Source organism: Canis aureus, chromosome 12 (genome assembly GCF_053574225.1).
Source record: "Canis aureus isolate CA01 chromosome 12, VMU_Caureus_v.1.0, whole genome shotgun sequence".
In the NCBI taxonomy this organism is placed as follows: Eukaryota; Metazoa; Chordata; class Mammalia; order Carnivora; family Canidae; genus Canis; species Canis aureus.
Genome location: NC_135622.1, coordinates 17783275 through 18936707, shown reverse-complemented (window position 1 = coordinate 18936707; position 1153433 = coordinate 17783275). Strand labels below are relative to the sequence as shown.

Here is a 1153433-nt window from a genome sequence, read left to right as displayed (position 1 = left end):
TGCCTGCTAAGATAGGTCTTCAATAAACGTTTGTTGAAATAATGAATAAAATATGTTATTTTCAATTATGAAACCATTGGATTCTTTTTAGATATGTAGATAAGTGTAATGTTAATGAATAAATCCTTCTTGTCTATACTGATATGAGATACAAATCCTGGCTTTCATGTTCTGCTGTGTGGAAATCATAAATTGATAGATCTAAATAATTGAAAACAAGTTCAGTATACCTTTGAATAAACTTCTGATAAAATTAAAATTTAGGGCAGCCCCATGGCGCAGTGGTTTAGTGCCGCCTGCAGCCTAGGGCGTGATCCTGGAGACCCTGGATCCAGTCCCACTTCAGGCTCTCTGCATGGTGCCTGCTTCTCCCTCTGCCTGTGTCTCTGCCTCTCTCTCTCTGTGTCTCTATAAATAAATAAATAAATAAATAAATAAATAAATAAATAAATAAATAAATAATCTTAAAAAAAGACATTTATAGCAAATGTTACCATAGAATCTGGTATTTAGGCACTGGTATAAAAATGATTTACTCATATAAATACAAAAAAAGAGATGAGAGAAAAAGTTTCAAGAAAAATTCATTTAAAATACTTTTAAATAGGGATCTCTGGGTGGAAGAGTGGTTTGGCGCCTGCCTTTGGCCCAGGGCGCGATCCTGGAGATCCGGGATCGAATCCCACGTCGGGCTCCCGGTGCATGGAGCCTGCTTCTCCCTCTGCCTATGTCTCTGCCTCTCTCTCTCTCTCTCTGTGACTATCATAAATAAATAAAAATTAAAAAAAAATACTTTTAAATAGTTCCTAGCATCAAATAGTGACACTCCTTCATAATCCGGAAGGATGGAGGTGAAGGAAGTATTTTGTACTCCACATATGAGTATATGACTCAGTTCTTAATCCTGAAAGAGCATTTTTTCCCTACCACCCCCTTGCCACAGTGAGGATATTTTGTTAAACTAGGCAGAGCAGCAGCAATGTTGGTAAAGCAAGAAAATAAAGCAATATTATGTTTCTCTAAACAAAATAATTCCCAGTTGTGAAAATAAATGTTGGTTCATATGTTCAAAGATTTTAATGAATCTGAAATGAGAAAATGGGTAAAATGAGGAAGAGTAAATTTATAAAATCAGAATAAAAAGGAATCATGGATAGAAATGTAGTTGGGCTATATACAGACTTAATTAATCTCTATTTCTTAAATGCAGAAAGCAATGATGTTATTATTTTTAGTATTCTACCCAGAATCAAATGCACCATGGTATTTCCTATGTGCTCTATCTCACTAATTCATCAGGACTTTTTTTTTGGGGGGGAGGGTATAGACATGGTTCAAAATGTTTCACTCTTCTTCACCATTTCTGTTTCAATAACTATTGCCCTTCCACCTTTGGAAGACTTCAGAGGCCACATAGGAAGTGTAAATAGATATTTTAACATATTTTGATTGTATATATATTTCCTTGAAATGTTTCTATTTTGCTATTTCTATAATTTTACTATTTCTAATCAAGTGATTTGGAGAATTGACAATAAGTCAGTGGAAGAGTAATGTGGCATATGTTCTCATGGTGATTATATTTCAAATATAGGAAAACTTTGAACAATGGAAAATTAATAATTGTCAAGATATGTTTCCACTCTAGCCTGCACACCCCAGCTGTGGATGCTGCCCCCGTCTGTCTTTTCCTCTTTGGATAAGGCCTCTTCAGTTAAGACAAGGTCTAGGAGGCAGAATCACTGTAGCAACTTCCATAGATAACAGCAAAACAAAATACAAATAGACAAAACCCAGCTCCAGAATGCCAGAAGAATACATTACATCACCTCCTGGGAGAAGCTGCCCTACATGCCATGATGTAGTCTTATAAAACAGACAAGTGTCAGGTTGCCTGAGTGCCTCAGTTGGTTGAGCATCCCACTCAGGTTACGATCTCAGGGTAGTGAGATGGAGCCCTCCACCTGGCTCCATGCTGGGCAGGGAGTGTGCTTGAGATTCTCTTCCTCTGCTCCTACCCCTGTTCATGCTCTCCCTCTCTAAAATAAATAAATACACAAAATCTTAAAAAAAAAAAAACAGAAAATGTTTAAAAAAGACAAATGCCTTACCCAAATGTTCTCAATACATTCCCCCCAGCCCTTTTCTGAGATATTTTAGGTATTTTATGCATCTTCCAAATTCTTTCCCAGGATTTCCTTACATTTAAAGGTTTCAAAATTGTCTAAATAGTGCTCTCCTTTACCTAATTATCATGTCTGGGTCATCAATCATCTTCTGCTGAGAAAAGATCTTACTGATAATTAAATTTCAATAGAATATTTTTTATTCTTGCTTATATCTATAAAATTATCTGTTTATTACCCAACATAGTCAACTACTTTGTATTAGTGGTTGTCCTCATGATCAACATAGCCCACCAATGTACAGCCAGGAATTTTATAAATCATCTTTACACAAAGTAATGTCTCTCTCCATGTTGTCTCTATTGCCACTTGCTCCTGTTAAGATTTTTCCCTGACTCTGTTCCTTTTTAACAGTCTGCCATTTGCATTCAAATATGTTTTAATAAAATATGCTTTAATTAGTTACCAGGCATTAAATAACTGGTGATAACATTTGACTTTTCTATAAGCTTCCAATTGTAAAATCAAATATAGTGATAAAATCATAGTAGCTTAAGATCAAATCTTAGAGTTTTATAAAGTAGATATTTAAATTTATACTCACCTAAAAGTAATTTATTCCTATGTTAATTCATTAATGTATTATATAAAAGCATTCTTAGCATCAGAAATGATCTCCCACATACCACTAGTGAAGGAGAATAAACAACTTTGCATATACAGAGAATTTCTATAAAAAATGTCATTTCAAAATAAAGACATTAAACATGATATAAAACCTTTTTATCATTTAATAAGTATTCTTTAATTTTATTATTTAATCTCTCTCAAGCATTGCAACAAAAGTTAATGCACTTTTATTATTTTGCCATGACAATTATTTTTGTTCATTGCAACTGTAAAATTCTATAGTAGCTTATCAACACCTACCTTCTTCTTTTAGGAAAATGTACTCGTGTGATTCTTCAGTGTAATTATTGTGGTTCATAAAAACTGTGTTATTATGTTGGCTTAGTATAATATGCTTTTTACATAAAAATAACTTATAGTTATTCTCTTCTCTGTTGGTAATTATAACACAAGTCCATTGCAGTAATAAACTTGAGCTGAGTACTTGATGGACCACTTTATTTTATTCTAACTACCCTTTTTCTATTACGACTATTTATTATGTCTTCATAAATGTGATGCACAGCAATAGTAAAATGCAAGACACTGACACATCATACTCTTTTCCTGAGGTGTGCAGGTGTGCTTCTTTTCTTAGGCAAAGTCTTCAAGTTGTTATTTATTTGGAACATTGGAAAATATTCCAAAGCCACATTCTCCCAGGTGTTTTCACCGTGAAAAAGAGCTCTCTGAACACTCGTTATTGAACAGTACCAACATTCCCCATGAGACATAGTATTGTTGTCTATGGTGCCTTCACTCCTAACTTCACTGAAATGAAGCATAAAGAAGCAGGAGGAATGAACACAAAGAAATCATTGAGTAGGTGGAAATATACCTAGTGGTGTCTATTAATGAGGTTGCAAAAAGCTGGAAAATAATCTAATAAAGCTTCTTTTCTATATTGACCATAGAAAAGATGAAATCTATACATTATACTTTTATACTATACCATATATATATGATTATATATGATATATATACATGATTATATATATATATGATATATATATACCCTATATATATATATATATATATATATATATATATATATATATACTCCCTTATTACCATTTCAAGAAGCATGGTTTTTGTTGTGGGTTTCTTTTGGGATGTTTTATGATTATAGAAAATATGAAAATTTACCTGCAGAGATAAACCATTTCTTGAAACAGCTTACACAGAACATATCATGTGAATTATTAAAAAAGAACTGATAATCTTTCTGACATGACCTTAAACAATACTTCACATTTAAAAAAAGAAACATGAAAAATGCTATTTAACTATGTTGATGTCTCTAGTTTATAAGCTGATTGTGTGACATCTTAGTGGAAGAAATTCTGGATCCAATGCTACTGTTACTCAAATATTTTGCTTATTGTGATCCCCCTTAATTTGTTTTATACCCATTTTCAATTTTCCTCTCTTCAATAAAAACTATTAAATGTTTCAAAGTATTTACATTATCTTCTCTCTTTTGCCAAGGTTGAATTAAATATTATATTCCTGGGCAGCCCAGATGGCTCAGTGGTTTAGCGCCACCTTCCGCCCAGGGCCTGATCCTGGAGAACCTGGATCAAGTCCCATGTTGGGCTCCCTGCATGGAGCCTGCTTCTCCCTCTGCCTGTGTCTCTGCATCTCTCTCTCTCTCTGTCTGTCTCTCATGAATAAATAAATAAAATCTTTATTTTTTTTAATTTTTTTATTGGAGTTCAATTTACCAACATATAGCATAACACCCAGTGCTCATCCCATCAAGTGCCCCCATCAGTGCCCATCACCCAGTCACCCCCACCCGCTCTCCACTTCCCTTTCCACCACCCCTTGTTCATTTCCCAGAGTTAGGAGTCTCTCATGTTCGGTCTCCCTCTCTGATATTTCCCACTCATTTTCTCTCCTTTCCCCTTTATTCCCTTTCACTATTTTTTATATTCCCCAAATGAATGGACCAGATAATGTTTGTCCTTCTCCGATTGACTTATTTCACTCAGCATAATACCCTCCAGTTCCATCCACATCAAAGCAAATTGTGGGTATTTGTCATTTCTAATGGCTGAGTAATATTCCATGTATACATAGACCACAGCTTCTTTATCCATTCATCTTTCGATGGACACCGAGGCTCCTTCCACAGTTTGGCTATTTGTGGACATTGCTGCTATAAACATCGGGGTGCAGGTGTCCCGGCATTTCACTGCATCTGTATGTTTTGGGTAAACCCCCAGCAGGGCAATAGCTGGGTCATAGGGCAGTTCTATTTTTAACTCTTTGAGGAACCTCCACACAGTTTTCCAGAGTGGTTGTACCAGTTCACATTCCCACCAACAGTGCAAGAGGGTTCCCCTTTCCCCACATCCTCTCCAACATTTGTTGTTTCCTGCCTTGTTAATGTTCCCCATTCTCACTGGTGTTATGTGGTATCTCATTGTGGTTTTGATTTGTATTTCCCTGATGGCAAGTGATGCAGAGCATTTTCTCATGTGCGTGTTGGCCATGTCTATGTCTTCCTCTGTGAGATTTCTCTTCATGTCTTTTGCCCATTTCATGATTGGATTGTTTTTTCCTTTGCTGTTGAGCTTAATAAGTTCTTTATAGATCTTGGATACTAGCCCTCTATCTGATACGTCATTTGAAAATATCCTCTCCCATTCTGTAGGTTGTGTTTTAGTTTAGTCGTCTGTTCCTTTTGCTGTGCAAAAGCTTCTTATCTTGATGAAGTCCCAATAATTCATTTTTGCTTTTGTTTCTCTTGCCTTCATGGATGTATCTTGCAAGAAGTTACTGTGGCTGAGTTAAAAAAGGGTGTTGCCTGTGTTCTCCTCTAGGATTTCGATGGAATCTTGTCTCACATTTAGATCATTCATCCATTTTGAGTTTATCTTTATGTATGGTATAAGAGAATGTTCTAGTTTCATTCTTCTGTATGCGGATGCCCAATTTCCCCAGCACCACATATTGAAGAGACTGTTCTTTTTTTTTCCAATGGATAGTCTTTACTGCTTTGTCAAATATTAGTTGACCATAAAGTTGAGGGTCCACTTCTGGATTCTCTATTCTGTTCCACGGATCTGTGTGTCTGTTTTTGTGCCAGTACCACACTGTCTTGATGACCACAGCTTTGTAGTACAACCTGAAATCTGGCATTGTGATGCCCCCAGCTATGGTTTTCCTTTTTAATATTCCCCTGGCTATTCGGGGTCTTTTCTGATTCCACACAAATCTTAAGATGATTTGTTCCAACTCTCTGAAGAAAGTCCATGGTATTTTGATAGGGATTGCATTAAATGTGTAAATTGCCCTGGGTAGCATTGACATTTTCACAATATTAATTCTTCCAATCCATGAGCATGGCATATTTTTCCATCTCTTTGTGTCTTCCTCAATTTCTTTCAGAAGTGTTCTGTAGTTTTTAAGGTATAGATCCTTTACCTCTTTGGTTAGGTTTATTCCTAGGTATCTTATGCTTTTGGGTGCAATTGTAAATGGGATTGACTCCTTAATTTCTCTTTCTTCAGTTTCATTGTTAGTGTGTAGATAATGCCACTGACTTCTGGGCATTGATTTTGTATCCTGCCACACTGCTGAATTGCTGTGTGAGTTCTAGCAATCTTGGGGTGGAGTCTTTTGGGTTTTCTATATACAGTGTCATGTCATCTGCGAAGAGGGAGACTTTGACTTCTTCTTTGCCAATTGAATGCCTTTTATTTCTTTTTGTTGACTGATTGCTGAGGCTAGGACTTCTAGTACTATGTTGAATAGTGGTGGTGAGAGTGGACATCCCTGTTTTGTTCCTGATCTTAGGGGAAAGGCTCCCAGTGTTTCCCCATTGAGAATGATATTTGCTGTGGGCTTTTCATAGATGCCTTTTTTTTTTTTTTTCATAGATGCCTTTTAAGATGCTGAGGAATGTTCCCTCTATCCCTACATTCTGAAGAGTTTTGATCAGGAATGGATGCTGTATTTTGTCAAATGCTTTCTCTGCATCTATTGAGAGGATCATATGGTTCTTGTTTTTTCTCTTGCTGATATGATCATTCACATTGATTGCTTTCTGAGTGAACCAGCCTTGCATCCTGGGGATAAATCCCACTTGGTCATGGTGAATAATCTTCTTAACGTATTGTTGGATCCTATTGGCTAGTCTCTTGTTGAGAATTTTTGCATATATTTTCATCAGGGATATTGGTCTATAATTCTCCTTTTTGGTGGGGTCTTTGTCGGTTTTGGAATTAAGGTGATGCTGGCCTCATAGAACGAGTTTGGAAGTATTCCATCTCTTTCTATCTTCCCGAACAGCTTTAGGAGAATAGGTATTGTTTTTTCTTTAAACGTTTGATAGAATTCCCCTGGGAAGCCATCTGGCCCTGGACTTTTATGTCTTGGGAGGTTCTTGATGACTGCCTCAATTTCCTCCCTGGTTATTGGCCTGTTCATGTTTTTTATTTCCTCCTGTTCCAGTTTTGGTAGTTCATGGTTTTCCAGAAGTGGGTCCATTTCTTCTAGATTGCCTAATTTATTGGCATATAGCTGCTCATAATAAGTTTTTAAGATCGTTTGTTTTTCCTTGGTATTGGTAGTGATCTCTCCTTTCTCATTCATCATTTTATTAATTTGAGTCTTTTTCTCTCTTCTTTTTAATAAGGTTGGCTAATGGTTTATCTATCTTATTAATTCTTTCAAAGAACCAACTCCTGGTTTTGTTAATCTGTTCCACAGTTCTTCTGGTCTCTAGTTCATTGAATTCTGCTTGAATCTTTATTAACTCTCATCTTCTGCTGGGTATAGGATCTATTTGCTGTTTTTTCTCCAGCTCCTTTAGGTGCAAGTTTAGCTTTGTATATGAGTTCTTTCCAGTTTGGTTGGATGCTTGTATTGCAATGTATTTCCCCCTCAGGACTGCTTTTGCTGTTTCCCAAAGATTTTGAACAGTTGCATCTTCATTCTCATTATTTTCCATGAATCTTTTTAATTCTTCTCTAATTTCTTGGTTGACCCTTTCATCTTCTAGCAGGATGGTCCTAACCTCCATGTGTTTGAAATCCTTCCAGACTTCTTCTTGTGATTTAGTTCTAATTTCAAAACATTATTGTCTGAAAATATGCAGGGATGATCCCAATCTTTGGGTATTGGTTAAGACCTGATTTGTGACCCAGTATGTGGTCTATTCTGGAGAAAGTTCCATGTGAACTTGAGAAGAATGTGTATTCAGTTGCATTTGGATGTAAAGTTCTGTAAATATCTGTGAAATCCATCTGGTCCAGTGTATCATTTAAAGCTCTTGTTTCTTTGGAGATGTTTTGCTTAGAAGATCTGTCGATTGTAGAAAGTGCTATATTCAAGTCACCAAGATTGAGAGTATTATTATCAAGTATGTCTTAACTTTGGTTATTAATTGATTGATATACTTGGCAGCTCCGACATTCAGGGCATAAATAATGATAATTGTTAGGTCTTCTTGTTGGATAGATCCTTTAAGTATGATATAGTGTCCCTCTTCATCTCTTACTACAGTCTTTGGGATAAACCTTAATTTATCTGATGTAAGGATGGCTACCCCTGCTTTCTTTTGAGGACCATTTGAATGGTAAATGGTTCTCCAACCTTTTATTTGCAGGCTGTAGGTGTCCTTATGTCTAAAATTAGTCTCTTGTAGACAGCAAATACATGGGTCTTGCTTTTTTATCCAGTCTGAAACCCTGCGCCTTTTGATGGGGTCATTAAGCCCATTCACGTTCAGAGTTACTATTGAAAGATATGAATTTAGTGTCATCATGATACCTATTCAGTCCCTGTTTTTGTGGATTGTTCCCTTGGACTTCCTATTTCTAGTACAGAATCCCCCTTAGTATTTCTTGCAGAGCTGGCTTCGTGGTCACATATTCTTTCAGTTTCTGCCTATGTTGGAAGTTCTTTATCTCTCCTATTCTGAATGAGAGCCTTGCTGGATAAAGTGTTCTTGGCTGCAGGTTCTTCTCATTTAGGACCCTGAATATATCCTGCCAGTCTTTCTGGCCTGTCAGGTCTCTGTGGAGAGGTCTGCTGTTAATCTAATATTTCTCCCCATAAAAGTTAGAGATTTTTTGTCTCTTGCTGCTTTAAGGATCTTCTCTTTATCTTTGGAATTTGCAAGCTTCACCATTAAATGTCAAGGTGTTGAGCAGTTCTTATTGCTTTTAGGGGGAATCTCTCTATCTCCTGGATCTGAATGCCTATTTCCCTCCTCAAGATAGGAAAGTTTTCAGCTATGATTTGTTCAAATACATATTCTGGACCTCTGTCCCTTTCGGCACCCTTGGGAACCCCAATTAAAGGTAGATTTTTCCTTCTGAGGCTGTCATTTATTACCCTTAACTTATCCTCATGATCTTTTGTTTTTCTCTTTTTTCCTCAGTTTACCTTCTTGCCATCAACTTGTCTTCTGTCACTCACTCGTTCTTCTACCTCGTTAACCCTCATTGTTAGGACCTCTAGTTTGGATTGCATCTCATTCCATTGATTTTTAATTTCTGCCTGATAGATCTAAAAACTGCAGTCATGAAGTCTCTTGTATCCTTTATGCTTTTTTTCTAGAGCCACCAGTAGCTTTATAATTGTACTTCTGAATTGGCTTTCTGATATTGAACTATAATCCAAATTTTGTAACTCTGTGGGCCGGAGGACTGTTTCTGATTCTTTCTTTTGAGGTGAGTTTTTTCTTTTAGTCATTTTTTCTCAGTGCAGAGTGGCCAAAAACAAGTCGTAGTGGAAAAAGGAGAAAGGACAGAAGAGAAAAAAGAAAAAAGTAAAAAAAAAAAAAAAAGAGGAAGAAAAACTGAAAAAAAAAAGGGGGGGTGGTGGTGGTGGAAGCAAATAGAAAATAAAAAACAAGGGGGGAGTATCCTCTGATTCTATATACTGTAAATCCCTCGACTTCCCCTGAAACATTCTAGGGCTGCTTGGTCAATAGTTTGCTTTTCCCCTGTCCTTCCAGCTGGTCTTCTGGGGGAGGGGCCTGCTGTGCTGATTCTCAGGTGTGAGCACCTGGGGGAGCTGCTCAGCCCCCTGCCTGGTGCAGGGCTCAGTGGGAGTTGTTTATCCTGTTTATCTTGTGAGGCCCCTGTGAGGCTCAGTGGGGGTGTTTATCCTGTGAGGCCCCAGGAGGAACAACAACAGTGGCAGCAGCCAGCTCTCTAGCCCTGGAGTCAGCTCCCACAGTAACTACCACAGCTCCCAGTCTGCAGGGGCCTGGATGCTCCGGGGGGTGGAGGGCGCTAATCTGCACAGCTCAAGGGCGCTGATCTGCACAGCTCGGGGGCACCCGGAGGCAGGAGCTTCCAGGCTGTCCCGGGGGAGTGCCGGATCTTGGGCTGTGTCCCCTGGTGCCCTGGGCTCTCGGGCCTGCGCCTCTGAATTGGTCTCCCGGGGCTGTGCAGCCCCCTCTGCCAAGCCGCTGCCGGAGCCGCCGCCTGGGCTGCTCCCGGGTGGTGGGGCGGCACTGCAGCCCTTTAGGGAGCTCGGCCGCGGGGTGTGGCACGCTCTCCCCTGGGCATAGGTGTCTGTTAGTGCCCTTGGGAGCCTGAGGGCATCCCCGACCCTCCTGGGATCCTGCTCCAACTCCCAGCGAGGGCCTTTCTGTCTGGGAAGATTGGTGAAGCTCCTGCTCCTCCGGGATGGGGCTTTGCTGTCTTGGGGGGACTCCCCAGGCTCCTCAGTGGGCCCCTCTCCCTTGATGCTTTTTTATTTCTTTTTTTTTTTTTTTCCATCTTCCTACCTTGATAGAAGCACGAACTCTTCTCGCTGTAGCATTCCAGCTGTTCTGTCTTTAAATTTCAGACCAAATTTGTAGGTTTTCAGGATGATTTGAAAGTTATCTAGGTAATTTGCTGGAGACAGGTGACTTGGGGACCCTACTCTTCTGCCATCTTCTGCCAATAAAATCTTTAAAAATAAATAAATAAATGTTATATTCCATGTCTGAATGATTTGTTAGATGAGTGTATGCTATGCTATCAACACAGGTCCTATGCTTTCTGCCGTCCTAGATTCTAGGAGCTATTGCCTTACTTAGCTTAGAAAGACAAAATAAATAAATAAAAGGAAGAAAGGGAGGTAAGAAAGAAAGAGGGAGGGAGGGAGAAAGGAAGGGATGAAGGAGGGAAGGAAAAAAGGGGAAAAAAAGACAAAAAGAAATAAGAACCAGAAAAATGAAAACAAAAAAAATCTAATTTCATTTGTGTAAATTAATTCAGCTGGATTTATGATCTACCTGTTGACATTCTTAACAAAAGGCATATTGGCCTTTATTTCAATATTCTTAGTGATGAAATGCTCTCTTTGAGCTAAACCTTCCATTCTAGGGAAACTGAAATTAGGTAGAAAGATAGATGATAGATAGATAGATGATAGATAGATAGATAGATAGATAGATAGATAGATAGATAGATTCAATTCCTGTGTCTAGAAACCCACTATTTGTCTCTGTCTCTACTTCTCCTTCTATGTGATGAAGTTGTGGAACTCAAATTCCATGACATATATTTTGCTATCTTTTAAAATAATTTTATTACATAAATAATACTCATATATGACATTTTTACTTCTTTTACTTTTTTAACACAGTTGTGTATTCATTGTTAACAATATAAAATTGAGATAAGTCATAAGTAAAAAATAAGTTTATCAGAAAGTTTATATACTAGAGGTTATAATTATTATTTGGAATATATATTTCAAAATACAAATATATGCAAGAGTAGGCATCTTAAAATGATAGATCATTCCATATAAGACTATATGGAATAATAGGATTATAAGATTTTTTAACTTCTTTATATATTTAATCTTATTGTCTGCCTCTTTTTTCTAGAGTTATAATTAGACTCATGTCCCAGCAGGCCTCAAGGAATAAGCTACAAAGTGTGACTCATGAAAAGCTGAGATCAGCATCAAAAGAACTCTATGCTTTTTCAAATTTACATAGACATAAATCTGGAAGAAATGTGTATGGGAATATACTGATGTGGTTATAAAATGGAATACTTTGGTATTTAGTGATATGACACCATTAGGCAAAAGTTTTTGATTCAGTGATTTAGATGGAGAGATATTCTCACTGGGTATTGAATTCTAATATTTTCTAGTATTTCCTCCATTTTAAAGACACCATTCTATAATATTCTAATTTAAAGAATTTCTGATAAAAATAACCTGTCATTCTTTGAAATATTTATATATATATTTATTTATATAATTTATATTCATATATTTATTTATATATAATCTAAATAATTTTTAATATATAATCTAAATTATATATATATATATATATATATATATATATATATATATATATATATAAAATCTGGCTAAGTTTTTCTTTTTCAATACTTTTATTTAATGGACCCCATGGGGGGGTGGGTGTGTGCACACACACATATGTGTATGCTTATGTGTAGTTTATTCTGCTGGTCAGTTATATGACTTCTTTAAAAAAAAGATTTTATTTATTTATTCATGAGAGACACAGGAGAGAGGCAGAGACATAGGCAGAGGGAGAAGCAGGATCCCTGCAGGGCGCCCAATGTGGGACTCAATCCTGCAACTGCAGGATCATGCCCTGAGCCAAAGGCAGACACTCAACCACTGAGCCACCCAGGCATCCCCAGTTATATGACTTATTGAATTTTATTTGGAGTTTTTTCATCAGTCTCAGTAGATCTGCTTCCACTATCCCTTCAAATATTGTTTGTGATACTCTTTCCTATAACTATGTTTGGGAATTCAATCACCTGTATATTAGAACTTTTCATTCATTAATATTTATTTATTTATTTATTTATTTATTTATTTTTAAATTTTTATTTATTTATGATAGTCACAGAGAGAGAGAGAGAGAGGCAGAGACACAGGCAGAGGGAGAAGCAGGCTCCATGCACCGGGAGCCCGACGTGGGATTCGATCCTGGGTCTCCAGGATCGCGCCCTGGGCCAAAGGCAGGCGCCAAACCGCTGCGCCACCCAGGGATCCCTCATTCATTAATATTTAATATTAATAATATTAGTATTCAATATTCACTATATTGTTTTCTGTATTTTTCAACTTATTCTTCATCACTCTGGATATTTTCTATTGATTTAGAAATATTCTCATCTTCTGCTATGTCTGCTTTATAATACCTATATATTGAGGTTCCATTTTAGTTTTTATATTTTTATTTTAGAATTTCCATCTGATTATTTTTTATTGATTGGGATTTTCTGGTGAGACGCTCTTTCATCCACTTCTTAAACATATTAAGCACAGTTATCTAAAAGTCCATGTCTGCTAACTACAAAATCTGAATCTATTTCAGGTATCTATACATTGTCTTTTGTTTTCTATTGGTTTTTGGTCATTAGGTTTTGCTACATGGCATTCTTGTTATATTTTTATATTTAATTTTGTATACCATATAAGATAAATTGGATAGCCTCTGAATGATACCACATGTCTAGTGCTATTGGTATCATTCAGTGGCTCTTCTATGATACCACCAGCTAGTGCTTGGATGGGTGAAGAGAGTAGGGTGATAAACAAGTCATTTCATGACCAATTGCATTTGTTTAAAATGTTTTAGGTGGGAGTAGAGAGGTGAGGTAGCGTGTCTAATTCTAATTTGCTTATTCCCAGATCATAGCTCATCAGGGCTCTCAATAGAATTACCAGCATATTGACCAAGTATGCATTAATCCCATGTATTCCATTGTTTCACCTCCTTAGGTCTGTGAGTCAGCTTTATGGCTAGTGGCTATGTCTCTTGCTTCCTTAGAATTTGACAATAAATTGTGGTCTAACTTCATATAAAGGTCAGACTTATGTCTGTAAGTTTCTTTTTCTCTGGTCTTACTATTTGGTTCTCTAGTCTTTTCCCCAAATCTTATCTACTTTAGTTGCCCTGGAATCCAGTTTTCTTTTCATTGGACTTTTGATGCTTTTGAGAAACCTCTAGATTTCTGCTTTCTGCTAGGCAGCACAACTTTGCATCAGTACTCAACAAATGATGGAAATAACATGGGGCAGGTATAGGAAAGAAAGAAGCTTCTTTCTTTCCCTGTGGAATCTTGGATTTATTCCTCCTCTCTCATGCCTTCATATAGTTGGATTTTTTTTTTTATTGGTATATTTTCTAGTGTTAGTGTTCTCAGGAGAAAAATTGGTCTGATACAAGTGAAGTCCTCATAGCCATTAGAAGTCTGTTTCATCTAGTTTTAATTTTTTTATCAAGTCCTATAAAAGTTTGATATCATAAATTTACCTCATAGCTCTTTTATACTTAAATATCATAGGTTCTGATATATATTTTATCCTATATTATGAAATTTTAGTTTAACTCATTATTTTAAAGGGAGTTTACAATTTTCCAGTTACAAGCATTATTTGTTTTATATTTTGTTGTTCAGTTATAATTTTATTGGCTTTCCATGAGATAATGACTTATGCTATTTCTAGTTTTATAAAATATATCAGAGTTTTCTTTGTATCTAATAGGTTAACTATGAAAAGTTCTTATGCCATCTGAAATATTTTGAAACATGTTCTTATCTCTTACAAACTGAGATTCTTGGGGACAGATATTCATCTCTGTAGCTGTAATGCTTCACAAAGGAAAGCCACCCAATGAATCCTGCTTGAAATGAAATAAATATCTCCCATAATTGATTTACTAGAGAAATAGACCCTTTAGAGAAGATAAAGCTTTGTATTGAGATATGTTAATGCCTTCAAATAATTCATTCCCTCTCAGTTGAGGCAATATTCTTTTTATTATTATTTTTATAATTTCTTAATCATCTTGTTCCAAAAAATTAGACAATTCTTTTAAAATGATTTTGGTTTTGACCATAATATTGTGAATTCTTATTTTTTTTCTATTTTCTTGATTTTGAATATTTCCAAATCTCATGCACATAGTATTCAAGAAGTTTTTTTAAAACATAGTGTGTAGGCATTAAGTAGTACAAAAGATTTTTAAAATACAATTGGGAGTCTGCATCATATTGTTTCTTCTCAGAGAAAGGATTATAAATTCTATATATTGAAAAGCAAAGACCTGAGGATCTACAATAGGGAAAGCAGTAGCATTCCTAGTAAATACTCCCTATCATCTATCTATTGATCTATTTAGCTCTCTGCCTATCAACATACTATATGGATCTCTGCAAGTAAGTGCACATATGAGCGATTTTCACGTACAGATTTATTTATAGATACTCATTTAGTTTCCCTAGATGTGTTATTAATTAGTACATAAAAATTTCACACTGTTTTTGACGTTTCTTAAAACAGAAGTAGGGAAGAAGGATATTGAAAATTTTGTTCCAATGCCCATTGTTCCCTTAAAGAAGATTCTGTTTAGCATCTCATACACAATGGGAAATGTTCCCATTTTCATGTAAAGTTCAGAATTTTAAAATCTTATTATCTTTCAACATGATATCAGTAGTGAACAATAATAAGAATTCCTGTTGAATAGTAGATAATACTATGAAATGTCGGCTTTTATTATGTACATTTGAGTATTAAATGACAACTTCAAAATGAAATTGTGCTTTGACCCATAGAGCTCAAAAAATTTATTATAAATTTTACTGTTGCTTCTTATAAATGTACTTTATCAAGAGTGGTATAAATGTTTTTTTTTTTAATCTAATAGTAACAAAACAAAGAGCTGAAGCTATAGCAACAAGAGTACAGATGGAGAATATTCTGCTTTGATATTTAGGTATTTATTTAGTAGCACATAAGTAGCTGAGATAAAATGACAGGATAAAACAACAAAAATCATACATTGTATGATGAATGCACTACCATTGAAAAATTAACACATGAATATATGAATATTAATATAATATAGTAACTTAATACATCTTTTGGATACACTGCTTGTTCTTTCTGAAATACTCTAGGTCCCCACTTCCTGAGTTGGGAATAAACATACACACACACACACACACACACACCTTAATAGGAAATTTTTCACAACTGAAAGATGCATTCTTTTTGGAAGTTAATTAGCCTTAATCAAGCCCCTGCAATAGGGTAACTAATTTCAGAAAGGTTTAAAATTGTGATCACAAAAATTATAATGTATTTTATTCATTTAAAAATACAATTATGGGGAAATTATTCAAATGATTTCAAAATGACTTTTTCAATGTCACACAGCTGGCAAATGGTGAATTCTGAATTGTAACTCCAGTCTGTCAACCTTTGAATTGTATGCACTTCCATTATATGTCACTACTTTTCAGGCTTAGATCTAGTAAAAAGTATGATTGATAAATTGGGTTGGAGTGAACCCAATCATGGCCTTGAAGGCCAAGTAAGGAAGATTGTAGAATATTGGACAGGATGATAGATGGACATTATGCTTAGAAAATTTGATTCCATCATTTGTTCATAGGATACACAGAAGCTGGTAGACACAAAGTAAGGAGATACAAATATCTTTGACTCAATTCTAAGTAGGTAAGAATAAGCCAATGAATCTTGGAAAACAATGTCATTGGTCATTACTAGAAAAGTAAAAGAGAGAGAGAATGAAAAACTCTAGAAAGAAATGAATTAGGATAAATTGCACCTGGGGATGAAAAGATGGGAAATCTAGATTTTTTTTAATTTTAATTTTTTGGAAAATATAGATTGATGTAAAACTGCTTTACTAGGGAAGTTAGAGACAATGTGGATTTTATTGATTACTGATAAATGTATCTGATAAATGTTGAGGGGATGGCCTATTTAATCCTTCAAAGATGAACAGTATTTTTCTTTTACAAAAGCTATGTCTGTGGGTATTAGCATGTATTCCTTGAAGAAGACAAACAAAAAAAGAACATTTGTAGGATTTGTTGTCAGGCAACCCATGATTTAAAATATTTCCCTATTCTTTAATTTGTGATCGTTAGGAGAAAGCATTATTTTGGGGGGCATCTTTACTAACCTATAAAACCGATATAGAAATACATGTTTGATGATATCATTGTGAAATTTATATGAGATATACATAAGTTATGCCTGGACAGTTTAGACATTCAATAAAGAACTCTTGCACATTATTATTGTTTTATTATTTTGACAGTAAACATATTTTCTTTTAAAAGTACATTTAGAAAAATAAATAAATAAAAAATAAAAGTACATTTAGGGATACCTGGATGGCTTAGCGGTTAAGCATCGCCTTCAGCCCAGGGCATGATCCTAGAGTCCCAGGATCGAGTCCCACATGGGGCTCCCTGCATGGGCCTGCTTCTCTCTCTGCCTATGTCTCTGCCTCTCTTTCTCTCTCTGTGTCTCTCATGAATAAATAATTAAAATCTTAAAAAAAAATAAAAATACATTTAAGGGATGCCTGGGTGGTTCAGTGGTTGAGCATCTGCCTTTGATTCAGGGCTCAGGGAGTCCCACATTGAGCTCCCTGAGAAGAGCGTGCTTTTCCCTTTCCCTATGTCTCTGCCTTTTCTCTGTGTTTCTCATGAATAAATAAATAAAATCTTTTAAAAAAATAAAAGTACATTTAAACACTTGGTTTTATTTTATAACCAGATTCAAAGGAATTATTAAGACATCCATTCTCAGTATCTTTTAAGTATATACATCACTTTTATATTTTCCTACTATAGTTTAAGTGTTATAATTACATATCAAAGTAAAACATTTTGAATAGGTGTAAAGCATTTTTTTTTTTTCAAAATCCAACATCTATAGAAGTATCTTTGCAAATGAAAACAGGATGTTTGGGCAAATGTTTTGAAGATCACTCAAAACAATAATAGTGTTACATCAAGAAATCTAAGATCATTAGATTATCTTTCCCCCTCCCCTTATAATTTTAAAGCATTGCAAAAAATTAGCTTTTGTGTATTTTTTTAGTTGATTATACTCTGCCACAACTGACTCCTCATATCAATATTCACATAAAGACCTTCTCTAGTACAAGATTTATTTGTTCTATCATTCATTTTTTTTCACTTTTTTTGAACACTCAGGATCATAAATGATCTTTAAGTATTGATTCTTCAGTTTTCCTTTTATGTCTGTTATCATCACCATTTTCCATTTAAAAATTTAATACAGAAAAATATCTTTGAGTTTCTTTTCAATGTGACAACTTTTTTTTTTTTTCTTTTGCGGTATTATGTCAGTCTTTTACTTCTGTCTGTGTGGAGTCCATAGATTTGTTTGAGTTTCTTACATAATTTATTTCATGCATATTTACTTCATCTTTTCCCATCATCTATTTCTTTCTCATATTTTATCTTCTTTTGACTTTTTCCTACTATTTTATAGAGGCAATATATTCTAAAGGATATAAAATAGTTTATACTGGGGATCCCTGGGTGGCTCAGCGGTTTAGCGCCTGCCTTTGGCCCAGGGCGTGATCCTGGAGTCCTGGGATGTAGTCCCACATCGGGTTCCCTGCATGGAGCCTGCTTCTCCCTCTGACTGTGTCTCTGCCTCTCTCTGTCTCTCTCTGTGTTTCTCATGAATAAATAAATAAAATCTTAAAAAACATCGTTTATCCTGAATTTTTAAAAAGATTTTATTTATTGTCTCTGCCTCTCTCTATGTGTGTCTCTAGTGAATAAATAAAATCTTTAAAAAAATAGTTTATCCTGAATTTTTTTAAAAAGATTTTATTTATTTATTCACAAGAGACAGAGAGAGGAATAGGTCAGGTGTTCTGGGAAATAGGCTCTGAACTGGAGATTTACTTGAAGGTGGCTTGTTGAGGAGAGTTCTCAGGAAACTATGAAAAGGGAGCAGCAGTGCTTTCACAGAGGGAGAGATTGAACCTAGATATATTGCCTCAGAAGCTTTAGCAATTTCTATATGCAGCTGCAGCAGGGATGGCAGTTCAGACTTGGTCTGAACAGAGGTGAAAAGATGGTTCTCTTAACCCTCTATCAACCAGTTATTGAACATGGACCCTGTGATATTATGATTAAATATATATTGCATCTTTGTCCCTGTTTCTCACATAGACCTTCTAAAACTCTTGGAATTTCCTAAGTGACACAAGTGATGAAGGTGTTTTAATATTCCTAATGAAACCCATTGGAGGGTTCTAACCCATTGGAGGGTTAGAAATTTCAGTCCCACTTCCTGGCCCTGGGGAGGGAAGAAGGACTGGAGTTTGAATGTATCGCTAGTAGTCAATGATTCAATCAATCGTGCCCATGTAATGAAGGCTCCATAAAAAAACAAAAGAAGAGGGTTTGGAGAGCTTTGAGGTTGGATACCATTTGGAGTTATTGGGAACACAGTGAGCTGGAAGAGGGCATTGAAGTTCCATGTCCTTTCCCGCATATTTGTCTTGTGTATCTCTTCCATGGTGCTGTTTCTGAGTTATATCCTTCTATAATAAGCTGTCTTCTAGGAAGTAAAATGTTTTCCTGAGTTTGTGAGCCATATTAGTAAAATAATAGAACCCAAGGTGTGAGAGTCATTGAAATCACTGATCTACACAGATGTTGGTCAGAGCAGATAATAACCTGGACTTGCAACTAAACCTTTAATCTATGGGATCTCACATTATCTCCAGGTGGGTGGTGTCACTATTGGACTGTAGGACACTCAACTGGTGTCTGAGAATTGTTTGGGGGTATGGAAAAAGCCCCCATACTTTGAAAATTGGTATTAGAATTATTTTAAGCCGCCCTTAGGGCTGGTAACTTTGGATTAATCAGCTCCCTTCAGCCAAGGTCAATTGATGGATAGGGACAGCCCTACAACATTAACAGGCAATATTCCTGGCAGCTTGGGAGAATGAATATCCTTGTCTTGAAGGGCACCACTGTGTCTACTATAAGGATATAAAAATCCATTAAAATGTGTAATGGGAAGGCATATTTTTAAAATGTTTACTCATTTACTCTAGGATCTTGTATACCTTTATGTCTTATAACTCCATATGGACTGTATCCACAGATACATACAACCTAGAACTAAAATACAATTATTTACTTACAAGTCTCGAATAGTTTTTGTATAATAGCAATACTATTACTTTAAGAGTTATTTTTTATTAAGAGAAAAGAGACATTTCTAAATTATTTAACATGCTGGTAACTTATCAGGAGCCAGAACTTCAGAACTTCACCTCACTGTTTGATGAAATGAAAATCTTCTCAGAGAAAGGGAAAAATGGAGAAAGTATTTCCATGCCAGAGGGCTGCAGTTAAGGCAAGAGACAGACATACTCATGTCTGTGCTTTTTTTCCTCTCTCCATTTTTCTCTCTTGCCATGGAACTCCAAGGAGAGAGAAAATGTTAGAAAATCCTCAAAAATCAGACAGCCAGGGATGAATAATTGCACACTTGGGTTGGGAGGCATAGCTTGGGTGATTCCAACCTTTAAGCCATATCCAGTATGTCCTCGAAAAAAAGCATATCATTTGCTGTAAAATGTGGCATAATTGATAGCCTTACACAGCATTACTAGCTCAGTACATCCTATGCAGGGCATGCATACATTCCTAATATTCCAATGAGTCACAGGGAGGCGATGTGAAAGGGCTGACAGAGCTGGACAGCAAACAGGAAGCAGTCTAGGATAGAACAAACAGGTAGAGAGAGTGGATATTTTTGTTCTGGTACAAATTTCTGAATCTACAGACTATGGCAATGGGTAATGTCCCAATGCCCAAAAGACTAGATTGACAGACCAGAAAAAAAAAATCATCCTGCAGCCAGGATTCTGAAGCATACTCCCTTATCCCAAGCACTCAAAAAGTCATCCAGGAGATGCAGAATGTATAGGGAATCTGAACAATGATCTACAAAAAGCTGAGTCATCCAAAAAGAAAAGACTTTAAACTAGCTTAAAAAAGGACTATGAATCTGAATTGATTGATTGCAGATATTAATTAGCAACTTACTTTGCCCAGCTTCCCAGGTAGGATGGGACAGGGGAAGTAATTATCCAGTTACAGGACATAAAGTTGCCACATTTTGAATAGCATGAGTAGTTTGAGTGAATTTGTTGATATTCTAAATGTGCAGGTGAATTGACCTCACTTCAGAAACCTCATTTAAATGCTGCCTTTCTTTCATTTACTTGCTATGGTTAGCACATAAAGGCCACCAGAATTTAAAAATGATCTTATTGACTGAAGACTATGTTGATCAAAATCCACAAATATATATCAGTTTTAAAGTAAATGAGAGAGAAGGATCTTCTTGAATTCAATAAATCTAAGGCAAAATTGCAGAAAAGTAAAAAATGAATATAAAAGAAAGTCATGCAATGTTGCAAATACATTTGAAGAATTAATGTGTCAGAAAGATGAGTTGTCTGGAATCTTGAATAGAAGGGCTTAAAATCAAACTGATCTTGTTCATACTTCACTGTCTGGCAGATATGAGAATTCCTTTCATAAGAAAAGAGTAATCTACTTGGGGTCAAAGGTGTATTTATTCATTTATTCAATCAATAAGTACTCGAGTGCTTAAATAATTGAGGCCCCATGCTGTACGTGAGGCATTCAAAGATGAATAAGACGTGGGCCTTATCTCTAATCGCTTCACAATCTTCTAGGAGTGATAGACAAAAAAGAAAAGTATCTCATAAAGGGTATTAAATGCTATAATAGAGGTTGTGGGGAGCATAGGAAATATCTGGCTTGGAATGGTCATGGATGGTGCTCTGAGGAACTTGTACCTTCTACTATAGTTAGAAAGTGGGAAAAATCATAAGCAATTGAGCAAAGTTATTGGCAATAATATTCCTAGAATAAAGAATAACATGCTGTATCTGAAAGACATATGATTTAACATGGTGTAACATATTTTAAAAAGGACCTATATTGGGATGCCTGGGTGGCTCAGTGGTTGAGCTTCTGCCTTTGGCTCAGGGCATGATCCTGGGTCTGGGGATAGACTCCCACATCAGGCTCCCTGTGAGGAACCTACTTTTCCCTCTGTCTATGTCTCTGCCTACCTCTATATCTTTCATGAATAAATTAATAAAATCTTTAAAAAAATAAAAAGGACCTATATTTCACATGGGAAGAAAAGAGGATATATTATGGTGAAGATTAACATATTCTCCTGAATTGTAGATAAAGGCCAATTCATAAGGAACATTTAATATCATAATAAAACCTTTGAATTTTATCCTTAAGGTAACAATTTAAATCAGGAGTATGGTCTATTTATATATGCTCTTTAGTAAAAGCAATATTCTTGGATATAGTAGAGAATGATTTGAATGGAAACAAGAATAGACTGTGAGGAAGTACTAGAAATATATTCAAGTTTTGAAAATACAAGCATGGTGAACTAATCTGAAGCATTTAGACTAACAGTAAGGGAAAAAATGCAAGAGTTAATTAAGTTATTGAGCAAGCTGGATTTTCTGATTAGATGTAGGGAAATGAAGAGAAAGGACAAATCAAGGATGAACCTCAATTTCTGTTTTATTGACTAGATAGAAGTTAATGCCAGTCCCTGAATGTAGAATGCAGAAGAAGTAGCTCTTTGTCTGATTGTTTATTTGTTTGTTTTTTAGGGCAGTGATGGTGAGAAGGAGGTAAGTCCACTTTCTATTTGATCCACCCTGAATATGATATGCTTAGGAGTTACTCATTTTTATAAAAATGTGTAACAGGTAACCAGCTATATATGTCAAAGCTCAAGAGAACATGTGATGAAAATATTCATTGTGCTATTCTTCAGAAAGTCAGTGGCATGTGAAGCAATGTATGTGAGTTAGAACAACCTGAGGAAATTCTCAGAATTCAAACTGAAGAGAGGCAAGAAGGGCAAAGGCAAAGAGAACTGAACTTTTAAATGGTGAATAAAGGGTAACAGAAGCTATATGAGAAATAGATTAGAAGTACCGGAATTAAGGAAAGGCAATAGACTCTACTATTAGAGAAATGCATCGGAGAGCAAGAGGAGGCATAATTTTAAAATAAAAGTATTTATTAGTACCATTCTATACCTCAGAGATAGTAAGTCAGAATAGAATAGAATCCAATGAATGCATGAGCATCCCAGTATAGGTGAAGTGATTGAAAAACCAGGATAATATATAGTTTACTATTTTTTTAAGAGATTTATCTACAGATTACTTAATTGTACTTGAAGTTACATGGAAAATGCCAGATTACATTTTAATCTTTTTAAGACTGGAGATAAAAAGATTGAGGAGAAAAGGCTATCAATATGAAGCTGTGATATTAAAATAGGAGGTTACCATTGTTGACAATGATTTGTTAGAAGATCATGGTATTATGAACTTGTGCACAACAGTAGACCTTCTTTTCTGTGGTAAGGGTCTAGATTTAGATAAGGCTACAAATATTGGCAGGAGGTAGGTGAGGAGGGAAATTTGATCACCTTTCTACCCTGAAAGATAGTGTTCTCTGCTGAGATTATAGGGAGAGTATAATTCTGGGGCTGGAAGAGAGTGGAAAACATCCAGAAATGAGGTTTAGAAAATGGCGGTCAATGCACAGAAAGCTTGCTGGTCAGTAGGGAGGACCAAACTAATACTGTTGATCATGAATTTTTATTAGATCTAACTCACATTTTTCAGGAATTCCCTCATGCAGCGCTGGATAAATTAATTTCAAAGGCAAATCTTACAGTTTTGGGTTGATACAAGATCAAGTGTCATAAGAGGCTAAGATGGAGGACAAAGGCTTACTGAATTTCAGACCTACCGAAACATTTGAGTCCATAGAAAGAATGATGAGGTTTGGAATAAGTAGGAAATAATAAACCCAGCACAGAGATAATAGAAACAATGGAGATGTCAGGAGACAAGGTTTCTATCAAATTGGAGAAGAGGAGCAGTAGGAAGAAGAAGAGAGAGCTAGGCAGATTTAAAATGTCAGAAGTGGACTTTCCTAGAATACTATTTATTAAAATAATCTCATTGGCCTTATTATGATACAGTGAGTCAATCAACAGATTGAGACAATCAAGCCAAAGGGCTACCATATTGTAAAGCCCTGAATCCAGTCAACCTTCCTTATAAGCACTGTGCTCTGATATTAAAGAAATACCAGTTGTCAAAATTGACTATCCACGAATGTTCCTTGTCATAGTTACTTACTCATAGAATGTTGAATTCATATAATTCTTGAAAAAATGTAATAATTCAACTTTGCTGAATGTTAAATAAACATATATAAAACTTTAATCATCACTAGAGATCAGAAGATGAGTAAATGTTACCATTTTAGTTATTAAATATACAAAAATTAAATGAACCTAAATATTAACCTATTAGTAGTAAACATCAATAACCCATAATTCATTCAAATGATCATATTACCAGACCACGGAACCCTGTAGCTTGCAAATATACCCAGAAAGTCTGAGTCTGGTTCCCTATATGGCTTTAAGGTAAGCAGGGTCATTTAGGGGTACTGGAAACAAATGCTGGTAGTCTTTTAATGCTAATTTGAGAAAGAGTTGCCTACTTAAAAGGCATTTGTATGATAATGACCTCCCCTTATTCATTTGAAGTTTCATATAATTAGTTGTTGTTACTGTGGAAGTGAACAAAACATATAAGAAAAATTCACATGGGTATTCATGCCGAGGCTTTTGCGATGGATTAATTGGAATCTGAAAGGGTAATGTAAACCTAAGTACATTTCATTAAAAGGAAAGAAAAATAACAGAATATACGATTCACCTAATTTTTTAGTTCTTCATTGCTACCAGCATCGTAATGATACATTCAATTTTTAATCTTTATATGCCTTTTGTCTAATTCAATGGAATCTGTTTAGGTTTCAGGCACTAATCTCAAAACTTCATAAACTGCTTCCTTTCATCAATAAAACCATCTAGGAATAAATTTAGAGTGTTTATTAGGGAGATTTTAAAAAACACTAATGCAATGCCGTAATTAAAATCTTACAAATTTATAAGTAGTGAAAAGAATCTTATTAATTTAAACAATTAATCTTTTACAAATGTTCTGTCTAAAAATCTTTTGGATCAAACCAAAGTGAACAGTAAAGTATTTTTGTTCACCTATGTTTCAGAATTGAAATTATAACAGTAAATGATTGAAGCATATCTATAGGATTAAAACATGGGTAATGAATAGTGTTTTCATAGCATCTCCCAAGTACTACCTTTATGTTTTAACTTACTTTTTTTTTCCTATTACAGTAGTATTTCCAGAATAGTAAAGACAATTTGGAAAGTTAAAAAGGGAAACACAAATTATGCAGTTTCATCACCCAAACAGTGTAAATTTCAGTATTTGTATTTGACTGGAAAAGCTCCTTCAGTATTGCCCAAGAAATTCACTGAAGGAAGGATAATCTTTGCAAGAGCAATTGGTTATCTATAGACAAAACAAACAAATACCAAAAAAAAATTAAAAAGCCCCCAAACAAAAACACTTCAACTAAACTTCACACTTTATAAAAATTAACTAAACATGGATTATAGATTCAAATGCACAACTACAAAACTCGTAGAAGTCAATATATGAGCAAATGCTTGGGTTCTGGGGCTAGATGAAGACTTCTCAGACATGGTACAAGGAGCATAGACCATAAAAGAAAAAAAATGGATAAACTAGACTTGATCAAAATAAAACATTTTTGCATATGAAAAACACTCAAAAGTTAAAGGCAGTTAAAGAAAAAATATTTACAAACCACATATCTGAAAAGGACTTATACCTAGACAATATAAAAACTTAGAACACAACAACAACAACAAAAATGGACAGAAGACATGCACAGACCTTTCACTAAAGAGGAGATATGAATAGCAAATAAGCACATGAAAATATGTTCAACATCATTAACTGCTAGAGAATCACTGGTTAAAACTACAGGGATATATTCCTACATACCTATCAGAATGGCTAAAATTGTTTTTCTGCTTTTTTTTTCTTAAAAAAGCTAAACATTAGCAAAAATTTGGAGAAACTCATTTTCTTATACATTTCTGCTAAGAATGTAACATGGCATAACATTACACTCTAGAAATTATTTGGAAGTTTTTTTTATAAAATCAAACTACACATATAATATGACCCAGCTAATTGATTCTTAAACAGTTATCCCAGAGAAACAAAAACCTATGTTCACACCCAAACTTATACATGAATGTTCATAACAGCTTTATTTGTAGTAGCCAGAAATTGGAAACAGCCCTGTCCTGCAATAGGTAAATGGCCAAATAAACTGTGCTACACACATATACCATGCATTTTTTTGGGGGGGGGGAATTCAAAACAAAACAAAACAAAGCAAAACAAAACTACTGATACATGTAACAACTTGAATGAATCTCAAGGGCAATATCTGTAGTGAAAAAAGCCCATCTCAGAAGGTTATATGATACATGAATTCATTTGCATAACAGTCTGTAAATGAAGAAACTTCTGAGAACAAAAACAAGAAAATATCTTTGTGGTGAGGAAACAGGACTGCATCTTGATTGGGTAAGGATTACATAAACAAATCTTTAAACGTAGAATAAAACTGCAGCAAACCACACATACACATAGATACTTATAAAATTTGGTGAAATTGAGTAAGATCTATAGTCTTGTGTTCATGAACACACCAATGTCAATATTCTGGTTTTGATATTATACTTATATAAAGTGTTACCATTGGGGAAAATTTAGTCAGGCTGCACAATATTTGTACTATTTCCACAACATTCTCTAAGTTATCTCAAATAAGTTAAAAAATCAAAGTAGAATAAAAATTTAACAGTATAAACAGAAATTGATTGATTTGAAAATAGATGCATTAAAGAAGACAATATAAAATGCTATTTAATTAGAAGAAACAAGATAACCAAATGTCTGACAAATAATAAGTAAATAGATAATATGAAAATAAGGATGCAACTAAAGATGGGATTGTTTTTTAAGATTTTTATTTACCCATGAGAAACAAAGAAACAGGCAGAGACAAAGGCAGAGGGAGAAGCAGGCTCCCTTGGGGAGCCTAATGAGGGACTCATCCCAGGACCCCAGGATCAGGACCTGAGCCAAAGGCAGACACTCAACCCCTGAGCCACCCAGGAGTCCCAAGATGGGATATTTTCTAAGCTATAGGTAAAAAGAAACTTTGAAAAAAACATGTCCAGTGTATATGAAAAATTTAAAAGAGTTGATTATTTATAAATATAAAATATAAAAATGACAAAAACTTTAAAATAGTTTGAATTGGTTTGATCTTAAAATAGTTGAATCAGTTTTAAAAATCTACTTACATAACATCATCTGTGCCAGACAATTCAGAGATAAATTACACAAACTTCAAGGAATGGAAATAAGCTAATTTCCACTAATGTTACAGAGGTTAGTTCCAGAGGCAACGTGTCTAATTCTGTTATTGAGCTAAGGTGTTCCTCAGAAACCCAAATCAGTACATATGAAACAGATGGCTTACTGTAATCTCTATTATGAACAGAGAAACACAAATCATAAATATGGTCAGACAAAATAAATCACACGTATGCAAAACTGAAATTCAGGAGGAATATACACTCTTCTCAGGACACTAAGAATTATTTATACATTAGAATATCAATTAGTGCAATATGCTGCACTAAATAGAGTGAGAGAGACAAACATCATATCAAGAGATGTGAAAAGTAATTCCACTAATTTACTATCAGCAGATATTCATCATTTTAAAAATATTCTTAGCAATCAAAATATAGAAATAGAAAAAGGAACATCCTTAGTTAAATAGACAAGTATGTAAAATAAATATATTTATCATCTGTAAATGTTAAAATGAGATTATTTATAGGAGAATAATAGGGATATTTCTTTTACTGGTAATAATAATTGGTAGAATAGGAAAGAAAAAAATCTTAAAATATGAGTTAGAAAGGATGAAGCCAAATAGTGACTTTTTACAGATAATATAACTATGATCAAGGAAAATATTAAAGGAATCCATAATTTTATTAAAGTTAGAGTTTGGCAAGTTTGGAAGTGTAAGTCAATTTTGAGAACTCAATTATATTTCTATGTGTCAGCTATAAACAGTACAGAAATACTAAGCACCCAAAATTTATCTAATGTAATTTCAAACAAAATTTCAAAATTTCAACAAGATTCATAGAGCATATGATATTTTATTTCATTAAAAAGAAAAAATAGCATACTGTAATATATATTATTCATATAGGGAAATAAATCTATGTTTTATAGATAGCATAAAAGTGATAAAAATATATAAACATTGAATATTTGTAGGAAAAATATAGGAGACTATATTTTTGTAATCTATTTTATATATTTTATATAAGGAAAAGTTTCCTAAATAGAATGAAATTAAATAACTTGTAAAAAATTGAGTCAATAAAAATAATTCACATAATTTTGTTTATGAAAATCTATAAAAATGGGGAAAAAAGCTATAGACTCAGAAATGACATATCTAAGAAACGTAAGTGAAAAAGGATTAGTATCCATCTGGAATATTTCAAAGTTTTCATTTGCTTTGGGCATTTTTAAATGTCAAAGCTAGGTGAAAATGTTTAAAAAAACAAGTCATTCACATTAACATGGTATTCTCAAAAACTTTTATTTCTTTTTTTTGACCTGGGGAATTTTCTTCTTTGTTTCTTTCCTTATTGTTACTTTGTTGCTATTTTCTCTCTCCTTTACTTTTGCAATTCCTTGTAGATGTATTCATTCCATAGGTACTTGATATATATGTAAACTCTTTTGACATATAATCTGGAAATTTCATGAACTTCTTCAGTTCCTCAGCATATATATGTGAATGGGCATGCCACATAAGATCTCTCCTTCCTTATGTATTGAACAGGTCACCATGGTCACTTCTCCTTCGTTCAAGTAAAGCCTACTCATCTACGTGCCTCTTTCCTGTAGAGAGATTGAAGATGTTAAAACAGGCTGCTATGAAAAATGGGGATTAAAAAAAGGAAAGAGTTTCTGATAGATATTCATATCTATATGCAAATATATGAAACCATGAGGATCAAGAAAATAGGAAAGAATTGATTATATATGTATGTATGTGTATATCAGCCTGTTTTACTGTTTTAGCATTTTTGAAAGATTGGCTTGTAGGCTTTACTCTATTTGCATGAAAGAGGAGAGGAAGCCATGCTGACCTGTTCAATGTAAAATGAAGAAGAGCGAGCTCTCATTTGGTGTGTCAGTTCACATTCTGAGACCCTGTCCCTCCAAGCATATCTTTTAGTTTTTCTAAAGGGTTTATATGTACTTAAAGCTGAAGCTACAACAAATGCTGTGCAAGCAAGATTAAAGGTGAGGAATATTCTTTCCAAAGACAACTCTTAGCTCATTCCTTTGATCTTTGGCCCACTAAGGCTTCCACTAACTACATTTGTGCCCATATGAAGACTAACTCTAATATTGCTCTTTCCTTCTCTTGATAGGCTCTCTAAATTGTGTTACCTCTACGGACTCCTGGGTGATTCAGTCAGTTAAGTGTCCAAACTCTTTTTCAGCTTAGGTCATCATCTCAGGCTTGTGAGACTGAGATGTCAGGCTCCATGGCCAGCTTAAGATTTTCTTTCTTGGTCTGCCTCCAACTCCCTGTCACATGTTCTCTCTCTCAAAAACAGTGTTACCTTTAAACAAGTTTATCCATTTAAATGATAATTCACATTTTCAGTGCAGAAAGATATTCAAATGTTTGTAGTAATAATGTCTCTAATTCTAGTTATCTGAGGTTTTTAAAGTATTATTACTTTATTCCACTCTATGAAATTTTAAGTTCATAGTATTTAGATAGGGAGAAATATAAATACATTTGCCTAGATTTCCATTTTTAATCAAAACAGTTGTTGAGGTGCCCCAGTGACTCAGTCGGTCAAGCATCTGCCTTTGGCTCAGGTCATGATCCTAGGCCCTGGGATTGGGCCCTCTGCTTTCAGCTCCCCACTCAGCAGGGAGCCTGCTTCTCCCTCTCCCTCTGTCCCTCCCTCAGCTTGTGCTCTCTCTCTCTCTCTCTCTCAAAAAAAAAAATAGCTTAAACATTTTTTTAAAGTTTTATTTTTAAAGTGAAATCATTTTTTCTATTCGTATATATTCTATTTATATTCATTTATATAAATGGATATATCTTTAGTAGAAAGTTTGCCAGAATGGAAACAAAATAACTTGGCCTAGTAATCATGATAATAGTTAATATTTTTGAAGCACTTAATATTTATGTCAGGAAGATGTTAATATAAATGTGGTGTTTACTCACCACAACAGTCATATATGTATTATTTTGCTATTTTTTTCTGAAAAAGAAACTGGCTAAGGAAGTTTAAGTAATTTACTCATATCTCAAAGCTGATATATAATCAATGGGCAAAAGTAAGTCAGACTTTAAAAACTTTCTTCTCTGTGCAACAATTTATTTGGGGCTTTTTAAACTGACATGGATTTGGAACTTTTGTTCTTTTAGGGCATTTCCAGCAATAATCCTGCATGTATTTAAAGAGTAAACCAGACAAACCTATGTAAAACCAAAAAGGAAATGTCAGTGGAGAGAGAAAAGGGAAGGAGGAGGAGGGAGAGAAGGCAGCAAGCATTATGGTAAAAGAAGAGAAATCACCATGAACTTCTTTCCTAAGAAAGTTATACAGAAGCTCACTGCTAGAAAAATTGAAGACTCTATGTCGATAATAATTAAAATAAAATGAAACCATAAACACTTATAAGAATTCCCTGATCTCCTGAACTGTCTCTAACTGTGCCTGTTTCTACCACTGTTATTTTCTGCAAACTGGCTAAAAAGGTGACAGTCTTTAGAAAATTGGAATAACCAAAAGATGTCTGTAATCACAGGAGAAATTATATATCCAGCACTAGTCTGAGCTGCTTTACATGCACCACTGATGCTCAATGTAATTTTGTGATTAAATCCAGATGCTTCTTTCCACTTGTAAAATCATATTAAAGAAAGTATAATGTACAACATTAATCATGTCATTTTACTTGATAAATCATAAGGGGTTCTTCTAAGTAATCAAAGCCGCTAAATAATCTAAAAACATAAATGCCATTAAGAGAGAGTAAGTGAAATTCTCCCATGGGTTAACAGTTCAATTAAAATGGATATGCTTCATCAACACCTGCAATTTGCAAGACAGGTAGGTTAGGTAACACCATCCATAAGGTAATGGAGAAAAAACTCAAAGTAGCAGCATCAGCATAAAGGTTTTTAGAGATGGACTCTAAATTTTAAATATTCAAGCTTAATTTACAGCAAGCCCTCTTCATTAACAAACTTCAAGGTATAATTCCAGTGATGCAAAAAAATTTATTCAATGCCTAGCATACAGTGTTTCTTGAAAGAAGTCTTGTGTTACAAGTCCATATACATGAAATACCTTTCCATTCACAATCTAATTGGGAAAGTGTGTGTGTTTGTGTGTGTGTGTGTGTGTGTGTGTATACTTTATAGACACATAAAAAATTATACTTAAGCACAAAAGCTGAATAAGCTATTCTTGGGGAAATCTTAGGTGCTTTACAAAAGATTTTCTGGATTGTAAGGAAAGCATGGAATTTTGTGAAGTCTATTCATTTAAGTTTACAAACAATTACTACATAAGTGCCTATTATTTTCTGAGACACTACAAGAGAAAGGATAATGTTATCAGTCATTTGGGGGCATATACACTTTTGTGAGAGCCAGACAGAGAAATGATTTCAAATATAATGTGGTATTTTGAGATATTAATATAGAGCTAGTCACAAATGAGATTATGAGGGATAGCAAGAAAAGATGGAAATGAGTACTGGAGATTTAAGGAGCAGTGTTTGCAAAGTCATGTAGGTCTGAATGTGTAACTACTTTCATCCCCCCATTCCCAATCTGTCAATATGGTGAATGAGCCTAGAGTGGGCAACTTTATGAAGTTGACTGTATTCTGGGACAATTAGAGACAGTGGATTTTATTTATTTTATTTTATTTTATTTTATTTTTATTTATTTTTGTTTAAGATTTATTTATTTATTCATAATAGACAAGAGAGGGGCAGAGATACAGGCAGAGGGAGAAGCAGGCTCCATGCGGGGAGCCCGATGCGGGACTCGATCCCGGGACTCCAGGATTGCGCCCTGGGCCAAAGGCAGGTGCTAAACCGCTGAGCCACCCAGGGATCCCCGAGACAGTGGATTTTAAACAGAATAATGGTTAAGCTGACCTTATTTCTCAGGAGTTAATAAATATAGCATGGAGAAGAGGAGGCTGGAGAGTTAAAGCTGGCAAAGACCTGCACTCATTCTCAGACAGTCTAAAGAAAAAAGCCAGGGTTTTAGACATATTTTTGTAATACAATTGATGAAGCCCAGTGAATAAATGGATGTGGAGTAGAGAAGTTCAGAGAGAAAATATTAAAAACTCATTTTGATTTATAGCTTTGGTTTCAGTGTCATAGCTGGAAAGGATCACTCAAAATATGGTACTGCCACCTGATAACTGTAGTTAATAATACTGTATCGTAAACATGAAATTTGATAAGACAATAGATCTTGGACACCTGGGGAGCTCAGTAGTTGAGTATTTGGCTTTGGCTCAGGTCGTGATCCCGGGGTCCTGGGATCAAGTCCGTAATCAGGCTTCTCACAGGGAACCTACTTCTCCCTCTGTCTGTGTCTCTGCCTCTCTCTCTGTGTCTGCGTGAATAAATAAGTAAAATCTTTTTTAAAAAAGATATATAGAGAATAGATCTTAAATGTTCTCACCACACACACATGCAAATAGCAACCATATGAGGCACTGGATGTGTTGATTAATTTGATTGTGGTAATCATTTCATGATGTATATGCCTATTAAATCATCATCTGGTACATCTTTTTAAAAAGTACATTGTATAACTTAATATATACAATTCTTATTTTCTAGTCATACTTCAATAATGCAGGAAGAAAAAAATATATATGATATGATCTGAAAAGTACTGCAAAAATAATAGAAAGTCAGAGAAAATCATGAAACAAGACCAATCACTGTAACTATTCAAACAAGATATTTTTCCCGTGGAAGGAAAAATATATGGTACTATCAGGCACTGTACTTAGAAGGTGGGGCCTGGGGGCTATACTAGATCTGAGTTTTATGCCACTGTGGTTTTTTTTTAATGTTTTGGGTACTTGTAAAATATACAAGTGGAACTATCCTGCAGGCAACTGAAATTCTGCAAATAAATGAGAGAAAAATTCAGTCATTTAGATGCTAGTCAAAGCTACAGGAATAATTGCAACCAGTTAGGTAGAAATTATGGATCAAAAACAGGAGATCTCTTCTATTATATAAAGGCTTATCAGTATATACTCTTAAGATACCAGTTTAAATTTGTTGGAGAATTTGAATTCTCATGGCAATTTGAACTAAAGTGCAAGCATTTTTTTCTTCCTCATTTATAAAATGGAGAAGTGGTTTTCTGTATTAAAACATGTAGATAATACTCCACATTCAGTTTACCCAAAGTGTCTCCCTTCAGGACCTAATCCACCAGAGGTCAGGAAAATAAGGTAGCAAAATTGCTTCCCATTTACTCTATTGGGGCACCAACATTTATTCAGAAGCTAATTATGCAATTGTCATTGCTTGTTATTATCAGAGATGTGAAAAGTAGTAGCTGATCATTAAACTCAGGGTGAAGTAAAGACCCAATTCAGAAAAAGAAATGAGAAAAGAGGGTAATTTGTAGAGAAAACTTAAAAGTTTAACTTCCCAGATAGTAGTACTTTTGCTTTGACTCTCCTGGCTTCAGAAAAGATAGGTAAATACCTGAGGAGAGAGAAGTCTTCTAAGCGCATATCTGGCCTTTCATAGGGATGTATAAAAGGGAAAAAAACATTGATAGCATACAAAACGACATTTAATGATTTGCTTCTCTGAGATCTTAACTGTATCCGGCTTCTTTTTTACATTCTATATCCCTGACCTCTTCACCCAAATGCCTAGAGTTCTTCCAGCTTCTAAATAAACAGTATGCACTTGTTGCCATATTAAACCTTGATTCAGATCCTGCTTAATTTCCATAATATTTTTAGACCCCTACATCTCACTTAGATAACGACCCTTTAGCTTGAATTAAACTATGTACCATTGATCATTTACTTGTTTTCTCTTGGAGTTTAATTTAATCATTCTAGTTTAGTTCAAAAGGACAAATAGCTTTCCACACAATGTTTGGGTAAGGGATCTATTCAATTATGACCTTACTCATTATTATTGCCTCTGTAACTTCTGCTTTTCCTACTCCTCTCTCTAACATCATTCCAGAGAAATACATTAAGTCCAAATTTCCTCACATCACCCCTCCTTCACCCTCAGAGCACGCAGTTGCACAGGGTCATTACTCCTCCGTGTGCAAACGTTATTGAAGTACTCTCCATATTCAGAGATTCCTTTGGGTCACTAACGTGGTTAACATACATCCTACTGGACTGATACCTACCACAATCTTAACCCTTAATGATACACAGAGGTAAACGATCTATACATTGTAGTTACATTGCTGGATGTAAAATGCTGTTACCCTCAGCTATATTGATTTCGGTATTTTATTTCTGGACCCCTAATGCCACAAGCAATGTTGTTATGAAATCTTATAAATATGGGAATGGGAAAAAGGCAGCCCCTGAAATAGGGAAATAACCAGTCTTCCAAGGCAAGGAGAGCAAACAAGGGAACAAACATAAAGCACTGTAAAATTTTAAGGCTTCATTGCAGTTGTAGTTTTGAAGCTACACACTCATCCACGTATGCCCTTTGTCCAGGGACTCTGAGAACTTTTTCAAAGCCATTTTTGCATGGCTGATTTCAATATGTGAGAAAGTAACTGATACTGGTTTTCATGATCTCAGCACACAAGCCACTACATCTGCTGATCAGCAAAATAAACTTCTATTCCCACATTTATATCACATTTTCTACGGGTCTTATTTTCAATTCCAATCACCTTGCACATGAAATGACTTTGATTTGTAGTCAAGTTTGTTAATCAACAGTATTTAGTCACAAACCTTTGCAAGTATTAAGAATTGCTTAATATTTGAATTTACTTTTTCATATTGCCTCATATGTTAAGTATATAATTCAGCATTTATCAGTTCCTTTGAAAAGTGAAGAATGACTTTCTCCAAGGCTATTGCCAATGATTTATATCCTAATGCTGTCTGTTAACTCCCCATTCCCCAACCATTTATTTTATTGAGTTCTGTCTTCAATTCCCCATCACCTTATTTGTATATGCCAAAAGACCTGTGGTTCTTTTATTTTCAAATGATTGTTATTCAAATAATGTGCAGAATATTATTTTTCTAGAAATAATTATGTTGATATTTGTCTTAGCTTGGGATGACATATAAAATACCAGAGACTGGATCACTAGGCAATGGAAATTTATTATTTCACAGTTCTGGAGGCTAGAGGACCAAGACCAAGCTGCTGGCCAATTTGTTTCCTAGTGAGGATTTTCTTCCTGTCTTATATAGATGGTCATCTTCTCATGAGGTCCTCATGTGGCAGGGAGGGAGAGAGGGAGAGAGCTCTCTGATAGCTCTCCTTGGGAGAATATTAACCTTGAGGCCCCCCATCCTTGTCATTTCATCGAACCTTAATTAAATCCCAAAGGCTTCATCTCCAAATACCATAACATGGGAGTTAGAGCTACAACAAATAAATAATGGGATAATGAATATATACATTCAATCTCTAATAATATTGGTATTCAATTTGGTAGTAAGTTACATAAATTTAGTCTCATCACTATTTAAACCATTTCCAGAATTCTCTACCATGCTTATTTAGGGCATGATATAGCCAATATAAACAAATAAGCTTTACTTATTTTTTAGCTATTTCTTATATATCTTCCAGTGATTCTTTTCAATAAGGTTGAAAAGAAATGCTGTTTATGAGTCATTCCTTATTTGAGCATATTTTCTGGTCATCATCCACATGAACAACAATTTAGTTTGCTTTGGTGGAAGATTCTTCAAACACATGCTCTCTCCAAAGCTTTCTCCATTGTTTCTTAGCTTTTACCGTTGGGAAGAAGTCTTAATTTAGTCCGATTTATGTGTGGAATTTAACCTTTGTTTCTAAGTGTCTCCCTGCGTTTAGGATCTTAATTTGTCCCTCTAACACCGACAAAAATAACAACCACATGTTGGTTAGAATGTCTTTTCGACAATTTACCTGAAACACTGTAAGTATTCTCAGTGGGTATATAGACGTTCAACTGGGGAAATACTTTCTTATACTTAGCTCTTAAGTTTCTGCTGTTTGTTCTTCCATTCCTTAGAAAACCTGTCCCTGGGATCCCTGGGTGGTGCAGCGGTTTAGCCCCTGCCTTTGGCCTAGGGCGTGATCCTGGAGACCCGGGATCGAATCCCACGTCGGGCTCCCAGTGCATGGAGCCTGCTTCTCCCTCTGCCTATGTCTCTGCCTCTCTCTCACTCTCTGTGTGACTATCATAAATAAATAAAAATTAAAAAGATAAATAAATAAAAAAAAGAAAACCTGTCCCTGTTAGTGGTGGTTCTGAGCCCTTGCATCTCCACATGTATCAACTTTTTTTGTTGATGTCATACTTACTGTTTTATACTCTGTGGAGTTTTGTGTTTGTCTTCAACATTTAGTTTTGATTTTTGAGAGGAATTTTTCTTTAATTTACTGTTCCCAGGGTACATAATAATTTTACCATTGTGTTTTACTTTCATGAAAATCCTTCTTTATCTCACGAGTTGTACTTCTTATCTCATTCTGGGGTATTTTTATCTGCTGAATTCTGTTCATCTCTATCTTGCTTGTTCTCTGTTCATGCCTTTCTCCTTTTGATTTATTGAGGTCATTCTGTTGGAGTTTTACATTCTATTAGGGATGTTAAATCTTTTTCCTGAGTCTTTTTTTTTTTTCTGAATTTGCAGTAAATAATTTTTATAGTTCTGTAATACCTCTCAATCTTAAAAATAAATGTCTATTGCACCCCTCCCCACCAACCTCCATTGGCTACTTAAATCAGTGAAATATTTAAAAATTATGTTGGCAGCCAGACCAGGTATTCCTGTGGGTTGGGAAAAGGGAGAAGGCTAAATTGAATTCTAGAATCTAAGTTGATGTTCCTTTCTACTTACTAGTTTCTAGTATTATCCTACTATTGACTTGCTCTTCATTTCTGACTTTGTTTTCTTTCCTTTACTGAATATTACTTTCATCTAGTTAAATGAGTTACTATGAATTGTTACATTGACCTAGCATTTTCCTCTACCTATGTTATTTTAGTAATCTGAAATTCTCATCTTTACCTCTTCATGCTGAAAATTCTGCTTATTCTTGACTTTTTTTCTGACAATAGCACAATTTTTTCATGCTAACTGTATTTCCCAGGAGGTATTGTGTCATCCTGCTCTGTCTTCCTATTTGTTCTCCATTCGTGTTCAGTGGCATGGTTTGGTGTGGTGGAATGAGAGTGCCTCAGCTCTACCACTTGATAAACACATGTCTTAGGCAAGTTATTTCATCACTCACCTAACGTCTTTATGTCTTCTATCCCCTGCATGCAAAACTTAGGATTTTAATGCTGTTTCCCCACAGGTTTGCTTTTAAAAGCAAACCATGCAAAGCTGCTTCTATACAGCACCTGACATATAACATGAGCCAGCATGAGCTACCTAGTGTCATTCTTCTGAGCTTCTGGCTTTAGTGAACATAGGTAGACTTCAGTTAACTGGTCACAGGGACAGAGACAGTTTGGGGACAGAGCCTCACTTCCTGAGTTTAGATGTAGGCAAGAGAGTCAGAATCAGAGAGACAAGTCTTACTATTAAACAGTTGATCTTGTTCGTATGAGTTAAAGCTCAAAATACCAAAGTGTAGGTAGTTTGTCTAACTTGATCCGTAAATTCATGGTTAAGAGGAAGGTTCCCCAATTAAAATTGGGATTAGCAATTGGTCTTTTTTTTGGTACATGTTTTTATATAAATGATTTTAGAATTAGAAGATAGACTAAATGAGAAGTTCTTCTTCTGATATCAGTACTCAAAACCAGCCATTTGTGCTAGCTGACTTTCATCCTCTACTGGGCCATTAGGACTCATCTTTTTCTTTATATTTTATTTTTCCTTTCTTAATTTATCTCATGTAGTTAAGTAATCTTTACCCTATTACTCCCCTTCTTTAGACCTTAAGATTCACTTGTATAGACTGTGAAAGCTTATTTCTTTATGTTTAACATATAATAAAGCATACACAAATATGTGCATGCACAGATGTGCCACTCATATTTTGTTGAAAGAAAATGATTTATTTAGATAGATGCCTCATGCCATTCAGTAGTAAATAGGAAATATTTTAGATGATTGGCTTTTAGAGTAGAGAAGAAATCACTTCCTACTTTTTTATATGGCTTTTTATTTCTTTTTTTTTTTTTAATTTTTTATTTATTTATGATAGTCACACACAGAGAGAGAGAGAGGCAGAGACATAGGCAGAGGGAGAAGCAGGCTCCATGCACCGGGAGCCTGATGTGGGATTTGATCCCGGGTCTCCAGGATCGCGCCCTGGGCCAAAGGCAGGCGCCAAACCGCTGCGCCACCCAGGGATCCCTGGCTTTTTATTTCTTAAACTAGTCTAAAATTGTCCATGAGTTATCCTTTCAAATTGCTTTGTTTACACGCATGTCAATTTTTTTAAAGACTTTTAGTATTCTAATAAAAAAAAAACAACAGGGCTACAGGGCTTAATTGATTATAAATTCAAGAGTTAATACTCAAAACAAATGAAATATGTAATAGATATACTGAGATTGCACTCAAAAGTGAGTAATGTCTTGCTATTAATAGTTTTATTACTGAAAAAGTTCACCATAAAAATTTTTTAAAAATAAAAAATTTCATCATAGTTATACTTTAAACTGGGTGAGAGCAAGAGTCTCCATGTTAACTGCTCTTTTTTGGTGCTTAGCACAGTGCCTAGCACAGAGTGGGTACTCAGTTGATTGTTCTTGAATGATTAAAGTAATGGATAGGTATTATGATTACTAATAACCTGTCTAATCCTATTCAAGTGATTGCAAGATTAGAAAAAGTGAATTCTCTTTTATAATGACTTCAATTACTTGGTCTTAAGATGATTTTAAGCAGGGATGCCTGGGTGGCTCAGCGGTTGAGTGCCTTCGGTTCAGCAGATGACTCTGGAGTCCTGGGTTTGAGTCCCACGTCAGGCTCCCTGCATGGAGCCTGCTTCTCTCTCTACCTGTGTCTCTGCCTCTCTCTCTCTCTCTGTGTCTCTTATGAATGAATAAAGTCTTTTTTAAAAAAAATAATTTTAAGCAGTGTTTAGTATAGTGCTAATTGTAAATTATAAACTTATTGGGGATGATCTAGCAAGATAATATTGTTCTTTAGACACTTCTGGCAAAAAGTAGCACTGAACATACAAAGAAGATAGAGAAGCAAAAATATACAAACTATGTTTCCCTCAGATCAAATTAATAAACTCTTGTTTTGTAATATTACCCATGCTTCCACCATGAGGCCTAATTATCCACAAGCTCACCATGCAGAAATTGCATTGAGACTAAGTTTGTTTTGAAAAGTTCCCACTCATATTTCATGGGCCCTCTAAACTAGATTTTTCATTTTCTCCAGAAGCTATTTCAGTTCTACAATTCAATGCATTCTGTTCCATATATTATCTTTTCCTCTTGTCATGGCATAAGGGCAAGAACATAGTTCTTTTCGTGTGGATTTTTTTTTAAGATTTTATTTACTTATTAATGAGAGGCATACAGAAAGAGGCAGACATAGGCAGAGGGTGGTGGCTCAATGGCTCAACAGACGCTCAACGGCTGAGCCACCCAGGCATTCCTTTTAGTGTGTATTTTAAAAGAGCTAGGATAGAGGCACCTGGGTGGTGGCTCAGTGGTAGACACTCTGCCTTTGGCTCAGGTCGTGATCCCAGGATCCTGGGATTGAGTCCTGCATTGGGCTCTCCACAATGAGCCTGCTTCTCCCTCTGCCTATGTCTCTGCTTCTCTCTCTGCATCTCTTGTGGATAAATAAATAAAACCTTAAAAAAAAAAAAAGAGCTAGGATATAGTCTACAATTGTCTTTGCCAAAAACTAGCAAGTTTGACTCCATCCCTGCTCTGCGTTGATGAACATGTCTTTGAGGACCTCAGTGATCAGTGGTTCTCATTCTAATAAGTGCCAAATCTTAATAACCAACAGAGTTAGGAGACTTATTCAGGATGTTCTGTGTATTTCTGTTGTTTGCCCAAAATTACATTTTTTCTTTGTATAACTAATAATAAAAGGAAGTTCCTCTTAAAGCAAACTTGCCATAAGTAGAATAACTGATCCCTTTTTATAGAGAAAACCTTGCTCTCCAACCCTATCTTTGCTCCATAGTATGTAGGACCAGCTCTTGATCAAACTGAGCATAACATACCATGATACATTGAACGCATGAAATTTGTGGAAATAAAACTGTTAAAAAGTCAGCATACATGTAAGAGAAAGTATTTCCTAGAATAGTTCCTTTTTTCTAAAGATTTTTATTTATTTATATATTTGAGAGAGAGGGAGAGAGAGAGCACACAAGTGGAGGTAGGGGCAGAAGGAGAGGGAGAGGCAGACTCCCCCCTGAGCAGGGAACCCTACCCAGGGCTCAATCCCATGACCCTGAGATCATGACCTGAGCTCAAGACAGACATTTAAGCAACTGAGCCATTCCAGGTGCCCTTAGAATAGTTCTAAGGAGTTTTGAAGAATACCACTCTTGTAGTACTCGTGTTTAATTTCCATGTGTTTTAACAGGTTCTTTTGGAATCCTGCCCTAGTACAGTTTATCACAAAAGTTCCCATTAAAATTTTTCAAATCCCCCCAAATTTGGAAATCTGTAGTTAAAAGAAAGAGTGGATTTTCCAGCCATTGTCATTGTCATCTTCTGTATTGAATACTAGTATGTAAAATAAATCAAATAAAAATAGTCTTTAAGAATAGGATGTAATAATTATAGGCATTCAATTTAAAAATAAATTGAAAGATAAAAATCTATATTCAGCATATTCAGACAGATTCATTAGGATACATGTGACTTTATATATATATATATATATATATATATACACACACATCCTGAAAAATATCCATTTCTAAATATCAATTTCTAAATATCTAAATATTATATCTAATATAATATCTAATATGATATCTAATATCATATCTAAATATCGATTTCTAAAACAACAAAAATAAAATTAATCTTACATTCATTTATCCAACAAATATTTATTGTATACCTACTATGTGCCCGGTGCTTTTCTAGGTGCTAGGAACTTTCCAGTGTCTAGATTTGACAGAGTGAGCAAGGATAATAAACAAACTGTGATTTATATGATAAAGATATAAAGTGATGTACTAAAGTGTTTGCTTTACATTAAGCAGAATTTTCTGAGGAAGAGATAATTGACCTGTGGTCTGTCAGGTACTATGCTTAGAAAAATCCACATTTTATTAATAGAAAGAAAGTATCTATAGGGTATAAAGTATATATTAGTCTCTCTGGAATTACAAAATTACAAGAAACATAGTCCCTCCTCTTTAAGAATGTTTGATATGGTTGTAAAGACCTGGCACTTACCCTCAGGTCTAATATAAGGAAATGTGCTTAAATAAAGTTGCTTCAGTTTGTGTTTTCTATGTTCTGGTCCTGTTCTGAAATTTCTCCGTATTGCAACACGTTTAATTTTCCTATAACATTATAAGGTTGTCCTAATTATTATATATGAGGAAACTGAATAAAAGAGTAAGTTTTCCAATGTCACAAGTATGATAGTGTGCTGCCCTGGAATAAATGCAGACAGTCCAGCATACAGTTCAGACACTTAATTTCTAGAAAGAATGATTGTTATGACATAAAATGTAATACTATAAAATTATTTTAAAATAGATTTCTAGCTGGGGATCTCTGGGTGTCTCAGTGGTTTAGCGCCTGCCTTTGGCCCAGGGTGTGATCCTGGAGTCCCAGGATCGAGTCCCACATCAGGCTCCCTCCATGGAGCCTGCTTCTCCCTCTGCCTATGTCTCTGCCTTTCTCTCTCTCTCTCTCTCTATCTCTCTCTCTCTGTGTCTCTCATGAATAAATAAATAAATAAATCTTTAAAAAAATAGATTCTGGCTGAAGTCAAGTCATTGCCTTTTCAAGGAAATGTGAAAGAAAGAACCCTTTGGGGATGCTTTCAGTACAACAATGACAGCAGTCATATTGACATTACATTGGCAGCAGACATGAAAATTGTAGCTTAAGTTATAAAAGAACCTCTGGTTCCACCTGAAGATTTCTCTTTGCAATATATTATAAGGCATTAATACTATACTAATAAAATATATGAGTCATGATTAAAAAAGGAAGAGGCATAGTTATTAAGCAATAATAAAATATGAAACAAACGTCATGGAAATACTTCATTCTGAAAAGTAATCAAGGGGATGGCAATTTAAATGTAAATCATGTTCAAATAGCATTGACAAAGGAGAGAAAGGAAGAGAGAAATAAAGAGGAAAAGGGAAGGGAGGGAAGAATGGGGAGGAAGAAAAGAGAAAAACATTCAGCCCTCCAGCTATGGCAAGGACTCACAAAGCAGCAACTTTCATATATTGCAGAGGAAAGGACAGCTGAATGGTATCTTCAAAAGCCTGCTTAAAGTTCATATCCTTTACAAAACAGGTTCACTTCTATGACATAAAGACATGTGAATGTCTAACTTTAATGAAATAATTCTTAAATAATTTATATAATTTAAATTATTTCATGGACTATCATGAAAATATTTTTAAAAATAATAGAATACATTTATTGATACGTAACTTATTCAAAATAAAATGAGTTTAAGAATTATATATACAGATTTACCTTTATTCCCTGTAGAGGGAAATATATTGTTTTCATTTGTCAGAGTCAAGTTTATTCATGTTCATTCAAAAATGTAGTGAATGTATGCCAAATCAACCTTCTCTAAGTCTATTTAATTTATGACACAATAGCACTATTATTTTATATGAAATAGATCAGCTTTAAAATTGCTTTATTGCATATTTGAATGCAGTTGTTACAATGTTATCAGGTTCTTCGTCTGGTTTAAATGCAACCATTTTATCCATCACTTAAAATGCATTCTCTACAATTTAGGCATTGTTGACTTGCATATTTCAGTTATTAATTCAAATTCTTTTGTTCCTTTTAAAAATATTTGTTAGAGATAATCTGTCCAAACATATCGTTTGGCTCTCTCTTATACTTTTAATTAAACTTGTTTTCATACGGAGTTAATTGTAGAATCACACTGAGTTGTGAGAAATAACACAAAGGAATCTGCATGCTTTACTTATTTTCTCCCAATGAGAAATCTTGCAAAATTATAATACAATATCATGTAATACTGACATTTTTAAAAAAGATTTTATTTATTTATTCATGAGAGACACTGAGAGAGAGGCAGAGACACAGGCAGAGGGAGAAGCAGGCTCCATGCAGGGAGTCCGACACGGGACTGGATACCGGGTCTCCAGGATCACACCCTGGGCTGAAGGCAGGCGCTAAACCGCTGAGCCACCTGGGCTGCTCAGAATACTGACATTGATACAGTTCAAGATACAAAATATTTCCATCATCCCAAGGATCCCTCATGTTGACACATCCTTTCCCTTCCCTGTTCCTAAACCTTGGCAACCACTAATTTGCTCTTCACTTCCATAAACTTTCCAGTTCAATAATGTTATTACAATAGACTCCTATAGTAGGTAAATTTTGGGATTGGCTTTTTTTCATTCACTAAAATTCCATAATAATTCATCCAAGTTGCCATATATTTTGTTTCCTTGCCCTTATTGCCTAGTAATATTCCATAGTAGAAACATTTCACAACCTGTTTTACTATACACCTATCAAAGGGTGTCTGGTTTGTTTCCAATTTGTGGATATAATAAAAAGGGTTTTGTGGTTTGGAAGCTGTTAAAGAAATGGAATATATGGCTTTCTGAGATTGACTCTTTCCATGAAACATAGCGTCCTTGAGATCTATTTAAGTCGTTATATGTAACGCTGAGTAGCATTGCATGGTATGCCTGTGTCACCATTTATTTGACCAGTCACTCACTGAAGGATTGAGTCGTTTCCAATCTTTGGCTACTACAAATAAAGCTATGAAATTTTCATTTACATAAGGTTTTGATGTGAAGATAGGTTTTCTGTTCTCTGGAGTAAATGTCTAAAGTGTAATTTCTAGGTCAGATGGTAAGTACATGTTTAGGTTTATAGGTAACTGTCAAATAATTCCTAGAGTGGCTCTATCATTTAGTATTCTCACCAGCAATAAATGAGTGACCGGTTTCTTCACATTGCTGCCAGCGTCTGGTAAAATCACTTTTATATTTTTAATTTTAGCCCTTTTGATAGGCATGTAGTGATAGCTCATGATTTCAGCCTGAAGTTCTCTTAGTTGATATGTTGATATGTTTCAACATCTTTTCTTGGGCTTATTTGTTGTCTGTGTATTCTTTTCAGTGAATGTTCAAGTCTTTTTTCTCATTTTCTGATTGGACTGTCTTTTTAAACTGAGCATTGAGAATTCTCTACATATTTTCGAGATACAAATCCTTTGCTGTATGAGAGGTTTGCAAATACTTTTCTTCTATCCTGTAGCTTTTTTTAGCCTGCTTATTTATTTATTTATTTATTATTATTTATTATTTATTTATCTTTTTAGCCTCTTAGTAGTGTCTCTCACAGAGCACAGGTTTCCAATTTTGATGAAGTCCAATGTATTTTTTTTTTTCTTTTTATGTTTTGTGCTTTTGGTGTCAAGTCTACGAAGTCCTTGCCTGGCCTCAGTTCAAAAAATGTGTTATTTTTGTGGAAATTTTGATATTTTTCTTTTTATAAGCCAGAGATCCATTTTTGTTAACTTTCACATGTAGTATGTAGTAAGTAAATTTTTTCCTAATTTTCTTCCTTTTTGCTTACGCTTGTCTATTTCTTTAAAAGACTTTGCTTCCTATATTGAATATTTTTACTGACTTTGAAAAAAAATCAATTGGGCATATTTGTGGGAGTATATTACTTGAGTTCTCCATCTCATTTTCATCAATCTATCAGCTATCCTCCAACAATACCACAGTCTCACGCTTACTATAGCTATATAGTAAGCCTTTGTATTGGGTAAATATAGTCCTCTGAAGTTATTCTTTTCCAAAATTGTTTTAGATATTTTGGAGCCTGTACAGTTCCATATAAATTTTAGAATGGATTTGTATAAGTGTTAAAAAATGTTGAGATTCTGGTAGGAGTTTCATTGAACCTATAGGTAAGTTTGTATAAAAACAACATCTTTCTATCCATGAATGCAATATCCCTTTATATTTATTTAGGATATCTTTTATTTCTCTCATCAGCATTTTTGTAATTTTTTTAGTATATAGATACTACACATGTTTTAATAAGTTGATGGCAAGGTATTTAATTTCCTTGGAGTAGTTATAACATATATTGTCTTTAAATTTGATTTCCATAATTTCATTGCTAGTATATGGAAATGTAGTGTGTGTGTATGTGTGTGTTTGCATTCACACTATTTTATATGCTGTAACTTTGCTAAAATCTCTTATTAGCTCTTGAGAGGCTTCTTTTTTATAGATTCTTTGGGATTTTTTTGCATATATAATCTCATCTTCAAATAGGGACAGTTATGTTTCTTCCTTTTCAATTTGCAAGTCTTTTCTTTTTTCATTGCATTATTACAGTGGCTGAACTTTCAGTTTTACACTAAGAGTGGAGAGAGTGGGCACTTTTTGTTATATTCTGCTTTTAGAGTAAAAATATTAAATATTTCAACACCATATACTGTGATAGCTCAAACTTCCATCTGTATATCTTTATCATGTTGAGGTAGTTTCCTTGTATTCATAACTTACAAGTTTTTTTTATAACTTACAAGTTTTTATATTATGAATTGATGCTACATTTCATTGAATGCTTTTCCTGCATTCATATAATCATATAATTTGTCTTCTTAATCTGTTGATATGTTGGATTACATTTATTAATTTTTTAACATGAAACCCACCTTGTGTACCTGCAATAAATTTCCCTCAGGTATATTATGCATTGACACATTGTTAGATATAATCTGCTAAAATTTGTTGAGTAATTTTGTGTCAAGGTTCATGAGATATTGGTGTGTAGTTTTTCTGTTTTGTTTTTACTATCTGGTTTTGGGATTAAGGTAATAATGCCCTGATAAAATGAGTTGCTAAGTGTTATCCCCTTCCTTCCCCTGCTTAGTTGTCAAATTTAAGGGCAAATTTGTTTGTAGTATACTCATTATTCCTACAATGGCTGCAGGGTCTGCAATGATACTGTTTATTCCTAATACGGTGACTTGTGTCTTCTTGCTTGCTTTTGATCTCTGTCAGCCTTACTAGAGAGTTATCAATTAAAATCTTTTTCCATTTCTTTCCTTTTTTTTTAAGAACCAGCTTTATGTCATTGGTTTTCTCTATTTTTCCATTTCCTTTTTTTTTTTTTTTTTTTAAGAACTAGCTTTGTGTCATTAGTTTTCTCTACCAATTTACTGTTTTCAATTTATTTGACTTCTAGTCTTTACTATATCTTTGATTTTGCTTTATTTTGGTTAAACTAAAAACCAAATAAAGATAGCTCTTGTAACTTCAGGTAGGAACCTAGATGACCAATTTGACACCTTTCGTCTTCTTAATATAAGCATTTAATGTTAAAATTTTCCATCTCAGCACTGATTTATCTGCATCCTACATATTTTGATATGCTATATTGTCATTTTCATTCCATTCCTTCTATATATTTTTGGGGTAACTTTGAGAATTCCTTTTTAGCCATGGATTATTGTGAGGTATTTTAATTTTCAAGGATTTAAATATTTTTCTGTTTTCTTCTGTCATAATTCCTATTTTGATTTTTTTTTATGGTCAAAGAATATGTAGTATGTGACTCATTATTTTTATTTGTTGATGATTTGTTTAATGGCCCAGGATATAATCTTTTTTTGTGTGATCATTTCATAGTGCCTGAATGAAAATGTGCATCCTAATGCTGTTGGTTAGAGTGTTCTACAAATATCAATTAGAATGTTTTAGTTGATTGTGTTGTTCAAACCTTTGGACCTTTGTTAACTTCATTCATAGTTCTGTCAGTTACTAAGAAAGGAGTGTTAAGTCACAAACTTCTACTGTAGATTTGTCTATTTTTCCTTTTTGCTCTATCACTTTTTGCTTCATATATTTTGAGGCTCTGTTGTTCTGGACACACATACTTAGGATCTTTATATCTTCTTAGTGGATGGACTTTTTTTTGTTCTGTAATATTTCTCTTTATCACTAGTAATTTTTTTTATTCAGAAATATATTTTGTCTGGTATTAAAATGGCCACCATTGCTTTTTCTTTTATTTTTTTTTAAAGATCTTATTTATTTACTTAAGGGAGAGAATGAATGAGAGAAAAAGAGAGAGAAAGAAAGTGAGCATGGATGGGGGAGGAACAGAGAGAGAGGGAGAAGCAGGCTCCTTGCTGAGCAAGGAACTCAATGCTGGGCTCAGTCCTGGGACTCCAGGATAATGACCTGAACTGAAGGCAGATACTCAATCAACTGAATCACCCAGTTGCCCCTTTTTCAAAATATTTATTTATTTATTTGAGAGAAAGAATGAATGAGAGAAAGAGAATGAGCTGGAGGGGGGAGGTGGGAGGAGTAGAGAGAGAGAGAGGGAGAAGCAATTAATGTTTTCTTGGTATATCTTTTTCTAATCTTTACTTTCAGATTACCCATGTTGTTAAATTTAAAGTGGGCTTCTTGTAAACAACAAACAAAAATTGGATTGTGATCATTTTTTTCCAACTCTTAGTAATGTTTAACTTTAATTGCTCTTTTTTAGATCTTTTACATTTAAGGTCGCAATTGATACGTTATATCTTCACACTGCCATTTCATTATGTGTTTTCTATTTACTTCTTTCATGTATTATTCCTCTGTATCTCTTTTCATGACTTTAGAAGAAAGTGCTAACTCTTTAGTATCATTTTGGTTATTAGTCATTTGCATACTATCTTTCCTATCTTCTTTCTCAGTTATGCACATTCTGTTAAGAACATGAAATTACCTTCAGCTCCTTGTCTGTCCTATTACCCTATCTGATTTAGCAGATTTTGTTTTCTTTCCTAGAATATCCTTTCCCAAATTTTCCTCTTGGCCACATTCTAGCTGTTCTTCAAGGTTTAGCTCTACATTTTATTTTATGGGAAACCTGTTCTGCCCCAATCTCTCCAACCTCACAACCTTATGCTTAAACTCATACTGTGTAGGCTAAGAATCATTCATTTTATTTCTATTTCATTCCATCTTTTCTTCAATTTTGGCGCATGTTGTGTTTTATAATTATTGTATACTTATTCCCCTCCCCTACCAGATATTGGGCCATTAAGTCTTTGCCTACATCATACTTATTTCTGTATCTCTGTCACTTAGCACTGTGCCTGACATGTAGAATTCACTTGATAAGCACTGATTATTATAAACATATTAAAGTAACTCACCTATATCTGACAAATGAAAGTATGTAAACAAAGATTATTTTCATTGTTAATTTTTATCTGCCTATTTAGACAATAAAGTGGTAAATCAACAAGTAGTGAAGGATTTGCAGCTGTGTATCCAGTACTGAATTGGGAAGAGCTCAAAATAAATAAATCAGCTCCCTATCCTCAGGCTGGTAGTAATTTGTTTGATAAGGCATGCTTAAACTACAGAACAGTGTAGACTATCCAAAAACGAATTGGGGTTCAATGCATAACTAAGTCAATGAACTTGTGCACTAATCAGGAAAGAAAGGATAAAAAAATCTGAGTCTGGAAGCAGTGATTTTCAAAATGTAATTTGGAATCTATCACTAGGTTTACAAGTTTATTTTTTTCAAACCAATTTATTTATAGTTAGGACCAATGATAAAATAGAAGAGGTTTGTAATGCAAACTTGGGAAATATGGTAAAACTTTTGTGCTATTTTTTCTCCTTTACAAGAAGAGGATATTGGATAAAATTTCATCCCTGAATGTTCTTAATGAAATGGGATATAAAAGTCTATGTGTTATAAAGATTGGGGGCCTTTGAAATAGGAGCAGGACTGTTACCAATTTGCTTATAACAATGGAACAATATTCTTTGTTGATGGAAAATACTGTAATCTAACATTTTTCAATGCAAAATATTTATATGAACAAATATTTCTGAACAATGCCGTCCCCAAAACCCATGAACACCTCTGAAATATTCTTATATTAATGAGCTTTAATAATGCACTTGAATAATACCTAGATGACTATAGCACTACTTAGAAAAGAAACACACCTTTCAAACTAATTGGAGTTCTTGAATGACATTGAAAGAGGCAGCTGGTTAAATCATTTTCTCTAGTACTAGGCTTAATTGACATAGATATAATGCCAGTGATAATTTTATGCAATTGCAAGATCAGAAGTTTAATATATCTGGCAGTAAGGCAGGGATTTGCTTTCTCTGACAGTGTTGAATAAACCTCTCTAATCCTTTTCTGTTAGCTTTCCCTTATTTCTCAGCTTAAATTTAATAACAGGCAAAAAAAAAAAAAAAAAAAAAAAAAAAAAACCACCAAGATTCCACTAGGCTTATCAAAGCTCAACCATAGAGAGAGAGGGAAAAAAAAAAAAGATGTTATCTCAGAGAGGTTGTGGCTTAGAATTATTAAAAAGACTAATGGCAGGATCACAGGGCTAAGTTTATAATTCTCCTTGTATATCACAGAGGCACCACTTCTTGTAGTAAACACTTTATCTACTTTCATCTTGCTTCCAAATCACCAAAATGAAGGCAGCAATCCAAGAGGGATTGGATGATTATAGTTTTACAAGATGCTTCAAAATGTTTTGTTGGATGTTCAATTAGTCGAACATTTGATGCTTGTTTATTCATTCACAGGTCATTCTAATAATGCCTTGCAAAATAGACATAAGATATTTTGATATAGTGAATTTCTATAGCATGTTTCCTGTAACATTTATTGCTTTGCAGTTTAAAATTGTGGTGGTATGTTTGGTCCATTTGGCAGAGATTATAAAAAGCATAATTTTTATTAAAGCCTCTGAAATAGGCAAAATGATTTTCAATGAAATATTCTTTTTTACTTTGTTTCAATTATAAATTATAAACTACAAAGCTCAGACAGGTCTGAATCTTTATACCCTTGGGAAATTCCTATTTTCTGTGAGTTTGTTTTATGCTTTTCTTTTTGACTCATTGAAAAAATGCCTAGTTCACAATTTTCTTCCTTTCTTGACGATTGGTCTATATTACATAGGTGTTCATATACAACATTCTTATTTTTATTGTTTTGTAAGGCTTCTGTAACTATGGTTTTTATTAATACTAAACCTGAGCTATTTAATTGAGTATATTCTTTTTATTTTAATGTAGCTCTCCTTTGCCTTAACATTTTTTAGCCATATTTTAGGTTGAATGTAACCATGGAGTATAGCCTCTGAATTGTTTCCTTTTAAATTCAGTGAGGCTTTCTTTGTGGTCTGAAGTATAATTTTAAAAAATAATAATAAATAAATATTCCCTGGTAATAAAAAAGGCAAATTGTGGTGTACAATTCAGTACATACTTTTCAAGTCTTCTGAAATCAAAGAATATAATCTACAATATGCTTATTATTTTTTAAAACAGCATTTTAATAACAAAAATGGAACAAAACATATAACAGGAAATAGTTAAATAAATTTAATTGTGAACAATGGAATAATATGCAACTGTTAAAATTCATCATGTAGAAAACATTTCCATGATATATTATTAAGAAAAACAGGTTATGAGTATACAAATTATGTTTAAAAATATATCTTGTTTTTCTTTATAATTCAAGTGTTAATTTGAGAACAGTATATAAGAGCAATAATAAAGAATATAGTGCAATACAATCTAATGAAATGAGAAGTGATTCTATTTACTGCCTACTGCTGCATTGTTGTCTCCTCCTTCCAAGCCTTTTCTCCATCCCTCCCCCACCTCTCTTCTCTTATTTCTCCTCCTCCTTTTTCTCCTTCTCCGATTTCTTCCTCTGATACAGGAAGGGAGGATGGTTTGAATGTGGTAATGACAACCAAGGACAGTGGCACAAGGATCTTATTCTGGGTTTATTGAATGAGATCTATGGCAAGTAGAGTTAATAACCAAGATTCTTAGGAGGAGGTTCAGATTTCCATTAGAACAAAACTTGAAGGAAATATTTAGATACATGATGAAAGTATAAGGTATGTAGCTGATAATGGACATAAATTTCAGAAGACATATAGTTTAGGATTTGAGAAAGGATGGAAAAGAAGACAGAATGGTAGATATAAAAAAACGTGAGAATTATTGTGAAAGCTATGTTAGCTGGGTGTGGTAGAGCTTTCTTGAGACAAAACAGAATAAAATATATTTTGAAATTAATTTTGTTGGGGCACCAGGGTGGCTCAGTGGTTGAGCATCTGCCTTTGGCTCAGGGCCTGACCTTGGAGTTCCGAGATTGAGTCCCACATCAGGCTTCCTGCATGGTGCCTGCTTCTCCCTCTGCTTAGATCTCTGCCTGTGTGTGTGTGTGTGTGTGTGTGTGTGTGTGTGTGTGTGTGCCTAATGTGAGGCTGGATCCCATCACCTTGAGAAAAGGGCCTGAGCTTTAGTCAAGGGTCAGATGTTCAACAACTGAGCCACCCAGATTCCCCAACCACAGTATACTTTCAAAAAATGAATGTAGAAAAAAAAATGAATGTAGTAAGATGCCTGGGTGGCTCAGCGGTTGAGTGGCTGCCTTTGGCTGGGGGCGTGAGCCTGGAGTCCCGGGAACAAGTCCCACATAGGGCTTCCTGCATGGAACCTACTTCTCCCTCTGCCTGTGTCTCTGCCTCTCTCTCTGTCTCTCTGTGTGTGTCTCTCATGAATAAATAAAATATATTTTTTAAAAAATGAATGTATTTACTTAAAAAATAGCTTTGCTTACACCAAACATTACATTTTTGTCTTAAATAGTGTAATTTATTTATCAATTCATCAATTATATCTGTATTTATACTATGTGTTGAGCAGAATTTTCAGTGTCTAGACAGTAATAGTAAATACAACAAATTGTAATTCTTGCTAAATATTTACTTTACATTGAAATCAATGAACTAATGTAGAATAGGGAAGGACAGAAAATAAAATAATACAAACTAACATGAAACAATCAAATGTAATGGTGTGTTAAAATGTGATAAATGTTATAAAAGAAATAGAATAGGTTGAAAGGAATCAGGAGTGTAGGAGCAAAATTTTACTGGTGGCTGTTGACAGGTCTCACTAATCAGGTAATATAATGCAAATATTGGGGAGGGAGCAAAATAGACAAAGGGAACACAGGCATAGCACATGCCTAAGGGTGAATATGACTAGCATACTTGAGAAACAACAGGAAGGTCATTGTGGCAGAAACTTCATCAGCAGGATAGAAGGACATGAGATTAGAGAGGTATTAGGGTCAAGTAATTTAGGGCTTTAAGACTACTATAATGATTTTAATCACTGAATAAAAAGTGAGAGTAAATAGTGAATGATTTGAATAAAAAAGAATAAATAATAAAAATTAAAATTAAAACGAGAATAAAAAATGAATGATTGGAATAGGAAAGTAACATGATCTGACTTATATGTTAAAATGGATCACTCTGACTCAGTTCTTTTCTTTTTTAAGATTTTACTTATTTATTCATGAGAGACACAGAGATAGAGGCAGAGATGTAGGCATAAGGAGAAGCAGGCTCCCTGTGGGGAGCCCCATGTAGGACTCAATCCCAGGACTCTGTGATCACGAACTGAGCTGAAAGCAGATCCTCAACCGAGCCACCCAAGTGCCCCTGACTCTGTTCTGATAATAGAATGTTTGGTGCAAAAGGTGGAGTCAGGGAGCTGAATTCGGTAGCTACTATATAAATTTATACCAGACACAAGGATAGTTTTTTTTTTTTTAATTTTTATTTATTTATGATAGTCACAGAGAGAGAGAGAGGCAGAGACATAGGCAGAGGGAGAAGCAGGCTCCATGCACCGGGAGCCCGACGTGGGATTCGATCCCGGGTCTCCAGGATCGCGCCCTGGGCCAAAGGCAGGTGCCAAACCGCTGCGCCACCCAGGGATCCCACAAGGATAGTTTTGATTATGTTGTACTAGTATAGATAATGATTGTATCATAATGTATTTTAAAGTAAATCCAATAGGAATTCTTGACAGATTAGATATCATATAAGAGAAACAGAAAACTGAAAGATGGCACAAACATGTTGTCTTGAACTCCTAAAAAGGAGTTGTTATCACTTAAAATGGAGAAAACTGAAGTGTGTGTGTGTGTATGTGTGTGTGTGTGTGTGTTTGTGTTTGGGGGTATCAATTAGATATCTTAGTGGAGATGTAGGTAGACAGTTGGACATAGGATCTGGAGTTAAGGAGAGAGAGCTAGCCTAAATGCATTCTACTTTTAGAGTTGAAACAAGGGGAAATTTTTAAGCAAGCGATGCCGGAGTGGAGTGCTGAGGGCCCAGCAGGAGTGAAAGAAGACAGAGAGCAACTAATATAAAGCTAAGCATATGTTCTAAGTGTCTCAATTTAGCAGGAGCCTATAAGTTGCTGACCTTAGTGCTAATTTCTATCTCCTACAACTCAATTATTTAATTTATTTTTTTAATAAATTATTTATTTTAGAATAGTTTTAGATTAATAGAAATATTGCAAAGGTATTACAGAAATTCCTCCAATCTCCTCTATTATTAAAACTGTATTAGTTTCTTATTGGGATATTAACAGCAAATTCTGTGGCTTAAAACAACACAAATTTATTGTCTTACAGTTGTGTAGGTCAGACATTTTATAATCAAAGTGAAAAATCTACTTCAAATCATTGCCTCTCACCTCTATTTCTACCACATCTCTTTCTGTAAGTCTAACATCCAGCTTCACTACTACTCCATTTCACAGTACCACCCAACATCCTATAGAATATATTTTCCCCACTAACTTCTTCATGTTATTTGCTGCTAGAGACATCTCTGGTTTCTGTGGGAACCAGGAATAAGTCACCATTTGTAAGGTCTTTCTTTTTTTCTCCCATCACTGCAACTAACATGATTTCTACTGGATCAAGATGGCAGATTATCCTATAAAGGGGTTTATAACAAATTTTTAAAAAATCATTGCAATGATATGGATGCAGCTAGAGACTATTATGCTAAGAAAAATAAGTCAGTAAAAGACAAATATCATATGATTCCAGTCATTTGTGGAATTTAAGATGCAAAACAAACAATCATAGGGGAAAAAAAGAGAGAAAGAAAAAAAAAGAAACAGACTCTTAATCATAGAGGACAAACTGATGGTTACCAGCGAGGAGATAGGTGGGTGGATGGGTTAAATAGGTGATTGGGATTGAGGAGGGCACTTGTGATGAGCACAAAGTGTTGCGTGGAAATGCTGAATGACTAAATTCTATACCTGAAAATAATATTGTACTGTATGTTAACTGGAATTTAAATAGAAACCTGGAATGATATTCAATAAATAGCAGAAAAAAATCATTGGTGGATTTTTTTAAACAAATAAATTGTAATATTAACGCATATTCTGAAAAACATAAAAAGTTAGAGGTACTTTAGTACAAAACTAGAGGTAAAGAGAACCTGGAGGAGATCTTTCTCTCTTCTTTTTGTGACTCCCATCAAAGAGTTATCTAATACCCCAAGATTTCCTATCAACACCATATAAAATTTCTAGACTAGAACAGAGGAATCATGAAGATTAATCTACTGTATTAATGGACCTCATTACTTGATTATATATCCTATCAGTTAAAAAAAAAAAGACGTCAGAGGAAGAGTTAAGGTGGTGGAGGAGTAAAGAGACCCTAAGTTTGTCTGGTCCCTCAAATACAACTAGGTAGTTTTCAAATCATTCTGAACACCTGAGAAATATGAGACCTGAGAAAAGAAATGCTGCAAGTCTGCAAATAGAAAAGTGACCATTTGGAAAGTAAGAGGTGCAAAGACTTGAATCCAGTGTGATGTAACTGAATATATGGCAGATGGGAGGGAGTCTGCTTAAGGAGGCTACTGCAAAGTCTTATAAGCAGAGGAGTGCAAAATCAGGACTTTTAGAAGTCTGCTATAATGGGGGACATTCCTGGCTTAAAGTGCTGAGATGGTGAAACTGGGAATCCCAGGTGTGACAGTGTGGTCTCAGAATCCCCAGGGTCACAAGAAGAACAGGTGGTGACTGACTGCAGCAGAGTTCCCAGGCATGGGAGTGGGGAAGCCAGCTGAAAACAGCAGAGTTTAGGTGCTGGCTTTCTGATTGGTGTGGCCATAAATTGTGGAAATGCTGCACAGTTGCACAACAGCCTTCCTGGGAGGGTTCAGTAAAAGGCAGAAGTATGGCAAGATTCCCCCCACCCCACTCCAGGAGAAACAACACAGGTCTGTACCACAGGAGTCAGTAAAATTTGGAATTTTGGAACTCATTCTCATGCCTGAGATAAAAATTTTCAGTCAGGCTGAGTGAACACAGAGTTCTGATGAAAACCAGGGAGATAAGAGTGATTGATTATTTTCTTTGAGGGCTCACTAAAGACTGGGGGGCACAAATATGGGGCTACCAGCCATATTCACCTGCCCATTAGTGTCAAAAGCCTTCAGAGAGCCAAACAGCACCACTTAGACGTAGTGGATTTAGCAGCCACTTACACTGAGCCCTGCCTCTGTGGAGGCATATTTCTACTAAGTCCACCTGAATGAGCACAATAGGACCCTTCCCCCAGAACACCAGCACAAACAACTCACTCACACCAAATTAACTGATCTTAGAGAGTGGCAAAGCTTCATCTCTAGGGGAAAATAATATATACCATTCTTTGTTTTTTTATGCTTTACTCTTTTAGAGTTATTTTTTCAGTTATTTTTCTTATTTTTTTACATTTTTATTTATAGTATATATATTTATTTATTATTTCCTTTCATTATATCTTATTTTATTTTATCCTTATTTACCTATATCTATAAATTTTTCTTTCTTTCTTGTTTTGGGATCTAGTTTCTTTTAACAAGCGGAACAAAACAAACCCAGAATTTAGTTTCTTTGTTTGTCTTTTCCTTTTCTATTGTCACAGTTATTATTGTCTTTGAACCTTTTTCTTTTCTGGACAAAATTACAAGATGGAGAAATTCACCCCAAAAGAAAGAACAGGAAGTAGAACTAACTGCCAGGGATTTTATCAATATGGATATAAGTAAGATGTCTGAACTAGAATTTAAAAGAACAATTATAAAGATACTAGCTGGGCTTGGAAAAAGCATAAAAGACACTAAAGAATCCCTTACTGTAGAGATAAAAGAACTAAAATCCAGTCAGGCTGAAATTAGCCATGCTACTACTGAGATGCAGTCCCAAGTGGAGGCGACAAAAACAAGGATGAATGAAGCAGAAGAGTGAATCAGTGATGTAGAAAATAAAATGATGGAAAATAAGGAAGCTGAAAAGAAGAGAGAAAGAAAACTATTAAATCAGGAGAGGAGGGCAGCCCAGGTGGCTCAGCGATTTAGTGCTGCCTTTAGCACAGCACGTGATCCTGGAGTCCCGGGATTGAGTCCCACATCAGGCTCCCTGCATGGAGCCTGCTTCTCCCTCTGCCTGTGTCTGCCTCTCTCTCTCTCTGTATCTCTAATGAATAAATAAATAAAATCTTAAAAAAATAAATCAGGAGAGGAGACTTAGAGAACTCAGCAATTGCATAAAGCAAAATAATATCTGTATTATAGAGGTTCCAAAAGATGAGGAGTGGGAGAAAGGGGCAGAAGTATTATCTGAACAAATTATAGCTTAAGACTTTCCTAATCTGGGAAAAGAAACAGGTATTCAAGTCCAGGAGGCAGAGAGAACTCCCTAAAAGTCAAATAAATAAATAAATACATACATACATACATATATATATCAACACCTCAACATATTATAGTGAAGCTTGCAAATTTCAAAGATAAAGCGAAAACCCAGAAAGCAGCTCAGGATTAGAACTTCTTAACCTACAAAGGTAGACACATAAGGCTGGCAGTAGACCTGTCCACAGAGACCTGGCTAGAAAGGACTGTCATGATATATTCAATGTGCTACATGGGAAAAATATGCAGGCAAGAAAAATTATCCAGCAAGACTGTCATTTAGAATAGAATGAAAGAGAGTTTCCAAGACAAACTAAAATTAAAGGACTTATGAACACTAAATCAGCTCTGTAAGAATCATTAAAGGGGAACCTCTGAGTGAAGAGAGAGCCCAAAAGTAACAAAAACCAGAAAGGAACAAATCAGGTGTCAAGAAGTACAAAATGATTGAGATCATATCATGAATGTTTTCATACCACAGTGATATGAAACTTGAAGTCAACTACAAGAAAAAATTTGAAAGCCACGGAAGAGGTTAAACATCCTGCTAAAGAATGAATGGGTCAACCAGGCAATTAAAGAAGGATTAAAAAATACATGGAAGCAAATGAAAATGGAAACACAATAGTTCAAAACTTTTGGGATGCAGCAAAGTGGTCCTAAGAGGGAAATACATAGCAATACAGGTCTTCCTCAAGAAATAAGAAAAGTCTCAAATACACAACCTGACCTTATACCTAAACCAACTGGAGAAAGAATAGCAAATAAAGCCTAGATACAGCAGGAGAAGAGAAATAATAAAGACTAGAGTAGAAATCAGTGATATAGACATAAAAAAAACAGTAGAACAGATAAATGAAACTAGATATAGACATAAAAAAAAAAACAATAGAACAGATAAATGAAATAAGATTGATAAAACCCTAGCCAGGCTTCTCAAAAAGAAAAAAAAAGGACACGAATAAATATAATCATGAATAACAGAGGGGAAATCACAACGAACACCAAAGAAATACAATTATAAGAACATATTATGAGGATGCCTGAGTGGCTCAGTGGTTGAGTGTCTGCCTTCGGCCCAGGGTGTGATCCTGGAGTCCTGAGATCGAGTCCCACATTAGGTTCCCCGCATGAAGCCTGCTTCTCTGCTTCTTTTTCTGCCTCTCTCTGTATCTCTCATGAATAAATAAATAAAATATTTTTTTGAAAGAATATATTATGAGAAGGATATGCCAACAAATTAGGTTATCTGGAAGAAATGGGTACATTCCTAGAGACGTATAAATTACCGTAACTGAAACAGAAAGATATAGAAAACCTGAAGAGACTCATAACCAGCAAAAAAATGAATTTGTAATCAAAAACCTCCAAACAAACAGAATCCAGGCCATAAAACCTCCCAGGAGGAATTCTACCAAATATTTAGAGAAGAAGTAATACCTATTCTTCTGAACCTGTTTCAAAAGATAGAAATGGAAGAAATGGAAGGAAAACTTCCAAACTCCTTCTATGAGGCCAGCATTATCTTGACCCTAAAACCAGATAAAGACCCCACAAAAAAGGAGAATTATAGACCCATATTTTTGATTAACATGAATGCAAACCTTTTCACTAAGACACTAGTTAATAGGATCCAACAGTACCTTAAAAGAATTATTCACCATGACCAAGTGGCATTTATTTCTGAGCTTCAAGGGTGGTTCAACATCCACAAATGTCATATATCATATTAATAAAAGAAAGGATAAGAACCATATGATCCTCTCAATAGATGTAGAAAAAGAATTTGACAAAATAAAGCATCCGTTCTTGGTAAAACTTCTGCAGTGTAGGGATAGAGTCAACACACTTCAATATTATAAAAGCCATATAAGAAAGACCCACAGCGAGTGTCATCTTCAGTGGGAAAATGACAGAGATGTCTACGTTCAGCACTGTTGTTCAGCATAGTACTAGAAGTCCTAGATTCATCAATCAGACCCACAAAAAATTACTAGAAGTGATATAGGAATTCAGCAAAGCTACATGATGCAAAATCAATGCACATAAATTAGTTGCATTTCTATACACTAACAAGCAGAAGAAAGAGAAGTCAAGGAATTCATACCATTTACAATTGCACCCAAACCCATAAAATACATAGAAATAAACCTAAACAAAGAGATAAAGGATCTGTACTCTGAAAACCATAGAACACTTAGAGATTGAGGAAGAAAGAAAGAAATGGAAAAACATTTCCTGCTCATGGATTGGATAACAAATATTATTAAAATGTCTATACTACCCAAAACAATCTACATATTCAATTAAAGCCCTATCAAAGTACAATCAGTAGTTTTCACAGGGCTGGATCAAACAATTCTAAAATTTGTATGGAACCAGAAAAGATCCTGAGTAGCTAATAATAAAAAAACAAAAACAAAAACAAAAACAAAAAACAAAGCTGGAGCTGTCACAATTCCAGACTCAAGCTGTATTAGAAAGCAATAATCAGGGGGCACCTGAGTGGCTTAGTGGTTGAGCATCTACCTTCAGCCCTGGTCATGATCTTGGGGTCCTGGGATTGAGTTCTGCATCAGGCTCCACACAGGACCCTGATTCTCCCTCTGCCTGTGTCTCTGCCTCTCTCTCTGTGTCTGTCATGAATAAATAAATAGAATCTTTAAAAAAGTGCAATGACTAAGACAGTATGGTACTGGCACACACACACAAAAAAAACATATAGATCAATGGAACAGAATAGAGAATCCAAAAATGGACCAACTCTATGGTCAACTGATCTTCAACAAAACAGGAAAGAATCTCCAGTGGAAAAAAAGACAGTCTCCGATAAATGGTGTTGGGAAAATTGGACAGTAATATGTAGAAGAATGAAACTGGACCACTTTCTTATACCAAAAATAGACTCAAAATGGATCAAAAAGCTAAATGTGAAACAGAAATCCATCAAAATCCTAGAGAACACAGGCAGCAACCTCTTTGACCTCAACCCAGCAACTTCTTGCTAGACATCTCCAAAGGAAAAGGACACCAAAGCAAAATAATTGGGACTTATCAAGATCAAAAGTTATTGCACAGCAAAGGAAATAGTCAACAAAATTAAAAGCCAACCTACAGAATGGGAGAAGATATTTGCTAAAATCTTATCAGATAAAAAGCTAGGATCTAAAACCTATAAATAACTTATCAAACTCAACACCCAAAAAACAAAAAAATCCAGTCAAGAAATGAGCAGAAGACATGAACAGACATTTCTTCAAAGAAGTCATTCAAATGGCTAATAGGCACATGAACAAATGTTCATCACTGGGCATCAGGGAAATACAAATCAAAATGACAATGAGATACGACTCACACCAGTCACAATGGCTAAAGTAACAATTCAGGAAACAATAGATATTGGTGAGGATCCAGAGAGATGGGAACCCTCTTACACAGTTGGTAGGAGTGCAAACTGGTGCAGTCACTCTGAAAAACAGTATGTAAGTTCCTCAAAAAATTAAAAATAAAATTACCTTACAACCCAGCACTTGCACTACTAGGTATTTATCCAAAGGATACAAACATAGAGACTCATAGGGACACACGCACACCAATGTTTATAGCAGCATTGTCAACAGTAGCCAAAAGATGGAAAGAGCCCAAATGTCCATCAACAGATAAATGGATGAAGATGATGTTATGTGTGTGTATATATAAAAAAATGAATTCTCACCATTCACAATGACTTGGATAGAACTAGAAGGTATTATGCTAAGTGAAAATAAGTCAGTCAGAGAAAGACAAATACCAGATGATTTCACTCATATGTGGATCTTAAGAAACAAAACACATGAACATAGGTAAAGGGAAGGAAAAATAAGATAAAAACGAGAGAGAGAGAGAGAGAGAGAGAGAGAGAGAGGAAAGCCACGAGAGAATTAACTGAGAATTGCTGGAGGCGAGGTGGGTGGATGGAAGCATAACTGGATGATGAACATTAAGGACTTGATGTAATGAGCCCTGGGTGTTATATGCAACTGATGAATCACTAAATTATCCATCTGAAATTAATAACACAGTATTTGTCAACCAAAATGAATTTAGATGAAAAATTAAAAGAAGTCCTCATTCCTAATATATTTCTACTTATTTATATTAATACACTACTGTATTTGTATATTTTATATTGTACATGTTACATACAAAGATTTAAATAAAAACACTCAAAGTCTTAAATTTAAAAACCAAATATAAATTCAAGTTTTAATATTTTCTCCTGACACGCTGATGCATTTCCTTGCATACCATTTGCTTGGCTTACATGGAGTCTTCAGAGACCATTACTCTAGATCAGTGATACTTAACATCTTGTTCTGGAAATAGATGCTATCTGTCACAAAAATTCACAATAGTAAGTAGTGAAATAAGAAAAATAAGATGAATCTAATGTTTATAAAGTTAAACTAATTACATTTAGAGGACAATCCTTTAATCTGAAATTAATTCCTTTGGTTTAACATACTAGATGTCAGCGTTTTATTTTCTGAAGGCTACTGATTACGTAATGTGTATATATTCTAATTTTTAACTAATAAAGTCTGTTAACTCCCAAAGTCTGGAAACTGCACTTTTGCAAAAACTTATTATATATGTGCAAAATAAATAGAATGAAGGAGTCACACAGGTGAAGCTAATGAAGTTTGCATCCAGATAACAATTGCATTTACATTCTGAATAGATCTTCACCAAATGATAGAATAGTTTCACTGCTGTTCTACTTGGTAACCAATGAGAAAAACTGGAAATAAGCCCCAATTATGAGGGTTTCCCTGGGGTACTACTTACTGATGACATTTTATTGGTCCTATTCTACCTGAAGTGGAAAATGAGACTCCAAAAAAAAAAAAAAAATACCTTGTACTGGCAAAGATATATGTCTTTTGAGTACTTTTGCAAAGAGAAAATGCTATTACAGCAAATACCATCGAAGATGAGAATAGTTAATTGACTGTCATCTTAAGTCAGATGTAATATTAAATTAGAAATTTTAAACTCAGAAAATATATACTGATATGATGTTAACTAGGAATTAGAGATTAAAGATCTACTTTAGAAGAATCAGAAAAAATGGAGATCTAGATGTTATGGAAAACTCAACAAGAACAAAAAGAAAAGCTAACATGTTCTAATAGTCTGAAATTAAAAAAAAAATGTTGAATGTGTTTTAAAGCTGACCCAGAATTTTTTTCATTTATTTCATTATTCAACTTACTTTATGAAAGAATGTGAATAATCAGTGATATCTAAGTTTCATTGATGAAAGTGCTATTTTAAAAGATTATTTCATTAAAGACTATTATCTTCTTTCTACATGTTTCCATATTGCCTTTCACAATTTCAAATTATTTCTTGTTTATTTGGGGATAGTATCTGTTTAGGAATAGCAGTCCTACCGAAAAGATTGAAGCATAAACATCTCCCCATCTCCCCCATTCTGTGGGAAGGTAGGAGCCTAATTTTGCTCCAAGTTGTAGAACTATCTCCAGTCATAAAGAAGTTAGTTTTTTCTTGTTGTTTGTTTTGATTTTTTGTTTACCTTTTGAGTAAAGTCAATTAACTAATATACATGATCATCCCAATTACCAGATAAAGTTAGGATGAACTGTGTTTGACCAGGTGTGCTGTCAGTTCTTACTTGAGGACTAGTTATTGCTTATTTTGAAAAAAATATGGAACAGGTTATATCTTCTTGCCTACAGAAAAGGGCAAGATTATTTTCTGTTTTATTTGCAATCTCTTAGGGGATTGCCAATGATGTGCATCATATTCTGTCTCAATGCTTATTCTATGATAAATATATTCTCATTCTCTGCTAACTTTGTGAGGAGAATTTCTGGGTTAAGAGAATATTTTTCTTAATTATATTTCTCCTTCAGTATCCAAAAGATAAGAAAAAGCTGGATAATAGTACTCCCAGAAGTAGAGAAAGAATTTGACTTATTTGAAAGACAGTACAAGAAATCAGTGAAGTGATTGGTGTGAGTGAAAGAATGAGATGAAGCTGGAAAGAATTATATCAACCTATACATTGTAAGAATATTATGCTATAATCAGGAGTTTAGATTTTATTCTAGTTTTAATGAATGGATGTTGAAGTGCTTTAAGCTGTATCTATTTTGCATTTGTAAATGATCAAATCAGCTGTTGTGTTGAGAATTAATTTAAGAAGTAAGAAGGGAAAGAGAACAGTTGGTGTTCCAATATCCTCGGAAAGGACTGCAATGGCTTCAAGAATAAGAAATACTAATACTGAAAAAAAGTAGCCAAATATATTTTGTCATCAAAGTACAGAATAAAGTTTTGGGCAAGATATAGGGGGAAAAGGTGCAAAAATTATCTATCTATATATATATATATATATATATATATATATATATATATATATATATATATATTTGTTTTTTTACTTGAGGAACAAGGTGGATGTTGATGCATTTCACAGATAGGTAAAACTGGGAAGAGAGGGAACCCTGGGTGGCGCAGCGGTTTAGCGCCTGCCTTTGGCCTGGGGCGCGATCCTGGAGACTCGGGATCGAATCCCACGTCGGGCTCCCAGTGCATGGAGCCTGCTTCTCCCTCTGCCTGTGTCTCTGCCTCTCTCTCTCTCTCTGTGTGTGACTATCATAAATAAATAAAAATTTAAAAAAATTAAAAAAAAACTGGGAAGAGAAAGATTTGGGTAGAGTGGCAGAGAAGAATCGTATATTATCACTTTTTACTCCCTTTGAGCATAATACAATATATTTTTCAAATACTTGCTTCTTGATGATGCTATGGTATTGCACCCTGTGAACATATGCTAATTCAAATGAACATTCCTCTAATTGTTGAATATTTCTCCACTGTATATAGCATTGTAATTAATATTCTTTTAATTAAATATGCATATAGACTTGAAGTTTTTCTAAGGATAAATTTGTGGAAATAGAATCATCAGTTCTATGTAATATTTCAAAAGCTTTTTTTTTTTAATTTTTATTTATTTATGATAGTCACAGAGAGAGAGAGAGAGGCAGAGACACAGGCAGAGGGAGAAGCAGGAACCCAATGTGGGATTTGATCCCGGGTTTCCAGGATCGCGCCCTGGGCCAAAGGCAGGCGCCAAACCGCTGCGCCACCCAGGGATCCCTCAAAAGCTTTGATGCTGTTGACGTTTGTCCTTCCAAAGACCACAGAAAAAAAAAAAAAAGAAAGAAAACAACTGTTGATAAGCAAAGTTAAGTTTATTATTAGACTTCCTATGATAAGGGAGAACACCAATTTGACATAGTATCAATAGTGTTTCAGCAGGAGGAAGTAAGGAGAGCATATTTATAGAATTTGAGGCCAGAGTTGTGTGATACTAAGGTGAGGCTTGCAATGTATGAAATTGGTTGAGATTAGGCAGATGTTATGATAATCTTTTTTGGATTGCTGTACAAAATAAGGTAAGGGTTTTGAAGTGAGTCTTAAGTAAGCTATTAGTCTTGATTAAAAGCTATTTTAGCTAGCCTACTTGTCAGATCTCCCAGAAGCAGATATTTGCTTGTCCCTAGCATTTTAAGATAAGGGAAATGGTTAGTATTGTTCAATGCAGGCACAAGGAATTATGTTGATTTCAGCCCTCAATATATAGTGTCAAATTACTCTTAACAAAATTTGCATCAACTAACATTTGTCTATACTTACTGTTTGGAATTGTATTGTCACTTATTATATTTTTAATTGAATTTAGGTTATGCCTATTGTTAATCATATCATATGCTTCCATGCCACATTTGATTTGTGATATGTCTTATTCTTTATATAAATCTAGACCCTAGTAAAGCAAAAGATAAACCATAATTGATCATTAATTAGTTGATAAATAGAATTATTAAAAATATGCACATGCAAGCCAATCATTGGTCTTCTTAGAAGAGACTTAGAAGAGAAAAGGTATTGAATAATAAGTATTAAACTTCAGGGCAAACATGTGAATTTTCCTTAAAGGTGTCATTTCTGCAATATTTCCACTATAGCATTTCAGCTGCCAGCAGAGATTAGTGAGCAAAAATGGTTTTGGCATATTTACAAAATGAGCTCAGTATTAAATCCTTCATTTAAGTAAGTACTGCAATGTTAGACAGATGATGATGAAGTCTCTTCCCAGTGGGAAGACATGAGTTCCTCTCTCACTTATTATCCTTGTGCATAGTGACTATCAGTAATAGCTGTAGGAGATTAGCCAGTTTGGCCCACTTTATCCAGGCAAAGCTCTTGTGGCAGATATCAAAGGAAGGACACCTAGTACTCTTAATCTTTATGAAATATAACCTAAGAATATAGAAAATATAACCTAAGAAAATCCATCTTTGTATAGAAACCTTTGCAGGGAAATGCTTTACAAAGCAACTAACATTTAAACCTAATTATTTTTCTATTGACAAGACTGGCCTTTCTCACTACAAAAGTCACTTCCTTAGAACCTAAAATAGTCACTGAAAGAGTAAAAGTGTTCAATATTCATTATTTAAAATTGCAGATAAACAAATATATATATGAATTTTAAAACATACATATATGATCTTTTTGATTCAAAAAAGCAAACCATTAAGGTAACTAACATATTTGTATTTTTTGACATGTTGAGTCAAGGTAGCATAGAGTATTATTTAATGATTTCATGTTCTAATTGTAGTATCTTATTATAAATTGACATTATTTAATTAATATTTTACTTAAAGCTTTCCACATATGAATTTAATATATAAATATATTTTTCTTTTTTTTTAAATATATTTTTCTTATCAAGCAGCACAGAGTAATTTTAGATTCTTAGACAAAAATAGATAAACCCAAAGGAAAAAAATCATTTAAAATCACACCATCAGAAAGTATTTGTATTTTATACTACATTAATATAACATAAATATATATATAAACAATCAGAAATTTAGATCATGAAATAAATATTACTTTTCAATTTATTAGCAATTAAATATCGATGTATATGGGAAAAAATGAATTGTTCGATGGAAATGGAAGACAGGATGAAATTATAGAACTATAGGAAAGGAGAGTATATCCTCCATATATGCCCCTACATGTTTTCATTACCATTCTTTTTTTTTTTTTTAACGATTTTATTTATTTGAGAGGGAGAGAGAGACCAAGAGAGAGCACAGAAGGAGAGGGAGAAAGCAGGCTCCCTGCTTAGCAGAGAGCTTGGCTGGGGCTCGATCCCAGGACCCTGAAATAATGACCTGAGTGGAAGGCAGATGCCTAACCAACTGAGCCACTCAGGCACCCCTCATTACTATTCTATAAGGGAGTATGGTCTCTGTTTGTTCTTCACCAATGATTTTCAAAATGTGGACCCTGGGGCAGTAACAGCAGCATCACTTGGAATTGTAAATTCTGGAGCCTCATCCAGACATACCGAATCAGAATCAGAAACTCAGACTCAGCAATCTGTTTTTAATAAACCCTTTGGATGATTCTCCTTCATGCTCAAATCTGCAATTCAGTATCTTACACATAAGATACTTAGTAGTCATGGAATAAGGAAGACAAAGAGAATTTAGGAGCCTTTCTCAAGGAGTAATATCACTGGAAAACTAAATAGTATTTGAATAGTCAGATAGCTATTCATTTGCTTCTTAAAACTGGAATCAAGTTCTACACCTTTGTAGCAAAAGAAATTCATATGAAATACCTCATTCACCTTCCATTTTTATTCTCCCTCCTTTGGCTTTGTTTTTCAATTAATTATTAATTACATTAGTAGCAACCTTTAGGGAATTGTGCAGAAAGAACTTTACTAAAATAAAAAGTATGCCTTTACTGTTAATGTTGGGTTTGTAAAACAAAGACCATTCTCTCATAAGTGGAAAAGTTGTATCATATTCTGAAACACAGAATAACTTTGTTAATGGTTCAGCTATAAACCATTCAACATAGGGGTCCCTGATATGAAGGCCAACAGTTTGTAATGTAGGGTTTAATTAAATTTGGCCTTGCTATAATTAAAGGTTTTGAGTTATTAATGCATCACTCTGGCAAACATTTAATTTTTATCTTGCTGGTGAAACCCTTATTAAAACAGGATATTAGGACAGCTAAATAGAATTTGCTGCAGAAATGGTTTGGACTTTTAGATGTAATTCAGCACAATACACCGCAGTGATTGTTTTCTTTTTAAATAAAAAAGAGGACTTTTGGAAGCTAAGAAAATGAGCACAGTGTGAGATAAGAGAGCAATTCCATTTTTAAAAGTCATAAATCAGGTATAGTGGAACTAACTTGGAGGAGAATCTCTCTAAATGCTCAGTGTTGGCAATCTGCTGCTGCTCACCACAAACCACCCTGGCATTTTGGGTTCTCAAACTGAGTATGAGGTCTCAGGTTATTTAAGTATCACATGTACTATTTTAACAAATATGTTTGTATTTACGTCTATAGAAGGCAAAGGAGCAGATGCATCATTAACCTGTTGAACCTGTTTCTTCTTAGAGCTAATCCTAATTGAAAACATCATCTGTATTTATCCATTATGGGTCCAGAAGATCCTCTTAGGTAAAAGTATTTTTTTCTAGCCAGAATTCCAAAGCAAATTCAGTGCTATTGTCCCTTCCCGGGTACTTAGAAACTAAATATGGAGTGTAGAAAGGCAAAGTTCTGCATTGCTTGGAATTCGAAGGAATGCTACTAGTTTGTCTGCCACACAGCAAACTCAACATTAAATAAAGTTGCGTACAATGCATCTGATACCCTCCTTTACAAGATTTGAATTATGTGATAGTACATTACAAACTCTGAGGAGTCTTGTGGTTAAGAAATATAGGCAACTTTATTTCAACATCTGTCAAACCTAGTGGACCACAGGCCTCTCCTTTCCTGACCCATCATACTGTTCTACAGAGCATGCAGTGGAAAATACTCTTGTAATGAAAAGAGGGCTGGTTTAGGCAGTAAGAAACTCCAAATCAATCCTACTTTCATTATTTGCTAACTTGTGTGAGCTTAGAGAAATTAATTAAAGCCTGAAGGTACAGTTTCTCATCTCTAAAGTAAGGTTGGTAATTACAGTATAGGCACACTGTAAATTAAGTGAATAGATAGGTTCAGAAACTTGGTAAATTTTAAAGTGCAGTTGAAAAGTTCATTTTAATTTCTCCCTCCTACTTATTCAGAAATTTTGTCATTAAACTTGTGAGTTTCCCAGGTACTTTTTTCTCCTTCTGTCATCTTATGTATTCTTTTTGGCATCACTCAATAAGCAGCAGGTGATGGGTAGATAGGAGGAGCTCTTAGGAGTAATCTTTGAGCATCAGAGGGTGGAGTAGGTCCACTTTGCTAAATATTTATCTCCTGAATATGTTCAGACAGAACTTGTTAGACTATTGTACAGGAAATACTGTACAGGGTTAATTAATGTCAGGTTCCTTCTTATTCAAAGACACTTTGACTTGAGAAAATGTAGTAATCTTCATAATGCAAATAATCCATTGACTTGATCATACATGAATAAATATTGGCAGGATAGAGAGTATTCAGGTATAATAAAGGGGTACAAATTCATATGCATCTAAGTTTCTCCTAATGGGTAATAGTAGTTACTTTAAGGAAAAGTGTGTGTGTTTGCATATAATCGGGGGGATGTCTGTGCCAGACATGAAATATGAATATTTTCTGAGACTTGATTCAAAGAATAGGTATGGATTAGTATGAATATTTGAAGAGATAGAATAGCATAAAGATTTTTTTATGAAAATCAGAGGATCTTATGATCAGTTTAAGGACAGAAATGGGAAGAAAAGGTTTCACAGGAAGCCCATGAGTCTCTGACAAGATGGGATAGAAATGACTGACTTCCAACAGACTTTTTCATAAATATGCTTGTGACCTGGACCAGACCCCTTGTCAATATGCTAGTGGTAATGAATAGAGTTCTTATTTTTTTTAAAGTAAATGGTGTTAGCAGGATACATCTGTTCCCTGTAATTGCTTATAAACCTGGAATTAGAGGTTTAAAGAACACACATGACTAGAGAATGAGAAGTAGTCAAATAAACAATTTACATTAATGTAACTAATAGCATAAAACTGGGAAGCCCCAGAATTCAAATAGTTTTTTTTTAAAAAAACTAGGTTTTTTGCTTACATCATTCAGAATTTATCTATTAATTGAATCTGAAACATAGTCCTAATGTAAGAGAAGGGATTTTTTTTTGAAACTGTGATTGTTGCTTGCTCTACCAAGAAGAAATCCTCCATTTGGTCTTGGTCCATATTTGAATCTTATTAATCAAGTTGGGAGTCAAGATAAGAATTATCATTACATAGACAATTTAGCCTTCTGTGTCAACAAAGACAGTTATATCTTTGTTATTTTAGCATTATCCATTACCACCCACCACCCATGTTTCTGTGGACAATGTGCATCATTTACTAGGTTGCTCTTTCAATGTCCTACTTAACTCAGAATGGGAGTCTCTGGATTTAGATTTTGATGTTGTTATAAACTCTTATACAATTGTTAAGCTCCATAAAATTTTAGAATTACTGTCATAGGCTGCATTTTTTATTGACTTCAACTAGATAGTAATGGTTTCATCCAGGACATTGCTTGTATCAGAGACTTAATCTTTCAGATACTATAAAGTAAGAGTCCACTAAGAGAGAAATTCATATATTTTTATATCCCAAGAAGCGATTGACAGTAAATGATTTCGGTACAGGATAGTCACATCTAGGATGCAACTGATTTTACATAAAGAAGGATCTAACCATACCATCTAATGTATAAACACATTTAGTGTTTAATATTAATAATATTAATAAGTATTGATATTAAATATTAATTTAATATTTAATAATATTTAATATAGTAAAATTATTATTTATGGAGAACATAATACAGATAAAAATTCCTGAATAAGATTGATACATCCTTATGTTTGCTAGTTTGATAAATAGTCTTTCACTCCTTAACTTCTTTCCAAAAAAAAAAAAAAATATCTGTGATGGTGGCAGTCTTTATCAATCTTATAAAAGTCACATACTTTAAAAATCTAGTGCAGTATCTTACTTGAATAGTCCCTATTTCAATGCAAATTTTAGGTTCAACCTGTCATAAAATGAATTTTTGAATAAAAAAGAGGTGTGTATTTTTTAAATGTTAATGACCAGTTTATCCCACAGCATGACTTGGCATTAATATCCAAGCCCAGGAGGTCTATCTTTGCGAGAGGATAAAACAAGATAGATTCCAGGAAAAGTACCTAAATCATCTTTGGGTTTGGGGAGGTGGAGATTTATCAATGAAATATGAAAAAAGTTTTAAAGAATCATTTTGAAAATGGTCTCTCAGTATACCTAATTCTGTTTTATAACAAAATATAAAATTAAATAACCTTAGTGACTGTATATTTTTGCAGGGAAAACAATTTTCAGTTTTTTATAAACCTTATTACTGCATAAAGAGATATGGCTGGGTTTGTTGATTTGAAAATGTCAACTGTACATTCCTTTTATATTTCTTAATGGATTGTATTTTTGAAAGGAGTGTTTAGTGTTGAGCATGTATTAAAGACATATTTATTGAAGGTCCCTTGGCACCCTGCTAGTCAGCATGAGGGGATAGTTTGTACTCTGCTTTCTTAGTTTTATTCACCTCAGAAAAAATGTCTCACATTTTCAAACACTGAATTCCCACAGCTATTCTAACTGAGGAGGAAATTGGATAGATGCCATATATATGTAATTACCTCTACAACAAGGCAAAATGTTATAAAGACCTTAAAGCAAAAAAGAAACAACAACAACAAAACAAAAAGAAGCAAACAAACAAGGGGCAGGGGTAAGGGAGAGGAAATAAACTGTATGGCCTTCAGAAACTTGAATCATTTAAACCTCACGAGGAAGCATATGCATATATATATTTGTGAGAAATAGTGAAGAAAGTGAACTTTCCATGGGGAAATTAAATAGTTGAAAAGATACAATATTAAATTTTAAGAATTTTAAATTTTAAATTACTTTGGACGGTAATTTTAGAGCAACATAAGTTAAAGTATGAGATAAAGGCAATTTAGTTGGGATGAAATTGGGGAGGACTTTGAATGGCAAGGAACTTAATTGTAATTTGGGGAGTGATAAATAGAAAATAATGAAAGTCTTCTAAAGAGAAGATTCAGATGTCAGAACTATATCTCTTGCAAAAATTCATAACTTATTTCTGATTGGATTACTTAATGTATATTGATCCTGTTCTGTAATGTTGATGACATTCATATGTGTAACAGGAGAGGAAGGTTATCTTTGATTACTCTACCCCAAGGTAGAAGAATACCAGATTCAAGTCAAGGCTTTCACTTGAAAAATGACTTGTAAACTCAGAAAAACGACCTTGTAAACCAAAAAGTGGATTTCTCCAATGTTGCAGCTTTGTGTTCTTGTGATCCCTTATTTCCCAGTGACGTCAACTTGGCCGTCTCTCTCCTGTAGAATGTTTCCTTCAATTTGCCTGATGCAATAAAATGGGTTTGGCTATATTTTTAATTGCAAATTTCTAGGTATAAGTAGTTTATTTTAGTTCTGTTATGGACCTTAGGAACAGACCTCTTTTTCTTTTTTATCCCTCTCTCTCTTCTTGCATTAGATTCATAATTGTTTGCTTCTTCTCTACATCAGAATGGATAAGTAAATGATGTAATTCAAACGATTGACATAATTGTAGCCAATCTGATAAGGAATCTGAGAGGCCAATTAGACCCTCATACTTAAAATCTAACTTTATTTACAACAACACTTCTGTATGTAGACAAAAACCTTCACTTCTGTATTAAGAGAGAATTTAGAAAAAGAATCTGGATGGCAGGAATTATTTCTGGGGCTGGATGAGCTATACAGAACAACTTACATCTTAGAAGAAGATAGTAGTTTCTCAGGATTTTCCTGCATCCCTCATTCCTCCACTTTCCTATCTCTATCTAAGAAATGATCTGTTTTCTAGAGGCAGAACAAGGGCATCTGAAAACAGAAATTGTTTTATGGCAAAAACTTATGGGTCTTCTTCCACAAGTTTTACAATGAAGTTATTATTTCATGTGATGCAATTTCACAATTCAACAACACTTGTCTTGTCTGCAGTATGTCTAGTAGGCATATAAAATTTTTTTTAATGGATGTTACCTTTCTTTAGTTTCAGTTGTTCGGCAGATTTTTCTTTTCTAATATTTGTATATTACTGTGCTCTCTTCAGTGAGAAACTTATGGAAGCTTAAGGGAGGTGCCCATAGAAGCATGTACATAAACACTTCTCTGTGTCTAAGTAGAGAAGAGATCTTTCAATGGTGTTTGGAGAACACTTGAAGATGCTTCAAAGGTAGCAATATATCCGATTAACAAGAGAAGCAATACTGATTGGAAAAACTCATTCCTCAGGTCACTAATTTTTTTCTTAATATTAATAATGCTTTTAACACTAGAGCCAAAATCTTGAGGAAACATGAACAAAAATTCAGGAATATAAAAAGTCAAAGGGTTTTGAGGGGCTTTTTCTTACCACTTATTCTGACTCAAGAAGAAAGGCTTCTATGAGGAAGCAAAAATTGCATTTAACAGGATCCGTTTGAAGGCAGAAATAGGCAGAAAGGTGGTTGCTTACACTTACTATTAATAAATTGTCATTGGGGACCATTCTACACACATAATACAGAGATTGAAATATGAAGTGCAGCCTTCAGATCCTAAATTGATAATAGCAATTCTGGAAATTAAGAAAGAAGGAAAACAGGTGGAGTTATCTAAAGCAGAAATTGCTGCTGAAAATTCTACAATGTCTGCAGTGACCAGTAGAATTTAGGTTCTCATACAACATATCAATAATAAGAAATTTGAGACCCATCAGAGCTAAAGGACTTATGTCCAAGCTATATAAAGCTAATTTTTCTGGGATAAAGTGACGTGAACTCACTATCATTTACATTGTTGACAAAGACATATAAACTAAATTTAACAGCAAAGATAAGAATCTCTTATAATTCTGCTGCTATAAACTACATGAAGGAAATCTGGAAAGAGTAGGATGTCACTAAAAGGAAGCCAGTTATATCTTTAAACGATGGTTTCAGATTCTAAGCATTCTATTTCATTCTCTCTCTCTGATTGCGAAAGGAAGGGACTTAGGGAACTTAGATAATTCATTTCATTTATTTATTCATGAAAATTTATCCAGATATGAGTAATGAGTATTTACTACGCTCTTTGATTTTCCCCAAAGAATATTATATAGGTGTATAAACATAAAAGTAGTTCTAATAATTATTTTCATGACCATTATTTTTAAATATTTCATTCAGATTTCTTAAATTACTTAGCCTTAGATTTTTCTCTCATTTTTTCTATTCTTTAAAGTCTTCTGAACTTCAGTTGTTTCTTCTAAACCTACTGATCTCTATTGAACTGAGAATTATACCATGACTATTTCCATTGAAATTATATTTACCTTAAATGTTTGACTTTTATTTTTATTACATAAACCAAAGTATAAAAAATTTGCCACTACTTTCTTCACTTTTTGACAAAAAAAAAAAAAAAAAGCATCACTTTTTTTTTTTTTTTTTTTTTTATTCATGAATCAGTGCCACTTAGGGCCAGAATATATTTCAGTCTTAATATGGAGGGCTTTTTGAAAGATACACTTTTTAATCCCACAATATCTGGAGTACTGTATGAGGAGAATTATTGAGGATCAAATCAAAAAGATGGTCATAAAATCGATTTCCTTAAAATACTGCTCAACTTTAATACTCTGGTATGCAGGCAAAAAGGTCAGTCTATACAAGTCTGAAGATGACTATGATTAAAATAAAAAAAGAAAACAAAACCACTCCAAAATTATCATGTGCATCAAGTTAATGTGTATTCTATCCAAGAATACACAAAGCAAAATCGCTCAATGGCTCTATAAAGGGAAATAACAATCTGCTCAACATCTTGTTCTGGCTTTCAAAAGGAAATTATCATTAAAATAAAAGTGAAATTCTTCTTTCCCTACATGTTGAAATAAAATAATCAATATATTCTTTAAATTGTAATAAAAGATTTTTTAAAGCCTAATCTTGATCCATAAAAACAAAATAGCAATATTTTGTTATCTGTGTTTTCTAGTTAGTATACTGTAGGGAAAGAAAATGCAATTATTGTTTCATTGCATTTCCCCATGCCTGATTAAGAAAGAATTGCATTTTATACTTAACTGAGAAACAAAATCAACTACACATCACAAAGTCCAAAGCAATACAGTATCGAACCAGGAATATTATATATTTTAACTTTCATTAAGCCGTAGGTTAATATATACAAATTGGTGTATATAGATCTTATATTAGGCACTATAAACAGGGCTCCATTATGCATTATCACAGATGACCTCAGCCTCACCTATGCCCTGGATATATCCTACTTGCCTTTATTCTGGGCTACAATTGCCTTAGTGATAGGTCATTTCCCTGGTCATAAAACCCTGGCTTGTGTTGGCATGACTCAGCATAAGGCTGTCATTACTGAATGGGCCACACTATTGATCTGAAAAACGCAAAAGAAGCAGCAAGAAAAATAAGTTTTAAATTCAGGTCCAATTAAATTAGAACTATCAAGGTTCTGGCTTCTCACAGATTACCTGGAAGGGCAAGGTACATGAGCAGAAGTACCAATGAACAGCAGGAAACAGAGAGGAACCAACAAGTAAATAGCTTGCCCTTCTTGACTGTTAAGAGAAGCAAGGGCTTCATTGGAGGTGGTTTACATACCATCAGTCATCTGTTTTCCTAAGAACTGTACCTTATCTATAATGTATCTCCTTGGGTTTGTTTTCCTTCTTCACTCTCCTCAACCCTCCACCATTTACCTTTTCTCTTAGTCAGTCCTTGCTGGGATTCCACCTAACAGGATGTTAATTTGAAAAAGTATTTGGATCTGTTTCCTGGGAGACCTATTTTCTTCTCTTGAATATCCTCTTGATGAGAAGTTCAAGGTTTCTATGGAATGCTTTATCATTTTATGTTACTAAATTACAATGTTCTTAGTGATGCTGACACCTTTATTTATGCCACCTTTGAGGGATAAAAGAAGAGCAAATGTGAGCCTGTGAATGGGAGATTTTCTAACGAATACTACTAGGATTGCTTCTCCTTGAAAATATAAGTAAACAACATTTTGAAAAGATTTGCTTTTAATCTAAGATGAATCAGAGATAACCTTGTACTGCTCAGCATTAAAATTTATAGAAATATTTTAAAACCCAATAATTGTGATCTTTAAAAAAATTGAGGCAAGAGCAATTAAGCTTCTAATTATTTGAGCAATCTTATAAGAATACAAGCTCATAAAAGATAATGCCCAATTCTGATATAAAAACATGGTGGAGGATGGTCACTAAGAAACTGTCCTTTGTAGACAATGGAGACATTATAAAGTACCTTTCTAAATTTTCTCCCAAATGTTATGAAATGATCTTATGTTAGCAAAAATTCTGTGTAATACTGCATCTTCAGGATCACTTAAAGACAGAGAATGTCAAAACTACAAAAACTATGAGGAAAAAGAGAATTAAATAAATATCAGTACCAAGTTCTCATAGGCACTCCCACCCCGCCACAGAGCCTAGTAGCAGAACAAGGAAAACTATAAGAAATACAGTGCTGGGACACTAGGGAAAAAGCCCAAGGATAAGGTGAAACTAGGAAGATTAACGCCATTCTAAATATGAAAATACAAAAAAAAAAAAAAAAACAGAAAAGAAAACCCCCCACAAATATCAGATTATAAACTCTGTCAAAAGTATTCAAAGTTTCTAGCAGCAATGTCCACAATAGCCAAACTGTGGAAGGAGCCTCGGTGTCCATCGAAAGATGAATGGATAAAGAAGACGTGGTTTATGCATACAATGGAATATTACTCAGCCATTAGAAATGACAAAAACCCATCATTTGCTTCAATGTGGATGGAACTGGAGGGTATTATACTGAGTGAAATAAGTCAATTGGAGAAGGACAATCATTATATGGTCCCATTCATATGGGGGAATATAAATAATAGTGAAAGGGAATAGAGGGGAAGGGAGAAGAAATGGGTAGGAAATATCAGAAAGGGAGGCAGAACATGAGTACTACTAACTCTGGGAAACGAACTAGGGGTGGTGGAAGGGGAGGGGGGTGGAGGGTGGGGGTGAATGGGTGACGGGCACTTAGGAGGGGCACTTGATGGGATGAGCACTGGGTGTTATTCTGTATGTTGGCAAATTGAACACCAATAAAAAATAAATTTATTATTTAAAAAAAAGTATTCAAAGTATTCAATCCTTATAGGGAGGAATATCACAGAAAGTACCAGTGTGTGATTTAAAGTGACAAGCTGTATTTAACAAAGCAAGCTGACTTAAAAAGATAAGCACAACTTTAGCAGACAATCTTAACCCATAAATTCTGGTGGAGAGAAAAAAGCCAAAGGGAAGGATCGAAATGCCTGTTATTAATTAGACAGCAAAGAAAGAAGAATAAGGAGATTTAGGATACTACAGTTGAAATAAAACCACAACCCCTATTACCAGAACAAACAAACAAGCTCTACTAAGGTAACTGGAATTTGCTAGATGTACAGAAAAGAGTATGACTAAACTAAGAATCATGTAATATACCTCAATATAATAAAAATTAACCTAAGTAAAGACCATAGAGAACTACTACAGGGATCCCTGGGTGGTGCAGTGGTTTGGCACCTGCCTTTGGCTCAGGGCGCGATCCTGGAGACCCGGGATCGAATCCCACGTTCGGGCTCCCGGTGCATGGAGCCTGCTTCTCCCTCTGCCTATGCCTCTGCCTTTCTCTCTTTCTCTCTGTGACTATCATAAAAATAAAAATAAAAAAAAAAACCTCACATAGAGAACTACTACAGAAAAGCAGGGAAATTAAAACAAGGAAAAATAACTATGAAGCAAAAGAAAACTGTAATTTGTTTTTCAAACAAAATTAAATATATTCAAATAGATATTTTAGAATATGAAAAATGACCTTGAAGTAGAAATTCAGAAAAAAATAACAAAATAGACAAAACAAAAGTAGCAGAAATAGATAAAAGAGTTATTTGATCTCAGGAATGAAAAAAAGACAAAATTATTTCAGGATTGAAGAATAAATTACAAGGTTTCCAAGAGAATATGTACTCAAATTTTAATAATGGACACATAAGGCAGTATCAAAAAATAAAGAAGAAAATGGATCAACCAAGAAAAGCAATGAAAACAGAAAGCAAAAAATGTATATGTATTACTGGGATCTTTATGAAGAAAAAGAGAAAAATGGAACCCAGCAATTATTTAAACCATATCCCATGAAAACATACCAGAAACTGAAAGTGACCATATATTAAAACATATTATAAAGACTTTATAATTAAGAGTATGGTAATGAGGTAGACAAAGTGACATTAAGTAGAAAATAGTGTGGAAAGTCCAGATTTATACCCAAATAACTGTTAGAAAAGTAAGTTACAAAAGAGTTTTGTCTAAAATGAGCACAGTAGTATTGAATTGAAAGTCAATATATCAGTACAAATTCATGGTGTTTACAGATGATATAGTTAAAGAAATAATTAGATCTCATTGAAAAAATAAACCTTAAAATTATCCAAATGGCCAAACCAGAACAACTTGAGCAAGAAAATAAATTATGATAATATTAAATTATAACATACAATAAATATCAACAAACTTCTGCCAATATAATACATAATTGATTAAATAAACACATGGAGCAAAAGAGACTGATCTTCCTTGTAAAGTAATATGCAAGAAAGGAATAGGAAATACACCACACTGTAATAATTAATAGAAACAGATCCATTAATATATTTTAAAATAAGTCAATAAAATTTTGAGAATAAATGGAATTGCATAATCTCAAAGCATATATCCAAGATATTTATTAACCACAAAGGGAATGATAGTAACTTACAGTGGAGAAACTGGAGAAGCCACCTTGCACAAATAATCAAGATCAACATAACAGTAATAAGATATGTCAACATCACGATTCCTGGTATATAATGCATGAGAAGGTCATACTATCATTTCTATGCTATTCTTAGTGAGAAAGCATAACTTCATTCTAGTTATGAGAAAACATCAGACAAATTCAAACTAACAGACAGTTGGCAGAAGAAAAAGGAAAAACTGATCAATGCTCTTCAAACGTGTCAAAGGCTTGAAAGACAAGGACAGAAAGAGGAAATGTTATAGACTTAGACTAAGGAGAATGAAGAAGCATCTATAATGTGGGGTGCTAAATGGGATTTGGAGAAATAAAAATAATACTAGTAAAAAAACAATTAATTTGAATAAGCTCTGTAGTTTTGTTAATAGTATTATACAAATGTTAATTTCCTGATTTTGTTAATTGTAAAATGGTTATATAAGGTATTATATATAAGATATTTTTTAAGATATTATATACGAGATACTAACGTTGAATGAAGCTATCGGAGAGATATATGGAAACTCTATTGTTTATATTGTAAAACTCTATTGTATATATTGTAAAATATTGCATATTTTATGTAAATCTAGAATTACTTCCCAAACTTTTTTAAAAAATCAAAAAAGAAGATGGCTTCCTGTGATGCACTGGAAAGGGATGGTTTGCAGCTATGCTATACTTCTCTTTCACTCTGAGATGCAACTTTATGATCATAGTTCTCCTAGAAGAGGAAAATAGAAGATGGTCTCAGATGAAACAGTCAAGATTACATCATAAATATGACACCAATAGTTAACTGTATGTGTGTGGAGAAGAAAAATGTCCAGGCAAAAGGGCAAGGCTCCACTGGGACTAGATATGAGAAAAAGTCACAAAATATGGTTCTGATATGCCCTGGTCTAAAATGTCTATTAATTATGACTTTTCTCAACATCTTTTTATTCTTTTTATACTACTAGTCTCAATTTAGATTAATTATACATCAAGAATTTAAAGATACTATTCCAGTAGTTCTTTTACTTAGATTACTCACTTTCTACATCTAAATTTACAGTACAATTTTAGATTCCCATGGGTTTAAATAAATATTCCTTTTTAATAGCTTTATTTCTCTGTCTTTAAAATTTTAGGAAATGGCACCATCAGGATGAACAGGAGGAAGTTTGGATATCCTAGATAAATTACATTAAAGTCCCTCCTGCATTGAAAAAGTGCAAATGTACCTGTTCAACCTAGGAGTTTACAAGATGAAAGTCATGTGCCTCTCCAAGTAAGTGAAAAATGTATCAAAAAGCATATTAACTTGTTGACAAAGAAGCGATTGTTTAAATTCATCCTCCGGGAAAGATAGCTAAAAACCAGTGAATATTACATGGAAACAGGTGGGAAGAAAAGTTGTAATCAATGTATCACTTTTGCAACTGTGTGATGAAAAATGCATGTCAAAAGTCTGGGGTTAATTTAGAAAATATTAAATGAGTCAAGGGCACGAGAAAGCAAACTCTTTTCAGAATTTGAAATATGTGAAGAGTAAAATCACCAGATCTAAGACTAATTATTATAATGAAAAGAAACATTAAAAATAAGTTAAACTTTTCTCTAGATTTCATCTGGGTTCTATTCAACCATCTATGATAACACTAATTTCGTTGTACTGTTATTGTACTTATTCTCCTCTTTGTTCACTTAGTCATTAATTCCTAACTTAGCACAATGCCTGGCACAAAGCAGATGTTTTACATGTGCTTTAAAGCACTAAGTAAAAATAGTCTATTAGTCATTTCAAGAAAAATTTCACAACAGAGCTGGTATTTCTTAATTTTATTATTTTCAGAGGTACTGTTATTCTTAATGTAAGAGTTGTGTATATTCTTTGGAAAATTTTGGAAAATTAGAACAAAAACCACTAGGGATAACCACCATTAATGTTTTGAATATTATACTTTCAGCATTTTTTTTCTTATGGAGAACTATACTTAATATGTATATACATATATGTATATACATATGCATATACAATATGCTTATCTCTTCATCTCTTTACAGACATTAGGTACTTGAAAATTGTTTTTTAATTTATATGCATATCGTGAATATTTATCTTGTCACTAAATATTTTTCTATGATATTAGTCGTAATTATTTAACATCATTCAGTGTCAAGGAGGTACCGTATTCAAGAACATGTTTCTGATTATTTTACATCATTATATCATTAAAAGTATTTGGTTATTATATACAATCATGCAATAAATATTCTTGAGGTTAAATTTGAGCACAACTGTAATTATATGGTTTGTATTCCTCAAGGAAGAATCCCTCCATTTAATTGTGTGCACGTTTAAAAAAAAATTATTTATTTATTTGAGAGAGAGAGAGAGAGCATGAGCACAAGCAGTGGGAGAGGCAGAGGGAGAATGAGAGGGAGAAGTAGACTTTCCACTGATCAAGGAGCCTGATGCTGAGCTTGATTCCGGGCTCCTGGGATCATGACCAGAGCTGAAGGCAGATGCTTAACTGACTGAACCACATAGGTGCCCCTAATTATGTGCACATTTTAAGTTTTTCCATTTATCACCAAATTGTCCTCCAGAAATGTTGTACATTCTCACCAGTGTGGATAAAAATATGTTTCCTAACAAAATAGAGATTTATTTAAGAGAAAATATGAAGAAATGAAAGGAGATATCTGGTCTATAAAGCTCACTTGCATTACACAAACCAAGATTCATAGTCACTTGCAAATTATTAGTAAGATGAATCTACACTCTCTTTTGTCTTCTTGTGGCAAAAACCAAGAGTTCAATATCTACACAAATGCCATTTTATAAAAAATAACCATTAGAGCACCAAGAACAAAAAACAACAAAAGAGACTGACACCTCAAGGAAACTTAAAAGTGTTTCCTCAAAATAGTTATTACTCAATATGATCATTTTCTCAAGTTGTATATCTAAGGATACAGAAACTCAGCTGAAGAGGGGGGGCTATGGGAAACAGAAACAATTGCAGTTTTTAACATACAATTGCAAAATTAAGTTGCACCTGGAGCACAAATCTGTTGGTGCGACTGTCAATGCAAGGAAGAGACTTGTTGAAACCAAAGCAAATAACCATACATTTCACATTTTGTAACATGCACATATGCATATATTATAAAAGATATCTATATATATTATAAAACATGTCTATGTATGTATTATGAAAGGCATATAGATGAAGCAAAAGATAGGTCTTTCTTTCTTTCTTTCTTTCTTTCTTTCTTTCTTTCTTTCTTTCTTTCTTTTTCTTTCTTCTTTCTTCTTTCTTTCTTTTTCTTTTCTTTCTCTATCATAAAAATTACACACACACACACACACACACACACACTTCAGGAACTGCTTTGCTACAATAAATATCCCTAGAAGAAAATATACACTTTCTGAAACATCTTTCTTTCCTTTTTTTTTTTTTTTAAGCATTTTTCTTAACTTTCCAACCTCCACCTCATTTGACCCTCTACCAGGTCACATTATATATTGATAGGAACATCCCTGACATTACCAGGTTGATAGGGGGCGGGGTGGTTCTGAGCAATTTACTTGCCTCTAGCATTCAGGGTGAAAGAAGCTCACTTCATCACAATATTTAATCTGCTTTGAACATCTTTCATTTTTGGACATGGATTAAAATTTTGAAAGAGAAATGAATACAATGATGTAGATATAAATCATTTTTCTAGATATCATCTATAGGACAAATATTTTTGAAAATTTTTAGAATTTCAAAACATCACTTATCTATGTATCTATATCTATATCTATATATTATAGCAGTTCATTTCTTAGAGCAGGTACTATGTGCTTGCTAACTCATATGAAGTATTTTAATAGCCAAAAAGGTACAAGCTTTGTTATCAAGAAGATTCAAATATATTAGGGGTATCTAAAATATGAACAATTAACTATAAAAAAGGCAACATCTGAGAAGTACCATATAACAAGTATACAGTGCTATCAGTGCTATCCTGGACTACTCAGAAGAACTTTAGGAAGAAGATGGAATATTATGTGGATTTTAAGTAGATATATTTCTTTCTTATAAGGTATATGTTGCATCTATTAACAGAAATTCAATAGTAAAATATTATGGTACTGTTTCCCAAGCCGCCAAAGTTTTGTATGTTTATGGTTGACTTCAAGTCTATGACCAAATTTGTTAGTTTTGTATGATGTTTAGGTCAAGGTTATTATTTATTTATTTATTTATTTATTTATTTATTTATTTATTTCTATAGATGTCCAATTGCTTCAGAGCCATTTGTGGATAAAGGCTATTTTTCCTACATCTAATTGCTTTTGTGACTTTGTAAAAGAAATGTTTGGCATATTTGTGTCTATTCTGATTCATTGATGTATGTGTCTATATCTCTTCCAATATATTACCTTGCTTAATACAGCTACATATATAATAAACTTTATTATAGAGTAAAGAGATTTCTCCTCCTTTAATATTATTAAGATTATTGTAGGTATTCTGGGGTCAGGATATTTTCATGTAATTTATATAATAAGCTGTGTGTGTGAACTAAAACTTGGCTGATATTTTGATAGGAATTACATTAAACCTATTGGAAATTTTGGAGAGAAATAACATCTTTACTATGTTGAGTCATCCAATCTATGAACATTTCCTTCATTTCATAAATGAAATCTATGTTTTTTCATTTATTTACCAGTCTGCCTTCTTCTGTCCACTTTTCAAAGTTCTCTTTTGGTTGCCTTTTGCACTGTTAGAGTTGATGGCTGTACTTATCAGGAAGGACCTGGGAGAAACAGTTTGTGCCATCTTATCTGAATGGGAAGGCTGTTCTTCCCTTCCATTAGCCTCATGATATTGCTATAAACAGCCATATGTGTTTTAACAAAATAAGGGGAAAGCTTTGTCTTTTACATTTATCTATATAAATATCATTTATTCTTTCCTGAAAAACGTGACTTCCATTTGGCATCTTTTCATTCAGAGAAATAGTGTTTAGCATTTATTTAGTACAGATTGCTATTATCAAACTCTCTTTTTTAATATCAGAAAATATAATTATTCAGTATTCTTAAAAATTATTTTCACTGGGGTGCCTGCGTGGCTTAGTTGGTTAAGCGTCTCCCTTCAGCTTAGGTCATGATCCCAGAATCCTGGGGTCAAGTCCCACATCAGGCTTCATGCTCAGTGGGAAGTCTGCTTCTCCCTCTACCCATCCCACTGTTCATGTCCTCTCTCTCTCTCTCTCTCTCTCAAATAAATGAATAAAATCTTTTAAAAAATTAAATTATTTTCATTGATATAGAATTCTGGGTTGATTTTTTTGAGCATTTAAAAAATGTTAGACCCCCAATTCTGGCCATCTAATAAGAAAAAAAATACAGTATGTGAATATTAACATAGAACAAACATCCATTCATAACCATTTATATATTATATACAAATATCTAACTGCACTGCTGATAAGTAGGATCACAATTGCATTTCAATATCTTCTCACTTTGTATGTATTGCCTTATAATTAGAAAAATACAGAATGTAATTTATTTTAAAAATTTGGAAAGGTAGTGTCTGTAGTATACTGATTTTGAAACATTTAATATTCTTTCACTCCTCTACATTATATTTCTTATGGCTTGCAGCCCTATTAAAAATAAACTAACAAGCAAAAAATAAACAAAAATATTTTGATGTGTTTCCAGAAGTATAAATAGCTAATTATGGCTTAATGTGTCATGTTGCTGGAGAGTTTATTTAGCTTCCTTCTGGAATCATAGTGTAGTGGCATAGAATGAATGAAGTACCTAGATTGGAAAAGGAATTGGAATGCTTTTGTCTTTGGAGTACTGCCATTTGTTGCCCCTCTGCTTTTGAGCATTTCATTTAAATACTTTGAAGCTTAGTTTCCCTGCCTATAAAATAGAAGTATAAGTAATAATTATATAGTGTCTGAAATGTAGTAGATTTCCCTAAAATATCACTTAAAATATTTCTTACTATCTACCTATAGATATAAAATGATGCTGTATATGCTAAACTATTTTGAAAACTGTTCAAAGCTATATAGTAATCAATTATGCACTTGTTATTTCAGTGTAATGTTTTTTAATGGCCTAAAAACTTAGAAAATTTTGAGGGGGTCATTGGGAAATGGCCAAAATGAGGAAATATCTTATTACATTGACTCATCCATCAAGTCCTGTCAATACAATTTAAAATATATATTGATTTTGTACCATTTGCCAAATATTGTTTTGAGATTCCTAGGAAAAGTAAGCACGGTTCCTGTCTTGGAAAGGCTCACATGTGGTGTGGTAGATGAAAACAGAAATAAGAAAATGTTTTAATATGGTCAAAGAGATGTGAAAATCAGGAGGAGATTGCTAACCAAGCAGCTAGAAGAGTGGCATAATTAGCCTAAATATGGGACCTCATTGAAAACTCAGAGGGGGCTCAAATCTGCCCTCTCAGTTGAGATTATTCTCATGCTGAGCACCCTGCTCCTAAAAGGAACTTTCCAATGTGCTATACAACTTAATCCTCACATTTCACTTGAAAACTTGAGAGTGTTAGTCCCAGAGTTTGGCCAGTCTTAATATTCTTCTTTTTCATGACTTGTCAGTTTGAGGAAATTTTGACTAAAGAATGTGCATTTATTGCCGAAAATGCTACAGCATTCACTTTTCACATGGTACTTTTGTATATACTTTTTAAAATATTTTATTTATTTATTTGAAAGAGATACAAAGAGACCATGAGCTGGAGAGGGAGAGCAAGCAGACTCTCCCACTAAGCAAGGAGCCAGACTGAGGGAGGGGAGGCTCCATCCCATGTCATGACCCTGAGATCATGACCTGAACCAAAGTCAGACGTGGGCCACCTGGGGGACCCCTTATTTTTATCTAATATATAAATAAGTCATATAAAGGAAACTTTTTTCAAAGCTTATATAAATAAATCATATAAAGGAAACTTTTTTCAAAGTTTAAAATTTCATTAATAAATTTATATGATGGCATAAGTAAAGCACCTGTATTTAGCATTTTGCTAACTTGATCCATTTGTATTCTTGTTTTACTTGCTGATTCACTAAACAGTAAACCAGGAAAAAGGGAAGAGTAGCTTGGGGGTCTATGGCCAACTCTTATTGTGATGATGGACAAAACAGGTCTGATATTTTGTATCCTATCCCATTTTCCTCCTTACAGAGCATATTCTCTTGATGGTAGTCATGAAGATTTTTGAGAAGATCCACCTAAATTATCTGCCATCTGTAAACACATCAATAGGTATGACAAAGTAACAGCTACTCCAGTCTACTAACTCAGCATCTCCAACAAGTGGTGTCAGTCACTTTCAAGCAATAAAAACTGTAGGAAACACACTTTTTGCTTCAATGTTCATTGTTCTTGTATTCAGGAATGTACTATACTTATTATCTACCAGTCATAAACCTGCATAATCAAGGAAATCTTTAGTTTTTAAATTACAATGCTCAATACCACATTAAATACGATGCTTATGATATTTTGGAGAGGCAGAGAAGAAAAAGAATTCTTTAATATTTTAAATGAAATACTGAATTAATTAAGCTTCTAGATTGAAATTTCCCCTTAGTTAAAAACCCAGGATCAGGAAACTAGACCTTTGGAGCAGATTTCATAACTGAAAATGTAAAAATATTTATTCTCCATTTTGTATATGTTAAAATTTATATCTTGGTACAGAAAGAAATTATGAATGTGAAAAAGAAGATATTGATTATAACTTGAGATAATTAAAGAAAAGTAGAGTTGAGTTTTGGCAATAATTTAAGCTCCTAATAAATTAATAAATATGATAATAAATTATCAGCGTAAGTTATTAAGGGAAACATCCAATAGTTTTTTCTCTCAGTTCTTAGTAATTTTCATAAAATAGCACCTTTTGTTGTTTAAATGTTCCTTTGCTCCTTAAGAAATACCCAACAGAAGTCAAAATTTCTACCTCTGACAATGAGCATGGTTGCTATGGAAATAATTATGACTTTTGGTATGAAAGGATAAAAAAGCTGGGGAATTTGAAATGTTAAGAAATAAATACACTATTATCATGCAAAACTGCCTGGTAGAAAGAGACATTTAAAAAGTATATATTGAATTAATCAGAACTTTTCTAAATAGAGCATTTTCCAAAATCTTTAAAATTTTGGCAGCTTCAAAACTTCAAAAAAGTGCAGCAAGCAAATGGGAGCTATAAATATGAACAGATCTTCATCAGATTACAATGGGGTTATGACCCAATGAGGCCATCATAAATTGAAAATATTAGAAGTCAAAGATGTATTCAGTACACCTAACCTACCATATATCATATTTAGACTAGCCAGCCTACAGTTCAGCAAAATCATCTAACACAAAGCCTATTTTATAGTAAAATTTTGCATATATCATGGAATTTATTGAATACTGAACGCGAAAAAGGGAATGGTTATATGTGTTTTGGTCATTAACCCTCTTGATCACGTGTCTGACTAGGAGCTGTGGCTTGCTGCTGCTGCCCAGCATCATGACAGAGTATTGCACTTAAATCCCTAGCACAGGAAAAGATCCAAATTCAAAACCCTAAGTATGGTTTCTACTATATTCATATCACTTTTGCACTATAATAAAATTGAAAGATCATAAGTCAAATCATTGTAAGTCAGGGACCATCTGTAATTAGAAGCAAGGCATTTTAAAAACTGAATTTTTCCAATAAGAAGCTGAAAACTGAGACTACCTGGCACTATTAACACATGGTTATCTAAAAAGTATATATGTAAATTTGCTTCCTCTGCCACTTCAACATTGTCATACTTTCCCTTATAATATCTTACCCACGATATAATGCCAACATAATATCTTTTTAAAATCGCATGCATACAAACAAAAAAAGTAAATGAAACCCATTTCCATACCCTCCCAACAGGCAATTTGTATTGAATATATTTTTGAAAATTATCTGTATGTAAAGAGAGGATATTCATCGGTGAATACATACAAATTTTCAGTCTTTATTTTACAGGGAATGCTTATACTATTTTTTCTTGACTTATATATCATACATCTTTCTATGTTAGTACATAAGTATTTACCGCAGTCTTTTAAATGGCTATATAGTATTGAAACTATGGCATGTTATAGTAAATTAATCAATACATGTTTGATATATAATGAGAATTTAAAAATAGAAATTATATATATATTAATGCAAATATAACACAAGTAAGTACACACACACACACACACACACACACACACATATATATATATGCTGTAACAAATTTTATCCAAACCAATTTTGTGAAATCTGTGTTTATTCCATATTTTGGACACATGGAAGATATTTTCAGGCTAAATTCCTAGATATTACATCATATTGAAAAACCAAACATATTTTTGAAATTTTGATGAAATTTGCAAAACTGGCCTTCTGAGAGACTGAAGCATTTAAACATTATTTACTGCTAGTAGTAGGAAATTTCAATATTTTGTTACTTGAATTAATTTAGTCTATAAATATTTATAGATTGATTACCTTGTGAGGCATTTTGTCAGTTCCAAGGCATGAAGTAGTTAATATAATAGGCACAAAATGTACAAATTATTGGGAAGGTAGCTTTTTAAAAATCTCAGAAATTTCCATGAAAGTTACAATGTAAAGATATTAATTGCTATTGATAGGAGGTGGGAGTTCTGTGGGAAAAAAAAAAAACTTTGAAATGGATCCAAGGGAATCCAATTTAAGTACTGCACTAATATACTATGTTTTTGTTTATCATATATATATATAACAGGACGTCTTTCTGCAGTTATACTTAATTTGCTGGAATAATTTGAGGCAATTTTTCTGAGGATGTGGGTTAGCAGTAAAATTCTAAAACTTTTTTCTCTCTTTTTTAATTCGTTTTTATTGAAATACGATTTGCCAACATATAATATAACACCCAGTGCTCATGCCATCAAGTGCCCTTCTCAGTGCCCATCACCCAGTTACCCCAACCACCACCCACTTCCTCTTCTGTAACCCTTTGTTCATTTCCCAGAGTTAGGAGTCTCTCATGGTTTATCTCCCTCTCTAATTTTTCCTACTCAGTTCCACACCTTTCCCTTATAATCTCTTTCACTATTTCTTATATTCCCTATATGAGTGAAACCATATGATGATTGTCCTTATCCGACTGACTTACTTCACTCAGCATAACATCCTCCAGTTCCATCCACGTTGAAGCAAATGGTAGGTATTCGTCCTCTCTGATGGCTGAGTAATCTTTGATACTAGCCCTTTATCAGATATGTCATTTGTGAATATCTTCTCCCATTCTGTAGGTTGTCTTTTAGTTTTGTTGACTTGTTCTTTTGCTGTGCAGAAGCGTTTTATTCTGATTAAGTCCCAATAGTTCATTTTCGCTTTTGTTTCCCTTGCCTTCATAGATGTATCTTGTAAGAAATTACTGTGGCCAAGTTTGAGAAGGTTGCTGTTGCCTGTGTTCTCCTCTAGGATTTTGATGGATTCTTGTCTAACATTTAGATCTTTAAAACATTTTGAGTTTACCTTTGTGTATGGTGTAAGAGAATGGTCTAGTTTCATTCTTCTGCACTTGGCTATACAATTTTCTCAACACCATTTATTAAATAGACTGTCCTTTTCCAGTGGATATTCTTTCCTACTTTGTTGAATATTAGTTGACCATAGAGTTGAGGGCCCATTTCTGGGGTCTCTATTCTGTTCCATTAATCTATGGTCTGATTTTGTGCCAGTACCACACTGTCTTGATTATCATAAGTTTGTAATACATCTTGAAATCTGTAATTGTGATGTCTCTGGCATTGGTTTTCTTTTTCAATATTCCCCTGGTTATTCACGGTCTTTTCTGGTTCCATACAATTCTTCAGATTATTTGTTCCAACTCTCTGAAGAAAGTCCATGGTGTTTTGATAGGGATTGCATTAAATGTGTAAATTGCCCTGAGTATCATTGACATTTTCACAAAATTTATACTTTCAATGCATGAGCATGGAATATTTTTCCATCTCTTTGTGTCTTCCTCAATTTCTTTCATAAGTGTTCTGTAGTTTTTAGGGTATAGATCCTTTACCTCTTTGGTTAGGTTTATTCCTAGGTATCTTATGCTTTTGGGTGCAATTGTAAATGGGATTGACTCCTTAATTTCTCTTTCTTCAGTTTCATTGTTAGTGTGTAGAAATGCCACTGACTTCTGGGCATTGATTTTGTATCCTGCCACATTGCCGAATTGCTGTATGAGTTCTAGCAATCTTGGGATGGAGTCTTTGGGGTTTTCTATGTACAGTATCATGTCATTTGTAAAGAGGGAGAGTTTGACTTCCTTTTTGCTAATTTGAATGCCTTTTATTTCTTTTTGTTGCCTGATTGCTGAGGCTAGGACTTCTAGCACTATGTTAAAGAACAGTGGTTAGAGTGGACATCCCTGATGTTTTTCTGATCTTAGGGAAAAAGCTCTCAGTTTTCTCCATTGAGAATGATATTCACTGTGGGCTTTTATAAATGGCTTTTATGATATTGAGGAATGTTCCCTCTATCCCTACACTTTGAAGAGTTTTAATCAGGAAGGGATGCTATATTTTGACAAATGCCTTCTCTGTATGTACTGAGAGGATGATATGGTTCTTGTTTTTTCTCTTGTTGATATGATCTATCATGTTGGCTGATTTACAAGTTTTGAACCAGCTTTGCATCCTGGTGATAAATCCCACTTGGTCATGGCGAATAATCTTAATGTACTGTTGGATCCTATTGGCTAGTATCTTGTTGAGAATTTTTGCATCCGTGTTCATCAGGGATATTGGTCTACAATACAATTGGTGGGGTCTTTGGTTTTGGAATTAAGTTGATGCTGGCCTCATAAAACAGGTTTGGAAGTACTCTATCCCTTTCTATCTTTTGGAACAGCTTTAGTAGAATAGGCATTGTTTCTTCTTTAAAAATTTGATAGAATTCCCCTGGAAAGCCATCTGGCCCTGGACTTTTGTGTCTTGGGAGTTTTTTTTTATGACTGCTTCAATCCCCCCCCCTCCCCCCCCCGCTGTGGTTATTGGCCTGTTCAGGTTTTCTATTTCTTCCTGATCCTGTTTTGGTAGTCTGTGGTTTTCCAGAAATGCATCCATTTCTTCTAGATTACATAACTTATTAGTGTATAGCTACTCATAATATGTTTTTAAAATCGTTTGTCTTTCCTTGGTATTGGTTGTGATCTCTCCTTTTTCATTCATGATTTTATTAATTGAGTCTTCTCTTTTGTTTTTAATAAAGCTGGCTAACAGTTTATCTATCTTATTAATTCTTTCAAAGAACCAAATCCTAGTTTTGTTGATCTGTTCTACAGTTCTGGTCTTTGTTTCATTGAGTTCTGCTCAAATCTTTTTTTATCTCTCTTCTGCCTGATGTAGGTTTTACTTGCTGTTCTTATTCCAGTTGCTTTAGGTGAAAGGCTAACTTGTGTATTTGAGGTTTTTTTCCAATTTTTTGAGGGAGGCTTGTATTGCAATGTATTTCCTTCTTAGGATCACTTTTGCTGTATCCCAAAGATATTGAATGGTTGTATCTTCATTTTCATTAGTTTTCATGAATCTTTTTAATTCTTCTCTAATTTCCTGGTTGTCCCATTCATCCTTTAATTGGATGCTCTATAACCTCCATGTGTTTGAGTTTCTTCCAAATTTCTTCTGTGATTGAATTCTGGTTTCAAAGCGTTGTGGTCTGAAAATATGCAGAGGACAATCCCAATCTTTTGGTATCAGTTGAGACCTGATTTGTGACCCAGTATATGTGGTCTCTTCTGGAGAAAGTTCCATGTACACTTGAGAAGACTGTGTATTCAGTTGCATTTGGATGGAATGTTCTGTATATATCTGTGAAATCTCTTTGGTCCTGTGTCATTTATGGCCCCTGTTTCTTTGTTGATGTTGTGCTTAGAAGACCTGTCATTTGCAGAAAGTGCCCTGTTGAAGTCTCCTAGTATTAGTGTATTATTATCTAAGTATCTCTTTACTTTAGTTATTAATTGATTGATGTACTTGGCAGCTCCCACATTAGGGGCATAAATATTCATGATTGTTAGGTCTTCTTGTTGGATAGACCCTTTAGGTATGATATAGTGTCCCTCTTCATCTCTTACTACAGTCTTTGGGATAAAATTTAATTTATCTTAGATGAGGATTGCTACCTCAGCTTTCTTTTGAGGACCATTTGACAAGTAGAGATTTCTCCAGGCTGGAGGTGTCCTTAGGTCTAAAATGAGTCTCTCATAGACAGCATATAGATGGGTCTTGCTTTTTTTTATACAGTATGATACTCTGCATCTTTTGATGGAATCATTTAGCCCATTCATATTCAGAGTAACTGTTGAATTTAGTGTCCTCATATTACCTATTCAGTCCATTTTTGTGGATTATTTCTTTGGGCTTCCTCTTTCTTTTACAGGGTCTCCCTTAATATTTCTTGCAGACCTGGTTTGGCTATCACATATTCTTTCATTTTCTGATTATCCTGGAAGCTCTTTATCTCTCCTATTCTGAATGAGAGGCTTGCTGGATAAAGTATTTTTGGCTGCATGTTCTTCTCATTTAGTACCCTGTATATATCCTCCCAGCCCTTTCTGGCCTGCAGGGATCTCTGTGGAGAGATCTACTGCTAATCTGATCTCCACATATGAGTTAGGAATCTCTTGTCTCACACTGCTTTAAGGATTTTCTCTTTATCTTTAAAATTTGTAAGTTTCACTATTAAATATCGAGGTATTGAATGTTTTTTATTGATTTTTGGGGGGTCCTCTCTATCTCTTGGACCTGAATGCCTGTTTCCTTCCCCAGATTAGGGAAGTTATCAGCAATGATTTGTTCAGATATACTTGGTGGTCCTCTCTTTCTCAGTCTCTTTGGAACCCCAATTATACATACATTCTTCCTTCTCAAGCTATCATTTATTTCTCTAAGCTTTTCTTCATGGGATCTTAATTGCTTTTTTCCAGAGCTACCAGGAGCTTTATAATTGTTTTTCTGGATTGACTTTCTAACATCATATTGAAATCCATATTCTGTAACTCTGTGGCAGAGAGTCCTGTTTTTTGTTCTTTCTTTGGTGGTGAATTCTTCCTTCTAGTCATTTAGTCCAGTGCAGTGTGGCTGTATGAGCAGGCTGAGTCAAAAATATCAACCAAAACCTAAGTAAAAGACACCTAGATGATTCTGAAGGTGTCAGAGACCAGAAAATAAAAGAAATGAAGAACAGAACAAAATAAAAGGACTACTGAAGTGAAAAACAAATTTTAAAACAAAGTAGTAAAAATAAAAGCCCAAAACTGCAGAGAAGAAGAAAAAAAGTAGAAGAAAAAAAAAGTAAAGAAAAGAGGAAAGAGAGAGAGAGAAAAAAGGAGGGGGCTGGTGTCTGGTGGCGGTGAATAACTGGTAGTGGAGAGAGAATTTAGTCTACCTAAGGGGTCCTAGAGGGTGATCCTCCTGGTTGTGAGTATATTTTGTTCTTTATGTTAGAAGATGCTCAATTCCAAATTTATATAAACCAGCAATACTTATAGAAAGCCCCAACATTGACCACCAGAACATAAATGAAATAAAATAGGGGGCAGAATGGGAATGAAGAGAGAACATAATCTCACAGAATGAACAAGCACAGTATACCGCTTGGTTCTGGGTGTATGCTGGTCATGTTTAGAAGGTATTAACTTCCACCATTGTAGAATAAAACGAGGCAGAAACAACAAAAAACAGAAAACAAACACCTGTATCTCCTATATCTCCCAAAATGAAATTGAGTACATTGAAGGGAATCCAGAAGTGAAAAACACACCTAAGACATATAATTGTAGAAGTATGAAAGTCAAAAAGGAAAAAACTTAAAAATGAAGAGCTGGTAAAATGTAGTTAAGGTGGGAAAAGAGAAAAAATATTGGAACTTTTTAGTCTTTTATAAAAATGAGCCATAATGGGGAAAGAAAAAAAAAGAAAAAAAAAAAAGGAGGAGACCCTCTAGTTCTATATACTATATTCCTTCGATTTACCTTTGGTCCTAGAGCTTTCCAGCGCTGCTTGGTCAAGAACTTGCTCTTCCCCTGTCCTTCCACTTGGTCTTCTGGGGGAGAGGCACCTGCTGTGGTGATTCTCAGGTGTGAACATCTGGGGGAGCTGCCCCCACCCCCACTGGGTGCCGAGCTCAATGGAAGCTGTTTAGCAGGTGAGGCCTCTGTTCCCTGGAGGCCCTGCCCTTCTCAGGCACAGGGTGACACAAGGAGGAACAACAACACTGGTGGCGGCTAGGGTCTCCAGCTCTAGAGTCCGCTCCCTGCAGTCTCCCAGTCCGCACTGGCCTAGGTGCTCCCAGGCTGGGGCAGAGGGGCACTGATCTGCACAGCTTGGGGGCACCGGGCGGCAGAGGAGTCCTGTGCCCTCCCTGCCTCCGCCTGTCCCAGGGGGAGTGCAGGATCGTGGGTTGTGTCAGCTTGGCACCCTGGGATCCGAGGCCTGTGCTGCAGGATCGCTCTTGAGGGCCACCTCTCCCAAAGGTAACAGGGCCCAGCCACTTCCATTCAGAGCCACCCGCCTAGCCTAACCAACTGGCTTCTTCCAAATGACCCGGGGCTGCAGTGCTCCAGCCCTTTACCTATATCGGACCGAGGTTTGCAGTGAGCTTCCCCCAGGCGCCTCTCCTCTTATAGTGACTCCGGGAATCTGGAGGCTTCACTGCCCCTCCAGCAATTCTGCCAATTTCCCTGCTAAGCGCCTCTCCATCAGGGAAAACTCTGGCTCAGATTTTTAAAGTCCCTGCTTCTCCAGGTCTCGGTTTTCTGTCCCGGAGGCTCTGGCCACTGGCCTTAGCCCAGCTCCTCGCGGCTCCTCTCCCACATGATTCTTTTTTTATTTATTTGTTTGTTTGCCTTCCTACCTTGTTAGAAGCAAAAACCCTTCTCTCTGTAGGGTTCCAGCTGTTCTCTCTTTAAATCTCAGGTTGAATTAGTAGCTGTTCAGGATGATTTGAAAGTTATCTAGGTAAGTTGGTGGGGCCAGGTGAGTTGAGGACCCCTGCTCTTCCACCATTCTAAAACTCTTTATTTTGAGATCCACAAACCTTAGTAGTAATGACCTATGATAAAGTAGTGGAATATCATTTTAGAGGCAAAGATTAAGTTGTCCTGTGCTTCTACCACACTTAGAGGGGTGAAATTTTTATGTTCTTTCTTTACTAGTCAAGTGTTTTGTTGTTTTGTTTTGTTTTGTTTTTTCTCATTGCAGTAAGGTTTACATTTATCCTGCTCATAACCATAAAAACCCATTCCAATGATAAGTATATGGTCACCATCAGGAGCAATGGCAGATACAAGTCTGAACTGCAATCTTTACTAGTACAAAGGGACTGGAAATTAATTATCATTAATATGAGTTGTCAGCATAAAAATTGTGTGTAGAGTATACAGAATAAATCTGGCTCAACCAGTTATTTCAGATGAAAATGAAATGATAACACAAATGTATTTGTCAGAAATTTGATGTAAAATCAGATACATTATTCATGGAAAAATCAGTCACTATTTTGATTATTTTTTTGTAAGATATAAATAAACAAGTTTTAAATCAAGATAAAAGATGAACACCAAAATTTATAATGATAGCACTTAGCAAGATGTACTGCTTAAGGTCCATAGCATCTGTGATTCAGCAGTCATCTTAGTTTCTGTATGTTACCAATAAGTTAACTGATTAATACTTGAAACTACTTTTTGGGCCAAAAATCTTTCAAAATCCTAGTGATGGAAATCGATCAAAATTTCTGACCATCCTCTCAATATTTAATATTAAAAATATGATTGTGTGGCCCTGGTTTAGACATTTTTGAGAAAGGTAAATAATCTTTGTTCTTATTCACTCAGCCCCTAGTTTACAAGAGGACAGCAAAATGAGATTGCAGAATGTCCGTGTTCTGTCAATGACAATGCTGATAACATTAGTAAAGATAATGACTGATATCCATTCATTGCTTAAATGCTCCAGAGCTTATAGGAAATGCTAAATCAGGATAGAATAAGCTTATATTGCGTTAGGTAAACACACATAACACAACACACACAGAGTTTAATTCTTGCTTACACCAAATCTTCTGTAGGACTAATAAATCTACAAAGCAGTTGACCTTCATAGAGCTGTTCAGTGGTGAGCTACTGTGGTTCTGTGGTGTTGGCATCTCAACACATGGCCTCTGAGAGGGATGAGAGAAGGAGGAAAAGATACTTCTTCTCAGCCCATTGGACAGATGGCTTTTCCATGTTTACATGGAAACTGAAGAGAAGAAAGGAAGATCTGATGAGCAAGATGATCTCAACCACAAGTTATAGTATGTGAATTATTACATTTAACATTTATAACAGTTCCATATAAGAAAGGAAAGTCATCCAAAATGATTTTAAGGAAACATAAGGAAATCTTATGTTTAGAGATACCTAATTTCATTTTTATATTCTCTGTTAATGTCTTCAATTTTTTAAAAAATGCTCAAAGTACACAATTAAATATTATAAAGTAAGACTACTCATTTGGACTTATGAATATATTGAACACATTTTTATGCCTTACTCTGAACTTTTTAAAACAGTTATAATGTAAAAACATTTAGTATATCAATAGTAAATGACAGCTTAGAATAAATAATACTCAGTATATGCATACATAATGAAATAAAACAATATTATAAATAATCAGTAACATCTAACAGTTGAATACTAGTCTTTAAAGTACCTTCACACTATGCTTTCACTTTGGATGAAAAGCAGCTTAGCCCAATGGTTAACAGTACAGGCCATGCAATCTTATTGCCTGAAGTACATTTGGCAAATACTTAACTCTGTGTTTCTTTATCCTGTCTATAAAACAACAGTGATAGGACCTAGTTCATGAGACCATGTACCATCAGATCGCTCTCTAACCATCAGATAGCTCTCTATAATTAAGAGTCCTTGTCTTTCTTTCTCTCTCTCTTATTTTTCCCTTCGCTTGTTTTGTGTTTTATTTTTTTTTAATTTTTAATAAGTATTTTTTTAAATTTATTTATTCAGAGAGAGAGAGAGAGAGAGAGAGAGACTGAGAGGCAGAGACACAGGCAGAGGGAGAAGCGGGCTCCATGCAGGGAGCCTGACGTGGGACTCGATCTTGGGTCTCCAGAATCAGATCCCGGGCTGCAGGTGGCGCTAAACCGCTGAGCCACCGGGGGTGCCCGCTTGTTTTGTTTTTTAAATTCAACCCGTGGGGCAGCCCGGGTTGCTCAGCAGTTTAGCGCAGCCTTCAGCCCAGGGCTTGATCCTGGAGACCCGGGATCGAGTCCCACGACAGGCTCCCCGCATGGAGCCTGCTTCTCCCTCTGCCTGTGTCTCTGCCTCTCTCTCTCTCTATGTCTCTCATGAATAGATAAATAAAATCTTTTTTAAAAATTCAACCTGTGTTTTAATATAAAAGGTATACAAATGAATGGAAACTAGCTGTCCATTTTTCCTAATGCCTTGTAGGAACTCATCCACAGAACTTATTTTTATTTTATAAGTTATGCACTGACAAACATGATGTGTCTCAGTGTAAGATCTTCAACACAGTTTTTTTCCTTCCTGTTATGTTCATCCTCTGGGTTCAAGTACAAGGTCAGGGAGCAGCGTGGAGAGACCCAATGATGTGTTTTATTAAAAATAGAATATTTTCTTAATCACACAGACTAGATGCAAAATATACTTCTGTTATTAGCCAGCTAAACAACAGTAGAAATGTCTTTTTAAATTTGAACATCCTCTGTAGAAAAAGAATTAGAATAGCTTCTCTGTATGCTATTGTAGATATAAAAAGGTAGTTTAATTTTCCCTTGGCAAATTAAAAATGATTCAATGTATGTATTTTCTGTTGCAACACAGATTTTCATGAATTCATAAAGTGGACAAGTAAGAGTCAAACCATAATTACTAATTAAAGGAAATCTACTACTACTGCTAAAATGATGGCATTCTAGAAGTTATTCAGAGTTTTGGCATAGTTTGCCCTTTGAATAAATTTATCTAAGGTCAGATAAAGGAAAAATAATAGTTGGCTTTCTTTGCTTTTTTATTTAATGAACACAGAGAGTTTTTAAAACATTAGAGGAAATTCCAGCCAAAAAAGAGCAACTGGCAATTATCTGATGCAATCTGTCCCAATTGCAAGCTAAAATGTCTACAGAGAAGCAGAAATTATGAAAAGACAAAAAGACCCTGAAAAGTAAGCCTAAAGCAAGACTAAGGGAGAACTTAATCTACAGTTTTGGAGCATACAGCTTTTAGCATACAGCACTGAAATGAAAAAAATATATATATATATATGAAGAATCAACAGAGATCATTAGGAGCAGAGAAGTGGGTAGGAGGGAAGTAAGAAAATATTCTGTACTTCTATCCCTTTTCTAACTCTGGCTAGGAGACCAAGGGACTATGCTTTTTATCCCCCCACTAATTGGTGAGATAGACTTCCCTTTCAGATGCCACCTTCTTACACATCTTACACATCTCAGAAAACAACAGGGCAAGAATGTAATAGTTGATGGTGCACTGCAAAATAAAAGTTATGACATACTGATTAAAAATATTGTTTCTAAAATGAGATTTTGAACAAGATGTTATATTCGATCTATAAAATATAATACCATACTTACCTGGTGGAATTGATGTGAAAATTAAACGAGGAGAAAAACTTAAATGAGGTAGGTAATACATTTAAATTTGTCAAGCACATAGTAAGTATCCAATTAATATTAGCTAAAAAGCTAATATTAGTATTAGTTGATGCAAATTCTGTTAGGCAGAATTGGAGATAAAATTATTGTACCATTTCAGCTTAGGTGTCTTTCTCCCATGCTCTTTAGGAGGCTATCCAAGGACTAGGCTGCCCAGCCAGCTCTCACCTCAGCAGGGCAGAAACAGGGAAAAAGCTGATAGAAATGACAGGTATGTGCTACTTTGCTTTTGCTGGCTTTAGCACATGTAAGTGTACCTAACCACATACCAACTCCTGTGTGTTTATACCTGACATTCTTTCCTAATAAAAAGGATATATTCCTATGCTTCTTGTAGCTGTAGGTCACCCTTATCTTTGTGTTCTGGGTTTCTGTTCCTGTTTCCTAGTTACGGAAACCACTCTAGCCGCTTTCCACTGTGCCCACCCCTGCTTTGCAATTTTTTCAGTTTCTGTGAGATCTTTCCTGCCTTCATCTATTAGCTTCTGGGTTTTTTTTTTTAATTCACCCGGTTCCTCCTCTACTTTACTAGCCACTCAGTCTTCATCTACTTTGCTGTTAATTTCTCTTTAGCGTGGCTTGTGAGGCTCTAGATCTCTGGAACCTCTGGGTTTATTTCCAATACTCTTTTCCTTACTCATACTGATCAGCTTACTCTAGCTTTCTTTCTGTTCCCAGAACATGCCGGGTATTCTTTTGCTTCAGAACCTTCATGTATATTACCTTTTCCTGGAATGTTTTTCACAGAGATACATGCATGACTCTGCCGTTGCCTGTTAAATGTCTCTGATATCATCATTAAGCATTTGGCCGCAATATTTAAGATTGCAAATACACATGCAGAGACATCCTTTTCTTTCTATTCTTTACTCCTTAGACCATATTATTATCTAACATACTATGTATTTCTTATTCTATTTATGATTGTCACTGCCACGTGAATGTCACTTTTTGACAGACATGACAACAGTTTTGTTTACTGTTGCAACTATAGTGCATAGAGGACTGTCAGGAAGATAGAGGTCAATGTATATCTGTGAAATTAATTAAAAGTTAACAGTGAGGTAAAATACTCAGAAAAAAATGTGAAACAGAGGTAGGCATTTAGAGGCAACATGCAGCAAACAGTGCTGTAAAAATCAGATCAATGAGGTAGAAAGCAAATGTTAATGGGCTTTCAAAACTAATACAACTTTCCATTGAGGGCTTACTATATCAGGCACTTAACTGAAAATTTTATGTTGTAATATTTCCTTTGAGGCACATGTGTTATCATCCCCACTTTTCAAGTGAACAAACTGAGGCTCTGAGCATTTAATACTTGAATAAAGTCACACTCCTAGTAAATGGTAGAGCTAACAAAGAAATGCCTGGTAGTCTAGCTTCAGAGCCTGAGCTTGGTAAACACACGTAAGTTATAGGTTAGATGGGAAGATTAGATGAGTTAGTACGTGTAAAACTCCAAGGCAATTCTTATGCATAATTAGTGCTCAATACAACTTATATTTTGGTTCATAAATTATTTTTTTATGTTTGTGCTTCTTTGTGATTTGTTTGCTATATTTTATTTTTATTTTATTTATTTTATGTTTTTTTGTTTATTTACTATATTTTAATACATGACATAGAATTTTCTTTTTTGTTTTATGGGTGGATATGTGTGTTTGTTTCCTTCTAGTAAATTAGGAAATATATAATCTGTCATCTAGGGTCATTTTTTTAGTGCTCAAGTTTATAAAGCATATTTTTCTCTACTAATCAACTTTAAGGATACAGCAGTGTTTATGAAGTTCCCCTACATAATCACAAGTAATACACGTTTTTACTTTCCCCATTTCATTTTGCCTATTAGATTCATTAAAATGGCCCAGAATATTTTATTTTGTAAAACCTTATTAAATAATGATCTCTTATTTAAAAGCTAAAGAAAACAAACATTGAAAACTAGGTACAATGATTGTATATGTTCTGAACTCCTGGAAATGTGAGAATGACAGTCTACACAGATCAAAGTTACTTTTGCTGGATATAGAATTCACAGGTGACAAAGTTTGGTTTAGAATTATGTTCTTATTCAGTTTTCTCACAATGCAGTTTTGTGCAAGAGTCTAAGAAAGATCGATTTTGATATTCAACATTAAAAGTTATTCTGAAATTAAAGTATCTAAACCCTTGATTTTTTTTTTTTTTTTTTTGTGGGTTGGAAACTCATTAGGTAATAGGATAGAAATGATTTGCTACTAAAACTTCACACATTGTATCTAAATAAATAAGTTGTTGCAAGCAGCTGAAGGAGGTTGTTAATGTGGAACAAAGTCCCCAAAACTTTCCTTATCCTAAAGGATTCAGTGATTCCAGAGCTGTCATTTATTATTAGAGATGTATTAAGGAAAATGAACAAATATATAAGGGAGAGGATGCCTTTTATACTAGTAAAAAATCTAGAAATACGTTTCAATAATGAAGAATAAATACAGCTATCTAATAGAATAATGTTCTGTTGTTCAAAATAATGACACAGAGAACAAATAGTTATACAGAAAACAATGCTTAGTACATTAAACAACACACCTCTTACAATAAACATTGTTATTTTACATATATTATTTTCTTTAAAAAAATTCTATTAAAAAATAAAAAATAAAAAAAATCTAAAATGATGTACAAAATGTTAATGTAATTTTCTAGGTATTGATTCATAGTTTATCTACTTTTTAATATTTTATTCCTTCAATTTAATTATTTTTGAGATTGAACACAATTAATAAAATAATTCAGGAAAAATAAAAACAGATTTAAAATCTAACAGGACATTTTGTATATTTTGTGTTGTTTGTGGTATTTTTAGGACAAAATGATATTTTCCCTGAGCAAAAAATAATTATTTTTATTTGTTTGCTTCTCTTTCTTTCCAGCACCCTTTCCCTCAATCCAATTCCTTTGTCTAAATTATGGACAATGATACCTATTTGCTGTAAGACTTGTTGAGTTTCAAGAACATATCATTTGAGAACAGTTAAATTACCAGCCAAATAATATGTTTTGAATAAATGATAGCCATTATCAGATATACAATAATATCTCATATCTTACTTAGAATATCAATTATAAGGCCATTTTCATGTGTGTGGTTTTTCATTTTCTAATCTGCTTTTAGGAGAATATTGGCTCTGTTTTTCCAGAATTCCTTAATACACCTACATCTCCGCATAATTTCGTATACATATCCAGGGATTATTCTTTATTTACGCATTCTTATAGAAGGAGACATATCTTTTCCCACTAGGGTGATTTAATATGAGTCCTATAAGAGGCTGTTTCTGTGCAAATCTTTAGTCATAAAAGGGTTAAGGCCTACATTTATATTTTCTCTGATACTGTTCAAAAATTGTAGTTCTGTTTGACCTTGACATATAGGGAGGAAGTTAATACAGAGGTATTCTAGAAGCAGAGAAATCCCCTTCTGTGCTTAGATGTTTATTTTTCTTGTGTTTAGGGACAACCTTTGTAAGTGACTTACTGCAATTATGCCCTTGCTTTACTTGGCATGTGTTCCAATGACATCTGCAAAGGCAAAGGAAGGTTGGTTAGTTGTTGTATCAGTCATTTAGTTTTCTGTGAAAGGTCTTTACCATATGGCCTATCTTTGGTCACCTTTGCATTTAGTCTCTGCTACTTTAGCATCAGGATATTAGTTACAGATACAACTCCATTGGTAAGTATGTTGCTAGTGCCCCATATCTCTTCCTTCAGAGTGCTTCTGAGAACTTGTGTACTTGTTGGTATTTTCCCACGGAAATAAGCCAATTACATTTGAGATATTCCTGTTGTTCACATGTTTTCAATCAAGAGTTGTAAGCCCTTCCTTCCTTTTTTAAAGTTTTTATTTCAGTTCCAGTTAACATTAATAGTGTAATATTAGTTTCAGGTGTAGAATTTAGTGATTCATCATTTACATACAAACTTGGTGCTCATCACAAGTGTCCTTCTTAATCCTCATCATCCATTTAACCCATCTCCCAACTCATCTTCCCTCTGGTAACCCTCAGTTAGTTCTTTATAGTTTAGAGTCTGTTTCTTGGTTTGCTGCCCTCTCTTTTTCCCCTTCATCTGTCTGGTTTGTTTGTTTGTTTGTTTGTTTGTTTGTTTGTTTATTCATTTATGAGAGAGAGAGGAGCAAAAGAGCATGAGCAGAGTGGGGAGGGGCAGAGGGAAAGAGAGAGAATCTTAAGCGGGCTCCATGCTCACTGTGGAGCCCAGTAGGGGGCTTGATTTCACAACCCTGACAGCATGATCTGAGCCAAAATTAAGAATCAGTCACTTAACCAACTGAGACACCCTGGTACCTCCATTTGTTTTGTTTCTTAAATTCCACATATGAGTGAAATCATATGTTATTTGTCTTTCTCTGACTTATTTTTCTTAATATAATATTCTTTATTTAACATAATGCTCTTTAGTTCCATCCATGTCACTGCAAATGGCAAGATTCCATTCTTTTTTATGGATGAGTAACATTCCATTATATATATGTATACACACACACACACACACACACACACACACATACATACTGCCTCTTTATCCATTTGTCAGTCAATGGACATTTGGGCTCTTTCCATAATTTGGCCATTGTTGATAATGCTGCTTTCAATATTGGGGTTGATGTATCCTTTTGAATTTGAATTAGTATTTTTGTATCCTTTGGGTAAATATCTAGTATTGCAATTGAGTAGTTTTATTTTTAACTTTTTGAGGAACTTCTGTACTATTTCTAGAGTGGCTGCACCAGTTTGCATTACCACCAAGAGTGCAAGAGGATTCCTCTTTCTCCACATCCTTGCTGACACCTGTTCTTTCTTGTGTTGTTGATTTTAGCTATCATGACTGGTGTGAGGTGATATTTTATTGTAGTTTTGATTTGTATTTCTTAGATAATGAGTGACTTTTACATTTACCTTTTCGTGTAAGCACTTCCTTTCTAAGGTACAAAATTTCTGTAGTGTATAATTTTGAAATCCACTATTATTTCCCTTTTGATAACACACTCTAGCAATGATTTTAAAAGATTTTTATTTCCTTGTTTTGGTCACTTCAATGAAAATTTGAAAATATATATAATAATATTTGTATTTATTTATTTATTTATTTTTTAAATATTTTATTTATTTATTCATAGAGACACGGAGAGAGAATGAGAGGCAGAGACACAGGCAGAGGGAGAAAACAGGCTCCATGCAGAGAGCCTGACGCGGGACTGGATCCACGGTCTCCAGGATCACGCCCTGGGCTGCAGGCAGCACCAAACTGCTGCGCCATCGGGGCTGCCCTAATATTTGTATTTAAACGAACATCATGGAAACAAAGCATTAGGTTTCTACTTTTTTATTTTGAAATAAACATATATTTCTTTTATCATAAACAAAACACAGTTCTTTTTAAATTAAATCAGTGTTTTCTTTGCCTAACACTATTCTCCCAACATAGTTTGTATATCAGCTAGAAAACTTGAAAGTATAGAAAATATTTTGTGGTTTCGCAGTGTTTGTCCTTTGAAGGAAATATTGTTATCTTTTTCAGATGAACATAAATCTATAATTTTCAGGAAGCATAATCACATTTTTAAGTTAAAGGCATGCCTTTTTAAAACTTTGACCTTTCTAATAGTCCAGGCAAGATATGTAATTGATGCTTATTCTTTAATGGCTCTAAAGGAATGAGTAAAAGTGACCTTTTGATAGAGGCTCTACTTAGTGATTGTGCCAAGCCTGCATAATAGAATTTACAAAGTTGGGCCTAGGTGTGTGAGTGTGTGTGAGTGTATGTGATCTTTAAATATCCATAATGAAACTGAAACACTAACTCAACATAGGCTATCTGCCAGCTGGCCCTGGACAAGTAACATTCAGCTCCTTTACAATTCACCTTCAGGTGATAGACATTTATATTGCAAGGTTTTTTTCATTCTGTTTTTGATTCAGCTCTCCATCCATTCTAGCAGTATAAATTAAGTAAGATGATCAATTATATGACATTTTTCTGTTTATGAAAACACTTTGTCATTCATTATCCCATCCCCCTTTTTCAGCATGGAAGATAGATACTAATATAGTATCATTTTTCATATACGGAAGAAAAAAGAGGGGCTAACTCAATACAGAGATAATTTTCAAGCCCAAATCTTAAGATTACACACTTTGTGTTTGTTGTATCACAACATATATAGTTATAAAGACATGAATACTATAGAATTCTGTATAGAGCAACAATTACACAATATATTTGAGATACATACATTCTCAAATGTGTATGAGTAAACTTTCAGGATGTTAACATATTTTGTTTGGATTGCAAAATTACATTTATTTCATCACACTTACCAGCAAGGATGAAAATCCATCAGAAACATAATCAGTGCACAATTTAGCACATTAGAGTGTCAAACAAAATCATACCCTCTTCAGTTTATTCTAACTCCATCATTGCTTTATAATAAAGGAGACATATTTTCTTAAAAAAAAAGGAAATAAGGGTAGATAAAAGGAAAGGCCTGCAATTTTCTCATTTCTTAGAGCTGCACATTGAGGAACAAGAAGAGGTGAAATCATAATTATTGTCCTACTTTTGCAGAAAACAACTGATAGTCTTTAAGAGAAAGTACAAGGACAAATATATTGAGTCTTTCAGAAGTCAATAATGTTCCTTTATTTCTTAAAGAAGCATAGTTTCTATTTAAATCTAAAAATAATTTATAACTATTGAGATTAGAAGTTAGAAATGGCTTAGGAAAGTTTAAAATTACCTATAGAGAGTTATTTCTGGTTATGATATAAAAGGATTTGTAAGGTATTTACTTCCATGAAAACACTTTTAAAATCTGGATAAAAGACTTTAATAAAATAGCATTGTTTATAAGGAAGCACAGAAGATGAACAAAATTCAGAATATCATGAATGAACAGAGAGTGGTAATAGTTTCATGGGGGCAGATACATGGTGTCAGTATGAACAGGCAGATGATATTGGCCTGTTGAAAAGCTATCTAAGTGAGGGAAATCCAGCTGAGTTATTAGTAAAGGTGGGGGAGGCAAGTGGAGTGTAATAGAGTTGAGAAATCTCCAAAATGCAACAGTAATTTATTCACCCAGTAAAAATTATTCAGTAATTTTTCTTGCTCCAGCAAGACTTGAGAAAATCACCTAAAAAAGAAAGAAAGAAAAGAAAATTACCTAAAGTTAAATGTTAGTTATCTGAATAATTAAGAAAATTGATAAATCCCTAACAATAATTTTTAAAGAAGAAGAGGAAGAAGAAGAAGAAGAAGAAGAAGAAGAAGAAGAAGAAGAAGAAGAAGAAGAAGAAGAAGAAAGGAAGGAAGGAAGGAAGGAAGGAAGGAAGGAAGGAAGGAAGGAAGGAAGGAAGGAAGGAAAGAAGGAAGGAAGGAAGAAGGAAGGAAGGAAGAAGGAGTAGGAGAAGGAGTAGGAGAAGGAGAAGAAGAAGAGAGGAGAAGGGCCCTAGGAGGACCAGTCAGTTAAGGGTTAGACTCTTGATTTCAGCTCAAGTTGTGATCTCAGGGACATGGGATCAAGCCCTGTGTCAGGCTTCATGCTCAATGCAGTGTGCTTCAGATTCTCTCTTTCCCTTTGCCCTTCCCCATCCCTCTCTGTCTCTCGCTCTCTCCTTCTCTCTGTCTCTCTCACTTTCATTCTCCCTCTCAGATAAAAAAAAATCATGAAAAGAAAGAAAACATTATGAATATTGGAATTCACAGAGAGCTATTACCACCTGTCCATAGACTTTAAAATATATTAAGAGAATAATATGAACAACTTTATGCTGAGCAGATTAACAACAAATGAAAGGGACACATACTTAAAAAAAATTTAACTTACAAAACTGATACAGGATGAAGTAGACAACCTCACAAGCCCTATCTGTTTTAAATAAATTCATAGTAAGTTTCCTAAAAAAGATACAGAACATTCTGGCCCCAAGCTTCTATGGTAAATGTTCTCAAACATTTAATGAAAAAAATGAAATCAGTTTATTCACAACTATGTTGTAAAGATGGTAGGTGAGAAAACATCCCAACAGGTTTCATGACCTACTGTAACCCTAATCATATTCTGTTAAGGACGTTATAAAAAAATAAAGATTTAACAAAGAATATCACAAACATAGGTGCCAGAATCCTTAGGAAAATTATTAAATTAATTTCTGCAATACTAAAAAAAGAAAAATATGATCAAAGGGATTTATGTTTGCAGAAATGCAAAAGTGATTCAATATTTCAAAATCAAACCATGTATTTCTTTACACTAACAGAACATATTGAAGGAAATCTTTTTATCTCAATGATTCAGAAAAATTATTTTACAAATAATTATCTTTTCATAATAAATCTTTTGAGCTAATTAGGAACAAAGGAGAAAATTCTTAAACCAGAAAGGGCATCTAGAGTAAACTTTAGTTATCAGGTTTGGGGAAATATGAATTGATTTCCTCCTAAGGTTAGGAACACACTGGATGCCTGGGTGGCTCAGCAGTTTAGCACCTGCCTTCAACTCAGAGAGTGATTCTGGAGACCCCGCATCAAGTCCCACATATCAGGCTCTCTGCATGGAGCCTGCTTCTCTCTCTCTGCCTGTGTCTCTGCCTCTCTCTCTCTGTGTCTCTCATGAATAAATAAATAGAATCTTTAAAAATAAAAAAGGGACACATCAAAGATAATTTTCTCCTACAATCTCTTCATTATTGTCTAGCAGTCCTAATGAGTGTAATAAGTCAAGAAAAATGAATAGCATAAATAACATAAAGGGAAAAGTACTTTGTTTTTTATTAATAGAAGACATAATTGTTTAAGTAAAAATACAAAAGAATTTACCTCAAACCTATTAGATCTTAATTAGTGAAATTAGCATTGACACACAAAAAATATTACCATGTGAAAATCAGATGCATTTCTAATTATAAGTGAAAAGTATATAAAATGAAGAAAAACTTCTGGCCATAATAGTAAGAAAATACATAACATAATGAGAAATATAACAAAAGATAAACAAAATCTGCTTACTTCAAACCAGAAATTATTAATAAGAAAAATGAACAATGATCTAAATAGGCAATAAAGGTAAATAATGATCATAGTTGTTATATACAGTATTGAAATTTTTTCACGAATTTTTCTATGAACCAATGCAATTCAAATGAAAATCTCGGATGGGTTTTTAAAAGAAATCATAAATTAAGAATGAGATTCATACAGTGATCAGAATCAATGAGTTTGTCAAAATAATTTTGATAAGGAAGAATAAACAAGAGGCTCACAAAACCATATTGAAAGTCTTACTTTATAACTACAATAATTAAAATAATGTGTTTGTGCAAGATTAAACAGAGTTGTTGGAAGAAAGGGCAGAATTAAGTACACATTTATTCAATAAAATGATTTTTGACAATGGTGCAAATGAAAGCAAAGAACATAGATGTTCAAAAAGATTGGTAGAACAAGATAAATCCAAGTAAGAAAAAAAAAAAGAAAAAGAAACCCTCGAGCTATACTCACACCATATGCAAGTTAACAACATGGATTGTAGATCTAAATGTGAAAATAAAAGCTATAAGGTATCTAGAAATAAAAATAGAAGATATTAATAACTTGGAGTAAGAAAATATTTTTTGACAAAACTCACAAACACTAAGCATAAAAGGAAACTGATTGAGGTCATCAAAATTAAAAGTTTCTGCTTATCAAAACAATAAGCCAGCCTCATATTTGGAGGAAATATTAATGATACATGTATCTGACAAGGGCCTTATAACTAGAATAGATAACTCCTACATCTATTTTTTAATGGACAAAAAGTGTGGAGACATTTCACCAAAGAATTATATGATTGACCCTAAGATTGTGAAAAAATGCCCAACATCACTAGTCATTAGTGAATTACAATTAAACCAAAATTAAACATTACTGGAAACCTACTAGAATGACTAAAATTTAAAGGAGTAAACCAAATGTTAAAAGATATTTGACAATTGGAACTCTTATACATTACTGGTGCAAAATTCATGGGCGGTTTCACAAAAGTTCAACATGTGGCCAGCATATGACCCAGTAATTTCATGTCTTTTGGAATATCTATAGGACTATCAATCAAATATTGATTTCACCATGAGGAAGATGGTGAATCAATATAAAGGCATGTAAAGGGTGGATCATTGGAGTTTTGTTACACAAGTGTATATATATTTGTCAATAATCAACATTCATCCGTTTCAATTAATTTTAATTAATTGTTTAAATGCAGCTTGCATTTTCTTAAAAAAAATCACCTCTAATGCTTAGATTACTGTTAAAAATTCTTACCATTTTATATAACTCTTTCCTGTAGTTTTTCTATGCATATTTTTATTTTTTTATTTATTTTTATTTTTTTTTCTATGCATATTTTTAGAGTTGAGCTTATATTAAGTAAAAAATATAGTTTCTGGCCTTTTTCACTTAACATTCAACCAATACTTTTTCCATGGTACTTTAATTTTGTTAGCTGCTTTTTACCCTTTTCCCCCAAATAGGAATACATACTTATTTTAATAATATAAATATATATGATAAAAAATATAGTGTCCATAGAATTCTACTCCTATTAACTATAATTTCATGGAAGTGAAATTAATAAGTCAGAGTTATGAATACTTTAAAATCTACTTGTAAATGTCTGCAAATATCTTGAAATAGAAGAGAAAAGGTGATCAGCAAGCAACTTTAATCTTAAGATTTTATGGAGCTCTTGCTAAGCATACAGACATATATATGCATATAATTTCATCTTATATGTGTTGCTTTTTCAAACATATTTGAGACAGTACACCAATACATATGTAATGTGAAGCTGATTTTCACAAGGAGGTCTGAAACAGAATGTAATCCGCCATTTGCTCCAAATACTAAAGGATAATTTTGTCATTTAGATATGTTCTTTGTTCTGTAGGACGAAAGTCAAATCAAGATGTATACGTGAATCCAGAATCAGATTTAGTATGGAAAATGTTGACTTAAAATGTATAAAAGTGTTAAAATCATATATAAAAATGAATTCAAAATTGGAAATGTTGAAGACATTTATATTTGCTGTACTCACTCTGTATAATTTTTTTTTTCCTAAATGTCCACAAGGCAAGCTTCCTCATTAGCTTCACTCATCCTCCTTCTCCTGCTTTATTTTTCTTTATAGCACTGCCTGTGTATGTCTTTATGCACTTATGTGCGAGAGAGAGACAGAGGCAGAGAGACAACAGAAAGAGAAAGAGGGATATATAATTTTCCACTGCTAAAATATAAGTTCTTGGGATCCCTGGGTGGCGCAGCGGTTTGGCGCCTGCCTTTGGCCCAGGGCGCGATCCTGGAAACCCGGGATCGAATCCCACATCGGGCTCCCGGTGCACGGCGTCTGCTTCTCCCTCTGCCTGTGCCTCTGCCTCTCTCTCTCACTGTGTGACTATCATAAAAAATAAAAAAAAATAAAAATAAAAAATAAAATATAAGTTCTTTGAGATAAGGGATTTTGTTTCATGGATATCTCTTACTTCTGGGAAAATAAGCAACATATAATCAGTGAATAAATGAAGGAATTGTTAGTAAGTCCATATAGGTTCATGATTTTTATAGCTTCTTAGGATTAGCTGTCTTTTTTTGTATGTGCTCCTAGGTTTGTGTCTTTTGGTATGAGAAACAAATAACTGGGTATTTTTCTTAGCTAATATATTAATTCTATTTGTAAATGTTAAATTTTATTCACACACAAGTATTATAATTACTGATACTCACATTTGCATTAATTTCTGACATATTGGTTTGTATTTTGTTTACTCTTCAGTTTTCTTGTTTTTCTCCCCTTTCTGTGGCTTTTGTTTGAATAAATCAAGTTTCCCAAATCACTTTTCCACTCTGATTAAAATATTTAGATTACATTTCCATCTCTTTGGTGTTTATATGTAGATTTTAGGAGCTGGATATAATTATAGTCCTTTTATAACAAATCCTACAGTTATTGAGTTATTTTTTCTATTTCTGATAATGATTAACCTACTTCCATATCTAGTTAAAAGGCATTAGATATTTATCATTATATTTTAATCACAAAATATTTTGTTGTATGTATTTTTGTATATGTTTTCATTTATAAACTTTTATTTTTTAATTTCTGATTTAATTTTTTTTAATTTTTATTTATTTGTGATAGTCACAGAGAGAGAGAGAGAATGAGGCAGAGACACAGGCAGAGGGAGAAGCAGGCTCCATGCACCGGGAGCCCGACGTGGGATTCAATCCCGGGTCTCCAGGATCGCGCCCTGGGCCAAAGGCAGGCGCCAAACCGCTGCGCCGCCCAGGGATAATTTCTGATTTAAATAGTTTCTCCCACATACCTCTTTCTGGATTCAATTTTCTTCTTGATGAAACACATCTTTCAACTGAGCAACTGTGTGTAAATCTCTGAGCTTAAGGAACGTTTTATTTCATTTATTTTATTTTATTTATTTTATTTTATTTTATTTTATATAATAGCATTTTTTGTATGATTTTATTTATTTATTCATGAGAGACACAGAGACAAAGAGAGAAGCAGAGACACAGGCAGAGGGAGAAGCAGGCTCCATGCTGGGAGCCTGACGTGGGACTTGATCCCGGGTCTCCAGAATCACACCCTGGGCTGAAGGTGGCGCCAAACGGCTGAGCCACCTGGGCTGCCCTTTAAGGAACATTTTATTATTTATTTATTTTTTTTTAATTTATTTATTTATAGAGACACAGCTAGAGAGAGATGCAGAGACACAGGCAGAGGGAGAAGCAGGCTCCATGCAGGGAGCCCGACCCGGGACTCGATCCTGTGACTCCAGGATCACGCCCTTGGCTGCAGGCGGCGCTAAACCACTGCGCCACCGGGGCTGCCCTTTAAGGAACATTTTAAAGAATTGCTCCTCAAATGATACTTCTCCATTCCTTCCAGTTAGGCACCTTCCTATTAGAATTATAACTTCTTCTGCTGGCTTCCATCATTTTTAATATCCTTAATTCTTTAACCTCATATTTAAACTGTGTTTTGCATGAATGTTTCAGTATTGTCTTCCAATCCACTAATTAATTCTATTGTTAAATTTGTCCTGCTTAGAGATCATTTAATTTATAGCATTTTAAATTATAATCACAATATTTTAATATCTAATATTTCCTACCTTTGCTTTTATAGTTTTCCAAATTTTAGTTCTCATTTTTGTGTGCTCTAATTTATTATTTAAGTAAAATTATTCCTTTTATTTTTATGCTCCTGAGAATATTTAAAACCTTCTTTTATAAAATGTACTTCATCTGAAACAAATTTTTTTTTTTTTTTTTTTAAGAGAGACACAGAGACAGAGAGGCACAGACACAGGCAGAGGGGGAAGCAGGCTCCATGCAGGGAGCCCAACGGTGGACTTGATCCCGGGTCTCCAGGATCACACCCTGGGCTGAAGGTGGAGCTAAACCGCAGGTTCACACGGGCGGCTCATGGGCTGCCTGTGAAACAAACTCTTGATTTTGTTGTTTGTTTTGTGGTTGTGTTTTTTGGAATTGGAATGTCTTGTGCTTTTTGGAAGTTTTGTATGCCATTCTCTTTGTTATTTGTTGACAATGGTGATGGCAACAATTTCTTTTTTCTTCTCTCCCTCTGCTTTCATGTTCTGTCTACCAGTTTTACTGCTCTTTTACCTAGTGCTCTGGGCTTGTGATCCAAACCATGGATCATTTAGGGTTTGGAGTACTGTGCCCATAGAAACATTGGGGATATCACATATTCCATATAGAATAGTGGGGGATAAGACTCATTTCTGTTAATAAGATATGTTTGTCCCTGCAACTACAATTCCCAACCAATTAAGTCAAAAGTCTACATAAAGTTAAATCCCAGTCTTTAAGATTGACGAAACTTTAATGCAGCTACTCTTCTCAGATGGGAGCCCCTCAAAATAGCTACTGGGTTTTATCAGTGACTCTACCTCTGATATCCTATTTCATAAGAAACAGCTTTAATATATCCTCTTTCACCTTCCTTTTCCTCTCCTCATCCCCCTCCCTCATCTCTATCTCTTCCTTCTCCTTTTGTTACTCCTCCTTCTTCTTCCCCAAGGAATAATGGTCCTACGGTTGGATATTAGCCTTTTCACGATAGATTTAACTTACCACACTACCTGGATTATGCTCTTCCAATAACTCAGTCTTTATTTTCCATCCTGGGGATGACCGGCACCAGTTTCACTTTAATTTTATTCCAAACCCTAGGTATAATTAGTCACAAACAGAATTTTGAGAAATATTTATTATTATGAAAAATATTTCGTAGAACATTTTCAAGTAGATCTATATTCCTGCTCTACTATTTTCCTTAAGATAGATTTGTAGATGAGGATTTGTGCTCTCAAAATATATACAAATAGAAAAAAATTACAGTTCCTTGCTTCAATCTGATATTTGTTAAGTGTACATTAAATGTGATTTTACAGGGATAGAAACATCCAGTTTTTATTAATTAAAATTTGCAAATTAAAATCAACATACACACTAATTCATTTCCTCAGGTCAAATTTCTAAAGAAAAACCTATGAAACATTTCCTATGTAATCATACATAATCTACTTTAAAATTCCTTTGCCATTTTCCAAACAAGAACATTCTAGGGGCATATTAAAGATTTTATCAATTAGGTAATAAAAGACATCATTGATTTCTACTAAACGACACACGAAAACGGATTTTGTTATAGAATTCCTTTGCCTGATATTATCAATTTTCTGCTAGCTTATGACTTTATGTGCTTATAATATGTTATAGGGAAATATAGATCTATAACTGGATATAAGTTTTATGTTTGTTAGTTTTGTTATTTATTTAAAAGAGAGAGTGTATGTGTTTGACTTCTATCACATAATATGCTAAATGAAAGCAGAAGCAATTCATATTATTCCAAATCATTCCATTTTGGAAATACTATGTTTGGACATCTTTTATATTTAAAAGTCCTAGCCAACTGAGCAGCTAACCAGTTTACATTCAGTTCTGGCTATGTGTAATGAGATGACTTCATGTCACAGAATATGGTAGATTACTTTCCTCTGTTATATTCCTTTCCCTTTTCTCCATCATATCTTTCTCCTTCAGGGCAGGGCTTTTTGTGTTCTTTAGTTTGGGCAATTATCATACTAATGGTATTTTCATGTGTGGATACTTTCCAGAAACAAAGAAAATATATGTCTTCAGACTTAATTTTAACTTCCCATCTTAAATGCATCAGCTCTTCATTTTTACTCATTTTTGAATGAGTGACATTTTTGTTACATAATTTACTGAATTTTCTTCTTTTTAAATATGCTGAATTTTCAATGTCACTAAAACTTTGTATTTTTGTTAGATGCTGGTAAATGTTTTACTGAATGGTTGCAAGTTTAATGGTGTTGCTGTTTTATATCACATGGCAAATATATGTCATTATATCAGTTATCAGATTAATAGTTAATAGATTTGTCTCAGCCCCATTTCATGTCTTTACAATATTTACATTGTTATATTTTCGTTTTTCTATTTGCTACAAATTTAAATCCATCTCAGTCAATATTATAGAAGGATTATTGTGAATTTTGAAAAATGTTTTTCCAGGTCATGTCAATTACTTGTAAATCATTTTAATTGAAGCCTACTAACATATTAAGTCTCATACATCATACCTTTCTGATCTAAATAAGGGTATAATTGAGTAGTGGAACTACACTGATATATCTTTGCAACAAACAAGAGAAAATAGCATTAATATTTGTAAGCAAGATGCATAATTTGGCACTTTTCAAGATTTCATGAAAGCATGCTATACACATAAACACATTAACATGTTTTGTTTTCCTCTAAAATCAATCTGTTACTTTCAATCTGAAAATCAGCTGTTGAGTGAAAATCTTTTAATATGAGGAGGTTGCTCTTGCATCTGATTCTGGAGGTTGTGTAGAAGAGTGCTCTAAATCAAAAGTTCACAAACATTTTCTATATAGTAAATAGGTTTTACTGATCACACAATCTCTCTTGCAACTGCTCACCTCTTCTGTTATAACCAAAGGTAGCTGTAAAGAACATGTAAACAAACAAGTAAACCTGTGTTTGAATAAAACTTTATTCACAAAAGTGGGGAGGACCTAGATTTTGCCTATGAGCTATGTTTTACTGACTCCTACTTTAGATCAAGCATTGAGAAAAAAGAAACAAATTATAGTGGGCTTTTGAACTATGCAAAGAATATTAATTTGTTAAAGTATTAAAATACTGATAATTTGTAATACATATCAAATATATGCACAAATGGATATTTTTATTTATGCATTGTAGCTATCAATATAATAGTTATGTTAATAAAACAGGACTCAAGGACTATAATCAGGAGTTTTATATTTTAATATCACTATCTCTTTACATTTGTTCTGTGTGAATTCTGTTTTACGGCTTATGAATGAAAATTAAGGTGAGCTCCATGATTTTTTGTGTCACTGCCAGGAAAAATAACAATGTTGATTAATAAATAATATATCTAATTCAGTCTAGCAGAGTCATAAAACATTTAGACTTCATTCATAGTTGTAGCTGCTTGTACTGAAAGCAGGTTGGTCTTTGGCATGACAGAGGGATGCATGATTATCACATACATTTCCCACTCTGTTTTACTCATCATGATTTCTAAGCCATTCTAGTATGTTCAATGAAGAGAGAGGTTAGAAGTCCCTTTTGACCAATATGCTTATGAAGTAACTTTATGTTTTTTAGATTAGAAGTAATCAGTATTAATTCCTTTCATATGGGGCCCTTTGTGGGAACTTAAAAGAATCCTAATCCCTTAACTGGAGCTCTCAATTCTGAAGTTCCCGTGAAATGGAGCGAAGAATACCATTCAGTAGTTCATTATACCTGTTTTCTTAGCTCCCAGGCATCAGAGTTACCTTCTCTCATTCTGCTAAGATATTTCCCCATTTCTGGTAAAAACCACATCCTGCACCTCTTGCCACTGCGGCCCACATCTTGCCCAGGGGAATCACTCCCTTTGTTTTTTGTTTTTAGATTTTATTTATTTATGAGAGAGGGAGAGAGAGAGAGAGAGAGAGAGAGAGAGAGAGAGAGAGAGGCAGAGACACAGGCAGAGGGAGAAGCAGGCTCCATGCAGGGAACCCGACCCGGGACTCGATCCCGAGGCCTCCAGGAGCACGACCTGGGCTGAAGGCGGCACTAAACCGCTGAGCCACCCGGTCTGCCCTCCCTTTGGTTTTAAAATACTTTGGCCAATCCTAATATAGACACTTCTCTTTCGACCCACTGTACCATTCAGGCTGACCAACTGTCATCTTTTATATTCTCTAGACAGAAGTCAAACACACAGTCCATTATTCCCCCCAAATTGTAGATATCATTTATGAAGTTCTACAAGAGAGAGAGATCTCCTTACAACTCTTTCTTCACTTAGGGTAAAAAGGAAACATCAACAACTTTGAAAATAGTAACATATGCTGTTCGCTCTCCAACAGCTTCCAATACATTACAGTCTTCTTGTGAGTCAAGATTTCAGAGTTTTGTAACTTGCTCAATTACAATCTTTGTAAAACCTACATCATGTCTTCTCTACTCACCTTGGAGTGTGACATCTGTTGTTTTAGAAAGCCAGGCAAAGAGCTGAGCCTCAGAAAGGCAATGCAGTTTGTACACAGCTTTAGAGTCTGTGTGAATGGAACTTCCTGAGTCTGCCGTATGTGGCAACAGCAAGAACTAATCAAAACAATAAAAACAATCTGATTTAAAAATCGGCAGGAGGACTTAATAGACTTTTTTTTTCCCCAAAGAAGACATCCAAATCCCTAACAGGTACGTGAAAAGATGCTCCATGACACTAAACATCAGTTAAATGCAAATCAAAAACACAAAGAGATATCACCTCATAACTGTTACAATGGTTATCATCAAGACAAAATGATAAATGTTGGCAAATTGGTGGAAAAAAGAGAACACTTGTGTGCTGTTGGTGGAAATTTAATCTGATGCATTCAGTATGGAAAATGATATGCAGTTTCCTCAAAAAATTAAAAATAGAACTATCATATGATCCAGCAATCTTACTTCTGTGTAGATATGTGAAGGAAATGAAAACAGGGTATTGAAAAGATATCTGCACTTCTGTGTTCATTGTAGCATTATTCACAATAGCTAAGTTATTGAAACAACAAATTTCTGTCAATGGATAAAATATGATTATATATACACTGGAATATTATTCAGCCATGAGAAAGAAGGAAATCTTGTCATTTGCAACAACATGGATGGAATTTGAAAACTATGCTTAGCAAGATAAGACAGGCAGAAGAAGATGGATATTGTATGAATATGACTTTTATGTGGAATCTAAAAAAAGCTGAACTTCTAGAAACAAAGTCAATTTCTGGTAACCAAGGGTTGGGTGATGGTGGGACAACTGGGGACATGTTAAAAGTGTACAAACTTGCAATTAGAAGATGAATAAGTGGGACGCCTGGGTGGCTCAGCAGTTGAGCATCTGCCTTCGGCTCAGGGTGTGATCCTGGAGACCCGGGATCAAGTCCCACATCGGGCTCCCTGCATGGAGCCTGCTTCTGCCTGTATCTGTGCGTCTCTCTCTCCGTGTCTCTCATGAATAAATAAATAAAATCTTTTTTTTTTTTTTTTAAAGAAGATGAATAAGTTCTGTAGATCTACATAGCAGAGGGAGCACACTCAATAGTACTATATTATATGCCTCAAGATGCTAAGAGATTGTATCTTAAATGTTCTTAGCATAAAAAAATAATAATTACATGACCAGATAGAGGTGTTAGAGCTACAGTGGTAATCATATTGCAATATATAAATGTATCAAATGATCATATGGTGCACCTTAAACTTACCCAGTATTATAGGTCGATTTTATCTCAATATAAAAGAAGGGAATTAATTACTAATTAATTAGGTATTTAAATATTTGGTACAATTCACCAATGAATCCATGTTGGCCCGCCTTTCTTTGTGGAAAGTGATTTTAATGAATAATTTTATTATCATTCATTCTAAATATTCTTCAGTAAGTGTGTTTCTTTGGTAGAAATATTAAAGAGCCACTAGTAATAAAGTTTTTTTTTTTAACTAGTAATAAAGTTCAATTGATAAACTAGGGGTAATATTTATAACAAGTATAAGGTACATAAAATTTATAAATAGAATTCTCTATTACTTCATAAAGAATCTACACATAGCAATGAGAAAAAGATAAGTACTACAAGAGAAATAACTGAGACTGGGCTAAGTTAAGGAGAGTAAAGACTAATAACATAACATTGTAATTCCAGGTAGGATTATTACATGCTACAACATTTCTTGAGGACTTTTTTAGAAAAAAACACATCATGTTTAATCAAGAAATCACCCTTCTAGTGATTTCTCTTAAAGATTTATTGGATTATTTTTGGCAACTTGACAATTCTTTTTCCTCCTTTCCAGTGTTCTTATGTGCTCTCTTGTTGATGTCCGCTCTAGAGGGTCAGTGGCCTATTTGGACATTATTATCTTACCTTATGCCTCATCTTACCTATTTTATATAGGCAAGTATTAGTTAGGATTTATTAGTTTTTATAACACACAGGTCAAAAACTATATAAAGGCTCTTATGTGATAGAAGTTTATTTTTTGTTCATGTAAAGTCCAAAAGATATTTCTGATGGATGTTTCTCAAAATGGTAATAGATATACCCAAGCCTCTTCCATCTTGAGGCTCTGCCATCTTCGACAGGGCGCTTTCAGGTGAGTGAGTAAAATTGGAAAAAGTGAGTGAAACTGGAAAGAGTTTGAAGGAAAGTATATGGATGGTTTTATGGACAGATAAAAGCTTTTGTTGTTCATTTCACCCCCCCTCTGACACCTATATGGTAGGCTGGCTCATGTAGTCTGGGTCTCTGTGAGAAAGAAGATACAATCTTGGTGAAAACCCTGCCCATCTCTGCCACAACGGAAAAGAGAAATTATGCTCCCAGGTAAATGTTTTCAATAACACATACTAGTTTTCTCTTTTGAGTGTTATGAATTTAAATTTATGCTACTTAGCACCCATCACACATTCTAATTCATTTCAAAATCTAAAAGTTCAAATTATTCATACTTGATTTAAAGTTTCCATTTCTCACCAATAAAAAATAAATTTAATATAAAAAAGTTTCCATTTCTTTGCTCTGCTTTATTCTGCTTCTGCTATGTAACAAACATCCACCTTTAAAATGCAACCTTATTTTACTTATTCCCTCTTACTTTTTTCCCACTTCCAGACATCTTGCAGTTTTTTTCTATTATTCAAAAATCCTTTTATGTAAGCTCTACAAGAAGGTTAATATTTATCCAGGAATATATGTCTTATCCAAATAATAGAGTCCCTAATATAGGTATGTGTATTCTGAATATGCATAGTTTTATGGGAAATTGATAAACACCATCTGAATGAAGGGAACGACTGGGAAATTACCTAATATTTGTCTTTTTTGCTCTACAATACATTTCTGAATCCCTAGATGTTATTTATTTTCAAATTAACTTTGTTGTTTATCAAGGTAGTACAAACCCATGGTGTGAAAAAAATAATAATAAGGCCTAAAAACACTTACAATGAAAGACAACATGCCCATCTCCTATTTCTACCTTAATACCCAATTCTCATAGTGAACCCCTCCCTATTGTTTAGTCATCTCTTCTTGCAGTTACTTGTTATTGTCTTTTTAAACAATATTTCTGCTGTTATTTTATTCCAAATGCTCAAAAAGATCTGTCATATACCTATCAACATTTTTGCCAAAGTTAAACCCACAAAGCATTTAGCTATTTGATCTTCCCCATTATTCTCCCCACTTATCTGTGGAGCTCTCCTTATGGTGCTCAATCCTCAAGCATCAGATTAAACTTGGCACTGTTGGATTTGTGCCCAGTTAAGAACTGGGAATTCCTTTTGCCTCCTTTTTGTTTATAGGGTATAAATCTACCCACTTGCTTTGCAGAAGCTGGACACAAGAAAGGGTGGATGTGCCAGTTAACATGTAAGTTTTTAATTAATTCTCCAGTTTGCAAAAGGTAATTTACTCCAGCCTTCTGAAGTGGCTTATGCTCCTGCATCTGGAGTATCTCACATTCAATTTACCCACAGGATAAATCTTATGTGCCCTGTGAGTATAGACAAGGATTGTTGCTGGATGGCGCTCAATGGGAGAGAGGACCTGGAGCTTCCATCTGCTCTATACTTAGATTTTGAAAAGTCTTTTTTACAGTCCCAGACGTCTAGAGTACTAAGTTGGTTCCTCCACATAATGAAGCTTTAAGGGTTCTGTGGAGCATTAAGGATTCTGTGGCTTTTAGCTCATTGCTATTCCACATTACCTGTCACCTAATAACTTTGCTTCCAAATCAGTACCACATCTCCATTTTCATTTTGTCTTCAAATTTTGTTGAAATATCAAATATGTTGCCTTTTTTCTTGGTTGTCTTTGTCCTTGGGAATATAGCCTCTTTTATTTTTATTACTGGACTGAGAAAATATGTGGATAGTCAACCTCTAACAATTCATAGAAATCCTTTCTAATTAAGTTTTAGGGTGAGGATGCCTGGGTGGCTCAGTGGTTAAACACCTGCCTTTGGCTCAGGGCATGATCCCAGAGCCAGGATCAAGTCCCACATCAGGCTCCCTGCGAGGAGCCTGCTTCTCCCCCTGCCTATGTCTATGTCTCTCATGAATAAATAAATAAATAAATAAATAAATAAATAAATAAATAATCTTTTTTTAAAAAAGTGTAGGGTGATAGCACTATGGTACCATATGCCTGAGCTGTTGAATTTTTTTGCCATGTTTAATTGAAATCTATGTTTTAATTCTCTAGAGAGCTAATCAGTCCAGAAATATGAAAAATTACTTTCCACTATTAATCCTCAATCCAAGCTGCACATATATAATATTCCATGCATTCTTGCCCTAGGAACCACCTTGTCCTCCCCTTACTGCTGAGAATCATGGGAGTGACATATCCCAATAAAGAAAGCAAATTCAGTTCCCTTTTATCAGCTCAGAAACACAAAGAGAGACAAGAAAGGTTATAAGGAAGAAGAGGAAGTTAAGAAGTTTTCAAAAGAAAAAGATCTTTGTACTTTGCCCAACTTTAACCCTAAAAAATTATACTGCACTTTTCTCAATATTTTTCATCTTTATTTTAAATATATGGCATTAGAAATCCTCAGTTTTGCACACAAAACTATAAATCTCACTTAAGCCTCATAATATAGAGATACTTTCATGTGGTCTGGAATATTAATTGAATTATTTAGCTCCTGTAATAAATTAGACAAAATACATGCTGACATAAAAAATTTAGATATTTTCTTAAGGCAAACAGTACATTGCTGTACAGTATTTATATAATGACTTTATTTCTGAAGAGTAAATTATATAAATTCAATAGGTAATAGCATACCAACAAAAAACTAGAAACTAATATTCAACCATTCAGAGATTATTACTTTGAAAAAATGGAAATACAGTAGGCTTTCTGAATTTTGTGCTTCTATAATGTTCCCATTTTCTTATAATATATGCACATAAGTAGTATAATAATGAAAAATTAATTATGTCATATTTATTGGATATATGCCATTTGCTTAGCATGATGCCAGGAATCAAGGGGTTATAAAGAAGTGAGGTGGTGACTCTAACTTCACGTAACTTGTATTATCAAGATAAGAAGCATAGATATAAATCACATAATTATAAGAAAATATGTGAATAATTGTCAAAATTAGTGGTTTGTTTTAGTTCATTGAGCCAAAAGTTCAGAGTAGAATAGAAAAGGAAAATAATTGAACTTGAGATGCATATTAACAGAAGAATTCTATTTGTGTAAGCCAACTAGAATTGTAGAGTGTATTAAATCAGGGGTTGTTCAGGCAACAAGGACCCAAGAGATAAATTAATATCAGCAAGTCATTTTAATATTGTGTATTCTTAATCTGAAAATATTCAAATTCCTGAATAAGGTAGTGTTAGCATAATGCCAAATGATGATTTATACAGAAAAGAAGCATATAAGTAAAGGAAAATAGTGCTTTCCTAAGAAAATATGAAGAGTATATGAGACCAGAAAATTGTTATTTGTCTTTTAATTCCTCCACTGTTGGTTGGCAGAGCACTTTTTATCTTTTAGGTACTTACCTTATTTGGGATATTGTTAAAGCAGCTGTAAAATGAAACCAAAAACTATGGGTTTTATAAGTTACAAACGTATAAACTGACTGAGCCACCTAGGTAAACTTCTTATAAACTGACTGAGCCATCTAGGCACCCTAGAAGTTTATTTTTATTGAAAGTCCATTTTTGGGATGCCTGAGTGGCTCAGCGGTTGAGTGTCTGCCTTCGGCTCAGGGCGTCATCCTGGAGTCCCAGGATCTAGTCCCACATCGGGCTCTTTGTGTGGAGTCTGCTTCTCCCAATGCCTGTGACTCTGCCTCTCTCTGTCTCTGTCTGTCATGAACAAATAAACAAAATCTTAAAAAAAAAAGTCCATTTCTTCAGGTATATGACCCAGGAATAATAATGTTTTGGGGTGTTAGCTGTTTTCATTTGTGGCTCTGTGGTTTCTCAAAGTGAATCTTCTAACATTTGATCCAATATTCCTGCTGTATTTTCCACCCTCATAATTGTTTTTCAACTAGCAGATAGTGGGGAGAAGAGTACACCAAACCATAATAAATCAAAAGCAACCAAGTTGAGTAGTAGAATTCAACCTTGACTGCCCATTAAAATCACCTGGGACCGCCTTAAGGCAATTCAGTGGGAACTTCTGGGGAACCAGCAAATAGCAGTTTCAAGAGCTTCATTGGTCACTGCAAAGTGCAGTTAAGGTTGAGTACTGCTGAACTTAGGTGGACTCCCATCACTGAGCAGAAAGTGAGTCTGAATATAAAGAATAGATAGTGTCCATTGAAGTAGAACTTAAACAAAAAAATCCACTTGGGGAATTTAAATACAAGGAAAAATGTAAGAGTTTCTAAGGGGGAAAAAATAAGAAAGGATTTATAAACATTCTGATCAAGGATATTGAATTTGGAAATTCAATAGACAGTAGATGTGAGGTGGCCACCATTAAAAAACAGCTAAATGTTCTGGGATTTCAAGTAGAATAAATATCTTAACATTCACAGAAAATATAAGGGATGAAAAACATGAGTCTAAAGATAAATGACTGTGTACATATACATCAGCTATAACATGGGACATGTAAGTCTTCCACAAAAAGAACAATATAGAGAGATATATAATTAGACTCAATTAGTAGAGAAAAATGTTCATTATGAAATAAGGAATTGACTGCAGACTGGAAGGCTTACACAAGGCCTAGGAAAAATAAATGAAAAAGAATTGAAAATTAAAAGAACTATCAATAGTAATAATTACTCATTAGGGAAATTTTGGGATTCAAGTTTAAAATGATCTTATAAATTAAGGACAAATATATTAAAGAAATAAAATCCTGTTACCAATTAAAATACTATTTACCTGTCAGGGAAAAAAATATAATTATGAAAAGACTCAAAAAGGATAGCATTCACTCATTAATATGAGGGAAGTACTTGATAAATGTTCTAACCAACTGAAAAATATTTTTTAAAAAAGTAACATTATGAGAAGAGTGCTTGGGTGGCTCGGTTGGTTAAGTGCCTGCCTACCTTCAGCTCAGGTCATGATCCCAGGGTCCTGAGATTGAGTCCTGCGTGGAGCTCCCTGCTCAGTTGGGGAGTCTGCTACTGCCTCTATCCCCTCCCCCTTGCTCATGGTCTCTCTCTCACACTTGCTTAATCTCGTATAAATAAATAAATAAATAAATAAATACTTTTTGAAAAAGTAGCATTATGGGGAAAGCAAATAGGAAAAAATATTTTTAAATATTAAATGTAACAAAGAAATTTCTAGTACATGTATGGAAGTAAAAGTTTAAAAGTATATCAGCTATGTCCAGTAGGTAAACAAAAAAAATTTTTTTTGAGTGAATAAGGGAGAAGAATGCATTAAAACAGAGTTGGTAAATGTTTTTCTCTAAAAAGCAGGATAGCAGATTTGGTCATTGGGCCACACAGTCATTATTGCAACTGCTCATACCTGCCATAGTAACACAAAGGCAGCAAAGGTGGACACAGACAATACATAAACAAATAAAAATGGTTATGTTCCAATAAAACTCCACTTACAAAATCAGATAGTGGGACAGATTTGGTGTAGGGGCTATAGTGTGATGACCCGTCTTCAAAAGAATATTTTTGGGAGGGAGGAGCAGATGCACCAATGAAAATATAACAGTATAAATGAGATTAAAGTAAAAAATAGAGCAGCAACTTAATAAATGGTAGTGTGAGGAGCTCAGTGGATATGCTCCCCAGTGAAACAACCATAACTGCTAAAAGTTATATATAAAGCAAAATTTTTGGAAATTATCCAAAAGGTATACACCAAATGAAGAAATATTTAGTAAAAAATTTCTATTTAGTAAAAAAAAATATTTAGTAAAAAAAAAAAATTGATAAGAAAAGTAAGAGTCCGTTGTACTTGAACCATAATCCATTTCCAGCTTCCTACCCTCTGGTCAATGTGACCAAAGCTCCATTCTGGTGTGTAGGCTAAAATTAGGTTACCACACCTCTTAGCTCTCAGTCATGAACTCTGGTTTATTCTTGAAGGGGACAGACCACTAATATTTCTCATTTCCACAAGCTCCACATTGAGAGTCTGAATTCCAGGTGACTTTGCCCAGGATGCTGGGATCTCCTCCTTCTACACAAGAATTCAAAGTCAATTATCCTCCTCACCCCAACTTACTCACAAGGATGATTTTCATGCCAGGAAAGACAAATCAAAAAAGACTGGTATTGCTGTTGCTGCCCAGCACTAAGGAAAAAAAAAAAAGCTATTACCACTGAATTTTATGTGATAATTAAGGATTCTGAAAAGCTACAAAGATTACCATTGCAGTATTACTTCTAGTTTAAAAATAAATTGGAAATAAAAATGTGTCAAAATTAAAGAAGTTGCAATTTTATTAAGAGTTCAAGATTAAAGAAAATATATGTCATATTCTTGCAACATAAATAGAATAACCAAGAAAAGTCCTCAAATTCTGAAGAAAGAAAAAAAATAGTGGGAGATGTCATTTATGAGCTATAAACAAAAGCACAACAGAGAGGATCAACAAAGTTAAAATTACTTCCAAAAGATCCACAAATTAATAAAATAAGTAGCCACAATGATCACAAAAAGAAAAAAACACACAAATAATCCACAAAGAAATTGAAATACAGGATATTTACTCAGTTCTTACATATTTAAAGGCATGAAAACCATATCATGAAAATATTTTATGCAGATATAATTGAATATGGAAATGGGATGGCAATATTCTAGACAAATGAAACTCACTATTACTGGCACAATAAAGAATAAGAAACTGCATAGTTCTAGACCTAAAAAAGAAATATTAAATCTACCTAAAGACCCAAAGATCTTCCTACAAAGATTATCTCGGCCCTCACCGTAAACTTTACCCAATAGAAAGGAAGATAGCTATTAATAGAACATGAAAACTTCTCGAGGTATAAAAGAAATAGAAATTCCCCCAGCTTATTTTATAAGGCCATCTTATATCCATGTATAAGAGGAATAGTATGAAAAGGGAAATTATAGTTTAAAACTATGAACCTCAAAAAATTATTTTAAAAAATTTTGTCAAAATTTACCCATATGCTTATATAATGAATGAATCAGGTTATTATGTATATTAAAGTTGATCTAATATTTAAAAAATCACCATGTAAATTAGCAAATTAAAGAATAATTGGAAAAATATAATAGATGCAAAAAGGATTTGATAAAATTTAAAATCTATTAATAAAAAAACCTTTGCAAAATTGGAAAAGAAAGGGACTTAAAATGATAGGAACCTTACAAATTCAGAGGAAAACATCATACTTAAGGATCTGTTGAATGGTTTCCATTTGAAACTAGTAACTAAACAAGCATATCCACTATCACTATCTTTATTTTCCTGTTTACTGAAGTTCCTAACGAGTCTAGTAAGGCAATAAAATTGAATGGTACAGGATTGGGACTAAATAAAGCAGTATTATTCCCACAAAATACGACTGATTCACAGTATTTTTTAGAAAAAAAATTAATCATGGTGAATAATCTTAATGTATTGTTGGATCCTATTGGCTAGTCTCTTGTTGAGAATTTTTGGATCCATATTCATCAAGGATAATGGTCTATAATTCTCCTTTTTGGTGAAGTCTTTGTCTGGTTTTGGAATTAAGGTGATGCTGGTCTTGTAGAACAAGTTTGGAAGCATTCCATCTCTTTCTATCTTGCCGAACAGCTTTAGTAAATAGGTATGGTTTCTTCTTTAAACGTTTGATAGAATTCCCCTGGGAAGCTATCTGGCCCTGGACTTTTGTGTCTTGGGAGGTTTTTGATGACTGCTTCAATTTCCTCCCTGGTTATTGGCTTGTTCAGGTTTTCGTTTTCTTCCTCTTCCAGTTTTGGTAGTTTGTGGTTTTCCAGAAATGCATCCATTTCTTCTAGATTGCCTAATTTATTGGCATATAGCTATATCACCATGACCAAGTGGGATTCACCCCCTGGATGCAAGGCTGGTTCAACACTCGTAAAGCAATCAATGTGATAGATCATATCAGCAAGAGTAAAAACAAGAACCATATGATCCTCTCAATAGATGCAGAGAAAGCATTTGACAAAATACAGCATCCATTCCTGATCAAAGCTCTTCAGAGTGTAGGGATAGAGGGAACATTCCTCAGCATCTTAAAAGGCATCTATGAAAAGCCCACAGCAAATATCATTCTTAATGGGGAAACACTGGGAGCCTTTCCCTTAAGATCAGGAACATGACAGGGATGTCCACTCTCACCACTGCTATTCAACATAGTACTAGAAGCCCTAGCCTCAGAAATCAGGCAACAAAAAGAAATAAAAGGCATTCAAATTGGCAAAGAAGTCAAACTCTCCCTCTTCGCAGATGACATGATACTGTACATAGAAAACCCAAAAGACTCCACCCCAAGATTGCTAGAACTCATACAGCAATTAGGCAGTGTGGCAGGATACAAAATCAATGCCCAGAAATCAGTGGCATTTCTACACGCTAACAATGAGACTGAAGACAGAGAAATTAAGGAATCCACCCCATTTACAATTGCACCCAAAAGCATAAGATGCCTAGGAATAAATCTAACCAAAGAGGTAAAGGATCTATACCCCCCAAACTACAGAACACTTCTGAAAGAAATTGAGGAAGACATAAATAAATGGAAAAACATTCCATGCTCATGGATTGGAAGAATTAATATTGTGAAAATGTCAATGCTACCCAGGGCAATTTACACATTTAATGCAATCCCTATCAAAATATCATGGACTTTCTTCAGAGAGTTGGAACAAATCATTTTAAGATTTGTGTGGAATCAGAAAAGACCCCAAATAGCCAGGGGAATATTAAAAAAGAAAACCAGAGCTGAGGGCATCACAATGCCAGATTTCAGGTTGTACTACAAAGCTGTGGTCATCAAGACAATGTGGTACTGGCACAAAAACAGACACATAGATCAATGGAATAGAATAGAGAATCCAGAGGTGGACCCTCAACTTTATGAGGTCAACTAATGTTCGACAAAGGAGGAAAGACTATCCACTGGAAAAAAGACAGTCTCTTCAATAAATGATGTGATACCATTTAAGGTAGTATGGAAAACACTAAAAACTCGGGAATAAATCTGACAGGCAATGTATAAGACTTTCATAAGACAATCCAATAGATTGCTGTGGATTTACATAGTCAATGGATTGAAAGACTTGATATAAGAAGATATCGTCGGAGAATAATTGGTCAATGGAATTAATAAAATCTCAATCTTCCAAAAAAATTTTCCTTTGCAAAGTTATATGCTGATTCTTCTGTATGTGAATTCAAAGGGCACAGAATAGCTAAGACACTATTACAGAAGAAAAATAAAGTGGGCAGTCTTACTATTAAGGAAAAAAGACATTGGAATGCTATATTAGTTACAGGAGTATGTCTGATGCAAGGGTGTACAAATAGAACAAAAGAATAAAATAGAGAACATAAAAACAGAGTGACCAACACCTATATGGACACTTAATTCATGAATTTATTAATCTCTTAGAAAGACGTCACTTCAGAGCAAATAGGAAACTGGTTTTTTTAACAAAGTGTATTGAGATAATGACTATCAAGGTGTAAAAAAAAAAAAAAGAAAGAAAGAAAAGTATTGACCCCCACCCCAACACAAAAATCAAGTTCAAATACATTGGAATCTGAATTTAAAAGTCCAGACAGTATAGCAGTTAAGGGTAATACAAGAGAAAACATGAGTAACTCCGAAGTTGAAAAGTTCTTATTCTATAAAATACTAAAGCACTAATTATACAGGGGCAAACTGCAAAAGTGAATCATATTAATATTTGGAACTATTCCTTATTAAAATACTACTCACCAAGAAAGGTGATAAAAAGCCACAATGTAGAAGATATTCCAACAACTAAAATGGCTAAAGTTTCATACTTTTTTACTAGAAAAATAATCACAAAGTTTGACTCTTCTTGTATCCATGCCTTAGGAACATGGATTTTCAATTATTTCCACCAAGAGAAACAGACATCCTCTACCTCTATAGCAAAGGTTGTCCCAAATCAAACACAGCTGAAGTAATGTTGTAGCACACATAAGAGTAGGCTCCAAGAAGTCTTTCATGTGTCTTGCTCTTGCAAGTCCTGCCCAGACAGTGAGGTTAATGAGCTCAGGCTAGCCTGTTGGATGATTAAGGGCATGTGGTTTAGTCATTCCTATCATCCAACCTAAGCCAGCCAATCCCAGAAATAAAGCGGCACTGTTAAGCAGAATGAGATTGCAGTTGCATGAGTAAGCCTACCTGAAATCAATACTAATTATTCATCCACTGACCGAACAAAATATTGTTTTAATCTACTAAATTTTAGGTAGTTTATTATGCAATAAAAGCTAATAGTGACTCAAATAGGCATATAACTTAAGAAGATACTCAAATGAATATCTATAATAATATGAGTTAACAATCACTGAGTGACTAGAAACAATGACAGTATCAAATATTGGCAGGACATGTTACAACTAAAACTTTTAAACACTGCTGATAGGAATATTAATTTGTACAATAACTTTTCAAATGGCAATATATAATCAAATCGAATATTTCTGTACCTTAAGACCCAGTAGTTCGGGGCACCTGGATGACTCTGGTTGAGGATTTGCCTTTGGCTCAGGTCATGATCCCAGGGTCCTGGGATGGAATTCTGCATCAGGCTCCCCTCAGGGAGCCTGCTTCTCTCTCTGCCTATGTTTCCACCTCTCTGTGTGCATCTCTCATGAATAAATAAATAATTTTTTTAAAAAGACCCAGAAGTTTTACCACCAGGTAAAATTCAACAGAAATATATGTATGGTTTATTAAAAAAAAACATGCATTTGCATGTTCATTGCAGCAATACCTTAATACTTGAAAAAACGAAAATCCAATAAGCAAAAAAGATACTGCTAAGTCTCCACTCCACCTCATATTTTCCCTACCATATCGCTAGGAAACAACACCTAATGTGAGAGTGAATCATTCTAATGCAAGTTTTGGGTTTTCACTTTATATAAATTTGTAAATAAATAAATATGCTGGTAATTTTTAAAATTGCCCCCATTTTCATTTGAGTTTGATACTTTGGCAACCAGCTTTTTAAACTTGAGAATCTATATCTTTGACACTTATCCAGAGATACATGGAGATAGAGTTCATTTTCATTACTATGTACTCTTCCAGTGTTAGAGTAAACTAAAATATAGTTGACTTATTCACCTTTGAGGGACTAAGATCTCCACATTTTCAGTCCTTATGAATAGAGATATAATGAACTTTCTTATATGTCTTTTTTGAAATCATAAGGGATTATCTGGGGTTGATGCTTCAAAGCAGAATTGATGGGTTGTAAGCTACATGTCTTTTCTTCTTTGCCTGGAAATCTTTGGCATGTAATTACAAATTGTGCTATCCCTAAAATATATTAACTTTTCTTTCCCCATGTTTTCCAAACCTTAGACATTTGTTTTCTTGTTAATTTACTCAGCAAGTAATACTAATTTACTCTTATAGTACACTTAATAATGATTCATAGTAAGGTTGAGAATTTATTTATTTGATCATTGATCATTTGGGGTTCTTTCTTTGTGAACTGCAGGTTCTTATATATTTTACCCATTGTGAGGTTTCTTTCTGAGTTGGAGGTGATTTGAGATATGAACAATAGCAGATCCTGGGTGCAGGTATATGTAAAGAAACCCTCAGCAATATCTAGAGACTCTTCTGTAAATCTAAAACTTGTAAAAGTAGAGAAAGTTTATTAAATGTTAGGTTTGCTTCTCTTTCTCCATCTTGCCAAAGAGCTTCAGCTAAGTTTTGATATGCTTTGCTGTTTAAATTAGGAACTTAAATTAGTCTTGCCAAATATATCTGTGGTCTCTTTCTACCAATCTGAAGATCTGCTATGATGTTCCAAAAATCTTAAAATAAAGAAACAAGAGTATAACATAAGAATGTTGGTGTTTATTTAAAGAAAATGATTATCATTTTACTCTTTTATTACTTTCTAAAAACTTTTTAAGGCACTATTCCAATTAAAAAAATGTATGCCTCAGAAACAATCTGTCCCCTGTACAATAGAAAGAAGCAACACTGTCAAAAAGACAACCACTTTAAACCTACACTACCCTCAGTTAAATGGGAGGCCTAACCTCAGTAGGTGTTTGAATTCTATTCCTGTTTTTGTGGTTAAGAACTACACTGCAGAGGATGTTTATAAGCCTGGAAGACTCTTTAAGCAAAATAACAAGGGACGCCAGGGTGGCTCAGTAGTTGAGCATCTACCTTTTGCTTAGGTCATGATCCTGGTATTCTACGATTGAGTCCCGCATTGGACTCCCAATAGGGAGCCTGCTTCTCCCTCCGTCAATGTCTCTGCCTCTCTCTCTATGTCTGTCATGAATAAATAATTAAAATATTTTTTTAAAAAATAACAAAAATAATAGCAATAAAAATGATAACCCACAACAAAGCTTGCTTTCCAAAGAGGATTTTTGTCTACTCTGACTTATCTACAAAAAAATCAAAATATGGAAATGCATTTTTCCATTGATAAAAACTAAATTTTTTGTCTATGAAGTATTCAGTTCAATCAGTGAAGCATGAACCTCAATCAAGTACAGTGAGTTGGGAAAAATGCACAATTAAACTGCATCAGTAAAGTTTGTTTCTTGAGTTGTACAGCAATCTAAAATTTTTAGTAAATTGGGCATCTGTGAAATTATGCAACATTTTAATCAATTATACCCTGAAATGCCTTGACAAGAGGGCAGTAAAATCTGCAACTTATTCATAGAATAATGCATATTGATCATTGCATTTTGGTACTCTCACCTTGGGGAATGCACATTGAAATTCATCATGTTTATTTCCAACTTTGTGCTTGCTTAAAAAGCCAACCTAATAATCATACGTATAAAATGATTGTATATCATATATGCTTTCCATGCCAACACAAACATGATACATCCCAGAGTTCATTATTAACTACCTCTGGAGCTCAGATAACTCGAGAACTGATATTCAAGTAAAAACTAAGTGTGAATATAGCCTTGAATTCTGCAAACACTCTCTAAGTCAAAAGAAAAGTAAACTCATTCTGAACTTGGTAGCTGTATCAACCACACACAATTTCCAGAGTCTGTTCTTTAGCTAGTTCTACAAATGACTCCACCATGACCCCACCAATTTGCACAGAAGAGGCTTAAGTTTGTCGTGAGATTTTCTTGGTAAGGGGAAATAAAAGATTCTTTTTTAATGTTTCAAATGAAGCATTTAGGGCACAACACTAACTTTCTTCCTTTTATAATGTAAAGTTAATCATTTCATCTAATTGGAATCTTTATAATAGAAAAATTATAAATGTAGTTGGGGCACTATTCTCCTTCACTCTCTCTGGTTATTTTTTGTTTCTCCACTGTGGCTAACTTTTTAAACCACTGATCTTTTATTTTCAATTTTCCATATTTCTAATTTAGATGATAATTACAGATTACTCTTCTTAACTGGTGATTCATCATACAAGTACATAATTCACAAATATATACACCCACAGGCATGAACACACACTTTTCGTGGTGGATCAACTTCCAAAAATGTCAACAATATGATTGGGGTTATGAATCACAATGTATGTAAAAGGGCCTTTAATATTAATATAACATGCACTGTAGGTTGTGGTTAGGTGCCAAGCCACCAACAGCCTCTCATTCAAAAAGTGTAATAACAAAGATAGAAGTATAAAGAAGTAAATGCACTAAGGCATGGTAGGAGCAAAGTATGGGGGTGTAATAGAAAGGACTAAACAAAAATGTGTAAAATTATATCTATATCTACATGTAGGCAACATGTAGACCCAAACCATTATAGACCTTTTAATATTTCCTGAAGTCTTGTCCTCATAAATGTTATAGTAATGAACCTATCCAGTTAATTGTCTTTTTTTAAATTTTTTTTAAATTTATTTATAATAGTCACAGAGAGAGAGAGAGAGAGAGAGAGAGAGAGAGGCAGAGACATAGGCAGAGGGAGAAGCAGGCTCCATGCACCGAGAGCCCGATGTGGGATTTGATCCCGGGTCTGCCAGGATCGCACCCTGGGCCAAAGGCAGGCGCTAAACCGCTGCGCCACCCAGGGTTCCCTTAATTGTCAAATTAAATTGAGCTTTATAGGATAATTTAAAGCTCAATTTAAAGCCCTGCAACAGGTTATAATTCTGGAAATATAACAAAATGAAGCATCTTGCATTTGTAACTATTGAATGGGATGGCATAGATGGTGAAAGGCAATGATATGTCCCACCTGGCTTTCCTGGATGTGAATAACTACTCTTCTAATATTCAGTTATGAAATTTAAGGTGTCTTAAAACAGGGATGGTATAAGAAACAGAAAGGGTGCCTACAACTATTCACTGTGTGTCAGTGATTTAAGATGTATGATCCAAATAGTATAGTCAATAAAAAAGTCTATCTGTAAGTAAAGAATGATATACAAGGTACAAAATATGATTGGATACTTGGAAGCAACTTTTCATGAGCAGAAGGATTTGAAAGAAATTTAATGTAAATTATGAAACATTCCTTGAACACACTATTGAAGTATCTAATTGAGTTTAAACAAAGAGAATAACAGTTTTGAGGATGCAAATTATGAAGTTGTGTAGTATGTTAAAAGAAGAGAGACTTGATTAGTATGGTCATTGACTATAACTAAAAATGCTGTAGGGAAACTTACTATGAAAATCTCTGTATGTCATATTTGAAGGCCCTAAAAATTGGGAGAAAATCATGTATTCTAAACTTCTAGAAAAAAAAAAAAGAGTAGAATACCTAGGTTACAGTGCCTTCAAGCATAAGTATTCATCTGTAAGTATATGCCCTAGTATATAAGCTCATTTCCTCTATCAGTTTAAGGAAATTTCTTTTTATTGTTAACTGTAGGTAGGTTTTATCATAAATACATATCAGCAGTCACCAAACTTCTGTTTTCTTTTAATATCATTTCTTTTTTCTCCTTTAATGGTTTAATATAATGAATTATATTGATACATTTCCTGAAGTTAAATTATCCTTCCATTTTGGGAGAAACCTTTATTGGTCACCATGTTTTCTTCTTCTATTTACCTAGACTAAATATGAAAATTCTTTATTTTTGATGTTTAAATCTATTGGGTGACAGAAAGTGCTATTTTTTCACCCAAAATTGATGTTCTCATTATTTTGTTTAGTAATCACCAAACATTTTAGCTGAGAACATGGCACATGACTGAAGACTACATTTCTTAGCCTTCTATGTAAGTAATAGAGATATGCGACTATATTTTACTCAATGATAGATGAGAAGAGGTGTGTGCAACTTGTAAATATGTTATTTAAAGGAAACTGCTAACCCTCCATGATTTTATTGTAAATTCTCCTGGTCTAGAACTTGGGTATGGTGCTTGTAGTGACTCATTATTGACCATGGATTCAAGGAACTTATTGAATGGAAGAGTAAGGGGGGGAAAATAAACCCTGAATCCCTGGGTGACCCAGTAAATCTAACTGCTCTGTTCCCTTTCACAGCCTATATCCTAAACCTTACATGTAAGATGGAAGGAAAAATTAAAACAACTATTTCCCCCTCTCTTCAGTTGCTAGTAATTTATATGCCTCACAGATTATCTGTCCCTTAAAAGTTTGATAAAATCCAGCTATAAAATCAACTAGAATTGACTTAGAATAAGGTTTCCATTTACTTTTCTTTAAAAATAGTTTTATTAGAGGTTGAATTGCTAAAAAGAATTTTATAACACATGAGAATTTCATAGGAAACAAATAATTACAAATCTAAGGCTTAATGCTAGAAGTCCATTGCTCCATCTCCTCTTCATTCATATCACCATTTGACATCCCTCATACTCATATCAATAATACTCCTGCCTGAAATGTTTATATCACTCTTCTCTTTTCCCTTGAGTGGCCAAATAAAATATGTATATCTTTCAACAATATATACCATTTAATTTTGCATGCTTTGGAAATTCATATAATTGAAATCTGGCTGAATTCTATTCTATAACTTAGTATCTTTTCATAGCTTATTTATAGTTATACTTTTATTAGACATACATATGACCATGTTTTAAAATTTATTGTTTTATTATTATTTATTAGTGAAACTCATGACAGATTATGTGTATAGTTCTTCATTTTTAGTGCTATTTTGTGTAAAATTTCATAATTTAGTATTTTTTCCATGCATTTGTTTTTATATTATTGTTATGAAAACTTTGTATATACATAACCAAAAGTTTCCAAGGAGTATATTAGTAAAAGTGATATTCCTCAGTCATAAAATATGTGAATATTTGATTTTATAAAATAATGCCAAATTATTTTCCAAACTGTTACAGAGCAGTTAATAGTTACAACAGTCATAGTATAGACATAAGCACCAGTTCTTAATATTCATTGCCAAACTTTATAATATTTTCAGTCTGGTAACTGCAAGTAGTATCCTTTTATTTATCTGTTTATTTATTATTTATATTTTCCTAAATGCTAATGAAGGTTAATTCCTTTTATATATATTTATATACATATATTATATTTTTTATTGAAATTCGATTTGCCAACATATAGTATAACACCCAGTGCTCATCCCATCAAGTGCCCTCTTCAATGACTGTCACCCAATCCCCCCGCCCGCCTCCCCTTCCACTACCCCTTGTTCCTTTCCCAGAGTTAGGAGTTTCTCATGTTTTGTCACCCTAATTTTTCCCATTCATTTTCCCTCCTTTCCCCTTCAATCCCTTTCACTACTTCTTGTAAATTTGTTACTTTATGCATCTTTCTGTAGATCACATCTTCAAGTCTTTTGCCCTCTTTTCAAGCATTTAAAATATATCCTGAACATAAATCCTTTGCCAGTTTATGCATTGTTAAGCTCTGTGTTTGTGACTTCTTTTCACCTTCTCTAATATCAAAAACCTTAATTTTAATGTAGTTTTATTTACTATTCATTTTCTTTATGATGTGGACTTACAGCTTATATAGGAAAATTCAGACCATTTTCCTTTTCCTAGACAGATGTATTTTTCCTCCAGCTTCTGAAAATATTAACAGGTGAAATGTGACACAGCTGACTCTCACTGGATGTCTCACACACATGCACAGACATACACACAGTGCCTGGAGTTGGCTGTTGGCTGAAGAATGCCACCTCCACCAAGATTTCTATACTTAGCCAGAGTCATATTGTATACAATGATTTGTCAGTGTGGAGTTGGAATTGCATGGCCTCTTGTCCCCCACATTAGGAAAATATGGTAGAGCCATCCTGTTCCCAAACTCCCTGCGTAACTAGCTGAGGCCTATGTTGTAACTGCATCACAATCCAACTTTCTCCTTTGACCAATCATGCTTTCTTGATGGGTAATCAACAAGAGTGTTCATCAGTCTACAAAATTAAAAAGTAAGGATGAATGATCCAGAGGCTGAGAACTATCAGTCACAAAAGCTAAAAATAAATTAATATCTCCAGCTTTGAGCTAAATCTCAAACCTCAAAATCAGTGACTGAAGTAAAGGCCATGACCCTAAGAAAAAGTGGAATGCAGTTCCCCTACTATCACATGACTATATAGTAATGTGTCCCTGAGTCCTTCTTCAAAGTCTTATCCAGCTAGCTATATACGAGGGAAAGGGGAGTAGTTAGATTTTGATAACTTTTCCTTATTTATTTATTTATTTGTTTGTTTGTTTGTTTGTTTATTTATTTATTTTTAAAATTACTTATTTATTTATTCATGAGAAACACAGATTAAGAGGCAGAGACATAGGCAGAGGGAGAAGCAGTCTCCTTGCAGGGAGCCTGTTGTGGTACTGGATCTCAGGACCTTGGGATCACAACCTGAGCCAAAGACAGATGCTCAACCAATGAGCCACCCAGGCATCTCTGAGAACTTTTAAATACAGGATATATGTTGATATTGATATTTGAGCACCTTAATTACCATTATAGTTACTAATAGAGTAGGAGTACAGGAGCCAGATAAGAAATGGAGGTCTGGCCAAGGTATAATTAACATTGGGTTCATTGGGTTCACAGACACACTAGGAATCATTTCCCTATTCTCGAATTTTGTGGTTAGAATTGATATGCTTAGTGACTGACTCAATAACCACATTAAGTTCTTGACCTATGTGACCTATCACAGGGGAGAAGGCCAAATAGAATCTTTTAGCATGATTATGCTATCATTCCCAGCCAAGATAGTAAATCAGAATCTATGGTACATATGGGAGGAATGATAGAAAATAGTGACATTCTTTTTTTTTTTTTTAAATAGTGACATTCTTAAAGATCTAAAAGAATATAGGAACCATAGTCCCTACCACGTCTCCATTTAATTCTGTGACTCTTGTAGATAACAGATTTTTGGAAGAAATAGTGGATTACCTCAAACTCAGCCAAGATGTAACTCCAATTAAGTCCATTGTGGTAGATATGATACCTTTATTGGATGAGATTTAAAATAATGAGATTAAATAAATTATTGTTTAATACCACACAGCCAGAAATTTGAGGAACTGGCTTTTGAATAAAAATCTTGCTGACACAGAAGTTCATGTTTTTAATAAGATTGAAGTACAACCCATACACCATGAATTTCTTTCTTTTTCTACCATCAGCCAATTTCACTGGCCTATCACTATCTATGCCATGTAGCTACCTTATTGGCAAGAGCCAATTTAGGTGATATTTGGTGAAAAGTGGCAGTCTAATTACTAAATATCTTAGAAATATATTAAACATTAAGTATACATTTGCCATTTTTGGTTTTCCAAATGCTTTCTATTGGAGGAAAAAATTTACCAAAAAAGGCAGGTGTTAGAGTCTAGCCTCTAAAAGTCAAAATCATTGTAAGATTCTATATAATTTCCTTTCCTGTGAATGCTAGTCAGAAATCATTTGTTACATATGTGACAGACTGGAGGGCCAATAGCAGGACAGTAAATGGGTGCTAGCAGCTTGAACAGTAGACAAAAACTAAGCAGTTCTTCCTATGATGAAATTGTTGGTTTGCCTTTGCTGCCCTTCATGTCCACCTTCACCAGATTCCAAATGTTTTTCTAATTTGAGCTATTCATTGTGTTCACATTGTGTATATTATATACCTACACATACAAAAACTATCTAGGAAAAAATAGATGATAGATAGATGATAGACGATAGACAGGTAGATAGATAGATAGATAGATAGATAGATAGATAGATAGATAGATGATAGATTTTTTAACTTAAATTTACCTGAACTATATCTTGTTTTTTTGCACATAAGAAAGAACAATTACTTGGCCATCACCTAGAATAAAGTCCACATTGAAGTCAAGACTTTTGGAGCTATGAGCAATTGAACTGGAGAATATAAAAAACACAATTATACATTGGACTAGAATAATTTTGTTACCACTGACACAGGTATCAATTTCCAATTAAATATTTTAGTGGCTACTCTCATCAAAACTAATAATTATGTTAAAAATTAAGGAAAAAAAGCCAAAACTTAATGCTGTAAGTAATTTATCACATTAGAACCACCCAGTAGTGTTACCCAAAAGGATACAGCAGATACTTTCAGTACTTTCCTGAGAAACACATTGTGGGAGTGAGGTCCAAACCACTGAATGGCATTTCAATGACTAGTTGGCAATAAAAATAGTCTCCTTGATTTCAAAGAGGATAGAAGAGTTCAAGGAGAACAATGAGTGGAATTTGTATGATATAGACTACATTAGGCAGGTATAATCATTGAAATGGTCTGGTCTATAGCAATATTTAGTAATTACTAATTATAAAATGAAAATATCAGGGCAGTTTATGGAACTAAATTTTTAAAAGTTTTTATTTAAATTCCAGTTAGTTCATATACAGTGTAATATCAGTATCAGATGTACAATATAGTGATTCAATACTTCCATATAATACCTGATGCTCATCACAAGTGCACACTTTAATCCCCATCACCTATTTCACCCATCCTCTCACTCACTTGTCCTCTGGTAACCATCAGATTGATGAAGCTAATTTTTATGAAAGAAAGAAAAAACATTGTATCAGTTAAACAGTTCTTTGACTTGATCCCCAAATGTAAGACTTGGCTTCCAGATGCCAGTGGTATTTCAAATGTAAGGTAACCTTGAGCCTCTATAAGGACGATCTAAAGGATCCCTATCTCTTTTATTCTCCATAGGCCTCTCTAAATAACTGTACAACATTCTGATACCACCAGTGCAGTCATACCAAATGTAGGATCAGTCAAAAGTCTGCTATAATATTATTCTTCCACATAGGGGAACATTGGGGTGGCAGATAGTATGAATGAATACTATTATTAAATGTTTAGTTGGTTTCTACCACTTCCAGTTTGCTAAATTGCTTTGCACTTGTCACATGCTCTGGATGACCCTACACGACAGATCTCTCACTTGCTACACAAGGGAAATTAAGAGTGTGGTCACAGGGTGCTTTTTCTTCATTACAAATGCTTGCATTGATTCGATTTTTACTGATTTCTATTTTCTGTTTCTGTTCACATTACACTGTGTTAATCCTCACTGTTTAACTCTATCTGATGTTCTTCAAGTAAACTACTTTCCTAACTCAAACTGAAATAAGATTTACTTCTTTCTAACAAATAATCTTGTTCTTGATTCTTTTTTGTTGTTGTCGTTCTTGAATCTTTATATCTCTAAGTTTCCACAGAATTTCTTTTTACCATAGCAACCCAGAATGGTCATCAACTGCTAGTGACAAACAGTACTTTTGTCTTATTACTCATCCTGCTGTAGGAGTTAGCTGATATTATCCCTCTGACAACCACCCAACCCAAATTCTGATGCTTGGTTTCCTCATCTGTAACATAATTATGTATCCTCTTTCTACCTCCAGGTATAGTTGTGAACTAAATATGTATGTGTCTGTAAAAGTGCTTGGGATTCTTTAAAGCAACAACAAAAAAATAGAAGTAGTTTACGTCATGAAATATGATGCCCTTTTTTATAGTGATGTGATGTTTTTGGTAAGGACAGATACTTCTTGAATATTTCTTTATTATTTCATTCCTGGATGACACTCTGTCATTGACTTAGTTTTTTTTTTTCTATAAATCTATAAGGAAATAAAAGAAAAACTTGGCCCTGAGCCCAAAGTCATGATTAAATGGGTATGAAAGCAGGCCCCAGGTTCAAAAACAGTTGAGCAAATAATTCTCCAGTTTTGGACACTTTCATCAGACTGCCTTCTTACATTATTTCTACCGTATTCATTTTCACACATCATAGGAGTCAGTTGGCTTCAGTCAAAGTGAAGTGTGTTCATATGCTGCAAATATAGCGTATACTTCATTATCTAAGGAAATATGCTCAAGGTAACTTTCATCATGTTAACATCATGCTGTTGTCAATATCCATCTCCACTGTCATGTTTGTCCTGATCCACTTTGGCGAGTATGATCTCCTTCTTTCCATCTCCTTAGGTTTGCATTTTTCTTAAAGCATTACTCACACTCTTACATTAGGACTCCAGTTTTATCTATCTTCCTTTTCTTGACATTCTGTTAAGTTCTCTGAAGACAAGTTCATATATATAAGCTATAATTATATATTTCTACATCCTCGTCAAAGTTTACCATGCCCACAGCAGGAACAATTAACATTTTGAACTGAATAAAATTGAGAAATTATTTAGAGTAATATACTATAATGAACCTTTTAGAAAGGCTATTAAGAAGTTTATAACTCAGCCAAGAAAACTCTTAAGACTAAATTATCCACATGAGATTGATTGCATTAGACCTAGAGCAAAAATTTCTGACTGAGAGGGAAAGATATTAAGTGTTTTCTAGATACTATCAGAGTCAGAAGATTTTGCCACAAAAATATGGCAGTTCTGAAATTTAGATGGCAAAAATACCATTTTCATTATAGTTTTATTTCCTTCTACTCTGCGTGACCATGTGTTCACCATAGTGCCCCCTTCCTTCCAGACACTCATGATTTAACCAACTCTAAATCTATAAATTCAAAGTTGTTGGGTTTTTTGTTTGTATGTTTGTTTTTACCTTCTAACATTTTTTATTTTCTTTGGCAGTTAAAAACAATATAGTAAGTGTTATAATTGTTCCTTCCATTGGACTTTGTGGAAGGTATTTCCCTTATACTGATGAGGCAGTGAAATACAATGTCACCCTCTAACGGAAAGTTCCCAGTAAACTTCCAGAACATTCTCAATATTTTTTTTTCTTTATTAGTGATACTTAATGCTATCCCTCTGATTTAATCACATCTTTGTATTTGCTGTCTAATTTTATTATTGTTGACAATACTCTAATTAGTTTATATATCTTAAAAAATTAGCAAGTCTTGAATACTACTTCATGGAAATACATACAAATAGAACCTACCTTAAACTACCAGTACCCAGTAATCACCATTTCTTTAGGTCCCTTGAAACATAGGAGATTTGGCTATGCTTGTTCATGTGGAAAGCATAGATGCTATCCCCTCACTTTCTTCCTTTCCTATCTACATACAGGATGGGATGGGGATGACAAGTAAAACCATAAAAACAAGTAAAACCATACAAAACCTCATAACTAATATGTAGCCATTTTATAGCTTTTGTAGAGATTGCTGAGCTAAAATGAATATTATATGAGTTTTAAATATTTCTGGTAGCTGTATAAATCCTTGAGAACACTAAATTTATCATTTTTGTAATAGCTGAGCATTATGAATTTTAAATCTTAGGCCTCTGAGAATCTAGAGTTACAGAGATAGATTGTTTTGTAGTTATGTTTATGATGGTCCCCTAATATCTCTTGGTTGGTAGTTTGTTACCTTATTAAAAACCCACATTCAAAAACTGTTGTGTGGGATGTATATTAGCATAAACTTTTTGGTAAGCAATTTGATCATGGTTGTGATGATAATAATTAAAAGGAAGTAGAGAGGCAGTCCAGGAGGCTCAGTGATTTAGTGCCACCTTCAGCCCAGGGCCTGATCCTGGAGACCCAGGATAAAGTCCCACATCGGGCTCCCTACTGAACCTGCTTCTCCCTCTGCCTGTGTCTCTGCCTCTCTCTCTCTCATGAATAAATAAATAAAATTTTAAAAACATAAAATAAAATAAAAAATAAAAGGAATTAGAGTACAGGACCCTATAAGAGCATATCACAGAGCTTAGAGAAGAGAAGGAGTGAAAGTACTATAGGATGGGGATTCTCAAAACATGAATATGATATCTTTCCTGGACATTAACATAATGTTAACTAAAAATAAAAAAGGATAACAGGCTGAATATATGCACAATCAACGTATGATTTTTCTAATAAAATTTTATTAGAGTTATAACCATTAGAGGTATAGTCGTTTATATACTTTCTTATTGTCTATGGTTGCTTTCATACTATAACAGCAAATTTGAGTAGTTATTTAAAAGATCATACAGCTGGCAAATTTTTAAAATATTTATTGTCTGGGTCTTTATAGAAAGTTTCCCTACCCCTGCTGTGTATCATGAATTCTTTCTCAATTCACCCTGTGTAGGATAGCCCAGATGACAGTTAATAGGCCAACACTTTCTTAAAAGTATAATTTTACTTTTTACAAGGAAAAAGAATATTTCCAAGGATTAAGTTGTTATATAGCCAGTTTAAATTCTCAGGTAGAAGAATATGTCAACAGATGCAAAATTTTGAATCCTGCTATATTTTAGTAAGCTATTTCAACAGTAATTTGTATTTAGTTAAAAATATTTTTATTACAATTCAAGCTTAAATAAGCTCTGTGTCTGTCTGTTATGATACTTTCATTTTCTGGCCTTTTTCTGAAGACTTTTCTGAATAAAAAACAGATGGGATTCCAGAACTAGAGAAGCTGTATGCATATTTGAGTTACTTGTTTTTTTTTTTTTTTTTGAAGTACAAAAATAGAAAAGTCTATAGATAACATAAAATTAAATGAATAACCCAGAAGCTTAATATCTTGTATGCACACATCATTACGATGAAAAGTTCTTGAACTATTATTTAGTTTGTATATAATTTGATTGCGCAGTTACAAAATATGTGAGTAAGCAGTGCAAACACATTCTTTCAAGAAGAGAACTATAAAGATATGTAACACAGAGAAATATACCAAAGATAGATCAAACTAACAAAAGTAGAGAGATGAAATAGAATCAGGAAAAATGTTCAATATTTTATTTATGGTCTACAAAATTTTTATAGTTGATTAAGGTGTCTTATGGACAACGTGGGAAGGAAAGTTTGCTCAGTTGAACAGTTCATTGCTTACAAGTTAAACACAGATCCATTACCCAAAAGAGGCACAAGTATCCTGCTGTACTTCAAAGCCAGGCAAGAATTTCTTCAGGAAGCCTCATAGAGAGGACATTGCATTAGCAAGAGCCTCCTCCATCCCATTCATGCAATAGCTAGGAAAAGAAACTTTATAGCACCTCATTATAAGCTGATGATATCACACAACAGAGGACAATTCCTTTATTTGCTTCTTTGTTTGTTTGTTTGTCTGTTAATAATAAAAATAAGTTCTGAATGGAAGCCCACTTCTCTGCTGCTCAGCTTTGAGGAATGGGTAAATGTTAGACTATATATAATAGATTAATATGTTTTTTATTCTACTGGTCAAAGAAACTCCCATATATAGTATTATGCATAAAACATTATATATATCATAAATATATGTTGTGTGTGTTTTTAATGTATATAGATTTACATACAGTTTTATCTAAACTTTCTATATAAAGAGTGGAAATAACCTCACAAGGCTGAAATGACAATGTTTGCAATGAGTTTCTTTTATTTAGAAGAGAATTATGGCTGACTTGGTTCATTTCTCTGTTTTCTCTAAAGAGTTTTAAATAGTCAAGTGTTGCTTCTGTAATAAGAAATATAATTTTAAACTGCCATTTATCTAAATCTGTTCATTATAATACTACCTCAAATTGTTGCCTTTTCTTTCCTTAATTAAATGTATTATATTTTATGAGGTTTTATTCTTCAAACATCCATTTATAATTTAGAGCAGAGCTGATCAGAGGTTGGAAGCACCCTTGCTGCTGCAATGTAGTAGTGTGCTAAAATCACATGGGCAGACTTAAGAGATATAATTAACTGCAATATGAGAGAAAGTGTTCATGATATGATTATGCTACATATTTCCACCTTTAATTTAGGGTTAATATATTAGTTGGGATTTCTTTTAAACTTTACATTATCTACTAAACATATCAGAAGTTTTTGCAATTTCTACAGTAATCAAAGAAATAGAAATTAAGAAAACAATGAAATAACATGTTGAACTATTAAATTACAATGCTGTGTTTATTTTTTTAATGTGACACTGGTAGAAGTGTGTAGGAATTCTTAACACATACTCTTTAAGCTATTATTGAATCCAAAACTTATGGATAATATTTTGAGAATATGTATCAAAAGTACAACCTCTAATTAAGCGATTAACTTAAAAGCCTTTATTCACAAAATAATATCAAGATATGCCAAGATTTATACCCAAGGATGTTCTTAATTATCAGTCAATCCCAATAAGCAAAATAGTGGGAATTTAACATAAAGAACTGGCTACATGGGTAATGGAAGAGCTGAGATGTCAACAGGGGATTACAATGTTGGAAAAGCAGGAAGTCCTGACCACTTTAAGCTGGAAGGACAAAGCAAGAATGTTACTAGAACCCAGAGATCCAGGTCTCTTCGTTACTTAGTAAGACCTAAAACCATGGTGAGTGTTCCCAGTGGGTGCTGGAGCCTCCTAGATGATGAAGCTGATGCCAGAGGTTTCACCCAAAAGAGAAAAAGTACACTCTCTCTTCCTTCCAAAGTCTATTGGTCAAACTGGCCAGAAGGCAGCTGAGCTAGGAGTCCCTCCAACACAAGCTGCAGAAGTCTGTCTCCTGAGACACAGAGGAGGACATCAGAGTCAAAGTGGCTCAGAGAAGAAACAGGACAAGAACCATCAAGTTAGCAAAAACTATTAATAATCTATGTCAACAATTATTACACAGCCATATGATGAAACAGGTCATATGCAGTCATGAAATATTATACATAAAAGAGCTTATAAAAATATTCAATATGTATTGAAAAACCTATACGGAAAAATACTTTTAATTTAATTTGACTATTGTTATTTTTAAAAAGCCATATTACCTCCTCCGTTCACTTTTTCCTTCTCTCTCTCTCTCCCTCTTCGTCTCTCTCTAACAAAACAGAGAAATAAATGGTTGATGCATATGATTGTTTTATTGTGTGTTGATGATTGTGAGGATTGTTTGAATGGAGTTAGATGCAAACTCTGTGCCTTGAACACACACAATATAATTACCTTACTTACATTTGAATCTTTTAGCAACTAACAGGAAGAAAATTAACAAATATTACTTTAACATGCTCAAACCAATAGACATTAGATGTCACATACATTTCAATTTGAATTCGGCAGTTTTGTTCATGCAGAACTTAGAAGACTATGTAATTTGGGTTTTATCCTTTCATAGATTAAGATGGCCATATGATTTGTACAAAGGGACTTAGCAGAACAAAATGATGCTATTAATAGTTTAATATTATAAAATTATAATGGTTGAACAGAAAACAGAGAAACAAGGACGAGAATGAACACATTTTTGATGGTATATGGTGTGACTAAGGACAAAACTAGGAGTTTGGTTATGAAAAGTGTAAAAGAAGGGAGAGGTCAGATGGAAGTGACTTTCATAATGGCTACAGGAGTTCACACTCAGCTTCTGATGCAAGGCAGCAGTGTTGAAGAAATCAACCATTTTATCAGAAGAAATGTTTTCTGAAAGTTTTATTAAATAGTAACACTGCTGCCCTTTCCAAGTATTCATTATCAGCACGCTTTTCAAATAGCTTTTTTGAAGTTTTTTTAGTTTACTACTAAAATGTCATCTTCTCTCTAGAGTGTCACACTCATCTCCCCTGCTTGAGTGCCAGCGAATCCCCTCTTACCTCCTGCACAATCCTGAGTATCCTTGATACTTACAGTGCTTTCCCAGAAAAGGTCTTAGGTGGTGCTCTGGACATAACACACCCATAATTTTGATGTGTTATGGGATGTGGTGACCCCAGCCCCTGACTTGTAAGCATTTTTTTCCTTCCTCCTTGCAATTCAGATTTTTTTTTTTTAATCTGTAGAAGATTTTGAATTCTCAGTCTGTTGTCTTATCTTCCATAGTAGTGAGAATAAGCAAGCTTGGAGAAGGAGAAATAAGGTAATATGTTCATGTTTTGACATGTCAGGTTTTATTAATTCAATGAGCTATCCAAGTGGCAATATCTTGTTTGAAAATGGAGCTATAGAACTAGATTAGTTTTTAAATCTATAACAATGAAGGTTGATTCAAAAATGTCATAGGGACTGTGAAATAATTCAGGATTTCTGATTGTTGTTAAAAATAAATTAGATTATCATTTATCTCAGGACATTTGAGCATTGTTCATTTTTAAAAAGGAGTTAATGGATAAGTTTGCATCATCACATTTTAGTTAAAAGAAATGTAAAGAAAGGAACAATACATATACACTTGAACTTTGCTACTTAGTATATACTATAAGATATTGCAACTTTTATCCAATGTGTTTTCTTATAAAGACAAAAATTTGTTTTTTCATACTTGTTTTTGCTAGATAAAGGGGCAGTACCTTTTTTGAAGTTCTGAGTTACATGAAATGGAATAAATATCAGTTGCCCTCAAGAAGAATTTTTAATTGATATAATATTAAAAGAGGCAAGGCCACAGATTTTTGTTGAAGCAGAAAGGAATATTTTCAAAACCAATAAAACTGTATCTGGACAAACAGATGGTTCATTTGGAAAACATTAAAACTGACATTATTTTGATTTTTTTAGAGAATGTATCTTCTTGAAGGTATTCAGTTTAAAATAAAAACTTTTAAAAATAACAGATTATTTTATAATTCTTTCTTTTGTTTGACTCCGTGTTAGTCTAGATATTTGGCAGAAAGAAATTGAATTAAGCTTTAGCTTCCTGGTATTATAAATCTCTGCCTTTATCATGCCAGAAGTGAGAAATAAGTTTTTCTGCATGCTGTAAAAATATAAAAACATGAAAATATATATATATTTTTTACTTTGTACTTTCACCCAGGGAAAATTGATGTTCAGTGGCATATATTTGAACTCAATTTCTTAATTAATTAAAACTTTCTAGAGCAATACATTATTTGACACAAAATAATGAATACTTTACCAGTGGTATGTAATTGTTCTTCCAGAATCATAGATGTGTCTACATTTCCTTTTTTTTTCCCTTTGCCCCATTTTTTCTAAGCTTTTTTCTTCAGCAATGCAAATTTTGAAATGGACTAAGCAACACAAAACATGTAACACTACAAAATCTCAGTGGTTTACTGTAAGGAAAATTGAGACAAAGAATAGCTATAATTCCTACATTACCTTGTGTTTAGTTGCTGACATCTTATATAAAATTGTAAAATCTATAGAATTTTCAGAATGTAAACTAACTTTGAGCCATCTTCCAATAAAAACAACTCCTTTTCTTAAAATGGCTGCCTCTTTTGGTTTGGGCCAAGTAAGCCTACTACTTGAATAAAAAACAAATTGCAGAAAATTCTTTTGTTTTGCTTTGATGTAAGAGATATATTCCAAGTCAATATATTATGTAATTTTAATGAGTACTTTACTCACCTAAGAAATTTTAAGGTAAAACTAACAATGTCTATGTCTTTCAAACAATAAGTATTGCTTTACAGTTCTTCTGTGTGTTAATTATATGAAAAATGGGGTTTGTAATTGAAATGTTAAATAGCATTTAGAAAAACCTCAGAAGGCTTTCCCATGGTCTAGAAGGCACAGTATGATCTGGTTCCAAACTACGTCTAAAACCTTAAGTAACCCTTGCATTAACTCACTTTGCACCACACTCACTGGCTTTCTACATATTCTTTCAACATGCCAGGCTCATTCCCATCACCAGGCTTAAATTCATTACTTGTGATATAGCAGATGCCTTTGTGCTTTGCCTTTTAATCTAATCTCAATGCTAGAATAAAAGGAATTATAAAAATGTCCTCATGGTTTTCAAGTATAACTACATATGTTGACATACACACACAAATAAATATACACACTTTAGATTTAATGACTTCTTAATTTTTCATGCATTTCTTTGTAATAAAATCATCTGTCTAGTTTTTTCTTTATTAAAAATGTTATTAAGAAGTTCACAGAAAAATAATTTGGAAAATAGAAAATAGTATTATATATGTAATCGCACTTTATTACTTGATCTTTTAAAAATAGTGTTTGTTAAGATAGAAATATTTGAACTTTATATTCAGATAACCAGCTGAATCCAATTTGATAATTAAGTTAACATCATATTATACCAGTGAAGGTAATATTTCCTCGGTTTCATGTTGCAAGGCCATTGACAAATTTATTAGTACTAAGATGTTAGTGATAACATATCCTAAGTTAAAGTTATAAAACCTCTAAGGATTGTATTTATAGAAACAGGTTTCCAGGCTTAAAAATGAAGCAGAAGCAAAGCATAGGTAATAAATTTTTTCTAATGCTAATATTGATGATACAAAAACTTTTTAATGACAGAGCATTAAAGAACACCATAGACCAATAATTTATTGAATATGGATTTTAAAATATTAATATGTTTAAGTAAACTGTTTAGCAGTGTAGTAACAGAATAATATGCTCCAAGAATGAAGTATCGTAGAAGTTTAAGATTGGTTCAACAATAGAAAATATAATAATTCATTTATTTGGTATATTCTTTTTTTTTTTTTAGAGAGAGAGAGGGTAGTGTATGCTTGCATGTGGGAGAGGTAGAGGAACAGAGGGAGAGAGAGAGAGGGAATCTCAAGCTGACCCCCCACTGGGCAGGAAGCCTGACAAAGGATTTGATCTCACCATCCTGAGATCATGACCTGAGCTGAAATCAAGAGTCAGAGACCTAACTGACTGAGCTCCCAAGGTGTCCTCCACAAATTCTCATTGAGCATCTATGTCCCAAGCACAATTCAATGACCATGCAATACAACAAGTACAAAGCTATCTCCCCTCATGGAATCTGTATTTTAGAGTAGGAGGAAGAAAATAATATAAAGCACAATAAACAATGTATACCTAGGTAAAAGGTGATAAGTGCTTTTAAAAGATAGAGGAGAACCTGGGTGGTTCAGTCGGTTAAGCTTCTGACTCTTGCTGTTGGCTCTGGTCATGATCTTATGAGTCCTTGGAATGAGCTTTGCAACAAGCTGCCTCCTCAGCAGGGAGTCTGCTTCAAGGTTCTCTCCCTCTGCCCCTCCCCCTACTCCTGCTCCTGCTCCAGCTCTCTCTCTCTCTCTCTAAAATAAATGAATAAATATTTAAAAATTAAATAAAGATAGAATGGAACGGATTGGTATTATTCATAATAATAGCTTTGATGAGAAAAAACTATTAATATTGATAGTTCAAATTTTAGAAAATATGATAGATACTGAAAGCACTTAAAAAGTAAAACATCGAGCAGCCCAAAGGGCTCAGTGGTTTAGCGTCGCCTTCAGCCCAGGGTGTGATCCTGGAGACCTGGGATCAAGTCCAGTGTCCAGCTCCCTGCATGGAGCCTGCTTCTCCCTCTGCCTGTGTCTCTGCCTTTCTCTCTGTGTGTCTCTCATGAATAAATAAATAAAATCTTAAAAAAAAAAGTAAAATATCTACTTCCTAATCAGAACTTTGGTAAAATAGGAAGAGAAGAGTTATTTTGTACAAGAAAATATCTACATCTCAAATTAATAGTAATTAGAATTATATTACGTTAATATGCATGATTTATATTCTTGAGTTCTATTTTTTATGTTGCTGATATATAATCTTCTTTATCTTTTGTGATAATCTTGGACTGAACTGCTCTCATGGCTGATAGAACTTTCTCCATCCTAATTTTCAATCTTATATTCTCTCATTTAACAAATATTTGTTAAGAGTCTACCAAATTTCAGGCATACTTCTTTTGTTTGGGATATGTGAGTGAAAGAAAGAGATACAAGCAATAATCATCATTAATAATTAAATCATAAAATGTTAGGAAGTGATGAGTTTTGGAAAAAAAAAGGAGTATAGAGTTCAAGAATTACTATGTTAAACAGGTTGGTCAGTTACAAGGTGGAATTTTAACAAAGATTTGAAGCAGATAAAGGAATTTTCAATGAAGATATTGAAGTGAAATTGTACCAGACAGTGGAATAATCCCGTATGAAAGTATAAAAGCAGCAAGAGAGTGCCTAGCGTGTATGAGGAGAAGCAAAGAGGAAAGAGTAATGGTGGCAGACTGCATAAAGGGCAGAGTAGTAAATGAGACCTCAAAGAGACATAGGGACATTTTTTTAAGGTTTTATTTATTTATTTGGGAGAGAAAAAGAGAGCATGCTGAAAGCTGTGGGAAGATTAGAGGGAGAGGGGAAAAAAGAGAATCTCAGGCAGATTCCATGCTAAGTATGGAGCTACACATGAAGCTCGATCATGACCCTGATGTCATGACCTGAGCCAAAAGTTGGATGCTTACCTGACTGAACTATCCGGGCATCCCAAGGAACTTTTTGTACAAGTCTCTGTGTGTTATGATATGGATTTTAGCTTTTACCTTGAGTGAGAGGCAGAACAATGAAATTGATTTAAAGGCAGGAAAATTAAAAGTGTTATATGTTGAAAGGATCACTCTGTTCATTGAGATACAAACCAAACAAAACAATTGCAAACAGGATTTTAAGCAAAAAGTACCTTAGAGATGATGATGGCTAGAAAGTACCAAAATATTAATTATGAGTTTCTAACAAGTAATATAGTTCTAAATATATTGTAATAGTAGATCAACAGGATTTCTTAGAATATAGTATTGATGTTTTAGGGACAAATGATGAGATTAAACTTTAATAATTCAATTATGAATCATCATTAACTCTAAGGAGTAAATTATGTATGGGATGCATCGAGAGGCAAAAACAGAAGTTCAGTTTGGATGTGAAATATTGATATTTATTTGACCTCAAAGTGGAGATTCCAAAGAAAGTCAGCTATAGGTCTGGATTTAAGGAGATACACGTAAGCTATTAATATAAAGTTGTGAGACAGTAGAATTTGGCCAGTTTTAAAAAATATTACAAAGGAAGTTTCATTAAAGCAGGGAGAAGAACCAAGAATTGAATCATGGGACACTTCAATTTTAAGGGTTTTGAGAGACAAGTTGACTGAGAAGGAATAATCAATAAGTGAAGTAAGAAACACAACCAAATGAGTATGGTATATTAGAAATTAAGTGGAGAAAGAGGGGCATGATGAACTCTGCCCAGTGCTTCAAATAAAATGGTAGTTAAAATTAACCATGCTATACTGACATAACAGTTATGACCTTATGGATGACCTAGACAGGAACAATGGGAAAGTGGAAACAAAAGACTGATTTGAAAGAATTTAGGAGAGAATTAGTATAGGGAAATTAAAGACAGAGACAATGAATAAATATGTATATTTTAATATTTGTTATATATTTATATTACATGTAGTTGTTAATATTTACCATTTATATATTTTATTACATATTTTAACATATATCTTGAGGAATTTTGCTGTAGAAGATAACAAAAAAAGTGGAACATAACCTGGGAGAAAAGTGGGAAAATGATGGCAAATGATTTTTATACAATATTGGAAAGATAATATGTTTCTATGTTGAAAGAAATGATGAAGAGGGAAGATTAACAAAGCGGGAGAGGGAAAAATCCTTGAAGCCACTTCCTTAAGTAACTGAGAAGGGCTGAGATCTAGTGTGCAAGTGGAAAGATTGGCTTTGTATAGAGCACAGATGGTTCACTATAGTAACAGGTGGGAAGGTAGATAATACGGGTACAGATGGTGGAGGGTTGGGAAAAGAAGTTGTGGGAGTTTGTGGAAGTTTGCATTTGATTGCTTAATTTTTTTTCCAGTGAAATAGGAAAAGTTCATCATTTGAGAGTAAGCATAGGGGAAGATATGACATAGGCTTCAGGTTAGAGATAGTTATCTAGGGAAATGGTGGAATATATGCTTCAAAAAGTGCAGTATAATCATTACACAGCATTTAAAGACAACTTTATGGTATCGGTCATGATTTAAAGTAGAGCTTGTCAATATAGCTCTTTTTTTCTTTCTACAGCCACATTAAGCTGCATGGGTGTGGGTGTGGAGTAGGCTGAATTATATTTAATCAGGGGTGATTTTAGCAAGTGAGCATACCATGATGATGCAAGAGTCAATCTGAGGGTGGGGAAACTGAGGATATTTGCAAGGAAGTGATTTGATAATCATGGAATTTTAGATGGGTAAGAAGGCAAGAGACAAGATCGTGAAAGAGTAAACCGATTCAATATGTTAGTGCACAAACAAGGTGGAGTCAGGTCGTTGAGGGAGTGAGAAGGTGATATATGGGTTTGTGGTCATGAGAAAATGCAGCAAATAAAATTTACAGAAAGATTGCAGTTACTGGCAAAGAAAAATTGTGCAGCGTGGCCATGGAAGGTACAGTTGAGACTGGGGGATGGACAAGACCACAGAAGGAGAGCTCAAGAAAATGAGATACCAGAATATTGGGAAAATCATCCTTGTATATATCAAGTCATGGAGAATAAACATAGGAGTCATATCAGAAAGATTTGAAATGATCTAGAAAGTGAAGTAACTGAGAAATTAAGGAGAAAGACTCAGTGATAACTGTCAGCAACAATGAAGGGTAGATTATCCCTAGACTTGTAGGTGATAGGATTTTTCCAATAGCTTACAATTAGATCACAATTGTTCAACGCTATTCCATACCTCCCCTGAATTCCCATGTTGAAAGTTTAAACAATTGCATAATATCCCTGCCTCCATATCCATTCTGTGTGACTGAGGGCCTACAGAGGCCTTGAGTTGATGTTAGCCCCTCTCATCAATCCATACCCAAGATAGCAGTCAGCAGCGACCTAAGTTCCTGATATGATGTGCCCTCTGCCCCTGACGACAAGCAGAATGGAGCTTATCAAAACCTCAGCGTTTTTTTTTTTTTTTTTTTTTTTTTAATTGACCAATCTGACCTTAACTCTGGAACCCCAGAAGCACTCTACCCACGGACCCTACCCTGGTCTCTGCCTGCATCCTTCCCTAATCTCCCTATGTGACCCCTTGAGGCTTACCTTACACTTCCTCTATGACTTGTGAGTAATAAACTTTAGTTTTATTTTCTCTTGTGAGTAATAAACTTTAATTTTATTTTCCCTTGGATCTTTGTTGAACCATGGCTTGACATCTGACACTCCACCTAGGGCTCTACTTAACAAATGTTAATTTACACAGATTTTTTTTTTTCCTAAGATTTCTTTATTTTAGAGAGAGAGGGTAGGGGCAGAGGGAAAGAGAAATCTAGGCAGACTCCAAGCTAATCACAGAGCCTGATGTTGAGCTTGACCTCATGACTCTGAGATCACGACCTGAGCAGAAACCAAGAGTTGGGTATTCAATTGACTGTGCCACCCAGGATCCCCTTTAACAAATGTCAATTTAACAAAATCACAGCATCCCATTATTTTATTACTTTCTAAATTTCAATTTTAGATTTTATGAATTTACATTCCCCTTCTTTTTCTTTTTAAACTAGGATTTCTTTGTGTATTTTTATTTTTTCCTTTTTTTATCTTTTGACAAAAATAAAGTTACCAAGTATTTGTTCAGCTTTATAGCTCAGATCTTTTAGAGTCTACCAATTATTCTTTATTTTTAATGGTTGAATAAGTTATAATATATTTTTACTTAGGCCTTTGTTTGGTAAAGATTCTGAAGTTGTAATACTTATGGACATTTTAGGTAGACCATCATATTTGAATGGTTATTTGACTAAATACAGAACTACATACTTTATTTTTTCCTTGTATAATTATAAGATATTTCATTATTTTCTTATATCTAATATAGTGTTCAAAACTCTAATATAAACTGGATTTTATTCTTCTGTAGTTAATCTGTATTCTTTTCTTTAAATTTAAATTAATCATAATCTCTAAGGACATTATAACATGTCTAGGTTGGTTTTATTGTGTCCTTCCTATTTATGATTCTATAAGCACATTCAATCTGAAGCTTTCTATCTACTTTAATTCTGAGAAATTTATCACCATTATGTCTTCTGATATTACAAATTTTAATTTCCATTTCTTTACTTCTGAGGGACCTATTACCCAGATGGTGGCACCACTACCTCTCTTCTCCATATTCTGATGTATTTTTTTAATATTTTAATTTCTTCATTATTTCATGTTACCTCTTATTTTGTCTCTATTTGTATGTACAGGCAATAAATATATAACATAAACAAGACACCATTTCCTTTTAAATCCTTGCATATAATACTTACTCTTCATATCTTAATTCACTGGGTAGTAACTCCAATAAACTACTATTTAGTAAAGATAAGAATTTAGTAAAGGCAGGATATACAATCAATGCACAGGAGTCAGTTGCATTTTTATACACTAACAATGAAGCAGAAGAAGGAGAAATTAAGGAATCAATCCCATTTATATCCACACAAAGACTCTAAGATACCCAGGAATAAACATAAACAAACAGGTAAAGCATCTGCACTCTGAAAACTATAGAACACTTATGAAAGAAATTAGGGAAGACACAAATAAATGCAAAAACATTCTATGCTTATGGATTGGAAGAAAAATATTGTTAAAATGTCTAGGCTATCTAAAACAAGCTACACATTCAATTCAATCCTTATCAAAATACCATCAGCTTTTATCACAGAGCTGGAGTAAACAATCATAAAATTTGTATGGAATCACAAAAGACCCTGAATACCCAAGATAATGTTGAAAAAGAAAACTAAAGCTGGAGGCATCACAGTTCTGGACTTCAAGCTGTATTACAAAGCTGTAATCATTAAGACAGTATGGTACTGGTACAAAAACAAACACATGGATAAATGGAACTGAATAGAGAATCCATAAATGGACCTTCCACTCTATGGTCAACTGATCTTCAACAAAGCAGGAAGGATTATCCAATGGAAAAAGACAGTTTCTTTATAAGTGGTATTGAGAAAATTGTACAGCCATATGCAGAAGAATGAAACTGGACCACTTTCTTATACCATATACAAAAATAAACTCACAATGGATGAAATACCCAAATGTGAGACAGAAATCCATCAAAGTTCTAGAGAAGAACACAGGCAGTAACCTCTTTGACCTCAGCCATAGCAACTTCTTGCTGGACATCTCCAAAGGCATAGGGAACAAAAGCAAAATAAACTATTGGTACTTTATCAAGATAAAAAGCTTTTGCACAGCAAAGGAAACAGCCAACAAAACTAAAAGGCAACCTATGGAATCAGAGAAGATATTTGCAAATGTCTTATCAGATAAAGAACCACTACCCAAAATCTATAAATAACTTCTCAAACTCAACCCCGAAAAACAAAAAATCCAGTCAAGAAGTGAGCAGAAGATATGAACAGACAATTCTCCAAAGAAGATATTCAAATAGCTAATAGACACGTGAAAAAATGTTCAGCATCGCTAGGCATCAGGGAAATGCGAGTCAAAACCACCTCACACCTCACACACGGTCACAATGGCTAAAATGAATAACTCAGGAAACAACAAATGTTGGCAAGGATGCAGAAAAAGGGGAACTCCCTTGCACCGTTGGTGGGAGGGCAAACTGGTGCAGCCACTCTGGAGAAGAGTATGGAAGTTCCTCAAAAAGTTAAAAATAAAATTATTCTACAACCCAGCAATTGCACTACTAGGTATTTATCCAAAAGATACAAACATAGTGATTCAAAAGGGCACATGCACCCCAATGTTTATAGCACAATGTCCACAGTAGCTATATATGGAAAGAGCCCAGACATCCACTGACAGATGAATGTATATAGAAAATATGGTGTGTATATATATATATATATAACTATTCCATTACAAAGAGTGAAATCTTGCCATTTGTAATGATGTGGCTGGAAGTAGAGGGTATTATGCTAAGTGAAATAAGTCAGTCAGAGAAAGACAAATACCATATGATTTCACTCATGTGGGATTTAAGAAAAAAATAGATGAACATAGGATAAAAGAAGGAAAAATAAAATAAGATGAGAACAGAGGAGACAAACCATAAGGGACTCTTAACAAACTGAGGGTTGCAAGAGAAATGGGTGAGGGGATGGGTTAACTGGGTGATGGGCATTAAGGAAGGCATTTGAAGTAATGAACACTGGGTATTATATATAATCGATAAATCACTAATTCTACCTCTGAAACTAATAATACAGTATGTGTAAATTAAATTGAATTTAAATTATTTTTTTAAAATAATAACTGAGCGAATAATGTTATCAAGAAGCTATAGTTTAGTCCTGAAATTTGAAGGTGTTACTCTGATGTTTCAACAATAGTAAGTTTTTTTTTCTTTAAAGTTGTTGGTAGCTATACTAATTAAGATAGTTAACTTCTATTTCTGGCTAGCTAAGAATTTTTATTAAAAATGAAATTTGCAGTGGTCAGCATAGCATAGCATATACTTGTACATTCACTATGTTGTTCACCTGAAACTAATGTAACACAGTATGTCAAGTATACTTTAATTACAGAAAAAAATATGTACTATAGTTTAATCTCTGATTAAAGTGTACTAATAGTTAAAGGATTGACTTTTAGCCCATATATTCTTTTTATGTATTACATAAATGTTTTCATAGTCTAATATTTTTAACAAAGGAACACTAATGTTTAAGCAGCTTTATTTATTTTTTAAGCAGCTTTATTTTGTAATAAGTGTGAAAGATTTGCCACACTCAAGCTGACAACTTCCTTTTTTTTTTTTTTTTTTAAGATTTTGCTTATTTATTCATGACAGGCACACAGAGAGAGGCAGAGACACAGACCGAAAGAGAAGCAGGCCCCATGCAGGGACCCCGATGTGGGAATCAATTCTGGGACTCCAGGATCACGCCCTGGGCAGAAGGCAGGCGCTCAACCTCTGAGCCACCCAGGCGTTCCTAGCTGACAACTTCCAATGCAAACACAGTTTTGATATGTAGTCTTTTATTCATTGGAAAAGATAGATACTAAAAAAGAATGGAATTTGCATTTTTATCAAAAGCTTTTTCTGCATCTATTGCAATGATTTTATATATAAATAATATATATATATATTTTTGTTTCTTGAACAAAAATATCAAGAATCACAATAACATTGTTTTTAATACTCTTTTTTAGACATCTGAGGTAAATGCAATCTAATGATGCAATTTTAAACATGTTTTTGGATCAAATTTTCAAAAATTGCATGTAGAATTGTATCTTCCTTGTAGTGAATGCTGTGGTGCATTTTCCAGGACTAAGGCACTCGGTACTCTAGCTACTAAGAATGTTGGCTATGGAGACCTTAGAGCTGAATCTTCTATGGGAATTGCATACTGACTATGTAAACTGTCTTCAGGTTTTGTACTTTGAAGATAACTTGTAGCCAATGACCAGCCAATGTGGTGATACAAAATTACAGCTCCCTTGTCTCTGTTTGAGGTTACTCTAAAGGACATTCTCAGCTCTAGAGTAACCCAGAAGAACAGCTAATGATTCTAGGTTGCAGAGGAACCATAGGTGAACTTTTCCCAATTCCATCTAACTATCATTACTATTTGAAGAAATTATTCCTGGAACTATATATCATACATGGAAATCTCTACCTCAGAGGCTGTTTTGTAGAGACTCGAAAAGCCAATTTACACCAAAAGCTAGTCCTAGTCCTAGCAGTAAAAATTGTAAAAAAGAAGAATTGATATGATAAGAGAGAAAGAAAATAAAATATATAAAATGCTCAAATAAAACAAACAGGAGAAGAAGAAAACAGAAAAAAAAGGTAAGATAAAGAAGCAAAAGAAAAAATGCAAAAGTAGAAAATGTTTAGAAATTTGGTAGTTATTGAAATATTTCAGTAATCATTTTAAATGTCTATGAATGGTATAACTATACCAATTACAAACAGATTTTTCAGAGTAGTTAAATTACAAACTGTTATCTGAAAAAAAAAACCTCGCTAAAGATATGACACAGATGGAGTAAAAGTAAAGAAATAAAAAATATATATTATAGATATACTGTGCTAAAACTAAAAAAAAAAGTGATATTAGCTGTATTACTTGCAGAAAAAGCAGAACTTCAGAACAAGAGAAATCGTCATTGAGAAAGTAGGGCATTACATAAATAAAGGAATGGATATTCTCAAATATTACTTAATGAAAATGCAATACAACTTACCAAAACATGTGGAATGTGGCAAAGTGGTGCTTAAGGGGAAATTTACAACATTGAATGCATATATTAAAAAAGATCTGTAAGCAAGAATCTACATTCAACTTTAGGAAGTTGGAGAAAGAAGAACATTTAAAATGTAATTTAAGCAGAAAAAAAGATATAATAAAAAAGAACAAAAATTAATGAAATTGTTAATGGGAAATAAACAGAAATATCAAAACTAAAGTTGGTTATTTGAAAAAAATGAATAAAATTCATAAAACTAACAAGAAGCAAGAAAATAGAGTGCAGACAAAAATTACTAATATAAAAAGTGAAAGCATAGTCAGGACTACCACCAACATTAAATGGTTAATAAAATAATATTACAGATGAGATGCCTGGGTGACTTAGTATGTTAAGCATTTGCCTTGGCTCTTGTCTGATCCCTAGGTCCTGGGATCAAGCTGCATTTCCCTCTCCCTCTGGCTCGCTCCCCTGCTCATGCTTTCTCTCTCCCTCTTCTCTCTCTCTCAGATAAGTAAAAAAATATATATTGTAAACAACTATACACTCTTAAACTTAATAATTTACATAATATGGACCAAATCCGTGAAAGACACCATGTACAAAAACACGCACTAGTAGAAATGGATGGTATGAATTAAACTACACTATTAAATAATTTGAACGCATGATTTTTTTAAGATTTTATTTATTTATTCATGAGAGACGCAGAGAGAGAGAGGCAGAGACATAGGCAGAGAGAAAAGCAGGCTCCATTCAGGGATCCAGATATGGGACTCGATTCCAGGACCCCAGGATCATGCCCTGAGCCAAAGGAAGTCGCTCAACCACTAAGCTACCCAGGCGTCCCTAAGTGCATATATTTAAACATATTTTCTAAATATTAAATAATAAAATCCAGCTGAAGTATACAACGCAACCAAGTGGGATTTATTTACTCTAGATATGGAATGGTCATTCAACATTTGGTGATTAATTCATGTAATCCACTATATCAACATGCCATTAAAAAAATATGACATCAATTGATGCAGAAAGACCATTTAACAAAATCCAAGAAGTCATTCATAATAATATAAAAAAAAACCTCAGCAAACTAGAGATAGAAGGGAACTTGTTTGCCTGTATTAATAATACCTGTGAAAAAATATATACCATTATCATCATACTTAAGATGGTGAGAAACTGGATTTTTTTCCCCTAAAATCAGGAAGAAGACAGAATGTGCCCTATCAAGTCTTATTCTCACCATTGTAGACACAACCAGTACAATAAGATTAATAAAGGAAATAAATTATAGAGATTGGGAATAAAAAGTAAAACTATCTTAGTCCACGGATAATATGATGATAGTCTATGTAGAAAATGCTAAAGAATGGACAGAAATCCCCCAGATCTAAAAAGTAACTAAAGCAAGTTATAAGATTTAAGATGACTATACAAAAGTTAACTGCTGTCAAATTGAAACTAGTACTGCTATTCCAATAGGAATTTGAAATTAAAAACAAATACCATTTATAATATATGGTTCCCTAAATTAAAATACTTAGATGTAAATACAACAAATATGCATAAGACATATATGTAAGAAACTATAAAACTCTGATGAAAGAAACCAAAGATCTAAATGAATGAAGAGATGGTCCATGTTCCTAGATCAGGATAATCGATATCTTTAGTATGTCAGTTCTTCCCCCACTTAATTTATAGATTCAACACAATGCTGATTATAATCCCAGTAAACTATTTAGTGGATATCAGCAAATTGATGCTAACTAAAATTTATATGAAAATGAGAAAGATTCAAAATAGTCAACACAATGCTGAAAAAGAACAAAGAAGATGGAAATAACTGACTAAATTAAAGTACAGAAATGGAAAGAGTGCAGCTTTAGAAAAAATAGACACATTAACAAATGGATATGATAGATATCATAGAATATATTATTATAAATATAGTCATATGATATTTCACAAAAAAGTAAAGGCAATTCAATGGAAAAAAAGAATGGGCTTTTCAGCAAACTGCTCTGGAACTATTTGATGCCCATATGCAAAAAAACCAATCCAGATTGACTATTCTTCCACATAAACTAACCAAAAATGAACAATTGACCTAAATGTGAAACTCAAAACTATAGAACTGTAAAATAAAAGTTAGCAGTAAATGTTAGTGATTTAGGTTTGGCAACGAGTCATCAAAAACAACATCAAAAACAAGATCTAAGAGAGAAAAAAAATGGCAATTTTGACTTCATTAAAATGAAATGACTTGTGGGAGATACTGTTAAGAGAATGAAAAGATAAGCCACAAACAAACTGGGAAGAAACACTTGCAAAATACTTATGTGATAAAGGGCTTGTATCCAAAATATACAAAGAAAAAGCATAACTCAATAAAAAAGTCAATTAAGAGTAAGCCAAAGATCTGAAAAAAAATATCATACCAAAATAAAATAAGATAAAAGATGAAAATATGTTCAATATAACTTGTCATTAGATAATTGTAAGTTTAACAATGAGATATTACTATATTCCAATTAAAATGACTAAATAAGAACAAAATTTAGTAATATTAAATGCTGACAAGGGTACAGAGCCATAGGAATACCCCCACTCATTGCTGATGGGAATGCAAAAAGGCACACAATTACACTGGAAGACTGGTAATCTCTTACAAAGTAATCCAGCAATTCCATACCTAGGTATTAACCAAATTATTATGAAAACTTATATGTAAATAAATACCTGCATGTGAATGTTTATAGAAGAAGCTTTATTCATAATCTCCCAAAACTGGAACCAATCAAGATGCACCTGAAGAGGTGAATGGATTAAAAGACAATTGAATATTATTTAATGATTGAAAGAAAGAAGCTGTGAGGCCCTGAAAGACACAAACAATCTTAAAATATATATTGCTAAGTGAAAGAAGCCAGTCCAAACAGATTACATACTATGTGATCCCTACTAAGACATTCTGGACAAGGTACCACTATAAAAGGATTAAAAAGATCAATCGTTGCCAAATTAGGGGAAAAAAAGAAGACGGGAATGAATAGGTGAAGCTGGGGATATTTAGGGGAGTGAAACTGTTCGTATGCTACTCTAATAGTGGATACATGACATAAGCATTTGTCAAAACCCATAAAAATTTACAGCACATAGAAATGAACCTTAATATATGATACTTTAATAATATCATTTAAGAGATAGGGAGGTCTCAGGAAGAAATGTAGTTTCAAGCTACTCCAACTCTATTATAAACATATGAAACAATCTCACTGAAAGAGATGGAGGAAAGAATGCTGACAAGTTTGCAAATGAGTAAAATTCTTTAACGACTAAAGGCATAAGGAACTGCATATATGTGTGTGTGCATATGTATGTCCTATATTAGAGTTGATAAAGTTTTTTTTCCCCACAAAGTAAGAAGTTCTTATATTGCTATATATACACTAGAAAGAAACAACCAAATAATTGCAGATGAAGGAAGCAAGATTTGTCATTGTTATAGTTGAGAATTTACAGATAAACAAGGTAAGGAAGCTAAATAATCCATATGATAATGGATTAGAATTGGAGATATCAGCATGAAATCATGTTTAGCTTAATATAACACAGAAAGTTAGAATTAAAGATAATTATAGGTATGGGTATATATACATATAGATAAGGGTTAAAACACACATGTATATTTCTTTGTTCTATTAGCTTAAAAAAATTGCATCCCAGTATCAATGAGCTTACCTAGCCCTCAGTTATAGGATTCTAACACTATTCTTCAATAAATAGAACCAGAATTCTTGGGAGAAAAGGCTTATTCCTTGCTTATTCTTGGACTTATTCTTGAATTTCCTATTTAGGAATTTTACAGTATAATCCTAGGCCTTCTTGTAGTGACCAAAAGAAAGACATACTGAAAACAAATTAATGAGGGCATGATCTAGGAAGCAACTAAGAAATTTGCAAGTGGCCAGAGCTGGAGAAATTTGAGAAAAAAATGGTGTAAAGTTCAAAGTATAAGAGAAATATTCATATGTCCTTACTAATATAAATGAATGCTTGAGTAGATTAATAGATGGGAGAAGAGACAAATCTCTCCTATACAGAATAATTCCAAATAATTTATCTATATAGTCTGCCTTAAAGAAGAAAGTACAATTGGACAATTGTTATGTGTGGACTTGTCATAGTAATTTCCTTCGACAGAGTACAGTAGGAAGAAGAGAGAGTTGAAAGAACCTTCAGGCTTCAGCAAAGAAACTGACAACCACACTTCAGCCAGATGATCAAGACCATCACCTATCATGATAAATCATGTAGATATCATATACCCCTTATAAGATGTGATGAAAATGGCACTTTACCACAGTGAGTGTCCTCCCCCACACCCGTAACCTATATGTAATCATAAGAAGGACATGAGACAAATTCCAATGGAGGGACATCCTACAATATACCTGACCAGAGCTCCTCTAAATTGGCATAAAAAATAAAGTCTGGGGGATCTCCGGGTGGCTCCGGGGTTTAGTGCCTGCCTTTGGCCCAGGGCACGATCCTGGAGTCCCGGGATCAAGTCCCATGTCGGCCTCCTGGCATGGAGCCTGCCTCTCCCTCCTCCTGTGTCTCTGCCTCTCTCTCTCTCTCATGAATAAATAAATAGATAAATAAATAAATAAATAAGTCTTTAAAAAGATTTAAAAAATAAAGTCTGAAGAATTAACACAGTCAAGGAGAGCCTAAGGAGACACAACAGTGAACTATACAATGTGGTATTCTGGATGGAATCCTGGCTCAGAAAAATAACATTAGGTAAAAACTAAGGAAATCTGAATAAACTATAGGCTTTAGGTTATAATAATGTATTAATATAGGTCTATTACTTATAAGAAGTGTATAATACTAATACAAAGTGTTATTGATAGGGGAAATTGGATATTGGGGTATATGGGAATTTTGTGTGTTCACATTTTTTCTATAAACCTAACACTATTCTAAATAATAAAGTTTATTTTTCAAAAGAGGTCCTACAAGTCACATTTTCCCATTGGCTGGTTGACAATGATTATAGCCATCAATGGTAGCAGGTAAAGAATTGATAACCTCTGTTCCAGGGATTTCAGTAAAAATACTGAATCTTTTCCAAGGGTAAACACTAATGAATTACTTATACAGGAGTGTGATGGTGCCTCCAATATCTCAGGTATCTGATGACTTGGGGAAAAATGTATATTTTAAAAAGGATTATGGAATTAGACAACTCTTGTTGGGTGGATAGATACATTGAATGAGTAACTGAAGATGATGAAGCACCAATTGAAGATGACATATTATGAAAGCCAGTTTGTCTGTGAACTAAGGCAGAAAAAGCTAAGGATAAATCCCAGGGATTAAATGTAAGAATAGCACAGTTCCTGAGAAGGTTGAATTCTCAATCCTGGTTTATCTGCCGCACCACAGTAAAATCCTTAGGAAGGAATAGAACACAGAGAGGTGGTTTGATTCTCTCAAATAACAGTAAGCTCCAGATTCCTTTCAGTCATATATGTATCAGATGAGGCCCATACGTCTCTGTTAAAAGCTAGTGCTCACTTGTTGCTTGAACATGATGCAGAAACCGTAACATAGATTTTCTAATCCCTTATCCACCCTCACCACAATATCTCTTATATTTAAATGGGTAATTTCTTCAGGCCTATTTTCTAATTTGCTAATTCTATATTCAGTTATTTCTAACCTTGCCTTTAATTAACCTATTAATCTTTAATTTAAAAATATTTTAGAATCTATACCTATTTTTTCATATTTATCTTGCCATTTTTATAGTTTCTAATTATTTGCTCATGTTTTTAGACCCCTTTCATTTCATTAACTTTCATATACACTTATTTTTTATTCCTTTCTGACAATATCTTTATGTAGATATTTACATCTGAAATACTTATGAGTCTAATTCAAATATTTATTTGCATTTATTTGCTGGTTAATGCACATTTCTTTATATTCAGGGACCTGTTTTCATATTTAGGTGACTTCCAAAGTTCTGGTTTTAAGCTCTGTTTCTCCAGAGAGAATTTTTAATTGCTTTTGCCTGGTAGACTGGATTGCTAAGGAGGGAACACTTTAAATGACTTCTGATCTCATGATTTTCACATTATAGAGATAACATATCTTCAAATCCTAAATATGCACAGAGAAAGGCTATGGGTACAAATTCTTATGGGAGACCATTTTTTTTCCCACACAAATGCATAGCCAAGAAAAATGATTTTGCAAGAGAGAAAGTGAAAATACTTTCACTTTAACTAACCTTTTCATGGTCAACTCAAAGTATTACAATTTCCTCAAAAATGTCAGTTCCATCTACCTGGTTTTTGTTGGCTCAAGGATTTTTGTTAGCAAGTATCTTCTGAGCAACTCATAGTTCATGCTAAGGTTGCACTGGCTGGTTTTCCCCTACTTTCTTAATATTCAAAACTGTGTGCTTGTATTTTTGTGGAAAGAGAATGATTGCAGTACTTTATCCAGCATTTTTAGGTGTTCTGTAGCTGGAAAAGTTTTCAGAATATATAGTCTGCTATTTTTCTGAGGTCTGTAAATTCCACTGATGTCTAGTTTTTCGTAGTGTGGATGAAAAGTTGACTCTTATGCTGATATTTTTTTTCTTTTACACATCAACTCTTCTCTCTGTACAGATTATATATTTTTCTCTTTATCATATGAGTTCATAAATTTCATCAAGATACAGGTGGATTTTTTTTAAGTTAGTTTATCTGACACTCAAACTTTTTCATCTAAAAACCTAAGTTTGTCATCCTGGGGACCTTCTTCTCTAATTTATTTCTTGTTCTATTTCTCATTTCTTCTTTAATGAGTTATTTCCTTTAAGAACTACTTTTTAAATTTTTTTTTCTATTCAAAAAGTTATTTCTGTAATTTGGATTACTCTGGTTTTATATCCTCTAGATTAATCCCCCTTTTTTGAAGTATGTGTCCTTTACTATAAGAGGTACTCTCTGGTTAACCATTATTTTGACTTTTTGCTATGTCCTTCTATTATTTTGTTGTCTCTGTTTGCAAAATTTACATGGTATCTTCCAGTAGATAATTTTCTGAGACATACTATCTTGAATCTTCACAGAGAGTTTTCCTGATTCTGCAGTGTTTATTTCCAGGGCTCCAGGTTCAAACTTATGGTTATTATTTTAATTCTTTAAATTAATCTTCAATTGTTACCTTGGTCTCATATTACAAAGCAGCATATTGATGATTACAACCTTCAAGTTAGTTTCTGGGTTTTAAATGGTTTTCTCCTTGTGAGCTCTATTCTCTGGAAATGGAAATCTCTCTCAACTCCATGTCCTGATTTTATTGTTATTGTTCTTATTTTTGTTTTAATATAAAAATATTAAAAATCATCAAAACCATCTCCTTTTTGCTCTTCCCAAAGAGTTTCCAAAACTACTTTAGAGTCCTTTATATTGCTAGGTTTGAGGGCAGCACCATTTTTTAAAACAAGAGATCATATTATAGTAGAAATAAGGGGGGTTGAGCAAGGAACACCAGAAGGGAACCATATTCTGACTCCTTATTCAAGAGACACAGAAATTCAGTTTCCTTAGTAGTGCCATAACAGGTTCCCTGGAATCTTCAACATGTTTACAGGCAACATAGGAGCACAAGTTACCCTTCCTACTTTTGTAAGTGATCTGATTAATGGGATGGGAACTGAATGAGATTTTCTCAATTACCATATTGTGAGTGTGGAGTTTCTTCAAGATCTTGCTGTCAAATTTGTCATTTGGTGGATAAGTTGTATTTAATGAGGTGTAGGGATTATATTTCTAATATCTTCATAGATATTTTCATTGTAATTTTAGAAAGACTTGACCAAGGACAACTATTCAAGTTCCCCTTTTAGAAAAGTCAAGATTTTATGTTTTTGTGGAGATATACCCGATATTTGCATTAGACTCCAATTGCTTCATCCAGAGATTGGAGTCTATAAACTTCTTTTTATTTCAACTCGTACCTTTTAAAAGTCAATCTATTATAATAGTATTTTCAATGTCTGTATTTTAAAAGCTCATAAATTCTCATGCTGAGAAGCCAAACAGATTGATTATGAAAAAAAAAACAACATAAAAGAACTAAACACATTTTAGTGGAGCATGTAGATGTCAGAGATGTTTGCTAATTTCACAAATATTTGGTCAGAAATTCTTTTAAAAAAAAAGGATTTTATTTATTTATTCATGAGATGCACACAGAGAGGCTGAGATATAGGCAGAGGGAGAGGCAGGGTCCCTGATGGAAGCCTGATGCAGAACCTGATCCTGGAATTCCAGGATCATGCCCTGAGCTGAAGGAAGATGCTCAACCACTGAGCCACTCAGGCGTCCCTGGTCAGAAATTCTGAAATGCTGATAGTAAGATAATATAATGCTTCATATTTTGCTTTTTTTCATTTTTCTATAGAGCAAAAGGAAAATATCTAAAATAAGTACCACAGTGTTCATCTGCAAAACATGGTTTGTTTAATTTGTGGTTTATTATTTTCAAGAGTATAGGTGGTAAAGCTGGTTAAAAGGTAAAGACATATATGATAAATGAAAAAGCAATGTGCTTCTTTGTTAAGTTGCTGGAAGCCCCACTTACAATTCCATTTTGATTTCTATAAAACACATTTAGCATAAATAAGCTTTCTTATCTTTCTTTTCCTGATTCTATGAAAGTTCTAACTATGAATTAAGCATTTCTTAGCAGTAGTCTACCATGACAGCCCTATGTTTCTGTGGGTGTATATGTCTTCAAAACAAAACAAAAACAAAAAGAAGCATCAGTGATGTCCTCAGGATGTGAAAGGGTTGCCTAGGCACTGACGGCTATTCTGTTATCTTTTGTACTGCTTAACAGAGACTCACAGATTATGCTAGTTGATGCTGTTGAACTGGCAGATGCAGACATGAAAATTGAAAATGAAATAATATGAAAAACTTTATATTTCCAGGGAACCTAAAATCTAGTGAAATTGAGATTGTGTTTTGGCCTTAAATTAGCACTCTAATCCAGAAAATCAATCAATAAATGTAGACCTAGATTAAATATACACACACACAAACACACACACACACACAAACACACACACACACATACAAACACACTCAGACACCACATTTCTTCCTCGGGGAGATTTTGAATGGAAGTTGGAGTTTTTGAATAGAGTTATTTTCACTGTAAACATAGTTGTTCCTTATTCCTAATCTACTACTTGTTGATTTCCAAATAGACTCTTAAATTCTTGATAATTATAAAACAGAATGACATTAACATAAGGTGCCTTATAACTTAAATGTTTAGTAATTTGGATCCTTCAAGATAATTTGTTCCAGATTCCAAAATATTTTGAATTATTAAATACCAAATATAACCTGAATCATGGTTGTAGGTAATAAGTGGTCTCACAGCAATCTTGTTATTGTCATTGGTCATCTGACCAATGAACTCAGCAAATACATTTGACATTGAATTGTAATCCAGTTATCTATGGCTGCATAACAAGCTATCTTCAAAACTAATGACCTAAAACAATCATGTAATATATCTTATTATGTTGTGACTTTGTAATAACAAGGAACATTCTGCAGGGAGATCTTTTCCCTCCAGCATAGTATTGACAGGAGTCACTCAGTGGTATTTAGCTTGTGGTGTGGATGATCTAAGATGGCTTCATTCATATGTCTGGCATTTTAGCAGCGATGACTTGAAGACCAGAACAGTTTTTTGTTTTTTTTTTTATTCTTCACGCAATATCAGGGCCTGCCATTTGGTCTCTACCACAAGGTAGCTAGACTTCTTACATGGTGGCTGAGGGTTCCAAGAATAAGTGTTCCCAGAAACCTAGGGAGAATCTGTAAGCCTTTTTATGATTCAGCCATAAAAATTTCAGAGTAACATTCCTGCTATAGTATATGGTCAAGGAAGTTTCTAATATCAACCCAGATTCAGATAAGGAAATTAGACCCTCAAGTGGAGGAATGGCAATGAATTTGAAGCCATCTTTAATCCACCACAGCTGTGTTTGATCCCTTACCTTAGTTCCTCTCTAAGGCATTTTAGAGATGGGAACACACATATTTTTGTTTCTAACATTCAGGAACTAAAATAAAAATCATTGACATTTTCTGGAAAATGAAGTCCTGGTGGCACTTCTAAGAATCAAAGGGATATATGAGGTTAAATACATAACTTTTCCTCTGAGGATGAGAACATGATTAGGCAAAGCAAACGGGATTCTAAATTATGAGATAAAAGAGACTGTATAAGAAGTGACTAGAAAAGCAGTTGTCATGGTGAATCTGAAAGACACAATGGAAGGAGAGAGTGAAGAAGTAAATTAGGACATCGTGAGATTAGACTCAGCAGTAGCAGAAAATTAGATCCAAACCTACTCATCTGCTGCTTGGAAACGGTAGCCAATTTAATTTTTTAAAGAATTGTTTTCAAAGCAAGATCAACATTTGTAGATGTTGGTTACAGTTGGGCTCTGTATTTCATCTATTTGGTAATAATAATGTAAATTTTAGTTTGCCTGATTTTACTTAATAAGTTTTAAATAAAGGTTTACATTTCACTTAAAGGCTTAGCATATTTCATTTATAATTTATATTGTCTTAATGATAGCAAAACTAGACTATGGCTGGAAAAGCTTACAGAACACAGTGCAGATTGTTGCTTACAGGAAAAAGTGGATTGCATAGGATGGCACTGTAATATGGCATCATGGTTTACAAGCATCAGAACAGAGGGATATATAAAAGTCAAAAGATAAGGGCCACTAGAAGCTAATGGACTCTATAAAATGGGGTGTTAGCAAGCATAAGAAACCTTGCATGCATTTCTTTAGCAATTTGGCAATGTGGGATATTAAAGTTAAAAGCAGGAATTAAAATTAAGGTTCTTAAAAAAAATTAAGGTTCTTGTAAGCCTCAAAAAGCCACTGATGAGTGTCCTTGGAAGACTGGAGACTCAACCTGTGGTTGATCAGGACTGCTGCAACTCACAGCAGACAAGGATGGTCCTGCCCAGGAAAACAAAACAAAACAAACAAACAAAAAAAAACAAACCAAAAAACTTCATTAGTGTCCTTTATTAAACTTTCTACTTTCCAACCCTAAACTGCCGTCTCTCTGTTTACCAATATATAGAGCACTAACATGAACTAAAATCAGTCCAGAAATGCCAACTTGGCCCAGAGATAAGCACATGATCAAGGTTTTCCCACATCAGGGGCAGGCTGACTTCAGCTGAATTTCACTGTAATACATTTGAATTGACCAGACATACTTAAGAGCACCTTTGTAGAAGCTGATGTAATTGGGGACAGTTAAAGGGTCTACATTCTTTAATATATGTGCCTAACTCGGCTGGTATAAGGATTAGGACATTGCATCAGAGGTTTACATGAGTATCTTCCAAATTATTAATTTGGGTAAATGTTTCTATATACCTACCGACTAGCAAGTACCATGCTAAGTAAAACATATGAGATTTACTTCACATATTTAAATTCTGACGAAAACTTTTGGTGCACCAGTTGATTGAATTATTTCTAGGGAAAAACTGAATTTCCCTCATTGGATCTATATATTTTAAGCCTCTTTGGTCCAAAAGGCAGAACTTTCAGTTTTTAATTAAATTCACTTAAAAAAATAATTAATGATTCTCTTGAATTTTGATGGAACTTGAAAAGTAGCATCGAATAATACAGACATAAAGTTTAAGAAGTTTAAAAATCATCATGCAGAAAGACAGACTACAAAATTATACTTGCTAAGAATATCTTTTTTAATAATATTGTGTGAAAAAAAATTATATAGACTATAAGTTTGCTTTTTTTCTATAGAAGGACTAATCAGAATAGAAATAGTTTTCAGCTCAAGATTTTTTTTTTTTTTAGAACTTTCTGTTCTTTTGGACATCTGATCATATATCTGTCTTAAACTTTTTAACACTTTATTATTTTTCAAAGTGCCTATATACCTTAATTAGTTGCATTCAAAAATCTTTTAATAGACATCTTCCTGATGTTAGGCAGTGAGGACAAACTCTTTCCTTACTATCACAATGCTAGGCTACAGATATACCAGTCATAAAGTCAGACCTATTTTAGTCAAGCATAGGACCCAATGAACTCAACCTCTGATTGTTAAGACTTTGCATTTAACTGTTAACATAATAGATTTTTGCATAAGGTCTGTGGTAAACTGTAATAGGCTTATTTAGATAAATGGAAATGTGTATACTTTACAACTAGGAGAATGAAAATAAAGCAGAGAGAGATCTTTCTTCTTATTCCAAAATGCTTTACCGAGAAATTTAGATGCCTGAAATTGAAACCCAGCAGCTCACATAGGTTCCCTTAGGTATACAGATCTCCTTTGAAATATATTAGTCTAGGTCAGGTCAGGAAAATGATTTCATTCCAATTAGTTCAATATGTGAAATAAATGAAACTAGTAACTACAAATCTCTTGATATCAGTATCCCCCCAAAATGGGAAAGTGATTCAAGATTAACAATACTATCTCTTACCTTTCCAGAGGTGGAATATCAAGACAAAAAGGTATTACTAGAATCCAAAGTCTTCACTTGGAGTTGAAACAACAATTTCAATGGGATTTCCAGTGGGCGCTGCATCCATGAAAGGACACATAGGCTCATGAGGGATTTAAACCACAGTGAAAATGTAGACAATGTGAGAGATTTAGCACAAAACAGAGAGAGTGAGGGCATGAAATTCTTGTCTTCAAGTCTCTTACTAGTGCCTCTCATTTATCAAATCTAATTAAAAATGGTATACACAAAGGTACCGGGCAAATGTAGGTGCAGGGCAGAATATATGGGGCAGAGTAGGGGATGTACATTAAATGGATAGGAGATCTATCCCAATAGATTCGTTTTGATCAAACTCTTTTTATTTATTTATTTTTAAAGATTTTATTTATTTATTTATTCATGAGAGACACAGGGACAAGCTGAGACACAGGCAGAGGGAGAAGCAGGGACTCATGTGGACTTGATCCCAGGACCCCAGGATCATGCCCTGAGCCAAAGGCAGACACTCAACCACTGAGCCACTCAGGTGTCCCAGTCAAACTCTTTTTAATCCAAAACTAGAGTCATTAAGTAGATGAAGGTTTCAGAATTTTTTTTTTTAAGGAGAAAAGAAAATTGGAGGTCACTAGCCTAGATTTTCAGCTACAACAAAAAGTTCAATTAACAGAAAATGATTTACTAGTTTTAGCTTTCAATCTAAATATATATATATATATATATATATATATATATATATATATATATACCAAAAACTACCTAAGCAGGTCTGTAATAGATCCTTTTGAGTCATGTGTTTTGGAGAAAGATTGGATGTTGGCTGACATGATCTAACAACTGTGAGCTAGGGATTTTTTTTGCATGCAGTATTTGAAAATAGCTTCGAAGATAATTCTAAATTCATAGTTGAAGTCTGCATTTTATGTCCCATAATAAATTTTTCACACGTAAAAAAGGAAGTAGATGAAGAGGATATGAAAGGAATATATGAATAAATGTTTTGGATCTTAGGAGAGTTAAAGGGAGTTAGTGAGAGACAACCCTTCAGGATCATGCTCAGTTCTGTGCAAAGTGCTTTAACCAGTACATAAATGAAATAGGATGAACTCCAGGATGAGTGACCAGGAGACTGCAGTTACTCAAGACTATGTCATATGCAGGATATTAAATGACTGGGTGTTTATGTTCTTGAAGAAATAAATAAGGTGATACAGGAAAGACTTTTTAAATATTTAAGATATCCTGCAGTAAAGGAAAAGAAGAGTTGTATGGACCTCAGAGTCCAGATCACAAATGGGAGAGTGAAAGTTTCAGAGTAACATTTCTGCCCAATAAAATGAGGAAAGCATATAAATAAAGCTAATTAGAATGGATTTAGTTATTGCTTAGGAGGAATATAAACAAACAATACTATATTTCAATGTGAATGAAGAAACAGAACTGTTACTAGGTAATTTGTAAAACTTCTTCATCTCCTTTTCTGTGATTTGGTGAAAATGACATAAGATTAAAAGATAGGGTAGAAAAATTTTGCTGAAGCTAAGAAGTGTTATATACCTTACATAAATGATTTTCAAACTGTGAATTGTAATCAATTAGTAGATATGAAGCCAGTTTAGTGAGTCAAAACAGTATTGTCAAATGAATTAAATAGAATATATAGAATACAGGAAGTTTTACCTAACAAGAGTAAGCATTGCTTTGTAACACTTTGGTTGGTTGGTTGGTTTTTGTGTGTTTTTACATACTCTGTCATGGCATAAGGTTGTTTGATTTTTTTTTTTTTACCCTCTCTGAACCATGTTCTAAAACTTTTGAAAAAATAAAATAAAACTTTTGAAAATATAGTCTAAGATGATGTCTTTATATCTAATTTGCACCATTTTGATTGAATTAGATAATGGAAAAATGCAAATATTCTTATCAACAAGTGTCAAATTGCTTGATTTTTTGGTCCATGAATGAATTTTAATGATTTTATTTACCATTAGGATAATTTTATATCATTTAGTCTTTTTTCATGGTGTTTCTCCCTTGAAAGCTAACTGAAGCTTCTTTGTTAGAGAATTAATTGCGACTCTTTGAAATAAAAGAGTATTTAGAAACTAATATTTCAAGCAAGCACAGTTAAAACCCTCAATGCTCATTTAATTTTGAGATTCAATACAGAACAAACTTAAGAGGAGTTGATGGAAGGATGAACTTTAGAGCCAGGCATCCCTGGGTTCAAACATTGGCATTTATTATATTTTATTTAATATTTATTTAATATATTTCATATATATATATATATGAAAAAACGTAAAAGTTTTATTTTTATGCCACATTCCTTCTTTAAATTTAACTTCATAAGTGGCATTCAGGTCACAGACAACACTAGCACCATTGTACTTTCTTATGGATACTTCATTTAAAAAAAAAAAAAAGAAAAAGAAAATGGAAAATGTCTTCCTTTTGCTTACTACGTAATGTTATCCCATCTCTTACTGAGGAAAGTATGCCATCTTTTTAGGAAATCCTCTTCTTCCCATGGGCATTTCAAGGCAGAAGAAGGCCAAGTGGAAAAGGAACAAACAAGGAGGATTTTGTTTCATAGGGAGAAAATGATTGGGTTAAAAGGACACTTGCCAAGAGTTTTGCAACAGCACACCAGGATAGAACCCCAGCTGTGAATTTGGGACAGAAGGATCATCTAAGAATTAAGAGTATTATTTATGTCATGTATACTCAGGTATCCTAAATTTAGTTTCAGATGGCAATAAGCACTGGAGATTTGGAAATTAGTTCTCTGTATCTTGGTAAATGCCTTAAGGACAATCTCCTCAGCTCTCCAAAAAGAAAATACTATTTTTAATGATCCAGGTTTTTTTGTTGTTTGTTGTTGTTGTTGTTGTTGTTTTATCTTGGTCACCAGATTATCCCTAAAGTAGTTGACATTATAGACTTTAGATATAGGACTAACTACTACAATTTGTCTATAATAAATCTATAATAGAGAAGCTTGAATTAGACATATGAATATGTGTGTGTGTGTGTGTGTGTGTGTGTGTGTACATATATATAAGAGTATGGCTGTATTTAATAGTCTTCTGGAGCCAATCTGTACTGGTGCTTAGAAGAACCAAATTTTTAATTTTAGGAATTTTCAAACTGATAGTTAAAAATTAAATTGCATTAATGCACATTTTAATTATTTTTAAAGAGGCAAATCCTTAAAAAACTCAAACTTAACACTGTTATCTATACTCTTGAGGTTATGAATTCTATTGTTTCAGTATGTTATAAATAAAATACAATAGTATACTACTGCACAGTTTCTCCCAGTATTCAGGTACTGTTAGTTTGGAATCAATATTGTTGGGAATATTAAACCACAGAAAATTGCAAACACCACAAAGCAGGGCTTTCTTTTTCTTTAAGACCCTGTTGTTATATAATTGCCATTGTACTAATGAACTTTGTCAGTAGATTTAAAAAATATTGGTGGTCCACATTTGTCTAGGAGGCTCCAGACTAAAAATTTCTAACGACTTCAATTGCATTATTATGCTACCCTACCCATCCTCTGTTAGATCAGGGGACTTCAGCCCCTGAGGAGGAAAAATCAGAAGACTAGCATTCTAGGACAGCAGAAGGTCCCACAGTATATGTACCCATTCCATCCCACTGTCTGAAAACCACCGAAAGAAATGCTATATTTCTTTTACATAAGACAAGAATAACTCAACAGACAAGAGACATCATAAATAATTCTTGAGGTAATTAATATAAAACATTTTTTTTATTTTGAGGCAATTAGAAGAAAATATTTTTCCACATATAGTAATCTAAAAACTTATTTCCTCTCCATTTTACTTGTTTTTCTCAAGTTGAATAATTTACGCCTGCACAATTTCATCCGAGACTCAAATCAACATGTTGTGGGAGGGAGATTTCCATAAGATTGCCCCTGGATCATTGTTGATTTATGAAAATGCCTTTCCTCTCACTCCTCCACTCTTCACTACAAACTTTCACTACAAACAATAACTTTGTCCTAATGCTGAATTTTAATAAAAAGACCAATGTATAATGAAGTAAAAAAAAAAAAAACATGAATCAACAAGGGATTCTATTGACAGCTTCATAACCAAGTTCAGAACACATTGATTTTTATGCTAGCTAGAATTCTACTCCAGAATTATAAGGGAGTTCATATATGGGCGTTTCCTGTCTACTGAGATGGTGCAAAAACTGTATTACAGAGATACAGTAAAATTTTTCTTTCTTTTTTCTTTCTTTCTTTCTTTCTTTCTTTCTTTCTTTCTTTCTTTCTTTCTTTCTTCTCTTTCTTTCTTTCTTTCTTTCTTTCTTTCTTTCTTTCTTTCTTTCTTTCTTCTTTCTTTTCTTTTCTTTCTTTTTTTCCCAAACTAAAGGGTCAAGAAAGAGAATGACTGTTAGGCTGTGGAAGTCAGAGCCTGTGGCAAACTACCTACTATGTCCTCTGCAGGTACATGTTAATGTTAATGTAGTTCATTAACTTTGAATGTAGTTCATTCTGCTATAATTTCTGTGAAAAAAATACATATATAAAATCTTGAGGTAAAAGAGATTTGGGAATCCAGCTGGTTCCATCTTGTTTTGTTCAACTGTATGCTGGTAGCCCTTTTTTTTTTTTTTTTTCTAGTAGGGTGCATCATCTATTCTCCTTTTGTAGATGCTATCATGACACTTCTGCTATAAAGACAGGCATTAAGAACTTCATAAATGTACCCAATGTAATTGTTCATTTAAATGAATGTTCATGTTCATTTAAAACTTCCCCATGGAGGGGATCCCTGGGTGGCTCAGCAGTTTAGTGCCTGCCTTTGGCCCAGGGTATAATCCTGGAGTCCTGGGATCGAGTCCCACATCAGGCTCCCTGCATAGAGCCTGCTTCTCCCTCTGTCTGTGTCTCTGCCTCTCTCTCTCTCTCTCTCATGAATAAATAAATAAAATCTTTAAAAATAATAATAATAAAACTTCCCCATGGAAATGGAGAATAATTGATAATCACCGCCTAATAAACTCTCTACTTAATAGGGAAAAGTAGCCAATTCACACTGGAGTTTCCTTTCTCTAAAAAACCAGCGAAATTAAACTTATGTCAACCCATCCACTTCAGCTTTTGTCATTTTTCTTGACACTTCCAAATCCATATCCCAATTTCTTTTTTTTTTTTTTTTAATTTATTTATGATAGTCACAGAGAGAGAGAGAGAGGCAGAGACACAGGCAGAGAGAGAAGCAGGCTCCACGCACCGGGAGCCCGACGCGGGATTCGATCCCGGGTCTCCAGGATCGCGCCCTGGGCCAAAGGCCCGCGCCAAACCGCTGCGCCACCCAGGGATCCCCTCCCAATTTCTTTTTAATCTAGGAGGTAAAGTGTATACTCCCTCCTTATTTAGTTTAATACAGGGTTGTTTTGTTTTGTTTTATTTTCTATTAGAAAGTTAAAACTGGTACATATGTATTTCTGACCCTCAGGTTAAATATTTTGTTTTAAATGCTTCAGTTAAGTATCTGACTCTACTTTTGACAAAATCAAATCAACAATAAGCCCAATTAATATAAAGTTAACTTGCAAAATATATGAATATGGAGAGAGATTCTACACTGCTATTCCATTTTGTGTTATTCAATATTTTAAAAGCATAATTCCACTTTTTTATTCTAGGAAATTAGATCTTTAGCATGAATTAATTTTTTATGAATGGTGTACCATGTTAGCATGATGTTTACCAAAATCATGCTTATTAACTCCAAAGTATTCTGTATGAAGTAACATTTCACTATGTTTGAAAAGAGGTGGCATCAAATTTCATGTGGTATAGGTTTTTTTTTTTTTTTTCTGTTTCAGTAAGGAAGTATTTGTGGAAAACAAATTAAGTACAATGAAATATTAAAAATTACAAGCATTAGTGTTTTCCTTTTACAATAGTCCACCACAGAGTTGTCCTAGTATATAGATAAGTAACAAATTAGAAATTCCTTCTAAAGACAGTAAACATCAAATGCTTTTAGACTCTGTCTCTCTAAGGCAAGATTATTTCGGTCACATTCTACTGTGGGATACTCAGTAGGAGAGAATTTAAAATTTCAGGAAGTACACTAAGAAATCAATTTACCACCTAGTCTTGTCTATGTACATTATAGCAATAAAACATTATTATTTTTTAATAAAACATTATTTAAAATGTGACAGGCACTCTAGTACTTGCTTTAAGAAGTAAGAATTGTCAGTATAATATTTATGTTTATTAAGAATTAATGTAAAAAAAAGAATTAATGTAGTTTTAAACACTCTGGATGGAAATACAAGTGGACTAGAAGTCTTTGTTTATCAGTTATGAGATTATTGTCTTTATGAGCATAATTTCCTCCAAACATTTTTTTCTTCTCCTTAATACTTATATTCAATTTGATTCCTCCACAATTTCTCTTAGGATTGTTGATGTGTTTTATGATTATTCCATGTTGTGAACAAGTAATTAAAACACAGAATTTTTGTAAGAATCTCAATTTGAAGATAAGACCAAGATAACATTTTACAATCCCATGATTTATTTTCGACGTAAGAAGTGAAGGTGGAATTATCCCTCTAGTTTTAGTGTAACCTATTATGATTAACTTCTTTTTACCTCTAAAGTTTGTTTTTTACCGACTATGCAGATAATTTGTTTTACCTTTGTTTGTTTTAATTTTAGAGATATTTTATTTACATGCTTAGTCTCCATCATAGGAAGAAAGTATGTTCTCTGAGGAAAATACAATGTTGTCTTCAGTTAGATAAATTACAAAAGCCTGAGATGTGGATTCTGTTCAAGTTGCCAAAGAGGTGTTGCTCAGAAAAAAAAGAGTAATGGGATCAGTGTAAAGTGGTAAAAAGCTGAGCAAGTATGTAGTTCTTAGTTGGAGACTTGCTTCATCTTGATCATGTGGGGAAGCTCTGGCACATGACTTATGCTTTTAGAGTTAGTCCTCTCTTCAAGCCAAAAAAGAGCCAGCCATTGGCTCTGCACTCTAACTCCTGTTTGCCTGAGGACATTTCTTTGGAATAGGAAGCTAGTATAAGCCAACTGTAGCTTACACTAACAAGGTCTGTTATGTTAAATTAATGGTATCAATATAAAGGAGGGCTGAATGGGTCACCAAAAGAATTCATTACAGAGATTTACAAGGAAATTAACTGATAAATAATAGATAAACAGATTTATACCAAAATAAAAACTTGATTCTTTGGTATGCAGATTTATTTTTACCTCATTACTTTATAGATATAAATTTATCTGAATAAGAATGCTTGTCAGACTTTGTACGATGAGATGTTATTTCCTAAATCCCTATAGTCCTATATGCATTCACCTCACAAATTTTTATTATCTCCTTGGATCCTGAAGGCACTTGAAGCTGGCAAACATAGTAAATCCGTAAAGAAAGGACTTCACTGTGACAACTGAATAAGGGTCAGGCTAGAATGCTTGTCTCAAAATGGATAAATGCCCAAAGTTACCCCTTGATACCATCACTTTTCAAATATCTAGTTCTACTTCATAAAATCAGAATTAATCAGAGTTGTAAAGGTCTAAAAATTGCCTAACTTTTTAAACTTTGTAAATAAAACAAAATATGAATAGTGCTTAGCACATAGTGAATATATATCTTTAGATATTATCATTTTTGTTAGTTTTGCTAATCTTGTTCCTGTCATCCAGGCAACCTAAAACGAAACTAAAATGCAGAAAGAAGTGATTTGCCTAAGATTATTCAGCTAATGAGAAGAGAATCAGGATATGATGAACAAGTTTGGGATCAACAAGTCTAAATGGATCAATAAGTTAAACTTGATCACAAAAATCTATTTTCTCTTCTACAATTTCTCTAAATCCTTAAAATCTATACCTAATATATAGTGATATATATATATCACTATATATATATATCCCCATGTGATATATATATATATATATCTCCCCATGGAAATATATATCAGGCAGTTTCCCAAAACCTGACCTGAAAGCAATATCCATCTTCATTACTGTCCTTTGCTTCAAACCTAAGCCGTGAGCTTAATTAATTCCTTGTGGCTCTTGATGTCATTCTGCCATAGAACTGGTCCTGCTACTGGCATTTACCTATTAACCCACTGTTAAAAATGCCTTTTTCTTCCCTTTACATTTCTATTAATAAAGGCTCTGCTCAGTGTCCCTAATTCCTGAGCAGGGTGACTCCATCCTAGGAAATGAGTTAACTGACATGCTAGGGAAATTTTGTTTTTCTTTTTAATATGAAGAATTCAGATTTATGACGATTTTGATGGAAAAGTATTAAGATCTGTTAAGGACCAACAAACTAATGGTTTAAATCTGGGGGGGGGGGGAAGGCCTATATTTTTCTGCTTTACCTTTATTCAAATTTAGTCATTTCTTTGAATTCATACATTAATCTTCCTTATGCCATGCTTAGATCTGACTTGAGACAACATCATCATGTACTGTCTTCCAATTTCCTGAGCTTCTATTCTCTATTTCTTCATTTTCTTAGCTTATCATTCAGTATATCATCCTCTACGATCCTTCGCCAAATTTTTTTTTCTAATTAATTGACTTCCTTAGAGTAAAAATACGTGCACAGGGGATCATAATGAAAAATAGTAGTTCCATGATCCAAGTTTTGCCATGTCAGTGGTCTTCTATAGAGACATACATTCACAAATATTTGTAACTGTATTGCTACATATGTCTCTAAATAATAGTTTTTTTGTTTTTTTTTTTTAAGATATATATATGTAGAGAGAGAGGCAGAGACACAGGAGGAGGGAGAAGCAGGCTCCATGCCAGGAGCCCGACATGGGACTCGATTCCGGGGCTCCAGGATCCCGCCCTGGGCCAAAGGCAGGCACCAAACTGCTGAGCCACCCAGGGATCCCCTCTAAATAATAGTTTTTAATGATACTTGTTAAAATGCCATCTTTATTCATACCTATGATTTATATAATGTGAGGATTTATATAATTTACTCTATCAAATGGAAAATGTCCTTCTTTGTGCCTTGGATCGTCCCTACTAGGGACCTCTATGGTCTATAGAGTAACTGTAACCATTGAACTCATGTTCACTTATCTGGAGCTAGATTTGCTACTTACTGATATCCACGACCTTCCTTTTATTTTTACATTTTCACATACAATATCATGAATGAATCTCAAAAACATCCTGCTAAGTGAATGAGCAAAAGACTAAATATTTCATAACTCCATTATATGATATTTCAGGAAATGCAAAACTATACAAAGACCAGAAAATAGATTGATTTTGACACTGGCAGAGAGTGGGCAGGTAATTAACTGCAAAGAGCCATGGCAGAAATATTTTGGGTGTTTAGAATGTGTGTTTTGATTTTTGTGACTGTTATACAGCTTTACATATATGTCAATATTCATTGAATGGCATCATTAAAAAAATTACCTGTATTATATGTCAATTATATTTCACTTCAAAGTAAATGGTGTTTTTAATGTTTATAGTATTTATTGTGTCTGTTTAGATACTGTAAGGAAGATTTCCAAGTATTTAATATCTTAAACAAAATAGAAGTTTATTTTGTTTCCTATAAAGTCTAAGTTAGTATAATGATTACACTCCAAAAAGGCATCAAAGGCAGTCCCACCTGCCACTTCAACATATTGTGGTTGAATAAGTCTCCTCTAGCTACTGCAATCGCGCTATATCATGCTTCAGTTCAGCAAGGGAGAAAGAATAAGAAAGAAAACAAACCCAACATAATTCTTTTGAGGAACTAATCGTAATTGTACTTGACATTTCCCAATGACCAGAATGTGAAAATAAACACAGATAACCTAAATGAGAAAAAAATAGAAGCTATTCATTCTTACAAGGGAGTCAGCCATCAACACTTACATTTGGGAGACACTCAAAGGCAGGAAGAAGATGAGAAAGCTTTATCGTGAAAGGAAGGAAAGATTTTGGTATGACTGGATCTTTTGGCCTGGATAAGTTGAGGCAGACTAGCTAGCAGTGATCATTGTATGTGATTGTTTGGAGTACATTTTAGTTTTGTGTGGTTGGTCCTGAGCTACATGTTAGGAAAGCAAGGCAGATAACCCAGCAATTGTTGATTGACCATGTCCTGATGATTTGGGACCAATTACCAAGGACTTCATGGTTTGGCTGCAGATTTTGAGTCTGAGTTGGATTGCCATATTGATCTGTCATTGTCTGTTTGTATATTGTCTCTTAATAATTTGGTCACATGGCAACAATGTTAAAAAAGAATGTTAGGAAATATAGCTTTTTTTTCTCAGTGGCTATTACCCAACTAAATTTCTATTTCTATATAAAACAATACCTCCCACAGTGAGCACATCTGTACAGTGAAGTATTTTTGCACATATTTGTTACCTTGCATAGGATACATTTAACCCTACCCTAAAGTAGATAATCTCAAAGTACCAAAAACTTATTACTTATAATACAAGATCTTGGATCTCTGACTTATATAGATCTCAGATCCATATATGATTCCCCTTTGATGGGAGTGTGTATAAATTAAAAGCACACCCAACATACAATGGGTGAGTAGAAATAGAATATTTGTAATTCAAATTCCCACTAAAAGAATGAGAAACACATAAATATCACCATTGAATGAAATGATCAATTCCTGTAATGGACAAATAGCTAAGACTTCCCCTACTCTAGAAGTAAAATAAATTTCTTGGTTTGCCCATCTGGCTACCACCAATTATGCTCTCTGAGCAGTAAGTCCTGAACCATTTTCCTGTGGTTTCTAAGTTAACTCAACATGAGATTGTTCTTTGTTCATTCTCCTCTCTGGTTACTCTGAAATAGATATTAAAGAGTATGACCTACTTTGGGTCAGTTTTCTTTTTTTTTTTTTTTTTTTTTTTTTAAATGTTTATTTATTTATGATAGTCACAGAGAGAGAAAGAGAGAGAGGCAGAGACACAGGCAGAGGGAGAAGCAGGCTCCATGCACCGGGAGCCCGACGTGGGATTCGATCCCGGGTCTCCAGGATCGCGCCCTAGGCCAAAGGCAGGCGCCAAACCCCTGTGCCACCCAGGGATCCCCTGGGTCAGTTTTCTTAACTTATTTTCTACGAGTCTGTTTTGGGGTTCTCTTTGAGGGTCCGAGCTGTCACAAGCTTTCTCCAGCAAAACAAGTGGTATTTTTGGTAATATAATTTCTTCAAAACTTTTCTAGCTTCCTGTCTGTTGGAATCTGGGAAATTCTGGGGCAATCATATTTAGAAATGATCCAAGTCTAGAATCTCTGGTCTTTCATTTACTAGACTCTTGTTCTGCCCATCAGATCATTCTCAACTTAATCACATATAACTTGGGGCCATCTGAAACAATAGGTTTGAGTAGAAAGAAAAAGAGCTGTATTTCAGGTATGCTGCTGGGCTGGTTCCCATTACCTGATAGAAAACAATTATTGGAAGGAAGATGCTTCAGAAAGCCTTAAGGGCACACTCTTATTTCTTGAGAACCACCTCTTATATTATTTTCAATTGGGGCTAATTTTTTTTCCCATCCTTATAGACTTGGTCAAAGTGAAGTTTAAACTATAGACAAAAGAGCATCCTTGCCAAAGTTCATTAAATAATTCCTTGCATAATGCCTAGATTTAGATAAAAGTCATCCTTGTTTTATAATATTTTTATTAAAGCAGGAAAAAAGCAGCCACATGCATAAACATTCTTAATTTTTTACCTATCATTTTCCCTAGAATTATAGGCTCTATTAGCACCTGTTTTCCTTTACTAGGTATTACAGGCTCCTCAGCGATCACATTCCAGACTGTGTCCTTGATGCCCAGTGTTCACCTGCTAAGCTCTGTTACATATTTTAGGTTTAGCATTCCATTTCTAGGTACTGTATTCTATACTGGTTAGGATATCATTTCACTTGGTAAAGCAAAGAGTCAAAATTAAAAGTGATATAAATAAATTAGACATTTATATCATTTTCATATAAATGTTGAAGTTTTATGTTGATTTTCTATGTTAGAACTCAACATGATCCTAGGCTCCCTCTAACTTATAACTTTTATAAGCTCAGCACACAGCTTCCATAACATGGAATGTGACACTCCATTCACTCCAGCCTTTGCTACCGTTAGAATCAGTTAGGAAGAGATAAAAAAAAAAAAAAGGGCTGGTCATGGCACATCAAATTAAAGGCATAATCAGAAATTGCATATTGGTTAGATCTTGCTTATATGTCCACACTTGGAAGAAAGGTAATCTAGGAGATATAACTTTTATTCTGTCAGAAGAATTTACTTCACATAATCCAGAACTGTACAAAGAAGTTCATCAAGCAAAAAGAAAATGATACTACATGGAGACCAAGATGTACATGAAAGAATTGACAACACTAGAAATGACAAATATGTGTGCAATAATAGTTTTAGTTATATTGATAATAATAGTAACTAATTTCTTCAAAGGATAACTGAGTGTTTAGAACAAGGCAACAACAATACATTGTGAGATATAAAATGCTTATGTAAATAAAATCTATGACAATAATATCTAAGAATATGGGAATGGGTTAAAAGAAGTATATGTCTGTAAGGCCCTTACATTAAGTGTGAAATGATATGATATTATTTTATAAGTTAAGTATGTATATAAAAGCCTAAGAGCAACCAAAAATAGTAGAATATGTAAAAAAGGAAAATAAGATAAAATGGATAACATAATCAGCTACTAAAGGAATAATAAACTAATACAAAAACAGGAAAATAAAGAAACATTGGTTAACTTTTCCATTTATATGAATTTTGGACTAAGGAAAGATAACAGCTAGTTTCAGAAGAGGTGGCTAAATCTCATAGACATTCATTGTTGAACTGATTTGAATAACCAGTGTATGTAAGGCAGGAAGACCATGAATGATGGAAAGTGAGGAGGGAAACTTCTTGAAGAAGAGAGCAATAGAAGACTATTGTTTCTTACCTATGAACTTGGGCTAAATTTTTGTCTAGTCTATGAAATGCACATGACCAAAGAAAACTCCAAATAGCACACTTAAGTTTATGAAAACTGAAAAAAAATATTTCTGCTGCTTCCCACCACAAGAGAGAGACATATTTTATTTCAAGTCTAGACAGTTATATGGCCATTTAAAAAGAACACAAACAAAAACAAGATGCAGTAAAATAGCACAACAGAACCCAGAATCACCACAATGAATCAGTCACAAAATCCAAGATACAATCTCATGTTATTAGACATATGGGAGGGGGGAGAAAATATATGACCCATACAGAAAAAAAGGGCAGTCAAGTTCACTTATTTTTGTAAAAAAAAAAAAAATTACTTTGATCGAACTTGAAATGAATTAAATTTTGGATTAACAGAAATAATTATAAAGTAACTATTAGGTATGATAAATGATATAAATGTTTATATTAAATGAACAAATGGAATATCTTGGTAGAAAATAGAAAATTTTAAAAAGAATCAAGAAGAAATTGTACAAAGAAAATGCTTGAAATTAAAAACAAATACTAGACGAACTTAGCAGCAGATTAGAGATGACAGAGAGAAAAAAGTCAACAACTCAGAGAGAGGATTATAGATATTATCAACTTGAAAAACATGGAACAGATTGAAGAAAAATAAAACAGAAACTTTGGTACCTGTGGAATAGTATCAAAGGTCTACTACAAGGTAATTAAAACCCTAGAGGGATAGGAGAGACATTTTGGGGATGACAAGGTATTTGAAGAATTAATAAGAAAAAGTTCTCAAATGTGCTGAAAGACATAAATTTACACATTCAATTCACACTGGAAAAAAGAACAGTAATATGAATTATTACTGGCTTCATGTTAGAAACAATATAGATCATAAAGGAGTGGAAAGCAAGTAGCTAGATGATATAGGTATAATCCTAAACATATAAAAAATTACACCAAACAAATGGAACAGTCTAAATAAAGTGAAAAATTATCAGATTGTATGAAAAAGCAAAACTCGATTATATTCTTGTCATGAGAGATGAACTTCAAATATTATTAAAAGTAAAATGATGGGACCACTTATGAAAACCTAATGTGTCTAAATTAATACCAAGCAAAATAGAATTTAAAACGAGTATTACCAAAGATAGAATGTTGTGCTCCATTTAGTAAATTCATTAAAAAGGAATAACAAGGCCAATGTGGTTGAAACTAATAATCATATTCAGAATATACGATGCAGAAACTGACAAATTCACAAACATATTTAGAGGTTTTAACATCCATTTCTCAGACATAACAGACATTATAAGCCAATATAACCTAGCAGATATTTGTGAAACACTATACTCAAAAAGGATGATGTAAACATTTTAAAGCATACATAGATTATTCAATAAGATAGACCATATGAAGTGATTTATAAAAAGTATCAGTAAATTTCAAAGATTTGAAATTATGCAAAGTATTATCTCTGATTACAAGAAATTTAATTTGAAATTAGTAAGTTAGAGAAAGACAAATACCATGTGATTTCCCTCACATGTGTAATTTAAGAAATAAAACGTATGTTAAAGCATAGGTTAGAGAGAGAGAGAGAGAGGGGCAAACCAACAAACAGACTCTTAACTATAAAGAACAAACTAAGAGTTACCAAGGGGAAGTATGTGAGTGAAACACATGATGGGGATTACAGGGGGCACTTGTGAAGAGCAACGGGTCTTGTATGGAATTGTTGAATCACTAAATAGTACACCGAAACTAATTTTACACTATATATTAATTAAAAAAATAAAAATGAATTTAAAAAATCAAAATCATTAAACAAACTATAAAAATTCTAAACAATTTGGAAATTAAGCAATTCATTTTTAAACAACTCATTAATCAAAGAAAATCACAAGAATATTTAGAAAATTCTTCAAACTGAATGAAATTTTAAAACATCATATCATATTAAAATACACATGGTATATATTCCTTCCATGTATTTATCACCATTTGACATATCATCAATTTTATTTATTGTGTTTATTTTTCAATTGGCTGGCTCTTTTCCGTAAAAGTAATTTTCTTAAATGCAGGTTATTTTTTCCCCTCTTTTGTTCACTGAAGAGCCTAGGGTGCAAAATTGGCACTTAGCAAATATTTCCTGAATTAATGAAAGAATACTGAGACCCAAATTTATTATGTCACATGCTCAGTTTCACAGATTTAGTTGGAAGTATTTTATTTCCTTTATATCATTGTTCAAATGAATGATCACTAGCATTTATTGTCTACTATTGATGAAGCATTGCTCTAAACTCTTAGTATACAGATTTCAATTTTTTTTTACTGAAAACAACTGATGCAAGAGGTACTATTATTATTATCTTTATTTCAAAAACAAGAACGCTGATAGAGTTTATAAGTTGCCCAAGGTAAAGAAATCAAGAATTATGGAACCAGGATCCATCACAAGTCCTCTGACTTCAGAGTTCATGTACTTACCTTTGTTATCTATCTATTGTTGTGTAACATATTAAACTAAAACTTAGCAGCATATTATTTCAGTTTCTCTGAGTCAGGAATCCAGACACCACATACAGATGTCTATGATTCAGGATCTCTCATGAGGCTACAATCAAGGTCTGCACCAGTATCGTGATTATCTCAGGGCTCCAATGGGGGAGGATTTACTTCCAAGGTTATTCAGTCAGCTGTTAGCTACTTTTAGACCGTCACTGGCATTTGGCCAGAAACATCAGCTCCTTGGCACATAAGCCTACCATAGGGCTATTTATAGCATGCTACCCTGTTTTTCCCAGAGTAAGGGGCTTCAAGAGAAATAGAAAGAGTGAGACAGAGTCTTTTGGAAAGGGTCACAATCATTTTCCAATTAACCTCCAAAGTGACATCACTTTTGCTATATTTTATTCATTAGAAGTGAGTCATTTGATCTAGGCCATACTCCAGGAGGATATCCCACAAGAGCATGAAATCTAAAATGTGAGGCTTATTTGGGGATCATTTAGAGGCTATTTACTTGAATTACCATTCTGGGTGGATAGATATATTATTGAGTCAATGAGTGAGTGGATGAATGAATAATATAAAAAATATTGCAAAATCAGTGGAACACATCACGTGTATCAAGAGTACATTCCTAAAATAATGTGTAAAATTTACTTATGAGTGCATATGGAGCTTGAGTCCTCAATTCCTTATGAGAGTTGCAAGAGTGTGTTTTCTGTTGGCCTGTAGATAAAACAAAGCTCATCACATTATTGGTCACTTAGTTCTTAAGGCCTGTGGATATCTAGATATCTTCTTATGAATACATTGTAGGTGATTGAAAGTCAACCAACTTAAAATAGTTCATGTATGGGATTATCATGGCTACAGATTCTAAGAGTTGTTTCTTGTTTTTGTTTTTCTTTAGTTTTTAGAGAAAGAGAATCTTTAAGTGTCCTCCACAGTGAGCATGGAGCCTATGGGGGCCTCCATCTCACAACCCTAAAATCATGACCTGAGCTGAAATCAGAACTCTGCTGCTTAACCAACAGAGCCATCAAGGCACCCCTAAGAGTTTTTTATTTTCAATGTTTTATTGGCTCTAAATTATTTGCCATTAATTTAATCAAATAACCTCTGGTTTTCAAATGATGAAGCAATGTTTTTGTTCTTGTTTTTTTTTTTTTTTTTTTTAAACTACATTTAGGTTAATTACAAGGTAGATGCAGAAATGAAAATCTACTATAGAGAGATTTAATCTTAGTGGGAGGAATATTTTTACTGTTACTCCCAGGCAATAGTCTCCACCCTTACCTCTATATCCAAGCTTCAAGTTCTTTAGCCACCTCGTGATTATGTATTTTTTGAACGAAAAACTTTCCCACTGGTTATTTGAATGACTCGAATTCAATTGTTATCATTGAAGGAACTTAAAATTTCTCCACTATTATCTTAATAAATACCTGTTTCTAAAATTTAATTATATTGCTGGTATGAAGGAGAAAGAATGGAAGAAGTCTGCAGTGTATGCATGCAGTGGACTGAATGTTCATGTCTCTTGCAAATTCATATGCTGAAACCTAATCCTCAATGTAATGGTGTGGATTTTACTAGGCGATTAGATCATGAGAATGGGGTTCCCATGAATGAGATTAGTGCCCTTATAAAAGAGACTGTGAACAGTTCCCTCATTCCTTCTAGCATGTGAGAACAGAGTAAGAAGATAGCTATCTATGAACCAGGAAGAAGGCTCTTACCAGACACTAAATTCCTAGTCATTTGTTATAGCAGCCTGAATGGACAAAGACAATGTGTCATTAATAAAAACTTGCAAAAATATTATTTATCCTTACCCTTCTGAAGAGTAATTAGCATAAATCAAGGCCTGCAGGACCAGAATGAAACAGAAAATACAGATTATATTGTAATTCATCTTTCTGAGACCACAGAAGAGACTAATTAGAAGTGTGTAGAAAACACAATAGTGTTAGCCTGAGAGAAAGGAACTGACTATAAAATATATAAAAATTAGCTCACTTTTACACAGATGGCTTTTTGACTGACGTATGAAGACAACCATGGTGAAGGTTTTGTATGTATAATGGAAAGACTAAGCTACAAGGCCATTACTAAGCCCAGTGGAAAGAATTTTGAAGATACCAAGTTGACTGAAATATGTTTTTTCTTTGAGGTCCTAGTGATAAGTTTATGTATAAAAGAAAATATGAGTCTCCTCAAATACCACTTTTAAAATATTAAATGCTATAAGACAATGGAGTTTTACAGAGAAAGATACATTTGATCATAAGAACAAAGTATTTGATATTTGTTGCATTGTAATTCAAGTGTAAAGATTATAAAAAGTTTTCTCAGAAATGCCAAGGCACAGAAAAAGTTTGATCTCTTTCTGAATTATAAAATAAAACTGTATAATAAGTATGTACAAACAATGCCAAAGAAAGATACATTCCACTTGGAGATGGATCACAATGAATAACTCATTAAGGGGAAGTCACAACTGGAGCATTTTAATAACAAATTATTAAGTACAATCTAACTCTGAGACATCTTTGAGTAGAAATGAAAAGCCATTTGCTGGAGAGAAGTTGGGATTATAGAATTTCAGTGAGTTTGGCATAAGAAAAATAGCCCTGAGGCAAAAGTGAAATTATTAATTTGAGTGTGTGTGTGTAATTTCCCTTTCAACCAATATAAAACTGAAAGGCAGAATCTGTGACACTTTTCCTCCTTTATATGTTTAATTTAAAATGAGTATCTACTGTATAAAACAATAATAATCATGATATTTTGGGCAGTCAGAGTATATATTAAATTTATTAGAAAAATAGAAGTTGGAAGGTAGGATAAATAGATTACGATTTTTGAAAGTCCTTCCTTTATTATAACATAGGGGAAAATATCAATATTGTAGTTTAAGAAGTAAAGAATGCATTATTTTAATTTTAGAGTGACTATTAAAAAAATGGGAAGAGAGAAACTTCCTGCCAGCCGAGGAAAAATGAAATAATAAAATTAAATCTGGGAAAATAATAGAAAATGTGTAGTATAACAGTAAATTTAAATTAAATGTAAATCAAAAATACTTGAAAATTGTGGATGTTTTCTTGCATAATGTTACATGCTGTGATTTTGTTTTGTTTTTTATTCTTCTGATTTATTTTATATTCCTCAAAAGGATTTATAACAGTTAACAGTTTTTAATCAAAATGAATTTTTATTACAGGGAGAAAGAACTGGAAATGGATAGGAGAAGCACTTTGTAACTTTGATATAATGGTTATAATTATGCACAGTATACCATATAGCATTATCATTAACAAGAGTTTAAAATTTATACATGTTAATGTCAATAAAATCATATACAAAATTATGAAGAGGAATTATAAAGTAAGAGCTAAATGGGACAGATATGAAAAAAATGGTTAATGTGATTACTAAATAATATTATTTAAAGTAGTACCAAAAAAAAGCTGGTTATCTATGTTAATAGGCAATTCAAAAATGAAAACTGAAAATGGCCAATAAAAGTTTTATAAATTGAATGAAATATTGTATGGTTTAATTAAACTTCAGAAATATTTGTTGTTTTTTCTCTTTTTTTGAATAAAGTTGTGTAAGTCTGATGAAAGAGGGCATCCCAGACACCCTTACCAGAAGTTTAAACATTTAGCAATACATATCTGAAATCTTAAAAATAATCACATATTTATTCTCAATAATTTCCCTTTTAGGAATTTACCCTGAGGAAAGAGTTAATGAACACAAGGATTTCTGTATGAGAATGTTCATTAACCTATTATATTGTAATTTTGAAACCCTCTAAATATAGATATTACTCAACTGTAGAGAAAATATTTAATTTACTTTAGTATATCGATAGAATATTGCTTCATTTAGGCAGCATATATTTTTAAGGAATAAATAATTATTGTAAGTTCTATTACCTATTGAATGGGTAGAGCACAAAAAATGAAATAATTTTCAGAGCACCTGGGTTGATCATCTGCCTTTGGCTTAGGTTGTGATCCCAGGGTCCTGGGATCAAGTCCCACACCAGGCTCCCAGCAAGAAGTCTGCTTCTCCTTCTGCCTATGTCTTTGCCTCTCTGTCTCTCCTAGAAAAATAAATAAAATCTTAAAAAAAGAAATAATTTTCAATTTTATAACAAATATATAGAGGGATATTTTAATAAAAATTCTCAAAAAATAAAATGATCAAAAATTCTCAAAGTTATATACAAATATAATGATCATTCCTTGAATGATAGATTTATAATGAATTTTATCTTCATCTTTTTTGCATTTTCCACATTTTAAAACTGAAAACTTATGGTAGATTGTACAATGAATGTTCATGGACAGTCATGATACAACATTGTTAAAACAGATGATGCTCAAGCTTACTGAGTCAGTGGTGTGTTGGAAATGACTTCTACTGAGGAAAAAAAAAAAGGAAATGACTTCTACTGGCCTGCAAAACTTCATTTGTGCACCTTTTCAAACTCTATGCTCATGAATGTCATGTTTGTTGCTTAACATTGACCGTAGTGACTGTTTACACTTTGTTATCTGAAAATGCTGCAAACCAAGCTTTTTTATTATGGAAAGCTAGTTGTTAAACATTTACCATCACACCACAGTGCTAAGGAAAACAAAATAAAGATATTTCAGACAATATATTTAGTGAACAATTCAAAATCTCCTGAAACAGATAGTTAGATGTCTATATATTTATTTCTTAAAAAATAACATTCATAATTATTATCAGCTAGCAAAGATATCCTTTCCATGACTTTTATTTTATTATTCTAGTCAGTTTCCTTGTCATTTAAGACAAGTTATTATTTTCATTTATTCTTAAGTCATTTTGTTTAATGTTTATTCTCACAAAGTTATGAAAAAGATTCTGCAAGATTCACACCTTTGACCGTCAATACTTACAAAGTAAACAGGTACTAGAGCAATAACTATACATTTGGTTGCACATAATAACATCATAAAATGAGAGATATATAAATATAACACATATTAATAAAACTACATCTTGCTGGGAGAAACTCAGGCTTTTTAAATCACAGGTGCTAATAAGACCTTACCTGCTGAGAATGAGAGAAGCTGAACATTTTAGGTAGATATATGGATACAAGAGACACTGTGGACTTTGTGCCAATGTTAGTCAATCTAATAAATGAAGATTAAAAAATCACACAGAAAAAAACATTACAGTACTTGGCATTTTAATATGGTTTTAAAACATTTGTGTAGATTCCTCTGCATTTTGATAGCACCGCATAAAAAGTAAGCTTAGTTTTTTGAATTGTAAATAATTAGTCCTACAATCCATTGTTACTCATAATGTAGTCCATGGATGTGTACCATCAATATCACTTACAATTGTTAGAAATGTAGCTCCTTAGGCTCCACTCCTGACCTAATAAAACAAAATCTGCATTTTAACACGATGATCATTAAATATGTATACAAATTTTTTTTAAGATTTTATTTATTTATTTGAGAGAGACAGAAGGAGTGAGAGAGAACAAAAACAGGAGGAGAGGCAGTGGGAGCCCCACTGAGCAGGGAGTCTGACATGGGGCTTGATCCCAGGATCCTGAGATCATTACCTGAGCTGAAGGCAGATGCTCTACCAACTGAGCCACCCAGGTGCCCCTATAGAGGAAGTTTGAGAAGCAGTATTCTAATCCATTCTCATAGACATCCTAGGATAAGTCCTTTTTAATTGTTTTAACATCAAATATGACAAGTTAGTTTATAAATCAACTATTTTAGATGAATATGTTTTATGTTACATTATGCAGTTCTTTCTTTTTTTTTAGATTTTTAATTATTTGTTGGAGAGAGAGAGTGTACAAGTTGGGGGAGGGGCAGAGGGACAAGCAGAATCCCCAATGAGTAGGAAGGCCCCAACATGGGGCTCCATCCTAGGACCCTGAGATCATGACTTGAACTGAAATCAGACACTTAACCAACTGAGCCACCCAGGGGCCCTTCAATTCTTTCTTTTTTAAAATTTATTTTTATTTTATTTTATTTTATTTTTGTATATTTTTTATTGGAGTTCATTTGCCAATATATATCATAACACCCAGTGCTCATCCCACCAAGTGCCCCCCTCAGTGCCCGTCACCCAGTCACCCCATTCCCCCACCCACCTCCCCTTTGACTACCCTTTTCTTTTCCCTGAGTCAGGTGTCTATCATGTTCTGTCTCCTGCACTGATATTTCCCACTCATTTTCTTTCCTTTCCCCTTTATTCCATTTCACTATTTTTTATATTCCCCAAATGAATGAGACCATATAATGTTTGTCCTTCTCTGACTGACTTACTTCACTCAGCATAATGCCCTCCATTTCTATCCACATCGGAGCAAATGGTGGGTATTTGTCATTTCTAATGGCTGAGTAATATTCCATGTATACATAGACCACATCTTCTTTATCCATTCATCTTTCGTTGGACACCGAGGCTCCTTCCACAGTTTGGCTATTGTGGCCATTGCTGCTATAAACATTGGAGTGCAGGAGTACTGCTGTTTCACTGCATCTGTATTTTTGAGGTAAATCCCCAGCAGTACAATTGCTGAGTTGCACAGTAGTCCTATTTTTAACTCTTTGAAGAACCTCCACACAGTTTTCCAAAGTGGCTGTACCAGTTCACATTCCCACCAACAGTGCAAGAGGGTTCCCCTTTCTCCACATCTTCTCCAACGTTTGTGGTTTCCTGCCTTGTTAATTTTCCCCATTCTCACTGGTGGGAGGTGGTATCTCATTGTGGTTTTGATTTGTATTTCCCTGATGGCCAGTGATGCAGAGCATTTTCTCATGTGCTTGTTGGCCATGTCTATGTCTTCCGCTGTGAGATTTCTCTTCATGTCTTTTGCCCATTTCATGATTGGATTGTTTGTTTCTGTGCTGTTGAGTTTAATAAGTTCTTTATAGATCTTGGATACTAGCCCTTTATCTGATACGTCATTTGCAAGTATCTTCTCCCATTCTGTAGGTTGTCTCTTAGTTTCGTTGGCTGTTTCTTTTGCTGTGCAGAAGCTTTTTATCTTGATTAAGGCCCAATAATTCATTTTTGCTTTTGTTTCCCTTGTCTTCATAGTATCTTGCAAGAATTTGCTGTGGCCAAGTTCAAAAAGGGTGTTGCCTATATTCTCCTCTAGGATTCTGATGGAGGCTTGTTTCACATTTAGATCTTTCATCCATTTTGAGTTTATTTTTGTGTATGGTAAGAGAATGGTCTAGTTTCAGATTCCTGCATGTGGATGTTCAATTTTCCCAGCAGCATTTATTGAAGAGACTGTCTTTTTTCCAGTGGATAGTCTTTCCTGCTTTGTCAAATATTAGTTGACCATAGAGTTGAGGGTCCATTTCTGGGTTCTCTATTCTGTTCCATTGATCTATGTGTCTGGGTTTTGTTTTGTTTTTTTTATTTATTTATTTATTTATTTATTTATTTATTTATTTATTTTTTTGCCAGTACCACGCTGTCTTGATGACCACAGCTTTGTAGTACGATCTGAAATCTGGCATTGTGATGCCCCCAGCTTTGGTTTTCTTTTTTCAATATTCCCCTGGCAATTTGAGGTCTTTTCTGATTCCACACAAATCTTAAGATGATTTGTTCCAACTCTCTGAAGAAAGTCCATGTGATTTTGATGGGAATTGCATTAAATGTGTAAATTTCCTTGGGTAGCATTGATATTTTCACAATATTAATTCTTCCAATCCATGAGCATGGAATAGTATTCCAAGTCTCTTTGTGTCTTCCTCAATTTCTTTCAGAAGTGTTCTGTAGTTTTTGAAGGATAGATCCTTTACCTCTTTGGTTAGGTTTATTCCTAGGAATCTTATGTTTTTGGGTGCAATTGCAAATGGGATTGACTCCTTAATTTCTCTTTCTTCAGTCTCATTGTTAGCGTATAGAAATGCCACTGATTTCTGGGCATTGACTTTGTATCCTGCCACACTGCCGAATTACTGTATGAGTTCCAGCAATCTTGGGATACAGTCTTTTGGGTTTTCTATGTACAGTATCATGTCATCTGCAAAGAGGAAGAGTTTGACTACTTCTTTGCCAATTTGAATGCCTCTTATTTCTTTTTGTTTCTGATTGCTGAGGCTAGGACTTCTAGTACTATGTTGAAGAGCAGTGGTGAGAGTGGACATCCCTGAACACATCAGGACATTGTGTTCCTGATCTTAGGGGAAAGGCTCCCAGTGTTTCCCCATTGAGAATGATAATGGCTGTGGGCTTTTTGTAGATGGCTTTTAAGATGCTGAGGAATGTTCCCTTTATCCCTACACTCTTCAGAGTTTTGATCAGGAATGGATGCTGTATTTTTTCAAATGCTTTCTGTTTGGGTGTATTGAGAGGATCATATGGTTCTTGTTTTTTTCTCTTGTTGATATGATCTATCATATTGATTGCTTTACGAATGTTGAGCCAATCTTGCATCCCGGTGATAAATCCCACTTGGTCATGGTGAATAATCTTCTTGATGTATTGTTGGATCCTATTGACTAGTATCTTGTTGAAAATTTTTGCATCTGTGTTCATCAGGGATATTGGTCTATAGTTCTCCTTTTTGGTGGGGTCTTTGTCTGGTTTTGGATTCAAGGTGATACTGGCCTCAGAGAACGAGTTTGGAAGTATTCCATCTCTTTCTATCTTTCGGAACAGCTTTAGTAAAATAGGTATTGTTTCTTCTTTAAAGATTTGATAGAATTCCCCTGGGAAGCCATCTGGCCCTGGACTTTTGTCTCTTGGGAGGTTTTTGATGACTGCTTCAATTTCCTCCCTGGTTATTGGCCTGTTCAGGTTTTCTATTTCTTCCTGTTCCAGTTTTGGTAGTTTGTGTTTTTCCAGAATAGCATCCATTTCTTCTAGATTGCCTAATTTATTGGCGTATAGATGCTCATAATATGTTTTAAAATTGTTTGTATTTCCTTGGTATTGGTGGTGATCTCTCCTTTTTCATTCATGATTTTATTAATTTGAGTCTTTTTTCTTTTTAGTAAGGCTGGCCTCAGTTTACCTATCTTATTAATTCTTTCAAAGAACCAACTCCTGGTTTTGTTAATCTGTTCCACAGTTCTTCTGGTCTCTATTTCATTGAGTTTTGCTTGAATCTTTATTGACTCTTTTGCTGGGTGTAGGTTTTATTTGCTTTTCTTTCTCCAGTTCCTTTAGGTGCAAGATTAGCTTTTGTATTTGAAATTTTTCCAGTTTTTTGAGGGATGCTTGTATTGCGATGTATTTCCCTCCCAGGATTGCTTTTGCTATATCCCAAAGACTTTGAATGATTGTATCTTCATTCTCATTAGTTTCCATGAGTCTTTTTAATCTTTCTAATTTCCTGGTTGACCCTTTCATCTTTTAGCAGGATCGTCTTTTAACATCCATTTTTCAATTTCTTCCAAATTTCTTCTTGTGATTTAGTTCTAGTTTCAAAGCATCATGGTCTGAAAATATGCAGGGGACAATCCCAACCTTTTGGTATCAGTTGATACCTGATTTGTGACCCAGTATGTGGTCTATTCTGGAGAAAGTTCCATGTGCACTTGAGAAGAATGTGTATTCAGTTGCATTTGGATGTAAAGTTCTGTAAATATCTGTGAAATCCATCTGGTCCAGTGTATCATTTAAAGATCTTGTTTCTTTGTTGATGTTGTGCTTATAATATCTGTCATTTACAGAAAGTGCCATGTTAAAGTCTCCCAGTATTAATGTATTATTATCTAATTATGTCTTAACTTTGGTTATTAATTGATATACTTGGCAGCTCCCACATTTGGGGCATAAATATTCATGATTATTAGGTCCTCTTGTTGGATAGATCCTTTAAGTATGATATAGTGCCTCTCTTCATCTCTTACTACACTCTTTAACTGATATTAGGATAAACTTTAATTTATCTGACATGTGGATTACTAACCCTGCTTTCTTTTGAGGACCATTACAATGGTTAATGGTTCTCCAACCTTTATTTTCAGGATGTAGGTGTCCTTAGGTCTAAAATGAGTCTCTAGTAGACAGCAAATAGATGGGTCTTGCTTTTTTGTCCAGTCTGAAACCCTGTGTCTTTTGATGGGATCATTAAGCCCATTCATGTTCAGAGTTACTATTGAAAGATATGAATTTAATGTCATCACGATACCTATTCAGTCCCTGTTTTTGTGGATTATTTCTTTGGACTTCCTCTTTGTTTCACAGAGTCCCCCTTAATAGTTCTTGCAGAGCTGGTTTGGTGGTCACATATTCTTTCAGTTTCTGCCTATCTTGGAAGCTCTTTATCTCTCCTTCTATTCTGAATGAGAGCCTTGCTGGATAGAGTATTCTTGGCTGCATGTTCTTCTCATTTAGGACCCTGAATATATCCTGCTAGCACTTTCTGGCTTGCCAGGTCTGAGTGGTCTGCTGTTAACCTAATACTTCTCCCAATAAAGTTTAGGGATTTCTTGTCTCTTGCTGCTTTAAGGATCTTTATCTTTAGAATTTGCAAGTTTCACTACTAAATGTTGGGGTTTTTAATGATTTTTATTGATTTTAGGGGGGGCGGGGCTTCTCTATCTCCTGGATCTGAATGCCTGTTTCCCTCTCCAAGTTAGGGAAGTTCTCAGCTATGATTTGTTCAAATACACTTTCTGGTCCTCTGTCCCTTTCAGCGCCCTCTGGAACAATTAAACGTAGACTTTTCCTTCTGAGGCTGTCATTTATTTCCCTTAACCTTTCCTCATGATCTTAATTGTTTTTCTCTCTTTTTCCTCAGCTTCCTTCCTTGCCATCAACTTGTCTTCTATGTCACTCCTTCATTCTTCTACCTCATTAATCCTCATCATTAGGACTTCCAGTTTGGATTGCATCTCATTCAATTGATTTTTAATTTCTGCCTGATTAGATCTAAATTCTGCTTTCATGAAATATCTTGAATGCGTTATTCTTTTTTCCAGAGCCACCAGTAGCTTTAAAATTGTGCTTCTGAATTGGCTTTCTGACATCGAATTGTAATGCAAATTTTGTAACTCTGTGTCAGAGAGTATGGTTTCTGAGTTTTCTTTTGTGGTGAGTTCTTCCTTCTAGTCATTTTGCTCAGTGCAAAGTGGCTAAAAACAAGTTGTACTAGAAAAAGGAATGAAAAGAGAAAAACATAACTAAAAACAAAAACAAAGAAAAAACAACAAGAACAACAAACAAACAAACAAAACAGCTGGTCTTCCAGCTGGTCTTCTGGGAGCGGGGCTGCTGTGCTGATCCTCAGGTGTGTGCAACTGGGGGAGCTTCCGCCCCCTGCCAGGTGCCAGGCTCAGTGGGAGCTGTTTATCCTGTGAGGCCCCTCTTCCCTGGTGGCCCTGCTCCATCCCAGGCACAGGGTGACACCAGGAGGAACCACAAGACTGGCGGCGGCCAGCTGTCCAGCCCTGGAGTCAGCTCCCGCAGTAACTACCGCAGTTTCCTAGTCCGCAGGGGCCTGGATCGTCTGGGATCGGGCGCCCCAGAGGCAGGAGCATCCTCGCTGTCCTGTGTCCTCCGGGCCTCCGCGTGTCCCCGGGGGAGCGCAGGATCCTGGGCTGTGGCCCAGGCGCCCTGGGCTCCGGGGTCTGTGCTGCTGGAATCAGCTCTGGGCCTCGCAGCCCCTTCCACGGTGAGCCACCGTCTGAGCTGCTCCCGAGGTGCCCGCTCCAGCCCTTTACCGAGCTCGCCGGAGGTGTGTGGCGGGCTCTCCCCCCGGATCCTGGGGGCTCCACTGCCCTTCCTGGGATCCTGCCCAAGTTCCCCCTCTAAGCGCCTTTCTGTCCAGGAAGAATCTGGTGCAGATTTTTAGTTACTGCTTCTCCGGGGCTGGGCTTTCCTGTCCTGGGGGCTGTCAACGCCTGGCCTTAGACCCGCTCCTCGCAGGGCCCCTCCTCCACTGGATTCTTTTTTATTTTTTTCCACCTTCTTACCTTGTTAGAAGTGAAAACCCTCTCACTATAACGTTCCAGCTCTTCTCTCTTTAAATCTCAGGTTGAATTCGTAGGTTTTCAGGATGATTTGAAAGTTATCTAGGTAAGTTGGTGGGGGCGGGTGAGTTGGGGACCCTACTCCTCTGCCATCTTGCCCCGCCCCCCTCATTTCTCGATATTTTCTTAAATGACTATAAACTTGTAAGGAACTATACATGTAGTATATGTTTTATATAATGCTATCTATTTAAATGTCATTTTATAGAGGCATCATTACCCAAATATTTATTATAGAGCTGTTTGCAAAAATAGACAAGATCCTGTCTTTGAGGGTCAGATTTTATTTGCAATATAGTTCTCTGCTACCTAGGCTTCTCTCTCTCTCTTGCAGTTTTCTGGTTTATAAGTTATAAGGACTGTTTCATATATCTTGGGGAAACTATATGAATTTATAGGTAAAAACAGCTGGTATACATTAGTTACTAAAAATGTGTTCATTCAACATGAATTTTCCCCATTACATCTATGACCTTAAAAATGCCAACATCAGGAATTATAGGATCTGGTATGTAAATAGTCTTGCAAACAGGAAGATTTCCTAAATTCCTTCAGTGTTCCTAAATAATCTGTCAGTAGGCCCTTGATAGTGGCATAAATTCCCTAGGTCTTCTGAGTCTCATATACTCTAAATTAGAAAATATTTCCTTTTAGTCGTTACTAACTTAAAGGCATCTTTAACAATGTCCACCACCATTTTTTTACAATAAGAAAAATTCTATGTTTATCTCCAGATATCTCAGATCCTATAAATCAAATATGGTGCATTCATTGGTAGAGATAACTGTGAAAGTGTAGATTACCATTTGTTGACATAACATATATTTTATATGTTCCATCTGGAAGAACATAAATCAAATTAAGGAAAGTGACAATCATAGATGTGAAAATGTAGATGATTATTTTTCACTTTTTACTTTATTTTCCAATAAATAATTTATTTATTTATTTATTTTTATTTTTTTTTTAATTTTTATTTATTTGTGATAGTCACACAGAGAGCGAGGCAGAGACACAGGCAGAGGGAGAAGCAGGCTCCATGCACCGGGAGCCCGATGTGGGATTCGATCCCGGGGCTCCAGGATCGTGCCCTGGGCCAAAGGCAGGCGCCAAACCGCTGCGCCACCCAGGGATCCCAATAAATAATTTATAGGATAGATCCAATAAAAGTTTATTTTTTAAATAAATCTCAAATTTAAGTTTAGAATTCCTTGAAAGTTTTGTGTAAGGTATCATTATAATTTTAATATGTTTACATATTTTTTCTTGCTGAGCATAGAAAATGGTATTTGTTCACTGATTAATAAAAGATAATACAGTTACTGCAAAGGATTATAAGTTAATTCAGCCTTCCGTTTTAATATGAATAAAAACTCAATCTATCAATATTTCTGTAAAGGAAATGGCATTCATTGTAATCTCTAAGAGAAAAAAAAAACATGCTCCTTTTTTTGTTAGAGTTCATCTCTTTGAACGTCAATAACTTAATTATGTTTGCCAAAAAATAAATCAAGATGATGCTTAATGCACTGAATAAATGTTGGTTTAGGTTTTCACAAATGTAGTTTTCTTAAACATAAGACTTCCAGAAGTTGACAAAATACATAATTGAATAGAAAATAAAAGTAACAATAGTACTTAGTAAATAGTAAAATTTAGTTATTACTATGCTCAATATATTTTATAAGTGACATTTCGAGGGATATTTTCCCCTGATTTGCACAGGTTACATGACAATAATTGATTTAAGCATTTAAAAAGGGTTTATCATTATAAATAACTGCCACAGGGCAAACCACATTACTTGAATAGAAGTACCAAATCACTAGAAGTATATTTATATAGCCACAAGCTTCCACAATTTCATATAAGTTATACAAAAGGTATATAGTTCAAGATTTATTCTTATTTTACAGTTATATAATTTTCTAATTCTTATAGGGTCATACACTTAATATCTCTGATAAATCTCAAATCCAGACCTCTTCTGTCAAATACCATGTGTGCTCCTATATAGCATCATTTCTTTCTTAGTCTCTTAATCTTCTTTCCATGAACTTTTAGATTATTCTGACATAATTCACCATTTAATGACATAATTAGTCATTTTAATGAATTGATTCCCCGTGTGATTCCCAAAGGACATACAGTGGCAAAAAACCAATTGGCATGATTATGATTTTCTGTATGAGAAAAAAAATAATAACAATTAGAGGTAGTATTAAACACAAAAGGAATAATATATTATTAGTTCTCTTTCTTTATAAAAAAGTTGAGATCATACTTTAATACTCATGGACATTTTATTAACACTACAAAGAATAAATGCTACAATAAGAATAGTACAAGATAATTCAACATGCATTTTCCATTCTTTTCTTTAAATATGTGGCTTGAGTACTAACCATGTGCAAAGCATTGTGATTCTTAATATGTGAACTATCAGGAATAATATTGTTACATCTCATAGAATATTCACAGAGAAGATAAGACCAAAAGCAATTATAATGACCAAGATTTTAAAATTTTAGTATAATAAAAAAGACATAAAATTAGCATGATGGGCATTTGGAAGGAAAGGAAATTTTTTCCCCTATGGAGAAAGGATAAAAATTATAATAACATAACATCTCTTAAATGTGCAGGAAGCCTTTCCAGAAGAAGAGGAAATGAAATTTGGTTTTAAAGAAAGATAAGATAGCAGAAATCTCACTGTTATATAATGAATCCAGTGACTTTTGCATTAGTTGTCAGGAACCACTGCAGCTTTTTAAACCAAAGGATAGAATTATGTGCTACATGGCTTGATTTTTACATTCTGTGTTCTAGGTCTTATACACCTCACATTAGATGCTTTGTCATTTAAGTGCTTACAGTATCTCCATGTTGTGTAATTAATTAGAAATTCTAATGCAAAAGGAATAGAAGTATGGCTTGTTCAGAAATGAAATGCACGTCTGACATGATGAAAAACAGTTCAGTACATGAGGTTAAGGCTGATGTTAACATTTTCACACAGCAGGTTAAGTGGGTTAATTGTCAAGACTGTGAGTGACACTTTCATTTAAAGTGAATTGTAATAGCACTTTTTGAGTCAATAGAAATCTCAAGTGATTCAAATCTACAATCAAGCAAAGTCATAAAAATAAGTGATTTTAAAAATAGTGATTCATAAGAGTACAGTTTGAGTTCATAAATATTACCTATTTTAAACTTTATTTGCTAACTGAGGGATGGTCAAGAAATGCCAGTTAAATTTAGCTAAGTTTCTTTAGAGTCAGGAAAATCCAAAGACGTACATTTATGCAACCAGTGGAAAGTCACAAACATAATTACAAGAAATAACACATTTGTGGAACATAAAGGAAATAATATGCTGATTACAGAATTAAATATTAATTTTTAAATACATTTCATATTTGCTGCTTGCTACTTTGCCTTTTTCCCCAGACAATGCCAGGATACTTTCACATTCATTTGACTTTAGAAATTATTCAATGAAAACTCTTGAAGAATTTTAAGCCAATACTGTCATCAACAATTTAAAAAAATCACAAATAATTATAGTTAAGTTATTGTTATCAATCATGAGAGAGTGTATTAGAAAAGAGATTTGGCATGCATTTGTGTAGCCACACAAAAATAAATGATGGTCGAGGACTAATGTAATGTTTGCATATTAAAATTACTTAGTTAAGTTATTGCAAATAATTAGGTTCTTAGCAACTTCTCAAAGTGAATGAAGATGATTCAGATAATAAGTACTAAAATGAGAATGTAGCTAGGGTAACATAAACTTATACTCTTTATTCACCTGTAAACTCACTGAGGGGAGGAATTGTATTTTAGACAATTTTATACATTATTGTGACCTTAGAAAATTATTCTGTAATTATTGTCATGGGTTATATATTTAATAGTTGGTGGATAGCATTAATTACATAATTAACAAAGAGAAAGAAAAGTCTAATATTAATCTAGGTACTAGGGATAGCAGGAACAAATGAGACAGATAAAGGAAAAAGGAGCCCTTATCTTTACCCAAGTTAATCCAACAAAATTAAAGGCTTGTATTTCAAAACACATACACACACGCACACACACACAAAGTCAGGGTGAGAAATTGGTCAAAAGAAAAATATTTTTCAATTTTTGTGACAATGGATATTGTTACTAGTATTCTTTATAGCGATCAGGATTTCATTCTTATAATTTTCTTTAATCCATGTTTCTTGTACTTTGTAGATTTTTAGTTTTAATATGGTTAGAGTGTTTTTTTCTTTCTTACTATACTAGGTCCATTGTAACAAACACAAGAAGAAGAAAATAAAAACAAACTCAATGCCATCAATCAGATAAAGCCCCAGTTAATGTTTTGTCACACAAACCTGTACACACACACACACACACACACACACACACACAATGGGATAACACTATTCTGATTTGCTGCCTATTTTTACATTTCAATGTATACTAGTGAATGTGACATTTTCCATCACATTTTAAAGGTCTCATAGTTCTTCACTGTATTGAAGTAATGTAACTTCAATTTAAAAAAATATATAATTTAGCAGAGAAAGAGAGAGAGAGAGAGAGAGAGTGAGAGAAGAAAGGGGGCAGAGAATCTTTAAGCTGACTTCACCCTCTAAGCCAGAACCTACTGGGGTTTGGACAAGGGGTTCCATCACAGGTACTGGAGATCATGACCTGAGCCAAAATCAAGAGTCAGATACTTAACAGACTGAGCCACCCAAGTGCCTGGAAGCAATATGACTTTAAATATAGGTTAACATCTAACATGGTTTCAAATTTTGTTTCTGTGAACATAGGTTCTATGAACACTTTTATAGCCATCTGTCACATTTTTATTATTTATTTAGAATAAATTCATTGAAAAGGAATGGTTTAGTCTAGAAATACTTTTAAATAGTCTTTTTTTTTTTTTTTTTTTTACGTAAGCTCTGTGCCCAATGTGGGGCTTGAACTCACGACTCCAAGATCAAGAGCGGCATGCTTTACCGACTAAGTCAGCCAGGCACCCTTTCAAGAAGTATACTTTTGTATATTAAGTTAGACTATTTCCCTAGACAGTTGCCGAATTCAGTGTTCTCAGTTTAAGTTGAAAAAAAAAGTCTTTGATTTTAAAATAAATTAATTATTCTAGCATATATCTTTTCTGAATGTTTATGCTATGCGTATTCCATTTTTATTAGACATTTAAAGAGTTGTAGATTATGAGTATTTTTTTTTTTTAAGATTTTATTTATTTATTCATGAGAGACACAGAGAGAGAGAGACAGAGACAGAGACACAGGCAGAGGGAGAAGCAGGCTCCATGCAGGGAGCCCGATGTAGGACTCAATCCTGGGACTCCAGGATCACGCCCTGGGCCAAGGCAGGCATCAACCCACTGAGCTATCCAAGGAACCTTGCTTGTGAGTATTTTAAAAGAAATATCTCTAAAAACAACTTCATTTTTTAAAGATTTTTATTTATTTATTCATAAGAGACACAGGAAGAGAGAGGCAGAGACACAGGCCGAGGGAGAAGCAGGCCCCATGCAGGAAGTCCAGTGTGGAACTCAATGGCAGGACCCTGGGATCACACTCTGAGCCAAAGGGTAAGCTCAACTGCTTAGCCATCCAGGCATCCCTAAAAAGAACTTTAAAAGATAATATAAATATCATAAAATTCACCATTATAAGTATTGAACTAAATGGTTTTCAGTCACTTTATGGAATTGTACAACAATAACCACAATCTAGTTTTAGAACATTTCCATCATCCAAAAATATTCCCTCATGCCTCATGGTAATCATCCTTTCCACTATCTCCAACATCAGGCAACCACTGGTCTATTTTCTATATATACTTGCCTTTTCTGGAAATTTCATATAAATGGTATCTTCCAGTGTTTAATCTGTTGCATATGATTTCACATACTATTGATGAAATGAATCACATAAATTAAATTCATTTCAACATTTATGTATTCTTAAATCTCTGTATTCTTCCTATATTTTATAGTAACCTTATGTCCTTATTGGAAAAATCCTCACTGCCTACAAACTATCAGATGAGATAACAAATCATGGAATTTTATTTTATTTATTTATTTTTTAAAGATTTATTTATTTATTTATTCGTGATAGAAGCAAGCTCCATGCAGGGAGCCCAAGGCAGGACCTGATTGCGCCCTGGGGCAAAGGCAGGCGCTAAACTGCTGAGCCACCTAGGCTCAAATTCTTGAATATTTTTTTTTTTCTGCAACCATTTCTTGTATCAAATACTTTTAAAAAATATTTTATGTTTTTATTCATGAGAGACAGAGAGAGAGAGGCAGAGACACAGGCAGAGGGATAAGCAGGCTTCATGCAGGGAGCCCGATGTGGGACTCGATCCCGGGTCTCCAGGATCACTCCCTGAGCCAAAGGCAGATGCTCAACTGCTGAGCCACCCAGGCATCCCTCAAATACTTTTTAAGTCAGGATTAACTTGGACAAAGCAGAAACAATTTTTGTGGTTTTAAGTCAGGAAATGATTAATACAGAACATAAGTGTTTACACTATCTTTGAAAGATTTGGAGAAATAGTCTAAATGGAATTGCTGGGAACAACTTTTAGATTAACATTGCCAATCTGGGCTAATAAAGATGGTATTACCTCCGTACAATTATAAAGATGAGAAATAAGGAAGCTATTTCCAGAAATATTGGCTGCAGACCACACATTTTTATCTGTGATCTAGACATCAGAAATCTACTATCGTTAAGTGGATGAACCACCATTTAGATACAAGGAGGGTATTTGTGTCTCACTTTTGTCACTCTGGAATTCCTCAACTATCCTGGAGAAAAGAAATATCAGAAGCAGACAAAGCAAAGCCTCCTCTTTAAATCACATTCAAAATCTTAGCTGTAAGACTGTCGAGAAAAACTGGTTCTTTAGCTGGGTTGCCTCTATCATACAGATGGACACTGGGAGGAGGATGGAACAGATGCTGACCTATTCAACTATATAACTCATTCTGGATATTTCTGGCTGGGCCTATGATAGCATTAATTTTTACCTCAACTCAGAGGTAAAAAGAGCCCTATAGATCTGAGCATATAGTTTATTTAGTAGCTCTAGAAGATTTCTATTGCTGTGGCTGCTGCTATTACTGCTTTCCATCCCTTGCCTCTCCACTCACGCTAAATACCTTAATTCTGCTTCAGAATAACTGAGTCAATTTATTTACCTCTTCTATTGCCTAATAAATGATTACTGAGACACAAATAAACCCAAAGCATCACTGAAGCACTTGGAAGGATGCTATTGAAGAATAAGGACATTTGAGAAATTTCTTGACATAAAAGAAATGCCATTAAGTTAACAGCTGATAAAACTGCAATCCCATACATGCATACACATTACAGTGAGTTTTCCCAACATAATAGCCAATTTCAGTTTATCTGCTTCAGAAGAAGCAGAGAGTGAGGGAAGGCCATGGAGCCACCAGCAGGGTAATTAATTACACAGTTTGGGAAAATTGCCTCTTCCTTTTAAGCTTGTGACTTTTGACCTCAGATAAAATCCAGGAAATTTTCTGTTTGTATAATCAGGATAAAACATCACAAACTTCCACTCTTGGCTGTACAGATGAGAGAAAAACACATGAAAACCTATAGGTGATTTCCGGCTTCTTGAATGGATGCAAATTACAGTTTTCCCTGGAGACATATGCAGTAGGGTTTAATCAGCACAGTTCATTACTGCTCCAAACTGGAAATAAACTAAATGCCCATAAACAGTGGCATTAATGGATAAATACATGGTGCTATACTCATAAAATGGATTATTATGCAGCAAAGTAAATAAACTAAATGCAACATGGAATAACATGAACATCGGAAACATTCAGTGAAAGATGGCAGACATACAGTCATGCACACTACATGATTTCATTTCCACTAATTTCAAAGAAGAAACCCAAAAGGTGGTGTTTAGATGGTTAGGGATGCCCTTTAAAAAATGGGAGATGAAAAACCTCCTGGGTGCCAATAGACCTGCCTCCAGGATTCCTTAGTAAGGAACTCTGTTCATACCATCTGTAATGTAATCCTCAATGTTCCTGGAGTCCTCAACCCCCTCTTTCCCAACTTGAACCCTAGTACAGAAAGTGTCTCTCCCAAGACGACCTAGGAGGTGCTTGAAAGTGTTCTGGCCCAAACGCGTTGCATGCGTGGGACCTCAGGAAGCCAGAGTGAGGCCATGAACTGCACATGCGCGACCCCAAATGTATGGCCTTCCAGGAGGCTGATGAATCAGGTAGGCTTTGCAGGCTTCTCAGGGGGACCCCAGGGCCACGTTCCTACCTCTGCCAAGGTCCAGAGTCCAAGGCAGTACCCAAACATGCCATTCGTTTGTGGGCTCCCCATCCTGGATGCTGCTATTATTCTTTGGGCCATCATTAAGGTATATTCTTTAAAATGAATATAAATTCATATATATATAATATGTCGAGCTAGTAATTACTTTGGATTGGATAGAGTGGAGTGAGTTTTAGAGAAAGGCTGAGAGGCACTTGTGAATTTTCTTTCTTAACCTGCACAATGACTAATAAACATTCACATTGTAGTAATTCATAGAGTTATGTTGTTTGGTTTGTGCATTTTTTGTTTGAGTGTCTTTATGTTAGATACACAAAGACTTTTAAATATTGACATGAGCTTCTTTAAAAAAGAAGGCAGGCTTTTTTATGTTTTTTTTTTTTTTTTTCTCCACACAGGTTTAAAATGGCCTGACTTCACATCCTTACTTGCTGTGATAGCCAGGGCTTCCATAATTAGCAACAGCAGTCTGTGACTTTCATTTTTACTCATGGAAAATCATAACCCAGTTACATGTCTATGTGTATATGTATATTTAAGAAATAAGCATTACAACATTTTAATGATCACCAATAGAATTTGGACTGCTAACTGAAAATGAACTATCCTCAAGGCAAAAAAGCAAGAGGAAAAATATTTTTCAAAGGAGAAGAAAATCAGCTTTGACATATTAGCCTTAGGAAGAAGAAACAAAGGATTCCGTGTTTTTGAAACAAAAGAACCAATAGTGAGACAGAGACAGAGAAGGGAGAACTTTTTTTGAAACAGCAAGCTCATTAGGTAAATGTGAAGTTGTATTTAGGATAGGGATGACGAATACAAGAACAAAAAAAATAGTTACCATGTCAATCATATGAAAAAGCTGATGGGTTCTCCCATAATATGGTCCAATACAATAAAAAGATAAAAGTTACAAAAGAAAATTTGAAGCCAACAATTGACTCAATGTTTTTAATATCCGTATCCATTTATTAGCTATTAGTAAATCCAAATGGAGAGAGAAGAGGAAACACATGCACAGACACAGAAGCATAATTGAAGAAAATATGCCAAAACTTAAGAAAAAATTATAGAGACTAAAGTGTCTTTCAAAATTATCATTAATGTGAGACAAGCACATTATTAATATGTGTAAATAAATATTGAACTCAAAGATAAATGGAAGTATTAACTGTCCTACAACTTGACAAAAGGTGAATATATTTCAATCGAATTAGGTTGTGGTTGGTTTTAGGCTACTTATTTGAGATACATGGTACTGACAGTGTATCACTACCTTCAAATTCCAAGAATAAATATTTTACTTAGCATCCTATAGTTGGGCAAACTTTGGTCAAAAGTTAGGCAAAATTGGGACCGTGGGTAGCTCAGTCGGTTGAACATCTGCCTTGTGCTGAGGTCATGATCCTGGGGCCCTGAGATTGAGCCCGGCGTCAGGCTCCCTCCTCATCATGAGTCTGCTTCTCCCCCTGTTTCATCTCTCCCCTTCTCATACTCTCTCTCTTTTTCTCAAATAGATAAAATCTTTAAAAAAGAAAGTTAGGCAAAATAAATATAGTCTTGACAAGTGGAGATTCATGGAATACATATACCATATATCCTCTCTGAGAAAAAAACTTAAATATAAGAGAGGGGAAGACATGAGCAAAAGAACATGAAAATCCAAGTAAGTACAAAAACATATAATTATGTCTACATACTAAATAATTGCACATGATTTAGTTGGAAATTTTAAACCAAAAGTTAAGTAAGAATTCCAAAAACAGAAGAATCATAAGGTTTGAGTTAAATGAATTTTCTGTTTTTTCCCCCTAAAATATATAAACAGGAGGAAGAAAAAGAGTTAAGGAAATTTTAATAAAAGCAGTGAACAAAGTTATTTTAGGGAAAAGCAGGATCTATGATGTTAATATTTAAAAAAATTGCACAGAATAATATCAAACTAAAATTATTACGGTATTTTAATAAGATTGAAGATAGAACCTGATCAGATTAACTATAGAAACCTCTAAGCACCCTAACGTATAATGATAAAACTATTCGATATAAAAGGACAATGGATAATTTCAGTGGGCATATTTAACAAATTCCTTTCTTTTTAAAAAAAAAAAAGATTTTATTTATTTGTTCATGAGAGACACAGAGAGACAGAGACATAGGTGGAAGGAGAAGCAGGCTCTCTGTGGGAAGCTTGATGCGGGACTGGATCCCAGGAACACGACCTGAGCCAAAGGTCTACACTCAACTACTGAGCCCCCCAGGCGTCCCAACAAACCTTTTTCTGAAACAGGTAGATCAAGTCAACAAAGTGAAGTCAGAATGCCTATGGAAGTTAAGAAAGATGTTAAGCATATCTGGACTTATTTAGATGAATTTAGAGTTTTGTGATTGAATCTGCCAATGAAATCACATATTTAACATATGTTACTGTGCTTGATTGTTTCTTGTTTCATATTATTTCAATATTGATCTGATCCATTTCTGAGACAGTATCAAGCTGATTTAAATATTATAACTTTGGAGTGGTTTAATATTAGCCAATGCAAATTCACCATTATTATTTTTCTCAATAAAAAATGTTATAGTTAGCCTTGCATGGTTCTCATATAGTCAAACTCCAAAGGTGATCAAATTTGGGATAATGAATAGGATATTTTTACTTTGTAAATGAAAATAAGGAAATGTTTGTAAAGATAATGAGTTTTCCCATCCATCTATATAACTTGTTTGCTACCTCTCACTAAACTTTGTAACTTTGTACTTTGCTTCTAGTTTCTTCCTATATTATGGAGGAGTTTCCATCTCAGCTGCAGCTTGGAGCTTCCTCTACCCTGTGCCATTAATTAACATCCTTTCATCCCCCTCTTCTTTCCTAAAAAATGCACTGTCCATTATTGCTCACCTCCACTGCTGCTTGTTGCTGTTTTCAGTGATTTCCCTTTGTATTTCTTTACAGAAAATTACATGAGTTCATCAAAATGAGTCAAGACATGAGCTTAGTTCCCCATCTTGAATTAAAAGCAACTGAGTGTGTTTAATTTGTAATTTGATTTAGGAATCCAGCCCCAGGAATCTTTTTGGTAGGAAAGTAAGGCCAGCAAACTCCAGTCAATTTTTGTTTCGGTATTAAGTGTTCGGAGTGGCAAGCAGGATCACGATTAGTTACTATACAAAGAATATTTTGCATAGTGTTTCTTTTACTTGTTTTGATTCAAATCATGTGATTTTGAGATGCATACAAAAAGCCAACAAAGAATCTGATTTGAAATTATTCTTTTTAGTGAATATTAACAAGAATGATGATAAAAATCTGAGAATATATTTTTTTGATAAAGGTAAAAATTTACCTGGAAAATTACCTATTACCAATAACCTAGTAATTGACCAAATGATCACAAATATTTTTTAATTCTATAATTGTAGATCACTTTAACTTATTAAAGTTTCTTAAGAAGCATTTATTATTTACTTAAGAGGAAAAATAATAGTTTCACTTAAGCAGATGTCTCAGCTTCTTCTACTTGTTTCATTTAAACAGTTTTGAAAAAGGAGAGCCTAAAGGAGAGCTTAAAAATAATTAGCTGGTCAATGCTTGCATAGGATGCAAAAAACAGATTGCTTTCATTAAAAGCCTCCAGACAATTTGTCATTATTCTATTTTACAAGCCCATGAGAAGAAAAACTCTAGACGTTACTAAACAATGCAATTGGTCAAAGTTGGGATTCTAGTGTAGAAATGATTTGAATCTTCCTGTTAGAAATGACAATTCATTTTCATGTACATGAAAATTGACCTAGATTAAATGATGTGTTATAGAATTTATTTATTTATGGACATAATACTCAACTACTTATTTTAATGCAATAGTATAAAGATTTTGAAAAATTGTATCAATGAATCTTCTTGTACTGATCAATTTATTTAAAAAAAGACATTATTTTAGCTGACTCCCTTGACTCTGTGGCTATTACTAATTAATAATGACAAATATGATGTATGGTGGAATAACTTGATTGGTTCAGTTTATTGGGGGATGCACAGTGTTCTTTCTGCTGAGAAAAATCAGAAAGCTTTTGAGTGGCTACTCCATGAAATCATCACCACACAGACTGTGCTTCCTTTTTCTGCCTAATCTATGTCATGTGTACCTGTGTTCTTTTCTGATCTAAAAATATTCCATCTTCTGCAGAATATTTACAAGCCTTGATAGACTACATGTTTCCCATACTTGTTTGTGTTACAAACATACATTCATTCTACATTACATAATACATTCTTCTCACTCCCCAGTTCCAGCCGGATTCATCTCTCTCTGAAGGCTTCCCTGTTCATTGCAGGTCTTTCTTTCAGCGCTTGGTTGCATTTATCTTCTGGAACCCTTATTAGATGCAATTCATGCTACTCTATATCTTGTATTTTCATCAAATCATGACTTCCCAGGCAAATATAAAAAAAAACAAAAAAAAAACTGATTTGTACTTTCAAACCATCATGACACCTAGCACAGTTATACATATACATATATATATGATATATATATGATATATATATGGCTCATAAAATAAAAAAACAAAATACCAAAACATATGTTAGTAGTATTTAGAAATAGTATTTCATATTTATTATGTCATCCTTGAGTTTTGCTTACTTTGTAACTTATGATATATTTATAGTGGTAAACAAACCACATTTACAAATGTCATTTATAAGTACATATGTACATCTATCTGCAAAACTATAATAGAAATATAATATAGAATATATTATAATCATAAAGTATTTTTATTGAATATATAGTATTTTATATATAGTAGTAACTAAATTTGATAGATTCTTCTATTTATCCATATACCCATTTGTTCATTGATCTATTCAATTGATGTCTATTGATTTTATATTTTATGCTAAAGCTTTTACTAATTTGTGGGAATATAATATATATGGTGCCTACATTCACAAACCACACAGCCTTATGGAGAGACAAACATAATTATAGTAGAGTTTCTGAGTTCTACAGTAGAAGATACATCAGATGTTTAATAACTTAGAGTTCACATCATATATCTGAGGGGAGTTACCTCTTCAAGTACGTCATTTAAGCTAAGATATAAAGGCTTTTGTCATAGGAAAAGAGAAGCAGCTATGTAAAGACTCAGAATCAACCAAGACTCTTAGAACCTTCATGAAAATAAAAATATTTCAGTATGTCTGCAATGTGGCATGTAAAGGATACCAAGATACTGGAGAAGCATCTTTTTGTAAGACATGTTAAGGTGCTTGGATATTATTCAGGAAGAGATTGGGCATCATTGAATGGCCCAAATCAGAGGTATTTTTATGATTATATTGAAAGCATGGCATTTTGATTCTATCTGGATTCCAATATCAGCTCTGTCACTAGGATTTATTAATTTATGGTAAGGAACTTCTGTATGTTTCTGTTTGCTCATTTTAAAATTAGAGTAGTATTAATACATGTATTACATAATCATTTGAAGGCTAACATTAGCTCATATTTATTTCTTAGAAAAGTCCCTAGCACATAGTCAGTGCTAATAAGTGTTAAATATTTTTATTCTTATTTGAAATATTTATTTTTACAGAGAATGGAGAGTAGTAGAACATAGGAAACCCAGAGAAAAAAAAAAGATCAACGAAAATCATGTTAATGAAAAATAAAATAAAATCATGTTAATGTAAATGAAACAAAAAAAAAATGTTAGTAGATCCTGATTCTACCATGAATATCACATCACTTCCACTAAATTGGAAGTTGAATCTTTCCCTGGTCACTTTAGTCTCCTCATGCAATTGTTAGAACAGGCAACAAGAGGGAGCCCTGTACTGCCTAGGGTATTTGATTCTCATATTAAAGACAAAAAGTATCACTCTTTCACCAAGAGGGAAGAAGGACTACTATTAGTGAGATCCTGTGAATCCCCGAGGAGGATATGAAGCCTCCTAACATCATATCTAGTAGTAAAAGTTATTGGAAATCTATAGTAAAATACCATCACCAAGTATTCAGATATCTTAAGAAGGTTTGACTGTCTTCATTATATAAAGAATCCCAGTGAAAGAATTCCCTGAATGAATGAGAAGAAAATATAAAGTGGGTAGTAGAGGAAGGAAAATCATAAAGCCCAATGACTCCATGAATAATTCCAGAAATGAGGACTGAAGAATTTACTTCCATGATTTTCCTTTTTCCATCATGTGTATAATGATTAAATAATTGTATGTGTGTATCTACAGATACACTGTAATTTATATACATATACATATTAAACATGGTTTCATACTTATATTATAAATGTGTATTATAAATATGCATTTAAATTTTTGTCCTCTTATTTTCCTGTAATTTTATTTAAGCATTATAGGTCATAGTTAAAATGACAATTTACTTCTTAAATTAAAAAAATATCAAGTAAATATAGTCATCCTATAAAGGAGTGAGCAACACTCAAATGCTTCAGGACTTTGAGATGGATGCAGTAAATGTTGAGACCTCCTGCTGCTCCATTTTCCAAAGGCAGTGAGAGAATTTTCTGGAAGGGATGTCATTGATGTTGGTGGAAGTGGTGGTGTTTGGAGGTTTATTATTAGAAAATGAGGTATTCTGTGTGGGATAAACAAGTTGTGGACTCCAGGAAAGACGTGACTTGAGTTCATTTTGAACAATTGCTTTCTATTTTTAAAATTTCTGTCAATATGAGTCCATCTTACCTAGAAAGAGCCAAGTAAATGTTCATCCTCACTCAGATTCTCTAGCAACACTGGTTCATACCTGTACATTAATTAGTTCTGTCAATCTGACATGCATTTTTAAGGTTTGAATTCAGAGCGATGTGAGTGATAAATGAGAATTGATCTTTTGACAAGTGTAGCCACCATGCTTGGCAGTCCTTTAAGTGTAATATACATAAAAGAAAAGAATGATGTCAGATTTGCATTTTGTAAATGTTTAGGCTGCAATTTGAAGGAAAGATGGGAGGAGAGGTGGAGAAGAGTATATAAAGATGAGGCATTTAAAAAAATTATTGTAGTAACCTAGTCAAGAGATGGCAGTGATTTGCACTTGGGTTGGGATAATAACTTTGCAGAGAAGCATGCTGACTGGAAAGGTACTTGCAGATTAAGTTGGAAAAGCTTCTTTATGAATTTATGGGACTGATGAAGGAGAGGGACTTAGAACTACTGAATCCAAAGGATAGGATTAACTAGGTGCAAGTCACATAGAGTGATCATATGCTGTGAGCACATTTTACAATGCATTTTTTAAAAGTAGTATGTTGGCATGATTATTGTCAGCTATGAATAAAAAATATATGAGAAAGCCTTATAAAAATAATCCACTGAAAAAAGTAGAGAAAAGATAGTAAAAATACGCTGAGCTTCCCCCCAAAAAAAACCCGACAATGTAGTTCTGTTTACAAACTCTTCATATTGATAGATTTCTTTGAACCAATATTTCCTTAAGAATTGCTTTTATAGGGACCCCTGAGTGACTCAGTGGTTAAGTGTCTGCCTTCAGGTCAGGGTGTGATCCTGGGATCCTGGGACTGAGTCCCACATCGGGCTCCCTGCAGGGAGCCTGCCTCTTCTTCTGCACGTGTCTTTGCCTCTCTTCTCTCTCTGTGTCTCTCATGGATAAATAAATAAAATCTTAAAAAAAAATGCTTTTATACATGGAGGCATGTGCAAATAGAAATATAATACCATATATCACTTGTTCCTCTGAGCTTTTCCATGGGTAATTTTTGTCCTTGAATGAATTACTTTACTTTGAAATGAATTATTTTCATCAGGTAATATGTTAATTTTACAATTAAGAAATTAGCTAATTAACTATATTTTTCAATGTCAGTAAGAATGCAGGTTTCTCTTCTCAACCTGATAAACATAACTAATTATAGAGATTATTAGAGTAGGTTCTGGCTCAGGAAGTTAACTCATCTACTCTTTTAATGAATTTAAAAAAATAGTCATGCTTATTTCTCTTCTTTTTGACAATTTTTTCATGCTTCCGTATAAGGAAATATTATTTTTGTTTGTAAAGAAGATGAATTGTGGCTTTAACAGAGTACTTTCATTTGTATAGTACTTTGCTTTTACATGATCTCCCTGTGAAGTGGTTTTAGCTGTGTACTAAAACAAAGTAAATGTAAGAGAAAATTCATGATGTAAAATAGACTTCACAAAAAAGAGTTAGCAATTCACACAAAATATATGTATCCATATTTAAATCCAGAGATTGGTTTTGATTAGCAAACACAAATATCATCGTCATCATCAACACCAACAATATCAGTGAGAAAATTATAAATATTTATTAAAAGATTACATTGGTATGTTCTTGTGCATCTGCTTAAATATTAAAAACCTCATTCTATTATGCAATGGTTAAGCTTTAACATAATTAACTATGAACATGTATTATAAATTAATTAAAATTTTATTTAAAATTTAAATTGTTTATAATATAGGCTTTGGTTTTGGTTTTCCCAAATGACAATTTTTATGCCTTACTTTTGGATAACTGTCTAATTTTAATTTAGAGCCTCCTTGCCTCATTGTGAAAGCTCATTTCTGTAATCTTCATATTAAAATCTATAGAGGAGATTTGCATACCCCCTTGATATGGTTTATAATTCATCAAGCATCCACATTTAATGATAATTTTATAGATATTAGCAATAAAATAATTTATTAAATTATTAATGAAAAAAGATATAAAACTAGAATTATGTGAATAGTGAGTTCAAGAGAAGATATACATTAATGACATAGACCCTTAGGCAAGTTTTTATCAGTTGTGAAAAAGTAGTATTACAAGTAGTATTACATACATATTTTTTTTTATCATTTCCATATGTCTACATACCTGCTGGCCAATCTATTTCAAGTTGAATACTATTAGCAATGAAATCAACCTAAATATAAACTTGCTAAAATGTTTTATACTTTAAATATTTTATTGACTTTTCTTGCAAATTATTATCACTATAGCTTTATGTAGTTATTTCCTGCCTTGCCTTGAAGCAGAACACATTTATTACGGGTGACTAGCTGTCACATCTACAAGACTTCAAGTCAGTAAGGACAACAGGCTATGTTGGCTTTTGCTCTAACTCATGCTATTTAATGGAGAAATGATATGGTGTTTTATAATACCAGACATTGGTCTGGGCTGAAGTGAGCTTTCCAAATTCACAATATATTTTTCCACTATATATTTTAGTAGTTAATTTGGGATCATGATAGCTTTAACCCAGCTAATCCTGGCTTTGCTGTCCCAAGGATGCTACAGTAATGTTTTCTGTCTTTAGCCATCTGAGTGTTTGAGACAGAAACAAAACAAAACAAAAAAACAATAACAATAACAACAAAAAGGTTTCGAGGAATCATGTATTAACTTACCTAGACAAGAAAAATTTTAAGTATCAGGATTCAACATTTAAGAATAGTGTAAAGTTGGATTCTAGAGTAGGGAGAAATGAGGAAAGAAAGGAAGCAAGGAAATCATTAAGTCTAAGTAAAATGGAGCTTGGAAGATACCCAAGTATTGGCTCAGACAATTTGAAAGAGGTCAGGAAAAAAGTATGCCTAGTACAGTAAGTGTGTTAACCTCCTCAGGAGCAAAAGCCCAATCGTAGTCTGACTCTAGGAGCCAGCCTGCCTGACCCTGTCAGATAATTGCTGGGGTTTTTTTGAGTAGTTTACATGAGTCCTCTATCCTTTATTCTTATTTATCCATATGATAGAGGAAAATATACCAAACTTTTATAAAGAAGAAATGAGTTAAGACCTTTGAAGTGCTTAAAAATATGACTAGCACTAATGATGATGATGATGATGATTTCTATGAGTTTAGATAAATATCCAGAACTCCAAGGTCTACCATATAATTAGATTATTCTCACTCAAGTGATCTAAAAATCCAGGTGCAACACAGGCACACCAAACTTTGTTGTAATGGAAGTGAGTGAGCATGGGGAGATAGAGTGTACGGGAAGAGATAGGAATTCAAAACTAGATGGATCACTCAGTATTACTTCTGATGGCTTTATTCATCTGGCTGAAATATAATAAATCTCCTTGATACTTCACAGTGCTGCTGAAGCCATTTTATCTCAGACTTGGTTTGTACTTATCTGGAGTGATCTAATAACCTTCTGAACTATTCTATGGTTTTCTATTCTTCCCCACCTAATTCATTAATATTCCAATGCAACTAATGACTAACATTTGTACAGAGTTTTATAGTATTTGAAATGCTTACACATTAATTATTTCACTACATTTAATTTATTTTATTTGGATGGACAACTTGATTGTGCTTAAGTGCAGCTCCAACAGAATCAACACCAAACTTTTCCATTATTCCTATATTTGTGAAGTTTATTACTATTAAAATTTGTTTTGGTTGTCAAATCCTTTTTTTAAGATTATTTATTTATTTATGAGAGAGAGAGAGAGAGAGAGAGAGAGAGAGGCAGAGACCCAGGCAGAGGGAAAAGCAGGCTCCATGCAGGGAACCCTATGTGGGACTTGATTCTCAGTCTCCAGGATCACCCAGGGCCAAAGGCGGCAAACCGCTGAGCAACCCGGGCCACACCAAATTCTTTATTGAAGTATTTTCCTTTGTAGTTCTAAATGAGCTGGGTATTCCACTGCACCACTATAGATGTCATCAATGATGTCATGAGGGTGACTGCTCTCAGTGTTACAGTCCTACAGGTAGGGCCGTCCTCAGAATCCCTTTAAATGTTCTAGAGAGTTTTCTGGCTAAAAATGACTAATGATTGGGGCTGATTTTGACAATCTCATCAAAAGTGGCATTTCCCCTGTGCTTAATATTTTTTTGCTTCTTTCTGTCTCTTGTGGTTCATTGAGGGTTTTGATGACCAGGGCAGAGGCATAAGGTAGCACTTCAATCAGGCTTCTATTTTGTTATTGGTCAGTTTCACTGTCATCCTCAGACCCTTCCAATTACTGTTGCCTTAATGATATCATCAACAGTCTTTTTTGGAGATAGACCCAGTGGGTCAATCTTTGAGACCATGGCAGAGGAGACATTGACTTCCCCACTGTTGGGGAAGGTTTTCAAGTTTGATCTACTTGGTGTTGAATTTAGATGGCCGTGGAGGTGGCTGATGTTGCATGAACTTGTATTTGGATAACTGAAAACAGTTGCACCTTCACTTCCTCTAAGCTGAAAGCCAAAAGCTACTATTATATTTTTAAAAAATCATTTGACAGTAACTTAAGTTTTCATCGCATATTTAGGAAATAAAAATATAACCTAATACCCATACAGGTATCATTAAGCAATTAGTTTTTTATTTTCCACCTTCACATTTCATCCATATTGAAATTATGTTGTTGCACAATGTGAAGCAACCATTTTTGTTAATGGTTAGACAGTTGAAGCAACACCACTTACTGAATAATCTAACATTTACCAACTATTTTAAAACTTTAATATTACCATAGTCTGCATTTGGATGATTTCCTGACTTCCTATTTCTGAATCTTTTCTCTTTCATAAAATTCACCTTTAGTCTGAGTACCAGAAAGTCCTAATTATTAAAGCTTAATAACATATTTAAGCAACTTAAAGGACAGTTATTCTCCCATGACTTATCTACTTCACAATCTTCCTGGCTGTTCCCCACATAAATATATTTTCATTGTTAAGGAGGGAGTTAATGATTAGATATGTGTATGTATGTATGTATATATGTGTGTGTTAACCTTGATAAAAGGTTAGATCCACATTTCAATTAGTATTTACATATTAGGAAATAAATGTTTTCTAAGTGATTAAGTTTTTCTTATGTAAATATTTAATCATTTTTTAAGGCTTCTTGTTTTTTTTATTTTTTTATTTTTTTATTTTTTTATTTTTTTTAAGGCTTCTTTGTTTTTTAAAGATTTTATTTATTCATCCATGACAGACACACAGAGAAAGAGGCAGAGACAGGCAGAGGGAGAAACAGGCTCCATGCAGGGAGCCTGAATGCAGAAGCTCAACTACTGAGCCCCCTAGTTTCCCTTTAATTCCTTCTAAAATCAAATTTATATAACAAGATCTGTTCCCCTCTAAAATCTAAAGTGTATACTAACAGATTCTCTACTTTTTGTCTATCCAACCATCTTCCCATCTAGTATTGTATATGTGCAAGATTATCAACTACAGCATTACTTGGAAAAGATTGTAGCCCTAAGAGGTGTCCCTTATGAACACAGCTACAGAGGAGAATAGCATCTATGCAGGAACAGGAAATTCCACCTGGATCTTTCTCTCCTATATCTCCTACAGGACATGTAGGAGAGCAAATTTGCCACTGTAAAATGTGTCTCTTTGGCAGGTGGATTATATTAGATTGATTACTTTTAAGCTTACAGAAGCTCAGGAGGAACCTTTGACATTCTCTCTAACTGACCCACAGTATTTAGATAGAAGACTTGTTCCAGGAAGGGAGTTGTCACTATAACCAGCTATAGTATAATATGACTAGATATAGTACACAGGGAAGAACTTAAGGCCTATTTGATCAAAGTCCTCTCTGTCTCCCATTGTTTCTGGATGGCTCATCAAATGTTGCTTTACCAAACATTTACCCTATCATTATCTTGTGAATTGTCTTCCTTCCCTTTGTTGACCTACAACCCCACCCCACCCCCTTCTCCTTAGCTCAGAATGACATATATGCCTGATTTTGCTTTGGAACTTCTCATGTTTATGTGGATTCCCTGTACATACTTAAATTAAATTTTATTTTCTCCTGTTAATCTGTGTCATGTCAATTTGATTCTCAGACCAGCCAGAAGAACCTTGAAGGGTAGAGGTTTATCCTCCCCAACAAACAAAAGTTTAATCTGTGGTGGGAAAGGCAACAATCACTGCTTTTCTCTCTATCTCTTCCCCTTTTATAAGGATACAAAACTTTTGCTCTACATTACATTTTAGAAGTGGGTAAGGAGATAGAGTGCAAATGTGCTTAATTAATTCATGTCCAGCTGGGCAGGTGGGAAAGAAATGGACCAAAGGAACTGCTGGAATGTATTAGGAAACATATGGAAGCTCGGAGAAAAGAACAGGGAGGGGAAAATGGGCAGGAATAATTGCTGAATCCAGAGCTGTAAAGACAGGTAATCTAACATTTACCACCTAATAATATAACATCTATCACCTAATCAGAATAGCAAAAACCACACTCCACCACAAAGTTAAGAAACCACAAATAACATGGGACACCTAGGTGGCTCAATGGTTGAGCCTCTGCCTTTGGCTCAAGGCATGATCCTGGGGTCCTGGGATGGAGTCTCACATCGGGCTCCCTGTGGGAGCCTGCTTCTCCCTCTGCCTGTGTCTCTGTCTGTCTTTCTCTCATGAATAAAGAAATGAAGTCTTAAAAAAAAAAAAAAGAAAGAAAAGAAACCACAAATAACAACAGCACAATACAGCCAAGAGACAGGAGAACTGAGCAAGCATATAGTGGCACTATTTGTTCACACTGTGCATCAGTCATCAAATTCCTGTAGTGATACATTTTATGTGGGAGAAGGCTGGTTTAACAGAACGATACCTGTTCTTTTCTGAGTTTTAACTCTTTTCTTTGTACTGACTCAGAGGAGTCTCTTTGCATAAGCTTCTTATGAAAATGGGATTTTTTCCATAATATTTATTTATGGAATTACTATGACATATAGAAAACTCATTTTTTAAAAAGATTCTTTTTATTTATTCATGAGAGACACAGAAACAGAGGCAGAGACACAGGCAGAGGGAGAAGCAGGCTCCCTGCAGGGAACCCTATGCGGGACTCAATCCCAGGACCCTGGGATCACAATCTGAGCTGAAGGCAGATGCTCCTCCACTGAAACCACCCAGGTGTCCCGAAAACTCAAATTATATTGTTTGTTAACAATTATGTAACTGTACTATCTTGATAGTTTATAAGTTCATTTTCCATTATTTTCTTCAGGATTATTATCAGAGTTCATATTCTGAAATGCCAATTGGATAAAACGAGCCTTAACAGTTCATAAAAACTCATAATAAAAGTAGAGCTTAGAATTATAATATCTTAATTTGGAAGACAGTTTGCATATATTTATTTTTCTAGTTCTCTTACTGAAATGGCCAAAGAACATAAGGACAGACATCTACTAATCCACACTAACCAGAGGTAGCACTAGAGTGCTCTGCCAACTACAAAGCACATAAATAATGCTTGCCTTGCTCCCCTACATTGTCACTTAGATTTAAAAAATGAAGAGTGTGTACTCAATCACATGACTATTTTAGGGTTAAAGCTTTGAGCCAGTGTCCTTTGTGTTAATAAGAGAATGAATTCAGCTTTGCTAAATGCTGCCAGATGGATGGCCAGTTAGTTGCTGATTTAAGGATTTTTTTTTTTTTTAAGTTTCTATGTTTCAACCTGAGGAAAAAAATCTGCTAGCACAAAATCTCCACAAAGCCACCTCTTTCTGTCATATATTCCATTTGGTGATACCCTCTGGATACATTAAGATGCATCATTACAGTGTTACCTCCTGAGTTTATCATATGTATCAGTTGCAGCAGAGGGATGTATTCAGTTTTTCACACTATTTGAACAAGTTTTGAATATTAAAGACCAGACACAAAGAAGGACCAGGCTACCGGAACTGCTGACAGGGTTTTGGGTCCAGTTAATTGCTGTAAACAGAACGGTTTCTAATGCTCTTTTTAGTTATGTGTTTGTGGCTGCCAGTGGAGCTCAGTGGGGCCTTTATAAATTCCCTCTTTATCTCTGACTCCAGTTGATTGACATGTGAACCATGCTAGTGCTGTTTGAAGAAGTGCACTGGATTTCTATAAAGCTATGAATATTTCCTGAACCTTACACAACCAGATCTAAATACTACAATTTCAGCTATAATTCTTTCATGCCTGAAAATCACTGGGCTGGAAACCCAGTCAAATATTTTAGTATTGAGTTTGTTGCTTAATTCATTGAAAATGCATTCAGGGAGTAGAAGTTTGATGGTAGGGTATGCTTATTGCAACATTTGTGAACACACCTTTTAACTACTTCTTTACACTTTTGTTTGTTAAAACATAATGATTCGCATTCTGATTTTTAGTCAGTAATATTAAGCAAAATATCCACACAATGTATTTTCAGTTTGTTTTGTAATTGATTATGGTATTAAAACTATAAGTCAGTCAGGTACTACTGACTTTGAGGAGATACTGTAATTGTGATTTTCCATTGAGAGGACATAAAACACATTTGAAAATAGTAAATGGGAGCACCTGAGTGGCTCGGTTGATTAAGCTGGGATCCAGCCCAGGTGGGGCTCCCTGCTCTGTGGATTGCCTGCTTCTCCCTCTACTCCTCCCTCTGCTTGTGGACTAAACACACACTCTCTCTCTCAAATAAATAAAATCATTAAAAAGAAAAGATAGTAGTAAATGATCTCCTGTTGTTCTCTTGGTTTTGCTCCCTCTTTCTATTTTTTTTTCTCTTTTATCCTTTACCTCTGTGGTAGCTGACTCTAATTTTAAAAGGTAGAAATTTTATCCATGGATAATTCTATGAAATATTGGAATGATACTATTTATAGGAATAGAACTAAAACAAGCCATATTATGCATTTTGACCCAAAATTATCTGTTTGAACAGAATAGAAATCTCTCATGTGAGAGATAGTAATTAAAACCTTTTTTCCCCTGTTATACAAATCCTTTTTAAATCTTTCAAAAGAACACTGTGACAGGGTGTAATCCAATGTGGATTGCAAAGGAAAAAAATAAGTTAGATGTGTGATACCAAAGACTTTATGCTGCAGATTGCACAATTCTGTGGCTAATCTTCTTTTTGAAAAGCTACTTCAAAATACTTCTCAAATGCAGCTGTACCTTTATTTTTTTTCCCATTCCTTTGCAAAAAAACTTTTTGTTTTTCTTTGTGGTATTTAATCTTTTTATAAACTGATTTAACATGAAGTGGTTTTAGGAGTTGGAGTAGATGTAGACAACAAAATTGATGAGTAGTTCTGTCCAATGAAAAATTAACATTTTATCTTTTGAAAAGAGCATAGCTGGCTCAGAGATCTCACTTTTTGGTATGGGAATAATTTGCTTCCTTATAAATAGCACTGTATATTTTGTACATATTATTTGGGGATCTGGGGTTCATTTTGGGTTTTGCTTCTGTCATTGGGCTGAACAGAAAATATCAATTCTCAGAACTCAAACTATCTGTCCATATGAAATTAATTTGAAAGTGTAAGGCAGAAAACATAATGTGAAGCATCACCTTCCTTAAGGGTACAAAGACATGGTATTAGATCAGTTATGCCATGATTACTACATGAATTTAAGATTTACTAACATCTCAAGTTCTCTCTTTTTTTTAAAGATTTTATTTATTTATTCATGAGAGACAGAGAGAGAGAGAGAGGGAGAGAGAGTGAGAGGCAGAGACAAAGGCAGAGGAAGAAGCAGGCTCCACGCAGGGAGCCTGATGTGGGACTCGATCCCGGGACTCCAGGATCACATCCTGGGCCAAAGGCAGGTGCTAAACCACTGAGCCACCCAGGGATCCCCACATCTCAAGTTCTCAGATCCATCTATGTGAAATAAGAGACAATGTATTAAGGGGCTTGTTAGTTTAAAACTGCCTAGTTTTGTTATCCAGTAAAGATGTGACATGTTATCTTTCTAACTGATAACAATTATTTCCATGCATACATAGCTATGTTGGATAATAATGTATGTTTGTTTACCCTCCTGTTCTAGTAAAATCATGAGTGTGTATTTATAGTGTTCTTTTATAAAATTATTAATTTTAAAAGCATTCACAACACAGTGAGTATCCAGTTAACTTTAAGGCAGTGATAGAAAAAAGTAATGAATGCTAAAACATAAAGACTTTAGTTATGCTTTGGTAAAATCTACAACTATAAAAGCTTGTAGTTTCAGTGTGCTAAAGCAGAGAAAGAGGAAAAGGCCAAGAATAGGGCTTTTTAATTAAGGAGAATCAGATTTAAATATTATAATGAGATATTTTAAGTCACTGGAACTACCTGAAAGCAAATCAATTGGATGCCTTCCAAGTAGTAGCAGAAAATTTACTACTACAGAATCTATAATTCTGGCCTAAGAATAGTTGTGATAATGCAACCTATACTCTGACCCCCCCTGAAGTTTAAGCCAGTAGGAAGCTTTAGGGTGGAAGCTTTTATTATAGCATATTGCTTTCAGTTCTTGTCATGAAATAAGCCAAGAGGTAAATTAAGTAGAAATTCCATGTATATACAATGATTGGTAAATATTATGGATAATTATGGAACAATATTTGAAATGATTTAGAAATGATGACCATTGATTTGGGGGAAAAATCAAGTTATTTATTTTCTCATACCCACAAAAATATCTTGGGTGAATGAAAGATCTTGACAAAAGAGTACAACACACACACAAAAACATGTATATATAATAAATCTATAGACATATATATGTATTGGTAATGATAAAATATAGATATCTGAATAGTATTTTTAGCTTTGATAGGCAAAAAGACAAGTCATCAAGAACCATAAAAGAAAAGATTGAGGGCTTTGGCCATATGAAAATTAAATCAATTTTTAGATGGCAAAGACAATATGGACATTCTGAAAAATATATCATTCTGAAAAGTAAGAAAGAGGACTGGACACATTTATTTGCAATATATATTACAGTTTATAGGTTAGAACATATTTATATAAATAGTTTTTTCAAAGCAATAATTAAGGAATCAGCTCCATAGCAAGAAAGGGGCAGTTTCTGAACTGTCATTAACTATAAACATGAGTTGGTTAACATACGTAAAACAAATGACTGATAAAATAATAAACACATTAAAAGTATTAAATATCTTAAATAATCTGTACAATTAAAATTATAGTTTTTGTGGAATACCATTAAAATAAGTTAAATTAAAAAATACGTAATTGATAATTGGTATGATTTTGGGAAAGCACTCATTCCATACCCAACTATTGGAATTTTAAACTGGAATAGCTCTTTTGGATGATTTAATGAACAAATAAAAAAATGCATATCATTTGATCTGCCAATTACTTTTTTTTCTATTTATCATAAATACTGGCAGCCTAATACAAAATTATGTGTTCAAGTGCATCCATTGCTATATTTTATACAATAGAGAAAATTTGGAACAGAGTAATATCCATCATTAGGGAACATTTTAGACAATATTCTGCTGTACTTAAAAGGAAAATGATAGGTCTATTTTTCAAACATGGAAAGATTTCCAAAACATAATTTAATTTATGTAAAATCAAAATGCAAGATTATATAAGTATGTGGTTGACAGAATATCTAGGAAGCTACCTTGCAAAACTGGATAGTGCTCTCTGAAATGGGTCATGCTATTGCTTGGGGAGCTTGTGGGTGCAGCTCAACTTTGGAGTCTGTAAAGGTTGATTCTATTTGAACATTTTAACAATTGTAATATTTTCATAAATAAAAAAAACTTCCTTTTGTGGATTATGCTATCACTAGACTATTACATACTTTATTTTGAGTTTAATATGCACTGATGGGGATTATGAGGAATATTTATTTAATGTTTCTATAAATAACTCTAAAACAGTGAATTCACATATAGTCTGTTTAGATGCCTGAGGCAAAGTCTTTATCTCTTCCTCATGTTCTTTACAATAGAATGATTTGGCATGCATGTATTTTTAGGGCTAAAATTTTGAGAGAACCAAAGATTTCTTAAACTGTGGTATAGACTGAGTGATTATATTCTGTGAATAACATAACATCTACAGAATAAAATGAATAATGTCTGCAGAATAATACAAATAATGTCTACAGAATAATGCAAATAACAAAATGTCTGTGGGATAGAAAGCTCCATTACTGGAATAGCCAACAGAATAAGATACTCTACTCCTATATCCATAAAATTGGCTGTATGATTAGGAATAAATATTTAACCTTGCCAGATCTCAATTTAAAATCCTCAAGTAAAAGGGTAGAGTAGACAACACATATATTTAATTTTATCTCGTATTTTCTATTTAATTTTGTTTTCTAAAAGCCCAATTAGAAATCTAGCAGTTTCACAAAAATCGCAGTTACATTTCTTTCATGTGTAGTGCGAAAATGAAAGATAATTCTAGCAAGAGATTAATGAGATAAATACCTAGAAGTGCAAAGGTTTAATCAAAGGGTGAGCGTAAATTAAAATTTTAGTGCCAAATTGTCCTCAAAAAGGATGTGTCAAACTGTAGTAGCTTCAATATTATATGATAATAACCTTCCCATATTCTATATTACTGAACAGTATAAGATTTTTTAAAGAAATTTAATAAAAAAATAAAATTAAAATAATAAAAATAAACAAATTTAATAAGAATCAGAAAATATTACCTGTTTTTTGTTGTAGTTCTGAAGACAAATTAAATTGGTTTAAATCCTGACTCTGCCACTTACTAAAACTGTAGTATTTGGCAATTTGAATATTAGTCAAAACCACTCTTGGCTAGGTTAATTAATATGTAAAGAGAGAGAAATAATAGAAACTGGTCTTTCAGTGATTGTGGGGACTGACAATTTAAATAAAGAATATAGATAGTGTTTGACAAAGAGTAACTGCTCAGTATTTGTGGCATTTATTATGATAATCATTTTTGGCTTCTTGGCTTCTGAGTTTCTTAATACGGCCTTCCACATATTTAAGGTTATATATAAATTCACACACACAAAAAGAATTCCGTTGGTGCTACAAAATACTTCTTTAAGCCATTTAGAATATATACTTTAAAGTAGTATAAGGTAAAGTTCCTTCTTTTTTCCCCAAGTGAATAACTTGTAATACATGTAGTGTGTAGGTTATTCTATCTTTTCCTCATTTATGTCAAATACCACTTTTAATATTCCATACTAATTGTTGGAGCTAAGTAGATCTATTTTCAGTTTCTAGAAATGAAAAAAAATGCATCATTGTCTTGGGAAAAAATAAGTATTTGTAATTTGAGTCGGTTTATACTTTTAGTCTCAGGTGTTAATCTGTGTAATCACACTGAAATATGAACTGTTGGCTTTATTTCACTGAAAATTTTACTGCCAGACTTTTCACAGGAGGAAAGTTATTATATGTATAACTACCTCAATTTCAGCATATGCATTTTCAAGGGCAGCAAAAATTTAACAGTAATCAAAAATATGTACTAAGAAAATTTAAATTAAGTTTAGGAAATACTTGATACTTTGCTCCCATTGTCATTAGGTTAAATATTAGGGGGAAAATGAGTCACTTATTCAACCTTGCCTAGAAGGAGTTTTTCCAAGTAGATTCCACTAACCATCTTTAAAAATAGGCTTTAATATCTCATAGGATACTGTTTTCTATGTAGTGTAGTTTACAATTAAGAAATAAATATCTTTATCATCTGTTTTGGTTTGTTTGTTATATTTGATTTTGTTTTTAAATACCAACTCAAGGAGCCTATCTTGAAAACAAAAAGTGTTAACAGGTTTCTTCTCCTTATAAAGTGCAGAAACCTTATATAACCTTCATGGCAAATAATCACTTCAACCATATCATTCAGTTTATAACCTGATGGGAACAAGAGGGCATTCACCTTTACCTGTTAGGGTGAAAGAAATAAATCTTTCTGAATGGTTTCCAATATTACCTTGCTTAGAAAAAGAAATGTTTTGACATGCGGTTTTCACTCTATTGTTTGTTCAGATTTAATAACCTAGTTCAGAAAGTTATCATCAGGAAGATTCAATTGCTAACAATATGAATAGTAGTATAGAGAGAGTATTAATAACTCAAGAGCTGTAAAACCTAGATTTAAATCTGGAATCTACTGATTTTGAGGTATATGACATTAGGAAAATTGCTTAAATTTTATGGGCCTCAATGACCTGATCTAAATCATCAGGAAACAATATAAGTACCCTTATAGGTTTTTGTGTGTAGATTGAATGAGTTAATATATGTAAATTTCTTTGAAGAGTTTCTGACGCATAATAAATGTTCAACAGCAAAAGCTACTTCTTGTCTTTTTCTACTAACAGTTTTTATTTCTTTCTTTTAAAGCCAATTGAATTATTTTATTCTGGCTTTACATAATATTTGTTAAAGGACAGCATTTCCTTATTCTACCTAACTACTTGGGGTTTCATTTGTTTGTATTTAATTGGCTTTATTTTTTAGAATAGTTTTTTTTGTTTGTTTATAGCAAAATTATGTGGAAGACACAAAGATTCTATATACCCCCTCCCTCAACTCATGCATATAGGCTCCCCTATTATCTATATACCTCACCAGAGTGTGCATTTGTTAAAACTGATGAACCTATACTGACACATCATAATCACCCAAAGTCCCTAAGTTTACATTAGGGTTCACTCTTGGTGGTGTAATCTGTGGGTTTAGACTAATGTATAATGGTGTGCATCCAATTTTTAGAATTATACAGGGTAGTTTCACTGCCCTAAAAATTCTCTGTGCTTTACCTATTTATCCCTCTCTCTCCCTTAACATCTTAGCAACCATAATCTTTTTACTATCCTGTAGCTTTGTTTTTTATTTCAGAATGTCATATAGTTAGAATCATACAGTATGTAGCTTTTTCAAGTTGGTTTCTTTCATTTAATAATATCCATTTAAGTTTTCTCTATGTCTTTTAATGGCTTTATAGCACATATATTTTTTTTAAGATTTTTGTGTATTTATTTGAGAGAGAGAGAGCAAGACAGAGCACACAAGCACAAGCCGAGGGTGCAGAGGGACAGGGAGAGGCAGACTCCCCACTGAGCAGAGAGCCCAACACAATGCCAAAGGCAAATGGTTAACCGAACTGAGCCACCCAGCACCCCGAAGTGTATTTCCTTTTAGTACTAGATAATATTCCATCATCTGGATATACTACAGTTTAACCATTCATATACCAAAGGTTGTTTCTGAAGTTGGGCAATTATGAATAAAGCTGCTATAAACGTACATGTGCAGATTTCTGTGGACATAAGTTTTCAACTCCTTTGGATGAACACCAAGGAATGCAATTGCTGGATCATATGGTAAGAGTATATTTAGTTTTCTAAGACAGTACCAGACTTTATTCCACGGTGGCTGTGCCATTTAGTATTGTCACCAACAATGAGTGAGAATCCCTATTGCTCCACACGTCCACCAGCAGTTGATGTTGTCAGTGTTCTGGACTTTAGTCATTCTAATAGATTCCATTTCCTTTTTGACTTTGGGTTTTTTTATCCCCAAGAGATAGATTCAGTTTAAATATTAGATCATGCATTTTTTAAAATTTTTATTTATTTATGATAGTCACACAGAGAGAGAGAGAGAGAGAGAGGCAGAGACACAGGCAGAGGGAGAAGCAGGCTCCATGCACCAGGAGCCCGACGTGGGATTCGATCCCAGGTCTCCAGGATCGCGCCCTGGGCCAAAGGCAGGCGCCAAACCGCTGCGCCACCCAGGGATCCCTAGATCGTGCATTTTATGTCTTATTTTGACTAATATGGGTAAGGAACAGAAAACATAATCCTGGCTAGTATCCATATGGGAATCCTAGAATTATGAAATTGGGGAAAACAGAATCCTGGCAAGTATCCATATGGGAATCCTAGAATTATGAAATTGGGGATTTTCTCTTGTATCCATTGTATTTGAGGGGGAAAAGTCTTCTATTTGCTTATCCAAACCATTACTCCTAGAAAAAAATAAGTGTATATATCTAATTTATTACTTATATTTATTTTAATGTGTAAATATATTTATGCACTTCTGCAAATGTACACATGTATGGGCAATGAAGTAATACAGATTTACGTATATGTATGTATATGTATATCTTGTGTGTGTATACCTTTGTTGCATATACTATGACCTATACTACTTTGACTCTTTGCAGTTTGTTTTTCAAACTGGCTCTTTCCTGCTCTTTCGTTTAATATTTTACCCCTGTCTAAACCTATTGCTAAAAGTATTTTTCTTGGTGATTCTAATATGTTAAATCATACGGTCATACATATGGCCACTTATTTTTTGTCATTTCTAAGAAATATATTTTTTCTCCAATTCAGCAACCCATTCTCAAATGACTATGTACTTTTTTATTAATAAAAATGATGATTTCAATCCCAATCATTAGTCTTCAATTCTTATCCCTCCAGTTTTAATACTTTACTGTCATAATTTCTTTACTTATTCATGTAGTAATAAATTATCATAATCTTCACACTCTTTGACTCATATTTGATTAAAACTGTAGCTGAAATCAGAAGCTGTATATTTCATCAGAATTTAATGAAAAATGATAAAAAAAGAAGCTGATTATTTATTTTTATTTGAACTCCCCTGTATGTATACATTTTTCTCCCCCACTAGATAATGAACTCCTGGGCAACAGGTACCTTATCCTATTTACTGTTATGCTTTTTATATAGTAGGTGCTCTATAAGTGCTTTTGTATTGAAATTGAATACATAGTTTCTTTAAGAACAAAATACAGTGGATTTCAAACATAATGCAATTTTTAAATGATCTGTCTCCTTAAAGATGATTCATGTAGTAGACTGCCTGCCTATTCAGTATCACCACTTAGAATTTTGATATTTTTTAAAGATTTTATTATTCATGAGAGACACAGAGAGAAAGGCAGAGACATAGGCAGAGGGAGAAGCAGGCTCCCCACAGGGAGCCCGATTCAGGACTTGATCCCAGGACTCTAGGATCTTGCCCTGAGCTGAAGGCAGATGTGTAACCGCTGAGCCACCCAGGTGTCCCATAATTTTGATATCTTAAAATTAATTTGTCTGGAACTAAATTGTATTTGCTAAACCCCATCTCCAAAATATTTTTTCATTCTCATTTTTGCAAATGAGAACTTTATACTTTAAATAATCTGTGCTCAAAATAGTAAAGTTATCCTTAACCTTTATCTTTCATATACTACATCTAACACATCAGTAAACGCTTTCAACACTTCCTTTCGATATATCCACAATCAGATTATCTCAGACCACTCTCCATTATACCACTACCATTCTAACCACACAATCATTATCTTTCTCCTGAACTACTATGGAACCTTATATTTGGTCTCTAGTTTTCAACAACATTCCTCTACAAACTATACAAATTATCTAGCACCCAACAGAGAACTGAGATCCTAGGGCAACTAGTAGTCTAATATTTAAGGACTGATGAGGAGGCACAAGAGATGAAGATAGGGACAACACAAGAAGAAAAAGTGGCTACTAAAATACGGGGAAAAATTAAATTGGTTTAATGGATTACTGAAGAACTCTTTCAACTGTAGACACAAGAAGGGCTCTCACTTAATCATGGAGAATTTTTTTGTGGATAGAGGATGAGGAGAGAGAGCATTTCTCAGTAGTATAAGAATGGTAGGCATCAGATACCACTGCAGAAAAGCAGAAATTCCTGCCCCTTTGTGCATTTCTTTTGGACAGAGAAAATCCTTTAATCTCTGGAAGAAGAGCTGCAAATCCTGCCAACCAGCAGAGGATTGGGACAGGCTATTTGTTTCTGAGGAAAGGATAGAGTAAAAAAAATGAAAAAATAAAAAAAAATAAAACACATTTCATTCCTATAAGATAATCAGAAAACAGTTCTGGGGCTAAAGCATCAGAACATTCTACTTCTAGTCAGGAGCATGAACCTCTTTCCCATGCAGAACCTGCCTGTATACAAGGTAGAATTTGTCTACTACAGAGAGTGGGAGCAGGAATAATAACAAAGTTCCATACCTGAGGCCCAGGAGCTCATGACTTACTTAGAGCTGAGGCTGGTCTAGAGTAAAGAGATCACCTCCTGCCCTCTACCTGCATATAAGCAAACACCAGGTAGCAAACAACAGCACTTATTCAGTGAAGTCAAGAGCATGGAGAGTGACCTTCTCTGAGTCTCAGGCCCTGAGAGAGGACTAAGAGCTGAGAGGTTAGCTAGAGAAAAATTCTGCAATATCTCAGATCTCACCCCAAGAACAAGGTATCATTAGACAAATTTGAATATTGTAGTAATATTAGGTTGACTATAGTAAAAACAAAATTTGTACCCAATTCATTTCCTGATTATTGTAGCTCATTTGCTATACTAAAGATGACAGGAGAGGCATGCCCATTTCCAGATGTAATTACTATTTTCCTCAGTCTCTGTTGTTCCATACATGATGTCCAGCATTCCTTCAAAAATTATGAGATACACACAATAGCAAGAAAAAAGATGCTATAGATAATAAAACAACCAAAATACACAAACTCAAATGTCTCATGTTGGAACCACCACAGTAGGACTTTTACTATGACTTCCATCAAATAATAAAAGCCTCAGAACATATATTCAAGAATCTCAGCTCACTTCAAGCATAATAAGTGTCAAATACAGCATATGTAGACACATATTTAAACTATTATGATTGAAAAATAAAAGAAATTCCTGAAGGAGGTCAGAGAAAAAGATATTATCTGTAGAGGGACAATAATAGTGATTATAGCACACTACTTATCAGAAGCTCTGAAAAACATAAACAATGGTGTAATATCTAAAGTACTGGGAATAAAAAGCAAACAAAAAATCCTATCAACACAGACTTTAATGCACAGTAAAAGTATTGATCGGAAATGAATACGGACATCTTTAAACAAAATTTTAGGGAATTTACTTCCAGCAGACTTGTGCTATAAGAAATGATAAAGAATCTCTTAAGGCAAGGAATGTGATAACAGAGAGGAACTTGGATCTATACAAAGAAAAGAAGAATTATGAAAATGGTAAAAAAAAAAAGGTGTAAATATATGAAATGTATTTTATCCATTTAAATATTTCTAAAGGGTAATTTTCTTGAACTCTCGGGATCCAATAGGAAAACAGCAGTTTTAAAATATTTTGATTTTAATTAAAACTGAAAAATAACAGATAGAGATGTATGGGCTGTGGATAAAGCAGTATTTAGAGGGAAATTAATAGCATCTGAAGTTTACACTAGCAAATAAAGAAGTATCAAACCAAAGAAACCTCTGTTCTTCATTCTCTTTTCTATTTCCCTTCAATCTCATGCTGAGGCCTCTCTGTGACCAAATCCAACTAAAGTCAGAGGATGAGAGAGCCTGACTTACAGTCTGTAGAGATCATATGTATGTTTAGAGAATGTGAACCTCTAGGTAAGCAGTGTTGTGGCTTACATTAGGGAAGTCAAAGTAGAAGTTGTAATATGTGGTCAGATTCTCAACATATTTGGGAGATCCAGTTGATATGATTAAGGATTGAATGTGGATAAAGGAGGAATACAGAAATAAATGATAACTGTATGGTTTTATGCATTGGCAAGTTAATGAACACTGGTACCGATTATAGAAATGGGGAAGCCTGGGGAAGGAATTTGTGGTTAAAGAGGTACATGTGGAAATCAATAATTTTGTTTTGAACCTGTTAAGTTTACAAAACCTATTATACATCCAAATCAGAATGACTAGTTCGGCAGTCAGAAATACTAAGTGATATATATACAATGTCGAATTCAGCCTCTTGGTAAGATTTGCTCATGTCAATAAATTGAGCAATATATAACAACTTTAATATAACTTTTGTCATGCCCATTCTCTTTCCATTCCCATAAATGACTCCAGATTTTTATCTAACATATTTTTTTCTTAATTTATTTGAGAAACTTTAGGATGTAATATTTACTTTGGCTAGTCTCTGAATTTTACCACTAGTGCATGTTGAGTTCAAAATCACTTTTTAAATAAGAAAACAGTGAGAGTACATGAAAAAATTACTCTTTTTCTAGTTTTTAGTTGTAGTTTTGGGGTGTTTTTTTTTTTTTTTGGTTTGTTTGTTTTTGTTTTTTTGGAAAGCTTCCTCAGGCAAAGGAGATTTAGTGAGGAGAATTTTTTTTATAAGTTTTGGGGTTTAAGATTATTTGGAATCTCTGAGTTCTCAGGAATACCACTATTATTGTTAAGATCCTGATCTTTCACTGTAAATATCCTAGGTTTCAAAAAAAACACCTTGAAATGTTCTGTTTTAACTGTTGTTGTATTTTCTCACTTGTGTGAAATCAGTTGTTGAGTTCAATATTTAGTAAAATGCTCTATACAAGTTTAAGCACTAAACCTTAGTGCTTAAAATCCTTGTGTTTTATTCAATACCTTGAGGCAAGAATTTCAAGTCTGTGCTTGTCACTTTCTCACTTTCCATGTTGCTATGAACAACTTCCATTCGTGTAATAGGAAGGATAATGATCAAGTTTCATAACAAAAGCCAAAATAGCAGTTCCTGAACAAGATAGAATTATAATGTTCTCTCACAGTACAGTCCAAATATAAGTAGCCCAGGTTGCTATGAATATTTCTCAGTGCAGCTCTGACATCTAAACCCATAGATTCCATATTGTGGCCTAAAATCATTGCTCCATTCACCAGGCCTATTTTCTAGTCAGTGGAAAGGTTGGCAGAAGAACTTGCCTCTTTGCTTTAATGGCATGATCCAGAAATTTCACAAATGCGTTTGCTTAAATCCCATTGGCTAGACCTCAGGAACATGTTCATACCTAGCTAAGCAGGCATATATAGTCTTTGGTGGCCATTTATCAGAAAAATACCGCAGTTCTTATTCTAAAGGAATAAACGTAAAATGGAAAAGGGGAAGCAAAAAGTAATATTTCATAATTGGCATTATTAATCATCTTTAAATTGACCTATCCCCTTATTTTTTTTTTTTGACATATCCCCTTATTGACCCATTACCCCTGGTCTTCATTCCCAGTGACTATGTTGGTAATTCCTTGAATATCTGTTTTCTAATACATCCCACATGATGCTGCCCCACAGAGTATACATGTATACACAAATTTCACCCAATTTTTTTTCTAGAAGTTCATTGCAATTCTCCCACAATTACCTCCGTTCCTTTGCTTGAATCCCTCTTTCTTTATCAGTTTCCTTATCAAATAGATTTCTTCATTTGTAAGCAACAAAAACCAAACCTAGTTAACTGAAGAAAAATAAAGTATGCTACTGAAAGTACACTGACTGTCTCACTGTCATCAAACGACAAGTTAAAATTTCGCACTGTGTTCAAACCCATCTGGAGATTTCGGAAGCATGAATTCATGAAACTTTATCAGAGCTGCCAACAGAGGACTCAGTTCCAACAGCCTCCCAGTGCCTGAGCCCTGCCTCAAGACTCAGATGGTTTCAGATGTGCAGATAAGGGGATCTAATTGACCTACCTTTGGTCACAGTTTCAGCCCTTGTTTCATAGGGTAAGCGTCCAAGGAAAGAGAAGAGGAGAAGTGGGATTGCATAAACACAGTTCCTTGAAGGAAAGGTTGATGAGCAACCAACACTAGAGATGTTAACCCCTCTTCCTTGGATGGTACTCATCATTCTTATTTTTCTATTTATTTGAATATTTTTATGGGCCTTTATATGGAGATGAGTCACAAATTGTCCAAATCACCATTTTATCCCTTAGCTTCTTGGCTAAATATTTTATGCTCTTTGAGCATTAATTTTATTATTCTTAAAATTAGAGTATTATTTTTGGTAAGTTCCTATGTGTATTTGCAGCAAATAATTCCAATAATTCCTAAGGCCAGTTATATTTTATGACTTAAAAATATTAGTTTCCATACTTATTAAATTGATTAGTATTACAGAATTATTCATTTTCTAATCCTTGCATTTATGTTTATTTTTCCATTTCAGCTTATGTATAAAATTGTAAATTCATTAAGAGTCACTAAGTTTTTATCTTCTAAAAGGCTTAATTTAGAGCTAATCTTTTATTTAGAATTACATAAATACTCCTTCATTAATTGACATTTGCCTCTAAATTTTTCAACTGCCATAGTTTTACTAATTCCTCCAATTGAAAGGATAAAACCAACTTTGTTAAATTAACCTTTACAAATCTGTAATTCTCCATATGTCAACTTTTATTAATCAATCATAGCTAGGTGGAGTTGGACAGTTAAAGGGTTTTGAGTTTTGACTGAATGAGATTCAGTGGAAAGGTTACTTTGATTAATTAATGAGTCCTGCCTTAGTGCAGGTGAGAGTATGGCAATATTTAGGATTCCTTAACAAAAGATTGGGTGTTTCAAACTGTCAGGTGCAATATGAAGCGCCTAGGCAATTTGATGAAATGCGGATTCTACTAAGAAAGTAGAAAGATCAGGGGTGAGATACAGGATAATGCATTATTAACAACTTATGAACTGATGTGGATGCTATTAGTCCACAGGCTGCATTTTGGATATGAAGGCCATAAATGTTTATTTATCAATTAAACCATTTCTCACTGAATTTTTTGGCTTATATAAATAAAAATTCATGTGTTCATGCATACACATGTGTAACAAATATTTATTGACTGTTCACTATGTTTCAGGCAATTTTTAAAAAGATTTTATTTATTTATTCATGCAGACACAGAGAGAGAGACAGAGACACAGGCAGAGGGAGAAGCAGGCTCCCCATGGGAGCCTGATGCAGGACTCAATCCCAGGACCCCAGGATGATGACCTGAGCCAAGGGCAGATGCTCAACTACTGAGCCACCTTGGCACTCCTGTATTGGGCAAATTTCTAAGTGTAAAAATATAGCTGTGAATAAAATAAGTCCCTGCTATCACAGGTGTGTGTGTGTGTGTGTGTGTGTGTGTGTGTGTGTTTAAGGGAAGGAGGGAATGGATCTGGAAAGAAGCAGAATGACAGAAGTTAAACAAATACAAAAATAAATACGTACCCAAACAAAGGATATCTTGCTATGGGAATATTTACCCCAAGCCCCTTTTTCAGTTTAGCAGCTAATATACCCAGTTGTTCTTAAGCAAATAAACAAGCTTAAGCCATTCTGTAGCAAATAAAACAGACCGGATTGAGTAGAAAAATAATAGACATTGTTGGGCTATTTCTATCCCACTTAGGTCTGGTTGTTGGGCCTTCCGTAAGTCACAATATGACAGAATAAATTCCAGTGTCCAGTTCCAGAAGTTTATGCTCAAAGGCCAGATGAATCAGCTGCACTAAAATCCTCACCAGTCCAAGAAACGATCTGCTCCACACTGAAGAGACCAGCAGGCTGGCATATGCAGGTAATATTCAGTCCCAGCATACTATCATCACTTTTTACCATTATAATGAAAAAACAAAAAGACACTCACCCACAGAGCCACCATTCAAAATAGGAGAATCCTGGAGAGGTTGGTGGTCAGTTGGAGGGGAGAACTTAACTCTGAAAAACATCTAGATCAAAGTCATCAAAAGGAGTGTTTAACAGTCATGAGGAGATGGACTTGGATGGAAAAAACATTTAAGATGAAATAAGACTCATTAGAAGTAAATGAGATACCGTTCATTGGCAAGTCTAGGTATGTTTGTTACTGAACAGGGTGGAGGCTCAGGAGAATGACAGAGAAATGACAAAAAAAGTTTTCAATATTCTTTTGTACATTTGACTGTTGTGAGGGCAAATTAATCACCAGATTATATATGCTACAGAACTGATTCTTTAGACGTTTCTTTTTTTACCTTTTTGTTCAGCCTCTGCTAAGAGGACCTTGCTGCTATGCCACTCGACTGGGCACTGATGCTGTGGTCTGGTGACAAAAAACAGTGAAAACAAAAATACCAGGCAGCCCCAGTGGCACAGCGGTTTAGTGCTGCCTGCAGCCCGGGGTGTGATCCTGGGGACCCGGGATTGAGTCTCACATCGGGCTCCCTGCATGGAGCCTGCTTCTCCCTCAGCCTGTGTCTCTGCCTCTCTCTCTCTCTCGCTCTGTGTCTCTCGTGAATAAATAAAAAATAAAATCTTAAAAAAGAAAAAACTAAAAAAAAAGAAAACAAAAATACCATAATCCAACTAAGTTTTTAAGTCTTACTGAAGTCACTGCATAAAAAGGAATTCAATACAGAGCCCAAGTGGCCACAGTCACTGAATGCAGTTTCTGCAGAAGCCAGCTCTAGCCTGAGCCCATCATCCCTTCTTGAGCCACTTTCAAGCCTTACATCTCATGTATGGGGCAATGTAGCATAAAAGAAACGATAATTTTTATTCATGTGACCAATTGATGAGGAAAAATACATTTTCAGGGGGCACAGGACTCTACCTAATTATAAATTGTTCTTATTAGAAAAAAAGGTAGCATTGTAATCTGAAATACTTGGTTTACCTCACTATTCACAGCTGCAACAAGGACAAAGATGAGTAGGCCTCGTTATAAGTCCTAATGCTTTAAAGATATGTCCTACCATTGTCTGTCCCAGAACAAAGTAAAAATATTTCCCCAAAGTGTGTTTCAGTTTCCAAATTAGAAACTAGAAACTCTTTCAAAATTAATGTAATTAGGGATCCCTGGGTGGCGCAGCGGTTTGGTGCCTGCCTTTGGCCCAGGGCGCGATCCTGGAGACCTGGGATCGGGTCCCACGTTGGGCTCCTTGCATGGAGCCTGCTTCTCCCTCTGCCTTTGTCTCTGCCTCTCTCTCTTTCTGTGACTATCATAAATAAATAAAAATTAAAAAAAAATTAAAAAAATCAAAATTAATGTAATTAATTTTACAGCTGAAAATGCAGTTGTTTGGTCCTTGCTAGGTACTACTTCGATCCAGGGCCTAATTTCCCCTCCTCCCTCCCTTTCTCCTTTCCTTCCTAAGTGCCTCCTGTTCCCCTTCCTCCTCTTCCTCATCTCCTTGACCAAATTCTTTCTTCCTTCCTTCCTTCCTTCATTTCTCTTTCTTCTTTCTTTCTTTCTTTCTTTCTTTCTTTCTTTCTTTCTTTCTTTTCCTTCTTTCTTTCTTTCTTCTTTCTTTTCTTCTCTTTCTTTCTTTCTTTCTTTCTTTCTTTCTTTCTTTCTTTTCTTTCTTTCTTCTTTCTTTCTTTCTTTCTTTCTTTCTTTCTTCCTTTCTTTCTTCTTTCTTTCTTTCTTTCTTTCTTTCTTTCTTTCTTTCTTTCTTTCTTTTCTTTCTTCTTTCTTTCTTTCTTTCTTTCTTTCTTTCTTTCTTTCTTTCTTTTTCTTCTTTCTCTTCCTTTTTCTATAAATTTATGTTTTATTGGTGTTCAATTTGCCAACATATAGAATAACACCCAGTGCTCATCCCATCAAGTGCCCCCTGCAGTGACCATCACCCAGTCACCCTCCACCCACCTTCCTTTCTGCCCCCCTAGTTTGTTTCCCAGAGTTAGGAGTCTTTCATGTTCTGTCTCCCTTTCTGATATTTCCCACCCATTTTTTCTCCTTTCCCCTTTATTCCTTTTCACTATTTTTTATATTCCCCAAATGAATGAGACCATATAATGTTTGTCCTTCTCCAATTGACTCACTTCACTCAGCATAATACCCTCCAGTTCCAACAATGTCGAAGCAAATGGTGGGTATTTGTTGTTTCTAATGGCTGAGTAATATTCCATTGTATACATAGACCACAGCTGCTTTATCCATTCATCTTTCAATGGACACTGAGGCTCCTTCCACAGTTTGGCTATTGTGGACATTGCTGCTATAAACATCAGGGTGCAGGTGTCCTGGCGTTTCACTGCATCTGTATCTTTGGGGTAAATCCCCAGCCGTGCAATTGCTGGGTCATAGGGCAGATCTATTTTTATCTCTTTGAGGAAGCTCCACACAGTTTTCCAGAGTGGCTGCACCAGTTCACATTCCCACCAACAGTGCAAGAGGGTTCCCCTTCTCCACATCCTCTCCAACATTTGTTGTTTCCTGTCTTGTTAATTTTCCCCTTTCTCACTGTGAGGTGGTATCTCATTGTGGTTTTGATTTGTATTTCCCTGATGGCCAGTGATGCAGAGCATTTTCTCATGTGCTTGTTGACCTTGTCTATGTCTTCCTCTGTGAGATCTCTGTTCATGTCTTTTGCCCATTTCATGATTGGATTGTTTGTTTCTGTGCTGTTGAGTTTAATAAGTTCTTTATAGATCTTGGATACTAGCCCTTTATCTGATATGTCATTTGCAAATATCTTCTCCCATTCTGTAGCTTGTCTTTGAGTTTTGTTGACAAAGGGAGGAAAGACTGTCCACTGGAAAAAAAAGACAGTCTCTTCAATAAATTGGGCTGGGAAAATTGGACATCCACATGCAGAAGAATGAAACTAGACCACTCTCTCCACCATACACAAAGATAAACTCAAAATGGATGAAAGGTCTAAATGTGAGACAAGATTCCATCAAAATCCTAGAGGAGAACACAGGCAACACCCTTTTTGAACATGGCCACAGTAACTTTTTGCAAGTTACATCCACGAAGACAAAAGAAACAAAAGCAAAAATGAACTATTGGGACTTCATCAAGATAAGAAGCCTTTTGGGATCCCTGGGTGGTGCAGCAGTTTAGCACTTGCTTTTGGCCCAGGGCGCGATCCTGGAGACCCAGGATCGAATCCCACGTCTGGCTCCCTGCATGGAGCCTGCTTCTCGCTCTGCCTATGTCTCTGCCTCTCTCTCTGTGATGACTATCATAAATAAATAAAAAAAATTTAAAAAAAAAGATAAGTCTTTCTTTCTTTCTTTCTTTCTTTCTTTCTTTCTTCTTTCTTCTTTCTTTCTTCTTTCTCTCTCTCTCTTTCTTTCTTCTTTCCTTCCTTCCTTCCTTTTCTTCTTTTTCTTTCTTTTCTTTCTTTCTTTCTTTTTTCTTTCTTTCTTTCTTTCTTTCTTTCTTTCTTTCTTTCTTTCTTTCTTCTTTCTTTCTTTCTTTCTTTCTTTCTTTCTTTCTTTCTTTCTTTCTTCTTTCTTTCTTTTTCTTTTTTTTTTCCTTCCTTCCTTCCTTCCTTCCTTCCTTCCTTCCTTCCTTCCTTCCTTCCTTCTTCTTTCTTTTTCTTTCTTTAATTTTTTAAAGTTTATTTTTTAAAGATTAAGATTATTTAATTATGAGAGAGAAGAGCACAGAAGCAGGGGAGAGGAAGAAGTAGGCTCCCTGCTGAGCTCCTGCTCTGGGCTTGATCCCTGCAGGAAGCTGACTAGTGGCAGGAGGCCTGGCAACAGAAGGGTTTTCTATTGTCTGCTTTTTCTTTCTTAAAGCATGAGATCACAGGGATCCTTGGGTGGCTCAGCAGTTTAGCTCCTGCCTTCAGCCCAGGGCATGATCCTGGAGTCCCGGGATCGAGTCCCACATCAGGCTCTCTGCATGGAGCCTGCTTCTCCTTCTGTCTGTGTCTCTGCCCCTCTCTCTCTTTCTCTCTCTTTCTCTGTCTCTCATGAATAAATAAATAAATAAAATCTTTAAAAAACAAAAACAAAACAAAACAAAAAACATGGGATCATAACCCAAGCTGAAGGAAGATGCTTAACTGACTGAGCCACCCAGGCCCCCTCCCCTCTTTATTCCTCCCTCTTTTCTTTCCTTCTTTCTCTCTCTCTTTCCTTCCTTATCTCTTTCTTTTCTCTTCTTTTCTTTTCTTTCTTTCTTTCTTTCTTTCTTTCTTTCTTTCTCTTTCTTTCTTTCTTTCTTTCTTTCTTTCTTTCTTTCTTTCTTTCTTTCTTTCTTTCTTTCTTTCTTTCTTTCTTTCTTTCTTTCTTTCTTTCTTCTTTCGCTTAGTTTGAAAAATAATCATTCTAAAGACTTTGGAAATAAATAATATAAAATTAATATTTTAAAGGATTATATATATACTGGCAATAAGAAAAAGGATAAATGTCCCTCTTATTTCTCCCTTTCTGCCCTATCTTCTCTTTTCTTGTACAGCTTTGAAAGAAACTGTATTCTATACATTATTTATTTTGCTGGGAGGAATAGCATTTAAGAGTCCCTTTGGCACAGACTGTTTAGGAAAGGTGGTCAAGGCTAAATACTGTTCAACATAAGGTAGAATTCTTGAAAAGTTAAAAAATAAGAAAATATATATTCTATTATTTATGTAAAATATTTTTTTTTTTATTTGAAGAAAAAAGGAAATTGGTCCTCAGGGCTTAAAAGAAGTGTTAAACTCACAAAAGTCAAATGAATGTTTCTTCTAAAGTTTAAATAATTATCACTCATAAAAACAATCATAAAATGCTCTACATTTTATATCCTGTTATACTTTCTAAATGCTTTCCCATATGTTTTGATATAATTTTGTTCTCATAAATATCCTTGTGAAGGAGGGTGGGGAGTTATTAATTTTCTCTCTTATTCTCAGAGGCAGCCCCAAATCCTCACTGAGTAGATTAAATATGCATAACTTCATTTTTCATTCCCTGACTGATTCCAGAGTCAATATCTTAATATTGCTAAAAGAAGTTGCCTTCCTTAAACTAAGGCCTCTGTGATACAGAGAGAATATTTATAAGGTAATAACTAAAACATTTTTATGAAGGGCACTCAGGTATTATGAAGAAAACATATTTCACATTTATTATATAATTTTAATTATTGGAGAGGAAATGTTTCATCCAGGTACCCAGGAATTTTGTCTATAAAATAGTGATATATGCTGTTATTAAAATGCATTTTCTTTGAAAGTAAATTTTTGTGTATTCTAAGATTTAACTCTTACTCATGAGTTAGGATTCTGAGTCTCTCACATATTCAGTTTTCCTCACAATTTAAGAACCTGTAAAAGAGAACACCAAAGGTGGTATCAGAAGTTAAGATTTCATGTTGTGCAGCAAGGCCTGGAATAAATGGAAGTCAGGGTATCTGGGAAAACATAAGAAACTTCACAAATCTAAGCTCAGAATAAGGAGAATGGTATTAGTTCTACTGAAGTCTAAGTCAGAGGATGTTAAAATATACTGTGGCAAAATGAATATATTGACAACTGTACATAAGTATATATTTTGCTATCTATATGTATAAATCTCTAAATATCTATCATACACATAATCTGGGACAGAGATATCCATTAGAAATATACTGCGAGCCACAAGTTGAAGGCACATATGCAGCTTAAATTTCATTAGTGATCACATTCAGAACTAAAAGAACAGATAATTTTAATAATACATTTATTCAATGCAATGATTTCAAAATATTATTTCAATATATGTAATCAAGATGTAATGTGTGCAATACAAAACCTTAAGATAATTTTACCTTACATTCTTGAAGGTGAAGAATGAGGAAAAATGGGGTGATTTGTGGCATTATTTATCTCTATGTCTATGACAATAAAAATGTATATGCCTTTTGAACCTGAGAATAAAGATATGTTAATTGCATCAGCCTTACACACATATCAGAAAAAATGTGAAAAGCAGTTTCCTTCATTTTTATTCCTCTGTGTAACCAAGTAACACTTGAAACATGTCAAGAAATAAAAATCAGTTTCAATAGCCACACAGTATTCTTCTGCAAATTTTTACAAATACCAGGTTAAATTGGTTACTTGATAAAAGTTCTTGATTTACAATATTTAATAATCATCTTTGTACACTTATGTTTGCCTGAATATATATCAAAATCTTTGGAAATGCAAGCCGTATAAAAAGAAGGACTTATATAGAAATAATAATAAAGCTTGGACTAAGATATCTTGACATATTTTTATGTTCTCATTCAGCTCCCTTTCCCCTTTGGATATCTGAGGAAAAGACACACACAGGAGACTGTAATACACAATAGAATATGTAACCAAGCAACTTTGAGCTTTAGGCCTAATGAAGTTCTCTAGTGAGAAAGACTTGACCATGTGGAAATACAGTTTACATATGCTAAAGAAAGGAATAAAAATGAGTCAGAGAGTCTCTTCCTAGAGGCTAAGTAGCCCTTATTAGGGCCAGAGATGTATGTAACCTTACTTCTTTGTAGCCTGTGATAGATAAGCAGTTTTTATGTGCATGCATTGGTATATACCAAGGGAATGAAACTTAGCCCCAACAGGATCCCCAGTGCTCTGCCAAAGCCTCACTACTGACCCCTGGAGAAACCAAATTTTTGGTTTAGCAGAACTGTGAAAGGAGGAACTATCTGGATTATAAAACATGGAGGAAATCTAGTAAAAACATTTCATTTTGCCAAAGATAAAATTTTATTAATTCCACAAGAGGTAATAGAAGCAAGTTGTTAATAAAGCAGTGATTTGGTCAGTTTGTCATTCTGCAAAATCGGGGATTTGATTTTTATAAATTGCTTCATTTTCACAATAGAAAATATCTGTGACTATAGCAAGGCTGTTATATGGACAGAGGGAAGTCAAAGTTTAAGTCGTGTACCTTTTTTTGGCAGTGCTTCACCTACATTTATTTTGCCTTGTTCAAATATGAGAAAACACAGACATTAAATGGTGGTGTATTAAAGTACTATAGAAATTGAGAAGGTGAAGAGATCGGTATCAAAAAGACTTAGAACAAAGAGTTTTAAATGATCCATTTCGATTTCCAGAAGAAAACTCTGGTATAATTGATAGTCTCTCTCACTGCAAAGTGAAACCAGCTCCATAAAAGTTGTTTGGAAAGCCAGCCAGGGGAAAGGGTGAAATGGAAAGCAAGAAAGATAAACTACAAAGACAAAGGGATGTTGAACAAATGGAGAATGATGAGACACGGGAGGTTTTATAGACACCAAAATGTTCACAGTTGCTATTTGTTCTTTGTGCGTTATAGTGATTTTTTAAAAGTTTATTTGCTTTTATATATTTTTTCAAAACCTCTGCAATATATTGCAAAAACTTTATGAACTAGAATATAAATAAATCTTATGAAATAGAAAATTTTAAATAAGGACGGAAGGAATTGGAAGCAGTTAAAAAGATATTATCCATTAATGAAACTCCAGAATTAGATGGTTTCACTTATTTCATGCAAAGTTTTAGAAAACAGGCTATTACAAAATGCACAAACTATTTAAAATTTATATAGCACAACCTAGGGCATATTTTATACCATAATTACTCATGTAATAAAAAGATAGCTACAATAAAATCTAGTGAAGAACAATTCTCATAAATCAATATGCAAAAAAATATTAGGTACAAGAGAATTGAACAACATTTCAGAAAATTAGTTATGTAAAACTAAGTAGAATCTAATACATGGGGTAAAAGTTTGTCTTAATATGGGAGACTGTGTCTGTGTTACTGTAGATCCAAAATAGAAGCATAGCAAAAACAAATGAAAAGTAAGTAACAGTTTGCTTTATTAAAACTTTTTAAATTTATTAAAATTTCTGCATAACTATGACTTTCTAAGGTAATATATATATATATATTTCTAAGGTATTATATATATATATATAATCTGAATATCCTTGTAGGCTCTTTGACCTATCAATTTTAATAATTCTATTTTTTTCTCTTATTGGATAGCCTAGACATTCTAGAATAAACCAATAATATAAACATTTTTTTAATAGATGCAAAACTTCTAGTGTTTTTTCCTAAGATGTTAGTGACCATTTTAAAAACAGATATCATTATGATGAAGTGTTCTGTGACACTTTTCCACAAAAATACTAGTACTTGATTTTTATTGAATTAAATACCTATTTTAAGATGATTATAAGCATTTTCAGGTTTTTTATGTATTTATATAATGAACTATGTTTATAGATTTATCAACAATAATAGGAGCAACCACAATGGTAAGTGAAGACTATTTGTATTGGTTTAAACAACATACAATGTATTGTCCTTGAATATACTGCTTTATTCCTTTCAGAAATATAGTTAGAATTATTGTAACATTTACTGTCTTTGTTAAAGTATCTTTAAGAGGAGATAGACTTCCCCTTTGTGACAGTTTAGTTGGGTAATTTGTCTTTATATCTTTGCGTTGGCATATGGAGCTTTTTCTCTTGGGCATTTCTGCAGCCATGGTTGCCCATCCATTCTGCTACTTTCCATCTAGGAAACTGCAGGTCCTTCCTTCTTTGGAGCTCAATATGCTAGTCTGTGTTAGAAGGTAAAACATAAGGAGTCAATCCAAGCATGCCTTTATCACTCAAGCAATGTAACTACTAGAGAATTTCTGTTGGTAGGCAAATCTTTCTTTATAGTGCTCTTGGCAATTTCTATTTGTTTTCCCTTAAGCATGCCTATGAATATTTTTTTAACAAAGATTCATTGTTAAGACCATAACTCTGTAGCACTGTTAGTATCTTTTTGTCTGTTTTTACTCCAATTTTCATACTTCCTGAATTTTTTGCTTTGTATTTAAATAACTAATTTTTAGAACAAAGATGCCTTCCAAATAATTTATATAATTACTACTTTAATTATAAAAGCATATAAATTAGCTGACTACAAAACAAATAAATATAAAATGTATGCCTTAGATGAAGGGAATAAATTGTTAATGCTGGAGGAAAGCTGTGGCACTATAATAGAAAAGGTGGAGAATAATTTTAAATTGTCTCTTCATTCTATTCTACCCATCCTCCTCATGAAAAACATACCCACACCCACACCTACATGCACTGTTTTTCTGACTGTAAATAATTTAATACTCTGCTGCTGAAATGACTGAGAGAAAACTCACAATGATTAAACTGTACTTAAGTTTATAATCATGAACTGAGTTCCCTTAATGCCTCCAGGCAGCTTCATTGTAAATCCCTAGGCCATTCACACTTATATGCTCTGTTTCTCTTTAGCCAACTGTTTCTCACCATTTTTATCTGTCTTTCAAATCTAATATCTCTTCTTCCAACTTCATCCTGTTGATGTCCCTCACTTTCTATTTCATTTGAAACATAATTGAAGCCAGGAAAAGAGAAATCAAATTCTTCTCTTGACATTGATCCATCCATCCCATGGACTCCTGTAAAGGTCTTGCTACCCCTGATTCCTCTTCCTTAGGCTTTAAAGTTGGTATATGGATTACATGTAAGACATGCCTTATTTCAAGTATGCTGGATTTTTTGTTAGGGGACTAATTTGGTACTATCTCAGGGGGAAGGCATAGCTCATTTCTAGTTTCAGTAGTGTGAGTAAAGCATGGTAAGAGCTACCAGGTTTGTGGTTCAGAGGGGGTCCAGGAAGGATTGAATAGTCACCGCAAATGGGAAGAGAATAGCAAATGCCTCTAGGGTGAAATGGAAGAAGCAAACATGCACACAGACTATAACTTTAAGACTTTTGTCCTTGGGAGTCTCACTTGGATTTTTATCTTCTCAGTGAGGTTTTGACAGTTTTTAATCAATGGCTATGGAATGTAAAATTGTGGATGTCCAGGCTCCTAATATTTTGACACTTGAGTGGTGCCAGACCTATATGTGTCTCCCCATGCTATCTAGAAGCTATAAATCAAAATTCTAAATGTATACATGCTTACATGTTGTGTAGCATATAGATAAAATATACTCCCATTTTTATATATCCAAATTACCAAGCCAGTCTTCTCTTAAGATAAGGAAGTGAGTACACTGTAGAAAAAAATAGATTTTATCATAGTTGGCTTTACCTAAAAAGATAAAGACTTGATTTCTTCCACTGGTAACTCATACTAATTTTGTTTTTATATAGCTTTCTATAAAAGTACAAAAGCTTTTTAAGCCTACTGATTATAGTTGCTTTGCTTTAAGCTAAAACTACTAATAGACAGACTGTCATGTATTTCAAATATGATTAATATTGCCTTCATAAAATTGTATCAATGTAATTTACCACATGGTATATTTAAACTCTTGTGATTCAAATTGCTTTTTTATATGACATTATCAAGATGAAGCAGACTTTGAGAAAAATAATAACTTAATTCTTCTTAGCCACAGTTTATGACAGAAAAGAAAGGAAATAGAGGCATTGATCATGTTTTAATTGGTTGGCACATTTCCTTTGATCACCATTTCTCAAGGTGATGAAAATGCCCTTTCATTTTTGCTGATCTGTCAATATACTTTTTGAATGTTCCAAACTGCTCAAAGGAATTTGACATCTAAGAAGATGATGAAAAATTATCTTTCATCCAGCTGTAATGTTCTTACAATTCTGAAGAACCAAGCATTTAAAAAGTGTGTTTAAATGCTTAAGCCTGGAATCTACATCATAGCCATCTTTGACACAGAAATGCTCTGTTCTGGGCAAGAGGGCTGGGGAAATTCTCATCTTTTTTCCTTCTGCTTTCCCTCCTGCCCTCTCCCTCTTCCCCCTTCCTTCCTTCCTTCCTTCCCACCCTCCTTCCTTCCTTCCTTTCTTCTTCCCTCCCTTCTTTCTTTCTCCATTATTCCCTCTCTCTCTTCTTCTATTTATCTGTCTCTTTCTATCATGTTTTGTTGTTTTTCTTCACTTATCACAGCTAAAGGCTTAGATCCCTGTGGTAACTTTAAAAAAATTCTCCATATACATTCTACCGGGAGGAACTCTATGAAATGTACCTGCTGCATTCTGTTGGCTTAGAAACTTCTCTTGACTCTCTGTTTCATAATGTCTCTTCTGGACCCTCTTGCTAGGGCTGCACCTCAACCATGAGATTTGTCTCTTCATCTTTATGGCTTGAATGTATACTCCTTGTGAACTTGGTTTTCCTTTCAATCCTGCATTTTGTTTCATGGGCTTATTTTGGCACCATGATCTGAAGTTTGTCTTTTCCTAGCATCACTTCTCCTATCTCTTTGTCTATGCCTTTAAAGAAGGGAGTGTAAAGTAAAACAAAACAAAACAACAACAACAACAAAATAAAATGAAGCATACTATAGTTTCTTTCTTGATAGATAGCTTTTTTTCTTGATATATTGGTAAAGAAAGGAAGGCACAGGCATGATTGTAGAAGACGTTGATTACCAAGATATGTGTAACCAAAAGAGCTTATTGAGGCTTTTATGGTTAGGGTGGTAAAATGTTCAAAGTGATGTTTCCTACAGTTTAATTTGACAGACATGTAAAAGAGGGATTAAGGAAAGAATGCTGAAAACACAGAGCTCAGGTAGGAGGTAGTCTGATGGGGAAGGTGCTCCATAGCCAAATGGAACTAAGATGGAATTTCCCTTGTCTTTTTTGAGAAAACATGCTCAAAACCTCAAATCCAGTGCATTAAAAAAAGAAAAGCTCTGCTCTTTATTTGAAAGTAATATTGGATGCCCCTCTAGTTCATTTGTTTCTACTTATAGCTCTGTATTTGTAAGACAGTGCTTATTTTTTGAAAATTGTTTCTAAGGATTCAATTTGCACATGTGTGTCTACAGCTGCTTGAATTTTCCAGCTTTTCAGTTCTATGACCATGATTATATGTTTTGATAAAGCAAATATGAGCAAATATTTTCTGTTCCCACTTTGAAATTACTTTATGAAACTAAAATACATAGATAATAATTTTTATTGGAGATTATATCTATGTTCCTTCCTTTGCTCTGAATTATATATCTGCCTTAGCTTTAGAAAGTTTAAAAACCATTACAGATCAAACAAAGCAATAAAGTTGGTGGCAGAGTCTGCATGTGAAACATAATCCTGTGTTCTACATTTTTCCTTAAAGTGAGAAAATAGGAAAAAATTGAACCAAGGGAAAAAGCCAATATTTTGGTTTTTGTTATAATCGCTAAATTCATTATGTTTCAGAAATGATATAAAAGCCTTGCCAATCAAAAACATAGTTTACATACATGTTATCTTATAATAGAAAATAAGAAGGCAAACATCAAAGAGCCATTTCCACTAGTGAAAATATTTTAAAATTATAATAGCTCAACCTGGAAGTATTACATAGTCTTACCACTTTAGCTGTAGTTATGGACATGTAGCTTGTTATATTGAACTATTTTACAATGAAAGGTGTAATTCCCAAAAAGGAATGAAATGAGAAGGAAGCTTAGAAACTATTCATAGGAACATCTTATTTTGTAAGAGAGACAAATAAAAGAGAAACTAAGTTATTCACCCAATGCTTCTTGGGCTTGTCATTGACTGAACCAGGGTCAGAATCTAGGTTTCCCAACTCAGTCTCCTTTAAATTTCACTCAGCTGGTCTTCCTCTATTTCTAGATGTCTTTCCTGCAAAATAGCAAGCAAAAAATCAAATATATCTTTTACTGTTTAATCATATCACCAGCATATAAATTTGACAGTCCCTATGCCCAAATATTGTCTTAAAAGTAATACACAAATATTTTCTTCTCCCAGACTGCTGACTTGTTCTCTTTGGATGCTCTCTATCGTGTATGAGCATGTATGCATAGATCCATATTTCAAGTAGTATTTTTAAGTGCATAATTACATAGCATATACAATTTATCCTCCACATTAAACTCTAAATTTTAAAAATTTTGTCTTTTTTCACAAAGTAAGGGAAATTAGAAAAAAAATATTTAAATTTTAAAAGAACAAAATAATGTTTAACAGCATCACTATTTTTAAAAATGAGTTAATGGAGTTTTATCTTATTAATTTTTTGAATGAGAGATATTACCATGCTTTTGGTTTTCATATGACGAACATTCACTCTGCAAAAATGCTAACAAATATTTTGTAACCTAGAAAACTGTTTTCTACAAGAAATAAATTTATAGGCCTAATAGGTAGGACTCCTTACTTAGTCTTTGTGTGTCTAGACATATGAAAAGAAGAAACGAGGTTGTAGGTAAGTTTAATAAAATAAAAATATGAATTTAATTTTTTTAGTTGTCCATAATTTTTAGCTTATAGGCTAATCCAGTTCTTTCCAATAGAAATGTAATGTGAATCCCAGAGTTATTTAAAAATTCTAGTTAACTCATTTTAATATTTATATAATGAATATATCCAAAATATCATTTAAAATTAGAGCCAATATAAAATTATTAATGATATATTTTTAATATTATATTTTCATAATCCATTGTGTATTTTTCACTACTATTATCTACATTTTGAGTGCTCAGTAGCCAAATGAGGTTTATGGCTGTTGTATTGGACAACAGATCTAATTATGTGAAACACAGAAACAACAGAGGTCTTGATTTTTCCCTATATATTTGATTTTATCACTTCCTCCTGACTATAGAATGCAGTGATTCTCTCATTTGCTTAAGCCTCAACACTAAGATTTTTTCTCTTCCCTTTCATATTAATCCATCATCAAGTCCTATTATAATAGAAATTTAGACTTGTTCTATCTCTCTGCATTTCACTAGACTCTATTCCAGTCCACTGCTACCATTTACTGAGACTATTATAATGCCCATATTTCTAATTGTTAGCTCTAATCTTTTCCCAGTGTCATACTATTCTTTAAATGTACATCACATCTTGTCACTCTTCTACTTTAAAGTTTAAGTAGCTTCTATTGCTCTTAAAATTCAATCTTTTGTCATGGCATATAGGTGATATATAATATGAACACTTTGTCTCTCAAGTTCTGCCATAAATTAATAAAAATATCAAAGTATTATTGTGAAGCTCAATTGATTTAGTGAATATTTGCAAACCTTAAAAAACTTGATAATGTGTATTAATATAAGTTCTTATTTATCCAAAAATGAGGAGACTTTCTTGCTTCTGGAATGTGCTGAGGGCAAAATCTAGTGTATATGTGTTTAACAGAATCACAAAAGCTGATCTAAAAAATGGAAAACCAACAAGAACATGGAATAATAATGACCAATCTATATTTTCTGAGAGTGGAAACAATTGAGGAAAGTTCTGTCAAGATATTATTTAATGATGTAGGCTAAGTAAATTCCTCAATGCCCAAAAATTGCTGATAGAGAATATCTGATTATCAACAGCACTAATTTTTTTTTCTTTTTTCTTTTTTCTTTTTTTTTTTTTTTTTTTAGATTTTGATTCTATTTCAGTCTTAAAGACAATGTGAGAGTAGAGGGGACTCAAATACGTTTTTCTTATAAATTTTAGAAAAGCATTTTTGACAGAAAAGAAGAATTAAGTGCAATTACTTGAAATTTTTATTCTGCTTTACTGGATAACTTTGAGCAGTTTTTTACATATATTTAGGGTATTTATCACAAAAGTTAATATGTGTATGAATATCTATATATACTCAGCATCAGCTTACATAAACAAAAACTCAGTGCAATTTCTATGTACCTCAAAAGTATAAAGGAAATAACTTGAAATATTATATTTCTTTAAGCTTTTTAAACAAAATCTATTACTATGTTATTTTCTAATTTGTGTAGCGTTGTTAAAGTTTTCTGAGTCTCAGTCGCAAAGCTGGAAAAGCCAATTATTTGGGGAACCTGGGTGACTCAGTTAAGTGTCTGCCTTCTGCTCAGGTCACGATCACAGCATAAAATTCTTTGAAAAAATGGGCAGTCCAGGTGGCTCAGTGGTTTAGCGCCACCTTCAGCCCAGGGCGTGATCCCGGAGACCCGGAATTGAGTCCCACATTGGGCTCCCTGCATGGAGCCTGCTTCTCCTTCTGCCTATGTCTCTGCCTCTCTCTGTGTGTCTCTCATGAATAAATTAAAAAATATTTTAAAAATTAATGAAAAAGCCACTAATAACAAGTCTGTTCAAGATCTTTGTTCCACAAACAATGTGTGCACTGCAAAGAATACATGGGCTTTGGTTAAATTTTGTCTAAATTTTTGGAAATTGTGCAAAATATTTTGGAATGACTTAATTTTCTAATAGCATCAAAATAGATTTAAAATTTTAATTTGTAATAACTTAATTTTCTAATAGCATCAAAATAGATTTAAAATTTTAATTTGTAATAAGACTTTGAAAGTGAAACAAATTTTTAAGATATAGGGAATACATTTTGGCATTTTTGGACTGCTTTTATATCCTGGAAAAATTAATTATAATAGAAAAATAACTATTTTCATTTGAGTGTTTTAATTATAATAACAAAATTTCATTATTGTTAGTCTAGCTTGGCAATGGTCTTATTCTTGTAATAGCATCTCTGAGGGGCTCCACTATAGTATGCACATGCTCCAATTAATTACCATGTAATCCTAGGTGCTCTGGTCAATCTTTCTAATTATTTCAAAGTATTTCATTCTTTGATGATTATTTTACATGTTTAATTACTATCACAATTTTGAAAGTAACAGGAAGAAGACGTTAATCCTATGCAGTAAAAATGTTGATACCCAGGAAGTTATGAAGGTAAAAGTTCACCTATGTTGATAAGTGAGTATAAATGGAACAATAACAATGAAATTCAGTTTGCTGTTCTGTTTGAAATTAAGGCATGCCACAAGTTAATGCTACCATAGTTGCATATTTCCCCGCTAAGGAAAAGAAATAAAAGGAGATTGTGTGAATGAAATTGGCTCTGCAGACCACTATTGGCATGGTTACCAAAAATTTTAAAGATGAAGCAATCCTGTGGAGAGGTTTAGAAAAGATCAGTGAAGTTAGTAATTCTACAGGATGAATATTTGTTGAAATATGTTCATGACATTAGAAGTCAACTCTATTCTATACATTTAATGCATCTTTCACATTTCTATTTAGTGTATTGCAGTTTAAATTTTTTCAACTTTTGAAGATGTCTGAGTGCCGCAGTGGTTGAGGTCTGCCTCTAGCTCTAGTCGTGATTCTGAGGTCATGGGGGAGCCTGCTTCTCCCTATACCTATGTCTCTGCCTCTATCTTTGTATCTCTTATGAATAAATAAATAAAATCTTTAAAAAATTGTCAAATTTTACAGAATAGGAATTGTGGCTTAAAAAAGTACCTTGAACAAGATCACCTTGGCTTTAAGAGGGGGAGAACCTAAAACAATTTATTTCTTCTGACCCTAGATATCCTTTTTACTACACAGTATAACTCTGAACAATCATTCCACTTAAAATCTTTGGTCACTTTTTTGGTGGTGAGTTCTGATGCTACTTAGTTTTGAGTGCTGCTGTCTCCATGTGCTAGTGGTAATTCCCATGCAATGGTTTAGTTTACTGATTCTACTAGAATTTATGTCTTTCTAGTTCTCCTACCAAACTTAGATACAAGTATACATTTTCAAATTGCAAACGTGTGCTGTTATTTTTTCTTCGTTTGTTCATTTTTTAAACTGCTGTATCTGGAAATAATTCATATATCACACAAATGACCCACTTAAAGTATACAATTCAGTGTACTTTAGTGTACTCAAGTATATTTGACGCCATCACCACAATCCAATTTAGAACACTTTCATCACTTCAGAAAGAAATCCTGTGTCCATTATGTCCATAAGCCATCCATCCACTATCTCCCATCCTTCTTGCGGCTCAAAGTAACCACTATCTTTTCTGCCTCTATATACTTAAATGTCTAATCTAGACATTTTATATAAAGGGAATAATATAGTATGTGGTCTTCCGTGACTGTTTTCTGTTTGGTTTCTTTCACGTAGAACTCTTTTTCATGATTTATTGTGTTGCATGCATTAGTATTTCATTTCTTTTTATGGTTGAATAACATTCCATAGTAATAGTATTCCATTATATTCAATATTCCATTCCAATAATATCCTATTATATATATATGTATATGTATATATATATATATATATACACACACACACACACACACACATACATAGATATTGCATTTGGACCATCCTTTTTATCAGTTGATCGATATTTGGGTTGTTTACACCTTATAGCACAATTAATAATACATGAACAATGCTATTATAAATATTTGTGTGCAAGTTTTTGCATAGATATGTTTTTATCTCTTTGGGCTAAGTCTCTAGAAGTAGAATTGGTAGATCATATGGTAAGTCTATGTTTATTTATTTGTGAAACTTCCTGTTTTCAAAGCAGTTGCACCATTTATACTCCCACTACAGTGTGTGAGAGTAGCCGTTTCTCCATATCCTTATCAACGCATGTTATTCACTGACTTTGAGATCTAGCCATCCTAGTGGGTATGATAGTGGTATATCATTATGACTTTGATTTGCATTTTTCTTTTATATTAATATTAAGCATGTCTTCATGCATTTATTGGACATTTCTATATAGGCCTGAAGAGATGTCTATTCATATCTTTTGACCATTAAAAAAAATGAGTTGCAATAATTCTTGGTACAAGTCACTTTATCAACCATATAATTTGCAAATATCTTCTTCCATTCTATGAGTTTTATTTGCATTTTCTGAACTATCCTGCTAAAAGATGAAAGGGTCAACCAGGAAATTAAAGAAGAATTAAAAAGATTCATGGAAACTAATGAGAATGAAGATACAACCATTCAAACTCTTTGGGATGCAGCAAAAGCAGTCCTGAGGAGGAAATACATCACAATACAAGCATCCATTCAAAAATTGGAAAGAACTCAAATACTAAAGCTAACCTTACACATAAAGGAACTAGAGAAAAAACAGCAAATAGATCCTACACCCAGCAGAAGAAGAGAGTTAATAAAGATTCGAGCAGAACTCAATGAAATCGAGACCAGAAGAACTGTGGAACAGATCAACAAAACCAGCAGTTTTTTCTTTGAAAGAATTAATAAGATAGATAAACCATTAGCCAGCCTTATTAAAAAGAAGAGAGAGAAGACTCAAATTAATAAAATCATGAACGAGAAAGGAGAGATCACTACCAACACCAATGAAATACAAACGATTTTAAAAACATATTATGAACAGCTATACGCCAATAAATTAGGCAATCTAGAAGAAATGGACGCATTTCTGGAAAGCCACAAACTACCAAAACTGAACAGTATTCTTTGAAGAGCAAAAATTTTTATTTGATGAAGTCCAGTGTATTTTTGGGAGGGGGAGTGGGGGCTATGCTTTTGGTGTCTAAGAATCTATTGCCAAATCCAAGATCATGAAGATATGTTTCTATGTTTTCTTCTAAGGGTTTTGCCACTTTATCACTTAACAGTTAACTTGTTGGTCCATTTTTTACTTAATTTTTACATGTTGTGTGAGACAAGGATCAAACTTCATTTTTATATATGTGACTCTCCAATTATCTCAGAATTATTATTGAAAGACTATATTTTTTCCTATTGAATGATGTTGACACACTTGTTTTTTTTTATTTTATTTATTATTATTTTTTTATTTGTGTTCAATTTACCAACATACAGAATAACCCCCAGTGCCCGTCACCCAATCACACTTGTTGATAGTTGGTTGACTATAGACAAATGGTTTTATTTCTTGAATTTACTATTTATTTATTTATTTATTTATTTATTTATTTATTTATTTATGAATTTCCCAAATATAAGTTTTTTTCCTAATTTTATTTCATCTGGGTCAGAACTGTCTGTATTATTTCATCTTTTAAATTTGTTGATGTCTGCTTTTATGGCCTAGTATAGAATCTACCCTGGAGAATGTTCCATGTGCACTTAGGATATATATATATTCACCTATTGTTGATGTGGTGTTCTATAGATAATAAGTCTAGTTGGTTTATAGTTTTGTCTTCTGTTTCCTTGTTGATCTTCTACTTAGTTCTTCTATTTATTATTTATTATTGAAAGTAGTGTATGGAGGTCTCTGCTAGAATTGCTGAATTTTTTATTTCACCCTCTATTTATGGGTTTTTTTTCTGCATGTATTTTGGTGTTCTGTTATTAGGCATATATACGTTTATAATTATTATATCTTCCTGATGAACTGACATTCTCACTTTAGAAAATATCTCTTTTCACGCACAGTACAGTTTATTGTCTTAACATCTATTTTGTCTGGTATTAGTGTAGCTGCTCTAGCTTTCTTGTAATTGTTGCTTGTGCGATAAAATCTTTTCATATTCTTTTAGTTTTAATGTACTTGTATGTATACATGGAAATTTGTAAACAATGTATAGTCACATCCATTTTTAGAGAAAAATATGAGTCTCTGTACTTTCATCAAATTTTTTAAATCACTTATACTTAATGACGGATTTATGTCTGTCATTTTACTTTTTGCTTACTATGTGTTTGAAGTCTTTTTTCCCCTGTATTTCCTCTCTACTGCTTTCTCTTGCATTAAGGTAATATTTAATAAAGCGTTTTAATTTCTTTAATGGTTTCACACTACATATTTTGAGTTATTTCTTAATGGCTGCTCCAGAGTTTACCATGTATGTCATGACTTAGCAGGATCAGCTTCAGATTTATACTAACTGAATTCCAATGAGATACAGAAATGTTACTCCTATAAAGTTCTATTCCTTTTAATCTTTTTTATTCATTCATTGTTACACATATTATATTTATAATTGTAAAAACTTAAAAGTACATTTTGTATATCTAATATACTGAATAGTAGTTGAGAGAATAAAAGAAAGAAGTTTATAGTTATTTAATTTTCTCTTTTAAATTGTATTTATCATTTTTGTTTCTCTTTATTTGTCCTTATGGATCCAAGTAACTGTCTGTAGTTATTTCCTTAGCCTAGCTTTGCTCCACTAACATATTTTTCCTTCCTTAGTAGCAAATATTTCATTTGTGTATGCTCTAGGCACAGTATTTATATTGTTTTATATAATTGGTCTTTATATAATGTTGTTATATATAATTGTTTTTAAATCAATTGAAGGAAAAAGATGAAAAATATGCGTTTATACTATCCTTTATAATCACATCATTACCATTATAATAGTCTATTATTTATGCTAATTTTAATTATTATCTGGTCAATTGCTTTCAGCCTAAAGAATTTTCTTTAATATTTATCATAAGACAGATCTCTTAGTGACAGATTATCTCAGGTTTTTTATTTTTTTAGCCCTTTCATAAAGATGGCTTTATTGGATATAGAATACTTTGTTATCAGATTTTTTTTCCCCTTGAACACTTTTATATATTATTCCACCCCCTATGGATTCCATTGTTTTCACTAGGTCAGCTTTTTACTTTATTGTGGTTCCCTTATAAATGATGAGTCCTTTTTACCTTTCTGCTTCCAAGATTTTTCTTGTTTTTTGTTTCAGTATTTTTAGTATGATGTGTCTACTTATGGATCTTTTTGCATTTACTCTATTTGTTGAGCTTCCTGGAGATATGAAGCTACTTTTTCGAAAATATGGATAGTTTTCAGTAATATTTTCTTTGAATATTTTTTGCTCCTTTCTTTCTTCCTCTGCTGTATTCACATTATGCATACATTAGTGGACTTAATAGTGTCCCAATTTTTGTGATGGGCTCTGTTCATTTTTTTCACCTTTTTCTTCGTCTTTTCTTTGGATTATATCATCTGTATTGATCTGTCTCCCAAGTTCATTGATTCTTTCTTGTGCCAATTCAAATCTACATTGAGCCTGTCTAATGAATTACCATTTCAGTTATTACGCTTTTTATCTCTGGGATTTTTATTTGCTTCTCTTTCATAATTTCTCTTTACTGATATTCTCTATTTGAGGCAATTTTGTCATCAAAACTTGATTATCTATTTAATCATGGTTTACTTTGTTCTTTGACTACAACGAGTGCTTCAAGGTTTTCTTCTTTTAAATCCAACATCTGGTTGCTCTCATAGGAAGTTCTATTGCCTGCTTTGTTTCTACTGCCTTGATCATACTCTCCTGCTTCTTTGCATGTTTGGTAATTTCATTTTATTTTTTGAAAAATGAATGTTTTGATCTTATAGCAATTAGTTATTTTTATTTACTTGTATGTTTAGTGACTGCTTGGATAATTTTAGTAGAGTTTATTGTATCTATTCTACACAGTACTAAGCCTCAGATGTTGCTTCTCAGGGGGTGCAGTCTAGGGCATTCCTGTAGTCAGTCTATTTTTGGTAGGGCTCTCTTGGACTCTCTCTGTTCATGAACACAACTAACATTTAAGCTCTGCTCATTGTGGGCTGATCTATTGATTTCAACAAAGCCCTGCAGCATAAATTGTTACGTAGACTTTAAGTAATGGAATTTAGACTCCTTTGAAGTGATAGCTCTGCAGTTAGTTTTTGAGAGTTATTTTGACCACAACCAGGTTTTTTTTCCCCCTTCTCTGAGTGTCTACAGGAAACCAACTAGCCTGCAATTTAGCCTTTATGTCCAAGAAACCCACCAATCATTTCCCAATTATTTTTACTACAACTTATATTGTTTTTGAAAGTGGCCTTTGACTTGAATTTCTCCATACTTTGGAGTAAAGTCAGTTCCTTTGGGAGACATTTGGAGCTATTTGTTTAACACTAATTTCTCTCAGAAGGTAAAAATTTATGAACCACTGCTCTGGAGGTGGCATGGAGATAATGACATGCTTGTCTCTAACACCTCTACTTTAGAACCTATGCTTTGGTAGGGTGGGATTGTAGGTTCAAGTCTCTTAATTTGCCTCTACTTATAATGGAATCATTGACTCATGAGCTTGGGCAAGGGTGGTTGGTGCTACATTATTCTCAGCACTTAGCAACAGATAGTTTGGGAGATGAGCAATATTAACATGCTACCCTTCTTTTTTTATTTTTAAGATTTTATTTATTTATTCATGAGAGACACACAGAAAGATGCAGAGACATAGAGGGGGAAGCATGCTACTCGCAGGAAGTCCAATGCAGGACTCCATTCCCAGACCTGGGATCACACCCTGAGCTGAAGGCAGTCACTCAACCACTGAGTCACCCAGGTGCCCCAACACACTACCTTTCTTGAGAAGATAGTGTTCTAACTGGGATCTGGGGGCAGATGGAGACCTGTGTTTTTGGCTAAACTAGTTTGGAGAGTAATTTCCATCTCACTAAGTTGGAGAGGATATGAAGAAAGCAGATCTCAGTCAAAAACTGTAATATTTTTAGGGTTCTTAATAAATTGTAGTAGATTATCTTGAATAAATGCTTTTTATTTATATTTTATTTTGGGGATATTTCCAGATTTTAAATGTTTTTAAAATAACTTTTACTAGGCTTGTTGAAGATAAGACCCCAGCTACCATATGATCCAGCAGTCTCCCTTCTGGATATATATCCAAAGGAAATGAAAATGTATCGAAGAGATAACTATACTCTCCTATTCATTGCAGGCTCATTCACAATAATTAATATATGGAAATAAACTAAGTGTACATCAGTGACTGAATGGAAGAAGAAGATACAGGGTGTGTGTGTGGGGGGGCATTATTCAGCCTTGAGAAAGAAAGAAATCCTTTTTACTACAACATGGGTAGACCTTAAATGCATTATGCTAAGTATAATAAGCCAGACAAAGAAAGGCAAATATTACGTGGTGTCACTTATATGTGGAATTAAAAAAAAAAAAAAGAAGAAGAAGAAACGAAACTTCAAACAGACACAGAGCATAGAAGAGTGGTTGCAAGGGGCTGGGAGTGGAGGGAATAGGGAAATATTTGTAAAGGTTACAAACTTTTTAGCTATAATAAAGTCTGAGGATCTGATGTATAATATGGAGACTATAATTGATAGCATTGTATTGTATAACTGAAATTTTCATAACAAGTAGAATTTATTTTTTTATTTATTTTTATTTTTTTTATTTATTTATGATAGTCACACAGAGAGAGAGAGAGAGAGAGAGGCAGAGACACAGGCAGAGGGAGAAGCAGGCTCCATGCCCCAGGAGCCCGACGTGGGATTCGATCCCGGGTCTCCAGGATCGCGCCCTGGGCTGAAGGCAGGTGCTAAACCACTGCGCCACCCAGGGATCCCAACAAGTAGAATTTAAATGTCATAAAAATTTAAATCTGAAGTGATGAATGTGTAAATTTAACAGATAGGAAGCATCATTTCAAGTATATATGTATATCAAATCATTATGATGTGCAATTTAAATATCTTACTATTTAATGTCAATTAAACCTCAATAAAACTGTAAAAAGTTCTTAGGAACAATTATCCAAGGAACTGAAAGATCTGTATGCTAAATCTATAAGACATTGATGAAAGTAATTGAAGAAGTCACAATTAAATGAGAAGATATTGCATGTTCACAGATTGGAAAAATTACTGTTTTTAAAATGTCCATACTTCCTAAAGTGATCTACAGATCGATACAATCCCTATCAAAATTCCACTGGTACTTTTCACAGAAATAGAAAAAAAAAAATCCTAAAATTTGTGTGGAACTATGAAAATCCTGAATAGCCAAAATGATCTTTAAAAAGAAGAATGAAGACAGAGGAATTACATTTCCTGATTTCTACTATATTACAAAGCTATTATAATCAAAACAGTGTGATAATGGCATTAAGACAGACACATAGGACAGTGGAACAGAATAGAGAGCGCATATGTAATCCTATACATATGTAATCACCTAATTTTTTAAAAGAATGCCATGAATACACAATTGAGAAACGAGAGCCTTTTAATAAACGGGTGGGGAAACTAGACAGCCACATGCAAAACAATGAAGTTAGACTCTTATCTTACGTCATACACAAAAAATAACCTGAAATGGATTAAAGATTTAAATGTAAGGGCTGAAACCATATAACTCCAAGAAGAAAACATAGAGGAATACTTGATATTGGTCTTAGCAATGATTTTTTTTTTTGGGGGGGGCATAACATAAAAGAAAAGGCGAAGAAAGCAAAAAACAAACATGTGAAGCTACATCAAACTAAAATCTCTGCACAGGAGAGGGAATAATCAATAAAATGAAAAGACAACCTATAGAATGGGTAGAAATAATTACAAGGCATATACTCATAAGATTAATATCCAAAATATGTGAGAAAATTGTATGACTGAATAGCAAAAACCAAACAACCAGATTAAAAAATGGAAAAGGACCTTAATGGACATTTTTCCAAAGAAGACATGAAGATGACAAGTAGATACATAAGAAGATGCTCAACATCACTAATCATTAGGGAAATGCAAATCAAAACCATGATGTTTGTTAGTGAATGAGTGGATCAAAAAAATGTTATACATACATTCTCTCTCCTCTCTCTCTCTCTCTCTCTCACACACACACACACACACACAGGAATATTTGGGGTAGGGTTTACTTAATTTAAAAAAATGAGAAAATTCTATCATCTGTGAGAGCATGGATGAACTTAGAGGATATTATTCTAGTAAATTAAACTAGACACAGAGAGACAAATTGTGTGTGATCTTCTTATGTAGAATCTTTTAAAAAAAGTTGAATTCACAAAAGCAGAGAATATAATGGTGGTTTCTCCAGACTATGGGGTAGGAAAGATAGGGAGATATTGGTCAAAGCCTTTAAATTATAAGATGCATAAGGTTATAAACTAAACTCAAAATATTGTATACTTCAAATGTGTTCATAGAGTAAATCTTACATGTTCTCACCACATATACATACAAAGTGATAGTTAAGTGAGGTGATAGTTGTGTTAAATAGCTTGATTATGGCATCATTTTGCAATGTATGCATCTATCAAACCATCAAGCACCTTAGATATGTACAATTTTTATTTATCAATTATACCTCACTAAATATGGGGAAAACATAATGAGGAAAACAATTAGATCACAGCCTTCAAAAGTTGGTCCATAAGTGTCTTTAAATTTTAATATTACTCATTAATTTCACATTCAGAAATCTAATGTGTATATTCTGCTTCACCACTACTAAGAAAAATTTTGTGCATATACATCTAAAAAATTTTTTAATGACATGGAGGAACTTTTAAGTGCAATTGATAAATTAAAGAAGCCAGTCTGAAAAGTCTACATACTGTATGATCCCAAGCATGTGACATACTGAAAAAGGACAAATTATAGGACAGTAAAAATATCATTGATTGCCTGTCATATATTTGTAGAGATTGTGGAACAGAGAAATGGCCATGTGGAGCATAGGAGATATTCAGGGTAGTTAAATTGTTCACTACTTATTATAATGGTGGTTACATGACATTATGCATTTGTCATAATTCATAGAACTGCAGAACCTAAAGATTGAACTCTAATGTATAAACAGTGGACTTCAGTTAATAATAATGCATCAATATTGTTTCATCAATTGTAAAAAATGTACCACATAAATACAAGATGTAAATAATAAGGGAAACTGAGTCGGGTATGAAGTAGAAGGAGTATGTGGGAACTTGTATTTTTTTAACAATTTTTTTCTGAACCTAAGATTTTTTCTACAAATGAATCTGTTAAAATTTGAAAAAAATACATACTTAAGACTATCCGAGAGATGAGAAAGTAACGAAGTACTTCCAAAGAGCCTTATGGCCCTAAGGCAAAGTCTCCTTACCTGATCTTTTTGTTTACATTTGTAACTTCATCTTTGTCTTGAAAGTAATGAGAAAATGTAATTTTATAAAAATATATAAAGAGAGTAGCTCAGTACCTTTTCCAACACTATGAAAGCCTTATCATTGGCTTTTCTACCATTCTCTACAACAGAAGTCATTGCTACTAAGAAGAGATGATTCTAACAAAGATATTTATATGACTATCATTTTAGTGAGTGGAGGTGGGGGTGTAAAGAAGAAAACTGTAGGATTAACATTTTGCTTAATTTTCTGTATAATGACTAAATTTTAAAAAACAGCACATAGACAAGGGTACGCAATAGAAAAATATTTATACACACTTGGATAGTGTTTGCTGACAAAACAAAGTAGTTAACTTAATATGTAACTTTTCAAGAGCCTCCTATGTTATGATATAAACAGCTTTAATGCATGCTTTCCTTTTATGGCCTGTAAATTTGCTAAATGTAATGCCATATATTCTCTTCTTAGTATCTAATAATCTGTCAATTAAAGGTATGAACATTTCATTCAGATCAACAGTTTCAATGTAATTGGCATGCATTGTGGACAATTTTGTTTTTCTCACAGAAGTACTCTTAAACACAATTACTCTGTTTGTAAAAGACATGTTATAGTAGCATTTTGTAATATAGGAGTTTAAAAACCACCATATAGCAAGTAATGATTTTTTCTAAGTAACATAGATACGCTTATTGAAGTAATGAAATCAGAATTCCACTAAGTTGCTATCTACTCCTTGGAGAAAATTCTTGAAGGAATTTTTTTTCTCTCCCCCTTGAATTCATCTGATGACCCTGAAAATGAATAGTCCCATCCAAATACCTTATCATTCTCAGAATGACATGGTAACTATAATTGTCCATCCTCATATTTTTCTTTTTTTTTTTTAGATTTTATTTATTTATTCATGAGAGACACACAGAGAGAGGCAAAGACATAGGCAGCAGGAGAGAGGCTCTCCATGGGGAGCCTGATGCAGGATTCGATCCCAGGACCCAGGATCATGACTGGAGCCAAAGGCAGATGCTCAACCACTAAGCCACCCAGGTGTCCCCATCCTCATCTTTTTCTTTTATCTTCCTACCAAAAGCATTACTTCTCCCATATGGTCTCCTTTTCATTTCCTAATAAATTTGGGATCCTAGTTAACAACTAACCCATTAGTTAAACTGTGATTGTTTTGTAAAGTCCACATATGCTTTTTGGGAGACACAGTTTATCACTATGATAAACTATAAGATTTTTTTTTTATTCCCAAACTAGCCATTCAATTCCTCTATTCTGTTCATAAATTAAGTGATCACAATAAAAGTGTGGCCAGCCATAGCTGTAGGAAACATTATCAGCAAAATGATGCTGGGAATTGAATGCTTCATGGGAGCATGTTTGAATGCATCTTATAGTCAGTGTAATTGAATTTTACTGCCTGCAGTTTACTGCCTATCTTTAAATTATGTAGGTCCATTACCCCCAAAAGTATTTCCAACTTTAGCTGTAGCATATCCTTATTAAAACTCATAATTGTGTACTTATTTTACTATATTCCTGAATGTTTATTATTGTAGTCCGTGTAATATCTGGGTCTGCAGCATGTCACATCCTATTTGCTGTTGGCAGGACCACATAGCATACAACTTAAGTGCTTATTTCCATTGTATAGTTCTTAGTCTTACATGTGAGTGTCATTGATTATGTATTGATTTTGTATTCCTTTTTTTTAAAGATTTTATTTATTTATTTGAGAGTGGGAGCCAGAGAGATCACAGAGGGAGAAGGAGACTTCATACTGAGCAGAGAGCCTGATGCAGGGCTCAATCCCAGGACCCTGAGATCACGAACTGAGCCAAAGGTAGATGCTCTACTGATCAAGCCACCCAGTGCCCCTGAATTCCCTTTTAAACAAGTTTTCTGGGAAAATTTTTGGTTTTAGAATGGGAAAACCTAATCTATAGATATTAATTTTGATCTCTGAAAAATTACTCAAATAATAAGGTAAAATATGAACCATATCTTGAGTAGGAAAAACAAATGTAAGTAAAAGAATCTCTGTGTAGAAAGAAAAGTGAAGCATTATGGTAGAAATTAATGTTTAAAAAATAAGCTGATAAATAATATGCTGAGTTATTAAGAAAATTTTCTTATGAGTTTCCTAATATCTATAATACTTTTGATTTCATTTAATGTCTCATATCTCAGGTAGTATGTGAATTTATAAGTGATTGCTAGAACAGGTTTCAAAAAATATAGATCTACAGGGGTCCCTAGGTGGCACAGTTTGTTGAGTGTTCCACTCTTGGTTTCAGCTCAGGTCATGATCTCATGGTCTTGAGATTGAGCCCTGAGTCAGGCTCCAACCTCAGTAAGCAGTCTGCTGAAGTTTCTCTCTCTCTCTCTCTCTCCCTCTGCCTGTCCCCTCACTTGCTTGCACTCTTTTTCTCTTTCTCTCTAAAATAAATTAATAAATCTTTAAAATATAGATATATGATAGATAGATAGATGATAGATGATAGATAGATAGATAGATAGATAGATAGATAGATAGATAGATAGATAGAGGATAGATCTACAAATACATTGCTAACTTGAAAACCTGAGTCAATTTAATTTATGGTGGTAAGAATTCTGGCTCTACAGCCAGACTGGTAAGTCTTGTATCCAAACTGTAATTTTCCAACCTGTGTGTCCTTGGGTAAATCACATGATTTTTCTGGCCTTTGTGTCCTAAGTTCTAAAATGAAGGAAATGGTAGCTCTATTGATTCAGATGCCCATGATATGCCTAGTTCTGCTGGAGTGCATTTATCAGATTGTGAGTATAACTATCTCCCACTCTGTGGTGCTCGGGTACTTTCCTAAGTAGTATACACTTGAACACTAAGGAACATTAGAGAATTTAGGAATATCCTCAGGAAATTGATGCTACCTCACTTGACACGCCTAGCCTCCTCTTCTTTTCCTCCTACCTGGAAACTCCCTTCCCCGGGGTCATAGGCAATTACTAGATGGAAACCAAAGCTCTACTTCTTTGACCCAAAACAGAATAGAGTTTTTGGAGCAGTTAACCCTCCAGAGTTCCCAAGAGTTGAGGTTGTTAGACCTCTACTAAATCCACCTTGTTGCTTATGAATAATTCTTTTCTGTTCTCTATCCTGCTTTCTCCTGCCTTTACAAGTTACTCAGAGAGCACTGCCTCAATAAATCAGACATATAAATCTACTCCTCATGCCCTGCTTCTGGGGAAACCGCCTAACTTACCTCTCTTCTTGAGTTATTATGAACATTAACTTAATTCATTTAAAACTTAGAACCATGTGACACATTGTAAACAGTCAATAAATGTTAACAATAATTGTAATTATTGATATTGCTTAAAGAGGGGGAAAAATCACATGTGATCGAAAGGTTAGTTAATTTGGTCTGTAGGAGATTGTGAAGATAAAAATTATATACAGGCAACTCAGGTAAATGATTAATCTGTCAATGAATTATTAATCACCACTTTATTAAATGGCCAATATAAAATGTTCCTTGGTCTAAAATAGACAAATATTACTTTTCTTTAAGTTTAGAATAAGCTGATGCAGAAAAAAAATAAAAAAGTCCTAATGACAAGAAAACTCAGTAGATCATTGTCTGCAAATAGTGAAATGAGACTTAGGCTTAGGAAATAATTGTTTTAATAATGCATTGGGCTTTTCTGTTTGTCTCATTTTTTCTTTGTTAATTTATTTCTTAAGTTCCACATATGAATAAAATCATATGGTATTTGTCTTTCTCTGACTTATTTAGACTCTTAAATATAGAGCACAATTGCTTGTCACAGGGGAGGTGGAATGGCTGATGGGTAAATAGGTGAGGAGGATTAATTAGAGTATACTTATCATGAGATGCATTGGTGATATATAGAATTGTTGAATCACTGTATTGTACACCTGAAACTAATATAACACTGTATGTTTATTATACTAGAATTTAAAAAATAAATTAAAATTCTAAAAATAAATAAATGATATAAAAGTTCTACAAAAAAGAATGTATTGGTGAGTGGATTGTCTTGCTGTATTAATTATGTAATTCTTAACTATGTCTTGCATTACCTCTGCCACCATACTAAGTATGGACAAACAAAATTAAGAATCTCTTCATAGCCATATAATAGATAATGGAGAGAAAAATGGACTGAAAAGCACAAGCTGAAAACTTGTCTTTTTTATGTTTCTTACTCTTTTTTATGTTTCTTACACTAAGATAAACTAAGTAGGAAGGTGTGGAAGATGAGCAGTTAGTAACCTAATACTTAAAAAAACTCATCCATAGAAGTATCAAGCATGGGTTCCTGGGTGGCTCAGTCTGTTAAGCATCTCGTTCTTGGTTTTGGCTCAGGTCGGGATCTCGGGGGTGGTGGGATCCAGCCTGTGTGGGACTCCACACTCAGCGTGGAGTCTGCTTGAGATTCTTTCTCTCTCTCCCTCTGACCCTCCCACTTGTGTGCTTGCTTTTTCTCTCTCTAAAATAAATAAATGAATAAATATTTAAAACAGTTTCAAGCACTATTAATACAATGCTATTAGAATACAATCAATATTTTGTCAACATGTAAGAAGTTGTAATGTCAGAACTGAGTCAATGTGTTCATTCCATTCTCTATAAAAGACCACGTGAACATGAGAAATGAGTCTATGTTTTAGCATTGCCGAACTTCATAATTAAATAAATGAATTTACTTTAACATCTGTTAAATGACAAAGTCATATGCTCAGTTTGAAAATAATCATTAGTAAGTCAATATTCACCCATCGGTGGTGATTGTTGCACCCATTTCAGCATTTCTGAGCACAATACCATAAGCAAGTCTTAAAACAGAGGAACAGAAGTTTGGTCTAAACAGTAACAAAAGGGGATTAGGGACAGCATAATCGTTGTGCAGTAACAGAAGCTGCCCAGATATTCTTGGTAGACAATTCATAGAAGAGTCAGAATTATGGAACACTGGAACTCCTGACTACCCTTTCCCATTCCTGTTTCCTAGATAATTTGATTTATAATCTCATATTTTAAGGACAAAATTTGAAGAAATTGTTTATATTTTATTTCATAGCATTCATAATTCATGAAATAAACATTATTTAACTGCATATTAATACATATTCACTTCCTAAAGGCAGTTGTCACACATAAAAAAGTTGATAATCATACAGTATTCCACTATAAATAAATATCAGTATCTTTTTGTTAGATACTCTTCTAGAGGTTCCATATATACATATATATATATAAATTTTTAAAAGTGGTATCATACATATATACTACTTGCAAAATAGTATTGATATTTATTTGTATAAATATTATAAACAATGTTATATGTCATTATATATTATCTATGCAGTTAATAAAAAGATTAAAAATTATTATATTGTGTAAATTCCTGGATTATCTGATTTTTTTAAGTTTGTAAGGAATCTCAATTCTCCTAATAATAAACATACTGGAAGATCAGATTATCATGCCAACATCTTTGTTATCAGTTATCTCAACATGAATTCCTCCTGAGAGTTTTTGGGTTTTCTTTATTTTTTATTTCTTTTTTTTTTCTTAATCCTGGATACATAGAAAGTACTTCCAGTATTGCTAACTTATGGGTCAGTGAAAAAGAAGCTTACTAACTAGAGTTTAATATTTGATATTTATTTACAGTTCTTTTTGTCTATCCTGGAGGCAGGTAGTCAAAATAGAGAGTTCAAAAGTTGCTTAGGTGTTTCTCCCCCTTCATTGTGGGTATGTAATTCATGTGAAATATAGTTCTGTTCCTTTATTCCATTTCATGTTTTATTTTCCGATCCTTGTTTATTTTTGTTTGTATGATGTATGAACATGATTCCCCAAATAAGAACTTTACAAAGGGTGACAATGTACAGTTCCAGATATATTTGAGAATGCCCATTTCACTAGCTTCACTCTTATTTGGTTGCTTTTAAATCATTGACAAATTCACAACCCTAAGGGTTTTTTTTTTTTAAGATTTTATTTATTTAATCATGAAAGACACACTGAAAGAGGCAGAGACACAGGCAGAGGGAGAAGCAGGCTCCATGCAGGAACCCCGATGTGGGACTCAATCCTGGATCCTGGGATCACGACCTGAGCCAAAGGCAGATGCTCAACTGCTGATCCACCCAGACATCCCACAACCAAAAGTTTTGATTGTAAGTAAAACTGAATATGTTCTCATTCATTTATTAATACTTAAATGTATCATATTCATTTTTATATACTCTCCTCTAGGACTCTTCTTAATTTCCTTATTATTTGGTGAGATCTCTTATATTTTTATATACCTTTCAGTTTTTAATTTTACTTTCAATAATGGTATTTCTGGTCATCATAAAAATATATTTTAAAAGCCACCACTCTTGGGATCCCTGGGTGGCGCAGCGGTTTGGAGCCTGCCTTTGGCCCAGGGCGCGATCCTGGAGACCCTGGATCGAATCCCACGTCGGGCTCCCAGTGCATGGAGCCTGCTTCTCCCTCTGCCTATGTCTCTGCCTCTCTCTCTCTCTCTCTCTCTGTGTGACTATCATAAGTAAAAAATTTAAAAAAAATAAAAAATAAAAAAAAATAAAAGCCACCACTCTTAATAATTCATTCCATGTTTTCAGTGACATTTCTATGAAATGTTTATAGGACTTATTGACAATGGCTTTAAAATGGATGTATGGGGGCAGGGGTAGGGAAAGGGGCAGAGAAAGAAGAGACCACACAGAATCAACTATGAAAAGAATAGACACTGTGTTTGGGCTGGACACTCTCCGGAACGGCCCCTAGTACTTGGGCTTGAACTGTAGTTGTTGAGTAGAACTGCTTCCATGACAATCATCTTCCTAAGTATTGGCCACATTTTCCAGCTTCAAAAGAGTCTCTTTGATATTTACCTTCATTGTTTGGTAGTAAACAAGATGAGATGTTTTCAAATATCAGCTGAGGGGAACTTTTGGAAAGAGTTCTGAATTTATGGATCAGATGGCCATGTGGGATATTGAATGCTCTTTTTGTGACAAATTGAAGGACAGTACTTCCTAGTAAAAACAAAAGCAAAAATGCACTATTAATCTTATTTAACTTTGCGTATTATGATAGCACAGTTGGGCACTGGCTGTATTTTTGCTTGAATATGACTGCTGTTTCTTTCCTAATGTATTATTTATTTTTTTTATTGCTTCTGAGTTGTTTTTATTTTTTTAGATATGGGTAGCCAAATCTTAGAGTCTCTATGTTTTTATTTTGACAATTAATTGCATTTATAGTCACAAATGTTTTATCTTATTATCTACCTGCCCCCTTTTTTTCTAAATACCAAACTATTTTTAGATGATCAATTCTTTTTTTTTTAAGATTTTATTTTATTATTTATTTATTTATTTATTTATTTAATAAATTTATTTTTTATTGGTGTTCAATTTGCCAACATACAGAATAACACCCAGTGCTCATCCTGTCAAGTGCCCCCCTCAGTGCCCGTCACCCATTCACCCCCACCCCCCCACCCTCCTCCCCTTCCATCACCCCTAGTTCGTTTCCCAGGGTTAGGAGTCTTTTTTATTTTTTTTTAAATTAATTTATTTATTTATGATAGTCACAAAGAGAGAGAGAGAGAGGCAGAGACATAGGCAGAGGGAGAAGCAGGCTCCATGCACCGGGAGCCTGACGTGGGATTCGATCCCGGGTCTCCAGGATCGCGCCCCGGACCAAAGGCAGGTGCTAAACTGCTGCGCCACCCAGGGATCCCGAGTTAGGAGTCTTTATGTTCTGTCTCCCTTTCTGATATTTCCCACACATTTCTTTTCCCTTCCCTTATATTCCCTTTCACTATTATTTATATTCCCCAAATGAATGAGAACATACAATATTTGTCCTTCTCCAAATGACTTACTTCACTCAGCATAATATCCTCCAGTTCCATCCACGTTGAAGCAAATGGTGGGTATTTGTCATTTCTAATGGCTGAGTAATATTCCATTGTATACATAAACCACATCTTCTTTATCCATTCATCTTTTGATGGACACGGAGGCTCCTTCCACAGTTTGGCTATTGTGGACATTGCTGCTAGAAACATTGGGGTGCAGGTGTCCTGGCGTTTCATTGCATCTGAATCTTTGGGGTAAATCCCCAGCAGTGCAATTGCTGGGTCGTAGGGCAGGTCTATTTTTAACTCTTTGAGGAACCTCCACACAGTTTTCCAGAGTGGCTGCACCAGTTCACATTCCCACCAACAGGGTAAGAGGGTTCCCTTTTCTCCGCATCCTCTCCAACATTTGTGGTTTCCTGCCTTGTTAATTTTCCCCATTCTCACTGGTGTGAGGTGGTATCTCATTGTGGTTTTGATTTGTATTTCCCTGATGGCAAGTGATGCTGAGCATTTTCTCATGTGCATGTTGGCCATGTCTATGTCTTCCTCTGTGAGATTTCTCTTCATGTCTTTTGCCCATTTTATGATTGGATTGTTTGTTTCTTTGGTGTTGAGTTTAAGAAACTAGCCCTTTATCTGATACGTCATTTGCAAATATCTTCTCCCATTCTGTAGGTTGTCTTTGAGTTTTGTTGACTGTATCCTTTGCTGTGCAAAAGCTTCTTATCTTGATGAAGTCCCAATAGTTCATTTTTGCTTTTGTTTCTTTTGCCTTCGTGGATGTATCTTGCAAGAAGTTACTATGGCCGAGTTCAAAAAGGGTGTTGCCTGTGTTCTCCTCTAGGATTTTGATGGAATCTTGTCTCACATTTAGATCTTTCATCCATTTTGAGTTTATCTTTGTGTATGGTGAAAGAGAGTGGTCTAGTTTCATTCTTCTGCATGTGGATGTCCAATTTTCCCAGCACCGTCTATTGAAGAGACTGTCTTTCTTCCAATGGATAGTCTTTCCTCCTTTATCAAATATTAGTTGACCATAAAGTTCAGGGTCCACTTCTGGGTTCTCTATTCTGTTCCACTGATCTATGTGTCTGTTTTTGTGCCAGTACCACACTGTCTTGATGACCACAGCTTTGTAGTACAACCTGAAATCTGGCATTGTGATGCCCCCAGATATGGTTTTCTTTTTTAAAATTCCCCTGGCTATTCGGGGTCTTTTCTGATTCTACACAAATCTTAAAATTATTTGCTCTAACTCTCTGAAGAAAGTCCATGGTATTTTGATAGGGATTGCATTAAACATGTACATTGCCCTGGGTAACATTGACATTTTCACAATATTAATTCTGCCAATCCATGAGCATGGAATATTTTTCCATCACTTTGTGTCTTCCTCAATTTCTTTCAGAAGCGTTCTATAGTTTTTAGGGTATAGATCCTTTACCTCTTTGGTTAGGTTTATTCCTAGGTATCTTATGCTTTTGGGTGCAATTGTAAATGGGATTGACTCCTTAATTTCTCTGTCTTCAGTCTCATTGTTAGTGTATAGAAATGCCATTGATTTCTGGGCATTGATTTTGTATCCTGCCACGCTACCAAATTGCTGTATGAGTTCTAGCAATCTTGGGGTGGAATCTTTTGGGTTTTCTATGTAGAGTATCACGTCATCCGCGAAGAGGGAGAGTTTGACTTCTTTGCCAATTTGAATGCTTTTTCTTTTTGTTGTCTGATTGCTGAGGCTAGGACTTCCAGTACTATGTTGAGTAGCAGTGGTTAAGATTTTATTTATTCATTCATAGACACAGAGAGAGAGGCAGAGACAGGCAGAGGGAGAAGCAGGCTCCATGCAGGGAGCCTGACATGGGACTCGATCCGATCACACCCCAGGCTGCAGGTGGCTCCAAACCGCTGAGCCACCAGGGCTGCCCTTTAGGTGATCATTTCTAGGTGATATTACCTCACATGACTAAAAGGAGTTTTAAAAATAAGCTTTTAATTTTAGAGAAGTTATTGATTTACAGGATAGTTGTGAAGGTAATCCAAACATCCCACACCCAGTTTCTCCTATTATTAACATCTTCTGCTAATATGGTAGGTTTGTCATAATTAATGAATCAGTATTAGTGTTGTTATAAACTAAAATTCATACATTATTCAGATTTCCTTACTTTTTGTTGTTTTTTTATTGTTTTTTTTTTCTAGGACAAGCTGTGTTTACCAGTTACGTCTCCTTAGGATCATCTTAACTGTGAGTTCTTCATACTTTCCTTGTTTTTGATGATCTTGATTGTTTTGAGAAATATTAGATATTTTGTAGGATATACTATAATTGAGATTTTTCTATTTTTTTATGATTTAATAGAGTTATTTGTTCTGAAGAGGAAACAAGAGAAGTTAAGTGCCTTTTTCATTACATAATATCAGGAATACAGAGTAGCATTATAACTAATTACTGCTAATACTGACCTTGATCATCTGACAGGTAGTGTTTATGCAGTAGATCTGCTGTAGAATTATTATTATTCCCCCGTTCCATATTGCACTTTTATGAAGGAAGTTACTACATGCAGCCTGTACTTTAAAAAGTGGAGAGTTGTGCGATCCCCTTTTTGGGCATAGTGTATATGTGTGTATAAATATAAATATAAATATAAATATATAAATATATATAAAATTTGGAGTTGTTCTGCATGGGAAGTTTGTCTTTTCCCCCCATGGTTTCAGTATGGACTCATTGATATTTATCTTATACTCTGGGTTATATATATTGCTTATTCCATTGCTCAAATTATTTAGCTTTAGCTGTTAGGAGCTCTTTCATTGGATCCTGTGTCACTTTCACATATCCCCATCATTATGCTGTTGTTAGTATTTTTAAGTACTTCCTTACTTTCTAGCATGAAAAATGTTCAAGGTTTTCTGTATATTTTCTGCCCTAGCCCTAGAATCATCTGTTATTCCAATAAGCCATGTTTGTTTTTGTTTTTGTTTTTCTGGAAAACGGTATCAACAACCAACATTTGAATGTCAGATTTCTTTGTTACTTCTAGGGTATCAACATTCAGCATCCTCTTTGGTGACAGAGCAAGGGAATTGTGTATACTAACCTGCATATATACAGATATATGTATACTTAACAATATTTATCAAGATTAAGTTAATGAGTCCATCCTGATGTCTCCAACTCTAATCAATTACCACATTTATCATTCTAGCTTTCTCCTCTTGCTTGCCTGTTACCTCCAATAGTGAGAGACTTGGTTCTTACCAACCATCATCCATTTACTTAGTTTTTAAAATTCTAGTATAAATGTATAATGGTTTTGAAACTGTTAACCTGTATCCTCATGGGGGAAGAAAAATCTTTCTTAACTAGAGTATAATGCCTCTGTGTTTAGAATTATAGTCTTCTCCCATTTCCAACGTAATTTAGGTCAGTAACTTTTCTCTCATCTCCCACAGTGAGGCTGTTTCATACATTTGTAATACAAGGAGATTCTTTTTTCACAAGCTCTATTCCATTCTGGAATCTCATGATATTATAAGTGACTTTTTTTAAATTTGCATACATTGAAGATCACTCTGTGTTTTATATGTTTGGGTAAACCATTAAAATGTTATACAAAATAGTTTCATGACCCTAAAAATCTGTGTTTTACCTATTCATCAGTTTCCCATCACAAAAATCTCTGGCAACTACTGATTTGTTTATCATGTCTATAGTTTTACCTTGTCAGAATGTTGTATAAATGAAATCATAAATTATATAGTTTTCTAGACTGCTACTTACTTTTCATGGTTTCTTCATTTTTTTCTAGTTTCAGTTATTATTTTGTAATGTTTATTTTTTTCTTTTACAAAATTTTGCTAGCAATTTGGGAAAAAAATAAAACAAAACAAAAAGACAAATGAAGTTTAGGTTAGCTATTGGTTAGCTATTGGTTACTTTACATTTTTCAAAACTCACTTAAATTTGTTCTATTTGGAAATCAATTTTATATGTTAATAAATTATTTTTAAGTTGGCTCCAAGACCAATTTGGAGCCCAGGATGGGGCTTGAACTCACAACCCTGAGATCAAGACCTTACTGAGATCCGGAGTCGGAAGCTCACTTGACTGAACCACCGAGACACCCGTAAAGGTAAATAATTTTTTTAATTAAATGAAGCAGATTCTTTTAACAACACCAGAATAAAATAAAACAATCTCTGCTCTTCTTTATGGAATATAAGACAACTCATTTTAGCTCTTCAATTTTATCTTCCTTTCTTTTTCTTTTTTTTTTAAGACTATTTATTCATGAGAGACACAGAGAGACACAGAGACACAGGCAGAGGGAGAAGCAGGCTCCATGCAAGGAACCCGATATGGTACTTGATCCGTGGACTCTGGAATGACACCCTGAGCTGAAGGCAGATGCTCAACCACTGAGCCACCCAGGCATCTCTTTTCCCTTATTTTTCTGTTTTAGTTGGTATAATATGGCATTTTAGACCATATGCATATTTTTTAAATACTTTCTTAGGTGAAGATATTAGTAATATTAATAATCATTGTGTATACACATATATGCACATTTTCCAAAATATATTTATAGTCTTAAATACATTAAATTGTTATTTTTTGGATAATCTTTTCAGGCAATGCTCAAAATAATTTTTAAGATATTTTTACAATCAAGTCTGGGTTTTTTTGTTTTTGGTTTTTTGGTTTTTTGCAACCCAAAACATTTTACAAGTTTCTTCACAGCTTTGATTAAATTTGCTCTATTTGCCGATTTGTTAGTTAATCTCTTTGTTGTTTCAAAAGATATAAATCTAGTCTCTATCAGTATATGTCAAAAGAGATTCAATTGCCAAGGATCAGTATCTGCCCCCCAACAACTGTGTCCTACCTATATTGAGGTCTAATTGCTGCAAATTCTGCACTTTAGTGGTAAGCATTTATTTCCACATCCCTTATCACCAGAAACAAGAATGGAATGGTCATTCACACATAATCAGGTTGGCCAGACATTCTCTCATTTCTCATTTCTCTTGAAAAATAATTCCGAGTTTCTGAGATGTGAAGCATAGTTTATCCTGGCTTTTAGCATGAAAGCATATGTTTTATTATTCTTGAATTTCTTTGCTCATTTCTTTGAAAATTTAGGAGACTGTGGTTCTTCAATCTGTGGAATTATATCTCCGCGTATTCTGGAAACTAAAACCTGGTTTAGTTTTCTCTTCTGAAAAATAATCGCTTTTTCTGTCATTTGAGATGATTCTAAATTATTTCTTAAAGAATAAATGGTTTATGATAAACAGTTTTTGATTTAAAAGTTGTCAGGAGTATTATACAGGAAATTTAATTTATATATCTATTTTTACCCCCTTCCCTACCAAAAAGCAAAGTTGGGATCTGTAATGAAGACTAATATTGTGGGATGAACCACACAATAGTTGTTGAGCACCTGCCTTCAGCTCAGGTCATGATTCCAGGGTCCTGGGATCAAGTCCTGCATCAGGCTCCCCATAGGGAGCCTGTCTCTCCCTCTTCCTGTGTCTCCGCGTCTCTCTTTCTTTCTCTCATGAATAGATAAATAAAATCTTTAAAAAAAAGACTAATATTTTATCTGATACAATTTGTCTATGATACTTTATAGAATCTACATTTATTTTTATTTTTAAAATATAGCACTGAATCCCATACAATATATTATTTTTATTTGCTTATGATTGAAATAATAGAATAAATTGTGAAATTAAGGGGAATTTAAGCAATAAGAACCTGAAAAAATTTTAAAAAGCTCCTCCGAGGAAAGAAAGGATATGACATAGTCATAATGTTTAATAATGTTGCATGATCATTTTTAGCATTTCCACTTGAGGCTAAGAGACATTTGTATCAATAATATTTTACAAATATGTTTCTTTAAGGGATAATATTCCCCAATCCCAAAACAGAAACTAGGATAAGAATTCACTAAGAAGCAGTAATTGGACTCTTGAGTATACAAATTCCATCTGTTTTTAAAGGACATTTGTGTGTTAGCAGCAAAGTACTTCTACTATAAAAATATCTTAATTCTAAGAAAGATATATAGAGCAAAATCCTAAATAGCCATTGTTTAATTACCCAGAATTCTCTCTGAACTGATGCTTTTAAAAGCCTATCTTATAAAGAGCTAATGGTTGAAATTATAGTCCTTAAATGCACATATTTTAACTTACTGTGAAAATAAAAAGCATTAAAATATATTTAGCACAATTTAAATTACTAACTATATCTAGTTATAAATATTCAAACAAAAATATACCAAATATGTTCCATATCATGCATATCAAAACTATTTCCTTAAAGAGGAGACCTAGCTCCATAAATTTGAGTACTTGAGATATTAGTACATTGACTAGATACACACACACACACACACACACATTTTTCTTTTAGAAAATTAGTTGCAGGATGTTATTTCTGCTTATATTTAAAGCATCTGCTATTTTTCTAGATCTTTAATAATTTCCTTTCTCTGTGCTACCTTTTAATAAATATACTTAACATCCAACAAAATTATATACATACACACATATATATTTAACACATACAATTTATTACTACTTCATGTAATACAAAAAATACAAAGAAATTCAACTTTCTTGTTGTTTTCAATTTTTTTTCATTAATTATTGCCTGATTCTTCTTTCCAAGGTCTATTATCTTTGATTTTAAAATGACTTGTCATATTCATAAATGCCAAGCAAGTTTGAAATGTCCACGACTTTAATAAGTAAAACATCAACATCACTTTCATCATCAACGAGTTCTCATCAGCAGGGCAATCAGATTTGTTTTCAAATACCACATTCATTTCTACTTCTTTCTGCAAATGAAGTAGGGTAAACAAGTTTTCCAAATGAACCACACTTTACCTTGGTAACCACCTCCATAGCCTAATTTTTTTAATTTCACATGATAAAAAGAATATAAAGTTGAGGAAAGATAACTGTATCAGTACAAGGATTAGTACCGAGAAGGTTTTATAACATGATCCCCCATTTCTTTGACATATCCCCTTCCTTTTGGCAATCAAGTTGAAATCTGGTCAGGCTTGTACCTACTTGGATTTTAATCAGTTATGTGACTCCTGAGGCAGCGTCATAAAAGGTGATGTAGTTTCTGTCTTGATTGGTTCTAACACTCATGATTAAAGCCCTGAATCATTAAGTAAGACTAACCTGAGTCTGCCATGCTTCAAGGAAGCATAGAGAAGTCACACATCACTCTAAGCCCTAGTATTTGCATCATTCCAGCTCACATGGGAGTGAACAAGCATTCAAGGATATTACCATCCTTTGAATCTTCCTAGCTGAAGCCACCCAGACAATGTGAAGTAGAAAAAAGCCACCCCAGCTATATCCTATCCAAACCCCTGTCCCCAGAAACAGTGAGTTTAACAAATTAGGTGTTTTAAGTTACCAAATTTTGATTAATTTGTTACACAGCAGGGCTAACTGTAAACAAATGCCATCTGCTTGAAGAATGTTTTGAGAAATTTTAACATAACGCTGTAGGCTGGATGAAGGAAGGTCAAATTAATCCAAGGATTTACTTATAGAGAAAAGGGCCCCGGAGAAGAATGGTCCTGATGCAGATTGCATTAGAGTAAGCAGACAGAAGTTATAAATGAGGGGACAAGGGGATGGAATGCTTGTGCTGGAGTTTGAGAGAAGCACATTTTAATCTTACTGGCTATTCCTTGAGTATATGTTCAGTGTTAGCACAAGGCACAAAGCAATTTCCAACTTGCTTTATTTTGGTCTACATTCTTAGTAACATAATACACCCCTTCTACAAGTGTCTAAGAAGTTAAGGTATATTCCTTTGAAAAGCAGCCAAGTGTCCCAGCTCGCTACACATTTGCAGATGCCTAAGAAGTAGAAACCTGTGAGCATATTGATTAGGGTCCTTCTTGCATCTGCCATAGTTATACCTTGTCTGCCCTTTGTAGAAGCAGCAACCTAAGAAGAGCATTGAGCACAGGAATGGCATGGTCTGTTTATGTTTTTAAATATAATCTTGGGTGTTCAGGTTAGGACAGATTTGAGAAAAGCAAGAGTAGAATTACAGTTTTCTTGCAATAGTACAAGTGAGTAAAGACAGCGCCTTAGACCATCACGGTCCCAAGGGACAGAGTCTCACTTTATCTTGAAAGTAACTATAAGAATTATTGATGGATTGGACCTGTGGTAGAGGTAGAAGAGGGTTACCTTTTTATATTTAATTTTCATTTATTTTATCATTTATCATAGTTAACTTTTTTTTTACATTTGTTATTTGAATGTCTGTGTGTACCTGTGTTTATATATTTACCTTTCTTCCTGCTAAGGTGGTTTTCTTTTTTTATGATACCTTTTAACATATGTCTTCTAAGGAAATTAGCTCTCCACTTTAGTATATTTTGCCAACACTGTCCCATCTTGTCATGCCCCTTTTACTTTTGTTTATGTTGTAATTAAATTGCCATTTCAAAGCATAACAGTTTTATTTGCAAGTATTTGGTTTTAGAAAATGTACAACTCTAAACATGTTTTTAAGTCTCTCATCTAAAGCTGAATAAACAAACACCAGTATATAAGCACTGAAATAATTATATTTTCCACCCTCCCTAAATTTTAATATTTTAAAGCAAATAAACATAAAATAATGTCTCTAGGGAATAATGCATACCATAGGCCTTACTCAAATTGATTTCTGATTTCCCAAGAAATGTTTATACTAACAAAAGTTTGAATTGCATAGAAACTCTTACCCCTCTTTTTAAATTTTGCTTCCTTTCTTCCAAAACAAGTTTGTATGATCAACATCTGTTAAGCTGGGTCAGATTCTTTCCTTATTCTGTGTATCCACGTGGTTAAAGGATAAGGCAATAAATATAAATTATTCCTATTTCAATTTCACCTGAATTTAAAAGATACAGGGAAGGAGCAACTCATGTCTAATAGCAGAGCCTTCATCAGCTCCAAATTCTGAACCAACAAAGACCTCCATCCATACACAGGGCAGAATAGTTTTCTGCATTTGCTTACATATGTCTGAGTGACTTTTGCCTTCCTAAACTGTGTTCTATCTCAGTGACTGGCACTTGGGACTGTCAAAGATGCATCTTGAGAGAATAAGTGAATCTCATCTTATGCTAATAAGTTTTTAATTGATAGTTATTTAAATGTTTGATCATTCAAAAGTATACTAATTATTAGTAAAAGTCATTTGGTTATTCAAAATTTTTGATCAATTCAGAAATTATAGGGACCACAGATAGCAAAAGCTTAATCTATGGGATATGATTTATTTTATGGCATAGATTCCTGCAATCTCTGGTGAACCATGCAGGCACTAGAGAGAATGACATAATTTTTAAAGGTATTATGAACAGAATTTCAAAATACATTAAATTAATGTAAAATGAATTTACATTAAAGCGCAAAGGGAAAAATGGAGAGTACAGTTTTGTGTTTATATGGAAGATAACATGCATATTTCAGATTCCAACATACATTTGTTTAAAAAAAGGAACAGAAAAGAAAAAAATTAAAAACTGAGCACCACTTATCCTACAGAGAGAGGTGTCAGAGTAAAAGGAGATGTCATTTTTTTTTAATTTTATAATTATTGTACTCCTAAATTCTTTTCTTTCTTTATGTACTACTTAATATTTTGTTGTACCAAAGACAGTTTCCATACAAAAATGCCATATTTGAGTTGTATACCTCTTTTCACATATCATAAGTAATAATGGCAGTAGAAAACCACTTGTTGCTTTCAGCACAGCATTGCATAAAGTAGCTGCAAATTTAAAAGAAATCAAAATGTTTTCTTCAAGATGGCCTTCCAGATTCAGCACCCTCATCTCTTTCTTTGTGTTTAGGTGGAGCCACTTCATTGTACTTTCCCTTAGACTTTCAGCACATCCTACTGTTGAGTGTGAGTAGATTCATACCAAGGCAGTGAATCATGACAGGGCCTATGTTGGTCTCCCCAGATAGGGAAGCCCTCTTAGTGTTTGTTTACACACCTAGAAAGGCCATAGTCAAGTCAAGTTGACCCTAAGTATCTTGGTTTAAAATGTACAGGACACTGTTTTTAGCAATTTAATAATTTGCTATTATGGAGGGAAGGGAACACAGTGGCATTTCATATTTCTAATTATGCCATCAAAAAGTAAAGATGGGGGAGCCCGGGTGGCTCAGGGGTTTAGCACTGCCTTCAGCCCAGGGCATGATCCTGGAGACCCAGGTACTAGTCCCATGTCAGGCTCCCTGTATGGAGCCTACTTCTCCCTCTGCTTCTCCCTCTGCCTGTGTCTCTGCCTCTCTCTTTCTGTGTCCCTCATGAATAATTAAATAAATTCTTAAAAAAAAAGGTAAAGATGTAATAGGAGATATGGGTTTTTTAAGCAGGGGAAGATTTAAGGATCTTTCTATAGTACAAAAAAACTAAAATACATAAGTGAAAATATTTACCATGTTGGCTGATCCTCTCATTGAATTTTTCTTTTTTGTTTTATTATTTCCCAAATTATAGAGTTATTCAGTACTTTGGTTTTCTCTATTATACTAAAAAATAACAGTGAGGGAAACTATTATTCAAAATCTAAAAACCTTTCTTAGCTCACAGGTATGCAAAAATAAGCAGCTGGCTAGATTTGGCCCAAAGGCCAGATTTTGCCAAACAAAGTAGAGAAATAGCCCTCTTTGGGTGAAGGAAGGAGCGAAAGCCTCATTGTTCTTCCTCCGATAAACAGAAGGGAGGTGTGCATGTCTTGTTTAATAGTAAAATGTTTATACGCAATTTAAAAAATAATGAGAAAGATATTTATAGTCTTTATCCTTCTTAAGTGACTAATTATCTTTTCTTCCATCCTCTGTAGATATAATTTTATATAGTTATTAGCACATAATGGATGTACATACAGATTTGGCTTGTTCTTTACTTACCTAAAATTATGTTTCCCTTATTGCTGCAGAATATCATTAAATGCCAGTTAAATGTCATATATAATGTATTATTAAATTGATAGATGCAATTTACTTAACTTAAGCACAGATGCAACAAAAATTAAATGATTAGTTCCAATTTTAAAATATATATACTATCATGAATATCTTCAATCTTTTGAAGTTTTTGCCTTAGGATCACTTTTGACAAGAAAAGGTGCTAAGTCAAAAGATAATCACACACACACACACAGACACACACACACACACACAGTTATTGATAAATTTTCTAAAGTTATTATGCTAGTTTATATATATCCCAGCAGAAACAATGATTCCACATAGACATGTTAAAATTTATTATGTTTTCAGTACTTCTTAAACGCACTGTTGTCTCCTTTTTGTTTTAATTTGCATTTATTTTACCACAAAATGGTACATTACTATTTTCAGAATTCCTGATTTAATTTAACACATATGAATTGCATTTTCACATCCATTGCTTTTATATCTACTTGATTATTGGTGTATTTTATTAATATTTACAAGCTTTTTCTCATAAAGCCTATTTATAAGTGGTCTCTCAGATTGCTTTCAGTCTTTGCCGGGACTTCTGTTCTTTTATATTTTTGTTATAGAGAAATCACTTTTAATCTCATGTAGTCAATTGAGCCATTTTTTAAAATTTTTCCTTTTATCTTCACACCTAATAATTTATTTCTCTAGCAATCAGTTAAACTTTTTTAAAAGATTGTTTTTTAATTTATTTGAGCAAGAGAGATAGCATGAACAGGGAGAGAGGTATAGGGACAGGGACAGGGAGACTCCCCACTGAGCAGGGAGCCTGATGCAGGGCTTTATCCCAGGACCCAGAGATCATGACCTGAGCAGAAGGCAGACACTTAACTGACTGAGCCATCCAGATGCCCCTGATAAACTTTCCATTGGACAACTTTTCTATACTTTGAATATTTATCTTTGCTTTTATGTCCATCTGAGATTTTATGTTGATGATATGAAATATGCATATACAAAATTTTTTTGGAATTCATCTAACCAATGAAAAACTATATATAATTTTATACCATGGAAATGACAAAGCCAAGGAGAAAAATTTATAATCCTCTTTTGAAAAAAATAACTTGCAGCAGCTTACGCTGACCCATTTCATCACACAGGAGGATCACATTTCATGGCTGTCACTGAAGCAGGCTATCATAAGTATGGTATCCAAGAGGCTGCTGCATTGGTATTGGGTCAGCAGATGCAGCAGAGTTTGAATTAGGCCTTTTCCTTCTGAAAGTAAAAGTGGAGAGAGCATGCATTGTGAAGTTAGTATACATTGGTGGTTTCCCAGTATGGAGTCAGGACCAGCAGCATTGGCATTGAATGGGGACTGTTAGAAATACAAGTTCTTGTGGCCATTGCTGCTAGAAACATTGGGGTGCAGGTGTCCCGGCGTTTCATTGCATCTGTATCTTTGGGGTAAATCCCCAACAGAGCCAAACTGTGGAAGGAGCCTTGGTGTCCATTGAAAGATGAGTGGATAAAGAAGATGTGGTCTATGTATACAATGGAATATTACTCAGCCATTAGAAATGACAAATACCCACCATTTGCTTCAACGTGGATGGAACTGGAGGGTATTATGCTGAGTGAAGTAAGTCAATCGGAGAAGGACAAACAGTGTATGTTCTCATTCATTGGGGAATATAAATAATAGTGAAAGGGAATATAAGGGAAGGGAGAAGAAATGTGTGGGAAATATCAGAAAGGGAGACAGAACATAAAGACTGCTAACTCTGGGAAACGAACTAGGGGTGGTAGAAGGGGAGGAGGGCGGGGGGTGGGAGTGATTGGGTGACGGGCACTGGGGGTTATTCTGTATGTTGGTAAATTGAACACCAATAAAAAATAAAAATAAAAAAATAAATTGTGAATACAAAAAAAAAAAAAAAAAAAAAAAAGACATACAAGTTCTTCAGTGCCACCCTAAACCTACTGAAATTTGAAACTCTGGCCCTGGACCTAGTAATCTGTGTTCCACAAGCACTTGAGAGAATTCTGATATACACTCAAGTTTGAGAGCCAGAGAACTACTGGTATAAAAATCAGGACCTGTATTTAGTTTATTAGGTAAGCAAATATTTCTTTTGTCATTTTCAGCTTTTATGTGTGCATAGGTAATCTGATTGTCTATTAATTACAAGTTCTATTTTAAATTTTTGTGGAACCGCAATCTTGTTTTCTATAATGGCTGTATCAATTTGCATTCTCACCAACATTTGTTTTTTTTTTTAAATGTATATCTTCACCAACACTTATCTCTGCTTTCTTGATAGTGGCCATCTTAATAGATATGAGATGATATTTTATTGTGGTTTTGATTTGCATTTCCCTGATGATTAGTGATGTTGAGTACTTTTCATGTATCTGTTGGCTACTTGCATATTGTCTTTGGAAAAACTTCTGTTTAAGTCTTTTGCCCATTTTCAATTGGATTATTTGTTTTTTTTGTTGAACTGTATGAGTTTTTTTATATATTTTGTATATCATTCCCATTATCAGATATATGGTTTGCGAATATTTTCTCCCATTCTGTAAGTTGCCTCCAATTTATTATACCCTTTGCTGTGCAAATCTCTCCACTTTGATGTTAGTCATGTGTTTGGCTTTTGTTTCCTGTTGTTTTGATGTCTTATCTAAGAAATCATTGCCAAGAATAATGTCAAGGAGCTTTTCCTTTATGCTTTCTTCTAGTTTTATGTTTTCAGGTTTTATGTTCAAGGTTTTCATCCATTTTGAGTTAATTTTTGAGTAAGATAGAGGTCAAATTTCATTATTTGCAAACAGATATCCAGTTTTCCCAACTCAGTTTATTGAAGAGACTTTTCTTTCCTATTGTGTATTTCTGGTGGCCTTTGTCAAAAATCAGTTAACCTTAGATGCTTGGTTTTATTTCTGGGATCTTTATTCTGTTCCCCCTTTTTTGTGTGCCTGTTTTTATGCCAGTAGTATACTCTATACTGTTTTGAATAATACAGCTTTGTAATATAGTTTGAAATCAGGATGTGTGATGCCTCTGCTATGTTCTTTTTCAAGATTGCTTTGGTTATTTAGGATCTTTGGTAGTTCCCTATAAATTTTTGGGTTCTTTTGTTCTATTTCTAGTCTTTGCCAAATCCAATATCAAACTATTCCCCTATGTTTCCTTTTAAAGGTTTTATTAGTTTAGGTCTTATATTCACGCATTTCATCCATTTTGAGCTATTTTTGGCATATGATGTAGATAAGTTCTAAATTCATTCTTTGGGATGTGGATACTCAGTTCCTCAACACAATCTGTTGAAAATTGTACTATCTTTTCCTCAGGGAGTAATCTTGGTACCTCTGTTGAAAATCATTTGACCAATATGTGTAGCTTTATTTTTGTACTATTTTATTCCATTGGTCTATATAGCATAATTTCTATAGGTATATAAGATATAATTTCTTGATAATTATAATTAAAACTTTAAGAACTATAGTCTATGTAACTTCATTGGATTTGTTCAACTATTTCCTTGCAATAAATACCTAAAAATGGAATTTCTGGGTGAAAAAAAATGCATGTTTATATGTGTTTCCAGATATTCTGAAATAATTATACTGTTAAGATATAAGGTTTTCTTTTATAAACTCATCACTAGATGCATATTAACTATAAAACTTTTTAAACTTTATACTGCCTTTATTTTTTTTCTTTTTTTCTGTTGGTATGTGTATAGCTATAAATATTATGTATTACTTTTATTATATTACAAGTGTTTCTGTATGTTCAGGATATGGACTATGTGCTTAAAATGTTTCTTTTGAGGCATAATCATGAACACTAATGATGGGGGAAAAATCACACAACTACCCATGCTGAAAAGATATATTATCTCTTAAGGTTGGAAAAAAAATCTAGTTGGACTCAAATTTTCTCCATGCAGGAAGACAGTAAAAAATGAATGCAGAATTTGAGGTTAAAAGAATGCGACTGGAGATATTTAAATCAGCCAAACCATCATTTTTCTATAAGCACATCAAGGGTTATCTGACAGGCAAAATAATCATTCAGTATGCCACCCACACACCAATTCTGGAAATATTGCATATGAATGTGAAATCAAATAATAATAAAAAGGATAACAGTGATAAAAAAGGACAATAAGCAGTGGTGCTATTAAAGCATGGTATTGTCTAATAACAAATTAGGGTGCAGCAAAAATTGAAATTACAAGAGATGAGATATTTTGTAGAACCTGAAATAAATCGTATCATTATGAAACATATTTAGGAATATCTATTTAGTCTAAGTTACACAAGTTACCTCATGTCTTCAAGACTGGCAGGCTGAAAATAGAATGTATAACTTCTAAATCATTTGGGCCCAAGTGAAGAAGATTTGAAATGTGTGCTTGAGAGAAAAAAAAACCAACAATAAAAAGATAAGTGTGAAAGGCATAAAGGAAGATAGTCAAAACCTCATAATCAGAACAATTAGGAGTTGCTTTTCTTCATCTCAAATTTTATGTAATGCTGTATAATTTAAGATAAACATGCAAGTATTATTAGCATAATTATTTTGTGAAAAAACAAAAAATTACAAATACTAGGATGAGTTAAAATAATTATTATGAGAGACTATTAAAATATCACTATCATTTTTGACAGCTGAAATAAAAAATTACTAAGTGGTTAATAATATTGAGGTTGCTATATTTGTATATGGATAATAAAAAGCAAAGTATGGTAAAATGTTAATGTGTTACATATATGCAGTGTTATATTTTATATATAAACTCTTAAAAAACCTTTTAACATCTTTCCTAAAGTTAAATGTGTGGACAATTTTTTATTATAATTTATGAAAATTATGAAATAATAAAAAATGTTTTATCTCTTGGGAATATTTAAATTCCACAGATAATATCTTAGCAAGGAAATAATTAAAACTTTGATATAACTGAAAGTTAAACACAAAAATTACTTTTTTATTTAAATATTTAGGATATTTTAAGGCTATGTTATGAGAAAAAATGGTTCTTAATTTAAAGCATTCTCTGTTTAGAGTTTAGAAGATGATGGAATGATTTCCTATTAAATAAACAGGAATAACATAGATAAAAAAGCCTAACAAAGTACAAAAGAGGAAATTACAGGTAAGAAATTATAATCTATGCCAAAAATGATTTCATTAATATATTAAGAGCACAAGACAACATTCAACATTAAAATGTAGGGTTCATTCCAGTGGTGCACATATGGTTTAATATTTGATGCCTATAAATATAATTTACCCAGGGATGCCTGGGTGGCTCAGTGGTTGGGTGCTTGCTTTTGGCTCAGGTTGTGATCCAAGGACCTGGGATCGAGTCCCACATCTCTCTACCTCAGTCGGTGTCTCTCATGGATAAATAAATACATCTTTATATATATATATATAAATAAATCTTTATATATATATATATAAATAAATCTTTATATATCTATACCTATATCTATATCTATATCTATATCTATATCTATATCTATATCTATATCTATCTATATATAATTACCCCATCAATAGTTCATGTAGGAAAGAAAATTGACTATCTCAATTGAAGTAAAAGATAATTTTAAAAAATTTCACACTAATATTTAGAAATTTCTTAGCAATTTATAAATAGTATAATTACTAAACATTATATATTAAAGCTATTTAATTCTACTGACCAACATTGAACTTAATGCAGAGGCATAAAGGCAGTTTTTGAATGCTCACTCATAGTTGTTAATGTTTTTTCTATAATTTTTGATTATTAAATTGAAAAAAATTAGAAGTAGAATAGAACTATTGGAAAGCAGGTTGTTTTCCTGAAGAATCACCTAAAAATTTAAAAACAGACAATCATTTAAATAAATTTGGGTTTATTTTATTAAAGAAACATTACAGGAATATATCAGTTTACATAAATATATATGTAATTTTTAGTAAAAATATGCCATTCATAAAGACTCACAGCTTAGTATTTCTGTAAATTATACAGGCATGTGTTTGCTTATATTGAAGTTTCTACTGAAGACATTAGGGGAGAGTATTATAAAAAATACATATTTTTAAAAATTTAAGGTTACACTTGTTATTACTTGAAATGAAAAGCTAAATGTATAAAAATTTAAAATGTAGTGCTGTTATAGGAAAGAAAGGGAATTGATAATCAATGTGGAGAAAGATGCACAATTTTATATATGATCTGACAAAACTTGGTACATAAGGTTTTAAAATACAAGATTATGTCTTATTTAGTAGGAACTTTGCCTCAGTAGCTCTGGTTAAAAGGAAAGGTGTATCATAGAACATTTAATTCTATGAGTTCCTTTTGCTTATGGAATCCTGGTAGTTTATGACAGGATTTGCTGTTTTCCTCAAATTTATAATCCTTTGATAATCTCTCTGAATTTTGCAAATTTCAGGTCTTTCTACTTGCTCACTCTCTCTCCTTCTCTCTGTATTTGTCATTATCTTACTTTGTTTTTTTGTCAAACCAATTTCTCCTCTTCAAGTATTATTTAAAAATTTCGGGGGTGCCTGGTTGGCTTAGTCAGTGGAGCATGCAATCTCATGGTTGTGAGTTTGAGCCCTGCATTGGGTATAGAGATTACTTAAATAAAATTTAAAATTTTTTAGCAGTAACTAATCTTTACCTTAGGCAGATTATACTAAGGTACTATAAAAAACAAACAGTAATTGTACCCAGATGTGACTACATATATGGCTACTGCTCTCTTCTTATTCCACAGAGGCACCATCATTTCAGAGACAAGTTCACCTCAGCCACTGAGAATGACTTCCACCACTATCAGTTGTCCACTCTCTGAGTCCAGCCATCTGCTCCCTAGAATTTTCTTGTTTTTGTTCTAATCTCTGCACTAGATGGGATTTTGATGGCCTCAGGCCTGAGACCTTCAGCATAACATGTCAGAATATAACAATCCCAACCAGTTTAAGTCCATACACTCAGTTACTCAGTCTGAAATTTCCTGTCATCAAAATGATCCCAGTTGGTCTTTGCCTCTCTTAGCCTCTTCCCCTTTAGGGTTTTCTGTCAGTGTGAAATCAAGATACTATTTCTCATCTCCCTTAGGTTTTGGATCAGATACCCCCTGGTTAACTACCTGGACACAAATCTTTCCAAATCAAAGAACAACTTTCAGAAGTAATGAAGCAAAATCCAATATTGGTGAAAGAAACATTATATGCACACTTTAGACCCATGGCTTTAGCCATAATTTCATGAAGTATGTGATATAGCTTCAATAAGAGTATCAGTAAAGCAAATGGGAGTTTCCCATTTTTTAAAAACACTTGGTATCTAACTTACTTTTACTTTTACATAAAAGCTGAGAACAAAGATTTCAAGAACTTAAGAGCCATTGAAAATAAATTTATTTTATGAAATATGTTTTCCTGTAGAAATCAGCCCACTTAATATATTTATTATTTCCCTTCTTGCCAATTTCAACTTGAATATTTGTATATAGGCAGCCTTGGGTTAGCTTCACATGGTGAATGAATGATGCCATAAGACATTTGTCAGTTCCCCACAGGCAGAAAACTCACTGGCAGTGTATGGATATTTTATCTGTGAAATTCCTTGAATTTCTTGATGTGGTTGTAATATTGTTGTTTTTCAAATCATTTCTATTTATAGAAATAAGGCACCATGGGAGAACTGTGTGAAAGTTGTAAGAGGGTCTGTGATACATTACAGACATGTTTAGTAAATCTTGTCTTAAGAATTGATACATCTTGGCTTGCAGAAATGCCAGAAGTTTAATTTTCTACTCCAAAGTATAAATGAGCACATGTTAATGTAGTAATTGAATATTGCATATCTCATACATTTCCTTCTTAATAACATTAAGAATAAGAACAAGTGACTTCTTAGTCTGTTGAATTGTTCTGAGGGTGACACAAATTGTAGAGTTTAAATTTATTAAGAATTGCCAAGTTTGAATTATTTTTATTGCACTCTAGCCACAATTAACTAACTCTAGGCTGATCTTTAATATAAATGATAATTTTTACAGTCTAAGGAAAGAAGTGGAGCTGATACTAGTAAATGCAGGTCTTTTTTCATATGATTATTATTTAAGGATAATGTTAATTAAAAGTTATATTAATAGGGGATCCCTGGGTGGCTCAGCGGTTTAGCGCCTGCCTTCGGCCCAGGGCATGATCCTAGAGTCCAGGGATTGAGTCCCACATCAGGCTCCCTGCATGGAGCCTGCTTCTCCCTCTGCCTATGTCTCTGCCTTTCTCTCTCTGCGTCTCTCATGAATAAATAAATAAAAAATCTTTAAAAAATGTTATATTAATAAAGCTGTGTTTTTAATTTCTTTGTCATATTGTTTTCTGAGTTTCAAAAAAAGTGATTATTCTAACAACTAATTTAGTGTCCACCTATCTTTTAAATAATATTCGTATGTGTTTGAGAACCAATTAATATCTTTTATTTAAGATACTTTTTTTTCTCAATTACCCTTAAATTTAAAATGATTAGTAATTGAAGTGTGCCATTATTGGTAGATGATGTGAGAAGTACTTCATTCTGAAAATGTCAGTCATTTGCAGAAATAAAATTATTCCACTCTTCCATTTTGAAAATTCTAGAACACAGACTTTTAGGGCCTAATATTTTTAGACCAAAAAAAAAAAAAAAAAAAAAAAGTCAAGAATAGCAGTACCTTCAATATTACATTTTCTTAATTTGGAAATTCAGATTATCTTCAATTGTATGGATACTAAATTATTTTAGTCTTAAAGTTTATCAGCTTTTAAAAATCTGTATATTAAGAATCATTTCATCTTTAATAATTTAACATAATGAAACCTATTGACTTTAATTCTTCTTTTTTTTTTTAAGATTTTATTTATTTATTCATGAGAGACACAGAAAAAGAGAGAAAGAGAGGCAGAGACACAGGCAGAGGGAGAAGCAGGCCCCATGCAGGGAGCCTGATGAGGGACTCAGTCTCGGGTCTCCAGGATCAGGCCCTGGGCTGAAGGCAGTGCTAAACCACTGAGTTACCCAGGCTGCCCAGACTTTAATTATTCTATTTAGTTTATACTAAGTGTTGTTTTCTGTGCCTGAAGACTTTTCTAGAAAAATTCCTGTGCTCGAATTCTCTTAATTTGTAATCTCTGAATTTCCTTTATCCTCCTCTTGTACTGAGAAATGGTTCTTAGTGGAGGAGGGAGTGTATTTTGTTAATATCTGATGACATATTCGATCATCACAACTTAGATAAGAAGTTGTTAATGGTATCTAATGGATAGAAACCAGTGATGCTGCTGAATATTCTGCAATGAATAGAACAGCTCTCAGAAAAAAGAATTATCCAGTCCAAAATGCCAGAAGTGCTGACATTGAGAAACCTGCACTAAAGTATTAGTCTCCACATGAAAAACAAACCCTTACACACTGAGCCCAGCATTTGCTTTGAAAGTCGTTCCAGCAGCTTTGACATCATTAGTGAACTCTATTTCAAGAAAGAGTGTTTAAGTGTTGCATTTAGTCAAGTCACTTATTAAGTTAACAAGTCAATCAACCACGAGTCACAAATCAATAATAAAATAAGCTTCATTAGCTTTAACATTTTCTCCAAGGAACAGTTTGCTAGATAGATCATGCAAGTAGAAATAATGCCATGTATGTTCAGGTACTAAAAAGTAAAAACTGATACTGATAATATGCAATTTTATTACATAATAGAAATATTGAACATAATGTTTCTTTGTTATTGAAGAACTCTACTCTGAAATTTATGCATAGGTTTTACACATTTGTATTGTCCACTAAAAAGAGTTATATTATTAAGGCACTAATTCAGTAACCTTCTCATTACTATGGAATTTTGAAAATAGCATTCAATGCATAATCTGAGTTATTTAAGTAATATCCACTTTTTTGTAGTTATAATAACATGTATCTCCATATACATCGTGCAATTTCTTTGTGAGGTTTTTTTAAAGACTTTAGTTATTCATGAGAGACCCAGAGAGAGAGGTAGAGACATAGGCAGAGGGAGAAGCAGGCTCCCTATAGGGAGTCCAGTGTGGGACCCAATTTTAGGACTTTGGAATCATGACCTGAGCCAAAGGCAAACACTCAACCACTGAGCCACCCAGTTGTCCCGATAGTGCAATATCCAGTCACATAATTATATGTCTATATTGATATGTAAATAATATTATGAAAAAACCTCATTTCTTCAATGTTTATATTAGGTAAGAATTTAACAAATTAGAGCTCAGATATATTCTCTGTACCATGATTAACTCACAATTTTACCTAAAATGATGATATAATTGAATTGTTATATAGCTTAATAACAATTGAATTACAAGAATTTTGCTGACATTTCTGTTAACAGACAAACGGTTTCCAAACTTACAAATTTGTTCTCTCTCAAAAGCTGCATGGGCCATAGGAGTAATCCACTAAATTCATATTCTACACTTATAGTAGTTTTATGATACTCCTTTATCCTGCATTGTGTTAAAAAATAAACTGAGGCATATTAAAATTTTTAAGAGCTTTTTGAGCATACGTCAATTCAAATCAATTAGCTTCAAACCAAAATTGATTAGTTAGGAACATTCCATGGACAAGAGCTAGGGGAGAGGTTTTATAAAGATAGTGAAAGCAAAACAAGGGAATTGTTTGATGGACTATAGCTTAAGGATGCCTTATTTGGGAAAGCCTGGCTGACTATTTGTGATTGGTTGCTCTTAAGTTTCATATTTATGGATTAGAATGCATTGATTCTGGCTTGAATTTTGGGTTGCCTACATAGGCTACTAAGGCATTAGTACCATCTCAGTGTAATGGCCTCTTTGTTTAATTCCTTTAACTATTGTAACTTGTTAAATATAATTTTAATCTGTCTTTTAAAATATGTGCCTTATTTCCTTTAGAAAGAGAAAATACTTTGAAATTGAATATGTATCATATTTGTACTCCCATTTCTAACATTATGCTAAGTAAGTAATAGTAAACAGTATATCATAGAATAACATAGTCTTACGTTTCCTAATCCAATTTTTATTTATTTATTTTTTTTTAATTTTGATTTATTTATGATAGTCACAGAGAGAGAGAGAGGCAGAGACACAGGCAGAGGGAGAAGCAGGCTCCATGCACCGGGAGCCCGATGTGGGATTCGATCCCGGGTCTCCAGGATCGCGCCCTGGGCCAAAGGCAGGCGCCAAACCGCTGCGCCACCCAGGGATCCCCAATTTTTAATCAGTGAATTGCATTTGTAAAATGTGTGGCTGGAAAGAGAATGGAATTTGAGAAAAAAAAAAAAAGAAAATTTCTTCTAAGTGTTCTAATTTTTCCTTTAGGTGAATTGCTTAGATAAAGCTGTGTGGTAAAAAAAAAAAAAAAAAAAAAGTGTGTGGGACGTCTGGGTGGCTCAGCAGTTGAGCGTCTGTCTTTGGCTCAGGGCATGATCCCAGGATCCAGATCAAGTCCCACAGCGGGCTCCCTGCAAAGAGCCTGCTTCTCCCTCTGCCAGCGTCTCTGTCTCTGTGTGTGTGTGTGTGTGTGTGTGTCTCATGAATAAATAAAAAACTTAAAAAAAAAAAGAAGAAAGAAAAAGTGTGGTGGACCTTAGCCCACCAGCTAAGATGATATCCTGTCATTCAGTTCAGTTTTTGCGTGAATGATACCATGTTTTGCAGGAACTAGAAATGTGCTCAGTCCTTCTTCAAAGCAGTTCAGTATTCTCCATTGTCCCCTTGCTGGAGATCTCAGCCCTTACAAACCCATTGTCAGAGGAGAGATGCCCACAGGTTACAGCACCCACACTTTGACTCAGTGTAAGTTCATTGCTTAATTTAGCTCAGCAGATTAGCCATTGTCCATACAACTTTAGTGTAAAAGTCAAACCTGATCAGGACTGAATCTACCTCCAGGACTGTGAGGATTTTTGGCTCCTGCTTGTGTTTCCCCACACTATCAGGAGCAACTGGTCTCATGAGTTTGCAGTGGGCCTGCCTAGAGGTGCTAAGGCATGGGCTTTGGAGTCCCAATCCCATGGCTTCTAATAATGGTTTTGTCTTGTGTCAGCTGTACCTATGACTCTGTTTCTTCATTTGTAAAATGAAAATATTAATAGTACCAGTAGCATATGATGGAACAAAAAATAGGTTGTTTAGAGTATTCACTGGAGTAAAATAACTGTTAAATAGATGTTAGTTGGTTTCTTTTTGGTAGTTGTAGGTGACTTCGTAGCCTATCACAGACAATGAAGAGCTGGCCTTCTATACCCCTTCTCTGCCAACTACACTTCAGATGAAACCTAGATTTGCACATCCAAATGGATGGAACAAACCATCTTTGTTTCAGCTTTTGTATTGAGGTTTAGGGCATACGTCTTCCCAGTCCATTTGTCCTCTGAAAAAAAACTCTCTTTTGCTAACCTGAGGTACTTGCTTAATCTGAATGGGAAGTCTATTTCATTTTTCTTCTTTTTTTCTTAAGAAGTTTTTAAAGATTTTATTTGTTTATTCATGAGAGACAAAGAGAGAGAGAGAGAAAGACAGAGACACAGGCAGAGGGAGAAGCAGGCACCATGCAAGGAGCCTGACGTGGCAGACTCCATCCCGGGTCTCCAGGATCAGGGCCTGGGCTGAAGGTGGCGCTAAATCACTGAGCCACCGGGGCTGCCCTCATTTTTCTTCGAATTAAAGAACACAACCTCCTGAAATTTCTAAAGTCTCTTCTCTCTCTTTCTGTTTTAATTATCTAAGTTTCAGGCATATGGCACCTTCTACATCTTTATACACTACGAAGTGATCACTACTACATGTCTCCTTACCATCCATCACCATACAGTTGACTTCCATTACCCTTTTGGCCCAGTCTCCATCTCCTTTCCCTATGGTAACCACAAGTTGGTTCTCTATGAATTTTTAAACTTTGTTTTTCATTTGTTTTGTTTTGTTAGGTTGTATACATGAGTGAATTTATATGGTCTTCATCTTTCTCTGTCTGATGTATTTTACTTGACATGATACCCTCAAGTTCCATCCCTGTTGTTATAGATGGCAGGACTTAATTTGTGTTTATTGCTGCTGGTACTATTCCATTGTATAAATATGCCACATCTTTATCCATTCATCTGTTTCCATGCTTTGGCTGTTTCCATGTCTTGACTGTTATAAATAATGCTGCAGTGAACACAGGGCTGCATATGTCTTTTTAAGTTGGTGTTTCTGAATTCCTGGATAAATAATCAGAAATGAAATAGCTGGGTCATATGATAGTTCTATTCTTAATTTTTTGAGGAATCTCCACATTGTTTTCCTTAGTGGATGCACCAATTCACAATCCCATCAACAGTGTACCAGGGTGACCTCCACATTTTCTTCAGCACTGATTATTTCCTGTCTTTTTGATAATAGCCATTCTGACAAGTTTTAAGTGATATCTCGTTGTGATTTTTATTTGAATTTACCTAATAAATAGTGATATTGAACGTCTTTTCATGTCCCTGGTAGCCATCTCTATATTTTCTTTAGAGAAATATCTGTTCATGTCTTCTGACCACTTTTTAATTGGGTTGCTAGTTTTCTGTTGTTGAGTTGTATCAGTTCTTTGTATATTTTGGATATTAACCCCGTACCAGATGTATAACTTGCAAATATCCTCTCCCACTCAGAAGATTGCCTTTTCACTTTGATAATGGTTTCCTTTACTATATAGAAGCTTTTTAGTTGAAATAGTCCCATTTGTTTATTTATGCTTTTGTTTTTGTTTTTGTTTGTTTTTTTTTTTTTTTGACTTTGGAATCAGATCCATAAAAACATTGCCAAGACTGATGCCAAGTAATTTATTGCTTATGTTTTCTTCAAGGAATTTTATGATTTCACATCTTACATTCAGCTCTTTATTTAATTTTTGTGTATGGTGTGAGATAGTGGTCTATTTTCATTTTTTGGCATGTACTGTCCAGTTTTCCAAACACCATTTATTGAAGAGGCTGTCCTTTCTCCATTGTATGTTCTTGGCTCCTTTGTTTTAATTATAAATATAAATATAAATATAAATATAAATATAAATATATGTATATATATGTAATTTATTTTTGGGCTCTCAGTTCTGTTCCACTGATCTGTTTGTCTGTTTTTGTACCAATACCATAGTGTTTTGATTATGGTAGCTTTTTAGTATAGTTTGAAATCAGAGAGTGTGAAATCTCTAGCTTTGTTCTTCCTTCTCAAGGTAGCTTTGGCTATTCAGGATCTTTTGCGGTTCCATACAAATTTTAGAATTTTTTCTACTTCTGTGACTTTTAAAAATCCTTGCCAGTAATTTATTTAAGACAGATTTACTGTAGGAAGTATGATTTATAATAATATTTTACAAGCCAGTAGTTTTCAGGATAATGTCTCTTAATAAGCCAATACAGAAATAACACATTCCAAACAGTGATAGATTAATTATATTATTGTTTCAGGCAAAGAGGAGATGAAAGAAATAAAGTCCAAATTTAGTTGAAGTATTACTTTCTGTAAGCTGGTTCTTGATACAGTCAGTCCTTCCAAGTAAAAGCTTGGTATGAGCTGCTGGCTCTCATGCTGGGGCACACAGCTAATGTGTGGAAGCACTGTGTTGGCAAGCAAAATGGGCAGCTCTGAAGGGTATTACTTTAGGCACCATTAAACAGGTTGTGTCACTGCTTTCCTCTAAATTTAAATTCAGTCATGTTTCCCCAGATATATGTTTTAGTTAGCCTGTAGAATTTCCATGTCTACCTGTTTAAACCTATGAATATCTATTCAGTTTTGCCATTACCTTTATTAAATATATTAAATTTTTAAGATTATATACAGATGTCAAAAGGCAGTGTTCTGAATCTTTAAATAAGGAGGCCAAACTCATACTCATAGCATATCTAGATAGCACTAGAACCCTAGAATCCTGCCAGTTTCCTCTCAATATCCCTATTAAGTTCCTTTCAAATTCCTCTATTAATTGCTAGTTACACTGAGGTTTCTTTGGAGTTTTGTTGTTGTTGTTGTTACTGTGATGGTCAATCATAAATAAGATGTGAGAATATTCTATTAGAAAAAAATTTAAACGCAGCTATATTGTCATGGATAATAATTTACAGCAAGTAGCAAAATGCATAAATCAGTCACCTATGTTTGTGTGAAGGAAGCAGGTGTTTGTATGTGTATATACAATCATATATATGAGAGAATAGTAATTCTAGTATAGAAGGATTTCTGATGGGACATGCATTTCGAGGGAATATCTAGATAGTTCTTTTTTGCATTCTAATTATGTGTTAATCACTGAACGCAGAGGATGTAGGAATTGCAGTGATAAGTGTTCCTGTTGCCCTGTTCCTTATGCTCCTGCTGAATGGAATGCAGTCTACTCCATGCTGCAGAAGCATGTCCATTTTGTTGATTTGCTGTTGTCACTCATTATTAACCTTATGCTGTCTGCTTTAGATGAGAGTGACTCAGGATCATCTGGGGACCTTGTAACAAAAACATATCTCATTTCCCTGAATAAATGCAAAACGAACTCTGAAGGTGCTACAAACTGTTACATAGAAGCTCAACTTTTAAGTGTTTTGTCTTTCTTCCCCAGTTGGGCTCTATATGGCTACAAATAAGTAGATTATATTATGATATATTTAAGATACTTTTTTTGTTTGTTTAGAAATAAAGGGCTAATTTGTAAAGTCATGAATTGACTTAAGGGAGACTTAAAATTTTAATTTACCATCCTTTTTTCTTATAGAAGATAAACATAAGATGCAAAAGGTACAGAGATTTATCAGCACGGCTCAGACACAAAAAGGAGAATAAAATACCTACTCTAACCAATTAGCCTCATGTAATAGATGTCCAATTTTTATGTAACCAGGAAAGACATTTAGTTTAAAATCATTTATAGATTATTCCAGATCATTCTATAATAAAGTCAGAAAATTGATTGATACCTGAAATTAGTTTGTCATAATTCAAGGTGAAAATAACACTCTTGTGGTATAGACTTCTATCCTTCAATTCCTATGTATTGCAGAAAGTGAATCATAACTGTAGAAAAATTACCAAAAATTTTTTTTCTAGGTTATCAAGTCATTTTTTTCTGTTACTCCTTTTTTCAGTATGAATGTAGATATTTTACATGGTTGCAGTTAAAAGGGGAATACTATTTTACTTTTTTAATGATTATTTTCATATTTTAGTGGGTACAGATATTTTATAGATTAATCTGTCATGTTTAAGTAAAATAACCTAGTTTTCAGAAGTTTATTTGGTGGCTTATTTTTTCCTTAACTGTCTAATAACAGAGCACTGCATAGGTTTGGATATGTATTCTTTGGGACTCCTGGTTGACTCAGCGGTTGAGCATCTGCTTTTGGCTCGGGGCATGATCCCAGGGTCCCAGGATTAAGTCCCACATCGGGCTCCCTGCATGGAACCTGCTTCTCCCTCTGCCTGTGTCTTTGCCTCTCTCTTCCTATGTCTCTCATGAATAAAAAAATAAAATCTTAAAAAAAAAAGACTATGTATTCTATTTAGACACTTTAGAATGGATACACTAGGTTAAATTTGTATGGATCTTGATACACACTGCTAAGTACATATTCTCTTGTACAAGACAAAGAGTACATGCTAAAATGCTAAGTACATGACAAAATTATTTTCTAACTTATATTTCCACTATAGATGTAGGTTTGACAACAAACATAAAACATTTGCCATATTATTAAAAATGTAGTATCTGATAATACAGTTAATATATAGTTTAACTTTTATTTTTTCCTAGTTAGTGATATATATTTTATGTTTACCAGTCTGACTTTCTGAATTTCTGATAGCTTGTTACCTCATTAGTATTGTAAGCATTTTAAAATATATGGATTCAAAACCTTGATCTATTTCTATCACTTTCTTTTAAAGATCTTCACTGAAGCAAAGTTGTGCACTTTTATAGAATTAGTCAGTCATTCCTTATGTGATTTCTTATGTCACCTCAAAGATTATGAAAATGACAGACATTGAAGACAAATAATTATAAATGATTGAGCCAATAGTTATCTCTAGGTAATAGGATTTCCATTGATGTTGCAATTGTTGGCTACAACAGGCAAAATGCTCATGTTATGTAAACAATATGATGTCATTGTACATTCATTGAGTTCTATCCATGGTAGTAATATTAACATCTGTGGAATTTTGAAAAGTCTAGTAAGGTTAATTTTAGATACTATATCTATTTGTTCATATTAGTGTTGTTTAAACTGTATATGCTGAGACATCAATTAAATATACTGTCAGCATATTATTAAGCAAATTTCAATAAAGTAAAAAAAAAAAATACCAGAGTAATATTGCTTTATGAAAAGTATTTTCAGTTTAGTAAAATATATTCTTTACTGTGTGTGATAATAAAAATAAAATATAAATACATGTGTAAAATGATAGCCCTTGAACTAAAATTTCACATTCTGCTATTTTATCTAGTTCATTACACAATTTTCCATTCAGCTCTGCCCAATTTCCACTTAAATTTAAAATTAATCTAAAGTATTCTCAATTATTTTGTTTTTAGGCTAATTTTGATTTGATTCTTATTTAGAAACTCCATTTATCAATTGGAACTCCCAATTTGTGATATATTTCTTTAACTATAGTAACCACAATTATCTTTAAATCTGTGTCTGATAACTCTATTATATAATCATCTATGAGTCCATTTGTACTATTTGTTTTTTCCCATTAATTATTTAAGCAAACTAAGCATTCATCTCTTCCCATACTATTATTTTGCTGTTGTTTTTTATATATTCTTCTCCCTTTGACCTTCATGTTTGCCTAGTTCACTCCTACTCATTCCTTTAGTCTCCCAAACTTACATATTTGTGGAATGAGTAAATTACCATAGAGCATTTTGCTTGAAAATGCATTGAAATATTATTTTTAAAGATTCCTTTCACTATTCTCCAAAACTAGTTATCTCCCATTATTCTGTTTCATAACAAATTATTTTTTCATTTATTAAAATGTATCATAATCTATAAATCTTATATTTATTTTTATTGGTTTAATGATCTATTCCCATCTAACCCAATCCCCATTTTTCATGTTTTACATTATCATTATCTACTTATTAATATACAATAATACATTACCAATTTTGTAAAAAATTTATAAGTTAGTTCATTGGGTTATGAGACACAGAGCTCATATTTATGTATCTATATTTCAATATAACTTTTGCTGTGACTATATTAATAATATGAATATTATCTTAAGATACACATTGAGATTAAAGGTTTTTAGTATGGATATTGAGATTCCTAAATTCAACGGAACACATATAATAAAATGTTGTTTTTCTTTAAATTTTGAAAAAGTGACTAATTATCCTTATTATCACAAATGAAGTACTGTTAAATCATGATAAGTAAATTGAAAAGGGAGAAAAAGTCATTCATTTTGAAAAAGGGATTCAAGATTACTCTTCATGTTGAAATTTAATTATGCACATAATTAAAATGTGTCTCAATGAGTAAATTATTTTTAAGCACATACATATATGTGCAATTTTCACTGTGTGTGTATGTGCTTGCATATCTGTATAGAAGAAAGCAGGCACAACATATTAGTTTTGCTTTTTTACCATTTGAGACTGAAGTTAGGAGATTTAGGAATCTTTGGTAAATGAGTGTATGTAGAGCTTTACAAATTGAGAATAAAGAAATCATAGGTACCATGACATATTAATGGCAGGGTAGAGCAAGAGCAAAAGGTTACTGGGATGTTGTTACATTTTATTATTTGTTTTATTTTCTTATTTTTTTGTTTGTTTATATGTTTAATTTGTGTATTTATTTGCATGGTGTATATTTTTAGTTCCCAATATCCATCATTATCCCTTGTCCCATTTATTCTGCAACATAAATAATCCCCTGTAGACCAGTAGTTTTAATAAGGTTTTAGAGTCCTGAGTTCTAGTTAGAAGAAAAAGAAAGGAACAAAGTATTCTTTGGCCTTTCTTTGGCCATTTTGGCCTGGAAGTGATACACATCAATCTGCTCATAGTCGGTGGTGAGAATTAGTTACACAGTCCCCACCTAGATTTGGGGTGTGACCTGGTAGGGCAACACCTTTTTAGTGGTGACTTTATACTTTGCAAGAAATGCACAGATCAATTTTCTCCCCCATTCAGCACATGGTTTTTGTTTGTTTGTTTTCAGTAAACTGTATGCCCAACATAGGGCTTGAACTCAAAACCCTGAGATCAAGAGTCACATGCTCTACCTACTGAGCCAGCCAGGAATCTCAAGTACCTTTTTTTTTTTTTTTTTTTTTTTTTTAAGAAGCTGTTCCCAGCACCTATCCAGTGGTAGCATACATGACCTTTACGTAAACTACTCAGGGAGGCCCAAGTCCTCTGGTCACAGAAAATTATTCAGAAGTAAGAAAAAAAAAAAAAAATTCCACTAGAGTGACTTCATGCAATGAGATATTTATTAGTCCTTGAATGTTACTATACATGGATCTAGGGCTAATAGAGCTATTTTAAAACCAGAATTACATTGGAAATAACATATTTATATGTTCAAAGTAGCTCACTGTTGGAGCAATACAGATGTAGACCTCTGGGCACAGTGGTTTGCTGGTAAATGTATATAACTGCCCTCCAAGTATTATTTCAAAATGTATACTGTCTGACATTTTGCTTACATTGTTGAGTAAGACAAAAGTGTAACCATGTAGACATATGTTGGAATCTTGCTTGTTTGTCAGTGACATGGTAATTTATTTGCCCAATCAGATAATAGTTTTCAAATATTACATATTTTTAAATTATATATATTATAATTTATATCTATATAATAGCCATTTATAATTACATAAAACCTATTTATAATTCAATAGATACAAACATTACACTTTTAATTTAATATGTATTGCTAATATTTTTAATACCACTTTCTTAAGTGTAGGTACTCAACAAAATAAGAAGTTACATTTTAAACTGTAGCTTTTACTTATTTCCTTGGTGTGAATACTTTACCTTGGTCAGTTTCACATTATCAAGGTGAGGTCAATGAATGCTGAGTGTAGCAAAATGCTATTATTGCAAAAATTAAAATTCAAGAATTCCTATTATATCCTTAGTTCGTAGAGTCTTAAGTAAATGGAAATATTAAAACCACCATATTAATCAATACCTCATTAGTCATATAAAGCTCACACTTAAGCATTGTCATCCTGGTCCAGTGTAGGACCAGTCAGTTGGAGGTGAGCCATGTGTTACCTAGGAATAAAAAGAGTATGGTCTATTTCTCTCATTCTTTCTTCCCTCCTCCTACCATTGCTATTGTTTCAGACCTTCCCAGGGACTTCTTGATTGACCTAATAATTTTAAAAAGCTTTTTTGATCTCTAGGCCTAGCAGATGTTAAAAGATCTTTCTCTTTTTCACATTGGTCACATTGATAGATCCTTAATTAGCCCCACTAGGAATAATGAACCAAATTTCCCCTGACAAGAAAGACACATTTTTTTCCTTCATCTACCTAGTACCTGTTCATACTTGATCATTTTCTGATTTGTGTTTATTTGTCTGTTTAGGCAGTGCTCTTTTATAATAACTTTCTGTTGGGGTATCACTAGGATTTAAAATGGCTTCAAGCTGACACTTTTTTTTTTTTTTTTTTTTTTTTTTTAGGTTCGAGAGTGCTTTTAATGGGGAGCGCTCCTGGGTTTTCTCTTTCATATAGTCAGTCCTCTCTTGCGTAGAAAACACTTGTACATATTTTTATCCAGGCAGACTCTGAAAGTGAAAGCCAGTGCCAACCCTGTTTTAATTCACTAGTTTATGGAAAAGCCATTGGATACACATCATGTTTCGAGCAGATGAAGGAAGTTAAAGTTACCTGCTCAGATGGCTAAAGCTTTTATTAGTATTTGTGGAAAAGACATGGTTTTTTCATTTGCCTAAATTCCAAATATCCAAATAGCCTCTTTTTTACTCTCTTTATGAAAGAGTTCCCCCATTAAGTTTGCATTTCACAGAGATTGTCTAGATGAGAATTTCCAGAGAAGACTGGGTAGAGTGTTTACATCTCAAAGGCACATAGACAGAATGCCAGTTCTTCCAAGAAGCACTTTTGTTTCTTAAGGCCAGAATTTTTTAATATAAGCCTTCATTTTGAGATGAATAGGTGAGATTTTGGGATTGGTTAAAATGATAGGTGGACCTTCAATTATTTCTAGAACTTCATTTCTAGTTTTGTAAACATTTGTAAGATAAGACCAGTTATTTTTAATTTTTCAAAGAATCAGCTTGTAGCCTGAATGATATCAAGAGGTTGAACTGCCCATCTAACTAAATTATCTTCAGTTTGGTTCTTTACACCAGGGAGAGAAAATCTTCAACTAAAATGAAATTATAAGATGCCTGTGTTCTAGATTTAGATCTTTGTCTTTCAAATGTTTTTCTTTCCCTCTGGGTACATTGAGTTTAGGGGTGGAGATCTAAAAAAAATTCCTATCAGGCTCTGAATATCAGCATTCTATTTGGTCAACTTCTGACCATTGAGATACTTAAAAAATCTTTTGAAATATCTTGTCAGAAAAACAAACAAGCAAAAAGCCCACCTCGATTTCAGCACAGGACAAACAATAAACATTCCCAACGGTATCAAAGGATCTATAAACTCAAGAGGTATCCTCAAAGACAATGGAGAAGATATTACCTCCTAAGATCCAGAGCCACTCCCAAAGATAACCAAAAGAAGGAGACATTTCTTTTTGTCTGTTTAAAGGAATAAAGTAGCAGTTTACCAGAAAATTCCTCATGGTTCTGTTAACCCTGAGAAGGGCCCATATGGGGGCCCTCCTTTAACAGTACATATGGAAGTGTCCATAAGGCCACTAACTTAGTAGGCTTTTGTTTATGGCCGTATCGTCTCTTCAGAGACAGAAGTGGAAAGACAATTCAGACAGAGGATTAGTAGATTGAATACTCAGGTAAAGGAGAACAGAGGGGAGCAGTTGGAATTAGCTCAGTCTGGTAGTCCTGCTTTTTATATCTTTAATCTGTTATTAGGCTATTGTGGCAAATATTCCAACAGAGCTATTTTGGAATTTGGGAAACTTCTGGAGGCTTCTGCATGCTGATTAAAATTGATATCCCATTCTGTTTTTTTTTTTTTTTTTTTTGGGAGGGGGACTCTTGATTTCAAGTGTACTTATATGAACAATCTTGTCAAACTGGAACATTCCTCATAATGGCCATTGTACTTTTAAATTGTCATTAGTAAGATTTTTCCATTTTTGTAGATATCTAAGACTTCTGAGACCTACACTTTTTAGATATAAAATAAGCAGATGTGCCAGAAGGTGGCACTCTTAAATCTTTGGAATGTAAGGATCCCATTTCTTTTAGGTAAACCTTGGGTCGCTCAGAGCAAAATTAATAATACCTATTAGAGATGTGTCACTGGGTTGAGGATTGTGTGACAATTTTGTGTGTGTGTGTGTGTGTGTGTGTGTGTGTGGCATTTTTACAGAGTACCTCATCACATGGAAATTTTCTTGAGGTTGGCAGGTGACCTAGTGTCAATCTAACTCAATCTATGGCCACCTAATCCTAGCATAAGAGTCTTAGAGTTGGGAGACATGTGCAGCTTTTAAGTGTTTGACCGATACCCACCAATTTTGTGGATTTGGTGTTCAAGATTCCCATTAGCAATACCCTTTACCTTGTGTTCCCTTTAACAGAAGCCAGTGGTAACTTGGACAAGAGATGGGATTGTGTGCACCACCAGCAATTTCCAATGTGGTTCTGAAGAATGGGGAAAGGACCCAACAAATGGAGATTGCAGACTGGGATTCCAATCAAATGAAAAACTGCAGACTGAACCACCAGCAGTTCCCAATATGGCATCTGGGTACTGAACCAAGGGCTAGAGGCTTAGGTTCTGGTGGAACTATGTTACCTTAAGCTGACCTGTACTGGACTAGAAAGCCAATCAGATCAGGAGTTCAATGCAAATAAAGCAGAACTCAGAACTGAGAGGAACTTACCTATTGGCCTAGCTAATGGCAAGAACAGAAAACCCAAAGGATTTATGAGTAACAGTGCCTGTGTTTCTTGTTATACCCCAAACACACACAATTTTCCTTTGGATCCTGTCACTGCCACAAAAACTGTTAAAAAGAAAACAAAACAAAACAAAAATTCAATTCAGTTAATTCTAAAGATCTTATTGTCTTTATTGAATGATTCATGAATAGGGCAGCATTCGATCTAGGAGATAGAAAGGGACTCTGACAAGCTGTAAAAATGAAAGACTTATAGACAGAAGCGAGTGGAACTGAGAAATTATATTAGAAAAATGCAGACTGAAAGTAGAAAGGTCACTTTCCTTCAGGGGATGATGGAGTCTATCTGGCATACTACCTTACTAGTGCTGACCAGGTGATTCCTTTCTGACTAGTTTAAGATTCCATTTCTGGGAGTGGCCAAAACTGTAATTAAGTTAAATTATGGTTGGGTGATATAAGGCTTAGCATAAGTGACTCCATTTTGGACTTTTTGTCTTATTTTTTTAACACATTACAATTAAGCTGAGGTCTGGACATACCCTGCCTCTTCCCCTGGGTGAAGGGTGTGTGTGTGTGTGTGTGTGTGTGTGTGTGTGTGTGTGTACTTGTAGGTAATTCCAGGACAACTCTTTCCAGTGATGTCTTTCACACATCTGTTGTCACTCTTAATTCTCTTGGCCCTTTTATGCCCTCCCAGTGTATTCAAGAGACACAGAGTGTAATTGATTTTTGACAACATCCTTGTAAAATCTGCATATGATTTGGTATCTGCTTGGAATATAGCTTCTATTAGATCTTAGTATTTCAAAGAAAACTTGCATTTTAATTGGTTATTACACCATAAATGTGGTTAACATCATGAGATTTTTCCAGTCCACTATCAAAAGCTGTTCTCGTGGCTTATATTGAAACAAAGGAAAACTTACACATACACGCACATATATATATATACATATATACACACATGTACCACATATCCATCTTATTTTTAAAAAGTTAGAAAATACAAATAGACAAAAATTCATAAAAGATGAAATGAAATCCATCCAAAATTCATCCCCCAGGAAAATCTGCTCCCTATGTTTTATTTTGCCCCCATGCAAATAAAAATATGTACAGAAACAGACACTCTTAATCATCCTCCAGGACCTGTGTTCTCTGCCTCTACTCTATACATTATGGTCATCATTCCCTGTCAGCAAATATAAGTCATTTTAATTTTAATGGCAGCATGTGTTTTAGTCATGAATTTATTAATTTTTCCTGAACTGATCCTGTATCATTGAATATTTGGGTGGGGTTTTTGTTTCTATGTAAAAACTACTCTTCTATGAACAAATGATATGTGTATCATTTATGTTTGTTTCCTTAGAAAGGCATACCTCCTTCATTAACCAAATAATATTGCCTCTTTGGATGTCCATTTGCATTTCAATAGGTGTTAAGCCTTAAGCCAAAAATATACATTTCTAAAATAGAATTCAGGTATCAGTTAATGGGAAAGGGATAAGTTTGGGGAACATATTATCTGTTTATGTTCCTTGAAAAACCTTAGTATATTAGATAATTGCCTGTTATATTGCCTACTCATAAATCTGAGTCAAATTATTTATGTTATTTATAAGATAAGCTCTCCTGATTAATATTTTTGCTGTTAGTCTAAAACCAAGAAATATTTCTAAGAATATTCATTTTTCACTGATCCATAGCAATTCTAGATACTTAAGTAAAATTTGTTTGAACTTCTCACATCTGCTAAGTTAATAATCTTATCTAGCAGTCGTTTATTACATTGATTCATTCTTTTGGATTGTTCCAAAAATTATCTGCCAGAGCATTATGATAAACAAGTAAAGAAGAGAAATGAAATGGAATGTGATGCATCATTATTTTTTTTTCAAAGTCCAGTACAAGTTGAAGGAAAGTAGAGGCTTTTAAAATACATACTTCAGATCTTCATCATTTCATCCTTCCTAATTTTGAGGATATTTTGCAAATTTTAGATAAACAAAACAGTGATGTAGAACTCATATGCTTTTGCTTTTCTGGAATTGCACATTAGAAATAACTTGTGTAAGAAATTACATTATTAATGTAGATAATTTTAAAATATAGTGACTGCACTAAGGATGTCAATTATACTCTGAAATGATACTCTTATCTACATAACATTTAATGTCTCTTAGATGCCTGCACATTTGGTTAAAATAGTATTAAAGATAAGTACTTAAAGACTAAGAATGCACACTTTTAGAAAGTAATGATCTAGACTGTTCAATAAAATGTGCAAAATTGCAGAATGTATTTAATGATCAAAAAGTTAGGAATTTAAAAATAAGACCTAAAAGTTTAAAAATGACTAACTGTAAACGTGATCTAATTACATTTTTCCCTTAAATATGATTATTTCTCTATGTGGTTTGCTTAAAAATAATTAAATAAATAAAGGCACAGCAACAAAAACAAAACTGAAATTGTCTTTTGAAAAGAAAGATAATAAATACATGATATGTACAGAAAAAAAAAAGGGCCAAGGCAACTTTTAAAAACTGCTAATTGGATAATATTTAGAGAGCCAGTATTTTACTCAATATTTAATGTCACTGAATGGAAATCCTTGTCATAAGCTTTTCAGACTATATACATATTATTGTAGAGAAAAAAAAAAAGTGATCCTGTGCCTTTAATTTCCCTTTCTGAGAGAAGGAAGGCTGCACACCACTGACAGGCTCACTTGTTCCCGTCTTTAATGTGCAATCTGTTTTCTCCAGCGGAGGGCACTCAGTGTATCACAAACTCAAGCATTAGCACCAACAAGCTCTGAGCATCATCAGTCTCTGGAAAGCCTTCTGAATTAGACAAGGGCTGCCTCTCAGCACAGCTACAAAACACTTTAAACCTGACCAGCTAAATGGATAAACCTAGCCTGCATAGCTTTTAAACTGGGGTCTCATACAGCACAGGAGGCCTACTTGCTTCAAGAACTGAAAATCCAGAGGATGAATTGCTTTATCTGGGAATGGCAAAAGCCAGCACAATAAGGAATGCCAGGTATTCTGAAGATTTTTTTTCTTTTCTTTTCTTTTCTTTTTTTTTTTTTCTTTTCTTTTTTTTTTTTTTTTTACCTCTCTTTTTACAGAGAAGTTGGTTACCTTTGAAATGGGCTGTAGCTTTTTTGCACAGATTGCCAATTACTGCTGATGGGTCTCTGGTGAATTACACAATGGTCCTCAGAGCCTAGAGGCCCTCCCCCTCCCCCCCAACGGCTTCCTTTCCCTGCCCCCCCATCCCACCCCATGCTGATTTTTTTCATATATGTATATATATTTTTTGCCTGTCCTCTCCGGGGAAGTTTGTATGGGGCTTCTAGCTCACATGCCGGATCAGAATGGTGTGAATGACAGCCGCACTGTGTCATGAAGGTGGTGGTGGTTTCAGCACGAGAGACCAAATAAGAAGAAAGCTGAGAGAGGGGGGAACCGTTTTTGGATGACAAAGGATGGGTAAGTGAACTTTTGTTTCCTTCTTTGCAAAGCTGATCCTCTTGGCTTCCTATTCTCAGTCGTGGCATTAGCTGATAAAAGACGGGGAAACAGGCAAAAAGCAGCAGCCTCTGAGTTTGCCAGTTGACTCAGTATAGTTGCTATTATATTTTTAGATCATTTTCCTTTTAGTAGTTTTTTTTTTTTTTTTCTAATCCATAAATGCATAACGCGGACTTAAACAGACTCTAGAGAAATATCTTTAAGGCTGTCTCTTGTGTGTGTGTTTCTACAGCTTGGGAATTAAGCATGAGATAAATACTGTGTTTGGTTCTATTTCTTGATAATATTAACCACGCTTGTATTTCTGGTCGCTGTCAGGAAGATTGTTAACACTTTACTGCGTGTCTGTAGGGGTGGGGTCGTTACTTTATCAGAGGTCGCACAAGGGGTTGTTTTATCTCTGAAGCTGTATCCTGAACACAGCTTCCAAATTTCCAGCAGTCATTTGCCAGTCTTATTTTTTCAAGTGTGACTGGCTTTTTTCCCCCCTTTCTCCTGTCTGGAAGAGCTGGAATGTATTTCAATGAGATTGTAGCTGGCAAGAGGACAGAGAGCAAGATCGGGTTTCAAATTAAAAACAAAACAAAACAAAACAAAAAACTGGTTGAGTAAAAGAAGGAGAGTTTTTTGATTAGAGGTTTGGCTGATTGCTTCTTGGTTAAAAATGAATATTTAAGAGAAATAAACTGCAGCACACAGGTTTTTTCCCCCCTACCGCTAATAAATAATAAATCTACTGTTGGCAGAGGAGAGAAGCCCCTTACCATGCTATGACTTGGAAATGCCAATACATTGCAACTTTGCAGGTTTTCTGAAGTTAATAGAGGTAGGGGAGGAAAAAAAAAAGTCAGTGAGAAATTTGAGCAGGTCGGGATGAAGGGGAGGTGGGGACTAGTCAGTCTACTGCTTTACCTTGTTTATCCCCCAAATTTGCAAAAGCAACTATGTTAAAAATAAGAGCAAAACTAATACTACATAAGATTATTTTGCATTTTATGCAAATACTTAATAAGAATCTGACAATCTTAACTTTGGACTGTTCTGTGTTACCAGTAGTTAGGGCTCTGAGCTGGTATATCACTGGGCAGGAGAGCCACAGTAGGCAGAATTTCCTGAAAACTGAGAGCATATATGCTTATTAACACATTGAGACTACCTCCCACTGTTATTAGTCTTCATACCATGCTTCATTGGCTGCCCATCCTAGTCCCAATGCCATTTTTTCGGAGCCCATGCATTGTTATTCCATTATGCAATAAGGATACAATTTCAGGCAGAGCAAACTTGGGTTACCTTGACAGCTTACTGAAGCTCTCTTGTCAAATCAAAGCCTGTTTGCTTAACTACGAAAGATGTACAAGTACGGTGTTTTCTAAGTCACATTTTTGCCATTACCAGAAGACTTGGTACTCTTCCTTTTGGTACTGATGTTCGACAGAGTGACTAGCCAAATATTGTTATTCCAGTGTTGGCATTAAGTGATAAGCAGGCTGTGTGCTCTTCAGTGTTGACGAACATATGAACTCAAGAAACTCGGGAAGGCTTTTCTTTAGTTCCACGGCACTGTGGTGATTTGAAAATCAAGGAAGAAAGAAGGAAACCTTATGATAGCAAATGTACAACACTGAAGAAAATAAGACTTCAAATGCTAAATACATTATTTGTATATCAACTGTCCCATTACTACACGAGATGAAATGCCCGATATCGGTAAGCTGGTGGTGATTTATATTAATAGTTTTACAATGTGCATTTGTCTTCTTTTTAATATTGTAGGTTTCCATTTAATTACGCAGCTGAGAGGCATGCGTGTGGTGCTAGTGCTACTTCCTACACTGCTGCTTGTTATGCTCACGGGGGCTCAGAGAGCTTGCCCAAAGAACTGCAGATGTGATGGCAAAATTGTATACTGTGAGTCTCATGCTTTCGCAGATATCCCTGAGAACATTTCTGGAGGGTCACAAGGCTTATCATTAAGGTTCAACAGCATTCAGAAACTCAAATCCAATCAGTTTGCCGGCCTTAACCAGCTTATATGGCTTTATCTTGACCATAATTACATTAGCTCAGTGGATGAAGATGCATTTCAAGGGATCCGTAGACTGAAAGAATTAATTCTAAGCTCCAACAAAATTACCTATCTGCACAATAAAACATTTCACCCAGTTCCCAATCTCCGAAATCTGGATCTCTCCTACAATAAACTTCAGACATTGCAATCGGAACAATTTAAAGGTCTTCGGAAACTCATCATTTTGCACTTGAGATCTAACTCATTAAAGACTGTGCCCATAAGAGTTTTTCAAGACTGTCGAAATCTTGACTTTCTGGATTTGGGTTACAATCGTCTTCGAAGCTTGTCCCGAAATGCTTTTGCTGGCCTCTTGAAGTTGAAAGAGCTCCACTTGGAGCACAATCAGTTTTCCAAGATCAATTTTGCTCATTTTCCACGTCTCTTCAATCTCCGCTCAATTTACTTACAGTGGAACAGGATTCGCTCCATTAGCCAAGGCTTGACATGGACTTGGAGTTCCTTACACAACTTGGATTTATCAGGGAATGACATCCAAGGAATTGAGCCGGGCACTTTTAAATGTCTACCCAATTTGCAAAAATTGAATTTGGATTCCAACAAGCTTACCAACATCTCACAGGAAACTGTCAATGCGTGGATATCATTAATATCCATCACTTTGTCTGGAAATATGTGGGAATGCAGTCGGAGCATTTGTCCTCTATTTTATTGGCTTAAGAATTTCAAAGGAAATAAGGAAAGCACCATGATATGTGCAGGACCTAAACATATCCAGGGTGAAAAGGTTAGTGATGCAGTGGAAACATATAATATCTGCTCTGAAGTTCAGGTGGTCAACACAGAAAAATCACACCTGGTACCCCAAACGCCCCAGAAGCCTCTGATTATCCCTAAACCTACATTTTCCAAATCTGACCCCACCCAGCCCACCCTTGAAACACCAAGCCCTTCCCCAGGGTTTCAGATTCCTGGCACAGAGCAAGAGTATGAGCATGTTTCATTTCACAAAATTATTGCAGGGAGTGTGGCTCTGTTTCTCTCGGTGGCCATGATCCTCTTGGTAATCTATGTGTCTTGGAAACGCTACCCAGCCAGCATGAAACAACTTCAGCAACACTCTCTTATGAAAAGGCGGCGGAAAAAGACCAGAGAGTCTGAAAGACAAATGAATTCCCCTTTACAGGAGTATTATGTGGACTACAAGCCTACAAACTCTGAGACCATGGATATATCCGTTAATGGATCTGGGCCCTGCACATATACCATCTCTGGCTCCAGGGAATGTGAGGTATGAACCATGATCCTCCTAAAAGCATTTCTACTGCGGGGAAGGAGAGGTAAATGTTTGAAGCTCTAGAGGTGTCTAATCACTAGAAAGATTAATGACCCCTTTTGCTTTTGGGTTTTTGCTCAGTGTGAGAGGTTACTTAATTAAATTACAACCACCAGGAAATTGACTGTTTTTTTGTTTTTGTTTTTTTAATGGTTGAAACTTGAAGGAAGTTCATTCAAGGATGAGATTAAGTTGGAATAAAACACTATGTTAAAACATCTGTTTTTTTTAACAGTTTGTATACAGGGGTTGGACTTAAAAACACACATAAACACAAAACTCTTTTCATTCTAAAATTAATGTCTGGTTCTTGTTGTTTGACTTCTGTAATGGAGTAAAGAAGGAGGGGCCAGCTTAATTTAAAAACAAAGTGATTTTACCAAAATTCCAGGAGGTAATGAAGATTTAAACCAAAGAGCAATTTACCCAAGGGTTGATTTTGTTGTAAATTTTTAGTTATACTTAAAGCATGCAACAGGGATCTCACAGGGATAACTGTTTCCGTGTTACTTGCCATTTAGTTATATACCAGCATAGAGAATGTCAGAGGCCTATTGTGTAATTGTATTAGGCCCTTAAAAGATGTCTTTCTTCTTTCCTTCCTTCCTTCCTTCCTTCCTTCCTTCCTTCCTTCCATTTTTTTTTATTATTATTACTGGACATATATCACTTTTCATAGGTTTTCTTAAGTGCTGGCTATTTGTATGTAATCACAATGAAACTTAAATTCCATGTTTTGGCTATGTCCCTGGTAACTAAAATCAGGTCATGATATTGTGGATGATTTAGCAATAACATAATGACAGGCATAACAGGGACTGTTTGTCAATGTTGCTGTCATCCCCAAAAGAAATAATGTGTATTCTTGTTAAACTTATCCAAAACTAAGTGATACAAATATTTATAAATAAAGAGAGAGAGATTTGAGTTCCTGGTATTTCCCCTTTCTGTAACATTAGCTTCAAATGAAGGCATTCCATGTTACATTATTTTCATTTTCAGGAGAGAATATGTTTGGATCCAATTTCTGATCATTTACTTTTAAAGATCACTTACACTAACATGCGTAGGAGTAGAGAATAGTCACAGATTTCCAACCTGTTGATAAGTAGTACTGGATGCAAATTGTTCTTTGCTTGGTAAAGTTGATCAAAAAGTACAAAGACTGTGACTGCCAAGGCCTTGTTACTAGAATAAAGTAATGGAGAAAGAAAGTTCTGGCAGTATGTTGTTTTAATATTCAATTTTAGATGGTTAGTTTTTCAGAGGAAAGTTTTCATGAGTATTGCATGAGTATTTCTCCTTTTATTACTAGTTATAACAGTTGGAAAAAATAATTTGCTCTTTGATAATATATACCCAATCTCTCTATAGTCCTAAAGGCAGATGCTAATGAAATGTTTTCAGACAAGGCACTGAGTTTAAATATTCTCCAACCTAGTAGAATTTGAAATACTGAGCTATTCTTGAGAGTTCATTTTCTCCTTTTTGTATATGATTGAAAATAAGAAAAGTAATCCCAGATAATAAATCCCTAAAAAAAACTGTATGAGCAATTGATATTGAAATTAAAAAGAATAAAAGATTTTGTATAAAAGTCTTAACAAGGCTTGATGCTTTTGTTGCAGGTTGATATTTATATAATATACATGAATATTAGTAAAAGAAGTTCATCCATCTTGTTTTATTCTAGGTTCTCTTTATATTTTGAGATCCTCTTAAAGGCTAGTAACATAAAAAAGAAAGGAAAAATCCAGGTCCATTCATTCATTTTCTCTTGACTTTTGTCATAGAAAAGTGATTTTTGTTTATAATAATCACCAAGAAAGAAGAAATATTTTTTTTTAAGAAGAAAGATTCTTAAAGAACTAGGACTTGAGTATAGTCTAAAACTTTTCAGAGACCTTTAGTTCCAGAGATTATTCTTTCAAAGACCTTAGGCTTTATCATGATAGGAAGAAAATAAAAGCATGTTTTATTCCATAAAAATATGAGTATGTCAAAACACATTTTGATATTATATATAGTTTGTAGTGGGGAGGTTATGGTCATGAAATTGCAGTGGTATTATTATTGGAGATGAATGTGGTGTTAAGACATTAAATAATGAAGAATTTAATTAAATATTGTAATGAAGAAAGTTGAAATGGCAACCCTGCTGAAGTAGATCAAAATCTCCATGCCATAAAAAGTGGAAAGTGGTAGGCTATACATCTAAGACCATTAACTCAAGGGGTCCAATAAAGCTACATTTGAGAGAATGTTAACTTGTTTTGAAACACAAACACATCAGAACATTGCAGCAACCACTTCTCCTTTTTATAGGATGTTCAATCTATTACAGTTATAGGTAGATACAAGAAATGAGAAAAGGCAAATTCTTAGAAATTATGATTGCAGACATAACTCCCCCTTATGTCTTTGTCACCATGGAGTAAAATTTCTCCTGTTGAGAAAGTGTCTCTACAAAATGAAGCCAGGAGAAAGAAGTGAATTGTCCAAGTTTGTGATTTCTTAGGAGTATAGAGGTATGCTGAGTTGTAGTCTGGTGTTTTTGTAAACGTCACATATGAATAGCTTAGAAAAATAAAGAGTCATTAACATTTATAATACGATTTTGTGAGGTAGGCTTTTTCTTTCAATTCAAAACACCAAACTCTACCCAATAAAGCCATAAATATTTAATTAGGAATCTTAGCACTAAATGCTAATTTTCTAAGACAGTGCCTTGAACAAAACCTGCATTAAATTGAAAATTCCACTTATACAACTGTTACATTTAGTTATCATGATCTAAATATGGTTAAAATATTCATTTTGTCTATTCCTTTTAAGAAGGAAATAAAAATATCAAGACTCCTAATTAGAATGGTGTCTGTGAGCTAACATACAAATATAGCGTTCAATAAGTGAATAATTTGGTTATATTCTCTGTAAGTTTTTTTTGAAAATTCCACATGCACATTTGAGGCTAATACTTTGAAGAAGATAATTATAATACCTTAGGCAGTAAAAATCTCTTATATCTATAAAAGAAGAATAGAGTAGATAGTTGTGAATAATTAATATGATATATGGCACAATTCTAATAGATACATACATCTTAATCATGGTACTTTGAGTGGAGCAGTGTGCTTGGTTGAACTGAATCATTTAATTTGTCTGTCCTCAATATGTGCTTAGAAAGAACTTAAAGCCAAAAGGAAGCTTTGCCTAAAGCTTAGTAAAGTATTATTAAAAGAGAAAATTGCCAAAAAAGAGAGAAAATTGCAATATGTACTTTTGAAAATAGTTTGTGAAACTTTGCATAGCTTTATCTCACTAAAAAATATTTATAAGCATTATGAAGTTACTTTATTCTGCCTACCAGATTTTACTTAAAATTTATACAGAACAAAGTTTTTGAATGCTTGGGTTTTTTTTGTTTGTTTGTTTTCTTGTTTTTTTAAATATTTTATTTATTCATGAGAGACACAGAGACAGACATAAGTAGAGGGAGAAGCAGGCTGCATGCAGGAAGCCCCATGTGAGACTTGATCCCAGGACTCCTGGATCACTCCCTGAGCCAAAGGCAAACACTCAACTGCTGGGCCCCCCAGGAGTCCCATGATAGCCTGGTTTTTCAAGGATATGTTCTATCAAATGAAAATAGCAAGGACCTTTTAAAACTAGTCATTGTGACTATAGGAAAGAAGAGAACACTTCAAGTTTGTCTTGCAAATTAAAAAAAAAAATGAAATTGGTAAAACCTTAAAATGAATGAATAAATGAAAGTGGTCTCTAAAGAAATCCTCCATCCAAAGTATTTTAAAAGTTAACTAATTGAAATATAAAATTTAATGATCTCATAATGCTAAGAGTGCTGCCATTAGGAAAATGGGAGTATAGGAGACATTAGATATATATTTTCCAATATTTGATATTTTAGTTAAAATTCTTCAAAATCAAGTAAAATATAAATATAATGGCTGTTATTGGGCTTACATTATTTCTTTTACTGCTGTGCAGTGGGTGGTATAGACCATTTCTAACAGTTTATTTTTATTGAATGTATTATATCAGATCCAAACTATTGATTTAAGAGGGATTATTATTTCTACACTTCAGATATTGGCATTTTCAACCATACTAGATGAATTTCCAAGAACTAAAAAGCATGTTCAAAGAGGATTTGTAAGTGAAGCAGGCCCAATATCCTTCAGTTTAATTTATACTTTACCAGTACAAAAGTATAGAAAATAAACTTCATTTTGGTGGCTTACTACTGCCGTGTTATGTCAAAATGTTATAATTGAAACTCTACTTTGTACATTCACATGAAGTATATTTATGTGTGAGAATATGTGTGTGTTTGTGTGTATGTATGTGTACGTGTTCATATACACAGAGAAATAAATAGATTTCCATTAAAATTCCTGTCTATTTTAGACATTTGAAATATTGGTGAAGGAATCCTGTGTTATAATTACCAGAATTTGTTAGTCACGAATATACTTTTTGATAAATGTTGAAATCTCTCAAAAATTATTAGTATCTCATGTCTAGGTAGTCTTAATGTTCTTTTTCAAAAAACAGAATTTAAACTACACATTGCCATTTTTGGTGTGACTTTGGGCTAGTCACTTCATATCTCTGTGACCCATCACTAAATGAATATATGTAATTAGCACAAATATCCCAACTCAAAGCATTCCTCAGACTACTAAATTTTGTAAACTCCCAGCAGTCATTCCCAGGACTAAAAGAGCAAAGGATATGGAGGAAAAAATGAGTTATTTATATTCATTGTCAATGAGGAAAGAAAGAACTTCTCTAGTTAATAAAAATTGGCATACTCAGGTGAGGAACATTATAATTTCTTTATGCTTGAGGGGAAAATGTATAATACACACGCATGCACACATATGCATACATGCAAGCACACACACAAAAATTTTTATACCTTTTAAATTCTGGCAAGTAACCAGTTATTTTGAAAGCATTTAAAATATGACTGATTTTTTAAAAACACTATTTTCTGAATTTGATTAGGTTAAAATCTATTTGTGAATAGAGTTTTCATTAGAATCTGCAAATGGTAATCGTAAAGAGTGACAGCTTCCAAGAAAGCCTGACATAGTTAATTTAGGAAAGATTTTAAACTGATGATAAGGGGTTCAATTACCTTTTTTTAGAATAAGTTTGCATTAGCATGTCATGGACAAAATTTTAGTAAGTTATCAAATTGAAAAGTCTGACTATGCTATGGTCAGGAATGTACAGCTTTTGACATACCCCAGTAATCTTCATATGATTTTAGAATTTTTCTTCTTGACACTTTTCTATATTGAATAAAATCTAGTCATCCTAGTTCTCAGGAATTACATTTATAGATAGCTTTATGTATTGGAAGTTGCTCAGTAATATTAGCATTGGGGACTTGGTGACTCATCAGAATTTTCATATCTCTAGAGTTTCATGAATCACTAAATCAAAGTGAAACACTTGCAACCTGTAAATCAGACAATGGGGGAGATTTGAAATATTTGTGCATATTTGAATCAGTGAAAAGCATGGAAGTGTGTTATATTTTAAAAATTAAAATTGCTTTTTATAGTACCAAAAGAGGTCTCATTCATCAGGTCAATTTAACAAAATCTCAGTATTTTAAAATGAAAGAGAAATTATGAGGGTATTTTTCTTGGCACTCCATAGGCCATTAAACATTTAGCTGTAAATTAAAGAAAGTTGAGAAAAAGCACATTATTTCCTGTGGTATCAAAATCACTGGCTTTTTAATAAACTGCTTTAATATGCTTAAAACTTCTCAATATATGCAAATGCTATGATTCATACTCCTGCTAAATAGTTTAAAAAATAATGTTTTCATTGTCAAAAGAAATTAAAGTTAAACAAATGTAGAGGTAGGAAAATTGTTTTTTAAGAGTAAGATGTTTGACTTTAAGCCAAATCTTACATACTTATCAACTTAAGGTTTGGGAGTGAAAAGCCAGCAAAGCTGATATCCATTAATGAATGGTTAAAGGAATTATGAAAATATTTTTTAAAAATCAGAAATAACTTGTCCAAAAATTATCAATAAGTTTGACTAAAAGGAAAAAATTGAACAAAAACTGTTGCCTCTATATCAAATAAGTAGTAAACACATGCATAACTAAATAAGATTGTGATATTTAGCATTATTGTTTGCATAGGGCAATGAGATTTTATATTTTGATATTATATAAATGGTGTTCTTAAATATAAATACAAAAGTAACTGAAATATAATTGTGTTTAATCAACCATGTGCAATTAAATACCCATATACCCCACCTAAATATTTCTGAAGTGCTAAAATGTATATTGCACACAAATATTAAAGTAATATATATTACAGTCTTCAATAGACCCTGTTCTTTATTACTTGTCCCATTCATATGAATTGCCTCAAAAGTAAATATTTGGGCATGACATTAAAAAAATTAAAGCCATCAAAATAATTTTGTTTCTTCTGTCATTTATCATGGTTGTTTTCTGAATCTTTGGATGTCCATACTAGCATCTCTTGGAAAGTTCTATTCTCTCCTTTACTTCAGTCTTTATATTTACTGAATTCTCAGACCTCAAAAGGGTAAAGATATAATCATTAAACCTAGCAAGAAGTGTCATCTTTTTCTTTTCTTTTTTTAAATGTAAATTCTTTCTGTGGAAGAAAGTAAGATACATTACACATTTTTATCACATTGGTTTTAAAGAAAAATTTAAGGTAAAGGAAAACTGTACTGATAAAACAAAATTTCCTGCATAAATTTATGTCATTTTTACCTAGTATTTCAGTGGTTGCAATCTTCAAATCCCATTGAGTTTAAAAACTTAAAGAAAAAATTATGCTTTATTTAAATATTCAATGCAGGCAAGCTAAAGTGGATTTGTTTAAGAAAACTCACTCTTTTTTAGGATCTCATAAGTGAATATATACTTCCAAATAGGAATGTGTATGGTCATGACTGATTTCACTTTTGGGTCATTTACAAGGTTAGTGCAGAACTATATAGACACGGACTTTGGGATAGCTAATCATATAGACAAAGGAAAAATACCTGAAGTTATTTTATTTAGTCAGTTCTATTTAATTCATATCACAGTATATTTTCATTTTAGAATAATAATTTTGTTTCACTGTCTTCTTTTAAAATTAAGTATCATCATATAAAGCATTGAAATTACACCGATTTTTTAAAACCAATGAGAAAGTCTTTGAGTTTAAATTCTGTGCTTGTTTTTAATTCCTCCTTCCTCCCCCCAAGTCACATTTACTGAATCATCAGTTCTTTCATTTTGCCTAGTTATCTAGTTATTTGCAAGGGTAGGAATTATTGAAAGTTGATTTCTTGTTTCCTTTAAGTACCTCCTATTAAATGCATTTTTGTTCAACTGAAGCCCTGAAAATATTGCTTGTTTGTTGCAGCTTAAATTTAATCATGATGCATTTCACTACTAAGTTTTTGATACTTACAATTTTAAATTGACACCAATATTGTTAAATATTTCTAATAAGACTTAAAAAAGAAATAGAAATTAATTGTGTCTGAGTCTTTTTTAGTATGATCTCCACAGATGAAAAATTGTTATTTTCTTCTGTGTTTATAGGTCTGTAAAAGTCTTAGCAGAGAGATCAGCCTTAAAGTACTTTAGGTTGATGGTCAAACCATAGTATGGACCAAAATTGCATTGGTCCAATGGTTAGATCAAGGGGTGAAGAAAAGGTCTGGGAGACTTGAAACTGACTCACTTTACTTCTGTAATATTGGACAAGTAAATATGTATCTGACCTTTCTGTGATATAATTTTTCCATCTATTGAACTGGGATAATAACTTTCCAACTAACTTGTTGAAATGATTAATGAGCTACTATTCGAAAACCACTCTGAACTCCTCCATAAAAAGCTTCAGTGTAAATATAAATGACTATTAGCCATAAGCCCTACTGTCTACTGAAAAATGCAAAATACATTGTGGCTGTATTATTTTCATTGTTATTATTAGTTATAATGATGGTTATAATACTCCCTGATGTAGAAACAAGTGTTGTGGTTACATTTTTACTAAAGTGAATAATAAACCTGACCTTTCAGTCCCTTGTCTGAGCTGTAATTTAGTTTGGGTACCAGACACACTAATATATAAATAATACTTCAGGATTTATAAAATACTCCCTTGGCTGAACATTTTATTCACATTTCAAAGAAAGTAGCATTTACAGTTCTTTTATTAGTATTAATTCTAAGGAAGAAATGGGTTATAGAAACAACTTATAAATTTCCATTCTGATCAAGTATTGTCCTTCAGTTCATTTTCTTAACAAGTGGAGACAATTTTAATTTCCCCAAAGTGTTTATGCATAACAAGAAGTTAATATATATTTTTCAGAAGACCTGATATTTCTCTAGCAAAAATACATAATATTTAATGCTTTGATGTACATAAATATTTATTGTGGTTGAATATAATATGAGCATTTATTTTTGAATAAATAGATTATTATATAATTCCTATTTTGGCCCCATACTCATAATATATTTTAATGTGAAATACTTTTCTTTTTGAGCTTTCCCATGGAATACCTCCTGTGATCCTATTGTGTGCTGTGAAATAGAGGGCACTACTAGTGCAGATCCTTAACAAAAATAAATACCCCACAGACAAAAGACAAAATTTTATCTTTCCTGGAGAAGGCAGTAAGTTATTTTCTTTGTGATTGGAAAAGCAGAGTTATTCCCAAATGAGGATTCTTCCAGTCATTGAATATGTCTCTTCCAATTATCTATTCTGGAACTAGGGATATAACTACAGGATGGGACCATGGATCCACTGGACCTGAACTAAACTCCATCAATCACCGTAAGCCCCTAATCTAACTCTGGGACCACAGTGAAGTTTTGAATCTGCAGGAATTAGTATTACTTCCAAGTTAATGTCCAGTAAGCCCCCAAAACTATTATGGCACTTTCCCCATTGCACAGTCACCTTGGTAAATAGCTGTTTGTTTCTTTGGGAATGGTTAGGAGAAAGATTAAGAGTATACCTTTTGACAGTGTAGCTCCATCTTTCCTCAAGGGGATCTGACCTTTCACTCAAATGTTTCTGAATCTGTAAATTGGCTCAAGTCTGAGAATTGATTATGGGGCCATGACACTACTTTCATGACTCAACTTATACTTCTGTTCACTTGACCTAGATCTGACCTACTTATACTGATCATGTAGGAATTACTACAAATGTACTTTTTTTCCTAGGGACACCATGTTCAAATAGACAATTCCATGGGTCTCTTGAGTCAAATATTTTGATGACCACTTTGACTTTACTGTCTCCTATGGTAACTGTGCCTATCTTTTCTTTGGTAATTAAGTGCTAACATTGAACCCATGTCACCTGGGGATCTCGTGTTTTCCCGATGAAACAGGAATGCCAATTCAGTGCTAGCTATTCCCACTGGTTTCTGATCTGCCACAAAGAGTGACTACAGAGTCATTAGCTATGAACTTACTATTCTCAAACTCTTTCCCCTCTCCAGTTGCCAGATAGTGAATCCATTTTATACTCTTTGGATATGGTCTACAGAACTCTAACCAGAATATTTTTTTAATTTTTGAGATTCACTGCTTAGATTCTAATCTTGAAATTTGAAGGATAAAATAATGTTATTTATCAATATAATATTTTAATAACTTTGTAAATCATAATCTCTTTGGCTCTCTGTCCACTCATGGTTTGTGTTTCCTCAAATGACTGGATGATAAGAGATTACTTTAAATCAATATTCCAACTTTATGCTCTTTAAATTTGACATTCCATCCTCCTTGAAAATGTATATAAATTCTTCACCAAAAAATGAAGTTTGGCAAACATCATTGGCCTTTTGAGATAATAGTATCCATTCTCTTACTGCATTTCTTACTGAAAACTTATTGGAACATAGTTATTAACTACATATGCAAATATAATATTTTATCATTGTTATCAGAATAATTCTACTTTATAGATACTAAACAATTTATGAAATATGAGATATAATTTTGAGTGTTAACCTGATGTATCTTATTTGTTTTCCAATATTTTCTAATTATAAATGACTACTTCTTTCAAAAATTCTGGAAACATGAGGTTATTTACAAAAACAAAATAAGTATCAAAAATTTTCACTATGCAGTGATAATATTTTTAAAATTCTTCCATTTTACTTATATGTACAGGTAGTGTATTATAAAATTAATTTGGCGCTGAAAACTGTATGTACAGATTTATATATTTTACTTTAAGGTTCACATTTTGTGATGAATAGAATCACTGCTTAAAATACTGTGTGCTGAAACTACATTCCTGAAATATGCCATCTTTTACCTAAGTCTTCTTTTTTGTTGGACATTTATGCTGAATTGTTTTTACTGTTAGAATAGTTCTACAATGACATCTTCGTTTAGGTAGATTCCGCGAAGAGAAAATACATAGCCAAAAGAATGAAAACTTTAAATTTCTTAAGTCATATTGCTACATTATCCCCTAAAAATATATACCTATTTGTATTAACACATGCATTGCTTGAGATTTAACATTTTCCCCACATACACACCAACATTATATATTATCTTTTATTAAACAAGTTGACACATTATTTTTAGTGTTTAATATTTACATCTTTAACCTTCACATGTTAGACTTTTTGTTGCAATATTCTGTGTTGTTTGGATATCTTATTTTCAAATATGATATATGAACAATCCGTGAGGTCAACAGTATTTATTATGTTCTCTTAAATTGATTTTATTTTTAGAAAGGCCTTTCCCATCTTGTATGTAAATAAACATTCACTATGTTTTGATCATTTCCTCTATAGGTTTATTTTTATATTTAATTCTTCAATCTACCTAAAAAATACTTTAATATATAATGTGAAATATGGAACTAATTTGTTTTTTCCTCACTAAAGAATTACAATTTTGTCAGTATGTTTTACCTTATATTAATGTAAAATTTTCATATATCCATGTCATTTTTGTGTTTCTATACTTTGACCATGTATTCACTATTCTTGTATCAGAAGCATATTTTATGCTAGTATGATTTTAAGATATATTTTAATTTTTACAAAGGAATCTTCTACTAAATTCCACATATATTCTTAAAAACTGTCTTGGTTATTTTTTGCTATTTTTATTTGAAATTAAATTTTACATGTCTCTCTTCCTCCACTCTCTCTTTAACCTTTATCTTCCTGAACACACACACACACGCACACACACACACACACAGAGTATTTTGACTGGGATTATATGGACCTATAAATAAATTTGGAAATAATTGATATCTCTACTGTTGTCAAAGTGAAATGTTAACAAAAAAAAGGGAAATGTTATGGATAACATAAAAGTGGCATAGAGCTCAATTTGCACCACCTATTTTTTGTGTCTCCAATGAAGATGAGTTGATTTGTTTTATTTTAAAATTCTAATGCATATATAAGACCATAAGTGTATAGATGCATATAAAATTATTATCAACATTTTAACAAGTCCATTAATTTCAGGAGACAAAAATAATTTTTTTTAATTTCTAGTTCAAACATAATTTTGTAAAACATTAACTGTGTTAACTTTCTAAGAGTTAAGATTTCTTATTTTTCTATTGTATTGGCTAAATCTAGAATATCAAACAATTACAGTGATTTTAAGCAATATTTTTTGTTCCTGATTTAATGGGACTGCCTTTTGTGTTCTTTTCCATTTTATCATTCAGTTTGTTCATTCTCCTATTTATTACACAAAAAATGTATTGTTTACCTATATTGATAGGTGTTAATGCTAGGCTCAATTCTTGTGTTTACAACAGCAGATACAATACTTTGTTTTAGGTAAAAATTATCACAGTTTTCATTATACCTATAGTCTTATTTACAAAATACACATTTATCAGGATGGACATTACATTTCATTAAATGACTTTTGGAATTGTGTTTTTTTTCTCTTTTTGTGAGGCATATCTTTCCCTCCCACCTTCTAGTTATTGGCTTTATGAATTGCATATTTTATTTCCTATTTTTAAATGTTATTTGCATTTCTGGAATAAATTACGGCATTTCTTTCATAACATTCTTTCTTAAATCAGCTCTCATTGCGTCTACTTTTATCTTGCTTGCAATCTTAAAATTCCTGTTAATTACTAAGGCAGGATAGGATGGTCTATACTATTCCCTCTTCATCAGTTGAGTTACATTTAGTATTATCTCTTTTTCTAACTTTGAGATGCTTAAAATAATATAGACATTAACTTTGCCTTGAAATTTGTAAAACAGGCAATGAAAACTCCCTTTGTATTGTCCCTTTGGGGATATAATACTGAGAAAACATAGATTCTATTCAGATTTGTTTGCCTTTTGCTGTCCTTGAGTCAGAATTTGGACTTACAGTTTTCTAGAAAAAATACCAGTATTATTGAAAATGTAACATATATAATGATTTTTATTTTTGTAATAATTATTTATTCTTAAGCATCTTCCCTAGTCATATATTTGTTCCTTTAGTCTCTATGGACCACCATACTAAAAGCTATAAATGAGGCAGGTGAGTATCTTTGATGCATATTCCTATAATCCAGAACAAAACCCTCAAATCGTTAGATATTAGATGCACATTTTCGTTAAGAATGTAAATTCCTTAAAGATACAAAATTTCTTTAGTCTTTTTTAATATTTGTTGTTAGTTTATTTTTTTCATAATTGCTAAGGATTATTGGATTTACTGCTATTTAAGAAGAACAGTAAGAGAATTACCTTCAAATTATAGGGAATTATATCAGTTTTCTTTTTCCCAAGGAATTAACATCACCTCTGAATGAATCCCTCTACCAATAGGCTCTGATGTTCTAAGTAGTTTTACCTTATCATTCTGATCTTACCTTTTACTTTCTCATAAAGCCAAATTATTCCTTTACTCTGATCAGGGTCAGCAAAATATTTCTGTAATGGGTTAGATCGTAAATATTTTAGACTTTGTGGGCCATATGCTTTTTGTCACAGCTACTTAACTCTGCCATTGTAGCATGAAAGCAACCATAGAAAAGATGTAAAGGAAGGTCACATCTGTGTCCCAATAAAACATTATTTACAAAAACAGGCAACACTCTGGCTCGTATTTTACAGTTTGCTGACTTGTAATCTGGATCATTATCATAGGCTTTTAAAGACCTTGGAGTCTTACCCCTCAAAATAAACTACATAGAATTGTCTCCTAACCTGATATCTTCCTTTTTATTGTCCTTTCTTATTCCTCCCCTTCATGGAAAATCTTTCTAAAAGATTCTACCCAAGTCTACCTTTCCTCATCTATCATTTAGTTCTTCAACCCACTACAGTCTGTCATCAGAGCTGAAAGCCATCAAAACAGCTCTTGCTAAGTTTGTCACTGACTTCATTAACACTAAATTTGATGGCTGTTTTATTCTTGCTTTACCTTGATATCTTAACGTTCAACACTAGGCCTTTTCATCTTCAAATGTTCTCCTCCTTGGAATTCTATACAGGGGCTATTCCCTTTCCATTTTATCATGCTCCTTTTTCATATCCTTTGTAAACTAAATATTATGTTTTCTTTATGGCTTCATCCTTGCACTTTCTCTACAACCCTATATTCATTCATTCTCTCCCTCTCTTTCCTCTACTCTCTTTTTCTTTCTTTTTATTTTTAGATTTTATTTATTTATTCATGAGAGACGCACAGAGAGAGGCAGAGACATGGGTAGAGGGAGAAACAGGCTCCCTGCAGGGACCCCAGTTGAAACTAGATCCCAGGACCCCAGATCACGACCTGAGCCAAAGGCAGACATTCGACAACTGAACCACCCAGGTGCCCTCTAAACTCTCTTTTTCTCTTTCTGATTGAGAGAGAAATAGACAGTGTACTTTACCATTTTTTTCTACTAATAAAGTTATTCCTTAATTGTGTGACCTCTTCTCTGAGTTCCTTACATCTCTAACAATTTTCTATTTGGCATCTGAAGTCAAAATATCTATACTGTAACGCATTTCCAAACTAAGTCGTGATCTTTTCTTCCAAGCCTGTGTTTTTCTCAGTGGTCCTTGTCTTGTGAATGAAACTATACATTGCTGCAAGTCAGAATCCAAGGAATCACAACTGACCCCATCCTCAGCCTTACACTCCATAAAAAAAAATCCATTATGAAGTCCTGCTGATTTTGCCTTTTAAGAGTCTCTTAAACCCATCCATTCTGTCTTCACTAGAGCCACATTTTTGTCCTGTTTAGTCTCCATAACTGATCTCTTGCTCCATTGGATTTATGCTCTACTTTGCACACAGGTTCATCTTTTAAAATGAAAGCTGTTCACATCATTCTTCTCCTTAATTTAAAGCTATTTAGTGGAGTCCTGTTCTTAGAATGAAAATGAGAACATTTAACATGACCTTAGAATCACTGATGAACTTGTCCCTGCCTTACAGATTGTTTTCACATCACACACCCCTTACTCTCAAAGGTCCATCCCAGGAGGCCTCCACACTCTTTACACTGGCCTTCGTTCTTTTCCTTCTTGCTTGTCGAACTCTCTCCTTTGACAAGATCATATATAAGTCCAGCCCTAGGTACTGCTCACTTCACTTAGTTAATTTCCATTCATCAACTCCTCAAGACATTGCTGAAATCCTTGTATTGTCAAACCACAATATTTTATTCTTGCTCACCATTACTTCTTTTTTCTTTAATAATTATTTGATTAATATCTTTCAATTCTGTCTATATGACTATTTTTGTTTGACTTTATATCTTCAGTGCCTCATTCCATGTCTTATATGTTTATTGAAAGGACATTTACTGAAAGAATAATTTTTTTTCTGAAAAATTAATAAGCTTATTTCATTATTTGAAGTTTTAAACTATAGATAAATTTTATGGTATAGGTTTTGGAGTAACCCATTTTTAATATATATTTTACTCACTGATTTGTTTTCATTAATATTCCATTTTATTATATAGTTCATGTTCAATATGTCAAAACATAAGGGCAAAAATGGGAAAAATAACCTTAATATAAGCCTTTTTTTTGCCATTTTCCTAGCATATTTCTATATTTTTTGTCATACAAATAATGAAGCAAATTGTTTATAATCTGTTATTTTTACTTACTCTAATGTGAGTGTATTTATACATCAATAAGTATTCATCTACAACATAATTTTAGTTAGTGGATAATTTTGTATATTACTTTACTGTACACAGATTTCAGTTTTGTTTTAGTGGTTGTTTTGACATTTTTGACATAAAGAAACTTAAGATAGCCACCCTTGCATTATGTCTTTCTAAATACTTAATGCTTAAATATCTATAATGACTTTTCAAAATCATCTTCTTTTATTAAATACTTGAAAAAATTTTGGCAATTACCTATTCCAGTTGAGATCAAAAAGTATTTTGGTGTTGTTGTTGTTGTTTTTTTAATATTCATCATTTTACTATTGATATATATAATTTCTTACATTTATTTGGCCTTTGTATATTTTACTTTCTGTATTTTATGTTCATGTTCTTTGCCAAGTTATTTTATTGATTGATTTGAAATTAGTTGATTAATCCTTTAGCTTTATAAACATCACAGATGGTTCTTTCAGAGCTTGTCATTTGTCTTTTAATTATTTTAGGTGGGGTTTTTGACTGTGTAATTTGAAAATTAATTTCATGTATTTAAATTCTATATTTTGTTTTATTGTTTTTTTGGTATGGTGCAAATGTTATCTCCAGAAAATATTAAATAAATAATCATATTTATTTTCCTCTAATAGCTTCATGGTTTTATTTTTTGCATGCAAATCATTAATCCAACTAACTTTTGTTAACAAAAATGTTAACCACTTTCCAAAATTCACTTGTCATTTACTCATAGGTATGGCATGTTGTATTTGTGAATTTACAAAGCACTTAATATTTATAGATACCTCTATTATTTAATGCATATATATTTATGTGTTATGTGCATGGATTATATATTCACATGTTCCATATATATACAAATATATATGAATATGCATGTGCTTTATTAAACTTTTTATTTTCTTAATCCTTTTATCATACTGCTTATTCAATATAATAGGCTAAGATATGTTTCATTATCCATATTTTAAAACTGTTTTTGGTCATCATTTTCCAGTTTCTATATTTAATTATAATTACTTATTTAATTTTAAAAGTTGCTATATATATGTGTGTGTGTGTGTATATATATATATACATATAAGTGGTTCTTTCCCACTATCTTGTTTTCTATTGCCTTTTATCATCTCTAGAACCATATTCTAGAAATAAAACATTGTTAACACTTTACTCTGTATTATTCTGGATATTTTCTGTGCATATATAAATGAATACATTTTTTTTCTAAATAATATTATACTAACTGCACTGATCTAAGTTCTGTTTGTATGCTTTGGATTTATTTGTTTCATGTAATATATCTTGGACATTTCCCCCTGACAGCAAATAAAAATCTACCTCTTTGTTTTTAATTTATTAAAATGGTTCGCTAGTGGTAGACAAGTGAGATGTTTGATGTTATGGAGATAAATCTTAGAATTATTATGTCAGTTCTCTAATAAAATTTGTTTGATGCATTTTTTCGAATTGTGTTATTTTTAAAGAATAGCTGGAGTGAATTAATATCTTTTAAATTCTAAAATTTTTAATCTTGGGATATGATAATATTCTAATGTCTATTTGTGAGTTAAGTGTATCATTAAATACTAAAATATGCTGAATAAAGGAGAACATTTATTTCTCTATATTATAATTATTTTATTTTGTTCCTAATATGAATATGATGAATTTTTATATTTCAATAATTTTTTCTATCTGTTTTTTGCAGTGACTCATCTAATGCAGAGTTGTGTGTATATGTGGGGGTATATTTTTTAATATGCCTATTGTAATCAGAAACAATATATTCCAAATATTAATTCCAATCATGTTTCAGTATATTTTCTTTGGTTTAAGAAATAGGACTTTTTTTATCAATTATCTCTCAACCTTCCCAGTGGTTAAGCTTCACATCCTCTATTTTATTAGTCAAATTTTTAAAATGATTTTGGCTAATTAGGAAGCTCTGAGGGTGCTCAGCAACATTCTCTTCTCTAACCTCCATAATATTCTTTGAGGAGGAAAAGCATTACTGTGGATGATTTTGGCCACATTAAGGAGTGTTCAAAGTGATTGAGAAGTGTTTATAGTTGATAAAAAGGTTCTTCTGGGAGAAGAGAATGCAATAACATAGCCTGGCAGCAGTTCTCCAATGAGTGGGACGTAGACTTAGACAAGATGCTCTGAGCTGTATTATTTTCTTCTTTAGTAATTTTTTATTTTCTTAAGATGTTACTTATTTATTCACGAGAGACACAGAGAGAGACAGAGACTTGGCAGGGGGAGAAGCAGGCTCCCTATGGGGAGTCTGATGTAATCCTAGGACCCCAGGACTATGACCTGAGCTGAAGGCAGATGCTCAACCACTGAGCCATCCAGGCATCTTCTTAGTATTTATTTTTTATTTTTTATTTTTTATTTTTTTATTTTTTATATTTTTAATATTTTTTTAATTAGGTTTCTTCTAGCTCTTATTATTTTTTGAGTGGAGAAACCAAAGAAGCCAAAATAAGCACATGAGTTTCAGGCAAAAAGAGGGGTGGTCTGTTAAAGTTTTTCAGTAGGGTCTATTTAATGAAGCCTAGGCAGACTCATATGCCTTCAAGAGCAAGAGAGGCAAATAACCTAGGTGGTATATGAAGCAGCATGTCTAAATAAACAAACATTAGGAATTAATGGGACAGTTAATTCTATAGCTTGCAGATTATCAGAGTATCTGTCTATCTCTATCTATGGAGGCATTCAGCATTTTAACACTCCTGGACAGATAAAATAGATTTGATTCAAAGTTCTTTTTTGGTTATCTAGTTAGAGTGATTGATTCTGAGCTTTAAAAGGCTAAAAGCAGTCTTTGTGATTTACCAATTTACCAAAGCTAGGATTAAGAACTATAACCATGGCAGAATTAGTCAACTGATGAAGTTTTTTTTTTTTAATTCTTTATTCTCATCATGCCTTTATCTCTTTGTATCCCAGAGACACAATTAACATCTAGCATAGCTGGGCAGACTCAGGTAAATGTGTAGAGAACTAGAACCAGGAAGATTTCCCTCAGTGTCTTATTAATTCTGAGGCAAATCTACTTCCCATAGATGCATTTCCCTACAAAACTTGAAACTCCTAATGTAGAAAGTGACCTAGTACAAGGTTTCTTGTACTATCTGTGTACTATTGATATTTGAGGCCAGATAATTGGTGGTGGAGGAGATGGGGTCTGACTTGAGCTTTGTAGGAAACATGACTGCTTGTCTCTATTAGATACCAGCAGCAAGCTGCCTCTTCCAGTTGTGACAATTGACATTATCTCCAGATATTGCCAAATGAATCTCTGGGGGAGTGGGCAAAATCAACCATGACTGAGAACCACTAAACAGTACAAAGAATCTGCTCTTGAAGAGGTAATAAGGTATACACATTTCTATAGCCTAGGAAGGTTCACTAGTTGATCTTGAAACTTAAAGAGTTTGAGGTCATATGTAGGGAGGGGGGGTTGTAATCTATGCAGAGATTGGTAGTAAACTCAGGGTCACTTCAAAATTGAGGGTATTTCTGTGTACAGGGTTTTAATAAAGTGGTGTCAGGATTTTGCTAATGATAAGAATGGTGCACTTTGCTTTATTGTGATTCTTAGCCAAGGTTATAGTACTGACAGATTTCTATAGATAAAAATATCCTAGGAAAGAAAGAAGGAAGGGAAAAAGAAAGAAAGAAAAGGGAAGAAAGAGAAAGAAGAAAGAAAGAAAGAAAGAAAGAAAGAAAGAAAGAAAGAAAGAAAGAGAAAGTATTTTGTTGCCACCACAGTACTGCTGCAGACCTAGAGAATTTTGCATGAGGAGAGGCAGTGGTAGTAGAAGTTAATACACAACAGAAAAAAAACAAAACAAAACAAAACAAAACATATCTTCCCACAAGGTTTCTGAGTAATTGGGTTTTGGAAACACAAGTAGCACCTGCCAGGCCTAAGAATATTTAATGTTTATTAAGCATCAGTAAATTTAAGGCTATGACAATGTTTCTTTGTCTATTATATGAATGGGAAAGAGAAAAACCCTAACAAGAAGGTTCCTATACTTAGTTAAATGTTGGAAGACATGCAAAGCAAGAATCAAGGGGAAAACTGAAAAGCAAATAAAAGGTTTTCAATACACTAAATGAAAATGTATAGAAGAAACTAGCCTCAGGAATAACTTGGTGACTGACAGACATTTCTGTAATTTTCTGCAATTTCTAAGAAGATAGTTTCTCAGATGACTTGTTCTATTGGAGGAAACAATTTTCACGGATGGTAGAATTTTCTCCTATTATATGGGAGAGATATGGTTAAACTCTTGATGAAGGATTGCTTCCAATTGAGTTTTTAGGCTCACAAGTAATGAAATCTGAACAAATGCCAAAGATTGGCTGGTACCTCGGAGAGGCTGAAATTAAAGATAAAATAATTTGATTTTTCCTTAGAAACACTTTGGAGTCAAAAAGATTTGATCTAAAACATTAGCCCTGCAATGTTTAGCTCTGGAGTTATGGGCAGATTATTTAGCCTATGTCAACCTATTGTCTCACCTATAAAATAAAGCTATTATGTTATGTTATACAGTTTAATACAGCCATCACGTAGTAAAAGACATAACATTGTCTCTGTTACACATTCTGTGCTCTTAAAAAATAATAGCTATTGTTGTGATATTGTTATTATATTTGTAATATCTTACCCCTATACCCAAGTATTACTAATCTTCAGTAATATCTGTTAAATTACCAGCAATTTAAGCATAGAACAAATATGTGGTATTGTTTTGGAATACACCATTATATAAGATATGATTATAATTATTCTTTATATACATATTTCAAGTTCCATATAAATCACTCAATCTATCATTTGTGTGAGAGACAGACTGTGTGTGTGTGTGTGAATGTGGATGTAGACCTGGACTTAAAATATTTGTTTTTTTGAATTCTTGAAGCTATTTGAAAAGTGTGATATAGGGAGATATGAAAGAAGGCTCTGGAAAAAATACATTACTGCAGGCAGGATTTATAGGGAATAAATGCCTGTATGAGAAAAGGAGAAAGATTTCAAATCAATGACCTCACCTTCTCTAAAAAAAAACAAAAAACAAAACAAAAAAAACAAAAAAACAAAAAAAAATTAAAGAAAAAAAGAAGAGCAAATCAGTCCAGATTAAGCAGAAGAACATAATTAATACAGATGGCAAAATCAATTAAAAAAAAAACAGAACAATAATCAAATTAATGAAACTTAAGGTTTTCTCTGAGGAAAGCAATGCAATCGATGAAATTCTAGTCAGACAGATCTACAAAAATAAAGGGCAAACACACAAATAACAATATCAAAAGTTAGAGTGGTGAAATTTCTCCAGATTCTAAAGATATCAAAGGAATATTAAAAACATCTTTTCAATAACTTGTACGTAACTTACAAATTCCTTTAGAGATACAAAACTACCTAAGTTTGCTCAGGAAGAAATAGAAAACCTGAATATCCTTGTGTCTATTAAATAAATTATATATGTACTTAAAATCCTTCCCACAAGTGAAACTCCAGGTATAGGTGGTATCATTGTAAATCCTTTTACACATTGAAGAAAGAAATAACATAAATTCTACACAAATTGCAGAAGATTAAAGAGAAAATTAGAGAGGAAAAAACACTTTCCAACTAATTCAATTAGGCCATCACTACACTAATACCAAAAGCAGACAAATACATTATAGGAGGAAACCACAAGCAAGTACACCAAATAAAAATATGTGTAAAAATTCTATAAACGTTTTATGGGGCCCCTGGGTGGTTCAGTGGTTGAGCGTCTGCCTTTGGCTCAGGTGTGATCCTGGGGTCCTGGGATTGAGTCCCACATCCGGCTCCTGGCAGGGAGCCTGCTTCTCCCTCTGCCTATGTCTCCGCCTCTCTCTCTCTGTCTCTCATGAATAAATAAATAAAATCTTTTTTAAAAATGTAGTAAAACATATCCCAAAATACATAATCATGACCAAGTGAGGTTTATTCCAGGAATGTATGGTTAATATAAACATCTGAGTATCAATCAATGTAATTTATTATATGATATAATTAAACATAATTGTCTCAGTACATGCAGGTAAAGCATTTGACTATATTCAATATACATTTCAGTAAAAAATCAGCTAAACAGTAGTAGAAGGGCATTTCTCTGACTATGAAAAATCCACTACTAACAATCATACATAATAGTGACGAATCAATGCTTTTCTCCTAAGATCAGAAAAAAGACAAACGTGTGTCTTCTCACCATCTATTCAAAGTAATGGCAAAGTTTTAGCCAGTATAGTAATGTAAGAATAAGAAATAAAAGGCATCCAGATTGGAAATAAGAATAAAACCACTTTTATTTGTAGATGATATGATTATCTATAAAGAAAATCTAATGTCATCTACAAAAACAATGACAACAAAATTAAGTGAGTTTAGCAAGATTACAGTGTACATTATTACAAAAAATTCAATTGTATGTCTGTATTAACAGTAAAAAATTTTAAATCAAAACAAGTGCTAGTTTATGATGCCATCAAAATATAAGTTGCATAGGAATAAATCTGACATGAACGCTCAAAACTGTATTCTGAAGCTACAAAATATTTTTGAGAGAAATTAAAGAAGGCATTACTTAATAAGTAAGACACACCTTGATTATGAATTGGCAGACTCAGTTTTGTTATGATGTCAGTTCTTCATAGATTATAGATGTAACACACACAATCCCAACCAGAATCAAAGCAGACTTTTTGTGTGTATGTATGTGAGAAATGACACATTGACATTGAAATACTAAAATGCATACTAAAATGCAGAGGCCTTAAAATGACCAAAACAAATGTGTAAAGGAAGAACAATTTGGAAAGCAAATTACCTTATTTCAAGACATATACAGCTGTAGTATTAATACAATGTGGAATTAAACAGAAGGATAGACAAATAGATCAATGAAACAGAATAGAGAATCCAGAAATCCATATATATATACGGATATACGGATAATTGATCTTTGACAAAGGTGGAAAGGCAGTTCAGGTGAGCATATACAGTCTTTTAAACAATTAATGCTTGATATCCAAATAAACATTATTGAATAGTATTGCATAATAAAGATAGATAGATAGATAGATAGATAGATAGATAGATAGATGATAGATAGATAGATAGATAGATAGATAGATAGATAAACACTTCATGCCTGGTATCAGTTTAATTCTATGGATCAAAGACCTAAATGTGAAACTTAAAACTGTAGAACTTCTGGAGTAAATATAGGAGAAAATCTTTTCTTATACATGATAACAAAAGCACAATCACTAAAAGAACAAAAACAATAAGTTATATTTAATCATAATTAAAACTTCTGCTCTTAGAAAGGCACTTTTAAGGGAACAAAAATACCAACCACAGATGGAGAGAAGATAGCTAAAATGGAAATGGATCATTCCAATAATTCCCATAATTAAACTTCAATAAAAACACCTAAGAAAATCCAAACAAATGGGTTTGTTAAAAGCATTTCTATCTGTTAATTTTTGTATTTATTTTCCTCTTTTAGATTATACTCTTAGACAAAGTTTGGCAGGTCTTCTGTTGTCCATCATTATTGACAAGAGCAGTAGTTCTTAGTCACAAATTCTTTAACATGTTAAAGAAGTACTCTACCTCTCCCAGTTTAGGTTGGTTTATAAGAAATACATATTAAAGTTTATCATGTAGGTATGCTGTATCTATGGAGATGACTTCTATTAACTCATTAATCAAGTATTCTTATTTTATAAAGTTTTGTAATTTTCAACCATCATTGCTTTAGTACTAGAAATTATTTTGTCATGGAATATCATGGTAATATATAGCTGAAGTAAATTGGCTATAAAATATTAAGTATTTTGTATCAATATCTGTAAAGAAATTTAATTAGTACTTTTTTCTCTTTGTCATTTTTATTACCAGAATTAAAACAGTTTTGTTAAATGAATTGTGAAACTTTTCGGTATTTCTGCATTGTGAAATAGTTTAAAATACATAAAAATGGACATTTATGTCATCCCTAATTCTTGGGGTCTTGTATCTTTTTGGGAAAATATATTTCTTAGCTTGTTTTTATATAACTTCATGGTCAAGGATTCATTTTATTGTCCTCTTCGTGGAACAGTTTTGAAAATTTCTATTTTTTAGAAATTAATTTTTAAGAGACTCTCAACTTTGCTGAGTTGAGTGAAATAAATAGAAATTTGAAATTAAAAATAAAGGGCCATCTTTTTATTTACAGTTCTTAAATCATTTACTTTGTATGGTATTACTCTCTTCTTAGATACTGATGTCTAGTATACCTGTTCCTTCTTTTTTCTTGATTTTGTTTTTTTAATTTTCATATTTTTATTGTTAAAATTATTTTAAGAATTATTTATTGAATATACCAGATTGCCTCCTGATTTCTTATTACTACCTTATTTTTCCTGTTTCATCTTTATTAATTCATATCTTCTCTTAAATATGTATTCTTGTTCCATTTATATTACTAAGCATGAAGTTTAATTTTTAACATTTTTTTTCTTGTTTTGTAATAAAAGAAGTAATGTCTATGGCATTTCTTCAGAGTATAGTTTTGGTTACATTTCATGAGTTCTGAGGTACAGTTCTGATGGTCAATAATTTCCAAATAGATTTTATTTGCTGTTTTATTTCCTATTTTAGCCTTAGATTTGCTAGGGAGAATACTTGTTTTGTTTTTATATTGTTGATTTGTAAGACTTTTAAAAACAATTCTAATTAATTTGTAATATCTTTACATTACTTTTACTTTGTGAGGCAAATTGTGATTTTTCTATGTTGATTAATACACAAAAATCTTCAAGTATTGTGGGCCGTATGAAAATATATTATTTCTTTCTAAGGAGTGACTTCCAATATATTAACCCTCTTAAAAATATTACTTGAGTTATATAACCTCTGGCTTGCCTTCTGCTTATTGATCTCTTAAAACTGAAAGCTATATTTTAATTTCATAGAGTTTTCTATACCTCAATCCTTAATTTTTTAGTGTATTCTTATATCTTGATCCTTTCCATCTTTAGTATTAATAGACTATGTGTATATGCATTATTACTTATTAATTACTTATTAATTAATTGTTAGGAATTTTTATATCCCTTACAAATAGTAGTCATTTGAAGTATAGATTGATAATTTTTGTCCAAAAAATACTTTTTACCTAAATTCTATAATTTATTATATTAATTTTGTGATCCTGCATAGCATGTTTGAGAACCCTCAGTGAAAAGTGGCTGCCTAGTTTTCCGGGTGGTATAATTCCCAGTTCCTTGAAACAATGGTGGAAAGAAGGACTTAAAGGTTTCCTTGACTACTTTCAGGAATTAATGTTTTATGACACTATACCTCTTTATTCTGTGCAACACTGTCTCAGTCAGGATTTATTTGTCTAATGGAGTTGGAGGGTCATCTAATATCTGTGAAAATATTATCTCTCTTAGTTTTCAATCCCATTTGAAATTTTCATCCTTTTTTATTTGTAAATGATTTAATGATGAATCGAGAGAATATTTATTAGACTCTCCAAGGTATTTGCCTTTTTATATTTATAAAACTCATGCATATGACTTTTATATTTATAAATATCATAGTTGGCTGCTATTAGTTCCCTTAAATTGGATGGTCCTGACATTCTCAATTTTAAAATAAATTGATTGAACAGATCTGCTATAATATAACATTTTTAATAATATAATGTCTTTATCTTTAGATAGCAGTTGAATAATTTCAATCATATTTCATAAAATATGAACACATCTAAAATTCAAGGTAGATATCATGGTCTCTAGCAAGGGGATAATTATTGTACACAATGATATTCCATATCACATTAAATCTTCTTTAAATATCATATAGTGAATACAAAGGAAGATAAAGAATGGGAAGAGTACATGAAGGTCATTAGAATTTAGCAATTTAAGAGTATAGGTTTTGTCATTGTAGCTCATCTACTTGCAATTCTTGTTGTTGTGTTACGACATTACTTTTTTTTAAAATGCCAAATAATTTAGGCATGCTCCACAGCTAACTATGATAATTATTCCTCAGGCACTGAAGTCTGTGTTTTTGAAATAGAACTCTTAAGGATGCATATTGTTCTAAGTATTGACTATGTTTCCTTTGTAGGATTATTTAAAATAAAGTAGTTTAATTTTGTGAACAAAGCTAATCTTGGTTATTTGCTTTGTTGATTTGTGCAGCTATGTCAGAGGCTATGTTAGACATGGTTGTTTAAATATTTTAAGTATCAGTCCCCACTTCTCCAAATACTAAAAGGAGACTTCTAAGAAAGACCAATAAATGATAGGTAAATTGCAAATCTCTGTAAATGAAAACCTGAAGAACCAGCTGTGGATATAACTCATGTGCTATCTGCTGCCTAAAGGTAATACTTGCACAGGATCAGACGGATTATAGTCTCCTGGGCAAGAGACAATTTGGGAAGATCAGACATAAACATTGAATAGTATTGCATAATGAAGATATATAGAGACCATTTAATCATCATTGTATGTATTACTAATAAACACCTGATAGGTAAAATAGTAGATGACGGATAATGGTTTAAATATGTTATGAGGTCACAACTAGATATGGATTATCAATCCCATTGCCCCATACCAAATAGTTCAGTGCCTTGTGTAAGACTCATTCTAGTACCAGGTTCAAACATTGTGAAAATTTTAAGTTGAGTGGATAAGAAGAGAGGATATGAATCAGTTTATTAGATTCTGCAATTGATTAGATCATAGTATTGGCAATTAATTCATATTTGTTTGTACTTGTACTCAGGAACAGCTTGTTATTTTGCCTGATTGATCTGCAAATATGTCACTTTAAAACTTCATTAAAGTTTCAACATGTTGCTGTATTTAATTTTTAAATTTCGTTATTTAACTGATTTAAGTAAAAATAAAGCATGATCCTTCAATGTTCTGGAAATTATTTGTACTACTAGAAATTTTTAACTATTTAATTTTGTTTTCTTTCTGCATACTATATTATCTCTGATGGTGTTCTTTCATTCAGATGAGAGGAGAACATTCAATATACATCTATCATATTTAGATGTTTATCACAGCAGTTGGAAATGAACACTATCATTCTTGTGAGACAACAAATGGCATATCTCTTTGTGCATTAATTTTTTTTCATTGCAGTGCACTTACTCGAAAGTATACAAAGGCCACTGATCAATTAGGCCTCATGTGTAAAACTAAAACAGCAAGTTTTAAATTTGCTTAATATTGCTTTTTTCATCAGAAATATGCCATTATAGTGTATTTAGTCTTGTAATTCATGATCTACTATGCCTTTTTTAAAGGTAATCACAAAGTAAGTATGTCATAATTTCTTACACAAATTTTATTTGACAGAATGAGTGAAGTAAAAGTTTTATATTTTCTCCAAACAGGCAAATATACGAGAATGGAAGGCAACATTCCCTCTTCCCTCTTTTTTTTTTTTTTTTTTTTTGAACAGGCAAAGAAAGGACAGCATAAGTTTTTAAAATTTATTTCCAAAACTTATTAATATTGTTAATAATATTGTAAGAATACCTGCCATCCATTTATTTCTGATGAGACTGCTCTATTGAGTTGAAAATCAATGTGAAGCAATAGCTAATTAAAATAGTCTTCCAACTTAATTGTAGAAGCATAGATATATGATAATCACTATTTATTATGACCTTAAAAGGCATGATTGAGTTTTTAAATTTATTTTTTTAAATGCAGCCCCTCCTTCAAGGAAGTATATGAATGAAGCTGACAGTCTTCATTCTTTGAGTGCCTCTAAGGTTGACTTCTTAAAGAACAAATCTTATGTTACTCTCCTGATTTGAAAACCTCTTTGATTTCCTTTCCCTTCCTGAAAATATTCAAACTCCTAACCTCTTTATTATCTCATTTCAAACCTTCTCTCTGGATTGAAATCCTGCTGCTTTTTTTTTTTTTAAGATTTTATTTATTTATTCATGAGAGACACAGAGAGAGAGAGAGAGAGGCAGAGACAGAGGCAGAGGGAGAATCAGGCTCCATGCAGGGAGCCTGATGTGGGACTCAATCCCAGGATCCCAGGATCACACTCCAACCTGAAGGCAGACACTCAACTGCTGAGCCACCCAGGCATCCCAAGGATTGAAATCCTATTAATCTTCATTACACTTTTTTCTTTTCTTTTCTTTTCTTTTCTTTTTTTCTTTTCTTTTCTTTTCTTTTCTTTTCTTTTCTTTTCTTTTCTTTTCTTTTTTCTTTCTTTTCTTTTCTTTTCTTTTCTTTTCTTTTCTTTTCTTTTCTTTTTTTTTTTTTTTTTTTTGCAGCAAGAGCCCATTGGTTCACAACTATACAGAAACATCATGTTTTTTCTTTACTTACTGGGTCTTTGTCCATTATTTCCTGTCTATTCAGACGATTCTTTGCCCTATTTTCACCTAGAAATCACCCTCATTTAAGATCTAGTTCAAATTTCATCTTCAGCTCTCCAATTTGTATCTTCTTATGTATTCCCAAAGTTTGCATGTTCTTTCTCTTCATTTGTATTATATAACCATATTTTATTTTTTGGTTCGTTTGTTTACATACTATTGTCCACATTTGAGTTTGAGTTCCTCAGGGTAAAAACCTATTGTATTTATCTTTTATAACTAAGACTATAGTAAATAGACATATAGAAGTTTCTCAAAAATAAATTGTAAAAGTAAAGGTGGTCTGAAGAACATATTAAATATTGCAAATAACCCATTGAACAGAAACCAATTCTGGAACTTATTATAAATCTACTTGACCTCCCAATTCATTGAGTATTTTTGTTTTTAACCGGTGTTTCTTTTAGTCTGTCTGAAAATATTCTATGCCTAGATATTCTATTAATAAACGTTATTAACTTCTGTTTGTGCTTGGGTGAGCTCGGGTTATAGTAATTAAATTCACTGATTGCAAGACTGTTCTTTATTAACTGTTAAAAACAAAAACAAAAAAAAGAGAGTGAGTTTATCAATATAAAGAACAAAATACCATGAAAAGTTTGTTAACTTTCAAGCATTTGTATTTAATCAAATAAAAATAATTTCAAAATTAGGGTTATACTTACTAGTGTCAAAATCATTTTGTGGATGTCTGAAATATGTGTTTTTATTTAATATACTAACAATTATAAATTTCAGCAAATTTGATCATAATTACTAATGCTCTGGTTTTTGGCAGTGTTTTTTGACCTTGAAAAAGAGAAAGAGATTCTTAAAAGGTAAACTATACATATATTTTTTTTCTCTCTCTGCTTTTCTCTCTCTGTCTCTCTCTTTATGTCTCTCTCTTTATATTATATATATATATATGAATGTCCCTATACTCTAGACCAGTCTTGAATCCACAGGCACCCCTTTGTTTGGCACTAAGACAGACATCCCTTCAGATACAGACAACTAACCTTCCAAATGTATATGAATTATTTCATGATCTAATATTGTACAAGCCACCTCTAAGGGACAGACCACCTAACTGTATTAGAGAAGAAAAAAAAAAAAAGAATACACTGAAATTGTCAGAAATCTTAACATTGAACTGTAAGATCAATTAAACTGCCTAAGAAATTGCCTATTACTAACTGGGATGCATGGTTCCAAAACGGCCAAAAATCCCAACTTAATGTCTCAAACATTATCCACTGCCTGCCTATGAATGATAAAATTTGTTTCTTAATCTATGTGTGTTTAGATATAGTCTTACCCTTCAGTAAGACTCACACCAGTCACATAAATGCAGCTGAACTTTTACTTTATATTCTATGGTCTAATGGCAACACAGCAATACATATGATTTGTATTAGACAAACATTCTAAGACTGAGTTAGCAATGATGTAAAAACAAGAATAAAACATCCACTTTGAAATATTGAGATAAAAAGAATCTCTTACATATAATACACAATGAATACATTCAAACTATTATTAAAGACACCATCCCAGCTGTATTTAGATGGTCAGCTTATTATATTAACCAAAATAGTGTTAGTAAAATGTATTAGGTAGATAAACTTAGGTTTTCTCATACCAATCCCCCAAGGTTTTCTTAGTCCACATTCATTCAGATTTCAGTCTGCAATCAAGTTCATTTTTTATTTTCTCCCTGTCTAGAGCTTCTCCCCAAAGAGGAAACCCCATTTAAAGTCCTTTTCTTGGGATGTTGTCATCTTCTGTTCTATACTTGTCTGTCTTCCACATAAATTAAAGAAATGTCCTAGGCAGTCTTTTAGATTGATTTAAGAGGAAAAACTCACTGATTATACATAAGTTGTTATACAGTATATACGCATTGTAATTTAGAAACTCATGGCATTTAAATCCAATAACTTGAAATTATAGATTAAATAGAAAAAATATTTGGGGCAATGGGAAAACAGGTTTTATTATTGGTCAGTTAAAACAAATTAGTTTGTCTATTGAATAAAGTACAGTTTAAGCAAATACATGAGAATAAAATTGTAAAACCTGATTTGTAAAATGATATAAATATTATAGCTATTTGTTATTAAAATTACAGTAGGATAAAATACTTTTGCCACTGTCTTATGTCTAAAAATGTACCAGTCAATATACTATGTAATGATTTTAAACTCCCTTTAAATTTGTCATGTAATCTTTCTGTTCGCTTCTGGATCAAGACCTCCCTGGAATCTGTGTCAAGTTTTATTTTATAATGTATTCAAGTAGAATGGAAAGTTAATCATATAGCCTAATATGTATTTTAAAAATATTTCTATGGATGTGTTTGTGTTCAAAAATTGTTTTTATGATAATTTATATTTCATTTCTTCTTTTTTTGCTTTTTTATTTACTTCCTGAAGTCTCAAAAATCTCATGTAGGGCATTCCATTTATAAGCCAATGCCTTGTTGGAAACAAAATGAGAAATAAAAGTTCCTCTTATTCTCTCACAGTTGGAGTAAAGATTTGCTAAATCATGTTGGAAAAAAGTGCCAGTGCCTTCAAATTAGTGGGAATCACTTATGGTTGTTCATAACATTCTTCCTCCGTCCATTATCTTCCTATTACTGAAGTCACTAATTCAAACCCAGGAAGAGTGTAGCTATCCATTGACCCGAAAACATAAAACATTTGATTTGAAATTTTAGAACATCTTTCATTATCTTCATACAGCTGGTTAGAAATTAGAGCTGTACACTAGTTTTAGGTCATAAAAATTGCACCAGAAGTTTAAAGCAGTCCAAGATTGCTAAGAGAACTGGTATATCTCATGCTTGTTGTCAGGTCCCAAAAAAAGTAGAAAGAGAAAACAACCTCTACCCTCTTCTTATGCTAACCTGTAGTGTCCTAAAGTAGGTTAAATTGGAGCATTTGTCCTCATGCCTTGGATAAACATACTTTTTTGAAAGGAGGTTTTCCATTTTATGTATCCATGAAGAGAACTGACAAGGGATGACTTAAAATGGACTTATTTTTTTTTCACAAACTTAAATTAAAAACCAAAGAACAGGGGTACCTAGGTGGTATAGTCAGTTATGTATCCAACTCTTGGTTTGTGCTCAGGACATGATCTCAGGGTTGTGATATCCAGGCCTGCATTGGGCTCCATGCTCAGTGTAGAGTCCACTTAGGACTCTGTCAATCTCTCTGTCTGTCATCCCCTCTTCCTGTGCTCTTCCCTCCTGTCTCTCTCTTTCTCATATAAATACATAAATCTTAAAAAAAAAAAAGCACAAAACAGGGAAGGAGAATACAATATTTTATAATATTGTAAAATATTCTTACAATATTTTAACTGTGTCAAGCCTTTATATATAGGTACATAGGCAAAGGCAGAGTTCATCGACTCTATTCTGATTGGTTCTTTGATGTGCAAACAGGAGGGGGAAGCTATTGGATTGCCTTGCTAAAGCCAGATAATGCTCATGGTTAAGAAAGCAGATTCTGGAACCAGATCATTTCATTTAAATCTCAGCTCTGCCTTATTCTAGATTTTTCATCCCAGACAGGTTACTTCTATGAGTCTAAATTTTCTCTTTTTCAAAATGGAAATAATACTATAGCCATGCCTCACAGAATTGTGAAGACAATTAAATGAACTAACATATCAGTTTAAGACGGGCTTATCATAGAAAATATGCTCAATAATTTTAGTTAGTGTTTATATGGCTTTTTTTCTGAAAAATGTCAATAAGTAGGGGATAGACAAGTCCTTTTTATGGGAGAACTGGGATTCTATAGGCAGGAAGTGGATAGAGGGGTAGCAAATGTCATATTTCCATTTAGGTTATATCTGAAAAATCTTAAATCAATTCAAGGCCTTGTCAGATGTGGCTGTTTTGGATGTGTGAGGTGAATCTTTGGCATCTGGATGTAGAGTTCAACTGTGAAGAAAAAAAGGAGAGAAAAACATGCACAAGAACTATTGCATTCTGTCTGTCTGTCTTTGTTACTCTGGTGCTTGCCTGTGTGCTCTCTCTCTCTCTCTCTCTCACACACACACACACACACACACACACTCATACATACATGCAAACACTTCTAAAACAGCCATATGTAGCAAATTTTGAGCATCAGAATGTTGGGGAGTGATGCTGAATGGCTCAATATAGGTTATTCTTTTTGTAAATTATGAGCACTTATGCCTTCACTTTCTTTTTACCCCCCCATCCCAGCTACTGTCAGTCCTTAATTGGCCTGCTTTATCACAGCAAGATGTAGACAGAAAGCCATCTATCTAGGAATTGAAATGATACATTATTTGATTTTCTTGAGACTGCCTTCACAATGGTGAACTGAACAAGTGTCCAATGAGTAGATGGCATTTATCTTTTGTTGGGCTGGCTGCTAATTTTCCATGGCCTATGTTCGCTCGCGTGCTCTCTCTTCCCCCGCCCCCCCGCATTTGCTAAAATATTAATATTGGAGAAATAAACTATCTTGTAGGCCAAGAATTAGCACAAAGCATCTTTGAAGCAGAGCAAACACCTTCTGAGTCACCTGAAGCTGATTGCTACCAGGCAATGGTGCTGAAATGTTTTACAGGAGCATGGTCACTATTCTCTTCTGTGGTTCCTCATACTTGATAGTTCCCTCTTTAAAGCAGAAGTCCACAAACATCAACTTTACTGATTAGGTAGGATTTTGCTGGGGTTGATAATTAGAGGCAATGTAGTTCAATGAAAGTAGGCTTAAGCAGACCCCGTTTCTCCCCTACTCCAAATTTTCCACTTTGTCAACACCAGCCAAGGGCTCTAGCTCTGAGAAGTTCATTTTCCTCATCTGACTGGTGGTGGCCTCACCATCATATGCCAAATTCAGCTGGGAATAGGGTGAAATGAGATCCTATATGAGAAAACCTGTGTCATGTGTAAGGTATCATTCAGAATTTGTTTGTTTTGCTCCCTAGACATTTAGTCTTTTCCTAAGGGCTCTTTATTATTCACTTTACAGGTGGTTTACAGCCTTTGTGAGAAGACGAAGTGTACAATCATTGTGAAGGGATCTGAGGATCCATGGGACAAGAAAGAAAGGGAGAGAGAGACAGAGAGAGGGAGAGAACGAGAGAGAGCAAGCGAGCAGGAAATGGCACAGAGGAATGGTAGGAATCCTCCTCTAACCCTGAGACCATTATGGCTCAGGATGACTCAGGGCAATAATAATACACAGTGGACTTCCTGCAGGTCAGTCCACTTTCACAGTCAAAGTCACCTCCTGTTAGTTAGCTTTGTTTAGAAGTCTGCAGAGATTAGTACCCTGCTAAGGTGCACATTCTCCAGTAAACTCTGAGGACTTGCTTTTTGAAACCTCCAGAGCTTTTACAAAGTGTACTGCCTATTTGATCTTTTTTTTTTTTTTTTTTGGTCAGATATATGTTGTTAACAGAAAAATATTCATTTCTGGAGTATCTCACTTCTTATACTTTTTTTGATGGATGTTAGAGAGCCCATTAAAAGATTCTCACATTCACCCTCATATATATGAAAAAAGGAAGAGACATTGACATTAATGAAAAGGTCAACAAGGAAACTCCATTGCTTAAGAGACAGAAAAGTCCTCATATAAAAATAAATATGGAATGGCATAAAAATACTTCACTGAGGATACTGCTCAAGACTAGCCTTTTTTTCATTTCTAGAAAAGATAAAAATTGAACTCATATGTGGCAATTATAGCAGACATTATCTTCACATCAGAGACTACATACAGATCTTTAGAAGTAAATGCCTCTAAAATGATATGAACAAACAAAAGTTCATTTTCTCTAATCAAATATCTTGGAAACCCAGATTGTTTTCCAGGAAAGGAATTAGTGTGTATATGTCAGGGTATGTGTAGAGACAAATACCTCTCAATCAACGGGCTTTTGTTGAAACTATGAAAGTTGCTTATGGCTTCACTATGAGCTTACAGAAGCAGTTTCTTAAGGAAAACAGAAAAAATGAAATGTTTAAAATAGTAACTGCAGATATGAAACATTTTATGTTTAGATACCTAAGGTTTTGGAAATAACCCTTAACAACCCTAATAATTTTTTTTCTTTAAAGAAAGATTGCTCATGTGAGTGGAGGAGGAAGGGCAGAAGGAGAGGGAGAGATTAAATCCTAAACAGGCCCCATGCCCAGCATAGAGCCCAATACGGTTCTCTGCACAGGGCTTGATCTCAGGGTCCTGAGATCATAACTTGAGCTGGAATCAAGAGTTGGACACTTAATCGACTAAGCCACCCAGATGCCTAAAGAACCCTAATAATTTAAAGAGATAGAGGAGTAAGGTGTGTATACTAGTTATAGTACTTCATCCTGGAAATTTTGAAAGCTGAGCTATCTTGAATGATAAATCATATTTGCATAGATGTAAAGATACATTTGCACTTATTTTTTTTATTTTTTTTTCATTTGCACTTAAAATAATATTTTGTATCTCAAAAAATTACATTTTGTATTAAAAATGAAAAAAAAAAGATAACTTTCCATGAGTTAAGTTTGAACTTGTGTGTATCCATTGTCTCCATGAAAGTCATACCCATTTTGATACCATGTGAGATACAAAAGAAAATAGAAGGCAAGACAAATATTTAGAAGGCTTCAAAGAATAGCAGGAAGAACTATGATTTTTAAGACTGCCAACACTGGATTTTAACCTAGTTCATCTTGCAATTTAGAATCTGTGTTACCTTGAAGATACTTAACATTTATGAGCCTGATTCCCTAATTCTTAAGATAGAATTAACAATACCTTCCATATATAGCTGTTGAAAGCATAAATACATTTCCAATGTTGTATGACACAGATATCCTTCTCAAAATAAAGCAATTTTTAAAAAGTAAGATAAAGGAAACATAATATTTTCATTTGTACTAATGGAAGAATTTAAAATAAAGGTTCAACTCTATAGAATAGGGCCATCATCTTACCAAATGCCCTCTTAGGACTTCCTTTAGTCAGGATGAGGGTGATCCTTATTCAGAAATTCATTGTTTTGGCCATGGTAATTATATCCAGTTTACCCAAAACACTTGACATGTGTATCTCACTAAATACTTTTATTTTTTTATGGTGGCTCTTGATTTTTTAAAAACTGCGTTCCTGAATCCTCAGTGGATCTTCTTGAATTGTACACAATGCTAATGATCTCACCATGTGGTCTACACTAATGTGGTCTACACTCTATCTTCCTCTCAGTCTCTCTGTCTTTTCTTCTCTTGCTCCTGTCACTCCACCCTTTTACAATTCTCTGGAGAAGAACATTGGAAGCTCAGTAAACTGTCCCTATGGAAGTTAACATTTATCATCCTTTTATCACACTTACATGATAAAAAACATATGCCCACATGCGCATGCACACACACCTACACACATATACCTGTCACTTCAGAGTTAATATTCCACACATACTTGCATTTATTTTTACTTCTTAAAGTAACATTTTTTGCAAGAGAAATTAATAATACACTCTTAAGGCAAAAAGAAAGAGAATTATCTATAATCTTACCTCTTAAAGAAAACCATCATTCACTTTTTTTTAATCGTTCACTTATTTTTATGGTAATATACACTAAAGTTTTCACTTAGACTATTCATTTTCTAAAAATTGGACTATTACCATAAATAATATTTGTAACTGGCTTTAGCATGGTAGTTGTTCTGTGTCATTTAAAATTCTAATGCAACATTATTTTTAGATTGCATTATTTACCATTACAAAGATTTTTCTAAATGAATTCAGCTTTGGGATGCCTGGGTGGCTCAGCAGTTGAGCATCTGCCTTCAACTGAGGGCATGATCCTGGGTCTAGGGATGGAGTCCTCATCAGGCTTCCTGAGAGGAGCCTGCTTCTCCCTCTGTCTATGTCTCTGCTTCTCTCTCTCTGTGTCTCTCATGAATAAATAAATAAAATCTTTTTTTAAAAAATGAATTCAGCTTTATTTAAAGCCTTAGCTACAGTTTATTGTTTCTACTCTTCATTGTCTTCTAAAAATTTTTTAAGTGATCCTTTTGGGTTTTTTTTCTTTTTTGATGCAAGAGTTACTAAAGGGAATATTTCTTGCTTTTGAATTTCTAAAGGTTTTTTTTCCTACTAAAGTTAATCTGTGGCTTGTTGCATTGTGCTCATGTGATTTGACATATATATATATATATATATATATATATATATATATATACTGATTTTGAATTTTTGTATTTAATCTTTACTTAGAATATGATCACATTTTAGATATAGTCTATGGGCACATAAGAAAGGTGCATCCTTTGTATTGTAAATATGTCAATGCATATTTCTAAAGTAAAGCCTCTTAATTACATTGCTGCATTTCTTGATCATCTTATTTATGTTTCTATGAATTTGATATGTCTGGGACTTAGAAAGACATATTACAATTTTGTTCACCTAAAAATGGGAAAATTAACATATTTAAGGTAATAAATTTGTGAGTCTTATACATCCATCAAGTGTTTCTTGTCAGTGAGAAAATGGAATATTAGCTTAATGGGGCTGGGATAACTATTTTAGATGGAAAAGGGTAATTTATTCTCATCATATAACAATAGTAATCATATTCCAAATAAATGGACATAAAGAAATAAATGAGATGACTTAAGAACCAGGGAATATAATGGTGTATGTTTACATAAGCTAACTGGAAGAAGGGTATTGGGGAATAGAGATTGACGAACAAGAAGGAAGGAAATTCTTTTGCATACAGACTGCATGAATGAGTTCAAGTAGTTATTGAGACTTATTTTTATAGCTACAAGCAAAGAGTTCTGGGCACCTTTCTCCCCCGAGAAAAAATTCAATGGAATTTTTTCCTCAATTTCCTTGAGGAAAGACTCCAATTCTTTTAAGTTTTCCAGTGTGTCTGTGTTAGAAAAGCTTGGCATTAAAAAGAAAAAAAAAAAAAAGAAAAAAAAAAGAAAAGCTTGGCATTGAACAATAGGGAAATAAAAAAGTTTATATTTTGTGTTAATTTTGTGTGTGTGATAAAACCTTAAACAACATCATAAGAAAAGAGATAATGTGTAGGATGCTATGATGAAAAGTAATTATTTTATTAAATAGGAAATGTAGGGGTCTTGGGTGGTTCAGTCGGTAAAGCATCTGCCTTTGGCTCAGGTCAAGATCCCAGCGTTGAAGGATTGGTTGAGCCCCAGGTCCTCAGCTCTCTGCTCAGTGGGGAGTCTGCTTCTCCCTCTCCCTGCTTGTGCTCCCTGATGCTATCTCTGTCTCTGTCTCTCTCTCAAATAAATAAATAAAATCTTTAAAATAATAAATAAGAAATGTAGCTGTGCCAATGGATCAATCAAAAATAAAATGTCATGTACTTTGAATAGAAAAGGCAAAGAATATGAAAGGCAATCTGAGAAAGAAGAAATATAAAGCGCCAATTATGAAGAAATGTCAAATTCATACATAAATAAAAGACATGCAAATTACACTAAATATCAGTTACCTTTTTTTCCTTGTCAGATTAGTAAATATTTTTAAAATTATTAAATCTATTGTTGCTGGAGAATGGGTAAACTTTTCTAGAAGACAATTTTGAAATATGTATTAAAAGACTAAAACATGCACAACGTTTACCTAAAAAGTATATCTCTGAGAAATTGGCCTAAAGAAAAGACATTAGTTTATGTTTGTCTTGTATGCAAAAAAAAAAATTCTATGGAGAAAAAAATTCTATATGAGATTATATTTATTAAATTCTATGTGTCCATTCAAAATGATATATTTGTGGAAAATAGTTTGAGCATTGCTCTCATGATAGTAACCTGTGATATCTAGCAATATACAACTGGCTATCAAAATGATGCAGGCTATCTGAATGAATTTGGAGGTTTGAAGTTTTTTTTTTCTAATAGGATTAATGTGCTCCCCAAATTAAGCCAAATCAATTTCTTATGAATGAACTGAGTTGTAAAAGCAACACCACCTTTGCTTCTTTGTAGGTGTGAATTTGGAGTTGCTTCCTCTGCAACACACAGTTGGTATTAGAGAAAGAATGATTTTCCCTTTCATTACATATTTAGAAGAAAACATTTTCCCATCAAAGTACATCATCTCTCAATTGCAAATTTTTCTTAATGTTCATATGTCTGCCTTTCACACAATCAGTTTTTTTTTGTTTTGTTTTGTTTTTGTTTTTTGTTTTTTGTTTGTTTTTTTTTTTGCAGTAGAGTGAACCTCTTAAACTTTATTTTTTTTTTTAAATATTTTTTTTTCAATTTTTATTTATTTATGATAGTCACAGAGAGAGAGAGAGAGAGAGGCAGAGACACAGGCCGAGGGAGAAGCAGGCTCCATGCACCGGGAGCCCGACGTGGGATTCGATCCCGGGTCCCCAGGATCGCGCCCTGGGCCAAAGGCAGGCGCCAAACCGCTGCGCCACCCAGGGATCCCCCTCTTAAACTTTAAACTTCACAAAATGGAATTTGGATTTTTTGGATATCAACTGGATGAACAAAGATTTGTGTTATCACTCTGTGATGCTGCCTGGCAGTCAACAACTATGTTGTGAAAGCCTTAACTATGTTCATATTACAAAGAAATGTGTTGATTATTTGAAAAATTCGACATATTGTGCCTTTATTGTTTATTAAGGAGGGCAACTGAAAGAATTTCTGACTGTTAGGCACAATAGAGTTGAATCAAAAGTGATTTTTGCTACATCTGCAGGAAGCAACTAATATTGACCTTTAAACATATTGGACTTAAATAGGTCAATGGGGTAAATTTTAAAGCAAAATGAAGAAAACTGAAGGATAACTAGGGGTTTATAATTTTCCTTTAATAATATGATGCTAGAATTCCTATAACATTTATTTGACTTGAATATTTTATAATCATAGTTTAATTTTGATAATTTTTTATCTAAACCAAAACTAGCATGCTGATTCTGTTACATCCTTCCTGATATCATTGGAGGCAACCTTGTTGAGAAGTTTCCAATGAAATAAGTTTCCATGACTATTTTAAATACAATGAATCATATACATATTGACAGTTTGTCTCTGTCAGGAAACCGCAGATAAGGCTAGGCTAGGTCAACAAAAGAAGAAATAGGACTTACAATTTAGAAAAAGTCTTACCTATGTATGCAAATAGCTGCAGCCCCAGGTAAATACCTCAAAATCCATTCAGTGTCTTGCTTCTCTGTTTTTTCAACTACTGTCTCTTTCTTTTGCTCTCTCTTCTTCCCTCTCTCTTTCCCTTCCTCTGTTAGCCTATCCTTTCAAACATGTTCATTTTTAAAGTAAAGTTCTTCTGAATATTTTTCTCTGAAAATTAAAACACACACCAACATATTCAATGTGAATCCTATGGTTGATCTTTTTTTTTTCTGCATCACTGACCCAGAAATAACAAAAGTCATGTTTGTGTCTCGGTGTAATATCACCGAGAGATGATAACAAAATGAGGACAAAGCAGACAAATCCACCTGGCTCATGATCTAAGTGAAAGGAAGTGACAGTGTACACTTTCTAAATTGCCAGGACTAATTGAGTAGATGGTTACTTCTAAGAAAGACGTACAAACAGGCTTGGCTTGACTGGTGCAGTGTTTAGAATTCCACCTCCCAAAGAAGGTGGGGAGAATGCACAATAGAAGAAAATCTCTTTTTCATTTCTTTATTAGTGTCACATACACTGGTGCCAATAAAGCTGTCAGGCAGATGTTTCGGCTTAAATACCCCTGGCAGTAACTTTATTGAAAATCAACACAAATCATGGTCAACTATCAGTTCTTACTCCCTAAAGAAACAATTAAGTCAAAGTGACAGCTCAGAAGGCCTCATGAGGCAAAAACCAACGCTCAAGGTCTGTGAGTGGAAGGTGTTTTGTGTCACAGTTGTCAAGCTGCAATTGGGTCAATGGTCCTTTCTTTATTTGATTTTACTTGTACATCAGTTCCACTCATTTCTAGAATGAAAAAAAAGGGGGGGCTAATAGAGCTATCAGGTGAGCACTGTGCATAAAATCAATCCCATTAGCCTGAAGGGAAAGCAAAACTCTTGTGTCTGGGTGACATTAATTTGTGTGTATGTCTTTGATTTTACATGCTCTGCTATTATAACAACAATCATATTTATCCTAAAACTACCTCCTTATGACTTATTTGATAAATACTTGTTTTGAATACTTGGCAGAGTGATTAATATTTATTATATAATGTTTATTTATTATTTTAATAGTATAATATATAGCCATTTTCAAGTTGCCTTTACATTTATATCCACCTTGATTTCCCCAACAATCTAAAAATAGGAAGGGAAGATATCTTATATGGATATAACAGTCTCAATATCTGAGTCTCAAAGTCAATGACTTGATAATGAGTTGCTCTATGTGTGTGAGTGAGTGTATGTGTATGTATGTGTCTAATATGCAGAAGAAAGTAAACTTAGACAGGAATAGAGTCCATATTTTCTGACTCTAAATCCTCAATCTGTTGTCCATTCCAGGCTTCTTTCTGGTTTAATCACTACCTTTATCTATTTAACATTTTGATTTAGGAGTAATAATAAAATCCTCATATCACAATTAGTTTAATAACAAGGGCTGTGGGCCTGACTGTCACCAAAAGATGATATATTTAGTTCAGAATTAGATACACCTGAAATTCACCTATTGTTTAATTTAATCATTCATTCCTTCCCTATTTCTTTCATCAACAATATAGGGATCCAGCAACTCCCTTGAACAATACTGAGGTGGATAGGAACCCAGACACTCTTCCTGGTTTCCCATCTTGGCACTGACCGTTACCACTGAGTAAATTAATCAAGTGATTGACTCCTTATTATAAGCTTTCTTTATATGTAAACTGGGTGTAGGAGCCCCTACAACACTGAGTAGCTGAGAGAATTAAATGATGTACAAATATATTATCACTACTGAGCACCTGCTATATTCCAGGCATAGGGTTAAGCATTCCTGAGGAAAATAAACTGGGCCATGCTTTTAGAATCTTCTACCTTTGGAAAGAATATGATATTTAAAAAAAAAGAACAAATACAGTCAAATCTCATTAATCACACAGTTATGTTTTATAATGTCACCATGAACTCTGAATGAGCACACACTAAACCACTCCTAGGGGAAACACATGGTGGGTTCCTGTGAGCCTCTGGCCATAACAGTTTCTGTCAGCTAATCAATACATAACCTTGTTTTATGTGTGTTTCTGGTTAAAGACACCCTCTTTAATATTTGCTGTTGATTCACTGACATTGAGTTCACCGCCAACAGCACTATAACTCATTCTTGAACAAAGCTCATCTAACACACACATTTTCTCTGTAAGGTGCATCATAGCTTTCTTGCACTTAGGAACACTAAGATGGTACTTCAGCAGTACACTTGGGGCCATTTCAAACAGAAAAATCACCAAGAAAAGGCAAAAAACTGCGAAATATGTGGCACAAAATAGACTGCAGAAAAGACACTTGTTTGTACTATGATAGCTGAAACAAGAAGGCAGAGAGCTCAACCTCAGATAAGAATGTGCTCCTTGGCTGACAAATTTTTCACAGCTGTACATATGCGATGAATGACCCGGAAAACATGGCCAAGTGTTAGGTTTGAGGTTACAAATAAATTTTATTGAGTAGGGCAAATTTGTGAATACAGAATTTGTGAATAATGAGAAAAGACTTGTGTGTGTGTGTGTGTGTGTGTGTGTGTATGTGTGTGTTTCTAACACATACCAGGTTGTAAAAAGTATTATGGATAAAAATAAGTCAAAGTACAGGGGCTAGAGAATACTGCTGTTGGTGGTGGTGACTGTGTGTTATGTGCCTAGGTAGACAGCAAAGACCTCTATGATGAGCTGGCATTTGAACAAAGATCTTAAGGTTAGGGAAGAGGCCTATGGGCGTGTATTGGAAATGTCTTCCAAGCAAAGAACAGCAAGTGCAAATGACTTGAGACAGTATCATAATCAATTTACCTGAAGATCTGCAAGAAGGCCTGGGAGCTGAGGTGAGATGAGGCTGTGGAGGAGATGAGGTCACAGACATAACAATGAGAGAGGTTATGTGAGACATGAAAGAGAGCTGTGGGGTATTTAAGAAGGTGAGTAACATAATCTGACATACTAAAAGTTGATCACTCTGGCTTTTGTGGGGACTAAATGGGAGGGAATCAAGAATCCATTTAGGAAATTATTATAATTCCAGAACTTGTTACAATAATTTGGCTGAGAGATGATGGTACTTTGAACCAGAATGGTCAGGAGTGATCAGATTTTGGATATATTTGGAAAATAGAATAGATAGGATTTGCTGATTGCAGGTAAGGTATAGGGAAAGAGGAGTTTATTGTAACTTCATGATGACTGAGCAACTGGAAGAATGGAGTTGCTTCCAACAAGGAGGAGTGGGGAATGTATGAAGATAGCTTCTGAGGAAGGGACAACGAGGAACCTGGTTTTGTGTATGCCAAGTTTCGGATGGAGATTTAAAATACAAGTGGGAACATCAAGTCCAGAGCTGTTGTGTGAATTTGGTGTTTAGGGGAACAGTCTGGGCTAGAGATATATATAAGGAGTCAGCAACGTGTGGAGGGTATTTAAAGCCATGAGGCTGCAGGGACCACTGAGCAAGAGTACAGAAAAGAGGTCTAAGACTGAATCCTGCTAATTAAATTACTAGGTCATTATGTTCTTAATAAGTTTTATGCCTACTTTATTGGTACTATATAAGTCCCACAAAACTTTTCATGATTTCTGAAATAATTGTCATGATCTTATTGTAACCTTATCTATATAATTTAAATGGAAAGGAAAAGTTGTACATTAAAAAAAAAAAACAAAAAAAAAAAAACTATTGGATCCTATCTTAATGGCACCAGAGTGAAGTTTTTGTACTATAATTGCAAAAGCAAAATCTTAAGACAAACATATCGTAAAATACCAGATGAATTGTTAATTCTGACCAAGATTCACCCCCACGATGCTAAGGTGCATTTTTACGGACTGTCAACTACCAAAAGCTTTGATTATGCCATAACTATTCTTACCTTACCTGATGCAACAGTCTTTGGATCTACCTAATGCTTATTCAACTGACTCACCTCTCTGTTCTTTATAGCTTCATTGAATAGTGAACCAAATGCCTACCTACATTATCATGCCTTCTTTTTCAAAAGGATTTCATGCTTTCAAACACTTGCTTTGTGTCATTTAGTCTGTGTTTTATGTAATTTTCAATATATTTGGCATCAACTTGGTGTGCCTTCCAAAATTCTTACGTCCATCCATCTGCTTGTCCATATGCCAAAAACCAAAGATAAATAGCTCTTAATCCTTTGTTCTTAAGGGGATAGTTGGACTACTTGGAATGAAATATTCTCCCTTGCTATATAGGATATGTGATCACAAATAATACATACAATTCGCTTGTCTAATATTATGCATTTTAAAATGTGTTTGCCTGTGCCTAAACGTCTGTGCTTTTCATAGCAGTTTTGTGGAACTATGCTTAATTGAGCTAATACAATTTGATCCTTGAGTGACTGGCTTCTTATCCTACCTGACACTTCCCTGCCTTTCAAACAGTGTAATCTTACATTACCAGGAATATACATTGATTGTGGTTAGCTGTACTTTTACAAATAAGAAAACTTTATTCAATTATGGTATTAAGCTAATCATCACTTTGAAATGGAGATAATTATATCAGCCTTATCCACCCTCAAGAGTTGTGTGAAAATGTCAGAAAGCATATAACGTGCTATAGAAAAAGAAGTTGCCCTTGAATGTGTATAAGTTATAATACCGAATATATTTATAGCAATATATGGATTCATATGTATGTTTTAAATATATGTGATATACATACATAAAAAATTTTAATCATCTTCCTTTTCCAGAGTGAGATTCATATCTTTAGTTTGCTGCAATTCATCATCTCACTTTCTTAAAATCTTTTTATATATTCATCAAAATTAGGGTCTTTATTCTGGAATCAGATGGAAATGAAATAAAGTCTCTGGCTTTCTCATTTGCATAATTGCAAAATTTTGATTTATGTGTTAACCTGGCACTAATTCCCCATCTATTTCTTGGCAGTATCTTTACTGTTAGCAGCAAGCTTATTTTTTCAGTACATTAGCTCTCTATTACTAAAATTCAGTTTGAATTCTTTGTAGGATTTTTTTCCTGCCCCCTGACACATTCTCTCTCTCTCTCCATCAAACAGGCTTCTGTTTGAGTAGTTTATTAGTGGCCTTCTGTGAAATAAAGATGCTTCTGTGTGGGCTGTGGTTTCCCTGCTGCCCCTGCTTTCAGAGGCAAACCCTTGCTGTTTCCTTTGCCCAGGCCGACTCTGTGGATTTTAGAGACCACCACTGCAGTCTAACTGCTTTCCTCAAATGTAAATGTTTAGGAAAGAATCAAGCTAACCTCTTTCCGTATTATTTTTCTCTCGTTACTCCCTTCTCTGTCCTTCCTGTTCAGAGAACAGCTGAAGTTGAGCACTGAAGGCCAGTTTCTGTGTTCCAGAACAGCAGCACCATCTGCACCTATAGGACACTCCTAAGTGAAGGTTTGCATTTGTTTCCTATTTCAGTAGGCATGTGGCAGAAACAGGCAACATACTAGGTGCTTCTTAAGGCATTAAAATATAGAGTAGGCCATTTAGCAGATGTTCTCAGTTGTTTCCTCATGAGAGAGTAGGACTCTTGTGCTGCCCCCGTGAGACAAGGCTGAGGATCGATTTGGATCTTAGGGGCCTTGCTGTGTGGGCGTAGACATCACATCATGGGATGATGCACATGCAGAGATGCATGGGAGCACAGGACCCAGCACCAGGAGGAGAGTAGGAGGAAAGCAAGAGGTAGGTATGTAAAGACTTCCAGACTCCTTCAGTTAGAATTTACATGCTTAAGTCTGGGGAAACAGCGCTGATGACATTCCCAGAGCTCTCTGCAGGGAGGTCTCTTTTGCACTCACCACACTGCATGGCAATTGCCCTTTGGCATGTCTTCTCCATTTGGGCACGCCTTAATTTCATAGAATATTGTAGCAGAATGAACCATTTGCCTGACTCTGGGCTTCCTGGGGACAAAGAACATCTCATAAGCATATTTGCATCCTCAGTAAATTATTCTTAGTTCATATGCTTCCCAAGAACATAACATAGTACTGAACTCATAGTAAGAGTTAAATATTGGTCAGATGAGGACAGAAATAAAAGAATTGAAAGAGTCAGTGATAGCCAAATGTGTAGCTAATTAGTGTGGTTTTGTGAAAATCTTTTCCCTTGATGCTTTCTGAACTTTGGGTTTTATTCTCTGGAGATGAAACAGAGGAGGGATAAAACACAAATAGTAGAGCCAGTTACAAGATATTCCATGGTGAATATTTAGAGTATCATAGACATGTTGAAGAAAAAAAGGGAAAAGCTAACTAAATAAAAGCAAAACACAAAAATAAATAATAAACAGAAACCATATGATATTGCTTTTTTATTGCTTGGCTGACATCGAGTACTATATAAGTGCCCCTGATTGCAACTCAAAAGTAAACAGTAGTGGGAGAGAAAAGACAAATCAATAAGTAACCTCTGACATTTATTCAAAATATTTTTTCAGCGTTGGCACCCATTGATTTTATAGCACACAAAATGTGTTTCTTTTCTGAAGGCCTTGTCATTTTCCCTACTATCCAAACTTAAAATCACTTTATTACTTTTTTTTATTAAAAATGTGTGGTTTTCAGTATAAATATCAAAAATTCATTTTTGATATTTTTTATAGGTTTTCTTTCTTTATTTGAGGGTCGGGAGAGAAAGTACAAGCAGGGGAAGGAGCAGCGGGAGAGGGAGAAGCAGTCTCCCCATGCCACTGGGAACCCAGATGCTGGGCATGACCTGAGCAGAATGCAGATGCTTAACCAACTGTGAGCCATCCAGGCACTCCTAAAATGTAAATTTAAGCTGTGTCTAAAATCATTGTTACATTATTTATATACTCAATCTCTGAATAACAAATAATCAAATTATTGTGCTTGGGCCTAATTTCTTTGACATGTATCATTCTTAGAATATGTTCAAAGGATTCCCCTCTGTATGTTGGTGGTTAAGAATGCAAGTGTACAAGCCTACACATATACCCATGCAGTCGTGAACGTGAAAATGACTGTGTATACATTCTTGGGCCATCTGAAGTGGAATTTTATTTTTATCCAGGCATCCAGACTCCTTATAGGAATATGTAAAACGACTAGGTGGCTTTAGTGCAGTCCCTGGTGGAACAGGAGCATGGCTTTTGTCTTTCTTGGGTGCACATAAGATGGAGAGATCATGCTAGAACTGTCTGTGTAAGGGGTGAAGTCTTGCTTCACCCCTTATGTGTCAGGATGCCATTCCAAATTGAGGATACACAAGTCAAGAAACTTACTGGGCTGACCACCAGATCCTGAGAAAAGCTCAGAGATGACAGCTGTCTGCAAGATACATTTTCACCAGGGTGCCTGGGTGGCTCAGTCGGTTAAGCTAATGCCTTTGGGTCAGGTCAAGATCCTAGGATCCTGGGAGGGATCCTTGCTTCAGGCTCCCTGCTCAGCAGGGAGTTTGCTACTCCCTCTGCCCCTCCCCCTCACTATTTATTTCTCAAATAAAATCTTTGAGAAAAAAAAATATACATCTTTCAGCCCCACAAACCCCATTTCTTCTCCTTATCCCCTCCCAGCCAAACCCAACAAAAAAACCCAGAATGACAAAAGTAAAACAGCCTTGTTTTATATAAAAAAAAAATGTTATGGTGCAAAATGTGATGCTTAGTTTCGTTAGGATAATAAATTAACACACAGAAAGTGAAAGTTGCTATAGTTTGGAAGCTTTTATCACAGCATCAAATATTTTATTGAAGACAGATTATTCCAGAAATGAAAGATTGGAAAAAGAACTTAGTAGTGTTGGTGTCTTACAGATCTGATTTTGTTGATTATTGACAAAGAGAAACAGTAATTAAGAAGCATGATATTATCTTTTAACTGTTAATAATTACATAAAGTGGGGAGATGCTTTGCAACCTGAAATAGCTGATGGATTGGATTGTTTCGTTCATGAATCTAGAGCATTCTATCAGCAGCCTTCACTTCCTCACATTAACGCATCTCTCCCAGACCATTAACCTCACCTTTGAGGTTATAAAACTCAAAATACTTTATCTGCCAGATATTCTCATTATTATCTTTTTTTCTGCTCAGTGATAACTAAGACCAATTTAATTCCGACTCCTCTGAAGTAATTAATTTGGGGTCTTTTAAAAATCAGAATTCTGCAGAAGCAAGGTTCTTTTCACTTCCATCCAATTAAATTCACAAGCCTTTACTGTCCCCACATGCCCCTTTCTGATAAGCTTTGTTCAGAATTGAAACTCTGTGGAGAGCTGATCTGAATTTAATTCTTTTGTTTCTAAGAAATGTATCCCATAGTTAAAGTCTTGTTGTTTTTCTCTAAAACAAAGATCTCCTCCTTAAATAAAAAGAGTCATGGTTGCTTAGGGCCTGAGTTAGACAAGTTTTATGTTCTGTGAATGGATCATAATCACTAAGCAAAATAGAGGCACAAAGGGAAAATAGTCTATATTGCATTTGAGAAGCCTGCTGTTTTTATCATTACCGTAGATAGCAGCTGCCCGTATATATTGTTCTATAATACTAGTCTAATCAGGGTAGAGAGCAGGAACACAATATCTGTGAAAACCAGAGAAATTTTGCTAAGAACAATAAATCCAAACAGAAATCATAACATTGGTACAGTTGCATTCCTAAAAGAAAATGCTTTCTGGGACAACTAGTAGGTTAAATATTTGGCAGAAGCAAATGTATTTTCTACTTATAATCATTGGGTTGAACCAGATTTGGGGTCGGGGGTGAGAGAATCTTAGGTGCCTCCTTCTATGATAAAATAATAGGGAATTTCCCTTGTCTCCCACTATGGTCACAAGACAGAACAACAACTATTAGAGCAACTCTTTATGGACTGAAGAGGATCTCTCAAATATCTGCTTTTAAAATGCACTCCCCCCCCCCACAGGAAAAATAGACAAACAGTGGAGAAAACGTACATTAAATGAAGACCTTATGCATATAATCATTTTTCATTTCATATGATTCTTCAAGATACTTACTACCTCCCATTTCTGGGTGGATAGACTTTTAGTTCATGTAGTTCAGTAACTGGTTAAAGGAAGTAAAGTTTCATTCATTCATTCATTCATTCATAATTGATGAAATATCTGTTGGACAGCTACTGTTTTGCTATGTACTATTTTAATTCTATACATCAGTCTGAAACACTGTGAAGATTATATACTAGTGGTGGCAGAAAGGCAATCACCAAGCTATATTACAGTGTGGGGCGGTGATAAATGTTATGATGAAAAATTAAGGATTTGAACTTCTGAGAATATGACAATTATGTATTTTATCATTTTATTCTCTCTGCCATGTTTCCTTTCAAGGTAAAGATGGTTAGAATTGGTTTGGATCTTAAATATTAATGGTTTCATATAGTATTCCTCTTCCCTCATTTGTTTACCAGGAAGGTATTTTTTAAAAGTGGTTTTTTCGGATATTAATCTACATAAGACATACTTGGTTAGGTTGTTTAAAAATGCTGATTCTTATTGCTCAACCCAAAGGTTCTAATTTAATAAATCTTGATAGATGACTATTTTAATAATCATCTGATGCAGGTGGTCCATTGGCCATCTTTTGAGAAGCAATCACCCTAAAGAAAGGATAATTAACATAGTACCTTGATATCAGGTCCTACCAATAAGGGTTCTGAAGAACGAAAGTGCCTAAGACCAGTTCATACCTGAGAGCTGCCTTGTTCAATACAAATGACTCTTGAGCCCTTGAAATGTGTATGACTCAAGTTGAGATGCACTAAAAATGCAAAATACACACTGGAATTTGAAGAATCAGTAAAAAAATAACAAAAGTGTAATAGCCCACTAATAATTCTTGTATTTGATTACAGGCTGAAATGATGATATGTTTGATATGTTGGGTTAGATAATATGTATTATTAAATTAATTTTATTTTTTAAGAATTTTATTGAGACTACTAGAAAACTTATATATATATATATATATATGGTTCACATTATAGTTCTATTAGACCAATTATGAGCTCTTGTTTATTTAAAACTCTATGGAAATGATTGCACTGTTATCTTAAACTTACTTCCCAGGGTTATGTTACTTTGGCAGATATGAGTCTTTATGATATTTTCCTAATCTTACTCAAGGCATTAGACATACCAGATCTATGTGCTTTCAATCAAGAATCCATCTCTACCATTATATGATCTGTCAAGCCCAGTTCAAATCCCATCTTCCCTAAGAAACATTCCTATTTACCTACAACATTTATTGTGTAACTCTGAATTCATCAATTCACTCAGAAAATAATTAAAACGGTGCAATGGTAACATCTCCTATCATTGTGTACTGAAGAACAACCAACCAATCATGTGGTTTACAGAGAAGATGTACAATCACTGGCTACATTATTACTATAAAATACATCACCAGAGATGGTGCTGGAATGCAGCTATGATAAAATGTGTACATTTACTTCATTATTCATTATTCCACTTCTAAAAACAGATGGGACTAGGAGGATGGTAACGAGGCCTACAAATGAGAGAAATATTATCTTAGACTCATGTCAGAACTGGAAAATATATAGTGACCTTTCATTCATACAAAATATAGTTATTATTCTCTTGTGAGTTTTCTTAGAGGATAATTACAGTCATAAATATGTACTTAGAAAGTATAAACATTTTCTAGTATTGCATTGAAAAATAGGTATCTAAAACTAATATCAATTTAATAATTATGAACATGTGAAATAGTTTGATTTATTGATTAAAGAGTGTAGTTGTATTCATGCATATTTGAGATTTGCAATGTACAGGTTATTCATGAAAATATCTTGCCCTAGAAGAAAACAGCGGTTTGTTGCATTTTACTAAGATGATATAATCAAATAATAATTAAATCCAGCATTAACAATAAAAATAATTGTTATTATTTATTTCTGTAGTCATTTCTTCTTTGCGATTTTCATCATTTTTGCCTAGATAATCCTCTGTCGAATAAGGTTCCCCTTGCTTCTCAACCCCAGCACACTCGCACGCATGCATGCATGTGCACAGACACTCCTAGACAGTTCTCTTAAAATAAGAAGCGTTGTCCTAGTCTCAAAATCTTAAAAATCATATGTGTAATGATTTCTGCACAGGTAGACAATTTGTGATTTTATTTTTCCTTATGCTGATTGCTAATTAGGCTGAATGCAAGTGATCTGCTTTGTTTCCATTTAAAAACTTTTGCTTGTGAGTGTTGCATCATCTGTGAACCTAGCAGCAGCATGAATATCAAAGAAAAAAATGTTGGTGGATCTTCCTGACACCTGTTTTTATTTTTTTATTTTTTTTCCTGGTGAGCTGGTAGTGCATTTTTATATGCTAAAACATTTCCATGTAAGGTTTCCTTATGTCAGGGCAGGCGTTTTATTAGCTGATTGGCAGTAGTCAGGAGTGAGGGTAGGTCTGGTCAGGAAGTGTGCGGAGGAGCCCGGACTCTAAATAACCCTTGCTACTGTTCTCCATTGAGCTTACTCAAATCTATACCATCAAAGAATGCTACACCAAAAAATTCCTGGGTGAAAGAAGATTTTCCAGTTGCTTGGCTGATTACTTTCCTTTTGCAACAATAGTCATTGCTTTCAGAGATTTGGTTTTGTTTTGATAACGACTTCTCACTGTCAAATACTCTGCTCTATACTGGGGATGCAATGGTGGATACTCCAGAGCTTGTATCATGACTTTTACAGTACCATAAGCAAGATAGCAAGCAAACTGACCTTAACAGTAAGGCATAGTAAGTGCTTTGGTAGAGGTATGCATCGGATATTGTAGGAACAGAGTATGTAGGGCTTTTAAATCACACTTCTCAAAGTGTCAGTTGAGCTACTGGTTAAGTGAGTAGTTAACTAGGGAAAAAAGAGAAAGAATGCTCTGTTTGTTCTCAGAGAGAAGTGAATTCAAGATCCCATTTTATTTAAATGTTTAAGGGTTATTACAGAAAGATAAAAATAAACAGTAAGTTTTTACTAAAAGCAAATAAACAAAACAAATCACCAGTGAAAGAAATAGCAGTTCAGTGAGCCACTTGAGGCAATTGACTGAAAAATCATTCTGCTGGTTGCTCAGTATTATTCAGTACTTCCAGGATAAGAGACCAGAATCAGCCACAGAGCAGGGAACGCTGAGCGCAAAGGTTGTAATGGTCCCAGATTCTCACAATGAATTGGATTAACTGGGAAGAAGTTCATTAGATCGCCAGAGAAAGAATAATTTGCATGTGTTTTTAAAAATTGATATATTTATTATTTCAAAATAATCATAAAAGCGGTACTCTTTACTAAAATGATATTCTTTAGGATGGTTCTGCATTTTGTTCTATACTTATTTTTCATTGCATAGAGATAATTAGAAATAAGGAATAGGATATTTTGACATTTTCAGACCATATGGCCTCAGAAGTTCTTAATTCCACTATGGTAAGGAGGGTATGCACATTCAGTTACATCTGAAAATATATTTAATCAGCACTCAAATGAGCAGAGCCAAGGAAATCCAAAAACAAGTACTGCTTGCTGGCAAGTATTGAGTCTGAATAAATTTCTCTGCATTTGAGGATATGTACAATAATCAGAAAACAAAATCCATGGTAACAGTGGTTACCTCTAGGCAACTTGTAATTTATTTTTATGTGTTTTCATGTCTTATGAAGTAAGTATACATTTTAAGTAAGAAATAAATTCAAAATGAGCCTATACAACCCTGGTGTCTATAAGTGTGTAAGTATATGAAAATACGTTGATGTTTTACAAAAGAGGAAAGTTTGAAGTATGCCAAAGGACTGACTAAAAAATGCTTCACTCCAGGTTGAAGAATTTTTTTTCTCAATTATTTTGTAATTTTCAAATTCTTTAATTTTTTTTTTAAATTTATGATAGAGAGAGAGAGAGAGAGGCAGAGACACAGGCAGAGGGAGAAGCAGGCCCCATGCACCGGGAGCCCGACGTGGGATTCGATCCCGGGTCTCCAGGATCGCGTCCTGGGCCAAAGGCAGGCGCTAAACCGCTGCACCACCCAGGGATCTCTCAAATTCTTTAAAATTTAGCTTATATTCCATTTGTGATATTCAATGGGGCAAACATTACTTTACAAAATGTCAGGCTTGGTAGAGGATAGGGAAAATGGGCTGCAATTCCCAGTGTCACAAAGGATTACTAGAATGCAGTTGCTTTATTGGAAATTACTGCCCCAACTAGAGTGGAGTCAAAGGAGCTACATTCCTGGGGGCTTTTATAGTGGTGCTCTTTCCTGATGCTCTCAACTCAGGTATAGAGAACCAATTTCTTTAAATGCAAAATGCATTATGTAACCACCAAGTCATTCTCCAACCACTTAAAATATTTTTGCCTTCCCAACTATCCTACATCTGAGCTAGTGTCTACATCATTTCAAAAGGAAAGTTCTTCCGTGATTAATTATCTTATTAAGTGTGAATAATTATTTTAGTCAATGAACTCTATAAATCATCATTTTAAATTTACTTTTTATCGTTGTCAGGACTTATTCAAATGACCTCAAGAATAAACCACGTGGGGAAATTTTTTTCTTGCCTGGTACAAATGGACATACAAAAGAGATTTGTCATCATCATCTTCAGATGAGCAGCTGTAATGGCTTTTCTCTTATAACAGAAAGCTCAAAGAAGTCAAGTAGCTTAGCCAAAATCATACTGCTATCAAAGGTGGTGTACAGTCATAGTGCAGCAGTCACTCTGCTTCTCCTACACAGGATTAAATTTGGTTAATAATATATTTTTGTAAAAGAAAGAAAATAAAACTTGCCTCTGCTATAAACAGAAGTCTAAGTTAGCCTGATTATGAGGAGGGAAAGTATCAGGAAGTCAGTATATAAATGCATATAAAAGGTTTGTATGTTGTTTAGCAGCTATACAGATATTTAGGTATTCAGTCAGTTTTCCTTATGTTTTCTTGTATTCTGTGTATCCATGGAAAATGCAGAATGGAATTCTTTCAATTAGTTCACTCAATTGGAAAGAGAAATGTAATTTCAGTATTATCATTTTTCATCATGATTGTAAGATAGATTGGGACTCTATGAGATAGTCATTGTAATAAGAAGAATTATATATCTAATCATGACACAGGCAGAAACCCATCACTAAAAGGCAAGATTAGTTCATGAGCATCTGAGATTCCATAGCATAAATGATTATTCAAGAGCCACAGAGTTTGGCAGTAAACTTTTTTTTTTTTTTTAACCAAGACAAGTTTATACACTAAGAATATAAAGCTTTTTAAATGTGTCATGGAAAAATAATTCATGTCTCTGTCTTTTATTTTACTGAAATCTATTTTATTGAAATCTATTCACTGATGCCTTAGCTAAGCAGGGCAGTATATATATTTAATAATAGTTATTTTTATAAATACCATGGATGCTTTTATATGATGTTTTGCAAGGGGATAATATTTTAATGAATTACTTTATAGAGGGAACTATGTAGGGGCTATAATCAAGGGCTGACTTGTACCTTTTAAAAAAAATCTGAATTTGTATTTTATTGAGAGGGCTTTTAAAATGTGTTTCATGGGAGGATCTCCACTCTTAATAGCTGTGTAAGTATATCTATTTATTTAAACATAGAAAACAAACAACTCTAACTTTAATATGCCATTTTAGGAACATATGAAATGATCACCTTAATTATATTATCCAAAGGCTCAATTATACTTCACTTTTATTTATTCCCTTGAAATGATCCATAGCTTCATAGTGATGTAACAAAAGTAGAATAAAAACTCAGCATGCCTCTCCCAGAAATAAGGTGAAGATGAAGTCAAATTTTTTGAGAAATAATAGTTCCTTCAGGTATTTTATAGAATGGAGAATCTATCATTCAGGTTATTTATTGTTATTTTAAATAAGAAAGAAATAGCTGAACTTTTTGAAGAAATAAAAATAACAGGTTGTCATGTAATCCAGATTTGTTTTTTGTTTTTTGTCTCTCTCAGAGACAAAAAGAGAGAGAGAGAGAGAGAGAGAGAGAGACAGAGACACAGGCAGAGGGAGAAGCAGGCTCCATGGAGGGAGCCCTATGTGGGACTTGATCCAGGGTCTCCAGGATCAGGCCCTGGGCTGAAGGCGGCACTAAACCGCTGAGCCATCCGGGCTGCCCCAAATTTTTTAAAAATAAAGAACTCCCATAGAGTTTAATTATAAACTTAAAAAAAAAATCCATATAGATGATGTAATATCAGAGTAGAAAAGGAACCAAAGTGCATAGTGTCATAAACCCATAGATACAGTATTGCAATTTTTACTGGTCAGATCAATATATATTTAAGACAGCATTCAGAGCTCATACATTTAAACTTGCCTCAGTTTTGAATTTCCACTAAAATGACAAAAGAATGCAATAAAAGCAAAAAACTTCATCAACATTGAAATGTAGGAAGCCACTCAAATGTGGAAAGTATTGAGGAATTTCTATAAAATAAATTATAGCAACAACCATCACAATAAGACAGACAGTCCAGTCACTGGCCATTTGGTGAGTCTCTGCAAGAATGGAAAAGCCTACCTGGATATAAAGGGTGGGAGCTGCTCCATGGAATCCCACTAACATTCTTTTTTTTTTTCACCAGCAGAAGCTGGAGCCAAGGGTAGCCTTTGGGCAGTTGATGGGAAGTACAAATTGATCTCATTATTCCCCAGATTTCTACCAAATAATTAGTCAATTCCATGGGACAACCCTGCAGAGGTGCTGCCTCCTAGGTTACATTTGGCATGCATGGCTTTTTAAATAAAGCAGGATAGTACTGCAGCTGGCTCCAAATGAAGGGAGTGGTGCCAGCTCTAAAGAGTGCCACTGACCCAGCTAATGCCTGCTGCTCTGAAAAATACAGAAACAAAAAAACAAAAACAAAAAACCAACAATGATTTGGCAGAAAGGTGAAGCACTATGTCTGTTCTTTCTGGCTATAGCTCCCTTGCTACTCCTTGCTGGTAAATGAAAGAAGAGCAAGTCTAACCCACCCCGCCCCCCACCTTTATTCCTTTGGTCAGGAAATATTTGAACAGAGATCAACATAATCTCTGATAGATCCCATCTCAAATCCCAAATCTGGAAGAGAATTATTGACTATCTGTACTCTGTGGGGGTGGAAAAATATATTGGACATGTGCAAGGACTTAGGTATTAAAAAGGGAGTTAATCTAAGGATCAAACCAATGCTACTTACGAAACAGATTTGGTATTTCTCTCACCTGGATAATTTTAACTGTCATTCAGTTGGGCTCTCTGTTTCTATCCTGACTTCCTTACTCTAAATCCATGTATGCCCTGCAGCCAGACTTAACTCTGAAATAAAACTGTCAGGAATGCAGGGTGATCCAGGAATGCATCCCTTAGAAAGTGACCTTTGAGCTGAGGCATGATGAAGAGAAGAAAGTGCCAGTTGATGATATTTGGGGAGACTGTTCTAGATAGAGGAACCAAAAAGGTCAAGACATTAATTCAGGAATGAAACAGGCTTTGTGGAAAGACAAAAACAGCTTGAATGGCTTCAGTGCACTGATGGAAGAGAAGAAAGATGAGAGGTGATAGGGAGCATTAGGAAATGGACAATAGGAAGAACACATTAGGTCTTGTAGTATGTGATGCAGCATTAGGATATTTTTTAAGGGAAATGGAAAGCTTTTTAAGTGTTTTTAAAAGAAGGGGTAACATGTATGATTTATATGTTAAAATATTATCTGGGTTCCATATAGAAAATGAACCAAAGCAGGGCGGTTGCTGTGGAAGCTCTTGCTGTATGTAGTCCAGCTGAGAAGTGAAAGTGATTAGTTTAGAGTTGTGGATAGAGAGACGGATTATGTGCAGAGATACAGCAGAATGTGAAGAGTTTTTAGATTATGCATTGAGATATGGGGGTAACTGGAGAAAGAAAAAAAATCAAGAATGGATTTTGGCCTAACCAACTTCACTTACTGAGATAAAAAGAACTTGAAGGAGAAGCAGATTTTTGTGGTGAGAGATGTGGAATAAAGGACACTTATATGGCTTTAGGTTTAAGATAGCAGTAGACAGTGGGATATTTCAATATCCAACTCCGGGGAATGATCTGAGTTGAGGATATAATTTTAAAATTAATTAGCATATAGATAGCATTTAAAAACCACTGGACAAAAATAAAATCATTAAGGAAAGAATAGCGAAGAAATCTTGCCAAAATACCCCAGGGGTGGGGCAAGCATTAGAGTTTTTCAGAGAACCAAGAGTCAGCAAAGAAGAGTGGGTTTGGGGAATGGCGAAAGGAAATAAAGGATGGTGTTTTCAAAAATTCGAGAAGGAAGTATTTTTTATTCTTTCTTTCTTTCTTTCTTTCTTTCTTTCTTTCTTTCTTTCTTTTTAAGATTTATTTTCTTTTAGAGAAAGAGTGAGCAAGAGAGTGGTGGTGGGGATGTAAGGGGAGAGGGAGAGAGAATTCTTAAGTAACTCCTTGCTGAACACAGATCCCAACGTGAGGCTGGGTCCCACCACCATGAGATCTCGACCTGGGATGAAACCAAGAGTCTGACACTTAACAGAATGCACCAGCCTGGTGTCTCGGAAGTAGTTTTTAGTAGGAAAGTTTAAGTAGCTGTGATAGATACTGTAAAAGGAGAGTAAGATAAAGTCAGGTTATACACCATGGATTTGAGAGGTGGAAGTCACTGATGACCTTGATCAGAACCTTTCCAAGAGTGAAGGGGTATAAGCTTTACTGTAGGAAGCCAGAAAAAGGAGGCTGTTGCAGATGTAGGACATAAGGTAAGGAAGGTGTTTATTTGATATAAATTATAGTGCATGTTTGTGGGTGGATGGAATAAATGGATAGAAGGAGATTGGGGAATAATTTCAGGAATGAAGTCAAAGGGTGAGTAAAAAAGGATAGAAGCTAGATTACAAAGGGACAAATTAACCTTATTTAATGAACATGGATGGTTAGCTTGCTTTAGTCTGAAAATGCAGAACATTTGTGGAAGGGAGTACATACATATTTTCTATTTTATTTAATAAAGGGAAAATAAAATTGTTTCTTATTTTAACCATTTCTCTCTGAAGTATCAGGCAATATCAGTAGTTGAGAGAATGATTTGGAGGAAAATATTGGAGAGTACAGAGAAGTTTTAGGGTGGCATAGTAAATAGTAAGTAATAGAGTGCACTATGATTTTCTGGATTAACCAAGTGCCCACTTAAAATTTGTGAGCACAAACATAAAATATAAAGTGAATTCAGTAAGTAGGGATTCATGATTTTCTGTAGCAGTGTTCAGCTTATTGAATATTAGTATCACTTGTTTTGATATTTTGACAAAAAACTTCAAGACGGAGAAGTACAGGGATTGACACATTTTGCATGTAGTGTCTACTAGTTGAAGAGTGTGTACACTATATTAGGTAAGGAGAGAAATGAGGTCACAAGAAGTAATGGATAAGAAAAATTCATTAAAAAATCAGTGGATTGCAGACAAAGTAATATTGGAGTGAGGCCATGAGTGTAAGTGTCCTGGAGTAGTGGAAGGTGACATTTTACAGTGGTTGTTTGTCACAGAGAATTCATTGGAAATGTAATTTCTGATAAAAAGTATTACGGGGTGCCTGGGTGGCTCAGTCAGTTAAGTGTCTCCCTTCGGTTCAGGTCATGATCCTGGGGTCCTGGGATCGAACACCTCATTGGGCTCCCTGCACAGAGGAGAGCCTGCTTCTCCTTCTCCCTCTGTTACTCTCCCTGCTTGTGTTCTCTCTCTCTCTCTCTGTCAAATAAATAAATAAAATATTTTAAAAAATTGTGATGTGTGTGGCTGGCTAATGTGAGATGGTAGAAAGAGTATTGGGGTATAAGATACCTGGGAACTGAGAGGCAGGGAGAAAAAGAGTGTGGAAGTGACCTGGGGATTGAGAGGTATATGCACTTTACCTTCAAGCTGGACATATGTGATGTGTTGGAATAAAGCCCCTTTTAGAGAAGTCTACAATGCAAGCAGTGTCACCTAGGGCCAGTCACATTTCAGGTGGGGCAATAGACTAAAAATTTGAATACATAAGAAAATCGGCTGATGTCATACCTTGAGTTCTATTTCCTCATATTTTAAATCTGAAATAGACATTGAGATACTTTAAAAAATTAACATGAGAATTACTCGTAGGAGAAAATATATGTGTATAGAAATGTTCAAATACTAATAGCAATCTTTTGAAAATAAGATATGATATTCTCTGTGGTTTCTTTGTTCGGGATTACCTAAAATTTTAAAACATTAAAAAAAAATTCATGGAGCTTTCAGGATAAAAAAGAAAACTTGTCATTCACTCAACAAATATTATGAAGCATCATCTATGTGTCTGATACTAATGTAGGTGCTGGCAATACATTACTCTGTAAAACAAACATGCTTCCTGACTTGACTCAATTATTGATCTAGCTCTCCTAACCTTTCTGAATGTAAGTAATCAGCAAGACTGAAAAACAAAAACAGAAGTCCCTTCTCTGTGACATTAACTGATGGTGACCATAGCATTCTGAATAGTTGCAGTTATCTTCTTTTCAGTACACACCAGGAATTTCTGCTACAACCAGTTGGATTTTATGTTTAACCAGAGTCTGTTGTGTTTGTTCCCAAACTTGTTTCTATGCTGTGCTTGTTTTGTCTTGGTGCAATTTAATGAAATGTTAGATAAACTCTGAAAGCTGTTTATTCTATGAAAATTAACTTGAATGATTTCAGAAATGTGGTAAGAGAAAATCACTGAAAGCAATTACTATATAGAATTAAGTGTGGGCAAGACAACTCTAAGTGATTGGGAAAAAGTAATAAAGAAGTAAATTCTGTCTTCAGATTCTCTGGCTAGTGAATACAAATTCTTATTCTGCTTTTTAAAAAATAAAAAATATGGACTTCTCAGAAGATAAATGAGACTACACTTATAGGTCTTAAGTTTAATTCTTTTATAAATTCATGCTTTCATAGACGTTTTAGAAAAATTGACCAATGATGATTCCCAGTCTCCTCTTATAGTCACACAAATATGTAACTATAAACTATGATATAACTTTTTTTTAAGGTTTATTTATTTATGTATTTGAGAGAGAGAGAGAGTGCATGAGTTGGGGGAGGGAGAGAGGGAGAGAATCTTTCAAGCAGATTCCATGCTGAGCATGAATCCCTAGTCTGGGCTTGATCCCAGGACCCATGAGATCATGACCTGAGCCAAAACCAGGAGTCCAATGCTTAACTGACTGAGCCACCCAGGCGACCCTGATAGAGCTTTTTAAAAAAAGTGTGAAGTGTTGGGGAACCTGAGTGGCAGAATCAAGTAAGCATCGTGCTCTTGGTTTCGACTCAGGTGATGATCTCAGGGTTATAAGATCAAGTCCCATGTAGGCTTGTGTCCATCAAGGAATCTGCTTAAGTTTATCCTCAGCACCCCCCACCGCTCTTCCCTCCCACTGTGTGTGCACACACATATCCTCTCTCTCTCTCTCTCAAATAAATAAATCTTAAAAAAAAAAGGTATGAAGTGTTATGAGAAGAGCTAATAGAGGAAGATACTGTTATGTGTAGTATTTAAAGAAACTTTGAGCTGAAAGATGAGCAAATGCTAACTAGGTGAACCAGAGGGAAAATTACTCTGGAAAGTAGAAATGTTGAGAAAATTTGGTCAGTATGGGAGAAGATAGGAAGAAGGCATGAAAAGGAAGGAAGGACAGGAAGAAAGGAAAAATAGATGGTAAGTAAAACCATATAAGTCTAAATGAAAGGCTGTAATGAAAGTGTGAGTGTGAATGGTTGAAAGAATATATAGGAAGAAAATCCAATAGTATGATTTGCAAGAGTTATATATGCCAAAACCAAAATTCCATAGAAAGATCACAAACAAAAAGATAAAGAAATATTGACAAGACAAAGAAATGCCAAAAATAATATTACTATACATAGGAATATTAATATCAAGAAAAATAGAGTTCAGGGGTAAAAACAATTATCAGATAGGATTGATCACTGTTTTACAAGGCTCAATAGTGTAATATACAATTAGGACAGACCACAGATGAATCTTTATAAGTCAGTATCTTAGAATGAACACTTGCAAAGAATATAAAACTTCAAGAAGAAAATGAGAAAATAAAAATAATAGTGGAGTATATCAACATGTATGTATATTTGGTATATCAAAAAACACGGAAATGTGGTAGTTCTACAGGACTAGTAGTTCTATATCAAATATTCTCCTTTATTATCAGAATTTTTTTCCAAATATGTATAAAAGATCATTTATACAATCATTTACAGTATCACATAAAAAACACCAACATGTTTGAGTGAGCCAATAAGATGCAGTTAGTCTTATGAAAAAGTGCACTTGGAAGGTGAAAATATAAATATAAATAAATATAAATATAAATCTTAGCTCATCTCATAACCCATGGTATACTGAATCTAAGTTGTAAAATCTTGGCTGACAAGCCATCGCTTTAGCTACTGTTAACTCATCCCCATTATCACTTTCTATTCTTGAATATGACTATCAGGATGAACTACATGGTTTGCAGGGCTCAGTGCAAAATGAAAATGCAGGACCCCTTGTTATACAATTATTAAGAATTTCAAGACAATGACAGCAGAACATTAAACCAAATCCAGAGCCCTCCTAGCTCAACTGACTGAGCCACCTTGGCACCCTTCTTTTATCTATTATTATCTTTAGTAAGCCATTTTCCTCATAACAGAAAGTAACTTTTAAAACCATAAATTAGATAGTACAACCCCTCTAGAGATTATATTCTCCTGGTGGCTTTCAACAGCATGTAAGATGAAATCTGAACTCGTCACACAGGTCTACAAATATTACGCACATTATCTTTTCTTGCTTAGCTCTTCAACTCCTGACTTGCCTATCTTTTTCTGCATCTAATAAATAGAAGTTTACCAGATATAAGAATTTTACCCTTAACCATGCCATACTCATTGTTAATGAAAGCTTTTGAAATTTTACAGATCTTTTTGTCCAGAGAGCTTTTCATAGCTCAAGGCCGACACTTTCTTGTCATTTCTATCTCATTCAGCTATTGCATCAGAAACTTTCTAACCTGAACTGACATCTCCCCTCTTACCCACAACCCTGTGGATTATATTCAAATTAATTATTACCATCTAAAATCACCTTATTTATTTATTTAGGTAGTTAGTTGAGATGAGATGAAAAGAGATCTATGAGAAGAGTCTTGATCTTGCCATATTGTGAGTGCTTAGAATAGTACCTAGAATTTAGAAGTTCAAAAATTTTTAATTGAATACTTACAGATGGAAATTGTCTCTACCTTCTGTAAGAAAAATAGGACTAATAAAAAAAGATTGAGCAAGCATACAGAAATGTTTTCCTCACATCCGAAATAAAACAAAAGTGCACCATACTTTATATTTTGTATTCTGAGTCTTGTCTCTTTTTTTTTTTTTTTTTTTTTTTTTAATTTTTTTATTTATTTATGATAGTCACAGAGAGAGAGAGAGAGAGAGAGAGGCGGAGACATAGGCAGAGGGAGAAGCAGGCTCCATGCACTGGGAGCCCGATGTGGGATTCGATCCCGGGTCTCCAGGATCACACCCTGGGCCAAAGGCAGGCGCCAAACCACTGCGCCACCCAGGGATCCCCCTGAGTCTTGTCTCTAATCAAGTCCACTGAACCTCCATGTTTCATTTTCTTATTAGGAAGAAAAGCATTGATGCTCAGATTGTGTCTAAAAATCTATCAACAGATATTCAATGATTGCTTCTTATAGGCATAGAGCAGGATTAGACGATGCCAGTAAAAAAAATATATATATATATGACATACGATGTTTGTACTACTTGTTAGACGGGCCTGGATCCTAACACTGTGGTGCATGGGATACATTAAAGAAGCTAAGGAAATTCATAGAACATTTTGGGGTTGGGACAACCAGAGGTGATTTATGGAAGAGCTTATCTTCAGATCAGGCTTATAAAATGGACTGAGCTGGGATTGGAGAACAAGACTGACAAATGTGGATATGATCCTCTCCAAAAACATTATATGAGACATGTGAACTATTTTTGTTATTGCAAAAGTTTACATATAGAATCTATAGAAGATAAATTATAAAGTTATGTTTAGTTAGATTGTGGAGACCCTTGAATGCTAAGTTACTTTAAAAATTAAAAAGTAGGCAGTGAAGATTCATGCCTTTTTAGCAGGGGGGTAATATTGGGGAAGTAATAGGATTTAATCTGTATAAATTTATAGACTGCTGCAGTTGAGCCCATGCTATCTCACACCTCCCTTTGTATATACAGAATCTCTTAATTAGAAAGATCATTAGAATGAGTTCAAAACACATTCATTTTCAAACCCTTGCAAATGTTTTTATGTATCTTAAAATAAAATTCAAAGTTCTTACTAAGGAATCAGACCTCTGCTTTTCTTGATTTCAGTTTTTTTGTTGGACTAGCATGTACTTAGAGGTGGGAATAAAAGTTGCAATATTATAATCACCTAGATATAAAGTGATAAATGCTTCAGCTAGAATGTCTACAGTGGAAGATTGGCCTTGGGGAGATAAAAATAGCAAGCCCTTAGTATGTGACCAGATGTAGTTTCTTTGAGGAAAAGAAGAATTAACTTCTCAGGTATTGTTTCAACTGTGATATGGAGGTAAAGAGAGGCAAGAATAATAGAGACCCCTATGAAAAGTTGATTGCTGCTTGCATAGATATTTTTCTTTCTTTTCTTTTTCCTTTCTTTTTTCTTTTCTTTCTTCTTTTTTTCTATTTTTTTCCAATTTCTGAAAATGTAGTTCAATCACATTGCTGATTATTAGCACTTAGGTAAGGAATAAATACACTCGTTTATCTTATTTATTCAAAAAAATTAATTTAGCTTCATTACCAAAAAATATGTAGTTATAAACAGAATCAAGGATATTATATATCTTCTATATAATTGGTTTCAGTTATTATTTAGATTTAAGCTATAGACTGATAGACGTTAGGAAATACATTTTTTAAGAATGAAAGAGGATAATTTTTATTATGTACTCTGTAACTTTGTATCTGATGAGGGGTGTGTGTGTGTGTGTGCACGCACACACATGTGTGTGGCTGGTGGCAGAGGGCAGGGAGAGTTAATATTGAAACTATTGAATAATGTCTTTCTAAGGCAAATATGAAACTGCCATGTAGTGTCATCAAAATCTTATATTAAATTTTTAAAGTAATAATTTTAATCTTTCAAAGACTAAATTTTTTCATGACTACATTTTTGTCTGACAATTATTTCTGAGATAATAGCAAGCATTCATCCAACAAATATTTATTTAGTGCCTACTCTCTGCTAACCTGAACTAGGTGCTAGAAATGTGACATTGAACAAATCAAACATAATTCCTGACCTTTTGGAGCTTATATTCATTACTACTGTAGACCTAGCACTGCTTAAGTATTTAACACACTGTATCAGTCAAGGTTTATTGCCAAAAGCAATAGAAACTCGTTGATTTAAGTTTGAGCAGAATTCATTAACAGTAGGAGCTTGAAAACAGGATTCGAGGTGACATAGCCAGTAAGACTGTCCAAATTTATGCCAAAGGAAATGATCCACTGAAGTTACATGGTGGTCGCACTGGGCACCAAAAGCCACAGTTGGCAGCACTGACCCCAGCAACACAGCACACTGGATTGTAGAACTGTTGCTTCTGAGAATTAGATGTAGCTGCTGCCAGGGGCCACATCTTTCCACAATGGATTCTGTGTAGTACCTGCTGCTTTATACCAGTGGCTTTTGATTCAAGGTCTGTGGAGGGTACATAAAATTGGCAGAGTCTAGGTCACATGACTGTACTCTAGTAATAAGGGAGACTGGGAAATGAGCCTGGCACTTTGAGCTTCTACAGTTGCAGGAGTGCTTTGCCTTATGAGGTGAGATGTTCCCTCGTTAAAGGAAGCCAGTACAAAATTCTGAAAGGGCAAACAAACAAGAAACAAAAATGACAAATATCTACTCCCTGTAAATTATCTAATTTAAACCCTACTACAACTCTAGTATTATAATTATTTAAAACTTGAGATAACTGACATGCAGAGATTCTAATTAATACCTCAAAGAGCAAACATTTTAACCAAGTCCTGTTAGATTCTAAAACCTATTTCCAAAGACCCTGTGCTACAAAACTCTCCTGGCTATATAGTTTTGGGGTATTTTAATGCACAATAGAATGTTATATTAATATATATTCATGTTGGTTGAAATAGTCAGATTCCATAAGATTTTAGATCTCTTATTAACCTAAAATTTACAGCCAATGACAGAAAAGGGATATATAAACTTAAAAAATAATTTATAGTTATAGAAACTCTTCCTTATTATTAGGACTGCTCTACCTCCTATTAGGACTCATAATGTACGTCACACAGAAGGAATTGTCAAAATACTTTTACTTTATCTATGTTCAAGATCATCGAATTTCAAATATTCCGATGTCATTTGCACATATATTAAAATGACTTGAACCTGCCACTTTCTATGAATATTATATGAGGATCATTGCCTGTTGATATGCTCAAATTTGAAAACATGTACTGAAAATAAAAAATATATTCTTAACTTTGTTAAGTACACTCAGAAATAATACACTCTTGATTCTTGGCAAAGAGCATCCATGTAAAACAGTAAGATATTACACGAGATCACTATATAAAATGGATATTTTTACTTCTAACACTACTTCAAGAGAGTCTTGCTCATGCTCACATAAGTATTTATAGTAATATTGTTCATAGTAGCCCAAACTAAAAATGGTACAAATATCCATTTACAGGGCAATTGAAAATAGATTTTTCTTAATGCCATAGAATACCATACAGAAGTGCAGAGATTAATTATAGCCACATACAGCAAAATGAAAGAATCTCAAAGCATAATACTAGGTGAAAGCAGTAAGCCACGAAGGTGTATACACACACACACACACACACACACACACATGCACACATTCAATTTATATGAATTTTAAAAACAGGTAAAACCTAGTTATGTTATAAAATAAAAAACAATATAATGTTATTATATGATATATTTTATGTTGTAATATAGCCATAATGGTGGGATTAGAAATAAAACAAAAGAAAGATTTATACAAGAATAAGTGAGGCGCTGTCTCAGGAAGTAGAGAGAAGATATGATTAGAGATTGTAATTTAGAGGAATCTCTAAAGATCCTGTCAATGTTTAATATTTTTTTAATCTGGGTAGTTTTTTCTTTATTATTACTTTTATACAATATATATGAGTTTTATACACTCTTAATTACAAAATATAATCACATTTAAGAAAAAAAGAGAAATGTAACAGATAAATGACTCCTTGTTTAATGCCAGAATCTACAATTTTAACAACCCTTGATTTTAGGTGACTACTTTTGTTGGAGGCCTTTAGAGGATGTGAATGCAAATAGAGCTAATTCTAAGCTAGGCAATTGGGAAGAAATTTGAATTCTGTACAACTTTCCCCTTTCCACATCCATCTCATTTACCTTCTTTTTCTGTCCCTAAAGGAAATGCAGTATCCTTAGGGTTTTACCTCGCTTCCTGTCTCCCAAGGTATTCATTTGTTTTCAGTGTGCTATAGAAATGCCAAGAAGCTGTCAACAGCATTATTTCTGATCTTTCTTTCTTCACCTCCCAGAGAACTTTTACGCCTTGCTCCTTTTTTTTTAGATTATAAGTAGGAATAGGTTAATTCAGGTAGAACACATATTTGTATATTTATCAGCAATATGTTATTATTAATTAAAATCATAATGATTACATTAGTAATTGGATATTCATGTTAAAAAATTAAACAATGAGAAACAGCTTATTTTAATGACAATTATTTCTAGGAACAATGTATATGATACATTTTTTGACAAATTAGGATGAAGTGATTTTAATTTGTTCTCAAGAATGTTTTATTAACATACCCATAACTAACAATCTTGGCATGATTGCTCATATTCATTATATGGTTCCACTTAGATGTAATTCACCTATTAGATTCAGAAAAGACTTAGAGTGCTAGTTTCAACTGATTTAATATTAACCCTGTGGATGATCACTTAATTAAAACAAACAAAATAGCACAACCAACCAAAGGAATTTGAACACAAGATAATTAACTCTACTTTTATGTTATTATTTTAACCAGAATCCCCAAAGTATGATCGTGCTGACAAAACAAACAGAAACAAACAAAAAGCATCGGTTTCTAAATACATAATAACTTAATTGCAGTCTCCTTTCCCTACAAAACTCACCATGCTATTGAATCAACATTGGATGTATCCACAGAGACAGTGCTATTTCCATCTCCTCAACACAACTACTTTTCCTCTTTCTAAATCAATAACCCAGCAGTGAACATAGAGCAGCATGCAGTTTCCACACATACAAATATTTTCAGATTAATCTATTTCAAAGTGTTACTATCATTAGTAGGAAAGAAAGGAAATTGGCATTCTTGTCTTAGCTCTGCCACTAATTAGCTGCATAATTTTGAACAGTTTGGTTTATCACTCAGCTATTTTTCCCCCTACTGAATCAGAGGGTACATATTGCAGAGTATGAGCCATACATGCTTGACAGCTATATTTTATGTGGTTGGTTGTAGTGTTTTAAAATGCTTTAAATTAGCTGTGAACATTTAAAAATTTAAGTTCTTAACTCAAATATCAAGATATCCAGCATGTTGCACCTCTCTGTGGATGGTTTCAACTTAACGTGGATAATTCTCCCCAACTGTGAAGTCAACAGACCCCTCCTCTACTCCAGCCATTCACTGTATGTTGTCAACTTTATTTTCTGAGAGACTTTTTAATTTGATTCTTCTCCTCATTCCCTAAGCATTGTCACTTGCCTGAATTATAGCAACAGATCCCATCAAATTTTTGGCTTACAGTCCCCCAACACAACAATTTAAAAAGTCTTCTCTACTAAAGACTGAGAAGATGGCAAAAAAATGACTAGTCTTTGCAACTGAGTATTTTATGAATGGAAGATGTTGAAGTAATTAGCCTAATAAATAATTTGGCAATGATCCAAGTGGTGAAGAATGTACATAGTACTCAAACATCAGAGAGGAGGAAGATGTGACTCTGCAGAAGAGTCTTCAAGTTAAAGACAGAAACTGAACACAGAAATTCTTGTAAGAATTAACTGGGAAAACACAGAAATAGGGTGGTACAGCTAGATAGAGTGAGCAGCACATACAAAGACCTCAAAACAAGAGATCCTCTCAAGATCAGGAACTCCAAATAGCTTTCTGAGCTCTAAAAGGAAGTTGAATGTGGGATAATGAAGTGGGAGAAGCAATTCTGGAATTGGGTAGTACCCACAATGAATGTCCGTGTCCCTTTGTCTGCTTGTCCCTATGTCTGTGCCATGGTTTTAGATTTGTCCTAAATCCAATAAAGAACAATTCTTCTCAGTCTTAAGTAGAGTTAGACACAACTGTCTTCTAAAATATTCCCCACCCTGCCCACAAAGGGATCAGTAAGCCAACTCCATTGAAATCACTGTGGATTTGTCTATCAAACCTACTTTGCAAAAATCTCTGGAGGCAGGGCTCTGAATTCTTCATATTTGAACAGATATATTAGGTAACTTTTACACCCACTGAAATTGAAGAACCACTGTCATAAATGATTATTTGTTGAATGAATGTGTCTATTCCAGCCTCTTTAGATGTACTCTTCAACTTATTTAATTGTGTGTTCAATTTAGTCTAGTCATAGTTTTGCCTTTTGCTTGATCCCACATGTCTTTTCTTAATAATAACATTTTTATCAATCTAAATACTAGACTTATAAGTCAATGGGTTCAGAACTCAATAAAGTGTGTTGGAGAAGCTCCATGTAGAGAGAAGGCTGGCTATAATTGCAAAGATAATGTTGACAGCTTCTTAAAGAATAGATTACATGCAAAGCACTGAAAAATGAAATCTAACCAGTTAAAGAGCTTCCGTGTCTAAAGCTTCTTGAGTTGATTTTAAGTTATTAAATGCCAAGAAAGTATCACATGTGTGATTAGTTTTGTGCAGGACCTAATTTAAATAGTTCTGAATTAACTTCTAGCACTTCAGTTACATGGGCATGGGACCTGTGTCAATCTCTTCTTAGTGCTATTATATCAAATTTATTTCCTCAGAATCCTTAAGAACATTAGGAAGTGAAATGAAACTATTTGTGTCAATTGAAAAATGAATTACACATTTCAGATTCTACCTGCTTATTCTTCTGTTTCCTTCTATCCCTCAAAACTATTTAAATAGTTTTTATATTGCTTGGTACAATATTATAACCAAAACCCAAGATATTTCACAATTCGTGAAAAATGGAAACTTTGACATAATAAGGATTAAAACTCTAATTATTAAGGATGTGGTATTAATCTTGTTACAGGAGACTCAGGCTTGTAGATATGAATGATCTCCTGTTCTTATTCCTCCTTCCATTTGGATTCCTGAGTAGTCACATACACATACAACATGGAATAGAGTGGAAGGAAGTCAAAGAAACCTTGACAAGCATTGGCTAAGATACAGAGTCCTAGAAAAAGAGGGTGCATGCGTTTAGATTTAGGCTTATGTAGGTATCCTTGGTCCTGTGTTTTTAGTTTTAGAATCCCTGGGCTCAGTTGTGTCTGTGCCGTTTCAGAGATGGCCATGTCCCAAGTTACTCCTTTAGCAACATGGAGCTGGGAAGAGAGGGAAGTGACCATTTTTGAGGGGTGTTGGTTGGTTTTGTTGAGAAGGCTGATTCAAGTTCTCATCTTTTCTTCCCAGCCATGTAAATTCAAGGAGATGAACAGAGAGAAAGGTTAGAGGATCCCATGCTGGAAGGTGGGAATGGGAACATGCAGGATGAGTGGAAACAGAGGGGAAGAATGGCTTCTTACATTTTAAGGCACTGAGTAGTAAACGTAACTCAATCAATGTCTACTATTTTAAACTATCTGATTAACATCTTCTCCTCCCTTAATGGAGAATATAGAAAGGAGAGGCACCTGGGTGGCTGAATATCTGTCTTTGGCTCAGGTCGTGATGCTGGGGTCCTAGGATCCAGTCCCACATCGGGCTCCCCACAAGGAGCCTACTTCTCCCTCTGCCTACGTCTCTGCTTCTCACTCTTTGTCTCTCATTAATAACTAAATAATTAAAATCTTAAAAAAAAAGAATACAGAAAGGAGATAGGTGCAAGAGGCCATGGGATAGGAAAAGGCACTCGTAAATTCTAAACTTACACTCCCTGCTGCTTCTTCCTCCTCCATTTTTCATTTTCTCTTTAGTCTTTGGACTCAGTGTTTAATGTTATAGGCAAGAGAAATGATACTCTCCCCTTTAAAGAGTAGAAGAAAGTTATAGGGGGAGTTGGGCTTTCTTCTATTTCGGGGTCATTATTCAAATACTTACGTTTCTTTGTAATCTTCTGAAATCTCTGAGAAAGAGAGACCTGTGCCCTCAAATCCCTGAGGTCAAAAACTCACCCTGATTATATTTCCCATCTGAAATCACGCACAGTCACAACCGTTCAGTCTGACTCTCTAGAGTTTATATTGTGAATACAATGAAGCAGGCATTAAAGTTGAGCACTATGGAGTTCTGCAAAATTCAGTAACCCCAAAGAGGCATTAAAATCTAGATAAGAATTGTCCTTTTCCTCTCTTGTATTGTATTTCCCCCCAAGATCAAAGTTCCCAATTGTGACTGCAAGAATCTTGGCATCACTCCACATTTACATAATTCAGAATGGTATCATAATAAATGGTAAGAAGCATGGTCTATTTAGCAAGTCACTTAACCACTCTGTGCTTTTGCTATCCCACCTGTAAAATGAGAATAATACTACAGTTAGGATATAATGACCTACTACATGTGAGATTCTTCGAATATCACTGAGCATATTTTAAGTGTTTGCTAGTATAATTCTCTAAACAATAAGAGTAACAAATACTGAGAGAAAGAAAAAAGAGTAACAAATACTGTGCTTTGTGAGAGAAAAGGAAGAAGGACAGAGTCATTCCCTTTTTTTTTTTTTTTTTTGAGGAACAAAAGAACCTAAAGGAATAAGGTGAGTGAGAATTAGAATCACATACCAGTTCACCTTCTCCAGTTCTTTTCCCATTAGAGAACATCAGGGAATGATAACTTTAAAATTTAAGCTGCAGAGACGAACAAAGTCACTTGAAAAAAAAGATTTGATTTTCTTGAAAACAAAATTAGAATGGTATAGATGCAAAATTATAAACCATTTCCTCCCAGAGATCTGGTTATTTTTGTTGTAGGCCAATGAATAATTTAAAGATGAGGCTAGGAAAAAAAAAAAAAAAGGAGGCTAGGGAAGGTGCTCTGTGGATTATGAGTAATAATTTCATCATTGAAATATGAAGCTGACCTCTACCAGAAGCCAGGTATGTTCAGCCCTTGCCAATCAGCTGGAAGTATCTGTAGTTGAGCCACAGAGCAGGACAGGAGGTCAGAACATGCTGAGCCATCTACCTCACAACAGCTGATTCTCATGCAAAACCTTACTGACAGTGACAAAGGAGCTAATGCTACCTTCTGTGTAATATGGCACATGCCCTATTTTTTAATCCCTTGACAGTAATAAGAAATTAATTATAGAATGATTAAGGAAAGGGAACATTTTCATAATTTGTTTTCTACTTTTGTACCTTTCTCCTGTTTCTCCTATAGGTCACTCATGTAATTTGTTATTTAAATAAGCAATGCCTCCCCTGCTTCTTACATAAAAAGGAAAATGTTTAAGAAATAAATTGTTATAATACAATGATAAAATTCACATATTCGAGATTAGTTACCAAAACTTGTGTTTGAAAATACCTAAGTTCAACAATAGTAGGACTATTGCCAACGTTATTAAACTATGGTTGGGCCTGTTATAACATGACATATGTGTACCTAAAAACCACTACAATATACAAAATTGTGCAATGAAATCCACAGGGCTTATGGAAAGATGGAATTAGGAGAACAACACTCAAAAATCCTGTCAGTGACATAGTTAAAAAAATAATCATAAGGACCTAAAAAAAGTGTAGCACAGTTGTATACATATTGAATGGTTAAGAAATGTACAAGTAGCACGATAAATATGGCAGATAAACTTGAAAAATACCTTAAGTTTGCTAATGGGACTTTTGAATAATTGGAGCTTATGGGTTATTATACAGTGATGGACGGGGGGATAATAGAAATTGGACACCAGATATGGATTGGCGTGGTTAGTAGCTCAATGAGTTGAGGTAACTGAGTAGGCATTTGATGTGTGTTGCCTACCTGGCTCTGCTCAGTTGGATGCAGTTTTCTGCATTTATCTGGTGTTCTTGCATACACAGCTGAACATATAAATTTTTATTTATATCTAGATACAACTACAAATATATCTATGTGCTTATATATTTGCTTACATCATATATGTACATATATGCATATCAATTGCCTCAAAACAAATTTACATTTTCAAAGCAATTGTTATGGTAAAACTGCATTTGGAAAAAAAAAAGTGACACAGTATGGTTAAAGTATTTGGAGTTATTAATGTATTGGAGAATCTAATTAAAAATGTGAATTTTCTTCCATAAATGTCCACAAATGCATGCAAGCATTAATGCACATTGTATATACAGTATGATTCCCCATCCTTAGGATTTCTACCTCTAGTGACATGTTTCACAAATTCTTTTGCATCACAAGATTTTGCACCCTTCAGCTTTGGTTTGTACTAGTTTTATTCATACTTTGGAAACTGTAAACTCTCAAATGGCAAATGTTTCCTTTAGCAAAGAAATTTCAAGCTTATCCCCAAATGTGGTTTTATAAATTTGGGTACCTATGTGAATCCCCAAAGCCTTAGTTATTATTTCCATTGCTTTTCTATACTAGTAGAGGGGAGATGTGGTACATCTTGCCAAATTTGGGTTATGGAGGTTGCCAGAGTACTTTTTACACAGAAAAGCTGCATTTGTTGGGGAAAGTTCATGTAACGAGGGCATCATGATTTTACAGTACCCCTATTTAAAGTGCTATCTTGTTGTGGCTAAAGTCCAAACTCTAATTCTTGTTTACATCAATAAAATGAAAGAGGAAAAACAGTGTGGGTGATGTTAAATCTTAATGAAGCAAAAAAAAGGTGTGAGTTTATATTGGAACTAGACCAAATTTGGCCCTCACAAAGGGCTAATTATTACAGTTCACTAATGATACTGTTAGTTGTAAGAACAACCAGCCTGTCTTATTCTCTTAATTTTCAATATAAGAGGTATTTTTTACTGTTGAAGATGATCATCTAATACTATTATCACTGCAGATCAGTTGTAGAGCAGTGGTTTTCAACCAGAGATAATTTTGGGCAATCTGGTTGGGGCTATTTGGCAATGTCTTGAGACACTGTTACAACTGAAGAGTGGGATATACACTAGTACCTGGTGGAGGGGACGGGGGGACACGGGATGCTGTTCAACAGCCCACAATGCACAGGACAGCCTCCCACAAAAAAAGAATTAAACTACCCAACCAGGACAGCATTTGATCTTGGGCACTAAGTTATTTATTTATCAGTAGTGCTAAGATTGAAAAAACATAATGTGGAGAAAACATGATGTTTCATTTACTTAGATAAACAAATAGATTATCACACTCTCCCTATAAATATTACATGATGCTACTGCATTTTTGAAAGTGCTTACAGGATGCTCTGTATGAATCCCAGAGGAACTCAGAACATGTCACATATTTTCTGCTTGTTGATAACAACATCTTACTTGGCAAAATAAAATTAATAGTAACATTATCAATAGAAATAATTAATTTCTATTGACTGCTTACCAGACACCATTTTAAATAATATGCATGTTTTATTTCACTTGATTTCCATAGTAGTCCATGGGATAAATTCAATTTTCTTTTTGTTGGTTTACTTGTGAGGAAACTGAGAGGCTAGATACCTGAGTGGTACAGCTTGCAGTAGTAGAACCAAGAAATGGGGAATGGAAATGGTTTATGAAAACATTTTTATAAATCTTAAAACTAAGAGACCACAGACTTATTGTAACTGTGCCAAATGGTATTTTGTTCAAGGGTCTAAAATTATGCATTGATATGCTAAGGTTAATTCCAAATGTGCTTTGTTGATGCTTAGGAAACAGTTAACTCTCTGCTCTACTACATTTTCACTCCATGTTATATCTTATACAGTTTTCCAATTTTTCTTTCCATTAGAGCCAAACTGCTTTTCTCTGAGACCCTTCTGTTGAACACCATCTCTCATGACACAGGGCTTTTTAGCTGTTATTATTTCTGATGATAATAATAATAATAATAACAATAAAAGGAATAAGGAGGAGGCAGGAGAGGAGGAATTTTGGGGAGGAGGGAGTAGGGGGGAGGAAGAAGATGGTAGAGGAGGAGAAGAAGAAGAAGAGAGGAGAAGGAAGAGGAAGGAAGGAGGAGGAGGATACAAGTAGCTAGCATATACTGGGTGAGTCCTTACTATGTTCCAGGAGCTGACCAAAGCAGGATACACATATTATATAACTCAGTCCTCACAATAACTGTAAGAGTGAGACTGTATTAACATGAACACCTAGAATGAACTTACATATGCTCTCTATGGAGTTAAGATCTTTTGACTCAAACAGACCTTCACACAAATATCAGTCTTCAGGAATATCTTCTTTGACCTCCTTGACTTGACTAAATCTACCTGATGTACACCTTGAAGTAGTGTTCACATAGCATTGAGTGCCAAATGCAATGCTGCTCACCATTGAATCCTAAGAGTTTCTCAAAATGCCTGGAATACAGATAGTATCAAGAAGTATTTGCTCTATTAATAATGTATACTTGATAGCAGAGTTTAAAGTACCTTAACACATGCTCAAACATTTCAAAGTCTGCAGGCAGCATTGATAACAGAAGAGTTTGACACACATGCAGCTCTGAGGGAAATTTTATAGAAAGCACTAATATAATCACCATGCTTCTTGGTATGTGGTATAAGTCATACATTTTTGTTTCTGGAAGATGAACAGTTTTGAGTTGTGATATGTAAAATTTCTCCTTGCTTCCATCCAGATACATGAACTTATACTGAGTTTTAGGAAACTAAAATGCTATCAATGATAAGACTCACCATTATTTTACATACTTCTTACAAAGAAGATGAAAATACAACATGACGCTTTCTTGTCAGTTAGACTTGTATGTTTTGCTTATTTAAATAATACATTTAGACTATTCAGACAATGATTTGTACATTGATAAAAGGAAAATATATGTGAAACAAATTGGTTATGTTGTTTCTTTTTTTAAAAGATTTTACTTATTTATTTGAGAGAGAGAGAGAGAGAGAGCATGAGCAAGTGGTGGGAGGTGGAGTCAGGGGGAGAGGGAGAAGCAGACTCCCCACTAAGTAGGGCACCCAGTATGGGGCTTGATCCCAGGACCCAGAGATCATGACCTGAGCCCAAGGCAGATGCTCAACCGATTGAGCCATGCAGGCACCCCAAATTGGTTATGTTAATTCTAAAACATCTTCACATTTAATGCTCTGTTCTTCTGTAACCAGATTTTAATCAGATTTCTGTGCCCATGTTTTTCCATATTACATTGCTTTCTAGGACATTGAGAATGCTGATAGTGAAGAATTCCTGAAAATAATAATTCACAGTTGTCTCTGTTTCGCTTGATTGTTTACTTGTTTTGTTTTGTTTTGCCAAGCTGGTAACTTCTATTCTGAAATTTTCTTGATGAGATTTCTTGTTTATAGTAGGAAGAAAACTTCTAGACAGTAATCAGGACTCATGGGACAGCTGGGTGGCTCAATGAGTTGAGTGTCTGCCTTTGGCTCAGCTCAGGTCATGATCCTGAAGTCCTGGGATCTACTCCGTTGGGCTCCCTCTTCGGTGGGAGGGTTGGCTTCTCCCTTGGCTCCTCACCCTGCCAATGTTCTCTCTCACTCTCTCTTTCTCTCTCTCATTCAAATAAATAAATAAAAGTTTAAAAATAATAATCAGGATTAATATCCCTGCCTTAACTAGTCCTTAAATGGTTTATTTACTCAAAGGTTGAGTAGTTGCAGTTCTCTAGCTAATCAACCAGAAATAAGTTTACAGTTATTTAAGCAAGGAAAAGTATAAACTATGTCCAGCTTCCACTAAGTTGACTGTCATTACAGATGTAAAAAAAAATGGTTTGAAGGTTTATGAAATATATTTAGTGATTGCATACAATCAGCTCTGTGTCTAAACTGTGATAAATATTTTTTTAGTCATTATTTCTCACAACTCAAACATGTAAGCTTAAGATGTCCATTTTATAGGTGAAGAGAGATTTGAGGGAGAAAGATATTCGCTGACTTGCCCAAAATAAAATACCTGTAAAAATCTGACACTTAAACTCATTTGTAAAGCTGGATTTGCAAAAATATTAACTCATTAAGTGATTGTGAGCATTAAAGGAGGCTAGCATAATACCTGGGAAATAATAAGTACCTGACGCAATTGACTATTTGTATCATTAATTTATTTGGAAACTATTTTTTGAGCATCTGCAGGGGGCAAGTTACTACTCAAAGTATTGAGTATAACTAAAAAATAATAATCATTAAAAAAAATCTCAGTCCTTGCTCTCCTGAACATTTATTTGAGTGGATCATTAATGAAGAGTTACATTTTCAATTCTAAAGACTTGATTTAAATAAATTATACCAGATGCCCTTCAGTTCAAGGTGCGATAGGCATGTTTGGATATTAAATAGACTTTACACACATCTATTAAAGTATAAAAATTTGTTAATAAAGTCAACAAGACTTCTTCATTAAGTTTGGGGGAGAGCACCTCTTGAGTTATATGTGAAATGGCTGATCAATTAATTAACTGATACTGAATTAATTCCTTCAAAAGCAGGGCAAATATATTTTATTTCTATTGGACATACTGTCTTTTATTAAATATTACTTTCAAAACATCACATTTGCTCAGGAAAAAAAAAATTCTTGCAAGTAAGTATAGTTTCAATGCCCTAGAAAAATTTAGGTATGTTTTCCTTCCTTAGTCACATACATTTGGATTTATAGGAATGGATATAATATTTTTTTAAGAATTTTTTATTTATTTGATGGAGAGAGAAAAAAAACCAAGAGACAGAGAAAAGCAGGAGGAGCTGTAGGTAGAGAGAGAAGAAGATGCAGTTTCCTGCCGAGCAGGGAGCCTGACTTGGGGCTCGATCCCAGGACCTTAGGATCATGACCTGAGCTGAAGTCTTCTGAGTTAAGTCTGCTTAACCCACTGAGCTACCCATGTGCCATGAGTGTAATAACAGTATCAGTTAATTAATTGATAACAGCTGAATTGGTACTGATTTGAAAGCTTAAAGATAGGAACTGCTAAGTTTCAGATGACTTAACATTGATATGCTGAACAATCAATGTCCCAAATAAAATTATTTTCATAGCAAATATTTAATTCCTTAGTAAACCCTGGAAGATAAATTTATTCTTGATTTTTGTCACTTTTGACTCTGCACTCCCATGGGTGTTATGTCACATGTGATTTTCAATTCATTCTCAGGCCTGTTTGTAGAATATCCAATCTCATCCCTTTCTCCTTTGCTAGTGTCATATTGCTTTAATTAATGTACCAAATAATAGCTTTTTTATTTGATAGGGAAGATATCACTCTTTATATTTAGATGTACAGTATAATGTTTAACAGCACAATCCCTGGGGATCTATCAGCTTGGTTTGTTTTATACTAGCTGTGAAATTCAAAATAACACTCAAATTTTCTCTATTTCAATTGCTTTATTGATAAAATAGATATAATGATGTCACCTTCTATGCAGTTTTGTTCTTATGAGATAATACATGTAAAATGGCACATCACTGGGCTTTAGATAGCATGGAGTATGGAAGTATCACTAATGCTATTATCATCATTATGTTTGCTATTTTAAGAAAGTCCGTATCTTCCATGACATATCAATGCTGTTAACTTCCAAGTATATTCCTGTTTGGATTCTGATTACATTGAATTCAGAGATTAATTTTGGAAAATAGTAATCCTTAGAATAATATGTCTTTTCATTCAATAGATTTTTTTTTTTACTAATTTTTCCTCAGGGATGGTTACTTTTTCCATAAGCTCCTGAACCAATTGAGGATTTTTAGTTTTTCTTCTTAGACAACAGAATAATAAATAAAATGATAATTAAGTCCATACTTGGCTTTATTTGGACATATATGGTTTTATTCTATAACATGCAAACATAGTAGATGAAGGAAAAAGAGGAAGGGAGAAAGAGGAAAAATATGAATTTAGCATTGTAATTCTTTTGATATAAGACTTCTAGGAGCTTTAAGTCATGAATTATCTCTAATTATTCAATATCCTGGGAATGGTACTGGTTTTTTGCCCTTTTATAGGTTCACCATCTTAGGTTGAAGAGTCAACTTCTTCAGCTGCATTATCAATTTAACCTGAGTCTGAAGATGGTGAACTTAGCACTGCTCTGTCTTACCTCCTTAGATTCTAAAGAGCCTGTAAGTGTATTTTGAGTTATTCTGCCCAGGTAACTTTCATCACTATTCCTTAACTTCTGCTTGGAAGGATCACTTGGTCTATTTCCATTTTATTAAGTTTTAATTCTATTGCATAATGTCCATGCAATAGGGTCTATATGTTTCATGCTTTTCAGAAAGCATTGAGATTGTATCCTTGCTACAAATGAAACTTGCTCTTATAAAATGTTCCAGGCTTCCTAGAAGGAAGAAGTGTTTTCTATTCAAAGGGTTCACAGTTTGTTATGTCTTTGTTTATACCTATGTTAATAATAATCCTTAGATTCTGAGATTCCTTTAATTTCAATTTTTCTAATCATCATTAAGATAAAGTACCTCTTTGATTTCCATGTATATTTATTTCTACCTTTACCACAAAGTAAGCATTTTTTTAAATGCTTTTTAAAACTGAGTTTTAAATTTACATTACTACTCTATTAGTTTCTTTATTCTATAATCCATGCCAAGATCATTCTGGAACATTTTTTATTCAGTGCTGTAATAATATTTCACTCTACCGAAATACATATATTGTGTTTATTTTGTAGTTTGGCAGTATAATTTATATATATTGTAGATACATTATGTGGACAACATTTCACAGTCTCAGAAATAAGAATATATTCACTATAATCTGGTGATCTAACTTTGTTGAATTTTAAGAAATTTGGTAAAAGATTCCATTTATACAATAATTGTGACATCAATTTCATGAGTTTAAATCTCCATGACAACTTCGTAATAATCTTGCTAAGAATATAGAGTAGCTACAGTATAATGTGAATTAATTACAATTAAGAAATAATGCCAACAGGGGATCCCTGGGTGGCACAGCAGTTTGGCGACTGCCTTTGGCCCAGGGCGTGATCCTGGAGACCCGGGATCGAATCCCACATCGGGCTCCCGGTGCATGGAGCCTGCTTCTCCCTCTGCCTGTGTCTCTGCCTCTCTCTCTCTCTCTCTGTGACTATCATAAATAAATAAAAATTTAAAAAAATATTTAAAAAAAAGAAAGAAAGAATGCCAACATAGTTTCTCCTCCATTCCCATTTGGAGGGAACTAAAAGGAAAATGGTATATCATAAGTACTCAGTAATTATGTGCTTATATATTTCACGATTGAGTGACAAAAATATTTTAAAAAGTATTGAGATAATATTACATGGTCCTTAGGAACAAAAAAATCTAAAGTAGGGATCCCTGGGTGGCGCAGCGGTTTGGCGCCTGTCTTTGGCCCAGGGTGTGATCCTGGAGACCCAGGATCGAATCCCACGTCGGGCTCCCGGTGCATGGAGCCTGCTTCTCCCTCTGCCTGTGTCTCTGCCTCTCTCTCTCTCTCTCTGATGACTATCATAAATAAAAAAAATAAAAAAATAAAAAAATCTAAAGTAGGTATTCATTAAATATTTTGGCCTTATGTTTTCTATCAAACATGATTCAATTAATTTTTGGTGTACTTTTCAATGTTCTTTTTAATCACTTTGATAACTCTACAAGAGCAATGTTAATGTTTTACATTTATCTAGTGAATTAAATGTCCCTACTAGAAGTATACTTTTTTCCAATTCAGTGAGTTTTCATTCTCTTATATGAAAAGGTTATGCCCCAATTTCCTCAAAGCAACTTGGTTATTTTTTAATATATTTCTTTTCAAATAGTGAGTGTAATAGCTCTAACACCATGGTTTAAAAAATCATTGAGGTTGAGATAATACAATTACCTTGTTTTCTTGCATGAGTCAACAAATAGAGTTCATTAAAGGGTTGAATCTCTGTACAATATGAAACTGTTGTGAAAAGCAAAGCATATTTCAAATTTCTCATGCTTGCCTGCTTGGAAAGGCATAATTAATAAGCTTGACTTTTCATGTTCAAAAATACCATTGATATTTCTGATTTCTTTAACTATCCTAAACATCTTGCTTGATCAAAAATTTATAAAAATCATCACACTTAGTCAACTGGAAATGTAACAGGCCAGTATTATTGAAAGGTCATCTCAATTAAAAGGAATACTCTTAGCAAAATTATTTTACCCTGGGTTCTTTCTAATCAGATCACGTCAAAACAGATAATCATAATTTTCTTTCTAACCCTATAAAACCAGATGTATGAGTAATTAGTATATGTTAATTATTTATATTAATATTTAGTTGCTACACTGTGTGTGAATTCTTAGTTGATAAAAAAAAAATCTGTTTTGTAGCTGCACCAAGAACTCATTACAAGTTACAAGTTACATTAAATATAAGTCTTTAAACTTTGTTTGCTATCTTAAGAGATTAGATTGTTGACAGAATGATTTGTCTATACAAATAAAATATGACTTTCATAGCTAATACATTATATACACAAAATGGTTGAATATTATCATTATAGGACTAAGAGTAGAAAATGAAAGTTTGGTAAAATTGAAAGCACGATGTTTTTACTTCTTTTCTGTTTCACTATATTTCATCATCTAATGGTTGTATATTATGACATACACATTTAATTTATGTAAAGCTTTCTAGAATATTTTGTTTGTTCATTTATGTGAATGTCATTTCTGGAGGTAATGATCTCTACAATAAACTAATCTCTCTTCCACTGGTCTAAAACTTGCTTCTTCCTAATATCAATATGTGACTCCTTATTTTTATTTCACTTTTTATGGTATTATATACCTGATATAATTGATTTTATATAATTGTCTAACAACCTTAGCATTGATCCTTAAAGACAGATGATTTTTCTATTTCTTAAAGACAGGTGTCTTTGCCTGCGGCCGGGATATATGCCATGTTAAATATTGTATCTTTTAACACTTTGCAACATATTTGACATAATGTATAGCCTGTAAATGATTTTAGTTCCTGTTCTGGGCATTCTTTCTTGTAGTAGATCATAAAAATACACAGCATGTTTTTATCATTTTGAAAGAATTCAATAATTTTGCTATTACTTTTAGTATCTTTCCTTCAACACTCTATCTTGTTTGAAATTATCAATGTATCTCTTAATTACATATATTTCCACACAAATGGAGAGTCAAAAGTACCCGGGAGAGATGTTCACGTGTTGGAAATAAAGGAATTCATAATGTAAGGGCTTCATCGAACATCTCCCTGATAGTTCCTTTGGTCCTTGATTTTTTTTTTCCCTCCTTGTGGTTATGATCAAGGTAAACAGCGTTTTAGTCTCCTAGCTTTATAGTTAAATGAATTTTGTTTTTATTATTTCATTTTACCCATCTACTCACGTTATATAAAGTGGATGTTATGATCTGTATTTTAGAAATGAGAGATTGTGCAAAGATAGGGTAATTGACCTGTCTAAATTTTTTTAGCTGAGCAATAAAGCAACTCAATTAAGGTTGAATAATAAAATTTGATGTCTTAGATGCAGTTTCTTTCCATAAATGTCTTCAACTTTTCTAATTCCTTAAGGTTTTCAACATCAATTATGAGGTCACAAGAAATCTCAAAACTAGAATCAGAACAGCTGGTAAAGGTCATTGAGTATCTCCTCAGCCACTTTAAATGTAAATTAATTGTTGTTAACTAAGGGTCATTTTGCCTCCCCGGGAACATTTGATAATGTCTGGAAACATTGTGGGGTGTCACAATGTGGGGTGGAGGCTCTATTAGCATGTAGTTGGTAAAAGCCAGGGATGCTGCTAAACATCCTACAATGCATGGGACATCCCAAAACAAAAAGAATTATTTGATTTAAAATTAGAGTGCCAAGGCTGAGAATCCCTTACCTAGGGGTTCAGGTCCCTTGAGGTAGAGGGTAGACACAAAATTTTCAATTCAGCTTCAGTATATACATTAATTCACCAGTATCCCAATCCTTCCTTCTCGTCAATATGTGATATGGTATTTTGAAATTGAATTGTCATGAGTATACTTTGGTTTAATTCACGATTCGACCACCAGTTGGCACACTAACTTTGGGCAAGTCAGAAACCTTACTTACCTTTAAAATGGGAATGTTGAACTAACAATTTCTAAGTTGTGGTGTTGTTTAGAAGGTAAAATAATACAGACAAATCACTGAATACCTAACCTGGAGAGTGAGTGCTCAGTACATGTCAGCTACTGTGTTAATTTTGTATACCAGTGCTTTGAAGATATAACAGTTGTCTTGTATAAAATATTTAACTTAAAAAAAAAATAATTCTAATCCATTTCTTCCACCAGTTCTTTTTAGCCTGGTGGTGAAATGAAATTAGTCGATTTGTTGATAGACTCAAATAATTCATTAGTTTCTTAACACATTAGGGGTTACTGTGTTCTCCCTTTATTTCTAAAGTTGCATGTAAGTTTCTGACTCACAGTAAAGCCTGGGTTTTCGGTTATTGCAGCCTATTTTGGTATCTTTTGCAGTATCTTTATTCCCTTTATTTGTATTGAGCAAGAGCTATACCCCTCTGGCATTTGGAAGACATTGTTTCCAAAATGGTATTTGATAGAGCATCCACACACTTTACTCTGCCTGTTTTGCATTCTGTCCTGGATGCTACTTTCTACAGCATTGTGTCTTCTATAGGGAACTTCTGAATGTTATGCTGTCCCACTTTGTCTATGTGGGAAGCTCATTAGGATGTGTCTAGAAGCTTGTCTCAACACAATGGACAGTTATGGTAATTTTATTGCTCTGACAATATACTTATATACAGGAAACTCTAGAACCTCACGTTCATGCAGACTCATGAAACCAGACTACGTTACCCTCTACTTTAGAGGGATTGGACCAATCTTATCTAGAGATTCTTCCCATGAAACTCAGATAAGGTTGGAAACACAAGGTAAAAGGCCATTTATTGAGGAGCTTTTCCAAAGTTGACTTAATTCTTTTGTTCTTCTCTTTGGTGCTTGCCTGCCTCAGTTCAAAGGTGTGTTGAAAGAGGTTTATCTCTCATTCTATAACATCACAGTGCCTTAGGGGTTTCCTTCCAATCCTGTTGTTTGTGTTAGGAATCCAGCTTTTGATAATCCAGAAGCCAAGGAGTTATCTTTTTGCTTTTTAATGGCTTAATTAATGGTAATATGGCTGAAGACCTTATGACTATGGAGAATAAAAATGTATAGATAAAGTATCAAAGTATTACATACCAGTATATAATTTCCTTTTATCACAGAGACAATCCACTTCATAATGAGAATTCTTTATGGCTATAGTGCTTGACTTTTAGAAGTTTAGGCATTCTTAGACTGATTAACATTGGTGCAAAGCTGAGATGGAAGGTAGTCTTCCTTTTGACTCAACAATCAGAATGGCATTGATTCAACCCTTTCCAATTCTTAGTTCCTCAAAATATACTATAGCTTTAGACACATCCTGTTTTTCTCATACTGCACGTGTAACTTTCTGTTCATCTATTCATTCCTATTCCATTCTTCAGGAAATAAGTGGGGGAGGCTTTCCTGAGTCCTGCATTGAATGCCTTTCCTCATGGTGTGGGAAGAAGGCTCAGGAGTTCCTGAGGGCATGGATAGATTTAAGAGATTTAGTTCCCATATAACACTGTTTCCTAAAACTGACATACCTGGGAATTGTCTCCTGGCTGCAGATTTTTTTTCACCCACCTCCTCTCTCACAACAGTCCCTCACCCTTTTTACAGAAAAGATGCAACTTTCACTCAGCTACTATCTTTCCACTGATAAAAGCCATAAAAAAAATGGGGGCACCAAACAAAGAAGCAGTTGGAGAATGTTTTGCTTCCGAAGGACAGTTCCAGGAGCAGAGCACAGAAAGTGTTAAAAAGTACTGAAAGAGACAGAGTCTTATTTTATCCTAGTTACATTCTTCTTGCTTATATCCAGAATGAAATGTGACTCTGCTGCTTTCAGTAATTTTTACTAGCAGTTTTGGGGGCATATATGTGCCAAATATGTATTTATCTCTTTTTAATGTTTTATTGAAGTATAATTAACATACATTGTTATATTAGCTCAGGTGTACATTATATTGATTTGATAATTCTGTAATTTACTCAGTGATCACCATGATAAGTGTAGTCACTATACAACTCCATAATAATAATATTATTATTTTTAAAGATTTTATTTATTCATGAGAGACACAGAGAGAGAGAGAGAGGCAGAGACACAGGCAGAGGGAGAAGCAGGCTCCATGCAGGGAGCCTAACGTGGGACTCGATCCCGGGTCTCCAGGATCAGGCTCTGGGCTGAAGGCTTGTGCTAAACTGCTGGGCCACTGGGGCTGCCCACACCATTACAATATTATTAATTATACTCCCTGTTATACCTTTCATCTCTCTGGCTTATTTCTAACTGGAAGTGTATGGTTCTTAATCTTCTGAATCTCTTTTGCTCAAACTCCCAATCTCCTCTTCCTTGGCAAGCCCAGGTTTGTTTTCTGTATTTAAGAGTCTCTTTTTTTGTTTGTTTGTTTTATTTTGTTTTTAGATTCCAAATGTAAGTGAAATCATATGGTATTTGTCTTTCTTTAACTTATTTTATTTAGTGTAATACTTTCAGGTTCCATCCATTTTGTTGCAAATGGCATGATTTTATTCTTTTTTAAGGCTAAGTAATATTACATTGTGTGTGTGTGCATATGGGTGTGTATACACCACATCTCCACATCTTCTCTATCCATTCATCTGTCAGTGCATACATGGGTTGCTACCATATCTTGACAATTGTAAATAATGCTTCAATAAACATAGGGGTGTATTTATCTCTTGATCTATCTGTTCACCTGCATAAGAATTAGAATTTGTAGTAAGAAGGTTGTCTTGAGGATATGTCATATGTTGATTTTCTTTAAAAAAGTAGTCTTGCTTTTCTTCTGAGAAAAAGTTATCTAATTTGACTGAATGATTTGAGATTGAGGACCAGCTTTTACCAGTACAAATGCTTTCTCTAAATTGAATGAGATAAATTTTTCCCTTAAAAGTGTAATAAAAAATAAATTTAAAGTATATGCCATATACAATTTGTGTAAAAAATACAACTTTCATAATGATTTGAGCATAAAATAATATTAGATGTCAACTTAAAAAACACAAGAGATTGCCTAGTTTTCAAAGCCTTATGTGAAACATATGATTCAATTTTTTGAAGGCCAATGCTATAGAGAGTCCTAAAATATCACTGGAATATACAGGAAATATTAAATGGTTACAGTAATTTTCTGCAAGCCATTCCTTATGTAAGTGACCAACTGCAAATTGATCCCATTTTATAACAACAATAAAAAAAAAAAAAAGTGTCCCTGAATTGCCTTACCTTTATTTCATGTTTTTGGAATTTTCATGTGCAATTGCAAAGTTCATCTTCATCTAAATCTTGCCGTGATAGTTTGTGTATGAAGGACAACATGTGTCAGAATGTTTTTAAAAGATTTTATTTATTTATGAGATTGAGAAAGAGAGAAATAGTGTGAGCATGAGCAGAGGCTGGAGGGCAGGACAGTGGGAGAAGCTGACTCCCTGCTGAGTAGACAGTTTGAGGTGAAGCTCAAGTACAGGACCCTGGGATCATAATCTGAGCCAAAGGTGGACGCTTAACCAACTGAGCCACCCAGGTGCCCATGTGTCAGAATACTTGTTAATAGAAATGAGTATTTTGTATTACTAATTAAATCTTGAACTTTTAAATATAACTCCCACATAATGCGTGGTTTGAAATTGCAAATATAGATAGATAGATAGATAGATAGATAGATAGATAGATGATAGATAGATGATAGATAGAGCTAATAAATGGAGAATATAAACTAGGACAAAACAAGAAATCAATGAAATATTTCAAAACATTGGAACTCCTTGAACACTGGATATAAATTAGTAAGTACATTTGTTTCTTAATAACATGAATGTTTCCTTATCTGCACCAAATACAAATTTAATGAATATTTAATAATATTTCCTTCCTGATTCTGGGAAACTTGATATTTTCCACAAGGCTTTATTTGTCTTCATTACTCCTATTTTCAGAGGAAGGCACATATAGCAGAAAAAGCAAAGTTTCTGGACCCAGAACTGAGATACTTGTTTTTTCATGTGATCTTATATTTTGAATTAAAATGGAATGTTTAGTTGACAGTAACGTGGTTAGCTGGTAAAAGCAAGGCCCATTTATTCATTCATTTATCCACGTGTGATGGATTTATCCAGGACCAGTGATTACTCACTCTATGGTGGTGTACTTTAAAAATGAATAAGACGCAGTACACGTATTGCTGAAATTATACAAGACACTCATTCGTTATACTTCAGTGTCCTAAAAGTAAAGAGTTGTTTACAAAATATTATAGAGCCCCCAAAGAGGGGTATCTGATGGCATTAGAAATCCAGAGGAATCCATGGTAAGTGTTCAGTAAAACTGAGTTCTGCTGGATGAAAAGGTGTTTTCCAGAAGTGGAAATGTTGGAGGACATTCCAGGTAGACACAACAAAAATTCTAAATGCAAAAGTACATTGTGTAAGAAAATTTTACTTGTTTTTAGAAACCCCAAGAAATTTAGTGTGCCCAAGAAGTAGGTATATGGCACAGGGTTTGTGCAGAAGTAGGAAGGGGTTGAGGATAAAGTCCCCAAGGTATTAGACAAAACAAGATAAATTAATTTTAAAAATCCTGGAAAGGCATTGAAATATTTCAAGTAAAGAAGCATCATAGTTTTATTTTGTCAAAATCACAATAGTAGGGCACCTGAGCAGTTGAGTGCCTTTGGCTCAGGTCGTGATCCTGGAGTCCTGGGATCTTGTTTCACATCAGGCTTCCCGGAGGGAGCCTGCTTCTCCCTTTCCCTATGATTCTGCCTCTCTTTCTCCGTGTTCCTCATGAATAAATAATAAAATCTTTAAAAAAAATCACAATAATACTATGGAGAAGGATATGTCTGCAGTTATAGGAAGGAAGGACAGTTGGGAGAGGTAAAAAGTAATAATCACTGAATTAGAGTAGTGACAATGGGAAGAGATAAAAATATACAAGTTGAAACTATGAAAATAAAGTCTTCTAATTTAATAATTCAATAAAAGTTGAATTAAGTGAGGAGGAAGCTAAAATGACTCCTAAGGCATTGGGAATTATGTATGAGACTGTGTTAATGTTACTTCCTAAAATATAGAACATAAAAAAAAATGGCATACTTTGGGAGACAAAGCAGTGAGCTCAGTTTTGAACACATAATTTATGACATTACTTAGGAATATCCAGATGGACATAATCATTCAATTGGAAATATGGCTAGATTTCAGAAGGAAGTTTTCACTTCATATAGCTTACCAGTGTACAACAGTATACCAGTACAACAATGTACTATATTGGTCAGCATTTATTTCTATTGTAAATGACAGAAATCCAATTCAAATTAATGTAGAAAAAAATGATTTTTCACTCATATACTCATGGGGCTTCTTTTAGCTAAAGATTTAGTGGCCGTTCAAGATGCCACATCTTTTTATTCCCTCTGCGTTTGTTCCATTTTCAGGATATATTTGAAGGTTGCCATCAGTTTCAGGCTTCTTTCAAACCATGACTACTATCTAGACCCCATATTTTGATGTCAACAAAACCTAGGAAAGATAGAATGTTTTTCATTCCGAAAGCTCCACCAGACATCTCATGTAGCCTTTATTCTGCTATTTGCTGTTTCCTAAACTGATAACCATGAGCAAGGTACATGATTCGCTTGATTGCCACATTGAAGCTATGTGCATTATCATATTTATCTGGAAACACTTGAGCTAAAAGTAGAGAAGGTGGTGATTCTCCTAAGGAAACTTGGAACATGTTACCAAAGAAAGGGAATGGAATGCTGGCCATGGGAAAAGAAGGAAAGAAGGAAAGAAGATATAAGAAATATCTATCACATATGGCAATTAGAGCTATAAGTTTGGAAGTAGATTGCCTTGGATAATGTACAGGAAAGGATAATGTATAGTCTTGTGGTCTTCTAAGGAATTGCCAGTGTTTAAGAGGTCCATAGTGAGGAAAGTTTTGGGAAAGACTTTTTGAATGAAAGAGCATATTGTAATTCTTAGATCATTTTCCTGGATCAAAAATGATACCTCATAATCTTTTATGCCATATCTGGAATTATTCTTTAAATGCTTTACTTCACACTTGCCCACATTGAAGCTCAATTGCCATTTGTCTTACCCCACACAGCTTCATGAGTTCTTCTGCACTTTACTCCCACTGACTCAGCATTCCTTTGCTTAGAAGAGCGTGGGTAACTTACTGTGTACTCCCACTTCTAGGTTATTTATAAAAATCTTTAAATAAAATTACTGTCAAACCTGGGGAATGACATTGTTAAACTTTCCCACCCAGTAGAGAATAAATTTAGCTCTGTTCTTTTTCTCCTAATTGTGTCTACTCCTTATCCACGGGAATCAATATGTATTTGCTAAGCAGCACACTATGTGCTTAAAAGCACACCAGGGTTTGGGGGCATATTAATGAGCTTGAAGACATTAAAGAGATTCTGCTTAATCACAAGGCAATTAAACTTTATTTGCTTTTTTAACAGTTTCAATGAAACTTTGCTTAAGAGCATGCATTAGTTATGGCCACAGTTTTCTGTTCTGACTCTTTCATTAATGAAAGTCCTTACCTGTGTTTCCATTTGATAATACACAGGCCAACTTCAATTTTTTTCTCAGTTTTAAACACTTATCCAATCAATAGTGAAATTATTTGGGACTTATTTCTGAAAAATGTAAAAACATCTCTTAGAATTATTCCTGAGAATGGGAATAGGAAATATTTTGCTGTGGGTTGAGTCCTTCTCACCTGTTATGTGAGTGATCCTTAAATGTGAAATTATGTACCAAGGCTGGTCTCCAGATGGCAATTTTAACAGACCAAGGTGAAATGATAAAAATAAGGACAATTACCACAGTTTGACAAATGGTAACATTTTTATTTTTATTTTTTTAATTTATTTTTTGGTAACATTTTTATCATTAAAAATTCTATCCTTATGTCTTTCTGATTTTTTTTTAATGTGAATATAGCCTTCCTTTGCTGATGATGTGGTTATTGAACAAGAAATGTAGCCATTTTGAGTATCCATAGGTGGCAAATGAAAAAGTTGGCAAATTTATTCTTGTCTTCTCTACTTTTTAAAACATTATGTGATTTGTAATTTTGTAAACATTAATAACGTTGATTTATAGGTATATAAATAGGCAAAGAATTTCATCTGTGCAGTGGAGTTTTCATTTCAGGATCTAAACAAAGACTATATATATAGCCAAAAACTAAGGAGTGTCCCCCTACTATTCTCTCCCCATGGCAGATCAAAAGCCATATCATATAATCTAAGATAAAAAAAATATATGTTAAATCAACAGTTGAACTACATAACTACTTCACATGGAAGATTCATTTTCAAAACAGAGCTTAACTATCTCATATTGTTCTAAGAATTTTAACTTCCAACTACCATAAAAGGAGAATTTTCTCTGTATTCTATGCTGGTAGATCATTGTTGCACGCATTTATGTGTTCATGGAAATGTGTACTTGTTTTCACTTTAGTAAAGAGGTTTTCAAGGGAAACCCAAGCAGTTTACTAGATGTTAGGAATAAATAAAACCAGATGTGGTCCCTCCTTTCGTGGAGCTTAACAAATAATGGGAAACACGGACATTCATCAATAGCTTTAAAAGGAAATATAATTTTATAACTTTGAAAAGAGAAGATATCTATCTATATCTGTGTCTAGAGCTGTGTTGTTATCTCTATCATCTATCTATCTATCTATCTATCTATCTATCTATCTATCTATCATCTATCATCATCTATCTATCTCTGGAGCAAACCTGAAGAATAAGTAGTAATCAATAAAACAAGACTGAAGAGAAACAGAGTAATGTGAGGGGAACTTGATGGCCACAGTGAAAGGTTGCTAGGGGTAACAATGTTTCTAGTAGAAAGGGAAAGCCTACAAGTATTTTACTTGAATATCACCATCAGATTAATGTGTTGAAAATACTGCTCTGGTTGAGGCACTGAGTTGCTCAATCAGTTAAGTGTCTGCTTTTGGTTTAAGTCATGATTCCAGGGTCCTGGATCGAGCCCTGTATCTGGCTCTCTGCTAGCAAGGAGTCTGCTTTTCCCTTTCTCTCTGTTCCCATGCCCCCCTCCCCTTAATGCTCTCTCTCTCAAATAGATAAATAAAATCATAAAAAAAAAAAAAACTGCTCTGGTTGAATGTAAGGAGTGGACTGTAGGGAAGGTAGGAGTTGGGTCTCTTGTGGATATTAAGGACAGAGATAATGGTAGATTGGACCAAGAAAATAGTGTTAGCAATAGAAATGTTCAGAAGTAAGTGAGCTTGAATAACATTTGACAGGTATATTTGAGAGGATTTTTGAAGAATTGGATAGAAAGAATAAGGAGGTGGATATCATGGTTAACTCTAAACTATTGACTTGAGTAATTCGATGTTTAGGAGTTTCAATATATGAGAAAACAAAGTTTGAAAGGAGACCTAGATACAGACCATGTAGAGATCATATGCTTTTGAGATATCCAAGTGAAACTATCAAAGAGGCAGTGGCTATAGATATCCAGAGTTAAGAGTGAGATTTGGCCTAAAGATATAAATTTTTGATTTCTCTACTTCTGTCAATTGATACATATGTGATTACTGTGACTATCTAGGGTAATAGGATATTGTGAAGAAGATAGATTTTCTAGAATGAATCTTAAGGAATTCTATTTAGTAGAGTGGATGAGGCTCCAAAGAAGACATCAAATAGGTCACCTAAAATAAGAGAGGAAACTGGAAAGAGGAATGACCAGGAACACAAGGGAAATATGTTAACAAAAGTGAATGCTATTTAGAGCCCAAGTAATATGATGGTTGGAAAATAGCTGATGGATTTAGAAAAATAGGTTTGATTGGTGAACATTATGAACAATTTTAAAGTAGAGTTATGGACTAAACTTAGGACTAACCTGAGATTGTATAAAAGGCCAAAAAATAAAGAGAGTGAATATAGACAGCTTTTACAAGAAGTTTATTATTAAACTAGAAGATCTCTAACTTCCCCATCCTTACTTTTTAGACACTGTGTTACTCTAAAAAATAAAAACAAAAAGAAATGCTTAAGAAATGTAAATGGAAATATTTGAAGATTACTAAATGCTAAAATTTTCACTGTATGAGTGCAGTTTTATTTAGCACAGGTCTTTTTGTATTTGCATAGGTTTTTAATAGACACCATGCTTAATCATCTTCAAGAATCTGCCACTGTGATTCAAAGATGTTTCATATTCCATTTAAAATATCAAGCATCTAAAATAAAAAAGAATATGTTACCTCACCTCCTGGAGCTTTAAGATGTTTTAATAAAAACAACTAACTGATAATGGCTTATTAACATTTGCCTCTGCCATCTATGGGCATCCTTGGGTCTAGGGGCAAATATAGTATGACTTCCACCAGGAATGTGCATGTAATTAAGGCAGAAATTTCCTCATGTTTATAGCAAATGTCCCAAACAATTGTTTGTTCTGATGTATTTTCAGTCAAATAATCTCAAGATATTCCTATCAGTAGAGATAGCAATTTGTACAATCATCTCTAAGGTGTTATTTAATGGGTTCTGAAAAATTTCCTTTACTAAAATACTGTATGAATCCAAAAATTGCTAACAGAAATATCACACATTGTAAAATATGCATACCATTCAGTTAAGGAAGTGATTTTGGTTAAAATAAAAATATTCCATAGGAGAATAATGAGCTACCTCGTATCTACTTTTAATGCTTTGGTACTGAAGAGTTCATCTAATCCTATCCCAACTGACAGTAAGCTTATATCAGCTCATTACATAATAAGACATATCATTAGAACTTTTGAAGTAGAGTAGAACAAAAGGTCTAGAGCTAAAACACTATCTTTGGAGGATGTGTGGAAGAACATCACTTCAAAGATTATTTTTTCCTCAAATGCGGCTTTACAGCGATTGCTTATTTTATCGACAACAACAACCCAAAATATATAGAATACTTACTATGTGTCCAGCAGTGTGATAAGTTTGTGTGAATTGTAAGGGCTGTAGCATCACACTAAAATAGGCTATTTAACTTCAGATTTTAGGTTCTCAATCCTCCCAATCACTATAACATCTACCTACCCCCAAATTATTTATATAAATTACTTGATAAGCCTACAGTTTCCTATTTAGGTAACGGCAAAGAATATAAAGCAATTTAAAAACAATATAGCATCTTATATGGAATTATTAAATGAAATGGGAATGTTTGTACCAAAAATTGGATGTCATTTAGCACTTTGGTATTTTCAAAACGTGGGGCTCATGTTCCATAAATTGGCTCACTCAGCATCCATTCCTAACTACCTTATCTCTTTTACTTCAGGAAACTAAACACCCTATTTTCCTAATCAGACATGAATGTGAAGCATATTTCTCACAAATGAGGTCATAAGAAGTCTACAAGGAATTGTTTGCATATCTGCATACAAAGACAAAACCTTGAAAAAAGGTTTTGTTCCTTCCACCCTATTCCAGCCTAGTCCCTAGATATGGTGCTATAACATATGAATTTGTAACCATGAAGCTGCACAAAAGATGACAGAAGAGAAGAGAGAGAATTTGTTACTGACAACATCATGGTAGCACTATACTAACACTGAACTTTTTATTTTATGTGACAAACAAAATGCTTCTTGTTTAAGTAATTGTTATAGGATGCTCAATTTTTTTGTGGCCAAATGATTTGTTAATCTTTGCAGAGGGTGATTTGTCTTTATGTCCCAATAATCTTTAGGATGATGAGACCTTATAGTCAGTTATTTAAATTCTGGGAATTACTCCAAAGAGATGGATTTATACCAGACCTATATGCCCTAAAATGAATGAGTTTGGATAATAAATTATATTATATGCAAAAGTGTTTATTTCAGCACTCTTTATAATACTGAAAAGTAGAAAAAATAAAATGGTAAGTAGGGGTTGAAAAGTAAATTAAACAAGTGATCCTTATTTAATGGACCATTATTTATCAATAACATGACTATTGAAAAAGAGTAATGCTTAAAGAAAACTTATTTTAATATAAATAGAAAGTTAAAAATTAATGCTCAAAATTATAAAGAATATGATTAAAATGCTATATTAAAGTGAATACAATGCTAGGTTTTGTTTCAAATTGGTATACATTATGGAATATTTTATTGCTACTTATGGTTTTTCCCTTAAAAGGACTATAGTAATGAATAAACAGAACTTGTAAACTTTCATGCAAAACTTCAAAAACACACAAAAGATAGAGTGGTGTCATCAATCCATAGCTTCAGATTGTTTCTTCTATTTTCCTACACATACACTCTTTATACATTCTGGATTATTTTTAAAGCAACTACCACATATTATTATTGTGTAAGAATTTCAATCTACATCTTAAGAAGAATGCTTTTGTCTAAGTTTTAATTTTAATTCCAGTTAGTTATCATACAGTGTTATATTGGTTTCAGGTGTACAATACAGAGATTCAACAAGTCCATACATCTCCAGGGGCTCATCATGACAAGTGCATTTCTTAATCCTCATCACCTATTTAACACATCCCCCCACCCCCTGCCCTCTGGTAACCATCAGTTTTTCTCTGTAATTAAGAGTCTGTTTCTTGGTGTTTCTCTTTCTTTCTTTGATCATCTGTTTTGTTTCTTAAATTCCACATATGAGTGAAATAATGGTATTTGTCTTTCTCTGACTGGCTTATTTTGCTTAGCATTATATTCTAGCTCCATCTATGTTGTTACAAATGACAAGAATTTGTTCTTTTTTATGGCCGAACAATATTTCATCATATATATATGTAACACATATTCTTTATCCATTCATCATATATATATATATATATATATATATATATATATATATATGACACATCTTTATCCATTCATCAATGAACCCTTGCTGTTGTAAATAATTCTGCTATAAACATAGAGGTACACATATCTCTTTGAATTGGTCTTTTTGTATTCTTTATTCTTTGTTAATACCCAGTAGTGCAATTGCTGGATCATAGGCTAGTTCTATTTTTAACTTTTTTGAGGAGGCTCCATACTGTTTTCCACAGTTGTTGCACCAATTTGCATTCCATCAACAGTGCATGAGGATTCCTTTTTCTCCATGTCCTCACCAACACCTGTTGTTTCTTGTGTTGTTGATGTTAGCCATTCTGACAGATGTGAGGTAATACCTCATTATAGTTTTGATTCACGTTTCCTTGAACATCTTTTCATATGTCTGTTGGGCATCTGTATGTCTTCTTTGGAGAAATGTCTGTCCATATCTTCTGCCCAGTTTTTAATCGGATTGTTTGTTTTTCAGGTGTTGAGTTTTATAAGTTCTTTATGTGGTTTAGATACTAATCCTTTACTGGATAGGTCATTTGCAAATATCTTCTCCCATTCTGCAGGTAGAATTTTAGTTTTGTTGATTGTTTCCTTTGCTGTGCAGAAGCTTTTGTTTTGATGCAGTACCAATAATTTATATTTGCTTTTGTTTTCCTTACTTCAGGAGACATATCCAGCAAAATGTTGCTGCTGTCTATGTCAAAGAGATTATTGCCTATGATCTCTTGTATATAGTGTAGGAAAGTGTTATGATTCCAAAGAGATGGATTTATACTAGACCTATATGACCTAAAATGAATGAGTTTGGATAATAAATTATATTATATGCAAAAGTGTTTATTTCAGCACTCTTTATAATACTGAAAAGTAGGAAAAATAAAATGGTAAGTAGGGGTTGAAAAGTAAATTAAACAAGTGGTGTTTATTTAATGGACCATTATCTATCATATGAAGTGTTCCAAAGATAAAAACACTTTTTAAAAATATGACCACCATAATTATATCATTGTCACTTCTAAAAGGATTTAAATAACTTCTTAATATAATCAAATATTCCATTTCTTTCCAAATTTCTCTGATGGTCTTATAACTTGTTTTCTCCTTATTTGTATTAATTAGAATCCAAATATGTTCCATGTATTGCAATTGGTTGATGTTTTTCCTCTCTCTCTCTTTTGCAGTTTACCTATTGAAGAAACTGATATGTCTAGCAGAATTTTTTTAAAGTTTGGGTTTACCATATCGCATCTAACTGGTGCCACTTATGTTTCTCTAAATTGAAATGAGTTCAATTTATTGACAGTAATATTATGTGGATGGTTTCATGTTTATGTGATATTAACAGCCATTTGTGATCAATGGCAAAAGCTTTCTTTATTTAGATTGCAAAAAGGTGGTTTTTACTTTAAACATTCCTTAATTTTTTATTAACTGGAGTACACCTAAGAAGAAAAAATTCAACTCTTTAACTATTTGGTTATTTGAGGTTTTCTCAACTCAGGTATGATTTATAACTTTAGATTGGGTAATTCTTTACTTTGAGGGATTATTGCGTGCATTTTGTATGTTTAGCAGCACCCATGGCCTCTTCCTACTAGATATTAGTACTATTCTTCCTTAGTAATGAGAACTAAAGCTGTCTCCAGACATTGTCAAATGACCCCTGTAGGCAAAATTGCCCCCAATTGAGAACCACTGGTTTATCCTAAACTTCATACATGAAATATAGGATATATTATTGATTCTATTTCTATATTTGTCAACTTTCAAAATTATGAATTAGTTCTTAAGCTTTCCTTAGAGAAGATAGATGTTTTCTAATATCACTATGAGCTCATTATTTTGAATGTAATTTACATCTTTGAAATCAGTGTAGTTATTGTTCCAATTTATGCTTATTTTTGTTTGTTTTTGGTGTGATTCAAGTTGTTTCCTAAATTCTTTTTTTTTTTAAGATTTTATTTATTTATTCATGAGAGACACACAGAGAGAGAGAGGCAGAGACAGAGGCAGAGAGAGAGGCAGGCTCCATGCAGGAAGCCTGATGTGGGACTTTAGGATCACGCCCTGGGCTGAAGGCAGGTACTTAACCACTGAGCCACCCAGGCATCCTATGTTTCCTAAATTCATTTGACACATCTAGTGGCATTTCTTTTAGCTACAAGTTCATCAAAGCTACTTTTGTCAATTGCCTGTCAAGGCCTGGCATCCCTTATTTCTCCAAGGACTTATTTCTTTCATTAGAAAATAGAATTTAGAGAGTGAATTCTGTGTGTTTGAGGTGCTCATTAGTTTTTAGGCCTTTTAAGTAGACAAAAATAGAAAATGTATATACACATACACATATATTTATTGAGTAGGTATGTGTATACTTGGTTTCATACCTCCAGTTCAAATTCAGGACTATAGGATTTTTACTTAATTTTTAACCTCACAATTGTATTTCTTTTCTCTACTGTTGCAAACCCCAAAAACCAATGATATCAACATAGTCACTTATTTGCTTTATACCCATAGTAGGACAGATTCTAATGTTATCATTAAATCTTTACCTCCTGGTAGTCATGCCCTAGTGTCATCTCATCCTCTTGAATGTGGGCTAAACCAAATTATTCACTTCTAGTGAACTGAATATGAATTTGGAAATGGTGATGTGATGTCACTTCCCAGATCAGGTTACAAAGAGCATGAGGTCTGTCTTACTGGCTTCCTCTAGTTCTCTTGCTAGTTTGCTCTAAGGGAATCCATTTGCTCTATTATTAGCTGCCCTATGGTGAGGATCACATGGTAAGAATTGAAGAAGACCCCCCACTAACAGCTTGAGAGAAATAGAGGCCCTTAGTGCAACAGGAAAGGAGGAATTAAATCCTGCCAACAACCATGAGAGTTAGGAAACAGATCAATTTTAATACAACACAAACAACCTAGTCTCATAAAGTGTGCGTATAGTTATATATCCTTGCCACCAACAATTTGAATTTTTAAAATATATTCAAAATAGTTAAAAATTTCCTGTTCATTTATTTTTGTGCATAATATAAAACTACTAGAGATAGACAGTTAAATTACTGTTTTAAATTCATTTACTATAACTCCTATCTATCTATCTATGCAATTATACCTCTAGATCAATACCAAAACACAAAATTAGGTTCATTGTTTTATTTTGCTTTTCTTTGGTATAAATTTTGTTTTGTTTTATAATTATGAATATATTTACATAGTTCTGAGGTTAAATCCACAAGTAAGGAATATCCAGAAAATTCTATTTTCCAACCCTGTTCCCTCTATCACATTGTTTATCAAACCCCTCATGGGTAACTATTTATTTTTTCGAGAAAGTATAATCAAATATGTTTATATATTTATAGCTTCTCTTTTAGGGATGTAAAAGAAATGGTAGCTATATATATTATATACTTTGTTCTTCCTCTTGCTTTTGCTTATTTGCCAGTGTTACCTGTTTCAAAATTTCTCAGTCTTGACATTTTGTCTGGATAATTCTTGTGAGGAACTATACTGTATTATATGATACAGGATATTATATGATAATTAGCAATTTCCTCCCCCTCTACCCAATAGAGTCTAGTGACAACTCTTTGCCCAGTTTGACAACCCAGCATGTCTTTAAACATTGCCAAAGATCCCCTGGGAAATAATATCAATCTCTTTGAGAACCACTGTCTTAGCTATAAATATAATATGTTCCTTTTCTTTTTATAGCTACACAATATTCATTTGTGTGCACATACCATAGCTTTTTGTCCCGTCCTTTATTGATAAACATTTTGGTCTTTTCTGGAATTTTGCCATTAAATCTTGTGCTTTTATCTTTTTTATATTTTTGCCAGCGTATCACTGGAATAGATTCCCAATAGTAGGATTGCTACATCGAAACATAAATGCATAAGTAGTTCTGCAAGATAATGGCAAATTCTCCCTTCACCCCTTAGGATTTTAACTATTTTACTTTCCTACCATCAACACGTGAAAATATTTCCTTTGGCCTCACACACAGTTTGTTGTTGAAGGTTAGGATTAGTGACAATCTGATAGGGTGAAAGGGCATCTCAGTGTCATTTCACTTGTGTTTCTCTTATTATGAACAAAGCTCAGCAATTTTTCAGACATTTATGTTCGTTGTCTTTTTTTTTTTCTGTGAACTATCTGTTCCTATCTATTCCCATTTACTATTGGTTGTGTAGTTCTCTTTTTCTTTTAGGGGATCTTTATATATTAGGAATATCAACCGTTTCTAATGTTAGCAGAAAACGTTTTTCTAATTACCATTTGTGTTTTTACTTGTTTGCAATGCGAAAATTTGTATATTCTTTTTTTTTAAAGCAATATTCTTCTCTTTTGCATCTGGATGTTTAGTAATAGTTAGAAATTTTCTCAACACCCAAAATAGACAGGAATTTAATCATGATTTGCCCTAGTAATTGTATAGTTTCTGAATAATTTTGCATTTATTCTGTTGTACCTCATAAGATGAACAATTTCAATTTTATCTTTTTCAATGTGGCTAGTCAGTTATCCCAACACTACTAATTTTAAAACTTCATCTTTTCCTTATTGATTTGAGATGAGATGATACATTTATAATACATTTCCAAATGTTTTGGATCTATCTGGATTTTTTAATTCTTTATCAAGGTATGAGTTTTGGTAAATTTACAAAGTTTACAACCATTACCAAAATATAAATACTTTGAAAAGCAATCCTGTTTTTCCCTTTTGTCATCACTGTCGTACCTATATTGGACGAGATCGGGCGCATTCAGGGTGGTATGGCCATAGACTCGTACCTATATTGGGACTCAGGGACCCACTTACCAACTTTCTTTCTCTATGGATTTGCCACTTTTGAAATTTTATATGAATGATGCATATAATATTTGACATTTTGTGCCTGGCTTCTTTTACTAAGCATACTATTTTTCAGGTTCATCCATTTTATAGTATGTTTCATTCCCTTTTATTGTCAAATAAGATTCCATTGTATGGATATACTACATTTTGTCTTTATCAGTTTGTGGACATTTGGATGGTTTCCACTTTTTGGCTACAATGAATAATGCTGCTATGAACATTCAGTCACGTGTATTGCTGTGTACAATACATATTTTATTCCTCTTGGGTATATACCTAGGAGTAAAATTGCTGAATCATATGGTAAATTTAAGTTTAACTTTTAAAGACATTTCTAAACTGTTTCCCTGGATTTAACTTTGGTCTGTCTACTAGTATAAACCACACTAATGTAATTATAGGAAGAATATCTTTTAATGTCTGAAAGTCTAGGCCCACCCTTCAATAAGATATTTCCTAGCTATTCTTGTTCATTTGTTTTAATTTCAGTTTTGAAAAATGATAACTTAATTGAAATCACCTTATATTTATGAAGTGGGGAGGGCATTCATTATTATATCAACTTTTCATTTTTAAGAATGATTACACCTTTCTATTTGTACTGAGTCTTGACCTAGGCTTGTTCCAAGTCTAGTTTTGTGTCTTTCAGAAATATGTTTTAGGATGTTTTTTTTTTTTTTTTAGTCTTTTCAACAGGATTCTTCTGTGACATATTCTAAATATAGCTTTCTATTCCATTACATCTTGTAACAAGTTGTTATTATTATAAACGCTATAGATTTTGGTTTTGATTTTATAATTTTCCACTTTGTTCAATTATCTTTTTGCTTATAATACATTTCCCATTGACTCTTGAGTTTTCTAGATCTATAATAGTATTATCTGAAAAAAATTCTTTTTTTTTTCAATTCTCTTGCATCTAATTGCTTTCTCTTTTCTAATTGGATTGGATAATACCTCCGATAAAATCTAAGTAATAGTATAGATAATGGATATCCTTGTTTTATTTGCAGCACTGTCAGGAAAGTCACTATAATTTCCCATTGAGAAAGTAGTAGTTTTTGGCATGAGGCATCCATCAGTTTTTAACATATGAAGACAATTCTGCTACACAACCAGACTTAGGTTTTTGTTTGGTTTAGGTGGCGCAGTGTATCAACTTTATTTCTTCTTTGATAAATGGCCTTTCTAGATTTCTATTTGGGACATTTTGTTAACTTGCATTTTTTTAAAAAATGTATACATTGATTCCAGGTTTTCAAAGTAGAATCTTTTTAAAAAAAAAATTCATCTGATTCAATACTTTACCCTTGTCAATTTTATTTTGTTAAACGGTTCTCTATTTGAGCCTTCTTCCTCCAAGCTACAGCTCACTGTCCTTTTTCTTTCTTCATTAAGCCAATGAGTAACTAATAATATTTTTATTACTATTTTCAAAGAAACCATTTTTTATTAGTACTACTATATTTTATTTTGCCACTGCAATTTAGTTACAGATAAAACCACTGAAAATGCAAAATATTGAAGTATTAATAGTGATCCTGTAAGAGCAGAATCACTAGATCTGGGGTCTAAGTCAAGGGAGTCTCAAAGTTTGACTGTATTCATAAGAGTAGATTTTTGATATAAAGCAGGATGGGGCTTTCTTACATGAGTTGCTTGCAACTCAAATTAATCGGCTCTCGTCCTATTTATATGTGAATGTTAGAGGACACATTCAAAGGTGAAAGTTTTAGATGCCTGATGTACCTGGTTAGTTATTGTTCAATTTATACTGAAACGATATGTTCTTTAAAAAGAAAAGAGAAACCCAGGAAGTTGCATGTCATTTTCCTTGCATTTTCATAAATAGAAAGTGAAAGAACTTTGGCATATTTTAGAAATCTTTAAATGCTAAGCATAATCTCTGGACATCCCCTAACACTACTTTCAAGTCCATGGTAAAAATTCCAACTCTCAACTCTAGGTATTGACAGTGAATAAAAGCAAACTTGTCGTAAGATTGCATACTTTAAAACGGGTCATCTGTTTCTATAGCTATGAAGAGAGTTGCTGAGAAATGCCAGAAACAGAAACTTGAGAAGGTACTGACAGGTGACGGTGATGGTACATATGTAGCTACCAAATACCCCTCATGTCACCATATGTTCTACCTCCATGGCCCTTTAATTTGAAAATGTCTTTGTTGATGCTTCATGCTGACTCAAAAATTGCTGATTTGGGCTCTGCTGTAAAATTCCTACATGCTGTAGTCTTATAACTCTAGTACTACCTTTATTCAATTTTACCTGGCTTTCTCAATCTGGGTACGATAGACATTTAGACCAGAAAACTATTTGCTGTGTGTCTTTGCATTGAATGATGTTTTAATGAGCATCCCTAGTCTCTATCCACTAGTTGTCAGTAACACTTCCCCTTAAATGTTAACAACCACAAATGTTTCCAGACATTGCCAAATGTCCTTTTGGATGAGGCAGGGCCACAATACAAACTATTGCATTATATGTTTACTGACCATATTCCTTATATAACTGATGATTATTCCTTTCCCTTATGTTCCTGGAAGTGCATGAAAGGAAGGGCCCTGAACAGGTGTGCTTTATCTTTGTTTACCTTTTCCAAAATTTCATTTTTGAATCTTAAATGCTTTTTATTTTTAAGCCCACCAAAATTTGTTTTGTAGGCCCATAGTAGGCACTGGGGAGAAATACAATTTATAAATTATTAATAAAAAAACTTAAAAAATAAACTAGTAATAGATCCCAAATAAAATATAACATATTGTTAAAATATGGAACTTTCTGTTGGCTGGGCATTAATTCATAACAGTTAATTCCCTTAACCAGGCACATGATTAATTTTAGGCTCAGATGTTTGTAATCACAGCATAGAGAATATCACAAAACAGATAACTCCACAGAAAGGGCACTCAAGAAGAATTTATTCAGTAAGCAACAGATATTTATTATGGGTACTATAAACCAAGTATTATTCTGAGTGCTCAGGATACATCAGTAAAAATAAAAGTAGACTAAAAACAAAATATGTCATGCCTTCATGGAACTTTAATCTAGTAGGAAGAGGTAATAAATAAACATGATAATCAAGTACACATCAACAGACAGGAATCCTACAGGCCACCTTAGGAGTCTGCTGGCTACAATAAGTAAATGGCAGGGGATAAGGAATATTATACATATATGTATATGACTATGTTTAAATTGAACTGGGATGAATAGTGAATAATATATATATATATATATATTTTTTTTTTTAGTGAAGAATTTTCTAACAATCTGTGTGTGAAATCATGGATTTGACTTAAAGAAAAACATTTAACCTGGGAAACAGCAAGTTCAAAGGCCTCCGGCAGGCACATACCTACCATGGTATAGGAGTCATAGAGCTTGGACAGAATGAATGAAAAGATAAAGTCAAAGAGATGTTAAGGGGGGCACTGGCTTTTGCAGGGCTAGATAGGCCTGGGATGACTTTGTACTTTTCTCTGAGCACATTTGAGAATTATTGGAAATGTGTGAGCAGATCATTCTTAATAATGTACGATAACAAGGTTTTACTTCAACTTCCATTTTCAAAATAAGGGAAGAGTATTTGCTACAGTGATCAGAAAGGAGTTTTTCAGGGGATAGAGCACCAGCTAAAAATTTTCTAACCTGATCTCAAATTTCTGTTGAGTTTGTTTTTCTGCTTAATGTTGTACAAAATCATCAAAAGATTGAAATCAACAAAAATATATCAATCAACCAGATCAAGTCACATATTATTATTACTTTTAAATATTAAGAATGTTAAGCTAGGGGTGCTGTTGTTTCTACCTCACGTAGTCAGTTTGGAGAACTCCATAAGCCCACCTTTTTTGTGTTTTAAGAAAAATACCAAAAATTTGGTTAGAGCCTAAACTAAAGTTTTGGTGCCAAAATGGCCATTTGGGTTGCTGTGTACCTCTTCTTAAGGTCTAACAGCTTCCCTGGTACAAGTCTACATTTTTTCCCCTTCAGATATTATCCAATGACATTAAACTAATTTGTAAGAAGTAGTTATCTAATTAATGAGATTGTATTCTCTATGTTTTCATTTCTTTTCTTCTGGAACTCTTGTAATTCAAATAGAAGATAAAGTGGTACATTTTTCTTGTTTCTTAGGCTTTCATTCTTTACTTCTTTTAAAAATTTTGCTTTGTGTTTGTTGTAGGTTAGGCCTCTATAACAAGATACCATAGGCTGGTTGGCTTAAACAGCAGCAATATATATTCTCACACTTCTGGGTATCCAAAATCAGGGTACTAGCATGGTTGAGTTCTATCAGGGATCGATTGCTAGTGAGAGCTTTCTTCCTGGCTTGCAGATGGCTAACTTCTATGTCCTTATATGGTAGAGAGAGAGAGAGAGAGAGAGAGCTATCTCTTTTCTTCTGGTAAGGCCACCAATCCAATTGGATTAAGATTATCCTTTTTTTTTTTTTTAAGATTTTTATTTGTTTATTCATGAGAGGCACAGAGACACAGGCAGAGGGAGAAGCAGGCTCTATGTAGGGAGCCTGTAGTGGGACTCGATCCCCGCTCTCCAGGATCACGCCCTGGGCCAAAGGCAGGCACTAAACCTCTGAGCCACCTAGAGATCCCAGGATTCTACTCTTATGACCCCTTTTAGCATTAATTATCTCCTAAAAGCCTTTTCTCCACATATAGTTACATTGAGGATAAGATATCAACATATGAATTTGAGAAGAACACAGTTCAGTTCATAACAGGGTTGTTAAATAATTACTGGTATCCTAGAGCATTAATTTTATTTCAACATTTTGTGCCCTGTTATCATTTTTGTTTTTTAAAATTCATTTTTGTTTTTTAAAATGCATTTTTTTAAATGCATTTTGTTTTTTAAAATGCATTTTTGTTTTTTAAAATGCATATATATATATATATATACATGTATGTGTGTGTGTATATGTCACATTTCTTTGTAATAGCTTCTTGATTTCTGTTAAGACTTTGAAATATAATAAATTTTTTCCTTTGTTCATAAAATTCTCTCGTATTAAATATTCTTCAGATAAAATCAACTATGACAATTTGTCAGTTTGATTCTATTTTTCAAATAACTGAGTTCCTAAAACAGAGTAAATCCCCCTTGTCTACTTATACTATTCCAGTTATATTAGACCAACCCTCACATGAGTGTATATTATTGGCTTCTGGGTGCAGGGACTAAAAAGTCATTTATTAGCCAGTGAACAGAAGTAATTCTTTCCCTGTGGGCTGAAAGTAAATGGGCTTCCAAGCTGAATCTTCCTGAGAAGTAAGAGGAGGTGTCTGCTTCTCAGTTTTTGACAAAAGAAGGAGGAGTAGGTCTTGGTTACATGATAGAAAAATAATTCTACTTTTCTTTTTAGTAATTCTACTTTTTGAGTAGAGCTCCTAGAGGCAGCCAGGACTGCGAACTCAGCAATATTTCCCTACATGTAGGCAGAAGCAATTCATCTCCTAATATTGGTGGGACATCATGGGTCAGTTGGTGTCCAAACCGGCAAACTCCACCAGTTCACACATGCAGACATGCCTCAGTACCAAGAATTTATGTATGTGTCATCCCATTAGACCACATTTTCCCACCTCCCCCATCCATCTTATATTGATAAGATGGATGTCTTATTGAACAGATGGATGTCTGTTACTTGTATTAGTTGAGTCATCCTAGTGGGACATAGCAGAGACAACACCCTCCTAGGCCTATTGTGCTCTGCCCAAGTCAGGGCCCCTAACACCTCTTTTACTTTATTTTTGCTTCCCTCATTCTGTTCCATGGGTCAGAGTTTATCTCTGTTTTAAAATTTTTATTTTAGGGGATCCCTGGGTAGCTCAGCAGTTTAGCCCCTGCCTTCAGTCCAGGGCATGATTCTGGAGTCTCAGGATCGAGTCCCACATCAGGCTTCCTGCATGGAGCCTGCTTCTCCCTCTGCCTGTGTCTCTGCCTCTCTCTCTCTCTTTCTCTGTCTCTCTGTCTCTCATGAATAAATAAATAAAATCTTTTAAAAAATGTTTTATACGCCTCATGTTCCTGATTTATTCTCTTAAAAAGAACAAATCTAATCATTTAACAAACATTCACTTGGCAATCATTTACTGTCTTGCTGGTGTTTGGAAAATTCTGTACTAGTATGAAAATCCCATTTTACAGATAAGAAAACTGAGACATAAAGAAGTTAACTTGTGGGGTGCCTGGATGGCTCAGTTATTTAGGCAGTAGACTCTTGATTTCATCTCAGGTCAAGATCTCAGGGCCGTGAGATGGAGGCTCTGAGCTCAGTGAAATGTCTCCTTGAGATTCTTTCCCATAAAAAATAGAATAGGAAGAGATTTCCCGACCTTCATGAGTTTATTATATAGTTAGAAGTTCAGACATGATTAAATAAACAGGTAATTAAAATAAGCTTGAGATAACCTCTTCTGACTTTGATATAAAGTCCTGTAGAAATACAAAATACTGGTGGTCAGAATGAATTTAGAGTTCACCATGAGATTTATTGAAGATGTCTTGAAGTAGTTTTAAAGGAAGTCTGGGATGTGAGTGGGGGGAAATTGTTACTTAGCCTATGTTGAGAAAAAACAAATCTGAAAATAAATGATTAGAAGATTAGAAAGGCAATTAAAAAATTTTCAAGAGAGCCAAGTTCAGATATAGCTTAGTTTATATGCCTTTAAAAAACCCTTAAGGGCAGTCCTAGTGGCCAGCAGTTTAGCGCAGCCTTCAGCCCAGGGCCTGATCCTGGAGACCCGGGATCGAGTCCCACGTCAGGCTCCCTGCATGGAGCCTGCTTCTCCCTCTGCCTGTGTCCCTGCCTCTCTCTCTCTCTCTCTCTCTCTCTCTGTGTGTGTGTATCTCTCAAGAATGAATAAATAAAATAAAAAAAAAAAAAACCTTAAATTTTCTTTAAATTTTTTAATTTAGTAAACACAGTTTTCCTTTAACTCAAAGCATTTCAATCTTCATAAATGTAAACAGTCTAGATTCAATGATAATTACCAGGTTTCTACAATGCAATTAGTTATATTATCAGAACATAACATATATCTATGTCTTATTCTCTGATTTCACCAGTTGTCTGCGTAGAAATGATACAAGAATAAGAAATTCATATCCATTCCTCTAACCCAACCTCATATAAAATCTGAATGAGTCTTGGAGAGGAAGGATTTCCCTAGCAATGAACCATAAAATCTTCATAGGAATTGTTCTAAAACTGAGAAATGATGCAAAAGATGTAATTTGAAAAAGTGACTGTCAAGAATTTTAGCATATGCCTGATGGAAATTAGTTTGGTCTAATACACGTGATCTGTTAATGCCTTTCTCCAGAAAATCATGATGAGAAAGAATCAAAAACAAAGAAAGATTGCATTCTCATGGTCCTTATTGCTACTGAATCATAAAAACTTGTGAGTTCTCAGCATTTCTAGGTCTAATAAAATGGTGAAATCATACAAGAAGGATAAAACATAGAAATGCAAATTTCTAAAACTGAGGTCTATTGGCTTATTTGGGATGTGGGCTACTTACTTGATGATCCAACCTAGCTTTAATAAGATATGAGCCACACGTTGTGCACATGACATGACTAAAAAAGGGACTCTGAATAAGAACAGCCACTCTTTCCATCACATGATTTCAAAATGTCAGGTTGAGTGTTTCACTCTAAAATGACAATTTAAGGAATTATTTTATAATGTTTATTTTCCACTAAACAAAAAACAGGGTAATAATTTATGCAATAAAATGTTTAAAGTGAAAAAATGTTACTAAATTAAAAATGCTTCTTAGAGGTTTAAGTTACTGCAATGTAGTTGTTTTTTAATAGTTAACTTCTTATGTTTTTAAATTCCTTGCCTACTGTTTTAGAGACATCTGTTCATAAAGACATTTTAGGGAGTTCAAGCACACTAGTAGGCTATTTACAAAAAGAAACTTAATATAAATACTTTATTAAGCAAAAGCCAAAATTTTTGAAGTACTACAAATTTAAAAGTTACTTTGTATTGATTTTAGAAAATAGGTTTGATTATGTCTTGTAGAAATGCAAACCATTTAGGTTGAGGGGGAAGTTTTTATTTTTACACATTTAATAAAATTTATTAGAACAAAGGAAAACATATCTGATGTTGGTTATTGCAATGCTTACTTGAAAATTCTGCTCCCTGTTGTGAAGATAATAGAAATATAATAATTTTATGTGTACTGCCCCACTTGTCTTCAGAAAACATTACCATAGCATGAAAATAAGCAAGAATCCACTTTCTTTGCATTTATATTGTATTAGCTATTTTCAAAATAAATATAAATTTCTCACCTTTTTAAAGCTATTTTTAATGTAAAATTGTAAAAAATCTGTATACCAAAAATGCCCTTTGATTGATAAAGTCAGTATGTAAGAGAAGAAGTAAATGTGGCAGATATGTCATTTTGCTTATCACTAGCACCTAAAGCCATATTTGGAACAGAGAAGGTGTTCAAGCTGTATTTGTTGATTGGACAAATGACTGAGTGTACATAATCATGTGTGTTCACTATTCAATTTTTAAGGAAAAGTTCTAAGGGCTAGTGAACTAATAATTGTGAAGGCTTTTAAAGTATTTTTTTTATAACTAGGTCCCAATGAAAGATTAAATATTATAGTATTTTAATGATACCTTTTTGTTTCAGAGACCTGTTTTTTCAGTTATATACTGACTTCTTCAGTTTCTTCAGCTTTTCTGCAGAAAAAGAGACCTTTTTACTAAGCATGGGAAGTCTAGTTAGTTCTAGGCTATATTTTTGTCTGAAGTGGTATACTTTTACTAATATTCCATTAATAAATGTCCATGGTAAGAGAAAGACTTTTGAAAAAGTAGTTTTCTGAGTTCATTTGAAGGCAGGGTCAGAAAAGTCTGATTTTCTTTTCCCTTGGTTACAGATTTGTAGTCCTTTGATGTTTGTCAGTTTTAAGCCTTTGTAAAAGGTGAACGGTATTTATGAACAAACCTAAGGCATGTGATAACCACTACAAATAAATGTTTTGAGTACATACAATGAGTTACATATTTATTTCATAAAAAAATTCTAAATGAACTGAATAATTTGTAAGTGGCTACAGAATACTGTTACTAAAAGCCAAAAAGTATAAAAGCATCAGGCTTGTTCCCATTATAGATGCTCATTATAGAGGCTTTCATGAAAGTGGATATTGGTTGCTGTCATTAATTTTGCAGTCATGATTTTAAAGTCTACATGATTTAGAGGGCAAAATTAAGTAAATACTATTCTAACTATAATAAAGTATCTTGGGTAAGTGGTATTTGGCCAGACTTAAACGTAGGTCAAAATGGTTGATGCTTGGAACTTAAGGCGGCCACATGGTTAAATCTCAAATTCACCAAGATATCTTGTTGGCTACAAAACTGAGAAAGAATGAATTTAAGGAATTAGTATGTTTTCACACCCTGTGAAAAGGAAAACAGTTTTCAAGTGTCAGGTACATTACAGAGTAGTCTTTAATATAGTAGAATGAATAAATATTAGCATGAAGAAATTATTTCTCTAAGCAAAGTTTGTGACATATGGGTAAGATAGACCCATTCTTCCATTATAAGTATTGTGTATAGGAGTATGATTTTACTAAAAATATTTCCTTAGAAAGGATATGTGTATCAAATATTTGGGTAAGGTGGGGAAACTTATTTATGTATTCTTTGGTGATTTTATGGTGAGTTTGATTTGCAATACACTGGATTGCAAATATGTCAGTACATTTTAGAAACATAATCAATATTTCCTCCTTCCTACATCATTACTATTAAATCTTTCTAAATCTGTTATAGAATGATGGATTTCAATAGAACTTTTAGAGATTATCTTATCTACCTTCTTTATTTTATATGGGAAAAAAAGGCCATTGGAAATAGTTAAGTTCTATTTTTTCCAATAAAATTATATACAATTAAGGTGTGCAGATGTTTTGATAAACGTACATATTGTGAAATGACTATCACACTCGAGGTAATTACCATATCCATCGCCTCACACAATTACCATAAAAGACCTACTCATTTTAACAAATTATCCATCTCTGATTTTAGTTTTGATGTTTCAATATTTGGCTTTCTAAGCCAGGTAGCTCATGCAGTGGATATGAATTATTGGCTGTGTAAATGTGAGGGGGAAAGGGTATAAAGTGTGTACAGGAGACTTGTTCATAGATCACACAGATCAATAAGCATAAATTTCTTGGCATGACACTCCACTGCTTACTTTTCTCTTGATCCTTTCCTAATAGCCTTTGTCTTCTCAAGAAAGCATGATTGGATCAGAACAATCCCTAATCACTATGAGAAATTATAGAGAAAAGCATATCTTTTACTGACAGCAAATTATACTTAGGAACCTGTCCTTATGGAGCTCATGGTCTCTAATTGGTTTTAATGCTGATAGTGGCTACGGTTGCTAAAGAAATAGAGACAATTAAAACACACTAAGATAAATAGAAGTATGAACAGGGCTCTTTGGGAACACAGAAGGAGGTCACTAATCAGACAAGGTTTGGGCAATGAGCAAGGGAAGGCTTTCTTGGACAGGATAATGAAACTAGTAGATAAACTATTCATGTAACAATCAACATCTCTCTTCATAACATTTATCAGACTAAATTATAATTATTTTTGTACTTGTCCATCTCCTTTACAGAAAAGGATCTGTCTTTGTGTTTATTTTCTCAGCCTTAATATAGTACCTTATTCTTACAGGATAGAAGGAAGATAGGAAAGGAGTAAAAAATGAGGGAGGGATGTAGGAAGAAAGGAAAGAAAGTGAAAGAAAGCCACCTGACATGATCAAGTAGAATTAGGAGCTCTTTTTCTTACAGGAAGCAGTCTAATCTTCTTTCAACCCTCAAGCATCTTGTCAGTCACGATAATTGCAAATGTTTCCTCGTTTTTCTGGTATATTTAAACAGATTTGTGATCAATCCTTCTTAAAGGAAAGTCTTACTGACTTTTGGGAACACAGTCCCACCTGCAAAATTAAGGTCAAGGACTCCAACCACCTACATGATTGGGAATATCTCTGAGGGAATTAACATAACCCTCCATGTAACTAGACAGAAATATTATTGATGTTTTCCTGGTGCTTTATACTTCAAAAACATGAATTCATATATAAACAGGTAATTTCATCCCAGGAGTGGATAGTGGGATGGAGGATTTGATGAGGGAGATCCCTAGAGAAAGCATTTGTGTTTTGCTTCTCAATACCAATTCTCCCTCATGCTGGGAACAGTTTCCCAAATTTCTTGTGAAAAATCATCCCTCTAATTCTCATGTGTAGGTTGCATTTTCTCTAACATCAGTTGTATTGGATTAAACCAATTGGACTATACATCTCACATGCCACAATAATTGGTTCAGAGTAGCACATTCAGGACAAAGTGGATCAAAGGAAGCATTGCTGTGACTTTTGAAAAAGGAAAATCTCTCACTGTCTTTGGAATGTGAATTGTGCGTTTGAGAGACTGGGGTTTTTGAAACCAATTGGCTGTCATGAAGGGAAGCAGCTTGACTGAGGAGACAGAGGAAGGGGACTTGAGGCATGGATCTCTGTGACCTGGTTTGAACCTTAACTGCAAGTAAAGCCAGATCTGCCCATAATCTTTTCAGATCTATGAATCAATCTTTTTTGTTTTTTGTTTTTTGTTTGTTTGTTTGTTTTTAGTTTAATACAGTTTGGGTCAAGATGCTTCCACTGACAAGTGAAAGAATCCTTAACTGATGATGCAAGTAGTGAACTAGGAATTCTAACACTAGCATTTGAACTGATAATCTTGCCACTAAGCAACCACACATGGTAGCAAGTTACCTTAGTGTTTGAAAACTAAAAAAATAAACAAAAAAAGAACTTTCCTGCCTACTTCAAAATACTATTTGTGAGTCTCAGTAGAGATAGAGTATATTAAAATACTTTATAACTAATACATTAATAAAAAATAGAAGGTACTATTGTTAATATCCAAAGGGTAAACATCCTTTTTTTCCAACTTACTGATAATGAAACTAGGTTACAAAAACTAGATAGTAGAAAGCCAAATTAAGATATTTTAACTTTCTATCCAAATTTATCTCTGCCATGCTGTGCTGCTGGTAAAATGTAGAATAATTTTCAAAACTATATTTCATTAATGATGGCAATTTCTGATTAATTATTATACACTGTTCCCTAGATAATCCAGCAGCCAAAGTTACTCTAATGGGCTTTGATTGCACAGACATGACCTTGTGTTTCAATGTTGTCATGTCTCCTGTTACAGACAGACATAATTTGAAGCAGCCAAATTTCTTTTTTACAACCAGTAATTCACATTTAGGCTGTAAAAATACCCTCAGGATTAGCACATCAAGAAGGCATCATCCCAAGATTAAACACTGGTAGCTGCTTGCAAAATGCTTGTAAATACTGAATATTTGCTAGGTGGCTGAACAGATGTGATTGTAGTATGCTGTAGAGATTTGGGGAAAATTTAGGAGTGGAACATATTAAGAGAAGATGCTTTTCTTCCACTCTGCTAGTCATTGTTTGGAGATAAATGAATTTCTTTCAAATGGTATCCTGCTAGAATCTTGGCTGTATCACAAACTTCAGATTCTCCACCTAGACCTAGCATCCTTGCCTACTCCACTGACCTACCTGCCATTCCTTGCACTGAGGAGCTATGTATGTCAGGTGTACTTGGAGGTGAATAATGCCAAAGAGAGGCAGAATTTCAGCCAGTGGAATTGAACAATTGGTCAGTCCTTCAAGAACTCATGTAACTACCATGAGTTGTGCCCCTGGAAGGACTAAAATTGAGACAGGTAACTGGGCAGATACCACAGAAGCTCATTCCTAAACTTAAGTGAGAGGATCAAGGGATGGCATAGCCTCAGAGCCTGAAACCAACATCCTATTGTCAGTAGTTCATGTGTTCCCAAGTATAAGGGTTGTGTTCATTCCTGGTTTTCAGAGCCATGCTCACTGCTCTGTATGGCAGTGAGCCTTCTGTAAATTGCCTAAATAAATGCATCGATGTAGGGAGAGTGCCATGTTGGAAACCCCAGGCCATGGAGTCAAATGCCTGAGTACCCTATCCTGGGGCAAGGTGTAAGGGAAAATGACTGTAATCCTGCTCCACCCACCTCCTCATCCTTGCAGTCCTGTTCCACCCACCCCCTCACCCCTACTACCCCCACATATTTTGCTGAGGCTAACCTGTGGTCTTAAACCTAACCTAATTAGGGACACAATGGAAACCAAGGCTGTAGGATAGACACCCCACAGAGTCCTTTGAAAGGGAGAAGGGGAAGAGGGGAGATAAAGAGGGCCTGAATATAAGCTCCAGGAGACATTTCCTGAAAGTTCTTTTCAAAAGTAATTTATTCCTCTAACTTTTATTTGTAGCATTTTATAGTACTTAGATTATTCCTTGCATTTCTATTGCTCATGATTTATTATTCCTGGTAGATTATAATTTCCTTGAAAATGAGGCTCATGTCTAGTCTATTCACACTACCTCAATGTTGTTCCTTCTCCATAGTAAGTATACAATGAACATTTGTTGAACAGAACAGAGCCTAATACAGTTAACTTACTAGCTTTTTATGGCAATGGCGTATGTAACAGAATTATCTGGGGACATTTTAAAATGTAGACCTGGTCTATCCACCACAGATTTCGATGCATTCAATCAATTTGGGAGCTTAGAATATGGTTTTAATAACTCCCATCCAATGATTCCATATTCATCCCTGGTTTATAATCACTACATTAGTGAGTAGAAAAGAAAATGGTGTTGATTTCCAAAACATGCAATTTGACCAAATTTTCCGTAGCAACTTCTTTCTCAGTCAGTATTCCTCTCCTCCTTATGGGCCCCCCATCCTCAATGTAATCTCCCATAGGAACTATCTCACTTAATTAGCTGTCTGCCAGATTGGGAAGGAATCCCTGATCAGGTGTTAGCTGATGCTTCCTATGGTGTTACATACTGTGAGGCAATTTCAATTTAATAGGGAAATGGGAGGACCAAAATCTTCAGGGTTTAAGATATCTAATAGGGGTTTCAAGTAACAGTATGGGAGCTATTTCAGGGCAGGAAGTTCTTTAAAATAAACCTTAAAAGTCACAACAAAACTGGCTCCCTATTCATGCGGATGGCCTCATGTCCCCAAATACAAGACACCAGTTATATCTGACATGAAAAAGTTCCTGGTGATTATTTTTCTATTGGATAATTTTGTATAATATTTTTAAGAACTTGCAATATCTGTGCATGGATACTTCAGAAACATATATGAAAAACAAAACAAGTTATTTCTCCAAAATTCAAGAAATCGTGATTTGTGGAACAAGTTTAGCAGTGACAGGTTGATTCATCTAAGCTGTTTCCTTTAAGGAGCCAAGTCAAGCTTCTCTTGTTGGGAAACATTTTCTGCTTGGCTTATAATGATGTTAAGTGGCACAAGAAGGTATAGGATTGCCACCAGAGGAGAAGTGTTGCACTAGGAGGTTGCAAATGCTTCTCCTTTTCTATTTTGGGTTTGATCACTATTATTCCTTAAACTTTTTCAGTCAACTTTAGCATCAGCTTAAGGCAATAAGATGCAACTAAGATAGAATCCTTAAAAAAATTTTTTTAAAGAGGAAAAGCTGAAGAAGTGGTATTTCTTATTAAAAGAACTTTTCCAGTTATTAGTTTTTTTTTCTTTTCTTCTGAAGGAAGTAAAAAACACACATGCTCGTGTTCATGCAAATACACAAACTATCCAACTTAAAAGACAGACAACCCTCAGTTAAATAGTACTCTGTATCAGATACTCTGTACATTTATTATACTTAATTTGTATACTAACCTGTAGGGCAAAAATATTGTCTTATTTTTTTTTTGCCATTGATTATCTTGATGAAATTTCCACATAGCAGGATTCAATGTTCATTGAAAAATAAACAAATGAAATGCTTTCAGTGGGAGAATGTTACTTGTATCATTAGATAAAAACAGCTATATTTTTTTTCTGATACAGACAGGTTGGCTCCATTATATTTTCTTAAAAAGTGCAAAAATCATTAATACTAGTAGACAGTAGAACATACACATGTGATTTATTACACATTTTCTTAACTGGCTGTTTAATTGGTATCCATTTTTCATGGAAATGTATTTATTAAACAGAAATTATAACATCTGTATGTTATAGAGATTTAACATGGGCATAAAGCTTTTCAAGAGCTTTAGTATACTGGCAGAGTCAGAGAAGTAAAAAAGCAATTATAATATAGAACCATAAGGGCCACAATGGGGAATTAGGGTTTGACAAAGGAGAAACATCTAACTTGGACAAGAGGATGTGAGATACTCAGAGATCACTAGCAGTTTGGATGAATGTAGGAGCCAGTGACCAGTTACTACAATTGCATATCTTCATGAAAAAACACATGGTAGGAATTATTTGTGGACAGGATTGCAACAAATTGAATATTGATTTTATATTATATGTTTTAGGGACTTAAATTCTTTTTTTTTTTTTTTTTTTTTTTTTTTTTTTTTTTTTAAAGATTTTATTTATTTATTTATGAGAGAGACAGAGAGAGAGAGAGAGGCAGAGACACAGGCAGAGGGAGAAGCAGGCTCCATGCAGGGAGCCCGACGTGGGACTCGATCCCGGGTCTTCAGGATCACACCCCGGGCTGCAGGCGGCGCCAAACCGCTGCGCCACCGGGGCTGCCCTAGGGACTTAAATTCTAAACTTAACAGAAGAATATCCTAATTAGTAGCAACATCTTTTAATGATGAATTCAAATTGAGATTTATGACCTGATATAATTTTGTCTGTAAAAACTCATATCTGGAAAAATATTTCAAACCATGATAAATATTGAGCTATTAACAAAGAATCATCAAATTGGAAGATAAATTTCAGAAGCAGATACAAGAAGATATAAGAACAAATATCCTAATTCCATAGGATTAAAAAAAAAAACATAGTAAAGGGATAACATGTGCATAGCAGAGCCCACACTCTTAATAAACAAATGTAGATAGGGGGAAAAAATCACTCTTATTAGATGAGATTAAAAGATAGGTATAGAAAGCCTCAATTCAGAAAATGGATTTTAAAAATGGAAAATGTGTATAGAGCACATATTTTCTAACAAGGATTGGTGATTTTTTTATAATGTTTGTCAAAATAGTATATTCTTGTTATGTGTGTGCATATAGACTTTCTTGTAGGAATTCCCTCTTGAAACTTACCAGGGGTAAAAGGACAGGCTATGGGTTTGGACCAAAGGAACAATAGTTAGGCATTTGTGATTTTTGCCCCCTGTCATTGCATTATTTAATGATCTCTATGTTCAAAACCTATACTTTGATCAAAGAGAAATTATTCAAACATGATTTGGAAAAAGGCCTGAGCTAGATTTAAGTTGATTGTGGCAGCAGTGAAATAGCCCTCAGAGTGGTAGGTGAAACTACTTTCAATCCTTTAAATGCATATTTATGAATTTGCTATGGATCTTGCCAAAATATACCAATGACCTTTAGCTGCCAAAACACACCAAAACATAAACAATGAGCTTAAAACACATACTCAAAAGTAGATGTACTTTTGTCTAAAATTAAAGCTTCATTCTGCAGAGTATCTATTAGTGTAGAATCAACACAGAATGATTAGAGTCAGCTCTCAAGAGTTTCATGCAAAGATTACATCCTTTATGTATAAAACAATATTTGGGAGGTACATTCTAAACTTAATATAAAGGTAAATTTACTTGGTTTATATGTTATTTTTTTCTCCTAACCAAATATTATTTTCCTTGTCCCTTTCTCAGTTTTTCTCAAATGAGGGGCATGAAAGATTGACATGCATGTATAAATTTCTTTGCCCTGATGAATACCACAGAACAAATAAGCAGGTACCAATTATTTGTGAGATTTTCTTGGTGAGATTTACTTTTAATTACAAGTGAGCTCAATAATCCAGGTCTAAGGCATAAATTCTTCCTCTACAATTAGAAATTATCTATTTAAGAGATTGGCTTTATTGTCCTGTGCTTTAGTGTTGTTAACATCATAGGATATACATCAGCTGCTTGCTGAAGGAGAATTTATTTCTCCCTTTGTATTGTACAGTATATTTTCCTAGTTATTTCCCATTAAAAGGGAAAGACCTATTTTTGATAGTCATATTTTTAAGGTATAAAATTGCTGTAATCTGGCATTATCTTGTTATTTGTAGACTTAGTGCAAGAAACAATTTCTTTAAAAAATATATTTATTTATTCATGAAAAACACAGAGAGGCAGAGACAGAGGCAGAGGGAGTATCAGGCTCCCTGTGGGAAGCCTCATGTGGAACTCGATCCCAGGACTCTGGGATCATGACCTGAGCCAAAGGCAGCCACTCAAACACTGAGCCACCCAGGTGCCCACAAGAAAATTTTTCAACTGTTTTTCTTTATATGAAGTGGAAATACTATATTTTCATACTGATGGAAGATACTTGAGTTTAATCCAAAAAAGTGATGACTATCAATTTTCATAGTAGCGATGATATTATTGATTTAATATAAAAATGATTTTCCTACTACTAATCTAAACTAATATTAGCAAGAGAGATGATGTGTATAAAAGTCCCTATTACAAAACACAATATAATTAATTGGCTGCTTAGTTTAAGAGTTGATTAATAAATTGTCTCAATTTGAGTTTTCGGTCCAAACTCTAGTGAGCAATTTCTAGGTATTACTCCTATCTTTTTTTTTTTAATATTTTCTCTTTAATCTCTATCTTCTAACCATTGAAAGAAGAAAGGTCACTATGGCAAATATCTATTAAAATGTGCATGGTGTTTCTGATTTGCTATTTTTTTGTTTGTAATTTATTTTTTCATTTAGTTATCCGATATCTACTGGCTCTGTACTATTAGGCTTTGTTACAGAGATGAAGAAAAGGAAGCTAGTTCTGTTCTTACGAAGCTCATTTTTTACTGTAGGAATCAGACATGTACACACACAAAGATAGGAGAGAGAAATAAAAGCTATGTAAACCAATTACAGATACTTACTAGACTGAGGTGAGTATGAGGAAACAGGTAATCTAAACAGATATAATGCAAGAAGGCACTGGGTAAATGGGGATGGCTGGGTTTGAAGTCCTGATTAATGGCTCCCAAATTCCCTTTCTCTTTCAAGGCCACTTACCAATGATAGCTGCCAACACATCTTTTGTTTCAGGAGTAGCTCTGTTGCTAAATTAATTTCATTTGGTTAGAAGAGACTTCCTGAAGGGCATATCTTTGAATCAAATATCAAACATAAAATAGGTATTAGCCAGGTGAGGTTTGAAGGGGAGTGAAGAAAGAGACGTTGGTGAGGAGGAGTGATAGGGTGATGTACTCATGTCATGTTCCATACTGAAATGAAACTAGGTTCAAAGTCCGAGAGATCTATCATGTTCAAGTAAATGCTTGTTGCTTTGTAGAACAGAAACAAGGCTTTAAAGGATTAGGGTGGTAAGAGGTGGCCCACTTCATAGATATAGCTGGTATAGACCATGTTCAAGAGTCTCCATCCCCATCACAGTTTTCAGTGGTGAAGAAGTAAAACTACTGCTGGGCTTTATATAATTCCGAGGAGGGCAGCCAAGTCAAAATTAGCATTTTGCCCATAAATCAAAGAAAATTGTATTAATTTGGTTGCAATTATAGTGAGACTGATAAGTGGAAGCTTTCAACTCAAACATCTGTGGAAGCAGAGTTTTTATATTAGACTTTTAAAATTATATTATAAGAGTAATTGAAATCATGGCTTACACCTGCTATTTAGTAACATTGATTGCAGAGGATTTAGTAAGTTTATAAATTTACCTTAAAAGTGACATCAAATTCACCAATAATGTGAAAGTTTGATGATTTAAGAAGGAGGAAGAGTGGAGGTTCATGGAAAACTTTAGAGACATTAAATTCAAGAAACTCAGTGATTCCTGTTACTTAACTAAAAATGCTATTTTTCACTATTATTCCAGGCAGCTAACTATTTAGAAGTTTCCTGTGGCCATTTTAATTAGCTTTTCCACCACTCCTGTGAGACAGGCAGGTTGCATAATATGTTGGGCTAGATGAATCTGGCTATGGCTGAACTATTTTTTGTAGAAATTTGAAGGTTTTAATGGTGTTGAAAGAAAACCCCGTAACTCTTCAGTCCGTTTGATAATTCACCAAGCTGAGGCAATCAGAGGTCAAACTCTTATCATGACATATATGTTAACAGTGTGTTCAGCTACTATATTCTTGCGGTATTTTCTCTCCCTCTAAAGGCCTCTTTCGTCTCTTTAAGTTTGCTTAAAGGCACATGCTTCCTTTGCTATTAGAAGATTTAAATGTGTCATTTTCTGAAATGTAGTTTTCTGAAATGTAGAGAAAGTCCTAACATTCAAAAAAATTTTAATCACAATATTACTATTGTAGAATGCTGACACATCGAATTGAATAAAACTCTTTGCCTATATTAAGTAGCAGCCATCTGAAAAAAGATGATGGGGAAATTAGAGATAGTGACAACTGAAGAGCATGCTTTTTCCCCAGCACACAATTACAACAATTTCAAATTTGTTTTTCATTTCTATAAATTGGTTATGTGACCATATTTTAAAGTAGAGTGACTTGCAAAACCAGAAACCAGAATACCATCAGGAAGCATTCTCGGAATAAGAGCTGATCTAAGGATTATTCTGCTATATAAAACAATAAATCAGAATAGAAATGGTGTTCTTATTTATCCAGGCAAGACAACTTATGATTCTAACAGATTTGTGTTGAATTCCAGGATGGATCTGCTAAAACGGTAACAATAAATTGCATTGTATTATATTTATCTATAAGGTATATTTATAAAATGAAAGAAAAGTGTAATAAACATTTTTATTCCCCTTAGTGAGTAAAAAAAGAAAATCTCTCAACCAAATTTCCTTTTTTAAAATATATGTCTATTTCTCAAATAAATGGAGAAAAAAAAGACATACTGACCATGAAGTCAACAACAACATTTAATTATATTTAGTATTGGCCATTATATGATAGAGTCAAGGTTAGGGTAGGATTAAGTTTCAAGATAGTGATGGTAAAATGTGACACATATATCTAAGAGCAGACAGAGAACAAAGATTTGAAGGGAGGAATTATCTAAGACTAATTATGTAAGACCTGCCAATTACCTCAGAGTTATCTGGGACCCACCAAGTCCCAACCCCACTACTGAGTAGTTAGATCTCATTTGTTAAATACTTATTAAGTAGAGCAAAAGGATAAAGAAGAAATAAAAGGTCAATATACTAGATGGTAAACTTTTTAAATAAAATATAAATACATTTATATTATGTATGAAGTTATATATATATATATATATATGAAGTCTTCTCAATATCCATTATTTCTAATTCATCATTCATTTATTTATTCATTCCATCTTTATATAACTATTAAATACTCACTGTACTCCAAGTAGTTACTGTACTAAGTATTGATATCTAGCTGAGGCAACGCATAGCTCCTGTTCTTAAGGAAATTGCAATCATACAATAATGACAAGCCAGTGGGTAGCAATAAGTGATTTCTGAGCATATGCTCAGGATATGGTTAACTAATCAACCCAATCACCTTTCTGCTGCCATGGAATTCTGACAAGAGACCTTCAGACAGGGGTTAGGATAAATAAAGCTAAAAAGGGAACTGGAGGATTTTGGATAGAAGGAACTGAAATTATCAATATGTATCTATAAAATCACAGATAATAATCAGAGGGCTGAAATTAGTTCAATAGGCATAGAGCCCTAGAATCAAGGTGACAAAGAAAGGTTATTTTTTGTTTTTGTTTTAGGTGGGAAAAGGATGGGTCGTGGAGAATAAACATTAAAAGTTAGGATAGAAAAGCAAACTGAGTATTATGAATTTTTCCTGATCCGGTTAGGGACTTTAAAACTTACCTTAGGTTAACAGAGAGTCAATGTTAGATGGGCCTCAGCACAGAAGTAGTATGATAAGATTTGTACTTTAGAAGGATTTTTATGGATCAGTGTGGGGAATGGCTTAAAGGTAGTGAAACATGAAAACACTCATAGGAATCTAAGAAATAATACCGTTGACTGCAATTATGGTAATTACTAGTAGGAAGCAAAAAATTGTGAACACTTTTCATGAATAAAACAACAGAATATTTATAATACAGAGCCCTGAAGATGGTAGATAGTCAATATATATGTACAGGCATCCATGAAAGGCTATATAGGCCCATCATAGACTTTGCTCATGAGTAAATAATTTTGGGGGATTTTCAGCAGAGAAATGACATGATCTGATACATTTTTGAAGTTCCTCTCTAGCTGCACTACATAAACATGAAACAAAGTGGTGAGAAAAATGGAGCATGAAATAGAACAGAGAATTATCAGGAAATTCCCTTAATTATCCAGGTGAATCCTTTGAGCTTGAACTCAGGCAATGGTATAAAGGTGGTAGAAAAGTGGTTTTTGTTTCTTTTAAGAGAGAGAGAACCTTTGCTTAAGCAAGTGGATAAGGAGCAGGGCAGAGAGAGACAGAGAATGTTAAGCAGGCTCCATGTCCAGCACATGACACTGGGATTAATCTTACTGCCCTAAATCAGGACCTGAATGGAAATCAAGAGTCAGACACTAAACCAACGGAGCCACCCAGGCACCCCTACAAAAGCTTTTATTGAGAAACAAACCATATATACATTCTGATGGATGAGCTGTGAGTGAAAGAGGAATTAAGAAGTCTAATTATTTTAAACATTTTAGTCTGGAAGCCAGGTGAATTGTAGGGCCATTTCTCAGCTGTCGGCATCAGAGCAAATTGTGGGGTCAATTACTCAGCTGTAGGCAATAGAGCAAAAACAATTGTGAAAAGTCATGATGGAGGCAAAAAAACAAAACAAAACAAACAAACAAACAAAAAAACAAGAATACAGCATCATGCCGTGGAGAAAACAAAACAAAACAAAACAAAATACAATATCATCAAAGAAAGGGTTTCAGTAAGAATGGAGTCAACATGTTCATACACTGTGAGTTAAGGTAAAGGTGAAGATGGAGAATTGACCCACATACGACATTGACAGTTTCTATGGCACTAAATTGTGAAATTTTGGAAGTGATTCAAGAAAGAATAGGAGAAACGAAATAGGTACAGTGTCTATAGGGTTGTTCTAGAAGAGTTTTGCTGACATAGGGAAGAGAGAATAGTTTAGTGGCTAGAAAGATGTAGACACAAGTGTGCCCCTGCCCTCTGCCACTTCAGATGAAGATTGGGAATATTGTGGTATGCATATATGCTGGTATGGATTAAAAAGGAAAAACTTTGAAGGGGAAGAGATTAAAAGAAATTGCTGATTTAGGTTGTTGAGTTTGTTAGAAGGGATGCCTTCTTGTTAATATTTGGAGAGTTGCCATTATAGAAAAGGAGAGAAGTGAGAGTAACACACAGGTACAGATATAGTAAATGAGGGGAGAGGATATGCATGCTCTTTTCTGTAAACTTCTAGGGTTTTTTGTGGTCTGGAAACGACAAGGAAAAGCTCTACATTTCTCCAAGTATCATGGAAATTTAGTAGTATATAATAAAGGAAAGGCAAAAAATAAAAAATAAAAAAAAAATAAAGGAAAGGCAGCTTCTTCTTGAAAGCATGGGCAGTGAAGCAAGGGCAGGTTGGTTTCATGAAGGAGATATTCAGAGAAGAAATTGAGGGAGTCTTTTGATGAGGACATTTTTTCAGAGCTGAAAGACAGACTGGGTTCAGGCTCAAATTAGGCTGTGTGTAGCTCATAATGGGGATATGTGTCCAAGTTCAAACTGATGCATTTTTCTTGAGACTAGGTAATGTCATAGATGATGATATTGAAATACTGGGGAAGAGTGGTGGTCTGACCAGGAGAAAGAAGAGTTTTGTGGCTTTACATCCAGTCTTTTGGGGTCAGTGATGAGGCATAGGACCGAGCCTCGTAGTAAATCCTGCAAGGGCAGTGCCTAGGCAGCTGAAGGTCACATGTGAACATACTCTGTATCGATTCATATGACCTCTCCTTTAGTTATGCTAACACTATTATAGAGATCATTAGTCTGCCACTTCATGAATTAGCATTAGCAAGTTTGAAGTGCCTTTATCCAAATTTTCTGAGATAGCCTTTAGTCCAAGTTGTCTGACTTTATGGTCTGTACTTTCAGCCACGTCTAAGTGGGAACAGTAAGGAAGGAGGTAAAAGATTTAACTGGCACATCTTTCCTAATTTCTTTTTTGAAGTTAGTAAATTGTTATATTTAAGAGCAAGGTCACTGATTTCTGTTATGTTGTCAGCAATTTACTGTGTGTTTTGGACAAATTACTGTAAGGTTTTCAAGTTTTTGATTTCTCTTTATATGTGGACAGTTAGAAACCACTTAATTATTTGTAAGATTACTGTGATAATATAATGAGAACTCACTAAGTACACATTGGTTATCATTAAAGATCCATAATTCTGAAATCTATATTCTGAAAAATAAAAGCTGTTTTTGTAATTCATTTGACATTAAAACTTGACCTGAATCTATGTGGGACTTTTTTTTACCCTATACTCGTCCCATTTATTGCAGCCATTCATATATTTATCTGAAAAAAATATTAATACATTTGATTATAAGGTGTAGCTAGGACCCCTCTGAGATATAATATGCAATATTTAGAATATGTGATTAATTACTTTTCTAAAACTCAAAAGTGTTCTGAATTCTAAACAAATCTGGCTCCATAGCCAATGAATATTTTCTAGACCCACTTTATTATCATTATTCATTATCCTTTACCAGGACGTGTTGTGAATTGATGTGATTTCTTGAAATGACTAGTTCCTTTGCAAGAAGACTTTTTTTTTAAGTCCTAACACAATTAGAAGAACATGATTTACATTGGTAGAAATATTTGGAGCATTTATGCAGAAATAGAAGAATTGGAAGTTTAAAGTAGGACACAATGAAGTGGAATCTGTTTCTGGGTCAGGCCAGCTAGTTGACTCTCTCAAAGCCTGATGGGTTGAATGATATACAGGAATTTGCTGCATCCCTGTGTCTGGCCTGAAGCCTTGTTGCTGGAGAAATCTGTCAGCTCTTCCTCCAGAATGGATGTGTCACCTGGGGTTTGACTCACCTAAATGAAGCCCATGAGACTAAGGTGTAAACCATAATGCCAGACTGGTAATTTCCAAAGGGAACCATCACTGACAATGGTATCAGATAAACTTGGTACAGAGTCTCCCTGTAGGCAAGGAATGTAGAAACCCAAATTACACTCAACATGTCAGTTTAAACATTTACTAATAAGGCAATAGCACACTCAGTCCAACATGTGGGAGGACAATAACATCCATAGCTCTGTTTATTTCGCATAGAATCAGGATGAAAGAAGGGGTATAATAATCTGAGTTTAAATGCCTAGTGGCATGTGCATGTAATAACCTGCGGGTAGTTTCACACAGAGCATCTTAGTAGAGTTAGAAGAGGCAAAGTCTGGGGCTAGCAGCAGCTCCCAGTTCAGCACAGCTCTGGAATGAGCATTGCAGAGATTCTTCTGTGTGAGGCTCTTTGGATTCTGTGCTCTACAAACTGCCACACACACTTAGAGAGTGGATTCTTTTTAGAGATGACAAATAATTTGATCGAGTTATAATCACAACGTGCTGGCCTGTAAGCCATCAAGTCTTTTTAAAATGCCATGTCTTATCTTTTCTCTGATTCATTGTCTGCTGATGTCTGTGTTTAATTAGCAAAACCCAGTCTTAGAGGTCTTCCCTCCACCTCCTGTTTCTAAGATCCTGAGGGTTTAGCCCATTATAACCAGGAAGGACTGAAGGTATAAGCAATGGATGTGAAATATGGAATCAGAGGACTTGAGGTCTGATGTTGATTTTGATTTTGAAACTTATTCTAGGATTCGAGTTATTACTGCACCTGTTACACATTAATTATGCAAATGAAAATACTTCTGTATGGCCTCACATACGTATTCTGATAATCAACTAGACAATGCATGAAAAAAGAGACTTGAGAAATATGAAAATCTGTTCAAATTGCATTTGGTTAGCTCCCAGCATATATTGCACACTCTATATTCAGCTAACATTTGTTGATACATAAGCAAATCAAAGAGTCAATCATTGTATTTTGCTGTACTAGAAGCCACAGGTTGGAGGTTCCTGCTGTGCATAACTTTACCCATGGGTAAAGTGAAGAATAGAAGTGAGATAGTAGCAATGTACTGTCTTCTATGTATAAATAGCCTTCTTTTAAGAAACATATATTCAGTCATTGATTTCAGTTGACCTTGTTGCTCAACACTCTAGCAGCAACAATGCTGCTTAATCACTTAACTGTTCTATCTGTTGTTCTGGAAACAACTGGTGTGCAGGTTACTTGGTCTTACTAGTAAATAACTTACCCCTGTCAGCTGGGTCACTGAAACATAAACCTCTGACACTGTTTTTCCTGAAACTCTCATAATTTAGTATGCATTATTTTGCTCTAACACGAAGAAAAAAAATCTGTAAGCTGTCTTGGATTTTAAGAGGATTTGAGGTTGTTTCTTATTACCCAGGGAAAGACCATATCGTGTGCGCATCCTCAGATTTATTCAGAAAAATGTTCACAAAATGTAGACACTAGAGATAGCTGTCACCTCAGTTTTTGGTTCTCTCTTTCTCTCTCTCTTTTGCTCTTTCCCCCCTCCCTCCTTCTCTAACAATCCCTCCCTTTCAGTTTGTCTTTCCTCCCTTCTTCATTTATTTTCCTTTACATTATTTTATTTTAATAAATTTTCTTTTGTAGGACCTGGACAATTAGACTCACAAATTCAGACATGATACAGTAGGCAAAGGAGAGACATACGGTATGCATCTCTGAGAAATATTGATAATTATCTTCTAAATAATCTTGCCGTTGCATGCTCTTTTGAGTACTTCTACTGTCAACTAAAAATAAGGGTGAATAGCAACAACTACTAGACTCTATATCTTCCTGATGACACTGGAGACCTGTAGAAGGAAGCGAGGAACTGGGGGTGGACTTGGTGTATCGTCATCTGGAATACTTCTAGAAAATCACTATAGATATTTCATAAAAATCTCTCGTCAGTTAAGTGAATATGAATAAGTGAGAAACTCTGAAGCATTAGTTCTGTTATGTAGTAGTTGAGGTAAACACTAAGGGAAAGAAGTGTTGAAAAAGAAATTGATGTTTAAAACGTCCAAATACAAAACTACCATTAAAATCAGATAATACATGTAAAGATCTCAGTATATAATAGTTGCTATAATAGTTGCTCAATAAATGCTATTTTATTTCTTGTGTTGACTTACAAAATGTTTTTTACAACATTTCCGTGCATAGGTAAACTTTAAAGAAAAGAAAACTATGCTATTTTCCTTAATATGCCCCCATTAAGAGAAGAGAAATCGATTCATCGGTGCAAGATGATAAACATGATGGCAAAACCAACGGTATAATTAAGACTTTGCATTATTTTCATTAATATTCAAGGTAAGTCTAATAGGTGCTATCAATAAGCTTGTTTTACAGAAGAGAAAGCTGAGACACAGTTTTAGCAACTTGCTCAAGATCCCAAAGGCAGGGAAGCCTGGGTGGCTCAGAGGTTGAGTGTCTGCCTTCAGCTCAGGGCATGATCCTGGTCATGATCCTGCCTTCAGCTCAGGGCATGACCCATGGGGTCATGTCCCCATGACATGTCTCTGCCTGTGTCTCTGCTTCTCTCTGTGTGTGTCTCTCATGAATAAATAAATAAAATCTTAAAAAAAAAAAAAAGATCCCAAAGTCAGCCAATGAAAGTCAGGATCCAAACTCTGGTCAATTGACTATGATGCAAAAGAAAGGAGAAGCCCAGAAACTTACACACATACAACTCCAAAGTCTTTTTCTTTCTATTCAGAACATGGACTACAGACAAACTGTCAGATTCTAAACTTTGAACACATGTTTAATCTGTAGTGATCAATTTTATCTGCACTCTCCAACATTTCCCCATCCCTGCTAAGAGAACAGTTATGTTTTAAGAAAAGCAGGAAATTACTTGTAAAGGAATTGAATTGATATTATATTTTAATATGGTAAAGTGGCTGAAAAGAAAAGATTTTAGCTAACCCAAGAGACTATATCCCCACGGCAGCTTTGAGGATGGCAAGTGCCTTTAATGGAGAACATTTTAAAGTGCTTTTAATTTCTCCATGTATCTACATGATAAAAATGGGCTTGAAATGCCTTGGTTTCTAGAAATGAGAGTAGTTGTTTGTGGGGGCAACACCCATTTTGGTAGTCATATGCTATTTATCATTCTTTTAGAGAAATAGGAAAAATAACAAATACTTAAACAGCTAACTCATTTGCTTTGAATGTTTCTAAAAATTGAGTTTATTACACATATAATTCAATGGAAGGAGCCTCTGTATCTATTTAGTGATATCCAAAGGACATCAGAAGATAGAGTTATAACTTCTCAATGGCAAGAAGGGGGCCTTTCTCTGTTTCATAATTTCCTCTTAAGGAGCAATATTTTAAATCTTTATCCAAGGAAATTTTTGCCCAGGACAGCAAAGTGGCTTTCTCCCTTGAAGTCAACAAACTATGCCTTAACAGTTAAAAGGCATGTATTAAAAGGCCATTTTAGTCAAGATTGATCTCAATCTTCTTTAATTCTGTGACCATAATCCCTATAACTTTTGACAGTAATCATGCTATATTCTATCTAAGGAGAAAATATTAACTTGTGATTTCCATATTTAATGGCATAGGTATAATTTCCACCCCGGTTATTAGTAAAATATTTTTAAAAATAAAATTAAAGAATAGAATATGTGGGGCTTTTTCCTTCCAGAAACAAAATATATCTGCACTTTTGCATGTCAGAAGTTCCTTCTATACATACAGACCATATTTTCAATAATTTTAATGGAAGTCAAGCCTGTACAAATAATTATCTTTGTATGTTTTTATATTATGTACTATTTTATTTCAGGAATGTTGATTTTTCTTTTCTGTTGAAGGAAATGCATGGTTCCATTTGCTTTTATTTATTATTGAAGGAGGAAAATGGTCCATATGTATGATTTTGCTTTCACTTCAAAAAAGTGTAAATAAACTAGTCAGATCTCTTCACTCTTAGTACATCTATGACTAAGATACTACTTTTGGAGTTTAACAATTGACTGATACAACTTTATTTGGTTGGGTCAATGATCCAGAAACCAAAGAGTAGGATTGCCATGGGCAATCCCAGTAGAGGTATTTTGAAATTTGACTTCCCTATCCTGGGACTAGCTTTTCTGTTCTATTTATCTATATTCCATAAATAAGGATTGATGTGCCTTGCTTCCTTCTCTGTCACTGCTAGCACTATTGAGAGAGGGGTCTGTAGCATGAGGAAAGACCCTCAGCAAAGCAAAACTTAACTGATTTCAGTTTAGTGTGGCTACATTTACAGTACCAGTTCATCTGACTTGGAAATACATATATATATATATATTTTTTTTCATTATCTAGGATGGCCAAAGAGGTTCCTAGAGGAGTAGCTTAATTTTTTGTTTCCAGTTCTCACTTTTCAAAAATTAAGGTACATTGGGGCACCTGGGTGGCTCAGTCAAGTCAAGCATCTGCCTTCAGCTCAAGTCATGATCTCATGGTCCTGGGATGGAGCCACCCCTTGGGCTTCCTCCTCAGTGCAGAATTGGCTTCTCCCTCTGCCCCTGCGCACCAATTGCATGCCCATGTGTGCTCTCCCTCTCTCTCTCTCAAAAAAATAAAGAAAAATTTTAAAATGGAAAAAAATATATAAAATTAAGGCACATTTATGGGATTCTTTTGATTTTTTTTCAGGAAGCATATCACTGCCCCTCAATTTGGTTCCATTTCAATTGAATTAAGCAGAGATCCCTTGAAGATTTCCAAAGTGGTTGTCTCCTTCTCTATTAGCAGTGCTGATAAAAGTTTTCTATACTTTTATAAATCTTTGTTCATTTCAGTCAACTTCTATTTTCAAAGGAAGAGGAGTTTTAGTTGCCTATTGTGAAGCTATCACAGGTCTCTGAAGACATTCTATGGAGTAAGCTTTTGATCTTTGGCATCCTTAGATTATTCAGTTAACTTACTGTATCAGGAACTTTTATTATGCTTCACTGGACAATAGAGAAGGATTGTATAATCAGAAGGTGGGATAATAAATCTCAACTATTTTCTATTTTCATCTTAAATCCCTTTTTAACCTCACATCTGCAGTAGGAGATGCTACTTTATTGATTAGAGAAATAATTTAAGGTCTAGGAAATACATCAGTAAGAAATAAAAGGTCTGGGGGAGAAAAAGCTTTTATGGGGACTGACTTTACTGCATTTTCATAAAAAAAGCCTTCTAAACTGAGGGGTCAAGTAAACAAATTTATTTATTTTTGTCGTTCATTTAACAAATATTTTAAAAGTACTAACAGTATGCAAAGCTGTGCTTAAGCACTGTGGGAGATATAAAGATGAATTAAACACAGTTTCTACCTGTAAAAGTCTTAGGGGAGATGAGAAATATGCATAAATAGCTTGAATATAAGCTCAAAAAATGATGAATGTCATAAGGAGAGCATAAACAAAGTATTCAGTTCAGTAGCTGTAGAGGTTGCTTTCCTGCTGAAGGCAATTGTGTAATACATATGCATAGATGCATGTATGCATGTTTACACACACACATACTTATACATGTTTGTGAGGTTTTTTTTGTGTCAGCCTTTTAAAATCTTAGCCAGTCTTTAACATGGATAAATCATTTTGGTGGCTTTCATATATAAACCAACAAAATTACGCATGTCCTAATGACGGAATCTAAATGATTCAAAACATGATCCTGATTTTAATAATTTCAAAGAAATGTTTCAGTACAAACATCAATTACAAGACATGAAACATATGAAGTGATTAATAATGAGCAAAATTAACTTCTCATCTCTTAGCGAATATCATAGAAATATACCCATTTTATCTAATTATTTTTAAAAAATGGCAAAAATTAGGAAAATGGAATCATTTAAGAGAAAAAAAAAGGTGAGAAAAACTGATAGAATACGGAACTGGAATATTAAATGGATACTAAAGCATCCACACATTTTGTGAGTGCTTTAAATAGTTTGAAATAAGGTTTTGGTTCAATGTACTTAAAGCATAGAAGTTTTGCAAACAGTGCTGGCCAGCTAGTCTTAACTTGTCTCGGTGTATAAACATGGAGCAAACATATTTTAATTATATCAACACAGGCTTATATTAGATTTAATGGATTTTCATACTGAGCACCCTAAATATGAAGGAAGCATCAGAGCAACATTAATAATTGTCAGCTTACAAAATTCTGTAAATTAATCAAAGAGGTTTGAGCAAAGTTTTGGTGAGGTGGTCTTTTCATGAGGATCGGTATTGTAAAATAGTCAAAATGATCTAAATTCAAGCATTGGCTACTTTGAGATCTAGCTATGTGATTTCAAGCAAATTTTTAACCTTTCTGTGCCTTTTTTAAAAAGTTACAGAACAGATATCTTAAAGCTAGGATAATATTAATACTTACTTCATTAATTGCTTTACTAATGAAATGATTTCTATATGTAAGGTTTAAGACTAGAAATTTCTCAGATATTAATTCTCAGGAACTCTTCCCTCCAAAGCAAAAGCAAAAACCTAACAGTAAGGGAGAGACAGAGAAAAATACTGATATGGGGAAATTGATTGTCACAAACATCATGATAATCCTTTACTTTCCTGCATGAAAATCTGGATGGAATCCAGAAGTATTTTAATAGAATAAAGATAAGTTCCTTGAATTTTTTATTCAAATCGATTTATTTTTACACAAGTAACTTTCCTTTCTTCCAGTCTTTTCTTGCCCTAGATTTCATTTTTCAGGTATTCTTGGTTTAAAATTATGAATTGTGTTAAATGAAACATAAACTTATATTTGTGATACAAGATAGAGGGATTCCTGAATGTCATAAAAATGGAGGTACTATATCCAATACTTCGCTGCAATATGGTTGCCAGATTAGATACAGGACTCCTGGTTACATTTGAATTTCAGATTTAAAAAAAAATGAATAATTTTTTAGCATAATGTGCCAAACTTACATGAGACATTTTATGTTAATAAATTGTATCTAAAATTCCCACTTAACTGGTCATCCTGTATTTTTATTTGATGTATCTGGCAACTTGGACTGTACACTGTACGGAGATCACTAATCCCCAGTGTGTCAACCCCAAAACAGATCAATTAACAAGTAATTCTATACATTCATCTCAGTCTCTGCTGCAACCTTCTTCCTTTAGACCATAATCATTCTGACTAATAATTCCAGCAGTCTCCTAATTGTCTCTGGCCAATCTATTCACCCTGTAGCAAAGTGATTGTTCTAAAACACAAATCTGATCACAGTGACTTGCCTGCTAAAAACTTGTCAATGGTTCCCCAGAGCCCTCTGGATAAGATTTAAACTCCTTAGTAAATAATGCACAGAAAAGCCTTAGGTGATGTAGGACCTGCTTTCCTCTCCAGTTTATTCCTTGTAAATTAAACTTCACCTATAGTGAGCCTCATTCTGTCTTGAATCCTCTGCCTGAAGAGATCTTCCCCAACCTTCCCTTCCTCCTTTTGTTAGCTCCTGCTCATTGGTCTGAGTTATGTACCTTTTCTCTTAATATGATCCGATAGTGTTCCAGTTTTAGCACTTTCTAACAATTATCAAATAATACTGCAATTGCCTTTTCCCCTGTTAGTACCCCTGGTTGACTCTGTGCTCTGGGAAAGGAGACTGTCTTTTTAAACTTTAATATACACAGTTTGACACATTTTTAAAGTATGTTGAATGAAAACAGAGATCTTTAATAATATATCAAGGCAGCAAGTCAGATGAAATGAAAGTGTTTTTAAAAGGCTATAGCAGCAAAATTAAGGTATGGCTCTTAGTCACCCTTTATGTTTTGCCCATCTTTGATTATTCATTGGCAGCACAGTTCTTAATATGCTAGGTAAGTGACATCCAATTACTTGTTTAAATACTGTAGAGAATTATAGGCTATAATCTTTTCCTTAATATGCATTGAAGACAGAAGTGAAATAGTATGACCTGAGGAAGAATTTTCTTACTTTCAACCAAGGCATTTAAATTCCTTTTGCTTGAAAACAATTTTTTTTTTGGGGGGGGGCGGCACCTGGATGACTCAGTTGGTTAAAGCAGCACACTCAGGGTCCTATGATCCAGCAGCATTGGGCTTCCTCCTCAGCAGGGGGTCTACTTGTCCCTCTTCCTCTGCTGCTCTTTGCTTCTGCTCTCTTGCATTCTCTGTCAAATTAATAAATAAAATCTTAAAAAACAATTTATTTTTTAACAGGTAGCATAGACACAACGTTCAAAAACTATAGAGAGCATCTGCTCCATTCACCCAGTCACCTACTCCCCTTCTCAAGATGACCACTGTCAGTTTTCCATGTGCCCTTCCAGAGACATATCATGCATATACGAGCAAATATATGCAAATAGAAGAACACATACATTTCCATTGTTTCTATGGGTAATTAAATCTTCAACTAGTAAAGAATATAAAGTTATAAAGCTATCATCTGACCTATTCAAGCAGTGGATTTCATGAGAATATTTTTTTTTGCTCTGTTTCACTGTTTCGATCAGTTAATTAAGTAATTAAATATTGCTTTATATTTGTAATGTCCTGATTGCAATTTTAAGTGGGTCATGTTCCACAAAAATATGCTCCATTTCACTGTCTCAAGTTTTTAAAAATTATAACAGGCAGCCTCTCTGAAGATTATATATTTCCTTTTGTTTTCAGTTTTTTTCTTCTCAGTATTGCATTTTTGAATTTCCTATTTCTCTAACAGTCTTGCACTCATTTCAATGCCCAAAAAGATTAAAAATCAAAAATAGGATTTGCTTACAAAGTGTATAGAATTGGATATATTTTAATAAAAATGAAAATATAAATCAAAATATTCTTAAAACAATAATAGTTTTCTTCTAAATTATTAAAATTATAGCTTATTTTGTCTCCTAATTTTAATTACTATAAATCAAAATTGTAAATCATGTTTATATCAAGATCCTTTTATTTAGCTTTTTGAGAATGTAAGTCAAATTTATAACATTTTTTATAATAAAACTATTTGCAATTTTAGCTTTCCAGGCTATAAAGAACTTTCCGGTTGCCAGTGTTAAGAACAGGTATCATGCTTCACACATATTATGTATGAACCTTCATATATACTAATCTACCAGTGATATAAATTATTTCATAGTGAAAAATGATTCCCAGCTGCTATGTACAGCTTATAGGAAAATTGCAATGATATGTGAGGAACACTGGAAGCACAAAATGAAATAATAAGATAAAAATGGATGCTCCACCTTTCTGGGAAATGATATTTCTCTATGCAAGAAGCTATTGCCTTCAAGCTAACATTGGAAGTAAATACATGTAAGCTCAGTTCTCTCTAATATCTAAAACATCATCCATTTTCCAATGCCATCCAACACACAAATTTTTATAACACTCAAAGTTTCATGTTTAAAAGGAATAAGGTGAAAATGTGAAGAGGTGTTTCCTGGGGTCTAAACAGTATCACTATGAAAGTGAATGTTTAGAATTAAGAGCTTTCCTGTGCTGGATCTGAATGCTAGAATGAATGCTAGATTCTGAGTAACAAGGCAGCTGTGTTCTTTAGGACATGTGTTTGTTCTATCCTGAGCCCTTAAAGCCCAAGACAGAGCAGGAATTCCTTTTACCCAGGTAGCACCAATACAGTTACTGAACTGTCTGCCATTCCTAATAATGATTTCTATAAAGGCGCCCTACTGAATTCGCAAAACCTAGCATAGGAGGGAGGGAGGGCGGGAGGGAGGGAGGAAGGAAAGAAGGCTCTTCTTTATATTTTGTTTAGGCAGAGATTTGTTTCTCCTTGTAGGGTGATGGGACAAGTGGGGGTTTGTTAGCTCATTCAGCAGTACCATCTTGGAATAGAAGTTTGAAGTTCCTTTTGGTGGTAGGTTGTTTGAATATAAGGAAGTATCAATCTTTATAAGATGATCACCCAGGAAATAGATACAAAGGACCAATTCACTGTGCTAACCAGATAGCACTTAAAGGTTCACAAACATCAAGGCCCTTTAAATCACTTTTTTGTTTTGTTTCTCTATCTAAACAAAGGCAAGGAGAAAATAATCACCTGCTTGAAATGACCCACCGACTAGTTGCTTTTGGCTTCTTATACAGTTGAATGGCTCTACCTTATCAGGACTCTGTTCACCTTATTTTTGATCCTTGCTTTAGGAAAATCTTCGGTACCTTTCCCGCAGTTAGAGTTTGATAAGTAATTCAGTCTCTTACAGTTTCCAAAAAGAATTTCTTTTTAGATCAAAACCAAGCAGTTCTCAACTCTTTGAATTCTTAACTCTGTTCTTTTGTAAATATGTTAAAATATAGTTACAATAAAAATGTAATTAATTTAATTTGGAATGGCAGTGTGATTGACACTTATTTAAACACTGATATTTTAGGGATGCCTGGGTGGCTCAGTGGTTGAGTGTCTGCCTTCAGCTCAGGGCATGATCCCGGGGTCCTGGGATCAAGTCCTGCATCAGGCTCCCTGTGTGGAGCCTGCTTCTCCTCCTGCCTGTGTCTCTGCCTCTCTCTCTGGGTCTCTCATGAATAAATACATAAATAAAATCTTTAAAAAAATAAACACTGATACTTTAAAAGATTGTGGAATTGTCACCTGGTATTTTTTTCATGCTCAATTATACTTTTTTAAAAATAAATTTTAAGATACTTGTGAATATGCAAGATATTAATGGACATTGTGGGAAATCTCCCATAGTTCAGTACCTAACTCTATAAAATCAATTATATCCTTGGAATTTTGCAATATGTTCTAACTTCTAATGAAATGGTTATATTACATTAATTGGTAGTTATATCATCTAAATGACTATGTATAAACCTTTCTATTTATATATGGAATTCTAAACTAAAAATATATGCAATGATGTATGAATTTTTATACAAGATAGCACATATGAATATTTTCTATTTTGTATATTCATTTATGTATTTACTTAATTCACTGAAAGGAATCAATTGCACAATGAATTACTGACATAAAAAAACATTCATTAACATGCCTGCCTTGGGAATTGTTGACAAAAGAGAAAACATCCTAAGTTCCAAATTTGAAATATAATTGACAACAAACTGATTCCTACTATTTCATTAACAGAAATTTTATAAATTAACATTGGTGAGAAACAATATAAATCTCCAAATGCTTACATTACATGAAACTGTAACACAACTGCATGAAGGAAAAATAAAGGTCCCACAAAAATGAAAGGGAATGAAAGGGAAAGACAATGAATGAAAAAAACTCTCTCAGATTTATTTTCCCCAGACCAGGGGCTGCAAACTCCATCTGTATTGCTGTCACAGTTTTGAATGTCTGGTGTAGAGAAATAATATGCTGGCCTTGTAGTTATGAGATCTGTGTGCCACCAACTACATAGTATGACCTTGGACAAGTGACCAAATCTCTCTAGACTTGGACTAGATTATATTTATGGTCTGATCCAGCTTTAACATTCTGTATCTAATCTAATCTTTTCTGTGAAGATTCATTTCATTCACTTCTGTACACACAGGACCTGAATGCCTGTTCACTTTCAGAAACCCTTATTATTATGGTTTTTTTTTTTTTGAAGACTGAAGTCACTAATCTGACTTTTCCTTTCCTGAAGATGGGTATGTCCCTTAGTCTTCCATTACACTGTCAGGTAAATCAATTTGCCACACAGCTACAGCAAAGGCCTTCATCTAGTGAGGAACAAAAAGGCTGCAGCAAAAGAGTAATTTGAGCAGAAAAAGAATGAGGACCTGATCTTACCCCAGGTCCTGTGAAAATACCAAGCAAAGAACCATTGTAAATATCCCGTATCATATTTCTGTTTCACTGTCCAGTGAAGTGGTATGTAATACAAGTTTGAGGACATTTTAATATGATGATCTCTATTCAAAAACATAACATGGTGAAGTAATTTTATTAACTATTAGCCTTATGCTTTCCAACTTATTACCATGTCCCCAGTTTTTACATAGCTTATCTCAAGTGGAATGATCTCTGTTTAGGTAAGCTAGTCTTTGTTGGGCACTGTAAAGGTCTGAGATGTTACCTTGTTTGCAAGCTAACAGGCTAGCCTGCCACACCTTCATGGGAGCTGGCAGATGGTGCATGAGGACTCAAGGCACTGCACACAGCATAAGCTTCATGTTCATATCATTTATTTTGCCCCTGATACTCCCTGGGGTAATATGTTGTTGTCCAGCTTGATGACGAGTAAGCCATCAGTTTGTGTGACAGCTAAGAAACAAGCTTAGGAAGCTCCAATCTTTTAAAGAGGGCTAACTGGTAAACCTGCACAACTTTGTCTGGAATGGAAACATCTCAGATATCAAAGAAATTTGCCTTTTGCTTAGAAGACATGCAGAAACATGTGGGACCCATGGAGTATTCTCCCCAGCAGTCTTTATAAACAAAACAAAATAAAAAACAAAAAAAACTTAGAAAATTCACCTTCATGTATAAATCAACATGATTGTAAAAATTAGTATATTTCTACTTTCCTAAGGAAAAAAGCAGAAAAATACCATAATCCACCATATCTAGTCATATCTAACATCTATTTAATGCTTATTATATTCCAGGAATTTTCATATATTTTTGCTCTAATTCCTAAAACACCTCTATAGGGAATACTATACTATTCTCAGTTGCATACGTAAGGAAATGTAATGTTCATACAGGAATAATACTTGCTTCTTGGTCATAAAACCATTCCATAGCAGCACTAGGGTTTAAATCCAGTACTGCACACTAAGTAATAATATATATGAGGCCTTAAAATGGAGTAGAGGTAATAACCACCTTCTGATCACAAAATTTCTTTGTTCTTTTGACTTAGTAGATGTACTGAATTTACACAATCACCTTGTTAAGCGACAGTAATGTACACTATATAAATGTGCTAAATTGAAATCAAATAGATTTACAGATTTATGAATGCAGTCACTCTTACTCATGTCTGATAACTTACTGAAGTAACCTCTCCAGTACCACTGGTCCCTCTCTTTTTGTCTTTTAGTAGTTTTAGGACAATTTGATGAGGAGTTAGGCTCAATAGTATAACTTCAACATTTTCTCTTAAAATAATATGTTTATCTTCTACATCAGAACTTCTAAATTTTTAATTTGTAATATTTTTAATATATTCTAGATATTTATTTTTAAGATTAGAGTTTACTGATTAGCTAGGTACATTGGCATTATCAGTGGAGTGATAGAGTTTGAGGTTCATACATTTTCTAAGCATCTTTTAAAGTAATCTTTCTGATCATTTAAGAATATCATAAATCTCATTCAATCTGAAATTTTTCCCCTATTTAAAAGCTCATGATTGCCATCAGACAACTACCCAAGTAGTCAGTGAGAGGATTAACCAAGAAGCAAAGAGTTACAAGGCACAAACATTTTCAAAGCCAACAATAGCTAAGAGGATTTGTTCTTTACCAGTGAATCTACTACAGAATCTCTTTAGAACCACAGTAAATACAATTCTACTCCCTTATCTATTGCTAATGTTGTTACTTAACTTAATTTTGGCTAAGCCCTAAGAATAAAAGGTTGAGAAATGTACAGTTAGTATTATTAATGGAATTTATACTACCGACACTCTACTGTGATTGTTACCTCTTAAAACACATTGCCCAACAATGTGATTTTTTTTTTTAACTAACAATGTTTTCATTCACTTCATGTTTCCTTTCTATGAACCCTTTTCACTGGGTGTGATATTTAGAGGATTAGAAGAAGTCCAGCATAATTGGGGGATTATTAGATCTTTTTCAATGCCTACGACTTGAGAATTACAATTTTATAGTTTTGCTCTAGCATTTATGATGTGTATAACATGTGAAATTTGTCCTTAGTAGTGATGAATTTTACTTTCTAGCAAGATAAGGCCCACATATATTAACCTTAAATCTGAACTTGCTTCATCTTCACCTAAATTGCCTTCACCAATCTGTTGCCACTTCAAAACTGGTTTATTCACTTTCCTAGAAGTATTATTTCCAATTCCTCTTTTTTACCAACTTCATTTCCTTTTCACCAAAGGGAGACAAAGACAAATGTGGCTGAACTTAGGTCCCATCTTTTCTTTAAAGTTATCCTTGAATACACCAGTCCTCAGAAATCTTCTAATCTGGTCAACTTTATTAGTATCAGGAGAAGTGTGGTAATTGACATTTATTGGGAGTTTAATATCTGATAGCCACTGTGCAAAATACCCACTTTCTCAGTGTGACTTAATTTGTTACATTCTTTCAAGGAATATTGAGAAACTGGGTATTGGAACAGGCAAATAATTTAGATTAAGTCACACAACTAATCAATGTTAAAATAGGCATTCAAATACAGTTTTTCTAATTCAAGACATCACATTCTAAACTAAGCCATCAAAGTATATATAGTGTTTTTAGTGATCTGTTTTTTTAATCTTTTTATTTCCCTAATTGTATCACCAGATCTTTGAGGGAAATGACAATATCTTATTCATTTCTTGCTCCTTCATACAGCCTAATTTCTTGTACACTGAAATGTTTTAATGACTGTTATGTCCTTAGTTGAACAGCTCATGTGGTGAATTGTAAAAACCATCATTTAGCAAAATACAAATATTAAGAGTAACAGTAAAATAATCAACAGTAGCATATTTATTCTAACATATCTCTGTCATTTATTTATATCCAGCTCCTGCTACATTAAGCACTGAAACAGTACAGCTGAACGTAGTTGTCTTCATGTTTGAGCTGGCATCAAAAAATCTCTTGGACGGCTTGTCAAAGCCCGGATTGAACTCTACTCAAACTCGCTGACTCAGTAGATCTGGGGTTGATCAGTCCATGTGCATTTCTAACAAACTCCAAAGTGATGTTGATGCTGATCTTCCAGTAACCACTCTTTGAGAAATCACTATTAGTGATTCCAGAATCAGAGTGGCAGAGTTACAGCTCCAACTCTCTAACTTATACACTGTGTGAAACAGAGAAAGTGATTAGTATCCCTGAACCTCAATTTCTTTATCTATGTCAAGGGAATATCAGAGTTTTTCTGTGGGTTAAATGAGATAGCATCTATAAAGTGCTCAGAACAGTGCCTGGCACATATATGTATATAATAGGGCTCAATAAATATTGAGCATATTTATTTCTTATAGTAACTAATTATTAAGTTACAAACATCTAGACTACCAGCTGCCTTTTGTGTATAATAAAAGAAGCAAAGCATTGAGAAGTAGACTCTGAGCTGTGATTCTCAGAATAGCAAGAAGAAAAGAATGAGGAATGAGAAAGGTATGAGAAAGGCCTTAATGGGAAATCCAAACAGTAGGACAAAGCATACAGCGAGTCTCATAGGGAAAAAGTATCTGGGAGAAGAGGAAGAAAGCAGGATGATTTAAAAAGGGACAGAATAGAGGTCAGAAAGTCAAGTAATTTTGGAGACCCAATTTGAAATGTATGAAATCTAAGATGAAGGTTTTTAAAACTATCATTGCTTTGGTGCCTGGGTGGTACAGTTGGCTAAGCATCCAACTGGTGATTTTGGCTCAGGTTGTGACTTTAGAGTCCTGAGATGGAGCCCTGAATCAGGTTCCATGCTCAGTGGGGAATGTACTTCTCTCTCTCTCTCTCTCTACCTCTGCCCCTTCTCCCACTCGCCCTCTCTCTTGCTCTAGAAAAGAATAAATAAATCTTTTGAAGAATAATTTAAAAAATAAAACTATCACTTCTTTGTGTGTAGTTAACAAGATCTGTAGTTTTCTCAGTCATTTGACATTAGGTTATGAAACATGAAATTGATATAATCTCCAAAACTTAATTGGAAGTACAGAAATATCTCAAACATTCTCCCTATTCCCTGTGAACATGCAAGCAGTAAAATTAGAAACTGAAGGAATTTCACAGTTTATTTTTCCAAATGGAGAATCTGCTTCTTTTTATTTTTTTTCAACAGTAGGATGTATTTTACCAGGCTTCTGTTCAAATCAGTTTCTTAAACAACAAAAGCAACTATGTAATAGGATAATGTCGAAAGACACAATGGATGTGGGTTTTGGTAGGGCTAGTACTTTACCAGTCAGCCCATTTTCAGATTAGATCTGTTGTATACTGAAGATTCCAATTTAAACAAAATATTCCTTTCTGTTTTTAATAAGATCACTTTATTCTAGTCTACAATGATGTGAGGAGAATATACAGCAGTGGCATGATTTCCAACTTAAACAGTTTTAGATAAAAGGTCATTCTGTGGCCACTGTTGTGAGAATACCTTCCTGATTATTTTTGCATACCTCATGAGGCAGATGATGGGGTAATAAAAATGGATTAACATTGCCAGGACTTATGTAAAGGACAAATACTATTGCCAGTGTCTCAGAGTATAGTCTGTGGGTGCCTGTCCCAGAGTCACACAGGATGTTTATGAAATATTTAGGTCTCTTGGCATCTTCCAGGACCACTGGCTCATAATCTCTGGGAGTTGACTCATGAATCAATTGTTTTAGGGATACCACAGGCACTTTATCCTAAGCCCATAGCTAGCTAATGCTGACAAAGGTGAGTTTCCTGGGAGAATTTACATGGTTAAAAATAAATTACATTTTCTTCCTTTAGGTTAGAAAGCATGCACATAAATTAAGCATGCTAATCGGTGATAACATATCTGCTGAGAGAACAAAGTATATTCTAATAAATATGTTATATTTGCTTGAAAAATGCTCCCATACTTTCATATATGCCACAGATTCAACACAGAAAAATCTTCAAAGAGTATATAATAAACCTGATACTTTAGTCTTTACCATGACTTAGAAGACAGAAGAAGGCCTCCTGGATGGCTTGGTAAGTTAAGTGTCTGACTTTGGCTCAGGTCATGATCTCAGGTTCCTGGAATCAAGCCCTGCATGGGGCTCCCCATTTTGCAGGGCGTCTGCTTGTCCCTTTCTCTCTGACTCTCCCCCTGCTATCTTTCTCTCTCTTTCATATGTATAAATCTTAAAAGAGAAAAAGAAAGCGGAAAATGTCTAGAAAAATGTCCTCAAATATTCTCACTCTGAAAATATCTCAATAGATATTTATATCGCTTAAAAACAATACAGACAAAAATATATCCTATAGTTTTTTATTCCAAATGAGAAAGTGAAATGCCTTATATTGTTATTATATGTTGCATATTATGTTATATACATTTCTTTTTTTCAAAAGTCTTTCATCCTGTCTTAAGGAAGTAAGAATGATCTTAAACATTCTTTTTCTCTGCGCATAAATATGTATGCACGACTATAGAGTAAATATCTAGAAGTGAGTTTACTGAATATTGTTTTTTTTTGAAAAGACCACTAAACCATCCACCTGAAGTTTATGACAACTTGCATGTTCATCAAAACATTGAAAGAATCAACTCTTCTTCCAAATTCCTATCCACATTAACTTATTTACAAACTTTTTCATCTTTACTTGCCATATGGAGAGAAATGGTATGTGTTTATTATGATTTGCATTTATTTCCTGATGAGTGATATTACAGATTTGTATGCTTATTGGCTATTTTATATATGCCAATTCTGCTACCAGTCTGACTTTCTCTTATTTCTAAGAGATGTTTTGTGTTAAAACAGTTTGCCATCTTTTTGTCATATGGTTGTCACTTTTTTTTTTTTTTTCTTCCTGGTCTGTTAATAGTCCTTCAGCTTGGTTAATTATATTATCTCTATAAGAGATTTAAATTTTTATGTAATCAAATTTATCAATATTTCCTTTTCTGTCTTTGGTGTATGTAACATGCTTAGAACATCTTATTATCCTTTTCTAAGGCTGAAATCTCTAAATTAGAAATCTTTCTATCTTTGGCATTCTCAGAAATTAATACTAATAATGACGTATACTCTATATTACAAATATCCAGGTTACATCTACTTTTACTGTATTTCTGGAGTCCCTCCCATTCAAAATAATTGCTTTACCTGATCATGATAGTAATTCATGTAAAAAGCTTATAAACGTCAGAAAAAATTTAAAAAAATATATTCATAATATTATCTAATACTAAATCAGCCCCTAGTTAGTGTATTGTATTCATTTCCTCTGTTTAATCAGTTTGACTATATTTTTACCTTATTGTATTGTATGTATGTATTTTCTTATAAACTAATTTTTTTAATAGGACATATCTCATTTCACCTGAAGTTCCTTGGGAACACACTTTAATGGCCATATAAACACACCATTATATAGACACGCCATTAAGTTTTAAGCATGCTAATTCCAGTTTGTTTGCTATTTTATTAAAAATTGTGTTGTGTATGTTTTTGCATAGTCCTCTGAATAAAAGTATCTTTATGAAAAATTATTAGATGTTGAATTCCTGGGTTAATTTATATGAATATATTTTCAGCTTTTTCCATATGTTACCAAATTGACCTCAAGAGATGTTTTAATGACTGTTTTCTCCTCAGATGTGTATGAGGTTTTACAATTAACTGCAACCTTGCCAACATTTGGTAGTGTTTCTTAAAGTTAATCTATAACAATACAAATCCTAGAAAATTTAATATACAAAGGATATTTAGTCTAATTATATGTTTCCAGAGAATATCTGCCCTTGTTATGTCTTGAATATTACTTAATTAGCCATAAGTTTTGCTAAGAATGATAACTTGATAGTGTGTTGGCTTAAAAAAAATATTGCCCAGTAGGGGCACATTGGTGGCTCAGTGGTTGAGCATCTGCCTTCGGCTCAGGTCATGATCCCAGAGTCCTGGGATCAAGTCCTGAATCAGGTTCCCTGCAGGGAGCCTGTCTCTCCCTCTGCCTATCTCTCTGTCTCTTTCTGTGTGTCTCTCATGAATAAATAAATAAAATCTTTAAAAATATATTACCCAATGAAAAGAAGGCCACATATGCCCTTTTGTTGCATATAAAACACACTATTATGAAACTCTAGACTATCAAACATGAAATGAAAAATTTTAAAGTCACTGGAAATAAAAGATCCACTACAAATTAATAATAATGGGGTTGAGAGCAGACTCCCAACCTTCTGCATGAAGGTCAGGAAACAGTAACATTATGCTTTTAACTTGTGAGAAAAATAACTGCCAGCTAGATGAACTACCATTGAACAAAAATTACAAAATAAAAGAAAAAACAAATGAGAGTTTATCCTTTTTCCAGAGAATTACCACAAAGGTATAATTCAAGAAGGAAAAAAAAAATAAAAAGAAAGAAACTCATTAGAAAAAAACAGGAAAATAACAATTATGAGCAAAGGAATTAATAGTCATGTAGGGAAATCTATGTATAATTAACTGTATATATCAATATTAATAGCAGGAACTAGCAGAAGAGATTAAATTCAAGGTGGAGGTAAAATGAAGGACAATAGCAACATGCCATGTTGTGAGAAGAGCCACTGGGGTTAAACTAATCTAAATGCCAGATGTTATCAGAAGGGAGAGTGGAATTGTATATTTTCCTAGACATTACCACGCCAAATATTCATGTTAAAAATATACACATAAACATTAAAATCACATAAGGTATTGCTTCCAAACTAGTGAAAAGAAAGAGAAGGAATAAAAATTAATGAAAGAAATTCCATCAGTGAATACATATCCAGAAAGGAAAGGGCAGAAATGAAGCAATACTGACAATAGAACCACAAAACAGAGCAAAACTAAATCTGAAAATATTACTAATCAAAATAAGGTAGATGAAATCTACTCTTAACGGATAAAAGTACATACTTAATGTAAATGTGGGAACGTATACACATGTCTTTAAAAAGATGCCTCTGAACAATATAAAATTAAAATAGAAGATTACAAGCCAAAAAATGGGAAAATATAGTAAGCAGCTACGCATAAATGAGAGCAACATTAGACAAAAAGAGGAAAAAAGCATTTTATAGTGACAAAGAACATCATTATGCATAATGAGAAAAGGAAGAATTCACCAGGAAGGTATATTTCTGCATCCTTGAAATGTGTAATGGCAAACACTATGCTCCCTGATATATTCCAGGCAAGCCCATAGGTACTCCACACACATTAACTTGCTCAGTACTTATTCAAACCAGACAGAAAGGTTCACTGTACACAGCAGAACACTGAGGTGGGTGAAAGTTGAAGTGTTCAATTGAGCTCACACATATATTTATGCTTGAATCCAATTAGGTACCCAGTAAGCCTGGCTGCAAAGCCCAGATTGGTGCAGAACATAAAATGAAGCTACTACAATTGCAGCAAGAAACTTTCACCTCGGCACCTGAAAGAATGTAGATTGAATCCAAGCATATGTGGAAATTTTAACACCTGATCAAATCCCAGGGCACAAAGAAAATGTCAAAATACTCAATAGTTTTGAGGAACCTGGCTGTCTCAGTGGTTGAGCATCTGCCTTTGGCTCAGGTTATTGTCCGGGGATCTGGGATCGAGCCCCAAGTCAGGCTCCCCAGGGAACCTGCTTCTCCCTCTGCCTATTTCTCTGTTTCTCTCTGTGTGTCTCTCATGAATAAATATATAAAAATTTTAAATAAAAACTAAATAGTTTAAAATCTATAAAGCATGTTCTCTATGTACCTAATTATCTAGAAAAAGAAATTATAGCTCCTAAAACATAATACATTGAGAAATGTTTAAATGATGAACATATACATACATACTTTAGATAAAATTACTTAAGAAGAAATCATCATAGAAATAATCTATATTGAAACAATAAAATGTTTTGTTTTTAACTTATTTAAAGATGTGGAATGAATTTAAAGCAGTCTTTCAAATAAAAATTATAACCTTAGATGTATCAGAATAAAGATAGAAAATCATTAATTTTATTTATTGCAGAGATAGAAGTATCCCCAAAGTAGGAAGAAAATCAAAAAGTATATTTGATGAAGCAGAAAATGAATTGAAATATAAAGAATAGGGATCCCTGGGTGGCGCAGCGGTTTGGCGCCTGCCTTTGGCCCGGGGCGCGATCCTGAGGACCCGGGATCGAATCCCACATCGGGCTCCCGGTGCATGGAGCCTGCTTCTCCCTCTGCCTGTGTCTCTGCCTCTCTCTCTTTCTCTCTCTGTGACTATCATAAATAAATAAAAATTAAAAAAAAAAGAAAGAAATATAAAGAATAATTGGCACCCTCAAAAATTAGTTGAAAAATAAAATAGAAAAATATATGGCAGAATTACAAAGGGAGGAAAAAAAGATTGAAAGTTCAATAAAATAACATTTAAATGAAGTAGGTAATATAACTACAGATAGCTTGTAAAATTATAAATGGGTGTTGTGAATAATTATAAACTATGAAAACTTGGGCAAAATGGACTTCTATAGAACAACCTAAATTATCAAAACATTTTTAAAAAGTTAAAATTCTGATAGGAATGGCAGACATTAAAGAGATCAGATTATTTTTTAAAAGGTTAGTAGGTTGATTTTACTCTAAGAAAAGAAATGCAAAAATACAAAATAAAGTGTTACTAAGCATGTTCTGTGAAGCAATCATAAAGTAAATATATCTTGACCCAAAAAAGTGAATATCAGGCAAGTATGTGTTAGTATTTGAAAATTGATTTATGCAATTTATCCCATAAACTGATTAAAAAGATTAAAAGTCCATGTGATCTTCTCTACACATTCAGAAAAGCACGTGATAATATTCAGTATGCCTATAAGATCTATTTACTTTTCCTAGCAGTTTGGAGATAGAAAATTTTCTCTTTAATCTGATAAGTAGCATTATCAAAAACTTGCAGAAAACGTAGCACTTTATAGGAAGCAGTAGAACATTCGCTTAAAGTTAGGTATATGACAAAGTTGCTACAACTTAGCACTGTCCTGCAGATATTATTTAAAACATCAAAACTTGGGAAAAAAGTAAAAGGTGTAAGAATTGGAAGCATGAATTAAAATTGTTAAAATAATATTATTCATGTAGAAGATCAACTATTATCTGCAGTATAACATAGCAGTTTAAATCTAATATTGACAGTTGCAAGAACAGTATATAAAAATCAATAGCAATCTTGTGTGCCATAAATAATCAGAAATTATAATTTTAAAAAAATTGCCCAACCAATGCCCAAGATCATGGTTCCTAATACCATTCCCCAAGAAAAGGAGTCAGAGATCCTTGGGGTAATAGTTGATTCCAGGGCTGGGGAAGGAAATACACAACATAAGCCTGGAGCATCTTTTAATGCCAGAAAGTAAGAAAGTGCTCAAAACACAAAACAATGGAAATATCTCAATGGAACACAGGAGTCAGCCTGAAAGAATTTTCAATGGACAAAGCTGGAACAGTTTGAGCAACCAAAAAAAAATTAATAATAATAATAATAATAATAATAATAATAATAACATTAAATCATATCCTAAAGTATAAAATAAACCCAAGCTGATATAAATAATGGATACAAAAAAATATATAAATGTATGGGAGAAGAGACGAATCTCCCATACAGAAGAATTCCACATATTTATTGTAAGCATTCCCCCCACTCCACCCCCCCCCAAAAAAAAACACACACAGCAGGAAAGGAAACTTAATTCCTTGCTCACTCCTAGAGTATGGAGATGTGCTTAGTGACCTACCTTCAAAGAGTAGGGTATGGAAAGGGGAAAAAAAGTAAGTTGACAGTGGGGAGACTTCAAAAACTTTACCTTAGGCAAGCCACTGAGGCTAACATCATCAGTGGTAAATCATTTTGATAGCATGATGATTCATAATAGTTGATAGCATTTGAGACTAGCATTTTATTTCTGTGGTCTTTCATGAGAAAAATGTAAGCTTAAGTTTCATCGAGGGACATTCAAAAACACAACTGACCAATTCTCAAAACTGCCAACGTCATCATAATTAAAATCTGACAAACTGTCAGAGACCAAATGAAGCTAAAGAAACATGAAGACAAAATGTAATCATTCAATATGGGATCATGGAACAGGAAAAGGACATTAGAGAAAAACTGGTGAAGTCTGAAGAAACTGCAGTGTTCAGTTACCGGAACATAGCAATGTTGTTTTCTTGTGACAGCTGTAGGAAGATATCAGCAGGAGAAAGGAGGAGGTAAGGAGTATATGGGAACTGTTGGTAATATCTTTGTCACTTTCCTATAAATCTAAAACTATTCTACTACAAAATGAGATTTTTTTCAATAATTTGTTAAAGGAGGAAATTGTTTAGAAAAAGACACCTAAGATACAAGAAACTAAGAGTAAATCTAATGAAAGAGGCATAGCTATAATAAAAAAAATTTTTGAGCCACATAAAACTTGAATAATGGGGAAGTTTATTATTTTGATGGACAAGTAAATATTGTAAAACTTCAACAATCCCTAAATTAATTTATATGAAGGGTGACAAAACTGTGACCCATAAGTCAAACCCAGCCCATGGCCTGTTTTTATACTGCCCCATAAGCTAGAGTTTGATTGGGGTTATGTTTTTTGAATTTTTAAGGATTCAGAGAGGAGGCAGGGAGGATGGAAAATATCAGAGAAAGAGAAAGGAAGTAATGAAGGAAGAAAGGAAGGAAGAAAGGATTTACAGTAGGGCTTACAAAGTTTAGAATAGGGATGCCTGAGTGGCTCAGCGGTTTAGCACCTGCCTTCAGCCCAGGGAGTGATTCTGGAGTCCTGGGATCGAGTCCCACATCAGGCTCCCTACGTGGAGCCTGCTTCTCCCTCTGTCTGTGTCTCTGCCTCTTTCTCTGTGTTTCTCATGAATAAATAAAAATAAAATTAAAAAAAAAAGTTTAAAATATTTACTATTTGTCCCTTTACAGAAAAAGTTTATAATAATGATAACAGTATTTACTATGTATAGAGTACTTATCAAGCATTGGGCAATTTTCTAAGGACTTGCTTATTCTTTTTTTCCTCCCACAAACACTCCATAAAGCAATAACCATGTTTTCCCATTTTACAGAGAGAAGAACCAAGGCACAGGGTCAGATAGTTACTTGCCTAGAATCCCAGAGCTAGTAAGCCGTGGAGCATAGATTCTGGCTCAAGCTGCTTCCCTCTAGTGTTCAAATATTTGTAAGCATTGATTGGAATGATCACACCAACTTTAGGATAGCGGTTATATTTGGGGTTGGACAAAGGGAAAAGCTTGGAGGCTAGAGGTTTAGCTCTAAATACAATGTGATTTTTGTTTCTTGTTTTTTTTTTCCTTACTAATATTGTTATATCCTTTCTTCCAGTGAGAGCAGAAGGCAGCTGTAGCAAAATATAAACAAATTCTGTTTCCTGTAACATCTACATTTATTTTAAAAAAATTAAGATTCCTCTTGAGTTTGAAAGGTGGCCATTTGGAATTTGTAGTTTGAATTATCATTGAGTGGTGGGGTTTGGAGATAGAAAACATACAGGGTGGAAAGAAAAGTGAATGAATGTAGGAGACGTAGAATTTGTTAAAAAAAAAAAAAGATTGGACTAAGATTTAGAAGAAAATTGGGAAATAAGGAACCTAGGCAGCTTAAAAGATTTAGAATAAACTGAGGAAACTGATGAGAGATCAGTTGGATCATGCAATAATCTCCAGAAGAAATTCTCAGAATTAAAAATTTATAATGGAAAAAGAAAATTAATAATTTCTTCCCTTTCTCTAAAGGAAACTAGAAAGTTTTTCTCTCCAAAATGACTTCGGAACTTAAAATTTATAGCAACTAGATCAAGCAGGGCTACAGTCACAGAATGTTTGATACTGCATTTACAAACTAGAAATAGATAAATCTTTGGGACCAGATGGTCCCTAATAAAGAGTTTTGAATGCAATTAAGATTGACATTAAAGCTTCATAATAAAAATAAATAGCCATTGTGAGTAGTCACTCCATTAGGACCATTTCAGCCCAGGGAGTGAACTGTCATCTCCCCCAAAAGTCCCACTATGGACCCTAGAATTATCATCTGATAAATTTTCTTCCATATTAGAAAATACAATAAAATCTGTACAAATATGTTGGTTTCACTCACATTTAAATAAATACTTTTAAGAAAAGTAATAGAGAAAATTTTTTTGTTTGTATGTTTGTTTGAAGAAGCCATGTCTGTCTAATATGGAAACTGTAGAGAAATTAGGTTTTAGTGCCTGGATTTTTCTTATAACATCTTTGTAAATTATGGAAAGAGTAAGTTCCTACCTAATTCCCTGCAAGTCAGTTCCCTCTTTTCATGCACAGTGTATTTATTTCCATTTGCTCTGAAATTCTTTCTTAGCCCCTTGATCTCACATTTCATCCAAGCTCGGTTACTTTTATTATTTTTTTTTATTTTTTTTAAATTTTTATTTATTTATGATAGTCACGCACACAGAGAGAAAGAGAGAGAGGCAGATGGAGAAGCAGGCTCCATTCACCAGGAGCCCGACGTGGGATTCGATCCCAGGTCTCCAGGATCGCGCCCTGGGCCAAAGGCAGGCGCTAGACCACTGCGCCACCCAGGGATCCCATCGTTTACTTTTAACTTCAGTCTTGTCTTCCCTGTGAATTTCTCCAGCATCACATCTTCACGTAATCTTCTGAGTGTGCCAAATTTCCTAACATTGTCTATTTTATTCAGCAGCAGAAACTCTGGATAGGTAGGATGTGGACATGGACCTGTCTGCTAGCTTCAGGTCTCAGCACATGGAATAGTTTGTGTTGAAACTCCCCGTCCAGTTTTTCAGTTCTAGCAAGGCTTTGCCTTGTTTGACTCTGTAATTCACCAAGCTCATCTCCATTTTCCACTATCTAGACAATTTTGTAGTACTGTCAACTAGTGGACACATTAAGCAAACAATGTCGATTTTACATTGTGCAGTGACTCTGGCGGTTTCCATTCCTGCCTACACTCTTCTGGAACTGTGTTAAGAACAGTGTTCCCCTCAAAGGGCACTTCCACCTCTATTCCCACTCCATTCCCATTATGTTTCCTGGACAGGTATTTTCTGTGAGTTGTATATCTGAATATTGCTTTAAAGATGGAAGAGAGGACAATAAAAGTAATGAAATCCAAATAAGGTCTATAGTGTAGTTAATAGTATGGTATCAAGTTCACTTCCTGATTTTGATACTATGTGCTTAGATGTTTTCACTGAAGGAGGCTACCTGCAGGTACCTGGGAACACTCCATACTACATTTACAACCTCTTATGAATCTCATATTTTTCAAAATAAAAACTGATAAAAGTCAGGAGGAGAGGATGTGAGGCAATGAGTATTCCATGGACCTCCAAATACAGTACCAATGTTGTAGAAGGACAGCGTTTCAGTTCCAGGTTGTGTTTTGTACAAGCCTTGGATTTCTGAGTCTGGAGACAGAGATTGAAGACAAATTCTTTTCTAACATTTTTTTTTTCCACAAGTGAGTTTTATTTCAGAAAGCAAACCCTGGTTGCCTAATGCAAATAAATATTTAATAATAGATTGTTTTCTTCCACAATCTCTTTATTACTCTTAAAGTTAATGAATTATCTCCAAAGATCCTTGTTATAAGTTGTCCATCAGCCTAAGTTTTAGCAGTTTAAATGACTCTTCATTTTTTATTCTCTATCTACCTAGTTTTGTTCGTTTTAATTTTAAATTTCATTTTATTTTGTTTTATATGCCTATTTGTGTTTGAGGACTAGGGAAAGTTGCACAAGGGTCTAAAAGAAGATAGCTTTCAAGCAAAAAGTGCCCCCAATCTGGTTGATATTCCTTATAAGCCTTTTTAGTAAGCTTTTTTTCTTTCTTCCAGAAATCATTAAGTTTATTTCTGTCAGCAAGTAAATTGTGTTTGACCAGCTGCTCTATTGCACTCATTTCCAGAAAGAATTGAATTTGTTTCTGAACTCTGAACTCACAAGGGCTAAACTTGGCAGAATGTGTTTCTTCATCCCACCCCAAAAGACCAAGCACACAGTTATTTAATATAATGTGATTTCAACTGCTGGTTTAAAACAAAATGGAGGATTACAGCAACTATAGTAGTATATTTCCCAAGAAGCATCATTTTTTGTGTGTCTTACAGAGTGAAGAAAGCACTATTAATGCTGAAATATTATTTGCAATTTATTCTTCTTTATTGGATCAATACTGATATATGTGAGATTCTTTACCAGACCTCAATGCCTAGTAACCTTTCAGCAGTATATAATGAAATGACTATGTGTGATTTATGATTTATAATTAAGGGCTTTGAAAATCACCATTATTCCTAAAATTTGTAGTCAGGTTCATTGTGTCTATTAAGAATACAATAGGATTCTTCAAATATGGTACTGTGCACTGCATCTCTGTAACTCCCCACTGAATAAAATGGCTACACTATAGAGAACATTCAGTAGACTTTTCTTTTATTAATAAGAATATAAATAAATAAAAGGCAACCTCTTAAGCACCAATTGTCTATGGCATTGCTACATGCATTGGGACAGCTTTTGTCCCAGATTATATTTTCCAGGGTGTTTCTATAATAGAGTGCCTTGGAAAATAGAGATAGATTTTCCTTTTAGGACCAAGGGCACATTTGTTCCTGACCAGAATAACAAAGATAGTGTCTTCTTCCTGCACAAAGCTGAACAAATCTGCTGGCAGCCTAATGTAATATTGGGGTTTTTCTAAATGTGATTGGTTCCTTAGCTGTAACATAAGTCCGCTATGTGCACAATATCCTCTTGGCCATATGCATCACCTCTGTAAGGACTTGGGGATGCAGGGAACCAAAGTAAATGTAAAGCTCACACTTCTTGCTGTACCATGAATCATAATATCCTCTGTCTCTTACCCATGAGTTTTGTCTTTTGCCAGTATGTATAAAACTGTGTCAAACTAACTTTCTAGCTTTCAAGTGGAGTAAAAGCTTCCCCTCAAGGCTGTTGACATAACCATTTAGAATGGAGCACAATATGACTTTGTGAGTAGCTAGGGAGACCATGAAGCAAAGGGAAGGTCTATAGAATTTGCAGGATTAAACTGGTTCTTGCAGGTTCAAGGTATGTAAAAGAAACATTGGCTGATGTAGTTAGGTCTTAGACCAGGACTGACAGGAGAATCTCAAAAACACAAAAGTGTGATTTAGAGCAACTGGAAGGTCAGTTCATCCCATGTGATTGGAGAAAAAAAGAAGGGATAGCAGTAGAAAGTTTAATAGATAAAAAGGTAGAAAGTTGAGAGAAATCAAACCTGGTGGCCACAATATTCTAAGTAGTCAGGCTATCTGCTGAGAGAGGGAGTGGGAATTGTATATAGTTTGAGAAAAAAGGATGGTTCTGAAGTAATCAATAAGAATGGGAAAAGTAGCTGACTAAAGACAGGTAAAGGGATTGATAGGTGGTGCTATGGGCTCACCTGAGTTCAGAAAATATAAATCTGTCCAGTCTTATTTAATTTTTAAAAAGATTTTATTTATTTATTCATCGGAGACACACACACACAGAGGCAGAGACATAGGCAGAGGGGAAGCAGGCTCCTAGCAGGGAGCCCAATGTGGGACTCGATCCCAGACTCCAGGATCACGCTCTGAGCCAAAGGTAGACTCTCAACCTCTGAGCCACTGAGGCGTCCCAAATCTGTACAGTTTTAAATACACACTGTGACAAAATGGTCTCTGGCAGAATCAGACACGCAGTAATATCCGTTTTTGTTTATCTTGGGATGAACCCTAAAGTTACAAGCCTATCCCAGCTCTTAACTAATTTTACATCCAGAAGTATAGCTGACCATTGGGATGATGGATAATAATGTCCCTTCAACAGAAGACTCACATTTTGATTCTCTAGTAAAAGTTGAAACTAATATACATCTTCTAATACCTCTTACTACATGATACAGTCCTCTCCATCCAACTAATCATGTAACAGACTAAATCCACCTTGTCGCAAAATCATGTATTAATGTGGTGCCTTGGACATGTGACTAGATCTAATTTGCATGGATGCCTTAGTTCTTTTTATTATTGAGGTCTAGTCATACCATGTCACCAAGGAACTGTGACTGATGGGGAGCATCAATGAAGCACTTGGCAAATGCATGTCAGAGAAATTCTTAATAAAAATAAATCCTCTGACAAGACAAGAGCACTTAAGTCTGATGGTGACATTTTAGTTTACAGAAAAAAGCCAGTGTTCTCTGCTTCATTTTCAGGGTCTGAATGGTTTTAATCATGCTGCTTGGCAGATAGCTGCATCAATCCATCTCATCGTATCTAAATTCTGCCATCTCCGGCTAGTCATTCATAGACATATTTTTGAACTTCAGAAACAAATCAACCCCCTTTTTATTTTTCATTTTTGTTCAGCTGCCATAGAAAAATTCTCCCATTTACAGTTTGAATATGAATGGAGCCCCTTAGTAATGAAATAATGCTTTCTATGTCCTCCATGTTAGAGACCTAAAAATTACTCTCAAATCAACCTTATGTTAAGATTGAGTCTTCAGGAAGTAGAATTGTTAAGTTCAATTGTTAAGTAGAATTGGTAATAGTAATACTTTGACTTGGAAACTTGATGGGCTATGTATCTACAGTCTTACATCAAGATTTTTTCCATTTTCTGATCCCTCTTCTCTGCTTTCTCAAGCCAAACCCAACACAGCATCTTCCCTTGCTTTTTTCCAGGCCTGAATTTAGATTAGCCTTAGTGGGGAGCAGATCACTCTTGAAATGCCTTATACTTTGCCTATTTGTAAATAATTGTTGGCCTGAAATCAGACTCACAATCTCATGGTTCCCTCAAATCCAGTCTGTTCAACTATTCCTGGTAACTTGCTTTCATTGATCAGAAAATTTTGGGGATAACCTCAGTTTTAGTCTTTTCCTGGGATTCTTCAATCTTGTGCACACAGCTCTGCCTCAATATCCTTAATCTCTGTTCTTTTCTTGGAGCTCAACCCATAGTAAATTAAAAATAAAATTAACCAAGGACAATACCTTATTTATTCCTTTATCCTCAGCTTAGTACAGAGACTTTCACCTTGAAAATATTATAGCATTATAGAAATATGACATGTTTTCAATTCACATAAACCATATTGATTTTAATTCAGGATCTATTACTTTGATTGAACTCATTGAACCAAAGTCTCCTCATCTGTATAGCTTATTATGAGGATTAAATAAAAGCTATGCAAGCTCGCTTATGTTTTTTAAAAGGTAGTTTATGTTTAAGGATTCAAGGGTAGTTCTTAGCAACCCAAGGGCAAAGGTAAAAAAAGGTCTTAGAACAAGACCATTTGTGAATGCCACCATGAATTTCATTTTCCTTCCCTTAACTGGTTGATGGCATATCTGCTATTTTCTTTATTTCTTGAATCCAGTTCTTTTTCCTCTCTAAAACACATGATAGAAATAAGTGAATCACTTAGAGAAAAAATAATCCTTCCCTCCTTCAGTTCAAGCTCCAAATAATTTGGAAAAAGACCTATTGCCCTAGGTTGGTCATCTGCCCACACCTGTTCCTGGGTGAGAGGGAGTAGTGAATATTGGCAGGGTCATACAATAGACAGCTATTTTTTTAAAAAAACATCATTGGGAACATATGAATCAGAAGGCAATCTAAATTAAGGTAAAGGAAGCAATATTTTCCAAATACAGAATTTGTGAATTAAAACACAGATTATAGAACAATATTGTCTAATGGAGCTCTGTATGATGATGGACAACATCGCCTAAAGCATAGATATTGCAAACAAAGAAATAATATTTAATTTAATTAATTTAAATTTACATAGCCCTAAATGGCTGGTGACTACTCTATTGGACCTCCCAGCTGTAAATCATGTAATCAACAACTAGAACCTGTTAGTATGAGGTAATCTATAATGATTTAATGGATATGTAAATGAATCCCTTCCAATCTAGACCAGTCTAGACCTGGAAGGCACACTTACCTGTCATCTCATATTATTCATTTCTTCAGTGTTAATATTTTCTATAATTCCTCCTGTTCTTTGGATACCTGTAAGGAGAGGTAGCCTGGGAAGGACATGTTAGCATTTTTCTGACTCAGTAAACCTAGCTAAAGTGTGCACTGAAAGTCACTGAGCTTCTATAGGTAAGGAAGTTGCCAGAAGTTGGATAGAGGAGTAGGAAAGGAGGAGAAGAGCAGGCACATTAATAATCTTCATCTGCTGCAAAATTTCACATGAGATGTATCCTGTTCAGAAGTCCTTTAGACAAGTTGTTCAATTCCAAACAGGTTACAACCTTAAGTAGAAAATGAGCTACACACTCAAAATGAATCATCCTCTCATGTACCTGTCCCGTGGTAGTAGCTAGAGTTGCAATCTAGACAGCTCCTGCTTTCATATGGCTTATTGTCTAGTAAGTGACAGACACAAAATCATCAAAGAATGACACCAACAAGTGCAAGGCCACAGAAAACTATGTGTTAATGCAGAGGAGCACTGACCTATTTTAGAAGGAGTAGAAGGCTTCTCTGTGAAAGTGCCTTTTCAGCTGAGAGCTGCAAAGGATTATATCTTTATGTAAGAGTGATTAGTATTCATTAATAATGGGGAGGAAGAAGAGCAAAGAATAGGCATGTGACTAGATTTGTTATTTTTAAAAGGTCACTTTGTAATTTTCCTAGACAGATGAGAGGGGGAGAAGCTAAGTAGCTGAATGACCTAGGCAAAGATGGTAATTTGACTTAAGATGTTGATAGAGATAGAGATTGATGCAGAGAAGAATGATAATAGTAAGTACAATTCTTGAGACTGGAGAGAATATTGGATATGAAAGATAAGTACAAGCTAAACAACATTGATGACTCTTCTGTGCATGGATGGTGATACTTTTCATTAAGATAGGGGACACTGGAGGGACGCCTGGGTGGCTCAGTGATTGAGCGTCTGCCTTTGGCTCAGGGTGTGATCCCAGGGTCCTGGGATTGGGTCCACATCAGGCTCCCTGCAGGGAGCCTGCTTCTCCCTCTGCCTATGTCTCTGCCTCTCTTTCTCTCTCTCTCTGTCTCTCAAGAATAAATAAATTTATTTAAAAAAAATAAGGGATACTGGAAATGGACAAAGTTTGAGAGAAATAAGAAGGATCACTGATTACTTTTTTTTTTTTTTTTTTTTTGTGAGATTGGCCTCTGAGACACCCAAGTAGAGATTCCAGATAGATTGTTGATAAAATCGCGTGAAGCTTTTAGGACGGGTCAGGGATAATGATATAAATTTCTGAATCATCTACTTATTTAGGGGTAAACAAAGCTTGGGGTAGATAGGAGAAAATCCAGGGTGCGAATATAAAGGAGGTACAGGAAGCCACGCAGGGATAGGTCTTGAAAGATATGAATAGTTAATCACGGGGCAGAAGATAATACAGATACTATGGCTGCAAAGGCAGAGAAGAAGTAACTAGAAAACAACAACAACAACAAGTAACTAGAAAAATTGAAGGGAGAAGATGTCTTGGAAGCCAGGAAAAAGCATGTTTCCAAGAAGAGTGAATGATCAATTGAGGTGAATCTAACTAGGAATTAAGTTAACTTCAGTGCTATGAAATGATCTAGGGACCTCAGTAAGAGCTGTTGTGCTGGAGGACAGTATAAAAAGCCAGATTAATTGGGGTGAATTGGGGGGTAGGGAAGGTTAAACAACAGAGGTAGAAATTATGACCAATATTTTAACAAAGTTGGCTGTGAAGAGGAAATTCACTATATTTTTAATTTAACTTTTAAAGAGATATATCAATCAATCTGGCACATTTTATTTCATATCTATATGAAATTGTTCTCTTTCTCTCTCTCTGTCTCTGTCTCTGTCTCTGTCTCTCTCTCTCTCTCTCTCTATATATATATATATATATGGGTCAGGGATATATATACTATATATATAGTCTATATATATATATATATATATACACACACATATATATAGTCAAATTGTTCCATCAAGTAGAATTTATTATTTAGATTTTTTTAAAATTGAGAAAATGAAGATGCAAATAAATATGTCCACAATCCCAAATTCTAACACATTTTATTTGTATGTATTAAAGGGTAATATTTATACTACAGTTCAATTGAACAATGCAGGGTTCAGAGGTGGTAACTTCTACACAGTTGGAACAATGCAGGGTTCAGAGGTGGTAACTTCTACACAGTTGGAAATCTGCATATTACTTTTAACTCCCCCAAAACTTAACTACTTATATCCTACTACTGTTGACTGGAAGACTTACTGATAATATAAATAGTCAAGCAATACATATTTTTTAAAGATTTTATTTACTTATTCATTAGAGACACAGAGAGAAAGAGGGAGAAGCAGGCTCCATGCAGGGAGCCCGACGTGGAACTGGATTCCGGGTCTCCAGGATCACGCCCTGGGCTCAAGGCGGCGCTAAACTGCCAAACCACACTGGCTGCCCCAGCATCACATATTTTGTATAGTATTCTATACTATATTCTTTAAAAAGTAAGCTAGAGAAAAGAAAATATTATTAAGAAGACATAAGGAAGAGAAAACACATTTGCAAGTACTATACTATATTTATGCCGGGAAAAAACCACCCATGCATAAACCACACAGTTCAAACCTATTTTGTTCAAGGGTCAACTATATTCATAAAGTAAGTCAAGCAAATTCTCATTATTTACCTTCCATCTATGTAAGTGGAAGTCTAACAACTTACTTTAGAGACATGCCAAAACTTTAATTACTTACATTTGTGAAAAAACCTGTGTCAAGAGAAAAATCATAACTGCTTTTTTGATTGCTTGATTACTAAATGACTTCTTAGTTTATTCATAATTTTTTCATGTTGTTAAAAAAATACTATTTCACAGAGCAGAACACAACCTTATAGGAGGTAATTAAGAATTATATTCTGGAAATATGCCTGAATTTTGTGATATTTGGTAAGTAAGTGATAACAAGACTGTTTTCATTGACTATGTAGCATTTCTCTAAGCCCATAAATATTCAATAAACCTGTTCTTGGTAAATTTAATTCTACTTAAGACTTTTGAATATGAGTAAAAATATAGATCTGCCCACTTGCAAAAAGAGAATATGTTACTCTTTCTTTTTTCTTTTAAAGATTTTAGTTTAAAAAAAAAAAAAGATTTTTAGTTCATATATCTCCTCAGTGTTCAACTTCCACCTTGAAAATAGAGGCAGTAGTTTGAACCCTGAAAGAGTTGATAGAATCCATAAAAGTGAAATCCTTCTCACCAGAAAGATCAATATTGGTTTAAAAGTTTGATTTAAATAAATGTTGTTTGTTTATCTGCTAAGAGGTAGGATTATATGATTTTGGGGGATTTGCTCTACTCTGGTGAATATAAAAGCAGTGATTTTCCCACACAGAAATTACTACAATGATAATAACAAAAATAATAGAGGTGGTTCTGGTTATCATGGTGATTCTATGACTTCGAGACTCATTTTATATTCCTCCCTTACTGTAAAGACAACTATTTATCAGGACGGGTTTAGTTATTCTGCTGTCTTCCATCCAGGGATACAGGCTGTGCTAGAGGCTATTAACTCACTAAGGGTGGCAAGCTGCTGGGAGATGGGGGTATAGTTAAAGGATGGGGTGCAAGGACATCATAGGAATTACAGAAGAAGTAATAGGAATTCAGATGGCTCTATGAATTCAGAAAGCAGTCTCCCTAATTTTATTATAGCTGCTAAGCTAGGGTTGTCCCTTTAAAATATATTTAGGTGGAGATTTTGTCTATAAGTTGACATTTTGTCCTCTGCTGGTAATTCCTCTTTTCTTGTTTGGATTTAAATCTACAATTTCCTCTAATTCTTTTAGTCCTTTAAAAAGGAACCAATTTTGTAGCTTTCTCTAAATACAGCGCCTATATATAGCAGTAGTTTGAAGACTCAATTTTTAGATGAATTTTAAACAAATGTGTGCTGAAGAGCAGAAGGTAAACATTCTTATGTTCAGAAGCCACTCATCCTGCTACAGTGTGGCAGGTGTGCTGATGTTGAATGCAAATAAATGTTCATGAAAACACAAAAAGGTAAACAAAAACTTTTCTTCCCCTAGCCATCCATGGCATTCTCTGCTTCTAAGTGTATATAGTTTATGGGAGAGCCTTTGCCAATAAAAATTACCCTTTGAGGTTCAAATTTAAGTATGTTTAGAGGGGACACATGTAGCTTATTTATCTTTAGTAACTTTGTAACTGTGGTAAATGTATCAATCATATGTGGAATTATATATCTCTTATAATTGAAGCTTCCCATTATACCAAGAAGTACTCTAGTTAAATTTTTTAGAGTTTCTTTTTATTTGAGAATTCAAGAGAGTTATATAATACGTTTAGTTAAAATTCTGAAGCATTCTTCCTAATACCTTCTTCAAAAGGAGGAGATAAATCTCATATATGCATTTTATGTTCAGTTAGATCTGTGGTTTACACATAGGAGATGCGATTATTTATGGTACATTCTCCCATTTTTATTGAGGACCTGATGTTAATGAGACAGCATTTTGAGGAGTACATTCATTAGTCATTTACTATTTATGTCACAATTTTGAGTCAGAATGGAATTTCAGCCTGGATGCAAAGCTCAGTAAACCATATCAGGATGACAAGACACAGAATTCATGAAATTGCACATGGCCCTGATTCCTAAAAGGACATAAGGGAAATTACCACCACTACTCCTATTCAGTGAGATGACAGTAATAATACCTGGCTTTGTTAGATTCCATCTCACTGCTGTCATTAGGGACAGTGCTGGAGTCTGTGTCGGTTCAGGACGATACAGTGTATTCTTAGGAGTACATTTTACTTTTGCTTTTGCTTCTCTATACTTCTAAGTTTCATTATTTTTCTTCCTTGCCTCCCACTTCTGTTTTTCTTTCCAATATTCAGTCCCAAGGACTAAAAATATGTGGATAATCCATGACAGCTACATAAGATGAAATTTAGAAGCATAGTATAATTTCTTTTTATTATGAACCAAGGTAAAGTTTACTGTGGATGTTAAATATGGACATGTATAAATTCTACAGGGACAAAATAGAATGGGGTTAATATGGATTCTGGGAACAAACTACATGGATTCAAATCCTCTCTTTGCCTCTTCCTACTTACTGACTTTGGACAGTTATTCATCCTCTTAGTTCTTCAGTATTCTCATTTGTAAACTGATGGGCAGTAATAGTGCCCATCTGGACTCTTATGAAGATCCTTTGTGATATACATTAAAAAGTTGCTAAAATTTTCACACTTCTTAAATTAAGAAATATGCTAATATTAACTATGGACCAGCTTTGTTTACCAACAGTTTTAATCCTACTAGGGTCTGTTTTGTCTTAAGAAATCTATAAATCAGACACTTAACAGGTTCAGTTGTTTGGTGGTTATGGACAAAGGAATAACAAAGGAGTAGCCATAATCTTCCATCTTAGGATCCTGATGCCAAGGCAGAACCAGTGATACTATTCTCACAACTGATCAAATTTTACTTTTCATAAAATGAGCTCTTCTGGGATAACAACTGACTTAAGTCAGTCCCTATATTACTGTTCATGGGGAATAAGAAGGATAGAGTTTTGATGGTTAAGACTATGAACTCTGAAAACAACCTGCCTGGAATGAAATTGAAGAAATGCTACTTTTGGCAATTTAACTAAACTTCTTGGCCTCAGTTTTCTTATTTGTGAAATACCAATGGCTGTAGGGACAGAAATGGGGAAAGAAGGATGAGTTCAACCAATAAAGAGGTAAAATATGTGATGTTGGTATGGAATGGTCCCTATAGGACACCCAGACTTAGACTTCTGTCATCAATCTTAAGTTTATAAGCTGTTGCCAGTCTGTGTGTGTATGTGTGTGTGTGTGTGTGTGTGTGTTTGCATTTATCTTTTATAGTTAGTTTAATGGATAGTTTGAAGGTATATCAGACATAATTAGTCCTCTAAAAAGACAAATGTTATGTCTTCTAGATTATTCTTTCAAATACTTTATCTGTGAAAGGAATCTATAGAACCATAGGTAATGGAAGATATGGATTTGAGGAAACATTTTCTTTTAAGATGAACTAAAATTGAAGATTATCATTTATCTAAGATAATAAGCCCAAAAAGAAAAAGGAAAAAAGAGGGATGGAAAGAATGGTGATTCAAATAGCACAGTTGCTCAAAAAGTAACAGGAAAAGAAAGCTGGATAAAAGGATAAGTTTTAGTTTAGACAGAAAACTTCTTCCACTAAAATGAGAAGCAAGAATGAAGGAAAGCACCTTTTGATTCATTTGACACTGGTAAAAAAAAGGAAGTTTAGAAAGTTCTTGCCCCCCACCCCCTTTGTCTCCAGTGAAAAAGGAAAGATCATTTGCTGAGAGGAGGGAGAAGATGAGGCATATGGCACTGGAGGAAGGAAGTCAATATTTAGAAAAATTCCTGAAAGAGTTCATAGATAACTTACTAGGAACATATTGAGGAAGATCTGGCAGTCTAAGATCTGGATGAATTTTGATATTTCATGAGGCTATAACAAGACTGGGATACATTCCTTATGGATTGTCAACTCTTTAGGACTGATAACAGAGAAGCTACATGGTTGGATGCCTGGGACTAAAGGTAGGTAACTAAACAAGAAAGTTAAGTTCATGGGTGAGATACCAGTGAAAATTGTGGCACATGTGAAGGATTCTGAGGGAAATATTGAGGGAATAATTAATGGATTGGGGAGATTACTGTAGGAAGTGCAATATAACTTTAAAAAATAGATAATAGAATGAGAGTATGCTGAATGGATCAATGTGTCCTATTAAATGTTAACATGCCCAATTTATTTGTTTAATTTCATTCAGTCTATCTGGTTACATTAGGAAAGCCTTGGACTATTGGAGAGTCTGGAACTTGAAGTCCCAGTTCTGCTCTGCTCTTGTCTAGCATGGGAATGTTATGGAAGTCATTTTACTGTATTTGGCTAATATATCCATAAATTATAGATAATTTATGTTTTAGTAGGCATTCAGTTCATATCAAGTGAATAAAGTAAATAGAATCATTGGAGTGTAAGGATAAAATTGATATGAGTTATAACACAATTATAAAACACTACATTTCCATTTCTCAGATATGTAAACATATATCTTGTTTTTTAAAAAAGAGTACAGAGAAGAATTCATATTCTATTGTAGTAACTAGATTGGAGCTTTTTTTTTTGGTTGGGGCGTATAAAAAATTTTACATCAGTAATTTCTTCTTTAACTAACTTAAATTGCACATAATATATTTCAAGTTAATGTACCTTGTTGAATAGAAGTACAAGAGAATATGTAAAGCAAATATAATGTGCCAGATACTTTGCATATCTTATCTTTCTCCCTTAATCTGCACAACCATAATTTGAGGGAATTATAATTGTCCCATTTTATAGTTGAAAAAAATGAAAAATAATGCAGTTGTATATAGAGTGATAGATCCAGGATTCAAACCTCGGACTATGAAAGATATGTGCTCAAAATCTCGGCAATCCCTACTGCTACATTGCTGTTAGTCTGCAAAGAGATTCAACAGGTTTGTTAGTGATAATACAATTTAAAGCAGTCTATTTTATAAGACCTAAACATACTATGTTGTATAAACCTTCACATTCTTCTCTAATTGAAAAATGCTCAACCAGAACAATGAGACATTGAAAGAACTGGGGGAATATGAGGTGGTAATTTTCTTCTTAACTATAGTAGTTAACCTAACGTAGCACTGATTAAAATAGAATGAAAAATTCAAAAGGAGACCCCAAAGTTTTCAAGAGTTTTATATATGCCATTTTATATGAGAAGACAGATGACTGATTATATAAAAAAAAATATTTAAATAATTTCATTAGAGTGGGGGAGGGAACTAAACGTCCCCTGACTCAGACAACAAAAATGAATTTTATTGGATTAAAAGGTTAAAGTTGAAAAACAAAAGTTATAATTACAAACAAGGGTGATAGTTACCTGATTTTAGGCTACAAAAGTTTTAGGATTAAATCCAAATGTAAAATAATAAAAATTTGATGTATGTATTACATAAGATTTAACAAAAGCATCAACAATTAAGGTAATAAACTACTAAAATTTTGGAATTAAATGAAAATAAAGGACTAGTATAACTAAAACTAAAATATGAAATGCTGTCATCAATCAATTAGAAAAAGTTGAACAATCTAATAGGGAAAGGGAATTCGGAGAAGTAATTCACATGTATGCTAAAAGATTATTAACCACAGTATATAGTTGACCCTTGAAAAATGTGGGGTTTTTTAAATTTATTTTTTATTGGTGTTCAATTTACCAACATACAGAATAACCCCCAGTGCCCGTTACCCATTTACTCCCATCCCCCGCCCTCCTCCCCTTCTACCACCCCTAGTTCATTTCCCAGAGTTAGCAGTCTTTACGTTCTGTCTCCCTTTCTGATATTTCCCACACATTTCTTCTCCCTTCCCTTCTATTCCCTTTCACTATTATTTATATTCCCCAAATGAATGAGAACATATAATGTTTGTCCTTCTCCGACTGACTTACTTCACTCAGCATAATGCCCTCCAGTTCCATCCACGTTGAAGCAAATGGTGGGTATTTGTCGTTTCTAATGGCTGAGTAATATTCCATTGTATACATAAACCACATCTTCCTTATCCATTCATCTTTCGATGGACACCGAGGCTCCTTCCACAGTTTGGCTATTGTGGACATTGCTGCTAGAAACATCGGGGTGCAGGTGTCCCGGCGTTTCATTGCATCTGTATCTTGGGGTAAATCCCCAACACTGCAATTTCTGGGTCGTAGGGCAGGTCTATTTTTAACTCTTTGAGGAACCTCCATACAGTTTTCCAGAGTGGCTGCACTAGTTCACATTCCCACCAACAGTGTAAGAGGGTTCCCTTTTCTCCGCATCCTCTCCAACATTTGTGGTTTCTTGCCTTGTTAATTTTCCCCATTCTCACTGGTGTGAGGTGGTATCTCATTGTGGTTTTGATTTGTATTTCCCTAATGGCAAGTGATGCAGAGCATTCACAACATCTCCAAAGAAACGAGAGCTTTAAATGATACACTGGACCAGATGGATTTCACAGATATCTACAGAACTTTACATCCAAACTCAACTGAATACACATTCTTCTCAAGTGCACATGGAACTTTCTCCAGAATAGACCACATACTGGGTCACAAATCGGGTCTGAACCGAAACCAAAAGATTGGGATCGTCCCCTGCACATTCTCAGACCATAATGCCTTGAAATTAGAACTAAATCACAACAAGAAGTTTGGAAGGACCTCAAACACATGGAGGTTAAGGACTGTCCTGCTAAAAGATGAAAGGGTCAACCAGGAAATTAAGGAAGAATTAAAAAGATTCATGGAAACTAATGAGAATGAAGATACAACCGTTCAAAATCTTTGGGATGCAGAAAAATGTGGGTTTGAACTTACTTCATAGATCCATTTATATGCAGATTTTTTTCAGTAAATACAGTCCAGTACTATAAACTATTTTCTCTTCCTTATGATTTTTCTTAATGACATTTTTTCTCTAGCTTACTTTATTGTAAGAATGCTGTATATAGTACATATAACATACAAAATATGTTAATCGATTATGTATTTATTGGTAGAGCTTCCTGTCAACAATAGCTATTAGAAGTAAGTTTTGGAGAGTCAAAAGTTATGTACAGATTTTCAACTATAGAGGGTTCTGCATCCCTAACCCTTGCAGTGTTTAACAGTCAACTGTATATTAAATATTTGTACACTTTTAGTAATGAAAGACATTTTTAAATTGACAAAAATTACAAAGTTGGTAATAAATGTTAACAAAGCCACAAGGCAGTGGACAATCTCATGTATCACCATTAGTTATAGATACTAGAAAAATCTCAGGAAGAAAATTTATCAGTGTGCACTAAAGCTTCATATTCTTTAACATAGTAATTCAACATCTAGAATTATCTCATTGAAAAATATTCAGAGATGTGAAACAATTACATATGGAAATGAATACTTTTGAAAACTGAAAATAACCACAGAGTAGTTTTTTTTTTTTTTTCCTGGCATGAAACATCATCTTTTAGGGGGAAGGTTAAGGAAATGATTTCAGTTTATATTAAGTGGTAGAAAAAAATCTGATGCTAAAGCAGTATATAAAGTATGATCCTATTTTTATCTAAAATATTATGTATTCCAACTTACCAATTATAAACTTAGAAAAAACTATAGGAAGGAAGTACATTAAAATAACAGTCTGAGTGATGAGTTAATTTTTTCATTTATTTTTCACCCCTCTTCTTAAGTCCTCATAATAAACATTCATTAATTTTAAGATGAGGTATGCATCTGTGCTATAATCATTACAAATTAGAAGATTTTTTTCAAACTAGAAGATTTTTTTAAAGATAATATTGTGTGATGCATTAAATCATATGCCATCTTCTTTATCTTACAGTTATATAAATTTTAGTCAAGTTTCTAAGTTTGCTGTGGTGACATGCTGCCTATTAATTGTCTTTTGTCTTCTTAACACCTAACCCATCTCCAGGAATAGCGCAAACAATCAAATTTGGTTTGGCAAATGAATGAAGTGCATATTTATATGCATTACTCTGGGGAAGGTTTGAAGCAGACATTAAGCCTAACTAGATATTTTCCATTTAATTAGTATTCAGGAGGATCAGGAATATTGTGGAAGGATTTTCTTAAGCAATGATTAAAATACCAATGTGGAATTGAATATGCTATGATTCTTGATTTTCTATAGAATATTCCAGCTGTGCTAATTTAAAATGTGTTGTGGGAAATAAGAAAAGGTCAGTATCATCTTTGTTCATTTTGCTACACTACAGTGACACTTTTTGTAAAAGGATGGTCTTAGTTTTCATTTGTTTTTCTTCTTTAAAAACTTGAAATTAGCCTTCACTTCCACTATCTAAACAAAAGTAAAATCAACCTAAACATTTTGAAGTTAGAGAAAAAGAATATGAATGTAATGCCTACGTATAATAAAATATCTCTGGCAAAACACAATCTGATTCTAGTTCATAATCATATAACAGATTATAACATCTATGAACCAAAGGCACTAAAAATTGTAGTGTTTCCTACTTTCATATTTAGGTCCTTCCATTTCAGTTTCTACATTTCCTAGTGTTACTACATCTAAACTATGTATCATGATATAAATAAAAGTATTTTTAAAAGAAATTAGTGGGACAACTGGGTGATTCAGCAGTTGAGCATCTGGCTTCAGCTCAGGGCGTGATCCCAGAGTTCTGGGATAGAGTCCCACATCGGGCTCCTTGCAGGGAGCATATTTCTCCCTCTGCCTATGTCTCTACCTCTCTCTCTCTGTATCTCTCATGAATAAATAAATAAAATCTTTAAAAAAATAAAAATAAAAAATAAAATAGTTTGAATTTCATTTTTTACATGTGTGTTCAAACTAGTACTTAATTTTAAATTTGGCATTTTATAATACTTAACTTACATGTTGTATAATCCAGAATTATAGAATAAAAATAGTCAGGGATTTTAACTATTTAAAAAGAGTAATAAAGAAATATGTGTAATATTAATTCTACTTGTTTTGATCTGTTTGATATTACCAATTAGGCCCCTAACTGAAATTCTTGCAATTAGGCACCTAATATTTCTGTTCTTTGTTTCTCTCTGAAAAGACGTTTGTAATAGTGTGCACCAACGCACAACAAAAATCACTATTCTTTCTTATTTTCCTGAATTCTTTGGAGTTTCCGATCGTGGTTGCAATAAAACCTTGGTTTGGAAGATGAAATTGCTGTGAGACTTAAGGGATCACTGTATTGTCATATTTAGACCAATAATTCACATTAAACTAAATTCTTCAAGCAGGGACAAACGTGGCCTCTTCAAATATAAACACCTACAACAATGAGAACTGATTACAACTCAGTTCCAAGCAAATTCCTGGGATAGGGAGTATTTTAAATAAGGTGGGCCATGCATAAAATTAATTGCAATTCCTAAGTTCACAAAATGATCCAAGGGGGTTGTAGATCACTTAATAATTGTCCATGTAATCTGTCTTCAATGTGTTAGGTCACTGAGGGAGACCAGTATTTACTCTTCATTGCAATCAAATGTAGGAAACTAACACATTTTCCTCTGGCCATCTGGTGAGTTGTACATCAAATCAGTAATGTGACTTCACTCGTAAAATCTAATGATTATTCAAACATTGATAAGGGGAACTAAACAAATAGTTTTAAACTGTTATTCCATAAAATGGAAGATCAGGCTCAGCATCAAAAGGAGAGTGAACAGCTTCTCATGAATGCTGAAAAGAGGAAAAGAAAGTTGTCCTGCAATAATTGAATCTTCCCTCATTACCAAATGATGTTCATGTGATTGACTAGGAATTGGGACATGCTTATGTACCTTGATCCTTCATTTCTCATTTTAACTTACACTGTCAGAATATTTCACACATGTAATTAAGCTGAGTTCATTAATAAAATTGTACAAAATGAAGCAAGGAAGATATAAATGTAGACAAAAAATATCCATTCTTCCTAAATGTATATGTATGTGCATGTATGTGTATTTAAATATTTTATTTAAATTCAATTTGCCAATATATAGTATAACACCCAGTGTTCATCCCATCAAGTGCCCTCCTTAGTGCATGTCACCTGGTTACCCCATTCCCCCCAAGTATATTTTATAGTAATCACTATTTCATTTTAAATATTTTTACAAAATACATATTCACGAAAGAATTCTATTGTTTTATATACACATTTTTCACATTTTTTCTTCCTGTCATTTTTTTGTTACTTATCCTTTTGCTTCTGTTTTCTTGTTCCCTTTCTTCTTCATTTCACAGTGACCACCAAGTAGTCTGAGTTAAAGACTAAATATGAGTAATTCTACATTTTTCTCTGTATGTGTGTGTATGTATACTGATACACGCAAATATATACATATATAAGCATATAAATGTATATGTATACATATGTAATATATATGTATAAACATATATACATATAAATATATACGTATATAAAGTTTTGTCTTTCACAAAAGTACATTATTTTTTACTTTTATTACTCAAATATATCTCATGGAAATATTTCCAAATCATTTGGTTTATTTCTGTTTATCTTTTAATATTCCATTGTACAGATGTATCACAAGGTCATTAGCCATCTTAATACTGATAGGAATTCAATTAGTTTCAAATCTTTTACCATTATACTTTAATAAATACTACAATGAACATCATTCTACTTATATCATTGGATATAGTTGTTATTTCTAAGAAATAGAATACATCTTTATTTCATCTTGCAGTATATCAACTTATATTTTCACCAGTAAAGGTTTTGTTGGTTGTTAGCCCTTTACTTTTTTTTCAGTGATAAGCTTAAAATAATGTATCACTATACTGAAATAATTTTTAAAAAAATTATTTATTTATTCATGAGAGACACAGAGAGAGAGGCAGAGACACAGGCAGAGGGAGAAGCAGGCTCAATGCAGGAAGCCCACTGAGCCACCCAGGCATCCCTAGTGAAATAATTTTATTTCACACAGCATATTCCTGGGTGTTTGTGAGTCTAAAAAACTTTTTATGTACTTTTTAGATATTTTGTAGTTATTAATTCTCTGCTTGCTGGTGGAAATTATTTGTACCTTTAACTTGTTTATGGTATTTCTACAAACTGTTTTAAATTACCTCTATATTAGGATATGTCTCAATTTTTCCCCATAATTTTGGGTTTCAATTCTTGGTTATCTCTTAATTATATATTATACATATAGTTTCAGATAAATCTTAAAAATTAAAAAAATGTAAATACTCATTTATTACTATTTCTCAAAATCTTCTAAATTCATTCTCTGACATCTCAGTATTCTTAAGCTTTCTGTGGGAATATTTATAAGGGAAAGAGTTGGAGTTCCTGAGGTTAAGGTCTCTAACATTGAAGAGTCTAAACCTAGTACTGGAGGGATAATTGAAATTTATTGTTATATGTGGTATTAGATAGATCTAGATTCTCCTAGATACTTATCTAGATTTCTCAATGACAATAATTAATTTATAATCTGTCAATTGCCTATTAAGTTGGGAATAACACAACTTTCATAACTTATGATCTCATATACATTAAAATTTTATTTTCATGCATCTCCAATGCTACTCAATTGAGTATTTTTTCTTTTACAATTTCAATATATATTTTTTACTGTGGTAAATGTATAAGTTTTCTAATACCTGGTGAAATTTTTCTTCTCTTCCCATTGTTCTTCAGCAAATCTGTCTTTTTTTTTTAAAATAAATTTATTCTTCCTTGTAAACCTTTAAAGTCATCTTATCTCCATCTCTTCACCCCAAAAACAACAATGACATCAACAAATATGTAACCATTGGCTGCTTTTAACAATTTTAAATGTATGATAAATTGGGGGGAAATAAACCTCTGTTTAAGAGCACAGTACCACTTTCTATTTGTTAAAACCTTATTTATGTTCTTCAAAAAAAAATGATTAGGATTTTCTTTACCATTTCTGTTGGACTATTCTTATAAAATTCATCCATAAGCATTATCTAAGTGTTTTTGTAGTTGTGAATAGGAGGCTTTTTAAAAAAATTTCCATCTGCTTTTCCAAGTAACTATTTCTAGACCAGAAAAGAACTAGGGTTTTATTTTTTATCATATTTACCTTGTATGCAGCCAAAGTAGGAAAGTGAATCAGTTTTAATGGCTTTTCAGTAGTTTCTGCTATCATTAACATAAATAGGATATTATCTCTACTTTTCTGATGTTATTTCATTTTTTATTGCATTCACAAAATCCTCCAAAACATCGTTGATTAAAAAAAAAAAATGGAGTTAGCCAGTATCTCTGTCCACCTCCACATATTACTGGAAATGCTTTTCAGTGGTTTGACATTTATAATCATATTTGCTGTCAGTTTTAATGGTCGTCTGTTTTTGTTTTCTTTGGAGTTTTTAAGTGGCTGCTGTACTTTATCAAATGACTTTTCATTTAATTTTCCCATTAATTTGTGAATGTAAAATTATGTTGGTAGTTTTTTTTTTTTTTTTAATCTAACCACCTCTCAGTAAAGTAATAAATTCTGGTTAAGTGCAATCTTTTAAAAATATTAATGTCTTTCTTTGCTATAATTTTGTGCATTTTTGATAACTTTTCATAACATTTGATCTATAGTTTTATCTATGCTTATTTCACAACATAGGTTCATTGAAATTTCAAGATGGTATATAAGCAAAAGCATAAATTAAACAAACATCATCATCCCCCTAACAGGGAGGAATGTTTTAAATATAAAAACAGTTTTTTATATTTTATATTTTTCCATAAATAGATGTCAAATTATATATATATTTTTTTCAAATTTAACATTCTACTCTGTATACTTGTAAGTCATATTACACTTGACCAAAAAAAAAACAAAAAACAAAAACAAGAAAAAAACAAAACAAAAAAAAAACTTTCCATGACATTATATGTGCTTCTATAATTTTATTTTAGGGTCTGCATTGTGTTCCATCATGATTTCATGAAAGCATTTTAAACTTTTCCTTTTTGTTGGACATTTATTTAAAGTTTTCCAATTTTTCTTGACTTGCAAATAGTACAGTTGAACTTAATTATCAGGCCAAAATGTATGCTTATTTAAACATTTAGATAGGTTTTGCCTATCTTCAGCCACCAGACAGTATATGAGACACCCTATTCTCTGAAACTCTAGTAGTCAAAGAAATTGCATACATGTTTGTGTGTATTCTGCACTTGTTAACTTGTTAACTGCTTTTTTTTTTTTTTTTTTTTTTTTTTTACAACTTGTTCATTTGTATTTTTACCAAATACTTACTGAGTATCTGATAGGTGGTGCCTGTTCAGGCATCATTAACTATACATAGGAGTAGATAGATATACATGTAAATAGGTAAAATTATATGGATATAGATATCCTTTCATTGTTGATTCACTTGATCATATTTTAGACCAATGACTCCAAAAGTGTTTTCTGCAAACAAATGCAGGTTTGCAAACACCACGTTAATTTGAAATTAAACACTTAGAAACTTTATAGCAATTCAACAAGAATATTTTATATCTGCTGAATTTAAATGTAAAAATTGTATGCTTGAATATGTATTTTAATTTAATTTTCACAATTCTTTCCCATTATATTTTATAACATAAACTACTATAATATATAATATATTTGATATTTAGTATCTTATTTATAAAATATTTTATAAAACTGTATATTTGTGACTGAATAAAAACAACTAATCTTTCATCACAGTTTGAGAAATATTATTTTAGGAAGTTACCTGTTTTTCCTTTGGAAATTACAAAAATCGATATAAAGGTAAGTGACACACAAAACTCATAAAAGTAAATCCACATAAACTAACACAGATATATAAATAGTATTCTTTTGCAAGGAATAACTTCTAATATTTTGGTAAAATTATTGTTGAGGACCCTGGCAGGAAATGCCTGGTAATTAAGATGAGGTGATTAAAGAGAGAATTTAACAAACATCCGCTTACAAGGGCATGAAGTTATAATGATAAGGAATGCTGAAAAAGTTCTGGGCATACATTGACCAGTGTGAAATCAGTGTGAAATCATCCTATCTCTTGGGTTTAAAGACGAGGCCATTGTTACTGGTCAGTGGAAACTCTAGGTTTAGGGTTTAACTGTTTGACAGGAGTTATGGTCCTTGGTCAAGGCATGTGACCACCATCAGGTTACAGTTTGCAAGGAAATAGCTGAGGAATAGGCACTTTCAATACTCTTTCTGTTCTTGTCAGTGCCTTATATGGTCCAAACCAACTAGATGTCAGAGTGCGAGGGAGCTCATCATTTCAATGGCTGCTTATATATTGTTTAATAAAACCTCTGTAAATGGTTATTTACACTTTTATTGAATTACTCAGTATTATATGTAATGCTACAGTTGAAAACCCTATAGCTGCATTTTTGTCCACATCCATGATTATTTCTTAATTTGATTTCCTAAAGCAGAGTTCCTCTACTGTTTGGAAAAATTTTAAGGCTAGTCATAATTATTCCAAGGAATATTGTAGTAATTTAAAATTTTCACTGACAGTGTATATGAATGTCTGTTTTTCCATAGCCCAGGTGCCTATGTCCACATGCAAGTGCAGATTCTTACACATACTGGATATATGCACTTGTACATGTCTGTTCCTCTCTCTCTTATTTTGTTAGACATATATACTTTCTCATGCATCTTAGATTTGTATTTGCTAGCAAAATGTAACATTTTTTAAACCTTTTTAGCCATTTGTATTTCATTTCCTGTGAATTGCCTTAAATGGCTTTACACATTTTTTATGGGTATCAATTTTTTTAATCAGTTAGCAAGAGCTCTTCATAAAATCAAGTTAATTAAAACTTTCTATAGTCATATGCATTGCAAAATTACCCCCGAAGTATATAATTTGCTTTAATTTTTTGCATTTCTTTATCACAGAACAATTTTATTAAATTAGTATTTCCTAACAAAATTTCTGCCTTTGTATGATCTTCCAACAAACATAACTGAACAATTTTTTTCATATTCTTTAATTTTTACATTTGTTTTCAGTAAGACTGACTTTTTTGTTTGTTTACCACTCTATGAATGTTAACACACAGAACTGTGTAATTACCGCCATGATTGGGATTTAAAACAGTTTTATCACTTCATCCAGTACTACTTTGCGTAGCATCCTTCCCTATGCCTAACCCTAGCAACCACGGATCTGTTCTCTGACCCTACAGTTTGGCATTTTCAGAATGTCCTATAAAGGAATCATACATTATGCAGTTTTTGAGAATGATTTCTTTTACTCAGCATAATACCATTGAGATTCAAACAAACTGTTATTGGTGAGTAGTATTTCATTCATATATAAAAAGTACCACAGTTTGTTTATCCCTTCATTTGGTGAAGGATATTTGAATTCAGTTTGTGGACTTATTATTATTATTATTATTATTATTATTATTATTATTAATTTATGTTTGATTATGTCAGTATATCTAAACATAATGTTTAAGTTTTGTGTGATTGTAAGCTTTCATTTCTTTAGGGCAAATATCTAGGAATGAGATCACAAATTCATACAGCGAATGCATATCTAAATATAAGAGAAATTGCCAACCTGTTTTCTCGAGTGACTCTATCATTTGGTTTTCTTACCAGCAATGTTTGAGCTTTCCAGTTGCTGCACATCCTCATCAGTAAATCGTATTGTCAAAGCTTTGGTATTGTAATTGTTTCTTTCTAGTAGGTGTATAGTGATATCTCAGGATATTTTAATTTGTATTCCCCTAGAAGGTGGAAAATCTTTTAATGTACTTATTAGCCATCTGTGTATCTTCAGTGATGTATTTGTTCAAAACTTTTGCCCACTTTTTTTCTGTGAGTTGTCTCTTATTGTTAAACTTTTAGAGGTTTTTTTTTTTTTTTTAATATATTTTGGATACAAGTCCTTTTGGGATCTATGATTTGAAAATAAATTTCCAAACCTGTGGCTTGCCTTTTCCTTCTTTTACCACTGCATGTCTTAGAGAAAAAAAAGTAACTTTAATAAAGGCCAATTTACTATTTAAAAATGTATTTTGGAGTCCGGTGGGTTTTTCTTTTTTTTAAGGATTTTATGTATTTATTTGAAAGAGAGAAAGCACTTGCACTCATACACCAGTGAACAGAGGGGCAGAAGGAGAGGGAGAGGCAGAGAATCCATGTTCTGAGCATGGAGCCCCACGTAAGGCTCAATCTCACAACCCATGATATTATGACCTAAACTGAAATCACAAGTTGGTGCTAACTGACTAAGCCACCCAGGCACTCTGGCACTCTGCTTTTTTTTTTTTTTATTGGTATGATTACACAATATACATTTGATATGGTTGTCATTGGGAATTTACTTTTTGTTTTATATTTTTAAATTCATTTTACAATTCTCTTTTATTTCTTTTCTTCTTTAAACTATTTTTTATTATTTCTTTCCATTTTAATAGAGTGTTTTAATATTGGTATGTTATTTTAGCAGTTGCTCTAAGACCATTCTTTTTTCAGTTTTCAGTGTTTTGATTGCAATATATCCTGGCATGGATTTCTTTGAGTTAACCCTATTTGAAATTCTCTGAGCTTTTGAAATTTGTGAATTCATCATTCTCAGAAATTTTGGAAGTTTTCGGCCAGTATGCTTAAATATGTTTCTTTTTGTATCACACTTTTCTTTTCTTCTGATGTTACAATAACAAAAATATTAAACTTTTTGTTTTGCCCCAAAAGTCCCTGTGTTCATTTTTTTCCTCAATCTTTTGCCTCTGTTTTTCAGATTGGATAATTTCAATTGCTAAATTTTCAAGTTTACTCACATTTTTCTGTGTTATTCCCATTCTTCTATAAAGTCCAATCCATTATTTTTAGTCCAAAAAGTGTCATTTACTTTTTTATTTCTGTTTCTGTGCCAAAATTTGATATTGCTCAATTCATCTGAAGAGTGTTTATCTTACTTCTTGGAACTTCAATATTGTGACTGTCTATAGTCTTTGTAACATAATTCCAATATCTGACTATCTTAGAATTAATTGTTATCTATTGTCTTTTTTATTATATGTCAATTTGATATGACATATATTTATTATATATTATGATATATATCTTTTGTATAATAGTAATTCTGATTTGTATTCTGGATATTTTGAATACTATGTTCTGGAACAGTAGGTCCTATTTACATCATATTGAGAATGTTGATTTTCTGCTTGCTTGCTTGCTTTCTTGTTTACTTTTACTCTTTTAGGTGGCTTGTGTGAATACCACTCAATGGTGAGACTGGCACAAATTTTTAAATTTATCTATTTATTTTTATCTAGATTTTTAAAAAAATTTTATTTATTTATTCATGAGAGACATACAGAGGGGCAGAGACATAGAAGAAGCGGGCTTCTTCCATGCAGGAAGCCCGATATGGGACTCGATCCTGAGATACGGGAATCACACCCTGAGCCAAAGGCAGATGTTCAACTGCTGAGCCACCCAGGTGTCCCATTTTTATCTAAATCTTACATACATTTTTTCTGTCTGTTCCATCCCTTTTTTTTTTTCCCATTTCTTCACTACAACAAACTAATTCCTTAAACATCTTTATATCAAATACTCAAACTTCAGGGAATACTCTTCCAACAATCCTACCTGCCTAACTTCCCTAGTTTCAAGTATCAACTTAATATTCCTTCTTTAGAGAAGCATTCCCTGACAATTTTCAATACTTATATTTATATCACAATTTCTTATTACTTCATAGCACAAAATTCAAAGATTTTGTCTTATCCTGTATTTGTTTTCACCATTAATTTAAACACAGTAGGTTTTCACCATTGTAACTGGCATAGAGTGGACACATACCTAATAAACAAATATTTGCTAAATAAATAAACTTGCTAAATATAGCTTAATTATTTCACTATTCAATCTTTAGAGTATATTTCAATCATTGCCATATTTTCAAATATTTATTTATTTTTTGCTTTTTAGACTTTTCATGGGAGTCAGTATAAGTTACTCAATACAAGTGACCATAAATAACTAAAACTAGAATTTAAATTTTTAAAATAGAATACAGAATAAAATATTTTTATTACCACAAATTTGAGTCAACTGGCCTTCAAAATTAATATACATTGGATGAAATTCAACAGCTAAATTGGGGTTTGGAAAGTCTAGTGTTTAACTCACTAGTATGAATCGCATTATTTTCTGTGAAACATTTTAATATTTTTTCCTAGAGCAATCTATTTTTTATGGAATCAAGACACTTACCCAGAACACCCTATTATAATGTATGTTAGAAAACATAAGAGCTCTCAATTTCCTACAGAATAAATAATAATTGTATCTGTGTTAGGACTCTTTTGCTTGCAAGTAACAGAAACCAAATGAGCTAGCTAAAGAAAATAGAAGATATATTGGGTTTTGTTACTTCAAACAACTATCTTCAGACATGATTGGATACAGAGCTTAAACTCTGTTTTTCCATCTTTATCTCTCATATTTGCTTTTCTCTCAATGCCAGCTTCAAGCTCTCTTACTGTAAAAGAGATTTAGGCAGTTCACAGACAACTGTTTCACAGTCTCTTGGTAAGGGAACAAGAATGTTATTATGTATTGTTTGGAATCCTTAGGAAAAGCACTAATGACCCAGTTTGGATCATCTGCCCATTCTTAGGATTCTAATTGTGGCTCTTAGCATTAGTTCCTAAATTTGAACCTCTTGGCACATCCCACTGGTATGTCCAGGGAGTAGAGTTTGTTAACAGAGCAGTGACTGGTCTGAGGCAGATAGTCTACCATGTATCTTCATATACAATGTCTTTCTTAAAATAACTTTACCCTCCAAATTAAATAATTTCATTTCTATTTTTTTTCAGTGAAAAATATAAGGCCTAATTGGATTAAATAATTTGTTTATGATCCAACAGTTATTTTTTTTTAAGATTTTATTTATTGATTCATGGGAGACACAGAGAGAGAGGCCAAGACACAGGCAGAGGGAGAAGCAGACTCCCTGCAGGGAGCTCTATGTGAGGCTCTATCTCAGGACCCGGGATCTGGGATCACGGCCTGAGCCAAAGATAGATGCTCAGCCACTGAGCAACCCAGGTGCCCCAAGACCCAAGAGTTATTAAACAGAAAAATGGAGACTTCAAGTTCAATTGTTTCCCTTTCTACTATACTAAGTTTTCTCAACTTGGGACTACTGGTGATTGGGTTGGGTAATTCTTTGTTGTGGGGGCTATCCTGAGCATTGTAGGATGTTTAGCAGCATTCCTGACCTCTACCTAGTAGAATTCAGTAACAACTCCTCACTTACAGAGTTATGACAATTCAAAATATCTCCAGACATTGCCAAATATCCTCTGAGGTAAAAAATATAACCCTAGTTGAGAACCATTGTACTATACTACTGATTCCCAACATGAGTTCTGTGTACACAAATCCTTCATAATGCTCCATGGAAAAGAAGAGTGCTCTATAAACAAACATATTTAAAAGGCTCTCTATATACTATAACTTCATGGTAAATTGCACTGTGTAGTATATGGATATAGCAAATAGCTCTGAGAAATCCTGCAGTAATGAAGCCTGTCCAAATTTTATTTAACTTAAATGCTGTCTTCTTTCTGAATTGCCCATTAACTAGCATAGAACTTCTGTGATGCTATAATACTTCATTCATCTTGATTCAATGCCTTAGCATATTCTATTAAGCCCTTTATAATCTGTCCTCACAAATTGTTATTCCCTGCAAGAAACTTTTCCAAATCAAACTTGGAAAAGATTCTTTAGTCCTTACATAATTCTTTCTTTCTATCCATAAATACTCTTTCTTTATCCTGTGTGGTTAACTCCTACTCATGCTTAAAAGACCCATGTGAAAGTGTCAATACTCAATACAAACTCTGAAAATTACTTATTGGAGTCTTCCCCCAAAATAAATTATTTTATCTCAGTGATCTTTCAGCATTTAACCCAAATTGTCAGATGGCATTCATTTTTTCATTCATTCAGTAGATATGTATTGAGTGCTTTGTCTTGTATTGAATGGCAGCGTATACAGTTCTTGTCCTCATGGGGAAAAGAAGCTACCAGAGGAGATAAAAACATGCAATTATCAATAAAAATGTGATAAATATTATTTTAGAGGAAGTATTAAATGTTCTATATAATCATAGAGCTGAAATAATCTATGAAAAGGAAAGGCTCATATGGCAAATGATATCTCATCATAAACCTCAAAGGTAAGCAGGAACCACCAGGAGAACAAAATCAGAAGAGATGGAGAGGAGCATTCTAGGAAGAACAAAAACATGAACAAAGACTCAGAGACAAAAAGAGAATGTGTGTCACTCATGGAACTGGAAAAACAACAAAGAGTCCTGGGAGGACTTGATCATAGATGTTGAGCATGAAAACAGAAATCTACATGAAGATACATTTTTCTCCACCTAATTATGTTCAGCTACACACAAAAGATAGTGTACTAGTCTTCATGTCTGCCCTTGTGACTAGCAGAGTGCCTGACTTACGTTATTCAAGAAGTGTTTTTGAGTAAATGGACCTTTATTCCTGATAGTCCATGGGATAGTAAGAGATACGCAGTGTACGTCACTTTCCCCACGGAGGATTTCATTTCACTGGCAGAACATCTGAAATTGGAATTGCAAAAAGCTTTATATCAGAGTTTTACACAGCCTGAATGTTCTCTGACTCAGAGGTATTTTATGAGGTTGTGTGATATGCACTGTTAAATTTCCTCCCTATACTCTTACCAAGTAACTTTTTTTTTTAATCTTCTTTTACTTTGAAATGTAGATCATGCTCCCTGGGCAAGGTCCGTATTTTTATTCTATTAAGCAACTTGTAGTGTCAAATGCCTGAAAAGAATATTGAAATCATGAGTTAGGGAGAGCAAATTAAAATTATTTCTGATGCTCAAGAACTGATAAATCAAGAGAATACAAACATAGTGGCACTATAAATTCTTTTATTTCTATATTGATTTGAATTCTTGGCTCATAATTCCATCCTTACCAATTCTTCCCCAAATGTAAGCACTCCTCATTTTTCCCATGTGATAATGAAAGTGTTTAAAAGATCAACAATCTGTGTAGAATTTTATTGTGGTTAATTTCAACATTTAAGTATATATCTGATTTCTTGGGTATGAATACCTAACCTTTAGTAAGGTCTTAGAATATGCAGTATACCATATTTATTAGATTGTGAAGTTGTGTTATCTTCACAGCAGTCTTACATGGTAGATTCTTTATTATTCCAATTTTATAATTGAAGGTACTAACTTAGAACGGCTCTTTCCTCCAATATCTATGAGTCTGTGAATTGTAGATTTACACTCTCTGACTCCAAACCCACATTCTTAACCACTGTTGTATATTACCACCTGTAACAAGGTATGGCTGAGGGTCTATATTTAAAATACAGATTTTTAGTAAAAACAGACGCATACTAGGTTATATAACAAGAATAAAGGTTACTTTGTGACCTCTTTCTTCTTGAGATTTCTTAAAAATCTATCAGAATGTGGTGCATCACATTTCTTAGGATTGTTTTTTTATGCTAGCATTTCTTTAAATCTGTATAAACTTATAGTCAGAATATAGATTTATGGCATTTAAGTGTTTGTCCACTTTTTTGGTTACAGTTATCAACGTGTATCATTTCAGTTAGGAAATGAAGCGACATTTATTAGAGAGAATAAAATCAAGTGTGAGGGTTAAAAGTACATGAGCTTCTGATGACAGGAAGGTTTCCTCTGCTTAGGAGGTGAGCCTATATTTCTCCTTTAATAGTCACACCATCCCCAGCCTTTGAGACACCATCTAGTCTCTATACATCTGCCTCTGATCCATCTTACATTGGGAAAGAAAAGACAATATAATATAGTGGGAGTTTTTAAGAAGTCTGAAAACTTTAGTAATGAGTTATGTGGTCTTGACCACTTACACTTCAAGAGTCTCACTTTTCTTATTTCTTTTTTTTTTATTTTTAGATTTTATTTGTTTACTTATTTGAGAGAGAAAGAGAGCACACATGTGCATGCACAATGGAGCAAGGGGAGGAGCTGAGGGGGAGGAAGACTCTGTAATGAGAGGGAGCCCAAAGCAAGGCTGGATCAGACAATCCTGAGATCATGACCTGAAGCTAAACCAAGAATCAGTTGCTTAACTGACTGAGCCACCCAGGTGCCCTTCATTTTCCTTATTTTGAATTTAGAGCACTAATGCATGCATTGCTAATAGACAAGACTTATCTAGTTATTCATTTAGAAAATATTTATTTAACATTTGCTACATGACCATGATGCTCTTATGGAATTGTATGGGGAAGATGGGTACTAAACAAGTAAATAAATACATAATACACTATCACATAGAGATAATTGCTTTTAATAAAATAAAACAGGGGGAAAGGAGTATAAGGAGTAATGGGGAAGCAGGAAACTTTAGATTATGATTGACAGGGAAGAGCTTCCTGAGAAGTTGGCATTTGAATAAGGTATATATAGAGTAATGGAGCAAACCATGGCTTTCTGAATTGTGAACTGCCATGTTAATATTTGAGTTTGCTATTTTAAGTTTCTTCAAATTTATTTAGTATGAGTCTCAAAGGAGGGCACCTGGCCAATCCTGAAATAATGGGATAGGTGAAACAGAGAACCCTGATAGGGTACACAATGCCTATCAAAAACTTCTAGGTCATGCAGGGCTCTTGGATACCTGTAAATAGTTTTTGTGTACATGATATCTCTTTGATTAGGTGAATAATTGGACACTTAGAAGTTGATACCACAATTAAATTTTGTCATGCCAAACTGTTTCACAAAAACCATTTCAAGGCCATGTCTTATTATATTGTAACTATTCTTTATATGGTTACATAAGGAATATAAATGGATATATGAAATGTCCTGGCAGTCACAGAAGCTTTCTATGCCTTTCCCTTAAGAAGATTGGTGACTAAAAAGTAAGACTGTGTTTAAATAATATGAACTTCAATTATGACCATAATGATACATAGCATTCATCTTTGACCTAGATGCAAAAGTAAAGCTTCTGTAAGAGGGTTTATTTGGTCTAGTCCAATAACTGTAAAATTCTCTTAAGTTTTATAGCAGAGAAAGTAGAGGTACCAGCCTTAGTTACAACCATAATCAGGGGCTGATCATGAGAAAATCTTGGCTGTCTCACTGTACAAAAGTCAGTGACCTCTATAACCTCTAACATACTAACGGCAGAAAGAAAAATTATATGTACATATTTATTTATTAAACTGTTAATTTTAGGAAAGAGAAATACATAAAAATAAATATTTATTTTGTGGAAAGTAATTTGAAAAAAAACTCATCAGAGTATTTTAATCTATCTTAAATAAATTGTAGGAAAAAGTTACATATCTTTTAAAGATTTATTTACTTTTTATTTTAGAGAGGGACTAAGAGTAAGGTACGGTACCGGACTTAGGGCTGAATACATTGATAACTTCTGGTGGAATAGGAATATTTCATTTATTCTTATAATCACAGGGTTATTATTATATGCTCCTGTAATTCTTCACCCTGGCTAATCAGGCCATCACGGCAAATTCTCTCCATTCCATAGATCCCAAACAAATGCCTACCCCTCCTGTGAAACTTTTCTTTATTTTCTTCTCCACCTCATGCACATGACAGGGGTAAATACCTTCTCCATTTCCCTCCCACAAGCTCCTGTGCATCCTTCTGTGAAGACATCTATGACCCATGCACCATATTTGTTGGCATGCCTGACACCCTCAGTAACCTGAGCCCCTTCAGGCCAAGGACAGTGGTTTGTGCAGCTTTAGAGTTTCAATGCAAATATAGCACAGAGATCCCTGCCTGACTTTTTTCGGGAGTACTCACCATTGTTAAAAATTTATAGTTTTTACTGGTACATTTTTTTTAATTGGTAGTCACTCCTTCTAGAATGTAACCTCTCTGAGGGTATGATTTTGTTTCTATTGAATTCATGCCAATATACCTCACCTAGAAGGAATCTCAGTCTAGCACATATGAGGTGCTCACTCAAATACCTATTGGATGAAAACTGAAAGCCAGGGAACACAGAAGTCAAGGCGTAATCTTACATGAGCAATTTTCTGCTAAGTTGGGCTGAATTCTGTAAAGCTATACGTAGCCGAATGTATTATAACCAGTCAGTGGAACAGCATGATGCTTTTGTGATGAGTGGGAGGCTATCCTAGGGTTGCTCTTATCCTGAAACAAACTACCTCAGTGCCCTAAACTTGGGAGAAGATGCTCTGTTAATACAAACATTTCAGAGCCCTCTCATCTGAGATTCATGAAATTCTAACTATTCTCTACATTTTCCAAATGAGAAAGCTTAGTATGAAAATACTGAACATTCCAGGTGAAGGTTCCCAGGTAGCTGTTGGACCATTTGGCCACTTGGCTCTCCAGAGATTTCTGCTAGAAGGGATTCTATATCTAGAACATGCATAATGCCTTTTGAGATACCAGGGCTGAAGTATAGAAGCCATTCGTCAGCTTATTTCAATTTATGTGCCTATGTTGCAGCCTGAAATCCCTAAATAGGAATAAATCACCTACCAAGTTATGTGAAGAGTCCTGTATAACTTCTCCCAACGACAGCACTTGTAAACCATAGATCATGGCTCACTGCACTCTCCCCCAGGGCTTCACATTTTGCTTATGAATGTATAATATATTTGGGAAGTTATAGTTTTAGAAACTGTCATTGTAAAGCTCTAATCCTTATATCCTCAAACTGTGGCCTCAAAGTGTTCTGATGGAATAGTTGTAATAAATGAAATAAAGAGAATGAGAGAGAAGAAAGGAAAGGAGGAAACGAGGCAGAGGACAAAGAAAGGTGACAATACCCCCATTACAGAAATTTCCCTTTTTAAATACACAGTTGTAAAAATGTCAACCCAAACAGCAAGCTTCCGGAGCCTCCATGAAAATCCAGTGAACTCTCTGGCCACCGTCCCACCTGAAGCCAATGGGATGGCTCTGCCTGTGGATCCACGATTTTGTGTAGCTGAGGTTTTGCAGAAAGCTATTATTCAGTTAGATTTAATAGCAACAAGCTTTACCCACACCTTTGAGTGCACTTGGACTTTAAATTTCTTTTAATCTCAGGTTTTATCAAGCAGGCTATGGAGGTAATGGATAAAACCCATTTGCTGAAGTTATAACTTGTATTACGAGAATTAAGAGGTCACCAAGGGGGTAGCACGGTATGTAGTAAGAACTGTAATGCCATGTCTCTTAACACATGGGTTTTGATAAAAGGCAGATAGACATCCTTGTGATGACAGATCCACCAAGTAGCCTGTCTTTCCCTGAGTGTTTTCACTTTCTTTATGATCTGTTTCTTTCCTCTGTGTTGTCTCCAGCTCCTTTTTAGAAACCCCTCCCCTTTTCCCTCCTTCTCACTCTTCTGTTCCTTTGCTCTTCTCATTCTTGCTGATTCTTATTTCTCTTTGTTCTGTATTTTCCCTTTTACTAATGTGTACTTGTGTATCTCCTTACACCTTCCCCTCTACCCCCCAGGTACTGAAAGCATTTCCAAAGGGAATAAACATACCAATGTTACTGGGCTTCCTGTCTCCCAGAACACATACTGCCAGAGGAGATAGGCCTGCCTGTAATTAATCAAGGGAAAATTAGAAGACAAATGATGAATACATCAGAGCAAAAGCTGCAATTATATAGAAGGATGAGGGACCCCTCAACTACTCTCTTCTTTATCCCCACCCACCTGATTTATAACCTAGTCTTCTTCCTTTTACTCTGTTCCCTATAAAGAATTCAATTTACTTTTTCAAATATAAAATGTACCATGACTAAGGAACAGTTTTACATAATAGTCTTTATTATATAGAGCCAAATAGTTCTTCATTGTTATTGATATGTTACTAATTATCTTGGGGAAAAAAAAGAAATCTACACCCACCCAAGACGTGTGTGATATTGGGGAGCTCTAGTAGCTAAGAGTCTTGAAGGTATATATAAATATACTTTGTATCCTATTCTCAGGTTATTCTTTTTTTTTTAGTCTTTTATAACTTCTTATATTTTGTACAGTGTGATTAGGTCCACGGGTTATTTGATTTACACGGTGTTACCCCCTGGTTCTGTAGAATGTAGAAATAGTGTCATATAGTTAGCCTGATTGGTACCTTGCGTCCAGGTATTGAGATGTTCTCTACATTTCACTTAGGAAGAAAATCCTTTCCCTACTGTATTCACCTTAGAGAAGAGAATTACAGATTCAAACACAAAACAGAACAACAAAGATCTATCTTTTGCATAAAACGTGTCTTGCAGCAGAGAGACCTCAGGCCCAGGGTTTAGGAAACATTTTACATTCTGAAATTAAAACAGGCATGAGGGGGAAATGGAAACTCATTAGCTACAATAGTGAAAAAAAAATTGTCAGACGATAGCCTCAAACCTTTATGAGGTATGCATGACATTTTTGTGACAAGATGGCATCAGAAAAAGGGAAACCAGTCCAGTAGGACAAAACAGTATTTTTCATCTTATTGGCTGGAAATAAGATTAGATTCTATAGATTCCATACAAAGTAGAGATGAGGAAAAGAGTACTTTGATGATAAAAAGGTAAACTATGAGTGGTTCAAACATGATGCCTAGTATTTCTTCTGGTAAGATCAACCCCAGATCAAGCTGATGCACTGCTTAGGAAAGAAACAAAACCAAACCAAACAAAAAACCGTTCACACAATTTTTACCAATACATAATAGAAAAAGCTGAAAGCTGCAGAAATAGTTGGTATCACTTCAGAAAGGGTGCCATCAACAAAACAGAGTACATTTCCCAAACCTCAACATGAAAAGAGCCCTCAAAGAAGTGGAGAGAATCCTGTTAGCAAATGGCTCACTGATCATTTCATATCTTTGAGGGGAGACTTGATACTATTTTCACGCTATTTTATTTCCTAATTCCCATGCTGCATTTATGTTTTATGACATCCATACAATCTAATTTTATTTCTCTTCCTTTTGGAGTTCCAGAGCCTTCTATAGCTAAGCAACAATTTGACATCTTTACCTGTTTGGCTCATATGGGTCTCAAACCCAATTTCCCGAACTGAATTCACATGTATGATCTCCATAACCAGCTCTACCTCCAGTGCAAGTAAAGTAAAAGTTGCTTTGGCCAGAAGAATTAGAATCATCCTGGTATTTTGTCCTTTGCCAACTGCCCAGCCACTTATTTCTGGCCCCCTAGTAGCAGAGACTGAGACAGAGATTTGGATGAACAAGATATTCCGAACTCATTTTCTGCTTTATGGCTGTTGTGCATGCTGTGGTCTCTGTCCTAAACATTCTTCCCCAGATGAAATTAGTTCTGGATGAAATTCTCATCTTCAGAGGACCCTGTCCTCTTCCTGGACTAGATTTGAGCCTCCATTTATCTGCTATCACTGTACACTTAAGACTTTTTGTAACACTTTTGTCCGAAATATATTTACCGTGTGTGAGCTTAGGTATTTAAGTGTCTGTCTCTTGCAACTTACAAGACCATTAAGCTCCTTGAAAGTAAAAACTGTATCTGCTTTATGTTTGCTACTCCATCTTTCTGCTCCAAAACTCCTTAACACCAGCTAAAATTTCAATAAATATATGTTGAAGGAAAAATCAATAAAGTAAAATGCATGTGGGATAAAAAGACAAAACCAAAAAGATTGCATCCATTTTTATGTAGGCACTATGAAAAACCCATGTTTCCAGCTGAAACTTGTTTAGAGCTGGTTTTAAGCAGTGATGACATACTTTTAAAAAAATCTGTATTCTGTTGGTTAGGTTTTGGTTAGGAAATCTAACCTGAGGACTTTTTCATGAAAGCTAATAAATGTAAGCCTCGTGTCAAATGCAGAACTGAAACAATTTAATAACAACTCCGGTGTCCTTTATTCAAGGGAAGACAATCCCTGATTGGGGGAGCATAGTGCCTCATAAGCAGTGAAGCAGTCTTCCTGAGGGATTTCGGGCAAAAGTGACTTTTATAGCAAGGAAACTGGGCATGATTCCTAGGAGGTTGGGGATTTCTGTAAAAGGCCAGCAAGTCTTATTTTCTAGGGTAAGTTAAGGTCTTATTTTCTAGGGTAAGGTAGCTAATGCTCAGTTGCAGGATTATCATTGGGATCTTGAGTAATTAATTAGGTTTCTTCAACCAGTGTCTCCCATAAGTGCAGGCTAACTTAGGTGTAGATTTGTGATGTGTACTGGGCCACTAGGGCAGCCTCCATCTGTAGGCCCTAATATACAAATTAACATCATCACTAGTAATTATAATAAGTACTAATATTTTTGAGTGATTACTATTATTCACATATTTCTCAAAGCACTTCATATATAGTAACTTCTTTAATCTTTATATAAACTAGAACTATTATTTTCCCAAATTCATGTTTGAAGAAATTGAGACACAGTGAGGTTAAACAACTGCCCAGGTCATACACCTAATAATGGTGAAGCTGAGGATGGCTTTTCCTGCTATGCATGCTCTCATTTGGGACACCCAACGTGTAAAGTTTAAAAGGATGTGGACTCTAATCAGAAAGATGCCATTTGAATTGTAGTTCTGACAATTTATTAGATGTGTGATCCTAAGCAGGTCATTTACCTCTCCAAATCTTTTTCTTTATCAATGAAATGGAGATAATAATTAAGCATCTACCTTCCAGGGTAGCATTTGGGGAAACAATGCCTTTCAATTAGGAAATACTTAAATAATGGTAACTATTGTCATTGTCATCATGATTATGTGTTTATTTGCAAGCAACAGAAAATGTCAATTAAACTGGCATAAGCAATAAAGAGAAATGGTTGGCTCATGCAACTGAGAGGCATCTAGGCAAGGTTAGAACAGTATAGACCAGGATTTAGGACTTTCCCAACTCTGTCTGCAGTAGCAGCTTTATGTAAAGTCTAGATCCCTTCATGATCTCACCATGGTACAGGCAATTATGAGGGTGCTGGCCTATTTCTGGTTTAGAGTGCGATATTTCTCTTCCAACCACCAAACACATTCTGTGGAAAGAAGTTCTCGGATTGACTCTGTTCAGAATAACTTTGGATAGGAAGCAAAGCAGGCAGGATATTGCCATGAGACAATTGCAGAGAACTGGGCTACTGCTCATTGGGGCCAGACAAGTAGAACAGAGGATGGTGTGTGAAAATCCAAACTCTCCCCAGAAGCCAGTGCCACCCAAACCTTGTGACTTCAGCACATGGAAAATGGGTAGTTCTCTCAAGGAACTTCCGATGCTATTGAAAGACAATGATGTTGGATGGACAACCAATGAATTTTCACTAAAAATTATTACTATTATAGTGTTTCTGTTATTAATACAAATACCTATGTAACAGATATTGGATGCCAGCATTTCTAGTTTACACAACTGGTTATCAGTAACAAACCATTCGTCTGAGAGAGAGAAGGAGAGATCACATAGTCCCAAAATGCCAACTCTCAATCTTAGACCTTTTCTGGCATATGAATACCAAAACCAGATGGATTTTAAAAATTGTTTGCGGACTCTAGATATTTTACTTTTTAAACTAATTTTGACATGTGTTTGATGAAGCTGTCTTATTAATATTAGGATATGTGAAGGTTATTTTTACCCTAGAACTAGGTATGTGTTCCTGGCAGAGGCAGTCTCCTCCAAAGCAATACCAAATGCTTATTTTTATCATATACTACAGAATTTGTATGAATCCACTTTCTCTTCCCATTGAATTCAGAAATGTGCCAACATTTGGGAAAGTGTCTACTGAATCAACTGTTAAACCTACCCTATCATGTAGTGAAAGCAGAATCATTTTTAGTTTGACTATGATACAGGATCACATCTTAAAATATTGAAAGTTTATTCTCAACTGGTTAGAGGACCCCGATGCTTAGTAAATGTTCTTAATGTCAATTTATTTTACTTAAAGAAGTATATTTGGTTCACATAAGAGAAATGGTAAGGTACCGCCATAGTGGAGTTTATTTGGAGGTTGTTCATATATAAGGGGAATTGTACTTAACCCTCACCTACTCATCACCTCCCACCTGTCAGAAAAATTGAGAGCCTTCTTTGTAAATTTGAAGGGCAATGCTTTTGTAAACCAAAAGCCTAAATTCAAATGTTACCTCTATCAATTCTATCTGCGTGTGTGACTTTGCTTTACCTTGATTACCCTTGAAACTCAATTTCTCTATCTGTAATGGGGAGACATTAATTTTTAAAAAGAAAAAAAAAACGTTTCCCTCCTACATCTCAGAATTTCATATCTTAAATTTTAATTTGAAATAATCAAATTTAGTCCTCTCAAGAGAATGTAGAAAATAGTTCTATTGAATTTACAAAAAAAAAAAAAAAAAAAAGCTATGTAACAACAGAGGATTTCTTTCATGTTTACAACTGTTAGGTCAAATGCTCATACTGAAAGTCTCTTATTCATCCCAGAATTAATACCTTTCTTTGAAATCTCAAAAAATTCTAAATTTATTCTTTGCATGACGATCTTTCTTTAAAAATAAAAAGCATCGCTCCTCCCTTGCTAATGTTAAATTCACACATCAAATTTTGGCATAGTTAAAAATATCTATCTAATGAATATAAAATATGAGGACTTTTTTTTCCCCCAGTTTGGTCTCATCTCACATCAAGTCATAGTTACAAATTTATTTTTCCTTTCTTCATTCAGCCAACACTTATTTAGAACCTACTGTGGGCTAGAATCAGGCCTATGCTGGGCTAGTTAAAACACTTCAATTTAGATTTTGTAATGTCTCCTGTGGGGGAGGCCTCTGCACTTACTGAACTAACAACTGCCTTTTGGTTATGTAAGACTGATTTAGAAGAGAAAATACTCTCATTTATATACCTAAGCTTTCCAATAAAAAGCAAGCTGTAAAATTGATTTCCACTGCACACACACACACATAGACTAAAACATTTTACCAATAAAATCTACCTCCTGTTTCTCTAGTCCTGTAACTTCAGTATGCAGAGGGGAATCTGTGCAGGCATGCAAGAGAAAAATGTTTTTCTGTTCTTTTATCAAAGAATCTGAAGACAGATTGAAATGCATCAGTTTCTAGTAACCAGCAGATGGTGCTTTTAGTAATAAATGTGTAAGAGGTTACTTGAATATCCTCTCTGTAGGTTTTTTTTTTTTTTTAATAAAACTAACAAAAAATGAGGCAAGGTAATATTTTGCCATGACATGAAACTTTTTTTATTGTTATTAATGTGTGTACTTACAAAGCTCAGCACAATTTTGCCAATTTCCCTGTCAGGTATCAATCAAATAATGAGAGAGATGAAATATCAAAGAAGCTGAAGTTAATATATAAGCTGGTGGTTTATTTAAATGCTATATGCTTTTATAGCTGGAGTAATTTAACTGCCAGCATAGTACCAATTGCAAATGCAAGGGGCCCCTGGGTGGTATAATCAGTTAAGCATCTGACTCTTGGTTCAGTTTAGGTCTTAATCCCAGGGTGGTGAAATCAAGCCCAACATGGGGCTCTGGGCTCAGCAAGGAGTCTGCTAAAGTTTCTCTCTCCCTCTCCCTTTGCCCCTCCATGTTCTCCCTCTCTGAAATAAATAAATAACTCTTAAGGCAAATAAAATCATATGCATAGTTGTAACTCTTGCTGCTTTGGTAACACATTTTTACGTGTGTATAATGTTGTGCCCAAGATTGCGAATCCGAGAAACCACCAAGGAGCCCACACAGATGCAAGCGCATGCAGGTTTATTAACAAGTTGGAGCTTGAGTCCAAGTATACCCAACACAGAAGAGCAGGGACTTGGACCCCAAGGTTAAGGGGTGTAGCAGTTTTATCGGGCCCAGTGGCCAATGAGATTGTAACACACACAGAAAGTTGCGTAGTCATGTCGGTCCACACACAGGTGGCCAAGTGAATTACAATTTACCCTATAGTGACTGTTTGAACTAGTCTATCACTCTGGTCAGAATTGGCACGCAGGTTTGGCGGGCAAAAGGCGGGGTTTACATTCTTTGGTGGTTAGGGGTTCCGCATTCCTATATGAGCCGGTTTCCAGTAAGGGGGTGCTCAGTGGCTTGACTAGGGTGGGGGAGTGCCTTAAGCAATAAGCAGGTCATGTGGGGATTATACATGAGATGTAGCACAAAATGGAGTTAGTCCTGCTCTGCTTGTCCAGGGGTAGGGGATTTTTGTTAAATTCCTTGGGTCCCACATACAATATTTTTAAAAATAAAAATTAAAAATTTTAAATGACTTAGGTAAAATTACCATGAAGGTGAGATTCTTGATCTTTGGTAACAACTATATTAGCATTTGCTCTTGGCATGTTTTATTTGGACTCTTTCTTTGGCTCTGGACTTCATCTCTCTATATCAACTTTATTGTATTATGTTCTTCAAGTTGGCCACCTCAAATGTTTTTTAGATGGAAATAGATTTTAAATAAATAGTTACAAAACACGAGATAGTATATAGCTTTTAATATTGTAGTAGTAATTTCAAGTATGTTGTTCAATGAGATAAGAAAGGAAAAACACATTTGATTTTTGTGGAAGAATCGTGCAGATAACATTTTAAGTCACCACAATGAGGACACCACAACACATATCTTTTATAATAGCATAAATATATACCGTCTCCTCCATAGCCAGTGTCTTTTAGGTGGGAAATTAAGGGTGTTGGTGAGACCACCCTACAAGTCTCTTTTACCAGCTGAAATAAGGGAAAATGCAATTTTTAAAAATTATTATTGTATTTGTCCTTTAGTCCCTTGTTAAAGTGCCTTCTGCCCATGTGTAGTGGTCACTTTATCTCTCATTTTTGAACGAGCATGAATAGACTTAGTTGATCTGACATCAATAAAGAAAAGGGAGAGGAGAGCCCTAGGGTTATATACTGTCTGGGAAAGCTCAGAAAATAGCCCAGTGAGATAATGGAAGGTAAATGGAGAGCTCAAAGCTACTGGGACACTCACCCCTGAATGAGTCCACAGTGAGAACATGGCCACCTCTATTTTAAAGAAATAAATTGCACTCGAGTATACAAAGGGAATCTGATTCTTAGGTTGCATAATGGGGAGGGGAGCTTTCAACAGTATAAGTGATAGCAAAGTTTAAAATACTAAAAACATTTTTGTTTACCCTAATTTACTCTGTTCTATATATTTCATTTAAGATTTGGAGAAATGCTTTTGAAAATAGTTGTTTTATACCCTATTCACTTAACCAAATTAGACATTTTTTCAAATTCAATATTAGATTTTTTCTTTTAATATGTATAATCATGAATATAGTCTTTGGAGTTGCTATGGATGAATATAAAAACACCAGTCACATTAATTTCCCTATAGCTTTAAATTCACACAATTCCCAGTAAATAGAAATGTATATATATACATATATATAGTAGTTTCCCCCTCCCCTAAAGTCCCAAATATCAACACAGAGATCTCTTTACTGAAGATGCACCATTCTAGTCGTGTTTTTTTTTTTTTTTTTTTTGTATCCTATATTAGCCCTGCTTTCAGCTTAATAGAAAGGTGTCAGTATCTGTGGCTTGACATTTAAAAATGAGGAGTTAACTTCCAAAAACATGGATTTTTTTTTCTTATTGATAACTTTGATTAGGCTCCATAGACATAAATTATTCCATCTGAACAACACTTAGGGATAGTCACTTGCCAACAGTTACCTCTGTGATGTTTTCCAAGGACATACCTACTCTGAGAAGCAAGGATACAGTAAGTCAGAATAACGTCATGTACCTCATGATGGGATGTACTGAGAATGGCTTGACATCACTTCTGTCCTGTTCTTACCCAAAAATCCATAACTTCAATCTAGTCATCAGAAAATATCAGATAAACCCAAACTGGAGGACATTCTATAAGATAACTGACCAGTATTCATCAAAGTCATCAAAGTCATGATAGAAGAAAGCCTGAGGAATTATTATAGATTGAGGAGCCTGAGGAAATATAACAAGTAAAAGCACTGTGGGATGCTAGATTGGATTCTAGACCTGAAAAGTAGATTAGTGGGAGAACTGGCAAAATTCATATAGTGACTGTTACATGAGTTTAAAATATTTTATCAATGTAATTTCCTAGTTTCTATCATTGTTCTGTGGTTTTATAAGCTGTTAACAGTAGAGGAATCTGGGTGAAAGTATAACGGAACTCTGCACTATTTTTGCAATTGTTCTGTAGATCTCACGTTTCAAAATTTAGAAAAATTTAGACAAATGGGCAGAAAGGTATCTAAATAATACATAGCACTCAGAATTGTATGGAATTTCATCAGATTTACCTTAGCTCTCAAAGTATTTATTTTTAGAAACCTTTATATCAGTCTAGCTTCAAATAAGGGTCTTTGTGGGGGGGTGGTGGAAAGGAGAAAGCCTGTCATCCATAAGAAATTACCTATTCTAGAATTATAATTATTACTATAGTATTAAAGGAAATAGTATATATTACATAAATGAATTGGCACAGCCTGTTCCTTTACGCAAATTAGATAAACTATCTGACTTCAAGCCAAAATGATATTAAGTAAGGAGATTATTAGATTTGGGCTCTATCCCTTGAAAAGAGTAGTTATATTTTCCAGGTGTCATTTTCATTTTCAGCCAAAAGGCAATATGATCTGAAGCACTTCTATGGAAATTTTGGGTCTGTGTTTCCTTTCCCATTATATTTATAAGTCTATCAATGTTTAGAGTTTCCTGTGTGTCTCCATATTAGTTACATGTAACAATTTAACCATATGCCATTTATGCTAACTTAACCATATAAACCTGCTTTAAATAAAACTGAGTTTCAGGAATTTAAAGGAAAATGCTAATTTGAAGAGGAAAGCAATGATACACTAATTTTATATCTTCTGAGCATTAAAATCCTCCATTTGAGTCTTCGTTAACAGCATCACCAACCTTTGATAAGTCCATGTTTTTTGATAGTTCTTTGATGATTTTCTGTTTTTGTTTTTTCAATAGGCAGTATGCAGTCAGTGGCTTTAAGTTTTATTTATGTGGAGAATAAAAATAAACCAATAAGTCAAATGCATTTATTAAGAGTCAAAAAAAAAATTGCCTTCCAGGCTTCTGCTAGCCACCACCTCAGCAGTGTACTGGCTGAATTAACTGGTGGTTTACTGATTTTATGGGAACATGAAGTAGTATTCTCTAATTTTAGGAATATTATTTGATACCTAAATGAAGAAAATGCATAAGGAAAAAATATATAATATCTCTTTAAAGCGTGGGACAGTCTTACAAATACAAAATATAGTGAAAAATATTATATTAATTGGGAGATAACATAATTTACTATAGACCTATATAAAAAAGTTGGTGGAAAAAAAAAAAAAAAAGTTGGTGAGCTGCAGCCCAGGTGGCCCAGTGGTTTAGCACTGCCTTCAGCCCAGGGCCTGATCCTGGGACTCTGGATCAAGTTACACGTTAGGCTCCCTGCATGGAGCCTGCTTCTTCCTCTGCCTGTGTCTCTGTGTGTGTCTTTCATTAATAAATAAATAAAATCTTAAAAAAAAAAAAGAAAAGAAAAAAGTTGATAAGTATTCACAGGAATAAAGTAAGAAAAATCTAAAAGAGAGAGGAAGGAATACCTAAAAAGAAGACATTGAACAATACAGAAATGTTTATTTTAATGCCTATTAGAAGAATAGTGGTGTAAAAAAAATAATGCTTTATAACTAGAGGATAAATACCAAAACTGATTACTTTGATCATTTTGTATATTTTGTGATTAATTATGAAATGGCAGAAAATTGCAAAGCTGATTATCATTGTTAATGTTTTATATTATAAATTTTATTTTATTTTATTTTTTTAAGATTTTATTTATTTATTCATGAGAGACACAGAGAGAAAGAGAGGCAGAGACACAGGCAGAGGGAGAAACAGGCTCCATGCAGGGAGCCTGACGTGGGACTCGATCCCAGGTCTCCAGGATCACGCCCTGGGCTGAAGGCAGCGCTAAACCGCTGAGCTACCCGGGCTGCTTCTATATTATAAATTTTAAACTACTAGCTAGCTCCCTTGGTATGGAACATGTGCATTACAATTATAAATTGTTTTACTTTGTTTTTGCTTCATTTTTTCATGAAAATATTCTAAACTAGAGAAGGGTCTTAAATGTGATTCTAAATGTGTATATAATATATTCTCTTGCCTACTTGTACAGTGACTTACTTATCTCCTGTAATTTGGTTTCTTAGGTTGGTTTTATTTTTCAATATTAGAAATAGAGCTGGGATCAACATTGCTGTTAACATTTGCCAAAGTGAAAATATTTTTTGGCCCTAAAAGCAGAATGGCTAAGTAGGCACAATTTTGAGATTTTTGGTTCTTGTTGTCATATTGCCCTCCAGAAAGATAATAGCAATTTATATTTCTACCTCAAGTATGCGAGAATATTTGCTTTGCCAAACGCTTGCCAATTGTGTAGAGACATTTAAAAAACCAAAATCTATGCCACTTTCATTGCTGGAAACTAACATTTCACTGTTTCAACTTGCATTAAAAAAATTTAAATAAAAATTTAAAAAAAATACAATTGACATGGAACATCTTTTCAAGTGTTAACTGGTAGATTATTTTTGTAATTCCCTATTCAAACTCTTAGACTATCTTATTTCTAACCTTTACTGAGCACTTCCTATGCATTATGTTCTTGATAGCCACTCTCCACTCTGCTTGGAAGATCCTGTAAATTCCTATTTACAAATCAGAAATTGAAATTTAACCATGTAACTTGCTCCAAATTAAAAAACAAAAAACAAAAAACAAGTTATAAGAATCCAGAAGCACTGTGCCTCTGTTAAAAAGAGAAAGAGAGAGAGAGATCTCCCAGGACAAGATAATCACACACAAGTTGATTTTATTCTGATAAGATTGCTAGCAACAGGAGAGATAGAACAGATCAAGTATGATAAACCAGTTCTGCTGAAACAAAAGTTAGGGGAGGTTTTAACAGGCTAGGGAGGATCATATGTCATATGTTTGCTAATTGGCCTTAATGTAAAGGAAAAGCAAACTTTCTACTCTCTTCACAGCAGGAAGTAATTTTACAATTTGTAGTAAGTCTCTCAGCAAAGTTAGGCTCCTACCCTCCCGCAGAAACTAGTAGATTGGAGCGCTATCTTCCTTGATGATTACATTACAGAGATCTAGTTCTCAGGGTCTTAAGGAGGACAGTTCTGGCTTATAAATTCTGGCAAGAGGCTTTGGGTAGAGAAAAAATTCACATTTCCACTGCCCTTACAATTCAACTGCTCTCGGAAAAAGGAATTAGGGTTGTAGAGACAGAAAGCAGCTTGTCTAAAGTTTAGTCAACCTGCAGGGAACTTTAAAGTGTTCTTGGTCACTCACAATGATCTTTGATATTCAAAGAAATTAACTCTGTGTTAGTCATATTCCAAATGATTTTCAACAACTATATCTCACTTTACAATTTAGTAAATTTTATGGCACTAGAAATATCTATTTGTTATAGAAAAATGAAAAAACAATGAAGTATAGCAGGAAAACTTTATTTAGACTAGTTATTTCTATGTTATGCAAATAAGTTACCTACTAACAATGTATTTTAAACATTTTTTAATAATGACATTCTATAATATCATTCTAAACCTATATCTGACACTTCATCAGGTTTTTATAATTTAAGCAAATCACCACTATTTCACATAGATGGTTTTCAACCTAATGAAAATGTGCACATGACATAGATTATTCCAGGAAAAATGGTTTATGTTTACATATGTTGTTATTATTGTCATTTTACGCTACACAATATTTTTTAGGTTCTTTGCATTTAATCCTCTCAAGAGCTCTAAGAGGATAGTACTATTTTCTCTATATTTGATCTGTATATTTTGGATAAGAAAACTTAATCACCGTGATAGTAAGATATTCCCTCAGGGTCACACAGCTAGTAAATGATCCTACAGAATAACTTTTAATTAGTAAACCTGTCAAGCATAGAGTATATAATGTTAAGTGAAGAAAAACTGATTGAAAAGCAATAAGTATGCTATGATCCTATCCTTAGAAAACTGGCATAGATATATGTATAAAATATGTAAAAGACTATAAACCAAAATTTTAACAGTACTTACCTCTATTTGCTAGATTTTATTTTGTTAATTAATGTTTGAGCATGGATTGCATTTATAATGTATATAACAAATATTTATCTTATAAAGTTATGATTGATAAAACTTTGTTTATTGAACATTAAGCACAGCAAAATGTAAAATAATCTAACAAAATGTACCTAGAAGATGAAAAATACTATAATTATAGAGACCTTCTATTATATTTCCTATATTTGAACATTCAAGAAAATGAAATAAAAATCTAGATGCTTTGAGGGATCCCTGGGTGGCACAGCGGTTTAGCGCCTGCCTTTGGCCCAGGGCGCGATCCTGGAGACCCGGGATCGAATCCCACATCGGGCTCCCGGTGCATGGAGCCTGCTTCTCCCTCTGCCTATGTCTCTGCCTCTCTCTCTCTCCCTGTGTGACTATCATAAATAAATAAAAATTTAAAAAAAAAAAAAAAAATCTAGATGCTTTGAATATTATAAATAAGCTTGATTTAAAATATGTATGGCATTTGTTCACTACAATCACATGAAATATATACATGCTCTAAAACCTACCTCTTTGGCCATATAATATATTATAAATCACATTATCAACTATTTATTTATTTATTTACTTACTTATTTATTTATTTATTTTAAAGATTTTACTTATTTATTCATTGAGAGACACAGAGAGAGAGAGGCAGAGACACAGGCCGCGGGAGGAGCAGGCCCCATGCAGGAAGCCCGATGTGGGACTGGATCTCGGGACTCCAGGATCATGCCCTGGGCCAAAGGCCGGCACCAATCGGCTGAGCCACCCAGGAATCCCCCATTATCAACAATTTAGAGATAGCAATGGAACTCTGGTTAAAATTGATGACTATCACTACAATCCTCACTACAATGTTTTTGTTTTTCCTTTTACTACATACTTCTACAATAAAACAATAAGAGATTTTTGTTCAAAGGGGAATGTAATAATACATTAAGATACTCTGATTTTGAGTGGAGTATGGTTTCTCAAGGAATTTGGATGTTACTACATAACCTATGATGAATCATATTTTTTTTTTTTTTTTTTTATTCAAAGAAAAGTGCTTTGGCTCAATTTCAAGAGGAACATTTTCAACAGCAGATGGGATGAAACAAAGTGGAGGAGAGATTGGAAGCAAAAGTACCAGACAGATGAGCAGGATAGCAAAAGATGAACAAGAAGGATATTCTGTGTTAGTCTTTAAAGATAAAAAGGAACATAGGACAGCAAGGATGCTTGTCGATGCCAGGATGAAGGGAAAAATTAGGGAAGGGTATCATAGCTACAGTTCCCATGTGGCTGTTTTGTTCATTGAAGGTGGGTTTTGATATAAGCAGTCTGACAAATCTACTTCTATGATATTATATTTTCTTAATGAGAGAGGAAATAAAACAACCTAAGCGATGCATACTTTTGTATAAATTTATTTACCTTAATTTTAGTCATGTAACATTGTCTTTCCCAAGAGCTTTATTCTTCATTTTCAAGCACTCTGATCAAAGAAGAGTTGTTGGTACTAACTCATTTGACCTTATTCATTGATTTCAACATGAACTTGATGTTCTCTCTTAAAATTGTATGATTATAAAAGGACTATATCAGATCTTTATTTTGGTTTTAAGTTATATGGATTGGAATTTGTTTTTTGTTTTTTTTTGTTTTCAGGATTAGATGATAAATTTACTCAGATAAAATTTTAGAAAGGACTTAAGGTTTAAGGATCGAAGCATGTGTGTGTGTATGTTGTGTGTTTTAAGAACCACATAGGTAATTATGCAGAGCTAAAATAGCTGAAATATAGGTTCAATAAACCGTAGTGAAATAAGAGGTTATTTATATATTATCTAACAAATACTTACATTGAGAACCGTTTTTGTCTTCAAACTAGATTTTTAAGGTGAGGTTAAAAGTGGATAATTAAAGCTCTGCATACTAATCTGAAATCTAGTAATGTCACCAAAATAAAATAACATTTACATAATTGGTTTGACACCTTGTTGATGTAACTGAATGGGATTTAATAATAGCATTTAAAAAAATAATAGCATTTTTCACTGATTAAAACAATCACAGTCCAGAAGAGACTAAAATGCAACATAAGCAGATGAATTGTACATCATTTGGAGGATTTAAATGACATCTAATTAACACTGAGGAATTATATACTTCTGTAGAGTAGAATATGGTATTGAGAAATAAATGGGAGGGATACCTGGATGGCTCAGCGGTTGCGTGTCTGCCTTCCACCCAGGGCATGATCCTGGGGTCCCAGGATTGAGTCTCAGATAGGGCTCCCTGCATGGAGCCTGCTTTTCTTTCTGCCTGTCTCTACCTCTCTCTCTCTCTGTGTCTCTCATGAATAAATAAATAAAATTTTAAAAAGAGAGAGAAATAAATGGGAGAATTTCATATTAATGACAGGGATATGTGGGCAGTGAAATGGATTGAAATCAGATAATTTTTAAAAGAAGCATCACATGTTTCAATAATTTGGGTGTCCCAGGTGAGGATTTAGGGTATAGGCAGATGTTATGGGATGATAAGAAGGCAAAATATATTGTGTCTGCTAATTACTTGTGGAATAATAAAGAGAAAAAAATTAGAATCCAATGTCCCCTACATGGATTGCCTCATATCCATTTAGAATGGCCAGTGTGGGTTACCTGGGTGGCTCATTGTTTGATATTGCCTTTGCCTCAGGGCGTGATCCTGGAGTCCTAGGATGGAGTCCTGTATGGGGCTCACTGAAGGAAGACTTTTTCCTCCGTCTGTGTTTCTGCCTTTCTCTGTGTGTCTCTCATGAATAAGTAAATAAAATCTTAAAAAAAAAAAAAAAAAAAGAATAGCCAGGGAAAGAGTAACACAAAACTTACCTATGTTTCTACTGACAACTCAGTATTTTGTGAGACTTTGTTCTAATTTTTAGTCTATCTTCATTTTCTGCCAAAGCTAGAATTCTCAACAGCCTTGTGTCTTTTGGAATTCTTTTTTTTTTTTTTTTTTTTTTTAAGTTTGTGTCTAGCCTATGCCTTAGCTTACAACCAATCTGTTCTTCCTTTCCCTAAGTGCTGGTGCTTTCCTGTTCACTCTTCTTGCTATGTTGGTAGCCCACTATGGCCTTTCAACTAAGCTTCACGCTTGTCACCATCTACCCAACCAATATATAATACAGTCTTTGACATACGCCATCCACTATGTTAAACACTTTACAATTAGTAACGCATTTGCTTGTCAAAACAACCTTATGAGGGAGGCAGGTAGTAATGTAGCTGCCTGCACTTTGAGCAAACTGAGGACTTGAAATGTGCTCAATTTCGTATAGCCAGTAAGCAGAATTCAATCCTAATTTTTCTGATTCCAGAGATTATGCTTTTAACCTAAGGACTCTTGTTTGTTTTCACATCAGCACTCACCCCTTAGATGCTCTAAATAGAGTAATTCCTTGTGAACTCCACATTTCATTTATATTATTCTTTGTAGTCTTCAGGAAATGGGACAGTTTCAGTAAATGCAAAAATGATATACAGAGAACATTTTTTTAAAGGGCCAGTCATTTTGCGTTTGTCAGATTTCTGCTTTATACTCTAATATGTTAATTCACGTTAAGCACTGTTTCATAGTTGCATTTGAATTCAACTCAATTTTTACAAACAAAAGAAAACCCTCAGCATCCTCAAGTAGCTTGAGGATATTCTATAGTAGCAATATTTTCAAACACCTACTTAACAACAAAAAGTGAACTTTGTAGTCCAAGGCTTAAGTTCATACTGAAAATGAAACTCATGAATTATGAGAGAGATTTAAATATATCAAATATATTATCACATTCTGACTTTGAGAATAAGAATCTATTATAGGTCAAATGACAGGCTAAACATAAATACATATATATACATATATACATATATATACACACACATACATATGTAATATATGCACACACACTATATACACACACACATATATACACAAACATATATAGTGTGTATGCACTTGTATTGCATACATATATGGCCATCTTTGTGTTGTGCCCAAGATTGAGAATCTGAGAAACCACCAAGGAGCCAACACCGATGCAAGTACACGAGGGTTTATGGACAAGCTCGAGCTTGGGTCCAAGTGTACCCAACACAATGGAGCAGGGACTGGGACCCGGAGGTGGGTTCCAGCTTAGTTTTATGGGCTGGTCTAGGGGACCTCCAGAAGGGGTAGAGGAATTTCTCAAGTTCTGTTTACATTCTGATATGGGGCTTTCAAGGGCATTAAGCTCTGTTCTCATTCTGATATGGGGCTTTCTAGGGCAATAAGCTGTCCCCTGCCCCCCCAACTGAGGTAAGGTAAAGTTCAGCTCTTATTCACAGGGGCCTGAGATGGCTGTACTTGTGCTAACGCTGAACTTAAGGTGCAATGGCATTAATTTTCTCAGCCTCCACATTTGGTATTCCCAATGCTGCAAAGCTTATTATTATTTAAAAAAATAATCTTCACGGTCATGATCTGGTACAGGTATCAACATACTGGTTGTAGTTGTCTGATGTCCTTTCCTGTAGCAGCTGCTGGGCTCTTATATTGAGAGTAGCCTTTGCTGCCACATCGGACAGTAGTCTTATGACAGATGTTCTATACTTGATCGAAGGAGCACAGATGAAAATAACAGTTTCTCCATGCTTGTGAGACCACAGTTGAAAATGAGCAGTTGTCTCCCTTCCAGACAACTGCTATTAAACTCATAGAACCTTGAAATACTTTGGAGCCTGTCCTACACTAGAATGAGGCCCCCATATTTCTTGAGGCAGGCTAGTTCCATACTACTAAAACACAAGAAGGGGCCAAATTCCTTTTCTGAAAATTATTTACAAAAGCAGGAAGGTACCAGAATTGACCTGTGGGTCCTAACTGTCCATCCCTGCCCTACGGTATTATTTTAATATTGGCGTAACCTTCCATGATATGGGTATGGTATGGTTTACTTAAGCCTTTTGCTCCCAAGGTATTCTGTATGTTTTCAGCCTTTTGTTATTGAAAAACCTACAATGCCAAGAATTCCACTGCAGGCAGTCTTCTCAGTGCAGTGGTTAATATCCCCCAGGGGCTAGTTTTCCATTAATTACTACCTCTCCCCACCTGATTGGGCTTTCAGGCTTTCTCTTTCCAAACCAGAGGGTCTCAGCAGTCTATATTTCCTCCACTATATGTTGTCTCATGTGTGTCCTATTTTATCAGAGAGGCTACATGGCAGCCTTTGATGAGTGTGCTGTTTTTGTTTTTTTTTTTTCTTTTATGGTCATATCTGTACCTCATTTATAGAAATTCTGCAAAAAATCTTCAGCATTAGGATGATTCTTTTACATGGCTTGGGAGATCAGTGAAGTTCATTTCTCATATTTTTATATTTCCTAAGTCCTAAGACAGAAAAGGAGAGATGTTTTTCATTCTACTTTTCCTGAAAGACCTGTTCATTTACTTTTTCAGGACATATTGCTATTCTAATGTCATTTAATTGTGCAAGGTTTGAACTATACTCCAGCTTCTGCCTTTCTTCACTGGACCGAGTGAACAAAGAATCATCATTAAGCAGTTTTATTTTTGCCTTTTCATTTCTAACTTGTATTATTCTGTTTTGCTTGAATCTGGTAATGAATAGAAATGTTTCGGCTTTGTATCCCTTCCTTTTATGTACATTTTTGTTTTTGCAATTCTGAATTTGAAATTAGATTCTTTTGTGATTTTAAGTTTATGTTAGTAGAGGTTTGTGTGTGTGTGTGTGTGTGTGTGTGTGTGTGTCAAAATTGGTGCATTCTATAGAGATTTGGGACGTGCTTAACCAACACCCCAAATATTCAAACAGTATTATTTGATAGAAACTACTAGAAAACAGTTTGGCTTAAGAGAACGGGTTTGTCTTGTATCAGACTTTCTCAATGTACATGCATTGCTATTGCTATGGTTTTGATAGATGTCAGGAAGCGGGGATGATGGAAGAGAGGTGGGAAAAATATAATGGCATTTATTTCTTCTCTTATATACTGTGGATTAAGAGACAGTGTTCCAAATGACAGAACAACAGGGGTGTTTATGTATTTTACTTAAAATGATAAAGAGGTGGGTAGAGACATGGGTGAAATAAAGGGGATTAAAAGGTATAAACTTGCAGTTACAAAATAAGTAAGTCATGGAGATGAAAAGTATAGCATAGGGAATATAGTCAATAGTGATGTAGGAAAGATGTTAGGGTTCATAGTTGATGGACAAGAACGAGTTCTTGAGATGTCTTTGGTGCAAAAAGATAGTTTTATTAAAGCACTGGGACAGGACCTATTGGCAAAAAGAATTGCACGAGGTCAAAAAGAATGGCCTGTTTTATACTCTCAAGCTGGGAGGGTATTAGGAATAGTATAAGTCTCTTAAGGAATTTTGGAACCAGGTTTTCCACTTTGAGGGTGCTAGCTATTGTGCGGGAAAAGTCATTCATTCTTATCTAATAAATCCTGAGTCATGAGACCCTTCAGATATATTTCAATGGGTGATATACTAAGGGGATGTTTACCAACATATATCTTGGGGGAGTAGAGATAAAGGAAGTTTCCAAGGGATTTTTATATGTTAAAGTAGACTTACAGAATCCTGGGGAGTTAGGCAAAGATTGCTTATTGCCTTTAGCAAATTAGTAACATTGATGCGCTGAGTTCCTAGAGGAATGTCACTCTTCCTGTTTCAAGGACTTGTCAATGGGCTGTAGGTTGTAAGGAAATATAATAATTTTTCTTCTGCCTTTGTTTTCCCACATCAAATAATATTTAATAATGTAATATGGTGACAGATGGTGACTACACTTATTGTGGTGAGCACTGAGTACTATATAGAATTGTTGAATCAATATGTTGTACAACTGAAACTATATAACCGCATGCTAATTATATTTCACTTAAAAAATATATAATAAGAATGAAAAATAAAATTTCTTTTTTCCACATGACATAAAAAAAGAGATGAGCAAAGCAATACCTACCTGTAAAACTCACAAGAAGAAAGTGATAAGCAAGAGGATATACTAAATTCCTCAAATTAAAAGGGGCTAGTAAGTTGGCATTATTTGAAGTTAAAAATCAAGAAATGGAGATATCAGCCTATTATTGAGAATTATAGCAGTCACCAACATAGAAATCAAAATAGAGTTGAAATGGTCCTCTTAGGGATAGAACTAAAAATGAGTAAGGGATGTATTAGTGTCTTTCAATTTCATTTAGTATTATTTTTTACCATGGATTTGTATTGCATTTTATTAATAATAAAAAAGTCCTATTTAACATCAAATGTCTTATTATAATTACTCTTTGTAATCTTTTCTCTATATAGGAGCAGTAAAATGCCAAAATCATATTATCACGTGCTTCTGTTTGTGTATGTATAAGAGAAGTAGCATGCATGTATATGTATATATGATAATTACTAAATCTTAAAAACAAACACAAGTCATAAAACATTACATCATACAGAAAAAATCCTGTTTCATATATGTTAATAAATAAAATCTAGGATGATGGATAAATATAATAAGAAATATAGATATAAGCAAAAAGTAGCTAGTAAGTAATTCAAATTTCAGAGAAGATTTCAGATTAGTCTGCTACCATTTATATTCTGTGGCTTTTAGTATCCAAAGTGGACTACAAAATATATGAAAGCAGAATATAGCTATCATGTAGAGTGCTTTTTTGAAATTGTTGCCAGATGAACTGGGGAGACCATGGGACGCTGACGCCTCAACCCAGCCTGTCCTAAAGATGACACTGAAGGCCCTTGGTCTGTCACCAAAAAAAAATCAGGGATAGACACAACAAAGCAGAGCAACACAAGCAGGGGAATTATTAAAGTGAAAGTACACTCTTGAGATGTGAGAGGGCAGATATGAGAGTGAGAGAAAGTTCCCTGCAACCCAGGGTTTCAGGTGTCTTTCATCAACAATTATTAACAAGGGGGTGGAATTATCGTACTTAAGGCAGGGATTTCTTGGAAGCAGGATTTCATGCTTTATTTTCTTCCATATTTGTTCAAAGTTTTCCTGTCTTGTCACTCACCATCTTGGGGCCTCTCTGGTCTAATCCAGCCCCTTGTGGAGTGCTGCCAGGACAGGCCTCTGATTTTCCAGGGAGCTGGCCATGATTCCCTCTCTGTTGGCCTTCAGGCTTCCTGTTAGAACCTAGCTAACGACCTATCTAACAAAATGACAGATAGCATTTAATTTTACTTCAAAAAATGATTAAGAAGATTAGGGATTTCATCTAACCAATTGCAGTTCACTGCTTGGCATTTAATTTTTTTTCTATTTAATTACTTTATAATCTGATGAAGGAACAAAAAAAATATTTCATTTGAAGATCAGGGTCACATGTATTGAAACTTTCTCCATAGTTGTTTCTCATATCCTCAAACTTAGAAAGGTAACCACATCACAGAAAATTGCATTACATTTATCCCTAATTGGCCTCAGGTTAACTGCTTTGGGTAGGATAGGAGGAGAGAGATATTATGGATCTATCAGCTGCAGAGCTGAATAGTCATTTGAATACTAGTGGTGTCACATTTGCATATCATTTTGGGATATGTCTGCTCCCAACGCCTCAGGTGTGACTTAATGGAAACTATCAAGTTTAAGGTTTTGCAACACAAGGCTGATCAGGAATATCTGAAACCCATGGTAAATTGCAGTAGAACTATTGCAAGGAGACTACAGACCATCCTGATGTGAGCTATTGTCCCTGCAAGCTGTCATTGTTAAGTGACCTGTCAGATGCTGCAGGATGCAAAAGGGTACAAAATTTATTTCTCTTGTTAGTTAATATATCACAAAAGTAATGCATACTAAAGTTCTTTTTAAAAATCATACCTGGCATTTCACCTGGCAATTTTGCTTAAAATAATATATGTTATGTATGATCAAAAAGTACAGAATTGATGAAGATTTTGAGTAATTGAACCCAGTTGAACATATATCCCAATATCTGAGACTGAATAAACAAATTATGATGCATCTGTACAATGGGTAATATGCAACCATTAATAAGAAGATGTAGATGTGGACACAGGGTCATCACATATGGTTAAGATTAAGGGAAATAGAGATTTCAAATGATGTGATCCATTTTCCACAGACAAATATAACCACATGATATTATTTTGACTTATGTATACTTTCAAAATAATCTATACTGAATCAATGGTAATGACTTTATAGATATATTTTTAGAAGCTTAGAATAAGGGGTTTAGATGAGAGCATGAAAGAGATCATTCTGGTCATACATTTAAGCATATCAGTTTGCACAGTTTTCAGAAAACACAACATCCACCATTTTTTACTTTAAATTGAAGGTATTATAGGAAAAAGTCATCTTGCCAACTTTTAGTAGCATAACAAAGCAATGATTTTTAAGAGCTCGGCAATAACACATGGATATGCAATGAAAATTTTAAAACATGCATTGACTTTTAAGACGATGCCTGTTGAATATTAAGCACCTCAAATTGCTAGTGCCTAAAGCACTTCATTTAGCAAAATGTATATAAACTTTCAAACCATTTTCAGGCACTAGTTTTAAAAAACGAGAAGCAAGATAGAGAAGGAAGTTTACTACAAAATATTTGGTTTCACAATAAATTGTTTTAGCCATTACCTGTATTGAAACTTTGTCTCTGAGATGGGTGAAGTTAGAAAAAAGGTAGTCAGATTAGTATTTGCAGGGTTTGAGAATTTAAATGAAGTTCAAGCACACTTTTAAACATGTTCTCAATAATTTCGAAAGCATTTACAATATGCCTTTTAGTTAGTATACATGATTTGCATTTATAACATAAAAATATAAGAAATTTGATAAGAGGTAAACAGCAATAAAATAATCTCAAATAATTGAGTTTTATGCATATCTTTCAACCTTAGTTTATACAGTTCAGTGTTCTCAGAGATTGATGTGCATTACAAATGTTCCTTTCTTTTATATATGTACATAACATGATGCTCCTAGTATGATAATTAATCCATTATGAATGAATAAAAGGATCGTTAATTTAGACTACATATTTCTTGGTATATTATAAAGAGAACTTAAAAGACATTGTTTTAACAAAATCTAATATACCATATTAAGGTTTGGAGTCAGAAAGGCATTCTTTGCATCCTGGCTACACTAGGTACAACTGTGTGACCTAAGATAATCGTCCGAGCCTCAGTTTATATATATGTGAAAAGGACAAAATAATACCATTTCTACAAAGTTATTTTAAAGAGTAAATGAGATAATGTTGGGAAAACACTGAGTATAATGCCCAATTATTTGCTATTTGCTCCATGTATGACAGTTAGTATATTAACACGATTATTAGTTATTGTGGCATTAGTACCCACAGTCTGATAGCCATTGTAATAAACCAGAGAGGCAAGAGCTATCATTCCCTAATTTTTCTGGCTTCTATTCATACTAACTCTCAAGAATTTTTCAAGTATATCATTTGACTTTTTTTTTTCTTTTTTCATTCATGCTCACTCATTTCATGGATAAAAGTAGTTCCATTAGAGTAGCCTAGATTATGGACCACTTGCCACTAAACTTGACGCTTTTTCCTTCTGTATTCTGAAACTTGGAATTCACTTCTTTTGGAACTCATTTCATTCATTTAGCAAATTTTTGTTGAGTGTTTATCACAGGATCAGCACTGGGGTAAGAGTGTTGAGGTTAGAGAGGTATGGACTTCAGGATACTAACCTGTATGTGAAAAAGCCTGAGCCACCAGTCAGACCATGGTAAGATCCCAGCGGTCACAGTGGGCATACTTATTCCTATTCATCACTTGTCTTTCTTCTCTATCTCTATCTCTATATAGAAGATTTTGTCTTCTTGGAAATATGAATTACAACTGCCTTCTGTGCTAAAGTTTGATGACTTCAATCAAATCTACTTTAAAATACATACCTACCAATCTGTGACAATTTTTACTTTATTCTAAGGAAGAAAAGACATGAGAGTTTTAAGAAGGTGACTGAAACTTTCAGGTTTATATTTTCCCTGGTAATGTTATAAAGGGGGCAGGCAGATAGACAGCATTGCAGTCATCCAGGAAAACAGAGCCTGAAGAGTGACAGAGCCTAGCATATCTACCCTACTTTACTCAGTACCTAGAAGCTTCTGAGAGTTGTTTCTCCCTTTTATTCTCCCACCGCTGTCAGGCATAGTGGCTTTTCAGCCAAAGACTAGATTTATTAAGACAGACTGTATTACCCTACCATCATTTCCATACAAAGTGGTCCTGTCCCATCCTTTCCCTAATCTCTCTCTCTCTGTCTCTCTCTTCCTCTGTCTCTCTCTTTTAAGATTTTATTTATTTATTCATGAGAGGCAGAGAGAGAAGGACAGACGCAGGCAGAGGGAGAAGCAGATTTCCCATAGGGAGACCAATGCGGAACCTGATCCTGGACCCTGGGATTACCCCCTGATCCAAAGGCAGACGCTCAACCGCTGAGCCACCCAGATATATCCGGATATTTCTTTGATAGTAATCCCCCCAAACTCATTCCACAGTCCTAAGAAGGGATGTGTATATAGATGTTTTACTCAAAACTACTGCAGAAATCTCATCAAGGGTGTTGGAATAACTTGTAGCAATTCCACCTGTTACTGCTAACACAGGTCCCTTCTACTATTGAATAAGTTCCCATGGGATATTACAAATCAGAATACAAGTAAGCAAATATTTATTGAGAATACATCCCTTGCCCAATAAAGTGTTAGGTACTAGTATTGTTTCATTTAATCCTCACAACAATACGAATAGCATATCCTGACTTTAAAACTCTTTTTGTTTTCATTATATCATAGCTGTTTGAGAGGAAAACTTGGGGTCCCACTATTAATGATCTTGAGATCTAATTGGAAAGAAATCAACATTTCAATGATGTTGTGCCCAGTCAGCCTGAGGTTCTTTTTCCCTCTGCCCCTCCTACTCATGCTTTCTTTCAAATATAAACAAAAATAAAAATCTAAAAAAATAAGTATATATGACAAACTATTTAAATTTTAAAATAAAGTTTAGATTTCCTACTATTTCTTGAAATAAACAAAAAGAGGAGTGATCTCATGATGCCATGTGGAATCAAAACTGAATAGTATTGTGAGACAAATTCTTTATTTTTGTATTAGATTCACATTTTATTGCTTTAAATGTGGATTTCATTCCTGATTATTTCTGATGGAAATTTTACTGCCTTGATGTGAGCTTGCAGTGATGACTAGAAAAGTATGTCTTTATTTTTATCTATTCCTCAGTCGCTCCTCTGATGCATGGAAAATGAGCTCAGTTTTGCTTAGCAATCTTTTTCTACCTAGATGACTTCAAAACTGAGAAACTATGTCTAAAATAGTTTTTAAATGATTTCACCTTTTCTCATTTCTGGTGAATCGTCCATAGCTTTCATTTTTTGAGCTGTTGCTAGGCAAGGTCTTAACTTTTATTTCTTGTGTTTCTTTAGCTTCTCCATGTTATAAATAAGCTTTGAGCAGAGATCACAGAACACAATATGCCATTTTTACCCTGTGTTAGAGTCTCTCTGTGACATAAGAATAACCAAGTTTAATATTGTTCATTTTCAGTTTTATTAGCAAAAATTCTGCCTAACAATTGAAACATAATGAAAAATATAATTACATGAGTGGATTGCCAGCTGTCTCTTACATTCCTCATGTATCTCCTTGGACAAAATAAAAGTGACTGCAATTATAGTTTAAATCTCAGAAGGATATTAATATGATAGTTTTAGCCATAGCTTTCTTATTTTTCATAAAGTTATGTTAATAAAAAGGATGGCTCTGGTAATTTGTGCAGTATTACATTTTGTTAGTAGTTACTAGTACTTGATATAGTCTATATGACATAATGACATAAAAGAATCTTTCTGGGACATACAGCTTTCCAGAGCAAAACCTCATTGAACATCATCCTTAGTTATTAAATGCTTTCTGATAATATATCATGCTAGTTGTGCCTACTTATGTTCTTCTTGGCAATAATTTATTTCTTTAGCTATGGTGTTATGTTTTTCAAATTTAATGACTTTATCATATAAACTAAAAATTAGAAATTCTCAACATTCACTGGTTTTAAAATTAAAAACATAAACGTTATCCATTGTTCTGCAAACTAGCATAAATATGTTAAAGAGAATAAGTAATGTTAAAAATTTCATGAATTATCTTTTTCAGAGTACATTGAAAATGTATAAGGAGTGTTTTATGATAGGTTTATATTTGTACTGTTAATCCTCGACAAACCAAAAAGTCCAAGTAGCTTTATTTTTTTTAAATATTTTATTTATTTATTCATGAGAGACACAGAGAGAGAGCGGAGATGCAGGCAGAGGGAGAAGCAGGCTCCATGCAGGGAGCCTGACCATGGGACTTGATCCCAGGTCTCCAGGATCACACCCTGGGGCTGAAGGCAGTGCTAAACCGCTGAGCCACCCAGGCTGCCCCCAAGTAGCTTTAAAAGAGAAAATTGTATGGCTTTATATCTTTTTTTTTTAAGTCCATCTATGTAGAGTCAAAGTGCTTTTTCATTTGCTACGATTAGATTGTCATTATGATTTACATCTGCCTTTTAACTCAGTATGTATTACTATTTTTAACTATAAAGCCTGAGGATGCTGATGTTCATTTCAAGGTTAATTGATAAGCACAAAATGAACATATGAATGTGCACATTAAATATATGTGTCAAGTCCTTTTATAAGGAGTAGTGATTAACCAATAAGTGATGATATGCATGCATGTTGTATGTATCTGATTTACATACAACAGCAGTAGCAACCAATAATTGAGAACTTTATTTGTGGTAGATGCTATATTAAATGGAACACATTGTTGTTATAATTTATTCTTCACTAAAACCCTATGTGTTATTTATTATACACTCTATATTACAAATGAAGAATTGAGCCACATGTTCAGCAAATTAGCCCCAAAATACCCATCTAATCTTTGATAGACCCTCAGCCACAATTCTAGGATATAATGCTAAGTTGTCTTAATACTTAATATTTTGTCCCCTGTCTTTTATATAAATATATTTATGAAATCCAACCAAAGTTTAGAATATTTCTATTTTCTTCTAATAGTAGAACTGAAAGATTAGTATAGGTGTGCTAGTTGTAATAGCTCTGATGAAAGAAGAAGGCTTGTGAATAATCATTTCTACAAATTAGATATAAAGTAACCCAGTGTTTTCTAGAAGACATCGCTTTTAAGTAGTGTGATAAACTACATGTATTTCAAATAAACTTTAAAGAATCAACAATATCTGACATATCCTTACATTTGGTGACAATGTGTTGTTATGTTTCCATATAACTGTCAACATGTTTTCTTTGAGAGATTAGAAGTGTGTCTTTTCAATAAGTTATAATGAATAAACTCCTCTAGATTTCTTGCCCACCTTTTAAAGTGTATTTATTTATTTATTTATTTATTTATTTATTTATTTATGATAGTCACAGAGAGAGAAAGAGAGAGAGGCAGAGACATAGGCAGAGGGAGAAGCAGGCTCCATGCACCGGGAGCCCGATGTGGGATTCGATCCTGGGTCTCCAGGATCGCGCCCTGGGCCAAAGGCAGGTGCCAAACTGCTGGGCCACCCAAGGAACCCTTGCCCACCTTTTAGAGTCTTAGGGTATTTTACAATGGATAGTGGGAGGGTTTTTCTTAGATAGGCTTTTATTTTTCATGCACACAATTTTAGAAATAGATGACTGAAAGTAGCAAATATTCTACTTACCATATGAAAAGGAAATAGTATTCCAGTTCTTCCAGTCATGAGACTAAATTTTGAAGTTTATAGTTTAGGAATCTTCTATGAATTGTTATGAAATTGAAATTATCTTTCACCATATGTAATGTGGTAATGAAGTAAATGTAATTGTGATCAGTATATATATAAATGACAAGTAGAAAGAACCGTTGTGCATTTCTCTTCTCAACAAAGCTGGTTCTAATTGTTGCAAACAGCCATATAGGGGGTTATATTAAAATTTTAGTTATTCTTATATTTCTTTTCTTAAGTTGTACTTCAGCTGCATTGGAAATATCCCTTTATTTGATTAAAAGAACATTTTTATACATTGTCTGAACATTTTTCTATAATGTTCTACATAAACATTGTTTTAAATATTTTATTTATTTCTTTTAGAAATAACACAAGAGGAGGAGCAGAGGGAGAGGGAGAAGCAGACTCTACACTGAGCACAGAGCCCAATGCAGGGCTTGATTCCAGGACCCTGAGATCATGACCTGAGCTGAAACCAAGAATCAGATGCTTAACCAATTGAGCCATTGAGGCACCTCTATACAAACATTTTTATACAACATCTTCTGTATGTTTTAGAAATCATTTTAGATGCTGCTCATAGACCTTAATCAATAATAAATGCTTAGCACTGTTAGGTTAGAGTTACAATTAATAGAGAGGCAGGATAATAGTTTACAGTGCAAGAAAATTCCATTTTTATTGGAAAAATGAATACAAAAATGGTATTCATTTTATTCAAGTTATTTTTTCCTCCATAATGATAGTAACAAACACTTTGATAAATGAAAGATTAGTTGTAAACTTCATGATATTAAATTGTGGAGACAATTGGCCAATGCATTCTTAGTTCATGATTTTGGTTTATTAACTATCATGTTGTTTTTTTCAATTTTGGCTTTGTATAAAAATTATCTCCAGAATTTCCAGAAAATATCCATCCTTGGATTCCATTAAGTCGGAAGCAAAGTCTGAGAAATGATTTAAACATTTTCTTAGTGGTTTCATGTGAAATAATTTTTTAGACACTTGTCCATCTTAATTAGATTGTCTTCCTTTGACAATAGGTCCTTGTAGAACTCTAGGCAATGTTACTCTCAATGTCCAATCAATTCACTTGTCTCTTGATTTTGGATTATCTTTTGAAAGGTAAAATATGCTTTCTTCTCTTTGAATTTCATACAGGTCACATGTTTATCCATCATACTTAATTCCATATGGTTCTGTGTATAATTAGAGAAGGAAAAGAGAGAGGGGGAGGCAAATCATAAGATAGTCTTAACTATAGAGAACAAATAGGGTTGCCGGAAGGCATGTGGGTGGAGGATGTCTATGTGGATGATAGGGATTAAGGAGGGCACTTGTGTTGAGCACTGGGAGTTACATGAAGGGATGAATCACTAAATTCTACTCCTGTAACCAACATTGCACTATGTGTTAACTAAGTAGAATTTAAATAAAAGCTTGAACCAACAAAAAAAGAAATTCAACCTTCTTTGGGGAATGATACAAGATTTGATAAAAGAGAGAAAAAGAAGCAGTTTATTTTCTTTTTAGTTGTGTAAATTTTGGACCACATGATCTTGTGTCAGTCCTAATGTAGCACTGTAATTACAAGATATTGTTAGTTTGGATAACCTATACTTAATTGGGAGAACCTATACTTAATCGATTAAGAGTAGGGATAATACTCAAGCAAAAAACTTCCCTCATTATATTATTATTAATTTATTCTAAAGTTCTGTTCTATTTATTCTGTAATTAAAACAATAAAAAAATCTAAGAATCCTTGGTATGAATGCCTTCAGGGACAGCATCTAGGGGCTTCTGAAAAGACCATAGCTAAGCTTGGTAGGAGAAGAACTCCTAGGTATAGATCAACGAACAAGCCAGGCTTGCTTAATCTCTGGGTCCCAAGATACAGAAAGAGAGAAGAAAAGAAGAAAACACTGGCTGGTCCATGTTTGAGCAAGGTCCCTAAGATCAACCTTCTCAAGTCTGTCCATAGTTTTCTCTTTCTCCTCTCCCTTTATAGATAATACCCCTAAATGGAAAGTACTAACCTTCTCAGATATGAAACAAAATGTGGTAATTATAGAATAACTAGATCGATTTCTGCATATCAAGTAACCAATCTCATGACATTTTAGCAAATTTTTTATAGACCTACATATATCAAACTGTTTGTTCTTTTTATTTACTATGCTACAAGACTCATGCAAAAGATAATTTTTAAATATAAAGAGAAGGAAAGGATTTCTGCAGTCCATTTATGACATCTGAAATATTTGAGGAAAAATCTCCATATAAATGCAAAGGCAATATGTAGCAAAAACAGACAAACAAAAAAGCCCCCAGGATTTAACAATGCCAGAATGCCAGAATACTGGAGAAATTTCCATTCCCTGGTAGGGTTGTGACGAAGCTTGGAGGGTGGAGAACCCTCTCTTTGATGCTGATTCCCAGGATCACTTGATGAGAGAGGCCCTGAACAGATTCTCTCTCATAACCCTCAGGAGCAACCAGCCCTGCTGAAAAATGCCTTAATCTTGAACTTCTAACCTCCAGAACTGTTAAAAGATAAATTTCTGTGGTTTAAACCCAGTATGTACTAATCTTTTGGTTGACCTAACAAACTGATACAATAATGGTGAAGTCATATAATGGGTTATATTAATTAGTCAGTATTATTCCTGGAGGAGGACCCTGCCTAAACCTGTTAACATGGCCCTGACAGTGCTGATCCATACAAGAATACTCAACAATTGCTAAGAAATAAACTACTTCGGTGTCTAATGGAATATAAGAGGGTACCACAGGTATATGCTTAAATAATATGTAAAAGATTTTAAAAAATCACATTTGCTTCAATTAACACTTGTAAAGAAGGACCGTATCTTCAATCTAGAAATAGTTTATTAAATCTATGAGTGACAATAAGACAAGCACTGTGATTAGAAATGCTATAATTATTGTGGGGTGCATAGGTGGCTCAGCTGGCTGAGCCTCTGAGGCATGAGCTCGAGGTCAGGTAACTGAGCCCCGTGTCAGGCTCCACACTCAGCGAGGAGTCGGCTTGTGATTATCTCTCTCCCTCTATCCCCCCATGTCCCGCCTGCATGCATACAGTCTCTCCCTCAAATTAATCTTTAGGAAAGGGAAAAGAAATGCTAATATTATTACAAATATGTAAAGTTGACTGTACCTTAGAAATAAGACAATTTCGATCATCTGGAGTCATTTTATATCTGTATTTTTCATGAAGATTAAGTAAATGTATTTCCTATTACAGCATTTAAAAGTTAGTTAAGTGGAATACATGGACTAAATATAGAAAATAATTATATCTAGCAAATATTTGTTTAGGTTTTTCCAGTTTTAAAATATAGATGTTGGTAGAATATAAATCCTGCGTGCATTACCCACTGCAACTGAGCTCCATTCTTTTCCAGTGTCATTTCCAGTTCCCTGTTGCCATAGTTGCTGCTAAGAAAATGCATTTTTCTAAAAGATTTATAAATAATGATTGCAATGTTTTTAGCTCTTTGTAGTGAAATACAATATCCAATGCCTCTGAGAAGAATATAAATCCAAGCACTAGGGAGCCATTCAGGTCACACTGGAGTCTTGTTACAAGTAGGACAAGAAAAGTGTCTCGCTGGTATACATTAATGTGCACTCTCCTGCTCACTCAAAAGATAAATTCCATGTAGTTAGGTTTTGAAGACATATATAAGACTGTCTTTAAGCTTTATATCTACTTTTGTTATTCCAACATCTTGTCAAACAGAAAAAGGTTGTGTTTATTAACCCTTCTCTTTACTGATACTGCTTACTGTCATCATCCTTCCAAGTGCTAAGATAAAATGTTTAGTTTATAAATGAACAGGTTTACCAAATGCATGGATTCTTAATATCTCTGAAAATTAGATATATTCTAATTTTTATTGTAACAGGGAATCACAGGTATTCTATACTTGATAAATTTATTATAAATATGGCTCATGATATAGATGGAAAGCAAATATTCAAGAACCATTGCCCGCCTTATTTTTTCTCCAAAAATCAGCCACTCTTTACTAATTGAATAAGTTATTCTACATGTAGTGTATGCCATCTGATTGCATTTACCAAAAAAAAATACAAAAAACAAAAAACAAAGAATAATGATAAAATAGCATAAATGTTTACCATCCAGAAATAAGGAAGAATTTAATGTTTTTGATACACACACACATGCACAGACACACACATATGTATGCATATGTGATATAAAGGTATGTGGCATAAGCACACATTCCTTGACTACTCTAGGCTATGATAATAGCAAAACAAAATTTTAGTGGGTTAAAACACTTTTCCCTTATACTCCATACTTTTCAATGGAAAGGTTTGCTTCCCTTAGTCCCTCAGGGATCCTAGGCTGGCGGAAGTTCCACCATGTCATTGTGAGGTATCGAGTTTTACCATTACAGAAAATGGGCTAGTAGTGCTGCAGGGATCCACACCAGCAATTAAATTATTTGGCCATAGTTCATTAGCCACAGTTAGTGACATAACACCAAGTGATGGAGAAGTGCTTTCCTTCCATATATCCAAAAAGAGTATAAATGTGAATAAGCACTAGAAAGATCAATCATGACATTCTTCTGCATAAATATTCATTCTTTTCTTCCATTTCTGATTCTTTCTTGTTTGCCTCTCAAAATTCCATATGACATATGTAGTAAACTTAACCTGTGCTTATTTATATCTTGATCAAGAGTGTGTCAATTACAGTATTCATATTTTCACGTTAACAGACATCTATCTCATTTTTTGGGTATCTCCAAATTTCTATTATATGGATTTCTGGAAAAATTCTCCACTTATCCCCTTCTCTGCTTTTTCTTTTAATGACATGAGATATGTAATTGTCATAGTGCTTGGCATTATGAATTATCGTTTAGTATTTTTCTTTCTGTCTTGTATGTGTTTTCATTTGGAAAAAAATAAGTTCCCCAAAATTTTAGCTCATTATCTTTTGGTCATAATTGCTACTATTCTCATTTGGATCCCATTTTTGCTATACCTTGGGAAAATTCCTCAATTTCTTATTTGCTGACTTTTTTCCCCCTTCGAATTCTACATTTTGGTTCTATATTTTGGTTCTACTTTGAATCTACATTTTGATTCTACAATTTCTTACTTGGTGTCTTTTTTTTCCCCTACTGATTCTACATTTGGTTCTACATTTTTCTCTTCTAATTCTACAATTTGGTTCCACATGCAGAGTGTCTTATTTTCCTATATCTTCTATATCTCCTACATGAGAATTTGGAAAGGAAAGGAATCAAGCTTACAAGCTCAATGCAGTGGTTTGATACAAAACTAAAAGAAAATTCTTTTGATACAATATAAGTATATTTAAAAAGCATACTGAATTTAAAGGTGTGTGGTCTGGATTAAGTTTCCAACTCTAACTGGCTATGTGTTTTAGAGAAATAATGTAATGGAGTTGAATTTTTATTTGAGAATTCAAAAGAAAAAGGAAATAACAGCTTAAGACTTATTAAATAGAAAAATATGGGCCACATGCTAAAATATAATGACTACTTGATATAGGTTTGCTCATTTTCTTCTTCTTTTCAATTTTTTTTTCTTATCTAAAATTCTGATGCATACAGAAACTCTGCTAAGTATTTATATGTGAATCGTGTTATGATACTTTTAGGCTTTTGATCTTTGCTGGCAATCATTTAAGTTGATGTCATTGGAAGTAAATAAAATACCCATTTAAAAATAAACAAAATTATCATTTCATGGATTCTTAAAAGTTGAACTGTATTTTTGAATTAAGAGTATATCAAAAATAGACAACGTAGAATTTGAGGAACCAATAGTATAAATTAATACTAAGATCTTTGTTGACTTTCTATTTTCTATTCTTTTAACATTATTTTATGGCACTCTTTTTTTTTTTTTTTTATGATAGTCACAGAGAGAGAGAGAGAAAGTCAGAGACATAGGCAGAGGGAGAAGCAGGCTCCATGCACCGGGAGCCCAATGTGGGATTCGATCCCAGGTCTCCAGGATCGTGCCCTGGGCCAAAGGCAGGCGCCAAACCACTGCGCCACCCAGGGATCCCGGCACTCTTTATTTTTAACTCACAAAACTCCACATTTCATTTCAAACTGTTCGGGTTGTACCACAATTTTAGTTGACCATAGTATGCTTAATGGGGAGGTATAGTCCTATCCCTATTAACATAACTACAGTTTTATTTCAATCTCCCACCTGTATAATAAAATGTCAAATAATTTTCTTAGTATTAAAGAAAATTTATGGCAGCTATTAAACTCCATCTGCTGGGGACACACTGTTGAATAGGGTGCCATCCCTACCTTACTCAGTTGGATGGATCTGGAGTTATACCTGCGCTGGGCTAAAAGGGGTCCTGTAGCCAAGTAGTAATGTCCTACTGTATGAAGGTTTTGTTGAACTGAGATAGAAGTTTGCCAGAGCTCCTGATCATTGGCAACTCAGGAGTAATAGACATTTTGGGGAGCAAGTGAAGTATGGAACACAAATTCTAAGAACTGTAAGTAAGTGAGTGTGGCTGGAACATTTAAGAAATCCTGATACTGTAGGGAAGGCAAGAAGAAAAGAAAGCAAGAATTATAGGTAGGGCATATGGTAAAGGGATTCAGGTGCTAATTCTTGAGCTTGGACTTTGAAAGCAATAGGTCACCGTTGTGGATGAATTCAAGTATCCAAGGAAAGTTGTAAAGTACATGTTAACCTCTCTTGAACATAGCATATGATGGCTGGAAAATGTATCACCTAATAATTACTGCGACTGATAGTGCATCCACATTTATGTCGACTGGGATTTTCATCTGCTGCATTGTGTCTAATGAATCACACAGTTTAAGATCCCCCTTCCAGCCTTGTATATGTTTTCATTAATTTCCACACTGTTTTGGTTCACAAAATATTTAAGATTGCTTACAAAGCATTAAAAAAATTAAGCAAACAAAGTCAACCAATAAGAAATAAAACCCCTCTTAATATTACCATCAGACAGTAATTCCTCCTGGAAGTTTTTCATGAGTTTTCCCTTTAGGAGTAAGAGATAAATTAGCTAGGAGCAAATGACCAAAAGAAAGGATAAAGGAACACTCTTTTGAGAAATATGGAAAATGGCAAAAGAGATTAATTTTGTGTGGTTCTTCATAGTAAATAAAGATTTACCTCAGAGTTTTTAAACTCTGGAATGTTCTTATTTCAAACAGAACTTAATAGAAAACATCTTACTGTATATTCATTAAATAAGAAATTCAACTAGCATGCCCACTCTGGAGACAAAAATAGGCCTGAGTATAAGCCCCAGAATCCAAGTTGTCAGTAGTAACCAAGATTGCCCACCAAGCAATTCCTCAGAACACAAACATACCTTCTTGATCCTGCAAGCGTTATTGTTAGCATGAGATTTAAAAAACAACAACACAAGTTTCTTTGTCAACTGTGCATTATGAAGCTCATGGTTAATATAAATGTTAATCAGGGTTATGATAGTAGCTCCAGGGATTATGGTAATCGCATAGCATATAACGCAAGCATTAATGTTTCAATTTAAGTGTAAATATGTAGTTAATGAGGAGTACAGTCACTTAACAAACTGTTTTTGTACACAAGTTTAGAAATGTCAGGGCTATAAATTCATTATCTTTCAAATTTTCCTTTTGAAAATAAAAACATCTATTTTGTATTAGTGCCTGAATTAAGATATTTTATTATAGCAAGGGGGAAAAAAAGAACTGAAGAAAAAATGCATGATACTACTACCACTCTGTGAAAACCTCTTCACATCTTGGTCGTACTGGGCAAGTTCCATTCCAGTTCATGTATATATAGATCTTCCTTGACTTACAATGGGGTTATGTTTGATAAATCTGCCATAAATTGAAAATACCATAAGTCAAAAATACTTTTAATACATTTAGCCTACTGAACATCATAGCTCAATCTAGCCTACCTTAAACATGCTCAGAACACTTATATTACCTACAGTTGGGCAGAATTATATAACAAAGCCTATTTTAAAATAAATTATTACAGGGATGCCTGGGTGGCTCAGTGGTTGAGCATCTGCCTTTGGCTCAGGTCATGATCCCCAGGGTCCTGGGATCAAGTGCTATATCAAGTTCCTCACAGGGAGCCTGCTTCTGCCTCTGCCTATGTCTCTGCCTCTCTGTCTCTCATGAATAAATAAAGAAAATCATTAAAAATAAATAAATAAAATAAAGTATGACATATCTCCCATAATTTATTGAATATTGTACTGAAATTGAAAACCAGAATGGATGTATGGGTACAGAATGGTGGTAAGTATTTAGGTTGTTGACTCTTGTGATGGCATGGCTAAATGAGAGCTGTTGCTCACTACGGCTGCCCAGCATCACAAGAGAGAGTTTCACACTGCAAATTGCTAGACTGGGCAAAAATCCAAATTCAAAGTTTGAAGTACAGCTTCTACTGAATGCATATTGCTTTTGTACCACTGTAAAGTCAAAAAATTATAAATCAAACCATCATAAGTTAGGGACTGTCTGTAGTATTGTTTTTTAATGAAAGGATACAACTATAAATACACCTAAGAGTTGTAACTTAAAAAAGAAAGCTCTGACATTATATTGTAAAAGTACTTGTGTATCAGAAAATAACTATTAATTTTCAAATATTTTAAATGGCAGGGGCATCTGAGTGGTTCAGTTGGCTGAGCGTCCAATTCTTGGTTTTGGCATAGTTCATGGTCTCATGGGTGGTAAGATCTGCTTAATAGGGTCTCTATGCTCAGTGGAGAGTCTGCTTAAGATTCTCTCCCTCTGCTTGTCCCTCCACATTATCCCTCTCTCTCTAAAGTCAATCGATCAGTCTTTTAAAAAACCCAAATATCGTAAATGGAAAATAATGTTTTATTTTAATGGGTAAGCAGCATATTTATTGATCCATTGTGTCTTTATGTTTTTTCTTTCCCAAAGTTAAAGATAAGTAATGTGGTAATAACTTATAAGTTAATTTTTGTACCTCCACCCACAAAAATTGAAATGTAAAATTTTGAAGACAAATATTTATTCCTTTAATTTATTTTTTTTTCCTTTTCCTTGACTTTGTGTTTAATAGGTCAAAAACACTGTAATGGTATGTTGATGTATTAGACATATTACTCTAGAAAATAATGAATTCTTAAAGCCCGTATGTATAATAATTTTCATAGTCTATGAATATTCTCTTCTAATAAGCCATTGCTTTTTCATTTCTGTTCTTTTTATTTTTCATCTTCCCTTTGAAAACATCAACTTGTCATATTCTGTTCACTTTAGCATATCTACGCTACTCTCTCTCAATTTATTTTTATCTTCTTAAAAACATTTGTTTTCTCTACCATTTTTCTAAACATTATATATGTTATTTGTCTCTAAATTACATTGAAATTCCATTTAAAAATTAATTTTTAAAAAATTTAATTAATTAAAATTAATTTAATTTTTAAATTATTTTACTCCTTTTTGTGTTTCTCTTTTAAATTTATTATTTTATCTAATTTTTTAAAACTATTCATTGTGTTGTATACTCTGCTTCTGATTGATGGGGTATCATGCTCTGTTGTTATCTACTCGGTATGTCAGTTTTCTGGGTTTTCATTCTGAAGCTTCCTTTGAGTCATATTCAAAGGTAAGCTTGTCCCCCAAATCATGAAGAAGCTTTTATTTTCCTTTTTTCCTAAAAATTAGGACCAGTTATTAGTAGCTTTCTGTCTTTTGTTTTTACTCATCCTTAAAGAATGTACAGACAACAGATTTGTCCGGTGTTCAAATATGAATGGATTTCCCTTTTTTGTACACTTGTGTTTTGGATAAATTTTACATATAGGTATATACATGATTTCAGTGTAGAAGATGGGTTGCTATGAAGAGCTCCTTGTTTGTAATAGATATTAACAATATTTCCTCTCTTATTCTGAGATAGTATCATTCTCTTCCATGACTGCTTGGTTCTCTATATTCTGAAACAGTGTGTAGAACAAACAAATCAAAAACAAACTGTAGTTCCCTTACTGAATTTCCATAGTATTTTTCCCTTTTTTGCTCCTGGGTAACCTATGCAGGCTTTGCCTGTGTATAGATGCTGCATTGTATAACTAGCACTGACTCATCCAATGGGCAAGGTCTTGCTTGGGGATTGCAGCTATGAACACATTTTAATTGATTTTCTCCATCTGCTTTTCCCACTTGTGCCAACATAGAGAGTCAAAGATACGACTGGGCAGGAAAAATTAAAACAATTAATTTTGAATAGATTTTCCTTTATGTAGGCTATAAGCTTCAATTAATGTCATTTTTACTTCTAAAAAAAATGACAATTCTGAGATATCTCTTTAGTTAGAATTTCTCCCATTGTCTTAATGTGTATTTTTATGAAATCTGGTCTAGATTAAATTAGGGATTCTTATTGAGATACTAATTTAAAATAGAAACTCTCAACTGCATAGTTTCTATAATATGACATTCTCTCTTGCCAGAGTATTTTATCAATATATATACATATATTGGTGGAGGTGGAGATTTATAGTGAAGGAAAACTGCCAGTTGAGAGAAAAAATCATTTATGTTTTATATAATGTTAAAGTAGCAGATGCTTAAAGGCCAAAATATTAGTTAACATTTAGTATGTTTAGTATGTTTTTAATTAATTAGATTAGTTTTATGATATTATGATTTTAAATAATTTTTTAGTTAAAAAGAGTAATGATTAATAGTTAAAATTAAAATTCTTAACTAACATCTCTTAAAAGCAATTCATAAAAATTACTTAGAATGATTTATTAACAAACTTTGACTGCCTTGTGTTTTATGCATTTAAAAACACTTTTTGTTTTACTAAGTTATTCAGTATGAAGAATAGAGACTAACTAACTTCTTAAAAAAATCTAGATTTTATTTTTAAATTTTTCTTAAATATTTTACTTATTTGGGAGAGAAAGATAGAGAAAGATCATAAGCAGGTGGAGAGGTAGAGGGGGAAGCAGGTCCCTGCTGAGCAGGGAGCTGGATGCCTGATGTGGAACTCGATCCCAGGATCCTGGGATCATAACTTGAGCTGAAGGTAGATGCTTAACCAACTGAGCCACCCAGGCATCCAAAATTCTTGAGTTTGATTTCCATACCCCAGCTGAGTTTACATGGCTGAAGCAATTCCTCAATTCAGCAGATTCACAGTATTCTTTCTTCTCTGTCAATAGCAGGAAACATACAAGTTTGCCATATACAAGATTATAATCTTTCCAAAGTTTATTAGATTATAATCTTCCTATCAACCACATCCAGGGCAGTTTAACGTGCCATGAAATATAAAGTTAGACATATATAATTCATGTAAGAAAACTGTTATTTATATTTAAGGAAAATATTTTGTTTTATTTTGTCTGGCAGTGCAGACTTCTCTGTTACTTCTTTAAGCATAGATTCACATTCATTTTATAGTGTTGCCGCCCAGTAGGGCTTGTTTTATCCTATGTTGTGAAGATGGAGATATATGTATTTGGCAAAAATTGCAAGGCTTACAATATCTAAAAGTTTGTGTTTGCTTGTCCTCTTCTATTTTAGACTATCAGGACCTCTTTTTAGTATTTCTCCTTCTTACAGGATGTTTGTAATGTTTGCTTGCAATTACTCATGCTTCTATATTTTTATGTTTCTATTGGCTAAATAGAATTTTTAAAAATTTTGTGTTGGGGTGGAATTAAATTTACATAGATTTAATTATTCTCAACAGTCATTTAACAAGGCACTAAGGCATTTCATTTTATTGCAAGTTGAAAATAACCCCATTTTTTTAAAGAAAATTTGTGCTAGAATGCTCATGGCTAGGTATTGGAAATGCCGACTGCAGGAAAATAAAAGGGCAGAAAAAACCCCACAAAATATTATTAGAATAGATAAAGTTTTTCAGCCTAGTTTTGTAGCTATCAGGGGTTTATATCATTTGACCTTTAGTTAAATACTCTGAGCCTCCAGGAATAAAGGCTCTATAGTAGCATTAAGTATTATTGCTCTTATCTTCATCATCTAAATGCAATCTTTAAACTACTTAAGATTCACCTCTCACTGTTGGACACTTTCTTTAATATCTCTGTAATTGTAAAGAGGACTTTGATGAGTGTATTAAGGTTTCCCTAGCTTCTGAGTGAATTGCCTGTTTAGTGGTAGATAAGCAGAATTCAAGGACTGTTGAGATTATCAACATTCAGTTTCCCTTGATTTCTTCATTTTCTAATTTCCTTAAAATCCATACTACTGTGAAATTGTGTAAGCAAGTGCCATGTTAGGGCAGAAAGAACACAGAAGGATTTAGGAAACAAATTCCATTCCTGACTTCATCATTAACTTTGAATAGGATCTTCAGAAAAAGTGCCTAATCACCTGCAGAATGGAGTGACAGCGCCAGAGACTATCTGGCTTGGAATATTGGGATTATTCAAGATCGTATTTTTTTTATTTTTTATTTTTATTTTATTTTTATTTATTTTTACTTTTTTAATAAATTTATTTTATTGGTGTTCAATTTGTCAACATACAGAATAACACTCAGTGCTCATCCCATATTTTTATTTATTTATTCATGAGAGACACAGAGAGAGAGACAGAGAGAGAGAGAGAGAGGCAAAGACAGGCATTGGAAGAAGCAGGCTCCATGCAGGGAAGCCTGATGTGGGACTCGATCCCAGGTCTTCAGGATAAGGCCCTGGGCTGAAGGAGGCACTAAACCGCTGAGCCACCCAGGCTGCCTCTCGAGAACGCATACCATGCTTACTATGTATCTATTCATATTTCAATGATTTGCTGACATTTTAGAAGAATAAATATATCACCTGTCCACATGGAATTTTAAATATAGTTGTCTTTTCATAAGGAAAAGACATTAGATTGAAAGAGAAAAACATTAAACATTTGCAATAAAACTGTATAATTCATCAGTTTAGATAAGCTTGGATTTTTCTAGGATATGTAATCATCTGACTTTAACTAATACTAATAGAATATTATTCCCTGGGACAAGGAGTACACTATGATAATTATTAATAGATTATTTTGTGCACCTTTTTTTATTTTTTTATTTTTTTATTTTTTTTTTTTTTTTTTTTGTGCACCTTTTTTTAAATAAAAGATTTTACTTATTTATTTGAGAAAGAGAGTGAGCGAGAGTGAGAGCACGAGCAGGGGTGGGGAGCAGAGGGAGAGAGAGCTGAGCAGGGAGCCTGATGCCAGACTGCATCCCAGGACCCTGGGATCATGACCTGAGCCGAAGCCAGAAGTTTAACCAACTGTGCCACCCAGGTGCCCCCATTTTGTGCACCTTTGATATATTCATTACTATAGGTATATCTTCTTCCCATGTGACACATATCCCGGGGAAAAACTCAGACAATAAGTAGCTATTATCTATAAACTCCTAAAGGGTGAGTTTTACTTGTTGGACAAAGAAAGGAACACAGTAATACAATATCAGAATCCACTTAAGCAGTTGCAAGACACTGTTTTACATATGTAGGGAACAACACAAGGCTAGACTCTATTAAAAACAAAACAAGACAGTATGAATAAAGTTGTATATAAACAATCAAAAGTTGTTTGAGAATTCATCTGCATTTTATTTTTAACTATTTCATGGAGCATGACAAAAGTTACCTAAGTCAGGGGTTCTATCTCACCCATTTGCATGTACCTGTCCACAATTGAAAGGCTAATGCTGATATATAATATATATAATTTCTGTCATGCTTTTTTTTTTTTCCCACCTAATGAGAACTTAGCAATTAGGAACAGTTGCAAATTGACAAACCTATTACCTAAATCACAAATCAAATCAGTCTTTTCATGGTCAAAGCTGGGCCACATAAGAGGTTGATATGTGAAACTTATTTCACCCCTACTAATTCTAAATTTACCTTTATAAATTTGTTTAATTAACGAATCAAAATTTCAGACATGGTGGCTCACAGTTCTTCAGTAGATGTTTGAAGATAGCAAGATGAGAAAGCACTAGTATTGCCCAAATTGTGATCTATGGAAGCTTTAGTCAAGAAATCTAGAATGTAAAGGCACTTGAGTGGCTCAGTGGATTGTTTGCTTTGGGCTCAAGTTTTCATCCAGGGGTCCTGGGATCAAGCCCCATCTCCTTCTCCTTGCTCAGCGGGGAGTCAGCTTCTCTCTCTCCCTCTGCCCCTCCTCTCCACTTATGTGCTCTGTCTCGTGCTCTCTCTCTCTCAAATAAATAAATAAATAAATAGATGAAATCTTAGAGAGAAACCTTGAATGCAAAATGTTGCAGCCATGATGGAAAATAATGTGGAGATTCCTCAAAAATTAAAAATAGAACTACCATATGTTCCAGCATTTCCACCTCTGAATATTTATCCTAAAGAACTGAAAGCAGTATCTTGAATAGATCATCACATGCTCATGTTCATTGAAATGTTATTCACAATCGCCAAGAAATGAAAAGAACCTTAAGTGCCCATCAGTGGATTAATTGAAAAAGAAAATCTGGCATATATACAAAATGAGGTACTAATTAGCCAGGGGGGGGGAATGAGTTTTGACATCTGTAACAACACAGATGATCTTTGAGGGCTTTATTTTAAGTGAAATAGTTTAGGGGAAAATAAATACTGTATGATCTCACTTACTGTATGTTCTCACTTATATGTAGAATCTAATAACGCTCAACTCAGAAACAGAATACATTGGTTGTTGCCAGAGGCTGAGAGTTGGGGAAAATAGGGAAATGTTGGTTCAAGGGTACAAACTTTTTAAGTAGAATATGTTCTGGGGATATAAGAAATTATAAGAGGAATTACTTCAAGGGATCCAATAGTATGATGACAGTAGTTCACAGTATTGAATCCTCCACTAGAGTGTTGCTAAGAGAGTGGATTTTAAATGTTCTTACCATAACAAAAGTAACAAACTAAAGTTGAAATTATGTAAGGTGAAGGATATGTTAACTAACCTCATTGTGGTAATCATTTTGATACATATATATATATATATATATATATATATATATATATATATTTAATCATTACATTGTACACCTTAATCTTTATACAATATTAAATTTTAATTTTGTCTCAATACACGAGGGGGAAAAGCTAAATTAAAAAGAAGAAAATATGGTGCATATATATAAAATGAAATATTAGTCAGCAACAGATAGAAAATTCTCACATATGCTTCAACATGGATGAAACTTGAGGACATTATGCTAAGTTAAATAAGCCAATCATAGAAAGTAAAATATTGTGTGATTTCACTTATTTGAAGTATTTAAAATAGTTGAACTTATAGAAGCAGAAACTAGAATGATGGTTAGCAGGAACTGGCTTAGGAGGACGGGGAAGTTGCTGTTGAGTGGATATAGAGCATCAGACATTCAAGATGAAAACTTTCTAGAGATCCTCTGTACAATGTTGTTCACTTAATTCACAGTACTTTATCATCCACTTAAGAAATTGTTAAGAGGACAGATTTCATGTTTAATGTTAGGTGTTTTTTTTTAACACAGTAATAAAAAATAGCTTTGAGATTTAAAAATAAGTGACTTATTAGGTGTTTCAGAAGCTGGTTCCAATTCTTATTCACACCTTTGGAAATTTTGGGAGGTGAAGAGAGGGCTAGAAAAATGGGAGACCCTTAACACAGAAGCTTGGCTAGTTACTAACCTTCTCACTGCAAATCCTTCTTAGTAAAATAATTAAGCCTTTAAGAAGTCTTGAAATTATAAACTCTGGAAACACTGTTATAATCTTCAGAAATCATGAATAATTTGAGGTTCTGGAATCCTGAGGATCATCTTGCTAAGTGTGAGCTGCTTACAGACTTTCACAATATCTTACATCATAAGAAGCTCTGAGCATGAGATTCTGGAGTGAAACATTATAGAGAGGAGTGAGACATTATGCAAACATTAGCCAAATGAAATTGACATTGATTTCAGATGAAATTCTTCAACCAATTATAAAGGAAATTATTAGTGAGTACCCGAAAGAAAGAACACATACCACTCAGTTTCAATATGGGTTCACACAAACTAAGTCACGTCAGACTAATTCAATTTCTCCTTCTAATAGGGTTAGTAGCTTAATAGATCAGAAGATATTAGAGACACTGTAGACAAGGTCTGGATTTCAGCCAGACATTTGACAAGTTTTCTCATGTTTTCTTTGTTGACAAGATAATTGAAATGAGCTGGATTTATGAGCATTTTCTACTTAAAGAAAATTTATAGTAATGTGTAAACTTTAAAATATTAAACTAAAAATAATTATTTATAACTTTTAATGTGCAAGCCACTGCCATGTGCTTTACATGTATGCTCTAGCATTCTCAATTCTCATAATCTGTGAAATATTGGACACATTCTTCAAGTTAGATAACTGAGGTAAAGGAAGATTAATTACTTAGTATAAGTTCATGTGGATAGTAATTGGCAAAGCCGGAATTTGAACCCAGTGCATGCAACTACAAAACCACACCCCTAACCACTATGTGATGGGCCACCTGACTTATTCTTACCTCAATGCAATATGTTTAATTATAGCAATGAGAATATAAAACATATATTAATTGGTTTTGGCATAATCTGTATCTGAAGTAATAAATATTCTGAATGATATAATAAACATTATAGGTTGCATCTTTGAGTTACTTTTCCCTGGCTACTGTAACAAATTCCCACAAACTTAATGGCTTAAAACAACACAAACTTATTATCTTACAGTTTAGTAGGCTTGAAGCCCAACACAGGCTTGAACCCTTCCATAGGCTGTAATGGAGGATTTGTTTTCTAGCTTTTTCTAGCTTCTATAGACTACCTGAACACTTTGGCCATGACCACATTACATCTCAAAATCAAGTAATGTTACATCTCTCCATGCCTTGTTTCCACAGTTACATCTTACCTTGACTCTCATCTATTTCTATTTTCCACATTTGTTATTATTATATTGAGTTCATCCAAATAATCTAGGATATCCTCCCTATTTTAGCATTAGCTGTTTAACAACCTTAATTCCATCTGCAAATCTAATTTCCTTTGTAACCTGGCATAGTCATAAATTCTGGGGATTAGGAAGTCAACATCTTTGAGTGGGCTGTTATTCTGTCTACCATACTCCTTATAATTAATTATGTATGTCATAACAACAAAATTTAATTTTGTCATTTGGTAATCATTGTTTTTTTCCTTTCCATGATAATTTGCATGAGTTTACTAGTGCAATTTCTAGTTTAATACGTGCTTTTACAAAGGACAGCTTAAAAATGTGTATTCCTCTTCAGAATATTCGAAACAACTTTCATAAGACCCATAAAAGTTGAAAATTGTTGAAGCTGAATAATGGATATATAGGAGATTTATTATATTAGTCTACTTTTGTATATATTTAAATTTCTCAGTAATAAAAATAAAAAATAGATTCAGAGGTTTTATTAGACTCTATAATAGTCATATCATGAGAATAATCTAAAAGCAAGTGCAATATGTACTAAAGTAATAGAATTGTAAAATATAGTCCAAAAGAGCAGATGATCTATAGTATTATAATGGTTAAACAATAATTGATTTATGATATCCACTGTTGAGTACTACAAAGGAAAGAAATGTAGACAAACAAATACTAGTTCTAGGAGAGTGATTAAAATGGTCAATGAATAGTAATCTACATAACTTGGTCGAGAGAATAATATTTAGCTTGGAAAAAAAGCTGGAGTATTATCAAGTATTTAAAGAATCATCATGGTTTAAAAAAAAAAAAAAAGTAAATTTATTTTCCCTGGATCCTAATACAACAGATATTTAGGAGATCCATACAGAGAGCTTTTGGTAGGGTACCTGGATGGCTCAGATGGTCAAGTGTCTAACTATTGATTTCAACTCAGATCAAGTCCCATGTCAGGCTTCCTGCAGGGCATGGAGCCTGCTTAAGATTCTCCCTCTACCTCTGCCCTTTGCCTCCATCCCTGCCATGTTCTCTCTCTCTTTCTCTAAAAAGAAGAAGAAGAAGAAGAAGAAGAAGAACAACAACAACAACAACAACAACAGCAAGAACAGCAAGAACAAGAAAGAAGAAAGAAAAAGAAAGAAAAAGAAAGAAAGAAAGAAGAAAGAAAGAAAGAAGAAAGAAAAGAAAGAAAAGAAAAGAAAGAAAGGAAGGAAGGAAGGAAGGAAGGAAGGAAGGAAGGAAGGAAGGAAGGAAGAAAGAAAGAAAGAAAGAAAGAAAGAAGAAAGAAAGAAAGAAAGAAAGAAAGAAAGAAAGAAAGAGAAAGAAAGAAAGAAAGAAAGAGAAAGAAAGAAAGAAAAAAACAGTTTTTGGGGTCTATGATAGTCTTGAAGGACAATGAGTTTAATGACCTCATAAATTGGATCTTAGCAACCGTCTCTTTGTTGGATTTCAAATGTTTGTAGTTCTTTCTAACCTAGACTTAGAATTTGGTGATGGATAAATTTTGACCCTTTTAATTAGTAATAGCCTCCAAAGACAGGCATTACATTCTAATTTTTTTTTCAGTTTTACAGAACCACCATTGCTTATTATAATCACACCAAAGAGTTTAGAGAAGTGAAATCTCATTGCTTTGAGCCAACTTGCAAAGGGCACTTGTGCATCTTACTGACTAAGGGTAGTGGGCTGTAATGCTTCAGGTGCTGAAATACTAAGCCCATAAGGGTGGTCGTGGGAGGAAAAAAAAAAAAAAAAAACAATAGATGCCAAATGATTTTGAGCCAGAAAGTGGTGGAGTCCATATGGCGTGCACTACTTCCTAACCTGACTTCTACAAACTGGTGAAATAAGATATTGTGGATGGGGTATTTATATCCCCCACATATATCTGGGACTTTTCTCTCCAGCTATATTGGGATGACTTCCCCTTGGCTCCCTTTGAATATACCCTGAAATTTGTATTTTTGGCTTTTTACTTTTCTTGTGAACTCTTCCCATACACCTTTATGTAGTTTTGGGAAAATATTCTCTCCAGGGACATTTAGTGCTCTAGCACCCTGATTTTTCTGGCAATCACAGTCTTTTAGCTCTTGCTATGAGATACTTGATGAATGAAAAACATATTTGAGGAGTGCCAATCAAGCATGCATAGAGATACATATGGTGAATTTTTAAGCTCCATCCAGCTGTCACAGGACAATATTACATGCAAGGAAGATGTATTTGATTTAATAAATGGTGCTTAAAGTCCTCATTTGTGCATAAATTTGATATTTTTATAAATGTTTCACAGGTATAATATCTTTTCATTGTTACAAGAACTGCTGAAAAAGAAAAAGTGTCATAAGGAAACTAAGGAGATCCAACTCTCTATGCCCAAGGTCACATTGCTGGTTAAAAGTCAGCAGGGCTTTAGAGGTGCTACTACTATGCCACACTCATCCTGTCAGACAGGAGGAGAATCGGGCTTTGAACCTTGGACTTCTAATTATAAGTTCACTGCTCTTTTCACTATGCCATGTGACCTTTCCAAGTAAAATGCCACATCTTTCCAGCATGATAATTAGCTTTCAGTGTGACTTTGAGGCAGTGATTCTCCCCAGGGGGAGAGAGAGAGAGATGTGGGATGAGGTGGGAGGGGAGAAGAGAAAAATCCCAAATGAAACACTCCAGTTAACCCTAGCAAATGAATTTGATTTATTTTTCTTATAAGCCTAATCAGAGTTGGAATTAACCTGAAATGAATAGTTACAGTTTTCTCATCTTGAGTTTGCCATATAGTGCTACTTTTTAAAGTACTCAGTGACATTTTAGAGTAAATATGACAAGCAAATGTAAATGTAATTGCACAAGTCATATATGGTGTGAGTCATTTGTAAAGTTCACTACGAACGAGCTATATTGTACGGAATCCATTTGTCACTTAAGAAAATGAGATCATCTGCTTTTACATATGAAAAGAGGAATTTAACAGTGCATTAAACTCAGTCCAAGTCAGAAAATGTCCAAATTACTACTCCCCAGTGGTTTGGGTTCAAATAACATAACCATGAGGATATTCCCCATTGACTCTTCTCTTGCCACATGCTGGTAAGAAAAGGAATGGAACATACGAAGTATATGTTTTAATATTCTATGGTGTTTGAGAGGGTATCTGAATAAAAGACAGATGGATATATCTTCTGTTTAGCTTCACTATTTTATGTCTCTATCCTATAAATTTTCATACTATACAAGTTCTAATTTCCTGTGAGATAATATGCAATTAGGCAAACAATGATTTTCTTTGTGATGTGATTGACCAGATCAGAGATAGAAAGATTAAAACTTACACTGAACTACAACAAAGTATTCTTCATTGCCATACAGACACAGGTACTAAAAGCTGAAAATAGTAAAATTTATTTTCCCAGAAAATAGACTCCCTGTGCCATTGTTGCTATCTGTAATTGGTTTTGAATATAACTGTTTCCAAAAAGTGAAAGTATGGAACAATGAGGTATGTGCCACATTACAGAAAACTATTTCAAAATGCACATTTTGGATTATCCCTTCTGCTCTGACATGTGTGCTGTAGTTGTTAAGTCACTGGGCTTGCCTATTTTGTTTTAAAGGTAAACATGCAAGATCACAGAACACTGATAGAGAATATAAAACTATTATATCAAGGACAAAGTGAAATAGGGCAACTAACATGCTTACCCACACCCTCCTCTCTTTATCTGGACTCTAAATTTGGCTTCTTCTCCTCATTGTTTGTCCTAGGCACTGTTGCACAACCCCATCCCATCCTTTACCAGGGAGAGCTCTTCTATCTTCTCGATGCTGGAAGATGTTTCAGTCTCCCATGTTCATTCCTGATTCCAAGCTTTTTCCTTCCATATTACTCCAGCAAGTTGGGTTGGGGATAAATATATCTTTAGAAAAAATATATATATATATATATTTAAATGTTATAGTAGTTACATGTCTACATATACTTCCTATGACAAAATTTCTTCCTTCCTCCTTCTTTGCCTCGTTGTTTCTTTTTTTTCTTTATAGGTTTTAGCATATTATGTATTTTTACATGGAATGCTTGCCTGAGAATCTGAAATAGTCAATGTGGAAACTTCTAGGCAAATAAAAAAATTTAAAAAATAAGAACACAGGCCTATTTTAATGCGTAGAATTATAATCTCATGGTTAGTGTAAAGAAAAATATGGAGCTTTTAAATAAACAGACTTAACTCTAGGAGTAGTAGCTGAATGCAGATTTAGTACTTTTTTTTGTACTTTGATTCTTTTGCTTATACTGCTTATATATAAGTCAGTTAACACTTCTCAACTCAATGGCTTTTGTGTTTCCCATTTACCTCCTAGCTTTTGAAAATCAGTTCTTTCTTTCTTAAAGCCTTAACAGGGAGAGGTTTGTCATCTATTTTTAAGTATGTTTTATTTATTTATTTATTTATTTATTTATTTATTTATTTATTATTTATCTGTTTATTTATTTATTTATTTATTTATCTATCTATTTATCTATTTGTTATTTATTTAAGACAGAGCATGAGCAGTGGGATGGGGGAGAAGGAGAGGGAGAAGCAGACTTCCCACTGAGCAGGGAGCCTGATACAGGACTTCATCCCAGGACCCTTAGGTTATGACTTGAGCCAAAGTCAGACATTTAACCAACTGGGCCACCCAGGCACCCTGAGGATTGTCATCTTAAGTGTGGAGAAGTCCAGGGAAACTTATCCTAAAAGCTGAACACATGTAAATAGTTCCCCCCACCCCCCACCCCTCACCCTAGGCAAAACCTCTAAGAAAATCTCTGATTACAATTCGATTTGATTTGGTGTCACATTAACCTTGAGGGTCCATGAACTTTCTAATGCTTACAGTTGATAGCAGTTTACAAGATAGGCATTGTCACTCAGGCTGAGCAAAGGTGAACGAACACAGATCAGGTCCAGCATAAGGAGGAATTCATTTGTAGGTGCCTAGAGGCCCCTATCTTTCTGTAGATCTTCTGGAAACCACACAAGAGTTAAAATAGTTTTAAAAACCTTACTACTATTTATATAGTAGTAAGCCCTTTGAATTGATTTGTATGCTCCCAATTTTATTTTCTGGGGCATTTTTGCACAATAACATAGCCTACAGAATAATTCTGTCTGATTGTCAGTTATATTTTTAAATTATATTCAAGAACATTTACTGAGCTTCTATTGATTGCATCAGGCTATATTTGGTCCTATAAAAAAATCAACAACAATTAATTTAACACCAATTATGGAAGAGACTGATCAATGCCTTGGAGACAAAGGAGAATCAAAACATTATAGAATACCACCTTCATTTTACAGGATTTTATAACCTAGGTTAAAAGTTATAAAGAAATCCCTGCAGGAACAAATAATAATGCAAATCAATGTAGGTGGGTACTAAGTGTGTGGCACAGAGAAGGGCTGTGGAAGTTTTAAGGCAGGAGATTATTTATAGGCAGCTAAAGTGGCTTATGCATACATCAGGATGGCTTTAAAATGTCCTTAGCAACCATTTTCTTTTTCTTCTCTCCTCTTCTCTTCTCTTCTCTTCTCTTCTCTTCTCTTCTCTTCTCTTCTCTTCTTTCTTTCTCTTCTTTTTCTCCTCTCCTCTCTTCTCCTCTCCTCTCCTTTTCTCACTTCTCTTCTTTCTTTTTAAGACTTACGTTTTGATTTTTGGATACTACGTGATTTCCATCCCTGTTAGGAGTCTAGTACTCTTCCACATTCATGCACATCTTTGTGTCCTTTAGAGGCCCTCTCAGAGCCTGACACATGCAGTGGTACCCATGGTTAAGGGAACAGAACTCATGCACAGTGAGAGCCACCAAACCCTCATTACTCTTCATTTGCTTTCAGCCATACACTCTGTCAAGTTATCTGGGTTTTGGAATTTTAGGAAAGAAAGAGAGACCTAATGATAGCTATTTTTAGTTAACTTGTCTGTGACTCCCTTTATATTAATTTTAACAATTAGATACCTAAGCTTATCATAGATATTGTGAATGGCTCATAATATTAAAAATCCAAAAGCCATTTTAAGGTAGTAATATAGCCAAAAAATCCCTAAGATCTTGCATTTAGTATAATATCAGTAATAGGGTTTTTTTTTATTGTTTTGGGGGAACTTTTTTTTTTGTCAAAGCCCTTTGACACATTGTAATTTAGGTTTATTAATGTCACTTGAAATCACTGATTGAGTACCTAAATTTTAGTATTTGAATACATTAGAGAAAAAAAAAAAAAACAACACAGTGATATAAAGTATCCCCCAAACCAAACTGGAAGCATTTTTGTTGATTTTTTAAAAATTTTAACCATAAAAAATATGATTAAATGAGCAAATTTATCATCCAAACACCATGAACTTTATTGCACTTGTGATTTCACCATGCTCCTGTGCAGTTTGTGATATTTTGCCATAGGTACAGATACAGCAGAAAGCCAAAGCCATATTTAAAATCATGATGAACACTAAACCCTTGGGTTCCATCTTATCTAGATGCTCATTAACCTTTTTGTGAGATTGTTTGATCTGGTAATATATAGTGTGAGTAATAGAAAAATCTCCTGCTTTATTGCCAAAAAGCTTAACATCGTGCGTGCGCATGCATGCCTGTGTGTATGTATATTCACATATGAAAGAGGGAAAGAAACAAAAGAGAACAAGAGTATGAGGACTTTGAAAATACAAAATTTAATATTTTTTCCCTCAGAGTGAACATAAATGCTGCCAGAGTAATCAAATCAAATAATCCCAAGCATTATTAGCCTCTATTTTTAAGAGAGACTGAAAAAAAAATTTTTTGTGGCAGTCATTTCCTAAAAATTTTCTTATTACTGAAATAAGAAGTAGACATCCTGTACTTACCAGTAAAGAAAAAAATGCTGGTTACAGAACATTAAGACAAATAACTGGCCACGCATTTTGTCAAAGCAACACATAATAAATATGTAATTAGCAGTTTAAGCATTTCATAAGTTGATCTATTTCTTTTTTAAACTAATATTCTTTTTTAAACTAGTATTTTTTATTAATATTTTACTTATTTATTCATGAGAGACAGAGAGAGAGAGGCAAGAGATACAGGCAGAGGGAGAAGCAGGCTCCATGCAGAGAGCCCAATATGGGACTCCAACCTGGGTCTCCAGGATCACACCCTGGGGTGAAGGCAGTACTAAACCACTAAGCCACCGGGCTGCCCATAAGTTGATCTATTTCTAAACACCTTTAGATATCAAAACCAAAACACAAAACTGCAAAAAAAAAAAAAAAAAAAACCCTGTAAAAATTTATATTGCATCTTTTATGTACCAGCTTTCTTATTTTGCTTCTAAAGAGGAAGTATAACATTAGAACAAAGCATTATACTTTTTATCCTGCTTAACCGTTTTAAAAACCTTAAATCTAATTCCCTGAAATTTCTTAATTCACTATTCAACTTACAGGATTTTTTAAAGAATGACTCCCATCAAAAGTTTCCCCAAATATTAGGGTTATTTTTGTGTGTATGTGAAAGTGTTGTCCAGTTGAGATCAAATATTAGCCTATATTCTTCCTTCTGCTAAATTCATATCAAAACTAAAATAAGGTTTTGCCATAGTAATTATAAATTTAGGGTAATAGACAATACAGAGTAGAGGTCCATTTTCTTCAGGTGCTTATTCACTGCATAAGAATCTGAACTGTTGAAAATAAAACAGATGCTCTGAAAATTATCAGGCTTGTATTTAATTTATGCAGTTTTCCCATTAATAGCATTATCTATTTAACACATCCATTACATATCCTCAGTGTTAATTTAGGCAGAAAAAATGTAGCAACTTCAAAAGGAAATCTTCCATTAAATTAAGGATATTGACTTTAATGGATGTCCCAAAAAGACATGAAAATTAACAGAATGAAAAAACAAGTTGATTAAAAGTGGTCCCATTATAATTTGTTATGCCACATAGAATGAAAATATTAAGACGGAATTCACTAAAAAATAGTGCCAATGAAACTCTTTGTACTCTAAAATACATGACTTTAAAAGCTGTCAAATCATAGAATCTTATGTAAAAATATGGCTTTCTACAATTCTGAATAAACCTGTGTCTTGCAAAAAAAGAAACCTTGATATTTACAAGATTCATTTTGTTTTGACAACCAAAGAATTGGAAATGGTGATCAATTCACTTATTTAGTGACCTCACTTCATGGAAATTCTGTACCTTCTCAGAGATGGGTAAATTGCTACTCCTTTCTGTTCTCACTTTCTCTTCTCTCTGTATCCCTTACCTTCACAAATATCTATTATGTTCATCAAGTCGCTTGAAATTCTTTTTTAACAATTCATTCTTTTGGACATTAAAATCTTTCTATTTTTCAACACACTTCCATTAAAGTGCCAATATACCTGTGTCATCAACTAACAAACAGCCAAGTAAAAATCACTGGTGGCAAGGACTATCCAGCTAGGGTGGAGAAGGAGAAGCAAAGACACATGCAAATGGGCATAATATAGGGCAGGGAAAAGATGGCTTTACAGGATGAAAGGGAAGGTGAATTGGAACCAAAGACAAACTATCCTTTTTTTATTTAAATATTTTCTCTATCTATTTATTTATTTAAGAGAGAGAAAGAGTGAGTGCACATGATGGGGAGGGGCTGAAGGAGAGGGAGAGGAAGAATCTCAAGCATACTCTGTGCTGAGCGCAGAGCCTGACACGGGGCTCAATCCCATGACCTTGATATAACGACCTGAGCCTAAATCAAGAGTCAGATGCTCAACTCCCTGAGCCAGGAAGGTTCCCCAACAAACTATTCTTCTTTATGATATTGCATTTTTCTAGTTCAGCAATTTAACTCTAAACTTTTTCATCCACTGATTCATCTATTCTGTTTTATTGAATACTTATAATCTGATTGGCTTTGTATAGGCACTGGACATATAAAGATAAATATGAGAGAGTCGCAATTCATCTCATAGAATTAATGAACTATAAATGTAAATTGTTACATGCAATACATTTTCAATTATTCATTTATAATATGCTTACTGAGGGCCTTTCTCATACAGGACACTGGCTAAAGACGTCAAACAACCTTACTGTCTTTAAGGAGCTATCTAGTGAAAAAAGACAAAATGAATTATAAAAGGATATGTATGTCATGTGTTGATAAATATACTGAGAAAATAAGTTTTACAGAGGTAATAGTAAATATGCTTATTGAGAAGAGGGGAGGAATGGTTGGGATAGATTTCAAAAAAGAGTTGGAACATGAGCCTTCTTGAAGGAGGATTAAGAATTAACCAGGCAGAAAATTCTAGAGAAGGTTATGGATATTCTGGGCAAGAACACAATACAGTGGCTGGGAGATGTTAAACGGCATTATGTAGTCAAATAAATTTAAATGATATCTTATGTTTGAATTACCTGTGCTTGTAGAGTAAATATGCATAGAGCTTGATGGTGGAGGCGTGTTTTGGTGGGAGATATGAATGAAAAAAAGTAATCTGTTACTGGGTCATAGAATACTTTTAATCCTATAAGAAAACATTTGACCATCAATCAATAAAAAATAAGTGGTAGCAAACCATGGAAGGATAGACAAACAGCATAATCAAACGGATACTGCAGAAACATTGGCCTGAGTGGTGGCCTGGCAAATGAATTGGTGGAAGGTCAGCAATAGTCAGGAAGATCTTTTAGGAGGCTATTTCATGGTCTAGACTCTAGGTAGCTAATGAGGCATGAACTAAGAAAAGGAGATGGTATCAGAAATGTAAGTGGCCAAATAACAATGTGGAAGAAGAATAACATGGGTTGTAAAATGAGGATCCTTGAGAGTAAGGTTCCTTAAAAGGAGCAGACATTGCTTTCAGAAAATATCCTAATAAATTTTAATTCTACAGAGTCTTCCATTATACATTTATTACTACACAAAATTAGAATTATCTTTTTCAGATAGGGCATGTGGAGGAGAACCAAGCAAGGGTGACCTTATTTTCACATTCACATGACCACATTTCACATTTCACATTTTCACATCAGCCATCATGGGGAGACCTCTGTCTAAATAATCTCCTTTTAGTGGACACAAAGGAAGGGCAAAAGGGTACAGTTTCACAACCTTCCTGGGCAAATTGGGAACAAGACCTATTATTTTTATTTTTTTCTTCCAATTAAGCCCTAACTTTTCAATTTTCTAGGTCACTTTTCTAAGCTGTCCCTTTCTTTCTTAAAACCAGTGACCCAAATACATAACTTATCAAGGAGGAGGTTTTTACTTTTTCTCAAGCCTCCGCAGAGGGATGCAGATGAACAAGTGCTGCCTTATCTGTCAATCCAGACATTTACCACAGTTCAGATCTTAAGTCATCATCTTTTACTTTAGTGCATGGCTGTGGCCATATTACCTCAACTTCTGTCTGTCAGCAATCCCAAGTAGGAAAAACAGCTGAATCGGTGTGGGAAACATGGTCCTCCATGAAGCATCCATGTTGCTTAGTAACTAGGAAACATAATTCAGAATTTAAGGAACCAAGGTTCTAGGATTTTAGTCTAAACTCTTTCTACTGAAGTGCTGCTCCCATAGATAAAACATTTAACTAGTCAGTCTCTTTTATTATGTTTTGTTGAATGTTGTAAATATTTTTTATATAAAACATATGCAAGACAAGCATAGATTGAACAAAGCTCTTTGTGCTCTGAAAGAAAAAGAAATTAAAAAAGAAAAGTACTTGACAAAAGTCTTTGTTTACAAGGGAGCTCTGTATAATCATACTCTGTTTAACTAAGCACTTTTTTCTTTCATTAAAGTCATTAGTGATTACCAGCAATTGGTATATTTGAATTTCATTTATATTTGTTAATGGTACCAGCCTAGAATGTCTAGCAGACACTCCGATTCAGTACGTTTCATGTAATGTCTTCCTTAAATCAGTGAATGATTCTCATTAACAATATAATGTGCTAATTGCCTTCCTTTACTTTGTCTTTTCACTATCATTTTATCTCTCTGTTCAACATATTGCCAGTAACCTAGTCATATTTACTGAGCCTCTTTTATGTGCTACCATTTTTTTTTTAAGAGACAGAGGTTGGGGAGGGGCAAAGAGAAAGGTAGACAGAGAATCTCAAGCAGGCTCTACAACCAGAAAGGAGCCTGACATGGAGCTTGATTTCACAACCCTGAGATCATAACCTGAACCCAAATCAAGAGTTGGACACTTAACTGACCGAGCCACCCAGGCACCACCATATGCTACCATTCTTAATAAATTATGGGTCTATCTAAGTAGGTCCGTGGTGTCCTGTTTTGCAAAGTCTAGTTGGGGAGATGGACATTGAATTAACTAACCCTACAAATATATGTATAATCACACATTGTAATAGTTAATTTGAGTGAAAAATACTAGAAACTGTGAAGAATTTATAACAAGAGAATCTAAAATAAACAATGGGAAAAATGAAGCATTGGGCAAGATGCCCCAGAAGAAATAAAATTTGAGGTGGAATATGGAAAGCAAGTAGAAAGTAAGAAAAGGGAGGAGAGAAACAGCTGCAATGGAAGGAATCAGTGAATACAAAAGTTCAGTGGTTCTCACTGTAGGCCTTGTTAAACCATACATTTCTGGGGCACTTGGGTGACTCAGTGGTTAAGCGACTGCCTTCAACTCAGGTTGTGATCCCAAGGTCTTGGGATTGAGCCTGCAATGGGGTCCCCGCAGGGAGCCTGCTTCCCCTCTGCTTGTGTTTCTGCCTCTCTCTCTGTGCCTCTCACGAGTAAATAAATAAAATATATTAAAAAAAAAAACACATACATTCCTGCACCCCACTGTAAAGTTTATGCTTCAGCAGATCCAAGTCAGGGCCCAAGAATTTGCACATATTGCAATTCTAACAAGTTTTCAGGTGACCCGGCTATTGCTGGGCTGGAGAACATACTTTGAGAACTGCTAGATTAGAGAATTGAGGAAAGGTCATTATGGTGAGTCCATGGTTAACTGTGGAAGAAGTGATTGGAGAGACAGAAATGTAGAGAAAAGACAGATGAATTAAGTTCTTAAAATACTTTTTTTTTCATACTTTTAAGAGCAACTGGGCTAACCTTAGTGGATTTTAAGCCAGGAACTGATGTGATCACATCTGTCTTTTTAAAAAAAATCCCTGGGTACATCATGTGCAGAATGAATTGAGGGGGAATAAGAGGAATGTGTGGTGGAAAAGGCCATTACAACATTATTCCAGGAGTTCAGAGGAGAGCAATGGGAGGGTGATAGGAATGGCAATGCGAAGATTATACAGTTACAAGGGATAATCAGTAGGGGAAAAAACCAGTAAGGCTTGGTAATAAATTCAATGTAAGAGTATTGGACAGAGAAGAGTGAAGAATGATTCCAAGAATTCTGTTTTCTGGTTTCCAGATTGTACTGTGTGGTACTATCCAGGGAAGAAGATTCTTGAAAGAAGTACAGATTGAAAGTGGAGGTGATAAAAAGGGAATTATATTGTGGATTTATGACATTGAGGATTTTTGGGGTTTTTTGTTTTGGTGTTTTTATTTTTATTTTTATTATTATTATTTTTAGTTTTTTCCTTTCTTTTGGTTTTTGATGTGAGGGTTTTTTTTGTTTTGTTTTGTCGTTTTAGGGGAAATGTCAAATGCTCATTTGGATATACTTGGATTTAGACTTGGAGCTGAGATGAGAAGTATGTGCCAAGAATAAAACTTTGAAAATCGTTATCTATTTGATGGAATTTGGAGTTTCATGTATGGATTACATCATCAAAGATTTAAGTATAGAATGAGATTACAAAAAGGCTTAGAACTAGTTGAAGGCAACAAAACTTGATAGCAAAGAATATGAGGTGATGAAGGAAACTGAGAATAATAGAGATGTAGGCAGAAAAAAAAGAATACAGTCGTATTGAGATACCTAATCATTTTCTAATGAACTTTTATTTCATATTATTTTTCCACTTCTGAAGATGTTTAAGATCCTTTACTTGACATCAGTGCTCTGATGTTTTATTGGCATCTACTGAAACTTTTTCTAATCTTTTAAATTATCTTTTTGAAAATTCTAATTGTCTGGTAGTATGATCTTATAATTAATAGTCCACAGTTGGATATTTTTGACTTGAAAGTGGCATTGTCAATAAATCTGCTGGAAAAACAGTTCTAAACAAGAACTCACAGGGCAAACTGGAATATATGGTCTCTCTACATTAATCATAGATTGGATCTTCTAGATCAGTGTTTTAAATTTTCTATGATATTTTCTCTTATTTTCAGTTGCTTCATTTTCTACTTTTTGAGGGATTTCTTCATTAATAGTTGAAATACTAAAAAGCTTATTAGGAGATTTTCATGGGGACATTTGATTCCTATGGCTTTATTGGACGAAGATTGGGAGGATAGCAAGGCATAACTTTTTGTGGGAGGATTCTTTCTCTTAGCAAATATCAGTATTTCAGTATTTTTGTTTGTTACCTCCAGATAATGCAATTTATTCAGCCATCCTCTAGTGTCCGGTCTATTTTCCAGAAGATTGTGAGAGAAGAGAGAGTTTAGCTCATGGCAGCTTGCACTCCCCCATGGTTCAGCCTGATGCCTTGCCTCTGCACACCAATGGGCCACTTCATCCATATCCAGAGCCTCTGTGTCTCTGTCCACCTTGCAGAATTGTCCCTCTGTTTCCTGCAATCAGAAGGAGTAGGCCTTTCAAACGATTTTAGCACCAGTTTCGCACTGTCTACTATCATTTCTGTTGGACCCTCTCAAGAGATTGGTGGAACAAATAGGCCCTTTTCCTATCAGAATCTTTTCTGTAGACCCTTGGGATATAAATTCCTCCCCTCTGCTAAATCATTTATGACTCTCTGACTTCTTTGTTTTCCAGAAATCAATGGTAATATTATTTTGCTCTGGACGTCTATTTACATTTTTACATTTAAAATTTACTCCACTTGAAATGTATTTTGCAATATAATTAGGTAAAAAAAAATTTCTGTTAAATAATCAGTTGTTCTAATGCAATATATTTAATTATTCATTATTTTCTCATCAATTAATGATCCTACTTTTTTTATAGACTAAAGGCTTTATACACTTCCTGGGGTTTGAAAAGATTTTTCTCAAGGTTTCCTATGTATTAAATCAAATGAAATTATATGAAAACTATGTATCATGTTACTTTGAACATGCTGCTATTATAGTAGACATTACTATAGTGTTTCCTTCTCAAGTACAATAATTAGAGTTGTTAAAATACAACTTTATAAAGATGCTGAACAAGTAGAAAGTAGAAGAAAGCTTTGCATTTTGTATCATTGTTCCATTTTTTTTCTCTCTTGTATTGAGCAGAACCTCTCCTTTGTCCTTTTCTTAGCATATTATGATGACATGACTCCCTTTTAATTTTAAGGCTTTCTCAATTTATAAAAGCCATTCACTGTAACTTCTTTTGGTGAATAGCTCATTATATTTTCTAAGACCCTGTTGTTTTACCATCTTTGAAAACAAATAAAAATGACACTCCTAAACACTCCACTAAAACAAATTAGATTTATTCTGAAGAGCTCAGTGAACAACATTTTGAATGAGATCCATAATGGGCTTTTTAATTAAATGAATATAGTCATTTCATAGAGGCAATTCTCATTAGTAGAGCAGTATTGAGATGACCGTTTCATCCTAATTGTGCTGTGTGTTTATATAAGGGGCCTCATTTTAGGGTTGGTTTGAATAGATTTATATCCAATCATGTCTTGACACTTAGTTCACATTTGAAAGGTAAATATTTCTGCTTTTCCAAAGACATATAGTAAATAAAACAATAGAATAAAATATTTTTCCACTAATTTTGTATTCTTTTATTTGAATTAGATGGAAGAGAAATTAGATATTACATATCATCTTCTATTCATTACTTGGCTTTTCTTTTATTTCTTTCCTTTAGTAATGGACTAAATATTTGTGTCTCCTAAAAGTTCATTGTATTGAAATCCTAACTCCCTGTGTGGTGGTTTTGGAGATGGGCCTTGAAGGAAGTAATGAAGGTTAACTAAAGACTTAAGGGTGAGTCCCTGATCTGATGGGATTAGTGTCCTTGAAAGAAGAGACACCAAAGGGCTCACTTGCTCTCCTTTTCCACATTCATAAATGAATGAACCAAAGTAAAGCCGTGGAGGCCATGTGCAATAGAAAATGCTGTAAACTGCAAGCCAGGAAGTCTTCACCAAAAACCAACCATTCTGTACCCTGATCTCAAACTTCCAATCTCCAGAACTGTGAGAAAATGAATTTCTATTGTATAAGCCACTCAGTCTGTGATATTTTTAATGGCAGCTCGAGCTGCTAATGTACTTTGTTATGTACAGCTCTGAAATGCTAATATTCTGAGTTGTTGTGAAAGTGGATATGTAAATAATGGATGCAACCTCCAAAGACAGATATTAAAGAAGCATGAGCTTAACATATCTTTCCACAAGTTTGAACCTGCATTACATGAAGTGTCTTTATTGTATAGATACCATTAGGACAAGGTACCAAGAATTGTTGGAACATTTTACAAGTGGAGAATGGGACTCCAAGTAGAATTATCAAGATATAAAAATATATATGTAAATGACTTTCTTCTGTAGAGTGCAGCATGAAAAGTTGGAATGAAGAGTAACTTTCTGGAAGTGGCTGGTGGGGGTGGGGGGTGACTTAAAACATACTACCTCAGCTAGGTCATTGAGGAGAACATCCTTAGTGATATGTCATCTCAATAGTATGTACTCTTGGTATGATGTGATATTCCTGCCTAAAACTCATAATCATAGTTTAACTATGAGAAAACCATCAGAAAAACCCAAATTGAAATTTAGTCTACAAAAGATCTGACCAGTACTCCTTGAAACTGCAAAGGTCATCAAAAACAAGGAAAGTCTGAGGAACTGTCATAGTTTAGTAGATAGAGTCTAAGGAGACAAGAAAAATAAATGATATGATATTCTAGATGGGATCCTGGAATAGGTAAAAGAATATTAGATAAAAATTAAAGAAATGCAAATAAAGTATGAACGTTAATGAATAATAATAAAGTATCAGGGATGGTTCATTAGTTAAGACAAATGTACCATATTAATGTAAGATGATTAACAATAGGGGAAATTGGGTGAGGGGTAAATGAGAACTCTGTATAGTGCTGCAACTTTTCAGTAAAACTGAAAGTGATTGGAAATCAAGTTTATTTTTAAATTGTATATGCAAGGAATGCTATATTTTTTTATTTGTTTTTAACCAAGTCAGCAAGACTCATAGATCAGGGTAGAGAACCTCTTTTCTCCAAAGATCAGTAGTAGTCCTGATGTTGTTAGAAATCCTGCACAGTTTCTTATCCATTTTGCATCCTAGGTTCGTGTTCCCAGGTAACGTGGATCAGTCAAAGGAGAGTTTTTTGTTTGTTTGTTTGTTTGTTTGTTTTTTAATGGCTTAGAGTAACCCAGTTTTATTTCATTCTATCATTTCATTTCCAGTTTGGCATACTAAGGGGATCTTCTCACTCAGAGACCAAGGCTAATGGGAGTTTCATATAACACCATCAACTTAAACAAATTTCCAAATTCACTGGAACAAGAAAAGATATTCTGAATAATTCCATATGAGAATGTCACTGTCTTAGTCTATAAATGACACATTACTTTTCCTCACTGCCCATTGACTAGAATTTGTCATATGACAATTGCCATCTGCACGAAGATTGGAAAATGTAGGGAAAAAATGGAATATTTGGTGAGCAATAACTTCACCATTGCTTCATATTTCCTCATTTTAAAACTATTCCTTGGGGGGATCCCTGGGTGGTGCAGCAGTTTAACGCCTGCCTTTGACCCAGGGCGTGATCCTGGAGACCCGGGATCGAATCCCACGTCGGGCTCCCAGTGCATGGAGCCTGCTTCTCCCTCTGCCTATGTCTCTGCCTCTCTCTCTCTCTCTCTCTCTCTCTCTCTCTCTCTGTGTGTGTGTGACTATCATAAATGAATAAAAAAAAAAAAAAAAACTATTCCTTGGCTTACTTTTATCTATTTTTATTACTACCTCCAAATATTTGAGAACAGTGTTTTTATCAACACTACTTAATGTTTGATACTCAAAATACTTTCAATCCCTTCTCTAGAGGAACTGTGAAACCCAATACAGATTTAAATTTACCACCATTTCCTGTGGACTAAACACTATATTCATGCTTCCTCCAATTTTCACCTGCTGAAGACCTATCATTGGAAATAATAAGAAGAAATATGAAATGACTATATGTGTGAATGTAGGAAATTATTATTTTAAAGTTATTGCCTAGTGATGGAGAAAAGTGCAAGTTATTCTATGGTTCATCTCCTGCAATCATTACTTTAAGATTGTCTCCAATTCCAGTGTCATCAATTAGTATAAGGTCCCAACTGCATTTTGATCAGGCTTGATAAGGCTTTATTTTCATAAGGAAATTGCCCTCTTGCCTTCTAAATTGGATAATTACAATTCTAAAAACCCACTCAGAAATGTAAATGCCCAATTGCCTATGAAAATGCTATGTTTTGACATGCACTTATTGCATCTGTGTCTCTGAGTATAGTTGAATTAGCTTTTGCTTCTTGGTATAAGCTGAGTTTATATTTACCTTTCTTACTAACATCAGAAACTAAATGATGACAAATTAGAATCTCTTTCATGATGTGGTAGTTAATGGATATTAGAAAAACATATGGGCAAATTTTGACAAGAAGTGGTTTAATATCTAAATACTGCTACCCGTTTGTGTAACATTGTGTTATGAATCATAACTAAACAGTAAAACTCATTTTCATAGGATATATTCTGATCCCTGGTATATAGATTGCATATCATTCTGTACTAAAAGCCACCATTCAACACACAAAATCATATAAACACAATTTCTTGGAAGTTCCAATCTCTTTATCTTTATATTAATTAATTAATTAATTAATTAATTAATTAATGCACTTAAATCATCTTTACCCCCAGTGGGGGGCTCGAACTCATGACCCTGAGACCGAGAATCACATACCCTACCTACTAAGCCATCCAGACACCCCAGTTTTAATCTCTAATTATAGCTCATGTGGTAAGGAGAATCTAAGGTAGGAAACCTGGAGGGAATTTTCATATACACTTGTGTTTTGTTCATGTTTTCAATCTCTTCAAACTCTTTTAGGATATTTCAGATGAGTGTATGCTTTACCTCTGTAATCTGCTGTGACCTACACATTTGTAAATCTGAATATTGTGTAAATTCTAGAAATATTATTTCTCTATTAAAAATGTAACAGACTTTTATAAACCTTTCCTACAGAATTTTGTCCTAGTACTAAAAGCCACCCTGTGATCTATTAGGCTGATCTTTTAATCTTAAGCCTCCTGACATGGAACTTTTGCTTGTTTCACCAAATAGAATGCCCTCTCCTTTCCTTTCTGTGTTTTGTTTTGTATTCACAATAATTAACTATAGAGTTATAAGTCTATTTTGACCTACAGGGCTCTTAATGTGGGCTGTTCTATTGAACCTCTATGTTCATCAAACATATAGGTGTTACACATGGAAAGGATGAAAAGTAAGCTGACTATAGCAACATTGAATAAATTATTTCCTTTTCCATCTTCCAAATGATGTGCCATCTGTATTGAGTCACGTTTATAATCTTTACCCAATTCTCTCCTTTCCTGGGTCTTCATCTACACCACTCTTACTCATCCTTCATATGTCACTTCAGGGATCACTTTCTTCAGAAATGGTGCTCTCATTTTTAAAAATATATTTTTGTTTGTTTGTTTTAGATTTACTTATTTGGCAGAGAGAGCACACAAGCAGGAGGGGCTGAAGGAGAGGGAGAATGGATCTGAAGCAGACTCTACACTGCTGCTCTCTTTTATTCTGATCTGGTCTCTTATCTATTAACCTCCATTCTCCCCATATTTACTGTAGAGGATTTTATCACTGCATAACTGATGTGTTTATTTGTCTGTATCCTTCTTACATTTCTCTTACAAGATGGAATAATTCTATTTTGATTGTTATTGCTCCATCAATGTGGTACATAACCCTTGAAACATAGGTAACCCTCGAGAAATTGCTGTTGAATGAATGTCACCTAGCCAGTTAATGTAAGAACAAGGATCCACGTCTAAGCTTACTTGATTCCTAAACCATATTCTTGACTTTTGGCATATTTTGTCACTGCTATTAGTACTTTAAAGGATACCAAATTATTTTTAAAGTTTTTGTTTGTTTTTAGACTTTCTAATTAGCTCCAAATATCTCTGTGCTAATTTCTGATCAATCATGTACAAATTTAGTTACAGTAATTTTGTGTGTTCTGATGTCTTCTAGTAAAATCTATCTTCCCTGCTCTTCCAGTGACCTTTCTTCAACTTCCTAATGTTCCACATCTTTATTTTTGTTGTTATTGTTGTTGTTTGGTTTCTACCCCATATCTTGTTGCAAATACTGCCCATATTATTTTTCTAGATAGACCTTATCAGAGTTTGATATTTCAGTGAAAGTCCTACTGAACTGTTTGAGTTATGGAATTTATATATTAAAAAGTGAGGATAGGGATGCCTGGGTGGCTCAGCAGTTGAGGCTCTGCCTTTGGCTCATGGCATGATCCTGGAGTTCTGGGATCAAGTCCCACATTGGGTTCCCTGCCAGGAGCCTGCTTCTCCCTCTGCCTGTGTCTCTGCCTCTGTCTCTGTGTCTCTCATGAAAAATAATTAAAATCTTAAAAAAAATAAAAAAAATAAAAAGTGAAGATAGAGGTACATGCAACCATCCACTTGCCTTATACTTAAGTTTTTGATATTATTCCTTAATACAATATAAACAATAACGTGATAGTAATACCAGAAGTTTATGGCTTACTGTCTCAATGCCTAGTGTTTTTCTTATTTAGTTATTTTTGGTCACTTTTTTTTTGTTGCCAACTTCTTATTTTGAAATAATTATGGATTCACAGGAAGTTGCAAAGACCACACAGAGAGTTTTCAGGTACCATTCATCCAGTTTCTCCCAAAGGTTGCATCTTACATGGCTATAGTGCAATAGCAAACCAAGAAACTGTTAACACCATAAAATGTAAGTATAGTTGTATGACATTTTATCACGTGTGTGTTTGTGAAACTACTACTTCAATGCAGAACATATGGAACTACTTTGCCATGAAGATTCCCATTCTGCTACCCTTTTATGGCCATACACAAATCCCTAAACTGCTTTGTTCATTAAACCCTGACAATTAGTCAGTTCTACTCCTCTGTAACTTTGTTTTGAGAATATTATGTAAATGGGTTTATACAGTATATGACCCTTAGAGACTGGCTTTTTTTTTTTTTTTTTTCACTCAGGACAGTGATCTTGAGAATGATCCAGGTTGCTGCAAATATTGATAGTTTTTTCCTTTTTATTGATTAATAGTAATCCATGATATGTAGATACTACATTTTGTTTATTAATAGACATGTTAAGTAACATTTTTGTTGCTTTCAATTTGGGGCTGTTGCAAAGAAAGTTGCCATAAAAAAATTTATGCACAGGTTTTTGTGTAGATACAAGTTTTTATTTCACTGGGATAAATGCCCAGAAATGCAATTGATCTGTTGTATGGTAATGTATAGTTTATTTTTTTTAATAAACTGCCTAGCTATTTTTCATAGCAACTCTGCCATTTTACATTTTTAGCAACAGTGTGTGAGGGATTGTTTTGTTAAGATTTTATTTATTTGTTTATTTATTTATGTATTTATTTACTTGAGAGAGAGAGAGAGTACAAGCAGAGGAAGGGGCAGAGGGAGAGAGAGTTACAAATGAACTCATCCTAAGTGCAGAGTCTGAAGCGAGGCTCAGTCTTAAGACCCTGAGGTCATGACCTAAGCCGAAATCAAAAGTTGGGCTCTTAACTGACTGAGTCATCCAGGCGCCCTGAGATTGAATTTCTTCATAGTCTCACCAGTGTTTCATGTTGTTACTATTTTTAATTTTAGCTATTCCAGTAGGTGTGTAGTGATGTCTCATTGTGGTATTAATCAGCATTTCCCTAATGACAATTGATATGAAACATCTTACCTGCTTATATACCATCCATTTATCTTCTTCAGGGAAAAAATCTTTGCCCATTTTCTAATTAGTTTTTTTTTTTCCTGTTGTGTTTTGTAAGTTCATTATAAATTCTTGATCCAAATCATTCATCAGATATGTGCTTTGCAAATATTTTCTTCTAGTCTATAATTCGTCTTTTCATCCTGTTTTACAGGGTTTTTCACAAGTAAAAGTTTTCAATTTTGATGAAGTCCAGTTCATCTTTTTTTTTTTTTTTCTTTTATGGACATCTTTTTGGTGTCATGTTTAAAAACTCTTTACCAGTCTGAAGTCCCAAAGATTTTCTTCAGTGTTTTCAAGAAGTGCTACAGTTTTACACTTTTTTATTTAAATCTACCATCTATTTGGAATTAAGGTTTGTGTAAATTGTGAGGCTTAGATTGAGATTTATTTTTCTGCCTATGGGTGTCATATTGCTCCAGCAGAATTTGTTGAAAGGCTATTTTTCCTCCACTGAATTGTTTTTTCCCTTTGTCAAAAAATCTGTTGGCTGTATTTCTGTGTGTTTCTGGATTCTCTATCCTATTCTTTTGATCTATGTGTCTATGCCTTTACTAATACCATAGTCCTGATATTATATCTTATAATAAATCTTCAAATCACATGGACTAGTAATTCCTACCACTTTATTATATTTTTCAGAAGTTTTATAGGTATTTTAATTCTTTTACCTTTCTACATAAACTTTAGAATAATCTTATATATACCTACAAAATATCTTGCTAGGATTTCATAGGAATCATGTTGTATATGTATGACAATTTGCAGAAAGTTGATGTCTTACCTGTGTTCAGTCTTCTAATACATGACCATGTTATGTGTTTCCATATAACTAGATCTTCTTTGATTTCATCAGCATTTTATAATTTACAACATATCAGTGTTGTACATATTTTATTAGATGTATACGTAGGTATTACCCTTTTTTGGTGGGTTTGGAACTCGTATTACATTTTCAATTTTGATCTTGATGCATTTATTACTAGTATATATAAAAATGTCATTGACTTTTTAAAATATTTATGTTGTACTATGTGACTTTTCTGAACTCACATTTATATATGATATATTTATATGTGAATTCAGAAATTTTATATATAAATCTACAACTTATATATATACTTATATTTATATGTGAGTTCAGAAGTTATATATATATATGTTATAAATGTTATATATGTTATATATATGCATATATAAATGTATTATATGTATATAAATGTACAAGTGTACATTTATTTGGGGGATTTTCCACATAGGTGGTCAGGTCATCTGCAAATAGAAATAATTTCTTCTTTTCCAATCTAAATGCCTTTATTTCATTTACTTAAGTGTATCCTGGTGGCTACAACTTCCAATTCTATGTTGAATAGCAGTGGTGAGATTGGATAAACTTGTATTATTCCTAAACTTGGAGAAAAAGCATTCAGTCTTTTACCATGAGCTGTAGATTACTTGTAGTTTCCTTTTTTTTTTTTTTTTAAGCAAGCTATAGAAGTCTCTCTATTCCTAGTTTTCTAAAACTGATTATCATGAATGGGTGTTCAAATTTGCCAAATGCTTTTTCTGTATCCATTGATAAGATCCTGCAATTTTTCATGTAGTTTTTCTTTTTTACCCTTTTAATATGACAGGTTATATTTCTTATATTTCAAATATTGATCTAGTCTTGCATCCCTAAAATAAACTCATTTAGTTATGATGTATTAGTTTCTTATGTTTTTTCTGAATTCTATTTGCTAATGCTTTGTTCAGAATTTTTTTGTCTATATATATGAAGAATATTGTTCTATTGTTTCTTTCTTACCTATCTCCTTCCTTCCTTCCTCCCTCCCTACCTCCCTTCCTTCCTTCCCTCTTCTCTCTTCCTTCTTTTCTTTCTACTATTTTTGTCATCTGGATTTTGGATTAGGGTAATTGATAGCTATATCAAATGAGTTGGAAAGTCTTTCCTCCTCTATTTTTTACATGAGCTTGTTTAAAATTAGTTCTTGTTATTTTTGTTAGTTCTTCTTAAAATGTTTAGTACACTTTTCCAATGAAACTATTTGAGCCTGGAGATTTCTTTTTTAGAATTTTATTAAATAAACAATTTAATTTCTTAAGATTTATGGAACAGTTTACATTATTTATCTATTTCATGTTGGCTGAGTAGTGTTAATTTGTGCTTTCAAGAATTGGTCCATTTCATCTATGTTGTCAAATTAATTTGTGTAGAGTTATTTGTATTGTTCTTTTACTATCCCTTTGATATCAGTAGAGGCTATAGAGATATTTCTTATTTTATTCATGACATTGATGTCTTCTCTCTTTTTTTTTCTAATCTGTTACACCAGAGATTTGTCAATTTTGCTGATCTTTTCCAAAAGACAGATTTTGTTAAATAGATTTTCTTCATTGTTTCTCTGTTTTCTTGTTTCATTAGTTTCTTGGTTTTGTTTCTTTGTTTATTATTTCCTTCCTTTTGCATGATTTGTACTTATTTTTGTTCTTTTTCTAGTAGCTTGATGTGACAGCTTAGATTATTGATTTGAGACTTTTATTTTTTGCTAATATAGGCATTTAACGATATGCATTTTTCTTTATCACTACTTTAGCTGCATCCTATGTGGGATTTCACTTTCATTCTGTTAAATTTATTCTTTTTCTATTTCCTTTAATATTTCCTCTGGTCTGGATCACATAGAAATATGGTGTTTAGTTTCCAAGCATTTGGAGGTTGTCCTGTGATTGCTTTAATATTAATTTTCTATTCTGATACTACTGTCGTCAGAGAATACATTCCATATGATTTAAATTCTTTTTAATATTTTGAGTTTGCTTTATGGTTAAGATATGGTCTATTTTGGTAAATGTTCTGTGGACATAATGTATAATCTACTGTTATTAGGTGGCATATCATATAAATGCATATTAGATCCTGTTGGTTAATAACAATGTTGATATCTTTTATATTTTTGCTAATTTTATGTCTAGTTGTCTATCACTGCTTGCTTGAGAGATGGGTGTGGAAAGATTAACTACAATTGTAGATTGGCCTATTCCTCCAGTCTACCAGTTTCACTTTGCATATTTTGCAACTCTCTTGTTTGGTGTATACACATTTAGTATTGTTGTCTTATTGGTGGATTGGCCCTTTTATCACTATGTAGTGATATGTCATTATACAGCTACTCTCCACTTTTTGAAAGTTTGCATTATGCTACTTCACTTTTATGAAACATCTACATTAATACATGTTTCCATTAACCTCAAGAAATCCTAAGAGGATTTTCACTTATGAAAAAAGACAAAAAAGGTATGCAGTGTTTCTTTTGCATTGAGCCATTATAGAGGCAGGGCCAACCAGTAGCAGCAAGAGTGGCACCACCAAACTCCTTCTCGAGGAACTATACTCAGCATCTCAGCATCAAGGCTCTGTAGCTTTGAACTGTGTCCACAAGCATCTGTTCTTATCTTTATTCCTTTTGTGCATCCATTAGCAAGTTGTGTCGTCAGGCATTAGAAAAGCCAAAGAGAAGTTATTTAGGGGGTCTTGGAATGCTGGAAAATTCTTTCTATATAAATTAGTGATAATTGCTTCTTCACTTTGTGCCATGTTGTGTCTTATGAGAGGTTTCATAAGAACACTCTACTATTAGATAGTGAGGGAAACCTGTATTTTATGTGAGGTTCTTGTAGATAGCATACAGTTGCATCATAATTTTAAATATACTCTTTCAATCTTTATTTTTTAATTGTAATTAGATTATTTACATATAATGATATGTTTAGGGCTTATAACTGTCATTTTATTTTTTGTTTTCTGTTTGATTCTTTGTTTTTCATTTCTGTGTTTTCTTTTTCTTCTCTTCCTATAGGTTACTTGAACATTGTTTAGAATTCCATTTTAATTTATCTGTGATGTTTATAAGTGTAGCTCTTTGTATCGAATTTTTAATTATTTGCTTTAGGTTTAATATTGAATCTACATAACTTACAACAGTCTACTGGTGTCAGCATTTGACTGGCTTGAGTAAAGTACTGAAAAGTTTTCTACCCTTTCATTATTCCTCCTTACCTCAATTATAATATAATTATCTTAAATATTTCCTGTATATTCACTGAGAGCTAGAGTAAACAGTTTTATAATTTTTGCTTCAATCAGCAGGTATAATTTAGAAATCTTAATAGGAGAAGGGAAGTCTTTTGTATTTACCCATAATTTTGATTTCTGTTGTTTACTTCCTTTCTGATGTTTCAAAATTTGCTCCTTTATCATTTATTTTCTATTTAGATAAGTTCTTTAAGCCATTCTTTGAGGGCAAATCACCTGGCAACAATTCCCATTTGATTTTTATTTCTCTTTTGTTTACTGTTTTATTTTCCATCATCTGAGACCATCTTGAATTCCTCTTTATTCCTGAAGTCTGTTATTCTTGGATGTGTATTCTGGAATGAAGTTCTTTTATTTCAGCCCTTTAAAAACATGCTACTTCCTTTTGGCTTCCATGAATTCTTATCAGGAATTCACTATCATTAGAAAATTTTCCCTACAGGTACGGTGTTATTTCTCTGTTTGCTATAAAAATTTCTTTTACCTTTAATTTTCAGAAGTTAGTTTATCTTGTTTAGGGTTTGCTCAGTTTCTTAAATTCCTAAATGTATATCTTTTGCTAATTTGGGGAAGTTTTCAACTTTTATTTCTTTATAGAAATATTTCTTTATAGAAATAATACTTTATTTCTAAAAGTATTAGAATACTTTTTCCAACTCTGCCATTTTCCTTCTTCTCCGGAACTCTAATAAGATGTATGTTAGATCTTTTGTAATAGTCTCAGAGACCTGTGAGTCCCTATTTTTTGTATTATTTTACAAATTATTTTTTTCTGTTCAAATTGCATAATTTCTATTGTTCTCCCTCAGGATTCTTTATTTTCTATTTCCTTGCTAAGGATTTCTTTTTAAAAAAATATATCAAATATGTTCATAATTGCTCAAAAGGCATTTTTATGATGAATGATTTCAAATTCTTGTCAGATATTTCTAACATTTGTATCACTTAAGTATTGGCATCTGTTGATTACCTTTTCTCATTTAAGTCTGGTTCTTTGTATGTCAAAACAATTTTAAATTAAGTCCTAGATATTTTAGGGACTATGTACAAGACTTTAGATCTCATTGAAATTTTGTGTTAGCTAGCCACCTTTGACACTAATCTGGCAGGGGAAGGGAGAGTGCTGCTCGGTACTGCCAGGTTACAGTGAAATCTCATATTCCTTATTCAGCCTCCTTTGACTCTTGAGGAGGTAACTTCTCTTTACTACTGAGTAGTGATAAAGTCCTATCTACTGATACTACCTCAATCAAGAGTAAGTATGGGTACCTTGTTACCAACAGGTGGGGATAGAAGTGCAGGGTTCTCACATGGTCTCCACTGATGCCAAAGGAGAAAAAGACAACCAGTTGCCACTCATTCTGCAAGGATGAAAGTCCTGGCTCACCGCTCAGACTTATTTGTGCCATCATAATTGACAGGAGGATTAGGCAAAAAAACATTTAAGAGAAGTAAAACTTTACTTCCTTGTTTCACAAATAAAGTTGGCCGAATTGGTTGCTTTTTGGTGATTAGTGAAAGAGACCAAATCCCATATCCTTGTCCAACTCTTCTGACTCATCCTTGCTCTAGCCTTGGCTGGGGCTGCAGCAGCAGCAGGTGCAGCAGGAGTGGCGGTGGCTACAGGGGCAGCAGCCTCAAATGCAGATGGATCAGCCAAAAAGGCCTTGACCTTTTCAGCAAGTGGGAAGGTATAATCAGTCTCCAGAGACAAAGCTAGGACCTGCTTTCATCTATTGATGGTAGAGTGGGACACTGATGTGACAGTTAGTAACCTATCTGCAGACATACATTGGCAACATTGGGGACACTTTCCAGGAAGTGAGAATGGAGCTTCCTCTGTGATGTCAAGCACTTCAGAGTTGTAGATGCTGCCATTGTCAAACACCTATTGTATGATCACCTCAAAGGAGAAGGAGGAGATGTTCAGCATGTTTAGCAGTGTGCTTTTGCTGGCTTTTGTCTCCAGCCTTAAACATTTGCACACCACTCAGGATTTCAGTAGTACCTGGAGATTTTAGTGGTGATGCCTAAAGCCTGGAAGAAGATCTTCTCTGGCACCAGACCAGTGTGCAGGGCTGACACAGTGACTTTACATGGGGCTAAGTCACCAGGACGGGCAACAGCTGGCACCTTTTTGGCCAGCAGCATGCCCCTGATCTTAGTGAGGTCCTTCTTGGTCCTTCTTGGTAAAAACAGAGCCCACATTCCTCCTGATGGGAGGCAATAGTTTCTCCAGAGCAAGGTTGTTCTCCAAATGCCTTCAGATGGCCTTGTGCATCATGGCATTCTTGCCCATCAGCACCACAACCTTCCTTTTTACTGTAGTTGGTGGAAAGAGAAGAAAAGTACTTCCTCATTTTTTAGGAAAGAAAGGCTTTTGCATATTCCTTTTGATTTTGTTACCAAGGTTTTAAGTGATTAATTTCTAAATCATCTGGATTGCATCTTTAACAGTTTGATTTTTTTGGTTGCTGTTTTGGCTTTTTAATGTTGTATTGCATTATGAAATTCTTGTATTTCTGGCAATGTACTTTTGGTGCCACAATTAATGCACTATAGATTGAAGGATAAATAAGTGTGTGTGTGTGTGTGTGTCTTCCCCAAATTGTGTTGATTCAATTGTCTTATAGCTTTCTGAGGCAGAAGAAAAGTCTGCCATATATATATATATAGTATATATATATATAATATTATATATAATATAATATATATTATATTAGTATATATATATACTATATATATATATTAGTGTGAATTGGGTATGTGTTTGTCTCTCTAAAAATACTTAGAAAATTTTGTTTTATTTTTTTCTTTATCCTTGACATTTAAGACTTCCTGCAGGGATATGTACAAAGTTGAGGTACTCTTTGTATTTATGTTGCATGGTAGATTTTAAGCCATCTTAATCTCCAGATTCAAGTGTTCCTTCACCCCAGAAAAATTCATTTTATTACTTCTTGGACATTGATTTTTATCTTGTTCTTGACTGTACTCTGGACTGCAAATTGTATTTTAGGGTACTTTCCATGTGCCTTCCTCATTCTCATAATTTATGTTTTTCTTAAGTATTTTGTGAAAGATTTCTTAAAATTGACATCTAATTTACTCATGTGGGTTTCTATAATATCCAATATTCTGTTCATCCCTCCATTGCAGTTTTTACATCCATTATCATGTATTTTTTTGTCTGAGGTGAAACATTTGTTTCTGTGAACAGCTGGTAGAAGAATTCCTCTTGGAAAGAAAACTCTTTTGAAAAATATTTTACCTGTGCATGAGAAGCTAAGGGAAATGCCCAGGAAACAAAAAATGATTGCTGAATTGTAATTTGTGATAGGGGCAATGGAGAGAATCAAGGAAGTTATGGATAGTTCTGAGACATTCGTCATGACCTTCTGGTAGGGTTCTAGCACATTTTCAGCATATGGATATTTGATTAATCGATTTGATTCATTTTTGTCTGTTTGAAAATGCAAGAGCTAAGTATCATGTTTTATGTTAGGGCCAATGTGTCAGAGCCAGTAAATAATGTAAGAGACAGAGAAAGCAAGGAAAATGCAGTCTCCTTAGCATTAGCATAGGTACTTGGGAAACCTTTGGACTTCCAAAGGCTATGAAATTGATGATGAGGAGAGTATAGTCAGGCACAGAAGAAATTCTGGGCTATTTTTCAAAGACTTAAAAGCCAGAGCTGGACCAATGCAGAGGAGGACCACATGAATACAGAAGGAGAAGATGACCCTGCACAAGCCAAGGGGAAAGGCCTCAGAGGAAATTACCTTGCCAACACCTTGATCTTTGACTTCTAGTTATCCAGAATTGTGAGAAAACAAATTTCTGTTTAAGCCACTTCCTAGCCATCCCCTGCCAGCCCCTCCAAAAAAAGGTAATGGGGCGACTCCACCTAAGATACAGGTAATGTTTTGTTTGTTTGTTTCCCTGTTCTCAATTCTTTCTGCTCCCTATAATTGCCTGTCTACTTTTAGTTTGAGTGATTTTTTTTTTTTAATCTTGCTAGGGGGAATCCCTGTGTGGCGCAGCGGTTTGGCACCTGCCTTTGGCCCGGGGCGCGATCCTGGAACCTGGGATCGAGTCCCACATCCGGCTCCCGGTGCATGGAGCCTGCTTCTCCCTCTGCCTGTGTTTCTGCTTCTCTCTCTCTCTCTCTCTCTCTCTCTCTGTGACTATTATAAATAAATAAGTTAAAAAAAATTAATCTTGCTAACTTACTACATTTGTGCTTCATGGACATTTCAGAAGGATCATCTCAGAGACCGGGTTTGTTTGGGTCTTAATCAATTATACCCAAATGAAGTAGGCCGCAAAATGTTTATATTCACTCTAATTTTCTTTTCCAATTCAGAGACCCTGTAATCTGAGGAGTCTTAATTTAGGGAGCTAGACAACCATGGAGTCATAACAGCAAGCATGACATTGCTCTGCCTCCATTGTGGTTATACCATTAGAAGTTGGCTGAAATATTGCTCCTGTTCTCTCGGAGTCTCATTTAATCTTACTTATTAGAAAAACAAGCAAAAAACCAAACCTCTTTGTCTAACAAGTCCAACTGCCCTAAGTTTAAGTAAGAGCAATATATGCCAACACAGGGTCCTTACTCTGTGTCATCTCAGGCGTCTAGGACCTTCCCCAAAGCCATACTTGAATCAAAATTTATACTTCCTATCTATTCAACGTTTTATCCCTGATCCCAGATATTCTAAAATAAGAGTTCATATGTGTTGGAATCTGCTTCACATACTTGAGGCCAGTAGTTTTCTTGAATTGGTGACTGGTGGGTTGTTGGCCTATCACCTGGTCTAGTTGTTTCTGTATTATATCTTGCCTAAAGTCCTCAAAGTTTCTTACATGTTATTATCTGTCAGAAAGACAGGGAATATTGGGATTATTGACATTTAAACATTTTGTTTTAAATTAACTTAATTATGTCTCTAAGCCCCCATCTACTGGGCTGGTGGAAAATTTAATCTCAGAAATTCTCTATTTTTGTTTGTTTGTTTAAAGATTTTATTTATTTATCCATGAGAGACACACAGAGAGAGAGAGAGAGAGAGAGAGAGACAGAGACAGAGACACAGGCAGAGGGAGAAGCAGGCTCCATGCAGGGGACCAGCCCAAACGGGGGACTCGATCCCGGGTCCCCAGGATCAGGGCCTGGGTTGAAGGTGGCGCTAAACCGTTGAGCCACCTGGGCTGCCCTAATCTCAGAAAATCTTATATTCAACAATTACCATGCATCCAAATATCACCTTCAGAGAGACAAACTCTTCAGGGGCTTTATTTAGTGCAATAATAATGAGGGCTTTGCTGATAAGATACTATGTATTCATACAGCCTTTAGTAGGGAGAGTCCAGTGGATGAATACAGACAGTAAGGTCAAACACTTTTGAGTCAAATATTGTCTCTACTATTAGTTGTGTCACATTGTATATTATATAACTCCTTTCTGCCTCACATATTTTATCTGTAAAATGTAAATTATAATACGTGATCTCAGAAGATTTTTGTGAAGATTAAATAAATAAATGCAGATAAAGTTCTCCAAACAGTGCCTGGCAAACAACCAGCTCTAGACATGTGTTTGCTATCGTGTTCCCATGAGGTCTTGCCTTCTCCCTGGGGTGCAGTGGTTTCCCAAGGGCACAGCCTTCTTCTCAGTCTTAGTCCTTTCCTTCTAGTTGTTTCTTTATTCTCCCTTCCCTTCTATTTCCCTCAAAATCCTAGGAATCCTCCTTGATAAGCTTAAAATTGCACAAAAAGAGAAGTACTTTTGAAGTATGAGAGACACACAGAGAGAGAGAGAGAATTAAGAGACATAGGCAGAGAGAGAAGCAGGCTCCCTTTAAGGAGCCCAATGCAGGACTCAATCCCAGGGCTCTGGGATCACAACCTGAGCCACAGGCAGATGCTCAACCACTGAGCCACCCAGGTATCCCAAAAGAGAAGTACTTGTAACTTTTATCTGGTCATCCAAAATCTGTGGCCAAAAAATCCCCAAAGCCCAGCTACTTTCTGGATGTGGAAGGAGACAGGTAAACCCACAGACGATATATAAATATTATCCTACCACATATGACCTAAGCCTTTGATCATTGCAGTGGGAATGTTGGCAAGAACTAGAATTTAAATCTATTTCTTCAAGCCTTTATCTTTGTGAGATGCTTTCAAGGTATTTTTAAAAAATCTATATTCTACTAACTGGAGTCCTGTAGAATTAATGACTTCTTCAGAATTATAGAGATTTTTTTACTACATATACATTAAGATAATATTTATAAAATTACAGTAATTCAGAATTGAGAATGGGACATATTCCTTTGACTGCCACCTATATGGAAATAGACAAAGTATATAACCTACTTGTACAAAACTAAAAACACGTACATCAAACTTTTCATTTTGGGTTTACTCGTTCAATGTTAAATGTGTCTATAATTTCATATTATGATTTTTTTATTACTTGTGATTTTCTATTAATAATGCTTATATTATTATAGTTATATGAAGTTTGACATTAAAGCTTACTTCATGGATTTCAGTCTCAAATGGTACTTAGAATTGATTTTCTAGGAAGTATGGTTTTGATGACGTAGAAAGTAATCATTTTTATTCTGGTTGGATATGGGTCTTTAATAATTATCTTTATTTGGTACCAATATTTTATATCCATGCTTTATAACTATATAAATCTAATTTTATGTTCATATTTTAATTTGCAACAAATGTATATAAATATGTATCTATACACAAAACACTTTTTCTGTGTCCCCTGTTTTATTTTGCAAATGAATACATACACCTGTATTTTATATATTTATAAAAACAGTTGTGGAATGAATAAGTCACAAATGGTAGCTACACTTGTGAGCATAGTATAATGTATACTGAAGTTGAATCAGTATGTTGTAGAACTGTTACTAATGTAATTTTTGTGTCCATTATACTCAAATAAAAAAGTTAAATGTATATAATTTTAAGAAATATGAATAATAAATATATAAGACATTTATATATACATAAATTTATATATAAATATGTATATTTACATAATGTATCTATAAAATGTTTCGTCAATTTTCAAAAATTATATTTGAATATCTAATGATAATTGGTTCTGATGCCCTAGAATAACCAGATTTCAAAGAAAGACAGTCTCCAAAGTTAAAATAATTCACCAGTAACATATTAGTATAGTTAATACAATTAATACTATACATCATAATGTTTTATTAGTTTATATTAATGTTAATTTATATTAATATAATGCATATTTTATCAGTATATGAATTTAATTAATGTTATAAATTACAAAATACATTAATGATTAATATAAAATTTAAAGTATGCTAATTTATAACTAGTATAAAAAATATTATCATATTAAAATGACCAACTGTTTTTGAAGGAAGTAATAAATGTACTTGTCAAGTCCCTGAGATCATGACCCCACTTTGGGATCTGTGCTGGGCGTGGAGCCTGCTTAAGATTCTCTTTTCTCTCCCCCTCTGCCCCTCCTCTGTGTTCTCTCTCTAGAAAAAAAAAATGTTGTCAACAATAATTGCGAATACTTAATATTTTGAAATTGTGTTTTTACATGTAGTAACAAATGCACATATTATTGGAAGAATGCCCTATTCTGATACTTTTCTGTAGTTCAAAATTTTCTCTCTAACTTCTTAACCATCACAAAATGTTGGCAGTGTAATAAGAGCATTGGCAGATGTGGTGAGCACCTAAGTTATGATAACTCAGAGACCACTTAGATTTATTAGGTGGTTTGTAACTTTCAAGCACAGTATCTTCAAAACAGCAATGGATTCTGCAAAGTAATTCTGTCTTGAGTGCTATAAATGAAGAACAGATACACCTATTATTCTTAAAATACCTGTCTAAAAGATATTATTGTTAGAAACAAGAAAACAGAAAAACGGGTTTTCGGGGCATCCCCGGTGGCTCAGCGGTTTAGCGCTGCCTTCAGCCCAGGGCGTGATCCTGGAGACCCGGGATGGAGTCCGGCATCTGGCTCCCTTCATGGAGCCTGCTTCTCCCTCTGCCTGTGTCTCTGCCTCTCTCTCTGTGTCTCTCATGAATAAATATATTTGTTTTTTTAAAGAGGTTTTTTTCAGGTTTCTAAACAAAAAGAAAGAGGAAATGTTTCAACAGGTCGGTCATATGCTGGTATGATTTTCGTGATCATTCAACTCACCTACAAGTTGCAAGTGAATAAAAGTTGCAGGTACTCAATTTTGTACATCACATACTTCCCACTGCTTGTTAAGTTATATTTTGTTTTAATTTCAGGTACTATTAATAATTCATTAATTTAAAATGATTTATTAATTTTAAATGTATTTTCAAGTGATTATACCATTAAAAATGTATAACACACTTCTACACTTCTGTTAATCAAAATGTTATGTGCACACCAATCGATATCATTTAAAAAAATCTCACTCTAAATAAGGATATTTATTTAGCAAATGCATAAATACTTTGATGTCTGAGTAATATTCCATTGTGTATATGTACTACATATCCCTTATCCATTCATCAGTCAGTGGACACTTGGCCATCACATTTTGCAAATACTTCTGTATAAACTGGCATGTTTGCCTCTGAGAATAGTCCTGTCAATTCATCTAGGGGTGTCATATTTTTATTGATAAAAAAGAAATAAAAATGGAAACAATGATAATATATTATGTATATGTAAAGAACTTTTTAAAAAGATTTTATTTATTTATAGACAGAGAAAGAGAGGCAGAGGGAGAAGCAGGCTCCACGCAGGGAGCCCGACGTGGGAGTCGATCCTGGGGGCTCCAGGATCACACCCCGGGCTGCAGGCAGGGCCAAACCGCTGTGCCACCGGGGCTGCCCAAGAACGTTTATAACTATTATCACATTTGATCATCCTATTTATATTGTGAGGCAGTCAGGGATTTTTATCTTCATTTATAAAGTAGGAAAACCAAAAAGAGTGATGTTTAAGGAAGCTTTATACATAGAGTTTTCTGTGATGATGGGGATGTCTATATTTGTGTGCCCCAATTCAGTAGCAGATAGGTTCATATGGCTGCTGAACAATTAAAATGTTTAGTGTTACTATGGAGTATTTAATTTAATTTTTTAAAGATTTATTTCTTTATTTAGAAGAGAGAGTTCAGGGTGAGGAGCAGAGGAGAGAGAGTCTCAAGTGGATTCTGCACTGCTGAGCACAGAGCTAGATCTCAAAACCCTACAATCACGACCTGAGCCGAAAGCAAGAGTTGGACTCCTACCAACTATGCCCCAATTTAATTTTAATGTTAATAGTCACATGTGGCAATTTTAATAACACAGGCTGACAGTTGTCCATTTATATAATGTTTTACTTATTTACCCTCTGTGGTATCTATATATGTGAGAAATGGCACTAGATTTGGACTTTTTTTGTTTTAAAGATTTTATTTTTTTATTCATGAGAGATACAGAGAGAGAGAGAGAGAGAGAGAGAGAGAGAGGCAGAGATGTAGGCAGTGGGAGAAGCGGGCTCCTTGCAGGGAGGGGATGGGGACTCGATCCCAGACACCGGGATTACACTCTGAGCCAAAGGCAGATAGATGCTCAACCACTGAGCCACCCAGGCATCCCTAGATTTGGACTTGTACCTTCTGAGTTCTTCCGTGATGCTGACCATATTGTGGGGCCAGTGAAGTACCTTGCCTAATTTCCCAGTTTACGGGAAACAGAGATTAGAAAGCACATTTAGATGGGCATGTCTTCTAACTTCTAAGCAATTCGATTGTAGAAGAATATAAACTGTTGATCAGCCACTGAATCTAGTGAAATAATTTGTCATTTGAAAATGTTTATATCTAAAATCACACACATTTCAAATTGAAGGAAGCTTTGCCTACTCATCACTAAAGTTGGCAAGTCTAACCAGGCATTGGCAAAAACCAAAGAAGATAAATAATTCAGCTAAGGATTTACAGAGAATTTAGTGGCATTTAAGATTAATAGAATTGGCTGATCATGTTTTGTGGTTGACCAATATAGACTTCTGGCAATTGGTATGGACTGAATTTTCTCTTGTGAGATTCCAGGGATAATATTCATGCAGTCCAAATATTGCTTCATAGCCCCAGCATTCATTCAGAAACTAGAAACTGATATCTCTACTAATGATTGAGAAAGCTGCTTTGATTCTTTCCATTTCTTCTAATTCCACAGCTTCAAATCCCCAAATACACATATTGTATGTAGATTTAAAAATAATCTCATCAGCTAAATTGAGAGCTAGTTCTCTCTGAGGAAAAAAATAGTGTAGATTGGTCCCTGGTGATGCTAGAAGCTATGACAAAAATGTGTTTAAAATAAATGTAGTTGTTCTTTTTTGTTGTTGTTGTTGTTGTTGTTGTTTTCCTCCCCAAAATATGATTCTGAACATTATTAATTTCTAACTTTAGGAACATGCTGAGTTCTATCTTTTAAAGATTATTTCTACCTGTCTCTTTACCCTTGGATATTGCTGCTTTCTTCGAAATTTCTTATAATCTCTTTGCACCATCACCCACTCCCCCTTTTTTTGTCTCTCTCAATGGCATTTGCCATAGAGTAATTACCTGTTTTGATGTAGCAAAACATTCCCAAATTTAGTGGCTTAAAAAGCCACAATTTTGCAATTTAGGTGGGTCAAGAATCTGGGCTTGGCATGGCTGGGTCCTCTGGGTCTTGTAGTCTCTCAAGAGTTTAGTCAAGGCAGGAGTCATATCAAGGCTTTCCTGAGAAAAGGGTCCATCTCCAATGGTATTCATGCAGATATTGACAGGATTTATATCTTTGGGGACTTCAGGCTGAGAATGTGAATATTTTGCTCACTCTAAAGAACTGTGAGCCTCTTCATAGAGCAATTAAAAACATTGCAACTTGCTTTATCAGAGTGAGCAAGTGAAAAGAGGCAGAGACAGAGTTTGTGAGAGAGAGAGCATCTGTGAGAGAAAATCAGGAGAGAGTTGCAGTGTTTTGTGACCTAATCTTACAAATGCCATCTTATTACTTCTGCCACATGTAGTTAATTATGAGCCTCCGGGGCCGGCCCACTCTCAAGGAGAGGGGATGACATGAAGGCATGAATATCATGATGTAGGACATGATTGGAGTCATTTCTGAAACTCCCTGCCATAGTCTCTATTTTTAGGTATCTACCAATCTCATTTCTTTGTTCCCATTTTGGGTGCTGCAAATTTCTGTTAAAACAAAGAAGTGTGTTATTGGTGATAACATTAAAGTACTATGGAAACTGAAAAAAGATGTAAAGACTTTATTTCAAAGGATATGATAACAATTGTTACTTTTTTAAATAAAATTTTAATTGTAGTAAAATACACCTAAAAATATCGTTTAACTAATTTTAAGCCTATATGTCAGTAGGGTTAAGTACATTCATGATCTCACACAACCAATCTTGAACACTTTTCATCTTACAAAACTGTAACTTTTTGCTTTTGTTTTTGGTAGTAGCCATCCTAATGTATGAGGTGGTATATCATTGTGGTTTTGATTTGTGTTTTCCTAATGACTGGGGTGCTGAATATCTTTTTGTGTGATTAATGGCCATTTGTTTATCTTCTTCAGAGAAATATCTATTCAAGTGCTTTGCTTATTTTTAATCAATTTTTTTTGTCCTTGAGTTGTAATTTTGTATATTCTGGAAATTAATTGCTTATCAGATCTGTGATTTGCAGATATGTCCTCTTATTCCCTAGGCTGCCTTTTCACTTTGTTGATTGTGTCCTTTGATGTACCAAGTATTTGATTTTCAGGTCACCTAAATTATCTATATTTGCTTTTGTTGCCTGTGTTTCTGGTGTCATATCCAAAAATTCATTGGCACTTAATATTGTTGTTGTCAGTACAACCCAAAGCAATCTACAGGTTCAGTGCAACCTCCATTGAAGTCCCAGTGAGTATTTTCACAGAAATAGGATAATCTATCCTAAAATTCATATGGAATTTTGAGGGACCCTGAATAGCCAAAATAATCTTGAAAAAGAACAGATTTCGAGGTTACACACTTGCAGATTTCTAAACTTATTATATAGCTCCAGGAATCAAAACAGAGTGATACTGGTACACATATAAATATATTATAGACCAATGAATAGAATAGAGAGCACTAAAATAAGCTTTGTATATATGGTAAGTCAAGGGCCAATGGTTTAAGTCCTGGGCAGAGTCTGAAATCCTGTGAACCAGGAGTGCTCATGTCCTAGGCAAAAGAAAATAAATGTTTCAGCTCAAGCAGAGACAGCAAATTCACCCTTCTTTTGCGTTCTTGTTTAGATCCTTCACAGATTGGATACTGCCCACCGTATTAGTGAGGATAAACTTCTTCACCTAGTCTACTGATTCAAATACTAATCTTTTCTGGACAGATGCTCACAGAAATATACAGAAATAAGAAATAATATTTTACCAGCTATCTGTGCATCCCTTAGTCCAGTCAAGTTGACACAGAAAAATAACTATATATAATATATATATATATACACATAATGTATCATATATTTGTATTTATATATAACTGAGAGAAAAGTTTTGAAGTCTCTAACCAAACTTGTGGATTATTTTTATCTGCTTTTAGTTTTATTAGTTTTTTGCTCTACGAATTCTGAAGTCTTGTTAGTAGGAGGAAAAATGTTTAAGATTGTTATTATCTTCTGGATAGATTGATCTTTTTATCATTCTGGAATAGCCTTTATTATCCCTGATTATATGCCTATATTATTAATACAGCTACCTAAGCTTTCATTTAGATTAGTGTTTGTGAGATATACTCCTTTTTTTGCTTTTGATATTCAATTTTTTATTAATTTGTAATTGACATACAGTATCTCATTAGTTTCAAGTTTACATTGTAGCAGTATATTTTCATATATTATGAAATGATACCCATAATAATTCTAGTCACTATCTGTCATCATACCAAACTATTCAATATTATTGACTACATTCCCTATGCCATACATTACATTACTTATTTATTTTATAACTGACGTTTTTACTTCTTAATCCCCATATCTATTTTCCCATTCTTTTTTCCTTTCGTTTTCTTTTCCCTTTTTTTTACCTTTAATCTATCTATAATTTTATGCTAAAGTGGCTTTTTTGTGGACAGTATATAGTTGACTCTTTCCTTTTTTATCTAATGTGATAATCTCTTTTTTAACTACCATGTTTAGACCATTTGTATTTGAAACCATTGATATGGTTGGTTTAAAATCCAGCAGATTACTAATAGTTTTCTGTTTGTTCCATATGTTCTCTGCTCTAATTTCCCTCTTTTACTGCCTGCTTTTAGAATTATTTGGTACGTTATTTATTCTTTCATTTTATCTACAATATTAGCTTCTTATTTATTTTTATCACAATCTGCATTCGAATAATATACAACTTCATACGGTATACACAGCAGTATACTTAGATTTCCTGCCTCTTTATTTCCTGCCTTTTCTCTTTAGTATTATTATTGTCATGTGTTTTATTTTTAGATATGCAATAAATCTACAATACATTGCTATTAATTTTCCTTGGATATGTAAGTGATGAATCACTAAATTTTTCTACTCCTGAAACCAATATTACAGTATATGTTACCAATATTACCGTATATGTTAACTAACTAGAATTTAAATAAAAGCTTTAAAAAATTGCTTGGATGACAATTATATTTAGAGTGATTCAAAATAAGAATAAAAATATCTTCTCTATCTTTATTGAGACCTTTCTGGAGCTCTTTATTTCAGATTTCTCTGATATTATATTCCTTCTATCTTTTTTAAGTTTTTTTTTTATAATGCAGATATGCTGGTAATGAATTTTCTCAGCACTAAAATCTGTCTAAATGATATTTATTTTAATATAAAATGTATTCTTTCTGTATATAATATTCTGGTTTGTGCCATTACATTAATGATGTCAGTTTTTGCCTTCTGATTTGCATAGTTTCTGATCAGACAGAAGTCTACTCTAATTCTTACCTTTGATTTTCAATCAGTATATGATATATATTTCTTTTTTTTAAATTACTGCCTATAAGATTAACTTTTTAAAAGATTTTATTTATTTATACATGAAAGACACAAAGAGAGGCAGAAACACAGGCAGAGGGAGAAGCAGGCTCTTCATAGGGAGTCTGATGTGGGACTCGATCCCAGGAGGGGATCGAACAGAACAGAAGGCAGATACTCAACCTGAACAGAAGGCAGATACTCAACCACTAAGCCACCCAGATGTCCCTAAGGTTAATTCTTTATCTTTGATTGTAAGCAGTCTGAATATAATGTTTTTAGCAGTATTTAATTTTGTTTTGTTTTAGGTATTTATTCTACTTGAATCTGTTTGCATACTATTTACCCTTTCCTAGTAGTAGATCCCTATTGCTTGTTATTTGGTAATTGCTAGCATGGTTCTGTGGGGAGATACAGAGGAACAAGGGCAGATCTCTGTTTTTATGATCCAGGTTCAGTGTTAGGCAGATACTCTCTGCCTTTGCTTTGAAGTCATGCTTTCTTTTACCGTGTCTCCTCCTGGTAGCAGACATGTCTACTGTCTCTCATTTCTTTGGTATTTTTGAAGGAGGAGAATGTCTAGCTTTCCTCCAAAGTTAATGGACTGCCCATGGTATTAGTAAAATTTCCAAACCAAATTGCCCCACTTCCAGTGATATGGTTATTTTTTTCTTTTGCTTTTCACTGGGTCAGAATGGTACTGTGGCCTGGACTAATGAAATATTCTGTCCCTGACCAGGCAGCCTACAGCTTTTGTATAGTAGAAGAAAAGGGTCTTGGTGGAGCTCTGTACCTTTCCTATCATAGTGATAGTATCCTCTAGGTTTATCTCACCAATTGAGGCTCTCTATAATCACCCATTCTGTTCCTAATCTTATTCATGAGAATGGAATAGAGGTCCATGGAAAAGAGCCCCAGAGTGGGTGTGAACTCCCTGTGTCTATTGCTCCCAGTGATTCTATACTTTCATTACAGTTCACAGTCAACCTTCAGAAGTCCATTAAAATAAGGAGGTGAATTTTTCTTACTTGCTAGAAGACCATTCTGTGTCTTTTCTTCTCCAGTAAGTTAGTCAGTGTTCGCAAATCATTTCTATTGGATCATGGTGACGAGGTTCTTGGATATCCATCTATGTGTGGCCTTGTGACCTCAGTAATCTGGATTTCAGAAGCTTTGTTTTTTGTAGTCCATTTGATGTTTCTTGTTATGTTGAGACCTAGGATTTCAACAAATTCATGTATCTTTGGTAGAAGCAGAATCCCTGCATTACTACTAAATAGCAAGGACAGCAAAAGATTCCTAGGTGTTTCTAATATACAACTACAGTGGAGAATCCCAGAAACTTGAGTCCATGCATGGACTCTAATGCTGTGGTTTTGATTTTTGATCCTGGATACTGATTAGAGTTACTAGGGGACATTTTTTAACAATATTGATGCCCAAGTCCATCAGAAATTCTGGATGAATTGGTCTCAGCAGATCTTTAGCCCTGGATACTTTATTAAAACCTACCTTGTAGATTCTGATTTACAGCTAAGGAGAGGATCATTGTTCTTTTTCTTTTTTTAAGATTTTATTCATTTATTCATGAGAGACACACACAGAGAGAGGCAGAGACATAGGCAGAGGCAGAGGGAGAAGCAGGTTCCATGCAGGAAGTCCAATGCATGACTCGATCCTGGATCTCCAGGATCATGCCCTGGGCTGAAGGCAGATGCCCAACCACTGAGCCACCCAGGTCCCCGAGGATCACTGTTCTAATCAATCTAAATGGTATTGTAAGCGTGTGAAGTAACAAATTTTAGCATATGGACCATGATATTCTTAGATCTATTAAAATTACAAATTTCTTTGAAGGTACGTATTCATTTTGTAATCCTATTTCCTATAAGGAATTAACCAAGGTCACTTTTTCTTTTTAACTTGGAGAAAGATATTCTACCTGAGGCTACATCCAAACTACAGTTACAGATTATGTGAGATCATTACAGTGATTTGGCTTTGTGAGCTAAGGAGAAAAGTGTCTTTTCCAAGGACTAAAATTAGCCCTTTGGGGTCTTCTTTTTTTGTTTGTTTGTTTGTTTGTTTTTCCTTTGGGGTCTTCTAATATCATGATTGGGTAGTCCATCAGCTTAGGTTCCTCTGAAGAGTCTGAACAGAGTGTTAGAAATATGGAAACAACAAACAAGAACATATGTGTTCTTTATATGATCTGGTTTTCATGACCCAGTTCAGTACATATGGATATTATACTGTCAGATTCATCAAGTACTTTATATTTAACACATACTTGCTACTCAGAAGATAAATAAGTCAAATAGTTACCAGGCAAGTTTTAGAAGCTTTTCTCTGAGGTTTTGATTTACAAAAGAACACTGTTAATAAAATATTGTTACGCAATCAAATTTATTAGTGAGCAAAAACACAGAAATTTTGGAAAGTATAGGGAATCTGAGATATAGAAAACTTGAAAATATAAAATTTGTAATGCTTGATGAGATGAGCACTGGGTGTTATTCTGTATTTGGACAAATTGAACACCAATAAAAAATAAATTTATTAAAAAAATAAAATAAAATAATTGTAATGCATAAAATTAAAGGGCCAAAATATTACATTAAAATATATAAAAACATCAAAATAATAAGTAAGCATAGGTAAAAGCGTGATTCCAAAATAGTGCAGGATTTATGCTATTAAAGAAAAAAGTTAAGAAGTGTCAACTCTGAATCTTATAGAGTTCAATATTTTAACTTTTCTGTTATAACCCATCTGGTGATGAGGAGGCCCCCTGAAGCCCAGTTATGGGTTGTTTCAAAAAAGCAGCTGTAAAACTAGTCTTCCAATTAGACTTTTGCCAAGAAAGATTAAAGACTGGGCAGAAAGGAGAGCAAATTGCTAGGTTTTAACCTTTTAAAGCATTTTTAGCAAGACCCAAGCTCCCAAATACTTCCTAAGCACTATTTTATTTCTACAAGAGAAGTAAGTTTTAGATAGTAATTTGTCATAAGATTTGTGACCCTTTAAAGGTAAACTTCCCACCCATGAGCCATCATAAGAAACTCAACACTTTTGAGCAATACAATTTATCTATCTTGCACATATTTAATTTTTAAGGAATTTTTCTTGTTTTGCCACACTTTCAAATAATTGAGTTCATCTTATTCATCTGACAATCACCTCAGAACTTAAAAAATTTATTTAGTGCAAACATGAGAAAGTATGATTTTTATTTTTTAATCTTATTTTTTAAAGATTTATTTATTTATTTATGAGAGACAGAGAGAGAGAGAGAGAGAGAGAGAGAGGCAGAGACACAGGCAGAGGGAGAAGCAGGCCCCATGTAGGAGCCCTACGTGGGACTCATCCGGGGTCTCCAGGATCACACCCTGGGCTGAAGGCGGTGCTAAACCGCTGAGCCAACCAGGCTGCCCAACAGTATGATTTTTAAAATAAAGTGGATATCATGCCTTGAAGAACCATTTCCATTAAGCACATTTTATTTTTTTTCTATTAAATTTCCAATTTAGCAGTGAAAAATACCCTAATATATAACTATTGAATGTTCATGACAGCATATTCATGTTGCCTTTTCTAAAACTAAGAGTATGCCACATCTGCCATTGGTAAAAGAGTAAGAAGAGTTCAGCAATTTTCTTTTGTCCAATCCTAGGGTAAGAGGTCAGATGAAAGCAAATGTAAGATCTTATAGCTACACAATTATAGGCTTAGGTGCCTGGGGAAAGAGCACTCAGACTTTGTTCTAAAGATGCAAAAGAAAAACATAAGGCTCATAAGAGAACCACTCCAACCAAACAGGGCAATATTTGGAATCAATATCTGAAGTCTCCAGAGTCATTCTGTGAGAGCATACCTTTCATGACAGATATGGAAAGACATGTTTTAAGTAGAATTTAAGGACTTAAATTTGTAGGTAGTCAGAAATACTTATGGTATATAAGCAATAAATTCTTTTAGTATAAAATGTTAAAGAAATAAAGAAGTACATGACTTGGGAAAATGTTAGATTTGAGTAAAGGCAGAGGTTAGATATCAAGTGCACTGCGCAATAATATCTAACAGCACTTTTGTAAGCAGAGTAGGTTTAATGGGTCTGGCTGTCTGAGTGTTTTGTTGTGTCTTGTTTCCCATTAATGTTTTACCACTCAGCATGTGTCCTCCTGGAACACGCATGTTAAATAAAAGCAGTTGACCTGAAAGATAATGAGGATCATTCTGTGGATAATATACATGTAATAACATTGCTCTGCTAAAATTTCTTAACAATAGAATAATCAACAAAAAATGCAAAGGTATATGAAGAGCAAATTTTCAAATTAAGTATTAAAATACCAGTTTCTGAGGCACCAGGGGTTGCTGAGTTAGTTGAATGTCTAACTCTTGATTTCAGCTCCAGTCATGATCACAGGGTAGGGAAATGGAGCCCTGTGTTGGGCTCCGTGCTCAGCAGGGAGTCTGCTTGAGATTCTCTCTATCTCCTTCTCCCTCTGCCCTTCCCCACCTAAAATAAAGAAATAAATTTTAAAAAAATAAATAAAAAATAAAATGCCAGTGTACTAGACATAAATAAATATCAGAAAATATATTTCCATAGTAGTCAGGGCTAAATTATTAGCTTGCACTAAAAAAAAAAAGTTTTTAAAACCTAACTTTTGAGTCATAACTTGTTTGCATAATCCTCTGTACTTCCATATAGATTTATTTTAGTGCTGATAGATTTATTTCAATCCTTATACAATTGATTATCTTTTTCCTCTTTTGTATTACACCATCAGCTCAATTAAGGTACCTGGCAGGGTTTCTGCTGCCTAGTTGTCTCTAACTAATTATTCACTGAATGAATAAGTCATGATGAATTTTTCCTCTACTCATGAGTTGACAAACTTTTTCTTATATAAGGGCCAGATAACACATATTTTAAGCTTTTTGGGCTTCAGAAGTTGTCTTTGCATATCATTCTTTATAAATTATACAATTAAAAAAAAAATAAAACCCATCCCTTACATGAAGGTTGTACCATAAAAGGCCATGGGCAAGATTTAGCCCACAGGCCGTAGTTTACAGATCCCTATTCTCTATATTAAATATATCCTAATTTGACTTCTAAAACTCCTTCTAGTTTTCTGGATTCCTTTCAGTGGTATAGAAGAACTGGCCACTATCAGCTCAATAGATGAACTTGGCAAACAGCATTTAAGGCCTGTGTGTGTGTGTGTGTGTGTGTGTGTGTGTTCGATGAGTCTGTTTATCAGCATACCACTGTTTAAGTTTAAAGAAATAAAATAGGAATTTTATTTAGGGATACCATTAGGCATCCCCATTAAGTTTGAAGTTCTGTTAACAAAAACAAAATTTAAGAATAAGCATGTTTTATGTAAATTTGGGACATATATAGAAAATAATTTTTTCCTCATCTGAAATTCAAATTTAATTGGGAATCTTGTTTTTTTATTTGTTAAATCTGGCAACACTATCTGCATCAATTGGAGATCTTTTGCAAAATGGTGTAAGAACTATAAAGTATAATGGTCATATTAAAAAATGACCACTACAAAATAGAAACTAGAAACTATTTTATCTACTTTTTAATAATAGCTTGTGTTATTTTTCCTTATTATTAACGTAATAGCTGTATCTTTTAAAAAGATATTAAAGACAAATCCTGTCATTCTCTGGCTATATTACATCATTCATGTTATTCATTTAGTCTATATTATCCTTACTATTATAATAATAATTGAGAACTTACTCAGTGCCAGGGACTAGGTTATATGCTTTACAAACATTTTTCTCATTTAATATGTGCAAAATACTCCATTGTATAGATGAAGAAACTCATCAGAGGTTAAGAATCAGTTTAAAACAAAACATCAATAAAAGTTTAAGGAGAAAAATCTCAAAGATCACATGATTAGCACAGGATGGAATTTCTGTTTTTATTCAGATTTTTTGTTTAAATTATATAGACTAGTCCAATTGCTAGCTATGAAACAAAGCTTTATATAACTGTCCTTTGCCCCTCTAGAGATTATTTCCCTCTTTGGAACATTTCTAGACTGTTCTCTTTATATCATTTTTCTTCTCTGATGATGCTTACTGATTTATATAGTTTTAAAAAAGAACAATGGTGTCTTATTTATATGTGTATTCCCAACTGTATTTACATTATATTCCCAACACTCTTTTATATTTATGTGAGTTTAAAAGTATATTTTGTGAATAATTTATTAGCATTGAATAATTAATAATGATAGATTAATATTTAATGACGTGATTGCCCAGTGTATTTGTTGAATGAATGCAAAGAGTGCAATTTTTTATATTAAAATTTTCTGGTTTGAAACTAAATTTATAGAAATTACTGAAAACTCCAAAAGGAGTGACTTTTGTGAGCTACCAAGCAGAGACCTTGGCACTGAAAAATTAGAGAGATGACAAGAATAAAATAGCCTTACTCTTCAGTAGTGTATATTTTTCTGGGGAAGACAGACAGATACAATATACACAGTGGTGGTAAATGCAATGAAGAAATATAAAGCAAAATGAGTAGATAAAAAGTTATTGTAGGGGATGTGATATTTTATATAAGAAATTTTCTAAAAGACAATACTGATAAGGTGATCTGTGAGCAGAGATTTGAAGAAAATAAAGTACCATTCATCTATTTAGGAAAATAGTATTCCAGGCAGAAAGAAAATCTAGTGCAAAAACTTTGAGCAGAGGTGTACTTGAGGTATTCAGTGGAGACCCATGAGACTAATGATACTAATATAGCAAGGTGACATCAATCCACTACTTAAAACTCTGGCTCTCCTGCTGCTGTTTGGAGAATATTCCATAGAAGAGCAATAGTGAAAACATGGGGACGCCTGTGTGACTCAGATAGTTAAGCATCTGCCTTTGGCTCAGGTCATGATCTCCAGGTCCTGGGATCGAACCTCCATGTCCTGCTCCCTGCTCAGCAGGAAGTTTGCTTCCCCCTCTACCTCCACCTCTCCCCTCGTGCGAGCTCTCTCTGTCTCTCTCTGTCCCTGTCTGCTGCCTCTCTCTCTCTCTCTCTCTCTCTCTCTCTCTATCTATCTCTTTCCACACACACATGTATATCTCAAATGAATAAATAAAATCTTTTTAAAAAAGAGTGAAAATATGGAGGTTAGGAAGTTATTAAAGCCTAGAAAATATGTTCCTTTAAACAATTCTTGTTCTGAAATAATTTTACTTTAAAAGACAGCAATTATTTGGTAACTAATTCATAAATTTAACTGTAAAATTTACTTGTCAGACCATATTATATACTCTTTAATTAAAATTATAAAACAAATGGGAAATATAGATTTGAAAGGAAAAACATGTAAGCCCTACTGTGTGCCAGGCTCTGTTAGGTTAATTTCATCAAGAAACTACTCTGGAAGGACAACGGGGTTGCTCAGCGGTTGAGCGGTCTGCCTTTGGCTCAGTTCGTGATCCCGGCACACCGGATCCAGTCCCACATCGGGCTCCTTGCGGGCATCCTGCTTCTCCCTATTCCTGTTTCTCTGCCTCTGTGTGTGTGTGGTGTGTGTGTGTGTGTGTGTCTCATGAATAAATAAATAAAATCCTTAAAAAAAAAAAAACAGAAACTACTCTGGAGCACTTTTGTGTGTGTGTGTGTCAAGATTTTATTTATTTATTTGAGAGAAAGAGAGGCAGATTCCTTGTGGAGCAGGAAGCCTGATGTGGGACTCAATCCCAGGACTCTGGGATCATGACCTGAGCCAAAGGCAGAACTTAACTGACTGAGCCACCCAAGGCACCCTGTTCTGGAGCATTTTTATAATTAAATTGACTTTTATCATTGTACAACACTTTCTTTGGGATGTGAGAAAGAAACAAGACTATTTGAGTAATTGCTAATGTAAAAATCACAGTTGCTTTTACTTATTTATTTTTTGTTCCATTGTTTCCTCATGGTTTCCCTCCTGCTCAATGACTCCTTGGCATGTTAGGGTCCTTTTTTTTGTAGAAATTACATCGAATCATTTATTAAATTATGTTTTTAAACTTTCAAAATGTGCTCATTAGTGCTAAATTTATTCCACTCGGCAAAAACCACTTGGCAATAATATTAAAATAAAATAAACATTGAGTGTGAGCTATGACAATTTGGAAATTCATATAAGTGCAATTTTCTTTTCTTTTGTTTCTTGGAGGCTGTACATTAAATTCATACAACAGATTGCTCCTAACTCTAAAAAAAAAAAAAAACTGGGGTGGGGATGGGGACAGGAAAAGTGATGCTGCCATTCCTCTAGGAAGGCAGATAACAACTAGCAATGAGAACTAGAAAACCAGCTGGCAGTACTATTAACCCAATCTCAGCCTGGCCCTAGATGTGGCTGGGAATAGCTGTTGATGGAGAATATTAATTCCTTCACTTTCCATGCAGTAAAGTATAAGGCAACACAGGGAACATATGAGCTGGAGCACAGGGTAAGAGGGATTGATGTTGAAGAGGAGGATTTAGTTAGGATCCTAAAGGCAGGTGTACAGACTCTGGAATCCATCAGCCTCCTAAAATGACTGAGGTATTAGTACATTCTCCCCTGGTGCCTCTGTAATTGTGTTCCTCTTTAGGGATTCCAAGTATGTCAAAAGACAGTTTTAGAGAATATATGTTTGCCTTGAGAAGAAAATCTGTATCTGAGAACAAATGTTTTGCTTATTAAGTTCAACAAATGAATTTTATTTATTTGATTTTTTAGAAAATTTTGTAACATTTCACATACTTTTTTTTCAATAACTCCTAAGTGCGAGGAATTATCTCAGGCCCTTGCAAGATACATATCATCCTATCTGTAATAAAATTCAGCAGAAGTATTAGATGATAGAAAACAAATACTAATGATAGAACTATGTGCTTATGCATTTTAATTTGGGATATGAACATAAATGGACCTTCTATATTTCTATGCTCTAGGGGAGCATAATGGGTTTTTTTCTTAGGAAAAACAGAGTTGGTTTTATCTAATTAACATTTATTTAGCTTCTGTCATGTGTTGGGTGCTATGTAGTGAGTATGGTAGCCAACAGGGAAGACACAGTCTCTAATGTAATGATACTCTCACTGTATTTATTTGGGAATTAAGGTATATAAGATATGTATGTTCCAAGCCATCATTAATAATTGAGAATAAAGCAGATTGGTATATGAAAATGAGATTGGTGAAGACTATGTTAAAGTTATTAATTTTTTGTTGCTGCCAATAAAAAGCATTATAATTTACCTTTAACTTGCATAAAAGTGCTCAAAGGAAAGAAACATCTCAAAATAGGTATGGTGGGACATACAACACTATAACAGAACAGTAAGTGGAGCAGAAACATGACCCCAAAAAACATACAGTCATGTTTGTCTTGGCACTTCTAGCTCTAGTTTAAGTAAGGAGTAATTTGAACTCAATTTTAGAAATATAATTTATATTATCTGCAAATTATCTTCAAATTAATGGCCAATAAATATATGTAGTTCATTCTATGAGTAGCTCAAGTCATTCTCAATTAAAATTAAGTGTTAATGATACATAAACCAGGCAGATGTTTATGTCTAATAGGTTGTCCTCAAAATTCTAGTGCCTAAAATAAGCAGATTAAACAAAACTCTCAACAGAAAGATAAAATAGGGGGCACCTGGGTGGCTCAGTTGGTTAAGCATCTACCTTTGGCTCATGTCATGATCTCAGGGTTTTAGGATCAATCCCCATATTGGGGTCCCTGATCAGTGTGGAGTCTGCTTCTCCCTCTCTGTCTCTGAGAGACTCAGAGACTTCGTGCTCACTCTCACTCAAATAAATAAATAAATAAAATATTTAAAGCAAGAAAGACAAAATGGTTGGTAATATCAAAGCCACTTGAAAAATTTTTTGAAAGAGAGCAGTCATGCCTGGCTACCAGTCCTGAACTATCTCAGGAAACCCTGATTCATTGGCCTAGGATGCTCCCTCCATTCTGGTTTTTCAAAAAGTCATCAATGATCCTGATGCACAGGTAAGTTTGAAATATCTGAAACATGCCTGCTTTAACAAGGCTTATGTCACATTTTAGCTTCTCAAATAGAAAACACAGATTTAGAGGACTCAGGTTTATATCTTAGGTGAACAAGCTATGTACAAGGGAGAAATTTTAAGTAAAGCCACTATTTACAAATATATCATATATTTCCCATTATTATTTCTTCCCCATTATTATTTCTTCTAAAAATCACTTTATTAACCTTGCCTTCAAGTTACTCTATGCACAAAAAAATTATAAACTCTCACTTATCTTTAAATATCTGGGATTCCTTTGCAAACCAGGTCCACCACAGTTTTCCGTTTCATATTCTGGCAATGGTATCACCTCACTATTTTTCCAGGAAGATTTCCATTATCTCTTTGAAATCCCAGACATGCTTTACATATAATGTTTTCTTGTTTATCCAAGTCCTAGTTGTATTGCTGTCAGAAGGCCTTTCAAGGTATCACAGTCCTCAGCTTTTCTACAAGGAGTCAGAGCTCCTCCACTTTATTCTTATACAAGCTCCAGCATCCCACAGGCAGCATGGCAGGAAATAAGAACAGGGATCAAACAGTATGTGAGGAAGATCTTATAGTTGATCAATAACTTGCTGATGCTGGCATTAGCATTAATAATTCTAAGGAAAATAATATTTATAAAGATTTACCCATTATTTCAAGTTTTTCACTAATGAAGACTGCATGAACAATACAAATCTAAGAGGTTTTACTATAATTGACATTGTTCAATAGTGGCAATTAAAATTAGTCATTCCAAAGAAACTTGACAGGTCAAAGTTCAATTAAACTTTAAAAGAAGCGAAAGTCTGGATATTTAGCCAGTTCTGAAACAGTTCTCTACAATGATGAACAACAACAAAAAATGCCACACAGACGCTTCAAATGAGAATGATAGGCACAAAGCATCAGTTTTACCCCAAAAGTAAGGCTTCGATTCGTTTGTGCTCTAAGTATGATAGAATAAGCCAATTTGTGTTTAATGAGGAGATACCAAGAATAGTTACAGAAAAAAATAGGTCATAATTCTATCCTGTAAAGATATAGTGTTAGACTACCTCCTAATTAGCCCATGACATTTTCTTAAAGGCAAGTGAGGCATCTGGGCATAGAAATGTCCAATTGTACCACATAACTTTGACGTGTATTTTAGGCCAAGCTACTCTTCTCATTAATGAAGCATCTAAAACACCTTTCTACTTATGAAGGCCACAGGTTTTAAGGGTGACTGCTTTTCCTCTGAACTAATTTCCTTCAAAACCTTCTTCTGCATTCACTTTTTCTTGCTTTCTTCTTTCCTAGCATTTTCCTACTTAAAATATGCTTCTTATAACTTCTTCTTATAATATAGAACTAACAGTGGTTGAAGTTCTAAAGCTCATATCATTAAAATGAAGGCATTTTATTGTTACAACATAAGGTTTGCTTATGTTAATTGATCAACTAGTAGCCATGCAAAATTACTTTAATCCCCATCTGAAATATATAGATAGTCCTTATCAGCTTACTAAAAAGAGACTTTTGAAAAGTTACTAGGTATAACAGAAGACAAACTATATAGGAATTTTATTATTTTTAATCCAAATAAAGCAGACTCTGAATTATTTAATTAAAGATTATGAGGATACCTCACAGAAAACTGTCACCCTCGAATAAACCTGAGACTGCTTCTTTAGGATGCCAAATACCACAACATCTGTTTAATTCAAGAAAGGAATATATTCTGTTAGAATTATAAATAGATACTTTTTGCAGGGAATAGAGTAGCAGATGGCTGGAGATGACTGTCCACACCAGAGAGTTAGCAAAGGTTAAAAAAAGACTTGTATAAGATATTAGTAATTTTGCCACTTACCTCTCTTTTATACCTCTCTCTCTATATTTTATAAAGATATCTTTTATATATAGTACTTAAGGGAGTGTTTAAACAATCATTGCGTGTGGTATGAATAACCATGAACTGAGTAAGTTAAATCTTCTCATAGATATTTTTCTATTGAAATTTGCCATTTTGGAACCAATTTAGAGAAGCTTCAGTTGATAACCACGGTTGTACAGAATAATTATCATTGCACTGAAGACATAAACTAATAAAGAAACAATCACCTCATTTATGAACCTGCTGTACATCTGGCATGGAACTGAGCAATATATACAATATATCATGCAATAATACTAATACACAAGGAAATGTTATCATCCCTACTATAAAAAAAAAATGAATCTAAATGACAACCAAAGACAATCAGTAAATAATAGTCATAGTTAGGACATAAACACAGTCTCTTTAATTCTCAAGCTACCACTTTGTCCTATGCATTTTTTATAGATCCCTGTTTTCATTATGTTACCCACACATTGCTATGTTGATATTGCCTTCACATCAGATCATTAACTCTTTTTTTTTTTCAGATCATTAACTCTTAAGGCAAAATTTAATGACTTTTTTTTTTTTTTTACTGGAAAAAGTGAGACTTTTGCTTTGACTCAGTGTATAAACTCAATAGGAAACCTTGGTCATCCCACAGGGGGGATGTGTGTGTGTGTGTGTGCGTGTGTGTGTGTGAACACTTGACATGATATTTAACATTTTTTAAATGCCATAATCAATGTTTTAACATAGCATGATATTGTACTGAGTTCCTACATTTCAGTTTCCTCTAAAATTCAGTACATAGCCTTTTATTGCAGGAGCTGAATGATTGACATTTTGGTACCATATTCATTTCATACCTCTTCTTTATCTACCCTACTACAGAATAGATGAAGTAAAGCACTTTTCTTTCGATGGAGTTCCATGAAACAACGGATCTATTACACCTTTCCAAATATCCTCAAATCTCTCTCACATACCTGAACTGAAGCTAGCTGGCAAATAAAAGAAGTGGAGACTATCAACCTATCCCACTAGTCCCATATGGGTTCTAAGAGTACTGAGGTTGGATGTTACAGATTTTATTTTATTTTTAAAAGATTTTATTTTATTTATTCATGAGAGACACAGAGAGAGGGAGAGAGGCAGAGACACAGGCAGAGGGAGAAGCAGGCTCCATGCAGGGAGCCTGACATGGGACTTAACCCCAGGTCCCCAGGATCAGGCCCTGGGCTGAAGGCAGCGCTAAACCGCTGAGCCACCCAGGCTGCCCTGTTACAGATTTTAGTACCCACTGATAAAGATAACTCATAAAGAACTCTTTCTTTTCTTTTTCTATAAGAAAATAATCTAGGGCCTGCTTTCAAATTATGGTACAGTATAATAATAGCAGCTAATATTATTGAAAGTGTATTATGTGAAAGGCACTCTTCTATGTACTGTATATATAATATGTATATGTTAATTCATCTGTTCTTAATAACAACCCCATGTCCTAGATGTCAGGTTGGCAGTGTTCTCCGGGTGTTTGAGAAGAGAACATGTCCCTAATTTGCAAGTTAAAGTTGTTATTGACAGTATTTAAAATAAAATGAAAATTCTATTTAAGAATGTCATTTTTAACAGAATCACCTACCATCTTTTATTTCCTGATATCATTTGCAGGTCTTAACTGGTGTTGATGAGAGTTGCTATGCTCCTAATTCAGAACAATTAACTTTGATTAGTAGATCAATTTGCAACCTTGAAATTAAGTTCTGACAGATAAAAATCTTCAAATAGTATATATTCTGTATTTTTAATTAAGTACGATGAAGTTCATTATGTAATCAGTGAGTACAAAGAAATAAGTTGTTTGCATGGAAACTATAGCTCATAGTAAAATGTTTTATTTCTTTTTATTCTCAAAGAGAATGTGCACAAAATAAATACATTTCTTTTAACCAAGAAAAAGATTGTATAAAGAGTTGTACCAGAAGTAAATTACATGTGATGTATATACCAACCACCTTAGAATTTTTGTATCAGGCACAGTGTGGTATATAGTAAGGAGCAGATACTCTTAAATAGAGTAACAAATCTGTTCTCAAAGTACAGACCTTCCTTGACTAATGGGGGGGATGGGTTATGTCCTGATAAATCCATTTTAAGTTGAAAATATCATAAGTCAAAAATGTATTTAATACATCTAACCTACCAAACATCATCATTAAGTGTAACCTACCCTAAGCACACTCAGAACACTTACATTAGCTTACAGGAGGGAAAATCATCTCACACAGAACCCATTTTATAATCAATTGTTGATTGTCTCACTTGAGATTTATTTATTTAATTTATTGAATAATTGTACTGAAAGTGAAAAACAGAATGACCATATGAATATTAATGACTGTAAATGTATCAGTTGTGTACCCTCATGCTTGCATGGATGACTGGGAACTATGGCTTGCTGTAGCTTCCCATCATGAGAAGTATCACATTCCATATTGGTAGTCCAGGAAAAGATCAAAATTCAAAGTACTATTTCAACTGAATACATACTACTTTCACACCATCATAAATCTTGAAAACTGTAAGTTGAAACATTATAAGTCAGGGACTGTCTGTAGTGCTATAATTCATTAGTTAATTGATGTAAGAAGGTATGCTTTTTCTCATCTGTACAATAGGAATACACATACTGATTTCACGAGTTAATCATCAGGATTACATAAAAGTAATATGAACCTTGGTATTAATTTAGTAATAGTTCTATAAATCCCAAAATGTATTTACATTTTCACAGAAACTCTTCTGTATCAATGTTATTATCACTATAACTATTAATATTTTGTTAAATAATCAACCTAGAATATATTACTTTCTAAACATCCGATTCAATTGTTTTTTTCAGACAACTCATTGTTAGTATACAAAAACTATGAATTTTGTATATTAATTTTGTATCCTGCAACTTTACTGAATTCATTGATTAGATCTAACAGTTTTTGGTTGTGTTGGGATTTTATGTATATAAAATCATGTTATCTGTAGATAGAGACAATTTTACTTCTTCCTTTCCAGTTCTGATACCATTTCTTGCTTTTCTTGCCTCATTGCTCTAGCTAGGACTTCTAAGTACTATGTTGGGTAGGAGTGTGAGAGTGGATACCCTTGTCCTTTTTCTGATCTTAGAGGAAAAGCTTTCAACCTTTCACCATTGAGTATGATGTTAGCTGTTGGCTTGTCATATATGACCTTTAGAATGGTTATATATGTTTCTTCTGTACCTGCTAACTGAGGTTTTTTTATTATTATTATGAATGACTGTTAAATTTTATAAGATGCTTTTTCTGCATCTATTGAGGTAATTGTGATTTTTTCCCTTTCATTCTATTAGTGTGATAGATCACATTGATTTGCATATGTCAACCATCCTTACATCCCAGAGTAATTCCCACTTGGTCATGACATATGATTGTTTTAATGTGATATTGAGTTCTGTTTGCTAGTATTTCACTGAGAATTTTTGTATCTATATTCATTAGGGATATTGGCCTATACCTTCTCTGGTTTGGGTATAAGAATAATGCTGGCCTTGTAAAGTGAGCTTGGGAGTGTTCCCTCCTCTTTGATTTTTTGGAAGAGTTTGAGAAAAATCGATGTTAAGGTTTTTTTTTTTTAATAATAAATTTATTTTTTATTGGTGTTCAATTTGCCAACATACAGAATAACACCCAGTGCTCATCCCGTCAAGTGCCTCCCTCAGTGCCCGTCACCCATTCACCCCCCACCCCCGCCCTCCTTGCCTTCAACCACCCCTAGTTCATTTCCCAGAGTTAGGAGTCTTTATGTTCTGTCTCCCTTTCTGATATTTCCTACCAATTTCTTCTCCCTTCCCTTCTATTCCCTTTCACTATTATTTATATTCCCCAAATGAATGAGAACATATGATGTTTGTCCTTCTCTGATTGACTTATTTCACTCAGCATAATACCCTCCAGTTCCATCCACGTTGAAGCAAATGGTGGGTATTTGTCATTTCTAATGGCTGAGGAATATTCCATTGTATACATAAACCACCTTTTTTGTTTTGTTTTGTTTTGTTTTGTTTTTGAGAGGGAGAGAGTGCTGTGTACAGGGAGGGTGGGCAGAGGGAGAATCACCATAAGTAAATGCCATGCCCAGCATGGAGCCCAACACAGAACTTGAGCTCATGACCCTGAGATCATGACCTGAACTGAAATCAACTGTTGGACAGTAGATTGGTAATCAACTGTTGCCCTGATGTTAAGAATTTTTTAAATGTTTAGTAAAATTCACCCATGAAGACATTTGGTCTGGGACTTTTCTTCTCTTTAGTGGGAGATTTTTGATTATTAATTATTGATTCAATCTTCTTACTAGTTATTGGTCTATCTCGATTTTTAATTTCTTTGTGATTAAGTCTTGCTAAGTTTTATGTTTCTAGGAATTTTTTCATTTTTTCTAGGTTGTCCAGTTTGTTTGCATATAGTTGTTCATAGTACCCTCTTATGATATTATGGTCCTTTCAATTTCTGTAGTATCAGTTGTAATGTTTCTTTTTTCATTTATAATTTTATTGATTTGGGTCATTTCTCTTCTCCTTTGGTCAGGATAGCTAAGGCTTTGTAAATTTTATTTCTGTTTTCAAAGAATCAACTATTAGTTTTGTTAATCTTTTCTATTGTTTTTCTGTTCTCTATTTTATTTATATTTATTAATTTTGAGCTCAATTTCTTCTTCTTTTTCTAGTTCCTTAAGGCTTTGAGATAAGTTGTTGATTTGGTATCTTTCTTGCTTTTTAACATAGATGTTTATTGCTATGAACTTCATTCTTAGAGCTGCTTATGCCATACCCGAAAAGTTCTGGTATATTGTGTTTTCATTTTGTTTTATCTCAAGAAACTTTTTTGTTTCCCCTTTAATTTCTCTTCTGACCAATAAGTTGTTTAGAATACTGTTGTTTAATTTACATGCATTCATGGAATTTCCAGTTTTTTTGTTATTGATTTCTAATTTCATGCCATTGTGGCCAGAGGAGATATCTGGTATGATTTCTGTCTTCTTGAATTTGCTAAGACTTGCTTTGGCTTAACATATAGTCTATCCTAGACAATACTCCATGTGCATTTGAAAAGAATAAATAGGGATCCCTGGGTGGCGCAGTGGTTTGGCGCCTGCCTTTGGCCCAGGGCGCGATCCTGGAGACCCGGGATCGAATCCCACATCGGGCTCCCGGTGCATGGAGCCTGCTTCTTCCTCTGCCTGTGTCTCTGCCTCTCTCTCTCTCTCTGTGACTATCATAAATAAATAAAAATAAAAAAAAGAATAAATAGAATGTTCTGTATGTGACTCTTAGGTCTTTTTAGTCTATAGTGCTGTTAAAATCTACTGTCTCCTTATTGGTGCTCTGGCTGGATAATCTATTCATTGTTAATAATGGGGTATTAAATTCCCCAATTGTATACTATTAATTTCTCCTTTTATGTCTGTTTTTTTCTTTATATATTTAGTTTTTCTAATGTTGGGCTCATGCATTTGTGTGTTATATTTTCTTGGTTCTCTGATCTCTTTATCATTCTTTAATGACTTTCTTTGTCTCTTTTAACCAGTTTAAAGTCTATTTTGTCTTATTTAAGTATAGTAACTCCTGGGTTTTTTTTTTTTAAGTTATAGGGAATAAAGTTTATTTTGACAGATAGTGTTAAACAAAATTAAAGTTGCATACATTAGTAACATAACTCAACATCCTTAATTTGGTATAAGTGTGACATTTTCCTGTGTTCTGCTAAATCACCATAACTTAAACTGCTTTATAAAACTGGTACGTTGAAATTTAGCTTTACTGTTTTCGCTTACGCTCTGATTCCAAACAAAACTTTTCATAAGCTTCTTCTATCTCTGGGTCCATCTCATCATCAATATCATCCAAGTATGGATCACCAGCCCCTGATAAATCTGTCCCATTTTCTTCATAATCTGGAAAAAAGTCTTCTCTTTCAAGTAACTCTTGATATTTCTCTTGGTAATCTGTATCAGCCACGGTGAAAGGAACACCATCAGAGGTATAAAATGTTGGTTCATTCATAAAATAGTTAGGATCATTTTCTGGTGTTGCTTCTCTGTATGTTGAAGTTGCATGGACTCTACCCCAGTTCCTTGACTGGAGTTCTACAAGCTTCAAGAGCATCTGTTTCACATCTCTGCTGCAATTTGCATCTAGGACAACATTTTCAATTCTGTTTGTTTGTTTTGGTTGTCATTTGCTTGAAATGTCTTTTTCCATCCCTCTACTCTCGGTCTATGTGTGTCTTTAAGTTTAAAATTAGTTTCTTAATGCTCTGCATCACTTGCCATCAGGGAAATACAAATCAAAACCACAATGAGCTACCACCTCACACCAGTGAGAATGGGGAAAATTAACAAGGCAAGAAACCACAAATGTTGGAGAGGATGCGGAGAAAAGGGAACCCTCTTACACTGTTGGTGGGAATGTGAACTGGTGCAGCCACTCTGGAAAACTGTGTGGAGGTTCCTCAAAGAGTTAAAAATAGACCTGCCCTACGACCCGGCAATTGCACTGCTGGGGATTTATGCCAAAGATACAGATGCAATGAAACACCGGGACACCTGCACCCCAATGTTTCTAGCAGCAATGCCCACAATAGCCAAACTGTGGAAGGAGCCTCGGTGTCCATCGAAAGATGAATGGATAAAGAAGATGTGGTCTATGTATACAATGGAATATTACTCAGTCATTAGAAATGACAAATACCCACCATTTGCATCAACGTGGATGGAACTGGAGGGTATTATGCTGAGTGAAGTAAGTCAATCGGAAAAGGACAAACAGTGTATGTTCTCATTCATTTGGGGAATATAAATAATAGTGAAAGGGAATAGAAGGGAAGGGAGAATAAATGGGTGGAAATATCAGAAAGGGAGACAGAACATAAAGACTCCTAACTCTGGGAAACAAACAGGAGTGGTGGAAGGGGAGGAGGGCGTGGGGTGGGGGTGAATGGGTGATGGGCACTGAGGGGGGCACTTGACGGGATGAGCACTGGGTGTTATTCTGTATGTTGGCAAATTGAACACCAATAAAAAATAAATTTATTATTAAAAAAATAAGTAAGTAAATAAATAAATAAAATTAGTTTCTTGAAGGCAGCATATTGTTAGATTTTTTAAAATCTATTAAGACATTATATGTCTTTTAACTGGGGAATTTAATCTGCTAACATTTAAAGTAATTATTGATAGGTAAGGACTTACTATTGCCATTTTGTCAATTGTTTTTTAGTTGTTTTGTAGATTCATTGTTCCTTGTTCTTATTTTACTGTCTTTTATGTGTTTGTTTGTTTTGATGTCTTTTCACATCAGTATGCTTTGATTTCTTTACTGTGTTTTTTTGTGCGATTATCACAGGATTTCCCTGTGGTTATCATGAGGCTTACATAAAATATCTCAAATCTATAACACCTGATTTTAAATTGATAACAACTTAACTTCAGTAGAATTTGTAAGCATTACACTTTTACTTTTTCTCTCCCTCACATTTTAGGTTATTACATGTGTTTTTTTGTTTGTTTTTTATTGAGTAACAAATAACAACTTATTATTATGGTTATTTTTACTCTGTTCTTTTTCTTTACTTTTAGAATATAGTGGTAAATGCATTATGTATATTGCAGAATCTATAACTGTATATCACTATCACTATTACCAGTGAGATTTATACTACATTTTAATGACTTTGTGGTGGTAATTAGCATTCTTTTACTTCCACTCACAGAATTTTATTTTTTTTATAGTGTAACATAATTCCCATAGGCAGACTTTCTTCATTCTTTTCCATCCTTCTTATTTTTTTTTTCTTTTTGTTCCTCTGACTAGGTAATTTCCAATGTCCTGGTCCTCCAGATTGTTGATTCTTTCTTCTGTGAGATCAAGTCTACTTTTAAAAATCTCTGTTAGATTCTTCAGTTCAGTTATATATTTTTCAACTCTAGAATTTCAGAGGGATTTTTTGGTTTTGTTTGATGGTTTTCTTGACAAAATTTTTATTTTGATCATGCACTATTTTTCTAATTTTGTTTAGTTGTCTGTGTTTTCTTATAGTTCACAAAACTTCCATAAGAGGATTATTCTGAAAGTTTTGATAGTTTACATTTCTTTACAGTCAGTTATTAGCACTTTATTAGTTTCCTTTCATGGTGTCATATTTGCCTCATTTTTCATGTGTCTTAACTCATTGCATTGGTATTTGTGTATTTGAGTGAAGGGACTCCTCTTCTACAGGTTTGCTTTAGAAGAGACATTTCTTCACCCGATGCTCAGTTTGGCTTTCTGGTATGTCCACTTGTAATGTCTTGGGCAGGTGGGTCCTGCTATTATGGTCTATTTTTGAGAGGATCTGTTCAAACTCTAAGGACAGAGATTGGGGGTTAAAACACTGCCTGAGAACAGTTGGATAAGACTGCTGGCTTTGTTTCCTACCCAAGTGAAGCTATAGGATGTTTGTCTGGATTTTCTGGTCAGGCTTACTAGACAGTCAGGACTGGGTACTATATTCAGTACTAGACAAAGCTATGAATTAACTTCCCTGTCCTGGCAGGACAGCAGGACAGAACCCAGGACCCAGACATCTGGTGTGGGAACCAGAATCAGGCCAGAGTGTGCATTGAATTCCCTGGTTAAAGTCACCTGTTTTGCTCTGCAGATGGGGAAGCCATGCTCTGTGCTCTGTTCAACTGCTACTGTATATAGGGCTTTTGAATGGTCTGTGTTGCTTCCAGTGGACTTTGTTTGGTTAAGTTCCCTGGTCAGATAAACTGAAGGCTGTATTCAGGAATGAATGGGACTATGAATTAGATTTCCTGCCCAGACATAGTGAAAGATGCAGCTCTAAAGACAATAAAATTATTTGTTGTCTTAACTCAAGCCAACCCACCCCACCAAGTTCCATGACCAAATAAGAACATTGGCTTTGTTTGGCAAACTTTTGGCTTTGCCTTGCTGTCTCTTGGCTTGAGTACTAACTGACCTCTGTAGTTTCTAGGTATTGTCTCCAGCCCTTCTGGTCAGATGGGGGCTGGAAGATATTTTCCACAGAATGTGGGGCTATATCTCAGCTCCCTTGCCTGGGTGGAAGGGAAAGGTCCACCTCAGGTTATTTCCAATTTACCAAACAGGCTTTTTGGTTGGAAGGGGCTGGAAGCCACCCTCAGGATTGTCTGTGTATTAATTCCTCTGCTGTGTGTAGCACAGGAACATCCATACTTGATACTAGCTTTGTTCTGGGGGCAATCAGCTTTCTGCTGTACTTCCAGGAATTGTCTTTAGTCCTTTTCCGGTCAGATGAGTCTGGAAGACATTCTCCACAGTGGGTGGTGACGTGATTCAACTCCTCACCTGGGCGTAGACAAACCAGGCTCTATGCCAGAGAACTCCTGTGTCTGAATCAGGTAGATCTGCGCCCACTAAGTTTCCTGGTCAGAGAGGGTTCCTGATTTGGTTCTGCAGTTGAGCAAAACCTCCAGTTGGGATTAATACTTGGGCACTACAGGTAGGAACTCTGTCTGCCAAGATACATGTGCTAATTGCCACAAGCCCTTCCCCACTTTTCCACCACTGATTCTCAGTGGTGGAGCCCCACACATTCCCCAGCAATCCTTGTGATATGAGATCAGAGTAGAGGCTCCCATGAAGTAGGAGTGGTGCTGGTTGTTCCCCAGGGGCTCCCTTTTCCAACTGGAGGAACTGGAGGCTTAGGCTCTGTGTGGTGCTGCACTGGCTTGGGGGAGAGGCAATACAGTCAAAGTGTAGCTGCTTCTCTTTTCTTATGCAGTTTGTCTTGGTCTCTAGTGCAAGGGGTGGGAGTGGCACTTAAAACCTACATTCTAGGATTCTCACAGTGATGTTTTGTTCTTGAATAGTTGTTAGCTTTTTTGTTTTTTGTTTTTTTTTTTTGTGAGGGGAGCAATATCAAAAACAACTTGTCACTATCTTTGTGATGTCACTCCTGCTCTAAACATTTTTAAACTAATAATATCATTTTGTTATTTCAGTAATGTTTTATAGTGTACTTTTTCCTGTACACTTAGGTCATCTCCCATATATCCTATACATTTTTATTTATTTGTGTGAAAAAAAAGGAGGTATGCCCTCCTTTCAGTAGCCCTGATATTCATCACTATATGCATAATACTGGATCCTATGCTATTGATAGTAAAAGACATGTTGATCCATTGCTTCTGTCTACAAAGAACTCATGACTAAATTGGGAAGGAAATCTTGCTAAAAATGTTCACAATAGCACCCAATAATATTGTGATTGCTCCAAGGGAAAATTGTGGAATACAGTTGTATATAATAATATAAGGATCAAATTTTATCCATATTACATTTAGTATAAAATAAAGATTGGTGAAAGATTTGAATTACCTAAGTAACACCTAAGGAAGATTTAACATATATGTCTTCTTCAGTAGATTTTAAACTATCAACAGACATGGCTTTGTGAATACAGTCTTTCTAATGGCCCCACTGGCATTAAATTGAGTGTGGTTACAGTGAATTCATTTACCCAGGTACTTTGCTGAAAAGACTGGTAGAGTCAGAATGATTGTGATGATGATAATTATTGTAATCAGAAAGAAAGCATTTGGGTATTACTGAATACAGATAATAAGTATTTTATTTTCTTTGTTTTTTTTTTTAAGATTTTATTTATTTATTTGAAAGAAAGAGAGAGAGAGAGAGCATGAGCAGGAAGAGGGGCAGAAGGACATGCAGACTCCTCACTGAGCATGGAGCCCAACATAGGGCTCAATTCCAGGACCCTGAGATCATGACATGAGCTGAAGTCAGATGTTTAACCAACTGAGCCACCCAGACATCCCCTGACTTGCTTTAAATACTTTATCTTCAAATTCAAGTAATAAGTAGATGAGAGGTTGGGTAAATAAATCACTTGCCCATTTGTTCTCAAATCCTTTACCTTTCTGTTCCCTCACCCAACAGTTTCCTATTACTCTCTACTAATGTAGACATTGGCAAGAGAATGAGGATCAGAAAATGAGAGACACCTGATTACTTCTTGTTGTCCCTCTTGCTTTGATACTGATCTGAGCAGTACCTGTTTTCTCCTTCATGTCTACGCTTACTGAGTATTCCCTTTGCTATCTCTCTGGCTCCCACATGGCGATCCTTGCACTTAGTTTCTGGTAGCAATATCCTTTCTTTGTATTTCTAGCTTTAGAGCTGAGGGTACTTTCTATACTTCTTTCCCTTTGGATTGGTCCAACTTCCCAAGTGGTCAACTTTTTTAATATATCTGTATCTAGTTCCTCATTTGTAGTTATTTTATGGAATTAACGGGCCTCTCTGTTCCTGAATGGATCCTGAGTGCTCGGTAATTCAGAGGAACTTTTTCTGATCGAGTCATTAGTGTAGGGTGACTACACTTTTGCATCTGTTGCACTTCCCAGGCATTAGGTGAGCAACCACATCTGTTACTTCATTGCTTAGCAGTTTCCTGGACTTACTAGACAATAGAGACAGAGCAGTTGGCTTCTCTTCATATGTGTCTCTTTTGTAGCTATAGATTTGGGGAATAGGGTAAACTTGCCTGATAGCAGAGATAATTCTTCAATATAGGGAAATTATTTGCTGAATGTCCTCAGGTCAAACCTCCAAACAAGTTCTCAATTTCTGTTGTAGCTTCAAAGACATAATCAGATACTGCAAATGCAGGGGGAGAATGGCAGATTAGGAGTCAAATTGAACTTGATTAGAGTTTTATTTTCACCATTAACCAGCTGTCTGACCTACAGTTATGGGAAGAAAGACAGATAAAGATTGCAGGGAGAGAACACTCAATTGAAAAGATATGTAAAATTATTCATGAATATGACACAAAGACAGAAAACAAAATGATGATTCGTGCTTTATCAGAGTAGTAAGTTTATACAAAAATTTTCTCTTCATTTCCTAAATTATTTTTAATGTTATTTTATCACTTTTTCTAATAATTTTAGTTTATTGTAAAGGATTCTATTTTTTTTTTCTAAATGTTAGCCAGCTAAAGTAAAGCTTTATAAGGGGAAGGCTAAGAGAATACAGGAAAAAGGAGATTTCTAGAACCAGTTTTCCAGAAAAGGCAGGACTGGATGAGTTTTGTGTTACCATGAGATAAGAAGCAGAGATGCTATTAGTTTGGGAGTTTTAAAAAAAAAGGCAGCATGTGACTCACAAGTGATAAGGGGCAGGCTAAAGTAATTTTGCTCTTGGCCTCTCCTTCAAATGCCTAATTAGTCCCTTGGCATGTTACAAATAATCTGCAATAAAATAAATTAATATCTCTGTAAGTAAAATACATCCTTTTATATATTTCTAACTTATGCATATCACATCTACTGCATCATAGTGAAAAATGTAATACTCATAAAACCTGGGTAGATGGCTATATTACTGTACTCTGGGTTGAGAACAGAAAGTTTTGAAACCAGGAGTCAAAGAGTTACTCTGGAAAGAAGCAAGAATTATAGAATGTGAAATAGATTTAATAGGGCTTTACTTTTGTGGTCCTGTTGAGTTACTATTATCCAAAACACACCAAAAGCTATTTTCACCTTGTTATAGTTTCTCCTAATGGCTTTTTCCAGATAAAAGTATTTTCAATGTGTGATTATTGAGGTCAGAGCATTGTTTCAATGTAATTGTTTTTGTTGCCTTTTATTCCTCTTAGAGAATGGCATAAGAAGATTACAGTTCAGTAGAACCTTTGCCTCCCCCCCCCCATATAAATTAGTCGTAGGTGAATGGTCAGATTGACAGCATGTTTGAATATTCCAACAAATGAACTTTATTTAAATTGCACTGTTGTTGATAATACCTAGCTCTGAAACATCATCCGTGATTTAAAGGACATTGACCCTGCTCTTACAAGAGGAGTAACAATTGTGATGTTTATGCTTTTGCAGTTTGGTATTCAATTGGCTAGTTTTTTTCTTATGTACAAACATTACTTTTCTCTGAGTGCCAACTAGGTACTAACATTATGATTGCTACAGCTGCACCTTAAAATCCCCTGGAGAACTTTCCCCAAACACCAATACCCAGGCCCTACTTTCAGGGAATTCTGATTTAATGGTTAGGCATAGAAATGATGCAACAGTATGTTTTAATGTGCAGCTTGGTTGGGAATTCTGCTGTAGAGAACACAAAAAGGAAAAAAAACATAAAGATTTCTCTCCTAGAATAAATTTAAAATATGATAACCTGATGACCAAAGTCTTAAGTTTTGTAGGAAATTGGAATGGAGGGAGCCATGTCAGAACAAAGAGCTGGTGATCTGGCAGGTTGGGTGTCTAGACACACGTGGGGTGGGGAAGGCTGAGTCATGGGAGAAGTCAGAGGGGCAGATCTCAGGAATGAGATCTCTTGGGAAGAAATCCCATGCTTGTAAGTGAAATCACAAATCATAACTTTGAATTATAGAATTACTGGCATCCTTGAAACATGACAGTTTTTTTTAAAGATTTTATTTATTTATTCATGAGAGATACAGAGCGAGAGAGAGAGGCAGAGACACAGGGAGAGGGAGAAGCAGGCTCCGTGCAGGGACCCCGACGTGGGACTTGATCCCGGGTCTCCAGGATCACGCTCTGGGCTGAAGGCGGTGCTAAACAGCTGAGCCACCCGGGCTGCCCGAAACATGACAGTTTTTAAACCTATTTTATTTTATTTGTATAGTATAAATATTTTATATGTGTAGTACAAATAGCCAACTGTGTTAATTCATCCCCTAAATAATTATTTTAATATATATTAGAGGTACAACTATTTTTCCATCAAAACTTCCAAGGCTCCTAATGTTGGCATTTCTGACAAACTACTAACTTCCATATAGCTGCGTTTTCCAGTCTTAACTTCATTCTTCCTATTTCCCGCACCAGCATCACAAGCAGTCCATCTTCTCTACAAAACCCCCAGCTCCATTCCCCCTTCCTCCATAGATAACCTAACCTCATGGTTTCTGAAATAATTATGGCCACTCCAACTCCTTCTCTAACAATTGACAGGTATCTCTACCTAAATCTTTACTTCTTCCCTTCTGACTCAATGAGGGGAAGCTACCTTCTTCTTGCAATCTTCACATTTGCTCCGGATTCCCCATCCTTCCTGGCCCCTCAGGTATTCAAAGAATTCCTTCTTCACATAATTAATTTAGTTTATTCTTCAAAGTTTTCTTGAAGATTCACCTCAAGAGAAGAGGATTCCAATGATCTAGATTCTACTGCTGTGTGGAGGAGGGAGAGGAGAAGGAGGCTATAGCACCTAGCGCTCAGATATAACCTGCAATAATTGGTTAAATAACTATGCTCCGTATCCCTTTAAAAAAGCAATCATTGCCTCATTCAACTTTCACTAACTGGTACCTAGCATGGAACAGAATATGCATGGATACATCCATCCAGAGAGCAAAAAAACAGAAAATGATTTGTTTTGAAATAACTGATGGAGCATATAATACATAGTCTATTTATGAATCAAAAGTATTAAGGAGAACCTAGAGACTAGCTAAAATCTACATATCACTCAGAATTATCAGTGGTTGTTATAGGCATTTAAAGGTAATAGCATAAAAAAAATAAAAAAAAATAAAGGTAATAGCATAATGAGATATCAAGGAGACCTACCATGAAACTTTGTATGGATTTATAACAAATGGCCAAATGCTGTGAGCTCAGCTCTGCTGTGGACAATAAGTCACAGCCAGCTTGAGAGTCAGCATCAATTATAACCTCACCCTGATGACATGCTGCAAGGAGAACTGAAGGTAACATCCAAGCGTGTCCCCTGTGTTTTCTGGTGAGAAAACAAAATGGAATCAGGAAAAATAGAATTTTCTAAGTTTCTTTAATCTGAATTTCAATTGGTTGGAAACAAAAGAGAAAATGGCAAGTCCCATTTTGTATGGAATGGTTCAGACTCTAAGGAGACATCATGGGAAATTATCCATGAATAACCTTGCCACCTGTGTGGGGTGATTTGAGTGGTGGTGCTATGTAAACTGCAGGAGACTTTTCTGTAGTTTGGTCATTTTAGGTTCCAATTAATATCAGCTGTCTTTGATGTGAAATGTGACCTGCACTGCCTTAATTAAGGCTGGTTTTATTGGTCTGTCAACAAAATCAGTTTGGGGATGTTGGAAAATAGAGAACAATTGGACTGTAGTGTTCCGCCAGGAGGATTTTGAAATCATTATGCAGCATTGAAAAGGAAGCAAAATCTCTAGCAACATCATTTTTAATGATGTTTGAAGTTTATATATAATGTGTTCATTCAGCATTCATAACAGAACGTGTACGTTTTCCTTATAATAGCCGTGATGGTTTTTAATAACGTAAATGATGCTGAAAAACAAAAAACCCATAGTTAACCATTGGAATCAGAATAACACCCAAATTGCCATGATGCACAAAGCCTAAAGGATCCGACCCCCCTAACCCTCTTATCTTATTTCACTTCATTCTCTCTCTTTCTCTTTATCCTCTAGCTTCCTTTGGTCTCCTGGTCCTTTGCTCATGTCACATACACCCTGAAAGCCTTTTTCTATGTTCTTTCTTTTGTTTGGAATAGTATCCCCCAGATCTTTTCAGTACTAGTAACTCCTCATTGTTCATCTCTGAAATAAAAAGTCATGACTGTCTAATCTAAAATGGCCCTATTCATTACCTCCCAGCCCTATGAATCCCATTATCTAATATTGCTTTCTTCCATGACACCTTTCAATATTGGATATTATCTCATTTGCCTTGTTTCTTATTTCTTTGTTTTTTCTATTCCTCTCTTGAATGTAATCTTCATAAAAACAAAGGACCATATTTATCATGTTCACTTTTGTATCCCTCAAATCTAGGAAAAGAGTTACTCAAATAGTTGCTGTGTGAATGAATAATTGAGTGTTACAATGTACAGCATTTAAAAAATGCCTTATTCCAGGACTGGAAAATGTTCATAGCTTTCCAGTGGATAAGTAATCACCCTTTCATTTTCAAACATGCAGAATTATAAATCTCTCAGTTAGTTCTGGACCTTATACTTTTGTGTCATAATGATTTCACATTAGACCTAAACTGGGAACTATCATACCAGTTCTGGATACTGCCAGTTTTATATCTGATGGTCTTACCTATAGCACACCCACCCAAGTTGGAAGGTGAGTGGGTAGGTATCCTATGGCAATTGATAGGTTAATTTATGCATTTATTTTGGCAGTATTTATTTAATACCTCCCATCTGCTTAATGCTGTGCTTAGTATATAGAATAAATTGGAATAAATGACCCCATGGAGTTTATGGCTTACTGAAAAAGACCAGCTAATTAAATAGTTCTTCACAATGAATCATAAACACTGCTATGATAAAGAAATGTCAGAAAGTCATGAACACACAAAGCTGAAGCACTTGACTCAAGTCAGCCTGTCAAAGGAAGTTTCCCAGAAGAAGTGGCATCAAACCCGAGACTAGAAGAATAAATAGGGGTCAGCAGAAGCCTTGTGTCCACCTTGCCTAATCCACCAACTGCAGTAATTGCTAGAATCCATTCCTCAAAATGCTTCATTCTATTTCAGAGACAGTATTAAATTTGGTTTACTTTTAAATGTAGTCTGCATTGTTGCTCCTTCAATATCAATATCATCAATCATTATTTAGGGGAGAGTTACTTTATATGTTTTATTTAAGTAATCTTTCTAATAATTCTGGCAAGGTGCTAATATTATATTTATTTTACATATGAGGGAGTGAAGTTCCCAATATTTGACCCCAAGTCATTCAGCTAGTCAGTACCATGTGGTTCTGTTCTATGCTCTGCCCTGGAATGTCTGCATTGGACTCAGTTTGCTAGAAAGAAACCCTATTTGGTTGATAACATCAATCACATCAGTGTGAAAAAAACACATTGTTTAATGCCCAGGTCTCCATACCTGACACTGATCTTGCAAATTTGAGGACATTTCAGATAATGGCATCAGATATCAGGTAGCTTTAGTTCAGGTCCATAATTGCCATAGTGATTTACTCTGTGGCCTAGAGAATGGGCAAGTGCCCTCTAATTCAGGTTACTAAACAAAAGATTAGTGCTGCTTTGTGTGTTAAGTCTCTTCAAGATATCCTGATGGAACAGCGTGTTTCTTTAGTTTTACCTTATAGAACATTTTAAACATAATGTTCCGGGAAGAAGGAAGTTACCATACACTGGCTACACCAAAAGTATGCATCTCCTGTGAGTCTCTGAACCATTCTCATCCTCACAGCAGCAATGGCTTGCTGGACCCTACCTGTGAGCTCTTGGCAGACACCAGTCTTGACCTAAGACAGCAGATAGTAAATAAGCCATGTAGAACTCAGTTTCAAGTTAAATGTGCCACTTTTCCAACAATAACAGGGTGATGTAGCCTTGAAATCATTACTGTTTATTGTTTACCAATCATTTGGCCATTTCCAGGACCCCCCAAGTTGTATCAGTTAGCATTTGATTTGGCCTTTGTCATTATTGCTGTTGAGTAGCCTGTTCCTTTCTTGACAGATGATGAAAGACCTGATTTGGTCTTGTCAGCCACTATCCAGAGTCTTCAAAGGCAACTGGCTAAAAAATTACAGCTAAAATGTCTGACTGCCTATTACAAGAGTTCTCAGATCTTAAGTAACTTTCGAATTATTTGCTATATCAGTTAAATATTGCCTATTGGCTTTTTTTCCTTGTCACCTGTAAGAACCTATTACTTCTTGGATCTTTTTATTGTCTACTGAAAATTTCTGTGTCTCAGATGTTTATAGAGACCAGATAGGTAACCTAAATATGTAAAGCTAGCCAGGTGGGCACTATGGCAACCTCTGGGCATTTCCAGGGAACAGCTGCTATTCTATTAAAGCTCACTCTCCCAGTGTTTGAACATGATCCTTATTGTTCTATATATTCTGCTTTTGTTCAAAAGATAAGAATTTGTATATTTATGTGAAATCTCCAATTTTATAAAATTTAACTCAGAAATTAAAAAAACACCGAGAAGACAAAAATTAAAATGAAACAAATGAAACTGAACAACTCCAATAACTCTCTGAAACTGCTCTATAGCTCAGTTTATACCAAAGATGACATAATTCCAGTCCTGTTCATTTACAGTACCACAGTCCTGTAAGATCTTTAGGAACCTACCTTACTATGTCTTAAATTGTGTCTTTCCTAGAGAAAATAATTATCTAGATTTAAATATAAAATGGTAACCTATTTTGGTTGACCACTGCTAGAAAGATAATTGAAAGTTGTAGACATTTATGGATATATATGTGAAAGTATGTAGTACACTTGTAAAAAGGTGCCACTAATAATAATAGTAATGGGTAATAATATCATTTGTAAGGAGTTGTCAGATTTGGGGATGTGAGGGCCAAAATCTCCAAATTTTTGACATGTCTGAGTTTTTTTTTTTTTTTTTTTTTTTATATTTTAGCTAATCTGATAAAGTTTTCCACTTCCCTTCTGTGGAAAGAAAGTATAATCATCAGCAAGAGCAATGATTTTAAAGCATACCTAGGGGAAAATGAAACATCCAGGATTCCCAGAGAGATTTGATAAGTTTACACAAGTCACTCTCCCCACTATCTGGGACCACTTCTATTTCTAGCACCTTTTTACTGTTCCTGACAACATTCCCAGTTGAACTGAATAATTTACCCTCTCACCTGACAGCAGCTGTCATTATAAAAATTACCAAGCCAATTCAGAGCGTATCTGCACAATGGGGGGACTTAAACTTTTAACAACCTTCAAGAAAGCCTAGACTCATCCCCACCTCTTGTCAGCTTGTACATGAGCTCATCTTTAGTTGCAAGAAGTTGGCAGATTAGAAGATTATATATGACAGATCTGAAATAGCATTCATGACATTCTTCCCTAGTAATACCTCTGAAAGAAGCGTAATGAAAAATCATATTTAGAAATTTGGTAAGGTTACAAATCAAAGAAGGTTAAGTTTATGGCCGACTATTCATAATCTATTCTATTTATCTTTAATAAAGTCCTAGTAAGCTGTGACTTTGAATACTACAAGGAGGTTTGGAATGTTGTTATTTTGGAGGGTATATTAGATATTTGCTGTTATGCTTATTTCATTTATTCCATTAGAGAGATTGGAAGGACACAAACCTTTCTGTTTTGATTATAGTCCATCTGCTTGAAAATTTGCCCCTTCTTTCTTGGCGTTCCATTTCTGGAGCTAAATTATACTACCCTATATATACTAATAATGGATAATAAATCTCTCCATTTGTCACAGCTTCTGAAAACGTTTAGTCAACCAAACTATTCTCTTTAAGTGATAATAATCTTCCAACGTCCAGAGATCAGCATTGTAAAACAAAAGTTTGCACATGGGTTTAGGCTAATTCTAGGCAATCACGAAGAAACATAACGGTTTGTTTTTCTTGGGCACTTCTGCGATAGTTGACTCTCATTTTGGTTTCTCTCAACTTTAGAAAATATAATTTGCAGACTCCTCTTAATACCTGCAAGGTTGACCTATAACCAGGCTATCAGTACTATTTGAAGGGTTTTTAATTTCTCTCTTTTTCCTTATTTGTTGTTCTTGGACTGTTTCCTCTTTTTCCTTTCTTTTTTTGTAACCCACTGATTCTAAGCCATGGTAGTATAAAGGATAGCTCTCTTCAAACCATTGTTTTACTAAAAGCCATAAATGCTGATGTATATTTACACTGTAATATGCTTATTTACACGACCTTGGCTAACTTAGAAAGGATTTTACTCCAGGTTTTCTGTTATATGCACACAGATGTTTTTGACTAGGGAGTGGAGCAGGAAGGCCGTCATGGCCAAGTAGAGTTTAAAATCTCAAACTCATATTTTATAAGTAGTAAGCCATAAATTACTTAGGATTCTATCCAGCTCTCCTTTACCAGTTTAATGAGGTAAAGGAGAACAGTCATCATATTAAATTATGTCAGTTTTTCTGGGAACAGGTGACAGAACAATCATTTCAAACTCCCTCATTCTACATTCTAAGAATCTGCTGAGGACTGTAACTGCTGACCTTTGTAAGAGTTGAGTTGTAGCTTGGGGAAAAAAAATGAGTGAAGATTATATTTCACTGGACATTTTTACCCTAGCTAAAGTGATTCTTACCAACTCCCACCCCTATACAATGTTCTTCTGAGAACCTGGGTACATATAAGAGAGAGAGTTTCTAGTATGGGTATTCATGTTGTTAATAAACATTTTGGAAAGTTGATCAATTTGTCCAGAACTCAATGACAAGGGTGTGTGTGTGTGTGTGTATAAAATGTGTATATGAATGCATATATACACATATATATGTGTGAGAGAAAGTAATATATGTATGTTTACAAATACAGATTTAATAAGTTTTGTATTTATACATATATACACACATGTATATATCAAGCCACAGAGAAATTGGATTTTTTACCACAAAGTTCCATTATTAAGAGGACTAATATTTCATTTTCCTTTCAAGTTGTTGGGATTTAAAATAAACTCACTATTTTCTATTTCATGTTCCCTCAACTCTGAAATCAGTATTTTGTAAAGAATATTTCAGGGACCATTATTCACACAAGATGCTTCATGAGAGAAATAGGAGTTTCACAGCTAAGTAAGTTGGGAAAGGCTGTTCTTTCTAAGTATGTGATTCTAATATCATAGTAAAAGATTCTAAGAAATTTGCTTAATTTTGCTTAATCTAGCATTTCTCACATATGTTTGACTATGAAACTAAGATTCTATAATTATTTCTTGGAGATATTGAAGTGCTAAAAAAATCAGAAATTTTGAACTTCTCAGAGAAATTTGTGATGTATTTAATCAGTGGTTGCTTCAAATGCTTTGACTCTTTCTCTTGGTTATAACGTGATGCTCCTACTTGTCTTGGGCATGGCATTCTTGAAACTGATTTATGTTTGCTATTAATTAATTATAATGAGTAAACCTCCCTTATTGAACAGCCATAATCGTTCCTTGTCTTCGAAGTACAACAACATGACAACGTCAGATGTTACAAGTGAGATTTATGTCACTTCTGTCAGTTATATCCGAATAGAAACTGTGAAGATTCTTGTATCTAAAGGTTTGCCATTTAAAACCATTTTCATTACCTTACTTGTGGATTCATGAAATGGAAAGTGGAATCTGGGGATCATTTGTTCTAAATCATCCTCCTCCCCACCGTTTTTACAGAAGGGGAAAACAAAGCAAAACAAAACAAGGAAAAGGACTTCTCCAAAGTTAGAAACTTCAGTGAAGGTGGAATCCTCCATAAGGGGGCACTGTAGCTTAGTGAGAGAGCACAGAATCTGGAGCCAGATTGTCTGAGATCAAATCCGGACTTTCCCACTTCATAGCATTTGATCTTCAGCCAATTCCTTACTTCTTGTGTTTTTGATTGCTTCATGTATCAAATGAGCATACTAGTAGTACCTGCCTCAAAGGGTGGTTGTTTGGGGCCAAGTGAGCTAAAATATGTATAACTTTGTTAACTGGTATATAGCCAGTGCTGGAGAAGTAATTGTTATTATTATTATTATTATTATTATTATTATTATTATTAAGATTCAAGTCTTTAATTTCTAGCCAGCTGTCTTCAGGAGACAATTTATATAGTGTCCCTATAAGGAATATTTACTGATTTAGTACTCAATAAGTGCTATCCCAGTGAGGCAGTGAATAGGAGGGTGCCAAGATAAGCTCCAGGTTGCCCTTGCAACTTCTTAGAGAATTTGCAGTGATCAACGCAACCCTCAGTGCATAAGTTACACAAGGAAGAAATAAAAGCTTATTGTGTAAACTGTTGAGATTCTGAGAATTTACCATACTACATGATCTAGTCTAACCCATCTGAAATTCATATCTATCAATATAAAATCATGTTTATTGGTGTATTTCTTTTTCTCTTAAGAGGAAAAGGAAAAGTTAAATGAAAATAGAATTTAACTAAGTGTTTCTCTTAGCTGATATAAGACATGAAAGGAAAAAAAAAAACAGAACTTTCTATGCCTTTGGAAGACATCAGGTTTTCAATAAATGAAAGAAAAATAATTAACCTAATATCATTCACTATCATAATGATATATTAAGTAAATGGATGGGAAGAATAATCATGGCACAAGAGATACTATACAAATAGAATAATTAAAGTTCAGCTAAAATGAGTTAATTTCTTAAGGTCTCATAAAAAAAAATAGATGGAAAATAAAAAAAAATATTCCTCACTGAGGCCCCATTCCAGTGTGCTATTTCCCAGCTCATTTACAGTTCCAATTTGTGACTTACTGCATAAAAAAAAAAAAAAGAATAGTACTTCAGAGGTATAATAGATTGACCTCAATTATTTCAAAAAATAACATTACATTAGTTATATTAATGTGTATGACTAGGAAGTTTTCCTATGTAAGTTGCAGTTATATTATTAAGTCTAACAATTTCCAAAATCAGCAATCTGAAACAATACAGATATATGGAAAAACTAATAACAATGTTACTATTTTGTTCTCCTTTGTGGTATATATAGATTATATAGAGTAAACAATGCATCAGGTTTACTTAATTTCTTACATAATCTCGGTATTCTCAAAAGTAATTTCTTTGGAACGCACTTATTATGGGATATCTTCATTTTTCCATTACTTAATGGGAAAACTATAAGGAGATTTCCAGTAAGATTATGAAGAAGGCAAGAATAGCACTATTCCCACTCCTATTCAACACAGTGTTGAGATACAAATCTAGGATTCCTTAATTGAAAAAAGTTCAAGATTGGTGTCAAGAGAGAAAAAATTGCCAAGCTGACCAATAGATTTAGTCATTATAACTCATCGAGCCAATGGAGGAGACCAAGAAAGTTACAGAACGAAAAAATAATAATAATTGGCATATAATCAAAACTAGAATAAAGGAATCTGGGGCATCTGGGTAGCTCAGTCAGTTAAGCAGCTGGCTCTTGGTTTCAGCTCTGGTCATAATCTCAGAGTCCTGGGATCCAGCCCCACATTGAACCCTGTATCAGGCTCAGTGCTTAGCAGGGAGTCTACTTAAGAATTCTTTTCTCCCTCTCCCACTCTGCCCCTCCCCCCTTGCACTCACTCTATCCCTCTCTCTCACTCTCTCTCAAATCAATCAATCAATCAATCAATCTTTGAAAAAGAGAATAAAGGAGTCTATTGTGCTGGCATTATTTCTTAAATTATTCCTAAATTTCAGCCAAATCTTTTTAAAATGGATTATTTCCCAAGTTTTTATTGTTATTGTATTAAGTATTTATATATTTTTTCTTCTAAACTCAAACTCATCAATCTTAGGTTCAACTTAGAGGTACTAAATATCTATTTGTCTTTTATCTCCTCTCCTGATTTTGATATCCCATATGTTACAGACTTCTCATGTTGGCCCTTAACCAAGATCTCTGATTAGTTCTGGCCAGTGTTATTCCCTTATTAAAAATAAAAATTTCCCTTCATTCCCACTAATATTTTGAAAATGACAATAGCTAAATAAATAACCCATTACTACTTATGTATTCATAAATACATATTATCTGAGGTAATATATTTAGGTTTTGATGTGAGTTTTCAAGACCCATAATAAGGAGTGATTTTTTCCTGTCCTGCATGGTTAGTGACTTTTCTACACATATATGGGCATTTTCCTAGGGGAAATCTTCAAGATCCATTTTAGTTAGCCCCTCTATTATGAAACCATTTCCTATCCATACAATGACCATATATTCTTGTTTGAACCTGGGGACTCACCATATTTAACAGCATTCATCTTCTCTTGTGCCTTAACAGAGTTTTCGTGTCCTACTTGGGTGTGAATTATATGGTCACCCCCTATTCTAGAAATTAGAAAATAAAAATTGAAATAAAATATTTATTTATTTTCATATTATTAATGCTTATGTTTTGAAAGTTATTAAATTTGGAGTTTGGTTTGTCACAATTTCATCATATATACATAATATTTTAATATTATATATGCTATATATATAACCTTTATCATATTAGTTTAAAGACAGATATTTGACATTAACTGTACTTACAACTTTACCTGCATACAGAGCATTGAAAGCAGCTATTTGATAAATTTTGAATAAATGAATGATCTTAGTTTTAGATATAGTTCCTTATAATAAGTGCTAAGTTTTCCTATTTGTTGTTATTAAATGTTATTAAATATGTGTATAATTGTCTTTTTTACTTAAGCTATAAATGCCTAGCTTTTTAAATTCCTCATAATTCATTTCTTCAGTATTAACCTGTTGTGTATTTTTATAGAAGAGTGTCAAGGGAAATATTTATAAATATTAATAATGTTAATAATTTATTAGGCATTTCCAAGTTGTAAATTAATACTAATATATTTTCAGAGGCATGTCATCATAACAAAGGCAGGTAGGATAAAAAATTAATTCCTCCCACCCGATAAATTTCTTAAAATATAGTACAAGCCTACTATAAATCATTTTAAAAATACAGATGAGGGATCCCTGGGTGGCGCAGCGGTTTGGCGCCTGCCTTTGGCCCAGGGTGCGATCCTGGAGACCCGGGATCGAATCCCACGTCGGGCTCCCAGTGCATGGAGCCTGCTTCTCCCTCTGCCTGTGTCTCTGCCTCTCTCTCTCTCTCTCTCTGAGTGACTATCATAAATAAATAAAAAAAAAATAAAAAAAAAAGGTTCTGAGGAGCCTCTTTAAAAAAAAATACAGATGAATACATAGTAAATATATAAAAACAAAATGAATATTATTGAATTTAATTAATCAACGATCTTTATGTATCATGGATTGTCAAACATTTTAATTGTTTCAGCATATCATATATAAAGAGAACACTATAACATTTTAATTTCTTGAATAGCTTATTTATTTATTTATTTTTAAATATTTTATTTATTTATTCCTGAGAGAGAGAGAGAGGGAGGCAGAGACACAGGCAGAGGGAGAAGCAGGCTCCATGCAGGGAGCCTGACGTGGGACTCAATCTGGGGTCTCTAGGATCAGGCCTTGGGCTGAAGGCGGCACTAAACCTCTGAGCCACCAGGGCTGCCCAACTTGAATAGTTTAAAAAAAAGTCTCACTTTTCTCCTTTACTTAATTTGAATGCTTATAGTGCTCTGATGTGGGTATTTTTTAGTAAATGAAAGAAAGCCCAAACATGTTGAATTGTCTGTAGTCAACATGGCATCACAACAGGCCTCATCCACTTTTTTCTATTGTTGCCAAACAGCAGCATTCAGGACAGGCCACCTAGGGTACCTTTACCCATGGGGTCCCTTTCCCTCTCTTCTAATGAAAGGCCACTGTACGAGATTTAGAAGGCTGAAGGGAAAGATAGGCCTTTGTTCTCTGGAGGCAATTGTAGCCAGACAAATGGGTAGAGAGGATATTAACAGTAATTTACCAGCCCTTGAGAACATCCTTATTTGTTAATCTGAGTACTTGGTGGAAAGTCTACAGATTCTTTAGAATTATGACAGCTTACATGTGAATGCCCAGAACCTCACAATTCAGCTTCTCAGGTTGAGATGTTCTGTGATAGCTTCCTTGACTTCCATTATCCCACATATTAAAATGATTTCTTAATTCTTACATTAAATTCTTCAAACCAGAAATATATAAAATATTTTCTGCTGTGCTCTTCAAATCCTGATATGCCAAATAAAAGTCGCCTAAATTAATACTTTTATTTTGTCACATAAGAATTCTAGAGGTAGGTATGGTCTAGGGGTGATTATTTCATTGTCAGAGACCCACTTCTCTCTGTTTCTTCCTATGCCATCCTCAAGATAATTGGCATTTTGTCTTAGGCTGCCTCCTTCTCTTTAGCATTGCAAGACCTGGGCAGAAGAGCTCCTGTGAACACTCATCACTGTGCATCAGAGAAGCATCTTTCACCCTAATCCTCAGGACAAAAAGGAATTATAGCCAAATGCCTGCAAGGTGTGTGAGTTGTGCCACTGTCTATATCAGAACAGTGAAATTTTAAGCAGCAGAAATGCTTATGCAAAAGAAAAGAAATCAGCGTGCTAAATCCTTTCTCTTAGAAAGCATGAGTCTCATGGATTCTGGCATACACACTTCCCAGAAGGGATGAGTTTTCATCCTCTTGCTTCTCTATGTGTTCCTCATATATGCGTAACCCAGTGGTGGGCAACAGTTGCACATAGTACTGAAAAATATTCTGTAGTATTAAAAACACATATTTCTCTCAGATTTGTGTATAAATGGTTCTATAAGTAATGTTAGTAAGGGATGCTACCAATTTTTACACTGGCAACTATACGGATTCTTAAATACAAGAATTATGAATTATTTTATCTTATAAAAATAACATTTAATTTAGTTTCAAAAATTAAAATTTTAGCTTCATTTGAATAATGTAAATATTGTCTAGAACAAGAGAAAATGCACAAGCTAGAATTCTGGCTGAAAATCAAAAGCTTTCTTTTTTCCACACACAGTCTATACTTTGTGTTACTAAGTTGATAGCAATGATATTCTTTGAAAAATTCAGATGTTATATATGAAGCTCTCTCAATCTGCCCAAAGATGAAATATCATGTGAAGCACACATAAAATTTGACCTTAAAACTCCTTTTGGACACACAATGCCATCCAAATCCTGTAGAGAAACAATTTTATTTAATAAACATAAGACATGAGATACACTAAAATCAAATTGTGGTCTTTGGCAGAAGATCAAACTGATTTTCAACTTGTGCTATCTACAGTTATTTTGGCATGGTTTTAAAAAACAAAAACAAAAACCTGATTTTAAATTTGGCTATTTTCCTTTGGAAAAGAGTAAACTTATTTTATCTTTATTTTTAGATTTTATTTATTTATTCACGAGAGGCACAGAGAGAGCGGGGGCAGAGACAGAAGCAGGGGGGAGAAGAAGGCTCCATGCAGGGAGCCTGGTGCCGGACTCCATCCAGGGACTGCGGCATCTCGCCCTGAGCCAAAGGCAGAGCCTCAACCGCTGAGCTAACCAGGCGTCCCAAGAGTGAACTTATTTTAAAGTCTTTTAGAAAAAAAAAAATGATTTTACTAAATTTCAAAAGAAGAGTGGTATTAATCAGCTGAAAACATGCTGCATTTTTAGATTTTTTTCTTTTATTGGTAATATTTCACAGTGAAAAATTTGGGGGGATAAAAGGAAATAAAGTACCATAGTTGAAGTTTCATGAAAAAGCAAAAATTTGAGTACTATAATAACCATGTGTGATGAAATTTTAAAAATAACCAAGAACTTCAAAATAGTTGTGTCAAAATCTTGACTTAACCTAGCTAGTGATTTTGCTGAAATGGAAGAAGAATCATAAATGTATGGAATAAAACCAAACAGGCCTTTAAAAAAATTCCTTTATTTTATTTTCCTTATAAACATCCCACCCATCAGCTATTAGCATGTATACTATCAATTAAATTAAATTGATTTTGCTATTTTACAAATTTTCAATTATAAGAAATTTTAGTTTCATGGACGTATATTTGCAAAGTTTATCTATTGTGGGTAGAAGGTATATCTTATTTTCCAGCTGGATATCTTTATTTTTACCTTTTAAATATTTAAACCTATAAGTAGTAGGTGTACTTATTGTCCCTGTCCTGTAAAAGTTATAGGTGAGCCTGCCCTATTGGGGCATATTCCCAAAATTATGAATGTAGTTGCAGGTGGTAGAAATGTTGGAAAAATTATTTTAACTACTGTAAAAAAAAATAAATTAACCTTTCTCAGAATTTTTTCAACAGATGGTCCACATGGTAATTTATTTATCCTAGTTCCTACTTCTTGAGTTAATTAAGTCAAATTGCATTTTACCAAGAAAAATTGCCCATTTTATACATATTTCTCAAATTTCTAGCATATATATAGTGTATCTTATCATTTTATCTCCTTAATACTTATCATTAGAGTTTTAATCATAAATTTTCAGTGGTATTAGTTTTTTTTTCCAAATGAAATTTGCAAAAAAATTGTATGTTTCAGTGGTTTACTGAATATCTTTTAAAGCATATTTTGTTTTTGTGACATCTTATTAATTTCAGATATCTTAATTTTGCCTTTTACTTTTCATAAGTTGGAATGTTTTAATGTTTGTAAGAAATATCCAGACTGATTTTTTCTTCATATAACAAATCAATTTACATATATATATCAGAATAGAACATTGAAGATGTTTCATAAATTTCCATATGTCATGTTCTTGTTGTTCTTGTTTTATTATGACTTTATTTTAGATTTATTTCCTCTTTGAGAAGTTATCTAGAAATGTTTTTTGAAAGAAAATAATATGAGTAGTTTGATTCTTTTTATCATGGATTTAATCTTGTATTACTTATTTCTATTTTATTTAGTTCACAGTATTCAAAAAATATATCTTATATATCTTAAAAATATATCTTACAAAAATATATCTTACATTTGGAAACTTACTGAGATTTTATTTGTTGACTCTTAAATAATCATGTTTAAAAATCCATAATGCTATAAATGCTGTAGTTTCCTTTTTCTAGGTATAAAGTTTAATATATCTATATTAGGGATCCCTGGGTGGCGCAGCGGTTTGGCGCCTGCCTTTGGCCCAGGGCGCGATCCTGGAGACCCGGGATCGAATCCCACGTCGGGCTCCCGGTGCATGGAGCCTGCTTCTCCCTCTGCCTGTGTCTCTGCCCCCTCTCTTTCTCTCTCTGTGTGACTATCATAAATAAATAAAAATTAAAAAAAATAATATATCTATATTAAATTTATCTTATTAAAATTAAATTCTATAATATAAATATGTTTAAATAGAACTTCTTCTGAAAAGCATTCTATAAATAGTACCTGACCCCAGATTAGTTTAGGTATGCTTACTACACGGTACCACAGTATGAAGCATTTTCTTTTCTATTTTGTTTTTAAAGATTTTGTTTATTTATTCATGAGAGACACACAGAGAGAGAGAGGAGGAGACATAGGCAGAGGGAGAAGCAGTCTCCATGCAGGAAGTCCAGTGGGACTTGATCCTGGGACTCCGAGGTCATATCCTGAGCCAAAGGCAGATGCTCAACCACTGAGCCACCCAGCCATCCCAGTTTTAAGAATTTTCTTTTTTTTTTTCTTTTTTTTTTTTTTTTTAAGAATTTTCTAATTCCTCTACAAAACACATTTTAGACTGAATGGTAACTACATATAGTATTGTTTTTTTTTATATTAAGTTATCATCTCAATGAGGCCAAACACCTTATTTATACTGATGTGTTGGTAAGTTTTGTTTGTTGGTTATATATTATGTGTACATATATGGTATGTATTTATAGCACTTAGTACAGTGTCTAGTATATGTCCCTGAGGGCATTTCACCTACACCATTTTAGTGTAGATAGATCTTAGATGAAAAGGACACAAAATCTAGAGGGAGATGCCAATAAGGGACTGAATATTTGAATCTACTGCCTAGAAAGCAGGTTGTGCTAGAAATATATATCTAGATGGAAACAGGAGAAAGAACAAAGATGATCCTTTTATTTTCTTAAAGATTTTATTTATTCATGAGAGAGGCAGAGACATAGGCAGAGGGAGAAGCAGGCTTCTCACAGGGAGCTCAATGCAGGACTCAATCCCAGCACTCCAGGATCATGACCTGAGCCAAAGGTAGTTGCTCAACCACTGAACTACTCAGCCATCCCCAAAATGATCCTTTTAAAAAGTGACCAAATATGTAGTGGAAAAATCAAGAACATGTTACGTCCAAGAGCAGGGAGAAGTTTCTGAAGGAGGAACTGACTGAATCAAATGAGATGAGTAGAGAGACAGAAGTAACTAGGGAAGCTTAGAACCAGAGAGGGATTTTGGTATCTTTTTTTTAATACATGGGAAATAGTCATTAGAGACTGAAGATGCAGCAGAAAAAAAATGGATGAATGTAGCCCCTAAAAGATAAGGAGGAATGGGTCTCACAGCCCATGTAGAGACATTCTTTGCCTTTGATAGGAGAGGGTACCTTCCTCCTTTGTCACAGAAAGGAAACATGGTAAGTGCTGATACAAACAGGTTTCCAGTTTCAGGGAGTAAACTGTCAATATGGTAAAAGTCATCAGGCCAACATTTTTAAGAAATAATAGCTGAATATAGTATTTGGTATATAGTATGATTTAAATCAAATAAAAAGTATAAAAAGACAAAGAAAACACATAGTATTTAGTGAGAGATAATATTTGCACTTCAAAAGTTATTTTATGTAGTTATATCTTTTCATGAGAGGCATGGATTACTATTTAACCCAAAGAAAAAGTTTTAGAGTAGTGTGTGTTTCTGCCTGTTGATTTTCTTCAAAAGATTTTAATCTGCATGCTGGTATGAAAGACACATTTTTCATTTTTGTTCTTACCCAGTTCAGTGATGAAGCTAAAAAGAGTCACAGCTTTTGCTTGTTAAAGGATGAGGAATTAAAAAAAAAATAAAATAGAAATAAATATCTAGAAGACATAGTTAGTATGACCTTTATATAGATGCTTTGAGAAGGTGATTGTTGTAGACGTGATTTGCAGGAGGGATCTGAAGAGAAAAACATGTGATCCAGTGAGGGTAAGATGGGGAAAAGCCAAGGAAAGGGGTGGTTCAGATTAAGTCAATGTTCAACATGATCTCAGAGAACTCTGGAACTCAGCTGTCCCACCTCAAGACAAGGAGTCCAGGTGCTTAGTACACTCACATCACCTGGTCATTGGCCAGAGGCTTCAATTTCCTCCCTCAGTTCTTCTGAATATGATGGCTTCTGGTGTGGAAAAAGTGCAGCTCCGAGCATTTTAGCAGCCTTAGTGGGTGAATCTGCAACAAATGGGTCTGGGTGAGGCAATCATACTTCTACTGTCATGAATAATGGAAAAAATCCTGTCCTGGGGTATCAGAAGAATTAGTACATAGATCTCATTCTGTTTTTAATTTAGGTAAGAATCATTTTTTTCACATGAATAAATCAGTTTGCTTAAATAACTTCTCAGGTTATTTTCAGCAATGTGTGCTAGTAGAAAGACTATGGACTTTTGGAAGAGAAATCTGTTGAAATAGTTGTCCACAAGTAATTAGCTTACATAAGGTATCTATTTTTTAATCTTTAAAATGTGAATGATAATTCTTAAATCATATTCAGAGTCTTTATCTAATAAAGTTCTTGGTACAGTCATCATCAATTAATTATTATATTAAAATAAATAATATGTGTTTTTTATATAATCTGTGTCTCTGTGGCTCAGGAAAAAAACACCTCACCATTTAAAACTATCAGTATGCTTTGAATATATGTATGTTGCTAAGACCATTTTTAGTGTTTCATCAAATTAAAAAGATTTACATATCTTGTCTTCTTGAATCATTGAATGTGGGTCTATAGAGGCCCATATAAGTAAAAGCACTTAAAGTAGTATAGATAAAATTAGAAGAGTTTGTCCAAAACGATAGCATAGTAATTGGCACATTTTGTTTGTTGGAAAAATAGAACTGTGTCCAAAGACTATTATCTCCACAATACTCACCATTGTTTTTCTATTTTCCAAAAACCTTTGGTTCAATCTGTATTCTTTAGATACCACTTGAGTAAAATCATAGATTGAATTAAGTGCTGACTCGTATAGGATGTGATTTCATCAGTATCAGCAAGGTTTTTTGCTTAAATCCCAATGATGAAGCATATACTTACTAGTGTTGCTACTTCTAATGTAACCTCACTCGCAAAACAGCCAGTTTATGGGTCCATGGTTCACCAATTTGATTTATTTTTTTTTAATATTACATTAACTTAGTGTTTATCTTGATCATTTGTTTTTTGTCATTCTTGACTATTATGTATTTGACATGAGTGCCTCACTCACCTTACATTGGTGTTATCTCAGGAGAAGATTATATCCACTGTGAAAATGACTGTTAATAAGTAGCCATCCTTCATGCAGAATGGTAGCATCAATTTAGATCTTAGTGTAGAAAATTTTTAAAAACATGAAAATATTGTATAAATCCTGAGATGAAGGCATCCTTGCAATGAAGTGTGAATCAAGTATCTTCTCTAAACATTCTAAAACTTGATGTAGTGCTAACTATAGCAGTTTCATTCATTCAAGTGTTCATTTAATGAATTTAGTATCTTACTATTTTATAGTTATGTCCCTCTCAATATGAATTAAATATATGTACCATGAATCTTGCCATAAGTTTAGATTTAAAAAATACAGACTAAAAGTTATATTAAACCAGTATCAGTACTGATGTGATATTATTTGGAAAGCAGTAAGTATAGGGAGTAAGGAATGTGATAGCTTTACAAAGGCAAATCTATCAACCTGTTGCCAGTAGATGTATATATTGTTCTATTTTCTATATTTATCACAATGTAATATCTTTTAAAAGTAGCTCCTGTGATGGCTCCAAAAGTTATTAGTAGCCCTTGGGTTTTTTGTTGTGATATTTAGCAATAATATGGGAAAGCCAAGTTTCTCTTGACTCATAGTTGGACGTCAAGTATTAATTGCCCAATGTAAATTTCTCTATAAAACAGTTGGAAGGATCATATAATTGATACCCAAATATAATAGAAGCACCACTTGGGTGTGAAGTTATTTCATGCCAATTAATTTTCATCCTAGAGAATTATTTCTTTCTCATATGAAACCTATGGCATTTTAATTGGATTTAACTTTGTCATTGTTTCTACAATCTCATTATTTCAATTTTTTTGGAGAAATTCAGTACTAAGTGAATGTTGGCAGGTTCTCTCCTTTCTTTGGCAAATGCTTACCAAGTGCTTATTCTAGAAAAGGTAATATACCAAATAAAGAAATAAGATCAACCCTACTACCCAGGAATATAAAATCTAGCAAGGTAACTGAGAGATCTTTACACTTCATTACAACTCAGGGAAACTTCTGATTAGTACCACATGAGAACCACAGGCTATATTTTTTTAATGAAAGAGCAAGCACCTCCGTTCCTAAGAACTAGTTCATGGGAATGAAGTTTATGGGAATGAAGCTGGGAATGATGTTGCCGAATGTTAGAAACAGTGGATACTAGCTTCATTCTGTCACTTTGTAGCCTGGTGATATTAAACACATTGCCTATTTTTCTTGGGTGTCAGGTCTTCATTTGCAAAGTAATGATATAATAGCTGATATCTACTGATTGCTATATGTCAAACACTGCGTTAAAGGTATTACCCATTATCTCAAATAATCTTCACGCGAAGCTCATAAGGCGGGCTCTCGTTTTAGTCAACTAAAGCTTGGAAAAGTTTAGTAACTTGCCTAAAGTCACACTACTTGTAAAGAGCTGAATGGGAATTGAAACTAGGCCTGTTTGACTTCAGTTTCCATGGTCCTATCTATGGCATTACACTCTATCCTGTTTAACTCTCAGAGTAAATGTTAGTTTTAAAAGATATATGTATGAATAACTACCTAATCTCGAATGAGTAAGAATCTCAGTGTGTAAAGTGTGTCTCTTGTTTATATTTCAGTTTGATTTCTCCACCCCTACCACCAACCCTGACACCCCTGATCACCCCAAACATGCACACACACCACACCTGCTGTGACTTTATTCATTTTGCTTTCTTAGCTGTCAGTTGTAAAGATAAAGTAAAAATGGAAACCATACTCTTGAAGTTTTGTGGGAAGTGGCATATAAATAACAGCCCTTCTACTCATCCATTTCCAAACCCGTAGAGTAATAAATACATGAAACTAATAGATCAAAATATGACCTTTATTACTGGTGTAGCTGTTTAGAAAATTACTGCAGGTCTGTGGACAAGTGGGTGTGCTAATAATTGGACCCATAAGCACTGGACAACTATAGATTTTCCCCACCAGGAGTGTCCCGCTTACCACAAGACTGGGAGCAGACCAGATATGGATCTGAGGACAGATTGGCTTCTAAAATTGCTGCAGCTGAGTCCAGCATGCTCAGTTCCTTTTCCTGAGATTAATAAATACGTAATTAATTTCTCTTCCTACAAGAAGAGAATGCATGACAAGTGGGGAGGTAGGGAGGTAAAGGTCAGAAGTTTAGTTTAGGCTAGTGGTTTTCATCCATGGCTGTACTATGTACAATGTAGAACTGACTGGCAAAGGATTTCCTTGATCTGGCGTGAGTCTCAGCCACCAGTAATTTCTCCGTATGAAAAATAAAGATCGTGGAAAGTAAATTCTTCCCACTTCAGTGCTATCTTATTTCCCAAATACATTGACTTGTAGGATGTGAAATTACATGGTATCTTTCTGGTTTTTAATTTTATTAGTAAAGAATCAAATATTAGAACATTTCTCCATGAGAATAATGATTTCCACTTGTGCATAAGGAGGTACAAATTTCATATGTGTGTAGAAATCAGTATCTCCCAATTCTGCTTATTTTATTTATGGCTGAGATAAGAGGGAACTAGAGTGAAGGGAAAGATAACCCAGAAATTCCAAGGGCAAGTTTTCAAATGGAACTTCTTTGGGAAAGGTTTTATATATAATTCTAACAGTGTGAACATTATTCTTGGTATTTCCTAAGGATATCTGTAATATTGGGGTGGGGGGTAGGGAAAAAACAGTAATTCAACTTCCTTTGCATTATTTCTTTCTAATACATAAATCAATTCCTCAAAATATTCTTACCAGAATATACTTTTTTCTAAGGAACAACACATTAGTTTTCAATTATCTCTCTTTGTGGAGACTTTGTGAGAAATAAAGGGCATGGTTTTCAGTATTGCCACTTCTTTTCCCATGAATCCTAGGACAGGGCAGGATTAGCCTTTTTCTGGCTGTGTTTTCCCATTAAAAAAAAAGATGATGGGGCACCTGGGTGGCTCAGTCAGTTAAACATTCAACTCTTGGGCAGCCCAGGTGGCTCAGAGGTTTAACGCCGCCTTCAGCCCAGGGCCTGATCCTGGAGACTTGGGATTGAGTCTCATGTCAGGCTCCCTGCACATGGAGCCTGCTTCCCCCTCTGCCTGTGTCTCTGCTTCTCTCTCTCTCTCTCTGAATCTCATAAATAAATAAATAAATAAAATCTTTAAACAAAGTCCAACTCTTGATTTCAGCTCAGGTCACGATCTCAGGGTTCTGTGATCTCGCCCAGCATCAAGCTCTGTGCTGGGCTAGAGTCTGTTCAAGATACTCTCTCTCCCTCTCCCTTTGCCTCTTCCCCCCACCTAAAAAATTAATTAGTTGGAAAGAATACAATAATTCATATTTTGAGAAGACATGGAGATATTAAATGAAGTAATGAATATAAAGTTCATTTGTGTGTGTGTGTGTGTGCGTGTGTGTGTGTATATAGAAGAAAGAGAGGAAAGAGGAAAGATAGGAATAACATAAATTTGGATAAGGTTAATTTCTAATAAACTCCTTCATGTTGAAAAATTCCAAATCATGATTTTCTAACTCCAAAGGAAAAGCAGACTACTTTTCTCATATAAGTAAGTTAAGTGGAATGAGATATAATATATTAATAATATTTGTAAACATTCAAGGACAATATTGAAGGCTTTGGGCATTGATATAATTTTAGTGCTTCATTAGCCTGCATGTTATAGAAGTAACTCTTATTTAGGTATATAGTTTATTTTAATATAGTTTTATCACAATTTTCATTAAAATTTTTAATAAATATTTTTGAGGAAAGAAAAATTATTTTTTTTGTATATTTTTTATTGGAGTTCGATTTGCCAACACCCAGTGCTTATCCCGCCAAGTGCCCCCCTCAGTGCCCGTCACCCAGTCACCCCATCCCCCTGTCCACTTTCCCTTCCACTACCCCTTGTTCCTTTCTCAGAGTTAGGAGTCCTTCATGTTCTGTCACTCTCACTGATATTTCCCGCTCATTTCCTCTCCCTTCCCCTTTAATCCTTTTCCCTAGTTTTTATATTACCCGAATGAATGAAACCATATAATGTTTGTCCTTCTCCGATTGACTTACTTCACTCAGCATAATACCCTCGAGGAAAGAAAAATTAAAAGTAGATGCACAAAGCGAGAAAAGAAAAATAAGATTAATTCTGCAATCTTTGTTTATGTAGCCATATGTATTTTTGGTAACTCATACTAAGAATAATTCAGGTCTTCTTATAGTTGTTTCTCCTGTGATTTGAGGCAAGCTATCATGATTACTTTGACTTTTCATTACAATTTTTTGAAGAGTTATTTATTTGAGAGAGAGAGAACAAGCACACAGAGGGAGAGGGAGAGAGAGAAGCCAACTTCCCCGCGGAGGAGAGAGTCAGATAGGGGCTTGATCCAGGACCCTGGGATCATGATCTGAGCCTAAGGCAGACGCTAAGCTGACTGAGCCACCCAGGCACCCGGATTCCAATTTTTAACTCATTTTTAGAAACTTCTTTTAAATTCAGTTACCTTGGCTACTCCTTTCATAAAAGTTGAGAAGTCAGATGTCATTGTCTTTTCTTAATTTTAATGAAAAGGCCTCCATTATGTAGGATTTTAACCATTCTTTGTGACTGATAATAATTCTTTATCATATTATTAACTTCTTCAATTTCCATTTAGTGAAAGTGTTGTGTTTTGTTAAAACAAATCAATGTATGTTACAGTGTATTAAATTCTTTTGAGGGTGTGTGGTTCCAGATTATATGTATTTTCACTTTAAATCTCATAATGTGATGAATTTTTATTATCACATTTTCTAATACTGTACCACTATCAGAATTGTGGAGTTAAAGATTTTTGTTCTCTGTCTCTCTCTCTCTCTCTTTTTTTTTTTTTTTTGCCTTATCTATGACTTGGAAGATATACATCCTAAAATCATTAGAATACTTGTTATGTTTTAGTAAAAAACAAAATGCCAAACCTAATTATTTCTACTGAAATCATAGGTAACACTGAATCATTTGCTCTTCCTATGTTAAATGAAAGCTTTCTGCATATTTTTACTTCCTTGTTCATTATGCTTTTCCCCCTATATCACACAGTTAGTTCACTGAGAAAAATGGATTTTTAGCTCTAGATAATAATGTTCTTTTAAATAAAAGATGTCTTTCTTCAATGTGCTCACTGATTGTACTTTATAGCCATGTCACCAGTAATTATTTAGATATTAAATATGGATATGACTGGTTTTATTGTTCATAAGCCTTTTTATATCACATTTTTTTTATAATTCAGTATCAAACTGGTAACTCTTATCCTATGACCTTTGTGATTTTCCTTACTTTCTAATGTTTATTGGTAAGTGTTTTTGTCTATTTCTGTACTGGCACTGCACTCTAATAGTTGAGATTTTTTATTGTATTATGTAGTAGAGCTGGTACTTCATGCTGTTATTTTTCTGAACTTTGCTTAGTGTCCTTTGATTATTTTTTCTGTGTGTACTTTGAAATAATCTTATTAAATTACTACACCCCTCAAAAAATCATGTTGCTTTTTTTATTGGCACATTAAATTTAATAGAATAGTTAATAGAAGTAGAATTAACATCTAACATTGTTAGCTAACTGTCCATCTTACTCAGTGTTATTTAAATTAGCATTCATACTCTGGCTCATTTTTTGAAAAATATGTACCCGAGTAATTTATCTTTTTTGTTGTTGTTGTTGTTGTGTGCTATTTTTATGGGAAGTTTTGCTCCTGTACCTAGAAGTTTGTGTTCCTGTTTGGTGTGTCAACAAAATAATAGTTAATTCTTTCCTGGTTGGTACTATTGCCTTTCTCTTGAATCCATTTTTAGCCATTGTCAGTTTTTTACCACCATCCATTTAGTCAAATGCAAATCCTTGACACTGGGATGAGAATGCCCTGTGGTGCCTCTGGTATTTGGGCCACTTCTCTAAGTCTTTAGGAATTTGTCCAACTCTTCTCCATCCCTCTTTCCTCTTCTGTTCCACTGTCAGATGTCGTATTGCTAGTTCAACTCAGATTTGTCTAGGGGTTTGGGGGACATACTTCCCACTATACCCATGTAGGATTTTCCTTCATGCAGTGAATCACAGGTGTTGCCCTCAACCCAGTTTAACATGTAGTGTAGTTTATAGATGTTTCTTAAAACATCTAACTTCTGCCATTCTATGCTGGAATCAATGTCTTCTTATATTTCTTTGGTAAAATCTTTTGGAATTAGAATGGAGAGATTAACTCATGGGCTTAAACTATAGTCTCCATTCTTCAAATCTGTTTATTCTTATAAATCTTTTAAAGAAAAGAAGATTAGAGAGCTTTATCAGAGTCAAATACAAAGCTGTGGAGAGTAGACATTATACAGTTAAGTATACTGAAACTTCATGTAATTCAGTGTTTATTATCCATGCTTGATTCTGAAAGGGTGTACAATATGTCTGATGAGATTGGAATAGAGTGTAACATAACCTTCTGGATTCAATTGTTTTTTCCCCAACTGGTTTTTGTGATATCCTTTTGAGTTAGCTTTTATGACAAATGGATATCACAAATTCATAGTACAGTAGCATAAATGAGACAATCAGAGTTTTCTTCCAAACACAAATGGAAATGAAATTGGCATGGGTTCAACATCAGGACATTAAAAAATAATTTTCATGATTTTTCACAAACTTTCTGGGGGAAAAATAATGACAGTTATATTTTATTGGAATGAGTTTTTTACATGAATTCTTCTACAAGTGTATGAGATAGAACTAAATTTTTATTTGATTTAGGGGAAAATTGCAGCAAAGAGAATTTTAACTACTAATACAGGTCACACAACTAATTAGTGGAAGAGCCAGGGTTTAAATCTATACCATTAGATTCCATAGCTATTTTCTTTAATGTATTAATAATGTCATAATTGCTTCTGTGCATGCAAAATATAAATAGAAGAGAGAGAGAGAGAAGAGAGATTAGGCAGCCGGTAAGCATAATTTGGGGTATCATTTTGCCATGAACTAGTTTTCTTCACTTTTTGAAAGATAGACTATCTTACCAGAGGAATGTAACATACTGAGGCAGAAGTAGACAGAATCAGGATACTGTCATATCTGCCTGGAACTGTTGAAGGTTTAATCTCTGTTGTTTGTGAGAAACTATAATAATTCTGCAAGAGTCTCAGCAAAATCTTCTGTGTTCTTATATTACTTCTGGTGAGTTTTCAGATGCTAACTTCTTATACTTTGATATCCAAGACTAGACTTACTTTTATAAGCAATCTAATAAGTTGTCATTTTTACCACCTCATAATAAGTTTTTACAATCATTTCTCATACATTCTCATGATAATTTCAATTCAGCTCTTGATTATAAGCCTTCAGTTCTTTAAAAAATAATTCTGTTAACGTTATACAGCACATTTAGATATTTCTGATCAACAGTTCTTTTTGTTGATTAATTTTCCCCATTTTCATCCAAAATCAGAGAAATTAGTAATTTAAAAGAATTGGTTTTCTATGTTTATGGCCATGACACTTCAATTTTGACTACATTGAGATCTGCAACCTGGGCTTAAGGTGATTATGCTGATAAGAAATCAGTCTTGTCTTAGTAATAAAATGAGTTGGCTCTTATTCTCTTTTTTTTTTTCCTCCCGCTGAAGCCTGAGTCATCCTTATTAGGACAGTTTTATGGTCTAATTTTTTTTAATAGAGTAAAACCTGACATAAATCAATGGAAAATCGAACATTAAACCCCTAAACCTTAAGTGACTTACTCTCAATTTAACCACACAGTCTTCTTGAAATACTGATGAATGACAAGTAATTACTTACTCAATGCAATGCTTGTCAATCAACTGAACAAACAATTACTAAGTCTCACACCATATTATGCAGCAAAACCCCAAGCATCCCACAGGGAAAAAGTTAAATATTTCAAAGACACTGACTCAGGACATCTGTAAGTACATTTATTCTGCTTTGTTCATTGACTTCTTTGATTACTTCAGGTACAATGCCAAATTAGATTTCCGAAAATAAAGTGAATGACCCTAGTGGCTACCACCACATTTCAAGAAGTTTGCTTACTGATATGTTAATTCTGCTTGCTAAAATGGAAAAAATTGTAGACCATCCAAAGGCTTATGTTTTGCTTCTTTACCACTTACCTACTAGGTCATTCATCTATAACAGTGCCATAGTACTTCTGTGACTTAATTATTCATGTCCTATCTTCATCACAGATTTAACGGTATTTTGAGTTATGCAAAATATTCTTAAAAATAATTTTAAAAATACTGTTATAAAAGGTAAAATAACAATTATTGACAATGATTAAATTACTAGATCTAAATCTACATGTATACACGTGTACATATGTGTATAAATGGATACATACATATATATATACACATAAATGGATACACACATATATACATATATATGTGCATTCATTTATAAGGATTTGAGGGGATATAGGCAATTTGACACTACTCATGTAAATGAAAGCCACAGTTCCTTTGAGAGCAATTTACAATACGGATCACATGTTTTAAAATTGCACCCTTTGGCCCAAAGATTCGTCTCTAGAATATAATCTTAGGGAAATAATAATTTCCTGAAAATTTTAGGATGAGTGATATCACTACTCAAATTTGTTAGGAAAAATAAAACTTTAGGAAAACTTGAAGTTCAGTATTAAGGAATTCACAAATTGTACAGTTTTACTGCTACCTGATAGAAAACTATGTAGTCATTAAATGAATAAACAAAATAGTGAAAAATTAAAAAAAAGCTTTAAAATTTATGTGCAGTATAACTTCAAATGTACAAATACTACCTTTGAGCATAATAATTCCGAGCACAGTAATTCTAGATAATTTCTACATTGTTCTACATGCAATTTACACATTTTTAATGTGCTTGAACCATGATATATTAATAAAATATTCATTATAATATAGTATTAAGATAGAGCACTAATAATAGCTGACTTTTTTTTGAGCACTTGGTGTGTACCAGACACTCTTCTGCTAATGCATTAACTCATTTAGTGTGAATATGGTTATTGTTAATATTGCTAAGTATACACAAGAATCTTTCTCTTTTGAGTTTCTCACAATAGTAAAGGTCTTCTAAAAAGATCTTTTACTTATAACTGACTCTAAATCTCCTCACAAGTCTTGGAGACAAGTGACTAGAAGGGAATGAAATGAAAGATTGAGAGGGGTCAGGAGTTGTCAGTGAAGTCAGTTGACTTCCTGTATGGGTAAGGGATGAATACATGTGGATTGTAGCTTAAGCTTTAACTGGCAAGAATCAAGTCCTAAAGAAATAGTCCAGTTTCAATGTCACCTGTGACCTGGTCTTTTTTGTTTATTTGCAAACGTGTACTTTAATCATGGAAGCTCCTTAGACAGTGGAAGCCATAAGAAAACATTTGAGTTGGCAGATTTATCTTCAAGAATCTTCACTTCATGGCAATGGGTAGACATCAGAATAAAAATGTTTTTGTTAAAAGAGATAGATTTCTGTACCCTAAGAAATTTTAAGAGATTGGACAAAACTTTGAGGACTTGAAGGCAAAAGTTACTTTCAGATATAATAGGAAGATAAGAAAGCAGTTTGTGAAGTATATTCATGGATTCCTTCCTCACATTTTGGATAAAGAGAGTACTTTTGCTTTTTAAATATTCTAAGTAATGATTCCAAGAGATATGATTTAAATAATTTGTTACTGTCTGATGTATATCATTAAGGTAATACAGATGACTATGGCTTGGGGATGGCTGGAACAGTAGAATGCCTGAAATATAATAAAACCAATATACGAAATGAGTCTCCTAATCACTTCAGTTCATAGCACAGTGTATAAAGGAGTCTATTACTTTTTATCACCTTAGTCCTGACAATCCAACTGTAAATGATTTAAATTGTTTATTCCCCATGTCATCATCTCCTGCTGCCTAACTATTGATTTGATCATCAGCATCTTTTTCAGAGGAATTATTAAGAAAAGAGAAAGAGATTGAAACCAGATATAGAAGTATTTGTTTTCCTATCGATGATGGAAGCAATGTGTACTTTGTAGAGTGATCAAATCATTCCTGTTTGCATAAGCCCCAACTAGTTTTAGTACTGAAAGTCAGGAATTGTAGAAGCCCCCTTAGTCTCAGGCAAAGCAGGACTTTTGATCATCCTTATTGCATGCTCTGTATAAGTACCTTCACTCAGAGAATTATATCCAGGGTGATGGTGACAAATGTGAAGAGGCATTGACAAACTGGAAGGTAGTCTCACAAGTCTAGAAACATTAATCTGATGACTGACTTTAAACATCTGAGGAAATTTCATATCAAAGAGGAAGAAACCAATCTGTCACCACAGTGGAGAACTCAGTGAAAGGACAGTGAACTAGATTTTTTACTTAAAATAATAAAAACCATCCAGACCCTCTAATCTGCCTACCATTTATTACCCTCAGCTTCAGACCTTGGGTAGACAACTTCCTATAATGAAAGTGAAATTCCAAAACACAGATTAAATATATGTCAGGAGAGCTGTATAGAATATATCAGAATTGAGACTTAAATCCCAAGATCATCCCTAACTCTGACGTTAGGTAATTCTAAGAAGAGATCAAGAAAAGGAAAGCAAAATGGAAGCATTTTTTTCCTTCAAATTTAAACTGACTACTTTCTTGGGATGGCACTTTACTTACTTTTTATTCATTGAAGAATATTAAAATTAATTCTTTATGATCTGGCAAAAGGAAATGAAATCATGACCAAATTCAGTTTTAGATCCTGTAAGTTCAATTGAGACTGTGCTGTTGCCTCTTAATCCGTGGGTTTATTTATGTTTATTTCCATGGCAGACTCTTCACTCTAGTTAATTAGGATCATATCTTCCTTTTTCTAGTACTATCCTTTATTGAGCAACTTGCCCATAATTACCAGAAGATCATATAATTTCTTGCTTTACAGAAACTTTTAGGATCTAAAAAGAATTCCCATATTTATTGTCCTTTTTATTTCAACATACTTACCTCTTTATCTCCTCATCATTTCTTTCCACTTTTGAAAATTACTGCCATGTTTCAAGTTGGCATTTCTTCTTTTCAACCCTAATCAAGTACCTAAAAAATACAACCAAAATTTACACTAATTTCTTCTATTTGAAGTATCTCTGCCCAAGGAATATATCTCTCTGCCTTCAATATGTTCAATTCTCTTCACATAGAATAAAAAGTGTTCTATTTGATCCCACTGCTGTTTCTATCTATGATAGTTCTTTCTATTCCTTTTACTAAAAAGCATATTGACAGAGAAATTTATACCTTAAGAAATACAAAATCAAAAAAGATCAATTTGTTATATATTTTGATTCCTTTTTCCCTTCAAAGGTTTACAATGTCTGTTTCTATAGTTCTCTTGGTAAGCAAGATATATGATACATTCATAGATAAATTACATTCATGGTTCTTGCCCAAATATGTTAAAGATGCTTTTGTCTCTTTTCTTAGATAGTTGGAGATATATGTTGTATGATGAAAAAGAAGTAAGGGGAAGGTAGACATGAGGTAAAATAAATTGAAATTGTTAGTGGAAAACATGAACCATGAATGAAGGAAAAGGTTTAGAAGACACCTCCATTTTCTGAAGAACATTGCTATGGCCCTTAAACACTATGATAGTATTAATTTTCTTCAAGAATATGCTCATGGCTCCTCAAATCCCTATATGCTGCACAAAAGAAGTTTGTGGAATATGTGTTGAATATCCCTATACCTGTTCTTGCCTCCAGATGACAATTACCTAATCTTATTTTGGTACTTTTGACTTATTTTATTGTTTTTTTGGCTTAAATTATTAACTTCATTTAAATGTCCAAATGTATCCTCAAAGTTTTATAAGGTTCTTACCAAATTCTTTCATAAGATTGGGCATTTGTTAAATCACTAATCTCAGGTAAAGTCTTATAAAAGACCAATATGAAATTGAATAAATGATCAAATGGTCTTATTTATTTGAGAAATATAAAATATCTTAAGACATTACTTTCACAATATCTTAATGACATAGCTGGAATGGTAATGTCTCTAGTTCTACTTCATAATTTTGGGTAGACAGAAATGAAAAAATCAAACGTTGAATAAACAGAAACGAAGTTGAAAAAACCGACCATATTGTGACATTCTTTCAGTAAAAAATGTCTATTCTTGACTAAGATAAATAATAGTTGAAAATAAATATGATGCTAAAAAATTGACACAACATATAATAAAATGTTTTTGGTGGTATCTAAGTTATTTTCTCTTTTACTTCTCTGGTTATTATCACTTGAAAAATCCTTTTTCTTATCACAGATTACTGGGTTTGACATTATTACCATTTACACTTGGGAAAATACAAAGACCAGACTCCTCCTCCCTTAAACTTGGGCATGACCATGAAACTTGATGTGATCAATAAAACATGGACAGAAGTAACTTGTTGAATTGAGCATTTATGCTTGGCACACAATTCTCCATTTTGTTTTCCTCCTGCTGTCTTGGCTATCAATATTCTACATGGTTGACTTCTGTTAGCCTGACTCCCAAAGTGGGAAAGACACGGGAGGAAAGTCCCATTGATAAACTTGGAAATGTACCACGACTTAGAAATAAATTCTTTTTAATTTACTGATATTTGGAGTTTATTTGTCACTGAACCATACCTCTACTTATCCTCACTGATATATCACAGGAAGATCATGACTGTGCTAGAGTAAGGATAAATATCACACACATATTTATCACACAGAAATAGCTTCTGAGAATTTTGTCCACATCTTTTGGGGGAGAGGGTGGGTAAATTTTTGTTTTGTAATGGGCAGTTACATCAAGTTAGGTGAAAGAATGCTATGTTCGTATATTCAGTTTAGAAAGTTAAGTGAAGGTAGAAGGATCTCTATGGATGCTGAGTAAACAAAGGAATACACTATGCTGAATTATCTATTGTAAACATTGCATCAATGTCACCCCAACATGCAATGTTTCATGGGAGTCTGGAACTACATTTTCCTGGATTCCCTTATATTTATTGGTCCAGTTGAGACTTTATCAGTGAAAAGTATCCCTGTAAATTTTCAAAAGTGTAAGAGAAGGAAAAGCAGTTAAATTCTAGTAATAGTTGCAGGCAGATCCTAGGAAAACATCAAGTTTTTGAAAATTGCCAGCTGAGGTTCCTAGCAGTGGAACTCTATGAGACGCTCAAGTTTCATTGTGACTACTCCATGAGCACCTGTGAATCATCCATTTGTAGCTGTGGCTTCCTGGAATTTTTCAAACTACTGTACACATAGTAGCATAATTTAAAAATACATAATGTAAAATTTGATACATCTGTGAAAAGAAATTGAAAACTCCACTATCCTAATGTGAGATTCATACATCAATCGTTTAATAGATAGAGGAGGTAGATAAAAATTCAGTGAGATGACAAAAATTTCACATCACAGGCTTCTCTCTAGATGTAGAATGCTGCTTTACCTTGATCACAAATATATCAGGTTAAATATCAGTATCAAAAAAAAATAACTATATTTTTTACATTTGGGAAAAGATAATATTTTCTAAATGAACTAAATATGACTGTGTGACAGGCACAAAGGAGGGCACAGATGGACTGAGCACTGGGTGTTATACTATATGTTGGCAAATTGAATTTAAATAAAAAAAATTAAAAAAATAAAACATAAAAATAAATGCACAAATATTGCACACAAATATTAATTTCAAAGTCAAGATCAAGACAAACAAACTCATTATCATAATTTTTATGACATCAAATTTACATTTTATGTTTTTAGTTTCAAAATTTTATCTTCTTGATTTTTTGGTAATATACATATTCTATTGAGGTTATATTAAGTAATATAACTCTTCACACAGTACTTGACATCTTATTGATAGATTCCACCTCATCCCACATCATGACTTTCATTTTTTTCACTCTTCCTTACATAAATATGTATAAAAACCATACTATAGCTTAGACTTTATAATGAAGCAGTGAACAATACAATATTTAGATTTTCTAGTGCTAACCCTCTTGGAAATACCTTTTAGTTCATGAATTATGTTTTACAGTGTTTGATTTTTATTGAACTCTACAACAATTTAACAAAGATTATTATGAAATATTTCATAAATACAAAATGTGTGAAGAGCAATATGCACACTAATGACCTGGAGGGGAAAAAATGAGTAAGCAGTTGAAGGCCTTATTGTGTCTCTTTCCAGTTTCCATATCCCTATGTCACTCTGAATTTCATGTTGATATGCATTTGTTGGCACTGACACAAAGCATGTATTTCCTTTTTTTAAGATATATTTATTTGAGAGAGAGAGAGTGCTAGTAGGGGAAGGGGCAGAGAGAGAGGGAGAAGGAGAGAATCTCAAGCAGACTCTTTGCTGAGCGCAGAGCCAGATCTGGGGCTCAATCCCATGACCCTGAGATCATGGACCTGAGCCAAAAGCAAGAGTCAGATGCTTAACTGACAAGCCACCCAAGCACCCTGACATGGCAGATAATCTTTAATTATATGTTGATGTAAGAAAAATAAGAAACGGATGCCTGGGTGGCTCAGTGGTTGAGCACCTGCCTTTGGTTCAGGGCATGATCCCAGGGTCCTGGGATCGAGTCCCACATCCGGCTCCTGCAGGGAGCCTGCTTCTACCTCTGCCTGTGTCTCGGCCTCTCTGTGTCTGTCATGAATAAATGTGTAACATCTTTTAAAAAAATTACATGGCAGATAATATTGAAGTGAGATCCTGTTTGGTATAAATAGTGGAAGAGAATGAAAAAGCCTGCATATATATTCTTTGTTCATTTATATATTCTGGTTTTTCTGTAATATTCACACATTATTGTTCAATTTTTATGGAAAAATATATTTTGCTAATTTGTACATAAGTCAAAGATAAAACACTAATATTCATTGAGATTTACATTTTTAATTATACTTAATAAAAATTAAATACTAAAACATAAAGTGTATCTCTCCTAATCTGAATTGAATTTATAGTTTGAGAAATCACCAAGAATAGAATCAAATAAATAATATTTTTAAAATTTTAAGAGAATTCGTGTATTGTAATAAATTAAAATCATTCCAAATTTGCCTATAAATTCATGAAAATGTTTTATATTGTTAAATATATCTTTTAATAGCTGATCTGTGGAGGGGTGGGTAGGCACTAGAAATGAAGAAAGAACGCAAAGGAAGCACAAAAGTAGAATCTGAATCCAAGGTGTATTTGCTTATAGGCCGATGGGCTATATTGATGACTTCCACATGGACGTTGTCTCCATGTCTGCCTGATATTGGAGCTGGAATGGAGCCTCTTGTGTAAAGCACAAAGTTTTGAAGGGCTGATCCAATTTGAAAGAGAGGACTAGAAAAAAATCCTATTAGCCTCAGGAAGCTTGGTTTCTAAAAAAAATCAAATACCAGGCTTCCTGTAGTGCCTGGAGGGTTCCCACAAGTACATGGGTGTGTGTGTTTTTGTGTCTGTGTGTGTGTGTGTATATGCATGCGTGTGTGCATGGACACGTAATAAGAGGGGAGGGCTACATTAAATATAAGCACTCAGGTTAAAAACTTATAATTTATCAACAACATGAACAAACTAAACTCTTTCTCCCTCTCCCCTGTGCTCTCTCTGCCTCTCAAATACATCAGTAAATTAAAAAAAAAAAATCGCCTCCCATGTTAGTTGACATAGATTTTTTATCCACAGTGCTAATGGATACCTAGGAGTACCCATCATGTGGATTTATACTAATGTTGAGAGTTAATAGTATAAAACCCAATATAAATCATTATCTTATTTAGTCCTCACAACAACCCTGTGATGAAATACCATGATTACTCCCATTTTAAAGAGGCAAAGACTGAGTTTTATAGTGGTTAGGAAATTTCACTGTCCTGAAGTGAAACAGGTTCTCTGATATCAAAGCCCATGTCCCTGATATTTCCCAGGGTGGATTCTCACTGACATTCATGGGACTAATCTACTATTCTTTAATATTTAAGTTTTTGTTTCATATTTTGTTTTATCTATTGTAAATAATATGTTAACTGTTCATGAGTATAAATATAAACCACCCTTGTAAATATACCCTTGTCTCAGTATAAATTCTTAGAAATGGATGCACTGGATTAAATGGCTATTTTTATGCTTTTAATGCACTTTGGCATATTGGCATTCATAAAATTTTTCTAATATATACACTTGCTTCAGCAGTTTAAGGAAGTACCTGTCTTTCTATGTTCATGACAATATGAGTTATGATCAGACTGTTTCTCTTTGCCAGTCACCAATTACATTGTCAAAATCCAAGAATTATGAAGTGCACTTTTTATTAAAATTTTTTTCATTCTCAATTAGGTAGACCATTATTTCAGTTGTTCAGTTGCAATTTATAAACTTTTTATTGATGGATCAAGGGCATAGAAGCTTGACTAGGGATGTAAATAACACTTTAAATAGTTTACCTTTTGGGTAGACTATAAAGTGTATCTAGCCAAAGTCTATAGTTATTAGACATGCAAACTAAAAAAAGAAGAAGCTAAACAGCTTTGCTAATGTCACAACTTTCATGGGAGTGCCAGAATGAAACCCAAATATTCACAAAGCCAGTTCAGAATACTTCAATATGCTACAACGCCTTTGCATTTGGTGTTGTTTGATGTTGACCATGCTTTTGTAATTGAAAAATCTGTAATTGAAAAATATTGAGAACAATAGTAATTTATCCTAACTTCCTGTGAAAGAATTCCAAAAGTTCTAAGGTATATCTTAAGCTTAATGTTTTACAACATATTTGGGGTGATGAAATAAATTAGTTGTCAACTGTGGACCACCATAAGCTTTTAATAATTAAATGCTTCCTTTGTCACTAGGGAGAGAAAAATGCACTCTTTAAATCAAGAAGATAATTATTTTTCCTGACAAGACTTCACTGTGCTTGATTGAGATTTTAGGATGCATCTATATGAGTTGACAGTTTGCATTTGCTGTGTTTTCCCTTAGGTGAAATCTAAAAGTGTTCATAAGTTTTAGTATTAATGAGAACAGAGTCCATTAACCCTAAAAATGCCCTTTTGCTCAAAAGAATATCCACCTGGAAAACTAATACAAAAATATGTCTCAATATGAAATGAAAATTTAGCTTTTCAAATAAGGCATATGGCTCTTTAATTTTAGACATAATAAAATAAATGAAATCAGCATCCCTTTTAATGGTAAAACATGTGTTTATCTTGGCTTATAAAGAGGGAGATAGTGAGTCACTTTATTTTTTGCATCGAATTTACATGAGTTAGTATTTCTTAGATTTTTATACTTGGGACCTATGCAAAACTGTCAGAGTTAACGTCACTGAAGATATATACTTAGGAAGCAAGAAAGCCCTACTTTCAAGTATGGGACAAACTATTACAGAAAAGGTGGGCAGGGAGGTCTCCCCACATCTTCACACAATACAGTAACAGCACATTGGAGACTGAAGGGCACCATCCTGATCCGAGACTCCTCTGCACCTTTCTCCAGGAGGCTTAATATTGCTTACTATCGCTTCTAATGGAGAAGAGGTCCTCTGTGAGCATTCAAAGTTACAAGTCACTCCAGTGAAAATTTGAAGACGGGGGAAATCTTGCAGTAAATACAAAATAAAAATAAAAATAAAAGGACAGTAGTTGAATAGGAGAAAAAAATAATGAATAATTGGCACCTATTTAGTGGTTACTCATTATTTGAGCTTCTTGTGCTTTAGCTCATTTAGTTCACACAGAAGGCCTTGAAGTGTAATTGCTTTCTCTATTTTATGAATGAATAAGCTAAGACACAAAAAGTGAAGACATATGTCCAAATGTGTGGTGAACCTTGGCCATGAGGCTCTAGAATAGGCACTTTTAATATGATCCTCTGGCTTCTGGTGGGATCAAATGATAGTCTCACACATGACTTCCGTGAGGATATCAGTTAGACTTCTTCATAGGCCCAAATTAGACACCTTTGGTGAATTCCCAAAAGGAGCTAGGTGAATGAGGTGGCATGGAGTCAGTACATTAATTAAAGAATTTAAGCATTGAAACCTAAGTTACATATAATTTCAGATTTTCTTCATTTCGTGTTCCAAATGGGTAAATTCCCCACTCATCTTGTCTACCTGTTGATTTTTTTAATATACCCAATTGGGTAAAATTTTATAAAAAAGCAGTTCTGCAATAAATGTCTTCCTATTTAAAAATATTAAACTAATGAACCTGAATAAAAGAAAGTAGTGAGTGGGATAAAGAGTACTTATAAAAATTATTTGATCTGGGTTATAATCAAAAAAGAAAATAAAAAATTTCTGTTCCTAAACTTACATACGATACCTAAGTGAATTCCAAACTGCTTTCCCTTACATGAAGTTTTTAGAAGTACATAGACGCGTTCAACTTGTTGAATAAATAGAAGGTGAAATAAGGAGAAAATAATTTTAAGACAGTGATGGAGAAAATTGCCGATAAAGGAGGATTAGGACAATGGAAGAGGATATAGCATTATTTATTTTTAAATTATATAAGCATACAGAATATAATTTAAAAAAATGAAAATATCCAGAAACCTCTGATCCTGAGCCACTCATGCTGTTCTTTTAACAGACAGCTATCATATAGTTTCTTGCATATCCTTCTTTGATTATGGAGGAAGAACACTACCTCTAAAACGATATATGTAGGTATAAAGATATATGTGTACCAATGTGTCCATATATATATGTATATGTGTATATATATATATATATACATATAAAATACAATATAGTAGGATATAGTGTGTCTATGTAGAAGTGTGTGGGATTATGTAAATGCCACTAGAAAATAAGCATAGTTCACTAAAAAGGAGAATTTAAATTGAGTGGAAGCTTCTGGATCATTCTTATAATACAGTAAATCAACCTGTCTCTTCCTAATTGAGCTACCACTATGTGGCTTACAGGATTGCAAATGCAGCGTTTTATTAGGAGGAGGTTGAAACCTTCATTTTGTTAGGAAATATTTCTTATATTTAAAAAAGGGAAAAAGAGGAAAGAATAAAAAAGCGGAGCCATATCCAAGTTTGTCTGGTGACATGCGGTAGGTAGGGCCATTTGTACTCTATTTTGAAGGATAGAGAAAAATGCAAAAAAGAAAAGAGAATTATATATTATTATCCTTCTTACCTAACCTAATAAACTATCAGGAAAACTTTTCTTTCCAGTTTTGCACAGGCTCGCCTACCGACTGAGCTTAGCTCCATATATTTAAGGTTCAAATTCTTTGATAAAGTAGTTGCTCTTTTTCTTCCTCTTCTAAATAGATGACATCCAAGAAGCAGCAAGGAAAAGCATTAATGTTCAAATTAACCAGAAGTAAATACAAATTTCAGCCTTGCCTAGAGAAAATAATAATCCCCAAGGACCATATTGGTTGTCTTCATCATGCCAATAATATATGTAAGTGAGACTATATGGACTCTTGGGCAAACTCTAGGAGAGAGCTCCATCAAGGCAAGAGGGTAAGACAGGAAATGATTGAGGTGGCCGCCTGGGAGTCCACTTTCGGTGAGGTGTGACATTCTAGCAGGTAGCCACTCAGTGCTCACCAAGGCATGCGGCCCCTAATGAATGTGAGTCTGCGCCAAGTCACATTCAGAGGTTCTCACATGATTCTTTCTTCACACAGAGAATTTTCCCTCAGTACTTTAAAGAGTAACCTGATATGTCAGAACCCAGTCTCCTTAATGAAAACTCAACCAGATTTTCAATGCTCTCTGACAAACTGATTTCTACATTTTTTTACAGATGAGACACATTTAGCAAGTATTGATTCAGCATCCACACGCACTGACACATTCTTTGTATAAAGAGACCCTGTGAGTTTTCAGTTTTTCTTTAATAGACCCAAGAATCTGTGAAATTAAAAGGCTCTAGATGAATGCTGTTCATAAGGAGTATAATGAGAGACATACATGTAAGCCACATAGGAATTTTAAATTTTCTAATAGCTACATTGAACAAGATTTTTTTAAAGATAAAAATTACAAATATATTTTGCTTAACCCAATATACCTAAAATATTATGTTTCCATGTGGAATCAGTAATAGGATCATTGAGTTATTTTACATTTTTATATCACATTTTTTAACTCCAGTATATATTTATTCACTCATAGAACATTTGAATTCTGTACTGTACACTAGCCATATGTTCCTGGGGGCTACAGTACTTACACGATTCTTGATTCTAGGCTCAGACAAACATGGTGTGAATATATACAAACTCAATTTTGCATAAAATTTCACATGGTCCTTGGACCCCAAATTAAGATTTTCTGTTTGAATAATTACTTGTTCTTTTAAAAATATATTTCTGTCAGGAATTGGAGAAATGTATTTAAGAAGGCATAGGTAAAATTCTACCCAAGTATACACTTATATAAACACTAAAGGTAGACAGTATTTGGGATCTCTGCTATAAAACCGCTACCCTTTCCTTCCTACTTTTTGTCTCCTTGTTGAATTATGACTATAGAAAATCCTTGATAGGAGTTCACTAACAGCTTATGGATTGTAACTATCTACCCAAACAAAGCTGTTTCCCAAACCATTAATTGCAGATGTTTTGTTGTCCACCTTTTTTTTCCTAATTCCACAGCATCCTTACCTCCTCTCCTATTATGTTTGTCTTTCTAGGTCTGTCTGATTCCTGTTACAGCAAGTACAGTTAGTTAGTTGACACTTTGCTTCATTTCCATTATTCAGATGCAACACAATTGCCATTTACAAAAGGAAGTTCACTAATGTGAGGGGTTCTGTTCTGTGCAATGCCAACTAGCTGTACATCTAGCTTTTAGGAAAAAAGAAGAAAAATGATGAAGTGTGGAGAGGTTAAATTACTCTAATTGTTAGCATAGTAGCTTAAATAAATCCCCAAACCAACTGAGTTTTCACACTGGTTCTCTTATATCTCCTTACTCATTTTCTACCATTATTTCAAGTCATGCCAGACAATTTTTATTTTACCGGATGTCCATGCCTTTTTCAGAATGTATTTGCTAGGGCTTCCAGATGGCGCAGTTGGTTAACCATGTGACTCCTGGTTTCAGTTCAGGTCCTGATCTTGGGTCCTAACATTGAGACCCACATTGGGCTCCACACTCAGCACAGAGTCTGCTTGAGACTTTCTCCACTTCTTCCTCTGTCTCTCTCCCCCTACCCTTCTCTCTCTGCCTGTCTCCCCCATGCTTGCTCTTTTTCTATCTCAAGTAAATAAATCTTTTTTTAAAAAATGCATTTACTAGGTTAAAATCCATAGCAATCCAAGGAATAGTTAATTACAAATGTTCATGAACTACAAGTTGCAAAGGTAGATTCTATAAAGTTAAGTGGTTACATACCAAGAGATGGAGCCGTGGAGTTGAGTGCCAAGTGGCTAAACAAAATGACTGACAAAAATCATTTGTATAAAGTGAAAAGGATTCTCATATTATATAAATCAAGGGGAAGCCTTCCATCGTAAGAAGAATTGCAACTCTTCTATTATGAATAATAAATTTAGCAATTTTTCACAGCACTAGAAGCTTCATGGATATGAACTCTATTTAAATAACTATTTAGAAACTCTCAATGTTTAAAAAGTAAAAGTTAGAAATGTTAAAAAAACTATTCTATTCATAACAGATTAATCTTTCCATTTAGTTTACACATTTGGCAAAGTTTCTAGGGGGGTATGATCTTCACAATTCAAAGCAATGCTCTTTTAAAAATTTATGTTTATATTTTTTGACATTTCTCAGTTAAGTCTGAGGGAGAACTTTAACTGGATCTGTCAGTGCTTGCAAATCACTTTTCTTCTAATTAACATTTGCAGCATGTTGGAATAACTAGGTGGAATTTGGGGGAAAAAATAAAAAAGAACCCAAAGGTAGATGGGAAAGTCCTGAAGCCAAGGGAGAAAAACATGTCTGAGGAAGAATGCAAACCCAAATTAATAGAGTCTGGATAACAGGATAGAAAGGGGATGGCATAATGTACATGACAGATCTTTGCTAATCACACGAAAACAAACCCTTCAGAGTCCACAGAGAAACACTGTGCCATTAATTCTGCTCTGCTCTCTTGCACAATAATAGTTCCTGTCCTAATTAAATGTGCTCCTGGAACATATGTTTTATTGTCTGAGCTGTGCCATTAGATTTGATATACTTGTGACTCTCGTCGTCTGGGATGGGAAATCCCTCTTGTAGGCTTTATCTGTATCAGTGTCTTCCCTGTGCAGAGGGTATTTGAGTATCATGTTGTATTGGCAATAAACAGCAGGTATAAATATAAGAACCAACAATGTTGAAACCATCCCTTTGAACTTTATATGCTTATAGATTTCATGGAAAAGAAATAGATGTGTTAAGGGAAAATATACTTATAGATTTCTTTTTTTTTAATTTTTATTTATTTATGATAGTCAGAGAGAGAGAGAGAGAGAGAGAGAGAGGCAGAGACAGAAGCAGGCTCCATGCACCGGGAGCCCGTCGTGGGACTCGATCCCGGGTCTCCAGGATCGCGCCCTGGGCCAAAGGCAGGCGCCAAACCGCTGTGCCACCCAGGGATCCCTACTTACAGATTTCATGGAAAAGAAATAGATGTGTCAAGGGAAAAAATTAGCTTAAATCCACCTGTCCCTATGTTGATACAGTATTCTTATTTTTCTCTGGGAAAGTTTTATAGTTTTTAAAATGGAAAATTTTATTAATCATAATGAAATCAGATACTCTCAGTGAATGACTACTGCTTTCATTATTAAATTAATTTAAATTGGTTTGTCAGAGAAATTGGCTCCCTCTAAATTATTTTTTCTGTATAGAGTAAGGTATTGCTTACGTTAAACATTGGTAAGAAAGGCGAAGAATGAAGGAAAGGGGAGAATTTTAATTCTTTATGCTAACTGAATCACAGTTACTTAACTGGGTACAGCAAGTTATTATTTTAAGACTCAAGTAGGAGGAGATTTGAATTGATTCTGACAATCTAAAATAGAATATCTCCATTAGGGTGAAATAACAAAATATTTGTAAAACACTGGTTTTAGTTTCTGATATCTCTGGGTTCTACTTTATAGAAATCTTTGGCTTTTAAAGGAACTAAAGGTGAAATGTGGTAGCAATAGAAAAAGTTGTAATTCTAGTTACTCTAGCAGAAACCTTCAGAACGGGAGACAGAACGTAAAGACTGCTAACTCTGGGAAACGAACTAGGGGTGGTAGAAGGGGAGGAGGACGGGGGGTGGGAGTGAATGGGTGACAGGGCACTGGGGGTTATTCTGTATGTTAGTAAATTGAACACCAATAAAAAATAAATTAAAAAAAAAGAACCTTCCGTTCCTAATCTTCAAAGACCCTCAGTTGGAACAGGGTCCTCTGTTTCACAGATTTTCTTGTAATTTAGTGTCTTAGCTTGTTTTGACTTTTCAGTTCTTAAAACAGGATGGATGCCCCTAGTACCTTATCTCTAGCATTTCTGTTATGCTCCTCACATAACCAAAGGTGAGCAGAGTCATCTTGATCTTAAAAGACATTTCTAAGCCTTAAATTTAAATGAGGCTTGTTGAAAATACAAAGCATTAAAATATTTTTTAATAAATATCTTCATCAAATTTGGACATAAACCTCTTCATTATTGTAATGCTGTTTCCAGTAGTTAGATTCTTCATCATCACAGATAAATATGGACAACAGGATATTATATCCTGGGGGATAAAATTGTCCAATGATATAGTGTTTGAAGGTTAATTCTAAAAGTAGGGTTTAAGAGAAAAATAAATATACACTGAAAGAGGAGGTTAATTATATGCATCAACTGAGAAAGTCTGAATATAGGTTTTTTAAGACCACATTTTTTAATATTGTTTACACAACCCCAGGCAGATGGTGAACTGTAGATTAAAGGTGACATATTGAATGGGCTGTAGCAGTGATGGAATTTCAAAATCTTTGATCTTAAATATTTTCTTGGCAGGAGGATAATATTTGAAACACAATACAAAGACTGTAAAAGCAATGTTCTCAGGCTTTGCCTTCTCTTTCCAAGCATCCAGGCAAATTTTATGAGAAGAATTCTGATGACAATTAAGGTTTCAATTCTTTGAAATACTCTTGTTTATATCATTCACTGCTTTTGTCATGAAATTAGCACATGACTACCAAATTACAAAATATAGATAAGAGAAAAGAAACAGAAAAATGCAATAATATTTTTTGTACTCAAGAACTTTGGGTTTGTTTTTTGCTTTACTATTTTTTTCCACTTAATGCTTCTTTGGTCAATGACTCTTGCCCTTTCCTTTGGGGATTTGTATTCCATGAATATGGTATCTTTCCTAGTTTTTTACTCCATGCCTATTATTATCATCTCTTCCTATTTGTGTGCCATTCTTTCCTCCTAAAATAAATGGGTTTAGATTTCTTTTCAAGTCTGTATTGATTTCCTAAATGTTTTATTTGCTGTACATCATTTGTAGTATTTTTTAAAATTTATCTAACCATGCTTTCATATTAGAACATACATTTCCAGGGACACCTAGGTGGCTCAGTGGTTGAGCATCTGCCTTTGGCTCAGGTCATGGTCCCAGGGTCATGGGATCGAGTCTTGCATCAGGCTCTCCATAGAGAACCTGCTTCTCCCTCTGCCTATGTCTCTGCTTCTTTCTGTGTCTCTCGTAAATAAATAAATAAAATCTTTAAAAAAAAGAACATATATTTCCATTCTCTTTCTCCAGTTCAGAAATTCAAAATTCTCTCAAATGCCCATGAGACTAGCAGTTTCCTAGTGGTCCTCCCAGCAGCTCTGTTGCATCACAGTGTGTCCACTCTTGTCCCTCAGATATTTCCTCTTCTTCTTTAGAATTACCCACATCTTTTTTTATGACTCATGCTATTTTTTTGTCTTTGATCACCATTCCAGATGAGTCTTAGACTATCAGACAGTTTGGGAGCTAAGGGGAGTTCTATTATATGTGTAACTATTTCAATTTTGTAGTCACGTAAAAAGAGAAAGGAAAATCTTAGCTCTTCTGACGTGTTTTTTTTTTTTTTTTTCCAACACTGAAGTCCTGTTGCTTCCATCAGCAGTCAGGTGGAGGCACCCATAGCAGACAGTCTTCTTTACAGTTTGTCTACTGTAACTTATAGCTAGTTCTATGTTCCCTTTTCTACACAGTATGTCTCTTGTCATCAGGAAATGGTGTTATTTTTGCTCTCACTTAATGTAGTAATCCTGTCATTTCCTGAGTAAGTGTTGTGAACACATTGGTATGCTCCCAAGTGTCCCTTCAATGAAGGACCTATAGCCTCCTTGTTTGGAATCCAGTGGGCAAAGAGCCTTCAGGTATCCACTTCTTTAGGAATTAATTAATCTTAATTACAGAAAACTACTTCTTCCAAAACCAAGACTCTTCCCAGGAAGATTCAAAGCAGTGACTGATGTGGGGTCATAGAGGCCTGGACTTACTAGTTCCTCTCAGGACGAATCAGAAGAATATTCTAACTCCAGGGCTTGCAGTGACCTGGCCAAACTTATAACTGGACCTTTATCACAGTGCAGCTTCCTCCTGTTCTCTGTGTTGTCATTTTGCTCCTGTCCACAGGTGTTCTCTCAAGCCATTTTCTAACAAATAATCAATATTTCCTCAGTATTAAGCTTTGTCCCTGACTCTTCTTCCAAAGAAACCCACATTGTGACAGTGGGTTATATGGATAGTGGATAGTATTTTGGTTATGTATAAATTCATTAATTTAGTGATATACAGAAGTCATCTGCACTGTCCAGATCTAGCTGCAACTGATTGTCTCAACTCTTCCTTTTACCTTCACTCCCTGCCTTTAAGCTAGCAGATGTCATTAAAAATCCTTTGGTGGTTTACCACCCTTTTTTCCCTCTGGATTCTTAGTTTGTCTATTGTAAACAGTGAATTGGTTGGCTCTTTCCTCAATCCAGCCTCTCCTTGTTTATGTCTTGTAGAAATTCTGAAAATCTTCTGGCTTTTGAATGACACGGTTGTCCTAGATTCTCACATTCATTGTTTCCTTTTCTGTTCTTATATATCATTGATTATTTTCACTGATGTTTTGAAGAGAAAGGGAAATCTATAAGCATGAGCTTAGATCACCATCTCAAGGCAAATGTCCCTAACATATTTTTGATATCAACATTTATTTTACCTCCACAAGGAGGGAAAGTGAAACAGAGCTATGAAATTCATTAAAACAAAAGTGAACACATACCACACTAGTGATATTTGAAGATCAAATAAAAATACAATTATTCTTAAAATCACTTTGATTATAAAGATATTTTGGTTCAAATAAAAGAAAAACAACCAAAAATTCTCTTATTGAGATTGTAGCTAGGATTGGGAGCATAGATTTAAAAATCATCCAATCTGGATTTGAATCCTGGATCTTTCATATATTTGCCTCCTCATTATTACTGGTAATATTGGTGTTGGTGTTAGTTTTGTTTGAATATGAAAACAGAGAATTCAAATACAAAGAAAATGTACTTATTTGATGTGACATGATTCCCTGAATGAGAATTTTAGATCCATACTATGGCTTTGTCACAAAAGAAGTAGGACCTTGAAAAATTTGTCAACATCGCTGTCACTCATTTATCACTTATCTGTAAGTGCAAATTAAAAAAAAAATAAACTGGTATATTATTATGTGTTGTGAGAATAAGATTAGAGGATATATATAAAACTGTCTTGAAAACACTTTAATATCATGAACATAAAAGACATCATCACCATCATTCTCTTCTTCAGTCCATCTTTATCAATATCCTTTCCTGAAATTTGTAGAAGGTTCTCATCATTGGGTTCAGGGGTCACGGATGGTCTAATTACTACACCAAAACTGATTTGCCTGTATTATTTATTGGGGATAAACATCTAGAATGTGATAGTAACCTTTGATTTTATTACAGGTTACTACTTTTATTAAGTAAAGGTTTTACTTTTATTAAGAATTTGTTATTAATCCACTGGGGATAGTAAATTAAAAGTGGATATCACCTTATATACTTAACAATAAAGCTACCAACTTTCTCTTTAATTAGTGATTTGAGAGAAACAGAGTGTGTGTATGTCTCTCCGTGTGTATATATATATGTATGTGTATGGGGGCAAGCAGCAACAAAGGGAGAATGGCTCATTAGGTTTTCACTCTACTCTAGCCCTTGGGCTAAACATCCCAGAGAACCATAGAAACAAGAGCAAGAACTCAGTCACAGGCACAATAGAGGATTTCCAGACTGCTGAAAAATCTTCTCAAAAGTTTGTGGTGAACAAAGTACAAAACAATTGAATGTTGCAAATGTATTCAAACGTTTTCAAGAGTATTAATTCTAATGCTGAAATCATTGAGGAAAATTTCTAGAAATCATCCTCTAGCACTGTCAAGCCAAGGGGCCAAACTAGAAAGCCTACAACTTTTAGTGTGAGGTACACTTATTTTCTTGTGCTCTGTGTATAATTCGGTGTCTTTCTAACGACAAATTTTTCAGTTTATTTCAGCTCCAGCTCTAGCACAGAGAGTAAAAATGAATTCTAGAGATGAATGTAATAAGCAAAGAACAAAATTGTGATTAAGATAAGAGGCTTTGGAGTTGAAGCCCTGGACTTGTATCCTCTCCCTGTTACTTCTGCAGTTTAATTTCCCCGAGTTTCCTCAACTGTTGATTAGAGATACTTACAACCTTAGGGCTGTTCGTGTCATAATAGAAACCATTAGATAAGTACATAATAGTAAAAAAAAGTTTTTAATAATAATAACAACATCAGGAGCCACTAACAAATGTCAAGTGAGTTTGGCAACACACTTTAGAGAATAAAATTTTATTTACTCATTAATTTGGCCTTTTAATTTTTTCATTGAATTGCTATATATTTCCTATGGCTTCCTATAGTTCTCATAGTATATATATATAGTCTTCAAAAGTAGTACAGTAAAAATAAAATCAAAGGATATAAATTGTTTACGGAGAATTTTCAGAAACTATCAATAACTTTCTCCTTCATGGCAGATTTATAAGATGTTTGTAAAATGAAATGATGTAGAGAAATCAGAATCCATTGTTGTAATAAGGAAATGTAACATTTATTTTCTACATCAAGTTCTCCCATAACCCATTTTATTGTATATATATGGCTCTGTCCCTGAGTATATTGATGTCAGTTCCATACATTGCAGGGGTTTTGTAATCCCAGAAGACCCTAAGTAACTCTGGAATGGATTTGTTCTCAATATAGCAGAGAACTCCTTGCACATGACTGTGTACTGGCTACCATGAGAAGAGAAGTGAGAAGGCATATGCTATTGGACATAATGAATGTCCCTCAGAGGAGGAATGCTCTTTCTCTCTGAAAAGGAACACATGTAGAGAAAGCTTTAGAGACTTTTAACACTATTAAGACTATGGTCAGAAATATAAGCCCCACATGTTGGCCAATATCTACCAGCATTCTGTAGAAGTTTGGAGACTGCTTATCCAGGGTCTTCAAAATTTGGATTGAAGGTTATTACCAGTCCATTTTTATTCATTATTGCTGTTGTTTCAGCTATAATTGTCAGTCAGAGTAATTTCAGGATTTCTATTTATAGTAATTTTCAAATAAACATTATTGGTGCCTCTGAAAATTGAATGCCCTTAAGGGTCTTCATTTATTTTCTGTAGAACTAAACTTGCCATTTATTATCTGGTCTTCAAATGGCATATTCCCTTTTATATTATAACCTGACCATGATTGCAGCAAAGAACTTATGTCCATCTAATTCACTTTGTGATTGATTACTTACATGATTAAAAAGAAATTCTCAAGAGTTTTCTTCACCTTAAAGACCTATAGCACTTGACATGTTATCAGGACTCTGGCCCAATAAGATTTCAGTAGATTTCTTCCTTTAAGAATGATATTTTGAAATCTGCAAAGATAATAGGAGTATAAGAACTAAAACTAAAAAGAAAAAAATTAAAAATAAAAGGAAAAAATCACTAAATTTGTGAGCTGCAAAAATTTAATGTCTTTAGTTATATGAAAATTGAAGCTTTAAGTCCAATGTTTTGATGTCCCTTAATAGGAGAACAAAATCCATAAATAATGCAAACATATTTAACAAATTTTTAAATAGCAATGTCTTCTGAACCTTAAACTTCTGGTGTTAAACATACAGCTAATGAAAACTATTTTCCTAATGGAAAAATATATGTATGAAATTACTAGACAGTCATCAATCTAAAAACAATCAGCTCAAGCTGGGCAGTGTGCCCTAGTCTATAAGCCACGCACTTAGCATATCTTCATAGTGAACAAGCATGATGTTATAAGATCTAAATTTCATATAAATTTAATTAGGTCAATTTTTAAGTGCTAGTATCTTAATTTAAAATAAAAATATGTTAATTTCCATCTTTATTATCTCTTGCTCCTAGACACCTATAAATTTTTCCTCAAAAGATATATATGTGTGTGTGTGTGTATATATGATATATATATAAGTGGGTAGATATAGGTATATTGTATAATTACACATAATAGAAATTTTTCTATTGCTTCTAAATCTTTGCTGTTTTCAATGTTAGCAACCAAGACAGAGTACACCAACACTGATTTTTTGACTTGGCAGACATAGCTCATTCTTTAAATCTCTTCTTATTGTTTCAAATAGTGAGTGGCTTATAATTCCTCAAATCTGAACATAGAAAACAAAATGAAACAAAGTGCAACCATTTGCTTTTATCCCAAATGACTGTGGTAGCCATGCCTCAGGAGTCAGGGTGACATTTAATGGCACAGTGGTAATATAGTGAGAAGGCAATAAGCATTGTGCTATTTTTTTTCATGGCACTCACAGGACCAGGTTGCACACACATCTATGCAGAGATATAGTTTATGTCATTGATATCTAAATATAATTTAGTATGCCTTCACTGGATGGCAGAACTAAAGCCTATGACATTAGAAACAAAAAAAATCCTTGGATTATTAGCCTATTAGTTGATAAAGTCTGAATGGCATCTTCCCAATTATCCCTTAGTAAAGTTAATTCACCTTGATATGGAAGTGACCCTTAAAGTAGCTCAATTCTGTTTTCTTAATTCAACTGGACGAATTGTGTCTTGTATTGCTTTGGCAAGTGTAAACCAAGATCTGAGGTTGTTCTAGCAGATTTAAGCATAGCAGCAAAGATATGTAATATTTTTCCAGGAAAAAAAAGTAAAGAAAATAGAGTAAACTGAGAAAAATATGATGAAGAAAGAGATACATAAGCTGTGTCATATCACAGTAAGTGTTCTTGATATTTATCTCAGTTACTGCTGAGCTGGCCAGTCTCCGTCTTAGATATTTGCAAAGCTGCCAACACTAGCTTAGCTCCATTTCTAAACAAATAAAAGCCAACAAAGACATAATTTATACTCAAAATGCTTATTATGGCCATTGGCTATGCTCAATAACTTGAAGTAGATTCTCTGTGAAGTTGCTAGATTTGCTGCAGGCAAATAAATGCCAGATAAGTGGGGTTTAAGGTCTATAGTTATATGCATTTTATTCCTTTTTCTCCTCCACCTCTGTCTTCTCCACTATCTTCACCTCCTCCTTCCTCTTTCGCTTTCCCTTCCCATCTCCTTCTTTAAAAAAAAAAAAAAATTGCTTCTAAGTCTTTCAGGGATGATTTCTCCTCAGTATTTATAAGTCAGGTATATTCACAGAAAGTTCATTGAAGGAGAGAAGGGATTTAGACCCCACCTTTGAGAACATTATTCTAAAATTCTCCCTAGTGTCCTCACCATCAACATTCTCTCCATATCATACAGCCTAACTTGGGCTATCTTTGACAAAATGAACTAACAAAGAGATTTGTGTTTGGACTTTTCCCACCTCCATATACAACATATTATGAACTGCAACTTTGGTTCAGTTAAGATACCAAACCTAGGTAGTTATATTACTGAGCAACAGATAAGATAATTCTATCAGTTCAGTTTTATATATTTAACATACCAGATTGGGCAGCCCGGGTGGCTCAGAGGTTTAGTGCCGCCTTCAGCTCAGGGTGTGATCCTGGAGACCCGGGATCGAGTCCCATATCAGGCTCCCTGCATGGACCCTGCTTCTCCCTCTGCCTTGTGTCTCTGCCTATCTTTCTGTGTGTGTGTGTGTGTGTGTGTGTGTGTGTGTGTGTGTGTATCTCATGAATAAATAAATAAAATCTTTAAAAAAAATAACATACCAGATTATCACGGCCAATTAGTGATGGAAATAGTGGTGCTAAGAGAGTTTGGATTTCAGAAGAGTTGATGTTTAATCCCAGCTTTGACACTAAGAAGGGAAGTGACCCTGTTTAGTTTAACCTCTGAATTTCAATTTCTTCATTGGTAAAATGGAAATAACACTAATAATTACCTCATTGGTTTCTGTGATGATTAAATATTTATAAAACATTTAGTAGGAGCTTTGTTTAGTACCCATTTACCTATCAGGCTTCCTTCCTTTGCGTGATACATAAGGAAATAAAAAGACAAAAGAAAAATTAAAAATAAATAATTATATACCAGACACTAAAAAATAATAATTTTTATTATTTTTTTACTCTAGAAGTATCTTTAACACTTCACACATTTTACAAATAATGATCAAAAAGAAAATAAAACTTCCAGTCTGTCACAACCTTAAATAATCCAAATAATGACATGGAAGACTAATAATTTTTAGCAGCCTTGAGGAAAGGATATTGACCTCTGGAAAACCTGAACAATTGAATAATGCCCACTTGTTAATAAAGTTGGATTTACACCAAGTGAATAATACATTCAATTATACTCATGTTTTTGTGAAATTCAATAAGTCTTTCCCTCTAACTAATTCTCCAGTAATAAATCCATTACAAAGCACACATTAAAAACAGCTCTGATAAATAACTCATGTTCTTGGCCCTAAGCCAGCCACCCTTTAGACTTCTATGTTTCTTTCCACAGTCTTTGGATAGTAAACATGGATTAACTCTAGTTAGCTGAAAGCTGCATTGAGCAATATTTTCAGGCACAGAATGTAACTTACTAAAAACAGAAAAATAAGCAATTTGTTTTTGTTTTTAGTTTTAGGCCTCTGTCTCTTTCTCTCTCTCTCTCTCCCTCTCATTCTTATACACACATATATACACACTCCTGAGTATGAAGAAACAAAGGTCCCCTCTTCCTTACCTTTTCTAGTCTCAAAGTTATACCTTTCATGATAGAGAACCGGATGAAAGAATTATATAGTACACATATATGAAAGAGCCAGAGAGTGTTTTAAGAAAAATTTAATTTTGAATACACCATGTGGGTTTGAAAAGTAGGATGAGTGGAAAAGCATCTCAACTTGTTTCCAGAACAGATGTAAATGGAAGCCTTCTATATCAAAGCATTGGAGCTTTGTTTCTCACCACCTTTATTCTCATGTTAACTAAAGGCAAGTATCTTATTTAAACTAGAAAATACTGTGCACTTTCTCACATATACAATATGTGGCACCTAAAACCACTAGTGAGTATACAATGAGACATATTATAGAGATTTCGGTAATTGCCTTTTCTGAAGGCAAGGTAATCAGTAGATTTGAAGAACATATAGAAAAATTACAAAGCAAGACATACCCTAATAAATAAGTGTCCAAAACTTAAGTTTAGAATTTTTTAGAGGAAGACTACATGATAAGTATATCTCTCTGACCACTTAGGCAGTTGCAATTTGCATCCTAACCTTACCATTTCAGGAAGTTTTAATTCATCGATGACCACTCTGGGTTGCTTTTAGTTGCTTTCTTTAAGCGATGCCTTAACCCAAAGGAGAAACCACTGGGTTTCAGTTAATAGCAGAGAATTGTCATTCTCTGAAAGACCTGTGGGCACACCTATGGGCAGTCACTTGCGTGACACACATGAGGCTGCCAGCCCCTTTATAGAGAGATTCCCTGGAACTTTGTGTAACTAGGATCAAGGTCTGTGGAGGACAATTTATCCTTTCCTTTACTTAAGATCATTTTTGGGAAGTCTTGATTCTCACCACAGTGGAATGACCATAGCACTTTATTGAGGCTCATTGGTGTAGCCAGAAATCCAAATTAGGTCAAACATGTATTGGAACAGAGAACTTTTATCAAACACAGTAAAAGTGTGAGAGAACCAGCTTGAAAAACAAATAAAATGTATGTTGAGCAAAGCAACAGCGGGCTTGGCTTCCCACATTCAGAGGGGCCTTTTGTGCTTGTGCTGCACATAATTCTAAATTTACACTGTCCCAGATTGAACTATTGGTGTCTTCTTCCTCACAGGAGTTGTCTAGTCATTGAAGATACCCACCTTTACATTACAGGCATTTGTAACAGAAGGCAGTGTTGCCCTTCCCTCACACCCATAAAAGTACTTGGTATCAGCATTCAGTGGAAGTGATTCATTATGTGAGACCACTGGAAAATCAAGAGATCTGTTAGTCCTATGGTCTGTGGAGGAGAGTGAACTGCCTTTTTTTTTTTTTTTTTTTTTTTTTAACTATGTGCTTTATCCCCTAGATTAAATCAGTGTTTTCAGGCTGTGGCTAAGGAGCTGAATCCCTAGAAATATACCTTGGGAATGAGAAGCCCAAGAACACAGAGGAGATTCAGAGACAAAAATATGTTTTCTCTGATTAGGAACACCTGTTTGCAAGGACAAAGTAGAAAATCAAACATGATGTAAATAAAAATATGAAAAACATAAATTTCAGTACAATTTTCAAGTATAAAAATGTCAGCACAATTTTCCTTTCTCATTATAATGCATAGCAGAACCTTTCTTTTGACTTTAAGAGAGAAGCTTAAGGTTGGATAGGTTTTATATGGTATTACTAGACGGGACATTTTAGGATGATTAATATGCTGAGGTACTATTGCTTATTGTGTCTGAATCTGTCACAGATACATAAGCCCAAGTACATCATTGGGAAAAGATTTACTTAGTCTTAAATTTGAAGACAAACTTCTTAACATAAGTTTATAACTTGCAGAATTTCTTATTTTGGGCTATTTTCTGGTGTCTCGTATGTCTAAACTCAGATTTCAAACATCTAATGAGGGAAACATCCAAACCTTACTAATTGCTTGGAAGTGACATTTATTACATTTGTGAACTTTTTGATTTCTATTTTATTTCCCCAACATAACCTATTTATATTAGGCCAAAACTTGATGGCTTAAAAAACATTTATGTCTCACATAGTTTCTGAGGCTTAGAAATATGAGGGTCTCTTAACTGTGTGGTTCTGGATCAGTCTTTGCTGAGACTAGCCAAACTCTTCATCAGGGCTCTTGTCATCTGTGAGGACTTAAATAGAATTGTAGGTTTGGCTCCAAAATCAATCATGTGCTTTCTTGCATGAGACTTTAGTTCTTGCCTCGTAGACCTTTCTGTAAGTATGCTTATGACATTACTTCCTCAGAACAAATGATAAGAGAAGAAAGAAAAGAAAGAAAAAGAAAGAAAGAAAGAAAGAAAGAAAGAAAGAAGAAAGAAAGAGAGAGAGAAAGAAAGAAAGAAGAGAAAGATAGAAAGAAAGAAAGAAAGAAAGAAAGAAAGAAAGAAAGAAAGAAGAAAGAGAGAGAGAAAGAAAAAAGAGAAAGAAAGAAAGAAAAAGAAAGAAAGAAGAAAGAAAGAGAGAGAGAAAGAAAGAAAGAAGAGAAAGAAAGAAAGAAAGAAAGAAAGAAAGAAAGAAAGAAGAAAAAGAAAGAGAAAGAAAGAAAGAAAGAAGAAAAAGAAAGAGAAAGAAAGAAAGAAAAAGAAGAAAGAAAGAAAGAAAGAAAGAAAGAAAGAAAGAAAGAAAGAAAGAAAGAAAGAAAAGAAAGAAAGAAAGAAAGAAAGAAAAGAAAGATTGATTAGGGGAAGATGCCTTCAATTACAGTCTAATCCCAAACATGACCTATCATCATTTTTATAATATTGTATTGGTTCTACAGATGAATTCTGGTATAGTGTGAAAGGGACATACACATGAGGTGAATATCAAAAGCCAAGGATTATTGTGGACCATCTTGGGGATTAGCTGCAATATAATGTATTAGCTTATCGATTCATGTGATTTATGCAGTTAAATTTGAATGAGTAATTTAGATTAGTTTAGTCGCTGAATATTTCATAAGTGCATATGAAGAGCCATAAGTAACTTATAAGATGGGAGATTTTAAAAAGCAGAAAATCTAGAGCTGGCCTGGGCTCAGGATTCTTTCAGAACATCATGGTTAGGGTAGCCAGGGAAGACAGAAATCTAAGTAAGGGACATTTAGATGATGAGGAGAAGGGTCAAATAAAAATTTTGAGGTAAGAAACCATGGTTATCATTAAAGTTTTTCAACATATATAGAGGATAGTAAAATATTAAGTGGGGAAGAAGAGAAGATGGATTTGTACATAAAGGAAGTCTAGAAACCTTCAGAAATCCAGTAGCAGAATCAAAAATAAAATCTAGGACCTCTAACTAACCCTTGGCCTTTTGTATGTTATAGTTCTCAAGTACTCTCTCAGAAATAGAAAAAAAAAATGGTGAGTAATCTTGAACTCAAAGGAATGTTAAGTAAAGCTACAGCGGGTTTGTCTTCCCACATTCAGAAGGGCCTTGTGTGCTTGTGTGCCACATAATTCTAAATTTCTCCTGGGAAAACAAAACAAAACCAAGACAAACAAACAAAAAACAAAACAGAAAAAGTGATGCAAACACCTTGCAAGGATTAAATATCTGATTTTCCTTATATCATCCTGATAACCTTCATCTACTTTGTTCTTCCATATTTAGGTTTTATTAAGTCAGCCCCCAGAGGATCCCATTAATAGCTCCAAACCTTTCCAGGAATGACCTGACAAGACCCCTATGTCATTTCATATTTCTCTCTACATCCCACATTTTACATGTAGGATGCAAAAAATCCATATAAAGCGAGTTGAGAGAATTGATTTCCCACAAAAAGAATCCATCTTTCTTACTTAAATAACCTTCCTTGTAATAGAATCACCGTTTTACTTACCTTTGGGATACTGGATACAGAACCTTTTCCTTTCATTGCTCAAGGAGAAATACACCATACTAAAGGCAAGGAGAAGACACAATAAATGATACAGAAACTTAGAATTTCCCAACCTCACCTCCACCTCCCAAAGTATTTCTCTGCTTCTCTTCATTGTATATTCCAAGGCCCCAGTAGGAAATTCCTACATTTATTGCCTCACTAGCCTGTTGTTGCTAATGATGTTTAACTATAATCTTTGGTCTCTTCGATTTTCAGTCGATATCTTGAAAAACTATTTATTAATATATTCCTTTTTTAGGTTACGTCACTTTGAAGTCAACAAGCAAAGCAAGGTAGCTTTACAATATAGATGTATAGAGTGAAAAAATACAAACGTGTGTGTACAGTCCCTTATTTAAGTCACTGGAGTTACTAGCTTCTAGTAAAATTTCTATTATGCACAATGGTTTTTAAAATTATATAAACTAGATATAATGATTTCTTACATATTTCAATGTTGAGATTTGAATTGCCCATATCTTTGTATATTTATCAATTATAGATACACACATGTACACACACACATTAAAGATATGCAACAGGGATGCCTGGGTGGCTCAGCGGTTGAGCGTCTGTCTTCGGCTCAGAGCTTGACCCCAGGTCGGGGAATTGAGTCCTGCACCAGGATCTCTGTGAGAAGCCTGCTTCCCTCTCTGTGTGTTTCTGCCTCTCTCTCTCTCTCTCTCTCATGAATAAATTGACAAAATCTTTTTTTAAAAAAAAAAGACATGAAACAATGCATATACTTCCATTTTACTGCTATGTAGATAATACTATTATTTTTTATTTTATTTTATTTTAAGATTTTATTTATTTATTCATGACAGACAGAGAGAGAGAGAAAGAGAGGCAGAAGGAGAAGCAGGCTCTATGTGGGGAGCCCAAAACGGGACTCGAGCCAGGGTCTCCAGGTTCAGGCCCTGGGCTGAAGGAAGCACTAAACAGCTGAGCCACCGGGGCTGCCTATTATTTTTAATACTATTTGTGGATAATACTATTTGTGAATAATACTATGATATTTAATACTCTTAAGTATCAAAGAAAGAACATTAGAACATTAAATAAATCATCCTTAATAAGGTAAACCCATTAGTGCAGGACAGTCCTAGTTTACTTCTTTGTCTCAATTATATCAATAACCTCAAACCTAATGATTAAGGAGGTTTGATTTGAGTGGGGCTTTTAAGATGGAAAAGAGTAGAAGGCTTAACGCAAAGCCTGGTCTATCAAATCTGTGCCAGTCTTCACATGCTCCTATGATAAATGAGAAAAGCTGATTCTGGTGGGGGACTGTGTTCACTACACCTCTATCTCTGATGAAAGCCTTTCTAGAATATCTTATGAATCTTCATAGTAGATGCCATATAAAATTATAGAAAAGAACTTTACAGAATCTTTAAATGTCATCTTAGGACCAAGGACGACTGTTTAACATATGATATCCAAAATTTGACTTTCTATCATGAGGGCCAAACCTTCATAGTAAAACAGCCAGGACACAGCAGATTTCATACACATATGGCCAAAAATTTCTGAAGTATATTCTACTAAGGTCTATCCATGATGCATTGGCAGTCATTCTGGATCCTGTTCAATCAGATTCCCATTTCAATTGGAACAGTCATTTGTAGGTTTTGAGGAGCTCTCATTAGGAAAATGAGGAAAGGACCAACTGACATACTTGCTGTTTATTTAAAGCAACTCCTGCTCAACCAGGCCCAAAATGTTTTGAAAGCTACACAGTTCTGCTTGCTAATTCCTAGTCCCCGAAGACACATCTGCAAGACATGCCTGACAACTGAAATGTTTTTGAGAAGTCGGCAGAGGTTATGTATTGACCTGAAGAAGATGAATGTCATGAACTGCGTCACAGAAAAAAACACTATAGTCGGCAGAATATTTTGCTGCCATGATCCATTGTCTGGAAATCCTGCTACACAAATCTGTGCTGATGGCTAGATGAGTACAAAACTGAATAAAAAATATTAGCATCCCCTTTAGGCAACTGGAAACAGGGGAAGTGACTCCAATGTTACCAATTTAATCAAAGGTTGACAAGGAATTAAAAAGATAGTATAGATTGTCTGGTGAGATCTGTGTCTTGGATAGGAAAGAGGTCTCCATAGTACCTTGTTGAAAGCTTTCTTCAGGCACAAAAATTTGCCCATTCACTCTCAATTTTTAGTTTAATTTTCTACACTAGTACTGTCCTATGCCAAAATTTATGGCCAATTTTGTCTTAAAGTTAGAGGGATTTAAAACATTGTTCTATGTCTTTAATGCCACAGCATGGAGAGAATTATGTCTTCTGATTCTGCTTTGACATTGTCCTGAAGGTCTTTAACTTGGTTTCTGCTCTTGCTCTGAACAAGCCCCAGGCCCCTTCCACAGTCTATCACTCTTTGCTCCTTTCTACTTTCTTGTCCTCATGTTTGGGTTCTCTTTATCTTTGACCCCAGTTCCTCCAGATATAGGACTAGATTCAAACTTCTCCATTTCCCTTGTGATTAAAGTTCTGCCCCTGCCACTCCTGTGGCTTCATTTTCCATGATGTCAGACATCCCTGAGGTTATATCTAGACGACTGACTACATCATTACTTCACCTGCCAGTAGGGAATGGTTTTCATCATTGTTTCTTTAGAAGGGAAAGGAATAGAATTAGGTAAAATTAGGAATTTCTAAAGTAGAAAACAAACAAACTTCTCATCCAAATTTCATTCCACGGTGCTTTTTTCTTCATTTATCTCTGTATTGAATATAGTATTTAAGGTCCAAGATTGTATATCAGATTCATGAACATAGGCCATTGTGAATACTTCCAGCCCACATGTGTTTCTTATCATCATTGCTCTTTGCCAAGGCCTACTCCCACACAAACTGCATAGAAACTAATCAACATGGTAGAAATATCGCAGCAGTACCATTTAGGTTTGTACAGAGTTCAGTTAGGGGTTCCTTCTCTTTATTTACTTGAGGCTGTATGTCAGAAAGCAGGAAAGAAAGGGGGGAAAACACTATTTAATTAAACTGAGTTAAACAGGAAAGTTAATTTATTTTAGTGTGCAAATATGAAATGTTTACTTGCCAAAACAGCAAGTAAACAGACTGATTTTGAATTACATTCCTCCTTTGATTCCTCCCTCCTTCCCTCCTTCTTTCTTTCTCCACATGGGCCTGGGGTTCTATATAAGGGGAAAGGTTTGTGGTGACTGTTTGTTTATGTTGTTTTTTTCCTCAGTCAATCCATTTGCTTCCATGACTGGTTCCCCACATGCAAATCAATTTGGATAGTCACCGTTAGAAAAAAGAAAATGTTTTTTAACATATTTGATTTGATTCTAATCCATTTTGTTTGTTGTTCTTAACACATTGAACCATGCCAGTGATTTTTATTATAGAGTCTCAGCGTTTTCTGATTCATAGAGTGGGATTCATATAAAACTTGATATGCCTTAAATAAATAAAAGTCTTTTGGAAATCTGAGAGACTACTGAAACACTTGGAGTGATAAAATCACATAAATAATATTTTCAAAATTAATTATTTCTCACTCATTACAGATTGCTGAGTTTTCTGAGTTTTGCCTCTCCTTAAGCTTATTGTCCTCTATTACTTGACAGAAGCTTTTTACTTGGATGATTTTCTATCATTTATTCAGTTAAGTCGGTAAGCAGACTCTCATGGGGAAAAGTACATTCATGGATGGTGGCTGGCAGAGCTCTAGAATAGAATATGAACACCCAGTTGCCCAACATCAGACTCTGTGAGCTATGCATATGCAAATTACAAGAATGATGTATTCCTGTTCAAAATAGGAGAGATATTCCTACATCATGAAAGCTTTTTGTGAAGCAAAACACTTAAAACAGAAACTGAAAACAAAACTTTGCTATTAGCCCTTATTACACTTATTTTTATAGTACAAAAATATTTTTAATGTACTTGACATTGCACTAAGATTCCTAACTTGACCCATGTATATACTGGATGTAAATAGTTTCCATTGAACTCCATTATTTCACTCAGAGAATGTTTGTGCAGGTGCCTTTTGTGAAATAGTTCTTTAAGATCTCTAGTTTTAATAAGAAACTTGTTAAATACATTTTATATTTGTTTATAAAACATATATGCTTACATATATTTTGCATAAACATGTGAATATTGTATATGGCTATACCTTCTAAAACAAAAATAAGTAGTGTTAGCATATTAATTACTGATAATTATATTACAGATTTTCTCAAAATTGCCCAATAATCATCAGCCTTCTCCATTATTCTAAAATGTACATTTTAATTAGATTTATGGTTTTCTTACCTCTGAGAACTTGATATTGTAGTGGGAGCTCCTTGCAGGTGGCCTAGATCATTACTAACTTCTTATCTTCCCTCCAAAAAACGTAACCCTAAACATCATCTCAGTTATAGCAAATAGTAGGAAAGAGTTAATTCGTATTTCCCTATATTCAGTTGAGACTAAAATAAACTCTCAAATTAAAGAAGAAATCTTTAAATTTTTTACGAATCCTTGCTTGTATAAAAACATTTCTGGTGGAAATTTATTTGCACCAGAATCTTCTATCTTTTCCTGAACTACTTTATTATTTTTCTTTATTTCCGTGGTATAAAAATCTTCTTTATTTTAAAATAATTCTTGTCTACCTTATAAATTCAAACTTTGCAGAATTTTCCAAAGCAGGCATCTTGGTTTTACAGTTTTAGATGTGTGTTTTTTTCTTAAGTGAAGCATAAGAATAAATATATATTTTCTTAAAACATTTTATCTGCCTTAAATTGAGAAGGGACAGTACCATTTAACCTCTCTATGAGAAAGGAGAGGTAGTTTGGTTGTGTTGTTTTCTTGTTTAAGTGAAGTTCAGTTTCATTTAAAAAGATGTTCATATAGATATTAATATGAGAAGCCTACGATACGATCATTACAAATAGTTTGATCTTTAAAATTTAGATATTTACTCTCATGTAAAACAAAATACACCATGATACAGCTATTGGCAGCATGACATGAAATGGTGAGTTCCTAATACAGCTTTTCACATTCTTTCTTCTCTTATTTCCAGAAAAACTAATTCTTTCACCTAGACACGAAGGTTTGACACTAAAACTCTGTTTCTTGTCTGGTTTATCTCTCTTGTCATTATCTTCCAAGCAGTACACCTACACATACATAACCCCAACACACACACACACACACACACACACACATCTTCTGTGGGGTTTTTTTTTTTTTGAGATTAGCTTCAAAATTGTTCCAAACACTTGAGTTTATGCACTGAAGAGCTGTAGACAATTGTTACAAAACCAAATTAAATTATATGTTCTCAGATTGTCAAAGAACAAGAACGGTTGATAGAAAAAAGTTTTCTTCCATTGACACAAATACCATGCATCAGTGAAGTGAATGCAATGTCTGGCTCTATCAGACATGCCAAAGACATTCTTTGTGCATATTTTGTTTTCCTCTAAGATAAATATTACCCTTTATACAATATATATTACCCTTTATACAAATATATGTATATACATATATATATTTCCTTTATACAATATATATATTTTTCAGCACTGTCAAGGCATATTTCTCAATTTACTTGAGTCTAAGAAAGTGAGCTTACAGAAAAAGAGAAATGTTTCAATCTAGTTTTGAAAATGAAGCATCAGAAGCATGAAATTACATTATTGACCTAGAAAATTAGTGAAGTATTTGAATACCTTATGTACCTCAAGTTTCTGAATTCTTTAAAAATGACCCATTTTAATATTCCATTTTATATTATTGAACTAATATTGAGGAAGAGTTGTGCTTTAAGTAGTTTTCAGAACTTTCTTTCTGAAGCATTTCTCCAGTCATTAATAAAGCAAATCTTTTGAAATTATCACTACCACCCTTACCCTCAGTTTCTGCTCAAGTCCTAGACTGAATTTGATCATCATGTGCCTCCTGTTAGACTACACTCCACATAATCATTACTTAAATCTCATGAAAAGTCATTTTAGAAATTTGTAGAATCATGTGGATGATACATTTGTTGTTGGTGGAATATCTCTATGCAACCCCCTCCAACACATACACACACACACACACACACACACACACACAAACACACACGTATTTCAGCCCTCTTGTAACTACCCAGGGCCAATGGAATATGAGCACAAATGATGAAACCAATTTGGATTATAGCCACTTTTAAATATTCAAGCATCTCCCTTCCTTTTTAGAAATAATATAGAAGCCAGTGTAGAGATGGTATATTCTCAAGATAAAAATATCTTACATTACTGAGTCACCATTTGGAGGCCGTTCTGGAGATATGTTCAGCCAGTAGCAAAATTTCCATGACTAACATGTAGACATTTATTTGTTAAAGCATTAAGATTTGGGAGGTTATGCATAAATGTAGGTTATCCTTAGTAATACAAGTGAATTCCTACTAAGTCTTAGACCAGGTATCCCAATATCCTCACACTTCAGTTCCAGTCTTAATCTGAGGAGTAGAAAAAAAAGTACAGAAGAGAGGAACAAGTTACCCAGAACAGTGACATTTGAAATTCTAGATATCTAAGTCAAGGAAAGTGGTTGATTAATATTTACTCAGGGAAATTGGAATGAAATAAACCCTCAAATTAAAAATAATCTTTATAACTTGTATGAATCCCTGGATCTACAATAACATTTCTGATGTTTTTCTTTGAAAATTTATTTGCAAGAAAACCTTCTATCATTTTGAAACTATACTACAAAGTATTGGCTGCCTTCTTTTTTAAATTAGTTGTTCCTTGAGTGTATTTTTAAGAAGCAAGCTCCAAGAGGCAGGGACTATCTCTTCATTGTTCTGTCTACAGTATTTACCCCAGGATTGAGTAGGATAGGCAAAGCAAATGGTTTACTTGAATGAATGGTGACTTGATAACGATGGCTATGAGTCAAGTCTCTAGGACAATATCAATCCTAGTTGCTCTTATATCAAAATATTTTGAAAGGAGATACTTCAAATATCAGGTGCATAGATAAAAATTTAAATAATACTAATCTTTGTTTGCATTAATTAAACACCCATTAAGTGCCAAACACCAGGTTAAATGTGCGTTACATAAAATAATCAAATGCCCAGCTTGTTCAGATAATCTGGTTATGGGTATCATTCCAGCATCTTATTAATAACTTTCCTCCTCAGAAAAAATAGCTCTCCTTCTCAAAGTGTCACAATTAGAATGAAAACTTATATCCATGTAGCCTTATGGGATTTTCTCATTTGATCTTCAAGGAATCTCTATTCCACTATTATCCCTACTTGAGAGGTGAGAAAATGGAGGTCTAAAAATTTGACTAACTGGTCACTAGCTCTCACATGACTAATAAGTAACACATCAAATAGTATGGCTCCATAATGCACCATTAAGCTTTACCATCTCTGCTTTCTAGGAACTTATCTGTTGTCTTCAGCTGATGAACATTCACCATGCCTGATTCAATTTTACTAGATTCCAGAATTACACTTTATCAAATACTGAAGCGTTTCAGAAATAAATGGATGTAACGATGCCTCAGCATTGTCGCATGCTCTATCCATCATTGAAATCTTGTGAACATTAATAATGAACAAGTAGGATTGAAAGAAATTATGTGTCTCTGCCAACTCATAAACCACAGCAAATAATAAAAATGGAGTTTAGTCAGTGACTTACCAGCTGCACTGATGTTACTAATGAGTAAATAATTTTCATTCATGAAGAAAGTAGATACTCTTCTGGGTTTGAGGTTGTCATTTTTTTCCTAGATATTATGTCAATATTCACACTCAGTGTTCCTAAGCCAAGCTATAATTTGGTAATATTTAGAAATAAGACAATCACTTAATTTTTAAAGATATATTATCAGGGTTTTTTTTCCTAACCAAAGAGACAAGAAATGGGCTTCAGTGGCAGTATTGCTACAAAATCTATCAATTTCTAGCAGTGATGACATTTGATCGAAGTTCTGGCTTTATATAAATAAATGAGGTTACTGTGATGAGGAGAAACACTTTCTAAAGGTAACAAATTTACTTTTTGTTATAATATGAATTCTAAATTCATGAGCATGGGAAAGAGTAATTTAGTTGTGAAATAAACTCTATTTTGACAATAATAAATTCTCTGTGTACAATGCGGAAGTTTTGCAGATAAAGAAGTTCTACAGTCCTGCAATCACATGTCTTTAAACAGCACACAGAGCAGATTAACTTGTGAATTCTTAATGCAGAAATAAGCTCTAGCACCTATAACAGGTCTAGGCTTTAACATGTTTGAATAAGTTAAACCCACTTATTAGATTTTAAAAAACGTGTAACAAAATGTGTATTTGTGTGTGTGTGTGTGCATACCATTTGTGAATTGCTCATAGGATTAAAACTCTTTAAAGTTGAATTGCTGATTTTATTTTGTTTCCTCAATTTGACTGTATAAATAAATTTTAATTGATAATGTTATTTATTTATTTGGTCATTACTAATATAGAGAAAAAGTTACTTCTCATCTGTTTGACATCCCCTTGTGGTGCAGATAATTTATGGTAAAAAAAAATGAAAGGATGTCACTTTAGGAAAAACTGACTTGGGAATTTATAATATTAGATATAGTGTAAAGAGTATGTCCTCAATTCTCATGAAGAAAAATGGATGCATATATAATTGTAAGAGATAATATTTAAACAGCTTTTCCAAGTTTTATAATAAAAAGGATGCGACATTCTTTGCTCTCTATTGAGTCATTCTAACATTGTACATTTTCCATCTTGGTTTTGATTCCTTAAAATTACACAGATATTTGAAACCATATGTCCCAACAAAAACTTGCATATAGATGTTCATAGCAGCATTATTTGTAACAGGAAAACAAAACAAAACAAAACAAAAAAACAAACAAACAAACAAAAACCTCTGTGTTCATCAGCTGATGAATGGATAGATAAAAAGAACCTTATTCATACAATAGAATACTTTTTGGCAATTAAAAGAAATACACTATGGATTCATAATAAAATATGGATGAACCTTGAAAACAATATACTCTGAAAAAAAGGCATAAATAACTGACCATTTACTATTGATTATATACGCTATGTCCAGAAAAAGGAAATCTATGGAGAAAGTAGTTGCCTGGGACAAGTGTATATCTATGTGTAAACAGTTTATGTGCAAGAGTGACCTCATTGGAGTATGAAAATCTGCTAAAAGTGATTTATAGTTATGTTTACACAACTTAGTGAAGTTACTAAAACATCATTGAATTTTATACTTTTTATTTGAAATGGGTGAATGATGTGATACATAAAAATTTTGATTACTTTTGAAAACAGAAACAGAAGTTGAGTATTTGAGGGCAGAAATTCACTCCTTATATTTTGTATGACATAAAAAAGGGAAGTCTTGACTATATAATAAAATAGAATGCTGAATGTTGTCAAGCTTCAGAGAACTCTATTATCAGCCATTGAAATTCTCCTGATACTCTAAAAAAAGTTAGCATGTTATGCTGTGCTAAATATAGATAAAAGGAAATGATGCATAGTTGAATATTTTCTTCATGACTAGAAAGTAAGTAGTTAATCATGCTAAATTTAAAATATTAATTTACTAAAAATAACCTTCAAGCTTTTATGATCATCTCTAACCTAAAATACAGTAATAATATATATGCAACAATTGCACCCTTAATAATATGTACTTTTTTTTTCTTTTATATTTCTCTACATGAACTGCTTTAATATTAAATTGGAGCTTATTCTTACATTTCTGTTGTCAGGGATAGTAGAGGATAAAGTCAGTTGTTATAGACTGACCTCATTATGTTACATTTTAAAACAATTAAATAACTTCTTACAATCTGCCTAGTAAATCATATTGTTGCTGAATCTCACTGAGTTCTACTTAGAACTTGTGGTTTGGGACGTCTGGGTGGTTCAGTGGTTGAGTGTCTTCCTTTGGCTCAGGGTGTGATCCCGGGGTCCAGGGATCCAGTCCCACATCAGGCTCCCTGCCAGGAGCCTGCTTCTCCCTGCTGATGTCTCTACCTTTGTGTGTGTGTCTCTTATGAAAAAATAAATAAAAACTTAAAAAAAAAAGAACTTGTGGTTGACTTTTTCACAAAGTGCTTTAGTAGGATTAATGGGCGAATTTCAGAGTCCTCAGATCCATGCACTCTTTATCTCTGTCCAATAGATATTAACCTCAGGAAAAGTGTGTTATATACCATTTCTATATGAATAAATCACCATCTGTTTAAATCTTCGTCAGTGATTCCTGAATATTGCACTTAAAAATAAACAGAATGTTTTTTTATAACACTGAAAAACTGTTATAGACATTAACTGCATGAGCCATGTAAAAAAGAAAATACTCTTTTAAGAATGACTTTTCTGTGTGATGTCCATACCTAGAGTTGTATGAATCATGTAGAGTCATTTAAAATTAATATGATAATAAAATACAACTTTTTTTTCTACTTTATAATCCACTCATAGTCTCAGTGGAAGTTGGAAGCTTAATTTCTTTCTTGGTCATTCAAAAAAAATAGCCATTTACAAGTTCTGTTTCCAAGGAAAACTTAGACAAATAGAAATAAATAGATACAATCACCAAACATAACATTTACTAAAAGTTAGGTTTTATATGCTTATATTATAAATTCCTAGATAAGTGATCATATTTTGAGATTAGTTAGAATGTACCTGGTTGCCTTAGAAACAGCTTTGGATTCCCATGGGTACTTTTCCCCTCCATTATTTCTTCTCTTGCCTCACACATTTTCTGAATTAAGCATGTGAGACTAGAGTTACTGGGATACTATCGAAAAACTGTGAAGACTTCTTTTTACTTACAAGCTCATCGGAGCACATATTTCATACTCAAACATGCCTTGTTCAAGTTCTATATCCTCAAACTTTCAAAAGCTGAGGCCATATTCATACCCACAGATAGCATTTACTTTTAATAATATTTTTTGAGTACAAAGGGAAAAGTTGAGCATAGAAATAATTTTAAAATATCGTCAGGCACAAAAAAGCAATTTGAAAGTACTCACAATTCCATTACCAGTGATAACTAATCTAAATATTTTAGAGGATATGTCCCTAGTAATATTTCAACGAACTGTACAAGAGTATAGGCTGCTTTTGAAAATAATATGCCTGAGATATCTATCCATGCTTTTAGACAGATTTTTTTAAATAAAAACATGATTAATGATAGCATAGCATTTCAATATTTCACAGTATATTTCACAAGTCTCTTCTTGTTGAAGGTCAAAAATGTTTCTGATTTCAATATAATGAAAAAATTTGAAATGTTCTTGTGGGAAAATATTTGCACATACACATAGCAAAATTATTAAAATAACACTTACAGATAAGGAAATCCTGGTGCAAAGAGCATGAACATTTTTTTAATTTAATATACAATAGCAATTTATCTTTGTATCAGTTTAAACTTTCATTATCAGTTCTTACTGGATTTAATTTCATTCTCCATAAATATCTTATTGGAGATATTCAGCAAAACTCTGTTGGTAGATTTGATTTTGATTTGTATAAAGATTTTTTTTTTGTTACTTATCTAGTTATTTAATTGCTTTTTATGTGATAGTTTAGCTGAGTATAAGTTCTAAGTTGAAGCTATTTTCTCTCAGTATGTTAGAGTCAGTCCAGGGGCACCTGGGTGGTACAGTTGGTTAAGCATCTGACTATTGATTTGGGCTCAAGTCCTGATCTCAGAGTCTTGGGATCAAGCCCAAGGCAGGCTCTGCACTCAGCAAGGAGTCTACTTAGGATTCTCTCTCCCTCTCCCTCCGCCCCTCCTGTTTATGCTCTCTCTCTTTCTTTCTCAATAAATAAATAACCTCAAATAAATAAATTATTTGTAAAAATGAAAAATAAACAGTCCAGTTGATTTTTCTTTATTGCTCTTTAGTTGTTTCTCACTGATCAAAGTTACTCATTGTTTCTGTGTTCTACAGATTGACTCCCATGAGATTAGATGTGGAGCTCACTTTATCTCATTTAGGTCTTCTTGTGATGTCTGCATCTAATCATTAATATCTTATTCAGCTATGAAAAATGTAAAACTGCATCACTTTGCATTTATCTCTCCTTCATGTTCTTTGTCCCTTATTTCTTAAACTATTAAATATATATATATATATATATATATATAAATAATATCTATCTCTTTAGCACTGTGCTGCACTGTGGGCTTCACATCTGTCTTGTCATTTACTAATTTTCTCTTTAGTTCTTTAAAATATTTAAAATTTCTTTTTCAACTCCTAAGTTCAATTATTTTATTTTTCACATTTCCCTAGCCTTTTTTGTGCTCTCATGTTTTGAATCTTCTTTCTTGTCTTTAGCAATTTTATACATATTAGTTTACAGTCTACAGTCTCTGATGTTCTGATTATTAGAAGGGAACAATAACTGGTTGATACCTTTACATTGGGATCCTGGCACTCACCTCTGAATTAGTCTGGCTGAAACTCATCTCCATTTTAGCTCCTGTTATCAAATTGGCCCCTCCTTTTCCAGTGAGGAGTTCTTGACTCTTTGGGGATTCCTCTATTATCATGCTTGCTTGTTACCATGCTCCTGTCTGCACAAATACTGATAAACGCTGGTGTTTAGTTCTTGTGGTTTCTCACCACCTGATTATATTTTGAGGTTTGTGGGAATATGTTACCTTATACTTTTGTTGTAGATATATATGTGGGTTTGAGGTTCTGCTCTCCTAGATGTCCCATCTGTTTTTATGAAAAATAAAACCCATCCCATCATTGTCTTTAGATTACAGCGGTTTGTTCTTACAAAGAGAAACAATTTGAGGATTCTGGTGGGAAAGTGTCATGATGTGATTTACACTTTTAAAAGGTTACTGATTTCTGTGGAGAATGGATTGATGGCTGACTGGCATGGACACAAGGAGCCCCGAACAGGGGTTTATATCAATTCAGGTAAGAGATCATGTTGACCTGGACCAGCAAGGCAGAGGTGGAAGGGAGGTATAGAAGGTGTTAGTGATTTAGAGATGTTTAGGCAGAATGGGTTGATGGATTCCTTGTGGGGTTGCAGGGAACACAGGAATCAATGACTTCTAGATTTTGGCCTTGAGCAACTGTAGAGTAATGATATTAACTGAGAGGAGAAAGTTTGAGAGCAAATAAAGGAGAAATAAATAAAATTTTAAAAAGATTTTATTCATTTATTCATGATAGACACACAGTGAGAGAGAGAGAGGCAGAGGCACAGACAGGGAGAAGCAGGCTTCCAGCAAGGAGCCAGATGTGGGACTCAATCCTGACCCCAGGATCATGCCCTAAGCCAAAGGCAGATGCTCAATCACTGAGCCACCCAGGTGACCCAAGAATTTTGTTTTGATCTTGTTAAATTTGAGATGCCTATTAGAAATTCAAGTGGAATTGTCAACTAGGCAGATGAATGTTTGAGTCTGAAATTCCAGACTTAATTAAGGACAAAGACCCATCTGATTTATCATTTCTCATTCTTGGCTTTGAATCCTTTCTATCTAAATTCTAGGAGAATTCCTTTGATTAATTAATTAATTAATTAATTAAGTTCACTGAATTTGAGATCTATGGTTTACTGCCTCTACTATGTATTTTAAAAGGGTAGCCTTTCCCTCTGAATCAATTTTCCTCACTCAGAGCATTATCTTTTCATTACTTCTTATTGTCGTAATATATATAATGCCCTCCAAATTACATTGAGAACGGCAACTACAAATACCATTTAGTTTAATCATTTTCCATTGTAGATGTTTCTTTTTTTAAAAGACTTTATTTATTTATTCATGAGAGACACAGAGAGAGAGAGAGATGGAGACATAGGCAGAGGTAGAAGCAGGCTCCCCACAGTGAGCCCAAAGCAGGACTGGATCCCAGGATTCTGGGATCACACCCTGAGCCAAAGGCAGATGCTCAACCGCTGAACCATCCAGGCGTCCTTGTAGATCTGTTTCTAAAAAGTATTAGCATGGGGTTCAAAGATGGGTCCTCTTTTCTCAACTGATAAATCTATTCATATGCCCAGTGAACAAATATCTTCTTATTCTTACAGATGAATGGCTACTTTTCACACCATTGGGAATTCTCTTGGAGACTGCATTGAGTTGTTTAAATCTTTCATGACAAATAAGATGGAAAAAGTTTAGATTCAATTTGCCGATTTAAATCTTCAATTGTCTGTGTACTCTCTCATATCTATGGTATCTCTAGAGGCTAAAATGTTTCTTTTATTTCCAGTGGTAACCTAGTTTTATTTTTTTTTAAACTTTTTTTTTTTTATTTTAGTGATATCTTCCTTTTCCAAATATCATGATTTACTCTTTGAAGCAACTTTCAGTAGTGGCTTCTACCTTTGCGGTTCAACCTGCTGCCCCTTAGCCTTTAATGAAACCTATAGTGGATGAAATAATACAATGTCTTATCTGTATAAATTCTTCCACTTGGCCTAATATTTGGAATTAATGTTGAGGTAAAGCTTTGTTCAATACAAATGACATCATATTTACCATTGGATCTGGTATTGACCATATTTGCAAACTTTTTCTGTAAAGGACTAAATAGTCAATATTTTAGGTTTTCATGGCATATGGTCTGTCACAATTATTTACTTCTACCTTTATAGTGCAAAAGCAGCCACTGACAATACATAAAGGAGTTTGAATGCAACTCTATTTACAAAAGCAGACAGCGGATACATTTGTCACATCAGCCATAGTTTGTTGATCTCTACTACGTGATATTACAGGAATTCTACTGGAAAGCATTTACTACACATTCAGAGTTTCCTGAGTCAGCCCAAGAACTCCAGAATTTCATATTGTTTTTAGCCCTTCCTTCAGTTTTTTTTAGACACTCAAAATCTTTTAGAAAATTTCCTTGATTTGGAGCAAACAGTATTTGCCGCTCACCCTGTGTCAGTTCTGCATTCCCTTCATCATTTGAAAAGTAATTTGATAAAATGGAAGATTTAAATACATGCTAAGATGCCCATCTTGGAATGTGCTTAATTTGAGTTTTTATTATTAAATGTTTCAAAAAAAGAGAATATGTTTACCCTGATACTGGAAATTTCAAAGAGCAGAAAAAGAACTCCTAAGTAACCTGAAGTTTATAACTGTAGAAAGCAGTAATCACTTTTAGAGCTGGTAAAAAAAATAAATAAATAAAAATAAAAATAAAAATAAAAGTAAAAATAAAAATAAAAATAATTCAATCCAGGAACAGCAAGACAGAGATCCATTAATACAGCTCTTTGATGTTGGAGGGAGGGAAGAGGTAGCAAAGCTTAAGAGGTGCTTGGGCTTCTGAGGAAAGGATGGGGACTAGTACTTGGACCTTTAGGGAATGTGCAAGCAGAGGATGGAGTCTACAAGGTGCCTGGTAGTCTAATTTGCTAAAAGGACATGGCAAACCTGGAATGTGAGTGCGAGAAGAAACTGCAGGCTGGAGCTAACTGCTGTCTGTCATTAGAACAACATAGTGACTGGAAAGCAGAAAGGAAGTCCCTTTGCAGTACAGTCTCTGTTTAGTTCCTGCCATTAGCATTATCTAACAGAATGTCAACTAAGGAATGTGAGAAATGTAATTTCCAGAATCACATTGAGAAGTAGATTCTAAAAAAAAAAAAAGAAAGAAAGAAAAGAAAAAGAAATAGATTCTAAAATAAAGATATGCTTTCGGCTTCCAAACAATTGTAGATAACTAGCACAAGTTTTATTTAGCTCTCTTCACCTTAAGTTTTTAATAAGCTAACTGTGCTGTTTGTATGTGGGTCATAGTACACGTCATATTTAGAAATATTGCTTATCAGAATTTATATTTAAAATAAAAAAAACTTTACTATTAAGCTAACATTATTCAGTTTTGATAGTACTTGTCTAACTATTGCATTTTGTGTGCCAAATATGCATTTAGAAAAAAATCATGTTTTGTATAATGAGGACTTCTGGTACTGAGAATGCCTTTATTCCTGGGCTTTTAAAATTTTACATGCATACACACACACACACACATTAGCATATATCTGAGCATGTATATTTTAAGCAACAGTCATAAATAGATATTAATATACATTATATCTTGTATACATTATACATTTATATAATTAGTATATATGTCATTACCAAATATATTTTATATACATTTATATATATATATATATATGCCTATTGCTTGAAAAACAGATATTTTACTTACCAATAGTCGAAATTGTTTCCCACATTTATTCATTTAAATATTATTCAAGTTTTCTATGCATATAGCACTATGCTGTATCCTAAGGGAATCCAAAATAATATTTTTCAAACTGGCAATGAAATAATAAAACTTCGGGATAATAGGATTAACCAAAAGAATCAGAACTAATTTAGGAAGGGCTTAAAGCAATTCACATGTTTGCATATACTTTAGTATTACCTCATAGTGATATCAACATTTTTAATAACTCCTATGCCATTATTCATTTAACAAAATAAACAAAAATATCTGTATAATTTAATACCCAGTCCCTATTTCCCTCTTTCTGATTGTTTCAATGAGTTTTTCCCAACATTTTACTTATTTTTTTTTCATTTTACTTATTTTTAACTAAACTAAACATAACTTCCCATTGCATTTGAATATTATATCTCAAGAGATTTTAAGAATCTATGCCTTTTAATTTTTAAGACATTAATTAGTGAAGAAGCTAGGTTTTGTGCCCTGTAGAATGGTCCACATTTTGGATCTGGCTGATTGCTTCCTTGTGATGAGGTTTGACTTGGTTTTCTATCCCTGTTATTTCCTATATGAAAATAGTATTAAAGCTAAAAGGTTTGATTCAACTCAGCAGAACTACTTTTGCCACGAGAACATTTCATGCTGGTATTTCCTACTCATCAAGTGAAATTTTACACTATTAGTGAATGGGAATTGGGAGATGTCCCAATGGGAGTCTGAAGTTTAGTTTTTAGCAAAGCATGTCAAGGTATTGTGACTGATGAAGTGCATAATAGCATAAAATAAATTTTTAACCCAAGTTAGCATAAATTCTTGAAAAAATGATGGATACTCCGTCTTCTATCACAGTCAACGTTATTAATACAAATGTGTCAAAAGAGTGTGATGAGGCTGACAAGGAGGTTAATGTGTGAATGATGCAGAAATGACAGAAAATTCATCGCGTGTTAGTCAAAGAACAAACAGGACATCAAAGGATGAGAAAAAAGAACAATGAATAGCTTAGAGAAAGAAAAGAATAATTTGTTGGAAAGGATTTTTCATCTATTCAGAAAACAATTATGTTATTCATAAAATACCCATGTTATAATCTCCAGGAAGTTATGCATCTGCATTTTTGCATTCTACATAAAAAATAATTTTTTATGTAGAGACTGATATATTATTTTATTCATTTAAACTGAGTGATGACTGATCATTCATCATCTGATATATTAGTGACTGATATATTATTTTATTCATTTAAAAATTATGTTCAGATGAATGTTAAATTTAAGTGAATTTCATTATATTCAAATGCTTTGAATATTAATACATGGCATCCATAGGTTTCAGTTAATTATGATAATCAATACCAGCCACTGTTTTCCAACTTTTTGACTTAAGCAGACATTTACATGTTACCCTGATTGTTCTATTATCTAATGTCCATTATAAACTTTTTCTAGCACACAAAAGACAGACAGAACAACATTCACATGACCAGTATACAACTAATACAATAAAACATAAACTCTATTGGAGTCTCCTGGGTACACCTCCCAATAACATCCCATTCTCTTTTCTAAAGCTAGATAGATAAGGAGGTAGGTAGACAGACAGGTAGCTAGGTAGACAGACATGGATATATAGATATATAGATATTTAAGGATGTATATATGTATCTTTAAATCATGTAGAAAAAACAAACAAAAAATAACTAAACCATGTACAATATTGATAAATTTTAATATGCATATAAATGAAATCAGAATATGCATTATTCTGCAAATTTTTGGTGTAGCAATATATTTGGGGACTTTTTTGTTTTTTTTTGTGAGATTCATTCATGTTGACATGTATAGGTCTAATGCATTTATTTTCCATGCTGTACAGTATTCAGTCAAGAAAACATCACAGTTTATTTTCCCATCCTTCTATAAAAGGACAGTATTTTGTATTTAATTATTCTGCTGTGAGAAATAATACTTGTATTATGAATATTCTTATGGATATCTCCTTGTATAAAAGTTTCTCTAGATTATAGGAGTTGATATTATTTACTAGATTTCTCTCTAAAGTGCTCTCAATAAATTTAAATTACCACCACACCCACTCTCCATAATTTGACATTACCAAACTTTTATATTACTGTCAACATGATAGATGTGAATGGTATCTCATCATGTTTTAAATATTAATTTCTTTGTCTATTAGTGGAGTTTAATAATGTTTCCTTTTTTATTGGCTCTTCCTGTTTTTCTTTGTGAATTGCTTTTTCATGTATTTTGCTCATTTTCCCCTCATTTTCTATATTTTATTGATTTGCAAGTGGTCTTGATATTGTCTAAAAAATAATTTCTTTATGGGTAATATGTGTTATACGACTATTTCGTAGTCAATGAATTGTATTTTCACTTTTTGGTAGAATTATTCACGTCACACAGTTTATGACTTAAACATGATCAATTTTATCAATCCTTTAATTTGGGGATTATAGTCTTTATGTCTTGTTAAGATTTCCTTTACCAAGAGGTCTTATTAATATATTCATGTATTTACTTCTACTAATTTTAATGTTTGAATTATTCATTTAAATCTTTAAACTGCAGATATAAGTTTTTTTGTCTATGACAGAAAGTTGATATCTAATTTTATTGATTCCTCTGGGAATAAACTTTTCCTAGGCATTATTCTTGAATAGTCATCTTGACCTGAGTGACTTTCATTGTCATCTATAATACATATCAAGTTCCCATATGTGTATAGTTTTTTTTTTAATCTGAATTCTCAATCTTCATTTGGTTTTATTTATCCCTCTATCAACACCACATGTATGACTACCACATTAGTTCTCCCAAGTTGGTTTTCTTCAAATTTGACTTAATAGTGGCCCTTACTAACACATACATTTTATTTATTTATTTATTTATTGAAATGTGGACACACACGTGCACAGTGGAGAGGGCAAGGGAGAAAGAGAGAAAACCTTAAGCAGGCTCCATTCTTAGCATGGAATCAAACTGGAACTCATGACCCTGAGATCATGACCTGAGTCAAAATCAAGAGAGTTGATTTAACCTACTGAGCCATTTAGGTGCACCATTTTGACATAGATTTTAGAATCAAATTCTAGACCTAGAGATAAGTTATATATGCATTTGGGATTTCTACATGTTTTTGAAAGAAAATAAGAATTTTCTTTTTTATATAAAAGCATTTACTATTATGTAAGGGGAGACTTCAAACTTATTGTCACGATGTAGTTTATGTTTCCCCATTAAATTTTAAATTTCTATTATGTTTGTAATTTTATTGCTTTTTACCCTTAAGATTTTTTTTTCAGTTTTGATCAGGAATATTCTTTCCAGAACTTGAAGATTTAGTAATCTTTTGAATTTTTCAGGAATTATCTTCTTGTCTTTATTGGTCCTCTGAATTGTTTTCATTTCCTACTTCACTAATTTTCCTATTTTCATTTATTTTACCATTCTTGATATTATTGTAGCATTACCAGCTTTTTATTTATTAGTATTTATATTTTGAATGAAGCCTAAAAGTCACTATTTTGAACTGAAGTGTTAATTTAATTACCTTAAGCTAATAACTGATATCTTTGTAAATATTTCTGTCACTTAATGTGGGTATTCTATTTACTCTGCTTTTCTAAACTTTAATTCTATATTGTACAAGTCTTCCTTCTTTTGGATTGATTTATTAAAGTATTTAATTTTCCCCAGTAATGGAAATGATAAAGTCTATTTTCATGTTTGTGGTGATTCTTGTTTTTGTTTTTGTTTTTTTTTTTAAGATTTTATTTATGCATGAGAGACAGAGAGAGAGAGACAGAGAGAGAGAGAGAGAGGCAGAGACACAGGCAGAGGGAGAAGTAGGCTCCATGCAGGGAACCCGATGTCAGACTCGATCCCAGGTCTCCAGGATCATGCCCTGGGCCAAAGGCAGGCACTAAACCGCTGAGCCATCCAGGAATCCCCGTTTGTGGTGATTCTTAACCTGCTATCATTCATAGTTGATTTGACAATACTGATATCTCTTATCTCTATCCCACTCTAAAAGCAGTTCAGAAAATACATAGTATTTTAGCCTTGTTACTCTTCCATTTTATATAAAGTTGTAATTAGGCATTATTTAAATTTCATTTTGTCTTTTTCTCTCTATTCTCATTATAGAACTTTTTATTATTTTGTACACTCTGGTTTTGTTTATATTTTACATGTTCTAACCAATTTATTTGCTCACTACAATATATATCAATTTTTTTATCAATATCAATCTTTTCTATATCAATCTTTTCTAACCTTTTTTTCTTATCCTTTTAAAACCCCTTAATGAAAATATTCTAGTGGTAAATTTTCAGTAATTGAATATGTCCTTTTTCCCCTCATAACTCTATTATACATGAACATATTTGAATTTTAAGCTGAGATCCTTTTGTTTAATATATCAAAGGCATTATTTCATAATTTCCCCCCTCTGTTATTGCTGTTGAGAAATCTGATTCTCTACTTTTACATCATTCCTCAATTCTAAAGATATTTAGTCCTTATCATCTTTAGCATGACCTCTCTTCCATTCTCTATGTTATATCCATCAGAGACATCAATTAGATGAATGTTAGACTTCCTTTGTCTTCTAACACAGCATGTTTATGAATATTAGCAAACAAGAAACTATTTGTAGGCAGCTAGATTCAGTATGTGCTTCTGATTGAAAGGCTATAGAGATGGTTCATGCTACTTCTCTGCCTTAGAGTCAGGTCACTGACCGCCATCTCTATAGGCAGGGCAATCTTTTGAAGGGACTGCTCCTAGGCCCTCCTGCCACTAAACAATCCAACCCACAGTACTAATTAGCACTAATTTCATGCGTCTACCCTGTGCCTCTTGCCTTCACCTCAGGGCTTTCAGTGGCTTCTGAGACATGAGACACTGTGAGACCTATTTGATATCCATACATGTGTATAGACCTGATACTGTATGAAGTTTACCCCCTAAGTAGTACATTTTGACAAATATTTAAAGGAATCCAGTGGTCCAGGTTAGCACTTATTTCTTTCTCCTCCTGATTTAGGCATAACCCATGGCTCAATTCATCATGAAATTGTGACTAGCTCAGCAACATGCTCAACACATTTACTTATACTTGTTTTCTCCACTTTTCTGTTTAGCTTCCTTTTTCCATTAATTTATACTTCCCTGGCAATGCAGTTTCCAATCAGGTATTAGCATCTGATATTTGCTTCAGGAAAAGGAGAACCTGTGCAAATGTATATATATTTACATATTGTCAAATTTCTATTATTTATTTTCTGCATGTATGTTTATTAGTGTACTAGTTCTCTTTGTTATTTATTTAGCATATCTATTGAATTTTTTAAATTAAATTATTATATTTTTCTTTTGTAGGTTTGTTTTATAGCTGCCCATTCTCTCTCTTTTTTTAAGATTTTATTTATTTATTCATGAGATACATAGAGAGAAAGAGAAGCAGAGACACAGGCAGAGGGAGAAGCAGGCCTCCCACAAGGAGTCCAAGGTGGAACTCAATCCAGGTACCGGGACCATGCCCTGAGTCCAAGGCAGACACTCAACCACTGAGCCACCCAGGCGTCCCACTGCCCATTCTGTGTCTTTCTATTGTCCTCAATTCTAATTTTTAAACATACTCATTCTGTGTTCTTCAACCAATTATTAGTATTGTCATTACCCTGTGCTATTGGTGTTTGAGTTCTTTTCTTTGTGTTTTTGATGGTTCTCACTCACTGTGGTTTGTGTCTTCATGCATCTGATCATTTTAAATGGTGAGCTCAGGTTTTCCAAGATTTAGTTTGTGAGTCTGACATCTGTGAAGATTTGTTGAGGGTCTGTATATCAGGAGAATATCTGGGCTTAATTCATCCAGGCATTCTAGCTTGCTATCAACTGGGGAAGATTATAAGTGAACTTATTGACTGACATATTTTCTCCAGACCATGTGGAAATTGTAAAGTTAAATTCCTAACTCCTGAGGGTGGGGTGTCATTGGGATTTTTCATGGGAGAGGTTTATTCCCCACCAGATCCTAGGCCAAAAGAGGAAGTTAACTTGTAGTTTTGCCTTTGCCAGCAGGAACATTTTTTCTAGTCCACCAATTCACTTGAATGTAAGCCTTTGAGAGACCTACTTAAACTGTGTGTGTGTGTGTGTGTGTGTGTGTTCAAGGGTGTGCACGTGCACCATGTTCCCCTCCTTGATGCTGTCCAACTTAAGGTCTTATTTCCTGTTTAGAGAGCCATTATTGAAACCCAAACTGCCAGCAAATAAGCTTTTTGCTTAACAAGATCAGAAGCTATACACTGGTTGCTTTAGCTTTTGTATTAACTTACTATTCTTATATCTAATGCCCTCTTCTTCTGGGCCTCGAATAATTAACATTACTCTATTGTGAGCTCAGCTAGCTATAATTTTAAAAGGTTATATTTTTATATTTTACCCAGAACATCTAGCTGTGGTATGTCACTTGTTTCTTCTGATCATTTGGATAATGTCGCTGCCAGAAACAGAAGTCTGCCCTCTGACATTGAGTCATAGTGCTGATTTCCTGTGCTAGGGTTGTGTTTGCACCAAGTGGTTTTTTAAAGTTGTTATGTACAATCTTTAATCTTACCTTTTTAAAAACAAACATGAAAAAATGCTTTAAAAAATAGAAGAAATGCAACATTTAAGAGGCAATAAAGTATTTGGTGAAAATCATAAATTTTGGTTTATAACCTGAGCTTGATATCTGGCTCCATCTCTTCTATAATGTTAGACCTTGGATTGCCATTGTCCTTGACACCTTTCTCATCTATAAAATGGACTGCAATTAACACCATCCATTTCTTTGCATGATTGTGCTAATTAAATGAATGAATATAGGAAAAATGTGTAGAACGGTGCCTGGCATATTAAGATACACTGCGAATACTTTCTATTATTATTGGTGCTTTTTACTGTCTGTCTTCAGTACAATTCTGAATTACTTAATCAATATAAGCAAGACAGTCTGTCACAGGACTTTTTTTTTAACCTGAATTTAATTCACATGCTTTCTCCCCTTTGGAAAAATTAGTTCACATACAGTGCAAAAACAATAGCATAAAATAGTTTGTGTTCATTTGGGCTTTTTATTATCCATATAAGTTTGTCGAGGATAAGAATATTTATGCAAACTGGAAATAGTTAAAAGATTTAGGAATGGAGAACATTTACAAATCATTTTAGCCTCATATATTTTACATTGGCTAATCAGTTTGTGATAAGAAACCATATTTAAACAAGCAGATCGTTATATTATGTACAAAGTACTGGAAATAGACAAAGAGAATATGATATCAATTTGAAATAGAAAATGATTTGATTGTTCTCTTTAGTTGAACACATTTTTCTTGGTAAAAATTAAAGGAATTGTGTCAGGCAGAAAATTGTGTTCCATATAGTATTTGCTGAAAAGGAATAAATGGCACATTGGCAATTAGTTTACCCCTAGAATGCAAAGGCAGACTACTATTCTTTAATACATAATTTGGTGTTTTAAAGAGAATAAGAAATTATGTAAGTCTTTAATAATTTTTAGTTTAAGTTCATCTATCTTTTACTCAATCAAGACAGACTCAAAGCCTCCAAAACTTTAGAAGTAATATTCATAAAGCAGGAAAAAAAAATGTGTTGGGAGGAGGGTGCCTTTTCTTTCAACTTTACAAAAATGGTTCTAAAGCCATTGATAGTGTATCATACTTGTTGGTAAAGAAACATCCATAAATAAAAATTGACTATGAAAGTATTTGTAGGTATCACTGAAAAATTTTGTGATTTATTAGTTATATATAAATATATATTAAAAACAATAAAACCTAGTGTTAAAGAAAAATAATCCCATGAAATATTTCTTCATAAACTTAAGTATATCTAAAATTCTTAAAATAGCTCATCTAACATATAAAAATATTTCTTTTCTAGCAATAGAGAGTAAGGTTTACTTTTCAAATTACTAAAATCAGCTCAACTTTAGTTATATGTAGGTATCCATTGCTATATTATGGCCATTGAACAATTTTTCTCCTAGAAAAGACAGCTTTGACTTTTGCATATTTGGGGATTTACAATTTATTGTGGATGTGTGTATGAATGTGTGTATGTATAAAATTATCACCACCATTATTAGGTATTAAACTCCAGCCTAAATTAATGGTCAATGCTTGTCCTATAGCTCATAATTCAAAAATATATATAACTTTAATTTTATATATACCTGTAGTAGAAACTTGGGACACTTAATATGTGCCCACTAATGAGATAAGTTTTATTCAGTATCAAATTATTTCTTATGACATTATATGGTAGGTACTATTATTCTAACTATTTGATATTAAACCAGATGAGGCTTACAGAGCTTAAATACACATCTAGTAAATGGCAAATCAAAGTTGGTCAAGCTTCAGAGCCTATGCTCTTAACCATTACTTCAGATATAAGATTGATGTTGTAGACACATCATTGATAAAATACCCTTATTTAAAACATAAATAAGGTAATTCTCTTATAAATAATACGAGAGTACATTTGGAAATAGAAAATATGGTAGTAAGAATTGGGTCTGCTATGGGAGATATTCCAGTTAAATGTTATGAAACAAGAGAGACACTTGTTTCTCATATAAAATTCTGGATGCTGCTGTGGAAATAGTGTTCACAAAGCCCTTAGGACCTAGGATCATTTCAACTCTCCACCCTTCAGTCCTCTTTGTCTTCAGGGTTCAAATGGTTACTGGTAGTCTAGCCATTACAATCTGTATTGTAGCAGAACTAATATGAGTTAGTTACAGATACAAACTAAACCAGGTGAAGTTGCCACACAAAGGAAACTGTATTTGCAACAAATGAGGAGATCATAGGGCATTACTTCCAAAGCCATGAGTCCCCAAGTAGGAATGGATTCTTTTTACTTAGGGTTAGGATGAATATACAGAAAGGGCACTTTATCATCGCATGTAAAGGTGAACATAAGATTGCACAAGTGAAGTTAGAAAACACAGCTACAAATGCTCCCTACATTATGTTAATGAAGCTTGTGCTCCTTCTAGCGCAGGCTGAGACTTCAACATCATAAGGAAGCAGAGATAACTGTAGGTAAGGGGCTACAGACATGCTCACAGAGCCAGTATAAACTGGATGGGGTCTTGGATTCCTATCTCAGGTAAGAAATACAAGGTCTTGCATACTTTTGAAACACACTGGGAGTTTTTAACCACTGACTTATTGTCTCTGATATGGTTAGGCTATTTCCTGGCCTGGTAGAGACTGCTAGCTTTTGTATTCCTTTTCTTACCTTAAAATTTCTAACTACTGAAGTTTTCTTTCGCATTTCTTTGTAACTCTAAAATCTGCTAGGAACTTCTGCAAGAAGTGTGTTTGGGTAAATAGGGCATAAATAACAGAAAATACCTGGGAGCCTAAAACGACTTCTCCTGTGTCTTGAAAACTATGTCTTGTCTTCCTTTTTCTGGCCATCTAACTCTTGTAACTTACAAAATTATAGTCATCAGAATGTAAAACTAGTTGGAGATGGGGAAAATACAGTCATTTTTTTAAAGCAACGTTTGTTAGAAGTCCTCTCAGTACTCTTCTGTGTATATACCATTGATAAGACATTAATCACACTCCTTATTAACAAGTAAATACATAAGTAAATTATTATATCCAGTTAAAAACTGGGACATTGTATGACTATAAAAAGTAATCAGGTGCATTCAACACTCAACATGAAAGTGAGTAAGAAGGAACATTATAGGGCATTTGGGTGGCTTAGTGGTTGAGTGTCTGCCTTTGGTTCAAGTTGTGATACCAGCGTCTTGGGATCAAGTCCCACATCATCAGGCTCCCCTTAGTGAGCCTGCTTCTCCCTCTACCTATGTCTCTGCCTCTTGCTATATGTCTCTCGTGAATAAATAAGTAAATCTTTAAAAAAAGGAGCATTATAGTCATTGTCCTTTATTGAACATTCATTTAAAAGTAGAAAGAGAATAGGAACATACACTGCTTGACTGTCTAATATTTGCCAGGACTGGCTTACTATGCTGTGTGGCTGATTTCATCTTATTTTGGGGTGTTTTACTGGCCACCACTATTGAAATAAATGGTTAGTGAAATGTGTGGTAGATTTTTCTACTGGCTACAGCTCTTGACTCAATTCTATGGCACATCTTATGTTATTTTGGTACCTATGTAGGGAAGCCCTTCAGAGTTATTTAGGATTTGAGATTCAAAGAAGCACAAGCACTTCCTAAGCCTCTCATAGGCAGATCATTCCACCGTTTCAGTTTGATTAGGTCCTTTGCCCCTTAGGGTAACTAACTGGGCATCTGGGGTGCTGAACCACGTCATATCCCTACTACATTTTGTGCATTATGAAATTTCCACCATTCTAACTTTCATTTTGCAGAAAATTAAAGGTCTTGGACTTTTCCAATCTGCTCATAGAGAAAATAATGAACAAATCTGGACATATTTACTAAAAACAAATATGCGCAAATACAGCATTTTTACATCAATCAGATGGGTGTTTTGGCATAGTTTTAAAAGAGTTATAAATTAATAAAACAATGACCTTCACAGTATCAACACATCATTGAGTTATTTTTCCCTTCTTGACGATGAAGAAAGGCTTGGAATTATTTCAAATTTGAGATGCATAACAGGCTGGTCTCCTAAAACCGTAAAGTATAAAAAATAAATTTAAGTGATAAAATACTGCTTCTATTTAATATATATATATATATATATATATATATATATATATGTAGTATTTGTGAAAGGGAAAATGTGCAACATATTGTCAGGAGTAATGAAGTTCTAGTAAGTTCTAGTAAGAAAAGGGCAACATGTTCAAAATAGAAAGATATTTTTCTCTGATATTAATGTCAGAACCAAAGAAGTGGGTGTAATTTTATATTTCTCCACTTTATATCGATTTTTTGATATAAGGTGAGAAATACAAATATGTGCATGTACATGTGTTCATACCTGGTTTATCTTTCTTTGCCAGTCTTCAATTTAGTAAGCCAACAGTAATTTTTTGCACCAACCTACATACTATGTATGAATGATACCCTTTTGAATAGATTATGTATGAATGATACTCTTTGGAATAGATTTCTGCACCAACCTATATACTATGTATGAATGAAACCCTTTTGAATAGATTTGAATAGATTTCTTAAGTAAAATTGTCTTTAAAGTTGTGAAGTTCTTGTCAACAGTAAAAGCTATAAAAATTCCCTATAAACATTGAGTTTTTAAATGTATTTGAAATTAATAACTTTCTATTCTGAAAGTCATAAAAATGAGGAAATGAAGCTAAATAAACAGTAAGATCTTTGAGTTTTGAAATTAGGATCCCTTTAAGCATATAGTCTAATATTAGTCATGTCACATGTGATCATTAAATAAAATTGTAGCAAAAAAAACAATCAAATTAACACAAGTAACTGGGAAAAACAAAAATAAACTGCACCCAAAAGGGCACATCAATATTCCTGGAATGTTCTATAGAAATTAGGGCAGAGAAGAAGTATTCTGAGATCTACTTCTCTTTTGAAAGATAGGAAGGAGTAAATGAACAAAAAAAAAAAAAAAAAAAAGAGAGAGAGAAAAAAAACAAAGGTAAAACATAGGTGTAACTAAGGTTGTGAAACTTAAATTTTTCAGGGAGTATGTAAGGATTATAAAACAATAGCAACCCCATTAGGATGGGATTTCGATAATAATTTTCATTTATTTTATTATTTCAAAACAGAACCCAAAAAGCTGACTAAATGTATCTTTGTAAATTTTCTAATGGATTTAGTGACTGTCACTACTCAAGTATTGTTCCCAGGGATGAGTATATCTGACTAGACTAGGAAGATGTTTTGACTCAGCAGTTGCCCATGGCAAGAAAGTTAAAGTTTTTCAGAGTGCTGTATTATCAGAAAATTAGGTCTAGAATATTTTTTTAAACCTATCCAGATTGCATTTCCAAACTGATAAGCTGCTACTGAAATTTGAGATTTCAGAAAAACATATAGAGTCCCAAACTTCAAAATATACCTGGCATTTACTGGAAAAAAGTCACTTCTCTACAGTGAAACATTTGAAAGTAATGAACGTCTAAATTCTGGTATGAACAGTATGTAAATGTTTGTCTGAGTACGCATACTTATAGGTCTTAATTTCTCATATATTTGGGCTAGATAGATAGATAGCTTTTTAAGTGCTAGGAATGCATCAGGGAAAAAACAAGGACCATTGTCTTCAGGTGACTTCTCATCTATAGGAGAGATAATAAAAATAAATGTATCATAAAGATATGTTAAAGATAAAAAAATAAACGTATTCATAAAGTAAATTATATACTGCAACAGAAGATAAAAAAAGGAACGAATAAAAGAAAAAAGTAGAGCAGGGTAAAGAGGATCTTTTATATGGACAGAGTGAGAAGTTTCTATGAAAACAATACTTAAAGGAATTGAGAACATTATCAAGCTTATAGTTGGGGTTGTAGGCAGAGAGAATGGCAAACACAAAGCCCTGAGGCTGGAGAATGCCCCATTTAGTTGAAGAACTTTAAAAGGCAATTTGATAGAAATGAAGCAGGGGCAAAGATAGTAGAGAAATATTAACAGGGAACTGACCACAGAAGCCTTATAGGCATTGTAATTACCTTGCAGACAAGAAATGATAACTCACACCCTGCTGTTAGCTGTTTTGGTGGAAAAGGTGTGACGCTGTAGCTTAACATAAACTGAAGGTGGAGCTAACATGATTCCATATAATGGGTTGTGAGAGAAAGAGAGGAGTCAAGGATATTTCAAAGTTTTTGGTTCGAACCACTGGAAACATAGAGTCTCCATTACTGAGATGAAATGGATGTTGACTAAGTCAATTAGAGTAGAGCAGTGGTCAGAGTTCAATTTTGCAGAGGTCAAACTTGTTATGTCCTTTATATTTCCAAGTAGAAATACCAAGATAGCAAGATACATGCTTTTGGTGTTCCGGAATGACCTGAGGAAATCCATTTTAAATTCTTTAGCATGTGGAAGGGATGTAAAACCAGAAATGGGATATGCACAAGGTAGACTGAGAAAGGTGATCAGGACTGAGCCCTAGGGCAACCCACAAAGTTGAGGAAAAGAGGGAGTGGGCAAAAGATTGAAACAAGCAACTGGTTATGTTAGGGAAACCAAGACAAGATAGAGTTATAGAATTCAACTGCAGACCACATTTCAAGTAGAAGATAGGGATCAACCCTTTCAAATGCTGATAAAAGTCAAGGAAAGTATAAAGTTTGAGGTAAATGTTGAATTTAGCAATGTCATTGAAGACTTTGAGGAGAGCAATTTTGGGGTTGTTGTGTAGCAAAATCCTAATGGGAATGGGTTTAGAAAGATTGTAAATTGAAGAACTGAAGTGAATAAAATAACTTTTTTGAAGAAATTTGCTGAAAAAGAGAGCAAAGAAATGTATTTTTAAAGCACATTTGAAAATGTATTTGTATGTAAAATGCATATTTAAGATAAAATTAAACTTAAAATTTCTGATATATGAATTATATGTAAATATTTCAAAAATTTGAAGCATACAGAAAACTAGAAAGAAGAAAGTAAAAGAATAGAAATTGAAACCATCATTATTCTTGCACTCCATAAATAGTACTTTACTAACTTTAATTTAATAATTTTCAAGCTTCATGGGACAGCAAGACCAGGAGTCAGAATTATTTTTTTTCCATAAAAATGACTATCATAAGTATTTTAAGCTTGCAGGTCATGCAGTCTTTGCCTCAACTACTCACTTCTACAGTTTTATGGTGAAAGCAGCCACAAATAATATGTAAACCAATAAGCAAAGCTGTGTTCCAATAAAACTATATTTACCAAAACAGGCATTGAGCCGTGTTGAGCCTGCAGGCTATATAGTTTTTCAGTCCCTGTGCATGACTGTCACGGCATTTAAGATTCCAAGCCCCTAACTTTTACTGCATAAAAAAGTTGAAATGTTTGATATTTGTAAAGTTCAAATCCATTACTGACAGAAAAGACGGTTTTTCTTTTGTCAATGTGTTTCTCTATATTTTTAAAATGCTTTAAAATAGCATTTCCCTGGACAACAAGAAATGGTGAGGATTTGGTGGGAATGTAAATTGGAGAACCTCTATGGAAAATGATATAAGGTTGTCCAAAAAATTAAGGAGAGAATTACCATTTGAGTCTCTTCTGGGTATATAGCCAAAGGAATTAAAATCTGGATTTCAAAGAGATGTCTACACTCCGATTTTCATCATGGCATTATTTAAAATAGCCAAGATATGGAAGCAATCTATCAACAGATGAATGGATAAGGAAAATGTGTTTTATCCATACACCAGAGTATTACTCAGCTTTAAGAAAGAAGTTCTGGGGAATCCCTGGGTGGCTCTATGGTTTAGCCCCGCCTTCACCCAGGTGTGATCCTGGAATCACAGGATCGAGTCCCACATGGGGCTCCCTGCATGGAGCCTGCTTCTCCCTCAGCCTGTGTCTCTGCCTTTCTCTCATGAATAAATAAAATCTTAAAAAAAAAAAAAAAAAAAAAAAAAAACGAAGAAGAAAGAAGTTCTGTTATCTACAGTGACATGGATGGAACTGGAGGACGTTATGTTATGCAAAATAAGCAAGACACAAAAAGAAAAATACTGTATAGTCTCATTTACATATGGAATCTAAAATAGTCAAGCACATAGAAGCAGAGAAAGGTGTTTGTCACCCAGAGTTGTTTGGGTGAAGGGGAAATGAGGAGGTGCTGGTCAAAGAGTACAAAGTTTCAATTATGTAAAATAAGTAAGTTTTAGAAATCGACTATATAACATAAGGCCTATAATTACCAATACTAGAATGTATACTTAAAAATTTGTTAAGAGTATAAATCTTATTTCTAGTACTATTGCCACAAAAGAAAAAAAGGAGAGCAGGGAATTTGGAGGTAATGGATAAGTTTATAGCGTTGACAGTGATATTGGTTTCACAGGTATATACTTATCTCTAAACATAACAAGTTTTATACATTAATTATCTATAGCTTTTTGTATGTCAGTCGTGCCTGAACAAAGCAGTTAAAAACTCCTCTAGTTAGAGGCAACTTTAACAGAAATCAGTACGTTTTCTGAACCTTTTTGCTTGTTGTACAACATTTGCCACTGTATTATATGGGAATCAGATCATCAGATGTTTTTTCCAAAGTCTCTGAAGATAAGTAGCTCTCTAAATTAATGGCAGTTGTTTTACCATATATCATGACAGCTCTTCCATATGAAAGACTTTCTGACTTGCTAAGTTAATAAAATATTGATTAGAAAAAATATATAGTTTATTATAAATGATGAACAAAGCCAACACATCAACATTGTTATGGTATTCTGCTTTGTTACTAGTTCCTCTCAATTAACATTTGTAGGACCACAGAGCAGTGCACCAAGAGGTACAGATGATGTAGAGATAGCTAGCTAGCTAGATTGGAATTTTGCTGACTTAAAAAAAAAAAAAGCCAGCTATTCTACCAGCAAAATGAACTTATTCTGGAATAGCAGATGAATTGTAACTTGGGACTAGCAAACTGTGGTGAACCATAGGCGAGTTCAGAGAACAGAGGAGAGAGGCTTGCCTTTCTATAGGGGAAAAGAGGAAGCTGAGGGGGCTGTTTCTGCTGGTTTTAGCGTGGTGGCAGCTTCTTACTGGCTAGCCTGTTGCTAGGCAAGGAGAAATTCTTCCTTCCTGCAGGAGTAAGTAAAGAAAGCTTTTTTTCCCTCTTGGGGAATGCTAGATATTTTTCTTTACTGTTAGTGGTAGTATACCAGAGCTCCCCCTTCAGGGCTTCCTAACCCCATTTTATTTATTTTTTTTTTAAATTTTATTTATTTATTCATGGGAGACACAGAGAGAGAGAGACAGAGACATAGGCAGAGGGAGGAGCAGGCTCCATGCAAGGAGCATGACGTGGGACTTAATCCTGGGACTCCAGGACCATGCTCAACCTCTGAGCCACCCAGGTGTACCCCCAACTCCATTTTAAATGAGGCTTCCTTTATTTATTTTCACAATATGAATAAGAATATATACATAACGTAATATACATATAATATAATATATTTATATATAATATATATAGTATAATATATTATATATAATATAATTATAATTATAATATGACATATTATATGTATGTTATAATATAACATATATACATAATATAACATATACAAACTATTTAAATCATAAGAAAAGTCCCTTTCCTTGTTCTCATTTTAAAAGAACCTGAATATGAAAAGAAAATAATGACAAAAGAAGCTAACACTTAGAACTAATTCAACATTGCCAGTTCCTGTTGGATCAGTTTGCAGCAGATACAGAGATCTCAGGTGAAAGAATTCTTAAAGAAATCTCAGATGGTTCTTGGGTATATAGAGCAACAACAAAAATAGTTAATCTCAGGGTTACTCATTGCCTTTTAACAAAAGGTAAACATGTAAAATCACGAAAAAAATCTTGATTTTAGATGGTTGAAATATTAGCTTAACTATTTCAAAAAGCAACTGAAATCTGTAGTTCATGAACTGTAAGGATTGGGAAAATGGCATTAGAAAGCCTCCTGATGAAAATGGAAGGACACAAGTCATTTTGTTTATTTGTGGCTCTCTGACTTTATTTAAAAATTCAGTGCTTCCTTTGTTACAGAGGGCTGTGAAGATTAATTATTTGACATATACTAAGTACTACAACTGTGCTCCATGTAACTTTCTCATTAATCAAAATGCAAGGTCTTTCAATCTTGGTCAATGTACTGTTTTCAGAGGCTACAGAGTGCATTCTATACATAAAAAGACACAGTAAGAAACTAGTTTTTTATTCCCCAAAAACATACTCTGGCTTTTTCTTAGGCTGATCACTCATCACTCTCAGACTTTATAATCTCGCAGAAGCCATGGTTCTGCTGCTAGTAATCCTTCTGGATCTTGCACTCTGGCATGGTCTCAGTAATTTCCAAGATCATGGACTGGGCCTGGGGCATACAGGTGAGAAGGATCCTTTGTAGTTTTGGTTTTCCACTCTGGCTCACAGGCAGTCCTGGAGAGTTTGAAGTGTCTAATATCTATGTCTCATGTCAAATCAGAATTTTCCAAAGTTTCTGACTTAATTCCATGGTTCCTGGAAGACCTGGAAAATATCTCTGTCATGTCTCATCTGTGTTATCTCTTAGGATGTAGTAACACTTATCATGTTCCTACACTGGAAATAAGCTAGTACTGGCCACATTTCCTCATCTCACATTTTCAGGTTGACTAGAGTTATTTAAGAAGTATATGGAGGGTACCTGGGGATGCAGTCAGTTAAGCATCTGACTCTTGGTTTTTCAGCTCACATCATGTTCTCAGGGTCATGAGATCAAGCCCCAAGTTGGGCTCCATGATCTGGAGTCAGCTTGAGATTCTCTCTCCTTTTCCCTCTGCAGCCTCCTGCTTGTGCACTCTCTTTCTCTCTTTAAAAAAATAAGTAAATCTTAAAGAAGTATATGGATATAAGGCACAGTGGAATCTGTTACACAATTTATTAATGCTTCTATTATAAGTGATAAGGTGACTTGCTACATGTTTGAAAAGGAGTCCTTATATTAGGCACATAAATCAATATAGAGTTACACTCTTTTGTATTTCTATAAATTTTCATACTATGATACATTCTATATACATACTAATGCACAGAAAAATACATTATGCTTTTCAGACCTAGTCAACAAATAATCTATTGAAGAGAAGTGACTGCAATAGTAGCAGGCCTGTCTTAGAATTGCTCCATTTTGTAGTTGCTCAACCTCATTATTGTTTATTTCTCTCCTCATAAAGGGGAGAGAAAAAACTATTTCTTGAGTAAAGGGGTAAACTGATGGAAATTTTGGTACTTTCAAATCTGGCATAGATCTAGTAATAGGAAAACAGTCTATTTTCTTCAAGGTTCCTTTTGCAGGTAAAGTGGCCATTCACAGTTGATTGAGGCAATGAGTTCTCTCAAAATCATATAACTTAAAACTAGGAAATATGGACAGTGTAAACATTATGTTAATTTGTGTGATTTTTATCCTATCACTTCTACTAATGTAACATTTTAAGGTCATTTCGACACACATTCAATGACATTACCCATGCTTCATTTCAATGTAACAAAAAGAATTAATATTATTACCCTAAGAAACAAACAAAAAAAATCATGCTCATTTGTTATAAATAAGCAAAAACACTGCACTGTATTCTTCTCATTATCATGACAGTTGTTACTATAATATCTGTTTTTTATGCACTGCTTGTTTTGTTCGCCAGCTATACTTCAAGCATTAGGAGAGTGATGGGGGCCTAAAATGGTTATCCCATTTTTCAACATGTGAATTAAATTACATTCCATTAGGGATTCATTTGATGAAATATTCGTTAAAGTATTTAAAATACACAAATACATTACAGCCAGTGTATAATATGTATCACTACAAATTAGAGTAGTTAACTTTTCAAATTAAACCCAAGCACTGAAAGTATTTTTCTATCTTCCAAGGACAGTGTGAGTTCTGGTAAGTATTGTAACTCAGTGACAAGCCATTTATGTTAGATGTGCTTCTAATTAATGTTTTCCCTTGCTGCAGCATCTTTCTCTTTGAGGAATGGCTCTGAGAGAATGAAAATGCCTTTTTGCTTTATGTAAATGTCAGAAGCCTCACTGATCAACACAGTGCTAGAGAAAAAGTTCTGAAATACATGGGAACAGTTCTTAGAAAGAAATCTGCATCAGACTTGAGAATGACCTGCTGAGAAACCACCTTAACTTCTCATCCCACTCCATCTAAAACAAAGTTAAAAATTCTTATTATCTCATTTGAATCCTATTTGCATGTATGAGAGGATAAGACAACTTATTTTTTATGACAAGTTTATAAAGGTATCTTAAGTAATGTTTTGTGTTCTTTCTACTTAGCCATATTTATTCTCTTACTCACTGTGAAACATGTCACAAATTTTTGTAAAATAAAAAACTATGAGCCCCAGACTGTATTTAGTCTGAAGAAATTTAAAACAATTTAACTGCTGATTTCCTTATCAAGACTAATAAACTGACAAAGAGCCTAGCTTATTTGTGATTAAGCCTAACTTTTCTGTCAAACGCTGTTCTTTTGGGCACTGTTTGGCTCAGTGGTTGAGTGCCTACCATTGGCTCAGGCCCCCACATCAGACTCCCTGTGAGAAGCCTGCTTCTCCCTCTGCCTATGTCTCTGCTTCTCTCTCTGTGTCTCTCATGAATAAATAAATAAATAAAATCTTTAAAACAACAACAACAAAAAACATTATTCTTTTAAAACTCAGTCTCTGGTAAAGTTGTGGAAGGATATACTATCTATACTTGGTGTTAGTCTGTTCAAACTTCAGATTTACCATATATTGGTAGGGGCTTCTCATCTACTCTCTACTTTGTAAGAAAGCATCACTAATAGTAATACAATGTTGTAAAATAAATATTTAATTTTAATGCTAGAATGTTGATCTGGTATTCATAGTTTCTGCTTTAAACTGACAACTAGTTAGCAATCTAGATATGTCATCACCCACCCTTTCACTGAATATTTACTAAAATGTAGAAAACAGCAAAATTTCATTAGGTTCTGAAAAAAACAAACTTAAGTCAAACTTCTGCTAATATATTTGGTTTTTCATTAAACCATAACTTGATGGAACTTACTAATTAACTCAAAGGCTGGCTCACCCTTCCAATACCAACTAGGAATTGTAGGAAAATCTATTCTCAGCTTTTCCACCTCTTAGTTTAGAAAGTCCATATCTATAACAATTGATTGTCATTCTAATGTTTAGGGCTATTTTTTAAGACAGCCTTCCTTACCTCTGTTCCAAATCAGGACTTCTCTTTTCACTTCCAGTTGATGACATAATCCACAGCTATAAAATCTATCCATCTAGATATGGATGGATGGATGGATGGATGGATGGATGGATGGATAAGTAGATGCATAGATAATATCAACTGGGTAGGGCAAATAGAGGTAAACAAAATCTTGGAAATTCAATCACTAGAAATGAAGTACTGTAGGCTTAAAGTCAGAAATTTTAAAATCTAGAGGTGAAGAATAATTAGCTTTGAGTTTCTATAATTTCAAGCAGTAGAGAAAGAGAGCATGCCATTTTATTATTGCTAATTCCCACATGATAAAGTCAATTTCAACAGTGGGATGTATTCAAGGGACTGTGAACAAAAATATGCTTTCAAGCTGCAAATTTTAACCAGGTCTAAAACATGGATTGAACAGACAAAAGCAAATAATGCACCAACAATATTAATAAAAGTTGGTTGGAAATGGATCATCTATGTTTGAATACAATATAAATGTTGAGATGATAAGACAATGGGATAAAATTAAAGGAGAATTAGATAAAGATGAATTAGAGGTGGATAAAATATGCATTAGAACATTTAACTTTGAAAAACTTTAAAATTGTATTGAAGATAATGAGAGATAAAATAGACACAATATTGACCTATTGATATGAAGGGTAAAGGTTTTTATAGGTTTTCAGAATGGAAGAAAAGTACCAATATACACATGGTAAAATATCCATAAGAAAAATAATGTAGTTAAGAACATATTTCTCATAAATATGAACGGTTAAAAACATCTATATTGAATAAAGTCCTCTCAGCTGAAAAAAAGACAAGAATTATACAAATGAAAATGGTTCCTCAGATTCCTAGAAAAAAAAATCTTTGCTGAAAGTAATGTATTTAGCCATTGCTAATTTTTAATTATTATTAAAAGAAAAACACATGCACAAATATAGGCAGAAAAAGACAAATGATACATAAAAAAATAAAGTCAGAGTTTTCCTTTATAAAACTAGAATCAGTGTTTCCCACAATAATATGCATTTATTCCTTCATACCTTCCTTTTACAATGTATTTGAAGATCCATGAGAAAAGGAAATAAAAGTTAAAAATCAATATGGATAATTTTTGGTATAGAAGGACTGATTCTAAAAAAAAAAAAAAAGAAGAAGAAGAAAGACTGATACTCATTTACTAGGATTCAGTCCTCATGAAAAAATAAGAAATACTAATGATTATGGGACATAATATTGGAAACATTTTCATAGAATGTACTATAGCATAAAAATGAAGTACATAAGGACAAGGAAGTGCTTTTAAAATGAGCAAGTTACAAGATTTTACAACCTATATAATTCTTTATTCTATGTATAATATATAAAAATGTATTAAGTCTATATGACTAGAAGACTATACACCAAAATTTTACACTAGGTGCAAAAAGTTGGATAGTTTTCAATTTATGGCTTATTTTACTTAATATTTTTTGCAACTACTATGTCATATTTAATAATGAAATTAGAAAATAATATTGAAAAATTATTACTGACATAAGAAAATATTTATAATATAATATAAAATTGTATGAATATGTAAACTGTACTGTATTGGTGGGAAAAATCATTTGAGATACCCATCAAAATTTCAATAATAGTTGACTCCATGTCAGTGTTTTGCAAACCATAATGTGTACCTGAATCACCTGGGGATCTTGTTTAAAAACAGGTTGCAATTTTGCAAATGTGGGAATGTAGACTGATATACATGCCTAACAATTTCCCAGAAGATGCTGCTGCTGCTATTCGGAGCACCACACTTCAGGAAGCAAGGATCTATATGCTTAAGTATAATATTCCTATTTCTTTATGCTTTTCGTTTCATAACACTTTTAGAAATAAATGAATTCTACTTATTTTACTTTATATATTAAATTTATATTTAAGTTCTATATGTATTCATTATAAAAAATAATTGCCTAATGACATTTAAACCACAGTATTTGTGATCTATTTTCTTTGCACTCCTCTAGGATCTTTAGTGCAGACCAGTAGTTGTTTCTGTCCTAACAAATCATCATCTTCCAGAATCTTCTATATGACCTGACAAACACAAGTAGCTAGACAATTGAGAAAAATCATATAAATTTTGGAGATTGTGGGAAGGGTTGGTAAAGCAATCTTAAAACAAAGATTTTAAGATTTTTGAATCTTAAAAAAAATATGCCCCAGATCTTTGGATTAATCTATTTTGAAAACAAATATATTAATGTGTTTAAGTCATTAGTTGTTTTCAGGGAAATAATGCCTCAATTATGATGAAAAACTTGCTGAATAATTGGTTTATAATTATGGCAACATGAGTCACCTGGGTATTGGGCTAAAGTCCACTCAGTGGGAAGAGATTATAATTTAAAAATATTCTAATTAGTTGATTTAATTTTTTCTATTGTTATTCGATTGACAGGAGCCATTAGGTCCCAATCTGATGTTTTAAAACTGATGGCATAGAATAGAAAGGTTTGAATCTTTAATAACATTTTTACAAATCTGACTTTTCCAGAGAAAGGAAAATTAAGGGATAATCTGTGAAGGGTTAGTGAGAGTAGAAAAGCAATCACATAGGTCAGTGATATGAACTAAAATGAGAAAGTCCTACCAAGTTAAAATTTCAAATGCATATCAATTCTTAAACTCTGAATCACTAACCAGTCTAGTGCTGCCTGGGATATAGTATAAGTGGAACATACACAAAGTTTAGACACTAATCTCTTCCACTTTCTTTTACAAATATCAGATTTTAAAATCCATTTGAAGGTTTTTCTTTATCAGCAACAAATACTGTGTGGTATTTTTTAATTCTACTAGTCTCATGAACAGGGACAAATCCTTCAGTAAATTGTTATAAATGTCACAAACCACTACTTTTGGATTTGTTTTACATGTTTATAATTTTTATATGGTTAGAACTTGGGATTTTTAACAAAATTCTATTCACAGGTAGACCTGGTGGCACAGCGGTTTAGCGCTGCCTTCAGCCCAGGGCCTGATCCTGGAGACCCGGAATCGAGTCCCACGTTGGGCTCCCTGCATGGAGCCTGCTTCTCCCTCTGCCTGTGTCTCTGCCTCTCTCTCTCTCTCTCTCTGAATAAATAAATAAATAATCTTAAAAAAAATAAGAAAAAACCTATTCAGGGGCTTAATTCACACTGTAGAAATAAATCTCTGCTTCTCTTTTATTGCCACTATAAGAGTCATATTTATAATGGACTTTATTTCTCATCTTCCTTGGCTCAAGGACAATTCAGGAGAAATGTTCTAATACTGTAAACTCCATTACATTTAACATTTAGGGTTCAGCATCATAGTTACATGAATATTTGAAATACTAGAAAGCTGTCTTTATATCATTAATGAATTTTCAACTTTCATTGAATTATACTAAAATACATAGATGAAAATTTAATAATCATTTAAAATTGTGCAATATATAAACATATCAATAAAATGCATAGATAAAAATTTAATAATCATTAAAAAATTGTGCAATATATAAACATATCAATAACAGTTTAGGTTGGAGAAATTTTTGTTGCTGGAGCATTCTGATCACAAGAAAATCAAAGCTCAAGTTATGCAATATGTAGACTCTAAAGTTCACAGTGGGATTGCATATGTCATTTTTATATCATTTAAGAGTTGGATGGTTGTATTTGGTCTTGAAGGTATAGATTTTTGTGAAAAAAGAGTTTTTGTGAAAAATTCTTTATACTCCTGTATTTACTTATGTATACTATTCCTATAGTAAATGTGACCTCTAACGTCAAAAAGAAGAATAACATATTAGGCATGCACAGAAAGTAATCCATAGGCTCTAGATAGTGTTAAAGCTAGTAGATTCTGGGATGCCTGGGTGGCTCAGGTGTTGATCATCTTTCTTTGGTTCAGGGCATGATTCCAAGATCCTGGGATCGAGTCATACATTGGGCTCCCTGCATGGAGCCTGTTCCTCCCTCTGCCTACATCTCTGCCTTTCTCTGTGCCTCTCATGAATAAATAAATAATTTTTTAAAAAAAATAATAAAGCTAGTAGATTCTGGAGAAATACAATCTTTGCATATCAAAACTGTTCTTTAAAAATTTTATTTTTACTAATTTTTTAAAGATGCAGTTGTATGATTTTTAAAAAATAATAAAAACATTAAAATGAGTAAATAAAAAAGTTTACTGATAATAGCATTATTTTAATTGTTTTTGCATAATAGAAAGATTGAAAATCTTTAATATGTAGTTTGGTCATTTTCATTTTATATTTAAAATATTCTATTTAGAGTGACATCAGTGAAAATGGCAAAATAAGGAACTCTGGAAATTTGTCCCTTTATAAAATCAACTCAAAAACTCAATGCAGGGGTGCTTGGGTGGCTCAGTAGATTAAGCATCTGACTTGGAGCTCAGAAGACCTGGAATCAAGCCACTGTCAGGCTCCCTGCTTATTGGGGAATGTGCTTGTCCTTCTGCCCCTCTCCCTGCCACCCCCCCACCATACTCTCTCTCTCTCTCTCAAATAAATTTAATGTAATTAAAAAAAACCTCAATGCATAAATTCAAAGCAACATGTTTTTTCTAAAGCAATGTTTTTAAGACTCTTGAAATTAACCAAAGGCTTACAATAACTCATGGAGCATTTATTCAAGAAAAATTGGCAGATTATTAATAATTACAGTGAATGTTGTGGTGTTCTATCTCACCCTAGTCCTGTCCGTGTTCTCAAGCTCAGCAGTAGCCTTTGATAAAAATAATACAGTATGCATTCCAGGAAATGGAAGGAGCAGAAAAGAACAGGAGTTCTTTCAAAAAGCCTCATTTCCCTAAGAATTGTTATCCGATCTGTCTGGTGGTTATCTAGGAGTCTCTACTCAAAAAATAAAAAAAAAAAAAAAAGGAAAAAGAAAAATTTGTCTTTGTATGACCTCATTCCGGATTGCCAGGACTAAAAGCTTTTCCCAAGGGGTGTGTCCAAAACCTTTTACAGGCAATTATTTTAAACTTTGCAACTGCCTGGTATATAGTTGGGACAAAGCAGAGAATAACCAAAAAGCTTTGAAAAGCTACTACATATTCCTGGGAATCTAGAAACCACCCATATGTGTAAGACTGTGAATGCTCAGGAAAGATTTAAGAACACGGTAGGCTCACACTGCCCATTGACTATGAGGCTTTGCGTAATTAGGAAGTGCAGGCTGAACCAGAGTTGTGAACTACCTGGCTGATTATTAAAAGCAAACCTCAACAACCACACAGAGACCATTGGCAAAGACTGAGAAGTTTATTGGTTGTGGGTATTTAAGAAAATCTATCAGTTGGCCAACTAACATATTCAAAACAAGAGTGGCCAATTTAGATCAAAAAATAGACTTTATAGAAGTGCAGGAAAGTCACTAAATAAACAACTTCAACAGGCAGCAACCACAATAAACCCTGCTGAATCAAAAAGATATAACAGCTATAAATCCATGTTCACTTACCCACAGAGCCCTCAATGTCTGAGGCAGAAACTAAGGGATTGGTGTGAGAAATAAACAATTAATAATAGTTGGAGTCTTCTTTAGACCACTTTCAACAATTAGGAGTACATCTAGATAGAAGATCAACAAGAAAATAGAAAACTTAGGGCAGCCCCGGTGGTGCAGCGGTTTGGCGCCGCCTGCAGCCCGGGGTATGATCCTGGAGACCCGGATCGAGTCCCATGTCAGGCTCCCTGTATGGAGCCTGCTTCTCCCTCTGCCTGTGTCTCTGCCTCTCTCTCTCTTTCTGTGTCTCTCATGAATAAATATATAAAACCTTTAAAAAGAAAATAGAAAACTTAACGAAAACTATAAACCAACTAGACCTAAAATACACATATAGAACTCTTCACCCAACAACAGCAGAATACATGTTTTCTTGAATGGACATGGACATTCCAAGACAGAAAATATGATATACCAAAACACAAGGCTCAATAAATTTTAAAAATTGAAACCATACAAAGTATGTTCTGACACCACAATGGAATGAAATTATAAATACATAAAAAAAATTTGGGAAAGTCACAAATATCAGAAAATTAAACTGCTGATTAATAAATGATCAAAGAAGAAATTGCAAGTAAAATAAGAAAATATTTTTAAATTAATGAAAATGAAAAAAATAACATAAAAATTATGTACCAATGTAACGCTCAGAAAGAAATGTACAGCTATAAATCCCTACTTTAAAAAAGAAGATTTCAAGTTAATAACCTAATTTTGCCTAATTTTAATAAATTAGAGAAAGGGTAGTAAGTAAAATTCAAAGTAAATACTAGGAAAGAGCTAGTGAAGATTAGAGCAAAAAAACAAAACAAAACAAATAATAATAGAAAAACAACAGTGAAATCAACAAAACTAACAGTTCTTTGAAAAGATCAATCAAATTCACAAATCTTTAGCTAGATTGAAAAAGAAAAGAGAGAGAGAGAGAGAAGACTCAAATTATGAAAATAGGGCATGAAATAGAAGCTATAACTACCAACCTTTGAGAAATAAAAAGCATTATAAAAAATACTGTGAATATTTAAACATCAAAAAATTAGGCAACCTAGTGAAACAGATAATCTCTTCAAAGATACAAACTACCAAAACCACTTCCACGAAGTAATAGAACACATGAATAGATTTATAACACATAAAGAGATTGAGTTTGAAATCAGACTTCCCAAAATGAAAAGCCCAGAATCAGATGATTTCATCAGTGAATTCTACCAGTGAATTCTAAGTATTTAAAGAATTAATACCAATACTTCTCAAACTTTTTAAATAAATAAAAGAGGGAATATTTTCTAACTCATTCTATGAGACCAGTATTACCAAAACCAGACAAAGACATAGACACACACAAATAAAAAACAACTCAATATCCCTTAGATGCAAAAGTCACCAGCAAAATACTAGCAAGCCAAATCCAGAAATACATATAAAAAAGATCATACAGTATGATCAATTGTGATTTTTCCCAAGATTGCAAGGTTTATTCAACAAATTAAAATTTAATCAATATAATATACCATGTTAATAGCCTAAAGGACAAAAACCATAATATGATCATCACAATAAATGTGGGAAAGCTATTTGACAAAACCCAACACCCTCTCTACTCTAATTTTATTCATAAACACCCAAAAATGCATTTATAAAAAAACTTGCAGCTAATATCATACTTAATGGTGAAAGACTGGTGCTTTTCCCCTAAGATCAGAAGAACAATAGAATGTCTGTTGTCCCTAATTCTACTTTGTAATGAAGATTCTTATCAAGGCAATCAGGAAAGAAAATAAAAGGGATCCAGTTTGGAGTGGAGGAAATAAAACTATCTCTATTTATAGATAGCATAATTTTATATGTAGAAAATCAGAAAGAACACACACACACACACACACCTCTTAGGTAAAATAAATAAATAAATCAAGAGTGAATTCAGTAAGTTTGTGGAATATAAGGTCAAGATACGAAAATCAGTTGTATTTCTACACATCAGCAATGAACTATATTCTAATTCATAGACCATTTTTTTTTTCCTACAGTATTTCTTCTGATCTTTAAGAGATGCTTTGAAACTTTAGTCAGTAGTATCATGGGGCACCTAGGTGACTCATTCGGTTAAGTGTCCACCTCTTGATTTGGGTTCAGGTCATGATCTCAGAGTTGTGAGACTGAGCCCTGTGTCAAGGATCTGTGCTGAATGTGGAATCTGCTTAAAATTTTGTATCTCCTCCTCTGTCCACCCCACATCTCCCACCAGTGCTCTCTCTCTCAAGAAGAAAAGAAAAGAATAAAGAAAGGAAAGAAGGAAAGGAAAGGAAAGGAAATATTAGTTGTATCAGTACATTAATTCCTCATCCTACTTCCCTATTACCGCTTATTGAAGCCCTTCTTTTTATTGATGGCGGTGATACTAATCAGAAGTTGTTGACTTATTTTAGTGCCAGGTTTTATTATCTAGAGGTACTTTTCTCTAATTGAATATCCCTCTCTTTAACTCAATAAACAGTGAGGCCTTCAGTTCTTTCCACCTTCCATCCTTTCTCACCTGCATTTTATCTTTTAGAAGTTCCTCCCATTTTCAGGATTTTTTCTTAAGCTTTGTGAAAGATTCATATATTCTCTATAAATAAGTTATTTTCTTTTTCCTATATTATTAATAAGAATTAGGAAAAATGGTGTTAAATTCAGACTATCTCCTGACAGACATTCCCTTTGCTTATTTCTTAGTCCTGCATTGCAATAGGCAGTGAAAAACACCCAGAATGGGACATTTTTCTAGTCCTAATAATACCAAATTACAATTACAATGGAGTCATATATCTGATGCATGTGATATACAGAATGTATCAAGAACTGTTATAATACAATGATAAAAAAAAGACAAAAAAAACAAATGAAAAGTGGGCAAAGGAATCAAATAGACATTTATCCAAAGAAGACTTACACATGACCAAAAAACACATGAAAAGATGCTTCAACATCATTATTAGAGAAAGGCAAATTCCACAAAGGATCACAACTTTGCAACCACGATGATGGCTATTAAAAGAAATGGAAAATTTTAGGTGTTGACTATGTGGAAATGCAGAGAAATTAGACCACTCATGCATTGGTGGTGGGAATGCACAATGGCACAGCCACTGTGGGACATGTTTAGGCAGGTCCTCCAAATGTTGAAAATAGTTATCAGATTACCCAGCAATTTCAGCAATCTACCCACTACCACCTCAATACATTGCTTTTGAGTAAATTTGGAATTTGGCGCTCTTCTCAGGAGAACTCAGGCAAGGTTCATGGGTTTGCGATTAGATCAGACCATGGGCTGGAGCTCAGCTTCCCCTTCACGCTGTGAGCCAGACATTTGTAATGGACATAATATACACACACAGGATGACAAGCTGTCCTTGTTCGAGCAAACCCTTAGTAATTTCTGAAGATACAACCTAAATAGCACATCTTTTTTAATTCTTTTTTTTATAAAGTGCCCATCTTCAGTGGTTTCACATTGTTTTAATATTTCGTACCTTCCTTTTATACATACTGGTGTATTTGTCTGCATATCAAGTTCCTGCATGACAAGGAGAGCTTTCCAATTTTGTTCATGTTAGCATTTAATCACAGTAGATGCTCCAATAAAGGGTAACTGCCAGGCTTTCGCATTAAGCTCCTGATTCCCATCCATTAATATACTTCCTTTGTGCCTTATTGACTCTTGTCACAGCTTGAACTTTAAAATAAATCAAGTAAGAGAACCTGAACTTAAGAGCATGAATCTACAGCTACAGGTGGCTGTCCTTACAAAGATGAGACCCGTTAGTCTCCTGTTTTTAAACTGTTTACTACATGTCAGCACTGTTCTAAGCCCTTGCCTTGTTTTATTCATTTAATACAGCAGACCTGGCACATCTAGTACTACACTATTAACCCACTTTTAGAGATGGTGGAATAGAGACATATACAAATTTAAGTAACATATTGAAGGTCACAAAATAGTAATTGACAGAGTCAGGGTTTGAAAGAAAGCAATTTAACCCAGCATCTGAGCTCTTAAGCAGGGTGCTCTTCTGCCTTTCACTAATGCATGTTGTTACTATTTGCATTGTGGAATCCAAAAGAGAAAGCTACACTACGCCCTTTTTCTTCGGCTTTGAAAAGCTTTATCTTCTTTTATTCCACCTGGGATTTATTTTGTGAGGATTGTCAGACTATATAGAAAGGATCTATTAGATCTCACTTCACATAAACATTTATTAAGTACTAACTGTATGCCTGCAGCAGTAGTTAATATCTTATATTTATGATTTAATTTATATGAATTACATAAGGCTGGCATCATTTTTCTTTTTACTAACATAAAATAGAGGCTCCAGATTTATGCCATCCATGCAAATGGTTGCTAGGTGAGTTCAGAATAAATTCTATTCTGTTATCAAATGGGAAGAGGATCAGATCATCATAAGATTAACGGAGGCTCTTGGCTTTGGGCCAGGAATTCACTGAGATTTATCTAAATGTTTTGTTCCTGTGTTACACCCACCCCCCCCCCCTTCTTGCTACTGAGCAAGCTTCTGAATAAAAGCCCCGGGCTTTTCCCAATATTATATGCAGTTTCATTTCATGTAATCCAGAATGTTATTCTGTCAGAGTATGTTGTTACCAAATGTGATTTAGTAGCATATAGTAGTATGTATTCACTCTTTCAACAAACATGTATATAGTATCATCTGTGAGAAAGATGACATGCTGAAGTTTGTGAAACCCAATGTTGATAAAAAAAAGGTCAGCAAAGAGCAGAACATGCATTAATTTATATTGCATTTTAAATATAGTTTTCATAATTAAACTCCATTTTTATCTTGTGAGTTCTCTGGGGGCAAGGATTGTATCTTAATCTCTGTAACTTCTGGTTCCATCATGGAGAATTAATAAAAAGATGGGAAAAAATTTAGGGCTCCAATTCCAGCAGATCTTTGTAGAAAAGCAGTTCTACTACCTAGTTAGCAGCTGGTAAATAATAGTTAAGTTTTCTGTTGAATGAGAGTAGTAATACTTGAAAGGATATTGATGAGAATTAAAAGAAATAATGCTTACAAATTGCTCACTGTAATACTGGTCACAGAACTTCTCAACAATTAATATTAATATTATAGGAGGAGGGTAGCTCGGTTGGTTAAGTGTCTCTCTCTTGATTTCAGCACAGGACATAATCTTACGGTCGTGGGAACAAGCCCTGTGCAGAGTCTGCTTGAGATGCTCTCTCTCCTCTCCTTCTGCCTCTCTCCTCAGGCTCTCTCTCTCAAATAAATCTTTAAAAAATATATATTAATATTATGAGTTATTATTGTAGGTGTTAATATGTGTTGAACAAACCACAATAGAGTGCAATGGGTATTATAACATAAATCAACATTAATTATAAAGTTTTATTAGATAATAGAATACCTTGGGACTATTTGTGATTGAATAGCTTCAGGATGTAGGTGACATCTCAGGTAGGTTCTCCAAGAGTGGGTTAAATATGCCAATATGAAAAGACGATGGGGAGTACCATGGAAAATGTAGCTCAGATAGGATATTCAAAAGTTCTCTCTGTCTATAACAATTTTTTCCCCAAAGTGCTAGATGAATCTGTGGGTGACTATTAGAGAATTATGAAGAAAATACATCAAGCAAATCTAAGATGCCATTCCTCCTGTGGGAGAAATGTGCTGAACAATACACTTCTGGCTTAAGTGACTAAGCATAACCTTGTTTGAAGATAAGATGGTCCCCTCTCTAAAGTATGCACATACTTCAGTGGCCTGAAAAATGTGACTGATATGTTTGCTCTCTGAAATTATTTTTTGACAGGTGCCTTTCAAAGGATTTTTATCTGTGTCTTCTGTCACAATGTGTCTGGAACTCTCAGTGAGGGAAAGAATGTCAACTTTGAAATCCACATTTAAATTAAATTAAAAAGATACTTTCTCTTTGCTTCTGCTGTAGCCCTGATTTCTTTATTTCTACTGTATATACTGCAGCAAATGGGCCACTTATGAGGTTGCCCACTGAAGGCCTATTTTGAATAATACAAAATCATACTGCTGCAACACATTATTTTACAGTTATCACTTTCTTAAGCTTATGCAGTATTTTCTAGGGTGTGAGTAGTTGCTGGATAAAGTTAGAGTTTCCCAAACTTTTTTTTTTGAATCAAAGCCAAATCAATTTTGAGATGAAAATGTTAACTGTTTTCCTAATGTATTTCTTTTGAATTACATTTCCACATTTCACAAGTATAAAGAAAATAAGGAACAACTTATAATATTCCTTAAAAGACATGCTGTATGTGTACACACACACACACACACACAGAGCTTAATGTTGCCTCTCATTCTTACTTTGTTTCCTTCAGAAAAATAATCCAGGCCATCAATAATCTTTATTTTAGGGAAATGCATTAGATAGATTTCCAGTAACCATGAAAAGGGTTGATTCAATTGGGGAGAACACAAAAATGAAGGAGTAAACATGTTATAAATTCAGAATTTTTCATTTATTATAATAAGCATTTGACATTGTGGGCAGTATGTGAAGTGGAGTATTTCTAAACTCTGTTCAATTTAGTTTTGACCAAAAGTAATGGACAATTTTTAATGTTATTAGACTTTGGGATGTTATAAAGTGGGTTGCTTTGGTTTTGAACTGAAGACTTCTAGAGAAGAAAGCATAATTTGGAAAAGAATACACATAAATCTTCTGTTGACAAAACAATTCTCACAAAAGAAGACACTACTTTCTTGTTTTATATTTTTTCCCAGAACAGTAATTGTACATATAATTTGGTAGAAATATAGAAGGGTATGATATAATGGCCCCATGGTTAGCAAATACACAAGAGGCACCATTACATTACCCTAATAGAATGAACTCAATAGATTTAAACCAAGTCTTTAGAGATCTTACTGCGACTTAAACTGTGAACGCAATGATGACCAGCAGGTTATGCTACCATAAAAAGGACAAGAGGAACTAAACACAGAAGAAAAATTGTCAGAATGTCAGAGGCCTAAAATTCAGTGACGATTAAGGCCCACCTCCACGTTTCTGCATCTGTGCTGCAGAACATTGTATCTTGTGCCAACATCTTAGAGTGCTGAAGTGATTGAGCTTTGGAGGTCCATAAGCCACCTGCCTCAGCTGTACTTTATTGGAGGCAACAAGATGTCATGAAAGATCTAAGACTATTCTGTGATGAGAGAAGGAGAGAAAGAGAGACAGAAAAAGGGAACAGAGAGACAGAAGAGGGAAAAAAGAAAATAACTGAGTTATAATCTGAGTCATGTCTCTACCCCTGGTTTCTAAAGTATCCGAATAATCACGACACACATTGATTAGGCAGAAAAACCAGGTCATTTTCCAGATAGGGCTTCACTGAGTCGGAACCCTTGCAATAGATACCAGATCAGGTTACACAATCAGTTTAAATGCTGATTAGAATTATTATTAGCTCTAAACTGATTGCATTAAGTTACAGGTATTAGCTCCTTTCCTCTAATCTTGAATTTTATTATTTCTCTACAGAGAACAACATTCTGTTATGTAGGTCTCAAGCATTTTAAATGGAGAAATTCTTATCTACTTTTCTACCTGCCATGTGCTTTTTGATTAGTTTAGAAGGTAAAATAAAATCAAATGCTGATGTTTCCATTTGTTTAGATCTCAGAGTTATTATCTAATGCAAACAGGAATTTATCAGATTGGAGGTATAGCCAACAATATAAATATGCTGAATGTTATGGAGGAAAAAATAAGTGGGTCCTTTCCAAGGGTAAATTCAAGCCAAGGATGACCAATGACACAAATGTACTAGACCCCCTCTCATCTCTTTGTTCCCCTCACACATCTTTCACAAGCATATCCTGGAACACTAGCTCTTTTCATTTACCATGCTTAAAAGGTCACTTGTGCTTTACACATTCTCAAGGAGGCTGCATAAAATATTTTGTTTAATTGGCTCATTAACAGCTATCAACTATTAAGTACCACATAGATGACTTTGAAAGTCAACTGAGGTTATCATCAGGCAATGATGATAACACAGAGTGACTAGTTTAGATATATATGAAGAAAGAAAAAGCTAGTTCAATTAATTTATGATTGTTCACTCTAATGAATCAGTTTTGTAGAATTTAATGGATAGGAGTTATATGGTAGATTGTTAGAATTAATATGGAAAATCATATTTGGGAGTTGGTTTGATATATAAGAGAACATAATATTTTATACTGATCTGAGAATTAGCAATGCTGCACACAAAGCAGGGTCAATCATGCCCATCTGGCCCCCATGCTGAACTCTCTTCCTGGAGGGATTAGAATGTTTGTCATAAACCTTCAGACTGATGCAGTAGACCAGCCTAAAGCAGAATTGATCTCACTCCGAAAGCTTCTGCATAACATTAAGTGAAAAAGCAATTAATGTTTTGGCTCTCATAATCTCAGCAAGTTTATTATTTTTATTTTGAAGAGTACTTTCTTCAGATTCTAGTAGACTAGAGTAAATTAAAGAACAGATGAGGACAACCTTAAAACCTTGGACTTAACATTTGGATTACTGACATTAGCAATATGAACTCACTTTTAAGATTTACCAAGTATAATAATTAAAATTGATACTACTATTTATAATCTAAAGGATATTGCATTATCTAATTTACTTCTCACTATGACGTTGTGATGTAGGAAGGACATGTAATATGCACTCATTTTATAAATTTAAAGAAATTAAGATTAAAAGAAATTTAATGGTGTCTCCAAAGGTATAAATCAGGAAAGTGCAAAACCAGGACTTGAGTTGATAGTTTAGTCTCCTAAGTGACATGGTCCTTATAATTTTCTAGTAACTTATTGTTTGCTGCTCAGTTATATAATTTCATGACTTACTATTGTTTTGCACTTACATTGGAAAACAAAGAAACACACATAGAATATATTTATTTAATTATTGAGTAATAATTAAACTTTAATGTGCCAGGCATAGTGCTAAAATCTCTCCATGAATTATCTCACTTAGGCTTCAAAATACTCCTATTAAAAAGTACTGTATTTTCCCTGACTGTGGGGGAGGGGCGGAAGAAATAAATTGAAGCTTAAATTGTACTTTTGTAAGATAAGAGCTATTAAATGGCAGAAGCCAGATCTGAATTATAAACCCCAGATGTAGAACTGTTTAGCATTTATAATACCATATATAACACATATTGATATTTCTTTTCCTTAATATTAAACTTTCTATATTTTACCATGAATTGAAAATAGTTATCTACTATAATCATATGTTTTATGCATGATTTCTCCAAAAGATTTGAATCATTTTTAATACAAATAAAATACACAACTAAGATTTTTTATGTATTTTTAAAAATATTTATTTTGTTGGGACCCCTGAGTGGCTCAGCAGTTGAGCATCTGCCTTTGGCTCAGGGCGTGATCCCAGTCCGGGGTTCGAGTCCCACATCAGGCTTTCTGCGAGGAGCCTGCTTCTCCCTCTGTCTATGTCTCTGCCTCTCTCTATCTTTCTTGAATAATAATTAAAAAAATCTTTAAAAAAAGATTTTATTTATTTATTGGAGAGAGAGAGAGAGACAGAGATAACGGCAGAGATATTGAGAAAGACTGAAAGAGCAGGAGCAGGGAGGAGAGGGAGAGGCAGGCTCCCTGGGGTTCCATCCCAGGACCCTGAGATCATGACCTGAGCCAAAGGCAGATGCTTCACCAACTGAGCCACCTAGGTGACCCTACAATTAAGTTTTCTTAAAGAAATATTTTCATATGTACCTAACTCACTTTTCCCAAGATGCTAATCCACTTTCTCCAAGGTTGTTTTCCTGTAAACCCTATTGCTGCTTAATAATTTCAGTAGCATCTTTATGTTGTAAAATAATTCATCTTTACCACAAAAACTTTTGAAAATGCCCCTCTTCCCCCGAAAAAAAATCACATGGAAAGAAGAAAAAGTCATCAGTAAGTTTTCTACCAGAAATTATAATTAACATTTAGGCACATACCTTTATAGGCTTTTTTTCCTAAGCACACATGTTGTGAGGAAGTTCAGATATCCAGAGATTGCATGACTGGTCTTAGGTCATATGGTTAAACCAAGAGGTAATTCAAACTGATTCCAGTGTTCCCTATCATCAAATTAATTGCAAATATTTATCTGTAGAAAACACTCTTAACTCAAGTGTCCTACACGAAAGCAATATTGGGCCTATGGGTCAGTTTGCCAACCTCTGCTCTTGACTGTTACTTTATCTTGCATCTCAAAATGAAACATATCAAACAAAGAGGTTTATTTTGACTACATTATTCTTTGAGATATCTGCTTGACAATCACTTGGAGATATCAAGTCTGGGTTTCTTGGGGAGAGTTAGAGATATGATCTAGAGTATAACAGAATTGTGTGAGGCATAAAAAGATATATTTAATATACAGAGTGACTTTAAGGTAAAAAGTGACTTTAAGGTATGGGCAAAATATCTTTTGTTTTATCTTCCACTTCTCCCAAAAGGGGACAGGTACAGATGACTCAGCAAAAATTTATTGCCCTTTATGATTGCCTGCTACTCTATGTGGGTTAATCATTTGGTATAGACCACGCCCATAAAAGACAAGTGGTGTTCAGATTTAAGAAATCCCATGTAACTCATTTGAAAAGGAAACAAAATTATTGAGTCTCTTGCCAGTGACTTGATTTTAAACAAATTATTCTAGTCAGGCATATGGAATGTGTTCCAAATGATGATTGAGGAGGAACTGGCACCTTACTTGCAGAGCTTGTGTTGACTCTAGGCCAAAACATGAGCCATTATGTTTAGTTTCTTGCTATTTCATTTTAATATCTAAGTGCCAAAGCTACCCAAGTGAAAAAAAAAAAAAAGTAAAGAAAAAAGACTTGGGAATATTTAGACAACTCTACAGAAGGAATTATCCACTGTGACAAGATAATGGTTTATTACAGGAAGACAAATGGCCTTCCAAATCCCAAGATATTTGTCAGGAAATAAAAAATTGAGACAAACACACTATATTTATTTTGAAGTACATTGTTTTAGGATGATAGTCTAGTTCCCTTGATTCAAGTATGCTAAATAACCGTGTATAAAATAAAAGAATAAATTTAGCTGCAGATCTGGAAAACCATTGCCACGTTTAGCAGATTAAAAAAAAAAAGATAGAGTTTAGTGGGAGAAGGATTTTGTTTTTTAAAATGATAACTTTTTGACTGGCCTAAGTAATGAAGAAATTTACAAAAGTTACTTAGAAAATGGTTATTTGAACTGAATCAGAAAATTTTCTTTAAAAAAAAATATTTTATTTATTTATTCATGAGACAGAAGAGAGAGAGAGAGGCAGAGACACAGGCAGAGGAAGAAGCAGACTCCCTGCAGGGAGTCTAATGCAGGACGGATCCAGAACCCCAGGATCATGCCCTGAGCCAAAGGCAGATGCTCAACCGCTGAGCTACCCAGGCATCCCTGAATCAAAAATTTTCATTCCTAAATACATCTTAAGCCTTCAATGACCAAAAATAAATAAATAAGTCAGGTAGTTAAAAAAAAAAAAAAAACTTACCTATGTTAAATTAATATAAAGATCCTACTTAAAATAATTATCTAAACAAGATTAGGTCATATGCCTCTTGTGAAGAATCAATAAAAAGAAAACAAAACACTAGTTTTGTTAGACATTGTATATTAATTTTCATTAATGTCTAGTATATTTTAACTATCTAAAATTTCTCCTTATACTAATGTGTGTTTTCATAAAGAAAACTTAGTATTCTAATTCCACTTGAAATGTATTAGAAATATAAAGATAGCTACAGAGTGTTTTTTGTTTGTTTAGAGACAATAAATGGAAGAGGAAGGAGAGATAAAAGTGGGTTTAGAACATACTAAATAAGGAAGGAAAAAGCAGGGAAAGACAGATGAAAGAAAAATGGAAGAGGGAAGGATTGTAGCTACTTAGGAGACTACAGATTCATGTTACCGGTGATGTGATGGCCCTGCCTCTCCTCATCTTTCCCTAAGGGAAGCTCACTCACTGTGGGTGCCATCATGGTGGGCACAAACTATAGCTGCCTGACATTCACTCTTCTTACTCTGGCCTTAGCGCTTTTTTTTTTTTTCCCTTAAGATATAACATTATATTTGTTTCAGGTGTACCACATAATGACTCAATATTTGGATAGTTTGCAAAATGATCACCATTTTAATTTAGTATAGTTAATACTCATCATCGCACATAATTATTTTTTTTCTGATAAGAACTTTTAGGATTTACTCTTCTAGTAACTTTAAAATATAAAGTACAGTATTATTAACTATAGTCATCATGCTTAAATTCCCAAAACTTATTTATTTTATAACTGGAAGTTTATACTTTTTGACTCCCTTCACACATTTCACCCACCCTTACCCTCTGCGTCTGGCACCATGCATCTGTTCTCTGTATCTATGAGTTTGGTTTTTGTGTGGCTTTGTTTTGTTTAGAATCTACATGTAAATGAAATTATATTTGTTTTTATCTTTTATTGTCTGACTTATTTTACTGAGCATAATGCCATCAAGTTCTATCCATTTTGCTGCAAATGGCAAGATTTCTAATTGTTATGGCTAAATAATATCCCATTGCATCTCTATATCTATATACTTGTATATAGATATGTATCTATATATACACACATATATATATATATATACATACTTGTTAATTAATTCATGTCATTTTGACAATAGCCATTCTAACAACACTGAGGTGATATTTCATTGTGGTTTTGATTTGCATTTCCCTGGTGATTAGTGATGTTCAGCACCTTTTCAGGTCCCTTTCCAGTTGAGCACCTTTTCAGTGATGTTGGCTGGCCCTAGCACTTTTTGATTTATTCCCCGTCAGCCAGAAATACTTGTTACCTGGCCAAAGACAGACAATTAAAAACAATGCCCAGGAGGTAGCAATCTCTGGTCTATGACCAATAATCTGCGAAGACATATGAACAAGTTCAAATAAGACTATTTTTCCTTGAGATTTTTTTCATTGGTTAGTTTTAGTAAGATAACTGAAAGAATTAGAGATTGGAAAAATAAAAACTATCACCGTGAAATGTTATCTTGGGGAGGAATTGATGCCATAGGCCCTTGAAAAATTTAAACCATTGACCAAAAATTTATGGAGGAACAGAAACTGCAGAAGCCAGTTGGTATCAGGCTATGTAAAGCTGACACAGGAAATGGGACTGAGTCACATTTATATGCATATATACTCTGTGGGAACTTTCCTAGTTCCCATTTCATGAATCCTTGGTGTTATTCTTGACTGTTATTCTTAGCTTCCCATGAAATTCACCTCCCTACTCCATGTCTACTCTAAATATATGTCACTTTTATTTTATTTTATCTTATCTGCTCGTAATTCTTGGTCCTGGCTGCACATTAAAAGCATTTAGAGGGCTTTTAAAAATTACTGGGAGGTTCTGATTTAATGGGACTGGGGTGTGGGAAGAGCATTGGTATTTTGTTTGAAAGTTTCCCAAGTGACTCTAATATGTAGTCAAGTTGAACCACTGGACTAGCTTGGATGGTTCTCAGTTCCTTGAAATCAAAACAGCCAGACAAAAATTCATGTTATTAATAGTAAGGAAAGGTAAAATTAACCACTACCACACTATGATTTAACAACTAAATTATATGGTACTCTACTGTGAACTAGTTATTCCTCTAATTAATGGTCTTCTTGTGGCTAATGATCATCCAATTAATTTGTTTAGCTTGTACCAGATTTCAAAGCATTTTCACACACATTATCCCAATTGCTTTCAAGAGTAAGTATCTATTACACTGTTAGCCTCCCCTGTTCTTCAAAATTTTACATATACATAGGTTTCATAGTAACATCACAGTTATTTACACTTTATCCGATATCTTATAGATTTTTTTTCTAAAATGTATTTTATATAATACCTTTATGGGAAGCATAAATATGTGATAGTCTTTCTGAATCATTCATTTTTTTTAAAATCAGGGGCTAGCAAACTTTGTATCAAGGGTTAGCAAAGATTTTCTCTAAAAAGCCAGATGATAAATATTTGATTTTTCAGACCATACAGTCTCTGTTGCAACAGCCATGAACAGCATGTAAATCAATGGATGTAACTATGTTGCAATAAAGCTTTATTTCCTAAAACAGGTGGTGGGCCAGATAGGGCCTGTAGTTTGATAAACTAAACTGTAAGAACTGTAGACTAGCTGTGTAAACACTGCTTGTGCTACAGTAATTATCTTTCAAAATTTTATATATGTTGTACTTTGTCTTTAAATATTTAGGTGGTGAAAGGAAGTTAGATATCAGACAGATTTTTTTTTTCTCCAAAATCGGCAACTATTTTTGGGGGGGAAGGACAATCTGATTTTTCTTTCTCTTAGATTCAAAAACTTTGTCAATAATATACCCAAGTATACGCAATTTAACCTGGTACACAGTAATGTGAAATCTTTTTCATCTTTTACTGTGTTCTTATTTTATGTGTAATTATCAATGACAGTCTTTTTAAAAAAATTTTATCTGTTCTTTATTTTTTTAGTCCTTTCTGTTGATCATGAGTCTTTGTTGAAGTCATCCATTCTTTTTTTCTGTTATAGCTAATTTGCTCTCTGTTGCTTAGTTTGTATTTTAAATTTATGTTAGTCATATTCCTATAGTTGTCCTTGACATTGAATTATGATCATTTCATTTCTACTAGTTCTTGATGTATAAAGATGCTATAATTTGAATCTAGTATAAAATACAAATTAAGTCTCTTTTTCAAAACACCTTCTCATTTCTTAAAGCGAGTTGATTTCACAGGAGCATTGGCTGATTTTCCTCCCCTTTTCATTTTGGTTTTACAAATAATGAGATGTGTGCCCAGAAAAAAGACCATAACTGATTTCTGTCAGCAGTTGGGCATGTTCTTCATGAGGATCTCAGACTCGGTCACAGAGTAAAGGAGCAATTTAGATGTGTGTCATTTTATTTTGCTTCTTCAGGTATCTAGCAGGGAGGTAGTGCTGGGGATGCCCAGCCGGAGGCAGTCCTGACAGGGAGATTGCCTCTGGGCTGAATAGTGCCTTTCCTGGGTTTGTTGTAGATCTCAAAGCTAGTGAAATCAGTGTCTTCCTCTTTTACCAGTTCAGGTCCTTTGTTGAGAGCCAGCTATTACAGGGCCTCTGCTCTTGGCCGGGGCCTCTCCAGTGGGGCAAGAATAAATGCAGCTGTTCTGTTCTTACCAACTGGAACTCAGGTGTTCTAGTTGCAGACAAATGGGGCGGGGGTGGAGGTGGGGGTGGGAAGGGTTGCAAATGAATAAGTCAAAAACAAACTTGTTGAAATGATAAATTGGTCAAAAACGAATTTTTCCAGTCCCTGATTTTGCAATTTTTCCAGTCACTGATGCCTGCTTTACTTTTAAAAACAGCAATTACTCAATCCAAAGAAATAGCAGTCTGATTGTTTCCACTTTTAAAAACAGTGGTCAGCCAGTGGTAACCTCTCTACTCTTACAAACCATGATTCCTCAAACTAAGTGAATAGCTCTCTCTAACTGTAAGCGGGTGCACTTAAGGCAAAGTTAGTAACAATATTAATGCTTATTAAGAATGCCAAATTAATAAGAACTATGTAGTTTTGGGGTTTTTTTTCTTGAATAGTACCTCCTTAACTGTTTAGCCACGTTTACTCCATTTATCCTATATAGTTTTTTATTCTTTTTTTTATTACATACCTTATGTAAATAGTTAATGCTAACAGATGACAGCCTTATACAAAAACTGGTTTTATAGATGTCTAGGGACCTTTAAAAGTTTGGTGTATTATCTATCCCAGACAAAAGGTATGGAAAGTAGTTTCAAGCCATGACATTGCATGTATTTAATTTTAGAGCAGACTCACACACATGGCTAGGGATCCACTGGGGAAATTCATTTATTTTAAAAAATGCCCAGTGGAGCAAATAAATACAAAGTTTTTTTTTATTGTAAAAAATATTTGTCTACCATCCTCCTCATTGATCATTATATCATATAGACTGCATCCCCTGGTTTGCCTACTTATTTGGAAAGTTAAAGTGGGTGCCTCTGAAAAAATGTTTCAAAATCAATGATTAGAATATTCACATGTTAATCATTTGTCATTGAACAATGTGCAATATATTTTTTCAACCAATTTTTTAAGGGTTCACTTGGAAACATTCCTTGTGGCTTCTAACCATGTGTCCGTTTGGATGGAAACTTGTAGAAATCATGTAGGCATTCTCTCCCAAGGTCCGTCTTCCCCACGGCTGGCCCTCCTTTTGACTCTGAAGTCAGCGCTGTCCTTTTCCCTTTCCACAGATGAGGAAATTAAGGCAAAGTCTCACAGCTAGAAAGTAGGCAAGGTCTGATTCCATTTCAGGCATGGTGACTAAGAGTTGGAACTTTGAACCCTAACATACCATAGCTGCCACAGAAGAATTATAAAAAGAAAAAAAAAAGGTAACCAAGTAAATTTCTAATTCAAAATCATTTCCATTTGAAATAACTGTTCTGCGACTCATATTAGCACAGGAGAGTTCGAAGATGCACAACCCAATTTGTTTGATTTTCTTTGGCAATTGTTTTAGTATCATGCCTATATTTAACAAATTAAACAAAAATTATCTTATATAAATTTATTTTAGGACAAAATTTCCATTTAATTTGCCTTTATGTTTTTCCAGTTTCATATTGTGACCTAATTGTGTACCCAGTGTTCTTGCTATGTTTGGCAAAGAGACTCATTAATTCTATTACCTCTAGCAGGATAAAAGGGGAATTTTGAAATGGCTAACAGCTACAGATCAATACCCTAACTCAATAGAGATAATTATTGAAATCACTAGGAGACTAGCAAGCTGTCAGCTGTAAGCAATCATTTTAGGCCTGGGATAAATCTACAGAAAACACAAAACAAACTTCAAGTGTATTATTTATAAATTGAAAGTCATATGCCCACGATTGTCTTTCTCTTATCCATTTCCACAGATCTGTTATCATTGGCTCCTGTAATATATATTGATTTTTAAATACCTCAGCCCACTAAGCTTCCTGTGGAAACTTAATTCTCCTGTCTGCTTTTTGCTCATTCATTATCCTTGTTTTTTGTCTTATTGAACTATTTTTCATTTTTAAATATGGATATCTTATTTGGATTTAAGCATTTACAGTGATCAGTCATGGAAATATACAAACGAAAGTAAAATTTTCTGTAACACAGCATTTTTGCCCTATGTGAATTCTGTCTTAATGATAAATTTGTATTTTGTCTTCTAGTTATGGTTTCTTTGAACTAGTGAGGTTATAAACATAATCATCAAAGACACTCTTCTTTTTAGTTCCCAAAACAAGCTTTCTGATTCTCCTAAATTCTGTTAGTAAAATATCTCTTTGTCTTCATTTGATTTTTTCTTTTTTACCTTCAATCATGGGATTCCTAACTCCTTTTCAAAAATTACTGAGTGGGGCCTGAAACTTTGTTATATTAGTAAATTAAAATGGAAAGCTATTCTATTGTATGCCCTGAAGAAAATCAATGGGGCTAAGCTTTACATCAAGCACATTTTTCACTTTTGTTTTAAATTCCTGTATCAGCATCCTTGATATTGTAAGGAAATAATTAAAATGGAAAGTTAATAGACTCTTTTACAAGACTATTTACACTCAAACACACACACACACACACACACACAGATCCCTATTATAGAGAAGTAAATGCAATGATTACAAAAATGTTAGAATAGAACCTGTTGTGTACATTCTGAACACAGTCATCTTTATAAAACATGGTAGCATATGGCTTCTTCCTTCAGTTCAGTAAAAATTTAAAGCAGAAGACAGGAGGAAACTTTGTAACTTAGCAGATAAGTAATATGGCCATAAATTATCACTTATGCAAGTATGACCCTCTCTTATAAAAAAGGAGATGTTGCCTTATTTCATTTTGCATTTTCCCCCTGATTGTAAAGACTGTTGCTTTTCTTTTATTCATTTCTCTTGTGGTCAAAGGTTAAAGATGTCTCCAAACATAGCCCACCTCCTGTCTATAAATAAAATAGCTTTTTTTTTTTTTTAAGGTGGCTTATGTATTACTTCAGTTCCTTGAGGAAAAATGGAAATAAAAACATAAGACCCGGGCAGACTAGGTGGCTCAGCGGTTTAGCGCTGCCTTCAGCCCAGGGTGTGATCCTGGAGACCTGGGATCGAGTCCCATATCAGGCTCCCTGCATGGAGCCTGCTTCTCCCTCTGCCTCTCTCTCTCTCTCTCTCTGTCTCTCTCTCTCTGTCTCTGTGTGTCTTTCTCATGAACAAATAAATAAAATCTTAAAAAAAGTATAAGACCCAAGAAACAATTACATTTTCTAAAAATACTAGCATACTGGAGGGAAAAAACCATACAGTTGGTTTTCATAGATGCTTCCACTGTCATGAAAAACATCCACTGCTTTTAGTTTACTATTTGACAAGGTGAGACAAAGAGTAGGGAAAAAAATGAAGTCTTTATCCAGGTGCTCATATTGCAGATTTGACAATCAATTTAGTCTTTATGTAAATAGTTAATGCTAACAGATGACAGCCTTATACAAAAACTGGTTTTATAGATGTCTAGGGACCTTTAAAAGTTTGGTATATTATCTATCCCAGAGAAAAAGTATGGAGAGTAGTTTCAAGCCATGACATTACATGTATTAATTTTAGGAGCAGACACACACATGGCTAGCGATCCACTGGGGGAATTCATTTATTTTGGCTTCAGCAGCTTAGGTCTGGGCATTAAGATGATGATTCATCCCAAACCTAAAAGCTTTTTTTTGAAAGTCAAACTTCTGTAGTTCAAAGAAAAGCATTTAATTCATCTAACAGTGAACACTTCTTTGATGAGCATATGGTTCAAATGGAAACAATTCTGTGACTCGTCTTTGTCCTTTTTCTTGACATACTCTCATTTCCTTATCGTTTTCCTTACTTTCATAACAGTGATTATTTTAATTTCTGTTAGTATATGTCTCTAGTGCAGGGTTTCTCAGATCCCCCAATACTAATATTTTGAACCAGATACTTTGTTGTTGTAGGGGACTGTCCTGTGCACTGAAGGATGGTTAGCAGCATCTTTATCCTCTGTCCAGTAGATGACAATAGCACACACGCCATTTTGATCTTGATATTCAAAAATACCTACAGGCATTACCAAATGTTCCCATGGGGAAGAAAAATCACCCAGGATGGAGAACCATTGTTCTATTTAATGTTTTTGATTTTAGTCTTATATTTAATATCAGATATTAATATCAATGTTAATTTTTAGTATTTGCTCTGATATTTAATATCATCTAATTTTTCATAGTCTGGTTGACCTAAATATGCACAGGGTAATTACTCATTTATTTGAGTCATTTGAGAATATAAGACATTGTGTGACATGATTATTTAGAGAATGGGTAAGTGGGTTATCAAAATAATTGTAGTGGAAATAACAATAGATAACATTTAATAAAGGGTCACTCTAGCAAACATGATTTTAAGCAGTTAACATGTATTAACTTTTCAAATATTCACTTAAGCTTTAGAAATAAATATAATTACTTTTTCCATTTTATAGAAGTGGAAAGTGAGGTTTGGATGGGTTAAACAATGCCAAGATCATACAACTAGCAAAAAAGGAGGAAAGAGATGCATTTTGCAATATTCAGGATATCAGCATAGATCCGAGACTTATTTTGTTTCTAAAAGTGCCAAGCAATTAGTGATAATCATTTGTTGTATGTGCGACAGGTTCTTAGTAGGTTCACGTTCTTGGCCTTAATAATGACGCCTTCTATTTTTTGCCCTATTCCTTATAGTAATATTCTGACACTTATTTCTTTAAACTTAGTTTTCCTCCATAGATTTGAGTTCTCAGTGGAGTTGGTAAACCCATATGCTATCTATAGGATTGTAAAATTGATGGGATTGGGTTAAGTTAAAACAAAACAAAACAAAACAAACAAACAAAAAAACACAAGCATAAATAGCATCTAGCATAGGCCACAGTGGAGAAAACTGGCAATGGTGAAGCCAGTATCCAGCCAAAGGGGCTACAGCTTCTGAGCTCCACCTAATGGAGGCCATACAAGAAAGCAAGGTCATGGATCCCAGAGCTGCTGATTACTCAAGAAAAGCAGAAATCTCCAATTTTCAAATAAAATGTTCTGATTTTATTGCTTGTAATGAATTTAAATAAAAAGAAAAGGGAAAGTGTTTGGTCCAAATACAAATGTGAGCAAGTACAGTCCTCTGGGCATGGTTTTTGAACTTCGTTCCAAATAAATGTCGTTAAGTTAGAACATACCATGGGCCCATTCTTTATTACTGGAGGGGAAAAAAAGAATATTGCTTCAGTATCTATTCGATTACTAAACTTTCAGTCATTTCACACCTGTTTGGATCATTTCAGGAAGAAACACAAGTCTACCAAACACTTCTAAAAAACTGTTATCTCACTAAATTTTTATGAATAATTTTTCTAACTTGGAGCATATTATGCCTGTTTTACAGAAAAGGAAACCAAAGAGTTAAGATATGCACAACTAATCTAACTTTATTACATTACCTGTCAGAGAGTCATTGGGTAAGAGATACTGGAACTATTTGTCAAACAATACCTGCATTTCTTCTTTCTTTGCACCTTTTGAAGGCAAGCAAAGAGTATTATATGCACATCAAAATTCACGAAGAGATACTCTTTAAAAAGACTTCAAAAGTAAAGGTACAAAGAAGAAGGGATTTTTTTCCCCTTTCACATCAGTGGAAATTATTTAGACTAGTCTTTTGAAGCACAGTTTTAATCATATACATACAGAAATTCTCCAGTTGAATTTCCAGCTTTCAGAGGTTATATTAAGAAGCTTAAACACATGGGCAGCCCTGGTGGCTCAGCGGTTTAGTGCCGCCTTCAGCCCAGGGCCTGATCCTGGAGCCCCGCGGTCGAGTCCCACGTCGGGGGGCTCCCTGCGTGGAGCCTGCTTCTCCCTCTGCCTGTGTCTCTGCCTCTCTCCCTCTCACTCTCTTTCTGTGTGTGTGTGTGTGCCTCTCGTGAATAAATAAATAAAATATTTAAAAATATAAACATATATACCAATTTATCTGTTTTATATTATAATTGTTTTGTGCATAAACAGGAGTATATATTGCTTTAGTTTTCCTGTTAATTCAGTGCCTCCCAAAGCCTATGCCTGATTTCACTTTCAATTATTTTTTTAAAGCTTTTATTTATTTATTCATGAGAGACACGGAGATTGAGATTGAGAGAGAGAGAGAGAGAGAGAGGCAGAGGGAGAAGCAGGCTCCATGCAGGGAGCCCGACATAGGGCTCAATCCTGGGTCTCCAGGATCACGCCCTGGGCCGAAGGTGGCGCTAAACCGCTGAGCCACTGGGGCTGCCCCATTTTCAATTCATTTTGATAAGAGATCAAAATAAAAATATAGAGAGATACAGCATGAGACAATAGGAAAATGTGTTTTATATCAAAGTATCTTTGTATCTACATGAAAAATAATGATTTTAAAAAATACACAAATGGAAAAATAAAATAAGATAAAAACAGAGAAGCAAATCATGGGAGACTCTTAACTTATAGGGAGCAAACTGAGTGTTGCTGAAAGGGTGGGAGTGTGGGGATTGGGTAACCGGGTGATGGGCATTAAGGAGGGCACGTGATATAATGAGCACTGGGTGTTATATGCAACTGGTGAATCACTAAATTCTACCCTGAAACTGATAATGCACTATATGTTAACTAATTTAAATTTAAATTTAAACTAAATTAAACTAAATATGTAAATAAAATGTCAGTTGTTTTAGGAAACTTTTTTTGATTATTCAAAAAAAAAGTACACAAATATACTACTTTGAAAAAAAAGATAACTTTCTTCATTGCTTCTACTAAGGGAAAAGCACCAGTTAACTTGTTTCGGTTATGATAATTTTTTTCAGGTTTCTGGGGATATACAGAATTAACTTGATTCTGATTGAGTATTCAGTGCCTCCCAACTAGGGTTATTTCCACCCCCCAGGGGACATTTGGTAATGTCTGAAAACATTTTTGATTGTCATGAATGGGGATGGAGTTGCTAATAGCATCTAGTAGGTAGGAATGTTGATGAAGACATCCTGTAACTCACAGGACGTCCTGTAAGTCCACCCTAACAAGGAATCAGCAAGTCCAAAATATCAACAGTGCTGAGGCTGAGAAAGCCAAGTAGTTTATCATCTAAGTATGACTGATTTATTGTTTTTTTCTAAAGTTTATATTACTGGCTTTTTGATTTGAAATATGTCCTCTAAACTTCATATGTTGAAATCCTAATCTCTAGTACCTCTCAATGTGATCTTATTTGGAAATAGGGCCATTGTAGATATAATTAGTTAAGGTAAAGTGACTGGAGTTGAGTGAGCCCCTAATCCAATATTACTGGTGTCCTTAAAAAAGGAGAGGTTTAGACCCAGACGCACAACACAGGCGAACACCATGTGAAGATGAAGTCAGAGATCAGTGTGATGCTTCTACAAGCCGAGGAAGGCCAAGGATACCAGCAAACCACCAGAAGCTAGTGGAAAATCATGGGAGAGATTCTACCTCACAGCCCACAGGGGGAACCAACCCCAAGACACCTTGATCTCCAACTTCTAGCCTCTAGAACTCTGGGACGATAAATATCTGTTTTTGAAGCCACTCAGCTTGTAGTATTTTCTTATGGCAACCCCAACAAACTATGCATTGTGCTTTAACTTCTCCTGTTTTAACTTCTCCTAACTTTTACTATTCAGTTTACTTAGACTCTGCTCAGGAACAGCTGTAAAACAAACAAACAAATAAATAAATAAATAATAGTAACCAAAAAAAAATCTGTGCCTGCAATGACTGACTAAGGCTTAGCCTATTTTGCAATGCACTCACCTAACTGAAATCAATGTTATATATGAAACCAGAGACAGCAAATATTTTGCTAAAGGTGAGCCAAAGTGCAGTAGGGATGCCAAGAACAAGGCTTTCTTCTATAAAGTTTTCTCATAGGCTGAGATGTAATATATTTCTGAATCACTAAATACATTTTAACTCCCGAATTGTGACAATATATATCTTGTTTCTTGGATGGTCATTCTTTTTTTTTTTTTTTTTTTTTTTATTTATTTTTTTTGGATGGTCATTCTGAGATGGGAGCAAGACATCTTTCTGCAGAGGAAGCTGGCAATCAAAATAAAAAACTCAAGGATGGATCTCAAGTCCCTCTTTCTATAAATCTCTCTCAACCTTATGGATTTATTTCTAAATATCACACTTCTGTTTCCCTTTCATTCATCCAGCTGGAGTCACCTCATTTGGCTTGAGGATAACATAATGCCAATGCAAATACTTCAAACTCTGTTCAAAGTCATCTTGTCTTTCTCTAGGTGACAAAAACTCTGTGTGTGTGTGTGTGTGTGCATGTGTATATCTAACTGAGGAGCTGATCTCCTTCTTTATTCCCTATGATTCATTTTTTTTAATTTTTATTTATTTATGATAGTCATACAGAGAGAGAGAGACAGGCAGAGACACAGGCAGAGGGAGAAGCAGGCTCCATGTACCGGGAGCCCAATGTGGGATTCGATCCCGGGTCTCCAGGATCGCACCCTGGGCCAAAGGCATGCGCCAAACCGCTGAGCCACTGAGGAATCCCCCCTATGATTCATTTTTTTAAAAAATTTTTACTCCAACCATTTTTCGCAGTATGAATGAGGCAAGTGCTTCCTGGGAATAAAATGGATAATTTTGTGTTGCAACCTCAAGGGCGCATGTGTCAGACACATCATGTCTCCCCACTGAGTGGTATCTATCCTAGTCATTCTGCCAAAGGCTTCTCTAGGGACTTCATCATTGACAGTGCCTGCCAGGGCTCTGCGGCAATTGAAAATCAGATTATTTCTGAGTATACTATTGGGTGGAATGATAGAATATATAGGTTAGCTTGCATTTATCAAAGGCTTATGTTTTCCTAGAAAAAAAAAAATCTATCCATTGCACATCTAAGACTTTGGTTGGCCTTTTAGGTTAACAATTGACCCTAGGAATAAAATTCATAGACTAGTATAAAGGAAGTTAATGTGATGTGTTGAAAAGTGCATCGTTTTGAATCAGATATTCTTTTTTTCTAGTCTGGTAGGGCTGGCTCTATATAATATAAAGCGCATAGGACCACTATGAAAAGTTTTTCCCAAATAGTTCAGTTACCGCCAGATCAAAACTCTAGACTTAGCTGGATTTACAGCTAATCTGAGAGAACAGAGGAACAACTCAAATGACACTAAAAGGAAACAAATCCAGAATGTGGGGCATTTAAGGGAACAGCTAATTGTGTTTCTCAGACAAGTTAACAGCGTAAAACAATAAGGGAAAGGTCATTCTGTATTAAATAAACTTAAGAGACATAGCAACCATATGCACTGTATAGAATGGATCTTGACTCAAACCAACTGGAAAGTAATTCTGAAGCTACCAGAGAAATTTGATTATGGACTGGACATTTGATGATATGAAAGAATAACAAAAAATAACTGCCAATTTTGTTTGAGGTATAAAAGTGGACATATGTGAAATATGTCCGTATTTTTTTAAAAAGACAAGGGCAGATGCAATTTGCTCAGGAAATGATATGATGCCTGGAATTAGCTTTATAATACTTTAGCAAACAGAAGAAATAAAAATAAAAACAAATGATAGATGGAAATGAAAATCTGGATACTTCTTAAAACTGAGTGATGAGCGCATTAGAGTTCATTTGTGAGAGGTTCTCTACTTTTTTGTTTGAAAAATTTCAAACATACACGACAAGTAAGGATACCAACTTAAAAAATACCAATTTTAGATTCTTGCATTTCTGGGTTAAAATTTTACCCTATCCTTCAAATTTACTAGCTTTATACAGTATTAACTTATTAACTTTTCTAACCTTGTTCTCATGTTCTGTTTTATTTTTTTATTATTTTTTAAAGATTTTATTTATATATTCATGAGACACACAGAGAGAGGCAGAGACAGAGGCAGAGGCAGAAGCAGATTCCATGCAGGAAGCCCAATGTGGGATTTGATCCCAAGACCCCGGAATCATGCCCTGAGCCGAAGGCAGATGCTCAACCGCTGAGCTACCCAGGCATTCCTCATGTTCTGTATCAAGGCAGTCTATGTATAGCATATTCAGAATGTTGGTACATAACGTTTAATGCTTGCTAACTGATTATTATAGTCAGACATTTTCACTACTGAAATATTCTTGTAGGTATATATATCAGCTATGCTAGATTTTCTCGTGTGCATGCATGTGTGTGTGTGTATGTGTGTGTGCGTGTGAGAGAGAGAGAGAGAGAGAGATGCTAAAATAGTATTAATAATCGAAAGGACATTGAATAATACAGTTTTCACTCCCAAATCTCTCTCTCTCTCTCTTTCTCTCTCTGTCTCTATATATATCTATTTCTCATCTCCCTTCCTATCTCTCTCTCTCACACACACACCCTTAATTAATACCTGCATTTGTTTAGAAAATATATTATTATTAAAAAAATTTTAATGTCAACTATGATCTGTATGAATTTTCTCTTTTAAAATATTTCTCTTCTTGGGATGCCTGGGTGGGTCAGCAGTTGAGCATCTGTCTATATTTCCCTTCTCTTCAGCAGAATGAAGGCTAACATTTTTTAGCTTTCCCATACAGAGTAATATTTGGACTTTTTGATGTAATTGGCAGAGTTTCAAATAAACATTCTAAGCACCATATTTTACAGATAATCTTTGAACCATTTTATTTAAGTAATATACATCTAATTCCATTAAAATAATATTACCTTTACAAATTCCATGCACTTTATATTCAAATGGGTTCAAGGTACTCAAAGCATAAAGGACAATATGTCCCTTAAGTAGGTATTCCCATATTGTGAGGACTGAGCATGGATATTCTAATTCTTACAGTAGTCATTAAAATACCTACAGGAACGTCCCTAGAAGGTTTAATGCACCTATGATTTCTGTCTTCTTTTTTTTTATGTTTATTTTATTTTTTTGTTATTTATTTATTTATTTATTTATTTATTTATTTAATAATAAATTTATTTTTATTGGTGTTTAATTTGCCAACATACAGAATAACACCCAGTGCTCATCCAGTCAAGTGCCCCCCTCAGTGCCCGTCACCCATTCACCCCCACCCCCATCCTCCTCCCCTTCCACCACCCCTAGTTCGTTTCCCAGAGTTAGGAGTTTTTGTGTTCTGTCTCCCTTTCTGGTATTTCCTACCCATTTCTTCTCCCTTCCCTTCTATTCCCTTTCACTATTATTATTTTTTTAATTATCTGGGAAGAAGATATGGAAGAAAGCAAACAGAAATGTAGGAGGGAATGAGGAAATCCTCCCATCTGAAGCATTGTGCACCTGGAATCAGTTTGCACGCATCTTCTTGGTTGGGATGCTCACTAATCTTCTGCCCAGGATGTGGGCTGAAAGTTGTTTTTGCCTGTTGTAGGATGCCAAATTGACCGTTTTGCTGTTTTAATTGCAAATAAATTATAATAGATTTCTTTTTTACCTGACGTACAGAGCTTAACATCCATTAGTTATTATTCCAGTGGCAATCCTTCATCACTTTAACATGAAGAATGTTTGCAAGAGAAATTCTGCCAGATTATAGGATCATTAGACTGGTCCTGATTCATCATCCTTCATAAAGTTTGGCTGTAATCTGCACATTTATATGATAATATTCCAGTTATGATTAAATTTTCCCATATCATCCCTTTTGAAAAAGACAGAACTTGCTTAACTCTTTCTCTCTCTTCTCTCCCACAATGTCACTGTTGATTATGGTTCAGATTTGATTTCAGTAGACTACATAAATTGAACATAGCAGTGTTAATTTAGGCATCTGAAATACCCTTGTGCACGCATTACAGGAAGACTCTCCAGGGAATTAGAAGTTTCTCAGAATTGCTTCTGATTACAGTGTCATATGTTGTGTTAGAACTAGAAGATAATATGTGTTGGGGAGCCATAGTTTCTCAATTGTCATTTTCCATCCTCTTATAGAAAACTCTTCTGACAGATCCTGAGAAAATTTAAACATGCAGAAGGTCAGTTGTCAGTAGGAACATTAACCCTACATCTGAATGCCTATACTAGAGGCAGCCTTTGACATACAACCAAAGTAGACAAAGTGGCCTCTTTTCCTCCCAGAAGCACACCCACTTTCACACCAATATCAATGAGAAGTGAGTATAAGAAGTAAGGCCACAAAAAATGGGAAAGCAAGGCTTACTTCCTAATCCCAGGGCAGAGCAGGCCTAGCAAAATCATACAAAGGCTTTCCTAGGCCTGAGTAGCTCCACAAAGAACCAGAGTACCATGTTAGAAGAGAGACAGAGCCCAAAGAAGACCTCCTGACTCACAACACTGAATTGAGCTTTGGTCCTGTTGCTTGGCACAGAGAAAGCTCTATGTTTTACGCCTATGGTCCATTCAAGGCTTTGCTCAAGGAGAGTGGGAGGGGCCAGAGCACTAGCAGAAGTCTCACGCTGCTCTGGCTACCAGTGCTTTATAGTTCCGTCATGGAAGATGCTCTTGATGAATGTAAGCTTATAAAGACACCATTAGTAACATTAAATTATACGATGTGCAAATAAATCATTTAAATGTGATCCTAAGGATTATGTAAAATTAGATTTTATTTTTAAAAATATTTCCTGTATAATAAAAGACCATATCTTTTATTCTAGACTATCTCACACATAAATTGCAGTCTTGCTATAATTCTGATTTGGTTGAGTACCCATAATAATAGATTTTACAGAACTACTATGTTTCATACATCAAATTAAATTTTGTTATAAGAAAAGATAATCTTGTTCATAACATTTTTTAAAATTTTAACTTTTCATTTGATATAATTTGAGATTTATAGAAAACTACACTGAACAAAGAATACCCATACATCCTTCACCCTTATTTTCTGAATATTAACCATTCGCCTAGTTGCTTTATCATTTTCCCTCGTTCTGAGAGTAAATAGCAGATATGATGATTATTTGCCCCCAAATACTTCAGTGCATTTCCAATAAAACAAGGACATTCTCATATATACATGGTATAACTGTTAAAAATAGGAAATTAAGAGTAATACTATTATCAAAACCACAGACTTTATTCAGGATTTACCAATTATTCTAATAATGTCCTTATAGACAAAAGAAAAAAATCGTGGCTGACATATCGCATTCAGTTGATATATCTCTTTGGTCTCTTTATTAATTTGGAACATTGCCTCAGTCTCATTACAGAGACAAAGAAAATGAACTCACAGTTTATCTTCTCTAAAACTACAAAAGTGGGAAATGACTGGGTTGGTATCCAAATACCTATTTCTTTGGTTTCTTAACCTCATTCTCAGTCCAATATACCATGCATCTCTCCCGCCTTGAAGAGGGCATATGATTTTGTATTTGAGTGTTTAACCTCTGCAGTTGCCGTGTGCCAAGATTCCAGAGTGTTTCGATCTGCTGAGAGACTCATTTAATAGTGCTCCTATTAGGGCTACCAAATCATAAACTTGATGACTTTTCTTTTTTTTTTAACTTCTTACTGAATTTACTGAGGCTTACTGAAATTTATCAATTTGACAATCTCTTTCAGCTTCAAATGATACAACCTTATTCAAGCTTCATTTAGAGTTTCAGTAGATTAAACAAGACTTGTTTATTTTTAGCTATTACATGTGTAGTATTTGTCAAAATCTCTGCAAGCATTTAATAAATCAAGTAGTAGTTTGGTTACATAATGATTATATAAAACATATAGAACATAAGGAAGGTTCAAGATAGGTATCTTAAGAAAAGAGAAATTATATTTTAATTAGTATTATACCAAATGAAAAAAGAAAGAATGGAAAAATCTTTGTAGTTTTATAAGTTTTCCTGGATTCAGACCACCATGACATCTATAATGACATCAGTCAGACGACTCTATTTTTATGTTTTCTGCTGCACTGTGTATCAGTCCAGTAATACAAAGTTAAAAATCAAGTTAACTTGTTTTGGCCAACAAGACACAACAAAAATTCATTTATTCTTGCTTATATAAAAAGTTTGCTGTAATTTCAAGTAATTAACAACCAAGAAAGTAATTATTAAAAAATAATTCATTAATATTATCTAATGAGAAAATCACCAGGTTGGATTTTTTTTTTATTCTGCAAAATGATTCTATTAAAAGAATTTAAAGATAGTCTTTCCTTTTGTGAGCTCAATGTTTTCCTGATGGATTTTGGAATGGTTTTGACTTTATAGAAAGACTAAGGCAAATAAATATAAAACAATCAGACGATATTTCTTGGAAATGAATAACATGAAAAAGAATATTCTAATGCTAGAATACAGTCTGTGTATGTAAGTAAACCCAGGATGGCATTAAATTAATAGTATTTGATACAGTATAAAAAGCAGATTTATTTTTATTATTTTAAAATAGTATGATTTCCTTAAAAAATAAAGGATAGATCTGTGGGGGGTGGGTGGGATATGTTTTGCTTTATAGAAATCCAAATATAATTTAACCTCTAAATTGCCCTGACTGCTAGTCCTAAATGCATCCTCTGAAAGTGAATAGAAATATCCAAGATGACAGAATGTGAGGAGAAATACACATTATTTTTACTGAAGAAACTGACACTAATGATGAAACCACAGAACTCAAATAAAACAAGTACATCTGGACCTCAGTTCATGTTATCTTGTGGCTTTGCTTCATTAAAAAGTAATAATAATTATGATTCTTAAAAATTGATTGAAAAATATTTTTGACTCATCTCACCATAGTCCCCAGTTTGGCGTTAGAACCTCTATCACAAAGAATACTGAGCTGCTATCTGTCTTTACTCTCAGAAGCTATTTTGTGTTGTTACTCTTGTTCTAGGATGACAGATCCGTTACATCCTAAATAGTTCATGTCTTTGTTTATCTTACCATTTTATAAATTAATTACTTCTCTTGTTCCATTTGAGCAGAGAATGATTTTAATTGATTTTTTGTCATTAATTGCATTCATTGTTATATTCATTGTTATACTGCAAATATGTAGCCGAATTCAAATTTCTTGTGAACTGAATGGGGTTTTAGAAATCTATTGACCTCCATTGGACCTCTAGTATTGCAAATACTATATTACTTATTTTATAGATTTTTCAAACACTCACTATGTAATAGGAGCAGTGTTACATATAATATAGTCCCTAAACTCAATTATTTTTTAGCCTGTTATGGATATCAAGTGAGCAAAGAAAATGCAATAAATGGTTAGTACTATAAATGGTAGTGCAAAGGAAAGAGAAACTCTCCAAAAGACTCTCCTATTAAAATTGTGTTGCATGATAACCTGAGTCATCAAGAAAACCCTTAATTATGTGTAATGTCAATATGATTTCTTGAGGACTAGGTTTGCAAAAGGTAGAACAGTAAAACTGAGAGTGGGTGAGTATGGAATTGCTTTGCTAACAGCTCAGTTCTTCCAGTAGCATAAATCTTATAGACAACATACACATGTGGTGGGGGATAATGGTAGAAATGACATTTAAAGGAACCCAACATTTTGCATCACTTCAGGATTTGGCACGTGACATAAATAATGCTGAAAGTGACTTCAAATAATCCAAAAATACTTTATAATCTTTAAACAAAACTATAGCCAATATAAATGATAATTTACAATTTAAAAAAAAGAACCCAAACAAAACAAAATAGATACTATTTTAGGATTGCAATTAACACGCCTGAGGTCAAGTAAATTCTAATAGCAAAGCTGTGTCTTACTGTGCATGGCAAATAATAATCTATTAGACAAATTTTAAATGATGAATTTTTAATGTGGTATGGTAATTAAACCACAGTCTTCATTTGCCTCTTTTTAAAGGATTTGTAAGGGATGATTGAAAGCCACAGTAACAGTATTGAATTAGTCCTTACAATTTTTCTAATCAAAAGTCCACAGAAATTTTCCTTGGAAATACGGTGTATACTCATCAATAAATATTCAGGAAGAAAATATAAGTGGTTTAAAAAAGAAACAGATGGATACTTCAGAGAAAATCTGCTTACTGTAATTATGTAGATACTTTGAGGACAAGTCTCAGTTGTTCTTGAGTAATAATGATAGCCTGTGGATTCTAACCCTTTTACTGGCCACTGGCCTCCTCTAGGCACACTTCATTCCTAAAGTCCTTGAGAGAGTGGACCAGATAAATGTGTACTCCACTCAGTGCATTAATATGAAACCAATTTTAGTTGTGAAATTAAAATTGAGAGAGAACCAGGAATCTATAACAATTTAATTGTGAGCAAAACTCAACTCTAGTTGTAAATGCTCTGAATTGAAACAAACAAATGAAATATTTCTACTGGGGAATATACAGATATCTAAATTGAATGTTTAAAACACAAAATACTCCTTTTCATGATTTGAGCCTTCACATTTTTTAAATGGAGATCTGTGTTTCCTGTTTCTGTGAGCCATTATGTGTTAAATGAATGTGAGGTTTTTCTTTGATTAGTCTAGGAATAAAGAAAACACCCATGAGAGAATTCATTGACAAGGTTATATTTGCAAGTAATGCTTCAAGCAGTGAAAGACGAACAGAACATTTAGGAACTGTGCAGTGCTTGAAATTGCCTGCAAGGCAGGATTAAAATATGGGTATAGAGGGAAATATTATGGCCTCTAAAGATTTTGGTGACTGAGGTCCTTAGAAATTCAGGACTCATAAAAAGATAGCAGAGGACCATATTGTAGATGACTTTATGAACTTTATCACTAACATAGTTCATACAAGTTCTTAACAGTCTTTGAATTGGATGAAGACCTTTGTTGGATCTCTTTCTATAATGAAGAAAGTATAAATGTATTTATATGAATATAAAATATATATAAATAATAAAATTTTTAAAGAAATATAAATATAAAAATATATTTATATAAATATAAAATTATAAACATTTATGTTCCCAGCCTCCTTGATGACTACAGCCTAGCAGTGGAATCCCATCCCACTGCTCCATGACCTGATTTGGGGGGATCCTTGAAGGAAGTGAGTGAAATTGAATTTCACAATTCTGTCCCATTAAGAGACCACCTAGGGAAATGCCAAGTGATTGGTAAGGGTGTCCCCAAAACATAACCCAGTCTAAGCATCTGAGTAATCAACAATTTCTGCAAGACAAGTAGGGCTTAATCATGTCTAGAAACTTTTAGGTATTCCCCATCACAATCTTAAATTAGTAAAAAGCTTCTTGTCTTCCATGGATTGACTGAAAATTTATTTAAGAAATCCCTAGTTCAGGGGATCCCTGGATGGTTCAGTGGTTTAATGCCTGCCTTCAGCCCAGGGCCTGGTCCTGGAGTCCCAGGATCAAGTCCTACATCAGACTCCCTGCATCGATTCTGCTTCTCTCTTTGCCTACATCTCTGTCTCTCTCTCTCTCTCTCTTTCTCTGTCTGTCTCTCATAAATAAATAAAATCTTTTAAAAAATAAAAAAAAAAGAAATCCCTAGTTGAGATAAGAGAGGCCTAGATAAAACAACTCTATTTTCTTGCTTCTGTCATTATTATTGCGTCAACTGGAAAACATTCTTCTTTCTTCTAGAGATTCATCAATATCAATGCTTATTAGTCAAAAGCCAGACTTATCAGGTCCAGTATATACAGTTTTAGAAAGTCTCTGTACTGAGGGCTGGGGAATTTATTTAAAAAATAACATCAGTATTCCTTAGCATACATGGTATATTTAAGAGATAAGATAAATTAGTGTGAAAAGAAAAAATGTAACACTAAAAGAATGCCAAGAAGTCAGTAGAAGGTAAGGATTATAGGAACCTAAGCATTGGTAGAGATCCACATTAGTTGGGGCTACTTAGGGATGAGAATGAGCTATCTGAGCAGGATCCTTAAAGTACAATTTTTAAGAGACAGATTTTGTTTCCTGGAAAAATGCTGTTCAAACAGTTGAAAATCAACCTAAGCAACAGAATTTATTCTAGGAAAATAACCCTCAGGTCTATAAAATTATGAAATTTCTATATAAAATTGTATATATTGTATAATACTACTTCTAACCAAATAAAATTTATTTTGCAATTATTTTCTTTTTCTTTTTCTCCCATACCTGCAATTTTTTTCTCCAAGACTTTCTCTCACTTCGGTTTCTCATGTCAACATAGTGCTTTTGTCTGATGTTCCTGTTACGGTTATTATTAATTCTTTAGCCTGATGACCTGTTTTTTTTACTCCTGCACATAGATAAACTATCAGTTTGTATTCTTTAGCTTTTGTGTGGCAGCACCTACATTGCTATGGGAATAATATTCTTAATTAATTAAAATTCCAAACTAATTCTTTGAGAATAAGATACTCTAACATCGTTGGGTGATACAGTTGAAGTATGGAATCTCAAAACATTGGGCTGTTCCACAGAGCTAGTCTAAGTCTAAGGAAAGGACTTTTGAAAAAGCCCCTACTAATAGGTAGAAGATGCCACTTTTGATTAGATTTATTAAATGATAACAGTATTTCAAGTTCTTGTAAGGTATTAAATACTTATGTCCTCTTAAAGTTAAGATGTGTTTCAGAGAATATTGTATTTTGTTGTGAAAAAAACACTGGGCTATGGACCAGAAAAGCCAAATGTTGTCTCTTGTGCTACACTATATGATATGTGTCTCTCGCATGAGGAAAAAAAAAAAAAAAGATATCTGATCTTTTAAGGATTAGGTTAGTATGTTAGGCAATTTAAAAAGAATAAATTTAAAAATATCCTTCTAAGTTATTTTACTTTAAAAGAAAAAACTATTTCCAATCTCTTATCACTCTTTAACCTATTCCAAATCCGGCATCTAAAAATATGAGGCCACCATATCAGAGGATAAAATGACCTTTACCACGAGTAAAATAAATTTAAAATAATCCCCATCATCTCCCAGAATTTGCCCTTTCCAAGGTCATCAATAATGTCCAGGTGGCTAAATCCAATTGACATTCCTCTGTCCTGATTTAACCCTACTTCTCAGAGCCTTCATCAGATCTGACATCCTCTCCCTCTTGAAACATTCTTCTCTGGTTGAATCCAGGCCTCTGAATCTCCTAGATTTCCTCTCTGTCCTAGAAATCAATTTTCAGTTTCCTTTGCTACCACTTCTGCTCTTTATTGACCTCTAACTTGCAGGAGGAAAGATTTCTCAGTATTTGATCCTGTTTTTCTCTTTCTTACCTTTATAATTTCTTACTCAATCTAGTTTTGAAATATCAAGTAATTTATTAACATATCAGTTATGCCTTGATTAATGCTTAACCTCTTAATGACTTGAAACTTTTTATTAATTCATTTAATTAAATGCATATTTATTGAAAACCTCATATGTGCCGTGCATAGGACAGGATTTGGGAAATAAAACAGTAAATGAAACAGATCGTGTTTTGCCCTGAATGTGGCATACAATGTAAATATAGTCAAAGGATATTTTTCACGAGGGAATGAATCTCCATTGACTGATACAGTGCAGATACAAACCTGATTAGTGTTTGTTATCTAATCAGATAGTGAACAAGATAACAAATAAGTTTAATGTTCTATGAAAGCCTCCAAGAACATCTTATATATTATAATCATACCTTTTCATTAGCTACTGTTTTAACATTATTTACTTTTGTTCAAATAGAGTTGGTTTTCTTTCAAAATAACTATTTAAAAATAGTTAAATTTTAACATTTACATTTAAAGAAAAGCTGTCAGGATAAAATACTAATAACACTATTCATGTTTTCCCAAAATGTGATTAGAGTTTATACAAAATGTATACATATTCATTTGTCTCATGTATATTTATATGAATATGGTTACACACACACAAAATGTGGAAAGATACAAAGGCACAAAGAATAAGTTAAAAATTTAGAAAATTTCCCTTATGATTTATATGTGTTAATCTGAATATTTCTTCTCTATGTTCCTATTTATTTTTCCTTAAATATTCAGGTTTCACAGTACATATACTGCTTGATAATCTACTTTTATTAGCTAAAAATGAATCAAGAACATTTTCTCACATTAATAAATGGTTTTATCAGAGTTTTTAAAATTTATACTTTATATTTCATCTTGAGAATAGTGCACTTACATTTCCTATATCTTTCTTTGTGGGCACTATTTTCTTTTCTTTTTTCTTTGTCTTTCTTTTTTTGTAATTTAGAGGATACATTCTAGGGTTAATTTTATTAGTATATATTTTTACTGTTTTTAATTACAAATGAAAGATATTTCTCACATTACCAACCTAATGAACCAGTTTGTATCCATTTTATTATCTTAATGAGCATTACAGAACACTTTAAAATGCTCATACCTTTTGAGTAAGATGGTGAGTTTTTTTTTTGTTGTTGTTTTTTATGATAGTCACAGAGAGAGAGAGAGAGAGAGAGAGAGAGGCAGAGACACAGGCAGAGGGAGAAGCAGGCTCCATGCACTGGGAGCCCGACGTGGGATTCAATCCCGGGTCTCCAGGATCGCGCCCTGGGCCAAAGGCAGGTGCTAAACCACTGAGCCACCCAGGGATCCCAAGATGGTCAGTTTTGTGGTACATTTTGTTAGTTTAATATTCTTAACATTTCAGTGTGATCTGGGGCTTACGGGACAGGAATGAGACTTGGGACTAACTTACATGTTTACTGATGTAAATATATGGTTTTGGTTTTTTAATGGCACAAAAGGGAAAAGTCATGTTTACTTTACAAGGCAGTGTTTTCCTAAAGTATTATACATAAAGGAAAGTTGAGCCGTCTATAAGAAAACAATATAATTTTAGGAAATTACAGAAGAGTCAACATTGTGCTTAAAACTTTAAAATAATCTTTAAAAACAATAGTATAGGGGCACCTGGCAGTTGAGCATCTGCCTTAGGCACAGGGTGTTGTTCTGGGTTCCTGGGATAGAGTCCCACATCAGGTTGTCCCCCCACCCCCACCCCCCGCCCCACCACAGGGAGCCTGCTTTCTCCCTCTGCCTATGTCTCGGCCTCTCTGTGTCTCTCCTAAATAAATAAATAAATAAATAAATAAATAATCTTTTAAAAAGACAAAAACCAATAGTATGGTAAGCAAATATTGCAAGTTATGAACAGCCTTAGAAAATGTATATGAGCACAACGATGTAGAAAATATTAAAACTGCAGTGACATTTACTTTCAGACTCAGACTATTAAGAGGGCACTGTTTCAGTCTTAATAGAAGAAAGAACTCAAAGCACATGGCCCTTTTCTAATACAGTCAACTCTCAATTATCCATAATAATGAAAAGGAGTAGTGACATATGAATTTTTTTTAAAGATAAATAATTCCAAAATTAATTTTGAGAAGCGCCCTTGGACTTATGGTAGGATGTGAAAAATACTGATATCCCTAGAATTTACAGCACTGATAAAGTCTGTAGAACTCTCACTTCTTTCTCCCCTTCCCCTCAATGGGAAGAGACACAATCAGGTGCATGAGCATACACATACACACACACAGAGGTATATGTATACACACACACAAGTATATATGTATGCAGCCATCTTTGGAAAAGCTCTAGATCTAGATATATCTGGGTTTCTATTGCTCTAGTACTTAATGAATACCACATTGCTTAGGAAAGGTAAATGCTTAATATGCTTAGCATATCTCATGTTATCTTTTAACCAAATCAGACCACATAGGTACTCTTAAACTCTCAAATATAATTGTCCAGGAAACTTGAGATAATTTTAAAATTTGGCAGAACCACTAAATGCTAAGCAAACAATTAAAAGGAAAAGTGACCATTAATGGAATCATAAAATACCTTATTCCTCTTCATGATAATTTATACATCACAGCATGAAAACTTGGGATGGTCATTTTTCTAAGTATTATGTAGAATCCGTTTGCTTTAAAAATAGAACAGGTTGGTTTAAGACAAAGCCAAAAGAAGATACTAAAACACATCAGAGAAAGAATAAAAATGCAGCTGTAACAAAATAAGAGGATATGTTTACTAGTCACAGTTTGCAATTTGTGACAATGAAAAAGAACTACCCTTTACAGAATGGCATTCTTTCAGAGTTGTTCATAAAATCAAACTCCTCAATGAACAGATCTTGTCCATAGTATCTCTGGAAGATGAAGTTCATGCTGTGCTTAATTATTGACAGTGACAGGATCTTGGAGCAGCTCATTTTACTTGTGAATAATTCCTGTTTAAGAGGCAGTACAACAGAACACTTAAGAGCATAACTTCTTAAGCCAGACAACCTAGGTTTACAACTCAGTCCCACCACTTACTTCAAGTGATGATGAACAAGCTACCTGAAAAGCTTATCTCTTAAGCACACCTCGTAACAGCTCTTGACATAGTTGCTGCACATTATGTAAGGGTTAAATATCATTAATATTCCATTTTTTAAAAGTTCTTTTTTTTTAGATATACCATCTTCTACACAAAAACTATTTAAAAATTAATTGCTAACATTAATTTAACTCTGATATTAATAGCATCCTTTTATGCATAATTGAAATTTTCACTAGAGTTTGGTTCTACAGAATGCAAAGTCAATAGTCTTAGGCATGACTGCCATGAATCTTTCCCCTGAGTGTGGCAAGACAAGATGAAGAGGCAAATAGAAATCAACTACTATTAATCATGATAGTTTTGATACAATTCCTCAGCTAATTCTAACTCCACACAAATCCACTGTCATCCTAGTTTGGCTTCCTGGATAATAAAAATCTTATCTGTTCAGTTTAAATATTAATTTTACAGATAAACTTCCCAGTTATCATTTCCCAGCCAATCTATAACTCCCCTAATTATGTACCATTTTATAGAGTGACATCATTGAAACATATATTTATATTTCAGAGAGGTTAACAATATAAAAGAAAAAGTTATCTTTTTAATAAATGAAATGTGTTTGTGTTAGCACTTTATATTTTTAATAGAACTTATTAAAATTGTGCTTAATTATGTAATTATTTATTTAATAACAGGTATCTGTGTCAGAATGTTAACTCCATGAAAGCAAAGTCTCTACCTGATTCATTAATCTTTTCTTCACAGAGCAAATACTCACTGAGTCCCTGCTATGTGCAAAATAATCTTCTAGGCACAAAGAGAGGCAAACAGATGCTCTTTCCCATAGAGATCTCAGAGGAATCACAGAATTGATCACTGTTTCTGATATCTAGCAAATATATCCAGTATGTATGGATTTTGAAGTAAATTAATACATATAAATATAAATACATAAATATCATATATGTAAAAACACATAAAGATGATCCTCAAGTACACATATTTGAATAGAGCAATCATATATCCCATTATACTTTTTTTTTTTCTAGCCAAAGAGTTGGCAAATAATTTTCTGTGAAGGACCAGAGAGTAAATGTTCTAGGCTTTGGGTCCTTGTAGTAAACTGAACTCTAGCATTTAGTGCAATAACAGCCATAGACAAGACATAAGTAGGAGTGACTGTATCTCAAGGAGATTTTACAAAACAGTTGAATTGAACCATGAGTGTGTTTGCCAACCTCTGATCTGGACTATGGTATACACCACCTGCTATATACAGGTCTGTACACAGCACCAATGGTATTCCAACCATTTCTTATATTACAGGTATTCGGAACCTCACTATTTTGGTTGCTTTTCTTTGGGTACATATTAGCTTTGGTAGTCACTTTTTAGACATACCCCTGATCTAAACATAATGATTCAGAACGTATCGAGTGAGTGGAGTGTACGGTGCTGCCTCTTTCCCATTACTGGACACTATCAATAGTTTTAAAATCTGGATAATAATATTGATTATCAAGTTCTTGCTCAACTGAAATCTCTGTTGGCTGCTAGATTTCTCCTATTCCCTATCTGTGCTGTTTTAAACTTTAATGTTTTACTACTTTTATTTGCCTGTTTATGGAAGAGCACATTAGTATGCTAAAATTAATTAAATGTTAATTCTGTAAACTATCCTATTAGTTTACCTTCTATCATCTGAAATCTGATAAGCTTTGCTTCCATAATTTCTTTGAAATTTTTAATAGACACCTAACACTTTAAAGTGCTACAAAATTATTAATAAAGTCCATCTAGACATAATTATTGAATATAATTAATGAACCAGCTGTGATTCTATGTAATCTTACTAACATTTCCACAAGGTGTAAACCTATTTCCACAAAATTGGTATCAGACATTGTCATACTTGGATAAAATTTAAAAACTTGGCATTTTTGGTAGGGTCTGTCAATCCAGTAATCTCATCAGAAAATTAAATTATTTAGGTTTACATGTCTTATTTTAATCAAATGTATTCCCATTTTTTCATTCTTTGCACTTTTTTTTATTAAGGTGAGAGGTGCTCAGTTTTATAATTCAATTTAAACTTTTGCTAGAGCTAGATATTCTGCTTTATTCCAGAATTTATCCTTTTAATTATTTAAATATATTTTTATCTCCATTTTTCTAATATTTAAGCTCCTTTAAAATTTCTGAAAATGAATTTTTTAAGTCAGTTATAAAATATATACAAAATTAACTCACAAAACCATATACAACAACCTGCTATTCAAAATGACCTCAAAACATTAAGATCAAAATATGTTACAAAAATGGAAAATGTAGGCTTCCAGTTACAGAATGAATTAGTCACAGGAATAAAAGTTACAGCATAGAGAAAACAGTCCATTGTAATAGAACTGCATGGTGACAGATGGTGGCTACAAATATGTTGAGTATAGCTTTATGTATAGAGTTGCTATTACTATGTTGTATACCCAAAACTAACATTACATGTCCCCTTTACTCAAAACTAAATAAATAAAAGAGATAAACTTGACAGATGCACAAACACACACAAACATTAAATAACATAAATCAAAGTTAAAAAGAAAAAGTAATTAGGCAATGCTCTGAGAAGCATTAAGAGTTCAAAACAAACAAACAAAATATCACTTCAGAAAGAAAAACTGAGAGGGACACAAAAGCAAATAAACCCAATAGATAATGTATGGACAGAAATGCAAGATTAAAAAAATTAAAATGTATAAAATTTCAAGAGAAGATGAAGAAACAGCTAAAATACTTAAGATAAAGAGACAAATATGAGAAAAAAGATAATTCTAACCTATGAATAACAGACACAAAATAAAAAAAACACATCATGTACCTGAGGATAATAACCCAAAACAACAAACACCAAGAGAATTATAGTAAACTTACTAGACTTTAAAAAATAAAAGAAGAAAATCACTTGTGAATGCAAACAAAAAAAAGAAAGTGAACTGAAGGGAAAAATTGTTTATCATAAAAAATTTCAAAAGCAATGATATATTCTGAGAAAAACTATATATACTTAAGATGATAAAGAGAAGAAAAATAAAAGTTTTTTATTTACCCATCTTGACATTCAACTACAAAGAGCATAGTCAAATTTTGCTAACATCTAAAGACCTCAAAAATATTGTTCCAATGAAACCTTTCTGAAAAATCCAATAAAAAATAAGTATTAGATGACTAAATTATTCAAGAAAATTTGACATAAAACTGGTGGCGAACATGAAATATAGTTATTTACAGATTCAAGAATAAAAGAGAGAAAGAGGATAATTATAGCAAATGACAGATATAGCAAACTTTGAAAGTCTTGTCAAAATACCTCAATATACACTTAACAAGTCTCCTAATAATTGAAATTGAAAAGAATTGAACTTCATTAAGGATAAGAGATGCAATTGATTTAAATCCATCTAATATGTTTAAATGAATCATATAATTTTTAAAAAGAGACTTCTTCCAATAAAATGGAATAGTTCTATTTTGCCCTATTCTTTTTATTTTTTTAATTTTTTTTAATTTTTTTATTTATTTATGATAGTCATACAGAGAGAGAGAGAGAGAGAGAGGCAGAGACACAGGCAGAGGGAGAAGCAGGCTCCATGCACCGGGAGCCCGACGTGGGATTCGATCCCGGGTCTCCAGGATCCCGCCCTGGGCCAAAGGCAGGTGCCAAACTGCTGCGCCATCCAGGGATCCCTATTTTGCCCTATTCTTTCCACTAATTACAACTAAAAGGCATGGATATTATCTATAAAACAAATGTAAGAAAACTTTGGAAGGGAGAGAGAGAAAAAGACACACCAGCAAGAGATCTTGGGTTGAAGGAACATGATGATAATTTCCTTGAGTTTCTTTTTGCCTCTTCTTCCCCAAATTTGAAGATGAAGAAACTGGTAACCCAGGAATGCCAATACAGAAAGAAAAAAAAAAAGAAAAAGCCTGAGCAAAATCAGCTCTTTCTAGCCAGAAGACCAGGAAAAGGACAATCTAGCAAGACAGAAAACCTTTACAAGATAAATGCTCTTTGGCATCCAACTACAGGGAAAACAAAAAAACAAAAAAACATGGCCCCACTCCCACTCACTCTAGCCACTGCTGAGTATAGAAGTTAGACTTCTATCTTATACCTGTAAATGAAGCACTTTATTATCCCCAGAAGAATAATGTCAGAGAAAGTACAGTACAGTATGGAGCCAGGACTTCACTGTCAGCAGGTAACAAGGCCCTCTACACCACAGTGACAATGGAGACCATGTAGGTAATATGGACTTACACTCTTAACTAACAATAATTAGGTTCCCTTCTCCCTCCCTGCTGGCATGGTATCAGAGGAGACCAGTGGAGAAGTAGGACTTTCACCACCACACTGGTACTGACTAAGTGTCAGTAGAGATTATGTGGAGATCTGAAACTTTCACCCATCATGATTCAATAGAGACCATATAGCAATGTAGAACTTTCACTTCCATCCAGCAGTAATCAGAACCACACCTTTCTTAGATGACAGTGAAGATCAGTAAGGGTACCTAGACTTATAATATCCATCTAAAAATTAAAAGGTGGCATCCCCCATTTCCTTTGCTGAATGGTGTCTGCACAAGACAATTAAAGAGAACATAAGACAAAAATGTCCATGTGTCAACTGAAAATCAATCATTCTATCAAGAATCAGGAAGATAACAAGCTGAATGAAAAAATATAATCAATAGATGCCAGCACTGAAGTAACAAAGATGTTAGAATTTATTGGACTTCATTTGAATCTGATAAAGATTTAGAACAATGATGATAAAAATGTTTCAGTGAGCAATTAGGAATGTCCTTGAAACAAGTGAAAAAAATAAATAAAAGCTTCACAAAGAAATTGAAGATATAAAGGAAAAACAAATGGATATTTTAGAACTGAACAATAAAGTGGCCAAAATAAAAAGCTCAGTGGATGAATTCAATAATCAAATGTGGTGAACAGAGGAAACAATCAATGAACTGGGAGATAGAACAATAGAAATTATTCAATCTGAACAGTATAAATAAAATAAACTGAAAAAATGAATAAAAACTCGGTAATCTATAGGACTATAACAAATTTTTTTTAATAATAAATGTTCTAATGTTCATGTACTCAGGGTCCTGGAAGAAAAGGAGAGAAAAGACAGGATTGAAAAACTACCCAAATAAATAATAGCTGAAGGCTTCCCTATCTGGCTATAAACCTACAGATTCTCCCTGGCATCTCCACCAAAAAAATAAATAAATAAATAAATAAATAAATAAATAAATAATAAAAAATAAACCTACAGATTCAAGGAGATAAGCAATTCTAAACAGGATAAGCCCCAAGAAACCATGATAACAATCATCATAACTCAACTTCAGAAATCTAAAGACAAAGCAAAGCTATTGAAAGCAACCAGAGAAAAACAGAAGCTTACTTATCAGGGAAAATCAGTTTGAATGATAGATTTCTCATCAGAGGAAGTTGCATGATGTCTTTCAAGTACTGACTATATTGAGTGAAAACATCCTTCAGGAGTGAAGAGGAAATCAAGATAGTTATAGATGAAGGAACACTAGGAGAATTTGTTATCAGTAAACTTAATATAAAGGAATGGCTAAAGGAAATTATCTAAAAAGAAAGGAAACAGTAAAGAAGGAAGCTTAGAACATCAAGAAGAAAGAACTTGGGCAGTCTGGGGGGGTGGGGGGGCTCAGTGGTTTAGCACCGCCTTCAGCCCAGGGTGTGATCCTGGAGACCTGGGATGGAGTCCCATGTCAGGCTTCCTGCATGGAGTCTGCTTCTCCCTCTGCCTGTGTCTCTGCCTTTCTCTCTCTGTGTGTGTCTCTCATGAATAAATAAAATCTTTAAAAAAAAAGTAAAAAAGAAAGAACTTTTTGAGCAAAAATGTAGATAAATACAATCGGCTTTCCTTCTTCTCCTGTGTTTTCAAAATTAGATTTGAAGGTCAAAACAAAAATTATAATATGATTTAATGTAAAAAGCTATACACAAGGAACTACTAACAACACTATAAACAAAATTGCAATACTAAAAATGTTCAAGTAACCCATTGGAAATCAGAAAATAGAGAAACAAAATCAGAGAACAAACTGACAAACAAAAAAATAAAATGGCAGACTTAACCACTAACAAATCAATAATTACTCTAAATGTAAATAGTTTAAATACACCAACTAGAAATTTGAAAGTAACATACCAGAAAAAAGTTATATTTTACAACCATTTATCAAAATAAAACTGAGTGGACATGTTAATTTCAAAAAGATAGACTTCAGATGTAAAAAATTGCCAGAGACAGAAATGAAAATTAATAATGATAGAAGACTCAGTCAATCAAAAACATAAAACCATTCTAAATGTGTATGCAAAAGAACAACAAAGCTACAAAATGTGTGATGTAAATATGTTATCAACTGAAAGAAATAGACAAATCCACAAAAAAGTCAGGTCTCCAGCACCCTCTTCCAAGAAATAATAGAACTAGCCAGAAAATAGTCTGAGACATATAACAATTCAACGACATCATTAACCAATGGAATCTCATTTATATTTATAAACCATTCCACCAACAGCAGTGCAATATACATTCTTTTCAAGTACCCACTGAACATCTGCCAAAATAGACCATAAAAAAGTCGACAAATTGTGACACCTAGGTGGCTCAATTGGTTAAGCATTTGACTGTTCATTTCAGCTCTGGTCGTGTTCTCAGAGTCTTGAGTTCAGGCCCCACATTGGATCCACGCTGAGTGTGGAGCTTACTTTAAAAAAAAAAAAATCAAAAAATAAATAAATAAAAAATCAAGAAACTCAAAGTAATTTAAGTCATATACAGTGTGTTCTCTAACATCATGGAGTGAAACTAGAAATCGACAACAGAAAAATAACAGGAAAATTCCCCAGTCCTAGGAAAGCAAAAACACACTTTGAATAATTTATGGATAAAAAGGAAATCTGAGGGCAGCCCGGGTGGCTCAGTGGTTTAGTGCTGCCTTAAGCCCAGGGCATGATCCTGGAGAACCCAGATCGAGTCCCACAACAGGCTTCTGGCATGGAGCCTGCTTCTCCCTCTGCCTGTGTCTCTGCCCCTCTCTCTATCTGTTTCTCGAATAAATAAATAAAATCTTAAAAAAAAAAAAAGGAAATCTGAAGGGAAATCATCAATTATATTGATGAAAATACTTATCAAAATTTGTGGGACATAGAAAAAACAGTATTAAGAAGGAAAGTTGTCACCCTAAATGTGTACATTAGAAAAGAAGAAAAATCTCAAGTCAATAATCTGAATGTACATGTCAAGAACCTAAAAAAAAAATAAAAGAGTAAAATAAACCCAAAGAAAGAAAAAAGAAAGAACTAATGAAGATAGAATGTACAAAATCTAATTTTTTAAATTTTTTTATTTATTTATGATAGTCACAGAGAGAGAAAGAGAGAGAGGCAGAGACATAGGCAGAGGAAGAAGCAGGCTCCATGCACTGGGAGCCCGACGTGGGATTCGATCCCGGGTCTCCAGGATCGCGCCCTGGGCCAAAGGCAGGCGCCAAACCGCTGTGCCACCCAGGGATCCCCAGAATGTACAAAATCTATATAAGGAAAACTATGAAACTGGTGATGAAATTAAGGAAGAAATATGGAGAGATATGCCATTCTCATGGATAGGAAAACTCAATACCAAGATATCAGTTCTTCTCAAACAGATCTATAGATGGGATGTAATCTGAATAAAAATTTCAACAAATTGTTTTGTGAATATTGGCTATCTGATTCTAAAGTTTATGGGGAAAGATAAAGACCCAGGTTATCTAACAATACTGAAGGAAAAGAACAAAGTTGGGGGATTGGCACAGCTACAAAAATCAATACAGTGTGGTATTGTCGAAAGAGTAGACAAATGGATAGAATGGAACAGGACAGTGAGCCAAGAAATAAGCCCGTAAGAACATAGTCAACTATCTTTAATAAAAAAGCAAAGCAATACAATGGGGCAAGATAATCTCTTCAACAAATGGTGTTGGAACAGCAGGAAATACACTAAAAAAAATAAGTCTAGACACGGACCTTAAACCCTTCACAAAAAAAAAATTAACTCAAAATGGAAATTCAAAATTATAAAACTCCTAGAAGATAACATTGAAGGAAATCTTTATGACCTTGATAAGGTGATGACTTCATTTTTTTAAGTGATGACTTTTTAGATATAACACCAATGACATAATCTATGAAAGGAAGAATTGGCAAGTTTGTACTTACCAATTTAAAAATTTTAAAAATTTCTCTGTAAAAGACAATGTCAAGAGAATAAGAAGATAATCCATACACTGGTGAAAATATTTGTGAAGGATACATATGATAAAGAACTCTTCTAGAGTATACAAAGTACTCTCAAAATTCAACAATAAGAAAAAAGGAACCAGATTAAGAAATAGACCAAAGACTTTGATACCTCACCAAAGAAGATATACAGACACAAACATATAAAAATATGCTTCATATATATGTCATCAGGGAAATGCAAAATAAAAGAACAATTAGATACCACCACCCACTTAGTAGAATAGACGAAATCTAGCACACTAGCAACACTAAATGCTGAAGAGGATGTGGAACAATGGACACTCTCATTCATTCCTGGTGTGAATGCAAAATAAAATAGATAATTTGGAAGACAGTTGACCAGTTTTTTCACAAAACTAAGATACTCTTACCGTATGGTCCAGCAATTGTACTCTTCAGTATTTACTTAAAGACTTGAAAACTTATGTCCATACAAAAACCTATAAATGAATGTTTATAGCAGCTTGATTTATAATTGATAAAAGTTGGAAGCAACCAAGATGCCGTTTAGTGGGTGAATGGATAAATAAACTGAGGCATATATAGACAGTAAAATATTATTTAACTCTAAAAAGAAATGTACTATTAAACCATGAAAAGACATGGAGAAACCTTAAATGAATATTAATAAGTGAAAGAGGCCAATCTTAAAAGGCTACATCCTGTATAATTCTAACATTTTGAAAAATATATTCTGAAAAAGCAAAACTATGGAGTGATAAAAAGATAAGTGGTTGCTGCAAGGGTTTGGGAGAAGTGACGAATAGTCAGAAATAGAAGATTTTTAGGACAGTGAAAATACTCTGTACCATACTATAACAATGGATACATTATACATTTGTTCAAACGCATAGAATATACAACCAAGAGTAAATCCTAAAGTAAACTGTGGACTTCAAGTGATTACTATTTGTCAATGTAATGTGTAAATTCACCATTTGTAACATTTTTTTTAAAAAAAGGAATGCATTTCATACTAAAAGTAGGGCAGCATTGGACTCATGTCCATAGTCTCAACTTTCCTAATGGAACAATGTAATAGCCTTCTAAAGATTTAGTTGTTGTACAGAGACAATAAGAAATGTTGGAGTCATATCTTGTGAGAACTAGTATATATTTCGAAACTACAATCAGTGTCACTATTTCCTTTATAGACAAAAATCAAGAGATAGAAGTTAGGAGTGACCCCTTTTGAATTTTATGTTTATTGAAGAAAAATTTCTGTGCAGTAAACTGTGCTGTTTTATGCGAAAAAGAGAGAAAAAGGAAATAATAGAAGCAGGTCAATAAAACTGAAGACACACAAACAATGAAGAAACTTAATAAAAATAGTCCTTTAAAAAGAAGGCTAGACAAAAAAGTTCTTAGACTTGACACAAAAACATAATCTATAAAAGGAAAAAAATAACGAATTCAACTTTATCAAAATTAAAAGTTGGCCTCATAAAGTGCATGTTTCAGGGTATGAAAGAACAAGCAACAGAGTAGGAGAGAAAATATCCATCCTATATATCTCACAAAGGACTAGTATCGAGAATATATAAAGAACTCTTGAAATTCAGAGTAAGAAAGTAAACAACCCAATTAGATCATGAGTAAAACATTGGGAGGCATTTCACCACAGAAAAAATACAGATTACAAATAAGCAAATGAAAAGATGTTCAATATCATTAGCTATTAGGGAAATGCAAACTAAAATCCCAATGAAATTAAAATGGCCGAAATTTGAATGAATGGCCGAAATTAAAATTAGTGACAATGCCAAATGCTGGTGAGGTTATAGAGAAACCAGATTTCTTACACTACTGATGATGATATAAAATGGTACTCCCATGCTAGAAAACAGTTCGGTAGTTTCTTAAAAATCTGTACATGCAACTACCATACAACCTAGCATTGTACTCCTACAGATTTATCCAGAAAAATAAAGATGTATATTTACCTAAAAACTGTACACATTCCTTTCATGTCCTTATTCATATATACCACTGGGGGGAGATGGACAAATAGTGCACTATACGTCTGTATTATTTGTTACAACTGCATGTGAATCTACAATTATCTCAAAATAAAAAGTTTAATTAAAAAAATTCATAGTATACTGGGTTTTTTTTCACCAATGGCATATATTCATTCAAATTCTAAAATGATATGAAAGTTAATGTTAATTAAAAAAGGCACTTTGATATTATAAAACTTCCTTATACATATTTAGTAGTTGAGCAACAATTTTTTTTTAAATAACAATTTTGCAATACCTAAAAATTGGAATCAACTCAGATGTTCTTCAACATCCATACTATGGAATATTACCCAGGAATAAAAGGAAATGGACTGTTGATACGTACAACAACCTATATGTCTAGAGAATTATGCTGAATGAAAAAAGTTAATTCCAAAAGGTTACTTATTGTATAATTCCGTTTTTATGAAATTCTTGAAAAGACAAAATTATAGAGATGATGAAGAGATTGGTTATTGTCTGAGCTTATGGAGAGAAGTGACTGGGGCTTTAAAAGTAAAACAAGGACTCTTGTAGTGATGGAAATGTTTTGTATCTTGATTCTATGGGTATGGGTAGCAATAGCCTGGTTGTAATATTGTATTATAGTTTTACAAGATGATACCCTTGGAAGAAACTGGGTAAACATACACGGGACTTTTCTGTATTATTTCTTAAAATGCATATTAGGGCAGCCTGGGTGGCTCAGTGGTTTAACGCCTGCCTTCAGCCCAGGGCGTGATCCTGGAGACCCGGGATCGAGTCCCATATCAGGCTACCTGCGTGGAACCTGCTTCTCTCTCTGCCTGTGTCTCTGCTTCTCTCTCTTTCTGTGTCTCTCATGAATAAATAAATATTTTTTAAAATTATGAAAATAAAACTGCATATGATTCTACGATTATCTCAAAATAAAAAACCTATTTAAAAAAAAAAAGAAAGAAAGAAGTAAGAAAAAGCCTAGTCACTTTTGGAGAACAACAGGTACTTGATTATTTTCTTTGGAAAATAATGAATAATGGGGAAAGCATCCTACCTTTATCCTGCCTTTCCTATATGAACTACAACTGAGTACCCTAGTAGTACTTTAGTAGTAGAAGACTAAAAGTTTCTCTTTATAGAATTATTCCAACTAATAAAGTTAGAATTATAATATCAGCATCTTGCAACCCTCAAAAATTAATGATTCCAGGAATTGAATATCAGCAATTGTGAATGTCATCAAACAAGCAGACATAATATCATCTGTAGTCTTGACAGATTAAAAATTAAGTCTAATCAAGCCTCTGGATTCAGCTGCCCATTCTTAGGAAAAACAGGAGACAAATGTTGAATGGCACCATGATTATGAAATCAGCAAAATCCAGACTGTGAGAGACCCAAATGCCCCAGAATCTTATACTCGTAAATAGTAAGAGAAAAATAAAAGATGAAGTGAGATTCTGCAGATTTGAACAGCGATTTAAAAGACACATCACATTTTAAGAGGCGCCTGGGTGGCTCAGTTGGTTAACTGTCAAACTTTTGTTTTTGGCTGAGGTCATATCAGAGTTACAGGATAGAGCCTGGTGTCAGGTTCTGCATGGTGCCTGCTTAAGATTCTCTCTCTTCCACTACCTCTGCCCTTCCCTACTCTCCCTCTCTTAAAAAAAAAAAAAAAAATCACATTTTCAAAAATTGAACAAGATTATAGTACCTAAGGAAACATACTTTCATCTTAAAACTAGAAAAACTCACAAGATAGCAATTTCTATGAATGTCAGGAGGAAACTTTTTGGTTGTTGTTTTTGTTTGTTTTTCAGTATTTGTCCATTTAAGGAGATAATGTTATAGGAGACAAACAATAAGCCAACTTTATAGCATACAACTAAAGAGCCCTGTTAATATTTGAAATGAACTGGGAAGCAAATTAAAAGGATAGGGATTCCTATCTCTAATGTTGATCTGCATAACCTACATAATTATCCTTCACATTCACCTACTCAAATGTAGGAAAGTATAATGTATCTTCAGATTCATAAGGAGAAGAGTTCTATGTAGATTTGTGGTAAAAGAATTAAACTTTTCCATGTTTTAAAAATATCTGTTCATTCAATTAAATTGATACTCAGCATACAGGGAGATGGTGATTTAATTTGTCAATATTATTTACATCTCCTTGGCCAATGTTGTATACAATATTAATAAATTAAGAATAAAAAAACTAATTATGCATTTACTGCTTACATAATTATGAGTTAATTATACTACTAACGGAAAATGTCTTTCATTGCTGTTAGACTTCAATAAAGAAAAATTTTTATAATCTTTATTTGGCATTTAGTGGGCAATAAATGTCTTCATAAATATAAATCCAATGCTTTCTTGAGAGAGCCCATTTAAAATAATAAATACTTGTGACAATGATCTTATTTAGAAAATATGAGTTTTAAATACTGAATAGATTACATCCTATATTGGTTCCTTGGAATTACTGTTCTTTCATTATAGCTGAAATTTAAAGCCCTTCTTTCCAAGAGACATTATTTGTTAGAGCTTTCAGTTACTTTTCAACTTAAAATACCAAGTAACCATAGATTGTGATTGTCTCAAAAGATATTTCTTCCTTTTCATCTGTATGCTGTTCCATAAAATGTGTAAGAGGTAGATATCTCTAAGTACAATTAATAGAAACATGTTCTATGGCATAATAGGCAATTAAAACCCAACAAGAAAGAAACTTTGTATACCATAAATTCCCAGAAAATCAATATGACAAAACTAGTGGGAAAATGAACATTTTCAAATGTATTATTATTGATATATAATTACTATTGACAAATACTATTCATAGATCAGAAAAAACAATTTTCCTCTCCCACCACTCTCTAAATCAGAAAAAAAATTAAATAATCAGGTAAGATTTAAGAAGGCTATAATGCAGCCCTTTAACACAAAATAAGGAATAACACTTGAGTATGTGATATATGACATATGTTAATAATCCACTTTCTCCAAAAATGAACACCTCTTAGAAAAGAAATGGGAAAAAATACTATCAAACAGGTCTTAGCGAGTCAGGTTTTCTTTCATTTATTCAATCATTTATTTATTCATTCAACAAATGTATTGAACTCCTTTGTGCCAATCTCTGCGGTAGCATACAGCAACATGAACAAAAGGGTGTTTTCATGGACCCTACAATCTAGAGGAAGAAGAAGGAAATAAACAATGAAATGGATGTGTAATAGTCCAGTTGTAAGTGCTATGAAAGAAACCAAGGTAAACTAACAGAGAAATGAGACAGGATTGGGGAGTGGTATTTTGGATGGAATGATTAAGCCAAATGCTCTGATATGGTGACAATTGAGCAGAGATTTGAGGAAATTAAGTTACGCAGTTTGAGGGAAAAGCTTCAGAAAGAGGAAATGGTAACTAAAGCCCTACAATATTCAAGGGATGGTGAGAAGGCCACTGTCTGATGAAGCTAGAAAGGGACAGATCTCAATCATGCTGGGACATGCTCTGGAAGTTTTCACTCATGAAGATGAAAAACTGTTAGAGATTTTGGAAGAGAAGATACAAAATCAATCTGACTTATGTTTTAAAACTTTCACTTTGACTTCTATGAGGAAAAATATTGCAGAGTTGGGAAGAAAGGGCAATGGTGGAAGTAGAGAGCCTGGGGTTAGGAGCCAAATGCAATATTCCAAGCCCAAAGTAATTGGTGGTTTATACTAGAGCAGTTGCTGTACAGAAAGTACAAAGAAACCTAATTCTCGAGATCCTTAAAAAGTATTTTGATTTGCTGAGATATGAGATGTGCAGTATAGAAGAATGAGATGTGAATGATCATGCTAAAGTTTGGAGACTGCCTGAGCAATTGGAAGTAAAGAGATAAAATTGATAATGAATGAGTAGGGAAGGAGATAGATGTTCCAGTAGAGATGTCATGGAGGCAAATAAAAATAGCTCTAAATTTACTTTTTTATAAATAAATATATTAATTCACACACACACATTAGGGGAAAGAGGGTTAAGAATGAATCTGATACTGTCTTGAGACATTCATTTGGGATCATCAGACATATGGTATTTAAAACCATGAGACTACATGTGATCACTGACACAAACATGCATTAAAAAGAGGTCTGAGGACTATAGGATGCCTGGGTGGCTCAGCAGTTGAACACCTGCCCCTGGTTTAGGGTGTGACCCACGGTCTCAAGATCGAATCCTACATCAGGCTCCCTGCCTGGAGCCTGCTTCTCCCTCTGTCTATGTCTCTGCCTTTCTCTCTGTATGTCTTTCACAAATAAACAAACAAAATATTTTTTAAAAAAGAGATCTGAGGACTAAACCTCTGGGCTATGCAATATGTCCTGCTCCCTGAATAATCCATGATCTATAGTAAATCATAATCTTCCTAATGCCTTTTGATATGACAATATCTAGTGCTAAGCATTAGTGGGAAAATTAGGGTGTAAACTCATAAATGGCCCTTGGATAACCATGAGCTACTTGGAAAAGAAAGTTCAATACCTGCCACAAATAAAATAGCAAAATGAATTTTGTGTAGACTAAATAATTAAAAATATAAGACCATAGAACAGCTATAAGAAAATATTTATTTGATCTCAAAGTGATGAAAGTATTTGAAAGTCACTCCTTAATGAAAGAAATGGTAAATTAATGGCATAGTAGATTTAGCTACATAAAAGTTGAAAAAATTGGCACGTCACTGAATACCATAAAATTCAAAGTAAGTGGCACACTTAGAAATATATATTTTGCAATACAAATAACAGAATAAGAATAGTATTTTGTAATATATGTTCTACATTCTATATTATAAATTACACTAGTATCTGGAAGAAAAAAACAAACACCCCAATAGAAATGTGGGTAAAGAACATTAATAGTTTGTTTTTAAAGGAAGAAATGAATACGGTGGTCTAATAAACCTCTCAAAATATTTACAGCAATAGTTATCAACAAATTCCAAATTGAGAGAGATGTCACATAGGAAAGTGGCAATATTAGAATCTGGATGGTGTCTGAGCTTTGACAGGTTAACAAGGAAGAGGTTCTTTATAAAATTGCTATGCATATTGGAATTGGAATTGGTATATTGGTATGTATATTGGTACATGTTTTCTGATGGATACTTTGGTATTACTGATCAAAATTATAAAGATTGCCAACAATCAGTGGCCTAGAAAACATCTTTTGGAACTTTACTACTGGGAATAATGTTATTTTTTTAGAGAAGCATTTGACTGATCTAATTTTATTTTCATAACATCAAATTGTTCATTATCAAGGATTCATTCATTTTTTGTTGTTTTCTTTTTAAAAAGTGTTTTGATATGTGGACTCATGTCTGTTTTCCATCCTCTGTCAATTGAAAAGTACACATACTTTTTAAATGCTTATATTTATTGTCTTTAAGATTTTATAAATTTAAAATTAACTTCTAAACATTGTAATAAAAACTCTTTTCAGCAAATATTTGCATTTTTATAGTTTTGTTGTTAAAGCTGTAATATTTGACTCTCTGAATGAGTGTTCCTTGTTTCACATTGCTTTTTTTAATATAATGAAATGAATTTTTGTTAATGAAAATGGAAGTGAAATTTGAATTAGGATTCTTTTATAAGCATATTTCACATACTAAATTCTAGGTACCAATTAGTACAGCACCGCTTATTAGACATATACTATAATGTTACAATTCTTGAGTTGTTCAATTTATTCTTCTCATTTTATTTGATGTGTCCGCCTCCACCCATCCACACACACTCTCAAGTCTTTAGGTTTCTGGGTCACCATTGAAACTTACTCTATGTTATAGGCTTTGCATTGGCCTCCTTTTCGAATGTTTCAAGGTAGATAATGAAACAAATATTTCCTCCATCTAAAATGCTTCATGTTATTATATTTTTGGTTATTGCTTGTTTATAATTTATTTATTCTATTCCTCAGGAAGTCTAATCCCCATAGAATAGATTCCTCTTTTCTGTCTTCCTTATCAAAGAATGTCTCTTAGAATTTTCATCTCAGAAAAAGATGGTGGCTCAGTGGTTGAGTGTCTGCCTTAGGCTCAGGTCATGATCCTGGGGTCCTCAGATTGAGTCTCACATGAGACTCCCCGCAGGGAGCCTGCTTCTCCCTCTGCCTAAGTCTCTACCTCTCTCTACCTCTCTCTCAAGAATAAATAAATAAAGTCTTTACAAACTTTTTTTTTTCATCTCTGACTAGTAGGGTCACCAAACTTGTGCACTAAGTCAGATATTCTACTGTCTGCATGAATGGCTCTGACTTTATTGCTCATGAATACTTTAATTCTCTGGTTTTCTTATGTTTTAACCATTCCCTATATCAGCAGCCATGATTTCTTGTGTTCCTTTTTCAGTCTGCTTTCTTTTGATCAACAATGTAGTCATTGTTTTCCATCTCTAATATTTTCCTCTTGTTTTCTTAATTTCTATTTTTCTCATTATCGTTGAAGTTACAGAGAGGATGACTTGAGAGAGGGTTTCTTGTTGTCTTCTTTCAATCTCATCATGTAGAATCTAATATCCAAGCAAAATTCTGGAGGATTTAGTCACGTGAATGATTCTTTTTTTATCTTATATTCCATTGGGCTTTTTCAGAAATCTTTTAATAGAGTGAAGGAAGGTTAGAAAGTTGATCTCATCATTTTTTCCTGGAAATCCTCTGATTAATGTTTTTAAGTGGTTTCTGACATTTGATTTCCATTCATACTTTTGGCTTCTGATGTTCTACTTCTGTATTATTGAACACTCGCCAACTTTCTTAATCTATGTCCTTTTCATTTCTCAATGAATCATACGTTACCTTCTGATACCTCTTCTTTCTTCAAATTTTTTTGGACTTCAGATTTAAGTGTGTTTGCCTTTCTTTTCCTAGCTGAGTGCTAACTCTTTGAGCTAACTCCCTTATTATTCATGCAGAGCTTTAGAGAGGTAGTACCATAAATAAAGACTATTTATTTTAATTTGAGTAGATCCTCATCAAAACTGATAGGTGTTTGAAGTGAACAAGAGTTTATTTTATATATTTTTACATTATTGCAAGGTTATGATCTTTACAGTTGTGTAACAGTTACTAAAAAGAGGAAAAATATAGGAAACAGTTGAAAAACTAATTTGCCATTAATTCTACTGAAAATTTTTATTCTGCATATGAGCAGTATTGCTGGTTCTGAAATAGAACTTCAGCAAATTATCCTTTGGATATTACATAGAATATATTAAAAAGCCACATGGTATAAATTGGCAAACATGCTAAAGTAACACAATGTACATTGCAATTCAAATGTTTTGATATTTGTAACATTTCTTCTACATGTCATTTTAAAAGACAAACAGTCGATAAAAGATTAAGCTAGATGGAATGATCCTTTAGACAATTTACTTCTAACTATAATCATTTAGAAGGCTCTTAGTGATTCAGAAAGCACATTATATACTCAGAGCTGATATTCACTAGGAGGATTGATACAGTCATGCCATTTGTTAAAATATTAAACTGCTTCTATCCTAGTTGGTAAATAGCTTTTACCATGAGCTTTCTCAGTGGCTACCCACCCATTCTGCTTCTGCCACCTGGCTATTGAGATTAGGAGCACTTCAGTGCTTCTAAAACCTTTTAATCACTGATGCATGCATGTATTGCAAATTAATTTTGGCATGCTGTGACTATTCAGTCTATTACATAAGCTATTTTTAAAGGCATGTATTATTTCCTTTGATATTCAATTAATCTTTTCCAATTTTATAATCTTTAAAGAAAAGCCTCAGATTAAAATATCTATCCCTCCGTTAAAAATTGAATCTTGCTCTTACATAGCATTTTCTTCAGTATGAAGAAGCATGGGAATAAAGAGAATTGACCTTACATTGTCTGTGTCAGAAAGGAGCTTTACATCTAGTGGTGTAAACAGTCCATAAATAATGCAGGGGAAAAGGCAAGGAAGGAGGGACAAAGGGAGGTATAAGATATGGGCACTATAGTGATTACTATCGTTTCACTAGTTCCAAGTAATGTGACAGATATCAGAAGATCAAAGCAGTTCAAATTTTAACAGAGAGAGCCTTTTTCCCTTTTGTTTACCTTTCATTAAGTTATACTACATATTTTCCTTCAAATCAACATTTCCTGGACCATTTTACTAGATACAGATATATCTAATATTTATTTTCATTATATTTATAAATATTGAAACCTCCTTTTGAATACTTACAAATTTTACAGTCCAAAATTATATTCTGAATTTCCTCTCAAATACAATTTAAGTTCTGACAAAAATTTTTAAAACAATACTTGGGTTGGTACCTGGGAGGCTCAGTCAATTGGGCATCTGCTTTTGGCTCAGATCATTGTCCCAGCGTCCTGGGATGGAGCCCCTCATTGGGCTCCCTGCTCTCGATGGGGAGGCTGCTTTTCCCTCTCCTTTTGCCAACTGCTCCACCTGTTTTCTCTCTCTCTCTGTCAAATAAATAAATAAAATCTTTTTAAAAAACCCAAAAACCCATACCTTGGGCTAATATGTGTGTATGTGTACCTGTCTGTATAATATGCAAACAAAAATGCAAAGAGAACTTACTCATTCAATATTTAATTTTTATATGATAATAAACTGCTTTTCAGGTTTTGTAGAAGAATTTACATATATATGGCATAATAATTAAGGTAAAGTTTAATATCAATTTTTGAAATTAGGTTAGGCACTTCATGTTACTTTGGTGGTGATTTTACAATATAATTTAAAAGGTGGCAAAACTTACTTGCTATGAATCATTATAGTAATTTAGATTTTTTTTCAAGTGCATTGGTTGGACAGCAACCACTCTCATCATCATTTATATAGTTAAAATCAAGCATTTAGAGTTTAGCACACAGGTAGTTGATGCTCAGCTTCACTTTCCAAGTTACAAAAAGTTTTCAATCTCTCTGAACCTCATTTCACCTCTCTATAAAATGAGAAAAACATAATATCTACCTTGTAGTGTGCTAGTAGGGATTGCAAAGGATGATGTATATAAAGTGCTTCAAATAACCACTAGAACATAAATGTTAGCTATTATTATTCTTTTTTATTATGATTTTTAATAATAAATTTATTTTTTATTGGTGTTCAATTTACCAACATACAGAATAACACCCAGTGCTCATCCCGTCAAGTGCCTCCCGCAGTGCCCGTCACCAACTCACCCCCACCCGCCGCCCTCCTCCCCTTCCACCACCCTTAGTTCGTTTCCCAGAGTTAGGAGTCTTCATGTTCTGTCTCCCTTTCTGATATTTCCCACACATTTCTTTCCCTTCCCTTATATTCCCTTTCACTATTATTTATATTCCCCAAATGAATGAGAACATACACTGTTTGTCCTTCTCTGATTGACTTACTATACTCAGCATAATACCTTCCAGTTCCATCTACGTTGAAGCAAATGGTGGGTATCTGTCATTTCTAATGGCTGAGTAATATTCCATTGTATACATAAACCATATCTTCTTTATCCATTCATCTTTCGATGGACACCGAGGCTCCTTCCACAGTTTGGCTATTGTGGACATTGCTGCTAGAAACATTGGGGTGCAGGTGTCCCGGCGTTTCATTGCATCTGTATCTTTGGGGTAAATCCCCAGCGGTGCAATTGCTGGGTCGTAGGGCAGGTCTATTTTTAACTCTTTGAGGAACCTCCACACAGTTTTCCAGAGTGGCTGCACCAGTTCACATTCCCACCAACAGTGCAAGAGGGTTCCCTATTCTCCGCATCCTCTCCAACATTTGTGGTTTCCTGCCTTGTTAATTTTCCCCATTCTCACAGGTGTGAGGTGGTATCTCATTGTGGTTTTGATTTGTATTTCCCTGATCGCAAGTGATGTGGAGCATTTTCTCATGTGCATGTTGGCCATGTCTATGTCTTCCTCTGTGAGATTTCTGTTCATGTCTTTTGCCCATTTCATGATTGGATTGTTTGTTTCTTTGATGTTGAGTTTAATAAGTTCTTTATAGATCTTGGAAACTAGCCCTTTATCTGATATGTTATTTGCAAATATCTTCTCCCATTCTGTAGGTTGTCTTTTAGTTTTATTGACTGTATCCTTTGCTGTGCAAAGCTTCTTATCTTGATGAAGTCCCAATAGTTCATTTTTGCTTTTGTTTCTTTTGCCTTCGTGGATGTATCTTGCAAGAAGTTACTGTGGCCGAGTTCAAAAACGGTGTTGCCTGTGTTCTCCTCTAGGATTTTGATGGAATCTTGTCTCACATTTAGATCTTTCATCCATTTTGAGTTTATCTTTGTGTATGGTGAAAGAGAGTGGTCTAGTTTCATTCTTCTGCATGTGGATGTCCAATTTTCCCAGCACCATTTATTGAAGATGCTGTCTTTCTTCCAGTGGATAGCCTTTCCTCCTTTATCGAATATTAGTTGACCATAAAGATCAGGGTCCACTTCTGGGTTCTCTATTCTGTTCCACTGATCTATGTGTCTGTTTTTGTGCCAGTACCACACTGTCTTGATGACCACAGCTTTGTAGCACAACCTGAAATCTGGCATTGTGATGCCCCCAGCTATGGTTTTCTTTTTTAAAATTCCCCTGGCTTTTCGGGTGTTTTCTGATTCCACACAAATCTTAAAATAATTTGTTCTAACTCTCTGAAGAAAGTCCATGTATTTTGATAGGGATTGCATTAAACGTGTAAATTGCCCTGGGTAACATTGACATTTTCACAATATTAATTCTGCCAATCCATGAGCATGGAATATTTTTCCATCTCTTTGTGTCTTCCTCAATTTCTTTCAGAAGTGTTCTATAGTTTTTAGGGTATAGATCCTTTACCTCTTTGGTTAGGTTTATTCCTAGGTATCTTATGCTTTTGGGTGCAATTGTAAATGGGATTGACTCCTTAATTTCTCTTTCTTCAGTCTCATTGTTAGTGTATAGAAATGCCACTGATTTCTGGGCATTGATTTTGTATCCTGCCACACTACCGAATTGCTGTATGAGTTCTAGCAATCTTGGGGTGGAGACTTTTGGGTTTTCTATGTAGAGTATCATGTCATCGGCGAAGAGGGAGAGTTTGACTTCTTCTTTGCCAATTTGAATGCCTTTAATGTCTTTTTGTTGCCTGATTGCTGAGGCTAGGACTTCCAGTACTATGTTGAATAGCAGTGGTGAGAGTGGACATCCCTGTCTTGTTCCTGATCTTAGGGGAAAGGCTCCCAGTGCTTCCCCATTGAGAATGATATTTGCTGTGGGCTTTTCGTAGATGGCTTTTAAGATGTTGAGGAATGTTCCCTCTATCCCTACACTCTGAAGAGTTTTGATCAGGAATGGATGCTGTATTTTGTCAAATGCTTTCTCTGCATCTCATGAGGGGATCATATGGTTCTTGGTTTTTCTATTGCTGATATGATGAATCACATTGATTGTTTTACAAGTGTTGAACCAGCCTTGTGTCCGGGGATAAATCCTACTTGGTCATGGTGAATAATTTTCTTAATGTACTGTTGGATCCTATTGGCTAGTATCTTGTTGAGAATTTTTGCATCCATGTTCATCAGGGATATTGGTCTGTAATTCTCCTTTTTGGTGGGGTCTTTGTCTGGTTTTGGAATTAAGGTGATGCTGGCCTCATAGAACGCATTTGGAAGTACTCCATCTCTTTCTATCTTTCCAAACAGCTTTAGTAGAATACGTATGGTTTCTTCTTTAAACGTTTGATAGAATTCCCCTGGGAAGCCATCTGGCCCTGGACTTCTGTGTCTTGGGAGGTTTTTGATGACTGCTTCAATATCCTCCCTGGTTATTGGCCTGTTCCGGTTTTCTATTTCTTCCTGTTCCAGTTTTGGTAGTTTGTGGCTTTCCAGGAATGTGTCCATTTCTTCTAGATTGCCTAATTTATTGGTGTTTGGCTGTTCATAATATGTCTTTAAAATCGTTCGTATTTCCTTGGTGTTGGTAGTGATCTCTCCTTTCTCATTCATGATTTTATTAATTTGAGTCTTCTCTCTCTTCTTTTTAATAAGGCTGGCTAATGGTTTATCTATCTTATTAATTCTTTCAAAGAACCAACTCCTGGTTCTGTTGATCTGTTCCACAGTTCTTCTGGTCTAGATTTCGTGAGTTCTGCTTGAATCTTAATTAACTCTCTTCTTCTGCTGGGTGTAGGATCTATTTGCTGTTTTTTCTCTAGCTCCTTTATGTGTAAGGTTAGCTTTTGTATTTGAGTTCTTTCCAGTTTTTGAATGGATGCTTGTATTGATATGTATTTCCCCCTTAGGACTGCTTTTGCTGCATCCCAAAGATTTTGAACTGTTGTATCTTCATTCTCATTAGTTTCCATGAATCTTTTTAATTCTTCCTTAATTTCCTGGTTGACCTTTTCATCTTTTAGCAGGATGGTCCTTAACCTCCATATGTTTGAGGTCCTTCCAAACTTCTTGTTGTGATTTAGTTCTAATTTCAAGGCATTATGGTCTGAGAATATGCAGGGGATGATCCCAATCTTTTGGTATCGGTTCATACCCGATTTGTGACCCAGTATGTGGTCTATTCTGGAGAAAGTTCCATGTGCACTTGAGAAGAATGTGTATTCAGTTGAGTTTGGATGTAAAGTTCTGTAGATATCTGTGAAATCCATCTGGTCCAGTGTATCATTTAAAGCTCTTGTTTCTTTGGAGACGTTGTGCTTAGAAGACCTATCTAGTATAGAAAGAGCTAGATTGAAGTCACCAAGTAGAAGTGTATTATTATCTAAGTATTTCTGCACTTTGGTTATTAATTGATTTAAATATTTGGGAGCTCCCACATTTGGGGTATATATATTGAGGATTGCTAAGTCCTCTTGTTGGATAGATCCTTTAAGTATGATATAGTGTCCCTCTTCATCTCTCACTACAGTCTTTGGGGTAAATTTTAGTTTATCTGATATAAGGATGGCTACCCCTGCTTTCTTTTGAGGACCATTCGAATGGTAAATGGTTCTCCAACCTTTTATTTTCAGGCTGTAGGTGTCCTTCTGTCTAAAATGAGTCTCTTGTAGACAGCAAATAGATGGGTCCTGCTTTTTTATCCAGTCTGAAACCCTGTGCCTTTTGATGGGGTCATTAAGCCCGTTCATGTTCAGAGTTACTATTGAGAGATATGAGTTTAGTGTCATCATGATATCTATTCAGTCCTTGTTTTTGTGGATTGTTCCACTGAGCTTCTTCTTAAAGGGGAATTTTAAGAGTCCCCCTTAAAATTTCTTGCAGAGCTGGTTTGGAGGTCAAATATTCTTTCAGTTCCTGCCTGTCTTGGAAGCTCTTTATCTCTCCTTCCATTTTGAATGAGAGCCTTGCTGGATAAAGTATTCTTGGTTGCATGTTCTTCTCATTTAGGATCCTGAATAATTCCTGCCAGCCCTTTCTGGCCTTCCAGGTCTCTGTGGAGAGGTCTGCTCTTACCCTAATACTCCTCCCCATAAAAGTCAGGGATTTCTTGTCTCTTGCTACTTTAAGGATCTTCTCTTTATCTTTGGAATTTGCAAGCCTAACTATTAGATGTTGAGGTGTTGAACGGTTTTTATTGATTTTAGGGGGGGAATCTCTCTCTCTATTTCCTGGATCTGAATGCCTGTTTCCCTTCCAGATTAGGAAAGTTTTCAGCTAAGATTTGTTCAAATACATATTCTGGCCCTCTGGCCCTTTTGGCGCCCTCGGGAACCCCAATTAAACGTAGGTTTCTCTTCCTCGGGCTGTCGTTTATTTCCCTTAATCTATCTTCATGGTTTTTTAATTGTTTGTCTCTTTTTTCCTCAGTTTCCCTCTTTGCCATCAACTTGTCTTCAATGTCACTCGTTCTTCCACCTCGTTAACCCTCATCGTTAGGACTTCTAGTTTGGATTGCATCTCATTCAATTGATTTTTAATTTCTGCCTGATTAGATCTAAATTCTGCAGTCATGAAGTCTCTTGAGTCCTTTATGCTTTTTTCTAGAGCCACCAGTAGCTGTATAATAGTGCTTCTGAATTGGCTTTCTGACACTGAATTGTAATCCAGATTTTGTAACTCTGTGGGAGAGAGGACCTTTTCTGATTCTTTCTTTTGAGGTGAGGTTTTCCTTCTAGTCATTTTGCTCAGTGCAGAGTGGCCAAAAACAAGTTGTATTGGGAAAAGGAGAAAAAGAGAGGAGAGAAAGAAGGAAAGAAAAGAGAAAAAGAAAAAAGAGAAGAAAAAGAGAAAGAAAAAGAAAGAGGAAAAAAGGGTGGGGGAAGCAAACAGAAACCAAAAAGCAAAAACAAAAACAAAAACAAAATACGGGGGAGTATCTTCTGATTCTGTGTACCTTAAGTCCCTTGACTTCCCCTGGAACTTGTCCTTCTAGCTGGTCTTCTGGGGGAGGGGTCTGTTGTGCTGATTTTCAGGTGTTAGCACTTGGGGGAGCTGCTCTGCCCCCTGCCTGGTGCAGGGCTCAGTGGGGGTTGTTTACCCCGTGAGGCCCCTGGAGGAACAGCCCTAGTGGCGGGGCCAGCTCTGCAGCCCTGGAGTCAGCTCCTGCAGTAGCTCCGGAGCTCTCTGTCTGCAGGGCCTGGAGGCTCCGGGAGGGGCCGCTGATCTGCTCAGCTCGGGGCAGGAGCGTCCTCGCTGTCCTGGGCCCTCCCGGCTTCTGCCTGTACCGGGGGGAGGCCGGATCCTGGTCTGTGTCCCGGCGCCCTGCGCTATTGGATTCGGCTCTTGGCCGCGCTGCTCCCGGTCCCGCCGTGCCCGCTGCAGCCCTTAGGGAGCTCGGTGCACTCTTCCCGGGGCGCAGGTGTCTCTTACTGTCCCAGGGAGCCCGAGGGCATCCCCGCCCTCCTGGGGTCCTGCTCTAACTCCCTGCGAGCCCCTTTCCGCCCGGGAAGGTTGGTGCAGCTCCTGCTTCTCCGGGACGGGGCTCTCCTGTCCTGGGGACACTCGCCCCAGCCTTAGCCCGGCTCTTCGGGGGGGCCCCTCCCCCTTGGATGCCTTTCGTTTCTTTATTTATTTTTTCTGTCTTCCTACCTTGATAGAAGCACGAACTCTTCTCACTGTAGCATTCCAGCTGTTCTCTCTTTAAATCTCAGGCCGAATTCATAGATATTCAGGATGATTTGAAGGTTATCTAGGTAATTTTGTGGGGACAGGTGATTTGAGGACCCTACTCTTGCCCCTCCCCCTATTATTATTCTTGTAATAAATCAAAAAAATTATTTCTTTTGTAGTGCTAATTACTAAAGAGCCTTCCACATAGTCTGCACTAATATCATAATCCCTAGTGAAGTTACTTATCCATGGCAAAGAAAATAAAATTTTGTTTTAGGTGATGTTTATAATGCATGACTTAAGTTTTAGAGCTGAGTGTTTATTGTTCCCCCATTATATACCCTATATTTTGACTTAAGTAGGGGGCATTCATGGTCATAGCTTGCTTATTTAGCACGATAATTTATCAATATTCGTGAGAAGTGGTAATTGACTCTAATCTTTGGAATGCTGATCTAAATAGGGTCTCCTGACAAGTATATGTAGAAATACGTGATGAAACAACATCTAAAATAAAGAGTAAAGGAAGAAAGTATCATCACCTTGTACATGCAATGGTATGCAGTGGAGGTGGTTAAATTTATGTAATATTATGTTATCCCTAAACCAACCTTTTTCAGTGGCTTTATATCTAGTCTATCTACTTTGTACCATAATCTCGCTTACCCTGGCCCTTTGTCTTTAGTCATTCACAAAGCTCTTATAGAGTGGAGAGAAGAGAACAAATTCCAGTCTTTGGCACCCAATATTGTTCAAGTCCTGAAACATATGATCTGTTGAAATATTTATGGGGTTTATTTGCATTCTGATTGTCCAGGAGAAAAAAGGAACACAGATTCAGAATATTAAAAGGAAGAAGGAGGAAGAAGAGGAAGAGTGGGAAGATGAAGAGTAGGAATAAACAGAAGGAGAGGGGAAAAATGGGCATGTGTGAAAAGTCTTCACCATTTCTAAGGACTATATCACAAAAAGGAAGAAAGAGATTAATGGTCAACACCCTGGGAATGGGGATTGGATTTCTCTTACACCCAGACATACACTGAACCTCCTCTAAGATTTTTCCTGTGCTCATTAGAGGTAGAAGGGAACTAGTGATATTTAAGTAAGAAAGATTCATATTGTGATAAATAGTAGTAAAGGGGAATTGGATCTTACAGTTACCAATCAATCTATTTCAAGGGATCATTTGAAAGGTATTATTGATAACAAACATTTGGAAGAACTCATAGTATTTTTCCAGGAAAATAGTTGTGATCTATTAAGAGGTCATAGGTTTTACCAGGGAAATAAAATATTGTAGATTTGTCAGTCTAGATTTTTAGCTTTTAGAATGTGACTTAATTTCTACTGATTATGAATGGACTGATTTCCTTATCACAGTTCAAAATGTGAATATACACATGCCTTCAGTTGTTGTAAGCCTTAGAATTTCAAAAATATGGATCAATATTCTTTTCCATTCTATTTGAAAAGTAAAGGTATAATTTTTCAAATTGATTACTACTGGCAAAAATTCAAAAAAAAATCTTGCATTATCAGTAAAAAAGCTCATTACATTTCCAACAAGATATATTCTAACTGGCTTTCCAAACATCCTTAGGGGACAATGTACTAAACTAAGTGCTTAAAATATGTCCCCATTAATGGAATTCCTAATATCTACATTTGCAAACATCTGAAATCCGGGAGTTTCATATTTTTCAGAGTCGTTCGCCTATATTATCTCATTGAATCCTCAAATAGGAAAAATGCTAAATTAGTAGGACGTGTTTTATTACTCCCTAGGTGAAAAATGTAATCTGAAACAAAAAGAGAAGAAGCTACATGGGTCACTTGCAGTAATCAAACTAATTAGTAACAAAGAAATGTGTTTTTCTCTTTTTCTTTCTTTTCATTTTTTTTTCCTTTTTCTCTTTTCTCCTAAGATCTTGGATTGTTTTCTTTTTATTCTAAAATTTTGAGCCAATGACATGAATCTGTGTGATAGGTCGCTGGTGTTAGAATTTGTGGCATTAGTAAATGCACTGGTTATCTATATTGTATAACCTCTCTATCCTTTAGATAAATTTTTTTTCTTCATTTTGTGGATTAGGGAAACATTTCTTCCACCATACTTGGGGATCTTTCTTCCTGTGATCTTTTTACTCACCATGTAAAAAATGTAATCTTTTCTTCAGATGGTAAAATCCTGCAAGCCCAGATATGTAATCATTTATCATGTCATGCATGTTGATTATCCCTGTGGCCATGATTGTGTGATTCTCAAATCCATTCTTCATTGTGATTCTTGACTCTACACTGTGAGAGATGCCTCTTTTCCATAAGAAACTAGCTCTGTCTGAGGCTGAGTATCTTCTCAGGCCATGATTGTGTGATTCTCAAATCCATTCTTCATGGTGATTCTTGACTCTACACTGTGAGAGATGCCTCTTTTCCATAAGAAACTAGCTCTGTCTGAGGCTGAGTATCTTCTCAGGCTCTTTCATGATTATAGAAAACTGTGGACATAGAGATATTTTTTTTCATTTTGAACTGCTTCTGCCCTTTTTAATTCAATCTGATACTACTCCCTTAAAAATGTTGTGTACTCCATATGTTTGTTTTGACTGTTTTTTTATATAGCATGACTCAAAAGCCAAATCTACAATTATTTCTGAAATAAACCTCTCTCAATTTTGGATACAGCATTGAGATGTTAAAGTCATTGAGATTCTTAGAAACCATTTTGTGTAGCTGATGAGGACTAGTTGGTACCTCCATAGTCTTTCTGGATTAATAACAGAGAATCATAAAGCCATACTAGACTTATTGCTTACTGTGAATCCATTTTGAGAATCTTACTGGCGGGAGAGACTGAGGAAATACAGTTTTCTTTTCGAATCATTTGAGCCCTGTGCCCTCCTTATTTGCTATTAAAACCACATATATATTGAAAATTTCTACCTCAGATCAGCTTTCTCTTCTTGTACTTTAATACATGCAGCTAAAAAATTTACAAGATTGAGCCCGGAGTCACAAGCACATTTTATGTTTTCTAAGTAACCACAGGGTATGGCTTTATCACTGCTAAAACCACAGATGACCATTTTTCTCAGCCTCCAACAAGAATTTCTTCACTTCTTTTCCAGTTTCCACTAACATTTTGTCTGCCATTCTCCCAGCCTTCACCAACAGCTTCCTTGACACTTGTCTAGCCTCTGCCCACTCACTGCCTAGTACCAAAGCCAGTGTATATCTTTTAAAATTTCTATTACATTAGAGACTCACTTCTGATAAAATTTTCTGGTCAGTTTTCTATTACTGCATAATGAGTACTATTAATGTAATAATCTATCATTGTAACTAAGTTTGTCTCTCTTAAAATTGACTTGCTTGTATTAGAAACAAGAAATTGGCTTTATCTGCAACTGATTTAATTTTTACCACTAGGTTAGCAGTATGAATACATGCTAACCCTTTTAAATAATTATTGTAGTGTGCCAGGCATTGTGCTAAAGATATAAATCCCATTCTCTCATTGTATCTTCAGAATAGTTTCTTCAGGGACGCCTGGGTGGCTCAGCAGTTGAGCATCTGCCTTTGGCCTAGGGAGTGATCCTGGAGTCCCAGATCAAGTCCCACCTCAGGCTCCTGCTGGGAGAGCCTGCTTCTCCTTCTGCCTGTGTCTCTGCCTCTCTCTGTGTGTCTCTCATGAATGAATAAATAAAATCTTAAAAAAAAAAAAAAAAGAATAGTTTCTTCAATGAGATCCATAGTATCATTTCACTGGTATGGTATCTGAGGTTTAGGAAAGGTGTCTAACCTTCTCAATGTCAAATAGAAAGTAATAGTAAGGTTTGAAGCAGTCTTACTATTCTGACAGCAGAAGCAGTACTTGCAAATACTACACTATGTTGCCTAAAATGTTGCATATTTGATTAATATTTTGGGGGCCTTAATAATGACAAGGGATAACAATAATTAGAGTCAGTACCCTATGTCATCTTTATTTGTCAAACAAGGGCAAGCTAGTATCAAGTCATATATTCTTGAATAAATCCTATTTTACAAAACTCAATACCACCCATTTGTTAGTGGAGCTATGTTCTGACTATAACATGTCTAAAAATTCAGTTTCCATATTTCATTGAAGAAGTTTTTCACATAACACTGAAATGAACAGCAGATTGGGGCCTTCCAAGGTGTGAGATTCAAGATTGGAGCTGCAAATTCACTACATTTCTGTGACAAGGTTTTCCTCTTTTTTCATTTAGAGACTCAGTTGGAGCAGGGTGGGGTGGGGGTAGAGGGCAATACACTAGATGAAAAAGATTAGAATTAAAAATACTTAAAGAAACTATGCTTTACCACATTCAAACATAAACCAGTGTTAAAATTAGACTAAAACATTGCTAGTCCTTAGAAGCCCTTAATTTGCTTTCTTGAAAGGAAAAAATTATAATTATCATATCAATTGTTTATATGCAAATTGTAATTTTTGCATTGTATCAGAAGACTTAAACCTTTTAAAGGTTTTAAATCTTCTCCTAATTATTGTATTTTCTTAATTAGTTAGAAAGCTATCTGCATTAAGATATACCTTCAGCCTAACTTCTGAACTATTAGCAATTCAGAATTTAACTACAGGAAAGCAAATGCACATATTTCTTAACATAATCAAAATTTAGTGATTCTAGAAATTGGCCTGGATGCTTGCCATTTGAATATGGAATGGAAGAGTCTGATTTTTGCCTTCTGCTCAGAGGAATGCTGTAAGAAGTCTGAGTCAATAACCATCATGAGTTAATCCATACACAGCAGTCTAGCGCAAAAGGTTATCCAGACACAGATATGATATGGCAGCTACATAGTTTGTTCTCTGAAACGATGTAAATGAGAAAATCCCAGCTATCAACAAATAAAAGAACCCTTAGGAATCTTTCAGGTATCAAAGAGGGCTTTATACCCACCCTGTTCTCTTTTCATCTGCTCACAGGAAAAAAAGTCAAAACAAAAAACAAAAGCAATTGAGAACTCAGAACTCTATGGTTAAGTGAAATACACTTTTGAACTAAAAAAAACAAAAGCATTTTTCTATAATGGAGCTATTTTTCTTCACATTGCAGAAATTAAATGTTTGAAATAGAAACTAGATTTCAAAAACATCAAAATGCAAAATATTTCTTTTAATTGTTTCTTACACTAAACAATTTGTATGTCATATCTATAAGGAAAACTCAGGCACGTATTAATTTTAACATACATGTAGGTGAGCCAGATATTTAGACTTGCATTAATAATATGTAAAATGTATTTACATATCAATATTTCATTATGATTATATGTTCACATGTTATCACTATTGAGCTAGTACTTCTATTTTAAATACATTTCCTGATATGTACTCTTTTGATCATTATGCAAACTTGCTGAATATAAGTAGATGAGATTCTCATATTCTACAAACTGTTAATCAAATAATGAGATTAGAAGACTATTCATGTAGTCATTTCTAAAATTGTCTTTTATACTCATCGTTTATTTTTCTTTTTAGATGTTTATATTTTTAGCCAGGGTTGTGGGAGGAGGAACAGGGAGAGAGGAGTTATTTACATAGATAATGTATTTGGTATAAGTAAGCTATGACCCTGTTGTAGGTCGACCTTGGGCACTACTTTCACTTAGCATCAGCACATGGTCTCTTTACCTGTATTTATCAAATCCTAGGAGATACAGCTAATAGAGAGGACATGTTAGAAAGAAAAGATTCTTTAATATCTTCCTCAAATTTAAAAAGAAAAAAAAAATGGAAAGGGGGATAGGTAAGGCCAAATATGATATTTGTTCTACAAAGGACGTTTTCAGTAGATAATTATTTTTAGTAGATAATTCGCAAGTATACTTACTAAAATGGGATTTAATTTCAATGTGACTTTTAGGGAATACATGTATTACTTGCATTGGCAGCACAGCAGAACAAGAAGAGAGCAGGCCTCAGGTAAAATCCTGTTTCTGCCTTAAATATTATATGTAATTTCTACAGCCTCAGTGTCCTCATCTATAATGATACTTGTCCTGGAGAATTTTTTTTTTTTTTGATGGCATTTAAGGGATAGCAAACAAAGGGCAGAGTCCCTACAGCCTTGTGTTGCTTCTTTCCCTCAGGCTTTTAAAATGAGTAACACCCAATGTATTTTAGCTAAGTATAATTGAGAAGGAAGCATGGAGTATTCATGGTTTGATACTATGAAATAAAGAAAACAAGATATGACCCTAACTATAATCAAATGGAGAGTGCTACAACACTTTTCTCTGTTGGCTATGCCTCCCTTGTTTAAAAAAAAAAAAAAAGAAGAAGAAGAAGAAGAAGAAAGTCAATACAGTATCATTGCAAATCTCCAATTGGCCTTGCTTCCTAATCATTTTCTGCAGCCAGAGGCAGCAAATGTTGAACAAGGCAATAGGTGAGAATGCGAAGTTCCCAGAAATAGAAAGTGTAATTCTAATATGTAATTCACTAGAGGAAACACTTCAAGGCCTCCATTTATCACTTGTGAGCAGGTGCCTCTGTGGGGGTAAGTTTATTTGCATTTTCAGGGGCAAAATGTTCTGTCTTTCATCAGAAATAGGAACTTAGCATGAGCAGAGAGAGGCAATCCACGTGGTCTAGTTGCAGATGGGTATGGAACCTTTCCAGCTGAGTTTGCACATCAGCATGGCTGCACTGCTACTCAGGCTTTATGATGCCAGGAGGAAAATCAATGCTCTTGGTTACCCTGACACTCTGAATTTGAAGAATGTGTTTACATCCATCAATTAGAACTTGTGTGCTTTTCCCCTTGTTTTTCACTCTTCCCTCATCACCCACAAAACAAGGCTAGATTTGAATGGTTAGGAATCACCTTGGCACTTCTGTTTCTTTGACATTTCAGATCTAGTACCTATAGATATTTCTGACAGATTCCAAATTTCCAGTTTTGTCTTGCTGTTTTCCTATGCGCTCCATGCATTCGCTAGGCTGATGAGCTTCTCTTGGTAGCACTGATTTCTACTTTAGAATACATTCTGTGGCAATATTGTTTCTAAACCATAGAACTTCCACTCTGTGTCATTTAAGGTTCAGCCGGAAAGGTAGAATCAGTAGGATATATCTAGTAAGAGATACTGCAAGGAGCTGGCTAGGCAAGTCTGATATCTGTAGGACATATTGTCAGGAACTCTGGGCACAGGCAAAGTTGCTGTCACACAGGAGAAGCTTCAGCTCTGTTTTAAGACTTTTCAACTGATTATATCAGGCACTCCTTGATCATATAGGATATTCTCCCTGTCAACTGATTATGGAATTTAATCACATCTACAAAATACCTTCACAGCAACTCTAGGTTATTGTGTAATGAGTAACTGGAGATGGTAGCCTTGCTAAGCTGACACATCAAAAGGCTGTCACCTTCTCCAAATAATGAAGATCTTTGAAGGAAATAAAAGTCGATTATTGTGCTATCTTATCAAATATTATAACGTCATTAAAAGTAATGTTTATACAAAGTTTTATGAGGTGGCATAAATGCTTCTTCTGCAATGCTATCAAGAAAAGGGATAGTAAGTCACATAACTATGTAAAAGTTCTCAGTGGAAGAGGGGCAAAGAATGATTCATGTAATAGGATTGGTACGTCTTGTTTGTATTCTATAATTTTGAAATGTTTAAGTGGATAGTTATTACTTTTCTAATAAGCCAATATTTAATTTATAAGTAGAATATATACCCAATCACGCTGCCTTCTAAAGATACTTGTGTTCACATGGACTATCCTTTGACCATCTGCTTTTTCCCAGTTCTCTTTGTTTCTTCCAATTTTGGCCTTCTCAATCTTATTAGCCCTCACACACCTCTTTCTATCTATTCTCTCCATCAAGCCTTACTAATCCAGAGCCTGCAGGGGGAACAGCAGAAACTGCTCATGTTCACATTCACCATCAAACTTGGTCATACTCATTATATTCCCTCAGCAACCTTATACCACAAGGTTGAGAATCTACTCACTTTGATTCCCACATGAGAGAATTATTTTTAAAAAATTAAGTTTATTTTCTACAACTAAACCCAATCCCACCATCAAACTCCCTGGAAGTTAGGTACAATGATTCTCATTTTACTTAAAGCAAATCAAGTCACTGAGAAGTTAAGTAAGCCACTCAGCTGAAGGCAACAGACCTTCCCAGTTTAAAACAGCCTCTTTATCAGTAACATGATCTCTTTGGGATAAATATAGAACTATATCAAAATTCAAGTTCCCTCCCTGAGTTATTTCTCTCATCGCGCAGTTTTTCTTCCCCTTCTTCTTTCTAAGAGTGTATATAAATTTATTGGGAAGTTTGTTAGCACTATTGGCTTTGGGGTGGCATTGACCTCAGCCCCTATTGTTACCGCTGATGAGAAGCCAGAGGATCCTGTAATTTGTATTCTGTTCTCTTAGCACAGGCTCTCCTGGCAATTGTTCTGGAACAGCCAGTCTGCACCTCCATTGATACTGAAATTCCTACTTGTTAATACTGTTTAGATCCTCTCAGGCTTGTCTGGAACTTCTACCTGACTTTCAGTGTGTCCTGCAGTGTTTGCATTAGGTTCACTTTTTCCTCAGTGCTGACCTCACAGGTAAGCTTTCTCAACAGGGAGACCCCTCTGTAAAGCCTAGGAGCTGGAGGAGGGTGGAAGGCACTTTCCTCAGACTCTGCCTTTGCCAAAACATGTCACAAGACTACATGTACTCACTGTAGCCAACTCATAGGAGCAGAAAGAACAAACTAGCATCAAGGCACGAATCTTCTCCCATTCTCTACTTCTATATCAAGTGCCTCTTCCCCTGTGTGATGTTCTCTTTCAATGGGAAAGCTGGGAGAAGAAAAGAAGGTGAAAAGAAAAGAAAATGAAAATGATGGAAAGCGGGGAGAAGGTTATCTTACCTTAATCATAAATGCTATATTCGATTTAATTCCATTGTAAATAAGAGTATGCCTCTTGAGCATGCATTTTTTTTTCCCTTGGTGAGATGTGCCTTGAGCTTACCACTTATAACAGTATCCTGCACCCATTATATAGGAAAGTCATTAACAGTACTGAGGGAGTAATTAAATATAGCTATTATATATCTTTGGTGAGTTAGACTTAACCAGGAAAGCAATCCTTGTTTAATTGAAGAGCCTTATTTGCTTTTCTCATTTTATTTCAGTTATAGTATATTAGATCTCTGGAAAACAGAGTCCTACTTTTTTTTTTGCTGAATTGTTGCATAATCAAATGATTTGAGGTTTACTCAATTTATATTTCTCAGTCTCAGTTCCTCATCTAGAAATTCAATCTGATAATTTGAAAAAAAAATGTTTCTAGTTCTAAAAGCTTATTATACTTCTACTTTAAAAATTGCATTAGAACTTTGACATTAAGTGCAATTAGCACTAATCAATCCTGCCTGGGCTCTGTAGGTGACTATACTCTTCAGGATTTCTGTAGTTGTGGTCACATTGTATTTTTATTAGATAGTAATACTCTAGATTACTCACTTCTGATGCTGTCATAGAAAACTGACTAATTCATTAACTTTAATATCCCCAGACCCCTGCATGGATTAGTGATATTAGAGAAAAATCCCCAAAATGATATTTGATGTTCAGCTGATCAATTCTGTTTGAACATGGCTTTTACATGGTGAGAATGGTGAAGTAGCTTTCTCTTCCAACCCCAAAATACAATCTCAACTTAGAAAATCAGCTGTGAATAAGACCTCAGTTGACCAACCTCAGTCCAAACAGTGTGTTCATTTATTCATTCATTCAACAAATATTCTTTAAATACCACCTATGTATCAGTTACTCTTCTAGGTCCTAGGGCATAAAGGATATAGGTTTGAACATGTTACAAAAAGGTCATGTTCTGAACTTAGAGCTTAAAGAAGGGAAATAGATGAGAAACTAACCAAAAGGATGACTAGAGAGTTTGAAATGGATCTTAGGCAAAATAGGTAATATGATTTTCTTAAATGACTTAAACAATGATAATTTCTTTGTCAAATTATTATGAGGGAAGCTTACATTGTATTAAAAAGAACGATTTTATTGATTAAAAAAGTGTATAAAAATAAAATTTCATTTCTTGAAGCAACAATGGAAGAAATTATAGAAAATCATGAATAGGGAAGTAGATAGAGGTGATTGCTATTGATATTCCAGATATGGCTACTGGGATTTTAGAGCTCATGTGTTCAAGCTTAATGTTAAATATCCAAGGGATATTAATCCTTAATGTTAAGGATCCAAGGGATCCCTGGGTGGTTTAGCAGTTTAGCGCCTGCCTTCAGCTCAGGGCAATCCTGGAGTTCTGGGATCGAGTCCCACATCGGGCTCCCTGCATGGAGCCTGCTTCTTCCTCTGCCTGTGTCTCTGCCTCTGTGTGTGTGTGTGTGTGTCTCTCATGAATAAATAAATAAAATCTTAAGAAAAAAAAATCCAAGGCTTACCAGCTTCTTAAGCTTTATTTTTTTTTTTAAGATTTTATTTATTTATTCATGAGAGACACAGAGAGAGAAGCAAAGACAGAGGCAGAGGGAGAAGCAGGCTCCATGCAGGGAGCCCAATGTGGGACTTGATCCGGGGACTCCAGGATCATGCCCTGAGCTAAAGGCAGATGCTCAACTGCTGAGCCACCCAGGCGTCGCTTAAGCTTTGTTTTTTGTTTTTTTTTAAGTTGTATTTATTTATTCATGAAAGACTTCGAGAGAGAGAGGCAGAAACACAGGCGGAGGGAGAAACAGGCTTCCAGCAAGGAGCCCGATGTGGGACTCGATCCTGGATCCCGGGATCATGCCCTGAGCCGAAGGCAGACGCTCAACCTCTGAGCCACCCAGGCGCCCCCTTTAAGCTTTATTTTGAATTGCAGACGTAAAGTAGAGAATCAGTTACAGTTTTGTCAGTGAACACAAAGGAATAGTACCTTTTGGCACTTTTAAATATGTTTAATACTTAATGTGTCTGTAGGATGGTTTGAAGGATGTAGTTTATACAATTAGAACATTTATGAGGGATGAGTCATAGTACATGAATCATGTTTGTTACCTGTTTTGAAATTTAAAATCACTAGCAGGTTTCCAAAATGCGTGTTCAAGTTCTAAGGAAGATAGGAAAGGACAAACCTCTGATATAAAGAAAATGATTCCACAGAACACAGTTCAGAGAAAAGTAGTGTTTCTTATAGAGTTGAATGTTGAAATCATACAGTAATCGCTAGAAAAGAAATTCAGTGACTCTGACATCTTCGCTTTGGGTTGGCCCATGAGTTGTCTATGAGTGGTGTCAGCTTTCTACTTGTGCCGAAAACATTCAGTGGTTCAGTGCCAAAGCAGTTTTGACAAACTTTTTCATTGGTGCCAATTCTCATGATGGTGTGCTCTCAGCATTTGCCTTTGAATTTCAAATGGTTGTAAAACTCCAGGGGTTCACACTCTGTGAATGAAATGAGACAAGAAGATGTCAGCAAAACTGTTTAGCTGCATTTCACCATTTTTTTTCTTTCTTGGCTTCAACGTGGCTTGAGACCTGGCATACTGTATAACACAGTAAAGTGTTAGACAAAAAGTGCTAACCCATTCAGAAACAGTGAATCCTACAAGGAGAAAGCAATAAGCTACCAGAAAGGCATTGCCGACACCTTGCCATGCCTTCAGGCCTAGAAAACAATTATAAAAATGGTACATTTGGAAATCACTATGTCCCAGGCAGAAGCAATAAATTGACTGAGTTAATGTACATGATTTGACTACTGATATAAACGAGCTATATGGCAAGCACACCTCAACAAGAAAAACAAGAGTTTAGTCTGGTACCCAGATGTTATTCAAATACACAGCTGTTAGGCACTGCATTGCCAACATTTAACGAGTGTAATCCCCCAGCCTCTACATTGTTGTACATAGTGATAACAACAGCAGCCTTATTCAAGAAGCTTAACCAGTATCTCTTTGGTAATGAGTTCAAACTGCCCACAGTTATGCTAGCTTCTGAGTGAAGCTATATTATATTGAAGAATCTGACTCCAATATTCTATGATATCGCCATGATTCTGCTTTTAGGAATCATCGAGTTTAAGAAAGATATAATACAGATTAGATTTAGATTGGATTATAAGGTGAAACAAAATTAGAGGTTTTATATATCAGCTTTCATTTAGGATGCTGAGATAAACATAACTATACCACCAATTCAAATGGCTTTTCTATGAGTCATTTTTACTTAAATGCAAAGAAGGCCATCCAGGAAACATTGATTTACATTAATATCACACTACACTTGAGGTATTCATTATATTCCTTTTTTTAAGATTTTATTTATTTATTCATGAGAGACACAGAAAGAGAGACAAACACATAGGGGGAGGGAGAAGCAGGCTCCCTGCAAGGAGCTCTATGTGGGACTCGATGTGGGCTTGATCCCAGGATTCAGGGATCATGCCCTGAGCCAAAGGCAGACTCTCAACCACTGAGCCACCCAGGCCTCCCTATACTCTTTTTGTTATCTTCTCTCTCATTGCATCTGCCTGCACATAAATGTTTGGCCAAAGGACCTAATTTTACAATTGTTCACATTGGTGTGGTTCACATTTTCTTTCTGTATTTCAATGTGATGCAATGGAGATTAATACCTTAGATAATATATCTGGGACACAGGAAAAGTATGTATTTTCAGTGAATGACTCAATTCATTGAAGGGACAATGAAGCTATATGAAAGCTGTCTTGGATGTAGTACAAAATCACTTAACCTCTGCCGTGTCTTTTGTAGGATGGTGTAGGTTATGGAGTTGCACTCTGCAGCTGATTCCAGGAGAGTAATTAGGAAAAGAGCCAATTTGCTATTCATAGAACTCTTTCTGATGCAGAATAAAAGATGCACTTTCTTTTTCACTGACCCATTACAAGAACACTGTAAATACCTTACACTATTCTGTCTCCTTAAGAGATACCTGAATGGTGAGATTTAGTTGTAAAATATTCACTAATATGCCAGCCAAATGTACAATTTATGAACATATTAATGTTGTCATTTTATTAGATAGGGAAAGGACTATGGCAGATCAATGCTCTCTCAAGACTTCATATCATTTTTTCCTTGGCCCTCCTATAGATGGAAATGACTATTTCTATTTATGGACTTTCATTGCTTTCCAAATATATTCTTTCACATGGCAATGGAATTTGATCATATAGTCAATATATCTCAGCAGATTTTATATGCATGACAGCTATCTTCTTATTGATCTTTTTAAATTGCTGTGATACTTTGCACTGTGTCTACAGGCACTCAATGTTTCTTTTATTACAATGCACCAGGGAACCTTAATGTTTACCTCTTCTTTTTACTCACATCTCCTCTGTGAGTTCTTAGTCTCAATTCCTTAGATAACAGAATTGCAAATGTACATATCTCACATCTTGTATGCACAAAAAACAATGTTTCTCTTTATTTCTTGTAAGAAAATCTCTAATTCCCTTGAGTTTCCATTTTGCTCCCAAGGCCTCCCAGGTCTCCCAAGTTGAAACTGAGTCTTGCATATTAACTCAAACTCTTCCTAACAGAAGGTCATTGGAAGGTAAAAACAATCAATGTTTCAAATCATATTGGGTAATTTTTCTCCCTATAAGGCTCACCCTTTGCACCCTTGCATCTGTATAGAAGAGAAAGTTTGTATGTGTTTGACTAGAGACACATTTGCTCTAACTGCTGTCCTTTGGACTTCTACCAGTCCTCAGAGAGTAGGTCTTCCTGGGCTTCTTCAATTCCTATCAGGGTTTGGTATCCACTGAAGATGGGCTGCCCATTTCTTCTGAGTGTCTTGTTGCCAAATGTCAGTGACCCCTGTCAAAGAGTCCATCATCGCAGCCCCTATATTCCAATCCCAGACTTTTCTAAGCTACCACTTCTCTTCAAGTATTCCAAGGACTCAAAAGTCCAGGATACCTAGGCTCATCTGTCTGCATCACATTGATACCCGCACTCTGAGAGGCTGCTCTTCAGCCCAGCAACCTAAACACCTTCCATAACCCTTGTGTCTCTATACCACAGAATGACATGTAGATATGGGACTTTGCTAAAGTCAATAGCCCTTAATTCTAACGTTAAGCTTTTCATCTCTTTCCTCGAACTCCATCCCTCAAAATAAAATTTTCTAGAGGCTTTACTTTTAGAAGGGGATATTCTTAGGTAATAGTCCTCAACCTTTTTTTTTTTTTTTTTTTTTTTTTGTCATTGCTCACTGCACATCTCTTTGATATCTGATCTAAGTCAAAATGAGCTTTGGGGATTTAGAAAAAAAAATCTTTTCTCAGCAGGGCCTAGGTTTAAAATTATTGTAATTATTGCTATTCCCAAAACTTTATGTTGGAAATTCAAAAATGATCAGTAACCCTTTTGTTCCAGGCCATATTTTCCTTCCCCTGAAGGAATGGATGCCTTTTGATTAAGAGCTAAAAATTCTCAGAAGAGCATGCTTGAAAAGAAATGAATATATGTGGAAATATTTTAAATCTATATCATCATTGGGTTTTTATCTATTTATTCATTTTAGAGCTTAGACTCTGGAGTCAGAGTGCATGGATTTCAGTTTAAATCCTGGCTCTTCTGTGTACTGCCTATGTGATCATGAGCACTACTTACCCTATTTTTGTGTCCCCCTCTCTGTGTATAAAATAAGGATAAAAATAGTATCTGTATAATTACACAAGGATGTTAATAAATGAGCTAATTTTTATAAACCTCTTAGAATAATTCCTGGCAGAGGCGCCTGGGTGGCTCAGTCTGTTATGCATTCAACTCTTGATTTTTGGCTCAGGCCATGATCTTAGTGTCATGAGATGAAACTCCGTGTTGAGGCCTGCATGGAGCTCCACACCAGATGCGGAGCCTTTTTAAAATTCTGTCTCTTCCAGGGTGCCTGAGTGGTTCAGTCATTTAATTATATGACTCTTAATTTTGACTCGGATCATGATCCTAGGGTCATGAGATCCAGCCCCATGTTGGGCTCCACACTCAGCTGGGAGTCTGCTTAAGAGTCTCTCTCTCCCTCTGCCCCTGCCTCCCAACTCAAATGGATAATTAAATATTAAAAAAAAAAAAATTCTCTCTCTCCCTCTGCCCATCCCTCTGCTTGCACTCTCTCTCTCTCTCTATCTCTCTAAAAAATAAATAATAATTCCTGGCATAGTATAAGTTCCATATAAGTAGTTAATCATAATAATAATGCCAATAATAATAATAATAGCAAAGAAAAATAAACTGGAATCTTAAGAAATTTTTTTTGAATCTTAACAATTACCATGAAATTAAAAGTTTAGTTATAAACACATACATAGAGAAAATTCTTTCAATAGGAAAAAATGGCATAAATAGCACACAGAAATTGCTATTTATGCACATTAAGTTGCAGCCTAAGGGACTCTGAGAGAAGAGAAAGTGGACATATTCTTACTGCAAAAGAAAAAATTAGACCTAAAAAATTGAAAATAAAAATTCAACCGAGTATCCACTGTATGTCAAAGTCTGTTGTAGGCACTAAGATTGCCATGAGAGACAAAAGAAATTTTTGACTCTGTATAGCATAAATTCTTAGTGTGAGTGACAGCACTAATTAAATAAGTAAAAATGAATGAAATAAAATATTGATACCTACTTCAAAAAATTAAATAAATAAAACAAATTAATGTGATAGACGTAGAATTTACATTGAGTGTTCCCAGGGACACCCACACGGAGGGCCTTTTAAGTAGAGACCTGAATGAAGAAAATCCAGTTGTGGGAGGGTGTGGGAGCAAGGACACTGAGGGTACATCAAGGACAGAGAAAAAATGAGCTCGTGTTTCCAGAAAACACAAAAGGTGCTCTGGTATGAAGCCTTTGGGGGTTTAAACAGAGGAGTGACACATTTTGTTGTATGTGCTTAAGAAGAAAAATCTGACTGCTATGAAACGAATAGATTGTAGGGGGTGAGTATGGAATCAAGGATACCACTGGGGGGCAGTAGTTACAGTTCAAATGAATAATGGTTTCACCTGTGACACCGGCAGCAGTAGTGATTATGGGGAAAAAGGTTCACATACTAGGAATTTTGAAATATGGCTTTTGGTATTTGCTGAGGATCTTCATGCAGAATAAAATGAGCCCCTCCAGCCAGGAATTAGGCATCTTATATATGCCTCTTGGCAAACCACCATTTTTATAGCCTTTGTTTTATACACGCGTAGAACTTCAACTTCCACTTGGAAGTTGCTTTGGAGTTTCCAGCAAATAGACTTTAAGAGGTTATTTGAAAAAGCAAACTAAGATATTCGTTTGAAAAGAGGCCAGATATATATTGGAAAATAAGGTGAATCACAATGATTACGCCAGAAGAATATAAGAGTGGGTCACTGAAGACCTACAAAGTCCTAGTGATTTGATTCTAAGGGAGTAAAATATTAAGCATGTATTTTATATGTTGTGTGAAGAAAAGTCAATCAAGCATCACTGACATAAATCTTTATTTGAAAATAGTAGGCACAAGAAGGTTCCAAAGGAGTACTCTAACCTAGTACAGGAGGGTAGAGGTTTAAGGAGCATTAAGTAGACAGGATGAGTGACAGTTTGGTTGATTTTAGGAACAGTTGGTTAGGGTGGTTCTTGTAAAGGAAGGAATTAAGATATGAGGACAATCTGTCTGTGACATCTATCACCCCATTGATTGCCAGGGTTGATTCAGCTGATCTGGCTGTCTAGGCAGGTGTCCCCTTCCAGGATTCCAGGCACATCCAATGAGGCATTTTTCTTAAAAAGAAAGAAGAAGAAGAAGAAGAAGAAGAAGAAGAAGAAGAAGAAGAAGAAGAAGAAGAAGAAGGAGGAGGAGGAGGAGGAGGAGGAGGAGGAGGAGGAGGAGGAGGAGGGAGGAGGGAGAAGGAGGAGGAGGAGGAGGAGAAAGGGGAGGAGAAAGGGGAGGAGAAAGGGGAGGAGAAAGGGGAGGAGGAGGAGGAATTATTTGTGCAGATCGCTATTGTTTATAGGGTATGGGTTTTGGATTTTGTCAGGAGTTGAAGATAGCCATTAGGAGCTGGGGTCATATACAAGAGGTAGTAGGAGAAATAGTTGCCAGGGCAAAGGCATATAAGGTACTGTAAAACATGCTCAATCCTTCAAGCTCTCTCACACTGAGTTTTAATTTTTAGAGTGCACTACATGACATCTGTTGGATATGGAGGATATTGTAGTTAGTAGAGATGGAGAGAAGTGGCAATGAGGATAAAAGAGATCCCAAGGATGAGGCCGTGTTTTTTGTTTTTTGTTTATTGGCTATTCGTTGATTCTATTCTTACCTCTTGCCTCCAAAGAAGTATTAAGAGAAATTTTCTCATGCAAAGGGAGGGAGTGTTTGATTTATGGTGATCCTCCACACCCACAAAAACCCCTATCATATATACACACTTAGTTTAGGAATGCTGTACTGCATTCTGATAAGGCTATCTTATTGAGGCAACAGGATATATATCACATTCCTGGGAGTAGGGACCCTGGCTCTCCAGTGCACAGGTGAATCATTCCAGATCCCCTGCCAATTATTCAAGGAAAAATATGATTCAAAAACAGAATTATAGAATCCACAAAGTCCATGGTAGGCTAGTGAAGTGGTTTCTTCTCTCTCTGGCCTCACTTCTTTGAATGTAGATTTCAAGGACAGTAGGTAAAGGCTTCCCTGAAGACCACTGAGGTAATATCTATTATACCCCAGGAAGTCAGCATTTCTATAGGGCTGGTCTATAGCCTTAGAGAATAAGACAATTCTAGTTAGCTTGAATGTACTGCACACATATAATTATTTTTTAATCCCCTGGGTTTAGGAATAGTATTTTCTGTGGCTTAAATTCTGTTGTTATCATTGTTTAAGTACCTCAATCTATTCTCCTTTGAAGCATGAGGCAGTAGGTGCCTTCTCTTAGGACAACATATAACGAGAGACAGTGCCTTCTCAATAACAAAGGGACTCCCACAGAACCAGAATAAGAGGTTTCCCATGTAAAACTTCCCTCTACTGCTACCATGGAGGGGCACAGATTAATTTCAGGAATGAAAAATTGGAAGCTTCTGGGGACCAAGAATAGAGCCCAAGTGATGACTATAGACAAACCGAGAGAAAGATAAAGGAATGACCAGATAAATCTAAATTATTCCATTACTATTAAGACCAGCAAGTTTTAGGACAACCCAAGACAAGCACCTCTCTTTTGCTCCATGTCTCACAAACCATAGAATGATGGGACAGGAAAGTGATGCCTCCCGCTTTCTCTCATTCTACCCTTGGCAGCCTTCTGATCCCGGAGCCAATGTCAAGTTACAGGTTATTCGGCTGATCCCTCCACACCTCACCAGCTGTAGATATAAGCAGCAAGACTGAGACCGTAACCATGCTCACCTCTTCTGCTAGCATGCTAACCCTGTTACATGCTAACTCTGTTACATTATCTCCCAACCTATCATTTGTGATAGCCCTTGAAATTCAACATGTTAGCCTCTGTTTTATGGGAAAAAGCATACAGCTCCTTACACTTTATTTCTCCTAGAAATCCCTTAAGCCTGCGAAGAAGATAAAATATATGCTCAGTCCTAGAAAGGAAATTGCTCCCAAATTCCCCTGTTCCTCAGTGGCCCCTGCAGGCTTGCTCACAGTTTGATTCAGGGTCATGCTTTCCCACCTATGACACACACTTTCCCAGTCTTTCTCCATCTCAGCTACTGTCTGTGGTTTTTGTCAATTCATCAAGTTAAATGAGGCTCAGAAACCAAAAAAAAAAAAAAAAAAAAAAAAAAAAAAAAAAAAATTCACATAGGCTATATTTTTCAGTCTACCTTCAGTAATGTGTAAAGAAGAACGATCTATTGTACAGTTTCCTGGCCGAAAGAAGCCATTATCATCGTCCATTGAGTTCTTTCCATAGTATATAGAACTGTCAGACTGCCCTTGTACACTTTTAAACTGTAACAACTTAGTTTTAAGGTACAATAGAAACCATCTGAAAATGGCATTTTGCAGTAGTTTTATAAAAGTTTGGAATCTATATTATATAATTGTTCAAAGTGCTTTCTTGTTTGAGACCCTGAGACAAATGAAAAATGGATACAGCTATGGAAACTCTAAACGGTATGCTATGGAAGACAAAATTGAATTTGGTATTAGCCAGTGAAGAAAATTCAATGCAGCAGATATATGCTGATTGTTTGCACTGTATTAGCAGCTTAAGTAATTCAAGTTTTAAAATCTGAAAGTCAAGAAAAGGTAGGGAAACTTCAAATGCCCTTCTGTAGCTCCCAGGATTCAAAACGAGTTAGTTCTGTTTTGACCTATATAGGCTGAATATATGTTGATTTTATAAAATTGAGAGAAACTGTTCATGTACCTTTATTTGCAGACTCCTTACCAGCCCTTTTCTGTTTCCTTTTGTATTTTCTATCCTGGATTTAAGCATTTTTTTATGTCCCTCTGATTGGCCACCAGAGAGCCTTAAGTCATAGTCATCATTACTGTGTACCAGTTGCTCAAGTACATCTTGAGATTCTATCAAGATATTTTCTGAAATTGTTCACTTGAGAATTGCATCTACTCCCAGGATAGGAAATGAAAAGAAACACATGTTACAGCAAGTAGGTACAGTTCTTATACTGTTGAGTAATATTCTTTATGATCGTGATTTAATTACATTGATTTATTGATTTTGCTGCAGTTCAGTCTGAAAGTGTTTGGGATGAGTCATAACCACAAAGGGATTATAAGTCAGGACTGAGTAAAAGAAACTTTAGCTTACACCTCATGGTAAGAAAAAAGAGGGGGGAAAAAAGGAGGAAAATATAACTGAGGATACTGCTGGTGACTTTTTTTCATGTTGGTTCTTTCTTCAAAGAGATAGCTGATTGTAGCAGTGGATGTCAGACTCCAAAAAATCACCTGGGGTTGCTTGTTAATCATGCAGATTCCAGGGTTTCAGCCTGGAGATGCAGACATTAAGTTTTAGTGTTGCTATTGTTGTTGATTTCAGGGCACTGGAGGGGAGTGTCATGAATCTGTATGGTTAATCAGCATTCAAGTTGATTCTGATATAGATAGTGGAGTGACCACACATTAATATTAACCCCATCCATAGGTGCCCTCAGAAGACACTAAGCCAGCTGTGTATAAGTGGGTGCCTCTGTTATCTGGTGGCCAGTGCTATAACAGTCTACACCTGTGGGGCACCTGGGTGGCTCAGTGGTTGAGAGTCTGCCTTTGGCTTAGGTCATGATCCTGGGGGTCCTGGAATCGAGTCCTGCATCGGGCTCCCGGAGGGGAGCCTGCCCATGTCTCTGCCTCTCTCTCTGTGTCTCTCATGAATAAATAAATAATAAAATCTTAAAAAATTTAAAAAGAGCAATCTGCACAAAATATTGGGCACAGTATGTGAAATGCTCCATAAATGTTAGTTTCACTTTCTCTAGCTCTGTTACCAAACACATATCTTTAAATGTGATTGCATGGCCTTTTCCTTTGTAAAGCAGGAATCACTTAGAATGAGTCAGGAAGCAGCATCAATGTTGTCTCAAGGAAGACTGTTTTGGGCTCTGCTGGTCTTATGAGATAGTACCTCCACTTGGTAACATCTTAGGCTCTCAGATACTTATTGTATCAGTATTCATGGGTATTGAGGCCTGAGACAGAAGACTGAGTCATGCTAAATACAATATCCAAAAACTAATGTAAACAAGAGATAGCTAGATCACCAAACTTATAGTGAAAAATAAAACAGATACACTGGCAGCTATGCCAGTATATTTATAAACAAATTGTCACAATGTTCAAACTGCATGGGAACAAAAAAAAAAATTAAAAAAGGGAGGTCTAAGTGTAATAATTTACTTCTAGAAATCACTGTCAGAGATATAAATATTTTAAATCCTTTTGATTGAGTTTCATAAGTTGATGGTTGCTTGGGGAGCCTGGAATCAGGAAAAGGGAAATTAGGTTAATTAAAATTTTACTGGCTTTGGAATAAGACATTCTGAGAAATCCATTAGAAAAGTCTAGTTCTGCATAAATACTCAAAATAACCTGACAATGCTTTGTCCTATGGCTCTGGTTCCTTCTTCCTTGACCAGTACCAACATTTCCCTCTTACACTATGCATTTTGCCAGACTTGATATGTGCTCTTGATTGCTTTCTGGAAATATTAAAATATTGACAAGTTCCTGCAGAGCACCTGAAGGAATAGGTCTCCAAGAAAAGATTGTATTATGTATGACTCTTAGGCCAATAATTCAGTTATGCAAAAACTGTTTTGTTTCCTATAACTACACTTAATTTTATTTTTATATCTTATCTTAGCAGACTGTCAGGAAACTTTTCATCAATCATTAGCATCCTTGTACATATTTTCCTAAAGAATATTATCAGAGATTTAATCTCCCTGAAACTCCACCTTAGTCATATGTACTTATGAGGTTTTTCCACATTGTTCAGGCAAAAGATCATTTATATTAGGATTGCGCTCGGGAATTAATATAGCTTTATCATCATCCTTGTTTTTCCCAGTTAATTTTTTTAAAGATTTTATTTATTTATTCATGAGAAACACAGAGATCGAGAAAGGCAGAGACAGAGGCAAGGTGAGAAACAGGCTCCCGGAGGGAGCCTGAGGTGGGGATCGATCCCAGGACCCCGGTATCACTCCCTGAGCCAAAGGCAGATGCTCAACCGCTGAGCCACCCAGGTGTCCCTTCCTTGTTAATTTTTAGTGATATATGTTGTTAAGCAACATTTTATTTTACTTTATACAATCATTAAGAGTTGACTTCTCCCTACGGTTCTTCAAAGAAGCAGCTCCACACATATTTTTTCCTCTGAAAGCTTCTTTCTCCGTTTGGCAACCTGCAAAAAGAACATTTTAGACAACACTAAACAAAATTATACAAATTGGCACAGCTTTCATTAGTAAGAAACTAGGAATGTCATGATTCTCATCTCATTTCTTTTTTTTTAATTTAGTTTTGTTATTTTTTTTTCAGTTTTCTTGAAGTATAACTGAAAAAGTGTAAGATATTTAAGATGTGCATTATGGTGATTTGATTTAGGTATACATTGCAAAAGGATTTCTTCCATCTAGTCGATTAACGTGTCTATTATCTCACATATTTATCTTTCTTTTGAGGGAGAAGAAGTGTGTGTGAGAATTTTTAAGTTCTATTCTCTCAGCAAATTTTAATTATACAATACAGTGTTATCAACTCTAGTCATCATGATTTACAGTAGAGTGTCAGACTTTATCCAGCCCTGGTAACCACTTTTCTGCTCTCTGTTTCTATGCATTTTACTTTTTTTTTCTTCAGTTTCCATGCATAAATGAGATTATGCAGTATTTTTCTTTTCTGTCTGGATCTTTTTGCTTAGCACAATGCCTTCAAGGTCCATCCGTGTTGTTGCAAATGGCAGGATTTCTTTCTTTCTAGTTTCTGAATAATATTCCACTGTATGTATGTGTACACCACACCTTCTTTATCCATTTGTCTGTTGATGGGCATTTAGGTTGTTTCTATATCTTGACTACTGTAAATAATACTGCAGTGAACATGAGATACAGGTACCTCTCTTCAATCTTTTATTTTCATTTCTTTTAATATATATGCAGAAGTGGAATTACTAGATCATATGGTAGTTTTATTTTTAATTTTTTGAGGAACTTCCATACTGTTTCCCATAATGGCTGCACCAATTTATATTCCCACTAACAGAGCACATGTGTTCTTTTTTCTCCATATCTTTGCTGACATTTGTTATCTCTTTGTATTTTGTATGATAGCTGTTCAAACAGGTGTGAGGTGATATATCATGGTTTTCATTTGCATTTCTCTGACGATTAGTGATGTTGAGTGTCTTGTCATATTGTTATTTTTTTAGATATTGCTCAAAAAAAGGTTTACCTCAACTCCATGACCTTTCTAAACTATGTGTAGCTAGAGGAAACCCTCAAAATTGATCTAAGTTATCTTTTTTGTTGTTGTCATCTGATGGAATAGAGGATAATACAGAATTTGTATACTAAGGAAAAGCTCAGCTCCTTGAGCTGTATTCTGTTGGAAACAATGAGGAATACATTGAAGGGCTTATAATATGCAATTGACCAGAAGACACTAAGCCACCTTTGAGTAAAGTGGAAATGTTCACATATCATCTCTTTAATAACACATCCTCATCCAATTGTGAAATTCTCATATCCAAGCACATGACCTTTCTTCTACCTCACACTTCCCTAAGACTATTCATGGTGAACTAATATGTTCTGAATTTGGTTACATGATGCTAGTTATACACCTCACCAGTCAATTCAATTTTTTTTTCAATTCAATTTTATATGAGAACAGTTTGTACTGTGCAATCTATACCATATTGTATTAATAGAGCTCTTCGTAGAAGTGAAAATAAAGCAACCATAATTTTACAAATCAGCACAATTATATCTTAGAAGGTAAATACGGTTTATGGTTTCCAAGTGCCTTCCTGCCAGTCTCATGGCCTTTTGCTCTTTGTGGAGCTAAGGAAAGTTTCTGCCAAGAAAGGTCCCATCTTTATCCAAGGTATGCTGCACCATGATGCCTTCAAGTCCTTTTAGTATACTAAACACCTCCATAGACATTTCTTTACTAGAACTGGTTACCAGTCTCCATGTTCCAATACAACCCAAGCCTCAGAACTACATATCAAGCACTCTCTTTTACCCCTTGGAATGTGAATGCTTTCACAGCAACTCTCAGGGCAGTAAGCTTTGATGGCCAGCGCTGTCCCTCTGCAGCTGGTGATTGTCTTCAGAATATCGGAAACTTCACAGTTTTTCCTCAGCTCAGGGTATTGGCTGAGGTTCCATATCTATTTAGGGCACATATTAAGCCCTAAATAGATATGTACTGAATAAGTGAATAAATCCTACTTGATGTCTTTTTATACATGTTTAACTATATATCTTTTTGTCAAAATCTAAGATTATTTACAATATTTATCTTCCTTTTGAGCTAGACGGTAGCTTTTTGACACTCACTCACTAGGCTTCCCCGTCTACATTGTTATTGTTATTTAGAATTTTGAATCCATCCTTTTTAAAAAAATATATTTTTCCCCAACATTCTATATTTCTTTTGCTCCTGATATCACAGTCCTCCTCCTGGGTTCACACTTCACTGTATCTTTTAGTAGGGAATTTTTAAATTATTTGTTTATTGCAAATAATTTTAATATTTGAATACTGATGTTTTGTTAAAGCACACTTAATAATATGGGAGTCAATCATAGTAATTTAGTTGAGTGTGAAATTTAAGATTGGCTGTGATTTTTCTCTGAGACCTTCGACAATAATACTCTGTAGTCTTTCGGCTGTTCTTGTTACTGTTGAGAGAATTGTATCAGTAGTTGTGATTCCTGTATAAATGCTCTGATTTTTCTCCCTGATAGCTTTTAAGAATTATTTTCATTATTGTTGTTCAGTAATTTCATAATGTGTTTAGGTATGTGTTTATTTTTTATTTATCCTCATCAATACTCTTTGGCTTGCTATCTGATGATTCATGTCTTTCATTGATTCAGAAAATGAATCAGTCATTATTTCTTTAAACATTACCGCTGTTCTGTATTTTTTTCCTCTTTGGAAACTTCTTTGATTTATATGTTGATTAATCTAAAACTATCTTCCATTTCTCTTAACTTTTTTCCCTATATACCATTTTAGCCATTTTCTCATATGACATTACAGTTCAATAATTTTTTCTACTTCTGTGGCTCATCTAAAATTTATCACATCTATTTTTACTTTGATAATGTCTTTAATTTCTAGGATCTTTTTAAAGATCTTATTTATTTTTTCATGAGAGACACACACAGAGAGAGGCAGAGACATAGGCAGAGGGAGAAGCAGGCTTCTCACAGGGAGTCTGATGTGGGACTCCATCCCGGGACTCAGGGATCATGACTGAGCTAAAGGCAGATGCCCAATCACTGAGACACCTAGGTGTCTCAATTTTCTAGGATTTTTAATGGCATTTTTATATCTCATTTCTGATTCATATCTCCCTATGTTTTGTTTCATAGTTTCCTGTTGGCAATTTATGAACATTATTCCTTCATTTATCCCTCCAAAAGATTAAGGAGATAATTTTATAGCCCATTTCATAATATTGCTATATTATCTGCATACCCTCATAAGTTAATTCTCTCATTTGTTGAGTTTTCTGGTTGTTTTTTAAGTTATTCATGTTTCTTTGTGCTTTAGACTTTTATGTCAATTCATCTTGAATAAGTGTTTGTCTGAATGTGTGCACACATTTATTTTTTACTTCCCATGGTCACTCATCTATTTTAGTGGTTTCCAACCTACAAAATGAGATCCTACATTCAGAAACACTTCTTACATTGGAATTTTAGGGCTCTAATCTTATAGGGATGTCATATTTCTAACTCTTGAGTCTAGATGGCTTAGCCCTGGTCTCAGTTGGGTGGATATCTCTGTTCCCTTCAACTTTCCCAGAGCAGCCCCAGGCAGTAATTATGGCTTTTTTTTTTTTTTTACACTTATTTTTGTGTGTTTTGAGACTTCAGCATGACTCTTGCCCACAGCCACATATAGAATAGTCTGGTACTTCCTATTCTGATAGAGTCAATCCCCCAGCTGCCTCTACTACTTTTTGATCTAGGAACTTCATAGAACTGTAGCTCAGGCTTCATTTATTGTTATGGATTTCAGTTCCATTTTTGTTTCACAGGGATATCTATATGATGTAAAAATACTTTAACTACCATTTTTATATATTTAGAGTCAAGGTGGGAAGGATTCCAACTGAAAGCACAGTGATATCTTGACCCGAATTCACAAGGATAAACATTTTGCATTCACACTTCATTTGAACATAAACTTAGTGGCAAAAAAAAAAAAAAATTCAATACATTGCTTTTGAATATACTACCTTTCAAATATGTGTAAACAACTCACAAAAAACAGCCACATTAAAACAAGGAATTGTATAGATAGCCCTTTCAATTCAAAATTGTTCCTTATCGTTATCTTTTATGCCTTTTCTGAACTTTACATCTATATATGAAACTCTAAAATTTAAAAGTTCAGTTTCTCAAGACATATTTCTCCTTACAATCTCAAGCATTATAATAAGACACATTTGTCAGTTATCAGCTTCAGCTGAGCTCTACCCTTAGACCTTTCCTCTTGATTTAGATCAAAATGTCAGGAGGGGCTTTGAGCAAAAATTTAATTTTCCTAGTTAGGTGGGGTAACTATTTAACTTTGATGGAATGCCATATATTGTAATTTCCTAACTTGTTTTTAATAGAACAATTATTTCAGTAATTCGTTTTTTGTATTCCTTGGGAAACTACTGTTTCATAATATGTTTTGGAGGTAGCCATATGTCAAGAACTGTGCAGTATCTGAAATTTTAGCCTACTTACAAGCTAATATGTTACCTTGCCACAAATTCAAGAATGTTGAATCCCTTGGGTCAGGAACAAAGGATTTTATTACTTATGGCAACAACATTAGCCAGAGCTTCACAACGATTTTCATCAGTCCCCTGTGGCCCTCAAAGCCTACTGAAGAAATGCAAAAAGCCTAACACAGATTGCCTTCACATGAAACTGGTTGTTATGGGATAGGATTATTGAGTTTGAGGGATTCAGCATTTTGATAAAAAGCAGAAATATACCCGTTCCTTTTCTGGGTGGGGACAAATGTGAAGGGGAGGTGTAAAAAAGGGAGGGAGAGGTGATACCTAATGATACCTAATCTTTCCAGATTTGCCCCACAAACATAACCCTGAAAAATGGTCCTAGTAAAGAGTAATTAGAGTGTTGCTTTTTTGGCTTCCCCAGTAAGAACTTGCAGAGCTGCTCAGGGTTCATGGAAGATTGCCTCCCTCTGAATCAAATAAAGAAGAGCAATTGTATTACCTTATTAGATATATTAAAAATACCATTATTAACAATAAGAAAGAATAGCCAATAGTTATTAACTGTCCTGCTGGTAGTTTACCTACTTTATTGCTATTGCTTGTGTTATTTCCCCCATATACTTTTAATCACTCCATGTTTGAAATAATGAAACCAAATCATAGATATTTTAAGTCACTTGCCTAAGTAAGGCCAGTATAGACAGAAAACGAAAGTTAGAGAGATCACACCTAAAGTTGTCATCACCATCATCATCAGCTTTTATATGCTGGATATAGATTTTTTTTCATTTATTTATGATAGTCACACAGAGAGAGAGAGAGGCAGAGACACAGGCAGAGGGAGAAGCAGGCTCCATGCACCGGGAGCCTGACGTGGGATTCGATCCCGGGTCTCCAGGATCGCGCCCTGGGCCAAAGGCAGGCGCTAAACCGCTGTGCCACCCAGGGATCCCTGGATATAGATTTTTAAGATCAAATCCTAACAATCCTAAACCCTGAGTTTCATTATTCCCATTTTCTAGCTCAGGATACTGGAATTTAGGGAAGTTAAGTAAGTTGCCCAGGCCAGGAGTAATTTTAAAGACAAGAACAAGGATAGCTCTAGAATATACATTCTTAATCCATTATTATCTTATTTCTCAATAAATATAACTTCATATTTAAAAAGGCACCCATTTCTCCTCCTATACCTAACACATACCTTTGTTTATGTTATTTTCATATAGTTGCAGATTCAAATTTTTAATTAACTTTTTATACTGGAGCAAAAAATGAATTACTCTCTTCAAATCTTGAGATCATTAATTAAAAATATCTTTTGGTCCATCACAAACTACCAGTGCTGGCTTTTGTGGTAAGCTATTAGCAACATAAAAAAAAATGGAAGCAGGACAGACCAGTGTGGGGAGCATATTAAATAAATTATTACATTTCAAATGTGGGCTTTTACTTTGCCACTCAATCACTTTTTTCCAGGGTTAAGAAAGTCTATGACCAAGACTGAGGATATTTAAAGCATTCCAGAAATAAAGGGAGCTACAAGAATGAAAGCTCAATAATATAGATCTTCTTCAACCTAGAATGAGATTGCATCCTGATAAACCCATTGTAAACTGAAAATATCCTGAGACAACGATGCACTTACTACACCTAACCTACTGAACATCATAGCTCAGCCTAGCCTGCCTTAAATGTACTCAGAACACTTACATCAGCTTATGGTAGGGCAAAATCATCTAACACAAAGCCTGTTTTATAATAAAGTGTTGAATATCTCATGTAATTTATTGAATGTGGAAAATAGCATAATTATATGGGTACAGTATGATTCTAAGTGTATCAATTGTTTACCCTAGTGACCTTGTGGTAACTGTGAGCTGTGGCTTGCTACTACTGCCCAGCATCACAAGAGAGTATCATACTGCAAATCACTAGCCAGGAAAAGATCCAAATTTAAAATTCAAAACATGGTTTCTTTTGAATGTGTATATGCCCTTTGCATCATGATAAAGTTGAAAAATCCTAAGTCAAAATATTCTAAGTCATGTTCATAGATAGATATATAGATATAGTTATCAATATATTCCAAATATTCTCTCTATATTATGATATAGATATGATATAGATATGATAACCACCTGTTATGATATGATATATTATGATATACATATATATGATATATATACAAATATGATATGCACATATATACGATATGCAGAGAATATAGATAACAATATATAGAAATTGCATTCCCTAGAATATCTATTGCAGAAGTAATGAAATTGTTGGTGAAAAAATGTTTTGATAAGATGGTTGAAGTGGGAGTTAAGAACAAAAGACACATTTGCTTACATGACAGTTGATAATGGCTGTTTTCTAATTAAGTATGCCTGGGAGGTGATTTAGTTTGCTAAACAATATGATAGGCTATACCAATTTAGATATTACCAGTTTAGATCTAGTAGCTGAATTGTTTTATTTTTATTATTATTATTTTTTAAGATTTTATTCAAAAAGGAAGTGTAGGGGAATGGGCAGAGGCAGAGAAGAGAAAATCTCGAGCAGATTCCACGCTGAGCACAGAGCCCAGTGTGGGGCTCCAACATACAACCCAGAGATCATGACCTGCGAGGAAATCACAAGTCGGATGCTTAACCAACTGAGCCACCTGGGTGCCTGGTGTTTTATTTTTTTAAAGATTTTTTTTTAGAGCAGTTTTAAGTTTGCAGCAAAATTAAGGAGAAGGTATAGACATTTTTGATATGCTCCATGCTCCCATGCATACATAGCCTCCCCCATTACCAACATTCCCCATGAGAGTAGTTCATTTATTACAACTGACGAACTTGAGTCCATAGAACTGCTCCTCACTCAGAGTCCATAGATTACATTAGGGTTCACTCCTCACCATTGTACGTTCTATGGGCCTGAATAAATGTATAACAGCATATGTCCACCATTATAGTGTACAGAGCATTTTCATTGCTCTAAAAGTCTTTGTGCTTCATCTATTCATCCCTCCTCACCTCAACTCCTGGGGACCACTTATTACTGTCTCCATAGTTTTGCCTTTTCACAATGTCCTATTGTTGGAATAATATAGTATATAGCCTTTTAAGATTGGCTTCTTTAACTTAGTAATCTGTGTTTAAGTCTGTCTTTTCATTGCTTGATAGCTCATTTCTTTTTAACACTGAATAATATTCCACAGTTTGGATGTACCATAATTTATTTATCCATTCATCTACTGAAGGGCATCTGGGTTTCCAGGTTTTGTCAATTATGAATCTAACTACTATAAACATCCATGTGTAGGTTTTTGTGTGAACATACATTTTCAACTCCTTTGAGAAAATACCAAAAACCATGATTGCTGGATCATACGGTAAGAGTATATTTAGTTTTGTGAGAACTGGCAAACTGTCTTCCAAAGTGGCTGTGGTATTTTTGCATTCCCACCAGCAATGAATGTGAGTTCCTGTTGTCCCACATTCTTTTCAGCATTTGGTGGTATCAGCGTTCTGAATTTTGGCTATTTTGTTGGGTGTATAATGGTATTTCATTGTTAACATTTCCCTGATGACGTATAATGCGAAATATCTATTCGTAGGCTTATTTGCCATTTTTGTATCTTCTTTGATGAAGTGTCTTTAAGGCCTTTGACCCATTTTTAATCAGATTTGTTTTCTTAATGTTGAGTTTTTAAGAATTTCTTGTGCATTTTTGATAATAGTCCTTTATCAGGCATTTTTTGACAAGTATTTTCTTGCATTCTGTGGCATGTATTCTCATTCACTTGATAAGCTGAATTATTCTTTGTTTTGCTTTTTTTTCTAAAAAGGAATTTGAAGTTTTCTGGTGATAATTTCAGTAGGCAGATAATAGTTGCTGGCAAGACTTGTTATTTCATGGAGGGAAGGAGAATGAGAAGATAATTCCTGCAAGTGAGGGGAGGACTTGAAGAATAGAAATATTTAATGAGAATTTTTAATATAATTTCACTATGATATGCACAATGTATTTATTATATTTATATCTTTTCAAAATATTTAGTAGAATATATTTGGCTCTTAAAAGTTTTTATTTTTTTTCTCTAAGGAATTTGAAGAGATGACTACTGAAATGTGATTTCAGTAGGCATAGGATAGAGTCAGATGATATATTTGTGGTACAATAAATAAAATCAAACTCCCATGTGAACTGATCATTCCATCAGCATAAATTAATGAAAAATAAATTTCTTTGAATTTGTATTTGTGTCAAGGGCATATTATCATCAATCACCTCGATGACCTGATCTAGATTTTAGTAGTATCTTCACTATGTTTTAATAGATTACTAACATTACTAACACCCATAGGGTGGACATGGGAAATATTAATTTTATCCCATTCTTGCCTCCTACTTAGACAGAGTTTGGAAGAGGAAAGATTAGGAGAAACTAGGTTGGCTGTAGAAAACATAGAAAAACCACTAGTGACTGGAAGCAATCATCAAGGCAAATAAAAATTGGCAAAATAAAAAAGAACCAAAATGTAGAGTCCTAAGACAAGATCTTAAAGTGGCATAATGTTCTTAAAATAATTTTTATCATGGGTAATTCTAGTATGTTTTTTGAGCATAACCTTATATATTTATTATTCAAAAGTTATATTCTCATATTATTCTGCAAATATATTGTATATATAATAAATATACTCTGCAGCAAGCATTAGTAGAGCACACCAATATTCAGCTTTTCTTTCTTTGGGGGGTCATATGGGCAGCTATATGTTCTGGCCCTTGTAGAGCTAGTTGATCAGTAAAGCAGTGCAAGAGCCCTACAGCATTCTCCTCCCTCTCTTTCCGGGACTCCATAGTAAAGGCAACCATGTCTTCACATTAGTGCATCTATAGATATTGGAGACTATGATCCTGGGGCTCTTAGTAATTGCGGGACAAAGCCCTCAGCCAATCTCTTCTGGACATAGATCATGAGAGATTGAAATATTTTATGGCGTTAAGACATTGAGATTTTGGAATTATTATTACATTATAACTTAGATAACTTAAAACTATAAATATAAAGATAATTATAAAAACCTGCATCTGGGGGCACCTGGGTGGCCAATTAAGCATCTATCTTCAGCTCAAGTCATGATGCCAGGGTCTTGGATTTGAGCCTCACATAGGGCTCCATGCTCAGCAGGGGGGTCTGTTTCTCCTCTCCCTCTGCCTCCCCTCTCTGTTTGTGTTCTATCTTTCTCAAATAAATAAATAAAATCTTGAAAAAATCCCTGCATATTTTCCTTCTGTACCCCACTGCATAATTCTGAACATTCCCTGAGATATATTGGCTCTCTTTTGAAAAATCACTCAATGAAACCAAGAGAATAAATAGACATGCAGTGGCCATTGTGAAACTTCTTCTTTAGAGTTCTAATTGTTAAAGAACAAATGTATTGTCCTACTACTACTACAAAAGAGTTTGTACTTTGCCACCAGGTGGATAGTGTGCCTCACATGTAATAAACACTAGCATCCTGACTACAACCAAGTGTTATGCATCCCTTAGTTATAAAAAGAAACATCATTTTTTAATAGCAAGAAAATATCACAATTAGTAATGAATACTATGTTTAAAGACAATTCTGACATAGAATTTGCAAAGAAAGGATGACCACAATAAGTAAAATCAGATTCATTGTTACTATCCCATATACTCTTCACAAATATAAACTAGATCTTTTTCTGCGGCTTTGTACAGAATCAACAAAGAAATAATTTATTGGAGTCCGTTTCTTCCCACTACTGGCTATTGACTTTCAGATAAATGCAGCATCAAAATAGTTCATGCAACCTAGTTTGAAATTTTCCCTAGTGATTACTTTACAAACTGGGAATGAGGCAGTGTATTTGTCACATTTATTTTAGCTGCATATGAGAGAAACCAGTCTAATTGTCTGAAGCAAGAAAAGTAATGTAGTGGCCCATAAAACTGCAAAGTCCAAAGGAATTAAATTTGTTCCAGACATGGATGGATCCAGAAAGGCAAACAGTAATCAGAGATCTATCTCTTTTCCTCCATCTCTTGCTTCAGATTTTGGGTCTATTGATTTTATTCTCAAGCAAATTTACTCCATGCACCAGAATAGCTGTGCCTGGTCATTCTGGGCTTCCATTGTTTTCAATTCCCGCGACTTTAGTTGCAAGAGATACCTTCCATGTTATTTCCATGTTACTACCTACCAAAAATATTCAAATTGACTATCCTGGATTATGTGCCTATTCCTGTGAACTAGATGCACAAACAAATGATTAGTTTCTTTTTTTAAGATTTTATTTATTTATTCATGAAAGACATAGAGAGGCAGAGACATAGACAGAAGAAGAAGCAGGCTCCCTATGGGGAGCCTGATGCAGGACTCAATCTCAGGGACCCAGGACCGTGACCTGAGCCAAAGGCAGATACTCAACCATTGAGCCACCCAGATGCCCCAGGTACATGTATATTGAAGCTTGATTAGATTATGCTTGTGTGTTTTGCACAAGAATGATTGGTTTCTTAGCAGAAGGGCAGAGGTTGGGGAGCTTCCAAAAGGAAAAGACGTGAGTGACCTAGAAATAGAATCTGCCATATGTAGAGAGGATCTCTGACCCTAACCTCTGATCTATGCTTGGTAGTCTGTGTGGCCATTTTATCTCCAAAAGGAATCTATCCACTACGTTCTGGTTGAAGACTATGAGAACTCCGCAATGCTAAATGTCCTGCAGCCCAATCTATTTATTAATTACTACCAGAAAAGAAGGTGATCATGCTTAGCTTTACAAAATGAATAAATAAACAAAACAACAACAAACTCAGTTTTCTAAACATACACTCCTTAAAAGTTCAAATCAAACTGAAAATTCAACTCAATATGTAGTAGTGACAACTTAAAACATGTAGTACTGATAAAATATGAAGGGCCAGAGTCTAATGAAAATCTAGAGTTCATGTCATTTAAAATATAACCGAATGAATATAACCATATTTCTAGATGTTAGAGCAGATGATAAAATTCAAAGTTACAATGTGAATGGACAGTCAAGGATTCCACCCCTTACTAGAACTAGCCAAGTGAAAGATTTTGAATTGCGAGCTTAGAGTTCAGAGGGTAAATTATTTATTTCAGTTCTTTGAAACTAAGCAAGTGTGTGAGTGGGGTGAGGTGGGGCAGATTCATTCTTTCCTGGAAGTTCATTAATGATTCATATACCCCTTCAATATTCTCTTTTATCATTAAAAGTAATGCGTATAAAAATAGTAATGAGTATATGGTACGATAATAAAACTATCATAATATACTAAGACTATGTCATTTAAATGAAGCCAGTTTTGAGTCGGAAAACAAAGGCATTCGATTCCATCTCCTTTTTTATTTCCTTTCACATGTTACTCAGAAGCCTCTAACTTCCTGTACTCCTTAATAAAAACTTCAAATCATGCGGCAAGACTTTTGACATAACAGAATTTTCACTAACATCCTCTCGGCAGCTGGCAACTTTTGTCTCAGGAGGGAGTCTCTTGCCCTGCTTTGGATTATTAAAGCTAATTAAAGTGATGACCCTTGTTTGCCTTTCTGTCACTCAAGGTCTCTGGAAGGGGCATTCTATTCCTTCTCTGGTCTCTGTTCCTTTTCTATGGCATTGGAAGAAAAAAGAAAGGAAATGCTCTCCCACTGGGGCTTTAAGCTGAAAGCAAATCTCTCTGGGGATCAGTCTTTCTAATACAGAGGAGGCAATTTCTCAATTTACTCTTAAGAAAACATTATCCCCCCGATTAATTCACAGCTGGGAGCTTGTTTAAATATACACAACTTTTACATGTTTCTAACACAAACCCGTCACCAAATTTTCCAACTGGGAATGTATCCTTTTTATTTTGTACAGGGTAATTTTAAACAAGAGCTTAAAGGGTTTCCTGAAGAGTATCCACATTCTGATAGAAGGTAAAGAGTTATTTTTGGAGGAAGAAGTATAAGAGGTACTGCTTGGAATTATGGTAGTTTGAAAGACCCAATCACACAAATTCATTCTAAATTTAAAATATGTTACTTTGAATGTCTCCAGTGCTATAGTGTTGAAACTTTATCCTCTCACTACCTCCAAAATCCAGGAAAAAAAAATCCCTATGTTGTTTTTAAACTTAATGTTTCTTATTTTGTCAAACCTCCATTTTATTATCTACTTATACAAAGCTAAATATATAATACCCATTTCATTTTTAAAATCACGTTAACCTGAGAGTAAACAGTAGAGTTAGGAATGTTTGGGGCTGCATAGTGGCAGCAAATCCAAATAACACAAGCTTAAGCAAGTAGGAGTCTACTCTCCTATATAAAGTCTTCTGAGAACAGTTTTTAGTTCTGATTCAGTGGCTTTGTAATTTTCCCAGCATCTCAAGCTTCTGCTGCTTTTGTAATCGACCACCTTTAATGTGTTGGTTCTTGGCCTCAAGAAGAAGGTTGCAAGAAGTCATCTGCAACTCCAGCATCACAGTACGGATGAGGGCAGGAAGAAGAAGGTGGTGCAGAGACTTTCTACCTGAGTATGTCCTAGCCAGAAGACTTTCCCTAATTCTCATAGGCCAAAATGGCACCACATGGACAGTATATATACACACACACACACATATATATATATGTATATATATGTATATATATGGCATATAAATGTGCATATATATATATATATATATATATATATATATATATATATATGCCATTGCAGAAAAAAAGAGATAAGGGTGTAGAACAGCTAAAATTATACAACAGTGTCTGCTACAAGTCTCTGTGTTTCTTATTTTCTTTTAGATACACATGTAAAAGCCACCAAATACTTCGTTGTTCCTTAATTCTACCAGGAAAAATCCTACACTATTTTCTATTGAACCATTCCTGAATCTGAGAAATAGCTTTCAGCGAACTAGTATTAAATATATTTCATACTCAAAACGCAGCTGTTATTAAATCGATAATGCATATCTGAACTGAGAGAACATGTTTACAGGAATCACAGTATATTAATTGAGTCAGATGATCCCTTTATGTAATACGTGTCCATTTTCCTAAAATGAGATTGGCAACATAGTAACATGGTAAATTTCATTTAATACTGTAAATATTTCATGATTGTTAAGGTAACCACATGGTGAATCCTAATATAGATAATGATCACAAACAACAGTTGTCAAGTAGTCCCACTGAGAATCACCTGCTTATTGTCAAATGGGTGTCTGTTTAGTTTTTGATAATTCCTATTTAAAAAGTATACAAAGAAATAAGTGCATACTATCTGAGAATACAACTTTCTTGTGGCCCCTATATCACTGTTTTGATTGGCTTTTTGTCTAAAAACTTGGTCATTATGAAAGCAAATGAATTTTAAAATATTTTATAGCCTGAACTTTTCTTATCTTGATGAGATAATTTATGGAGTCAATGAGAAGATGATTAGAAATCCCCAGATCATTTCCTTTCCAATCTTGGGTAAGATTTGGAAGGACACAATATAAGCACAAGGGTCAAATTAAGAAATACTGTTTGTTTAATAATGGATGGCTTAGAGTCTAAAAAAAGGGTTGGGAACTTAAGGTCGACTTAGACACTTCTGCTCCATTCTAACTATATCATTATCTTGCATGTGTAGATTTATTAAAACATTCCTGAATTATACAGCAACTTTTTTCTACTAACAGAAATGAGTGGTCTTTACCATTTTAACATTATAGTAGAATTAAATGAACTACTTAAAACCTTTTGACTGTAATGGTTTGATAGTATAAAGAGTGCAGTATTTACAATCAGAGGATTTCAATATGAGTCTTTATTTAGTTTTATGTATAACCTTGAGTAAATCATGACCTGCTGGAGCCTCAATTTACTCATCTACATTTGGGCATAAGAAAAAATTTTAAGACATGTTTTTTAATTTGCAGCAAAAGAATCTATAGGAATAAGATTTAAAAATAAATAAAACTTAGAATTTTCCACCCCTCATTTCACTTAATTTCCAAGTGTATCCTATGTTTGCCAATCTAGTTAAACACTGGCTTTCATAACTTATCCTGGTGTTTGGTTTATACTTGATTTTTTTTCATCTCAGACTTTCACACTCTCCTTTTACAATTCTGGATTTTACCCAGGTCCATCCTGTCTCTACAGATCTACTCTTGATTCCCTCACATTGCAGCACCTGGAATAGTTCACATCACATCACTCAGCCTGGTTTCCTCCACTGGTCACAAATTTCTCCATCATCCTATGTCACCTATAAGGTACGAAGGTTTTTGGAAAATTATAAAGAATTATGCAAACTTACCTCTTTATTGCCATCCTTAAAATGAAGGCAATGGCTCAAATTCTTCTCTCCTTTCCATTTAGTTTAAACCCAAAGAAAGAGCCTGATTGCTTGAACATAAAATCTCTGCATGGTTAAGAAATAGTTTCCATTTGCATCACTGGGATTTTCAGAGTGAAATTATATAAATGTTAGACATATTCTGAGAATTCATATTATGTTGATGATTTTGCTACTCAGTAGGGTTTCTTATTTCTTTGTATTCAATGCAAGAAGACTTTGAATGAATCAACGGAGGCTGATAGCTGACTTTCTTTCCAAATTCAAATAACTAGAGAAATAAAGGAAATATGGCAAATGGCAGATAACAATATTCATGAACATATAGTGCCCTATGACCTAGGATTGATGACATAGGAAAATAGAATCTCATTGGACACAATCTTTTTTTTTTAGGTTTTTTATTTATTTATTCATGAGAGACACACACACAGAGAGAGAGAGAGAGACAGGCAGAGACATAGGCAAAGGGAGAAGCAGGCTCCTTGCAGGGAGCCCAAGGTGGGACTTGATCCCAGGACTCCGGGATCACACCCTGGGCTGAAGGCAGATGCTTAACCGCTGAGCCACCCAGGCATCCCTGGACACAATCTTTTTGTTAGCAAATATACTTTAAAGTTTTTTTGGTTTGTTTTTTTGATAATTGCTCTTCTATCAAGGAGGCAATAAGCCTCCTTCAAGGCAGATTAATTTCAGTTTCCCAAATATTGATCAAGGTAAGGAAACAAACTCTTCAAATACCCAATTTTTATAGTTACCCTCTGCTCAATGTTTATGACAAAACTCACATTATATATTTCATTAGTATACACAGAACCCTAGACTCTTTCTTAATACACATTTTAAAATTATGCTTAGAGTATATTTCCAAATAGTGCTAATATTAAATTTCTATATTTAAGGCAGGTTTGGATTTGCAAGGCCCAACTGGCTCTGCCTTGGCAGAATGTATGGAGTAGGAGTAATGTCCCGAGGTGAATGGAGATTTCTGTTGATGGTGCTTAGTTACTGTTCCCAGCTGTGAATTTTTGTTAGGGATAACTGAAAGATAATTTCCTGTCTATGTTTTACTACGATCTGAATTTCTCTTCTAAGGCAGAGACTAATTTTCATAGCCATATCTCTGTGTTTCCCACACATAATCGGCATATGTTCCCTAATTCAAGGTCAATACATGTTGACTACTAAGAGAATGAATACTATCACTTTTTTCACATAACGAGATAAATAACAATTATTTTTATTTACTGACTATGAACATTTTTATAGCATTTACTGTGGTGGCAAGCACTTGTAGTTGAGCAAAACAGTATCTGATAACTACATTAATCATCTCATTGTAATTTTGCCCCAAAGAAATTAAAGTCCAGTGTTAAAAAACAGGCCTTCTGGGTTAATTGTGTGGATAAGAATATTTAAATATCAGTGTGTAACCATAAGAGACTTGATTCTTTGATTTTTATGAACATGTTAAAAATTCATAAGAAATAAAATGTAATATAAAAATACAGTGATAGGGCAGCCCGGGTGGCTCAGCGGTTTAGGACAGCCTTTGGCCCAGGAGATCCTGGGGACCGCTGATCCAGGAGAACCGCTGATCCTGGAGCCCCAGATCGAGTCCCACGTCAGGCTCCCTGCATGGAGCCTGCTTCTCTCTACCTCTCTCTCTCTCTCTCTCTCTCTCTCATGAATAAATAAAATCTTTAAAAAAATAAAATAAAATGTTAAAAAAAAAATATAGTGATAGTTCCTCCATTGCCCTTAATCCTTTAAAAGTACTTTCTACCCAATCACTATTTCTGGCATTCCTTGAAATCTAAGTTTAAACACTTGGAATCTTTCCTCACGGTCATCATTTAGTGGCTATGCTCACTTCAGGGGGCATTATTCTCAAACTTAAAGCACTTGGGTAAAAGTCTCACCACATCCCAATTAGTTACTGGCTTAAAAAGTGCCAGTACTTTTAAAAATAATAAAAAAAGAACTTCTCACTTTTTTCCATGTCTAGAAGTTTTCAAGGACATTTTGAACGTACAAATATAGTTAAATTTTTTTGATGTCTTAAAATCATGACATGATTCAGTAGAACAATTGATGAGGTGGGGAATGGAAGCTTTGTTTTATTTTTTATCTTTTTCCTTTTTTTAAAATTTTTATTTATTTATGATAGTCACACACAGAGAGAGAGAGAGGCAGAGACATAGGCAGAGGGAGAAGCAGGCTCCATGCACCGGGAGCCCGACGTGGGATTCAATCCCGGGTCTCCAGGATCGCGCCCTGGGCCAAAGGCAGGCGCCAAACTGCTGCACCACCCAGGGATCCCAATTTTTTATCTTTTTTCCTAAGGTTAATTTATTTTAGAGAGAGAGCATGAGCAGGGGGATGGGGAGAGAGAGAGAGAGAGAGAGAGAGAATCTCAAGCAGACTCCCTACTGAGCACAGAGCCTGACATGGGGCTCCATCTCACCACCCTGAGATCATGACCTGAGCCAAAATCAACAATCAGTGCTCAACCAACTGAGCCACCCAGAGGATCCAGAAGTTTTGACTGTAGACACACCTAATTGTAAGGAATATTAAAATAATAATAGCAAGAGCTTTGTATTGAGAGACTTTCTGAAGAGTATTTTCTATTAACTATTTAATTTTTTTAAGATTTTATTTATTTATTCATGAGAGACACAGAGAGAAAGAGAGAGGCAGAGACACAGGCAGAGGGAGAAGCAGGCTCCATGCAGGGAGCCTGACGTGAGACTTGATCCCGGGACTCCAGGATCACACCCTGGGCCGAAGACAGGCGCTAAACCTCTGAGCCACCCAGGGATCCCCACTCTAACTATTTAATTTTTATCACTATTATCATCCTCATTTATGGATGATTATATTGGGGCCAGGAAGTTTTAGCCTTCTGATGATCACAATTTTAATGAAGAGCAGAGCTTTGATTTAAATCCAAGAAGCTTGTTTCCACACCTGTAGCTTTAACCCTTATGATATTAATAAATGCAGTAGAGATAAGATGCTAGTAGGGACATATTCTAGAGACTCGCTTCATATTTCCCTTAGATTGCAAGTAATCTTGCTAACATTTTCTGTGGTTCAAACTAGTATCTCATCCTGTTTTACCTTCTGCTTGGAGTTTTCTGCTTACTCATATTTTCTTCTCTCCTATATGTTCAATTTTTGCTTGGCTCATCACAAAACCAGAAACACTTGACAACTTTTCTTAAGGAATCCTTTAAACATCAGTTCTCAAACTTAACTTACCCTTTTTATCAGTTGTCCTGGCTTATAAGAGATGAGGTTTAGAATATGAATGGTCTTGCTCATAATTTGGAGCCGAGTAATAAGTCAAGGATTGCCGAGTGGCCTCTTGGCTTTACTGCCTGGAGACAGTATCATGTGATATAAAATATGGCTACCTTGATTTAGTATTTGGTACAAGGGCATAGTAGGTACTATAAGACATGTTTCAATGCCTTATAATATCACCATCATCAATTCTAAACACTCTACTAAAATAGGAAGCAAAGAAAAGTTTCCTGGGAATGTTATTAAACCCCAAAGAGATCCTAAACATCATCTACTGCAACACAGTTCTTCCTCTATTAAGAGGTTGGAAACTAAGATGGGTATATGTCCAAAATAGTGAAGTAGCAGGCCAGATACAATGATATATTTACAGTCTAAATTTACAATACTTTCTTTCAAGGAGCTTAAAGTCAATGTGAGGAAGTAAAATCCACACTCATGAACAATATCATGAGAGATATTTCTTCACTATTAGAACTTCTCCTGTCTTATATAAACCTACACACAACATAATCTCTGAATAAAAAGTTTATTCTGCTTCTTATGTATGCTTCCTATACAATGACTCGTGTAATTTTCATTTACTCCTTTATGAATAAAACTGGTGGAATAGAAATAATACATCCAGATACTTTCCAGCACTGATCCTATTTCCAGCATTAGCCAAGACATTAAGCTCCTTCTCCCCCATCCAGCAAGCTGATTCTGATGAGTTGGTCTTCTGACTACATGCAGACTACATACATGTAGTCTCTTCTTGTTCTTCTAAGAAGTTAATTTCATCTTTCTTTTTTTCATAAAGAAAATAGAGGACATGAGGAGGGTTTTTTCTCAGTCTCCTCTCCTCCCCCAACCTATGCTCTCCAGTCAATGATCAACTTCCTGTTCACCTTCACCTTCCTCTTTTCTTTCTCAATGGAGGAACTATCCTGTCATCTGCCCAATGCAAATCTCCCCACTTACTATTTAGGATCTGTTTATTTCTTCTTCTTTTTTTTTTTTTATTTGTTCTTCTTAAGGCAATTATTCTAAAACTTGCATCCTCTCTTCAATATTCTTCCTCTACTTATTGGCTTTTTTTTCTCCAGCATATAAATATCCTCAATTCTATCACCTTAAAAAGAAAACCATAAGAGCCACACTTATGTCTCCCTTTAACCTTGATTCTATATATTTTCTTCCCCTCGTAAGACTTCTCTACTTCCTGTTGTCTAATGACTTCCACTGGGTATAGGATAAACTTGGACCACATTTATATGCATTCATCTATCCAATCAGATGCTATTTATTGAGTTTCTGATGCTTACTGTCCCTTGGAGGTAAAGTAGTCAGTAGGAGAGATGTGGTCCCTAGCCTTATAAGACCTGACACCAGAGAAGGACTTACAGTATGTCATGACATAGGCCCTACCTGTCTTCTAAACTCACATCTATGTGCCTGAAAATGTCTCTATCTCCCTATCTATCATCTATCCATCTATCACCATCTATTGCTTATTCCCTAGTTGAAATCTGTGCTTCAAACACAAACAACCTCTCACAAATCCATGAATATACCTTAGAATCCCTTGCTAATCCCTTTGCTGTAGTTCCTTTTATGCTTCCTATTTTTCCTCTGTATTTTTCAAAACTTCACCTTTCGAGCCTGGATTGTATACTCATCTTGTGTACTCCCACATCCCTCTTTCTCTCTCTGAGTTATCACACAGCTCCCACTATGTTGTACTTACCGTTACTTTGTCTATCTCCCCCCACTAGTATATGAGCATATTGACCTCATGTAATTCAAGCACCTTCTTTCTGCGCTCAGAAACTAAAATCTAAATTGCCTCTAAGAAAGTGAGATTTGTCTTTCCTAGACTTCAACAATCTCCAAGTAGAGGTGAAGTTAAATTAATATTAGTTCTAGAACTCCACTCATTCTTGCCCACACCTGCTTATGCAGGAGTTCAGTGATCTGAATGCACTCTCCAAGCATTTCTAGGAGACTTCAATGGACGACTGATACGTGGTCATATGTACATGTGATAATACTGGGACTTACTATTAATTAGGTGAGCAATTGATGAGTAAGTACTTAGTAGGAGGCCAGGCATCCTCACTGACCACTGAGCTCCTAGTATCTGTATCTCTTTTCTGACCACTGAGAATCACTATGAGTGTCCACATGATGCAAAAACCTTAATACCATATTGTATGTGGAAGAAAGAACAAAACCCCTCTTCTCCACCATGTATCATTTTTTAATTGTCTAAAGACATAAGGATTTCAGGCTGTCTCAAGATGTCAAATAACAGGCTACATGAAAATTGTTTCTGTAGTTTCCACTTTATCTGTCTTCTCAAACCTCAGACCCGGTTCATGCTGCAAGGTAAGGAAGAGGATCTACACTGTTCTGCATCACCCCATCATAGTTGCAGCCACCAGATGTCAGCATCTAAAGCCCTCACCCTTTACCTTCTACAAAAATAAATAAGTTTCCATGCAAAGCATATGCTTGAAGATTTGTTTACCAGTTCACCAGAAACTCCCAGACAAGCTTAAGTTTCATTTTCTTTTCGTATGTGTGTGTTTCATTTTCTGCCAAAGGGAGTACCCCTTTTAGGCATGACCTCTGTAAATATGAATTGATTGAATAAGTAACAGAGCTACTGAAGGAATGATTAAGTACACCGTGCTATCTTATCAGTTTTATTTTTATTCTTTATCTCATCCATTGCTTAGAATTCAAGTCTTAACCTAGAGGTTGTATGAGTGAGTGAGCATTTGGATTGCAGAAAATAAATGTGAAAGCAGAACATTGAAAAAAATATATATATATGTATTCATGTTATATAAGAAAAAATGACTACAACCATTACCATTCATCATCACCAACATAACTGAGCAATAAAATCCTCTAACTTAAGCCAAGCATGTGCCTTGATTCTTTTTTTTCCCATTTCTAAATTTCAAACAGCTAAATGATTCTGAAGGAAATGCCTTAGCCAAGCATTACTTTTCTGTAGTAGAAAAGAAAGGACATTGCCTTCAGAGTCAATCATGCTGAACCAGCCTGGTAGAGGAGGGAATCTGTTTGTAGGCCAAAGGGGAGAAGAGTTTGGGAAGGCTCATAAAAGAAAGAAAACTCTGAGAGGGCTAATGGTTGCCATCAGAATATAATTTGTGTGAGAAGAGCCAGATAACATATTAACCTTCCCCATAGACTCATAAGCCATGGGTTTGACCATATGGAAGCTCACATTCACACTGAGTGAATGTAAATAAAGGTTTTCAACTCCAGTGCTATCAAAGCCATTTATGTTTCTGGCTCAGCAAGCTTTTCAATTCTTTCCTAGACGTAGTTAGCATAAAAGGGCATCCCACTGTTTTCACTACATTTGGATGAAAAAAAAATTATAACCTAATCCTTATTTGTTTTCTTCTAATAGGTTTTTGAAAGGGAAAACACATTTCCTATTCTTTAGATTGCTCTTTCATACTGAAATATGATGAAGAATCACCAACTGACAACTATTATACAAAGAAGAATGAAATGTCACATTTTCCTCATTTCAACATTATCAATATTCCAAAAGAAATAAACCTTTACAGTGTGTTCTATCTGTGAGGACCTAGGAATCCAATAACAGTTTGTGACAGTTATTGCATTTATGACTTGGGCATTGAGAGGCGGCCTTAGATATTTTGGAAATCAACAGGCTGCCAGTTCAAGTGTGAATGACTGCAGCGGGTTAATACCCTACCTGCCTTCTGAAATTTTAGTTTCATAGTTAGAATAAGCCGATACTTGCGATCTTTCAAAGTTAGCTTGTAATAAAATGTTTCACGTGTGTACTCTAAAAAAATTAGCTTGTAATAAAATGTTTCACGTGTGTACTCTAAATAAAATGTTTCACGTGTTTCACGTGTGTACTCTATGCAGGAAATTGTGATGACCACCAGGCAGGTAAGTTTATGGGTGTTTGTGCTTAATATGATAAAACATTAAGGCTCATATATTATTCCCAAGAGAAGATCTTAGCTAAAGATCCCAAACATGTAAAAAGAAAATTGACAGGTGGATACGAAAAAAGAGTATAATATTTAGGTGTTTTGTAAAAAGGGGGTATTTGTCAGTGTCGTTATAAATGCCAGGGGGCATGGAATCAAGATTTCCATTTTGGATTTGCTAATATTGAGTTGAGATTGATAAGTATCCAAGGGGAAATATCAAGTCGTAGCTCACAGGGTAAGTTTCCACTGAGAGTGAGAACTGTCCACATACATGCACACACATTCACACATCTACCACACCAATACACACATGCACATAACATAATTAGCATATGGATGCCTTTTAATGGCATAGAAATAGGTGAGATCAGATAATGATGTATGTGGGTAGACCAAAAATTCTGTCTGAGCCTGGGCCACATCAACATTCAGAGAACTAGTGGAGAAGGCAGAGACTAATGAATTCTATAGGAACCAAGAAAGAGACTAGTGAGTTATATAGGGACCAAGAAAGTTAGTTACTACTCATATACCACATAACTGTTTCATATTGAATGATTAACTTAGCCAACCTTATTATTTATATGTTTTGAGGTTTCCCCCCTAATTAAATGATTCAATTAACCAAAGAAATCATCATTTAAACATGGGTTTCTTCATACCTAATCCAAAGTTTTTCCCTTTCCATGGATGCTGGGTCTAATTAGTATAAAAAATTAAAATTTTAATGTAAATATAATTTGAGTTTATATCTTCTCTTGATATTATTATTCAAAATGTGTTTTGATACAAATATATTCTGCTATTATTGAAGGGTTCTTTTGGTTAATGCTGTGATAAGCAAGCAAAGGGAAAATTTCTAGAACTTCTTTTATTCATTTAAAGTCAAAAGAATTGTAGAGTATGTCTGCACATGAATTGGAGTTTGCATAAAAGTTTGAAACCTTTTAATATAAAAGGCACACAAACCAATTTTAAATAGAAGGACCATATTTATTATAAGGAGAGTCATAATTCGATGGTAAGAAACATTATTTCCCTAAAGAATTAGAGGCAGGAAAGGAAGAAAATCCATATATATGGCATGAATGATCAAGAATGCAATATATTTCATTAGGGAAAAAAAGAAACAGGAAGTTAGCTCTTCTCAAAGTTTTCTTAGGGCTTACTTATTTTATATCTCCAGAATTCATGTTTGTTTCTAAATCACTTAACAATTATTTGATTAGCTACTAAATAAATAAAGAGAAAAAGATATTGATTCGACACATTGCTTCTTATGAATTTAGTTATTATGGCACCGTAAAGATACCTCAGGGCCTTTAATAAGGGCTTTGCCAAAAATGGTTCAATAATAAATCTTTTTTCATTTCTGTCTCTTGTTTTCTGCTGGTAGAATGCTTCCACAATTAGTTCCTAACATTCACTTCATGGCAATCTTTTGATTGTCAGTGAAAGTATATTTGTCTTCTTTTAATTTTGTCCTCAATTTAATTGAGATTCAGTGATGTTAAATAAAATGCCTAGATTCATAAGTAATATTAGAGGTAAGAAGGATATGGCAGGGACATGTTATCTTCTACAGCATTGTTAGTCCTTTCTTGAAACCACCTCCTATTCCCAGATTTTCCTGAAAAATCACAGCAGATTAGATTACAAAAAAAAAAAAAAAAAACAACGAACTTTTAAATTCCCATTAGTTTATGTCCCTAAATCCCTGGTGAGCAAGACAGGCTGAATCCTCCTTCCCTAAACTAGGCACTAAATAGCAAAGCAATCTGTTTGTCACCATGTGCATGGCAGAGGGGTCCTACTTAGGAAATCACTATGAGGAAGAGGGACTTGGTTAGCATAAATAAATTATGAGTTCCCCTAACCTGTTACCTATTATTTTTTTCACAAATGGGTCTGGCAGTGTGCTGAAACCAGCTCTTAGATAGGGTCCACGGTGCACATCTCTGCCTATCTCCACCTTCAATGATGTCATGCTGGTAGCTTGTAACCTGCCTTGATGTATTTACATCACAGTAATCTTCCAATGCTACCAGTTGGGATCTTTTATTTGTTTTGCTCTTTATCAGAATAACATTGCACATGGTGGCTCTTAGTATTTGTAAATAGCCATTCTCCAAAGTTCCACTTAAGTTCTCAATTTTAAATGCCTGGAAATGTGGAAAATACAGAAATATACAATTTAAAAAATATTTTAAAGCACGTGGCAAGATGATTACTGTGCATAACTATTTTTGCCTGCCTTTCGTGACTTCCTTAGATTAAGAAAAAAAGGGGTGTAATGGTTTAAAATGGTTGAAAGGATGTTAATTTTTAGAAATTTATAATACATTTTTATATATTCTCCAGAAATATTTTTGGGAAATTAGATTTCTACTATTAGTATATCAGAATATTTATTTAACTTCATTCTCTAAAATAAAACCACATATCTTATCAAATCCTAATATAATTTACTGAAAAATCTATCCTCTATACTCATTTGAAATTCTACTTTTATTAGAAACTGAGTATAGGTATATACCAGGATCATTCTTGAAGCTTTTTCTTCATCTCTTCATATACCTATGTGTATTACAACAGTAATCCCACCTTGTTTTATTTATTTCAAGTTCATAGACATAGTGAGGGTTTAGTTATTACTGTAAAATACACCATATGCTACAACACTAATGCAATCACTTGGTATTTTCAAACTTTCTAGGGTTTTCAAGATAAATGTTATTAGCTCAAAAGCCCTCTTTTAAAAAAGAAATTTTAGGTGTCACAATCCCAAAACGTGTTAAAACTCTGTTAAATCATTGTTGATGCTTTGGTATGTAAGAATAAAAAGTGCATATATTAGAGTAAATGTACTAATAATCATGATTCAGCATTTTAAAATGTGCATTTATCTGAACGGATGGCATAATTTTTTTCTAAGGAACTGGAAATTATTTTCCTTATGTGCTGTGTTCTTAATAGGGTTACTTTTTTTTTTTCTTCCCCAAAAAGAGACGGAGAGTAGTACATTTCCTTCCATCTTGAAGATGTGAAAAATGACAAGCAATGCCAGCTGCATTTTTTTCTGAATGTGTTTCATTGATTCTTAAGAAAAGCTGAAAAGTAACTTTTCATCACATTTATCCTATGACACATAATTTCAACTGTAAGAATTAGTAACAGAATGAATGACAAATGATGGGGAAGGATTGACAGATGCTGGTAATTTTATGTGCTACCCTGGTTATTCTGTTCTGTCCATATTTCTATATTTCATTTTGTCATCCTTTATACGTTAAACTTACTCATCCATCTTGTAGAAAGATGGAAAATTGCATAAATGGGTTATTCGGTTGTATTAGTACTGATAGAATAGAAATGAGTATTACCATCAAAAGTATATAGTACAGCTCATCAAGAGAGTTGTGGTCTGCAGGATCCCTTGTCTCACAGGAAAGACAGAATTTTCTTGAGCAGAGTGTTCCAAATACCGATGAAGAGTTCTTTCCTTCTGAAAACTTTAGACATTGGAAAAAGTAAATAGCATGTCTACCTTCAGGAGAGTATGCATGTGAAACATGATACATATTTTCTGTATAATGCCCTATAGAGCTAAAATGCCTAAGTTTTTTCCATTGGAGAATATTTTAAAAATTAACAAAAACTCAGCAATTTAATCAGAAACAGGAAAAATTAGCACTCCCTATTATTAAAAAACCTAACACAATGAAGAAAATTGTAGCAAGATGTGGGACACTTTGTGTTTAGTACTTTTAAGACATTTAATCATTTAATCTATGATTTTAAGATTATAAAAATCACACCTTAATTCAATACCACTGATCTTTGTCAGCTGTCGGTTTCTTTTCAACTCTTTCTATGCAGTATCTCAACAGATATGTTTCTTATCCATCTCAGAAGGTCAAACCAGATTTCATTGTTTTAGTATCATAGAAAACATTTGCATTTTGTTCTGATCAAAACAATACGCACTTGTCAAACATTGATAGAATAAAATTATTTACACAATATGCTAGCCCTCCTTTGAAAGAGAATGCAGGAAAAGGAAACAGTTAACACTAGCAAACCTTTTCATTATATTTATTCCAGGATTTCATATAGCAAATATTTTTCATGAGAGGTGACATGGCATATCAGACTCAAAGCTTGCCATCAGGGATTCCAAATGCCATGAGGTTAGGGACATCAGCAGTCTTATTTATGGATGTGCCTAGACTACCATATGGCACACAGAAGGAGGTTAAAAAAAAGCGTTCAGTGAATGAATGAATTACCTATAATACATACAAGGCAGAGAGTGACAGGTGACTTTAAAGTGCTACTAATTAGGAGCTTGCATATGTCAAGAAGAGGAAGAGACTTTGTCTCTGCTGAGAGGTTCACAGTGGGTGTCAGCACACTGAGCCATCCCATTACTCTCTCTAATCTCCTCACCCTCCTCAGTCTTCTGACATCTAATGGGATGAGCAGATTTGACCAGGATTTTCAAGAAAGTACTATGGGGTCCCTCCTTCTCACTAAGACAAACTCTTCTGGGGAAACATCAGTTGAGAACGGTTGAGCTTTTACTGGAGAGGCTGACTTCTGGGAAGATGCTGGAATAACAACCCATTTCTGAGCTGCATTTAAAATGGAGGCCATAAAAGAAGAATGATAGTTGCCCCCACAATAAAGGCTTCTGTTCCCCTGCAGCTCAATGAAACAGCATGATTTGTGGGATGAAATATAACACTATCACTATGATCATCAGTCCTCACTTTATAGACAAGTAAATAGCTGTTAAAAAGTTTCCACTACCATTTAAATCTTATTGATTTTTTTGTCTCTTTTATCCATGTATTTCCGGGGGGGGGGGGGGGCTGTTATTTTCTGTTCTTTTCTTGTGTGTTAATGGAACTTTGAAAAAAATCCACAGCTGAGTAATGGAATATATTTGTAAATATATTTGAATACAGTTAATACAGTTAAATTCTGGCCCTATGTTCTCAACTCCAAGTTGATTCCTTATTCCCTCTCTACTAGTTAGGGTTGTACCAGTATTTCTCAAACAAGGGGTCACACTGATAATTATTTCTTCCTTGAGATTAGAACTCTTAGGCAAACCTGAGACTAGAGCGTGGCTACCGTTTTCTCTGACAGACGCCTCTAATTCCAGTTACCTGTCTGACTCTCTCCTAGTTCTCTGATGCAGTGATTGGCCGTTGCAATGGCATTCAACTGATAACCCTTATGATTATAGTACCTGTTAATCATCAGCTTGTCTCTTACCAATGCCAGTCACCAAACTCAGAGATCAGTGGTTGTCACGCTTCAGCATGCATTAAGAATTGCCTGGGAGCTTATCGGAGATGCATAGTCCAGGGCTCCAACAGAGACATTCTGATTTGAATAGGCTGGGCTGACAATGCACAGTTTTAAGAAACACACAGGCTATGTAGACACAGATATCCTCAGAACAGACTGAGAACGTTGCTATAGAGAGTCTGTTTTATCTGTCCAGGAAGACTGTTCCCCACATACTTCTGTTCTCTCCTGTAGCATTAGCCCCACCTCAAAGAGATGCTCTTGTCTTCATCTTAAGAATCTTAGAATGTTTGAACCACTAAATTACCTACCCGCCCTCACTTGCTGCTTTGTACTTTTCCTGTTCTGTAAGCCCTAGAGGTACTTTGAGTAGAGGCATTGGTTCTCAGAGCAAATAAATCAATGATCTTGAGACTTAAGTGGGCCTCATTTAAATCTCAATGGGAGCTCCATACTCCTCGTCTCAGTCATTCCCTGGAACTGTGTAATTAATTGTAACTCAACTTCTCAACCTCTATCCCTGACATTTTGGCATAATAAGCAAAATATATCATTAAATGCCTTCTGATGAAATCAGCATATCCAGTTATAAAATAGAAATCTAATTACATTGCTACAGCTCTAGGCTGTGAGGTTTGGCTTTATATAACTTTTGGCAGAACATATGTGAAGATGGTGTGAAATCGCTTTAGGGTATTTTCCTTTTATGAGAAACTACAGGTTTCATAATGCAAACCAATTATTTTTAGGAGTTATCGAGCTAAGGATATTAGTCTGTAATATTTATAATATTTATATGATATGCCATGAATATTGCTAAATTCATATAACGTTTCATGAATCAATAGCACACTTGTAGAGTAAGGGCCCAAACCAATATGCTTATCATTTTTATAGAAAAGAAACCAACAAGGGGGGATTTGGGAATTTGTAATGGAATGAAAGTTATTTTCCCATTATTTACAATACTGTTAGTCGTTAGGAGTCCCAGGAGGAGAAAAGACTTTCAGAATTGAACAATGTGAAATAAATACATCGTTTGTTGGTGAACTAAATGGGCAGCATGATGTATTTGCTGAATGTGTGCATTGATGTCTCAGAGATTTTAAATATTCTATCACTTTTACCCTGCACACTTATTCACAATTATGAACTGATGAGTCTCAATTTTTGGAGCCATTTTGATGTCATTGAAGGAAGATTGCACTGTGTATCAGGAGATTAAATTTTGAAGGCTTCTTTGATATTCCAGTTAGGTAATCATGAGCACATCACTTAACTCCGTGAGTTTCATTTTCAATCCCCTCTCTTTTAAAGAGAACCAAAAGCTGTTCCTTAAACATGTCTCTATGTTCTAAGTAATCAGATTCCTTCAACTTTATAAACTAAAATAGATAAAAGCAAATCCTTGTATTTACTATATAGATGAGAAGAAAGTCCTTTGGGAGCACAATCAGGGCAGCGGTCTCTTTATTTTGCAATTAGCTAAGGCTAAACACCTGTAAGGTAATTGACAGAGCCCTTGGCACTGACAGGACTAGTGAGGTTTTGATTTAAAATAGTGACAACAAAATTCTTGAATTACAAGATATAGATATAAACTACAATATATAGATATAAATTACAATATATAGATATAAATTGCAATATATATATATATAAATATATATATATATATATATATATAACTGAAATGGATGAATAGGGGATTGTGGAGCCAAAGCCTCTGAACTCTGAAAGCCTGCCTAGAAGCCTGGACTGAGAAATGGGTAGTTCAACACCCATTTTATGGTGAGGATGAGGGTGAGGATCTTTACCTGGTAGTGTGGATTTACCAGGCACAGTGTGCACATCATTTATATTTTCCTCTTTCCCCTGCACCATACATAATATCCCTCTCCTCTTCTCATCTCAAGAGAGAAGAATGAGCTAAGACAAAATGGGCTAAGGATTAAAAGACTATTGTGGAAGACGAGGCTGGCTGTGAAAAGGTAATTACTTCTGAAACTTTAATCTGGAGGTATACATATCAAGTGAGAGAAGATGATGATGATAGATAGATAGGTAGATAGATCAACAGACACATAGAAGGGAGTAGAGAGAATGCACATGAAAGACAAAGATTGATTAATTTGGTTTTATGTATTTTGCCAATTTGATTTATGTACTTTATCTACTTTTATAATTACATTTTACCAATCCTATGTATGTTTAGATTTTAGATTTATTTCCAGACTTGATTTTCCTTTTAAAAAGTGTTCCCAGGATGTTTGAATTTATACTTATTTGATTGCCATTAGTGAATTAAACAGTTTTTATATGTCATGTGAGCTGCATCGCTTTCTTATGTAAGGTTTGCAGAAATGAATGCCTGAATGTGCACCAAAATATTAGTGACAGATGAATGGGTTAACTGACATTTGACTTTCTTCATTTTGCTTATTTGCATCTTTCATCTTTTAATCATCCCTTATTGCCTTTTTAAGCAAATAAATAAATGACGATGATGTGTCAGTCCTCAGTCAACATTCATCTTCATATTTGTTAAATAACTATTATGCATCAGGCAATGAGGCAGGTGCTAGAAATAAAGATACAAATAAGACATGGTGACTGTTCACTTGGAGTCCAACATTCAGGAGAATGCAATGAGTGTTATAATATCAGTGTTTACAATGTGTTATTTAGGAAAAAAAAAAAAAAAAACCTGATGAGGACATCTGCTTCTCAAAGAAAATGTTATGTAAGCTTAAAAATATTAGTAGGAATTTCACAAAAGTGTATACGTAGGAAGAATATTTTCAGAAGATCCATTGTCATAGGCAAAGGTACAGGTTTTTGGAACCATGGCCATTTTGAGGAATTACAAATTATTTTTTTGTGGTGGAACATAGGCTTTGTGATAGAAAGGTTATTTGAGAAGATTAAAACAGGAAGTGTGCAGCAGGTCAAAAAGGGCCCATGCCCACATCCCTACACTATGAAGGAGATCAAAACATGTTTTACAGGCACTGAAAGAGCTACTGAATGGCCTTATGTTGGCAGTGACATGATCAAAACTGCCACACTGAAAAGTCAAATCAATTAAATTATAGAATAGATTGATGGGTGGAACTATATACAATGTTCTTAGGAATCTGAATCGACAGATACTATGCAACTAGAAGGGAATAGATCAGAGACATATTTAAGCGATAAAATCTGGAAAACTTTATGACCAATTGAAGTTGGAGCATGATATGAAGAAAAATGTCGGAAATAAGCTCCCTATTACTGATTCAGTTGAACAGGTACATAGTTGTGCTTCTCTTGTGAATGAAAAAAAATGCAAGACAAGGCACTAGTAATCTGACGAGAGAGACTTATTAGGGTAAAATAGGTAGTGATTATCTAGAAGAGAGTAAAACGTGGATTAGGAGATTCACAGATGATATGTGATAGAAATAGAGATTTAAGAGCCAGTTAATTCATTTATAAATTCATTTACTTGATAAATAGGTGAGTTGGTAGGTGTAAATGCCAAAAATATGTACCTTATTATGCAAGGAAATATGTTAGACCAAAAATTGAGAAGGCTGGTTAGGTATATTGGGGGGTGGGGGGGGCAGGATATTAAGGACCCAGGTGAAAAAGAAGCCAATGAAGATGACCTGAAAAATTGTCGGAGAAGTGAGAGGAAAACCAGCAGAGAATGTTATTAAGCATCACTAAAGAAGATTAATCAACAGTGTCAAATCCTATAAAATGGTGTATAAGAATTGAAAACGTTCTTATTGGAAATGGTAATTAGATTGTCATTGAAAGCATGACACGCTATTTTCTGTAGAGCAAATTTGATGGTAAAGATTCTAGTGAGAGAAGTAAAACGAAGATAAGAAAATGGCAACATTTCCCAGAAAAATTTGTTACAAAGGAAGGAGAGAGAGGAAAAAAAAAAAAAAAAAAAAAAACAGTTTCAAAAGAAAGATACAGAGTTGAAGGATTTTTCTCATTGCAATGCATTTGCAACAAAGGAATTTTTTTGCTTATTTTTTAGATGCGGAAGAGGTTTATGCATGTTTGGAAGCTTCTGAAAAGGATACAGTGATTTTTCCCTTGTATTACCAAGTGAGCCATGAATATGAGGACAGAATCTTAAAATACAAAAGACACACAGATACTTAAAATTACTTCCAATCCAATCTCTTTTATCTCCTTTCTCCTCTTTTCCTTTTCTGGTCCTCCTCCCCAACGTTTTCCTACCCTTCCCCCAAGTTCTCCTAGGCCTCCTTCTGTTTCCGGTGCACAGCCAGGACAATGTAGGGCTTATCTTACCACTGGAGTTGCTTCTGGGAAACCATTTTACAATTTGATTTAAAAGCTGGGCTGTGGGTGCACCTGGGTGGCTCAGTTGTTGAGTGTCTGCCTTTGGCTCAGGTGGGTCCAGGGTCGAGTTCAGCATAGGGCTCCCCATTGGGAGCCTGCTTCTCCCTCTGCCTCTGCCTCTCTGTGTCTCTTATGAATAAATCAATAAAATCTAAAAAAAAAAAAAAAAAAAAAAAAAAAAAGCTGGGCTGTGGGTATCTGACTCCAGCCATCCCTAAGAACATGGTGTGGTAGGCTTGTACAAAAGTAATTTTAGATAGTGATTCTATTTTATTGATGTTCATAGAGGGATGGTACTTAGTACTTTTTTAAAAAAATATTTTATTTATTCATCAGAGATAGAGAGAAAGAGAGAGAGGCAGAGACACAGGCAGAGAGAGAAGCAGGCTCCATGCAGGGAGCCCGATGTGGGACTCGATTCCAGGACTCCAGGACCATGCCCTGGGCCAAAGGCAGGCACTAAACCGCTGAGCCATCCAGGGATCCCCTGATACTTAGTACTTTTATTTGCATAGTTTATTATTGTCCTAAATGAGAAAGAATAATTCATCTAATAATGATATTTTATCAAATAATTTTGCTTACACAAATTTGTTTTCAACTATTATTTCAAGTATTATATACTATAGTATTTATTTGAAATGCTTAAGAAATATTTAAGTGGTAGGGTCAAACATTACTCAAATATGAAAGCCAAGTCAGTTGTGAATAATAATTTTTGATTTGCAAATTGTGATAATTCTAAGATTAAGTATGCAAATATGCATTTACTTCAGGTCCTAAAACACAAAAACTGTTTTCATTACATAGCCCCACAGTAAATTAAAGATATTTATATTCAGGTCATACATCAGTTAATATGATCATATAATTTTTTTCATCTTTATCTTGTTGATGTGCTAGATTACATTAATTGATTTTCAAATATTGAACCAGGCTTGCACAACTGAAATTCATCCCTCTTGGTCAGCAGTATAGTTCTTTTTTTTTACACTGTTGAATTTGATTTGCTGATATTTTATTGAGTTTTTTTTTTTTTTTTGTCCCTATATGAGAGATATTGGTTTGTAATTTTCTTTTCCTTTTTTGTGATATCTTATTTTTGTTTTAGTGTCAGGATAATATAGGCCTATAGAATGCAGTAGGAAGTGGTCCCTCGGCTTCCGTTTTCTGAAATAGATTCTGGAGACTTGGTATCATTTTTTCCTTAGATGCTTGTAGAATTCATCAATGAAACCATCTGGGCCTAAGAGAAGGTTATTAAATATTGAATCAATTTCTTTTGTGGCTATAGGCCTATTCTCTTTGTTTGAATTTTAGTTATTTTTATCTCTCAAGTAATTGGTTCACTTAATGTAAATTATGAAATTTGTGGTTATAAAGTCATTTACAGTATTCCCTTATTATTCTTTGAATGTCCATGGGTTGAGAAATGAGGACATCTTTTTCATTTCTTAGCATTGATAATATGTGTCTTCTCCCCTTTTTTTCTTGGTTAACCTAGCTAAAGGAATATCAATTTTATGGATTTGCTCAAAGACCTAGCTTTTGGTTTCATTGATTTTCTCTATTGTTTTCCTGTTTTCAATTCCATTAATTTCTGTTCTAATTTTTATTATTTTCTTCTGTTCAATTTAAGTTTACTCTTCTTTCTTTCTTGAATGTCCTAGGTTAGAAATATGGTTTATCAATTTTATCTTTCTTCTCCCCAATATTTGCATCACTCAGATCATTCTAAAAGCATAGTTTTATTTCAATTTTCAATATATCAAACAATTTAAATATATGAAGGGCAGTACAGATGCCTGTAGCATTATTGAGTTGACGTAGGCACAGGGAAAAAAAAAAAAAAAAAAGCATTGTTAAATTTTGACATTCTTGTTGGAGAATAGTATAGGAATACCAGAGGGAAATTTCAAATATTCTGACTTTGGTTATTATAGAATATTATATTGTGGTAGAACTTCAATTCATCATAAAATTATTTCCTCAAATATATCATTTTATATATAGTCAAGGAAACAGTAATAAATCATAAATATATGCCTAACTGGAATGTCTTCTTGCTTAAAATGTTGTTATCCCTACTCTGCTTCCAAATAAATTGAATTACTATTCTAGTCAAAGCTATAGTCATTCATGTCATTTGGCTTATTGAGTTAATTTTTAAATTCCAGATCAATTCTTTTCATTTCCATGGAATTTTATCTGATATTCATTGGCTACAATTATTTCTCTTATTCAACATGCTATTGGATTTTACCAATATTATGAGTACTTCATTGAGATATGTCAGAATTATGGAAAAGCTGTTATCAATTAGTATACAAAATCCTAAGGCTTTGGAAACATAAAAAGAAATTTCTCTACCTCAGTTTCTCCTTTCCTTCCTCCTCCTCCTCCGCAAAAAAAAAAAATTTTTTTCCTAGAAATACGAGTTTTACATTATAGCTGAGTCAATACTTAAAACATGCCTTCTAATTTTATAGGATAAATGAAATTCATAGTTTATTTGAATTTCTTCGATTATTTCTGAATCAAAAGGTATTTTCAAAGTGTTCTTGGCCATGTGTATTTATTTCCTTTGTTGCCTGATCATGTTATTTGCCAATTTTCTGATGAGGGGTATATTTTAATTGCTTATTAGTATCAATAATTTTTTTTTCAGATTTCCTTTACTTTTTCTGGGTGACTGCAGTTGTGGATATGGATGTATGGGTGAATTTTTTCCCATCCTTTCCAAAATTTATACTTCCATCTTTGTTGTGGTGATTTGCATTCACCACAATTTCCAGAGCCTTGAATAATAAAACTAAAGATCACCATACCCTTTACTTAAGAAAAAAAGCATCTGCAGTTTTACTACTTAATTTATTGTTGACTCTTTGTTTGTAACATACATAATTGTTCTTTCAATTATATTTTGAAAGTCCATTTTTAGTAATAGTTGTTCTTTCAAGAATGATAATTGAATTTTTAAATACACTTTTTACATTAAGGCAATAACTAAAATTTTCACTCTTCGATCTACTAAATAATATTTATAGTGAAGTATTTTGACATTCTTAAAAGAAAGAAAAATTGATTATGTGTTTCATATTTTAATAAACTACAAAAATCTTGTTAGAATAATAAATTGTATTTTCAATGTGCATCTGTGATTGGGACTGATCTGATGGTGTATATATGTGTATATATGTATATATACACATATATACATGCTAATTTTTAAACAACTTTGGTTTCACAGTCATGATGGTATTTAAAAATATATTGGGAAGTTTGACATTTTTTAAATGCTCTGATGATACTCAAGTAGCATTATAATTATGGATGCCTTGATGTATTGAATGAGCTAACCTGTATTGTCTTCTGGCATTTCTTCCATTATATTGTCATTTTGTTGTTGTTGTTTTTGTTTTAGATTTTCTGCCTATTCTGGTAATACTATATTTTTTTTCATAATACACTAGAAAATAATTCTTTTTGGGGCACTGGGTGGCTCAGTGGTTGAGCATCTATCTGCCTCTGGAACAGGGCATAATCCTGGGGTCTTGGGATCGAGTCCTCCATTGGGCTCCCCACAGAGAGCCTGCTTCTCCTTCTGCCTGTCTCTGCCTCTCTCTCTGTGTCTCTCGTGAATAAATATAAAATCTTTAAAAATAAAAAAATGAAAATAATTCATTTAAACAAATATTTCAATTATAATATTATACTATGAGTTTGTTCACAGACTTATTTAATTTAATTTAAAAAGTTAATACATTCACAGGTTAAAAAATGTGAATAGTAAAGGTTACTTCAGCTCTTAAGTTCAACACTTTATATCCCGTCCCTCTTACTAGAGGGAAAAATCTTTTTTTTTTTTTTTTGGTTATTGGCATAATTCTAGATATTTTCATTATATATACCTCTTTTTATATCTGATTCATTTATCTAGGCAGTATAATATTATGTAACCAAGAAAAATTAAGAAATGGGGGAAGGAAGGTAATATGATTATACAAAATCATAGGTGTACAGTATTTAAAACCGCCACCATCCATTTACCCCACAATATACACTCTTTTGTATTATGATCTTTGTATGTATCTAGTCTTGTATAAACTGTCTTTTACAAAACTGTCCTCTCAAATATTTTCATTTGCTTATTCTCTCAAGTCACTAGTGATTGGTAGTGATGCCAAAATCTTGTGTGTCTTTTTTTACACAAATTTTTTCCTCTATTAAATCATCTATGAAATGAAGTTACAGTAGAAACTTCATACAGCTATGATAGGGCTTAGAGTCAACATATATACATGCATTTAGCATTATATGGTTATCTCTAATGTATATGAGCTACATCAGGAAGTAAAATCTCAGAAAACCAAAACTTAAACCAATATATTAGAAGGACTTAATTGAAGAAATAGGTAATTGCAAAGAAAATCCATCTTCAGATAAGAACTATGGTTGTTTTACTTTTCTATCTTAATAGTTAAAGTTTTGAGGGTTGATGAAGGAAAGAAAAATCAAAGTAAAGACCACAAAGGGTATAAGAAACTGCCATGTGAAAAACAACAACAACAACAACAACAACAACAACAAAAAAAAAGAAACTGCCATGTGGATATTTGATTTGTAGAATTTCCTGGAAATCATGTACTATGAAAAAGAAGTCCAGAACATTTACAATTATGACATAAATTTGGTCCATTTCCCACAATGTCTATACATATAGTTCTGTTGCAAAAATAAAATAAAATAAATAAAAGTAATTTCATAGTAATGATCCTAAGGTTATGTCGCATTCTAATATAACTGCTAATTTATCAAAGATTAAACTGCCAGAAATTATATTATTGAACTAATTTTTTTTGAAAATGAGATATACATATATTTGTATTATGTATTTCCCAGAGTCTGAGAGCCAAAACACACTTTGGTTCTTATGTGGTTATAAACTGTCATTTTTGAAATGAAAAACAAAAGCAAAAACAACTGATGCTCAGGAATCTGAAGTGATACCACTGATATAAAATTGTTTCTTAGAGTGTTGGTCCAATATACATTCCATTTCTTAAAGGTCTCTGTGTTCCACTGTGTAGGTTACCCAGAATGCATCTTTCTCTAACTATTTTGGCTAAAGGTAAAATGAAGAACATATATTACATTGATGTTTTTTAGTGATGGCAGCCAATCCTGGCCTCTGGTGATCAAATAACCATGTCCCTTAGAATGTATTGAGGAATGCAGGCATATTTTAAGAACTTATGGAAAATAAGTAGGAAAATGTTTCACATCTTAAAAGGTGAATGTTAATTGGAGAATAACATACTACAAATCTATCATAAACCATTTTTATCATTCTAAAATAATTATCTTTATTGGCATATCTAGGTCTTACTATTTCTTAACATGATAGCAACTTAGGGTTTTTAATATCTAAATTGGTAGTTACACTGATGTGCAAGGAATATAGGTACCACCCTTACATTTCCACGCACACATACAACAGAAAATATAGATTTGACTTAAAATACGTCATATTGGGAAGACTCACAGGTCAATAGGGTGCAAAGGCCCCTGTCCTCCTATTATCCTATGGAAAGATGTGCTGGACCTAGAACATGTTGAACTTCGGGAAAAGGACCTTGCTTCTCTTTCCTAACCCTAGAACACACTACTTCACTCCTATGGTGCTGCTTTAACTATTTATAGGGATTTTAGGAGAAGGACTGTTAGGAAATAACAAGGAGACCTTTCTCTAGCAATATGGCACAGCTGGAAAAAGAGGGAAGACTCACAAGCCACCTGGGTTGCCTGTACATGGGGGTCACTAGCTTCAACTGGAAACTGTGATTTTCCATTCACCAAACTCAATCTTGCTAAGCCAGTGAATTACAAAATTACCAAAAGGTAGAACCAGGGATGTAGGCAAAAGGTTTCTCTTTGCTCATATGTAGAATTCATCTCTGTTCATTACAAAAGGCGAGGTTATGATGTTTTGTCCCTGAAATGAGACACTAACACTTTTTATTTTTGGGCAAACTGGGTGAGGACCTAATAATTGTTGCAAATCTTGGAGAAAAAATGTGTAAAGTTGTTGCATTTTTTTTCATTAAACAAATTTTTTCTTTAGATTTTTGCTTCTTCCATTTCCTACATTTAATGAAGAATTTCTGTTGGAGGTAATGTCTCCAAATGTTTGATGTTTATTTCTGCATTGGCAGCACATTTATAATGTGAGCATGGTTATTTTTCAACAAATATAAGGTCAATTTAATAAGAACAATTTCACACATTAAAAAAAGTGTTTTACGTAACTAAACTTAAAAATGTCAAGATTTTATAGTAGTAATTCCACTTTGGATTTAAAGAGCTGAGAGCATTTCCTGGAACACCAAACTAAAAATCTTTAATTATTTTTCAATTCACTTCACAGATACAAGTAAGAGTAAAAATGTAATTAATAGGAATTATTTCTATAAATATGTAGAATATATTATACTGTGTTATATTTAGGGTATATTATATTGGGTTTAGAGGAACATTGATTTTTTAATTACAAGAGAAAATTACTTAGGTAGTTGGATAATTCACCAAGTAAATGATATTTAGGTGCACCTAAAAATTACTGCTTTTAATAATAATATAATAAGACTGGGAGATAATTCTTTCCAGGGGGACACATTATCAATTTCATTCCCTCAAGGTGTCTTAATATGGTTCATTGTTTCAAGCTGTTATGGAATGAAGATCACTATCATTGTTAATTAAAAGTCTACACTACAAAACATTAGGAAGTATTTTGATCCACACTTCTATATTTAGTTCTGGTTTTAAACATGTTTTGGCATAGGCTATTTACTTCTCTGCAATTCAGAGCTATTAATTTGCACTTGAGGATTTCCAGATGAAAAAATTTCTTTATTGAGAGGTGGTAGAGAATTGGAAAGTCTTAAGGATGATTACTTTGCCAAGAGTTTTAAAAATTAATTGCGGTCAGCTCAAATTGGTCTCTGAAGCTATGATATTTGAGCAATTTTCAGGATAATGATAGCTGTTCAAACTATTTCTCATAGTAGGAAACTAAAATATTATTTAAAAGAGGAGAAATCAAGAAAATCTGTTGGTTCTCATAAATTTCATATAGCAGAGGCAAGTGTAGAACCTTATTTATGTAACCTTAATCTTTCAAATAAGAGGACAAACTATCACTGAATGTCTATCTAGCTATCTAGCCACTCTTTAATCTTTGTCTGAATTGCCCCAGTCTTCAAAAACATATATTGATCTACTTTCTACAAATAGTTGTTCATGTTTTGTGACTGTCATCAAGACAAAGGAGAGATACATCAACAAAGAACAAAATTACATAGGACTGCATTGTTTCATCATTTCAGCCATTCCCACCCAATCCCTTTTCCAGGCACTGGAAGAGAACAGGACTGTCAAAGTGCCCAAACTACACAAATGGCCAAGGCCCATTTCCTGATGACTACTCAACTACACACCTCTCTCAAAAGGAAAATAAGTAATTAGATTCTGAAAGGTCAGTTAAGATAGTTATTCCTTGATTTATTTCTCACGTGGCAGAGACAGGTCTGAAATTACAACAATAAGTCATTTTCTTGATATATAAAATATTAGCAAGCTAACATATTTGTGAGATTCACTTCTAATATTGCAACAAAGACTTATTGTAGCAGTTGGGAATTTCAAGATTTGAAAGTGAGGATGTTGACATATCTTTTACATCCAGAAGCATCTCCTCCTGTTGCCCAAAGATTTCCAATTATATTAAATAAATATGTATTTACGTTTGCCAAATAAAATCACTGCCTATTGATGTTAGATGATCAGAAAAGTCAATATGCCATACAATAAGGGAAATGTTTTTATCCTACTATTGTAATATATAAAAATGATAATATGTAATGAGTTAATATATTTGCACCATGGATACTGATAGGCAAATTGAAAATAAGATTTTGCATTCTCTCTAATCTTTCACAAATATTGATTCTAAAATCCCATTGGAAAAATAAATCATCGTGTTGTATTACTTTTATTCTCCCCATAGTCCCAGCACAATATATTATGCATAGTCATTATTCAATAAAAATGGTGTGCATTTATTGTTTACAACATGCCAAACATTCTACTAAGCACTTTAAATATATTTCTCAATTTAAACCTCATAAGAGTGATATAAGGTCACATATTTTAAGAGTTTTCATTATAAACTTACAGAGATTTTCTTTTCTTTTTTTTAAAAAATATTTTATTTATTTATTCATGACAAACACGAGAGAGAGAGAGAGAGAGAGAGAGAGAGAGGCAGAGTGTTTGACCATATTTTTATTTCTAATACCCAGTAAACCAGTGCTGATGAAGGTGATAACAATGGAAGTGGTCTGCCCCAGATGCAGGCAATAGTGGGATACATTATCTGTAGAGATTTTTTAAATTAAAAAACAAGTTTGCCTTTTTCAAGTCATCATGTACTAGCATTTAAAACAATTCAAGTCATAAAATAGTCTTCCCTGTCTGGTTGTGGATCCCCTCACACACATACACCTTCTAGTATACCACCACACCTTACCAGAATAATCATACTCCAAAAGCTACCAAGATAAAGGAAGAGCTGCATCACATACTGTCTTTAAATTCTGTGTAGCCAACATCAAATATTTAGGACACCCTACTGTATATGTTGTTCACACTTACTGCTTCTTTTTTTTTTCCAGGAGGCATGTGCTTTATCCGATTAATGTACTACCCTCTCCTCTATCTCTTACCTATTCAAATGAAGGGATGTAGCTTTGTTCTTCCTATCTCTCCTATGTGCACTTTTAAAGGAACAAAACTTATTTTTAAGAGGTGCAAATTTCTCTTACATCTTCTATCTTCTCCTTTTACCAGCAATGTTTTGATATTTGTGATATTAGATCTTAGATAGCAGCCTTTATACTCCACTTCTAATATTGATGTAGAGTTTTCTATGTTTATGGTGCTTTCCTCATTTTAATATTTTTCAAAATATTGCAATATACCTATATTCAAATTGCAGTTATCTGCACTATGACATTTATTTTGATCTTCACATTGTGACCAACACATGATATAATTTTAAAACTTGAGAACTTACCGAGAATATCCTAAAGAGTATTTTAATAGAATACATTGGGTGAAAATTAGGGGAAGATTTGAAATTTCAAATTTTAGCACCCAGTAACAAATTATAATTAGCCAAAGGTACATTCTAGGCTTAGAAGTGTGATGACTCTGATGTAGTCAACAAACAGTTCAATATTCTAGAGAAGTGGCAGTTGGGGAAACACTAAAATTGTGACCACTACCTCCAAGTTTCCCTTTCAGCACCAAGGACAGCCCTCCCACCCCCCTTGGGTTCTTCACCTTTTACAGAATCATTTTCCTAGCAATAAGCTTTGAAAACTAGTCCAGCAAGATACTCAAGCGATAGGTAGATGAGGAGATTTCAGGATTAAAAAGTCTGAGGAAAATTGATACTCTGCCTTCCCATCTACCCACATAATTCTTTCATTTAATACCCGTCAATGTCCTGTAGGACTACTATTCCTTAGAGCACACCTTCAAAAATTCTACTCAGAAACTGGAAGTCTTGGGTTGTATATTTCACTTTGTATCAGGTTTTAGTCTTATTTATCAGAAGCTAACATATTGATACTTCCCCTTCAGAATTCAATAAAAGGGAGGATGGGGACTTGATTGTATAGGGTGCACACTCCAAATCACTTGCCATTCTTTATTTTCTGGGATATCTGAAGCAGTGTAAGGTATGGCTAACTTGTCATTAGAGCTTATGGATGGAAATATCCATCTTTATCTGTCTATGATGACAGGATAATCCTTTAGGATTTAGAATCTTTGCATATTTCCAAAGCATGTGGCATAATTTCTTACAGAGTTTCGACCTATGCAGTCAGTTTTGGTGACTAGGTTATAAATCCCAAAGCATAACCCAAATCACTTATATCCAAATTGCTTGGGTGGCTTGATAAAAATTCAGATGGTTTTTTTTACATTATATATTTTTAAAGATTTTATCTGTTTATTCATGAGAGACAGAAGGAGAGAGAGAGAGAGAGGCAGAGACACAGGCAGAGGGAGAAACAGGCTCCATGCAGGGAGCCTGACATGGGACTCGATCCAGGGTTTCCAGGATCACGCCCTGGACTGAAGGCAGCGCTAAACCGCTGAGCTACCAGGGCTGCCCCCTTTTTTTTACATTCTAAATTGCAGTATCTGGAGAATGAGAATATGGTGACTACAGTTTTAGTATCATCTCGGATCATTTTTATACTTACTGAGGCTTCAGAAACACTGACCAAAATTTACTAAAATAATGCTTATTTTTTAACTGAATTCTTAGATATTTCTTGAGATTATCCACCTGAGTGGAATCTTCTCACACTGCCATCTCCTCCTACTTCATGGACATGGATTAATATCAGTATCTGATCCAAAGCTTTGTTTTAGTTGAAAAACTGACAACTAGACTTGATAAGAAAGAGATCTTGAGACCCTCATAGACTCCAGTTTTGAGTTACCTGCATCCCAGAAAAGCAAAAGCAAAAGGAGCTATAACAGCTGGCTGAGTGGTAAGATTTCCTTAGATCCCATTAGCCAATCAAGAAAATATCAGGCCTTTGAGGTTTCAGTTTAAGTCCTAGTCAGAAAAACTATGTCCTGCAGGCCAAATCAAGCTCACCGTCTGTTTTTGTATATATATATATATATATTTTTGGAACAAAGCCATGCCCTTTCATTTACTTATTTCTTATGGCTGCTTCCATGCTACAATGGCACAGTTAAGTAGTTTCAGCAGAAGCCATCTGGCCAGTAAAACCTAAAATATTTACTACCTGGCCCTTCACAGAAAAATCTTACCAATCCCTGGTCTAGGATAATTTTTTTTCTAGGCTTAGTATCAGCTTAGAGAAATTGTTTTCTCTTACATCCAGGAAGCATGAAAGCTATCCAAGATCTGTTTGCTTAATTCAAATAAAACAAAGAACATAAGTGAGGTTCATGGGTTCTGGAGGCTGTGGGCAGAGACAGGGTGAACCTGCAGAGTCTCATTGTATCTTCCATGGAAATGGATGCTAAATTTATTTCTCATGGTATTTAGTAATTAAACAACTGTGAAACTGACTGAGGTATGAGGATAAAATGTTCTAATGCAAACATTCAATGTCTCATTAGGTTTTCCCCTCTGGCTAAGGATGGATGCATGATGAAGTACATCCTGTCAGATGATTATAAGTCTCGATTGTCCACCTTTGAGTTGGAAAATCTATCAACACCCAATGCCAGAGAGCCACAGAGTCAGCCTTGTAACTTTCACCACTCAAGAGACTCTATAACAATGTTTTTCTGGTTTGCATTCTGCATAATTTTGAAGAGATTGTCACAAAGAATGTGGCATTATGGTTATGGCACAGGCCCTCTGCCTCCCCATTGGCTGCAATGGGTAGTTTCTCTGTAAATATTTGATGTCATATTAAGGGAAAGAGTGGAGAAATGTTTCATCCCATGGAATTTTGTCCTTAAAAGACATATCTTAGCTCCTTGTGAGACATATCAAGTGTTAAAGCTGATCTTATTGTCCCAAAGATGCTCAAAACTTACAGTTGAGAATAACTGAAATTGGAACCAATGACAACAGAAGATTAGAGACCAATTAAAATAAAAGCACATATCTTCTTGAGGGAAAACTGAGCTAACTGGCTGAATTCGGAAAGTCGTATCATAAGCATCTATGTTTTGAAAATCATATGACTGTGTGCCATTGTGAGAAACTTGGTTTATCACTTCTCCTATTCAAGCCTTTGCATCCTGTTAATAGGAACTGGAGTGAATCTATAGTCATTTTCTCAATGAATTTACTTTCCAATAGTGGACCCTGAAGTACTATTAAACCAGTTTAAAACTTTCAGGAAAGGGAAGCCAAGTATGACAATCCAAATTTGCCCTGGATTAAAAGGTAATTTAATGCATTGAAAATAAGGAATTATCTTGAAATTTTTAGTTAGACTTAAAATTTGAATAGAATCTCCATTAAAGCTAATACATTTTCTTGTTGTTTTAGAAAGTAAAACAATATATGTTACCTTGATATTCTTAAATTATGCCCTCCCCTGCTGTGAGAGAAAGGCCCAGAAAGTATTATTTGGGATAGAAAGAAGTTTTCCTGTAATTAACTGAGGAAATATCTTCCCATTAGGGAAAGCAGAGCTGAAAAGAAATTGTGCTTGTGGATAAAGTAGGAGGTCTGAAAAAGTGAATGGAAAAGATACCTTATTTATTTATTTATTTATTTATTTATTTATTTATTTATGATTTTTTAAATTTATTCATGAAAGACACAGAGAGAGACAGTGACACAGGCAGAGAGAGAAGCAGGCTCCACACAGGGAGCCTGATGTGGGACTTGATCCGGGGAGTTAGGGATCATGCCCTGAGCAGAAGGCAGATGCTCAACCACTGAGCCACCCAAGCATCCCAAAAAAGGCCACTTTTAGCAGAAGGTAAGACTCAGATCAACTTCACTCTAATCATTATACTTAAACATTTATCCTTTAAATTGTCTGCATGTTAATCAACAAAGTCATAGAACAAACACTTTTAGTTGTTAATTACTACAGATTGATTGATTGAGTATTGAGGTATAATTGAAACACATTATATTAGTTTCAGGTGTACAACATAATGATTTCATATTTGTACATATGGTGAAATGATTACCATAGTAAGTCTACTTAATATCCATCAGTCCACTCCAGTTTTGTTATTTCTTGATGCTTGTAAGACTACTTTCAAAATTTGCAACAAATTAAAAGAGTGTGTATTATGTGTATTTTCACTTAGTAGTTTTTTCCAGCTATTATTCAGAGAACCACTGATCTATCAGTTGACTCTTGAATAAATTCTCTAGTGCTGAAATCATCATTAAATTACATGTGCCACATTTATTATATTTTTCCTTAATATAGAAAAATGCTAATATGCAGATCTATTCTTAAATCACGTTGATGTATTTCTCCTCCAAAGTGTTGAAATGAAGTAGAACAGACCACACGTGAATACATCTGTCTGGTCTATTTGGAGAGACATTGTCAGGAAAACAATGAGGTTTTCCTGACATCTGGGCAACTCAACTTCATTTTAGCTTCATTAATGATGCACATTTAGATATCAGGCAAAACAGCCTCTGAATAACTCAATTACACCATGTATTAATGGTGATAACAAAGCTCTTTCCAGGAAGGCAAGAGAATATGTCACTAAGTATGCTAACCCTAGTAATTGCTAGAGTCTGAACTGCTTCCATTCAAATAGACTAATGTACTTCCAGATAGCATTTCATTAATTCCCAATCAATAAACCATTAACAATGCAGAAGGCATTATTATTAAATAATCCAAATCCTATATTTTCAGGAGACTTTTATTGCTTGTCCTTGTGATAAGCTTTCTAATTATTCAGAAATAGAAGAGCTAAACTACATTCTGAATATATTAGTAATGATACTAACGTAGGACTCAACCAGTTAGGGAATATTTGTCATTTTTCATCCAAACATAAACATAAACTCTGGAAGCAATAAATTAATGTTCTATAGCTTTCAGTGGTGTGGAAAAATCATGTTGTTTTATCACCGAAGTATATTTTATGAGAGACTGCAGCATTGGCACACTTAAAATCATCAGCTTGTCTTATATTTGCTTCAATACAAGGACAACTGATTCTTAGGTGTCAGTTATGGTCAAACTTAGAAATATTGGAACAGAAAGAATTTTGTTAGCATTTTCAAAAGGAAAGAATAATGTTCAGAAATTTCTTTCTTTAGAATAGTTACACACATATTCCAAAGGTTATTTTTTCACGTGTAATTATTTTCATAATGTTATATCTACATATCTGTGTAGTCGACTGGCACCATTTATTGGCAATGAGTGAAAGAATAGCAAAACAAGGTTCCTGGATTCATGTAGTTAAAATCTAAACATGGCAGAGCCTCTTCTAGAAAGCACTTTCAACTGCAACTGCTAATAATTTGTTTAATTTTTTGGTCAGATCCCAATATCTCCCATTATTTACATTAAAAATGCCCTTATAGGGGCAGAGATTATATACAGAATGCAGTGGTTTTTGTATGTGTGTGTATGTGTGTGTGTTTGTTTTGACTATTTGTAAAAGCTGTTATCTAAAGGTTTGGACAGCAATCTATTTTGGTCTCAGTAGTGTTCTATTAAGCAAACAAATCTGTATTGCCTTGATCTACCAAAGCATTCACTTTTTCCCCCTAACCTTTTCAATTCAGGTACAATATTCATGTTCTCAGTTTTGAAGGTTAATAGAATTTTTAAAAATAACTCCCTTTACTTTGCATTGGATGGAGTTTGGAACTATAAGCGGGGATGATTTTCCGTCATATGCTTGGTTAAATTGAGCTGCTTAAGTGTAAGGTTATGTTGTATTTGCAGCTGATTCCATCCCAATACCTGAAGTGCCCTAGTGGATATGCCTTAGGTATACATGAGCTGACATGTGGTGATACCTTAGAGGCCTTTGAGGTGACCCTTGATGATGTGCTTCTAGACTATTCTTTGGAAATATGAATTGCTTTTACTTCTTTCTTGGCAAAGCTATTTAAGGATTACTGAGATCTCAGAGATACACTCAGATATCTAGGAGGGCTTTCTTAACTCTTTCTCCATGGTTTGCCATTGTTACTTACCATTTCATCATTTGAGCATCCGCTTCTCTTCACTTGTTCTGTAGACCTACTCTCACCTCTTTGCCTGTCAAGCTTGTGACTCTAAATGCTGACTTCTTACTGTTTAATCATTTTACATCTATTTTTCTGTCTTATCTTTTATTTTTCATACATACTTTTCATACATACTTTCATACATACATATTTTTCATACATAGTATGTGGCTCTTAATTTTTCCTGTGGCTCTTAATTTTGGCTGAAATGGACTTAGTCTATGATCGTGACCAGTCAATGATAATGGTGCTTTACCTGCTTTCTGTTAAAAGTTATTGCATTTTCCTACATTTTTTAAATATTATCATCATAAGTATTTTATATCAAAGTAAATAACATGTTTACAGCAGCACGAGGTGATTTTGACTATTTCATTGTGGTCAGTGGAGACAGTTTTGTTAGATATGGACAAATTATCACATTAACAGGGAAGTAACACATTTTACATACAGATAGGTCAACTGAAACACAAAAAGACTGCATGCAAGGGAAGAGTCAGATCTTTCCGTACCCTGCGGCCACTGAGCATCAACACTGCTGTGCTAATATTTTTGGCACGTTTTCCATGCCACTCCCAACAGCTGAAATTCTTTCATCCATCAAGTCTGGCTGAAAATGTTATATCTTCTATGAAGTATTCTGTGAACTACTCAAGCAGGAAAAATTGTTTTTTCCTTAGGTGACTTTGTTCTAACCCCTCATAGAACAGGTTTTACATTGTATTATATTTGTTGTATATGGCTCTACCTCTGCTTTACTGGGAATTCCACAAGAGTGAGCAGGCTGACCTCTCTATATAGCACCCCAAGTGTTTAACACAGAGCCAGAAACTTAATAAGTATTCATTTACTTGAACTCATTTTCACAAATGGCCTCAGATTCAATGTTGCCTTGAGTAACTGAGGATGGCTAAGAAACAGAGAAGTGGATGTTAGTATATTTTTATTAGCTAAAGCGCTGTTTATTTTCCTCCAAATCACTTTATTTCTCTTAATTGTACGAAATGGTTGGATTTGAGTGTAAATATGGAATATTCACTAGAGAGAATTAAACCCATCAATCATGTAAAAAGAAATATGGCTCTTGTAAAGACTTAATCACCACAGGCTTCAAATCTCACACACATAGCTTAATTTAAAATCAGTGAAATATTTTAAATCAAATCCACCAAATATGTATTCTTTATCATAAAATGTATAAATATAGTTATGATTAATGGCATTATTTGAGTCCCAAATCTCATTACTGAAAATTGCTGAATTTACTTGCAGCTCAATGTTTAAATATAGTAAGATTAAAACTATTCAATGAGTCCTTATAACTTGTGGCAAATCATTATTACTTTCTCCATTTGCTATTGTAATAATATTAATCATAATGAATTCATTTGAAATTCAGTGGAGCAGCAATATATTATTCCATATGCATTTCCACTATAAATTAGCTCTAGTGACTTAACTGCCTAAGAACTATTATTAAGTTACTATATAACACCTGCGGAATTATAATCAGACCAAAGAATTGATTCCAAATGAAATTACTATGGCCAGTTCTACTGGAAATGGAAATTAGATAAATGAAAAAAGATGAGCTATCCTAAAATAAAGTATTTCTAAATAGTGTAAGATTATTAAATTTCCTTTACAAATATGGCTAATAGACTTCAACGAGAAAAGATTAAAATGCAAAGACACTTGTCTTTACCTGACAAAACCCAAGAGAGTTCAGTCATGTAGGTTACACACATCTCTAGTCTAATTAAATGGTAGAAAGGATTTATGGGTACAATGGGTCCATGGCCCCCAGGTGTATTTGTCATCAGCTCTTTCTGTAAAGTTTCCTACTCACAGTAACAGCAAGGAATGAGGGCAGGAAGAGACAAAAGACACTCCTGTCCCTCTTGTCACTGAATGGATTTTCCACTTCACGATGTGGGTTACTTGCTGCTGCCCCGCAACAGTATTTGGCAATCTCTCTCTTAAGAAGTCCAGGTTTCTTTCCTCTCAATCTTTTGTCAATAAAATAGACTGAAGATCTGCTAAAAGAGAAAACTGCAAAAGCTGACTCATAGTATATAATTTTAAAAGATCTCCGGTCCAGGACACGAGGAAGATCAGGGTATCTGGGCAGCCCATAAGTTTTTATTTGATGAGTCCCTTTGAAATTCCTTTCTTTTGTTTGGTCTTTGCTAAGAAGCTAGTGCAAGCATGCTTATTCTTTCAAATCAATGAAAAAAAACACACTTTCAAAATCAGGCATAAATGATTGTGTGATTAGTGAATATATTGGATTAATTTTACTGCAACTCCTTTCTAATAGGCAGCACTCTCTAAAGTAGTTTGTCATAATTAGAATGCTGCATGTATGTGTCTGTATATGTGCCTGCATGCTTGCGTGCATGGGTGTGTACAAATGTCTGTCATTTGTCTACGTGTCTGTGTAAAGAAGTCTCATTGATCAATTTATCTGTAAATATGTTTTTTGAACATAAAAACGTTAATTAAATAAGAAGGGGTTAGGAACTAAGTAAGGCTTGGGTATTTTTGAGGTAGTGTTGATATGTCTTAAGTATTATTCCCACATTATTGTGTGTTTAGTTTATCATGATTATTCCTTAGAAGAATCTGGCTTCAAATCCAGTAAATGGTCATTTACTTAATTTGTTATTCTAGGCAAGTTATGCATCCTGTCTAATGTTGTTCTAGACTTTCTCCTCTCTATAATGGGGAGATATTAGTCACATTAGATATTATAATGGGAGAAGTTATATTTCATTGCAGTGTAGCCTTAAGATCATTGAGTACAATCAATAAATATTAGTTCTAATTCTACTGCTACTTATTATTATCAACTTTTCACTCTCTTATTTCTGCTGATTGATTTTCAGTTGAGAAGCACATTTAGCATTTAAGGGTTTTACTTTTCCTATCTCAGATCTCAACATTTCCTTGAAATTCCCAGATCAGGAGCTGAGAGCTCAAAACCCATCTTCCCTTCATTCAAAATCAGTGATTCCATCATACTTATGAATTAAATGTCATCATTCTAGTTATTTTACACTTCTTTATATGCTAATCTATAATTAGTCTCTCCTCTCAGGCCTTTCTGGTCATACTGTAATCTTTCCAAAGAAAGAAATTTGGTCTGTGTATGACGAATGTACTTTCTTTGTCAGAAAGGACATATTTTAAATAATGGAACATATGTAAATTCATGTATATTGAATGATGCTTCAAATGGTATTTTAACATTTCAATAAAATTTTACAGAAAAAAATAACTTCTCCTTTTTATGTTGTATAATTTTGAAGATGATAGACCAAATTCCTACTCTGAGTTAGCAAAGCATTTAACATTCATGACATGACAACTGTGTTGCTGTTATTGGCCAGGCTTTATGTCTACTCTTGTATTTATTCCTTCAATGAATCCAGCAATGCAGATATTATTATCCCAATTTTAAGGATGAAAAAGTTGAGGTTCAGAAATAACTTTCTATGTTCATTCAATATTAAGAGGTGAGACTTGCTCAGTGTGGACAATTTTTTAGTGCATGTTTAAGCACGTCCAACTACCTTTATATCTAGTCTATAACCTTATTTTTGAGTACATGCAGGAACATTGGACATCTTAACAAGCAATCAAGAATAGTTTCTATATTTCTCATCTATTTTTTGTGACTTTATATTTCTTGTATAGTTATGGATTAGACTGACTAAGAAAACTAGCATAAACTAGTGGCTTAATCCCAGCAATAGAAATTTATTTCTTGCAGTTCTGGAAGCTATGAAGTCTAAGAAAGAGATGCTGGCAGAGTCAATGTCTGAAGATACCCTGTTCCTGATTTATAGGCTACCCTCTTTTCACTACTTCCTCACATGATAGAAGGGGAGGGAGTTGTCAGGGTCTTTTTTATGAGGGAATTAATGCAGTTTATGAGGACTCCACCCCATGATCTAATTATGTACTAAGGTCCCCACCTCCAGATGCCATCACCTTGGGGGTTAAGTTTTAAGTATGAATTATGGGGGAAAAGGGGGCACAAACATTCAATCTGTAGCAAGTTATAAAGATAATGCAGAAGGGTTTTTTTTTTAAGTCTGTTTATTTATGAACATAAGCTTATATCAGACCCATTCAGGATGATTAGGAGTGTTTTTTCCCTGGAATATTTGTTCTGTACAAGACTTTTTACCATCTTTAGGAAAATATTTGAGTCTTTGGGGGAAAAAATGACTCCTAAGGAATTCATTATCCATGGAGATGAGATGCAATGTATCTACATTTATGAAATATGATAAAGTGCCGTGCTTAAATCACACTTCATTGATATTTCAAGTAGAAGTTTGAACAGATACAATATTATTCTTATTTTTAAGAGAAACTTATTTTCTAAAAAATAAACTGAGTGGACATCAAACATAAGAAGGTGTACATGGATTTCTTACCACAATCTTGATTGTGGATATAATTATGATTGCATACTTGAATGAATTCGAAGTCAAAAAATAGTTTTAATAATGTGATTTTATTTTTATTTTTTAAAGAGATTTTATTAATTTATTCATGAGAGACACACACAGAGAGAGAGAGAGAGAGAGAGAGAGAGAGGCAGAGAAAAAAGCAGGCTCCCTGTGGGAAGCCTGTTGCGGGACTCGATCTGAGGATCCCAGGATCATGCCCTGAGCTAACAGCAGACGCTCACCACTGAGCCACCTAGGCATCTCAATGTTGTAATTTTATAAAGCCACTCTCTTATAATGGTTTTTTGAAACAACAAAAAAAAAAAAACAAAAAAAAAAAACCAGGGATCCCTGGGTGGCGCAGCGGTTTAGCGCCTGCCTTTGGCCCAGGGCGCGATCCTGGAGACCCGGGATCGAATCCCACATCGGGCTCCCAATGCATGGAGCCTGCTTCTCCCTCTGCCTGTGTCTCTGCCTCTCTCTCTCTCTCTCTGTGTGACTATCATAAATACATTTAAAAAAAAAATAAATATAACTCATGATTCTGATTCAAAAAAAATGTTTAAAAAAAACACCATTCTTAATTGCTCAAGTTATGATTGTATGACATTTTCATTTATTACACCAAATTGTTTTCTACTTACACTAGTCAATGTTCTATTGTTTTCTTTCTTTCTTTCTTTTACCCTTCGGTTTCATTATAAGACGTTTTAAAAAAAGATCACATTAGAGGGGCACCTGGGTGGCTCAGTGGTTGAGTGTCTGCCTTTGGCTCAGGTCATAGTCCTGGAGTCCTGGGGTCGAGTCTCACATCAGGCTCTCTGGCAGGGAGCCTGCCTCTCTCTCTGCCTATCTCTCTGTGTTTATCATGAATAAATAAATAAAATCTTAAAAAAAAGAAAAAGATCATATTAGCGATATGCAGGCCTTTTTCTCAAGGCCTAATATTTAGGTTAAAAAGTCCTTGTAATCAACATACTGCTTCTTATTCTGTGAAAAGCCATTTGATATTGAGTATTACAGAGTGGATCCTGTCTCTGCCTTCAACCACACTGCACAATCTCCACCCCAGTTTCCTCTTCATCTTTGTCAATATTACCCCATGCCTTATAGGGCCATTTTCAGTCTGCTAAAATAAAACATGATACATTTTATGGTGGTGGTGTTTTCACAACAAATGTTTCTACATTGAAAAAGTTGTTACTCTGAGACCAATAAATATACATTAAAATGAATTTTAACTCTCCTCAGAAAAATATAAAAAGTGTCATTTAGGTAGACTAGTTGCCTCATCTTATGAATGATTTCCTTAAAGTTATGTGCATATTCTATCTTCTTTTTACAAAGCTAAAAACAAAACTGTGAGGTGATTACATTGGGTAGAATTCTCTTTTGTTAATTGTATGGTGGCCCTCAGCACCCCCTTCTCTGTAGTCTTGCTTTCTGCAATCTCAATTACCCGCAGTTGACTGTGGTCTGGAAGCAGCTGATCCCCTTTCTGACATATCAGATGGTCAATGTGAGCCCAACACTGTGTCACCATGCCTGCATCATCACCTTATTTCATCTGACCACATAGGCATCTTATCACCTCACATTATTACCAGAAATGAAGAGCAAGTACAGTACAATAAGATCTTGAGAAAGAGACCACATTCATATAACGTTTACAATACTATATTGTTGCAAGTATTCTAATTTATTATCAGCTATTGTTAATTTCTTACTGTGTCTAATTTATTGATTAAACTTTGTGTTAGGTATGTGTAGGGAAAATGCTTGATACTATCAGTGGTTTCAGGGATCTACTGGGGATGTTGGAACATATCCCCAGCAGATAAGGAGAGACAACTCTTAATAATATGGCTTTTAATAATCAATACATAATAATATCCTGTTATTTACCTCCTATGACCTTGGACAAAATGCACACCTATTATAAACCTAAATTAAGTTTTCAGATCTTTAAGTCTAGGTTGAGACCCTCCAGGGTGATTTCTACATTCTACAAACTGTTGGCCTTTTTAGCGGTTCTGGACTTCTACAACAACCTCCTAGGTAAGCTCCATAGAAATCCCATAATCCCTCATGTCCTTTCTCATTCTTGACTCCAAGAACGCTCATAAATGTCCCCAAGTAATATAGGCAAATACATGATTTTAATTATCTCTTCATTCACTTTGAAACCTTTTTCCTTTCCTTTGGTAAATTTCCTTCCTCATTCTTCTAAAACTCTGGGAACAGCTGGAAGAGCATTTCTCAGTTTAATAACTGAATACCTTATAAAAATAACGATATTTTTAGTGGCTAAATATGATTATACCTTAAGAATAAAATTGAAGATAGTGGCATTGTCTTTTATCTTCTTTTCCTTCCCTCTAATTCCTACCTGTAAGTGAAAATACTCATACTTACTTCGTGATAAGGTGTCTTCTATCTGATAAACAATACATTTGCTTCTGCTCCTGAATTTGTCAAATACTTACAGGGTGATTATTACCTCTCAGGCAGTAACCACTGGGAAAATCACTGTAGACATAGCTGGTAACAAAGGAGTTATAGTCAACCAGAGTGCTTTCATATTTTGAACAGATAAATAAGCAGTTAATGAATTAAGTACAATGTTGTAAATATTATAAAGAGGGAAGTCTTGTATTGTAAGAACCCCTAAGAAAAAATTTCATTCAGATTTGAATGTCAAAAAAGGCTGCCTGGAGGAAGTGTCATGAAAGTATGAGTCAGGTATGGGAGAGAGAGGAATCAGGAAAATACTACTCAAAGAGCAGTGATTGCATATTCAAAGAGGTAAATGAGAATATGCATGAAACAGAATAAAGGCTACTGTTACTGGAACTTGCAGGGTGAAGAGAAATAAGATCAGAGAGGCAAGCAGGGGACAATCATGAGGGTATCAGAAGCCACACTAACTTTTTAGGTTGGACGGTGATGTGATCACATGTTCTTGTGATAGTTCAGGAAAGAATTTGGATTGATGATAGGCCAGACTATAACCCAGAAGACCAAAGAAGAAGCTATAAGAATAGTTCGGGAAGATAGGATTATGGCATCAGGGTAATGGCCCTTAGTGTGAGAAGACATGGATAGATACAGAAGATGTATAAGGGAAAGAAGTTATCAGCCTTCTGGTATGTGAAGTTGTGTGTGAAGGAAGAAGATTAGCAAGACAGTAAGGTTGATGCTCCTGCTTTTGGCTTAAAAGAATGAATCGATTTCAGGGGCATTCATTGAAATACACAATAGAGGATGAGGGGTAGATTTTAGACAAAGGTAATAAGTTCGTTCTGTGATGTTTTGAGGATTTAATTCCTGCAGTGTATATGATTGAAGCCATCCAGAAGACAATGGGATATAGATGTCTGGAGCTCACAAGAGAAAAAAGCAGAATCTAGTTGGTATAGATAGAGGAATAAATTGTAATCAGGAAGTAAATAGGCAATAACACCTCTTTTTGGCATAATTAATGTTTCCAGTGAATCTTTTGATTAAGTAATGCTCAAACCTGGTTGCATATTAATCATCAAAGGAGTTTTTAAAAATATTGATGTTCTGGCCTCATCACAGAGAAATTAAATCAGAATTTAAGGATTTGAAGATTTCAGATTCCAGGGACTGGAATGTTATGACAGCTTTCCAGGAATTCTCATGTAAAGACAGGACTAAAAACTAATGATTGTGGAGTTGATCTGCTGATTAATCATATTACTGTATATTTATAATTCTCAAAATTATATCACTATCTTCTTCACAATGAGGGTAAAAGAGGGTAAACATATGCTTTTTGACAAAATAATATATTATTTACAACTACATATTGTATGGAACCTTAATCATTGGCAATATTAATTACTTACCTTTATAAAATATCATTTCATGGATACATTCATCTTTGAACTAGAAGCCATATGACAGGTATTAATATGTATTTAGTACCTAGTATTCCTCACACTCTTACTAAGAATTTTATATAAATTATGTCATATAGTAAAAAAATTAAAAACCTTTCACTATGAAATAAAAATATCTGGATCCTAGAGGTTGCTCACCTTCCCAAGGTTTCAATGTAATTATTCTAACAGGTAGACCCAGTGCTCATAAGAGTTGAGGTTGAATCTATAGGGCATGTCAGTTTGCAATACAAATTTATACATATCCTTCTTTATGGCTGAAACTCTCTGTTTGAGAATGTTTTTATTGGAAAAAAAATTAGCACAGAGGTTTAAGCATCAGAAGTATATCCTTTTATCTGTTCTTGTCAGGGGGTAAAACATCAATTATCTCTAAATCTTAATACTCTATCATTTGACTCTTACTTGAATGCATTTAGAATGTGTTTAATATAAACAGACATTTGTTTTGACTGAAAATTAATATGACTCCGTGCATGTAAGATATTATAGTGTATGTGCATCCTGCTAGTGAATGCTGCTCACAATACAAATTTTTTCTTTTTTTTCCTCTTATTTTTGGGTCTTATATCTGAAATATATTTCCTATACATTTTATGTATGTTTGTGTTGTATCCTACCGTATTTTTTAATTCTTTCTTGTATCACATTGAGAAACAAAATTCCAGCCAGAAGAATGAGAAAAATAAAACAATTTGAATGGCTAAAAGCTGGTCTGAGAATCAACCTCAATCTTAAAGAAACAAAAGTAATAAAAAGTCGATAGGTACCAAAATACTGTATGAAAGTTAACTTGCTAGAAAGAAAGAAGAAGGCTCTAAGATGGTGACTTTTGCCAGAACCAGGGTATTAGGTTTACTTCTGGGCATAAGAAATGTGATCAAGTCAACACAGTGTAATTGGGGTGAGTAGAGACCTAATCTTTATGAACTCTCTTTCTAAACTCTAGATAGCAAATGTAATCTGGCATCTGCACATCTCAAACAGAAACAAAGAGACAAACAAAAGATTTGGGGAGCCAGCTCCATCTTGGCCTTGAAATAATGAATTGTTTCCACTAATATTTTCATCTGAATATAAGAATAAATGGTATCAATCAAGCATATCTGGGAAATTTCCCCAAGATATTTCCCCCCTAAATTTGCTGAGGTGTAATACAGAGAATTGTGGATGAATCCTGGCTGGCTAGAAGCCACTGAATACTGATGTACTAAAAGGATATCACTTCAAAACCAGACCATCTAGAACTGTCTGAAATACTTCTAATAATTTTGGATAAAACTTGTTTCACAATTTTGGGGTCAGAAGTAAATGTATTGCTTAACATAGTCAGGAAAGAAATGTTATAACTATCAGAGCAGTGGTGAAATATTTAGTTTTATTGTTTGAATAATAAGAGAAGGCCGCTAGGCATCAACCAAAAATGTATTTTCCTTTTCCACAACATGAATCAATCACTGGGAATGGAGCTATGTAGCCAGGATCAGTTAGGCTTCTCACTCATTCCTGCAAGACTACATGACTATCTTTCACCAATGAAATGTGTGAGTAGAAGTGATGCATGAAATTTTCCAATTTTTAAGGTGCAGATGTGTCTTCACTGTCTTTCCTTCATTTACTGCTGAATGTAGTGGACTCCAAGGCCATAGGAAATAGTGGAGCTGCAAGGTGAAAGCAATCTGGGCTCATGAATCTTCATGTGGTGAAATATCTCCAGGAAAACCTTCACTGAAATGTTGTCTGAGTGAGAAATTTCTATCATGTTGTCACCTAACATTCAAGGTTTGTTATAGCTGCAAACATTAGCCTAAAAGTACAATCACTAGAATTTTTTCAATAAGTTATCCATTTAAAGAGTTGTTAAAAGCTGTTATCCCCAGTTCTAGTAAATATAAAAGTTTTGGGAGTATGAATATTTATCTAGTAAGTGGGATATGTGGGAGTTTCTAGATTCTCTGGAATGTTCATGTTCTGCCACAGACCTCAGAAGTAACACTCTGTAGACCAAATAGCATATTCTGATTCGGCTTTCCTGTTCTTTATTAGTGGCATGTCATTCCTTTGTTGTCACAATGTCTGACATTTGTTTTTGTTTGTTTATTTGTCCCTGATCTGCTCTTTGATTAGCTACCAAATAGCTTCCTCATTAATGGGCTGAAATTGGCAAAGGCATGTAAGTTTTCTATAAAGCTCTATAATCCAGAGGCCTGATGGAAACGTTATCCGAGTTTAAATACGTTACTATTCCTGAAATTCACCCTAATACAACTATTGCAATTAAAGTTTCTTCATAGAGGTGTAGATACAGAGAACACCAGGGAAAAAATATTTTGTTCCTTGTTTTCATGCAGGCCTAAGTCTCGGACCTTGGTGAACTCAGTTGAACTCTATATTATACACAATACATTTTTATGTTGAGAAGATAGACCTGAGATCTGTACTCTAATAGATTGTCTTTTCCTCTACATTTTACTTATGAAACTATGTTACTACTTTGACCGCAAGAAAAAAAAGTCTAAGGAAAAAATAAGAGGAGAATACATACTTTTTAAAAATGTTTAATTCAGAGTTGACCTAAGTTATCTGTCACAAACCATAAGGAAGAGGCATATCCCAGGAAGTAGACAGACACAGACCCTTTAATTATCCCATATTTCCAGCTAAGAGGGAGAAAATGACCATTATGCAGAGTTTAAATATGCTAAATCTATATTAGATTTCAAAATTAAAAACTCTCCACCTAGATTTGGATTATAGGCAATGTCTTTGATCAGGAACCAGTGTTATCATTATTTCCATGGTAGAGTAGAAGGGGATCAGGGAATGAAATGACTAGGACTTAAGAGCCTAGAGCTCTTCATAGAAGTTGACAGGTATCAGATGACAATGATAAAATAATTGCATTATTATTATTACTGTAATTATTATTATTGATCAGTAGTAATAAAAATCAATAATATCTTACATACCTTGGCACTCCCTTTATGCACTAGATACTAAAGGTTACAAATAAATAATTTCCAGTGAACCAAATGTGCAAACTGAGGCCAGATGTGTTCTATGCCCAATGCCTAAAATATATGAATCTGTGTTTTAATCTCTATTATTTAGAAGGTTTTTGTAGCATTTTTTGTTTTGTTTTTTTTTTTTGTGTGTGTGTGTGTGTGAGACAGAGAGCATGCATGCAAGCAGTGAGGGGAGGGACAGAGGAAGAGAGAGAGTCTCAAGCAGACTCCATGCTTAGTGTAGGGACTAAGGTGGAGCCTGGTCTCACAACCTCAGATCATGACTTGTGCTGAAATCAAGAGTTGGTTGCTTAACCAACTGACCCACCCAGGTGTCCCTATGTAGGTTTTTTTTTTTTTTTTTCACACCTTACACTTCCCCTGGATTCATGCCTGAACAAATAGGATGCCAAAAGTCTTAACAAAAATACATTAGAATATTACCTTATCTGGGGCACCTGGGTGGCTCAGGGGATTAAGTCTCTGCCTTGGGCTCAGGTCATGATCTCTGGTCCTGGATTGAGCCTCACATGGGGCTTTCTGCTCAGTGGGAGCTTGTTTCCCTCTCTCTCTCTCTCTGCCCCCCCCACTTCTTCTCTATCTCAGATAAATAAATAAAATCTAAAAAAAAAAAAAAAAAGAATATTACCTTGTCTGTAAACGTGCTTAATTTTCTATGTCTAAACATATGAATACATTTGCATAGACACATTCACATGCACACATAAAATTTAAACAAGTTTATTTTAATAGTTTATCCTATATAAATCTAAAGTAAATATAGAGGATATAAATTATGATTGAATAACTATCTATTTGAAGTCAATGTTAATATATAAAAATTAAATAAATTCATTAGTGGATCTCTAGAGAATCCAATAAGGCATATCTAGAAATGACCTTACATATCGTGTAGTTCATAATTTGTAGATAAATACACTGAAGACGAGAAGTTAGATGTATTCACAACATCAACATCAATACCAGATTTCCATATTCCCAGTAAAAATTTTTAAGCACATATAAATAAAAAATAGTTTATGTTATATAACCTAACTACTCAAAGATGACGAGTGGAGGGAAAATCATCTATTATTTGCGTGATCTATTGTAGCTAAATATCATTTGTGTAATATTTATTTATTTATTTTATTTTTTTTTATTTTTATTTATTTTATGATAGTCACACACAGAGAAAGAGAGAGAGAGGCAGAGACACAGGCAGAGGGAGAAGCAGGCTCCATACATTGGAAGCCCGATGTGGGATTCGATCCCAGGTCTCCAGGATTGCGCCCTGGGCCAAAGGCAGGTGCCAAACTGCTGCGCCACCCAGAGATCCCCCTTTGTGTAATATTTAAAGTATAGTTTTAGACATACTTGCTTTTGTAAAAATAAAACATAATACATCTTCATTAATTCTATAATTAAGCAAATTTAATTTGTAATTATTTCTTAATTTTATTATTTCTTTTTACTTTGAAGAGGCTTAGAGGGATGCCTGAGTGGCTCAGAGGTTGAGCATCTGCCTTTGGCCCAGGGCGTGATCCTGGGATCCGCGATCGAGTTCCACATCAGGCTCCTGACAGGCTGCTTCTCCCTAGGCCTGTGTCCTTTCTCTGTGTCTCTCATGAATAAATAAATAAAATCTTTAAAAAAAGAAGAGGCTTAGAAATTCCTTCATCTCAGAATGTATATATCAGTTCTATAACTGAAATAAGCAGCTATTATATAGATGTCCCCAAAATGCTTTTTTTAAAAAAAATATTTATTTATTCATGAAAGGCACAGAGAGAGGCACAGTCACAGGCAGGGGTAGAAGCCGGCTCCTCGCAGAGAGCCTGATGCAGGACTCCATCCTGGGACTCCGAGATCATACCCTGAGCCAAAGGCAGACGCTCAACCCCTGAGCCACCCAGATGTCCCTCTCCTCAAAACACTTAACAAACCAGATGTCAGGCTTTATTGGAAAGAACCCTATGATACTCCTGGATTATTAAAATGTACTAAAAAAAAATATATGTATATACTTGGAGTCCAAGAGATGGCACAAAGATTTCTTCACTATTCCACTGTGGTTGCTTCTTATTCTTAGCGGAGTTAGCTTAACATGGGCACTTAAATTCTTCCCCCCTTGTCTTTGTTCAGCATGTCTTATCAACTCCACTTGGCTTCATCTTTTCATCTCACTGTCAGTCTGTCAGTCCCTTTCTATTTCATACAGTAACTCCTCAGATCTCAAGTTCTAGCTCAAACCCTGATCCCTCCAAATTGCAAATCCTACTTCATCATGACAGTATATTCTTTAGCTTAAGCACATATCTAGGACAAAAAATATATATGTTTTTCATATTGACATGCTTCCTCTGACTTAATTTTAATGTATTATTTTGCTCAATGTCTCCATTCCCACTAGGACTGAGGAAAGTGGCAATGGGAATAGAGAAGAGAAATGTTATTTAGCTCTTCCCTTATTAAAGGATTTTTTGGGTTGACTCCATGTTTGCTTTTTTGTTTTGTTTTGTTTTTTTGTATATAATTTCTGGGTGATAATCTGTGCTTTCTACTATTAGCATAATAGAAACGTGTTATCCTCCTAGTGGCTGTGGCACAAATAGTTTTAAAGAGCAAAAATGCCAAAGGTATGCTTAAACAATAGTTGATGCAAACAGAACCCTCAAACCTATTTCATTAACACAGAGGATCTATAGAGAATGAGTTTCCTTTGTAGAGTAACAAACTATTGAACGCTAAATCCACTGTTGCTCCTTTTCCTTCCCTAGGCGTTTCCTTGTTGGGAGTCTCTGGATATAGGCTGGAGTCTCAATATTGTTAAGACTAGTTTTGGGCTATAAACATAGACTTTATATAAAATAAAAAGAACACATCATATAAGTAACTTAGAATATAGATTGGTAATATATGATAATTTAACACTCTATTTGCTTTCTCAGTTACATGTACTTTTTCAGATTCAACATTATAAACAAGACTAATGTCTTTCAACAATGTTTCCATTCCTGCTTGTATATGACTATGATCAATTACAGACAGCATTCTAAGATTTTTTACTGAAAAAAATTCATATAGCTTTTAAATCTGAACTTGTTCAAATAATCTGTTTAAGTAAGAGAGATAGTTAGAGAAAAATTCTAGGTTACTCAAAATATAGTATCTCATTTTGTTCAGTGAAGCTAATCATACTCTAGCTCATTAATTCACATATGTGTCAAATCACATCTCCCAAAATGTAATAACAAACAATTAAAAGCAGTTATGAAGAAGCTCTTTCTAATGAAATTGTGTGATCCAAAATCAGTATATTATTCTAAAAGAATCATAATTTAAGATAGAATTTTTATAATTTATACTCTTTTATCTTTGAAATTAAAGAAATGTCGTAATAGTTTTATCACAATTTATTAAAAATCAGTATGATCCTCTTTGCCAGATGCTTAACTTTGCCAGTCAGTTACTGCCAACTAAAGGATTTTTTATTAGGTTAAAACATCAAGACTAATCTTTGTATTCTCTCTGGATTTGCCAATTAGATAGGCTCAGAATTGAGGAATGTTAAGGGGAAAAAATCAAAGCTGTTGAAATGAACTGATGACATGCAGCCACAAAGTCAATAGAAATTTTCTTTACCAGAAATTATTTTATAAAATAATACAAATTGTGAGAAAAGGCTCATTATTGGATATTTTGAAAGTACTGAGGAGGGAAAATACTCATGAGAATATGAATTAAAGCCAGTTAAAAGCTTCCAAATGTTAAACAAAATCAATGTTTCCTCTACTTCTTTATTGTTTATAATTGATACTTTGATTCAGTGATTTACTCTACAAGTAGTATTAGAGTTATGGATTTCTTTAAAAATATGTAGTAAAAAAACCCAAAACAAGAAAGACAGACAAAATGTAAAAATATGTAGTCATTTGATAAAAATAAAATCTTCTTTTCATCTTGCATCATGCCTAAATTAAAAGAATTATTTGATACGTAAGCAAAATCAATCAATCTCATTATTTTTAATGAGAGTTCCATCCAAAGATCAGAAATGCATGACCATCACACTGATTCTGGTGCCACTTTTTCCATCATATCAACATAAAGAAAGAAGCTTTTATTGTCTTTACTAGAACTTCTTAGAAACTCCATCTTCCTTCCCCTTGTCTTATAACTAAAAGACTGAGATTTGCATCAGTTGATCACTTTCATGACTATTTTTTGCTTTGTGTATGATAGTTACAGCTAAGGGCTTTTAAGTTAGCTTTTGGTCCATAAACAAGGAGATTCCTTCACATTGTGTGCAGTGTGAAATTTTACTCTGGGAGTAGAACAATGCAATGACTATACCAAGCATTGTGTTTCTATAAATTGCTGTTCAACCCCCAGACTATGCTTCTTAAAATCCTTCTGTGGCTTTGTCTTTCATTAACCCTCTAGATCTACTATGAAGACAATGTGTTTCCCTATGTACTTAATCCCATCTCTGAATGGAAAATTCACCAGTAAGAGAGGTGCTGTAACACAAGGTTCTTTTGTACACAGTGCCACTTGGCCTGAAAGGAGCAATTTCCCATTACTTAAGTTCAGGTTGTTAGTGCTGTTTTTATCTTTTGTCTTTCCTGCTCTTGAATGCTAATAAGTGTGTACTGAGACCATTCACCTTGGCTATATTATTCTTACTTTCATATTCTTTTCTGATTTTGATAGATGATACTAAATTCAGATAGTTTGGTAATCAATATATTTAAGTAAAATTTATATCTAGAGCCATATTTTTTTTAAGTCTTGACAATGTAGAATTAAGAAGGAGAAATTCCTAAGTGCTTTCCAGAATTTTATTTTGGTCATAAACGTATGTTTATATAGGACTGTATAATTAGGCTAATCAATAGCTTAATGCATCCTTTGTTTTTACCCATATGAGTAAATGACCATAGGATTCTTTCATGAAGACATTCATCCAACAGAGTGAGCAAGCATATGCTTTTTTTTCTAAGCATATGCTTTTTTGTGAGAAGCACTACATCTCACCTGTATTTTCCTTTTTTTTATTTTTAAGATTTTATTTATTCATGAGAGACACAGAGAGAGAGAGGCAGAGACACAGGCAGAGAGAGAAGTAGGCTCACTGTGGTGGGCGGGGAGCCTGTTGTGGGACTGGATCCCAGGACCAGGGGATCACAATCAGAGCCAAAGGCAGATGCTCAACCACTGAGCCACCCAAGTGTCCCACTGACTGTATTTTCTGATTGGAGCAGTATGTGCTGAAACCAGCTTGTACCTGTTTATAGGATCTGATTCTAAACATCTCTTTCCAATCTTATACTCAATGATTTTATATTGAATTTGGCTATGGTTGGAATATTTACACTCCATAAATTGAATACCGCTACAAATCAGGGCTATTTTTATGTGGAAAACTGGTTGTTAAACATTTACTAACACACCACTTTCAGTAACAATATGAAACGTCTTGAAATCTATGAGAAGAGTACACTAATATAAATTTTACAGATAAGACATCTAAGTTTTAAAAGGAACGTGATGAGCTCATCCCTCATCATGCATACAATCAGATCAAAGAGCAAGTCTTCAGAACCTAGCTCAAGTACTTTTCTCTCCTTCATCTCAATTGCTACTTTGTATTACTAAAAAAAGTAATTCCAATGTTATTTCTGTGATAAAGTTATACAGGTGTGTGTGTGTGTGCACATGTATACACTCTATGTTATTATTATTATAATTAACATAATTATATTTAGTGACACTTCCAAAGGGATCCTGAGTGACAAGGACAGAAGGCCAAATTAATTTAAATTGTCATGAGATTTTTCTGCAAAGTAGAGCTCTGTATTTCCATTTAATATCGAATCTTGTTTTAAGAACTGGATTCCTGACACAAGGTGAACACTAGTAAATCAATGTGAATGTTATTGACATCTCGACCCCTGACTTGAATATATTATTTCTCAACATAGGAGTACCTATTGTAGGACAGACTATTACCAACTATTTTAGATTTCTACTTTTAATATAAGAGTAAAGTAGGGAAGGAAAGCATGTTAATTTGGAATGAAGAGCTAAATTTTTCATCAACTTTTCCAGAAAAGGCATGGCTGCCTCTAAAACTAGTATTTCTAGGTGCACTAGTAAACATCCAGCAGGGATAAATCATTGATTCTGACATTAATGATGGTTCAGAAATTTCTTTCTCTGTATTTATTTAAATCATCAGTCTCTGACCTAGTCAACATCTTATAACTGCAGATGGATTTATCTGGCACCTTTCAATCAATATAATGGATCCTGCTAGTATACCAGTGGATCAAATCCTGCATGTCATTATTTCAAATCATATCCTAGAAGGAATGCAATTATTATCACCAGAGACTAGTTTTGGTAATAAATTCTTTTTTTTTTTTTTTGACTTTAATTTTTATTTATTTTATGATAGTCACACAGAGAGAGAGAGAGAGAGAGAGGCAGAGACACAGGCAGAGAGAGAAGCAGGCTCCATGCATCTGGAGCCCGACGTGGGATTCGATCCCGGGTCTCCAGGATCGCGCCCTGGGCCAAAGGCAGGCGCCAAACCGCTGCGCCACCCAGGGATCCCTAAATTCTTAAAAAATTAATAAGCACTCCTTTTATATACTTCAATCCTATTTATCTTTTTAAAATTACTCCAGGTAGTTAATATGCAAAATTTGATTCTTACTGCAGCAGTAGAAAATTTCTCAGCTTCTTTAGGTAATTATCTATTTGTGTGATAATGTAAGGATAAAAAGAATACAGACTTTTGGACACAGGAAAACATTTTTAATATGTAGTTATTGGCAGTATATAAAATAGTAGAATGGAATAACAGACAACTCTATAGTTTGAGAAAACATCTCTGATAATTCACTGATTACTTGATATAAAATTTAGATGAGCAGAATTGATGGTATTTCATAGATTTTAAAAATGTGCTTATTACGGGCACCTGGGTGGTTCATTTGGTTAAGAGTCTGACTCTTGATTTTGGCTCAGGTCATGATCTCAGGGTTTTGAGATCAAGCTCCTTGGGGGAAAAATCCATGCTCAGCCGGGAGTCTGCATGATATCCTCTTCCTCTCCCTCTGCCTCTTCTCCTGTTCATGCACTCTCTCTCAAAATAAAAAAAAAATCTTAAAAAAAATGTACTTTTCAGATATATTTATTGCCTTCTATTATAAGTTGACTTACTGTTATATTCAATGTTATTTATCTTATTGCCTAAGGCTTATACTCTGTAAAGGGGTATAAGGAGTTGAGGAGTTAAAAAATATGCAGATATCTCAGATTATTTTTCTATCCAGACTTCAACTGATTTTGTGATGTTCTATCATTTGAAATTAATTTCTTTAAGGTAAGCATTTTTCTATTTTTATGTATATGTGTATATACATATATGTATTTGTATATATAGAAAGTACACACACATTTATATAGTATGTATTTGTAAATGTGTGTGCATGTGTATTTCTTTTCCTCAAAAAGCAAACACTCCAGGGGGCTAATTCAGTGAGTCACTGACACATTAGCATGAATTAACTTCCTCCACCACCACCACCACTCTCAGAAATAACTTATAGTTTTCTTCTCAGATAGGAGAAGTGACACTTTACAGGAAGAAAAAAGCCAGAAGAAGAAAGTTGTTGGACTAAAAACAAGCTTCATCTACTTTAGAGTTTACTAGTGGTGAGTTCTGGTTGCACTGTCTGATACAGATTTTAGAGGGCCGTCAGAAAGTGGTAATCTTTTCAGACTTGGTAGTGAACTTTGATGATAACCTAGAAAACAGCTTTCTATTAACAAATAAGACAACTGAAATCCAGAGTACAGACTGAACACAAAGGAAGAATATGCCACCCCTCCTTTTAAGGATACCCCTTGTACCAGTTACTTCCACTCACATTTCTTTGCCACAGTTTAGTACAGTGATCAACCTGGCTGTGATGAAGACAGGGAAATATCCTTATTATGGGTGGCACCATGTCCAGATACTAATGAAGAGGGGAGAAAAGGAGGTTAGGGTTATTACTGAGAGACAATGCCTCTCTCTCAACAGCCAAATAATGGTAGGAACCCTTTTCTTAAACATGAATGTACTTGCCCCTGTCATAAGGGACAGCCTCAAGGTTATGATCAATTCACGTTTTTAGCTAAAAGTCCAGCTACTTGGGATGTGGTCACATTTAAATGTGATATCCTATGACTCTGAATCAAGGCTTTGATACTTGCTATGCCTCAGCCATATATAGTCTGAAAAAGAAGCAGTATCACAATAAAATTCATTTTGAATGAAGGGAAAGTGAGGATGACATAGAAGTTGCTGTGATTGTTGTGTTCAGCTGCCAGGTTAAAAAAACTGAAGCCAAATATCTTACTGAGACTTTTTTTTTTTAGTCTTAAGACCTAATTTTTTAGTTACTAGCCTCTCTGCTCTATTTTCTTTCTCTCAACCTAATAAAAACTACCTTGATACTGAAATTATTTGTTGGAATTTTGAGTGTCCTAATTAATCACAACTCTCTGACTCAATAGTTCTGAATCATTTGAGTAAGATAAGTAACAGTAAGACATAGGTATCAAAATATCAGTTTTATGGCTATGACTGGTAAATTTAGTCTGAAGAAAGTGAATTGAACCTGAGGTCCAAGTGAGGTTTTTATACTTTCCTCCTTTAAATCAAGCCCTTTCAATCCATCTGCAGAGACAGCTGGATCTTTAGAGAACATAAGTACCTAGCCAGCCAATTGGGTTTCATCCATCCATCTCAGAGAGCAGGGAAGAATTGTCCTGATCAATAGGACAGCTGGGAGGCATTAGATGATGGGGATGATGGAGAAAAAGAGCCAGAAAATGGGAGAATGAAAGAGAGAGAGAAGAGAGAGAGGTAGAGGGGGAGAGAGAGAGAGAGGGAGAATGCATGAGGGCAAGTAACAGGGCACATACCAGGGAAACTTAACCCATACTTTGAATCCAAAAAGGCATTGTGAAGGGCAATATCAAGGACCATATCAAAGACAGAAAGAAGTACAACACAGAAGGAATTGTAGAGAGAGTAAGGAAATAGTTTTTCCATTTCCCACGTTTCTTCACTTATTACAGATGATTTCAACATAATGTTGATATTATTGCTCATATTTATCAATGTATGCTTACATTTCTTCTTTTAAAAATGTCCAGAATATAAATAATCACATCTATTTAATAGTTCCCTTATTTATTTGATGGCTATTGGAGTAACACCAGTTTGATAAAGAAGTTGAATATATATTTCACTTAATTTTTATTTCCAAAGACTTTTTTCTCTTTCAATTCTCTTTCCCTCTTCTCCTTCCCCCCACCCCGTCTCTTTCTGTCTCATTACTTTTATTCCATAATCCCATAGCTTTATGTTTATATAGAGAAAATGTTGCCCTAAAACAAAGTTGTGCAAATTCTTTAAACAGAAGTCTAATACCTCAAAATCAAACAGGTCTTTGAGCTTTAAGCAATGCTCACTGAAGTTGTATAAATCTTGTTAGGCTGGGGTGAAAAGATTTCTTTTTGATATTAGAAATGATTTTACTGCCATTAAGCAAATTTTAAGAAAAATAAAATTATGATTTATTTTTAAATAGCACTTTATAATTTAGCAAGCATTTTCTATGTTTTCTTATTTATTCATCATAGCACTTCTTAGACAGCTCTGTAACATAAATCATTTTTTTAGACTACGACACCAAGGACAGGAGGGACACATGACTTTGTCCAGAGTAGAAACCAATCCAGACTTCTAAATCTGGCCCTCTGATTCCACATCTTGCTCTCCCTACTACAGCATGCTGAAGTCACTAGTGAAAAAGCGCTCCATATGTCACACAACATGCCATAAGATTGTCCAACTATTTTGAAGAAAATCTCCCAGAGAAATCAATGACCAAGAGAGAATTGCAGAAAGCAGATGGTGTCATCAGCACACTTCTGGTGTGGCATCTGTGGTTACTTCTGTGCCTCTAGATTTGATTGTACTTACATCAAAAGAGCCAACATGTGCAAAAAGAAAGAAAATAATAAAATAAGAACAAAGCTTTCAGCACAGGCAAATTTACTAATTACATAATTATTGATAGATATTAACCACACTATATGGTATGTATGGTATGGTGTGGTATAGTGTTGGGTGTGTGTGTGTTTGTGTATATGTGTGTGTGTGTGTGCCCATGCCTGAGCATTAGCAGAGGCTTACCTAATGCTCAGTGAATGCTGTAAAGCTTGGAAGCCCAGAGGCCAAAGGGGCCCCAAGAGACTTGCCTAGAAATCACAGTAATGGAGTTGCAGTGGTAACCCCCTACCTAATTACAGATGGTGCTCAAGGCAAAATCCCATTAAGACAAGTTTTATGGGTTTTTGTGGATTGGCTGTTAGAAATTATACCATTAGTACACAGAACCTGAAGCTGCAACAGTACTGATCTCAAGTCTCTACAGAGAGATAATAAATGGAAAAAATTAAAATTCCCCAAGCCACACACTCCAAACTTAAACAGGATTCCATTCTAAGAAAATACGCTATAAATCAATTTAAAAAATAAAAACAACTTTAATTGCAATTAACATATTTTTAAGAGCTCTATTACAAACACATTCACCTATTTTTTTTTTTTCATTCTGAAAACAAGCTAAAAAGATCGAATACGTGAGGTTCCTTTGATTTTCCCTTTTAAACAGTGTGTTTTTCTAGTCAGGTCACTGATGCATAGTGGCTGGACTCTGAGTCCTGCCCTGCACTAGAACCATGATGGATTTACATGGAGGGAATGTCCGGCAAATGTTGACTCTATTATGATGAAAGAAGGGTTTTGCACCCTGGTGAATTATGCTGGACCACATGTATAGCCTAAGACCTTAAATAGTTTATTTAACTTAAGGTCAGGACTGGAAGCATGCTTATTCCCTCACTTTTCCTTAAATCTGTACTAGGGACATTGAGACTATTTCATCCTAATGACAAAGAAAATTGCAAAGGAAAAACCAGAGTAGAGCAGAGCTGAAATTCTCAGTTTATGTTTCTTACTCTTGAACCCAACTCTGGTGAGACCACAAATATTTTCTGTAAATGTTCAAATAGTAAATGCAAATCCAGCTTTGTGGGCTGTAAGACCTCTGTTGCAACTTTTCAAATTTGCCTCTGCAGCATGAAAGCATTCATAGACAATTTGAAGAAAATGCGCACAGCCAAATTTGTTGTGGAACAGACTGGATGTGGCCTATGGAGCCTATTTTTGCCCACCAATAAGTCTTCAAAAAGTGGACTGCTCCTCCTGGCAGGAGGAGGCTCCAGGCCATCTCTCCTTTCTGAAGAAACTGCAAGAAAAACATGGGAGAGACTATTAACAAATGAGAGCACTCAACAAAGAAAACAAAATAAAGCATCATGTTTCTCTTCCTTTCATTATTTTCTCTGACTCTAACTCTATGGCTTAATTTGTTTTTAGTTCCTTAAAGCATTCAAAACTACTCCTAAGAGGCTGAGTCTGTAGTCTTTAGCTTTGAATTTTATGTAAAATTAAATACAGAAACATAGAACCATCCCTAAGAAATATATTTAATATGATTTTATATTAAAGATGACTATACCACAGTCTAAATTTTTGATAATCCTTGCTTAATTTTTTTTCATGGCATTAAGTTAAGAGGTAAAGGGAAATTATCATGAGTTAAGTAGCAACCTTGACAAGCATTTTTATTCCTTGAACTGATTAAAGGTCATTCAATTATCTTGCAAAAATGGAGAATCATTCAGTATTCTGGGCTAGAGTTTTCTTTTCCTATTCACCTAAAGAAAGAGTAAGTTGGCTTCCTGACTACCCATCTCATCAGCACCAACAGCTTCATCCTCTGCCCTGAAATTATTTAAGGCACAACTGCCTTTAAAATTCATGAACCCATATTTGCCCTCAATGTTCCAGTCTTTGATCTTTCACCACTGATTGTTCTACATCATCAAAAATCCTCAAAGCTCCTCTGTGAATACTGGTGAGGCTCATGGACACACTGAGGAATTTGATCTTGAAACCGCACAATTTAGAGTACATCTCATCCCCCACTCGTGCACTTGTTTAAACATATTCATAACACTTCAGAATGGCTTTTGCTGTTATTCAGTAAATTATACATGATACCACTTTTAATGTTTTAAATGAGAGAACTGACAGTCAAAATAGAGAATTCCAATTAACACTGAATTTTTATTTTATCAATATTTTAAAGGATTTTAAGCATCAGATATGAGGTGTGATTCTAAAGTGTGACTTCAGTCACAAACCCAAACTTCCACATCCACATGGCTCCTGTCCTTCTATTGGATTCAACAAACATTTATTATATGACTATTATATGTCTGATATCAAGCCATATAAAACTGGAAAGGCATATTCTCTGCCTTCTGAGAGCAGAACATTTAGAAAGACAGAGTATGTGTTTTATAAAATTAGTCAATTCATTTGAATCATTTTAGAATCATTATTTTTCAAGGACAAGACCTCTGAAGTATTAAATCATACAAGAAAATAAATCTTATTATTTAGATTAGAAAAGTTACCATTCTTTTGCCCACTGAGCCCCATTGTCTCTTGTCCCAACTGTTGAGAATCCTACAGAGATATGTCAGTGCTTTGAAGCTGAAACATTCTTGAGAAAGAGACCAAAACATTAGACTGAATTAGTAGACTGAGAAAGCCTAAGGCACAAACAGGAAGCTAAATGACATATGTTTATTTATTTGCTGCTTCTCTCAGTGTATTAATTAGAATTTCATTGGTTGCAAGGGGTGGAAACTCAAGTCAATTAGTGGAGAGCAGAGAAATACGTTGACTCTTGAAATACACGACTATTGAAAACCAAACTATTTGGAAGGCAGTAGCTCTGAGAATCCAGCTCTGTCATAAGGTCTTTTCTATTTTATCTTTTGTTTCTATTTTTCTATGGCATATTCTCTTATCGCTCATGCTTGATCTGTAGGAATATAAAACTCATGCAAGTTTTATATCTGGCAATTTTTGTAATGGACAGACTTTTACAGATTTCTTAATCCCCTCAAGTTCTAAAATTCCAGGGAAGGAATTTGATTGGCTCAGTTTTAGAAAGATTCATATTTCAAAGCAAATTAAGTACATATATAAATATGGTAGTGCCTCAGGTGATCATGTAGATGTAACAAAAGAGGGCTTTCAGGAAAAGCGTAAGATAACCAACCAATGGCAAAGACCTCTATAAAAGCCACTGCAAACATAGGAAATGTAAATATTGTAAATGCTAACAGCCATAAATGCAAATGTAAACTAGCTGCTGATTTGCAATTTGAATGGAGAAATAAATTAAGCAGATGTAATATATTATGTCTCCATTCATCATTTTGACACATTTTCATATGCTTCTCTTTGATTCTAGTGAAACTAGGAGGAAGTTTCACAGTGATGTGAGCTTTTCTGATGTAGGTTTTTGGGAATTTTAGGATAAGGAACAGTATGTGGGTGTAGTTGAAAGATAACTTCTTTTTTTGATGAAAGCACCATTACCATCTTAGTTACAATTCATGAAAATGTCCTCTGTAACTCAGTTCTCCTTTACTTCACCAGTTTACTCTTCAGTAACAGACAGTGATGGGCTTCAGTAGAAGTGAACCAGAGAATGCATGTGTTATATACAAAATTTGGGTGAATAGAGTGAAAGAATCTATAGTATCATCAATTGGCAGTAGCATAGCCTTTTTTTTTTTAAAGAAAGGAAATTGCCTTATTTTTTTTTAAGATTTTATTTATTTATTCATAGAGACAGAGAGAGAGAGAGAGGCAGAGACACAGGCAGAGGTTAGGAGAAGCAGGCATCATACAGAGAGCCTGACGTGGGACTCGATCCAGGGTCTCCAGGATCACGCCCTGCGCTGCAAGCAGCAGCGCTAAACTGCTGCACCACCGAGGCTGCCCCATAGCCTTGTTTAAAGAGTTTTCTTTCTAAGACTACGAAGTACAGTTTTATTTATTTTTTAAAAATGAATATTTTTAAGATCTTGGTTAATTTTTCATGAAAATACTCTTAAATACATATCTTACTAATTCCTCTAAACACTCATTGCATGGAGAAGCTTAGAATCCCAAAGGAGGAAATAGATTCTTCAGTTTATGAAAAGTGGAAATTAGAAAAAAATTCACTTACAGTAATAATTCCTAAATGAAGTCTCAGACTCACCTATTGTTTCAAAGATAGAGGTGGGAAAAAATAATCTGGTAATAGCTTGTTTTTATTTCTTAGGCCTCACATAATATTTATTACTTTAAAAAGATAGTTTAAGGGTAAATATAACAACTACATTGATGCTATTAGAAAAAGATTTTAGTCTTTGTTGGATGCTTGCATTATAAATATGCGTGAAAAGGTCTCTTTCAAATATATTTTAAGTACAGCCAATTCTAATATAAGATGATATATGTGTTCCCCCAAATCACTGTGTTGTGTAAAATGGCACAATAAAAGTCATAAGGCCTGTGGGGAAAATAGGATTGGGTCACAAGACTTAAGAAGTTGTTAATGACATATTTAAGAAAAGATAGGAACCCAATAAAAGGAAGAAGCAAACTTGCACATATAGTAAATGGTTAAGGAAAGTGAATATTGCCCTAATATGGCATTTTACCTTGAAAATGGCCACAAATTTGTTTGTGTATATAGGCATCAGAAACTATATTAGTTTTCTATTGCTTACATCACAAATCAGCACAAACTTAGAGGCTTGAAACAGCACCCATCTTATAACTTGTAGTTCTGTTGTCCAGAAATCTTGTCATAGCTCAGCAGACTCCTCTGCTCAGGATTTCACAGGTAAAATCAAGGCTGCCTTGACCCTGCAATCTCTGTTAAAGCCCTGGCTCTCTTATGAGCTCATGCAGGTTGTTAGAAGAATAGATGTTGGGGTGGCAGGATAGAGGCCTCAGCATCCTCCATCGTGGCTGTGTCTTTCTTCACAGCCAGCAAGACAGCATCTCTAACTTCTTTCATCTTTGACCTTAAGAGTCTCTCACATGATTAGATAAGGCTCACCCAGAATAATCTACTTTAAACCAGTTAAAGTTAATTTAGGGATTAATTATGTTGATTAGGGAACTTAATTATATCTGTAAATTTTCTTCACCCTAATAAATAATATGTCATAATCATAGAGATAACTTATCACCTCTGTCATGTTTTATTGATTAGAAGAAAGTTGTCAGTCCCTCCCACCCCAAAGCAGGGGGTTATATGAGGACATGAGTCACTGGAAGTCATCTTTGAATTCTGGCTAAGACAGAACAGTTGCACTTTGTGACTCTGAAGTGGTAGAAGTAGGGCTAATTGAAATTGGATGGAAAGTTTTAACACAAGATGTGAACCAGTGAGGCTCATAACACAAGTGAATTGAGGCAGCTGGTAGGTGTTTGAGATGTGCATGTGTATGTGTTTTGTGTATTGCTACTGGTGGCTCTGTTGAGCTGGGTGTACTTTTTGACATTCATTTAGTGTTTCTCACAGATAAAAATCATGCATAAACAAATACAAAATTTGTATTACACTCAGATTGCTCCTTAATAGACCAGTTTATGTCGGGACTAATGTGCATTTTTAAAACAAGCATTGTAGCAGAATGAACTATACATATATTTATCTTTCTATCACCTTCAGTACTTAAAATAATGTTGGCATATAATGGAAGTTTTGTAATACCTTTTAAATTGAATAGAATTGAAATAGACACTGGAATTTGAGAGACATTCATGAATGGGTTCTATTTCAATTCATCAAGCCCTCGCTGAGTTGTGTTCATGGTTCCAAAGAGCCATAGAGAGAGAAGTAGGTGAATTTATGATCTAGTTACCTCATCATGTAGAACTCACAGAGAACAAAAGAGGAGAGTTTCAGGAAAGTATTATAAAAGCAGTATGGCATAGTTTGAATACCTGAATTCTAATTTTAAGATAACCTTTATGATCTCCATTATGTGTATTTTGTCTTGGTTTTAAAATACTTGTTTGGGACAAAGTGAGTTTCTGAAAGAAAATGAGTTTCTGTAACAGAAACTTTCAGAAAGACATAAATAGTTTTGCCTCTATTTCTCACTTGAGCTATTTGTTAAATGCTTCCCAGGTCATTAAAGCTCCACATAATATTTAAGAAATTCCAGCATATCTTCCCAGTAGAGCTTCCTCATCAGAAAGATGACCAGAAATGAAGTGAAACAGCCAAGCATCAAAACAAGCTGTGTCAAAAATATTTGGCATCTATGCAACAGTGACGTTAGAGATGTCTCATGTGTAGATGAACTCATGCAACTCTTTCAGGAATGCGGAAAAGGCAATAAGAAAACATTCCTCTTATTTTTGATGGGTGACCATAATTCAAATTAGCTTCTGAATTACCACAGAAATAACTAAAGATGTGCAAGATAAAAGTATTCTTGTTTGTGAAATACAGAAAGGAAATAGCATAAAAACAAGACAAATGTGAGAGTTGTGTGCAAAATACTAGTGCAGTGACTTTAACTTTAGGAAATGTTAAACTATAATTTAATAAATACAACAGAAAAAGCTTTCCTAAAATATGTGGGTTATGTGTGGGATTGAGAAAAAAAATTGTGTTAATTAGAAAAGTAGGAAAATAAAATAAATGTGGTAGCTAAGATCTGTAAGAGTAAACATGAAATAAGATCGTGTTTATTAGTTATTGAAATAAAGGTGAATTTTGTTTAAAAATCTTTTATGAAAATCAGTGATTCCCAAACTGGTTCCAAAACAAATAAATAAAGGCCATTTGTGAGAAAGACAGCTAAAAGAAAATGCTGTTGAATAAAAATAATACAGGTGGATAAATGTGAAGTGGATAAATACAAATAGGAATAAAAGGGGCAATTTTAGGTAATATTTGACAAAGCACAATTCTGGTGAAAAACATTTATGATTCATTCAATAAATATTTATATAGTACCTTCTATAGTCAAGAGCAGTGCAAAGTGTCTCATCTATCAGGTCTAGAGAAAACATTTTGTGGCCCTACATTCCCGTGACCTAGATCTTATCTAGCAATATGGTGGTCAAGTTTTATCATCTGTGGCTTTTCCTAAATAATCCTAGACATCTAACATTTCTGCTATATAGTCATGGAGTTATACCAGAAGCACTCCTCTGCTCTCCAGAAGGAGCAACTAAAATGAGAAATACATGTAATCTTTGCTAATGTGTTGATCTAGAAACTACAAATCCCATTTGACAATCACTTAAGAGGTAAACTTGTGGTTGACTAGATTAACTGAGTGGTAGTATAATCTCCTACTCATTCATGACTATGGCTAACTATAAAATTCCTGGATTTTTAAAAAAAATTAAATAAGCCTAGGAGGGCTTTAATCAACTTTAAAAATACATGACAATCAATGAAATTTGTGTGCTAACTGGAATTCAAATGATATAACACAATGAATTTTCTCTAAGTTTGGTAATGGTGTTATAGTTACTTTAAAAACCTTGTTTAAGGATTTTATGTTTTAGAAACTCTTTAGACACAATGACAGAGGGGCCTGGGGAATCATTGGGAGAGATAGGTAGAGGAATAGATGAAGATTTGTCTGTGTTGATAATTGAGTGAAAGTCTTTGAAAGATTGAGTAATTTTTCTACTTATGTGTATGTTTTCATTCTCCCCTGACAAATACAAAAATAGGTCCAAGAGTGATGAGCACACCCAGCAGCCAGATCTTAGTTTCTAAGGTCATTCTCAATAAAAATACTCAGATCTCTTTGAAGAAATGGCTAATTCCCAGGCTGAAGCAGGAATATATAAGATGAGCATGGAACATCTTAGCTAGCCAGCAAGTAAAGAAGACCTCAAAAGCTAAAACGAAGGGACATGTCAAAGGGACATAGAAGCCAACACGAGGGATGCCTGGGTGGCTCAGTGGTTGAGCACCTGCCTTTGGCTCAGGGTGATCATGGGGTCCTGGGATCGAGTCCCCCATCAGGATCCCCTCAGGGAATCTGCTTCTCCCTCTGCCTGTGTCTCTGCCTCTCTGTGTGTCTCTCATGAATAAATAAATAAAATCTTTAAAAAAAGAAGAAGAAGCCAGCACAAAACCCCATTGATAAAACTGGCACTATTTGGGCAACAATAAATATAACATACAATATAAAATAAATGGTCATGAGTCAGAATGATATAAACCAAAGATCAGATAGAGAAATAAATGAAGAAAGACACAAGGCTCCTGTATAGAAAAATTCCCAATCATTTATAGATGTTAACTGCTCCAGGAGACAGAGCTTAATTCCCTAACCCTTGACTGTAGACTGTACTTAATGACTTGCTTTTAGAGAATAGAACACAAAAAAAAGGTGGTGGGTGTGGGGGGAGTAACAACAGTAGAGAAATATGTTGACATTCCCTTTGCCAGGTGACCAAGATTAGCATAATCTGTGATAAGTCATCCTATGCACACTTGATATGACGTGATGCGAAGCACTTCACCTTTGTGTTCTTACCAAAACTACCAATCATCAAAAATAAGCAAGGTCTGAGAAACTGTCATAGCCAAGAAAAAGCTAAAGGTACATGGTCACAAAATTTAATGTGATATCCAATGTGGGATCCTGGAACAGAAAAAGGACATTAGGTGAAAATTTGTGAAATCTGAATATAGTATATAGTTTAGTTAATAATAATATATGAAAGCTGGCTTTTTGGCTTTGATAAATGTAAGATGGTAAAAATGGGAAAACAGAATGAAGAGTAAAAGGAAAGTCTGTACTATCTTTGAACTCTTCTGTAAATCTAAAACCATTCTAAAATAAAACCAAACCAAACCAAACCAAAAAAAAAAAAAAAATACAACTACAGAGAGACCAGGAAAAAATGTTTCAAATATATCAATTGGTTAAAATATTGTAGAGATACGGACTAGAATAATGGTATCTTGGCAAATGAAATGAAGGCAAAGACAATTTGCTGGGAATCTGCTATGGACTAAAGGCTGTGCTAGATGCTTCACTTTACATCCTATATTTTATTTGGTGCTTTTGCATTATTCTATATTTAGAAACCCAAGAAAACACTTAACAACAGCAGCTCCAAATAGTTACCATCCGAGTCTCCCAAATTACAAATAAATCACATTGACAACTTTTGAATGTCATTAGGGCTTACATATCATCTAGTGTGACAGCTATGAAAATGAAGTCTTCTCCAGGTTCTGAAATAAATTACAAAAGCCTCAATGTCATTCTTTCACACAAGTGCAAAACCTTCAGAATTCTATAGGAAACTAAACCATTATTTCAGGACCAAGTATTTATGCCTGAAGATAATAAAATGGGTGTCTATAGTCTAAAACTGCTGAAGAAGTGGTTGTGGAAAGAACTTCTGGAAAGCTAGGATTTAAAGCCCCTTATCTGAGACTAACAGAAGGTTACATCAAAGTTTATCCTTTTGAGGAAAAATATTTTATTTCTACAGAAAAGGAAGAGAAAGAAGAGAGGAAAATGTGGAATGGCTACACATTAACCATTTCCATCAAGACTGCAATGCTGTAAATGTCTCCTGCAAAGTGATTTTTATTATCTATAGGTGCCAGAGAAGGATCCTGCATTGTTCTTTTGAAAGAGCTATGTGGCAAAATCTCCTTGGAAAAATATCTAATTGGAATTTAAATTGGACATTCAGTATATATGAGAGTTCATTATGCAAAACACTGGGTTAGGTTAGTGAAAATAAATAACACTTCAAGAAAATACAAATATGTAAAAGATTATGAGAATTTTTAGAATTGTAGCAACGAAGATATTGTAGTTATTGCATTACTTAGAACTGGACAGAGGGCTGGGTAAAGACAGGATAAGAGACTTTCTGGCATATTGATATTCACTCAAAGACTGAAGTCCTACCAGAATATATATATATAGCCTTCAAACTTCACTTATATGCCATGATATGCACTGGATACTGAATCATTTAAGATCCATTAGTGGAACCAAAGGGAATAGCCAAATAAAATAACTTTAAAATGATTTCATAATATATTTCACATAGCAAGTTATTCACAGGAAGGTGGTTCAGATATGGTAAACCGAAAGTTCAAAGAGGTCATGTCATATCAGCAACTAGAATTCTCTCAGTAGTCCCTGTAGAGTCATAAGAGGGAGACTGTAGCTCCAAATATATGCCTTCACCCAGCCGTGTTCAAAGTACACAGGAAAGGATTAACTCAGGAGGCATAGGTGCTCAAACCTTGCATGTTCCCAAGAAAGGTTTGCCTTCAGGACTGGCCCATGGCCAGCTCTTGGGAGATGAACTCTGAGCCCTTGGAATATTCTGCTGATTTTTAAAAATCGCTTGTATTTTGTTTTGTATGCTGGGGCCTTGGGCTATGAGGTAGCACTTTGATGGGATAGTTTATGCTAGCAATGTAGTTTGTGGTGAATGATAGTTTTTGCTCTAGGAGGCTAGAGTCTAATAGCTGAGATCAGTCACAGAGGTGCTGCATGCATATGCAACTGAACACCCTCCAGTCTCCCATCAGAAAACAAACCTAGACATTAAGGCTATGGTGAGCTGCCCTGGTTGGCAGTAATTTGCATGTGTGCCCTACACTGTTGCTGGAAGAAATCAGCATATCGGTGTGACTCAACTTGGAAAGGACACCTTAAGGCTTGGACCCAGTTTCTCCTGAATTTTACTATAGCACCTTCCTCTTTGCTGATTTTAATTCATATCCTTTTGCTGTAAGAAACCATTGCCCTGAGTATAACAGTTTTTCTGAGTCCTGGGAGACCTCTCAGTGAATGATGGAGTCTGAGGATCATCTTAGGGACCCCAGCAAAGTTAATGTCAGGAGTGGGAGGCAAGAAGGGCACCATTGTCATTCATGTCTCTTGTTATCACAGAGGGAAATTGTTTCCAGAATTTCCCCTGAAGATTTCTTAATTTTCATTTGTTAGAACCAGGGCATAGGGCCTTTCCTAGCAGCAAATGAGGCTGAATTGAATATATGGTAGTTTTAGCACCTGTCATATAAGATAGGCTGTTATTATGGAAAGTGGGGCAAGGAAATGGCCATGACCCAGACCACCAAGAGTGATGACACTGATGATTTCTGTTTCCTCTATATTTTTATGTCCTCTCCTTCTTTTTTATGGCCAGTCTCATTTATTCCACTTATGCTCTTGGATGGGGATAAGCCTACCGTCCTACACTTGCATGGCTTATGTGATAAACCAAATATATTCCTAGAACAAAATTTAAACTAGTGGACAACTGAGACATTAAGGTAAAACTCTGAATTATGTTAAGGAATTTAACCCAAGTTGGTACACAATTGTACACAGGAGATTTCGTCTAGATCTGAACTGACAGAAAGAAACTGCAATATTATCATTTGATTGCACCTCAAGTTAAAAAAAATAAAACTTTAGCATTAAATGAAAATTTTGAAAAATTAGTATCTGTTTGCTGCAAGTCTGTGGTCCTCTGCGATTTTAATGGTTAATACAGCACTTGCAAAACTTTCATAAATGGGTAAGGAAGACGGGCATTTTCCATGAAATTATATTTCTTATACATTGATGTGTTATCACAATGTTTAGGTATTCTCGTTTTGTTAACATAGAATTGTTATTGTTTGTGAAAAGTTGATATGCGAAGTATTAATCTTGGAAAACCAACTAATACCTTGAAATATCCAAAGGTCTGTTCAGGCCTCTTCTCTGGCTCCAAAGTAAAAAGATGCTGTTTTTCCTATTATCATCAAAATGGCAGGCTAAGTGCCAGGTAGAAAAGATTTAGAAGCACCATTTTCCCTCTGAGTACACCTTTACCAATGCAAAAATGAGAGGAGTGGGGGGCTCTAGTCAAGAGAATGCGGGTGGAGAAGAGTAAAAATAGAAGAGGGAATAAGAATCAACGAGTAACCTCCTGCTACCCTGCAGCAGGCTAATCCTGGGACGAGAATGAAGAATGGGACTTGACTTGGGCCGACATCAACTGGAAGGACAATACACTGGAGCTTAATTTTATCATCTTGATTTATGGTACTCAGCAGGCTTGTAGAGATGGGCACATGTTGATATATGCACAGTAAGGGACCCCAGACATCTCCCTGAGTTTTCTACATAAGGAAACGGCCTGGAAAAAGATCCAACAGTTTTGGGTGACACCGAGAAAAACACAGAGTTTAACAGAAGGAGTTAGCACAGTAGCAATACATAATGCATGTAACTCTCTGGTTAGGAACACAGACAGTTTTTCAAAAACGACAGCGCTGTGAAACCCAGTATAACAAAAATATTTGAATTTAAAAGGATTTTGGAAAGAGTTCTGGGAATTTAATGTACCAAGGGTCAGCAGACTATGGCCCTTGGGCAAAATTAAAACTGCCCCTGGTTTTGTAAATAAAGATTTAATGGAATATAGCCACGTTTATACATTTAAATATTGTCTGTGGCTACTTTTATGTTACAGTGGCAGGCTCGAGTTGTTGCAACAAAGATTAAATGACCCACAGAGTTTAAAATATTTACTTTCTGATCTTTTTTAGAAAAAGTTGTCCAACCTCTGGTCAACACCAAAAAGGATATTAACAAAGGGCACCTGTGTATTACACATCCCAATAAATAACATAGGCATAGTCTTTCATATACTGTGAATACCTTGCTGTAGAGTTACAGTCAACCTGAGAAAGAAAATAAGGGAGCATGAATATGGGTCTTTTATTTGAATGTGACAGGTTTATAAACATTATCTTAGCTGGAATTATCTGCATTTAATTTACCTGGGAATAAGTAGGTGAATCTCCCTCTAAGAAGCAGGCTAGGATTCTAAGTCAGATATTAAAGTCAGTTCTAGATATACAGTTTTATCTTTGCACATTTGAGTTTTGTAGCCCTAGAATAGTAGGTCATGACATTTTACCCCAAAATACCATGGATCTAAAATTAGCGGGGGTGGGGCACCAATGTGGCACAGTCTGTTAAGTAGTTGACTCTTGGTTTTGGCTCAGGTCCTAATCACAGGGTCATGAAATCAAGCCCTGCATCCGGTTGCATGCTCTGAGCAGAGACTGCTCGAGTTTTACTCTCCCTCTTCCTCCGCCTCCCCACCCTGTGCTTGCTTGTGCATGCTCTCTCACTCTCTCTCATAAATAAATAAATCTTTAAAAAAAAATTAGTGAGGGCATCCGGACTTTAGCACTTTAATTAGACTCTAGTACCTTCAGATTTCAATGAGAAATTGTGTATATTTTTTAAAACTTTTAAAACCAGATGCTAGTAATTTTTCATTAATTTTGACTAACCATAAATATTTTTTAACCTTGATAATATTACTCTACCATTTCTTTGGTTAATTATCATAATTCTTCTGTTCTCTCCTCTGAAATTTATATTCTACATCTATTTTATCTTCAGCATCTGTTCTACATGTCGCTTTTTTTCTTTTTATCACTTCTACCCTTTATTCTTGATTTCTGATTGCTGAGAAAATTTCTCTATCTTCAAATGCACTTGTTTGTTTTCTCCAGTTACAAATTTGTGGCTTACTACCAGGTTACCTAAAAATTCAAGGATTACCTATCTATTTTTCCAATAGGCATTTTCTCAGTGAAGTTTATTTCTCATGTTTAATAATTGTTCTACTTTCATAAAAACAGTGAGCTATTCTATCTTGATGAGAATATTAAAGAGATATTTTACAGTTTTTTTTCAGTGTTTGTAGTAAGTTTTTAAAATAAAATGACACATATCCAGAGTATTTCTTTTACTTGTAATTTTTTCATATATATATATATATATATATATATATATATATATATATATAATTCCTTTTACTTAGTCCCTCAAAGAGAACATTTTTTCTAATCTACTAGGTCCTAAATAAGTGGAGGTGGTTGGGATGGTTTCAATCAGGCATGGCATGAGTTGCCTTGGTGACTTCTTTGTGTTCTGAATATAGAAGAATCAAAAACATATAAATCAAATAACTTGAGTGAAGGAGGTAAATGTATCCAACTACCTTCATAACTTTTACCTCTAAAAATCTCAGAGGTCTAAGCTTTCAGAGCAAGAGAAGGGGAGTACAACTTGAGCTAGATGTAGAAAATGATCTTTGCCTCTCTATTAAGATAGATCTTGCCAATTATCTGGGACACTGTCCCCTATTAACAGAGACACAACTCGAACCAAAATAATCTTCAAGACATAAGTCTGCCTTAATTGTTAGGGCTGGATACCACTTTGATATCATTTCATTTACTTAATGGACACTCCATGAAGATTCTAACCCATAGCTCACATGTTCATTCCTCTGGTGACTCTTATTCCAATCAGGATGTCTTCACCTAGCTTGCTCTCAGAGTTCATCTCTTATTCCTGAGGCAAGTATCTTCTTGTGTATGGTAAATCACCAGTTGATTATCTTTTCCTTCCTCTTGGTCTAATTTTGAATTTTTTGAGAGATTTCTAAAATTTTTTGACATCTGGATAACTCTCTTCTAGATCCAGCATCAGTTCTTATTTCTCAATGTATTTTATTGGGTATTTGGAAAATGGGTTCCTTCTGCTTCAGTCTTAAGGTCAGGAGAACAGAGGCTTTTAACATCAATGAAAAAGGACATTATTTAATTTTTATTTTGTACACATAAGAAACCTGAAATTTCCTTTCTACTTCAGGTAAACTGAAGTTAGTCTGTAATTTATAATCTTTGTTGTTAATTAATATGTAACTGTAGTCAGAATTTAATAAAGAATTATGATGGTGAGCAACAAAGTTAGTTAATCTTGGAAATTAATCTAAGTATTAACCAAAAATTTAAGTTTAAAATTATAAGAATAGAATTAAATAAAGTGAAACCACACTAATTTCAATTTAAGGTTGTTTTAAAAATAAATAGGACTTGTTTGGGTCAGAGCAAAGAAAATGGATGATCTTTTATTCAAACACACTGCTCATTTTTCAAGTGGACAAAAATGTGATATAAGATCATTAATAATATATTTAATAATCATGATTTAATGGACATTTGATTTAATTTTACTGTATAAATAGAAAATAGTCACTTGTTCAAATGATCAATGAAGCTTTAGATGAACCAGTTATACTCCAAGTCATGAAGCAAAACTGAAATAACTCCACATATAAAGAAAAAATGTAAGGAATACAGTATATATTTGTTATTCACAATGCAAATCAGGAAGAAGAAAGAATACACTAAAGAAGTAAAAAGAAATGAAACCTGCAAATGAATTTAAAAATGACATAGCCACATGGTGTTGATGAATCACTAAACTCCACCCTGAATCTAATAATACACTATAACGTTAACTAACTTTAATTTAAATTAAAAATTTTTTAAATGACATAGCCACAGATATGAAGGAAATTAAAGTAATTAAATAATTGTAAATTCAATTTTATGTTAATACAATTGATGGTATTTTAGGGAAATATTAACTAAAATAACAAAAACAAAATAAAAGATGTGAACAGATACTTCAGAAAAAAAACCATTTATGGATATCCAAAAATGCAATCAATGAAATATTTTTATGAATAAATATTTTCCAATTTTCCTCTGTAAAGAATTACTGACCGCCACCGCCATCAACCATAGGAGAAAGCCATGAACCCTAGGAAAAAGCTGTAACTCTCAAGTACCAGATTTAAGAATTTTGAAATGCTTTATAGAATTACTTCAAATGGAAAAAAAAAATTATAGCATGTTTGGGTGTAATCATGTCTTGACAAGGACTATGTTCCATCACAACATCTGTTCTTGGCTGTCAAGAACAACTTTTTCATTTTTATTTTCAAGAAATCCTTAATGGACTTAAAACAAATAATTGTGAAAATGCTAATAACGATTATTGTATTAACAATGGTTTGAAAAAATGATCATCACTTTTATTACAGTGGCATGGCTGCACATCCATTATCTTACTCACTGAAGTTTTCCTTTACAAATTCAATACTGATTGACCCTTATTCTCAGACTTCAGGAAAACTGTTTCTTTTTTTTTTTAATTTTTATTTATTTATGATAGTCACAAAGAGAGAGAGGCAGAGACATAGGCAGAGGGAGAAACAGGCTCCATGCTCCAGGAGCCCGACATGGGATTCGATCCCAGGTCTCCAGGATCACGCGCTGGGCCAAAGGCAGGCGCTAAACCGCTGCGCCACCCAGGGATCCCAGGAAAACTGTTTCTTTCTGAATAACCATTGTTAACTAAAGGACACTTTCTTAGAAATTTCTTTTTCATCTTATTCCCTAAGTAAAATGTACACATATTATGGATCAAATATGAATTTTATATTTCTGCAGATTAGCTATTTTAGATTGTTTCACTGAGTAAAGACATTTTGTGTAGATGAATTTGTTACTCAGCCCATCAAGCTCATCAACATCCTATCTTGTTATTTAGTCCAGACATTGTGGAAAAATGCACGAGAATGGTTAAAAAAAGACAAATAATGTCTAGGGTAAGAATGAGAGGCATTTCTATGTTGGGGAAAAATAAAATAAGCTGGGAAGAGAACAATGATTTGAGATCAATTAACATTTCACACCACAGTTGTTTTCATATAACACAGTGTTTCTGTGAATTGAATGACCTTCTAGCATCTTTGTGGCCATTTCATTGCAAAGTCCTCTTCAGAAACACGACCTTCTTATTTAGATTGATAAGTAATGAATTTGATACAAGTTCCATCCTTGGGTGTGCACATATTCTTTGTAAGGAGTTCCATCAATCCATGAATAATGAGAAACTGAAAAATGTATATGCTTAATAATAGGACTTTAAGAATGAATCATCCTCAAAACACTTTGACAAGTGTGTGGCTTATATTATTTTTACTCTAACACTTCATGGTGAATAGTTTTATACCCATTTATACGTATGCCCATTTTTTTTATGCTGTACTTGATGTTGTTTCAGGTCACAAAACTTGCTAATAGCATATGGAGTTTGAGTTTTCTCATTCTAAGTCAATGTTTCTTGCATGGAGCCAGCAGCCTTCTAAGACACTGATGTGGAATCCTTCTTGCTCAAATATGTGAAAATGGGTCATTTATGGGCAATTTATATCTTCTATACTCTCATAAAGATTTACATAAACACTGCTGAAAGATATATAATGTTTCAGCCAGTCATACTCTAAAGCTTGCATGCCGCGAACACAGATTATTTTCCATTATGAAAATATTATTGTAATGATACATGCAAGTGTAAAACATAAGGCAAACATCAAGTGTATGCATAAACTCTATCGGATTGGGAGTGTTCTAAGTCTACTTTGTGGCTATTTTCTTCCTTGAGCAACAATCACTGAATCAACTCTAGCATGATCAGTAGGGTTACAGGTTTTACCTTCCTAAAAAGTATATGGCTATTCAGAGAACAAAGTTATATTCTTTTTTTTTTAAGATTTTATTTATTTATTCATGAGAGACACACAGAGAGAGAGAGAGAGGCAGAGGCAGAGGGAGAAGCAGGCTTCATGCAGGGGCCCGATGTTGGATCGATCCGGGATCTCAGGATCAAACCCTGGGCCGAAGGCAGGCGCTAAACCACTGAGCCACCCAGCGATCCCAAAGTTATATTCTTATAAGTTGGCTAGCTATGTAACAAAAACTTCATGATTTCCTCCACCTTGGCGTACACAACGGGTTAAAAATATAGCATGTATATGGCAAAAGAGGCACTGATCTTCATCACATAACTTTTAAGTAAGAATCTTAAGTAAGTATTTTCACATTGATAGTCCCTGTAGTGAAATAAAACCATAAAGAGAGCGGGAAGAAACTTAGAAGCATCAAGTCAGTTCATTCTTTGCCTGCTCTTTTCCTATGTATAACATCCCAAACAAATGCCTACCTACTCCTACTATTAAAACTTGCAGCAGTGATTACCTCATTGATTTCATTAGGTAGCTCATTCCAGTTCCGCATAGCTTTTATTGCTGACAAGTCCTGTCCACTACTGAGTTGAAAAAAATACCTCCTTATAAGTTCAACTTAGAATTTAAGACATACCTCATACAGCAGTAGGACTTCAAGTCTCTGAAGACACTCTAGTTTTTAAAAAAGTATTTTTAAAAGTAAAAAAAATGTATTTAAAAAGACACTTTAAAAGTTTATTATATTTGAGTCAGATCTGCTAAGGGTAACTCACTACTATCTTAGTCTTTTTATTCTAGAGAAAGGTTTTAACTGCATATTTTCATTAACCTTGTATAAAAATCTCTCTAAAGTGAAGGGATGTATGAATTAATTCTATCATCAAATGTTCCCAATAGCGACATTATTTTTATCGTTAACACTCTGAGCCTTAGGTATGTTTTTACTTAAAATTTTAGATATAAACATATTTACTTAATGCTGCATTATAGCAACATCATCATTATGATTTTAAGAAAGAATAATAATTTGTTTTATTTTCATTTGATAACCCATACTGGAATATTCTTTGACAAATTGCTACGTTAAGCAGTTGACAGTATATGATCTTAAAGACAGATATACCTGTGTTCATATCAATTTTATTTGTTCTTATCTAACAAATTTAGCCTAGCATTTTAAACTCTGAGCCTTATGTTTTCTCCATATGTTATACGAGAATTATAAAAACAACGTTACAGTGTAATTATAAGGATATAAAATACATGAAAATGCTTGACATTTGTTGGTATAAAGTAAAAACTAATTTCCTCTTTTTTAATAAAGCTAGCATGCTAGATGATCCCAAATCAATCCGAATTTGCTATTTTTCTGTTTATTCTTTCCTTTTTTTTAATTAAAAAAACATACATTCTTTCTTCCAAATAAGAACATACTTCTTCTTCTCTCTTATATTCTTGCCCAAGTTGGTTTCTCTAGAAAGGCTATTTTTGGTATCAATAAATTGGTAAAACTCCATTAGGCAAATTGCTGATACAGGCTGATAAGGAGATCTGCTAAGCATACTAATCTTACAACAAGAGACATCCCACGAAGTTGAATCACATGTTGCTCTGCCCTAGGTATAATTGGGGTGGGCTAAGCACTGAATTGAGAGTGTGGTGTCTGAATGCCACGTCTACCATGCCATGCAAACCTGGGAAATAACTTCAGTTCTTTCCATTTCAGTTCCTTATAAGTAGATGAGAATAAAACCTGTCACTCAGTATTGCTGCAAAGGTTAAATAAGATATTGAACGTGAGAGCTCCTGGCTTTCACATTTTCATTAAATTGGATTCCTATATTTGAAAAATGGCCACGTGATGCTGAAACATTTGACAAATTTTCTTTAAAACATTTGAATCAGGACTGCCCGGGTAGCTCAGCAGTTTAGTGTTGCCTTCAGCCCAGGGCATGATCCTGGAGATCTAGGATCGAGTTGGGCTCCCTGCATGGAGCCTGCTTCTCCCTCTGCCTGTGCCTCTGCCTCTCTGTCTCTCTCTGTGTCTCCCATGAATAAATAAGTAGAATCTTAAAAAAAAAAAAATTGAATCATAAGTGAATGGATAGAATAGAATACTCTATCTCCTAAGGGATTCCATTATAATAAAATAATATCATATAATGAAGAAAAACAACCTATCACCTTTCCTAGATGCAATTTTTGTATGACAGTTTATTAGTGATGGGATTATAAATATTTGAAACCCAAGAAAATATCAAATGTATCAGTTATGTGTAATAAAAGTACTTTATGGATGTTTCACATTTTGATTTATCTCACTTGCAAAAATACAGTGTTTTGACTACTATTCAGGGCCCTAATTTCTCTAGACAACAATATCATCAACAAACACTACCAAGCTTTGATAAAATAAGCTTTTGTAGTTTCAGTGAAATTTGGTTGAAAGATAAATGAAACAGTGCAACATATATTAACGAACTGAGAAGCTGAGGAATTTGATTGACAGTTTAAAATTAATTTAACCTTGACCCACCAAATTTATCAGTTTATTAAAGAAAAAATCACTCATAGTCCCTGGAAATAGAGCTAATTAAGAGACACCAAGAAATGGTAAGAATGCAAGTGGACATGATAAAGTTTTCAGAAACTTCTTCCAATTTGGGGCTAGCTGATGTATAACTTAATAGAATATTTTAAAACTAGGGCAATTTGATTCTAGGTAAGTATTCAATGAAAAATAAAATGATTGTGCATAATGGAACTTAATACAGAGTACAAGGACAGATGAAACTTAAAATAGGGAAAGTTCACTAATGGACCCAAATGTCATCCAGGAACTATGTCCTACTGTCATACCTAGGGCCGCTACTATAGCCCCTGGTTTGATAAGGCCTCCTTCAGTGCTGTCATCTTCCATCTCTACCCACAAATTTTAAACTTTCCATATTTCCTTAGGTCATCACAATCCACATGCCTCATGTTCTTTTCTTTCAGAGCTCTGGTTAATGAGAGGTGATCTGATACACAAATCTTCTTAAAGCATTACTATGGACAGTTGCTAAAAATCTATTACACTGTCTCAAATCTGATTGGATAGAGACTGGCCAATTAATAAAAAAGTAGGTATTTAATTTTAAGAAACGTTGAATTCCTGGCCTGTTTATAGTGTGGCAGGTAGAAACAGGAGTAGTTTGGTCTAACCACAGTGATCAAGGTTCTATAGAAGATGGACTGCATATTTTTAAAAAGGTTTGCAGATTGACCATTATTTTTGTGTGTATGTTAGAGGACAACTAAGTTAGTTTCCATAATGTTACTTTCCTTTAGATAAAATTCACATTTTTTTTACAGCTTTTCTATGTGTTTTGAACAGAAGAAAATCTAAAAATTCCTCACATTACAGAAGAGACCGTGTGTGTGCATACATGATTATGTGCATATGCACACATGTATGTGTTAGGTATGAAAAAGATGGCGGACATTCTGGGTAATTTTTCTATAACTGTTCTTTTCAGTAGTCACACTAATGGTTCCCCGAAGAAGTCTTTGACCTAATTCCTGGAGCCTATGAATATTTAAGCTACATGGTAGAGGGGAATTAAGGTTACATTTGGAATTCAGGTTGCCAATTATCTGACCTGAAAATGGAGAGATTATTCTGGATTATCCAGATGGACCCAATAAAATAAAAATGCTCCTTACAAGTGGAAGAAAAAAGGAGAAAAAAGTAAGAGGGCAATGTGAGTGTTGAGAAATAAAGCGATTTACTGCTACTGGCTTTGAATATTGGGGAAGGGAATCATGAGCCAGGGAATGCAAGGAATGTGGGCAGCCTCTAGAGCCTGGAGAAGACAAAGAAATGTGTCCGCTCTAGAGCCTCCAAGGAGGAACCGGCCTTGCTGACATCCAGATTTTAGCTATAGACCCTGTCAGACTTTTGAACTATAAAATTGCAAGAACAAATTTGTGTTGTTTTAAACCACCAAATTTGTGGTAATTTGTTACTGCAGCAATAAAAAAGAACTCCTTAAGTTCCATAGAAATTACTCTTTCTATAATATATGGTGCCACTCCCATCAAAGGATAGGAAAAGAAAGGAAAAAGGAAAAAGGAAAAAGGAAAAAGGAAAAAGGAAAAAGGAAAAAGGAAAAAGGAAAAAGGAAAAAGGAAAAAGGAAAGGAAAGGAAAGGAAAGGAAAGGAAAGGAAAGGAAAGGAAAGGAAAGGAAAAGAAAGGAAAAAAGAAAGGAAAAGAAAGGAAAAAGAAGTTATAAAATGCTTGGATTAGGTGTATTTTTAAGTATCCCACAATTCTAAAATTCACTTCTAATTAACCTCTTCTAGTATATGATTAAATTCAACAGTGTAATTGAATATCATAGGATTTAGTATTGCCCTGTTTTTATTTAATGTATTGTGAGCACTTCTCTGATATTAAATGTGCTTTGTAAAGATTAATTCCCCTATGATATTCCATCAAAGGATATGCCCACAATTTTCAATCATTACCTTGATTTTGTAGATGCAAGGTATTCCAATATTTTATTATTTTAAATTATGCTGAAATGAACATCCTTGTACATAAATCCTTGACTAGCATTCCTTATTTCAATTAGATTATTTGCTAGAAATGCAATTATTCATTCATTTATTCAAGAAATATTTCTAGAATGCAATGATGTACGAGGAGCTATTCTATGATTTGGCATACAAGAAAGAACAAAACAAAACCATTGCTGTAGTAGATACATGATAACAAAAGGAATCAAAATATATTATTAGTAATGACTATTGCTTTATAAATAATAAAAAAGATGAGATTAAGATGATGATAGAATATAATAGCGTGAAGTTTTGAGACTTCTGATATGTATTTATAAGCATCTAATAGTTGAAAGGAATCCATTTTTGACATCTATATAAAAATATATGTGAATACCCATACTCCACACTTCTATTGGCATATATTAAATTATTAAACAGCATTCACGATCTATTTAGTGTAAGCATCTTACAAACACATTGTTCTAAGTACTGGGGATTCTGCAGTAAATAAAGAAATGTTCTAGTATCTGTAGACCTTGTTATCTAGTGGATTACTCTGTGTTATATTTTCCTATTATTTCACCCCAGTTTGTCCTTTGCCTCTTAATTTATTCATAATTGTCTTTAATGTTCAGAAGTTTCAAATGCATATGTAATCAAATCTGTCAATATTTTGGTAGCTTCATTTATAGTTTTAATAATTTTCCTGTTATTCTTTCCTTCTTTCCTTCCCTTCCACCTACACTACCTTCCTTTTTTCTTCAGCATACCAGTTATGAACTCATCTTAGGTACTTTGCATTAGCCATTTCTTCATGTGGAAAAATCTTGCTCCAGAAATCTTTAGGGTTGATTCCTCATTTACCTCAAGTTTTTGTTCAAATATTGTCTTTATTAGATTTACCATGGCTGGTCTATTTACAACTCTGTGCTTCTCAAAAGTACTTATCATCCGTATTTATAAAATAAAGTATATGTAGATCGTTTACTTGTCTTTCTCCCCTCCAGTAGAGTGTAAGCACCTTGAGGGAAGGTATTTCTGTAGTTTTCTTCACCTCTGTATCTTCATCATCTCTCTTTACATTTGTTGAATAAATTAGTAAAGTTCTTTCCTCTCTTGTGTATAAACATTCACCTATGTTTCATTTTAATTTTTAGTTACATCTCTTAACTAATCAGTTTTTCCTTTTGCTGTAAGGAGTTAGGTAATAGTCTCATATTTCTTCCAATGTGGAGTTCACAAATATTTCAACATCATTTGCTCAGAAACCTTCCTTTCTCTGCTAGTTTTTGAATGCATCATAGCCAAAGAGTACATTCTTATATAAACTAGGTCTGTTTCTGAGAAAATCAATCTTTCAAAACATTGCAAATGCTAAATAAAAGGTTAAAATGAAAGTAGAAATTAATAATTGGTCTACAGTATGTGCAAAAAATCTAAGTACACACACACACACACATATAATACCTCTTATAATGCAAAGTAGGTCTTTTTAGATCTAGTAGACATCTTCCATAAAATTCCATATCTCCAAAGCTATTTGCCCAGAAAACTCTACCTGGTGTGAAAAATATAAACTAACACAGATTTCAGCAGGGGACACTTATGAAATTATTTTGTACCACTACCCATTGCAATACTGATACTTATGGATGTTTTGAAATTGCCCTTTTCTTAGTAGTAAAAATTTGGCTACATGCAAGGGGAAATTATTTCAATGACTGTTTGTCTTATTATGTCAAATATAGCTATATAACCCACTGACTTCCAAAAATTTGTTAGTCAACAAACATTCCATTTAAAATGTATAGGGACGCCTGGGTGGCTCAGTTAGTTAAGTGTTCAACTCTTAATTTTGGCTCAGGTCATAATCTCATGGTATGAGATTGAGCCCTGGGTCAGGTTCTATGTCGGGCATGGAGCCTGCTTAAGATTTTCTCTCTCTCTCTCTTTCTCTCTCTCTCTACCCACCCCCCCAAATAAAAAATAAAATGCCTAATTATTGGGATATTAAGAGAAGAAAACAATTTTCTGAGGCATTCCTATGTATTTAAAATTAAACAGAGTCATTATCTAAAGAGTATGTATTTTTTATACATGATTAAGAAGCAGAAACAACCAAGAGTACAATGTGACACATGTTGAGTCTTAGTATACATTCTTTAGAATATACAAGAAAATTCACTTATAAGAGAAGAGACATGTATGAAGTTGTCACATTTCTTTTGGCTAGATTTTCTGGCAGCAGAGAGAGTTTAATCATTCATTGGCGACCTCTCCTTATTCAATCCATTTCTAAAGAGAAATTCTGAAAGAGGACTGGATAAAGGAGTGAATCTGGACCATCTTATTAGGGGCTGAGGTTTACATTTAGAAAAATAAAAGAATAATTTTTTTTTCTTTATAAAGTCTTCTCTGTTTTTGATGGTCTTCCCTTTTGATGGCTTAATTCAGCTGATATAAAAAGGCCACATTGTTCTTCCTTTCTTTATGGATTGAATGGCATTACTGTTATTTATTTTAAATATTGTATTTGTTTATTCTTGAGAGACACACAGACAGAGGCAGAGACATACGGAGAAGCAGGCTTCCTAGGGAGAGCCCGAAGAGGGACTCAATACCAGGACCCTGGGATCACGACCTGAGCTAATGGCAGACACTCAACTGCTGAGCCATCAGAAGTGGGGCTCAAGGACAAGTTTCCACAAGACAAATGATTAGCCCAAACCTGTGCAATGGAAATTAACAGAGCCAAGCCCAGGTCGCTGAAGAAAATAGATCTAGGAGAGGGACTGGGCTAACCACATAACACAGCTTATGTTTAGAAAATAGTGTGCCCTATGTATATGATCTCCTAGCTGTATTGATTGGAGGTAAAAATTATGATATATGTAGAGTAACAACTATGATGGTATTTTGAACAGATGAAGATCTAAGATTTCAAGACTCTATCTTACTCTTTTTTCTCTTTTATCTAATATATGCCTCGTTGCCAGAGATAAATAATAAGCAATTTGTCATAATGTTATATACTCCATAGAACATACTATAATTTTAAAAATCCATGAAAATGTTCAGAAAATTGAAACTGATTCATTTAGGTTTTATTTATGCCCAATAGATGTAGTAATAAACTAAGTAAGTAGTTATCCTGAAAGGTCCTACATTTATTTTAGATGTGGGAATGAAATTTGAGATGTCACAGGTGTCGTATGACTGCATTTCTTTCCTCTATCTGCTCATGAGTTTAAATTACAGAGAGCTAAATGTTTTCTAAATGCAGAATGGAAGGTGATTGCATTATCAGGCAATCCCCTACTCTGCACTGAATAAACAACTTAAAATTCTGCTTTGAGTTTATCTCCTCATTTCAAGTTCTCAGAGAACTTGGGATCTTTCTGACTCATTGAAGCAATGATAGTAGAGTTGTCTAAACAACCTCTTCTCTATGAAATTGAAATAATCTGAGAAAGTCCATCTCAGTGAAATGCACCGGGAACCCAGAATAGGGCATCAGAATATTCTCTTCCCCAAATTCAAAACAAGTAAAAGTACAGACTCTAGCTTTCTTCTAATAGCCCTATTTTGCACATGTATAATGCATACTTTTTGTGCAGTTTCAGTTGCTTTATTTAATTATTTACCTCTTTTGTGTATAGTTGGTATTGCCAAATACTGTGCTCCTGGTACAAGAAACATAGCACATAAGTCTTGTATAGCAATCACAGTCCCTAATAGAGTCCCCCTCAGAATGTCTCCAATAAATGCTTGCTAACTTGAAAAGATTTGAAACTCAGACTGATTGTTAGAGATTTGATGAAATGACACTTTTATTAACTAAGTAAAAATATAAAGGGATCATAGTTTTAAATAAAGTGATTTCCTTCTGGGAAGACTCTCTAAACAACTGATACGTGGCCTGTAAATTTTGGACCACACAAATTTTTGCCAATTAAAACATATTTAATTTTTTTTTAAATTTTGGCCATCTCATGAAAAATTACACCTGAGATAAGCCACATGGACTGTTCAAGCTCAGTGATTTTCTTTTCATAGAACAGAATATAGTTTGTAGTACCCTGGCCAGGGTTAGGTAAATCTTAAAATATGTCCATATCTGATGAAAATTGTCATTTTTGTATCAAAGGAATGAATTTCTTTACTCTGTTTCATTTTTTATTGAACCTGACTGCATTGATTATGGTGCTGATTATCTAAGTTGTTCAAATGATTTTTTGATGCCATTCCATGGGAAAAATGTAACCAAGAATCTAAACTCTGTGTATGTGTGCATGTGTGTGAGCTACAAAGAAATTCTAACTTAGTGTAAGGCATTTGGATACCTATATTTTCCTTTTTACAAATTTCCCATAAAGAATATTGTGTGGGGTTCATCTATGTAATAGATAATGATCTTTAACATCTTAGGGACAGGACAAGGACATAGACTTGGCACTAATTTGCTCCTGCCTTCATACACACAGTAGCACACAAACCTGCTGAGTGCTTTTATTCACCCTGTAAACCTGACAGATGTGATCCCAGTGAGGTTCCACCATAATCCACAGCTGAGTGGAGCCCATATGTTATTAAAAAGAGAAAAAGAAAAGAAGAAGATTAATTCAGTTGTCAATGTAAGTAATTGGGGTTATGTTGCCACCCACCCTACTCAGCATGGATGTTAGCCATTAGCCATTTTCTTAATTATTTATTTTTTAAAAACCCCAAAAAACAAAAATTGGGCTCAATTCCACCAATATACTTTTTGCATTGTGTTTACCCCTGTGGCTCTTCACATTCCATTCAAAGTAATGAAGCCATAGCACAGATTGTTGCCTTAATTGTACAACCTAAATGAAGAGTATATTGTATTTATGGACACATGGTGGACAGACCCAGGTTTCAAGATAAAAGTAGATACGTACTTAAATCTCTAATAATTTATTTGCTTTTCCTTGTCAGAAACAATGACTGGGAGGGAAGAGCATTCTAGCATTTTCCATTCTATACCCATTATCTCAGAGAATGAATAATTTTAGCTTCATATGTCACTAAGTCTGCCTTTGTTCTGAGAATCTGTGTCAAAATGAGGTAATATTTGTGACCTTGATTATAAATTGTACAGGTTACACAAATACTACATAAGGCATTATTTTTATTATGACCACTCTTTGATGGATAAATGAACGGCATAGCAATTTGGGAATAGATTCACTGAAAAGAAATGTATATATATAATCTATTTTATGAAGCTTATTTGAATACAAGTTATTTTTATCCATAGCAAATCAGTCTACAATCTTCCACAAGTTTTATATAGAGTTGGAAATTAACACAGAATGCTATAAAAAGCAGATAAGTTACAAATAGAAATGCAAATGAAGTGCTAACATTTTATAATGGGAAAATATCTACCTGGGCTTGTTCTATTAAGTCTGGCTCTTTTCTTTCTTTCTTTCTTTCTTTCTTTGTTTCTTTCTTTCTTTCTTTTTTTTTAAACAACTGCCTTGTTGCAAAGTATTTTTCCTTGTTTCACGTTCAAATAAAGTGTCATTCTCTAATATTTGGTAAGTTGATTTTCTAAAGAGGTAAGAGCTGTAAGATTATAATTTATTCTTAAGAGATAATATTACAAGGCATATCAAGTTGTTATTGAATGTATTATTTTTAACTATCTAGTTAAAAATATGTATATTTGTGCACATACACCTGAATAAGCAATGTGTGTATATATAAACCTATATACACATATATAAACTTATATCTCATGCACACACACAGATTTACATGCAGATAGCTGATAAGCAAGCTTATAAAAAGTGGTTAAAACTCTGTTGAGTTGAATAGCCAGTTTATTAAAAGAATAAGAAATGTCATTCAGGGCCCTGTGGCTCAGCGGTTTAGCGCCGCCTGCAGCCCAGGGTGTGATCCTGGAGACCCTGGAGACTCTGGATCGAGTCCCAAGTCGGGCTCCCTGCATGAAGCCTGCTTCTCCCTCTGCCTGTGTCTCTGCCTCTCTCTCTCTCCTCTCTGTGTATTCTCATGAATAAATAAATAAAATCTTTTTTTTTAAAGAAATATCATTCATCTACTTGCAAAATATTTGTAATAGTGATTTTTTAATCATATCTTCACCAGAGAAAATTCAGAGCCTTATAAAAGAGATAATGCTTAGCCCATTTTGAAAATAGAAACGTTAGCATACCTTGCCAGAAAAATGCCATTTGATTAGAAGCACTATTGAAAATCAGTCGATTTGCTCTTTCTGGCTGCTGTAGCAATTTGACAGTTGAAACATTCCAATCAATTGCAAACAAATTAATTAAAAGATTAATAACAAAAGTGGTCAGTTTAGAAATCACAAGTAGACAAGGCCTCTATCTAGATATAGGGGGTCAGATGACTTTGTATTTTATACAAACAAGAATCATAGTATCCTACAATCCTAGGTCCAATTAGACTTTATACACCTATAGTTCAATTACCCACTGGTGCTTGAATTCTTGCTAATCCATTATTATTTCTAAGAAGGTTTTCTAGCACATGGATGAATGCCTACTGCCTCCCAAGGAAACTTACTTCATTGTAAACACCTTTAAATTTAGAGACTAGAAGCTTTGAGTAGCCAAAGTATGTATCTCTATGAATTCCATCCATTGGTCATTTTTGCTTATCTTTAACAGCAGACATTGATAAAGACCATGCCTACACACAATTAATTAACTTTATTAGGTGTAATATGCACAGTTGAATTTATCTGAGAAAGTTACGTGTAGTTGATTGAACCAGCTGTGCTCTAAACTTATTTGAATTCGGGCCATTTAAAATCTGTCAAAGTTCTCCTCACATGGTAAACTTACTCATATTTGAGGGGAAAAGTGGTTTGCTACACAGTGGTTCGTGACTAAATAATGAAAAGTGCCTTTTTCCTAGTCTAGTATTGAACAGATAAGACATGTACAAACACAGTGCATCCTACATATGTATAGAATTTTGAGCAAAACAACTCTTTTAGAAGTTGTTTAGGGCTTTTTAAATCCTTGGGATCCAGAGACTGAGTTTATGATTTTACAAATGGAAAAAATAAGGACAAAAAATGCATTGACACAACTGGAATCTTCTCTGTCTCTGACCCTGAAATTTAATTATTGGGTCATGCCTTCAGAAGATAGTCCCATGTCCTTAGGATGTGTTCTCTTTCAGTAATTTCTAAGTGTTTCAAACAAATGAACTCCTGGAGGATCCCTGCCTTAAGTGGAGCAGGGATTCATTTTAGACTAAAGCCGATGCCCTATATAGGTACACACACATACACACATGTGTCAAAGTAGAATGAGGGTGAATCAAGGTCCCTGTGGAATTCCACCAAAATTTATCTTTCTGTGTATGCATATATTAATCAGTACCATTTTGATGCCAACAACAAATATAAAATTAATCCACATCATAAATTGACCTGGAATTTACCTGTTTATACTGCTCTTCTAGATTGTATGTTGTTCACCATTCTGGGAAGAATACTTTGAGATGATTTTCAGATTATTTTTGCCTTAAATAACTCAGATAATCTAGAGATTATCTGCTCTTTGAATATTTGAAATAATTTACCAAGAATTATCTGTATTCTGAGGCATTGATTATTTCCTTAAAATTTTAGATCAATATGATTAGAAGTTATCAGAGATTATTAGGATATTAGGGATTTTTCATTTCTACTCAGGTTAGTAATGGCCTTTTCCAAAAGCTCCCTTTCTTGGAAAATCACTCCTTTTTATTTGGATATGACTTTCATGAAACATAATTTCTTATATGTCTTGTGAACAACATACATTTGAATTTATTGTAAAGGTTAAGTGTAAAACTTTTAATATAAAATGTAACTAATGATTCATAACCAAATGATAGAATAGATTTAATTTCTTTAATCTTATTTGATAATTGATTTACAAATTCAAACTCTGTGGTCAGTTTTCCTTCAATTTTTTGTAAATTGATTTTTTTTTGCTTGTTTTCTCTGATAATAGTTATACCTATTTCTTTGAGATTCAAATTAAGTCATAGTCCTCTAATTATGATTTCCAAAATCTATTTACACTTTTGGGACAATTTTTGATATATAGTAGGAAACATTCTTAATAATCCCCCCAAAATGCCACTTCAACATTTCTTAGCACATTTCCTTCCAAATCGATATTTCCCAAAAATATTTTTGAGGAACACAAGTCCTTTAAGAAGCTCCTTGAAAGATGAGTTGGAGAAAAATATATTCGGTAAATGCAGCGTATTTTATTTCCCTCTTGTAGAGCCATAATGAATATTTAAAATGCTATGACTTTCTGAGTTTAAATATGCAAAATAACTCGGCTTTTCCTAAATGTATCTCAATTTGAATCTCCTCCTTACTCCACTAACTTGGTGTTTTTTTTTTTTTTTTTCCTTTAAAATTAAACCTATTGATGTTCTGTGGTTCCTTGGAACATGTTTTGGGAATTCCTGATATACATCACTGTTTTTAGGTTTGCCCCCAAAATTGCAATTTACACATAAATCAGTTTCAAATGGCCTAAAATGAGAGAAACTATGCCTTATGGGCCTATTAGCTCTTCCTAACTTCCTAAAATCTACTCTAGAAGCAATAAAAACGGTATGAGCATTATAACATTGACATCATGGACCTGGCAGCAACTTTGGTAGCAGAATGAAACAGCTAGAGATCTTGGCATGGCAAAACTAGAAAACTAAGGACTATTATTGTTCAAGGCCTAAAAATGGAAGACAAAGTAATCAAAATATGATTTTGCAAATAAACTATAAAGCCAGTTTATACTTTTGTATTGGAAAGAACAAATGAGACTGAGAAAGATAAGCCAGTGAACAGTTTCCCAGGATGGAAAGGTTAGCTAGAGGGTAGTCTGTGGGTTTGGGTTAGTGGGTAGAAGATTGACTTTCTTGTCTGATGACTCCACTGTCTCTCTTCTCTGTCTCTGTTGAGGGTATTAAGAGATACATGGGGAGCTGCAAATGTTCTGGTTGAAATTTACTTTTTTGTTGGTCTGGACATCAAGTGTGATGCTGCAGCCAGGATAAGTCCCAAAACTCTCACTAGCAGCTGTGCAAATTGGTGAAGTGACTCAATTTCTCTTCTTCTGTTTCCTTATGTATAAAATAGAGGTGATAACTTCTTGGGTTCTTACTACCTTAGAGGTACTTTTATGTACATGGGAAGTACATAAAAGAGTGTCAGACACATATCAGACTTTGTAAAATAATAGCAATTTTTATTGTTATTTATATTATTATCAGATTATAAGACATTAAAGTAATGTCAGTTCTTTCCCAAACAACCATGTATCTTGCAAAAGCTTTCCTGTTCTACTGGACACAGCTTGTTACTATTGGAAATTGACCAGAGAGAGGTTTCAGTTATAATTTCAGTTGTAACTGTCCTAGAAAAATTTTAAAGCATTTCTTTTATAGGAGATCATTACACGAATTCTTCATACAACTGAGACTGAATTTAAGTTTCTTTTAATTTTCTTAGCTTTTACAATACTATTTTAGGGTAATTTCAGTAATACAACAGTCCTATTAAATTACTGATTTTCTACACTGTATACCAAATAGAGGCCATTCTGCATTAAATTTTTTAATATCTCCTTATATTTTAGTTCATTATAGTTTTAGGGAGATTAGTTTTTCATCTGTGATACATGCTGCAAATATTTTATTGTAGATTATTTTTTGTTTTTGCCCCTTTTTTGTGAATTTTTTTGTCAAATTAATCAATATTTTCCATTTTTGTGTTCAGATTTTGAGTCATAGTTAAAAAGGTTTTCCCTATTATGAGTTAATGAATTAATTAATCTATATTTTCTTCCATTAATTATGTGGCTTTCATTTGTTATATTTAGCCAGTGAACAGTATCTAATTCATTTGGAGTTTATTCTTATGTGAGGTAATAATCCAATATCATCTTTTTCCACATGGCTCTCTAATTACCTAACACTTCGTGTAGAAGTCCTTATTTTCCCCAGTGATTTGAAATGCCACCTTTATCATGATCTAAATATCCATTTGTATGTAGATTTATTTTTCCCCATATCAGTTTTAAACTTTTCTTAAAGTATTTTATTTTTTGTGTTGCTATTACATATTGGGTTTTGGGGTGCCTGGCTGGCTCAGTTGGTTAAGTGTTTGCCTTTAACACAGATCATGATCCCAAAGCCCTGGTATCAAGCCCTATATGTGGCCCCCTGCTCATTAGGGAGTATGCTTCTCCCTCTGCCCCTCCCCCTGCTCATGCTTGCTCTCTCTCTCTCTATCCCTCTCTCTCTGAAATAAATAAATAAAATCTTAAAAAAAATGAATTTAGTTTTGGGGCACTTGGGTGGTTCAATCAGCTAAGTGTCCAGGTCTTGTTAAAGTTCAAGTCATGATCTCAGGGTTGTGAGATTGTGCTCTATGTTGGGCTGCGCATTGGGCTCAGGGCTGGGCATGGAGCCTGCTTCAGATTCTCTCTCTCCCTCTCCTTCTACACCTTTCTCTCTCCCTCCCTCTTTAAAAATAAATGCATAAATAAATAGATAAATCGGGTTTATTCTCTCAATATTTTAACTAGATCTTATTCATATACAAAGCCTGTTCATTTCATATTCTTCCACCTTAATAAAATGTTATTTTTTGTGTTAATCTTATCACTGACTCTTCAGAGCAAGAATCAACAGAATTTGAAAGAGCTACATAATAAATATGTTAGGCCTTGTTGGCAATGAACTTCCTATTACAATGACTTAACTCTATCACTGAAGTGCAGAAGAAGCTACGGACAATAAATACATAAGTCAATAAACATGGCTGTGTGTGAATAAAACTTAATTTACAAAAGACTTTATTTTGCAGAAACAAATGGCCGGCCTATGCACTATAGTTCACTGACCCTACTCTAAGATTGCCAATACTCTAAGATTGCCAATAATAGCATTATCCTGTCTGGAAAAAGATGTTTGTATTTTTCTGCCCAATTACTACAACTCTAACAGTTTTTATTCTGTTCTGTTTTTTTTGTTTTGTTTTGTTTTGTTTTGTTTTGTTGTCTGAATGTGTTCATTAACACCCCTAGTGTAGTGTTAAATATTAGTGGAGATACTGGGCATCCTTGCCTTTTGTATACCCTCAGTAGGAATGCCTGTAGTGTTCTCCAATAAGTAAAATGCTGAGGATTGAGGATTTGGATTTAGGCATAAACTTTAGGATTGAGGCATAAACTTTTTATTATGTAAAGCAAGTATTTATCAATTCCTATTTTATTAACTGTCTTTACAAAGAGATAGGTATTGAATTTTGTGAAAGATCTTTTCAGCATCTGTAGAGGCCATCATGATTTTTCTATTTAGATCTATAAATGTAGCAAATTATATCAAGAATTTCCAAATGTTAAACTGTTCTTACATTCTTAGGATAAATCCCACTTGACCATACCTTAGTGTGTGTGTGTGTGTGTGTGTGTGTGTGTCTGAGAGAGAGAGAGAGAGAGAGAGAGAGAGAGAGAGATGCTAATAATCTATTTAGGAATTTGCATTAATATGCATAAGTGAGATTGGTAATTTTGTGTGAGTATGTGTGTATGTGTAGGTTTAGGTGTTATCATTGACTTTGCTTCATATAAAGAATCTAGTTGTCCTACTTTTTTGTGCTTTGTGAAAATGTAAAATAACATTGTGATTATGGTTTCTGAACATTTGGTTGAGTTTTCTGGTAAAACTCTCTGAGACTGGAAATTATTTGCATGGAGTAGTTCTGTGAGGATTTTCTCTGTTCCAACAGCTGAAATTCTTCGATTCTTTGTTGTTGTTAATGTAACTTTGTAAGGATGCCATCCACTCTTTTGTTTATTTTGAAATTCCTTGTAATTTTCTGGACAAGAAATAATAGATGATTCCTTTTAGGCAGGAGTGAGTGGTTGAGTTGATTTACTGTATTTTTTTAAGAGTCTCTCCTGTTGTTATTTAAGTAGTTGCTTTGTTTTGTATTGTATTGTTTTGTTTTATTCAGCAAACTTCTTGGCAGGGAGTAGTTGGAAAGGGATTGGCATATTTTCTAACTTTATCATCCTTTTTTGTTTCTATAGAATCTTTAATTTCTTTTTTTTCCCCTTCACCAATAAGCATTCACCTGATGCCTCCACCTTTTACTTCATTCTTCCTTTTTCCTTGAAATGGTTCCTTAAGACCACCATGTTTGTTCCCTTGAAATTTCAAGACTTACTGTAGTCTCTTTAATCACTCCTCTGACCCAACCCTCTCAGATCTACTCTGAATCCCCTCCACCAGGGTGCATTCTCTCTTTCTGTGAGTGACTGCACCTGTGTTCTACCCTTGTTAGGCCTTAGAGCCCTCTTCTCCCAGTCTCCACCTGACCCTTTATTCTGGAATACAAGTCAGAGTTGGCTCTGCTTAAGGTGTTTATTACCATATTTCTATGTAAATTTGACATTGTAGCATTGTCTTCCTATCAATCACAATCTGGCATGGATTATGGTCAGTTATGTATGCCATTTTTGTTAATTTGCATGGTTTCTGGAAAGTTTAGTTGGTTGCCATTGCCATGTGGAAAATTTTAAAAATTTTCTCTATTTCCTCCCAATGTTTAATTTGCCAAGGTATGAATTTTCAGTGTTTGTTAACATATTAAGAAGTACTGAGTCTGAGGAAATAAGGACATGAAACATTCTAAACTAAATATAATCAACACTGACAAGATCTGTGTCCACCTTTGGCCTCTGAAGCAACTTTTGATAATACATAAGTCATGCTTAACCATAATGTTAGAAATTATAGAGTAGAATAGTAAGCTGGTCAGGATAGTATCTTTTGTTATCACTTGTGAGGCTTTGGCTCATCCTCCTTTAAAATTTTAATTTGTGAGAGCAATAATCTATTAAGTAAACATACTATTGGATCCAGAACTGTAAGACCTGAATTTTTTTAAACAGATTTTATTTATCTATTTATTTGAGAGAGAGGGGTGGCAGAGAGAGGCAGCGTGAGAGGGTGGGAGGAGCAGAGGGAGAGAGAAGCTGACTTTGTGCTGAGCACAGAGCTTAACATGGGGGCTCCATCTCTAGACTCTTTGATTGTGGCCCGAGCCGAAATCAAGAGTCGGGCCCTTAACTGACTGAGCCACTCAGGTGCCCTGAGACCTGGATTCTAATAACCACTTAGGGCTAGGCAACTAGTTATGTGGCCTTCATATCATAAACCTTCACCTTCTCAGCATAACATCTTTGGGCTACTGTGGTGGGATGATGAAATCCAACTCCAAGAGTCTAAGATTCTATCTTGCTTTCAGTAGTGTGTGTGTACAATTATTTCTTTTCATGATCCCGGATGGGACATTTGCTGGCAAATAACCTCAGATCTTTTATCTCTTGACAGAATGTCAGAACTCCCTGCATATCCCTGTAGTCATCCATCTAAGAGCAGGTCACAGAACAGAATGCCTGAAGTGAACAGCAGTTCGATAACTATGGCCATGACTTGCAAATTCTTGATTGCTCCCTATTGCAATCATTCTCTCCATCTTAATCTCACTCTCTCCTTTCTGTCTCTCTGCCTGCCCCCCTCCCTTTTTTGTCTCTTTTCCTCTCATATGTGAAAGACACAAAGAAAGATAGAAGCAGGTATAATTTTTCTGCTATATTATTTAAACAGCCACTGAGAATGTGGCAGGGGGCCACTGCTCAGATGAAAGTACAATCCTTTTGCCTGCCTGCCACCTTGCTAATTGGATCATCCGTTAACTTGACCTTCCATTTGCTTCAATCAGTATCCTTGGACTTTCAGAGTCAAATTATTTTTATGCATTTGTTGCTAGGTTTCCAGTCTATCTTCATCACCTTCATTTCTTAAATTCACATAAAATAAATACTAAACACTAATAATCTTTAAGAATCATGAAAATTTTGAAAGCAATAGGTTTTTTTTTACCTCAATCGCATTGAAAATGAAAGACATATTTCAAGCAAAGACTCTTTTCATTTCTTTTCTATAAAACTTTCTCATTTTTTTCTATAAGACTGTGCACACAAAAAGCAATATGTTTACTCTATATAAAAATTTTTATTCCTTAAAGTCAATATCTGGTTTCTCAAACTAAGCTGCCTCTAGCTTAGAGGTTTGTGGTAAAACATTTTCAAGACTAAATCAAAACCTTAGTTTTAAACAGGAGAGTACAATGGTGATTAAAATAACCTTATTAATTTTAAATCCGTGTCACGGTTAATCTAACCAAAGCAAAGGCCGAATGTTTCTACTTCTCCTCCATGAAAAGGTGGATAGATGGATAGACAGATAAATGTATTTCAAATTCAAGTTTTGATGAAAGGTTGTTTGTTTTTGTGGATTTTTTTTCTTGTCTGTGTGATATTGTTATTCTAATTCAGAGTTAAAATAGGAGTATTACTAAGGGATATTTAAGTACATAGGCTTCCTAAAGAAAAAAAATATATATTCTTGAGATATTAGCTTCCTGACATGCCTTAACTAAGAATTTAGTCTCACATTTTTTCCCCTAAAATGGGAAAACCAGAATGTGTTAAATAAGTAACTAAGCATAAAATATTTTATAAGTAGTAATTTGACTTAATTAACAAATCATAAAAAAGAAAAGGCATTCTTTGGGTGTGGCAACAAGTATTAGATGCAAAAAAATGAACATTAATTCTCCAGAGTAGCAAAAGAAAAGGGCTGCACAAAATCAGTATTATAAAACACACACACACACACACACACACACACACACACACACAAAATGAAACGAAGCAGTGGTCCCAACTAAAATATAGGAAAAAACTTTTGGATAATTTAAGTGAACTTTGAAATTTGAATAGAACTTGAAATTGAGGTGATAATTCTGGTTGATAAAGATAATTTCAAAGCATCTATCAGCTCAACAAATCAGAATGCCTTTCTTTCTTTTTTTTTTTAAGATTTTATTTATTTATTCCTGAGAGACACAGAGAGAGAGGCAGAGACATAGGCAGAGGGAGAAGCAGGCTCCATGCACTGAGAGCTCAACGTGGGATTTGATCCCGCGTCTCCAGGATCGCGCCCTGGGCCAAAGGCAGGTGCCAAACCGCTGCGCCACCCAGGGATCCCCTTTTATAAGATTTTATTTATTTATTCATGAGAGACACACAGACAGAGGCAGAGGGAGATGCAGGATCCCTGCAGGGAGCCTGATGCAGGACTCAACCCCAGGATCCCAGGATCATGACCTGAGCTAAAGGCAGATGCTCAAACTTTGAGTCACTCAGGTGCCTCATATTGCCATTTATTTGAGCCAAATATTTATCACAGGAAGGAAGAAGTATAATGTTTTGTTCCTAATATTCTTTTATTTCTCTTAATTTTTTTTTCTTAGTTTTACTTTTTGTTGCTTTGCTTTGATTTTTTTTTTTTTTTTTGTTTAAGATACTGACTTCTTGAATGTCTTTTTGTTTAACCTTTGGTCTGGTAAATTATATTGAACATTTTTTAGAACTCAGAAATGGGTCATATTTGTTATAGTGTACTACTCTATTTTTTTAGTTTTTAGGAGGGTGCTATTTCTGTCTAGTTTATATACCTGAGTTGTTGCTAACTTCTCCAAATGAGTTGAAAAGATTTCTGCTTTGTAATCTGGAAAAGCTTATGTACAAAGTTATTATTTATTAGCTGAAAGTTCATGTGTAATTACCACAAAACTCCCACAGGCCTGTGATAATTTCTGGATTTTTTAGAGGTGTGGAAAGGGTATCAAAAGTCCTTTCCTATTTATCAGTCAGCTCAAATCTTTCATGTCTTTTGTTGTTGCTTATTCCATTAGCATTTATTGAGCAGATATGTGAGCAGAGAGAATACATATATAAGTGAGATGCTGTTGCTACCTTTTACAGTTTACAGTGTACTGGGGGGGCAGAGATCTTACTTGACAAATTGCTATTCGATATATTTTTAAATGTGTTTGTTTCTTTGTCAGTAATCAAGCATATTAGAAAAAGTTTGAAAGATGGAGTGACTTATTTTATTTACTTTAATTTTTATTTATTATTTTTTATAAGATCCTATTTATTTATTCATGAGAGAGAGAGAGAGGAGAGAGAGGCAGAGACCCAAGCAGAGGGAGAAGCAGGCTCCATGCAGGGAGCCGGACTTGGGACTGGATCCCGGGTCTCCAGGATTAGGCCCTGGACTGATGGCGGCGCTAAACTGCTGAGCCACCCAGGCTGCCCGATGGAGTGACTTTTTTATTTTAAATAAAAATAATATATTGTGATGATTGTGAAAAAGTCATAGGATACAGGAAGTTATAAGGAGAGAAATCAATCATAATCCTACTATCCAGAGAAGACCGCTTTTAACTTTTTAACATATGTCTTTGCAATCTTTTATCTGTGTTCACATTTTACCATCCAACCATACATGGAATTTTGTATACGGCAATTCTGCTTACCATTATATTGCATGCATTTCTCTTTGCCATTAAAGAGGTTTTGAAGGCATAATGACTGTATAAAATTACATCCTATGTATGCACGATAATTTTCTTAAAAGTGCCCACTTGGATATTTAAGTTGTTTGCAATTTGCACTTTACTTTCATGAACATCTTTATTCACAAGTGTTTATCCATTTCTTATATTAGTTCTTTAAAACAGATTGTAAGAAATAGAATTACTGGGCTAAAAAGTCCCAACATTTTAAAAGCTTTTAGTACATATTGCCAAAGAATACAAAAACTATGTTGGTTCTTGTTTTCTCCCTTATGCCCAAGTTTTTGTTGTTGATGGTGTTTTAATCTAATATATATATATATATATATACACACACACATATATATATAATCGTAATTATATATATAATTACATATGTGCACATATAATTACATATATATAAATGTAATTATATATAATTATACCTATATATGAAATTGTAATTAGACTCTATGTACAATTTTACATTCTACTACTTTGGCCTAACAAAAACATTTCTTGCATTTTATCATATACTATGTATAAATCTATTAATAATCATATTCAATCTTTGGATATAGTTACAGTTTACTTAAACATTTATCTATCATTGAAATTCAGTCTTTTAACAATAGTCAGCATTATACATAATGTAATTCTTGTGTATTAAAGCAGACCTTATTGTAGTTAGGATTTGGTTTTTGATAGCTGACTTTTAATTCTCTGCTCACTGCTAATGAGCTTCATGATTTGGGCAAGTTACTACACTTCCTTAAGCTCCTTTCTTTTGGGGCCCCTGGATGGCTCAGTGGTTGAGTGTTGGCTTTTGGCTCAGGTCGTGATCCCAGAGTCCTGGGATCGAGTCCCACATCTGGTTCCTTGCAGGGAGCCTGCTTCTCCGTCTGCCCATGTCTCTTCTTCTCTCTCTGTGTCTCTCATGAATAAATAAATAAATAATATTTCTTAAAAAGCTTTTTTTTCTCCCCTTCATAAAGTTGTTATGAGAATTCAGTGAAGTAAGAAGACAACCATAAGTCTAGCACAATGTCTGTTACAAAATCACGTGCTCAACAAATATAGAATTCGAAGGCATTTCTTTCAAATCACATTTTCCTTAGTTGCCTTGCTTAGTTCAAATTAAAACCAATAAAATGTCTACGTCTTGATTAGGCTATGATCAGTATGAAGAGACACTTCTTCCAGCAAACTCGCACTCATTTACAGGTGTGTTCTGTGTTCAATGTTAGTTCCCTCACATCACTGAGGCTGAGGTCACTCACCAAGTAATTTTTAGGAAAATTTTCAGAGGTTGTGATTACTCCAACTTCTCTAATTCTTGAGGTATAGATTTGTGAAAAAAAGTGTGATGAGAGGAATTGTGGGTATAGTAAGAAGGTTTTGACATTTTTGTTTGCTAAGAGAGATCTCCTTTTCTCCCAGGCCCCCTACCACAGTCATCACATCCCATTGGGGTTGTTTCATTAACTTTTTGATTGGGTTCATGTGGATCTGGCTTTCAAACCGTAGTTTGTTCTGGCTACAAAAATCCTCTTGTAAATTTAGCCCTGCCATTCCTTCCTTTTAAATAAATATGTAGGGTTGCTACTAAAATGAACTTCCAGGGCTGAGCTAAATATTAAAAGGCTTTATTTTAAGCAATTTATCAATATAACCCTCACGGTACCATCATCTCCTTTCTACTATATGACTTCTTAGTTTATACTTGTTACTGTTTTATTTTATTTTTAAATTTATTGATTTATTATTGACATGTAACATTATATTAGTTTCAAATGTACAACATAATGATTTGATATATGTGTATGTTGCAAAATGATCACCACAATAAGTCTCATTAACATCCATCACCACACATAGTTTCAGATTTTTTTCTTATGATGAGAACTTTTAAGATCTTCACTCTCAGTAGTTCTAAAATATACAATACAGTATTGTTAATTATAGTCACTATGGTATACATTACATCTTCAGGACTTATTTATCTTAAAACTGGAAGTTTGTACCTTTTGATCACCTTCACCTACCTCCAACCCCTTCTCTCTGACAACCACCAATTTGTTACTATTTTATCAGATTCCAAAGTGATTTTTCTTTTTCTAAAGAGAACAACAATGTCAGAAACAAACAAAAAACCCTTATTTAAGCTAGAAAAAAAACCTTATTTAAGCTACTTATTAGAAGTAGATAAATAAAAGCACTATATACTGTTTTTAGAGTCAGAGTAAGCATTTAATATATAAAAATATGGACTCGATATGTCAAAAATCTGTGATTAGTGATAGTTGGTTGCCTGTTATGAAGGAGGAAAAATGGGAAGGGAAGCAGGGAGAAAGAAAAAGAACATGGAGAGTGATGTTCAACTTTGGGCATAAGTATTATTTTAAAAATATCTGAGACATATATGAAAAATTGTAGATATTATGTGTTATTAAATGTTAATTTTGAGTATCAGATAGATGGATAATCATTATCTTTTGCATTTTTTCTATATTTTTATCTAAGGAGAATGAAAATTAAATGTCTTATAATGCAATGCCTAATAGAGATACTTCAGTAAAAATAATATTCATTCCAATATATTTGCCAGGCTTTTAGCTTGCATGAATTATGTAACAATCTTCTCATCTTAGTGCAATAGGCACTTCTGTGCCTCTGAAACCCAGAATTACCTCTGGTACTTTGTTAGCTTTTATAAATATCTTTTGAGTTAACAGGTATTGTAAATGAACATTACTTTAAAATAACTTATATCAGGATTTAACAGAAATCAATCTAAATCTTGCTTATTTCTCAGAAACAAGAGAAAAACATTCCTTTCCTCTAAAATCATTGGGCATACTGTGTTCTTTATCTTTACTGTGCATGTGTGTGTGTGTGTGTGTGTGTGTGTGTGTGTAATTCTCACCTCAAGGGAAAACACCAATTAGACTTGATTAGAGAGTAGATTCCTTGGGGACAGCTGGAGGAAAGCTCATTAAATTCAATTATTGTAAAGATGGCAACAAGTTGAAAGATGGGTTTTCCACCAAGAAAAAAAAAAAAGAAAGATGGGTTTTTCTTATATCTGGTATTCTAAGTCCATAAATACTTTCACTGATGGTGTGTTCCCATGTAGACATCCCTCTAATGAAACACATATTTTTTTAACCACATGTTATGACAAAATTCAGCTGAAATAAGGGTTTGTGTGTGGCAATTGCTGACAGTTCCACCATACACTGTCTCAGAATGTATTCCTGTCTTTGGAAGAATACTTTCCATTGAGGATGTAAAGTGACTAGCAAGATCTGGCATGTCATGGGAGGAAAAAAATTTCAGCCTTTAAAAACACATCAAATGTTTCCACACTACAAGTTATTGATAATAGTGGCTAATTAGGATAAAGGATCATTTAGAAAATATAAAGAAACAGGCAAAAGGTTAGAATAAGGTTTTTTTCTGACATTTGGTAATCATCAAAATTCAACTCCTATTCCTTTATAGCCATACTATCTGTAATGACAAAATGAATGGAAATACATATTAATTACTTAACTGATTCATTCACTCTCTCACTCACTTATAATTCACTCATTTTCTTTTTTCTTTTTTTTTTTTTTTGCGGAGGGGGGGCCCCCCAGGACCCGCCCACAGCAGCCCCCTCCCACTCATTTTCAATAATATATTCCAACACAATATGTCAGATATGAGTTAGGCATGACTTCCTGGCAATTTAGGGATTAAAAATAAATTCATCTATAGTCTAAAGGAAATATGGTATGTGACTATGAGATGTTTATGTAAATTATGGAGAAGTAGTGGGATGTCTGGGTGGCTCAGTTGGTTGAGTATTAATTTCTTGGTTTCAGCTCAGGTCATGATCTCAGAGTTCTAGGATCAAGCCCAGCACTGAGCTTTGTGCTCAGCCAAGAGTTTTCTTGATATTCTCTCTCTCCCTCTTCCTCCCCTCACCTGTACTCTCTCTTCCTAAAATAAATAAATAAATCTTTAAAAATTATGGAAAAGTATTAAGGAAGGAGAAAGTATTGAGAAATATTAAAGAAGGAGGACTATTTCTCTTAAAGTTCCTTGAAGAAGTCAAAATTTGGTAGGAATTGGCTAATGGTTGCAGCAGACATCTTGTACTGTCTCTTAAGCTTTACCATAGGAATAGTTATTTACCTTCTTTAAAGCAAAGACATACCTATCATGGGTGAATCATTAAAAAAAAATAACTGTATCCTTTAGTGAACATGTGGCTATTTTTATCTGTATGCTACTTGGCTTCCTATTTCTGCCATTGTGCAGCAGAATATATGGACATAAAAATAACTTCTCAAATCAAATGCTACTCCAACAGAAAAATGAACCAGGGATATAGGCAGACAATCTGTAGCTGAAAAGTGCAAATAATTACATCGAATTAAGAGATGTAGTTATTGGGGTGCCTAGGTGGCTTAATCGGTTAAGCATCTGCCTTCAGCTCATATCATGATCCCAAGGTCCTGGTATGGAGCTCTATTTTGGGCTCACCGCTCTGTGGGGAGTCTCGCTCTACCGCCCTCCCCATTCTTGCTCTCTGTCTCTCTTTCTCATTCTCTCTCCTGCTCTCATCTCTTCTCTCTCAAACAAATAAAATCTTTTTAAAAAGTTTTAAATTATTAAAATAGATATATGACAAATGTATGAACAAAATATTTGACCCTCATGACATAACTATGAGAGCTGACACTATCACTTAGGGGTAAACTTTAAGAAATAAACTATATTCCCTGTTAACATTATTTTTTAAATTTTTTTTAAAAAAATTATTTACTCATGAGAGACACAGAGAAAGAGAGAGAGAGGCAGAAACACAGGCAGAGAGAAGCAGGCTCCGTGCAGAGAGCCCAATGTGGAACTTGATCCTGGGACTCCAGGATCCCACGTTGGGCCAAAGGCCCAACCAAAAGCTCAACCGCTGAGCCACCCAGCCATCCCCACTGTTAACATTATTAATCATTAATCTTTGGAAAAAGTAATCTGGCAGTAGTATCAAAAGTCTTAAAAGTATTCTACTTCTAAGAATTTATTCTAAGAGAATCAACAGAAATAGAGATTAAGATTCCATTACATGGTTGATACTGAATAGTCTAAAATAGCAAAACATAGAAGTAACATCAATGACCAATAACATAAAGAACTTGCTAAATAAATGATTGCCCATTCACATGATGGAATACTACACAGTTAGTTAAAAGCTTATTCTCAATATTTAATCATCATAAAATATATTCATAATTTAATTTATGTATTCAATCAGGCCATTCATTTACCCATTCATTTACCAAATATGCATTGCTATTTTACTATGTGACTAGCACCATGCCTATTTTGCGAATACAGTGGTGTGCAAGACATTGTCTTTGCCTTCATGAGAAGCATAGTTTAGCTATGGAAATGAACAATTGAACAATTTGAATGTGATTCTGTGTTATATGTGTTAAGATAGAAGAGCAAGTTAGTAGGAGAACACAACAAAAATTTCGGAAAGCAAAGCTTGTTGAGTCACATTCAACTTTGACTTGTCAAGACTTCCTTAAATGTTGTCTAAGATGAGACAAGAAAAATGAGAAGGATTTAGGCAGACAAAGAATATTTGGAAAACTGTTCTAGGCAAAGGAAAAATTATATGCCAATGTCCAAAGGAAAAAAAAATCCAGACATTTCCTATACAAGATTATTTGAATTTTCTGCAAAGTATGCTAACATACTAAAAACGATTTTCTCCAGGAGGGAGGATTTTTGTATTATATCAATATTTTTTTCCCTAAAATTTAAAATTTTAAGTAAATCTTGTTTGCAATAAGTATGATTTGCTATTCAATTAAGAAAAATTAACCTTATAAATTTTCAGGAAATTCAAATGATCAGAGACTGACCTTCAAAAGAATTAATCAATACTTAAATTTATTCTGTACACTGTTCATGAATTCTCCTGTGTTTAAATACATTATCATCAGGATCAGGATATCAATCTATCAACCTGTTTCACATGCTTCACCTATTAAAATTTGTGACTTCAAGCAGCATACCTTGATGATTAACAATAAGGTCACATAGTAAAACGTTACCAGCAGCGCAGGTTTATCTCATACATGCCAGGGTCACAAGGCTATCACAGAATTTAAAGATGGGGCGAAATGTTAGTCTAATTACCCACTTGAATGCCACAAGAAAAATCAATAATTACTTGAAGGGCTTGGCTTCTTTTTCCAAAGGTGGTTTTACAACTTTGCTGTATATATATGTATATATGCTGCATAGTGTATGTATATATATATATATACATATGGCTATATATGTGTGTGTATATATATATATATATACATATATATATATATATATATGTATATATATATATATATATGGCTGACAAGGTGATAGAGAATGCACCTCTGTCTAGGAGGGCTCTGGGTCTGAAAGTACTAACCATACTATCCAATTTTCTTCCAGTATGATGCAAATAAATTTCCCCATGTCTTGAAAATTTTTAATATTTGAATTTTCTCGTTAACTAGAAAAGACACTAATTATTTCTATTGTCAACACTGCACCATCATCTACAAAGAAAGATCTTTCATCTTCAGTGATATGTTACCATGTATTTTGCTGGTATTAGAATAATAAAAGACATCATTCCAACCCTTAGGAAGCTTTCTTCATTAGAAGGGCATATCAAGGAGACAAGGTATATCTGGGCACACACCAGCAGTATGACTAATTTATGTTAAGTGCTATATAAGTGACACAAACAGTAAGTTCTTAGGGAGGGCTAATGAAGTCAAAACTCTGTATGGGCTCTGAAGGTCAGAGGTAGTTTCTGGGAGGTGTCTTTTGAGTACTTCAAGAAGGAGAAATATAGACAAGTAGAGAGTGACATTTAGAAAACCACTTTGTTGTGAGCAAAGACATTTTGGAAAGTAATTGTAATTGTCTTCTATTATTAATTCCATTTTTATAATTATTCTTCATAATTGCACAATTCTTTTATTATCACTTAAGGTCACATGAATCTGATTTTAATCTATTCTGAAGATCAAAAAAAATTTAAGTTTCCCATAGTGCAGCTACATTACCTTGATTGTGGACAAGATTTCTTTCTTTTAAGTCTATTTTTTTTTTTCAGAAGCAAAATTTTATTAGTTGTCTGTTGCTGCATAACAAATTACTTCAACCTTAGCAGGTTAAAACAATACATACTTATTGCCTCAAACAATACATACTTATTGCCTCAAACTTTCTGTGGGTCAGAAGATCAGGCATTGCTTAGTTGGGTCCTCTTCTTCAGTGTTTTTCACAGGGCTTCCTTCAGTCAGGTGCTGACCTGGTAGAGGTCTCATTTGAAGATTTAACTGGGGAAGAATCTTCTTACAAGCTTACTTGAATAGATTGACAGGATTGATTTTCTTAGGAGCTGTGTTACTGGAGGACTGAATTCATGCTGGCTGTTGGAGGTAACCTTTAGTTCCCTGCCACCAGTCCTCTTCACAGGACAGCTCATAGCATGACTGTTTATTTCATCAAAGACAAGAAAGGAGATAATCTGTTAGTAAACAAAATTTATAATTAAATGTAACATAAGCAAAGAAATGATAACCCATCAACTGCTGTTATTCTATTAGAAGCAAGTCAGAGCTCCTACCCATTCAGTCAGAGGGAATTATACAAGGGCATGACTACCAAGAGACAGAGATCACTGGGGGTCATCTCAGAGTCCGTTTACCACACAAATTTACATATTTTATATGTTTAAATGGTATGCCTGAATTATGGAAAAAACACAAGATTTTTAATTCAATACATGTAATTACTTAAGATGTTCTTGACTAGAAGATGTGTAAAATTAGGTTGCTATGCTGATTTCTGGTGAAAAGTAGACTATAGTTTAAACTCCAGATGCTCTACTACTATACAATGTTAGTCAAATCTTTAACTCCACTTATTCCTACTTCCATTATCTGTAATATGAAGAGATTGGACTACAAACCATGTTAATGTTAATATTTTATTGTGTACATCCCACACAGTAATTTGAAGCTTGAAGATGAGGTTGGGTAAAGGGTTATTTAATTCTTTGGAGTGGAAGATTATTTTTTCTACCTTAGCAACTCCACATGATATGAAAGTTGGGACAATGTTTGTTATCTATAGCACAGAATATACGATTTTAAAATACAGGTGACCATGCTGATGCTGTATTGATTTTTTTCTGGTTTTTATGATCTATGTTGTATTGTGTTGCCACCTAATAGTGTAGTTTGTAAGATGTAGAATTCTGAAAGTATAACTAGTAGCGTCTCTGGATGCATTCAGAGAACAAAGTTTAGTACTAAAGTAGGATGATTAAACTGTGTATTATTGTTTAAATTGTGTATATAGGCACTTCTATGTGTGGCTTCTTAATATCTTACCATGGGACTGTCAGCATTCATAGAACCTTTGTATGTGGTGATTACATTTTATGATAAACACAGTTGTGCCATCAACATCCAATTTTCATGGAACTACAGACATGTTGATCAATTTTGTTCCCAGTACATTTTCTTGGCTTTTCCTACTGAAGAAACTCACTTAGAAAGGGGAAAGGTTTAGTTTTCCTAACTTTGACATGTGAACAAATTGAGAAAAATAAAAGCTCTAAAGTAATAGGAAATGAATAGACCTGCTACTCTATTTAGTGGTAGAATCAGAGAAGTTGGAAAGTGTTCATTCACCTACTACATTCCTGAACTTCCTATATAACATTTCTCAACAGCTTCTTTTTTTTCCCAAAGGCAAATATTTTATTCAAAAGATTTTTTTTTTCTTTTGGGAAACCCTGAGCATGGATTTAGGGGTGTTCTGATTTTGGGGTGTTTATACCCAAGTAATAATCATTATTCAATGATACAGGACTGGGGAGATATGCCAGGGTTATAACATCTCTTATTGTGAGACACAGCATATAACCCTTTTGAAAAGACCTTGTCAGACTACTCAGCAAGTCCACGGATCCAAGTGTAAACAATATATTCTTCCTGGAGAAGGCAGTAAAAGGCATTGGTATGCAAAAATGCTGAGCAAGCAGGAAACCCTGGAGGACTCCAGTAGGATAAAAGATCATATGTCTTTCTAGTGAGAAATGAAAAAAGGATTCTGGCTACTAGTGAGCATTAAAGATCTCAGGATACTTCTCCCAGGATGAAATTGTTAATCTATGTGTTCTGGCAATATTCCAATTAAGATAATTGTTTTTTGCCCCCTTAAATCTCTTTTTCCTTTCCATTTATTTTGAAAAATGTCTCACTTTCTGTCCTAAATGGGTTACAATCTCACTCACATAGAAGGGCATGATATAAGAAAGCAAATGTTAATTTGTGTAAAATCTCAAATAACATGCAAGTTCATAATACTATTACCTTGATCACTACTATTGTTAATTTATATATAGTTTTCTCCTAGAATATTTTGTTGTTCTTGGGTATTATTTTAGTTTATGGCTTTCTTTCAAATTCTTTGATAATCTTATAATGCTCAATCCTATTTCCTAGGTTAAATACATTCATTTTGTCTTTAGTTATATTTCAATTTTAATAATATGTTTATTTATATCACACATAATAATGGTCATGTTTTTAAGTATATATCTAGAGTTAGCAAACATTTTTTAAAGTTCCCCCAAAAGGTCTGACCTTTTTTAAAAAAATCAATCATCTACCCTTTCCCACTTCCCATTCATTTTTCAAATTGCCCTCAGGATAAGCCAAACAGTATCCCATGAGATTTCTTAGCTTTGCCAGTCTGCATTTATAAGTTTAAGAAATATATGAAACTGGTGACCAGCTTGTTGTTTGAAAGGGAAAAAGAACCTGCTATTTGAAACTGTCTTCCTTACCTTAAGGCTTTATTAGCTTTTAAAATACAAAACCTCAGTGAGGTCAAATAAAACTGTTAACAACTGGACATGCTATAGGGTTAAGTAAATTCCCCATCCTTTTCTGGAAGCAATTTTAACAGAATGGCCAGGGAAGGTATAATGAGAATACTTGAGAATAGGGAAGGGACAAAGGTGATTTAGTGGGGTAAAAAGACTACCAGAAAAATCCCCAGAATGATCAGAGATCTTCATCCTCTTTTATATGGGTCGGACTCAGTTTAAGTTTTTATGCTTCACTTTATTTAAGTGGCCAGGCTCCCTCCTACACATCACCCATTGCAAATCCACTGGGTATTTTTTTTATGTTCTTAGCAATATTTCTACATAGAACTAGATAATACAAAAATAGGTTCAACTTCCTTAAGTTGAGTGAAGGCTGCACTAGGCTTTTTTATTCTGCTAAAGCTTTTCTCTAGCATAATTCTAAAATAGCCCCGCAAAATTGCTAATAGATCAGTGGGAGTTTAACGCATGTACTTGAGGGAAAAAATTAACCATGTACAGTGTACAAAGAAAATTCTGATTGAAAGGTGCTATATAAATGAGAGATATTTTTTCTTATTCTGTTCGCACTCAAAAATATTTGTTGAAAAATGACCGAGGTGTGTATCTATAGATAGAAGATATTGAAATTTTAATAAATGTGATTCATACTTATGTAGGAGTATAGTCTGGGTTAAATATGATATCTTCATGAGCCTCTAATTTAACTGAATAAAAAGCAATAATATCAGAAAACTTTAGTTTTGTTTTGAGATTTTAGGATGAAAATCTACTTCTAAAATCTTACTAAGATTGACGAGTTCAGTTGAAAAAAAAATCTTTAATTCCATCAGATGACTTTATATTCTTTTCCTGACCTTACCCTATGATATTCGTATTAGCCAGGATCTATCTTATGTAGGACAGAACATCTGAGTCAACAGGAAATGTCTCCACAACTGACTTGATTCAGTAGGGCATTTTTGGTTAGCTTGGCAGTAAGAATCAGTAAGAAGTTCTTATGGAATTGATCTCCCTAGAAAATTCCGAAGGCTATTTAAGCCAACAAAATCTCAATCCTATGTATCCTGGGACTTAGGTGGAATTTCTATTCTTAAGTGGTATGAAAAGGAATATGCACATGCATGTGTACATATATGCAGGGAAGAGAAATATCTGATGAAAAATATATTCTATTCTAGACAATATATGCCTCATAGTGCTAAAAACTGTACATTGACAAAAGCAACCCATTTTACAAGGTTAAGCCAGTGCTTTACATGTGAAAGTGGCATCACCAACTAGGGGAAATCTAGGAACAGTGATAGCAGTGTGTTATTTGTGGTTTCAGGACCACTGTAGCATCAGTTGCACATTAAGCTAATGGCAAATATCTCCTCAACTGAAAAATCCCTGAAGGATCTATTATAGCAGCTAACTTCTAACATTTGTAAGAGGAAACAAACAAAAGATGAAAACAAACACACCTAACATTTACAGCAAATATATCCAGAGGAAATGAACAGCAGAGGTGTTTCTAGAATTTGGGCTACATCCCAGGTATTTTATCTTTAAATCTTTTATACTTGGAGTAATTTATGTCCTATTTGGTTTGCAAACACAATTTGAAGACCTTCGTATTAGTATTCATTGGAAGACTGTGTTGTAAAGCCTCAAGGAAACCAGTCTGATAAACATCACACTGCATCCTGGTGCTCCTGATTGCTGAGTCCATCATTCTTGCTTGCTTGTGAACTGGTACAATACAAAGAGATTAGAGCTACCTAAAGTGATGTGACACAACATGACACATCAGTCAAGAATTGTTTGAGAAAAGGTACAGTTCAGAGTTTTAAAAGTTTTGCCTTTGGAAGGGAAACCTTTTAAATTTGTCCCGGAAAAATAAATAAATAAAAAGATGAAGGGCCAATCCAAAACTGAAAGAGGAAAAAATACAGTATCGATCCACATGCTGCTTGCTGAGTCATAAGGAAATTGAAATTGCTCTAAGGAAAGAAAGGTAACCAGCAGAGCTGATGAAAACCCTGAGGAAAATGTTCAAAATGAGATCCCTGCATCATAGTCATTTCATGTTGGCGAGCTCATCAAGACTTCAAACAGGATGGTGAGAACTGAGATTGTTCCTCAATGAAAATGCATACAGATAAATTTAAATTAACTTCTGAAATGTTCCGTGACCTCAAAGGGAATTTAATTCCTTAACTTAGGTTAGATCTTGCAGGGAGGTAAGTAATTGGGATTCTTTGGCAAGAGCATCATCCTACTCTGGAAGGAATAGTACCAAGTTACTCTGGTTTGTTTCCTCAGGGACGGAGTGTGGAGTGGTCCCAAGACCCTTTCCCATCTGCTCCTGTCACTCCAGCAACTGAGTGAATTCTGATGTAGTTTTTATTGATCACTCTGTTACTCTTCAAAATAATTTAAATGATCTCAACATGGGACTTTTGATACATAAAACAGGAAGTAAAAAAAACACAGGAAGTAGTATTCTGGACTCTCTAATCTTCAGAGGTCTACAGATAAACTTGCTTTAGTTTCTTACTGTCTAGGAATATGCAACATGACATATTTTTTGTTTTGTTTTGTTTTTAAATCTGAGTTGAGATCAAGAGTCAGAAACTTAACCAACTGAGCCACTCAGGTGCCCCAATGTGACAGTCTTAATACATCTTTTGTACATCAAACAGAGTCATCCAATAACAGCTTACTCCCTTTTGTTTAAATGGATAGTCTCTGCCTCATATTTAGTCATTATCAATGTTCAAAGTATGTATATTTCTGCCTAACTTACTCCTCTGAAATAGGGAAATGTCGTAGTGATCCTCTTTATTCTAAAATACTTAAATCTGGACTTGTAGCAGTTATGGGAAGGACTTCAAAATTATGTGAGTTCAGATACTTAAGGAAAAGTTTAGCAAAACCCTAAGAAAAAAATGTCATCCAATTAGGAATACATTTGATAAAAGGTTAATACCTTCTGTGATAAAGTGATGAGGATGGACAAAAACTGGTTATGGAACAATAAAATGTTACATTGGAGAAGATTTTCTTTAATTTTATGAAATGCATTCAAAATGACCACTGAGCTAGGTGGGCCATGCCCATCCCCTAGGTCTTATGGTACTGTTAGCATCAATGCTATATGGGCCTTTGACTCTTTTTCTTACTACCAAAGAATATTCAAAAGTGGATCTTGCAAAGAAGACATTGGTATGTAATCAGTCAAATAATATTTATTGACTCCTCCCTCCATGAAGGTGAGTACATGGTGAATATCAAGGTGAACATGGTCCTTGCCCTCATAGAACTTACAATCTAAAGGCAAAGAAACGATTTGAACACGCACTGCTAAATAACCTTTGAAAACAACCTATGTGAGGATCTCTGGGTGGCGCAGCGGTTTGGCGCCTGCTTTTGGTCCAGGGTGTGATCCTGGAGACCTGGGATTGAATCCCACATGGGGCTCCCGGTGCACGGAGCCTGCTTCTCCCTCTGCCTGTGTCTCTGCCTCTTTCTCTCTTTCTTTGTGACTATCATAAATAAATAAAAACTTTTAAAAAAAGATTAAAAAAAAAAAAAAGAAAACAACCTATGTGCAAAGGTAATTATTGCTTGTGCTACGGGAGAGTGTGGGGGTGGGGAGGCAATTTAACCAAGTAAGAATGAGGCTGGAGAATGTGTCAGGAGCCCAGTAACAATTTTCCCCTGTATGAATATGAAGAACATAAGAATCAAGAGCTAGATGGCATTAGAAGCATTATCTGATACTAAAGTAACCTCTTAAGAATCCCCAACAAATGGTTTTTAAATCTCTATGTAAACAATTCCAAAGGTGAGGAAGTGTCTATCTCCTAGGTATTTCATCTTGTCTTTGTCCAACTTGGTTATGTAGTGAGAAGAAATTTTTCAACTCCATATTCTGCCTTTTGATCTCAATCCCACTCCTTTAAAAACAAATAGAATTAATTTAATTTTTGTTCCAAATGACCTTATTAAAATACTGTAAGAAGGCTCTCATAATTTCCCCAAGATTCTTATCTTTTCAGCAAAATTCCTTTGATGGAATATTCCCAATTTACTTAGTAAGCCTAATCATCCACCTCTAAACAGGGTATATTTTGTATGGTTTCTTGTACTAAAATGAGGTGAGTTAGCTTTGGGTAGGTATGCTCTTTTTTTAAGTCTTGTAGATTTTTTTTTAAATCAGGGTGCAGGATTTAACATTTATTCTTATAAAATTTCATCTTACTAGGTGTCACCTGATATTCCAACTGGCTGAAAACTTTGGATCTCATTCAGTCACCCAGTGTATTTCAGGTTCCTGAATACTAATGATCTGTAAAATATGAAACTACCTTACCTTCTAAATCATCAGAATTGTTAAGTATCACATTGATAATAAATATATGGGGAAAAATTACTTCTTATTCCTCCCTGTTTTCTATTAATTTCTGGGAAGAGTGTGCTTTAGTTGTTTGTACGTAACTAATACCTGTTGACCTTTATTCTTTGAAAAACTGTGGACTTGAGACAAGGAAAGGAGGGAATCAAAGATAAATAAATATAAAACTCTTCTATCTGCAAAATGTAGGAAACCAATGTTAAATTTAGTGTCAAGTCAAGATTCATATACCAAATCTACGATACTAGCTTCAGACCTAAAGGATACCACTAACCTCTGAATGTTGATTTTCTGGCATGGAAATACACATATACAATCAGATCTGTCTTACTAAGGCATTGTAAGGACTGAATTATTATGTGTAAGTACCTGGCTCCTAGCAGCTATATTTTTTCTCTTCCCAGAAGTTTGTAGTAGTCTAGAGGAGACGGACAAGTCCACAAATCATAGGAGAATTTTAATGGAAATGCTGAGTAGGTGGGACACAGAAGTATCCAGAGTGGAATGTGTTTAAGTCACCAACTAAATACTTCCAATTTTGAGTACTGGTGGCGTTTGGCTTTAAATTCTATCCTGGCAAAAGTAGATAATTGGAGGGCAGAAAAATAGTTTAGAGGTATGATCTGCTTTGGATTACTCAAATGAATAAACAGATGGTGCTATCCTTAACAAAGAGGCTTTCCGCAAACATAAGAATTCATATGCCAACTAGGTGTCTTCATTTATTAAAGTTACATTTCTCTCTTTTAGCTCCAACTCTCCTTCAAAGTCAACAAATATAGGTAAGATCCTAATTTTCAGTTCTTAGACTGTTCAAACATGAATCAACAGACTTCAGCTTAACAGAGAAATTGCATTTATAGAACATTCTCTAAGGTTATCATTACTTTATGATATATACAATGTTATGTATACATATTATACATATTACATATGTAACTTTTACTTGTAATTTATATAAAATCTCTCTGCATGTGTCTATAGATTTATATAATATTTTTCCCTTCCTCTCCTCAGCTACAACCTTCTTTTTCTTTTAGTCAGGAAGGTCATGCTGCTACTATCTATTGTTACTATGTCTGGTCTAGAGCAATGACCTTCAGGATGATCTTTTCAGGACAATAGCATTTCTCAACATTTGTTTCTCACCTGAGAAGTGGCAGCTGGCTTTGTCATCTTTTCCATGCACTTCCCCGAATAAAGAACAAAGTTCACAGCAATTGTAGGAAGAAGCAACAAATAACAAGTGATTGCTAGATCCCGAAGAAAGCATTTTCTGAGCGCTACTCTGAATTGCCATTTAATCCAAATTCCTCACCTCCCGAGGACAGACTGTCCGTGTTCCAGGAATACAAACACCCATTGCCACCACTTACCAACTGCACGAGAGGCATCAAATGGCCCAAATGTGCAGGGATTAGGAGGCAGGAGTCCTATTTTTCTTGCTCTTAATTTGGTTGAAATAATGGGCCAGGGTATGTCATTATTTATAGCAATGTGAAAATAAAAATTCCTGTTTTCTATTTTTTAGATTTTTTTTTCTAAATGCCTAAGTAAGCAAGTGTTTGTACCTGTGGCTCACTATGAATATACCTGTACTTGTAAGCATGGAAACAGACTGAGATAACTCACAAGAAATAGTTTGGCCCAAGAATGCCTCATTTGATACACATTGTCATAGTTGTTTTGGGTCCTGACTGACCAAAGCAAGCCCACAAGATTTAGCGATGTATTTCATACTTGTCTGTGTTACTTCAAATAAATGTCATCATATACTTAAGGATAGAACAGACCTTCTTTTAAGTCATGGCAAATTCAAAACCAGAATAAGGGGATCCCTAGGTGGCACAGCGGTTTAGCGCCTGCCTTTGGCAGGGCGCGATCCTGGAGACCCGGGATCGAATCCCACGTCGGGCTCCCGGTGCATGGAGCCTGCTTCTCCCTCTGCCTGTGTCTCTGCCTCTCTCTCTCTCTCTCTCTCTCTCTCTGTGACTATCGTAAATAAATTTAAAAATAAATAAATAACAAATAAAAATTAAAAAATAAAAAAAACCAGAATAATCCTGCTTTAATTCTCATCCCATGCTCTTATTTGAAATTATAAGTGCTAACTGTCTTTATTACCACTGGTTAATCTGGATTATTGTATTGTATTACGATACCTTAAAAAAAAAAAAAGGAAAGTGAAAGTAAGGAAATACTTTTCTCAAATAAGCAAGTGAGTACTCTATTAGCCTGGCAAATTTCAATGCCTAAAGAGGAGCAAAGACCAACACAAATTTCGCAGGAAAGGGCAGAGATTGTGGCTATTGAAAAGATTGTATTGGCACTTGAGCTGAGAAAGCAAAGTACTACACCCAACAGACTATCAGGAAAAAATTGAAACTGAATAAACCAGATCATTTTAATGGTGAAATGGAATATGACTCCATGTCTCTTGGAGGTAAGTGCCATGTAGTGTAGATACGGGAAGAAAAAGCTTAATTGGTTAGTAATGAGCAGAAAGATTTTTGGTGATCTAAAATATTTCTTAAAAGTTAAATCTTAGGCTAATGCTTCATGTACTTCATAGTTTTCCTGCATTCTTAGAATTTTAGAATATGAAAATATGCAGAACAAAAATTTAAGGAAGTCATTGAATTACTAATAATGGTAGAATTGAAAATGACCTTTTTCTCCAAAGAATACAACTTGTATGAATTTAGACACATGGAAATCATTACCTAGGGAGGCAAAATGATTTGTCAAAAACTACCTACCACTGAAATAGTCAGATCTTCCTATTTTGGCCCTCAAAAAACCATTTCCTCTATAAAAACTAAGTCAACTACTTTCAAAGAGAAAGTGATTTGATTTGTTTCCCTTTTACTTATTCTTAATATTACTATACTATGTGGTATTATAATGAGGCCTTTTATCATTTCTTAATCTTATTACATCTTATATAAATTCTATACTTCATCTACATTTTTACTGACTTGGTATCTCCTTCTTCTAGTTCCTAATTCTTTTTTTTTAATCCCAATGTTTTAAATGTAGGGAAATATATTTCTGGAGCTTATGGAAAGAGTTTTTAAATCACGACTTAAAACACTCTTCTATCAATATGTCCTGGTTCACTTCCACTTTTTCAATAAAAAATGTAAGAAAAAATAAAATAGAATTGAAATACAGAAAACTATAGCTAAGTTCTACTCTCATAGGGGTTTCTAAGCAATACTATAGGCCGACCCACATACACACACATATATTCACACAAAAATATTATTTAAAATAAGGGCAAACTTTTGTCTAAACCATGGTACAAAGGATGGAATATCATAGTGTCTATAGCTAGCCCAAAGCATTATTTTTCTGAAATAATCTTCAGTAAGTTTTGTGGTTAATATTTGGTCTTTGCTTCCAACCATGTGGATCTGTTCCATATGTGAACAAACAAATTTGTGTTCACTGGTGATGACCCTTAGATATCATTTGATATCAAGTAAATAAGTTGGATGCTCTGATTACTCCTTGTTGTTCAACCAAACTCTAAGTATCCTCCAGGAGCTAGTTTAAGTAACATGTCTTTGTAGCCTTCCCTAAGTCATAAAAGCTGTAGCAATATGATATTTTAGGCCAACTGACTATTTTAAGCTAAGGAAGAGCATTAAATCTTTGTGATATCACTAGAATATAAATTTGGAAAATACTTTTCAACTCTTGGACATACTCCTTTTTCTTATATATGTCTTAAGGCTTTGTGTTGAAATGAATTTCCAGGCCTTTCTGTCTAAGTGAAAAGATTTCCAAGGACTGTGATACCTTATTGTGGAAAGAAACAATACCTCTTATCCTACATACACGTACTAGGGTCTATGATTTGGTTATAAGATTGAACAGCTCTAGCAATTTACACTGGCAAACCAATTTATAAATGAGGAAATTGTATATTGATTTATATTCAGAGACTATATAAGACCATAATATTCATGCTCACTGAGACCAAAAAAAACTCAGCAGGTGACTTACACTTGAAAAGCAAGCTTTGGGTTTTGTTCGTTTGTTTGTTTTTATGAAAAAAGAATTCCCACTAAACCTGTGAGACACTTGTCTATGATGGTCTCATTTTCATATATTCATATGTTCTGCACTGATTTGTATGGATGTGTGCACTGTTACGGTTTTTAACAAAATTTTGCAGTTGCATTTTACCTTTTTCTTTGCCCCTTTAAATACCTTTTAACTGATTTTCTTTAATTCAATCCTATAAATTGATCTCTAATAGGCAAACAAGCCTATATTTTAGGCATTATAAGAGCAGTCCAGCAAAATATTCCAATGATGAAGAAACATGTGACTTTTGAGGATAAAATTACAAAAAGACAAAATGTCAATGAGCATTTGGGAAGGTTCCTTCAGTAAGGTGTCAGAGTGCAGCCTCAAATAATTCTTGGCACTATTAGCATGTCCTATTTTTTTTATCAAGTATAATTTTTAAATAACTACTGAAAGGCTATTAATAATGATTCAACTGAATAAAAAAAGAAATTACAATTGATATCCATACATTTCTGACAGGTTTTCCTTTTCCTTTCAGTACGTAAGACAGCTTGGTCCTTAAAGCAAGACTACTCATCTAGTGACAAGTATTGAGTAATGTATTAGCATTTTGTTCCATGGACTAAAAACTGATCATCCCCTGGAAATGTAAAATTATAGGGAAATTGTGCTGGTCAGAAGGTGATATCTTTCATCTTAAAGATTCTTTTCATTATTGCAGTTTTATAAATATTTCTTGAGTTGTTTAGACCATGGTTTCTTGCTGATTTATTTATATGAACCAATAATTTAAGTCCCCAAATCCATGGGAAATGTAATAGTTGAAGTGTGCAGAACTTCACAACTCTGGTTTTCTTCCTATGGTATCTTACAAACCAGTTTGAAGCTCTTCTCTAACAAAAGACTATATCGTAAGATTCTTAAAACTGGACAAAAAGACTGTTATTGAACTTATATTTAAAACATAGCTATATATATATATATATATATAAAACTTTCAAAGCAATTTTTATATTATCATCTTAATTTTACTTCAGAAAATAACATAAAGCAGGAAGGGCTGAAAAGTATATCTTTAACTTAGTGAGGAAGTAAAGGGTATGGGTTGAACACAAGCATATCAGAGGCAGAACAACTGAGGCTGGGAGCCCCTGGTTGGCTTAGTCGGTTAAGCATCTACATTTGGCTCAGGTCATGATCTCAGGTCCTGGGATTGAGCTCTGTGTCTGGGTCCCTGCTCAGAGGGGAGTCTGCTTCTCACTCTCCTTCTGCCCTCACTTCACTCGTGCTCTCTGTCAAATAAGTAAAATCTAAAACAAACAAACAAAACCCAATCCTGAATTCCAGCTTTGTTATTTATTAACTGTTTAAGTTTTTTTATTATTTAAATTCAATTTGCCAACCTATAGCACCCAGTGCTCATCACATCTCATGCCCTCCTTAATGCCCATCACCTAGGTACCCCATCTCCCAACCTACCACCTCTCCAGCAACTCTCAGTTTGTTTAAGAGTATCTCATGGTTTGTCTTCTCTCTAATTTTTGACCAGTTTCCCCTCCTTCCCTTACACTATTTCTTATTAATTGTTTCCTTATGTGATTTACTTTCTCTTTCCTCAGTTCTCCAGTTATAAAATAAAAATAATGGTAGCACTTACTCATAGGATTGTTTGAGCAATACCTGTAAACACATTGAATACAGCCCAGTACATAATAGACACTTGATACATGGTAACTGTTACTTATATTAAAGTATTGCCAGGGGAAAAATGTGTCACAGCTATATTCAAGTGATGTGCAAAAAGCCAAGAGATGTGGTTAGTGACAAAGTTGGACTTAGAACTCACTCTCTCAACTCCTATGCCAATATGCTAAATCCCTAGGATTTCTCTGATATATGACAGTGTATGATTAAGTGCAAAATATGTAGACTATGAAGTTACATGAGATGGATGATATGAAGAATCATATATGCCATGTTTTTGCCTTTGTAAACTGATAATTCTAAACTTTTGCTTCGAGTTTTCAGACTTTCAGAAGCTGCTCACTGGATATAAATATTTTGTTATAAACATATTCATATTATATATGAATATATATTGATAATGTTTGTAAATAAAATATGTCAAACAAAAGAGGTGGCAAAAATATTAATATACTATGACAATAGAAATTTATTTTGTTTACAAAATGAAAAATTTTTGCTATATATATATATATTTTTATTGAAATTCGATTGGCCAACATATAGTATAGCACCCAGTGCTCATCCTGTCAAGTGCCCTCCTCAGTGCCTGTCACCCAGTCACCCCGTCCCCCCGCCTGCCTCCCCTTCCATTACCTCTGTTAGTTTCGCAGACTTAGTAGTCTCTCATGTTTTGTTACTTTTTGTTTTAATATTTTTTTATAACAGAAGGAATGCTGTTTATTTTTTAAAACTTGGAAGGGGAAAGAGAAAAGTGAGAGAGCAAATAAGAAAAATCATGCAACGACCAATTCTAACCTATTTATTAGAGCATATATTTTATTTGAGCCCTATATATGTAAATATACTTAATATTTAATTTTATATATTTTGTTTTTATTTAATAAAAAACTAAACAGATTTATAACACATTTAGCTTGATAACATATAGGGATAGTTCCAAATAATTTTATATATATTATTTTTAATGACAATAAATATTTTATTAAGAAATAAGTAGTAATTTATTTTAAGTATTAACCTATATTAAACATTTATATTGTTTCCTGCTTTGTCTTTTCTATTAAGAATATACTTGTAGACAAATTTCACAAAGCAAAATTGACCCTAAGAATAGAAATTTCTAGAACTCAGTTTTCTAAGAGAAAGTCTAGGTATATTGATAATGCTTTTGATATTTTGATATATGTCGCTAATTAAATACTTACATTTATGTGTATAGTATAGAAGACTTCTTAACCAGCATTTCAACCAATTAGGATATTATATCCAACATAATATTAATTAAAAATATATAAATTAACTTTTTAAAACCTCATTTTTTTTCTTAATTTGTTTCTTTTGATTACCAGAGTGACTGTTTACCAGATTGACCATTTATATATATATATTTTTTAGATTGACCATTTATAGTTCTATGAATTGTTTGTTTCACTTTCCCACTTTAAAATGTTCCAGAATAGGCTTTATCTGAATAAATTATAGTATTGTTTCTTATCATTCAATAGCAGGATTACTTGTACTTTGTCTTGAATCTCCCTATCCCAGTTGGGAGCCCTTATATCTACCTTCTAGATTCATCTGTATTATGTTTTCATAAAATGTTGTTTTTTTTTTACATTTTAGCATGCTGATGTCATTATTTGCTAGCTTTTGTTTTAACATTGATTAAAAATTACCTGACTTTTTCATGTGCTTTTGGTGGGTTCATCAAACACAGTGCAGAGAGCAAATAAAGAGGTTGGTGTAAGTGAAGTGTATTTTCACCAGCAATAATCTGTTTTCCCAGAAAGGTTCATAATTCTGTTTTTTTTTTTTAAAGATTGTATTTATTTATTCATGAGAGACACAGAGAGAAAGAGAGTCAGAAACACAGGCAGAGGGAGAAGCAGGCTTCATGCAGGGAGCCCGACGGACTCAATCTCAGGTCTCTAGGACCACGCCCTGGGCTGAAGGCAGGTGCTCAACTGCTGAGCCACCCAGGCGTCCCCTCTGTTTGGCTTTAAAGGAAACTTTGTAAAGTACTTGATATGTTTCTCCTATTTGTCAAATAAGAGAAAAGTTTAGAGTAAATATTTTCTTTTATAATAAGGTAGAAAATCTATAAAATTTTAATAGCTTTGGCTCTGTCATTTAATAGGAAAAATGTTTTCTTGTGGAATAGTGTAAGTCCTAAAGGGAAATTGATCTCTGGGAGCAGGAGTTAGTGTTAAAGGACTGTCAGAGAACATGAGGCATGGCATTCATAAATATCAATCTTTGTCCTAGACATGGATCAGTAACTTTCTTCAGTTATTTCAGCAATGATGTTCAACTGCTTTAACAACGAATGACCTACACAGGCTGCCTGATCTTGTGCCTGTTACCTCTTGTCCTCTCCATTTGTTCACTTTGTTCCTGAGGAATTCTCAGTCAGGCTTCCCAGGCGTCTGACCAAAAAGCCTTTGCTCTAATAATTCGCTCTGCCCGGAATGTTCCACTTCCAGATATCCACTTGGCTACATCTTTCCCCTCTTTCAAATCTTGTTCAGATATCACCATCTCACTCCATCCTATCTGGACCATCTTATTTATTACTGCAATTGCCTCCTCTGGCCACTAGACTCTATCTTCCTTACTCTAATCTACTGTTTCTTTCTCTTTTTTGTTTATAGCACTTCTCAACTTTTAAAATATTCCATATCTCATGTATTATGTTTCTAGTTGATTGTCTTTCACTTTCTTCTAGAATCGTACCTCCATGAGGGCAGGGATCTGTTTCTTTGTTTTGTACACTGGTGTGTCTCATATGCCTTAAAAAGCTCCTGGCACATAGTTGGTGCTCAATAAATATTTTTAAAAAATAGAGACATCTTAAGGTAGGTAATCTAAAGCAGGCTCAGTAGCTCAGTTTTTGTCATTGGGTACCCAGGTGACAAAAGGGCAGTGCTATGTTAGATATTTAGTGATTGGTAGTTTCAATTCAGCTATGGTAGGGATATTTACACCATTAAAAATTGGCAAACAATACAAATGAAGACTTTTTTTTACACCCCCCCCCCCCGAAAATAGGTTACCAGCACACATCTAGACCTAGGTCTTCCATTCCTTTGGTTCTGCCATGCTCATTGATTGGGATTTTGGTGATTGTGTTTGTTACTTCATGATTGAAAGATGACTGCCACTTTGGCAGTGTCATGACTCATTTTAAGGATCCATTTGGTGAGGGAAAGTGAAGGCAAACTCCCAGCATGACTAGCTGTTTTACTGGGCAGCCAAAACTTTCACAAAGCCTCTTAAAAATTTGTGCTAACTTTTCATTGGCCCATATTTGTCACAGGATCATCTGTAAATTGCACAAGAAACTGAAAAAGTAAATGTTCAGCAATGGGAAATATCCTACCACTACTGCCTTAGTGTGATCATAACTTATCCTTGAGAATGTAATTGCATCCCTGAACATAATCAGGAATTAGTTGCTAGGAAAGATGTGGAGTATTGAAGCCTGAAATGTTGCCAACTCAGAACAGTTACTACCATAGGTGGACACTGATGAAACATTTTCTGAAGTATTGAACTCTTTAAGAGAAAGACAAATGAACTCATCTGAAATATTGAGGAGAGGTAGATGGGCAAAGCTTTTTAACAATACTCCCAACTGGGAGGGAAAGGCAACTGGATTTGTGGCATTGAGAAAGTACATTCTCTTAGATGCCATGTATGGTAGGTTAGCAGCATATAGGATCAGTTGTAACACTGCAATTACATTTGTCCTTGCAGAATATCAACATAACTGTGTTTATTGTTTTCTTTGCCCTCTGGAAAATGACTTCATCTGGGATTTATCTTAACACTTTTTTGATGTACCATATGCCTAAATTTTAAAAGGGTTTAAAGTACTACTTTTGAAAAAAAATTTTTAAATTAATACATTTTTTTCTGTGCATGAGTATTTGCCATTTACCCTAATTTAAATATTACTGTGGAGAGGTCACTTGTAAGTGCATGTTCTGGGTAGCATTTCTTAGACAAATCATCCACAACTGAACGGTGTTCCCATACAAAGACAGCTTTAACATCCAAAGGGCAAGGACCAGTGTTTGGTTTGTCCTAGAAAAAAAATCAGCAAGAAAGCAATTGAGTTCTATTTAGATGGTGACAGGTGCTCTCAACAATTTGGATGTTGAAATAAAGGTATACACACACACACACACACACACACACACACACACACACACACACAATCTAGGGGACTGAGAGCCTATCTCAATTCAATCAGTTCTGTTGATTATATTTCTTGAACATCTCTTGAATCAATTTTTTACCTCTCCTTCTTCACCACAACTATATTAGTGATAACAGCTTCTCCCCAACGAATTCTCCACTGTATCCAACCTTATCTCCCCAACACCAAATTTTATCACACCAAAGTTCTACTACACACGAAACAAAACTGAAAAAATCTTTAGTGTTTCCGAGAATAAAGCCTAGATTTTTCAGCATAGCATAAAGCTTTCAACAGATAGGTATGAATCTCGTGGCATCTCTTACTATTCAACTTGCTCTAGGGCACAGAATTTCATCCTTTTCTGTTTGTTTTTTTGCAAATATTGTTTCTTCCAATATCAAAAACTTCTTGTCTGAAAAAATCTCTCTTTTTAATTAATTTCCAGCCTCCTCATTCATATGTTCTCAAGCCTACCATCCCTTCCACAAGGCTATTCTCCACCTCCATTCTTAAGAGATTTAAGGCAAGTATAGTCATGTACTGTATAGGGTTTTGGTTTATTCATTAGGGTATCTATATCTCTAATCTCACTTTGAATTCTTTGCACCAAGGGGTTAAGAGTACCTTATCACATTTTCATGTTTCAGGGCCAAGAAAGTTGAAATTCTTACTGGATGAACAGATTAAATAATATATATTACAAACCTCCTATTAAATAAGAAAATACCTTTTTTTTTCCCAAAAGGGAGCTTGTAAGCAAGCACTAATTAATAAATAATAACATAAGGGAGTATAAAATTGCATCCTGAAATGATGCAGACAAAATCCACTTAAAATATACATAAAAGAAAGTAAATAAAATCAGGAGTGATCATTATTAAGAATTCTTGATGAGGATTGGGACATCATTTGGATCTTAACTTAAGTGTAATGTTTGTGTAGTCTAGGGGAAAAAAAGACAACAAACAATGCCAAAAAGTGGAGATGACTTTGAGGATGGAATGAACCAGTGATGTATTGGCTTATGTTGAATGTTGCCTCCAGTTTATACTGGGTGGTAGTAAGGGGCATGATTTAATAGAAAAGGTGTTATGGAAGGCTGCTAAATTTGGAATTAGAAGATTGGAGTTGGAGTCCAATAATTACTTACTCATGTGTGACCTTTAATGAGTTGTGATGATAGCATTCAAAATGCAGGGAAACTTATCTAGCATAATAGTAAATGTTCAATATTATTTAATGTGAATAAGAGTTAGAAGAAATGAAGCTTCCTTGGAACTCTCATGCACATGCAACATTCAACCCTAAGTAGAAGTGAGTTATGTTAACATGCCACAGTCATAAAAGTAATGCTTTTTCTTCTTCCAGTTGCTTGCAATCATAGAGATTGTTTTCTAAGTGATTAGCAAATAATAGCAAAATTATAATGCAACTCAGAATCAAATTTACCACATCCCAGGGAGATAGCATCATTTTGGGGAAATGCTCTTAGGAAAATATGTGGTGTCAAACCAACAAAGGAAGCATGGAAGTTTTCTTAGAAGAGCATGCTTCTGAACTCTGAAGCAGCCTGAAGGTCACCTGCTCCTACTCTGACAAATCATTCAGAAAACTGAGCGTTAGGGTGATTAAGCAACAACCCAAACCTGCAGTTAGTTAGGTTAGCAGGATGGCTTCTTGAACAGGGCTTCTCAATCTCCATGATCTCTAAACCAGTACTTCCTTCTCACTGGCTCTAGGTGGGCAACTGTCAGTAACAGTTAGATCAGGCTCTTTATCTTTGTCTTTAGATCTTTTAGGTAATCCACTTGTGCTCAGTGCAAACCCATTTTTAAGGCATGAAGAGATGCCCAGACAAAAACTCAAATTACATTTGCAGCAAAACCCCTGCTATTTCAGTACATTAGCTACAGATTCAATAAAGGTAAAGTGGTTGTTACGCTTTTCAGCTTGAATGGCATCATTTTTTTTATTGCACTTGGAAGAAAAATGTGGTGGCACCCACCCAAAATCATAAAACCATAGCATCTAACAAAAGATGCTGTGAGCCTTGAGCTCCATTATAATTTCAGATTTGGTGTGCTTCCCACTCTGTAAATCACCTGAAATTTACAGCTGCACCTGCAAACCCAAGCACAAGGCTGAACTCTTAGATAAATAGAATTGCTCACAGTGTTCCCTGAATGTGCACTGTTAGCAAAACTGGGCCCTCAGCCCGAGTGGGGCTCTACACTTACCCAACTTGCTGATTCTATTTAGTCAAAATCTATTGGAGCTTTGGGGATTAAATATATTTATAAATAATGCCAATCTTTTAGGTGTCCAAAGAGAGTCCCCAATCAAAAGTGGGAAAATAAATTGATATGCCATAAATCTTAGTTGTGATATTTGATCCATTTCTAGATTTCTCTGATTTTTCCATGTCTGCTATCATTTTTAGGGATTGACAAATTTAATTTTTAGAATTGATTAAACATTAACAGAATCTTTATTGAGAAAACTATGTATATAATACTGGAGCAGGTGCCACCAAGCATATGCACATTCACACAAACACACACGTGCACACACATCTGATAACATATAACAGGGTCTTACTCTTCAGATAAACAGAGGCAAGGAAAAGAAAGTGACACTTGTTAAGTGCCTGCTATGTTCAAAGTATTTAGCATATGGTGGAAAAATATGTATAACTTCCATTTCCTACTCTCTAGTGACTGTAGCATAATGTATGCAGTTGTTGAATTACTGTTGTACACCAAAAATTAATGTAACACTGTGTATTGATACATGCAAATTTAAAAATTAAAATAAAATGAGATAAAAATAAAATCATGATCCAAATGATAGACAAACACACAAACATGGCATTTAATCTTTGTTATTGTCATCCTGAACTATCAAATGGCAAAACTGAGGACTCAAGCTATTCACTAGTTTACTTAACATTACTGAATTATTAAAGCAACCAGTATTTGAATCTACTTTTCTTAGATTCTAATTGGTGGCCTTTCTCTGTTGGCATGTTCTAATCTATCCAGTACACAACTTCTGCTTTTCACTGATTTTCTAGTAAATACATCTCTTTCTAGAGAATATGGAACATTAAGTAGGTCTTGGAAAGGTAGATAAGATGTGAATGACTGTAAAGGAGGAAAGGATATGGCATGAAAGTACAGATGGGCAAAAAGGCTTTGGGTAGCACCAAAAAATCTCATTCGAATTGAATAATGTATTTAACTTGAAGACTCCTAAGACAGAAAGTTGGGATGTAGAAATTAGATTGAGATGGATCCAAAACAGTGGGGAGTTCAAATTTCAAGGACTAATATTATTCATTACTACCAAGTGATTGTCCCTGTGGCCATAAGGACATAGGTCTCCTAACCATCACCCATAGTCACCAGCTATAGGAAGATAATTAGCAATATATTTATTTTATCTAGTCTTTTCTACCATCACTATTCTTACAAATACGTAGAATTTTTTTTGGACAGTTTGTTCTATGGGACTATATGTATTTTTTTTTCTGCCACAAAACAACTGGGAAATATGTCAGGTCCATGTTTTCAGTCTTCCTTCATTTGCACAAGGATGTTCCTCATAGCAGAGAATTTTCCCTTTTTCCAAGAAAAGAAATCGTGCTGTCCCAAAGAAAGGTGGGGAGGATCATACTGATCATGCATGTCTTGAACACAAAGACAAGAAGCTGGTTAGAAGATATATGATCTTCCACATGATTGCCTTTCATAGATTCACCCTATTCTCTCTCTTTTGTACTACCATCCCTACACCATTCTCCAAGCGGGGAAAACAGTCAGCCCTCATTAAGACCATATTAACATTTAGCCAGAAAAACAAACTAATGAACAAACAAACAGAAAAAGCTTTTCCATTCTGTTTCAAGGGACATTTTAAGAATAGTACCTGGAGAAAATATAATGAGGTCTAGTATGGTAGAGACTATGGATCTGGTTTGTGTGATTCTGTTACCAATGGATAGTTGCTAACAAGAATTTCTCAAGTTGTTTGGCATAAAGTATACTTACCAAGAAGGGTGCTGTCATGAAATACATGTCCAAGATCCTGCATACTTTTTCTTCCTCTGAAATAAAAATATTTACTAATATCTAAATTTTCTATTGCTCCAAATATTCTACCAGAAACAAACATTTGCACTTGGTATAAGCACATGTTACTCAAACATCTGTTGACTAGGTGAAGGTTTTTATCCCCTCTTTCTGAAATTGCTTATTAATATTCACATGTTAGAACATAGTTTAGAAATCCTCAGCCTAAATTATACAGATAATTCATGTGTTTCAAAGAGAATAAAATGGCAATGGAAATTGACTTTAAAATAATGAACTGAAGATTTTACTAGAAAATGCATGACTAAAATTGACTTAAGATGAAATTTAAAATCTGAACATACCACCAACCAAGTGAGAATCTAAAAATTAATTATAAAAACAGTCCATTAAAAGGTAATTGGTTTAGAAAAGTTTGTGGATAAGTGACTTAAGATTTGTGAGGAATATAGAATTCTGAGGTCTTTAGCTAATGCATGAAAGGAAGAAAGAAAAAAGAAAGAAGAAAGAAAGAAAGAAAGAAAGAAAGAAAGAAAGAAAGAAAGAAAGAAAGAAAGAAAGAAAGAAAGAAAGAAAGAAAGAAAGAAAGAAAGAAAGAAAGAAAGAAAGAAAGAAAGAAAGAAAGAAAGAAAGAAAGAAAGAAAGAAAGAAAGAAAGAAAGAAAGAAGGAAAAGAAAGATAACATTGCTTATAAATGATAAAGTTGTTTTTTCTAGATGTTATTCTTGTTTTTATAGTAATGCAAAGGAATCAACTGGGAAAAATGATTAGAATTAATAGCAGCATTCAGTATGGTAGCAAATCCAAAGATAAAAAGGTATAAATATTGTTCTCATAGTACATCAATATACATTACATATATACATCTCATACAACATCAATATACATTAATATGAAGTAAAAAAATAACTTCTTGAAAAAAAGAAAAACTCAGAAAGGAAAGATCTTGGAAAAAATATGAATGACCTCTTTGGAAAACTGCCAAAATTGAGTTTTTTCCAAGATGCATTAAGATTCAGCCCTGCCTTCATCTTTGTTACCTCCCTTCACTGGTCAGTAGATCTTCCATATCTGACTAGAGCAATTGTTATTTCTTAAACATTTCATAAAATATCCTTTATAAATAGGTTCTTATTTCCCTTCTTACCTCATCTTCTAGAATAACATATGTGTATCATAACCTCTAACGAAATCCTTGAATATTACACACTATTTTATGTCTTTTTCATTTAGCAGCAGAGATCCTTTACATAGTTCACCACACACTGGGTTCACTCCTGATCCCAACCCCCAAGAAACAACCTACTTCACAAGCTCAGTTATATTCTACTATAGAAACTGTCTCACAACCCAATCAAATAACATCTGTTCTTTAGATCTAGGATGATCTCCTGCTACATGTAGTTTACCTACTACATATCCATAATGTCCTAGTCAGACATTATTCGTTTTTATTACTTGTTTGCATGTCTGATTCTCCTTATGCTGTCTGAGGATGGTGACCAACTCTTGTTAATCATTGGACCCCACGGTCTTGCTTTGAGTGCACCATAGGGAGCATGTTTATTGAATGAAAGAGCAACTGGATGAGTGAATCTCTTAAGGGCTCTCATAGAAATTATACTTGTACTGAAATATAAAAAATTAATATGTTATTTTTTAAATAAAGTAACTCCAATACTTTATGAAACTCCACTAAAAATCTCAAGAGTATCTACTCTGAAATTTGACAAAAGATGAATATACATAATAAAACTTGAAAGTAGCTAGTAAAGGTAAACAAAAATTAGACAAATGTTGAATATTTACAAACAACAGAACATCAAAACACTTGAGTATGTTTACTCTCCTTTATAATTAAGCAAATGACATTTTTCTTTCCTTTTGAAAATAGAATTTTTCCTTTATGAAAATAACTCAGAAACTAAATAAAATTAAGTGTTTAAGGGAATCCAGAATATCCTGCTGGCTGTATGCCTTTCATAAATACAGAAACTTACTTTAGTAGCCTTTTGAGAAAAAAATCTGTATTTAAAATGGGGGAGAGGCATGGTGAAGAGATGATGAAGAACAGAAAAGTCACTTGCCCATGTGAAAATGATAAAATGCAAACCAGGGGCACCTGGGTGGCTCAGTCAACTAAGTGTGTTGGTCATTGGCTTAGGTCATGATCCCAAGGTCCTGGGATTGAGCCCTGCAACATCAGGCTCCCTGTTCAGCAGGGAGTCTGATTCTCCCTCTCCCTCCATATCTCCCTCCCCATTGGTGGGCTTTCTCTCTCTCTCTCTTTCTCTCAAATAAATAAATGAAATCTTTTAAAAATAAATAAATAAAATAAAATGCAAACAGGACTTATTCTAGAATTTTAAAAAACTTTTTTCAAAATATTACTAATATTATATTGGTGGCTATTGTTACAAAAAAAAACATTTTTGTTGGACAGCTTATTCCAAGTAAAATACATTAAGTTCAGTACAATATTCAATGCAACTTGTTTTGGTAGGCAAGGGGAGGCAAGAAGGGTGAGTGAAGAGACAGAAGGATGGAGAACCAAAACACATTATTTCACAAAACTTGTGATCTTGTCCTGACACATCTGCCATAAAAATAAATATTCATTTTTTTATACTTTTTGAAGGACTCCATTTAAAATGGAATGTTCCTAATTCGTTTTGCTATCTGGTCTATCTGGAGAGCACCAATGTAATACATAGTTGCCTGTTCATTTTTTAAAATCTAGCTCAAATTTCACTTGCTTCACAAAATATTCCCTTAATTCCTTAGTTGTAAGATTTTTAAAAAATATTTATTTATTTATGAGAGACACAGACTGAGTGAGAGAGAGAGGCAGAGACATAGGCAGAGGGAGAAGCAGGCTTCTCATAGGGAGGCTGATGCAGGATTCCATCCCGAATTTCGAGATCACAACCTGAGCCGAAGGCAGGCGCCCAACCACTGAGCCACCCAGGCGTCCCAGTTGTAAGAATTTTTTAAAATTTTATCTCAACTCTAATAACTGTTTATTATGCAAAACATTTTGGTTTATTTCGCTTACAGTATTATTTTCTTATTATATGAAACATGTATTTATCATGCAAAACTTTTTAGTTTTTTATTTCACTTACAGTTAAGTAAGTACATTTTTATCTTTCATCTACCAGACAGCGGGTTATATTCAGCAAAGTTTCCAGATAGATCCGATTTTGTATTTCCAAAATACAAACCTGCTCTTCATATACAGTTGGGGGAAAAGTATGAATATTTATTGACATTTGTATCTAATGGTATAAAAGAGGCAAAGCAGACAAGTATTTTAATTATCAGAAATATTCGTAATTAAAAAAGTGCTTCTCTCTTTTTTTTGATGCTGAATTAGTAAGGCATTACTGAATGATTTTTCTGCTGATAGAGAAATATATCCATATACACACATGCAGAGAGAAACAAAATATCAACCTGGTAACATCTGTCCATTGGTAATTATCCAGAATACATATTACTAGTTTAAAGCAAAATGTTACTCTAGTTGAGGCATTTTTTGCTTAGGATTGTTTAGTTGTTTGTTGTTTGTTTTTCTTGGTATCTGGATTGGCCAACCAAAGGGAGTAAGGTACCTGGGGCTCAATATTTAAGGAAGTCCTCATCAGGTTGGTGCAAGTGTGGGGCCAGCCCCTGAGATTAAGTGCCTCCTTAAATTCTGTTGCATAGTGCCTCACTTACAACACCCTGGTTTCTGCAATAGTCCCCATTTGGAATTATCTCCCTGCTTTATCAGCTTCCTCCAGGACTCCCAGTTCCCTCCCATGATGCCTAGCTTCTGAGATGTCCTTTCTCACTAGAGCCCTGAACTGCAATCGTGTTTAGGAGCACTCCCCTCTCTCTTATTTCTGTAACGTATTGCCAGTTGCTTCTGCACCATTCATGGGGAGAACACTGTCACAGTGGCAATTTTATAAATAGCCATTTCATTTTTGAGATAAAAAAAAGACTTAAAAAAATTGATGTTAGCTCTCCAGGTAGTACTTCCATTTCATAGAAAAATGCCTGAATAATAAGGAATGTATTTTTAGTGTGTTAGTGTTCCCTCCATCTCTGTGCATCTGCTCACATGACCTGATCCCACTGGCCATCCGCAGCCTGCAATTAAGGCCTGCCTCCTGGGAGGGTTGTTCCTCAGATGTCTGCGGGGAGCTGCCACTTGCAGCTGGCCCGTTTCTAGTTTGTTCCACACACTTTCACTTTCTTATGTATTGTTGTTTTTCAATTGTGTTATATGCATTGGTTTTACTACTATGATTGTAACTTAGTTTCTTTCCAGTCAACTTTTTCCACATTCAGACTTCTTTTATAAACCACAAAACATTAATTCTCTGACATCAAAGGAAACTGAAATAGGGTAAAGAAAGCAATAGATTTGGGGGGCAGGATGCTCACTTATGTCACCAAAATGAATCCACATTTGCAACCCCACCATCTACCTCTGCCCAAAGTAAACCCTGCTAGCATGCCTTTCCCTCCTGATTAATGCCTCCTGATGGGCAACAAAAAAATCCCATTGTCGTTTCTCAAAATGAAGTGAGCATATTCTGTTTAAAAAGAAATGTCTCACTAACCTTTGAGCTGAGATCAACTATACAATGTGCATCAGTTTGGGAGCATTATACCATTTTTCTTCATTTAAACTTCTCTGCAATAATGATCCATCACTAAATAAGATGTTCAATGACTTTGGAAGTGGGGATTAGGAGACATTATAGTCAAGTAGTCTTTTTTCCCCTAAAACAATTTAATCCTCCTCGTCAAATAGTGATGATGGCAACATACTTTAAGCGTGTGACTCAGTGATTCTAACCCACATTACTGGAAATTATACATTGTCTATTTATTTGTCTGGTAAACTTCTGTTAAAAACCAAATTATAGGGAAACCTGAGTGGCTCAGTGGTTGAGTGTGTACCTTTGTTTCAAGGTGTGGTCCCAGGGTTCTGAGATCGAATTCTACATTGGGTTCCCCTTGGGGAACCTGCTTCTCCTTCTGCCTATGTCTCTGCCTATGTCTCTGCCTCTCTCTGTGTGTCTGCCTCTCATGAATAAATAAATAAAATCTTTCCAAAAGACCAACTAATTATATAGTACTAGATAAAGAAAATAGTTTAACTTTTGCTGACATAGATATGGAAAAATGAGAGATTATTTAGTTTCCTCCAAAACAGAAATGATTTTTTTCAGGTAAATACCAATATAGAAATTATTGTGAGTGTTTTAAAACTAGAGCTTTGGAGGCAGAAAGATTTAGTATTAATACTGCTCAAGTTTTCACAATGGAGAATTTTGAACATGCAGTAGAACAGTTTTTTTGTTTGTTTTCAGAAGAGTAGTTTTGTGTGATAAAGTCCCTTGTACCTACCACCTGAACTTGGCTATCATCCTGACCAATCTTGACCCAGCCACACCCCTATCCAACCTTCCTCCTCCAAATTATTTTGAATGACTCTCAGAAACCATATCATTTTTGAGCTTTTTATTTATTCATTAATGAGAGACACAGAGAGAGAGAGAGAGAGAGAGTCAGAGACATAGGCAGAGGGAGAAGCAGGCTCCCCACAAGGAGCCCAAGTGGGACTTGATCCTAAACCCTGGGATCACGTCCTGAGCTGAAGGCAGATGCTCAACCACTGAACCACCGGGCGTCCCAAAATCATATCTAGTATATAATTCCAAAGTGGGAACTCATTTTATTTACATGGCCAAAATATTATTATCAGATGTAAAATTTATAAATTTTAGTATTGCCAAATATCCAGTCTTTATTGAAATTTCCAATTGTTTATTAATAAGAACAGGGCTTTAGAGTCTACTTTTCCAGCTATTTCTGTATGGCTTTGTTCTCCGTTTGTGTAAAAAGTCTCCCCTGAAAGGTGTGTCCTGAGGATTTAATAAGGTGAATTATATAGATGTAGATATAGATTCCTAATAATGAGTGTAGAACTTACAAGTTACTCAATTTAAGTATATATACATATAATTTTTATAAGGCATTTTAGATACTTTTTGAATACACATTAATATAAACCAGCCAAAGCGAACTATAAGAACCTTGAGTCTGTGAAAACTGCAAGTCACACTCTGACCATCTTCTGATTCTACCTTTGTTTCCTCTGTTCTCCTTTCTCTGACTTCTATATTGTGATTTCTAGATTGTGTTGTTACTTATGTGGAGTCCCAGGAATGTGGCTGTACGGAGATCCAAGGACCTTGCTTCACTTCCTTCCTTAAATGTATTTATTAGTGTCCAAAAGAAAATGACTGTCACCTGTTTGTCACTTAGAAATGATAACAAACAAAACCACACTATGATGTTGATGATTTGACGAGGAAAAACAGAGTGGCAATGCATAAACTTCTGTATTTATTTCAGGACATAACTTTGAGACTATGGGGCAATTTTTAAGCAGCAGAAATTTCTCTGTGTATCTGAATCCACAGAAGGAAAAGCCAATTCCAACTGTGTATTTATAAAATTAACTCATCTCCCCTAATGTAGATAGAAGGTCAGTCTCCATTACAGAATTTTCCTTGTTTTCTTTTTTCCTTGTTTTTGATATTATTTCAAATGAAGCATGGCAAGGAGAGGTATTAAATGTATTAGCATAAATTGTTACATTGAAGCTAAAGTCCAAAAATATGTTTAATGATAAATAATGCTGAATTGCTAATAAGGAATGTCCAAATTTTGCCTTTCATGAATGGCATATGTGTGAGCCCATTTTTCCACAGTCTCTCTACCAGTTTTCCTTTTAATTTTTGCTCATTTGATACATGAAAATACTATCTATTTGTTTTAAATTGCACTTTTTTTGGTTTATGGTATGGTAGAATATTTGATATTTTATTGCCTAGTTTTTTTATGTCTTTGATGGATGTTTACCTGCTTCTTACTTTTTTTGAACATTGCCTTTTTATATTGAGTGTTTTTATCATATGTGCATGGCACAGTTTTCAGCAACCTTTGGTCCAAGTTGCCAAACTGACTCTGAACTTCCCACATTTTTGACTGATATTGTGTGTCTTGAATACTAATAACCACATGGCATTTAAAAGTTGAGGATTTTAAAGTATTTCATAGTTAATGAATTCCCATCCCACTGCAGTGTTACAAAGGCCTTTCAAAGGCAATAAATTAAAAGTGACATTTTCCCGTGAGTATGGTCAGAGAGATGGCAAATTTACAATCAGAAACAAGAATCCAGATATCAATACTAATTTCATCCTCTCTTTTTTGTTTTTTTACTTGTTTTCATAGGAAATAGAAAGCTTTATCTAGTTAGGGCATCTGTGAAAGTCAAATCAGTTTTAGGTTTGTTTGGTTTGGTTTGGTTTGGGGGTTTTGGTTATCATCTTGTCTTCTTTGTATGAAGTCCATCCAATAGAACTTTGGTATTTACTAAGATCCCTCTACAATCTTGTTGAGTGATGGTAAATACTCCATCAAATAAACTGAAGAAGCATTTTTCTGGGTGCCCAGAACTGTGTTCTGGGAGACACAAGAAAAGGGAAGAAATGGCTCTGTTACACCCTCACAACACTGGATTTTGGGAGCTTCTTAGAACATACCTTTGCCTAAACAATTTTGAAGTTATTTTTTGACATTTCCTTCAGAACCTGTTTGTACTACCATTGTATTTTACTTAAACTGAAATTTTGAAAAAAATTAATGCCAATTTGATCATTATGTATTTTACTAACCTTAATTTAAAAAAACAAGTGGCAATTAATCTACCTTATCTTTACCCCATACTCCCTCACTGGCAAATTCATCTTCAGAGGGGAAACAATGCTTTGTCATTATTGAAGATATTCTAAAGAATACCACCATCAAATTCCCCCATCCCACCAAAAAAAACAAAAAAAAAAACAAAAAAACAAAACAAAAAAAAAAACAACAAAGTTAAAAGAAGGTCTTTCTGGAGTAGAAGTTATATTTGGACAACTAGTGGATCAACTTCATTAGTCATTGTTTCCCTAGGGACAGGATCAGTGTGTGACATATAGTAGACACTTGATGATTTTTATTAAATAAATGCATTAAAGGAATTCAGAATTCTAGAATAATTGAATAAAGCAAGAATTTACCAATGTATCACTGACATTGAGGATATTCTTCATATCCAAGGAGCAAATACCTTCTTTGTGCACGTTTACAAGAATCAGAATTTAAAAAAATAAAATGGTATTTAGAAATTACTCAAACTATTCAGATGTCTATAAGTGAGCTATTATTTGATAAAGAAATCAGTTATATAATATATATAAATTTGTGCTTCCAAATAAGATAATCTACTTATTATCCTATTCTACTATGTGGAAAATGCGTTAGAATAATAATATGTCATGGCAGTTTTCTAGGATAACCAACTCTAACAAACAGGCATAATTAATTGGAAATGACAGGATCAAAATTATATAGTAGGATGATTTGATATGAAATTGAGGTTTAATAGATTAGAAAATATAATTAATTATTTAATTATAAGGAAAATGTCTATTGTTTGTAAATTGTCAAGTGATTGTATAATAAAAATAGCCCACTAACTATTTATTAATTTAAGATAACCATTTGAGAATTTGGGGCAGAAAATAATTTCTATAAATTAGTTATAAAAAAGTTAATTGAGCATTTTTTTCTTCTTTTGTGAGTCTTGGCTTCTCTGACACCTAACTAGAACTGTTAATTCAATCTTGTGTTCGTGCTTTGAGAACTTTCCTTTCAGAAATTGCTGTCATTTGAGGATAAAATGTCTGTATCTCTCTACCTCATTGACTCCCCATCTGTTGTCAACAATCATTTGAGAACATTTCTTATTTTCCTCACGTGTCTCTTATTTCTTTTTCTCTTTTTAACAGTTTCATAATTAACACTATATTGTGGTAAATATCCTTGGGAAAAATTCTGTAAAAATATTTCAGTGCAAAATATTTACATTACAGAAGACTTGAGGTAATCTGACTCTCATAATGATACCCAAACTCCTTTCCTTTTTATTGAGGAATGAATGTTATACATTTCATTGCTGCTATTGTTGTTAGTAAATACAAAATAGTTACGTAAACTAAAACAAATTGGATGGGTGGGTTTGGTTTCTGAATAAAAAATTGACATCCTGAAATAATGAATTATTAAATTCAGGATAAATTGCTAAAATTTCCTCAGATTAACTTCAAAAGTGACATTTGATTTATCTAGCCTGGTAGGTGCATCAAACACCTGCCATGTCATTGTCAAACTCAAGAACATCATTTCATTCAAATAACACCAATTACTTAAAAATACATTTCCATATATTCCTGGATGTTATTCCAGGTATGATGCAGAGAAGAAACTGATTGTAACATTGCAGAAATCAATAAGTGTTTGTAAGCTGCTTCAAGTAGAGGGTAGCATTTTGCTTCCCTGGGGAAGAAATAGAGATTGTGTTGGGAGAAAGGATGGGAAATATATTTCAAAACTAATTTGCAAGCATACTTCAGGTAACAAAATTAGAATTAGTTTCTACAAGGTGAAATTTTTTACACTATTGTGAAGAATAATAAGATAGGACCTGGAATTGTTACATTATTTGTTCGTACTCAATATATTATCCTGATATCATTGATTTAGGGATATACATTAAACATTGTGGAAAGCCTTCTTATATAAACGAATTACAGGCTTAGAAGTAGGGAAATAACTACTATAAATATTGCACAGATAAACAAGTTGAAAATAAGTATTTATTTTGGATAATTCAGCCAAAAATTTCTTACAGTGACATAAATTAAATACTAAATGTAATTAGGCATCTCTTGCATATTAATTAGTGACTTTTGTGACATTTTGAGACTTTAAATTTAAATAGTTCTAAAATGGCTTGAACATTCCCAAATTTTGCTTCTGCCTCAATTCTTACAGATGTTTAACCTCCAGAAGTGACAGGATGATCCCATCTAAACATTTTCCCTACTTGCATACAGCATGGAGGAAATCCTCTGATTTCATGATATTAAAATACTATAGTAATAGAATTTGTATTAAAATTTTCTTGGAACAGAAAGGAAAAAACAAAGTAATTTCTATCAGACTAACCTTAATAACCCATGATCAAACATAAACCTTAGCTCTGCTGCATTCTTTGCACTGCCTTCTTTGACTTTGAGAAACACATTCCATACTGAATTGGGCAAGATCTTGGATTATGAACTCACAGATTTAAATCCTACCTGTGCTACTTAGTAGCTGTGTGACCCTGGAGAATGTACTTGACATCTCTGAATCTTTATTCCCTCATATATAGGCTTGGATAACAGTAGATCTTGCCACACAGATTGTTTTCAGAATTAAATGGCATGCATGTAAGGCATTTAACATAGCCTCTAGTGTATGTTAATTGTTTAACTGTTGGTTAACAATAGTATCATCATTGTAGTCTTTAGAACTAAAAATGAAACAAAAGGGCAAGACAAGAGAGAGCTGTTGGAAAGATGTATGAAATACATGAAGATTAGAAAGAAGATGGGAAGGCATGGAGAATGTCCAGAATGTCCTAGGATAGGCACTCGCAAATATTGTCATGCGCATAATCAAATACATTGATGAAGCAACAAAGAAAGTAGCTAATATTTATTGAGCAATTACAATATGCCAGAGCCTTTGAAACAAACTTGTTCACCCATTTCAAATAGAAATGGACTCAGATTTCCAGTGCTGGTGAGAGAACCAACCAAAGTCTACCAGCCTTCGTATGTCTCTATAAATAATGAGGCTGAGGAGAAGACAGTTTCTCTGTGGCATGTCTCACCCACAGAAATGCTCATGTCGTGATCTTGGGATCGTGGGATCAGGCTATGCACTCAGCAGGAAGTCTTCTTGAGATCGTCTGTGTCCCTCCATCTCTGCCCCTGCCCCCACTGACTCTCTAAGATCTTTAAAAAAGAAAAAGAAAGGGACGCCTGGGTGGCTCAGCCATTGAGTGTCTGCCTTTGGCTCAGGGCGAGATCCGGGAGACCCGGAATTGAGTCCCACATTGGGCTCCCTGCATGGAGCCTGCTTCTCCCTCTGCCTGTGTCTCTGCCTCTCTCTGTGTGTGTCTCTCATGAATACATAAATAAAATCTTTAAAAAAAGAAATTTGATAGATACTAAAGATAAAATAAAATTTGAAAGTTCCTGTAAAAAAAAAAAAAAAAAGACATTATAGTGTCTTTCAGTTTATGATGAAACTGAGGCTCAGAAAATTTAAGCAAGTGGACCAAAGTCACATATTGAATATACTACTGACCAGGAGGAATTAGTGCCCAAATATTTTACTTCATTTTTCATGTTATCTTTTCATTTTTTCACATATCATTCATTATGCCTCAAGGCTAGAAAAACTACCTCCAATACACCATCGAACATTATTCCTCTAATAAGCTTCCTCTTTTAACATTTGAAACTAATTCTTATAATACTTGGGCAGTGGGGAGGGCCTTTTGATATATCTTTCAGCTTCTCCTCAACTTTATGTCATTACCCTTCCTTTCAAGACTAAGAGAGAACAATGAATATTTTCTGGGATTTAAGAGGTTCTTTGATACTCTGGAAGGTCAAAACCATTGCTAACTATAATTCTGGTTTTACAGATTTCAGATTACATGATTAATCATCCAGAATGTCTTCAACTATTTTCTTACCCATAATCATTATCTATTTCCTGATGGCTCTAACTGAAACTTAGTTTTTCTAGTCAGGGTGTAGCTTATAGTTATATATAGGATACTGGTTTCCTGGGGTTCCCTCTTTAAGAAATCTTATCTTAGGGACACCTGGGCAGCTCAGTTGGTTAAGTGTCTTGACTCTTGGCTTTGGCTCAGATCATGATCTCAGGGTCCTGAGGTTGAGCCCCCAGGAGAGTCTGCTTGAGATTCTCTTCCTCTTTTTCTCCCTCTGGCCCTCTCCCACTCACACTTGCTCTCTCTCTACAATAAATAAATAAATAAATAAATAAATAAATAAATAAATAAATCTTTTTAAAAATGAAATATTACCATAGATGTTTGGATGTATAAGCAAACACATACCTAAAATAAGTGGTATCAACTGACTGGACAAGTTTCCTATTGCTTTTCTCTTTGTGTTGTTTTTTTTTTTTTTTTTCCAGAAAATACTCCCATAATTTGAGAATAGTCCTGATGTCTTTATTTAAAATATTTAGAACATTTATTGCCTCAAATGATTAATGCTTAATAATATTATTATAAGTCTAAACCAAAATAAATGGCACTCTCCATTCAGAAAGTCCTCTTCCTGAGTTCAAAGAGGAATTAGAGATGCCTCACAATCTGATTTATATTCTTTGTGTATGATTGTATTTACCATTTACTTTAGAATTTAAGATTATCCACATTAGTATTTTTCTTTTTTTAACAGAGATATGGTGCTTCTCACCTTATAAATCTATGCACGTGTTAGGAGACATTTATCTACCTACATTTGTTCTCATTAAGTGCTTCTTAGGGGTATTTTTTCCAAACTTATTGAGGTATAATTGACATGCACATATTTAAAATGTGCAATTTGATCAGTTGTTTCATTTTTAGAAGATAAAACTGTCTAGGCATCTAGGTGACTTGCCAGTACCTATAAAGTTCTGGATTTTGAGGATATATTACCATGGGCAAAGGATAAATGAGAAACCAAAGAGTGGTTCCTTTAGGCTAAGTTAGAGCATTATTGGTCTCTTACATCCTGCTTATGATGTTACCATGGAGATGATTTCTTTTGAGGAACATGTACTTGACATCAGAGTTAGGCTGTAAGGAACCTGATGTAATTAGCTCCCTAAGACCATCTAATTGAGTAAACATTGGACTAGCTTAGTAAAAATTCTGGCACCCATTTCCAAGTTGGAGGGAGGGTTTCCCCTCACACCAACAAGCAATGCTCTGACACCAGTTGGGTGTCCTACCAGTTCAACTCTATCAGACACTATCTCTACCTGGAGACAGCATTAAATTCTACAAGCAAAGCATTCAGTCCCACAAGACTGCTCTCTTCCCCAGTTCAGATACCAGTCACAAGTCCAGGTTGTCTCCTGTGCTTCTGAATGACCAGCTATAGATTGGAGGTTCCAACAACCTCCACCTTGGATTCAATTAATTTTCTAGAGCAACTTGCAGGACTTAGAGAGACATTTTACTTACCAGGTTATCAGTTTATTATAAAAAGATGTAATAACAGACGTAACCAGATGGAAGAGACGCATGGGGCAAAGTATAGGGAAAGAGCGCAGAGCCCTCTCTGCCGTTTGAGTGAGCTACTCTCCTGATATCCTACATGTTCACCAACCTAAAAGCTCTCAAACTCTGCTTTTGGGGATTTTTATTGAGGCTTCACTACAAAACCATGGTTGATTAAATCAATGGCCATTTGCCATTAAACTCATTCTCGCCTTCTGTCCCCTTCCAGATCAGGGAGTGGGACCAAAAGTTCTACCCTCTATTTAGGGTTGGTTCCCCTAGCAACAAGCCCCTATCTTTAGGTGTTTTCCAAAAGTCATCTCATTACCATAAACCCATTTGCGGTGGAAAGGGACTTGTTAGGAATAAGAGGACCCCCATTTTATCTTTATGGCTCTGAAGCAATTTCAAGAACTGAGTACAAGAGACTAAATATTATGACAAAAACTGCTCCCATTGCTGTTATTGCTCAGGAAATTCTGAGGGTTTTGGGAACTGTGAGGCAGGAACCATGGGCAATAAACAAATATATATATGAAAAATATGTATTGGTCATACAGATGGCCAAATATATTTCTTAAAAATCACAAAATTATATTTAGTCATTTAACTGATGTGTCTTCTTCCTATTATTAATTTCTACATATTAAGGGAAAATTAGACTTTTATGGTCTTCCAAAAAGGAGGTTTATTGGTCATGGTCTACTAGCAGAGTGACATCAGCCTTCTTTGAAATCACTCATTTGGCATTTATTCAAGCATTATTATGTAATCTTGTGTGCAGTTTCTTCTTTTCCTACTTAATGAATTTTATATATGAATCATCTTTCCAAAGAGATCTATACATTTAATGTTTATATCATCTGTAAAAGTAGTGTATAAGGTAACTAGGTAAAAATTTTGATATTCCTACAAATCCTAGCTCAGAGTTAAAAAGCAATCTTTAGGAGTTTGAGCCACTGAAGATGGAGAAAGCATACTTATCATGAATGACATATTATCCAAAAGACATGATATAATGGCATATGATCATGGTGGGATAATATACTTTTATTACTCAAAATTTTTTTAAAAAGCAGAAATTGGAAATGGCACAAAATGCTCTTAATTGTACTCTAATCTTAAATCTACCTTTTACAACTGTCAAAGAGGTCTAATCTTTGAGTGCATGGGCAAAAAATAAAATTAAATAAATAAAATTAAATAAATAAATAAACAAATAAATCACTAGTAGCAATTATTAAAAAATTCCTAGACCTTGGAATTATCTTACATAATTGCAATAATGTAGACCAGGAGTCTCAAGTACATTTACAAAACATAATTCATTGTTCTAATTCTAGGAACATATGCAAAGAGAAAACTGACCAAATTTTATGTGCTAAAGTTCCCATTAAAGAATTATTTAGAGTAATGGATATTTAGAAATTGCCTTTAAGTCCCAAAATTAGAGCTTGTTTAACTAAATCATGGTTATCTATTCAATGGGGGTATTATGCATCCTTTAAAAATTGCTTATATAAAGGATATTCAATGGCACTGGACTAAAAAGAAAAGGGAAAGACAGAAAAATGTCACAAATGTTTTTGTTATTTAATTAAAAGAAACTAGATGTTTAAGGCACAGACATATCAAAATACTATTTTTCTATTTTCTCTAAGAAAGAAGTCTTTTAAACTTTATAATAATTTCCCTATTTTCAAAATGCTTTATGATGAGCATGTTAAACATTTCTAATCACAGGTTTACTTTAGGAAATCATTATGAGGAGTTAAATAATTTTAAATACTACCACAATTAAAATTTTATTATGTATTTATTAATAGCATCATATTCTATAATGATATGCATTATGTTTATTAGATAATATGCATTTACTAATATGAGTTTATAAGTGGATATTCCAATACATATTTAAACTGAGAAAATCAATCATCACCCTTCTTCTTCCAGTGTTTATAATGATCAGACTATCATATATTTGAAAGGTGCATTGAATGTAAGGACAGCTGAGTTATTTAATTTTTTTTTTTATTTACTCTCTCCAGTCCTGAGATAAAATATATTGGGTATAGATAAATTTATGGATTCAACTACTCTGACCCACTTAGAACATCCATACAAAGTTGAGGAACAAATGGCATATTTACAATCAGAGTTTGCTGCATGGATGTGGATGAGTAAGTCACAGAGGATTCTTTTAAAGGAAAATAAGAGCTTTAAAATAAAACTCTTCACCCCTTATGATCACTCCCTTGCAGAGTTCATTTACTTTTACGGTTTCAAGCATTATTTCTGTGTCAAACAACTCCCAAATCTGTATTTCCAACGATAATCACTCTTTCAAGTTCTGGATTCATATTTCATACCCAGTTCCACTTAGATATCTAACAATCACTGTAAGCTCAAAACAACCTACCATAACTCTCCCCATCCAATAAACACGTTCTATTTTATAACTTTCCAATTTTGCTAATAGTATCAAAAGGTGTCTGGTGTTCATACCCTTCCTCTTCTCTCAATATTAACAACTTGATAGTGTCTGAATTCCTCTGGCTCCATTAGCCACTGGATTAGATCAATCAGCATGGTCTGTTGATTTTCTTTTTCTGATCTTCTGCAGCAGCCACATGTACTCTAAGCTAGCCTTCAACACGTTCTAGCTGGAGTCCTGTAGTTGTCTTTTTCTCAGACATCTTTAAGTACTGGCTTTTAATCACTGGCTTTTAATCAAGCCACTGCCTCATCAGTAAGCTATAGTTAATTTAAAATGGCAACTTGGGAACTAGAATGTTGTTACTTAAATTCAGTCTGTATATATCGAAAAGCACCCATTCTAACACATCTTTAATATCATAGACTGGATATATGTTGAGAAAATTCAAACCTAAGGAGAAAAAGTAAAAATATTCAATCATCTTTCAACAAATTTTTATCCAAGCCCTAAGAGATTCTTAGATTTCGGGATCCCTGGGTGGCGCAGCGGTTTGGTGCCTGCCTTTGGCCCAGGGCGTGATCCTGGAGACCCAGGATCGAATCCCACATCGGGCTCCCGGTGCATGGAGCCTGCTTCTCCCTCTGCCTGTGTCTCTGCGCCTCTCTCTCTCTCTGTGACTATCATAAATAAATAAAAATTAAAAAAAAAAGAGATTCTTAGATTTCTCTACCATATTAAGCAGAATAGAGAAAAGAATCATTCAAGGATGCACTAAAACAATGTAGTAGAAACTGGACTATAGGAAATAAGGAGAAATACAGTCCAGTGGTGGTCATAGAAACTGAGCATGCCTCTGTGTATGTGTGTGTGTGTATGTGTGTAAAACTTTAATCAAACCCAAATAGCTATGTTTGTAATCTAAAAATCAAACTAGAATTAATACTGGATGCATTCACTAAATGTGTCCCATTGGCTTTACCTTAAATATAAATTATTTAATATATAACTTCTACCTACTTTTAAATAAGCACAATCTATTTCTTATAGTTGCAATGTTAATTCATAACACTGTCTTTAAAACACTTTGTCAGTGTGTCAATTTTAATTTTAATTTTTTTAAAGATTTCATTTATTTATTTGAGAGAGAGACCAAGAGAGAGTGAGAGAAATGGAGTACAAGCAGGGGAAGAGGCAGAGGGAGAGGGAGAAACAGGCTCTCCACTGAGCAGGGAGCCTGATGATGGAATGTGGGACTCAAACTCCAGAACCCTGGGATCATGAGCTGAGCTGAGTCTCAATGACTGGGCTACTAAGTGCCCCGAATTTTAAATTCTGAGACAAGGTTTCTAATGTTACCATAAAAACAGAATCTTAAAACACATGATTAAAAATTTAAAAGATATTGAGCAGCCCGGGTGGCTCAGCGGTTTAGCGCCACCTTTGGCCCAGGGTGGGATCCTGGAGACCAGGGATCGAGTCCCACATCGGGCTCCATGCATGGAGCCTGCTTCTCCCTCTGCCTGTGTCTCTGCCTCTCTCTCTCTCTCTCTCTGTATCTCTAATAAATAAATAAAATCTTTTAAAAAATTCAAAAGATACAAATATTCTCCATTCCATTCCATTGTTATGTTCCTGGAGCACTTGGTCACAGGCATTCACAATCTCTCACACTCTCTCTTTCTTAAAGGCACACACAACCATATGTAGACAACTTACTTTAAAATACAAAACAACAAGAGGCAAGCAGGGCTAAAATCTCTTTATAGTCTTACTTATTCCTTTTTCATTGCCTTGCAAGAACAAAAAATAAAATTCCAGAAGGTGAAAGTGAAAGGTTAAAAAGATGTTTGAAAATTAACAAGGCAGGAAACAACAAATGTTGGAGAGGATGCGGAGAAAAGGGAACCCTCTTGCACTGTTGGTGGGAATGTGAACTGGTGCAGCCACTCTGGAAAACTGTGTGGAGGTTCCTCAAACAGTTAAAAATAGACCTGCCCTACGACCCAGCAATTGCACTGTTGGGGATTTACCCCAAAGATACAAATGCAATGAAACGCCGGGACACCTGCACCCCGATGTTTATAGCAGCAATGGCCACGATAGCCAAACTGTGGAAGGAGCCTCGGTGTCCAACGAAAGATGAATGGATAAAGAAGATGTGGTTTATGTATACAATGGAATATTACTCAGCCATTAGAAATGACAAATACCCACCATTTGCTTCAACGTGGATGGAACTGGAGGGTATTATGCTGAGTGAAGTAAGCCAGTCGGAGAAGGACAAACATTATATGTTCTCATTCATTTGGGGAATATAAATAATAGTGAAAGGGAATATAAGGGAAGGGGGAAGAAATGTGTGGGAAATATCAGAAAGGGAGACAGAATGTAAAGACTGCTAACTCTGGGAAACGAACTAGGGGTGGTGGAGGGGGAGGAGGGCGGGGGGTGGGAGTGAATGGGTGACGGGCACTGGGTGTTATTCTGTATGTTAGTAAATTGAACACCAATAAAAAATAAATTAAAAAAAATATATAGAAAAAAATAAAAAAAATAAAAATAAAAAGATGTTTGGTTGATGTTAATAATTGAAATTTAAAAATTCAGATTTTTTTAAAGGTGTACAGCTATTAAGATAAAAAATACAGTAGACATAACTGGCTTAAAAATAAGATAACATAGTTTTATAGAAATGAGAATATTTGATGATGATAAGGCCACTATGACATCTTGCACACTGGCTATGGAAGAATTTGGAGTCTCTAAGTTTCTTCCATGAAAGAATAATAGCCCTGGTAACCAAGTTACTGTTATCAAATTACTGTTACTTCTGACATGTAAAATGGTAAGAATTATTTCTCTTTTGGGACATCTTATTATGCATTGGTCAAATTAAAACTGATTAGAGTCCTGTAATAGATGCTTTTGGTAGTCTAAAGCTAACTGGGTGGATGATTAGTCTTTAGTCATCTGTCAAAGATGCTATGGATTCCCACCAAAAAAGGTAGTTTAAACTAAATGACCATTCATTCTCCATAATTCTACTGTTCTAAAAATAAATTTGTTTAAGATGTGTAAATGAAAAAGCTATGAAGTCTACAGTCTTGAATTAAAATGTAAGGCAAAGATCCAGTACTCTAAGAGTGTCAAGAGTAAGAAACTGCTAACATACCAGAATACATTGTTTTTACTCATTTAAGGCACATTAATAAAGTCAATAACCCGCCCCAAAAAAATGAAAGAGAAAACCAAAATAATTGAAATATAAGACTTGTTCTCCACATGCATTCATATAATAAAGATGAACTTAATAATTAGTTTAGGTATAGCAGTGTGCTGAGCAATTAAAAAAAAAAAAAAAAACTGGTTTACACCTTAAGATAGGGGGTAAGGGGAAGACTTAACCAACCAAAAACCAATTACATGGCAGTCTATGCTTAAGGGCAAGATCATGTTTCAGATCCTATGTGCTATATAGTCTTAGGTGAGTAGTTTCTTTATGAAATGAAATGAACAAAACGGTAGGTAATGATAGGATTAAATTGAATCCTTTATGCAGAAAAGATCCTAGTATTTGTGGGATTGGAAAAAAATATAAATGGGCATAACTAGCTTATATCCTGATCCTCTTCTTTTCCTACCTCTAGTTCTTCTTGCCCTCAAGGAGCCTCATACACATGCATATGGACACCCTCAACATCTGATTGAAGCTCTGCCTGTAACTATCTTAATACCTGGCCAACAGATGTTCTTTGGCTTAGCTGTCTATGTGTTCAATCTGCAGTGGAATTTTGGAGTTCTTTGAGAAAGAAACTCAAGACCCGGGTTTTAAGACTATGAACTTGATGAACAGCATATGCTTTAAATGGGCTTGTTCTGTTGGCCCCATAGACCCCAGTCACATGGGGGGAGGGAGGAGACCAAAGCTGAAACAAAGACAAAGCTAGGCTCTTCAAAGCAGAGAGTCTAGGGCAGAATATAAGTATGTTCTGTGGTAAGAGGTTATAGAAAAAGAACCCCAAAGCCTAATGACTAAATGAATATTAAAGATGAAAGATTAAAGAGAAACTATAGCAAATTTGAAGTTATGAAGCAAGAGTTAAGATTGAAGATTGACATAACTAAGGAAGACTGCAAAGGTGGATTGGGGTAATCGATTGGTAATTATTGGACATGTTAAATTTGTCCCATTTTTCTATATCTCCAAAGTGAAAAGAAGCTGGGAGCTAGAAGATGAATTTGCTTCCAGTTTCTATGAGGAAGCAATAGGCACTGTGCTCATATGAGCTTAAATTAAAGTGTCTTTGCAAGTAAAGAAACAAAGGTCTGTTTCTGAAAAGACAAAGGGAAATTCAGTGGTACCTAGCATTCATGTCACTCTCAACTTAATAGCTGTAGTAACTCCCTAATGGATCTGCACACTCTTCCCTCCAAGGGCAGCGTTACACTAACACTTGAGAAAGAATTTTTTAGATTTCTCGTAAGTGTCATCGTTTCATGCTCTGAACACTTCAAAGCATATGGAGTCAAGAGAACTGGCACTAAGTCTCTTTGAAATGTGCATTACAATGATATCACTTCCACTTCATATTACTCTCCATTTTTAGACACTACACACACAGCATTTGGGCCCAAATAAGATGTAATTATGGAGGAAATGAATTGAAGTCAGCTTCTGCCTCTTGAGGTTTTAAGAGCCTCCCTCCTTTACTGCAGGTTGAGAAGGAGTAGCAACTCTTTTGCGAATTCAGTGATGTCCTAAATGCCATGATGGAGCAATCAGGCAATCACTTGCCATCACATCATTCAAAGTTAAAGAGAGATTCAGAGCAGATAATCCTGTTCCAAAAATTGGTAGTAATAAGGAAATGATGAAAGAAACTATTCTTCTTTTTATTAAAACCAAAATCAGTGTGTTAACATTTAAGCAAGACTTTTCTAACATAGGCAACAAATCTTTTATTCTCTCACTATTTCCCAAGAGTAAAAGCAAATGACATTTTCCTGTGTATTCTGAAAATAACATTTCATTTGTTCTATTGTGTTCCCACACTAGTCTGTTATATTTAGAATCAGTAACTGTGGAAAATGGAAATTCTGATTCCTGAGAGAAAGCAAGAATACAGTAATATTATTATAACTATCTAATTCCCGTGGAGAAATGGCTTTATTGTCAGACATGAGAGGACAGAAAAACAACCCTAAGCACCTGGTGTCCTGATAGATATTGAGAATTGCCTCAAACGAGAGCAATCTATTTGTAATCTTATCAGCACTCAATATATTGATCTTAACTACACAATCTATGAAAAAAAGAAGCTGGCTGATTTCTTTATCTTCATATACAATTTTTTGTATGTGACCCTGAAAGTTGGTCAATTTAAATAGCTCATTTTTAGAACCAAATGAGAAGTTTCTCAATACTGTGAAATACATCAATCCATCAAGATATAGTCATCACAGTGTGTCTAGCATCACCATGATCCTTAGCTGAAATCTGAGCAGCAGGCAGGGGAAACAGTGCAGCAGTGTATGCTTTTGTTCTCATGGGAACTCACAATCAGTACGTGTTAGAGCAGGTAAGTCATCAGAGCAGAAGTCTGGAATTTGGTGTTCTCTTTTAAGACCCAAAACTTTCTCTTCAAGTACTCAGGAATGGTTAGGTCCTGAGAGACTAACCCTTGTGTTCATAAATACCTATAGAGTTGAAACATACACCAATTTTGCGGTTTATTATTTTAAGATGGAAAATAACATCATAGGGTCTTGAAATACTTCAAATCAGTGTGATCAGCACATTTTCTCCTCTGCCATCCAACACTATGGGAAGCCAAATCAAAATCAGAAACCGCTTTTTTGATCCACCGCAAGAACTAATGGCACAGAAAGGAAAAATACCCACAAAGTTCATCACATCAGCGCCTTCTCTTCATGAGATGGATGTGCACAAGAGTCTGAGGGTGGCTTGGTGAGCATAGAAGCGAAAAAAGGCAACCAGGTGAATCAAAGCTTAATGTGTCTGCCTGAGGAAGCTAGACGCCTTTCTCATGAAGGTGATGAGTTTTCCTTCAAGAATGAAAATACACATCCCCTTGGCTATAGAATTTTACAGTTTTATTTCTACTCCACAGTTGGGCTTCTCACAGGAGGCAGAGGTGTTTTTAGATGATAGTTAATGTACACTTGTTGCTGCGTAGTACTTGAATCAGTGTGATGAACATCTTCCCTGGTGACTTTCCTTTTATCTCTGCTTTTGTGACTGACCAAATCTTTCTTCTGAATGACACAAAATTTTTAAGTCGTTTGATACAGTTCATTTAAAGTACTGCTAAATTCTTCCAGCTTTGTAACTATTTTTTTTATCCTACAGGTGAATTTCAAAATCCATATATATAATATATAATACATATTATATATATTATTTAGATAATATATAAATTACGTATGTAATACATAAATACTTTTAGTTAGTTCTATATAGCAGTTTATGTATCTGAGGCAATCCATTTTCCTACTTTCCAAATTCTTAACAATTACATCAGTGTAGTCCTTAACATTGTCAACCTTATTATTTTCCCTTTTATGAATGATTAAATTATGCTAACAGGATTTAGGTAACTTATTTAAGATTACACATCTGGTGTACAATGATACTTAGATTCAAAACCAGCTGTTCTCACTCCTAATCCTAAATTCCTCACCACTATATTAAAATACTTGGAGGGTTTTCTATAATGCTTCCATTAGTTTTGTTAAGTTCCTGTCCTTATCATTTGATAATGACCTACCATCTTCAATATTAAGAGAAAAATGTTTCTGTACAGATACTATGGCATTTTTTTTTTTTGGTCTTCTTCACAACAAAACCTATGGGTAACATTTGTTCATATGTAACCAACTACATCTTCCTTCTTTCTCATTGTTTCCTCAGTTGTCTATGTGGACTTGCATCTGTTCAACTCTGGTGAAACTTACTTTGATCCAGGTCATTAATTATTCTACATTAACAAATTCAGTATCCACTTCTATTATATGTTTTTAATGTATATAATATTTTATATTTTTAAAATTTTAATATATTAGATAATATATTTGATTTTAATATATTTAATTTATAATATATAACATAAATGCTTCTTTTATAAAATAATTTCTGCTCTTAGTACAACTCTACAGGTTCTTGGTTTTCCTCCTATCCCATTCTTCTTTTCTATTATTTTCCCTTTAACTTAAACTCTTAATGTTTTAATGCTCCAGGTTGAGTTCTAGGCCTTCATCTCCACCTCTATGCTCCATCCCTAGGTAACTTCATTCTGTCTCATGAACTTATATACAATTTATATATGCACATTTGTATATCTAGCTCTGCCTTCTCCTGGAACCCCAAACAGTGTATTCAATGACCAGAGATCTATTCATCATCTTTTACTTAAAACACACAAAATGGACTTTTTAACTTGCATCCATAGCCATCACCCTAGACCCTCACTCCTGCATCTTTCTTGGTCATTTCCATTTCACTACGCGGCATCACCAACTGCACAATTGCTCAAGACAAATAGCTAGAGGCCATCAGTAATACCTTTCTCTCTCTATTATTTCCAATCCATCAGGGTATCAATTCACTCTATATTCAGAATCTATCCTGAACCAGATCATTTCCACTACTACCTGCTCACTTCTCTACATCTTTACTGCTGTCAGAATAGCTTAGCCAGCTGTTATCCAGCTTAGGTTGTTGCAGTAGCTTCTAATCTATTCTCTTTGCTTCAACACTTGGTCCCTTCAATCTACTTCTCTGCCCAGTATCTGGAATGACTATTTAAAAGCTGATCAAGTTTTTTCCTTCTTTAATCCTTACTGCCTTCCATTCTCTCTTTTGCCACATTTAGTCTTAAATATAAATGTTTTACCCTTGTCTAAAATATTCTAAATTGTGGAATCCTGTCTGACCGCTTACCTGCCTCTTAAAAGAACACTTGTGATTTTATTGGGCCCATGCATATAACCTGGGATAATCTCCACATCTCAAGATCTTTTGTTTAATCACATAAGCCATATGAGGTAACATCCACAGGTTCCAGTGATTAGGACATGGATATCTTTGGGGGCCATTGTTCAACCTGCCACAAATCCCCACCTTCCTCTTCCACTCAAATGTGCACCCCTTCACGTTGTTCAACGTGTACTAGCCACACTCCTTTGTTTATATTCTGGCCACACTCATTCCCCATCCTGTCTCTGCACTTCTCAGTTGCCAGTCACTCTTGGTTATTTTTCATCACAGGTCTCAGCTAAAATGCTTCTTCTTTAAGGAAATTTCCTCAACTGTCTGAAACCCTCTGGATATCTAAAATAGCCATTACCTCCAGTCATTCTCTACTTTATTACTCTGTTTTTCTTTAGCATATAGTTCATACCATTCTAAAAGTATCCAATGCATCTATTTTTTAAATTTACTTTTTATCTCTGCTACTAGAACTTAAACTATGAGAGCAGGGAACTGCTTGTCTAGTTCACATCATTATAGCCTCAATTCCTAGAAAAGCTGTCTAAAACATTGTAAATGGTTAACAAGTATGTCTATATAAAGTGAAGACATAAATTGAATAAGCAGTACCCCCAACTGGAAGGATTAGGGGTGTTATAAGTGTCATTTGATGTTCTCTAGATATATTCTGTGAAATCTGCCCTGATTTCTTTTGTTAGCATCGTTTCCCTATTTAGAAGGCATTCCATCATCCTCTCCATCCATTCAAACTCTATCCATTCTTGGTGGTCCAAAAAATCCAATTTCAAAAGCCTACTCTGCCATTAGAAAATCCTCTGACCAATTACCTTTATCTGCCTCTGAAATTTCAGGAAACAATCTTAACACTCCTTTTGCACTTTTTGAATCATTAACTGGTCATTTATTCAGCAAATATTAAAAATGTATCTAATATGTACAAATAATAATTAATGGCTGGGTCTCTCATTACTTTCTAACTTCCCCTAGGGCAAGGATTATGTCTTATTTTGTCTATTTACTTTTGCATTAGTGTTACAAACTTAAGCAATACTCAGAATAAAGCTGCCTTATGATTAATTTAATAAAGTGTGTGTACCACTCAGAATAAGAATTTATCAAATGGCTTATAACTTATTGGTTGAACATGAAGACATTCCCAGGAGACCTGAAAACATTATATTTATATATAATCTCTGAGTATCAGCTGAAAGTAGATTGTTTTCCTAAAACAAACATGTTGTTGGTAAAAAAAAAAAAAAATCTCAAAAATGATAAAATTAAGACAATAATGCAGATATGAAAGAAATATATCCTGACATTTTTTTTCTACTCATTAAACTGTGAGTGAGGAAGGGAGATGTTATAACTGGTCAAAAGAGAATGTAAAGGACAGAGATATTTATAGATCAAGAATATTGAAAGATTTTGCAAATGGAGGAAAAATTCATTTTCCATTGGAAGAGGTGGTTGAGTAGTCAATTGAATCTCTACCAAACAAAACAGAATTTGCATGTCCATTCACAGATGAAACAACTCACAGTTATAAAATAACTCAAAGACAAGAAAAGATGAGAGTTAGATAACCCAGACGGATGTCCTATCGACAATGCATAGTTTTCTACAGGAGCACACATTTTTCTCCAAGTCATTCAACTCAGGTCTTTCTGTAGAGGTTATGAGTGGTTTGTAACATATTTATTAAAGCAATAAAAAATGCATCCTGTATTACATTATAATTAGGAAGCAAAACATGCATATTAATATACCTTTGTTTTTCTAAGTAAGAAACTATTTTATACAAATTTAACATGTTCCTGAACACATATTGCAAATACTCTCTAATACTCTCTTTGCTCTTTGATTTCATTTTTGGTGTCTGAAGTTTTAATTTTTATGGAATTAAATCGATTGATCTATCTCCTTATGCCTTTTTTTTTAAAGATTGTTATTTATTCATTCATGAGAGACACAGAGAGAGAGGCAGAGACATAGGCAGAAGTTAGAAGCAGGCTCCCTGCAGGGAGCCTGATGCAGAATTCAAACCCAGGACCCCAAGATCATGACCTGAGCCAAAGGCAGGCACTCAACCACTGAGCCACCCAGGTGCCCCTCCTTATGCTTTTATTTTATGTTTTCTTAAATTTCTGAGGTACTTGACTCCCATGCCCAATGAACAAAAGAATGTTTAACAAATACTTTCTTTTTGTTTGTTAAATCTTTTATTTTATTACATACAGTACTGTGATTCACTGGTCTAATTATATATTTATTTTCTTGATAATTAACCACACGCTCTCCATCATATTACTTACTTCATTTTTGCTACATTAATAAAAATGCAATGTTTACATACTTGCAGAAGTACCTCACTATTTTAGAGTGGGTGGGTGTACTTATATATGTGTATTTGTGTGAGCTACGTATGAATAATGAGCAGTAAAATTTTGTCTCATTGCATTTTTCATGATTTCTATTTGATTATGTATTCATAGCTGTTTATTTCCTATACAAATTCGCTTTTAAGAATTATTTAAAATAATACAAGGATAGAAGGTAAACCTTTATTGTTTCTTTTGTTCTTTGCATAGTTAAGACAGTGGTCTTACATTTTTGTGCAAAATATAAGTGGAAATACAGCTTATATTCGGTTGATATTAATATGTCCCTAAGCTTACATTTACCTAACTTCTTGTTTTAAATTTCAACCTGTTCCTTTGTATTAGGATTGCTTATTGAAAATCGAATATGGTTATTTGAGAACATAGGTATGTATGTTTTACTGCATTTGTCACATATTGCTACATAACAAATTACTCCAAAATTTAGGGCTTTAAAACAGCAAGCATTCATTATCTCATAGTTTCTCTGGGTCAGGAATCTGGTAGCAGCTAAATTGGATAGTTCTGGTTCAAGGATTGATTCTTCTCTGGTTGCAGTCAGTGTCATCGCGGGTGGCAGATATCAGAAGCTGGAGCATCCAATTCCACGATGCTCATTCACCTGGCCGTTGACAGGAGACCTGAGTTCTTTGCATTCTGAGCCTCTCTGAGGCTGCTTTAGTAGTATTCTCATACAGGGCAGTCAACGTCTTTAGAGCAAGCAATCCAAGAGAATGTGAATAAGAAGTGGCAGTATCTTTTATGACTCAATCTTTGAGTAACACACTACTACTCCTGCTTGATCCTATTAGTCAAAAGTGAGTTTTTGAATTCAGGCAACTGAACTTCTAAGGAGAGGAAGACTCCTTCACCTCCTGAAGACAGAAGTATCAGAAAATCTGAATATACTTTAAAACCACCACATTTTCTGAAGTTAAAGTCTTTTATTTTAATGAAAATTTTTAGCAAATTTAACTAAATATGGTTTTTTTTTTTTTTTTTGGCCTTACTCTTTCATCTTAATTCTTTCTGGTCTATTTGTTTCTCTACTCTCTTTTATCTGGATTTATTTTTCTGCTAATTTTTGCTATAAGAACAAAGTATGCTTCTTTAATTTCCTCTTGTGACCTCTACATTTATGCCCTATTTTTAATTCTACCATGGTAACTTTTATTTTTTTCCTGGTTGCTTCATTTTATAATCATTGAATTATTGATACATGAACTTTTCATTCTGTTCAATATAAAATAATAAAATTATTTTTTGTATATTGTCCCATTTATTCTTTTCTAATTTCCCCTGTGTTATTAATTTTACCTGTAGCTTTTTGACACAATTTATTATTCCTAAACATTATTTTTTAAAGTATACTATCTTGGGGTGCCTGGGTAGCTCAGTTGGTTGAGTGTCTGCCTCATGATTTTGGCTCAGGTCACAATCTCAGATCAAGCCCAGTGTCAGGCTCCACACTGAATGTGGCTCCTGCTTGAGATCCTCTCTCTCCTTTGCCCTCTGTCCCACCATGCCCTCAAAAATAAATAAACAAACAAAGTACACTATCTTTCCAATACTTTAGAATAGTTTTATGGGTATTAGATAGTTTTATGGGTGTTTCACTGCTTCATAGATAACTGAAAGAATTTCAGTTTCATATGAGTGAAATCTTGGCTGGAGAAGGAGTTGGTGGTACTGAACATTTTATTCCCGACCTCCTTAGGCCATTAGGAAGATGTACATTAGTTAAAACTTGACCTCTGAGGTTAGCAGGCTTTAGGGCACATCCTCTCTTTATCACTCAATAGCTATTATCTGTTTCTCTCTTCAGAGTGACTTGTTTGTATCTTCTGCAAAGTGTGGACTAATTTCTCCCTTCTCCTTGATCTGCTGTATTTACAAAACCATGTAGAGTTAGTGCTATTTTATTTTTTATTTATTGCGGTGATAGTTGTTTCTTTACAAATTGGCTTTAAATCACTTGCAATATAATGAAGACTTTGCCTCTAAAGGTTCAGAGTTTGCTTCATCTAAATTAAGTTTGTCTCTTGTTTATTTCCTATTTTTTATTATAATCTATTATAATGTTACTAGTTTCTTCTTTAGGAGACATAATTTTGTTTATGTTTAATCTCTTCTCTTTTTAGGAGCTAATAAATTATTCATTAGGTTTTCTGTCATGTGAATTTCTATTTTCACTATCCTAACGTTACTTTTAATTCTACAGTAAAATTCTAGTTTACTGTTGTTAATTTATTAGAAAATCCAGCTACCTTCATTTCTACCTTTATTTCAGTCAAATCATTCTCCTTATCATTCTCATATTTTAGCAACTCTTGTTTTCAGCTCTGATTTCACAAAGTCCATGTTTTATTGCAATTGTTTTTGAGAACACAAGGCACATGTTGTTGAAAAAAATGAATATATCCTCTGGAGCGAATTTCTTCTAGAAATATTATCTTTATTTGACTCTGGAATATTATATTTTCTTACTATTGACATTTTACTGAATATTTTCTTGGGCCAATTTTGGCTTTCTATTTTCATTCATTCAGTTGTAAGGATTTATTGAGATCTACTATTTTCCAAAACCAAGATGCATTATTTTGCTTGGGATTCTCTAGAAAAAAGTTATTAGACTTTGTTCTAGTACATGCTGGGCAGTACACTATGAGGAGAGCCAAAGAATAAATGTACCAGTACATATCCTTTGGCCCTCACCTTTGGTAAAACTTTTGTATTTCCTTTGTAGCACACATTAATAACGTGAAAATATTGCCATTCTGAGGGAAGAGCCCACCTATCCACTCTCTATGCTGGTTGGACACTGGCTACATGTAGGAGCATGTCATCTTTTACTTTAACTCTTTTCAAAGGGGTATCCCTTGAGTTAATACCCAAGGCCTGAGGAATCAACAGCAATGATCCATGCCAAATAGTGTCCATATCATTATTTGTTTTTATTTCACTTGATTGATTCCTGATTTACATTGAAGTAGATTTGGTCTCTGGGTCTTCTTTCAACCTGGTTCTTAAGTTTTGCACCTGGAAAAACACCTTTAAATTTTCTGAGGTGTTTCAAGAATTATGAAGGCTTTCCTTTAAAAAAAAAAAGAATATAGCAATTATATTAGAACTCAGGGAACAGTGGAGATAGACATCTATCTTCAACTGTACATAAAACAGCGATGCAACCAATCTTTCTTCTAGTTTAATTAAATCTACCTGGAGCAGAGGAGGCTAAAAAATCTGAAGCATCTTGCTCACTTTTTATGATGTGCTCACAGCTGAACCTTTGTTTGGGTATATATTTAAACAGAGTGCAATTATCCCTTCTTAAAAGTTTGGCCTTGCTTCATAGTACAATTATATGATGACTTTGGTGCAATTCACTTTTTCCTAGCCTGCTCATAAACTGCTCAAAATCAGTTTCCCATTTATTTTTTATATGCATCAACATCTCTCATTTCTTTCTTTATATTAATAGTGTCCATGGGATATAATGTCCTGTTCAGTGTGCTGACATAACCTATGATTTTACATCAAAACATGTATCTTTCTAATCAACTTATTTTTAGTTCAAAAAAAAAGTTGTCAGGTCAGATGATGTTCTACTACTTTGCCCTAATTTTCACAGTCTACAGAGAAAGATATAATGGATAATTCAGATGTTGCAACTGCTTCCAGCAACTTTTTCTGCCTCAATGATTTTCAATTTTATTAGTGTAATAACAGCATTCAGAGTTTTATATAGTATTAAATTATAAGTACACATTATCAGTATTATCATTCTGATACTTAAAATGACTTTTTCTATTATTTTTAATAGAAAGAGAGTTTCAGTCTCGATTAATTTTTATGATAATTGACAATGTATTATTAGTAGTTCTGTACAGGCAAAAACTACTAAAAAGTAATCATATGCAGTTGGGTAGTGATATCTTTCTCATTTCTTCAGTTTACATACCTAAAACAAAGTCTATTATTTGTATGACAGATTTTTTTTTCTAGTGATGCTACCTCCCAGGGATTAAGACTAAAACAAACCCATGATTTATCCTGATTCCTGTTTTGCCTTCACTTTCACTCCCATGGGGGCTTGGAGAAATGTTTAAACTCTCCATTCTTCTGCAGTTCACTGACATTGCTAGTCTTGACTTGAATCTGGCCTTCGGTCTTGTCTTTTCTAATTTGATGCAGCAGTAAGTTAGAGACCTCAAGGACAGAATGTTATTTTTTTAAATATTTTATTTATTTATTCATGACAGACACAGAGAGAGAGAGAGGCAGAGACACAGGCAGAGGGAGAAGCAAGCTCCATGAAGGAAGCCCGATGTGGAACTCGATCCCGGTGGGATCCTGCTCTAAGCCAAAGAAAGACGCTCAACCGCTGAGCCACCTAGGTATCCCAAGGACAGAATGTTAAATGAGAAGAAAGGCAGAGACTTAAGGAATGCTAATATGAATGAAGAGGCCAGGTAGGACATTAGACCATCTAACAGAGACAGAGAGAGGCCATGCAAGATGTGAAGCTGAAAAGCATCGGTTAAATTTAATAACAACCTTATACCTTTCATTGTAGCATGAGCAAAAGCCTGTGTTAAATTGAACAAGAGCTAAAGAAATAGGGTGGGAGTAGTTTCCTTTATTTATTGTCTTAAGAAATTTTAGTAAAGAGCAAGGGAACTGTGAGATGGGTGTCTGGAAAGCCATGTGGGATCCAAAAATTCTCTTGTTGCAGTTGCTGCTGTTGCTCCAATGGACACTATTAGGACATGGCAGCATGCCAAGGAAATACTGAGGTTGAAGTCAGATCACAGAGGGAAGTATACTGAAGGATTGGAATTCCTGAAAAAGCAAAAAGTCAATGGGTTGGCCTTTTACAGAAAGGGTGTTAAAATTGGAGGGAGGAAGGAAGGCAGGATGGTTGCCCATGAAAGTCATATTTTAGGTATGATAGCTAGAATTTGAGCAAATTCCACTGGATATTATCTATATACACAACTGAAATATCTATCGGAGTGGTAGGCTGAAAGTAATCTAGAAGATGAATCACAGTTTTAAGAGTGAAAGAGTATAAAAGTATCACTCTTGGATGTGGCAAAGTCTTTGATTTCCAAGTTTATTCATGATTTTCTGGAAATATTTCCTTAAATGTTATGAAGTGAAATCTACCCAGTTTAAGTAGCTCACCTATGAACAGAATATTAACATACAGTTTATTTGTTGGTTTGTTTTCCAGGCCCAATTGGTCAGTCTTTGTGTTAAATATAGAATGCTTCTTTGTCCTCTCCTAGTTTATATTACTATTTTTTCTACATTGGTGACTTTTGATTTGCTCTTCATGTCTTTTCACTTGGGAAGTATACATACCATTTTTATGACTTTGAGCAAATAATACAACTTTTTTGTGGCTTAGTTTCTTCATTTGTATAAGCAAAGTTTTCACAGATTTTATGCTTTTTTTCCCTGAGTTCTTTTAAGTAGAAATTTGGTATTATAGGAGATTGCATCTTTGTAAGTAAATTCTACTGTATTATTCACCCACTAAAGGAACACAACAATTCAATAAAACAGTTTTAAAAATAAATTTCAAGAAAATATTTGTTAAAAATGTATAATCTACTCCTTTTCACATTATTTTTTAAATAAAAAAATATCCCTGGGGGAGAAGAAATGTATAGACAGCTTAAATATATATTACAAAGAATAATGCACTGTAGTTTTTTTTCCCTTTCCTTGACCAAAGGCTGCAAACCCCACAACTTCCAGGCTTCTATTGCTATCTGTATTCTCATTACCTTCTTAAAGAACTTGCTCTGGATTTTCCTTCATTCAGAGTTTAAGAGAGCATGAAACCCCTTAGTGCTGTGCCCAACATGATTATGTTTTATGAATTATGATATGTTCTATGCTAAATACCACAGCTCTTCTTCCCTGAAGAGGAAAACCAGTGTTTTCATATGATAGGAATAAGCCTGGGATATCTGAAGCAAGATGATGGTTGGTACTCTGCAGCCCAGATTCATTAACACATATTTGATAAGACCATTAAGAATATCTCTTGTTCAAAGAGCATTTAAGCATATTTTAAAGTACTTTTCATTAAAAAAAAAAAAAGTACTAAAGGGGGTTTTCCAGAGCAGTTGCAGAGAACTTGAGTAGATATGTTATGGGCATAGCCTTACTCTCTGGTTGCAATTCTGACTACTCCCCAGAACTTCTAGTGCCAAGAACAGAATAACAGAATGTGATCTTGTCACATTCAACTTCTCAGCTCTGTGATGCTGGATAAATTATTTAACCTTTCCAAGGCCATTATTTTTCATTTAAATTTAACTAGTATCATGTTGAGGATTAAACAAGGCACTGATTAATCTGTTCCCAGCATCCTCATTTGATAAATGTTTGTTCATTGTTCTGATTTCTACATCCTGACCCCAGCTTCACTCTGCACAATCTTGATCCTTATGTCTTTTACTTCCTTAAGAGTCATGTCATCTAGTATACCAGTGAAACCTCCAACTTAAAGCAACAACCTAAATCGAATTTCCAATCTGATCCTGTATTACCTATGAAATATCATGGGATCCCTGGGTGGCGCAGTGGTTTGGCGCCTGCCTTTGGCTCAGGGCGCGATCCTGGAGACCCGGGATCGAATCCCACGTCGGGCTCCCGGTGCATGGAGCCTGCTTCTCTCTCTGCCTGTGTCTCTGCCTCTCTCTCTCTCTCTCTGTGTGTGTGACTATCATAAATAAATAAATTTAAAAAAAAAAGAAATATCATTGGCCACTATACAATGGAATGAACTACTATCAAGCTATTGAGACTACTTGCTCATTAATACTAGAAACAACTATGCCCTCTTCTGGCATTTCCCCACTGCTTTCAGGCTTTTCCCTCCTTCTGGAATTCTCTTCCTTTCTCCTCCTTGTCTGTTTGAATCCATGCATTCATTGGAAAGCAAGGCCCACTTCATTCTTAAGATTTCCTCCAACCCCGACAAATGCATCTATTGTTAACATCACAAATTCAAGATTTGGAAGAACAATCTAGCTTCAACTGAGCACACAAGGAAATTACCCAACTGTGTCTTTGCTTCTTGGGACTGCCCTTCTCTGTGGGTGGATTTCCCCCAAAGATGCAAAGCCAATTCTATTTCTTATTTGGCTTCTGTAAGAAAAGGCAATAATGTCTTCAAGTTGTATCTTAAGTAAAGCAAGTGGTACTCAGATAATCCATGGCCAATCGGATGCAGGTTACAAGAAAGGCATAGGAAAGGGAATTAAGAAGGGGGATTTAAGTGTCTTTCTGAACAGTGTCACCAGCTAAAATTTATGAGATTCAACAGTGTTGGTTTAGGCTATGAAAGATGAAGCTAGCCAGGAACTAATTAAGGAAGTATACACCTATGGCTGATCATTTAAATTACATTAGAATCATTTTAAAAATTCAGATTATTGGGTTCCACTCCTGCAGATTAGAGTTCATCATAACCGATCTATGTATTTGCTTTCTTTGACAATGTTTGGATACTTTTGATGAGCAGCCAGCTTGAGAACGTTGTGTTCTGGAAAGCAGTCTGCTAATCCCTGTGGGATTCATAGTCAAAGCAGCCTGTAACAACTTGGTGACCATAGTTCTGAAAGCAGCCTGCACCCAGTGGGAGAAGCCTTGCTAATTGATCCATGCTAGAAGCGCTCAGGTCACAGAGTCTCTTTCATTAACTTCTTTGCATACTAAACAATCTTTTTTGTATCAGATTCTATCTGATACCAGCAAGGTTACCTTCTCCAGAAAGATAGAGGAAAGCAGTGAGGAAACAGTGCAAATTTGTGACCTTGATCTTTATGTTGTATCTGTTATTTTGGGAGGATGAAACAGACAGATCTAAGAAATTCTAACTCCCTCATCTCAAAAGATTCATAAAAATAAAGAACCATGAAAAATAAATGATTAGACAAAGTAGAATAGAAAAATAGTGGACGAACATAAGTTTGCAGACCAGCTCTACCAGTTGTTGGTGACAGCTAAAAGATCTAAAATATAGGCATTCATTCCTCTCCATTAATATTCTATTCTGTTCCATCACACATCGTTCTATTTCATTCCATTCATCTCTGATACAGATACTTTATGGCTGTCTGCAAAATCAGTTTTTCCTGCAACTTCCAATGCTTACATCAACAAGCAGTCTATGATTTTGCCCAATCCCACTTTGGATTCCCAACTTCTTATTATCCTCAAAGGACTCTCCTCATACAAATCCATCAATAATAATAACTATTATTATTGTTATTACTACAACCACTTTTGTTCCTTTTATTACTAATACTAATTTTGCATGAGACTATGTGTCAGAACCTGCTTTATGTTGTCGTTATAGATATTATACCATTTAAAGTGATAGATATTAATTAATTTAATCAGCAGCTATATTTCCAGCCATGTGACTTTCAAAGAACAGCACAGCAGAGGCAGGGCATCTTTATGCAGTCTGAATCCCTTGCTTCTGGCAGGCTTAGGGTAGGGTTCTTCTCTGTAAATGAACAACCCAGTTACCTTTCTACCTAAGATCTTTGAATTAGTTAGTTTTACAAGCAAGATGTGTCAGCCTAATTCACAGAATTGGTCTGACTTTAAGTTTCAGTTGGGCACATCAGCCTATAATCTTTCTGCATGGAGAGTCATTGACTCCTACAAAAAAGTATATTTAAGCTAGTTTTATCCATCACTTTATTTATTATAAATAGATAATACTGTTGAGTGTTTCAAAAAGAAAGGCATATACTAAGATATTTTTACCCTTATGTCCCTCTCTCCCTGGTCTTCACCCCTCTGCCCTTTCCACTGACCAGGAAACCACTGTCATAAGTTGCTTATTAACATGATTTTACCATATTTTTCCAATTTTCTTATATAAATGGTAGCATAGTAAACCCACATGCACATTGTTTTGATTTTTTACTTAACATTATATCTTGAATATTTTTCTTTATTAGCTCAAACAGAGCTTCCTCATTTTAAAAATTTCTTTATTTAAACATACTTACAGATGTATCAAAATTTATTTAGCAGAACTCCTGTAGACCTAGGCTACAGTGAATAATCTTGTACATTTGTTATTTTACATATATGATAATATTTCTATGGGATTAATTTATAGAAGCAAAACTAATGGCCAAAAGGTATATGAATTTTGATACTAGGAGAGGTTGCTCATGTATAGGGGCAAAGGGCATATGGGAGATCTCTGTACTTTCTGATCAATTTTTCTGTGAACCTAAAACTACTCTAAAAAATAAAATTTATTACTTTAGCTGTAAAAATGAAATAAAACAAAAAAAATTATTGAACACCTACTATATAATATATTATCAGGTTCTAGGGAGTACTAGGGATACAGTGGCAAATGTGCATGTGTGTGTGTGTGTGTGAGGATGTGAAGAGTGTTTATTTGTTTATTTATTAAAGATTTTATTTGAGAGAAGAAAGAGGGTGCATACATGTGAGCAGAGAGAGGGGTAGAAGGAGAGAGAGAGTATCCTAATCAGACTCCCAGCTGAGCATGGAGCTTGAGGAGGGTTGGGTCTCAGGACCCTGAGATGATAACCTGAGCCAAAACCAAGAGTAGGATGTTTAGCTAACTGAGCCCCCCAGGCACCCCAATGAAGAGGTGTTTAAAAGATCAATTCCATTCAAAAGAAACAAAACTCATGATCAGTTTTCTAGGTTTCATTTGTGAGATGAAGGGAAAGCCTTCCATATCATCATGCCCTCTTACTAATGCCTAAAATTATACAATGCGGGATTTTTTTGAAAGCAGCATTTTCTTCTCTGTGGCATTAAACAAAAACAAAAACAAGAAACTGTAATCCCCTGGTAAAAATGAAAACCAAAGGAGGCATACCTCCACCACCTCCCTGATCACACCTAATCATAATTGTGTATGGATCTGCCTCACCTTCTAGTTTCCATGGTGTCCATGTTTAGCATAGAATTGATACTCCATAAATGTCTGCAAAATGGGATTGTGTTAAGTAACATGTCAAAGCATTAGGTGATTTACTGTGTGTTCTGTTGTTTGGTTTATGAAATGTTCTTCTCTGTGACAGGTAGGGTCAAACTGGCAGCCAGAAATCACTGAGTGCTCTGTGGTGAAGAGAGTTCTGCTGAAATGGGAGAGAAAAAGAAGCAGGAAAGAAGAAAAGGGAAAAGGTGCTTTCAAAGAAACACTTGACCCACTGTATAATTTTTCCACTAACTCACACCATAAAAACCAGTGCAGATGTCAAGGCCAGCAGTGTCCTACATCTCACTCAGAAAGAGCATAGATTGTAGGGATTGCTTATTCCTCATCTGTGCCTTCTTTTATTTCCATGATAAACGTATTATTTTTTTCCTCACCTGGTATCCACAGACAATTACTGGACTGTATTAATATTCTCACATTTGGTGAGAGAGCAATCTCTCATGTTAGTATTATCACATTACTTGTGGAGATATATATGAAATTACTAGGTACTGGGTGGAGGTGTTATTTCCTTTGTTTTTTTTTAAATAATAAATGTATTTTTTATTGGAGTTCAATTTGCCAACATACAGAATAACACCCAGTGCTCATCCCGTCAAGTGCCCCCCTCAGTGCCCGTCACCCATTCTACCCCACCCCCTGCCCTCTCCCCTTCCACCACCCCTAGTTCATTTTCCAGAGTTAGGAGTCTTTATGTTCTGTCTCCCTTTCTGATATTTCCTACCCATTTCTTCTCCCTTCCCTTCTATTCCCTTTCACTATTATTTATATTCCCCCAAATGAATGAGAACATATGTTTGTCCTTCTCCGATTGATTCATTTCATTCAGCATAATACTCTCCAGTTCCATCCATGTTGAAGCAAATGGTGGGTATTTGTCTTTGTTATGCAGCTATTCCACCTCAAGAAGGAGGATCATAACTCCCTATTCCTTTACATTTGGGCTGTGCCTAGTGATTTCCTTCCAAAGAGTTTGCTATGGAAAGGGAGTGTAAGCAACTTGGTGGTGGGTAAATCTGACAAATGTTACCTCTACCAGGTGATCAACGTAATCATCATCAAGACAAGTTATGTTGATAGGGTATACCCTTGATAAATTTGATGAGAATGGTTTTCCCTCTGTAATCTTCACCCCGAAATCTATAATCCCATCCTCATCACCAAAAAAACATCAGGAAAGTCCCAATTTAGGGCACACTACAAATTATCTGACTGGTACTCTTCAAAACTGTCAAGGTCATCAAAAATAAGGAAATCTGAGACACTGTTTCAGTCCAGAAGAGGCAAAGAGACCAAGACTAAATGTAATTAGGATCCTGGAACAGGAAAAGGACATTAGGTAAGGACTAAGGCAATCTGAATGGCCTTTGGTTAATAATAGTGTGCCAGTTTGTTACATTAATGGTGACAATGGAATGCCATGCTAGACTCTTCTAAAATGTTTTTTGTAAATATAAAACTATTACTTAAAAAAAAAGTTTTTTAAAAAAATGGCACCCCCTCTATCCTCCACATCTGCCCCATCCCACTACTGCTGCAGAGGTTATAGAATCAAAAGCCTATCAAACTGCCTTAATCTGAAATTCAAAAAGGAAGAAATATACCAGAAGCTGACCTGGACTACTTAATCATTTTTTGCTGCCTGGGATTATTTCTTTTACTGCTCACATCAATGAGTAGCTTCCATCTAAAATACATGAATTATATATAGTTTAAAATGGAAAAAAATATGAGAAATTATAAAGAACAAAGTAGCAATAGATATTTCATACTCTGTGTCTTGGGGATTTCATGTCTGGAGACTGCAAAGCCAAGGCTTTCATATTTCTCTGACACAAGGCAAAGTCAAGCAAGCCCAGGGTTGATGAAAAACATCTGATTAAACATCTGATGAGAGATGGTCCTTGTCTGACAGAAGCAAGATTATACCACTCATGATGATTTAAGTAAAGAAAAACAGTTCCTATAAACAATTCCCTAGTGGGGATATTTCTCGTGCACACCTTTCCAGATGAAATATGTATATATATTCCTCCTTTATTGGGTCTCAGGATTTTTTTTTTTTAGCAGAAACATGCAAACTTTCTCTAAACTCAACCTTGTAAAAAGCCTATTTTAATGCAGAAATTCAGTGAAGGCACTAGTTCAGATTAAATATTTATCCCATCTTCAGCCTAGGCGCAAAAAGGCTGCCTTACTACAAAACAGCCTCTCCGTAACAATCTCCTTCGCAAGAATGCACTGGGGCTGAGGCCACCCATCTATCACTGAAAGCCAATAATTACGCTGAATTAGGTGTCTCTTGGTGATACAGGTTCTTATCAAGCTCGTGCTGAGCCTATTAAATTCCATTTCAATGCTAACAAGTATCCCCAGTCAATTCCAACCACAGTTCAGCAAGCTGCCACTCTCATGGCTGTCCAACAGTCTCCTAAGACTGGAGAATTTACTGCCAGGCCAGGCATTTGTTAACCACTGTCCCTTCTCGCAGAGCATTTCATTGGTTAGCAGCCAGGAAAACACTCAATGAAGTTTTCATTCTGTTGGTCCTTCTATAGTACCAAGCATATACATAATATAATTAAATGTCAAGGAAGTTTATGTGGTGCTTAAGTGACTAGAAGGGATTCGAGATCTGGAAATTGGATCAGATATATGAGATGGGAGGAAGCATACATTGTTTCATTCCTCCTTCCAGACCTCAAAGACTTCCACTAGCTGTGTTTATTATTCAGCTATACTATAAATTTTTTTCTCAGTGCTTTATGAAGTTCAAATAACTCCATTTATCAAGAGGAGTATAAGTTATTTTAATGTTTTATTGCTACAGGGGAAAAAAAGCTTGGTGTTTGAAATATAATTCTTATGAAACATATTTAGTATAATGGGAGTAAGGAAATGGGGGATCAACATAAGAAAAGTAAATGAGTAAACTTATTATATAATAAAAACAAAGAATGAGGCCAAGAAAGAAAGACATGTAATTTTATATGTTCTTCCCACTTTGTATCTCTGCAACTTCCTACCTCCCAAATCAAATGAAGGTTTACTTTCAACCATTAAGAAATTGGATTCTAATTGACTGCCTCCTCGGTGTCAATTACCTTGAAAATGTGAGGGCTTTGTTCAGAAATTATTTAGTAGAGCAAGCATGGGGCTCTTCTAAAGGTGGAATGCACAGGTCAGACACACATGAAGTCAGCCTTGTCAGTACTCCTATTGTCTTATATTCCCTCTTGCATAAACACACAACATAAACACATTCATCTTCTAGATAGAAACATTGCAGAAAAAAAGCAGACGACTCTAATGAAAATGATAGCCAAAAAACAATAGGTTTTCCTTCGAATGGAAGGCCTAAGGTAAACTCACAATGTGAGAGAGAGATGATGGTGTGGCGGCTCCCTCCACTTTTAGGGGGCCTGCTGCCCCCATTTCAACTAGCAGTGTCCATTTGCTGCCTTGTGGATGCCCAAGAGCCCCCTAACTTGTTGTTTTGTCCTTAACCTGTCTTTCATGCTTCAAAATATTTATTCCTCTGTCATTAGGCTTCCAAGCTTCTGGAAGATGCTTTGTAACAACTACAAAGTTAGAAAAAATACATAGACCAAGGGGCTGTAATGTGCTAATGTCAATATTTCTTTGGTAACTTTAACATGAATATTTCCCCCCAAATGGGGAGGTGAGTGAAAAGTGTTAGGAACTCTGTAGTTTAGCTTATTGACAATAGCCAGAATTTTGGATCAAAGCCTTATCAGAAAGAAATGCCTCTAGTGATGAAACTTTCAAGGTCCATTGCTGGTGCATGCAAATAAGGCTGGGGCTAAGGTAGGAATGGAGTAGTTAGAGAACTTTGTACAAATAAGGAGGATTTTCCGTATTTATTTCTAATTAGTTACCTCCAAAATATGTCCTGATTTGTTTTCAGCGGATCTATATTTTTGACCAACCATTACAATGTTATCACACTATTATTTAAATATTAAATTATCAAAATAACCCAAAGTATGTATAAATGGTAAGAGGGAGTTTGTAATATTCATAATAACTAGAACTAAACCTCCTGAATTTTCCTTGAGAATACACATTCACATCTAATCAACATGCTTTTATAAGGTGGTTTATCCATTGATCTCAAAGCACTATTTTTATTAAGGGGTCAATAATCCTACTGAAGTAGAGACTTTAATATTTTAATGGAAAAAAATGAGAAACCTGGTAATCAAGTTGTTACAACAGGCTGGAAACCACTCTTTTATATTTGGAATACAATTTCTATAGATTTTAAGACTCTTAGAAAAACAACACATTTACAATTTTTAAAAAATCACTAACATGTATTGATAGCTCACTATGTAGCAGGCTGCATACACAAATAATCTTAAAGCACACATATTAGTTGCATATAAAAAGTGAAAAGAAGCATCTTACCTCCTAAGTAAATGGAAAATCTAAAGAGAAAAATCTAGTAAGACTCAGTGTTTATAAAAGTATACAAAAATAGATATTCTGATACCTTATTAGTGGAAGAGTAAATCAAAAAAACCTGTTATTGAGAATCATTTTTCAGAATATTCACATCTTTTAAATTATATAATTTACTTTTAGAATTTACTCTTACATTATAATCAAGGATGATAATTATTGTTTCTAAGAAAAAATAAAAGCCCTGTAGTTAAAGAAAAACTGGTTAAATTAAGGAGTGACTGTTGTGTGTCACTCACTTTGAAGGTGTTCAGAATATAAGGATTAATGAAAACTGATGATGTTCTGATCTTTATTCATCTTACATTCTAGTGGGGGAGATACAAAACAAGTAAAATGAAGATATACATAGATAACATAATATGAGCTGGGTATAATTGCAATAAAGAAATACAAGGCAAAATGTAGAAGAGCAAGTCATTGGTGATTATATTTTTGATAGGTTGGTCAGAGCAGAAGTCTCTGAGGTGGTGACATTTTAGAATAAGAACTACATGAAGTGAGAGAAGGAGTCATGACAGTGTCTGGGAAGAGGTCTTAGAGCCAGAGCACACAAAAATCCTCCAACCATTCCATTCCTACCTTACCTTACCTGCATGCACCAGCAATAAGCCTTGAAAGTTTCACCACTAGAGGCATCTCTTTCTGATAAGGCTTTGATCCAAGATTTTGGCTATTGCCAATAAGCTAAACTATAGAGTTCCTAACACTTTTCACTCACCTCCCCATTTTGGGGGAAATATTCATGTTAAAGTTACCAAAGAAATATTGACATTAGCACATTACAGCCCCTTGGTCTATGTATTTTTTCTAACTTTGTAGTTGTTACAAAGCAGCTTCCAGAAGCTTGGAAGCCTAATGACAGAGGAATAAATATTTTGAAGCATGAAAGACAGGTAAGGACAATACAACAATAAAAAAAAAAAAAAAAAGAAACGAAAGAAAGACCCTCAGAAACAAGCTTGGCATGTTCAAGGATGGTGAAATAAGCAATTGTGGCTGGAGCCAAGTGAGAGAAAGAAGAAACAGGTCAAAGAAGCAGCCACAGGCAAGGAGTCCAGGTTATTCTATGCCAAGGCACATATTTAGGTTTTTATTTTCAGTATAATGGAAGGGAATGGGTGAATTCTAAGCAGAGTAGTACATGGTCCGCCTTATGTTTAATTAATTGAAGGGGTAGCAGAACAGAAGAAGGGAGGTTTCTGTAAAAGACGAGAGAAGTAATGATTACCTAAGATGTCAGCAGTAGAAGAGGGGAAAGTCTGTAGAATATGGATTTTTTTTTCTTTTTTCTTAAAGTTACTAGAATTAGCTGATGACAGGATGAGGGTTGTAAAAGAAAAGAGTGACAAAAGACTCCAGGGTTTAGGCCTGAGTAATTGAGCAGTGGAGTTGGTATAGTTGATTGGGGGATACTGAGAGGTATGTGGTGGTGAGATAGTAGCAATGAATTGCAAACGTTAATGTTCATACTTTAGAAAACTAATTAATAAAATAAAAAAGCTATCAGGTATAAAGGGTACAAAAGTGTAAGTACAATAGGATTGTATGTGGGTGTGTATAGAAAAAAGACTAGTGAAAATCGCTGATTAGCACAATTATAGCTGACTCTGATTTTCTCCATCATTTCACTCTCTATTTTCCAATTTTTTTTTACTATAAACATGTGTATTGAATCGAGGGGAGTATCATTGGAAATAGCTTTGAAGATCATGAGAAAGATAATTGGGGTAAAATATGGTTGAGAAAGCCCAGCTGCTTGAAAATCACTTGAAGCATCTGACAAACACAAAACACAGCTGGCATGGAGGACAGAGATATTATATAATTTGAATTCTTTACTGTCTTTGCTAAAATGAGAAAGAAATGGAGGAAAACATTCTTTTAAAATAAGAAGATTGCCATCTATTTTCTAAGTTGAACTAAAAAAAAAAAAAAAAATCCCAACAGAAAATTCTTAGCAATCCATGACTTTTTCAAGATTTCTGACTAAATGAGTTACAGGAAAGTGCACTGACCGTGCAACATTCTACACCACTGCCGCACATATGGCACATTCCCAGATTATTCTGTACCAATTTTAGGAACTTAGAAGTGGCCTTCAGAATACCAGTTTTTATTTTCCAGGAAAATGAAAAAGTGTGCCAAAATCATGTCATCTAATTTTGTGCAAATTTGAAAAATAGCATAAAGTACATGTATGCATCAAGAGGTAAAGGAAAGGACTACCCCTAATATGGTGATGGTGTTTATTTTAGGGTGATCGGATTTTAGGTGATGTTTGCCTCTATGAGCTTATGTATTCATAAACAATGTACATTTTTTAAAAAAATAATGTACCTATATTATTAATGTAGCCATAAAATATTTTATTCTGAAAAAGTAATGAATGAGGATCATAAAAAATTCAAAAAAGTAAACATGGAAGAAAATATAGGAATGAGTAATAAACTATGAAAATTAAAATAAATGGAAAATGAAGATTATGACAAAAAGAAAAAATCCACTGTGATCAAGATTTTACTGCATATATATATATGAAAGTTCATAACACATATACTGCTAACATATTTACCCATATAATCTATTCTTTAACTCTAAAATGTTTAATATTTGAACAGTGTTAATCAAGGAGGGTTTATAGCAATGCATTTAACTTGTCCTTAATAGGTGAAATTTTGTTGTTCGTTGTAATAAAGAACACTTTTGTGAGCATTTCCATAGCCAAACAGTGCTGATTATTTCCTTTGGGTCAACTCCTTGAAGTAGAGCTACTAAATGACCTAAGTAGAAAGTCTTTGGTATCTTATTGCAAGGTTTGTAGTTTACATACTACCACAAGTGTGGAACCAATCTATTTGCGAATACTTCACCTACAGTGCCTTTTATTAGCATGCTCTAAATTTTTCTCCATTGGTCATTTTTTGAAGTCTCATTATATGTTTAAATTTGCATTTTCTGTCTACTAGAGAATTTGTGTAATCTCATGTTTATAAGCCATTTGTATTTCTTAATTCATGACATCCATTATTAGTTTCTTTGCCCGTGTTTCTATTGAAATGTTAATCTTTCCTAAAGACCATTACAAAATAAAGATACCAGTATGTTATATGTCATAATAATACAAGTATGTTGACAGGTTGACAAGTAATTCCTTTCCTTTGAGTTATAATATTTTATCATCATCCAGAAATTTAGATACTAAATTTTACTCACATATTCTATTTTCTTTCTAATTTTGTTAGTCACTTTGGGAAATTCTTCTTAACACTAAATTTAAGTGAATATTCAATTATGTTGTCTAATATGGTTTTATTTTTTACATAAGCAACTTGTTTAAGAAAGTGAGGTTTTTTTTCTTTATAGTTTAAGGTGGTTCTACTTTTCTTTGTCTCCACATGCCCAGCCAGTTGATGAATGATGATTTTTCCCACTCGTTCAAAATACGAATGTCATTGAATGCTAGATTCTTAAATGTGCTTAAACTTGTTTCTAGACTTTATATCCAGCTCCTAGTAGTCTCCCTTGTCCTGGACAAGCATCTCAGCCTTGTTTATTTTTGCCATAGTAGGCTGAAAACGACTCACAAAGATAATCAGATCCCAGTCCTTGGAACCTGTAAATGTTATCTTATATGGAAAAATAGCCTTTGAATATGTGATTAAATAATTAAGGGTATTGAAATGAGATTATCCTGAATTATCTGGGTGAGATTCCTTTTTTTTTTTTTTAAAGATTTTATTTATTTATTCATGAGAAACGTACACAGAGAGAGAGGCAGAGACACAGGCAGAGGGAGAAGCAGGCTCCATGCAGGGGGCCTGACGTGGGACTGGATTCCGGGTCTCCAGAATCAGGCCCTGGGCTGAAGGTGGCGCTAAACCGCTGAGCCACCCGGGCTGCCCTGTTCAAGATTCCTATGCAATCACAATGTGTCCCTGTGAGAGAAGCCAAGGAAGACTCAACAGAGAAGAGGCCATAGAAGGCAGAGAAGAGAGAGATTTGAAGATGTTGACCCAGACAATTGGAATTACATGGCTACAAAACAAGAAATGCTGGCAGCCACCCAAAGCTGAAGCAAGCAAAGAACACATTCTCCCTTAGAGTATCCAAAAGAACATGGCATTGTGGCCACCTTGATTTTGGCCCATTGATGCTGATATTGAACTTCTGTCCTCCAGAACTGTGAGAGGATACATTTTCCTTGCATTAGCCAAATTTTTGGTAACTTGTTACGGTAGCCACAGGAAACTAACACTGAAGCATTTTTATAAAATTTATTTTCCAACAATCCAAGACTCCTTTGGAACATATTTTGCTAAATTTTCATAACCATTCATACTCATTCTGAAACTGTTGAAGGTCCATTCTATGGCCAACACTGATTGATATATTTTTTTAGAAATATTGGTAATAATTTATCTTATTCTAACAAAAGGTGCCTCTAGTATTTTTCATAAGTTGTATTAGATATATGGACTACTCTATTAATCAACAGGGATCATGAGAATATTAAAATATGTTTTCCCATTCAGGAATTTCCATTTTGTACAAGTGTTATTATATGCACTTGGTTGAAATTGCACTGCTCTTTTCTCTTATAGGTTTGGGAGATAGTTACTTGCTGAATTTATTCCAATATTTTTAAATAGTTTCTTTTGATATTATACAGAGAGACAGGCCGAAGAGTTACTTTTAGTTTAGACAAGTTTTGTTGTTGTTGTTATTTGGGGTTTTGTTTGTTCATTTGTTTTTACTCTAGAAGCTAGCAGAAAGAACACTTTAAAAACAGAATTAGCTAGTTTGAATTTTGAGATTTTTGATAATCAAGTTTCTATTGCCTACAATTAATTTCTTTGGAGGCAATAAAAAATTGACATTCTAAAAATAAACTCAGTGTGGCAATTGTGAAGTATGAAAACATAAGAACAATAATAGATATGGAGAACTGGGAAAATCCATATGAATTATCAACATAACTGAAGTAAGAACCAGGAAAAAGAAACAGGACAGGTATTCAAAATATAATAATAGGAAACATTCCTGAACTGGAAAAGACCTACATGTTAATGTTAAAGAGCTCATTATACTTTATGTAAAATTAATAGATATAACCTTCCTTTGTATATGTCCTGGAATCAGTTTTTGAGCTGTAAATATAATTTTAAAAATGCCTGCAAACATCCAGAGGGAGAGGAATTGGGTAAGGCAAATTTAATTATGATGGGTCAAAATTGTCAAGAGCTTAATTTTTCTGCCACAACCAGTAAGAGCAAAAGATAATGGAACAAAACCATTGGCTTTAAAAAAAAAAAAAAAAAGATTTTACTTATTCATGAGAGACACACAGAGAGGTAGAGACATAGGCAGAGGGAGACACAGGCTTCCTGCAGGGAGCCTGATGTGGGATTCTATCACTGGAGTGATCCCTGGACCTGGGATCATGCCCTGAGCCAAAGGCAGATGCTCAACCACTGAGCCACCCAGACATCCCTAAAACTATTGGCTTTTAAATAAGAAAAACATTTTACCCAAAAAAGCTATTTCTTATGTAAAAAGTAAAAAAAGAGATGCCTGGGTGGCTCAGTGCTTCAGCACTTGCCTTTGGCCCAGGGTGTGATCCTGGGGTCCCGGGATTGAGTCCCACATCGGGCTCCCTGCGAGGATCCTGCTTCTCTCTCTGCCTATGTTTCTGCCTCTCTCTCTCTCTCTCTCTCTCTCTCTGTGTCTCTCATGAATGAATAAAAAAATAAATTCCTTAAAAAAAATAAAAAGGTGACAAAAGATGTTCTAAGCTATGCAAAGACTCTAATAATATATATTTAAACATATAGAAGATACATCACACAGGCAAAAAGATTTATTATCAAAATAATAAGTTTAAGATATGGATTATAGGGCAGCCTGGGTGGCTCAGCGGTTTAGCCCCACCTTCACCCCAGGGTGGGATCATGGAGACCGGAGATCCAGTCCCATGTCGGCCTCCCTGCATGGAGCCTGCTTCTCCCTCTGCCTGTGTCTCTGCCTCTCTTTCTCTCTCTCTCTGTCTTTCTCTCTATGTCTCTCATGCATAAATAAATAAAATCTTTTTAAAAAAATGGGGATTATATAAATCATACAACTTGAAAATACATTAAGCTTCCCCTCTATCAGTGAGAACAGGGAGGGTAATGCTTAATTGTGTGGACATTTTGATTAGTCTTTTCTTAGGGCTCTTTCCTACTTGGTCAGGATAACTCTATCCATGGAGACTGTAGAACATTGAACCTCAAAAGGAAGGGATTGGGGCCTTAATTCCCTATCTTCTTTAAAACTTTACCTAGCTCTCTGGAGGGGTTTTGAGAAGGATAGCCTTCATCAGGCTAAAAACTGGTCATCCTAAGCTCTTTCCCTATGACAATAGGTGACTTGTTTGCCTAAATGACAGGGTCATTCAAATATTTAGGAAACTATTACTGCTCCTAATAATGTGATTTTCTGTGTTTTCTTTGATTATCTGATGACAGCTTAAAAGTCTGTTCTAACTCACCAAATTATAAGCAATTTTGAAAGTATTTATCTAAAAATGTTTCATGGCATTATGGCATAGTATATATTGTGTTCTGTATAACTATATCCAGCAGAAACAATTGAATATCTTAACAAGACATAAAAAAGAGCATCAGCCAATCAGAATGGATTCCTTACAAATTAGAACAGAGTTATGTAATAACTTAATTAGCTAGTCCTATATTCATAAATATTTTCAAGGTTTTCAAATTTATGAATAATATTGAAAAATTATGAGGTGATGTGTGTGTATGTTCTCCTGTTCTTTTTCTTTTCTTTCTTAAGTAAAATTTCAAGTAATGCAAGCACTGAATCAGAGGGTATACACATCATAAATTTTTATACATATTTCCAAATGATTCTCCAGAAATAATGAACCAATTAAAACTCTCACAATAGGATGCCTCACCCTTCATAATATCATCACAAAAAGTATTATCACCCTATGTCAGGAATGCTCAAGACCATTTCCAGGTTCACTGGGAGACTCAGCAGGTAGTTTTAGTCCCAACTATAGTTTATTATAACAAATTATACAAGGTAAAGTCAGGAAAGGGAGTAGGCACAGGAAGCCAAGGAAACAAAGCACAAACTTCCAAGAGTCTTCGCCCATTGAAGTCAGGCAGGGCTTGCTTAATTCCTCGTACAATGAATTGGGGCAAATGTATGGAATGTTGTCTAGGAGGAAAGCTAATGAGACTCGATCCCTAGGCTTTTTACTGGGGATTGATCATATAAGACTTTTGCCTACCACATACTCAACTCCAGAGTCCAAAAAGGAAGCAGGTAGCCACCAGAAAACATACTGTTCATATCTAACAACTCTGATGATGGGAAGGATGAAGGCAACATGAGCAAATATGAAGCACACCAAGAGGAAAACAATGTCCCTGAAACCTAGAGTAAATGGCATAAGCCATTCACCTCATTCCAGGAGTCACTAGACCCCACTTGCCTAAAAGTTTGGGTATGAATACTAACTCATACTTCCATATTCTATGTGAAATTTAGGAAGTTATTTGATACTGCAAAGGCCTCAGCCTTTAACTGGCAAATGGGTAATTTCTTCAAGAGTCATAAAGATTCAATGAGGACTTTTACTTTCTATCAAGATGAGAGTAACAGAGACAGGTCTCACCCTCCCACATATAATAAACAAAAACCCAAAGTATATACGACGATGTTTTTTTCAGACACTGGACACCAAGCAATGCAAGACAGTGATTCCTAGAAGACGGGAAACAAATAAGGTGAACCCTATGCTTCCTCCAGCTTACTGCCTTGAATGTGTTACCAGGAGGGGGAGGTGGGGGGGACCCAGGCAGACCCCAGCTGACTCCATGAGTTGAGGAGCTGAGCTGAGAGTCCTTAGCTACTAGCACTTAAAGGCAAAGGTACTAAAGAGGGGAGAGTTGCACAAAGAGAAATCCCAGAGATCTGAAGAAGGTCTCCATCAAGAATTCAGCAAAGGAGTAATCATTAGCACAGCAACATTGCTACTCATAAGGCACTTTCTCTTACCTGAAATGATGTAATATAAATTCCTAAAAAATGGATGTATGTCATTCTACCCTTGGATCAACCATGGATCCCAGTGGAGTGTTTTGCAGAGTATATGCCAAGTAACTGTTTCCTGGACTTGAATATTAACAATCTATAACCATTTGTCCCAATTTCTATATACTCCTGATTTGAGGGGTATTTAATGTGTCTCTGACTTCCTTCTTCACTGTACTTCTTGTACAGTAAGAGGGTGTTATTATTATGATAATTGTTTCTGAGCCGATTTCATACATATTTTTTAAATGCTGGAACATAGTGATACTCTAGGTAGAATGTGATACCAAAAGCCATACATATATGATCATATATATATGATCTTCTTTCCTTACTCTGTAAGCTCCTTTTTTATGACTAGAAAAATTCCATCTCTATAAATATGGGCATTTGTATTTTAAGTGTTCGGTCTGCCTCCAGGTTTGTGTGCTTAGATAAACAAAAGCTGACTCTTTTTCTGAAATAGAACAATATAATGGAGAAAACTGAAATGTAATGAAATTTATGACCCAGATCTGATACAGAAACATGAGTGGGTGATAGGCTAAGCTAGTTAAGAATTTTTTCTTTGGTTTTGTTTTTTGCTTTTCCCCAAGAATTCTCTGGGGTTTGAAAGTCTATTTCATATTGGAAACTAGCTTATTACAATGTTTTGACTTGATTTCCTATGACAAATATTGTTGGCAAAATAAATATGTATAACTCTGAAACCTGCAGTGCCTATCTGCTGCTGTGTATCTGTAGAATATGTAGCTCTACATAGCTGGTTCTTTCATCAATTTGCATTATGACATTTCTCCATATGAGAACATAATAGGCACTGAAATTGTGTCTTTAGCAAGTCCTCACAGCTTAAGAAAGTTTTGTGTACAATCCAGAAGCATCCACTGTGTTGTTTTCCTGTCCTATTGTGTTTTCCTATGTATCTCGCAGGATAGGACTTATTGTTCTATGAATATTCATGCTGAAGTAAAGACCCTAAGTTCCTGAGCCCTCTGTCTCCCTTATGGTATCTTGGTGTCCATATGATATTCTCTTGGTGTCCATGTCTCTCATTTTGTCTACGTTATCTTATAAATCATGTCATAACTAGCTGTGAGACTTATTTTTGATTTTATAGTCAAATGGCTTCTGTTGAGTTTCAAACCTACTATGAACATAGATAGGTAGACTTGGGCAGGGAACTTTGTCTCTTCAAATAGATGATGCCTCCCAGCACTGACTCCAGAATTGCTGAAATGATCACCATAGAGGTTACAAGGTTCTGTGAAACCCTCTCTGCATCTCTTAGTTTTGTCAGGGTTTTGGCAAGATATTCCCTAGATCACTTGCAGCTCTCACAGACTGTGTTTCTATCATTCTCTAATTCCAATTTTGACTTGAGAAGAAGTAGCCCTGCATCACATCAGGGAATTTGGAGGATGCAAGAGAATATCGATTTGGGATCCTGAGGCCATCAGAGTAATAGCCAATAGGTTATGTCCTCAGTAAATTATCTCTTTGTCATTGTAACATCAGACTGGCTTATCAAGCAGCTGAGAAAAGACTTGTGGAGTGTGTTATTCCATATTTAGAGTGAAATACAGAAACATGACCTGCCATTGTAGCAGCTCAGTATTTATTGATTAATATAACCCTCTTAGGGTCCAATCAGACAGTGTGATTGCCGAAAACAGATTTCCAAGTAGTGAAGCATATTAAGTCAAACATTAGACTGCATCTGTGGCAGAAACAGTAGAATTATATACAATTGTATCAGAGTATATTTTATCAATAAGATGATACTGACATCTTGCCTATGAGATTTCTCTGGGGAGGGAGAGTCTATTCAATTAATCATCAGTTAAACATATTGTTCCCCAAATTCAGAAGGTCTAATTCTGTTTGTGAGAAGTCATAATGATAATTATTTTATTAATAGCTAATGCTTATTGGGTGTTACTGTTTGTCAGGCACCATGTTAGGACTTCCATGTGTTTTCTTATTTAAACTCCATAGTATCTATGAAATATTGTTCATTTTCCTCATTTTAAAGTGGAAGAAATGGAGACACCTGGGTGGCTCAGTTGTTGAGTTGTCTGACTTCCACTAGGGCTGTGATCCCAGAATCCTAGGATCAAGTCCCGCATTGGACTCCCTGCATGGAGCCTACTTCTCCTTCTGCCGATCTCTCTCTCTCTTTCTCTGTGTGTGTGTGTCTCTCATGAATAAATAAATAAAATCTTTTAAAAAAACAAGTGAAGGGATCCCTGGGTGGCGCAGCCGTTTAGCGCCTGCCTTTGGCCCAGGGCGCGATCCTGTAGACCCGGGATCCAATCCCACGTCAGGCTCCCAGTGCATGGAGCCTGCTTCTCCCTCTGCCTATGTCTCTGCCTCTCTCTCTCTCTCTGTGTGACTATCATAAATAAATGAAAAAAAAAATTTTTTTAAAAAAGTGAAATAAATGGCAGCTGGTTTTCAAGATTATACAGCTAGCAAGGTGTAAAACTGAGATTTGAGCCCAGACAGTGGGAGTCCAGAGAAGTATCTCTTAATCAGGATCTGTTCTAATGAAGAGATAACTCCTAATATAAACATATTTTTACTCTTTGTTCAGAGTAAAAAAATATGCCTCATAGAAGGTCTTTCATCATCATCTCCCTGCAGAGGAGGAATGCAAACACCGCCACGATGACTGCCAAAGCAGGGCTAATGACCGCCTTATATTTAGCTTGGACTTTATTTTTTCCCACTCCTCTTAAGATATAATCAGCATACCACATTGTATACGTTTAGGTGCATGCATACATTGTGAAATGATAACCACAATAAGTTTAGTTAACAACTATCACCTCACATAGTTACATTTTTTTCCTTGTGACATGACCTTTTAAGATCTATTTTCTTAGCAACTGTCCAATATACAATATAGTACTGTTAACTGTAGTCACCATGCTGTACCTTCTAGCCCCAGGATTTTTTTATCCTGTAACTGGAAGTTGTACCATCTGACTATCTTCACCAGATCCCTCCCCTGCCCAATGCTTGCCTCCCGTAATCACCAATCTGATCTCTGTTTTTATAAGTTTATCTTTAGCTTCCCTATGTAAGTGAGATCATATAGCATTTGTGTTTCTCTGTCTGACCTATTTCAGCTAGCATAATGTCCATCCTGTTGTCATGAATGACAGGATTTCTTTCTTTTAAATGGCTGAATAGTATTCCATTATAAGAGAGTATGTGTGTGTGTGTGTGTGAGTGTGTATCATATATATACCATATTTTCTTTATCCATTCATCCATCAGTGGACACTGAGATTGTTTTCATGGCTTGACTATTATAAATAATGCTGCAATGAATATGGGCGTGCAGGTTATCTCTTTAGAATAGTGATGACTTTTTTAATATGACACCTGAAGTACAAGCAACAAAATAAAAAAAAATATATACAAGTTGGACTACATCAAACTGAAAAGCTTCTGCACAGAAAACAAATGATCAACAAAGTGAAAGAGCAAACTATAGAATGGGAGAAAATATTTGCGAATACATGTATGATAAGGGTTTAATAACCAAAACATCTAAAGAATGTATACAACTCAATAGTGAAACAACAAATAATCCAATTAAAAAATGGGCTAAAGTACATGAAGAGGTGTTCAACATCACTGATACTTAGGGAAATGCAAACTAAAATCACATTGAGATATCACTCACATCTGTTAAAATGGCTATCATCAAAAAAAACAAAACAAGGGAATTCCTGGGTGGCTCAGCAGTTTGGTGCCTGCCTTTGGCCCAGGGCATGATCCTGGAGTCCCAGGATCAGGTTCCACATTGGGCTCCCTGCATGGAGCCTGCTTCTCCCTCTGCCTGTGCCTCTGCCTCTCTCTCTCTCTCCCTCTCTGTCTCTGTGTGTGTCTCTCATGAATAAATAAATAAATAAATAAAATCTTTAAAAAAATAAAATAAATATTTTATATTTGTATTTTATATTTTAAATATTTATTATAAAATCTTTTTTAAAAAGTGCTTGCAGGTTATGGAGAAAAGAGTACTCTTATCACAGTTGTTGAGAGATGTAAATTGGTACAAATACTATGGAAAATGGTATGCAGATACCTCAAAAATTTAAAAATAGAACTTCTATATGATCCAGCAATCCCACTTCTGAGTCTGTATCTGGAGAAAACAAAGTCACTATTATTTTGGACTTTAACTCCTGACCACAGAAGTCTAGTGAACTAGGTTCGATCTTGTGATGTCTCCATTAAGTCTGGAATATCTGCCTTAGTACTTCGAAGAGTAAACCAGAGCCTCTGATGCAAGGACAGATCACATGCAGGATGATAAACTGAAGGCAGTCTATGAGAATGAACAAACAAAAGAGAGCATTTACTCAACTCTTCCCAGCAGAGCCGTCATAGGTTACACACCTCAGGCTACTCATCCAAGGAAGCAGCCCTTGGTCCTGGTGGCAGCAAGATAGACCCCGATCATCTGTTAAGTGAGACAGATAGAAAGCTAGAGATAAAAAGAAGACAGTTTGGGCTTACTCTGAAGCAGGAGTCCCTGTTAACTGCCAACCAGGAAACTCTTTTTTCCATATTCTATTTTATAAGGTAGAAGCCCTTCCAAAGACGGCCCATTATATGAATCATGCTCTTTGAGTTACCCCTTGAAGATGAGTGTTCTTGGAAGCGGGAGAAGGCACTGGAAAGGAAGTGAGTGATGAGGACAAGAGGCTGCTTGGCCAATAGAAGGGGTATAGAAAACAGAAAAGGAACCTCACCTGCTTGACCACTTTCATTGTGTTCTCCTTGCTCTTTGTATTGCCTTTCCTGACTGCCCCTGCTAGCACATACAGTGCCTTGGTGTGCATAAAGAGTATGCACCCCCTAAGGACAATTGCGGCCCAACCTCAGGTCCTCCCCTCGAGGAAGGGAATGTGGTGGAACATGCGTGCATTTGTTTGGCTGGGCAACTTCTAAGAGGCACAATCTGAAACCCCTCCGGTAGTTGTTTTGCAAGTTACTGATAAATTACTCAATTCCCTGGGCATGCAGCATTTAACAACCCAAACTGAATTCAAGAACAAATTGGAATTTTAGGTGCTATGCAATGAAAATAAACAAGAAAGATCTGGGGATCCCCTGGGTGGGGATCCCTGGATGTTTAGCACCTGCCTTCAGCCCAGGTGTGATCCTGGAGTCCCAGGATCGAGTCCCGCATCGGGCTCCCTGCATGGAGCCTGCTTCTCCCTCTGCCTGTGTCTCTGCCTCTCTCTCTCTCTGTGTGTCTCTCATGAATAAATAAATAAAATATTATTTTAAAAAAAAGCAACAAGAATGATCTATGCTTATAGTACACGGTTTTCTTCATTTAATATTATTTAAACTATTATGGTGATCTGGGGGTTGTTAGAAATTTCCTTGATCTGTACATGTTTTCTGTAAACTAAATAAAAATCCTGTGTTGCTGTTTTTTTTTTTTTTTTTTTTTTTTTTTTTTTTTTTTTTTTTTTTTAGAAAGCAAAATGCATTTCTTTCAGATGGCACTAAATATGATGGTGCTGGTATAAACTATGATAGCATGTAATTCTTTCTTACTCCTTCCATGTATCATGGTATGAGGGTAAGACAAGAAGGAAGGATGGCCTATTTGGCTCCTCTGCCACCTGCCTTCTCCACCCCCTGACATTCTTATGGCATTTTAAGAAACTGGGGATGAAAGACAAAGCTCCAGGGATCCCTGGGTGGCGCAGCGGTTTAGCGCCTGCCTTTGGCCTAGGGCGTGATCCTGGAAACCCGGGATCGAATCCCACGTCAGGCTCCCGGTACATGGAGCCTGCTTCTCCCTCTGCCTGTGTCTCTGCCTCTCTCTCTCTCTCTGTGTGACTATCATAAATAATAAATAAAAATAAAAAAAAGACAAAGCTCCAGCACCTGATTCTAATCTCAAACTCTATCCCCAGCCCTAATAGCTCCTCAACTTCAAACTCTGTGACCCTAGTATGTCCAACCCTAGTCCCACGCATAAAGTTCCATTTTTGTTGAGAAACAACTTGTAGTAGAAAAAGCACAGAATGCAAGACCAGAAAAGCAGGGGGCTACATAGTAGCTGTTTAACTTGCCACAAGAAAATTTATTTCCCTAAAACTCACAGTAAAGTGTGAAAAATAAAACCTCCTTTTCACTAGTGGTTAGAGAATTAAAGGAAATATTGCATAAAGAAGTTATTTTTTGAAACTATAAACTCCATAGACATAAAAGCATTTATCATTACTATCACAGATCTTAATATAAAAACCTCTCTATTTTTAAAAGTTCTTAACTATAAAACAATGTTAGAATTCCCTTCCTCACTGAATTCACAGGAACTTTTTCCTCAGGTTACAATGAGAGAATTGGTCTAAAAAGACATTGAACAGAAACACAGTGCTTCAAGTTTGCATTATTACTTTTCTTTCTTATGTGATTTCCCTCTTATGTGATTACCTTTAAAAAAATTTCAGTATTAAATTTTTTGCTTTATAAGCTTTCTTTCACTTACTTTGAAATTATATCTTTTATTTTTCCTGGACTATCATTAATCTCAGCCCTTGCTAAGTCTACACAGGTTAAATAGAGAACATTACACTTTGTATCTTTGCTAATTTTCTAGTATTAGTAAATGTGACCCTGTGTTCAAGCTCATTTTGGTTCTGATTGAGTAAAAGAGAGCTTATTCACTCATTGCCTTTGTCCTGGTTCTGTGTTTAATATTACAATGTCTGATTATAGTTATTCATTAGCAATAGCTAGGGACAATAATGTGATTGGCTAACTTCTTTTTCTAATCTAACTCTTAAATGTTGCCCCCCGCAACACCCCATTTTTCTTTTGACCTTGAGGCAGAGTCAATTGCTGTTCTATCCACATTACTATAGGACCTTGTACTTCCCTGAATTACATTTCTTAACACACTATACTGGAACTATTTATTTACTTGATTCTCCCTCTACACTCTGACCTCCTTCAATTTCAATCATGACTGTGTCCCAGCTTGTAGAAGCATAAATGCTGGCTCATAACAAAAATAGCACCTACAACTTTTATTCATCTCACCTTATACTGGGTTCTAATTGTTTTACACTTATGAACTTTGTTAAAGAATATTTTTAATGGTAAAATCATGAATCCCATACATACGTAAATGAACATACTAAAGATTTTACTTAACTTATACGGAAGGCACCAGATAGATGTATGTTGTAACTCAAAGAAAAAGTAGAGGAAGCACAAATTTATATAAAGAAATGCTGAAATGAAGCTGCAGATAAAAACTTTTTCCACAAGGCCAGGAAGAGAGGTCAGCTGGACCTCCATCTGACAGAATGTACTGCTGTCTATAGACAAGAAATATTTTACATGGATGGCTCAGTGGCTGAGTATCTGCCTTTGGCTAAGGGCATGATCCTGGGGTCCTGGGATCAAGTCCCACATTGGGGTCCCTGCAGGGAGCCTGCTTCTCCCTCTGCCTCTCTCTGTGTGCCTTTCATGAATAAATAAATAAAATCTTAAAAAAAAAGATATTTTACAGCTGTAGTAACTCCCATGGATCAGAATCAGATCATCTGGAAAAAAATATACTCTAGAAAGTATACTTTTTCAGTTTGCCAAAGCACAGAGTTTTCCCTATAACTCTTAATCCTCACAAAATAGACAATATTCATTCAATTTAACCAAAGTGCTAAATCTCACTATTAACTACATAGGAGATGCCTTTTTCCTGTTTTACCCACCACCACTCCCCATCTTCATTCAACATCGAACCATTAAATGTTTTGTATTGACCTCAGTAGACCGTGAGCTTCCTACCTGTTAGTCTCAAATTCTGGAAATGTATAAATGATGGGACATAATGCGAGCGACTATGCAGAGCAAGCAGAAGAAGAGAATAGAAGAAATCCCTACGGACAGAAAGTTGCTGATAATAGCAACCCATTTATTTTCAGTGCAGATTCGAATCTCCTTATGCCAATTGTGGACTCTTTCTCTCTAGAGTCATCTTTCACCAGCCAAGCAAGTTCTCCCAAACCATTTTTTTCTTTTCCACATCATTTCTTTCTTTCCCGTTAGATACCTTTTGCTGTCTGACAGATAACTTGCTTCTTCTAGAGCATGGATTCCACCCTCCTGTGTCCTTTGCCTCATACTGCCTTTCTCCAGTTGTGTCTTAGAAGGTGGGGATTTTCCCCAGAGTGCTCCTTTGTACTTTTCTTAGATACCTTTGGGTCCCCCCCCACCCCCACCCGAGTTACCTGGTTATGGACGAAGCAGAACAGTGACAATTAAAATTTCTCCCCAGCAAGTTTTCACTGGGTTCAGCCAATCAGGATGTCAGGAACTTGCTGACTGGGATGGCTTTGGCTTTGATGCTATCAGCATGAAGAAAGGAAACAGCAAGGGAAGCAATATGAAAATCTTGTTTCTTCTGCGTTTTTTAAGTAAACTATGTTTAGTTTGTCAACCAACAAACTGATGTGTTCCTTTGCAAAAAAAAATCTTAGAGCCTGTTGACACAAGATAAAGAAATTGAAAGAGGGGCACTTAGCAGGAATCGAAGAAGGAGGAGAAACTGTCTGAATACATCGGCACCTCCCTCAGATATTTTTAAACCCAAATTACCTCTCTGCATTTAGCTCTCTTGTTACTTAGCTCCTCTGAAGGTTAAAGTGGAGAAAGGCAGAGGAAAATTGAATCAGACAACTCCCTTGAGGATTAAAAGAGCTGCATGACAAATATTCAAAGTTTTCATAAACCTTAATAATTACTTTTTAGAATATTATGACAATGAAATCCATGACAGAATTGAAAATATTATACAAATACTGCTAAACGAGACTTAGAAATGTGGGCGAACCAGACAATCTATTTATATATTTATCGTTCCTATTTTCTTGTCTTTTTTTTAATATATTATCAATATTCTCGTTCAGTAAGATCTCTGCCATTTTCTAACTCATAATCTAAGAAAAATCGATCAGTTGGAAAAGATTTTTTAAGTGGGGCTTATTTTTAATGGTTCATGGTTCATTTGGGAAGAGAGGCTAGAAACTTTCTTTATTGCTTTATGAATAGGAAAGAATTTGTACTTCTTTTCCAATCAATTATGGCAGCTTTCCCAAAGTTGAATTTGAGGTGAGGGTTGAAGATAGAGCCTGCCAACGTACTCATATAGCTTATGTTTTCCGACCTCACAAACTATTAAAAAGACAGGAGCAGCTAGGTATCATTCATCTAAAGTGCATATTGTTCAGAAATCAGTCAAGTGCACTATCACTGATTAACTTTTGCTGCAAACATTTCTACTCAGGGTTCGTTTTGTTTCTAGTTGACCAACCGGCAAGGCTTTTTCTTCCTCAGTCAACTCTATAGATTCTATCTGGCTGGTCTTTGTTTTTTAATACCCATCATTATAAATTAATTCAACAGCATGATGGATTCAAGCCATGCTCTCTGTTTAAATATGGATTGGTTAAGCTTCTTGTACATCAAAATCAATTTTATTTCCACCAGGTATTTGCAACATTTGAGTTATATAGATACGAGAAAGGTAAAATAATATTTTTTTACTTTAATATTTCAACCTATACCACATGACCATTTTCTCTACTTATGATCTTTTATGAAGAAGGCTGTCACTAATATATGTTCAAATTAAGTTATTGGTAGAAATTATAAACACTAGAAACAAATTCAAAATTAAATAGAAAAAGATCATTCCTGGATTCATACAAAAAATGATTAGTGATGATCTGCCTCTAAAATATAATATGAACTATTGGCTTCCCAACCAAAATTCAGTCTTAGGAAATATGCCTTTATTGGAAGTGCTCCTGAGCCACTTCAATAAATATACTATTGATATTATAAACTATATCATTATAAATTGATGTTCTATTTTGCTTTAGCGTTCTAATTATTAATTTTATCAGACTACTTGTTCTACATGCTTCACTTCAAACAGAAAATTGTAGCCTCGTATTTGAGAAAAGATTTCTCTCATTACAAATACGGCAAATCAATAATTAAAGAAGTTCTCATTTTAAATTTTATGCAGACTATTCAAAAGGCAGATGCCAATGTAAATACAAGATCAGAATTTTCAATTAGTTGTTTATACTTCCTTTTTGAGAATGCATGTAGCAGGATATCTTTGGAGGACTGACATCTAAATAGTTTATTTCCTACTGCAGAATAAATTGAATGTTGATAAAACCATATTATAGGAATAACAACTAGGCAACATTGCCTATAGGGAATCAGGATAGTATAGAATAAAATGAAAAGTCCCAAACTGCTGCAGTGCATCCTAGAGTGCAATCTGCCACTCAGTTGTGAGTCTCTATTTTAATTGAATTAGTTTTGTGCAAAATAATTGATTTCACAATTAAAGCATTTCACTACATGCTGGGCTGAGCAGTTGTCTTTAAGACGTATTTACTTAACTGTCTTAGTATGTTATTTTTTGTAAGAATAAGTACATAAAAAATAAAATAAAAAAAAGAATAAGTACATAAAAAAATCACATAGAAAAAAATCCAGTCTTGACAAAATTACTATCCATCACAGCTACTGGTATTTTTAAAGGCCGGTGGAATAATGATATTAATAAGATCATAGGAAGCTATTCATACATGAAATAAAGAGAACATTATATTCATCATTTCAAAATCAGTGATGCCCAATAATGCATACAACTTGAATGAATGAAATTACATAGAATACCTAATTTTGAAAATATGGCATTTATTCATAGTATGTGATTATAAAAGAACACAAAAATCAGCTTAATTTAATCACCCAGTGAAAAACACAGCACTCATATATCTATGCGTATGTATATGTTAGATTTATTTTAATGGAAGTGCAATAATTTCTGGTCTACATTTCTCTTTCGACCATATATATGGAAGTTTTTAAATGACATTAAAAATATTCTCCATAATAATTTTCAAAATCTGCATAGGACTATAATGCATGAATTAATGTAGTATGTTTTATATCCGAATAATGAATTTAACTGAATAAATTGGGATTCTTTTAAAAAAATATTCATCTTGTGGTATCAATGCATTTTTTCTTTTTGACAATACATCTATCACCAGGATTGAACATTAAGTCGGATAAATGCAAATGCATCACAAATTTTGGGGATATTTTAACTTAAACATAAAAGTTTATTTGGGAATTAATTTCAAAAGTAATTATTTACATTTTTTTACTTTGGCAATAAAATAAAAGAAATACAAGCAGCAACTCTTTTTAAAAATTCATTTTGTTAGGGCAGCCTGGGTGGCCCAGTGGTTTAGTGCTGCCTTTAGCCCAGGGCATGATCCTGGAGACCCGGGATCAAGTGCCACATCAGGTTCCCTGCATGGAGCCTGCTTCTTCCTCTGCCTGTGTCTCTGCCTCTCTCTCCTTCTTTCTTTGTGCCTCTCATGAATAAATAAATAAAATCTTTTAAAAAAATTCATTTTGTTAGCCCTCCAACTCTGCATTTTTCCTAATGAATAATTTAGATATTACCAAGCACTTTTGTTACGAGTCCTTCATAGTGTAAGCTCATACACATCCTCCTATCTCATTCTCAAGTGCTCATAATTGAACATTGCAGTTAAAATACACACACACACACACACACACACACATTCTGTCACCGTGGATTTCTTTTAAAAATGCTATTGTGTTCTCTTGCCTCATAACTGTTTCTGCTCTGCCATAAATGTCATCTTCCCAACTGAACCTTATCCTGTAGGCATGTAACATCACAGAGCTAGATTAAGGAGTTTCCTGCCTGCCTTCCACACCTCTATGACTCCCTAGCATAATATTGTTTTATTTTATCTCACAGACCATGAGCTACCTAAGACAGGGACCCTGTCCACTTAATCAACTGTATATTTATCTTCCAGTGTCTGACTTAGTGGCAGGTGCAATTAAATATTTGTTAAACAGTATGTGGTCTCCGGAGGAAAAAAATAAAATAAAATACATGAGTTAACAGAAGGAAAGCAAGCCTCTTTGTCATATTTCACAGCTATTTTGAGAGAAAAGTTTATTTTATAATATGATTTTTTCTCCTTTTATTTTATTCAATAATTTGTTAAATCCCTTTTTGAGGCATCCTTCACCCTGCAGCTTTATTTCATTGTCTTGTTTTAGTTTCTTGAAGCAACTGTTTGCTTCACTTACTTCCATTCTTTTTAAATTAAAAAAAAAGGTTCTACATTTTCATCCAAATGAAAATAATACAATGTATTTATTATTTCTATGCTGCTGGTATTTGAATTGTTCCCAATAGTAATTAACTGGCCATTTTGTAAATAGTGCCTCTTAGGCCATTCTTGTACATGTAACTTCTGGCGCCTAAGTGTGCATATAGACATACACACATACTTTAGAGTATATTTATCTATATATAGATCTATAGTATATAGAAATATATATAATTTCTGATCTAAGTTTCTCATTTGACCATAGAGTATATAGATCAGAATATATATATATATATATATATCATAGATATGCACATTTTTTAGTTTTTTTTCCCTTAAAATAGTTTCAGTTTTATAGATTACTTTGATATGTTCTTCTGTGTAGGGATCACATCTCTGGGAATTTAAATTTAATTTAATTTAAAGTTTTATTTTTTTTTATATTTAGTTGTTTCTTTGCTTTGATTATTTTGTCTGGAATTCACATTTTTTTCTTTCAAATTATCTTCCAGAATGTAGTTACATACCTATATGAAATGATGATGAGAAATTTATCATTTTACCTAGCCCACATATATTTTATAGTAATTCCAGCTTTTATTGCAATGATATGGATTTTGTCAAAGAAACCGAACTGGTTAAATAATCAAGAAAGACTTCCTCTGAGGCTGTTGCAGTAAGAGAGAGAGAGATGGAACTGAAGGGCTGGGCAGTTTTTAGAACCTCGGGTTAGCTAGTGGAGAGTGACCTGGAGGAGGCCTGGTTGGGGGAAGCGAGTCAATATGACTAGGCCATATGTGTTTGCTAATTTCCTACTCACTAAAGTTAGACTCCTGCCATCCCACAGAGGCTGACAGATAGGGCTCTGTTTTGACCTTTGAAAGAGATGGCCCCCAGGTCTTCGAGAAAGGCATTCCTGGATTGTAGACTATCCAAAGGCTGGGAGAAGACTTCCAACTCACAGGTCAGAGAAGGATTTACAATTCCAAGCTTTCTAAAGTAAATGTTCTTCATGAAGGGAAGTCAGAGGCTATGGTCAAAAAGAAACTTGTCTAAGGTTTAGTCCAACTGAGAGGAAGACAAAGGCTGTCTTGTTTAGTTTTATAGCTAGTTTATTATTTCTTTTACTTATCTGTCTCTTTTGATAACTCCCATTATTTTAGTATTTACCTTCAACATTGATTTAGACATTGCAGCTTCCTATTATCTATGCCCACAACTACCTCTTTCTCATTCTTTTTTTTAAAGATTTTGTTTGTTTGTTTGAGAGAGAAGAGGATAGTGCAAAGGCAGAGTGAGAGGGAGAAGCAGACTCCCTGTTGAGCAGAGAGCCTGATGCGGGGCTCAGTCCCAGGACCCTGAGATCGTGACTGGAGCTGAAGGAAAATGTTCAATCGATTGAGCCACCAGGGTCCCCCTTCTTTCCCATTCTTAAATCATTTCCTAAAACATTTTGCATTTGTCTCACATCTGGCCCCTAAGTATTGATGTTTATCTCATTCCTTCTCTTTCTTTTTTTTTTAATTTATTTTTTATTGGTGTTCAATTTACTAACATACAGAATAACCCCCAGTGCCCGTCACCCATTCACTCCCACGCCCCCGCCCTCCTCCCCTTCTACCACCCCTAGTTCGTTTCCCAGAGTTAGTCTTTACGTTCTGTCTCCCTTTCTGATATTTCCCACACATTTCTTCTCCCTTCCCTTATATTCCCTTTCACTATTATTTATATTCCCCAAATGAATGAGAACATATACTGTTTGTCCTTTTCCGAACAGTTCCATCCACGTTGAAGCAAATGGTGGGTATTTGTCATTTCTAATGGCTGAGGAATATTCCATTGTATACATAGACCACAGCTTCTTTATCCATTCATCTTTCGTTGGACACTGAGGCTCCTTCCACAGTTTGGCTATCGTGGCCATTGCTGCTATAAACATCGGGGTGCAGGTGTCCCGGCGTTTCATTGCATTTGTATCTTTGGGGTAAATCCCCAGCAGTGCAATTGCTGGGTCGTAGGGCAGATCTATGTTTAACTCTTTGAGGAACCTCCACACAGTTTTCCAGAGTGGCTGCACCATTTCACATTCCCACCAACAGTGTAAGAGGGTTCCCTTTTCTCCACATCCTCTCCAACATTTGTTGTTTCCTGCCTTGTTAACTTGCCCCATTCTCGCTGGTGTGAGGTGGTATCTCATTGTGGTTTTGATTTGTATTTCCCTGATGGCAAGTGATGCGGAGCATTTTCTCATATGCATGTTGGCCATGTCTATGTCTTCCTCTGTGAGATTCAAATCATTCCTTCTCTTTCTTTGAGGAGATGAAGAAAGTCCTGGCCTGTAACTTCCCTCAAAATCACCTGGGTGGGTTTTTCTTAGCTCCCTCATTGCTCAAATGGAGAGTGTAGGAATCCTTTAGGATATTAGGTCAAAGGGACTGCTAATGAAAAGAGATTCATAATACAGGATTCTACAGTGTTAGAGGTAAAGGTAGACATCAGTCTCTGGGCTCTGTCAAGAGAAAAATCCTCTCTGTGCTGTGTTGGGCTCCACCTCTGAGCCCAGGTCACAAAGTGCACTGAAGGCCAGCCTTAAACCGAACTGTTTTTCAGTTACCTGGCAATGATTTGAGGGACAGTACAGAAACTTCTTGATGCTTCAGGGAATTCCTTCTAGCCATTAGAACTAACAGTGCTGGACCTCAGATCTTCCATGAATTACTTAATCCTGTGAAAGCACAGAGGTCAATGGAACCATTGCTGTGGCCCCACCTCACCTACATTCATCATTCCTACAAATAAGATCACTTCAGTGGGATTTTGCCTGAATCTTGTCTAAATCAGATTGTGTAGTTCTGAGTCAGCCATTGTTTCCTTTCCTCTATCTGGTTTCTGCTACATTAAATCCCACACAGATCCTCTACTGTCATGGCAAATGGATAGTACTTTATACTGTTTCCAAATAGCTGATACAGCAGTTCCAAGCCCTGAGCACCTGTGCACAGACACACACACCACATACACACATGCACACAGCATCATTTTTGTCTTTTACTCATTTCTTGAGTTAAACCAAGGTGAGATGAGAGTTAGGGATCTGTGGTCAGTCACATCACTGTGTTTTCAACAATTCTTTGTCACTTTTTGTTGTTGTTGGTGGTGGTGGTGGTTTTGTTTTGTTTTTCAGGATTAAACCTGGTTAGAAGCTAACCTGAAAAAAGGGAAGATAGTGAGGAGCTAAGAATAATATTGTTAACCAGAAATTTAAAAGCTGCAAGAGCTTACATTTGACAGAGTCAAATTTTTCTTTTGATCTCTTCTAACTATTGTATAAATGAGGAGCTTTTGCTAGCATTCTATTTTTGAGGATAAGAAATGAGATTAACTTGGACTCTTGGATTGTGTAGCACAGTGTGAGTACTTCCTTGACCTAGAAAAGCTCTCCAAGGGAACCGAGAAACAATTAGAAATTTAAATGCATGAAAATGGAGACATATTTTATGTTATGTCAAATGTTTCAATTGTACTACTGGGGGGTAAAGACCTTCTATGACTTTGTTGGTAGATTTTTTTTAAATGCTTAATGTATGAAATGAGATGTTCTTCGCTTACTTTTAATCAGAGGATCTCAACACATTTTACAAGTAGTTGCTCATCTTTTAAAAAAAATTACCTTTAAAACAGGAAAATAAAGAGGCCTTTTCATCCCCAAACAGAAGAACTAACAAACAAATAGAATACACATTAGGCCTCAACTGTATCCCAGATAGTACTAAATGCCTGGGGGCTACACTGGAAAAAGACAGAATCTCTGCCTTCTGGAAACTTTATATAGAAGGTAGTTCCCTAGAGGTCTCCTGGTGACAATTACTGGAAAGTGACAACCACCCATGGTCAATACAGATAATGGAGATGGGAGTTTAGAACAGCGAAAAGTTACTCCCTGAAGGAGGTGGTGTCTTATAAGAATTGTGAAGGATGATTATGGAGTTAGAGAAAAAATAACAAGCATGATTCATTCCACATATATTACTAATCCTTTAAAACACAGCACCTTTTATGGAAGTATGTCTATTTTCCCTTTTCGGGGACTTTCATTTTCTAATTCCAGTCAATTGCCTTTCACTCTGGTTATCTAAATCTGGTGACTTTTCATTTCCCACCCTACAAGTCCCATTCAGTATCAGAATCACCTGTAGGTCTGTTCAAACATAGGTGCCTGGGCCTGAACCCAGAGCTTTGATTTAGTAGGTCTGAGGTCGTGATTTAGATTTCTAACAAGTTACCAGGTCATGCTGCTGCCACTAGCCTGGAAGACCACTTGTCTGAGTTCTAAAAATATGATTTTTTCTGTTAATGCATTTTTGATCTGGGCATGGTGGAAATTTAGGGCTGCACCATTGCCATTCTGGTAGATGATACCTCTGAAACAACTGATCTGTTATAAAGCAGTGGATCACACTCTTTAATATGCATATGAATCATCCATAGGCCTTGTTAAAATGCTGATTCAGATTAAGTAGGTATGAGGTGAGACCTGAGAGTTTGCATTTCTAACAGGCCCTCCTGTGTTAAGGACTACTGTAGGAGGAGCCAGGCCTGAAAAGACATTGGCCACAGCATTTTAACAAACATTAGTGTTTTCACTTGCAAGTGAACCACTTCTTTTCAGGGACACCTCACATCCCAAATTCATCTAATTAATTTGACAGTCTCAGTTACATTATCACCGTCAACTATTCCCAATAGAAAAGACTGTTTTGTTTTCTGCGAATACAGAATAAAGCAAAGTGGACCTTAAATATCTTCCAAATTAATTCCTTCATTTTACTTATCAGGACATTTTTCTGGCCCCACATCTGATTGGAAATAAGAACATGGTATAATCATTTGAGACCTCTTCTTTGGTGTCTTTTAGGGTAGATTTAGTCTAAATTAAGTGGCAGCAGCAGTTTATGAAACAAGGTAGCAGAATGATCCTTCTAGTCCTATGGAAATGAAATTCATACTTTATAGCCCCAGTATTTTTTTTTTATAGCCCCAGTATTAAAGAAACTAGTTGGTGATTATGAGCAGACCCTCAAAGAGGCAAGTCATTTCTTCAGCAGTGCCGCAGGATGCTTCATTTGATATCTTTGTTCAGACCTCTTCATAACACTAATCAGAGTGATGTACACATCAAGACATTTCTGTGTGTCAGTTTCATGTGAATTTCAATATGATGTGTCCCCAACACATTCTATTCCTTATGAAGAACGAACAAGGCAATTAATTTCATCTTTCCCAATCCTTCAGTTATTGTGATCGGTTTTAGGCAGGATGTATCAACCTGATTTGAGTAAGTTTTTGAAATGCCAAGAGAATGCCTTTATTCTTGCCCTGTCAGAGGGATAGTTACAAAGTAAATGGTCCTTAGAAATGTTGGTTTTTTCGAAGACGTATTTTACCAATAAGAAGACAAGCAGAACATTTTGAATTGGCCAGCATAATTTGCTGTTGTCTTGTCATTCTTTCTGTATACAAGTTTAGGACAAATATGTTGTGCATGGTCCTCAATTAGTCATAGAAATTGTAAATAATTTTTTGCTACGAAAAGATAACTTGTATATCTTTCGAAAGAGTATTTAAATCTCTTTAAAGAAATCATAAATTCCTAATTCTTTTGTATGCTATAAATTCTCAGTTGACCTAATGAAAAGCCAATATTTCCTCTAAAACAAAATCTTATTTCACTAATCCACCAATGCATCCATTTATCAAAGTGTCAGGATAACTCAGCTTTTGATATTAAGTGCTGTACATATTCATAGTGAAAAATGGATGGAATAGGTTACTATCCTTAGTATTGTTTCATGCAAAGCAGCAGTTATACTTTTATGCTTACTGTCATAATTCCTTAGAGAATGAATCAATTTGTCCACTTTTGAAAAAGTATTTGCAGAGAAGTTATTACTTTCAAATATCACCATTTCATATTTTCAAACCCAAGCGCTTACATAAATAAACCTTGTCTTTTTAAACAATTTCATATCGCTATATAGTATGAATTTAAATTAAAACCTGCTTTTTCTGTGTTCCTTGAATATAGGCTTTAAGATTCAGCTGAGTATACATCACAATTTTTTATGAAAAACAATTTATATTGTTTCAAGACACTGGCACTTAGAAAACTAACATGTAAGTGATTTTATGCTTAACATTCATTAAATCCCAGGAGTAGGCTTATTTAATATTTTATACATTCTTTCTGTTTCTGATGGTTTGAATGTCATTATGACTAAAAATTGAATCTAGTTCATTTTAACATTTAGGTGCTGAAGGCAGACCTAAGTTTTACAAAATTAAGCAAGGCAAAGAGAGGAAAGAATAGAAGTGAAGAGGCATGCAAGAATAAAGGGGAAGGAGAAACAAAAAGAAAAAGAGAGGAAATACAGGAGGCAAGAAAAGGTAAGGACAGAGAAATAAAAGAAAGACTAAAAAAAAGGAAGTGGGAGTATAGAATGACATCAAGGGTTGCACTGGATGCCACTCTGAAATTTTCTTTGTGATTCACATTTAAATGATTCACTAGAGCCAACTACAACTACAGCTTTCTGTGTTGCAGATATTATAGAATGGTTTATTTCTGAAGACAAAAAATGTCTATTTGACATAGTATTAAGCACTTAAAGCTAAGCTATTAAGAGCCATTTTCAATATATGACCTTGGGCAAGTCATTTCACTCGTGTTCTGTAGTTTTACCATGAAACCTGTTATCACCCAAATTGTAGATCTTTTCGTGAAGAATAAAGGAGTTAATTGACATCAAGCACTTATAAAGATGGGTAGCACAGAACATGACTCCGTAAATATTTGTAATTAGTACTGGTGAAAGTTTGCCATTCCACCTCTTATTTAAGAAAAATAAACATGATATTAAATGCTCATGCATGTTAAGCCTAAAACTCCATGCCAGTTAGAGTCCTACAAAGAAATACTGCATACTCAAAAGTTTAAATCAAAGAATGTTTAGGGAGACCTGCTTGGCTGAGTCAGAAGTGCATGCAGCTCTTAATCTCAAAGTCATGAGCTCCGGCTCCATACTCCAATCTCTCCATACTGTAGAGATTACTAAGTAAGTAAGTAAGTAAGTAAATAAATAAATAAATAAATAAATAAATAAATAAACTTTAAGAAATGAGACTTTAATAAGGAGAATTTTATTTTAAAAAAGGGGGAGCTAAGAAAATAAAATAAAAAAATAAAAAAGGGGGAGCTGCATTAAGGGGAGATCTACAGAAGATGGTGAAGAATTCTAATAGAAACAGCAGGAGGGAGCTGCTACCCATTCCCACTCATTGGCCAGAAAGGGCAAAGGGAAGATACTTTGTTATCAGATCCAAGTGGAAGCTATGTCTATAAAAGAGGGCTCATCTTGAGGGTCCATCTAAAAGAATCTGTGAGTATAGTAAAAAGGTAGCTTGACAGTGGCACTTTGACATTTAGAACAGATAATTGTTGTTATTGTTGTACGGGGATATCTTGTACATTGTAGGATGTTTATAGCATCCCTGGCTTCTACCCACTAGATACCAGTAATATCTCAGTGTTGACAACTTCTTGTTTTGACAACCTCAATTTTGACATTAGATATACCTCCAGATTTTGCCAAATGTTCCCCAGGAGGGAAAATTGCTCTCAATTGTGAATTGCTGCTGTAGAAGGAATCAGCGACTCTAGAACAGTAGCATGACCAGAATGAGTAGCAAGGAATAAATGCTCTGACCTCCTTTGTCCTACTACCACTGAATGGCTCTCATTACTGAAACTAATCAAAGCCAGATAAGATAAGAAGGGACTTGGGTACTAGAATGAGCCTCTTCAGGCACAAGGCAAGGTATGGAAGGGTGGGAAAATATTTGAGGGGACAAAAGGAGAATGACGAAAATTCAGTGTTAAGATATGCAGTAATTTAGAGTTACCTTGATCCATTTTTAATAGTCATGAGCCTTTGGGGTAACATAAAAAGATAAGGAGCACCACAGCTTGTAGGATCTTAGGAAAATGTGTTGGTGTCCTGGTCTCCAGCCGGACACTTATAAGAATGACAGCCTAGATGAATATAAATGTCTCCAGCCTGAATTCCAAGTGAGCATTAAAAATAAGGTACAAGGAAGGAAAGACTCCCCTTACGTATAACCTCCTTCCAGATCCAGCCTACTTTAAATAGTATAAAGATAAATATTATATAATGGAGGATGGGAAAGATGTTCAAAAAGAAGAATGTAAATCATTATGCTCCTGTTAACTCTGCCCTAAACTGAGAGATTTTCCCAGGAGGGAAATCTCAGCATCTTGTGATAGCCTATATACTCATTTTTGTGGTTCAGCATTAATAAATCAGATAAATACCACTGAAGCCCATATATTCTGCTATTAAAGAGCAAGATTTCACTCATCTCTCTCAAGAAATTTTTTCTGGAGGTCTGCAAAAGAAGTAACAATACTTTCTCACAAAATGGTTCATCAGCTTCAGCCATATTGCTTCCATCACTGTGACAACATCCACCCATCTTTATGCAAAGCCTCACCACTTCACGGTGATGGTCTCTGTATTAGTCAGCTCAGGCTGCCATAGCAAAATGCCATAGGCTGGATGATCTAAACAACAGTTCTAGAGACTTGGAAGTCTAAAATCAAAGTGTTGGTAAGGTAGGTTTCATTCTGAGATCCCTTTTCTTGGCTAATAGGCATCTTACGGTGTGCTTACATGACCTTTATACGCACTCAAGATCTCACCTTTATAACCCATTTAATCTTAATTACATCCTTAGAGACCCCCATCTCTGAAAACAGCCACACTGGGAGTTAGGGCTTCAACGTATGAATCAGATGGAGGACATGTACATTGAGTCTGTAATAGTGCCCCACTATGAGAACACTGATGAGGCAAGAGATGCAAGAGTGCTACTCTTCCACAGAAAAAAGGGAGAAAGGGCTCCTTTACAAGTGTATACCTCCTTGAGTACTCAGTGTGTCACAAAATCCTTCACAAACCTTTTCATCAACCTGCTGATCAGACGCGATAGACAGGAATGGAATGTTGTTCCATTACCTCTTTTTTTCTCTCCAATCTTCCCGAGGCCCACTTATACAAACTTTTTTCTTTACCACCAGTCATATGACATAAACATCCTACCCATCAAGGAGATAGAAGTGGGAATGTGCATTGTCTATACACAGTAGTAGCTTGTTGACCTTAGGTTAAACCCAGTGAAGTAAACTACAACTTTCTAACATACTATATAATTTATAATTCTCCCTGAGTGATCATCTCTTAATTAGTCTGCATCAGTGAGGTTTTACTACATGTTTAGCTAAAAAGATAATGGGCCCTTTTCATGTTTTCCCTTAGTTAAATACAAATTATTTGCCATCCTAGAAATTGGTATTTTGGGTTGTCATATAGAATCCACATAAAGTTAAATGTATCTAAGAATATTGTGAGCTCTTTTTCTTTTTTTTTTTTTTTTGTTTAAGATTTTATCTATTTACTCATGAGAGACACAGAGAGAGAGGCAGAGATACAGGCGAGGGAGAAGCAGGCTCCCTGTGGGGAGCCCAACACAGGACTTGATCCCAGACCCTGGGATCATGACCTGAGCCAAAGGCAGACACAACCACTGAGCCTCCCAGGTGTCCCATGAGCTCTTTTTCTATCAAATTCTCAATGCTAGACTTTGTTCCAAGAATGTAGGACTTCCCTGAGGGTCTAAGTTCATGATGAAATGATAATTCATTTTTAACAAACTTATAATAGCAAGATATAAATAACTTATTTATAATAAATGTGTGGTATTATTTAATAATAAACCATAATTCAGTGGCACTATAAAAATTAGTTATTTCTTGAGCATTTTTACTAAGATTCAATGAATGTGATCCTTCTTAATAAAGGCTAGGTTTTATCTACATTAAGTTATAGCTCAGGGGCACCAGGATGACACAGTTGGTTAAGTGTCCCTCTCTTGGTTTTGGATCAGATTGTGTGATCTCAGAGTCTTGAGACTGAACCCCACATCAGGCTTCACGTTCAGTGAGCAGTCTGCTTATGACTCTCTATGCCCCTCCTGCTCATACTCTCATTCTCTCTCAGATGAAATAAATATATATATATATATATATATATATATATACATATTTTTTTTTCAGAAATAAGAACTTCCAACTTAAATTGTTAAGAGCATTGGGAAGTTCCAAATCTGGGCTAAATATTCTGACTAGGGTCAAACACCCAAAGGTCAGAATCTAGGAGAAACACAGAGAACTAGCAAATAGTAAGAGATTACAAATGTCCAGGTTAGATGGTCAGAAATCAAGTGTATCTGAATCATAATAAAGCTACATGCCTTCATTGAAGTGGTTTGGGAGAAAAAAGAGAAAAAAATTGGGTGGGGAAGAAAAGTGGAGTATTATAGGTATGATGTAGAGGCAGAACAGATATTCAGAAGGAGTTATATTTTGGGGTTGACCAAAGAGAAAAACAAAGTGCAGCATGATGGATTTACTCAACTCCTCTGGAATATGTCAAAAAACTCAGCTACTTGGATTAGCTTCCTTCTGAAAAAAAGACTCAACGGGAAGTCTGCAAAATTAATACTCTGTAATGCTAGGGAAATATATAGGCATATGACCATGGTAGTCCATGAGGGAGCATGATACCAGCAGACAAATAAATAAGTCCTGTGATCTTTTGGTGGGCAGCTGCCGGAGTTGGGGGTGGTGGGTGGCGAGTGGGAAAATAGCTCCTTCAAGGTGTTCTTTATAGTCTCACAACCTAGATCATTTCCTTCGATGATTTACTACCACAGATGGTGAATTTCATCAATTATATATCAACTCTTATTATTTCCAGTGGCGGAAGACACCCTTTTATAGGCCCCTCTGCATATAAGCATCAGGTTGCTTTAAACCAAAGATGGATTTAATGATCCTTCCCTAAGTTTCTCCTAGTCATTATTGCTTACTTGCTACCACTTTGGGGTTTTAATTCTTTTTCTTTTCTTTTAAATTTATCGCTTGATGGAAATAATTGGGAGGTTTGAGTATTTTTCAACAGTGGGAGTCTTTATTAGCTTTTAAGTAGATAAAAATATCCTTTCTTCCCCATAGAGCAAAGTGGAATGGGCTATTACTACCATCCCAGTAAATTAAATTACTTAAAAAAAATAAAAATAAAAGAAATAGATTGTGAAAATGTTTAGCCAAAGGAGCTCTCCAGCTGACTGAACATTTATGGGCACTTTGCCATCAAGGCAAGGTAAATTCACCTACAAGTAGCTATTTAAAAAACATGTGTATAATGGTAGTTGTTAAACTTACCCAACTGAATTACATCTAACTTTAGACAAAATAGTAGAATATATATATATATATATATATATATATATATATATATATATAACCAAATTGATCATAACTAAAAGCCTGGCAGGATAATCACCTACAAGAATATGAATAGGGCCAAGTGACGAAATGCAATGGGTGAGACAGAATAATTAGTAGCAATGAATTGAACTTAAGAAAAAGGAAATTTTAATTGGAGAGTAAAACGCGCACATATGTGCACCATGACTGGTAACTTCAGATTGGGAAGTAATCTGCTTTACTGTGAGCCAGGCAGTCTCTAGGCAGGTGTGGGGAATTAGGTAAATCATATTGTGTATTCCCTGCTGGGCCTGCATCTTTAAAGGAAAGCAATCTAAATTTAACAAGAAGTAGTGTTTTCAACCTTGGTTGCACATTTGAGTGGGTGCTTTTTAAAAATAGGGTGGCCTGGGACCTACCCCAGAAATTTTTATTTAATTGATCTGGGATAAGGACCAGATGTAAGTATTTTTAAAATCTGAGGTGTCAGAGCTGCAGCCGGGCCTGAGAACTACTGTTTTAAGGGCAGCTTGTATGGTTGATGAAATCCCAAATGGTACATGAAAAGGAAGGTGAAGATCTCCATTTCTTGGCATTCATTAAGGGTGGCAAGGGTTGATTGCTTTCTCAGCAGCAGCAGCTGAGAAAACAGCTGTCTCAGTGTCCTGCCCCAGAGCTATGGTCAGTCTCAGCTGCTCATCACAATGTAGGGATGCTTCAGCTGTAAGAGACTAAGGCAGTGTTGGACTGAGAAGTGGAAATAGTGGTGGAAGAGATTGAAGGATGTGGAATCCATTCCCTACAAGGGCAAGTTGTGGGTAAGTCGGATAGACTGTTAAGATTTAAAACAGGCTAACCTGGGCAGTGGGCTCCAATGGCACACGGGAAGCCATGTGCCATGGCAACAGTAGCAGACATGCTGACTGTAAATAGAAGCCATATATAGTACCAGGCTTTCTACTGGTGACTTCATAAGCATCCATTCTTTGGATCAGAAACCACCTGATAAGCATCTTACTCCCTCTTCTTTCTTCCCTTCTCAGTTTTCATACACCTCTACTATTGCGCTATACTATAAGTTATGCCACATAGTAAAAATCTGCACACTTTTTTGTCGTCCACAGTAGTTTATGGGTTCCTTAAGGTTATGGACACCTTTAGTCATTCTAATACCTTTAGTCATTCTAATACCTTTAGCTCTCAACACAGTGCCAGGCATGCAGCTATTTGCAGATAAGAAGTGTTTGTGTGCCATCCTAGGTCTGTGTTTAAATTCAAAGCAAAGAATGGGTAAGGGACAGTGGAAAAAGACAAAGGAATGGAAGTTTACAGTTTTGGAGACAAATCTCTTCCAAATAAAACCCAATCCTCTAACAAATATTTCTTGTAAATTTGGGTTCTTTCAGCACACATTTATTGAAATATTCTAACCAGGCAGCATCAAAGCAATCAGAAACATTCTGTGATAGCATGGAGCTTACACTAGGGGAAAAGCATCAGTAAGGGAGCAAAGATATACATGATCGCAGATACTTAACATTTTGATAAATGCTGTGAAGAAAATAAACAGGGAATTGAATCAGGGAATGGCTTATATGTGTGAGTAGGGAGGGAGTGGCATTTTAGACAAGGTGGTTAGGGAAGGCCCTTCTAGAAACATGACATTTAAGCAGGGACTCAAAAGATCAGCATAATCCTACTGAAAAGAGTTGGAAGAATATCCCAGACAAAAGGAATGGCAAGTACAAAGGCCCAGATACGGGAAAAGGCTTGTTGAGATAGAGAAATAGAAGGCTTTTTAACTTCTCCACAAAACAAAAACTGTTTATGGTTACATGCCCCGTGAACTTACCCTCTTTTACAAAAGCACTAAAGTTCCCTCGGGTCTCGCATTATAAGCTGTCATATATCCAGGGGCAGGTTCATGGGCTTGAGTGTTGCTTAAGATCTTCACTGAAAGGTCATTGGGCGTTTATTCTTCCAGAACATGTTTGATCTAAATGACCTGAATGGTGACTTCAGAACTCCCACCTGGAGGTTCAAGTCTGACTTCTAAGTATCGAAGTTGTATGGGTCCAGCTCTTTGTCTGGGATCCACTGAGAGCTTTTTTCCAGAGTGGAAGACCTGGATCTTCACAAGAAAACCTGCAGTGCCCACCAGCTGGGAGTGCTTTTCCTCCCTCTCTTCGCTGATCTGGATTATGCAGTTTCAAATATAGAGAATTACAATCAGGTCTATCTTGTTCTATCAGTTCTGAGGAGTTCTTTCAGTAGGCACCTTTATGCTACTCTTCTTCACTTACCTGGCACCTGCCATAATGCCTAGCTTGGTAAATTAGCCCCAAGCTAAATAGTTTTTATTTTTTAACTGGTTAAAAAAAAATCAAAAGAAGATGTTTTCTGACATCTGAAAGTGACATGAAATTCAAACTTCAGTGTTTGTAAATCAATTATTATTGGAACAGAGCCACACTCACTCGTTATCATTTTACCTAAGCCTACTTTCCTGTTACAATGGTAGAGTTGTTTACTAGTTGTGATAGAGACTACATGGGTACAAGACTAAAATATTTACTACTGGCCCTTCCCTGAAAAAGTTAGCTAACCTCAGTGATAAATATTTGCTATGTGGATGAATAGATACATAAATAAGTGTACTATCATGGCAAATTCACTATATATAATTACTCCTTAATAGCATATACTCTGTGGCAGAGATACAGGCAGAAGCCTAGAGCTTAACACATTTTATTAAAATATGAGGCCAATATTATTTATCATCACTCTGCCATGTTGTTCTATATATATATATATATATATATATATATATATATATACATATGTATATATATTCAATCAGAATAACAATTTTAATTGTATTTTCTAAATGGGCTCCTCCTATTTTTGTAATTAAATATATATTGCCATGTCTCTTTTCATTAGTATCAGTCAGTCTCCCAAGAAGTTCTATTTAAACTCTATTAGAATCAGGTTACTCATCCAACAATCAAGGTGCATGTCTTTCTGGGATTTTATTCCTTCTGTAATTGTCATTTGGTTCTAAACTTTTACTTTGGGATGAAAATATACATGAATTCAAGAAATTCAATCACCTTCCTTATATAAGATTTCATTTCATTTTATTTTTACATTTTTAAAACATTTCTAGCTTTTACTGAAAACCCACTGTACTATCGAATTGCATGTTTGGGGAGGATCACAAAGGTAGTGTATCTTCAAAAGCCGAACAGATCAGTCACTTTTGGACTAGACAAGATACATACTCTTCCATAAAACAAGTTAAGGACGCTATTAAGAATTTTATACAAAGAACTGTACAGGGGATCCCTGGGTGGCGCAGCGGTTTGGCGCCTGCCTTTGGCCCACGGCATGATCCTGGAGACCCAGGATCAAATCCCACGTCGGGCTCTCGGTACATGGAGCCTGCTTCTCCCTCTGCCTGTGTCTCTGCCTCTCTCTCTCTCTCTCTCTCTCTGTGTGTGTGACTATCATAAATAAATAAAAATTTTAAAAAAAACTGTACAGAATACTACAAAAACTCATTTGGAAACTAGAAGTAAGCTACTCTGAACATTGTGGAGAAGTTGAAAATGAACCTAGGAGGAAAACATCTCTAATGCCACTGCTCACACCTTCCTGGTGTTGGCATTCCTGCTGCTTCTGGTTTATCTCCCCTTCTAAATTTCTGAGATTGCAAAGTAAATCTTACATTGAATCTGTTACATGTGCTGATAAGTTTGGGTTTTGTTTGTTTTCTTTTGTTTGGTTTTGTTTTTAAGTTTCCAGTAGTAGATTGGGCTCAAGTAGTGATCACTGTCATTTGTTTCAGGCAAGACACGTCTTCTGCGCATCATTGTATATCATTGATAGTTCCACAGTTTTTTTCAGAGGGGAAAGATGTGAGTTTTGAAATTGTGTTGTCTCTATGTTTTATTGAGGTATTTATATAGATTTCACATCAATGGGATGTTTGCTTGTCGTGCACTATTAGGGAGTTCTTACTCTTTCAAATTCAGAGGCCAGAACAAGAAGGAAAGCCTTTAGAAGTTAATACTAGCTAATTAATCCAGCTCATTAGCCCAAAACCTCACTGAACACTGAGAGTGCTGGTAATGTAATAAGCTTTCCAGTTAATGGAGTCAAAGCCAACTTCAAAGAACAGCTAGTACCTCATTTGTTAACTTAATCAACTCTCTGGACACCTCACAAACAAGGCGGCCTGGTAGGAGAGCAATAAAGATGTAAGTGGATGTTCTGTTCTGTTATCCCATGACTGACTTAAAAGTTAAAATTTGGACAACCATGAGTGCACAAATAGTACACATCCCTGTCTTTAAATAAGAACAGAACAATAAAAGCAAATGCTCGCAAGCAACTTTTGTCAGAACTTAAGTTTAAAATGGCCTGAAGAGTCCCGTCAAGATAAGAAGCCAAATGCCATGTGTTTAGTATTGTATATTTTGCAAGCTAGAGCTACTTTGTACACACTTCAGCCCATAAACAAAATGGAAGTAGAATAGTTATCAATTTGCACCATTGTCTTTTTGTTTTTCTTTAGAGATTTTCAAAAACAAAGATCAATAAATATAATGAATGTTTGTGACAAATACTAATAGATTATTTTAGATTTTTTCACAATTATCACTCACTTAATCTTTAAAACAAAGTGTGAGAAAGATTGTTATTGTTCTTTCATTCAACAAATAACGTGAATATCTATCATGCAGCCAAGCAATGTTGAGATGTTGAGGTTCAACAAGAATGGATTTTCAATTGTTTCTAGTTTCATGCATTTTTAGTAAATCTTGACCTTGTCACTAATCACTTGGATTTATCATCTTCTCTTGAATTCTTGAATCTCACTTCTGGAGATTCTTCTCTATCATAGTTACTACTTATGGCATAAAGTCTTTGTATGTATACTGATCATGTTAGGATGTCAGAGATTACATGGGCCTCTTTTTTAAGGAAATAGGCTTTGCTTAATTAGTGAACCAATTGATGGCAAGGTCTTGGGGAGCAGCTAATGGTAAAGGCAGCTGAATAAAAGAAATAAAATGGCAGACATAGAAGTTTTGTTTTACTTTCGTCACCTGAAGAACTCACCATTTCCTTAAATAGAAGATAAATTTTCTGGTACAGGCATACCCTTGCTCTACTTCATATTCCACAATATGAATCCTGAAAGTGAGGCTTATTTTCCTCATTCTCAACCTCTGATGTTCTCCTGATTTTACTCATGGCCAGGGATTGCCCCCAGACCCTGATTTTTCTTCCTACCTCACCAATCCCAGACACTCAAAGATAAGTGAGTGTACCATAGTCCGGCAGAGGACCTTTTCCCAGTCTAAACCAGCTTTCCCTCCAGTTTCATTGAATCGTATGCTGGTACATTTTTCTTTTAATTCATTCTCCTCTCTACTCTGTGTTATAGGAATGTCCAAGAGTTTTTTATTTAGTGGTGGAAATATTAACAAACATCTATTAAATAAAAAACATTGTCCATTTGAGTGCTAGCCTGGAAGAGAACAATCAAGGCTCAGATTTCCATTTTGACCTTGAGTTCAAGGTACGTTTCAAGACTTTGCTTTAAAATAAGCTTTGTAGTAAATGTTTTATATGTAATATAAGGTGATGTAATAGTTTTACTTTTTGATTAGTGGAAACTAATACTTAGATAATTGATGTCTTCTAATTAAGAAGCAAGCCTGCATTTAAAAATAATGAATAAGATGGGAGCCTGGGTGCTCAGTCAGTTGAGCTTCCAACTCTTGGTTTTGGCTCAGGTCAGGATCTCAGGTTGTGATATCCATCTTAGGGTCAGCACAAAGTCTGCTTGAGATTCTCTTCCTTTCCTACTCCCTCCCCTTCTGCCCCTCTCTCTGCTCATGGGCTCCTAAGCATGCTCTCTCATTCTCTCTACAGTGAATAGATAAAATCTCTAAAGAAAAATAAAATAAAATAAAAACAATGAATAAGAATGTTTTATTGTAGAACAGGATTAAATAATGTAATCTGATGAATTGATTAGATTCATTATTTACATTGAGTCTCCTTTTTGAATGTGCCTTTAGATATTCAAAACCTTAACATTTAGGCAAAATTTATGAAAGGGTGATTGTTATTTTAATTCTCTCAATTGAGAAATGAAAGATGACACCAGGTTTGTAGGAACTGTCAATGTCACAGCTCACAGAGCCTTCCATTCTCCAGTGGTCTAGCCTGGGCTTGTTCACATGGTGGTGGCTAACTTGGCCAGGATCCTACGAACCTTGGGACACATGCAGCATTGCTGTCGCCAGGCTGTCCTGGGCAAAGAAAATCACAAAATCAGCCAGTGTTTAAGGCAAGGAGAAATACATACTACATTTTGATGAGAGGAGCTAGAAAGAACTATGGTCATTTGTGCATCTACTATGGATGGTTACATGCAAAATTTTGGAGCTGTTGCTGCCATGTGTTCAATCAGATGAAGGCAGCCATTTGGCAATCAGGATGTGAATACAATGTGTAGAGATTATCAGGCATGATTGACTTAGAGGGCCCTGGTGACATTTGTGTTCTTGGTGTCACTTGTTCTTGAGACCCAGTGGTATCCTTCTTCCTCTGTTTATTTCCTAAATCCTTTCCTAGAGTCTATGAGTAAGTCAATTAAGTCTCCCTTTTATCCAACTAGCTTAAATGGGCTGAGGTTCTGTCAGCTTTGATCACAATTCCTGAAAAAAACCTCTAACCAAATTTGTTTACATTTTCTTAGTCTGTCAATTCTTGTCACGGACTAATATAGTGAATAGAATAATGGCTAAACTATATACTCACTGAGCCATTGCCCTTCATTTTTAATCTATTTTATTTCCAATAAACCAAGTGTCCATTTCCATTAAGCAATTCAACTATATTGAATTCCTCATCTAGATTTTGTAGGATGGTACTTTTTAAATGGTCTGAGTAGTCAGACACTACCCTTTAATTCAGAAAATTAGAGACCAAATGTCATTTAGGAAATTGAAAATCAACTTTTTATGACTTCAATTGAAAGAACTCATACTGAAATGTGAACAATGTTCATGAAAAGTTAATAAATAAGACTAATGATAGTGCATGGTAATTTAAAAATGATCAGGCTATTAAACTACTTATAACTAATGCTAATACCTTTGAGAAAAGAGGGTAACGATATTGGAATTTCATGCTTATAACAAAACTGAACTTCAAAAGCCTTTCATGATCACATATATCAAGAGTCCGTTTCACATTACTCTCACATTAACTACACAGACACATTCATTTCTCATTTTAAATGTAATTATTATGGATGTAAAATTATAGGATCTGAATCAATTTGTAGATTTTTGAAGCTCTGCATATCCCACTATACTTTTGCCCTTCCTCCTAAGATTTAAACACATTCTCTTTCGTTCACTTCACTCTTTGAATCATTCACTCTGTGAGCCACTGTAATTGAGAGGAATGTGTCCTTTTATACTCCCTCCAGCGTGTTGGAAGAAAACCATATTCTAGGCAAAGGTATAAATGACATTTTCAGAAAACCAGAACATCCACTAAGGTATCTAAGCTTCTGAGTGCACGAAGTAGGATTGAGAGCCTCTGTTAATGAACCACTCTGTGACCCTTCGTGTCCTTGCATCTCTCAAACAGAAACTGTAAGACAAAAGACAGGGAACATTTCCAGGAGAGACACTGTCAGTGTTGAGTAAAACTATAGTGGTTATATGTCTTCTCAGTGTATTCCTCCTTTCTTGAGAAACAAGGAGTACTTTTCAGAGTTCTCTGAAATTTATAGAAGCAACTGAGATGTCATTATTATCCCTATTTTCAGAGGATTCTCAGAAAACTCAGCAAGATTAAAGTGACTTATAATTAGTAATAACGACTTTCCTCTTTGTAACCTACCTCAGATTTAGTTATGAAATATGCCTCTATAGAAGTTTCGGTGCTTCTATAAAACTTTAAATTCAATTTGAGTTGAAGTGTTCATATTCTTGAGAGAAGCGAATGACAGGATTTCGGTATATTATATTTCCCCAATGAGATTCCTTCATTCCATGCACCACATCTATTATCTGTAAATAAAGTGCAGCTTCCAAAGCAATCAATGAGCAGTCAAGCATATGAATGAAGCCATCTTTAAGTAGTGTTGTTGTGCTGTGCCACAGAATGAGGTCCGTCAGAGAGCTGATAGAACACAGGGGCCGTTTGGAAAATCTCTAAGAACACATTTACAAAAATATCAAATACACATTAAAGGGAACTTAAGGATACTTTGTTTTGACTGCTGGAAGGGAAACAATGATACACACAGGGACCCAGGTGGTTAATGTACTGTACATTATTACTATAAAGTACAAGACCTCAGTCTCTTAGCTTCTCAGGAATCACAAAATCAGTTGATTACACAGGGCCCCACAGAATAGACTTTAAGAGTAAATGAGCAAACATCTCAGATATCCTTTCAGAGCTTGCCAATTCACACAGCTTTTGAATTCCTGCTATTGGGCTCCTGTGCAGGAGGGAGTTTTACAATGTTTTTTATCCTGCTGGAGGTCCTAAGCCTGCCTCAAATACAATAGAGAAAATGGCAGGAGCCCTTGTTCACTGAAGTAAAAAAATAAACCGGTCCAACTGTCATAGCAAACAAATTTTCTGAGTTCAGAGATGATGGAATATATAAACCTGACGTTCTACACTTAATACAGGTCCCTTGACATTTGAAACAACTTTAGCTGAAGATAAATGCCATAGTTTCTTAGATATGAAATTGTTCTTTCCCAACACTTTAGTTCAACTTTTGGGACTTTACATTGAAAATTCAACACTGTTCACAAAAGAGCTAATGGTTTTCATCTGTAGGTTAATCTGGTTTTAGAAGGGTCTGTGAGACTCTGTATCACTTTGCATTTATGGCTCATCCATGTTTGTAGTTAGAGCATCTTCTTATTGCAGTGACCAGAGGACAGCTATCCATGGTGCTACAAGACAGTGGACAAAACCAGAATGCCTGTTTAATGTTTGTTTTGATGTCTTTTGGTAATTTGGTTAATTTGGAGACAATGAGTCATTACTTTATTCAAAAGTATGCCACAAATATTCTATTTCCAGAATGAATGTTGCTGTCGTTGGAAATAATTTGGTAAAAAAAAAAAAAAAAAAAAAAGGAAATAATTTGGTGATTTTTGTGTGTGTGTTCTAGAGTTATACTATTTTACCTATTAACAATAAAAAAGTAAGAATGGACTATGTAACTCTTAAGGAGGTCTTCATAAAATTCTTTCTGCTGAAATGTCACAACAAAGTGGTTGCATTTTTATGCTTTTTCAGAGTTGTGGTGACCCATGACACTAATCACAGTTATCTCTACCTATCTGACACACAGCAAAATCCTATGAGGTGGCCTAAAATAGAACTTGCTGACAAACATTTCATGTCTGGGCCTGTACTCATTATAGGGAGAAGTCTATATGAGTAAGAAAAAAGGAAAAGAACCACCACACATTCAGAGAAGATCTAACTTTATATTAATTATCTAGTAATTCAACCATATTGTCCTATAATTTGTTCCTTGTTCTCACTGTCAGCACAGAAATTAATGGCTGATGTCCAAAACATCTCTTTTCCAATCACAATTCTGACCTAGTGCTTTTATTCAGATTTTTTTGCGATCAGAGTTGTGTATTCCAGATTTTATCAACATCTTGTTTGATGAGAAATTATTTTTCCTTTACTACTTTTTAATACTTGCTGAAAATAGTGCTTGCCTTCCATTAGAAGCAAAGTGTCTCATCCAAAAAATAAAGAAATATGTATTGGCTTAATTTTCTCACTGACTAAGAAAACCTGAATTATATGAGTTAGAAAAAATAGAATAGTAAAGAAAGGATGGGAATTTATCCAGTTATTGTTAATCACATTAAAATAAACTGCAATCTATGTGCTTTGAGTATTTTTAGAAGCATCTTTTATCATGATTCCCAGTTTAAAAAAAAAAGTCACAAGATGATTCAGTAGACACACACTCATGAACAGGCACAAATTTGAAACAAAACTTTTATGAAGCAACTTACCCTTACTCATAATACACTAATACTTTCTATTCTAGTTAAATCAATTCAATAAATTCTAGTTTATCTGGATTCATTACATTGATTTTTTAATACTAATGAGTTGTGATCTATCATAGAAAACATTGCTTTAATCTATTTCTTTAAAAATGTGAGGAGGTGACTTTTACCATTATAAGCATAGAGGTGTTTAAAAACACAATTCTCATGAAAACAGATAAGGAATTTGTGTTCAGTAAAATTTTGCTGAACACATTAATGAGGATATCAGAAAGAAAACACAAGACTTAGTTTGAAGAACGACTGAGGAATTTATATAGTAATAGGAGGGATGGATTCTCAAAATAAGGTTGTCAAGTTAGACATAAGACTGGTTAACTTCCTACAGAATAGTTAACCTATAAGAACTTTGGGGATTAACTTCACAACAGATTATAAAATTATAACAGCTTGATTTGTGAAGTTTAACCTATAGAAAGTCAGATACAGTATAATCAGGAGACAGGTAACCTAACAGTTATATTAACAAAGCATTTTACAGGAATTGCTAATTAAATACAGAGTTATTGGGGTGCCTGGGTGGCTCAGTTGGTTGAGCATCTGACTCTTAATTTTTGCTCAGATCATGACCACAGGTCATTGGATAGAGCCCTCAGGCAGGCTCCCTGATCAGCAGGGAGTTTGCTTGAGATTCGCTCTCCCTCTGCCTCTGCCCCTTTCTCCTGCTTGTGTGCACAAGCACACACACACACACACACACACACACTCAATAAGTAAATAAAACCTTTAAAAAAAAGTACAGTTGTGGGATCCCTGGATGGCGCAGCGGTTTGGCGCCTGCCTTTGGCCCAGGGCGCGATCCTGGAGACCCGGGATCGAATCCCACATCAGGCTCCCGGTGCATGGAGCCTGCTTCTCCCTCTGCCTATGTCTCTGCCTCTCTCTCTCTCTGTCTCTCTCTGTGACTATCATAAATAAATAAACATTTAAAAAAATTAAAAAAAAAAAAAGAAAAAAAAAAGAAAAAAAAGTACAGTTGTTAGCTAAGTTCATGCAAAGGCTAAAAGTGCCATAGTGCAGCAGAAAGCAACCTCAGATAGTAACTGCCACCCCAACCACCTGTGGGACTAAGGGACTAAACAAAGTTGGAATTGTAAAATTACGAGCTTGAAAGAGGAGCTTTGTGGAGATGCACTTCACGTTTCCTTGGTGCTGGAGACTCTGAGGAGGACATGATGGGATCAAATGTTAGGAAGACTACAAACTGGAATGGCCCACTGTTGTGGGAAGGCACTGCTATAGCCAGTATAGAAGGAGCCTCGTTGAGGTAGTTCCCTGGAGCAGGACAAAACAGAGAGGGAGCCCATCATGGGAGCAGTTCCCTCCATCTCCTCTAGTCTCGCCATTTCTCTCTAGTGGCCCCACTGTTCAAGTCTAAGAGGGAGCAGAAGGTCAAGCAGCAGTGTGGTTTGTAGAACCCCAGCCTGGCATCATATAGCCAATGACAGCAGCGGGTTGGACTGGAGTGTCAGATTGGATCTAATGGGTTATGAGAAATGCTCTAGTGTGATATCAAGAATTAAGCAATCCTCATTCTCCTTTCTCTAAGCTTATGCCACATTTTTTATCAGAAATTTGTGGTTTAATAAAAAGCTGCACAGAATCAAAATAACTATTTTGGGGCACCTGGGTGGCTCGGTTGGTTAAGCATCCAACTCTTCATTTTGGCTCGGGTCATAATCTCAGGGTCATGAGATCGTGCCCTGAGTTGAGAGCTCTGCGCTAAGCACGGAGTCTACTTAAGACTCTGTCTCCCTCTTCCTCAGCCACTCCTCCCTTGCTCTCACTATCTCTAAAAAGAAATAAAAAAAAAAAACTATAATTTTAATATCTCTAGCTTTTCCTATTAAAGGGATTTCAATAGACAATTACTCAGGTATATTATTCTAATATTAGACACATATTTGGCTTGTTAGCTTGAAATGAATAATATTACATATTATGAATACAAAGATATGCTCGCTTTCATGATTCTAAAGTTTTTTTTGTTATAGAATTGTCAGAAATAATTTCTAGGAAATTGTGCTTATTTTTTTACGTTTTAAGCAAAAAACATACAGGCTCACAATAGAGATTTCAATTATATATAAAGATATTTTAAAAGTAACAACTCCACTTACGTTTACATCTGTATTTACACAAAATGGCTCATACCAGTACATTCTTTTTACATTGTTTTCTCTTCATATCCTGTCTCGCCTTATTATAACAGATGGATACTCCCTAAACATTGTATTGTCTGTCTACAAGTGTATAGATTTACCCAATCTATGTTAAACTCCCCCGTTGATGGGACCTTAGGTTGTTTTTAACTTTATGGCAATAGAGAGATAGATGATAGGACTGAGCATGGGAACATTTTTGTGATTTTACATACAAAGTGCATCTCTATACGTATACATATTAGTACATATATGTGTATATATATATATATATATATACACCCACTTTATATAAAATGTAAAGACGTATCTACACCCTTTTATACAAAGTGCATATAGATGTAGGCACACAGCTACATAAGAGGCGCGCATACAAAGTCTATAAACCTACATAACACACACTTTGTACATAAAACCGTATAGAAGCTTATCTGGGCAAAACAATACCGAGATCAATACTAACGGTGCTGGTGTTGTCTGCTGGATATTAACAGCGGATGGGCCGTGGATGCCCTCGGACGGCAGGAGGGAGCTCAGAGTAGAGGGCTAGGAGCGTCCTCTTCTGACCTTGCCCATGCATTTTCCTAACGGGACTTTGTCTTCCCCGCAGCAGATCCCGCACCACGTGAAGCCCCTGCCCTATTACAGCTACGACCCGCCCGGGATGGGCTACTGCCAGGCGCACCAGCCCCTGCGCGTCCACAAGGGCTACGAAGCGGTGTCCCCGGAGCAGGACGACGCCCCCAGCCTGGAGCTCGGGCGCGACCACGGCTTCATCGCCACCATCGCCAGGTCGGCGGCGCCGGCCATTTACCTGGAAAGAATAGCAAACTAACTGCGAAAGCCCAGGCCTCACGGGGGGACCCGGGCGCGGGGACAGAGGGCTTCACCTTCGAGGAGAATGAATGGGTGTCCCCAGCCGCGCATCCATCCTGTTCAAACGCTTAGGACGGGGAGCAAAGGAAGGACGACACTGATCCTGCCGAGAGAGGGTAGCGGATGCACCTGCAACGTAACCAGGAGAACCATAGACCTGTCTTTGCTTCAAAACCTAAAACAAGCAAAAATCCTCCTGGATGTAAATAGTGGAAGTGTCGAGTTCTTATAAAAATAGATTTCACCTTAGCCACACAATAGGTTTGTTTGTATATTTGCTTTTTCTACACTGCATGGTTCCTGGGCTGGAGAACCACAGGAGGGGTGGGGGGTGGGGACCTGGGGTTGGGGGGAAGTTGGGGGAACAAATCAGATTTCCTTGTTAGCTGTGTGTGACTCTCAGACTTGATTTCAATTGCTTTATTTCACTTTCCCTCTAAAATGCTGTTTTTGTTTGTTTGTTTGTTTGTTTGTTTCCTATTTGGTTTGGTTTATTTTCACTTTCTCCCCCCTGCCCCCAACCCCTCCTCCGCCGGTCAAGTGATTCTGTTTCCAATTCTAAATATGGGCATTAAAGCTTATGTTGTACCAAAAGAAAATCTGCTTTACTACAGACCACAAAGAACAAAGTTGACCACAGAGTTTGACAAAACTACTAGAATGAAAATCCTGTAAAATCTGGGTGAATGATCCTTCAAGACACACGATGTACACAGTGTGAAGAGTCTTGACTTTCTTTTTTTTTCCTACTGGCAGTCCTCACCCTCACTGTGAGTTTTCACTGTGTAAGACTTCTGAATGGGATCTGTGCATACTTCCAGTTGGAAAGACCAGCAGAAATCTTCTTATTTGGACATGGGCATATGAAAAACAATGGCCATGTGGTCAATGAATGAAACTGCCAAGGTGACAAATTTCTAAACACAGGATAATGTATAACATTGCTTTTTAAATTAATTATCAATTAGCTTTTTGTGTAGTTTTTTTTTCAATAAGAGAAAATGTTGGAAAAATAAATATATTATTTTGTGGTTGGTATACCACAGCCCACTTAATGTTGAGTGCTTTATCTCTTTGTTGTGAAATCCTTCTAGCCTGTGTCGGTTGGTATCTACCAAATGGCTTCTGTGTGTTCTACGATTAGGTGGGGAGACCCTACAAGGAGTAGAAAAGTTTGAGGTGTGGCATATGCATTAACTCCTTACACAGATTTCTTTTTCGAAACATATGATATAACTCAAAAATTATATAACAATATGAGGAAAAAAGAGTAGTATCTATAAAAGGGTTAGAGGTTATGCAATCTTTTAGAAGAAGAAAAATATAGAAATTATCACAATCTGAAAGAAGCATAATGATCACCCATTTTTTAAACAAAGGTGATAATTATACACATATCAGTTGAAGGATTTTCACTGGACTTCCTTAGAGCTTTGATGCCATATGTCAGCAATTCTCTCTGATTGACAATGGGCATTATCTTGATCTAGCTAGTGGTCTAATTTGCCTAGTCCTATTTTTAAAACAAAATGTAATTATAAAATTTTTGTCATCTTTTATTAGGTCAGGTTTTGCATTCTGAAAAGTGCTAATATACAGTGATATTAGTGGGATTTCTTAAGAACTAAATTGATAGCTGGCATTCATTTAATTGCAAATTCTACTAAAGTAATAATTAAAGAGCCTTGTGAATACTTCCATATCAAAGTAAACTAGCATAGAGTATTGAGCATGGTTTTTTTTTTTCTTCTCAAAGTAATTCCAGTTTACCACCGTTTTAAATAGTGCTTGAAGTTAAATTCTATTTTAATTGCTAAAAATATTTGTCATATTAAAGAAAATTCAACCAAAGGAAGTTTTTTGCACTTTGGAGCACAGGGCTCTTGCTGTCAGATGCTGGTAACTTCCCTGTTAACATTTACAGTCTGGATTATATCTAGATATGTTTCCTAACCCTTCAAGTAGAATGAATTGACTATGAGTTTAGAAGTTAAATTCTTTGGCATTGTGATTTTTCTTTTCAGAATTATTCAACAGATTGTAGCAGAACATTTTGGAGTGTTTGCCTGAATTATAAGGATTCTCTAACTCTTCCCACCTTGTCTGTTTATCTAACATCACTCATGTAGCCCATCTACCACCCTACCCCATCTTAGGTGATTTATTGGAGGTCATACCTGAAAAATTTTCATCAAAGTTGGCTTAAGTTTTCTGTTTGTTTCTGTTTCTTATAGGCAAAAAAAAAAAAAAAAAAAAAAGAGTCCTAAATCGATGACAGTCTTCATGTTATTTAAAACTGTCATACTAAAAAAAAAATAAAACTGTCATACTTGGCCAATAATTACTTCAAGTTTAACATGAATTAAGTAAGTGAACAGCTAGTGAAATGGGTAGCATTAAGAAGATTCTATGCCCTCTGAATGTGAAAACTTTCACTTACAAATGCTAGAAAAAGTTTACACTGAGCTTTGGAAATCTTTTGATAATTAGACAAAAATAAATCAAACAAACAAAAACAAAATTTGCTTGAGTAGGCATCAAAAAGTCACTAGTTGAAAAATCTAGGCTTTTTATATTATGTGAGGGGTCATGTTGGTTTTCAGAGAAAACAGCATTGAAAAAAAATAGATTATTAATCCTTAAAGTGCAAAAGTCAATCATGTCTGTACTGAAAACCTGTTATAACCAAGGAGGATACAAGGCTTTAGTTACCATTCAGGTTATTGTCTGGCTCCCTAACCACAGTCTGCAAACTTGTCTATGAAGGTCACTTTCATCACTATTTCTGGTTTATTCAAGTGCTTTGCTAGGCAAATTGCCCCAGAATTCCCCTTCTCCCTCAACATTGAAAGTGTTTGAATTCTGACCATATTGGAAGGGAGCCTCCGGTAAGTCAAATAGCACACATAGTATTCTCTTAGTGTGCAGGGGAAGAAATATATCACCTATCTACAGGCATTTTGAAATTCTGCTTATTCTGGGTCTAGCTAATACTAAGATTTTTTTCACTGTCTTCTAAAAGCCAGGCACTATTTTGATTCTACTCATTTTTCATGTTGAAATATTAAAGAGACCTCTCAAAAAAAGTTATGTTTTATTTTAAGACTGGCCTGGTTAGTAATTTGACCTTATACTATAATTTTTATTGAACCTCCAAAAGATTTGCAGGTTGAGGAGAACCCTGGAGTATTTTAGAGGAAGGACATTAAAGCAGTGCCTAAAAAGAATTGGGAATATGACACATGCAGATTAGAAGAATCAATCATTCAAAATTCCTGATCAACTTTTTTCATAAATATTTTTGGTAATGCTGATTTGCTTTTTCTTACTGTATCATGCAATAGGGAAACACCCAAACTCAGAAGCTTGACCGATACATGTATGTGTATCTGTGGTTTAAATTTTCACTGGCCTGTCTGCTATACTTATCTCAGTAGCTTGAGTGCAGATATAGCAGATCTACACTCCAAAGCGCTCTGAGCCATGAAAACCGAGGAAGCGGAGGAAGTCTAGTTTCCAACTGTAAACCTTTACATTTTATGAATAATCAGTGTATGTGAATCAAATTTGGGGATTTGGGTTGACAGATAGTTTAGCATTACTTGATGTAATGAGACTGCCAAAGAAAAACAGATGATAGAAATGTCCAAAAACAAGGAATGTTATTGTTTGACATCTAAGTTTAACTGGTCAAACCACATCTGGAACTTAGTATCAATGTCACATCTTCAAGGAGACACCTACAAGCATAGCAATCAGACTATTTAAAATTATGCAATCCATAACATATGTCCTTGCTTAATGAAGAATTGAAGGTAGGACCATTCATTTAGTAAAGGTAATAAAGCATTACAAATCATCTAGCAGGGAGGAGAAGCAAAGAGAAGCAGGTTCACTCTGCTCTACAGGCCCAATGACAGCCAGACAGGATTGTTGGTAATCGATTTTTTAACTGAGGAATCCAACACTCCTGTGGCAATAACTTGTCTGGGTCCTTGTGTCTACCTCTGCACCTTCCTAACCTCTGAAGCCGCATGGACTCTCACGCAGGCATATTTGCCATACCAATGTTATGTAATATTTTATTGCTTTTAATTCAGAAGTTCATACCCAGTCCAAGTTCCGAAACTCAGTTGTCTAGCATTGAATCTAAATGTTAATTTCACTCGGTCCAAGGACAAACCTATAGTGACACAGCCTCAGCATTGTTAGGTAACAAGATTCTGTTGCTGCCTCCTATTTTGTTCCCTGGAATTCAGAGTTCCCCTTGCCTTGATAGATTTCTAGGATCCTGGTCCTCTGAGGCTGAGCACTGTGTTTCTTTTGCCTCTATTACCAGGCACCTGATTTCTGCCTCTGAACTCAAGCCTGCCTTGCAGATTTCTAAATGACCTCTGTCACTCAAACACTCAATGGACCTGCTAGGCTAGCCTTGGCTTCTGCTTGTATTCCCCCTTTGTAGGGTCTCTATCCTCTTGATCTGTTACTTCACTAACTACTCAACTTCCCATCCTCTTTTGTGTAGCTTGCACTATTCCGGGAGTACAACCCAGTTTCGAAAAAAATGCCCATTCTACTTGAGATCTGAGTCTTCATTCTGATTCTAATATGCAAAATCAGTGGTTTTCAGGTTCTCAAATGTCAGTATACTGGTATATATACCAGTTACCCGAAAGGCTTTTTAGCACAGATTGGTGGGCCCCAAAGGAGTAGGTCTAGTGTGGGGTCTGAGAATGCTCCCTTCTAAGAAGTCCCCAGGTCATGCTGGTGCAGCTGGTATGTGGACCACATGTGGACCACATTTGGAGAATGACTGTCATAAAGCAGAGATATTTATATCTCTATAGGTTGATAATCTAGGCTGAAGAATTGATTAAAAGCAAGTTGAGGCATTATACAAGCATGCAATATGAGAGGCCTACACTTTTACATAAAGAGCATTTTTAAAAATGGGCTGTGTAACCCTTACAGAAGATCTGTGAAAGCAAAGAAGCAAAAAAAAAAAAAAAAAAAAAAATGAACAGCAGCAACAGCCACAACAATTAAAGAAGTCTTCATGACCATATTCAATTCAGAAAATGTTGCATGCGAAAAAAGCTTTCTTAGTAAATTCACAAGGCATTTTAACATTTAAAGGATATTAGAAATATTGTAGTCAAGAAATCCAGTTAACTTTGTTTAACCCTGAATTTGCTAAATGTGTTCAAACACAATACCCTTCCTTAATTTTCTAACTAACAAAATTCTGCAGAACTAATGTTCTCTACAACTGACTTGGAAAATGTTGATTTAAATAATGTTCTTCCTTTGTCTATCAACAAAGCATGTACCTGAGCAAATAGCTATTTCCATATTTACAAATGACATAACGTACTCTTGCTTCTGAGTTGCACAGTGGTTTTTTTTTTTTTTTTTAATCAAGGGCCTAATAAATTTAAATCTCTCCAAGAAAGCAAATGTCAAATCATCTGAATTAAATGAGTAATTAAAATGATAAGAACCTGGCATCATGAATGGAAAATAGATCTCTTCATATATAAAATTCCTCTTCCCTTGGAGATTAGGCCTATTGTTCTTACTGTATGTGACATTGTAAAATCATAATAAATCACCAAAGAGCACACAGAAATGTGGGCAGTCTTTATTATCTGAGCTGACAAGTTCCTCATCAGTCACTGGCCTCAGGTGGTATCATTCATTTGTTGTGCTTTGGTGAGAGGCTCCCTTTAAACAGAGAGTGAGAGTGCAGGCAGGAAGGGGAGATAAGAGAAACATAGACTTTGGCTCATCCTATCCAAGTAATTTCCTTACAAGAGCCAGCCAACTGATTAAAATGTGTTAGAGTGGGGGACGCCTGGGTGGCTCAGTGGCTGAGCGCCTGCCTTCAGCCCAGGATGTGATCCTGGAGTCCCAGGGTAAAGTCCCACACTGGGCTCTCTGCATGGAGCCTGCTCCTCTGTTTATGTCTCTGCCTCTTTCTTTCTCTCTTTCTCTCTCTGTATCGCTCATGAATAAATAAATAAAATCTTTAAAAAAATGTGTTAGAGTGGATTTTAGACTTCCAATACTTGTTATTGTTTGTCTTTCAAAATGACATAAGAATAAAAATGCATAAAAATTAGGTCAGACATGAACTCAGATTTTGTATGAATTAAAATATCTACCCTAATGGAAATAATGGATGAACTATATGCTGACTTCCCTGGAATCAAAAATATTCATACTATTCAAATTCTTGAGCTTGATTTTAGATAATAGAGGGAATCTGATGGACCATGACTGAAGTGGAGGTGGTACTTAGGCAGGAGACTATTATTCTGCTTGGGTTGTGTAACAAAATGAGAAACTTATTTTCTCACATTTCTAGAGGCTGGAAAGTTCAAGATCAAGATTCCAGCAGTTTGGTTTCTGGTGAGACCTCTCTTTCTTGGTTTGAAGATGGCCACCTTCTCGTTGTATCTTCACACAGCAGAAAGAGAAAGTGGACTCTAGTGTTTCCTCTTGTAAAGACACTAACCCTATTATCAGGGCCCCACCTTTATGACCTCATTTAAACTTAATTATCTCCTTCTAACTCCTATCAAAAATACAGTTGCATTAGGGAGTAAGGATTCAGCATGTGATTTGAGGGAGGCCCAATTCAGTTCATAGCAGATAGGAAACCAACCCATCAAAAAATAAAAAATAAAAAATCAGATGCAGGATACCTACTAGAAAAACCCAAGTGATTTTTATATAAAACAACAACAACAACAACAGCATAAATAAAAGAGCCAGTTTATTCTAGCAGAAGAACGCTTGAGGGAAAAGCAGGTTAGTTGGGATTCTGAATGGGCCTGAACTCTAAATATATTTATAAGGAGAGACTATATGGTTTACATTGTTTGAGTTACATGGAGTATTAAACTCTCTCTTAATAAGGTCATCGAGGAAGTTAATTAACTAAATTTTATACATCATTTTAGTGTTTTTAAGGAGATCTATTACTTAGAAGAAAACATTTCCCAAACTGGTTTTACACTAGTCCCATGATGTACTTTGCATAAAAGGTTCCAAGGGCAAGTAACCCTAAGGGAAAGCTGCATTTTTTATCCAACCTCTCAGACAGTCTCAGTGCTCATTAATATATTAAAGGCTTTCAGAATTCCTGTAGTAAAGTAGCTCTTTGAATTCAGCATTTCCCGACATTATCGGATTGTGGAATATTCTCCATTGAAATAACACCTATTGAGAGCCTATAAAACTAGTTTCCTGCAGAATGCATTTAGGAGCCCTTTATATGTTTAACGAAGGGCTATCTGATATAGAGCTCACCTAGGGTGGAGAAATAGGAGTATTCAATGTGAGTATAGATTTCTAATACCTACAAATGTAACTTTCTGGAATATCTTCCACTCTAAGAAAGAAACATTTACTTTTTCATCAAAAGTAAATATTTAGAGCTTTTGATCAGAGTGTATTATGCAAAAACAATTCTTTGAGCACCAATTTCTACATAAGCAGAATATCTTAGTTCTTAATATTTTATCATCGTTTGAACAAAAATGAGATACTGTGTTTACTTACACTTTGAAATTCATCTATATTATGATAAATCTATAGAGTATTGAGATTTGGGAAATCTTAACAGAATTGTGAAATAAACCAGAGAACTTTAAAATAAAGAAGAGATTCAGGCAGGATAAAACTTTCCTGTCTTCACTGATTGAGATGATTGTAGCATAATTGGAGTGTGCTTGATCTTTTTCCAGATGCTAAAAAATCATGATGGATGGTATGGGGTGGCAGGTTTTATTTAAATACATTCATTCATTCAATAAATATTTATTGTATGCCAGCCATTCGTCTTCTGCTATTAGAGATTATAGTATCTCCAAAGATTTTTTATAGACAAGAAAATTGCTATCATACTCTATGACAAAAATGCTATAAAGAGAACGAGGTATAATTGAAACACATACTAGAGTGACGTAATACCACATCAAAGGTTGGTAAGATAAGAAGAGTATTCCAAAGAGTTCAACAATCACCCCAAAGTGAGAAGAAATTGAATACTTCAAGAAACCAGATTATGGTAAGCAAGGGAAGAGGTAGTACACAGTGAGTTGGAGAAGTAGTCAGAGGCCATATCTGGCAATGTGGAGGTAGCTCTGGTAAAGAGTTTGGGCTCTAACTTAAGGAGCTTAGAATTCATACTACTAGCAACAAGGGAGCCACCGATGAATGTTAGTAAGACTAGTAAACATCATTTGACTTGGGTTTGAGACCAGTTAGGAGTATACTGCAATGTAGCACTTAACAGGCAAATAGGACTTATCTAAGACATGCCAATGAGAATTAAGAACAGAAATAATTAAAAAGAGGGGCTTAGTGGTTGAGTGTCTGCCTTTGGCTCAGGTCATGATCCTGGGGTCCTGCACTGAGTCACATATAGGGCTCCTCACAGGGAGCCTCTCCCTCTGCCTCTCTGTCTCTTTCTGTTTCTGTGCCTATTGTGAATAAATTAATAAAATATTTTTTAAAAAGAAATAAATAATTAAAAGGATAGTTTAAGATTTATATAAGTGCTTATTATGTACCATGTGTTGTTTCAGTAATTTTATATTTAATAACTCACAACAATCCTTTGAACTAAATATATTTACTCTTGTTAAAACCATTTTGCAGGGAAGAATGCAAGGAATGGAAAGGTTAAGTTATTAAGTCATAGAACCACAATCCAGAGCCGAGAAGTCTCCTTGAAAGAGAAGATCAATCCAATGTTCTATGGCCGTCGTAAGACTTCACATGGGAGTTATTTAGGATTAGAAGCCATAGAATTATGGAATTGGAAGCAGGCAAGGACTGAGGAAATAGAAGGAACTGAGGATAATGTCCATATTTCTGATTTCAGCAGCAGAGAACATATTTATATTATCTGAGATAGTGCCACAGGACAGATGACGTGTTTAGTGGCAGAAAACAATGAGTCCTGTTATGGACATGTGAGTTTTTAAGAACTTGAGAATCATATAGTGCCATTTGAGGGCCAGTGATATGGGTAGATCTCAAATTAAGAATAATGATGGAGCTGTATATATTAGAAGTTGATGTTGAATCCATGGGAATTGGAGAAATTATTCATGAATATGTATAGGCTAAAAATTGAAGAGGGGCCAGATCAGAGCTCTGATAACAGTAAAAGTGTCATCAAAGGAGAATCAAAAGGATTATCCAGAAAAATATCAGGTAACAGCAGTTATAGAGTTCACTGAAGCCAAGGAAAGAGAGAATTTTCCAATTTTGAAAAATAACCAAAGAGCCTGTCTTGGCAAGTAGTGAAAACTTGTTATCAGAAGTATCAGTGTGGATGCCTGATGTCCAACTACAGAATTAGTGTATAAAATGGTTTATGTTAGTTAGGAGTGTAAACTGGATGACACCTTGGTTCCTTCTCACTCTAAGATCCTATGATTCTGTACATTTTCCATTAGAGGTAAGATGATATAAATTCCTAGCCCCCAAACTGTGTGATGACTCACTACTTGAGATGAGAAACATATCTTGCAGGTCATCTTTTCAGTTTCAATTTCTACCAATTTGCAACTTGGAACACACTTACAGCAGGCAGGTTAGACATAATAAAACACATACTATTTGTCAAACTTTTCAGTCTCTAAATTAAATATTGAATGGCTGGGGAATGTCTATTGTACTTATTTTTAATTGCCTATGAACTACTCAAGTGTTTTCAAATTTGCCAAGATTCTGGAGCCTGACATCATAGGTATCCAACAAATATTTCTTAGCAAATGAATAAATAAGGGGCACCTAGGTGGCTGAGTCAGTTAAGCATCTGACTGTCGGCTCAGGTCATAATCTCAGGGTCCTGGGATGGAACCCTGCACAGGGCTCTGTGCTCAGTGGGAAGTCTGCTGGAGATTGTCCCTCCCTCTCCCCCTACCCTCATCACCTGCACACTCTTTCTCTCTTAAATAAATAAATAAATCTAAAAAAATGAATGAATAAAATAAACCCATGGTATAGCTCTCATGTTTGAAATTAATGTGAAGATGCTATTTCTGAATAAAAATCTTCTTACTTTTATAGCTGCAGAATACATTCCAATATCTATTCCATAGAATGTTTTACTCCAAGGACAATTTAAAGACAATACAAGACCTTGCCTAACAGAAAGAGAATGATTTTTTAGTAGCCTTGTAATTTTTACCTTTTAAGAGATATATTATGTATGTAGCAAGTTTTAAAGGAATCTATTCAGGTCATAAAAATTAAAGTGTCCAATTTCTCACTAATATTCACAACGCCCTGCCCTCCCACATCCACATACTTTAAAATGTTGACAAAGAGTAAGATGAGCTATGTTGCTTTAAAATGAGAGTGAAACAAACTAGACTGGGTCCAGAAAAACTATCATAAAGATGAACTCTATTTTGATATTTGACTGCTAATGGCTTTGAAGTTGTACCTTGCCCTTTTCCTTTCTGCCCCACCCTGGGCAAGCTGCTAAGAAAGCCTGGGTGCTTCCTTCCTTGGATCCAATGAGAAGTTCAAACTCTGCAAGCCCCAGTCCATATGCACAGAAACTCATACCCCAGCCTCACTCTGGAACTAAATCCCAAGCTAGTCTCCTTTGCCTGCTCTCTCAAGACCGTTTTGAACTAGTGGGGAGCCTTCCCTTTGGATCTTCATTTACATGAGTAATGAAATTTTTTGTACCCTCTTGGTACCTTATAAGGGTTTCAACCTTCAAGCCAAAGCAAAAATCCAAACAATGAGCATTGTCTGTAGGTTATGAAGACTTCTGGACCCTTCCTAGTGCCTGGAAATTAATATTAATTTAAATATCTAATATTTAATACAAATTCCTAAAGTAACAGCACTTAGTAATGGCCATGCTTTTTATACAGCATATTACAGAATCAATACTTTTCTCCTTTCATAGGGATGATTCTCATCTGTCTTCCCTCCTTTATTACTCATTGCTAAACATATATTTGAACTAATATATTTAAATCATCTTCTTCTTAGCAGGTAAACATATTAATGGACATATACATGGACCAGGGAACCCTACCTTTGCAAATTTGCAACATTCTATCAACTAGCCAAACAAAATATTCTATATTCTACTCTGTGTAGAAATGTATCAAATATTGACAAGCTGCTTCATGGATAAAGTAATTTTCCTTTTCAAGTACATGTTTTTTAAAGCCCTTGGTAACACCTAACTCTCATATGTTCCCCACAGAACTGTGGTAGCAATTATGCTATGTGTTCACCACAACATTTTCTTCTCTTGTAGAGCAGTGAAAAACTACCGTGGTTAGATTTGACACAATGATTGGGTTTTTGTCAGTTTAAAGTGTGTGGAAGTGATCTGTTGCTTGGAGCCTGAGATAGTTAAAGAAAAAGTGGGAGCTCTTCATTTTGTTTCTTTCCTATCTATATAGCTAATGGAAAGATTCTGACTTCCTGAGTTACCATTTGGGTAAAGGTTCCAAATAGAGCCCCCAAAACACAACCAACAATGCTGGTAACTAGAATCTCGTGCAAAGCCACTGAAATTTCAAAGATTCTGTGACTATGCAAAGCTTAGCTTACTATGGCTAATACCAGCACCTGAATGTCCATAAACAACAATTACTTTATCAGGTAAATACAAGGAGCTTTCTATGACCCTGAAATGTCTTTAGCCAATTACTTTAGTACCAAATGAGATGAATCCTAAATACCACAGGATGAGAATTTTGAGGGTAGAAAATCTCTCACTCATCCTGTGGTCATATTCTTTTTTTTTTTTTTTTTCCTCAATTTCCCAGGTTTTTTAAAGCTCTTTGTCTTTCTTAATCTGTCTTGCATGTTACCTTTTCAAAGAATACCTTGCCTTTTAGAGGTACCTAAATACCTGCCTTAATATGAGTACATCAAAAGAAGCAAGACGTAGGTACACTTGCTGTGGCATCAGAAATTGTCCCCAGAGCAATCACAGAACTTGTTTAATAATGTATCCTTGAAAGGAAGATAAATTACTTTGCCTGGAGTATGTCTTTAATTTGTATATGTCTATTCTCAAGATCTTATTACTTATTTCAAAGAGCAAGGTAAATTGCCTGCATGTATGCTAATGAACTAGCTATTTGAAATCATAACTTCTTTACAATCAGTATTGCTGGATCCCTCAGGATTTGAAGTATTCTTACTGGCTAAGTGTGGCTTTATCTTAATCTCTGTTAAGAAATTTGGGAATTATTGACTAGCTAGTGTATGGATGAAGTAATTTTCTTTTTCAAGTATGTTTTCCTTGTGAAAATATATTGTCAGGCATGTATAACCCTTCAATTTCAATTCCTTTGTAACAGAGAACAGTACAATACATAAAAAATTGATGCATCAACCCAAATATTAATGTGATTTCTTAAAGGTGTAGACAAGCAAATAATAAAATATAACACTCTGTTTAGTTATATATGACAACTACTTACGCTGTCTTTAATTTGGCTCTAAAGAGTTGCTTTCCAAAGCTAGAATTACAGATGCTTTGTAAATTATGGTGTTTGTTGAGACACATACATTTGGATATTGCAAATGTGGAAGTAATTTTTAAAGATATGACTTCTCCTATACCTTTTTAGATTGAATCACAAATCAGTGATAGTCTTTTTGTTGATGGAGGTTATACTTTATTTAAATTGAGATTCTGAGTGCTAAAATAGATTCACATTGAATGCTCTCTTCTCTTCCTCTAAACCCCTACTTTTTATTTGTACTATTTATCCAGTACTTAATCAAATACCAGTTTATAGACCTCTTTTATTATTGTCTTAGATTTTTATTAATTCCAAATTTTTATGTAGCATTATTTGTTACTCTTGATTCTCTACCTAAAGTTTAAACCCTTAGAGAACAGGATCTTTAAACCATATAAAGCCTGTTACATAGTAAAATGTCCCTAAAAGTTGTTTCATGAAATATATACCTAGTAACCAACCCCCCATTTTATATAGTTCTATAAGCTTATATGTAGATACTTGCACCCAGAATGTATAGAGAACCCAGAATGTACATACCTACAATCCCATGTACATAATGATCATGATTAGGTTGTGATGTCAAGAATATCAGCTAAAATCTTGGAATTTGTTGGACCAAGGCAAGCAATGGTTGTAGCATTTAAAACTACCCCTTGTTTTAATGATGCAAAGAATATCTTAATATTTAAGCATCAATTCACTGTGTGGGTTATAGAAATTTTTTTTTGTAAATAAAGAAGCAGGACAAAATAGCTAAGAAATAGGAATTAATCCAGGAGAACTTGGCCATACTGCGAAGCAGGCTATCTCATTTCACATTGTTTGCTTCACAGAGTCTAATAACAGTTGGTTTCAGTAACCTGCAAAGGTCCATCAGCTGTCAGTTGGCTGGTGATATGATAAATGTCTTAATGAGAGAAAGATAATTTTCCATGGTACCTGTGGCAAAGTTGTGCTTTCTCTGCTACGAAGTTCATAGTAATTGACTGGCTGATTAGCATTTAAAAATCATAACTAGAAATGTTTATATTTGAGATTGAAATAAATTTTATTGATTACCTTCTAAGTAATGGAAAAGGCTTTGAAATCCTGTTTTTTTTTGGGGGGGGTTGTTTGTTTTGTTTGTTTTTTTTTTTTTTTTTTTTGCTTATGAAGATCTTTCTTTCTGCCTCTCTAGAAATGACTAGAAATTTATCTTTCACCAAATACTTAGATTTTAACTGTGGCTGTATATAATAAAAATATATAGAAGATGATAGAGTCCTGCAAAGGGCCACAAATACCAGTTGAGCAACAGGGTATTAAGTTCTCCATCAATAATGACTTCTCATGAGGCACCTGGGTGACTCAGTGGTTGAGCTTATGCCTTTGGCTCAGGTCATGATCCTGGGATCCTGCGATTGAATCCTGCACTGAGCTCCCTACAGGGGTCTGCTTCTCCCTCTCCCTGTCTTTGCCTCTCTCTGTCCGTCTCTCATGAGTAAATAAATAAAATCTTGAAAAAAAAATAATGACCTCTCATGAGGATACCATCAATACTCAAAACATAATACCTTACAGATAACCATCTTAATCAGGATCATTGCCACCACAGATATGTGATTATCCACATCACAATTACAAACAGAGTTCAGCTGATACACACTCACTCAGGCACTCATAAAAAAGTACCCCATTTCCTACCCCAACTAACTCATAAGAAGTAGACACACACAAAAATAATAATCAAACAAACAAACAAATAAATAAATAAATAAAAAGAAGTAGACACCAGGAAGCAGGCTGATGACTATGTGGCAATGATCTACTACTCCTGTGGCTTCCCCTCTACATGTTCAGCCTAAAATTTGGGATGAGAAAATACTTTGTGTGGGGAGGGGGGAAAGGTTAAGCTTTTAATTATATGTACAATTGAATTTTTTAAATGGATTGGATTTTCTTTTAATAACCCTAGGTATAATTATGCAACTGGGTCAAAATATCGTTAAAAAGGTCGATTGCTCAAGAGGAAAAGTGCTTTCAATTGTTAGCAGTTTGGGAAAATAAAATAATTTCATGCGTAAACTGCAAACATTTATTATTGTATCTAGTCCCAGATCTCCAAGTCAATTTCATTAAATTATGTCTTCATTGGTATCAAAAAACCAGCCTACTTGAATCATGTAGCTTTATTATATATGTGTGCACTCTCATCATCAGTAATATTCTTTTGAAATGTATTGCAGGCCAGAGGTTCTCAAAGTGTGTTTCCCATATAAACAGCATCGGCACCACCTGGAAATGTGTTGGAAATGCAAATTACTGGGTCCCACCTACCAAATCTGCTGAATTAGAAATTCTTAGAATAAAACCTAGCAACCTGTGTTTTATAGAAGTCTTCCAGGTAATTCTGGATGGACTTTAAAGTATGAGAATCACTATTCTAGTCTATTTTTCTGATTGCTTTGACTATTTTCTACTTATTTATTCATTCACCTTCATATTAATGATAAAGCCATTGTTTATTATCTTAGAAGAGACTAGGGTATGTTGCATTAACAAAAAATCCTCAAATCTCAGTGGCTTAATATAGCACAGGTTTCTTTCTTATTCATGCTACATGAATTGAGGGCTGGCAGAGGGTCTGCTAGTCATTAGGTACTAAGAGATCCAGAATGATGGATCAGCCACCATCTATCTCTGTGTTGTTGGTTGTCTTGCAGAGCTAGATCCCAAAAACTTCAGTAAGTCCCTAGAAGAGAAGGAAATCAAGAAAGTCATAAATACGAAACAGCAATTCTACATGTGGGTAGAGCTCTGAGAGAAAAAATAATATGCCTGCCTTTCTACTTGGAGTATAGCTCAAAGCAACCTTCTGTTCAACGTGTATGAGTGTCTACAGCTACCCAATATAGTATTATGCTTCTAAGTCTTGTTTATCACAGATTCATCAGAGTAGCATCATGAGTCTCAAAAAGAAGTGTTACGGCAAATTTACTGCTTCTGGTCCTGAAATTCACATTTAACCAGACTTCCAATTTTGCAGCATGTACATTTGTAGGTATTCTATGAGAAGAATTAATTACTAGCAGGTCTTAGATCATCCCTATAAATGTAGATAAAATGGCCCAGATCTCGCTGTCCCTTGAATCTTTAGCAGCCTCAGATCCATTCAGCATCAGCTTCTAATATGGCGTAGAACTCACTAATCCAGAAAAAAAGGATATGGAGAGTATTACACATAACACTTTGAACATTATCTGATACTTCCTGCTAGTGATTAAGTAATCCAAATATACATACCACACACACATACACTTATAAATATACCAAACATCCCACTGCGTTATCTGGTCCAGGTTCACCAACTGTCAGATGCAATTATCTTTTGGGTCTCTTGTCTGTGCCAAATACTAAGGAAAAATTCCATTTCAGAGACTGTTTTGAGATAGGAGGACTCATAAAACAGAAGACTCTAAAATACAGTTGTATACTTACCCATTCAGAAAAAAACGATTCAGTCTAGTAGGTAAGACATACACCTATAAAGGTGAACATGGCCTAGGGTATGGGAATGGATCAGCACAGATGCTCAAACAATGATGAGACAAGTAACATCCTTGTCATCCTTGAGAAGACAAGGCATCTCATTGTTTATTATTCATTAAAGGGCTCAGACTTAGTGAAGTTAACTATTGCAGGTTAATTTAGCACTTTTGTTTCAAATTGACTATAAATAACCTGTTCCTTAAATGCCTTTGAACCCGTCATAAGCCTGGCTTCCTCATTAATTAATGACTAAGCAAAATATTTTCATGTATTCATTTGATATTTACCTTAGAGTCACAATATCTTTTTGAAAAATATACTGTGACAATATATATGACTCTAAAACAAATGAAATTCTTAATGCTTGAGAGTTATCCTGTTGTTGGAAGACTCTTAAGACAGAAGGCTCTAAGATACAGTTGTATACTCATCACACTGAGGAAAAAAGATTCAGTCCAGTAGGTAAGACATACACCTATAAAGGTGACCATGGCCTAGGGTAAGGGAATGGAGCACAGCATAGAGGCTCAAACATATTTCTTGCCTTCTACATGACTTTCTCCAAGGTGATAAAAATTATATTATATCCAATATATTGGATCTTGGATAATTCAAAAGGAAATCTAGAAATGTAGACACTTGGGCAAAGGGATGGAGGTCTGAATTGCACATGACAATTAGTTTTCTGAACAACTCCAGCTAGCTTTCAATATAACTGCCTTGCTTAGAGACACTGGAGGGGATATCTCACAGTTCACTTGAACCCTTTTATACCATTCCATAACCCACCCCCAAGATCAACAAGTCCACTTACTTATTAGTGAAGAATCTTATTAGTGAAGACTCCAACTGACATTTCTCTTAAGATGACAATCAGTGGTCTGTGTGTGAACTGTGAGGTTATGCGTGCTGGGGTAAAGGATTGGCCGAATGAGGCTGACAAGTACAATGGGCTCCACCACTGCAGGAGCTCATTTAATATTGTACATGTTTTCTCGAAAACAGACCCACTGAAGGCAAAGTCTTAGTAACATATAAGTAGAGTGTACTGAGTTAATTACTCCCTATGGTCTTAATTAAGAATTGTGCTGAAGAACAATCTGTTGCTTAGCCAGATGATAGTGGAAGAATTGTGTCTCCCTCTGGTAGGAATCCTCTTCTACAAATACTAATGCTTTGAGAGCACAGATGTCTGGAAACCAATCTGTTATAAATCAATTTATAGATACTGAGTTATTGAGATCAATTGTGGTAGAGTGGATAAATATGTGAACTCTGTAGCCACACTGAGTTCAGATCTTGACTCCATTCCTTAATAGACTTTTACTGCTTTACCAAGCAATACATATAAAGTGACCTCAGCCTTTCAAAGCCATGGGTGGGGTTGTTATCTAAAGCACTTAGAACAGTGCCTATTACATGGTAGCTGCTTATTATTATTATTCTCTTCCATAGCACAATTACATAGTACAGACCCATGGTGAACATGTCGTTTTTTGGCATTGGTGAACTAAGCAAAAGTTGGTAGAGGAATGAGATTATAGTGTGTAGGATGACAGAATGACTTACTGTGGGACTTACTTGGAATTTCATTTTTTGTCTCCCTGTAAGTTTTTCCTGATTAAATGCTCAGCCAGGGACACCTGAGAGTGGCTCAGTGTTTGAGTGTCTGCCTTCAGCTCAGAGCATGATTCTGGAGTCCTGGAATTGAGTCTTGCATTGGGTTCCCTGAATGGAGCCTGCTTCTCCTCCCTCTGTCTATGTCTCTGCCTCTCTCTGTGTCTCTCATGAATAAATAAATAAAATCTTGAAAAAAACTGACCATATAGAGCCATGGTTGTCAACTTTAAATAGTTTTGTTCCCCATCCCACCAGGGTACATTTGATAATGTCTGTGGACATTTTTGATCGTCATAAATGATGTATGTGGAGGGTTATTGCTGGCATCCAGAGGGTGGAGGTCAATGATGCTGCTAAACATTTTATAAACTAGACAGCCCTTCCTAATAAAGAATTATTCAGCCCAAAATGTCAGTAGTGCCACTGTCGAGAAACTTTGATATATACTGCTTTGATTTGATCAAACACCTATGGATTAGTGAGGTCAGTATATAAATGAATTAAAACTGAAACCAATACTGGGAAGCTGTGCTCTGGGACAGAGATTGAATCAGTGGTAATTCACTCCAGGTGGCCAAAGAGGCCTGGCAACTCCTATAGCAAATAAGCTAAAGGAAGCAATGAGTTCCCAGAGATAAGTGAATTAGTACTTAGGGGTCTGCTATCAGATCTGGCAATAAAGGCACTCAGAGATCATTGTTTTCCAAACTGCAGCTTTTGACTCACTGTCTATGACCCACTAATGAAAAACCATTTGTTCCATTTTAAAAAATAGAGAAAAAAACAGTAGAAAATATTAAAAGTGATGTCATTAAGATGGGAATTGTTTTATGAGACTTTTTAAAAAATATGTGTGCAAAATTGATAACAATGAAAAACATATTTCTTAATATGGATCACAGCTAAAAATGCTAAAAAGACACTATCTGAGATTTGCTAGTATCCTCAGCAATCCCAGTTTATGATTTAATATTTGATCTCAAAAACCTAGTCTTCAGAGCCTGCAAGTAAAATTAAATTTGGTACCATCTACAAATTTATGTAAGCATATATATTTATACTTAGAAATAACAGAAAGACTACAAGAATTTGGGATATCCACACAAGTAGCAAAAGTACATATTTCTGATGGCAACATTTATTTTTCTGCACTGCTCCAAAGCTCTATGATGAATTTGTGTTAGTCTTCTAATCGGAAAACACACACACAGACACACACACATACACACACTTATGAGAAATCTTGCTTCATTTAAGAAAACTGTTTCTTATGGAAAACTGATGAGGAACACGGGTCTTAGTAGGTCAAGAGTAAATGTTGTAATAAGAACGTGTGTTGTTTGAAAGGAAGGAGATAACACATGGATGGGAAAACTAGCAAACTTTGGGAGCTTTGGTTTTAAAAGAGCTCTGTAGGTTTATAGACTAAATCCAGAATAAGTTCAAGTTTATGAAGAGACAACTCCAAAAGAAGTTTCCAGAAGTGAATTTTGGAACAAGGACATTTCTTGACCCATTTGTTTGGGTCTCCAAATACATTACTTTGAATATTGATGTTCACTTAATTTTGAAAACTATTCATTATTGTTAAAATATAGCAATCTCACCGTTAATAATCATATAATCTAAATACTTAAAGGAATAAATATATATGAAATTACTAAAATTAAAAACAAAGAAAATTCCACAAAGCCTTATTGCTATTCTTCCCAGTCACTGAAAAATACAATAGATCACTTTGGAACTCAGTAGCTTTAAATGAATTTCCAGGAATTTAAATATTTATGGTAAACAAAAGTTCATAAGTATGTGATAATGTATAAATCATAAATTATTTATGGGCCATTATATGAGATAAATTATTTGCAAATATTTATAAACCATTCACAAAGTACACTAACCTTTCGAAATGATTTACCATGTAACAGAATACATAAAATTATGATGGGTAACAAATAAATCCCTTGTAAAATATTTACAATGTATCACTTGGACTAATATTAATTAGTCTATTCATTACTTCAAGTAATTGGTAAGTGATTTACAAATTGGTTGTTAGCCGGGCAGATGAGGCTTTATGGATTCATACAAATACATCTGAAGAGAGTATTAAGGGAAACCCTTTGTGTATCTTCTTCCTTCATTTTCATATTGCTGACTGAGCACAATTATTATAAATTTGACCTGTAAAATGATCATTAACTTGTGGGAATTAGTTAGCTGGTCACAGTTTGGTAAATGGATCAAGAGTAAAAAGTCATGATTTCCAGCAAAGGGAGCGAGTGGCCCAACTTACAGTGGCTTACATCACAAATTTATTTATTTACTTTTAAAACTTATATATTTTATTTTAGTGGAGGGGTGGGGGGGTAGACTGTGAGGGAGAGGGACAGAGAAAGAATCTCAAGCAGACTCCCCACCGAAGCTCGCTGAGGGGCTTGATTTTATAGCCCTGAGATCATGACCTGAGCCAAAATCAAGAGTCTGAAGCTTAACCATCTGAGCCATCCAGATGCCCCCACAAATTTATTTTTAACTCATACAATAGGTTTAGTGTAGCTGGTATTTTCCTCCTGTGGAGCAATAATTCCATGGTTCTCTCACATCTATGAATGTCTTTTGAGCAGAGGCACTGCTGGACTTTGCTCTGAACTATCTTTTCAGAGTAGCTTGTATAGTGAGTGAACAGCCTTGAAACGTAGAGGTAGTGTCTCCTTCTAAAGGAAAGGGAGCACTTGTTTATTGTCCAGTTTCATAAAGTTAACTTTTCCCTCCAGGTCAAAGGTCATGCAAATTTGTGTCAATCCATTATAAAAGATTTGCATCCCTAACCCAGCGTTCCCATCCGCGTGCTTTTCCATCTGACCTCCTCCACGTCACTCCTATGTGAATTGAGAGACAAGATCACCTGACATGATACATGATGTTCGTGCTACTTGCCTGTGGTATGAATAATATTCTTTTTCTCTGACTCAAGACTTTTATGGCTTCCACTCTAAAACAGGAATAGACTAAAATTATTAGCTTGCAAGTAGGGTAACATCTCAGATACCTCATGAACATTTATTGTTCCATGTTATCCTTACTCTAGAAACTAGGTTGATGGAGCAACCTTTCTCTGGATTGTTGTCAGAGAACATAATAACTAACAAAATTACTCTGAAGTCTTCTGCCTGGAAAGAGAAGCATCATTTATTTTCACATTTTATTGCCTAAAGCAGGGTTTCTTGACATTGACACTAATAATAATGTTAATAACATTTTGAGCTGGATAATTCTCTGTTGTGGTGAGTAGTCTTGTGCATTATAGAATATATTCATTGTACTCCTGGCCTCTGTCCACTCAACATCAATAACAATCTCTTCTCTAGTTGTGACAACCAAAAACGTCTCTAGCTACCGATACATGTCCATTGGTGGCAAAATTGCTCCTAGTTGAGAACCACTGGCCTAAAGCAAGTCACAAGGCAAGACCTGATTTCATCAGCATGAGGATGTATATAATCTTCCCTTTAGAGAGGGCATTGCACTGAGAGACACCAATTATGAATGAGCAGTAATTCAATTATCACAGGGACCATTTATGTTGACAATTATATGAGTTAGTAAAGGATGCTTAGCCCTATCTCATTTTGGCTAACTCAACAAATATGGGAAAGCTTTTAGTTAATAGAAAAAGGATACTCCTTCCCTTGACAATTTTTACCTGGAGTTCCTGTCAAGATTGCACACACTGCTAATTTTTTCATTGGTGAAATAAAATTGCAAAGATTCTGCACCATTCTCATGTTCCTTATTCAGGGCAAAAGGGCCCAAAATTTAACTAACACATGTTTAGGTTTACTTCAGCTTCCTATAGGACAGGTATATACACATCTCAGTAAGAATGAACAAATATAAAATGGCATTAGGTTCAAATAAATGGAAGAATTTAAGGAATTAATGCTATTTCTCACTATGAAATGTAAAAATACAATATTGAAAGGTAAGACATAGGGAGAAAGTCTCTGGAAATCAAATATACAAATAATGCACAGTTTTATTTACCTTAAAGCTAGATGGAGATATATTTACCAAGAAGTGAAGTGGACCTTAAGCTTCAAGCTTCCACATTTTCATCGATCTTTTCTAGAGAAGACTTTTGCAATATAACCATTTGGCCATTGAATTCTGTAAAATTTACAGAAGAAATATATTTTAACTGTGGCTGATTAAATCACTATATTGTTCTATTATGACTTCCTCTCTGTTATCCTTTCTCTTCTTCTAGTGTCTTCGGAGTAGCCATGGATGATTTGGATCTGTCATGAGGTCTTAACATAACAAATAAATAGATTGAACTCAGGATGTACAGGTGAATTGGGGTGAAAAAGTACATTTTTATGTTCACTGACTTAGCATTTTCCTTACCTATGAATTGAAACATTGAACCACAGTAAATTGGTAATATCTGTGATTATTTTCCCCTGATATCACATATATTTTATATCACCATAGAGATGTAATAGTTAACTCAGCATATCAATTGTTTATCACTATTTGAAATCACAGGGGTAGGTCTTTTTATGTAATAATAAAGGCACAATATGTCAATATATAATCACTTTATTATTTTATATTTGCATTTCAATATAACTGGTTTGTTTTATAATATTATTATTTTATGCACTTATTCTGAAAAGCCAATAGGCTTCAGATTGCCAAAGAAGTCTATGATATCAAAAAGATTAAGAAGCCTTAGGCAAAGAAGAATTGTTTTTTTAAAGATTTTATTTATTTATTCATGAGAGATGCAGTGAGAGAGAGAGAGAGAGAGGCAGAGACACAGTCAGAGGGAGAAGTAGGCTCCATGCAGGGAGCCTGATGTGGGACTTGATCGCAGGTCCCCCAGGATCAGGCCCTGGGCTAAAGGCAGCACTAAACCACTGAGCCACCGGGGCTGCCCAAGAAGAAATTTTTTTAATGAATACACATAGTTTGGGTCTAGATGGATATATTTGTGTTTTTCCCAGTCACATAAGTTATAGCTCTCTACTCAAGAGTAGGAATAGCCTCCAGCATACTCCTGCTACCTATTCTGCTGACTCATAAGTATAGGGCTTGCAGTCAAATCACAGAATGAACACATTTTATAGCACTTGGCCTTAGAAATGTGTGGTTAGTGAATATGGAGGCAGATGCTAATCTGTACAAATTCTTCTAATCAGATTTGTAAAACTGTGTTGCTCAGAACTGAGGTCCCATGGAGCCTAATTTAAAAATATGTTTGATTCTGTCTGAAAATGCATTATCTATAATTATAGATATACTTTTATTTCTTTGGTATGGAAATTAACAAATAAAATTGATTGCAATTGGGAATCCCTGGATCTCTGGGTGGCTCAGCAGTTTAGCACTTGCCTTCCGCCCAGGGAATGATCCTGGAGTCCCGGGATTGAGTCCTGCATGGAGCCTGCTTCTCCCTCTGCCTGTGTCTCTGCTCCTATCTCTCTCTCTCTCTCTCTGTGTGTGTGTGTCTTTCATGAATAAATAAATAAAATCTTTTTATAAAATTGATTGCAATTACTTTATCTATAGAGCACAATTCTGTAGCAAAAGCACAAATAGGGAGATACATGTGTTTGTATACAAATGGTGTTAGAATCTATCTCTCCCACATCTTGACCTGGTGAAGGCTAGGATTCCACCTGTGTTACAAAAGAGCTTGAAGAAATAAGTGTTTCTTTGAGAAATCTCTTATGTCTATTCATCAGTAAGTCAATACAGTCAATGGATACAGTTTAAGAGTAATTTGATTATGCAATTATGTTGCTCAGTACAACAGAGTGCCAATTTTAAAATGCATTTGGACTATTCCTGTGCATGTGTTAGTTTTAACTAATGTTAATTATTATTTCTAGATTTATTAATCACACCAGAATTCATACACAGTAAGAAAGAAGAATCTTAGTGAAAGTTAGACATGTGAATTGAAAGAAGGTTAGCAGAAATTATAATACAGGAAACTAATGACATATTCTGTAGTCAATGAAAAGAATAGCATAGTTGTATATGAATAGATAGAGATTATATATAGTCATTAGGCTAAGTAAAATACATCTGGGGGAAAACTGAAAAATATGCTATAATTTTTTGACAAAAAAACATGTACAAATGTGTGTAAGTTTGTGGACCATCTTGTCCAGATACGACACCTGGTTTGAGTTAATAATGTCACCTCTGAGAACATCAAATGGGTAACTGGGAGACAGGGGACGGACACAGATTTATTTATTTTTTCATCTATACCAATGTGTACCTTTTGAATTTTGCAATATCCAGAAGAGTTAGCTATTTAATAAATACATGTGTGAATAAATTTTTATTAAAATATAATTCTGAAAAAGGGGGTCAAACACAAAATGAATCCATATGGTAATTATGAGACAATCCACCCCAAAATAACTATAAACAGATTAGCAAAACTATATCAGGCAAACCATATTACCAAATCAATATTAATGGGCAAGTTAATAATCCAGGTGAAAAACTTAGATAAAGAGGATTATATTATTTTGACTAAAATTTCACTACAGAGTGAAGATGTTTTGTCATAGGCACTCATGCATTTCGATATATAGCATTCAAAATCAAGAAGTTATTGCCCAAACACCAATTTTAATGGAAAACTTTGACTTAGTTCTATTAGGGTTGACAAATTCAAAACAGAAAAAGTAATTTTGAAAAACCAAGGATGGAATTTTGTCTTTAATAATAATGTTGTTTTAATAGTTTCATATTAAATGTTATATCCTACAGAAAATATATACCGTTTTTGAACATTCACAGATGTGAATGTTTTTAAACAGTGAGGTAACAAAAAATAAAGAATATCTTATTACCTTATCTGACTTCTAGTGGATGATTCCAGAAAGTAATAATGAAATAAACTGAAATAATCAAAGTACTTGGAAACCAAAAGCACTATTTTTAATAACTTTTGATTCAAAGAGAAATCAAAACTGCAATTACAGGCTTTAAAGAAAAAAAGGAAGATGGCAAGACCATATATCAAACCATATGAGATGCAACTCAGGGTAAAATCAAATGAAAAATAGTGCAACAAATACTTTCATTAAGAAATAAGAAGCACTAACTAATAAATTCCACATTTAATTAAATAAGTAATAAGAAAGAACAAGATCTAGATTCCAAAAGACTGTAACTAAGAATATAGAGGAAAAAAACTTTAAAAATATAAAGAGTAATAATAACACAATGAATACATTGATAAACATAAACATTTAAGACAATGAAGAAATGTTGTCACTGGTTATTTGAAAAAATCAGTATAATGGACAGTGTTCTGATGGGGCAAGTCAGAAAACAGCAGTAAACAAAATGAATAATTAGAAATGTTATATAACTGCAGAACACTGCAACTTGACATGACATGTGATAATTGGATTTTTTTTTTTTTTTTTTTAAGACAGCAGAAGCTGGAGCACCTGGGCGCTAAGTCAGTGAAGGGGCTGCCTTCTGTTGGTCATGATCCTGGGGTCCTGGAATGAAGTCCCTGGTTGAGTTGCCTGCTCAGCAGGGAGTCAGCTTCTCCTTCTGCCCCTCCCCAACTCATTCTGTCTCTCTCTTTCTCTCAAACAAATAAATAGAATCTTTAAAAAAGCTGGAAAATTTTTGAAGGAGAGATCCAAAGGAAAAAAAAATTATTAAAGAAATACAAGAGGGGGAATCAACAAGACAAGGTCTTCAAGAAAAACAAGTGCATAGGATGAGAAATAAGCTATAAAAGGAGGGATGACTCAGTTATAATAAATGAAAGAAAAAGTCAGTGGTTGCAGATTCAGGTAATTGGATAGGTGACATGGTAAGAAGTTAAGGGAATTAAGAGTTAAGAAAGCTCTCTTTGTGAAGAAGGTATCAGGTCATCTGCTGAGAGTGAGAGAAATCCAAAATGGGAGGTTTGAGAACAAAGGTGGAGGTTATATATAGCTACTGTGAAGAGTTTGGATGCTGGGCTCTCTAGAGGAACAGCACCTAATTGCTGGGTGGTGACAAGAGAAGGAGACAGCAAGCCTGTGCAGTGTGTTAGCAAGACTCCCCCCCCCGCCCCCCCACTGGGCCATTGTCTTTGCCAGTTGTACCGGTTAGAGTCCCCTGAGAGGTGAAACTATGGGGAGGCAGAGAATGAGTCTGCTGAATTCCTCTAAAGCCTATTGCCTGGGGAAGGCTGTTTGGTTCCCACCAGGATAACTAGGAAACACTGCTTTGCCTCAGTCTTGATTTGGTACAGGCAATCAGGGGTCCTTCCAGTGGTACTACCTGGAAAGAGATTATCAGGGTGAGATGAGAGGATGCAACTTATAAAATACCTAGGAATTTACCTCACTATAAATGTATGATACTTGCATGAGCACTGGTCTACACATATCTTGCAGTACAGGAAACTTCAATAAAAAGAGAAGCGTTGGAGGTTACTAAAACTTGAAAATCCCAGAAACAGAGCTAACAGAATACTGTAAGTGTATATAAATGATTATGCAAATATATATATATATATGTATATGCATGTACATATATAATTCAATACTCTACAAAGTTGTCTTTTTCAAATTGGAGAAGTATATGTGTCATTCAACTATTTATATTGGGAAAATTGTGTCAACAACAACAAAATAAAATTAGAGTTTCTTCTTTACAACATGCAAAAAAAAAAAAAAAAAAAAAACCAAAGTGAAGATATTTAAATGTGAAATTTTAAATGATTTAACAAATGTAAAAATATACCAGTTAAGTGCACAAGAATAATATAAATGATTGATATTAGTAAAACTCTAAAGTCAGGCACCATAAATGATCTATTTAATAAATATAACACTGTAAAAGGAATATCTCAAAATTTAAAATAATCCTTTAAAAGAACATGCAGCATAAAGAAATAATTGCAAATGCATAATAACTTTAATATACAGAGTCCTAAAATGACAAATTAGAGGTTTTATTTATGTAACATCATTGAGATGGCAAAATTATAGGAATGGAGAAGAGATTAGACACCACTAATCCCTTAAGGGTAAGAGATGTTGAAGAGAGAGGGGTGGGTGTGATAATAAAGGGAGGGCATGAGAGGAAACTTTGCGGTGATAAAATGGTTGTGTATCCTGATTGTACAGTGGGTACACGGAATGATAAAAATGACCGATAACTATAAACACACATTGTACCATCAATTTCCTGGTTTTGATATTGGTTATTGTTATGTATATTTGGAAAACAAAGTGAAGTTTACATAAGAACTTTGTGTTATTTTTGCAACTTCTCATGAGTCTGTAATTACTTTATAAATCTGTAAAAATTTTAAAAACTAAATTACATAGAAAAATATGAAAATGATGGCCAGAGTTTTTTAAACACCCATTTCACATGCATATTCACATACGAATATACACACAAGAAATAAAAATGTGCAATAAACATGTTTTATCGATCAGTAATCAAATCAAGTCTAAAGCAAACAGAAAAGGTAATCTTGTTTTTTTCTTTATTTATTAAGTTGTCAAAGAAAAAAATACCCTTTAGTGTGAGAGAATGGAAATTCTTACCCTACTAGTAGAACTCTAAATTCTGAGAAGTTAAACAATAGATATGAAAAAAGTCTAAAATTGTATATCCTTCATTCCAATGATTCCTTTTTGTCATTTATTATAAAAAAATAATAAATGTATCTTCATACACATAATCTCAGGGTTAAATGTTAAAGTATATTTTATAAGTTTAAAATGACATAAACTCCAATAATATAATAATACAGAATTGGTTAAATGAATACTAAATATCCATTAGAGTAATAATGCATAATAAAATGTACATGTGTGTTTTTATACATCTGAAAAGATATATCAAGACTTATTTTATGATGGAATTATTAGTAATTTGTATTTTCTTCATTATATCAATTATCATCTTGTTTCCAGACTGTCTTACATAAATAACATATGTATTATTTTTATAGTTAGAAAAATAAGTAATTTTTTAGCTTAAAATATATAAAATAAAGAGACTAGAAAGACAAATAGCCACATCAAGTGGTTACTAAAAGCTCCTATTTTTAAAAATGTATTCATGGCCCCCTGCTCCAGGAGTTAAAATAACTTGACTTGATGTACATCAACATAATATATTATTAGCAATTTCATTTTAATCAATGCATAAATGTGACATTGGACATTGCCATTTATTTTCATCTTAAATATCTGCTCGAAAGACTTGTTAGCTTTCTACTTATATAATTTAGCTGAAATGTTGTGTCTTTCTAGGAAGAAAGTGAAACCTTTCCTTCCTTTTCCTATTCTTGTCTGAAACAACATCGTCAATCTAGTTAATGGTGAATAAGAATATCAGAGACATGTGTGACAATTGATGTGGAAAAATTAGGTTCCTGCTGGCAATTACCTATCAGGAGCGGGTTGACTGATTGCCAGAGTTAAAACACATGCAAACTGTCAGCCATCATACAAGGCAAATATCCTAGGACCCTGGTGCCACGTCAGGTAGAAATTCCATTTTCACTGCTGGGAGCCTGCCCTCCATGCCACACATTCATAATCTTCTCCCATCTAGCCAGGTCTACACATTCAGAGACGTCCATCATTCCAGCAGTCAAATATATGTCCTGTCAGATACATTCAATGGCTTTCATGATAAGTTGGACGAGAAGTGACATGCTACACATGATTGAGTAGAAGGGCATATCATATACAATTCCTGCTGTCACACTTTGTCATTCTATTTCTATATCTAGGTAAGATACTTAACCTTGACACCTAAGTTCAAATATCATGCCAATTAATAGACAAGACAAATCTGGAAAGTTTTTAATAAGTTCCATATAAAACATGGCTATGATGATAAGGTGGGTAAGTCAAATATTTAATAAAATTAACTTGATTTTCAATTTTGAAAACAAGTGTATCAAGATTCAATAACAAAATTTTGAAAATAGGAAGCACAGTGATAGTCACCTTCAAATTTTACCTCAATTACCACAGCCATTCTAAGGATTGACCACTGTGCTAATGTGTTGATAGATACCATCTCCTTTACTGTGCTAATAGGTTCCTCATTACACACATGAAATACCTGTAAATCAGCATTGTATTCAAAAAGTATTCCCTGAAACCCGACTTTGTGCCAAATCCTGAGCTAGAGAAAACAACCTATTCATCTGTGGCAGATGATACATTCTAAAATTAACCAAGTACTGGCCATGATGAATAGGTGGGTGGACACTTTCTTCACCTGAGATTTTTCCTGAACTTTCTATCAATGGAATTTAGTTGATATGATCTCACTTCTCCAGCTAAACTGTCTTTTTCCCTCTAGCTCAGGGACACAGGATAGGAGAAAGCATACGCTCATCATCTCTCTGCACCTCCTTTACAGTTGTTTCATAATCTTCCCTTTAAAAAAAGTGTTGTGCCCAAGATTGCGAATCCGAGAAACCACCAAGGAGCCGACACCGATGCAAGCCACGAGGGTTTATTAGCAAGCTCAAGCTTGGGTCCAGGTATACCCGACATAGCGGAGCAGGGACTTGGACCCCGAAGTGGGTTACAGCTGGGTTTTTTATGGGTTGGTCTAGGGAATTTTCAGAAGGGGTGGAGGAATTTCTCAAGTCCTGTTTACATTCTGATATGGGGCTTTCAAGGGCATTGAGCTCTGTTCTCATTCTAATATGGGACTTTCTACCACGTGGGCTCTGTTGTCTTCCTGATATGGGATTCGCTGCCAAGAACATTCTGCAGTTTTTCCTGTAAAGTTCAGCTCTTATTCACAGGGACCTAAGTGGTTGTACTTGTGCTAATGCTAAACTTGAGGTGGAATGGCCTTGATTTTTCTCAGCCTCCACAAAAGGAAGAAAAAAAAGGAAAAGAAGGAAAATAACTTAATCTCCTTTTGAGACCATTTAGTTATTATCCTGGCAGTTGTTACCTGTAAAATCCCACATCTATTGAGGTCTTCTTTAAGATCATGTCTAGGACTTAAACCTATATGTTAGCTGGTATTTTTTAATATGATCTTCTGCCAAACATCCAGGGGCATTATCACTATGTGATCACCTTAATCCAGTCTCCTATATTGAGACAGACAATTTTGAACTGGAGTACTCAGCATGGGATGTTAATTTCCAGTTCATTCTTATACCTGCTATGAGCCCCTGCAGATCTTCAACCTAAATGGACCACTTTCCCACGCAGGTGAACTCAAAATTCCCATTCCTGTCTCCCTTGTTGCATGAGGGTCTCAGTAAGTTTCTGAAGTAAGTACTCTTTATTTGCTCCAATTTCTTTTTTTTTTTAAGATTTTATTTATTTATTCATGAGAGCTACAGAGAGAGAGAGAGAGGCAGAGACACAGGCAGAGGGAGAAGCAGGCTCTATGCAGGGAGCCCGAGTGGGACTTGATCCCAGGTCTCCAGGATCAGGCCCTGGGCTGACAGCGGCGCTGAACCACTGAGCTGCCCGGGCTGCCCTATTTGCTCCATTTTCACGTGAACAACTGAGTCACAGAGAGGATTAGTATCTTCTCCTATGTCAAAGTTAACAAATGGCCAGTGGAACTGAGCCTGGAAATGAAGACTTCATGTCAGCTTAAAAATCTTTAGTAGGTGCAAAGTGACTTGGAGGTTGGTAGATTACAGTTTCTTTAAGGAAAGTTAATGCTTCATGGTCCAGAACCTTTGGAAGTACATATTTTACAGATTCCTTAAAGAGAATTTGTGGAGGACAAATCAGGACAGTAGTGGCAGCCTAGACCACACCCATGACATAATACGGTTTTGTTATTTAAAGTACCTGTAGTGGAATATTATCTCTCACACTGAATGAGTAAACAAAGAAAACAATCCATTTTTAAAAAGTCCCTCGGGGGCACCTGGGTGGCTCAGTGGTTGAGCATCTGCTTTCAGCTCAGGTTGAGATTCCCGGGTCATGGAATGGAGTCCCACATCAGGCTCCCTTTGGAGAGTCTGCTTCTCTCTCTGCCTATGTCTCTGCCTCTTTCTCTCTCTGTGTCTCTCATGAATAAATAAATTAAATCTTTAAATATTTTTTTTAAAGTCTCTAAAAGTAATTTTCTTCAAATATAATTTTATTATTACAAATAATATTTAGTGGACCAAACTTTGAGTTTAATCAGACTGGCTATTACCACTTTCTATCTATTTCTGTGAAGAAGGAGGAAAAGAAGAAGGAACAAAGGTTTTTATTTGTGTGAGTGTGTGTGCATTTGTTGTCACTGATTTTACTAGTGTATGTATGTCTTCCAAAGTTTGAAGCCAGAAAAATAAAATTGAAATCAACACTATGACTCAAAACATACAGAAATACTGAAAGAAGAGTGACCAAACAGTGAATTCAAAAAACTGAACGGAAAAAAAAAAGATGAAAAGAAGAGAGAAGATGGGACAAAAAAGAAATGAAGGCATAACAGAAGAAGGGCAGGAAGGGGAGAGTAGAAAAAGCAGGGCACAGAGCCAGGATGAGCTAAAAATAGGTGTGAACAGAGCCCACAGAGGAAAAATAATGATGGACGGAATAAGTTGACAAAAGGGAAATTGGGATAATATGTGTTTCATTTGTCCAAATTAAAAGTTTGAAGCAAGATCATAGATAAAGATGAAAGAAAAACTCTACAAAGGGAGGAAGATACAAAGATCTACCTTCTAGGTTTTGAGGTATAAGAGAAGCCCAAAGACACATGTGGTCAGTGATCAGACTCTGGGTGTAAGATAAGAACTTTTTTTTTTTTTTCGTAATTTTGTTCGTAATATTCATTTTAGAATTGGAGGTGGAAGGGTATTGGGCTGCTGAAATAGATGGGCTTATGGCAGTATCTTCGTGTCTTGTTATATAAACCACTGAGAAATATTAAAAAAAAAAAACTTGAAGCTGATATTTTCAATTTCTGTGACTTACAGAATAACTGTAAGAAGGTATCAGAAATGGGATGCAGAGGTTGTACTGAATAATCCTTAAAGATGTTATTTTCAGTTCTAAGTTTTCTTATTTTTGTGACTATTGCTATACTGCTTCTTTGTCTTTTGAATATTAACTTGGTAGCGTCAAAAGAACAATTAGGTAGCAAGCAATTAAATAGGCTTTAAACAGCTGGATCAAAACGCTGTACTATTTGGGTTGTCTGACATTGCTCAAGCAGTCATCTCAAAAGATGCTAAAAAAAAAAATAAAAATATAAGAAGGCTGGTCTTCTGAATCCAGGCTGCCTAACTGCTATGTTAAAATAATGCTGAAAACAGTATTATTTTAATTAAAAGGTAAGGACTGGCCTATAATATACTCTACTTTCCACTATTCCAGTGTTAGCAAATAATGCTTAACCGTTGGTGTCTCAGCCCATTAGCTTCTCCATCTGGTTATCTTATTATATTGGCTCAATAAATTAGTCAATGTTCTTATAACCTCCAGGAAACCCAGAACAGGTCATGTCTTTTGCTAGATTGACTGGAAATTGCTATCATTAGGTGGTGTGTCTGTATTCTCTCCAAGAGTTAATGGGCACAACTGTAAAATGCGTCTGGGCCTGCAGCCTGGTTGTTTTTCCATCTCTCCGTGTAGACCCTGGAGCAATGCAAAGATGTATGACCAAGGCTTTTGCAGGTTTATTCCTGAAAATACTCCATTAGCCTCAACAGTTCGAACTTTATCTTAACACTGAATTGCACTTGTCTGTTAATATAAAACCTTGACTGACTTGGTTCTGGGTTGTTGTGCTACGTGTAAATGCCTAGCAGAGAGCTTTTAAAAGTTTTTATCACTAGGTGCTGCCGTGTGGACTGCAGGTGATGTCATTTGGGACCAGATTACTAATAGCCTTTAAAATGTTCTGTGGCTTTTCGTCTTCACTTTTTTTTTTTTTTTTTTTTTTAAGATTTTATTTATTCATTCACGAGACACAGAGAAGGAGAGGCAGAGACACAAGCAGAGGGAAAAGCAGGCTCCATGCAGGGAGCCTGATTCAGGACTCAATCCCAGGACTCCAGGATCATGCCCTGAGCCGAAGGCAGGCACTCAACCGCTGAGCCATCCAGGCGTCCCTCTTCTTCACTTCTGAATGAACATTGATCATAGTATTGCCAATAACTACAGTTATTGTGATTTTCTATAATAATGCTTCCTTTACTTTTAATATCCCTACCCTGTGTGCTAACAACATAAAGGTGGAAAATTCTAAAATTCCCAGGGTATCTTATAAATTGTGAAGTATGAGAGACATGCTATAGTGTATACAAAAATTTGGAGAAATTTGAGTTGAAATTTAAGATTCAAAGGTGTACTTTGGAGACTTTTTATTGTGATAATCTATGTAAAATACCTAGTTCAGTGGTTAAAACACACAGAGGCAAAACAAGGTAAAAGACCATGGGGGAGAAGTTGGGGGTGATGGGCATGTGTTGCTGGATAAGAAGACACAACTAAGGGGTGAAAAGTCCTTGTGGCTAAGGAGTTTGGGATTATTGCTTTAATTTTGGGAAGCAAAAGGATTAAATCAGTGCCTTGGGAAGAATGAACTGGCAATCTAGAGGGAATTAGAGGTTTTTTTCTTCTTTGGAATTCAGGAAATGTAACATTACATTTGTTATACAAAGCAGTGGGAGATGGAACTGTAAAAACTTAAAATATAATTCACCTTGAAAACAAATAATAAAGTACTGAGGATGGTGTCCTTTCTTGAATATCAATCACATTTGAAATTACAGTGTACCTTTTATTTCTCATATTGGTGTCTGACACAACAGGGAACTCTTAGGATGGAAAATATATACAAGGTCTAAACTCTCTTCTAATGTACCATTTCCTCCCATAATATCACTGTCTTTACCCAGTAGTGGTGAAAAGCTTATTATTTAACAAAATAGCGAGTCCTAGTGTGCATACATCTATTGGTGTTGGAGGGGGCCTCTCTGAAATGTTAAACTCCCACCTGTTAATTCTGTTTCTTTGCAACAGAATTTGCATTTATTTCAACTGCATTCTGTAACAGAGATGCTTTCCTGTGTTTGAATGGATACAAATATATATATTTTATTGATATGAATATACTTACCTAGATGTGTATGACAGTGTATACATCAATCTTTTACAATATGAACAGAAAGAGTTGGAAAATGAACACATAGTGGAATAAGTCATCCTGTTTAAAACCTACCTAGTTTCACTTCCTGAAATGTTGTGAAAAGGAACAGTGTGCTTTGTTTTACCAAATTGTGTCAAGTAGTTTTACTTCTCCAAACCTGCCACCTCTGGTGTGAAGGATAGCAGCAGGCTAATGCACCAACACAGCACGGAAGAAGCCCAGGGTTGGCTAAACCCAGTGACAATGCCAGCAGGGAAAGAAAACTTACCTCCACTCAAGGAGAATTCGTTTGGCTGTAGCTATAGCTGTGCTTTAGGTGTAATTTCTGATTCTGCTGCATTGGGACATTTCCTCTGAGTTTTATTTTTTGGCCTGTTTTGTTTTTATCCTTAATACTGATCACATGTGTTGTGCTTCATCTGATCACCTCATTCCATTTACCCATGACCGTGCCGCTGAGTACCCGAGCAGGAGGGCTGGGTGGAGTAGAAGACTGCAGTAAAGAGCTGCATATCCCATGAACACACGTTCTCATTATGCTCCTAAAATGAGTGTAGAGCAAAATCGGGGTCAGTAAGGACAAGCCGAAGCACTCTGTAGTGAACAGAGTTCTCCTACGTTCACTATCTATTCTTTAGAACCTTGTACATATATTCTCTATGTTCTCCAGTCTCTCCTGCTCTGGAGATTTCTGAACTGAGTGCAATACCACTCACTGAGCAATGGCGGGAGGGCAGTGGGTAGGACTTCTGCTCTCGGAATGCATGCACCTTCATTCTTGTAGCGGAGTCTATCATGTCTCATTTGTGGTCAGAAATGTACTCATGTATCAGAAATGTACTCACAGCATAGATTTTTGCACTGGTAATGACATGTTGATTAATTTTGCTTTTGTTGTACATAACAAACCAAAAGTAATAACAATAGCTACAAAAACTGAGTATCTCAAATGTCACCCTATCTTCTAGTACTTTCCTCAGACTTTTACATTCATTTCTGTTTTAATCCACAAAACAATGATAAGAGGTAAAGTCCATTACCCCTATGTTACAAAGGAGGGGACCAAAGGAAGAAATGAACTCTCTCAACCTCTAACAATGATTAAAGGAAGGAAGCAGTTGAATTGCATGATTATTCAAAGGCCGGGTAATAGTCTTAAGCTCTTATATGAGTGCCCTACGCCCATTTTTTCATGGTGATTTTCCATTTGTGAGGTTTTTTTTCTTTTATAAAAACTTTCTGTATGTTCAGTTTTATATATTTACACCAGATATAACATACATTGGCATAGAGATATAAATATATTTGTATATTTTATATATATTAGAATAAACTTTGAAAATTGTCTCCCTGCACAGCCTCCTCCAATTTTCTGTTTCCTCTTTGGGCCTCCAAATTTCACCTCAGACGTTTTCCTCATATGCTATTGATCCTTGTTTTGTTTCTATCTAGAAAGCTCATGGAAGTGCTCTCACTATGGACTGAGATATGAGTTTCTCTGAAAGATCATCTCTCTGGGCTGTTTTGTTAAAGACTATCTGCTAGCAGGGTCCTTGGGTTCTTCTCCTGGGGCTACTCTGATTCCTCAGGAGGACCTTCCTAATATCCTGCCAGACGGGTGCTGACCTGGTGAAGAATACTGGGGATGAGACGGGGAGAGGCCTGCTTGGCTCACCATTTGATGTATGTTCATGTAATTCTTTTCGTTTGTTGTGTGTATATATCTTCCGCCAACTGTGTCTTGTGCTAAGTTTTCCCTCTTCTGCCAGGAGGAGAAAGGGGCAGTCTGGCACCTGCTGGCAATCTTATTTATCTTTTATTTAGAGAAGCCCCTGTTTATAGCAGCCAACCTCCATTACCTGCCCTAATGTCTTGTCTTACTTGCAGCTCTGCTCGAGATTGGGATCCTTCTGTTTTTAGTCTCATTTTCACTCTGACTTCCAGAGAAACTATTGCTGACAATTTCTGAGGCTTTTTGGTGATTTCTGGCTTTTTGCACTTTGGCTCTTCTACCAAGTCAGGTAGCACTAATCCTTCTGTGTTTAGCTTCTAAAATATTAAGTCCTTTCCTTTTCTTTTAGGAGATTATGCCTTAAAAATCCTTTATTGATCTCATATGGGTATTCAGGAGGGATTCAAAGTTAATATGACTGTTTCATCTATCATTTTCACAAACAAGTACAAACGATCTTTTTTGGACTTCTGCAATAATTTTCATAAAGCTCCAATTCAGTAATGGAATACTAATAGTGTTAAATATAATAGACCATAATATTATAATTAATTATATTTTCAGCTTCAGTTGTAACACAATTATCTCCCCAGCCAAACACGGTCTTGCATGGCTCAGCAGATTAAGAAAATATGCAATGAACTGGGACCTGGGGGGCTATGTCCTACCTGAATAACTGATAATAACATTTCCATCTGCTGACATAGCATTTTTTCCTTGCAATGTATCCTACATGTCTCTAAAAGGAGCTCGCTCTGATGAGGATGAGATACTTGCTTTGAGGCTGGGGAAGTTTCTTCTAGAATTCAAACTGCTGTTGCAGCTAACTGCATTTCTTACAGACACGATCTCACATGGAGTGGAAAAAAGTAGAAGTTAGAGTCTGATGGGCAGGAAGAAGATTTCATCTTGGGATTTGGGGCAGTCTCATATTGTAAGACAGCTGAATCCATTCAGGCCAAGTCCTACATAGATATAAATACAGGTGCTACATAGTCCTTGATGGAGCTAGGGCTTTATTTCCAGGAACAGGAAAACATGACCTGCAGAACTTCAGTGGAACAATCTAGCTTAGTGGGTCCAAGCAGTGGGCAGCACTGAGTTTAGAATTCAAAGTTTTCTTTTTCTTTTGGGATAAGTGACTGACATGGTTACTAAGAAAAAGTAGAAGGGTATGCTACAGGAGAAAAATGGGATTTGAATAATATGTTGTACTGTCTTTGTACTAGCAAATTTCCAAAGCCAAAGATAGACACAGTTTTTAGAAGAGCACTTGATTAAAAGTCACAGCTTGAGGACGAACCCTCTGAAACAGCCCTAGGATACAAAAGTCTAGGGACTATTCCAAGTTCTCAAGAATATTGGAGCCAGGGAGGTTGCCTATTTAAATTCTGGGGATCTCTGACAATAAAAGGATTAAGACAGTTTCCTTTATACGGAGTCCACATCAATCTAGCACTGAAATGACAGAAAGACAGAAGCCAAAGGGGAAATAAAAGCTTTTAAATAAGGGAGATGAATACAATAATGAATGATATATCCTCAAGAGGGCTGTTAGGAAACTAGTCTGAAATTTGATCATATTTAAGAATTCCAGTGAGTTTACAGGGCTGATGCATTGATAGTCATACGTGACATGGGTCATGCTGATTCACTGGAACATCAGAAATGTGGAAGACATGAGCAATTTGGTGTTCGAATGATCACTCATTGCTGAAGGAGCAACAGTAGTCCCACTGAGCATGGCCCAAACAAAAGTGAGCAGCCTGGGAATTGGCAATATATATAAAAGAGAGTAGAGGGTTAATTTGGACATGATTATAATTTTAATTTACCTACAGAAACAGAAGATTATTTATTTATTTGCTTGATAAAATAAAAGCCAATGTGGACATTTCTAGTGTATTTATTATAATATTTGGGACATCTGGCTTTTATTGGTTGATAAGCTTAGATATTTTAGCTCAGCATTTTTTGAGATGGCAGAAAGAGATGTGATTTCTTATCTTTGAATATAATTTGGTATATTATATCTTCAGTTACATTGAAGACAGAATAGCATGGTGTTTTTTTTTAATTTTTTTTTATTTTTTTATTTTTATTTATGATAGTCACACAGAGAGAAAGAGAGAGAGAAAGGCAGAGACACAGGCAGAGGGAGAAGCAGGCTCCATGCACCAGGAGCCTGACGTGGGATTCGATCCCGGGTCTCCAGGATCGTGCCTTGGGCCAAAGGCAGGCGCCAAACCGCTGCGCCACCCAGGGATCCCTAGCATGGTGTTTTTGAGTACATACTCCAATGGTTAAAACCTAGGCAGGGAAATCAACTGATTTAAAATATCTGTGCCTCAATATTCTAATCTGTAAAGTGGGAATAACCATTGTATTTATATATAGGATTTCTTATAAAAGTTATTGGAAATAATATACATTAACATATTAACTCATTTAGGGGATCCCTGGGTGGCTCAGCGGTTTGGCGCCTGCCTTTGGCCCAGGGTGCCATCCTGGAGTCCCGGGATCGAGTCCCACATCGGGCTCCCGTCATGGAGCCTGCTTCTCCCTCTTCCTGTGTCTCTGCCTCTCTCTCTCTCTCTCTCTGTCTATCATAAATAAATAAATAAATCTTTAAAAAAAAATATTAACTCATTTAATCACATAAGAGAGAGTTCTCCAAAGTTTTTGTACACAGGAATCACTTCTGGAACTTTCTACTGATATGCTAAATGGATTTCATGAGACATTTTTAAGGCCATACTGATCCTTGTTTTCTGTTAGTGAGCAGGGTTTGAAAGAGGTTTTATCAATACCATTGTAATAGTAAGAAGCAAATGGCCTAAGGAGAATCTACCTCATTTATGGTTGCCAAATTTAGCAAAAAAAACAGAGTAAAAACAAACCACTGAATGCCCAGTTAAATTTAAACTTTAGATAAACAATAAGATAAATATCTCCAGTGGCCAACAAACACATGAGAAAATGCTCCGCATCACTTGCCATCAGGGAAATACAAATCAAAACCACAATGAGATACCACCTCACACCAGTGAGAATGGGGAAAATTAACAAGACAGGAAGCAACAAATGTTGGAGAGGATGTGGAGAAAAGGGAACCCTCTTGCACTGTTGGTGGGAATGTGAACTGGTGCAGCCACTCTGGAAAACTGTGCGGAGGTTCCTCAAAGGGTTAAAAATAGACCTGCCCTACGACCCAGCAATTGCACTGCTGGGGATTTACCCCAAAGATTCAGATGCAATGAAACGCCGGGACACCTGCACCCCGATGTTTCTAGCAGCAATGTCCACGATAGCCAAACTGTGGAAGGAGCCTCGGTGTCCATCGAAAGATGAGTGGATAAAGAAGATGTGGTTTATGTATACAATGGAATATTCCTCAGCCATTAGAAACGACAAATACCCACCATTTGCTTCAAGATAGAACTGGAGGGTATTATGCTGAGTGAAGTAAGTCAATTGGAGAAGGACAAACATTATATGGTCTCATTCATTTGGGGGATATAAAAAATAGTGAAAGGGAATAAAGGGGAAAGAAGAAAAAATGAGTGGGAAATATCAGGGAGGGAGACAGAACATGAGAACTCCTAACTCTGGGAAACAAACTAGGGGTGGTGGAAGGGGAGGTGGGCGGGGGTTGGGGGTGACTGGGTGACGGGCACTGAGGGGGGCACTTGATGGGATGAGCACTGGGTATTATTCTGTATGTTGGCAAATTGAACCCCAATAGAAAATAAATTTGTAAAAAAAATAATAAATATCTCCAGTGCAATATTTGAGATAAATTTGAGACCAGTAAAATATTTTCCATTGTTTAGATGAAATTCAAATTTACCTGGAATTTTATATTTCATCGAACAAATACCACCCTCGCAGTATGAAAAGAGAACATTTTTGGAAGAGGGTCTGATGTGTCAGTTGAGTAAAGGGGCTGCCATTAGCATTAAGCAGTTACTGATTTTCTCTGCTTAATACTTGATGAGTCAAAAGCGGTTTAATTAAAGTACATTTGATACCCAACATCCATACTGGCCCTGAACCTGAACACAGTGACCCAGCCACAGTTACAGAGATTTCTTTCCATAAACCATCTCAGCAAAGGCCAGGTTGCATTGCACAGAACAGCTACATGAGCAAAGGCTCTGTTTAACTAATTGGTTGGTTTACCCTCCGTGTCTTACCTAACACCCTTCTGTCTAACGTGAGCCATACTTGGCATGAACATTACGTCCTCAGCTGTCTTCGGCTCTTCAATTTTATAACTTCGCCCACTCTTTGTAAGGAAGGATGTTTTCTGAATTTCCTGGGGATCATTTTCTGAATCTTCACACTGGGAAGCTTGTGTTATTATTTCCTCTCTGTTCCTCCACTGACCCTTGGCACTCTAACCTTGTGCCTGCCACAGGAGTGATAACAAAACTAAGAGTTCAGAAACTAGTACATGTGCCACACACACACTCTGTGCCCAGCACTAGTGAGATGATTTTACAGACCTGTCTCATCTGATCTTAAAAATAAAAAGATGAAAACACTGAGATTTAGAAATGATAATTTCCTTCATGGACATGCAGCCATTGCACATCAGAGTCTGAATGTGACCTCAGGTTTTTCTGAATCTGAAAGTTGTAATGTACAGTGCTGTAGTATATTGTCCTTCAATGACAAAGAGATGAGCTATTTTATTTAGCTGCTGCTTTGGTGCTCTAAGGATATTCCACACACATATAATAGATGTTGTTTGTATGCTGAGCAGGGTATTAGGCTCTGTGAACACAAGATGAACATGACTTGGTGGTGTCTTCCATTTGTGCCTAGCGTAAAGTTGGTATGTACTGGGTGTTCAAGAAATATTGTTAGAATGAACAAGCGAGTGCATTTCAATAACTTTACACTTTAATGGATTTGATATTATTAAAATATTACATTAGGTTTATAAAATGCACATATATGATCAGATGATCATTATTGCAGATGTTATTATAATAAAATTAATAGAGATGCTCACTTAACATAATGAGCTTTTCTTTTTTGATGATACCTGACCTTGTAATGTCATTTTCCAAAGCTGGGTGATACATTTTTGGGACTAAGAATAGTTCTGGGATGAAAAGGACAGGTATGCAAACTATTCTGCTAGCCATGCTGTTGGGCTAGAGAAGCAGAGAAATCTGAAATTAGAAAAGAATTATGCAGCAATCAGGCTGTAGAGAAAGGCACCTAGCAGTGGAGAAAGGAGCCAATGAAAGAAGCATAAAGGACACACTCTTTTAATAAGTTACACCTGTGCCCAGGAGGAAAGGGGAGCAGTTTCCAATGAGGTGGAAAGGGAGCTGTGAAGAGTTTTCTCTCTGAAAATCGAAAGGGCAATAGCATGCATACAGTTCCTCTTCTGTAGCAGAGTTGTGAAGAGACGAAGGAGAAAACATTTACTGAAACATCTGCTGTGCAAACCACTTTGAGAAAATAAGCATGAGGCAGAAGACACACATCTGCCTGACGTTGGGCACGTGTAGTGAGGATGTGAGGAGAGAGCAGTGAAGACATGGCGTAGTCAGGAAGGGCTTGGAAGGCACGTGTGTCCTTCAGGTTTCCCCCGAGCTCTGAAGGGAGGCACTGAAGAAGGGTTAATCATCCAGAGAGGCTTTAAGATAGGGTGACACTCCTTCCAATCTGGCTGCCAAATGGAAAGGTGCCTGTGTAGAAAATGTAATCACAGCAAATAAAACAGGAGGTAGACTACAGAGTCTGTTGATCGTTGATCATTATATGTCCAGAAAGCACTGCACCCAATAGGGGACCTGGGGAAGCTCCCAGGACCTCTTCTGCCTAAGGGAGTAAGTAAGTCTGTCTAAAGGAACATGAGATGCTCAACCACATCAGAGTCCGCCCAACATGGCTGAGGTCTTATGTCACCTGGTGGAACAAATATTTATATGGAATTTTAAACATCAATGTTTCTCCTACTGAGTGATGCACCGTTTTAAATATCAACAAATTTGGGGGGCTTGTCAAGAAGCAGAATTGTCTACAAAATAAATGACCCTAGAATATTCTATGGGTTTACTGGGAGAGATGTTATCTGTGATCAAAGGCCCTGCCTTTTCCTACTTAGAAGATCATAAGTTTCCATAAACTACAAGTTAATACTTTGTCTCGGAAAATGATCTGAAATCCATTTATAATGGTCTAAAAAACAGATTGATCAAGAGACTTATAAGAGTTTTTTTTTTTCTTTTTAATACTATTTTTGTAAAACTTCATACTTGGTCAATATCCTAATCCCTGGAATCTGTGAATATGTTACATATATGACTATGTGTTACATGATAAAAGGGACTTTGCAGATGTGATTAATTTAAGGACCTGGCAATGGGGACAGTAGGCTAGATCATCCATGTGGGCCCTTCCCAGCTGTGCTCAGAGAAGGAGATGCAACCTTGAAGGTAGGTTTTTGAGGCTGGAGGGAAGGACCTCTAGACCTGTGGTGGACCTCTGACAGAGAGAACTGTAAGATATTAATTTTGTGTCATTTAAGAGGTTCTATCTGTGGTAATTTGTTACAGCACAAAGGAAACTAATACAATGTTCTAGACAATTATTTGGGTAACATATATTCAGATGCACAAGAATCACATCCAGGAGTCCTTTTTCAAGGACCTCATAAGTTCATCTCCGTTTCCTGTATGGAGGTTTTGTCCTTATATTTAAGAAAAAAACAAAACAAAACAAAACTTCCACATGAGTAAAATAATCTGATAATTAACAAATGAAAAAGACTGCTTACCCAGCTAATCAGTGAAATATAATACATTTCCTTCTAACTTATGAGATTGTAGAAATTTCCTCACAGATGTGTCAAATATAGCTCTTAAATATTTCTGGGGTATTTGTGGAAAGATTTAATTCTATTAATTCTAACATAAATCGTTAAAAAAAATAGAGAGTAAAAGCCCTGCATTGGTGTCTGAATGAGTTTTATCTACATGCCAAACACAAATAATTTCTGCCAAATGCAGTAGCGATAGGAGAGCTTATGAAGAGAACTCTCAGTGAACATGAAATATTGCCATTGCCAAAATGAAACACGATGTAGCAGAATTCAATAGAGAATACAGGGGGCTGATTTTTTCCCCAAGCTCCTAGTCTAGACAATCAAAGACTGGGGACAAGAAGAGTGACTTGTGTTGAGGGAAACCTACCTTTGCCCACTGAGCATGAGGAAGTTGAGGCAGCTGGAACATCAAAAGTCTTAGATTTATGCCTAGCGAAATGGGTGGGAGATAGGAAGCACAGAGATACTTCCTAAGAATGTAGGTCTGCAGTAGCACCAGAAAAGATGGCAGTCACAATGATTGTTGTAAATACAGAAACCAAATCTCCTGGCAATGAGGTGGGCATGCTCAGGTGACCTCCCCTCCCCACCATTCCCTAAAGGCTAACAATCTGGCAACTGGAAACCAGCCCCATCTTCACTTCCCTTCCTCCCAGAAGAGTGCTGATGGGACAGCTTCTGAAGCCCAAGCTTTTACATGAACATAAAGGTAACAAAACCCTTTTCAAATATTCTACTATCAGGAAATTTTCTGATATGTGACCTGCTTACTACATTATTTGAAGAAGCATAATAGCTAAACTAGACATCACTATAGAAGAAAATCCTAAGATCCCAAGGATAGAGAAATAGTATTCTAAGTAGAATTAAGGTAAGATTTAGATTTATTTACACTAAAATAAATATTTATGTATATGTATATATATACATATATATATATGGATAAGCATATTATCTGGTGTGTGTGTGTGTGTGTATGAAGCTGATGCACCTGTTACTTATAATTTTTAGTTGCAATGTATCACATAAATAGGGAGATATGTATTTCCTGTTTGATTTTACCACAGGGAGGTTTTTTTGTTTGTTTGTTTGTTTGTTGGTTTGTTTTAGTAAATATTCAGATCCCTTAATTTGTTTAAAGTAATTCAACTCATACACAAATTTTAGTCATATGTCTGCAACATAAAATGAGGTATAACTTTCTATTTAGCTTATTTACTCACTCAACAAAATTCATTTGTTTCTATTTAAAACTATTTCCTATGTTTTCTTTTTTAAAAAATTAAAAATATATATCTAATACCTTTGTTATGAAAGAAAGGTGTGTGCATGGTGTAAAAAAAAACAAATATTACATGGAGTTGTAAAATATGAATTTTTCTAACCCTCTCCTAATGCCTCTCCTCAGAGGTGAATGCAAGATTTTATCTTTCAGTCTTCAAGAGGTAACCATTATCTTAAATGATGTGATATTTTTATTTTCCATGTAGCAATCAATTTATTTTTCTTTTGTCTGTTTTAAAATTATTTTTATCAAAGTAAGCATTTACATATTTTAAGTCAAATTACACAAGGCCTATAATATGTTGCCTATCTTGTTTTCAGAGTTGCTCACTTTAAATCCTTAAAATATTTTACCTGGTTTTCCTGACAATCTATTCCTAAATTTCTAGATAATGTGATCCTAGGCTGTTGTTGCTTGATGTTCTTAATTTATTCATGATCCATCATGGGCTTCCTTCTGTGGAAAATGATTTCCCTCCACACCCTCCCCTCTAATCCCCCTCCCCCTCTCATCCTTCCCCTATACCCAGATCAAGCCACTAACTACCTCCATTTTCCTCCCTTGTTTTTGGTTTGTTCATGTTATGTAAGTGTGCTAGCTTTCTTCTACATATCTCAGATTATACTTAAAAAAGAAATCTCCATTATACACCATCATTTTCAATGAATTAATAGCCCAAGGTTAAAAAATCAAGGAATGAGAGATACAAAAATACAGAACTATTAGAGATGATGGGTATGATTATGTCACAAATCATTGCGATGATTCCATGGATGTAAATTTATCTGCAAACTCATCAAGTTATATACATTAATTTTATACAACTTTTTGTGTGACAGTCATACTTTAATAAAATCATTTTATTTTATTAAGATTTTATTTATTTACTTGAGAGAGAGACAGAGAGAGCACAAGCAGGAGAAGGGGCTGAGGGAGAGGGAGAAGCAGGCTCCCTGCTGAGCCAGAAGCCTGATGGGAGGCTGATCCCAGGACCCTGAGATCATTACTTAAGCTGAAGTCAGATGCTTAACCAACTGAGCCACCGAGGTATAGCTAAATAAAATGATTTTTAAAAAGAACACTTCCAAATAAAATACAAAAGGCATGTATAAGCAAAGTCAAAGCAGTATATATAATATTGAAACAAAAAAATAGAATTTAAATTTAAAATCATTATTTGAAACAAAAAAAAAACAAATTATTTTATGAGATTTACATGTGCATATGACAGCTAGAACTGTCATCAAGTTTATTTAAAAAGACAAAACTTGAAGCAGTTTTTCACAAAGCTTTCAAGAACCACCTGGGAAGAAATGGACAGAAAGTAGTAAAGACCTAAATACAGGTCTCTATATCCTTGACAGGACAAAAAACATGAAAGGCACAGTTATGTAAAAATGGAAAGTTCTTCTCTATTCTTAGAATATCCATTTACTAAAATGAATGGGGAAATAAATATTTCAACCTAAAGACTCAGAAAAGTAATTTATTCAGATAAAATTTATAAAAACAAAAGAGTTGTGGCACTTACGTGAAGAAACTGGTAAAAGGTAAACACCACACTAGAAAAAAAAAAAAAAAAAAGCCAATCATCTTGGATAACATTAACACCATAAGTGCTACTCTTTTTTTAATTTATAAATTTAATGCAATTGCACGTACATGTTTAAATGACTTGTTCTAGTACTTGACAAAGTGATTCTTGAGAAATACTGTAGTAAACTCTGAGGAGAGTGACAGATTTACTTTATTCTGTCCACTATTACAATGTATTCTATAGCAACAGCTGGAGTCAGACAGGCAAGCAATGAAGGTAAGCACAAATCTTAAAATATCAAAAAGGATTATACTCAAGTTAGACTGAAGAATTAACTATTCAATAATTTTGCTTATATATTTAGCTACTTACTTTGAAAAAAATATTAGTCTTTAACTTGCTGCATATGCCAATCTAATTTAAAATAGTTAAACATATATAATAGAACCATGAATGGACTAGGATAGAACATGGGAAATATTTTTGTTTATAACCTTCATAAGGAAATCCATTCTAAGGGTAATAGCAAAGAGTAACTATAAAGAAAAGGGCAGATTTTTAAAAAATACATTTTGAATGTTAAAAATCATCATAAATAATATTAAGACACAAACGATGAGCTGAGAGTTATGGGAGGGAGACGGTGGGGAAGGAATCCATTATAGAAAATGAGCAAAAGTCCTAGTGGTAAATATGACACACTGGCCACTCAAATGCTTCCAAACCCTGCAACTACCCTTAAAATCTTAAAAGGTTGGTAGGGACTGGAAAGCTGAAGACAATGTTCATCAGACTTCATTGTGCTTGGGGTCCAAGCTTCTGCAAAAAAGAATACAAAGTATTTCTTTTGTACATAGTAGAAAAATGTAAGAGACCTGTGAGATGGAAGACATGCATTTGCTGGTCTTGCTGCTTCTGCAGACAATTTCATTTGTGTAGGTGCCTAGTTTTGTGGCTGTAACAGTAGTGATGGCACTAATGTACACTCTAATAGCTTTATATATTAAAATACAACATCCAGGGGACACCTGGGTGGCTGAGGGGTTGAGTGTCTGCCTTGGGCTCTGGGAGTGATCCCAGAGTCCTGGGATGGAGTCTCATGTCGGGCTTCCTGCATGGGGCCCGCTGCTCTCTCTGCCTGTGTCTCTGCCTCTTTCTCTCTGTGTGTCTCATGAATAAATAAATAAAATCTTAAAAAAAAAAAAAAAAAAGATACAACATCCAGGGGGTCTGCTTTGCATATATATATATATATATATATATATATATATATATATATAGGAATTTGAGGAGCACTGGGAAAGCAGCCTTCCTGACTCCCAAGCTTTTTAGTTGGCCCACCAGCCTTTCTGATTGGCCAGTTTTGCAATATTGTTCTCGTGGTTATTGTCTTTAGTCAGGATCCTTAGAAGCAGAGCCAAAATGGGGATTTTTCTGTGAGTGATTTTCTGATGGAATGTTCTTAGGGAAAGGGGGGTTAGAGAAGCAGAATGAGGCATAGAAAGCCTAAGTAAGAATGTAGTCAGTACCTGAGGGGAGCTGTAGCTTTGAAGGGAATTTGGGGCATCAGTTGCACCACCTTGAGGCAAGGGATCTGGCCTTTCAAACCTCTTATCAATCAGTTATTGACTGCTGGCTTCTTCTGGGGAAGAGAATGATCTGATCTCCAGGGAGAGACAATTCCCATTCAGCCAAAGAAAATTCTGGGGAGGAGTGGAGAGCTGCAAGCCATTGTCAGAGAAGCTGGGGAATGGTCCCTTGATTGCTAAGGGGAGTCTGGTGGGTCACGAATAGCCCCTACTCTATTGTGCATGTTCGACCTACAGTTTGTGTTTCCAAGTCTTCTAATTATTTTATAAGCGTATAATACCCTGTATTATATTCCAATTACCTGAAAGAGTTGTAGTGGGTTTTGTTATGTGCAGCTAAATCTTAGGAAAGTCATGAACAAGGTTCATGGAATAAAAAATAGAAATTGCCAACAAAATTAATAGTTGTTTGGTCTCACTAGTAACCAAATAGCATAAATTAGAGGGAACTTTTCTAAAAGAAAACTTGGTAATAAAAAGTTTTAACAGTATGCATCTACATTCTCTTTGACCAAGCAACTCTACGTATAAGAATTTTAAGGAAACTATTTCAGTTATTTAGAAAATTTGAAACATTGGTATATGAGAAAATTCATCACAGCGGTATTTAAATTAAAACATTAGAAATAACCGAAGTGAAATACTAACACTGTCTGGAATTTAGTATGACATACTTAACAGACATTGTTAATTCAATTAAATAAGGAGGCCATTCGACTGAGATGGCTGTAATGCCATGATGGCCTATGTAAGCAAACTAAAATCGAAGCCTGTAAATCCATGAAAGTTATGAAATGAAAACACTAAGCACAGCCAATCACAAAACAACCAACTAGGTTTTCAGCTATAGCCAGTCAAATACTTTCCTTTCTTTGTGCACATTTCTCTATGTAAATCTCCCCTAGCTTCTGGCAGTGAAGCGCTGCTGCTCACCACTTGCAGTTTGGTGCAGCCCTACTCATAGATAAATGCTCAAATAAACTCTTAACATTTATAAGATGCCTCAGTTTATCTCTAAGCAGCATATATAATGTAGTAGAAGTATATATCTATACCTATATTATATTACACTACTACACTACATGTGCATATAAGCAGCACACAGCAGTCACAAATGGTAAGAATCTAATGACAACGAAAGTTATCAAGAAATGTACATGGAACAGCAGCCCACAAAAGCATAAGTATAAAATGATCTCATTTTTGCAAATATACTTACGTGTATATAGAAAAACACCAAGAAAAGCTAGCACCAAATGTTTATAGTCCTGATCACTAGGTGGTGGAATTATAGACAATTCTTATTTTATTCTTTTTTTTTTATTATCTTTGCTCTGTTTTATTCTATTATAGGCCTATATTACTTGTGTAATTTTAAAACACATTACATTTGAAAGTGTGGGCCATTTGCTTATTAGAACAGTCTTGGTAGTTGCAGGAGTCAGCTTGCTAAATTAACCAAAATTGGATGTAGGCTTTGAAATTTTTTTGGTTTTTCCTTTGCTCTCCCTTGGTTTGCTGATTCTGATACAAAAGACAGAAGGAACAAATGACTTGTCAGTATTCTTTTTTATGCCTCTTCAGATAGACTTCACACCTAAAGCTGCAGTGTTTATCTACCCAGTGGACCCAAAGAAATACTGACAGGAAAATACAGGGTTCTGAAAGGGTGTGATGATTCAGGGAATGGAAATCTTTATCGCCTATCAATAGATTTGGCAGTTCAGAGAGCTAGGTAGCCTTCAGGTTGTGATAGAAATTTGAACTGTGTGTTTACTCCTTGTATTATGTTTTACTTGTTCATTTTGAGTGAATGAAACAAAAGCTGAAAATTAACCACCCCTCTCCCAACCCCCACTTGATATTGTAATTTTAGCCTTATTCTCTGTATCAGCTATTTCCTGTGGTTGATTCAAAGCAGGAGCAAACTGTAGATTCATACTACATAAATTCATCGGCTCCAAACTTATGTAGCTATTCCAGAACATTCTGCAGGGTTGTCTTTTGTTATGACCTGCTGTAAAACCTGATGGTGTGTGTACTGTAAACATAGAAAGGTCTAGCTAACAAATGGGTCCCTAGTTGTTCTAAAAAACCCACTTCTACTTTAAGATATTTTACTTCTGTGTTGGAGCATGCACTTTATTTAGAAGTTCCTTTATTATTATTTTTAGGGTTTTAAAATTATTTTCTTCTCAAATGTCATAGAATGTCTTACCGCCCATCTGCTCAAGAGGCATAATTATGAAACTGACAGTCTTTTTTGACACCTCCCTGAAGTGGGAGGAATGAACACATTTTCATTCATTTTGGGAACTCAGATTTTGGCTTTCTTCTTTTTCTTGTAGGAATGAGCCTTTTGAACAAGCTCCACATTACATAAGTATTTTCAAGATGTGTAAGAAAGTAGGGACTCTGCAAGGCAACAGCCGTGTTGACACGTTTAACCACTGAAGCCACTAATGGATTTGGTAAATCATCATTTCATCCAACTGCCTAATTCCAGCCAAACATATAGGCTGCTTTTACACAGAAAAGTTGTCTACATATGTGCCTATTCAGAACAATGCAAGCAATTATGACACTGAAGTATTTTGTTAAGTTCTAATAGTAATTAATATTTATAAATAACCTATAAAACAATATGAGAAATGATATTTCCTTTAAAAATATTGAACCATCAGGGTGCCTGGGTGGCTCAGTCAGTTGAGTGTCCATCTCTTGATTTCAGCTTGGGTTTGGTCTTAGGGTCCTGAGAGGGAGCCTGGTGTCATGCCTCTGTGTTCTGTGTGGAGTCTGCTTGTCCCTCTCCTTCTGCTCCTCCCCTCCAGGCCCAACTCTCTCTCTCTCAAATAAGTAAATAAAATCTTAAGAAACCTATTGAACCATCATTGATACTAATCTACTGTTAAAGAACAATACAAAATTTCTCTATTGTAAGCACTGTGCTTTTAAGGATCTTCATCTCATTCATTAAAAAATAAAATTTATTAAGATACCTGATATGCATCAGCCATTATAAGATCACTTTAGGGTAGTCTGATGATGTGTAATCATAACAAGCTGATCCCATTCAGTATTTCCTTTAGTCACCAATGACAAGGTGATAATTCAGAGTGGCTTTTCAGCACCAATAAATCAGAAATTGGAGGACTGAGTATAGTTTCAGAAACACCCCTTGCTGTAAGACTTGACAGATTTTAATTCTTGTAGCAAAAGTTCTAACAAGTTATCATTTGTAAAATTTTTAAAAATAAAAAATAAAAGTTGTATTTTGGGAGTACACCAAACAATAAAATAAATAAAAAGATAGAGAAAGAGATATGGGCAATGATAAATTATTTTGGAATTTTAAAATATTACAGTTTTTTTTAAGAATGTGGCTTATTTTAAAACTACATGTCAGATGAAGTCAATCAAACCTTTTTAGAAGCCTATAGTATAGCATTCAGCAAGGAATGAAGCATAAGTCCTGAGTTCAGTTTATATTGTAATTAGGAAAACATAAATATTCAAAAACTGTAGAAATTACATAAGAGTCAAAGACTGCAAACATTTGAAATGTTACTGATATCTTTGCATTATCAGCAAAGACTTAAAACTGCTTTAATGATATTATAAGAGGAATTTATGGTGAGAACCTAAGATTACATGAATAAAGCTCCTTGCTCCTTTTACCTAAAGGCCACTCTTCCTCTCTGTCTCTCTTTTTAAAGATTTTATTTATTTATCTATCCATTTATTTATTTATCTATTTATTATCAACAGTTTACTGAGGGATAGAGAGAAAAAGAGAGAGAGTGAGTCAGGGAAGGAGCAGAGGGAGAAGGAGGAAGAGGAACAAGCAGACAGAGGGACAAGCAGACTCCCCTGCTGAGCGTGGAGCTTGAGTCAGGGCTTGATCTCACAACCTTAGGATCATAACCTGAGCTGAAACCAAGAGTCCAACCTCAACCGACTGGGCCACCCAGGCACCTCCTTAAAGGCCTTTTATATGATGGAGTCTCTAACCAAACAACTTCTGCCCCAGCCAGAAATATTCAGAGGTGATTAAAACAACAGGTATGATATAACTGGAATGAAAATGATGATGACAGGAAGCAACTCTTTATTGAGCAGCTATTATGCCAGTCCCTACTGATACATGAATGTTCTCATGTAACTCCCTCCCAACATTATAGAGTAGAATTACTGTGCCCATTGTTCAAACTAAGAACAATGAGAGGATGTCACTTACAGAGAGCTAGAATGTAGCAGAGTGGACCTATTTGACCCCACTCTGTCATGTTTCTTTTGATGAAGTATGGTTGAGATAGAAGAGTCTGTTTAGATATTAAGGATGATTTATAAGTAAGAAAAACATATGCCCATAAATAGAGCAATGATAATATTAGTTCCACTGTCAGTTTTGCCCTTGTTTTTAGCGTGCTTTTGGATTTAGATTATGGGTAAACCAACCAGAAGGCTGGTTTACAGTGGAGCAGCCAAACAGATGTATGCACTGGGCAGTTAAAATGTGGATATGTATGTATGGAGGTATGTGATAAATGTCTCCATAGTTTAGTTCTTTAGACCAATAGTTTAGTTCTTTAGACCAATAGGAACACGAAAAAAAAAATAGTTGTAGATTGATCTGCTCTGATGCCAAGAGTTCTAGAATAAACTGTCTTCTTGAGCTACTGAGATATTTTTAATTCCAAAATAATTCCTCATGTTCTCATCTCCGTGAGAGCAAGAAGGAGATAAAAGACAATATGTGGTATATAGCTTAAAGCATTTCATAAATGTAGGTTGAGATCAGAGACATAGTAATCTCATTGTAGTACAGTATGGCTTGTATGAGTCAGAATTCAGTACAAATGAAAACTTGTTTTTGAACCTGAAGTTACATAATCCTGAAAGTATAAGCTCACACATATCATTGGAAAGGCTGGCAGAGCAGGATCAGGGCTGAGACTCAACGAAGGACCCACAAAGAAAATCCATAGAACTGGTCTATCAAAAGAAGTAACCATTGGGCCACAATCCAGAATCCTGAAAAATCGGGTAACTGCTGAGTCAGCTGCCTGAGTAGTGGTCCAGGGATAGGGAGCTACTATTAGAACTCTTGATCCCGGAGCCCATAAAAGGCTGCTTGACATGCAACAGTGAAATGGATGTTTTGAGGGTTATTCCCCATATCCCTACTTAATTACAGGTTCAATGCTCAGGCAGTGTATCTAAGTGTGAGTCCTAAATAACATCTGGAACTTTATATGCAAGGAAGTCTGGGAAATGTAATATTTTGTTGTCCAGCCTCTTCAGTAAAGGAGCACCCTTAAAGGAGTTTGGAATAGATGGCAAACAAGGCAATATAGCATATATACAGCAACAGACAAGCATAATGCACCAGAGAATTCCTTTAATGCATGTTACTGCAGTAGAAGGAAGAAACTGGCATTGGCAGCCAGCTTCAGGTATATAATCATTGAGGACAGCAATGATTGCTGAGCTCTGAGCAGCCTTGGAAACCATTAGCATAATGAGAAAGACATAAGAATTGGAGAATTTTATGAAACCAGTAGTGTAAACTTGGAGCCTTCATCCCCATCCTTTCCAAGATTCCCTTATGAATTGATATAGTGCCAGAAATAAGACTGTCTCAGACCAAGGCCAGGGCTTTTCTGGATCATAACTCTTTCCTCTTTTGTATAAGTAAAGAAGGTGAAGAACTCCATTAAAGAGATTGAGTGGATTGATCCTAGAACCACAATGATGAAGTTTATTTCAACTGATCTTTCCAAATCCAATTGTGCTGTATGTTCTCGATGCACTTGGAAAATGATCATTCCATATGATAAATTCATGCTGCAAGCCCTGTAATGTGCCAAATGAGCTTTTATGTGACACAGTAACTTTTAAAGCTTGCCAAAACTTTGAAATGTTGGAAAAGGTGTTGCTAGCTTTCAACATGTGCTAATTGGGTTTGCCTACCCAGATGGCATAGAAAAAGGGGGGAAAAGTTAAAAAAAAAAAAAAAAAAAAAAGGTTCCAGCTCCTAAAGTGTTCTAATCAAGAAGAAGAATAAGGATAACCCATACAAAAACAAATCATTTAGCCTCCTTTTTTTCTTTGGTGGATATAATAGGGTGATGTTAATTTTATTTATCATGTTGTGAGGAATTTATGTGTATAGTGACTATTTAAGGGAGAAATAGAATCAAAGCAGCATAAAATAAATAATCGAGCTCCCATAGAATTCCGAGCACAGTTTCCAGAATTTCTAACTTAAAGTGAACCATCTATATTTTACAATTATATAAATGGATCTGATGTATCTGCTTAAACAGAGTAACTTCTATGTGAGAAAATCGGTAGGATTTTCTTGTTTCTCTGTATGATTTCTGTTTTAAGTTTCATACCAATAATCACCTTTTTTTATTTTGGGGGCTGGAGTTGATAGAGTGTTTGAAATCTACCAAACTGAGATATAGCTTCTTTGTCACATGTAAGTGACTAAGAATCAGTTATCTGAGGAGAACATGCCATTTTTAGTTTTAAAGTTCTGTGCTGTGCTTCTTGATGTTCTTATTGACTTATTCTCATATAGTTTATTAACTGTTTTATGTGAACAGTTTACATATTGTCATATATCTTTAAATAATTTATAGCATTCCAATTTTTAACAATTTTTTTTTTTTGCCAAATCAGTCACTAAACCAATTAAGCTACTTCAGTATCACTGGCCCTTCTTCCTGATGTTATCTGATATTAGACTCCATTAGCTTAGCAATCTGACCAAGAACTAACAATTAGGAGCTCTGACATTCTTGGAAATGTAGTGTACGATTGATTTGGAAAATAAACAAGACACTTCATTGAAGCCAGTGGCATCCATGATAAAAGTTTAACTCTGTCCATTAAGTAAAACTCATGGAAAAATTCATTGTGATAAGAAATAAAAAATTCACTAGAATATGTTTTTATATATGGCTGAATATAGAAATAGTTCTAATTTGAAGCATCTAATAAAATCAGCAGAAGAACACAGCTTCCCCCATGCTTTCCTTGAAACCTTTGAAATGGGCAAAGGAAAAGAAGAAAAGGGCCTGAATCACTTTTGGAATCCACTAAAAACTTATTATTTTTAGAGTAAATCTGATATATAGGTTAGCCTTGGGACAGAATTAAAACAAATGAAAGAGAATACCAAGAAGACTCATAACAACTTTCCTTCTGGGAGAGAAATGTGGCATTGCAGGAAGCTAGTAGAGAAGATTATTACAAACCCCCATCAGTGGTCTGTATTTGAAAAGCCAAGAGCTAGAAACTTGCCATGGACTAAAATTTGTGTCCCCTCTCCCCACTCCCACAATTCCAATGTTGAAATCCTCATTCTTAATATGATGACATTTAGGGAGAGAGACTTTGAGAAGAAATTAGATTTAGATGAGGTCATGAGGGTGGAGCCCTCATGATGGAAATTTGTGCTTTTATAAGAAGGAGAAGGGACACCAGAGGTCCTCTCTATAGTTTCTGCTAAGAGAAGATGACTATCTTCAATCCAGGAAAAGGATTATCAACACACCAGCTATCCTGGCACCTTAACTTGAATTTCCCAACATCAGAACTGTAAGAAATGTTTGTTGTTCAAGTCACCCAGTTTATGTTTTGTGCTAGCAACCTGAAGTGATGGAGACAAGATCATATCATGTCCTAGCACAGACAGTGATTTTTGCTACTGTGGATTTAGCTTTGGGGTTGCAGTTGTGTATAGGGGCTTAAGGCCAATGTTGTACCAGAATGAAGGCCTTCATCATGACACCAATTTTTTTCTGATGTAATAGTCAGAGGAACCAAAGTTCTGAATTCTAGTTCAAAAATAACTTCCAGATGGATGATAAAAGTATATGTAAGATAAATGAAAACACACACACACACACACACACACACATCAGGAAAGAAGAGAGAGCATAAGACTATTAAAATAAAATATAGGTTACCATTTATTGTGATCCTTTATTTTTCTTTTTTCCTAATCACACCAGGCAAGATGGAATCCAAAAAATAAAATATAGATACATAGGTACATAGAGATAGTTAAGTGTATCAATAGTACCTGTTGGTTAAGAAGTCCAAAGGCTAGTTTAAAAAGAAAGTACATATTGGAAAAATTATAGGTTAACATAGTTTAATATAAAAAGCACTTACTTCAACAAATGGTGCTGGGAAAAGTGGATGGCCATATGCAGAAGAATGAAACTGGACCATTTCCTTATACCATTTACAAAAATAAACTCAAAATGGAGGAAAGATCTAAATGTGAGACAGGAATCTATCAAAATCCTAGAGGAGAACACAGGTAGCACTCTGTGACCTCAGCCACAGCAACTTCTTGCTAGACTCTGTTTCCAAAGGCAAGGAAAACAAATGCAAAAATGAACTATTGGGATACAATAGTTGAGATACAAATCTTTGCACAACAAAGGAAACAGTCAACAAAACAGAAAGACAACCAACAGAATGGGAGGAGATATTTGCAAATGTCTTATCAGATAAAGGCACAGTATCCAAAATCTATAAAGAATTTATCAAACTCAACCAAAGATCAAATAATCCAATCAAGAAATGGCAGAAGACATGCAAATGGCCAACAGACATGAAAAAAATGCTCAAAGTCATGGAAATACAACTCAAAACCACAATGAGATACCACCTCACACCAGTCAGAATGGCTAAAATTAACAAATCAGAAATGACAGATGTTGATGAGGATGTGGAGAAAGGGGAACTCTCTGACACTGTTGGTGGGAGAAAGGGGAACTCTCTGACACTGTTGGTGGGAGTCACTGGTGGAGTCACTCTGGAAAACGGTATGGAGATTCCTCAAAAAGTTGAAAATAGACCTACCCTATGACCCAGCAATTGCAATACTGGGTTTTAATACCAAAGACACAAATGTAGTGATCTGAAAGGGCATTGCATACCCCAATGTTTATAGCAGCAAGCCAAACTATGGAAAGAGCCTAGATATCCACTGAGAGATGAATGGATAAATAAAATGTGAAATATATATATATATATATATATATATATATATAGTATATATATTAGTATATACTAGTATATATAGTATATATAGTAGTGTGTATACACACACACACACACACACACACACACAGAATGGAATACTATTCAACCATCAAAAAAAATGAAAGCTGGCCATTTGCAATGACATGGATAGAACTAGAAGGTATTATGCTAAGTGAAATAAGTCAATCAGCAAAAGACAACTATCATACTATCATATGATCACACTTATATGTGGAATTTAAGAAACAAAGCAGAATCACAAAAGAAGAGAGGAAAAAATAAAACAGATGAAATCAAAGAGGAGACAAACCTTAAGAGACTCTTAATCATATGAAACAAACTGAGGGTTGCTGGGCAGGGGATGGGGTAACTGGGTGATGGGCATTAAGGAGGGCATGTGATGTAATGAGCACTGGGTGTCATATAAGACTAATGAATCACTGACCTCTACCTCTGAAACTAATAATACATTATATGTTAATTAATTGAATTTAATGAAAAAAATCTATTACAAAAATAAAAAATAAAAAGCACCTATGAAACAATTAGAAACGCCCCTATTTATCTTTATAACCACAAAAAAATATTTAGACTTTCTAAGCCTTTATTTTCTTGTTTTTAGAAGAAAGTGATAAAACTATTGTTTCTGTACATATGAGGTAATTTAAAGTATATAAAACTTATTTCAGTTGTCTGGCACATAGTAACCATCCAATAATAGTTACTTAAAAAGATTATTTTATACCCTGATTAATTATAATCTCTTTACCATGGTCCATAAAGTCTTATATGATCCCACCCCTTCCTATCTCACAACACTCCAGCACTTGAGGATGCCACACAAGTTGTTCTTTGACACTTGGAGACCTCTGTATGGTTGGCTTCTGCTCATCATCCAGGTCTCAGTTCAGTGGTGACTTTCCCAGAGAGGTCTTCCCTGGCTGCGGCATCTAAAGTAAGCCTTCCAACCCATCCTTGACCACTTTCTATCTTGGAAGTTGAAATTCACACTATCTCTGTGCCTCCTTGTATTTGGCACAGTATGGTGGGTTGAACTGTGACCCTCTAAAAGCTGTATTAAAGTCCTAAGCCCCCATACTTATGAATGTAACCTTATTTAGCCATATGGTTTTTGCAGATATCATGACGTTCAGATGAGGTCATACTGTTTGGGGTGGGCTCTCATTGAAATGACTGATGTCTTTATAAGGGAAAGGAGAGAAATACTAGAGGGAGAAACATAGAGGAAGCACAGAGGAAAGATGGAGGCAGAGATTGGCATGATGAGGACACAGATCAAGAAGCACCTGGGGCCACCAGATGCTGGAAGAAAAGGAAGCTGACTCCCCTATAGCTGTAGAGAAAGCAAGGCCTTGCTGACACCTTGATTTCAAACGTCTCACCTTCAGAACTATGAATAAATTTCTCTTCTTTGAGCTGCCCAGTTTGTGGTAATTTGTTACAGCAGCCCTAGGAAACTGTTACACGTGGGCTGAAGTTAATTTGTTTATTTTTGAAGTTCTGTTTATCTGTCTCCCTTCAGGAGCATGTGTACCTGTGACAGCAGGAGTTTGTCATGTTCACCACTGTGTTTCCAGCGGCTGAAATAATGCTGCCTGCAACACAGTTGGCACTTATCAAATGAATGGATGAATGAATGAATGAATGAATGAATGAATGAAATGAATACAATAAAAAGTAAAATGTAACTTATTACAAATGACCAATAACTATATTGACAACTTCTCCACTTTAATAATCAGTAGTAATCAGAAAGATCTTCAGTTAAATTAAAAAGAGATAAAATCATTAATCTATTAAATTGATAACTGTTTAAAAGTCATGATAATAGCCACTCTCAGCAATGATATAGTCTTAAACAATTCTTTCTTACTGCTGCTAGGTGTTAAATTGGTATAACATTTTAGAAAAAAGAATTTAATAATACATATTCTTTGACTCCTTTAATTTATTCTTAGGGAACATTCATAGGGATGGATACTGGTTTTTTTTTTTTTTTTTCTATAAGCATATTCCTGCTGGAATTGTTTATAATAGTTTAAAACTTGAAACAAATGAAATAAATGATAATAGAGGATTGGCTAAATAAATGTTGATACATTATGAATTTTATATCTATAAATATAACTTTATATAAAATATTTTAATAACAAGATGTGTTCCTGTTTTATTAAATGAAAAAATATTAATCTATAAAAAAGTAATCTACTACTGTCCCAATTTTGTGAAGATATAAGTGATTTTGCATATTTTATATATGTATATTTAGATACTGAATATGTTAATGGTAGTTATCTTTGGGCTGTGAGATTCAAGCATCTTTTATTTTTTTCTTTGTGGTTTTCAGTATCTTCCTACATTTTCTACAATGAACAGTTATTATATTTATAGTCAGGAAAGTTATAAAATAAGAATTGAAGAAATCCCTCTTTCATGGCTCAGCCATAACATGTCCTTGGATAATGCTATCGTACCCTTTAAAAATGATAGGCTTGAATTTTCCTGTCATTAATACATTTAAGTGTAAAGACTTTCTATAGCTAATGATGTAGCACACAAAATAATTAGCCAATATACAAGTCAGAGTTCATTTACACTTCTCTTGGGAAGCCTAATAATGTGTTACCTTAACCTGTACCTTGATTATACCACAGTTTGATAAAATGCAGAATAGGAGACAATCCAGCTGTAAACACAGCAGTAGGAAGCTCTCACATATTTTCTGTTCCATAGAATGGGAATGGCTTTAATGAAGGCTGAACAGTTGATCTAAAATTATTTTCCTTAGGAGAAAAAATGTCCTAATTAGTGAATTTGTTAGTATTGTTGACCACTTTTTTAAATTATAAAAAAAAGGGGAGAAAAAAACACCATGAGTTTAAGAATTTAGAGTTTCATATAGAAATCTAACATTCCTGACCGCATTTAAAGGCACCATGGGTGTTTTGTGAAGATAGAAATGAGAAATGGAGTTGGCAAAATCTGTGCTCTAAAATAACTGGAAAAATGATGCCTTTGTCATTCCCCTCCACTGGTAAGAAGGAATTACAGACTCACAGAGAGTCTCCTGGGGGTGGGGGGCAGGGCTGACTATAAGGGATGCCAGCCTGCATGCCAGCTTGGTCTCTGCCAGGTGCTGGCTCTGCACTCTTGTGTTATTTATTTAATTCCCAAGGATCCTTTCCTCATCCTTAAAATTGCCTAATAGTATTATCTGAAAACTTTCTTTAGTGCTTAATAAGTACTTTGAAAATTGTAGTAACTGCCCTTTCTCAGGGGAAAAGAGTGCATATCTTCGTTCTCGACTCCCAACATTCTGTCATTATTCTTGCTTAGCAACATACCCATTGCTTTTGGAGCAATTCACTTAACTATGATCAATTTACCTGGTAGTCCCCTCCTGTTGGGACAGAGTTGGACTCCTCTGTTGAGGTCTTAGGATAAACTTGCACCTTATTGACTTACTTCAGCTATAATTACCAACCAAGAAACCCATGCCTCCCAAGTCAAAATAGAAAGTCAAAGAAAGGTTAAAGACCAAGTCTTTTCCTATCAACTGAGAGTTAGTGTCATTCTCAGTGTTTCTTCAAGCCAGATTTATCTCTCCTCTGTGTTTGAGCTGTCTCTCGGTTTGAGCCATTGGTTCTCTAAAGCAGACAAATCAATGGCCTTTAAACTCTTTGGCTGGAAACATTGGCACTTAGCGAGTTAGTGTGAAATGGTCCTGCATTAAAACAACATTGCAAAACAAAATGTTGGTTGATCATATTTATAAGCTATTGTTTTTTTTTCCCCCCGGTGCCTATTCCTACATCTTCTTTGTACTAAATTATGTTGTACTTGCACTTGGTAGAATAGTATGACATGCTGTTTTCCGAATTAAACCATGGTTCACTTGAAAATTTTGAGATCTTTTAACGTTATTGCACTGTCTTATCTTTCCATCCTTCTTTTTGACCTATTTCTTTTGGCAAGGCAAAAATTAATTATAATTGACAAGGTTTTCCTTATGGTTCTATGATGAAGTTCAGAATTTTGAACCCTCTGAGGACATTCAAAGAGAGCATCTAAGTACCCAACACACATTTTCTACTCAATTATTATTTACTAGCTGAACAAACAAATGAATGAAATACTGAACATCAGTGACAATCATGTCTTAAACTTTGCATCAGATGTAGTAATACAATCCCAAAATTGTGAGAGTGATTATGGAAGAACAACCAGAGTTCCCCCTACTTAGGATGCCTTTGCAGCTGTAAAAGAGAAGGAACAAAAATCAGCTTCAGGGCTCTTTTTCAGGCTTTGGTGAAGGGATAAGGTAAGAGCTGATTTGGAATTACAACTATAGTACATTCATCAACACAGTGCTCTGGTCCCAAAGGACACTCAGAAAATGTCCTTTCTGATTTTCTTCTAACTTTCACTTTACTTTCTATCTCACAGGCATACCAAAATGAACAACAGAGAAACGAGTCTCACACATAACAACCTACATTTGCCAATCAGTTTTGTACCTTTGTGTTTCACCTAGACATTTTTCCCCACATCAGCTTACACATTAGAATTAATCTGCATGTATCTCAAGGGTTACTCAAGTATGAATAAGCTTCGGTTTGGGGACAGTGTTTTTCTAAGGCTGAAAATAAACCAATTTTAAGAGCTACACCAACTTAATAGTTATCATAAAGCCCCAGAGGCAACATGAAACGGAAAGGCAGTGACCTAGAAAAGTTTGTTTGCTTTTGTTGAATAATAACCACTTTTAAAAAGCATTTTGCTTTATTTTGAGCTGAGGAAGGCTTGCTTTTCTCTTGTCAGTGTGTTTAATATTTTATACAAGTCAAATAAAATGTAGTGATTCTATAAACTTTTCTTTGAGAAAGCTCTTGCCTGAATCCATACTGAGCAGAGTGACCCCAGTTGTGACAAAAGTATTAGGAAAATGTGATATGATATTGTCAATTTCAATGTCATGAGAACCGTATTAGAAGTACATTTTAAATATATGCATTGTGTGTCATGCTATTTTAGGAAAATATAATAATGCATCACCCCCTATGAAGGATATTTTGCTATTTCCTATCCTATCTCTTGAACTTTAATCACCTCTCAAAGGCCAGGGCTCTTTGCCTTCGGATATTTGGAATCAGTTAAGCTGCTGAATTAGTCTGTGGTCAAAATAGAAGGATGAAAGAATTGAATTATATTTTGAACTGTGGGACATTATTGTCCTTTCCATCCTTGCTATTAGCAGGAACGTGCATTGGCTTTTGCAAATGAGAGTGAAATTTTGAAATAACTGCAATTCACTCTATCAGATGGACAAGTGAGAGGTGCTAGAGAATGCTCATATACGCACATGCCCAGAACACATTACATGATTGCAATCTTCTTTCATGTAGAAAATATTTCATTCACCCTCAATGTACAAGAAAACACTTAAGAATATGGCAAAGTGTGAGTAAGAGGGCTATTAAAAGATCAGCTCAATATCTTCTTGCTGAAAACTCACTGTGGTATTGGCCTTGACATGACCTATAGAATTTTGTGTTGGCAGGAAACCAACTTTGAAATTTGTTCTGTAGCAAATCATTGTGGCAATATACTTCCAGGAATTAAATCCTTTACATCGCATGGCAGTGTTGCCAGAGAGCATGTAGGGTCTCTTCTGATAGGAACCATGAAGGAGGCTTTGGCCAGAAATTTGAAGCCATATGTTAGTCCTGTCAAAAATGATATGGATCTGCTTACAAAAACCTTGCTCAGTGGCTTTGCCAGGAACCCTGTGGCTGTGTCCTGCCGGAAAGCCATTGCATGCATTATCACTGCCAGAAATTGATGCTGCCCTGGGATAATCTAACAGCTCTAAAAACCCAACCTCTGGGTTTCTACTGCCAGACTTTAACTATTAACAGAGCCTGTGAGTGTATTACAGGGAAATAAGGCCTATTTGCCCTCTCTAGGGGTGAGGGTGGGCAAACCTGTTGGCTTCAAATACTTGAAGTTAATTAGCTTTTTGGAAAGAATTCCGGGCCAGGATGATATTAGTTATTTGTTTCCTGATGTTAATGGACTTTAGCTAATATTTTCCCAGGAACAGACTTGAATGATAGTTTTATTTATAGAGGGAAAGTGGACAGATAAAAGTAAAAATCAAGGTATTTTGTTATATCTTGTTATAACAGAGGAGTTAGTACATTGTAAAATATTCTGAATATCAGCTGAGTGTTTGCTATGTAAAAGCTAGGATAACAAGAGTCCTCAGCCTTGATATTTGTAGCACAAAACCAGTTGATGACAAATAATTCCCATATTCGGAAGTGTAGTCAGTATTACACATGGACATTTTACTTTGAGATGAATAATACCAGAGTGGAAAAAAAATTAAAAAAAAAAAATACCAGAGTGGAAAACACTCCAAGTAAGCCCATTTATATATTTGGCATATTTGGGATTCAAATTTTTAAAAAACATTTCAATTTTGAATTAATGAGCATGTTTATCAAAGTTGTGTAAAACTGTGTTACACAAAGTATGGTCCATGGGCTGATGCCAGTTTCTGAACTGTTTTTAATCGGCACACAAACAAATAAGTACGGAAAATCAGGGGAAGTGCTTAGAGAATTTACAGCAATTTGATACTGCTGAAATTTTTTTTATTGTATTTGTAAAATGCCAGTCTGACATAGATTGGAGATTGAAATACAAAAGCTCTACACCACAGATAGCTTGAAGAGCACCTGCCCTAGAGATGGCAAACTAGTTACCACATTCTTATCTCATAATTAGACATTGCTAATAACTGATTTAACCATTCCTTTATTGCTGTTCATGTAGGCTTTATCCATCATTTTTCTATTACTAATGACTCTGTCCTACAATCTTTGTACATTAATGTTTGAGTACCTTGAAACTTCTGTAAAGAAATGTTAATGGGTCATCCAGTGTCTCCAATGTGAGTCACTTCTAATTTATTTCCATTCTGGAGAATGCAAAGCAGGATATTATTTTGTAGAAACTGTGGAGTTCTTGTATATAAGCTTCCTTACCTATGTGGTTGGCCCCACTGGAAGAACCAATACATAATTTTTCTTATTAATATTAGATATAAATTAATTCACAAACTTACTTTGACCCTTAGTCTCATCAAGGTAAAATGATGTTGGGTTCATGGTCACATGGCTCAATGAGATTTGTGTCCCATAATTTCTACATCATCCATCACCTATTACCTTTACCACTCAAATTCTTAACAAATCTGGGTTTCAAATCCTGCTGCTGACCCCCACAGACCATATGCATTTTGTTTTCAAGATTAAGTATCCTTAAGTATCTAGTACATCTCTATCTTTTACCCAATAACTACTTTTAGAGAACCCAACCTTAGCTGGATCCCACACTGGGCCCTGGGATTACAGCAGGAAAAATGGTGGAGGACATCTTTGCTGTCAGGGCACTCACTATGTTGCAGGGGAGAAAAAATGTTAACAAATAGCTACACATATTATTATATAAATGACAAGATGAAAAAAGAGACTCACTGAAATTTAGTATAAGTAATGGAATTATATGTAGTTATTTAATATGATGACATACACCTATATTTCCAGAACATACTGTTTGGAGAAAAGCAAGTTATCAGAGCAACATATATAAAAAGTAAAAACATATTCTTGCAATCGTATATGTATCAATGCATAGAAAATAATATTTGGGAGGAAATACACTAAAATGCTAGTTATGTAGTAATCTGTGCAGAAGAACTTGGGAATCATTTTTCTTTTATTCTTTGTACTTTGCTGAAGAGTTTCAATATTTTACTGTAAGCCTTATGAATTCTACAAAAGAAAAAAATGTTAGGTAATTTTGAATTGAATATGTTTTTTTTCTAATTTTTTGTTTGTCTTTTAGTTATGTTTTTAGATATAGATTTTAATTTACCATATTTTACCTTATAACTTCTACCTTTGATGTCATGTATAGAAAGACCTCTAAAAAATACTATATTAATAATCGTATTCTGAATATTTAAAGCTAACTTAAAACACCACCCCATTTAAAGACTAAATAGTTACATACCCTGATTTATTTCTAGGCTTTGTGTTTGATATACTTATCTGTCCAACTGTGGTGAATATTATCTTATTTAAAGTATTTTGAATGTAGACATAATTTTATATTCTTTAATATTAGCCTTCATATGATCTTTATATTTCCTTTCTATTATTTTTTTTCAAATTCAAACATGAATATTTCTTCCTTGGAATGAATAAATTACATAAAATTATTTGAGAGAGAATTACCATATTTGTTTAAATTGAATTTGGAGGAATTTTAGAATAATTTTGTAAAATTATATAAAGATATATACTTAGGATTTTGACTTAAGTTAAATTCAACTAATTTAGGAATTACTTTTATATTTGTATTATTCAATATTTCTATTCAATACTAACTTCATACAATAGCATTATTTTTTTAAATCAATGAAGTATTGGAATTCTTTTAATATTTGTCTCACAGATTTATTTTTATCATTTTATTATTTTGATTTTCTTATGTACTTCACATATCTTGTAATTGTGCTTCGAATATTTATTTTCTATCAGATATCCATTGTGTAAATACCTGTTGTTATCGGGTGCACAATCTTTTAAAATTAAAATTACCTGTTAGTTGATGATGATATGCCAAGTAATTATTCAAGTGAGGAACTTTTCATATTTTTCTGAGCTGTGGGAAAGTTTATTTAGTAAGACCCTTTCTCCTCTTTCTCTTTCTTTTATCTTTCTCCAATATGAAATGAACATCTATTTCTTAAAAGTTGGTATCTGGCTATCTCCCTTTCTGCTCTTTTCCATTCTTTAGATTTGTGGTTTCATATTTGATCTATTGTTCTTTCATTCCTAGAGCCATTTTGTCTCTCCACAAGGAGCCAGAGAAAAAATTCCGTTTCGCCTTTGAGCACTGGATTTAAAAATTAGATAAACCATTATTAGCACAACCTCACAGCATGGGACTGGATGAGAGGCACCATATTTAATAGATGAGTGCAAATTAGTTCAGGGCCTTAAGAACAGGTTTCCAAAATGTTGAAAATTTTAAGACATATTTTTTCAGGCTTAAATTTAATTGTTTTAATACAAGTTCCAGCCCCATCTATTACTGAGATATAGTAGTATAGCTAGAGAACCCACATGGCTTATATACCATTCTCAAATAGCTCTGTTTATTTCCTCAAGTATGTGGTATATAACAGCCATTTTCAAATGTAAAGTTCTAGCAATTCTAAAATCTGTATCGTTGAAAATTAAGTGATTCAGTTTTTCTTTGTATTTCTACTTTTTAAAAATCAAGTGATTTGGTTTTATTTTGTACTATTATTTTTATTAAATAATTATTTTTGAGTCCTTTCTATATGCCAAAAGTTGTTTATATTACTATCGATATCGTGGTGATCATACCAAAATATTGGCCTAGTTGAGTGTATATTTGGAGGGTAAATCATAAGTACTTAAACATATACATATATTGGATAATAAGTATCTCAAAAATATAAAACAGGACAATGAGTTTAGAGAGTGATTGGTGGGTGCTGCTACTTTAGCTAACATTGTTATATGAGGCCTCTCTGAAAAGGTTGAATTTAAGGCTAATATTGAAAGGCAGACAGTCATGCCAAAAGTATTCCAGAGAGAGGAGAGTAAATGCAAAGAACCTAAGGTAGATCTAAGAATGGCCTTCTCTAGGGATGGAAAAGAAACTTGTCTTTTTGGAGCATATAAATAGGAGGAAATTGACAGGAGCTCTCAGAGATAGCCTGGAACCTTGTCTATTGTGTAGGATAGCATTGAACTCCATTGGTTTCCCTCACAAAGATCATGCTTTATCAATCATAGCAATCTGTTGCCTACCTAGTAACCGGTAGATACTCAATAAATGTGGCTTGAAATAAATATAGTTTCTCAAAAGGAGACTATATCTTTAATTATAGCTATTGTTTTAAAACATAAACAGAAAAAGTAAAACTAAAAGTTGATTATGAATATTGTTGTCTTCTGTGTAGCAGAATATATGCCTCAGAAGCTGATTTTTCCCTCTTTTCTCACAAATTCTAGAAAATGAAATATAATTAACTCTCAATAAGTTTTCCATTTGGCTAGGAGAAAATACTGACAAACAAAATTAAATTTCCTTTAAAAAGTAATTGTTTCATAAAGAAAAACCTAAACATTAAGGACTGTTCTTATTTCCAAGAATAATGAGTCACATTTTTATTCTGTTAAAAGCTACTGAACAACTGTAGTGTTTTGAAATTTCAAGAACATCATTTGCATTCAATTTATGACTTTTCTCTTTTTTACTCTACTCCCATTATGGATGGGGTGTTTTTTCCTTTACTTCTCATAGTCAGAGTCCTTTTATGTATTGGATAAATTCTGCTTATCTTGACTAAGAGAATGTTTCATCACAACTACCACCATTACCCTCACCACCTCCATTACTACCACTTGCTTCTATGGCAGGCCCACACACTGGCTGCAGCAGTTGTTATACCTTGGAAATGCTCCTTCATGATTTGCTAACACTTGGATTTCTTGGACCTCCCCACGAGGCTCCTGAGGCCCTGGCCCCTCTGCTGACCTTGCTCAGTATTTACCTCCATGAGGTCCAATGCCAGGCCCCCAAGATGCTGCTCTAACATCAGAGTCTGAATCTGTTCTGAATGACTGGTGACTATGATATGTTGATTACAAAATATTTTAAATATTCCCCTGCTTCTATGAATCAAACACTCACATTAGTAGGCAATGTGCCTACTAATATACTTAATATAGGAGACTACCACTGATATACTAATATATCAGATAATAAGAAAAAAATCAACATCCCTGTGTAGTTAGTATTATCCCCATTTTATGGATGGGAAAACTGAAGCTTAAAAGATATTGAGTGACTTGTCCTAGAGCACACTGCCAGTACTAGCTTAGCTAAAATTAACCCAGGACTGTCTGATTTGAACACTTGCATTATCAACCAGGTTTTGCATTTCTCTGGTATTAGAAGCTGTGTGGGTATTTGTGGTACATGCATATATCCTTTATCATCTGCAATAAAAGGAAAAATCAGAATATGTTTACCAGCCTGAAATCTACTGGATGTGGGAGGGACTTTCTGGGAAAGGCTGATACCTATAGGGTAGAACATTTCATGATTAACCCTCAAGGTCTATTGGTAAAATATCTGTTTCCATTCTGAGCTCTATTTAGAGATTTTGATGTTTACTAGAGGAATATTTCTAGGAAGGACAAAACAATACTTCCCCTGAACTAAAATCTAAGTGAGACTATTACCATGCTATTTTGTTCATGTTAGTTGATAAATATGCTTAACAAAATGTTACGATGTTGTCCAAGTAATAGATCTTAAATATCAAGGGATAATTGAATTGTTGTTATGCTGCTATGCTGGGGTCAAAGAGGAATACAAATGACATTCTTGGGATTCCCTAAGGGACATGTTTTTACTGCTAGGTTTAAGAGCAACAAGCAACAAAAGACTACCGCAACCCTACACAGGCACAACCACAGGTTTAGATCTATTAGAAGTGAGGAGTGCGCCATCCCACTGTGGACAGATTGCTGACCATCTGAAGTGGTGGGTGAGAAAAAAGTAACCTTCAGCTGTTACTAGAGAAGGGAAATAATAAATCCATTTCATAGCTAGTTTCAGAATTAAGTCACAGAATTAATGTACCATATATATGTGTTTCCTTGCTTTCCATGTATAGGATGGATGTGTGTGCATGTGTATCTGTGTGTGTGTCCGTGTTGAGAGATAGAGAACATATTTCAGTTTCCCTCATTTTACCAACTGTTGAATATAATGGGTTCTGCTACATTTATGACTCAGTAGCTTGCCCATGTACAGATGGTATTCAAGCAGAAGTAAGGAAACAGTACTATCAGTAGATCATGTTGACACAGTGCAAAATGTGAGTCTCCTTACAAGGTTATGAAGTGAGAATTTTGCTTGTAATACATGATAGTTGCATTATGGTAAGCAAGATCATAATTTTGAAATGCAAGAAACATATATATTAATGTTGAACAACCAAATTTTTAGATTGTAGGTCATATTTATCATTTTTACAAGTCCATTATTAGAATATCATTGCATGTTTGGGAACTTTCTCTGTTTTGCCTTGATAGGAATTAGAATCCTCTGTTTCCTAAGGAAACTGAGAAGTCAGCCTCCTTTGCAGCAAAGGGGCAGATATAGGATGCAGACCCTGACATTTAAGCCCACCTACTCCACCTTGAAATGGGAGTTTGCAATTCATAAAAGTGGGAACACTCTATATTCAATTTTGGTGATGGTGGCATTGGTACAATATCAATTTTCCAGATGCAGCAGTACACATGTGGTATCCTATATTCTGTACATCAACATCAACGGAGCAAACTAGAACATCCAGCATTCAGTGAAAATGGCAGTGGATAGACCTCACAGTGTATAGTCACCTTTAATTCCAACTGTTTCTTTAGTGTTATATCAAGGATGCTTGGTCATTCTGTGGGTGATTTAATATCCTTTCAATAAATTCTGTTTTTTCCTATTGCTCCCATTTAAATACTCTGGATGATATATTGGATTTTCCCACGGTAGCTGGTCATTTCAGTGCAGATGTGGCAAGATGATGTCATATTAAACATTCTGACTCTGATTTTCATCATGGACAGTGCTGTGCCCAAGATCGTGAGATGTTCCAAATTTATTGTATATCAGAATGGCCAACCTTTGACGTAGGATGGCCCCAGGAAGGAACTTTTCACCTATCTATTATCTTACAGGTTAAGACCATGATCCTCAGGGACAAACTGGACGGCCACTCTGACCAGGTTCCCTACATCCTGATCTGGCAGGACATGATGGAGCATCCTACTCCTTGGCTAAAACCATTTTTACCCCCCAAAGCAGGACCCACAGAGATTCTAGCCTTGTGGAAAGCCAAAAAGGAGACCGACTCTATGCCCGAAGCACCCCTTCATCTGGTCTTCCAGGATTCCTCCCCAGAGGACCTGATTCTCCTGCCCCCCTACTGGGCATCCCTCCCCACTTCCACCCCTCCGTTAGAGGCATCGGGGGCTGCAGAAGGGGCGCCACCCCTCCCTGACGAGAGAGTCCCTGTGTGCGGGCCAGCAGCAGGGACACGCAGTCGGACCCACTGGACAGCCCCACCTCTGAATGTGGGGCAGACCGAGTCCACCGCCCTTCCTCTCTGCACCATGGGTCTCCCCGATGAGACTGGCAAACAGCTAATGTTATATTGGCCATTCTCCACCAGTGATTTATATAATTGGAAAACCCAAAATGCAAAGTTCTCTGATAATCCGAGATCTAATCGGGCTTTTAGATACTGTTCTCTTTACCCACCAGCCTACTTGGGATGACTGCCAACAGCTCTTGCAGGTTCTCTTCACCACCAAGGAAAGAGAACGAATTCACGTGGAAGCCCAGAAGTCTGTCCTGGGAGAGGACAGACAGCCGACTCAAAACCCAGACCTCATAAATGCTACCTTCCCTTTATCCCGCCCCAACTGGGACTACAACTCAGCTGAAGGTAAGGAGAGACTCCGGGTCCACCGCCAGACTCTAGGAGCAGGTCTCAAGGCTGCCGCGTGCAAGCCTACCAATCTGGCCAAGGTCTATGATGTGAGGCAGGGTAAGGATGAGAGTCCAGCAGCCTTCTTAGAGTCATAGAGGCTTTTAGACAGTACACCCCTATGGATCCAGAAGCCCTGGAAACAAAGGCTGCAATTATCATGGCTTTTGTTAACCAGGCCGCTCCGGATATTAAAAAGAAATTGCAAAGAGTAGACAGGCTGGGAGAGAAGAGCTTGCAGGACTTAGTGACAGTGGCAGAACAAGTCTATAATAATAGAGAATGTCCAGAAGAACAACAAACTACGTGACCGGCAGACCCGAAACCTGGCCAAGATCCTGCTGGCCACAACCATGGACGACCCACAGGAAAGACGGAGGCACCTCAAGAAGCTGGCTTCAGGGACAGGTGAGGAGGATGGCCCTGGTCCCCCTTGGGAGCGCCCTAAGCTGAACAAAAACCAATGTGCCTATTGCAAAGAGGAGGGCCATTGGGTAAAAAGCTGCCTTAACAAAAGATCTAAGGTCCCTGCCAAGATCTTAGAAATGGAGGACCTGGACAATTAGGGGAGTCAGGGTTCGGCACCCCTCCCCAAGCCCAGGGTAACTCTTAAAGTGGAGGGAGGGGCAACCTGTTGAATTCCTAGTGGACACTGGGGCACGACATTCAGTTTTATTACAACCCTAAGGGAAATTGGCAAACAAAACTTCATGGGTGCAAGGAGCCACGGGCACCAAACAATACTCATGGACTACCCGAAGAACTGTGGATCTCAGCACGGGCCGGGTATCCCACTCCTTCATGGTCATCCCTGAGTGTCTCTACCCGTTGTTAGGTCGGGATTTGCTCACCATAATGGGGGCACAAATTTGCTTCCACCTCAAAGGGGCAAAAGTCCTAAACAAGAAGGGGCACCCAATTCAGGTGCTTGTCCTGAGTTTAGAAGACGAATATCGTCTCCACCAAATGCCCTCAGCGCCAATGACTGACATTGACCATTGGCTGCTGGAATTTCCCCAAGCGTGTGCAGAAACTGGGGGAATCGGGCGGGCCCAGCATCGACCTGCCATATACATAGTACTAAAGCTGGGGGCCGACCCTGTTAGGGTCCGCCAATACCCCATGCCTCTAGTAGCACGAAAGGGAATCACACCCCACATACGGCGACTACTGGACTCGGGCATATCAAGGCCCTGCCAATCGGCCTGGAACACTCCCTTGCTGCTGGTTCAGAAACCACACTCTAACGATTACAGGCCAGTCCAGGACTTGAGGGGAGTCAACCGGTGAGTAGAGGATATGCACCCTACGGTCCCAAACCCATACACCCTCCTCTCCACCCTGCCTCCAGACAAAACTTGGTATATGGTATTAGACTTAAAAGATGCCTTTTTCAGCCTGCCTTTAGCACCCAAGAGCCAAGACCTCTTCGCCTTTGAATGGACGGACCCTGAGAAAGGCATCAATGGCCAGCTCACCTGGACTCGACTACCACAAGGATTCAGAAACTCACCGACCATCTTCAATGAGGCCTTACACGAAGACTTGAGTGAGTTCTGTTCCGAGCACCCACATTTAACTTTATTACAATATGTAGATGATATCCTGTTGGTGGCAGAGGACCAGGACACATGCCTGCGAGGCACCAGGGACTTGCTCCAGACCATAGCGGCCCTAGGATACCGGGCCTCAGCTAAAAAAGCCCAGATGTGCAGAACAGAGGTGCACGGAATCAGAACTGATTTCCAGGACCAGCCACTGCGGAACGCGGACACCACCTGGTACACGGACGGCAGCAGTTTTGTCCAAGAAGGACTCAGATATACTGGGGCGGCGGTAACCACGGAGTCAGCTCAACGGGCAGAACTGAGCGCACTGGCCAAGGCGCTGACCATGGGGGAAGGTAAACGCATAAACATCTACGCCGACAGCAGGTCCACCCTCACCACCGCTCACATCCACGGAGCCCTTCACAGGGACAGAGGGCTCCTGACAGCAGAGGGAAAGACCGTTAAAAACCAAATGGAGAGGGATCCCTGGGTGGCGCAGCGGTTTGGCGCCTGCCTTTGGCCCGGGGCGCGATCCTGGAGACCCGGGATCGAATCCCACATCAGGCTCCCGGTGCATGGAGCCTGCTTCTCCCTCTGCCTGTGTCTCAGCCTCTCTCTCTCTCTCTCTGTGACTATCATAAATAAATGAAAAAAAATTAAAAAAAAAAACAAACAAACAAACAAACAAACAAACGGAGATCCTTGAACTCCTGAGGGCCCTCTGGCTGCCCAAGGCCCTGGCCATCATCCACTGTCCGGGGCACCAAAAGGCAGACACGCCAGTAGCCAGGGGAAACCGGCGAGCCGATTTAAAGCAAAAGAGGTGGCCCTTCTGGTGACCCAGGTCTTAGTTACCACGCTACCTGATCCGGGGGCACCGACCCTGCCGGACACCCCCGACTATACTGATGCGGACTTACAGTGGATCAAACGCTTGCCTGTGACCCAGTGCTTGCGTGGCTGGGGGAGGGCCGCAGACTCCAGCATCATCCTGCCAGAGGAACTAGGACGGCGAGTCCTATCCAGAATGCATCAGAGTACTCACATGGGGACAAGGAAGATGGAAGACCTCCTACGACATGCAAAGATCACTATTAAAAACTCTCAAGCAGGGGATCCCTGGGTGGCGCAGCGGTTTGGCACCTGCCTTTGGCCCAGGGTGTGATCCTGGAGACCCGGGATCGAGTCCCACATCGGGCTCCTGGTGCATGGAGCCTGCTTCTCCCTCTGCCTGGTTTCTGCCTCTCTCTCTCACTCTCTCTCTATCATAAATGAATAAAAATTAAAAAAAAAAAAAACATAAAGTCACTAAAAAAAAAAAAACTCTCCAGCGAAGATCGAACAGATTGTGGCGAGCTGCCGCACATGCCAATTAACAAATGCCTCCGCCCATGGATCTAACCTGGGCACCTGGCCCCGAGGGGACCGCCCAGGAGCCTACTGGGAAGTGGACTTCACTGAGGTGCAACCTGGAAAATACGGGTATAGGTATTTACTAGTGTTTGTAGATGCTTTTTCAGGATGGACAGAGGCATTTCCCACCAAACATGAAACGGCACAGATCCAGATCGTGACCAAGAAACTGCTGGAAGACATCGTACTGAGGTGTGGCCTAAGCTGAGGGCCCTCTACGAGACTGGGCCACCCCCGGACCCCCATCGATATCGGCCAGGTGACTGGGTGTACGAGCGGAGATACCAACAGCAGACACTTCAACCTCGCTGGAAGGGCCCCTACCTCGTGATCCTGACCACTCCCACCGCTCAAGGTCCACGGGATTACTCCCTGGGTCCACTACACCCACGTCCGGCCAGCTGAGCCACACACCGCTCACGGACTTTGTTCCAGAATGGAAAAGCCAACCAGACAAGGACAATCCCCTAAAGCTAAGACTGCGCCATTCTCACTTATTTCCCACCTCCAAGACTCCCTAGTCCGAGGTTGTCCTTCAAAATAGAAGGGATTAGAATTAGTCTTCTTACAACAAAGGATGGGGGGGGGGGGGATTATGTGCTGCCTTAACTGTAAATAAGAGCGAGAACAGCAAAAGGTTGGTGAGAATCCTGGTTTAATCATTCCCCTGGCTCACTCTGAGAGCAACCTGGACCCATGATTGGGTCCTGCATAGGATCCTCTGAAAAAGGGGGGAATGTGGGACCCAGGAAATTTAACAAAATCCCCTACCCCTGCACAAGCAGAGCAGGACTGACTCTATTTTGGGCTGCACCCGCCTTGCGCTGACCTGCTTATTGCTTAGGGTACTGCCCCGCCCTGATCAAAGACCAGGACACACCCTAATCGGAAATCCGGCTCAGCGGACCAGCATGACTGTGCAACTTTCTGCATATCCCATTGGCCACCGGCCCCTATAAAGTTGCTAAGCCTCTTAGTCTCAGGGTCCAAGTCCCTGATCCGCTGCGTCGGTTTACTTGGACCCAAGCTGGAGCTTGTAAATAAACCCTCGTGTGATTGCATAAGTGTCGGCTCCTTGGTGGTTTCTTGTAATCGCGATCTTGGGCACAACAGACAGGGAGTTCCTGTTATATTCTCACTTTGAATTTTTATTGGAATTCTAAATACATCATTAATGAATTCTCTCCAGAGAAATATGACAGCCTCTAGCTAAAGTTTGAAAAGTCAATTCTGATCAAATGCATCCAGTCCAAAAAAAAAAAAAAAAAAAGCAACCAGTCCAGAATGTCACTTTATTCTGTTTTTCCCTAGTGACCATAAATGTTTAAGATTCTTTCTGCCTTAATTTAAATTCCCCAGTTTGGTTTCAAATAGTATCCTTGTGAAAACAATTTTTCTTCTTCTGTAGTTGAGGCTTTCAGTTATAACGAAACCGATTTTTAGTGTGTGCAGTGGAAGTTTCCAATTAATGAGATTAAAGAATCTGAGTTTTCACCTCTTTCTCTTAACTAGATTTCACAATGATTTTTAAAGGTTAACTCATCACTGCTTCGGGGATCCATGTTTTAGGTCTATTGACATCTCATTACTGAAGTAGATTTCATTATATCCAGACTCATTATGAATTCCAAAATACTATACTGTCTTCAACTCCTTCTCTAACATCTGGGGTGCCATAATTGTTCATTAAACAGCCACCTCTGAAAAGCTTGCACTTTATTAAGTAGCACATTAATCTGATTGCTTGGGGCTCTGAAAAATTGTATGTTAATATCTGTTGACCTTGCTTTTCCTGTTGTGTATTTTCGGCAACTTGTACCCACAATGATGACATGGTCATCAAATTCTTTTACTGTTTTCTTAATATCAGAAATCTCCTTACTGGAAAAATGCTTGCTATTCATCACTAGATTTTTAAAATTATTTTTCTAAAAAGAAATGTCAGCTTCTTATTTGGAACATCAAGCCATTTTTAGTAGTGTCTTAAGAAAATTATTTTCAATGTCTTTCCCCAAGGATTTAGTGGCTGGCTTGTATCATGCTCTGATGAAATATTTACCTAGAATAAGCCTGTTTTTTTAAACTGGAATTGGAAGGGGGTCAATTCTGAGGATAACCTAATTTAAAAACCATCTCATTCCTTTTTAAAGACTTTTGTTTTTGTTAAGTTTATTGCAAAATCACGTATTTATTTAAAAGAACTAAATCTTTAAAAAATGCAAATAAGTAAATGGAAGAAAATAAAAATCATCCACAATTCCCTGATAGCAAGAAGTAACATTTTGGTCTCTCTCTATCCTTCACCTAATCATAGACTTCTCTATTCAATCAACCAATGTTTTTTGAGTGTACATTAATGCCAGGCTCATGTCCTGGCAACACAGTAGTAAACAAAACAAATTAAAAACAAACAAACAAACAACCTCAGTCCTTTATAAGATATATAATCTATTTGAGAAACAGATACACAAATACACACACACACACACACACACACACCATCCTAATACATATTCTGTTAACAATATGCATGTTCAGAATTCTTCACATCATAAAATATTTAAAATGTGTTCTTAAAATTGCAGTGGAATATAAGTAATTGAAAATCAACTATTTAAGAGCATACGGTTCAGTGGAACTCAATACATTCCCAATATTGTGCAATCACCACCTCTGTCTTATTCTAAAATGTTTTTATCACCTCAAAATAAAAACCTCCTCTCAATTAAGCAGTCACTTCCTATTCCCCACCCCTTTGCCCCTGAGAAATACTTAGCTGTTTTCTGTCTTGACTTTTCTGAATATTCTTAACATTTCATAAATGGAATTATATAATATGTTACTTTTATGTCTGACTTTTCTCCCAACTAGCATAATGCTTTTGAGGGAACATCCATGCATTGACACGCATATCATGATTTCATTTTGTGTGTGTGTGCTGAAAATACTCCGTTGTATGTAAATACCACATTTTGTTCATCTATTCAATAGATAATGGGCATTTGAGTGCTTCCACTTTTTAGTTACTGCAAATAATACTGCTATGAATATTTTTTTTTTTACCGCTATGAATATTGATGTGCAAGTAAATGTTTCTGTACTTTTTGTTAAGGATATATATCTAGGTGTAGAATTGCTGGATCATATAATAATTCTATATTTAACTTTTTGAGGAACTACCAAACTCTTTTGTTAGGCTGCATTATTTTATACACACACCAGCAATGTACACATTTTTGGTATCTCTATGTCCTAGTGAATACTTGTTATTTTCAATTTTAAAAATTATAGTTGTCCTAGTGACTGTGAAGTGATATCTCATTATGATTTGACTTTCATTCCCCTATTGACTACTAATATTAGATATTTTTTCATGTGCTACAGGCTATTGTGTTCTTCTTTGGAGGAACATCCATTGCCTATTTTTTGAGTCATCTCTTCCATCATTGAGTCATTAGAGTTCTTTTTTGTATTCCAGATACCAGACTTCTATCCGAGATGTGATTTGCAAATATTTCCTCCCATTCTGTAAGTTGTTTGTCCACTTTCTTGATGATGTTGCTTGATGCATAAAAATTTTTAGTTTTCATGAAGTCCAATTTATTTTTTTTCCTTTGTTGCCCAGGACTTGGTGTCATATCCAAGAATCCATGCCAAATCCAAACACATGAAGACTTACCCCTTTGTTCTCCTCTAAGAGTTCTATAGTTTTAGCTCCTAGATTTAGGTATTTGACTTATTTTGAGAGAATTTTTGGTATATATGTAAAGTCAAAATCTAACTTCATTCTTATTTATCTTGTAAAGTCCTACTATCTCCTTCATTTTTTGAAGAGTTTTACTGGACAGAGAAATCTTCATTGACTGGTATTCTTTAAGCAGTTTAAAACTGCCTTCTCACCTTCTTTTGTCAGTCTTATTGAAGACCACTTTGATGTGATGAGTCACTTGTCTCCTGCTGTTTTCAAGATTCTCATTTTGTTTTTGGCTTTTGATAATCTGATTTGGAGGTGTTTATGGTGTGGATCTTTTTTAGTTTATTCTTGTTGGTATTTGTTGAGCTTCTTTGATGTGAGATTTATCAAATATGGGGAGTTTTCAGACATTTTTTCTTCGAATATTCTCTCTGCCCCTTTGTCTCTCCCCTCTCTTTTTGGGACTCCATTATGTATATGTTAGTATGATTATTATGTTAGTATGATTAAGTTCCACAGATCCTCTTAGGCTCTGTCCATTTTTTAAAATTTTTTCTTTCTGCTCCTCAGACTAGATCTTTTTAATGGACCTTTCTTCAGGTTTGCTGACTCTTTCTTTTGTGTGCTCAAATCTGCTATTAAAACACTTAATGAGTTTTTCATTTCAGTTCTTGTAGATTTTAGTTGCAGAATTTCTGTTTAGTTCCCTTTTTAAAAAATATTCTGTGATAATAAAATACATATAAAATTTACCATCTTAGCCATTTTTAAGTATACAGCTCAGTAGTATTAAGAACATTCATGTTGTACAATAATCACCATTATCCATCTAGCTTACTCATTTTATCAAACTGAAACTCCATATCCATTAAAATATAATTCTCCATGATTTCCTTCTCATAGCCTCTCTGTTCAACCATCATTCCATTAGTTGTCTCTATGATTGTGGGTACTCTAAGTATAAGTGAAATCATACAGTGTTTGTCTTTCTGTGATTAGTTTATTTCACCTAGCATATCCTCAAGGTTCATCCATCGTGTAGCATGTCAGCATTTTCTTCTTCTTTCAGGCTTAATAATATTCTATTGCATGTATATACCACATATTGCTTATCCATTCATCCATCGATGGATGTTTGAGTTGCTTCCACATTTTAGCTACTGTGAATAATGCTACTATGAACATGTGTGTACAAATGTCTACTCAAGACCCTGCTTTTAATTCCTTCAGGTATATACCCAGAAGGTAATTGCTAGATCATATGGTAATTCTATTTTTAATTTTTGAAAAACTGTCATACTGTTTTCTACAGTGGCTGTACCATTTTACAGTACCGACAGTACCAAGATTCCAATTCCTCCACATCTTTGCCAACACTTGTTACTTTATTTTATTTTATTAATTGTATTTATTTTTCCTGATAGCCTTCACAATGGGTATGAGGTAGTATTTCATTGTAGTTTCAATTTGGATTTCTCTAACGATTAGTGATATTGAGCATCTTTACATGTGCTTACAGGAATTTTGTCTGTCTTCTTTGAGAAATGTAAATTCAAGTCCTTTATTCATTTTTTAATTAGGTGGTTTTATTGTTGAGTTTTAATAGTTCTTTCTATATTATGGGTATTAATCCCTTATCAGATATATAATTTGCACATATCTTCTCACATTCTGGGTGATACCTTTTTACTTTGTTGATATTGCCTTTTGATGAACAAAATTTTAAAATTTTCATGAATTCACAATTTGTCTATTTTTCCTTTTGTTGCCTCTGCCTTTGGTGCTATATCCACAAATTATTGCTAAATCCAATATTGTGAAGTTTCTGCCTTAGTTTTCTTCTAAAAGTTTTATAGTTTCAGTTCTTAGATTTAGATCTTTGATTCATTTTAAATTGATTTCTGTTTATGATGTTAAGAAAGGATCCAGCTTCATTCTTTTGCTTGTGGATATCCAGTTTTCTTACAATCATTTGTGGAAGGGACTATCCTTTTCCCATTGAATGGCTTTCATGCCCTTGTCAAATGTACCATATATGTATGAGTTTATTTCTAGGCTTTCTATTACATTATGTTTTTTCTGTATATTTGTCTTTATGCCAGTACCACATTGTTTTCATTACTGTACCTTTGTAGTAAGTGTTGAAATCAGGAAATATGAATTCTCCAGCTTTGTTCTTCCTTTCCAAGATTATTTTGGCTATTCAGAGCCCACTGAGGTATCATATGAATTTTAGGGTGGATTTTTCTATTTCTGAAAAAAAAAAAAACAAAAACAAAAAACAGGTCATTGGATTTAGATAGGGATTGCATTGATTCTGTAAATCTCTTTGTGTAGTACCAACATTTTAACAATATTAATCTTCAAATCCATGAGCATGAGATGTGTTCCTATTTATGTCTTTTTTAATTTCTTTCAACAAAGTGTTGTAGTGAAAGGTTAGGGTCTTAGGTCTTTTATGAGCATGTGTTGTGCCTTAGAATATACATGCTTTTAAAATTCTCTAGTATACATGGGTACTTTGGAATTTTAAAACAAAACAAAATAAAACCTCTCTCCCAGTTTTTTTCCCCAGGATGTAGATGTTTTATTATTTGCCATAACTATAATCTTTAGCTATAGGCCACAGCAAGTTGTTCATTTGCATTACAATGTATTTGTGGAATGTCCACAACTTTTCTACATTGTATGAGTTTTATGTTAGGCAAAATAAAGTCATGCACTTTGTGTCAGTCTTCAGGTAGCCCTCAGACATGTTAGAACACATAAACACAATTCCACTATAGAATCACAGACAAGGATTCCATGCTGGGAAGTAGGCTGCCATCTTTAAGACTGCTCCTCCAAAGGAGAGGATGGGATAAATGCAAACAAATACACCACATTTTTTTTTTTTTTTTTTTACTGTTTTTAAGTTATGCTTTTGTTGATTCAGTGTTGACTTGATTGCTGGAAACCCCTGACTATTTTCCAAAGTCTGACACAGTTGATTCTGACAGTTTTTGCTTGATTTTTCAATGTTCCTATGGATGGATGGACTTCTGGAGCTACCTACTGTGTCAGTTTTGTCGATGTCCTCATCCAAAATATTCTTTTTGATAACTGCAATTATCTATTCAATGATTTGAACTACAGTGTAAGTAATAGGTATTTAATTTCTCCTTATTTAAGTAGTTTCTAATTTTTTGAGAAAAGCATGAGAAGCTCTTCTAACCTATCCAGACTGACATATCTGAATTTAAATGTTTACTCTTCCATTTCTGCTTATAGGATGTTTCCTTAAAAATCTTTAGATCACAGTCTTATTTCCTGGAAAAAGAGGATGATCATTCAGACCTCCTTCCATTTTTGTCAGTATTAAATAAAGAATGTGGGCAAAGTGCTTAGTTCTGTGCTTAGTGCACTGTAAGTGTTCTAAAAATGGTATGGAAAATAATTGCTTCAATACTTCTTTGCTTATAGCTATGATTATTTCTTTAGCATGAATTTCTAGAAGAAAAACTGCTGAAATAAGTAACATACACATTGCTTAGCATTTGAATTAATATCAACAAATTGGGCTTTACAAGAGATTGTGTCATGTTATTCATCTTTTATGAAAAGGTCTTATTTTCTGTTTTTTTGTTTTTTTTTACCAGCCCACCAGTTGGCTCTGTTGTACTCACACTTGAGGAGGGACATAAAAAATGACAATTTCCACATATTCCTTCTCTATTCACTTGGATTTGCAGTGTCATTTTAGACCATTTTCTTTTACTTCTGCTTGATTTAATAGTGACAATTCAATTTTGTTTAGTTGTTTCTACCCAAATGCAGAAAATTACTAGAGCATGGACATGTGGGGAAAGAGCCCTTCCAGACTGTTATAGACATCATCTCAGAATAAACAGGTGGTTCTCTATTTCTTGAATGCTTTAGGACCTGTATTTCTGAAACATAAACAATAGAGAGAGGTATCACATATCCCTAGAAGTGACAATGTAGTTGACCATCAATCTGAGACACCTTTTTTGGTCAATATTTCATTACAGAAATGTTTAAACATACAACCTCAAGACACTTTTAAAAGTAAAAGGATATTATCTCTGGCAAACTGGGACACTACACACACTTGGTTATTTGTTTACTCCTCAGTATAGCTCCATCAATCAAGAGTCTGGCATTTGGTTGGTGGTCACTCTTAATTTTTTTTTTTTCTTTTTGAGGAGAGGTATGTACTTTCATAATTATTTTATTGGGAAGTAATATGAAGCTGCATGATATATTCAACTCTAAGTCCCTCTTCCAGCATATAGGTCAATGTAGTAAGTTGCATCACAGTTCAATGTATTTGTTGCCCCTTTGTGAGCACCTTGTTTATAGTAATGCTCCCTTTGGAGTATAATCCCAGATTTTTTGGTCTCAAGTCTGAATACATAACTTACTTTGGCCAATCAATTATTAGTGAGGTTGTTAAGAAAATATTGACACTCATTTTCCACAAATTCTGTATTAACTCTGACTTATATTTTCTACATGAAGTTGGTAATATTCTAAATTAGGACTCCTTTGTAAGCCAGAATACTGGAGCAAGACAACATGAAACAGAGTCAGGGCCAATTTGTGGTAGACCTATAACTTCAAAGAGAAATACAACTTGGTGGTGAGTCACTGAGATTTTAGCGTTGTCTGTTACAGCAGCATTATTTAGCCTAAACTGACAGATATAGTTCAACTCTCAAGAAATGGTTTACCTCATGCTGAAAGAATAAAAATAAGTTTTAGTATGAATTACCCTTTATTTGATAATTTCTTCATTTATTTGGCCTTGTCTCCTTCTTGCCTAATACCTCATTACTCTTGACCAGATCAATTTTAGTTATGTATTTATGCCATATTCATTCTTTATATATGCACAACTAAAGATAAAAACACCCTACCTATTGACGATCTTCAGCTCTAAACTGGGCACAATTCATAAAGACTGGTTCCTTGTCTGGACTTTATAACCTACACATAGGAAAACTTGGGGAAGGATATCTTGACCTCCATGGAAAGACAGAATGATTATCTCTAGTGGTTCCATTTAAATCAGGGATTTTAGTTCTGTCCTGATGCCAAAGATAGAAGTTTGATAGGGAACTATCATTCTAGATTTCTGAAATTTGAAGCACTAGAGAAAAATATCTGATAGTTAAAATGTTAAAGTGAATATACTGTGGGATAAAATCATGCAGAATAACTATCTTAAATAGATTCTCAAAATTTGGAGGCAAAAGGACAGGAAATCAATTTCAAACTATAATCATCAGCTTTACTTAAAGTACTATACAGTGGTAAAATTTATCCAGATTTTATCATAAGAGGCATGCGTTATAATCTGTGGGATTGGACATCTCCACTCTATCTATCCCCTCTCTTATAAGCATTCTCATATAGAGTGAGATAAACCAGCCCTACAAAAACTTACACTTATTGGGTTGCATGTTTTAAGACCTGAGTATAGGATGGGTTATACAAACAATACAACCTGATTTCTGTGACTTCCAAAAGGTCTTTTTTTTTCCCCTTAAATTACCCCTTCCACAAGCTACTAGATGATGCTTGGAAATATTCCATTGGAAATTTTGATGAAGTTTTATGGAAAGAACACTAGATTGGAAGTTAGGTTACCTTAGTTCAAGTCCTGAATCTATCCCATTAACCTTTTGGATTTTAGTTTTTATTCTTTATAAAATGAAAATTATTTTATTTTATTATTTTTGTCACCCAACCCCCCGCCCACCTCCCTTTAAAATGAAATTACTTTAACTAAAATTTTCAGATGTTGGCCTATCTAGTAAATTCCATGTAGGACTTTGGACATATCAAACTCCTTCTCTCACTGAAAACTCCAATGTTTGATTTAATTTCCATATTAGTGTTATTTTTGAATGAGAAAAGACTTAAAGAGTCACCTAATCTAGTAACTTAATGGATGAGGTCTTGCCTTGGCACGAGGGACTGTAAATTTGATAGCAGAGGAAGTTGCATAGCTCAGTCCTGGGCTAGAGGATGCTTTTCACTACCACTACTGCATCTCCGTTCTTATTAGTTTATTTATAATAAGCTGGAACACTGTTATTTTTTCCTACTTTCTTGTCCCTGTCTGCCAGACCAGGCTTTTTTCATTAAATACAATACCTTTCTGGAAAAAGAAGGAGCGTAAGGAAGGCTTGTGAAACAGAAACAGACACTGGCAGTAGCGACTCTGCTGGCAACCAGGGGCAGGGAGGGGGCTGGGAGCCTGTCAGTGTTCACAGCTCCAGTGAATGGTACAGAGCATATGCAAGCCTTGCACTGTTCCTTATCAATTAGAAGAGAACTGGTGGATTCAAGTAAACTCAAGCTGTCTCTTTCAGGTAGAGGGGGAAGATATTTACATAACAAAGAGAAGTGCTGGGACCATTTATCAAGGTTTGGAGTATGAGGTAAGGATTACTCCAAACATATCAGTTTTGCCTAAACTTCTGGGAAAGGATATTATGAGACCAAGCTTGCTTGTACTCTTAGTTCTTAGAAATTTTATTTTGAATCCCTCTAGTGTAGCAACATAGGATACAATTTATGAGAGAGAGAGTGGGGTTTGGGGAAGGAGGGGTAATGCAATTAAACAGAAAGTTTTTCTTGGGCATGATTTGGTGGCTTAAAATCTACAAGACCTGCTTTGAAAGACTGTCCTATTACTGAGAACAAATCATGTCTTAACCAAGCACTTCTGTTAGTAATGATTTGTCAGGCAAATGGCTCAGAATTCTTTTAGAAGAGAGCAGTCCAGAGCCAAATCTCTCCTTCTGATCAGAGCTCTTTTATTAGAAATCTGAAGATTCATATATCTTGGAAGACCATCAGATGTAGTATTTTCCTGAAAATATATAATAGTCAGTGTTAGCTTTGACTTTAACAAAGGAAACATTTCCAGCAGTACCCAATAAGATTATATATATGAATTCTTCTAATTGCAGGGAATATCTTGTAATAGAGAAAATTTACTATTTTATGAATAGGTAATCTCATGGAGGAAAGTTTAAATGTATTATTTAATTCAATGATAGTTACTGAGCACCATCTCTGTGCCAGGTTTATTTTTCCATACAGTATGGTCTGAACTAGAATCAACAAAAATAGATAATAAAAACAATAGCTAGCAATTACTGAGTGCTTATGATGGGACAGGCATCTTTCTGTTTACTTATGTATTTGGCATGCATTAACTCATTTGCGTTTCTCAATAACCTGATGAAGTACACATTATTATGGATACCCTTTTTCTCATGAGAAAACTTAGGTATAGATAATAAATATCTTTCTTAAGATCATTCAGCAAGTAAATGTCAGAACCAGGATTCAAGTCAATAGTCGTACTGTAAAAAAAAATATTTAGAATATATTCTGTGATGTATTCAGATAATTACATCATTTTCTTCCCAGCACACTGGATCATATCTGTCGATCCTACCCATTGGCTATAAGGGAGAGGCTGAAACTCTGGAGGCTGGGCACGCATGTTTAATTTCAAGAGGCTAGAGCTACCTCTAGTCTACTAATCCTTGGAGTCTATAATGTTAGGACAAGCAGAGCTAACCCTCAGTTGTTTCCTTGTTCCTCTTTGCCTAGCCTTTACCTCATCTTGGGTCACTAATTTCCCTTGACTTGTCAGAGAAGCAAACGTCTCTCAATTTTTTTTTTCCTTTCTAATACGGCTTTTTTCTAAATTTTTTTTTTAAATTTCAGTATAGTTGACATGCAATGTTACATTAGTTTCAGGTCTACAATGTAGTGATTCAACTTCTCTAAATGTTAATACTATGCTCACCACAAGTGTAACTACCATCTGTCACCATACAACACTATTAAAATACCACTGATTATATTCTCTATGATGTATATGGCTATTTTGGGGGACAGAATTAAGGTTCAGAGGCCAGGTTAATCTCTGGCATCTTTAACCCTGAAAGCAGATGCATGCATACTATTGAAAACTGTTTTAAGTGTTAAAAATATCAATATTATAAAATGTAAAATGTATCATGCATTTCTTCTATATTAAAAGCAGTATGAATTATTTCTGAGAACCAATTCTAGAGCTTAGAACCCAATATGAAAGGAATCAATTAAAATTGTTAAAAATATTTCAATAGAAAAAATTTTTAAATATATGAAACTTATGAAAAAGAAAACAAAAACATAATTAACACATCTTTTAATATGCCATTCAAAATAATTAAAAGCCCTAGGAAGAGTTATAATGAGGCACTTCACAGTGAGAGTTCTAGAGTAAAGATGGTCTTTTAAATTCAGATTTCATCTTTTCCTTTCTGCATAACCATGGACAAGCTTCTTCTTGTTATGGAGCTTACTTTATTCATAAAATGGGACCAGTGCAGTGTGTTTCTCAGATTGATGCTGTGAAGACTAAATAAGCTAATGCAGGTGAATTGCTCAGCACAGTACCTGGTAGCAACTAAATAGATAAATATAGAGAATTCAAGACAATACACCAGGAATGATGATGAAATCACTATAATTAAAAACCATGGACATATTGTAGCTTAGGGTAGTGAAACACCACAAGATATTTCTAGCATCACACTTGCCTGTTGTTTGCTGGGTATTTTCCACCCTAATTGGATCTTAGCCCTGCACCTTTCCTCAGAAAATCCCTACATGTTGAGCCAAAAATCCTGCCAATTTCTGACTCCTATGGTGTTTACAAGGCATGTTATCAAAATCTTAGTGCAAGTGACAAGCTTTAAATTTAGTCCTGTCATGGATCTACCTGGAATGAATAGTTGATTGTTTTAAGTAAGATTTGTATAGCCCTTCACAGCATTAAGATCCTCTCACCATTTGATATAATAATGCATTTGCTTCTAATTGTCCAAGCAATCCTATAAAGAACCCATAATTATCCACATTTTTAAATGTGACATGTAAGAGAAGCTCAATCAAAATTGAACCCAGATTTTTGGATTCCAAATTCTTTCCTTTTTCAACTTCAACTAGTCTATCCAGTAAATATTTTTTTAAATTCAATATAATTTAAAATAGATGGTTTAGTCAATGTGATAAAGCCTCGGAGAATGCTGTCAAAGCTCAGGCTGTCTGTATTCATCACAGAACTGATTTGAAACCTCAGCTGCAGGCAGTGTGGTCCTATTGGAATTTGCCTAATATCTACACCTGACTCATTTATTTAGTTAGTTTTTTTTTTTTTTTTTCTCCTCTCTCTCTTTAATAAGTAGCCTGTTGAGGGAAATTTGGGTATAGTAGTGGTTATATCCTGCCAATGGAGTGGAGAAATACTGAGATATCATGCACAATCAATCATACAAATATAACATATGTCCATATGTCCAGGGACCAGAAGAAATCACACCACACCTTGAGCATGCCGTACATTCTCACTAAATATTTATTCTTGATTGATGAATTGCTTAAAATATGACCAGGTCACTGAGAAATCAGGCAGGGAGCCAGTCAGAATTTTAATAATCAATCTTGGCTTTTTGCCCACTCCAACAAGAATGCATGCCCTTCCTTCCCTACTAAAATGTAAGGTTGTGAAACAACCTTCCATCTGATTTCCTTGTTTAGCCCCCCCCTCTTTTTTTATGTCAAACTTATAAATAAATTAAGTTCTCTTGACTCTCAGTAAATGTTTTTTAAACTATGGTACACATAAGGGTTAGATAAGCAAACAAGGGGTAACCTTGTTAAAAACACAAATTTCCCACCAGGTCTCACATGAGAGATCTGTGCAGTTTCAACACAAGTGCATTGTTGGGTCCACACTGTAAGAAGACGTGTTATAAAGAAATCTTTATGAGGTGCTGGGTGACTCAGTTGGTTGGGTATCTGACTATTGGTGTCAGCTCAGGCCATGGAGTCTGCTTGAGATTCTTTGCCTCTCCCTCTCCCTCTGCCCCTTCCCTGACTCTCTCTCTCTCTCTCAAATAAATGAAATCTTTTTTAAAAAAGAAATCTTGGGATGCCTGGGTGGCTCAGCAGTTGAGCGTCTGCCTTTGGCTCAGGGCATGGTCCCGGAGTCCTGGGATTGAGTGCCACATCGGGTATCCTGCATGGAGCCTGCTTTTCCCTCTGCCTATCTATGTCTCTGCCTCTCTCTCTTTGTGCCTTACATGAATAAATAAATAAAATCTTAAAAAAAAAAAAAAAAGAAATCTTTATTTACCTTTGGAAAGGGACAGAGGGTATTAACAAGACATTATAATATTTGTTCTAATAAAGTGCACTTTTTTAATAGTAACTTTAACACAAATCCTATCATTATGCCCATAAGATATTTGATGATTGCCAACACCTTTAGGTGGTTTTGATAATCAATTATGATACTACCTCTCTGATCACTTGCCCTACAAAATAACTTTTGGGTTCACGTCAGTGGTAGTAATCAGCTTTGGTCATCCATCATTAATGTGGAATAAGTAAGTATTCAGGCCTTTAATTCAATGAAATAAGGAATTTTAATAATTAATTCTGTATACATAGTAATTTATCAGTTTATTTTTTAAAAATATTAAATGTATCTTTTACATAAACCACAAATAAAATAAAGAAAAAAAGAGTCATAGGGTAGAGGAGAAAAAAGAAATAAATATTATAATTTATTATAATAAGTATCCCAAAGGTTGATTTCAAGTAAAATGTAATGAAAATTTAGTTATCTGGTGAAATACTGAGATTTAGTATTTAAATATCAAATTGGAGTATGGAAGCCACTAATGAGTCTCAACATTATCACCACATCAAATGTGATTTTGAGTTTGGCTATCAAGTTTGAATATAATAAAGCATCTTCTATCGGGATTCTGTTTCACCTGTTCTGATATTAATGATGGTTAATTGGACTTTTCTTTCTGTGATTTTTTCGTAAATTACTTGATTTGTTTTAAATAAGGGTTAATATACATGTTGGTACTCTATTACAGTCCTTTAATAGATATCTCTATCTTATCAAAGTTGGGTGCATTCAGTTTTCTTATAACCCAGAAATATATTAAGCTCTCTCATCTGTAAAAGCTCTTAGTGGGCACCTGGGTGGCTTAGTTGGTCAAGCGTCTGACTCTTGGTTTTAGCTCAGGTCATGATCTCAGGGTTGCGAGATGAGACCCCTTGCTTAATATTTTCTCTCTCCCTTTCTCTCTGCCTCTCCCCCCACTGCTTGCTCTCTCTCTCTCTGGAAAAAAAAAAAAAAAAGACTCTTAGTTGTGTATTGTGGTATGTTTAACTCTGGTTCAGGAACAACTCACCATTTCTACAGAGCTAGAAGTTGTGTCTGCCTCACAATCCCTCTTCCTGGTTGTAGCTAATTGGTCAAAGTGTAGACTCCTGAGTAATGCAAAGCTGAAATTGGGTCCAAATAATTTTATTTTATCTATGCTGCCTCTTAAGTTAAAAAGGTGCACAGTTCCTTCTGTGAACTGAAGAGCAGAGAAAGTTCTGCAAAGAAAGAAGAACAAAATAAATATGACTCCTAAACTTATATTTCCACGTGGACTTCTCCCCTGAACTCCAGGTTAACATAGACAACTGTCTACTTACCATCTTGACTTAAGAGGTCCAAAAATGTGTTCTAACATAAAATTTTTAAGCCTGAAATTCTAATCTTTCCTTTCAAAGTTTCAGCACTTTCTTTATCCCATTTTACTTTATGTAACTACTTGCTTTGTGTATCTCAAAAAACTGAGTTATCTGTTGTTCCTCTTTTATCTCATGTTTCACAATTATCAGCAAATCCTGTTGACTTCCTACCATCTTTGCTGCTTACCTAATCCAAGGTCCTGTTACCTGTCTAAGAGGTCCCTTTGGTTCCATCTTTCACTGTCTACAGTCTATTTTTGTGAAAGCAGCAAGAATGATCCTTTCAAAATGTAAAATTCCTGTAAGTTCTCCCATCAAACATCATGACACTTCCCTAGGTTATTCATAGTAAATGTCTGAGTCATGTCAACTGCCTAAAAAATTATCTTAGGAACTGGCAACCCAAAAGCCCTAAATAATACACCCAGGGACTCAAATGGTCTAACTGGCCTTGTCAGACTGGGCTTTCACTGGCTTTTACTATTCACAGTGATTTTAGGCAAATCTTCAAACTCAGCTACATCTTAGTCTGCTTGTCTGTAAATTGGGACTGACATATGCTTTGCTACTTTCATAACATCTTTTTGAGGATCAAAATTAGGAATCCATGCAGGAGTGCTACACATACAAAACAATTATCACTGGAAAGTAAAACAGATCTTCTACTTTCATATCTAAATAACAAAGGAGTATAGCACTTAAACAATGCATCTCTTAGAGTGAAGAATGCATATGAATTTAGCTTTCACCTTTACTAAACTATTAAATTATCTTAAAACTATTCAAAATACAAGTAAATTGGAGGGGCAGTCTGAAAGATGGTCACAGTAGAGGTTGGGGTATAACCAGATTAACACAAAATAGTGTGTACAACCAGAGTACCAGTTTAATTTCCTACTAAAAAAACTACTGAAAAAATACATAAAGGTCTCCCAGTCAGGGTAAAAGGTGACATAATCAGAAGGGAGTTTTCTTTTTCTATTTGGAAACAAAATATGTTATAAGTCAATGTATAAATTTTAATACAGTTTAAAGATTTTATTTATTTTAGAGAGAGAAGCAAAGAGCAGGAGCAGGAGGAGGTGCTGGGGGAAGGAGATGGACAGGGCTCCACAGAGGAGGGGCACACCATGGGAGGACTCTGGGGGGCTCGACACATGGGGGGCTTGACAGGGATTGGGAAGAGAGGGGCTTGACATGGGGTTTGAGGCAGGGCTCGATCCCAGGACCCTGAGATCATGACCTAAACTGAAATCAAGAGTTGGAGGCTGAACTGACTGGGCCACCCAGGCGCCCCTCTGATACACTCTATAAGTTTTCCTCAGATGGTGAATTTGGAAGACCAATAAATTATAATTCTGTCCCCACTTCTAAGTTTTGATTCAGTAAGAACTATTGAATGGGGTCAAATAGATGGCAATACAAATATCACAGAGCAGTACATTGAAGGAAAAAGAAGGTGATTGACATTTGTCCATTTCTATTGGCCCAATAAGACCACAAAGAAAAAGAAAACTACACACATAAAATAAATTAGGCATTAATATCATTTTTTTTTTCATTGCTTATTATCCCATATCTTTCAACTCCATGTCTCTGCATCTGGGATCAAAACTTCGTCTTGAGGCAGCATGGCTGACAATGCCTCCTCCTATAAGGGAGCAGAATTCTTTGTGTTCTCTTTCTGAGTTAGTATCCATAGAGATTGACCTCTTTAGTAATTCAGAGAATCCTACCTTTCCTATTGATTCAATGCAAATAATCTTTTATGAAGTGGAACTTTGAAATTGGAAGTTGGAAATCAGTCCTAGAATACAGGTGGGCTCATCCCTACTAGTCTTGGGGAACTCAACAATACTGCCTCTTCTTATCCGTAGAGGGGACAGGCTCAGTCAGAAGTACTATAATGAGACACTAAAGCCCAATCTCTCAGAGGCCTGAAGGGCACCTGGCCTTCCAGGTCATAAGGGGGTTGTGGATGACTGGGGAGGACCTTCTGCTGTGACAGAAGGAAAGACCTGACTCAATTACATTTGGCATCCTCATTCTTAATTCTTGGAAGCCTTGGTTCCCTCATTCCAGTTTGGAGCATCATCTTTCTCAGCCTTTACTCACCATGTCAACGTGGATTACTAAGAGGAAATAAGTGGCTCAAGTGGCTGTGCCTGACTGGAATTGACTACTTATGGATGGCACAGGCACAAGTCTTGAGAAACAGTCAGACAGTAAAGGACCAGCCATGCATTGCAGAGAATATTTGTCTTGTCGGTGACAGACAGCAACTGAAAGTTTTAAGCCATATCTCATATTTGCATTAAAAAAATATTATACTGAATATGAAGGATGAATTGGGCTGTAAGAGGGAAAGAGTGGGCAGAGCAGACCCAAGGAGAAAGCCGGGTCACTAATTTAGGGCTGGAAATAATAAGGTTCTGAACTAGGGCAAGCAAGTAGGATTTAGATGAGGGGAGATAATTGAAAATTATTTAACTAGATTTCATGATGTGAGAGGTTGGAAAGAAATAAATTGTTGTTGTGTTAAATAATAGAGTTTAGAAACTTTCTTGCTCTAGGGCTATAACACCAAAACCTAATTAAGGTCCTCCCTCTGGCACTTTAGAACTAATTTAGAAAATGTTTTCCTATAACTAACACTTCCTCCTCCTCACTCCCACACAGCCTCCTGACTACAGTGGTTTCAGTGTGGGGAAACTCTAATGGAGACTTACCCTCTACCCTCCAGGGATGTCAAGTTTTGTCCACCAGCCACCTAATTAGCACTTGTCCTATTGTTTTAGGAATTTCCAGCTCTATCCCAGGGTTGTACACTTTCCTTTGACTTCCTTTATCTTACATAATTGATGATTTTGATTAATCACCTAGACTGTATCCCACCTTGAAGACTCCTAATTTCAATACTCTGAAATGCACCCCAATCCTGGTTTCTCAAATCAAAGCCACTTTGGGGCATTTAAAATTGCCTTAAATTTTCCATACCCTTTTTCCCAGTTAGGCTTTTACTGCTTTTACTGTTGCTCTTTTTCATTATCTTTGCCCTAAAGTTGCTTTAGATTCTGTGTAGGTTTAGTCCTTATTCTCTTGATGTGTACCATATGGCTCAGAAACTCTGGTGGAAACTAATGCCTTGTTGGTCACAATGCGTTTAGGACCTAGAAGATACTTATAGAATGGGTTCTCAATGTGGATTAGGTATCCGAGTCACTTGTAGGAAAAGAAAAGGAAAAAGAAAAAAGACAATGAAAAAAAAATCCAAAGTAATATGTACATGAGTGGATCACTTCTTGGATTAATAGTCTGTTCCCATTGGTCTAGATGAGAACTAATTATCCCTAGTTTTATTATAAGCTTGCCAAAGTTCTTTGATTAGATATCAAGATTGATAATTTTTAAACAGCTTATATAGTGCAATATCTTACTTATGAATGGAAACATGAGGCCTAATTCAGAAAAGTCTCTTAGAGGTAGAATTGGAGTATAGGACTTCTCTCTTGGACTAATGTGTTTCTATTTCTAGCAAATTCCTTGTCTTAATTACTTGATTCAAATAACTATTAAGAATGTGTATCGGGGATCCCTGGGTGGCTCAGCAGTTTAACCCCTGCCTCTGGCCCAGGGCGTGATCCTGGAGTCCTGGGATCGAGTCCCACGTCAGGCTCCCTGCAGGGAGCCTGCTTCTCCTTCTGCCTGTGTCTCTGCCTCTCTCTCTCTCTCTCTCTCTGTCTATCATGAATAAATAAATAAAATCGTAAAAAAAAAAAAAAAGAATGTGTATCTCATTGTGAAACCTAACTTTCTTTCATTCTGGAGGGTCAGTAAGCATTGGAACCATATGCTACCACTTATTGCTCAGCCAGACCAGATGACTATAATATTTAATAAAGCCTTCTAAACATCAAATCTGGTTATAGTCAGAATAGCAGCAACTATTTATGTAATCAACCAAATGTGCACAGCTAAAGCCTTCAAGAGCAGCCCAGTAAATATCATAACATGGACTCAAGTGTTCAACTGCCAGTCTTTGCCCATAATTCACTTTTTTCAGTGTTTAGGAACTTGAGCTGCTAACGAATGTCTGTTAAGTATTACTCCAACCTGTTTGAAAACATGTTACACCATTTATGATTACGGCCTGTGTTCATACCAGATGACAAGAATCTGTTTGCAACCTGTTATGATAGTTTGAGCCTCTCGGGAGATTATGATAATAAATGCAATTGCAGGCTTACCTCCAAAGTCTGTGGGATTCTTCCTTTATGCTTGGGTTTTAACATACTGGTTACCATCACATCCCAAGCAAATCTTTTCTTGTTTTGTATGCAAAGTTATTATTTAAATCTACTTGACTCTGCACAGTACTTCCTCCCTATCGGTGAAAAAAATACAACTCACTTGAAAAACCCCTCCTGAATGCCAGCACTTATCACAGTTTTTATCAAGTAGGTGTGCCTTGTTGTGCTGTGCATGAATACCCTTAGATAACTCAATGAGTAAATCTGTTTGACAGTGCCTTTGTCTTATATCTTGGCAAAGGTGTCATGACTGAAAATGTGCATTGCTCCATGATTTTCCCAAAGGCTTGGCCCAATGGGACTAGGCTATCTTCTAGTAAATGCTCCCATATTGGGAGTTCCTGTTATGATTACTTTTCTCAAAATATTCTGGAGACTCCCAGTCAGCTACTTAATGCTGTGGAAAAGACTTGATATTACCTACAAAAGATGTTAACTTGAGCACAGATGTTTACCCTGACATATATCCTACTTGCCATTACACAACTGAAATTCATGGAAATATGTAGATATATGTGTGCAAATCTATATATGTATATGTGTGTATATGTATATCTTTATGTGCTTAGAAAGATAGATAAATTCAATCTATTTTGATAGGATGGGATTCTTAGGCCATGAAAATTCAGAAAGGATATCAATTGAATGGTACAAAACAGAGTAGTTTTGATAAGATCTAGTATAGTGCTATTAAAGAAATATGAAGGTCGACTTCCAGATCCCTAATTGAGATAGCTGTTTAGAATCATGAAAAATAATGAAAGGAAATCCTAGAAGAATATAACCCATACACTGCAATTTGGAATATTGCCTAGTGGGACACAAGGAGTACCAAGTTGGCTGAGATTAAATATTATTCAAAAACAAATGACCCAGGATTGTAAAAGACATGCAAAGGGATACCAATAAATAAAAATAGGTCCAGTGAGATAGTTGTCCCCAGTATGGTTTTTAGATGAAGTCACAGATCAAACTGCTATGTCAAAAATTGGAGAGATGGATAGGCAGATATAGAGGATCATAATTAACAAGATAGGACACTTCCATGGAAACCAGTACTAGGATAGAAAAATCTAAACTGTACAATTGCTGGAGATTGCATGTGGGCAAGTTTGAGAGTTTAGAACTTCAGGAGGCCATGCCCAGTCCTAGGGGGCCCCCATACTTTAATGAGGTTTACCTGTAGGAGTCCTGCTAGGTTCTCACAAAAAAAGAACAGAGAAAAATCCCTGTCTGCTTCCAGTGTGGGGAGGGGAAAAAATTACCAATTTGAAATACAACCAGAGAATTCTGTTCTCACCGAGACCTGCCCTCAAAATAAACTATTTCATCAGAGTATGAATGACTAAGATTTTGTGCAACCCTTACCAACCTGGAGGAAGGAAAATACCCATCTGCAGCTTGCTCTAGCCTTGTATATGAAGGATGAAATTTACCATCCCCAAACCCCACTAGCTTTCCACATTGGGGAAGGAAAATACCACCTCTAGTCCCTTCTAACCTTGCCACAACTAAAGGAGAGGGGAAGAATCACAAGCACTCTTGAAAGTCACAGCCAAGGATAAAGGCTCACTGAAGGACTGAAATGAATCACAGAACTGTATAATGCTTTCCTCCTCTCCTCTTGCCACTGCATCAATAGGGTTCTCGTATAACAACAAAGGATTACAATGGAAAGAATTGAACTTCGAATTTTATTTAACAACAAAGTCTAGGGAACTCCAAAGACAACAGGGGAAATAAAAGCAAGGACATCAGAGGAAATTTGAGCCTCTGACATGTAAGTCACAGCAACGAAAAATATAGCTAAATTCTTAGCCAGATAAACATAAAATCTCACAGTAAAGACCTATTTTCCTCCAATCCTTTTATTCAGTTCATCATGTCCAACTTTCACCAAGAAATTTCAAAGCATATTGAAAGACAAAAATTCAGTTTGGAGAAACAGGGCAAGCATGACAATCTGGCACAGATATGGGCAAAAATGTTGGAATTGTCAGACTACAAATTTAAAGCAACTATGATTAATATGCTAAGGGTTCTAATGGAAAAAATGGACAACATGAAAGAACAGATGGGTAATGTAAGCAGACAGATGGAAACTCTAAGAATTAATCAAAAGGAAATACAAGAAATCAAAACTACTGCAACAGAAACAAAGAAAACATTTGATGGGCTCATTAATAGACTGGATACAGCTAAGAAAAATCAGTGAGGTTGAGTCTATGTCAATAGAAACTTCAAAAACTAAAAAAATAAAGTGAAAAAAGACTTTAAAGAAACCTAGAATATCTGAAAACTATAGGAAAATTACAAAACATGTAACGTGTGAGTAATGGGAGTGCCACAAGGAGAAGACAGAAAGGAGAAGAAATATTTGAAACAATAATAACTGAGAATTTGCTAAAACTAATGATAAACTCCAAGCCACAAATCTAGGAGCTCAGAAAACATTAAATAGAATAAATTCTATTAAAAACAAAAACTATACCTGAGTGTATTATATATTATATCCAAAAATGCATAAAATAAAAGACAAAGAAAATTTCAAAGAACTTTCAAAGAAAACTTTGAAAGATGCTAGAGGGAAAAAAATCCCTATGAAGGAGCATAGATAAGAATTTCAACAGAATTCTCTAGAAAATTACGCAAGACAATAAGAGTTGAAATATTTAAAGTGTTGAAAAGAAAAAAAAAACCAACAATCTAAAATTCTGTATCTAGTAAAATTACCCTTAAATGGAAAAGTAAAAATAAAAACTTCCTCAGAAAAACAGAAAATGAGGGGATTTGTCACTAGTGGACCTGCTTTGCAAGAAATGTTAAAACAAATTATTCCAAAAAGAAGGAAATGACATAGGTCAGAAACTTGGATTTGCATAAAGAAAAAGAGAGCATTAGAAAAGGAATAACTGAAGGTCAAATAAGATATTTTATTTTTCTTAGCCTTAATTGATCTATCAACCAGCCCTTTGGTTTCATAAGGAGAGGTCAATTGTCATCTGGAGAAATTAAGGAGAATGGACTGTACTGTTTTGTTGTACAAAACAAGCCATAGTAGATCTCTTTCAAATGAAGAATAAAGTCTTTGGAATCTAAAAACAAAACCAAAACACATGCCTAGAAAAGATTTCGCTGCATGAAAGAAACAGATAATATAACACCTGTGAAGGAAAAAAAAATAGCATAGTTTCTACTCACAATAAAATTCAATGAAACATATAGTCTATGAAGCAAAAGGTAAGATGTGGAATAAAACAGGCAAGGAACATAATGAGAAGAAAGCAGAAAGAGAAGTGAGATATAAAAGCTGTGTGGAGTAAAGAGATTTCAAATGAACTGAAGATAACAAAAGCAAACCTTTTCTTTGAAGCAGCAAATGGTAATGAACAAGAATGGAATCAAGGAGGAGAGCAAATTATAGATGTTGTAGGAGAGGATAGAGGAAAAGGAGGAAAAGAGAACAAAGACAATCAAAATACAACAGACAAGGCAATGGACATCAAATAGATTGATAATGGCAATTTTTTTTTTTAAGATTTTATTTATTTATTTATTCATGAGAGACACAAGAGAGAGGCAGAGACTTAGGCAGAGGGAGAAGCAGGCTCCATGTGGGAAGCCTGATGTGGGACTCGATCCCAGAATCCTGGGATCACACCCTGAGCCAAAGGTAGATGTTCAACTGCTGAGCCACCCAGGCATCCCTATAATGGCTATTCTTGAGAAGAAACAAGTGCAATGGTAACAGAAGGAAATGACTGTACATATGCTTAAATAAGAACTATCCATGGATTAATGGTAAATTTTTTAAAATGATACATTAATGGAACCATCAGGCACTAAATTACATAGTATACTCTAAACTATTTCCAAATATGGATATAAAAGAATGCATAAGTAAATCTTGCATGATGATATATTTATGTCAAAAAATAACAAATGAAGCCAAAGATCCCAGGTTATTTAAAAATAAAACAGAAATGAAGAAATTTTGTTTAGTCATTTATCAGAGGAGTTTGCTGAATGATATTTCATTTTTAATTTTAAAATTAGGAAAATATAAGACCCATAATATTTTCAAACTCTTAAAATTAATTTCTGTTAGAATTTAACGACACATATAGCAGGAGAATAAAACCTCCTTCAGCAGACAGAGTGGCTGTGGTAAATCAATAGAATCTACCAGGGACTTTGGTACTTGGAGAGCGGATATTCTATATGAAATCCAATTTGTAAAAGCATCAGTGGACCAAGAAAACACATCTGTAACCAGATTACTCCTGGGGTACTCCTAATCAAATATCTTGAGAGAATAGCAAAATAAATAAAATCTGAATAGCAAATGACTGAAAACAAAGGCAGAAACACACACACACACACACACATATATATATATATATATATATATATATATATATATATATATGATTTATTTTTAAGTAATCCCTATATCCAATGTGGGACTTGAACCCACAACACCAAGACCCACCAACTGAGCCAGCCAGGAGTCCCACATATTTTTAAAAACTATATATGTTCTTAAAAACTAAATATGTATGTCTGTGTCATAGAAAGAATCTATAAAAACAAATACAAATACTTTTATTTACATTATTAAAACTATTAAAGGTATACATTCAGGCAATAATGAGACTTCAATTCTCTCTCAGCTGACTAGCACAGTACATTCGACTGACATAATTTAACAAAGTCTTAAGGAGTTGTAAGAGCCTTTAACTTCGAGAATAGGAATCACCTACTATGCTGCCATTGAATGGGATCTCCTTTTCTTTTGGTCTTCATAGCTCTCCATAATTTCTCACTTTTTCAGGAACCCTTTGCTTGATATATTACCTTTCTCTGATCTACAATTTTATCTCAACTTTCACCTCATTTAATCTTTTGCTTCTACTATTTATTAATTTTTCAAGATCTGGGTTTCATCTTTGTTTATTTAGATTTTGAGCTGAGAATATGCCTTACACTTTCTCTTGCTCAACAATTTTGAGCAATAATTTTGAAATAAGCCCCAAATAAGTAATTAGTTGATTGATCAGTGTGCCTGCATGTGCAAGTTTCCACTATGAAATAAAGGGAAAAATAAGCAAATGAAGATACCATTATCTGTATTCTCTGCTCTAATAATACTTTGAGAGGTAATCACTGAGCCTTTATTGAGTCCGAGAAACAATTTCATTGTGACCTTTTGATATGATCATGTTTCTGTGTCCCATAAAATGTAACATAGTGTGAAAAGCCAAATAGCCCTGGTTTGATGTCCAAGAGTAAAAAATTGACATGAATTTTGCAGATGTCTAGAAAACCTAAAATATGTGTTATTACATAAGTAACCTCAGAAATTATATTAAAGATTACATGTTAGTAAAATCAAAGTAATTTATTTGTACCTTAGTAGATGTTTCCTAAACTATCCAATAGTTATTTTTAATTTAATGTAACTATTAGGCAGGGAATGTGTCATGGAAATCCTATAAACTGGGAACTTCTCCCACATTTTACCAAGCACAGCTTGATAAATAGAGAAAGACTGGGAAGTTGGCTAATAAAATCCCCATACTTTAAAATGAGTAGCTGACAAGAGACCCAAGTAGTGAAGGCAATAACTATGTGAAATATTTTTTCTGGCTCTGCTTTAGATACTGTAGTTCACTGTTAAAGTAAAAATTTCTTTCTGGAGACTAGTTCAAGAAAAAAAGAAACTTGTACTAAGGGGAATGTTTAGTATTAGGACAAATGGTTTGCCTTGTGCTGGCAATTTATATCGATAGGTCTTCTAAAGGAAAGAAAACAGCTCAACCCATGTGTTCCAAAAGGTAGAATAGTGTGTTCAGTGGTATTTCAAGTGTCCTCATGCCACTGGAGATATCCCTAGATCTGACAGCCAACTGGATGGTTTAGAAGGGAAATGATCTGGGGGTAATGATGGGTGATCAAATTTAAGAGATTTCTCTGCATGTAGAATTCTATCTCCATATATATGTTGAATCTAGTGCTAATAATCATGACTGCAAACATGAAACATTATATATGGTAATATATAAAATTTCATACCTAAATTCATGGCATCTCCCATTAACTTCAGGATAATCCAACTTTGGGGAGCATTCAACCTCTATTTCCAGCATCAGAAACTGAGCCCATCATCATTTTTTTGGTTAATGATACCATTAACAATCTTCCTCTAATTTTAACTCTCAGCCTTCTGTCTATGTTCCAAATTACAAGAAACTTGGAGACAGAAAAATACTGCAATGGAAGTCCTAAGTAGACTCTTTTATTAGTGGCAGGCTTATTTGCCATTGTAAAAGAATGGACAGCTTATAGAACATCTGTCCCAATCTTACCTCATTACAACCAAAACTCTACTAGACTATACTGGGTAATAATAGATAATTTCTTTTTTTTTAAATAGATAATTTCTAAACTGTATTTAGACATACAGAGTTCTTAATTACATGGGGCACCAAAGGATTCTTTTTTTTTAATGAATTAATGAAATGAATATATAAACTAAATGTGATATAAACTAAATAAGCTAATAAAATCAAACTAAAAGTTAATTTGATGATACACTGGGGTTCTTATCCCCATTGACTTTGATAATATCTAGGCAGTTTCCAAAACTGGAGAGTTGAAGAGTTTTGTTGGATTGTCCCAAAGTTAATGGGAGATGACATTAATGTGGGTATAGAGAGCTGGGAATAGGAGACAGGGGAGGATCAAAACTGGGAATCAGCTGAGTTGGCCATGGATGAGAAATCAGAAAAGTGACGCTAATCTTAACTAATGTAAAATAGCACTGCTCACTCCAAACAGATTGACATATCCATAATTTCTCTTTAACAATGATCTGGCTTATCCTTGTATATCACAATTTAAATAAAGAAAGGGAGACAGACCTACAACTTTCGGATTCACACTTGGTGTGCAAGGATGTTGTTTAATGAGCATGGACATAAAGATTTTCCTGGCTTCACAGTGTCCAAAGTTTAACTGTAAATCAAAGAAACTCTTGGGAGCAATGAATGAGCTTGATATTCATGCTAGGAAACCTAAATCCCCATCTGGTTGGAGAGCTTATTTTTAAGCTCTGTTGCATGTGATTTATGCCGGCCACTTGAGTAAAGATTTGCTTGGAAACTGAGGTGGTACGAAACTGGAATGAAAAACATCAGACCAGCTGTGTAAAGGTAGAAGGAGGACTGGCAATAGTTTTGCCTGTGGTATCAACCTCAGTAAATCACACAGGTCATAGAAGTTTGCTCTTTTTAAGTATATTTTAGCTGAACAGTCTTATTTGTCAAGTCAGATGTGATATAACTGAGGACAAGCAGAGTAATAAGGGGTCAACAATAGGATGGAGTTCCTAAAATAGAAGTTGAAAAAAAAAAAAAAAGTAGGTGTTGTTAATGTGACCCTGTTTAAAATGCTGAGCTTTCAGGAAAAAAATTAAGCAGAACTCACACAAACAAATACACCCCAGAAACCTCACACAAAGAAAAAGAACTACCTGACTTTATCTGGAGAAGTAGAAAGGCTTAACCAGTGAAGAAATCATGGAAGGTAACATCTGAAGTGCTGAAGAGCTGAGAAATGGGAAGAGAATAAAAAGCAGAGAAATAATAGGTGCAAAGGAAAAGCTGTAGGGACACAAGGGAGGAGAGTGCCTGCAGAAATGCAGACATCTCAATATGGATTGGAGTTAGGAAGCTTGAGGGAGATATTCATAAATGACAAATGTAATGGGAAAGATTACAAATGGGATAGATTGCACGTTGTGCTAAATCACATAAAACTAATTTCGTAAGTAAGAGTTATATATAGGACTGTTTTAGTAGAACTCGTGAGACTAGATTTGCATTGGTAACAAGGTGGAATCTTAAACATGGAGTCTAATTAGGGAGGGATTATAAAAATTCAGATGAGACATGGTGAGGATTTGAGCTAAAGTACTGATGGGTGGGATTAATCTATCCTAATGACCCATTAGTGAGCAAATATACAGTAAATGATGAGGACTCCCAGGATGGTAATTGTTATGGAAATGGAGAGGAAGAAATACAATCGATTGGACAAAGTGACCGATTGGATGCAAATGAAGGTGTCTAGCATTCCTTCATTCTTTTGTCTTCAGTAACTGTTGATGCAAAAAAGTCAGGTTCTGGAGTACAAAGGAGAAATGATGTTGAATTTGGTTTTGTTCACATGTAAGTTTAGACATAAAAAGATAGGTTTTATTTGGAAACAGATTTGCGATTAACTAACATATAGTTGATTATATTATAAACTAGCTTACCCTGGAATAACAACTAAAAGGACACTTGTAAATAAATAAATACAATAAATACAATAAAAATAAAATAAAAGGACATTTGAGAAATTTTCAATTTACTTATCCGTCATCTAATTGGAAACTGTATTATATATATTTTTATATTAGGGCTTATCTAGGTTTTAATTTTTTGAGTGTTGAAAAAAGAATCAGGGCAAAAGGAAGGTTTTATTAATAGGATTTTGTATCAGATCAGGATGAGAGAGGAAACATAAGATGTATTTTATATTTCTTCAACTCTTTGATATTGCCAGGGATAATGGTAATTGTGAAATCTCCAAGGGAGATATAGTATTCTGAAAATCAAATGCATACATTACTTTAAATTTGCATTATCCCCATGTGGGGATTCCTGCATGTTTTAAAAGGGCCTCCTGCGGAGGAGTGTGGTCAGAACTCACAGCTACCATTAGAAGTCTCCTAGGCAGGAAGGCTTCCACATTTATTATAGACAACTCTCTGCTATGCTTTAAATTTCTACCACTTCCTTAAGAAAGCTTTCCCAAATACAAAGCAAGGATAGGCTTCCTCTTTCTCCTCTTCAGGACTTGAAACATCCTCATCAATATTGATCTCACTGGGATGCAATGTCTGATTGCATGTTTGGTTTCTGCCTATTGGCTCAGAGCATTTTTGTTGTTGGTGGTGGTGACACTGGTTTATCTGCCTTTAGCATTTCTAGTCACCAAGAGAGTGCCTAGGAAATATATTAGGTTCTTAAAATTGTGCTCAATCAGTGGATGGGGACAGAACCCTGAACCAAATGAATAGCTGGAATCCTATCTAGTTTTGAGGAGAGCCTACTGCTCATGAGGTCAAACTGGCCTGAATTCCCAGCTCTGGCTTTGCCAGAAGGACCCACCCCACCCTCTGAACCTTAGTTTTCTCATCTATCAAAGGTAAAATAATATGTTTTCCTCAAAGGCTTACTTTAATGACTAATTGAAAACACATATTCAGAACACCTGTCAATAAATAGTAATGCAATAAAATGTAATTCTCTTTCATTTTCCTATTCTTCAGTTCTATACAAAAACTTGTGGTCCTAAAAATATGCATGTTTCTAGGTGCAATAGTATGGTGCTTTGGAACTTGTTTTTACCTTTCAATGGATTTTCCCTTGTCCTTGTTAACACATGCATAATCTCTAGCCAGAATAAAAATAATAAAAATGAGTTGTAATCATCTCCAAAATGATGATTTACCTGAATGGTTTATGGAAGAATGATTCTAATATAGGTAAATGGATAAATTATAGGAAGTAAAAATGACAGGGAAAACTGCTTTAAAAGCAATATTCATAGATTGACTACAGAGTGCCCTAAAATGTTTCAAGGCTCTCAGAAAAGTCAAAATTAGTAGGCAGTTACATGAATCTTTCTCAAGGGCCTACTACTGAGTTACTATCTTAATCATACTTTTTTTGTTTGTCTATTTCTTAAGTAATATTTAGTCAAAATATCACATATGAAAAGAGTGACAGGAATATACAGCTGCAGATCATTCCCTTATGGCCAAGTGGCCATGGAAGCTAATTTCTCAATTCTTCTATCAGCTTTCTTCTTCCTGAATGTGTATCCTGGGATATGTTCCCAATCTTCAGTTTTCACATGTATTAAATAGGTAAAATAATACTCTATAGGATTTTTGTTACGAGTAAATAAGATATGTGAAAAGGACCTGACCACTTGAATTGTGGCTAGTGTGACTAAGGAACATAAATTTTAATTTTATTTAATGTTAATTAATTTAAATTTAAATAGTCACATGTGGCTAGTAGCAACAATATGGCACAGCACAAGCAATGTGGTTGACAAAGTGATTAAATTTCTAAGACTTACAAGGGTATGCTCTATGAAGCAGACAAAATATCTTCTGAAGAACTAAAAGAACACACTGACTCCTTCTAGGATATAAGGGTCCTACAACATCTCACAGATTATAGATAGATAAATTATACCAAAAATAAAGCATATTTCATGAAAACCCAAGCTATTATTTAATATCTTTAAGACCATTTATGAAGTTTTAGTTAAGAAAATGGACACAAATTATCACATACTATGATCTTCAATCCTGTATTACTTTTAACATAAACTTACACTGTTTGACTTTTCTTAAGCCCTTACATATTCTTTAAAAAGGTTTTGTTAGTGGTTGCATATTATTTCTTTACAGGGAGAGATTATAATTTTATTTAATCAAATGATAAAGTTGGACATTTACGTAATTTTTGGTAACTCACTATTAGAAATATGTTTTGATGTATTCTTTAAAGTGGAATTGTTAGGCCAGTAAAATAAATATTTTATTTTATTTTTTAAGATATTTATTTATTTATTTATTTTGAGAGAGAGAGAGAGCTTGCACATGGGTATTTGCTCACGTGTGGGGAGGAGGTGCAGAGGAAGAGGGAAGAGAAGCAGAGTCTTCTCAGAGCACAGAGCTCACCTGGGGTTCTATCTCAGGACCCAAGAGATCAGGACCTAAGCTGAATTCTAGAGTTAGATGCTGACCCTACTGAGCCACCCAGGCACCCCATTAAAATAAATATTTTAACTATGAGAATCACCTACCTCTGATACTGAACAAAGAAACAAGAATATTTATACATGTAAAATATTCACTAGAAATCCATCACAGAGAAATACTGTTTCAAGTTTTTGTATATCTTTTCAGTAAATTTTCTAAGCATTCTCATATATTTTGCCAAAAATCATATTGAACTCTATAAACACTTTAGTGCCTTGCTTTTTCATGAATTGTTATGATTATTTCTCATGTTAATATTCTTTCACAATATAATTTTAAATTCTGCATGCTATTTAATTCTGCATACCAAAATTTACTTAATACTCTATTGCTTAGCATTTATTTTTTTTCCATTTTATTAATCATATCTACTTATATCTCTCTTTTTTAAAGATTTTATTTTATTTGAGAGAGAGAGAGAGAGAAAGAGAGAGAGAGACAGCACCAGCAGGGAGGGGCGGAGGGAAAGGAAGAAGCTGACATCCTACTGAGTAGGGAGCCTGACTGGAGGCTCCATCCCAGGACCCTGGGATCATGACTTTATCAGAAGGGAGATGTCTAACTGAGTCACCCAGGCACCCCCAATCATATCTACTTATCTCTATAAAACACTTTCAGGAATATCTTTTTATAAACACCTATGCACATATCCTTTCATAACTTTCTTTGAATAAATTTCTATTGTATGAATTAATAGGGCAGAAAGTTATAAATATTGCCAGGATATTTAATGACCATCAACAAATTGCTATATGGTGGTGCCAAAGTCACTCTCCAGTCAGGAATGCCTCTTTCTCCATTTTTAAAATTTTTAAATTTTTTATAAAACATTGAATAACCTTGAGTGTCTGTGTGCTCTCTTTTGAATGGGATTTCATCACTATTGCTTATCTGATTATCTCTGGCATATGCAACTTCTGTTGAATTTATGTTTTATCCAGGCACCTGACTGACCTGTTACTACAATTACAAAATCCAGCCATCAGTTGCATGTTTCTGACAATGTGACAAACACAACTTGAATATCTTTCAGATACATACACCTAAAAATACTATATGATTCTTAAAAATAAATAAATAAATCACACATAGAAGAACTTAAGAGAAACAATGGAAAATCCACAGGTGCCAGAAATAAAGAATGAAAATTACTATAATTGCCTTAAAGTGGAATTACATTAGCCAAGTATTCACTCCTGGCAATTTAAGGCCTGAGTTTTAATACCAGTTCAGGTCAAACAAATGATGCCTTCATACTGAGTTGTGGGCTTGGAAAGAAGGCCTGGTTCTTGATTAGGACTGTTCAAAAGCCTGCATACACCCTTCATGAAAAAGCAATATTCAAAAAATTCACTTACCAACCGTGGAAGACTGTGGGACTGTTGAGAAAATATTTTGATGTTTCTGCCTGGTTAGGGCTTTCTAAACAAAGAAACTTAAAATCTGGATTAAAAAACAGGCCTTGGAAATTAAAAGATGATTTAGATCTCTCCTGAGCAGAGATTTACCTCCCTAGAGGTATTTGTTTACATTTCAAAGGGAGATTATTTCTGGAGCTCTCATTAATATTACAAAGGATTTGTTTACACTAAAAACAAAGTCTTCTTCTCCCTTCCTGGAGGGAAGGAGGGTTCTGTCTGGGACTGTCTTTTTTTTTTTTTTTTAAAGATTTTATTTATTTAAGAGAGTGGGGGATGGGGGGATGAAGAACACTGAGGGAGAATAAGAAGAAGCAGACTCCTCGCTGAGCAGAGAGCCAGATGTGGGACTTGGTTCCAGGACCCTAGATCATGACCTGAGCCTAAGGCAGATGCTTGACAGACCGAGCCACCCAGGCACCCCTTTGTAGGACTGTCTTATAAAAGCTGCCAAATCCCTACTTCAAGTTCAGCTTCTATCTGCATAACTTCAGAAAAGGGAAGAGTTGGAGAAAAGGAGAGCTCATGTTGTCATGGTAATAATGATAATCTGGTTTGATCCAAATCCAGAAAAGCCATTCACTTTTTAAATCTTTAATTTTATTTTTTAAAGATTTTATTTATTTATTCATGAGGAACACAAAGAGAGACAGAGAGGTTTTCCACGGAGCAGGGAGCCCAAAAGGGGACCCAATCTTATGACTCTGGGATCATGAACTGAGCTGAAGGCAGATGCTTAACCAACTGAGCCACCCAGGTGCCCCATTCACTTTTTTTTTTTTTTTTAAGATTTTATTTCTTTATTTGAGAGAGAGAGAGAGAAAGAGGACAGAAGCAGGGTGGCAGGGAAAGCAGAGGGAGAGGGAGAAGCTAGGATCCCCTCTGAGGAGGGAGCCCAATGAGAAGCTTGATGCCAGGACCCTGAGATCATGACCTGAACTGAAGGCAAAGGCTTAACTGACTGAGCCACCCAGGGGCCCTTCCATTCACTTTTATAATCAGATTAATAAATATTAAAAAATTATCATAGATAATTTTAGATAATTTAGTCATCATAGATGACTAAAATGTGTGTCTCTGCTTGAACTCTGAGTATGGAAATGTCTACCTTGAAGATTTAAAACCAGTAGAATACAATTTACTTAAGTTTAGTCTTTCAATATATGCTATTGAGTGATCCTGGAATTTTCAAACTGAGAAATTAATATAGATAATGGTATTGAACATTTTGTTCATTTTGTGTATATTGTGCTTTTTATTCCTGGCAGAAGCCAATCAAAATCACTCTGGAAAGACCCTCTGGCAACCTAAGGCAAAAGGAATTCAGAAAGAAATATTTGGCAAATATTAACTAACCATCAGATATTACAAAATACACAAGGCAAGAATAAACACAATAAACATTGACAGTGATAAGAAATAACAATAATAGAAAGCATGAATTTCAGATAATAGGAAAAAATCACAGAGAATATGGATTTTTTTTTAAATGATGATTAAGAACACAAATTGTTGAATCACAATGAAAAATGATAGTTGGATTTGAAAAAGAGCTAAACAAAATGTCTAAAAAAAGTTTATATAAATAAATTTTAAAAATCCTATGGATGGGTTGTACAATAGGCTTGACAAGTTTAGGGACAGAGTTCATCAATTTCAAGTTAGAGCTGAGGAGATTATGAAGAATAAAGCAATAAAAATGCAATAAAACATGAGATTTAAGGATAAAGTGAGAAAATACTACACGTGAGTATTAGGATTTAGAGAAAGAGATAATAAAGAAAATGGGAAAAAGAAAATAATAGAATTAATGATGGCTGAGAATTCTCCAAGATAGTGAAAGTTTCCAGAAAAAATAGTTCTTAAGCAGAATAATTTAAAATATATCCAAATTTTGGTACAAACCAGTGAATCTGCAGTACCAAGCACAATTATAAAGGCAACTAGACAAAAAGGAATTACCTACAAAGACCAAAAAGTTGTTGGGTATATATCTAATCTATAGTGACAGAAAGCTGGCGTTGAGGAAATTCTTGAGAATCTGTGGAAAGGGATAAAAGGAAATTTTATGGCCTAAAGAACATTTAAGTACCTTGATTGTCAAAAATCATTAAACGGTATGTTCAAAATGAGTATATTTTGCTGTCTGTGAGTTATACCAGCTGTTAAAAAGGATTAAAGAGGACACTTTATATGTAAAAAAGTTAATTCATCTATGAGGACCCACAAATGGACACTGCCCCAGTGGCCCGGTCCATGTCATGTCACAAATCCAAACCCAAGTCAGCCTGAGTTTAGGACAAACATCTGTCAAGGAAACTCAATATACACAGTCACAATCCTGCAATTCAGCTTAGCTAGCTTACCTTACCCTAGAAAATAAGACCTTCTAGCATTATGAGGAAATCCACCAGCCCCTAGCCAATTGTCAAAGTCTGACGTTTCACTTTCAAGTGGCAATCCTAGAGAAATTTTTGTGTATGTGCACAAGGAGACCCATGCAACGATGATTAATTGTCATGTCCCTTTACAAAAGAATTGTAAATCATTTGTGGTGTAATCACATGGAGAAATACAGTTTTAACATTTAAAATGAGAATTTAGGTCTCTAAATTCTCAAAAATATATTGCTGTGAAAGGGACTTTACATAAGAAAACAACAAACCCACTTATGTAAGTTATAATGCATGTAAATCATATTATGTATTGTTCATAAGATATAAATTCATATAGGATAATACTAAAAGCAAATGTGGGAAATGCTCATAGCAGTTTCAAGATGGTAGTACAAACTTGGAAATGGAGCAGGGGCAGTGTCTAGTGTGTTTCAGGAGTAGAAAGGGATCAAATAAGAGAGAAAAGAGATCAAATAAATAGCGGGCAGATTTTTCATATCTATTTTATTTTGGCAGTGGATATGTATATGCCATACATCTGTATGTTTTATATATTTTGTAAATAAAATTCGGGATCCCTGGGTGGTGCAGCGGTTTAGCGCCTGCCGTTGGCCCGGGGCAGGATCCTGAAGACCCGGGATCGAATCCCACGTCGGGCTCCCAGTGCATGGAGCCTGCTTCTCCCTCTGCCTCTGTCTCTGCTCTCTCTCTGTCTCTGTGCCTATCATAAATACATAAAAAATTTAAAAAAATAAAATAAAATTTTAAAATAAAAAACGAAATAAGATTATTTGCAAATAGCAAATACGGACTGCTTTACAATGTTCAATTTCTTAATTATTGATACCTTGAAAAGTACAATATAGTTCTAAGTCATGTCACAGTTAATTTTGATTATTTCCTAATTTAAAAAAGAATGCTTGGGATGCCTGGGTGGCTCAGCGGTTGAGCATCTACCTTGGGCTCAGGACCTGACCCCAGGGTCCCAGCATCGAGTTCCCTGCATGGAGCCTGCTTCTCCCTCTGCTTGTGTCTCTGCCTCTCTCTCCCTGTGTCTCTCATGAATAAATAAATAAAAATCTTTAAAAAAAGAACAAATAATGCTTCTGATATTTCAAGGTCAGTGTGAGGGTTCAGTATAATTCTGGCATATCTATCTATCCATCTATTTTTTTTCCCTAAGAAAAATCCTTCTTATACTATTATAGAAACCAATAGGTTTTTAAAGATTTTTTTAAAATCAGTAATGAATATTGAATTCCATCATTCCTTCTGGTTTATTAACCAGATAAGCCATACAGTGTAGTTTCTGGGACTTGAGAATCCCAGCTCCATCAGTACATTTCATACCTTACTTGTTTCTATACTTCCCTTTGCTCATGCATTTTTTGAACTCACTTCACAGGTAGGTGTGGAAATGAACAAGGTTAAGTAGACAAAACACTTAGGAATAGCACCTGGTAAAAGTAAGCAATCAAAACACTAGCTAGTGTTATGATACATTTATTTTTTCCTTTGCTTATTGATGATAGTCACTCAGATAATATTTATTGAGCAATTAATGTAACATAGGCATTGTTATAGTCCTCAGGGATAAAGTAGATGATTAAAACAGATAAGGCCTCTCTTCTCCTATACAATATATTTTATAGAGGAATTTCTATTAACATATTTCCTGATACTCTGCCATCTTGCAACCCCAGAATACATCTTACTTGATCATGTAGTTTGTTTTGTTCACTAATATACTTACAGTTTTTGAAATCCATATGCATAACTGACATTGTCCATAATTTTTGGATGTTTGTTCTTTTTTATGTTTGTTTTAGTGCCCTGAGCAGTTCGAATATAAAGGAATCTTCATGAAACCTAGCATTAAAACCATTTGCATAAGATTTCACTTTTCTGCTTAGTTCTTTGGCAACTATTTCAGTTGCTTACATTATTATCAGCTATTATTATTATTCTACCTATTCTTGAACAATATTTTAAAATCAGAAATTCCTTCAAAAGAAGTCTATTTCATTGTAACTTTCAAATTAGCATTTTAGAATTATATTGGAAAAATCACAGGCATATCAATATTGATATGTTCCTTTTCCCACAATACTGTCTTGAGATTTTGCCTTCCTTTTGTGTCATGAGTGATTTTATCTGAGCTTGTCTATTTTACTGACATTATTTAACAAAATTAGGTATTCATTTTGTCAATCTTTTGTTATTGAATAAATTACTGATTTAATCTTTATCATCATTATTAATTACTTCCTACTACATTTATTCCATTATCTTGTTTTACTTGCTTATTTTTTCTCGTTTAAAAATTTTTTTAAAGAGCCCATTAGATATTCTTGACAATTCAGCTTTGCCAATATCTTGTTAGTTTTATAAATGTTATCCACATTGATAATGACCTGTAATTTCTTTGAAATGCAATTTGCAGCTTTGATTAATTCTTTGATCCAAGGAGACTTATATTTTATTAGCTTCAAAGAGGTTAGAGTCTCTTCATTATTGTTTATTCAAAAAGTCTACTGGTTTCTGAGTAATTGCATTGCTTTGAAGATAATATATGCTCAATAAATAATTGTCACAGTCAAGGTATACTTCCACTGATTGAAGTTGAAGTATATGGTTGATAGAATTTCTAAATTGTGAATATCCTGTAATTCTATTAACTCCTAATACATTATCAAAGTTATCTTCTTCAAGGATATATGTAAAGCAAATGTATATTCATTATTTATAGGGGAAATGTTGGCTATAAGTAGGTTTATTTGTGAGTAGGTATATAAAAATGTATATTATATGTGAATGTATAAATAAATAAATATTTTATTTCTGCTATTTATTTATTTATTTATTTATTTATTTATTTATTTATTTATTTTATAAATAAATATTTTGGTTATCTGAAGCAAATTTTCCAGCAGTCAATTATATATCTATCTAATCAATTTGTATTTGTGTGTGTGTATTTGTGTGTGTGTGTGTGTGTGTGTTTGTGTCGGTGGTCAAAGCTTTCACCACATGTTCATGTCCTCCACTGACATTATTGTCTATCAAATGATCTTTTGCCGTGCAGCTGTTTTGTTTTATTTTAATGTTCTTCTGTGTGCATGTGTGTATATATATATATATATATATATATATATCTCCAGAACTTTTACAACTTATGAATTTTATATTTTGTGATATAAATATACTTGTCTATAAACATTAATGTAAAATACATTTATAAATACATGAATACATGACTATACATATATGACCATAAATATGACATATAAATATATTATATAACATATATAACTTATATAACATATACAACATGACTTATAAAGACTTTTATTCTTAATTACATTTTCTTTTTTTTTAAATACATCTTGACTAACATTATCTTTACTCCCTCCACATTTCCTATTGTTTTTGTACATAATATGTCTCCCTACTCATTTGTTTTTAATTTCTCTGGCCATGCATACTATATGTTACAAGTTCTTGCTATTTTCTTTTCAAATATTTATGCGTTTTTATCTTTATGAATTTATTTTGCTTTTTTTCTATAGGTTATATATCAATTCTCTGCTAATAATGAAATATATAAAGGTTATAAAAGATGTCTCTGAGTAGGTTAAGGAATTTAGCAAGCTTTCAATTTTTCTCAACAATCTTGAGCACCTAATCTATTGAAATAATCTGTAATTTTAGACCCAACTTATTAATCAATTGTTTTATACAGCATGATGTATTTTCTTTAAAAATTTCATTGTGTTTTTCATTCTTTACTAAAATGCTGTCAGTAATTATATGTAAATGTTCACCTGATTATTTTCACTAGTCTCGACTTTTAATTTTATAACATGTCGTTTTTTTTTTGTTTTTTTTTTTTTTTTGTGCCTGTGTGTTTTAATTTCTTGATTGGGTGCAGTACTTTGACAAAAATTTACTTTCCAGAAAACGTAGTATATTTTGTGGCCACTGTTTGACTCAACAATTAACCCATACTACCTTTCTGCAGAGTCATATATGAAATTTAGTTTGGCCGTGTATAAATTTTAAGATGTGGTTCCTTTGTCTTTCAATATTTAGAAAAATTAGACTAATTAAGTGAACATTTTCTATTTGTATGTCATTTTACATTTGCATGTCACCTGTATATTTTTTCTATCTGAATAAATTAAAATATCTTTGTCCTTATTTTTGAAATTTAGAAATGTAATTACATTTCATGTAGGTCAGTGTGTCTTTTAATTCATTTTACTGGATATTTGAGGAGCAATTTTAAGTTGAAAACACTCATCTTTCCCAGAAGTTTTTCTTCTAATATACTTATTTTTATTATTTCTTCTTTGTATTTGCTAGATTTAAGTTTTTTAAATTTCTGTATTTTATAATAATTTTTATAATTATTTGGTGGTCTGTATTTTTTTCATCAAAATATCAATTGTATTCTTTGAATAATACAATTCATCAATGAGAAATAATTGGATAAAGTTTTAAATCATTTTCAATAAGGGGATGTTTTTTAAAGATTCTATTTTTAAGTAATATCTACATAGACCCAACGTGGGGCTCAAACTGACAACCCAAAGATCAAAGGTTATAAGCTCCATTGCCTGAGCTAGCCAGGCACACCAATACGGGGATTTTAATTAAGTTAAAAGTTAAGAGTTTATTCTTCGGAGTCAGACTGCCTATTTTTAATCCTGGATTGCACGTTCTAGTTGAAGAAGTTGGGTGAATTATTTTATCATTCTGCACCATGATTTCCTCACTCCAGAAACTAACATATAATAGTATCTGTCTTATGGAACTATCACCATAAATGGAATGATGTATCTGAAGGCCTCAGAACAGTGTTTGGCATATAGCAAGTGTGTAGGAACTTTGTTTTAATTATGAAAGTTTGTTGCTTAAATAAATGGACTTGAACTTTTAGACTCTCAGATTCTTCATTTACTTGCTATAAACTTTTGGACAAGTTACTTAAATTCTTTTTTTTTTTTTTTAAGATTTTATTTATTTATTCATGAGAGACACACAGAGAGAGAGAGGCAGAGACACAGGCAGAGGGAGAAACAAGCTCCATGCAGGGAGCCTGATGTGGGACTCGATCCCAGGTCTCCAGGATCATGCCCTGGGCTGAAGGTGGCGCTAAACCGCTGAGCCACCAGGGCTGCTCAAGTTACTTAAATTCTTATATCTCAGTTTTCTCACAGGTAAAATTGAAATAGTAGTATTAATACATATCATCCATGAGAACTAAAGGAGAAAAGAAGAATATAAATACATATATAACTTATGTAGCACATCGGATGTAAAGTAGTAACTAAAAAAAATTATTCCTTTTCAGAAACTTTAATATCTGTCTGAACATATTGTCAAATGCCTAGGAAGTGAATGAATAAATTATTGGGCATTAACAGTATTTTTAATTTTAGGATGATTCAAAACTTTTATAATTATCTCTCTAATTTTTTATATAAATCAATACTAATAACTTACTGTTAATTTTAGAAATAAAATTACTATGCAAAATATCTTAATTAATATGTATCTTAACTGCCTTCCATAATGTTATTCCAGTTATCTGCATTGTATGAGAGTTCTCAGTTAATTGAAAATGGCTATTTTTTTTTAAACTCTGCTATTATAGAAGTTGAGAAAAATGGTATTTTAAAAAAAATACTTGTCTTCTATTTCTTCTACTATTTTCTTTTTTTGTGTGTCAGAAAAGGCCTCATATTATTTTTCTATTGGGATGTTCACTTACAAAGTTTTGATTTGAAATTTATTCTATATAGCAAGAATATTAATTCAATATCTTCCACAAATACTATTGATCATTTTTTTTCTGCCTTATTCTTTCCTTTACCATTCATATTGAAACTCACTATTCAAGTAAAAGATAATTATATGCCATTTTAATTTGAGAATAGTAATAATATCACAACTACATTTTATTTATTTATTTATTTATTTATTTATTTATTTATTTAATTTATTTATTCATGAGCAATAGAGAGGGAGAGAGAGAGAGAAGCAGAGAAACAGGCAGAGGGAGAAGCAGGCTCCATGCAGGGAGATCAATGTGGAACTTGATCCCAGGACTCCAGGATCACAACCTTGGCTGAAGGCAGGCACTAAACCGCTGAGCCACCCAGGGATCCCCACAACTACATTTTATACATGTATTTTTATAAAAGAAATAGTTCAAAAATATGCCAGAAATGGGTCTTTTGCTGAATATTATATTTATATCAGTGCTAATGTCCTCTGGATTGCTCCCGTGCTGTGGTCTGGAACATGATCACAGTTAAAATCATTTACACTTTTATAGTATCTGGAACTTATACAAGTCTAGTTCAGACATCAAGGTTTATCTACCCACCTAGCACCACAGAAGCCACTTATTATCTCTTACTCTGACCATCAGGTATATGTTAAAGTGTCTAAATTTAGTTCAGCTAATTTAAGCTCTATTAAGATGTGGCTTGCATGTGAAGTCATTTCTCTTCAGCTATAGTTATCAATGTCAGAAGATTATTAGGGGATAAGGGCATGGACTTTATTTCTAGTCACAGATGGTGGGGATAGCAAAATGCCTGTGATGTGTAGAACTTTTTGACTCTATGCTCAAAAAGCCTGTCTCTCAAAGGAGCCTTGCTTTGTCAGGCAGGGTAATTGCTGAAAGCTTCAAGGTGGACAATATTTTCTTTGACATTATATCTGAATTACTGCCCTGAAGTGGGACAGGTCACTTAGTTGTATGTGTGAGCACTAAAAGCTTTGAAATAGAAAACAGTGCTCATATTTCAGAGACATTTATAAAGAGTTATGAATTTTACTTTCTTCAAAATTGCTGAAAACATTCTAATGCATTAAAATGTGATTATGACATCAAAGAGCATTCAAAAAAGACTGAATCATCACACCAAATATTAACTAGAGGGTCAAACACCTGTGTCATAAATCATATTTGGAACATGGCCTGGCTCTGTGTACAGAAAAATAAATATATGGGCTCTAAAGTATTCCCTTGAGTCTTCTTTGAATATTTTACTGTTTTCTTCTATTCTGTGTTAGTTTTGAAGACAGGAAAACCTAATTTTCTTTTCTGACCATACTTAATCTAAGAACAACTCTTTGCCTTAATTCTCTCTCTAATAAATGTTACAAATGAATTTTGTGCTGTACATTATAGGACATTTTTAAAAATATAATCTCCACATTCAGTCAGCTATGTGTATTGAGTGCCTATTATGTGCAAAGCTCCCATTTAGATATTAGAGTTAAGAAAAGATGTGTAAGACATATATAAGGGCAACAGAAGGTAAAGTTTCTTGAATTGTTCATATGGTTGAGATGGGCTTTCTTTTGACTTGACTTGGCCTTCATTCTCTTCAAAGCCTCTATCAGTTTAGGTATGCCTGTGTCAAGTCAGTGCTTCCAAATGTAAAAGCCCAAATAACTAGTAATGAGTTACCTGTAATTCCTCCACCTCCCCACCCTCACCCCCTAGTAAGCTTTGCTAACCCACTCCACCATTAACTTTATAAAGACCTAATTACTTACATAGCCTGACCTCAGCACCACTCTGATTAGGAGAAACTACAGAGAATTTGGCTAGTAGAATCGTAACAGGCTAGTAATGGAAAGACTGCTTCTCAATAACAATGAAACAATAATAGCATTATTGTGCTGTTGAAATAGTATGGACATTCTAATTATATTGGGAAATGGGACAAGGCCAACTGGAATCACCACTTTTATTTAATAGTGTTTTAGAAGTTTTAGCTGAGGAAACAGAAGACAAAGAAACATTTGAAGTATACCACAATGATGGCAAGTCTGATTATTATGTTTAGATGACATGAGTTTATAACTGGATAACCAAGGAGAATCATAAAGGGGTCAGTAATTTGTTCAGAGCCTGCTTCTCCCTCCCCTGTGTCTCTGCCTCTTTCTTTGTGTCTATCATGAAAAAATAAATAAAATCTTAAAAAAAAATAAACACAAGGTAAAAATTGTGTGGTGAGGGTGTGATGAAATGGGCACTCTCACATCCTATTTTAGATTGTTTATATCATTCTGAAGAGTAATTTGTCAACATATAAAATCTTAAAAAGTCATGTAGTAATTGATTGGATAATATAGTTTTCAGAATGCATTTTAAATGAAAAGATCTAGCATGTGTGCAGAGTCATATCTACATGGAGCTTTATTTTTATGACTGAGAATTGAAGGCAGCAAAAATGTCTAGGAATAAGGGACAGATGAAGCACATTATAGGATTTTTATTAACACAAAGCATTATGCAGCAGTAAATCTCAAATTGCAGTAAGATGTGCTTATCACTATGGAAATAGAATCATACATTTTAAGTGGAAAAATTAGATTATGAAACAGGTATTGTGTAATTTCAATTCAGGGTAGGTACATGAAACAGATATTTGAATATCTAATAGCCATTCCAAATTTAATGTAACTGAGGCAGTAAATAAACTGACTCTTAATATCCATTCTCCTTTTCTTCCATAGGGATTGAACTTCTAAATTTTACTGGCCACAGTTGCCCAGCTAAAGACGGCATAATGAGCTTCCTTTATAATTAAGTGTGTCCCTGTGACATATAGTATGCATGTGGATGTGATATATGCAAATTCCAAGTCACAGCTTTGAAGGAAAGGGGCATGCTTCTCTTCCTCCATTTTGCTTCCTAGCATTTGAATGTGGTCTTAAAACATCTTCAACCAGGTGAAGGCCAGAGCGAAAAAACAGATTCTGGTTCCCTACTGCTGTGGAGATTCCAGGTAAGTCTCCAAATTTGAATGCATGGACTTTTACAGTAGAGATTGTGCTAGTTCTCAATGGATTGACCCTCAGATTAAAATCACCCTTCTATGATAAAAGATTTAGACCTTGTAAATAGTTCTTTGCTGGTCAGTACAATTTTAACTTAGTCAATAGAGGCCCCTAAGTGAGGAGGAAGACATTTCTGGTTCCAGTTCACTTCTCTGGCCAGGCTTTCACAATGCACTGTAGCTAGTAGTGCCCAGTTCCCAACAGACACCTCAAAGTGTGGATTTGTAACAAATCAGGTATGATCAAAGTTCCCACCATTGAGATGGGCTTCCTCATATCAAGGGGGATGATGAAATCTGAGAGTAGTAGAAGCCACCTGGTGGTACTTAACCAAAGACAGGAAGGACACATCTATTGACAAAGGCAGGCAGGGCATACCAATATAACCAGAAGGCCTTGGCCCACAGAATTATTTGGCAATGGATATTTGATATGAAGTTTCTATTAATATAATAATTGGGCTGTGCACTGGAGTACTGTTTGATCTGTGTTATAGGAAATTAAGTCTGGTAGTCAATCTGACTTGAATAATCACCATGGGGAGTCACAGTCTCTCATCCAGTGTCCTGTCCTAAGTCAATTAACAGACATTTTACAGAAGGCTGGGTCTCTTTGAAGTAGGTACTTGCACTATTGCCAAAAGTACCCACCATAATAAATCTTCCTCCAAGCCTTTTTCAAAGAGGCCAATTTACTAGCATGACTACACATTGAGAAAAGGAAATATCCAGATTTTTCAGAGATCATTGATTTTGATTTGATGCTCATACCCATCAGAGTGTCCAAAATACCACTGTGTCCTAGTGAAGTTTGGTGAAGAAGTATGTAGGTGGACCACTTAGAATGGGCACAAATGTGAAGATATTTGTGTTCTCAGAGGGCATCCACTACATGAGAGACTTTTATTAATCAGGTGGACAAAACGACTATTATATATGGACTTTGTGGCCATGGTGACAAAGTTAGAAGCTATGCACTGGGTTCAACAACATGATCTTTCCCTCACCAAGAATGACATGGCTGTTGCTACTTCTAAGCAACTAATTTGTCAATAGCAGAGATCAGCTGCTCCTAATATGGCACCATTTCCTGGGGCATACTAGCCAGCTATCTGCTAGCAGTTTGATTACAATGAAGTAGAGCTGAAACCTCACTGTAATAGACATGCATCCTGGAAAGGGATTTGCCTTCACTGCCCCCATGCTCCTGCTAGTACCACTATCCATGGTCTCGCGGAACATTTCTCATCACATTGCTTCTAACAAGAGCTCATCTTTCCACAAAGGAAGTGCAACACTGGGTTCATTCCCATAGAATTAACTAGATTGCCACCTTTTCTAACACCAGGAAGCAGCGAGGCTAATGGAAGGTGGAATGGCTTACCAACGATCAGTCACAGCTCCAGACGGGAGAGAACACCCTGAGAAGATGGGCTTACATAATGGAATATTTATGCTTTGGATCAGATACATTAGATAGCACTTTCCCTTACATAGCTAAAATACATGAACCCAGGAATAAATGGATCATAGAGTGGAAGTGGGTCCTTCCACTAATGTACTCACTAACCCATTTGCAGAATTTTTGCTCCATCCTGGCAACCTTAGACTCTGCTGATTTGGACTTCTTAGTCTCCAAGGACAGAACGTTTTAGCCCTAATTTCAAAATATATCCTGAATCCAATAGTCTCTTACTATCTCTATTGCTATGACTGTGGCTCAAACCACAATAATTTCTTGGCTGGACAATCTCACTAACCTACACAATCTGCCTTCCACTGTCCTCATATGGCAGATAGTGATTTTGAAAAATGCAGATCAAATCATGTCTTTCCTTCCTTTAATACCTCCCAGTAACTTTCACTTAACCAGAGTGAAAGGCCAAAATCTTTGTCGTCTTTAACAAGGCACTATGGAATTGGCAAACATTTAACTCCTGACCTCATCTCCTACGCATCACCATTTCACTATGTACTAGGCACACAGGTCTCCTTACTCTCCTTTTGAACACACTAGACTCATTTCCTTCTCAGGATATTTGTGCCTACAGACCCTCTGCCCCGTGGACTCTTGCCATGATTCCCATATAATTAGCTCCCTCACATCATGTATGTCTGCTCAGATGACAACGTATTTTAGGGAAATTTCCATGGCCACTCTATAAAAAATGATACCCTTTACCATCACTCCCTAATACCTTTCATGAGTTAGTTTCCATCTTATGTATTTGTTTGTTGCTCCAACCAAACAGAGGAAATGTCCATAAAAGTGAGGGTTTCATTTTATAAAGTACCGAATCCCTAGAATCTAAATTAAGGTTTTTCATCCTCAGCACTACCAAAATTTGGGGCTCAATAATTCTTTGATGTGGGAAGCTGTTCTGTGTATTATAGGATGTTTCAGCAACATCCTTGGCCTCTACTGACTAGATGCCAGTAGCACTTCTACCCTAAATTATGACAACCAAAAAAATTTCCAGATGATGCCAAATGTCCTCTGGGGGGCAAAATTGCCTCTACTTAACAGTCACTAATCTCTATCAGTAAACTGAACAGTTAGATCTTTTTTTTTTTTTTTTTTTTTTTTTTAGATTTTATTTATTTATTCATGAAAGACACAGAGAGAAAGAGGCAGAGACACAGGCAGATGGAGAAGGAGGCTCCTCACAGGGAGCCCAATGTGGGACTCGATCCCAGGACCCCAGGATCAATCCCTGGGCCAAAGGCAGACACTCAACCAACCACTGAGTCACCCAGGCATCCCCAGTTAGATCTTTATAATGCATGAATGACTAAATATCTACATATCTGTGCCTAGAAGAGATTGGAATGATGTGCACTTAAATGCTAATTGTGGAGAGATTATTTGCGCATGAGTAGGCTTTTATATTTTGAAAATTTACTTCAAGGTCTCTGTATTACTTTGAAAAGAAAATACAATTTCTCGGAACAGTCCCCTGTTTGCTCCAAATTTCTAGTGCCTCCAGTCTGTGTTTAACTCTTCTCTGTTATTGAGGCTTCTCTGACTGAAAAGTTTGGATTCTCAAACCGATATAGACAGCATGATTGTTTTCCTTTGCACTCCAAAGTTCTTCTAGTCAAGGTAGGCTAGTTTCCCCTCAGTCTGTTTTATTCTTATTCCCTGGGAGGAGGTCACAGAAAACTACATATCTGCAAAATGCACAATCATTGTTTTTACTGTTAATGGCTATTAAAAGCCAAAGGTAACTTTACAAAAATAAGTCAACAAGCCAATTTAGCCATTAATATTCACATAACTACAGTCCTTTGGCTTCTTAAGGATAAATCTTCTTAATCAAGTAAAATGCAGAATGCAACAGTGAGGTGATTAATTCAAACATTATCAGGTGCTGAAAGATATAATGGATGGAACTGGAAATTATACCGATCAGTCTTCATTTTCCCCTAAAATATGACTTTGGTCACTGCTATATTATTTTAATCTTCAGAAAGTTGTGTTAAACATTTATTTTTTTATGTATTAAAACATCAAAGTAGCTGCCTAATATCTACAGTGTTTATTTAGTATTTAAGCTTACTTCTACTCCTAACCATATTTTCTTTGTATATTCCTTATTCAAACTAAGAAAATTCTTGTCCTTCTAAATATCCAGAGCTGAAACATCCCTGTGACCATCCTCTGGTGTTCACCCACAATGATGATCACGCCCACCAATATCCTGTTACATCAGTACTACTCACTTTTTTTAACATTCTACTGCAACTATGCAGTCATTCACCACCATCATTCTGCAATGACCTACTAACAGCCCTTCCCAATTTGATCTTCCTTCCTCAAAAGATAACTACAGTGCTGCTAAATGCACCTCCCTAAAGCAGACCACCCATCCCTCTCTTCTCAGATGGTCAGCAACGGTGTCAGTTGGGCACTACTTAGAGCCTCACCTCTTCAACCCAGCATCTGAGGGTCTCTGCTAACACACCCTGAGTATAGTTCCCAAATTTGTTCTCCTTTACTTCCTCCATGGACAAATAGACCCATATACTTTCCAATTGTCATATCAAAAAAAAAAAAAAAAAAAAAACCTACCTAAAATGTTCTTATACAATCACAATATATCCTATGTCCAAATCCTACTGTTGTCTTACACTCTCTTGAAATACAGCCTTTTCCATGATGCTTTTGGTGTTTTCAACATATGTAAGCAGTGTCCCTGTTTTCTGAGTTTCTGAAATCATTTTATCTTCACATATCTTTTTTTTTTTTAATATTTTTTTTCAATTTTTATTTATTTATGATAGTCACAGAGAGAGAGAGAGAGAGGCAGAGACACAGGCCGAGGGAGAAGCAGGCTCCATGCACCGGGAGCCCGATGTGGGATTCGATCCCGGGTCCCCAGGATCGTGCTCTGGGCCAAAGGCAGGCGCCAAACCGCTGCGCCACCCAGGGATCCCTATCTTCACATATCTTATGGCAATTATTAATTTCAACCTTAGAGTATAATTATTGGTATAGATGCATTATCTATTCTGCTTTAGTCTGTAAGTTTCTGGAAGTTTGCACATGCTTGTAGATTTTTGCTTCTCTTACATAGTCTTAACCATAATAGGTGCTGAATAAACATACTTTCTATGCATGGCATTTAGAACTAAAGCTTGTCAGTAAATCTAATGGCCTCATTAAGATTCATTCAAATGAAATCAAATTGGCATATCTTTCTTTCTCCTTAATCAATCATGAGTAGGCTTACTCTAAATTCTGTTTGGTTGTGATTATTAACTCCAAGCACAAAGAAGTCAAATGCCAGAGAGAATATAACCCAGAAGAAACCTCGCTCTACTAAAATGGATCAACTCTGCTTGATAAAGCCATTTTCTAATTTTGTGATCTCTAAGACTCTATCCTCTAATTTTCTCTCAAAGATTATACTTCTGCTTATTCTTTTGTTTCTGTTGCTTGCCTTAAATCTAACCCATATTTGTTAAGACCAGTAAAATCTCGGAACTGTGCTTAGCTGGACTTCATGCCTTTATGCCTCATGAATTAATGTGATGGCCTGGTAGACATGCAAATATTCTCTGTGTCTTCAGTGAGGAAATTTAAAGTACTTTTCTTACACTCCTTTTTTGCATGATTTAATGATCTTTAAATAATGTGCTTCTAATTCAGAGGAATGTTCTGCATTTCTAAAAAGGTAGGCAATAGCTATTTGCTTCAAACATTTCCTGTTTGTGGTAGTGTCAGGTACAAGCTTATTTTTCCATATACTTTCTATTCAAAACACGTTTATTGGGATGCATACAACAGAAATTACAAAAAAAAGTCAGATTACATTAAATATCTTGCTCATCACAAACCATTGCTGTTGCTCTTCTCACAACTTAAAACTGATGCTCAGAACTAGAATGTGTCCTTTCATAAATATTATAACTAAACTCACTTCATTTCTAGCAGAAACTGTGAGGAAATCAACAAATGTGATCAGGAACTTTCCAGGTTTTATTTCAGAATTCCTATATTTACATATACAATAATGGCTGACACTTTGACTTCATATTTAGGGCTAATAAAAGCCAGATGTTGGAGGAAGTAGTGCTTTCAGTGATCAAATACATACTTTGAGTACATTCATTTATGCCATTTTCTTCCAAAATGTTACTGAAATAATGAATATAATTTTTTTAAGTTTATATTCCACAGAGATTAGAGAAAGATATAATCAATATATCCCAAAAATGTTTGAGTTTTTGCAGATTATAATGAAAGCAATATAATATTAAGGTTAGGATCAAAAAATCTCACAACTCACACATATATAAATGCATTGCATACTTGCATAGTAAATTAGAAATGTCTCTAGACGTAGAAATTCTTAGACTTCCTTACTTGAAGGGGAATTTGGGAACACCGAGCTCATAAAGAAGACAATCCTTTTCAGCATCTAAACCATGCTGTTATTGATAGGAACAGAGTATGTTAAGTAAAGAAAAAATATTGACATGTTTTGCTCCTAATAAGGCCAAAAGTATGTCCATAAGAGAATACCTGAATTTTCTTAATTAGGTGTCCAGCTAGCAGCTAATATAAAAAAAGAAATAAATTGAAATACATGAAAAATCTTCTTGTGATGTGTATAAAAGACAGCCAACTGTTCCCCAAAATGCATACTCTTTGTTTAATATACAGCAATATAGAGTTATTGCTAGTAAGTGGCTGCCTAGCCAAGAATTACATTCTCCACCTTTTTTATTGTATCTAGGTCATATGACTGGTGCTTTCAGGTAAAATGTAAAAAAATGTAAGATATCTCAATGCTGGGTCTAGGTATTTTAAAAGGATATGTTCCTTCTTTATTCTTTTCTATCTGTTGGCTAGATGCAGAAGATTCTGGTATGGTCCATCCAAAAATAAATGGAACCCAAGTCTTTAAATTGTTATGGAAGGAAAGCCTCTTGTTAGCCAGTAACACTTATACTGGTTCTAAATAGAAATTCACTCGTTTTGTATTGAGACATGGAAAATTATTTTATTTGCCATATCACCTAGGTATTCCTCACAGGTAAGGAAGCTCTGGATATGGCTAAGTAAGATGACAATTTTAGATGTAAAAACAATGTTACAAGGACTCCTTGGTAGTTTCTGCTTTATCTGCTGAATAGTCATTCTTAGCATCTTATTGAAAAGTCAAATAGACAAATATCAGAAATCCAACACTTAAATTGAGGAATATAGATTTTTGCTAAATGTTTTTGAGGAGTTAAAAAGAGAATCATATTTTACTTTCTATTGGAGAACCTTAAAATTGCCTGTACTTATCAGTTCCAATATTTACTCTTCTTGTGACAATGGTCTTATCTCTGTTCTCTCTTATTGCTCCTTCCTTGACCACTTTGTTGCTTGATTTTCCTAAACAATGAATTCCTTTGCATTTCTAGAACCAGAGTTTCCCACATTCAACACCATTGACATCTTAGACTGGTTAAATCTTTGTCAAGGAGAACTATTGAGTGGATTGTAGGTGACTTAACGGCATCCTTGGCCTCTATCCACTAGATATTAGTAGCTCCCTACAATTGTGACAAGCAAAATGTCCCTAAACATTACCATAATTCCCTGGCTCAGTCAGGATTCCATGGTCCTGAGATGGAGCCCACATCAGGCTCCCTGCTCAGTGGGAAGTCTGCTTCTTTCTCTGCCTCTGCCTTTCACCACTGCTGTGATCTCTCTCTCTCTCTCTCTCAAATAAATAAATAAATAATCTTAAAAAAAAGGAATGTGAAAATATAGGCCAGACATTACATAAAAGAAAGAAAATGGAATTCAAGGAGAAAACAAAATTGTGAATGGTGTTGATGATGAGCCACATGCTATGGTATTTAATAAGCACGGCTCTGGAGCCAGTCTGTGTGGGTTTGGGTCCAGAGCAGCTCCTTTGGTTGCTAGCTGAGAGTAACTGGATATTCACTCTTTATATCACGCATCTCCTCCATAAAACTGGAATAATAATAACACATAATACTATTGACCTACTAGATTTGTAAAGTACTTAAACACTGCCTACTGTTTAAGAAGCTCAATAAATGTTAGATATTATTCAGTTTTCATCTAAGGTTTAATTTATCAAGACACATAGTAATGATAAATTCTCTGTAGGCCTAACAAAATATTATTGCAATACATTAAAAATTTTTGATAGTTATAAAAATTAATTGACAAATTCATTATTATAATGAGATCCTTTTAATTTCAGCTCCCTCTGAAGCAGAGAAAACACATTTTAAAAGAAATTATAGAGTGGATTTCAACAAAGCAATTAACCAGCTTATGGTCATAGACAGACAAACATAATTGTGTATCCAAAGCGCTAGAAATAAATTTGTATTCAAGTAGATTAAGAACATTCAATAAGGCAGATTACTTTTGGGGCATTAAAGAAATTCAACAATTTTCCCAACGCAGAAAACATGTAGGCCATTTTTCTGAACATTATGAGAAAAATTGGAAATCTGCAACAAAAGATTCATAGGTCTTCCTTACCCCTCCCCCCACTTTTATGTTTATGGAAATAAGAAACATGCTACTAAATTTTTTTTGGACTAAAGAAGAAGTGAAATGAAAATCAGAAAGTATTTTAAAGAGAATAACAATGAATTCACAATATATTTAAACCTGGCAGCATCCAAGATGACACTCAGAGAAAAAGCACAATCTTCAATGTATGTAATAGGAAACAAACAAACAAAAATATATAACAACTAAGATTTCAATCAAAGAAGTTAGAAGAAAAACAGAATAAATTTAAAATAGAAATAACATAATAATTGTAAATATATGATATAATAGAAAAATGTAGACTTGGCTTATACATACAAATTTATTTTATAAGATTAATAAAATGGACAAGCCATGAGGAAATATGATAAATAAAAATGGAAGAAGACCAAAGCAAATTAATAACAACAAACAGAAATGAGAAAAAAGACATAAGTGCAAATAAAGCTTTTAAAAATAAGAGAATGCTATAGACAAATTTCAATTAAATTAACATTTTTGATACAATAAAGATTAACCAGGACTTACTAAATGTAATGAGAATTAATATACCTAAATAAACCAATCATCATCGAATTTGAAAAAAAAAAAAATACAACAAAACAACTTACCTCTATCATGGGTATCAGTTTTAGACAGTTTGCAAATGAGTTTTACCAAAGCACCAACACTGAGGTAGTCTCGATGTTAGAAACTATGTTAGAATAACAGAAATTAAAACAAAAAAATTACTTAGCTTATTCCACAAGGCTAAAGCAAATCTGAAATCAAATCCAAACAATACTGCACAGAAAGGAAAAATCCATAGATCAATCTAAATTATAAACATAGAAGCTGGACTTTTAACCAGGAGATTTTTTCTTGAGAATAAAACAATTTTTTAAAAATATTTTATTTATTTATTCATGAGAGACACACACACACACACACACACACAGAGGCAGAGACACAGGCAGAGGGAGAAGCAGGCTCCATGCAGGGAGCCTGAGGTGGGACTTGATTCCAGGTCTCTAGGATCATGCCCTGGGCCAAAGGCAGGCGCCAAACTGCTGAGCCACCCAGGGATCCCCGAGAATAAAACAATTATTTACATGAGTTACTATGCTCAAGATTAAATGTTTTAAAAATATGATTATCTCAGTAGACGATAAAGAATTTTAAAAACACCTGTTTCTGAATTAAAAGCTAAATAAGATTCAAAAGACTTATTAAGCTAAGGATAGGAGGGCAATTTCTAAGTCTTAGGTATTTATAAGAAACCCAGAGCAATCAGTATATGCCATTTTTGTTAAACTGAGGGGGAAGATAAAGATGTCTGTCTATAAGACTTTCATTCAGAATCTCTCAGATAATACAGTCATATTTGGAAGTAATAAAATAAAGGCTGGAAAGAAAAACACAAAAATATCAAATTAATTCAAATATCCAAACACTGTGAAACTTCTCATTTTTTAGAAGTACATGTCATGATGTTGGTGATGCTGACACAACATTGCAGATTAATTATGATTGAGATACAGGATTAGGGAGAAAAAGAGAGGGAGAATGGAGGTGGGTAGAAAAATGGTGAGAGACAAGTAGAGGCAAAAAGGAGAAACAACTCTACACAGAAATTTCTGAGATAGAGAAATAGGGAGGTAGAAGGAAAGAGATTACAAAAAAAAAGAAACAGTCAAGGAGAAAGAGAGACAGAGAAACTGGCTCCAGGGTAGCATGGAGAGAAGGAAACTGCCATTAGTTCGACATACTTTTTTTTTTTTTTAATATTTTTTTTCAATTTTTATTTATTTATGATAGTCACAGAGAGAGAGAGAGAGGCAGAGACACAGGCCGAGGGAGAAGCAGGCTCCATGCACCGGGAGCCCGATGTGGGATTCGATCCCGGGTGTCCAGGATCGCGCCCTGGGCCAAAGGCAGGCGCCAAACCGCTGCGCCACCCAGGGATCCCGACATACTTTTTAAATATGTGCAGTAACCATTTTTTTTTCCTCTCTGGAGATTTATAAAGAAAGCACCTGAGTGACTGGCCTCTCTGTCTGCCCTGCCTCCCACCCACTCCTTCCCTACTACTAAGACAATTTTAAACTAGACATATGTTCTTTGACTTAAATTTTTGAGTTCTTTTTCTTTTATTTAATAGAGGTATAGAGAGGACCTATCTGGCAGCCAGAAACCCTAGTACTTTCAGGTTTTGCATCTAAGGAGATAAGCAGATGCCTATTTCTTGAGTTCGCTCCCTTTCTCTGGCTGGGCTTATTGCTGGCATACTTGTTATTTATTCCTACTTATTTCTGCATTTGGGGCATCCCAAGTTCTGTGATTTTCTTTATGCCAGTTACCTGATTTTCATTCTTGGCTGACTGATACTGAAAAAGTCAAAGAACCTTTCTAAAAGCCTGCTCTCCTCTTCCATAAGTGAGAATTATAATAAAGCTTATTTTACAGTTTTGTTTTATCAGTCACTAACATAATACTTTGCAAAATGCTAAACAAATATTAGTTATTTTTAGAATGTCAGAGTATCTTAGCATACTCCCCTCTGCTGCCAGGCACAATCACTGAGCTATTATCAATAAATTACCAACAGCAATTCAACACAGCTCTGAAGTTTCACCTGAATAGCTTCCAAATTATAAAACATCCAGAATGTAAAGAGGGAGAAAATGAAAATATTGAATGATACCACAGAATCATTCAACTTGAGATATAAATCTGTGCCTCATATAAAAGCGAATCACTTCGATTTCAAGGCTCTGGTCTGCATTAATGTATGTCCAGCTTGCTAGGGAATGAACATGGCACATTACCAAATATTATCACTGTATATGAGAGACACCATTTCTTGACTTTTAAATAAAATAGGAAACAAGATCAAGGTTTTGTTTAAGCTGCTCATGAATCTAACCTTAAGTATATGACAGAAGTAAGAAGGAGGTTGAGGGAACGCAGACTTGAAGACAAAATCGCAAAAGACATTAGGGGAACTGGAAGTTGGTAGGGTCCTTATGAAGGAAGAAAATGGGGATCCAAGATGGAGCAGGGCCAGGAGCAAGATGAAAGACTAGGCTGTGGAAGAGCTTTCTGGTGTGCTCGACAGTCTCTGCAGACGAGCTAGGTGGATCTTTGCTTTTTGGGGGCTTGTGTGGCAGGAAAACATCAAATGAACACAAAGAGGAGGTGACAGCATACACAAATGCAGTCCGGCTAGGGAGAGAGAATAGGTGGTCAGTTTTGAGCAGTCTTGCCTCCCCCAAGTCCAACCGCAGGAGCAATATAATGTCACCCTTGGGAAGGAGAACTTGGAAAATAGGAGTGCAGGTACTGTTTTTCTCTGACGGGCACGGTCACTGTCAGAAGTGGAGTTGAGACCCAATGGGAATACCAGAAGTTCTTGGATCTGAATTCTTGTCCCAAAGATGTTTTTAAACTCACTTTGACAGGTAGAGTGTAGGACTGTAACTTCCACCCTTTTTCTAGGTTTATAATAAAGCCAAGAGAGAATAAGAAATTATGGGGGAAAATGACAAGACATTTGGGATCTCAAGATCTAGGGAAGAAGTAAGAGAAGAAACAATTTAACAAAAGAAAAGGAGTGGTGGTGCTTGGGTAGCACAGTCAGTTAAGCGACTGACTCTTGGTTTCAGCTCAGGTAGTAATCTTAGGGGCATGAGATCGAGCCCCCAACTTGGCTACACACTCAGTGTAGAGTCTGCATGAATTTATTTTTCTTCTGCCTCTGCTCCTCCCCTCCAAAATAAATAAATAAATAAATAAATAAATAAATAAATAAATAAAATAAATCTTTAAAAGAAAAAATAAAGTAATAATGATCCATTCAAAAATTGAAACTTAAACTAGCACAGAATATATATTCTTACAGATAAGGCACAAAATTGGGTAGCAGACACATAAGCTGTATAATAAGAAGAACCATTTGGAGATACCGGTATGAAGAATATAAAATATGTCACAAAAAATTAAACCAGAATAAGAAAAAAATTAGTAACTGGGGGATAAGATCAAGTAATACTTTAAAGGTACAAGTAAAGATTGGAAGAATGAAAAAAAAAAGAAAAGAGATTGAAAGAATGGCAAAATAAGGGATAAGTCTAGAGATAAGGATTATAAAAACAGCAGTATCATTAACCATAGCATACATATACCAGAAGGAAAGAAAAACATAGGAAGAAATATTGGAAATAGTAATTTAAGTCTTCCATTTGAAAGATAAAAAAAAAATGCATACATGGTATTAAACAGAAAGGCAAAAGCCCACACTTGTGTATATTGTTATAATAATTGAGATAATCTAATATAGAGGGCATTTTAAAATCGTCTAGAGAAAAAAATGCAGATAACCAACAAAAAGTACAAGTATCAGATTAAAATCAGATTTCTCAAAGGCTACACTGCCAGATGGTAATGGAATAATATTTATGTGTTGATGAAAGAAAAATTTGAACACATATTTTTATCCAGTAAACCTATAATTAAAATGTGAGGGCCAAAATATTATTTCTCAGGTAGATGAGGCTTCACAAAATTTACTATGCAATTTTTTTTTTTTTTAAACACTCTTGGAGGAAGTGTTCAAACAAATAGAAATGGATTTAGGAAGAAACAAGATTAGGAGATAACATTAAATAAGTAGGTCACCAATGCTTTATAGTGGTCTAAATAAACCGTCCCCAAATCAAGAAAAGAGCAAAAAAAGAGGGATACGGTTGGAGGGTTAGCAGATAGAGAACAGAGAAAGAATGACATGGATACTGACTTCCTTAAGAAAAAGATGGGAAGAAATATACATAAGTATACATAAAACCATACATGTGTGTGAGTCACCAAGAAAAAAAATCAAATGAACAAACTTTCAGATCAGAGAAAGAAAATTTGAATTATTTAATGCAGTTTGGGAAGAAGTATGAACATATAGTAACTAGAGAGTCTGAAATATGTATGCTATAGAGAAAACCTGATATGCAACAGTAGAAGCAAGCCCTAATGTGACAGTAAATTATAATAAATGTAAAAGGGCTAGACTACAAAATAAGAAGATAAAGCCTCTTTGATTGTATGTTTATACACAGGTCAGCCAAGATAGCAATTTTAATATTAGTAAAAATATAATTTTAGGTAATAAACATAAAAAGAGGTTATAAGGGGAGTGCTATACTAATTAAAGGAATAACAGAAAAGAGATTATCAAAAAATCTGAATGTATGTGAATTTAGCAATAAAAATAATAAATAAACCAATATCTGTTAGAATTAAGAGATTTTAATACTATCAGAACTTGGAAGTAAATATATCAAAAATATAAAAATTGAGTAAACTTATGCAGTTTCATACCTTACACAGGTACAAAAGCAAGATGGAACATTTTCAAAAGCTGAATCTGCTTAGGGTCACAAAATATACCACATATAGTCTACACACACACATATATTACTATAAGCAGTAGTCTTAGAAATCAATGAACATAAAAGCAAATATATTATAGCTGCAAAATTTCACACATCGGAAAAATTCTCTTAAATAATTCTTGACTGAAGGAGAAATACTTAGTGAAATGATGAATAAATGAAGTAACTTAAACTAACAAATATGGTGTATAGCTAAAGCTTTGAGAAAAATATTTGTGTAATTTAAGAAGCTATGAGAAAAACAACAAAGTAAATGAAAAGAAACAGGAAGGACAGAAATAATAAGGAATGACCAATATGGGTAAGAGTAGAAAATTAAGATTTACTTGGAATCTTTGCTGTGTAAAGTCAGGAACAGAACAAATTTGCCCAGTAACTACTTTCATTAATCAGCTCTAAAAGTGCCCAATAAGACACAAAGCGCATATTACACCATTGTGTCGGTTTTATCCATGGGAAGCAGAAAATCCAGCTATGTAAATCATCATATTACTGGACTAAAGGAGAAGAAAGGCATGATCGTTTCAATCGGCACAGAAAAAGTACTTGATAAGGTTCAAACCTAATCTCTGATATAAAACACCAAAAAAAAGGATTAAAAGGGAGCAATCTTATTTTGAAAAAGCAAAAGCCTGACTCTCATTGGTAATAACAAAACTTTTGATACATTACTTTAAGACGAGAAACAAACAAACAAACAAACAAAAAAATAAGATGAGAAACAGGGAATTTCCTGCAATCACAATCATTCATCTTTCAGCTAAAATAATTTGGAAAGGTAAGAAACTGATCAATATATATGTGGCTTTTGCCTTCTAAATTCTAGCTCATCGTCTCTTTAAGAAAACTGGCTTGGGGGTCACCTGGAAGGGTTAGTGGTTGACTGTCTTCAGCTCAGGTCATGATCCTGGGGTACTGGGATTGAGTCCTGCATTGGGCTCCCCGTGGGAAACCTGCTTCTCCCTCTGTCTATGTCTCTGCCTCTCTATCTGTGTCTCTCATGAGTAAATAAATAAAATCTTAAAAAAAAAAAAAAAAAAGAAGAAAGAAAGAAAACTGGCATGGTCACACACCAAAGGATCTAAGAAATATTCTTCCCTCTTGGTTTAGAGTGGAGTCAGGACCATGGGCAGGGAGATTCTTATCTCTGTCGGTCTCCATCCTTGCTTGGTCTTGTGTGACTTTCCAAAAGCAAGGATGCCTCAACCATAGTAGAAGGTTGCTCCGAATATGACCTACCAGAGTCCACAGGCAATAACAGAGCTTGAGATAAATCAAAGGGAGAAACCAAAGAATACAGGTTGCTTACTTAATGTCTGTCTATAAGTTCTTTATTTCTTTTACTGAAAATATTATAGCTCACCTGTCTTCATAGTCTGGGACTCCATTTCATCTTTATATCAATGAGATGGACTGCTCCTTTAAAATGCCTTGGAGGTGAACACTAGTTTCTTCCTCTGGCTGAGTGAAATGTGATATGTAATCAAAGCTATTAAAATATTAAAAGTTCCATTATTGTGTCTTGATCAGGATGAAAAACAGTAGCTAGTAAGGTTAAGGGCATTTAAAAAAAATAAGAAAAGAAAGTATCCAGAACCTGGCCTTTGTCAATGATTACCTGGTTGTCTATATTCATTACACATAGAATTTGTTAAAAATTTATATTGATCTTGTTATAAAAGTGTTCTCTTGATTAACCTGCTCAGTAATTATAGGTTGAGCTTTCCAACTTAAACTTATTTGCTTCTGCTTTGGATTATTTTGAGTAGGAAGGAAATAGCCCTGTAAACAAAGAATCATTCTGGAAAGAAACACAAGAATTAATGGCATCAGTTCTACATCCATATTTCAGGAAAAATCTGCTTTGTCCTCCTCCATTATTTCAAGATATGCTCCTCTTGCTTTGTTAAATGGCAGTAATTCAGCCTTTGAATTTCTTGAGGAGAATAAAGTTTGAATGTCAGGATCAAGACCAGTGATTAGGAAGAGGTGAGGCCAAGGTGAAGCATCCTTAATCCTCTAAAACAAATCTCTATAAAATAAAAAAATAACGTAGAATTCTGAAAGGATTGTGCTGTTTGGGGAGGTTTTAAGTTGTCAAGATGATGTAAAATAGAAAAAGTGCAGTGATGTGCTCCAATCCCCTTGTCAATAGCATGTATTACAACTGAAATGACAGAGGTGACATTTGCGGGGAGACAGTGTGGGCAAGTCTCTTAGGTGTGCACCAGAGAAGCAGGAGGCTACTCAGCTGGGCACATGTGACAAAGAATGAAGGCAATGGAACAGCCTAGGAGAAAATGAGCAGAGAGTAAAGAAATGCTTGGCTCATCACTAATGGTTGCAATCTCACTTCTTAACTCAAAGGTTTCCCCTCCCCGTTCCAACATACATCACTGCTCATTTGGTATCAATTAGTTAATATTAGACTTACTAACATATTATTTGTATATATAATATTATCACAAAGAGAAAGGGCAAGCTAAAAGCCTAACAAAGAAGCAAATTTAAGTTTCACAGGGATGCAGGTTCCAATGAGTTTTCCTTTCATCCACACTGTCACCTGTGCTGAGGGTAGTGAGTGACCAGCACACTCAAGGAAGGCTCCTCACAGCAACATTTCCTTTTGCTCAGACACCCCATCTTTAAGATATTTTTCCTTGTCTATATAATCATTATAAATGTCATACATACTCACTATTGAGAATTTGTCCGATCTCATAAAGTTAGAGATGTTTTTCTTTTCATAATCAAGTTGTCTAGAAATAACTATTCTTAACATCAGATATGCTTCTGCAAAGTTACATACACATTCACACACACATGCACACATATGCACACAGGTAATTTTTGACAAATTGGAGTATCTCCCTCTATATCAAACATGGTACTCTACATTCTTTACTTCCTGTTATACTGTAAATATTTTCTCAAACCACTAAATGTTTCTTGAAAACATCATTTATTGCTGCTACTTAATATATCATCATGCAGATATACCACAATTTATTTAGCTATTGCCCCAATACTGGACATGTTAATTTTTTCCTGAGGTCATTTATGTCTACTTTATGATTTAGGATTGCAAGGATCTTTTCTCTAGTATATAATTTTCTCTCTAATATGAGTGAGATGTTTTCCAATTTTGCATTTGCAAAAGTAACTAAGGAGTCTGACTTCAGGCAAAAATCCCTTGTGTGATTGTTCAGGCCTCACCATAGGCAATGACAAGGTTTTGCTTAGTAGATCTCATCACCAAAAGTGGCTCTCCTCACACCAAACTGGGGCACTGCCAGTGTATTAACATCTTCTGGACCCAGTTAAGGACTTAGTACCCACCCTCTGCAATCCACTCTGACTCCTTTCCCACTCATATCCCATTTTCCTGCTTCTCCTTCCCCCAACTCTTGCCCTGGGTCTACAAAAAACAAAACAAGAGACTTTGTTTAGTGCATCTGGGCAGTGAGAGAATTTCTTACTCCTACACTGCATGTCACCTGACCATAGACCAGTGTGGTTCCATAAGGAAACTGAAACACAAGGGAGCTGGTGCCTATTTTTGCCTCTCAATTACACTATCACAGTAAGTGAAGAAAGGCTTAATTGTTACGGTCACTTTGGCTCATTGTCCTAACTGACCACCTCCTCTCCTGGCAGCTCAACATTGATAGGGGTTCTTTTCTCCATCTTTCAGATTTACAATTAAGCACCATCTCAACTTTTTTTTTTCAATTTCCCAAAGAATAGAAGAAAAAACAAAAAGTTAAAAATGAGATAGAAATTAAAAATGAAAGTGAATTAAATTAAAAATGAAGAAGGCTAGAATAATGAGATTAATATTTGTGGGGCAGTTTCTCATTTTGAAGAGCTGTTCTAGGCATCTTTAATCTATAATCCACATTCAATTGATATTTATTTTCTCAAGAAGTCACAAACATTTTACCCATTTCACAGATAGGAAAAGTCAGATTCCAAATCAAAATAACAATCTCTTAAGAACATTCAACTTTCTTCTCACAGCAATAAATCTGCATAAATTTCTTCTTGGCACACTGAAATATTTTAGAATAGAGAGACTTTATATTTCTGATTATATTTAAGGACAGTATGTGTAAACAAATACTGAAGATCAACATACATCTACTTTGAGTTCATGGCATCAAGTAAAACATCATTTTTCTTAATGTTTCCTCAGAAATATGTTTTTGCCCTGGGGAGACAAGATTTCCAGGGAAGCAAGAGTAAAATCCTGATTTTTGTTCTTATAGCGTGTTTCCTCCTCTGGTTGGAGGTGATTGTCAGGAGAACTTCATTCTTTACAAGAAATAAAGCATATTTAATTCTTGTCAGTTTGAACTCAAAAACTAGGACAGATGGTAGGAATAGTGCAAAACACTGTAAGAAATGCACCTGTTTCCTGATCATACACGCTTTTACCATTTTCAAATATTCACCCTAGGGAAAATGAAATGTCATTACTAAGATATAACTTTATTACTTTAACAGAAAAAGTGCAAAAATAAGATCTGACCCCTCCCTTTAGAAGATTCTCATAAAGAGGCAAAACAAAAATTGGAGGTGTGGGTTTTGGAGAGGTCACTGAGATAAAATGTAAAATGGATGCATTAATTATGAGTAGGCATGTTTACTAGTCTGCAACTCTAGCAAATGTTCTTCTGAGTGCTGCATCTTTACACCTGTTCTAGTATTTTAGAGATTAATATTTCATAGAATCTCAGAAAAATTACATAGAAAATGATTTTTGAAAAAAGAGAAATAAAATGATTTTTGTAGTTATTGCTGAATAAAATCACTGGCAGTACATAAACTAGGCCTGTGCCCCATACTTCATTAACTAATTAAATAAGTTTCTTTGCTTGTCAGTGGTGCTGTGAACGTGCCTTGAGTCTGAGTTCTATATTCCAGGATCTTGCTAGACTAATTAATGTACCGATTCTTCAAATATGTTTGGGAGCCAACGTTAACTACATATTGAGCCAGCTTCTAGGATTCATCAGACAATGAAGAAGAGAAAACAAAGAAAGCTAGACCTCCAGGAACTGGGCCAGGGATGTCAAATCAGGCATTGGAGCAAATGGCTAGACTATGAGAAATGAAAGCCACAGTGTTTTATAAAGTTCTATGGAAAAATGGGGGATAGAGACCGAAACCCCATGAGCCACAGCAGATTTTTCTACCTGTCAGATTAGCTTGCTATAGGTTAAAATGTAGCAAAAGCAGGAGTGTTTGGATGAGAAAAGTAAAATGCTATGAAATAAGAAAAAACATCCTCAAGATCTTTCTCAACAGGTGAATACTTAGAGGCCTTTTATTTAAGTCAATATTTGATGGTCAGAGATGAAATGTAAGTTTATATTTGCAGCAAGTAATATCAAACTGCTTATAATTGTAATATCAAGACTAACTTTGTTGTCGGAACATACAAATGCACTGGTTCATAAAAGTGCTTTTGAAGTTTTTCGGATGCATTTGCATTTCACACATTTTACGTTTCACAGGAAGTACTGCTATCCAGTCAAAACACTCAATGTTGATTGTGGTACTGCTAAAACCCATATATAATCTTTTTTTTTTTTTTTTTTTTTTTATGATAGTCACAGAGAGAGAGAGAGAGGCAGAGACACAGGCAGAGGGAGAAGCAGACTCCATGCACTGGGAGCCCGATGTGGGATTCGATCCTGGGTCTCCAGGATCGCGCCCTGGGCCAAAGGCAGGCGCCAAACCGCTGCACCACCCAGGGATCCCCGGACCCATATATAATCTTGATTACAGAATGGTTTTTTAGAGGAGTTAAATTTATAAACATTCACCTCATGGTCCAATCTAGTCACCACTATTTTTAAAATACTAGGCATTTAAAAAAAAAAAATAAATAAAAAAAAATAAAATAAAATACTAGGCATTTTAAAGGAAGTCAGAGGAAAATGAAATGATAGAAATGGCACTAATTACTACGTCTAGTAATCCTCACACAAAATCCCACCATAGAAGTCTCATAGATTGGATTGTTTTTTTCTTAGTCACAAATATTAGTGACGCCTCCATGGGTCTTGGCTATACTGGGCTTCCATTGTTCGTTATTTGGCTTATTTTTATGGGGAAAATAATAAGGATTCTTGATGGCTCTTAAACCTTCTTGGAGGGAGGGTGGTGTGCTCTACGGCAACACCAGCCCTTGAAAGACAGTGGCTTCACCAGAGTCTCAACACTGCTGTCCTACAGAGCAGGGCTAGCTCTCCATGTGGCTTTGACTCAGGGCCTTCACATGGGAAGTAGAGTTCTTTACCTTGATAACTTATTTCCTCCTAATATCCAGCCAAAGTAGAGAGGGGCTTTAGCCCAGTGACTTACATATAGGGAGGTAGGTTTTGGCCATATGAGAAATTCAAAGGTTTTAATATTTAGATTCAGCTAGCCAGCACAACATTTCCTTAAACAAGATTATATTTTACACTGGTTTAACCTGTGAACCACAAATATATCGTTATATTATATTATTTTATTTTAAAAGGCAGAAAGCCATATTGTTTTAAAAACATCCAGAATAAAAACTTTCAGATTTTCAAACCAAATAAAGATAATCACAATCAGAATTTCTTTTTTTTTTTTAATATATTTTTTTAATTTTTTTATTTATTTATGATAGTTACAGAGAGAGAGAGAGGGAGGCAGAGACACAGGCAGAGGGAGAAGCAGGCTCCATGCACCGGAAGCCCGATGTGGGACTCGATCCTGGGTCTCCGGGATCACGCCCTGGGCCAAAGGCAGGCGCCAAACCGCTGCGCCACCCAGGGATCCCCACAATCAGAATTTCAAAAACATTTTTCATAAATTTATCTGATATGGATTGATATTTAGCCACAAATTATTTCTGAGATGTACATGATGGCTTTTTCATTTCATGAGTGTACAATAAGTGGTAAGTATTTAATAAAACAAATGGTAGGTAAAATAGCTAGGTAAAATAGCATAATTTTTCACAAAGGAAATTTTCAGAAAAAGACATTCATAGGAATAATAACAGAAATGTAGACTTCCCAAAATTTTGAGAGCATCAAATATAATTAAAATTTTCCAAGAATGAGCAGGTAAGAAATTTTCTAAGAGTAACGCTATTATAATGGTGTCTCTATGTCTAAGACTCTTTGATAGTTAAACATGTAAAATGCATAGTGATTTACTTGATTTGTTATTGATATTATATTGGAGATGTTTAATATAATGAATGCTAGAAAGTTATATAAATTATATATTTTTTTAATTCTAGAAGAAAACCTAAAAATGTTCTCAGATGTGCATGTTGTATGTATAATCTTCCCTTTTTCTAAGGATTTCATTTCTACCTTGCCTCTTCCCTAGGCTTCCACCTCTCCAACTAAAAGTAAATCTTAGATTATATCACAAATGATTCTAGACCTTCTTATTTAGTCTTTAAAAATTTTTAAACTGTGCTCATTTTGATTTTAACTTCTACCACTTCCCTGCCTTGTGTGGTTCCTGCAAAGATGAAAACATCACACTGTGTAAAAGCACAATTATTAAAAGTCTGTGTGCTTCTGGAAGATAGAAACAATAGAAATATATATTACTATTCTTTCTTATTATCAATGTTACTAAAATTATAACTGAGAGGCATAATAATTATCAACAGAGGTGTCACTTCAGTGAGGATGAAATTCTTCCTGCAAAAGTATTGCTCTAAAATAAAATTATTCCAAACTATGCAAAAATATGTCATCTAGATGCTTCTATATTTCATTATTTTATTACTTTTATTCATTTCTAAAATGAAGATCAGCTATGTGTTTTATTTTTATGGTGCTTTAGTTTATCAAGCATAATATTAATGCTAATGTTTACTAATCATATTAATATGGACCTTACAAAGATGAAAATAGTTTAGATCATATATTTCCGTAAGGCCATCAGTCATTTTTATGCTACAGGGAAATAATCTTCTTGGTATGTTGCCTGGGAAGTGAACTCTCTTTTAAGTCGTCTCAATTTAGATTTTCTCCCCCCACCCTGTGGAATGCATTTTATAAGAGCAACAAATAAATAGTAATGATTTGTGCTTTTGTTGTGCATGCAATTCATATGTGACACAGAGAAGAAAGAATTCTAACAATTTGCCACAAATATTCAGATAGCTACAAATGCTTACAACAGTCTTTCTAATCTATAGTATTGACCCTGAGAAATCACTGGAAGAAAAAAGGTTGGCTTAAAAACCAAACCAAACCAAAAAAAAAAAAAAAAAAAAAAAACAAGGAAAGAAAGCTGATCTGTAATGGAGCAAATCACTTTATATTGCTAGTGGGAAGGAAAAGGGAAGAGAAGTACTTTTGGAGCAATTTTGTGTATGACAGATTCACGAATATCAAAATTATGAAGGCTGAAATGGAAGAAATAGTGAATGGAAATGAATTATTTAAATGATCAAGGAGGGGCACCTGAGCGCCTCAGTGGTTGAACATCTGCCTTTGCCTCAGGTCATGATCCCGGGGTCCTGGGATCGAGTCCCACGTGGGGCTTCCCGTGAGGAGCCTGCTTCTCCCTCTGCCTATGTCTCTGCCTCTCTCTCTGTGCCTCTCATGAATAAATGAATAAATAAAATCTTAAAAAAAAAATGAAATGACCAAGGAAAGCCTTAGAACTGTAGAAGTTATGCTTAAAGCACCTTAAATGTTTTAAAAATAATACATGTATAAAATTATAGTTTTGGAGGGGGGTAGTCAAAGTATCAACACACGAGTTTTGTGTTCTTTTGTGGAAGTTAATATTAAAAATATTAAAAATGTTGGAAATGTTGGAAATGTTGAGCATGCTTGGTTAAAAGGCAAAGTACAAGGACTCCAATCTTTGAGGTATTTCAGGATTCCTTAGCTTCCATTAGCTTCAGAGGCATTATTTTTAAGCAACTAGTAACTGGTGAAAACTTTGTGACCTTAAGTTCTACGATATTTCCTTTTTCATTTCAAGTCAGTGATTTCCTCTTCTATCCTGTAAAAGTTAAAGCATTTAACTAAAAATACCCAAAATGGCAGCAAATGTTTCATCTATCCACCCATATGTCTGCAGTCTTACTGTCCTTTTTTTTTTTTTTTTTTAAAGATTTATTTATTTATTTTTCTACAGAGAGAGACTGCTGGGGAGGGGCAGAGGGAGACAGACTCTCAAGCACACTGTGATGAGTATGGAGCCTATCTTGGGGCTCAATCTCATGACCCTGAAATTATGACCTGAACAGAAACCAAGAGTCTGGCGTTCAACCAACTGCACCACTCAGAGCACTCTTGTCTTACTATCTATTGATAGAAATATCTGGAATGCTGTCAGACAAATGTTTATTGCTTATAGTTACACTTCACATTTTTGACCATTCTTGTATTTATCAACTGTGAAACCATTGCCCTACTTATTTCTATTATTATTCTTTGCCACATTTAAGTCTTATTGAATACCATGCTTAAAAACACTAAGTGTGATAAAATTGAGTACTAGGTTCCTTAGATCTTACTGGGCTCCAACTTGAAATTTCAAGCAAGTCCAATTCTTCATTTATCACTAAAAATCCAGAAAAAATTGAAAATGGTTAAAATTGTGACCATTCCAATAAGGAGAAATATAAATTAATAAACTGAGGAACATTACGAAGATATCAGAAACAAGTTTAAGCAGCAAATAATTATAGTTATAAGATCTAGAAAAATGAATAGAATAAAAATGACCATTTTCTCTCTTTCTGAAACAGTGTCCATACCAGTGGTATTTTTTGAAGTGCCTCCCCTTTTTTTGGTGTTAGAAAATAAATCTAATATGTCTAAGCTAACTTTATAGTGACAATGAAAAGATAATATTCAGGAAACATGTATAGTTTTATTTATCTCACCTCCTTAACCACCAAGATTTCACTGACCTCAAAGAGTTTGGCAAGTGATATGTTTCCTTCCATGGTTAATATTGGGTACAAAGTGAAACATGTAATAATAAAACCACTGTTCTGTGTGTGTTTTCAATGTGCCTAGCTCCATCTGCTAGATATAATGAGACTACCTCTGCACAGTCTTCAGAAGCTGCTTCCAACCCCTAGTAGAAGAAAGAATTCCTATGAATAGTCAGCTGAATGCATAAAAGGGCTTTGAACTCTCAGAGCTGGATTTTTTGTTGTTGCGCTCCTCTCTCTGCTGCTTCACGTTGATGTCATCTGTGCACTTTTCAGACTATTAGACATGTTCAGTCTGCTGTGGTAGAAAGTGAATTTCAGAGGCCTCAATGAAGATTGCAGGAGATGGCCCATGCAAATGTAGTGTCAGTATCAAAAGATTCTGGGACAACCATTTAAAAACTATGGATAGCTGGATAAGAAAACATTCCAGCCCTTACACCAAGCTAGGAAGGAGAGGTAGGTAGTACAAAACTAAACGGACACAAAAGGTCTTTTTCTTAAAAAGATGAAAGAATAGAAAAAAATTACCTCATTAGGATACAATCAGAAATGATAAATAAGGAATAAGAGAATTTTTAGAAATATAGTGAAGAATACTATATTTATATTACATAAGTATTGTACCAAACACTTTCAGTTTCCAATATTTAATTTTATTTAATGCATTTTTTTAATGTGCTCCCAGATAGGAAGATGTTCAACTGAGAGTACTAACAGATAAGATGAAGCCACCGGAGCAGATCAAAACTGGATCCTGTGTGCATGTTTCTAAAGGGAGCAAGAATAATGGCAGAAACTTTACATAGTTCTTTGTTCATCCTCATAACCTTATCCCCACACCAGTACTCTTTATACAATTGCTCTCCTCTGTTTTGTTTTCTTATTTTAATGCTTAAACATTATTTTTCTTCTTCACGGTATTGCTGACCTTTGACCTTTTGGAGTCCAGAAGGGCTGGTTAGGAGACTTCTTCCATGAAGCATAAGTGATCTCCAGAAAGTGGCTTCATGAAAAGGGTGGTGTACATTGTTGATCAATTAGCCAAAAATCTGTCCATTAATAGGGCCAGGGATTGAATGCCAGGGCCTTACCCTAAGAAGCAACATTCTTTGTTTTACTTGGTTTTCTTGAATGAGTGAGATTTAAAATGATGCCAAGAATGCAACATGTCCTTTTTGAATGAGTGTCCTTTTCCCTGTCTATAGGATAAGAAAACAAGAGTGTAGGGCATCAAGGAGACTGAGCTTTCTATCAAGGTTTTCAGAACTATGCACCTTTGATGACTTAATGCTATTTTATTGTCTATTAATCTATTCTTTATTATTTGGTTTATTTTGACTAATAATCTTGTAAGCTCTCTGCAGAGATAACACAGTGTACATCTTCTTGGTTCTATCACAGTGCCTCCAGGGCGAAGAACAGTACGGTGGATTCTCGAAGATAATTCTTAAAGAGTGGTTTGGCTAAATTATCCACAATTGAAGGATCCACACACCGACCATTCAAACAGCAAAACTTTTAGTAATATTTTTGTCTTCAATTTTCTTTTAAAAGTCCACTATGGTAATCTGAAAAAAAAGAAAAAAGAAAGGAAAAAGAAAAGCAATGCTATACTTGAGCCAGAGTGGGAAGAAGTAAATTTAAATGTGTTAAAACTACAATTGAATTTCATGTGTTCCAATCTTTTGTTCTTAGTATCCAACAACCTCTGATAATGAAGACATTAACTGAGTCATGATGTGTATTTTTAAACTTATATTTCTAAATTGAAGACATTTCTAAGCTAAGAGAACCTAGAAATTAAATTTGAGGAATTCTTAATAAAACCGATCAATGCAATTAAATATACGTATATCCTTTTCTCAACTCACAATAGGGATAACAAAGTAATGATACATTTTAGCTAAATTTCAATGCAAAATAAAAAAGAATTTATCATAAAAAATCAATTGGTAACAGCTAGATGAACACCAGCTACCTCGTACTGGGGAGTAATAAACAAGGCTGTATAAAGAATGAATCATGTCAGATTAATCTAATTTCCTTATATGTCAGAGTGACTTAGGAGATCAAGAAGAAGTAATAGATTAAATATATCTTGATGTTAACAAGATTTTCAATTCTGTTCCATTTAACACCATCAATCATTAACAAACGAGGAAAAATGTGGCTGAGTCTCTCCTTATTAGATGAGTTGGCAGATATTTGGAAAATCTTTGACATAACATCAATGGTGCCAGGGGTGGGGGATGGGGTCACACCAAATCCCTACTCTATTCTATGGTGTTTTAACATGAAGCAGCAGTCATTTATGTAAATCAGTTGCTTTCAATAGATATATTTTTCCGTATATTGTTAGCAGACACCAGCAGATTTTTACTTCAATATGGACTTATGAATTTAAGAAAAATGGGAGAATTAATTTCTTTAATTTCTTCAACTATAAATGAGAATATGACTAGGACCTACTCAAAGTGTTGCTATAATAATTAAAGAAAATAATCCATGTAGAGTGTTTATCACAGTGCTTGGCATAAAACAGCACTTCAACAAATGGTGCTTTTTACAATTAACATGATTTCCATTTGTGTATAACTTGGAGGTTTTGAAGCATGTAATTTTGTTTCTAGATATTGCATGGCACATTCTTCACACTTCATTCACTGACCACCTGATGTGAGATGGTTTGATTTTATATGGTCTGGCAAACTCAAAGACTAGAAAAAATAAACATAACTATACTACAAGTCATTGCTTAGATTAAATTTATAAATTTAAAATAAGGTTTCCTTGTACCTAAGCAAAATTAAAATGGAGTAAAGAATTAATTGGAATTATAATTTTAAATACAATTACTAAGAAAATTATGTGTAAGTATTGGGTCTACTTTTCGGAGAGTTTAACAAATCTACCTACCAGAATTTTCCCACAGGTTTATAGTTTCAAATATACAGATTCCTGTAATATGTAGTTCAAATTTCCTTAAGCAACTTGATTATTTACTTTAATTAAAAACTCTACAACAAATAAGTTCAGAACATAACTTATTTGAAATTAATCCACATTCAAGAATTTTTTCTTCCTGCTCAAGCCTGACTTCAACTCTGATATCTCTCTTCAGATCTCTACAATTCAAATGTAATTATTCCTTAAAGTACAATTATTTAATATGGACTTATTTTTATAGACATAAATTCCATTTCTTTTTCTCTCTGTAGATTTTCAAGCTAAAATAGCTATGAGATTAAGTATACAAATAGATTCAAAACAGAATATACAAAGTTACCTTCTAAATTTTTGGCAATAAATATGTATTATTTTACTATTCAAAAACAACTTTTCTGAAAAAGTGTGAAGGCACTACTAAAGCATGGTTTACTATTGTTGTTCAATATCATAATGCTATGTAACAAAAGACCCTCAAACTTGGTGTTTTGCACCAGTTAGTACTTTCTTACTGTGGGTTTGCTGATATAGTAATTTTCTTACTACAGTTATGCTGATACAGCCTGGTTTAGTTGTGCAGCTTTATGGCACTGCTTCAGGCTACAGGTCAACTGGACTTGACTGCAAGGTGCAACCTGGGTCTATATGCCTTTAATTCTCCTTTGGTGAGTGGCTATCTGGTATCTATTTTTCATATGACAAATTATCAAATGTAAAATGCAAGTCAAAATGAGCAATTATAGTTCAAGCCTCTGTTAGCATCACATCCACTAACATCCCATTGACCAAAGCAAGTCACATAGCCAAGCCCAAAGCAGAAGTATATGAAATTCCACCATGATGACAGGGCAAGTGTGCAGATGCCGAATTCTCAAATAGGAGAGTAAAGAATTGTTAGGATACTTAAATTTCTCACATAAGATTTGATGAAGCCAAGATCAATTAGAGGCAATATAGAAAAATACACAAGGGTATTGAAATTTATTCCATCATTCTATGTTCCTTTATTCTGTTGGCATCAATTTTAGGATTCCGGAATCACTTCTCAAACACCAACACCCACTCTTGCTTATTAACCATACCTGCACTACTTAAATGAAACTATTAGTTGTAAATCTCTTACTATATTGTCCACCACACATGTTTATGTCCCATTTCTTTACATTAAAATTAGTAAACTACCAAAATTAATTCTCACTCAAGTGTTAATGACCAATTAAAAACTTCTAATACTTTGCTCAAGGATGTCAGCATTTTATCCAACGTATTTGAAATCCTATCAACAGCCTTCAGCATCAAATCAGGGTGAATGGCTCCAGGGTTGTTAGACATTTAAGGAAATGTGATGTTTAAGTACTACCACATTCCAATTGTTGGCGCCAAAAGAAGAGAGCTACAAACAATTTTGGATTATTTATGTATGGTTTTGAAACATAATTAGCATCCAAGAATTTCTTCAGTTATCTTCCACTGAGGGTAAATTTGGTAGATTTTAATACCATGCACAATGGATCATGTATTTACACACAGTTGCTCGTCAGCTACCTGTATCTCCACCATATTCTCTCCAATTCATATGAATTTGTCACATTAACCCAGTGTCAGCTAATACCAGGGACTTTGTCAGCCTACACAATCATTTGCCAAAAAATAGTCACTGAAATATAAGTCTAAGTATTAGATAGTCTCAGATTTTTTTCCAGAAGATAATTGGGGGAAAAGGATGTAAGTATTGATGTTACAATTATAAAAACATGAAGGATATAAAATTACTGGCTTTTAATGCCAGAACGAACATTAGAAATCAGTTGTTCAAAATCTCTCTTCTTTTAGATGAACAAAAAGAAGTGAAGATACTTGCCCAAATCTCTTTATTAATGGCAGAGCCAGGCTTGATTCAACTCATGTCTTCTTTCCATTATGCCAGGCTTATTACTCATGGTCATGGTGGATAATCAGTAAAAGGTAATCCATTAATAGATAATCAATATCTTCAAATTCCTATAATTATTATGAAAAGAGAGTTGCCTGAAACAGTCTTAGGATTTCAGTGGTTTAAAGAAACAAAATGAGCAAGGAACAATAAGTGACCAAGGGGAACTTGGTCAATGAATTGATTGTGGATCTAGTAACACTGTATCTTTATCTTAGTCCAACTCTTGCCATGAATGATCACCCTGGATAATTTTCAGGCAGATATTATCCATACCTGACTCCTCAAAGTAGCACTGAGCAGATAGTAACTCACCTCACAATTCTCATAGAACTGTTGTCAGGAATAACTAATGAATATAGAGCATTTTAGAAAATTATGCCATTTAAATACTTTATGGCCAAACTTGTATTCCCTGACTCTGTAATGTTGAGACCTAGTAAGTTCAATCCTTTAACCAGACATTCTATGGCTACAATGTGGGACGTTTGTGCTAGAAGTTGGTGGTTTTTCCAGTCTATATGCAAAGATAAGTATTTACTACATATTTTTATTATGTTCATTTTGGTCCTTGTCAAAATTCTGAGATGTTGGGCTTTAGGTTGAATAGTTGCTATTTGGTTTGAATAATGAATGCTCACTATTACATTTTGAAAACAGGCTGAATAAGGATCCACAAAAATGATATTTATTTGACTTCTCGGGGGGCTATTCATAGCAAAGGGAAGTATAAGGTAGGCTTGATGCTCTAGGTATAATTCAGTCAGAAGAGATTTATTAAAATGAAATATTTTGCAAAAACTCAGAATCTGGTAGGAGAAATGAACTATAAATGATTGGTGGCATCCCCAAATCACTCTCCATAGTGGCTCTACTCTGTTATTTTGTAAGGCCAAAAGAAGCAGCTTTGAATAATATATATTTTTGTCCACCTTTAACCCCTTTTAGTGGGAACTGTGCCGTGTCTGCTGGCTGAAACATTAGCCAAATGAACCCGCTGGCAGTTTGTCTATTTCTTCTCATTACACTAATATGGAAAATTAACTAGGAAGCATGCTTTCTCTCCTGTTAGGCTGGTGGCACATTTATAAGGGCATCATTGAGACTGTTCCTTTCATTCCATCCTCAGATTCTCTCTGGGTAGCCGTTCTCTACTCACTTATAATTTCTCTTCATTATACTGCAATATGAGACTATGGAGAGTCTTTTGTTGCAAGTGGCTATAGACATGGCTGTCATTTTGTCCATTATTAGGTCAGTGGTGTGAGTTTTGAGAACAAAGGCAATGGACAGAACAGTCATTGGTATTAGATATTAAAGCTACTAAATTATCCCAAAGGATCCACAGAGAGAAAAGATCGTTGCCCTTGTTTTCACAGATATATGAACAGATACCAGATGACTTTTGCAAGGTCAAGAAAACCAGTGGTATGTAGAGAGAAGATTAAAACAACTTAAGTCCTTACAGCAGCATATTTTGTAAGGATAAAAGTTGTTCTCTTTCCTTTTTCCTCTGCAAATCCCTTAGATAGCCTATGGGCTGATTTTTCTTCTCCTTTAACACCAACTTACATTTTTAATATCAACTGTTTTATTTCCTCTTTATATGCTAATACTTTTTTTAAAGATTTTTATTTTTAAGTAATTGCTATACCCAATGTGGGGCTCAAACTTAAAATCCCAAGATCAAGAGTCACATGTTCTACTAACTGAGCCAGCCAGGCACCCTGATACTTTTTTCTTCTAACCAGAAAACACGCTTTTCTTTGAGTAACTTTTTTTGAAAAAGAGGGTTTTAGAGAAAGCCTCCCACCATTGTTTTAAAAATATACTAGGGGAAAAATAGTGCGCTGGGCTTAGGCGTTACTCCTTTTTTCTATTTCCTTTATTCTTAAACATGCATTCAGTCTTTAAAAACAAGTGAATCTCACTTGTGCCCCATGAACTTAGGCCACATTCAAGATGTAGATAATTGGAAAGATGAGAAAGTCTTCAAGACTCTGCACATCCTAATGGCTTATGTCTTGCATGATATTTCTGTGGGTTGACAGTGTGATCCCAATATATTCCCATTTTAGGACCATATACAGCTGATATAAAATATTACATTACAAATTAGCTGATATTTATAAAAAGCAAAATTTGTTTCTCTTCACAGTTTGTGTCTAACAATCCATGCCAGGGTGAGAATTAGCAAAACTCTCAGGGTCATCAGTGGAGCATAATGATGGCAATATTGAAACCAAATCAGCAGACTTCTCTTTGCCAGCCTGGATGCTGTGCCTGGCTCTCAGGGCTTGCTTTCGTGGCCTATAATATTCTTTCTCTAGATACATACTTGGTTCACTCACCTTCTTCAAGTCTTTTCTCAATCCTCACCCTCTTAATGAGGCCTGCTGACTGCTCTATGTAACAAAATTGCACCCTAACCTTTATGCATCTCAGGCCTCACTACCCCCTAACCTTGTTCTATCCTGTCATGGTATCTTGGGCATTTATCACATGCTAACATGATATGTTACTGTGTTTATTTTTTATTCCCATTTCCTCCAGCTAGAATTTAATTACATAAGAGGAGGTTCTTCATTTTGTTCTCGGACACATCCAAAATGCCTGATCAGTTCCTAGCACATGGCTGGTGCTCAACAAATATTTGCTGAAGGAAAAAAGTCAATGTAGGTCTGGCTCTGCCACTATTTTGTGACTATTTAAAAAAACTATTTAAGAGAGAGAAAGTAGGGTGAGAGGCAGAGGGAAACGGAGAGAGAAAATCTCAAGTTGACTCTGCATTAGGTGTGGAGCCTGACAAGGGGCTCAGTCCCACAACCCTGACATCTTGACTCAAGTCAAATATGAGTCAGATGCTAAAGTGACTGAGCCACCCAGGTGCCCCTATTTTGTGACTGAGAATTTGAGAAAGTTTTTTTTAACTTCTCTGTTTTTTTTTTTTTAATTTTATTTATTTATTCATGAGAGACACACAGAGAGAGGCAGAGACATAAGCAGAGGGAGAAGCAGGCTACCTTCAGGGAGTCTTACACAGAGATCTATCCCAGGACCCTGGGATCACAACCTAAGCTAAAGGCAGATGCTCAACCACTGAGCCACCCAGGCGTCCCTAACCTCTTTGTTTCTAAATCTCTCATTCATCTGTTGACTGATCTCAAGAGACACAAGAATACATTTTGACCTATTACTTCTAGAGCTAATTTATTTGAATATGTGAGGAAATATGCTATACAGTATCGTTTCACATGTCATAAAAATGGTAGCATTTTATATACCTAGGTCTGAACTTGTTCTTTTTTTTTGGCTTCTTATTTTTGCATTTAACAATATATCTCAGAGATCATTTCTATTAATACTTGAAGAGTTTCTTCATTTATTATAAGATATTTAATACATAAAAAGAAAAACAATATGACATATATAAAATACAAAGCTTAATAAAATGAACACCTAAAATCTATCACAACTTAAGAAGTTGAATATTATCAGTAATTGAAATCCTCTGAGTCTCCCTCTCTGATTTTATATCTCACGACGCAAATCCCTCTCCTCCAGAGTGGAACCAAAGAATCTCCTGAATTTTATGTTTATATTTCCTGGCTTTTTTTGCATAGATATGTATGTATCATCCTTAAAACTACATTGATGCTTTAGACCTTTATACGAGTGAGATTATAACATAGTCTGTGACTTCCTTCTTTTACAAACCATCATATTACTGAGGTTCATTAAAGTTTATGAATGTGATGTTATTTCATTACTTGGCCTATTGCATAATATTCTGTTGAAAAATACAATCTGTCTATCCATTCTCCTGGCCGATATATTTGTCTTGTTTCCAGTGTTTTGCTACTCGAGCACTGCATCAGTTTCACTCACATGTATGCCTCTTACTGTCCATATGACAGACTTTCTTTGGGCTACATTCCAAGAGGGGACGTGATGGGATTTTAGGACATCACAACTTCAACTTTACTAAATAATGCCTGTTTTCCAAAGGTGTTATAAAACTTTATACATCCTCCGGTAGTAGACAGAAATTCTCATTCCTAGTCTATGTTCTCTATACAACTTGATGACCTTCTGATTTTTGCCATTCTGGTTTTCATTAAATGAGATCTCAATGCAGTTTAGTATGGATTTCCTGAATACTAAATATGTCTCAAATATTTTCTTTGTTATTGGCCTATGTCCTCATCTATAAAAGGTCTGTTGCTGTCTTTTGCTCATTTTCATTTCATTTCACTTCTTTTCCTTTGTTCATTGTTTTTTTTTCTATTTTTTAAAGAAAATAGTATTTTAAAATTACATAAATGTATACACACACACTGTGGGTATTATTTCCTCTTCAGTTATCTGAGCCTTATCTTTCTTATCCTAGATTGTGGTTTATATTTTCAGTTTTTCAAGGTATCTTTTGACATTTAAGAAACTTTGGTTTTGAAATTAGCCCATTTTCTTTTAAGATTTGTGCTTTTTATGTCTCATTTAAAATTTATAAGATTTTCTTTTTCTTTTTTCTTTTTTTTTTTAAGATTTTTAAGTTTATTTATTCGTGGGAGACACACAGAGAGTTAGAGACACCGGCAGAGGCAGAACCAGGCTCCATGCAGGGAGCCTGATTAGGACTTGATTCCAGGTCTCCAGGATCATGTCCTGGGCTGAAGGTGGCGCTAAACCACAGAGCCACACGGGCTGCTCTATAAGATTTTCCTTTGTAAAAATATTTTTTTGATTCTACCTGGGATTATTATATTTTAGGTGAGGGATCATTCTAAATGTTTTTTTCAGTGTCATAGATCACTACTTCTATTACACATCATGCTTCCAAAGATGCATAGATAAGTTTCTAGACTCTTGATTCTGTTCCTTTAGTCTATAGTGGTCTATATTTCTTCCATAAAAATTCATATAGGTTTCATCAATGTTAATTGAGAAGTAGGTTTTTAAATTCCATGAAAAATTTTGTTGGAATTTTGAAAGAATTGTATTGACTTAATATTTTAATTTGGGAAAGAGAATACAATTACAATAGAGGTGACATCTTTATCATGGTTTAAATTAAAAAAAATATATCACAGTAAGGAGTAAGTTAACTTCAAGATCTTCAATTAAATGTTTGTTAGACAGAATGATAATATACTTAGTATTCTTTTCTTATTTCTGATTTTAGAGGGAATGCTTCTAATATTTTTATTAAATATACTTTTACTATAGATTTTGATACATGTATTTTATCAGATAAAGATAGTTCTGTTTTTTTCTTAGGTGCTTATATTTTTTTTCAAGATTTGGTATTTTGTTTTATGGAACTTTTTTTGCATCATTAAGATAATTGATTTTGTTTTTCTTCTTTGATATGAGGATTTCTTATGTAACTCCCCTCCCTTGCACTCACTCATGATATATTATATTTTTAATCCTATAGTATATTTGCTTTGCCAATACTTTGGTTAAAAAAAAAGTCAGAGAAAAGATGTATCTTTTATAATCAATGAGAAAAAAAATCAGTAGAAAAATGGATTAGGTGCATGAATGAATCATTCCTATCAGAGTAATCAAAAGCAGCTAATAAACATGAAAGACAGTTTCATTTCACTAATAATCAAGAAAATGTAAATTGAAGCAATACTAAAGGACAAGATTTTGTATATCAATATGTCAAAAGTAAAAAGAAAAAGAATTCTCAATGTTTGTAAGCAAAGGAAATGCTTTCACTTTTTAAAAAAATTGATACATGTTTATTTGCCTGTCATGGATATTCCACTTTCCATCTTTTTAACTCTGAAAGGTTTTTAAATGTGAAAAAAAAAAAAAAAGACAAGGAAAGGACATTTGGACACAGAGTGGTGCATAGGG

General features: G+C 34.5%; 1 protein-coding gene, 2 long non-coding RNA genes and 1 pseudogene across 12 annotated transcripts; 2 read left to right on the top strand and 2 right to left on the bottom strand.

Moving 5' to 3' along the window:
• Window positions 1-306323: 306323 nt before the first annotated feature.
• Window positions 306324-1004570, top strand: LRRTM4 (leucine rich repeat transmembrane neuronal 4). Of its 3 annotated transcripts, XM_077843051.1 has the most exons (5): window positions 306324-306631; window positions 306933-307083; window positions 308902-310448; window positions 797630-797761; window positions 1003253-1004570. In XM_077843051.1, exons 2-5 carry the CDS (start codon window positions 307080-307082, stop codon window positions 1003472-1003474), a joined length of 1905 nt encoding a protein of 634 aa, XP_077699177.1. In that variant the 5' UTR covers window positions 306324-306631; window positions 306933-307079; the 3' UTR covers window positions 1003475-1004570. The 3 variants fall into 3 exon arrangements, with proteins under 3 accessions (XP_077699177.1, XP_077699179.1, XP_077699178.1); XM_077843053.1 differs by lacking the exon at window positions 797630-797761 and having other exon boundaries at window positions 306325-306631; XM_077843052.1 differs by lacking the exon at window positions 797630-797761 and having other exon boundaries at window positions 306325-306631; window positions 1003250-1004570.
• Window positions 441127-547270, bottom strand: LOC144280715 (uncharacterized). Of its 8 annotated transcripts, XR_013349110.1 has the most exons (7): window positions 547167-547270; window positions 540535-540654; window positions 487415-487519; window positions 487172-487291; window positions 482271-482401; window positions 471489-471551; window positions 466339-466494 (listed from the first exon to the last, which is right to left on the bottom strand). It is a non-coding gene; the product is annotated as an uncharacterized LOC144280715 (long non-coding RNA). The 8 variants fall into 8 exon arrangements; XR_013349111.1 differs by lacking the exons at window positions 466339-466494; window positions 471489-471551 and adding an exon at window positions 441127-441266; XR_013349113.1 differs by lacking the exons at window positions 466339-466494; window positions 471489-471551; window positions 482271-482401 and adding exons at window positions 441127-441266; window positions 463955-464022.
• Window positions 563517-594217, bottom strand: LOC144281363 (large ribosomal subunit protein uL10 pseudogene; annotated as a pseudogene).
• Window positions 665686-671323, top strand: LOC144324635 (uncharacterized). Its single transcript, XR_013390066.1, has 3 exons — window positions 665686-665787; window positions 669108-669190; window positions 670314-671323. It is a non-coding gene; the product is annotated as an uncharacterized LOC144324635 (long non-coding RNA).
• Window positions 1004571-1153433: the final 148863 nt, after the last annotated feature.

Bases quoted from the DNA above. Each gene is read 5' to 3' on its own strand.
- LRRTM4 (XM_077843051.1), top strand. The intron at 310,449-797,629 runs GTATGAACCATG...GATTTTACCCAG, and splicing joins CTGGCTCCAGGGAATGTGAG to GTCCATCCTGTCTCTACAGA. The intron at 797,762-1,003,252 runs GTACGAAGGTTT...TCCCCGCAGCAG, and splicing joins CATCCTATGTCACCTATAAG to ATCCCGCACCACGTGAAGCC.